Source organism: Bufo gargarizans, chromosome 2, assembly GCF_014858855.1.
Source record: "Bufo gargarizans isolate SCDJY-AF-19 chromosome 2, ASM1485885v1, whole genome shotgun sequence".
Lineage (NCBI taxonomy): Eukaryota > Metazoa > Chordata > Amphibia > Anura > Bufonidae > Bufo > Bufo gargarizans.
The window spans coordinates 436,331,227-437,452,886 of record NC_058081.1 but is presented as its reverse complement, the minus strand read 5'-3'; the positions used below and the strand labels follow the sequence as shown (position 1 = coordinate 437,452,886).

The 1,121,660-nt window shown below is 42.3% G+C and overlaps 1 protein-coding gene across 1 annotated transcript; it reads right to left on the bottom strand.

Moving 5' to 3' along the window:
* Positions 1–299,016: 299,016 nt before the first annotated feature.
* Positions 299,017–1,047,550, bottom strand: FSTL4 (follistatin like 4). The gene is made up of 14 exons (XM_044277373.1): positions 1,047,469–1,047,550; positions 1,042,017–1,042,265; positions 789,669–789,859; positions 773,618–773,738; positions 502,270–502,436; positions 453,177–453,297; positions 371,998–372,159; positions 364,585–364,719; positions 361,265–361,291; positions 340,795–340,913; positions 338,051–338,200; positions 336,904–337,011; positions 302,175–302,284; positions 299,017–299,719 (listed from the first exon to the last, which is right to left on the bottom strand). Exons 1-14 carry the CDS (start codon positions 1,047,548–1,047,550, stop codon positions 299,017–299,019), a joined length of 2,445 nt encoding a protein of 814 aa, XP_044133308.1.
* Positions 1,047,551–1,121,660: the final 74,110 nt, after the last annotated feature.

Here is a 1,121,660-nt window from a genome sequence, read left to right as displayed (position 1 = left end):
AGGCTAAAAGCGTTCTATAGAGGGCAGGGCGTTCCTTTCTGCAAAAGGCGGAACGTACGCAGCTGGTATCTGTGTTTTGCAGAACTGCAATTTGCTGACCCTGTTCTCAGTGGATTTTTATTAAGACAAATGTTGAAGCTGCTTTCATTTAAAGCATTTAAGATACTCTGGTGCTCCAAATCAAGCTTCCCAAGGGGTTAATATCCACACGCACCAGAAACCTACACTGACACAAGGGCAGGTCAAAGATGGTCTCTTTATTACAATGAGTAAGGCAGTTTATACATCTTGGGGGGGGAGGAAGGAAGAGAGAGAGAGAGAATGGCACGTCCCCCTCTGAGGCTCATGAATTAATTTTATAGGCCAAGAAGGAAAAGAAAACACTCAGCTTCTGCGCAGTATGCACTGTCTTACAAACTTTGTATGTTAACTTGTGTAAACATCTGTATGCTATCGTCATCTTGTAATGGCCTCTCACGAACATTAATCTTACATATGTCATATGACACATAAATGAGGTGCTTACCCATTTTTTTTTATTTTTTTATACATTTACTGGATATATGTAAATCATCCAACTAAGTAATTGGCTCAAGCATTCAACGGTTCATACATCACTCTTGACACATCTGTAGGCAGAGGAGAGGACGAGTACTGCCTGCAGCTGCTTACACCCCTCCTCTGTTTAGTGTTGCATAAACAGCTTGGCTAGCAAAGGGCAGAGGGGAGGCACTTTGAAAAAGGAACAAGCAGCTTAAAGCAACTACTTAAAAACTCATTGACTCTCATTATTTGCTCTGACTCTTCACCAGCTTCCATGACACTGGATTTGGGCATGGTGAAGTCATATGATTTTTTCACTAATTTGTGCTGACGGCATATGGGGGGAGGGGGAGACTGGACGTCATCAGTGCTTCTGATTTTCCTGGATCAAAGTCTGGTGTGGCCTCATATAACTGCCTTGCTGTAGGGAATAAAACAGCAGATAATTAGTACAAGCAAACTAAAACAACAATGATGATATCATTTTGCAACAAAATCTGCTTCCAATTTATTTAATTTTTTTAAACCAGCTCTCTAGCCCTTCTTCCCATTGAGTATTGTGAACATAAGAACTTAATCCTGAGAATCTTTGGGCAATACCATCAATGAATCACTGGGCTGGAAGTATCTGACTGTAACAACTTTGTTCTTCCTTTTGCATAACTTTTTCAACAGCCTAGAAACCTATTTTTTACTAGCTCATTTAAAATCCATATTCTTTTGAGTCAGGATCAGTAGTCTCACAAGGGTGAACTAGAAACATCATCCTTTCAAGTCTCCAGACTCTACACTTTCTTGAAATGACTCTAATTAGCCTGTGAAGGTTCTCATTTATCCAGGTCGTGATCTATCTGTAAAGAATAAATCAAGGCAACTGGACTTACTGTAGATTTCTTGAAAACGTTTCACTCTTTCTTCCAACGAGCTTTCACTCAGAAGTGAGAAAGCTCGTTGGAAGAACGAGTGAAACGTTTTAAAAAAATCTACAGCAAGTCCAGTTACCTTGATTTATTCTTTACAGATATGACTCCAATTAGGCTTTCCTTTGAGCTTCACTGTGCTTGTAGTTAACACTTGGAATGGACCATCAAACCAGGGTTTGAGGACTTTTCTAACATGTCTGTTTACTACCACCTAATCTCCAGACACAAGTGGGTGGGTTCCTGGTACTTTAGCAAGATCTGGAATTGAAGCAAAAACTTGAGAATATATGTGATTCAAATGCTTGTGCAAACTGATCACATAATCTGTCAGACAACCATGTTGGATCTGCTTTACATAGTACATAACATAGTACATAAGGCCGAAAAAAGACATTTGTCCATCCAGTTCGGCCTGTCATCCTGCAAGTTGATCCAGAGGAAGGCAAAAAAACCCTGTGAGGTAGAAGCCAATTTTCCTCAATTTAGGGAAAAAAAAATTCCTTCCCGACTCCAATCAGGCAATCAGAATAACTCCCTGGATCAACGATCTCTCTAGTAGCTATATCCTGTAATATTATTACACTCCAGAAATACATCCAGGCCCCTCTTGAATTCCTTTATTGTACTCACCATCACCACCTCCTCAGGCAGAGAGTTCCATAGTCTCACTGCTCTTACCGTAAAGAATCCTCTTCTATGTTTGTGTACAAACCTTCTTTCCTCCAGACACAGAGGATGTCCCCTCGTCACAGTCCTGGGAATGAATAGATGATGGGCTAGATCTCTGTACTGTCCGCTGTTATATTTATACATATTAATTAGATCTCCTCTCAGTCGTCTCTTCTAAAGTGAATAACCCTAATTTTGATAATCTTTCAGGGTGCTGTAGTTGCCCCATTCCAGTTATTACTTTAGTTGCCCTCCTCTGGACCATCTCCAGCTCTGCTATGTCTGCTTTGTTCACTGGAGCCCAGAACTGTACACAGTACTCCATGTGTGGTCTGACTAATGATTTGTAAAGTGGTAGGACTATGTTTTCATCATGGGCATCTATGCCCCTTTTGATGCAACCCATTATCTTATTGGCCTTGGCAGCAGCTGCCTGACACTGTTTTTTGCAGCTTAGTTTGCTGTTTATTAAAATTCCTAGATCCTTTTCCATGTCGGTGTTACCGAGTGTTTTACCATTTAATAAGTACGGGTGACTTGCATTATTCCTTCCCATGTGCATAACTTTACATTTGTCAGTGTTAAACCTCATCTGCCACTTATCTGCCCAAGCCTCCAATCTATCCAGATCCCTCTGTAGTAGTATACTGTCCTCTTCAGTGTTAATTACTTTACACAGTTTAGTGTCATCTGCGAAAATTGATATTTTACTATGCAAGCCTTCTACAAGATCATTAATAAATATATTGAAGAGAATAGGGCCCAGTACTGAACCCTGAGGTACTCCACTAGTGACAGTGACCCAATCTGAGTATGTACCATTAATAAGCACCCTCTATCATTGAGCCAGTTACTTACCCACTTACAGACGTTTTCTCCCAGTCCGAGCATTCTCATTTTATGTACTAACCTTTTATGTGGTACAGTGTCAAATGCTTTGGAGAAGTCCAGATACACGACATCCATTGATTCGCCGCTGTCAAGTCTAGAACTTACCTCCTCATAGAAACTGATTAAATTTGTTTGACATGACCGATCCCTCACGAAACCATGCTGATATGGCGTTATTTGCTTATTTCCGTTAAGATGCTCTAACATGGCATCTTTCAGAAAACCTTCAAACAGTTTACCCACAACAGATGTTAAACTTACCAGCCTATTGTTTCCAGGCTCTGTTTTTGGACCCTTTTTGAATATTGGCACCACATTTGCCATGCGCCAATCCTGTGGGACATTCCCTGTCAATATAGAATCTGCAAATATCAGAAATAAGGGTCTGGCTATGACATTACTTAATTCCCTTAGGATACGGGGGTTTATGCCATCCGGTCCTGGCGATTTGTCTATTTTAATCTTTTTAAGTCGCTGTTGCACTTCTTCCTGGATCAGACAGGACACTTTTAACCACCTCCGGACCGCCTAACGCACGGATGCGTCCGGAAGGTGGTTGATTCATTCCTCCTGGACGCATCCGTGCGTCATCTCGCGAGACGCGAGATTTCGGTCAGAGCCGGCCCGGCAAAAGTTAAAGGTATTTCGTCAGCAACCTGCCAGCCAATGATCGTCGCTGGCAGGTTGCTGATTTAAAAAAAATCTAATCAGAAGCCAGATAACAGATCATATTAGTAAATATGATCTGTTATATGGCTGCCTGCTCCTCTGCTGGTCCTTTTCGTCGGTTGGATCCAGCAGAGGAGCAGGCTTCACAGTGAGTAGCACCAACACTACACTTTAGCCCCAGATCACCCCCTGCACCCCAATTAACCCTTTGATCGCCCCTGTCAATCACTAGTGAAAGGAAAAAAGTGATCAGTGTAAACTGTCACTTTTTTTTTCCACTGGTATTGACTGTTAGGTTTTAGGGATAGTTTAGGCCCCTTGGTTAGGTAGTTTAGGGATCAGTTAGCGCCCAGCCCACCGCACCGCAGTCCCTTATTCGCTGATTAGCGTATCGCTAATCAGCATTTGTACTTTTATAGTATCTGTAAGTGATCAAAACTGATCACGGTCAGATCTATAATAGTATTAGTGTCAATTTAGTTCGCCCTCCACCCAAAACGCAGTGTTTGCCCGATCAGGCCTGATCGGTCGCCCACACGTGCATTCACCCACGCCCGCCCCACCGCAGTGACAAAATTTTTATTTTTTTTATCACTGCACATTCACTTTACACGCGCTGCGGCGATAAAAACATTAGTTTTGATATTTTTTTATCAACCGCAGCGGTCTCCGGTACTTCGCTAGCCTCCAATTTGTAAGACAGGCTTGCTTTTTTTCTTGGGTAGTCTCAGGGAATACCCCTAAATTTAGTTGCCCAAATGTCAAACAGGGGGTATTCTTCTGAAGAGGCCTACAGGCTTCTGACCCAGTTGGATGAGGAATGGGAACCCTCATCTGATGAATCTAGCGGGTCAGAATATGAACCTGTAGAAAGCAGTGGCTCTCTGACCCAAAGTTCGGACGAGGAGGCTGAGGTCCCTGATAGCACCAGGCATACCCGGCCCCGTGTCGCTAGACCACAGGTTGCGCAGGATCCGCTTCAAGTGCAGCAGAGTGGGGCTGGCGCTGTCGGATTACGTGGTGAGGCATACACCAGCAGCGCAGCCCTTCCTGGACCTAGTACCAGCACTGCCGTACAACATGGTGAAGTAGCGAGCACCAGAAGGGCAGTTGAAGCTGGCACGGTGGCACGTGCAGTAGTTACCCTGTCGCAGCCACCGCAAAGACGGGCCCGTAGAGCCCCTAGAATCCCTGAGGTGCTGGCAAACCCTGATTGGCAGTCCCCAACTTCAGCCGCACCTGTAGTTCCCCCTTTCACCGCCCAGTCTGGAGTTCGGGTTGAGACAGCTCAGATCGGTTCGGCCCTGGGATTTTTTGAGCTGTTCTTGACTGCGGAGCTCTTAGACTTAGTTGTGGCAGAAACAAATCGGTATGCCACACAATTTATAACCGCCAACCCGGGAAGCTTTTATGCCCAGCCTTTCCGGTGGAAACCAGTCCAAGTCTCCGAAATTAAACTTTTTCTGGGCCTTCTCCTCAACATGGGTCTAACTAAAAAGCATGAATTGCGGTCATATTGGTCCACGAACCCAATTCATCACATGCCCATGTTCTCTGACCATCCTGCGTTTCCTGCACTTTAGCGACAACACCACCTCCCGTCCCAGAGGCCACCCAGCTTTTGACCGGCTCCACAAAATTCGGCCCCTCATAGACCATTTCAACCAGAAATTTGCAGATTTGTATACCCCAGAGCAAAACATCTGCATAGACGAGTCCCTAATACATTTTACCGGGTGCCTTGGCTTCAAACAATACATCCCAAGCAAGCGCGCCCGGTATGGGGTCAAATTGTATAAGCTCTGTGAAAGGGCCACAGGCTATACCCACAAATTTCGTGTCTATGAGGGAAAAGATCAGACCCTGTAGCTGGTCGGTTGCCCTGACTACCTGGGGAGCAGTGGGAAGACAGTCTGGGACTTGGTGTCACCCTTATTCGGCAAGGGGTACCATCTTTATGTGGACAATTTCTACACAAGTGTGGCCCTCTTTAGGCATTTGTTTCTAGAACAGATTGGCGCCTGTGGCACCGCGCGAACTAGTCCTGCGGGCTTCCCCCAACGGCTTGTTACCACCCGTCTTGCAAGGGGGGAGAGGGCTGCCTTGTGTAACGAAGAACTGCTCGCGGTGAAATGGAGAGACAAGCGTGACGTTTACATGCTCTCCATTCACGCAGACACGACAATCCAAATTGAGCGAGCAACCCGTGTCATTGAAAAGCCCCCTCAGTCCACGACTATAACCTTCACATGGGAGGGGTGGACTTCAATGACCAGATGTTGTCTCCGTATTTAGTGTCCCGCAGAACCAGACGCTGGTATAAGAAGGTGTCTGTATATTTGATTCAATTGGCTCTGTATAATAGTTTTGTTCTCTACAGTAAGGCTGGGAGAACACGATCCTTCCTCAAATTTCAGGAAGAGATCATCGAGAACCTCCTGTACCCAGGAGGTTCTGTGGCCCCATCCACCAGTGTAGTTAGCCGTCTGCATGAGCGACATTTCCCCAATGTCGTTGCCGGTACCTCAACCCAACCGTCACCCTGAAAAAGATGTTGTGTCTGTAGCAGGAGTGGAATAAGGCGTGACACCCGCTATTTCTGTCCTGACCACCCTGCCCTATGCTTAGGGGAATGTTTCCGGAAGTACCACACACAGGTACACCTAGCATAGGGATCACATCTCACCAGGACAGGCACACAGGGCTATTAGGGCCCATTCACTCACAGCTGCTGCAAACGTCTCCTTTCACCTGGGACAAAGTGCATAACGCACTTTGCCACATCTTTGGGCGATTTGCGCTTTGCACAGTGACCCATGGGGAAGGAGAGGTTTGTTCTATAAAGGTAAAAAAAAAAAAAAAAAACACCAGTAAGCAAAAAGGTTAATGTTCAGTTAAAAAAGTTAAAGTTTATATGTTCTGTTCCAAAGTTAATAAAATTATTGCGTTGCGGCCTGGTTTTTAATATTTTTTATTTTTTTTTTACCTTCCAGGTGGACCAACCGATCGACTAGCTGCAGCACTGATGTGCATTCTGACAGAAGCATTGCGCTGCTGTGAGATTACACGCAAGTCGGTGTATGCGGCGCTGCAAGACGAGATTTCTCCTCTGCAGTAAAAGATACGTTTGCCAAGGCATTTGAGCTGAGGAGGAGGCGGTGTTCCTATGCTTTGACAAACACTTTGTATATAAAAAAAATAAAAATCCCGGCAATGATTTATTCATCCACATCGATTGATGTGAATGGAGAAATCTGGTTTGCCAGGGCATACGAGCTAAGTGGGTATGGATGTTGGGCGGAGCTCCTATGTCCTGGCAGATGCCTTTCCCCTCCTTTTTTTTTTTTGGGCAGAGATTTTTTCATCCACATTGATCGATGCGAATGAAGAAATCTGTGCCGTTCATTTTTTTCTTTCAGCCCAGAGGCTGAACGGAAAAAAAATCTCATTACCTGTATGCTCAATATAAGGAGACTAGCAGAAACTCCTAATGCTGGCCATACATGTAATGATTGCGGAGACCCTCAAATGCCAGGGCAGTACAAACACCCCACAACTGACCCCATTTTGGAAAGAAGACACCCCAAGGTATTCGCTGAGGGGCATATTGAGTCCATGAAAGATCTGTCAGGCCTATTGGTTAATACTAAGGCCTATTGGTTAATACTAAGTCCAGTATGGCCGTCCCTCTAGTCGGGTCCTGAACCAGTTGGGAGAGGTAATTGTCTTTGGTTATTGCCAAGAACCTGTTTCCTTTATGAGATATACAAGTTTCAGTTTCCCAGTCTATATCTGGGTAGTTGAAGTCCCCCATAATAACCACCTCATTATGATTTGCCGCCTTGTCAATCTCATTTAGTAGTAGATTTTCTGTGGACTCTGGTATATTAGGTGGTTTATAGTAAACTCCTATTAGTAATTTATTGTTGTTTTTAGCTCCATGTATCTCTACCCACAGTGACTCCACATGTTCATGTCCCTCACTTATATCTTCACGGAGTGTGGGCTTTAGACCCGACTTTACATAAAGGCAGACCCCCTCCCCCTCTCCGGTTTTGACGATCCTTTCTAAACAGACTGTAACCCTGTACATTAACTGCCCAGTCATAGCTATCATCCAGCCATGTCTCAGTTTTTCCCACTATGTCATAGTTCTCCTCACACATCACTAATTCCAGTTCACCAGTTTTATTAGTCAGGCTTCTGGCATTAGTATACATACATTTGAGAGGTTTATGTATATTTTTTACCCTACACCTTTCCTTCTGAACTGTTCTAGTCCCTCCTTCCATTCCTCCCCCAGTCTCACTACCTTGCCCCCGGTCTCTATCTGCACTTCTTCCCATCCTATAACATAATTCCCCTCCCCCAGTCCCTAGTTTAAACACTCCTCCAACCTTCTAGGCATCTTCTTCCCCAACACAGCAGCCCCTTCCCCATTGAGGTGCAGCCCGTCCCTACGATAGAGCCTGTAGCCGATAGAGAAGTCGGCCCAGTTCTCCAGGAACCCAAACCCCTCCTTCCTACACCAGTTCTTGAGCCACTTGTTAATCTCCCTAATCTCCCGCTGCCTTTCTTGTGTGGCCCGTGGTACGGGTAGTATTTCGGAAAATACTACTTTTGAGGTCCTTGCCCTAAGCTTTTGACCTAAATCCCTGAAATCATTTTTAAGGACTCTCCACCTACCCCTAACTTTGTCATTGGTTCCGATATGGACCATGACCGCTGGATCTTCTCCAGCCCCTCCCAGTAATCTGTCAACCCGATCCGCGATGTGTCGAACTCTAGCACCAGGAAGACAGCACACTGTTCGGCGATCACGGTCTTTGTGACAGATTTCCCTATCTGTTCCCCTAATAATTGCAAAATACAATCCTGTCCTAGGGCCGGCTCTTAAAAGGACCTTATAGGGACTAAGGCCTGTCTTACGGTTAGGGGGTATACCTTACTGAAAAGAGGGCTACCAGCAGGCACTCTGTTCATAGCTTTTTGAATCTTTAACTTTAGTGTCCCAGTCAGTTACTCCCCCCCCCCCTTGCCTATGACAGCACCCTTGGATAGCGTCCACCCCCTCCTCAGGACACCCCCTCAGGTACCAACCTCCCTCACACCAGTTCTGTTTCCAACCACGAGTTTGGATTCACAACCACGCCCAGGAGAGCTGTGAGTACAGTTGTGGCCAAAAGTTTTGAGAATGACACACATATTAGTTTTCACAAAGTTTTCTGCTAAACTGCTTTTAGATCTTTGTTTCAGTTGTTTCTGTGATGTAGTGAAATATAATTACACACACTTCATACGTTTCAAAGGCTTTTATCAACAATTACATGACATTTATGCAAAGAGTCAGCATTTGCAGTGTTGGCCCTTCTTTTTCAGGACCTCTGCAATTCGACTGGGCATGCTCTCAATCAACTTCTGGGCCAATTCCTGACTGATAGCAACCCATTCTTTCATAACCACTTCTTGGAGTTTGTTAGAATTAGTGGGTTTTTGTTTGTCCACCCGCCTCTTGAGGATTGACCACAAGTTCTCAATGGGATTAAGATCTGGGGAGTTTCCAGGCCATGGACCCAAAATGTCAACGTTTTGGTCCCCGAGCCACTTAGTTATCACTTTTACCTTATGGCACGGTGCTCCATTGTGCTGGAAAATGCATTGTTCTTCACCAAACTGTTGTTGGAAGAAGTTGCTGTTGGAGGGTGTTTTGGTACCATTCTTTATTCATGGCTGTTTTTGGGCAAAATTGTGAGTGAGCCCACTCCCTTGGATGAGAAGCAACCCCACACATGAATGGTCTCAGGATGCTTTACTGTTGGCATGACACAGGACTGATGGTAGCGCTCACCTTTTCTTCTCCGGACAAGCCTTTTTCCTGATGCCCCAAACAATCGGAAAGAGGCTTCATCGGAGAATATGACTTTGCCCCAGTCCTCAGCAGTCCATTCACCATATTTTCTGCAGAAGATCAATCTGTCCCTGATGGTTTTTTTTGGAGAGAAGTGGCTTCTTTGCTGCCTTTCTTGAAACCCGGCCATCTTCCAAAAGTATTCGCCTCACTGTGCGTGCAGATGCGCTCACACCTGCCTGCTGCCATTCCTGAGCAAGCTCTGCACTGGTGGCACTCCTATCCCGCAGCTGAATCATCTTTAGGAAACGATCCTGGTGCTTGCTGGACTTTCTTGGACACCCTGAAGCCGCCTTAACAAGAATTGAACCTCTTTCCTTGAAGTTCCTGATGATCCTATAAATTGTTGATTGAGGTGCAATCTTAGTAGCCACAATATTCTTGCCTGTGAAGCCATTTTTATGCAACGCAATGATGGCTGCACGCGTTTTTTTTGCAGGTCACCATGGTTAACAATAGAACAACAATGATTTCAAGCATCTCCCTCCTTTTAACAGGTCAAGTCTGTCATTTTAACCCAATCAGCCTGACATAATGATCTCCAGCCTTGTGCTCGTCAACATTCTCACCTGAGTTAAAAAGACGATTACTGAAATGATCTCAGCAGGTCCTTTAATGACAGCAATGAAATGCAGTGGGGATTAAGTTAATTTTCATGGCAAAGAAGACTATGCAATTCATCTGATCACTCTTCATAACATTCTGGAGTATATGCAAATTGATATTATAAAAACGTAACCAGCAACTTTTCCAATTTCCAATATTTATGTAATTCTCAAAACTTTTGGCCACGGCTGTACTTACGCTGCTGGGTAGGCCCTCCTCATAAGTCTGCTCAGGAAGCTGCTGCAGAGCCTGGACCTCTGACTCTTCCCCCCCCCCCCCCCCCCCCCCCCCCCCCCCCCCGCTCCGGTCCCTTCTCCTTTGGGAGGTTTTACAGGTCTCCTGGACCTCTGTGGCCGTGTTCGGCTCCCGGAGTCTGTCGTCACTTCTGGTTGCTGGCGCCGATGTCCCTTCTGGTTTCGGCAGCAGGAGGAAGCACAATGCTGTAGACCGGAAGTTGGGGGAGCCGGTGCTCGCCCGGCAGAGTTTAAGTTCAGCCAGCTCACACTGGTAGCTGGAGAAGAAGCTAGCAGTATCTGTCTCCATTTTTTGCTGACTAGAGAGTGGGATCATGGAACAGATGCAGCACGCAGAACCCACTGAGACCACCAATGAATCTTCGGTACCGTGGTGGGGTAAGAGGAATACCCCAAAAATCTCTATAGCTTAAGTTTTCTTATAAGGCTATTTATGTATTTCGGTTTCCAAGGAGAGTAGAAGGGTTTCCAGATCTAAAGACAAAGGGTGTGCTATTTGTAAGAAAAAGTTACCCACAGGCTGGGGAAAACCTATTTAACAGCTTGCCTACACAGACTTGACAGAGAATGAGGCCCCATCTCTTATGACAAGCCTAAAGCAGATGATCCGGGAAGAAGTTTAGGAGTTGGTGAGGGAGTTGGTTAATAGCCTCCTGGAGAATTGCCCCAGCACCTCTGCAGCCGCTTCTATTCCCCCCTCCAGCGACCAGGAACTGTTGTCAGGATTGGAGGAAGAGTGAGAAAGACCATCATCTGATAAATCCTTTGATAATCATGTAGCGGGAAAGCCACTTTTTCAGGCCGAAAATATTAGCTCCTTACTCAAAGTAGTGAGAGCCACCATGAGGTTGGATGATTGTAAAGAGCCACAGTCTGTTAGAGACTCCATGTTTGAAGGTCTGGGCCCTAGAAAGATTAATTGTTTTGATGTCCATGAAAATATTGCTGCTGTTATCAAAAAAGAGTGGAGTAGACCAGATAGAAATTTTTATTCCCTCTGCCATAAAACGTAAATGCCCATTTGATAAGGAGGTTTCAGCCTATTGGGACAGAGCCCCAAAATTGGATGCCCCAGTTGCCAACATTTCCAGAAAAGCAGCCCTTCCCTTTGAGGACTCTGGTTCCCTGAAAGATCCCATGGATAGGTGGGCTAGGATTTATTTAAAAAAGATCTGAGAGGCTACGGCGGGTGCCTTTAGACCTGCCATTGCGGCCACCTCTATTGCATGATCCCTGAAGATATGGATAAAAGAATTAGAAGATCATATTAAGGAGGGAACCCCTAGAGAGGAGTTGCTTTCCTCCTTTCCAACCATATTTAATGCCATTGATTTCCTTGCAGATGCTTCTGCTGACTTTAAAATTCTCTGCTAGGGCTTCCGCCCTTTCTAATTCGTTAAAGGACTGGAAGGGTGACTCCTCCTCCAAAGCAAAATTATGTGCAATACCTTGTCAGGGAGAGTTCTTATTTGGGCCTGTCTTGGATGACCTGCTGGAGAAGGCTTCAGACAAGAAGAAGGGCTTCCTGACAACTAACCAGCAGTCTCATAAGAGTCCTTTCCTCCCTCAGCCAAATAGAAATAGTTATAGGAGGCGAGATGTATCCAGGCAGATTTCAAGTAATACTAGAAAAGCCAAGGGTTATCTTTTTTTCTGGTGCAGAGGCCTCAAAAAAGCAGCAACAATGACGCCAGAGCCCCGGTAGGAGGTCGGCTTTCTCTCTTCACAGAACATTGGAAGAAAATATCAAACAGCCCTTGGATAATCTCCATCCTGTTGGAGGGCTACAAAATAAATTTTATGAGAATGCTGCCAGAAAGATCAATCCAGTCCCCAAAAGCAAGGGGCCTTGTTTTCAGAGGTATCTTCCCTATTAGAAAAGAACGCTCTGTTCGAAGTCCCAGTGCAGGAAAGAGCAAAGGGGTTTTACTCAATATTATTTTTTGTAAAATAGCCAAATGGCACCTACCGATAATAAACTTAAAACTTCTGAACAAGTATCTAGTGTATGAGAAATTTTGTATGGAAACAATCAGATCTGTGATATTAAATCTATTTCCAGACTGTTTTATGGCATCCCTGTATCTCAGGGATGCATACTATCACGTCCCCATACATCCCGATCATCAGAGATACTTAAGAGTAGCGGTTCAGTTGCAGGACAAAATCCTTCATGTACAATTTCGGGCTCTTCCCTTCGGGTTATTTCAAGCCCCCAGAATATTCACAAAGATTGTAGCAGAAATGATGGCCCATCTCAGAGAGAGAGATCTAGTTGTTATCCCATATCTAGACGACTTTCTCCTTCTCTCTGACGTCAAATCAGCTAGAACACCAGATTTCATGGTTCAGGGAAGTATTAGACAGGTTAGGTTGGGACCTGAACATAGAGAAGTCCAGCCTAGTGCCGAGTCAAGTGTGTACCTTTTTAGGGATATCCCTAGACTCCAGAACACAGATGTGTTTTCTTCCCCTTCACAAAGCTTGCCTCATCAGATCTCGGGTTCAGTGGCTTTCCTCTCTCCAGTCAGTGTCTCTGAGAGAGGCCATATCAGTCTTAGGTCTCATGACTGCGGCTATTCCCGGAGTGGAGTGGGCTCAATTCCACTTGAGACCTCTCCAACAACAAATTCTGGAAATGTGGGACACAAATCCTGTCCCTACTCAGATATTCATTTATCATCCCAGACGCTCTTCTCGCTGGAGTGATGGATGAACCTGTTAAACCTTCAGGGAAGTGTTCCATAGCAGAAACAAAATGTCTTATTCCTGACCACAGATGCAAGCCCTTTCCGTTGGGGGGCTCACATAGAATCTCTCCTCCTGCAGGGTCAGTGGAATCAGGAGATCCAGGCCCAATCTCACAATTTCAGGGAATTAAACACTATCTTAATGGCCCTGAGCGAGAGTCTTCTGCTAATAAAAGGCAGACATGTTTAGGTTTACTCAGACAGCATGACATCAGTGGCATACATCAACAGGCAGGGAGGTACAAAATCCCTGGGTCTTATCTCTCTGTCTTAAAATTCTCTTTGATCAATTTCTGCAGTTCATTTAAAAGGAAAAGAGAATGTGACAGCAGACTTCCTAAGCCGCCATCAGATTCGCCAGGGAGAATGGTCTTTAAATCAGCAGATATGGGGTCTCCCCATAATCGATCTCTTTGCCACCAGAGACAACAGAAGGGTAAAGAAATTCTCTCTTTTTCCAGAAGAGCTTCCGTCTGCTGTGGATGCCCTAGCTCAATCTTGGAGAGAGGGACTTCTTTACTCTTTTTCCCCCATTGAAGTTACTGCCGAGAGTACTGGGGAAGATGAGAGAATGCCTCGGTGATCATCATAGCTCCCTTTTGGCCAAGGAGGGTTTGGTTTTCTTGGATACTTAGGATGTCAGTGTCTTCCCCTTGGGTCCTACCAGTCTTCCTGGGACTTCTGACTCAAGATCCCATCCTTCATCCAGAGGTGGAGAATCTGCATTTGACTACCTGGCTGTTGAAAGGCAGATTTTGAGGAAGAAGGGGCTATCAGAGGAGGTAGTAAATACTCTTTTAGCAAGCCGTAAGATTGTCACGTCCAAAATCTACTTACGGGTTTGGAAAGCCTTCTGTGCATTTGCATATAAACCAGTCAATGTATTTGAAGCTCCTGACTTACCTTTAGTTTTAGAATTTCTACAAGAAGGATTGAGAAAGAAGCTTAGACCTAGTACTCTAAAGGTACACATTTCAGCCTTGAGTGCTCTGTTAGAGTTCAGGCTGGCTGAGCATCCCTGGATAAAAAGATTTATTATGGCGATCTCTAAATTAGCCCCAGTGCAAAAGGTTAAAGTTTCTCCATGGGATCTAAATCTAGTTCTGTCCGCCCTTACGTCAGAACCCTTTGAGCCCATTAAAGAGAACTCCTTAAAGGTCTTAACATTGAAGTTAGCCTTTTTACTAGCCATTACATCAACTAGGAGAGTAAGTGAAATCTCAGCCTTCTCTACGGAAAAGCCATATTTAAACATTTTGGAAGATCGGGTGATTATTTCACCGGATCCTTCCTTCCTAAGGTGTCTTCTTTCTTTCATCGCTCTCAGGATATCAACTTGTCTTCCTTTTGTGCCTCTCCAAAAAATAAATCAGAATTCCACTGTTTAGATGTCAGGATATATTTATTGCAGTACTTGGAAATCACCCAGTCTTGGAGATCTTCCTCTAAGCTCCTCATTTCTTTTCAAGGCAAGAAAAAGGGTTTGGTTGCTTCCTCACAAACTATAGCCAGATGGATAAGACAGGCTACTCTGTTAGCTTATTCCTCCAAGGGGGTTCCCCCGCCAACGGGATTTAGTGCCCACTCTACCAGAGCGGTTTCTATGTCCTGGGCAGAGAGAGCTTCTGCCTCCATTGACCAAATTTGTAGGGCTGCCACCTGGAGTTCTCCTCATACGTTTTTCAGGCATTACAGGCTTCAGTTACCTTCTCAAGAGGGTCTAGTATTTGGACGTAAAGTCCTTCAGGCAGTTGTCTCTCCCTAATCTGATCTCGCTTCTAGATCCAAGAGTGCTGTCCTAGGCGAGGGGGAAATATGTGATTACACTTACGGGTAATCTTTTTTCCTTGAGCCTATGATACCCATTTAATTCCCTTCGCAAAAAAATAAATAAAAAATTGAGATATATATATATATATATATATATATATATAGGTTTCTTATTGGTATGAGATGTTTGTTTCCTTAGTTATTGAAATAGTACTGGCATGAGGGAGGTTGGTACCTCCTTTAAAGTGGTTGTGTTTCCTTTTTCCTGTCCTGGGGGGGGGGGGGGGGGGGCAGATGCTATCCTAGGGTGCTGTCATAGGCTCAAGGAAAAAAGATTAACGGTAAGTGTAATCACATATTTCCCTACCCTATTTGCTGCTTTGTGGATGGTACGAAGCATGTAAGACCTGTTGTACACCCAAAACCTTCATTATCTCCTGCATCACTTCACCTGTGAAGTGAACACCTCTGTCACTTTCAATGGTCTCATGTACCTCATACCTACATATAACTTCGGCCATAATCTTTGCTTCTTTGGGCTCATACTCATACATGCCCACTTTGGGTAGTTGAAGGTAGTCTGCAAGCATTGAAACAAATACAAAGGGCAAATCATGTGTTTCTGGGGTACCTTGCCCACGTTGTTCTGGGCACAAATCATACATCCTTGAGTATATCTGACTGCTACAGTGCTGAACCCTTGGGCGTACTATGCGCTATGTACTAAGGTGCACATAGCAGTTTTTGACTGGTGCATCACTCCATGGGTTACCTGTGCCATCGTGCGGTAGAGGGACCTGGGAAGGCAGAGTTTACTTTAGAACTGTATTAGGCCTTCCTCATTTGTAGCCCCCCCTTTTTCCATCCACCAGGCCCTTTCCTCCTTCCCCATCTGGTTCTATAAGGTCTTAAGAACTTCCAGGGAGACAGGGAGAGTTTTTTCAGGGACCTGAGCTGTGGCCACTTAAGGCAGGGGCCTGCCTAGGCAATTTGGCAGCTATTTTTGCTGCCTTATCTGCCGTGGCTTTTCCCTTCCCACCGCCACTCAAGTTAGTGACACAAGGGCTTCCATCAGAGACCTCACTGCTTCCCCATTTTTGATGGGTTTACCCGACGGACGTCAGGAAGTTTTTCCCTCTGCATATCTGCAAGTCATCTTCAGAGTCTTTAGCTCCACTTCTTGAGTTTAATCTTTTTGTCCTGTTTAATCACCACTGCCCAACCTGTGTAGTACCTGCCATCCTGCCCATACCTCGATCCATCCACAAAGAGCACATGATCTGAATTACCTAATGGCTGATTTACCACATCCCACTGTATGAGAGATGGGCTTTATATCTCTATATAATGTGGTGTGAACATTCTGTAGTACAAATTTTTGTCCACAAGATGGCTGCAAACCAGATGTATGAGCCATGTGTGCATTCTTTTGTTTAAGGTCAATTGGGGAGGGGAAAAATGAGGATTACTTTGCAGTTTTTAAATCTACCTATGAACTCAGAGTTGAAGTTGCTGAAACCACTCCTATCAGGTTAAGGAGCCAATAGTCTCATCTTAAAAAACACCCCTTTGGTGATGTCATGTCTGCTATTTAAGTCAATGTAATAAGAATAAAGCTCTCCTCTCTTCTACCATGGCTTTCATGAAACCAACTGTGTGCCTGGTCTCATTATAAAGCAGTATACTGTACACATACCTATACTTCTAATTGATTTGGCACCACACAAACAAGATAAGCGCATTAATTGCGCTGACAAAATGGCATCCCTGGGTGGGCAGATAGTTTGCGTAACTTCCGATTCAAACGCCATGAGAGCGACTTAAATGGAACCATCACACAAGATCCCATGCCGGCAAGGTAAGAAAGCTTTATTTCCGACAATTGTCCTCTGAAACTTCCGCTTTTGTGGGTTCTGAAGAGTTGAATTGGTGTTATCGCGATAGAAGGGTTCAAATTATAGCTGATCTGTCCATTAACCCATGCTGAGCAGAACAGAAGTTGTTAGACAACTCAGTCGGATATCCGTGACATAGAATTGGACCTAAGCCAAGCTCTGATGAGAGTTTTTGGAGATTCATGAGTAGTGACCAGGGGTCCTCATGAGTGTGCAGGATTAACACCAATTGCATAGTAGTAGTAATAAGCAATTGGAGGTTATTAAGTTGGTGCCCTGCACAAGAGAAATTGTGGGATCAATACTGTTTAGCTATCATTAAGTTAGTGAGTTTAATAGCAACCAGATATTGTTAAGTTGGTGCCCTACAATGATAGGTAATTCTAATGTTATAGGATATAGTGAGGAGATGTAACAGCGGCTCAGCAAATGTTTCAGTTAAAAAGATGAAAGCATTAAGTCATACTGTGTAGCAAAGTTATCTGGTATTATCTGGAAATACATAGTATTGTGTAAGAGTTCCCCCTAGAGGGTGCATATCGAAACTAAAGTTTCAGTTATGAAGTTAAAATCATTCATGTGTGCAATTGATATGCCAGAAACCGAGGGAGTAAATGAAGGATTGTGAAAAGTGTATTGAAGGAAAAGAGAAGTTTGTTGAAGGATAATAATAGGCTGGTGCAAGCTGAGTTATGGTGGAAATTGTCTATGGAAGTGACTGAGAGAAATTGAAGTAAGTTGGAGAAATGAAATGAGCAGCATTTCGTATTACAAGATGGAGGATTTTGAATCCTAAAGAGAACAAAGAAGATGCCATGTGACATCCCTTCCCCCATCACATCTGCTGTAACTTCCAAAAGTAATTATGTGACTTGTAGTTCCACAAGGACTTTTCTTGTTTTCTCTCTGGAATGTGCCTTCCATATGGGGGAGGGGAGGGGGGCTGGCAATTGGTAATGCATTTGCAGACTGTGAAGATACTAATGTGTCTTATCTATAGATTTACCAGAAAGGGCTCCAGCATTGGATTAGATCCAATGATGTTTGCAAAAACAATTTGGAAAGGTTATGTTCCACTAGTTTAAAATGTGCCTGCAGAGATTATTCCCATGATGCCAATTGGAAGTGTCCAATCCTATCAATCTAATGTTTCGCCCATTCTTAGTCCTTATTCAGATTTTTTTGGGTTGCAGTAAGAGAAAAGTGTAGGGATATCTGCATCATTGTATGATGTATGACATCTACCACACCCAGTTGTAACATCAATTTTGCCATGGTGAATAGAAATCCCAATTCAGAGAACTTATGCTGCTTTATAGAAAATTTGTTAAAATATGGAGTTTTCTCTCATATTATTGATGAGAGTTGGAAAATTTAGTTCAACGTAGAGCTGGGGATATAATGTATAGTGAAGATCATTGAGTCTGGGAGGAAGCATTTAGGTCATCAGTCAGTCACATTGTCTGAATATGCATTAGGACAGGACAAAGAGTGTGGAGAAAGTTTTCACTAGACTCCAGGAAAGTTGGGTGGATTTGGATTTTTTAGCTTACTTTAGATATGAGAAAATCCTAAGTGCTGCCTTTGTGGATGGTCTTAAGAATCCTCTGAAAAGGTCTAGTGTTGGCTAGGCTTGAGAGAAGTTCATTTTGTCCCTCCATGTTGTTAGTTAAATCACACAAAGGCCTAAGGAGGGCATGGCTGCCGATCAGTCCTCCCCACAAAGAGGGTGGGAGGGGGGGGGGGGGTAAGACTTGTATGTACTTGCCCACTTCCTTGCTTGTGGGAGGAGCTACAAATGTTCAGCCTTTCAAGGGCAACGCCCATAGGGAATTAACGATCCACAATCAAATGTTGGATCCCTATTATCTATTCAATCCTTAGGATTTGTTTCCATTGCCTCATAGCATACATGTTCCATGATCTCTCATGGCTAAGGGTAGTATCACATGTGTAGGAGTAGATAGTAATGAAATTCCTACTCCTCTCGCCAATTAATCAATTAGTCTTAAGGCCTCATGCACACGACCGTTCCATTTTTGCGGTCCGCAAACCGCCGCAAAACGGAGTAGTAAATAAAAATACTTTCCCACCTCTATTAATAAAAGTAGAAAGTGCTTTCTGGGAGTAGTAAATAAAAATTCTAATTTACATGACTGTCTCCAATTAATAACCACATTTTTGAGTTTCTGGTAGCTAATTTCAGGTTCTTGGAAGATGGATCATCTCGGACAGGATATGCTGTTCCTACTTAATCTGATGTTGTCAAGAAAGAACCACTCTTTCCAGCAATTTTAGTGCAGGAGACATAGCTGAAGACACTCGCTGAGGTTTGTAAGATGGCTGAGGGTAAGACTGCTAACATCAATATTAATTCAGGTATGCCTTCGGTATCACTCATTAATTATTATGGTCTAATCTGGTGAAGCAGAGATTTTGTTTGATTCATGGTAAGCCCATCAATAATGAATGCTGAGTGTATGAAATATGTTTGATGCCCTTATGCTGCCTGAGAAGGTAGATGCTAAACTATTACCTGAAGTCTACACTAAGTGGAAGTTTGTGTGATACAGGATGGCTTAGGGCCTGTGGACTTCCAAAAAGTTTGTCTTTTTCAGATACAGGCTACAGAGGCTGAAAGGAAACATCAAAGGATAACGATAAGGGTAGAAGTGATGATTGAGAATGGACTCTGGAGAGTTGGTAAGAAACCTTTCCTTCTGAAGGCACTCTACCTAAAGGATTTAGAACATGGGCAAATCAAGAGAGAGAAAGTGTGATTGGGTTCCGTGGTGGATGGCTCCCGGGTTCAACAATTCTGCCACTAGGTTAGTTGAAGGTGAACGCTGTAATAGTGATGGGAGAACTATGGGAGTTCCAGGAAGGCATATGCCCAGGTCATCTTACCCATTTCAGAGACTGCGGATTGACTACATTCAGAACAAAAGTGGAAACAGTGTGAATATGTCTGTATTGATCTCTTTCCAGGATATTCAGAGATTTGGCCTGTAGCAAAGGCTAAAGCTAAAATATACTGACTTAGGTGAGAGTACCTACCCCTAGGGTTTTTCTCCATCCGATATACATCTCCATCCTTATGAAGTACTCTTTGGGAATGCCCCTGGATTAGGTCTCTAATTCCCCAATAGTTCCAGATGCAGCATAGTAGTTTTTCAAATTATGTTGTCTGTTGCACAAATTATTGTCTAATGTGTATTTCCAAGTTTTAGTTGTTTTCTAGAATCCAGACTGTATAGAAGCAATTCATTCTTTACAATCAGGAGATTGGGTAGTGGTGAAACGAGAGACGTGTGGAAAGTCCTAGAGCTACGGTTTGAAGATTGAAATCAAGTCCTGATAACTGTTGCCACTGCTGTCGAATTGGAAGGAGAGCCTGATTAGATCTACGTGTCGTATTGCAATCAAATGCCAGGACTATAAGAGCCATAATGTTTTTGCATATCGTATTGTTAATTCTATAACTTGCAGGATAACAGGCCGAACTGGATGGACAAATGTCTTTTTTTGGCCTTATGTACTATGTTATGCACTATGTTATATTGCACAGAAGGAAATCACAGTCAAATCAAATTTCAACAGTGTTATATTATCAAGATGAGTCAGGAACAACTAAGTTGACCATTGCAGTATAGTGCACTGTAAGACAGAAAGTACACTTGGTTTTGGTCTGATAAGTACATCTGTGTGACTGGAACTGACCCAGTCTATGGTAATTGTGTTTAGATATGACCATACCAACTGTGGATATTGGAAAATAACAAAATTGAGTAGTAGTCTGAAGTGTTGGGAATATAAACCAGTTTGCCACCCTATAAATGGTCCTAGGAGATGGACCTGCAGAGTCTGCGGGACCCAGAAGAGAGAGAGAGTTGTGCTATGTGTGTGGTACTCCTCATCCATACCACACTAGAGGATTGTATTCTGTGTTGACCATGCCTGGATCACTGTCCGTCCACACAGATACCCATGTTTTTGTCCTGAGTACGACACAAAGACAGGTGCGGGGGGAAAGCTAGATTAGGAAACAGGCAATCCAGTATCGGCTGTGCTTTTAAACATTTTAGCAGATTCAAGTCCAGCCCCAATGATATCCCTCACTCTGGGTGATACAGAAGTAGTCCTATTTTTCATTTATACTGGAGCAGCCAAGACAGTTGTGCACAGCAAACATGTCTTCCCCTGACTTAATCTCCGAGGACACCAGTCTTTGGGTAGAAGTGGATGGGAAAGTAGTAAACTCCCCTTTCAACAGAAACCATCCGTATTAGATTTGTCCTTAACCAAGAAGTGCTTGCGCGTTTGCTGTCAGTGAACGCCCCTTGTTACCTCCTGGGTACAGACTAGCTTGCAAAAGTACATGCTAGCATTTCATATCAGGAGGACGGCACTGTGAAGCTTACAGGTGCCCTCAATGAACAGGAACTTTGTTTGTTGGCCATTAGTGATAAAGCTCCCTGGTCCATGTTTGTGTCAGTACTCCCAGAAGATGAGAAGGAAGCCCTTCTTGCGGGAATGTCGGGACATCTGTGAGCTACTGGACCCACTAATGTTGTTTTTTCCTCACTTCAATGAGGCGTTTGGCATCAGGGCTGAGGCAATGCCCAAGGAACACTACCTGGCACTACTGAACCACCAATGCTGTTTGATGTTACTCTGCATTTTGTTTTACAGAAGTACCCAGCTTTTCCTAATGTGGAATTTAATAGATTGAAACACAAGACTTCTCATCTTTCATGGGGGTGTCTTGTAACTAGGGGATAGGCACAAGGGCTGTTGTTATCTGTGATGTCCACCCTAGCCTCCTCCCTCTCTTCTTTAAGTCATCTAAGTCCACTCCTTCCAGTCAGACGGTGTGATCCTCCCTCTCTCCATCAGTATTGTCTCAACTGTTCATGATGACAGATCTCTGATGTTAGTGCAACATTTAACATATAACACATAACTACAAACATCGAAACAGATCTGATTATACAGACATGAACATATGAAACATTTCATTGACTTCAAATTAAAAAAAAATTGAGTTAAATCAACACTTTTGGCACCAATAAAAACCCCAAAACGTCCAAGAAAAAATAAAAATCCCCAATGCGCATATTATACAAAAACAAATATCGTACGCCACACATTCACATTCCACTGAATGATTTATGCCAGTCATACCAGCCACACAGTTTTATTTGTTTCATCGTAAAACTTGCAGCACAAACAAACACAGCTTTCCTGGAAAAAGATAGACATACCACACCCATAATTGATGATGATCTCTTTTGTTCTGCCGTTTTTTCCCATGCCTTCTGGTCTTCAATCTGTTTCAATCCGGTCTTATTAATCAAAATCTTATAACAAGACAGCATACAAGTTACAATCGTACAATAATTTTGTTAAACCCAAATCATCCTATATGCCACGTGGTCTTAATTGGTGTTGCACATATACAGTTGCAAGAAAAAGTATGTGAACCCTTTGGAATGATATGGATTTCTACACAAATTGATCATAAAATGTGATCTGATATTCATCTAAGTCACAACAATAGACAATCACAGCCTGCTTAAACTAATAACACACAAAGAATTAAATGTTACCATGTCTTTATTGAACACACCATGTAAATATTCACAGTGCAGGTGGAAAAATTATGTGAACCCCTAGACTAATGACATCTCCAAGAGCTAATTGAAGTGAGGTGTCAGCCAACTGGAGTTCAATCCATGAGATGAGATTGGAGGTGTTGTTTGCAGCTGCCCTATAAAAATCCACACACCTGTTCTGGGTTTGCTTTTCACAAGAAGCATTGCCTGATGTGAATGATGCCTTGCACAAAAGAGCTCTCAGAAGACCTACGATTAAGAAATGTTGACTTGCATAAAGCTGGAAAGGGTTATAAAAGTATCTCCAAAAGCCTTGCTGTTCATCAGTCCACGGTAAGACAAATTGTCTATAAATGGAGAAAGTTCAGCACTGCTGCTACTCTCCCTAGGAGTGGCCGTCCTGTAAAGATGACTGCAAGAGCACAGCGCAGACTGCTCAATGAGTGGAAGAAGAATCCTAGAGTGTCAGCTAAAGACTTACAAAAGTCTCTGGCATATGCTAACATCCCTGTTAGCGAATCTACAATACATAAAACACTAAACAAGAATGGATTTCATGGGAGGATACCACAGAGGAAGCCACTGCTGTCCAAAAAAAAAAACATTGCTGCACGTTTACTGTTTGCACAAGAGCACCTGGATGTTCCACAGCAGTATTGGCAAAATATTCTGTGGACAGATGAAACCAAAGTTGAGTTGTTTGGAAGAAACGCACAACACTATGTGTGGAGAAAAAGAGGCACAGCACACCAACATCCAAATCTCATCCCTACTGTGAAGTATGGTGGTTGGGGCATCATTGTTTGGGGCTACTTTGCTGTGTAAGGTCCTGGGCGGATTGCTATCATCGAAGGCAAAATGAATTCCCAAGTTTATCAAGACATTTTGCAGGAATCAACAACAGAATGGCTTAAACAGAAGAAAATACGCCTTCTGGAGTGGCCCAGTCAGAGTCCTGACCTCAACTCGATTGAGATGCTGTGGCATGACCTCAAGAAAGTGATTCACACCAGACATCCAAAGAATATTGCTGAACTTAAACAGTTCTGTAAAGAGGAATGGTCAAGAATTACTCCTGACCGTTGTGCACGTCTGTTCTGCAACTACAGGAAACGTTTGGTTGAAGTTATTGCTGCCAAAGGAGGTTCAATCAGTTATTAAATCCAAGGGTTCACATACTTTTTCCACCTGCACTATGAATGTTTACATGGCGTGTTCAATTAAAACACGGTAACATTTAATTCTTTTTGTTTTATTAGTTTAAGCAGACTGTTATTGTCTATTGTTGTGACTTAGATGACGATCAGATCACATTTTATTACTAATTTGTGCAGAAATACATATCATTCCAAAGGGTTCACATACTTTTTCTTGCAATTGTATATACATTTTTGTTAAAGGCTGGATTCCCACATTACGGTTAGCTGTTTGGGAAAGAAGAAATAAAATTATTAAATAATCTTTACCTTTCTGTGTTTTGTGAAAAGTATTCACACCACTTATTTCATTCTACTTATCTTACTCTGCATAGCATATTCCCTGACCCCTTCTTCATAGTCTTTTTTGCATTGCCTGCATCTCTTATCTAATTAATGTTTGCCTAGCAGACTGTAGCCTCAAGTTTTCTCTGTTAAGGTGGGGGATGAAATTAGCCCACCACAGCCGTTAACCCTCCTTTTCTGACTCAAGGATTCAGCATTCCTGAGACTTCAGGCTTTTATTGTCCGCAGACACTACAAATCCACCCCTTAGAGCTCTGTCGGGGAGGGCACTTTTCAATGGGGGGCTGCGAAACCATTTGCTTCTGAGTGTCATTTTAGGGTGGTGGCTCATCTTGTCCCACAGTATACAGGTACATCTTTGTTCCTTCATCACTCAACTTTCCCCGACATCGCTGTACCACTCTTTTCCATATTTCAACATTCAGTTCTCCATTAATATCACATCTTGCAATCTTCATCAACTTTTTCACATGGGCTGTATATTCTCCTTCATGAGACTGGGACTGGCCCATTTCAACAGCAATGTTTCAAACTGACACACACAAAACAGAGGAGTGAGCAGGCACCTTTAACCCCTTCCTACGCAGACAAGAGATTCACCCTCCCCTATCAATCGCGTCCGACTAGTCAGCCAGGGACTCCCCTGCACCTCAGGTCCTCTGCCCCTGATCAGGCCAGCCAAAATTTACTTTGTCCCACACCTCGGCACTACAGCGCCCTCTTGTCCAAACCAGGAGGTTCCTTTCCCCTTCCTTTGCCTGTGGTCTAGCTGTCCGTGCTCAATTCACTCCTAAGACAATCACATCTACACATAACCACATATACACACCAGAGTGATCTATCAATTCAGACTATGGTTCTATGGACCCCAGGCTTTCAGCATTTCAGCCAACTACTATACTCACATGGGCTCCACTGTACAACAGACTAAGCCACCAGGGCATGACAAACTGAATAGCAGAAAAGCAGATAAGATAAATGGTTTTCTTACCTTTCTACTAAAGCCGTGGTCATCTCCTCTCTGCTGTTTGTCAGGTCCTGGGGGCTCCAGAGGGTTGGCTGTTGATGCTCCCTTTTCCGGGGGCCCCAGCTTGAGCACCAACTGTTGAAATTGCTTTCATTTAAAGCATTTAAGATACACTCTGGTGCTCGAAATCAAGGTACCCCAAGGGGTTAACATCCATGTGTGGTAGAAACATATGCTGACACAAAGGCAGGTCAAAGAGAGTCTCTCTCTCGCTATTACAATGAGTAAGGCAGTTTATACATTATTTCATTGGCTAAGAAGGAAAAGAAGATGAGATAACACTTGGCTTCTGCGTGGTATGCACTGTCTTACAAACCTGGTGAAGTTCACCGTATGTAGTATAGCTGGATAATGCTGTGCAGTGCCAGATCACCATTAAATTTGACGAAAAGCTGGCATTTCTGCCGGAAAGCGGTTGGATCCCATTATGGTCAATTTGGAATCTGGAGATGGGTGGCATTATCCGGCTATGCCGGATACAGTGACCTCTGGCAGGCTTCCTCTGCCTGGTCAGCCTACTGGAGTTCATAAGGGAGATGTGAATGTAGTCTAAGGTTGGCTGTTTTAAATTGCCTTTAACAATTTGTCATGTGGCTTACTCTTGGGTTTAGTGCATGCAGGGCCGTCTTTAATATTGATTGGACCCTGGGCAAAAATGTACTTGGGCCCCCTGGATCCCGCCTTCCCACACCTTAGCAGGCAATCACGCCCTCCACCACAACACACACACAAAAAATCCACACATCTGGTAGAGTCAAGTGAATGACTGTAAATAGTTCCAGTTCTGAAGACTCCAGTGGCTCAGGATCAGTGCTCTGGGCTCAGGCTGGAAGTGGGCACCGCTCTGCAGGAAGGAGACCAGGGCTCGGCTCACCCTAGTGTTACAGTGCACCCCAGCACCCCACAGTATGCAGTATAGCACCCTATAGTATACAGCACCACACAGTATGCAGTTTAGCACCCCACACTATACAGTACCCCACAGTATATAGTAGAGCAGTATAGCAGCCCACAGTATACAGCACCTCACGGTATACAACACCTCACTGTATACAGCACCCCAAACTATACACGATACAGCCCCCCACACTATACAGTACAGCAGTATAGCACTCCCCCCACTATACAGGCCCCCCCACACTATACAGGCCCCCCACAGTATACAGCCCACCACACAGTATACCGCCCACCACACAGTATACAGGCCCCCACACAGTATACAGGCCACCCCCCCCACAGTATACAGCCCACCACACAATATACAGCCCATTACACAATATATAGCCCACCACACAAAATACAGCCCACCACACAGTATACAGACCACCACACAGTATACAGCACCCCACTATACAGTAGTTTACAGTATATTAACATAACAACCCCTGTCACCTTTTTCTGATGTAATCTTTACACAAAAAAGCTCCACAGTTAACTTCTGCAACACTCAGTAGGACCTGTGATGACCTCATAGCCATGTGACCAGTAATTGCTAGGTTACTGGTCACATGGTAATGATGTCATTAAGGTCCTAGATCACAACTCATTAAGGTCCTAGAATTAAGATCATTAACACAGTACGCTCATGATGCCTGTGTAGCCGACAGCCTGACACCCGGGGCAGTAGCTAGCAGGGCTCAAGAGGCAGCTGCCTTGGGCCCCCCAGGAGCAACTGGGCCCAGGGCAGCTGCCCCTTTTGCCCCTTGGTAAAGACAGCCCTGAGTGCATGCTGGGGTTCTCTATATTTTTAAATCTTTTTGGCTCCACCTCCCCAGAGGAAAGCTTTACCTACTTCACGCCGCTCTGTTCAGACTCACTCAATTCACTTTTGCAATGCTCATCTATCCGCTTGTAAACTATTGGCATGGACAGGGTCAGTGTGCTGTCAGTCCAGTGTGCTGTTGCAGCCGACGACTGGCAGGAACAGTGACATGTTCCCCAAACAGCACGTGACCCTGTTATGTGTTGCTTGCCTTGTGATCTTCCTCATATCCGGGGAATAATGCACATGTGTCATTGCAAAAGATTAAAACCCCCCAAACCTCAAACAGGCCTCCGATGATGTACAGTGCAGTTGCCAAGCTTTTATAAGAGTACATGATGGGGGGGGGGGGGGGATAAGGTTTATCTGAAGTTGCTGAAAATTCTGTCCCATGGTCTGGGTCATTTTTTCAGGTTTAGTAGCAAAAGTTGATGAAATTAGGCACTGCTAACCACACGTGTGTTGTAGGCTTCTGATGAATGAGGCAAAAACAATGGCTGCTGCTATATCGGTATCGGTAGTTGGTTGTCTTCGCTTTCTGTTTATTGGTGCTAGAACCCGTTCTTCGGAGTTTGGCACCTGCACTTTGGATAATGAGATGCCTGATTGGGTGGCGATGGCTGAAGTCTTCTTTGACAACATGTGCTTTGTTTACTGGAAGTGAAGAATCAACATGTTCTGTTAGGGATAACTGTGCCCTTAACATCACCTGTATAAATAAAAAATCACGTAATATAAGAACGAATATTTAACCTGAATCACACTATTGTTTTTACATAGTTGTCTCCATGATGACACCAGTGAAAGATTAAGCTCTGCCTCTGCCAGGGGTCAAAATCTCTCATATTTTCTTTTCCCCCTCTTGCATCTCTGGCTTGGTGAACTTGGCTAGGAGAGTCCAGTGGCTTAAGTCCGGAAGGGGGACATATTTTCGAAGAATAAGATTTGTTCCATTGCTTTCCATGGGAAGTATGTTTTTGGCCCAGAGCTGGATTCTATCCTAGAAAAAGCAGCGGATAAGAAAAAATAGTTTCCTGAAGAAAAAAAAGGCAGAACAAAAAAACATTGTTTAGGCCCAGATTCCAACAGCAGCCCAGATCTGAAAAAAAAACAAGTCAGGTAGAAGGAGCTATATGAGAGGGGAAAAAAAGTAGGCCCTTTCTTCTTAACCCAAACAAGCCCTTTTCATCTAAAATGTCACCAAAAAGGTGAGGGGAAGATTACTAAATTTTGTGAGCTGTGATGAGGTAGGTATGTGCTGTGTCATGCTTCTCCTCTCCTCTACCTCGCCATGCTGTGTTTGATCCTGTCAGCTGGCGGGAGTGGCTTCTAAGTGCCGGAGATGCTACATGCCGGCATAAGTTGATGGATGTTTGCGGGGGTGAAGGGCCCTGAATATACTCATGAGGACGGAGGGAGAGAGAGAGGATATTTCTGACTTGTCTATTGCTGAATCCTCCCTATTAAAATAAAATTTGGTGGCAGTTAAAAAAAATTGAGAATTAATACAAGACATTTCAACGCAGCTTGATGCAATCCAGTCTGATGTCACCAAAATATGGGACAGAGTCACAATTATGGAAAAATCTGTGGGGGACTTGAAGAGTGAAGCCAAAATATTTAAAACCCCAATCAACAGAGTATGGTTGAAATGATACAATCCCTAATCTTTGAGGAACTTGGAAGGGAACATTTTTCACTATTGTTTCTGGTAGAAAGAGCAGCACATTGAGTTCCAGGGGGTAAACCAATGCCTGGAAGGCCTCCACTGATAATACTGGCGAAGATACTTGTTTCACGTGACAGCGATATGATTTTGAGAAGGGCTCGGGTGCCCCCTATCTTATACAATGGGAGTAAAGTGTCCTTTTTTCCTGATTTCTCTGAAGAGATACAAGAAAGGAGACGCAGTTAACTGCGGTTAAAAGAGACTGCGGTTAAAAAATGCTTGCAAGAAGGGGACATTAAATACTAATTTGTTTATCCAGCTAAATTCCGGATAATGTTTAAGGGGGAAATTCTCTTTTTTGATACCCCTACTCTTGTGTCGGACTGGTTAGATCGGAATAATATTTAAGTATTGGTGTCCTATATATTACATAATCGGATTGATTTTGTCTGCTGGGTATCCTCTGTTGATAAACAGGGTAAACATGTTTTTCTTTATGAAAAGCTTGCTGGAAGTCTACGCATCGTGGCCTTTATCTATATTTCCCCACCCTTTTCTCTTGAAACACTTAATGTTTTATTAACCGTTATTGATCGCTGGCCTGAATATCCTTTATTAGTTAATGGGGATTTTAATTGTGTTATAAACCCAGGGACTGATAGGATTTCAATAGGAGCAGATATTCAGACTCCTGTACAAGGATCCCCCTTGGCAAGATTTTGTCAGGAATCAGGTTTGTAGATGTATGGGACCTTGTAGGGAGGGGGAAGAGAGCGTATTCCTGCGTAAGTAAGTCTAGAAACTCTATGCCTAGAATAGATTTGGCTCTGATAAATAAAAACTACTGTAGATTTATAAAGTGGATGAAATATTAAGCCAGGCCCCTATCTGATCATGTACCGTTTCGCTTGCGGTATCTATGGCAGATAATAAACATAGGGAAAGAACCCCTTTCAGATTAAACCCCCATTGGATCTTTTTAAAAGACAATCATAAAATGATGGAACGGGAGTTTGTTCGATTCTGGGATACTATTTATAAGTCAGCAAAAATTCTATCGGTATGGGATGCATTTAAGGCCTTTATTAGGAGGGTATTTGTTAGTAATATCTCTAATTTTCTAATTTAAGAAAGGGGTATGGTATAAAAGAAAGGGACTTAAAAGATGCAGCTGCAGGTGCCATTCTGGAATTCTCCAGAAACAAAACAGAAGAAAATCTGGAGATTATGGAGAATACAAGCCAGGAATATTCTAACTTTCTCCTGGATAAGGCCCAGCAGAGACTTTTTTTTAGGGGACAGAAATACTTTGTTGAATCAGGCCGCCAAGGGAAACTCTTGGCTAGGGTGATTTCAAATCAAGATAAAAAAAAAAAAAAAAGAGATATTAAGTATCCGTTCATCTAAAGGGATAATTGAAGATCAATAGTATATAAAAGAAACCTTTGTTAGGCATTTTGTTGAGTTATATAAATCAGATAAGCTTATTCCAGATGAAATAATTGATGCCTATTTGGATGCTATCTCTTTACTGGTCCTTACAGACTCTCAAAGAGAATCTCTTGATCTCAATCTTTCCCTGTATGAGTTAGGGGTAGCACTAAAAGCTTGCTCGGGAAACTCCTCCCTAGGTTCAGATGGACTCCCATATGAATTCTATTGTAAATATAGGGAGATTAATCTCCCTTGTTTATTGAAGGTGTTAACTGAATCATTGGAGGATGGTATCTTTCCACAATCAATGTCAGAAGCAGTGATAACATTAATACTAAAAAAAGTTAAGGACCCCTTAGATATCTTGTTTATGATTAGTACTCATCTTGTTTATGATTAGTACAATTGTCTGTTATGTATGTGCACCGCTTATCTATGTACAGCGCTATGGAATGAATGGCGCTTAAATAATAAATAATAATAATAATAATATGGAGTCAGGCCGATTTCACTATTAAATACGGATGTGAAGCTTTTCTCTAGGGCCTTGGCTATGAGGCTTGCTAATGTTATTACATCAATTATATATCTTGATCAGTATAGCTTTATTCCCAATAAGGGTACACACTATAATCTCCATTGCTTGTTTGCCAATCTGCAATCTTCTGGGGGGGGTTTATCGCTCCATCCTGTCTCTTGATGGCTCTAAGGCCTTTGACAGAGCGAAGTGGAGATTCCTCTGGAGGGTTTTAGAAAAAAATGGGATTCGGTGTTAGGTTTATAAATATGATCAAGCTTCTGTATAACTTCCCTAAGGCGAGTTTGAATATTAATGGGGGTCTGACAAATAGTTTTTCATTAAGTAGAGGTACCAGTCAAGGGTTCCCTCTCTTCTGATTACTGTTTGATATCTATATTGAGCCCCTCGCAGCTAGGGTAAGGCAAGATTTTTAGATTGAAGGCTTTGGCACACTAGGAATAGACGACCGCATTTCGCTATATGCAGATGATGGGATATTCTTTATAAATAATACTAATATTACACTATTACACACAGAGTTTTTCAAATAATCAATTCTTTCGGTAAAGTTTCAGGTTTTGATATCAACTGGTTAAAAACTGCTCTTATGCCTGTAGATAGACTTGAACTTCCCAGTCAAGGGCCCCTGACTACGTTGAAAATCTCTGACTCCTTTGAATATTTAGGTATGATGGTTTCCCCCAATATTGAAGACTTACTCCACCTCAATTTGAACCCTTTGATAAGTAAATTGAGGTTTAAAATTGCATTATGGCTTAGACTCTTATTATCCAAAGCTGATAGAATATCCCTAATTAAGTTCCTTTATATTCTCAGGAATTCCCCAATATGGATTGATAATATTTTTTTTTTTATTAATTGAGGGAATTATTAATGATCTACTCTGAGAAAGAAAGCGGGTGAGACTTAAATTGGAACATTTTTAAAAGCTGATTAAAAAGGGAGGATTGAATCTTCCTTTTTTCAAGGGTTATTTTATATTAGCAGTTATGGCTATTTTGTCAATGGAAGAAAAGCCCATTATGTAGGACCTTGGTGAGTAGATCTGATTATGATAATATGTTTACTTTATTGGAATCCTGGCAAATAGCTAATTTGTAACAGGAATATGGTGAAACTAGGAAACTGTTCAGTAAGTCCTGGTGCACTATTAGAGGATGGTTGGGGATAAAGGGATCCTTATACTGTACACCCCTTTGGCATAACTACTAGAGTTTAGGGGACACCTAGATGTTCGGGTTCGACAGGTTCGGCCGAACTTCACAAAAAAGGTTCGAGTTCGGAACCCGAACTTGACCCCAAACCCAAACCCCATTGAAGTCAATAGGGACCCAAACTTTTGAGCACCAAAATGTCTCTAAAAATGTAATGGAAAGGGCTAGAGGGCTGCAAATGCCAGAAAATGTGGTTAAGAGCATGGCAAATGCTCTGCAAACAAATGTGGATAGGGAAATGACTTAAAATAACATAAGATACTGTCATGGAACCATGAACCAGACGTACAACAAGAGATAAGTGGAAATAAGAAGGCTTTATTGAAAATCAAGCTGTAAGGCAAAAGTCCAAACGGATGGCTAAACCGAAGCAGGGTCTTGCGAAGCCAGAGGTCAGGAACCAGAAGGGTAGTCAGACGAAGCCTGGATCAGGAACCAGCAGGGTAGTCAGACGAAGCCAGGATCAGGAACCAGAAGCAGCAGCAGTCTTAGAAGCATGTGAACACAGGAGGACCAAGCAAGGAACTGAAGCCACAGACCTCCTATATATATGAGCTAGGCATCCAGCTCCTCCCAGTGGGAAGGAGAAGCCGCAGGGTGGGAGGCTACAAGAAACCCAGAAACCAAGATGGCCGCCAGCACATGTCAAACGAAGGAGAACAGCAAGAAGGTAAGACCATGACAGTACCTCCCCCTCAAGGGCCCCTCCTCCGCGGAGTAAAGAACGGTTTCTGAGGGAAGCGTGCGTGGAAGGCTCGGAGCAAGGCAGGAGCATGGACATCTGCGGAGGGAACCCAGGAACGCTCCTCTGGACCATAACCACGCCAATGGACCAAAAACTGCACCCGACCGCGGACCAGGCGTGAGTCCAGGATATTGCTCACCTCATACTCCTCACGATTGCCCACTTGGACCGGACGAGGCCGAGGAACCGAGGAAGTGAAACGATTACACACCAGTGGCTTCAACAGGGAGACATGAAACACGTTGGAGATCCGCATGCCAGGAGGAAGCGCAAGGGCATAGGCTACCGGGTTTACCCTGCAAAGCACTCGGAAGGGACCAACAAAGCGAGGCGCCAGCTTGGGAGTGGGCACTCGAAGGTTGAGGTTGCGGGTGGACAACCATACGCGGTCTCCGACCTGGTAGGAAGGAGCGGGCGCTCGTCTGCGATCAGCCTGGAGTCTCTGGCGCTGCGCAGAGACCTCAAGGGACCTCTGGATCTGTACCCAAGAAGCACGTAGGACGGAAAGGTGATCCCCCACAGCCGGAATATCCTGGGGAGAGAATACCTCCGGTAACACGGCAGGTTGGAACCCATAATTGGCCATGAAGGGAGACGTCCCAGAGGAAGAGTTCACCGCCGTGTTCCTGGCAAACTCAGCCCAAGGCAGGAGGTCAACCCAATTGTCTTGGTGATCGGAGACATAGCAACGAAGGAATTGCACCAAGGCCTGATTGGATCGTTCTGCGGCTCCATTGGACTGAGGGTGGTAGGCCGAGGAGAAAGAGAGATGAATCCCCAACTGGGAGCAAAAGGCGCGCCAGAACCTGGACACAAACTGACTCCCCCGATCCGACACAATCTCCTTGGGCAAACCGTGCAACCGGAAGACCTCCCTGGCAAAAATCGTGGCCAACTCTTGTGCAGAGGGTAACTTCTTGAGAGGAACACAGTGGCACATTTTGGAAAACCGATCCACAATCATGAGAATGACCGTATGGCCTCGGGATGCAGGGAGGTCCACAATGAAATCCATCCCCAGGTGTGACCATGGACGCTCCCCGGTGGCTATGGGTTGCAAAAGGCCCAATGGAAGGTGCCGAGGGGACTTACTCTGGGCACAAACGGAGCATGCCGCTACATATGCAGCGATGTCGGAACGTAGAGAAGGCCACCAGAACAGACGTGAAACAGCCCAGGACAGCTGATTCCTTCCAGGATGCCCCGCGGCCTTGGAGTTATGGTAGGTTCGCAACAACCGAGTGTGCAACTCCTCAGGCACAAAACATCTGCCGTTGGTCTCCCAGAGGGAGCACCAGATTGAGCCGCCAAAATCTGCTCACCCAGGGGAGAGGTCAGGCTGGTGCGAATGGCGGCCAGGATCTGATTCGGAGGTATGACCGAAGTCGGAATCGACTCCTCCCCGGACAGCTCGGAGTACTGCCGTGATAAGGCATCCGCTCTGATGTTCTTGGAACCGGGTAGGTAGGAGACCACGTAATTAAAACGTGACAAGAACAGAGCCCATCTGGCCTGACGTGGTGTCAATCTCTTGGCCTCAGAGAGGTAGGTCAGATTCTTGTGGTCCGTCAGGATGAGAACCGGAACCACCGAGCCCTCGAGCAAGTGCCTCCATTCTTTAAGGGCCTGCACGATGGCCAATAACTCCCTGTCACCAATCTGATAGTTGCACTCCGCGGAAGACAGTTTCCGGGAGTAAAACCCACAAGGAAGCAGAGGACCCTCTGGTGTTCTACGCTGAGACAGAAGGGCGCCTACTCCCGTCTCAGACGCGTCCACCTCGAGGACAAAAGGCAACCCAGGGTTGGGATGCCGACAGAATAGGAGCCGACACAAAGGCGGACTTTAGAGCCTCAAAAGCTCGGATGGCCTCGAGCGGCCAGACCTGGGGATTACTGCCCTTCCTGGTCAGATCCGTGAGAGGCTTGGCTAGCATGGAAAAGTCCCTGATGAACTTCCGATAATAATTGGCGAAGCCCAAAAAGCGCTGCAGGGCACGAAGACCACTGGGCTGGGGCCACTGTAAGACAGCCGAAACCTTCTCAGGATTCATGGAGAACCCCTCAGCGGAAATGATGTAACCTAAGAAGGTTACCTGGGATCGGTGAAATTCGCATTTCTCAAGCTTACCGAACAGCTTGTTCTCTCGTAACCGTTGCAACACTCGTCTGACATCCAGAATGTGGGCCTCCATGGATTCAGAATATACCAAGATGTCATCCAAATAGACCACCACACACTGCTGCAACAGGTCACGGAAAACATCGTTGATGAATTCCTGGAAGACTGCGGGCGCATTGCACAACCCAAAGGGCATAACCAAGGATTCATAATGACCGGTCCTGGTGTTAAACGCGGTCTTCCACTCTTCGCCCGCCTTGATCCTTACCAGGTTATATGCCGCCCTCAGGTCGAGTTTGGTAAAGACCGTGGCCCCTTTGAGGCGATCGAACAGCTCGGAAATCAAGGGTATCGGGTAAGCGTTCTTGATCGTGATGCGATTGAGACCCCTGTAATCGATGCAAGGCCTCAACTCACCGCCCTTCTTTTTCACAAAGAAAAATCCAGCCCCTGCCGGGGACGAGGATTTGCGAATGTGTCCGCGTGAAAGCGCCTCCCTCACGTACTCCTCCATGGCCTCATTCTCCGCTACCGACAGTGGATAGACCTTTCCACGAGGAGGAACGGCACCAGATTGTAACTCTATGGCACAATCGTATGGGCGGTGCGGAGGTAGGGCAACCGCACGCACCTTATCGAATACATCCCGGTACTCCTCGTATTCAGGAGGCAACAGAGAGTCCAAGGAAGCACACAGCAACTTGACAGACCCATGGATGCAAATCGAAAGTCGGATTATGCTTCTGGAGCCAGGGGTACCCCAAGACCACCGAGTAGTGTGGAGACGAAATAACATGGAGACAGACCGACTCTCTGTGAACGGCACCAATGACCATCCCCACTGGAAGGGTCTCATGAGTCACGTGTGGCGGCAGAAGGGGTCTGCCGTCTATCGCCTCAAGAGCCAGTGGGGAACCTCGAGGCTGCAGAGGAATGGAATTGGCGGCAGCGAACACACTATCAATGAACAAACCACCAGCACCAGAGTCCACCAACGCCTGGGTCGTCACCAAGCCCCCGACCCAGGAGAGGACAACAGTAATCAGTGGTTTGTCAACACGGGAAACCGGGGACGAGGAGACTCCACCCAAGATCTGCCCCCGACAGGATCTCAGGTGCGAGCGTTTCCCGGACGGTTCGGGCATGCCAACCGAAAATGCCCACCGAGACCACAGTACATGCATCGGCCCTCGCGTCTCCGGAGTACCCTCTCCCCCTCGGACAGGCGAGCATACCCCAGCTGCATGGGTTCACCCCCAGACAAGTCATCCCCAGGAGGCGTGGGAGGAGAGGGAGGCACGGGTGGGACAGCAAACGTAGGCGCCAATCTGTTAGAAGACCTCCGCAGACTCTCCTTAAAGGAAGGTCTCTCCCTGAGTCTGGTGTCAATCAAAATCAGGAAAGAAATAAGAGACTCGAGCTCCACTGGTAGGTCCTTAGCTGCAACCTCATCCTTCAAGGCATCCGAGAGACCATGAGAGAAAGCAGCGACCAGAGCCTCATTATTCCAGCCCACCTCTGCTGCCAGGGTACGAAACACAATGGCGTATTCAGCTACGGATCGTGAACCCTGTCTGATGGACATAAGGAGCTTCGCAGCAGAGGCAGCACGAGCCGGCACATCGAATACCTTCCGAAGAGAAGCAACAAAACCGGAAAACTCGGCAACCACCGGATTGTTGTTCTCCCATAAAGGGCTGGCCCAGGCCAAGGCCTTGTCCGAGAGCAGCGAGATCAAGAAGCCCACCTTTGATCTCTCAGTAGGAAAGGCATGTGGCAGCAACTCGAAATAAATGCCCACCTGGTTAAGGAAACCTCGGCACTGAGTTGGCTCTCCCCCAAAGCGCTGTGGAAGGGGGGCAGAACCGGTCATACCCCGAAACACCGCAGGCGCAGCAACAGGTGTCGGGGTAGACTCTGGCGCAACAACCGGAGCGGCAGTAGGAGCGGGCCCAGGAGCGACAACCGACCCATCGGCAACGGAAGCTAAATGAGCCGTGCGTTCAAGCAGGGTTTGCAACGCCACAGCGAACCGACCCAACAGGTGATCCTGCTGATCAAGTCTGGCAACCAGCGTAGGTAGCGAGGATGGCCCTGTACCGTCAGAATTCATGGCTTGGTCCTAATGTCATGGAACCATGAACCAGACGTACAACAAGAGATAAGTGGAAATAAGAAGGCTTTATTGAAAATCAAGCTGTAAGGCAAAAGTCCAAACGGATGGCTAAACCGAAGCAGGGTCTTGCGAAGCCAGAGGTCAGGAACCAGAAGGGTAGTCAGACGAAGCCTGGATCAGGAACCAGCAGGGTAGTCAGACGAAGCCAGGATCAGGAACCAGAAGCAGCAGCAGTCTTAGAAGCATGTGAACACAGGAGGACCAAGCAAGGAACTGAAGCCACAGACCTCCTATATATATGAGCTAGGCATCCAGCTCCTCCCAGTGGGAAGGAGAAGCCGCAGGGTGGGAGGCTACAAGAAACCCAGAAACCAAGATGGCCGCCAGCACATGTCAAACGAAGGAGAACAGCAAGAAGGTAAGACCATGACAGATACATACAAATAAAAAAATAATAATCTTGATCTGGGAGGATGAGGTCCATATGGAATAGGAGGTTGAGGAGGCCGTGGATGTGGCAATGTAGGTAGAAGTGGCGGTGGAGGGGGAGGAGGTAGCCCACAGGTAGCCCTGTTTTTTGGTTTTAAATTATATTTTTTATTTCTTAAATTAGGGTACACCCCAAAACATTGGGAAATATAACCTGTGATAACCCCCTCCAGCCGTGCTAAACAAAAGTTCAGACAATACACTGCTTGCACGGCAGGCCAGCACCTCCAAGGCGTAAAGGGCAAGCTCAGGCCATGTGCCCAATTTGGAGACCCAGAAGTTGCAGGGGGCAGACCCATCAGTCAGTTCGTGTAGGCATGTGCACACATACTGCCCCACCATGTCGCACGCCCCCGTGATGTTCACGATCCAATTTGATATCTACTCTATCAAACTTCGATGTTCTTTTCTGCACCTACCATGTTGATCACGGTTAGCATCGAATCAGGGTTCCACACCGGAGAGGGCGCCTGAGAAAGGAATAGCACATTCAAGGGAGATCAATGGATGAAATTTAATTGTAATCGAGCAGAAATGTGGGAGAAGTTATTAAAACGGAAGAATCGAATTTCCGCGGCAATTACCCACTCTGGACTTGGGGAGGTAGTGATGATAAATAACAATACAGGGCTCTTAAGATGCCCTGTTATTGGAATGATTAATAAAAAATTATAGGGAATGTCACTGGGGTATTTAGAATTTGAAAACGTTAGCCAGGAGAGGCCCTGCTGCCACTTTGTTGCCTCTAGATAACTTCTGCCTGATCTCACGTCACCTTGATGTCCACGATCCATTTGGTTATCTTCTCTATCATCTTTCGATGTTCTTTTCTGAGCCTACCATGTTGATCACGGTTATCGGCGAATCAGGGTTCCATGCCGGAGAGGGAGCGTGAGAAAGAGAGACCACATCCAAGGGAGGTTAAATTTTTTAAATTAAATATGATCGAGCAGAAAAGTGAGACAAATTATTAAAGAGCAAATGTGGGACAAGTTATTAAAGTTTAAGCATTGAATGAAAGGAGGGGCGCACATCAATTAAAGAAGAATTTTTGAAATTGAATTCCCTGTCACCTATGCAGAGCAGGGGTTTGTATACGGCAAAATTGGTAAAATGTCACCTGACAATGTAACAGATGATTTTTTGAAATTTATGTCCCTATCACCTATGCAGATCAGGGGTTTGATCATGCCAAAAATTGTCAAATGTCACCCAAGAATGTAACAGACAACTTAATGAAATCTTTTTACCTGTCTACTAGGTATAGCAGTAGTGCAGGGCTGGCCAACCTGCGGCTCTCCAGCTGTTGTAAAACTTCAATTCCCACCATGCCCTGCTGTAGGCTGATAGCTGTAGACTGTCTGGGCATGCTGGGAGTTGTAGTTTTGCAACAGCTGGATAGCCACAGGTTGGCCATCCCTGCAGTAGTATATCACACCCAAAAATTAGGGAATTTCACCCGAAAATGTAACAGACAAATTAGTGAAATGTTACCTGTCTACTAGGTAGAGCAGGGGTATATCACACCCAAAAATTGGTGAATTTCACCCAAATATGTAACAGACATATTAGTGGAATGTTTTTACCTGTCTACTTGGTATAACAGTGGTATATCACACCCAAAAATTTTTGAATTTCACCCAAATATGTAACAGACATATTAGTGAAATGTTTTTACCTGTCTACTAGGTATAACAGTGGTATATCACACCCAAAAATTTGTGAATTTCACCCGAAAATGTAACTGACAAATTAGTGAATTTTTTTAACTTGTCTACTAGGAATAGCAGTGGTATATCACACCCAAATATTGGTGAATTTTACCAGAAAATGTAACAGACAAATTAGTGAAATGTTTTTACCTGTCTAGTAGGTACAGCCAGGGTATATAACACCCAAAAATTGGTGATTTTCACCTGAAAATGTAACAGACAAATTAGTGAAATGACATAAAACAAAATACGTACAAAAAAAAATAAAAAATTTATGAGGTGGAGCTCCATATGGAGTAGGAGTTTGAGTAGGCGGTGGACGTAGCGGTGTAGGTGGAAGATATGGTAGAGGAGGACGAAGAAACCAACACTGTTTTTTGGTTTACATTTTTTTTTTTTTATTATATATATTTTTTTAATTAGCGTACGCTGCAAAAGAGTGTGAAATACAACAATGAGCAATTGCACTGTAGTATAACAATGGCTGGTTAAGGCCGGTATACATGTCTATTCTGCACAAGGTACAGACAAGTCCGGTGTGATCCATGCCTGGTTCATTTTAATGAGCTTGTCATTTTGTGAGCTTGTCCACATTGGCTGTGGACAGACTGCTGCTCTTGTCTGTGATAACGCCCCCTGCCGTGATAAACACACGTTCAGACAATACACTGGCTGCAGGGCAGGCCAGCACCTCCAAGGCGTAAAGGGCAAGCTAATGTACCCAATTTGAAGACCCAGAAGTTAAAGGTGGCAGACCTGTCATTCAGTACATGAAAGCTTGTGCACACATACTGTTCTACCATGTTGCTGAAATGCTGCCTCCTGTTAAGACGTTCCATATCAGCTCTACCAGTGCTGGTTGTTGTGACTTGTTGACAAAACTTTTCCACATTTCGGCCATGCTAACTCTTCTCTCTGAGGTGCTGGTGGTGCCCCAGCTGCATTGGTGACCTCTTCCTCATCCTCTGCTTTTGCCTTGTGCTTCCAGTGTGCCCCGCTGTCAGGTGGGAATGCCACCAGCAGCGCGTCTACCAGCGTGCGCTTGTACTCGCGCATCTTACGATCACGCTCCAGTGACGAAATTCAGGATGGTACGTTGTCCTTGTAATGGGGATCCAGCAGTGTGGCCACCCAATAATCAACACAAGTTAGAATGTGGGCAACTGGGCGGTCGTTGCAGAGACACTGCAGCATGTAATCGCTCATATGTGCCAGGCTGTCCTCTGTGGGAGGTGTATCGTCTGTGTCCTCTGTATCCCCCCAGCCACGCACCAGTGATGGCCATGAGCTGGTTTGGGTGCCACCCTGCTGTGAACATGGTTCCTCCTCCTCCATCTCCTCCTCTTCATCCTCCACCTCATCATCCTCCAGAACTGTGCCCTGGCTGGACAATTGTGTACCTGGCGTTTGTGGGTGCAGGAACCCACCCTCGGAGCCACTTGTAAATGACTGGCCGGAAACCTTATGAAATGATCCCTCTTTCTCCACCTCCTCCTGTGCCCCATCCTCTTCCATCATCGCCAGCAGCGTTTTTTCAAGGAGGCATAGAAGTGGCATAGTAACGCTGAGAGCGGCATTATCAGCTCTGGCCATGTTGGTGGAGTACTCGAAACAGCACAACAAGAAACACCGGTCTCGCATGGAGGCCCAGTCATTGGTGGTTAAGTGGTGCTGTTTCGCAGAGCGAATCACCCGTGCGTGCTGCAGCTGAAACTCCACTATCGCCTGCTGCTGCTCACACAGTCTGGCCAGCATGTGCAAAGTAGAGTCCACCTTGTGGGCACATCGCATATGAGGCGGTGAGCGGGAAGGCCGAAGTTACGCTGCAGCGCTGACAGGCGAGCAGCAGGGTGAGAACGCCAAAAGCGTGCACATGTAACCCTCTTTTTCTTACACCATCTGCGACACCTCCAGCTTTCGCACTCACTCAGTCACCAGCTCCTCCAGGCATTAACTCTATGTGGACTCTAATGGACGACACTCAGGTCTTCTGTGGGTTAAATCTTTATTGAGGTGGAGTGCACTTGGCTGGGGCCTGTAATACAACAGGGAAACACTGCCACTATCTGTTATACAGCCAGGTCACCAGCCCCACCTCCTTCACAGCTAATGTCTGCACTCCAAATATATTATAAAACAGTGATCGTATAGTGGATTTTACATTGAACAAGTATATGAAGATAACAGCAACATACCTGTAATACAACAGGGAAACACTGCCACTATCTGTTATACAGCCAGGTCACCAGCCCACCTATATCATAGCAGGCAGTCATTATATTACATTCCCACATACGTGTTACAGGATATAACAAAGCATACAGAGAAATGAACAAGAGAAAATCATTTACAAAGATATTGCAGCAGGGTGACCTGGAATACAGCATGTCTTACAGCCATCTTAGAAAGAGCACATGGCTCTCTAACCCTACATCATCTACTCAGCCCAGCATGTGCTGCGGGGTTTAAAGGCTGCTAAAAAACATACAGTCACCTCTTTACATTCTACAGAACTATTATGGGTATATATCATAACTTTTTACAACAGATAAATTAACTTTAGCTTTAGAGAACTTAGACAGAGATCCTACCTCCTTCACAGCTAATGTCTGCACTGAGGAGACTAAACCAAGTAGCAGAATACACAGGGGACTTCCTGGATGAGTCCACTGTAAAGACTCTGTCTGCTAAAACTTTCCTCAGTTATCTAATAGCACATTTGAAGAGGTTTATTTAGCATGTCCTGACTCTCTGTTAACAGCTTATGAATATATAGAACTACATTTAACAAGTGCTCATTGCTGCGGATCCTGTGTATTGGTATGACCCTATTGCAAACCTGCAGACTGGATATTTGGTGAAACTTCATGTGCACCATATTGACTGTACTACATTTTACCCCTCCTGAATTTCACCAAATATATGACACTAAACAGTACAATATAACGTGATAGAAAACTCCAATGAGAACAAAATTGTATACTTCAGTTTGGACATTCTAAGGTATGTGAGCATATGTCTATACAGGATAACTGTTTCTTGGACTCTCTCTTGAAGGACCACTTAAGGACTACTTGGAGGGTTTGCGCTCCCCTCACGTAGTAAGTATTACAAAGTGCCTCTCTACACAATGCTTAATGCAAGAAATATTACAGAATCCCCTTTGTTAAGACATACAACTTTGTGCTCCTCAACTCAGCACCTACATACTGCAAAACATGCTGTGTTTTGTTTTTCTGTGATATCTACATTATATGTCTACATTTATCTAGTTATAAGGAACTACAGTACTACTACTTCTAGTAACTCTCCTTCTTCTAGGCACCTAGATATTCTAGTATTCACGGAACAGATCAGTCTGTTTACTGGTCTAACAGTTCTTCCAACTCTTGTTTGAGTTCCCCTGTTTGAATCAGACTGGCTTAGATTGGTCTGCTTCTTCTCATATGATGGTTTAGAATTCCAAGTTTGAGCAGTTTGACCCTCGGACAAAGATAATGTCTTGAATGTCACCTTTATGACTGGTTTGTAAGTCTTGCTCATCATGGCAAGGATCAAAGTCTGATGGACCATCTCTTAGAATTTCCTCTGGTAGGGATTTCCCAGTGTCTTTGGCATCTTGCAAAAGCTCTTCATTAGAACCAAACAATACTGAACTACATTCTTCAGTTCCTGATATCTGGTCAAGAATTCTCTCTGTATTTCCATTGTGATTATTACTGAAGGAATCTATTTGTTTTTCATCAATCTGTTCTTCTGCCTCATAATCCGATAAAGCGGAAGCCACCTCAGACAATTCTTCTTCTTCCAAATCAATGGGTAAAAAGTTAACTAGTAAGATCAAGTTGCGATGAACTACCTGGACTTCTCCAGTCTTTAAGTTATGTATCTGGAAGATATGCGTCTTTGGGTTGGTGTTAACAACTCTGTAAACAGTTGACTCCCAAATATCAGCAAGTTTACGTTTTCATCTTTCTTTCTTATTCACAAGAAGAACGTGGTCTCCAATACTGATTGGTAAACCCTTGATCCTTTGGTTATATCCTCTGGTCTGTTTGTTTTGCTCTTTGCTAGAATGTTTCTGTGCTATTTCAATTGCTTCCTTCAAGTCTCTCCCTAGAGCAGCAACAAATTCATCATAGTCCTTGACCGTTTCATCTCTTAACACGTTCCTGAACATTATGTCAACAGGCAGTCTAGGAGTTCTTCCAAACATGAGGAAAAAAGGTGGATAACCCGTAGTTTCATGTACAGTACAGTTATATGCAAAGGTTAGCGTTTGAATCATCTGTGGCCACTTATTCTTTGATCTTGGCGGTAGAGATCGCAGCATGCTTCCTAGTGTACGGGTGAAACGCTCTACTTGACCGTTTCCCATAGGATGGTATGGTGTTGTGTGCGATTTCTCAATACCGGCAATCTGTAACAGTTCACCAATTAGTTCACTTTCAAAATTAGCTCCTCTATCAGAATGCAATCTTTCTGGAAATCCATAGATGCAGTCATAAAGGTGACAGTCATAAAGGTGACATTCAAGACATTATCTTTGTCCGAGGGTCAAACTGCTCAAACTTGGAATTCTAAACCATCATATGAGAAGAAGCAGACCAATCTAAGCCAGTCTGATTCAAACAGGGGAACTCAAACAAGAGTTGGAAGAACTGTTAGACCAGTAAACAGACTGATCTGTTCCGTGAATACTACATGTACAGTACAGTTATATGCAAAGGTTAGCGTTTGAATCATCTGTGGCCACTTATTCTTTGATCTTGGCGGTAGAGATCGCAGCATGCTTCCTAGTGTACGGGTGAAACGCTCTACTTGACCGTTTCCCATAGGATGGTATGGTGTTGTGTGCGATTTCTCAATACCGGCAATCTGTAACAGTTCACCAATTAGTTCACTTTCAAAATTAGCTCCTCTATCAGAATGCAATCTTTCTGGAAATCCATAGATGCAGAAGAAATTGTCCCAAAGTTTGCGTGCCACTTGCTTTGCAGTTTGGTTCTGACATTGGAATGCATGAGATAGTTTTGTAAAGTGGTCTGTAACCACTAACACATCAACACTTTCATTTCTGCTGTTCTCCGCGGACCAAAATTCAATGCATACAAGTTCTAATGGATGATTTGTAACTATGGATTCAAGAGGGGCTCTTCCTTCTGGTTCTGGAGTCTTGCTCACTACGCATCTCTTGCACTGTCTCACATAGCTTTTGATGTCTGCTTCCATGTGAATCCAAAAAAATCGTTCTCGGGCCAAAGAGATCGTTCTGTCCTGACCTTGATGTCCAGCGTCATCATGAATACCCTTTAGAACATTACTCCTAAGTGAATGAGGGACAGCAAATTGATAAATTTTGCTTCCTGATCTATGTTTTGAAATCCTATAAAGAATTTCATTATTTAACTTCAATTTATCCCAGTGCTTCAACAACCGCAAAGTGTTTTGAGATTCAAAACGGCGTTCTCTTCTGGATGGTCTTCTTCTCCTTTGAACAAAATATATGGCCCTTGCCAGTTCATCATCTTCATTTTGTTTCCTCTGAAGGTCTTCCAACGATAATTTGGGAAGTGGGACAATTCCCTTATTCAGCACAGCATTCACATGTTGTCTTAGCAGGACTGTATATGGTCTGGTAACATCTCCTGGTTGCAAATGATTTTCAAACATAGCTTTAACTTCATTGTTCGTAATTGAAACTCCCTGATGGCTCACTGATAGCTTAAATGACTCCTGAATAGAGTCCTTATCAACAGTTGTACACAACTTCAGTAAATCTTGGTATGGTTCGCTTCCTATCTTGCTGTTGATACTTTGTCTGACAAATGGCTCTCGACTCAGAAGATCAGCTGGAATATTCTGTGTTCCTGGCACATATTTTAAATCAAAGTTGTAAGGTGCAAGCTTGGCAACCCATCTTTGTTCACAAGCATCCAACTTTGGCTTGGTCATAATGTAGGTTAGAGGATTGTTGTCTGTCCATGCTGTGAATCTGTGTCCTTTTAACCAGTGGCTAAATTTGTCCTAAACTGCCCATTTTAAAGCTAAAAATTCCAATTGATGAGCTGGATATCTTGACTGAGATTTTGTTAAAGTTTTACTGGCAAAAGAGATAGGCTGTACTTTCTTCCCACATTCAGATAGTTGACTGAGTACTGCTCCAAGTCCACCCATAGAGGCATCAGTAGCCAACATAAAGGGCTTGTTAAAGTCTGGATGCTTCAATGTCACTGTCTTCTGAAAAGCATCCTTCAAATTTTTAAACGCATTCTGACATTCTTCATCCCAACTTTCCGGACTCAGCTTTCCTGTCATCGACTGCTTTCGCTTGAACCGTTTTGACTTCCCTTTTCCTTGTGTTGGCTCTGATGTTAGGTTGTACAGTGGTTTTGCTAGTCTTGAAAATCCTGGTATGAAGTGAGAATAATAATTCGCCAATCCCAGAAATGATCTGATCTTCTTTATCGATGGTGTTTTGCCATCTTCTTCCATCAGGTCATTTGCAGCAACGCTTGTTATCGCTGATACCTTATCTGGATCTGTGGCAATCCCTTCTGGTCTTATGATATGGCCCAAAAACTTCACAGTGCTTCTTAAAAATTTGCATTTCTTTGGTGCTAACTTTAAATTGTATTTATGTAATCGGCTGAATACCATCTGGATTCTCTCAAGAGCTTCTTGTTTATTCTTGCCGAACACCAGCAAATCATCTAGATAGCATAACAACCCCAGATAGTTTTGGTCACCAAAAATTGACATCATCATCCGAGCAAAAGTTGCAGGACTGTTGCATAACCCTTGTGCCATACGGTTGTACTCAAATAGCCCAAAAGGTGTAATACAAGCTGTGTACTTTTTATCATCCTCATGGATTGGAATGTTGTAAAAACCTGATGTTAAGTCCATTGTACTGAACCAACAGTTTCCACTAAGGGATGCCAGAGCATCAGCCTGATTTGGTAAAGGATAGGCATCCTTAATTGTTTTTGCATTCAGCCATCGGAAATCTGTACAGATTCTGGGTTCTCCTGATGGTTTCCATGCCAATACAAGTGGTGATGCCCATTCACTACTAGACTTACGAATAATTTGCTTTTCTTCCATTTCATTCAAAGCTTCCCGCATTTTCTGAAAGTGTGCCGGAGGGACTCTTCTATAAGGAAGACGAAAGGGTCTGTCGTCAGTTAGATGTATTCGATGACAAAAGCCCTCGGCTTCTCCACAATCCAGCCTTCCTCTAGAAAAGATCTGTTCATTAGAAACAATCAGCTCACCTAACTTTTGCTATATTCACTTCCTCTAATCCAAGATTTTTCAGCATTGTTCTTATATTTTTACATTTAGAATCATCTAATGTAGAACGCTTATCTTTCCTTTTAGTGCTATTAAGAGCATCTTCTTGTGCTGAGCATTGCCGGGATAGCAGTACTTCTTCCTTGCCACCAAGATCAAGATCTTCTAAAGCTATACAAGGGTGCACATCAGCTATTTTTGCGCTTCTTCTAATTGTGATTTGCTTGTTGGTTGTATTAATCAATTTTACAGGGATCCATCTGTCGCCCCATAGTTGTGTGACTGTACGCCCTATCAGGACATTTCTTGGACATGTCTTGGATGTAGTGGGCTCCACAATAACTGTACTACCAACTGATAACGTTGCCTTCTTTTCAAGCTTTCCCCACACTAAATGCTCTTGAAAAGGTTGCATAGTAATGCAGGAATTAAGCTTTACAGTGCCCACTTTCTCTGGGATCCTATCACCTCTCCATCGGGTCACATTGGCTAGTAAATTCATGAAAGAACTCGGCCTGACTTCACTGCCCTCCTCAGGGGTAGCTAACATTGCCCCAAAACTCTCATCTTTCTTAAACTGGTGAGTAATATGCCTAATCACATTTGTTCCAATAATTATATCATCTACTTGTCCTGGTACTACTAGCATTGGAACAATCATTTTACAGTCAAACATTTCTAGGTGTATGTCATAAACGGACTTTGGCTTTACTTTGATACCACCACAACCCACAAGTACAATATCATTTAGTATGGCAAAGCATGGTTTCAGCAATTTGGACTGTATAAGTTGCTGCTCAGTTTGCTCACTGATGCTACACACCATTGAGCCACTGTCAATCATAGCAGTTAACTTACACTTTTCTTGAACCGTAACAGTAGTATGAAACAAGTTGTCATAGGGAGCAATTTTCTGCACGTTTTGAAATATCACCTGTGTTCCTTTTGGCCTTTCCTGAACACACTGATTATATAACACTTCCATATCTCCAGATTCATCAGTAGATGGGGTTTGGGAACATGGGCCTACACCATACCCCTCTAAGTGCATACTTTTTAGTTTAACTGTTGCGACCTTCTCATTGGACATGCCTGCCTCTGGTGGCCAGGTTGCCAGCAGAGGAAGCACAGGTTGTTCATCATACAATGCGCCTTGGTAGAGTGGTTACTGTTTTTACAGATGTGACAAGCAGCAGGCTTTTTTCCAGAAACTGAAAAACCTGCTGCTGGTGCCCCTGGATGTTGGCAAGTATATTGAACTGGTACAACCTTTTCAAGCAATGCAATCAATTTGTTAATATTTGAATCTTCTTCCCCCTTATTGCATAAGGGGACTATGTTCTTTACCTTAGGTTCTGTAGGGGTTAAGCCTTCAGAAATTTCAAATTTTTTTGTTACAAGACTCTGGGTCATCTTATTCTCAGCCCTCAACCTTTTGTCTCTGTGGTAACTATCCATCATTTCCTGTACCTCACTGACTGTCCATCTCTTGGCTGGTTTACACCTAAGCATGGTTTGCAATTCTGATTCAGGACAGTGTCGGATAAACATCATTGCTACCTCATGCCCTGGGTCCTCCACACACTTTCCCCGCCCTTTTAGGCATTCATTAGCAAGATCAATGACACGGTTTAAACGAATCCAGTAATCTAGGCTACTCTCACCAGGTTTAGGCAGTGTGGAATAAAAGTCTGCCAAGGGAGTCACGGTGGAGATAACTTCCTCAAAATGTTGTTTCAGTATATTGTTAATAGCACTTGGGTCCTTCTTTATATCAATAGTTGGATTATTCCTCACCCCAATTTTCACTAGTTCTTTTGCACGGCCCATCAATTTATCCATTATATCTTTACCACACTCAACAGTTTGGTAACCTTTCTTATCAAGAAAAGACTGCATCATCTCCTCCCACTCATACACACTGCACTTATCACTCTCATCTCCCCGAAATATTGGCGGTTCTTTTACATTTGCTTTCAGTACAAAATTTTATTTAGCCCAATCCTGAGTCTGCTGGTAACTCTCTGGTGGGAAGGAATCCTGTTTGCTATTATGAGCTGACAGACCTTCTATTATAGAGTGGCTAATCTGCTGCCCAACCTCCCTTATTACATCTGACAGAACCTGCGAATTCTGAAATGTGTTCTGCATATCGCTGGATGTACGTCTATTATGGGAGTCAGTGACATGGCTCATGTTTTCTGCATATGTCCTGTTCTGGTCTAACACTTCTGGTACACCAAAATCATTAGATGCAAATAACTTAGACCTTGTAAATAAGCCCTCAGTCTGGTCTACCGTTGTGGAAAAACCTGCATTAACATCATGGCTATCAGATATATTCATATTCTGTGACTGTTTATACCATGGAGAACCCCTCCCTAGTACCAAGGGGGTGGAGTAGTAATGTCCTGGGGGAGGTCTGCGGTGTTCTGATATATTTTTCATTTTAGAAAGTTCCAGAAGAACGCAGTCTCTTAGTCAAACCTTTCAGATGCAGTCCGCTTGTTACACGTGTCCACTTATCTGGATCGCTGCTGGTGACTTTAGGTATCTTCACTGGTCACTTTGAGCAGAATGATGACATCCGAGTCACGGCACCAAATGTAACCCTCTTTTTCTTACACCATCTGCGACACCTCCAGCTTTCGCACTCACTCAGTCACCAGCAACTCCAGGCATTAACTCTATGTGGACTCTAAGGGACGACACTCAGGTCTTCTGTGGGTTAAATCTTTATTGAGGTGGAGTGCACTTGGCTGAGGCCTGCAATACAACAGGGAAACACTGCCACTATCTGTTATACAGCCAGGTCACCAGCCCACCTCCTTCACAGCTAATGTCTGCACTCCAAATATATTATAAAACAGTGATCGTATAGTGGATTTTACATTGAACAAGTATATGAAGATAACAGCAACATACCTGTAATACAACAGGGAAACACTGCCACTATCTGTTATACAGCCAGGTCACCAGCCCACCTATATCATATTAGGCAGTCATTATATTACATTCCCACATACATGTTACAGGATATAACAAAGCATACAGAGAAATGAACAAGAGAAAATCATTTACAAGGATATTGCAGCAGGGTGACCTGGAATACAGCATGTCTTACAGCCATTTTAGAAAGAGCACATGGCTCTCTAACCCTACATCATCTACTCAGCCCAGCATGTGCTGCGGGGTTTAAAGGCTGCTAAAAAACATACAGTCACCTCTTTACATTCTACAGAACTATTATGGGTATATATCATAACTTTTTACAACAGATAAATTAACTTTAGCTTTAGAGAACTTAGACAGAGATCCTACCTCCTTCACAGCTAATGTCTGCACTGAGGAGACTAAACCAAGTAGCAGAATACACAGGGGACTTCCTGGATGAGTCCACTGTAAAGACTCTGTCTGCTAAAACTTTCCTCAGTTATCTAATAGCACATTTGAAGAGGTTTATTTAGCATGTCCTGACTCTCTGTTAACAGCTTATGAATATATGGAACTACATTTAACAAGTGCTCATTGCTGTGGCTCCTGTGTATTGGTATGACCCTATTGCAAACCTGCAGACTGGATATTTGGTGAAACTTCATGTGCACCATATTGATTGTACTACACACAGACGACCCGCACTTTATGCAGCAGCTCTGACATTTTTAAGGAACCACAATTTTTAAGGAACCTCTGCATTACCAAATTCAGCATATGCGCCAGGCAAGGGATGTGCGTCAAACCAGCTAGTCCCAGAGGTACTACGAGATTTTGCCCTTTATCGCACACCGCCAGGCCGGGCTTGAGGCTCACCTGCACCGACCACTCATTGGTCTGTTGTTCAAGACCCGTCCACAGCTCCTGCGCGGTGTGGGGTTTGTCCTCCAAACAGATAAGTTTTAAAACGGCCTGCTGTTGATTACACTTGGATGTGCTGAAGTTGGTGGTGAAGGTGTTACGCTGACTGGATGAGGAGCTGGTAGAGGATGGAGGAAGCAGAGTAGGAGGAGGAAGCAACAGGAGGCAAAGAGAAGCACCCTGCAATCCTTGGTGGTGGAAGGGCATGCACCAAACTGCTATCCGCCTCAGGCCCAGCCGCCACTGCATTTACCCAGTGTGCTGTTATGGAGATATAACGGCCCTGACCGTGCTTACTGGTCCACGTATCCGTAGTTAGGTGGACCTTGCCACAGATGGCGTTGCGCAGTGCACACCTGATTTTGTCCCCCACCTGGTTGTGCAGGGAAGTGATAGCACGCCTGGAAAAGTAGTGGCAGCTGGGCATGACATACTGTGGGACAGCCACGGCCATAAAGCATTTAAAACTCTCCATCTCCATCAGACAGAATGACAGCATTTCAAAGGATAGTCATTTTGAAATGCTGGAATTCAGGGCCAGGGATCGTGGGTAGGTAGGGGGGTACTTCCTCTTCCGCTCCAGTGTTTGGGAGATGGAGAGCTCAACGCTTCCGTGGGACAAAGTTGAGATGCTTGGTGACCCAGGTTGTGGTGTTGCTGGCAGATCCTCTGTTTGTGGGGTGGCACTGTCACTCCAGAGGTGGATGAAGAGGCCAAGCCTTCAGCAGAAGAGGAAGCAGGAGGATCCAGAGACCTTTCTCGGTTTTTGAGGTGTCTACTCCACTGCAGCTCGTTCTTTGCACTTAGATGCCTGGTCATGCAGGTTGTGCTCAGGTTGAGAACGTTTATGCCTCGCTTCAGGCTCTGATTGCACAGCGTGTAAACCACTCGTGTCTTGTCATCAGCACATTGTCGGATAAACATCACGAACTGCCACGCCAGGGAATTCCTTGGGGCTGGCTTTGGTGTGCTCGGTCCCTTGCTGCGGTGGGCAGTAGCAGGCGTACTGTCTAGGGGACGGGTGCTCCGCTTTTGTACTCTGCTCCCTCTTCTGCTGTGCTGGTGGCTCTGTGCGACCACTCTGGTGCCTCTTCCTCCGAACTACACAGGTCACTCGCATGACCTTGATTCTATGTGGGGTCGAGGACCTCATCGTCCTCCACATCATCTTCCACCCAGTCTTCACCTTTGCCCTCCTTGTCGGTCTGCACAATTTCGAAATCCCCAGCACTTGGCACCTATGTTTCGCCATCATCCGAGATGTGCTGCGCTGGTCCTCCCATGTACTCATCTTGAAACATAAGTGGTTAGGCATCAGTGCACTCAATCTCTTCCACTCTGGGGCAGGGCTAGGTGGATGGCCCTGGGCAATATTAAGTACTTTGCCCAAAATGGGTGTATTTTAAAACCCAGAATATTATTGCTGTATTTCAAGCTTGTATCTCACACTGACAGATGCAGACAAGGCTGCAAATTTAGTTTTTTGGCCAAAATGGGTGTTTTTTTAATAGCAGAATATGACAGCAGTATATAACGCTTGAATTTCACGCTGACAGATGCAGCAAGAGATGTAAAATGTAGTATTTTGCTCAAAATGGGTATTTTTTTAAACCCAAAATATTATTGCTGTATTTCACGCTTGTATCTCACACTGACAGATGCAGACAGGGCCACAAATTTCGTTTTTTGCCCAAAATGGGTGTTTTTTTAAACCCAGAATATTATTGCTGTATTTCAAGCTTGTATCTCACACTGACAGATGCAGACAAGGCCGTAAATTTAGTTTATTTTCCCAAAATGGGTTGTTTTTTTAATAGCAGAATATGACAGCAGTATATTACACTTGAATTTCACACTGACAAATGCAGCAAGGGCTGTAATATTAAGTACTTTGCCCAAAATGAGTGTTTTTTTAAACCCAGAATATTATTGCTATATTTCAAGCTTGTGTCTCACACTGACAGATGCAGACAAGGTTGCAAATTTCGTTTTTTGCCCAAAATGGGTGTTTTTTTAATAACAAAATAGAACACCAGTATCTAACGCATGTAGATCACAATGACAAATGTAGCAAGGGCTGCAATATTAAGTACTTTGCCCAAAATGAGTGTTTTTTGAAACCCAGAATATTATTGCTGTATTTCAAGCTTGCATCTCACATTGACAGATGCAGACAAGGCTGAAAATTTTGTTTTTTGCCCAAAATGGGTGTTTTTTTTTAAACAGAATAGAACACCAGTATCTAACGTGTGTATCTCACAATGACAAATGCTGCAAGGGCTGTAATATTAAGCACTTTGCCCAAAATGGGTGTTTTTTCAATCCCAGAATATTATCGCTGTATTTCAAGCTTGTAGCTCACACTGATAGATGCAGACAAGGCTGCAAATGTAGTTTTTTTGCCCAAAATGGGTGTTTTTTTTAATAACAGACTATGACAGCAGTATATAACGCTTGAATTTCACACTGACGGATGCAGCAAGGCCTGTAAAATTTAGTATTTTGCCCAAAATGGGTGTTTTTTTAAACTCAAAATATTATTGCTGTATTTCAAGCTTGTATCTCACATGGACAGATGCAGACAAGGCGCAAATTTAGTTTTTTGCCCAAAATGGGTGTTTTTTTTTAATAGCAGACTAAGACAGCAGTATATAACACTTGAATTACACACTGACAAATGCAGCAAGGGCTGCAATATTAAGTACTTTGCCCAAAATGAGTGTTTTTTTAAACCCAGAATACTATTTCTGTATTTCAAGCTTATAGCTCACATTGACAGATGCAGTCAAGGCCGCAAATTTAGTTTTTTGCCCAAAATGGGTGTTTTTTTTAAATAACAGACTATGACAGCAGTATATAACTCTTGAATTTCACACTGACAGATGCAGCAAGGGCTGTAAAATTTAGTATTTTGCCCAAAATGGGTATTTTTTTAGACCCAAAATATTATTGCTGTATTTCACGCTTGTATCTCACACTGACAGATGCAGCAAGGGCTGTAAAATTTAGTATTTTGCCCAAAATGGGTATTTTTTCAAACCCAAAATATTATTGCTGTATTTCACGCTTGTATCTCACACTGACAGATGCAGACAAGGCCACAAATTTAGTTTTTTGCCCAAAATGGGTGTTCTTTTTAAACCCAAAATTTTATTGCTGTATTTCAAGCTTGTAACTCACATAGACAGATGCAGACAAGGCCGTAAATTTAGTTTTTGTCCCAAATGGGTTGTTTTCTTAATAGCAGAATATGACAGCAGTATATTACACTTGAATTTCACACTGACAAATGCAGCAAGGACTGTAATATTAAGTACTTTGCCCAAAATGAGTGTTTTTTTAAACCCAGAATATTATTGCTATATTTCAAGCTTATATCTCTCACTGACAGATGCAGACAAGGTTGCAAATTTAGTTTTTTGCCCAAAATGGGTGTTTTTTTAATAACAAAATAGAACACCAGTATCTAACGCGTGTATCTCACAATGACAAATGCTGCAAGGGCTGTAATATTAAGCACTTTGCCCAAAATAGGTGTTTTTTCAATCCCAGAATATTATTGCTGTATTTCAAGCTTGTAGCTCACACTGATAGAAGCAAACAAGGCTGCAAATGTAGTTTTTTTGCCCAAAATGGGTGTTTTTTTTAAAATAACAGACTATGACAGCAGTATACAACGCTTGAATTTCACACTGACAGATGCAGCAAGGCCTGTAAAATTTAGTATTTTGCCCAAAATGGGTGTTTTTTTAAACTCAAAATATTATTGCTGTATTTCAAGCTTGTATCTCACACGGACAAATGCAGAGAAGGCGCAAATTTAGTTTTTTGCCCAAAATGGGTGTTTCTTTTTTTTAATAGCAGACTAGGACAGCAGTATATAACGCTTGAATTACACACTGACAAATGCAGCAAGGGCTGCAATATTAAGTACTTTGCCCAAAATGAGTGTTTTTTTAAACCCAGAATACTATTTCTGTATTTCAAGCTTATATCTCACATTGACAGATGCAGTCAAGGCCGCAAATTTAGTTTTTTGCCCAAAATGGGTGTTTTTATTAATAACAGACTATGACAGCAGTATATAATGCTTGAATTTCACACTGACAGATGCAGCAAGGCCTGTAAAATTTAGTATTTTGCCCAGAATGGGTGTTTTTTTAAACTCAAAATATTATTGCTGTATTTCAAGCTTGTAACTCACATAGACAGATGCAGACAAGGCGCAAATTTAGTTTTTTTGCCCAAAATGGGTGTTTTTTTAATAGTAGACAATGACAGCAGTCTATAACGCTTGACTTACACACTGACAAATGCAGCAAGGGCTGCAATATTAAGTACTTTGCCCAAAATGAGTGTTTTTTTAAACCCAGAATACTATTGCTGTATTTGAAGCTTATATCTCACATTCACAGATGCAGTCAAGGCAGCAAGTTTAGTTTTTTGCCCAAAATGTTTTTTTTTTTTTAATAACAGAATATGACAGCAGTATATAACTCTTGAATTTCACACTGACAGATACAGCAAGGGCTGTAAAATTGAGTATTTTGCCCAAAATGGGTATTTTTTTAAACCCAAAATATTATTGCTGTATTTCACGCTTGTATCTCCCACTGACAGATGCAGACAAAGCCACAGATTTAGTTTTTTGCCCAAAATAGGTGTTTTTTCAATCCTAGAATATTATTGCTGTATTTCAAGCTTGTAGCTCACACTGATAGATGCAGACAAGGCTGCAAATTTAGTTTTTTGCCCAAAATGGGTGTTTTTTTAATAGCGAAATAGAACACCAGTATCTAATGCGTGTATCTCATAATGACAAATGCAGCAAGGGTGCAATATTAAGTACTTTGCCCAAAATTCGTTTTTTGCCCAAAATGGGTGTTTTTTTAAACCCAGAATATTATTGCTATATTTCAAGCTTGTATCTCACACTGACAGATGCAGACAAGGCCGTAAATTTAGTTTTCGTCCCAAAATGGGTTGTTTTTTTAATAGCAGAATATGACAGCAGTATATTACACTTGAATTTCACACTGACAAATGTAGCAAGGGCTGTAATATTAAGTACTTTGCCTAAAATGAGTGTTTTTTTAAACGCAGAATATTATTGCCATATTTCAAGCTTGTATCTCACACTGACAGATGCAGACAAGGTTGCAAATTTAGTTTTTTACCCAAAATGGGTGTTTTTTTAATAACAAAATAGAACACCAGTATCTAACGCGTGTATCTCACAATGACAAATGCTGCAAGGGCTGTAATATTAAGCACTTTGCCCAAAATAGGGTTTTTTTCAATCCCAGAATATTATTGCTGTATTTCAAGCTTGTATCTCACACGGACAAATGCAGACAAGGCGCAAATTTAGTTTTTTGCCCAAAATGGGTGTTTTTTTAATAGCAGACTATGACAGCAGTATATAACGCTTGAATTACACACTGACAAATGCAGCAAGGGCTGCAATATTAAGTACTTTGCCCAAAATGAGTGTTTTTTTAAACCCAGAATATTATTCCTGTATTTCAAGCTTGTATCTCACATTGACAGGTGCAGACAAGGCCGCAAATTAAGTTTTTTGCCCAAAATGGGTGTTTTTTAAAATAACAGACTACGACAGCAGTATATAACTCTTGAATTTCACACTGACAGATGCAGCAAGGGCTGTAAAATTTAGTATTTTGCCCAAAATGGGTATTTTTTTAAACCCAAAATATTATTGCTGTATTTCACGCTTGTATCTCACACTGACAGATGCAGACAAGGCCACAAATTTCGTTTTTTGCCCAAAATGGGTGTTCTTTTTAAACCCAAAATATTATTGCTGTATTTCAAGCTTGTAACTCACATAGACAGATGCAGACAAGGCCGTAAATTTAGTTTTTGTCCCAAATGGTTTGTTTTCTTAATAGCAGAATATGACAGCAGTATATTACACTTGAATTTCACACTGACAAATGCAGCAAGGACTGTAATATTAAGTACTTTGCCCAAAATGAGTGTTTTTTTAAACCCAGAATATTATTGCTATATTTCAAGCTTATATCTCTCACTGACAGATGCAGACAAGGTTGCAAATTTAGTTTTTTACCCAAAATGGGTGTTTTTTTAATAACAAAATAGAACACCAGTATCTAACGCGTGTATCTCACAATGACAAATGCTGCAAGGGCTGTAATATTAAGCACTTTGCCCAAAATAGGTGTTTTTTCAATCCCAGAATATTATTGCTGTATTTCAAGCTTGTAGCTCACACTGATAGAAGCAAACAAGGCTGCAAATGTAGTTTTTTTGCCCAAAATGGGTGTTTTTTTTAAAATAACAGACTATGACAGCAGTATACAACGCTTGAATTTCACACTGACAGATGCAGCAAGGCCTGTAAAATTTAGTATTTTGCCCAAAATGGGTGTTTTTTTAAACTCAAAATATTATTGCTGTATTTCAAGCTTGTATCTCACACGGACAAATGCAGAGAAGGCGCAAATTTAGTTTTTTGCCCAAAATGGGTGTTTCTTTTTTTTAATAGCAGACTAGGACAGCAGTATATAACGCTTGAATTACACACTGACAAATGCAGCAAGGGCTGCAATATTAAGTACTTTGCCCAAAATGAGTGTTTTTTTAAACCCAGAATACTATTTCTGTATTTCAAGCTTATATCTCACATTGACAGATGCAGTCAAGGCCGCAAATTTAGTTTTTTGCCCAAAATGGGTGTTTTTATTAATAACAGACTATGACAGCAGTATATAATGCTTGAATTTCACACTGACAGATGCAGCAAGGCCTGTAAAATTTAGTATTTTGCCCAGAATGGGTGTTTTTTTAAACTCAAAATATTATTGCTGTATTTCAAGCTTGTAACTCACATAGACAGATGCAGACAAGGTGCAAATTTAGTTTTTTTGCCCAAAATGGGTGTTTTTTTAATAGTAGACAATGACAGCAGTATATAACGCTTGACTTACACACTGACAAATGCAGCAAGGGCTGCAATATTAAGTACTTTGCCCAAAATGAGTGTTTTTTTAAACCCAGAATACTATTGCTGTATTTGAAGCTTATATCTCACATTCACAGATGCAGTCAAGGCTGCAAGTTTAGTTTTTTGCCCAAAATGGTTTTTTTTTTTAATAACAGAATATGACAGCAGTATATAACTCTTGAATTTCACACTGACAGATACAGCAAGGGCTGTAAAATTGAGTATTTTGCCCAAAATGGGTATTTTTTTAAACCCAAAATATTATTGCTGTATTTCACGCTTGTATCTCCCACTGACAGATGCAGACAAGGCCACAGATTTAGTTTTTTGCCCAAAATAGGTGTTTTTTCAATCCTAGAATATTATTGCTGTATTTCAAGCTTGTAGCTCACACTGATAGATGCAGACAAGGCTGCAAATTTAGTTTTTTGCCCAAAATGGGTGTTTTTTTAATAGCGAAATAGAACACCAGTATCTAATGCGTGTATCTCATAATGACAAATGCAGCAAGGGTGCAATATTAAGTACTTTGCCCAAAATTCGTTTTTTGCCCAAAATGGGTGTTTTTTTAAACCCAGAATATTATTGCTATATTTCAAGCTTGTATCTCACACTGACAGATGCAGACAAGGCCGTAAATTTAGTTTTCGTCCCAAAATGGGTTGTTTTTTTAATAGCAGAATATGACAGCAGTATATTACACTTGAATTTCACACTGACAAATGTAGCAAGGGCTGTAATATTAAGTACTTTGCCTAAAATGAGTGTTTTTTTAAACGCAGAATATTATTGCCATATTTCAAGCTTGTATCTCACACTGACAGATGCAGACAAGGTTGCAAATTTAGTTTTTTACCCAAAATGGGTGTTTTTTTAATAACAAAATAGAACACCAGTATCTAACGCGTGTATCTCACAATGACAAATGCTGCAAGGGCTGTAATATTAAGCACTTTGCCCAAAATAGGGTTTTTTTCAATCCCAGAATATTATTGCTGTATTTCAAGCTTGTATCTCACACGGACAAATGCAGACAAGGCGCAAATTTAGTTTTTTGCCCAAAATGGGTGTTTTTTTAATAGCAGACTATGACAGCAGTATATAACGCTTGAATTACACACTGACAAATGCAGCAAGGGCTGCAATATTAAGTACTTTGCCCAAAATGAGTGTTTTTTTAAACCCAGAATATTATTCCTGTATTTCAAGCTTGTATCTCACATTGACAGGTGCAGACAAGGCCGCAAATTTAGTTTTTTGCCCAAAATGGGTGTTTTTTTAAAATAACAGACTACGACAGCAGTATATAACTCTTGAATTTCACACTGACAGATGCAGCAAGGGCTGTAAAATTTAGTATTTTGCCCAAAATGGGTATTTTTTTAAACCCAAAATATTATTGCTGTATTTCACGCTTGTATCTCACACTGACAGATGCAGACAAGGCCACAAATTTCGTTTTTTGCCCAAAATGGGTGTTCTTTTTAAACCCAAAATATTATTGCTGTATTTCAAGCTTGTAACTCACATAGACAGATGCAGACAAGGCCGTAAATTTAGTTTTTGTCCCAAATGGGTTGTTTTCTTAATAGCAGAATATGACAGCAGTATATTACACTTGAATTTCACACTGACAAATGCAGCAAGGACTGTAATATTAAGTACTTTGCCCAAAATGAGTGTTTTTTTAAACCCAGAATATTATTGCTATATTTCAAGCTTATATCTCTCACTGACAGATGCAGACAAGGTTGCAAATTTAGTTTTTTGCCCAAAATGGGTGTTTTTTTAATAACAAAATAGAACACCAGTATCTAACGCGTGTGTCTCACAATGACAAATGCTGCAAGGGCTGTAATATTAAGCACTTTGCCCAAAATAGGTGTTTTTTCAATCCCAGAATATTATTGCTGTATTTCAAGCTTGTAGCTCACACTGATAGAAGCAAACAAGGCTGCAAATGTAGTTTTTTTGCCCAAAATGGGTGTTTTTTTTAAAATAACAGACTATGACAGCAGTATACAACGCTTGAATTTCACACTGACAGATGCAGCAAGGCCTGTAAAATTTAGTATTTTGCCCAAAATGGGTGTTTTTTTAAACTCAAAATATTATTGCTGTATTTCAAGCTTGTATCTCACACGGACAAATGCAGACAAGGCGCAAATTTAGTTTTTTGCCCAAAATGGGTGTTTCTTTTTTTTAATAGCAGACTAGGACAGCAGTATATAACGCTTGAATTACACACTGACAAATGCAGCAAGGGCTGCAATATTAAGTACTTTGCCCAAAATGAGTGTTTTTTTAAACCCAGAATACTATTTCTGTATTTCAAGCTTATATCTCACATTGACAGATGCAGTCAAGGCCGCAAATTTAGTTTTTTGCCCAAAATGGGTGTTTTTATTAATAACAGACTATGACAGCAGTATATAATGCTTGAATTTCACACTGACAGATGCAGCAAGGCCTGTAAAATTTAGTATTTTGCCCAGAATGGGTGTTTTTTTAAACTCAAAATATTATTGCTGTATTTCAAGCTTGTAACTCACATAGACAGATGCAGACAAGGCGCAAATTTAGTTTTTTTGCCCAAAATGGGTGTTTTTTTAATAGCAGACAATGACAGCAGTATATAACGCTTGACTTACACACTGACAAATGCAGCAAGGGCTGCAATATTAAGTACTTTGCCCAAAATGAGTGTTTTTTTAAACCCAGAATACTATTGCTGTATTTGAAGCTTATATCTCACATTCACAGATGCAGTCAAGGCTGCAAGTTTAGTTTTTTGCCCAAAATTTGTGTTTTTTTTTAATAACAGAATATGACAGCAGTATATAACTCTTGAATTTCACACTGACAGATACAGCAAGGGCTGTAAAATTGAGTATTTTGCCCAAAATGGGTATTTTTTTAAACCCAAAATATTATTGCTGTATTTCACGCTTGTATCTCCCACTGACAGATGCAGACAAGGCCACAGATTTAGTTTTTTGCCCAAAATAGGTGTTTTTTCAATCCTAGAATATTATTGCTGTATTTCAAGCTTGTAGCTCACACTGATAGATGCAGACAAGGCTGCAAATTTAGTTTTTTGCCCAAAATGGGTGTTTTTTTAATAGCGAAATAGAACACCAGTATCTAATGCGTGTATCTCGTAATGACAAATGCAGCAAGGGTGCAATATTAAGTACTTTGCCCAAAATTCATTTTTTGCCCAAAATGGGTGTTTTTTTAAACCCAGAATATTATTGCTATATTTCAAGCTTGTATCTCACACTGACAGATGCAGACAAGGCCGTAAATTTAGTTTTCGTCCCAAAATGGGTTGTTTTTTTAATAGCAGAATATGAAAGCAGTATATTACACTTAAATTTCACACTGACAAATGCAGCAAGGACTGTAATATTAAGTACTTTGCCTAAAATGAGTGTTTTTTTAAACCCAGAATATTATTCCTGTATTTCAAGCTTGTATCTCACACTGACAGATGCAGACAAGGGCGTAAATTTAGTTTTTTTTCCAAAAATGGGTTGTTTTTTTAATAGCAGAATATGACAGCAGTATATTACACTTGAATTTCACACTGACAAATGTAGCAAGGGCTGTAATATTAAGTACTTTGCCTAAAATGAGTGTTTTTTTAAACGCAGAATATTATTGCCATATTTCAAGCTTGTATCTCACACTGACAGATGCAGACAAGGTTGCAAATTTAGTTTTTTGCCCAAAATGGGTGTTTTTTAAAATAACAGACTACGACAGCAGTATATAACTCTTGAATTTCACACTGACAGATGCAGCAAGGGCTGTAAAATTTAGTATTTTGCCCAAAATGGGTATTTTTTTAAACCCAAAATATTATTGCTGTATTTCACGCTTGTATCTCACACTGACAGATGCAGACAAGGCCACAAATTTTGTTTTTTGCCCAAAATGGGTGTTCTTTTTAAACCCAAAATATTATTGCTGTATTTCAAGCTTGTAACTCACATAGACAGATGCAGACAAGGCCGTAAATTTAGTTTTTGTCCCAAATGGGTTGTTTTCTTAATAGCAGAATATGACAGCAGTATATTACACTTGAATTTCACACTGACAAATGCAGCAAGGACTGTAATATTAAGTACTTTGCCCAAAATGAGTGTTTTTTTAAACCCAGAATATTATTGCTATATTTCAAGCTTATATCTCTCACTGACAGATGCAGACAAGGTTGCAAATTTAGTTTTTTGCCTAAAATAGGTGTTTTTTTAATAACAAAATAGAACACCAGTATCTAACGCGTGTATCTCACAATGACAAATGCTGGAAGGGCTGTAATATTAAGCACTTTGCCCAAAATAGGTGTTTTTTCAATCCCAGAATATTATTGCTGTATTTCAAGCTTGTAGCTCACACTGATAGATGCAAACAAGGCTGCAAATGTAGTTTTTTTGCCCAAAATTGGTGTTCTTTAAAAATAACAGACTATGACAGCAGTATATAACGCTTGAATTTCACACTGACAGATGCAGCAAGGCCTGTAAAATTTTGTATTTTGCCCAAAATGGGTGTTTTTTAAAACTCAAAATATTATTGCTGTATTTCAAGCTTGTATCTCACACGGACAAATGCAGACAAGGCGCAAATTTAGTTTTCTGCCCAAAATGGGTGTTTTTTTAATAGCAGACTATGACAGCAGTATATAACGCTTTAATTACACACTGACAAATGCAGCAAGGGCTGCAATATTAAGTGCTTTGCCCAAAATGAGTGTTTTTTTAAACCCAGAATACTATTGCTGTATTTCAAGCTGATATCTCACATTGACAGATGCAGTCAAGGCCGCAAATTTAGTTTTTTGCCCAAAATGGGTGTTTTTATTAATAACAGACTGACAGCAGTATATAACGCTTGAATTTCACACTGACAGATGCAGCAAGGCCTGTAAAATTTAGTATTTTGCCCAAAATGGGTGTTTTTTTAAACTCAAAATATTATTGCTGTATTTCAAGCTTGTATCTCACATGGACAGATGCAGACAAGGCGCAAATTTAGTTTTTTGCCCAAAATGGGTGTTTTTTTTAAATAACAGACTATGACAGCAGTATATAACTCTTGAATTTCACACTGACAGATGTAGCAAGGGATGTAAAATTGAGTATTTTGCCCAAAATGGGTATTTTTTTAATAGCGAAATAGAACACCAGTATCTAATGCGTGTATCTCATAATGACAAATGCAGCAAGGGTGCAATATTAAGTACTTTGCCCAAAATGGGTGTTTTTTCAATCCCAGAATATTATTGCTGTATTTCAAGCTTGTAGCTCACACTGATAGATGCAGACAAGGCTGCAAATGTAGTTTTTTTGCCCAAAATTTGTGTTTTTTTTAATAACAGACTATGACAGCAGTATATAACACTTGAATTTCACACTGACAGATGCAGCAAGGCCTGTAAAATTTAGTATTTTGCCCAAAATGGGTGTTTTTTAAACTCAAAATATTATTGCTGTATTTTAAGCTTGTATCTCACACTGACAGATGCAGACAAGGCGCAAATTTAGTTTTTTGCCCAAAATGTTTTTTTTTTTAATAGCAGACTATGACAGCAGTATATAACGCTTGAATTACCGTATTTATCGGCGTATAACACACACTTTTCCCCCCTGAAAATAGGGGGCAAATGATGTATGCGTGTTATACGCCGATATAATGTTAAGAAGCCATGTTTTTACATACCGAATGTATAACATTAAGACGGCGCAGCGCCTGCCGCAGCTCCCTCCTCATGCGCCGCCTGTCCCAGCTCCTTCTGTCATGCGGCGCCTGCCCCAGCTCACTCTGTCATGCGCCGCTTGCCTGTTTATTTATAAAGTGAGATAAGCAGGCAGGCGGCGCATGAGAAGGGAGCTGGGGCAGGCGGCGCATGAGGAGGGAGCTGGGGCAGGCAGCGCATGACCGAGGGAGATGCCGGTCTACGCCGTCTTAATGTTATACCTCCGGTACTACAGTAAGTACCGTACAATTAGATATAGAGTCAGATTGAATGTTTAACAGTTGCGGGGCCCGGTGTATTAGAGTAGAGTCACTGCACCGGGCCCCGCCATAAGTGTTCCCGCCTCCTCTCTCCACACTTATCCATCTGATGGGGGATCTGTAGATGACACTTATGGGGATCTGTGGATGACATAAGTGTCATCCACAGAGCCCCATAAGTGTCATCCTTTTACATTATTTACCTTATAAGTGGTATTAATATTAATAAAAAAAAGTTCTGGGCTACCCTTTTTTTCCTGAAATTTCCCTCTTAAAATGAAGGTGCGTGTTATACGCCTGTGCGTGTTATACGCCGATAAATACGGTACACACTGACAAATGCAGCAAGGGCTGCAATATTAAGTACTTTGCCCAAAATGAGTGTTTTTTTAAACCCAGAATATTATTGCTGTATTTCAAGCTTATATCTCACATTGACAGATGCAGTCAAGGCCGCAAATTTAGTTTTTTGCCCAAAATGGGTGTTTTTTTTAATAACAGACTATGACAGCAGTATATAACTCTTGAATTTCACACTGACAGTTGCAGCAAGGGCTGTACAATTTAGTATTTTGCCCAAAATGGGTGTTTTTTTAAACTGAAAATATTATTGCTGTATTTCAAGCTTGTATCTCACACAGACAGATGCAGACAATGCGCAAAATTAGTTTTTTGCCCAAAATGGGTGTTTTTTTAATAGCAGACTATGACAGCAGTATATAACTCTTGAATTTCACACTGACAGATGCAGCAAGGGCTGTAAAATTGAGTATTTTACCCAAAATGGGTATTTTTTTAATAGCGAAATAGAACACCAGTATCTAATGTGTGTATCTCATAATGATAAATGGAGCAAGGGTGCAATATTAAGTACTTTGTCCAAAATGGGTGTTTTTTTAAACCCAGAATATTTTTGCTGTATTTTACGCTTGTATCTCACACTGACATGCAGACAAGGCCGCAAATTTAGTTTTTTGCCCAAAATGGGTGTTTTTTTAATAGCGAAATAGAACACCAGTATCTAATGCGTGTATCTCATAATGACAAATGCTGCAAGGGTGCAATATTAAGTACTTTGCCCAAAATGGGTGTTTTTTTAAACCCAACATATTATTCCTGTATTTCAAGCTTGTATAAAACATTGACAGATGCAGACAAGGCGGCAAATTTAGTTTTTTGCCCAAAATGGGTGTTTTTTTTAATAACAGACTATGACAGCAGTATATAACTCTTGAATTTCACACTGACAGTTGCAGCAAGGGCTGTAAAATTTAGTATTTTGCCCAAAATGGGTGTTTTTTTAAACTGAAAATATTATTGCTGTATTTCAAGCTTGTATCTCACACAGACAGATGCAGACAATGCGCAAAATTAGTTTTTTGCCCAAAATGGGTGTTTTTTTAATAGCAGACTATGACAGCAGTATATAACTCTTGAATTTCACACTGACAGATGCAGCAAGGGCTGTAAAATTGAGTATTTTACCCAAAATTGGTATTTTTTTAATAGCGAAATAGAACACCAGTATCTAATGCGTGTATCTCATAATGATAAATGGAGCAAGGGTGCAATATTAAGTACTTTGTCCAAAATGGGTGTTTTTTTAAACCCAGAATATTTTTGCTGTATTTCACGCTTGTATCTCACACTGACATGCAGACAAGGCCGCAAATTTAGTTTTTTGCCCAAAATGGGTGTTTTTTTAATAGCGAAATAGAACACCAGTATCTAATGCGTGTATCTCATAATGACAAATGCAGCAAGGGTGCAATATTAAGTACTTTGCCCAAAATGGGTGTTTTTTTAAACCCAACATATTATTCCTGTATTTCAAGCTTGTATCAAACATTGACAGATGCAGACAAGGCGGCAAATTTAGTTTTTTGCCCAAAATGGGTGTTTTTTAAAATAATAGACTACGACAGCAGTATACAACTCTTGAATTTCACACTTACAGATGCAGCAAGGGCTGTAAAATTTAGTCTTTTGCCCAAAATGGGTATATTTTTGTTTGTTTTAAAACTTTTTTTATTGTTTTGTCAGCAATAAGAACACGCTCATTGACACTCGGATGTACATGAAATAAAACTGATACACGGATACCATATGTCGTAATGCGTATCAGAGATATTAAACATAATGGACATACTCCACATTCCAGTAATATCCAAAATGGGTATATTTTTAAACCCAAAATATAATTGCTGTATTTCACGCTTGTATCTCACACTGACAAATGCAAACAAGGCCACAAATTTAGTTTTTTGCCCAAAATGGGTGTTTTTTTAAACCCAGAATATTATTGTTGTATTTCAAGCTTGCATCTCACATTGACAGATGGAGACAAGGCCGCAAATTTAGTTTTTTGCCCAAAATGGGTGCTTTTTAATAGCGAAATAGAACACCAGTATCTAATGCGTGTATCTCACAATGACAAATGCTGCAAGGGCTGCAATATTAAGCACTTTGCCCAAAATGGGTGTTTTTTTAAACCCAACATATTATTCCTGTATTTCAAGCTTGTATAAAACATTGACAGATGCAGACAAGGCGGCAAATTTAGTTTTTTGCCCAAAATGGGTGTTTTTTTTAATAACAGACTATGACAGCAGTATATAACTCTTGAATTTCACACTGACAGTTGCAGCAAGGGCTGTAAAATTTAGTATTTTGCCCAAAATGGGTGTTTTTTTAAACTGAAAATATTATTGCTGTATTTCAAGCTTGTATCTCACACAGACAGATGCAGACAATGCGCAAAATTAGTTTTTTGCCCAAAATGGGTGTTTTTTTAATAGCAGACTATGACAGCAGTATATAACTCTTGAATTTCACACTGACAGATGCAGCAAGGGCTGTAAAATTGAGTATTTTACCCAAAATTGGTATTTTTTTAATAGCGAAATAGAACACCAGTATCTAATGCGTGTATCTCATAATGATAAATGGAGCAAGGGTGCAATATTAAGTACTTTGTCCAAAATGGGTGTTTTTTTAAACCCAGAATATTTTTGCTGTATTTCACGCTTGTATCTCACACTGACATGCAGACAAGGCCGCAAATTTAGTTTTTTGCCCAAAATGGGTGTTTTTTTAATAGCGAAATAGAACACCAGTATCTAATGCGTGTATCTCATAATGACAAATGCAGCAAGGGTGCAATATTAAGTACTTTGCCCAAAATGGGTGTTTTTTTAAACCCAACATATTATTCCTGTATTTCAAGCTTGTATCAAACATTGACAGATGCAGACAAGGCGGCAAATTTAGTTTTTTGCCCAAAATGGGTGTTTTTTAAAATAATAGACTACGACAGCAGTATACAACTCTTGAATTTCACACTTACAGATGCAGCAAGGGCTGTAAAATTTAGTCTTTTGCCCAAAATGGGTATATTTTTGTTTGTTTTAAAACTTTTTTTATTGTTTTGTCAGCAATAAGAACACGCTCATTGACACTCGGATGTACATGAAATAAAACTGATACACGGATACCATATGTCGTAATGCGTATCAGAGATATTAAACATAATGGACATACTCCACATTCCAGTAATATCCAAAATGGGTATATTTTTAAACCCAAAATATAATTGCTGTATTTCACGCTTGTATCTCACACTGACAAATGCAAACAAGGCCACAAATTTAGTTTTTTGCCCAAAATGGGTGTTTTTTTAAACCCAGAATATTATTGTTGTATTTCAAGCTTGCATCTCACATTGACAGATGGAGACAAGGCCGCAAATTTAGTTTTTTGCCCAAAATGGGTGTTTTTTTAAAACAGAATAGAACACCAGTATCTAACGCGTGTATCTCACAATGACAAATGCTGCAAGGGCTGCAATATTAAGCACTTTGCCCAAAATGGGTGTTTTTTCAATCCCAGAATTTTATTGCTGTATTTCAAGCTTGTAGCTCACACTGATAGATGCAGACAAGGCTGCAAATGTAGTTTTTTTGCCCAAAATGGGTGTTTTTTTTAAAAATAACAGACTATGACAGCAGTATATAACGCTTGAATTTCACACTGACAGATGCAGCAAGGCCTGTAAAATTTAGTATTTTGCCCACAATGGGTGTTTTTTTATAGTAGACTATGACAGTAGTATATAACTCTTGAATTTCACACTGACAGATGCAGCAAGGGCTGTAAAATTGAGCCTTTTGCCCAAAATGGGTATTTTTTTTTAACCCAAAATATTATTGCTGTATTTCACGCTTGTATCTCACACTGACAGATGCAGACAAAGCCACAAATCTGTTTGTTTTTGCCCAAAATGGGTGTTTCTTTAAACCCAGAATATTATTGCTGTATTTCAAGCTTGTATCTCACACTGACAGATGCAGACAAGGCCGTAAATTTCGTTTTTTGCCCAAAATGGGTGTTTTTTTTTAAAAGCAGAATATGAGAGCAGTATATTACACTTGAATCTCACACTGACAAATGCAGCAAGGGCTGTAATATTAAGTACTTTGCCCCAAATTAGTGTTTTTTTAAACCCAGAATATTATTGCTGTATTTCAAGCTTGTATTTCACACTGACAGATGCAGACAAGGCCGTAAATTAATTTTTTTGCCTAAAATGGGTGTTTTTTTTAATATTGAAATAGAACACCAGTATCTAATGCGTGTATCTCATAATGACAAATGCAGCAAGGGTGCAATATTAAGTACTTTGCCCAAAATGGGTGTTTTTTTAAACCCAGAATTTTATTCCTGTATTTCAAGCTTGTATCTCACACTGACAGATGCAGACATGGCCGCAAATTTAGTTTGTTGCCCAAAATAGTTTTTTTTTTTTAAATTACAGAATATGACAGCAGTATATTACGCTTGAATTTCACACTGACAAATACATCAAGGGCTTCAATATTAAGTACTTTGCCCAAAATGGGTGTTTTTTCAAATCCAGTATATTATTGCTCTATTTCAAGCTTGTATCTCACACTGACAGATGCAGACAAGGCCGCAAATTTAGTTTTTTACCCAAAATGGGTGTTTTTTTAATAATAGAATTTGACAGCAGTTTGTAACGCTTGAATTTCAAACTGACAGATGCAGCAAGGGCTGTAAAATTTTGTATTTTGCCCAAAAAGAGTTTTTTTAAAACCCATAAAATTGTTGATGTATTTCTAGCTTAAATTGCACACTGACTAATGTGGCATAGGCCCCAGATGGAGGGTATTGCCAAAATGGGTGTTTTTTAAAACCCAGAAAATTATTGAAGTATTTCAAGCTTGTTTTTAACAATGATCGATGCAGCAAATGCTGCAAAATTAGGATTTTGCTCTAAATGTTTTTTGTTTTTTTACAGAATATGACAGCAGTATATAACGCTTGAATTTCTCACTGACAGATGCAGCAAAGGCTGTAATATTGAGTATTCTGCCCAAAAAGGGTGTTTTTTTAAAACTAAGAAAATTATTGTTGTATTTCTAGCTTAAATTGCACACTGACTAATGCTGAAAAGGCCACAGATGTAGGGTCTTGCCAAAAATGGGTGATTTTTTTTAAACCCAGAATATAATTGCAGTATTTTAAGCTTCTATTTGACTGTTACAAATGCACATATGCTGTGCTGGTGCACAGAACTTGCCACCGCCACCCACCTAACTAACAGACAGATAAAAATGTATTTTTCTGGGTCACTGGGCTCAGGGCAGGGTAAAAAGATTGTGTACTGCACAAACAAAATCTAGGTAGATCGCAGTTAACATGCTCCACTGATTAAAGATTCTGTCCTATTCTCTCCCTCACAGCAGCATCATCCTATCCCTACACTAATCAGAGCAGAGTGAAGTGCAGCGCTACGTGACTCCAGCTTATATAGAGGCTGGGTCACATGCTGCACTGGCCAATCATAGCCATGCCATTAGTAGGCATGGCTGTGATGGCTTCTAAGGGCACATGAGTTAAACGTAAAAAAATCACAGAAAAAACTAAGATAAAAACATCCTGCACGGTATGATAAACAAATGTGCGGATGTCCCTGGCCATATTATTGAAGAAAATCACAGAAATAAGATAATAATGCACTTAGTAAAGTAGATGCAAGCATTATATATGGACAAAGTCCTCACTCTGATGTGATAATATCTGAGACACTTAGCCAATATATTTTGATCAAAACACATCTGAGGCCGCCTACCAAGCGCCAAGGTGGTCTCAGGTCAAGCGGGTCCTACGCTAAGCCTACCTAAGCCATTGGGCTTCTATGTTCAGGAGCGCAGATACCGCTCATATGGTGTGCTGCTCCTAGTCACCTCCATGTGCATCAAGCAACCAATGGGAGGAGAAGCAAGCACACCCATATGTACCACCTAATCAAGGTGCTCTATTGCAGGGCTGACCAACCTGCGGCTCTCTAGCTGTTGCAAAACTACAACTCCCAGCATGCCCAGTCTGCCTACAGCTATCAGCCTACAGCAGGGAATGGTGGGAGTTGTAGTTTTACAACAGCTGGAGAGCCGCAGGTTGGCCAGCCCTGCTCTATTGGATAGGAAGGGCAAAAGTGCAGAGGAATGCTACTCCCTAGTCACCTCCATGTGCATCAAGCAACCAATGGGAGGAAGAGCAAGAACACCCATATGTACCACCTAATCAAGACGCACATGAATTAAACGCTTGTTGATTGGCTGCTCTGCAGCCTTTCGAAAAGCGCCATTAACTCGCCGAACACCGAACCCGAACCCAAACTTTTACTGATATGTTCGGGTTCGGGTCCGGGGTCCAAAAATCCAAAAGTTCGGTATGAACCCTAACTTTACAGTTCGGTTTCTCGCAACCCTAATAACTACCTTTTACGGGTCTTAGATGAATTAGCAGGGGATCAGTATTGGCAAAAAAATAATATTTTTATGTTGCACAGGTGGTGAGAAAAGGGGATATACTTTCGTTAACGGAGTTAGCGCAAAGAGAGAATATAATTAATCTATCATGGTTTAGGTATTTTCAGCTTTGTTCGGCACTTTTTAGTCTACAAGAAAAACATTTGTTAGATATAGACACTTCTACACCTTTAAATGAATTAATGGGGGAATTAGTTATGTTCTATAGTTATAATGTTGGGATTGCTCACCTTGATAGATTATTAGTGTCATCACTAGTTAATAATATAAGTAAGCCCGGTCAAAAAGTATGGGGAACCTATTACCGAATGATACAAGTAGATGACTGGGAAAATATATTGTTTAATTTAAGACTAGTGTCTCACAATTTAATCACATTTTGGTTTAATTCAATATCATACATAGAAATATGTTACGCCATATAATTATGGTAAAAAATGTGGTTTGAGAAATATATCTAATTGTCCACGATGTGATTTACCTGGGGCTAATTTTTGCACATGTTTTGGTTTTGTACAGAATTAAAAGAGTATTGGGGAGCAATTGATATGTTTATTACCTTAAAATTGAAAGTAGTGATCCCTTTTAAGGCTAAATCTTGGATATTGGTGGATCTTTCTAAAGTTAAATGTCACAAAGATAAAAAAGTTCTATTGATTTTGCACGACTTGATTACTCGAGTTTGGGTTTTACGAAATATACCAAATTTGGCTACATGGTTAAATCTGGCTAATAAGATCAAGAGATATGAAAAGGTTCTTTATAAACAAAGAAACACAGAGGTTAAATGGATTAGGATAAGGGGTGTTTGGAAATATTAGTCTTCTTCGTCTTAATTCCTCCTTTAGAGAGACGCTCTGCAAAGGGGAGTGTTAAAAGGGAAGAAATGTAATAATTATGTTAATTTGAATACGTATGGAAAAAAAAATGATTCGTAATAAAATTTATAAATAAAAAAAAAAAGTATTCTCAGAGAGGGTTACAGAATAGAAATTCAATAAGAACCACTGGGAAAAAATATTAGAATAACTTCTCTTCCCTTCCCTCATCTCCAGTCAAAATTAATGGAAAATATTCAGGAGCTTCTAGATCTAGGAGCAGTACAGGAGGTTAGCGCAAAAGAGCTGTCACGGACGGTGTACAGGAAACAAGGCAAAGCAACATGTATAAATGACTCGCTGGATCCAAAAGCTAAGGAACCAAGGGAGACCCCTGCAGAAGACCTGGCACTTTCCCTGGCTGCTCAGCCTATGCAAAGATCCTAATGGTGGAGGTTTGCATATCCACGAACCTTGACTATAAAGCCCTGAGCACCCTACAATAGTGAGGGGACACGACCACCGGCTCCCTACACAAGATACGGAGGGAGTCAGGATCACCTGGGATCCAGCAAACAGAAAATAACAGATAAAGGTACAACACTTAGCTTTGTAGCAGACAGGAGAACAAGGTCAGCATGCACACACACTCCAGGAAGAAGTATAAGCCGCCAAGAAAAGCATTCTGGGGAGGAATTTAAAGGGAAGCAATTAGTCCAACACATGACAGCTGAGAGAGACTAACGAGAGGAGGAACTGAATACCACAACACAGAAACTCAAGGAGGAGGTTCTGAAAGGCCTCTGTCAGAGCTTCTCAGCTGTCTGGTTGTGACAAGAGCATTTCAGGGGGACACTATTCATTCCTGTTCCTAGTAAAAAAAAAAAAAGGGGGGGGGGGACCGCTTGATAATAAATTTGAAATGTCTAAGCAAACTTAGCACTTAAAGATGGTTCAACATGGAGTCCATAAAGACTGCCATTCCCCTAATAACAGCCGATATATAGTAACATTGGAGCTAAAGGATGCATATTTTCATGTCCCCAATAATCAGGACTTTTGGAAATTTCTAAGGTTTGTGACTCAGGTAGACAATAAAGTAAAACATTTCCACTTTTTTATGTCTTCCATTTGAGATATCGTTATCACCCCGATTATTTGCAAAGATCATGGCAGTGGTATCAGAGGCCTTAGGGCACCATCACCCCCTGAAGCTTTATCTGGACGATATCCTATTAATAGAGTCCAGGAAGGGGGAATTCTTTTCTCAGATTCATTTAGTGCTAGCTACATTATACAGCTAGGGTGGATAGTAAACTTTCACAAATCAGACTTTGTTCCATAAAAAAAAAAAAGTTTATAGGTGTAACCCTGTGACGTTAGACAGGCTGCATTATCTGAAATGCCCAGTAGATGGCAGATGGACTCAGTATGCTGTTAATAAAACATTGAGCATTGGTCACATGATTGTGACATCATCGCAGGTCCTGGAAGATTTCTAGAAGTTACCACATGCTCAGCCAAAGAAAGGACATGTGTCTAGTTGTGAGAGACTGCAGCATAGAGATAGAACCTTTCTGAGAGAACTTGCTTCACCCAAGATCACACCTGCTGAGAGAGGGACCTGCTGGCAAAGACAAGCACTGAGTCCAGACGTCTGGTGAATCCAGTGAGAGGAGACTGCTGCTGACTGACCTGGATAATCGTGTTGTGAGGGTAAGCCAAACCTCTCCCTGTATCACCACAGGGCACCTGTCTCCTCACTCACAGTAAAGGCTCTGAGGTCCAGTGATGGACATTACACAGCTCAGGCTGCTTCAGTGACCCTGCGGAGCAGGACTTATAAGGGCCCCAACTCTCCTATGTGCACCAACGGCCACTAGGGCGAAGATAAGGGGGTGGGATGCAGGTGTGCTGGTGGGTGGGTGAGGAAAATCCACATTGCATTGTTATCTGTGTTACTCTATTGTATTTTCCTATGTATGTTGGTTCATTTGTACTTACTATATAAAGTTAATTCCAGTTAGGCTGTGTCAGTCTCATTGCACCAAGTATGTTCCCAGTGGGACCCCACATCCCTACCCCGGATGCTCCACTGGGTGGAGGCACTGCCGCAGACATGTACCCCAGCTCCCAGATAGCGGAGGCTCAGGATCCGCCTGTCAGGCATAGTGAGTTAACTAGGTTTAGGGACCCCAAAGACACTAGGGGGCACCCTGAAATCCCCGTTACATAGGTTTAATTCTTGATCCAGAAGTCCAGAGAGCTTTTCTTCACGAAAAAGCAGGAAATCTGAGGGAGATATTAGTCATATTTCAGAAAATAAATAGTAAGGCAGCTTATGAAGTTGTTAGGCTTTTTAGCTGCATGTATCCCTGCTGTTCCATGGGCCCAATGTCATTCCAGGTCTCTACAACAACTGGTATTAATAAGTTGCGACAGAAAGCTGACGATCCTTGATCAGGTGGCCCCCATCCCACAGAAAGTAAAACTATCACTATGCTGCTGGCTGAAGAAAAAGAACTTGGAACTTGAAGGGGGTTCTATGGATTCTAGAGCCATTGAGGACAATTCCCACAGATTCCAGCTTAAGAGGATGGGAAGCTCATGTGAACTCAAAGTACTTTCAGGGAACTTGAAGCAGAGGGAACTTCTTCAAAGTTATTTTAATTGTTTCCTATTGGCCGCGCTGAGGATAGTTCAGTCTTCTGCTGGAAATGTCCAGTTCAGAACCACTAATAATTCAAATGGGAAAAAACAAGTTAAAATGGTCAAATATTTCATCCAAATCCTAAAATATAAAAACTATCAGCATGGATGCTGAACGTTTAAGGTTACAGAAGAAAAGAATATTCAGTAAGACATGTCTTACAGTCCAGTCGGAAGAATGCCAAAATATCTAAAAGTCTGGGAAAAATGTTGTAGCTGTATTGAAATATTTGATCAGCCAATTCCAAACATCCCTCTAATCCTAGAATTTCTTCAAAAAGGGTTAGCTTTAGGGCTCATGCCTAGTAGTCTTATTGCAGGATTGCAGGATTAAGTGTACTTTTTTATACAAAACTAATGATTTAATTGTGAGATTTTTGAGCAATCTTAATGTCCTTAACCACTACAGGACCACCGTATGCAGGATTGCGTCCTGGCGGCGGCTTTGTTATTCCTCCTGAACGCGCCGGAGCGTCCTCTCGCGAGACGCAAGATTTCCTGTGAACGCATGCACACAGGCGCTCGCGTTCACAGGAACCGGAGGTAAACTAGCTGATCTACAGCCTGCCAGCGGCGATCGTTCGCTGGCAGGCTGTAGATGCAATTTTTTTTTAACCCTTAACAGGTATATTAGACGCTGTTTTGATAACAGCATCTAATATACCTGCTACCTGGTCCCTTTTGCTTGGATCGACCACCAGAGGACACAGGCAGCTCAGTAATAAGTAGCACCAATCACCACAGTACACTACACCCCCCCTGTCACTTATTAACCCCTGATCACCCCCTGTCATTGATCACCCCCCTGTCATTGATCACCCCCCTGTCATTGATCACCCCCCTGTCATTGATCACCCCCCTGTAAGGCTCCATTCAGACATCCGTATGTGTTTTACGGATCCACGGATCCATGGATCCGATCCGCAAAACACATACGGACGTCACATACAGACAGGGGGGGTGATCACCCCATATACACTCCCTGATCACCCCCCTGTTATTGATCACCCCCCTGTAAGGTTTCATTCAGACGTCCGTATGTGTTTTACGGATCCACGGATCCATGGATCGGATCCGCAAAACACATACGGACGTCTGAATGGAGCCTTACAGGGGGGTTATCAATGACAGGAGGGTGATCACCCCATATACACTCCCTGATCACCCCCCTGTAAGGCTCCATTCAGACGTCCGTATGTGTTTTGCGGATCCGATCCATGGATCTGTGGATCCGCAAAACACATACGGACCTCTGAATGGCGCCTTACAGGGGGGTGATCAATGACAGGGTGGTGATCACCCCATATAGACTCCCTGATCACCCCCCTGTCATTGATCACCCCCCTGTAAGGCTCCATTTGGACATTTTTTGGCACAAGTTAGAGGAAATTTATATATTTTTTTCTTACAAAGTATCATATTCCACTAACTTGTGTCAAAAAATAAAATCTCACATGAACTCACCATACCCTTCACGGACTCCAAATGCGTAAAATTTTTTAGACATTTATATTCCAGGCTTCTTCTCACGCTTTAGGGCCCCTAAAATGCCAGGGCAATATAAATATCCCACATGTGACCCCATTTCGGAAAGGAGACACCGCAAGGTATTCGCTGAGGGGCTTATTGAGTCCATGAAAGATTGAAATGTTTGTCCCAAATCAATTTCCGCTAACTTGTGCCAAAAAAAATAAATCTTCTATGAACTCGCCATGCCCCTCATTGAATACCTTGGGGTGTCTTCTTTCCAAAAGTCTAAAAATGCCCTCCTAAAAGGAATTTGGGCACATTTGCGCATCTAGGCTGCAGAAAAGTGTCACACATGTGGTATTGCCGTACTCAGGAGAAGTTGGGCAATGTGTTTTGGGGTGTCATTTTACATATACCCATGCTGGGTGAGATAAATATCTTGGTCAAAAGCCATTTGTATAAAAAAATGGGAAAAGTTGTCTTTTGCCGAGATATTTCTCTCACCCAGCATAGGTATATGTAAAAAGACACCCCAAAACACATTGCCCTACTTCTTCTGAGTACGGCGATACCACATGTGTGACACTTTTTTGCAGCCTAGGTGGGCAAAGGGGCCCACATTCCAAAGAGCACCTTTAGTATTTCACAGGGCATTTTTTACACATTTTGATTTCAAACTACTTCTCACGCATTAGGGCCCCTAAAATGCCAGGGCAGTATAACTACCTCACAAGTGACCACATTTTGGAAAGAAGACACCCCAAGGTATTCCGTGAGGGGCATGGGGAGTTCCTAGAATTTTTTTTTATTTTTTGTCACAAGTTAGCGGAAAACTATGATTTTTTTTTTTTTTTTACAAAGTCTCATATTCCACTAACTTGTGACAAAAAATATAAAATTCTAGGAACTCGCCATACCCCTGTGGAACAAATGTGTAAATCGACAACGTGAAAAGAAACACATACACTACTCGTACACAAAAAGTTAGGGATATTTGGCTTTCGGTAAAAATTATGGAAAATGTAAAAAGTTCACGCTACAGTGATATTATATCATGAAAGTAGGGCATTTAAGTAGAAGCATGCAATGGTGATATCCTCATCTCAAACAAGTTATTGAAACAAAAGCCTACAACAGTGGTGGGTACACCCCCACAAAAATGTCAATGTCTCAAAAACTTCAGCATCCATTACAGCTTGGCAACATTGTCTAATGCTATTCATAAGTCCATAAGTCCTCAGGGCATTAAAATTATGGGGTATAGAGTTACGAGCCTCTACACTTTGACTCAGCTGATCCCATAGGTTTTCAATGAGATTCAGGTCTGGAGAAAGTGCAGGCCACTCAATTTGAGGTACCCCAGTCTCCAGCAGCCATTTCCTGATGATGCGACCTCGATGAGCTGGTGCATTGTCGTCCATGAAGATGAAATTTGGCCTGTATTGTTCATGCAGAGGCACAATAACTACATTATTGATGTTATTCAAGTAGTATGGGCTTGCCACTGTACCATTCACAAAGTGTAGGGCAAATCTGTATTGACTAGACACACCTGCCCACACTAAAACATAACTACCATCAAAAGCTCGTCTGTTGACAACAGTGGCTGATGCATAGTGCTCTCCTTGACATTGGTGGCCATAATTTCTGCTCAGCGTGAATCAACTTTCATCAGTGAACAGCACTGAGGCACACTGGTCCCTTGTCCAGCGTAGCTGCTCCCTGGCCCATGCAAGACAATAAAACCTGTGCTCAGGTACCCTTGAAGGTCATCTAGCACGCAGACCACACTGGTTTCAAATGGTCTGATTTGAAACTTGGGTGCCTCATCTCCTGGCATGCATCATCCAGTTGTGCAGGTTATTGTTCACAATGAAGCTGTCATCAGTGTGGAATGTGGCCAAATGACATCCACTTCTATACCTATTTTTAATGCACCCCTTCTTGATCTGTTGTTTGGTCCATTATTTTCCTTAATTTATAGATTTAGGGGACATTTATTAAGACTGTCATTTTGGACACCGGTCTTAATAAGCCCTTTAGCTGGTGTTGCAGCCACCGAAGTTATGTAGAGGCACCAGCCTCTACATAACTTCGTCATATACACCACCGGTCTAAATGTAAGCCAGATTCCTTGCTGGCTTAAATTTAGACCCTTTTCTATGCCTAAAACAGGCGGAGAAAATGATAAATGAGACAAGCCTGCTGGCCTGTCCCCTTCCCCGCCCACTTTTTTAGACCTGGCGTGAGTGGGGAAAAGTTGCAGATTGCAGACTGGAAGAGGAGAAAGTTGAGGTGGAGCAGCAGTTTAGTAAGACTAACTGCTATCCTGACTCCTCTGCCATCCCCAAAAACTTTCATTCTTTTTTTTTTTTTTTTGGAGGGAGGACAGAAATGAGCAGCCTTTTTTTTTACAGTTACCTATGGAGTGAGGTGTACTTTATCTTTTATCCATGGTGACCCAATCATGTATGTGTCTAATTGATTTGACGCCAAGGTCAGCATTGGACCTGGCTAGCGATGAGCAAAACTTGAAACCAAACTCTACTTCGGTTCCTACTGGTAATTCTGAACTGATGCCAAGTTTGCTTTCAAGTTTTAAAATGGTTTTCCACTTGAAAGATCCACTACCGAAGTTATTCAACAAAGTCACGTGCGACTTCTCCAATGACTAACTTCGGCTCATCGGAGCCCATACATTTTAATACTGTAGCGAGATGAATCTCTGTATAGTATTAATCCGAAGTTTTGAACAAGGCGACTTTGGCTGTAACATCCGAAGCTCGATTCGCTCTTCACTAGACATGCTATCTAAGGGGTTAAAAGGCCGGGTCAAAGTTATGTTCTTTAAAACAGGGTGATAGCTTTATAATACAGCTGGTAGCCACAAGCCACTATAAAATATTAGTACTAAAATATTAGTCATGCGAACTGTAAAAGCGTTCAGATGTTTATAGGGGGGCGTGGCCGGATGCCGAGCTGTGAGGACGTCTAGGTTAACAGCTCCACACCAAGCCTGACAGCGTCCCACAGAACCGTCAGAAACAGACAACATAAGCTGCTTTCCAAACCGCTAATGGCAACATCTGGGCACCTCTCCATGATCACAAGAGGGAAGAAGAAAGCGGAAAGTCCGCCTAAACTCACAGCATTTTTTCATCCTGCACAGCAGGGCACACAAGATGGCGCCGATTCATGCCACTCAGAGAGCACTTCACCGCCTGCGCTCCTGCAAAGCGGCTCACTGTCCAAGATGCCTCCTGAGAATTCGCTGGGCACATCTCAGCAACACCTTTGCCACCTCCATGAAAAAGACCTCCAAACTGTGAGTAACTCTCCAGCCTCCTCCTATCCCACACTGGGGTCTAAGAAAAGCCATTCACCAATACCACAATTTCCCCTACATGAACTTAAATCCACGTTTCAAGAGCTAAAAAGCTCTATACACAAAGATATTAAAGAAGCTATCTCTGCCATCCATGTAGACCTAGTAGCAATTGAAGAATGCACTTGATGACAAAATGGATGAATTTGTAGTGGCCCATAATAATCTGGTGGACACTAACAATGCAATGGAAAATGATATTGCAACCATTAAATTAAAACTAGCCAACCTGGAAGACAACTCCAGGCTGAATAACATTTGCTTCAGAAATATACCTGAGTCTCAATTACAAGAATTCCGAAAGGATCTAATGGTGGCTATCCTCCCAGAATCTTCTGATAAAGACCTTATCATAGACAGAGCCCACAGGGTCCCCAAACCCACGTCTCTACCTTCACATATACCTCACGATGTTCTGGCAAGGAATTTGCTACTATCACAAAAAAGAAGCTCTCCTAAAAACAGCAAACAAAAACATATCCATACCAGAAAGGTTTCAACAAATCTCTTTATTCTCAGACTTATCTCCTGCCACATTATCTCAGCCCAGAGAATTTGTAAACTACACAAAAATCCTGCATCACCACAATATCCCTTATAAATGCTGATTCACTTGAATCTCCACAAGAGGGCGACATAGCTCCATGTAACTCTCCTTCTAAGAAGAAACCTGCACTTCTCTCCCAGAAATTGAGAAGACGCCCCTGCTCACCCTTTCACTTTCTTTATTTCAAGCTACTCATTATACGTGCTCTTCCCTCACCCACTGCCAGCTTAAATAAGCAGTCTTCCCACATTCTGCAGGAACAAAAATGGCTTGGTGGGAATTGTTGAATTGCTGATTCGTTGAATTAGCCACTTTGTCCATTAGTTGATATTCTTTGCTCGTTACTGAAAATTGTCTATCCATTATTTCATGATTGGGTCATACTTCTATAAGACTTTTTTTTCCCATGATTTGGACTGTTTTTAACCATTTTTTTTAGCTACTACAACAGTTATCATGTACAATTAAACACAAGGAACCATCTTCAAAATTCAATGTACCAGAACCAAGTTATCCCGACTCTACAAATCTACAAATAAGGACTTTTCTCTTGAGCATAAAAAACAATACAATAACCTTTTATCCACAGGTTCTTACTTATGTTTGCCATTTAATTATTTACACTTTGTTGCACGGCTTCTCCTACCTTTGGTTGATCAGCATGGATTTGTTCCTATAACATTAAGGGACTCAATAGTCCCCTTAAAATATCTATAACATGGTCTGAAATAAAAATACAAAAGTGTGAAATTTTTTGTCTACAAGAAACCCAACTCAATAATAATGAGGCCCCCCCCGCTTAAAAATCTCAGCATTCCCTCACCTGTTCTATTCTCATGCTGTTCGCAAGAAGGGACGGGGGGCAGTGGGAATTAGAAACAACATTGCATTTCACCTGCACAACAAATATGTGATGAAGACGGTAGATATATAATTATGGTCTGTTCTATAAACAATGTTTTATACACCATAGCAGCAAATATTTATGCCCCAAACTCCAACCAAATTCGGTTCCTTAAAAAAGTTCTTAACCTGATTTCAGACATTAAAAAGGGATTCTTTCTGATTTGTGGTGACTTTATTATGCCCAGACTCTGGCATGGAAAAGAGCCCTCCCCATAATGATAGAGGCCTGTCCAGTCTCTGTTGCACTCTGAAGGCCTACTTGATATCTGGAGAGTCTTGCATGTTAATGAAAAAGACTTCACTTTCTTCTTAAACTCACATAAGTCCTACTCAAGAATAGACCTCTTCATATCTGACAAGTGGTTATTGCAAAGAGTAAAACTGCTTTCCTTCCCATAACATGGTCAGACCATGATCCTATTACCTTAGAAATTTCTAAGCAATTTAGCTCTCCACATTCTTCCCCATGGCATTTAATTAACTCATTACTAATAAACGCGACCTTCCAAGAATCCAATACCTCAACATTATTTGAATATTTCCAATTGAATGCCAATGATAGTGTCTCAGACACCACCTTATGGTGTGCTCACAAAGTATTCATAAGGGGTCATTTTTTAAAAGTTGCCTCGATACAAAAAAGAAATAGAACACAAACACTAGAATTGCTCATAACAGACATTAAAAAACTAGACGAAGAATTCCAAACTACCTCTCATAACGACACCTTAATTAAACTCAAAAAAACATGTTACCAACTTTATCTACACCTTCAAAATAACTACGACTTCCACCTTTGCAGGACTAAAGCCCTCCACTATAGCCAAGGTAACAGAGCAAACAAACAATTGGCCAGAAAAGTAAAAACTAAAGAAACCAAATCCAGAATTCCCTTTCTTTATGATCAACACTATTATCTCAACCTTAAACTAATTTCTGAAGAATTTGCTAAGTACTATCGCGATTTATACAATTTCAACTCTCCATCCCCGGGACCATATCCTAATACTACCAATATAAACAGGTGTTTAGACTCTATATCCCTTCCCCAAATAACGTAGCAGCAAATAAGCAAAACTAAACAAAGAAATATCTGTCAACGAAATAATGAAATGCATATCATCCTTAAAATGTAATAAATCACCAGGTCCGGACAGGTTAACCAATGAATATTACAAAAAATAGGCCACCACACATACCCCTTATTTACTCAAAACTTTTAATCAAATAACACAAACAAGTAGTATACCTCCTGACATGCTACAGGCCTTAATTTTAACACTTCCCAAACCTGGAAAAACCCCAGACAGATCCTCCAACTTTAGACCAATATCCCTACTCAATACGGATCTAAAAATATACTCAAAAATACTAGAATCAAGATTGGTGGATATTCTCACCAACATAATTAACCATGATCAAGTAGGGTTTGTCAAAAACCATCAATCTTCAGATGGTACAAGAAGATTTATTGATCTGTTGGAGGTGGTGCGAAATACCTGGACGCCTTCTATGCTCCTATCACTGGACGGGGAGAAGGAGTTCGATAGGGTACATTAGGAATATATAAAAGCTGTTGGCATTTCAGTTTTTTTCTTATCAGCTGTAATGACACTTTACTCATCTCCCACTGCCTTAGTTTATACCTCAGGCTTCTAATCATCCCCCTTCCCCATAACCAACGGTACACGTCAGGGATGCCCTCTTTCCCCACTTATTTTTGCCCTCATCATGGAACCCTTTGCAGAATATGTTAGATCCTCCCCTCTAATAGCAGGAATCAAATCAGGCCCCAGGAACATTGTATTGGACTTTTTGCAGATGATGTAATTATTATCACTTCTAACCCTTTGATCTCATTAGAAGAAAATAGCAATATTATGAAATCATTTAGTCTAGCCTCTTACGATAAAGTAAATATATCCAAATCCCAAATTCTCAACTTAGACCTTCCGATCTCTACCATAACTCACTTCAAGAACACCTTTAGATACACCATAGCTAAATCCTCATTATCATATTTAGGCATTAAACTTACTTATCATCCCTCCAATCTATATGAACACAACTTTATACGTTTACTGGAAACCATTAAAACAAGTTTATCTCTTCTGAAATTGCAAAACCTCTCATGTTTAGGAAGACAGGCTGCTATAAAAATTATAGTTCTCCCCAAGATCATATATATCATGAGAAATGTACTCATACACCTTCCCAGATCATACCTTAATAAGCTACACTCTCTTCTCACTCATTATTTATGGGGGAAAAGAAAGCCCAGAGTTAAATCTTCCACCCTTGTATTACACACTTACAAACAAGGAGGAATAAATCCCCCCTCCCTGATACACTACCACCAAGCTTTGATCCTTGACCAAATGAGATCTCTACTATTTAACGATCCATCTAAACACTGGGTTCAAATTGAACTACACAATCTAAAAACCCACACATTCTTAAATTACCTAGCATCTCAATCCTTCTTCAAAACACAGACTCTACCCTCGCTCTCAACCCTTAAAGCTATTCTTTATGTCTGAAACTCTATCCCTAACAACACATCACTACTTTCTCAAAATTTGCAAAGCTCACCTTTAGACATTTGTGAATTGGGCATTAACAAATTGGAAGACAGGAGGTATTTCTAGGGTCGAACAACTATGGGATAACAATGTATTCATTTATTTTTCCTTCAACTGAAAGAGAAATACAATATACCCTCCAAAGACTTTTTCAAATACCTCCAAGTCAGACACTTACTGCAATCACAAAAATCTCCAAATCCAAACTCTGTCAACAACAGATTGAAAGATTAGATACAATCTAATAATTTAAACAATAAAGGTATCTTCAAAGGTTATCAATTGGTGAAAGACTTATCCAGCGACTCCCTCAACTACCTAAAAAACAAATGGCAATCAGAACTCCAAACTGTTATCTCGAATGACCAGTGGACGGAATCCTACACCATCACTTCTAAATTATCTAAAAACATAGGGCATTTTGAAAATGCCAGGAAGATATTCTACCATTGGTACTTCACGCCAGCATACTTAAATAGATTCCTCCCAGACATACCTCCTGAGTGCTGGAGCTGCCATAAACACATTGGTACTTATATATATATATTTGGTGGACATGTCTCATAATAGTGGACCAGTGGAAGCAGGTCTTTGACCTCATATTCCAACTCTGTGTCACTCACATTAATCCTTCTCCACTATTGGCTCTTTTATCAATTGAACAAAATCACAGAAATATAGTGGCAAATATGGGGGAACTGCTCAAACCCCAAACACTGTAGAGTGTTTCTCATTGGAGGGAGCAGTCCCACTGCATGTGGACCGCAGAAAACAACCATCCCCAGCCAAAAATGCATAGAAAGGAGGATTCCGGCGCAGCCCACATGTGGTGGGACTGCTTCCCCAATAAGAAACAAGCTACAGTGTTTGGGGTCTGAGCGGTTCCCCCATATTGGCCACTATATTTCTGTGATTTTGTTTTATATGTATTGAATGTGCCTTTACCTGGCATTAAACATTCTTTTCTACCTGGTAACCTCCATCACACGGTCTGATATGGGAGTGGCTTACAGTCTTGCCTTATTCACATTGCATTAGTTGTCTTACTATGCGGTTGTGTGGAAGCTTGGCTGTGAGCTGGATTTCATCACCTTCAGACCGTGTTCACACCACAGTTAGCGTAGTGGTAGGACCCCTTGCCATGCTGAGAGACCGTGACGTGGTGCATGATGGGCTCCGATGTGTTCCTGACAGGAATATATTGGCAAAAGTCTCAGCTTTTAATATCTGCTTGTATGACTAGCTAGTATAGTCAGTGGCATATCCGTTTGGTGCATTTTATCTGTGATTTATATCTTTTATCAATTGGACTAGGCGATTTCCTTTATCATTCTTGAACAATTACAGCCCACATCATCTTTACCACTAGACCACTAAATCGCATGCTGGAAGAAAGAAGAGGTCCCCTCTATTCATAGAATTATTAGAGAAATCAACAACAACTGTTGGTATGAGGGAATGTACGCCCATGCTCACAACAATTTATACATATTTAAACAGAGATATCTGGCTAAATTCAGCTCACTGTTTTCTCCCTGACAAACTCTTCTAAGCCGCTCCAATCAAACCTCTTCTCCTTCTCTTTCTCTCTCTTATGAGTTACTACCCATTTCTATTCATATTGCAATCTGGTACATATGAAACCAAATGTAATGAGACAAGGTCCTACTACCTCTTTTTCTAATGGTCACTATTATTATTCCTTTTGTTAAAGTTTGACACTCCTGTATAACTTATTCTTTTGTAGATTATGATCACTCACATGTTAATTACATGTATTACCTATTATTATATTTATATGTGTTCCCGTTGTAGCGGATACTTTGTCATTTTCTTTTACTTGATGTTTATAGTAATTACCTACAAAAAAAGAGCTCTGAGCCAACCATGTAGAAATACCTACAAAGACATACTGTATATTCAAAAGTAAAACTTTGTTCTTGTTTCCTGTCCTGTGGTGAAGGAAGCAGTCTCTCCAGGGATGTCATAGGCTCAAAGAAAACCCATTACCAAAAATGTAATCTAATTTTTTTTAACAAATGACCCACTTTATCATTAAAAGTGCATGTTATGGCTGAAGTGACTTGTAGGCATAGAGGCAGGCCAGCAACTATCCTCTTTCATGAGGGACACACCTTCTTGAAGTGGTGAGGGGACCCCCATAATCAGTCATCTTGCTACTGCCTGATGCTGTGTTTGCTTTTGGTCTTGGCTCATATAACCAGAGGGCCAAAACAAGAGCCAGTCAGCAGAGTATTGACAGGGTCAACAGGACAGACTATGGAAAAGGCTAGGCAGCAGGCTACTACGGAAAATAACGTGTTTGGCGCTGCGATTTACAAATGGGAGTCAGGTAATATTTGCTAGTAGTTTTACACTGGGCTCCCAGAATGAATTATATTAGTGGGCTCTAGGCAACCCAGTCTGACACAGTACATCGGCCAAACATAAGCCAAAAGAACACTTGTTTGGGATATGTTCAGTGAACTGTCCATAGTCCTACTGCATGCACTAAATGCGGTGAGAGCCTTTCCTTACTCATGTTTTCCCACATACGTTTGCATTACATTTGTTGAATAATCACTGCACAAACAATGCAGTCAATAAATATCAGCTTTGCTGAATTGCAGACTCCATTATAAACCCTGACCACTAGAGTACACTATATACACACAAATACTTTTACTATGTATGTAGTGAGACCGCAATACCTGATATTACCACTGGAGATCACTTGATCCACACTAATTCCTTCTTTGGAAAACTACTGTACAGTGGAAATCCTGTATCCAAATATTAACTGAACTGCATGCAAACATCCACCCTTCCCCAGCACTAGAATAGGCTTGTGAGGGACATGCATCTATATATAAGATGCCGTGAAAATGGCAAATTGAAACACTTCATTTGTGCAGAATAAAACCAACATGTATGTCTCCTATTGTGAGATAATTTGTATTGTGTATGTCTGATCTTATGCAAACACTTTGATGTAATGGTGATGTAACATGCAGTTTGCAATGAAGACTACAGCAACTGCAAAATATAAGGAGGATCTGTAGAAGAATCAAAAATAACTGAGCGTTAGTTGTGTCCTCACCCTATACTATCAGGACTGCAGGGCTTCTCATCCTCAGATTGTTTTTATATTTATAGACCGTACATTTAATGTTTAAAGGAGTTTTCCTGGAAGTTTAATATTTAAAATCTCGACTCTCAAGACCCCCACCAATCAACATATCCGGCACAGCGCTGTACTTTGTATAGCAGATCAGCTTAGTATTACAGCCCATGCCTATTCACTGGCCTAGGAACAGGCATTGATGACCTATCCTAAGGATTCATCATTATTGAACTCCTGGAAATTCCCTTTAAAGCGTCTGACTCAGGGGCTCTTTTCCCCTTTTAATCTTGTATCCATGCGAACTGCCATGATGCCCAAAACATCAGTCCACACCGATTTCTGATAATAAGCTTACTGGCTGCCATTTCTATCAGTCTATAATTTGTCAGTGAACCCCTGTCATGGTCTTACCTTCTTGCTGTTCTCCTTCGTTTGACATGTGCTGGCGGCCATCTTGGTTTCTGGGTTTCTTGTAGCCTCCCACCCTGCGGCTTCTCCTTCCCACTGGGAGGAGCTGGATGCCTAGCTCATATATATAGGAGGTCTGTGGCTTCAGTTCCTTGCTTGGTCCTCCTGTGTTCACATGCTTCTAAGACTGCTGCTGCTTCTGGTTCCTGATCCTGGCTTCGTCTGACTACCCTGCTGGTTCCTGATCCAGGCTTCGTCTGACTACCCTGCTGGTTCCTGATCCAGGCTTCGTCTGACTACCCTTCTGGTTCCTGACCTCTGGCTTCGCAAGACCCTGCTTCGGTTTAGCCATCCGTTTGGACTTTTGCCTTACAGCTTGATTTTCAATAAAGCCTTCTTATTTCCACTTATCTCTTGTTGTACGTCTGGTTCATGGTTCCATGACAACCCCAGACTAGAGGCTGCTGTAAAACAGGGGGACGGTATTATCAATTGCATTGTAAGAGCGACACACAAAGGACAAACAATATATACATTTGATGCAAACTGCATCAGATTTATCAAAATGGTAGACTATATAGTTATTGCAAATCATACACTTACGCTGTTGTACATGTGCACAATACTACCAAACATTGTTTAAAGCAGCATTTTTTTTAAAATAAATACACAATGCAAAATAGCATTTAAAATGTTGCATATCTCTCATTACTTGGCAGGACTTTAAAGATATTCTCCATCTTCAGCATTAGAATAATGTCGACTTGACTCATCCATTGGTATATTTTTTGTCATAGACTCCTTTGTGATTTCTGACTGTTGGTGCTAGTCGGAATGCATAGAGGAAAACAAAATCTTTCACATGTTCCCTGTACAACAATTATTTTTCATTTCCATGGGCATACCACCCAACTTTTTGATAGTCCAAGAGGGACACTTGCCAATGACTCAATTACTGGCTGAGGCGGGTCATTGCTGAAGCCAGTAACCGACTGAACAGTATTCCCAGCCATTTCAAGAGAGTAGCAGGAAGTGAGGTGCAGAGGAGACCTGAAATCATAAGAACTGCAGCGGCTGGGATCAATCAGATGAGTTCATATTATTTTTTTTTACAACATGTGCAATGTCCCTTTAAATATTAGCATATAAATCCTCTGATTATAGATATTTTAAGGTCCAAATTGCACCTGAAGCTGATACACAGGTAGAAACCACAGAGATAGTTTAGTAAGGAGAAATTTAGTAAATTTATTAATGCACATTTATTTCCCAGGTCAAAGGAGGGACATTTAAGGGGCAAAGAGAGACAGATGGACCTGGGTCAAAAAGGACTGTCCCTTCAAAAGAAGTCCACTTGGGAGGCATGCCATGGGTTAGGTAATGGCAGATGTCCATACTTGCCTCCAGAGGAAAACCTCTGATAGAGGCAGACCACACAGCTTCTATGGGGCCCATGGCCCCCTTCTGGCTCCTTGCTCCCTCATCTCGAGCTCCCCTCCTTAACCAGCCCATCGGTGACAGTGACCACCAATGAGTGCTCTGTCCTTCTGCTCAGCAGAGGAGCGTTAGCTGCAGTATGATCTGCAGACGTGTTACTTGTCTGCCTGCTCACATCATCTATGACCTGACCTGGCCTAGTGTGACCTCCAGCTCCATGGGCCCGGGGCCCTGACTTCTGAGCTCTGCATGCTGAAGGAGAAGCACAGGAGAGAGATCTCTGTGTCAAGACTGTGTCAAGTTTATGGGGACTGGTGTGTGCCAGGGAGGCTGTGGTGCTAAAATGGAGAATCCAGTGCATGCTTTATTGAGAAAAGGTGTCCGGTTTTAGGCCAGACAGTCCGGTTTTATGGCGTCCTGTCCTCCATCCGGCGTAGGACCTGGCAGCACTGCGCTGTCTGAGCATGAGCTGCAGCAACTGACTGAGGCTTCTCTCGCACCCAGTCAGTCACTAGAGCCGCAGACATGGCTCCCTGTGGCTGACTGAAGGGGAGAGAAGCACCCTGGCTGCCCCAGCTCACCTTTCATTCAGTAAGTTCGTCCCTTGCCTCCCCCCAGTTTTTCCCGGTGTTGGGGGCATGGCTTCATGGAGGCAGGGCGTGGCTTCCTGGAGGTGGGCCTGGCTGGTTTGGTTTGGTTTTCTGGGGTGAAGCCAGTGGCCACCCTAGCACAGACACATTATATAAAAATCAGCAACAGCAGAAGGAACAGTTCATGGGGCAGGAAAGGGTATGGTATACTTTATAATATGCAGTAGAAGGCACAGACTGTTAGGCCTGTTTCAAATTTGCATTAAAACAGATCCGTCAGGCTGTTCCATCTGGGAACAACCTGAAGGATCTGTGAATACTGTGTGCCACCGCGCGCAGCCGATGTTCCGTCCCGACCCATTCACTATAATGGGGACCGGCTGAAAGCCGGCAAATATGCCAAGGGGCAGCAAGACGAAAACTACTGCGCGAAGCAGTATTTGTCCAGGTGCCACGCGGCTCGGCATATCTGTTTTAACACAAATGTTAAACAAGCCTTGGGCAAGTATAGCACACTATATAATATGCAATAGAAGGCACAGTCTCTGGGCAAGTATGACACACTATATAATATGAAATAGAAGGCACAGTCTCTGGGCAGGTATGACACACTATATAATATGCAACAGAAGGCACAGTCTCTCGGGGGGTATGGCACACTATATAATACACAGCAGGAGGCACAGTCTCTGGGCTGGTATGGCACAGTATATAATACACAGCAGGAGGCACAATCTCTGGGCAGGTATGGCACACTATATAATACACAGCAGGAGGCACAGCCTCTGGATGGGTATGGCACATTAAATAATATGCAGCAGGAGGCGCGGCCTCTGGGCAGGTATGGCACACTGTATAATATGCAGCAGAAGACAATTTTTATGGGGTGTATGGTACACTGTATAATGTGTAGCAGAAGGCACTGTTCATGGGGGGGTAATGGCACACTATATAGTAGTAAATGAGGAGTACGGCACACTATATAATATGCATCAACATGCACAGTTCTTTGAGGGGGGGGGGGGTGGCACACTATATAATATGCAGCAGCAGGCATTTCATGGGGGTATGGTACACTATATAATAAGCAGCAGCACGCACAGTTCATATTTGGGGCAGGGGAGGGACCAGGGATGGGTAGGGGCAAGGAGGCCCAATTCAGAGTCTTGCTATTGGACCCGTTAATTTCTATGTACGCCCCTGCTTGCCTACCTCACATACATGTTCTCCCTTTTCAGCAGGCCATACCCAATTTATACCTGGCTACATTCCTTTCTACAGCACTGCCGCTTTAAAGCACAGTTTATTTGCCCCATCATCCCTGTGTCTCTTACAGTTAAAGTACAAGAGGGTCTGCTTTCCAGTAGAAAACAGGCCTTCATATACAGTAGGCCAAGGCAATTTTCCAGCTAACAAAAATACATGAAAGAGAAAGGTAACACACCTACATTAATCTTGACTATTTCAGCTTCCGGTTTTTGATGTCATCCATTGCTGCCCATTACCCCTGAGGAAGCCAGAGTACTGGCGAAACATGTCGGGGGGCAGTGTTAGGTTTTAATGTGCGGTCACCTTCCCACTGTGTGTTTGTTTCATGAGTAGTCCGGATGGATTACAGCTTCATTACTGACAGTAGCTGGCGATTATAGGAGAATTTAAAGTGTCATCCACGTCTGCACTAATAGGCAGGAGATAGGTAGTACCTATATTTGCCTGGGTGTTCTGATGACACAAATCGTACACCAGTACACATGCAGTAGATGTGAAAGTAAGGCAATTAGTTGTCACTGTAGCCATTAAGTGCAGACGAGGTAGGGTAATCAAATTTCCTTTTCACAAGTAGGGGCAGGGATAGTGAATGTCCCCCCCCCCCCCCTTTTCCCTCGTTTCTTCCCTTTTTCCTTTTTTTTTTTCTCCTATGTCATTAAGCCAATGTCAACAGCAGAGGTTTGGTGGCTGTGTTTTTAATATCCTATATACTTTTCTGTTTCAATGGTCAGTACCATTGCGTTCTATGCATCTATTCAGGTTTTAATGTATATTGAATAAAAGTGATATATTAATTTGACTTGGGCCAAGATAGTTTTTTTTGCCTGTTTAGGCATCTGTAAATAAAGTGTATAATTAACCTTGCCCTAGTCTGGTCCTATAGTTATTTACACCTACATTAAGGCTATAGACTTCTCGGCATGTTGTGGAAGCAAATAAGCTTCAGGTTCCCCGTAATCATAAAAGAACAGAATGGGACCATCTGCTCAGAGACTGTAGTCCACAGAGGATACTCGGGAGATACAGTGGGTTATTGCACTAAACCTGTGTGCACCAACGCTAGCACATCACGTCAGAGAACCCAGCGTTGTACCTCAAACCTAGAACCACCAAGGGCACATCACCTAACATCAGAGAGAAGCCCTCAAAACCAGGGTGTGCACTTAAAGAGGACCTTTCACTTGTATAAACTATGTGAACTGAGTATGCTGCCATATAGAACGGCGCCCGGGGATCTCACTGCACTTACTATTATCCCCGGGCGTCGCTCCGTTCTCCCATTATAGGCTCCGGTATCTTTGCTCCTTAAGTTAGAGTAGGCGGGTCTTCCCTTGTCCTGTGGGCGTCTCATTCTCCTAGGCTGCAGCGCTGGCCAATCGCAGCGCACAGACGGATCCGCACGAATAATGCAAACGCTTGTATTCGTTAATAACAGATCCGTTTGCATTATTCATTTTAAGTCAAAACAGATCCGTTTTCAATTGCACCATTTGTGTAAGTGAAAAACAGATCCATCCTTATTTACTTACATTGTAAGTCAGGACGGATCCGTTAGGCTCCGCATAGTCAGACAGTCACAAAAACGCTGCAAGCTGCGTTTTAGTGACCGTCTAAAAAACACAACGGAGGCCAAACGCAGCCAAATTGATGCATTCTGAACGGATCCTTATCCATTCAGAATGCATTGGGGCTAAACTGATCCGTTTTGTGCCACTTGTGAGAGCCCTGAAATGAATTTCACAAACTGACCCAGAAACGCCAGTGTGAAAGTAGCCTAAAGTGCAGTCTGCAATACGAACTATTGAGACATTTAATATCTTGAGCGTAATAACATTGCAGTAACGCAGAGTTTAAAACCATCAATCCAAATAAGGAGCATGCAGTGCAAATATACGCTGTATAATATGATGAAATACTACAAAATATAAATGTATAGTATTGACATTATTTATGAACTTTATGAACTGCACGGAGAAATCATACATATTATATGCTAATGAAGGAGATTAAAACTCCCAGTCAGCCAAGCCGCCATCAACAATAGCACATGCGTGAGCTCCGCACGTGATTATATTAAAAGGGACCAAGACCGATCGATTGATTTGATTCCATACTATTTTAACTATTTATTCTGTTAGGGGTATATGTGATAATGTGATCTCAATATATTACATTTTATTTATCTATTTTTTATTCCTACTTTTGTTACTATTAGAATATTAGAATTGTGATATGTATACATTCTTAATAATAAATGTAAACTTTTCCCGTGATCCAGCCATCTGTATATTTCTGTGATTAACACCTTAAGGACCCAGGACAAGAAGGCTCGTCCTAAATGGCCACTACTTTGTGCCCCAGGACGAGCATTCTCGTCCTGCGGTCCTTGCTCCCCCCATGTGCGATCCGGCAATCAGCAGCACAGCTCCGACTGTTACTGACAGCCGGATCCCTGCTGCATCCACCAGCATCGGTGATAACGCTGATGCCGGTGGATTAACCCTTTATATGCCGTGGTCAGCGCTGACTGCGCCATATGGGAGGTTTGCACTCCCTCTCCTTAGCCATTGGGTCCCTGTGCTGCGGTGGCGGGGACCCGATGGAAGCCATGGCAGCCCCAAGCCATTCCAAGGCCTTGGGGCCTGGCATGTACAGAGGCCTATGAGGCCTAGCCCCCAGGCTGGGTCTCATAGGCAAACTATCAGTGTATTACACTGTGTAATACTGTGTCATATACATTGATAGTCAATGCAGTACAATACAGATGTATTGTGCTGCATTGAAACAGGGATCGGAACCCTGTAATGTTGAAGTCCCATAGTGGGACAAAAATTAAAAATAATAAAAGTGAAAAAATGTGTTTTTTAAAAATAATTTTTTTTACTTTCAATAAAAAAAAGCCCTTTTCCCATAAAAAGAGACATATAAAATTGCAAAAAATTGAATTTTTTTCAAATAAAAACCAGACATATTAGGTATCACCACGTGTGTAACAACCTTCTCTATAAAAATATCACATGATCCACCTGTGTGGTCAACATCATAAATAAAAATTTATAAAAACTGTGCTTAAAAAAGGCATTTTTTTCACCTTACATCACAAAAAGTGTAATACCAAGCGATCAAAATGTCATACGCACCCCAAAATCATACCAATCAAACCATCATCTCATCCCGCAAAAAAGTGAGACCCTACCTAAGACAATTGCCCCCACCAAAAATTAACTATGGCTCTCAGAATATGGAGGCACTAAAACATGATTTTGTTTTTCAAAAACGCTGTTAGGCCTCCTGCACACAACCGTTTATTTTTTCTGTTTACTGGCCGTTTTTTGCGTTCCATATACGGTTCGTATACGGAACAATTCATTTCAATGGTTCCGCAAAAAAACTAAATGTACTCCATATGCATTCCGTTTCCGTATTTCAGTTTTAACGTTCCGTTGAAAGATAGAACATATTCTATTATTGCCCGCAAATCACGTTCCGTGGCTCCATCCAAGTCAATGGGGCCGCAAAAAGAATAAAACACATACAGAAATGCATCCGTATGTCTTCTATATCCGTCCCATTTTTGCGGAACCATCTATTGAAAATGTTATGCCCAGCCCAATTTTTTCTATGTAATTACTGTTTACTGTATATGCCATACGGAAAAACTAAACGGAAACAAAAAACTGAATAATGGATCCAGAAAAAACGGACTGCAAAACGCCATATGGTCGTGTGCAGGAGGCTTTAGTGAGTGAAACTTAAATAAACAAAAAAAGTTGACATATTAGGTATATCCAGGTATATAACCAGCTCTATAAAAATACTACATGACCTAAAAACAGTGTCAAAAAAGCCATTTTTTGTCACCTTACATCACAAAAAGTGTAATATCAAGCGATCAAAAAGTCATATGCACCCTAAAATAGTACCAATCAAACTGTCATCTCATACCAAAAAAATGAGCCCCTATATAACTGTCTACTAACAAAACTGCCACCTTATCCTGCAGTTTTCAAAATTTGGTTATTTTTGGGGGGTTTCTAGTCTAGGGGTGCATCAGGGGGTCTTCAAATGTGACATGGCAACTTAAAATTATCCCAGTGAAATCTGCCTTCCAAAAACCATATGGCATTCATTTCCTTCTGCGCCCTGCTGTGTGACCATACAGCAGTTTATGACCACATATGGGGTGTTTATGTAAACTACAGAACCAGGGTAATAAATATTGAGTTTTATTTGGCTGTTAACCCTTGTTTGGTTACTGGAAAAAATTTATTAAAATGGAAAATCTGCCAAAAAAGTGAAATTCTGAAACTTCATCTCCATTTTTCTTTACTTCTTGTGAAACACCTAAAGGGTTAACAAAGTCAGTAAAATCAGTTTTGAATACCTTGAGGGGTGTAGTTTTTAAAATGTTGCTATTTATGGATGGTTTCTATTATGTAAGTCTCACAAAGTGACTTCAGACCTGAAGTGGTCTTTAAAAAGTGGGTTTTGGAAATTTTCTGAAAAATTTCAAGATTTGCTTCTAAACTTCTAAGCCTTTTAACGTCCACAAAAAAGAAAAATGTAATTTAAAAAATGATCCAAACATGAAGTGGAAATGTAAAGTTATAACTATCAATATCTGTTTGAAATGCAGAGCAAATTGCTAATTTTTAAAATATTTTTGTAAATTTGGCATTTAAAAAAAAAAAGAAATATTTAGACTCAAATTTACCACTGTCATGTAGTACAATATGTGACGAGAAAACAATCTCAGAATGGCCTGGATAAGTAAAAGCCTGTAACGACAAACAAGGGAATGCTCCAAACTCCGAACAGAACCTCACGAATAGCTGCTAGCAGACGAATAGGAAACGCACCCAAGCGGCTTACACTCCTAGCAATCAGTCTCTAACAGCATACAGTGAATCCCCCCAAGAACGAGACCAAGCTCCGTGTTGAGGGTAAAGCAGTGGTCAGCCAGAGCTGTGTGTTTATTGTTGTTATACACATTCTTACACATTAGTATCACCCACAGGGTTTTGTAAAAACAACCAATAAACACGTACCATACACTCAGACACTCCCACACAAAATCCTCCCCTCTGCCTATGATACAATTACCTTACACAATGGGTTAATTTAATTATCACAGGCAGGAGAATACACAGTTTTACAGAGTCTTCTGTCCTGGAGACAATTGGGAAGTAATCCAATTTATCTCCAAGGACAGAGGCAGCAACTCAGGATACACAGACACAATACATCCCCACCATGCATCCTGGTTTCCTCCTCTCTGCCCTGGAAACAACCGAGGAGTAATTCAATTATCTCTTAGGACAAAGGGACATCTCCATTGTACACGTGGGGACAACAGGACAGAAATCGCTATTAAAATATACAATGTCACAACCTGACACGCACACACCGCACTTCCGGTTTGAAAGTGTACGTCACTTCCGGCGTGCGGTCCACGCTGACACGCATACCGGCGTGCGGCCTAAGCACACACGCAGGCCGGAATACAAACGACACAGGACAGCCTGGAGCACCTCCACCATGCGTCCGCCGGTCAAGACCACCTACAGGGTTTCAATATTGAATATGCCCCCCTTCGGAACGCCCTTATTATTATGGCCACACTTTAGTCATGTAAGTGCCCTCACCTGTGATTGGGCATTGGGGATATTTAAAGGGAGGGCTAAACCGAGGATTACCACCTCAGACCCATTCCTCCACACTACTGACCACACTATGTAAGTACCAGACAATATCTTTTCATTATCTTCATTTGGCGTTTAGCCCTGAGTTTTTATTGAGGTACATATATGTTTTAGGTATCTTCTGGGTGGTTAGCCCGGTATCCTGGGTGATTAAAATGGGGCACCTGTATCCCTTGTGGTGCACTTCAGCCAGTCAGACACATGCTCTTATGTATGAGCCTCCCCAGGAACGATTTTTTCGCAATCTTTCATTGCCAACCTCAGGTATCTATTTACATATAATACTCAGCGTTATGGGCATTCACCTCTTGTTATCTTATCTGTACTAACCTGGGTCCTATATGATTGTTTTTTCAGTGTGTACGTAGGCAGTCGAGTTTACTAATCACGCCGCCAAAAAACCGTATGTAAACTGCCATTTGGCAATCGTCTAATTACTCTGGGTCTGTCGTGTCAAAAAGGATTGTTTATTCCTGTTATTTATGTACGCACGTATCATTGAACTGGGGCGGCCATAACCATTGGCAAGGGTCCCATTATCTCTACATACCTACCACACGTAACCCCCTGATGAACCCTCTGTATGGGTAAAACGCGTCGGGGCTTGTAGGTTATCTATCCTAATATATCTATACTTAATTGTGCGTTTATTTATTTCTAAATTTTATCTTCTAGGTGTGCCCTGTACCTCCTGGTTATGCCACGAGGGTAGTATACAGTGGACACCTCTATAACTAATCCTTCCTATCTGTGCTAGTTTTCCATTTAGATACCACGCATATCTTCCCACTCCACCACTCACCTCACCAGGGATAGTCAGGAGCTGGAGATTAGGCACGTGGACAGGGCGCCCCCACCACCAGGAGACGTCCCTGGGCAGAGGACCAGTTCAGGGAATCAGCGCTAGGGATACTCTTCCCCGGCCTCCCGCTCTTTATACCTTTACCCCAGGTATTAACTCATACTCTGGCCTCTTCATGGATCAATTGCATAGAACTGTATATGTCTGTGTATATGTAAATTCTTAAACTTCCTATTAAATTTAGTTAATTAATAAATGAACAGGGTACCCATGCTGGACTGATTGTTTATACAATGTCACAACCATTACAGTAAACACAGATATTTAACATATACAAAAATGGCACGAATTAGACCAGGGGTTCAAAAGTTAGTGAAAGTCCTTTGAGAACAAAGGAAGCATGGCTTTTCTGCCCAAAACCATTTTTTACAGAGAGTTAGGCTGTGTGAGATAATTAGCTTAACTGGGTGTGGCAAGCCAACTAGGTACAGACAATACCTCTATTCACATAAGCAAAACTACACAAAAATATATAACTCCTATCAAACTGAACAGAACCCCCACATTCAACTTATTCCCAGATGGCTTGGATCTGAGCGCTCAATATATCCGAACAGCGCTCAGATGCAACAAACACAGTCAAATCGCCATGGGGTTTAAGTTTAGCATGGGCTGATGAGTGGGCTCATAATCCTGGGGCAAGAGGCTGGCAACCAGGCTTCTCCAGTACCCAGTGGCGAGGTTGGTTTCCCCACAAAGCGTTCTAAAGTTATTACCTCATAAAGTGACACATGTCAGATTTGCAAAAAATGGACTGGTCCTTAAGGTAAAAATTGCAAGGGGTTAAATTGGACGCTTTTTGATAGAGAGCAGGCCCAGCTCCAGAATATTAATAACCGCTGCTGTGGCCGGGAATCAAAGGTAGCTGACAGCAGTGCTTTAAATAGCATGTGCGGGAGCCTCCCCTCCAACAAATACGGCAACTACGTTGCCTACACTTGTGCTCGGATCGACTATCAGAGTGACAGTAACCTGAAGCATAGCAGTAGAGTACTGGTGGAACTGCTGTAAAGGGTAGCCTAAAGGGGCCAAAAATACAAGACACGGTAGTGTGAAGACAAAGAACTGGTTAATGGATCAACATCTAGTTTAGGCAACAAGACGCAAATGTATTTCAGGAATGTTTGAATGCTGAGCGGGCCAGAGTTGTGTGCTAAAAGAGGAGAGTTGGGTGGAGCGCGTTTTGATCAGAACCGACCATTCGTTACAGACTGCCACTGGACACCACTTGTTACCCGTAGTGAAATATTTAACCTTTGTGGTTTCGCCAGGTCTAGTAGTCTTAGTATGATCAAGTGTGAGGACGTAGTGGGAGCCTAAGCATTTTAAATGTTGTTTCTGTACAAAGGCGCTGCTAGAGACAGGGCACGTGAATTCCCCGGGTCGTAGGAACCCGTAAAAACATAAATACAGGGTTGTTTTGATCAAGGAGCTTGTCTTCAAACCAAAGGGGTTTGCACTTAAGATCATAGACAAGGACTTGAACATTTCATCTGAGAAGGGTCTCCTGGAAATCTTACTAACAGCTGAAGAATTATGTATACCTTTGAGGATCGCTTTAATGGGGTGCGCTGAAAATAACGAAGGCCTGTCTGGATAGGAAATATGCCAATAGTGTTGTATACCGGCTAAATATAACTTGATTGTACCATGAGAAAGTTTAAGGTCTGAGTGGCAAAATGCTATGAACGCAAGTAGGTATGTGATGTGATCCAAACCCTGTTGCGGACAAGATTGCTGAAACCTAGTGAAATGGGACCAAGCCATCTGGTATGTCCTCGCCGTGTTCTTGGATAATGACTTCTGGATGAGAACCCTGGCTGTATCCAGGTGCACCCTTAATGCATGACTAACAGGTTGTGCAATGATGTTGGGGTTGGTGTTGGGTCCGGCTCTGGTGAAATCTGAAAGAAAAACTGAAATTTACCCCTGGATAGTGCATCTGCTGCTACATTTACCTTCCCGGGAATATGTATACATTCGAAATGGAATTGGTGTTCCAAAGCCAACCAGATAAATCACCTCATGAAGGACATGATCTCTCTGGAAGCTGATCTACCCTTATTAAGCAAGGCTGCCAGACCTGCATTATCAGTTAAAATTAAAGCGGTGTGCTTGCTCCAGTAAGCTCCCCATACCTGTGCTGCAGCAACAATAGGGTATATTTCGAATAACGAGGAAGATCGGGAAAACCCTGGAATGGACGTGACCTCGGGTGGCCAAGAGCTGGCTCGCCAGTGGCTGCCATAAATGGCCGCGAACCCAATAGCTGATGAAGCATCGGCATGGAGGACCAGAGACTCGCTGGATACTACGGGAGTGAAAAATTAAATGCCGTTCCAACTGGAAAGGAACAGGTCCTACATGATAAGATCAGCCAAAGCTTGTTCATCTAACCTCACCTGGCTATCTTGGTCTGTGGTTAACGGAAGCAGGCTAAGAAGTCTAGAGATAAAAGTCCTGCCCTGCGGTATAATCCTCATGGCGTAGTTGAGCATACCCAGTAGACTCTGAAGATCTGCTCTGGAACAAATGCCTGCGTGAGCTAACCTATGAACTGTGTCTCTGACTCTCTGTAACTTGTCCTGAGGCAAACTGGCCTGTAACATGTCAGTGTCTAGCTGGATGCCTAAGAAAGTCAATCTAGTGTGTGGGCCGTCCAGTTTATGATCAGCTACTGGAACACCGAGCTTCCCAAAGACTTCGGTCAAAACCCCTAGGTTCCTAGGAGGCCGAGATGGAGGTTCGATCAACAGAAAGTCGTCTAGGTAGTGTATGATGTGATGGGCACTGAAAGTATGCTTAAGAATCCAGTGCAGACTTCTGGCAAATTGATCGAACAGCCATGGGTTTGATTTTGAACCAAATGTGAGACAATTGGCAAAATAGTACAGACCATCCCATTTTATGCCATGCCGCTGCCATAGTAGGGGGTGAATAGGTAACAGTTTAAAAGCATCGGTGATATCTGCCTTTGGCAGCCACGCATGTTGTCCCAAAGACAGTATGACCTGGATTGCCTCGTCTATGGATGCATATTTCATGCCAAACTCCTCGGAGGGAATAAGAGCATTGAGGCTTGGAATGTCTGCAGAATGTGGAGCTGACAGGTCATAAATAAGGCGTTTTTTATTTGAAAATTTTCCAACGACCATACCTATTGGACTGATTCTCCAGCACTCAAATGGGGGCTGATGCAGAGGGCCTATCGGATAGCCTTTCGCCAATTCTGATTGAATGAGGCTACTAACTGCCTCGGGGTTACTGATGGCTGACAATAAATTCCTGCACTCATATATGTGGTAAGGATATCTGGCCTGTATGGAAGACCTTAGTAAACCCGCTGAGGAGAAAATTCACCCATTGTTTGTCTGGATGGTCTACCAGGAATGTAGCTACGTGTACTCTGCCTAGTCATGCCGTATGAAGGCCTTTCTGGGGGCATGCTGTCTTGGAGTGAGCCCTGAAGCAATTAGCACACAAATGCAATAACCGACATTGGCTATAGAAGCACCCTGCGGAATTAAAATTATTACAAATCTGTGACTTGCCTAGGTATTTGATGGGTCTGCCTAATTTGTCTACCCCTGTTGTGGACTCGGGTGCATACTTTGCCTGGGAGCAGCCTGCTGGAGGATTGTTAGAGGAGCACCATTCTGCGGTATGGGAGTGGGAACTGCATGTGGAACATGCGGGGGCTTTTAACCCCGTGAAATGGCGACAGAAAAGCTCAGTGTCTGTAACTGACCAGTCGACTGTGTGCTGGAATTGCGTAAGTAAAGCTGCCGCCTTTGTGGAAAAAGATCTATGGTAATCATAGAATGCCGTTCCCCCGTATTTATGACCTAGATCCACTATTTTATAAAGATACAAGTCCAATTCCTCACGGCGACTGGGGGACATGGAACAAACTACGTCCCGGTACAGGCTAAACGTCAGAACAAACTCTGTGATACTGAGTTTGCGGTTTAACCTGACATCCCGTGATTTGAGAATGACTGATACCTCGCCGCAGGCGATGGTCTTGTTATCAGGTACCTCGTGTGTAGCAATGAGCAAACAGGCTAAGTTCACGTTCTTACTGTCTAGGATATCCTGCCTAATATTGGCGGTATGAAATGTGAAGACGCAATATTAGGGAAGTTAGGGGGAAAGGTTGCCGTGGTTGTCTCAGGGACTGATGGAGTCAGAGGCCTTAGCATGTCGGCGCTGGAGGTGGTGGCCCTGTTCTCTATAGCCTCTAGTCTAGTTTGAAAGCTAGACATAGAGGACACGATATTGTTGATCGTGGCATGCAACTGCGTAATGGAAGTCTGTATAGTGCTTGAGGAAAACAATTCTTGGCTGGACCCCGGTTCGGACAGTAACAGGCGAAAAAGTTCAGCCTTCCTGGCGGATGCTGGGAATGGGATCCCTCTGTGTAACAGCTCCGTAGTGATTTTAGATACGGTCCAAGACCTTAGCGATGGAGTGGCATCTCTTTCCGACTGCAGGTCCCCGCTTGCTTCGGATGATGCAGATCTTAGTGGATCCTGATTGTGTGGCAGCTCCATCTAAAAAACATGATCCATATGAATCTTGTGCTAACTATGTGTGTCGATTGACTACTACCGTGCACCCTGGTGGAAGGAGAGGAACACCATGAAAACACCGAGCCCAAGTAGACGATATGCGCAACTTAAAAAGACAATCACCCTGTGTAACCCTTGTACACCATGTGCCACCCTGTGTACCACAAAGCAAAGACATGTACAGCCATAACCGCTAGCGCTCTACCATGGGGAGGTGACCATGCCTATCTGTGGACAGGCTGCTAAAGTGGCCGTGTTGATTGAGACTGAAGGCATGTGTCCGTACTGCTGTTGGCCGTGACTAGCTTGGTCATGACCTAGGGTAAAAAGCGGACGTGACAGGCTTGCGCTTGCGCCTGAAGTCGTGACAGGACTTATGTCATATCTGTAGACGTGACAGACTTAGAGTATGCCTGAAGTCGTGACAGGACTTACATCGAGTCTGAGGACGTGACAGATGTAACAAGTGTACCTGAAGTCATGACAGGACTTACACCGAGTCTGAGGATGTGACAGACTTGACGAGTGTGCCTGAAGTCGTGACAGGACTTACATCGAGTCTGAGGACGTGACAGACTTGACGAGTGTGCCTGAAGTCGTGACAGGACTTACATCGAGTCTGAGGACGTGACAGACTTGACGAGTGTGTCTGAAGTCGTGACAGGACTTGCGTTGAGTCTGAGGACGTGACAGACCTGATGAACGTGCCTGATGTCGTGACAGGGATTCGTTATGTCTGAAGATGTGACAGACCAATGCGTGCCTGAAATAGTGATGACGCTGATGAAGGTGTCATGCTCAAGGTTTTGTTTTTTTTTCTGACTATGGCTGTACATTATACCTATGGTGTTTTTTTTTTTTTTTGTTACCAGATTTTTTTGTTACCAGATCCTGACGGATGGCTGCTCGTAGTTACTGCGACTGCAACACCAAAAAAAGAGCCTAGGTCAGCTTTGATAAGCATGAGCCTAGCGTAACCGTAACACTTGTATATGTACCTGCGCAAAGACTTCGTAGGAAATTATAAAATGTAACCGACTGAACCCCAAAGAACAAGCAGACACCTGTTTAGAACAAATGACAACATTTTATCTTGACGAAACCATTTTGATATTAAGATTGAATTGAGAGAGCAGGAAGAAGAGGGGGATAAAATCATAAAACATATGAAACCACAGTACTCATATTAGCTGCAACAACATGTTTGACCAATAGTCACGTTCATCTAAAACCTTATGATGCCATGGCACCTAAATATATTTCATCCTATATTGTACCAGACATGGTAGCTGCTAGCAGGCAAGCTTACCAGCTTTACAAAGAAGAGGAAAGATAATCAGTCTAATTGATAGAAGGAACCGGTCTCTGCAGAAAAAAGTACTACTAGAATACGGTAACTGATAGTACTTGGTGTATGCGGGACTGTGATGACACACCAGGCTATTGATACACTGAGTGAGGCCACCGCATGCGGCTATGGAGGACACCGAGTGTGGTTACACCGAGCTATGGGCACAGATATACATGTGATGATAAGGTGAGAACATAACCGCTGTTTCAAGAAACTAGAATAGTTTTTCTGGAAACTCTTGCTCTCATATAGTAATACTCCGCACACATCCCGTCTTAGAAGGGGAACTGAAACAAACAGGAGCAAACTGCCTACATTCATACCCGCAGAACGGGGACAGAACATGCCGAGCTAAATGCCGAGACCGAAACCACTGCCCAGATGTGGGGCATGACGAGTTGCCAGGGGAGCATGCGAGTGCCTGACTTACCCTTACCCGAACCGGAGACCCACGCCGAGCGATGATCTGGAAACCACGCCGTCCGTGCGCTGAAGCTGAAAGGACGCTGACCCTACACGTGAACCGGAAGTGAAGCAGCGCACACCGCTGCTGTTGCCGTGAATCGAAGGTAGCTGACAGGGGAAAGGGCGCTGCGGTGCTTTAAATAGCATGTGCGGGAGCCTCCCCTCCCACAAATATGGCAACTACGTTGCCTACACATGTCAGATTTGCAAAAAATTGACTGGTCCTTAAGGTGAAATATGGCAAGGTCCTTAAGGGGTTAATTTGGACACTTTTTGATAGAGAGCAGGCCGAGCTCTGGAATATTAATATCTGGTGAGCCTAGCTATTTATGAATTTGAATTATATCGGAAATCAACCAAACATTCCCGATAATTGCTTGCAATGAAGCTGCATTTTCCTGGAGCAGTTGTCTCCATTATAGCGATTACTTGCCCCATAGAGAATCAATACTTCTGGGAAGCTGATTTTTTGTTCATTGAGTGATAGCTGGCACCTTTATATTGTTATATATTTATATTATTTATATTTATCCCTCAAAATTTCCTCCCAGTGAAGTGAGTGGAGAATATTATTACCCATTTTAGATTTTTTCCATTTATGGTTTTATGTTTTTAGTACATCTTATATTGAGTCGTATTAACGTTTTGTTACCAAGACCATCTATTTATACTCATTTATATTTATATCCTTTTAGCTATACCTACCAAAATTTATTGGTTGACCATTGGTTTCTTCACCAGACAGATCTGTTGCTAGAACTTTTTGTCCAAATAGGGGCTCACCATACATGTTCTCTGGACACTTTTACCAGCATTCCTCCTTTTCTATCTAGATTGGCGCCTCACATTGTGGTTTTCCTTTTAAATTTACCTTTATATTGGCCAGTTATTCGGAAGAAGCGTTTCTAGAATGCTCATCCCTGATAACTAGCCCGATTACTGGTTTATGTAAAAGGATCTTTAGATCCATGAAATTGCACCGACAGGCGTGTCTCTGGGGGCCCTATTAAACTGCTTGATATTCGGGAAGGACAAGTCTTGGTGGACAATTAACACGTCTAACGGGGCTTGTTTTCATTGGCCTATGTAAATTTCACTTTTTTGGCAGATTTTTCATTTTAAACATTTTTTCCTGTAACACCTCAAGGGTTAACAGCCAAACAAAAGTTAATATCTATTACCCTGATTCTGCAGTTTACAGAAACACCCTACATATGGTGATGAACTGCTGTAAGGGCACATGGCAGGTTGCAGAAGAAAAGGTTTGGAAGGCAAATTTTGCTGGACTGGTTTTTAGACACCATGTCCCATTTGAAGACCCCCTGATGCACCCCTACAGTAGAAACTCCCAAAAAGTGACCCCATTTTTGAAACGACAGGACAAGGTGACAGATTTATTGGTATTATTTTGGGGTATATATGATTTTTGATCGTTCTACATCACGTTTTTTTGTGAGGCAAGGCAATGGCTATTCTGGCACAGTTTTAATTTTTTGTTTTTTACAGTGTTCATCTGACAAGTTAGATCAAGTGCTATTTTTTTAGAGCAGGTTGTTACGGACATGATGATATAAAATATGACAAATTTCTTTGTTTGTTTCAGTTTTACATAATAAAGCATTTAAAAAAAACTTTTTTTGTGTCTCCATTTTATAAACGTCATATTTTTTGGGCCGATCATCTTGTGCAGAGTTGACATTTTATTGGTACAATTTTTGGTTACATAAATTTTTTTGATAGTTCATTATTACACTTTATGGTGCAAGGTGACAACAAAAATTGTTGTTTTGGCACAGTTCTTATTTATTTTATAGCATTCACCTGTGGGGGTAGGTCATGTGATATTTTTATAGAGCAGGTCGTTACGGATGGGGTGATACCTAATATGTCTATTTTTTTTAACTTATTTCACTTTAATACAATAACAGCGTTAAAACAACAAAAAAATATCATATTTTAGTGTTTCCATAGTCTGAGAGTCATAGTTTTTATTATTTTTTCTCTGATTGTCTTAGGTAGGGTCTATTTTTTTGCGGGATGAGGTGACGGTTTGATTGGTACTGTTTTGGGGGGCATAAACCTTTTTGATCGCTTGGTTTGCACTTTTTGTGATGTAAGGTGTGTGAAGTAGTGACGGGCCTCATGGCTGCTAGGGGAGATTCATGGCAGGAGTTTCCATGTCTTCCCCGTCAGTCATCAATTATGGCACCAGGTGCCACAATCAGTCTGGGATAAGAGCCCAGCCCAGACTGTTAGTCAGAGGGAGATTCTTTGTGCAACAGAGTCCTGCTGGAGGCTCTGTAAGAGTGGTCTCAGCTGGGCTGGCTGAAGGGCCATGAGGCTAGGTGATAGCCTGTACTTTGGGGGACCAGGGACACCTGTGGTACTAAGGTCACTAGGTCAGAGTTGGGAGGACTGCTGTATCCTAATCCCCCAAAGGGACTAGTACTTGTACAGCCTGGAGGCTGGGGAACTGTTAGGCTGGGAAAATCAGATCTAATGCAAGGTATGAACTGTAACCTGTAGTTAAGTCAATGACTAGGTTATGTTATGTTTAGTTAGAGCCTAGCTCAGCAGGTGTTCATTATTTTGTATAAATGTTTATGATTACGCGGATATGCCGCAATAAAGCACAGTGTTTGGACCTTAAACTTGGTGTCTGGCGAAGATATCTGTGAGAATGGCTCCCGAAAGACAGCTAATCCCCCACAGGTGACAAAGAATAGCTTTTTTGCCACATTTTTTAAATGTTTTTATTTTTTTACGGTGTTTATCTGATGGGGTACAGCAAGGCATCGGGCTGCCTTCTCTCCCAACAAGTCCCAGTCACCACAGCGTGTGGACCTGATGGGGTCCCTCACTGACCGCAAATCCCTTCTCTGCCACGGTCAGCGCTGTCCCCAGCATAGAAAGGGTTAGTCTGCCGGCATCGGCTTTTACAGCGATACCGGCGGATAAAGCAGAGTCCTGGCTATCGGTGACTGCCGGGCCCCTGCAATGATCGTGCGCACTCTGACATAATAGTACGTCAAATTGCGGCAAGTCACCTGCACCCATGAAGTACTATTATGTCATGTGTCAGGAAGGGGTTAAAGGCTATGTAGGTGCAGAGGGCTTGGTGTGCTTTACTCCCTTTCAAGCTGTTGCCCCTTTTATACTCCAGAATGACTGTAAAAGATTAGGTTTACATTATTTGCAGAATGCCCAAGATATTCTATGCTTGAGGCAGATATTACTCATGTGGTTGAGATGCCCGAAGATACAACCTTTTGGGAAAAATGTAATTGAAATTATAGGTGATGTCTACAGTATATACAGCAACTTCAATGCTTAGTTCTTACTTTGGTGTAATACAGTATGTCTGATATAATTGTAGTAGATGTAAATAGGCAAATGATTTATAAACTTATCTCACACCTTTTTGACTATTTCTAGTTAATAGATGGGTTCGTGTGCAACAGAGGTGCAAGAAAGGTTTTTCATTCTGTTAATAAATTTAGGAAACTAGGAAAATGGTGGGATATCAAAAATTTAGCAAATCTGACATGTGTTACTTTATGTGGTAATAACTTTGGAAAGCTTTGACTTGTCCGAGCCATTCTGAGATAGTTTTTTTCATGACACATTGTACATCATGCTAATGGTAAATTTGGGTCAAAATGTTTTACCTTTATTTATAAAAAAAAATCCAAAAGTTTACGAAAATTAGAAAAAAATATTTTATAAATTGAATCTCTGCTTTTAAGACAGATAGTGATACCTCATAAAATACTCATTAATTAACATTCACCATGTGTTTACTTTATGTTGGCATCATTTTTGGCATAATTTTTAATAAATCAACTTTTAAAAGGACCAGTTCAGTTCTGAAGTCACTTTGAGGAGCTCACATAATAGAAACTACCCATAAATGACCCCATTTTAGAAACTACACCCACTCAAGCTATTCAAAACTGATTCTAGAAATGTTGTTAACCCTTTAAGTATCCCACAGGAATTAAAGCAAAATAGATGTGAAATTTCAAAATTTCACTTTTTTTTGCAGATTTTCCATTTAAATCAATTTTTTCCTGTAACACATCAAAGGTTAACAACAAAAAAACCCATAATATTTATTACCCTGATTCTGCAGTTTGCAGAAACACCGCATATGTGGTTGTATACCACTGTATGGGCACATGGCAGGGCACAGAAGGCACGAAGCGCCATATGGATTTTAGAAGGGAGATTTTGCTGGAATGGTCTTAGACCCTGAGGTTCCCCACAGTGAAAACACCCAGAAAGTGACCACATTTTGTAAACTACGCCACCCAAGGAATTATTAAGGGGTGTAGTGAGCACTAGACCCAACAGGCGTTTCATAGAATTTAAAACACTTGGCTATGGAAATGAAAAATGACATTTTTTGTAAGAAAATGGTGCTATATGCCCAATTTTTTTTTCACAAAAGATAACAGGAGAATATCCCTCCAAAATTTGCTACCCATTTCCCCTGAATAGAGTAATACCCCAATTGTGGGCATAAACTATTATTTGGAAAAACGCCAGGGCTCAGAAGGGAAAGAGTGGCATCTGGATTTTCTAACATGGAATTTTCATGGTTGTCATGGTTTTTAAGAGTGATAACTTTTCTATTTTTTTGTTGACCAAGCTGTGTGGGGGCTTATTTTGTGCGGCACCATTTTTGGGTACAATCGTCTTTCTGGTCGCTTTTTATTTCATTTTTTGGGAGGTGAAGTCACAAAAAAGCAATTTGGTGTGATTTTCCTAATTTTTTCTTTACACTGTTCACTTGATGGGGTAGATCACGTGATATTTTTATAGATCTAGTCGTTACGGATGCAACAATGCAATGTCTAGTTTTAAAAAATTTTACATTTTACACAATAAGAATATTTTTAGAAAAAAAAAATCATGTTTTTGTGTTGCTATTTTCTTAAAGCCATATTTTTTTTACATTTTTCTGGCTATGGTCTTGTGTGAGGGCTTGTTTTTTGTGGGACAAGGTGACATTTTTATTTCTACCATTTTGGTGTACATACGACTTTTTGATTAATCGATATTATGTTTTTTGGGAGGTGAGATGACCCCAATCGGACATCTCTGGAAAGGCCATGCGTCGTTCCATATGGGGTCCAGGCATCTGCTTGTCTCTTCCGTGTCTTGTCTGTGACCACCGTGTGTCATCCCGCATGTAGTCCAGACGTCTGCCTGTCTATGCCTTGTGTGCAGCTTTGTCTGTTCACCCAGGGACTAATTCTGCATGGGGAACAGGCATTTGCTAGTCTATGCCTTTGAAGATAGGGCTCCTGGGTTCTTTGGAGGGAGAACATCTCTGTCTTATCTGTATTTGCTTAGTGTCTAGGTCCTTGTTAGCCTGGCAGTGCTTAACTGCTTCTGATCCTGCATTCGTTGAGAGTGCTTCTGGGTTTTCCGGAGGGAGGACATCTTGTGCAGCTTTGCCTGTGACCACCATGTGTTGTTCTACATGGGGTCCAAGCATCTGCTTGTCTGCCTGTTTGGGCTGCTCTGCCTCTGACCACCATGCATTCATTCTGCATGGGGTCCAGGCAGCTGCTTGTGTTCTGGTTCCTGTTTGTCTTGTCTGAATTATGTCCTGTGCTGTTGTTCGGGTTCACGTTTGTGTGCCTAAGTTCCATTCTGAGTTTGTATGAACTGCTGGTGCTTGTACCGTTAGTCTTTATAGGTAAGTGGTAAGTGGAAAAGTGCACTGGGACCATCCTAGAGGTGCGACCAGTGAGCCCTCGGCTAAGTTCATCCTCACCATCAAGTCTCTTGTGTTTGGACCAAAGTCAAACAGGTGCACTTGCTCCAGTGGTATTACCTGCCACTGGTCCCTTACCTGCTGATCCCCTTTTCTGCCATGTCTGTATTTTGTTAATAAAGTATTTGGTTTTGGTTCTTGCCTTGTCTTTCTGATTGCTTGCCTCGTGTTTGTTTGCTTGAGATGTTCTAGCGGTCAGTAGGACTTTCACTAGAGTACGACACATTACATATTTGTGAGGAAAAATTGAAATTTAAATTTTTCACACTTGCTTTACATTAATTACGTAAAAAACGGTGGAATAAAAATACTCACTACACCCCTAGATGAATATATTAATTGGCCTAGTTTTCAAAATGGGTAATTTCTGGGGGTTTTCTATAATTTTGGCAACTCAACATCTTAACAAGTGTGTATGTGAAACATTTTCAAGCAAAATTTGTTTTCTAAAAAGTTACTGGATTATTTTATGTTTGGGTCCTGCTGTGTGTTAAGACATAAGATTACGGCCACAATTTTGGGATGTGCTTAATTGTGTACAAAAATAATGTCTTCAAAATGAAACCTTTGTGTAAAAAATTAAATATTTTCACCTTCCTGCAAAAATACTGATGAGACCCCCAATAAATAAAGTTTTGTAGATTTGTGTAGATTTCACAATTTGGTCATTGCTAAGATGCTTCTTGGCTTGGTGTAGGACATTTTTTTTTTTTTTTTATTAATCTTAAAATTGTAAGTCTCTTAAAATATTTAATAAAAAAGGAATTCCATAGCCATCCCAGGAAAAGTTCAAAAATAGTGTCCTTTATTCACCTATGCAACATTTCAGTCCTCTTATTGGAACCTTTCATATGTTTATAAATATTGCAGTTGTAAATAGGAAAACATAATAATAATAAAAAAAGAAGTACATTTTTGCATTTTTTACTAAATATCCGCAAATCGTATCAGGCAAATTTTACTACCTAAAAATGTATAAATATGTATTTGTATATTTTCATCCATACACTAATCTATCTTGTGTAGGATGCCTTTGTGGTGCATGTGGTCTTCTGCCAACATCCTCCATTGTATGCATTTTTTGCTGAGGATTGCCTCTAGCAATGGATCATATGCAGAGGAATTGCTCCCCCGGTTATAAACAGGCTACAGTGTTTGGGGTTTTTGAGCATTTCCTCCCATTTAGCCCACTTTATTTTAGTGATTTTTCTTTATATGTATGTAATGTAACATTGCACAATGCTGGTAACATTCTAGTGCACCTGGTAGCCTGTGTCACATGGCTTGTTATAGGTGGGGCTTGCAGCCCTATCCCTTCTCCCACTGCATGAGTGATCTCACTATGGAGGTATGTGGGAGCTTGGCTGTGAGTTGGATCTTAGCACCTTTCAGACCATGTTCACACACCATAGGTAGTCTAGTGGTAGGCCCCATGCCAAACTGAGATACCTTGACAGTAGTGCAAAAGGGCTCCGTTGTGTTCCTTACTGGAATACATTGGCTAAAGTATCAGTTTTTAACATCAGCCTGAGGGATTAGCCAGTATTGTCAGTTGCATATCATTGGGATGCACTTTTTGCAGCGATTTATGTATTTTTATATTTTCATCCACACACTACTCCATATAAACACGCTACAGTGTTTGGGGGTTTTGAGCATTTCCTCCCATTTAGGCCACTTTATTTTAGTGATTTTCCACCTAAAAATTTCCATTATATGAGGTTAAGCAGGAACATGAATCTTCTCTAAATTATGCATGACCTAAAGGTGGAAATAGCTTGTTCCCAGTCTTATTTTGATTGTAGAGAGTCTGAATGAAATTTATCAATTGAAAAATCTAATGATGGATATATACATTATCCTGGTTATAAGGAAGATTTATGAGCTGGTTTAATTACTGTGGTTTGATAAATTGTGTCACTTTATGAATTTTAGAAATTAGAATAGTTTTTCCCCAATTGCAGGAGGTTATCCATTCATCCATGGCATTGAATTATATAAGAGATTGTATTATCTTAGATTTGTATATCACATCTTAAATGTAGATCTCTAATGTGGTAAGGTCACCTTGGATTCATTGATGCCTTGAAAAATTATCTCTGAAATTTATTCTCAATATGATTTTCATTCCTGAAGTACTTTTTTTTAATATGATTACGTTGTAAATTTCCCATTCATATGATAATTACATAAGATCCTCTTATAAAGAATTAGAGACCCATTGCAGATGGTCACTAATACTTGTTAACTCTCTCTCAATAATCTACCTGTAATATGTAGAATACATCTGCCTTTTCCTTTGTACTAATATGATTTTTGTTACTGAAAACCTCCACACAATACTGAATCCTCTAGGAGGAATAATTACTAATTAGATGTAATTAACAATATAAGACAAAAATCTGAGATTTGAAAATTTCACGATTATTCAGTACAAGAAATATGCAATTTGCGGTCCACAGCATGAGCACAGGCTTCACACGATCATTTGAACGAGCCCTTACACAGAGAATTCTATCAGTCACTGACAACACCTTCCCTGTGTACAGTATATCTAAAGTAGCAAAAAGCAGAGATATAAATGTATAATTTTTTTTAGTTTTACTGATTCCCTTACGTCCTACCAGCAGCACAGATGGGGTTAACTGCCCCTGTGGACTGGTAGGACCGGCGGAATTTTAATGAGCCCAAGAACCAATAAACGATCTTCAGCTCCCTGAAAGGGAGGAGATCACCCCCCAGCCCACCGTGTGTTTTTTTCTGTCCTCTGGACAGGTGGACTGGCGTATCGCTCCCTCTCAGGGAGCTGAGAGTGCTAAGGGCTCTCTTTCCTTCATTTCCGTTTTTTGGCTTTCATTTGCCTTCATTTTAGGCTGATTGCGGCGATTTTTGTACCTGGGGTACCGTCGGGGAGCGGGGTGTCCCCCTCCCCTCTTCTTTCAGTATTGTGCGGTCTCCCGTTTCTTCCTATTGCCACATGCGTGCGGTGCTATGGGCGCCGCCATCTTCCGGAAGTGACGCGCACTAGGTGCACTACGTCACTTCCGGTTTTTTCGCAGCGCGATCTGAGGTTCTATCCTCACCTCCTTTATTAAATTGTTCCCCTGTATACATCCTGGGATCCAGGATTAACCGGGGGAGCTACTTACAGCAGGTTGAGCCAATATTGGCTCTCTTATATCTCTGGGCTATTTACGATGCCAAAACTATGGCCCTAGTTTCGGCTGCCCGCAGACCACTTTGGCTGAAACCTTGGATCGCGGACAACGCGTCCAAGTTCAACCTTTGTGGGCTCCCCTTCGAACCGGATAGGCTGTTCGGGTCCGAATTGGACAAGATAATGGAGGGGCTCTCCGACAAAAAGGGGAAGAGCCTCCCCCAGCAGCCCTTTCGGGGACGCCCCAGACAGGAGAAGAAGCGCGAAGGACGTCCGGGGCAGCAGTCTAGGCGCAGAGATTGGGGGGGACCGTCTCGTAAATGTTCGAGGCGCTCCCGTAAACCCACCAAGGAGGCAAAACCCTCCTGACTATGGGCCTCTTCGAGGCTCTTGGATAAGCCCTGCTGCCCCTGCAGTGTCTCCTCTAGACTTTCCCGTACCACTCCCCCAAACTCCCGTGGGGGGCCGTCTCTCCCATTTCAAAGACTCTTGGAGTCAGTTGATCGCAGACCCTTGGGTTCTGGACTTAGTCTCCGTCGGGTACCGGGTAGACTTTATCTCTCTCCCCCCAGAGAGATTCATCGCCACACGAAACTTCGGGTCGGCCAAACAGGTGGTCCTGGAATCTTACATCCAGGACTATATCTCCAAGGGAGCCCTAGAGGAGGTGCCGGCAGGGAAGAGAGGCCTAGGCATTTACTCACCAGTGTTCCTGGTTCCCAAGAAGACGGGAGACCTCCGGATTATCATCGACTTGAGATTTCTCAATCGCTTTATAAGGAAAACAAGGTTTCGCATGGAAACCATAAGGTCAGTCGCCCATATCCTCAACCTTGGTGATGTCATGGCTACTCTGGACCTCAAAGATGCGTATCTTCATATTCCGATCCATTCCGCTTCCCGGAAATTCCTCAGGATCGCGGTCCAGATTTCAGGGGTTCGCAGGCACTTTCAATTCACCTCGCTTCCCTTCGGAATCTCTTCTGCCCCCCTTATCTTCACCAAGGTGGTGGTGTCGGTGGTGGCAGCTTTGAGACTTCAAGGTCTGACTATTATTCCTTATCCGGACGATTGGCTTTTCATAGCCTCTTCAGTTCCGATCCTTACCCACCATCTTCAGATCGCAATCTCCTTTCTCCTCCGCCTAGGCTGGATTATCAACTGGCAGAAGTCGAATGTGAGCCCATCGACTTCAATCCATTATTTAGGATTCGTGGTTGACTCTGTGGAGATGTCCCTCCGGTTGACTCAAGAAAGGAAAGCGCGGATTCAGGACCTGGCAAAGGCCCTTTATGTCCCTCGTCGAGTCTCTATCCGGACTCTCATGAAGATGCTGGGGCTCATGTCAGCGGCTGCGGACGCAGTCCCTTGGGCACTATGACACCTCCGTCCTCTTCAGTCGGAGGTCTTACACTTATGGAACGCCAGCCCTGCGGGGCTAGATTCCTTGTGCTCCCTGTCCAGCCAAACCCGGAATTCCCTCAGATGGTGGTTTCGACTGCCAGCAGGGAAGTCTATGACCCAACCAACTTGGGTCATATTGACTACAGACGCGTCCCTTGTAGGCTGGGGCGCTCACCTGGACGGATCCCCAGTACAGGGATCCTGGTCCCCCCTGGAGCGGCATCTTTCTTCCAATCTTCGCGAGATGCAAGCTATCCGGCTAGCCCTCCTTCACTTCGCCCCTCAGATTCGGGGCAAAGCGGTGAAAGTCCAGTCAGACAATATGACTGCGGTTCTCTATATAAACAAGCAGGGAGGCACAAGGTCATTACCCCTTCTATCAGAGATCGGGGTGATCCTTCGGTGGGCAGAGTTGAACCTTTCCCATTTATCTGCCGTTCATATTCGAGGCTCCCTCAATATGATAGCGGACCGCTTAAGTCGAGGATTACCGACCATGGAGTGGTCTCTGCATCCGGAGGTCTTCAGGCAGCTAGTTCACAGTTGGGGTATGCCAGAGGTGGATCTCATGGCAACCAGGTTCAACGCCAAGGTGCTGAGGTTCTGTTCCCTGTACAGGGAAGACAACCCCCTGGCGATAGATGCTCTGTCGATACCGTGGAGGTTCAGGCTGGCTTACATCTTCCCTCCGTTTTCCATGATACTGAGGGTATTGATGAAAATCCGTCAGGATCAGGCCTCGGTAATAGCCATCATACCGTTTTGGCCCAGAAGATCCTGGTTTACCCAGCTCATTCAGATGAGTCGGGGACAATATTGGAGACTCCCCCCGGAGCAGACCCTGGTGTCGTGGGACACTCACCTCTGCCCAGATCTGCACAGGTTCAACCTGACAGCCTGGAGGTTGATCAGTCCCTTCCCAACATAGAAGGGCTTTCCAGGTCGGTCCTGAGAACTTTGTCGCATTCCCGAGCAGAGTCTACAAAGAAGGCCTACTCCAGGATCATGAGAATCTTCGTGGCATGGTGTGATTCCAAACAGGTGGCGTCTGCAGATCCGCCCCTTCCTGCGATACTACAATTCCTTCAAGATGGATTAGATAGAGGCCTATCTCCAGCTATCTTGAAGGTACAAATTTGTGCCATCTCGGCCTGTCTCAACAGGCCATATTCTCGGGACCCACTCATCAAACGCTTCCTGAAGGGAGCAGAGAGACTAAAGCCTACTATACTGAAACCCATTCCCCAGTGGGATCTTTCAGTAGTGCTCAGGGGGCTAGCATCTCCCCCCTTCGAGCCTTTGGAGGAGGTAGATTTCAAATATTTAACTTTAAAGATGGTCTTTCTTCTGGCTATAGCCTCAGCCAAAAGAGTCTCTGAATTGCAGGCTTTCTCTGCAATTCATCTATACATTATTTTCTTACAGGACAGAGTGCTCCTGAAGTTTTTACCATACTTCAGGCCTAAGGTGCCTACCTTTCAAAACATCAACCAGGTCATCTCTTTTCCAGTTCTGTTTACAGCCTCCTCCTCTGATACTCCAGCTAGAGACCCGCTGGATATTTCTAGATGCCTCCAGATCTATGTGGATAGATCCAGAGAGTTCAGGATAGATGAGAATCTCCTTATCCTGTTTGCCGGTAAGTCTAAAGGCCGTAAAGCGTCTAAAGCCACCATTAGTCGCTGGATCAAGGAGGCCATTAGGGAAGCCTTTGTCTCCCAAACCTTAGATCCTCCCGAGTTTGTGAGAGCTCATTCTACTAGGGCGGTCTCCACCTCGGTTGCGGAAAGAAGCCTTCTCCCCTTAGAGTTGATCTGTAAGGCGGCCTCCTGGAGCTCTGAGTCAACCTTCATCTCCCATTATAGGATAGATGCTAGGATGGCAGAGTTTTCGGCTTTTGGGCAGACAGTTCTTAGTTCTGCCAGGCAAGAGGACCCTCCCTAGGGGTTTCATCTTGCTATCTCCCCATCTGTGCTGCTGGTAGGACGTAAGGGAATCGTTAATTTCTAACGATAATTTGTTTTCCCTTAGTCCTAACAGCAGCACACAAATATCCCACCCTAAATACATCATACTTGTTAAAAACACGGTGGGCTGGGGGGTGATCTCCTCCCTTTCAGGGAGCTGAAGATCGTTTATTGGTTCTTGGGCTCATTAAAATTCCGCCGGTCCTACCAGTCCACAGGGGCAGTTAACCCCATCTGTGCTGCTGTTAGGACTAAGGGAAAACAAATTATCGTTAGAAATTAACGAATCTTTTCCCATAAAACTATATATCAATCTGCTCAGCTCCTCCTGCTCTATAACATCCTGCCTGCTGATTATGCCGCATTTTTTGGTGACAGATCCTCTTTTAAATCCACTAGGGAGCTAAAACTAAATGTGAAAAAATGTAATTAATAAATATGTATATATATAAAAAAATATTAAATTCAAATCAACCCCTTTCCCAATTTTACATAAATAAACAAAATAAATAAATAAAAAACAAAAGGTAATTCGTATTACTAAAATGTCAGAACTATTAAAATATAAAATAAAGCAGAGATATAAATGTATACTTTTTTTAGTTTTACTGAATCTTTTCCCATAAAACTATATATCAATCTGCTCAGCTCCTCCTGCTCTATAACATCCTGCCTGCTGATTACGCCGCATTTTTGGGTGACAGATCCTCTTTTAAATCCACTAGGGAGCTAAAACTAAATGTGAAAAAATTTAATTTCCCAATTTTACATAAATAAACAAAATAAATAAATAAAAAACAAAAGGTAATTCGTATTACTAAAATGTCAGAACTATTAAAATATAAAAGCATTTGTCCTGTATGGTAAATGACATAATGGAAAAAAAATTGAATGGCTGATTCAATCCCCCCCCCCCCCCCCCCCCAAACATAAAAAAAATATCGATAAAAAAACAAACAGCGGTACCTTGGAACTGAACCCGAGTTCGGGAAATGTTTTTTACAGTACAAATTTATTAAGTTATTGCACGAAGTCATGAGACTTCAGCTCATCGGAGCCAATACATTCTAATACTATATGGAGCTCTTGCTCCGTACAATATTAGAATGAAGTTTTATGTGAATCGACTTCGGATGTTTCCTGTTGAGGTGAAACGCACGTTGAGGTGCTGGCGCTCGGGGCTGTATTCTCTATACCAGCCATGTCACAGGGTATGTACAATTGATATCTTGGTTTATTTTCTTTACGATTTAGTGACATCTCTTTATACAATATATTTAACACCCTTTTTGATATTTGCATGTATGGGTTTGTTACCGTTTAGCTAGCCTCACCAGATTTGTTATTAACTTTGTTAATGCCCTCATAGTGCTCCTCTCCCCCTTCCCCATAGTGTCCCCCATAATATGCCAGTAAAAAATGCCCCTTCTAAGTGCCACCATATGCCCCAATAGTGCTCCTCTCCCCCATAGTGCCCCCAAATAATGCCCCATAGTGCCGTTCTTCCCTATAGTGCCTCCCATAATGTGCCAGTAAAAAATGCCCCCTTAGTGCCACCAAATGCCATAGTGCCCCCCATAATGTGCCAATAAGAATAAAGGCCCCTTTAGAGCCCCCACTTCCCCATAGTGCCCCCAAATAATGCCCCTATAGTGCCACCAGATGCCCCATAGTGCCATTCTCCCCTATAGTGCTCCCATAATGTGTCAATAAAAAAAAGCCCCTTTAGACACCCCAGATGCCCCCATAGTGCTCCTCTCCCCCATGGCCCCCCCATAATGTGCCAGTTAAAAATGCCCCTTTGAAGTGCCACCATATGCCCCAATAGTGCTCCACTCCTCCATAGTGCCGCTCTCCCCTATAGTGCCTCCCATAATGTGCCAGTAAAAAATGCCCCCTTAGTGCCACCAGATGCCATAATGCCCCCCATGTGCCAATAAGATAAAAAGGCCCCTTTAGAATGCCCACTTCCCCATAGTGCCCCCAAATAATGCCCCTATAGTGCCACTAGATGCCCCATAGTGCCGTTCTCCCCTATAGTGCCCCCCATAATGTGTAAAATAAAAAGCCCCTTTAGAGCCCCCATAGTGCTCCTCTCCCCATGGTGCCCCCAAATAATGCCCCTATAGTGCCACCAGATACCCCATAGTGCCGTTCTCCCCTATAGTTCCCACCATAGTGTGTTAAAAAAAGCCCATTTAGAGCACCCATAGTGCTCCTCTCCCCCATGGTGCCCGCCCCATAATGTGCCAGTAATAACTGCCACCCCAAAAAAAATAGGGCTGTAAGAATTGTCAGATGCCAGCTCCCCCCCCCCAAAAAAAAAAACAACAAAAAACCCCCCCCACTGATACTTACCTCCATCAGCAGCAATGTGATGCAGGCCTCTTCCGGCCTGTGTCCCTGCTGTGTGCTGACCGGCTCAGGCGGCGCGATGATGACGTCATCGCGCCGCCTGAGCCGGCCTCCGATAGGCTGCAGGCATTAGTGCCTGCGGCCTATCAGAAGAACAGGGGAGGGACACACCTCTCCCTCTCCTGCCGCAGCACAGCACAGCACAGCCATCTGTATCGCTGTCCTGAGGACGGCGATACAGATGGATTATGTATATTGAGATGAGCGCTTCCACAATGGAAGCGCTCATTTCCTACTGCCCCCCCGGCACCCCCCACTGCTTCCGGAATTGCATCCAGGGCCGCGCCGCTTGTGGTGATCGGCGGTGAAAAAATAAAAAAAGTATTGTCGGTTGTTCTAGGGGGGTCCAGACCCGCTGGACCACCCCTGTAGGTGCGCCACTGATTGTGAATGGTGTGATGTGTTTTCAATACAGAGATTTTATCTTTCATTGTAGTCCAACCTGCAATAATAAGATGACTGCTGAAAAGAGATCTCTACAAAACAGGATTTTATTTTTTAAAATATATTGTCATGGAAATAAAAATATAAAACTACCAAAAAATCTTTAGAAATATGTTTGACTTGAAAAAAATTGATTTAAAAAAATCTGATGACACATTTCTTGAAAGAAAATGGTTCAGAGGAACATTAAGAGTAATCACATGTTTTTTGCTGCATGTTGAAGGGAACCTGTCATCAACTTTATGCTGCCCATACTAATGGTCTGTCATTTTTAAGTTAAAAGTAAGTGAAGAGTCATGGTTATTCATGAATTCCTGCTCTCCCTGCCCACCTGCTGATGACTGACAGTCTTCTACCTAGTTTTCTCCCTTTCTCTCTAGGAGAGAACTGCCAACAATCAGAAGATGGGTGAGAGAGCAGGAGATTATGGATAGCCATGACACTTCTCAGGTAGATTTGACTCTTTTCAAGGCCTGGGCTGCAATGATTTTGATGCTGGTTCTCAGCAACTACTTACTTTTAGCTCATGAGTGACACACCGCTGACATCAGCATTTCTGTCACTATTTTATGCTCCCCTCAGTGAGTTGATGACAGGTTCCCTTTAAAGATAAAGAGATTATCTTGAATTCAGACCTGATGACAAATTCATATAGTTAATGAAATATTAATGACCTGGGGGTCTACCTCAGCACCATACTTGTAAAAATTGTACACAGGATGAATTGTGGCCACAACCAAACTACAGTGCTGGTGAAAAAAGTATTTGTATCCTTCCAGATGTCCATACTGTAATGTTTTTGGAATGGTTGCTAGATGCAATTCCAGACTAGAAACTTGAATAAATAAGTAGTGCACACTGTTAAACTCATATATTGCCTTTCATGAACTTTAAGCAGAATACATGGAAACTGTGCCCTTTAATCAATAGAAGTAGTGTGATGGGGGTTGAAAGTTCTGTTTAACCACTTCAACCCCACTAGCTAAAACCCCCTTAATGACCAGGCCACTTTTTACACTTCTGCACTACACTACTTTCACCGTTTATTGCTCGGTCATGCAACTTACCACCCAAATAAATTTTACCTCCTTTTCTTCTCACTAATAGAGCTTTCATTTGGTGGTATTTCATTGCTGCTGACATTTTTACTTTTTTTGTTATTAATCAAAATGTAACGATTTTTTTGCAAAAAAATGACATTTTTCACTTTAAGTTGTAAAATTTTGCAAAAAAACCGACATCCATATATACATTTTTCGCTAAATTTATTGTTCTACATGTCTTTGATAAAAAAAAATGTTTGGGTAAAAAAAAAAAAATGGTTTGGGTAAAAGTTATAGCGTTTACAAACTATGGTACAAAAATGTGAATTTCCGCTTTTTGAAACAGCTCTGACTTTCTGAGCACCTGTCATGTTTCCTGAGGTTCTACAATGCCCAGACAGTACAAACACCCCACAAATGACCAAATTTCAAGAAGTAGACACCCTAAGGTATTCACTGATGGGCATAGTGAGTTCATAGAACTTTTTATTTTTTGTCACAAGTTAGCAGAAAATGATGATTTATTTTGTATTTTATTTTTTTCTTACAAAGTCTCATATTCCACTAACTTGTGACAAAAAATGAAAAATTCTAGGAACTCGCCATGCCCATCACGGAATACCCTGAGGTGTCTTCTTTCCAAAATGGGGTCACTTGTGGGGTAGTTATACTGCCCTGGCATTTTAGAGGCCCATATGCGTGAGAAGTAGTTTGCAATCAAAATCTGTAAAAAATGACCAGTGAAATCCGAAAGGTGCTCTTTGGAATGTGTGCCCCTTTGCCCACCTAGGCTGCAAAAAAGTGTCACACATCTGGTATCGCCGTACTCAGGAGAAGTTGGGGAATGTGTTTTGGGGTGTCATTTTACATATACCCATTCTGGGTGAGATAAATATCTTGGTCAAATGCCAACTTTGTATAAAAAAATGGGAAAAGTTGTGTTTTGCCAAGATATTTCTCTCACCCAGCATGGGTATATGTAAAATGACACCCCAAAACACATTCCCCAACTTCTCCTGAGTACGGCGATACCAGATGTGTGACACTTTTTTGCAGCCTAGGTGGGCAAAGGGGCACACATTCCAAAGAGTACCTTTAGGATTTCACCAGCCATTTTTTACAGATTTTGATTTCAAACTACTTCTCACGCATATGGGCCCCTAAATTGCCAGGGCAGTATAACTACGCCACAAGTGACCCCATTTTGGAAAGAAGACACCTCAGGGTATTCCGTGAGGTGCATGGTGAGTTCCTAGAAGTTTTTATTTTTTGTCACAAGTTAGTGGAATATGAGACTTTGTAAGAAAAAAAAAATCAAAAAAAAATCATCATTTTCCGCTAACTTGTGACAAAAAAATAAAAAATTCTAGGAACTCGCCATGCCCCTCACGGAATACCTTGGGGTGTCTTCTTTCCAAAATGGGGTTACTTGTGGGGTAGTTATACTGCCCTGGCATTCTAGGGGCCCTAATGTGTAAAAAATGACCTGTGAAATCTTAAAGGTGCTCTTTGGAATGTGTGCCCCTTTGCCCACCTAGGCGGCAAAAAAGTGTCACACATCTGGTATCGCCGTACTCAGGAGAAGTTGGGGAATGTGTTTTGGGGTGTCATTTTACATATACCCATGCTGGGTGAGAGAAATATCTTGGCAAAACACAACTTTTCCCATTTTTTTATACAAAGTTGGCATTTGACCAAGATATTTATCTCACCCAGAATGGGTATATGTAAAATGACACCCCAAAACACATTCCCCAACTTCTCCTGAGTACGGCGATACCACATGTGTGACACTTTTTTGCAGCCTAGATGCGCAAAGCGGCCCAAATTCCTTTTAGGAGGGCATTTTTAGACATTTGGATCCCAGACTTCTTCTCACGCTTTCGGGCCCCTAAAAATCCAGGGCAGTATAAATACCCCACATGTGACCCCACTTTGGAAAGAAGACACTCCAAGGTATTCAATGAGGGGCCTGGCGAGTTCATAGAATTTTTTTTTTTTTGGCACAAGTTAGCGGAAATTGATTTTTTTTTTGTATTTTCTCACAAAGTCTCCCTTTCCGCTAACTTGGGACAAAAATTTCAATCTTTCATGGACTCAATATGCCCCTCATGGAATACCTTGGGGTGTCTTCTTTCCGAAATGGGGTCACATGTGGGGTATTTATACTGCCCTGGCATTTTAGGGGCCCAAAAGCGTGAGAAGAAGTCTGGTATATAAATGTCTAAAAAATGTTACGCATTTGGATTCCGTGAGGGGTATGGTGAGTTCATGTGAGATTTTATTTTTTGACACAAGTTAGTGGAATATGAGACTTTGTAAGAAAAAAATAAAATAAAAAAAATATCTATTTCCGCTAACTTGGGCCAAAAAAAAAGTCTAAATGGAGCCTTACAGGGGGTGATCAATGACAGGGGGGTGATCAGGGAGTCTGTATGGGGTGATTACCCCCCTGTCATTGATCACCCCCCTGTAAGGCTCCATTCAGACGTCCGTATGTGTTTTGCGGATCCAATCCATGTATCCGTGGATCCGTAAAAATCATACGGACGTCTGAATGGAGCCTTACAGGGGGGTGATCAATGACAGGGGGGTGATCAATGACAGGGGGTGATCAGGGAGTGTATATGAGGTGATCACCCCCCGTCATTGATCACCCCCCTGTAAGGCTCCATTCAGACGTCCGTATGTGTTTTGCGGATCCGATCCATGTATCCGTGGATCCGTAAAAATCATACGGACATCTGAACGGAGCCTGACAGGGGGGTGATCAGGGAATCTATATGGGTGATCACCCGCCTGTCATTGATCACCCCCCTGTAAGGCTCCATTCAGACGTCCGTATGTGTTTTGCGGATCCGATCCATGCATCCGTGGATCCGTAAAAATCATACGGACGTCTGAACGGAGCCTGACAGGGGGGTGATCAATGACAGGGGGGTGATCAATGACAGGGGGGTGATCAGGGAGTCTATATGGGGTGATCAGGGGTTCATAAGGGGTTAATAAGTGACAGGGGGGGTGTAGTGTAGTGTAGTGGTGTTTTGTGGTACTTTACACAGCTACCTGTGTCCTCTGGTGGTCGATCCAAACAAAAGGGACCACCAGAGGACCAGGTAGCAGGTATATTAGACGCTGTTATCAAAACAGCGTCTAATATACCTGTTAGGGGTTAAAAAAAATCTCCAGCCTGCCAGCGAACCATCGCCGCTGGCAGGCTGGAGATCCTGTCTCTTACCTTCCGCTCTGTGCAGAGCTGCCGCCTCCGGACTGCAGATCTGCGTTAGGCGGTCCGGAGGCGGTTAAAAAGGAGCATCGTTCATCCCAATGTCACCCAACTTTTTGCACCTTTACACCTAATAACCAGTTTCAATACCTTTCACAACTATTATTACTTTACAAACAATTCTTATTGTTTTAGTGGTTTTCTTTGCTGTGCAGGAACTTTGGTCCACTTATTTTCAGGGCATATCTAAGTTAAATTAGAAGGTTCTTGTGCATACACTGCTCCTTCAGGAGCCACCACAGCCTCTCTTAGGCCTTTTGCACACGACCGTATGGCTTTTTCAGTATTTTGCGGTCCGTTTTTCACAGATTTATTTTTCAGGTTTTTTTTGTTTCCGTTCTGTGGTCCCACAAAAAATCTCTGTATGGTTTCCGTATGTGATCCGTTGTTTGCGTATCGCAAATGGAAACATAACATTTTTAAGCATCTTAACAGTATACACATGGGCAAAGTGGGCATGGACCCGCAAAAAAAAAAGATGACATACGGATGCATTCCGTATTTTTTACGGACCCATTGACTTGAATGGAGCCATTATTGATGGATCATTATTTGCGGGCAATAAAAGGACAAGTTCTATCTTTCAGTAGAACGGAAATTCGCAAACAGAATGCATATGGAGTACATTCCGTTTTTTTTTTGCAGAACCATTGAAATGAATAGTTCAGCATACGGACTGCAAACAGAATCTGCAAAAACGGAACAGAACCGGAAAAAAAAAATACGTTGCTGTGCAAGAGGCCTTAGGTAGAGTTGAGCGAACACCTGGATGTTCGGGTTCGAGAAGTTCGGCCGAACATCCCGGAAATGTTCGGGTTCGGGATCCGAACCCGACCCGAACTTCGTCCCGAACCCGAACCCCATTGAAGTCAATGGGGACCCGAACTTTTCGGCACTAAAAAGGCTGTAAAACAGCCCAGGAAAGAGCTAGAGGGCTGCAAAAGGCAGCAACATGTAGGTAAATCCCCTGCAAACAAATGTGGATAGGGAAATGAATTAAAATAAAAATTAAATAAATAAAAATTAACCAAAATCAATTGGAGAGAGGTCCCATAGCAGAGAATCTGGCTTCACGTCACCCACCACTGTAAGAGTCCATTTTCATAAATTTAGGCCCAGCACCCAGGCAGAGGAGAGAGGTCCCGTAACAGAGAATCTGGCTTCATGTCAGCAGAGAATTAGTCTGCATGTCATAGCAGAGAATGAGGCTTCACGTCAGCCACCACTGCAACAGTCCATTGGCATATATTTAGGCCCAGCACACAGGCAGAGGAGGGAGGTCCCGTAACAGAGAATCTGGCTTCATGTCAGCAGAGAATCAGTCTGCATGTCATAGCAGAGAATGAGGCTTCATGTCAGCCACCACTGCAACAGTCCATTGGCATATATTTAGGCCCAGCACCCAGGCAGAGGAGGGAGGTCCCGTAACAGAGAATCTGTCTTCATGTCAGCAGAGAATCAGTCTGCATGTCATAGCAGAGAATGAGGCTTCACGTCAGCCACCACTGCAACAGTCCATTGTCAGATATTTAGGCCCCGGCACCCAGGCAGAGGAGAGAGGTCCCGTAACAGACAATCTGGCTTCATGTCAGCAGAGAATCAGTCTGCATGTCATAGCAGAGAATGAGGCTTCACGTCAGCCACCACTGCAACAGTCCATTGGCATATATTTAGGCCCAGCACACACACAGGCAGAGGAGAGAGGTCCCGTAACAGAGAATCTGGCTTCATGTCAGCAGAGAATCAGTCTGCATGTCATAGCAGAGAATGAGGCTTCACGTCAGCCACCACTGCAACAGTCCATTGGCATATATTTAGGCCCAGCACACACACAGGCAGAGGAGAGAGGTCCAGTAACAGAGAATCTGTCTTCATGTCAGCAGAGAATTAGTCTGCATGTCATAGTAGAGATTGAGGCTTCACGTCAGCCACCACTGCAACAGTCCATTGGCATATATTTAGGCCCAGCACACACACAGGCAGAGGAGAGAGGTCCCGTAACAGACAATCTGGCTTCATGTCAGCAGAGAATCAGTCTGCATGTCATAGCAGAGAATGAGGCTTCACGTCAGCCACCACTGCAACAGTCCATTGGCATATATTTAGGCCCAGCACACACACAGGCAGAGGAGAGAGGTCCCGTAACAGAGAATCTGGCTTCATGTCAGCAGAGAATCAGTCTGCATGTCATAGCAGAGAATGAGGCTTCACGTCAGCCACCACTGCAACAGTCCATTGGCATATATTTAGGCCCAGCACACACCCAGGCAGAGGAGGGAGGTCCCGTAACAGAGAATCTGTCTTCATGTCAGCAGAGAATCAGTCTGCATGTCATAGCAGAGAATGAGGCTTCACGTCAGCCACCACTGCAACAGTCCATTGGCATATATTTAGGCCCAGCACACACACAGGCAGAGGAGGGAGGTCCCGTAACAGAGAATCTGGCTTCATGTCAGCAGAGAATCAGTCTGCATGTCATAGCAGAGAATGAGGCTTCACGTCAGCCACCACTGCAACAGTCCATTGGCATATATTTAGGCCCAGCACACACACAGGCAGAGGAGGGAGGTCCCGTAACAGAGAATCTGGCTTCATGTCAGCAGAGAATCAGTCTGCATGTCATAGCAGAGAATGAGGCTTCACGTCAGCCACCACTGCAACAGTCCATTGGCATATATTTAGGCCCAGCACACACACAGGCAGAGGAGAGAGGTCCCGTAACAGAGAATCTGGCTTCATGTCAGCAGAGAATCAGTCTGCATGTCATAGCAGAGAATGAGGCTTCACGTCAGCCACCACTGCAACAGTCCATTGGCATATATTTAGGCCCAGCACACACACAGGCAGAGGAGAGAGGTCCCGTAACAGAGAATCTGGCTTCATGTCAGCAGAGAATCAGTCTGCATGTCATAGCAGAGAATGAGGCTTCACGTCAGCCACCACTGCAACAGTCCATTGGCATATATTTAGGCCCAGCACACACCCAGGCAGAGGAGGGAGGTCCCGTAACAGAGAATCTGTCTTCATGTCAGCAGAGAATCAGTCTGCATGTCATAGCAGAGAATCAGGCTTCACGTCAGCCACCACTGCAACAGTCCATTGGCATATATTTAGGCCCAGCACACACACAGGCAGAGGAGGGAGGTCCCGTAACAGAGAATCTGGCTTCATGTCATAGCAGAGAATCAGTCTGCATGTCATAGCAGAGAATGAGGCTTCACGTCAGCCACCACTGCAACAGTCCATTGGCATATATTTAGGCCCAGCACACACACAGGCAGAGGAGGGAGGTCCCGTAACAGAGAATCTGGCTTCATGTCAGCAGAGAATCAGTCTGCATGTCATAGCAGAGAATGAGGCTTCACGTCAGCCACCACTGCAACAGTCCATTGGCATATATTTAGGCCCAGCACACACACAGGCAGAGGAGAGAGGTCCCGTAACAGAGAATCTGTCTTCATGTCAGCAGAGAATCAGTCTGCATGTCATAGCAGAGAATGAGGCTTCACGTCAGCCACCACTGCAACAGTCCATTGGCATATATTTAGGCCCAGCACACACCCAGGCAGAGGAGGGAGGTCCCGTAACAGAGAATCTGTCTTCATGTCAGCAGAGAATCAGTCTGCATGTCATAGCAGAGAATCAGGCTTCACGTCAGCCACCACTGCAACAGTCCATTGGCATATATTTAGGCCCAGCACACACACAGGCAGAGGAGAGAGGTCCCGTAACAGACAATCTGGCTTCATGTCAGCAGAGAATCATTCTGCATGTCATAGCAGAGAATCAGGCTTCACGTCACCCAACATTGGAACAGTCCATTGGCATATATTTAGGCCCCGGCACCCAGACACAGGAGAGGTTCATTCAACTTTGGGTAGCCTCGCAATATAATGGTAAAATGAAAATAAAAATAGGATTGAATGAGGAAGTGCCCTGGAGTCCAATAATATATGGTTAAGGGGAGGTAGTTAATGTCTAATCTGGACAAGGGACGGACAGATCCTGTGGGATCCATGCCTGGTTCATTTTTATGAACGTCAGCTTGTCCACATTGGCTGTAGACAGGCGGCTGCGTTCGTCTGTAATGACGCCCCCTGCCGTGCTGAATACACGTTCAGACAAAACGCTGGCCGCCGGGCAGGCCAGCACCTCCAGGGCATAAAAGGCTAGCTCTGGCCACGTGGACAATTTAGAGACCCAGAAGTTGAATGGGGCCGAACCATCAGTCAGTACGTGGAGGGGTGTGCACACGTACTGTTCCACCATGTTAGTGAAATGTTGCCTCCTGCTAACACGTTGCGTATCAGGTGGTGGTGCAGTTAGCTGTGGCGTGTTGACAAAAGTTTTCCACATCTCTGCCATGCTAACCCTGCCCTCAAAGGAGCTGGCATTGACACAGCTGCCTTGGCGACCTCTTGCTCCTCCTCTGCCTTGGCCTTGGGCTTCCACTTGTTCCCCTGTGACATTTGGGAATGCTCTCAGTAGCGCGTCTACCAACGTGCGCTTGTACTCGCGCATCTTCCTATCACGCTCCAGTGCAGGAAGTAAGGTGGGCACATTGTCTTTGTAGCGTGGATCCAGCAGGGTGGCAACCCAGTAGTCCGCACAGGTTAAAATGTGGGCAACTCTGCTGTCGTTGCGCAGGCACTGCAGCATGTAGTCGCTCATGTGTGCCAGGCTGCCCAGGGGTAAGGACAAGCTGTCCTCTGTGGGAGGCGTATCGTCATCGTCCTGCCTTTCCCCCCAGCCACGCACCAGTGATGGACCCGAGCTGCGTTGGGTGCCACCCCGCTGTGACCATGCTTCATCCTCATCCTCCTCCACCTCCTCCTCATCCTCGTCCTCCTCGTCCTCCAGTAGTGGGCCCTGTCTGGCCACATTTGTACCTGGCCTCTGCTGTTGCCAAAAACCTCCCTCTGAGTCACTTCGAAGAGACTGGCCTGAAAGTGCTAAAAATGACCCCTCTTCCTCCTCCTCCTCCTCCTCCTGGGCCACCTCCTCTTGCATCATCGCCCTAAGTGTTTTCTCAAGGAGACATAGAAGTGGTATTGTAACGCTGATAACGGCGTCATCGCCACTGGCCATGTTGGTGGAGTACTCGAAACAGCGCAACAGGGCACACAGGTCTCGCATGGAGGCCCAGTCATTGGTGGTGAAGTGGTGCTGTTCTGTAGTGCGACTGACCCGTGCGTGCTGCAGCTGAAACTCCACTATGGCCTGCTGCTGCTCGCACAGTCTGTCCAGCATGTGCAAGGTGGAGTTCCACCTGGTGGGCACGTCGCATATGAGGCGGTGAGCGGGAAGGCCGAAGTTACGCTGTAGCGCAGACAGGCGAGCAGCAGCAGGATATGAACGCCGGAAGCGCAAACAGACGGCCCGCACTTTATGCAGCAGCTCTGACATGTCGGGGTAGTTGTGAATGAACTTCTGCACCACCAAATTCAGCACATGCGCCAAGCAAGGGATGTGCGTCAAATTGGCTAGTCCCAGAGCTGCAACGAGATTTCGCCCATTATCGCACACCACCAGGCCGGGCTTGAGGCTCACCGGCAGCAACCACTCGTCGGTCTGTTGTTCTATACCCCGCCACAACTCCTGTGCGGTGTGGGGCCTGTCCCCCAAACATATGAGTTTCAGAATGGCCTGCTGACGTTTACCCCGGGCTGTGCTGAAGTTGGTGGTGAAGGTGTGTGGCTGACTGGATGAGCAGGTGGAAGAAGAGGAGGAGGAAGCCGAGAAGGAGGAGGTGGCAACAGGAGGCAAAGAATGTTGCCCTGCGATCCTTGGCGGCGGAAGGACGTGCGCCAAACAGCTCTCCGCCTGGGGCCCAGCTGCCACTACATTTACCCAGTGTGCAGTTAGGGAGATATAGCGTCCCTGGCCGTGCTTACTGGTCCACGTATCTGTGGTTAGGTGGACCTTGCCACAGATGGCGTTGCGCAGTGCACACTTGATTTTATCGGATACTTGGTTGTGCAGGGAAGGCACGGCTCTCTTGGAGAAGTAGTGGCGGCTGGGAACAACATACTGTGGGACAGCAAGCGACATGAGCTGTTTGAAGCTGTCTGTGTCCACCAGCCTAAATGACAGCATTTCATAGGCCAGTAGTTTAGAAATGCTGGCATTCAGGGCCAGGGATCGAGGGTGGCTAGGTGGGAATTTACGCTTTCTCTCAAATGTTTGTGAGATGGAGAGCTGAACGCTGCCGTGTGACATGGTTGAGACGCTTGGTGACGGAGGTGGTGGTGGTGGTGTTGGTGGTACATCCCCTGTTTGCTGGGCGGCAGGTGCCAACGTTCCTCCAGAGGCGGAGGAAGAGGCCGAGGCGGCAGCAGCAGAAGAGGCCGAGGCGGCAGCAGCAGAAGAGGTAGCAGGGGGAGCCTGAGTGACTTCCTTGGTTTTAAGGTGTTTACTCCACTGCAGTTCATGCTTTGCATGCAGGTGCCTGGTCATGCAGGTTGTGCTCAGGTTCAGAACGTTAATGCCTCGCTTAAGGCTCTGATGGCACAGCGTGCAAACCACTCGGGTCTTGTCGTCGGCACATTGTTTGAAGAAGTGCCATGCCAGGGAACTCCTTGAAGCTGCCTTTGGGGTGCTCGGTCCCAGATGGCGGCGGGCAGTAGCAGGCGGAGTCTCTTGGCGGCGGGTGTTCTGCTTTTGCCCACTGCTCCCTCTTTTGCTACGCTGTTGGCTCGGTCTCACCACTGCCTCTTCCTCCGAACTGTGAAAGTCAGTGGCACGACCTTCATTCCATGTGGGGTCTAGGACCTCATCATCCCCTGCATCGTCTTCCACCCAGTCTTGATCCCTGACCTCCTGTTCAGTCTGCACACTGCAGAAAGACGCAGCAGTTGGCACCTGTGTTTCGTCATCATCAGAGACATGCTGAGGTGGTATTCCCATGTCCTCATCATCAGGAAACATAAGTGGTTGTGCGTCAGTGCATTCTATATCTTTCACCGCTGGGGAAGGGCTAGGTGGATGCCCTTGGGAAACCCTGCCAGCGGAGTCTTCAAACAGCATAAGAGACTGCTGCATAACTTGAGGCTGAGACAGTTTCCCTGGTATGCATGGGGGTGATGTGACAGACTGATGGGGTTGGTTTTCAGGCGCCATCTGTGCGCTTTCTGCAGAAGACTGGGTGGGAGATAATGTGAACGTGCTGGATCCACTGTCGGCCACCCAATTGACTAATGCCTGTACCTGCTCAGGCCTTACCATCCTTAGAACGGCATTGGGCCCCACCATATATCGCTGTAAATTCTGGCGGCTACTGGGACCTGAGGTAGTTGGTACACTAGGACGTGTGGATGTGGCAGAACGGCCACGTCCTCTCCCAGCACCAGAGGGTCCACTAACACCACCACGACCATGTCCACGTCCGCGTCTCTTACTAGATGTTTTTCTCATTGTTATGGTTCACCACAACAACAAAAATATTATTTGGCCCAATGTATTGTATTCAAATTCAGCGGGATATAAATTTGAGGCCTAGTATTTAGGCGCTGGGTGACCGGTATGGATTTACTAACAGAATTAGACTTGGAAATGCACAGTAGCGTGTGTGTGAAGTTATTCTGAATGACCCAATGTGCACCTTGAATATTATATACCCTTTTAGGGATAGATTTCAAATAGCTCTGATATAGCAGAAACCACTAAATTATGAAATTGTTAAATTGGGAATTGTATTTCAACCCAGAACAAAAAATGTGCTTTGACGGACACTAAATAACTTTCCCAGCCACAACAGGACAGCGGTAACGAGAGATTTAGCAGGATATAAATTTGAGGCCTAGTATTTAGGCGCTGGGTGACAGGTATGGGTTTAGTGACAGAATTAGACTTGGAAATACACAGTAGCGGGTGTGTGTGAAGTTATTCTGAATGACCCAATGTGCACCTTGAATATTATATACCCTTTTAGGGATAGATTTCAAATAGCTCTGATATAGCAGGAACCACTAAATTATGAAATTTCTAAATTGGGAATTGTACTTCAACCCAGAACAAAAAATGTGCTTTGACGGACACTAAATAACTTTCCCAGCCACAACAGGACAGCGGTAACGAGAGATTTAGTAGGATATAAATTTGAGGCCTAGTATTTAGGCGCTGGGTGACAGGTATCGGTTTAGTGACAGAATTAGACTTGGAAATACACAGTAGCGGGTGTGTGTGAAGTTATTCTGAATGACCCAATGTGCACCTTGAATATTATATACCCTTTTAGGGATAGATTTCAAATAGCTCTGATATAGCAGAAACCACTAAATTATGAAATTGCTAAATTGGGAATTGTATTTCAACCCAGAACAAAAAATGTGCTTTGACGGACACTAAATAACTTTCCCAGCCACAACAGGACAGCGGTAATGAGAGATTTAGCAGGATATAAATTTGAGGCCTAGTATTTAGGCGCTGGGTGACAGGTATGGGTTTAGTGACAGAATTAGACTTGGAAATACACAGTAGCGGGTGTGTGTGAAGTTATTCTGAATGACCCAATGTGCACCTTGAATATTATATACCCTTTTAGGGATAGATTTCAAATAGCTCTGATATAGCAGGAACCACTAAATTATGAAATTGCTAAATTGGGAATTGTACTTCAACCCAGAACAAAAAATGTGCTTTGACGGACACTAAATAACTTTCCCAGCCACAACAGGACAGCGGTAACGAGAGATTTAGCAGGATATAAATTTGAGGCCTAGTATTTAGGCGCTGGGTGACAGGTATGGGTTTAGTGACAGAATTAGACTTGGAAATACACAGTAGCGGGTGTGTGTGAAGTTATTCTGAATGACCCAATGTGCACCTTGAATATTATATACCCTTTTAGGGATAGATTTCAAATAGCTCTGATATAGCAGGAACCACTAAATTATGAAATTGCTAAATTGGGAATTGTACTTCAACCCAGAACAAAAAATGTGCTTTGACGGACACTAAATAACTTTCCCAGCCACAACAGGACAGCGGTAACGAGAGATTTAGCAGGATATAAATTTGAGGCCTAGTATTTAGGCGCTGGGTGACAGGTATGGGTTTAGTGACAGAATTAGACTTGGAAATACACAGCAGCGGGTGTGTGTGAAGTTATTCTGAATGACCCAATGTGCACCTTGAATATTATATACCCTTTTAGGGATAGATTTCAAATAGCTCTGATATAGCAGGAACTACTAAATTATGAAATTGCTAAATTGGGAATTGTACTTCAACCCAGAACAAAAAATGTGCTTTGACGGACACTAAATAACTTTCCCAGCCACAACAGGACAGCGGTAACGAGAGATTTAGCAGGATATAAATTTGAGGCCTAGTATTTAGGCGCTGGGTGACAGGTATGGGTTTAGTGACAGAATTAGACTTGGAAATACACAGTAGCGGGTGTGTGTGAAGTTATTCTGAATGACCCAATGTGCACCTTGAATATTATATACCCTTTTAGGGATAGATTTCAAATAGCTCTGATATAGCAGGAACCACTAAATTATGAAATTGCTAAATTGGGAATTGTACTTCAACCCAGAACAAAAAATGTGCTTTGACGGACACTAAATAACTTTCCCAGCCACAACAGGACAGCGGTAACGAGAGATTTAGCAGGATATAAATTTGAGGCCTAGTATTTAGGCGCTGGGTGACAGGTATGGGTTTAGTGACAGAATTAGACTTGGAAATACACAGTAGCGGGTGTGTGTGAAGTTATTCTGAATGACCCAATGTGCACCTTGAATATTATATACCCTTTTAGGGATAGATTTCAAATAGCTCTGATATAGCAGGAACCACTAAATTATGAAATTGCTAAATTGGGAATTGTACTTCAACCCAGAACAAAAAATGTGCTTTGACGGACACTAAATAACTTTCCCAGCCACAACAGGACAGCGGTAACGAGAGATTTAGTAGGATATAAATTTGAGGCCTAGTATTTAGGCGCTGGGTGACAGGTATGGGTTTAGTGACAGAATTAGACTTGGAAATACACAGCAGCGGGTGTGTGTGAAGTTATTCTGAATGACCCAATGTGCACCTTGAATATTATATACCCTTTTAGGGATAGATTTCAAATAGCTCTGATATAGCAGGAACCACTAAATTATGAAATTGCTAAATTGGGAATTGTATTTCAACCCAGAACAAAAAATGTGCTTTGACGGACACTAAATAACTTTCCCTGCCACAACAGGACAGCGGTAACAAGAGATTTAGCAGGATATAAATTTGAGGCCTAGTATTTAGGCGCTGGGTGACAGGTATGGGTTTAGTGACAGAATTAGACTTGGAAATACACAGTAGCGGGTGTGTGTGAAGTTATTCTGAATGACCCAATGTGCACCTTGAATATTATATACCCTTTTAGGGATAGATTTCAAATAGCTCTGATATAGCAGGAACCACTAAATTATGAAATTGCTAAATTGGGAATTGTACTTCAACCCAGAACAAAAAATGTGCTTTGACGGACACTAAATAACTTTCCCAGCCACAACAGGACAGCGGTAACGAGAGATTTAGCAGGATATAAATTTGAGGCCTAGTATTTAGGCGCTGGGTGACAGGTATGGGTTTAGTGACAGAATTAGACTTGGAAATACACAGTAGCGGGTGTGTGTGAAGTTATTCTGAATGACCCAATGTGCACCTTGAATATTATATACCCTTTTAGGGATAGATTTCAAATAGCTCTGATATAGCAGGAACCACTAAATTATGAAATTGCTAAATTGGGAATTGTACTTCAACCCAGAACAAAAAATGTGCTTTGACGGACACTAAATAACTTTCCCAGCCACAACAGGACAGCGGTAACGAGAGATTTAGCAGGATATAAATTTGAGGCCTAGTATTTAGGCGCTGGGTGACAGGTATGGGTTTAGTGACAGAATTAGACTTGGAAATACACAGTAGCGGGTGTGTGTGAAGTTATTCTGAATGACCCAATGTGCACCTTGAATATTATATACCCTTTTAGGGATAGATTTCAAATAGCTCTGATATAGCAGGAACCACGAAATTATGAAATTGCTAAATTGGGAATTGTACTTCAACCCAGAACAAAAAATGTGCTTTGACGGACACTAAATAACTTTCCCAGCCACAACAGGACAGCGGTAACGAGAGATTTAGCAGGATATAAATTTGAGGCCTAGTATTTAGGCGCTGGGTGACAGGTATGGGTTTAGTGACAGAATTAGACTTGGAAATACACAGTAGCGGGTGTGTGTGAAGTTATTCTGAATGACCCAATGTGCACCTTGAATATTATATACCCTTTTAGGGATAGATTTCAAATAGCTCTGATATAGCAGGAACCACTAAATTATGAAATTGCTAAATTGGGAATTGTACTTCAACCCAGAACAAAAAATGTGCTTTGACGGACACTAAATAACTTTCCCAGCCACAACAGGACAGCGGTAACGAGAGATTTAGCGGGATATAAATTTGAGGCCTAGTATTTAGGCGCTGGGTGACCGGTATGGATTTAGTGACAGAATTAGACTGGGATATGGCCAAAAAATAACCACACTATTGCTGGTTAAATGCACTTGGTGACGGGCGCAGCTTGCCCCTGATGTAGTATATGGCCAAAAAATGAACAGACTATTGCTGGTTAAATGCACTTGGTGTCACAGCTTGACGAACCACACTACTGAGGGTTAAATGCACTTGGTGACGGGCGCAGCTTGCCCCTGATGTAGTATATGGCCAAAAAATGAATAGACTATTGCTGGTTAAATGCACTTGGTGTGATAGCTTGACCAACCACACTACTGAGGGTTAAATGCACTTGGTGACGGGCGCAGCTTGCCCCTGATGTAGTATATGGCCAAAAAATGAACAGACTATTGCTGGTTAAATGCACTTGGTGTCACAGCTTGACCAACCACACTACTGAGGGTTAAATGCACTTGGTGACGGGCGCAGCTTGCCCCTGATGTAGTATATGGCCAAAAAATAAACAGACTATTGCTGGTTAAATGCACTTGGTGTGACAGCTTCACCCTGATGTAGGCTTTAGCCAAAAAACAACCACACCATTGAGGGTTAAATGCACTTGGTGACAGGCGCAGCTTGCCCCTGATTTAGTATATGGCCAAAAAATGAACAGACTATTGCTGGTTAAATGCACTTGGTGTGACAGCTTCACCCTGATGTAGGCTTTAGCCAAAAAACAACCACACCATTGAGGGTTAAATGCACTTGGTCGCAGCTTGGATGCACTTGGTCGCAGCACCGCACAAGACACAAAATGGCCGCCGATCACCCCAGAAAAAAGTGACTGACAAACGGTCTGGGCAGCCTAAAAACAGTGAGTGAGCATTTGAATTTCAGCAGCTCAATGATGCACAGCTGCAGATCGATCGATTAATCAAGTGAAGTCCTTTGGAGGAGTTAATCTGCCTAATCTCGCCCTACTGTCGCATCCGCAACCTCTCCCTACGCTAATCAGAGCAGAGTGACGGGCGGCGCTATGTGACTCCAGCTTAAATAGAGGCTGGGTCACATGGTGCTCTGGCCAATCACAGCCATGCCAATAGTAGGCATGGCTGTGACGGCCTCTTGGGGCAAGTAGTATGACGCTTGTTGATTGGCTGCTTTGCAGCCTTTCAAAAAGCGCCAAGAAAGCGTCACAAAAGCGCCAAGAAAGCGACAAACACCGAACCCGAACTTTTACGAAAATGTCCGGGTTCGGGTCCGTGTCACGGACACCCCAAAATTCGGTACGAACCCGAACTATACAGTTCGAGTTCGCTCATCCCTAGCCTTAGGCTTATGAAGGAATTTGTGTATGTGTAGGTCACAGTTTTACCTTTGTTTTCCTTCACACATTCAGATGTCAGGCAGCTTTTGTGTTTTGGATTACCGATGACCGGACATTCTCCTAAATAATTACAATGCGGAAACCATAGTTCCTTCAGTAATCAATGCCATTTTGCCCAGTCTCTTTCTTATTGTGGAATTGTGAGAACTGACCTTAGCTGACATGTTTTGTGATTTCCTGGATGAATTGTCACTGCAGTTTTGCAGTAATTTTGCCAGACTGTCTTCTCCTGGGAAGATTCACAACCAATTTCTCCATTTTGAGATAATAAAGTAATGGCTTCGTAACCCTTTATAGACATATATGTCAACAACCCTTTTCCCATCTCTTTTGGACCAAGCAGTTCATGCACAAATATTTTCCAATGTGTCTAAACTATAGCGAACAGTAAAAGAGAGGTCAAATATTCATGAACAGCAACACAAGATGGCCAAGTGATGTGTAATGTGTAGCATGGCTCTGCAGGTATGGATGACCATTTAATCGCGGAGAGGCTGTCGCAGCCATCTTGATTGAAGAAACCATGCAAAATCTTGTCAGTAATGATGTCACCGCGCCTGGTCAGCATGTCACCACGCGTGTTTGCACGTTTTTTTCAATCAAGCTGCCCATGACGGCCTCTCCGAGAGCAAATGGAAAAGGTGAGAATTTTTTTTACCTGGATTAACCACGGAAAGGCCTTAATTTTAATGTCAGATACTGCAATCAGCGATGAACGCGACATCTGAGGGGTTCAATGATGGGGGGCAGCATTGCGCCCGCTACATACAATGTAATGCGATTTGTGACAAAGTAACAAATCAAACTTCTTAGTGAAATTCAGCAAAGCAGCTGAATTGAATTTTTGATAACTGCGCTCATCACTAATTGCTCCCTAGAAAAAATGAGTAGTTACTAATGAAAGATATTTGGGAATATAGTTATAATACAGTGATATTTAAGTATTTTCAGTAATTTTATTTGACTAATTCCCAGAGAACCTCTTTAAGTCTGCTCCCTTATACAACCATCAGTGAGTGACAACTATGTATACACACTAAGAGCTCGTTCACAAGAAAGTGTGCTGCCCATTGCCGCATTTGCGAATCTGCAATACACTGGCACCGTTCCGTGTGCATTCCACATCACGGATATGGACCCATTCACTTCAATGGGTCCGCAAATCCGGAGATGCGTAATGGAAGCACGGAACGGAACACTACGGAAGCACTACGGAGTGCTTCCTGGGGTTCCGTGCCTCTGCACCACAAGAAGATAGAACATGCTCTACCTTTTTGCGGAACAGAGGGATCACCGACCAATTCAAGTGAATGAGTCCGTGATCCCCATGCGGCTGGGCTACGGTCAGTGCACGTGCATTGCTGTCCGCAATTTGCGGTCCACAGCATGAGCACAGGCTTCACACAGAGAATTCTATCAGTCACTGACAACACCTCCACTGTGTATATCTAAAGTAGGAAAAAGAAGAGATATAAATGTATACATTTTTTTAGTTTTACTGAATCTTTTCCCATAAAACTATATATCAATCTGCTCAGCTCCTCCTGCTCTATAACATGCTGCCTGCTGATTACACTGCATCTTTTGGTGACAGATCGTCTTTTAAATCCACTAGGGCGCTAAAACTAAATGTGAAAAAATGTAAAAAGAAATATATATGTATATATAAAAAAAATTAAAAATTCAAATCAACCCCTTTCCCAATTTTACATAAATAGACAAAAAAAACAACAAAAACAAAAAACAAAAGGTAATTCGTATCACTAAAATGTCAGAACTCTTAAAATATAAAAGCATTTGTCCTGTATGGTGAATGACATAATAGAAAAAAAATATTTGAATGGCTGATTTTATTCACCCCCCCAAAATATTGATAAAAAAACTAACAAACAGTGGTACCTTGGAACCGAACCAGAGTTTTTTACAGTACAAATTAATTTATGAAGTTATTGCGCGAAGTCTCACGAGACTTCGGCTCATCGGAGCCAATACATTCTAATACTATATTATAAGTTTTATGCGAATCGACTTCGGATGTTTCATCTGAAGCCGATTCGCTTATTCCTACTCCTGACAAAGCCTGTTGAGGTGAAACGCACGTTTAGGTGCTGGCACTCGGGGCTGTATTCTCTATACCTTTATTCTCTGTACAATTGATATCTGGATATCTGGAATTCACATGGACACCAGTCCCACCAAGCAATGTTTAGCAGCATGTTGGGGCCCCCATGGTTCAGTGAGACTGGCATCAGTGTACTATACCCCACCACTGCTGATGAGGACCTGCTGGTTGCTTTCACTAAGAACTAAAAACATTTCTCTCAGAGCCAGCAGCCATTAGATCACCCTCAAACCAAGGGTGGCGGCTTTCACATGGGGGAGCAGGAACTCGAGTGCTGATCTATAGAATTTCCCTGGTACCATCCTGACCCGATCACGCTCTCTTATAACCATTATCTGTACAGACTTTACACAGGGAGGCATATACAAAATAAATGTACATAACATTCCTAAGCTAAAGAGAAAGTCTACTATAGTCTTCCTAAGCTAATAAAAATTTCCACGACAATAAGGAGGTAAGTTCTAGACTTGACGGCAGTGAATCAATGGATGTCTTATATCTTGACTTCTCCAAAGCATTTACCGTATTTATCGCCCTATAAGATGCACCGGCCCATAAGACGCACCTAGTTTTTTTAGGAGGAAAGTAAGAGGAAAAATTTTTTCAACCAAAAGGTGTGCTTTTGGTGGGTTTTGAACTAATGGTGTTCTGTTGATGACACTATAATGAGGGATCTGTGAATGACACACTGTTATGGGGGTCTGTGGCTGACACTGTTATGGGGATCTGTGGATGGCATGACACTGCTTTGGGGGGGATCTGTGGATGACACATAAATAGCATCCACAGATCCCCCCTATAACAGTGTCCCTGTGTAGTGTGAATGACCCCAATACAGGGGGTGGGGGCCGGCATCTGTAATGTCCCACTAGGTAAATGTGGGCACTACACAAGGGTCAATATGGCCACGTTATTGGTTATTGTATTTTATATGATGTTTGTATGTGTTTTCCCTGTTATCTCCTGTATCAGGCCTGTTAGGGGTAGTTCCTCCTCCTAGACAGTAGAGGGAGCTAGGGAACCCCTAGTATATATAGTTAGGCCCAGACAGGAAAGAGGGTGTGCAGTATAGTCCAGGAGGCTAGTCAGTGCAGTCTAGCGTGCCTGAGGGTCCTGAGCAAAGAAGCTCAGAAGCTGCCAACCAGGAAAAGGGTTTACCTCCTGAGAAAACCAAGTTCCTACAAAATACAGTGCAGAGCCAAATTGATTCCAGCCAAACTGAGAGCTGAAGGGCAGAAGGATCTATTTAAATCAAGGAGACATATACCTGAGGAAGTTTTCCCTAACCAAGGATAAAGCCAGCAATAGGGCATACGGGCCTTGGGATAAAGACAGACAGGATTCTGAGGAAAGTGCAGCCTGATCTGTAAGTGTTTAACCCTCTGAGTATCTTGCAAGAACATTGTGCCTGCCAATTGATGTAAAGCCTGCGTGCTACTACCACTTACATATGCGCATCCCAAATAGCTGTGACATTCCCTGTAATTTTGTATTAACCGCTGGTGACAGCAGTGACATTACCTGCGCTACATCTCCTGTATAACGTTTGCACATCCTAAATGGCAGTAATATTCAGTTTAATTCTTTTGCGCATACACTTACAAAATCTGCACTATTGTACGTGTGACATACTTGTCAACAATTCAGGAAGATAAACAGAGTGAGGAAGTGGAAGAGGAGGTGGTGGACGATGAAATCACTGACCCAACCTGGGAAAGTGGTAAGCCGAGCGAGGACAGCAGTACAGAGGGGGAGGGATCCGCAGCACAGCAACAGGCTGCAAGAGGCAGTGGGGTGGCAAAAGGGAGAAGGCAGACCACACCAAACAGGCCCGCATACATGCCTTACACCAGCATGGTTCCCGTTATATCACCCATGCCCTGATCAAAGCAGTTATTGGGACGGTCCACTTAACGACACATGTGCTTGTAGCCAGGGATGCTACATTTCCCTGACTTCACTCTGGGTGAACGTTGTGGAGGCCGGGAGTGAGTCCATGGGATGGCACAGGTGCTACCGACGCTAAGGATTGTGGGCCCTACTTCCATCAGGATTTCCGCCACCACCTACAATAGTGGCTGCAACCCCCCCCCCCCCCTTCTCCTCCTCCACTTCTGCCTTTGAATTCTCATCTTGCAGCACCAGTCAGCCATCAGTCAGTAGCTGGAAGCAGTGTAGCACTGCAGTAGGGAAGCGGCAACAGGCCGTTCTGAAAGGAGTACGTAGCAGACCGTGTCAGCGTCCTCAGTGATCCCTCTGTGCCTTACTTCTATTGGGTGTCCAAGCTGGACACGTGGCACAAACTGGCGCTCTACACCTTGCAGCAGACCCTCACCCCTAATGTTTTAGATGGTCACCAGCAGGCCCTTGCTCTTAATGTTTTAGAGGGTCACCAGCAGGCCATCAATCATAATTTTCCAAGGGTGTGTATGATAAAGAATTTTTCCTAACAACTTTTCCTCTAAAATCTATTTTATCTTCTGTTTTGTGCGTATCATTGTCAGTCTGTAAAAGGGGCGTACTACTCGGACAACATAGTTCCCAGCTGCGACCTGGAAGTCCAACATGCATCCAGACATCAATTTCTGACCTTTTCCTATAAAACAGGCAACCTCCCCTCTTCAGACCAGCGGGGTGCCTGGTTTAATGCTCGGGTTCTTCTATTGACTTCCATTATATTTGGGTGCTTGGCAGAGCCCCTGAGCACTATGGGGCTCGATTAACACTAACATGGAATTCTCTGTACAGTTCTGGGGTGAACAAAGCAGACATAGCAGAGCTGGAGAGGGTTCATAGAATGGCAACTAAAGTAATAACTAGAATGAAAGAAGATACCAAAAGTATGGCGGCTCACCTGGGAGATCACTACAGGAAGGTGCACTCCTCAAGGTTCACCCAATTCCAATAGTGATAACAAATGAAAGAAAAGGAGGGGCACTCAAATATCAAGGAGCCCTGGACAATATATATATATATATATATATATGTGCAATATTTAATAAACACCAATGTATCTCATAAAACACCACTTAGCTAAAATAAATAAAATAAAAATACCATAAAATACCATAAAATGCACATAAGGGGTAATATTACGCCAAACTGATGAACAAAGTCTCTGGCTCCAATGGTGACCAGACAAAGTCTTTTGTATACTTCAATGGAACCAAATGTACTGTGAGTACAATGTATTAGCATTCCTAGTAGAGATGGTAAACTGTACATGTGGGTAATACAACTCTTGTAGATAGAGGAAAACACTCATGGAATATTATCCATGTATCAACTGGAGCAATATAAAAGGAACCATATATGTTACCACCAGATGGTAGCCCGATCCTGGTTGGCGCTGTAAATTTAAATCTTACCGCCGAGAGGCAAATTGGTTGCTCTCTGTTTAACCACCAAGACTGACTAGCGGCGTCGCGTGTAGTCTTGCGGTGTTCTCGCGTGACTTGGCAGTGATCCCACGTGACTGAGGGACCGTGCACGTAACCAGGCAGTCCCGTATGACAAAGGTAGCTCTCGTTGGTTCCGCTTTTCCAAAGGGATGCTGTACTATGGAGTTAGTCAATTTTCCTATGCGAATTCAAGAGCTATAAACTACCCTAGATGAGGAAGTCGCTTGCGGCAATGTTCATGTAAGTCCTGGCTTGCTACTCCGTTCAAAACTGACCAAACGCGTCTCGGGGTACCTCCCCTTCTTCAGTAGTATCTGGAAAGCAGGAGGTGCATTATATATATGTACTCAAAAGGTTAATTGGCTAATAGGGAAAGAGCCTGTCGAAAAATCCAGCATGGAGTAATAAGGTGATACTAGAGTGGAAAATGCACTTGCGTTTGTGTATAAGAATCCCCTCAATTGAAATATAAAATGTAAAGGATTGAGGCCCGTACATTAGGTGCCGATACAAACTCATAAATAATGGTATATACAATACAGACATATGATATATATATATATATATATATATATATGTATATATTACACTTCAAAAAAATACATGATAAAAACATAAAATACTAATAATGGAATAAAAAAAGAGATGCACCTCCTGCTTGCCAGATACGTTTCTATCAAGCATATACAAGGTGGAGTTCCATCGCCTCGGGCAGTCACAAATCAGACGTCTGACGGGCAAGTCGTGTCGCTGCTGAATGTCAGCAAGCTGAGCCATGGTCGTGTAAGATCTTCTAAAATGGGCAGAGATTTTCATGACCTGCCGCAAGATGTCCTAGACCCCGGGGTATTTGGCAATGAATCGCTGCATGACTAAGTTCAGGACGTGTGCCATGCATTGCACGTGTGTCATTTTGCCCTGTTTCAGTGCGCTCAGCAGATTGGCACCGTTGTCGCATACCACTTTACCAACTGTCAAATTTTGCTGGGTTAGCCACTCATTGGCCTGTAACAGCAGAGCTGTATGGAGTGCAGGACCGGTGTGGCTCTTGGCTTCCAGGCACAACAGCCGCAGCACAGCATGGCAACTTCTCACCTGGCACATCGAATAGGTTCTGGGGAGCTTGGGGGGTGCAGTGGAAGAGGCGGTAGCAGTGGAAAAGGAGGAGTCAGACTAGGAGGAGACGGAGGATGGAGTAGGAGGAGGAGAAGAAGAGGCAGGCCTGCATGCAATCCGTGGCAGTAACCCAAATCCACATGGGTGCCAGGGGTTACATGCTTGACGGCCGTCAGAAGGTTCACTCAGTGGGCAGTAAAAGTTATGTACCTTCCCTGTCCGTGTTTGCTAGACCACATGTCTGTGGTCAGATGTATCTTGGCACCGACACTGTGTGCCAGAGATATATTAACTTGCCGCTGAACGTGGCCATATAGTTCAGGGATGCCCTTCTGGGAGAAATATTTCCTTCCGGGGACCTTACATTGTGGTGTGCCAATGATCACAAATCTTCTAAAGGACTCCAAGTCCACCAAATTATATGGCAGTACTTGACAGGCTAGCATTTCCGACAAGCCAGCAGTCAGCCGTTGGGCAAGAGGATTATCCAGTGTCATCATTTTTTTACGCTAGAACATTTGGGCCACGAAGCCTGCCATGTGCTAGATGAACACGACGACGGGAAGGTGGAGTGGAGGACAAATGGGAGGATAAGGAGAAGAGGCAGGACGTGGAGTGTGGCTTTGTGTGTTCTGATGGCATTGCGGTGATGGGAGGCCAGGTGCCGCCTTAAGGCAGTCGTCCCTAGGTGAGTTTTGGGCTTAACGCGACTTATGCGTTGACAGCACAGGCTGCAGATGGCAACACTATTATCAGCAGCTGACACGTAAAAAAAAAGCCCACACTGTGGAGCCGCGTGCCGGCGTCCTGGGAGCGCAAGATGCGACCAAGCAGGGTGGATGGCTCACTCCAGATACATTTCCAGTCTGCCTTTTGCATCCTGTGCACTGCAAGTTCTGCCTTCTTCTCCTCCTTATCCTCCCTATCTGATGCTCTGTCTCTTCCTCTGAACTCCCCTCCTCTTCCTCTCTTGTGGGCACCCACGTGACGTCTATTGACACGTCATCATCGTCACCTTCACCAACACTGACATTAGAGATCTCAGAGTAGGCAGCAGCAGCGGGGACTACCCTCCTTGGGCTGATATGGGTACTGTCGTCAGACCGCTGGGTGGCAGCTGTTGCTACCTCCTCTTCCTCATCCGATGCTAAGAATGGCTGCACATCGGTAAGGTCTGGAAATTGATGGGAAAATAATCCCTCTGACTCGAGTGGAGGGGCTATGGTGATGGTGGTGTCTTTGGGGGTGCACACAGCAGAGAGTGAGGAGGGTGCTGATACAGAGGATGAGGAGGGTGCAGAAGCGGAAGGCTGAGTGAGCTACTCAACCAATTCTGGTGCGTCCTTTGACGTAATCGCACGTACATTCTCCAACTTCCCACTTATGATCCGGCCTGGTGCACCTGCCAAACCCCTACCACCCCTGCGGAATGACCTGCCTTTTCTTTTTCCTGTCATTTTCCAAATTACCCTGTGCCAAGGTTCCTAGAGAAGAGGAGTATTTGTGTAAGCAGGTATATAGAACCTCTTAATCAGTTTTTTGGGGGGCAACTGGTATATAACATTAGTTGCAATTAGTTGTTCCAATGGAGTTTGTCCCTCTCTATAGCTGTGGTATCTCAGCAGAACCACACACAAATGCTGCACTGTACAAATGCACTAAATAGAAATGATATTATAGGTATATCACACCCCTGCCTCATTCAGATTTTTTGGGGGACAATTGGTATATCACACCAGTTGCAACTAGTTTTTCTAATGGCGTTTGTCCCTCTGGATAGCTGCCATAGCTCAGCAGAACCGCACACAGAAGAAACGTGCCATTAACGACTACCTGTACGAACTCTGCAGCAGGAAAGGTTGCGAAGAGCTTGGTTTTTTTCACAGTGCCAGTGGCTGCTCATGCGCGATGCATACAGACTTCTGTGGCCATTTGATGAGATCACCATACTGGTCAGTCGCAGCCAGGGCGCCATCAGTGACTTCGTACCTTCCGCTTATTTCTGGAGCGTGCATTGCGTCAGGAAGTCACAATGCTGAATGAATTCCCAGGGGGGCTACTCCATCTGAGACAAGTCAGCAGGAGTCTGAAGATGAGTCAGAGGAGGATGGTGCCTGGGGGGAGGAGGAGGAGGAGCAAGAAGAGCAGGCTTTAAACTTTTCTGGGATCCCTGGTGTTGTCCATGGATGGAGGGAGGAGACTGAGGACGACATTCTCCTGGGTGATGAGCAGGAGCCAGGCTGCTCCACCGCTTCCAATTTAGTGCAAATGGGGGCTTTCATGCTCCCGTGTTTGAAGAGGGACCCCCATATAAAAAGCATAAAGGGCAAGGACCAGTACTGGGTGGCAACGTACTTAGACCACCGGTACAAACACAAAATGGCAGACATGTTACCAGCATCACAGAGGGCTGTCAGAATGCAGCATTTCAAAGCCTTCTTGCTGTGAGAGATTCTGCATTCTACTGTTGCGGGGCGCTGGAAGAGGAATTTCCACCCACAGAGAAACAGTTGTGAGTACCAATCCTACAGCGCATGCAATTAGAGGGTGGTTTGAAGATTTGCTGGTCACTTCAGATATAAGATTCTTGCAGCCAACCCATCGACAGCCGCACTCCGGATCCAGCCTCAGGGAATGCCTAGACCGACAGGTGTCCGACTACATCGGGTTAACCGCCGATGTGGATGCGCTGAGAAGCGAGAAACCCCTTGGCTACTGGGTGTGCAGGATTGACCTGTGGCCAGAGCTGGCAAAATTTGACATGGAACTCTTGGCTTGCCCCTCATTGAGTGTACTATCCGAAAGGACGTTTAGCACAGCAGGGGACCGATAAGTGTACTCGCCTAGCTCATGACAGGAATTCAACACCTGTGACAACCACGTTTAATTGAATTTCCTCATGACAGCCCACAAATATCCACCACCACCCAGAACAAATAATGGTCCCTGTCTTAGGTATATACAGCGGCATAAAAGGCCTTTTCTGTCTGGTAAATGCTTAACGTTTGGGACCTCGGAGGAATTTAACACCTGTGACGACCACGTGTTATCGAATTTCAACTATTGTCATTTGTTTTTTTTTTCAAGAGGGGGGATTTTGTTAGCCGTGTTTTTAATCCAATTTTATATTTTTTGTTCTTTTAAACATATGTATTTGACATCTATTTGTACTAGCCTGCAGTAAAATTGATATTCAATGACCGTCTAATATACCTCCAGCCACATAATTACTTGTTATTTTCTGTCCGGAGAATGCCTAATGTTTGGGGCCTGTACTACACTGGCCTGCAGTAAAATTGATATTGACTGGCCATCTAATATACCTCCGGCCACATAATCACTTGATCATTTATGTACGTTGAATGCATAATTTTTGGGGCCTGTATCCTATCTGGCCAACAGTAAAATTGTTATACGGTGACCGCCTAATGTACCTCCATCCATATTATCAATTGTGATTTTCTGTCCGGTGAATGCCTAATGTTTGGGGCCTATACTAAACTGGCCTGCAGTAAAATTGATATTGAATGACCTTCTAATATACCTCCAGCCACATAATTACTTGTTCTTTTCTGTCCAGTGAAGGCCTAATGTTTGAGACCTCGGAGGAATTCAACACCTGTGACGACCACATGTTATCAAATTTCAACTATTATTATTTAGTTTTTTTTCAAGAGGGGGGATTTTGTTAGCCATGTTTTTAATCCAATTTTAAATGTTTTATTCTTTTAAACATATGTATTTGACATCTATTTGTACTGACCTGCAGTAAAATTGATATCCAATGACCGTCTAATATACCTCCAGCCACAACATAATTACTTGTTCTTTTCTGTCCGGTGAATGCCTAATGTTTGGGGCCTGTAGTCCACTGGTCTGCAGTAAAATAATATCCAATGACCGTCTAATATACTGTACCTCCAGCCACATAATTACTTGTTCTTTTCTGTCCGATGAATGCCTAATGTTTGGGGCCTATACTCCAGTGTCCTACAATAACATTTTCATCCATTGACATCATAATGTACCTCAAGCCACATAATCTTTTATGTCAGGTGAATGCCTAATTTTTAAGGACCGTACTCCCGTGGCCTAAAATAAAAATTTTCTAGGCTCCTGCAGGACACATTTCGGAGAATTTCCCTTTAAGACGCATAAAAATAGCCCCTGATTAAAATACATGTTTTAATACACTTATAGCCAATGCATCACAATACAGAAGTATTGTGCTAAATGTAATGTGCTAAATGTAAAAAAACTTTTGATTATTTGATTATTAAGTATTGTAACCGCCCTGAAACACCCAGTTAGTCCCATTATCACAAAGGTATAATAATAAAGATTTTTGGGGTGGACTTTTAGATCTCCATAGATACAGCTAATTGCGTCTGTGTCTCTGTGTCAGCCGACTTAATTACTTTGTACCTAAAAATTTAACTACTCTGACAAGAGCGTTAAGTGGGTTATGTGTACCTATTGGGTAGAAACATGGCAATCTGTTCAGTGTAGTGTGTATGCAGCCCAGGATATCTAAGAGCTTCACAGACCTGTTATTTCTGAACACCACTTGTCCTTTGAAGATGTTGGATGTGGATCGCCCGGGGTCAAATAACTACTTAACACGGAGGAGTCTTGTCGGTTATTGGAATGAACCACACATACCGCTCCACCAACTCAAACCAAATTCATAATTTCTAGTTGACACTTTCTGTTAGCGAAAATGTTATTGTGCATAATTCAGTCACAACAAATTTTTGAGGTGCTCCAGGGGGCACTAAGATGAGGCTCCAATGTGTATACCTGTGCCATTGCATTTAAACCCTAAGTAGGAGGTCCTTATCAACGCTTCCCCCAATCACACTGAGGGCTATGTCACATGATTAATCCTGCATATTTTTATTCAATGAGGGGAGATAATATAATATAATGTCATAGTGAGTGGGTCCCCCAGATTCATAGGGATATAGTGCTGGTAAGGCAAGCCCTATGTGTATAATTACTGTTCCTAAAAGTCCAGGTGGAACGCACGCCAAAGGTCCAAAATGGCCGTGCATTCCACCATGGGCTTAACAGTGCGATGTATAAGGGCGCCACCTGTAATGTTCCGGCGTGTGGAACGCATGCCGAAATCCAAAATGGCCGTGCGTTCCACCGACCAGGAAACACTGTAAACGCCGCACATTGCTAGTCCTCAGCTGAGAGTGCTGTGGAACGCACGCCGTAGTAAAAAATGGCCGTGCGTTCCACAGCGCAGGTTATGCCCAAGGCACAGTGTGAGTGTGCCTGGGCAGGTACGCGCTGATCGAGGGGTGCCCAAAAGGATGTATGTGCGCCTCCAAACAGACTTTGAGCAGAGGGGGGGACCTTGATGATAATAAAGGGATATATTAATATGTAAACCTATATTGGTAATAACTACATATCGATCTAAGTGACACAGTCAGATATATAGCTTTACTATTAGATATAGCGGAGTCATGCCTATAAAACAGTACAAAATAGGATGGGGGGACCCTATTCAGTTGGAAACAGGATTAATAAAATATATTGGTAAAGATTAATATGTCATTAAAGATGATAAGGTCCAATATATATTATTTCTATTAAATGTGTCAGAGTCGATATATAGCAGGAATCAATCTTTACTGATACCCTATCTAAACTAGATGCAGAACCCCATTTTTGGGGATGTGTGACGGAGGTGTGTCTGTCCCGTGAGTATAGCGGGATGGGGCGGGACCCTAGAGAAATATGCAAAAGGGGTTAATGGCTAATCGAACGTTATTGCTGTCTTTAAGATAATGAACGATATAAAAGGGTCTAAATAATAAAGAAAACCCTAAGATGTATATATTTGACACTTCTTGTGTCGATGTCACTTTCTGTCATTCGAGGACGAGAAGTAAAAAGGGACGAATCCCCTATTAAACGATAAGGAATGCTGGGATCTGCTAAAGAAAACAGGTAAATGTGAGGCGTTCATTCAGGCCACCCGGTGTCTGGGACCGCAGTCGATCCATTCGGTTTCCTTTTGGAGGATCCTGCGGTCCCAGTCTCCCTTTCGCGGGGAGGGTCTAATCAGCTCTAGTGCTGAAAATTTAATAAGCCGGGGGTCTCCATCATGATGTTCCCACATGTGGTTGGCTAAGGGGGTGTCCTTTTTATTCTTTATATCGTTTAGATGTTCTAGGATACGCCTCCGAAACTCCCTAAACGTTTTCCCCACGTAGTCTTTGGGACAGGTGCACTGAGCTAGATACACCACTCCCTTACTACGACAGTTTACAAAGTCATGGACGTCATATGTTTTTCCTGTGACAGTACAGGTATTCTGTCTGGAGCTCCGAATGTTACGGCATGCCAGACAGGATCCACACCGAAAGGTACCCAAAGGTTTACGATCCAACCAGGTGCCCTTAGGTGCGGGCCCTGTGTAGTGACTGTGGACAAGTCGGTCACGGAGGCTCCTATCGCGTCTAAACGAAATATTTGGTTGAGAAGAGAGTTTATCTGCCACGTCCGGGTCCATTAACAAAATGGGCCAGTATTTTCCAATAATGTTTCTCACTTCCTGGCTCATAGTGTCGAAAGTTGAGATTATTCTAATGACCTCTTTGTCGTCCTTAGTTGATTTTCTCGGGACCAACAGGGTATTGCGTTCGCATGCGGACGCATGTTGGAACGCATCCCTAAGGACGTGTTGAGGATAACCTCTCTTAGAAAATCTTTCTAGTAGTTTCCTCGCATCCTGATGGAAACCCTCCATATCTGAGCTATTTCTCTTGATACGGAGATATTGGCCGCGGGGTATACCTCGCTTTAAACTAAATGGATGATGGCTGTTCCAATGCAATAAGCTATTAGTGGCCGTGGTCTTCCTGAAAGTGGAAGTGACAAGACCGCCTCCGGTTCTGGTTACTCTAACATTGAGAAATGTTAGAGACTCAGGGTGGTACTCCGAGGTAAATGAGAGTCCCAGTTCGTTCGTATTAAGAGTCCTGATAAATAAATCGAATTCCTCCCGAGTACCGTTCCATATAATGAATACATCGTCGATGTATCGAGTCCCAATACTGTGCCCGTTGTGCCCCCAAATGCCCCAGGTACTATACTGCTGAATAGTGACAATTGGGGTAATTTATCAAACTGCTGTAAAGTATAACTGTATTTCCAAAAGAGCTGTCAAATATGAAAGGTGGAACCTGATTGGTTGCTATGGGCAACTAAGCCAGTTCTACTTTACACCAGTTTGATAAATTACCCCAAATGTCCCTATAGTGTCCACAGCAGCTATAATGTCCCCTAGAGTGCCCCCAGTAACAATAACACCTTTATTGTGCGCCAGGTAATAATCCCTGTATAGTGTCCCCAAAAATAATAGAATTGCCCCTACAGTGCCTCCCCAATAGCAAGGCCCCCCATGCTGCCCCATATAGTAATTTCCCCCACACTGCCCCACAGTAATTTCACCACACTGCCCCATACAGTAATTTCCCTACACTGCCCCATACAGTAATTTCCCCCACACTGCCCCATACAGTAATTTCCCCCACACTGCCCCCATACAGTAATTTCCCCCACACTGCCCCATACAGTAATTTCCCCCACACTGCCCCCACACAGTAATTTGCCCCACACGGCCCCCATACAGTAGTTTCCCCTCACACTGCCCCCACGCAGTAGTGTCCCCCACACAGTAATTTCCCCCACACTGCCCCCATACAGTAGTGTCCCCTACACTGCCCCCATACAATAGTGTCCCCCACACTGCCCCCCACACAGTAGTTTCCCCCACATTGCCTATATAGTAATTTTCCCCCCACATAGTAATCCCTCCCATAATTATTGCCCCCACATAGTAATCCCTCCCATAATAATTTGCCCCCACACAGTATCCCACCAAGTTTCCCACCAGATGTCCTCCTGTGTGCACCCCCCTCATGTCCCCCAATGTTGGCACATAAAATAAATAAATAAATAAAAGCTAAATACTCACCTGCGCTTGCTTGCAGAGTCCTGACACTGTGCTGCTGAGTCCCTGAAGCCTATGGCGGTGATCGGTGGCGGGGCAGGGAACTATGCGCTCGGCTCCCGTGCCCCGCCGCCATATGTGGGTGTCAGCGCTTCAGCAATGAGCACTCCCATCTGTATTGATGGAAGCGCTCATTGCTTCTGGGCCTGGCAGTGGCACCCCTGTGAGAGCCTGCCCCTGGGGTGGACTGCCCCCCCCTCCTGGGCACGCCACTGTGGGGAACCCATGTACATCACTCACTGACTAAAAATATCCTGGGTAAGGTCTGGTGCACTTACAAGCAGTTATGGTGTTTTTTCGAGTTATATGTCCTATATCAATATGCCAGTAATAGTTTTATTTAAAAGGCTCAGAGTAATGTAAAATAACTAAAAAAGTTATACTCACCTTACTGATCCTGATGGTCCTGTTTCTGAGGGTCGTTTTTTTCTTTAAATGAATTGTCTAGAAATACCCCGTAAGTAATTAAATGCCATATTTACAGGCGTTCTCCAGGCTACGGATATTGATGGCCTCCTGTACCCCGTGCAACGTCTTTAAGTTTCTGCAGCCATGCCCTTGTAATATGTATAAGTAAATTACATTGTAGATTGATGCGGAAAGTTATGAAATAATAAAATAAACTCTGCCATTTTTACTGAATCCAAATGTGCTGCCTTTAAATGTTAATATGTAATCCTATTGCACTGCACTTGTAGCTCTAACTGTTAATCCTGCTTATGCTCATATAAATACAGGAGAGGTCTCAGATCCTTCTTCTGAAATGCAGATTTAAAAAAAAATTTTTTATCCACAGCAATAATCTCTCATTGCCAGTAAAAAATCCGAAATTTAAATGAAACTGCACATATATTCCAGGGACAATTTTTCTTCTTTATTATTCTGCCAAAAGAACCTCTTTGCTGCCTCTTGTAACCCATGTCGCTATGCCAAAGTTGCTGAAGGGTAATTCGGGCAGATATAAAAGAAACATTTCGTGTTTTTATGTGAACAAGAAATAAAATGGTCCTGCAGGCAGCAACTGGTGCTAGCAAATATCAGTCACCAGATTAATGTAGCAATGCCTTTCATGAATTACTGTCATCATGTTTTTGTCTGTTCAATATCAAATGAGATGAATTAATCAGTTTGTTGCCTAACGTTTGAGGTACCATCTTCTGGATTCAAAGGTGGTAATTTTGCCATGTTTAAAGGTGGCATGAACATTTATGCATAAGCAAATATTCACAGGTGGCAGAATTGTTGCGTCAATTTCTGTTATTAAAAATCAGTTCTATTCATCTGAATGGGGTTGTATCTTTTGTTCCCATTTTTAACATGCAGCAATCATCTCCTCTGTATGGAGACTAGCAATCTCTACAACAGTCACTCATCCCCATACAGTTTCATTGTTTCTGGGTAGTAGATCACAGAAGATCTTCTGCTTAGAAACCGAAAGACACAACTTACCCAATAAATGTTTGCCAGTTCATAAGGTGATTGCTGGCACCTTATCTCCAGATAATTGAGCCATTTGTCAGTCTGCGTAAAAGGACTTTTATTCTGAGTAACTCATATGCTGAACATGCCACAGATATACAAGGTGTGACATCCAGTTGTCATATCTGTGATTAGACTAAGTTCACCCATACATTCAAGCATATATTGTTTCAAATATATGTAAAAATGTTTTGATTTCCAATCCATTATAATAAACATATACTGTAACATATATGTTTTTGTGTTGCTCTGTTCTGCAGCACGTTTTTCAATAAAGTAAGTAACAAAAGGTCTCCAGATGTAAACCTGACAGATATATGACAAAAGAACACACTTGTGGAAGGTGTCTGCTCTGTAGATTTTGCGGATACTGTATACCTCCACATACCACATTGTTTGCTCCATTAATATAATGCCAGCTGCATGGAAAGATGGCGTCACGAATCCTTAGACTGCTTTCACACAAGCGAGAGTGAGTATGCGGCAGCTCCCGTACTGACCTCCCTAGCACTAACGGGGTCACATAGTATATTGATTTATGATGCTATGTAACCCTCAGAGTTCTGGAATTTATTTTATAAAACTGACATAATGCTGTAGAAAGTGGCCCACGGCACGCCCACAATTTTAGACCTGGCGTGAGCGGGGAGAAGTCGCAGATTGCCGCACAACTAATCATTGCGCCACAATCTGCACCTGAAATACGCACAATTTAGGCATATTTCAGATTAATAAATTAATAATTTACTTTAATAATTTACTTTAGCTTTGTACATATGCCACAGATTGGAGCTAGGTGCTTGTAAATTTGACCATCTACAGGTCTCACTGACATCTACTACTTCCTTGATTTGCATAACCTTACAGCTTGTCCTTTGAGCTTAGCAAAGCAGGCAGAAACAGGACCCCGTCTGGTTATTAGCCATCTTCAACCCTTAGGTGTTTTTCCTAATGAATCCTACATTTCCCATCATGCTTGGCTTTGCAGAGATAGAAAGGGCGGAGGGGATTAGTCTCATTACACAGCACTGCTGTGCAAGGGCAGCAAGTAACAGAGTCTCCATGTTCTCCTACGTGATGTAGATTGAGCCTGTTTTCTCAGTCCTGTCATCTCATTCTCCCCTGTCAGCTCTTACATGCAGGATGCAGGAGATCAGTGTGAAGCTACATTCCATAGAACTACTCCGGAGAGTCAGCACACACAGATGGCATAGACAGGCAGTGTGAGTCAGGAGGATTATATAACTGTAACTTACTCACTGCATACACTCACCTATTATATATCTGCACTCCTGCTCCTTTACATAGGGTAGACATTATATCTTCAATAGACTACAGGGTCAGACATAAGGACATGGAGGGTGAAGAGGGTCGATTTGATTGGCGATTATGTCATCCTGTAGTTCACAGGAAGTCAGCCACAGGGAGATACTGAGTTCCTGTTTACATGTTAGAGCATACAGTCAGACTTGCGATCATGTCACCAGGTTCCCATAATGAAAAGGTGCAAAATACATGGATGCAACTGAGTTAGGGTGTAATAAATTACACTGCTACAATACTGGTGGTAAGTTAGCAATGTGCATACAAAATTGAGTGCTTTTTAAAAAATATGATTTAAGCAATATGTCGTTTTCTCATATTGAATTCCTTTTAATACATTTTGAGAGCAGACAAAAATGTCCAGTCAATTTCTATAACTATCTAATATATAAAGCTGAGTATATGTGTGTGTGTGTGTATGTCTGCTAAAGGAATCCGCACCGTCGCATTTACAATTACGAAATTTGGCACGCAGGTACATCAGGTGTCCTGGAAGGTATTAGAACAGGTCTCAGCTCTCTAGGATGTACTGTTCCCGAGACAGTCCCAAAAAATGCATTAGCTAATAGAAGCTTGGTTACTTGACCCTTATCAGCCAATAGAAGCTCTCAGGTCCTTCAGACTCCACATACAGTTTTACTTCAGGTTTCCATAACAATCCAGATATTTATCTTCACTGCTGTAGGAGAGCTTTAAAGGAAATTTGTCACCAGGATAATTGCTATTGAAGTAAAGCCATGGTCTAAGAGCACTTAGTACCTTATTTCTAGATGTGCATTTGTTCCAGCAATAGATGTTTTTATCCTCAGAAAATCCAGTTTATTTGATATGCAAATGAGCCAGTAAGGTGCCCAGAGGGGCGTCACTCTTGCAGGCACTGGCGGATCCAGGGGAGGGGGCAGCGGGGCAAGTGCCTCCCCCGAGCTGCTCAGAAGTGGGGGCGGCGGCCGCAGGGCACAGGGAGATGAGCGCTTCCATTGTGGAAGCGCCCATCTCCATAGTCATCTGTATCGCGAATGGGCAGGGGAGGGAGAGGCGTGTCCCTTCCCCTTCTTCCGATAGGCTGCGGACACTAGGCCGGCAGCCTATCAGAGGCCAGCACAGGAGGCGTGATGACGTAATCGCGCCACCTGAGCCGTACAGCGCATCGCCGGAAGAGGCCTACATCGCATCGCTGACATGGAGGTAAGTATAAGTGTTTTTTTTGTTTTTTTTATATATGTACAATAGTTTTACTGGCACATTGGGGGGGGACTCTTGTTACTGGCACATTAGGGGGGCTCTTGTTACTGGCACATTAAGGGGGGCTCTTGTTACTGGCACATTAAGGGGGGCTCTTGTTACTGGCACATTAAGGGGGGCCTCTTGTTATTGGCACATTAAGGGGGGCCTCTTGTTACTGGCACATTAGGGGGGCCTCTTGTTACTGGCACATTAGGGGGGCCTCTTGTTACTGGCACATTAGGGGGGCCTCTTGTTACTGGCACATGATTGGGGGGGGCTTCATGTTACTGGCACATGATTGGGGGGGTTTGTTACTGGCACATGATTGGGGGGCTCTTGCTACTGGCACATGATTGGGGGGCTCTTGCTACTGGCACATGATTGGGGTCTCTTGTTACTGGCACATGATTGGGGGCTTTTGTTACTGGCACATGATGGGGGGCTCTTGTTACTGGCACGTGATGGGGGCTCTTGTTACTGGCACATGATTGGGGGGCATCTATGGGGCACATTTTACTGGAATATGATTTGGGGCACTTATTACTGACACATTATTGGGGCACTTATTACTGGCACATTATTGATGGGCACTATAGGGGCATCTACTGAGGCCACAAAGAAGGGGTATTTTATATGGGGGGCTCTTTACAGTAGCATTTTATACTGGGGCACATTATGGTGGGTACTATGGGAAAGGGGGGAGAGGAGTACTATGGGGTCATCTACGGGGGGCACTAAGAAGGGGTATTTTATACTTGCAAATTATGAGGGACACTGAGGGCATCTACTGGGGCACTATATATGGGGCATTTTATACTAGTACATTATGGGGGCACTAGGAGGAAGGGGGAGAGGAGCACACTGGGGGCACTATATAGGTGTATTTTATACTGGCACATTATGGGGACATTAGCTTAACTGGGCATTTTTTGCACTGTCTATTATAAGGAAAATTATTGCTACTAGGGGGCATTATGGTGGGCTTTATTACTCCCCCATGGTATGTGCCCCCTAGTAGCAGCACCAGCCTCTCTCTGCTCTGCTATGCCTCTGCCCCTTCTCCAAATCCTTATTATGAAATCTTTCTCATTAGGATAAAACACATCAGCTCCACCGAGCCCCCGGCTAAAGTGTTTAAGTGGTGTCCAAGATCCCCAAGGGCCAAGCCAAGTAATTGAAAGTTTTCATGTGAAATATGTTTGTTATACACATATAGCATACACTGTGCCACACGATATACAGTATACCTCTACACTGTGTAGTCTTGGGGCGGCAGACAGAAAATAATCTGGAGGTGCCTCTCCCGAGACCAGGCTCTGGATCCGCCACTGCTTGCAGGAAGGTCCTGCTAAGCCATGCCTCGGATCCGGTTAGGCCATGCCCCCTCTCACTCCTGAGCCGACGGGGACTGAAAAAGTGAAGGTAAAAATCAACTTCTGTCAGCTGCAGAGGTGGGAGGGAGGGTGACTTTCTCCCTGCAGCTCACACTCACTTAGGCTCCACTACACTTAGGCTCCACTCAGACGTCCGTAGTGCACTGCGGATCATCTGCAATGCACCCAGCCGGCACCCCCATAGAAATGCCTATTCTTGCTGCAATTGCGAACAAGAATAGGACATGTTCTATTTTTTTTCAGAGCTGCAGACCGGAAGATTGGGGCCATGCTCCGGATATGCTGATGCGGACAGCACACTGTGTGCTGTCCACATCTCTTCCAGCCCCATAGAGAATGAATGGGTCCGCACCTGTTCCGCATAATTGCGGAATAGATGCGGACCCATTCTACGGACGTGTGAATGAACCCTTAGAGTGAGCTGTTCAAAAGGACACGCCCGATCTGGTTAGGCCACGCCCCCTCCCACTCCTCAGCCGACTGAGATTGAAAAAAATGAAGTTAAAAATCAACTTTTAGGCCCAGCTAAGCCACGCCCATATCTGGTTAGGCCACACCCCTACCCTCCTTAGCTGACAGGAATTTAAAAAATGAAGGTAAAAATCAACTTCTGTCAGCTGCAGTGGTGGGAGGGAGGTTGACTTTCTCCCTGCAGGTCACACTCAGACAGTACAGTGCTGCTGTTTTAGAGTGAGCTCAAAAGGACATGCCCCCAATCCAGTAAAGGCCACTGTCACTGTCAAGGGGGTATAAATCACTGTTAAAGGGGAAGGCTGCTGTAAAGGTCAAAGTTAAGGGGGTGGGCTGCTGTGGAGGTCCAATTTTCAGGGACGGGGCACTGTGGGGGGGGGGGGGGGTCAGTGTTAAGAGGCGGGGGGCTGTGGAGGTTACTGTATTGGGGGCGGGGTGCCGTAGGTGTCACTGATGTCACTAGTGGATAGTGTTGATATCTTTTAACGACACACACAAACATTAAATGAAATAGATTAAATATAGCCGAGCGAAGCCGGGTCCTTCAGCTAGTCTAATATATAAAGCTGAGTGTATGTGTGTGTGTGTGTGTGTGTGTGTATGTCGGCTAAAAGAATCCGTACCTTCACATTTACAATCACAAAATTTGGCACACAGGTACATCAGGTGTCCGGGAACGTTTTAGACCAGGTCTCAGCTCTCTAGAATGTACCGCTCCTGAGATATTCCCAAAAAAGGCATTAGCCAATAGAAGCTTGGTCACATGACCCTTATCAGCCAATAGAAGCTTGCAGGTCCTCCAGACTCCACATACATAGTTTCCAGGTTTCCATAACAACCCAGCCATTTTTCCTCACTGCTGCAGCAGAGCTTTAAAGGAAATCTGTCTCCAGGATAATTGCTATTGAAGTAAAGGCATGGCCTAATAGCACTTAGTACCTAATTTCAGGATGTGCCTTTGTTCTAGCAATAGATGTTTTTATCCTCTACAAATCCAGTTTATTTTGTATGCAAATGAGTCAGTAAGGTGCCCAGAGGGGCGTCACTCTTGCAGGAAGGAGCCTAGACACGCCCTCTGCAACAATGTGTCCACCCTCAAAAGACTTAAAACCCCGTCCCCAGGTCCATCTAAGCCACACCCCTGATCTGGTTAGGTCACACCCCTCCCACTCCTGGATTGAAAAATTGAAGGTAAAAATCTACTTCTGTCAGCTGCAGGGGTGGGAGGGAAGGTAACTGTTTCCCTGCAGATTACACTCAGACAGCACAGTGCTGCTGTCTTAGAGTGAGCTGTTCAAAAGGACACGCCCCCGATCCGATCAGGCCACTGTTAAGGGGGTGGGCCCCTGTAGAGGTCACTGTCAAGGGGGTGGTGTGCTGTGAAACTCACTGTTAAAGGGGAAGGCTGCTGTAAAGGTCAAAGTTAAGGGGGTGGGCTGCTGTGGAAGTCCAATTTTAAGGGACTGGGCACTGTGGATGGGGGGGGGGGGAGGGTCACTGTTTTTGGGGCAGGGTGCTGTAGATGTCACTGTTATAGTAGATAGTGTTGATATCTTTTAACAACATCCACAAACATTAAATTAAATAGAATAAATATACCCGAGCGAGGCCAGGTCCTTTAGCTAGTAATTAAATAAAACTGAATTTATCCCCATGTGGCATTGGAATGGGCAATTTGTTTAAAGAAATGTTAAATATATGACTAATGATATTAATTGTTAGACATCTTTCTGCTTAGTATTTGTAAAAAAATAACAACTCACTTAAAACGTTCCTGTGTTACACTATACCAGTAAATAATGTAGAAGATTTGTCTCCTTGATGCTTATTATCTTACATAGGTTTCGTAAAAATTGCTAGACTGTCTGTTCTGTCATCTTTTTGGTAGTGCTCTCAAAAACACATATGGCAAAGATGGAAAAGGGATATCAGTAACACTATAGTCAATTACAGGTTCTTTGTTGCTGGTCTTGTTCAGCTGTAATGGAAGGCATTGAAGAGGTATATTAGAGTGAAAGGTCAGGAAAAAAACATTTCATGAAAAGCAGGACCTTCCCAAGCAGAACTGATCCCTTAGTAGTTATTATAGAAGACATTATGCTTAAAACAAGCAGAGGCTAAGTTCACTGATGGGAATGTGGAAAGATCAGGTCACCCCTTTTTCTGAAAATACAAAACATAGATGACTTTGAATGATATTGTACTCCTTCAGCTGCCGTTCCTGACTATGATGTTATTTTTTTATGCCCACCAATAACTCTAAATGGAACATACATGAGTTATTATTTAAGAAAAATTTTATAAGAATGCAATTTAGCTAAACAAGAATACAATTTCAATTAGTTCATCTAAAACATAATCTACAATGTACAATATGTACTATATGCATATACAAGGACTCTCTTCAACTGGGATTTCCTTTATAACGGCATAGTCATCCACAACATTGGGACTGCTGAGGTTAATGTTTTTATAGTAACGGCCATTGGCCTAATAAAATTAAATTCCCCAGGATTGACAGAATGACTAATGGAACATAACTTGAAAGACGGTTAAATAAAGTAAATGTAGAAAGATTGAATATGTAAAAAAAAAAAAATGCAATCTTATAAAAGAGAATACTTGCCATTTCATTATCATCACAATCATTACAGTAAATAAAGCAAATTATCTATGCTTCTTGGTGAGTAATAAAAATGCACTACAAGAGTGGGGGATTTAAAGGGGTTAGCCGACTATTTCTCACTGATGACCTATGCTCTGGGTGGATCATCAGTATCTGATCGAGGGGGGGGGGGGAGGTCTAGCACCCAGAATCCCTGCTGTTCAGCTGCTTGAGAAGGCACCAGCACAGTGTGAGCGCCTCAGCCTTTTTGCTTCTTACCAAGCTCAGCAGGAGCGCTAGGCCTTCTCAAACTTCTGATCGGCAGGGTTCCCAGGTGTTGGACCCTCATCGACCAGATGCTTAAGATGACCTATCCAGAGTCAGATAACCCCTTAATGTTTTATTTGAATTATGCTACTGCAAAAAATATACAGCGCATTCGGAAAGTCTTTAGGCCCTTTAACTTTTTTTTTTTTTTACATTTTGATACATTGCAGTCTTGTGCAAAAACTAAAACAAATAAAAAAAAACTCTTCCTCCTTATTCTCCACTCAATTGCCCATATTGACAAAGTGAAAACAGAATGTTTGAAATGGTTGCTAATTTATTGAAAAACGAAAATATTGCATTGACATAAGTATTCAGACCCTTTACTCATTACTTAGTTGAAGCACCTTTGGCAGAGATTACAGCCCAAGTCTTCTTGGGTATGTTACTGCAAGGTTTTCATATGTGGATTTGGGGATTTTCTGCCATTCTTCTCTGCAGATCCTCTAAAGCACAGTCACACACTCTAAAGTCAGGTTGGATGGGGACCGTTGATGGACAGCCATTTTCAGGTCTCTCCAGAGATGTTCGATTGGTTTCAAGTCAGGTCTCTGACTAGGACACTCAAAAACATTCCCAGAGATGTCCCTAAGCCACTCCTGTATTGTCTTGGCTTTGTGCTTAGGATCATTGTTTTGTTGGAAGGTGAACCTTCGGTCCAGAGCAATGTGGATCAAATTTTAAGTAAGAATATCTCTGTACTTTGCTCTATTCAGCTTTTCCTCAACCCTGAGCAGTGTCCCTATCCCATCCAATGAAAAACACCCCTACAGCATGATGCTGCTACCATTATACTTCACTGTAGGGATGATATTAGGCAGTTGATGAACAGCTTCCTCCAGACATGATGCTTAGGATTGAGACCAAAAAGTTACATTTTTGTTTCGTCAAACCAGAGAATCATGTTTCTCATAGTCTAAGGGTCCATTAGGTGCTTTTTTGCAAAATCCATGCTTTCATGTGATGTGTCTTTTACTGAGGGGATATTCTTATTTATAATCACAGTCATGGGTGCACATCCATAAGGCAAACATAATAAATAAATAAATAATGGCTGCACACACATATAAGCAGTAAAGCTGAGAAATGGGGATCATTCTAAATTCAAGTGGTACTATACCTACTATTTGGATCACTAGAAGCTCTTAGCACACATTTTGATCAAACTTGTGTCAGGCCCATCCACCAGGCGTCAAGGTGGCTTCCGCGGATGGGTCCCTATCACTAATATACCGCCTCTCTTGGACTTATCCAAGTCCACACTATCAGGGCAGTGAAGGAACCAGCTACATTTGTACTTTACTTGTAATATTTATCTGAGGGTGGCGCCTCTTTTAGACTGAGCACATGCCCATCTGCCTGGGGCTTCTGAGCAAAGTACAAATGTAGCTGGTTCCTTCACTGCCCTGATAATGTGGACTTGGATAAGTCCAAGAGAGGCGGTATATTAGTGATAGAGACCCATCCGCGGAAGCTACTTGACGCCTGGTGGATGGGCCCGACACAAGTTTGATCAAAATGTGCGCTAAGAGCTTCCATTGAGCCAAATAGTAGGTATAGTATCACTTGAATTTAGAATGATATCATTTCTCAGCTTTACTGGTTATACAGTTGCAAGCAAAAGTATGTGAACCCTTTGGAATGATATGGATTTCTGCACAAATTGGTCATAAAATGTGATCTGATCTTCATCTAAGTCACAATAGACAATTACAGTCTGCTTAAACTAATAAACACACAAAGAATTAAATGTTACCATGTTTTTATTGAACACACCATGTAAACATTCACAGTACAGGTGGAAAAAGTATGTGAACCCTTGGATTTAATAACTGGTTGAATCTCCTTTGGCAGCAATAACTTTAACCAAACATTTCCTGTAGTTGCAAATCAGACGTGCACAACGGTCAGGAGTAATTCTTGACCATTCCTCTTTACAGAACTGTTTCAGTTCAGCAATATTCTTGGGATGTCTGGTGTGAATTGCTTTCTTGAGGTCATGCCACAGCATCTCAATCGGGTTGAGGTCAGGACTCTGACTGGGCCACTCCAGAAGGCATATTTTCTTCTGTTTAAGCCATTCTGTTGTTGATTTACTTCTATGCTTTGGGTCGTTGTCCTGTTGCAACACCAATCTTCTGTTGAGCTTTAGCTGGTGGACAGATGGCCTTAAAGGGAACCTGTCACCTGGATTTTGGGTATAGAGCTGAGGACATGGGTTGCTAGATGGCCGCTAGCACATCCGCAATACCCAGTCCCCATAGCTCTGTGTGCTTTTATTGTGTAAAAAAAAACCGATTTGATACATATGCAAATTAACCTGAGATGAGTCCTGTCCCTGACTCATCTCACGTACAGGACTCATCTCAGGTTAATTTGCATATGTATCAATTCTGGTTTTTTACACAATAAAAGCACAGAGAGCTATGGGGACTGGGTATTGTGGATGTGCTAGCAACCATCCAGCATCCCATGTCCTCAGCTCTATACCCAAAATCCCGGTGACAGGTTCCCTTTAAGTTCTCCTGCAAAAAGTATTGATAAACTTGGGAATTCATTTTTCCTTCGATGATAGCAATCCGTCCAGGCCCTGACGCAGCAAAGCAGCCCCAAACCATGATGCCCCCACCACCATACTTCACAGTTGGAATGAGGTTTTGTTGTTGGTGTGCCTCTTTTTCTCCACACATAGTGTTGTGTGTTTATTCCAAACAACTGAACTTTGGTTTTATCTGTCCACAGAATATTTTGCCAGTACTGCTGTGGAACATCCAGGTTCTCTTGTGCAAACTGTAAATGTGCAGCAATGTTTTTTTTGGACAGCAGTGGCTTCCTCTATGGTATCCTCCCATGAAATCCATTCTTGTTTAGTGTTTTACGTATGGTAGATTCGCTAACAGGGATGTTAGCATATGCCAGAGACTTTTGTAAGTCTTTAGGTGACACTCTAGGATTCTTCTTCACCTCATTGAGCAGTCTGCGCTGTGCTCTTGCAGTCATCTTTACAGGACGGCCACTCCTAGAGAGAGTAGCAGCAGTGCTGAACTTTCTCCATTTATAGACAATTTGTCTTACCGTGGACTGATGAACAGCAAGGCTTTTGGAGATACTTTTATAACCCTTTCCAGCTTTATTCAAGTAAACAATTCTTAATCGTAGGTCTTCTGAGAGCTCTTTTGTGCGAGGCATCATTCACATCAGGCAATGCTTCTTGTGAAAAGCAAACCCAGAACTGGTGTGCGTTTTTTTATAGGGCAGAGCAGCTGTAACCAACACCTCCAATCTCATCTCATTGATTGGACTCGAGTTGGCTGACACCTCACTCCAATTAGCTCTTGGAAATGTCATTAGTCTAGGGGGTGGGGGGTCACATACTTTTTCCACCTACACTGTGAATGTTTACATGGTGTGTTCAATAAAAACATGGTAACATTCATTTAATTCTTTGTGAGTTATTAGTTTAAGCAGACTGTGATTGTCTATTGTTGTGACTTAGATGAAGATCAGATCACATTGTATGACCAATTTGTGCAGAAATCCATATCATTCCAAAGGGTTCACATACTTTTTCTTGCAACTGTATGTGTGTGCAGCCATTATTTATTTATTTATTTTTTACTGAGGGGAGGCTTTATTCTGGTAACTCTGCCACAAAGCCCCGATTGGTAGAGTGCTACAGTAATGGTTGACCTTCTGTAAGATATTCCCATTTGCACACACAATTTTTGGATCTCAGCCAAAGTTTTTGGTCACCTCCCTTACCACAGCCCTTCTTCCCCTATTGCTTAGTTTGGTGGGGAGGACAGCTCTAGGAAGAGTCTTGGTGGTTCCAAACTTCTTACATTTTAGAAAGTTTTGTCCACTGTGCTCTTTGGAACTTTCAGTGCAGGAGAAATGATTTTATACACTTCTCCAGGTCTTTGCCTCCATGCAATTTTTCAGGCAGTTCATTTTTTGCGCTAATCTTTTTTTGCTGTGAGATCGTATATAGACAGACTTGTGTCTTTCCAAGCCAATCAACCGAATCTACCATGGGTGGACTCAAATCAAGGTGCAGAAACATCTCAAAGATGATCAGGATAAATGGGAGGCCCCTAGAGCTTAATTTCAAGTGTCACAGCAAAGGGTCTGCAACATATTTATGTGCTTTTTATTAAATTTGCAAACATTTCAAAATTTATGTTTTCACGTTTTCATTATGTTGTATTGAGTACAAATTGCTTGGAAATTAAACAATGAGATATTTTTACCCTAAATATATCCATTAGCCACCAGTACAGACCAAAACTTTGGACACACCTTCTCATTCAAAGAGTTTTCTTTATTTTCATGACTATGAAAATTGTAGATTCACACTGAAGGCATCAAAACTATGAATTAACACATGTGGAATTATATACATAACAAAAAAGTGTGAAACAACTGAAAATATGTCATATTCTAGGTTCTTCAAAGTAGCCACCTTTTGCTTTGATTACTGCTTTGCACACTCTTGGCATTCTCTTGATTCAAAAGCTACTATGTTACATACTGTGATTTATGGATAAAGCAGTTATTTTTCTATGCATTCTGTAAACCCACTGGCAGTTGCATAGACAGTTACATGGTTAGCATTGGTTCACTGTTTAGGTTGCCGGGGTGATGGATCAAGGTCGTCTGCCCTGGTTAGTCTGAGGAAAGTTACAGGAAGGTTGTGAGAAAGAGTCTCTGCAGACCAGGCCTCCATCTCAGAGAGCCTTTATCTCTGAGGATTCACATGCTTAATTAAACAACTTCAACACCAGAGTACTCCTGAGAGAAGGAGACAAGCCATCTTAAAGTCCCTTTACATGGGATGATAGAGCAGAAGATTGTCGGGAAGGAATCGATCCTTTCCGACAATCTGATGCTCGCTGGTGGAGTAGACCTCTGCATTTACATGCAGCGATTTCCTCCAAAGTAAGGGGAGGAGCAATTGCTAATGCTATCGCCCTCCGCCATACTGAAGGGCCCTTTACACGGTCCGAGAATCTTAACGATAATTGCTAACGAGCGTTCATAAAGCTTGTTAGTGATTGTCTGGCAGTGTATATGTACTGCAGATTGCCCGATGAACGTTTATGCACACACAAAAATTGTTGCTTGCTGGCAGAAGATTGTGTATGAGGAAGAGCGATGGCATTAGCGATTGTACCTCCCTATGTCCTCCACCAGCAAGCAGCAAATTGTTGGGAAGGAACACTTACTTTCTGACAATCTGTTGCTTTGTCATCTAGTGAAAAGGGCCTTAACTCGTTGTTTGCCAAAAGCAGATCGTGTTTACACAGCACGATCTGCTGCTGGCAAACAACGTTTTTTGGGTGCACACAAATGTTTTCCACATTCATTGCGTAATTAATGCTCAAATACCAGCCACACTTTGATATAGATTGCCCATCCGGATCATAAATCTGCACCCCTCAGTTCAGAAACTGCAGAGAGGCTTAATAAGAACAGAACAGCAGGCCTATGGTTGTTTGGAGTGATTGTAAGAAGTCTTTAGAGAGAGAGAGAGAGAGAGAGACAGATTGGGAGTACTACAACTGCCATCATTGTTGTGGCCTATATACAGCTATTGGGCAAATACTGTCTGTGTAACACCTCGGAATTTTGCTATTGCTGATACCTGTACTGCAACCCTCATCATCAACTCAGTAAAGAGACTCTATTTGTTGTAACCAACAGGCCTGGTTACTGACTCCACTATACATTCACCCTGCCAACTGATCAACATCAAGGGCAACCAATTACCACCAGGCAGGAATCCCAATTCCAAGAAGTGCCCCGATGGAAGAAAGCATTCACCCTCCATTCATTAAATGGCCTCAGTGAGCGCCAGATGGAGGATTGCCACGTTTTAAACTGCAAGTACTACTACTCCTCTCCGGGTCACAACCACTGCTCCTAGCCTCAGTTTCTCAACTCAAGGGGTTAACAAAGATTTATTTTGGCATCATAGTGGTCTTGTGTACTGATAGGATAAGATAAACCTTTTGACATTGCCATTTTACTGATCCCTTTATGTTTCGACACCAAGACATATTATCAGTCAGTCACCTTGCTATTTTGCAGGCGAACATGCACAAGTCTTTAATTGTAACTATTGATCTTCCTTTTATAGGCAGAACTCTCCATACAATGTTAGTCCTCCAGCTGTGTATAGAATTAAATATCACTGACAGATGCTCAATGACTCTTAAAAATGCAATGAGCTCTAATCAAGGGAGCTGTCATTAAACATGAGTGGCTCTACAAATACACATTTACACCAATACTTCCCAACAAAGGTAAACAGACAAAATTATTGTGAGTGCATGCAAAACCAAAAGAAATGCTACCCAGAGAATTATTTTATGTTCTGGTAATGATGTCACAAAGTCTCAACATTTACAAAAAAAATTTAAAGTTCTCATTTTAATAATGGTGTCTCTTGATGTAATTATTAAATGTGACTTGAATCAAAATTGAGTTTTAGCTTAAGATTAAGTTTTAAAGTGTTTGTCACATAAAAAAAATCTTTCAAATTGGCACCTGTGATTAAGGCCTCTTTCACATGACCGTATGGCTTTTTCAGTGTTTTGCGGTCCGTTTTTCACGGATCCGTTGTTCCGTTTTTTGTTATTGTTGTGTTTCCGTTTCTGTTCCGTTTTTCCGTATGGCATATACAGTATACAGTAAAAAAATTGGGCTGGACATTAAAATTTTCAACAGATGGTTCTGCAAAAATGGAACGGATACAGAAGACATACGGATGCATTTCCGTATGTGTTCTGTTTTTTTTGCGGACCCATTGACTTGAATGGAGCCTCGGAACGTGATTTGCGGGCAATAACGGAAAAACAGAAATACGGAAACGGAATGCATACGGAATACATTCAGTTATTTGTGCGGAACCATTGAAATGAATGGTTCCGTTTACGAAAAAAAAAATGGCCCGTAAACTAAAAAAAAAAAAACGGTCGTGTGAAAGAGGCCTAAATGTGAGTAAAAATGTTGTATAGCCAATGAGTTATGCAGTCAATGAATCTGTATAGTGCCACCTGCTATTTGTTCTTTTCTTTATTTACCAAACTCGGTAACATCGCTGAGATGGACACATCCTTCAACTGACACCTACTGTAATTACTTTTAGAAGCTGTGAAAGTTCCAGGGAGAGAGATGCAGCAGAAAGGACCACCCCCTAAGAAAGAACTCATCCCTTGAACTTCCAGTTTAAAATAAATCTAGCAAAGCAAGGTACAGGGCTCATTTTATCAGTAAGATAGAAATTGAGCTATAATGAGTAGGGTTGAGCGAACCCGAACTGTAAAGTTCGGGTTCGTACCAATCTTTAGGATTTTTTGACCCGGGACCCAAACTTTTCAGAAAAAGTTTGGGTTCAAGTTCGGTGTTTGGTGATTTAATGGTGCTTTTTGAAAGGCTGCAGGGCAGCCAATCAAGAAGCGTTTAACTTGTGTGCCCTTAGAAGCCATCACAGCCATGCCTACTAATGGCATGGCTGTGATTGGCCAGAGCAGCATGTGACCATGTGATAAGCTGGAGTCTGGAGTCACGTAGCACAGGCACGTCACTCTGCTTTTACTAGTGTAGGGATAGGCTGCTGCTACTGCTGTGATGCTGTGAGGGAAAGAATCTGTTATCAGAACTTGTTGTTAACTCTGCGATATACAGCGATTCTTTTTTTTGTGTGGGTGCAACATTTTTGTACCCTGCCCTGAGCCCAGTGACACAGAAAAATATGTTTTATCCGTCTGCTAGTTAGGTGGGCGTCGGCGGCCATTTTGTGCAAGTTCAGTGCACCAGCACTGCATATGTGCCAGGGACAATCATTTAACCCTGTTCTTCAAGTTCAGTGGGCAACATATACCCATTTTTTAAGTGCACCTGCACTGCATATGTGCCAAGGGAAGGGAAATTAATATAAGGAATCCGTCTGTGAGTTCAGGGACCCAGGGGGTGACATATTCACTTTTTTTTAAAACACCCATTTTGTGCAAGATACTAAATTTCCGGCCTTTGCTGCATTTGTGACAGTCCAATAGAACCATTCAATACTGCTGTTACATTGTTGGTTGACAAATAAAAATAAAAAATTGTGACCGTGAAGTAATTGTATAAAATTTGCCTGTCACATTGTTGTGTGACCTCAAGAAATTTTTCCTCTTTATGGCACCGGCACTGCCTTACTGTCAGTGAACTTAATTGTTGACTATTGGCGGTTACATTGTCGCCTGACATAAACCATCTGTTAATTTGGTGGGTGAACGCAAAGAATGAGGAGAGCGTCAAATAAGGGACGTGGCCCGGGTTGTGGTACTGCTGGTGTTGGTGGAGCTCCTGTCTCAGGGAGAGGACGTGGTCGATCTGTGCCAGCTACACGCACAAGTGAAACACCTTCCTCAGGGATATATAATAGTTATTATATAGTAAGGGTACTTTCACACTAGCTTTTTCGGTATTGAGTTCCGTCCTAGGGGCTCAATACCAGAAAAAACGCATCAGTTTTATCCCAATGCATTCTGAATGGAAAGCAATCCGTTCAGTATGCATCATAATGTCTTCAGTTCAGTCACTTTTATGGTATTTGGCTGGATGCTGCAGTATTTTCTGCGGCCAAAATTCCTGAAAACTTGCCTAATTGCTGGATCCAGAATTAATTTCCATTGAAATGTATTAATGCCGTATCCGGTACCAAGTGTTCCAGAAAACCTGATCCAGTTTCCCGGTATGTGCATGCGCAGACCTTTAATAATGTTAAAAAATAAATACCAGATAAGTTTTTCCGGATAACACCTGAAAGACGGATCCGGGATTTCAATGCACTTGTCAGACGGATCTGCATCCGAAAACAAATGGTATCCATTTGCACACGGATTTCCGGATCCAGCAGGCAGGTCCGGCAACGGGACTGCCTGCCGGATTCCTCTAACGTTAGTGTGAAAGTACCCTAACATAGTAATATGGTTTATAAGGCTGAAAAAAATAAAAATAATAAATCTGTCCATCCAGTTTGGCCTGTTATCTTGCAAGTTAATCCAGAGGATAGAAGATCATTTTCCCCACTTAAGGAGAAAAAAATTCCTTCCCGACTCCAATCAGGCAATCAGAATAACTCCCTGGATCAACGACCCATCTCTAGTAGTTATAACCTGTAATATTATTACACTCCAGAAATACATCCAGGCCAATCTGGAACAACTCACCATCACCACCTCCTCAGGCATAGAGTTCCATAGTCTATAGGTAAAGTTTATCCAGCTCACCCAGTCGGTATGTTTCATCCCGTGTGTCCGGATTCAAGCCAGCAAGATCCTGGACGTAGACAAAGTGAAAGAAAAAGGAACGATTCCGGCACTTATTTTTCTTCCCATAAAATCTTCCTCTTTATTGAATTACATCATATGCGGAGCAGTATCACAAACAAGCTGTTTACAGGTTTCGGAGACCTTCTCCTTATGCGTAACAATGTGGTCTGGAAGTTTGAGGAATTTAAAGACCCATGCACTCTCCCCCATCTAGTGGGTGGTGGTAACATGATGTCACAAATCAATCAACTCCCAGACTCACACCTGAAGCATCATTTCTGGTAAACATTGATTAAAATGGCCCCACATGATCCTACTCCCACATCCCTGCGCTTGAGCCATGAACATCACAGCTAGAAACATCACAGCTGAGATTCAGAGGCAAGCGCAAGCCCAGGGTGTGAGAGACCGCATCATGTGAACAGGGCTATACAAAATATCAAAAAGTTAAATAAAATGTAAACCTGTAGAAAACTCTAAATGCGAAAAATGGATAAAGATGGATGACAATGGCCGGACTTTTTCGCATCATGATAAGAGAATATATAATAATGATAATATATAGGCGGACATGTTACAATAGACCACAATAAACGTACTTTGTATGGCATATAATAAATAGCACATGGTATAATGGCTGATATAATAAGTTTGCAAATGACATCTAAAAACAACTGAAATTCAGAATCAAGGTTGCCAATATAAAATGTGACGACTAAGGAGAAGGTCTCTGCAACGCGTAAACAGCTTGTTTGTGATACTGCTCCGCATATAATTTAATTCAATATAGAAGAAGATTTTATGGGAAGAAAAATAAGTGCCGGAATCGTTCGTTTTTCTTTCACTTAGTTCCATAGTCTCACTGCTCTTACTGTAAAGAATACTCTTCTATGTTTGTATACAAACCTTCTTTCCTCCAGACGCAGAGGATGTCCCCTCGTCACAGTCCTGGGGATAAATAGATCATAGGAGAGATCTCTGTACTGACCTCTGATATATTTATACATAGTTATTAGATCTCCCCTCAGTCATCTTTTTTATTAAGTGAATAACCCTGATTTTGATCATCTTTCAGGGTACTGTAGTCCCCCCATTCCAGTTATTACTTTAGTTGCCCTCCTCTGAACCCTCTCCAGCTCTCCTATGTCTGCCCTGTTCACAGGAGCCCAGAACTGTACACAGTACTCCATGTGTAGTCTGACTAGTGATTTGTAAAGTGGTAGGACTATGTTCTCATCACGGGCATCTATGCACCTTTTGATGCAGCCCTTTATCTTATTGGCCTTGGCAGCAGCTGCCTGACACTGGTTTCTACAGCTTAGTTTGTTGTTCACTAAAATGTCATTTTCCATGTCAGTGTTACCCAGTGTTTTACCATTTAGTATGTACGGGTGACTTGCATTATTCCTTCCCATGTGCATAACCTTACATTTGTCAGTATTAAACCTCATCTGCCAAAGCCTCCAATCTATCCAGATCCCTCTGTAGTAGTATACTGTTCTCTTCCGTGTTAATTACTTTACACAGTTTAGTGTCATCTGCAAAAATTTATATTTTACTGTGCAAGCCTTCTACAAGATTATAAATAAATATATTGAAAAGAATAGGGTCCAATATTGACCCCTGAGGTACTTCACTAGTGACCCAATCTTAGTGTGTACCATTAATAACCACCCTCTGTTTTATATTACTGAGCCAGTTACTTACCCACATACAGACATTTTCTCCCAATCAAAGCATTCTCATTTTATATACTAACCTTTTATGCAGTACAGTGTCAAATGCTTTGGAGAAGTCCAGATATATAATATCCATTGATTCGCCACTGTTAAGTTTAGAACTTACTGATTAAATTAGTTTGACATGACCGATCCTTCATGAAGCCTTGCTGATATAGCGTTATTTGCTTATTTTTATTGAGGTACTCCAAGATAGCATCTCTTAGAAAATCTCTAAACAGTTTACCCACGACAGATGTTAAATTACTGGCCTATAGTTTCTGGGCTCCGATTTTGGCCCCTTTTTGAATATTGGCACCACATTTGATTTGCGCCAATCCTGTGGAACACTCCCTGTCAGCATAGAGTCCTTAAATATCATAAAAAAGGGTCTGGCTATGACATTACTAAATTCTCTTAGGATAAGGGGGTGTATGCCATCTGGCCCTTGTGATTTGTCAATTTTAATCTTTTTAAGACGCTGCTGTACTTCTTCCTGGGTCAGACAGGGCACTTTTAATGGGGAATTTACTTTTAAGTTCTGCATTTAATCTGACAGTTTATTTTCCTCAGTGAATACAGTGAAAAAAAATAAAAAATTAATAGCTTTGCTTTCTCCTCATCGCTCTCTGCAACTCCCCCCTCATTACTCTGTAGAGGGCCAACACCTTCAGATTTATACTTTTACCATTTATATATTTGAAGAACATTTTAGGGTTAGTTTTGCTCTCTTTGGCAATGAATCTCTCGGTCTCTAGTTTGGCTGCTTTTATTTATTTTTTACATATTCAATTTTTTTCCTTATAGTTTTTCAGTGCTTCCTCCTACCCTCCTGTTTTAGTGATTTTAATGCTTTCTTTTTGTAATTTATTGCTTTATTTACAGTTTTTCTTATTCACATTGGTTTATTCTTGTTCCTTAGCCTTGTATTCCCATAAAGTATGCACCTCTCACATTTTAGGATGCTTTTAAAAATATCCCATTTTGTGGCTGTATTTTTATTTTTGAGGACTTCGTCCCAGTTAGTTAGGCCTATGGCCTCTCTTAATTGGCTAAATTTAGCTTTTTTGAAGTTTGGTATTTTTGTTCCTCCTTGAAGAAACACTCTTTTGAATGACAATTGGAAGGTTATTACTTTATGATCACTATTTTCCATGTTTCCCCCAACATGCACATCTGTTGTTCTGTCAGGTCTATTAATTAATACTAAGTCCAGTATGGCTGTCCCTCTAGTCGGGTCCTGAACCAGTTGGGAAAGGTAAATGTGTTTGGTTATTGCCAATTCAGCTGCTTAATTGGGTCAGAGAGACCTACCTATTTTTGTTGTTTAAAAAAACTGTACTTGCCAGCATCGTAGGGATATATAAAAGTTAATCAGCTGGTTAATTGGGTCGGAGAGACCTACCTATTTTTGTTGTTTAAAAAAAAACTGTACTTGCCAGCATGACAGGGATATATAATAGTTAATCTGCCTGTTAATTGGGTCGGTGAGAACTACCTATTTTTTGTGTTTAAAAAAAATAACTGTACTTGCCACCGTTACAGGGAAATATAATAGTTACTCAGCTGGTTAATTGGGTGGGTGAGATCTACCTATTTATTTATCTTTTGGTGGAAAAACACTGTACTTGCCACCATCACAGGGATATATAATAGTTAATCAGCTGGTTAATTGTGTCGGTGAGACCTACCTATTTTTGGTGTTTAAAAAAAAAACTGTACTTGCCACCTTCATAGGGATATATAAAAGTTATTCAGTCGGTTAATTGGGGCGGTGAGACCTACATATTATTTTTTTGTGGTACACTTCTTTTGCATCCATGACATGAATATACAATTGTTCGTCGTTTGTGGGTGACTGTAACAAAATGAGGAGAGCATCAACAAGGAGACATGGCCAGGTGAGGCCAGAACAAGTAGAGGCGGTAGTAGATTGGATTGCTGAGAGTGCCTCCAGTTCCTTCACATTGTCTTCCACCTGGTCAACTGCCGAAAGCGCAGAGTTGGCACTGGCGACCCACAGGCATCAGTCTTCCACCTCAACCCCTAGCACATGAGCCAAGCAGTCTCAGCTCTAAGTCATGCAGCAGTTACTTATGCTTTTTGATGACTCTGCTGGTGGGGTTTTCTTGGGCCATCCACCTAGCCCTGCCCCAGAAGTGACAGAGATTGAGTGTACTTATGCCCAACCACTTATGTTTAAAGAGGAGGACATGGGAGAACCACTGCAGCATGTCTCTAGTGGGGATTTTTGCAGTGTGCAGACCGGTCAGGAGAGCAAGGGTGAGGAGTGGGTGAAAGATGATGGTGAGGATGATGAGGTCCTAGACCTCACTTGGCATCCAGGTCATGTCAGTGATGTGTGCAGTTCAGAGGAAGAGGCGGGGGTCACAAAGCACCAGCCACACAGCAAGAGAGGGAGCAGGGTGGAAAAGCAGAACGGTCATCCCCCAGCCAGTATGAATGCTATTGCCCAATGCGCCAAGAAACGTAGCACACCAAAGCCAGTGCATCTTAATAAAGGGGAGGTAATCTAAACTTTTTTGACCTAGGCGACTTCTCTTTTCAGTGACAATACCTCCTGCTGCACTGATGGTCCTTTCTATCAACTGTGTTTTTATTATTTTGGATAGCTACAAAAGACATCTATTATGATCATGTCCAATTACAATTAAACACCACATTGGGGTGCTTAACATCAATGGATAAAACATGACATATCAGTAGATAACATGAGACCAGTATTGCGTCATACCGGTAATCACAATCTTTTGACAATATATTCATCAACATACTTAATATGTACTAAGAGACTAATAACTTTGAAACATTGGTGCACATAAAGAGCTAGTGAGAGTGGGGAGAAAATAAGAATAGAATAGAAGGGGAAAGGAGGGGGGGGAGGGGGGTACTTTCAGGAGTGACTCAGGAATCTAATCCACTCATAATTTCAGGAAGAAAGATTGGCCTGTGATTCCTTACAGTATGATGAATTTAACCATGGATTCCAAATAGTGAGAAACTTGTGGTGTGCACGACATGATCTACTGGACATCTCTTCGAACCTACAAATTTGATGTAATTTTCCAAGCCATTCTGTGGTAGTGGGGGGGGGGGGCAGTATTAAGCCATTTCAGGGGAATTAGAGACTTGGCTGCAGCTAGAAAGTGAGTAAACAAGGATGAGGAAGATTGACGTACATCCGACGGAAAACAGCCAAGCAGAACCAGAGCCGGAGTTAATGTTAGTTGTGTCCCCAAGACATCCCTTATTATACTCTCTATTTCGGACCAGAAGGGGCGGATAACCAAGCAATCCCACCAAATTTGGGTATGCGTGCCTACTTGCCAGTTACATCGCCAACACATGCTAGTGGTGGAAAGACCATGCGTGTAAAGAAACTCAGGGGTTTTATACCAACGAGCAAGAATTTTGTAGTGAGATTTTTGCAGTCATATACATCTTGAGTAGCCATGGGAATTTTGAAGGATTTGGTTAATTTCCAGGTCAGTGAAGGAAAGGTTCAACTCCTTTTCCCAGAAAGCAATGTACCCAGGGCTACTCAAATGTTTCACACTTCTCACTGTAGCTAACACTTTAGAAAGCTTATTGGACCTGGGGGTCGGGGATGATAACTCTAGTTCAAAATCAGTGAGCTCTCTTAACTACAGCACCTGTTGAAATGCTAGATGTGTAGAAACGTGAGAGTGAAGTTCGGAAGCAGCGCTTGGAGTTCTGATCGGCTGGGAATCCCTCCGCTCGGGAGTAGATTTGAGACTGAGATGTGTGATAGTTGGTCCCACATGGGCTTAAAGGTCATTGATTCTCTACCGGCAACCACAGGTATTAGGCTGGAGGGCAGTAATTGGCGAAATCTCAGGTGTCAAAAAGGTGACATTGAGGCCCAAGTGTTAGAAGCACCTTTAAAAAGCAAGTTAATGTCAGACGGATTATATGTGATACGCGTTTTGGGGGGGGGGGGGGGGGGATCCACATATCCCGTATTAAATCTCCTTTGTATGCCTTAGCTGACCATCTAGATATAGTATGTGGGTCAGAGAAGGCAGTTAAGTTGATCCATCTTCTTAGCTGGATCGCTTTGTATAATGTTTGCACGTCTGGTAGACCAATACCTCCCTTACTCACAGGTCTGGTTAGGAGTTCATGCGCCAGACGAGGGCGCTTCTGTTTCCATAAATAACGCTAGAAAAGTGACCTTATTCTAGTAAGAAAGGTTTGTGGCAGGGCTATTGGTAACATTTGTAACTGGTATAGGACCCTGGGAAGAACATATGTTTGAATGACATTTTTCCTACCAATCCATGAGATCAGAGGAATATCATAGTCTGTAAGGATTTTCTGAAGGTCCTTTCTGACAGGACACTTGAAGCGGGGCAGGCCAAAAGTTTGATTGCAAATTGGGATAACTCAGGCCACAGGTCAAGCCTGCAAACCCAGTAGTCAAGGGGTTCATCGCTCAGAGTGTTGATATCTGCAGTTAAGGTGAGGTAGTCTGCTACCCGTCGGTCGAGTCATTCTCTGAGGATGGACCCCGAAGGGCTGTGGCGATGCGTAGGACTTAAAAAGCTCTGCATGTCCTCCATCAACAACACATCTGTAAAGCGTCCTGTCCTTGCCGTCGTGGTCGTGGTAGGAGGAGGATTACTTTCACCTCTTCCCCTGTTAGATTCCCGTTGTGCTGTGACATTACCTGTAATGACCGGCGACACGCACAGGGAGGGAAAAGGGAAAGCCCTGCCCAAGGGAGAGGGAAAGGTGGTGACCCCTTACTCACCTTGCGGCTGGCACCTGACTGCCCTGACGTCCCTAGACGGGTTCCTCACCCGTGCGGCGATCACGTGCCTAAACCCTGGCTTTCCCTAAAATGAGCCCTAGATAGTGAACGGGCCGGTGGGATGGCTAGTCCGCACCGCTGACATTAAGAGGGAAACACCAGGGAGAGGACAGACAATACAGACAAACACATAAACCCAGGTGGGCGACCACAGCAGACCACAAAGGTCCAACAGGGATCCGGAGGGAAACGTTCTGGACCAACAACCAGAGAACACAGCAACACAGCTCCAGTGGGTCAGTATAGAAGTCCAGGCAGGAAGCCCTATATCTGGCAACCAGAGAAGTGTGAGAGGGGAATATAAGGAGGTTGGAAGTGCTGGACAAGGAACAGCTGAGGAGAAGGAGCTACGGATCCCTGAGTGAGCCAAAAAGGGTTGCAAAGCAAACCCAGAAAGTTACCATAAAGAAACAACCCTATCTTACATAGAGCGCGCAGCCAACCGCTGCGACTTCCTGACCCCGGACCTCGTCCTCACTGATCTCACTGAAGGTCTGTTCTTCCCCCCAGCCATGTACAACACCATGGGAACCAGATAGGTGACAACAAGCACCCTGGGATGCCTGCTGTGGTTGGTCTTCCTCCTCCTCAAAGCCACATTCCTCCTCTGACTCCTCTTGCAGCGTTGCCGCAGGTCCAGCAAGCGATGCTGATAAGGCTGTCTGGTGGTGATGATGGTGACCACAACTCTTCCTCTTCACGCTCATCTACAGCCTGATCCAGCACTCTTCGCAGGGCACGCTCCAGGAAGAAAACAAATGGGATGATGTCGCTGATGGTGCCTTCGGTGCGACTGACTAGGTTTGTCACCTCCTCAAAAGGACGCATGAGCCTACAGGCATTGCGCATGAGCGTCCAGTAACCCCGGTCATACAAATACTCGTTGACGGATTTTTCTTGTTGGAGCAGGCGGTCAAACATTAGGAGTGTTGAATTCCAATGTGTCGGGCTGTCGCAAATCAAGCGCATGTTGTTTCGCCGCTGAATATCTGAAAAGTGCGCCATGGCCATGTAGGAACGCCTGAAATGGCCACACACCTTCCTGGCTTGCTTGAGGACATCCTGCAAGCCTGGGTACTTATGCACAAAGTGTTGTACGATCAGATTACACACAAATTCAATGCCGCCAACAAATTGCTTCCATTGTCACACACCACTTTGCCGATCTCCAGTTGGTGCTTAGTCAGCCACTGATCCACCTGTGCGTTCAGGGCGGACAGGAGTGCTGGTCCGGTGTGACTCTCTGCTTTCAGGCAAGTCAACCCCAAGACGTATCCGGGATGTGGAATAGCCCCTGGGGAGTTGGGGGGGTGCAGTTGATGTGGAGCAAGACGCAGCAGCAGAAGAGGACCAGCCGAGGAGGTTAGCGAAGAGGATGAAGTAGGAGGAGTAGAGGAGGTGGCAGCAGGCCTGCCTGCAAGTTGTGGCAGTGTCACCAACTCCTCTGCAGAGCCACACATTCCATGCTTGGCAGCCGTCAGCAGGTTTACCCAATGCGCAGTGTAGGTGATATACCTGCCCTGACCGTGCTTTGCAGACCAGGTATCAGTGGTCAGATGGACCCTTGCCCCAACACTGTGTGCCAGACATGCCATGACTTCCTTTTGCACAATAGAGTACAGGTTGGGGATTGAATTTTGTAAAAAAAAAAAAAATCGGCCGGGTACCTTCCACTGCGGTGTCCCAATAGCTACAAATTTCTTGAAGGCCTCACACTCGACCAGCTTGTTTGGTAAAATCTGGTGGGCTAAGAGTTCCGACAAGCCAGCTGTCAGATGCCGGGCAAGGGGGTGACTCTGCGACATTGGCTTCTTATGCTCAAACATGTCCTTGACAGACACCTGACTGTGGGCAGATGAGCAGGAACTGCTCAAGGCGAGAGGCGGAGTGGCGGGTGGTTGAGAGGGGGCAAGGAGGACAGCAGTGGTTGACGTGGCTGAAGATGCTGGACCAGGAGGAGGATGGTGGCTTTGAGTTTGTGTGCTGCTTGTACTCATGTGTTGATCCCATAGGCGTTTGTGATGTGAGATCATGTGCCTGCGTAAAGCAGTTGTACCTAGGTGGGTGTTGGACTTCCCACGAATCAGTTTCTTTTGGCACAGGTTGCAAATGGCATTGCTGTTATCAGAGGCAGACACACAAAAACAATGCCACATGGCTGAGCTTTGCAATGACGGCATTCTGGTGGTGGCAACAGCATGCGTTGATTGGCGTGCTGTCTGGCTGACCCCGGGTGCCGATACATGCTGTCTGACTGTGCCACTAGCTCCTTGCGACGACCTCCCCCTGCTTCCAACTCGTCTCCTCCTCCTCTCTGTCTCCCCATCTGAACTTTCCCCCTGTTCGTCTCTTCGAGCGGGCACCCAAGTGACATCCACAGACACATCGTCATCATCAACCACTTCTCTTGTATCCGACAACTCAGCAAAGGAAGCAGCAGCGGGTACAACATCATAATCATCACACCGTACGTCCATCTGTGTAATGCTGCCTGACTGAGACATATCCCTGTTATCTACATCCTCTTGCAATAATGGTTGCGCATCACTCATTTCTTCCAACTGATGTGTAAATAACTCCTCTGACAGATCAAGTGAAGCAGCTGTGGTGCTAGTATTGGTGGTGGCTGCACGCGGGCGAGTGGTAACTTGAGAGGTGTCCAAAGCTGAGCTGGAGAAGGATGGTGCGTCAAGGTTCCGAGCGAAAGCTGTAGAAGATTGGGTGTCCTGTGTTAGCCAGTCAACTATGTCCTCAGAACTTTTAGAGTTCAGGGTACGTGGCCTCTGAACACTGGGCATTATTCTAGGGCCAAAGGGAATCACAGCACCACGACCACGACGGCCCCAGCAGGGTGGCCTGCCTCTGCCTGTAATTTTTTTTAGATTAGTTTAGTTGTACTATGCGTGCAAGCTATTGTGACACCAGATATGAGTGGCACTGTGCACTGGCAGAGGTTGGCAATTTAGACGCTGTAGGCCTGACACACACGCTTGCAGACAAATAACTGCTATTCAATCTATTACAGTCAAAATGTTTGTTTTTTTAAAATATAATCTACTCACACCAGATATGAGTTGCGCTGGTGACACTGTGCACTTGCAGGGCCTGAAACACACACGCATGTAGGCAACTGACTACTACTACAGAGGGATCTGGATAGATTGGAGGCTTGGGCAGATAAGTGGCAGATGAGGTTTAACACTGATAAATGTAAAGTTATGCACATGGGAAGGAAAAATGCAAGTCACCCGTACATACTAAATGGTAAAACACTCGGTAACACTGACATGGAAAAGGATCTACGAATTTTAATAAACAGCAAGCTAAGCTGCAAAAACCAGTGTCAGGCAGCTGCTGCCAAGGCCAATAAGATAATGGGTTGCATCAGAAGGGGCATAGATTCCCGTGATAAGAACATAGTCCTACCACTTTACAAATCGCTAGTCAGACCACACATGGAGTACTGGGCTCCTGTAAACAAGGCAGACATAGCAGAGCTGGAGAAGGTCCAGAGGAGGGCATCTAAAATAATAACTGGATTGGGGCAACTACAGTACCCTGAAAGATTATTAAAATTAGGGCTATTCACTTTAGAAAAAAGACGACTGAGGGGAGATCTAATTAATATGTATAAATATATCAGGGGTCAGTACAGAGATCTATCCCATCAGCTATTTATCCCCAGGACTGTGACTGTGACGAGGGGACATCCTCTGCGTCTGGAGGAAAGAAGGTTTGTACACAAACATAGAAGAGGATTCTTTAAGGTAAGAGCAGTGAGACTATGGAACTCTCTGCCTGAGGAGGTGGTGATGGTAAGTACAATAAAGGAATTCAAGAGGGGCCTGGATGTATTTCTGGAGCTTAATAATATTAGAGGCTAAAGCTACTAGAGAGGGCTCGTTGATCCAGGGAGTTATTCTGATTGCCTGATTCGAGTCGGTAAGGAATTTTTTATTCCCCTAAAGTGGGGAAAATTGGCTTCTACCTCACAGGAAGTACCCCTCTACTACCCGCGGGCCCTGGCCCTGAATGCCAGAATTTAAAAAATGATGGTTTTTGAAATGCTGCCATTCCGTCCAATGTAGATGGAGAGTTTTAAAAATTTAATGACAGCAGCTGTCCCACGTTAAGTGGTTCCCAGCCGCCACTACTTTTCCAGGAGGGCCATCCCTGCCCTGCCTGAACAAGTGTCCGAAAAAGTGCTGCGCAGCGCCATCAGTGGCAAGGTCCACATAACCACCGACATGTGGACCAGTAATACAGGCAGGGACTTTACATCTCCCTAACTGCCCACCGGGTAAATGTAGTGGTGGCCAGGCCTGAGGCAGTCAGCGATTTGGCGCATCTCCTAATGCTATCAAGGATTGCTGGATGTTTATCGGAGCCTCCTGTTGCCTCTTCCTCCTACTCTGCTTCCTCCTCCTGTTCCTCCTCAACTGCCTCCTCATCACTAGTGTTGATCGCGAATATTCAAATTGCTAATTTTTATCACAAATATTGTCACTTCGAGAATTCTTGAATATCTAGAATATAGTGCTATATCTTAGTAATCGCAAATATTCTAGATTTTTTTCATCAGTACCCATGATGGGCCAATGAGAAGGCTGCAATATCTTTGACTTTAGGAATAGTGATGATCGTGAATTTTCATATCGCAAATTTTCTAATTGCCGATTTTCTCAATCAAGAATATAATGAAAAAAAAAAATTAGAACACCCCTTTGGCATCCTACTGTATGTAGTAGGAGAAAAATTATTTTAATATATAGTCTCCAGATAAGGGACATATGAGATCTATAATGGAGACAACATTTTTTTATCCGGTTTTAACCCAACCCAAGCACCAAACTGTCACGATGTGGCCCTTAGCAACCTGACACAGAATTGACACAAAAAAACACAGAAACAGTGTTGGCTTCCCCTCCGCCTCTTCCACCTCCACCTCTACCTCCTGGCTCAAGATTATTATGTCTTATATTGGCAGAGTAGCGAAATATACCGGCCACAACCCCAATAATAACTTTAGAAGGAAAATGAAAAGAAATAGAATCAATTTGAGAAATTTTCTCCACAATTTATTTTTATTTTTTTCACAAAGGTGTCCATATCCCTTCAGGTCACACACAGAATTGACAGACACATAAAAAAAAAACCTGAAAGTATTGGCTTCTTCCTCCACCTCATCTGCCTCTTCCACAGCCTCCTCAACTTCACTTGGACCTCTTCCTTTTGGTTCAAGATTGTTATTTTTAATTTGTATGTATTTTATGTTATTTGAAGTCATTTCACTACCCACATTTGTCAAAATGGGGATATGTCCGGGTTCAGCTCTGAACCAGGACAACCCCTTTAAGGATGAACACAGTTTTTGTGACATTTTTCAGCACTATTGCAGTTTTAGTGATGTTTTTTGCATCTGTAAATTTTGGTGCATTTAGCTGAAACTCAATGGGAAATATAAAATGCAGGTTAGACAAGCATTTTTTGACTTGTGGATTTTTTTTTTGTAATTGGATGTTTTATTGTCGCTGTCATTTTTTCAAAATGTATCATGTTGATGCTTTTGGCGTTTTTCAGTTTTTTTTTCCATCTCCTTCACACCAGAAGAAAAACACCATACATTGATTTTGCAAAAAGTCATTTAAAAACAGCTGATAAAAACATATGTTCTATAGAAGAAAATATGACTGGTCTCTACAATGCTTTTTTTCTGTGCACAAAAACGCCAGATCAAATTTGTGCATGGTTTTAAATATAGCTTGTTTTTAATAGTTTTTCATGCAGTTTGTGCCACAGACAGAAGTAGATCCAACAGGAAGGCCTTCTTTTCTCTTTCTCAAGCTTTAAAATTCTTTTCTAGCTTTCGCTCACAAATTGGGTCAACTGCCAGAAAAACTTTACTGTAGCTTTTTACCGCTGTAATTGTACTTTTTTTTATAGACTATATGTACTTGTAATGATGATTGTTACATAGCCATAGCTAATGTAATGCAAAATGAATATCCGCTTTAGTGTAATGTAGTAGTTACCATGCTAAGGAGAGCAGTTCATGTTCATTGCAAAATGATGTAGGCAGCACAGATTTTACTGCCTTTCTGTATCCTCAAATACTTCTTTTTGTAAAAGATTTAGTACTGTGCTATACTATTAGTACTATAGTACTGTGCTCTACTATTGGTGCCTACATCATTTACAATGAGACATGGAGTCAGAACTATTACTGCATATATCTACATATGTCTTTTTGATCGCTTGGTATTACACTTTTGTCATGTAAGGTGAAAAAAATAATAATAATAATTTTTAGAGCAGGTTCTTACCCAAGTGTTACATATAGAAGGGGACAAAATCTTAGGGGTAGGCTTGTCCATAGCTTCCTTCCTAAAAGAGAAACAAAAATTGGTTAAAATCCAGCATTGTAGGTTCTTTTCCGTGTGGCAATTGCACTTTGTGCAAATATGTACCTAGAGTGAAGAAATGAAAAAAATCCAATAGATGGACGTGAATACATGATAAGGGAATTCTTTAATTGCCGCAGCAGCGACATTATTTATGTTGCATCGTGCAATTGTCCAAAATCATATGTGGGTAAAACCACACAGGAATTAAGACGGAGGATATCAGGCCATATCAACGCTATAAACACAGAAAAAGACACGTCACTTTATAGGCATATTACGTATGCCCACGGTGGTAATCTTGAAGTCCTAAAATTTTTGAGACTGACCAAGATTCATTTGGGACCAAGGAGTGGCAACCTAGATAAGAAGCTACTGCAGGAAGAAGCTAAATGGATACATAGATTACAGACCCCGAGTCCAAAAGGCCTCAATGAAGGCTTCTCCTACAGGGCCTTCATTTAACATAAAAGAAGCATAATGATTGAAAGAAAATTATTATTGCTACAAGACTAGACAATAAGGGATGTAAGTAGACCTTCTTATATCTGCAAGGAAAGTATCCCCCATCCGGCACATTATTAGTTTAATAATAGTGCATATATATTTTCTGTGCAATTTTGTAAATCTCACTGACTTCATAATCCATGCCCTATCAAGTAGAATGGTCCCTAGAAGTAGCACACAGGCAGTAGTGGTTGGGAAATTACTAGCAACCCTTCCAAAAAGCCAATCAACCTAAAAGCCGATCTGGCTAATACTTTACTTGCCACAGAATTGCTGGTTCAAATCGCAACAAAAAGCAATATAGAATTAGGTGAATCGCTGTAAGATATATCTTTGTGATTGAAATGACAATAGAATATACAGTAGTCTCTGCATAGTAACATGGGCTTGGTAGAAGGATGGATTAATACATATTGATGAGTCACTAAAGTATTACTCACTATATAAAATAAAAAATACTGTGGAACCTGGAGACTGATCGTACATTTCATTGCTAGCGATTCAATATCACCAGATTAACGGCAGAGTGTATGGCATGAACTAGTTAAGTGGCGGTGAATGAATGGCAGTTCACGTCACCTGGATGGGAGGAAACAACAACACCCGACCTACCTGCGACGGGCCAAACAGCAACGAGCGCACAGTATATGCGCAAGATAATGCGCTCGTATCTGAAAGGGTCAGAAGTATGTGAGCAAAGAGCAGCAGAGCACTCATTGGACACAGACATAAGATGGGCTGGACCTAGCGGTATACAAATAGAGGTCACCAAGAGCGTGCACACGCCTATACCCCACTTCCCCTGACGAAGCCACGCAAGTGGTGAAACATGTCAGGAGGGGTGTATTAGTTTAGCGCTAGGTTTTAGACAGTGGTCAGTGAGAGAACTTAGGAGCGGCTACGATCAGGTTATAGACAGTGAGCATTATGGAGGACAAGCAGTCAGCTTATTTTATATTGCATCAATCCTCAGAGGAGAGAGTTAGCAGGAGCCATTAGGACCTGTGTGAAGTTGGCACCCCATGTTCTTAAATTTCAAAAAGAAATACACCATTCGTTTGTGCTGCGTTTGTGCTGGTTTGTGCCGCAAAAATGAACGTTTGTGCCGGTTCGGTTCCTGAGATATTGCGCGTTAGATTTTTATGAAGCCCCGCCCATTTTCCACCCCATGTTCTTAAATTTCAAAAAGAAATACACCGTTCGTTTGTGCTGCGTTTGTGCTGGTTTGTGCCGCAAAAATGAACGTTTGTGCCGGTTCGGTTCCTGAGATATTGCGCGTTAGATTTTTATGAAGCCCCGCCCATTTTCCACCCCATGTTCTTAAATTTCAAAAAGAAATACACCGTTCGTTTGTGCTGCGTTTGTGCTGGTTTGTGCTGCAAAAATTAACGTTTGCGCCGCTTTGGTTTCCGAGATATTGCGCTCGATTTGCTGAAACCCCGCCCACTTTCCACCCCATGTTCTTAAATTTCAAAAAGAAATACACCGTTCGTTTGTGCTGCGTTTGTGCTGGTTTGTGCAGCAAAAATTAACGTTTGCGCCGCTTTGGTTTCCGAGATATTGCGCTCGATTTGCTGAAACCCCGCCCACTTTCCACCCCATGTTCTTAAATTTCAAAAAGAAATACACCGTTCGTTTGTGCTGCGTTTGTGCTGGATTGTGCTGCAAAAATTAACGTTTGCGCCGCTTTGGTTTCCGAGATATTGCGCTCGATTTGCTGAAACCCCGCCCACTTTCCACCCCATGTTCTTAAATTTCAAAAAGAAATACACCGTTCGTTTGTGCTGCGTTTGTGCTGGATTGTGCTGCAAAAATTAACGTTTGCGCCGCTTTGGTTTCCGAGATATTGCGCTCGATTTGCTGAAACCCCGCCCACTTTCCACCCCATGTTCTTAAATTTCAAAAAGAAATACACCGTTCGTTTGTGCTGCGTTTGTGCTGGTTTGTGCTGCAAAAATTAACGTTTGCGCCGCTTTCGTTTCCGAGATATTGCGCGCTTGATTTGCTGAAACCCCGCCCACTTTCCACCCCATGTTTTTAAATTTCAAAAAGAAATACACCATTCGTTTGTGCTGCGTTTGTGCTGGTTTGTGCAGCAAAAATTAACGTTTGCGCCGCTTTTGTTTCCGAGATATTGCGCGCTTGATTTTCTGAAACCCTGCCCATTTTCCACCCCATGTTCTTAAATTTCAAAAATAAATACACCATTCGTTTGTGCTGCATTTGTGCTGGTTTGTGCAGCAAAAATTTACGTTTGCGCCGCTTTGGTTTCCGAGATATTGCGCGCTTGATTTGCTGAAACCCCGTCCACTTTCCACCCCATGTTTTTAAATTTCAAAAATAAATACACCATTCATTTGTGCTGCGTTTGTGCTGGTTTGTGCAGCAAAAATTAACGTTTGCACCACTTTCGTTTCCGAGATATTGCGCGCTTGATTTGCTGAAACCCCGCCCACTTTCCACCCCATGTTTTTAAATTTCAAAAAGAAATACACTATTCGTTTGTGCTGCGTTTGTGCTGGTTTGTGCAGCAAAAATTAACATTTGCGCCGCTTTCGTTTCCGAGATATTGCGCGCTTGATTTTCTGAAACCCCGCCCATTTTCCACCCCATGTTTTAAAATTTCAAAAAGAAATACACCATTCGTTTGTGCTGCGTTTGTGCTGCAAAAATGAACGTTTGCGCCGCTTTGGTTTCCGAGATATTGCATGCTTGATTTGATGAAACCCCGCCCACTTTCCACCCCATGTTTTTAACTCTGACTCTAGACCCCCCAGGTGTGCTGCAGCTTGCCCCCCTCCCGCCCCCTTTCACAACTTTTTTTGGGGCACAAGCATATTATATATTTTTTTCTGCGTACTCTGACTGTGGCCGGGACTCTTAGCGTCACTGTTAGCGCATCGCACGCCCCACCGCTGATCAACTTCGGACGGTTGATCAGCGAGTTTGAATTTAAAAAAAAATCACATTTTTGGGCCTTTTTTTTATTTTTTTGTCTGTAAGGTTTAGGGTAAGTTCCCGAACACCCGTCCCCCCACACACACGCACACCAAATAAAGTTTATCACACACACACACACACACACACTCCCCTATGGCCTGCCGGATGTTCTAGGCGGCATATGCCCAGCTTGCCTCCGAGTCCGAGAGCCCCAGTGAGGACGAGGATAACCCCACTTTCCTTTTGTCATCCGCGTCCTCCTCATCATCTAACAATGATGATGAGACCCCAAGGCGGCGGAGACGCCGCCAGGTGGAGCAAGGAGACCGCCATGCTAGGGACCCTGTGGCCCACACTAGTACGAGAAGCTCTGGGGCTCGTACTAGTTTTCCGGCCCACCAGTTAAGACCACCGGAGCACCCTACCGGTGAACTTGTCTGGTATACCCCAGAGCGTTTTGAGCCCGTGATTCCTGATTTTGTAGGCCAACCAGGAATCCAGATTTCCACAGTGGGCTTCACTGAATGCGACTACTTTAGTCTTTTTTTCAGTGACCCCTTTGTGAATCTGATGTTGGAGCAGACGAACCTGTACGCCCCACAGTTCATTGCTCAACATCCGGGCTCCTTTTTGGCTAGGCCCGGTGGCTGGACTCTGGTCTGTGCAGCCAAGATGAAGACGTTTTGGGGCCTCGTGCTGCATATGGGCCTATTCAAGAAACCTAGTGTCAGGCATTACTGGAGTGGGGACATCCTCTACCAGACCCCACTTTACAATTATGCAGATAATGCAGCATGTCCCCCCCAAGGTGATCCTGCCTATGACCGCCTGTACAAAATCAGGTCGATCATCGATCACTTTGGGGCCAAATTTGTGCAGGTCTATGTACCTGGAAGGGAAGTCGCGGTTGATGAGTCTCTCATTGCTTTCAAGGGGAGACACATTATCCGCCAGTATGTTCCCTCTAAGCGGGCGAGGTATGGCGTGAAGCTGTACAAACTTTGTGAGAGTACCTCAGGGTGCACTTACAAGTTTCGTGTGTACGAGGGGCGAGATTCCCGTATTTAACCCCCAGAATGTCCCCCCACTCTGGGTGTTAGCGGGAAACTTGTGTGGGACCTTATGTACCCACTGCTAAATAAGGGTTACCACCTTTGCGTGGATAACTTTTATACTAGTATCCCCTTGTTCCAGTCTCTTGCCGCCAGATCCACGTTCGCTTGTGGGACTGTGCGGAAAAATCAACGCAGCCTCCCTGGCCACCCCCTCCAGGTACCTATCCCTAGGGGTGCGACCCGTGCACTTACCAGTGGAAACCTGTTGCTGGTCAGGTATAAGGACAAGAGGGATGTCCTTATGCTGTCCACAATTCACGGTAACGGCATCACCCCTGTCCCTGTGCGAGGTACCGCGGCAACGGTCCTCAAGCCCGATTGTATCGTCGCCTACAATCGTTATATGGGAGGAGTTGATCTCTCTGATCAAGTCCTCGAGCCATATAATGCCATGCGCAAAACCCGGCATGGTATAAAAAAGTTGCGGTCTGCTTGGTGCAGGTTGCCTTGTACAACTCTTTTGTGCTGTCCCGGAGCGCTGGCAACACAGGGACATTCCTCCAGTTCTATGAGGCAGTCCTCAAGGACCGGATCTTTTCTGACCGGGAAAGAGCAGGCCGGAGTACCTCGGGAACTGGAGGCGCCCAGATCGTCCCTGGCCAACACTTTCCCGGTGTGGTCCCCCATACTAGAAAGAAGGGCGGACCCAAAAAAGGTGCAGAGTGTGTCACAGGAGGGGGATACGGAAGGACACCACTACTCAATGTGACACGTGACCCGATCATCCGGGCCTCTGCATTATTGGTTGCTTCAAGGAGTACCACACTTCCATGGAGTACTACATTTATGTTCCCCTTCCCCATTTTAGCCCCTGACAATCGGATATAAAACTATGGGGATACTAGTATAAAAGTTATCCACGTGCAGGGGGTAGCCCTTATCTAGCAGTGGGTGCATAAGGTCCCACACAAGTTTCCCGCTAACACCCAGAGTGGGGGAACATTCTGGGGGTTGAATACGGGAATCTCGCCCCTCGTACACACGAAACTTGTAAGTGCACCCTGAGGTACTCTCACAAAGTTTGTACAGCTTCACACCATACCTCGCCCGCTTAGAGGGAACATACTGGCGGATAATGAGTCTCCCCTTGAAAGCAATGAGAGACTCATCAACCGCGACTTCCCTTCCAGGTACATAGACCTGCACAAATTTGGCCCCAAAGTGATCGATGACCGACCTGATTTTGTACAGGCGGTCATAGGCAGGATCACCTTGGGAGGGACATGCTGCATTATCTGCATAATTGTAAAGTGGGGTCTGGTAGAGGATGTCCCCACTCCAGTAATGCCTGACACTAGGTTTCTTGAATAGGCCCATATGCAGCACGAGGCCCCAAAACGTCCTCATCTTGGCTACACAGACCGGAGTCCAGCCACCGGGCCTAGCCAAAAAGGAGCCCGGATGTTGAGCAATGAACTGTGGGGCGTACAGGTTCGTCTGCTCCAACATCAGATTCACAAAGGGGTCACTGAAAAAAAGACTAAAGTAGTCGCATTCAGTGAAGCCCACTGTGGAAATCTGGATTCCTGGTTGGCCTACAAAATCAGGAATCACGGGTTCAAAACGCTCTGGGGTATACCAGACAAGTTCACCGGTAGGGGGCTCCGGTGGTCTTAACTGGTGGGCCAGAAAACTAGTACGAGCCCTAGAGCTTCTCGTACTAGTGTGGGCTACAGGGTCCCTAGCATGGCGGTCTCCTTGCTCCACCTGGCGGCGTCTCCGCCGCCTTGGGGTCTCATCATCATTGCTAGATGATGAGGAGGACGCGGATGACAAAAGGAAAGTGGGGTTATCCTCGTCCTCACTGGGGCTCTCGGAGGCAAGCTGGGCATATGCCGCCTAGAACATCCGGCAGGCCATAGGGGAGTGTGTGTGTGTGTGATAAACTTTATTTGGTGTGCGTGTGTGTGGGGGGACGGGTGTTCGGGAACTTACCCTAAACCTTACAGACAAAAAAATAAAAAAAAGCCCCAAAAATGTGATTTTTTTTAAAATTCAAACTCGCTGATCAACCGTCCGAAGTTGATCAGCGGTGGGGCGTGCGATGCGCTAACAGTGACGCTAAGAGTCCCGGCCACAGTCAGCGTACGCAAAAAAAAAAATATAATATGCTTGTGCCCCAAAAAAAGTTGTGAAAGGGGGCGGGAGGGGGGCAAGCTGCAGCACACCTGGGGGGGTCTAGAGTCAGGGTTAAAAACATGGGGTGGAAAGTGGGCGGGGTTACAGCAAATCAAGCGCGCAATATCTCGGAAACCAAAGCGGCGCAAACGTTAATTTTTGCTGCACAAATCAGCACAAACGCAGCACAAACTAATGATGTATTTATTTTTGAAATTTAAAAACATGGGGTGGAAAGTGGGCGGGGTTTCAGCAAATCAAGCGCGCAATATCTCGGAAACGAAAGCGGCGCAAACGTTAATTTTTGCAGCACAAACCAGCACAAACGCAGCACAAACGAACGGTGTATTTCTTTTTGAAATTTAAGAACATGGGGTGGAAAGTGGGCGGGGTTTCAGCAAATCGAGCACAATATCTCGGAAACCAAAGCGGCGCAAACGTTCATTTTTGCAGCACAAACCAGCACAAACGCAGCACAAACGAATATTGTATTTATTTTTGAAATTTAAGAACATGGGGTGGAAAATGGGCGGGGTTTCAGAAAATCAAGCGCGCAATATCTCGGAAACCAAAGCGGGGCAAACGTTCATTTTTGCAGCACAAACCAGCACAAACGCAGCACAAACGAATGGTGTATTTCTTTTTGAAATTTAAGAACATGGGGTGGAAAATGGGCGGGGCTTCATAAAAATCTAACGCGCAATATCTCAGGAACCGAACCGGCACAAACGTTCATTTTTGCGGCACAAACCAGCACAAACGCAGCACAAACGAATGGTGTATTTATTTTTGAAATTTAAGAACATGGGGTGCCAACTTCACACAGGTGCCATTAGGAGATAGCACACCCACCTGGGTTGTGCATCAGCTTGCAGAGTGTGAATGCATGAGGAGACAAATGACTGAAATTGTTGCCAAAGTTGCAACATCTCCCAGGCAGAGGCATATCTAGATACAATGTACACCCTGACAAGCTGATACATTTGGAAAGTCTGTGCTAGCGATTGGGCTCCATGATAAATCAATTGATGACATTGACCTACGAATATTCACCATAATAAATAAATATAAAATAATAAAATAAAAAATAAACAAAAAAATTCTAAATAGAAATCAATATATTGGTTGACCAATACTGTCCCCCAAAGTGGTGTAAACCCCACACCCACAAGCCTCCTGTTCCTAGCACGCCCAAACTAATTCACCTGATAGGTACAATTATATCAAACAAGGGCTGTATTGGACAAGTTCCATGAGTTGCTATTAGCAACCATCAGCAGACAATAGATTAATTTAATATCTCACTGCACCATGACAATTTTAATATTAAGAGTTTCCTTATTGAGTGTATATTTTAAATGGACAAAATAAAGATATAATGTTATTAGTTAGAGACCCCTAAAGGGATTTTTGGTCCAATAGACCCTTTAGCATATTGTATATTATATCCCGAGGGTCTCTTAAGGGAATTAGATTTGATTCTAGGTTCTTACGAAAGCAGCGATAACTAATGTCTACTTTTTTAAATTTATTTCAGTTGTACACAATAAAGGCATTTTTTGACAAAATAAATTATGTTTTAGTATCTCTATTTTCTGAAAGCCATGTATTATAATTTTTTTTGGAGTGATTTGTAGGGGGTTTGATTGGTACTATTTTGGGGTACATACCATATTTTTTGCCCTATAAGACGCACTGGCCCATAAGACGCACCTAGGTTTTTGGGGAGGAAAATAAGAAAAAAAATATTTTTTACCAAAAGGTGTGCTTTTGGTGGGTTTGGAACTAATGGTGGTCTGTGGGTGGCACTATTACTGGGGATCTGTGAAGGACACTGTTATGGGGGATCTGTGGATGACGGACACTGTTATGGGGGGATCTGTGGATGACGGACACTGTTATGGGGGGGATCTGTGGATGACGGACACTGTTATGGGGGATCTGTGGATGACGGACACTGTTATGAGGGGGATCTGTGGATGACGGACACTGTTATGGGGGGGATCTGTGGATGACGGACACTTACGGGGGGATCTGTGGATGACAGACACTGTTATGGGGGGATCTGTGGATGACGGACACTGTTACGGGAGGGATCTGTGGATGATGGACACTGTTACAGGGGGGATCTGTGGCTGGCACTGTTACAGGGGGGATTTGTGGATGGCACTGTTACAGGGGGGATCTGTGGATGGCACTGTTACAGGGGGGATCTGTGGATGGCACTGTTACGGGGGGATCTGTGGATGGCACTGATACGGGGGGGAACTGTGGATGACGGACACTGTTACGGGAGGGATCTGTGGATGACGGACACTGTTACAGGGGGGGATCTGTGGCTGGCACTGTTACAGGGGAGATCTGTGGATGGAACTGTTACAGGGGGGATCTGTGCATGGCACTGTTATATATGTGCCATCCACAGACCCCCCACCCCATAACAGTGCCATCCACAGACCCCCCAGCCCATAACAGTGCCATCCACAGACCCCCCCCCTTAACTGTGCCATCCACGGATCAGCCCCCCCCCCGCCGCCGCCACCCCCCCAGTATGCAAATATAAAATGTCTTATTCAATTAAAATGTATTACATATGCCCCCTCACTCCTAAATTCCTAATAGTACCTTACATCCTATTCCTAGGTTCTGTACAATTGCGGCAGGCAGGCCGGCTGGCGCGTCACTCACTGACGTCACTTGCCTATGCCGTCTGCTTCATTTATAAAGTAGGTGGCGCAGGCACATGACATCAAGGAGTTACTCTGCCGCCCGCCCGGCCTGCCGGCATTATACAGAACCTATTAGGAATAGGATGTAAGGTACTATTAGGAATTTAGGAGTGAGGGGGCATATGTAATACATTTTAATTGAATAAGACATTTAATATTAGTATACCGGAGCGGCGGGGGGGGGGGGGGGGGGGGCTATAGTACACTGACTGCACCGCCCCACTGCTATTCCTGACCCCCAGCTCCTCCTCCCAGTCCCTCCCCCGGCCCCCGCTCGCTCTACATCGCATCCAGCGATGTTAAACTGTCAGTATTCGCCCCATAAGACGCAGGAGCATTCCCCCCCCCCCCATTTTTTTGGGGGGAAAAGTGCATCTTATGGGGCGAAAAATACGGTACATATTGAATCGCTTGGAATTACACTTTTTGTGATGTAAGGTGACTGTCATGTTCTAACGAGGAACAACCACCACTAGAACATATCTAGGCAAACACACAAGCGCACAGGGCAAGCAGGAAACTGGATCAGCAGGTAAGGGAATCAGTGGCAGGAACTACCACTGGACCAAGTGCACCGGATTTACTCGGGGCCAAACCCAGAAGGCAGTAACAGAGTGAAGTGTGTTCTTCAAGGCACACTGGTTGCACCTCCAGGATGGTCCTGGTCCACTTGGCCACTTACCTGCAGAGACTGCTGGAGAAGCACCAGCAGTCAACACAAACAGGACTGGATCCCGAACAAGCTACTGGAACCCAGACAACCACACAGGACCAGTAAGACAAAACAAACAGATACCAGCAAACAAGTAGCTATCTGGACCCCATGTAGAATGACACATGGTGGTCATACAGTAGGCAGAGCTGCACACAGACTCGATGTCCTCCCTCCAAAGAACCCAGGAGCCCTCTCATAAAGGCATAGACAGGACAAGCAGATGCCTGTTCCCCATGTGTAGTTAGGCTACTTTCACACTAGTGTTTCTATTTTCCGTCATAGAGTCTCAATACCGGGAAAAAAACGCTTCCGTTTTGTCCCCATTCATTGTCAATGAGGAAAAACGTAACTGAACAGAACCGAATGCTCCAAAACGCATTCAGTTCTCATACCGGAGAGCAAACAGCAGCATGCTCCGGTTTGCTTTCCGTCCTGGGATGTGGAGCAAGATGGCTCTGTCATGACCAACAATGCAAGTCAATGGGGATTGATCTGTTTTCTCTGACACAATCTGACAATAGAAAACTGATCCATCCCCCATTGACTTTCAACAGAGTTCATGACGGATCCGTCTTGGTTATGTTAAAGATAATAGAACCGGATCCGTTCAGAATGGATGCAGATGGTTATATTATCAGTAACTGAAGCGTTTTTGCTGAACCCTGCCGAATCCAGAAAAAATGCTAGTGTGAAAGTAACTTTAGTCCATGGGTGAACAGACAGAGATGCAAACAAGGTACATACATACTGGACAGGACTAGCAGATGCCTGTTCCCCATGCATAGTAAGTCCATGGGCGAACAGACAGAGCTGCAAACAAGGCATAGAGAAATTGGACAGGACAAGCAGATACCTGTTCCCCATGCATAGTTAGTCCCTGGGTGAACAGGCAGAGCTGCGAACAATGCAAAGACATACTTGACAGGACTAGCAGATGCCTGTTCCCCATGCGTAGTTAGTACATGGGCAGACAGACAGAGCTGCACACAAGGCATGGACAAAACAAACAGGAACAGAAGCAAATGCCTAGACTCCATTCAGGAAGGTGCATGGCAGTCGCTGACCAGAAACAGAACAAAACTAACAAGGCATAGAACTAGACTAGGAGACCTAGCACACAGACACAGATAACAAGACAAGACAGGAAGACCAGGTGACCTCGATGACATAGTAGGTGGCCACACAAACGGGGAAGATGGAATCACCCAGGTAAGGTGCAAAACTCCTGCCTCAAGCAAGGCTGGAGACAGACTGCGCTAAACCCAGGCACACAGGTATATATAGACCACACCCAGACCAAGACCATTAACCCCATCAGAACCAAACAGAAAGGGGAGCCTGCATAAACAGACAAGTGAAAGCACAGGCTGCAGTACTGGACATTGCCCCGACAACCAGTATACACAGAGTCCACCACAGCCAGTACTCCAGAGCACAAACAACCCGTGTCACAGTGACCACACTATGACACTTACCAGAACCGAGACAACAGGGAGGAGAGCAGGCATACACTAGGAGTAGTACAAACACAGGCTGCCGCAACTACACGTAGGTCATAGCAACTAGCCTACACGAAATCCACTGCAGCTAGTATGCCGAGAGCTAATAAAATGAGCAACATTGCAACCCATGTCACAGTGAATTACACTGTGACAGTGACAAAAAATTGCATTTTTGGCACAGTTTTTATTTTTTTAAATGATGTACCTATAAGCACTAATAGTTTTCTCCTCGTCTCATATTGTAAGTGATGTAAGTACTAATAGTATTGTTTCCTCGTGTCTTCTTGTAAATTATGTACCATATCAACCTGCTCTATAAAAACAACACATGATCTATCCTGTCAGGGATGCTTAACAAAACAAAAAATAAAAATGGTGCCACAACAGTCATTTGTGGTTACGTTGCCTCACAAAAAGTGTAATATAAAGTAATCAAAAATTATATGCACTCCAAACTAGTACCAATAAAACTGTCACCTTATCCTGTAGTTTCCACTTTTTGGGAGTTTTTACTGTAGGGGAGCATCATAGGGTCTTCAAATGCAACATGGCAAATTAAAATTATCCCAGTGAAATCTGCTGTCCAAAATCCATATAATGCTCCTTCCCTTCTGCACCCTGCCAGGTGCCCATACAGCAGTTTTCAACCACATATGGGTTATTTCTGTAAACTACAGAATCAGGGTAATAAATATTGAGTTTTGTTTGGCTGTTAACTAGAGTTGAGCGAACACCTGGATGTTCGGGTTCGAGAAGTTCGGCCGAACATCCCGGAAATGTTCGGGTTCGGGATCCGAACCCGATCCGAACTTCGTCCCGAACCCGAACCCCATTGAAGTCAATGGGGACCCGAACTTTTCGGCACTAAAACGGCTGTAAAACAGCCCAGGAAAGGGCTAGAGGGCTGCAAAAGGCAGCAACATGTAGGTAAATCCCCTGCAAACAAATGTGGATAGGGAAATTAATTAAAATAAAAATTAAATAAATAAAAATTAACCAAAATCAATTGGTGAGAGGTTCCATAGCAGAGAATCTGGCTTCCCGTCACCCACCACTGGAACAGTCCATTCTCAGATATTTAGGCCCCGGCACCCAGGCAGAGGAGAGAGGTCCCGTAACAGACAATCTGGCTTCATGTCAGCAGAGAATCAGTCTTCATGTCATAGCAGAGAATCAGGCTTCACGTCACCCACCACTGTAAGAGTCAATTTTCATAAATTTAGGCCCAGCACCCAGGCAGAGGAGAGAGGTCCCGTAACAGAGGATCTGGCTTCATGTCAGCAGAGAATCAGTCTGCATGTCATAGCAGAGAATGAGGCTTCACGTCACCCACCATGTCCGACCATGTCCACGACCATGTCCACGTCCGCGTCCCTTACTAGATGTTTTTCTCATTGTTATGGTTCACCACAACAACAAATATATTATTTGGCCCAATGTATTGTATTCAAATTCAGCGGGATATAAATTTGAGGCCTAGTATTTAGGTGCTGGGTGACCGGTATGGATTTAGTGACAGAATTAGACTTGGAAATGCACAGAAGCGTGTGTGTGTGAAGTTATTCTGAATGACCCAATGTGCACCTTGAATATTATATACCCTTTTAGGGATAGATTTCAAATAGCTCTGATATAGCAGAAACCACTAAATTATGAAATTGCTAAATTGGGAATTGTATTTCAACCCAGAACAAGAAATGTGCTTGAACGGACACTAAATAACTCGCCCAGCTACAGCACTAAGGACAGATTTAGCGGGATATAAATTTGAGGCCTAGTATTTAGGCGCTGGGTGACAGGTATGGGTTTAGTGCCAGAATTAGACTTGGAAATACACAGTAGCGGGTGTGTGTGAAGTTATTCTGAATGACCCAATGTGCACCTTGAATATTATATACCCTTTTAGGGATAGATTTCAAATAGCTCTGATATAGCAGAAACCACTAAATTATGAAATTGCTAAATTGGGAATTGTATTTCAACCCAGAACAAGAAATGTGCTTGAACGGACACTAAATAACTCGCCCAGCTACAGCACTAAGGACAGATTTAGCGGGATATAAATTTGAGGCCTAGTATTTAGGCGCTGGGTGACAGGTATGGGTTTAGTGCCAGAATTAGACTTGGAAATACACAGTAGCGGGTGTGTGTGAAGTTATTCTGAATGACCCAATGTGCACCTTGAATATTATATACCCTTTTAGGGATAGATTTCAAATAGCTCTGATATAGCAGAAACCACTAAATTATGAAATTGCTAAATTGGGAATTGTATTTCAACCCAGAACAAGAAATGTGCTTGAACGGACACTAAATAACTCGCCCAGCTACAGCACTAGGGACAGATTTAGCGGGATATAAATTTGAGGCCTAGTATTTAGGCGCTGGGTGACAGGTATGGGTTTAGTGCCAGAATTAGACTTGGAAATACACAGTAGCGGGTGTGTGTGAAGTTATTCTGAATGACCCAATGTGCACCTTGAATATTATATACCCTTTTAGGGATAGATTTCAAATAGCTCTGATATAGCAGAAACCACTAAATTATGAAATTGCTAAATTGGGAATTGTATTTCAACCCAGAACAAGAAATGTGCTTGAACGGACACTAAATAACTCGCCCAGCTACAGCACTAAGGACAGATTTAGCGGGATATAAATTTGAGGCCTAGTATTTAGGCGCTGGGTGACAGGTATGGGTTTAGTGCCAGAATTAGACTTGGAAATACACAGTAGCGGGTGTGTGTGAAGTTATTCTGAATGACCCAATGTGCACCTTGAATATTATATACCCTTTTAGGGATAGATTTCAAATAGCTCTGATATAGCAGAAACCACTAAATTATGAAATTGCTAAATTGGGAATTGTATTTCAACCCAGAACAAGAAATGTGCTTGAACGGACACTAAATAACTCGCCCAGCTACAGCACTAAGGACAGATTTAGCGGGATATAAATTTGAGGCCTAGTATTTAGGCGCTGGGTGACAGGTATGGGTTTAGTGCCAGAATTAGACTTGGAAATACACAGTAGCGGGTGTGTGAAGTTATTCTGAATGACCCAATGTGCACCTTGAATATTATATACCCTTTTAGGGATAGATTTCAAATAGCTCTGATATAGCAGAAACCACTAAATTATGAAATTGCTAAATTGGGAATTGTATTTCAACCCAGAACAAGAAATGTGCTTGAACGGACACTAAATAACTCGCCCAGCTACAGCACTAAGGACAGATTTAGCGGGATATAAATTTGAGGCCTAGTATTTAGGCGCTGGGTGACCGGTATGGATTTAGTGACAGAATTAGACTGGGATATGGCCAAAAAATAAACAGACTATTGCTGGTTAAATGCACTTGGTGTGACAGCTTCACCCTGATGTAGGCTTTAGCCAAAAAACAACCACACCATTGAGGGTTAAATGCACTTGGTGACAGGCGCAGCTTGCCCCTGATTTAGTATATGGCCAAAAAATGAACAGACTATTGCTGGTTAAATGCACTTGGTGTGACAGCTTCACCCTGATGTAGGCTTTAGCCAAAAAACAACCACACCATTGAGGGTTAAATGCACTTGGTGACAGGCGCAGCTTGCCCCTGATTTTGTATATGGCCAAAAAATGAACAGACTATTGCTGGTTAAATGCACTTGGTGTGACAGCTTCACCCTGATGTAGGCTTTAGCCAAAAAACAACCACACCATTGAGGGTTAAATGCACTTGGTCGCAGCTTGTGCTGGCGCACCACAAGACACAAAATGGCCGCCGATCACCCCAGAAAAATGTGACTGACAAACGGTCTGGGCAGCCTAAAAACAGTGAGCAATTGAGGATCAGCAGCTCAATGATCCACAGCTGCAGATCGATCAGTTAATCAAGTCCTTTGGAGGAGTTAATCTGCCTAATCTCGCCCTACTGTCGCAGCCGCAACCTCTCCCTACGCTAATCAGAGCAGAGTGACGGGCGGCGCTATGTGACTCCAGCTTAAATAGAGGCTGGGTCACATGGTGCTCTGGCCAATCACAGCCATGCCAATAGTAGGCATGGCTGTGATGGCCTCTTGGGGCAAGTAGTATGACGCTTGTTGATTGGCTGCTTTGCAGCCTTTCAAAAAGCGCCAAGAAAGCGTCACAAAAGCGCGAAGAAAGCGACGAACACCGAACCCGAACCCGGACTTTTACGAAAATGTCCGGGTTCGGGTCCGTGTCACGGACACCCCAAAATTCGGTACGAACCCGAACTATACAGTTCGAGTTCGCTCATCCCTACTGTTAACCTTTTCTGTGTTACAGGACAAATGGATAAAATTGGAAAATCTGCAAAAAAAAGTAATATTTTGAAATCTCACCTCCATTTTCTTTTAATTCTTATGGAACACCTAAAGGGTTAACAGAGTTTGTGAAATCAGTTTTGAATTTGAGGGGAGTAAGTTCTAAAATGGAGTTATTTATGCATGATTTCTATGTAAGCCCCGCAAACTAACTTCATAACTGAACTGGTCCTTAAAACCCCAAACATGGCGCCCTCTTGCACGTGCAGCAGGTGCCATAGCCGCCGGGTTTCTGGCTGATCGCATACAATTTCCCTTTCAGATGCCGTGGTCAAATGTGACCACGGCATCGGCGCAGTCCGGAAGCAGAAGTCGCACGCTTCCGCTCCGGTAACAGCGTTCCCCAGCTAAGATTGGGGAACCTGTTACATTGATCTAATAGGTTGAAGCCTCAAGCAGGCTTCAGTGCCTATTAGATGACTATACAAATACAGGCCACTAGGTGGTAGCATTGTATTGGCATAGTGCAAATGAAGTGTTCACTGGACATCAATGAACACAATAGGCAATCTAATGATTGACAGTTATTGTCACCCAAGGTGACTTAAAAAAAAAAAGAAGTTTAAAAAAGTTTTTGCAAACATAACAGAAAAAAAAAGTTACCGGTAAAATCACACCCTTTCCTTAAAATAAAAAAATACTTAAAAAATAAAAAAATAAACATCATGGGCATCGCCTTGTGCAAAAATGCCTATACTATTAAAATATAACAATATTAATGGCATACAGCAAATGGCATAATGGTAAACAAAAATTAAAACAGCCAATTTACCATTTTTTGTCACTTCAACTACCCAATATTTTTTTTTATAAAAAGTGATCAAAAAGTCGCTCACATTACAAATTGGTATCACTGAAAAGAACAGATCGTCCCACAAAAAAATAGCCGTTACACAGCCCTGTACACATAAATACAAAAAAGTTATAGGGGTCAGAATATGGTTCAACATTTTTTTTTCCCCCTCAAAGGTTTAAAAAAAAATTCAGTATTAAAATGCAAGAAAAATTATACAAGTGTGGTATCGTTGTAACCATACTGACCTGTAGAATGAAGATAACCGGTCAATTTTACCGCATAGTGTACAGTGTAAAAGTTCACAATTCTACCCCATTTGGAATTTTTTCCAACTTCCTACTGCATAGTATGTATTAGAAAGTACAACATGTCCCCGCAAAAAATAAGCCCTCATAAGGCTTTGTGAATGTAAAAATAATGGAAAATCCCCTTGTCCTTAAGGGGTTAAAAAAAAGTGGGTTTGCAAATTTTCTTTAACAATTGCTTCTAAAATTCTAAGCCTTCTAATGTCCTAAAAGAATTAAATGACATTTACAGAATGATGCCAGCATAAAGTAGACATATGGGGAATGTTAAATCATAGCTATTTTATGAGGTATCACTATCCGTCCTAAAAGCAGAGAAAACAATTTTAGAATATAGTACATTTTTCAAAATTTTCTGTAAAGTTGGGATTTTTTTATTTATAAATGTAGGTAAAACATATGGACTCAAATTTAGCACTAACATGAAGTAAAATATGTCACGAGAAAACATTCTCGGAATCACTTGGCTAAGTGAAAGCATTCCAAAATTCTAATCACATAAAGTGAAGCATGTCAGATTTGCAAAATGTGGCTTGGTCCTTATGGTGAAAACTAGATTGGTCTTGAAGGGGTTAAATAGACAATGTGTCCCTTGCAATTCAAATTAAACAGAGAAGTGGATTCAGAAAAGAGAACCATAATACATTCCTTAGATTTTCCTCTATTTGCAGCTATGTATTGTGACTGATTTAGCTTTTTTTTTGTACATACTGTTATGAAAAATGCTGAGTTATGCATGGAAAAAATAAAGGTGAGATATTGTCGAAACATAAAAGCCACTATTTCCCCTCATAACTTCATGTCTTCGCCTTAACATTTGCATTAAATATTTACACACGACCATGACACTTTTTAATATTGCGTATTTGTTCTCTTGCTCTGGTGAATGCTATTTCATGACCTTTGTTGATATCAAAGAATACGTTGAAAACATCAGCATCAGCCTGAAAAGTAACTTGAAAGACGTTGAACAGAGACTGAAGATGAGAGCTTCTTTTAAAAACTATGTAGCAGCTGAAGTCGGGAAGGTTTTGTCATGCCTTTTATCTTTTAGAGTTTAGTATGTGCTCTTAAAACAACTGATTATCTGCTGTGCTCTGTCCTCATGTGATTTAGCAATTATGGCCTCTAGAGAGCAGAGAAAGAACAAACAGATTGGCAGTAAAAGCGCAGAATGTTGCAAAAATATATAGCAGGGCTGCTGGGAAAAGGCAAAGATTTGAGAAGGTAAATTATGATTCTTGGGGATATGTTATACTTAAATAGATGAGCCTGCATAAAGGTTGCATCAGGACATTGCACTCCGTTTCAAGAATTACTATATTAAGCGAAAATCGAAAAGATTTTTAGTTTGTATACTTACTTGGTTTGTCCTGCAATTACCTGTTAGTTGTAGAGAAACTTGGGAGAAAAAGCAAAACTCCAACCTCAATTTATTTAAGTATGTCATCTTTACAGCCAAATTTCAGTTTATTGCTTCAATATATCTAAAATTGAAGCAACTTTGCTAATAATCTTAAAGTATAATATTAAAACTTCATTAAAGGGGCTGTCTCACTTTCATAATCCCCTTTTAGTCTATTCCTTCCCCTCCAATAAGCATTTCTTGAATATATTTATATTATCTAAACAGGATGTAAATCATGTTATTGACATATTTATACCCCGATTTTACATGCTCGTTTCTAGGGGTTACGGACACCTCTACTATGTTAGTAGCGGTGGCCATGCAAGCGCTGTTACCGTTGAGTCTTCTGCTCCTCTCCGGCTGCCGAGGTGGCCAGGTTTCATGGGTGCGAGCACGCACAGACAATGGCGCATGCGCATTCACTCCCGGCCACCTCGCAGGGATGATTATCACAGTTACAGGGCGTTCACTACGGCTGAGGCTGAATCTCCTCCCTGAGGCTGAATCTCCTCTTACAGCCTCGGGAGCGAGCACATACAGACGAGGGGAGGGTTTACTTCCTCCTTGCCAGGCTTGCATTGAATTGCATCAGAGACTTCAGCTCTGTCCCAAGCAAGCAAGGAAGAGAGGGCCTGAGAGCAGCGAAGCAGCCAGCAACTAGGGAGGTGAGAAAACCCCTTTAAAGTTTCCTTTTTTCTACTGTGTCTTGGTAACTGGCAAAAAATTTCCAAAGTCTGATCCTGCAGGCATTATCTCTTACTTCATTATAAACTTCTGAATATATATATTAGCAAAGAGGACAAATAAGTGGGAGTATTACAGCACAATCAGTCTAGATAGGTGTTTTGCAAGGAGCTGGACACACACAATGGTGGGATTTTTGTAATCAAGATGATCATTTTTTGTTGTGTATACGTTGTAGCAATAACAATGGTACTTAACCTTTAAAAAGTGCATTCCAATTTTCTTATGTTTTGGATATGCCATATGATCGTAGAGATCAGACACACAGCCATTTCTCTTGCTAAGTGTCACACTAACCACCCATCTAGTAGTAACATACACTGAGCAAAACTATAAACGTAACACTTTCGGTTTTACTCCCATTTTGCATGAGCTGAACTCAAAGATCTGAAACATTTTCTACATGCACAAAAGACCCATTACTCTCAAATATTGTTCACAAATCTGTCTAAATCTGTGTTAGTGAGCACTTCTCCTTTGTCGAGATAATCTATCCCACCTCATAGGTGTGGCATATCAAGGTGCTGATTAGACAGCATGAATATTGCACAGGTGTGCCTTAGACTGCTCACAATAAAATGCCACTCTGAAATGTGCAGTTTGATCACACAGCACAATGCCACAGATGTCGCAACGTTTGAGGGAGCGTGCAATTGGCATGCTGATGCAGGAATGTCTACCAGAGCTGTTGCCTGTGCAATGAATGTTTATTTCTCTACCATAAGCCGTCTCCAAAGGAGTTTCAGAGAATTTTGCAGTACATCCAACCGGCCTCGAAACCACAGACCACGTGTAGAAACACCAGCCCAGGACCTCCGCATCCAGCATGTTCACCTCCATGATCGTCTGAGACCAGCCACCTGGACAGCTTCAGCAACAATCGTTTTGTATAACCAAAGAATTTCTGCACAATCTGTCAAAAACCGTCTCATGGAAGCTCATCTGCATGCTCGTCGTCCTCACCGGGGTCTGGACCTGTCTGCAGTTCGTCATTGTAACCGACTTGAGTTGGTGTCTGGTACATTGGAGAGGTGTTCTGTTCACGGATGAGTCCCGGTTTTCACAGTTTTAGAGCAGATGGCAGACAGCGTGTGTGGTGTCGTGTGGGTGAGTGGTGTGTTGATGTCAGCGCTGTGGATCGAGTGACCCATGGTGGCGGTGGGGTTATGTTATGGACAGGCATATGTTATGTACAAAGAACACAGGTGCATTTTATTGATGGCATTTTGATGAGCATGATAATGCATGGCCCCATATTGCAAGGATCTGTACACAATTCCTGGAAGCTGAAAACATCCCAGCTCTTGCATGGCCAGCATACTCACCGGACATGTCACCCATTGAGCATGTTTGGTATTCTCTGGATCGGCGTATATGACAGCATGTTCCAGTTCCTGCTAATATTCTGTAACTTCGCACAGCTATTGAAGAGGAGTGGACCAACATTCCACAGTCCACAATCAACAACCTGATCAACTCTATGCGACTGAGATATGTTGCACTGTGTGAGGCAAATGGTGGCTACACCAGATACTGACCGGTTTTCTGAGGCAAAACGGTGCACATTTCAGAGTGGTCTTTTATTGTGGGTAGTCTAAGGCACACCTGTGCAATATTCATGCTGTCTAATCAGCACCTTCACATGCCACACCTAGGAGGCGGGATGGAATATCTTGGCAAAGGAGAAGTGCTCACTAACACAGATTTAGACAGATTTGGGAACAATATTTGAGAGTAATGGGTCTTTTGTGTATGTAGAAAATGTTTCAGATCTTTGAGTTCAGCTCATGCAAAATGGGAGCAAAACCAAAAGTGTTGTGCTTATATTTTTATTCAGTGTAGTTTATAAGGCTAAAAACAGACATCTGTCTGTTATCCTGCAAGTTGATCGAGAGGAAGGCAAAAAAAAAACAAAAAAAAACTGTGAGGTAGAAGCCAATTTTCCTCACTTTAGGGGGAAAAAATTCCTTCTCGACTCCAATCAGGCAATCAAAATAACTTCCTGGATCAACGATCTCTCTCTAGTAGCTATAGCCTGTAATATTATTACAATCCAGAAATACATCCAGGCCCCTCTTGAACTCTTTTAGTGAACTCACCATCACCACCTCCTCAGGCAGAGAGTTCCATAGTCTCACTGCTCTTACCGTAAAGAATTCTCTTCTATGTTTGTGTACAAACCTTCTTTCCTCTAGACGCAGAGGATGTCCCCTCGTCACAGTCACAGTCCTGGGGATAAATAGATGATGGAAGAGATCTCTGTACTGACCCCTGATATATTTATACATAGTAATTAGATCTCCCCTCAGTTGTCTTTTTTCTAAAGTGAATAACCCTAATTTTGACAATCTTTCAGGGTACTATAGTCCACCCATTCCAGTTATTACTTTAGTTGCCCTCCTCTGAACCCTCTCCAGCTCAGCTATGTCTGCCTTGTTCAGCTATGTCTACCTTGTTCACAGGAGCTCAGAAATTTACACATACTCCATGTGTGGTATGACTAGTGATTTGTAAAGTGATTTGTAAAGTGTCAGAACTATGTCCTCATCACCGGCATCTATGCCCCTTTTGATGCAACCACTTATATTGGCCTTGGAAGCAGCTGCCTGACACTGGTTTCTGCAGCTTAGTATTCACTAAAATTCCTAGGTCTTTATCCATGTCAGTGTTACCCAGTGTTTTACCATTTAGTATGTATGGGTGATTTTATTATTATTCCTTCCCATGTGCATAACCTTAGATCATTAATAAATATATTGAAGAGAAAAGGGTCCAATACTGACCCCTGAGGCACTCCACTAGTGACAGTGACCCAATCTAAGTGTGTACCATTAATAACCACCCTCTGTTTTCTATCACTGAGCCAGTTACTTACCCACATACAGACAATTTCTCCCAGTCTAAAAATTCGAATTTTACCGGTATATACTAAACTTTTATGTGGCACAATATAAATGCTTTGGAGAAGTCCTGATATACAACATCCATTGATTTGCTGCGGTCAAGTCTAGAACTCCTCATATAAACTGATTAAATTAGTTTGACATGACCAATCTCTCATGAAGCCATGCTGATATGGTGTTATTTGCTTATTTTCATTGAGGTACTCCAAGATAGCATCTCTAAGAAAACCTTCAAACAGTTTACCCACGGCAGATGCTAAACTTACCGGCCTATAGTTTCCAGGTTCTATGTAAGTATATTACCATAGGCCAACAATATTTTCAGGAGAGATATGGGTCATATATATTGTTAGAACACTACTAATTATAATGCTATGACATATCTAGAGATATGTAGAGACATTAGAACTTGAGAATGTTCCTACACTGATAGGTGCTTGGAGTAACATTGTGCAAAAGAAAGGCCTTTACAACCTCTTTCTTTTTATCTTCATTGTTAATATGCTGGATGTCCAGATACCATTGAGATGTCACCATGTGTTGCTGTTTTCTGGAGTGAATGGTAAGATGCAGTGCACCCAAGTGGGAAATAAATCTGGAGAGTCAGAGTTTGCAGTTAACCAGTGTACTTTTTTTTTCTCAAGTGCAAAACAATTCAGGCAATGCAGTATCTTCTCTGGAGGGAAAAATATCCATGCTGAGGAAAGGCCTCAGCAGGCTGCCCCCCCCCCTTTCTCAGAAAGCTAATACTATGGCCAAAGGGCTGTTAGTGCATGGCTTGCAGCTCAGACATCGGGCAGGGTATCCTCGTCTCAGCATCTTCTTCTGGTCAGTCGTGCAGTCTTACAGAGTCTCCCCTATCAAACACTGGTTCCTACCTGCAGACTTTTCAGTGTTTTGACTGCACCACTTTTATAAAATTTCCAACTTATCTAGAACCTTTTAGTGGATAGTATGAACCTGGAGAAGCACAGCCTAACAATGCTGCAGTTCATGGCTGCCAAAGACTTGTATTGTGCCTCAATACAGGTCAATGGGAATGACTAAGCAGTATTCAGTTGTAAAAAACTGTCTGACAGAGCTAATCCCGATTGTGAAAGTTTGCTGTGCCTAGTTTTTTCTCTCCTTAACTCAGCTCTTCATAGTCCATTATGACAGCAGTGCAAAGTTACTGGCTTCTCAGTGCACAGGCTGTAAATTCCAAAACTCCCTCAGTATTTGCTGGCTGTGCATGAACCCTTTTGACAGCACAGTGCAAATACAGTGTGAATGAATAGGATATGTAACAATAAACATATAAAATGCAGTCTGACAATATAAAACAATATGTGTAAATAATGGTATAATATATACAGTGCAAGTTAACCATTCAAAGTACACAAGTAGTGGCTTTGCATAGTAGCAAATGTCCACAAACATCCATACTGCAAAATCCTCTTGCTCCAAGGCACTACATTCCCTGCATAGCAGGTGGTCAAGAGTGTTGTTGTGCAGGGTAAAACAATGTAGTGAAGTACTCTGGTTCCTTCATTCTGAGGATGGTGAGGCTCCCGGCAGTCGGACGTTCAAGTGATGGCGCACTTGTGAGATACACTCGTGAGAGGTTTTCTATAATGGAAAACCTCAGTTAAAATGGCACACACGTATCAAAAATACATTCCCAGGACAAGGTACAGAAATCGAGACTCATCAGACCAGGCAACATTTTTCCAGTCTTCAACAGTCCGATTTTGGTGAGCTTGTGCAAATTGTAGCCACTTTTTCCAATTTGTAGTGGAGATTAGTGGTACCCTGTGGGGTCTTCTGCTGTTGTAGCCCACCTTTCTTTCCCATTCTGACATTCAGTTTGGAGTTCAGGAGATTGTCTTGACCAGGACCACAACCCTACATGCATTGAAGCAACTGCCATGTGATTGGTTGACTAGATAATCGCATTAATGAGAAATAGAACAGGTGTTCCTAATAATTCTTTAGGTGAGTGTATATATATATATATATATATATAGTACAGAACAAAAGTTTGGACACACCTTCTCATTCAAAGAGTTTTCTTTAGTTTCATGACTATGAAAATTATAGAATCACAGGTGCATATCCATGAAGCAAACATAATTACAAAAAACAAAATGGCTGCACACCATTATATATGCAAACAATAGAGCTAAGAAATGGGGGTCATTCTAGATAAAAGTGGTACAATACCGACTATAAATGGGTATAAATGAGTAATGGAAGCTCTTAGCGCACATACGTGTCAGGCCCACCTACCAAGCGTCAGGGTGGCTTCCGCAGATGGGTCCCTATCAGTGGGTACCTACTCTAAATTGGTGCAGCACCACATGGCAACCACCATTGCCGCAACACCAGGTGACAAGGCAGTTCAACAGCACCCCTGCTGTCAGACTAGCCCCCATGGCACTGGGCAGCACCAACCCACAGGCACAGCACTGCAGCAACAGCCACCATGCAGCACCACACAGCCTTGGAGTGGTGAGTGGGCTTATGCATTTTGATCAAAACATATACCAATGCCTTATGTAAAGTACGTATATCAGGGGGCTGTATACTATTTATTACACTGAGATGCAATGTTAATTGTGCTGAGAAGCAGTTATAGATCAATGCATAACATGTCGATGTGCGACCCATGTTTTTCTTTCTTTTTTTGGGGGGGGGGGGGGGGATTTTTCATTAGTGTCTTTCTTTTGCCCATGGTTTCACTGCTTCTCCCATTCTTCACCTCTCTGTGTGCCGCACTTCCCGCGCCGCTATTGCAGGCAGCGGCACGCCCGGGCCGTTCTCTGGCAGGTTAGGAGGACAGACACTCTGGGGGGGGGGGGGGGGGGGTTGAAACCCCCTATCCCCCCTCTTATCTACGCCCCTGATTCATGATTATTTATGAAACTGCCATAAATAATTACTGAAATCTACAGCTGCTCCGATCTGCCGTAGATTTCATTCTGATGCACATGGTCACAGTCAGAAGGTCCATTCATACAGTGAGGAACAGAAGTATTTGAACACCCTGCGATTTTGCAAGTTCTCCCACTTAGAAATCATGGAGGGGTCTGAAATTCACATTGTAGGTGCATTACCACTCTGAGAGACAGAATAAAAAAATAAAAATCTGGAACTCACATTGTATGATTTTTAAAGAATGTATTTGTCTTGCACTGCTGAACATAAGTATTTGAACACCTGAGAAACAGCAAAAATTCTGGCTCTTAAAGACCTGTTACCGTGCCTTTAAAAAGTCCCCCTTTACTCCACTCATTAATCTAACTTAGTAGCACCTGTCTGAGCTCTTTAAAGACAACTGTCCACTCCACAGTCAGTCAGACGCCAACTACTACCATGGGCAAGACCAAAGAGCTGTCAAACGAAACTAGAGACAAAATTTGGACCTCCACAAGACTGGAAAGGGCTACGGGGCAATTGCCAAGCAGCTTGGTGAAAATAAATCAACTGTTTGAGCAATTGTTAGAAAATGGAAGAGGCTAAAGACGACTGTCAGTCTACCTCAGACTGGGGCTCCATGCAAGATCTCACCTCGTGTGGTATCACTGATGATAAGAAAGGTGAGGAATCAGCCCAGAACTACAAGGGAGGAGCTGGTCAATGACATGAAGAGAGCTGGGACCACAGTTTCAAAGGTCACTGTCAGTAGAACACTACGATGTCATGGTTTCAAATCATGCATTGCACGGAAGGTTCCCCTGCTCAAGTCATCACATGTCCAGGCCCGGCTGAAGTTCGCCAATGACCATCTGGATGATCCATGGGAGGCATGAGAGACAGTCATGTGGTCAGATGAGTCTAAAGTAGAACTTTTTGGTCTAAACTTCACTCGTCGTGTTTGGAGGAAAAAGAAGGCCAAGTTGCAACCCAAGAACACCATCCCTACTGTGAAGCATGGGGATGGTAACATCATGCTTTGGGGGTGCTTTTCTGCGAAGGGGACAGGACGACTGCACTGTATTAAGGAGAGGACCATGGGGCCATTTATTGTGAGATTTTAAGCAACAACCTCCTTCCCTAAGTCAGAGCATTGAAAATGGGTCATGGCTGGGTCTTCCAACATGACAACGACCCGAAGCACACAGCCAGGATAACCAAGGAGTGGCTCCGTAAGAAGCATATCAAGGTTCTGGAGTGGCCTAGCCAGTCTCCAGACCTAAATCCAATAGAATATCTTTGGAGGGAGCTGAAACTCTGTGTTGCTCAGCGACAGCCCCGAAACCTGACAGATCTAGAGGAGATCTGTGTGGAGGAGTGGGCCAAAATCCCTGTTGCAGTGTGTGCAAACCTGGTCAAGAACTACAGGAAACGTTTGACCTCTGTAATAGCAAACAAAGGCTTCTGTACCAAATATTAACTCTGATTTTTTCAGGTGTTCAAATACTTATGTTCAGTAGTGCAAGACAAATAAACTCTCTAAAAATCATACAATGTGATTTCCTGATTTATTTATTTTTATTCTGTCTCTCGGAGTGGGAATGCACCTACAATGTGAATTTCAGACCCCTCCATGATTTCTAAGTGGGAGAACTTGCAAAATAGCATAGTGTTCAAATACTTCTGTTCCTCACTGTACATGCCTCAAAGTAGCAAAAACGACACTGAACTGCAACAAAAACTTTTTTCTGTGGAAATGGCTGTGGACTCCATTGTAAAGGGCGAAATCTGCTGTGGAGATCTGCAGCATAAAATGACATGATGCAGATTTCAAATCTGTAACAGATTAATTTACGCTGCATTTTTTTTAATGCAGTGGGGATGAGATTTATTAGAATCTCTTACACTTTACTAGTACTGTAAAATGCTACAAAAAGACATGATGACAGATCCAAAGCATTTTAGTCACATGTGGACCTAGCCTAAAGTGGCTGGGAGTTTTGAAAATCTTCAGGGGAGCAGACCACTTAAAAAACAGAGAAAAAAGCTTTACTCACCTGCTAAAGGTCCTTCTGTGGGCCCAGTGCTGTGGGTCCTGTGCCCAGGGCTGCCAGTTCCAATTGGACCAGAAGTGAGGATGTGACTTCCATCATTCACATGACCACTAAGCCAATCACTGCCCTTGTGCCATTCATGCACAAGTTACCACTGAGGCCAGTGGCTGAGATGTAACATTAATGACAGATCAACAATGCTGAAGATTTTCAAAACTCTCGGACAACCCCATAAAAGCGCCACATGCACTATTGCAGCCAATCACTGGCCTTAGTGGTGACATGTCCTCAAGCGGCAAATGACCCAGTAGTGAAATATCATTCAGGTAAACCATTGAGGCAGGGCCGGTGCAAGGATTTTTGCCGCCCTAGGCAAAGATCCATTTTGCCGCCCCCTCATGTCACTCACTCACTGACAGACACACACACCGACAGACAGACACACATTCAGACACTCACTGAGTGACGTACACAGAAACTCACTGACAGATACACATACACTCAGTGACAGACAGACAGACATGCACTCAGACACTCACTGAATGACGTACACAGAAACTCACTGACAGACATACTCACTGACAGACACACATACACTCACTGACACACTCACTGACAGACATACACCTACCCACTGAAACACACACAGAAACTCACTGACAGACACTCACTCACTGGCAGACAAACAAACCCGCGCGCCGTTTAGTATGCTGAGGCCAGAATGACGTCATATTCCGGCATCACAGAGGGCGCACGAGGGAGGAGTGGGGAGCTGCTAGAACAGCCTCCTTTGCCTCCCGCCTCCTCTCCTCCGGTAATTTACTGGCAGAACAGGCACCTGCCATAAGGGTAAGCAGATGCCTGCTCTGCCATATTTAAGGAGTACCTCCACCTCCTGGCCCCCCTGTAATGGCACTGGGGGTGGCTCAAGAGCCACTCGCCCAGGGCTGCAGCCCCAGTCAGGGGCAGACCACCAGGGCGCCCCCAGTAGGCCGGCGCCCTAGGCGAACGCCTAGTTCGCCTAAATGGTTGCACCGGCCCTGCATTGAGGTCAGTCATTGTCTCACCAGCTCAGTATGATGATCTCCTACTATATTAATACAGTAACAGCACCAAGCCTACATTTGCCCATGTCAGAAGAAAAATATCTCCTCTACCCTAGTAAAATAAAAGAACTAAAGAAATACATGGATCCATGAGAAACATATGATTACATTATGACACACATCTACGATACTTTACATACACATACAGTACAGACCAAAAGTTTGGACACACCTTCTCATTCAAAGAGTTTTCTTTATTTTCATGACTATGAAAATTGTAGATTCACACTGAAGGCATCAAAACTATGAATTAACACATTAATTATATACATAACAAAAAAGTGCGAAACAACTGAAAATATGTCATATTCTAGGTTCTTCAAAGTAGCCACCTTTTGCTTTGATTACTGCTTTGCACACTCTTGGCATTCTCTTGGTGAGCTTCAAGAGGTAGTCACCTGAAATGGTCTTCCAACAGTCTTGAAGGAGTTCCCAGAGATGCTTAGCACTTGTTGGCCCTTTTGCCTTCACTCTGCGGTCCAGCTCACCCCAAACCATCTCGATTGGGTTCAGGTCCGGTGACTGTGGAGGCCAGGTCATCTGGCGCAGCACCCCATCACTCTCCTTCATGGTCAAATAGCCCTTACACAGCCTGGAGGTGTAGTTGGAGTCATTGTCCTATTGAAAAATAAATGATGGTCCAACTAAACGCAAACCAGATGGAATAGCATGCCGCTGCAAGATGCTGTGGTAGCCATGCTGGTTCAATTTTGAATAAATCCCCAATAGTGTCACCAGCAAAGCATCCCCACACCATCACACCTCCTCCTCCATGCTTCACGGTGGGAACCAGGCATGTAGAGTCCATCCGTTCACCTTTTCTGCGTCGCACAAAGACATGGTGGTTGGAACCAAAGATCTCAAATTTGGACTCATCAGACCAAAGCACAGATTTCCACTGGTCTAATGTCCATTCCTTGTGTTCTTTAGCCCAAACAAGTCTCTTCTGCTTGTTGCCTGTCCTTAGCAGTGGTTTCCTAGAAGATATTCTACCATGAAGGCCTGATTCACACAGTCTCCTCTTAACAGTTGTTCTAGAGATGTGTCTGCTGCTAGAACTCTGTGTGGCATTGACCTGGTCTCTAATCTGAGCTGCTGTTAACCTGCGATTTCTGAGGCTGGTGACTCGGATGAACTTATTGTCCGCAGCAGAGGTGACTCTTGGTCTTCCTTTCCTGGGGCGGTCCGCATGTGAGCCAGTTTCTTTGTAGCGCTTGATGGTTTTTGTGCCTGCACTTTGGGACACTTTCAAAGTTTTCCCAATTTTTCGGACTGACTGACCTTCATTTCTTAAAGTAATGATGGCCACTCATTTTTCTTTACTTAGCTGCTTTTTTCTTGCCATAATGCAAACAGTCTATTCAGTAGGACTATCAGCTGTGTATCCACCTGACTTCTCCACAACGCAACTGATGGTCCCAACCCCATTTATAAGGCAAGAAATCCCAATTATTAAACCTGACAGGGCACACCTGTGAAGTGAAAACCATTTCAGGTGACTACCTCTTGAAGCTCATCAACAGAATGCCAAGAGTGTGCAAAGCAGTAATCAAAGCAAAAGGTGGCTACTTTGAAGAATCTAGAATATGACATATTTTCAGTTGTTTCGCACTTTTTTGTTATGTATATATGTGTTAATTCATAGTTATGATGCCTTCAGTGTTAATCTACAATTTTCATAGTCATGAAAATAAAGAAAACTCTTTGAATGAGAAGGTGTGTCCAAACTTTTGGTCTGTACTGTAGTTGTTCTCATAGCAGCACATCTTACAAACAGAGGCGCACTTTTATACAAACACACATAGGCAGACTTTTATGTATACACACAGGGGTAACTCACCACAAGAGGAGCATGAAGCCTCAGTGAAGGACCGATGCTGGCAGTATGCTACAGGTGGCCTTGATGGTGGGGAGGTGACATGTCTGTTAGTTTATGTGCTATTGGCAACAAGGAATATGAAGCACCTAGGGGTGCTTGTTTGGGGAGGATAAGTGAACAGTGAAGCACCCTGGGAAGGGGAATAGAAGGGACAATGAGGCACCTGCTGCCAGGGGAGCAGTGAAGCAGCTGGGGAAGGGAGAAGAAGGGGCATTGGGCATCTGGGGTGGAGAGAAGGAATAGTGTGGTAAGGGAGTGGAGGGAAGAAGAGGTAGTGATTCACCTGGGGGTTGGGGCCGAGCAGAAGAGGCTGTGAGGCACCTGAGGCAGGGGCAGAGTAGAAGGGGCAGTGAGGCATAAGGGGCAGCAAGGGAGCAGAAGGGAACAGAAGGGCAGTGAGGCAGCTGGGATAGGGGGAACAGAATAGACAGTGAAACACCTCAGGCAGGAGGGGAGTAGAAGGGGTATTGGGGCATAAGGGGCCCGAAGGGAACAGAAGGGGCAATGAGGTACTTGGGACAGGAGGGGTTAGGGAGGGAACTGGGGCAGATGGAGCAGAATAGACAGTGAGGCGCCTGGGGCAGGAAGAGGGAGTAGAAAAGGTAGTGGGGCAACTAGGGCAGAGGGAGGACGAAGGAACCACAAACCTGAGGAAGAGGTAGGACTGATGCAGGAATCTGTTTAACAGTAGTAGTTGTAGTAGTAGTAGTGTTTAACATTAGCCTGAACGGTTCGCGATCAAATGTTTGCGAACTGCAAGTTCGTGGTGGGCCCCATTCACTTTAATGGCAGGCGAACCTGAAAAACCTTCAGCTCATATTTGCAGCCACCAAATACTTAGTAGAAGTGTAGAAATAGTCCCACAACATGGACAATGACATACTAGAGGGGGATCAATGACAAAATTCTTAATCATGGGACATTTTTATTTTAGGCCACGAGAGTACGGGCCTTAAAAATTTGGCATTCACCTGACATAAAATAAATTCTGATTATGTGTCTCGAGGTACATTATGCGGTCAATTGATACAAATTTTACTGTAGGCCACTGGACTACAGGCCTCAAACATTAGGCAATCACCTGACAGAAAAGATCAAGTGATTATGTAGCTGGAGGTATATTACACGGTCAATGGATATCAATTTTTCTGCAGGCCAGTACAAATACAGGTCAAATACATATGTCTAAAAGAACTAAAAATATAAAATTGGATTAAAAACATGGCTAACGAAATCCCCCCTAATGATAATAGTTGAAACTTGATAACACATGGTCGTCACTGGTGTTGAATTCCTCCAAGGCCGCAACAATTATTCATTCAGCCTACATAAAAGAACAAGTAAGTATGTGGCTGAAGGTAGATTACACGGTCGTTGGATATCAATTTTACAGCAGGCCAGTGTACTACAGGCCCCAAAAATTATGCATTCAGCGTACATAAAAGAACAAGTAAGTATGTGACTGGCTGGAGGTAGATTACATGGTCATTGGATATCAATTTTACTGAAGGCCAGTACAAATACAGGTCAAATACATATGTTTAAAATAACTAGTGATAATAGTTGAAACACGTGGTCGTCAAAGGTGTTAAATTCCTCCCAGGCCCCAAACATTAGGCAATCAACGGACAGAAAAGGCCTTTTAAGCCGCTGTATTTACCTAAGACAGGGACCATTATTTGTTCTGGGTGGTGGCAGATTTTTGTGGGCTGTCATGAGGAAATTCAATTAAACGTGGTCGACTCAAATTCCTCCGAGATCCATGCCTCATTCATTTTTAGAAATGTGAGGTAGTCCACACTGTCGTGAGCTAGGCGAGTGCGCTTATCGGTCACGATCCCCCCTGGTGAGCTGAACATCCTTTCGGACAAGACACTGGATGAGGGGCAAGCCAAGAGTTCCATGGCAAATTGTGCCAGCTCTGGCCACAAATCAAGCCTGCACACCAAGTAGTCCAGAGGTTCCTCGCTTTTCAGAGCGTCCACATCGGCCGTTAACTCAATGTAGTCGGACACCTGTCAGTCTAGGAGTTCCCTGAGGCTGGATCTGGAGAGCAGCTGTTGATAGGTTGGCTGCAAGAATGATCTAATATCCAAAATGACCAACACATCTTCAAACCGCCCTCTTCTTGCATGTGCTGAGTGATTGGTGCCCGCAACTGTTTCTCTGTGAGTGGAAATTCCTCTGCCAGCGCCCTCAAAAGCAGAATGCAGCATTTCTCTAAGCAAGGCCTGGAAGTGCTGCATTTTGGCAGCCCTCTGATGCTAGAAGCATGTCCGCCTTTTTGTGTTTGTACCGGGGGTCTAAGTACGTTGCCACCCAGTACTGGTCCTTGCCCTTTAACCTTTTTATACGAGTATCCCTCTTCAAATACTGGAGCATGAAGGCCACTATTTGCATTAAACTGGAAGCGGTGGAGTGGCCTGGCTCCTGCTCATCATCCAGGATAAGGTCCAGGGATCCCAGAAAAGTTTAAAGCATGCTCTTCTTGCTCCTCCTCCGCCCCGACACCATCCTCCTCTGACTCCTCTTCAGATTCCTGTTGACTTGTCTCAGATGAAGTAGTTAACCCCTGGGAATTCATCCAGCATTGCGACTTCCTCATCTTCTTGCTTCTGCTCCTGCTCCTCGACGGCTTGATCAATTACACGACGCAATGCATTCTCCAGAATGAAAGCGTAAAGTACGATGTCACTGATGGCGCCCTGGCTGCGACTGACCAGTTTGGTGATCTCAAATGACCAGTCTGCATGTGTCGCGCATGAGCAGCCATTGGCCCGGTAAAAAAAATTAATAAAACAAGCTCCCCAGAACCTGTCCTGCCGCACAGTTCGTACAGGTAGTCGTTAACTGCACGTTTCTGCTGGAGCAGCCTATCAAGCATATACAATGTGGAGTTACATTGCATCAGGCAGTCACAAATCAGAGGTCTGATGGGCAGGTGGTGTCGCTTCTGAACGTCAGCAAGGTGAGCCATGGCCGTGTAAGATCTTCTAAAATGGGCAGAGATTTTCCTGGCCTGCCGCAAGACGTCCTGGACCCCGGGGTATTTAGCAATGAATCGCTGGACGACTAAGTTCAGGACATGTGCCATGTTTCTCCTTCTGGGAGAAATATTTCTTTCCAGGGACCTTCCATTGCGGCGTGCCAATGGCCACAAATTTTATAAAGGCCTCCAAGTCCACCAGTTTATATGGCAGTGGTTGGCGGGCTAGCAGTTCCGACAAGCCAGCGGTCAGCCGTTGGGCAAGAGGGTTATCCGGCGTCATCATCTTTTTTTGCTCGAACATTTGGGCCATGAAAGCCTGCCTTTTGCCAGATGAATGCGAGGATGGCACGGTGGAAGGTGGAGGACAAATGGGAGGAGAGAGGAGAAGGAGAAGAGGCAGGACTTGGAGCGCTGGGAGTGCGGCTTTGTGGGTTCTGACGGTGTTGCTCCCAAAGGGCTTGATGATGGGAGGCCATGTGCCTTCTTAAGTTGGTCGTCCCTAGGTCAGTGTTGGGCTTACCGCGACTTATGCGTTGACAGCACAGGCAGCAGATGTCAACACTATTGTCAGCAGTGGACACGCTACAAAAAGCCCACACTGTGGAGCCATGTGTCGGCGTCCTGGGAGCTCCAGATGTGACCATGCATGGTGGATGGCTCATTCCAGATACATTAGCAGTCTGCTTTTTAGCGTCCTCTGCACTGCAAGTTCTGCCTTCTTCTCCTTCTCCTCCTTCCTCTCTGATGCTTCGTCTCTCCCTCTGAACTCTCCTTCTCTTCCTCTCTTGTGGGCACCCACGTAACGTCAATCGAAACGTCATAATCATCACCTTCACCACCATTGACATTAGAGATCTCGGAGTAGGCAGCAACAGCGGGGACCACCCTCCTTTGGCTGATCTGGGTACTGTCATTAGACTGCTGGGTGGCGACCGTTGATACCTGATCTGATGCCAAAAATGGCTGCGCATCGGTAAGGTCTTGTAATGGATGGGAAAATAATTCCTCAAGTGGAGGGGATATGGTGGTGGTGTCTTTTGGGGTGCACACAACAGAGAGTGAAGAGGGTCCAAAGAGAATATGAGGGTGAAGAAGCGGAAGGCTGAGTGAGCCACTCAACCAAGTCTGGTGCGTCCTTTAACGTTATCGCACGCACCTTCTGCAACTTCCCACTTAGGCTCCGGCCTGGTGCATCTGCCCAACCTCTACCACCCTTGTGTAATGGTCTGCCTCTTCCTCTGCCTGTCATTTTCAACATTACCCTGTGACAAAAGTCCCTATAGAAGAGCAGTATTTGTTGAAGAAAGTATATCACACCCCTGCCTCAATCACTTTTTTTGGGGTGGCAACTGGTATATCACACCAGTAGAAAATACCAATAGCGTTTGTCACTCTGTGTAGCTGCGGTAAAGCAGCACAACCGCTAACAAATGCTGCACTACCCAAATGCACTATATAGAAAGTATATTATTCGTATATAACACCCCAACTTCAATCAGTTTTTTTGGGTGGCAACTGGTATATCATACCAGTAGAAATGATTTGTTCCAATAGCGTTTGGCACTCTATGTAGCTTCAGTATCGCAGCAGAACCGCTCACAACTGCTGCACAATACAAATGCACTATAATATACTTTCTATGTTAGAAAGTATATTATTTGTATATTGCACCCCTCAGTAAGTTACAACTACAGTGGGATGCGAAAGTTTGGGCAACCTTGTTAATCGTGATGATTTTCCTGTATAAATCGTTGGTTGTTACGATAAAAAATGTCAGGTAAATATATCATATAGGAGACACACACAGTGATATTTGAGAAGTGAAATGAAGTTTATTGGATTTACAGAAAGTGTGCTATAATTGTTTAAACAAAATTAGGCAGGTGCATAAATTTGGGCACCACAAAAAAGAAATTAAATCAATATTTAGTAGATCTTTCTTTTGCAGAAATTACAGCCTCTAAAGGCTTCCTGTAGGTTCCAATGAGAGTCTGGATTCTGGTTGAAGGTATTTTGGACCATTCCTCTTTACAAAACATCTTTAGTTCATTCAGGTTTGATGGCTTCCGAGCATGAACAGCTCTCTTTAAGTCACACCACAGATTTTCAATTATATTCAGGTCAGGGGACTGAGATGGCCATTCCAGAACGTTGTACTTGTTCCTCTGCATAAATGCCTTAGTGGATTTTGAGCAGTGTTTAGGGTCGTTGTCTTGTTGAAAGATCCAGCCCCTGCGCAGCTTCAGCTTTGTCACTGATTTCTGGACATTGGTCTCCAGAATCTGCTGATACTGAGTGGAATCCACGCGTCCCTCAACTTTGACAAGATTCTCAGTCCCTGCACTGGCCACACAGCCCCACATCATGATGGAACCACCACCATATTTTACTGTAGGTAGCAGGTGTTTTTCTTGGAATGCTGTGTTCTTTTTCCTCCATGCATAACGCCCCTTGTTATGGCCAAATAACTCAATTTTAGTTTCACCAGTCCACAGCACCTTATTCCAAAATGAAGCTGGCTTGTCCAAATGTGCTTTAGCCCACCTCAAGCGGCACTTTTTGTGCTGTGGGTGGAGAAAAGGCTTCCTCTGCATCACTCTCGCATACAGCATCTCCTTGTGTAAAGTGCGCCGAATGGTTGAACGATGCACAGTGACTCCATCTGCAGCAAGATGATGTTGTAGGTCTTTGGTGCTGGTCTGTGGGTTGACTCTGACTGTTCTCACCATTCGTCGCTTCTTTCTATCCGAGATTTTTCTTGGTCTGCCACTTCGAGCCTTAACTTGAACTGAGCCTGTGGTCTTCCATTTCCTCAATATGTTCCTAACTGTGGAAACAGACAGCTGAAATCTCTGAGACAGCTTTCTGTATCCTTCCCCTAAACCATGATGGTGAACAAGCTTTGTCTTCAGGTCATTTGAGAGTTGTTTTGAGACTCCAATGTTGCTACTCTTGAGAGAAAATTAAAAGAGGAGATAAACTTACAATTGACCCCCTTAAATACTCTTTCTCCTAATTGGATTCACCTGTGTATGTAGGTCAGAGGTCACTGAGCTTACCAAACACATTTGAGTTCCAATAATTAGTTCTAAAGGTTTTGGAATCAATAAAATGACAACAGTGCCCAAATGTATGCACCTGCCTAATTTTGTTTAAACAATTATAGCACACTTTCTGTAAATCCAATAAACTTCATTTCACTTCTCAAATATCACTGTGTGTGTCTCCTATATGATATATTTAACTGACATTTTTTATCGTAACAACCAATGATTTATACAGGAAAATCATGACGATTAACAAGGTTGCCCAAACTTTCGCATCCCACTGTATCAATAGCACACCTATACCAGGAAGGACTTTTGTGGCCCTATTAGCTAGTGTTTGGTGTCCCTAACAGTCTGTCCCTGCAACAGCAACCTCTCCCTACACTGGCGGCCAGATTGGGTTTATTTATAAGGTAAGTGATATGTCCATGTGCTGAAACGTCTCAATTGGCTGTCCTGTACCACCTGATGGATGTGTCATGGGTCAAAGTTCTTCACAATGTAAAAGAATATGGCACCGGCAGACATTGCCATATGTTCGCCGTGAAACGACCGCCGGGGAACCGCAAGGCCATCTCTATTTAACAGTGTAAGGGACCTTTCCCTTTTCAAAAGAGCACACTAACCAATGCTTTTCTTATTATCCTGATGTTTATTGGTCAGTGAAACAACCAATGAGTGCTTCAGTCAGTCTCATGAGGGAGGCTTACATTGGTAAGCCTGCTCCTTGATAAGGGGGTGGCCCCTTACACTGCTGAACAGGTTTCTGACCTGGCTGTGCTTCTGGCAGATTCAATTGCCAGTGCCGAATCTGAAATAAAGGCACTGCTCTGGTCTGCCTTATAGTAAGCACTTCCTGACCACCCATTGACTATAAACGTCCTGTGCGGTCGAGTTTATCTCTGATCAGACACCGTTCCTGTGTGTCCCTGCCTTCTAGATAGCTGTATACACAGTGCTGTGTATATAGCAAGGAAGAAATATGCTGCTTCCTGCCCCAACCCGGTGGCCATGTGACTGCCGGGGCCGGGAGAGTGCAGAAGCTGCCGGGTCTTCCAAAGACCTTGATCTGCCCCAGTTACAGGATAAATCAATAGTGAAAAATAAAGACCATTTCAGCAAAATATGCTCACCAAAAACCATATGGCGCTTCTTGCCTTCTGTGCCCTGCCGTGTGCCCATACAGCAGCTTACGACCAAAACTACAGAATCAGGGTAATACATATTGAGGTTTGTTTTATTGTTAAATCTTGATGTGTTACAGGAAAAAATTGATTAAAATGGAAAATCTGCAAAAACAATTTAAATTTCACATCTATTTTGCTTTAATTCCTGTGGAATACTTAAAGGGTTAACAACATGTCTACAACCAGTTTTGAAAAGTTTGAGGGGTGTATTTTCTGAAATGGGGTCATTTATGGGTGGTTTCTATTATGTGAGCTCCTCAAAGTCACTTCAGAACTGAAGTTGATTTTGGAAATTTGCTTCTAACATTGCTTCTAAAATTCTAAACCTTCTAATGTCCTAAAAAAATAAAATAACATTACCAAAATGACGCCAACATAAAGTAGACATATGGTGAATGTTAATTAATGAGTATTTTATGAGGTATCACTACCTGTCTTAAAAGCAGAGAGATTCAAATTTAGAAAACAGTGAATGTTTTTTAATTTTCATTAACTTTTGGATTTTTTTGTTATAAATAAAGGTAAACATATTGACTCAAATTTACCATTAATATGAAGTACAATGTGTCACAAGAAAACATTCTCTGAATGGCTTGGATAATTAAAAGCGTTCCAAAATTATTACCACATATAGTGACACATGTCAAATTTGCAAAATTAGACCTGGTCAGGAAGGAGGCAAATGGCCCGATCTGGAAGTGGCTAAACTGCCTGTGCAGCACCCTTGTTCCTCATAGCAATGTGGATTATATGTACCAGAAGCGCAGCTGAGTCTGAGATTTCACCACACAGACCACAAGGAGAAGAGTCAGCCTTGCAAAGTAAACTTAGAACAGCAGCGCTGCAAGGCAAGCTGCTGTCATGTGGTGGCCTAGGCAGTGGCCTACCCTTTGTCCCGGTTGAAATCAGATGAAACCAGACATGCAGGGTGGAAAATAACAAATGAACAGAGATCTTGTAGGCAATGACTATATATGAAAATAGGACTTTAAATCTATTTTTGGTCAACAAGACCTTAATTACAATGAGCAGATTTAAAATTCCAAAAAAACAGAGCTGCTAAGCAGTTTCCTCCATTCAGGTGCCATGCCAAACCTTTGCTTCTCTCTTGTAATCATGGAACAGTTTTTTCCCCCTTAATGAATATAATTTGTTACTTTTGAAAAAGTACACATGATTAACTAATGCAGCACACCTGCTGTGAAGCATAAATCAATTACCTTATCCCTAGACAGCGGTTCTGACTTTAGAAGGAGCGGGAGCTGGCTTTCTTACCATGGAGACAGCAGCTGGGAAGTACACAAAAGAAATGCTTTTCCTGGGGTTATTTATGAGGTTGGGTGAATTTATTATCTCAATGACATGTTTAATGAAAATTTAAGGAGCTAGTTTGTGTTGTATATCGCTATTCCCTGCATACTGTTTGGGCTAGATTAATAAGAACTGCAAATGCATGCAGCAATGTAATGTATTCTATCTCTCTCAGTAACAAGAAGACAAAACAATTTCTTTAGTGACCTTGTAAAATTCCATTCAATAAATCATCTCTTATAATCTAAAATGGTTGGAAGAGGTGTTGGACTTTCTTTTATATTCACGATTCATGATAGTCCTATGAAGGTTTTCGAAATTACATTAACTTTCATATGAACAATGATGAAACAATTTAAAAGGTGATTTTTGGTAACTGAATAAAATAGAAGCAGCAGCTTTCAGGACTGTGTTCCCACTGGTTCATTGGCTTCTGGCAAGCTTCTGGCAAGGAAGCTTGCCAGATATGATGGATCAATCATGATGATTCATCTTGTAACGATCCTCATGGATCTCATTTGGTGGATCCATCAGATTTACATTTATTTGTTCTGAATGGAAGAGTGCAGTATGCTGTGCAATACTGGCTGTGAAAAAGCAATGGAAACTCAAAGGGTTTAAGGTAACATTCCTGGGGTGAAGAGGTTAAAGGGGTTTTCAAGAATAAAATATTGGCCATCAACAACAGATTGTGGGAGCCTAATGCATAAGGAGAAAAGAACTGCCTGTAGAGCTCAGACACAGGATTGTGTGGCGGCACAGACCTGGAAAAGGGTTAAAAAAAATCTGGTGCGTCGAAAGTTCCTAATAGCACAGTGGCCTTCATAATTCTTCAATGGAAGAAATTTGGAACAGCTTCTTAGAGCTGGCTACCCCACCCAAAAAAGTAATTGAGGAAGAAAGACCTTGTTGAGAAAGGTGGCCAAGAACCCAACGGTCACTCTGCTATACTCCAAAGATCCTGTGTGCAGATAGGAGAAACTTCCAGAAGGTCAATCATCACTGGAGCATTCATCCAACTTGGGCTTTATAGCAAAGGGGCCAGCAAGAAGACTCTCCTCATTAAGGAAAGGTACACATGGAAGATTTTGTCCACTATAAATTCCTCTGGGCATTCCATGGTAGAAACCGATGCCTTGTGCTGTGTTTCTGCCATCAGTTTACATGCAGACCTGCTCTAGGTGTAGATACATTGAATAGAGCTAAACCTCAAACAGGATCCCACTGTGGCTTTGCGAGGGGTCCAAGCGGTAACTGTGCCAAGAATGGGCCTGAACATTCTTGGCGCAGTCTTGGAAACCACGATGGAAAAACCCTTGGCTAAAAAGGAGTCATGTACTGAGAGAAACAAGATTCTCTGGCCTGATGAAATCAAGATTGAACTTTTGGCCTCAATTCTAAGCATCATGTCTGGAGGAAACCTCTGTCTGCTCATCACCTGCCCAATACCACCCCTACAGTGAAGCATGGTGGTGACAGCCTTATGCTGTGCGGGGTGTTTTTCCATTGCTGGGATAAGGAGACTGGTCAGCGGTGGATTAAGTGCATTATAGGCCTGGGGCTGTCAACCCAACTTGGGCCGCATCTCTCTATTTTCCCTGTCACCCCCTCCACCCAAGAGTTATTTATTAACATCACATTCATTATTCATATGGGCTAAGCACAACTCAGTCTCATCCAAGTGAATAGAGCTGTGCTGCAATACCAAGCACAGCCGCAATCAAATGTACGGCTCTGTGCTTGGTAAGAGCACCACAGTCTCCTCAAACAGCTGATAGGCCATCAATATGTAAATCCTAGAGAAAACCCTTTACTTATGTTATCGGTAGTGTTACATAGAACTGCTGGTACCATGTACTACATTATCTGAGTACAGATAATCTAGTAGATGATACCTGCAAATGTACTCCTGCTTTCCACCAGACTGCTGATTAAACCTGATGGGTGAGATGTTGAATTTGATGAAATGGGATGTTGAATGGTGTCCACAAGATCATGGCAGGTAGAACATGCAGGAGCATCTGCTGACCACTTATGACTACTGTATCAGCACTTGCTTGGGAAAAGAAGGAGGAAGACTCAATAATGACTTTTGTTGTCTCCCCTGTACAAAAGAAAGGCCATAAATATAAAAATGTTAACATAAGCAATGTTAAGGGGATTGTGCAGTGGTTGTCTGCAAAAAATCTATACTTCACTTAAAAAACATAAGCCATACTGCATGTATCCCACCTCACAATATACTATAATATGAACACTATACTAGATCTAATTTTGGAACTGGGAAGGGGAGCTACAACGTGGCAAATACTTGGACATGTAGTAGAGTAAAGTGCAGAAACCACCCTTGTACACTTTTCTATACATATATGCTGTATATGCATGGGCAGATTTGCCATTCGTCCCAAACAAATGTGTGCCTGAAGGCAACAATCACCACTAAACTTCTACCCTGTCACACTGCTAAACTTCACCGATTGCAATGCAAAGCCCCACTTTCACCTTCAGTGCGTCACATTCTCCATTATTGACACATATGGTTTAAATGGCGGTAGTGATGATATTCTGTATTTACAGGCATCACTGCTGCCATGTAAAGAGATACTGGTAGAGTGGTGGAGGATTTAAAGGGGTTGTCCAGGTTTTCAAGTTATCCTCTCCACACCATGGGGCATAACTATATGATTAGTGGGGTCCGATTCTGTGACCCCCACCGATCCCAGGATTGGATCCTGTTCCCCCATATTGATGGTGTGGCAGGCCACACATATGCCATGCTTCTCCATTTATTCTCTTTGGGACCACTGGAAATTGCCAGCGTTGTACTCTGCCATCTCCAGTGACCCCCACAGATCACTTAGTTATCCCCATTCCTGTGGATAGAGGATAACTAGAAAAGTGGACACAGGCATTTTAACAGGCAGGCATTTCTATTTTAGTTTGACACATATTTTGGGGCAGATTTTTTTATTTTTATTTATTTTATTACACCCAAAGAAAACCTTTAAGGATAGGGAATGTGAAAGGGTCCAACAGCTATGACACGGCAGGTGATAAATATCTGATTGATGGGGTTCTGACTGCTGGGACCCCCATGATCAAGGGAACGTGGTCTTAAGACCCTTGTGTACATAGATTGGTGGTAATGTCATTGAATGTCTCAGGACACCCTTTTTTCATGATCAGTGGGTGTTCCAGCAGTCAGACCCCAGCAATCTGATATTTATCACCTATCCTGTAGTTAGGCAATAGGTCATTATGGTAGGACAACCCTTTTAATTATAATGACGATTATGTACAATATGAGGAGGTTAAGATTTTGTACATTTCATGCCAGACATTTATGCTTAAAGAGGTTAAAGGGTTTGTCTCACTTCAGTAAATGGCATTTATCATGCAGTTAATACAAGGAACTTACTAATGTATTGTGATTCTCCATATTGCTCCTTTCCATCACATTATACACAGCACGTATCCGTGGTTATTACCACTGTGTAATCCAGCAGTGGTGGCCGTGCTAACACACTATAGGGAAAGGCTGGAAGTGCACATAGGCCAACACCTTTACTTATAGTGTGCAAGCACGGTCACCACTGCTGGATTAATGGTGGTAATAACCATGCATACATGCTGTGTATAATGTGATGGAAAGGAGGCAATATGGACAATCACAATACATTGTAGTAAGTGCCTTGTATTAACTTTCTCTACATGATAAATGCCAATTGCTGAAGTGAGACAACCCCTTTAAGTGTGCTATACTTAATAGGGTTAGGCATAAATGTCTTGGTGTGTGCATTGCTTGTTTCCTATGTGTGATTGGTGTGTGCTATATATGATCTATTTATCAGTGGTGTATGTGCAGCATGTGACATATGCATCAGTGGCATGTGAGCCACGTATAAGTGTCTTGTGTGCCACATGTGTCCTATAAGTGATTGGTGTGCGCTGCATGTGTCTGGTTTCTGACTGACTTAAGTGCAGGATATAATATGTGTACATTCTGCCACCTGTATATTTGTGCATTTTGCTGTGACTTTCTGCTATCATCCTTCATCTTTAATTTTCTGTTATCACTGTAAGTGCTCATGAATGCGACCGTTGGATGTTTTGCAGTCTGCAAATTGCGGATCCGCAAAACATTGGAAGTGTCAGAGGAGGAAAATGTTAAGTATCGGTTCTTTTGTTATTTTATCACGTTTACTGCTGCTGTTGAGTTTTTATTTATCCCGGACAATCCCTTTAAAGAGGACCTGTCATGACTAGCTGCCGGCAGATTCTGTTGCCGTGTTTTTTTTTTACTAGCCCTTCCCCCCTTCCAAAATACAGAAGCTGTGTGTGAAAAATTAAGTGCACCCTTTCTGCTTCCATGGCAATTAATGACAGTTAAATCTACGGGTATGTATGGGTAACTTGCATTATTCCTTCCCATGTGCATAACCTTACATATGTCACTGTTAAAGAGTACCTTTCACCGGTCCTGACATTACAATATAAATACCTGGCAGTGTAGGACATGTTGAGGAGATGTCCTCATGCTTATTTTTTTTCCCGATGGGCTGCACAGTGCCCCCTGTTCTGGTTTCCCGCCCTGTATGCTAATCCATACCATTGGTACAGGGAAGGAGGAGAGACGGCCATGTTTATACGAGGGCGTCTCCTTCTCCCTGGCTGTGAGCTGGCCAATCACAGCTGAGCGTGACACAGGGAGGAAAAAAGCTCACCTTCTCCCTGCGAAACACGGCCGTCTCCTCTCTGTACCGATGGTATGGATTTACATACAGGGCAGGAAACCAGAACAAGAGCACAACGCGGTAACAGAGAAATAAATATATATATATCACATCTCCTCAATATGCTGTATACTGCCAGGTACTTATATTGTCAGGTCAGGATCGGTAAATGGTTACGTTCATTACAGTCCAATTAGAAAAAAGCTGAGCAATTATGGCTTGTTTGGAAGGGTTTCCAGGAAAAAGCTTAAGTTTGCAAAGCTGCATCTTAACAATCCACAATATTTCTGGAAGTGGCCAAGAAAATAGGGATGTTTGGCCATAATACACAGCTCCATGTTTGGCGAAAAAGAAAACACAGCATATCAGCACAAACAGCTCATACCAACTGTTAACCCCTTAAAGACCCAGGACAAGAATGCTCATCCTAAATGGCCAGTACTTTGTGCCCCAGGATGAGTATTCTCTTCCCCCAGTCATTCTGTTCCCCCATGTGCTGTGCCGCAATCAGTGGCAGGGATCTGGCTGTTACTGACATCCGGATCCCTGCTGTATCCACCAGCATCGGTGATAACGCCGATGCTGGTAGATTAACCCCTCATATGCCATGGTCAGCTCTGATGAGCATATGGGAGGTTCATGCTCCCTCTCCTGAGCCATAGAGACCCCATGCTGCATTGACGGGGACCTGATGGTTGCCACTTGCCATGGCAGCCCCAAGACTTTCAAAGGCCTGGCAGCTATGGAGGCCTATGAGTATTAGGCCTCATGCACACATGGCCCGTGGTATCCCAGCCTGGCATCCTGCTGAGAGCAGGAGCGCACAGCGTCATTGGTTGCTATGATGCCTTGTGCTTCAAGCCTCTGCTGTACTACAGTAATACACTCATATAGATCATGCGAGTGTATTACTGTAGTGCAGCGGCGGCATGAAGCGCACGGCGTCATAGCAACCAATGACGCTGTGCGCTCCTGCATATGCCAGGCCGGGATACTACGGACCGCTCATGGACCTTACACCGTGTAATACACTGATGCAGTACAAAACAGATGTTTTGTGCTGCTTTGAAACAGGGATCAGACCCTATAATGTTGAAGTCCCATAATGGGACAAAACTAAAAAAATAAAAGTGAAATACGGTAAGTGTATTTAACAATAAAAAAAAAAAAATTTTAGACACTAACTAAGACAATCACCAAAAAAAAAAGATATGGCTTTCAGAAAATGGAGACATAAAAACATGATTGTTTTTCTTTCAAAAATGCTTTTATTGTGTAAAACCAAAATAAATCTAAAAAAATTGACAAATTAGGTATCGCCGCATCTGTAGTAACCAATCCAGCAAAATCTGTCTTCCAACCTTTTCTTCTGTACCCTGCCATGTGCCCTTACAGCAATTTACCACCATATGTGGGGTCTTTCTGTAAACTGCAGAGCCAGGATAATAGATATTGAGTTTTGTTTGGCTGTTAACCCTTGATGTTTTATAGGAAAAAAAAATCAAAATGGAAAATCTGCCAAAAAAGTGAAATTTACAAATTGTATCTCAATTTTCCTTTAATTCTTGTGGAACACCTAAAGGGTTAACAAAGTTTGTAAAAATCAGTTTTGAATAACTTAAAGGTTTGTAGTTTCTACAATGGGATCATTTATGGGTGGTTGCCACTATGTAAGCACCACAAAGTGACTTAAGAATTGAAGTGGTCCTTAAAAAGTGGGTTTCAAAAAATTCTGAACCTTATAAGATCCTAAAACATAAACTTACATTTACAAAATGATGCAAACATGAAAGAGGACATATGGGAAATGTAAAATAATAACTCTTTTATGATGTATCACTATCTGCCTTAAAAGCAGATAAATTCAAATTTAGAAAATTGCTAATTTTTCCAAATTTACTGTAAATTCTGGATTTTTAATAAACAAAGGTGAATTATCGACTACAATTTTTGACTATCATGAAGTACAGTGTATTATGAGAAACCAAACAATCTCATAATGGCTTTGATAAGTGAAAGCATTCCAAAGGTTTTACTACATAAAGTGACATGTCAAGTTTCCACAAAACGGTCTGGTCCTTAACCTCTTCAGGACACATGACGTACCGGTACGGCATGTTGTCCTGGTACTTAAGGACACATGACGTACTGGTATGTCATGTGCATTTCCGATCACCGCCGCCTGGTGGGCGATGATTGGAACAAGGTGCCTGCTCAAATCATTGAGCAGACACCTTGGCTAAATGCGCGGGGGGGGGGGGTCCCGTGATACCCCCGAGTCGGCGATCGCCGCAAACCGCAGGTCAATTCAGACCTGCGGTTTGTGGCTTTTACCTGCGGTTGCGGCGGGAAGTGCCATCGGGTCCCCATGTGGTTGTAGGGGGGACCTGATGGCATGGAAGGCAGCGCGATGCCTAAGGAAGGCATCGCACTGCTTTCCGGTGACGAGCCTGTGAGATCCAGCCCCTTAAAATAAACCTTACATCACAAAAAGTACAACAGCAAGCGATCAAAAAGGCGTTTGCCAACCAAAATAGTACCAATCTAACCATCACCACATCCCGCAAAACATATGCCCCTACCTGAGACAATCTCCTAAAAAAATAAAAAAAAACTATGGCTCAGAATATGGAGACACTAAAACATCATTTTTTTTGTTTTAAAAAAGCTGTTATTGTGTAAAACTTACATAAATAAAAAAACAAGTATACATATTAGGTATCGTTGCGTCCGTATCGACCGGCTCTATAAAAATTTCTCATGACCTAACCCCTCAGATATACATCGCAAATAATGTCAAATAAAAACTGTGCTAAATAAACCATTTTTTGTCACCTTTTGTCACTAAAAGTGTAATAGCAAGTGATCAAAAAGTCATACGCACCCCAAAATAGTGCCAATCAAACTGTCATCTCATCCCACAAAAATCATACCGTACCCAAGATAATCGCCCAAAAAACTGAAAAAATTATGGCTCTCAGACTACGGAAACATTGTGTAAAACTTACATAAATAAAAAAAAGTATATATGTTAGCTATCGCAGAGTCCGTAATACCTTGCTCTATAAAAATATCACATGACCTAACCCCTCAGGTGAATACCGTAAATAAAAAAAAGTATACATATTAAGTATCGCCGCATCCGTGACAACCTGGTCTATAAAAATACCACATGATCTAACCTGTCAGATGAATGTTGTAAATAACCAAAAATAAAAACAGTGCCAAAACAGCTATTTCTTGTTACCTTGCCTCACAAAAAGTGTAATATAGAGCAACCAAAAATCTTATGTACCCTAAACTAGTACCAACAATACTGCCACCCTATCCCGTAGTTTCTAAAATGAGGTCACTTTTTTGGAGTTTCTACTCTATAGGTGCACTAGGGGGGCTTCAAATAGGACACGGTGTAAAAAAAAAAAAATTTGCAAAAAAATAGCAATTCTGACATTTTATCTCCATTTACCAATAACTCATGCAGAACCCCTAAAGGGTTAACTACGTTTTTAAAATCTGTTTTGAATACCTTGAGTGTGTAGTTTCTTAGATGGGGTCACTTTTATGGAGTTTCTACTCTAAGGTTGCATCAGGGGAGCTTCAAATGGGACATGGTATAAAAAAAAACAGTCCAGCAAAATCTGCCTTCCAAAAACCGTATGGCATTCCTTTCCTTCTGCGCCCTGCTGTGTGCCCGTACAGTAGTTTACGACAACATATGGGGTGTTTCTGTAAACTACAGAATCAGGGCCATAAATATTGAGTTTTGTTTGGCTGTTAAGCCTTGCTTTGTAAAAGTAAAAAAAAATATTAAAATGGAAAATCTGCAAAAAAGTGAAGTTTTGAAATTGTATCTCTATTTTCCATTAATTCTTGTGGAACACCTAAAGGGTTAACAAAGTTTGTAAAATCAGTTTTGAATACCTTGAGGGGTGTAGTTTCTTACATGGGGTCATTTTTATGGAGTTTCTACTCTAGGGGTGCATCAGGGGGCTTCAAATGGGACATGGTGTAAAAAAAACAGTCCATCAAAATCTGCCTTCCAAAAACCTGTCACGGCCTCGGTGTGTGCCGCGACATTTCCGCCGCACATGCTGGTTGCCGGTGGCAACTTGTTTTTATGCATGTGTGTGCGCTTTCTCTTTTAGGATGTTTCCTTTCACTGCTTTGGTGTGCACGTGGTTATGGTGTCCTTGGTAGGTGTGGTGGGTGTGACCTCAGGCCTCCTATATGTTGGTGTGGTGGAGACTGAGTGTCAGTTTGGTTTGTTTGTCAGCTTGGTGTGGAGCTCTGCTCTTGGGCTGAATGATACTGTCTGTGTGAGCTATCCTTCTGTCATTCCTCCCCTCACCTGGTGTATGTAGTTATGGTGCGGGTTTTGCTTGGAGGTTTGATTGTTGTATGAGGCTCCGCAAGGGGCGTGCTTTCCCGTAGGGGTTTAAGCGAGGACTCGCCTGTGGGCTTTTCCAGCTTGGAGCCACCTTCCATCATGGCTACGGCAGTTAAGTGAGGATTTCATAGTTATGTTACTGTGTAACTTACCTGCCATACTGTTTAGCCCATGGCCTTCTATCCTGCTTGCCACTGGGCCGTTTGAGACGCCATTCATCCGTGGTGTTGGATAAATGGGTGGTCTCTGCCCTGTCATTAGGCCTAGGGCTTTGTAGGGATAGCAGGGTCAAAGGTTGGTGAGTATGAGCCCCCTTACTTTCTGAGGCGGCTCATGCGGTAGGAGTCTAAGGTGAGTTCAGGGTTGCGGTTTCCCCACTCCTCGCCGTGACAAAACCGTATGGCATTCCTTTCCTTCTGCACCCTGCCGCGTGCCCGTACAGTGGTTTACGACCACATATGGGGTGTTTCTGTAAACTACAGAATCAGAGCCATAAATATTGAGTTTAGTTTGGCTGTTAACCCTTGCTTTGTAACTGGAAAAAAAAATATTAAAATGGAAAATCTGCCAAAAAAGTGAAATTTTGAAATTGTATCTCTATTTTCCATTAATTCTTGTGGAACAACTAAAGGGTTAACAAAGTTTGTGAAATTAGATTTTTGTGAACTCACCTATAAAATCTCCTACTCGCTTGATTCATTGGGGGACACAGGACCGTGGGTATAGCTTGCTGCTGCCACTAGAAGGCGACACTAGGCTTAAAACTGTTAGCTCCTCCCCTGCAGGCTATAGCCCCTCCAGCATGGAGAGAGCATTTCAGTTTGTGCTCCAGCAGTAGGAGAGACCAAATTAAAGTGAAAATCAACAGAAAACTGTACACTGTCATGAGACCAAACCAAACACAAGGTCCCAACAGGCAAAACAGAAACCCCACTTGCCTTACAACAATATGTGGGTGGGTGCTGTGTCCCCCAATGAATCAAGCAAGAAAGAGATTTTACAGGTGAGTTCACAAAAATCGCATTTTCTCGCTCATATCATTGGGGGGACACAGGACCATGGGACGTCTTAATGCAGTCACCGGGGAGGAAAACAAAAATCTCCCAAACCAACTCTCTATGGAAGTCACTGAACTGCGGCCTGCAGAACCCTGCGGCCGAGAGAAGCATCCGCCAAGGCCAATGAATGCACCTGGTAATATTCAGTAAAGGTGTGTAGAGAGGACCAAGTCGCTGCTTTACACAACTGCCCAAGAAGCCCCGACCGCTCTGGTAGAGTGAGCCATGATCACAGGCGAAGGAACCTTGTCCCTGGAACGATAGGCCTCAGCAATGGCCGAGCGAATCCACCGAGCAATAGTCACCTTTGAAGCCACCAAACCTTTACAAGGGCCTTCCGAGATAACGAACAGAGCGTCAGTGCGTCTAAAGGGGGCCACCACCGACAGATAGATCTTCAAGGCCCGTACTACATCCAGACGATGGAGGGAGAGGGCAAAACGAGGGCAAAACATCGTCCTCATTCACGTGAAAGGCAGAAACAACCTTTGGTAAAAAAGATGGCACTGGACAAATAACCACATTGTCCTGGTGAAACACCAAAAAGGGTTCCTTGTAGGAGAGAGCTGCCAGTTCCGAAACCCGTCAAATAGAGGTAATGGCCACTAAAAAGGCCACTTTCCAGGAAAGTAGACAGACGGAAACTTCACTCAGAGGTTCGAACGGCGCTGTCTGGAGTAAACCAAGAATCAGGTTCAGGTCCCAAGAATGTAATGGGGGCCGATATGGGGGAACGTTGTGAGCTACTCCTTGCAAGAAAGTCTTGACCGGACCTAGGACGGCTAGAGTACGTTAGAAAAAAATGGACAGGGCCGAGACCTGCTCTTTGAGGGAACTAAGAGCCATGCCCAGGTCCAATCCTGACTGAAGGAATGCTAGAACCGTTGGAAGGGAAAAATGCCTAGGAGGAAGAGCTCGTTCCTCGCAGAAACGCAAGAAGGATTTCCAGGTCCGGTAGTAAATCCTAGAAAAGCAAGGTTTCCTGGCCCTAATCACGGTTCGAATGACCCCATCAGAAAAACCTCTGCGTTTCAACAGAAAGGTTTCAATAGCCACGCCGTTAAATGTAGCGTATCTAAACTCTGATTGAAGACTGGGCCCTGGGAGAGTAGACCGGTTCTGATTGGCAGAGGCCACGGAGCATCTCCTAGAAGAAGAGTGAGTTCTGAGTACCAAGCTCGTCGAGGCCAGTCTGGGGTGATCAGGATCATCTTGATGCCTTCCTTCCTGATTCTGCGTAGGATCTGAGGTAGAAGTGGTAACGGTGGGAACACGTAAAGAAATGCGAAGCTGTCCCAAGGCGCCACAAGAGCATCCACGCCATGTGTTGTTGGATCCCTTGCACGAGAGAGGAAGCACGGGAGCCTGTGATTGAACCTGGACGCCATCAAGTCCACTTCCGGACGTCCCCACCTGAGACAGATGGCCTCGAACACCTCCGGATGGAGGGACCACTCCCCCGGGTCCACTGTTGTCCGGCTGAGAAAGTCTGCCGTCCAGTTGTCCACTCCCAGGATGAAGACTTTCAATAATGTCCTCTTTCTCTTTCCACTGCTCCCTTTTAAAGACAGTTGTTATGGATGTCTGTCTCTGGCTAAGAAGACAGGATGACGGAGGGGCAGTCCTTCACACTGCATGCCTGCATTAGGTTTCAGATGGAGGAGGTGTTTCTCTCAGTAATCCAATCTGATTGGCTGGCAGGGAGCTGCTGGCTACAGCAAGTGTGTATGGGAAGTGAGGGAAAGCAGTTTCTGCCTCAGAGAACTGGCAGAGGAGCCATCTTGAGAAGGTCTTCCTCCCACTCCATCCCTCCTCCGTGTGACGAGCGGACCGTGCGCTCCACCACTCACAGTGGAGCGCACGATGCGTTCCACCATGCGGTCCATTGTGGCATCCGGCTTCCGGTCATGTGCTCCTCACATCTGGTGCCGGAGGGCTGCATATTCGGACGTTATGTGTTCGTGTCCATATTGGGGCTCCTACTAGCAATAATATGGTTATTTATGTATGTACCTAATGTATGTGAATAAAGGGTATGGTGCCATCAGATCCCCTGCCATTTTTAATGTATAGCTGCGATTTGACAGGTGGAATGCATATGCGTTCCACCGGCTAACTATGTGGACTTCCTACTTCCGGTTTCCGGTCATGCCTCGTCCTGCAGGTCTGTACATGGTGTTTATTGATTTTTTGCTGCACAGGTGAATGTTATTTGAACTCTATTCATTATTCATTACCTGAGGAAGCCGATTGCTCCGGCGATACACGTTGGGTGCTTTCTCATTTTTCCAGGTCCACTGATCCAGCTGCTCATGTAGGTTTGGCTCTTTTATTGTGACCCCACTCAGGTCTGTCTGCATTTCTAGAGGTCTTACCCTATGTTATATTTGCTTCATACTCTATATTGAATTTTTATATGCTGGTTTATAACATTTATGCCTATGGTGGGGCAACTCAGTGGACCTGTATGTGCTGGTTACATATTATTTACTGCATACCGCACTTTGTTCTAATTGTATACATTTTTTTAATGTGTCTGTTGGTGTGTCTAATAAACTTTATATATTTTTGATACTGACTTATTGTCGGATGTGCATTCATGGGGTGGTTCTGGTGACTCTCTCTTGGGTCAGGTGATACTGTTTAACATCTTGAGAAGGTCCTCATATTGTAAATGTTTAAACAGCCGTAACTATGGGAAAGACTTAAGGAAAACTGTGGTATGTGAAGAAACTAAAGATTGCTTTATGAATAAATACTAAAGTTGATTTTTTTTAATGAAAACATTACAGTTTTCCTTTAAGGCCCTGTGCTGGCGGTGAATTGCAACGGTCACTACATAACTTCGGTGGATCCACTGTTGCTTCTAAAGGTAAGACAGCTCCCTAGCTGTCTTACATTTAGACCATTTTCTACACCTAAAACAGGGGTAGAATATGGCAAATGAGACGGCCTGCCGGCTCGTCTTCTTCCCTACCCATCTCACATCCACTTTTTTTAGTTGAGAGATGTTGGGATCTGCACTCCTTAAATAGGGTGGGTGCTCATAGAGGATCAAGACAATTATGGGTAGCGATCTATGGCACACCACAATAGATCGCTACCTATAAACATCCACTTTTTTAGACCTGGTGTAAGCGGAAAAAAGTTGCAGCACAGAGGACCTCTGCACGCAATGCGCACCAGAAATATGCCTAGCATAGGCATATTTCTGTTTAATAAATGACCCGCTTAGTCTTTTAGTGAATAACTTAGTCTCTTACCAAATAAATGAGTCTTTTACCAAATAAATTAGTGTGCTCCAGTATTGCAATCCCCGATCCCTATGACAAACGATGATGAGCGAGTAAACCGCACCTGTTGGCAAAGGAAACACAACTGTTAATCCGATCTGTGCAGTGCATGTGCAGCCCCGGACATGTAAGGGCATCACAGAACAGTTAGGGCTCATGCATATGACAGTATTTTGCATTCAGTATACTGGCTGTTTTTTTAGTCCAGTATGTGATACATATACTGAACCATTAATTTCAATGGTTCAGCAAAAAAAACTGAAGTGTCTCCGTGTGCATTTCGTTTCAGTATTTCTGTATTTCCGTACTGTGAAAAGATAGAACATGTCCTATTCTTGTCCGCAAAACACGATGCTTGGCTCCATTCAAGTCAATGGGTCTGCAAAAAAAAGGAACACATACGGAAATGCATCCGTATGTCTTCCGTATCTGTTCTGTTTTTGCAGAACCATCTATTGAAAATGTTATGCCCAGCCCAATTTTTTCTATGTAATTACTGTATACTCTATATGGCATATGGAAAACTGGAACGGAAAAACGGAAAGGAAACAGAAACAAAAAATGGAACAACGGATCAGTATAAAACGGAACGCAAAACACTGAAAAAGCTATACGGTCGTGTGCATGAGCCCTTAGTGCTGAACGCCACTTGGCCCTCCAGGAAGTTGGACACGGACTGCCTAGGGTCAAATAACTGCTTGTATTTGGGTTAAAACCAGATGGTCCGAACTTGCTGGAAAGATCAAACAGGGCAGCTGTATTACTGCTATACAGGAGGAGTGTCATTGGTTATCGTAATGAACCACACAAATCTCTCCACCAAATCGACCAAAATTCATCATAGCTAATACATTCTTTTAGTGAAAAAGTTGTTATTGCAATCTTTTATGATACAAACTACTAGAGCTGAGCGAACCTGAACTGTAAAGTTCGGGTTCGTTCTGAACTGTAGGTTTTTCGGCACCTGGACCCGAACCCGAACATTTACGGAAAATTTTGGGTTTGGGTTCGGTGTTTGGCACTTTCTTGGCGCTATTTGAAAGGCTGCACAGCAGCCAATCAACAAGCGTCATACTACTTGCCCTAAAAGGCCATCACAGCCATGCCTACTATTGGCATGGCTGTGATTGGCCAACTGCAGCATGTGACCCAGCCTCTATTTAAGCTGGAGTCACGTAGCGCCGCCCGTCACTCTGCTCGGATTAGTGTAGGGAGAGGCTGCAGCTGCTGTGAGAAAGTGATCAGGGAGAAATCTTATGAAGAACTGCTTTTTTACTCAGTGATCTACAGTAAATGTGTTTTGCGGGTGCAGTGCACAGTTTTTTTAAGCCTGCCCTGAGCCAACTACTGCTGAAAACAAACTTTTTTTACTTCAGTTTGTCAATATCAATACATAATCGGCAGCCATTTTATGCAACGATAGTTCACCAGCACAGGATATCTGCATGTCTGCAAGTCCAGAAATACAGCTTTTTGCTTACTTGGGTTAAAAAAAAACTTTTTTTCATATAGTGCACATTTAGGATTAGACGTGCATAAGTGAGTGTCACATTTAGGCCAGAAATACAGCTTTTTGCTTACTGGGGTGAAAAAAAACATCTGTTTCATATAGGCACATCTGGGATTAGACGTGCATAAGTGAGTGTCACATATAGCCCAGAAATACAGCTTTTTGCTTACTGGGGTGAAAAAAAAACATCTGTTTCATATAGTGCACATCTAGGATTAGACGTGCATAAGCAAGTGTCACATTTAGGCCAGAAATACAGCTTTTTGCTTACTGGGGTGAAAAAACCCTCTGATATACTGCACATCTGGGATTAGACGTGCATGAGTGACTGTGAAATTAGGACACAAATACGGCTTTCTCATACTGGGGCATATTGGGGTGAAAAAAAAACATCTGTTTCATATAGTGCACATCTAGGATTAGACATGCATAAGTGAGTGTCACATTTAGGCCACAAATACGGCTTTGTGCTTACTGGGGTGAAAAAACACTCTGATATACTGCATATCTGGGATTAGACATGCATAAGTGAGTGTCACATTTAGGCCACAAATACGGCTTTGTGCTTACTGGGGTGAAAAAACTATCTGATATACTGCATATCTGGGATTAGACATGCATAAGTGAGTGTCACATTTAGGCCACAAATACGGCTTTGTTCTTACTGGGCTGAAAAAACCCTCTGATATACTGCACATCTGGGATTAGCCATGCATAAGTGACTGTGAAATTTAGTTCACAAATACGTCTTTCTCATACTGGGGCATACCTGGGTGAAAAAAAAACCCATCTGTTTCATATAGTGCACATCTAGGATTAGATGTGCATAAGTGAGTGTCACATTTAGGCCAGAAATACAGCTTTTTGCTTACTGGGGTGAAAAAACCCTCTAATATACTGCGCATCTGGGATTAGACATGCATAAGTGACTGTCACATTTAGGCCAGAAATATGGCTTTGTGGTTACTGGGGTGAAAAAACCCTCTGATATACTGCACATCTGGGATAAGACGTGCATAAGTGAGTGTCACATTTAGGCCACAAATACCGCTGTCATATAGAGTAAAAAAAAAAATATATAGAGTGCAATACACTACATCAGGGTTTATATTGGCGGTTAATTATTTTTAACATACTTAACCACTTTTTACTTTGTTTTGTGAACGCTAACTATGAGGCAAACATCTAATAAGGGACCTGTTCATGGTCGTGGTGGTGGTGTTGGTGGAGCCTCTGGTGCAGGGAGAGGACGTGGCCGTTCTGCCACAGCTACACGTCCTACTAAACCTACTACCTCAGGTCCCAGTAGCCGCCAGAATCTACAGCGATATTTAGTCGGGCCTAATGCAGTTCTAAGGATGGTAAGGACTGAGCAAGTACAGGCGCTAGTCAATTGGGTGGCCAACAGTGGATCCAGCACGTTCACATTATCTCCCACCCAGTCTTCTTCAGAAAGTGCACAGGTGGCACCTGAAACCCATGCCCATCAGTCTGTCACATCACCCCCGTGCATATCGGGGAACCTGTCTGAGCCTCAAGTCATGCAGCAGTCTCTTATGCTCTTCGAAGACTCTGCTGGCAGGGTTTCCCAAGGGCATCCACCTAGCCCTTCCCCAGGGATGGAAGACATAGAATGCACTGACGCACAACCACTTATGTTTCCCGATGAGGACATGGGAAAACCACCTCAGCACGTCTCTGATGATGACGAAACACAGGTGCCAACTGCTGCATCTTTCTGCAGTGTGCAGACCGAAAAGGAGGTCAGGGAGGAAGACTGGGTGGAAGACAATGCGGGGACTATGAGGTCCTAGATCCCACATGGAATGAAGGTCGTGCCACTGACTTTCAGAGTTCGGAGGAAGAGGCAGTAGTGAGACCGAGCCAACAGCGTAGCAAAAGCGGGAGCAGGGTGCAAAAGCAGAGCAGCCGTCGCCAAAACAGTTTGCCTGCTACTGGCCACCGTCACCAAGGACCGAGCATACCAAAGGCAGCTTCAATGAGTTCCCTGGCATGACACTTCTTCACACAATGTGCTGACGACAAGACCCGAGTGGTTTGCACGCTATGCCATCAGAGCCTGAAGCGAGGCATTAACGTTCTGAACCTTAGCACAACCTGCATGACCAGGCATCTACATGCGAGACACGGGCTGCAGTGGAGTAAGCACCTTCAAAACCAAGAAAGGGCTCAGACCCCTCCTGCTCCCTCTTCTGCTGCTACCTCGGCCTCTTCCTCTGCCTCTGGAGGATCGTTGGCACCTGCCACCCAGCAAACAGAGGATGTGCCACCAACAACACCACCTCCGTCACCAAGCATCTCCACCATGTGTAACATCCCGGAGTTATGTTACCAAACTTTTTTTTCCCTGCTACCATATGTTAAGTGTTGTTCGCAGAGATGTAATGTTCATACGAAAAAGAGTGTAATCCACCTCCTACTGGTCCACAGATCTCGTGATGCGTCACCAACCAAGGAATCCAAACACTGGACCCGAATACCTTCAAGAAGGAATAGAACAGATGGTGCAATACCCTCGGTATCTTTAAAAGTAAGAGGTTTATTGTACTTACAATTTTCAAGTTACAAGCATGCACATAGAAATGCCCGACCCGGGTTTCGCAAACGCCGCTGCAAACCACGAGTAAAAGATCACTTCTACCCCGGAACTGAAACGGACTTCCGTTATCAGATAACCTATCACTTAAGTCCTGGTGCTCAATTCACCGCGTGCTGCGGGTACCGCTGAAGAGGGACAAGTCTAAGTGTTCGCCAACCTGTCCTCCCAGAAGGGCCGCAAGCCAACATCCACCCACAGTCCGTGTGTGAGGACTGTGGGTGGATGTTGGCTTGCGGCCCTTCTGGGAGGACAGGTTGGCGAACACTTGGACTTGTCCCTCTTCAGCGGTACCCGCAGCACGCGGTGAATTGAGCACCAGGACTTAAAACTGTGATAGGTTATCTGATAACGGAAGTCCGTTTCAGTTCCGGGGTAGAAGTGATCTTTTACTCGTGGTTTGCAGCGGCGTTTGCACCGCAGCCCCTGAAGAAGCGAATAGCGAAAACCTGGGTCGGGCATTTCTATGTGCATGCTTGTAACTTGAAAATTGTAAGTACAATAAACCTCTTACTTTTAAAGATACCGAGGGTATTGCAGCATCTGTTCTATTCCTTCTTGAAGGTATTCGGGTCCGGTGTTTGGATTCCTTGGTTGGTGACGCATCACGAGATCTGTGGACCAGTAGGAGGTGGATTACACTCTTTTTCGTATGAACATTACGTCTCTGCGAACAACGCCTCTGTTAGCTGGATCAGACTTCAGTTCTCTGTGTCTGTAGAGTTCAAGAACTGACATAAACTGTCTTTTTAGAGCGCGGTTCCTGCACCTTCTGTTTTTAGCTACTTAGGAGATTGAACCTACTCCATTAAGGGTACCGCTACTGAGGTCCATTACTTTCACACCGGATAACATTATATATTTCTTTTTCATATGTTAAGTGTTATTATATTGTCATTATTGTCATTTTATGTATTTTCTAGGCCTGTTTTATATATTATGCTGTAATTTCCATGTGCACCAGCAGGTGGCAGCGGTATGTAGCAGGACCATAGACAGTTTAGTAGACTGGTATAGTTCTTTCCAGTTTTAGCCTTCCCCCTCTGTGAGCAGAAGTGGTCCGGTCCCATGTCCTGTCTCATGGGTAGGAGAAGGAAGTTTAGTAGAGTGTACCAGCCACCCCTGCTTGGGGAAGGTTGTGTTAGTTGGAGTTTCCAGAAAATAGGGATCCCAAATCAGGACCCTGTCTCGGTTGAGAACCGTGGACATTCCCAGCCTGAGCCATCAGCCTCAGCTGGTTGACAAGCAAGCAGCCACCTCCAGCCTCCAGGAAGAAGCATTCCCTGTGAGCCAAGCTGTGAGTACATATCCAGAGTCCAGGAGAAGCCAAATTCCTCCTCAGCTAGTCAGGCCCATACCAAGCAGAAGATAGATAGAGCAGAAGATAGATACTTGCCATATTCTCCAGGCATATGATCAGAAGCAGAAGAGATATTGATCCCTGCCACATATTGCCAATACCTGCTGGGACCTAAAGGAGTATTGCTGTAACTCGTATGGATTTATGCTGCATTAAGTAAAGACAAGTTGGATTATATCACCAGTCTGGATCTCATTCTTTACTACCAAAGTTCCTCAGTTACTCCTACTAGCAATACTCATTTTATTGCAAGTGAGCCAGGATCCAGGAGTCCACCGTACCCAGTTAGGAGACACCGTTGACATTACACAGAGACACTATCCCCACTCTGGAATGTGAGTTATTACACCTTAAAGGGCCCTGCGACTATAGATTGCAAACACTGCAATTGGCGTCACGAACATAAAAACTATTAACTATATCTACACCTGACCCAGTCAGCACTAAGTATTGCACCAGTGTGCATTGGTCCCAATCCGGCTTACTGCACATGTCACACGGAAGCGTTCAGCTCTCCATCTCACAAACCTTTGATAGAAAGCGTAAATTCCCACCTAGCCACCCTCGATCCCTGGACCTGACTGCCAGGACTTCTAAACTACTGGCCTTTGAAATGCTGTCATTCAGGCTGGTTGAGACGGACAGCTTCAAACAGCTCATGTCGCTTGCTGTCCCACAGTACGTAGTTCCCAGCCGCCACTACTTCTTCAGGAGAGCCGTGCCCTCCCTGCACAACCAAGTATCGGATAAAAAGTGTGCACTGCGCAACGCCATCTGTGGCAAGATCCACCTAACCACAGATACTGGACCAGTAAGCACGGCCAGGGATGCTATATCTCCCTAACTGCACACTGGGTAAATGTAGTGGCGGCTGGGCCCCAGGCGGAGAGCTGTTTCGCGCACATCCTTCCACCACCAAGGATCGCAGGGCATCATTCTTTGCCTCCTGTTGCCTCCTCTTCCTACTCGGCTTCCTCCTCCTCTTCTCCTCATTTGGTCTGCGACAGACCTTCACCACCAACTTCAGCACAGCTAGGGGTAAACGTCAGCAGGCCGTTCTGAAACTGATGTGTTTGGGGGACAGGCCCCACACCGCACAGGAGTTGTGGCGGGGTATAGAACAACAGACCGACGAGTGGTTGCTGCCAGTGAGCCTCAAGCCTGGCCTGGTGGTGTGCGATAATGGGTGAAATCTCTTTGCAGCTCTGGGACTAGCCGGTTTGACGCATATCCCTTGCCTGGCGCATGTGCTGAATTTGGTGGTGCAGAAATTCATTCACAACTACCCCGACATGTCAGAGCTGCTGCGTAAAGTGCGGGCCGTCTGTGCGCGCTTCCGACGTTCTCATCCTGCCGCCGCTCGTCTGTCTGCTCTACAGCGTAACTTCAGCCTTCCCTCTCACCGCCTCATATGCGACGTGCCCACCAGGTGAAACTCAACCTTGCACATGCTGGAGAGACTGTGCGAGCAGCAGCAGGCCATAGTGGAGTTTCAGCTGCAGCACGCACGGGTGAGTCGCACTGCGGAACAGCACCACTTCACCACCAATGTCTGGGCCTTCATGCGAGACCTGTGTGCACAGTTGCGCTGTTTCGAGTAATCCACCAACATGGCCAGTGGTGATGATGCCGTTATCAGCGTTACAATACCACTTCTATGTCTCCTTGAGAAAACACTTAGGGCGATGATGGAAGAGGATGTGGCCCAGGACGAGGAGGAGAAAGAGGGGTCATCTCTAACACTTTCAGGCCAGTCTTTTAGAAGTGTCTCAGAAAGAGGATTTTTGCATCAGCAGAGGCCAGGTACAAATTTGGCCAGCCAGGGCCCACTACTGGAGGACGAGGAGGATGAGGATGGGAATGAAGCATGTTCACAGCGGGGTGGCATCCAACACAGCTTGGGCCCATCACTGGTGCGTGGCTGGGGGGATACGGAGGATGCAGACGATACGCCTCCTACAGAGGACAGCTTGTCCTTTCCTCTGGGCAGCCTGGCAAACATGAGCGACTACATGCTGCAGTGCCTGCACAATGACAGCAGAGTTGCACACATTTTAACGTGTGCTGACTACTGGGTGGCCACCCTGCTGGATCCCCGTTACAAAGACAATGTGCCGTCCTTAATTCCCTCACTGGAGCGTGATTGGAAGATGCACGACTACAGGCGCATGCTGGTAGACGCGCTTCTGAGAGCATTCCCGACGGGGGACAAGTGGAAGTACAAGGCGAAGGCAGGGGAGGAGGAAGAGGACGCCAACGCAGCTGTGTCAGCGCCAGCACCTCAGAAGGCAGGATTAGCATGGCTGACATGTGGAAAAGCTTTGTCACCTCGCCACAACAACCGGCCCCAACTGCTGATATGGGGCGTGTTAGCAGGAAGCAGCATTTGATCAACATGGTGAAACAGTACCTGTGCACACGCCTACATGTACTGATTGATGGTTCTGCCCCATTCAACTTCTGGGTCTCCAAATTGTCCACATGACCAGAGCTTGCCCTTTATGCCTTGGAGGTGCTGGCCTGCCCTGCAGCCAGGGTACTCTCTGAACGTGTATTTAGCACGGCAGGAGGCGGCATTACAGACAGACGCAGCCGCCTGTCCACAGCCAACGTGGACAAGCTCACGTTCATTAAAATGAACCAGGCATGGATCCCTCAGGACTTGTCTGGACCTTGTGCAGAATAGACAGTTCTAACAGCCTCAACCATCCATTCTTGTACTCAAGTGCACTTATTCCTTTATTTTTTTTCCATATGTCCCAATATCTTGGGGGCTACCCCTATGTAAAAATGCAAAATAACACACATCTGTGTTGGCTAGCTATTCCTCTTTCGCCGCCGCTTCCACCTAGACCGCCATGTGAGCCTACACGGCCACATCCACCCATTCACCGCCTCCTCAACCTCTTCCTCCTACATCATTCCTAATTTTTATTTTTTTAAGGTCTTTTTTATTCATTTCCCTATCCACATTTGTTTGCAGAACAGTTGCCATGCTCTTAATCACATTTTGCTGCCTTTTAAAGCCCTCTAGCTCTTTCCATTACATTTTTACAGCCATTTTTACGCTCAAATGTTCGGGTCCCCATTGACTTCAATGGGGTTCGGGTTCGGGGTCAAGTTCGGGTTCCGAACCCAATTTTTTTTTTCAAGTTCGGCCGAACCTACTGAACCCGAACATCCAGGTGTCCGCTCAACTCTACAAACTACGACAGCATTACCAGACAAATCGCTCCACCAACTGGAGTCACATTTTTACATTCCTACCTGCCATGTTCTGTTATGGAAATTTTTATTCTGTGTCATTCTGACAGCCATGACAAATTTTTATAAAAATTCTAACTCACTGCAGTGCAATGAAATTTTAGCCCATGTGGATCCTGCCATAAGATCCGGGATCCCTCAATGCTATGAACTTAATGGTATTTTGATTTTAATATGTAAGTTGAGTTAAAACCAGATGGGCCGAACTTGCTGGATGGATCAAACACGGCAGTCGGTTTATTGCCATATGGGAGGAGTGTCATTGGTTATTGGAATGAACCACACAAATCACTCCACCAACTCAACTAAAATTCATCATAGCTAATACGTTCTTTCATTCACACATTAGTGTTTTTGTCAGTGAATTAAATCAGTGATTGTGAGCCAAAACCAGGATTGGAGCCTCCACAGACATGAGGTATAATGGAAATATCTGCACCTGTTCTGTGTTTAGAGCCGCACCTGGTTTTGGCTCACAATCACTGATGGAAATCACTGGGCAAAACACTGATGTGTAAATGAGACTTAATTCGGTGTTTGGTCGGTGTTTTACATAAGTATTTGATCAGAGTTTGTAAGCCAAAAGCAGGAATGGGTCGAAAACACAGATGAGATGCAAATAATTACATTACATTTTATCTCTGTTTTTGACCCAGTCCTGTTTTTGGCTTACAAATACTGATGCAAAACACTGACAAAGTACTGACCGTCTGAAAGAGGCTTTATGGATGCTCAAAATACAGGATTTATTTTTTATTTTTGTGTTTTATGTACTTCTGACAGATCAGAAAATAAGAAACATAAAAAGTGATGTTAACACAGCCTTACTGCCACTGCTGCTGTACCCCTCCACACTCTGTGATGGCGCCAACATTTTTACTTTTACTGCCACTACTGTCATCGTCCCCACTCTGTCATGTGCCACTGCTGCTGCCACCCTCCCCACTCTGTCATGGGGCCACTACTGTGACTGCTACTGCTGCTGATGCCCCTTCCCAAGTTGATATGAAGTATTTTGAAATAGTTTCAAAGAGAAGAATACTGACACTTGTAGGCGCCACACAGATTATATCCCCATAGCAAAATTATGGTGTGATTTATTTATTTTTTATTTTTTTTTTGAATTTCAAAATATTTTTATTCTGAATCATGAGCAGAAAATACAAAAGGTACATAAACCCCACACTGGGGTACTTGCCATATAGCCAAAAATGAAAACACAGTTAAGTACCATCAATATAGGGGGAAGGAAGGGGGGAGGGGAAGGAAAAGTAAGACGGTAGGTAAGTAGTGGGAAGGGGTAGGGGGGGGGAAGAAAAAACCTACGACCCAGATACAAATACTGTATATAAATACTGTATAGCCCTAAGCACTATTAGGACGAAAATCCCCTAAATTTTTTCCATGGGGACCATGTGGCTTCAAACACATGTGATCTCTTGGTTTCCCACCCAGCAATTTGCTCCAATCTGTAGAGCGCATCACATTTCGCAGTCCACTGGGAGATAGAAGGGGCTCTGCTACTCTTCCAGTTAAAGGCTATGAGAACCCTAGCAGCGGCTCATAGTTGACCCAGCAAAGCGGTGATATGTCTATTCCCTTTAAAGTCACCCATCAACCCCAACAGACACCCTTTAGCTGAAGGTAAAAACTGCATCCCACTAATCTGTGAACATATAGTACATATCCTTTTCCAGTACTTGACAATATCAGGACACGTCCACCATATATGCACTAGCGAACCTTCTGCGTTAAGACATCTCCAACATCTGGAGTCACATTCTGGGTATATAAGATGCAATCTACGGGGTGTGAAGTACCATCTTGTAATCACCTTGTAAAGGTTCTCCTGCAATTTGACACATCTAGATACCTTTGGTGTGATTGAGCATATCTGTCTCACCTCTCTATCTGAGAAATGTATATCTAGATCTTTCTCCCATTTGCTAATGAAACCATATGTGGCAGGTCTGGTCTGGGAGACCAACACAGCATATAGCCGCGAGACTTTTTTCAAAGGAGGGACCTTAGCGAGGACCATTTGCTCAAATTGAGTTGTAGAGGCTGACGCGGAAATTTTCTTCTTTCCCAAATACTGTTTAATGTATAATTTGTGAATAAATGATAACTTTTGTAATTTAGGATGGCTGTCCCAACCCTCTATTAAATGACCTGTCGGATCCAATAGGTCAACCAATGGGAATGACAACTCTGTAAGATCACCTGGCAAAGTAGAGCCAAATAGATCTCCAGAGCTCCATAGGATGTCTCTAATCTGAAGCACCGGCGACACCTCGTGGTTTGAAAGTAGCGCCCCCGACAGATCGGAGCGCCACAGGTTCAAAGTGTTCTTTGTCGTGAGGCTAAGTGTTCTAATCTGCTGAGGCATATCTCTAGGGGGAGAGAGAAGAAATGATCTCAGAGGGAGATTCCTATCACCTGCTTCTGCTAGGATGTCAAGTCTATTTTCCGGGCCTCTAATCCATTCCAAGCATCTCATCCCTTGAATCGCCCTATAATATTCTGCCATATCCGGCAATCCCATCCCCCCCATCCTATTAGGCTGAATCATCGTCGCATGTGGAATACGAGGTCTAGATTTTTTCCAAAGAAATCTGGAAAAACATTGTCTCAGCTGGACAAAAAAGGATTTTGGCAAGTGAATTGGGAGTACTAGCATGTGATACAGGATTTTGGGGACTAACACCGATTTTATCAATGTGCGTCTTCCAAACCACGAGGTGAAGGGAATACACCACGCATCAATAGTGGCTGATATTGATCTATGGAGATTACTGAAATTCTCCTCAAATAGTGCCTCAGGATCCGAGGTCAAGTTTACTCCTAAAAATGTTATAGAACGTGTTGTCCAGCCATATGCATATTGCCTTTCCAATGTCATCTGTAAGTCACTACCAGCCGTAACATTTAAAGCTTGGGATTTCGAGGGATTGATAAGGAAATTAGACAAATTCCCAAACCTCTGGAATAGCTCCTGTACTGCAGGAAACGCCTCCAAAGGATTGGTTATTATGACCAAAAGGTCATCGGCGAAAGCCGCCAACTGGTGAGAGGTATTTCCCACCCTCATACCCTGGATTCTATCCTCCTGACGGATCGCCTGAAATAAGCATTCCACCACAAGGATAAAGAGCAGGGGAGACAAGGGGCATCCTTGCCGTGTGCCGTTGCCAATGGTAAAGCTGGGAGATAGGGTGCCGTTAACCATCACTCTAGCCGTGGGGGAAGCATACATAGCCATTGTGGCAGCAATGAACTGGGGCGGAATCCCAAACTTAGCCAAGGCCAGACGCATAAAAAGCCAATCAATACGATCAAACGCTTTTTCTGCGTCTGTCCCCAGGAGAACCAAAGGAATGGATTTCTCCCTAGCTTGATGTATAACATTCACAATCCTGACAGTGTTCATCCTTCCTTCCCTGCCAGCCACAAAACCCACCTGTTCAGCATTAATTAAATTGGGTAAGAAAGGTTGCAACCTAAGAGCCAGCATCTTGGCATATAGCTTCAGGTCTGCATTCAAAAGCGAGATAGGCCTGTAGCTGGCGCAGGAGGAAGGATCCTTACCCTCTTTTGGCAAGATAGTTATAAGGGCCGACAACATTTGTGATGGTAGCGGATTACCCTTGTACACCTCATTGTATACAGCCAGCATCCTAGGTAGCAACAATGTTGAGAAAGTAGCATAGTAACCCGCAGTTAATCCATCTGGCCCAGGACACTTATGTCTAGGGACCGTATTTAGTGCCTTATTCAATTCCAGCAACGTGAATGGTTGAGCCAGGGACAGGGCTTGAACATGGGAAATGACCGGGAGGCGTAACTCTGATAGCCACTTTTGAATGTCTACTGCTCTTCCAGCAATGTCCGCTTCGCTATCACTCTTCCTAAGATTATATAGGGAGCTATAATAATTGCAAAACTGTTTTGCTATAAGATCAGTAGACATAAGAGTTTTAGCTGAGGCATCCTTAATAGAGTGTATATACGATTTGACTCTACGTTTTTTCAGGCTTGACATCATAAACTTCGATGCCTTGTCCCCATGTGCGTAGTATTTGAACTGCGCCGACAAATAAAGTTTGGCCACCCGGTTATTCAGCACATTCTTAAGCTCTGCCCTCAATTTATTTAGTCTATCTAGGACTTCCGGCGTCATCCGTTTCTTATGCAATACTTCCAGTTTTTGAATCTGGTCCTGCAACAACACAATAGAGGCTTCCCTCTTCTTTTTTATATGTGCATTCAATGCAATGAAATGCCCTCTCACAACTGCCTTGTGGGCCTCCCAGACCAGACCCGGCGACATATCTTCCGTCTCATTTAAACTGAAGTATTCTTCCAAATGTCTACTGATGCCTTTAATATATTCCTGTTTGCTCAACAAGGTCTCATCCAATCTCCAAGTGAACTGCGATTTGGGTAGGGACTTAATCCTCATTGTCAGATATACCGGAGCATGATCCGACAGCAGGATATTGCCTATTGACGTTTGAGAGCAATCACCCAAAGACCCTGGGGTGACAAACATGTAATCCAACCTCTGGTAGGACACATGTGCCACTGAATAGTAGGTATAATCCTTTGAAGTAGGGTTCATAGCCCTCCATACATCCACTAAACCTAAGTCAGCTAACTTTTTCTTAATTCTCCTGATGGTAATCTGGGACATTGCCGAGGAGCCTGTTGATGAGTCTAGCTGGGGATTTAAAGCCACATTAATATCTCCTCCTACCACCACAGTACCTTCAGCAAATTCCTGCAGTTTAGTCAATGTTTTTTCTATCCATAGTGCCTGAGCTACGTTGGGGGCATACAAATTGCCTATAGTGATTTTCTGATTACCTAATGACCCTTTCAAAAACAAATATCGACCTTCTTCTTCATCTTGGAGGGTTGAATGCACCACCAGCGGCACATTTTTGTGAATCGCTATAGAAACCCCTTTTGAGGCTCCAGAAGAGGATGTACCATGGAACCATTGATTGTATATCATATGAGAAAGGCGCGGAACATGGTCTCTCTTAAAATGGGTTTCTTGCAAGAGAGCAATGCTCACTTTTTTCCTGTTAAGAAGCTGACAAATTTGAGTACGTTTGGGTGGTGCATTCAATCCTCTCACATTATAGGTACATATTTTTAATTCAGCCATAGTTTACCCATGGTAATCTTTTCTTGTTCATAGTACCTCGAGCCGGTAAACCTACTGGTTATTGCCTGGGGCGTAGGAGGGAGGGGAAGAAAAGGGAGGAAAAAGGAGAACTGGGGATCACATACAAAACATATAAAACACATTGAGATTTCCAGAGATAAAACCTCAAAAACCCACTGTCTGCTCCCAACAGAACATTTGGAATTAAGCAACGCTACTGTGGGCATCTATAGGGGGTAGAGAGGACCAAGAAACGGGTCCTATGTGTGAATAACGAGTATCATGACATAAATGGTAAAACTTAGTCATAAAATAAAAAAACCATAGTGAAGTCACCTTAGTGAAATCACCCTGCAGCCGACCGGAAGAGAGCGCATGTAAGGCGGCGCTCTCACTGCCGCACCATAGCTACAAATTCCTTTCCAACTGGGAAGGGTTAAACTTTAGGGGTAACTGAACTCCTAATTGGTCAATATAACAGTCAACCCACTGGAACACAGGCGACAATACCGGCCCAGATCGGCCCATTAAGAAAGTCCCATATCAGATGTATAACTTAGAAGAGACTTCTCACTCCGTGTCCATTCCTGGATTAGCCAGCAAGGGGTCTCCGGACCTCCTACCCCTGTGGCGTTCCTTCGGGCGGCTCACCTGGATCCACGGTTCTCCTCCTGGTAAGTCCGGTAAATCGGTCAAATCCCTGGCCGCATGCCAGTTCGGGACCTCAACCGAGCCCACTCCTAGAACATCACAGACTAAAGGAATGTCCGCAGGTGATCGCACTGTTAACTTTCTGCCGGGTGCGTTTATCAGCAGGCCGAAAGGGTGAAGCCAGCGATAGGTGATGCTCTTGTTCCTCAAGATGTCCAAGAGAGGTTTCAGCAATCTTCTTTTTTGTAGGGTAATTGGTGACAAATCCTGGAAAATCTGTACCTCCACATCCCCATAAGGAATCGATTTCTTAGCTCTGGCTGCTCTCATTATCTGGTCTTTGGACAAAAAGCTAGACAGCCGGCAAATCACATCTCTTGGGGGCTCCCCCTGTTTCGGGGGGGGACGCAAAGCCCTGTGAATCCTATCCATAGTGAGATCTCCCACAGAATCGGGGCCCACCAGAGCTGTGAACATCTCGGTCACCGCGTCACGCAAGGCTTCAGGCCCTATTTCTTCTGGTAGGCCTTTCAGCCTGATATTATTGCGGCGGCCGCGGTTGTCCTGATCCTCCACCATCTCATACAGGTGGTTAATATGGGCCTGTGTTCTATCCAAACAGGTTGCCACCGCCGCGCTGTGCAGAACATGTGCCTCTTGTCGGCTTTCAACCCCTTCCACCGTCTCCTTCACTTGCCTTAGATCTTTCTTAAAGTCCTGTAGGTCTTTTCGGAGAGGGGAAATAGTGTCAGCCAGGAGCTCCTTCATAAATTTACGAGATAGCGGCAGATTGTCACCTTCCCGCTCCTGTTCATGATCGCTGTCCCTGTCAGATTCGGCCGAAGCCTCCGATGCTGCAGGAGTCTCCGCTCTCGGCGCCATCTTGGAAGCCTGCTTGCCTCCCGCCACGCTCTGCTTGCGGACAAATTTATCCATCTCTCCGTGCCTAGAGCTGGATTTGTTCGGTCCTGGTGTGTCCTTGGACCTATCTCTAAGCGTCTTGCCCATTTTCTGGCTTGGTTCTGTGCAAATGAACCTCGTTTTCACCGGACCCAGAGCAGAGCTCACAACGACATGTGTGTCTCGCTCTGCTGCCAAGCTCCCTCAAAATTATGGTGTGATTTAAATAGATTTTTTTTGGGCAAAACATTGATGGTCCACCCCCAGGAACTCCATTTTTCAGCAGAATGAGCTGGTGCTGCAGTACCAGGCACAAGTGCATTCTTGTGTAACTCACTGTGCCTATAGAAGTGATTAATAGGTTTTTATTTTTAGTTTGTAGTCATGAAAAGATGAGCCAGTTCTAGAAATTGGTCTGAATTTTATAGTTTTGTATAAATGTTAAAGGCAGCGGCATGCCTAGGGTGTTTGGCACTCGGGGCGGGTCCTTTCTCTGGCACCCCCCCATACTTAAAAAAAATTGTGCCCCCTCACAGTAGTATTGCCCTCATTTTACAACCTTCACAGTAGTTTTGTACAGATGTGTGCCCCCTCACAGTAGTTATGCCCACAATGTGCCCCCCCACAGTAGTTATGCCCTCTCTGTGCCCCCTTCATAGTAATATTCTCCATTGTGCCCCCTTTAGAGTAATAATCCTGATTGTGTTCCCTTTATAGTAATAATATCCATTGTGCCCCCTTCACAGTAATAATGCCCATTGTGCCCCCTTAATAGTAGTAATGCCCACTGTGCTAGCAATGGCCTGTGTGCCCCCTCCATAGTAGAAATCACCATTGTGCCCCCTTCACAGTAATAATGCCCACTGTGCCCCCTTCACAGTAATAGTGCCCTCTGTGCCCCCTCCATAGTAGTAATGCTCTCTGTGCCCCCTCCATACTAATAAAGCCCTCTGTGCCCCCTCCATAGTAATAAAGCCCTCTGTGGCCCCTCCATAGTAATAAAGCCCTCTGTGCCCCCTCAATAATAATAAAGTCCTCTTTGCCCCTCCATAGAAATAAAGCCCTATGTGCCTCTGTATTATAAAAAACAAACAAAAAGCACAGTAACTACTCACCTTGTCTCGTTCCTAAAGCTCACATACCTCAGGCACAGATCACTCTGCAGCACTGTGTGGGCGAAGCGTATGCAGATTTAGGGGCAGGCCCCGCCCACACAGGCTGGCAGCGCGATCTGTGTCTGCAGGCTGAATGGTGGAGCTGGGAGAAGTCTTCCTGCTTCACCATTCTGTACGCTGCTAGCCTGAAGGAGGGGACTAGCGCAGGGAGCTGAGCGGTGAGGAACAGCAACCAGCTTCCAGCGCTCCAGCAATGAGCGCTTCCATCTGTAATGATGGAAGAGCTCATTGCTTCTGGCACCCCCCTAAGAGCAGACACCCAGGGCGGACCGCCTTCCCCCATGTCTTCCCCCCATAGTACTCCACTGGTTAAAGGGGTTGTCTCACTTTAGCAAATGGCATTTTTCTAATGTAGACGTAGTTGATACAAGACATTATGAAATGTATTGTGATTGTTCATATACCTTCCTTTGCTTGATTCATTTTTCCATCACATTATACACTGCTCATTTCAAGGGGTTATAGCCACAGTGCAGTGCATTCGGAAAGTCTTCAGACCATTTCACTTTTCACATTTTGTTATATTTAGGCAAAAATATTCATTCTGCGCTAATTACCCCATAATGAGAAATGTAAAACAAAATGCTTGAATTCTGTGCTGATTTACTTAAAAGGAAAAACTAAAATATTGCATTAGCATAATTATTCAGACCCTTCACTCCATATTTAGTTGAAGCACCTTAGGCAGCGATTACAGACTCTATTTGTCCTGGGTATGATGCTACAACGTCTGAGCTGCAGAGCACTCTAGATCAAGTTTTCATTAGGAATATTTCTGTACTTTTCTCCATTCAGCTTTCCCTTAACTTTGATCAGTCTCCTTGTCGGAACTGAAGAAAAACAACCCTGCAGCATGATTCTCCCACCACCATGCTTGGTAGGGATGGTAGGGGTGGTTTGGGGCAGTTGATGAGCAGTGTCTGTTTTTCCCCCAGACATGATGCTTACAGTTGAAACCAAAATAGATTAATCTTGGTTTCATCAGACCAGAGAATCGTGTTTCATTCTAAGAGTCTGTTGCTTTTTTTGCAAAACTTTCATGTTTTTTCATTCTAGCCACTTTGCCATAAAGCCCAAATTGGAGGAATGCTGCTGTGATGTTTGACCTTCTGGAAGTTTCTCCCATCTGCATACAGGATCTTTGGAGCTCAGCCAGAGTGACTATTCAGTTTTTGGGTTTTCTCTTATCAAGGCCCCTTTCACCATATAACTTAATTTGATGGGATAACCAGCTCTAGGAGTCCTGGTAGTTCCAAACGTTAAAATTTATGGAGGCCACTGTGCTCTTTGAAAATTTAAGTGCAACAGAACTTTTTTGTACTCTTCTCCAGGTCTGTGCCTTCACATAATCCTGTTTCTGAGCTCTACAGGCAGTTCTTTAGTCCTCATGTGAGTATAGTATAATAGACCTGCAATCTGATAGGAACTGACTATATCATAAAATACTGTGATGCAGTCAGTCCGGGTAAGGGGAGCTATGGTCAGTCCAGGAGATGTGGCCGACAAACAGGCTGTGTTTCCCAGACCAGACAGGGTCATTTGAATTAGGCCGAATGATTTCTCTCTTTTTATGATCCACTTCTGATTTTGACTTACAAACCTTCAAGAAACATGAACATGTGGCGTACCCTTTTATGACAGCAATAGAAAATGTAATAGGTTTATACTGTAAACACTCTAAGGGATTTACTATGTGCTGACCACTTGCATTAGGCTACTTTAAAACTAGCGTTTTTTGCAGATCCTTCGTGGATAGGCACTTCCTTCCCTGCTCCTTCCCTTATATTCCCTTTGTTCCTGCCCTTTAGTTAGTTAGTTAACATTTTGTTTGATTCCTTGTACTATTAATAAATCCCTTTTTAAAGATCCAGTAGATATTTTCTTAATGTATAATTAATTGGCACCCCAAGGCTTGGCAGATTCTACAGGACCTCAGAACTGTTCCCTAATAGCAGATGTCAGGGGAGATAAGGATCAGGCCAGATGGACTTCGACTTCACTGCCAGAGGAGTCAGGCAGCAGCCTCCTTCCACCTTCACATTCAGGACATATACATGGTCAGTCAATTTAAGCATGCATATGTATGGAGCAATCAAAAGAAATAGCTGTCATGCAAATTATGTATCTATGCTTTTAATGTAGATGATTGGCTTACTCAGTGCACTAGGCTCTGACACTAGAGATTGGTATTAGCATATCACAGCAACACAAAATGTAATGGGTTTATAACACAGACATCCTAGCGGCTTTCATATAAATATTGGAGAATAAAACAAAAATTATTTATTATATATCTTGGTAAAACAAAACAAAACTCAAAATGGAAAGGAATAACCCTATATAGACCAAATATATCAAGACTAAAGTGTAGAGTTGAGCGAACACCTGGATGTTCGGATTCGAGAAGTTCGGCCGAACTTCCTGGAAATGTTCGGGTTCGGGATCCGAACCCGATCCGAACTTTGTCCTGAACCCGAACCCCATTGAAGTCAATGGGGACCCAAACTTTTTGGCACTAAAAAGGATGTAAAACAGCCCAGGAAAGGGCTAGAGGGCTGCAAAAGGCAGAAACATGTAGGTAAATCCCCTGCAAACAAATGTGGATAGGGAAATGAATAAAAATAAAAATAAAATAAATAAAAATTAACCCATATCAATTGGAGAGAGGTCCTATAGCAGAGAATCTGGCTTCACGTCACCCACCACTGTAACAGTCCATTCTCAGATATTTAGGCCCAGGCAGAGGAGAGAGGTCCCGTAACAGAGAATCTGGCTTCATGTCACCAGAGAATCAGTCTTCATGTCATAGCAGAGAATCAGGCTTCACGTCACCCACCACTGTAACAGTCCATTGTCATAAATTTAGGCCCTGGCACCCAGGCAGAGGAGAGAGGTCCCATAACACAGAATCTGGCTTCATGTCAGCAGAGAATCAGTCTTCATATCATAGCAGAGAATCAGGCTTCACGTCACCCACCACTGTAACAGTCCATTGTCATAAATTTAGGCCCCGGCACCCAGGCAGAGGAGAGAGGTCCCATAACACAGAATCTGGCTTCATGTCACCAGAAAATCAGTCTTCATGTCATAGCAGAGAATCATGCTTCACGTCACCCACCACTGTAACAGTCCATTGTCATAAATTTAGGCCCTGGCACCCAGGCAGAGGAGAGAGGTCCCGTAACAGAGAAACTGGCTTCATGTCAGCAGAGAATCAGTCTGCATGTCATAGCAGAGAATCATGCTTCACGTCACCCAACATTGGAACAGTCCATTGTCATAAATTTAGGCCCCGGCACCCAGGCAGAGGAGAGAGGTCCCATAACACAGAATCTGGCTTCATGTCAGCAGATAATCAGTCTTCATATCATAGCAGAGAATCAGACTTCACGTCACCCACCACTGTAACAGTCCATTGTCATAAATTTAGGCCCTGGCACCCAGGCAGAGGAGAGAGGTCCCGTAACAGAGAAACTGGCTTCATGTCAGCAGAGAATCAGTCTGCATGTCATAGCAGAGAATCATGCTTCACGTCACCCAACATTGGAACAGTCCATTGTCATAAATTTAGGCCCCGGCACCCAGGCAGAGGAGAGAGGTCCCATAACACAGAATCTGGCTTCATGTCAGCAGATAATCAGTCTTCATATCATAGCAGAGAATCAGACTTCACGTCACCCACCACTGTAACAGTCCATTGTCATAAATTTAGGCCCTGGCACCCAGTCAGAGGAGAGAGGTCCCATAACACAGAATCTGGCTTCATGTCAGCAGAGAATCAGTCTTCATATCATAGCAGAGAATCAGGCTTCACGTCACCCACCACTGTAACAGTCCATTGTCATAAATTTAGGCCCCGGCACTCAGGCAGAGGAGAGAGGTCCCATAACACAGAATCTGGCTTCATGTCAGCAGAGAATCAGTCTGCATGTCATAGCAGAGAATCAGGCTTCACGTCAGCCACCACTGTAACAGTCCATTGTCATATATTTAGGCCCAGGCACCCAGGCAGAGGAGAGAGGTCCCGTAACAGAGAATCTGGCTTCATGTCAGCAGAGAATCAGTCTGCATGTCATAGCAGAGAATCAGGCTTCACGTCAGCCACCACTGTAACAGTCCATTCTCAGATATTTAGGCCCAGGCACCCAGGCAGAGGAGAGAGGTCCCGTAACAGAGAATCTGGCTTCATGTCAGCAGAGAATCAGTTTGCATGTCATAGCAGAGAATCAGGCTTCACGTCAGCCACCACTGTAACAGTCCATTGTCATATATTTAGGCCCAGGCACCCAGGCAGAGGAGAGAGGTCCCATAACACAGAATCTGGCTTCATGTCAGCAGAGAATCAGTCTGCATGTCATAGCAGAGAATCAGGCTTCACGCCAGCCACCACTGTAACAGTCCATTGTCATATATTTAGGCCCAAGCACCCAGGCAGAGGAGAGAGGTCCCGTAACAGAGAATCTGGCTTCATGTCAGCAGAGAATCAGTCTGCATGTCATAGCAGAGAATCAGGCTTCACGTCAGCCACCACTGTAACAGTCCATTGTCATATATTTAGGCCCAGGCACCCAGGCAGAGAAGAGAGGTCCCGTAACAGAGAATCTGGCTTCATGTCAGCAGAGAATCAGTTTGCATGTCATAGCAGAGAATCAGGCTTCACGTCAGCCACCACTGTAACAGTCCATTGTCATATATTTAGGCCCAGGCACCCAGGCAGAGGAGAGAGGTCCCGTAACAGAGAATCTGGCTTCATGTCAGCAGAGAATCAGTCTGCATGTCATAGCAGAGAATCAGGCTTCACGTCAGCCACCACTGTAACAGTCCATTGTCATATATTTAGGCCCAGGCACCCAGGCAGAGGAGAGAGGTCCCGTAACAGAGAATCTGGCTTCATGTCAGCAGAGAATCAGTCTGCATGTCATAGCAGAGAATCAGGCTTCACGTCACCCAACATTGGAACAGTCCATTGGCATATATATAGGCCCAGGCACCCAGGCAGAGGAGAGAGGTCCCGTAACAGAGAATCTGGCTTCATGTCAGCAGAGAATCAGTTTGCATGTCATAGCAGAGAATCAGGCTTCACGTCAGCCATCACTGTAACAGTCCATTGTCATATATTTAGACCCAGGCAGAGGAGAGAGGTCCCGTAACAGAGAATCTGGCTTCATGTCAGCAGAGAATCAGTCTGCATGTCATAGCAGAGAATCAGGCTTCACGTCACCCAACATTGGAACAGTCCATTGGCATATATTTAGGCCCCGGCACCCAGACAGAGGAGAGGTTCATTCAACTTTGGGTTGCCTCGCAATATAATAGTAAAATTAAAATTAAAATAGGATTGAATGAGGAAGTGCCCTGGAGTACAATAATATATGGTTAAGGGGAGGTAGTTAATGTCTAATCTGCACAAGGGATGGACAGGTCCTGTGGGATCCATGCCTGGTTCATTTTTATGAACGTCAGCTTGTCCACATTGGCTGTAGACAGGCGGCTGCGTTTGTCTGTAATGACGCCCCCTGCCGTGCTGAATACACGTTCAGACAAAACGCTGGCCGCCGGGCAGGCCAGCACCTCCAAGGCATAAAAGGCTAGCTCTGGCCACGTGGACAATTTAGAGACCCAGAAGTTGAATGGGGCCGAACCATCAGTCAGTACGTGGAGGGTTGTGCACACGTACTGTTCCACCATGTTAGTGAAATGTTGCCTCCTGCTAACACGTTGCGTATCAGGTGGTGGTGCAGTTAGCTGTGGCGTGTTGACAAAACTTTTCCACATCTCTGCCATGCTAACCCTGCCCTCAGAGGAGCTGGCCGTGACACAGCTGCCTTGGCGACCTCTTGCTCCTCCTCTGCCTTGGCCTTGGGCTTCCACTTGTTCCCCTGTGACATTTGGGAATGCTCTCAGTAGCGCGTCTACCAACGTGCGCTTGTACTCTCGCATCTTCCTATCACGCTCCAGTGCAGGAAGTAAGGTGGGCACATTGACTTTGTACCGTGGATCCAGCAGGGTGGCAACCCAGTAGTCCGCACACATTAAAATGTGGGCAACTCTGCTGTCATTGGGCTGGCACTGCAGCATGTAGTCGCTCATGTGTGCCAGGCTGCCCAGGGGTAAGGACAAGCTGTCCTCTGTGGGAGGCGTATCGTCATCGTCCTGCGTTTCCCCGCAGCCACGCACCAGTGATGGGCCCGAGCTGCGTTGGGTGCCACCCCGCTGTGACCATGCTTCATCCTTATCCTCCTCCACCTCCTCCGCATCCTCGTCCTCCTCATCCTCCAGTAGTGGGCCCTGGCTGGCCACATTTGTACCTGGCCTCTGCTGTTGCAAAAAAACTCCCTCTGAGTCACTTCGAAGAGACTGGCCTGAAAGTGCTAAAAATGACCCCTCTTCCTCCTCCTCCTCCTCCTGGGCCACCTCCTCTTCCATCATCGCCCTAAGTGTTTTCTCAAGGAGACATAGAAGTGGTATTGTAACGCTGATAACGGCGTCATCGCCACTGGCCATGTTGGTGGAGTACTCGAAACAGCGCAACAGGGCACACAGGTCTCGCATGGAGGCCCAGTCATTGGTGGTGAAGTGGTGCTGTTCCGCAGTGCGACTGACCCGTGCGTGCTGCAGCTGAAACTCCACTATGGCCTGCTGCTGCCCGCACAGTCTGTCCAGCATGTGCAGGGTGGAGTTCCACCTGGTGGGCACGTCGCATATGAGGCAGTGAGCGGGAAGGCCGAAGTTACGCTGTAGCGCAGACAGGCGAGCAGCGGCGGGATGTGAACCCCGGAAGCGCGAACAGATGGCCCGCACTTTAAGCAGCAGCTCTGACATGTCGGGGTAGTTGTGAATGAACTTCTGCACCACCAAATTCAGCACATGCACCAAGCAAGGGATGTGCGTCAAACCGGCTAGTCCCAGAGCTGCAACGAGATTTCACCCATTATCGCACACCACCAGGCCGGGCTTGAGGCTCACCGGCAGCAACCACTCGTCGGTCTGTTGTTCTATACCCCGCCACAACTCCTGTGCGGTGTGGGGCCTGTCCCCCAAACATATGAGTTTCAGAATGGCCTGCTGACGTTTACCCTGGGCTGTGCTGAAGTTGGTGGTGAAGGTGTGTGGCTGACTGGATGAGCAGGTGGAAGAAGAGGAGGAGGAAGCTGAGTAGGAGGAGGTGGCAACAGGAGGCAAAGAATGTTGCCCTGCGATCCTTGGCGGCAGAAGGACGTGCGCCAAACAGCTCTCCGCCTGGGGCCCAGCTGCCACTACATTTACCCAGTGTGCAGTTAGGGAGATATAGTGTCCCTGGCTGTGCTTACTGGTCCACGTATCTGTGGTTAGGTGGACCTTGCCACAGATGGCGTTGCGCAGTGCACACTTGATTTTATCGGATACTTGGTTGTGCAGGGAAGGCACGGCTCTCTTGAAGAAGTAGTGCCGGCTGGGAACAACATACTGTGGGACAGCAAGCAACATGAGCTGTTTGATGCTGTCTATGTCCACCAGCCTAAATGACAGCATTTCATAGGCCAGTAGTTTAGAAATGCTGGCATTCAGGGCCAGGGATCGCTAGGTGGGAATTTACGCTTTATCTCAAATGTTTGTGAGATGGAGAGCTGAACGCTGCCGTGTGACATGGTTGAGATGCTTGGTGACGGAGGTGGTGGTGTTGGTGGTACATCCCCTGTTTGCTGGGCGGCAGGTGCCAACGTTCCTCCAGAGGCGGAGGAAGAGGCCGAGGCGGCAGCAGCAGAAGAGGCCGAGGCGGCAGCAGCAGAAGAGGTAGCAGGGGGAGCCTGAGTGACTTTCTTGTTTTTAAGGTGTTTACTCCACTGCAGTTCATGCTTTGCATGCAGGTGCCTGGTCATGCAGGTTGTGCTAAGGTTCAGAACGTTAATGCCTCGTTTCAGGCTCTGATGGCACAGCGTGCAAACCACTCGGGTCTTGTCGTCAGCACATTGTTTGAAGAAGTGCCATGCCAGGGAACTCCTTGAAGCTGCCTTTGGGGTGCTCGGTCCCAGATGGCGGAGGTCAGTAGCAGGCGGAGTCTCTTGGCGGCGGGTGTTCTGCTTTTGCCCACTGCTCCCTCTTTTGCTACGCTGTTGGCTCGGTCTCACCACTGCCTCTTCCTCCGAGCTGTGAAAGTCAGTGGCACGACCTTCATTCCATGTGGGGTCTAGGACCTCATCGTCCCCTGCATCGTCTTCCACCCAGTCTTGATCCCTGACCTCCTGTTCAGTCTGCACACTGCAGAAAGACGCAGCAGTTGGCACCTGTGTTTCGTCATCATCAGAGACGTGCTGAGGTGGTATTCCCATGTCCTCATCATGAGGAAACATAAGTGGTTGTGCGTCAGTGCATTCTATGTCTTCCACCACTGGGGAAGGGCTAGGTGGATGCCCTTGGGAAACCCTGCCAGCAGAGTCTTCAAACAGCATAAGAGACTGCTGCATAACTTGAGGCTCAGACAGTTTCCCTGGTATGCATGGGGGTGATGTGACAGACTGATGGGCTTGGTTTTCAGGCGCCATCTGTGCGCTTTCTGCAGAAGACTGGGTGGGAGATAATGTGAACGTGCTGGATCCACTGTTGGCCACCCAATTGACTAATGCCTGTACGTGCTCAGGCCTTACCATCCTTAGAACGGCATTGGGCCCACCAAATATCGCTGTAAATTATGGCGGCTACTGGGACCTGAGGTAGTTGGTACACTAGGACATGTGGCTGTGGCAGAACGGCCACGTCCTCTCCCAGCACCAGAGGGTCCACTAACACCACCACGACCATGTCCGCGTCCACGTCCTTTACAAGATGTTTTCCTCATTGCTATCGTTCACCACAACAACAAAAATATTATTTGGCCCAATGTATTGAATTCAAATTCAGGCCTTTTTTTAAAGACACCTAACACTATCTGGCTATCTATTTAGGTACCGTATTACACTAATACAGGCACAGCAGTAACCACAGATTTAGCTGACTATAAATTTGAGGCCTATTATTTAGGCGCTGGGTGACAGGTATACGTTTACAGACAGAATTAGACTGGGATATGCACAGTAGCGTGTGTGTGAAGTTATTGAGAATGACCCTATGTGCACCTTGAATCTTATATACCCTTTTAGGGATAGATTTAAAGGAGGTCTGATACAGCAGAAACCACTAATTTAGAGAATTGCTAAATTGGGAATTGTATTTCAACCCAGAACAAAAACTGTGCTTTGACGGACACTAAATAACTTGCCCAGCCACAGCAATAACCACAGATTTAGCTGACTACAAATTTGAGGCCTATTATTTAGGCGCTGGGTGACAGGTATACGTTTACGGACAGAATTAGACTGGGATATGGCCAAAAAATAACCACACTATTGATGGTTAAATGCACTTGGTGTGACAGCTTGACCAACCACACTATTGAGGGTTAAATGCACTTGGTGACAGGCTCAGCTTGCCCCTGATGTCGTATATGGCCAAAAAATAACCAGACTATTGATGGTTAAATGCACTTGGTGTGACAGCTTGACCCTGATGTAGGATTTAGCCAAAAAACAACCGCACTATTGAGGGTTAAATGCACTTGATGACAGGCTCAGCTTGCCCCTGATGTAGTATATGGCCAAAAAATAACCAGACTATTGATGGTTAAATGCACTTGGTGTGACAGCTTGACCCTGATGTAGGATTTAGCCAAAAAACAACCACACTACTGAGGGTTAAATGCACTTGTTGGCAGCTTGTGCTGGCGCACCACAAGACACAAAATGGCCGCCGATCACCCCAGAAAAAAGTGACTGAAAAACGCTCTGGGCAGCCTAAAAACAGTGAGCAATTCAATAGCAGCAGTTCAATCATCCACAGCTGCAGATCGATCTCTGAATGAAGTCTTTTGGAGGAGTTAATCACTGCCTAATCTCACCCTAACGTCGCAGCTGCAACCGGGGCAGAGTCTTAGAGCCTAACGGTGGGGTGGTCCATACACCTAAGCATTCTGATGACTTGAAAATGATAAATCTCTCTGATAGACCTCTTAATTTAGCAGAGATGCAGTTGCTCAAAAAAGGTCTTTCATTTGTCCCTACATGTGCGTTTAATCTTTTTGAATGCGTCAAGGATTAGACCCATATTGTAAGAAACCTTAAATGGAAGCGATACTTTGCCACACACGATAGGCTACAATGTTTTGAGTTGGGGTATTGATATTCAAGAGTTGCCAGATGTACGCCTATTGGCATATTTGATGGTGGAGGAGGGGAAGCATCCTGGTGAAGGGCCATTTACGGACCTCAAACTTCCATCTACTAAGAATCCGCCACTGGGAGATAGTACACCAATGGATATTTTTCTCAATATAGTGGCAGATCAGTTATGGATGTTGGAGTGTCAGAGAACAGGAGGGTCTAATTTATCTAGAGCAGAGACTGAGGCACTTTAATCCCTTGAGCGTGACCCCTCCATCGTCATCAAACCATCTGACAAGGGGGGGAATATCACTATTATGGGTTATGAGCAATACAAAAACATGTTCCTTAGCATTCTAAAAGATAGCCACTGCTATCGTGTTCTTGACAACAACCCCACTGACACATTTCAGACCAAGTTGATAAATATCTTACTGGCAGCATGCAAAAAGAAGTTAATTAGTCAGACAGAATATTATTTTCTGCTTCCGAGATACCCCCAAACTCCCTGCTTTTACAGCCTTCGTAAAGTCCATAAAGGTCTTTCTCCCCTTAAAGGAAGACCAATTGTTTCAGGGACGGGGAGCCTAATGCACGGTATTAGCACCTATATGGACAAAGTCCTCCGACCATTTGTTTTGGCTCTCCCGTCCTATGTGAGAGACTCGATAGAAGTGATCAAGAAATGGGAGGGCATTCAGTTAGACAACCAAGTCAGCGAGGCACACATTTATGGTTGCATAATGATTTTGTGCTGGAGCTGCTCTAATTTGTTTTGGAGCAAAATGTGTTCCTTTTTGATCGCCACACTTATCACCAGCTCAGGGGGGTGGCAATGGGGAGCCCTTGTGTGCCCACTTATGCTGAATTATATATGTGAATAGGAATTATTAAAATATAACGTTTACTAAGTCCTTTAAAATTACGAGTGGGTGTAAAAACAACGATTATTACAACGATAATTATACAGAACTGCCGCAGACAAACAAGATTTACAAATACCTCTACGGATGTGTTTCACGTTGAGATAAAAAATGGTTTGATCTTACCACATCTAGTAGATGCTTCAGCCTGCGGTCCGTGGTTCAGGTATTCGGTGGTTGCCTGAATCTGTGTGACCTGGGTGCTGATGTCTTAGGCGGTGTGAAAACTCCTGTATCACCCATTTGTGTCTTTCCTACCTACAAAATGGGCTGGGAGCTATAAACACACCTGCCTAGCACACATGGAGCACTCGCCCCGACAGGTGCGACCCCATACCGAACCTGACCCTTGGTAGGGGCCTAATCCTATTGATACCCTAATTGCACAGCCCTACACTCCATGTTTCGGTCTCAATGTCCAGACCTCATCAGGGGACTTCAACGATGTTTTCAAGGGTAACTAGAAACAAATTACAAATATGTCCTAATTATAGATCACTAAATACTCTGAGTAATAACTGTGAATACGTATATTAAAAACTCAGGTTACTTACTGAAAGAAGAAGGTATTGTTTAGCCTCGTACTTCCACTGTGGACATTCAATGGATCATATCCACACCATAGCATGGGAAGTGTCCCATGTAAGTTGTCTGTCTCACCCAAAATGGTCATCTGGGTGAGCAATTGTTGGTTGCTATCCCCAGCTTTAAATACCCCACCTCCCGGTACAAGTACGCCCCCCGATTACCTCTCTCACCTGTCCATAACGACCATGGTATCTGGAATAGTGTGTGGAACGCACGCCGCTCGCATGCGTTCCACCGGACCGGAAGCTGGCATCACATGGTGCGGGCTCACCGGAAGTGAGGTCAGGGCCTGCGTCTGAGCGTCGCAAGTTGCTAGGCAACCGCCCAGCTCGCTTCTACAATGCCCTTATGCTGCATTTGATGACCTGCCTGCTAATTTAATAATGCTCAATCGCAAGTATACATGCAAATAGGATATTAATCTGGCCGGATAATCAAGCTTAGGCCTCAATCTCGAAAAAATCGCGCTGACAGAAGAAATAAATTATGTTTTATGTTTAAGCTAATAATCCTTTTAGGAATGACAGAACCTACCTGCCGTTCGCTACATGTGCGCACGGAAGGTAGTATGTTACTATGTCATGGCAGCACAGCACTCATAAGAAGCAACTATAATTTTCTTGTTCGTTTAGCCCGAAGGGGTGGACAGTTTTCAAATAGAAGATCCATTTTGCTTCACATTGTAGGATCCTCCTGTCCACATCCCCCCGTCTAATCCCCGACTTAATTCTTTCGATTCCTGTAAAGGAAAGACAGTCGGGTTTGCCATCATGTTCACTGTTTACATGTCGTGACACAGGTGTGTCTCTCCGATTTCTAACACAGGTGTGTCTCTCCTATCCTCTTCCTCAGTTCTCTGGTTGTCTTACTGATATATTCTACTCCACAGGTGCATGTGATTTTGTAGATTACACCCGTGCTCCTACAATTGATGAAATCTTGTATTGTGTAACTTTTGCCTGTATTATTACTTCTGAATATTTTTGTCTTGGTCATAAAGGAGCACGCCACGCAGCCTCCACATTTAGAATTACTGAATACACCTCTTTCCAGCCAAGTTTTCTTTTGGACCCCTGGTGTATAGTGGCTGTGCACCATCAAATCACGGATGCTTCTACCACGCCTATAGGTAATGCTGGGGTGCTCCTTTATGACCTTACAAATGTCCTCGTCCATACGTAAGACATGCCAGTGTTTAGAGATGATTTCTCTAATAGCAGAGGAACAACCATTGTAAGTACTTATGAGGCGGATTTCCCGATTTTCATTACCGCCAGTAGGTGGGGGGGGGGGGTCTCCGTCCGGGGGGTAAGTAGTGACGCTCTGTCCCTATTAAGTGCCATTTGATATGCTGATGTTAATACACCGGCCGGGTAACCCCGATCCAAGAAACGAGTTTTTAGGTCTGCCGCTTGTTTAATGAATTCAGAGCGTCTGGAGCAGTTCCTCCTTAATTGCAGATATTGACCCCGCGGTATTCCCTTCCTGAGGGGGTAGGGGTGGCTACTTTCCCACCTCAGGAGGGAATTAGTGGAGGTTGGTTTCCGATAAATGGAGGTCTCCAAACTACCACTTTGGTCAATCCCGACAACAATATCAAGGAAGGGGAGTTTAGATTGATGACATTCTGATGTAAAATGGAGGCCTATCTCGTTTTTATTGAGTTCTTGGACCCACTTAGAGAAGCACTCCAGACTCCCTTTCCATATGACAAACACGTCATCAATGAAACGTGCCCATTTTAAAACACTTTGGAGTTCCATCATAGACTCATCCCTGAATACTATGGTATTCTCCCACCAGCCCAGGAACAAGTTTGCGTACGATGGCGCACAAGGACTGCCCATCGCAGTGCCCCTGAGCTGGTGGTAGAAACGTCCATTGAAGAGGAAATAATTTCTCTTCAATGAGAACTCCAGTAGTTCAAGTACAAAGGTGTTATGGGCTTGAAAGTGTCTACCCCTTGTTGATAAAAAATATGACATTGCATATAGACCCCACTCGTGTGGGATGGATGAGTATAGTGCTTCCACATCCACACTTCCCAATATGCAGCCCTCCTCTAAGTGGATTCCCTCCAGTTGTCTAAGTAGGTCACCGGTATGTTTGACATGGGAGGACAGAGAGAGAACGAAAGGTGCCAAGATTTTGTCTATATAGACTCCCAGGTTTTGGCTAAGGCTATCTACACCTGATACTATAGGTCGTCCTTTTAAAGGCTCATAGCCTTTATGCACCTTTGGGAGGCTATAGAACGTCGCAATCTGAGGACAATGGGGAAAGAGAAAGTCGAATTCTTCTTGATTAATTAATTTAGCGAATTTGGCTCTTTCTAGAATACATTTAAGTTCTTTATAGGCCACAGTCGGGTCGCCAGGAAGAATTTCATAACAGTCACGAGGGTCCAGTAAATTCTCACATATTGCTTCATATTTACTTGTACTCAGGACAACTGTGTTGCCACCTTTGTCCGATGGTTTTATAACAATATTTTTATTTTTAGATAGATCGTCCAGTGCACGTAGTTCGTCTGGAGTACAATTTTGTGGTGCAGAATAGAGGTGGGTAGTCTCTAAGTCGCTACTGACCAATTTCAGAAAGACATCGACGCAGTTTGTCTCACCTATAGGGGGGATCCTCCTGCTTTTGTTTTTAAGGCCAGTAAAGGGTCCCTCACCCGGAGCCGGTTCATTCGCATTAGTTAAGCTTTGTAACAATTTTACGTCCGGTACCATCTCAACAGGCACACCCATTTCTATGCTTTGTTTTTTATCTATATTACGAAAATATTTGTACCATCGAAGTTTTCGTGCAAAAAGATGTAGGTCAACTATAGTTTTGAATGGATTATATTTGGATGTTGGGACAAAGGAGAGACCCCTTTCCAAGACTTTTTGTTCAGTGTTGGTTAGAGTATGGGGTGACAGGTTAATTATTTTTGGGCCTGTGTTACTCCTATTCCCTTTTTTTGTTGAGTTTGTTGATGTACTCGATTTCTCAGGGGGTAGGTCTGGCCTTGGTCTAAAAAACCTTGCCCACCTCTATTATAGGAATTTCCCATGTAGTTTTTCTTGCCTCGGCCTCTACCTTCATGGGAATTTTTACGATTACCTGTATAGGATTCTTTATCTGATTCTGACTGATCCGTCTCAGTTGAAGAAAAATCAGTATCTCTTTCTGTCAACCTCCTTCTCTCTATCGGTTGTACAGGGAGTGCAGAATTATTAGGCAAGTTGTATTTTTGAGGATTAATTTTATTATTGAACAACAACCATGTTCTCAATGAACCCAAAAAACTCATTAATATCAAAGCTGAATATTTTTGGAAGTAGTTTTTAGTTTGTTTTTAGTTTTAGCTATTTTAGGGGGATATCTGTGTGTGCAGGTGACTATTACTGTACATAATTATTAGGCAACTTAACAAAAAACAAATATATACCCATTTCAATTATTTATTTTTACCAGTGAAACCAATATAACATCTCAACATTCACAAATATACATTTCTGACATTCAAAAACAAAACAAAAACAAATCAGTGACCAATATAGCCACCTTTCTTTGCAAGGACACTCAAAAGCCTGCCATCCATGGATTCTGTCAGTGTTTTGATCTGTTCACCATCAACATTGCATGCAGCAGCAACCACAGCCTCCCAGACACTGTTCAGAGAGGTGTACTGTTTTCCCTCCTTGTAAATCTCACATTTGATGATGGACCACAGGTTCTCAATGGGGTTCAGATCAGGTGAACAAGGAGGCCATGTCATTAGATTTTCTTCTTTTATACCCTTTCTTGCCAGCCACGTTGTGGAGTACTTGGACGCGTGTGATGGAGCATTGTCCTGCATGAAAATCATGTTTTTCTTACCTTGCAGACTTCTTCCTGTACCATTGCTTGAAGAAGGTGTCTTCCAGAAACTGGCAGTAGGACTGGGAGTTGAGCTTGACTCCATCCTCAACCCAAAAAGGCCCCACAAGTTCATCTTTGATGATACCAGCCCAAACCAGTACTCCACCTCCACCTTGCTGGCGTCTGAGTCGGACTGGAGCTCTCTGCCCTTTACCAATCCAGCCATCTGGCCCATCAAGACTCACTCTCATTTCATCAGTCCATAAAACCTTAGAAAAATCAGTCTTGAGATATTTCTTGGCCCAGTCTTGATGTTTCAGCTTGTGTGTCTTGTTCAGTGGTGGTCGTCTTTCAGCCTTTCTTACCTTGGCCATGTCTCTGAGTATTGCACACCTTGTGCTTTTGGGCACTCCAGTGATGTTGCAGCTCTGAAATATGGCCAAACTGGTGGCAAGTGGCATCTTGGCAGCTGCACGTTTGACTTTTCTCAGTTCATGGGCAGTTATTTTGCGCCTTGGTTTTTCCACACGCTTCTTGCGACCCTGTTGACTATTTTGAATGAAACGCTTGATTGTTCGATGATCACGCTTCAGAAGCTTTGCAATTTTAAGAGTGCTGCATCCCTCTGCAAGATATCTCACTATTTTTGACTTTTCTGAGCCTGTCAAGTCCTTCTTTTGACCCATTTTGCCAAAGGAAAGGAAGTTGCCTAATAATTATGCACACCTGATATAGGGTGTTGATGTCATTAGACCACACCCCTTCTCATTACAGAGATGCACATCACCTAATATGCTTAATTGGTAGTAGGCTTTCGAGCCTATACAGCTTGGAGTAAGACAACATGCATAAAGAGGATGATGTGGTCAAAATACTCATTTGCCTAATAATTCTGCACGTAGTGTATGTATACCTTATTCTCTTTAAAATCAGCCAAATCTCGAGTAAATTGTTTATGTTTACGCTCTTTAAGATGATATTGGAATTTATCCAAAGAGGTCTGAAGTTGTTTCTCCTTTGTCCCAAAATCATTCTCCTGTGAAAATGTCTGCGTGATAGTTATTTGGTCTCGTAGTTTAATATCAAGTCCCACCAGAGTCTGCCACTCCTGTTCAATTAGAATTTTCATAAATCGCAATGAACTATTCGTAGCCTCCAACTCCCATGTTTTCATGAGAGTGGCATTTCTACAACGTATAGCAGGAGTCAAATTGATACGGAGACCTTGTGGGACGATATTATGTTCCAAGTAGTGTTCCAAACTTTGGACTTCCCACCAGGACACTATCTGTTCCTTATACACCTTTTCTAGCTCCTTAAATGAAGCACCATAGGATGGGATATATTTTCTCTGACACAAGGCTCTGTCAGAGAAAACCTCTTTGGCTTCTGTCAGCCAACTGTCCGAGTCAAAGCCAGTGCTCAGAAATCCTGCCATATCCAAGAATACAATTATATAAAGATTGGTTATACCTGCTCACAATGTAGTGTGTGGCGGTATATAATCACACCCAAAATAGACTGAATTATATATGTGAATAGGAATTATTAAAATATAACGTTTACTAAGTCCTTTAAAATTACGAGTGGGTGAAAAAACAACGATTATTACAACGATAATTATACAGAACTGCCGCAGACAAACAAGATTTACAAATACCTCTACGGATGTGTTTCACGTTGAGATAAAACGTGCTAAACGAGGCTAAACGAACAAGAAAATTATAGTTGCTTCTTATGAGTGCTGTGCTGCCATGACATAGTAACATACTACCTTCCGTGCGCACATGTAGCGAACGGCAGGTAGGTTCTGTCATTCCTAAAAGGATTATTAGCTTAAACACAAAACATAATTTATTTCTTCTGTCGGCGCGATTTTTTCGAGATTGAGGCCTAAGCTTGATTATCCGGCCAGATTAATATCCTATTTGCATGTATACTTGCGATTGAGCATTATTAAATTAGCAGGCAGGTCATCAAATGCAGCATAAGGGCATTGTAGAAGCGAGCTGGGCGGTTGCCTAGCAACTTGCGACGCTCAGACGCAGGCCCTGACCTCGCTTCCGGTGAGCCCGCACCATGTGATGCCAGCTTCCGGTCCGGTGGAACGCATGCGAGCGGCGTGCGTTCCACACACTATTCCAGATACCATGGTCGTTATGGACAGGTGAGAGAGGTAATCGGGGGGCGTACTTGTACCGGGAGGTGGGGTATTTAAAGCGGTGGATAGCAACCAACAATTGCTCACCCAGATGACCATTTTGGGTGAGACAGACAACTTACATGGGACACTTCCCATGCTATGGTGTGGATATGATCCATTGAATGTCCACAGTGGAAGTACGAGGCTAAACAATACCTTCTTCTTTCAGTAAGTAACCTGAGTTTTTAATATACGTATTCACAGTTATTACTCAGAGTATTTAGTGATCTATAATTAGGACATATTTGTAATTTGTTTCTAGTTACCCTTGAAAACATCGTTGAAGTCCCCTGATGAGGTCTGGACATTGAGACCGAAACATGGCGTGTAGGGCTGCGCAATTAGGGTATCAATAGGATTAGGCCCCTACCGAGGGTCAGGTTCGGTATGGGGTCGCCCCTGTCGGGGCGAGTGCTCCATGTGTGCTAGGCAGGTGTGTTTATAGCTCCCAGCCCATTTTGTAGGTAGGAAAGACACAAATGGGTGATACAGGAGTTTTCACACCGCCTAAGACATCAGCACCCAGGTCACACAGATTCAGGCAACCACCGAATACCTGAACCACGGACCGCAGGCTGAAGCATCTACTAGATGTGGTAAGATCAAACCATTTTTTATCTCAACGTGAAACACATCCGTAGAGGTATTTGTAAATCTTGTTTGTCTGCGGCAGTTCTGTATAATTATCGTTGTAATAATCGTTCACCCACTCGTAATTTTAAAGGACTTAGTAAACGTTATATTTTAATAATTCCTATTCACATATATAATTCAGTCTATTTTGGGTGTGATTATATACCGCCACACACTACGTTGTGAGCAGGTATAACCAATCTTTATATAATTGTATTCTTGGATATGGCAGGATTACTGAGCACTGGCTTTGACTCGGACAGTTGGCTGACAGAAGCCAAAGAGGTTTTCTCTGACAGAGCCTTGTGTCAGAGAAAATATATCCCATCCTATGGTGCTTCATTTAAGGAGCTAGAAAAGGTGTATAAGGAACAGATAGTGTCCTGGTGGGAAGTCCAAAGTTTGGAACACTACTTGGAACATAATATCGTCCCACGAGGTCTCCGTATCAATTTGACTCCTGCTATACGTTGTAGAAATGCCACTCTCATGAAAAAAATGGGAGTTGGAGGCTACGAATAGTTCATTGCGATTTATGAAAATTCTAATTGAACAGGAGCGGCAGACTCTGGTGGGACTTGATATTAAACTACGAGACCAAATAACTATCATGCAGACATTTTCACAGGAGACGGATTTTGGGACAAAGGAGAAACAACTTCAGACCTCTTTGGATAAATTCCAATATCATCTTAAAGAGCGTAAACTTAAACAATTTACTCGAAATTTGGCTGATTTTAAAGAGAATAAGGTATACATACAACCGATAGAGAGAAGGAGGTTGACAGAAAGAGATACAGATTTTTCTTCAACTGAGACGGATCAGTCAGAATCAGATAAAGAATCCTATACAGGTAATCGTAAAAATTCCCATAAAGGTAGAGGCCGAGGCAAGAAAAACTACAGGGGAAATTCCTATAATAGAGGTGCCAAGGTTTTTTAGACCAAGGCCAGACCTACCCCCTGAGAAATCGAGTACATCAACAAACTCAGGGAATAGGAGTAACACAGGCCCAAAAATAATTAACCTGTCACTCCATACTCTAACCAACACTGAACAAAAAGTCTTGGAAAGGGGTCTCTCCTTTGTCCCAACATCCAAATATAATCCATTCAAAACTATAGTTGACCTACATCTTTTTGCACGAAAACTTCGATGGTACAAATATTTTCGTAATATAGATAAAAAACAAAGCATAGAAATGGGTGTGCCTGTTGAGATGGTACCGGACGTAAAATTGTTACAAAGCTTAACTAATGCGAATGAACCGGCTCCGGGTGAGGGACCCTTTACTGGCCTTAAAAACAAAAGCAGGAGGATCCCCCCTATAGGTGAGACAAACTGCGTCGATGTCTTTCTGAAATTGGTCAGTAGCGACTTAGAGACTACCCACCTCTATTCTGCACCACAAAATTGTACTCCAGACGAACTACGTGCACTGGACGATCTATCTAAAAATATTGTTATAAAACCATCGGACAAAGGTGGCAACACAGTTGTCCTGAGTACAAGTAAATATGAAGCAATATGTGAGAATTTACTGGCCCCTCGTGACTGTTATGAAATTCTTCCTGGCGACCCGAATGTGGCCTATAAAAAAGAACTTAAATGTATTCTAGAAAGAGCCAAATTCGCTAAATTAATTAATCAAGAAGAATTCGACTTTCTCTTTCCCCATTGTCCTCAGATTGCGACGTTCTATAGCCTCCCAAAGGTGCATAAAGGCTATGAGCCTTTAAAAGGACGACCTATAGTATCAGGTGTAGATAGCCTTAGCCAAAACCTGGGAGTCTATATAGACAAAATCTTGGCACCTTTCGTTCTCTCTCTGTCCTCCCATGTCAAAGATACCGGTGACCTACTTAGACAACTGGAGGGAATCCACTTAGAGGAGGGCTGCATATTGGGAAGTGTGGATGTGGAAGCACTATACTCATCCATCCCACACGAGTGGGGTCTATATGCAACGTCATATTTTTTATCGACAAGGGGTAGACACTTTCAAGCCCATAACACCTTTGTACTTGAACTACTGGAGTTCTCATTGAAGAGAAATTATTTCCTCTTCAATGGACGTTTCTACCACCAGCTCAGGGGCACTGCGATGGGCAGTCCTTGTGCGCCATCGTACGCAAACTTGTTCCTGGGCTGGTGGGAGAATACCATAGTATTCAGGGATGAGTCTATGATGGAACTCCAAAGTGTTTTAAAATGGGCACGTTTCATTGATGACGTGTTTGTCATATGGAAAGGGAGTCTGGAGTGCTTCTCTAAGTGGGTCCAAGAACTCAATAAAAACGAGATAGGCCTCCATTTTACATCAGAATGTCATCAATCTAAACTCCCCTTCCTTGATATTGTTGTCAGGATTGACCAAAGTGGTCGTTTGGAGACCTCCATTTATCGGAAACCAACCTCCACTAATTCCCTCCTGAGGTGGGAAAGTAGCCACCCCTACCCCCTCAGGAAGGGAATACCGCGGGGTCAATATCTGCAATTAAGGAGGAACTGCTCCAGACGCTCTGAATTCATTAAACAAGCGGCAGACCTAAAAACTCGTTTCTTGGATCGGGGTTACCCGGCCGGTGTATTAACATCAGCATATCAAATGGCACTTAATAGGGACAGAGCGTCACTACTTACCCCCCGGACGGAGACCCCCCCCACCTACTGGCGGTAATGAAAATCGGGAAATCCCCCTCATAAGTACTTACAATGGTTGTTCCTCTGCTATTAGAGAAATCATCTCTAAACACTGGCATATCTTACGTATGGACGAGGACATTTGTAAGGTCATAAAGGAGCACCCCAGCATTACCTATAGGCACGGTAGAAGAATCTGTGATTTGATGGTGCACAGCCACTATACACCAGGGGTCCAAAAGAAAACTTGGCTGGAAAGAGGCGTATTCGGTAATTTTAAAAGTGGAGGCTGCGTGGCGTGCTCCTTTATGACCAAGACAAAAATATTCAGAAGTAATAATACAGGCAAAAGTTACACAATACAAGATTTCATCAATTGTAGGAGCACGGGTGTAATCTACAAAATCACATGCACCTGTGGAGTAGAATATATCGGTAAGACAACCAGAGAACTGAGGAGGAGGATAGGAGAGCATGTTGGTGACGTTAGAAATCGGAGAGACACACCTGTGTCACGACATGTAAACAGTGAACATGATGGCAAACCCGACTGTCTTTCCTTTACAGGAATCGAAAGAATTAAGTTGGGGATTAGACGGGGGGATGTGGACAGGAGGATCCTACAATGTGAAGCAAAATGGATCTTCTATTTGAAAACTGTCCACCCCTTCGGGCTAAACGAACAAGAAAATTATAGTTGCTTCTTATGAGTGCTGTGCTGCCATGACATAGTAACATACTACCTTCCGTGCGCACATGTAGCGAACGGCAGGTAGGTTCTGTCATTCCAAAAAGGATTATTAGCTTAAACATAAAACATAATTTATTTCTTCTGTCGGCTCGATTTTTTCGAGATTGAGGCCTAAGCTCGATTATCCGGCCAGATTAATATCCTATTTGCATGTATACTTGCGATTGAGCATTATTAAATTAGCAGGCAGGTCATCAAATGCAGCATAAGGGCATTGTAGAAGCGAGCTGGGCGGTTGCCTAGCAACTTGCGACGCTCAGACGCAGGCCCTGACCTCACTTCCGGTGAGCCCGCACCATGTGATGCCAGCTTCCGTTCCGGTGGAACGCATGCAAGCGGCGTGCGTTCCACACACTATTCCAGATACCATGGTCGTTATGGACAGGTGAGAGAGGTAATCGGGGGGCGTACTTGTACCGGGAAGTGGGGTATTTAAAGCGGTGGATAGCAACCAACAATTGCTCACCCAGATGACTATTTTCGGTGAGACAGACAACTTACATGGGACACTTCCCATGCTATAGTGTGGATATGATCCATTGAATGTCCACAGTGGAAGTACGAGGCTAAACAATACCTTCTTCTTTCAGTAAGAGTTTTTAATATACGTATTCACAGTTATTACTCAGAGTATTTAGTGATCTATAATTAGGACATATTTGTAATTTGTTTCTAGTTACCCTTGAAAACATCGTTGAAGTCCCCTGATGAGGTCTGGACATTGAGACCGAAACATGGCGTGTAGGGCTGCGCAATTAGGGTATCAATAGGATTAGGCCCCTACCGAGGGTCAGGTTCGGCATGTGTGCTAGGCAGGTGTGTTTATAGCTCCCAGCCCATTTTGTAGGTAGGAAAGACACAAATGGGTGATACAGGAGTTTTCACACCGCCTAAGACATCAGCACCCAGGTCACACAGATTCAGGCAACCACCGAATACCTGAACCACGGACCGCAGGCTGAAGCATCTACTAGATGTGGTAAGATCAAACCATTTTGTATCTCAACGTGAAACACATCCGTAGAGGTATTTGTAAATCTTGTTTGTCTGCGGCAGTTCTGTATAATTATCATTGTAATAATCGTTGTTTTTTCACCCACTCGTAATTTTAAAGGACTTAGTAAACGTTATATTTTAATAATTCCTATTCACATATATAATTCAGTCTATTTTGGGTGTGATTATATACCGCCACACACTACGTTGTGAGCAGGTATAACCAATCTTTATATGTGCCCACTTATGCCAACCTCTATCTGCGCTGGTGGGAATGAGAGGTGGTGTTTGCAGAAGATACCAACCAATGGGGCAATCACATCAATTTATGGTCACGATATATTGATGATGTACTTATTCTTGGGTCAGGGAATGTTGTAGAGTTCAACAGCTTTGTGAAGGATCTCAACAAGAATGAATTGGGATTATACTTCATGTCGGAAATTCATGATAATCAGATCACCTTCCTAGACTTGACCATTTTTAGGGATTAGGAAGGGGGTCCAAGGACACAACTGTTTTGTAAAGAGACCGCCACCAATAGTCTGTTAAAGTGGGACAGCTGCCACCCTGTGGCCCTGAAAAAAGATATTCCAAAGGGGCAATATTTAAGCTTACATCATAATTGCTCCAGAGTGGCTGACTATTGTGTGGCGGCAAAAGATCTATAGAATAGATTTAGAAACAGAGGATATCCACAACATGTACTGGCCGGAGCTCACCAGCATTCTTTGGCAGTTAATCAAGATGCCCTGCTTGAGCCCAAGACCAATACATCGGATAGTGGACGGGTTCGCATCATTGCAATGTTTAATGATGCTCATGAGACCGTGCATGAGGTTCTCATGCACTATTGGGGCATTTTGAGATCTGATCCAGATGTGGGGCACCTAGTTGATGACAAACCGGCAATTACCTACCACCATGCACATAACCTCAGACACAGGCTAGTCCACAATTTTCAACAATCTCCCCCAGCCACTACCTGGCTTAGTCCGAATCTCATGGGCACATTCCACTGTGGGAATTGTGTTGAGTCCGGTGTCATTAGTTCAGGAAACAGTTTTACCAGCACTGTTACTCAGAGGAGATTTGCAATTAGATCTTTTATAAATTGCAAAACTAGGGGAGTCATTTATCTAGCCACATGTATGTGCGGTAAACAGTATGTGGGGAAGACCATTCGTTAGTTTCGTTGACAGATTGGCGAGCATCTTAACGATATTCGTAAGTGCTCAGATACCCCTATTGCATGTCACATGGCCACCATTCACGACAACAATGTGGATGTGATAAGATGCCAGGGGATAGAGGTGGTCAGAAGATCCCCGAGAGGAGGCGATTATGATAAAAAGTTACTCTAAGAGGAGGCGCAGTGGAGTTTCAGGTTGCATACTGTATATCCAGAAGGCCTGAATAAGCATATTTCGTATGTGTGCTTTATTTCAGGCTGTCTGAGGACATTTAAGGTATGCCGGTAGGTCTGTCCATGTTAGTTTTTACACTAGGGATAATACCATATCTCTCCATATACCATTGTACCAGTATTCCTAATTTGGATTTCTATTCCTATATGAATTCTTAGTACCTCATGTTATATACAGTGCCTTGGAAAAGTATTCACCCCCCTTGACTTTTTTCGTATTTTAGTGCCTCACAACCTGGAATTAACATGGATTGTTTGAGGATTTGCATCATTTAATTTACAGAAAATGGCCACAACTTGAAGATGATTTTTTATTTTATTTTTATTGTAAAGCAAACAACAAATACGACAAAATAACAGAAAAAGTCAATGTGCAAAACTATTCACCCCCCTAAAGTTAATACTTTGTAGAGCCACCTTTTGCGGCAATCACAGCTCCTTGCAAAACTGCTCCAGATCTTTCCAGTTGGATGGTTTGCTCTTGTGAACAGCAATCTTTAAGCCTGACCACAGATTTTCTATTGGATTGATATCTGGGCTTTGACTAGGCCATTCCAACACATTTACATGTTTCCCTTTAAACCACTCAAGTGTTGCTTTAGCAGTGTGTTTGGGGTCATTGTCCTGCTGGAAGGTGAACCTCCGTCCTAGCCTCAAATCACGCACAGAGTGGTACAGGTTTTTCTCAAGAATATCCCTGTACTTAGCATCATCCATCTTTCCCTCAACTCTGACCAGTTTCCCAGTCCCGGCTGCTGAAAAACATCCCCACAGCATGATGCTGCCACCATCATGTTTTACCGTGGGGATGGTGCTCTTTGGGTGATGTGATGTGGGTTTGTGCCAGACATAGCATTTTCTTTGATGGCCGAAAAGTTCAATTTTAGTCTCATTAGACCAGAGCACCTTCCTCCATACATTTTGCGAGTCTCCCACTAGCGGGCAAAAATATTTGAATAGCAAATATTAATCGCGAATATCGGCACTTCGAGAATTCAAGAATATCTAGAATATAGTAATATATATTTGTATTTTCAAATATTCTAGATTTTTATCTAAACCCATGATTCCTTCCTGCTTCTTGCTTGTGGGCCAATGAGAAGGCTGCAATGTTTTTGTCTGAGCTTAGCAACATCCCTAGCAACCAATAGGAAAGTTGCCTACCCCTTACTATATAAGAACCTCCCCAGCAGCCATTTTCTACATTTTTTTTTAAGTTCTGAGAGAGACAGCAGTGCCATTGCTGTGCTCTGTGCTTTCCACACCTCATTAGATAGATAGATAGATAGCATATATATATATATATATATATATATATATATATATATATATATATATAATACAGAGAGTTAGTGGGAGATAGTCAGTGTAGGTTATATCCTGATATAGTGTAGCTGTTGCAGTGCAGGGTGTTAGGTAGTGTGATAGGTTCTGCTGTCCATATATACATGCTACAGACATAGTGCTGTGATGTCACCAGTTCACAACAATACTTAGTGCACCAATCAGTTATATGTAGTCATACCTGCTAAAATGTGAAGTTTCACATATTGTGCCAAAATATGCACATCATTAATTGCCGATTAGCGCAATCGCAAATATATTGGAGCACTCTATCTGCATATAAAGCCATTTTTTTATGTTCTGCCGTGCCAACCATTTTCTCCAGTATTAGGAAACTTCTAGCAGCTTGGAAAATGTAGCAAAAGTGACCCATGCCTGTATTGCGAGCTCTTTACACAAATATTACATTACCGATTTTTGCAATCAAGAAAATAGCGAATTATCGAATTTGCGCATATATGATGAATATTCTGCAAAATATTTAGCGAAATATCGCGAATTTGAATATTGCCTCTGCCACTCATCGCTATCTCCCACATGCCTTTTCGCATACTCACAACGTGCCTTTTTGTTTTTAGCTGAAAGTAATGGCTTTCTTCTGGCCACTCTGCCACAAAGCCCAACTCTATGGAGCATACGGCTTATTGTTGTCCTATGTACAGATACTCAAGTCTCTGCTGTGGAACTCTGCAGCTCCTCCAGGGTTACCTTAGGTCTCTGTGCTGCCTCTCTGATTAATGCCCTCCTTGAGTTTTGGTGGGCGGCCTTCTCTTGAAAGGTTTGCTGCTGTGCCATGTTCTTTCCATTTGGTTATGATAGATTTGATGGTGCTCCTGGGATTCATCAAAGATTTGGATATTTTTTTATAACCTAACCCTGACTTATACTTCTCAATAACAATTTCCCTTACTTGTTTGGAGAGTTCCTTGGTCTTCATGGCAGTGTTTGGTTAGTGATGCCTCTTGCTTAGGTGTTGCAGCCTCTGGAGCCTTTCAAAAAAGGTGTGTATATGTAATGACAGATCATGTGACACTTAGATTGCACACAGGTGGACATCATTTCACTAATTTTGTGACTTCTGAAGGTAATTGGTTGCACCAGAGCTTTTTATGGGCTTCCTCACAAAGGGGGTGAATACATATGCACATGCCAATTTTCTGTTTTCTATTTCTAAACAATAGTTGTATTTATATATTTTTCTCATTTCACTTCACCAACTTAGACTATTGTGTTCTGATCCATCACATAAAATTCAGATTAACAAATCATTGAACTTTAGGCTATAATGTAATAAAATACAAAAAAGTAAACGGGGGGAGGAATACTTTTGCACGGCACCGTACCTCTATTCTGGATTTACACACCCCTATACATTAGGTATGGTAGGGTGGTTATATTTGGCATCACATCTCATCTCCTTTTACTTGTACCCCCTCTATACAGCCAGGTCTATAAATATTGGGACATTGACACAATTCTAACATTTTTGGCTCTATACACCACCACAATAAAATTGAAATGAAACGAACAAGATGTGCTTTAAATACAGACTGTCAGCTTTAATTTGAGGGTATTTACATCCAAATCAGGTGAACGGTGTAGGAATTACAACTGTTTTCATATGTGCCTCCCACTTGTTAAGGGACCAAAAGTAATGAGACATAATAATTATCATAAATCAAACTTTCACTTTTTAATACTTGGTTGCAAATCCTTTGCAGTCAAGTACAGCCTGAAGTCTGGAACGCATAGATATCACCTGAAGTTGGGTTTCATCCCTGGTGAGGCCTCTACTGCAACTGTCTTCAGTTCCTACTTGTTCTTGGGGCATTTTCCCTTCAGTTTTGTCTTCAGCAAGTGAAATTCATGCTCAATCGGATTCAGATCAGGTGATTGACTTGGCCATTGCATAACATTCCACTTCTTTCCCTTAAAAACTCTTTGGTTGCTTTTGCAGTATACTTTGGTTCATTGTCCATCTGCACTGGAAAGAGCCATCCAATGAGTTTTGAAGCATTTGGCTGAATATGAGCAGATAATATTGCCCGAAACACTTCAGAATTCATCCTGCTGCTTTTGTCAGCAGTCACATCATCAATAAATACAAGAGAACCAGTTCCATTGGCAGCCATATATGCCCACGCCATGACACTACCACCAACATGCTTCACTGATGAGGTGGTATGCTTAGGATCATGAGCAGTTCCTTTCCTTCTCCATACTCTTCTCTTCCCATCACTCTGGTACAAGTTGATCTTGGTCTTATCTGTCCATAGGATGTTGTTCCAGAACTGTGAAGGTTTTTTTTAGATGTCGTTTGGCAAACTCTAATCTGGCCTTCCTATTTTTGAGGCTCACCAATGGTTTACATCTTGTGGTGAACCCTCTGTATTCACTATGGTGAAGTCTTCTCTTTATTGTTGACTGTGACACACATACACCTACCTCCTGGAGAGTGTTCTTGATCTGTCCAACTGTTGTGAAGGGTGTTTTCTTCACCAGAGAAAGAATTCTTTGGTCATCCACCACAGTTGTCTTCCGGGTCTTTTGGTGTTGCTGAGCTCACCGGTGAATTTCTTCATTTTAAGAATGTTCCAAACAGTTGTTTTGGCCACGCCTAATGTTTTTGTTATCTCTCTGATGGGTTTGTTTAGTTTTTTCAGCCTAATTATGGCTTGCTTCACTGATAGTGACAACTCTTTGGATCTCATCTTGAGAGTTGACAGCAACAGATTCCAAATGCAAATAGCACACTTGAAATGAACTCTGGACCTTTTATCTTCTCATTGTAATTGGGATAATGATGAGGGAATAACACACACCTGGCCCTGGTACAGCTGAGAAGCCAATTGTCCCATTACTTTTGGTCCCTTAACAAGTGAGAGGCAGATATGCAAACTGTTGTAATTACTACACTGTTCAACTGATTTGGATGTAAATACCCTTAAATTAAAGCTGACAGTCTGCAGTTAAAGCACATCTTGTTCATTTCATTTCAAATCCATTGTGGTGGTGTATTGAGCACCAAAAATTAGAATTGTGTAGATGTCCCAATATTTATGGACCTGACTGTATGTGCATATCTCATGCCTCTCTTATTTTAATCGTTCTGATGCCATACCTTGCCTATGCTATTAACCGCCGTTCTAATTCCTATCAATATTGCAGTGTTTTGACACTCCGAGCGCGATCGCCCCTCTGAGTGAGCCTGTGTAGTGGGCGGTGTTTAATCGTGGCTTTGCCGTGCTTCCTGCCCTCCTATTCGCTGGCCTAGGGGCTCGACCCACATAGTGGGAGGGGTTTCCTCCATATAGTCAGCACATGTCAGGTACACGTCATGGCCATCCCAGCGCCGATGCCACCGCCTCACTACACTAGGTGGATTTCATTTTATGTGTTGTCTGTCTGTGCTCAATATACCTTCTGCTTCTGATGAGCCTATGTGGCAAAATGCGTAGAGAGAGTGTTAAGGTATAGACATTTACATAAAGCTAGTCAGACTGTTGTTAAATAGAGGGTACAAAGCCGTTGCAGACGCTGTAGTCATGAAGCAGACTGCATGAGGTTAAATAGGGGTAATGGGGCATATGCACCCTGAGTGGGATACAACTGGGCCACTTGTTAATGGTGCATGAAAATTAGCCCCCACCCCACGCTCTGACTTTTGATACTCCAGCAGCTTCCACAGTTGACTTTTTGATACACAGTAGCTACTGGTTATTCACTTGTGGAATAGCACTACAGTGGACAAGTTATGCAAAGTATCAGTCAGTTAACTACACTGTATATGTTGGATACTGGTCAGCTGTGTGGATTTAATGATTTTATTTACCTGGGGTCCGATTTAAAATTGTAGGTGGGTACACCCAGTGGTGTCATTCAATTATTTTAACATCTCAGGGGAGATAGGCACCTCTTTTGGAACCTCAGTTATCACTTTAGCCTTGATATATTTGGTCTATATAGGATTATTCCTTCCCATTTTGAGTTTTGTTTTGTTTTACCAAGATATATAATAAAGAATTTTTGTTTTATTCTCCAACATTCCTTGAGCCAGTGATTGGGATCTTTTGTTGTGGAATGCAAACCACATCATCGTTTTTTTGCAGTGAATTGCTTTCATATAAATATACATATTATATAGTGGTATGCAAAAGTTTGGGCACCCCTGGTCAAAATTACTGTTATTGTGAGCAGTTAAGCAAGCTGAAAATGAAATTACCCCCAAAAGGCATAAAGTTAAAGAGAACACATTCCCTTTGTATTTTAAGCAAAAAAATATATATATTTACATTTTCAGAATAACAGAAAAGAAAAAAAAAAAGGAAGCAAACAGTTTGGGCACCCTGCATGGTTAGTATCTGGTAGCACCCCCTTTGGCGAGTATCACAGCTTGTAAATGCTTTTTGTAGCCAGCCAAGAGTTTTTCAATTCTTGTTTAAGGGATTTTCATCCATTCTTCCTTGCAGTCTTCCAGTTCTGTGAGATTCCAGGGCTGTCTTGCATGTACTGTTCTTTTGAGGTCCATCAACACATTTTCAATGATGTTCAGATCAGGGGACTATGAGGGCCATGGTTAAACCTCCAGCTTGCACCTTTTTGAGGATTTTGAGATGTGTTTAGGACATTATCCATTTGTAGAAGTCACCCTCTTTTTTACAATTGGTGTTATGTTTGCTTCCAGAATTTGGTGGAAATTCATTGAATTTATTGTTCCCTCTGCCTGTCAAATGTTCCCCGTGCCATTGGATGCACACAACCCCAATGTATGATTGATCCACCTCCCTGCTTAATGTTAGAAAGTTGTTCTTTTTATGGCATTTTGTGTCCTTTTGTCTCCAAACATACCTTTACTCAATGAGGCCAAAGAGTTCTATTTTAACGATTGCATAGTACTTGTTTCCAAAATGCATCGGACTTGTTTGGATATTCTTTGGCAAATTTCTGATAGAGAATTTTATGGTGAGGATGCAGAACAGGTTTTCTTCTGATGACTTTTCCATAAAGGCCATATTTGTTCAGGTATCTCTGAAGAGTAGAACAATGTATCTCAACTCCAGAGTCTGCAAACTCTTCCTGAATGTCTTTTGCAGTCAAGTGTGTGTTCTGATTTGCCTTTATAGCAATCCTGTAAACAGCTGTCTCTGAAATTTTTCTTGGTCTTCCAGACCTACTCTTGACCTCCACTATTCCTGTTAATTGCCATTTCTTAATTACATTTCGAACTGCTAAAATGGCAACCTGAAAGCACTTTCCTATCTTCTTGTAGCCTTCTCCTGCTTTGTAGGTCTCAACCATTTTCATTTTCAAAGTGTTAGGCAGTAGTGTTGGGGGCAATTTTGAATATTCTAGATTTTTTTTTCATCAGTAACCTCCCTTCTTGCTTGTGGGCCAATGAGAAGGCTGTAGTGTCTTTGTCTGAGCTTAGCAACATCCCTAGCAACCAGTAGGAAAGTTGCCTACCCCTTTAGTATATAAGAACCTCCCAGCAGCCATTGTATGCAGTATTTTGCAGATTTGAGAGAGAGAGAGAGAGCAGTGTTATTGTTGTGCTCTGTGATGTCATAAGTTCACAATACTTAGTGCACCAATCACTAATATGTAGTCAGACCTGTTAAAATGTGAAGTTGCACATATTGCGCCAAAATATTCACATTCCTAGTGCCGATTTCGCAATTGCGAATATATTGGAGCATTCTATCTGCATATAAAGCTATTGTAATTTAATGCCGTGCCAACCATTTTCTCCAATCTCAGGAAACTTCTAGCAGCTTGAAAAATGTAGCTATAGTGACCCACACCTGTATTGCTTGCGCATTATGCGCATATTACATTGCTGATTTTTGCAATCAAGACCATCATATTTGCGAATTCGCGAATATATGATGAATATTCTACCAAATATTCGCGAAATATTGTGAATTTAAATATTGCCCCTGCCGCTCATCACTAGGCAGCTGCCTAGAAGGACCCATGGTGTTTTTTGGGACAAGGTTAGAGGAGTCTGGGTATTTATAAAGCTTTGACATTTGCCTCACCTGGCCTTTCCTAACAATGATTTTGAAAAAGCCTTAACCCTAACAGGCTATTTAAGGTCTGATACCTCGGTCAAAGTTATCTGAACGCTCAAATCTCCTTGGGTTCCCATACATTTTCAAGGTACTATTTCCTTTTTTTACTTTAAGGGCTCATTCACATGACCGTATAAATGAGTCTGCATCCATTCCGCAATTTTGTGGAACGGGTGCGGACCCATTAATTTAAATTAGGCCGCAAAAGATGTGGACAGCACACCGTGTGCTGTCCGCATCCATAGTTCCATTCTGCAGCTCTGCAAAAAATAGAGCTTGTTGTCTGCAATTGCGGCCAAGAATAGCCATTTTCTATGATAGTGGTGGCCATGTGCGGTCCGCAAATTTTGGAACGCACACAGGCCGGTATCCGAGTTTTGCAGATCCACAATGTGCGGATACGCAAAACACTACGGTCCTGTGAATGCACCCTTAAATTGTTAAAAATTCAAATAATACACTGATGTTGCTTAAAATGTTGAAAGGTGTGTTTCATCTTCAACTTTATGCCTTTTGGAGGTCATTTCATCTTCAACTTGCTTAGGGTACTTTCACACTAGCGTTTTTCTTTTGCAGCACTGAGTTCCGTCATAAGGCCTCAATACCAGAATAAAACTGATCAGTTTCATCCCCATGCATTCTGAATGGAGAGAGATCCGTTCAGGATGCATCAGGATGTCTTCAGTTCAGTCACTGAACGGCGTTTTGGACGCTGCTGTGGTATTCTCTCCGTCCAAAATGCATTTGTGAGACTAATCCACATCTGGATTCATCTACAAATGCTGTCCGTTTGCATGCAGATCTCCTGATCCGGCAGGCAGTTGTCACCACCAGACATCTGAGAAGCTCTGACAGACGTTCTACAGAACCTCCTGCTTGAGGTTCCTTTTGTTTTGCTTTCGTTTTCTCATCTCGTTGGCCTCTCTCAGCTGTCATGTAGTTGCACTGATAGCATCCCTTTAAATCCCATCCCATACTGCATCACTTTGCGGTTTATATAACTTCCTGGAGTGTGTGCATGCCGGATACTACTTCTGAGTCTTCTACAGATAAGTTTATTCATCAATTAGTATTTTCCTGTTTGCTGGATCCTAGATGACCCTGACTCCCTCCGTATTAAGTGTAGGGAGCCGGTGGTCATGTCCCCTTACTATTATAGGGTGTTCAGGTGTCATACAGTCGTGGAACAAGGATATGCAATCATCTACCATAGAGATTTTTGCATAGGCTGAGCAGTAAGGGAGAGAGCCAGGTCTGTTACAGGGCTTACCCTCTGGTTCCTTAGTTTTGGATCCAGTCAGTCGGATCTTCATTTTGTGTCTTCTAGTTTCTGTACACCTTCCGTGACATTATAAGCCGCCAAAACCGTCTCAAGCATGGATCCGGTTTCACTTTTGACTGAACACATGCAGGGTCTTTCATTGGAGGTAGCAGATCTCTGTAAAACTGTTTCTCAGTTTCAGGTGACCGGTTCAGCTTGCGTTCATGGAGTTTGTTCTGAGCCTAAGATCTCGCTCCCGGGGGTAGTGAGAATTTTGTTCGTTTTAGAGAGGCTTGCAAACTCCATTTTCGCCTACTTCCCCATTCCTCTGGTGATGAGGAGCAGAGGGTGGGGATCATCATCTCGCTGCTCAGGGATAATACTCAGTCCTGGGCCTTTTCGCTGCCAGTGGGGGCATGGCCCCTCTGTTCAGTGGATGATTTTTTTTTAGCCCTGGGTCAGATATATGATGATCCGGATCGTATTGCTCTGGCTGAGTCTAGACTACGTCTTTTATGCCAGGGTAAACAGTCCGCAGAGATATACTGTTCAGAATTTTGGAGATGGGCAGCTGATACTGGTTGGAATGATGCTGCACTCCGAAGTCAATTTTGCCATGGTCTTTCAGAGGGATTGAAAGATGCATTTGCCTTTCATGAGAGACCTACCTCCTTGGACTCTGCCATGTCTCGGGCCGTTTGTATTGACAGGCGTCTTAGAGAGAGAGGAGAGATCACTCCTTCCTGTCATACTCAGTCCAAGGACAGTGCGGCGGTCTCATTCAATGCACAGGGGTCTCAGTCGCTCTCAATCCCTTCTGAGTAGGAGCCCATGCAGTTTGCTTGCCTCTGACAATAGAAGATTCAGCTCTCATAGGAAGGTTTGTTTCTGTTGTGGAAGTATAAATCATTTGGCAAATGTTTGTCCCTCTAGGAGATTCAGGCAGTTTTTTGAGAGTAATAAAGAAACAAAAAGAAAAAAATCCTCTAAAAACGTTCCATCTGTTACTATTGGCAAGGTTGATGCGGAAATTGAAGGTTTTCCGTTTGCTTGTAGTTCCCATTTTGTCCTACCTGCCAGGGTGGCGCTAGAGAGAAAGAACATTTTTTGTGAGATTTTTGTAGATAGTGGAGCAGCTGTCAATCTCATTAATAATCAATTTGCTATAACTCATGGTTTCCAGGTATGCACTTTGGGAAAGGATATACCTGTTTTTGCTATTGATTCCGTTCTACTTTCTCAGAAATCGTTAAAGGGCATAGTTCACAATATCCGTTTGATTGTGAGTGATACTCATGTTGAGGATGTGTCATGTTTCGTCCTAAGCGGATTGCCTACTCCTCTAGTGTTGGGGCTACCCTGGCTCACTAAACATAACCCCACCATTGATTGGCAAGCGAGGCAAATAAATGGTTGGAGTGACTTTTGCAGAGAGAATTGCCTCACGACATCTGTTTCTGAGGTTTCTAGTAAGACTGTACCATCTTTTCTCTCTGAATTTTCGGATGTGTTTTCTGAGAGGAGAGTGGTGTTCAGGGAGTACGATTGCCCTATTAATCTCACCCCAGGCGCCAAGCTGCCTAAATCTCGTTTATACAATCTCTCCCAACCTGAAAGGGTCACTATGCGTGCTTATATCTCTGAGAGTCTGAGAAAGGGACACACACAACCCTCAAAGTCACCTGTTGCCGCTGTTTTTTTCTTTGTTAAGAAAAAAGATGGTTCTTTAAGACCATGTCTGGATTTCAGGGAGCTGAACAGTATCACAATTCGTGACCCTTATCCGCTTCCTCTGATCCCGGACCTGTTTACCAGATTGTTGGGGCAAAAGTTTTTTCCAAGTTGGATCTAAGAGGGACATACAACCTGGTCAGGGTCAGAGAAGGAAACGAATGGAAGACGGCCTTCAATACCCCTGAGGGCCATTTTGAGAATTTGGTTATGCCTTTTGGTTTGATGAATGCTCCAGCTGTCTTTCAGCATTTTGTGAACAGCATTTTTTATCATTTAATGGGGAAATTTGTATTAGTGTATCTAGATGACATTTTGATTCAAAACTCATAAGGACCACCTACGTCAGGTCTTGCTCATCCTGTGGGAGAATAAATTGTACGCTAAATTGGAAAAATGTGTGCTTGCGGTTCCAAAAATTCAATTTCTGGGGTTTCTTCTCTCCGCTTCTGGTTTTCGCATGGACCCCGAGAAGGTCCGCGCTGTGCTTGAGTGGGAGCTTCCTGAGAATCAGAAGGCGCTGATGCGTTTTTTGGGTTTTGCCAATTATTACAGGAAGTTTATTTTGAATTATTCCTCTGTTGATAAATCACTCACTGATATGACTAGAAAGGGGGTAGATTTTTCCTCCTGGTCGGTAGAGGCGCGTACAACCTTTTCTAGTATCAAGGAGAGTTTTGCTTCCGCTCCCATCTTGGTACAACCTGATATTTCTCTGTCCTTCATAGTTGAGGTGGACGCTTCTGAGGTGGGTGTGGGTGCGGTCTTGTCTCAGGGTCCCTCTCCTGCCAAATGGCGACCGTGTGCCTTTTTCTCGAAGAAACTCTCCTCCGCAGATAGAAATTACGATGTGGGAGATAGGGAGTTGTTGGCCATCAAGTTAGCTTTTGAGGAATGGCGCCATTGGCTAGAGGGAGCCAGACACCCTATTACTGTGTTTACTGACCATAAGAATCTGGATTACTTGGAGTCAGCCAAGCGTCTGAACCCGAGACAGGCCAGATGGTCTTTGTTCTTTTCAAGGTTTAATTTTGTTGTCACGTTCCGCCCTGGGGTTAAGAATGTGAAGGTGTATGCCCTGTCACGTTGTTTTCCGGGAGGTGGGAATTTTGAAGACCCGGGTCCCATTTTGGCTGAAGGTGTGGTGGTCTCTGCTCTTTATCCTGAATTGGAGGCAGAGGTTCAGGTAGCCCAGTCTGAGGCTCCTGATCTTTGTCCTCCTGGGAGGTTGTTTGTGCCTCTCGCTTTAAGACACAAGATTTTTAAGGAGCACCACAATACTGTCCTTGCTGGGCACCCGGGGGCAAGAGCCATAGTGGATCTCATCGCTCGGAGATTCTGGTGGCCGGCGCTTCGTAAGTCGGTTGAGGGTTTTGTGGCAGCCTGCGAGACCTGCGCTCGTGCCAAAGTCCCTCATTCACGGTCCTCTCCTTCTGTTACCCATTCCTGCCCGTCCTTGGACACATCTGTCCATGGACTTCATTACGGACCTGCCTCGTTCTTCGGGGAAGACTGTGATTCTGGTGGTGGTGGACCGTTTTAGCAAAATGGTGCATTTCATACCTTTTCCTGGCTTGCCAATGCTAAGACGCTGGCGCAGGCATTTATTGATCACATTGTCAAATTGCACGGTATTCCTTCAGACATAGTCTCTGATAGGGGCACGCAGTTTGTTTCCAGATTCTGGAAGGCTTTCTGTTCTCACTTGGGGGTTCGGTTGTCATTCTCTTCTGCTTTCCACCCGCAGTCGAATGGCCAGACAGAGCGCGTCAATCAGAATCTGGAGACATATCTGCGCTGTTTTGTGGCGGAGAATCAGGAGGATTGGTGTTCTTTTTTGTCCCTTGCTGAGTTTGCTTTAAATAACCGTCGTCAGGAGTCCTCTGATAAGTCACCATTTTTTGGTGCATATGGGTTTCATCTGCAGTTTGGGACATTCTCTGGAGAGGGGTCTTCTGGTTTACCTGATGAGGACAGATTCTCCTCGTCTTTGTCATCTATTTGGCAAAAGATTCAGGATAATCTAAAGAGCATGAGTGAGAGATATAAGCGTGTGGCGGATAAGAGACGTGTGCCTGGTCTGGACCTGAATGTTGGTGATCTGGTGTGGTTGTCTATCAAGAATATCAAATTGAAGGTTCCCTCCTGGAAGTTGGGTCCTAAGTTTATTCGGCCTTACAAAATCTTGTCCGTCATTAATCCTGTTGTCTACCGTCTTGATCTTCCTCAGAAGATCCATAATGTTTTTCATAAGTCCTTATTAAAACTTTATGTCCAACCCATTGCACCCTCGTCTTTGCCTCCTCCTCCGATTGTGGTTGGTGGTAATCTTGAATTTTAGGTCTCTAGGATTGTGGATTCTCGTGTTGTCCGCGGTTTTCTCCAGTACCTCGTTCATTGGGAGGGTAATGGTCCTGAGGAGAGGATGTGGGTCCCAGTGACGGACATTAAGGCCACTCGTCTCATCAGGGCTTTCCATAGGTCCCATCCCGAGAAGGTGGGCTCTGAGTGTCCGGAGTCCACTCGTAGAAGGAGGGGTACTGTCACCACCAGACATCTGAGAAGCTCTGACAGACGTTCTACAGAACCTCCTGCTTGAGGTTCCTTTTGTTTTGCTTTCGTTTTCTCATCTCGTTGGCCTCTCTCAGCTGTCATGTAGTTGCACTGATTGCATCCCTTTAAATCCCTTCCCATACTGCATCACTTTGCGGTTTATACAACTTCCTGGAGTGTGTGCATGCTGGATGCTACTACTGAGTCTTCTACAGATAAGTTTGTTCATTCATTTGTATTTTCCTGTTTGCTGGATCCTAGGTGACCCTGACTCCCTCCGTATTAAGTGTAGGAATGAGGATATGCAATCATCTACCATTTTTGCATTGGCTGAAATTTTTGCATAGGCTGAGCAGTAAGGGAGAGAGCCAGGTCTGTTACAGGGCTTACCATCTGGTTCCTTAGTTTTGGATCCAGTCAGTTGGATCTTCATTTTGTGTCTTCTAGTTTCTGTACACCTTCCGTGACAGCAGTTTCGGCGACGGAACTGCTTGCCGGATCACTCTGCCGCAAGTGTGAAAGAAGCCTTAACTGTTAACGGCATTTTTGACCAGGGGTGCCCAAACTTTTTCATGCCACTACATTCTTACAATTGTTGCATTATTGTTGCATTGTTTGCATAAAATACTTCTCAATGCATATAATGACAACGGTGTGCATCCTCCATGTCACATCATTGGTGTGGCTACATCACCTACATTTTGTATCCTGAGAGAAATAACATGCAGAGAAAATAACATAAATGAAGTATGAAATTGATCGGATATGAAACAGACTTACTGTCTGTTAATCAGAAGAAGGAATGAAACTTGACTAAATGAGGTAGATCTTCTAAAATAAGATACTAGCTGGCTACAGTAGATTATTCTTATTGACATAGATTGATACTTAGGCCTCAGAAAGGTTACCTGGATTAGGAAACCCATTTCCCAGTTCCAGTTTAGAATTTCTATCTATTAGCCAGCATTGAGGGCAACTACAAATAATGTTTATTTCATCCTTTGTTTGGAGGACCCAGAAGGTTGGTATACTACATTGAGAGACCATTGTTTTCAATAGACTCCATCCAATGCTTAATTGTTCCTGCTATGGCGCTGTAGTGGAACTAAGGAATGACAACTTTAAATTAAAGGTTGAAATTAAAGAAATGACCCTTCAATATGCACTCTACACTCATCATTGTCCCCAATCTCTTCCCTTTCCTCTCATGATCTGGCTGTAAACCACTATGAGACCATCAGAAGCACCCTGGACAAAGTAGCACCCCATACCCCCAGGACCTCCAAACAGAAACCAAAGCAGCCCTGGCTTATACTGCAAACTCGCTTTCTACAGCATTGCTCTAGGAGTGCCAAATGCCTATGGGGAAAAACTCACATACTAGAAAATGTCCTCCATTACAAATTTATGCTAAGAACGTATAACTGCCCTCCACCTCGCCAAACAGACCTACTTCACCACCCTAATATCCTCACTTTCCAAATAACCCAAAAAAACACTGACACTTTTCACTCTCTCCTCAATCCTAAAGTGCAGGCGCCTATCACAGACCTCTGTGCTGAAGATCTGACCGCCTACTTCACAGAGAAAATAGAAAACATCCAGCATGAAATTGTCTCCTAGCCACTAATTGTCATTGACTCCCTTCTCCCCCATATCTCCTCTGGCTTACTGTCCACGTTTAACTCAGTCATTGAAAAAATCTCCAGGCTCTTTTCTTCTTCTTGTCCTACCACATGTACTTCTGAACGCATTCCCTCACATTTAATCCAGTCAATCTCTCTAACAACTCACTCACCACTCACTTAACAAAAATCTTCAACCTCTCTCTCTCTTCTGGTACCTTTCCCTACCCTTTCCCTAACACTCTATAATTATACTACTGTGAAAAAAAACCTTCTCTTGACCCATCCTGCACAACTAACTACAGACCAGTCTCCAATCTTCCTTTCATCTAAACTCCTGGACTGTCTGGTCTACTCTCGCCTCATCCACTATCTCTTTGCTAACTTTTTCCTTGATCCATTACAATCTGGCTTCTGTACCCTACATTATATAGAAACTGCCCTCACCAAAGTGACAAATGATGTCCTGACAGGAAAATGCAACAGTGACTACTCTCTGCTCATTCTCCTTGCCCTCTCTGCAGCTTTTGACACTGCAGACCACTATTTCCTACTCACTATGCTCCAATCTATCTGCCTAAAGGACACTGCTCTCTCCTGGTTTTCTTCATATTTCTCCGACAGCAATTTCAGTGTATCATTCGCTGACTCCACTTCTCCTCTCCCTCTTGTATTGGGGTTCCTCAGGGTTCAATCCAAGGCCCACTCCTCTTCTCTCTATATACAGCCCCAATTGGACAGACTATCAGCAGATTTGGTTTCCAGTACCATCTCTATGCTGATGACACATCTGTACACTTCATCCCCCGACATCGGTCCTGCTTTATTACAGAATGCCAGTGACTGTCCGCTGACTAAAACATCATGCCCTCCCTCTATCTGAAAACTGAACTGTGTTATCTCCATCTACTAACCTACCTAATCCTGATATCTCCCTCTCAATGTGTGGCACCATCATCACGCCAAGTCACCATGCCTGCTGTCTTGGTGTTATAGTTGACACTGATCTTTCCTTCACTCCTATATTCAATCTCTCACAAACTTATATCACATGCACCTCAAAAATCTCTGTAATCAGCCTCTTTTTCACTTTGGAAACAACAAAAACTCTCATTGTTGTCTTGGTCCATTCCCACTTCGATTACTGTAACTCACTATTAATTGGCCTCCCTCTCACCAGACTTTCCCCTCTCCAATCTACTCTTAATGCAGGAGCTAGAGTCACCTATCTACTACTCCAATGCCTCCAACTTGTGCCAGTTATTGCACTGGTTGCCCATATAGCCCCAATATAGAATCCAATTTAAACTGCTTGTTCTCACCCACAAAGCTCTTTACAGTGCTGCACCACCCTCTTCACTCATCTCTATCTACCACCCTATCTGCGCCCTATGCTCTGCAAATGATTTACGACTGACATCCACAATAATTAAAACATCTCAATCCCTGCTTCAAGACTTCCCCCGAGCTGTACCATTTCTCTGGAATGCCCTACCCCAAGACATTAAGTTAAATCACAATATACACAGTTTTAGGCGCTCCCTAAAAACATATACATGTGACATGCATGGTTTGCTTGCTCATATATGCATGTGTCCTAACTCTTCAATGGACAGAAAGAAAGAAAACCACTGCCAGATTCCTCTGATAGTAGCTTATCTGCTTGAGAAGAAAAGGATCACACAGCTGAAGTCCTTATCTTCCCTGATATCTGCCATCGATTGAGCATTGGTAGGCTTCCATACACATTAGATATTTATCTAATGTGTATGGCCATTATTGCGTGTCTACTGGAGAATTTACTAGTAAGGCTAGAAGAAGGACCCAGCTCACTCATTTAAAAACAGAACATGTGATCTTTGAAATGTATCATATGCTATAATTGTCGATGGGGATTTTTTTTTTCTCCTAAGTGAATTTATTATAGATAGATACATACATACATACATAGTTGGGTAACATTTTTGAAGATAGCTAAACCAGACTGAAAAGAGAATGGGTCCTTCTGATATATGAAACAGCACTCCAAAATTTACTGAAAAGATGTATGAAGACTTATTCAGATTTGCAACTTTCAGGTCCATCTGAATGAGACCTTGTGAAATGCTTGAGAAATGCCTCATTGAGGCATATAGGTGAATATATCTTAACATATCTTTTCACAGAATTTTGCAGTGCTGTCTCATATTTGGATATCAAATAGACATGTAGATAGATAGAACATATTAAAGAGCCCTAAAAACATTAATACACATTCAAAATCACTTGGTTAAATTAAGCTTTACCAATTGTAGACTGCGGTATTTTGTAAGAAGCCTATACTTTGAACTAAACAGAAACTGTCATCAACTATTAACCATTCATGAAAATCAGTTTATATGTGGTTAATATAAATAAAAAAACAACAGGATCAGAGAGGTTAGTGGATCCATGTCACTATTTCTTGAATAAAGAAGTTTATAAGCATCCTATTTGTCTTAGCAGAATAGGCTCACTCAACCACCCCCAAAAAACTTACCTGGAGGTCCCATAATGTAGAAATATGTGGCTCTCCTTGATGGCATGGTGCATTGTCATTAAAAAGGATTTTCGATTATGCTGATGTTTAGTCTGTAGGACCACTGCTAATGAGTATAATATTGTTGTTTACATAGGCACAGTAGATATGGCTGGTACTTCAGCTCAGCCCCATTCCAGTAAATGTGGTCTGGTCCTTGTTTTCACCAGCATTTTTCCCAGAGATTGATCTCCCACTGATGAAACATTAATGGCTTTATTCTAATAATATTAAATCAATGTTTAAGACCTGTAGAACTCCTTTAACCACCTATATGTCAATATCCCTTCTTGTAGATTTGAGATCCAGCAGAAAGTATCTATTTTGACAAAGTATGGAGTTGATTATGATACCACTCTGGTGGAAGCTAGGAGAACCTGAAGATCCCTATATGTCATATGGAATGACCTCTAAAATGGACTTAAACTGTTGCTGGCTGTTTAAATTCTATTGAACAAATGAAATATCAGCCATCACATAGTAGTGTTTAATTTATACCTTTTACCTGTCCAGTGACAAGGCTTGTTATTAGTTACTTTTTTTTTTTGCATATTCTCTACATTGTGCCTTTATCTTCTTTTTACAGCATAAATTCTCCCAGGCCAGGAAATGTGCAATTTTTTTTAGATGACCCAAAATTCTACTTCTTACTATGTGACCTTTTTTGTGTCATTCTGATTAATAAGAAATATCATAGGAGATATATACTATCATTATATCTATAAGTATGCATTAAGGGGTAGAACCGCAGAATCTGACATTCAGTATTATCTCTTCTGTAAACAGCCGTTGCCTTTTCAGTGACTTACGTCTGTGTTAAATATCAGCATTTAGTGCAGAAAGTTTTATTGTCTGTGTGAAATATTTAGCATTTTCAGGTATGCAAAGTAAAAACACAGGTTAATACTGTACACTTTCCAATTTATATTACTGGTTATCTGTAAAAAAAATCCTTAAGACATATGTTGCTCAACTTTAAACAAAAGCTTACAGTTTCATACAGAATTAACCTTCATAAGAAACTAAGTTTGTGAATACATAGTGGGTTGAAAAAAGACCAACGTCCATCAAATTGTACTGATCTTCAGTTATAGCATGTATTATAGAGATGAATTCACTAGGCTTTAGGGCTGAGATCTCCCAGCATGCCAAGCTGGCTTCATATAAAGACATAGCTTGCTTCCTGTGACTTCTGTTGTAAGACTGTAATCTTTAAGCTAGCCATGCAGATGCAATAGCTTTTGGCTAAGCGCTTGTTTGGTTGACAGCTATTCCACCTGACTCCACCATAAACATGCACAGTTGGCTAAGAGTACATGCTTATTTTAAAGGGCAGAGTGGCCTGGCAGCTGCATATCTCCAATTGGAACAAAGGATTAGCCATCATGAACCGTATCTAACATATTTGATTTTTCTTTCCTCTAAATTTTCTTTTGAGTGACTACACATTTCATCATTGGCTGATCCCGACTAAAATGTAGGTGTAACTGAATATTTATCTAAAGTACACGTCCAACGCTATGCAAAGCACTATAGCAGTGATGGCTAACCTTGGCACTCCAGCTGTGGTAAAACTCCCAATATGCCCCCCTTGCTTGGCTGCTCTCAGAACTCTATAGAAATAAATGGAGCATTCTGGGAGTCGTAGTTTCACCACAGCTGGATTGCCAAGGTTAGCCATCACTGCATTATAGAATAATCTGATGTAGGAATCAAAACTGTCCAATTGCAATATAGCAGCTCACCTAAAGGGCCCTTTACATGGGAATCCACCAGATAATTGCTACCAAGTGTACATAAGACTGGTCATCAGCAATTATCTGGTGGTGTAAAGGTGCTGCCGATTACCTGATGAATAAGTGAAGCGCTTGTTCGTTGAGTAATTGAATCATTAGGCACCTTAATCGTCGTTTGCCGGCAGCAGATTGTGACATCTTTACACACTTTTGCCAACAAACGAGTCTGTATGGGGGTGAGTGATGGCATTTGCGATCGTTCCTTCCCATACTGTAGAGGAGATTGTTGCATGTAAATGCAGCTCCACTGTCAACAGTCTCCTCCACTGACAAGTGCCGGAAAGGAACGTTTCCTTCCTGACAATCGTTTGCTGAATTGTCCCTTGTAAAGGGACCTTAAGACCCTATAGAGTCTCCCCTGATAGATGATGTCTAGGGAGGAAAGGATCATTTGCATTTTAACTCCCAATCCTTTTTATTGCCAGGGAGACAAGCCGCTTCCAGAGGATTGCAAACACATATAAGCCGAGCCAAACTGAGTCTATATGTCTATGGTGGAGTCGGGAGAGATAGTGTTAATATTTGGGCACCTTTAGGAAGGTGACTATTGATAAGTTTGAGGACTTTAGTCTTTTATAATGTATTTACAAACTTACTATAATTTTTATATGAATATCTGCATAAAAACTGCAAAATCTGCATTACCTTTTAAAAAGGCAACAAATTGTAACAAGTTGTATTTTGCAATGTATCACGCAATGTAAATTAAAATAGACACCAAACAGTATTATGTAACAAAGCCATTACAGGGAGTGAGTTATTTTACAGATGCATATCTTCCCATACAAGCACATGGAACATTACATTGTTGAAAATGCAAATGTAGCTGAAGTGAAGCTCCAACTTTGGAGGCATTTTTGAAGAATATATTTAGGAATTAAATATATAGGGATAATGTTATACCTGGAATAACTTCATGTAGCTGTTTCAATAATACAGAGGCTGGACTACAGGGACTTTTAAAGCCTATCTCATCCATACAGGCCTAACAAGGGTGTGTATGGCAGTCTGTACTTACAGTCTGCCATGAATGCCATTGTGTATGCTGTTAGCAAATCAGTAAGACAGTTAAGGTGTTCATGCACCTTCAATAGCTGTTCCCGAACGAGCTCTCTCTCCCAGTTCACCCATACACTTACATACTCTGTTGAGTGTGTATGTAATGCCAATGGGGAGAGGAGAGACACCACTGTCTGAGGAGAGTCAGAAGTTCCCCATACACATTCGATTGTGAGATAAAAATTCTCTAATGTGTATGGAAGCCTCTAGTTGTGACTGAGGAGTTGAAATTTAGCACAGCTCTGTACCTATATTATATGAACATATCAAAAATGAAGCTATTTCTATTTTTCTAAATTATATAGGGAAATGTATGCATATTCATAATATATTCTGTAGGTCTTATACACAAGAAAACATACTTTCTTAGACTTCTTAATATTTCTTATACTTTCTTAACATACTTTCTTTCTTATTAATCCAATCTCAGTTTCAACTAAGAAAAAAAACAGAAAATGCATCGAAATTGCACTACAATTGTGTGAACAAGGTCTAATATATGAGTTAAGAATATGTTTTTGACTTTATCCTTCTGACGGCAACCACTGTATAAGGCTTATACACTGGTTGTCAGTCTTTGGTATGGGGGACAAAAGTTGTCCACTATATTGTTGAGGAGAATCATCTCCCCCTTCACCCACCTTTCCTGACTATTCTTTTCTGACTGGTGGCAGCAGTGGCAGTCATCAGCAACTTGTAAAACGTGGGGATGGGGTCGGAAATGGTAAATGTAAAATTTCTCACTTAAAGGGGTATTTAATGAAATTGATGACCCATCCGATCAATAGGTTATCAATATCAGATTGATGGAGGTCCAATTTACACCAGCCCCATCGATCAGCTGTTTGAAGGGGCTGTGACGCTAGTGTGAGAGCTGCTTTATTATCAGTTTATACCTGCTCACTGTCTACATTGTAGTGGTGGTGCAGTGTAATTACAACTTTCTTTCTCATTCACTTGAATGGGACAAGCAGTTGTAATTACACTGCACCACCACTACAATGTAGACAGTGGGCACGTAAACATTGAGGAGAAAACAGGTCTCACACTAGCGCTGCAGTCCCTTCAAGTAGCTGATCGATGGGGATGCCGTGAATTGGACCTTCACCAATCTGATAATCAGGAGAAGGACCTATCCGGAGGATAGGTTATCAATTTCATTACACTAGAATACCTGTTTACGTTTCCAGTAATCCTTTTGTGAACTAAAAGGATGTGGCTACATGGTGACTTTGGCCATGCCACAAGGTCAGAGCTCACAGTGTACCTCTCTGCATATATTTCTAGAAATTGCCACTAATGTATGATAATGAGTTCACTTTGTGACCCTAAAGTTGTCATGACAGCAACATGAAAGTTGTGAGCAGGGGCGGACTGGAAACTTAAAGTTATCCTGGAGACAAAAACTAAAAGTGGTCCCATTTGGTAGGCGTGTCCAATTTAACAGAAGGTGGTGTAACACAAGTAGGCAGGGTGAACCATACCATAGTGCAAAATACCATCCCAGCAGAACCAAATAACGTAGTGTAGCACAATATCCTGACCCAAAAGCTAGCCCTCTGTGGAGGCCATTAGGGATGAGCGATTCGCATAAAACTTTGTTAGCGAGCGCTTCATACAGTATTAGACTGTATTGGCTTAGATGAGCCAAAGTTATTACTTCTCGAAGTCTTGAGTTGTTACTTCGGGTAACAACTTCAGTAATTCATTTCTACTGTTAAAAACCTTTTACCGAACTCGGTTTTGGTCACTCGGTTACGTAGTCGATTCACTCATATCTAGTGGCTATCAATAGCTACCATCTTCTGTCCTCTTCCTTCAGTTGTCTGTGGAACAGGGGGGCTTAGAAGGTGAGATGCTGGTCACAGCAGTAGAATTCAGGAGGGCATGTGTGATCACTGGTTGGGTACATGGGTACCCATTCTCACAGCGTTAATTGCTGTTGAGAGCTCATTATGTACCCAATCAGCAGCAGAGAGGTGGACTGAGTGGCTCTCTGAGGCTTCGGCCCACCGGGAAAGTTCCCTGTAGTGTCTATGGGCAATCCACCCCTGGTTGTGAGAAATCCAACCTTGCTGTATTCCTTGAGACTGTTGAGTTCTGGCAACTAGACCCTATTCACTAATATTAGGAGTGATGTATGCAGCACTACACTGTGATCCCTGGCTTTGTGGTGTGTGCTGTGGTCAAAGTCACTGCGTAGCCCCAAGTCTTACACAGTGAGGCAGATTTATTAATGCTGTCTATTTGTCAGACAGCATAAACTTAGACATGGCAGTCAGCATATGCACCACATTTAGCACAGTGTTGCATGCTGTTAGATAAACATGTTACTCTCTTTTGCTTTCGTGTAAGCACTCTTGGGTGGTATACCATGTACCAGTATATTGCACCAAAAAACTGGTGCACGCCTGGTGCATTTTATGACTCCACAAATGTGTCCCCCCTTTAATAGACACTTTTAAGAAGTCTAGCAAGGTACAAACATCTGTTCATCTTGGCACAAGTAAATAATACACTTATCTAAATGATAACCGCGGATCCGCAAAAAAACGGAAGCCGCCTGTGTGCCTTCCGCAATTTGCAGAATGAAACGGGTTGTCCATTGTAGAAATGCCTATTCTTGTCCGCAAAACGGACAAGAATAGGACATGCTATTTATTTTTTGCGTGGCCACGGAGTGCTGTCCGCATCTTTAGTGGCTCCATTGAAGTGAATGGGTTGGCACCCAAGCCGCAAAAAATGCGGCTCGGATGCGGACCACAAAAACGGTTGTGTGTATGAGGCCTTATGGTGCATCTACCACACAGTCAGTGTTTGGTCAGTGTTTGATCAGTGATTTTCATCAGTGATTGTGAGTAGCATTGAGCTTTGCTTCGTTAAAAACTTCATTTGATTGCTGTACAGACACCTGTCCCCATGCAGAATTCAGATGTATAGGCTTTGTGGAGGTAAAATTCGTTATGTATGAAGTTTTGTGTGACCTAATAACTTTGGACTTCAATTATTCAACTTGGAAACCATTTTAAAACTGGGATCTGAAGTCAGCTTCATTACTGACTGATACCTCGGTACCGAAGCCGACTTCGGATTGCAGTTTCAAAGTGTTTTTAAAGTTGTAGAATCAAAGCCCAAAGTTCTTCACTGAAGTCTCGGACTTAACAAATTTCACTTCCGCGAAACCCATACATTTGGATGCTATATGGAAACAGGTCTCAGTACAGCATTCAAACAAAGTTTTGAATGAAGCAATTTCGGATCGCTTTGCTTAACACTTATTGTAAGCTAAATCTCGGTGGGGGTCAAAAACACAGAACATGTACAAATCTATCCATTATACATTATCTCTGTGTAGGATCCACATTAGATTTTGGCTCACAATCACTAATTGAAATCACTGACCAAACACTGACCAAACACTGACTGCAGTCTAACACTGTTGCAAAAACAATTGTAAAACATTTGTGCTGTTCATCATAATAGATCAGTGGTCCTGTGAACCAGCCTTAAAGTGGCTCTAAAAGGTGGAGGTTCACTTTAAAGAATACTTTCTATTCTAACAAAGATATAAATCAGCATTTACTATCATGATTGATTGAAATCTGGTGCTCCACATCTTTAATATATTGCACCAGTCATTTGTTGACAACTGTTGTGTAAGTGAAGAAGTCTTAGGCTACTTTCACACTAGCGTTCGTCGGTCCGCTCGTGAGCTCCGTTTGAAGGGGCTCACGAGCGGACCCGAACGCAGCCGTCCAGCCCTGATGCAGTCTGAATGGAGGCGGATCCGCTCAGACTGCATCAGTCTGGCGGCGTTCAGCCTCCGCTCCGCTCGCCTCCGCACGGACAGGCGGACAGCTGAACGCTGCTTGCAGCGTTCGGGTGTCCGCCTGGCCGTGCGGAGGCGTGCGGATCCGTGCGGATCCGTCCAGACTTTCAATGTAAGTCAATGGGGACGGATCCGTTTGAAGATGCCACAATGTGGCTCAATCTTCAAGCGGATCCGTCCCCCCATGACTTTACATTGAAAGTCTGGACGGATCCGTACTAGGCTATTTTCACACTTAGCTGTTCTATGCTAAAAATAATGCAGACGGATCCGTTCTGAACGGAGCCTCCGTCTGCATTATTATGAGCGGATCCGTTCAGAACGGATCCGCCCGAACGCTAGTGTGAAAGTAGCCTTACTCTGTATTCCGACTGTTTCTATCCATAGATTAACCTGAATAGAAGCTATGAAACAGTCTGTATCCCATGGGAAAAGGGCTAGCTGGAGTCATACAGGAGGCAGAGCGCAACATTTTCACTTAGTAATTACAGCATGAGTTTCATTTTGTGCCCTTTAAAATGATTAAACTTTTTACTATTCCCAGTGATATTGTGGCTTACATATCTTCATCCTATTTGATAATAATGTAAAGAGTGAATACAAATATATGCAGTACATTAAATGTGCCTGATTAATATGAAGTGATAGTTATACAGCCCTTTCTACCCTAAACCACAGGCACAATACTACATATGACTGCTTTATCTCTAGCAAATACCATTCCAACTACAGAATGTGATAAAGCAACACAATCATACCCAAAACACACAGCAGCATAAATACTGGATTTCATGCATAAAAGCTATAGTAGACAAAAAGTGGGGCAGTTGCCCATGGCAACCGGGCAGATCTTGTCTTTTACAAATCTGGTTTCTATGGGCAACATCTTCATGTTTTATGTACTGGTCCCTTCAGATTTAAGATGTTTAATAATGTTGCTTCATGACATCAGTTTACTTGTCATATTACCACAGTTCTTTGACTACAGCTGTAAGCACTGACTAATAGTGAATAACTGATATACATTACAGTAATAGATACTTAATGACAAGTAACGTGTAGACAAACTTAACTGTTATTCCTTCTAATAGCAATCAATTTGTATGTGTGTGTGTGTATGTATGTATATATATATATATATATATATATATATATATATCCATACAAAAAAATAGAGGTATTGCCCATATTAGCCAATCGGATTTCAATGATTACTAACCTTTTAACAAACTTTGTATAAATCAATAGTACAGGTGACTATAAGAAAGTTTGGTATATATTTTATCAGATAGCAATACCTCGTTCCTGCCTCCTAAACTGACATTCTCTTCTGAATCTGTCTTGAGAGACAAAAAGTCTGCCAATTCACTGACTGGCCAGATGATATTCTGCCGATGGAAGTCTATGCAGAGTGGAGAGGCAAGAGGAAGGAGGAAGTGCAGACACACATGCTTCCCCTAGATGTCTATGTAGGGGGAGAGGGAGATGAGGAATTAGCTGCTAGAAGGAGAGATAGACATTTTTCTGATAAGATAAATTACAAAGTTTGTTATAGTCATCTGCACTATAGATTTATGTATAGTTTACTCCTTTATTTTTTTTCAGTTACAGGCTTCAGTTGGTTGCTGGGGGTAACAACTCCACTTTTTTCTTCAGCAGTTTTCATACATGAGACTCAACCACATTTCCTTCTAGGAAAATCCACATAGTTATGACTGTATACAACAGTTTTAATATTCAAACATTAGTTATTTGCATAAATTGCTTCAGTTTAGTTCAAGCTACTGTATAGGCTAACCTAAAATAATCCCAAAAAATGCAACTAATACATTGATCTGTTCTACAGAGTAACCCTACAATAAGTGTAAACCCATTATTCAAAATAGTTGTGTATGTGATATAGTTTATTTTTTAAAACAACCAAAAGGCAAAATAATTACTTTAAAATAATACTAAAAAAAATCCTCCTATTAGAAGTTACTATAAAACTTGCAAGCTGTACACCAGTGTTGCACCATGAAGCTCATACAGGATTTTTCTTCAGTGTAAAAATATACAAGCTTGCTGCTCCCATAGACAGCATAAAGGTCCAATTGCTAGTCATTTCATGGAGGCTTGATGTCTTATTTCATACTTCTCCAACCCAAACCACTGTGTTTCCCTGTCGGATTCCTGAGACCTCACAATGTAGAATGCTTTGCCTCCCATTGATTAGAAACAGAGAATCCTTAGCTGGTGTTAAAATATACTGTCCAAATAGGCCACTGTCTTTTATTATTCTATTTTTCTTATTCCAGGGCCAGTCTTTTTGTGCTACTGGGTCTTTTAGATTCTTCAGCATGTCCATCCTTCCTGAGGACAGCTCTAAAAAGAGAACATCAGTTTGTAGATTTGATGCAGCATAGATATAATACTGATTGCTCTCCGTGAAAGATGATTGAAAAGTTACATCAGATATTAGTAAATTCGTTTGTAGGTCATAAATCAATTTAATTTCACCTTGGAAAGTAATTGTTTGAACTGTAATTCGGCCGTTAACTTCATCTGTGCTGACCAAATAATGTCCATCGGAGGAAATGTAGGGTGTCCCAGTGATATCACCATTTGGGCCAATGACTGTGTCTGTAACACTATCAATTATTACCTGAGGCAACGCAGTTAAAGAATTGTTTGCTTTGCACTGTACAAAGTAGTAGCCACCTAGATGGGAATATGCCATGTTCTTCGGGATACAACTGGAGTTTTTGAAGCTGATAGTCTTTATTTGATTCACAGTTTCAAGGTCAATTTTATGAATTGAAGGTCTGGATTTATTGAAGATGAAGCCAAATCTGAAAAATGAACAAGTTTTATTAACCAATATATATGATAAGGGTTTAGTACAGTTTCTTATCAAACAATTGATTTTTTTTCAGACCATCCCTCTAATGGCTCATGACCACAGACGTATTATGGCTCTGCTAATACTGTTATAGGGGTGCATGAGCCCTCTACTGTGCCTTTCTATGCCTTTGATAATATACAGAGTATATTTCTATTGGATGCAGTACATATCCAATAGAAAAACATTGTAGTAGTCTCCACAGATGTTATGGTGATGCAGTACCATACATGATCTGTGCCAATGTACATGATCCTTGTGTCTCATTTCATCACCATTTATAGACTAGAGCAAAGAAGAAATATAGAAAAACAAACATGGCTTGCCCCTTTCAGTCTCAACGTGGTCCTCGTGACCATGATAATGCAGCTGTCTGAGGCAGTCGGTAAATGAAAGATATCAAGGTACAACCCATTGAATATACCAATCTCTTCTGTAGGTAAGACTGCATGATGCACATTACATTTCTTATGGACAGGTCAACTCCAAATTTAGAAAAATTTGCTCTGCCAAAGGAGAAAGTAATCTAACTGACGCTCCTAGGATATGTACAGAATGTATTACTTGTGTATCTGTGGGTACACTGATTTACAAAAATAGAAAGGGGTGGATGGGCAAAAACCTCTAACATTAAACACACTGAGTATATTGATGTTTTAACAGCTTCTTCAAATTTCTGTAGGTTCAGTTGTAGCAAATTTAGACCAGCTATTGGCTTCATAAAGTATCCCAAACGCCACATGCTTCGTTGGACCTAATTGGTGACTGGCGGTATATATTCAATGTTTGCTGAATTCAGTGGAACTTTGAGTCTATTATCTGGGCACTATTTTTCACAAGTTCGAATATGCATTACTGTTTAGCTGGTCTTTTAGATACACACCAATAGTATGGTTGACCATGCATATCAGCTATCACTCCTGATCCCCTTGTATATATGTCTGCTCAGATTGCCTAAGAAAGCATGTGTAATCAGTAGGAAGAGGCTTAGGAAACCATCTGGCAGTGGCTTACTGTAACAACGGCTACTGTACGTTGTTCCCCGCTTATCGCCACGCTCAGCGGTGTCCTGTGGTCAGTGCTTCCCATTTCACCGCTGTGGTCCTGGGCTCTGTTTATGTAGGTGGTATTGCTTTTGAGGATTCCACTCTACTGCCTCCACTCAGCCCTGGACACAGCATGAGTTTGGCTGGTTCGTGTTACACTGCTCTAAGGGCAGAGCGCATCACTCCCTGGGGGTGTGTGGATTAGGTCAGTTTACCTCGCTGACCAACCCTGGCTCTTCTGCAGGTATTTAAGTGGCTCATCCCTCTTCCCAGATGCCTCAGTGTCAAGGTCCTTGAGTTTGCTGATTCCTGATACTATCATGTGCTCCTGATTTATACTTTGTTCCTGGACTCCGCCTATCGTCTGATCCCTGCCTGCTTGCCTTGTCTCTCTTGTTGCGGACCCTAATTGCCTGACCTGTACCTGTGCTGCCTGCCCTGACCTATTGCTTGTCTGACTATGCCTTTGCCTCATCCTTCGGTACTGCACTTTTGCTCATGGTAACGACCCTGCCTGCCTGACTACATGTGTACTTCTGGTACCTACCAAGTATCTCCTGGTCCACCTGGACCAGCTGCTCTGGAGTAGCCACTGGCAACTACCCTAACGGCTCAAGTCTATCCTCACCATCTGAAGCTCAAGTGAAAGCCAGATAGCTGCTTAGACACACCCCTCCAGAGTATAGCCAGTCAGTGGCACAGTGGGTTCATACCCGCTGAACCGTGACACTTACCTCCTCAAGAACAAAAATATAGGGAAGTTGGAAAATCCAACTTGCCCAATTATCTCCTCTGACATTTGCAATCGGAGAAGAGTTGGGAGGCCCTTATACGCATTACATGGTCAGCTGGTCCTATTAGGGTTTGGCTGACATATCATACAGATAATATGTATGGCTAGCTTAAAGGGGTTATCCAAGAAATAATATTGACAAGGTCACATTGGCAGGCATCCAAGTCCTGACATCCCCCCCCCCCCCCCCCCACCCCACTGATTAGCTGTTTCTGGAAGCTACGGCACTCACTAGAGCTTTGGTGAGTGTGATGGCATCCTGGGCACTTACCAAAAACACTGTACATCATATAGCAACTGTAATTGGTATTGCAGTTCAGCTCCATACCTGAATGGGGTTGAGCTGCAACTAGGCCATGTGACCAATGTATGGTGATGTCACATGGCCTATAAAGAGGCTGTGGCTCTCATGGAGTGCCCAGCCTCTTCTAACAGCTGATCAGCATGGGGTCCGGGTGTCGGATCTCCACCAATCTGATATTGATGAACTATCCTGAAGATAAGTTATCAATATTAATTTCCGGATAACCACTTTAAGTCATAATTTAGATCTAGCTTCTCCTTACCGAATGTGGTTAATGATCAGATTGGTTGGGGGAATAAACAAATCCTCTACATCTTCAAAGTCTGTGCGGATAATGTGCTGATTTTCTCCTGTGCTTGCTTCAGATATAACCTGAAATAAAAAATATTTGGAGCATAATGTAAGTCAGCAAATTAAAAATAGTAAAACCATAATATTATTCACCAACCTGTTAAAATAAAACATAAAACTAGTGCACCCATAGTAATCAATCCTATTTTACTTATTTTACTCTAACGTAGGTCTAGCTTGCTTCAATGCATAATATAAAAAAAAAGGAAACTAGGAGTGCTTCATAGGCAGGAGAGTAACAAACAAATGAAATGAAATGTAAGAGTTAATGCACTGATGTAAAGACGGTATACAGAGGCACATCTACTGACACTGTTATGAAGAGATTACCGCAGCTTTCTTTTTGATGTGTTTAATTGATGTATAAAATGAAACTAAGCTCTATTTCAGCTGGACCGACTTCCACAAGTCCAACTTTGAAACACATAGTTTCATTTTATACATCATAAATAGAGATGAGCGAATCGAAGCTGATGAAGCGGAATTAGTTTCGAATTTCAGGAATAAATCGATTCTTAATAAATGCGAATTTCCTCATGCTTCGTGGTAACGAATCGCAATTTTCCTAAAATGGCGGCTACACGTGTGAGGACTGAGGACATGGGGCATGGAACTCTGGGAAGGCGGGATCACCCAGATTAACATGCCTGCATGCAGCCAATAAGCAGCCTGCCAGCCCTGTGATGTTGCAGCCCTATAAATATGGCAGCCATTTTAGATTCTGCCATTTTCAGCATTCAGAGTCCAGGGACAGACGTGTGAAGGCGCTAGGAACAGATATTGGAAAAACGTTTGTGGAAAAAAAGACATAAAAAACATTTTATAAGTGCAGGAAAAGGATAAGGAGGAATCATTTCTAAGCATCTTAGTGCAGAGAGAAATGTCAGAAGGCTCTAGGGACATTGATAGGAAAGTGATTTACAAGTGGGATCAAAATAGTCATCAGACAGCTCTGTCATTCCAGCTTTTTGCTATTGGGCTGCAAGTCTAATGTTGAAAAGCCATTAGAGGCTAGTATCTTATTCAGTACTACAAGAAAAAAAAAAAAAAACATTTCACTTCTGCAGTTATGTCTGTTGAAAGCGTATAGGGGCGTATTTCAGTAACAAAGAAAAATATATACTCACTGCACTGTTGCAGTTATTTCTGGTGAAAGCGTATAGGGGAGTTTTTCAGTACAACAAGAAATACATATACACACTGCACTGTTACAGTTATTTCAGGTGAAAGCGTATAGTGGCGTATTTCAGTAAAAAAAGAAAAATAGATATGCGCTGCACTGTTGCAGTTATTTCAGTTGAAAGTGCATACAGGCGTATTTCGTTAAAAAAACACAAATATATACACACTGCACTGTTGCTGTTATTTCTGTTAAAAACCTATAGGTGCGTATTTCAGAACTACTAGAAAAATATGCACACACTTCATTGTTTGATTGTTTTCTGGTCAAAGCGTATAGTGGCCTATTTCAGTCCAACAAGAAATATATATTCTCAGGTCACTTCTGCAGTTATTTCTGTTGAAAGCGTATAGGGGCGTATTTTCGTAAAAAAAGACAAATATATACACACTGCACTGTTGCAGTTTTTTCAGGTGAAAGCATATAGTTGCGTATTTTAGTACTGCAAGAAACATATATAATCACTGCACTCAAATTTTTTCTGGTCAAAGCGTTTAGTGGCCAAATTCAGTCCAACAAGAAATATATATTCTGTAAGAAGGTACAAGGAATCATCGTGGATGATGGTTCCTGGCCTCAGTGAAGTAAGAGCCGTTTTTTATGTGTCAGCAGCAGTTGCTGTTTGACACCTTGATACTTAGCATGGCTGTGATAGCTGATCCAGGACGACTCTTATATATGCGCACTGCACTGTTGCAGTTATTTCTGGTGAAAGCGCATAGGAGCGTATTTCACAAAAAAATGAAAAATACCCTATTTTTCACCCTATAAGACGCCTCCCCTTTTGAGGAGGAAAATAAGAAAAAATATATTTTTTACCAAAAGGTGTGCTTTTGGTAGGTTTTTAACTAATGGTGGTCTGTGGATGACACTATTATGGGGGATCTGTGGATGACGCACTGTTATGGGGGGATCTGTGGATGGCACTGAAATGGGTGGGGATCTGTGGATAGCACTGTTATGGGGGATCTGTGGATAGAACTGTTATGTCATCCCCAAATCCCCCCATAACAGTGTCCCTGTGTAGTGACCCCAATACAGGGGGTGGAGGCCGGCAACTGGTGCTGAAATCGTGGCAGGCCCAGTGCTGTCACTGTACTCTATTACACCGGGCCCGCACATAGCAGTATTCATATAAGTGTAGGCAATCCAACTAGTACTCACTATGAAACTCCGATACTAGCAGGCAGGCTGGCCGATCACTTCGTCATGCACATGCGCCTCCCATTTTGAGTGACTGGCCAGCCTGCCTGCTAGTATGGGAGTTTCATACTGAGTACTAGGTGGATTGCCCTACCGCAGAGGATTTCTACGCTTTACATATGGATAGCCTACACTTTACATATGAATACTGCTGTGTGCGGGGCCCGGTGTAATAGAGTACAGTGACTGCACCAGGCCACGCTGCAATTCCAGCTTTTGCCAGCCTCCAGCACCTCCTCCCTCCCCACTGATACATCGCAGGCAGCGCTGTGCAGAATCGTGGCCAACGATGTATCAGTATTAGCAGAGTAAAAATGGCAGCATTCGTCCCATAAGACGCACTGCCATTTCCCCCCCACTTTTGGGGGAAAAAATGTGCATCTTATGGGGCGAAAAGACATGCACTGTTGCAGTTATTTCTGGTGAAAGCATATAGGGGCGTATTTCAGTAAAAAATGAAAAATATATATGCACTGCACTGTTGCAGTTATTTCTGGTGAAAGTATATAGGAGCTGTGGGGTTTCGCTCTGGTAGACAGGATTAGCGGACGCAGTATAGGGGCAACAACAAGTTCTTTGGATCAAACATTTCAGTGTTTTATTCACACTTTTTAAGTGTACCAGCACTTAAAATCCATTCTGGTCTATGACCTCACCTGGCTGTAAATCAGCCCAGCAGCACATGCTGGGAGGAAAATACCTGTTTTCCCAGACAAAACCTCACACTGTGTCACATACCCCCCCCCCCTTTGTTCAACCCTGAGGGGGTGAACACACACCAGACAGTGTACCCGGGGCAGGGCATCCACGTTTACCTGTAACTAGCCTGCCCTGCGTTCCACCGAAAACTTAAAGTTTTGTAGGTAGAGAAACCATCGGGTGACCCGGGCATTTCTGTCCTTGGCCTGGCTCATCCACTTGAGAGGGGAGTGGTCAGTCACCAGGCGGTATTCTCCCCCCAATAAATAATAGCGGAGAGATTCCAGTGCCCACTTGATCGCCAGGACTCTCTCTCCACTATACTATACTGGGTCTCGGCTGGGGTGAGCTTACGGCTGAGGAAGACAACGGGATGCTCCTCCCCGTTGACTTCCTGAGACAGTACAGCAGAAGTTTGTACTATAAACTCCCTTTTGAAGTCGGGTGTCACCAAAACCCACACAGGGCCAACTTCAAAGCGGAGAAAGCCTCTTCCGCCCGATCATCCCAGCGAACTATCATTGACTTGTGTCCTTTCAAGAGTCCTGTCAAGGGTGCGGCTAGAGTAGCAAAGTGGGGAGCAAACCTCATGCAATAGCCAACCATTCCCAGGAATGACTATATTTGCCTAGTGGTTACAGGTCGGGGCCAATTCCGTATCGCCTCTCTTTTGTTCACTTGGGGTTTGATGACTCCGCGCCCAATGACATACCCCAGGTACTTAGTCTCTTCTAACCCTATAGCACATTTTTTTGGGTTAGCAGTTAGGCCAGCTTTCCGAAGGGAGTCCACTACAGCCTGCACTTTGGGTAGCTGACTTTCCCAGTCGGTACTGTGGATGACAATATCCTCCAGGTAAGCCGAAACGTACCAACGATGTGGATGAAGCATGATGTCCATTAGTCACTGAAAAGTGGCGGGGGTGCCATGCAGACTAAAGCGTAAGACCTTATATTGATACAGCCCCTCAGGCGTGATGAGGGCAGTTTTTTCTTTGGCAGCCTCCGTTAAGGGCACCTGCCAGTACCCTTTCGTGAGGTCCAAAACAGAAAAATACCGGGCTTGTCCTAACCTCTCGATGAGCTCATCCACCCGTGGCATGGGATATGCATCGAATTTGGAAACCTTGCTAAGTTTTCGAAAGTCGTTACAAAACCGCAACGTCCCGTCCGGATTGGGTATCAATACTATAGGACTGTCCCACTCACTTTTTGACTCCTTAATGATGTCTAGCTGCAACATTAGCTGCACCTCCTCCGATATAGCCTGTTGCTGAGCCTCAGGTACCCGGTATGGTTTTAATCTAACTTTTGCCTGAGGCTCAGTGACAATGTCATGCTGGATTATGGAAGTGCGTCCAGGAAGGACTGAGAACACATCCATGTTCCGACTAACAAACTCCCTGGCCTCCTGAGTCTGTTTAGAGGAGAGGCTGTCAGCAATTTTGTGGCAGCCGTCTCTCTTGCATTAGGCAGAGGGGCCAGTACTTCTTCTCCTAAAAAAAAAACATCTGCAGGCTGTCTTCTGTATAGGTTTCCCTATCTTTTCACGGTTTGAGTAAATTCACATGGTAAACCTGCTCTGGCTTTCGCCGCCCTGGCTGGTGCACCTTGCACATCTCCAATTTTATCGGCTATCTCGTAGGGCCCCTGCCACCTAGCCAGGAACTTACTGTCCACGGTCGGCACCAGAACCAAAACCAAATCACCTGGGTTAAAGACCAGACCCGAGCCTGCCGATTATATACCTGACTCTGGGCTCACTGAGCTCCCTCCATATGCTCCCTAACAAGACTCAACACTGTCTCTATCTATCTTGCATCTTGGAAACATACTCAATGACACCTTTATGTGGAGTAGGTTGTTGTTCCCACACCTCTTTAGCCACGTCCAAGAGACCGCGAGGGTGTCTGCCATATAGCACTTTGTAGGGCGAGAACCCAGTAGAGGCCTGGCGTACCTCTTGCACTGCGAACATGAGATAGGGCAGAAAGAGCTCCCAGTCCTTCCTATCTTTAGCCACCACCCTTTTCAACATATTTTTTTATGTTTGGTAAAACCTTTCTAACAGACTTTCCGTTTGCGGATGGTCAACGGACGTCCATAGCTGTGCAGCAAATTACAGAGTTCCCTTATCACCTTTGATGTAAATGGGGTCCCCTGGTCGGTCAGAACCTCTTTTTTCTAGTTAGTGTCCATGGGCTCAAACCGATGGAGACAGTCAGCTGTTACATGGCCAGGCTCCTGACATCGCCAGCAGACTATCGGAGCCAGGTCTGCCGTGGGTACATCCCGGGCGGGTTTTATCAGCTCAAATCTTGGGGCCTGGGGTGGAGATTTCCGGGGTTTGCCGACCCCCCCCCTTCCAACAGAACACTCCTTTAGATTCCTGGCAGCTTCATAGCATCCCACCAGGTTCACCATCTCAAGGACATTGCCAGAAGACACCTGACCGATCCAGTGCTGGAGAGAGTATGGCAAAGCCCTCCAGAACATATCGGCTAACATACGATCCAGCATAGCAGTGGGACTCAGCATGTCAGGCTGTAGCCATTTTTGCAAGAGGTGAAGTAAGTTATAATACTAGTGTTTTGCAGGCTCAGCCGGGTTGAACCCCCACTGATGCACCCGCTGTGCCTGGACCAACACATTCACCTCCAGTCTTGCCAGAATCTCACCATTGACTTTCTGGTAGTTGGCTGCTTGATCGTCCGGCAAGTCGAAATACAGCCGCTGGGAATCGAATGTCAGGAACGGAGCAACGACCTCAGCCCACTGGTCACGGGGTAGCTTTTCCCTGATGGCCACTTTCTTGTACATCGCCAGGTAGGTTTCGATGTCGTCTGCGGGGGTCATCTTATGAATCGCGGCACGGACTGCTTTCTGGGCATCGTGGACGCTGGGGGTTGCTCCTGCTGTCTGCAAAGCCACTATGTGTTGTTAGGGGCGTTGCTAGGCATGTAGATTCGGGGCTTGGGCCCCGGACTACAAGCACATTGCCCTGAATCTCTTGCTGTATTTTTCGCTGCACTGGCAGCTTCTTTTTATGGTGTTATTGAGTCACGAGTGCGTGGCTGCAGTGGGGTCCCAAATGACATCAGTCAGGCGCACTCTAAACCTGTAAGGAATTCCATTGTGTGCCAGGCTGAAGTGCAGTGAGATCGGCTAGAAGCCCCGCACTGGTGTCTCAGGATCAGAGCAGGAAGTGGAGCTTGTGCTCAGCCCTGCCCCTCACTCAGGCCTGGCAGCAGAGGAACAGACCCAGCCCTGCAGAAGATTCTGACAGGACAAGCAGATTTCAGAGCTACTACTGTCTGTCCTGCTCCAGCTGTCCAGGTAACCACCGCTGGAAATGTCTTATGAAAATGGCCTCTGCCAGCCCAGCAGCAGCCACTACCAAATACGCGATTATTTTCTTGATTGCAATACAGGCGTTGGTCACTTTTGCTACATTTTTCAAGTTGCTAGAAGTTTCCTGAGACTGGAGAAAATGGTTGGCATGGCAGAACATTAAAAATGGCTTTATATGCAGATAGAATACTCCAATATATTTGCGATTACACTAATGAAGTGAATATTTTGGCTCAATACGTGAAACTTCACATTTTAGCAGGTCTGACTACATTTTACTGATTGGTGCACTATGTATTGTTGTGACATCACAGCACTATGTCTGCAGCATGTATGTATGGACAGCAGAACCTATTACACTATTTAACACTCTGCACTGCAACAGCTACACTATATCAGGACATAACCTACACTGACTTTCTCACACTCAAGGCCTCATGCACACAACCATTTTTTTTTACGGTCCGCAAAAACGGGGTCCGTAGGTCTGTGATCCGTGACCGTTTTTTCATCCGTGGGTCTTCCTTGATTTTTGGAGGATCCACGGACATGAAAAAAAAAGTCGTTTTGGTGTCCGCCTGGCCGTGCGGAGCCAAACGGATCCGTCCTGAATTACAATGCAAGTCAATGGGGACGGATCCGTTTGACGTTGACACAATATGGTGCAATTGCAAATGGATCCGTCCCCATTGACTTTCAATGTAAAGTCAGGAGTCTCTTTTATACCATCGGATTGGAGTTTTCTCCAATCCGATGGTATATTTTAACTTGAAGCGTCCCCATCACTATGGGAACGCCTCTATGTTAGAATATACTGTCGGATATGAGTTACATCGTGAAAACTCATATCCGACAGTATATTCTAACACAGAGGCGTTCCCATGGTGATGGGGACGCTTCTAGTTAGAATATACTACAAACTGTGTACATGACTGCCCCCTGCTGCCCAGCAGCACCCGATCTCTTACAGGGGGCCGTGATCAGCACAATTAACCTGTCAGGTGCCACACCTGAAGGGGTTAATTGTGCGTATCATAGCCCCCTGTAAGAGATCAGGGGCTGCCAGGCAGCAGGGGGCAGACCCCCCTCCCTCCCCAGTTTGAATATCTTTGGTGGCCAGTGTGCGGCCTCCCCCAGCCCTCCTCCCTCCCTCTATTGCAGTAATAACATTGTTGGCAGTGTGCGGCCTCCCCCGGCCCCCCCTCCCTCCCTCTATTGCATTAATAACATTGGTGGCAGTGTGCGGCCTCCCCCGGCCCCGGGGGGGGGGGGGGGAGAGGGGAGGCCGCACACTGCCACCAATGTTATTAATGCAATAGAGGGAGGGAGGGGGGGCCGGGGGAGGCCGCACACTGTGCCACCAACGTATTAATACAATAGAGGGAGGAAGGGGGGGGCCAGGGGGGTGCACACTGTGCCACCAATGTTATTATTACAATAGAGGGAGGGGGGGCCGCACTGGCCACCAATGAAATTTAAACTGGGGAGGGAGGGGGGTCTGCCCCCTGCTGCCTGGCAGCCCAGGATCTCTTACAGGGGGCTATGATACGCACAATTAACCCCTTCAGGTGCAGCACCTGAGGGGTTAATTGTACGGCCCCCTGTAAGAGATCGGGTGCTGCCAGGCAGCAGGGGGCAGTCATGTACACAGTTCGTTGTATATTCTAACTAGAAGCGTCCCCATCACTATGGGAACTCATCTGTGTTAGAATATACTGTCGGATCTGAGTTTTCACGAAGTGAAAACTCAGCTCTGAAAAAGCTTTTATGCAGACGGATTTTCAAATCCGTCTGTATGAAAGTAACCTACGGCCACGGATCACAGACACGGATGCCAATCTTGTGTGCATCCGTGTTCTTTCACGGACCCATTGACTTGAATGCGTCCGTGAACCGTTGTCTGTCAAAAAAATAGGACAGGTCATATTTTTTTGACGGACAGGATACACGGATCACGGTCTCGGCTGCAAAACTGTGCATTTTCCGATTTTTCCACTGACCCATTGAAAGTAAAAAAAGGAAAAAAAAAAGGAAAACGGCACAACGGCCACAGATGCACACAACGGTCGTGTGCATGAGGCCTAACTATCTGTATTATATATATAAGCTATCTAATGTAATGAGTGGAAAGCACAGAGCACAGCAATGAGTGTTGACTCAACAAAACTACAGAAAATGGCTGCTGGGGAGGTTCTTATATACTGTAGTAAGGTATAGGCGTGGCAACTTTCCTATTGGTTGCTAGGGATGTTGTTAAGACAGAGACATTGCAGCCTTCTCATTGGCCCACAAGAAAGAAGCAGGGAGAGATCATGGGTTCCGATGAAAAAAAAATCTAGAATAATCGAAAATACGAATATATATCACTATATTCTAAATGTTTGTGAATTCTTGAAGTGCCGATATTCGCGATTAATATTCGATATTCGAATATTCGCACCCAACACTAGTCATACTGCCTCACAGTATTATTTCACTACCAAAGCAGACTCCTTATGCATGTTATTGCAAGGCACAGTGTTCTACACCACTATAAAGGCTCTGTGCAGCCAGGAAATAGCTGTTTTTTTAAATATAATTTGCCGCAAATATATTCAGATCTAATCACATTTTTCAGAAAAATGTGACGAACCGGCTAATAGAATTTTTGAAAAATTCACTCCTCTCTAATCATAAAGCATCGATATTTAACACATATGAAGATCTGTGTTTATTTCTGCATTCTCTTCGTCTCTTATCTACATGATTTTATAAAAAAAGGTTTTTTGGTCTCTTGGTACAATATATTCAGTATTCATTTTTAATACTGGAAGAAATGAGTAAAATGCTACCATACTAATCTGATGATTTATCTCCATTGAGAATAAATAATTAGAGATTAAACATTCAACACATCTAATTCATATTTCATCCGACATCATCCACCAAGCATAGTCAGTAGACGCCATACATATAAGATAGGCAGGTTTGGCAGACTTCATTTAGGTCAATCCTATGATTCATCAGATATATGTGGATACATTGTGTCTAAGTCTTAATATATTCATGTATTGTAAGGACATAAATAATTTTAGATTAGTAGCCTTAAAATGTAAATTCCTACACACAAATATGAAATAATGTTCTTGCTGTCTGACGTTTTTTCAGTTTATTTTCACTGACTCTCAATAATCAATTTGCAGGGGTTTTACCCCTTCGCGCATTATGACGTACAGGTACGTCATTGCGTGATAGGGGATGTATGGAGCGGGCCTCTGCAGTGAGCCCGGTCCATACGCATGATCTGCTGGCTGTATGATATAGCCGGCATCTAGCCGCACTAACAGGAAGCGGCGATCGTGCCGCCCCTGCCATTCAACCCCTCAGGTGCCGTGATCAAGGCTGATCGCGGCACCTGTGACGTGATGCGCCGCCATCTTCCTTCCGAGTGGAGCCCCCGCAGTGAAATCGCAGAACTCCGATTGGTTGCCATGGCAACCTGGACGCTGCTGAAGCGATCCAGGCCTGCCATGGCTTTCTCCATACTGAGCTATGCACGAGGCATAGTGCAGAATGGAGTGTGTAAAAATCCTATTCACCATAATAGACCTCTATTATGGTGAATAGGAGAGGGGCTCAAAAGATCCCATGTACGAGGCCCCTATGGGGGCTAATTGATGTAAAAAAAAAAGGTTAAAGTTTTAAAAACACCACTATATTAGAAGTTTGAATCACCACCCTTTCTCAATTTTACATATAAAACTACATAAACAATAAATAAATAAAAAATGTTGGGTATTGCTGCGTCCAAAAATGTCAGAACTATAAAAATATTTTTAAAAAATTCTTGTGCTCACCGCGAACAAAAAATATATGAAAAACACGCGATTTGCCTTTTTTAAATTTTGTCCCCAAAAACATTTGAATAACGGTGATTAAAACGTTGTATGTACTACAGAAATGGCATCAATGAAAAGTACAGTTCGTTACACAAAAAAAAGCCCTTATAAGGCTCTGTAGAGCGCAATATAAAGATAGTAATGCAAAGAAAATGTAGATTTTTCTGAAGATGTAATTTTTTTTTAAGTAGTAAAAACAAAATAAAAATGTTCAAGTTTGGTATCACCGCATTCATATTGAGCAGCAGAATAAGAATGTCAGGTCATTTTTAGTGCATAGTGAATGCTGTGATGTCAAAACCCCCAAAACCTTGGTGGAATTTGGTATTTTTTTCAAATTTGCCACACAAATATTTTTTTTTCCTTTTGGTGGCATAAAAAATGCATCTTGTCCCGCAAAAAATAAGCCCTCATATAGCTATGTGAACAGAAAAATAAAAAAAAGTTATGGCTTTTGGAACATGAGGAGGACAAATCAAAAATGTAAAAATGAAAATAGGCCTAGTCTTGAAGGGGTTAACAATCTTTTTAAGTTTGCCTTATAAATTCTCAAAGGGAATTTATGTTTCACTTCCAGTAATAACAGAAAGACTGTTGCTGCATATTTTATAATATAAATTAACTTTACTTAATAACAGAAATATATCTTCTGTATAATAAGAGCAGAGGAGCAGTATAAATGATAGCAAATGACTTACATGGAAAGGATGCCTGCATGTAATCCCCTTAGATAGGAATAGAAATTATTTAATGCTCAGTTTCTACTTTGTAATATCTTGTACATTTGTTTGTATGTTCAGTAAATTAGGCATACCCGTTTTTATTGCTATTCATAGATATGCTGAAATTAGAGTAATTTGGTTAGATAAGGAATATGCGTTTATCAATTTCCAAAAAGCCAGCGTGAATCTTGTTATGCTATGTTTCAAAATCTGAAATAGAAAGTGTATTGCAGTCATTTTGGTGCCTGCTGCCCTATCATTCTGTAATACAAATTGTGTATTGCATTCTACTCATTCATCTAATTGCTCCCACATAGTCACTTCAGATATATTTCTAGTTGAGAAAGTTTCAAGCGAAATATTCCTGAACTCTGCCATCGCATATTAATCTACTCAAAAACCTATCATATCTTTATAGTGTAAAGCATATGAGCAAAAGAAATCTTATGGAATGTCTTAGGCTCATGACTGATGATTAGAGATGAGAGAATCAAAGCTGACGAAGTGCTGACGATTTTAAGTGCAAGGAAACATTATTCAAATTGCAGGGAAACAATAGTGAGGAATTATCTCACAGCATCTGAGTGTAGGGAGAGACATCTGCAGTCACTAGGGACAGTGCTAGAAAAACCTCATTGTGAAAATAAAAGCAATTTACAAGTGCACGGAAACATTATTCAAATTGCAATTTCCAGCATTCAGAGTGCAGGAACAGACGTGTGAAGGCGCTAGGGACAGCTATTAGAAAAACCTCTATGTTAAAAAAAAAAAAAGATTTATAAGTGCAGGGAAACGATAGTGAGGAATCATTTCACAGCATCTTAGTGCAGGAAGAAACATCTGAAGTCGCTAGGAACAGTGCTAGAAAAACCTCATTGTGAAAAAAAATTAGATTTATAAGTGCAGGGGAACATTATTTGGGGATCCAAATAGACATTATACAGCTCTGGCATTCCAACGATTTGTTCTTGTTATTGGGATGCTATGTTGAAAAGCCTTTAGTGGCTTATATCTGTGGAAAAAGAAAAATATATACACATTTCACTTCTGCAGTTATTTGTGTTGAAAGAGTTTAGTGGCCTATTTCTGTACAAAAAGGAAAAATATATGCGCATTTCACTTCTGCAGTTATAAGTGGTGAAAGAGTTTAGTGTTCTATTTCAGTACAAAAAGGATAAAAATATACGCACTTCACTGGTGCATTTATTTTTGCTAAAAGCGTTTAGCGGCCTATGTCAGTACAAAAAGAAAAAGATATTCTATGTTCACTTCTGCAGTTATATGTGTGGAAAGCATTTAGTGGCCTATTTCAGTACAGAGATAAAAATATATACGCACTTCACTGGTACAGTTATTTAAAGCAAAAGCGTTTAGTGGCCTATTTCAGTACAGAAAGAAAAATATATTCGCACTTCACTGGTACATTTATTTCTGCTAAAAGCGTTTATGTCATGGCTGTGTCATGGTCATGTTGTTGTGTGGCGTAACACGTTAGCTGTGCATGCTGGTTGCCAGGGGCAAAGCGTTGTGGTGCAGCATGTTTGCGCTTCCCTGCTTCTTTCCATGTCTGGTGCTGGAGGGGTTAACTTCTTGGCTAGGTGTGGTGTCATGGCTCTATTTAATCTGGTGCTGTGAACCATGAGGCCACACCCAAAACACACCTAGCCAAGAAGTTAACCCATCCAGCACCAGACAGGGAAAGAACCAGAAGAAGGAGGAAAGCACAAACATGCTGCACCACAATGCTTTGCCCCTGGCAACCAGCATGCACGGCTATCGTCACAACAACAAGACCATGACACAGCCGTGACAGTTTACTGGCCTATTTCAGTACAAACCGAAAAATATATTCTCAGTTCACTTCTGCACTTATGCGTTGAAAGCTTTTGGTGGCCTATATTAGCACATAAAGAAAAATATATATGCACTTCACTGGTGCATTAATTTTTGCTAAAAGCGTTTAGTGGCCTATTTCAATACAAAAAGAAAAATATATTTTCAGTTCACTTCTGCAGTTATATGTGTTGAAAACATTTAGTGGCCTATATTAGTACAGAAAGAAAAATATACACGCACTTCACTGGTGCATTTATTTGTAGTGAAAGTGTTTAGTGGCCTATTTCAGTACAAAAAGAAAAATATTTTTGTTGCTTTTAGGGGTGTTTTAATTTGATTTTAATTTATTTAGTTCTGGTAAAATTATGTCAAACAGAGAAGTGCCAGGCCATGCACAGAGGAGTGGCAAAGGCATGAATGTTTCTGGCACAGGCAGAGGTCATAGCAGAGTAAGGGAGCGTGGCAGCAAGATACACAGCGAGAGGCCTGAGCTCCCGGTGCCATTTAGCGGTTGTGTCTTGACCAGCAACCCAGTGGTTCTTGATTGGTTAACTCGGTCATCCACTTCATCCCAAGGGACATCAGACATCCCCAGCCAACAGTCGGTGGGTTCATCATACACAACCCTTAGTTGGCATGGCCAAGGAGCAGACTCTGTGCCCTCATCTGTCCTCAACCTGCCTCTGTCCTTTTCTGTTTCCTCACCCAGTGAAGTATTATATGCTGTGGGCTCGGCTCCACTTTTCAGCGTGGACAAGCTACTAAAAGACAGTCAGCAGCTACTGGCCAGCTAAGATGTGAAGGAGACATCTGCCACTTCCTCCGCTAGGCGGGCAAGTAGTGATGAGGAGAGTGGCATGCAAGGTGGTGTTGCGAGTGGTCAGGTTCCTGACCCAGAGACTGTTGAGGAGGACATCAGTGATGTGCAGACACTAGGCGATGATGATGAAGCCGATTGCACTTGGCAGCCGGGTGATGAAGGTGCTTCATCATCATCGGGAGAAGAGGGTGGCCCGCAAGTTGATAGGGTGTCCGGGAGTAAGCAGGCTGACAGCAGTGGGAGGTCGGGAGCCAAACATGCCCGTGGTAGACCACCTGCTTCGCAGCAGCCTACCTGCCAGGGAAGTAGTGGTGCAGGGATTCACGGAGCCAACAGCGGTAGAAGTCAGTCAATGCGGACTGTTGGGGGGAAAATCACCTACTCGGCGGTATGGCAGTTTTTTTGTTAAGCCGCTGGAGGAGGTAAATGTTGCCATATGTAGATTATGTGGGAAGAAGGTGAAGCATGGCCAGGGTGCCAATGTTGGCACCACAACCCTGCGTCAACATATGCAGCATTGCGATACAGTGGCCTGGGAGAACCGTGGCTGCGATGTTGTGGTCGAGCCTTTCCGCAACAACCACTGCATCACCCAGTGGCACGCACCAGGTTTCAGCAAGTCAAGGCTCCATCACCTCAGCCGAAGGGAGCTGTCTGTCATTCCCTTATTCTGCTGGTCCAGATGCTCCTGCTCCTCGTCCTCCTACTCCTCATCAGTTATTCCGTCAGCAATCGATCACCAAAGCGATTGCCAAGAGACAGCAGTATGCGTGCATGCACCCAACGGTGCAGAAGCAGAACGTGCTCCTATCCAAGTTGCTGGTGCTGCAGTCCCTCCCTTTCCAAGTGGTGTACTCTGTACCTTTCAGAGAACTGATGGCTTTTGCCGAGCCGAGGTGGAGAGTCCCAATCCATCATTTCTTAGTAAAAAAGGCAGTACCATCCCTGCACAAATATGTAGAACAGAAGGTGGGCCAGTCCTTGAGCCTGTCTGAGTCTGCGAAAGTGCACAGCAGCGCTGATGTGTGGAGCTGTAGCTACAGTCAGGGACAGTACATGTCCGTTACGGCCCACTGGGTGAATGTGGTTGTCACGGCCTTTGGTGTGCACCGTGACACGTTTGCTGTGCATGCTGTTGCCAGCTACATCGTTCTGTGGGCTGGAGCTGTGCTTCTGTCCGGCCTCTAACATCTGCCCAGTGCTTCAGGGCCACCTTCTGAAACATACTGTCACGGTGGGGAGTGGGAAAAACTCCCCCACCGTACAATGGGAAGCAGATGGGAAAACAACTAGGCCGGAGGCTGCAATAAGGGAGCACGGAGGCTGCGATAAGGGAGCAGGTCACCTCCTATAGCCCCCCTAATCCTTGCCCTAACTCCTTACACTAAAAGCGGACCTGGATGGTAGGACGGCTCATACCCAGAACCGAGGACCCTGATTCGCACTGATAATCGCTCAAATAAAAAAAGGGCAGAGACGACCTGTTCATCCCAGACATGGATGAACAGGAGTCTCCACCAGCCTAGCTGCAAGGAAAAAGTGGAGAATGTATACAGTAACTGGATCAGCAGGTAAGCACACCATACAACACAGTTACCTGCTACAGCAACACCGACTGGAACCCGAGCATGAGTACTGATGCCCACACACCATACAGGAGACAGTACAAACAACCACACCCAGGTATCCAGCAAACCAATTACTGCCTGGAAACCCCCATGCAAAACAGACGCATGGCGGCCCCAGGCAGAGCAGCATACAAACTTGTAGTTCCCCCTCCGGGGAACCCTGACACCCCTTCCGGAGGATATGCGACTACCAAGGTGACATTGATGTTTCACAAGGTGGCCTTCAAGCACTGAGCAGATGGTAGAGGCCGGGCAGGAGCACAGCTGGCTGGGGTCAGAAAACTGACTTCAGACAACAGGCCACAGGCAATATAAACCTAGTAGCCACACCCAGGACACGCTTAAATCCACACAAGCTAGATAATTAACCCCTCCGGCATCAGACAGGGAAGGCCCCAGGAGAAAGGAGGAGGCACCTAAATGCTGCAACCACAAAATGAGAAAGGAAACACGCACAATATCTGAGAGATAACACTGATTTCAAGGAAGGGCACCTTTTTGATTATAGGGCAAGACCAGCTAGGGGCCTGGAAGCTGAGACTGAGCCCTCCTCATCTGAAGGTGATACTGATACTTGACTCCTACGGGAGCCTGTGAGATCCAGCTCTTAGGCTGGGTCTCACAGGCAGGCTGTCAGCATAAAAGCTGACAGCCAATGCATTACAATACAGGTTGTATTGTAATGCATTGCAGAGGGGATCAGACTTCAGAAGTCCCATAGTGGGGGGAAAAAAGTAAAAGAAAAGTGCTTTTAATAATAAATAAAAAAAAGTTTCAAGTAAAAAAAAAAATTCCCAAAATAATACACATAAAATAAATATAGAAAAAAAGAAAGAAAACAGACATATTGGGTATTTCCGCATCAGTAATGAACGGCTCTATAAAAATATCACATGATCCACCCCCTCACCTGAACGCCTTCGAAAAAATTCAATAAAAATTATGCTAAAGCAACAATTTTTATCACCGTACACCACAAAAAGTGCAACACTAAGCGATCAAAAAGGATTATGCCCCCCAAAATAGTACCAATCAAACTGTAATTTCATCCCACAAAAAATGAGACTCTACCTAAGACAATCGCCCATTTCAAAAATGCTTTATTATATAAATAAATATTATAAATATTATAATAAAACAACCACCCAATAAATAAATAAAACTATGGCTCTCAGAACATGGAGACACTAAAAGTTGATTTTATTTTTTTTCAAAAATCCTCAGATGAACACCGTTAAAAAAAATTTAAATAAAAACGGTGTCAAAAAAGCTATTTTTTTATCACAAATTGTGTAATACCAAGCGATAAAAAAGTCATATGCACCACAAAATAGTGCCAATCAAACCATCATCTCAAAAAATGAGACCCTACCTAAGACAATCGCCCATTTAAAAAATGCTTTATTACATAAAACTGAAACAAACAACCAGTCATATTTGGTATTGTCGCGTCCGTAACAACCTGCTCTATAAAAAATAGCACATGATCTAGCCTGTCAGATGAACATTGTAAGAAACAAAAAATAAAAATGGTGCCAAAACAGCTATTTGCTGTTACCTTACCGCACAAAAAGTGTAATATAGAACAACCAAAAATCATATGTACCCAAAAATAGTACCATCAAAACTTTCACCTTATCCTGTAGTTTCCAAAATGGGGTACATTTTTGGGAGTTTCTACTCTGGGGGTGTATCAGTGGGTCTTCAAATGTGGCATGGCAACTTAAAATTATCCCAGTGAAATCTGCTCTCCAAAAAACATATGACGTTCCTTTCCTTCTGCACCCTGCTGTGTGCCTGTACAGCAGTTTACGACCACATATGGGGTGTTTATGTAAACTACTGAAACAGGGTAATAAATATTGAGTTTTGTTTGGCTGTTAACCCTTGCTTTACTACTGGAAAAAATGGATTAAAATAAAAAAAATGAAAAAATTTCAAATTCTGAAATTCCAACTCCATTTTTCTTTAATTCTTGTGGAACACCTAAAGGGTTGAGATAATTTGTAAAATCAGTTTTTCAATACCTTGAGGGGTGTAGTTTCTAAAATGTGGCCATTTATGGGTGGTTTCTATTATGTAAGCCCCACAAAGTAACTTCAGACCTGAACTGGTTCTTAAAAATTGTGTTTTGAATTTTTTTTTACAAATTTTAAAGATACTTTCACACTAACGTAATTCTTTATCGGTATTGAAATCCAGTAAATAGTCTGAATACCAGAATTATTTTTTTTTATCAGTTTTGTCCTATTGCATTCTGAATGGAAAGCAATCCATTCAGTGTTCATCGGGATGTCTTCCGTTCCGTCCCTTGTACGGTATTTGACCGGACAAAATACCCAGCTGCGGTATTTATTCCGGCCCAAATTCCGGAACAATACTGCACTTGCCGGATCCGGCATTAATTTACATAGAGATATATTAATGCTGAATCCAGTACCAAGTGTTCCGGAAATTGCCGCATCGCCGGATCCGGTTTTCTCGTCTGCGCAAGCGCCGGTATATAGGAGGAGCTACTTTCGCTTTTGATCTTTGAAAAAAATTAAATACCGGATCCGTTATTCTGGATGATACTGGATGAGACGGATCCGGTATATCACCGGATCTGTCTAACGGATCTGGAAAAAAAAGCTATCCGTTTGTATACAGCTTGCCGGATCTGCTAGAACTGCCTGCTGGATTCTAACAACGCTAGTGTGAAAGTACCCTAAGATTTGCTTCTAAACTTCTAAGCCTTCTAACGTCTCAAAAAAAGAAAATGTCATTTACAAAATGATCCAAACATGAAGTAGACATATGGGAAATGTAAAGTAATAATTATTTTAGGAGGTATCACTCTCTGTTTTAAAAGCAGATAAATTGAAATTTTGAAAAGAGCACATTTTTAAATTTTTGGGTAAATTTGGAATTTTTTTATAACTAAGAAAATAAATATTTTGACTCAAATTTACCACTTTCATGAAATACAATATGTGACGAGAAAACATTCTCAGAATGGCTTGGATAATTAAAAGTGTTTTAAAGTCATCACCACATAAAGTGACACAGATAGTCAGATATGCAAAAAAAAAATGGCCTGGTCCTTTAGGTGAAAAATGGCAGGGTCCTGAAGGGGTTAATACAAAACCAATTCTAAAAAAGTTGGGACACTGTGCAAATGCAAATGAATGTAAATAAAAACAGAATGTAATGATTTGCAAATCTCTTAGACCCATATGTTATTCTCAATAGATCATAGAACACATATCAGATGTTGAAAGTGAGACACTTTACCATTTTATGAAAAAATATATGGTATAGAGGAATACATTTGTGGCACTCACTAGATTCCTTTGCAGTTCTTTTTATTCATTATTAAAACATGGCCACTGGTGCGGGCACTCACATAGTTTCAGACAACAGCAGCTTCACTTTGACTGTGCTTCGTCTGGCGTCTGGGAGGCTAGACGAAGCGTGGTCAGCATGAAACTGCCTGAAACTGAGTGAGTACCCACACCAGTGACCATGTTTTAATAATGAATAAAATGAACTGTGAAGGAATCTGGTAAGTGCCGCAAATTTATTCCTCTATACCTTATATGTAAATACGTTCTAAAGTGCTGAGCACCACCTGAGCCACATGTGCAGTTTTATGTTGTAAAGCCCTTTTTGGCGTGTATTAGTGGCAAAAAAATACTTATTGTTTGCCGTTCAACTGTGTAGTTATATGTTCTAAAGCCTTGTATGGCGTGTATAAGTAGAAAAAATACACGCCAAGGGCCTATTTGTCGTTCAGCAGTGCAGTTATATGTTCTTAAGTCCTTTTTGGCATGTATTAGTGGCAAAAAAAAAATATTTGCTGTTATTGCTGTGCAGTTATATGTTCTAAAGCACTTTTTTGCTTTTAATAGTAGCACAAAAAAGTATTTGCCTTTGTGTGGTGAAGTGAGAAAATTAAAGCCCATTTTGGCGTGTATGAGTGGCAAAAAAATTGATATTTGCCATTTAGCGGAGCAGTTATATGCGCTAAAGAACTTTTTTACATGTAATAGTGGCACAAAAATTGTATTTGCCGTTGTGTAGTGAAGTGAGAAATTACAGCCCTTTTTGGAGTGTATTAGTGGCAAAAAAATATTTATTTGCCGTTCAGCGGTGCAGTTATATGTTCTAAAGCCTTTTGTGGTGTGTATAAGTGGAAACAAATAAGGGCATATTTGCTGTTCAGCGGTGCAGTTATATGTTCTAAAACCTTTTTTGGCATGTATTGCTGGCAAAAAATATATTTTACTTGCTGTTCAGCGGTGCAGTTATATTTTCTAAAGCCCTTTTTGAAGTGCATTACTGGCAAAAAATATATATATTTGCCGTTCAGCTGTGCAGTTATATGTTCTAAAGCATTTTGTGGTGTGTATAAGTGGAAACAAATAAGGGCCTATTTGCCATTCAGCAGTGCAGTTATATATTCTAAAGCCCTTTTTGGCATGTATTACTGAGGTGCATGTATTACTGAGGTGCAGTTATATGTTCTAAAGCCGTTTTTGGAGTGCATTACTGGCCCAAAAAAAATATGTGCCGTTCAGCTGTGCAGTTGTATGTTCAAAAGCGTTTTGTGGTGTGTATAAGTGGAAACAAATAAGGGCCTATTTTCCGTTCAGCTGTGCAGTTATATGTTCTAAAGAGTTTTGTGGTGTGTATAAGTGGAAACTAATAAGGGTCTATTTGCCCTTCAGCAGTGCAGTTATATCTTCTAAAGCCCTTTTTGGCATGCATTAGTAACAAAAAAATACATATTTGCCATTCAACGGTTCAGTTATATGTTTCAAAGCCCTTTTTGGCATATATAAGTGGCACCAAAAAAAAAAGTATTTGCCGTTGTGTGGTGAAGTGAGAAAATTATAGCCTTTTTTGGCATGTTTTAGTGGCACAAAAATATATATTTGCTATTCAGCGGTGCAGTTATATGTTCTAAAGGACTTTTTTGCGTGAATTAGTGACACAAAAAAAGTATTTGTCGTTGTGTCGTGAAGTGAGAAAATTACAGCCCTTTTTGGTGTGTGTTAGTGGCAAATAATATATATTTGCCGTTCAGAGGTGCAGTTATATGTACTTCAGCACTTTTTTGCATGTATTGGTGGCACAAAAATAAGTATCTGCCGTTGTGTGGTGAAGTGAGAAAATTAAAGCTCTTTTTGTAGTGTATTAGTGGCAAAAAATATTTATTTGCCGTTCAGCGGTGCAGTTATATGTTCTAAAGCCCTTTTTGGTTTGTATTAGTGGCAAAAATTTTATATATTTGCTGTTCAGCGGTGCAGTTATATGTTCTTAAGCCTTTTGTGGTGTGTATAAGTGGAAACAAATAAGGGCATATTTGCCGTTCAGCGGTGCAGTTATATGTTCTAAAACCCTTTTTGGCATGTATTACTGGCAAAAAAAATCTATATTTGCCGTTCAGCGGTGCAGTTATATGTTCTAAAGCCCTTTTTGGTGTGTATTACTGGCAAAAAAATATATTTTATCTGCCGTTCGGTGGTGCAGTTATATGTTCTAAAGCCCTTTTTGGAGTGTATTAGTAGCACAAAAAAGTATTTAACTTTGTGTGGTGAAGTGAGAAAATTGCAGCCTATTTTGGTATGTATTAGTGGCAAAAAACTAATATATTTGCCGTTCAGCGGTGCAGTTATATGTTCTTAAGCCTTTTGTGGTGTGTGTAAGTGGATACAAATAAGGGCATATTTGCCGGTCAGCGGTGCAGTTATATATTCTAAAACCCTTTTTGGCATTTAATACTGGCAAAAACATATATTTTATTTGCCGTTCAACGGTGCAGCTATATGTGCTAAAGCCCTTTTTGGAGTGCATTGCTGGCAAAAAAATATATATATTTGCCGTTCAGCTGAGCAGTTATATTTTCTAAAGCATTTTGTGGTGTGTATAAGTGGAAACAAATAAGGGCCTATTTGCCGTTCAGCAGTGCAGTTATATGTTCTAAAGCCATTTTTGGCATGTATTAGTAACAAAAATATATATATTTGCCATTCAGTGGTGCATATTATATGTTCCAAAGCCCTTTTTGACTATATAAGTGGCACAAAAAAAAGTGTTTGCCGTTGTGTGGTGAAGTGATAAAATTATAGCCCTTTTTGGCATGTTTTAGTGGCACAAAAATCTATATTTGCCATTCAGCGGTGCAGTTATATGTTCTAAAGGACGTTTTTGCGTGAATTAGTGACACAAAAAAAATATAGATTTTATTTGCCGTTCAGCGGTACCGTTATATGTGCTAAAGCCTTTTTTGGAGTGTATTACTGGCCCAAAAAAGAAAATTGCCGTTCAGCTGTGCAGTTTTATGTTCTAAAGCGTTTTGTGGTGTGCATAAGTGAAAACAAATAAGGGCCTATTTGCCGTTCAGCAGTGAAGTTATATGTTCTAAAGCCCATTTTGGCATGCATTAGTAACAAAAAATATATATTTGCCATTCAACGGTGCAGTTATATGTTCCAAAGCCCTTTTTGGCATATATAAGTGGCACAAAAAAAAGCATTTTCCGTTGTGCGGTGAAGTGCGAACATTATAGCCCCTTTTTGGCATGTTTTAGTGGCACAAAAATATATATTTGCCATTCAGCGGTGCAGTTATATGTTTTAAAGGACTTTTTTGCGTAAATTAGTGACACAAAAAAAGTATTTGTCGTTGTGTGGTGAAGTGAGAAAATTACAGCCCTTTTTGGTGTGTATTAGTGGCAAAAAATATATATTTGCCGTTCAGCGGTGCAGTTAAATGTGCTTCAGCACTTTTTTGAATGTATTGGTGGCACAAAAATAAGTATCTGCCGTTGTGTGGTGAAGTGAGAAAATTAAAGCCCTTTTTGGAGTGTATTAGTGGCAAAAAATATATATTTGCCGTTCAGCGGTGCAGTTATATGTTCTAAAGCCCTTTTTGGCTTGTATTAGTGGCAAAAATGTTATATATTTGCTGTTCAGCAGTGCAGTTATATGTTCTTAAGCCTTTTGTGGTGTGTATAAGTGGAAACAAATAAGGGCATATTTGCCGTTCAGCGGTGCAGTTATATGTTCTAAAACCCTTTTTGGCATGTATTACTGGCAAAAAAAATCTATATTTGCCGTTCAGCGGTGCAGTTATATGTTCTAAAGCCCTTTTTGGTGTGTATTACTGGCAAAAAATATATTTTATCTGCCGTTCGGTGGTGCAGTTATATGTCCTAAAGCCCTTTTTGGAGTGTATTAGTAGCACAAAAAAGTATTTAACTTTGTGTGGTGAAGTGAGAAAATTGCAGCCTATTTTGGCGTGTATTAGTGGCAAAAAACTAATATATTTGCCGTTCAGCGGTGCAGTTATATGTTCTTAAGCCTATTGTGGTGTGTGTAAGTGGATACAAATAAGGGCATATTTGCCGGTCAGCGGTGCAGTTATATATTCTAAAACCCTTTTTGGCATTTAATACTGGCAAAAAAATATATTTTATTTACCGTTCAACGGTGCAGCTATATGTGCTAAAGCCCTTTTTGGAGTGCATTGCTGGCAAAAATATATATATATTTGCCGTTCAGCTGAGCAGTTATATTTTCTAAAGCATTTTGTGGTGTGTATAAGTGGAAACAAATAAGGGCCTATTTGCCGTTCAGCAGTGCAGTTATATGTTCTAAAGCCATTTTTGGCATGTATTAGTAACAAAAATATATATATTTGCCATTCAGCGGTGCATATTATATGTTCCAAAGCCCTTTTTGACTATGTAAGTGGCACAAAAAAAAGTGTTTGCCGTTGTGTGGTGAAGTGATAAAATTATAGCCCTTTTTGGCATGTTTTAGTGGCATAAAAATATATATTTGCCATTCAGCGGTGCAGTTATATGTTCTAAAGGACGTTTTTGCGTGAATTAGTGACACAAAAAAAAAAATGATTTGCCGTTCAGCGGTACCATTATATGTGCTAAAGCCTTTTTTGGAGTGAATTACTGGCCCAAAAAAGAAAATTGCCGTTCAGCTGTGAAGTTTTATGTTCTAAAGCGTTTTGTGGTGTGCATAAGTGGAAACAAATAAGGGCCTATTTGCCGTTCAGCAGTGAAGTTATATGTTCTAAAGCCCATTTTGGCATGCATTAGTAACAAAAATATATATATTTGCCTTTCAACGGTGCATATTATATGTTCCAAAGCCCTTTTTGACTATATAAGTGGCACAAAAAAAAAGTGTTTGCCGTTGTGTGGTGAAGTGATAAAATTATAGCCCTTTTTGGCATGTTTTAGTGGCACAAAAATATATATTTGCCATTCAGCGGTGCAGTTATATGTTCTAAAGGACGTTTTGCGTGAATTAGTGACACAAAAAAAGTATTTGTCGTTGTGTGGTGAAGTGAGAAAATTACAGCCCTTTTTGGCGTGTATTAGTGGCAAAAAATATATATTTACCTACAGTGGTGCAGTTATATGTACTTAAGGACTTTTTTGCATGTATTGGTGGCACAAAAATAAGTATTTGCCGCTGTGTGGTGAAGTGAGAAAATTACAGCCCTTTTTGGAGTGGCAAAAAAATATTTATTTGCCGTTCAGCAGTGCAGTTATATGTTCTAAAGCCCTTTTTGGCTTGTATTAGTGTCAAAAAATTTATATATTTGCCGCTCAGTGGTGCAGTTATATGTTCTTAAGCCTTTAGTGGTGTGTATAAGTGGAAACAAATAAGGGCATATTTGCCGTTCTGCGGTGCAGTTATAGGTTCTAAAACCCTTTTTGGCATGTATTACTGGCAAAAAAATATATTTTATTTGCCGTTTAGCGGAGCAGTTATATGTTCTAAAGCACTTTTGGTGTGTATTAGTAGCACAAAAAAGTATTTACCTTTGTGCGGTGAAGTGAGAAAATTACATCCCATAATTACATCCCATCTTGGCGTGTATTAGTGGCAAAAAAATTTATATTTGCCATTTAGCGGAGCAGTTATAAGCTCTAAAGAACTTATTTGCATGTAATAGTGGCACAAAAAAGTATTTGCCATTGTGAAGTGAGAAAATTGCAGCCCTTTTTGGAGTGTATTAGTGGCAAAAACTATTTTTTTGCCGTTCAGCGGTGCAGTTATATGTTCTGTAGCCCTTTTTGGCTTGCATTTGTGGCAAAAATTTTATATATTTGCTGTTCAGTGGTGCAGTTATATGTTCTTACGCCTTTTGTGGTGTGTATAAGTGGAAACAAATAAGGGCATATTTGCCATTCAGCGGTGCAGTTATATGTTCTAAAACCTTTTTTGGCATGTATTACTGGCCTTTTCCCTGCATATACCCTGTTCTCTGACCCCATGTACCTTTGGGCAGGCAAATTGGAACGGTTTGCTCTCACTTTATTATCTTGTCCAGATTCCAGTGTCATCTCAGAGAGGATTTTCAGCAAAGCAGGTCGCATTCTCACACCTTAACTCACAAACTTATCCTCTGCCAGTGTACAAAACATCAGTTTTATCAAAATGAATGAGGCATGGATCCGTGGGGATTTGCACACAGCCCAGGCCAATCAATAGATCTGCCATTGCTGACTGCGGCTATTTATCATCTGCCCCATTGTGCCACTGCCACTGTCTGCCTGCCTACCATCATGTTATGTACTGTGTGGCTGTTGCGGCTGCTGTCACTACCACCACAGCTGCTACTCTATCTACTGCCACTACCATAATCCCTACCGAGCCACGACCACTACTACTATTATTACCCCTACACAGTCTCACACACATTTACAGCCTTGTCTGTTCGATGCTGTGTTGCTGCTGCTGTCGCTACTCTTGATTCCATAGATGTGTGTCAGTTTAACAAAAGATAGAACACATCCTACTATATACTTGTCCACAAAGTGTAGACTGCAGACCCATTGAAGCCAATGGGTCCACAACAAAATGTGGCAAGCACACAGATTGCAGCACGAACACAGTCGGGTGTATGACGCCTAAGGCTGATAGAGACTTTGCTGCTGTGAGAGGGAATTTTTCCAGCGCACCCTTCCATACATTAAGATGGCTTGGCCAGCTGTATCTTATTTCTGTACCCTTCAGTCTGGGAATTATAGAACACCCACCAAGAACCTCATTGACAGCCGAGAGATTATTTAAAAAAAACTGGGAGAAGGAGTATCACAACCCCATTCCTATCCACACATTGCTATTGAGGAATAATTGCACTGTGATTTACTTGGAACTTTGCCATGATATTCTGGGCAGGCAGATTGGAACATTCAGAAGTTTAGTAAAAAGAGACCTATGTATAAACTAAAACTGGCCAGAAAAATTCTATAAAATAACAGCAAGAGAGAAAGACAAGAAAGAAAAAATATGAGCCCTGTGAAACCACAGTGTCATATAGCAGTTTTCAGGAAGGCCAGAATTTTCTCAGAAATCGACTGCCGCAATCAGATTAGCAAACACAGAAAGTTGCAACAACAACCAGGAGCATTCCCTGTGATGCATAGCTATTTGATACGTTCAATGTGTTGTCCATGGAGCTGAACACAGAACTTTACACTTTGAACTTTTAAACCTTCCGTGTTAATAACTTTTGAAGCACAAGAGATATTGCAAATATGCTACATGACCCCCTTTCTATTGGAAACATGTGCCCTAGTATTTAGAAAGTCTTAATAACCCTCCACTTTGTTTCTCATTTTGCAAGGTTGCAACCTTGTGTTAAAATGGAAAATGGAAAAAATAATAATAATGTTTTCCCCCATCAATCTGCACTCAACACCCCATAATAAGATATTGAAAATGTTTTGTACATTTATTAAAAAGTAAAAATGTAACGCAAGCCATGAGGGGAAAAGAACTGAGTGTAGAGCTCAGACACAGGATTGTGTGGAGGCATAAATCTGGAGAAGAGTACAAAAACTGTTCTGCTACCCTGAAAGTTCCCAAAAGCACAGTGGCCACAGTAATTCTTCAATGGATGAAGTTTGGAACAACCAGCAGTCTTCCTAGAGCTGGCTTTCCCACTAAGGGGAGAACTGCCTTGGTAAGACAGGGGACTAAGAACCCAATAGTCACCCTGGCTGAGCTCCAAAGATCTTGTTTACAGATCGGAGAAGCTTACAGAAGGTCAACCATTACTGCAGCACTCCACCAATCTAGGCTATATGGCAGAGTGTCCAGAAAGAAGCTTCTCCTCTGTAAAAGACACATGAAAGCCCACCTGTAGTTTGCACCTAAAAGACTCTCAGACTATGAGAAGCAAAACGCCTGGTCTCATGAAACCAGGATGTATGCAGGAAACCTGTGTCTGCTCATAGTCTGCCCCTTACACTGAAACATGGTGGTGGCAGCATCATGCCGTGGAGGTGTTTTTTTTAGCAGCTGGGATAGGGAGACTGGTCAGGGTTGAGAGAAAGCTAAATGGAGCAAAGTACAGAGATATTTTATTGTTAATAAAAACCTTGTCCAGAATGCTCTGGACCTCAGACTAGGATAAAGGTTTACCTTCCAACAAGATAATGACCCTAAGCACTCAGACAAAATAACACAGAAGTGGCTTAGGGGCAACTCTGTGAATGTTCTTCAGAGGCTCTGCCACAGCCCTGAATCAAACATCTCTGGAGACATATCAAAATATTAAGAAAAGGGAAAGGGTCTAATATATATACGTATATATATATATATATATATATATATATATATATATATATGTATATATACTTTTTTTTAAAAATAACATGAGAACATTCTGGATATACCCATAATATATATATATATATATATTAGATGTCTTTGCATTACTCATAATGTCTGCATGATGGTGTTACACCATGGTTGCTCTCTGCTCCATTAAAATTACTTCTGCTACGTTTGTAAAACATTTAACTAGAAATTCTAGCATTAACAGTATAGTACTTTAACCTTCACTGCAAGCATTACTCTTGGTTCATTACAGTTAGATTAGATTGCTTTAATTAGTAGCTGACAACATTGTAACAGCATAAACGCTTTGCCAATTGAGAACAGTTTGTGTAATATCTATAAAGATTGTATCTTAAATGTTATATTTTTTCTGTTGATTAGGTCTTTACTGGTTGTTCCTGGTCCATTAGATACCAGGGGTGGCCCAGAAAGGCTCAGTCCATCTGTTTGTGAAAGCAAGTATGACCCAACAGCTTATCATCTCTATGTTGGAGGTCAGGCAAAAATAACTAGTGTATTGCTCCTTAATAGCAGTCAGATGCTCTGCTTATGACACTCTTTTGAATTAGCAGATCATATTTTCTCACTTCACTAGTCAAATAGTATCAGGTTGAACACTAGTAGTACCATGGGGGCATCTTAGATGTGAAGGAACTGCACAAAGCTGTTGCTAAGGGCTAAGTCAACATTTTAAATGCATTCAAGTTAAGAGTTCAGCTTTCACACAAGCAAAACAATAATGGAAAAGACCACTGTACAAAGGAGTCAGAAATGTAAACTTTCTATTAGTGTAGTGATATGAGGATTGTTGGTACTTTCTGATATGATCATGCAAGTAACTGATGTTAAGTATAAATAAAAAATGTACCATTTTATAGTAAAAGTGAAATAGGAGTAAAACAGTAAAATATCTTGGACCCATTTATAAGATTAAAAACCAAAGCCTTGTATACATCACATGAAAAGGGTTTTCCAAGATCTTTGGGGGACCGCTGGTCTTTGTTGACTGTGCTGCAGGGACTACATGACTGTCTACCCACATGACAGCCAATCAGTGGCGTCAGCAATCTGATATCTAAAATATCCCCCACAATGCCCAGGGCCTGTGTATGGAGTATACTTACCTGCTCCCCGGCCCCGCGTTGCTCCGTATCACTGTACGGCCGCCGCTGCATCTCCCCGTTGCTCAGATCAAAACATACGGTGAAGTGGGAGCAGCCAATTGCAGGCCCTGACAGTGACCAGCCTCCAGTGGGGGCCATGTAGGGAGCCGGAGCGACAAGCCTTGCTGGGGAGCAGGTAAGTATAATCCATACAAGAGGCCCAGGAATTGGGGGGGATATTTTAGATATTGCATAGCTCCTTTAACAAGGCAAGACCATTAATCATAAAAACAATACCACTTCAGTCCTGAACAACAAATTTTATCTTATTCATAAATGATTTGCTAGTAAATGCTACGCCTGCCATGTACCACTCAATGCAATTTCCTCAATTGCTTCAGGAAAGGGAGTAGGGAATATTTAATAGTTTTCAGCTTGTTCTTTGCTTAACCCTTTCCACCAGGCCTGAAAGTCCTGAAAGACCAGGCACTTTTTCGTAATTTAGTTCACGTGGTGGTTTAGTGACGCTAACTTTTTTATTTGTGACGATTTTTATGTAACCCCCAGTACCATTTAATAATATATTTTATAAGATTGTTTTTGTTTCCCCTTTAGGTTTAATTTGGGGAAAATTGCAATTATTTTTAAAGTGTAATTTTTCTCTCACAATAGCATTTTATTTTTTTAAATATACAAACTGACACTAAAATAAATAATTGCAATGGATTCCCTATTTTGTGTCAATTGCTTTGATATATTATATGTATAGTTTTGCAACAGTGAGACTATGGCGGCGGTTTTGTTTGGCGTAGGCATTTTTCTTTTACATTTTTTATTTGTATTGTATTCTTTTATATATTTTACTTTTTTGTTTTAACGTTTACTTATTACTTATTTATTTTTGCCACACATGAGTCCCAAGAGGTCATTAAAAGACCTCTAAGGGACACTGATGTTTTTTTTTCTTATTTTGCACTATTTTTATTGTAACTTGTGCATTTACAGCACCACCAGTTACAGTGCAAAACATCCCCCTGTGGGGACATTGCACACAGTACCACTCAATGCACAGGAAATAGAGCTTGTATCAGTATGTGGCAAACCTCAGCAGATGAGGGTCCACTTGGACTTGAGTGACCAAGGTGTTTTGGGTAAGCATACTCTTTTTGAGGTGGGGAGACTGGGGGCCCACTGTAACTCTTCCCAAAGGAAACACATGCTCCTGGAGCCACTCTGAGGGGAAATGTTTTTAGACAGGTGTTATAGAGCATCATTTGACTGAGCAACATTTTTAAACCAGCATCTGGATCTGAATACTTTTCTAATTGTGTTCAATATAAAATTTAGTATAGCTGCTGGATTATTCAATAAATGTATTTGTATAGCATCACTAGCAATTTTTATTTTTTCATAATTCTCTGTCCACCTCATTGCATAATGTGTAAAATTGTAACTGTGAAGGAACATCTTTTTTAGACTTCCTTAATGTCTTTTTCATTCTAAATATTCCCCTCTTCAGGTGCACAGCTAGATGCATTTCTCTCACAAGCAGGGGACTTCTCCCTTCTGTGGAATCTGCCAGTACTGTTCTGCTGTGATGTCCTTATTTCCTTATTTCAACATTTGTTTTCAGCTCACAACAGATAAGGAGGGGGAAATCACACTTACAGAAACATAAGTAGACTCCTATCATCTTCAAAATATGTTGTCATGTCAGTAGAGAAGATATGGACAAGGACAGTGAGGCCCTGGATTTCAACCCCCCACTGTCAATACCTAATTGCAGTACAAGCCCTAGATGGCTAGACCACAACTGGTTGACAGTCCCAATGATATTTACGTGCAGAGACATACAAACAAACACAGACAAACATAATACCATAGTCATCTGAAGAATGACAGAACCACATGGGTTATGCAGTACCATAATTGGAGACGGAGAGTGCTCATAAGACAAGCCAGGCTCAGAAACACAGGATATCAATAAGTGAAACAGGAATGAGGAACAAGGAACCTAGCTAGTGAGCTAAACAAGACTATCACTTGCAATAGTGTATGGCCATGAAGGGATTTAAATCCCTATCCCTGGATCCGAACTTGATAAGTCTAGGACTCAGCGCTCCATTAATCTGAAACACTAGTCCACAGTAATAGAGCAGCTGAGCTAATCAGCCCACTGCTAATCTTCCCTGGTACATGCGCATTGCATCCTGATACTAAGAATGTGGTTGTATCATGGCTCTCTCCTGACATGAAAGTGCTGAGGCTCAGGATCGCACTGCTGGAGTCTAGACAGGTAAGTTTATTATAGCTGTGTAGAAGCAGTTCTTTTATCAGGCTCACGATTTCAGCTAGCTATGACACCCATTTCCTGAGGGATGTCTTCTGAGTATCTGTTATTAGGGACAGATCTTCCCAAATTAGGTAAAAGCGAGACCCCCGAAGGGCCCACGACTGTACAGATTTTTTTCAGGTGGATTCAGGCATATTTTTACTTTCACATATTTCTTATTTACACCATTCTCTATTAAATGAAATTAAATTGTGTGAAAGCACAGTGACTCTTTAATTTATAACTTGTGGTTGTAACTTATTAATTGTAACTATTTTTTTCCCAAAAATGGCACCAGGTCTGTCTTTTGGCTATGTACCATATTGCATATTTAATTGAAATAGATTTTCTGATCAGTTGGCCATTGTTTCAGAATTCTATCCCTGTGGATGTGGAGTTTTATGAATATATTTCACAGTCTGAAATTGTGTGTTAGAAGCCAGGAACACAACATGTAAATTATGTTATACTTCTATTTAGGCAATGTTCTGCAAAATGAATGACTTTTTCCTTTGTCTTTCAGTTATTGGCTATAAGCTCCAACAAATGTGTTTTCTATTTGCAGCTTACTTCAGAATGGTGTATTTTATGTGATTTTCAGAACAAATTAACTGCATCTACAAAATAACACGTTTTAAGGCTATGAAATAAAATGTTTGCAGTTCACATGAAAAATCACAGTCTGGCATCTCACTTCCCTGTTTAGAGAATCAGAGTTTATGTTGTTCAAGACAAAGTTGAAGAATGTGTGAAGCAAGCAGATTTTGATGTTCGTTTTCGGGCTACAATCATTACAAAATATATTATTACAATTTATATGTTAAAGGGATTCTGTCACCTCGTTTTCGGTTATAGAGCTGCGGACATGCATGGCTAGATCGCTGCTAGCAATATACCGGTCCTATAGGGCTGTGTGCTTTTATTTTATTGAAAAAATGATTTTAGAGATATGTAAATGAGCCTTGTAAGGTGCCCAAGGGGCTGTACGAACCTTCCTGGTGCCCAGCCACACCTAACTGAAGGAGCCCAGCGCCGCCTAACTCCTCCGAATCTCCTCCTCTCGTCACAGCTAGATTGCCGTAATCTCGTGATGCGCGAACTCGTGAATGCGCAGTGCCGGTATAGTGTTTCTTTCCTGTGCTGGCATCAGCCTCAGGGAAGGAACTGCGCATGCGCGAGCTCGAGCATTGCGAGATTACGGCATATCCATTATGGATGTCTCACGATAGAGCGGAGGACATGGGTAGGAGGTGTCTGAGCAGGAGAAGAAGTAGCTGCTGCTGCTGATGATGATGAGGACACTGTACTACATGGGGGTGCAGCCTGGCGGCCACAAAAGCGGCCAGGAAATGGATATATTGTATATTGTGTTTTACTATGTTATTTGGTTCTGCTGGGGTGGTATATTGTTCTACACTTTGTTATTTGGTTCTGCTGCAGTAGTATATTGTGGTATCTGGATATGCAGTGGTAGTATTTTGTGCTATGGTGTTTGGATTAGCTGGGGTAATAATTTGTGATGCACTGGCACAGTATATTGTTCCGCACTTTGGCATTTGGTTTTGATGCAGAGCAAAACACCAAAGTGTAGTACACTATACTGGCCCTCTATGGTATTGAAGGCCCCTGTTTACTTGAGTTGACCTTGTCTATTTGTGTTGGCCCCACCTTCTGTCAATCTGGGGCCACTTACAGTCCACGCCTGCTAGTATACAGATACCAGTGGGTAAGTTGATATATATATATATATATATATATATATATATATATATATATATAGGGTTTGTCTTTGAATGTCAACTGCTTATTTTCATCCTGCATATTTTGCACATGGCACTGGTTTTGTCTGCTGACCTTGTTGAGAAAAACTGCCATATGGGAGATACTTGCACAGAGCTCGAAGCAACCGAGCTTGGCCTAGGCTTGGCACGTTTTAAGCCTGCACCCACAGTATTAGTGGCATCACCAGTTGTGGAGCTGACCACAATAGAAGCAGGGCACATTTTTGGGGCTGTTTTGGTATCAATCCTAAGCTCTGGGGCATCCTGGCTTTTTGGGGACAGCTGTGGGTGAAGTGACCCTCTCTACCACAGTACAGACACAGTCCATTGGTAAGTCTGGGGTTATTGTCTACTTCTGTTAGCCTTGCTCTTTTCACCTGCATAGGTTCAGGTACAGTAGCTGGCAAAGAAGATGGATATTTGTAGCTGTTCATGAGAAACAGTTGAAGAGGTTTTCTCTTTCTTGTCACTTCCTTGGCATGCTCACAGAACCATTGGTCAATTCAGGTAGCCAAAATTATCAGCTTATTCTGAGAAGTAGGAAGGTCCTGCGAACCCATCTTTAATTTGATCAGAAAGCCTCCCCGAGAAGGCAGAGATCAAGGCTTCATTATTCCAAGCCAGTTCGGAGGCCAGGGTTCAGAATTGCATTGTGATCCCTGACGTATGTGTAACATTGAGGAAGATACTGAGGAAGTAAGGCCAGGTTTATATGGAAAGTATCCATGAAAAGTTGCAAGCTACTTGCACTTGGACCACTCTTCTCCCATAATGGCTTTGCCCATGCCATAGCTCCTCTGGCTAGATGAGAAATGATTGGGGATATATGTGCGGCAGTAGTCAGAGAATCCAGACAGCCAGACACATCATGCAGATAAGATAATATCTGATCCTGACTTGTACATAGACAGGCAAGTCCTTGGCAAATTTCTGGCAAGGCCAGCGAGGTCCATGGATGAAGATTACTATTGTACCCACCATGCCAACTAATTGATTTGGCTCCCCTGGTAGTCATCCTTTAACCCCTATACAGGAATCTGGCCTTCATTGCAACAGGACTGCTGCCTTCTGGGATTGTACCAGTGTGGTTTGCAGCTGACCCACTGGGATCAGAGACTGTGGTGCAAGCACCAGTAGCTAAGCATACAGAAACCACTCCTAAAATGCAGGACAACTGCAAGTATAGTTTGAACAGTTACCAAGACTAGAATGCTGGCTTTTAGAGATACAGGTAGCACACAGTTAATGCAGACACAGGAAAGATTTGCAGGCGGAGTAGTGATGAAGCAAACCTGAGGCGGGCAGACTGGGGACTTGACTTGAGTACAGACAGAGTAGACTGACTAGGTTAATTTAAACAAACTTGGACTTTAAAGTGCAGGAGCCTACAGGCAGGAAGGCACACACTTGAAACACGTCAGGAATACAGGAAGAAGATTAAGCAGTATAAACGCAGGTAAATCACAATTGCATTAGACAACTTTGTTGGTCACCAGAGAACCTAAAGCTCAGGCACCCTCATGCTGGAGATGTGGCCTTAAATACCCAAGGTCCCTCTGCTATTGACTGGGGAAGGGTTTGGAATCACATGCACATGCCCTTTAAGAGGCTGAAAGAGAGTGTGTGCAACTCTTAAGGGACCACCAGGCAGGAGCATAAAGGATGCAGCATGGAGATGATGTTGTTAACCAGGACGCTGGATGACATGATAAGAGGCAGGGTGTCAGGGTCCACAGGGAACAGTCAGAGGGTGGCAGGCATGGATAACAGACCTAACATCAATTTCATACAGTATTATACACAGTAAAAAGATAATTTCTGGCCCTTATAATTATTCTATTGTTTTATTTCTCTCAGCTATCAAGGGAAAGTATGTTAGAAAGCGTTTTTTCTTTAAAGCTCTGACAACCTTTGAGGAATTATACAGTCACTCTAAATTCTTTCATTTTTAATAATTTGTCATGTTATTTAGTGTAGTCTCAAAGCTAAACTTCATTTTAGCTAAGGCTATCTTTATGCATTTATTGTTCACTTTGAGTTAAATTCCCATTTTTCAAACTAGCACCTAAGTCTAAATACTTTTGTAACTGCAGAAGTTTGCAATTGCAAGTTTGTTCCTTTTCTTATTTGTTCACCCACCTCAGTAACATTACTAAGGTGTTTGCACATACACAGTTCCATCCTTCTACTGCCAACAACCATATCTACTATTATGGGAACAGAGCTGCAGCAGAAAGGACACATCCTCTAAGAAGGTACATACTCCCTAAGCTGTGATAGGGAGAGAACTGCAACATAAAGTACACACCCCCTGAGCTGCCAACATGAAGAGAATCTATAAGAGCAATTGGAGCAATGAATGCATCAACATCAGACAAATGAAGCTTTCATTGACAAGATATGACATTTTCAACAATTAATAATGATGAAATATTTGCAATTGTATGTTCATACAAATATACATACCTGTAATGATGGATGGGATTTATTTATATCTCCCCAGCTAAGAATCCAGACTTGGTCATGGGATTTGTCATAAAGTAATTTTGCTGGATATGGGTCAACTTGTATTGTCTTCAAAAGGGCAGAAATTAAAAGAACAAAGTTAAATCTATTACTTTAGGAACGTACTTATATGTGAATGGGTCCTACAATGACACCAAGATATAGTGAAGAAACAGGGGAATGTGGCATTGCACCTACATAACTTATGACTAAATATCAATCTTCTCACAATGAAGAATAGACTTCTCTTACAGGGGTTCTCCTTGATGGACCACCTCTATTTTCTCAAAGGGTGGCCTGAAAAGCTGATCAAAAAATGTACCCGACTGTTGTCAGTGGAGAAACCTGGGTGTACGTATTATATATTGACACACAATTTCCTAATTGCATATATGAAAATGGTTTCTCTAAATTGGAAAATCCTTTTAAATAAAGTGGATCTCAAAAAGCAACACCATAGATATAATTACAGGCTACTTAATAATGGAGATTCCCTATGATAATAATGCTGCAATAATAAAATAATGTTCCATATGTATAATTCATTTTACATCTCATTTTGCCAAAAATTGCAGAGGTAAGTTGCATAGTGTCAAACATATCATACATTTGAGTTCTTACTCCGAAAAAAAAAAAAAAAGTTGAGAAAAGTGGGCATGGCACAAGGTGTAAAGTAGGCAAATTAAAAATAGCACAAAACAATGCAACAAATGTAGTTGTTCATGGCAGGCATAAGAAGAACTTCAAATAGACAATATCAAATACTCCTGATTTACATTAACAGGTGTGCACCTTTTAACAAATTGGGTAGAATACATGACAGCTGACCTCTGCAATTTCAGTATTGTGTAATAATTATTAATAATTCTGTGTCTGTATTCTTTAAAAGTGAATCAAATGAAACAAACTGAAACACATACAGAAAAATGGTCCCTGTTGCCCATAAGGAAAAATTAAAGTTGTACTATGGGACCAATTTTTCTTTTTCAGTTTTCACAGATGAGGTCCCACAGTATGTTTCACTTAAAGATGGCCTTTAATCATGGTGAAATAACAGATTCTGACCTCCTATTCAGTTTTGAACATTCTTTATTTTATGTACTAGTACCTGTTTAACCTTCTGCATCTGGATGTCAATTATTAAAACCCTGTTCTGGTTCGGTTGGGATACATAAATGTATTTTTCCCTCACGTTGATGGCTGAAGACCATGAACACGATTGATCGGGATTTCCTTCAGTTTGTTGACACATCTCTTCCTAAGTAGAAAATATAGTGAGCAAGTTATAAGAAGTTTCCCTGTGGCTTGTTTTCCTGTTGACACATATTACTACCAAAAAGTATTGTACATGAAAAATGGGTGTCTATCATAGTGGTGCAGTAGAGAACTTAATTTCTGAAGATTATTCCTGAAAACGCTTTAAGAATTTGAGATCTGGTGTCAACGATGATACTTTCATTTAAACATAACCAATAGCAGAAAATGAAGCAGATAAATAATCTACTGTTCTGCAATTAAATGTCATCCCTCATTGCAATCACAGGAAAAAGAGGGTTCTTAATCATAACTCTTAGTTTGAAATGTTCAAGCTGAGTTCTATAGCATGCTCTTAAATGTGTTCTGAATGCAGCAGCAAGATTTCATCTGATACACATGGAGTACAGGATTCTCATTTGTTTCTACGTCAAGCTGCTGTAAACCTGCCAGGAGGAAGTGAGCCAAAAATGTTGGCCCACATTTACTAATGAGTGGACCTAGATTCTGTGTAAATTTGGTGTGATTTCATGCATCTACTGTAGGTTTACAGAAATGATCTACACCTTGTTCAACAAGAGAGCACAGCTTAATGGGAAAAGAGTGTGGCTTTATAGGAAACCTAAATAATATGCAACATTTTGCCCCCAAAATTGACCACTAAGTCAACAAATTTCTGGAGCAAAGTTAGACAATGCACTCAATTATTCTTACATCCTGAACTACTGTACTGTGATATATCTGGTGCAGGTCTAGATAGACTGTCTAAGGGTACACCATCTACAAGATCAGTAAATCTATCCTTTTTTTTTGATCCACTGAATAAGCTGTAACTTCCATACATAATGTATTGTTGGAATTGCTCCCATTAGCAGCAAAATTGGTCTGATAAACACTGGAAGGATTAATGGGAATTTTCAACTCCATTTAAGATCCAACCAGTCTGTTGATGGGGTAAAACTACTGGTGACTGATGACTGGTCTGCAGAGTCACAGGACAGGATTCTACATGATGGTGCAATGATAGAGTCTGTTGAGCTCTGGAATAAATGTAATGTAACAATCATTTTTAGAACTGTGACAAACTCACTGTCTTGTGTTTCTAACTTTTAACTGAATGAGAGCAACCATTCTGTTTCTGGCCTATCCCGCTGGGACAATTGTCAGCATTCTGGGCTCAATATAAAAAACATGACTTTCGTTTTTGAAATCTGTGTTTGAACTTGAAACGCAAATGAAATAACTTGGACAAGCTATCCTGGAGAGAAGAGGTGAGTGCTACCTGTAGGTTTCTCCTACCTCACATCTAGTAAGTTATAATTGAATTTTGGTCAGATGATCAAGGGATTCAGGTCTAATTATCAACCTCTCCAAAAAAATCATCTGACAGATTCCTTTCTTCATGTAAGCCACAACACTCCAATTCTTTAAATTTTCATTAGCTAAAATTGAGGGGATATTATACCACATTGTTGAAAAACATGCTTAATATTGTCACCTCAACACTGGCTGGCAACAAAACCTGGGACATATAGAAACTGTAGTTTAAATGAACAAAAAAACAACAACTGAATTTTAACTATGTGTTATATACAGTATGAATCCTGGGCAATTCTCCACATATTTCATTTCCACAACTTTCTTGTGGCAGTATAGTAGAAATTTGAAATTGTAGGTATGTAATAGCTTTTACTCTTCATATCATCTAGATTTATGAATTTTGCCATAACATCACCTAAGACAGAAAATTGGGCACCAAATGTATTAAAATGATGCATGTTCCACAATTTATTTGGGCATGGTAAACCCTTTTGTCCTCTTTTTTCTTCTACCATATTCTACCGGCTGGTGTGCATTCACAATATCATGCACCAATAAATGGAACATGCTGCATAGTGCAAGCATTGACTCCTTTTTGAAAACTTTTAGGATGGCACTAAAACAGTTTAAAACACATTAATAAGAAGATAAACCCATAACTGATAAAAGATTTGGTCTATATAAAACTGACTGCCCAATGAGTTAAAAGAAGAACTCAGGGCAAAATCCATACATTGTTTAACATGCAGCGCAGGACTTGAGGGTCTGGTGCATGAGTCAAAGAACACTAGAGAGAGAATTAATGCATCATGCACCCCCTCTCAATCCTGCACAAGCCATGACACAGTACATCAGTTTTGCCACATTCCTTCAACTTCTCCAAACATGGATAGATAAGAAGTCTAAAATATTTCTACTGTTGTATATAACTGCTAGGATAATGAGGTTGCTAGTTTAATTGTAAAGATCTTATGGGGACAAATATGATATACTGAACTGCGTAGAGAAAAAATACTGTTAATTCATGGTCAATGATGCCCCTATGAAGGATTATGGCTCAATGTGTATAGTGCTGAATGCCATCAACCTTTAATTCTCATTCCTACATGAAAAAAAGAGCATGGACAGACTAATAGATCAATAGATGTATCTTTAAGGTCAAACCATCAAGTCGGCTCTAATGAATACCTGACTGTATAGCTTTGTGTTATTTATTGTATTACAATATTGATTGCATTTTATATAAGAATCCGATGTAACAAAGCTTTTGAAACATACGTAGCTTGTAAGAATCCTCTCACTAGGCTTGATCTGTCTTCGGATCTCACATTCTCGTGGTTGAATTATTGTGATTCCATCATCAGAAAAGACATAAAACATGTTCCCCACACTCAAACCTATAGGGAAATCAAAAGAAAACAGTAGCAGAATTATAAGTCTTTTTTCTCCACCCATAGAAACTCAATACACAGCAGGAAAGTGCAACATTATTTATTTGTCTGAAAACAGAGAAGCATTAACCCGGTGAAAAGCTTGTGATGACATGCAAGAACACAATGCACTGTGATAGCAGAATTGGTTGGATATTGTCACTCCGTTTAGTAAAGGCCCCTTCACACTGATCAATGGAGAAGAAGGATTGTTGAGAAGGAAGTGTTCTTTCCCAACAATCTCCTCCTAGTGAGTGAGATCTCCTCCACAGTATGGGGAGGAGCAATCACCAATGCCGATGCTCGTCCCTATACATAATCATTGCTTGCCGGCAGTACAGTGCTGTTTAGATGGCACAATCTGCTGCCAGCAAAAAATTATATAGAAAGATCCAATTATTTGATAAACAAGTGTTTTGCTTGTTGACGACAACATATGCCCCATGGGGGAATGGCTGCTGACAAATAACGATTTTTGGTGCTGCATGAAAGAGGCAATCACCTGACAAATAAGTGTTTGCCCATTTACAGGGGGGCTCAATGAATTGAACAAAATGGAGAAGAAAAATAAACATAACAACTTATCAGTGAAAGAGAAAAAAGCCCTTAAAGATCTAGAATCCAATCCATTGGTAGTAAAAAAAACTACAGACAAGGGGGGGGTTTGCATTAATGGACAAGTACAAGTATGAGAAAGAATTGATTAGACTTTTGTCGGAAGAAAACACCTATAGAAAGTTAAGAAGTGATCCCACCAATGAATATAAAAAGGAACTGGATAAACCGCTTAAATAATGGTTATAACAAGGGCATTCTAAATAAGAAAGAATTTGAATATTTAGCAATAAAATTTCCAGTGACCCCGGTTGTTTACCATTTGCCAAAAATTCATAAATGCCTCGTAAACCCTCCCGGTAGGCCCATAGTTTTGGAGATAAGCTCCTTAACCAGTCAAATAACTGAGTACATTGACTTCTATCTGCAGGGATATGTCACGCAAATTCCCTTGTATTTGAAGGATACCAGTAGTGTATTAGAACTTGTAGGTCCCTGCCAAGAAAATACATGGTTGGCCACTGTAGATGTCACGTCACTGTATACAGTCATTCCGAAAACTTTGGGGTTAAAAGCCATAGAGGACAAACTTGCGAGGGATCCACTGATGTCGGATGTACAAGGGGAATTTATTTTGAAATGTGTTGATTTTTGTTTGGATCACAACTATTTTTTGTTTGATAATAATTTTTACTTACAGTGCACAGGGGCGGCGATGGGGCAAAATTCGCCCCCAGTTTGGCCAACTTATTTATGGGGTCATGGGAGGAGGAAACTGTTAATTCTTTCTTATGCAAAAAATTGCCAGGAGGAGAGTTCACCCCTTGGAAAAGATTTATTGATGATTGTCTGCTAATCTGGGGTGGGGAAAGAATGGGCTTAGAGGGATTTATAGATGGTTTGAATGAAAATAGGTGGAACTTACATTTTACTAGTAGTATTAGTAATTCCTCAATTAATATTCTAGATCTATGTATGTGTTTGGAGGACAAGAATTTTTAAACAAAGACGCACTTTAAAGAAACAGATATGAATGCGTATATTCATAAAACTAGTTGCCATTATGACCCCTGGTTGAGAAATATCCCTGAGGGTCAGTTCAAAAGAGTATCACGGAACTGCACTTATGTAGCGGACTACAGGATTCAAAGTCAAGAAATTGAAGAACGATTTGTAAAAAAAGGGTAGGACGAGGAAGCGTTAAAAGGGTGCATGAAAACTGTTGAAGACAGGAGAATGTAGTTGAATCAGAAGAGAAAAAGAAAGCAGAAAGCAATTTTCGTTTTACATTCATGAGTCAGTTCAACACAGATGTAGGGTTTAAAAAAATGCTATTAGAAAAAAATGCTATTAGGCAATCCCTGATTGCCCTGAAATTGTGTATAAAAAATATCGGTATCTACATATGCACCTAGTGCATAGTTCCATTCCAATAATAAAAGAAAAAATAAACATACACAGGTTCACATGGTGCGGTTTTTGCCTTGGATACAAGAATAGAATTGCCACAAATAGGTCAAAGCATGTAGAGACTGTAAAATCGACAGTAAATGGGCAGGATTTTAAAGCAAAAGGAGGTCTTTCCTCTGCCAATGAGGGGGTTATATATGTATTGGAGTGCCGCTATGTTCTCCAATATGTGGGAAGGACACTAAGAAAACTGAAATTAAGGATACAGGAGCATATGCGAAATATAAAAAAGGGTTTGGTTACGCACAGCGTCTCATTGCATTTTAAACAGCACCATGAGAAAAATCCGAGGGGTCTAAAATTATGGGGGTTGAACTAGTTTAAAAGCATTGGCGAGGTGGCTACCCTGTAGCTCAAATCAACAGGCGCGAGGTCGAGTGGATCTATAAGCTGAATACTCTGCAACCTAATGTGATGAATATAGAGTTTGACTTAAAACCATGCTTGATGTAATTTTGAACACATATACTTGCTGGTGGTGCTGTGTCTCAATGTGAGTAATCAGTGAGTAGTCAGGAGTGGCCAGAGACAGAATGACATGGGAAGCTGGCCTTATATTGGTGGATTGAAACATGATTTGAAATAAAGAATGGGGCGATAACATGCACTGTGATTGGTTAAAAGAAACGTGACAAAGTGATGAATGGAGAACTGGGTTCTACTACAGCAAATAGGATAGGTATTAAAATGAGCTTTTTATAATATAAGTGGGTGAATAATGGTAAAGATTTGGAGAGAAGATTCCAATGTTGTATGTGATGTAGATATTATATAAGATATGTTATATGGGAAGTGGGAAATGTTTTCGGGGCCATTTTATCTGTTTGTTCTACGTGACGTAATTTTCCAAGCCATGTGAATAGGGGGAATAAGTTAAATAGCCTATCAATGTTAGATTTCACCCCTGACGAAGTCGTGTGCGAAACCCCGGTCGGGCTGTGATAAAAAGTTGTTTTTAAGATATGCTGGCAATTTTAATATGCTTGTGAGTATAATAAAATCTATTGTGTGATCCTTGACACTTTGCAGAGGAACCCGTAGTGGTTTTGTTCCAAGTGGACGCTGGAAGTGTCGACATCTTGGGTCTGATAACCTGGATAACTGCAGTAAAGGATAACGTTCCATTTGATTGAGGAGCAGCATGGTTCCACCACTATTGCATTGTACCATTGTGTGAACTTATCCGCTTCACTTTTGGGGACCAGCAGCGCAAGTACCATTTATCAAAGCTATCAGAACAATTTTACTGTGACATGGGACTGTATGTTGCAGGAGGCTGTGGAAGGGAGTGATTTTATTTACATAGGACTGTATATCAGAGGGGGCCGGGGGAGGCAGTGATGTTATTTACATGGGACTGTATGTTGATGGTGGCTGTGGAAGGGAGTGATGTTATTTACATGGGAGTGATGTTATTTACATGGGACTGAATGTTGAAGGGGTGATGTTTACATGGATTGCACGTTGGAGGCGGCTGTTTAGGGGGTGATATTATTTACTTGGAAATGTATGTTGAAAGCGGCTGGGGAGGAGGTGATGTTATTTACATGGGACTGTATTTTGGAGGGGGCTGTATATAGAGAGGGATTGTATTTATTGGAGGGGGCTGGTGAGATGGTGTGGTGTTATTTACATGGGACTCTATGGAGGAGGGATGGAAATAGTGTTATTTTAATGGGACTGTATGTTGGAGGGGGATGGGAGTGATGTTATTTACATAGGACTGTATTTTGGATGTGGCAGGAGAGATGGTGTGACGTTATTTAAATGGAACTCTATGGTAGAGAGAGAGGAATATAACTACAAGGGACACTGCAAATCCAGGGGACATTATAAGCGCTCTTATTACTACTGGGGGCTCTATAGGAGGGACTTATAAATCCACCTTATTTCTATATTTCTACTAAGAACACTATGGGGGCCTTATTACTACTATGGGGTCTGTAGAGAGCTTTATTACCACTGGGGTAACAATAGGGGGGTCTTATTTCTACTGGGGGCTCTGTGAGGGTATTATTAATACTGAAGGGCTCTTCTATGAATGGGGGCACTCTTGGGGGGCATTATCATGGTTGGGGGCACTTTAGCAGGCAGTATTACTAATGGGGGCATTCTTGGGAAGCATTATCATGGTTGGGGGCAGTATTACTAATAGGTGAAGTCTAGATGGGAATTACTATTGGTGGGACTATTTCTTCAGGATAGTATTTGGGGGTATTGGGGAGCACAGCGAGCAGCAGGATAACACTGTGGGGACTCCAGGTTGGAGGATGATGCGGCCAAAATAAGTTTTACGGACCAAATAAAGAAGATGATGACAGAGAAAATCTACATCGGAGGAGACGTCACCTGGAGGCACTGGATGTGACAGGTATGTGCTACTGTATAGCAAGTACATCAAAATGCGATGTGTGGGGAAGGGGGGGGGGGTGACTTTCGAGAACTGGGCCATATTCATTGGGGCGTGGTCTCTTTTGAAACCCTAGTAACGCCCCTGCCTGTCAGATCAGTTTTCTGGCAGATGAGATCTGTACTTGTAAAAGCACAATTACATGTATATAATAAACATTAGATAACTTAAAGAAGGGCACATTACAGTCATCTGAATCTGCCTATCCAATATGCACAAGGGTGTTATTACACTGCCCATTGTACAGGCAGTTTGAGTGCCGATAGATGAGAAACACATCCATATGCGCTTGTTTGCACTGGCCTGATTACACAGGCGATGCATACTGAATGTGGAATGATTGCTACCATGGGTGTAGCTATAGGCTATAGACCCTTGTGCCACATAAAAAGACCAGTATTATAGAAAGTGCATGTTGGTCAAGGTTTACCTCTGGCTGGATGGAAGGGATAGGTCAAGAATTTGGCATGAGGGGGGTGCCATTTCAATTTTTGAATCAGGCAAAATTAATTATTTTGTTTTTGGATCCTGGCCAACTCCATTTACTTCTAGGGACATTTACTATTCCCTTTCAATATATACCCTATACTGCACACCATGGGTACATCATATACCATTACATTATGTGCCCTTTCAGCCCAGTTTCTACACTATTGTTCTAATTTCTATGGCCATTTTTGACACATCCATACAGGCTTTGACCCATATCTCTTACTCTTTGCTATATATCGGTTTACTCTCCATTTAGCCGTTTAACTAGCTTACTATGTAACATACATTTTTTACTCCTAACTATTTTCTGTTCCCTTTTTCATTAGTGACTTATATGATCAAGGTCTGAACTGACCGAAACGTCAAGATTTGGAGTCACAAAAATAGGCATTCTTCCTTATCTACCTATGTATTCATTGGAGGTATTTATCTTACTATTGTCTAGGATTATATCCACTCCACTGAAGCACCTCACAGCTAGACATAGATCAGAACCTGAACCAACAGATTGTAGCATACTTGGAGTGCACCCTGCCATCCCACATCGAAGATCCCCTGGACTATTGGGCAGCCAAACTCGATTTGTGGCCGCAATTGGCCTAGTTTCCCTGGACAAGCTTTCTTGCCCGGCCAACAGTGTGGCATCAGAGCGGGTGTTTAGTGCAGCAGGGACTATGGTTACCCCAAGGAGAACTCGCCTGTCCACCCAAAATGTGGAGAAACTGACCTTTGTGAAAATAAATCAGGCATAGATCAGCCAGGATTTTCAAACACCATTGTCTGATGCATCAGACTAGATCATCCATGGTGCCACACCTACACTTTGAAAAAAGAGATCTGTTTCTTCTGACTACCTGCTTCAGCTACTATTCTGATGCCACACCTGCTGCCAGGTGCTCCTACAGCCATCCACCATCTCCAGCTAGTACTGGTATTGCTTCCCACCTCACCTCTGTGTCACCTTTGTGGTCTCCTCATGCTGCTGCCACCTCACCATTATGTCACAGGGTCACCTCACCACTCTGTGGTCTCCTCATGCTGCTGCCAGCTCACTGCTATGTCACTGGGCCACTCTGTGGTCTCCTTATGCTGCTGCCACCTCACCATTATTTTACTGGGCCACTCTGTGGTCTCCTCATGCTGCTGCCACCTCACCACTCTGTGGTCTCCCCCTGCTACTGCCACCTCACCACTCTGTGGTCTCCTCATGCTGCTGCCACTTCCCCACTCTGTGGTCTCCTCATGCTGCTGATACCTCACCACTATGTCACTAGGCCACTCTGTGGTCTCCTATTTCTGGTGTCACCTCACCACTATGTCACTTGGCGACTCTGGTCTTCTCATGCTGCTGCCACCTCACCGCTCTGACATTGGGCCACTCTGTGGTCTGCTCATGCTGCTGCTACCTCACTACTTTGTCACTGGGTAACTCTATGGACTTCTCATGCTGTTCCCACCCTCCCCACTCCATGAGTGGGACACTATTTTGCCTTTTTGGCCTGGTTGACATCATAATTTATTTGACCCTTCTTCTAGGGTCAGAAGAAAGCATATGTAAGGCCTGTATGTCATGGTCCCTATATTGCCTCAGAATTGGCTTATGATTTGGTAGACAAAGGCAGTAGTTGGTACAAAACACAGAAAACATGCAAAGATTCCATTCACGTGTAATCTCTGTTTTGGATCCACTACTGGGCTTTAGCAAAACTGATAGATTACTGACCAAATGCTGACCGAGTGGAGGAGGATGCTCAACAGATGGGATTCTTTTTTTGGGGGGTTATTGTTCTGATGGATCAGAGGAAGGGCAAAATAAACAGTGATGCCAACACAAACTTACTGCTGACACCCTCTCCACTCTGTTAGGGGGGCTTTACTTGTATGAGCATTTAATAGAACAGGTTCTGTAGACATATATGTGGAATCAACTGACGATTGTGTAAAAGGAGTGCGCTCTTTCACGCTATAGTAGGATCTTGGTCCTCTGCATAGTTCTTTATGCCTGACGCTAACATTGACCGGTAAGACTGAGATCACACTTGAGTTATTTGGGCAGTTTTAGCCTCGTAATTGACCAAATGAGTGATGTGTGAAGTGATTCTGAGAGCTACGCCTGTCATCTGTGTGTCATACTGACTCACGGTATTGTTTCACTACCACAGCAGACTCCCTATGCGTGTTACTGCAAGACACAGTGTTCTACACCACTTTACAGGCTCTCTGCAGCCAGAAAATAGCTGTTTTTAACGAGATTTGCCACAAATAAATTTGGATCGAATCAAATCTTTTGGGAAAATTTGGCGAACCGACCAAATACATTTTTTTAGAAATTAGCTCATCTCTAATTCTGATTAAAGATGCCCACCAGCCAATGAACAAAGGCTTTCTTGTTCATCAACTGATCATCTGCTTGATTAAATGAGCCAATTATTGCAAACAATCATTCCTATGAATACTTGTTCCTGATTATTTCCTTAGAATCGTGCAGTCTAAGGGTCCATTCACACGTCCACAGAATGGATCCGCATCCGTTCCGCAAATTGCAGAACGGGTGTGGACCCATTAATTCATTATGGGGCAGGAATGGATGCAGACGGCACACAGTGTGCTGTCCGCATCCGCATTTCCGGAGCGCACGCCCAATCTTCCAGTCCACGGCTCCAGAAAAAAAATGTCCTATTCTTGTCCGCAATTGTGGACAAGAATAGGTAGTTCTATGGGGGTGCCGGCCGGGTGTATTGCGGATCCGCAATTTTCAGATCTGCAATACAGTATGGACGTGTGAATGGACCCTAATAGGCCCTTAAGGACTTTCAAAAGGTCCTCCTGTGTCTACTGTTTGGGAAAAACAGGTTCAGTACGTTGCATTCGAAAGGGAACCTGTCATCAACTTTATGCTGTCCATACTAACGGCAGCATAAAGTAAAGAAAGGTGAGTTGATTTCAGCGGTCTTTCATTTAAAAGTTACAAGTAAGTGGTTGCCGAGAACTAACATCACAATCATTGCAGACTGGACCTGGAGAAGAGTCACGGCCACCTGAGAAGAGTCATGGTTATTCATAAATCCTGCTCTCCCTGCCCATCTGCTGGTGATTGACCGCCTTCTACTCAGTTTTCTCTTTTTCTCTCTAGGAGAGAACAGCTAATCATGGGTGAGAGTGCATGACTCTTCTCAGGTAGATTGGACTCTTTTCAAGGCCTGGGCTGCAATGATTATGATGCTGGTTCTCAGCAACCACTTACTTTTAGCTCATGAGTGACACACCACTGAAATCAGGATTTCTGTCACTATTTTATGCTGCCCTCAGTGAGCTCAGGATAAAGTTGATGACAGGTTCCCTTTAGCATACCTGAACCTTTTTTCTAGAGGTGTAAGTTATGGCTCCTTCTGATTCCCTATGCAAAATACGTAACATGGCTCCCAATATACCACGTGCTACAGGGGTCAAGTCCTGGGAAAAAAAGTGTGGGAACTCACCCAAGATCCACTGCAACCTACCCCCCCCCCCCCTCCAAAAAATAAAAAAGCACAGAAAATCTAGCATGCTGTAATTTGTGTCGCTGCGGACTAAAAAATAAATAAAAAAAATAACACTTTTAGAAAAGTTTGGCCTGGGATTTGATCTCATGACCTCTATACAGCAGAAGCAAGGCATATGCCCTCACAGCTATGAAAGCTGTCTAGCTTGTTACTTAAAAAAAAAAATATAAGACTTCTTCTGTAGGTAACTTTGCCCACTGTGTATGGATGTAGCAGAGCTGGGTGTGTTGGGGCAGCTGTCATGTGTATGGTTGTACACTAGGTATCAGTACACTAGGTATCAGTAGAAGTATCAGAAAAAAAAAAAAACACTTTTAGAAAAGTTTGTCCTGGGATTCGAACTCATGACCTCAACACATTACAGGCAAGGCATTTACCCTCGCAGCCATAAAAGCTGTTGAGGTAGTTGCTTTAAAAAAACAAAAAACTAAGACTTCTACTTATACCTAGTGTACTGATACCTAGTGTACAACCATACACATGACAGCTGCCCCAACACACCCAGCTCTGCTACATCCATACACAGTGGGCAGCTGTCATGTGTATGGTTGTACACTAGGTATCAGTAAACTAGGTATCAGTAGAAGTCTTATAAAAAAAAAAAACACTTTTAGAAAAGTTTGTCTTGGGATTCAACTCATGACCTCTACACATCAGAGGCAAGGCATTTACCCTCACAGCCATAAAAGCTGTCTAGGTAGCTGCTTAAAAAAAAAAAAAATAAGACTTCTACTTATACCTAGTGTACTGATACCTAGTGTACAACCATACACATGACAGCTGCCCCAACACACCCAGCTCTGCTACATCCATACACAGTGGGCAGCTGTCATGTGTATGGTTGTACACTAGGTATCCGTACACTAGGTATAAGTAGAAGTCTTATATATTTTTTTTTTTAAGTAACTACCTAGACAGCTTTCATGGCTGTGAGGGTAAATGCCTTCCTCTGATGTGTAGAGGTCGTGAGTTCGAATCCCAGGACAAACTTTTCTAGGTTTAGTTGAATGAGGAAGGTCGGACCAAATTTAAACGGCGCTGATGCGGAAGAAAGACTTCGTGTTGCAATGTTACCATATAGGTAATCTTTTATTCAAAGGTCTACGCGTTTCAGGGGCGGACTGCCCCCTTCATCAGGACAATAAAAATTATAGGAATAAAACATGTGTTCTGGTGTGCTTTACTATATAAACTCTGTTTGGGCGCGATGTGCAGTGACATAGGGGGCGTGAGGGGGGCGGGTTTGTGGGTGTGGAAGAGTCTGGTGTTGCTAGGTTACTGTAACCTCCCCTACGGCCGGTATCTGTGTTCTCAGAGCAGTGAATAGGGGAGATTAACATAGAGGGCGGGGATGGGGCGGGTCACAAAGCGGGGGGAAGATGTTTGTGATGTCGTGGCACTGAAACTTAAGCGCTGATTGTACGCAGCGATGTCTGTAAGGAAAAAGTGTTGGTTGGACGAGAGGTGCTGACCGGAGGTTTTTTGTGCCGATCTAAGGCATTTCGGTCCGCTAGTCGACAGTATAGTGACTGCCGGACAGACAGATTGGAGGGCGGGACATGGGAGGAGTACTGGCTAGTGACAGGGGAGAGGCTGGGTTATCTGGCTTTGTGTAGCTTTCGTTGCTAGGTACTCGTGTGACGTATAAGGGGCGTAGAGGCTGGGAATGACGTACAGGGGGCGGTGTTCATAGCCCCGATCACATGACAGTGTCCTTCAGTTGTGTGACATTAGTAACCGGCATATTTGACTGCGGGGGTAACGTACGCAAGTGTTATGGGAGGTAGAGATGCAAAGGGGTATTTTTGCGTTTATAAAATATAGTAAAATATAAAAATACAGATATATATATAAATATATGGTAAAAGGAATTATGGAACAACATAAAACATAAACGTTTACCCCTATGTGCTTGTATACACATAAATATGTACGCACGTGTATGCACAGGGAATAAGAAGTAATTGGGATACATGAATTGAATGAGTTAAATAAATAAATAAATAAATAAATGGATATACGCATACGGTTGTATGTTAAATAAATAGATATATGGTGGCGGTATATGTATATGCATGTCCTAGGTGATTACGGTATAAATATGCATGTTGGTGCAGGGCGGCCGTCACGGGCATGTGTATCCGTGGACACACATATATAGTCGGTCATCTCTAGCCGCACGCGTTAGTGTTAATGATCTTACTTTGGTCACACATATTGGGGTAATACATATAGTTTCCTTATTAAAGTATGGTTTCGCTCATTTCGTTTAGTCCATATGGCCTCAGGGTATCCAATTGGTAAATCCAATAGACCTCTCTTCTTTGGAGGATGCTGAATCTATTATATGGGTTGGGTGGTATATGGTCTATAGGAGTGATTGTTAGTTGATGTCTATTTTTTTCTCGTGTGGTAGCGCAGTGTCGGGAGATGCTATGTTTGATGGATAGTTTTTGTATGTTATGCCTATGCTGGTTGACTCTGCAGTGTAGTTCCTGTGTTGTACGGCCTATATACTGGAGGCCACATTCACATTCGATTAGGTATATGACGTAACTACTTTTGTAAGTTAGATGGTATTTTATTGGGAAGCTAGTGCCGTTTTTTGTGGAACTGAAGGAGGTCTTATTGTGTGTGATGATGTCACAACACAAACATCGTTTCGTGGCGCATTTGTAGCTACCCACGCGTTCCTTTCTAGTTATGTTTTTAATTTTTGTTTGTTTTTTCTGTTTACTCGGGGCTAGAACACTTTTTATTGTAGGTGCTCTTCTGTATGTGATCGTAGGTATATTGGGGAGATATTTTTCAAGGTAAGGATCCTGCCTCAGAACGTGCCAATGTTTGGACAGTATTGCGCGAATAGTTTTATTGGATGTATTATATTGCATAATTAAGTTTAAATGTTTTAGGTTTTCTTCTTTTTGGTCTTTGGCTACACTCAGTAGGCATTCTTTTTGAGTATTTCTTAGGCTCCTTTTATATGCGTCTTTTAATAATTGACTTGGATAGCCTTTATCAGTGAATCTTTTTTGTATAATTTTTGCTTGTTCGATGAAGGTCTTGTTTTCTGTGCAATTACGTCTAATGCGCTTATACTGGCTATATGGTATATTTTGTAACCATTTTTTGTGGTGAAAGCTCTTATAATGTATATAGCTATTAGTGTCGACCTGTTTAAAAAATGTCTTTGTTGTGACGATGTTATTTGTAATATTGATGGTAATGTCTAGGAAGTCTATTTGTTGTTTCTGAAAGTTTGGAGTGAAGGTGATCCCCCAGTTTGTATTATTCAGTTTTTCGTGAAACTTTAGGGCTGAGTGTTCATCCCCGTCCCAGATAATAAAGATATCATCAATGTATCTCTTATAGTAGATGATCTGCTCGTTGATGACGTGCTCATTCTCAAAATGGCCCATAAATAGATTGGCGAAAGCTGGCGCTACTTTCGTACCCATAGCGGTACCGCGACATTGATGATATGTAATGCCGTTGTATATAAAGAAATTGTTCTCTAAGATGAACCGTAAGCACTCCAATAGAAAATTGACCTGGGGTGATTTTAGGGTTGCGTCGTTGCGTAGTGTGGCTTCTACGCACTTTATCCCTAGATTGTGTTCGATGTTTGAGTATAAAGCTGTAACGTCCATGGTGAATAATGCATAGGTCTTCCTCCATGTTATATTTCCAATTTCTTCCATTAGCTGTCTTGAGTCATGTAGGTAACTTGGTAGATTCTGGACATATGGTTGGAGAAAGAGATCAAGATAATGAGATAGATTGCTTGTTGCTGAGTTTGTGTTTGACACAATGGGCCTCCCTGGGGTTTTTTTTGTATTCTTGTGTATTTTTGGTAAGTGATAGAAGTACGGGTTTGACGGTGCTTTTGGTATGAGAAAGTTTTTTTCTTTTTTATTTATGTATTGAGTTTTATGGGCTCTTTTAACAAGGCTTACAAGGTTCTTAATTATATCCGGGAAGGGATTGTTATCTATTAGCTGGTAGTACTCAGTATCATTTAAAATATTGTGTGCTTCTTTTTCGTATTCTTCTACATTTTGTATTACAATCCCACCTCCTTTATCCGCTGGGCGGATTATTATGTTTTCATTGTTTTTAAGGCTCCTTAGGGCATATGTCTCTTGATAGGATAAGTTTCCATTTTTTGGGGGTCTCATTGGGTTCTGCTCAGGGGCAATTTTCTTTATATCTGCTGATATTAGGTCAAAGAATGTCGGTATGTAGTGTCCCTGACTTTGGACTGGGAAGAAAGAGGATTTGGGACGCACTTCTTGATGTTTAAAGGTTTCGGATTCCTCTATGTTTATGCTCAGCATAGTGTCTTTTTTGTTTCTTGTATTCTCATGTTCAAAATGTCTTTTTATTGTTAAGTTTTTTCTAAATTTTTGGATATCCAGGTACAGTTCGAACATATTAACATTATTATGGGGACAAAAAGAGAGACCCTTTTGGAGGAGGCTGTTCTCTGATTTTGTGAGTTCATGCGATGATAAATTGAAGATTTTCACCGTAGATGTAGGGGTGATTTCAGTAGAACCATTTTCTTTTTTGTTTTTATTTTTATTATTTATATTCTTTTTGTTCTTGTTGTTCTTCTGGTGTTTGCCTCCCCTGCATCCTCGGGTTCGTATTTTCTTTTCCCTGGGGTGGGTTTGAAGAATTTTGTTATGTGCTGGGTATTCATTTTTTGAGAGTCCACTAGTTCTTTGTGTTGCATTTTGGTGCTGGGTATTTGTGTTCTCTGTTTGGTATGGTCTAAAAAAGGAACCAGGGCTGATGTTCCTGCCATGGTGTTGTCGATAGTAATTATAGACTCGTATTCGTTGTTTAGTTCTTGGGTCGAGGTCTGATGTATTGTAAGGAGGGAATTATTAAGATCGTCTTTTCTAAAAGACATTCTAAATGATCTCGTAGTGAAGGTGATGATGTCATTAGGGGGCGGGGCACCATGAGAGGAGTCGCAGGCAGCGGCACCGCACAGACAGCTTCCTCTCAACTGAAGCCGCCCCTCCTCCCTTAACCTGCCCTGCACAGTGCGCTCCGTCTCCCCCTGTGAATCTGATTCAACCGTGTTCTCCTGACTTGAGGCTGAAAGGGAACGGCGTTCCTGCCATGAAAAAAGTGCAGGAACGCCGTTCCCATGCGTTCCCCCTCCACTCGACCCCTGACGTGCTATTTGGCTTCTTCTAATTTCTATAGGGTCTTTAGGCCTTCTTAGACACCTGGCCAGTATGCAATTACTTCTACTACATCCTGCTTTGGTCAACTGGGAGATAAGTGATGCCAGACATATCCAATCCCTTGGCAATAAACATGCATCATCATCATCCACTTGACTTATTCTACACCAGTATAGACAGGAAAATAGAGTAAAATGCTTCAAACTAACCTCTTCTTTCGTATATTAAATGCCTGGTTGAGACTGGGTATTGAATTTCCTGGCCCTGACTACACCAATGTTTTTTGTTGTCAATTATGTTCTGTAAATTTTTCTAATATGCATAATTATAGCATGAAATCTATTTTAATATGTTGGGAATGGCTATAGAATATGCCACTCTTATAGATGTGGTGAATGCTATTTCTCCTGGTCAGGTAATATACAGTATGCAGATTCTGGCTGCCAATAACAATCCAAAGCCCCAGAGAAAAGTGAAGAAATGTTTTATTTAGAGCTTTGTAGATTTTTTTCTGTCCAATATACAATGAATATTGATGCAATGTGATCATGCAAAGCTTCATTATTTAGTTTTTTCCTGGGTGGATGAAGAATAACATGATTTAAGATGACCCATATCACCTTTTATTGGAAAATCCTAAGCTGGCACATATTTCAGCAGTAGGTATGCCTTGGGGAAGCTACCACCATATATTTCAGCAAAGCATGTTTTTGATATTTTGCTACATGAATTACAATCTAACTAAAAAGCTTGGTCCATGTACTGCATTTGCGTTCAATGCAAGGCTAATATGACCAGTCAAATCTGATCTCATTCTATTATAGAAATCTACTACATTCTAACACAATGCAATGTGGTAACTTATGTAATTTTAGTCTTGTATAGCCAGTCTCCTACCTAGGAAGTTGTTTGGGAAACCGCAATCATAAAGCAGCAATAATATATAAACTATTAAAGGGGTTGTCCATGACTTTCTATTTTTAAACCCCCTCACCCAGCTGGACCTGTGAAGAGAATAGCACTGCTAAGGAGCTAGCGTTCTTCTTTTCTGGTATTGAGTTTCGTCCTAGGGGCTCAATACCGGAAAAAAAAAAACTGATCAGTTTATTCCTAATGCATTATGAATAGAAAGCATTCCGTTCAGTATGCATCAGGATGCATCAGTTCAGTCCCTCTTACGGTATTTGGCCGGAGAAAATACTGCAGCATGCTCCGGTATTTTCTCCATCCAAAATTACGGAAATTTCCATTGAAATGCATTAGTGCTGGATCCGGCATTAAAATTGCCACATTGACGGATCCGGTATTCCGGTCTGCGCATGCTCAGACCTTTAAAAATGTGAAAATAATAAATACCGGATCTGATGACACTGGAGAGTCGGATCCGGTATTTCAATGCATTTGTCTACAAATGATATCCGTTTGTATACGGAATTCTGGATCCGTCAGGCAGTTCTGGCGATGGAACTGCATGCCGGATCCTCACAACGCAAGTTGAAGAGCTTCCATTTTCCAGAATAATCAGTAATCCCTAGTTCTTTTGTTTTCATTTATAATGGTGTGCTGCGATACGTATTTTCTTTGCTGACTGATGGGGACATGTCACCACTGAGGCCAGTCGCTGGCTGCAGCAGTGCACATGACCCTGTATGTGCAAGAAGTTTACATGCAGGCACCAAAAGTGCAGTAAAGAGAGCCAGCGACCCATGGATCTGGAACTGTGTGCAGAGTGGAGCAGGTCAGTATAGTTCTCTTCACAGGTCCCAGAGGAAAAGAAAGGAAATCGTGGACAACCCCTCATATAAATATGATGTGGTGAATTTAGATCTTTGAAACTGAGTATTCCATAGTCTTTTCATATGGTGCAGAAATCTAAAATATGAGTTAGATGGTCTAGACTCACTTTTTTAATGGTAGAAAGATGTGGCAAAGAGGAAAACTGAGATGTTACTTGATAGCCTTCCAGTGTCATGGGTCTACTTAAGGGAATGTATAATGTACTTAGATGTAACTGAATTGATTAAATGAATGAGATTGTAGTATATAGTATGGAAATACTGGGGCAGATTTATAAATACTGTTTAGACAGCTTAAAGGGGTTAAAGGCTGAGCTGCAATATCAAGCTGTGAGGAGGCTGCAGCGCTCACTGAAGTGCCAGATAGACAATAAATCTGTTATCCATCATTGAATTACCCACTCTCTAATGACAATGAGATGATGCCGCTGTCCCAGTCTATATAGCAAAGTTGGAAAGTGATCAGCAGAAAATGTTGGCCTACTGTGTGTGCTTCCGTAGTTACTGTGAATGTTTTTTTTACACTTTTTACAGATTTTTATGGATATGGACACAATAATCAGGAGTGATGAGCAGCAGGGGTCATATTCGAATTTGCAATATTTTGCTAATATTTTGTCGAATATTCGGCGAATTCGAATATTCGTTATATTCAATGTTTTTTGTTGTTGATCGCGTAGTATGCAAATTTCCGCTATGCAAATTTTTTAATGCAAATTTTTATTGCACATTTTTCAATTGCCGAGCAAAAACATGATTCCTCCCGGCTTCTTGCTTGTGGGCCAATGAGTCATAGCACTATATTGAATATATTAGTTTTTTCGAATATTCGTAATATTCTAAAACAAGAATATATAGCAATACAGTAATTCCATTTTTATTTTTAAGAAGGTCAGTGCGTGGTTTGCTCTGTATAGTAAGCAATGATGATGAGTTAACAGGTACGCTGAAACAGATGTTACAGGCATTTAGAGACAGGGCTTTTCCCCTGCCTTTATTAGATGAACATCTGATTACTATACAGAGCAAACCACGCACCGACCTTCTTAAAAATAAAAATGGAATTAAGAAACACACAAATAGAATGCCCTTGGTCACTACCTACACGGAAGATAGTGTGGAGATTAGACAGATCATTTCGAGACACTGGCCCATTTTGAGAAGTGGACATGGGGAGATTGAAGAATTTCATCTTCCTCCCCTCATGTTGTACAAAAGAGCCAGAAATGTAAAAGATAGATTCATTCACACGGATATTGGCCCACAAAAGGTGCCAGGTCAAACGTTTTTACGCTGTCCTAAACTGGGGAGTTTCCCCTGTTTAAACTGTGTAAATTGTCTGTCACGACCCTTGGTCATGGTCGTGACCCCTGTAACCGCATGCAGTTGCCTGCGGTCTTGGTGTTGTTGTCAATCACAGGTGAGGGCTATAGTATGTTGCCTCACCTGTGGTTGCCGCTGGCAACATTGTGTATGTGGCAGCAGAGCAGCCTGAGCGGTGCTAGGCAGATTGCTGCAATAGGCATGCGGTTGCACCTGGCAACCTCTCTTTATAGGTGTGCCTTTTATCGGTGTGCATGGGGTGTTATATGTGTTGTGTGCACTTCCCCTTTAAGTTGATGTCTTCCCTTCCCTGGTGTTGGAAGGGTTAACTTCCTTCCTAGTGTGTGTGTGCACTGGGTGTGTCTCACTGTGGGTGTGGCTACTCAGTGAATAGCAGTAGTCAGTGGGGGTTCTTCAGCCATGCTTGCTGGAGACATCTTCCTGGTTACTTACCATCTGCCAGTGAGGGCCACCCTGGTGGTCATAAACGTTATGTCTGGTGTTAGTTTATGGTTTATCTGTTATTGCAGCAAATGGTCTACTGGGTTCCCGTGTGATGTCTTTTGTGTGCTGTGTCCTTTGTGTTGGTTGTGGATAGCAGCACTTGCACGTGGGTTCCAGGTTGTGTGTCTGTGGCATGTAAGTGTGGTACTAGTCTCACTTACCTGTCATTGCCATATGTCTGTTTATGTTCCCCTTTCTATGTAGCTTGACCAGTGAGACTCCTGTTCCTCCGTGTCTAGGTGGAATGGGTCATCTTACCCTGCTCCTAGTCCAGGGCCACCCTGAGGGCGAGCAGGAATATCAGGTTCCGGAGTATGAGCCCTCCTACCTTCAGGGTTGGCTCATATGGATAGGAGACAGGGTCAGAATTAGGGATGTGTAGGAGGTGACCGTCTCCCTTATTCCTGTCCTGGCCATGCTCTGACCACCCATCTGCTGATACCGCACGGCTGAGGGTTTTCCCCATCCGCAGCCGTGACATTGTCGTTATATGCAGAAAGGCAGTTTTTTCCTACATCCGCTGACTCAGACGAAATATCACATCAAACATTTTTTGACATGCGATTCTACATTTGTTGTGCACATACTATGGTGCCCATGCCAGTTGCTATACATTGGCGAGACTTCTCTGGATTTTAAAACCAGAATAAACCAACATAGGTACACAATCCGCAAAAAACGTATGGATCTTCCAGTTCCTAAACATTTTACTGACATGGGTCATAAAGAACGAGATCTGAAGTGTATGCTAATAGAGCATGTCCCCACCCCTCGTAGTGGTGGTAATAGACACACATTACTAAAAAAATGCGAGATCCGTTGGATCGCTAGACTAAATGCACTAAGACCTCAGGGGTTAAATGTGGACTATAAACCTTGGCTATTGTAGGCATTTTCTGATTTAACTTTGCTTTCTGTTCCTTTTTGGGAGTGTGTTTTGTTAGTGCCCCTTGTTTAAACAACAGGGTGATTTTAATCATTGTGTTTCACTTTTTGTAGAATGACGAAGAGGAATTGGCCCCATTGTGAGGAGTGAGCGGTGGAATGCTGGCCAACTGGATTAAGATGGTGCCTGAATTGCTACATGAATAAATCCATATTTTGTGATTTTGTAGTATGTCACTTAGGTACCTTTTATTTATCATGACAATTTTTACTTGTACTCGTATTTGAGCTTTGTGAGCTATACTCACAGCCATTACCCTTTATATTAATCGCATGGGATTCATTATACACAGTAGTAATGTGGGCTTTATCCAGTGTCTAGTGCACATGATTGGTATGACTTTAGTCACGAGTCCGGACTGTGGGACATTAGTGATTAGCGTGGATTTGAAGTGATGGTGACATTGGTGGCTATATGTATGAATTATGGATACTTCTTTCCCCCGTGATCTAGAGAATGTTACCTCACTGTCCTGTAGGGCATCCAGGAATGGGTGCCCGCTGACAGTTGTGGTGCTCTGACCTGTTGTTATGTGTAATCAACACGTTTGCGGTACTACCACTGGTTACATTTTTTACCCCTATATGAATACTATGATACTGCCGCCTATATGTCGCTACTATATACCCTTCATGTCCAGTGCTGATCCAGTTATACAGTGCCGGTGACCTGACCGATGTCTTTGCACGTCATTGTGCACCGCTGGATTTAGCCTCTTGATATATCATTAGATGATCCCTTGCGATTGGTTACCATTACGCCGGTGGTGATGCTTACGTTCCATGGGATGTTTGCGTTCCATGGGAGGGTTGAGCTCATGATGCTCTACGAGAGCTCCGACCACATGATCGGGTTCACGATCAGGTGATCTGATATTAGATCATGTGACCGGGAAGTTTTGAAAGGTCCTGCGACATGCGCAGTAAAATGACTAGTACGCCGAGATCCATGTTGGCCGCTCCCCACTGCTCGTTCCAGGACCTGCCTCATCACTACTTGTTTTTAAGGTACACTTGCACATGAATTGTTATCAGGAAGATTTTCACAGATGTCTACGAATGTAATTAGGGCAATTAATTATGAACACATGATTGTATGATGGTTTACAGTATGTGGCAATGGTGCCCATATCATTACACGGCTATTTATGTATTAAATGATGAAATAGGACTGTATAAAGTCACAGATAATATTTTTATGCTGACATTTTGAGAGATTTGTTTTTTGATTAATGTGATTGATATGATTATTGCTTAATTATGTGAAGCTGTATATATATGCACACTGCACTATCAATTGTTGTCACTGCTTGAGAAAGATCCCAGGAAGTAGATCAAAACTTTCGCGGGTCTGGTGAATAAAGCCTTTTTTATTTTTATACGCCTTGGAGGTGCTGTGGATTTTTTTCCATATATATATATATATATATATATATATATATATAGATATATATAGTAGAAAAAGTCCAGCGGGAGCACCAACCAAAAAGTGGGTGCAATGTCCACAAGGGCAGCGGCAATACCCCAATAGTATAAAAATAGAAAAAATAGGACTGCAGTCCTGAATAAAAGTGACTTCCTCTGGATCAACTTGCAGGATGACAGGTCGAACTGGATGGACAAATGTCTTTTTTCGGCCTTATGTACTATGTTACTATGTATTCACCCCTGATATGGCAAACTTGCGATGTTTCGGCTCACAAGAGCCTTCTTCCAGCCCTGGAAGAAGGCTCTTGTGAGCCGAAACGTTGCACGTTTGCCATATTATGGGTGAATAAAAGTTCATATATTTCACTTTTATTCAGGAGTGCAGTCCTATTTTTTCTATTATATATATATATATATATATATATATATATATATTATATAAAAATAATTTTTATCATCAATGTGGGCACGTATGAACTTGGCACCACCACAGATGTCTTCAGCTGCCAGGCGTACATACAACAGGTTAGTCAGCTTCATAGGTACAAATATGCTGACAGGTGCCCTTTAAAATATATGGCATTTTATGATTATGAATTGTTTCTATTGTAACAGATGAACAAAGCATAAAACCGTGCTCTTGATACACTACCTTCTTCTCTCCACAGAATGTTTGCAACTGTGACGATGACCATAAATGAAGTATATTTTTGGAAAGAATCCAGGTAAAAAAAAAAAGAGAAATAAGTGTAAATGAGTTAGAATCTACAGTACTTCATCTCACAGAATAATTAAACAGTTATAAAAAATATATATATATATATATATATATATATAATATATTTAATAATTCTTTTATATCCTACATATAGCAGTAATATATTTAGCATTTAGCGGCTAATATGGTAAACCCCCAAAAATCTAAACCTTGAGCTGGAAAAGAAAAAGAGAACAGTAAAGTGAAATAGTTAAAGAGATTACTGCTGTATCTGCCAGGCTAATGATTTAAAGTCTGTGTTTGACAAGCTAATGAAGGCATAAAATTGTCATGTCTTTATCGTTCTCGCTGCTTTGAAATAATTGAATTGGTGATTTTCTGCTATTTTAGTCAAAGGTGACACCCTCCTGTCATCCTGCCCGATCATTAACATCTGATCAACTGAACATCATCTCTCATTGCTGTCATTTGTTTTGTAACACAAACCTTGTATCACAGCTCATCAAAGTTGGAGGCAGTAATGGATAATGTTAGGAAAGTTAAAATTGCATCTGTTGATGGATTTCCATTACATGCTAACATCGGGTCAAATTGGCTAATGAACTTGACAAATTGAGTGCATTATTAGAAAACTCTGATTTAAGTAAGCTCTCAAAAACATTAACGGACAGTTGACTTGATTAAATATGCCAAAGTCTTTCACAATGTGCAAATTGCCTTTGGGGACCTGTACTATCTAGGCAGCAATTATGCTTCATCAATCTAATTCAGGTTAGACAATAAAGGTCAGTTAAACCACCAGCTTTGCAGGGGTGCAATTATTTTTTGCTAGTGAAAATTCATCTAACTTAAGCTGGCCATACACATTAGATATATGTCTGGGGGTTCAGCAAACCATCTAATTTGTACTGGGCAACTCTTCCCTGCTGACAGATGTTGAAGAAGACAATGGTTGGGCATGTAGGATTTCAAAATACCCAATTCTTTTGTTCTCTAGGATATAAGCTACATGCCAAAGCAGCTGAGCTTGCATGTGTATTGAGGAAATGGGAGAGATATGTATCTGTCGTCAGAACAGGCATACGGCCAACAGGTCATCATGTGTATAGGTTTTACACATAGTGAAGGACAGTAGGTCTTTATTTTGCATCCAATCTGAAGTATTTGCTGGTCTATGGAACTAGTTATATACAGTGGATATAAAAAGTCTACACGCACCTGTTAAAATGTCAGGTTTCTGTGATGTAAAAAAATGAGACAAAGATAAATAATTTCAGAACAGTTTTCACCTTCAATTTGACCTATAAACTGCACCACTCAAAAACAAACTGAAATCTTTTAGGTGCAGGGAAGAAAACAAAAAAAACTAAAATAATGTGGTTGCTTAAGTGTGCACACCCTCTTATAACTGGGGATGTAGCTGTGTTCAAAATTAAGCAATCACATTCCAAATCATGTTAAATAGGAGTCAGCATACACCTGCCATCATTTAAAGTGCCTATGATTAACCCCAAATAAAGTTCAGCTACTCCAGTTGGTCTTAGAAATACCATGGAACACAGTGAATACAGTCATTATCAAGTAGAGAAAATATGGCACAACAGTGACATTACCAAGAACTGGACGTCCTTCCAAAATTGATGAAAAGACAAGAAGAAAACTAGTCTGGGAGGCTACCAAGAGGCCTACAGCAACATTAAAGAAGCTGCAGGAATATCTTGCAAGTACTGGCTATGTGGTACATGTGACAACAATCTCCTATATTCTTCATATGTCTGGGCTATAGGATAGAGTGGCAAGAAGAAATCCTTTTCTTATGAATAAAAACATCCAAGCTAGGCTACATTTTGCAAAAACACATCTGAAGTCTCCCAAAAGCATGTGGGAAAAGGTGTTATGGTCTGATGAAACCAAGGTTGAACTTTTTGGCCATAATTCCAAAAGATATGTTTGGCGCAAAAACCACACTGCACATCACCAAAAGAACACCATACCCACAGTGAATCATGGTGGTGGCAGCATCATGATATGGGGCCGTTTTTCTTCAGTTGGAACTGGGCCCTTAGTTAAGCTAGAGGGAATTATGAACAGTTCCAAATACCAGTCAATATTGGCACAAAACCTTTAGGCTTCTGCTAGAAAGCTGGACATGAAGAGGAACTTCATCTTTCAGCATGACAACGACCCAAAGCATACATCCAAATCAACAAAGGAATGGCTTCACCAGAAGAAGATTAAAGTTTTGGAATGGTCCAGCCAGAGCCCAGACCTGAATTCAATTGAAAATCTGTGGGGTGATCTGGAGGGCTGTGCACAGGAGATGCCCTTGCAATCTGACAGATTTGGAGTGTTTTTGCAAAGAAGAGTGGGCAAATCTTGCCAAGTCAAAATGTGCCATGCTGATAGACTTATACCCAAAAAGACTGAGGGCTGTAATAAAATCAAAAGGTGCTTCAACAAAGTATTAGTTTAAGGGTGTGCACACTTATGCAACCATATCATTTTATTTTTAGATTTCTTCTTCCCTCTACATAAAAAATTTCAGGGTTTATTTTCAATTGAGTTGTACAGTTTATAGGTCACATTAAAGGTGGAAAAAGTTCTGAAATTATTTATCTTTGTCTCATTTTTTTACATCACAGAAACCTGACATTTATATCCACTGAAGATAAACAAGGGCTTATGATTTTGCTTTATCTTTATTTTCCATCAAAGTCCATCAACGTCTGTATAAGCAGATAGTGTGAAATATTAACCCCATATGGTGACCTTGATGGGACAATTCTATATTGATTGTTTTATGCTCTTTCAAATATCTAAAACCAGGAACACATTGTTTTTCAAACTGGGTTTCTCATAGTCTGGTCAGGGGCTTTCCAAACCAGAGCCACAGCAGAATCTGGTACAGCAGTAGGGAAGACATAATTATTTCAACCTCCCTAAAGATGCGTGCCAAAACGTTAACTGTACTTATGCAAAGTTTGTATCTTTTTTAGGTCAGAATGGGAATAGGAGTGCAAATATTGTTCAGGGATCCCTTGTGATGATGAGGAAAATGGGAATAGCTTCTTTAGTGTGTTGTATATTATTAGTCACACTGACTGTGGGTCAGATACCCTTTTCTATCTCATCTTGGTATATTGTAACAAGTTTATATTGAAAGAATTATTCTTTGAACTGCTTTCTAAAATAATTTATTTTGCACTCTGAACTCTAAAAGGCAATAATGAAATTTGGAAATATACAATGCTTACGAGTTTTTTTTCCTGAGTCTTCAATGAAAAGCGAGGATATGTCTTCATCAACACCAACTTCATTTTTGGCAATGCATGTATAGGCCCCAGTGTCTTCGTAACGGACACTAGAAATATGAAGTTCACTTCCATTGGCTGAAATAAAGACATTGAGCTGTTTATCTTCAGAGTCAATAGCCATTGTGATATGGAACAACCATCTTTTAGCAGTAAGCAATTATAGTGCTTAAATGTGCATCTTTATTAACAATGGCAAATTAATACAGAAACTAAAACATGATATATAACATTTGAAACTGGTGTTACAAGTGTGACTAATATGTTTCCACAGAGATGATTCGCTTTTACCAAGGCGCCCAAAATAATTAATGTACAAATATAACTGCAGGCTTGTCAGCCTTGGTCTGAACCCTGGTTGTACTAACTCCAGCCCTTCTGGTCAGCACAAGGAAATCTGAAAAGTGCTCACATAAAGAACTTAGGCTAGGTGTACCCCATATTTGACAGGACCATTTGAAACAATATATGTATAACTGTATGACTCATGATAGCATATATCTGTAATTCACTCCTGTTAAAATAGTATACTGTATTTTTTGTGCATTGGTATTGAAAATTCTAGTTGATTACATATGTCAAAAAATTTGTACTGATAAATATATTGGCCAAATACTCTTTTGACATCCAGTACACTATATGGAGGAAAATATTGAAACACCTATACATTACAGTACATCTACAGACACTTTGATGACATCCCATTCTTACTCCATAGCTAATAATATGGAATTATCTCAAACACACACACTTTGCAGCTAAAACAGCTTCTACTCTTCTGGGATGGCTTTCTACAAGATGTTTTAGTGTGTACAGCAAGCTCCTGAGGAGCTAGTGCAGAGTAGGCTTGAACAAATTGAGCTGCAGATCATGAATCCGAAGTGGATTTGTTAAAAAAATTAATCTGTAATACTGGTTCCGTACAACAATAAAATGTATGGGCTTAGTGTAACAAAACTTCATCTCGGCTGAAGTGGCTCGAGACTTCAATGAATGACTTTGGTATTCCTATCTGCATACTTACAAAAATTGCTAAATAGAAATCCGAAGTTTGCTATGGTACCTAGGTACCAGCCGGTACCAAATCCGACTTCTGATTTCTATTTTAAAATCTTTTTAAATACGCAGATAGGAATGCCAAAGTCATTCACTGAAGTCTTGCCCAATCCGGCCGAAACAAAGTATTGCTACACGAAGCTCATACATTTTAATGCTGTATGGAAACAGCATTACAAACAACGTTTTTTAACTAATCAAATTTGGAGCTATGATCTGAAACTCGATTCGCTGAAGCCTAGTGCAGAGTGTGGGAGTGGCCCTAATGGTGAAGAAGGGGCACCCTGTGTTCCCTTGGGGAACTGAACTCCCTGTAGCTGTGGGCACCCAAGGTGTTCATGTCCATGTGGGTGCTAGGCAGACCACATGAGGAAAATGCAGTGGCCAGTGTGTGTTGTTGAGAGTCAGAGAAAAGGCCAGATTTAATTTACTGTGCACCAAATAGGAGTTGTATATATCCAGAAATTATCTGTACAATAGTGCCAATTCCTCCCATATGTCCAAGCATGAACTAAACAAGTAGTTGGAAACAATGGCCCTCCTATTACTCCTTCTCTTGCTACAGTCTTTAATACTAGAATCTAAGGCTAACAACCATAATCTGTCACAATGCCCGCAATTCACAAACAGCATGTGGTTCCAATAAAATAACTTGCCAAATCATATCTGAAGTGTTCAGGGTTTCTGAACTCGCTAACCCTCAACTGCAGCATGGAAATAAAAATGCTATATGCTGATCACATTTCTGACTAATCTACTAATTTGAGGTGCATAGGATGTTTTAACTTGTTTTGCTGAAGCAACAGCAAAATCTGTAACCCTCTACACTAGTTACCTTGCTAATTCTCATACTGTAGCCATGAAAATTCTCCAATTTGTCTTTCTGATGGTAGTGTAGGACACATGGGGATCTGTTAGTCTCTGAAAGTATTGAAGCTAAATGCCTGAGAAAATGAGCCCATGTTATTTGTTCCATGCCTCATCCAGGCCCATCCATTCTCATACTCCCTAAGTGAAGGGGCCAGCCCACACCCTAAACTGCAAAGAGGGCTCAGCCAGGATTTGTTTGTCTTATGCTTAAGCATACTGGATGTGTCACATTACATAAAAGTGTATAATATAACATTACAGTACAGTACATTACCAAACAATTGCATACAGCTCTTCTCACGGTGGTACTGCATGTGCCTGTGGGAATTTTTGCCCAATCATCCAGAAAAGCATTTGTAAGGTGAGACACTGATGTTGGATGAAAGGACCTGGCTTGCAATATCTGTACTACTACATCCCAAAGGTGTTCAATGAGGTTAAAGTAAAGCCTTTGTGCAGGCCAGTCAAATTCTTCCCCACCAAACTCATACAACCATGTCTTTATAGACCTTGCTGTATGCAGTGGGGTGCAGTTATGTTGGAACTGAAAAGGGCCTTTTCCAAACAGTTCCCACAATGTTAGAAGCATACAGTTGTCCAAAATATCTTGGTATGCTGAAGGATCAAGATTTCCTTTCAATGGAATAAAAGGGGCTTAACCCACCCCCTAAAAAACAACCCCATAACATTATCCCTCCTCCACCAAACTTTAAAGTTGACACAATGCAGTCAGGCAGTGAACGTTCTCATGGCATTTGCCAAACCCAGACTTATCTATCAGACTCCCAGATAGAGAAGAGTGATTTGTCACTCCATTGGGCATGTTTCCACTGCTTCAGAGTCTAACTGCTTTGGTGACTTTTATGCACTATGCACCTCAGCACTCAGTGAACCCGATATGCAACATTACGTAGTCTACCACTGTGTTGCCAAGTTGCTGTAGTTCCTAAAGGTTTCCACTTTGCAATAACACCACTCACAATTGATTGTGGAATATCTAGGAATGAAGAGCTTTCATGAAGTAACTTGTTGCATGGCCAGGTGATTGATTTATACACCTGTGGCAATGTAGCTGAATAAATAGAGTTTATCCAAAGTCGCTTTGGTCAAAACTTTGAATGCTGACGGGTATCCGTACTGCATTCAAATTATGGGCTGAGAGGAGGTGAAATGGTGAAGAACTTCGGCATTCGATTGTACAACTTGAAGACCATTTTAAAACAGTAATCCGAAGTCAGCTTTGGTACCGGCTGGTACCTTGGTAATGAGGCCAACTTCCGCTTGCAGTTTTAAAATGGTTTTCAAGTGGTACAATCAAATGCCGAAGTGAGACTTTGGACACTGCCCATAAATACATTTGAATGCTGTATGGAGACAGGTCTCCGTACAACATTCATACAAAGTTTTGACTGAAGTGATCCGAAGTGTGCTTTGCTCAACCCTACTGATGACCTATCCTCAGGATAAGTCATCAGTATTTGATTTGTGGGAGCTTAGGAGACTGAGGTGCTTCAGTGAGAGCTGCAGCTCTTCCTAGGCCAGTCCTGTTACATTTATTGGTCATATGGCCTAGCAGTCCCACTTAAATGAATGAGGCTGAGTTGCAATAACAAGAACAGCCATTATCCAATTAATGGTGCTGTGCTTGGAAAGCTTCAATGAGGTGGCATGTCCTTTTCAAACAGGTGATCAGCACGAGTGCCGGGTGTCGGACCCAAAGGATAGGTCATGAATTCAATTATTAAGATGTTTATCTAATACGTTTGTACATGAAGTGCATGTTTTGCTATTATAATCTATAGACATATGAACATGTACAGTATATCAATAGAATTTCACGGTTTATATGCCAGATGTCCATTACAGAGATGGTGTAAGTTAACCCTTAGGCCTTTTTCACACGAGTGTGTCCGGATAAGGTCCGGATGCGTTGCGGCAAACCCGCGCGAGTAGGTACACAATTGCAGTCAGTTTTGACTGCGATTGCGTTCCATTGTTCAGTTTTTATCGCGCGGGTGCAATGCGTTTTACACGTGCGTGATAAAAAACTGAATGTGGTACCCAGACCCGAACTTCTTCACAGAAGTTCAGGTTTGAGTTCAAGGTTGTGTAGATTGTATTATTTTCCCTTATAACATGGTTATAAGGGAAAATAGCAGTCTGAATACAGAATGCATAGTACAATAGGTCTGGAAGGGTCAAATTTAACTCACCTTAATCCACTTGTTGGCGCATCCGGCATCTCTTCTGTCTTCATCTGTGAGGAATAGGACCTTTGATGACGTCACTGCGTTCATCACATGGTCCATCACATGATCCATCACCATGGTGATGGATCATGTGATGGACCATGTGATGGGCGCAGTGACGTCACCATGGGTCCTTTTCCTCACAGATGAAGGCAGAAGAGAAGCCGGGCTGCGAGAACAAGTGGATTAAGGTGAGTTAAATTATTATAATATTTTTTTTAACTCCTCCAGCCCTATTGTACTATACATTTTGTATTCAGAATGCTATTATTTTCCCTTATAACCATGTTATAAGGGGAAATAATAATGATCGGGTCCCCATCCCGATCGTCACCTAGCAACTGTGCGTGAAAATCGCACCGCATCCGCACTTGCTTGCGGATGCTTGCGATTTTCACGCAGCCCCATTCACTTCTATGAGACCTGCTTTGCATGAAAAATGCACAAAATAGAGCATACTGCGATTTTCACGCAACCCACAAGTGATGTGTGAAAATCACCGCTCATCTGCACAGCCCCATAGAAGTGAATGGGTCCGGATTCAGTGCGGGTGCAATGCGTTCACCTCAATCATTGCACCCGCGCGAAAACTCGCCCGTGTGAAAGGGGCTTTAGAGATATACATTTTTAGACGAATAAGGACATAAAGCAGCATTCTTTGACATTAACAGCTTGCATGCCTGAGCAGTTGTGGATCTGTTCACATTTCGTTTTTAAAGTATGTTTAACATATACATTAGGCATACATGAAAAAAATGTTTGCAATGGTATGCAATTTTATAGTTATGTTTTTCATTATTATTTTTTTTTTTTACATATACAGGTCCTTCTCAAAGAATTAGCATATTGTGATAAAGTTCATTATTTTCTGTAATGTACTGATAAACATTAGACTTTCATATATTTTAGATTCATTACACACCAACTGAAGTAGTTCAAGTCTTTTATTGTTTTAATATTGATGATTTTGGCATACAGCTCATGAAAACCCCAAATTCCTATCTCAAAAAATTAGCATATCATGAAAAGGTTCTCTAAACGAACCATTAACCTAATCATCTGAATCAACTAATTAACTCTAAACACCTGCAAAAGATTCCTGAGGCTTTTAAAAACTCCAAGCCTGGTTCATTACTCAAAACCGCAATCATGGGTAAGACTGCCGACCTGACTGCTGTCCAGAAGGCCATCATTGACACCCTCAAGCAAGAGGGTAAGACACAGAAAGAAATTTCTGAACGAATAGGCTGTTCCCAGAGTGCTGTATCAAGGCACCTCAGTGGGAAGTCTGTGGGAAGGAAAAAGTGTGGCAGAAAACGCTGCACAACGAGAAGAGGTGACCGGACCCTGAGGAAGATTGTGGAGAAGGACCGATTCCAGACCTTGGGGGACCTGCGGAAGCAGTTGACTGAGTCTGGAGTAGAAACATCCAGAGCCACCGTGTACAGGTGTGTGCAGGAAATGGGCTAAAGGTGCCGCATTCCCCAGGTCAAGCCACTTTTGAACCAGAAACAGCGGCAGACGCGCCTGACCTGGGCTACAGAGAAGCAGCACTGAACTGTTGCATGTCATTCGGAAATCAAGGTGCCAGAGTCTGGAGGAAGACTGGGGAGAGGGAAATGCCAAAATGCCTGAAGTCCAGTGTCAAGTACCCACAGTCAGTGATGGTCTGGGGTGCCATGTCAGCTGCTGGTGTTGGTCCACTGTGTTTTATCAAGGGCAGGGTCAATGCAGCTAGCTATCAGGAGATTTTGGAGCACTTCATGCTTCCATCTGCTGAAAAGCTTTATGGAGATGAAGATTTCATTTTGCAGCACGACCTGGCACCTGCTCACAGTGCCAAAACCACTGGTAAATGGTTTACTGACCATGGTATTACTGTGCTCAATTTGCCTGCCAACTCTCCTGACCTGAACCCCATAGAGAATCTGTGAGATATTGGGAAGAGAAAGTTGAGAGACGCAAGACCCAACACTCTGGATGAGCTTAAGGCCGCTATCGAAGCATCCTGGGCCTCCATAACACCTCAGCAGTGCCACAGGCTGATTGCCTCCATGCCACGCCGCATTGAAGCAGTCATTTCTGCAAAAGGATTCCCGACCAAGTATTGAGTGCATAACTGAACATAATTATTTAAAGGTTGACTTTTTTTGTATTAAAAACACTTTTCTTTTATTGGTCGGATGAAATATGCTAATTTTTTGAGATAGGAAATTTGGGTTTTCATGAGCTGTATGCCAAAATCATCAATATTAAAACAATAAAAGGCTTGAACTACTTCAGTTGGTGTGTAATGAATCTAAAATATCTGAAAGTCTAATGTTTATCAGTACATTACAGAAAATAATGAACTTTATCACAATATGCTAATTATTTGAGAAGGACCTGTATATGCATGTAATGGATGTGCTTATGTCTCAATACGCTTGTGTCCGTTTAAAAAAAAAAATATTATATTCGTTTTCTGGTGAAACCTTTTTGTTTTAAATAAAGATTTGAAGGCATCATCTGAAAAAAAGGAGTTTAATGGCAGAAAATGTAATGTCTATGTTTCCATCCATCTCCATCCACCTTTTTGGCAGGACAGACTATATATATATAATGCTATGTTATTTTGTACTTAAAAATAAAAACTTATTGAAATGTCAAAAGGGACAAACTGTATAAGTAGGTCCATTGCTTGAAAACTTTATGAACATTTTTCAGTTGAAAGTATACCCAACTAGTGATGGATGAAATTTAGGTCACTGGGTAAGGCCGAATGCACACGGCTGTTTTTCACGGCCGTGAGCGGTCCGTGGAACTACGGGCTGGATTCCTGCTGAGAGCAGGAGCGCACGGCGTCATTGGTTGCTATGACGCCGTGCGCTCCCTGCTGCCGCAGGGATTACACTGATATAGATCGTGTGCATTCGGCCTAAATCTTATGAATTTGTGGGAGTTCATTTTCCTTTTTTTGTTTATAATAGTTAGGCTACTTTCACACTAGCAGAAGCCTTCTCCGGCAGGCTGTTCTGCCGGATCCGTGCTGCCGCTAGTGCACGCGTGTCACCAGAGGTCCACTCCAGCCCCATTGACTATAGCGGCATCACGGATCCAGCAGGCTGTTCACCCGCTGGAACAGCTTGCCGGAAAAGGCTGTTGCTAGTGTGAAAGTAGCCTAGGTCAGTAAATCACTTACCAATTAATGTGACTTGCTTGGATAATTTTGGCATTATATCAATGCCATTTTTCAGCCATGTTATTTTGGGGTTAGGAATACCCTCAGCATGACACTTCAAGCTGGCAGACACCCCGGGTTCCTGAGCCTGCGTCTCTGGATACACTCTTATTACTGGAGGAACTAGAGGGAATAAAAAGGATGTTATAAAGGTAATACATTACTGCCAGTACTTACAGCTACAGTCTTCCACTATATAAAGCCAGTTCACTGAGGATAGCATTAAATGGTATATCAATGGTAAGAAGTTGTGGTAATGGACCACTGTATAAGAGGTAATACATAGTAAAGTGCTGGTTAATATATTATATCTAAAAATATAGCTGTAATATATAGTAATGTAGTAATACCAATATTTGCAATGCAATAATATAAACAAAGTGAACAATAATAACAAACAACTTATTTTAATATTGTCCAACTATTGAATGTTATCCTCCTAGTAGGATGCACGAGGCTTCCTTCATGCATAGTATTTTTTGCATTTTTTCCTCAAGCATTTTTTAGTACCATTTTTGGTCACACATTTGGATGTGCATTTTTTCAGGTGTATAGATAAATCTATGGGAAAACACATGAAGAAAAATTACATAATAATTTTACTTTGTGGCTAACATCTGGCCACACTTTTTTCTGTACAAAAACACACGTATATGTATTTGCAAAACAGTAATTGGTGCTCATTTAGGCCCCAGTCACATGATGTGTTTTGTCATCAAAATATTGTTGCGGATTCCATGACAATATTCCCGCAATGGCTACATGGTGTCCACCTTTCATTGCTTTCAATAGGAAGCAGTGCTGCTGTTCACATATTGACACATACGGTAGTTTTTTTGCATATAATTTTCTGCACTTTTGTGGTTTTTGCCAGCTCCGGGTGCATATTTATTTTTTTGTTCTAAGCTTTTCTGATCATTAGATGGTGTTTTTTTTTTTTTTTACTTTCTTGCTTCTTATCAAAAACACAACATGCTTTGGGTGTTTTTTAAGGTGTTTTGACAACCTTTTCTCTATGGTGGAAAGCGGCATTAAGAAAACGCCAGATATAAGACACTCTGGCGAATATTTCCTAAAACTGGTTTAAAGGAAAACTGACTTAGTTGCCCAATCAGCATTCCACCTTTCATTTTCCAAAGGAGCTCTGTAAAATGAAAGGTGGAATCTGATTGGTTGCTAAACTAAGGCTACTTTCAAATTAGCATTTTTTGCGTATCCGTCATAGATCTGCAAAAACGCTTCCGTTAGAATAATACAACCGCATGCATCCGTCAAGAATTGATCCGGTTGTACTATGTCTTCTTCAGCCATGATGGATCCGTCTTGAACACCATTGAAAGTCAACGGGGGACGGATCCGTTTTCTATTGTGTCAGAGAGAACGGATCAGTCCCCATTGACTTACATTGTGTGTCAGGACAGATCAGTCTTGCTCTGCACCACATCGCGGACAGAAAACCGCTTCTTGCAGCATTTTTCGGTTCGCGATGGGGATGCAACCAAATGGAACACATTTTGGTGCATTCTGTTTCATTCAGTTCAGTTTTGTCCCCGTTGGCAATGAGTGGGACATTCCTTTTACGGATCTCAATAGCGAAACTGAAAACGCTAATGTGAAAGTACCCTAAGCCTGTTTTCCTTTAAATCAGTTTTGATAAATGTCCCCCTCTGTGTGTAAAAAATGCTTGAAAAGAAAAATACTTGAAAAGTTTCAGTAAAAACGCAGGTGCAAAAAACTAAACAATTCTGGCTTTTTATTACAGGTAAAAATAACACCAGACCCAGATTCATCTGTGTAGGGACCTAAGACTGTAAAATGCATAACTGATTGATGCATACACTAAGTAACTAAATGAATGTTTTCTGCAATTAGGCCACATGCACGCATTATGTATTACATATTAATTTAAATGTGGAAAATCTGCCACATAATAGTGATGAGCAGCATGGGCAAAATTCCTTTTCGCAATATTTCACAAATTTTTGGCCTAATATTCACTATAAATTTGAGAAATTCTAGAATTCGTAATCTCCAGTCATTGTTTTCTTGATTGCAAAAAATAGGCAATGTAATATGCGCGTATTGTGTATCCAGGCGTGGCTCATTTTGGCGACATTTTTCAGGCTGCTAGAAGTTTTCTGAGGGTGTAGAAAATGAACAGTACAGTAATTCCTATCACACTACCTAACACCCTGCACTGGAACCTATCATCTACACTATATCACTATCTAACCTACACCGACTATCTCCCACTAACTGTATGTATTATATATGAGCTAACTATCTATCTAATGTAACTGAATAAGGATCCAGATGACTCAGCAAAGTACAGAGCACAGCAATGACACTGCTGTCTCTCTCAGAACTGCAAGAAAATGGCTGCTGGGGAGGTTCTTATATAGTGAGGGGTAGGCAACGTTCCTATTGGTTGCTAGGGATGTTGCTAAGCTCTGACAAAGATATTGCAGCCTTCTCATTGGCCCACAAGCAACAAGCAAGAAGGGAGGTTACTGATAAAACATCTAGAATATTCCCAATTACGAATATATATATCACTATATTTTACATCTTCGCAAATTCTCGAAGTGCCGATATTCTCGATAAAAATTAGCGATTAAAATATTTGCGATCAACACTACCACATACTACAGTACCAGCTAAGTAGATAAGATTTTAACCATTTCTTCTACATGTTGCAGAAATTCTTCATGCATAAATTGACCTACAGTGAAGATTTTGAAATATTCAGCATGTCAGTGCTTTCAGCGGATTTTCACTGCAGATTTCATCCTTTGAAATGTGTAGGATGTAACCTGTGGCATAAGCTGATTAAAATAACATGTTTCTCTGGCTCATCTGACTGCACTTCTGATCATTTTTAGCAGATCGGATGTGGACCCATTCATTTCAATGAGGCCGCAAAAGATGGGGACAGCACATTGTGTACTGTCTCTATCCTTATTTGCGTTCCACGGATTCGCAAATAAGTAGAACATTTCCTATTCTTCTTCATTTTGTGACATAGCATGAGACCTGTGGAAGGGAAAATGCACAAGGGCAGCGTCCGTGTACTGTGGATCGGCCATTTGCAGACCGCAAAAACGGATGCAGTTGTGTGCAGTAAGCCTAAGAAAGTAGTGGGCTGTAAACACTACCATTACACTAATACCACGTTGGTGCAGGCTGTTAGCAGAGTGGAGGGAGTGCAGGGCAGGAACGCACAGCACATCACTCCTCTTCTAAAGACTCACATAGAAATAGACAAGCGCTTTTTCACGAGTTATCTGAATATTATATGGGGTATTTTGCTTAGTGTTGCAGAAACACAGTAATAATTATGTTGGGGCCTGAAATTAACAAATTGATTTATAGTCATGTTCTACAGGAAATGATTAAAAGTCTGGAAAATACATGGTCTGCCTGTTACTGCGTATAATATATATTCAGCACATTTCTAGTTAGAGTAGAATGTCTTCTGTTAATTCAGGATGAAAAGAAAATGGCGCCATTCATTTTGCTGCAATATATGTAGCAATTGAAACTAAGGTGTTTATACAATATATTATATAGGCATTATCATGATATCCACATACTCATTTTATCAGTGCATTTCTCATAGGCGTCGGGTGCTGAGGTATTAACATGCTCCTGTCATGCAGAAGGTATATTACCAAAAACAAAAGTGCCCCAACCAGCAATTTGAAATCTATTCTACCCAAGTCCTATTTTCATATGCACTATACTAAATAAAATTCAGTACTTGGCAGTGGCTGCATCTAAAGCTTAGGGAGGAGATAAATGAATGAACTAAAATAGAGTTTTTCTTTTCAAAGATATAGTGACGTCATACATCATACTATGTACACTTCGTCAGTATAAATGGGGGAATTAGAAGAGTTATTTTTGGAGTCAAATTTTTCATTGAACAAGCTACCTTTAAATAGAGCATGACATAATTAGGACAAATATAATTTTCTCCCGATTCTATTTTTCCCTAAATACTGCCGCCCTGACAAGAAATAAAAGTGAAATACAGTAGCCTAAATGGGAGATATGTCAGAGCTGGGGTATACATTGGAGAATACATCAGACATTAACAATAAAAGAACATGGAGACTTTACCGCTAATTGCCAGGATGCACTTGCAACCTGAAACCATGGCAAGTCCAGGTACATGTGTTTTTTGAGAGTGTTACTCGTGACCCTATTGAATCCTTCAGGCTCATAAGGCTGCTGCCCTGACTAGGATCAGTGATATCCCTTAAATGGTTGCTCTAGGTAAAGCTTAAGTGTGACATGAGTACAGATTTAGTAGTGAGGAGAGGAGCACCAGGTTAGACTTCTTACAGATTGGCCAATTATTTCACTGAAAGGTGGTGTGCTGTGCCTCTTCCGGACCGGGGGACGGGCGTGCTCATGCCGGCGCTTGTGCGTGGATACATGCGCCATATAACGAGCGGCGCCCATTAATAGTCCATCCACAGGTGAGAGGGGAATATGCACAGGTGGGGTGGGGCATGATAATTGACTTTCCACCTGCCTTATATGTCTACTCATTGTGTTTAGAAGTTTGGGCCAATCCATGAACATTTTTGCCACTTGCCTTTTATAATCTGTTATAATATATATGCCCAGTGTCGACACCATTAAAGCCACTTCCCTTGAGAAAGCAGCATGCGAAACGCACGTCGGGGAGTGGACTGGTGGTGCCTGGTTTGAGGTCTGGATTGTGGTCAGTATACATTGCAATATTGCTTTCATTGGTTTCCCTCTGTGCAGACATTACAGTTTGCTGGTGATTTGTACTAGTTTCATCTAGCTTTTAGTTTTTCCCTATATTGCACCATCATATGCATGCTGTGTGCCACATAGTGGCGCCAGTGGTATACACTGTGTGGGGGTATATAACGTTTTTCTTTCTCTTACATAGATCAAATCAGTGACTACATCACTGTTGATGAATAAAATCTCTTTTGCTGATCGCACTTTGCACTTGCACTTTATTCTTTGACCCGCCAATCATGCTCCACCAGCCCGTGCTTTTTTTTTATTGTGTTTTTAACCTTGTGTTTTGTCAATCGTGAATATTTATGTGATTAAAATAAAATTGTGTATGGTTTCATTATATTCTGCGTTGGTACATTATTTCATATTGCTGAGTTGGTATCCATATATCCTTTTTGGTTAACTATGTTATTATATATGGATCTGTGATATTTACATGGGAATTAGTTTTGGTGTTTCAATAGGATTAAAGTAAATGGAGAAACTATAATGTTCTGGGAAGTGTTCCTGGACCCAAGACATTTGGGTTGGGAATGGGGATGAATAGGGAAGGAATTGGACAGGAATAGTCTGTGAACAAAGAGACCTTAAAGAAGTTATTCCAGGGAAAGCAATTATCTCCTATACATAAGATATGTGGTAATGTTTGATTGCTGGGGGTCTAGCAATATTGTACCTATATTTTATTTTGGGCTTTTAAATATCTTTGTGCTTCAAAGCAACCCTTCAGTTCCAGAACAAAACAATCAATCCTTTTCTACGATCCAAGATGGCCACTACACTTCTCAGACTATCTGGTGCTCACTGTGCATTGGTAGCCCAAGACACTTCCTACCTGTCCAGCCTGCTCTTGGATTGACCAGCACTGTTTACGTCGGCCAATCCCGGGGCATCAGGAGATGTCTTGGGCTACAAAATGCACAGCATGTATCGGCAGTCTTAGTAGCAGTGTGGCTATCTTGGATGGCAAAAGTGGAGCTTGGGAAATAGCAGATCTGCAGCTACTAAGATGAAAAGGTGGGCATCATTCCCCAATTAAAGTGAATTTTGTCTTCTTGAACCGGAGAGTTGCTTTAACTATATCAGAATACAGGACAAAATACTGCACTAAACTTTTATGCCTACTAGACAGCAAGTGAGTTGATATATGTATGGCTGGGCAGGCATGCATGGGTGTTCCGCCTATTTTGCATTATAATGTGCTGTAAAGATTGTACTGAAATATTATGTTTGACGTTGCTGCCATCTAGTGGTCAAAGTTAGTTTCTTCTTCGCCAGAACTTTACAGGAAGTGTATTGTTCTCTGAGTCAGAGGCAGTAACCTTTAACCTGGAACTGTATTTCCTCCATTTCATCACTGCTCCTGGATCTTGCAGGCTGCATGCAGAGGAGCTCTTGATTTATTCCTGGACTAATGGTGGAATTGTCTGTGAGTACTCTCACTGATGAAGTGAGGCTGCTGTATTATATGTAATGTACTGATACATATGTTTTGTTTATGTTTATATTGTAGTTTTACAAAGTTATTCAGAAAAGAGAATACAAACAGATCTGATGTCTCACGTTTCTTGACTTCTGAATTATTGTTAAGCTGTCTGACTAGTGTTATACAACAGTCAATAACGCGAAGCAGAACAGTAAAAAGACAACCCACGTGGCGGTCTGGAATAAACTGAGACGCCATTACTGCAGCATGAGTCTAAGATCAGGAACAAAGTACCAGGCTGATGCCACGCTACCGCCGACACAGCAAGGCAGGGAGAACATTCCCAGTGCCCAGCAAGACGATGCAAAGTCTTATGTGTCCAGAACTTCACGGGCTAGCAAGATGTCCTCAGCAAGTTCCTCAGCAGTTAGAGCTCGTGCCAAGGCAGAAGCTGCCCGCGTCCAGCTACAGTACGCAGAAAAAGAGGCCATGATGATGCAGGAGTTGGCAGCAAAGAAAGCTGCCATAGCACAAGAGACAGCAGCTAGGGAAGCTGCCCTGGCACAAGAAAGAGCAGCTAGGGAAGCTGCCACAGCACAAGAGAGAGCAGCTAGGGAAGCTGCCATAGCACAAGAGACAGCAGCTAGGGAAGCTGCAATAGCGCAAGAAGAAGCTGTTTTAGAATCAAAATTGCTCATCCTGCAGAGACAGACTGCAGCTGCTGCTGCTGAAGCAGAGGCCGCTGCCTACATGGGAACAAGTCGGTCAGGAAGTGAAAGATCATATAAAGACTCAGAGGTTCCAGAAAAACCTCTATTCTCTGCAGATCGTACAAATGAGTACCTCCAGAACCTTACTGATGCGCATACAAAGGAACAGTCTCTTAAACCTGAAGCAAAGGAATTCAGGCCGAGATCAACATACCCCCTGAGCAGGCCCAATCAAACTCATGAGGTCAGCGGCTGCCAGCAAACCAAGAATGAAGCACCAGAAACCCCTAAGAACAAAAAACAAGTGTTCCCATCACCTCAACCTATAGATTACATGCGCGAACAACAATGTGCAGCGGATGTCACCAAATATCTCATCCGCAAAGAAATGGTTAGCTCAGGCTTTCTCCAATTTGATGACTGTCCTGAAAACTATTGGGCATGGAAATCTTCCTTTCTGAATGCCACTGAAGGTCTGAACTTATCACCAGCAGAAATACTTAATTTAATGATAAAATGGCTTGGCACCGAGTCAGCAGAGCATGCTAAGAGGATGAGAAGAGCAAACCTGTTCAACCCTGCAGCAGGACTCAACATGACCTGGAAAAGACTAGAAGAAACGTATGGATCCCCAGAGGTAATAGAAGGAGCACTGTTGAAAAAACTTGAAGTCTTTCCCAAGGTGGGCTACAGAGACAACGTGCGGCTACAAGAACTAAGTGATCTTCTACTAGAGATAGAATATGCCAAAGAGGATGGCTACTTGCAAGGACTTTCGTATCTAGATACAGCTAGAGGTACTAATCCCATAGTAGAGAAGCTACCCTCAAATCTGCAAGACAAGTGGATGTCTGTGGGAGGTAAATTTAAAGAAGATTATGGAGTATCTTTTCCTCCTTTCTCTGTGTTTTCTAGGTTTGTCCGACAGCAAGCGAAAATCCGAAGTGATCCCAGTTTCGCCTTCACCACCAACAGCCATCAATCACACAGACCTGAGAGACCTCACAGACCTCACGGTAGGACCTATGTATCCACACACAAAACAGCTGTACCTTCAGAAGTCACAGACTACCAAAGCACCCACAAGGTACACACCATAGAAAACCCTGAGAGACATTGTCCAATACACAAAAAACCACATCCACTAAAGAAATGCAAAGGCTTTAGAAGCAAACCCATCGCAGAGAGGATGTCCTTCCTTAAACAAAACGGCATCTGTTTCAAGTGCTGCGGATCTACTTATCACATTGCCAAAGACTGCAAAATACCAGTAGAATGTACAGAATGTGGCAGTGAGAGACATATTGCAGCTTTGCACCCCGGCCCTGCTCCTGCCCCACTAGAGACTGTAGAACCCAGGAAAGATCAGGGCAGGGAGCAACAAGAGACCTCACTCTCCTCTATAATGTCTAATTGCACCGAAGTATGTGGACAAGGCAAGAGTGCACGATCATGCTCTAAAATCTGTCTAGTGACTGTGTATCCCACTGGCAAGAGAGAAAGGGCGGTGAAAATGTATGCAGTGCTAGATGAACAGAGTAACAGATCCCTTGCAAAGTCAGATTTCTTTGATATCTTTAACCTTAAGGCAAGTGCAGTTCCATACACTCTAAGGACATGTGCAGGGACAATTGAAACCACAGGGAGAAGAGCTACTGACTTTACCATTGAATCCTTCAATAAGAAAGTGCAGTTCCCACTTCCTACCCTAATAGAGTGTGGCATGATACCTGACGACAAAACTGAGATTCCATCTCCAGAAGTAGCTCATCACCACCCCCACCTCCGCTCAATTGCTCACCTAATCCCAGCTGTTGAGCCAGATGTTTCTATCCTTCTACTTCTTGGAAGAGATATCCTTCAGGTACACAAGGTACGCCAGCAAATCAATGGACCTTATAATGCCCCTTATGCACAGAGACTGGACCTGGGGTGGGTCATTGTAGGAGAAGTTTGCCTGGGGACAGTGCACCAGCCTGACAACGTTAGCACTTTGAAGACGTCTGTGTTAACAAATGGACGCACATCCCTTCTCAGTCCCTGTCACAACAACTTCATTGTCAAGGAAAGCTTTGGCAGGTCAACACAACACTGTGACTTTTCTACACTATATGGTAAAGAAAAAGTCAACTCCAACATTGAGATAGACAATCTAGGGATAACAGTATTTCAGAGAACTAAAGATGATGATAAACAGGCCCTCTCTATAGAAGATCAGATCTTCTTGCAGATTATGGATAAAGAGGCCTACCAAGATGACAATCACAGTTGGGTGGCTCCTCTCCCCTTTCGCACACCCAGACGTGTTTTGCCTAGTAACAGGGAGCAAGCCATGAAGCGTTTGCATTCACTCAGCAAAACACTGCAGAGAAAGCCAAAAGTGAAAAGAGATTTCACTGAATTCATTAAGGGGATGCTAGATAATGATCACGCTGAAGTTGCAGGACCACTTGAGACAGACAGGGAACACTGGTATCTACCAATGTTTGGTGTTTACCATCCTCACAAACCTAACCAAATCAGAATAGTTTTTGATTCCAGCGCAGAGTATAAAGGAGTCTCTTTAAATGACGTACTGTTGAGTGGCCCTGACCTAAACAATACTTTGATAGGTGTCCTCATGCGCTTCAGGAAAAAGCCCGTTGCTTTCACAGCAGATGTGCAACAAATGTTTTATTGCTTTCTTGTCAGAGAAGACCACAGAGACTTTCTACGTTTTCTCTGGTACAAAGACAATGACATAGACAAAGAAATTGTCGAGTACAGAATGAAAGTGCATGTATTTGGCAATAGCCCCTCTCCTGCCGTCGCTATATACTGCATGCAAAAGGCTGCCCAGAAAAACGCAGAGTGCTATGGACAAGAAGCCAAACACTTTGTATTGAGACATTTCTATGTAGATGATGGACTCGCTTCTGCTAGCACACCTGAAGATGCAATCTCCATCCTCAGTAAAGCAAAGCAAATGCTGGCAGAATCCAATCTGCGTCTTCATAAAATCGCTTCCAACAGCCAAAAAGTAATGGAAGCCTTCCCTGTAGCAGACAGAGCTAAGGACCTTAAAGATCTTTGCCTAGGTACAGACGCCCTTCCCTTGCAGAAAAGCCTAGGCCTAAGTTGGGATCTAGAAAATGATAGTTTTGTTTTCAGAGTTTCTTCAGAGGAAAAGCCTTTTACACGTAGAGGCATTCTATCCACCGTAAATAGCCTCTATGATCCCCTAGGGTTTGTATCACCTGTGACAATAAGAGGTAAGGCCTTAGTTCGTGAACTGTCATCTGGGAAAAATGAATGGGATGCATTGCTTCCACAAGAGAGACTAAGTGAGTGGGTTCAATGGACAGAATCCTTGCAAGCGTTAGAGAACCTAAAGATAGACAGATGCTATGTGCCCGTATCTCTATCATCAGCTTGCAGGAAAGAACTATGCATCTTCTCAGACGCATCCACTACAGCTATAGGTGCAGTAGCTTACTTGAAAGTAATTGATGCAGAAAATGTGTGTCGTGTTGGATTTGTCATGGGAAAGTCCAAATTAAGCCCAAAACCAGCCCACACTATTCCTCGTTTAGAGTTGTGTGCTGCTGTACTTGCAGTTGAAATGTCTGAGCTAATCACAGATCAACTAGACACTGATTTTGATGCTGTGAAATTCTTCACTGATAGCAAGACTGTCCTAGGGTACATTTGCAACACCACTAGGAGGTTCTATCTGTATGTCTCCAACAGAGTGAATAGAATCAGGCAGTCTACACATCCAGATCAGTGGTCCTATGTATCTACAGATCAAAACCCTGCAGATTATGCCACTAGGCCTACTCAAGCAGCATGTCTTCAGAACTCTATTTGGTTCTCAGGCCCAACATTTCTGCACCAACCACACTGTGAGGATATAGACACTGCTAATGCTTTTCCACTCATAGAGCCTGAAGCTGACCCGGAAATCAGATTTGAGATTACAAGCTTCAGTACCAGAGCTTCTGAAGCCACACTTCACTCACATTGCTTTGATAGATTTTCTTGCTGGAAGATATTAGTTAAGACCCTAGCCAGACTCATCCATGTCGCTAAAACCTTCCAGAGGGAAACCAGCAGCAATCAGGTCAGAAGGTGGGAAAGTTTCCATGAACAAGTCAATCTAGAAGAACTTGCTCAGGCAAAGTCTGTTATAATCTCTTCTGTTCAAAATAAACATTTCCAGAAGGAAATTGACTGCATCAAAAAACAAAAGACATTCCCGAAACAAAGCCGTCTTAGGAAGCTTAGCCCCTTTTTAGACAAAAATGGGTTGTTGAGAGTAGGTGGACGTTTGTCTCTTGCAGAACTTTCAGAGGAAGAGAAACAGCCTGTCATTATACCTTATAATCACCACATTGCAACACTGCTTGTTAGGTACTATCATGAACAAGTAGTTCACCAAGGGCGACACATCACAGAGGGTGCAATTAGATCCGCAGGTTTCTGGATTCTTGGTGGCAAACGCTTGGTATCAGCTATTATACATAAATGTGTCATCTGCCGCAAGCTGCGAGGAAGATTACAAAGTCAAAAGATGGCAGAGCTACCAGAGGACAGAGTAATTGCTCAACCACCTTTCACCAATGTGGGCTTAGATGTATTTGGTCCGTGGTCTGTCTTAACCCGCCACACTAGAGGAGGCAGCGCAGACAGTAAACGATGGGCAGTCCTTTTCACTTGTTTGTCTACCCGAGCTGTACACATAGAGCTACTTGAAACCATGTCAACATCAAGCTTTATTAATGCCTTGAGGAGATTCTTCTCAATTCGTGGCCCAGCAAAACTGCTCCGTTCTGACAGAGGAACAAACTTTGTAGGAGCCTGCAAGGAACTTATAGGTATTGCCAGGCGAATCTTGGATGCTATGTTGCTACAAACTAAAACTGCTCACTTGACCCATGAGACTTTAAGCACCTTTATGGCAGAGGTTACAGCTATTATGAATGCCAGGCCTATAGTTCCTGTGTCCTCAGACCCAGATACACCTATGGTCCTTACCCCAGCAATGTTGTTGACTCAAAAGGTGAACTCTTTGTCTGCTCCATCCGCAACCATAAGTACAACACAAGTTCATGCTAAACAATGGAAGCAAGTACAATGCTTGGCAGACACCTTTTGGAAAAGATGGAAGAGGGAGTATCTGTCGAATCTACAACGCCGTAGGAAATGGACTGAGGGTCGCCCAAATGTAAAAGTGGGTGATGTTGTTCTGTTGAAGGACAGCCAAGAGAGCAGGAACGAGTGGCCTGTAGGACTTATTGTCAATGCTCTACCAAGCAGGGATGGCAATGTTAGGAAGGTGGAGGTCAAGATTGCAAAGAATGGGACTTCCAAAATGTATCTTAGACCTATAACTGACGTCATAGTTTTAGTTTCAGATTAGCTAGAATTCCATTTCCTGTTTATATGTTTTTTTTCTGCATAGCAGTAGTTATTTAGGTAGTGACATAATAATAATTATGCCAGACAGGGAGTGTTCCGCCTATTTTGCATTATAATGTGCTGTAAAGATTGTACTGAAATATTATGTTTGACGTTGCTGCCATCTAGTGGTCAAAGTTAGTTTCTTCTTCGCCAGAACTTTACAGGAAGTGTATTGTTCTCTGAGTCAGAGGCAGTAACCTTTAACCTGGAACTGTATTTCCTCCATTTCATCACTGCTCCTGGATCTTGCAGGCTGCATGCAGAGGAGCTCTTGATTTATTCCTGGACTAATGGTGGAATTGTCTGTGAGTACTCTCACTGATGAAGTGAGGCTGCTGTATTATATGTAATGTACTGATACATATGTTTTGTTTATGTTTATATTGTAGTTTTACAAAGTTATTCAGAAAAGAGAATACAAACAGATCTGATGTCTCACGTTTCTTGACTTCTGAATTATTGTTAAGCTGTCTGACTAGTGTTATACAACAGTCAATAACGCGAAGCAGAACAATGGGCTTTAATGTCTATTTGGAATGTATTGCAGTATGCTGTAGCATTAGGTTATTTTTATGTACATTAAAGGGATTTTTCTGTATCCATATTTATCATGACTACTCTTTACTATTTTTTTCTTATCTCTGTGCAGAATTTGACACTGTAGACCACTATCTCCTCCTCACCATGGTCCAATCTATCGGCCTTGAGAACACTGTTCTTTCTTGGTTTTCTTCCTATCTCTCTGCCCTCTCTTTCAGAGTGTCATTTGCTGCCCATAATTCCCATCCTCTCCCTCTTTCTGTCGGGGTTCCTCATGGTTCAGTCCTTGGTCTCCTCCTCTTCTCTCTCTACACAACCCCAATCTCTATGCTGATGACACCCAACTAAATACTTCTTCCCCTGATATCACCCCTTCTGTACTACAGAATACTAGTGACTGTCTTTCTGCTGTCTCTAACATCATGTCCTCTCTATATCTGAAACTGAATTACCGATGTTTTCTCCATCTGCTAATCTATATAAACTGACATCTCCATCTCAGTGTGTGGCACTACCATCACTCCTAGGCAGCATGCCTGCTGTCTTGTTGTTATGTTTGATGCTGATCTTTCCTTTACCCCCTATATTCAATCGCTTGCCTACTCATTCTGCCTGCATCTCAAAAACATCTCTAGAGTCCTCCTCTTTCTTACTGTGGAAACAACAAAAACTCTCATTGTGACCCTGATCCATTCCCATCTCAATTACTGTAACTCATTACTAATTTGTCTCCCCCTCACCAGACTTTCTCCCTCTCAAATCTATCCTTAATACAGCAGCCAGAGTCACCTATCTGTCTATCCGCTACTCCAATGCCTCTACCCTATTACTCTGGTTCACCATACAGTATAGTATAAAGTAAAAGCTCTCTACAGTGCTGCACACCCTAGATCTCTTCCCTCATGCACTACCTCAAGCAATTAGGTTTATTCATTATATCCACAGTTTTATGCGCTTCTTAAAAACCCATCTTTTTAGCTTAGCTTATTACATCTCCTGATCTAACCCTCCTCCATTCACAGTCCCCCCCCTACACCATCCTTTAGCATCATTCTGAACCTCATCCATCACCAAATATCCACACCCCATGCACTCAGAAGCACTACAGATATTGGCTGATGGCTGGTTCACACAGCTTTATATCTACTCTCTATTGTGTTAAGATGGCTGGACCCACTCACCATCATTGTACCCCTCAGATGCCGCGTTCATACATGATTGTGGCACCTGAGAGTAAAGGCAGTGTAAAATTAGCAGAAAAATAAATAAATCATACTAACCATCTCCATCTGCTTGCGTCAGGCCAGCCGCCGCCATCTTGTTTGAAGATCTGGTGTGAAATCTCATGTGGTCTGAGATGATGTCGTCCCACTGGTCCGTCGCTCGGGTGGCTGGCCTGTCGCTTTCAAGTGGAGGAGGTAAGTATGAATTATTATTTATTTTTTTACACTTTTACACTACTTCAGGTAATTTGCCGTGATGGCCAATTTGCTGTGTTCGCTCGCAAACACATGCAGGATGCCATCTTAAATCACAAGTCTGGCGAGGCACAGGTAAGTCCTTACCTGCGCCGCGAGCCGGTCTGAAACAAATGTGGTCACTGGGAGCAGGCAGTTCCAAGAACAGCCTGATGAAGGCTCCCGATGGCTGTTCTCGGAACTGCCTGCTCCCGGTGACCGCGTTTGTTTCAGACCGGCTCGCGGCGCAGGTAAGGGCTTACCTGTGCCTCGCCGGACTTGTGATTTAATATGGCAGCCCGCATTTCTTCACAGGCGAACACGGCGAACTGGCCATCACTGTTCACTAACTACGAAACATGAGGAAATTTGGCTTTACAATGAATCAAATTTATCCTGAAATTCGGATCGAATTCCACTTCATTGGATTTGATTCGCTCATCTCTACTTGCTACCTTTTGTGTCACCTCTATTTCCTCATAGATTGTAAGCAAGGCCCTCATTGACTTGTCTGTTGTTATGTTATTTACTGTATGATTCTGAACCCCCGCTTGTAAAGCACTGTGGAATATGTTGTCTCTCTATAAATGAAGATTATCATTATTATTATTATTATTATTATTATTAATAATAATAATCATCATATAACACACTAGCTACTTATTCTTACAAAACTTGTTAACATAGTAATTACTGTTCTTAATAGAAGTAAATGGAGTGCACTGTTTTTAGCCTTAGCTTATTGAAGGCTCAATGGCATAGACCATATTTAATAGCATTTTAGATTACAGCATGGACAAGAAATAGTGATTATCCTGTGACACGTTCACATTTTATCGTCATGAGTTTGACATTTCCTTTATGAACTATTATGCGTTGTGAAAATTGTTTCTATGGTGACAAAAACATTGCCTCTATTATTAATAGTAGCTCTAGGCAAATATAGCATATAACATATAGCATATTATTTAGTACAGGTCCAATATTATATACTACAAATTCTAATGAGGTGAGACCACAGAGGACCTTCAATTCTATGTTCCCACGTAGCGGCTGCTCCCACTATTGGTCTGAAATTATAGCAACATGGAGCTTGGCGAGGTGTTTAAGCTGACTGCACCTGAAAGCAGTTTCATTGGGGGAGATTTATAAAAAAAATGGTGTAAAGTAGAACTGGCTTAGTTGCCCATGGCAACCAATCAGATTCCACCTTTCATTTTTCAGAGCTCCTTTTCAAAATCAAAGTTGGAATATGATTGGTTGCTATGAGCAAGTAAGCCAGTTTACCTTTACACCACTTTTAGTAAATCTCCCCCATTATTCATGGCTGCATGGTAAACTAGCTTCACACTTTGCATCCCAGAGCTTTGGTTCCAGAGACCCATCAGCTCAAAATACCTGAACAGTTTATGATAACAGTTTTAATTAATAGGCTTCATACAGGCAGCCTTAATGTGGGTACATTTTAACATTTCTATTACATCCACAAATCACAATCTAACCACCAATGTCTGTTTGGATCACTAGACCAGATTTTGGGCCTGTTGCTGTAACGCTGGGTTCACACCTAGGCGTTTCTCAAACGCGCGTTTCTATGCGCGTTTTTGTTACGCGTTTTATGCACGTTTTTTTTAATAGTGAACGCGCGTTTGGGTGATTGACAGCAGTGTTGTCCAAAGAGTCTATGGCTCAAACGCGCCAAAAAAAGCTCCTGTACTTGTTTGAGCGTCGGGCGTTTTACAGCGCGATCGTACGCGCTGTAAAACGCCCAAGTGTGAACCCTTCCCATAGGGAATCATTGGTTCTTGCCTGTTGTGCGTTTTACAGCGCGTAGGAACGCGCTGTAAAACGCTCAGGTGTGAACCCAGCGTAATACAGACATGTTAGATCTGCATTTGTGGATTGGTATGTCCTACCTTCCGTTAGAAATCCCCATTCTATGGATATGAATAGAACATGGTGTGCTATCCGCATCTATAGCGTCCCCATTGAAATTAATAGGTTTGCATCAAATCCACAAAAAATGCGGATCAGATGAGGACCAAAACTACATTGTGTGAATGAGGTGTAAGGTAGTCAGTGTAGGACAACACAACCCTGGAGAAGGCTAGCCAGCAAGATAGATTCAAACCAACTAAAGTGGAGAAAAGAGTAAGGGGTTGTCTCACTTGAGCAACTGGAATTTATCATGTAGATAAAGTTAATAGAAGGACCTTACTAATGTATTGTGATACACTTCTCGTTTCCATGGTTATGACCACCCTGAAATCCATCATCGGTGGTCGTGCTTGCATACTATAAGAAAAAGCACCTATAAATACTACCACGGTCCTAACCCCCAGAGAGGACAGAGCTTTTTCCTATGCAAGCACGGCCACCTCTGATGGATTGCAGGGTGGTGGTAACCATGGAAACAAGCAGTGTATAATATGATGGAAAAAGCAATCCAGCCAGCAAAGGAGGCAATATGGACAATCACAAGCTTCTTGTATTAACTTTTTCTACATGATAAATACCATTTGTTGAAGTGAAACAACCCCTTTAAGGAGCATTCCAGTGTTGAAAGGAGGTGTGTGTAGAAGGTTTGTGGAGATAAACTATTCTTAAGGACTTTATAGGCTCTACAGCAAACTTGTTCTGTTGATCAGGTGATGTAAGACTTATGGTGCCTGGACATGCATTACACAACAGCCTAGCCAGCTGTAAGAAGAATACTACCTCCTGCAGAGGAGCCTGTAGTAATATTAACAGTACAGCAATATTAATATTAACAGTACAGCAACCTGTGAAGAAGGTGTAGAACTTAGGCCGCATGCACATGACCGTGGTGTGTTTTGCGGTCCGCAAATCACAGATCCGCAAAACATGGATGCCATCCATGCGCGTTCCGCAATTTGCGGAACGGCGCGGACAGCCTTTACATATAACTGCCTATTCTTGTCTGCAAAGCGCGGACAAGAATAGGACATGTTATTTTATTTTTTTGCGGGGCCACGGAACGGAGCAACGGATGCAGACAGCACACAGCTCGGATGCGGACCAAAACAACGCCCGTGTGCATGAGGCCTTAATCTGATGTTGGGGGCTGCCCTGTGGTTGCATGGTGAAAATGAAGTGTTTGCGCCCCTATTTCTGGATGCTTATGCCAAAGTCAGCTAGAGGAGTGAAATGTGAAGAAAAGTGCTTTACAGAGATATTTTGTCCTGTTAACTACTTCTGCAGCTTTGTAACATGTGAGATCTGTGGAAATTGCATATTGTGTGAGAACTGCCAGTTGGTGCATGCTGAGAACTGTTACTGATATGCCTACATTTGAACTGCAAGTAAAGAACTTCACTACTGATGAAACTGACCCAGTTTTCCAAGACCAAGGTGTTCCCCGAAGGGAAGAAAGTTGCGCACTTCCCATCACTGAATAACCCATGGCACTAACAACTACAACTACTATTTTACTACAATCACTCCTCTCCTCTGTTCTCCTCTACTTGGAATGCTGCGCATCCACATTATGGATGTCTGAATGAAGCCTTAGTCCTCTTTCACATGGGTGTCCCGGATTTGCTCCGGATGCGCCACGTGTGCATTGTGGAAACCGCGCGTGAGTGCGCATGCAATTTCAGTTTTGACTGCGATTGCGTGCTTTGTTCAGTTTTTATTGCGTGGGTGCAATGCGTTTTGCACGTGCCTGATAAAAAATGAAATGTGGTACCCAGACCCGAACCCGGACTTCTTCACTGAAGTTCAGGTTTGGGTTAGGTGTGCTATTCATTTTATTATTTTCCCTTATACCATGGTTGTAAGCAAAATAATACAGAATGCTTACTAAAATGTGGATTGAGAGGTTAAAAAAAAAAAAGAAGAATTAACTCACCTCATCCACTTGATCGCGCAGCCGGCATCGTCTTCTTGCTTCTTCTTTCAGGACCTGCAAAAGGACCTTTGATGACGTAATCACGCTCACCACGTGGTGAGCGCAGTGACGTCAGCGCAGGTCCTGCTGAATGAAGATTCTTGCCCGTGTGAAAAGAGCCTTAGTGTAGGCAGTACAGGTGGAAAGTGGTTACCATAAGTGGAATAGGGATTTATTCAGGGTTGGGTACAATTAAAACCACATTGAAAAAAAGCTGAGGTTTTTTTTGCTACATTTTTGGTGCAATTACAGTTTTTACAGGTAAAAGGTTAAATAAATATGTTTCATCTGTAAAACCAAAAAGGCATTGAAAATGGTGGCAAAAATGCGTTCATTTTTTCATGCAGTTTTAACTGTACAATAGTGGAAAAAGGCACAGATTACGGTTGGATAGATGAATGATCATAGCAGAACTGTAAATATGAAGCTCTATTGAATGCCCAGCCACAAGGCTGAAGGCTAATAAGCCCCAAAGAGCTGCAAGTGAGTTGGAAGAAATGCCTCTATACTTCTCTGGCTGTATCTGGGCTGTGCATCAGCAGTTCTGAATGCATAATTGGCTCCCAATGGCATTGAGAAACAATTGGCATGTCTGTGCCCACTATCCCAGAATTAGGATTCAGATCTTTGTTACAGAATCTATGGGGTACTAAAAGTGAGCATGTTAATATATTCATTTTTTAGAAGACCTTGGTGTACAAGGAGAAAATCAAAACCAAAAACTAAACTGAAATACAGCCAAAACTGTAAGGTTATATTCACACATAGCGGTTAAGGTGCAGTTAAAACTGCATCAAAACTGCCTTGAAAGGAAAAAAATAAAAACTTTAATGTTTGTCTCAGATTTCAGTGCATTTTTCACAGGAGAAACAAGTTAAATAAAGGTGTCTAAGGAGCTATTCAGATGACTCCGCTCATTTTGAGGACTGCTCCACATGGTTGTGCAAGATTTGGACACCGGTTGTACACACTTCGCATTGCTGTGCATGTTGTGGCCAAAGATGGGACATGTCCTATCTTTTGTGGCGTGGCCGCACAGACCCAGAAGCACAGATGTGAAAGGCTTCCGTGTGCTTTCGGATCAAAGGTAAGACATGTCCTATCTTAGTTTGCAACATGCAGATCATGGACCAATTGAAGTCAATCAGACTGCACTGAGATGCAGGGTCCACGCGGCCGGAGAACGTGTTTTGCCGATCCGCGGTTTCAGACTTGTGAATACTAAGGACATTTTCATACAGGCATATTCAGTGAGAGAAATACACTCTGCGTGTCAGAGGTGCACATGGAGCATCCTAAATGCTGCTTTTATGACATGGACCACCTTTAAGTTCATTACTCATGCATGGGGAAATATTAAAGATGACCTGTGAGCTCTCCCGTTATGTCTTTTTTTTAAAGTAAATACTTATATACCTCATAAAATAATTTTATAGAACCCCTTCTTAAAACTAAGTCTCCACATAACTTTGGCACATCCAGCCCCATTTCTAAATGTAAGCCAGCTTCCTTTCCAGCTTCCTTGCTGTCTTACATTTAGACCATTTTCTGCGTAGAAATGATGAATGAGAAGGGCCTGCCAGCATTTCTCCTTCTCCCACGCCCACTTTTTTAGACCTGGCGTGATGGGGGGAAGTCTCACATTGCGGTGCAAGTAACCTTTGCGCCACAATCTGCACCAGAAATATAACTAATATGGGCATATTTCTGGATAATAAATGACCCCTTAGTGTTGCCATTCCCTTTGTCAAAAACTGGGTAGTGTCAAAGTGTGTATGGACCTTCCCGCATTGACAAGAGGTGTGGTAACACCCAGTTGTCAGTTTATTCATACATTTTTAGGGGAAATATGTCACGGTGGGTAGGATACAAGATACAATAAACACACAGAAAACCTCAAAACAAGCGTCTAGGCCAGAAGCTGGGGATAAAGGTCACCTCCTGACAATTCCCTACCAGCTCTCCCTGGACTTCTGTGCCCACGTTCAGACCCTAAAGGTGGCAATCAACGTGCCCCCGTGCCTAAGGCTGAAGATTCCCTAAAATCCCTGAGATGGTGGAAAGGGGGAAAGAGGCAGCCTGCTTCCTCAGGTCCTGGAGGAGGCAGGTGCCTCTCTAACAGCCTAGACAGAACACAAAAAGGAAACCAAAACCAACTTATCTTGTAGCAGAGCAGAAACAGCAAATCCACCTTTCCTCTGAGCCAGGTAGAAGCTATAACCCGCACAGGACACTGGGAAGGGGCATAATTTAAACTCACACAAACGACCCCACGCAGTGCACCTGAAGGGAGGCGGCTACAGCTCAACTCCAAACCCAAAACAAACAAAAAAAACTACACACGTGCTGCTAACCTGGCTGACCTCTGCACATAACCTGAGCAGGGCATGACAGAATAACGGAGTAACAGAAAGTGCTCATGCACAGGACCGTATTTTCTTTCCATGTCCATTACATTTTTTTTTTTGCGGACCGTATGCGGAACCATTCATTTCAATGGGTCAGCAAAAAAAACAACAGAAGTTACTCTGTGTGCATACCGTTTCCATATTTCCGTTCCGCAAAAAAATAGAAAATGTCCTGTTATTGTCCGCATTCTGGAAAAGGATAGTACAGTTCTATTAGGGGCCAGCTGTTCTGTTCCACAAAATATAGAATGCACACGAACGTATTTTTTGCAGATCCATTTTTTACCGACCGCAAAATACATATAGTTGTGTGCATGAGTCCTAAGTGTTCGGTTCCTGGAAAGGAAAAATAATTACTTTATAGGACAACTAACATGTCAGGAGAGCTGTCAGATCTGCTTTAAAAATGGAACAGAAAATCTTCATGTGCCTGATTTGTTGCACTAGAACTTTGTCGCAGCCATGAAACACTCCAAGTTAACTCCTTAGTGACCACACACTTTTTTTACAATCACATTCCATGAGTTATAACTTTTTTTATTTCATGTACTTGTATAAAGGTCTTATTTTTTGCAGGATAAGGCCTAGTTCACACGAACTTATTGGTTCAGTTCCGTGCATTGGGGACCGAAATTTGCGGTCCCCAATGCACAGGCAACATCCGTGCAGCGGCCGGGACGGATTCAGACCCATTCAACTTGATTGGGTCCATGATCCGTCCGTTCCCCAAAAAGATAGAACAAGTTCTATTTTTTTGCTGAACGGAAGCAAGGATAGAAACCTCACAGAAGGACTCTGTAGTGCTTCCGTGGGGTTCCGTTCCGTGCTTCCGTTCAGCACCACACGGCATCTCCGGATTTGCGAACCCCTTTAAGTGAATGGATCCGCATCCGTGATGCGGAATGCACATGGCCGGTGTCCCGTGTATTGCGGAACCGCTGTATACGGCCGGGTGAAAGAGGCCTAAGTTATAGTTTTTAATGCACCATTTTGGGAACATGTAATGATTGATTAAATCCAGCTGTTTAGCTAAAACCCCCATTGTTTACATCAGTAAAAAGGCGTATTAGTGGCCACTAAGGGGTTAATAGTGTTGGTTTTCCTAATAATAATATTAAAGTAGTTAGTGCGTAAAACAAAGTATTATGTTGCATTGTCTAGGAAATCTATACGTTAATCCATATGTTATCTCATGATTGGTTTCCAGGAAATGGTCTTATTATTGTGCTGCTAAAAAATAATTTCTCTTAGCAGGAAATCATTTCACAGCTTAGTGAACATGGTATGTTTCAGATATTAACTACACAGCATATGTCTGCTATTGCAGTATGACTTTTATATGGCATTCAATTTAATATGCCAGCAGTTAGCTACTAGTTAGACATTTGGTAGATTTTATATAACATATTGAAACATTGCTATAAAATTACCTTTATATTTAGATTGTTTAATGCCACCATCTGTAGAGTTATTTCATGCATTTTAAGAGTTTAATTCATTTTTTTTTTTTGCAGAAAGCTAATTCAGAACTTGAGAACTATGATCCACTGCAACATAATGAAGTTTGCAGTTATTGCACACTGGACTCTTTGATGAAAAAAGGACAGAGGGAGTATCAGCACAGTATACAGGAATGCAGTGAGCCCTAACTGGAATCCAGCCCGCTTTCCCTGGTTACTTGCAGTGCAAGCTCTAGACAGCAAGTCTGCAACCGGTCGACATTCCCTACCCTGCTAAGTGAAGGACTGACACATACAGAGAAGAAACTACACAAAGACAAAGTTGTATAGGAATGGGTCGGAACTGGATGGACAATGCAGTACCAAATCAGATGACAAACATTAGTCAGAATAACCAAGTCAGAACCAGACGGGAAGCACAGTACCAAATCACAAGACAGAGAGTGGTCAAAGGCAAGCTGAGGTCAATCCAAAGAGCAATCCAAACACACACACAGAACAGATCTGGGAGCACCATAGCACAATAGTGTATTGACAGCATGGGATTTAAGTCAAGTCCCTGAAGAAAGACTTAAAATATACAAGTTGCCCCAGAATAGACTGACTGAGCTGTCATTCAATCCAAAGCAAAACCAGATGCACCTAAACCAAACAACATATTAACCTCCCTCAGCATGTGTCCGCTGTGGGGAGGAACAAGGTGAGGGCTCTGTTGTACAGTGTTCATTTTAGGACATGGTCAGATATCATAGTCAAGTATCAAAATAATGCCAATGTGACACCTGACCCTGATACCTGACACCTGACTCTGACACCTGACTCTGACACCTGACTCTGACACCTGACTCTGACTCTGACACCTGACTCTGACACCTGACCCTGACACCTGACCCTGACACCTGACTCTGACACTGACCCTGACACCTAACTCTGACCCTGACACCTGACCCTGACACCTGACTCTGACACCTGACACCTGACCCTGACACCTGACCCTGACACCTGACTCTGACACTGACCCTGACACCTAACTCTGACCCTGACACCTGACCCTGACACCTGACTCTGACACCGACACCTGACCCTGACACCTGACCCTGACACCTGACACCTGACCCTGACACCTGACACCTGACACCTGACCCTGACACCTGACCCTGACACCTGACTCTCATATCTGAGTTTGACTTATGCTCTTCATAGGTCAGGGTCAAAGTGAGAATGAGTTATAGATATATACTATGTATTTGTATGCTAAATCACACAACCAAAGTATGTCTATTGCTGAGCTTATAGCTCTGTGCCTAAAATGCTGTAAGCTAACACATTACAGTGTTATGAGCGCAGAGCTGATAGCTCAGTGGTAAGGAAGGAAACAAAGGATTTTAGGTTTACTGTGGTTTTGAATGCTACATCACATAGATGAACAAAAAGCCTAAGCTCATACAAGGCAAGCTGGTGGCTCAGTGGTAATGCTGTTGCCCCATGTCCAGGCCTTTTGAGTTCAAAGCCCCTTTCAGCCTCAAAAAAATATTTACATTTTATTATGCCCTAGATAAGAGGCAAATTTAAATGATGTGTGACGCTGACGTGTGACGCTGATATCTGACGTCCTTCACTTCTCAGTGTCACAAGGGATTTTAGCTTTACTGTGGTTTTGTATGCTACATCACATAGATGAACAAAAATTACAAGCTACACAAGGCAAGCTGGTAGCCCAGTGGTAATGCTGCTGCCCCATGTCCAGGCTTTCTGAGTTCAAAGCCCCTTTCAGCCTCAAAAAAATATTTACATTTTATTATGCCCTAGATAAGAGGCAAATTTAAATGATGTGTGACGCTGACGTGTGACGATGATATCTCACGTCCTTCATTTGTCAGTGTCGCAAGGGATCTTAGGTTTACTGTGGTTTTTGCTATACTACATCTCATAGATCAAAAAAATCACCACCTTTGCTGTCTAGAGCTATAGCTCAGTGGTAAGACACTTGCTTTGCATGTAGTGTTCATGGGTTCAAAACCCCTTTTAGGCTTTTAATAAAATTTATATTTTATATTTTATTGAGCTCTAGATCAGAGACAAATTCCAGTGCTGTGTGATGTAAGTAGTCCTTTTTTTTATTTTATTAAGAGTACATGGGCAGCACTATAGTAAAGGGGGCCCTGTATACAGAGCTGTATCCTGGATTTTACATATATACTGTATATATGTGTATTATACACCCAGTGTGCTACAGCTTCACCACACTGAGATCTGCTCAGAAAGCTGATATACATTACTGGTTTATCCACGGACACAATATATGGTCATACAGATGGCAGTACTATGTGATAGCTTCTAAGTATAGAAAACCATGTGGTAATGTTATAGCTCGGAGGTTACATTAATGGCTTTGCTTGTTGAAGTCCCCAGAAAGACATATGTATTTTTCTTTTATAGCATATACTATAATAAATAATATGTCATTAACCCATAGGATACCAGCGCTGTACATGTATGTCGCTGGAAACACGGTCACAAATCCCAGCGCCATACAGGTACAGCGCTCTGATCGGGCGGCACAGGAGCTACTCCCTCCCGATCAGCTGCAGGGGTCCGGCAGGCACTAACAGTTGAACCCCTGCTGTATGCACTGGCATCGGTGAAAACACTGATGCCTGCTCATTAACCCTTGCACTGCCGCAGTCAGCGCTGACGGCTGCATGTGCGGTATCCCCGTGGTGCTGTGACGTCAGCCTGGTGTCTAGCCCTGTCAGTCAATGGGGGGAGGGGTGTGTGTGCAGAGCACAGGGGGTGTTATAGAGCATTGCTCAGAATAGGGTTGCCACCCATACGGGAATGACCCGGACAGTCCGGGTTTGCAATCCTGTGCCCGGGTACATGCCTTTGTCAGACCCAGGCACAGGATCAGCTGTGAATGATGGCGGCGGTGGCTGGGCACAGGGAGATGAGCGTTTCCATTGTGGAAGCGCTCATCTCCATAGTCATCTGTATCGCCGTCCTCAGGACAGCGATACAGACAGCTGTGCTGCGGCAGGGGAGGGAGAGGCGTCTCCCTCCCCTGTTCCTCTGTTAGGCTGCAGGCACAAGGTCCGCAGCCTATCAGAGGCTGGTGCAGGCGGCGCGATTATGTCATCACGCCGCCTGAGCCATACAGCACGGTACACAGGCCGGGAAGAGGCCTGCATCGCATCGTTGGAGGTAAGTAAAAGTTTTTTTTTGTTTTTTTTTTAGAGAAGAGAGGCACCTGAAATTGGCACATATGGGGGAAGGGGTGGAAAGAGGCACCTTATACTGGCACATATTGGGGAGGAGGAGAAATGAGGCACTTGAAACTGGCACATATGGGGGAAGGGGGGGGGAGACACCTTATACTGGCACATATTTGGGGGTGGAGGAGAAAAGAGGCACTTGAAATTGGCACATATAGGGGAAGGGGTGGAAAGAGGCACCTTATACTGGCACATATTGGGGGGGGAATGAGGCACTTGAAACTGCCACATATGGGGGAAGGGGGGGGAAAGAGGCACCTCATACTGGCACATATTGGGGGGAGAGAATGAGGCACTTGAAACTGCCACATATGGGGGGAAGGGAGGGAAAGAGGCACCTTATACTGGCACATATTGGGGGGGATAAATGAGGCACTTGATACTGGCACATATAAGGGAAGGGGGGGAAGAGGCACTTGATACTGGCACATATAAGGGAAGGGGGGGAAAAGGCACCTTATACTGGCACATATTGGGCGGGAGAAAAGAGGCACTTCTTACTGACACATTGGGGCATCTATGGGGGCACTTCTTACTGGCACATTATTTGGGGGCTTCTACTGAGGCCACAAAGAAGGGGTATTTTATATGGGGGGCTCTGTGTGGAACTACCATTATCAGGGGGTTTATCTGTTTCTGCAGTATAGTATTGGGGAGCACAGCGGCACAGTATTGGGGGTAGTAGGATGATTTGTCCAGAAGATGGGAGGATGATGGAAAAGTAGTAAACTAAGATTTTTATTGTCAAACTGCAGAGACGAGAAATGGCTGAAAAATGGTGTCTGGTCTGAAGGTTTGAAAGGAGAAGATGAGGAAAGAGAACATCTACATCAAAGGAGACGTCACTGGATGTAAGAGGTATGAGGCGCTGTATTTCTGTAGTGACGGGATCAGGGGCGTAACGATCGTGGTGCGACAGCGACCAGGGGTGGAGGCGGGACATGGGTGTGGCTGGGGGCGGGACATGGGCGTGGTTGGAGGCAGGACATGGGTGGGGCCTGGAAGGGGCCCTCCCTCCCTTCTGTTCAGGTTTGGCTTGAAGAAAAGGTGGCAACCCTAAACGCCATGCGCAAAACCCGAGCATGGTACAAAGAAGTTGCGGTCTACTTGGTGCAGGTTGCCTTGTACAACTCTTTTGTGCTGTCACGGAGCGCTGGCAGCACAGGGAAATTCCTTCAGTTCTATGAGGCAATCCTCAAGGACCTGATCTTTTCTGACCGGGAAAGAGCAGGCCGGAGTACCTCGGGAATTGGAGGCGCCCGGATCATCCCTGGCCAACACTTTCAAGGTGTGGTTCCCCCATACTGGAAAGAAGGGACGGTCCCCAAAAAAGTGCAGCGTGTGTAACAGGAGGGGGTAACGGAAGGACACCACCACTCAGTGTGACACGTGCCCAGATCACGTGCCTCTGTATTGACGGTTGCTTCAGGGAGTACCACACTTCAATGGAGTACTAAATTTATAATTCCCTTCCCCAGGGGCGGACTGACCGGTCGGGCACTTCGGACATGGTCCGAGGGCCCGGCCGAGATGGGGGCCCGCCGCAGAATAGCATAATGTGTTATGCCCAGCGCCCCAATTCCGAATGTTATGCTGGCTTGGTAATGGTGGTAATGGCAGCGGGGCCCGGTGCAGTCACTGTATTCTATTGCACCGGGCCCCGCTCACTGTAATACTAATTTTCATATGTGAACAAGAATGAAATCCTCTGCGATCCTCTCCCTCTCCGTACTCACAAACTCAGTAACAGCCTGGCAGGCCAGGCGGCAGCGTAACTCACTGACGTCACGCGCCTGCTCCATTCATAAAGTGGGAGGAGCAGGCGCGTGACGTCAGTGAGTTGCGCTGCCGCCCGGCCTGCCTGCTACTGAGTTTGTGAGTACAGAGAGGGAGAGGATCGCAGAGGATTTCTCTTGTTCTTGTTCACATATGAAAATTAGTATTACAGTGAGCGGGGCCCGGTGCGATAGAATACAGTGACTGCACCGGGCCCCGCTGCCATTACAACACCAGATGCCGGCCCCCAGACCCTGTATTGGGGGTCATTCACTCACAGGACACTGTTATGGGGGTATCTGTGGATGACACATATATAGCATAAGGTGCTATATATGTGTCACCCACAGTGCCATCCACAGAGCCCCCACAACAGTGCCATCCACAGAGCCCCCACAACAGTGCCATCCACAGAGCCCCCACAACAGTGCCATCCACAGAGCCCCCACAACAGTGCCATCCACAGAGCCCCCACAACAGTGCCATCCACAGAGCCCCCACAACAGTGCCATCCACAGAGCCCCCACAACAGTGCCATCCACAGAGCCCCCACAACAGTGCCATCCACAGAGCCCCCACAACAGTGCCATCCACAGAGCACCCAGAACAGTGCCATCCACAGAGACCCCACAACAGTGCCATCCACAGACCACCATTAGTTCAAAACCCACCAAAAGCACACCTTTTGGTTCAAAATATTTTTTTAATTTGGCTATTCCCCACCCCTCTTGTAATTGTTCCGCTACTTGTGGGCTGCTCGGGCATGAGTTCAGTCACTTCGGTGCGCTATCCCGTCCTGCAGCGAGTGATCTCGCGAGACCCGCCGCTGTAGGTCACGGGTCTCGCGGGATCACGCGCCGAAGTGACTGAACTCATGCCCACGTAGCCCGCAAGTAGCAGATCAGTGGAACAAGTACAAGGTGGAGGGGACTGTTTCTAACAGAGGCTCACTAATGGACGCTGAGATTAGATCACCCCATACGAAAGCATTGAATCAATGCTTTCCTATGGGGAAAAATCTGACCCTGGAGGTCATCATGCAGAGTGTGAGGACGTCCAGCGTCAGATACCGGACTAAAGGTCTGTTTTACTCCAGGAAGCCCTCAGGTGGCCGCCAGCGACTAGAGGCCGACTTATTGCTGGAACGTAAACAATGCAGTTTCTCTAGAACATTGCAGCTCGATTTGCAAAAGGGACACTGTACCCAGACCACATCAATGAGCTGAAGTGGTCTGGGTGCCTTTTGTGTCGCTTTAACTTTGAAATCTTATTAAAGATTGTGTCGGGTGTGGCTGGAGGCGGGGCATGGAGGCGGGACAAGGGTGGGTCTTGCAGCAGAACATGGGTGGGGCCTGTAAGGGGGCCCTTGATTTATTTTGCCCGGGGGCCCTGAGGGTTCTCAGTCCGCCCCTGCTCTTCCCCCATTTTAATTTATTTCACAGTCTTCACAGGAATAGCTGCAAAGTGGAGGAGAAAATTCAAAATCTCCTTTTTTTTACACTAACATGTTCTTGTAGCCCCTTTTATTTAATTTTTACAAGGGGTAATAGGAGAAAACGCGCCCCAAAATTCGTAGCCCAATTTCTCCTGAGTAAGGACATACCCCATATGTGGACGTAAAGTGCTCTGCAGGCGAACTACATGGCTCATAAGAAAAGGAGCGCCATTGCGATTTTGGTTGTCCAAAATCCCAATAGCGCTCTTTCTCTTCTGAGCCGCGTAGTTCACCCGCAGATCACTCTACATCCACATATGAGGTATTTTCTGACTCGGGAGAAATTGGGCTATAAACTGTTGGGTGAACAAGTTTGTTTGCTCCACCATCAGATTCACAAATTGTTCACTGAAAAAAACCTAAAAATGTCATATTCAGTGAAGCCCACTGTGTCTGGATTCCTTGTTGGCCAACAAAGTCAGGAATCAAGGGCTCAAAATCCTCTGGGGTACTCCAGTCAAGTTCACCGGTAGAGGGATCAGGTGAATTTGCCTGGTGGGCCGGAAAACTAGTACAAGCCCCAGGGCTGCTCATACTAGTGTGGGCCACAGGGTTCCTGGCATGGGGGGCTCCGCCTGGCGGCGTCTCCATCGCCTTGGGGCTCATCATCATCACTAGATGATGAGGAGAACGAGGATGACAACAGGAAAGTGGGGTCATCCTCGTCCTCACTGGGGCTCTCGGAGTCGGAGAGCAGCTGGGCGTATGCCTCCTCGGCCGAGAACATCCGGCGGGCCATCTTAGAACGCTAAAGGGGAGTGCGTGTGTGTGTAAAACTTTATTTAGTGTGTGTGTGGGGGGCGGTGTGTTTTTATGTATACCCTACCCTAACCCACCCTAACCTAACAGAATCCCCGAAAAATTGCTCACAGCCCAAAAACTCGCTGATCAGCAGTGGGGTGAGCGATGCGCCCCAAAATATCTGGGGGGGGGGCAAGCTGCAGCACCCCTGGGGGGACGGGGGTCGCACAAGTTGCTGGGGACCCCAGACACCCTCAGATCCGGGTGCTGCACACAAAAATTAACTTTTTTTTTTTTTCACTACCCCTGCCTAACCTAAAGCTCTCCCTAAATGTTTATATGCCAGATGGCACTTTATGGGGTCTCAGGGGCCACGGATGGCGGTGGATCGTGTGGGATGCAAATGGACCGACACAGGGCTCCTCTCTCCTTACTCACACAGAAGTCTGTGGGCGGGGAGAGAGGAGCTCCAGGACCTTATCTCCAGGTCAGTCCCTCCAACCAATCACAGGCGATCCTCACCCTCATCCTCCGTCACTGCCACCTCACAGGATCTACGGAGGGTGATTGGTGGTGTATATTACACCACTGATCCCCCTCCTATTCCGGGTCACCGGAGACCTGAATAACCTGGAAATGCTGCAAACCGCAGGTCTGAATTGACCTGCGGTTAGCAGCAATCGCCGGTATGGAGGGGGGGTCACAGGACCCCCCCTCGGCATTGTCACAGGGTGCCTTCTGAATGATTTCAGCAGGCACACCGTTCCTAACACTGCCCACCGTGCAGCGGTGATCGGAAATACACAGGTACGCCCTGTGTCCATAAGAGGCTAAAGAGGCTCTGTCGCCAGAATCAACCCTATTAGACCATACATACTGCCTGGTAGGGCTCATTATGCTGATTATGTATGATAAATAGCTGCAGAGATATGCAGAGATTCATATGCAAATAAACAATTAGAGCCCTCAGAGGCGGGGCTTAATATTCTGAGCAATGCTCTATAACACCCCCTGTGCTCTGCACACACACCCCTCCCCCCATTGACTGACAGGGCTAGACAGCAGGCTGACATGACAGCACCACGGGGATACCGCACATGCAGCCGTCAGCGCTGACCGCGGCAGTGCAAGGGTTAATGAGCAGGCATCAGTGTTTTCACCGATGCCGGTGCATACAGCAGGGGTCCAACTATCAGTGCCTGCCGGACCCCTGCAGCTGATCAGGCGGGAGTAGCTCCTGTGGCTGCCCGATCAGAGCGCTGTACCTGTATGGCGCTGGGATTTGTGACCGTGTTTCCAGCGACATACATGTACAGCGCTGGTATCCTATGGGTTAATGACATATTATTTATTATAGTATATGCTATAAAAGAAAAATACATATGTCTTTCTGGGGACTTCAACAAGCAAAGCCATTAATGTAACCTCCGAGCTATGACATTACCACATGGTTTTCTATACTTAGAAGCTATCACATAGTACTGCCATCTGTATGACCATATATTGTGTCCGTGGATAAAGCAGTAATATGTATATCAGCTTTCTGAGCAGATCTCAGTGTGGTGAAGCTGTAGCACACTGTGTGTATAATACACATATATACAGTAGATATGTAAAATCCAGGATACAGCTCTGTATACAGGGCCCCCTTTACTATAGTGCTGCCCATGTACTCTTAATAAAATAAAATAAAGGACTACTTACATCACACACCACTGGAATTTGACTCTGATCTAGAGCTCAATAAAATATAAAATAAAAATTTTATTAAAAGCCTAAAAGGGGTTTTGAACCCATGAACACTACATGCAAAGCAAGTGTCTTACCACTGAGCTATAGCTCTAGACAGCAAAGGTGGTGATTTTTTTGATCTATGAGATGTAGTATAGCAAAAACCACAGTAAACCTAAGATCCCTTGCGACACTGACAAATGAAGGACGTGAGATATCATCGTCACACGTCAGCGTCACACATCATTTAAATTTGCCTCTTATCTAGGGCATAATAAAATGTAAATATTTTCTTGAGGCTGAAAGGGGCTTTGAACTCAGAAAGCCTGGACATGGGGCAGCAGCATTACCACTGGGCTACCAGCTTGCCTTGTGTAGCTTGTAATTTTTGTTCATCTATGTGATGTAGCATACAAAACCACAGTAAAGCTAAAATCCCTTGTGACACTGAGAAGTGAAGGACGTCAGATATCAGCGTCACACGTCAGCGTCACACATCATTTAAATTTGCCTCTTATCTAGGGCATAATAAAATGTAAATATTTTTTTGAGGCTGAAAGGGGCTTTGAACTCAAAAGGCCTGGACATGGGGCAACAGCATTACCACTGAGCCACCAGCTTGCCTTGTATGAGCTTAGGCTTTTTGTTCATCTATGTGATGTAGCATTCAAAACCACAGTAAACCTAAAATCCTTTGTTTCCTTCCTTACCACTGAGCTATCAGCTCTGCGCTCATAACACTGTAATGTGTTAGCTTACAGCATTTTAGGCACAGAGCTATAAGCTCAGCAATAGACATACTTTGGTTGTGTGATTTAGCATACAAATACATAGTATATATCTATAACTCATTCTCACTTTGACCCTGACCTATGAAGAGCATAATTCAAACTCAGATATGAGAGTCAGGTGTCAGGTGTCAGAGTCAGGTGTCAGGGTCAGGTGTCAGAGTCAGGTGTCAGGGTCAGGTGTCAGAGTCAGGTGTCAGGGTCAGTGTCAGGGTCAGGTGTCAGGGTCAGGTGTCAGGTGTCAGGGTCAGGTGTCAGGGTCAGGTATCAGGGTCAGGTGTCAGGGTCAGGTGTCAGGTGCAGGTGTCAGAGTCAGGTATCAGGGTCAGGTGTCACATTGGCATTATTTTGATACTTGACTATGATATCTGACCATGTCCTAAAATGAACACTGTACTGTTGCTATTGAGGCATTGCGTCACCTGGGGGCATTCCTAGCCAGCGTGCTGACAGGGAGATTTATAGTGAACTTCAATGGCACTCTGGCATGGAAGAGTTGGAATTTTTTGGGTGTTTTGTACACCAGAAGGCTGGCAGATATTACACCAGAAATCTACTCTAGCTCCTCACTGGAGTTGATTTCAGTTCTTGCTACAGGCAGCCCGATATGCAGCATGATTATTAATTATTAATAATTGTGAGGCATATCACACCAGCGCAGGACAAATTAAGGCCTGCATACAGTGGTGTGGTCATACATCCCATACCCCCACAAATCAGCTGTTCCCAACAGCGTAGGGCACTGGATCTAGCACTGTGAATGAAGAGGCTCCCTTAAAAGCCTAGTGGACATGCTGGAGTACTGCAGCTCAGCTCCCATTCACTTCAGTTGAAGCTGAAGTGCAGTAATCCAGCATGGACACTACACTTGGAGTTGTGGTTCTCCATTCACAATGGTAGTTCCAGAGCTGTAGGCTGTAGGGAATAGCTGATTAAGGGGCCTGCTGGTATAGGACCCTTATAGAGATTACTGACCTATTCTGAGGATAATGAAGAAATGTAGATTGACGGCAGCATCTCCAGAAACTTAATTTATTCAAAGTGGGTCAATGTGACACATGTGCAAAATCCGCCAATAAAGTGCTGCAATGTTTCAGCTAGAAAGTATCCTTTGTCAAGGGCTACTTGCTATCTGAAACGTTGCAGCATTTCAATCTGCTTTTCTTCACTATTCGGATGACCAAAGTGGATCTGAGGTCGTGATGTGCTGATGCATTCCAGTGTATGCCTTCACAGTAGTGAGTGCTGCTCTGAACACTGTTATCACTATTCTGAGGATAAGTCATCAATATCCGGAGCCTGGAAAACCCCTTAAAGTTGCTTGCTTAGGCAGATGTGCCTGCAAGATCGATCGACCATGAACAATTGGCAAGTCATTGAAATTTTTAATGATCTTTAGAAAACAGATGCTGCTTGCACGGCTTCATTCATGGTTCTGCCTCCCAGCTGCCAAGTCTAGTCCTACCCTAAGTGTGCCCAGTAGCGTTGAGCGAATTGATGTCCACTTCATGGATAAATTCAATTCACTGCTAAGCCAAATTTTTTGATCCATTTGCTCAAGATGGGCCAGCTGTCGCCATCTTGCTTGAAGATTTTACATGAAATCCTGTGCGCGGTGACATATGATGTCACCATACAGGCCGGAGTGATGACATCATCATGGGCCGTGTGCCATTTTGTGACAGATTTTGCCGGCCCGTTGGGGCTCTCGGAGTCGGAGAGCAGCTGGGCGTATGCCTCCTCGGCCGAGAACATCCGGCGGGCCATCTTAGAACGCTAAAGGGGAGTGCGTGTGTGTGTAAAACTTTATTTAGTGTGTGTGTGGGGGGCGGTGTGTTTTTATGTATACCCTACCCTAACCCACCCTAACCTAACAGAATCCCCGAAAAATTGCTCACAGCCCAAAAACTCGCTGATCAGCAGTGGGGTGAGCGATGCGCCCCAAAATATCTGGGGGGGGGGCAAGCTGCAGCACCCCTGGGGGGACGGGGGTCGCACAAGTTGCTGGGGACCCCAGACACCCTCAGATCCGGGTGCTGCACACAAAAATTAACTTTTTTTTTTTTTCACTACCCCTGCCTAACCTAAAGCTCTCCCTAAATGTTTATATGCCAGATGGCACTTTATGGGGTCTCAGGGGCCACGGATGGCGGTGGATCGTGTGGGATGCAAATGGACCGACACAGGGCTCCTCTCTCCTTACTCACACAGAAGTCTGTGGGCGGGGAGAGAGGAGCTCCAGGACCTTATCTCCAGGTCAGTCCCTCCAACCAATCACAGGCGATCCTCACCCTCATCCTCCGTCACTGCCACCTCACAGGATCTACGGAGGGTGATTGGTGGTGTATATTACACCACTGATCCCCCTCCTATTCCGGGTCACCGGAGACCTGAATAACCTGGAAATGCTGCAAACCGCAGGTCTGAATTGACCTGCGGTTAGCAGCAATCGCCGGTATGGAGGGGGGGTCACAGGACCCCCCCTCGGCATTGTCACAGGGTGCCTTCTGAATGATTTCAGCAGGCACACCGTTCCTAACACTGCCCACCGTGCAGCGGTGATCGGAAATACACAGGTACGCCCTGTGTCCATAAGAGGCTAAAGAGGCTCTGTCGCCAGAATCAACCCTATTAGACCATACATACTGCCTGGTAGGGCTCATTATGCTGATTATGTATGATAAATAGCTGCAGAGATATGCAGAGATTCATATGCAAATAAACAATTAGAGCCCTCAGAGGCGGGGCTTAATATTCTGAGCAATGCTCTATAACACCCCCTGTGCTCTGCACACACACCCCTCCCCCCATTGACTGACAGGGCTAGACAGCAGGCTGACATGACAGCACCACGGGGATACCGCACATGCAGCCGTCAGCGCTGACCGCGGCAGTGCAAGGGTTAATGAGCAGGCATCAGTGTTTTCACCGATGCCGGTGCATACAGCAGGGGTCCAACTATCAGTGCCTGCCGGACCCCTGCAGCTGATCAGGCGGGAGTAGCTCCTGTGGCTGCCCGATCAGAGCGCTGTACCTGTATGGCGCTGGGATTTGTGACCGTGTTTCCAGCGACATACATGTACAGCGCTGGTATCCTATGGGTTAATGACATATTATTTATTATAGTATATGCTATAAAAGAAAAATACATATGTCTTTCTGGGGACTTCAACAAGCAAAGCCATTAATGTAACCTCCGAGCTATGACATTACCACATGGTTTTCTATACTTAGAAGCTATCACATAGTACTGCCATCTGTATGACCATATATTGTGTCCGTGGATAAAGCAGTAATATGTATATCAGCTTTCTGAGCAGATCTCAGTGTGGTGAAGCTGTAGCACACTGTGTGTATAATACACATATATACAGTAGATATGTAAAATCCAGGATACAGCTCTGTATACAGGGCCCCCTTTACTATAGTGCTGCCCATGTACTCTTAATAAAATAAAAAAAAGGACTACTTACATCACACACCACTGGAATTTGACTCTGATCTAGAGCTCAATAAAATATAAAATAAAAATTTTATTAAAAGCCTAAAAGGGGTTTTGAACCCATGAACACTACATGCAAAGCAAGTGTCTTACCACTGAGCTATAGCTCTAGACAGCAAAGGTGGTGATTTTTTTGATCTATGAGATGTAGTATAGCAAAAACCACAGTAAACCTAAGATCCCTTGCGACACTGACAAATGAAGGACGTGAGATATCATCGTCACACGTCAGCGTCACACATCATTTAAATTTGCCTCTTATCTAGGGCATAATAAAATGTAAATATTTTTTTGAGGCTGAAAGGGGCTTTGAACTCAGAAAGCCTGGACATGGGGCAGCAGCATTACCACTGGGCTACCAGCTTGCCTTGTGTAGCTTGTAATTTTTGTTCATCTATGTGATGTAGCATACAAAACCACAGTAAAGCTAAAATCCCTTGTGACACTGAGAAGTGAAGGACGTCAGATATCAGCGTCACACGTCAGCGTCACACATCATTTAAATTTGCCTCTTATCTAGGGCATAATAAAATGTAAATATTTTTTTGAGGCTGAAAGGGGCTTTGAACTCAAAAGGCCTGGACATGGGGCAACAGCATTACCACTGAGCCACCAGCTTGCCTTGTATGAGCTTAGGCTTTTTGTTCATCTATGTGATGTAGCATTCAAAACCACAGTAAACCTAAAATCCTTTGTTTCCTTCCTTACCACTGAGCTATCAGCTCTGCGCTCATAACACTGTAATGTGTTAGCTTACAGCATTTTAGGCACAGAGCTATAAGCTCAGCAATAGACATACTTTGGTTGTGTGATTTAGCATACAAATACATAGTATATATCTATAACTCATTCTCACTTTGACCCTGACCTATGAAGAGCATAATTCAAACTCAGATATGAGAGTCAGGTGTCAGGTGTCAGAGTCAGGTGTCAGGGTCAGGTGTCAGGTGTCAGAGTCAGGTGTCAGGGTCAGTGTCAGGGTCAGGTGTCAGGGTCAGGTGTCAGGTGTCAGAGTCAGGTGTCAGGGTCAGGGTCAGGTGTCAGGGTCAGGTGTCAGGGTCAGGTATCAGGGTCAGGGTCAGGTGTCAGGGTCAGGTGTCAGGTGCAGGTGTCAGAGTCAGGTATCAGGGTCAGGTGTCACATTGGCATTATTTTGATACTTGACTATGATATCTGACCATGTCCTAAAATGAACACTGTACTGTTGCTATTGAGGCATTGCGTCACCTGGGGGCATTCCTAGCCAGCGTGCTGACAGGGAGATTTATAGTGAACTTCAATGGCACTCTGGCATGGAAGAGTTGGAATTTTTTGGGTGTTTTGTACACCAGAAGGCTGGCAGATATTACACCAGAAATCTACTCTAGCTCCTCACTGGAGTTGATTTCAGTTCTTGCTACAGGCAGCCCGATATGCAGCATGATTATTAATTATTAATAATTGTGAGGCATATCACACCAGCGCAGGACAAATTAAGGCCTGCATACAGTGGTGTGGTCATACATCCCATACCCCCACAAATCAGCTGTTCCCAACAGCGTAGGGCACTGGATCTAGCACTGTGAATGAAGAGGCTCCCTTAAAAGCCTAGTGGACATGCTGGAGTACTGCAGCTCAGCTCCCATTCACTTCAGTTGAAGCTGAAGTGCAGTAATCCAGCATGGACACTACACTTGGAGTTGTGGTTCTCCATTCACAATGGTAGTTCCAGAGCTGTAGGCTGTAGGGAATAGCTGATTAAGGGGCCTGCTGGTATAGGACCCTTATAGAGATTACTGACCTATTCTGAGGATAATGAAGAAATGTAGATTGACGGCAGCATCTCCAGAAACTTAATTTATTCAAAGTGGGTCAATGTGACACATGTGCAAAATCCGCCAATAAAGTGCTGCAATGTTTCAGCTAGAAAGTATCCTTTGTCAAGGGCTACTTGCTATCTGAAACGTTGCAGCATTTCAATCTGCTTTTCTTCACTATTCGGATGACCAAAGTGGATCTGAGGTCGTGATGTGCTGATGCATTCCAGTGTATGCCTTCACAGTAGTGAGTGCTGCTCTGAACACTGTTATCACTATTCTGAGGATAAGTCATCAATATCCGGAGCCTGGAAAACCCCTTAAAGTTGCTTGCTTAGGCAGATGTGCCTGCAAGATCGATCGACCATGAACAATTGGCAAGTCATTGAAATTTTTAATGATCTTTAGAAAACAGATGCTGCTTGCACGGCTTCATTCATGGTTCTGCCTCCCAGCTGCCAAGTCTAGTCCTACCCTAAGTGTGCCCAGTAGCGTTGAGCGAATTGATGTCCACTTCATGGATAAATTCAATTCACTGCTAAGCCAAATTTTTTGATCCATTTGCTCAAGATGGGCCAGCTGTCGCCATCTTGCTTGAAGATTTTACATGAAATCCTGTGCGCGGTGACATATGATGTCACCATACAGGCCGGAGTGATGACATCATCATGGGCCGTGTGACATTTTGTGACAGATTTTGCCGGCCCGTTGCAAGCAAATGGATCAGGTAAGTATAATTTTTTTTTTTTTATTGTACACTCTGTTATTTATATTAGATTCCACGGTCATGTATGAATACAAAATGAGAGGGGTATAATGACGGGAAGCTTTGCAATCACCGCTTCTTGTAACTGCGCCCACTACTTACAAAGAAATGCGCAAATTTTTTTTTTGTACAATTCAGCGAATCAGCCGAATCAATTATTTTTTTTATAGCTCGCTCATTACTACTACTACCCAGGAATGAGAATAAAACAACTTTCAGCTGAAAACAGTAATAAAACTGCTGCTGAAGATGTGAAATGGCCGTTGGCCGAATGCTGTATTTTATACTGCAGTCTGCTTTGCCTTAGGCTGGTTTCACAAGGGCGTTGCGGGAAAAAGTGCGGGTGCGTTGCGGGAACTTGCAAGATTTTTCCGCGTGAGTGCAAAACATTGTAATTAGGGATGAGCGAACTCGAACTGTATAGTTCGGGTTCGTACCGAATTTAGGGGTGTCCGTGACACGGACCCGAACCCGGACATTTTCGTAAAAGTCCGGGTTCGGGTTCGGTGTTCGTCGCTTTCTTGGCGCTTTCGTGACGCTTTCTTGGCGCTTTTTGAAAGGCTGCAAAGCAGCAAATCAACAAGCGTCCTACTACTTGCCCCAAGAGGCCGTCACAGCCATGCCTACTATTGGCATGGCTGTGATTGGCCAGAACACCATGTGACCCAGCCTCTATTTAAGCTGGAGTCACATAGCGCCGCCCGTCACTCTGCTCTGATTAGCATAGGGAGAGGTTGCGGCTGCGACAGTAGGGCGAGATTAGGCAGATTAACTCCTCCAAAGGACTTGATTAATCGATCGATCTGCAGCTGTGCATCATTGAGCTGCTGAAATTCAATTGCTCACTGTTTTTAGGCTGCCCAGACCGTTTGTCAGTCACTTTTTTCTGGGGTGATCGGCGGCCATTTTGTGTCTTGTGCGGTGCTGCGACCAAGTGCATCCAAGCTGCGACCAAGTGCATTTAACCCTCAATGGTGTGGTTGTTTTTTGGCTAAAGCCTACATCAGGGTGAAGCTGTCACACCGAGTGCATTTAACCAGCAATAGTCTGTTAAGTTTTTGGCCATATACTAAATCAGGGGCAAGCTGCGCCCATCACCAAGTGCATTTAACCCTCAGTAGTGTGGTTGGTCAAGCTGTCACACCAAGTGCATTTAACCAGCAATAGTCTGTTCATTTTTTGACCATATACTACATCAGGGGCAAGCTGCGCCCGTCACCAAGTGCATTTAACCCTCAGTAGTGTGGTTGGTCAAGCTGTCACACCAAGTGCATTTAACCAGCAATAGTCTGTTCATTTTTTGGCCATATACTACATCAGGGGCAAGCTGCGCCCGTCACCAAGTGCATTTAACCCTCAGTAGTGTGGTTGGTCAAGCTGTCACACCAAGTGCATTTAACCAGCAATAGTCTGTTCATTTTTTGGCCATATACTACATCAGGGGCAAGCTGCGCCTGTCACCAAGTGCATTTAACCCTCAATGGTGTGGTTGTTTTTTGGCTAAAGCCTACATCAGGGTGAAGCTGTCACACCAAGTGCATTTAACCAGCAATAGTCTGTTCATTTTTTGGCCATATACTACATCAGGGGCAAGCTGCGCCCGTCACCAAGTGCATTTAACCCTCAGTAGTGTGGTTGGTCAAGCTGTCACACCAAGTGCATTTAACCAGCAATAGTGTGGTTATTTTTTGGCCATATCCCAGTCTAATTCTGTCACAAAATCCATACCGGTCACCCAGCGCCCAAATACTAGGCCTCAAATTTATATCCCGCTAAATCTGTCGTTACCGCTGTCCTGTTGTGGCTGGGCAAGTTATTTAGTGTCCGTCAAAGCACATTTTTTGTTCTGGGTTGAAATACAATTCCCAATTTAGCAATTTCATAATTTAGTGGTTTCTGCTATATCAGAGCTATTTGAAATCTATCCCTAAAAGGGTATATAATATTCAAGGTGCACATAGGGTCATTCAGAATAACTTCACACACACGCTACTGTGCATTTCCAAGTCTAATTCTGTTAGTAAATCCATACCGGTCACCCAGCGCCTAAATACTAGGCCTCAAATTTATATCCCGCTAAATCTGTCGTTACCGCTGTACTGTTGTGGCTGGGCAAGTTATTTAGTGTCCGTTAAAGCACATTTTTTGTTCAGGGTTGAAATACAATTCCCAATTTAGCAATTTCATAATTTAGTGGTTTCTGCTATATCAGAGCTATTTGAAATCTATCCCTAAAAGGGTATATAATATTCAAGGTGCACATTGGGTCATTCAGAATAACTTCACACACACGCTACTGTGCATTTCCAAGTCTAATTCTGTCACTAAATCCATACCGGTCACCCAGCGCCTAAATACTAGGCCTCAAATTTATATTCAGCTGAATTTGAATACAATACATTGGGCCAAATAATATTTTTGTTGTTGTGGTGAACCATAACAATGAGAAAAACATCTAGTAAGGGACGCGGACGTGGACATGGTCGTGGTGGTGTTAGTGGACCCTCTGGTGCTGGGAGAGGACGTGGCCGTTCTGCCACATCCACACGTCCTAGTGTACCAACTACCTCAGGTCCCAGTAGCCGCCAGAATTTACAGCGATATATGGTGGGGCCCAATGCCGTTCTAAGGATGGTAAGGCCTGAGCAGGTACAGGCATTAGTCAATTGGGTGGCCGACAGTGGATCCAGCACGTTCACATTATCTCCCACCCAGTCTTCTGCAGAAAGCGCACAGATGGCGCCTGAAAACCAACCCCATCAGTCTGTCACATCACTCCCATGCATATCAGGGAAACTGTCTGAGCCTCAAGTTATGCAGCAGTCTCTTATGCTGTTTGAAGACTCTGCTGGCAGGGTTTCCCAAGGGCATCCACCTAGCCCTTCCCCAGCGGTGGAAGACATAGACTGCACTGACGCACAACCACTTATGTTTCCTGATGATGAGGACATGGGAATACCACCTCAGCATGTCTCTGATGATGACGAAACACAGGTGCCAACTGCTGCGTCTTTCTGCAGTGTGCAGACTGATCAGGAGGTCAGGGATCAAGACTGGGTGGAAGACAATGCAGGGGACGATGAGGTCCTAGACCCCACATGGAATGAAGGTCGTGCCACTGACTTTCACAGTTCGGAGGAAGAGGCAGTGGTGAGACCGAGCCAACAGCGTAGCAAAAGAGGGAGCAGTGGGCAAAAGCAGAACACCCGCCGCCAAGAGACTCCGCCTGCTACTGACCGCCGCCATCTGGGACCGAGCACCCCAAAGGCAGCTTCAAGGAGTTCCCTGGCATGGCACTTCTTCAAACAATGTGCTGACGACAAGACCCGAGTGGTTTGCACGCTGTGCCATCAGAGCCTGAAGCGAGGCATTAACGTTCTGAACCTGAGCACAACCTGCATGACCAGGCACCTGCATGCAAAGCATGAACTGCAGTGGAGTAAACACCTTAAAACCAAGGAAGTCACTCAGGCTCCCCCTGCTACCTCTTCTGCTGCTGCCGCCTCGGCCTCTTCTGCTGCTGCCGCCTCGGCCTCTTCCTCCGCCTCTGGAGGAACGTTGGCACCTGCCGCCCAGCAAACAGGGGATGTACCACCAACACCACCACCACCTCCGTCACCAAGCGTCTCAACCATGTCACACGCCAGCGTTCAGCTCTCCATCTCACAAACATTTGAGAGAAAGCGTAAATTCCCACCTAGCCACCCTCGATCCCTGGCCCTGAATGCCAGCATTTCTAAACTACTGGCCTATGAAATGCTGTCATTTAGGCTGGTGGACACAGACAGCTTCAAACAGCTCATGTCGCTTGCTGTCCCACAGTATGTTGTTCCCAGCCGCCACTACTTCTCCAAGAGAGCCGTGCCTTCCCTGCACAACCAAGTATCCGATAAAATCAAGTGTGCACTGCGCAGCGCCCTCTGTAGCAAGGTCCACCTAACCACAGATACGTGGACCAGTAAGCACGGCCAGGGACGCTATATCTCCCTAACTGCACACTGGGTAAATATAGTGGCAGCTGGGCCCCAGGCGGAGAGCTGTTTGGCGCACGTCCTTCCGCCGCCAAGGATCGCAGGGCAACATTCTTTGCCTCCTGTTGCCACCTCCTCCTTCTCGGCTTCCTCCTCCTCTTCTTCCACCTGCTCATCCAGTCAGCCACACACCTTCACCACCAACTTCAGCACAGCCCGGGGTAAACGTCAGCAGGCCATTCTGAAACTCATATGTTTGGGGGACAGGCCCCACACCGCACAGGAGTTGTGGCGGGGTATAGAACAACAGACCGACGAGTGGTTGCTGCCGGTGAGCCTCAAGCCCGGCCTGGTGGTGTGTGATAATGGGCGAAATCTCGTTGCAGCTCTGGGACTAGCCAATTTGACGCACATCCCTTGCTTGGCGCATGTGCTGAATTTGGTGGTGCAGAAGTTCATTCACAACTACCCCGACATGTCAGAGCTGCTGCATAAAGTGCGGACCGTCTGTTCGCGCTTCCGGCGTTCACATCCTGCTGCTGCTCGCCTGTCTGCGCTACAGCGTAACTTCGGCCTTCCCGCTCACCGCCTCATATGCGACGTGCCCACCAGGTGGAACTCCACCTTGCACATGCTGGACAGACTGTGCGAGCAGCAGCAGGCCATAGTGGAGTTTCAGCTACAGAACAGCACCACTTCACCACCAATGACTGGGCCTCCATGCGAGACCTGTGTGCCCTGTTGCGCTGTTTCGAGTACTCCACCAACATGGCCAGTGGCGATGACGCCGTTATCAGCGTTACAATACCACTTCTATGTCTCCTTGAGAAAACACTTAGGGCGATGATGGAAGAGGAGGTGGCCCAGGAGGAGGAGGAGGAGGAAGAGGGGTCATTTTTAGCACTTTCAGGCCAGTCTCTTCGAAGTGACTCAGAGGGAGGTTTTTGGCAACAGCAGAGGCCAGGTACAAATGTGGCCAGCCAGGGCCCACTACTGGAGGACGAGGAGGACGAGGATGAGGAGGAGGTGGAGGAGGATGAGGATGAAGCATGGTCACAGCGGGGTGGCACCCAACGCAGCTCGGGTCCATCACTGGTGCGTGGCTGGGGGGAAAGGCAGGACGATGACGATACGCCTCCCACAGAGGACAGCTTGTCCTTACCCCTGGGCAGCCTGGCACACATGAGCGACTACATGCTGCAGTGCCTGTGCAACGACAGCAGAGTTGCCCACATTTTAACCTGTGCGGACTACTGGGTTGCCACCATGCTGGATCCACGCTACAAAGACAATGTGCCCACCTTACTTCCTGCACTGGAGCGTGATAGGAAGATGCGCGAGTACAAGCGCACGTTGGTAGACGCGCTACTGAGAGCATTCCCAAATGTCACAGGGGAACAAGTGGAAGCCCAAGGCCAAGGCAGAGGAGGAGCAAGAGGTCGCCAAGGCAGCTGTGTCACGGCCAGCTCCTCTGAGGGCAGGGTTAGCATGGCAGAGATGTGGAAAACTTTTGTCAACACGCCACAGCTAACTGTACCACCACCTGATACGCAACGTGTTAGCAGGAGGCAACATTTCACTAACATGGTGGAACCGTACGTGTGCACACCCCTCCACGTACTGACTGATGGTTCGGCCCCATTCAACTTCTGGGTCTCTAAATTGTCCACGTGGCCAGAGCTAGCCTTTTATGCCTTGGAGGTGCTGGCCTGCCCGGCGTCCAGCGTTTTGTCTGAACGTGTATTCAGCACGGCAGGGGGCGTCATTACAGACAAACGCAGCCGCCTGTCTACAGCCAATGTGGACAAGCTGACGTTCATAAAAATGAACCAGGCATGGATCCCACAGGACCTGTCCGTCCCTTGTCCAGATTAGACATTAACTACCTCCCCTTAACCATATATTATTGGACTCCAGGGCACTTCCTCATTCAATCCTATTTTTATTTTCATTTTACCATTATATTGCGAGGCTACCCAAAGTTGAATTAACCTCTCCTCTGTCTGGGTGCCAGGGCCTAAATATATGCCAATGGACTGTTCCAATGTTGGGTGACGTGAAGCCTGATTCTCTGCTATGACATGCAGACTAATTCTCTGCTGACATGAAGCCAGATCCTCTGTTACGGGACCTCTCTCCTCTGCCTGGGTGCTGGGCCTAAATATCTGACAATGGACTGTTGCAGTGGTGGCTGACGTGAAGCCTGATTTTCTGCTATGACATGCAGACTGATTCTCTGCTGACATGAAGCCAGATCCTCTGTTACGGGACCTCTCTCCTCTGCCTGGGTGCTGGGCCTAAATATATGCCAATGGACTGTTGCAGTGGTGGCTGACGTGAAGCCTCATTCTCTGCTATGACATGCAGACTAATTCTCTGCTGACATGAAGCCAGATTGTCTGTTACGGGACCTCTCTCCTCTGCCTGGGTGCTGGGCCTAAATTTATGAAAATGGACTGTTGCAGTGGTGGGTGACGTGAAGCCTGATTCTCTGCTATGACATGAAGACTGATTCTCTGCTGACATGAAGCCAGATTGTCTGTTACGGGACCTCTCTCCTCTGCCTGGGTGCTGGGCCTAAATTTATGAAAATGGACTCTTACAGTGGTGGGTGACGTGAAGCCTGATTCTCTGCTATGACATGAAGACTGATTCTCTGCTGACATGAAGCCAGATTGTCTGTTACGGGACCTCTCTCCTCTGCCTGGGTGCTGGGCCTAAATTTATGAAAATGGACTGTTGCAGTGGTGGGTGACGTGAAGCCTGATTCTCTGCTATGATATGAAGACTGATTCTCTGCTGACATGAAGCCAGATTCTCTGTTACGGGACCTCTCTCCTCTGCCTGGGTGCCGGGGCCTAAATATCTGAGAATGGACTGTTCCAGTGGTGGGTGACGGGAAGCCAGATTCTCTGCTATGGGACCTCTCTCCAATTGATTTTGGTTAATTTTTATTTATTTAATTTTTATTTTAATTCATTTCCCTATCCACATTTGTTTGCAGGGGATTTACCTACATGTTTTGCAGCCCTCTAGCGCTTTCCTGGGCTGTTTTACAGCCGTTTTAGTGCCGAAAAGTTCGGGTCCCCATTGACTTCAATGGGGTTCGGGGTCGGGACGAAGTTCGGATCGGGTTCGGATCCCGAACCCGAACATTTTCGGGAAGTTCGGCCGAACTTCTCGAACCCGAACATCCAGGTGTTCGCTCAACTCTAATTGTAATGCGTTTTGCACACGCGTGAGAAAAATTGGCATGTTTGGTACCCAAACCCGAACTTCTTCACAGAAGTTCGGGTTTGGGATCGGGGTTATTAACCACTTCAGCCCCGCTAGGTGAAACCCCCTTCATGACCAGAGCACTTTTTACACTTCGGCACTACACTACTTTCACCGTTTATCGCTCGGTCATGCAACTTACCATACAAATGAATTTTACCTCCTTTTCTTCTCACTAATAGAGCTTTCATTTGGTGGTATTTCATTGCTGCTGGCATTTTTACTTTTTTTGTTATTAATCAAAATGTAACGATTTTTTTGCAAAAAAATGAAATTTTTCACTTTCAGCTGTAAAATTTTGCAAAAAAAACGACATCCATATATAAATTTTTCGCCAAATTTATTGTTCTACATGTCTTTGATAAAAAAAAAAATGTTTGGGCAAAAAAAAATGGTTTGGGTAAAAGTTATAGCATTTACAAACTATGGTACAAAAATGTGAATTTCCGCTTTTTGAAACAGCTCTGACTTTCTGAGCACCTGTCATGATTCCTGAGGTTCTACAATGCCCAAACAGTAGAAAACCCCCACAAATGACCCCATTTCGGAAAGTAGACACCCTAAGGTATTCGCTGATGGGCATAGTGAGTTCATAGAACTTTTTATTTTTTGTCACAAGTTAGCGGAAAATGATGATTATTTTATTTTTTTAATTTTTTCTTACAAAGTCTCATATTCCACTAACTTGCGACAAAAAATAAAAAATTCTAGGAACTCGCCATGCCCCTCACGGAATACCTTGGGGTGTCTTCTTTCCAAAATGGGGTCACTTGTGGCGTAGTTATACTGCCCTGGCAATTTAGGGGCCCAAATGTGTGAGAAGAACTTTGCAATCAAAATGTGTAAAAAATTACCGGTGAAATCCAAAAGGTGCACTTTGGAATATGTGCCCCTTTGCCCACCTTGGCAGCAAAAAAGTGTGACACATCTGGTATCGCCGTACTCAGGAGAAGTTGGGGAATGTGTTTTGGGGTGTCATTTTACATATACCCATGCTGGGTGAGAAAAATATCTTGGTCAAATGCCAACTTTGTATAAAAAAATGGGAAAAGTTGTCTTTTGCCAAGATATTTCTCTCATCCAGCATGGGTATATGTAAAATGACACCCCAAAACACATTCCCCAACTTCTCCTGAGTACGGCGATACCAGATGTGTCACACTTTTTTGCTGCCAAGGTGGGCAAAGGGGCACATATTCCAAAGTGCACCTTTCAGATTTTGCAGGCCATTTTTTACACATTTTGATTGCAAGGTACTTCTCACACATTTGGGCCCCTAAATTGCCAGGGCAGTATAACTACGCCACAAGTGACCCCATTTTGGAAAGAAGACACCCCAAGGTATTCCGTGAGGGGCATGGCGAGTTCCTAGAATTTTTTATTTTTTGTCACAAGTTAGCGGAAAATGATGATTTTTTTTTTTCTCTTTTTTCCTTACAAAGTCTCATATTCCACTAACTTGCGACAAAAAAAAAAAAATTCTAGGAACTCGCCATGCCCCTCACGGAATACCTTAGGGTGTCTTCTTTCCAAAATGGGGTCACTTGTGGCGTAGTTATACTGCCCTGGCAATTTAGGGGCCCATATGTGTGAGAATTACTTTGCAATCAAAATCTGTAAAAAATGACCGGTGAAATCCGAAAGGTGCACTTTGAAATATGTGCCCCTTTGCCCACCTTGGCAGCAAAAAAGTGTGACACATCTGGTATCGCCGTACTCAGGAGAAGTTGGGGAATGTGTTTTGGGGTGTCATTTTACATATACCCATGCTGGGTGAGAAAAATATCTTGGTCAAATGCCAACTTTGTATAAAAAAATTGGAAAAGTTGTCTTTTGCCAAGATATTTCTCTCATCCAGCATGGGTATATGTAAAATGACACCCCAAAACACATTCCCCAACTTCTCCTGAGTACGGCGATACCAGATGTGTCTCACATTTTTTTGCTGCCAAGGTGGGCAAAGGGGCACATATTCCAAAGTGCTCCTTTCAGATTTTGCAGGCCATTTTTTACACATTTTGATTGCAAGGTACTTCTCACACATTTGGGCCCCTAAATTGCCAGGGCAGTATAACTACGCCACAAGTGACCCCATTTTGGAAAGAAGACACCCCAAGGTATTCCGTGAGGGGCACTGCGAGTTCCTAGAATTTTTTATTTTTTGTCACAAGTTAGCGGAAAATGAGGATTTTTTTTTTCTCTTTTTTCCTTACAAAGTCTCATATTCCACTAACTTGCGACAAAAAATAAAAAATTCTAGGAACTCGCCATGCCCCTCACGGAATACCTTGGGGTGTCTTCTTTCCAAAATGGGGTCACTTGTGGCGTAGTTATACTGCCCTGGCAATTTAGGGGCCCATATGTGTGAGAAGTACTTTGCAATCAAAATCTGTAAAAAATGACCGGTGAAATCTCAAAGGTGCACTTTGGAATATGTGCCCCTTTGCCCACCTTGGCATCAAAAAAGTGTCACACATCTGGTATCGCCGTACTCAGGAGAAGTTGGGGAATGTGTTTTGGGGTGTCATTTTACATATACCCATGCTGGGTGAGAGAAATATCTTGGCAAAAGACAACTTTTCCCATTTTTTTATACAAAGTTGGCATTTTACCAAGATATTTTTCTCACCCAGCATGGGTATATGTAAAATGACACCCCGAAACACATTCCCCAACTTCTCCTGAGTACGGCGATACCAGATGTGTGACACTTTTTTGCAGCCTAGATGCGCAAAGGGGCCCAAATTCCTTTTAGGAGGGCATTTTTAGACATTTGGATCCCAGACTTCTTCTCACGCTTTAGGGCCCCTAAAAAGCCAGGGCAGTATAAATACCCCACATGTGACCCCACTTTGGAAAGAAGACACCCCAAGGTATCCAATGAGGGGCCTGGCAAGTTCATAGAATTTTTTTTTTTTTTGCATAAGTTAGCGGAAATTGATTATTTATTTTTTTCTCACAAAGTCTCACTTTCCGCTAACTTAGGACAAAAATTTAAATCTTTCATGGACTCAATATGCCCCTCAGCAAATACCTTGGGGTGTCTTCTTTCCAAAATGGGGTCAGTTGTGGGGTGTTTGTACTGCCCTGGCATTTGAGGGTCTCCGCAATCATTACATGTATGGCCAGCATTAGGAGTTTCTGCTATTCTCCTTATATTGAGCATACAGGTAATGAGATTTTTTTTTCCGTTCAGCCTCTGGGCTGAAAGAAAAAAACGAACGGCACAGATTTCTTCATTCGCATCGATCAATGTGGATGAAAAAATCTCTGCCCAAAAAAAAAATGGAGGGGAAAGGCGTCTGCCAGGACATAGGAGCTCCGCCCTACATCCATACCCACTTAGCTCGTATGCCCTGGCAAACCAGATTTCTCCATTCACATCAATCGATGTGGATGAATAAATCATTGCCGGGATTTTTTTTTTTTGTGCTTGCCAAAGCATAGGAACGCCGCCTCCTCCTCAGCTCGTATGCCTCGGCAAACGTATCTGTCACTGCAGAGGAGAAAATCCCGTCTTGCAGCGCCGCATACACCGACTTGCGTGTAATCTGACAGCAGCGCAATGCTTCTGTCAGAATGCACATCGGTGCTGCAGCTAGTAGATCGGTTGGTCCACCTGGAAGGTAAAAAAAGAAAAAAAAAAGAAAAAACCAGGCCGCAACGCAATAATTTTATTAACTTTGCAACAGAACATATAAACTTTAACTTTTTTAACTGAACATTAACGTGTTTGCTTACTGGTGTGTTTTTTTTTTTTTTTTTTTTTTTTTTTACCTTTATAGAACAAACCTCTCCTTCCCCATGGGTCAATGTGCAAAGCGCAAATCGCCCAAAGATATGGCGAAGTGCGTTATGCACTTTGTCCCATGTGAAAGGAGACGTTTGCAGCAGCAGTGAGTGAATGGGCCCTAATAGCCCTGTGTGCCTGTCCTGGTGAGATGATCCCTATGCTAATAGTGTACCTGTGAGTGGTACTTCCGGAAACACTCTCCAAAGCATAGGGCAGGGTGGTCCGGACAGTCAGGACAGAAATAGCGGGTGTCACGCCTTATTCCACTCCTGCTACAGACACGACATCTTTTTCGGGGTGACTGTTGGGTTGAGGTACCAGGAACGACATTGGGGAAATGTCGCTCGTGTAGACGGCTAACTACACTGGTGGTTGGGGCCACGGAACCTCCTGGATACAGTAGGTTCTCGATGATCTCTTCCTGAAATTTGAGGAAGGATCCAGTTCTCCCAGCCTTACTGTAGAGAACAAAACTATTGTACAGAGCCAATTGAATTAAATATACAGACACCTTCTTATACCAGCGTCTGGTGCGTCGGGAAACTAAATACGGAGACAACATCTGGTCATTGAAGTCGACCCCTCCCATGTGGAGGTTATAGTCGTGGACTGAGAGGGGCTTTTCAATGACACGGGTTGCTCGCTCAATTTGTATTGTCGTGTCTGTGTGAATGGAGGAGAGCATGTAAACGTCACGCTTGTCTCTCCATTTCACCGCGAGCAGTTCTTCGTTACACAGTGCGGCCCTCTGCCCCCTTGCAAGACGGGTGGTAACGAGCCGTTGGGGGCTAGTTCGCGCGGTACCACAGGCGCCAATCCGTTCTAGAAACAAATGCCTAAAGAGGGCCACACTTGTGTAAAAATTGTCCACATAAAGATGGTACCCCTTGCCGAATAAGGGTGACACCAAGTCCCAAACTGTCTTCCCACTGCTCCCCAGGTAGTCAGGGCAACCGACCGGCTCCAGGGTCTGATCTTTTCCCTCATAGACCCGAAATTTGTGGGTATAGCCTGTGGTCCTTTCACAGAGCTTATACAATTTGACCCCATACCGGGCGCGCTTGCTTGGGATGTATTGTTTGAAGCCAAGGCGCCCGGTAAAATGTATCAGGGACTCGTCTATGCAGATGTTTTGCTCTGGGGTATAAATATCTGCAAATTTCTGGTTGAAATGGTCTATGAGGGGCCGAATTTTGTGGAGCCGGTCAAAAGCAGGGTGGCCCCTGGGACGGGAGGCGGTGTTGTCACTAAAGTGCAGGAACCGCAGGATGGCCTCAAAACGTGCCCTGGACATGGCAGCAGAGAACATGGGCATGTGATGAATCGGGTTCGTGGACCAATATGACCGCAATTCATGCTTTTTTGTCAGGCCATGTTGAGGAGGAGGCCCAGAAAAGTTTTAAGTTCGGAAACTTGGACTTGTTTCCACCGGAAAGGCTGGGCATAAAAGCTTCCCGGGTTAGCGGTGATAAATTGTGTGGCATACCTGTTTGTTTCGGCCACAACTATGTCTAAAAGCTCCGCAGTCAAGAACAGCTCAAAAAATCCCAGGGCCGAACCGATCTGAGCCGTCTCAACCCGAACTCCAGACTGGGCAGTGAAAGGGAAAACTACAGGTGCGGCTGAAGTTGGGGACTGCCAATCAGGGTTTGCCAGCACCTCTGGGATTCTAGGGGCTCTACGGGCACGTCTTTGCGGTGGCTGCGACGGGGTCACTACTGCACGTGCCACCGTACCAGCTTCAACTGCCCTTCTGGTGCTCGCTACTTCACCAGGTTGTACGGCAGTGCTGGTACTAGGTCCAGGGAGGGCTGGGCTGCTGGTGTATGCCTCACCACGTAATCCGACAGCACCAGCCCCACTCTGCTGCTCTTGAAGCGGATCCTGCGCAACCTGCGGTCTAGCGACACGGGGCCGGGTACGCCTGGTGGTATCAGGGACCTCAGCCTCCTCGTCCGAACTTTGGGTCAGAGAGCCACTGCTTTCTACAGGTTCGTATTCTGACCCGCTGGATTCATCAGATGAGGGTTCCCACTCCTCATCCGACTGGGTCAGAAGCCTGTAGGCCTCTTCAGAAGAATACCCCCTGTTAGACATGTGGGCAACTAAATTTAGGGGTATTCCCTGAGACTACCCAAGAAAAAAAAAGCAAGCCTGTCTTACAAAGGGGAGGCTAGCGAAGTACCGGAGGCCGCTGCGGTTGATAAAAAATATCAAAACTGATTTTTTTATCACCGCAGTGCGTGTAAAGTGAATGTGCAGTGATCAAAAAATTTTTTTTTGTCACTGCGGTGGGGCGGGTGTGGGCGAACGCACGTGTGGGCGACCGATCAGGCCTGATCGGGCAAACACTGCGTTTTGGGTGGAGGGCGAACTAAAGTGACACTAATACAATTATAGATCTGACCGTGATCAGTTTTGATCACTTCCAGATACTATAAAAGTACAAATGCTGATTAGCGATACGCTAATCAGCGAATAACGGACTGCGGTGCGGTGGGCTGGGCGCTAACTGATCGCTAACTACCTAACCAAGGGACCTAAACTATACCTAAAACCTAACGGTCAATAACAGTGAAAAAAAAAAGTGACAGTTTGCACTGATCACTTTTTTCTTTTCACTTGTGATTGACAGGGGTGATCAAAGGGGTGATCAAAGGGTTAATTGGGGTTCAGGGGGGTGATCAGGGGCTATAGTGTAGTGTTTGGTGTACTCACTGTGAAGTCTGCTCCTCTGCTGGATCCAACCGACGAAAAGAACCAGCAGAGGAGCAGGCAGCCATATAACAGATCATATTTACTAATATGATCTGCTATCTGGCACTTTGATTGGATTTTTTTTAAAATCAGCAACCTGCCAGCCACGATCATTGCTGGCAGGTTGCTGACGAAATACTGCTGTGCGAAATGCCGGCGCGAACTGCGCATGCGCGCGCGCATATTCGCGTCATCTCGCGTCTCGCGAGATGACGCGTATATGCGTGACTGTGCGCAGCGCTGCCACCTCCGGAACGCACATGTGCATTAGGCGGTCCGGAGGTGGTTAAGAATGCAATTTTTTCCCCTTATAACGATGTTATAAGGGGAAATAATACAATCTACATGATTGTATTATTTCCCCTTATAACATGGTTATAAGGGAAAATAATAGCATTCCTAATACAGAATGCTTAGTACAATAGCGCTGGAGGGGTTAAAAAAATAATAATAATTTAACTCACCTTAATCCACTTGCTCGCGCAGCCCGGCTTCTCTTCTTTGCTGTGTACAGGAAAAGGACCTGTGGTGACGTCACTCCGGCCATCACATGGTCCATCACATGATCTTTACCATGGTGATGGATCATGTGATGGACCATGTGATGACCGGAGTGATGTCACCACAGGTCCTTTTCCGGTACACAGCAAAGAAGAAGACAGAAGAGAAGCCGGGCTGCGTGAGCAAGTGGATTAAGGTGAGTTAAATTATTTTGTATTTTTTTTAACCCCTCCAGAGCTATTGTACTATGCATTCTGTATTCAGAATGCTATTATTTTCCCTTATAACCATGTTATAAGGGAAAATAAAGATCGGGTCCCCATCCCGATCGTTACCTAGCAACCGTGCGTGGAAATCGCATCGCATCCGCACTTTTCACACAGCCCCATTCACTTCTATGGGGCCTGCGTTGTGTGAAAAACACACAAAATAGAGCTTGCTGTGATTTTCACGCAACGCACAAGTGATGCGTGAAAATCACTGCTCATGTGAACAGCCCCATAGAAATGAATGGGTCCTGATTCAGTCCAGGTGCAATGCGTTCAACTCACGCATTGCACCCGCGCGGAAAACTCGCCCATGTGAAAGGGGCCTTAGTGATCATCTATGATTATTGCTAGTTTAGAATGAAGAATTTCTTCTTCATGAAACTGATCTTTCATATATCAAAATGTGACTGATCTCCCATGCATGGGATTTTATTGTGTATAATGCCAATCTTGTAAACTTTAAGAAGTCACTAAAACCAACTTAGAAACACAGATACAAATTCTCTGTTTTTGATGTCTCTGTCTTTAGTACTAGAAGAGATCAAGACTTTATATCTGCATCTTAGTAAAAAGAAACTTGGGTGAAAATCCTGTAAAAATGTTTACACTGCACTATGCCATATAAGAACAACTGTACTATAAGTTAAAGAAATTTTCAATAATATACATATATAATGTTAATTGTACAATCAAGTGTCAACTGGTGGTCCACCTGCAACCTCTAGCTACCCTCACTTTCTCCTACCAAATTCTAAATTTCTAAGTATTAATACTTTTGTCTTTGTTTCAGAAGAGACATAATTCAGCCAGCAGGAGGTAGCTAAGTACAAAGCTAAGTCGAGGAAATGTCAGTATTCTACATTAGTGATGGACGAACATCTGGCGGGACGGTTCGCAAACGCGATCAAATATTCGCGAACCGCAAGTTTGCGGCGGGTCCCATTCATTTTAATGGAAGGCGAACCTGAAAAACCTTCAGCTCATATTTGCAGCCAAGAAATAATTACTAGAAGTGCACAAATAGTCCCACAACATGGACAGTGACATACCAGATGTATTATTCGAATTTGTGATCTCCATTCATTATTTTTTCAATGCGAAATATCAGCAATAGAGTTGAGCGAACACCTGGATGTTCGGGTTCGAGAAGTTCGGCCGAACATCCCGGAAATGTTCGGGTTCGGGATCCGAACCCGATCCGAACTTCGTCCCGAACCCGAACCCCATTGAAGTCAATGGGGACCCGAACTTTTCGGCACTAAAAAGGCTGTAAAACAGCCCAGGAAAGAGCTAGAGGGCTGCAAAAGGCAGCAACATGTAGGTAAATCCCCTGCAAACAAATGTGGATAGGGAAATGAATTAAAATAAAAATTAAATAAATAAAAATTAACCAAAATCAATTGGAGAGAGGTTCCATAGCAGAGAATCTGGCTTCCCGTCACCCACCACTGGAACAGTCCATTCTCAGATATTTAGGCCCCGGCACCCAGGCAGAGGAGAGAGGTCCCGTAACAGAGAATCTGTCTTCATGTCAGCAGAGAATTAGTCTGCATGTCATAGCAGAGAATGAGGCTTCACGTCAGCCACCACTGCAACAGTCCATTGGCATATATTTAGGCCCAGCACACACACAGGCAGAGGAGAGAGGTCCCGTAACAGACAATCTGGCTTCATGTCAGCAGAGAATCAGTCTGCATGTCATAGCAGAGAATCAGGCTTCACGTCAGCCACCACTGCAACAGTCCATTGGCATATATTTAGGCCCAGCACACACACAGGCAGAGGAGAGAGGTCCCGTAACAGAGAATCTGGCTTCATGTCAGCAGAGAATCAGTCTGCATGTCATAGCAGAGAATGAGGCTTCACGTCACCCACCACTGCAACAGTCCATTGGCATATATTTAGGCCTAGCACACAGGCAGAGCAGAAAGGTCCCGTAACAGACAATCTGGCTTCATGTCAGCAGAGAATCAGTCTGCATGTCATAGCAGAGAATGAGGCTTCACGTCAGCCACCACTGCAACAGTCCATTGGCATATATTTAGGCCTAGCACACAGGCAGAGCAGAGAGGTCCCGTAACAGACAATCTGGCTTCATGTCAGCAGAGAATCAGTCTGCATGTCATAGCAGAGAATCAGGCTTCACGTCAGCCACCACTGCAACAGTCCATTGTCATAAATTTAGGCCCAGCACCCAGGCAGAGGAGAGAGGTCCCGTAACAGACAATCTGGCTTCATGTCAGCAGAGAATTAGTCTGCATGTCATAGCAGAGAATCAGGCTTCATGTCAGCCACCACTGCAACAGTCCATTGGCATATATTTAGGCCCAGCACCCAGGCAGAGGAGGGAGGTCCCGTAACAGAGAATCTGTCTTCATGTCAGCAGAGAATCAGTCTGCATGTCATAGCAGAGAATGAGGCTTCACGTCAGCCACCACTGCAACAGTCCATTGGCATATATTTAGGCCTAGCACACAGGCAGAGGAGAGGTTCATTCAACTTTGGGTAGCCTCGCAATATAATGGTAAAATGAAAATAAAAATAGGATTGAATGAGGAAGTGCCCTGGAGTCCAATAATATATGGTTATGGGGAGGTAGTTAATGTCTAATCTGGACAAGGGACGGACAGGTCCTGTGGGATCCATGCCTGGTTCATTTTTATGAACGTCAGCTTGTCCACATTGGCTGTAGACAGGCGGCTGCGTTTGTCTGTAATGACGCCCCCTGCCGTGCTGAATACACGTTCAGACAAAACGCTGGCTGCCGGGCAGGCCAGCACCTCCAAGGCATAAAAGGCTAGCTCTGGCCACGTGGACAATTTAGAGACCCAGAAGTTGAATGGGGCCGAACCATCAGTCAGTACGTGGAGGGGTGTGCACACGTACTGTTCCACCATGTTAGTGAAATGTTGCCTCCTGCTAACACGTTGCGTATCAGGTGGTGGTGCAGTTAGCTGTGGCGTGTTGACAAAAGTTTTCCACATCTCTGCCATGCTAACCCTGCCCTCAGAGGAGCTGGCCGTGACACAGCTGCCTTGGCGACCTCTTGCTCCTCCTCTGCCTTGGCCTTGGGCTTCCACTTGTTCCCCTGTGACATTTGGGAATGCTCTCAGTAGCGCGTCTACCAACGTGCGCTTGTACTCGCGCATCTTCCTATCACGCTCCAGTGCAGGAAGTAAGGTGGGCACATTGTCTTTGTAGCGTGGATCCAGCAGGGTGGCAACCCAGTAGTCCGCACAGGTTAAAATGTGGGCAACTCTGCTGTCGTTGCGCAGGCACTGCAGCATGTAGTCGCTCATGTGTGCCAGGCTGCCCAGGGGTAAGGACAAGCTGTCCTCTGTGGGAGGCGTATCGTCATCGTCCTGCCTTTCCCCCCAGCCACGCACCAGTGATGGACCCGAGCTGCGTTGGGTGCCACCCCGCTGTGACCATGCTTCATCCTCATCCTCCTCCACCTCCTCCTCATCCTCGTCCTCCTCGTCCTCCAGTAGTGGGCCCTGGCTGGCCACATTTGTACCTGGCCTCTGCTGTTGCCAAAAACCTCCCTCTGAGTCACTTCGAAGAGACTGGCCTGAAAGTGCTAAAAATGACCCCTCTTCCTCCTCCTCCTCCTCCTCCTCCTGGGCCACCTCCTCTTCCATCATCGCCCTAAGTGTTTTCTCAAGGAGACATAGAAGTGGTATTGTAACGCTGATAACGGTGTCATCGCCACTGGCCATGTTGGTGGAGTACTCGAAACAGCGCAACAGGGCACACAGGTCTCGCATGGAGGCCCAGTCATTGGTGGTGAAGTGGTGCTGTTCTGTAGTGCGACTGACCCGTGCGTGCTGCAGCTGAAACTCCACTATGGCCTGCTGCTGCTCGCACAGTCTGTCCAGCATGTGCAAGGTGGAGTTCCACCTGGTGGGCACGTCGCATATGAGGCGGTGAGCGGGAAGGCCGAAGTTACGCTGTAGCGCAGACAGGCGAGCAGCAGCAGGATGTGAACGCCGGAAGCGCGAACAGACGGCCCGCACTTTATGCAGCAGCTCTGACATGTCGGGGTAGTTGTGAATGAACTTCTGCACCACCAAATTCAGCACATGCGCCAAGCAAGGGATGTGCGTCAAATTGGCTAGTCCCAGAGCTGCAACGAGATTTCGCCCATTATCACACACCACCAGGCCGGGCTTGAGGCTCACCGGCAGCAACCACTCGTCGGTCTGTTGTTCTATACCCCGCCACAACTCCTGTGCGGTGTGGGGCCTGTCCCCCAAACATATGAGTTTCAGAATGGCCTGCTGACGTTTACCCCGGGCTGTGCTGAAGTTGGTGGTGAAGGTGTGTGGCTGACTGGATGAGCAGGTGGAAGAAGAGGAGGAGGAAGCCGAGAAGGAGGAGGTGGCAACAGGAGGCAAAGAATGTTGCCCTGCGATCCTTGGCGGCGGAAGGACGTGCGCCAAACAGCTCTCCGCCTGGGGCCCAGCTGCCACTACATTTACCCAGTGTGCAGTTAGGGAGATATAGCGTCCCTGGCCGTGCTTACTGGTCCACGTATCTGTGGTTAGGTGGACCTTGCCACAGATGGCGTTGCGCAGTGCACACTTGATTTTATCGGATACTTGGTTGTGCAGGGAAGGCACGGCTCTCTTGGAGAAGTAGTGCCGGCTGGGAACAACATACTGTGGGACAGCAAGCGACATGAGCTGTTTGAAGCTGTCTGTGTCCACCAGCCTAAATGACAGCATTTCATAGGCCAGTAGTTTAGAAATGCTGGCATTCAGGGCCAGGGATCGAGGGTGGCTAGGTGGGAATTTACGCTTTCTATCAAATGTTTGTGAGATGGAGAGCTGAACGCTGGCGTGTGACATGGTTGAGACGCTTGGTGACGGAGGTGGTGGTGGTGGTGTTGGTGGTACATCCCCTGTTTGCTGGGCGGCAGGTGCCAACGTTCCTCCAGAGGCGGAGGAAGAGGCCGAGGCGGCAGCAGCAGAATAGGCCGAGGCGGCAGCAGCAGAAGAGGTAGCAGGGGGAGCCTGAGTGACTTCCTTGGTTTTAAGGTGTTTACTCCACTGCAGTTCATGCTTTGCATGCAGGTGCCTGGTCATGCAGGTTGTGCTCAGGTTCAGAACGTTAATGCCTCGCTTCAGGCTCTGATGGCACAGCGTGCAAACCACTCGGGTCTTGTCGTCAGCACATTGTTTGAAGAAGTGCCATGCCAGGGAACTCCTTGAAGCTGCCTTTGGGGTGCTCGGTCCCAGATGGCGGCGGTCAGTAGCAGGCGGAGTCTCTTGGCGGCGGGTGTTCTGCTTTTGCCCACTGCTCCCTCTTTTGCTACGCTGTTGGCTCGGTCTCACCACTGCCTCTTCCTCCGAACTGTGAAAGTCAGTGGCACGACCTTCATTCCATGTGGGGTCTAGGACCTCATCGTCCCCTGCATCGTCTTCCACCCAGTCTTGATCCCTGACCTCCTGTTCAGTCTGCACACTGCAGAAAGACGCAGCAGTTGGCACCTGTGTTTCGTCATCATCAGAGACATGCTGAGGTGGTATTCCCATGTCCTCATCATCAGGAAACATAAGTGGTTGTGCGTCAGTGCATTCTATGTCTTTCACCGCTGGGGAAGGGCTAGGTGGATGCCCTTGGGAAACCCTGCCAGCGGAGTCTTCAAACAGCATAAGAGACTGCTGCATAACTTGAGGCTGAGACAGTTTCCCTGGTATGCATGGGGGTGATGTGACAGACTGATGGGGTTGGTTTTCAGGCGCCATCTGTGCGCTTTCTGCAGAAGACTGGGTGGGAGATAATGTGAACGTGCTGGATCCACTGTCGGCCACCCAATTGACTAATGCCTGTACCTGCTCAGGCCTTACCATCCTTAGAACGGCATTGGGCCCCACCATATATCGCTGTAAATTCTGGCGGCTACTGGGACCTGAGGTAGTTGGTACACTAGGACGTGTGGATGTGGCAGAACGGCCACGTCCTCTCCCAGCACCAGAGGGTCCACTAACACCACCACGACCATGTCCACGTCCGCGTCCCTTACTAGATGTTTTTCTCATTGTTATGGTTCACCACAACAACAAATATATTATTTGGCCCAATGTATTGTATTCAAATTCAGCGGGATATAAATTTGAGGCCTAGTATTTAGGCGCTGGGTGACCGGTATGGATTTAGTGACAGAATTAGACTTGGAAATGCACAGAAGCGTGTGTGTGAAGTTATTCTGAATGACCCTATGTGCACCTTCAATATGATCTACCCTTTTAGGGATAGATTTCAAATAGCTCTGATATAGCAGAAACGACTAAATTATGAAATTGCTAAATTGGGAATTGTATTTCAACCCAGAACAAAAAATGTGCTTTGACGGACACTAAATAACTTTCCCAGCCACAACAGGACAGCGGTAACGAGAGATTTAGCGGGATATAAATTTGAGGCCTAGTATTTAGGCGCTGGGTGACAGGTATGGGTTTAGTGACAGAATTAGATTTGGAAATGCACAGTAGCGGGTGTGTGAAGTTATTCTGAATGACCCTATGTGCACCTTGAATATTATATACCCTTTTAGGGATAGATTTCAAATAGCTCTGATATAGCAGAAACCACTAAATTATGAAATTGCTAAATTGGGAATTGTATTTCAACCCAGAACAAGAAATGTGCTTGAACGGACACTAAATAACTCGCCCAGCTACAGCACTAGGGACAGATTTAGCGGGATATAAATTTGAGGCCTAGTATTTAGGCGCTGGGTGACAGGTATGGGTTTAGTGCCAGAATTAGACTTGGAAATACACAGTAGCGGGTGTGTGTGAAGTTATTCTGAATGACCCAATGTGCACCTTGAATATTATATACCCTTTTAGGGATAGATTTCAAATAGCTCTGATATAGCAGAAACCACTAAATTATGAAATTGCTAAATTGGGAATTGTATTTCAACCCAGAACAAGAAATGTGCTTGAACGGACACTAAATAACTCGCCCAGCTACAGCACTAGGGACAGATTTAGCGGGATATAAATTTGAGGCCTAGTATTTAGGCGCTGGGTGACAGGTATGGGTTTAGTGACAGAATTAGACTTGGAAATACACAGTAGCGGGTGTGTGTGAAGTTATTCTGAATGACCCAATGTGCACCTTGAATATTATATACCCTTTTAGGGATAGATTTCAAATAGCTCTGATATAGCAGAAACCACTAAATTATGAAATTGCTAAATTGGGAATTGTATTTCAACCCAGAACAAGAAATGTGCTTGAACGGACACTAAATAACTCGCCCAGCTACAGCACTAAGGACAGATTTAGCGGGATATAAATTTGAGGCCTAGTATTTAGGCGCTGGGTGACAGGTATGTGTTTAGTGCCAGAATTAGACTTGGAAATACACAGTAGCGGGTGTGTGTGAAGTTATTCTGAATGACCCAATGTGCACCTTGAATATTATATACCCTTTTAGGGATAGATTTCAAATAGCTCTGATATAGCAGAAACCACTAAATTATGAAATTGCTAAATTGGGAATTGTATTTCAACCCAGAACAAGAAATGTGCTTGAACGGACACTAAATAACTCGCCCAGCTACAGCACTAGGGACAGATTTAGCTGGATATAAATTTGAGGCCTAGTATTTAGGCGCTGGGTGACAGGTATGGGTTTAGTGCCAGAATTAGACTTGGAAATACACAGTAGCGGGTGTGTGTGAAGTTATTCTGAATGACCCAATGTGCACCTTGAATATTATATACCCTTTTAGGGATAGATTTCAAATAGCTCTGATATAGCAGAAACCACTAAATTATGAAATTGCTAAATTGGGAATTGTATTTCAACCCAGAACAAGAAATGTGCTTGAACGGACACTAAATAACTCGCCCAGCTACAGCACTAAGGACAGATTTAGCGGGATATAAATTTGAGGCCTAGTATTTAGGCGCTGGGTGACAGGTATGGGTTTAGTGCCAGAATTAGACTTGGAAATACACAGTAGCGGGTGTGTGTGAAGTTATTCTGAATGACCCAATGTGCACCTTGAATATTATATACCCTTTTAGGGATAGATTTCAAATAGCTCTGATATAGCAGAAACCACTAAATTATGAAATTGCTAAATTGGGAATTGTATTTCAACCCAGAACAAGAAATGTGCTTGAACGGACACTAAATAACTCGCCCAGCTACAGCACTAGGGACAGATTTAGCTGGATATAAATTTGAGGCCTAGTATTTAGGCGCTGGGTGACAGGTATGGGTTTAGTGCCAGAATTAGACTTGGAAATACACAGTAGCGGGTGTGTGTGAAGTTATTCTGAATGACCCAATGTGCACCTTGAATATTATATACCCTTTTAGGGATAGATTTCAAATAGCTCTGATATAGCAGAAACCACTAAATTATGAAATTGCTAAATTGGGAATTGTATTTCAACCCAGAACAAGAAATGTGCTTGAACGGACACTAAATAACTCGCCCAGCTACAGCACTAAGGACAGATTTAGCGGGATATAAATTTGAGGCCTAGTATTTAGGCGCTGGGTGACAGGTATGGGTTTAGTGCCAGAATTAGACTTGGAAATACACAGTAGCGGGTGTGTGTGAAGTTATTCTGAATGACCCAATGTGCACCTTGAATATTATATACCCTTTTAGGGATAGATTTCAAATAGCTCTGATATAGCAGAAACCACTAAATTATGAAATTGCTAAATTGGGAATTGTATTTCAACCCAGAACAAGAAATGTGCTTGAACGGACACTAAATAACTCGCCCAGCTACAGCACTAGGGACAGATTTAGCTGGATATAAATTTGAGGCCTAGTATTTAGGCGCTGGGTGACAGGTATGGGTTTAGTGCCAGAATTAGACTTGGAAATACACAGTAGCGGGTGTGTGTGAAGTTATTCTGAATGACCCAATGTGCACCTTGAATATTATATACCCTTTTAGGGATAGATTTCAAATAGCTCTGATATAGCAGAAACCACTAAATTATGAAATTGCTAAATTGGGAATTGTATTTCAACCCAGAACAAGAAATGTGCTTGAACGGACACTAAATAACTCGCCCAGCTACAGCACTAAGGACAGATTTAGCGGGATATAAATTTGAGGCCTAGTATTTAGGCGCTGGGTGACCGGTATGGATTTAGTGACAGAATTAGACTGGGATATGGCCAAAAAATAAACAGACTATTGCTGGTTAAATGCACTTGGTGTGACAGCTTCACCCTGATGTAGGCTTTAGCCAAAAAACAACCACACCATTGAGGGTTAAATGCACTTGGTGACAGGCGCAGCTTGCCCCTGATTTAGTATATGGCCAAAAAATGAACAGACTATTGCTGGTTAAATGCACTTGGTGTGACAGCTTCACCCTGATGTAGGCTTTAGCCAAAAAACAACCACACCATTGAGGGTTAAATGCACTTGGTGACAGGCGCAGCTTGCCCCTGATTTTGTATATGGCCAAAAAATGAACAGACTATTGCTGGTTAAATGCACTTGGTGTGACAGCTTCACCCTGATGTAGGCTTTAGCCAAAAAACAACCACACCATTGAGGGTTAAATGCACTTGGTCGCAGCTTGTGCTGGCGCACCACAAGACACAAAATGGCCGCCGATCACCCCAGAAAAATGTGACTGACAAACGGTCTGGGCAGCCTAAAAACAGTGAGCAATTGAGGATCAGCAGCTCAATGATCCACAGCTGCAGATCGATCAGTTAATCAAGTCCTTTGGAGGAGTTAATCTGCCTAATCTCGCCCTACTGTCGCAGCCGCAACCTCTCCCTACGCTAATCAGAGCAGAGTGACGGGCGGCGCTATGTGACTCCAGCTTAAATAGAGGCTGGGTCACATGGTGCTCTGGCCAATCACAGCCATGCCAATAGTAGGCATGGCTGTGATGGCCTCTTGGGGCAAGTAGTATGACGCTTGTTGATTGGCTGCTTTGCAGCCTTTCAAAAAGCGCCAAGAAAGCGTCACAAAAGCGCGAAGAAAGCGACGAACACCGAACCCGGACTTTTACGAAAATGTCCGGGTTCGGGTCCGTGTCACGGACACCCCAAAATTCGGTACGAACCCGAACTATACAGTTCGAGTTCGCTCATCCCTAATCAGCAATATAATTTTCGCGCATGCGCAAATGCACTATAAGGTACCCAAATGCACTATAAAGAAAGTATATTGGTATATAACACTGCGCTTCAATCAGTTTTTTGGGGGGGGCGGCTGGTATATCACACCAGTAGAAATTATTTGTTCCAATAACGCTTGTCCCTCTATATACCTGCAGTATCGCAGCAGAACCGCACACAACTGCCGCACAATACAAATGCACTATAATCTACTTCCTAACATAGAAAGTATATTATAATATTGTACACGGAAGGCAATCCATTAGAATATACATAAAGATAAAACTTAACCTTTAATAATTTTACTATGCGGGTCCATTCACACGTCCGTAAGTTTTTTGCGGATCTATAAAACACGGACAACGGCATGTGCATTCCGCAATTTACGGACCGCACTTCGCCGAAACTATAATAGAAAATGCCTAATCTTGTCTGCAATTACGGACATGTTCTATTTTTTTGCGGAAACAAAAGCACAGATGCGGAAGTGCAGATCCGTAAATGCGGATGTGGATCCGCAAATGCAGATGCGGACAGCACATTCCAGCCCCATTGAAAATGAATGGGTCTGCACCCGTTCCGCAAAATTGCGGAACGGATGCGGACCCATTTTGTGGACGTGTGAATGGAAAAGATATCCCTCAAAATGAAAATTTAATTATTTAAATTAAGTAAAAAGCATAGAAGTGGTAGGCAATAACAAGTGCTCAGAGGCACTAAATCAGGTGCTCGGCGGCACCAAATCAGAAACCATGTCCTACCACAATTCGGGGGGTTCCAGTGCACATCCATGAATCCCAGAGGGAAAGCAATAACCATCTATCTCTGGGCTAGATGATGATGTGGTATTGAAGGACAGGGTGGGCAAAGAACTGTCCCTGATATTGCCCTACAGGGGGGTGCTATTCTGGCCCTGATAGCCTAACCACAGACCACCCGTCCTGATGAGAGCGACCCCGTCCGGAACCTTAACCTATATAAAAATGGCCCTAGTAAGCCCCTAGCCCCTAGGCCCCTGACTTCCAGGTGATCACTATATAGATCTATGTGTTTTTGACTCCTTATAAAAGTATATTATAAGTATATCACACCCCTCTGTGTATCACACCTATCGATAGCACACCTATACAAGTCCTTAAATGGACTTTTGTGGCGCGATTAGCTAGCGTTTGGTGTCCCTAATAGCCTGTCCCTGCTCCACACAGCAACCTCTCCCTACACTGGCAAAACACTGAATGTAAAATGGCGGCCAGATCAGGTTTATTTATAAGGAAGGGGGTATGTCCATGTGCTGAAATGTCTCAATTGGCTGTCCTGTACCACCTGATGGATGTGTCATGGGTCAAAGTTCTTCACAATATAAAATAATATGGCGGGCGCGAATATCTCCATATGTTCGCATTTTTGGGCGAATCGCGAACTTGCAAAGTTCGGCGCGAAACGACCGCCGGGAGAACCGCAAGGCCATCTCTATTCTACATAAGGGAAGGGCAGGTATGTAGACCTGGGGCAACAGGCTGCCCTGTATATGAGGGGGATGCTTCTGCACTCTATACAAAGTTAGATGGCTGCTCTCTGTATAAGGGCTCATGCCTATGAAAGTAAGGGCTCCGTAAATGATGGTTCTGCAATACACTGGCACTGGCCATGTGCACTCCGTGCTGCGGATGTGGACCCATTGACTTGAATGGGTCTGAAATCTGCAAGATACGGCCAAAGATAGGACATGTCTTATCTTTTGTGGATCGGAGGCACGGATCAGAAGCCCACAGAAACAGTACAAAGCGCTTCAGTGGACTTTCGGGTCTGTGCCTCCGTACTGTGAAATATCTTTTGCCGTTTCTTGGAGATCGCTGACCCATTCAAGTCAGTGTGTCCATATTCTCAACATGAAGGGCACACGGCCAGAGCCTGTGCATTGCAGACCACTATTTGCAGTCTGCAGCATGGTGATGGAGCCTTATGCTTGTGTGCATGAGCCCTAAGAGGAATTTGACTAAATTGGGGAGACACATGTGACTGGTATTTATATGAATTCAGTCATACTTCTAACATCAGTCTATTCTGTAAAATCATCAATTCATCAATCTTCGGACATCCTTTTGGTCTGTAAAATTCTTCTTACAGGTAGGACAGCATGCTCTGTATGACAGGTTCACTTTAAATACAATTCAATGCTATCTTTGCAATTCTTTTGGCAATGGATATTTCAAATTTTCATGACATTTCTGGTAGAACTACAAGAAAATTTAGACTAGTTTATTCATATACATAATCACATGTGCATATCCATCAAGCAAACATGGTTGATAATAAAATGGCTGTACAACATTTCACATACAAACAATAGAGCTGAGAAATGGGGATCATTCTAAATTAAAGTGTATTATATCTACTATAAATGGAAAAATAGAAGCTATTTGCACACATTTTTGATCAAAAGTATGTCGGGCCCTATTCTTCCATTTATACTAGGTATAACACCAGTTTAATATAGAATGATCCCCATTTCTCAGCTCTACTGTTTGTATGTGAAATGTTGTGCAGCCATTTTATTATCAACCATTTCTGGTAGAACAATACAATAGCCTTTAAAATTCACTATTTCTCATAGTCTGTACGAAAAGGGCAAAGCTAAAAGGGGATTGTCTTATCATCACGGCAGACATGTGATAAAGTCTTGGCTTCCATGATATAAATCCAAGCTGATGTGTTTATAGCCATTCATTAAACAAGCCTTTTTCTCATTTATAAATGTCTTCATTATCTATTAGGGATGTGCATATTTGATTCATGATGAAATTTTTATGTAAATACCATTTTAAAGTTCAGTGATCATCATGACAATGCTCCTGACTTTACTGCTGTGAAGCTTGTAAAGACGTTTATGTCTTCTATAGCATGCTATTGCTTTTCTCCCTGATTATGATATTATTGTACTATAGGCACTTATATAATTATAAAAACCATATGGTTGTATGCTCGTCAATGACCAGCCAACACTAATAAAAATAAACATAGTCATTGGAGGAATTTGACAGGTCAAGTATACTCTCTGAAACATTTTAAGTTCCACCAGAAACACACCTAAAATACCTTTTCTGCAAATTTATAGTAATCCTTTTTTGAGATGTAGTTTTCAGGGCACAAACATTTAGAAAACAAATATATGGTGGGGCGTGGCTAGCGGAGTATGGTGGCGGCTGTGTGAGTGAACAGCTCCGGAGCACTACAGCCCGGCACAGAGCGGCACTTGACTGCCTTATTTTCGGCCCATTACAATCGGCCCACCCCTACCTTCTCCATGATGCCGAAGAGGAAGGGAAAGAAAAGCCCAGTAAAACTTACACAGTTCTTCCCGGCAGTGGACTCCTCTCAAGATAGCGCCGTGCTTTCCCAGACAAAAGCGCAGGGTGAGCACAAATCCACTAGTAGCTCCCCAGCCCCGTCAACAGCAAGGGAGCACAGATCAGGGGGAATCGACCACCGATTCTAGCCCTGTCCCACCCCCAGGAGGGATTTCCCCAGAGACGCATGATAGGGTGTCTCCAAACAACAAGGCTACAATGAGACATACTGCTGCAGTAAATAAAGTAACAGGGAGACAACAAATTACTAATGTTACTAGCCCAGGCTTACCCAAGAGGGAGCTACTATACCAGTTTCTGAAGCACAAATAAAGCACCTGCTAGATGATTTAAAACTAGCCATACAACAGGATTTCAGATCGGCGATTTCTGAATTACAACATTAAATTTCCTCCCTAGGCAGTCGCACTACACAGATAGAGTCTAAAATGGCGGAGTTCACAGTAGCCCATAATGAAATCGGAGATGTGACCAATAACCTGGAGGAAGAAGTCTGAAGACTGTTCAAGGCGAAAAAAAATTTGCTTTAGGGAAGTGTCAGAAGAAATAAAACAAATATGCCTGAAAGATTATCTCACAGATCTATTTGCGGCCTTATTACCTTAAGCCAGCACTCTAGATTTCCTGATTGATAGGGCTCATCGTCTGCCTAAACCCAAGATGCTCTCAGCGGACGTACCTAGAGATGTTATACCCTGCATACATTTCTTTCATGTCAAAGAACAACTGCTGGAAGCTATGCGCAAAGGACCAAATCTTCAATAAAGATTCAAAAATATATCTCTGTATGCTGATCTCTCGGCCGCTACACTTGCCAAAAGCAGGGAATATAATGAAGTCACAAAGCTACTCAGGGATCACAAAATCCCTTACAAGTGGGGCTTCCCTGTTAAATTTATCATTACCAAAGATGGAGGGAAACATGTCCTGTCATCACCAGGATCTGCTCTTTAAATGTGTAAAGAATGGAAGCCACAGTGACCTATAGGAAGCGTCGTATGGTTTGACCACACTGAATACAAAACAGAGTAATGCTCTTATTGTATACCTTTCCGACAAACATGTCTATAAGTTGCTTCATTCTATGTAAGATAGTGGGCTGCCCCTAGCTCACAATGTGTTTATTTCGAATTCCGTTGATCCGACCCCTAATAGATACACAACCAGTATCTTACTGCGTTTATTGTTTACGTTCTGGACTTTTTTCAACTTTTCTACTCTTAATCTTCTACTTTTTTTATATTTTATGTTTCATGCCTAGTGTACAACAACAAATGTAAATGTCTACTTCATATATGCAGAAAATGATATTAATATGGTCCATAGTGGATGCAACACCACATTGTCCACCACTCCATAACTATGGGTTTTAAAATTATATCACTAAATGTTAAAGGCCTTAATTCGCCATTCAAAAGAGCAATGCTCTGGAAGGAGGTTAAGGCTCTAAATGAGGATGTGGTGTGCATCCAAGAAACGCATCTGCAATCAGCGGATATTAAACGCCTTTAAAATAAACATTTCCCCTACATATATTTAGCAGCTGCTCCTAATAAGAAAGGAGGAGTCACAATAGCTATCAAAACCCAGTGGCCTTCACCTTGCATAAGTGAGTGGTGGATGATGGAGGTAGACTTGTTGCCTTACACTGTACTATTAATAGTGCCAAGTATACTCTGGTTTCCCTGTACGCCCCCAATAGAGGCCAAGAACATTTTCTCAACTCAACTTTATCCAAAATATCTAAATATACATTTGGGTCCTTGATAGTGATGGGTGATTTTAACAAACCCATATGGACATCGATGGATTGCAAATCTAGAGTACCCTATGAAAAACCAACTTCCTTGTATTCCATAATACACAAAAATGGCCTATATGAAATCTGGCGCATACAACATCCTTCTGATAGTGATTATACATTTTTTTTCCAATCCTCACCAGATATATATACTAGAATTGACTTTTTCCTTATAGATAAATCCCTCTTACACCGAATCAATCAGTCTGCTATGCACACTATATCTTGGTCTGATCATGCTTCTATTTCCATGTTTGTAACTGAGCAGTCAAATTGGAATCCCTTTTTACAAAGGAGACTGAATAATTATATTCTTACCCACAATATCTATAAACCACAGATGCACAGTATTAGGCTACTTTCACATTAGCGTTCGGGGTTCCGCTTGTGAGTTCCGTTTGAAGGCTCTCACAAGCGGCCCCGAATGGATCCGTCCAGCTCTAATGCATTCTGAGTGGATGCGGATCCGCTCAGAATGCATCAGTCTGGCACCGTCTGTCCTCCACTCAGCAGGCGGACACCCGAACGCTGCTTGCAGCAAACGGATCCGTCCAGAGTTACAATGGAAGTCAATGGGGGCGGACACAATATGGTGCATTTTTCAAACGGATCCGCCCCCATTGACTTTCAATGTAAAGTCTGGATGGATCCGTCTGAATACAAATTGTACGGATACCATCGTTTGCATTATAGGAGCGGATCCGTCTGTACAAATACCAGACTGATCCGCTCCGAACGCAAATGTGAAAGTAGCCTTATTTAGATTATTTTACTTTTAATGATAATAATATGACCTCCAGTAGTACTCTCTGGGGTGCCATGAAGGCCACAATGAGAGGCCGCTTTATCCAACAATCCTCATTCGATAAGAAATCCAGACAGGCTAAACAGCTCAGCCTACAAATAATAAGTATAAATTGGCGTATTCATCTGAATTGGCTCACAAAATATCTAGAGGACAAAGCGAATTACATAGTTTACATACCTATCATTATGACCTGGCGTCACGACGCCTTCGATTGAAACACTATTGGTATGACAATAAGTCAGGGGCCCTGCTAGCTCGCCATCTTAAATCCCTAACGCTAAAGTTCAAAATAGCATACCTACAAGGTCCAAGTGGAACAAAAATTATGGATCCAAAGGGAATCGCTAATTCTTTTGCTAGTTATTACAATACTCGATACAACTTGAAAGATGATAATGTAACGCACCACCCATCACATGATGTAATTATATCGTTTCTAAACCACATTACTCTACAACAATTGTCTGCAGAAATTACTGAACAGGAAGTGGTATAGCTTATTGAGTCATTACCTTTGCATAAATCCTTTGGCACAGATGGACTGACGGGTGAGTTTTGCAAGACTTACAAAGATATTATTGTTCCATATTTAACTAGGGTATATAAAGACGTTTTCAGATCAGGTATGTTCCCATCAGAAATATTAGAAGCACTAATTGTCACCCTACCCAAACCAGGGAAACCACCAGAATTACCGGCTAATTTTAGGCCGATCTCGCTCCTAAATGTTGACTTAAAAATATACACAAAGATCTGGGCTCATAGGCTAAATGACGTCCTCCCCTCAATAATACATAGCGATCAGGTGGGCTTTATGAAGGGTCGCCAGGCCTCAGATGGGACCCGCCGCTTTCTAAACATCCTATCAGTGGTGGCCAAGCGTCGAACGCCTTCTCTGCTTCAAACTTTGGATGCGGAGAAGGCGTTCAATAGGATTTATTGGGGATATATCAGGGAGGTACTTGGGAGATTTGTGTTTATCACTGATGTACTCACCCCTACTATGGCACTATATACCAACCCATCTGCAAAGGTTTTCACTTCAGGCTCCATATCAGACCTATTTACCATATTCAATGGAGTTAGGAAGGGCTGCTTGCTGTCCCCCCTTATTTTCTTATTTTTTTTTTTTTTTGGTGTTTTAAATATTTTATTTTCGTATATAGAAAATACAGTGTAAACAAACACCAACAGTGGTGTAATTCGGTACCGGACACAATAGAAGGCACATGCATTATAGAATATGCAGGATTAGGAGAGAAGGCAGTTACATTTCAATGGGTATTGATCATAGCAAAGTTATTATACCTGGCAAGACATTGCTAGCACAAAGCAAACGAGACACTACCTGGCTAGCCACTATAGACCTATTTGAAAAAGTGAGTTTAAGTGTAGACACAGAACCCCTAGGTTATTTTTATTAGCACTAAACCAGACGGGAAGGATCTGGTAAGACACAAGATAAATTGATTCACCCTTCTAGCCCAATATTGGAGAGGGAAACCTGTATTTTGTCCATTGAGCCCATCTTTTCGCAAATGTTATGTGTGTTCGTGATTCCCATGAGGCAAGTTCTTCAAATCGGTAAATTTGGTCTACCTTAAGCCTCCATTGTTCTATCGTGGGTATATTTGTTTGTAGCCAAAGTTTGGGAATCAGAAGGCGTGCCGTCAACAAGAGCTGTTTAAAGAGGAAAGAGGGAGAAGGTGCAGTGTTATCAGTAAAGAGGGAAAGCAATGCCCCAAATGGGGAAGTGGCTACGTCCGAGGAGCATATTTGATTGCATGTTTGAAATATCTCTTTCCACCATTTGTTTATAGGGGGGCACAACCACCATATATGAAGGAAGGTGCCGACTTCCTCTTGGCATCTCCAGCACTTATTAGAGGAGGGTCTAGTGAAGCGTGCTGACTTGACTGGCGTAATATACCATTGTGACAAAATTTTGTAGCCATTTTCCTGGGCCCTGACACACCTGGACGACCTATGAGGGGATTTAAGTAATGAAGGTAGGATTTAAAAAGGGAGGTCTAGACCCGTTTCCCTCTCCCAGTGTCGGATAAAGGCCAGTTTGAAGATTAGGGGAGGGGATCTCAGTTTGTTGTAGATAAGCGAGATAGGCTTTTTCGGGGGATTCGGATTTGCTATTAAAGCTTCAAACCAGTTGAGAGGCCGTAAGAGATCACCATTGGTATTATTTTTACGAATAAAGGCCATGATAAGTGGGATGAGGGTAAGGTCGCATGGCTGCGGGTTTAGAATGGATTTGATGGAGTCAGACAGAGGCATTAAGCATTGCAGCTCCAAAAAATGTGAGATTGTCACCGTTGATGACCTGATTGATTTAGAGAAGGTGTTACGAGGTCCAGAAGAGGCAGAACCCAAAATGTCACTGATTGTGATAAGAGGAGAAGGAAAAGGGACCGAGCAATGAGAGCGGTTCCACCATTTCAAGGCTTCAATAGTAGCTCTAATTATTGGGTATGATTGAAGGCTAAAAGGGGGAGGGGTATAATAGCCTAAGCATACAGAACGAGCTGGCATGCCAGTGATGCTTTGTTCTAAAGCCACCCAAGACTTGTTATTTGAGTTCCTCAGCCAGTCGATGACTCTAGACATTAATATGGCCTTCCCATAAAGTTCAGGGTCTGGGAGACCAATTCCTCCTGACGAGCGTGAACGAGACAGGAAGGAATAGGAGAGTCTAGCTCTCTTACCATTCTATATGAATGAACTAAATCTTTGCTTTAGGGTAGTATAGTAAGATTTTGGGATAGGGATTGGGAGGACTTGTTGGAGGTAGGTGAGACGCGGGATGATGAGGGAAGAAAGGAGATTTTTCTTACCAAACCACGATAGGGTCGGAGCTGATTTGTTAAGTTTATCCAGGGCTGTGAATAAAGAAGATTTTAAGGGAGTAAAATTGAGTGAGAAAAGATCGGAAATGTTTGGGCTGATTTTTACTCCTAAATAGGTGATGGTTGGGGAGGACCAATTAAATGGGGAGTTCTCCATTAAAGAGAGTTTAAGTTGTGGGGATAGGCCAGAGCTTAGTATGATAGATTTATTTTCGTTGATCGGAACCTCACTGTAATTTTTTAGATGTTCCTGAATTAGAGGAAGGGAAACTCTGGGATTGGAGGTCATGATCAAGACATCGTCCGCAAAGGCAGCAAGTTTATGACTTCTGCCCCCCAATGACACTCCTTCAATCACAGTGTCCGCCCTGAGTTTTGCTAAAAGGGGTTCCATTGCTAAGATGAATAAGAGGGGAGATAAGGGGCATCCCTGCCGTGTTCCGTTGTGGATTTGAAAGGGGGAGGAGAGATCACCATTAACCATGACACGGGCTGTAGCCTGCTCGTACATAGCGAATACTGCTTTAATATATGGACCAGGCAGGCCAAAAAACTCTAAAACATGCCTTAAGTCATTCCAATTTATGCGATCGAACGCTTTCTCAGCGTCGGTGCTAAGCAATACTAGAGGAGAGGAAGTGTGTTTGGCATGGCAGAGTACATTGATGACTCTGGCAGTGTTGTCGCTGCCCTCCCTGTTGCGTACAAAGCCTACCTGGTCCATATACACCAAAAGAGGGAGAAGGACTGCCAAACGATTGGCCAGAAGTTTCGCTAAAAGCTTAAGATCAATGTTAAGTAGAGATATAGGCCTATAATTAGCCCAAAGCTTAGAGTCCTTCCCCTCTTTAGAAATTAAAGCTATATGGGCAATCGTCATGTCTCTGGATAGGGGGACGCTTTGCAAGGTTTGGTTGCATACAGTAAGCAAGTGAGGCAGGAGTTGTTTCTTAAAAGTTTTGTAGTAGGAGGCGGGCAGGCCATCCGGCCCTGGACTTTTACCCTGGGGCATTTGAGCTAAAGCTATGGATATCTCATCGATGGTAAATGGAGCCTCCAAAGATTATTTTTGAGCTGTGGACAGGTTCGGACAGGACGTAGAGTCTAGAAATGTGTCAACTAATGAAGAATGAGCTGTTGAGGAGAAGGAGGAAGGGATATTGTAAAGGGCATCATAAAAATCTCTAAATTGAGCAGCTATTTTTGTTGAAGCGAAAATTGGTTCACCTTTTGGAGAGGAAAATTGGTGTATGTAATTGTCTGCCCTTCTGGCTTTAATTCTGTTGCTTTGTCTCCATGTGCAAAGAATTTATATTGGGAGTTAAGGTAATATTTTGCTGAGTTACTCTGTAATAGGGCTTTTAATTCGGCTCTGGATTTGGAAAGTTCTTGGAGTTGGGCTTCAGACAGGGATTTTTTGTGGACAGCTTCTAGCTTATTTATCTTAGAAAGGAGACTGTTGATATTGCCCTCCCTTAGTTTTTTCAAGTGGGAACCAATACTAATAAACTCTCCTCTAATAAAAGGTTTATGAGCGTCCCATACTACTTGGGGAGATAGTTCAGCAAGGGAATTCAATTTAAAATATTCGTCTAATAATGTGGCTACTTTTTTAGTGGATTCGGAGTTACCTAGAATGGACTCGTTCAGTCTCCAATTAAAACTTTTGGTTTTTCTCATAGGAGAGGCTATCTTAAGGTATATAGGTGCATGGTCTGATAGATGGATAGACCCAATACTGGCCCTTTGGCATAATTAAAGATGTTCTTTGGAGACGAAGAGGTAATCTATACGGTGATATGAACAATGAACGTGTGAGTAGAATGTGTAATCTAGGGTGTTGGGATAGAGGGTGCGCCAGACATCCACTAAGTGTAAATCCCAAAAAATGTTCTTAATAAATTTTAAGGAGCGTCTAGAATGGGGAGTTTTATGTGAGGAGGAGTCTATCTGAGGGTCGAGGGCCAAGTTAAGATCTCCTCCCAATACGACTATACCTTCCTTAAAAGAGGAAATTGTTTGAGCAATGGAAGAGAGCCATCTTGCTTGATTAGTATTAGGGACATACAGGTTAATAAAGGAATACATTTGAGGACCTATGTGACCTTTAACCATTATAAATCTGCCCTCCGGGTCCTGAAGATGGGTAATGAGTTTAAAAGGTATTTTCCTCTTAAATCCGATGCTTACTCCTCCGGACGAGGCAGTGGCCCCTCCACAATGGAACCAAAGGGGATAATGAGAGAATTCCATATTGGGGTAGTGATTGAACCTGAAATGTGTCTCCTGGAGGAGCAGCACATCCGCACCCTCCTTACGCAGAATGGAGAAAATCTGGCTTCTCTTAGAGGGTGAGTTGAAGCCCTTCACATTGTAGGAAGCTATATGAATATCAGCCATGATCAATTGTTATTGTAAGCAGAAGAGTGCAAAGTGTGCTAGTCCCCCAGGAAAAAACACTCACGATCATGGATAGCCCCACTCCGCCCGAAGGAGAAGTCGGATCCCCATCAACCTGCATGTCCCTCAAAGAGCTCAAGGATGGCTATATCAGGTACCTGAAATAAAACAACGGGATAAGGGAAACTGTGAGAACAAAACAAATAATCATAACATAACATAGTGTGGGGTTTGACCCACCGGTGTAAAGCATGGGGGAAAATTGGTCGAGGACCAGTATACATGACGTTCAGCACGTATAGTTGCTACCTGGAAGGGGGCTTATATTCAGACAGGTGACTAGCAGGACCCTTAAAGGGAAGAAAGGCAAGGGCCTATTCAAGCCAGAATAGGAATGCCCCAGGGCAAATGAGTCAGAGGTGACTCAAAAGATAAAGAGGACTGAAAGGGGAGAGAAGCAAGTGAAGCATGTAATACATAAGCATTATCTAATAGGAGATAGCTAAAAACATGACTTCAAACAGGATATGTTATGGATCTACTAGCAGTATGGAACTAATCTAAACAGACTAAAGATCTCTTATTTTAAAGAAGCAAATTCTCTGGATAGGTCCAATAAAGTCCTAGGAAGGAACATCACCCCTGTCAATGGTTATAGCTGGAAGATCAAGGGAATCAATCTTGGGCTAGTCTCTTGGGAGTCAGTTGTCGGCTCCTCTTCCCCACTTTATGGGCCTTGGGAGTATGTTGTAAGGTGAAGGCTGCCACATCTGGAACTTCAGGTAAGGCGAAGAGGTCTTGGAACTGCTCCCAGTTTTCTATTTGCAGGGGAGAGATTTGAAGATGATCATAGACAGCGTCTAAATCTGCATAGGAGGTAATGTTGAAGCGGCGGCCTCCTTGTGAGAAAGAAAGTCCAAAGGGAAAATTCCACTTATATAGGATTCTGTTGGCCCGCAGCCATTCTGTTAGTGGTTTAAGGTGTTTGCGCTTCTTCAAGGTAGAGGGGGCAAGATTTTGGTATATTGACACTAGTGCTCCTTCAAACAATATGTCAGATCTGTTTCTGGCGGCCTCCTGAACTGCTGATTTGACCTGAAAATTCAGGAATTTACAAATGATATCCCTTGGGGGCTCATCCACTTTAGGTTTGGGCCGCAGAGCTCTGTGAGCCCTCTCAATCGTGATCTCTAGAGCAAATTCAGGGCCAAGAAGAGAGGAGCAGAGGGAGATGATTGCAGCAGGAATGTCACCAGGCAGAACGGATTCAGGGATCCCTCTTATACGCAGGTTGTTCCGGCGGCCCCTATTTTCCTGATCTTCTAAAGTATTCTGCATCTCATTCAGGTAGGTGCTGCATTTTCGGAATGAACTTGTTGTGGCCCTCTGATGCTCCAATATCTGGGCCTGGTTGTTCTTGAGCGCTTCGACTCGGTCACCCACTTGCCGCATATCCTGGCGCATTGCGGCGAATTCACTGAGCAAGGGCTCCAGAGCCTTGCTTAAAGTGTTCTTTAGGTAATTTCTCGTGATCGGGAGGGCCCCCCTACTTTCTTCATCCGACTTGTCTTGCTGGCAAGCTTTCTGTTGTTGGACCGGCGCCATCTTGGAATCTCGAGCGATGAACGCTGCAGCCGCTTTCTTGACAAATCTGTCCATGTCACCACCTTGAGCGTGGCTTTTGTTGGAGCTTTGGTGTTCCCCATCCTTGGGGTTGCCTATTTTTACCATTTTCAGGTGTAGGGCGAAAGATTGCTGGTGCTATGAACGATCTGTAACACGGAGCTCAGAATCAAGCGGCCATCTCAGACCGGCGCTGGCTCCGCCCCCGTCCCCCCTTATTTTCGATATGATTATGGAACCATTAGCCCAACACATTAGATCATCTCCAGATATTGAGGTCACCAACTTATGGTCAGAAGATCACAAAATTGGTCTTTTTGCGGATGACGTTCTTATTTGCCTTAGTAAACCAGAAACGTTGCTATCCCATGTAATGAATATTCTGGCTCGTTTTACCAAAGTTAACTACTGTAAACCTAATACTACCCAATCTGTAGCCCTAGGGATGGGTATAGATGAGAGAACCCAGTCAAATCTACAGAAGGAATACCCCTTCCGTTGGACGACTAAAGGAATCTCATATTTAGGGATAGTCTTAATATTTCCACCCACTAAGCTTTTGACCACCAATTATCAGTCCTTAACTAAACAGCTCTATATTGACGTCAAGTCCCTCTCGACATATCCTATATCATGGCTGGGGCGTATAGCTGCTGTCAAGATGCTTTTACTCCCTAAAATATTATATTACTTCTGATGCTTACCTATTTTTGTCCCCCGACAAATCATTAAAAAAATCCAAAACATTTTATTCAACTTCATCTGGGCAAATGGTAGACGGAGAGTACCTGCCTCTACTCTATTTCTTCCCATTTCTCGTGTAGGTCTGGGATGTCCATCTGTCCTGATGTATTATAGAGCAACTATCCTAGACCAGCTAAAATATCTATGGATAAATGATACTAGTAAACAATGGGTGAGAATGGAACAGTGTTTAGTAGGGACATTAAACATGAGGTTCTTCTTGTGAAGCACTTCCTTGAGTAGAGGGACTTACCTTTCCCTTTCACTCCCTTTCCAAGCAGGAATTAATTTGTGGACTAGATGTTACTTTATTAGGACACTAATCCCTCTAAGACTGCCTACTACACCATTACAGGTCTTACAAGCTCTAATTTCAGGCCTGGCTTGGCAGCATGGATAGACAATGGTATTGACTCACTAGGGTAGATTCTTAAAGACCAAATTCTTACTCTTTTTTCACAGATTATGGAAAAATTTGGTATTGATAAAATAGACTTCTATAAGTATCTCCAGTTAAGACATTTGCTGAACATACTTCCACCTTCCCCTATTTCTCCCACTCCCAGTTTTGAACATTTCTTCTCCAACTCAACCCTGCGAAAGAAACGTTTGTCCAAATGCTATCAAGCAATATTATACCTCCACATTTTAAGGGTCATTACCATTTCAAATTAAATGGGAGTTGGATCTGGGACGATCCTTCACCACAGAGCAGTGAGATCATATATTCAGGCTCAGCGTCACTAAATCCAAGTGCAGAAATCATTTGGAGGCATTGAGAAAACTTTTATACAGATGGTACTTCACCCCTTATCAATTTTCTAGGATTTTTCCCCAGACCTCTCCATTATGTTGGCGATGCAATGCAGAGGTGGGAAAGTTGATGCATGTCTGGTGGCACTGCTCTGGGGTGGGGAACTTTTAGAGTGACATAGCCCGTTTCTTGAAACAAATAATTTGATCTACATTCACATGGGGCCCAGAAGTATCCCTACTTTCTTTAGGTTTAGAGAATATGCCCATCAAAGATATCACTATTGTATATCATGTCCTTACAGTTACTAGGACACTAATTGCACAAAGACGGAAATCCACAAACCTTCCTGTTTTAACAGAAACAATTAATAAAGTACAATATAACTGCATAATGGAAGATGCCATTGCTAAACAAATTGGTAAAGCTGCACAGAACGCATCTAGATGGGAGAAATGGAAGCTATTTATGAATACATACAACACTTGAAATACTTTCATGTTTCACTTTTCTCTTCTTATTTTCTCTTAAACAAAGGTCCTCCAAGTAACTATATGGATCTCTCGTGCTATACACATGTTTTGAATGTTCTAAATAAGATTAGGCAAGTTTCCTCCAACAAATATTGGACTCGAAAAAGTAAGAAATTACGGACTTCATAGTCCATATTGCTGTTAGTTCACTAGGCAATACTTGTTGCTGTTGTATTTCTTTATTTTTAGTATGATTTTATTTGTAATGCTTTCTTTTGTTAAAACATAAAAGCAATAAACAGTATGTTTAAAAAAAAATAATATATATATATATATATATATATATATATATATATACACACAGTGGGATGCGAAAGTTTGGGCAACCTTGTTAATCGTCATGATTTTCCTGTATAAATCGTTTGTTGTTATGATAAAAAATGTCAGTTAAATATATCATATAGGAGAAACACACAGTAATATTTGAGAAGTGACATGAAGTTTATTGGATTTACAGAAAGTGAGCTATAATTGTTTAAACAAAATTAGGCAGGTGCATAAATTCGGGCACTGTTGTCATTTTATTGATTCCAAAACCTTTAGAACTAATTATTGGAGCTCAAATTGGCTTGGTAAGCTCAGTGACCCCTGACCTACATACACAGGTGAATCCAATTATGAGAAAGAGTATTTAAGGGGGTCAATTGTAAGTTTCCCTCCTCTTTTAATTTTCTCTGAAGAGTAGCAACATGGGGGTCTCAAAACAACTCTCAAATGATGTGAAGACAAAGATTGTTCTCCATCATGGTTTAGGGGAAGGATACAGTAAGCTTTCTCAGAGATTTCAGCTGTCTGTTTCCACAGTTAGAAACATATTGAGGAAATGGAAGACCACAGGCTCAGTTCAAGTTAAGGCTCAAAGTGGCTGACCAAGAAAAATCTCAGATAGACAGAAGCGACGAATGGTGAGAAAAGTCAGCGTCAACGCACAGACCAGCACCAAAGACCTACAACATCATCTTCAGCTGCAGACGGAGTCACTGTGCATCGTTCAACCATTCGGCGCACTTTACACAAGGAGATACTGTATGCGAGAGTGATGCAGAGGAAGCCTTTTCTCTGCCCACAGTACAAAAAGTGCCGCTTGAGGTGGGCTAAAGCACAGCTTCATTTTGGTATAAGGTGCTGTGGACTGATAAAACTAAAATTGAGTTATTTGGCCATAACAAGGGGCATTATGCATGGAGGAAAAAGAACACAGCATTCCAAGAAAAACACCTGCTACCTACAGTAAAATATGGTGGTGGTTCCATCATGCTGTGGGGCTGTGTAACCAGTGCAGGGACTAGGAATCTTGTCAAAGTTGAGGGACGCATGGATTCCACTCAGTATCAGCAGATTCTGGAGACCAATGTACAGGAATCAGCTGAAGCTGTGCTGGGGTTGGATCTAAACACTGCTCAAAATCCACTAAGGCATTTAGGCAGAGGAACAAGTACAACGTTCTGAAATGGCCATCTCAGTCCCCAGACCTGAATATAATTGAAAATCTGTGGTGTGATTTAAAGAGAGCTGTCCATGCTCGGAAGCCATCAAACCTGAATAAACTAAAGATGTTTTGTAAAGAGGAATGGTCCAAAATACCTTCAACCAGAATCCAGACTCTGATTGGAACCTACAGGAAGCGTTTAGAGGCTGTAATTTCTGCAAAATGGGGATCTACTAAATATTGATTTCATTTCTTTTTTGTGGTGCCCAAATTTATGCACCTGCCTAATTTTGTTTAAACAATTATAGCACACTTTCTGTAAATCCAAAAAACTTCATTTCACTTCTCAAATATCACTGTGTGTGTCTCCTATATGATATATTTAACTGTCATTTTTTTTATCGTAACAACCAATGATTTATACAGGAAAATCATGGACTATTAACAAGGTTGCCCAAACTTTCACATCCCACTGTATATATTTATATATATATATATATATATATATATATATATACTCACCTAAAGAATTATTAGGAACACCATTAGGAACACAGCATTCTTTAGAAATGTTGGCCCATATTGATAGGATAGAATCTTGCAGTTGATGGAGATTTGAGGGATGCACATCCAGGGCACGAAGCTCCCGTTCCACCACATCCCAAAAATGCTCTATTGGGTTGAGATCTGGTGACTGTGGGGTCCATTTTAGTACAGTGAACTCATTGTCATGTTCAAGAAACCAATTTGAAATGATTCGAGCTTTGTGACATGGTGCATTATCCTGCTGGAAGTAGCCATCAGAGGATGGGTACATGGTGGTCATGAAGGGATAGACATGGTAAGAAACAATGCTCAGGTAGCCCGTGGCATTTAAACGATGGCCAATTGGCACTAAGGGGCCTAAAGTGTGCCCAGAAAACATCCCCCACACCATTACACCACCACCACCAGCCTGCACAGTGGTAACAAGGCATGATGGATACATGTTCTCATTCTGTTTACGCTAAATTCGGACTCTACCATTTGAATGTCTCAACAGAAATCGAGACTCATCAGACCAGGCAACATTTTTCCAGTCTTCAACAGTCCAATTTTGGTGAACTTGTGCAAATTGTAGCCTCTTTTTCCTATTTGCAGTGGAGGTGAGTGGTACCCGGTGGGGTCTTCTGCTGTTGTAGCCCACCTTTCTTTCCCAGTCTGACATTCAGTTTGGAGTTCAGGAGATTGTCTTGACCAGGACCACAACCCTACATGCATTGAAGCAACTGCCATGTGATTGGTTGACTAGATAATCGCATTAATGAGAAATAGAACAGGTGTTCCTAATAATTCTTTAGGTGAGTGCATATATATATATATATATATATATATATATATATATATATATACATATATATATATATATGGGATCCAGACCACAATATCTATATTTTTTCCATTACATACAGGAACTCCAGGGCTCCATTTTACTTGCTTATATAGCACCAACATAACTATAAGGCTCCAGTATTTTCTTATGTACCCATGCATATACACTTTTGGGGATGTTACCCATTCACTTTTCATTTTATTTATTTTCTTATAATGCTTTATTTTGTGATATACTGTCTCAAAACTCTAATAAATACCCTTTGAGTTTGAGAGGAAACCCATACAAACTCCATGCACATTTTGGCCTCAAAATTTTAGCTTGGACCCCAACACTGCAAGGTACCAGTGCTAAACACTGAGCAATCGTGCTGCCCATGGGTGATTGAAGAGTTGGGGTCCAGCTCAGATTATTCCACAGCCAGAAGGTCATACTACCCTGTTGTTCTGAAAGGGAGAAGAAGAACTGAAAGCAAGAGCCTGGTTCTCCTGATAACTTTCATCATTGTATATGCATACATCAGCCAAGAAGTATATACATTTGATAAACATGACATAAAAATTGTTGATATACAAATAATCATAGTATTAGAATAAAACAAATATATATATATATATATATATATACACATTGCTCATGACTTCTAATATATTCTTCTGCATTTATTTTCTCATCACTTCTAACATTTATTTGCAATATCTTTAACAGTGGTATTTGTGAATTGTCATACGTGCCATTTACTAACCATTCACCTGAAGGATGTGTGTCTGGTAGAGGTCGTCATAGCCATAAGCATGGCATGTATAATTGCCCATATGAACGGTTGTTACCTTGGTGATGTACAATGAATTGTCTTCTCCAAAATCCTGTGGAGACAAAGTATTACAATTTAAAAGACATAAAAGTGTTAATGTAGAATCAATTGAATGACACAGTGCAATGTCCGTTTGTACAGAACCCATTGATATCAAATGTGATACCAGTTTGTTTAGACCTGTCAGTTAAGTAAAATAAAATAAAAGTAAGATAAGTTTAATTATACTACCATATGAAAATAGCGGGGCTATGACACCATGGCTCCCCTATTTGCATATGCAAATTTGGTTAACTCCATAAACAATGGGGGTTATTTATCAAACTGGTGTAAAGTAGAACTGGCTTAGTTGCCCATGGCAACCAATCAGATTCCACCTTTCATTTTGGACAGCTCCTTTGGAAAATGAAAGGAGGAATCTAATTGTTTGCTATGGCTACTAAGCCAGTTTTACTTTACACCAGTTTGATAAATGACCCCCAATGTCTAATAAAAATGTGAAAGCCATTAAGGAGGTTTTGCAGGGCTAGTATATTGCTGAGTTATCCACATCAATATCAGATTGGCGGAGGCTGACTTTAGGTGAACAGGACAAGAAGTTGGAGTTACACTGCACTGCTGCTACGATCTCTTCAAACAGCTGATCAGCAGGGTTGTTGGGTGTTGAACCCCCGCTGATCTGATATTAGTAACCTATTTGGAGGATATTTTGGAGGATGATGTTGGGGGGGGGGGGGGTTGGCAAGTTGAATTTCAAATCCTGATCCGTTTATTCTGTCAGTAGATAAGGAGAGATGTCTGGCAGCAGCCAGTTCTAGTGGAATAGTCGACTGCATAAGCGTTACCTTCATTTCTTAATTGAGTTATCAGTACTTGAAGACTATGAGCCTGGAATCTGAACCTGTACTACTGTTTGATCCTCCTGACAATACCGAAGTTCTGAAAGTCGCAGTAAGAGGTGAGTGCCCCCCTTCTCTACAGGGACTGACTTGCTGCTGCATATATTGATATACACTGTCAAACACTGGCATATGGGACAAGGACGGCCAGAGGGTACGCTCACTGTCAGACAGGCAACAACTATCAAGGTATATTACTTTACAGACACCCCTAATAGTGACACAGATATTTTGAATGGGCTGCAGATGTAGCTGTGATTGCTGCAGAAACCCTATAGACGTGGAGAAAAAATGTATATGTACTACAAATTTTGCTGACAATTTTTAAATTCCAACATAAATTCAAGGTTCACATTTGCTGAATTTGCTAATTCGCTCAACTTGAGGTTTGTAAGGTTGTGCAAGAATTGCATATGCCAAGAGATGGGAGGAGACTTGTAGCACTCAGACTACAAAACGAATGTATTCACCAGGGTGTCTTTATACACGTTGTGGTCATATACTGTGAAAACTGTGCCACATCTGTGGTGTGATGCTCATTACAATGTCCATACATTTACATACACTATAGATCATATTAGACAGTAAAGAAAATGTGAAGGCCATATTTAATGTAGATTGGTTATTTACTACCAGCATCCAGAAAAGTGAATATGCACTCTTCATAGCAATAGATCTACGTCAGCCATGAAAGATACTCTTATGTGATGTCTCCTAAACTCAGCCCTGAAATGTCACTAACGGTTGTTAAAGAAATTCAGTAAGGAGAAATAGCTGTAATAATCGCTGACCAAGCCAAATGCATCAACTGACCTGTGGATGATGAAAGGAGAACTACAGTCACACTATGAAACCATCCATTTCCTGCAGTAAATGCTTGAAGCAGTCGAATGCCCTTCTTATCAAATTTAATCAAAATACATTTTATGCTTTACACCGTTTCCCTATGTCCTGTTGCTATGCTAAAGTTCATTCACCTATCACTAGGCTTTCGAAGCCCCTTTCCTATATAATATTGTAGACAGCCCAAAGGATCATGCACACAAACATATTTCTTGCTACAAACTTTTTTTTTCTCTACAGAGATCCGGTATGGTGCACACAAATTTTGGTGCATCCTACTATACCCCTATATGCCTCCAATTTCATATGGATTCCAGCAAAAAAAAAAGTGGAATGTTCCATTGGATGCAGCATCGGTGAGCTGTCCTCCCCTAGAAATAAAGAGAGCAATCTCTATTTGGAGCACCATATGGTGGCACTTGGAGTGTCTAAGGCAATGTAGTACAGAGCCACACAGACTCTGGATGCCTCAGTACAGCCTTGTGAACTAGGCTCTAACAAGTGCCTATTGACTTGGTCATTACCTAGTCATTGAGTGAGCTATTGACTCAGATTGGCTTGTATGAGAACAATTCCTACCATACAATGTTATCCCGGTAATAGAAAAATGGTTATGATAATAGGATTTTGCAATCGGACCGCTGTTTAAATGTGATGATAATAACAATGACCGTGATGGGACTGGAATAAATAGAGGGTCAAATGATGATGGACTCCAATTATTTGCCCAATTTCACATAGTGATTATTGCAATCATGATCATTGAGTATAAACTAAAGCTGGCCATTAATATTAGGTAAGATTCTGCAACATTAACTAGTCATATTCTTTTGTAGAAGCAATCAATTTCAGGCAATCTGCAGAAACTTTTTTCTCCAGCCTTTTTTTGAGCTTTTCATTAGAGATGAGCGAACAAAGCTGACAAAGTGGAATTCAATCCGAATTTCAGGAAAAATTCGATTCGCACCGAAGCCAAATTTCCTTGCGCTTCGTGATAACAAATCACATTTTTTCCTAAAATGGCTGATACTCGTGTGAGGACATGGAGAAAGGAACTCTGGGAAGGCGGGATCACCCATAATGCTATGCATGCAGCCAATCAGCAACCTGCCAGCCCTGTGATGTAACAGCCCTATAAATAGCGTCAGCCATCTTAGATTCTGCCATTTACCAGTGTACTTAGTGCAGAGAGAGACGTCAGCAGGCGCTAGGGACAGTGCTAGAAAAAACTTAATTGAGCTAAAAAAGCGATTTACTAATGCAGTGAAAGAATATTCAAGGTGTAGGGAAAGGGTAGGGAGGAATCATTCCACAGCATTTATGTTAAACAGGGTTCAGTAGTGGAGGTTACAGCCTGGGTAATAGGAACAATCCTATTACACCTTGCTGCACTGACTGGGGATCCAAATTGCCATTATACAGCTCTGTAATTTCAGCAAACCGTTCTTGTTATTTGGGTGCAAGTACTGTTTGATACAGGCATTAGCAAGGTTTATTACAAGGAAATATTTCTACGTTTTATTTGCACTAGTGTGGTGCAGTTATATGTTCTAAAGCATTTTTTACTTGTATTAGTGGGAAAAAAAGGGCTTATTAGCTGTTGACTGGTGACGCGAGAAAATTTCACCCTTTTTGTTGTGTATTAGTGGCAAAATTAAAATATATTTGTCGTTCAGCGGTGCAGTTATAAGTTGTAAAGCCCTTTTTGCCGTGTATTAGTGGCACAAAAATATATACATTTGCAGTTCAGCGGTGCAGTCATATGCAGTCATATGTTGCAGTCATATGTTGTGTATTAGTGGCACACAAAAAAATATATTTGCCATTCAGCGGTGCAGTTATAAGTTATAAAGCCCTTTTTGCTGTGTATTAGTGGCATCAAAAAATATATATTTGCCATTCAGTGGTGCAGTTATAAGTTGTAAAGCCCTTTTTGATGTGTATTAGTGGCATAAAAAATATGTATTTGCCGTTCAGCGGTGCAGTTATATGTTGTAAAGCCTTTTTGCCGTGTATTAGTGGCAAAATAAAAATATATTTGCTGTTCAGTGGTGCAGTTATATGTTCCAAAGCCTTCTGTGGCATGTGTTAGTGGCAAAAGTAAAATATATTTGCCATTCAACGGTGCAGTTATAAATTGTAAAGCTCTTTTTGACCTGTATTAATGGCACCAAAAATATATATTTGCCATTCAGAGGTGCAGTTATATGTTGTAAAGCCTTTTTACTGTGTATTGGTGGCAAACGAAAAATATATTTGCCGTTTAGCGGTGCAGTTATATGTTCTAAAGCCTTCTGTGGCTTGTGTGAAAAGACTTATTAGCAATCTTGAAGCTTTTATCATTGTCTATAGCTACTAGAGGCCTGTTCATGCCAGGCAGGTTCCCCCAGAAGTATCTGGCTTGATGAGCAGCCAATGCGGCACTTGCATCAATCGACAGGATTCGTCTCTAGGTGGAGAGAAATTGTTTTTTGGAATGCTTTATCCATCGCAATCACATTCTCGAATAACCAGAAGACTGGCTGATTCTCTCCTGTCTTAGGCAACACTTTATTGAGTAATCATGGAAAGTTCAAAAACTGTTGTCCACTGCCCCCATAAAGGCCTTTCCAGTGCAGGTTAACCACAGATAAGTCATTACAAGGACTGCCGCCAGTTATCAGATCGAATTGTCCCCATTCTTCAATCTGTTTCCTGGTTACAGTCTGTATGTCACCCACATATACAATCTGCCCTGGATGGCATACCCATCCTATCATGATGGCGTCCTCACACACTTCTGATGCCATATATTTTTTCAACGTTGATTCTAAGCTTTTTGAGAACTAGTAATCCTCTCTGTCCTTTCCAACACAACCGGCACACTCCTGAAATACTCTGTGCTGCTGCAGACCCTGCTCTTTACACCTTGTAAATCTTAGTCCACAATCTTCAACAAGATCAGTACGGAGGAGCAACATTAAAAACCTACATAGCAAAACTACGTCATCACATCTTTACCCCCTCTGACGAAGGGGCTTCATCATTGGGAGAAGAGGGTGGCAGCTTGCCCATGAGGCAGCGGCAGAACCAGCAAGTCACTGGCATGGCCGGGAGTCAGCTGGGTGGCAGCAGTTGGAGGTCGGTAGCCAAAGATGCCCAGAGTAGATGCCCACTTCGCAGAAATTGCGGTGCACGGGTTCACGGAGGCAGCAGCGGTAGCAGTCGGTCAGTGTTGGGGGTAAAATCACCTACTCAGTGGTGTGGGAGTTTTTTGTTAAGCCGCTGGAGGGGGTGAATATATGGCCATATGTAGAATCTGTGGGCAGAAGGGGAAGCGTGGCCAGGATGCCAATGTTGGCACTATGGCCCTGCGTCAACATATACAACATCATTATAAAGTGGCCTGGGAGAACCGTGGCTCCTATGTGGTGGTCCAGCCTGCCTCACCCAGTGGCACGCACCCAGTTTCAGGCAGTCAAGGCTCCACCACCTCATTCAAAGGGAGCTGTCTGTCCTTCCCATTATCTACTGGTCCTGATGCTCCTGCTCCTCGTCACTCATTCTGTCAGCAATCGATCACTGAAGCGATTTCCAAGAGACAACAGTATGCGTGCACTCATCCAACGACGCAGAAGCTGAACGTTCTCCTGGAAAAGTTGCTGATGCTGCAGTCCCTCCCTTTCCAAGTGGTGTACCTTTCAGAGAACTGATGGCATGTGACGAGCCGAGGTGGAGAGTCCCAAGCCATCATTTCTTTGCCAAAAAGGCAGTACCAGCCATGCACACGCATGTAGAACAGAAGGTGGGCCAGTCCTTAAGCCTGTTGGTGTCTGACAAAGTGCACGGCAGCGCTGACGTGTGGAGCTGTAACTACGATCAGGGACAAAACATGTCTTTTATGGCCCATTGGGTGAATGTGGTTCCTGCACAGCCACACCAGCAACTTGGCCAGGTGACACCTCTTCCGCCTCCATGTAGTCACGCCGTTGGTCCTGCAACAATGTCTACCTCTGACTCCTCATCCTCCACAGTGTCCTTATACTCCTCTGCAGGGACAATTCACAGTGCCCCTCCAGCATACCACATGTGCAGGGCACTGCGGTGTCACGCTGTTCTGCACCTTGTTTGCTTCAGAGACAGGATCAGTTTTTTTGGGGTTATTGTTCTGACGGATCAGAGGAAGGGCAAAATAATCAGTGACTTCAACACAAACTTACTGCTGACACTCTTTCCACGCGCTTATTCTTGGCGCTAACATTACCTGTAAGGCTGAGTTCATACTTGAGTTATTTGCTCAGTTTTGGACCTGTGGCTGCCCAAATAAGTCATACATGTCATACGAACTCACAGTATTGTTTCACTACCACAACAGACTCCCTATGCGTGTTACTGCAAGGCACAGTGTTCTACACCACTATAAAGGCTCTCTGTAGCCAGGAAATAGCAGTTTTTAATTTCAGTTTTTCAATTCTGATTGAAGCAAATTTAGTAAAAAAAAATCAGCCAAATCGAATTTTTGAAAAATTCACTCATCTCTACTTTTTATTAGACATTGTGGTCATTCAGTATACAAATATAGGTCACGCACTGACTTTTATCTGTAATGCACGCAAGATGACTGATTTATTGCACATCTGTCGATTTTTATCTACTGTCTACAGTACAGGTATGGACAGATTCACAGTCACATAGACATAATGGTCCACATTTACTATAGTGAATTCTGGTGCAATCACCTTTTAAATGTATTTAAGAAGCAAGTATGCCAAAAAGAATAATCCACAGTGCCTTGTCTGACGAGGGGGTGTGACTTTCTGGGAAAGGGGTGTGGATTAGCTGGAAAGGGATAAAACTTAAAGGGTTTATTCGGCCCTACCTGAAAAATGTCCTCTTAATCTAACTTACCCCCAGCAGCAGCCGTATCATTATCCTGGATGCTCTGTACGGTCACATGACCACTCTTTTGGTATTTTCTGCTGTTCCTGTCCCTCGTGGTCTTCTTCTCTTCTGCAGGAGATGGTACATCATGACTGATGTCACTGCATCCTGCTTGAGTTCCTTGGTCCCAACGCCTGCAAAGTTGTGCACGTGTGTGGGGCTCTCTATTTACTGTACAGGCTTCTGTGGAAGTGTGTACTGACTGTGCATGAGTCACAGCATAGCGATCAGCCACAGAGTCTGATTTCTATGCTGTGTATGTCACTGGGGGCACTGTGGATGGCAAAGAGGGCACTGTGGATGGCAAAGAGGGCACTATGAATGGCAAAGGGGGCACTGTGAATGGCAAAGGATGCACTGGGATGGCAATAGGGTCACTGTAGAAGGGGGCACTTTTGATGGCAATGGGGCACTGTGTATGGCAATGGAGGCACTGTGGATAGCAATGTGTATGGCAATTGGAGCACTGTGTTTTGCTATGGGGGCACTGTGAATGGTAGCATTAGGACTGACATATAGATATAGAAAGTACACAGATCACGTACATGTGTTTTCCACATCTGTATGCCATTTCCACAAAAGATAAAGCATGTCCTATTCTGATCCTCAAACTGCAGACCTCAAACCTATAGAAGTCAATGGCTCTGCAAAAAAATGGATCCACGACTTGCAGACTGCAGAATGGATACGTTTGTGTGCATGAGTCTTTAGATACACACTCCAGCAGGCAGTATCATACAGGATAGGATTAGATACATACCACACCAGACAGTATAGTACAAGATTACGGTTGAGTAAACCCGGACTGCAAAGTTCGGGTTCGTACCGAACTTTACTATTTTTTTACCCTAGACCCGAACATTTCAGTAAAAGTTCAGGTTCGAGTTCGGTGTTCGGCGATTTAATGGAGCTTTTTGAAAGGCTGCAGGGCAGCCAATCAACAAGCGTTTAACTCGTGTGCCCTTAGAAGCCATCACAGCCATGCCTACTAATGGCATGGCTGTGATTGGCCAGCCTCTATATAAGCTGGAGTCAGATAGCGCCTCACGTCACTCAGCTCCTACTAGTGTAGGGATAGGATGCTGCTGCTGTGAGGGAGAGAATAGGAAAGAATCTGATATCAGAACTTGCTGTTAACTCTGCAATCTACAGCGATTATTATTTTTTGAGTGGGTGCAGTGCAACGTTTTTCAACCCTGCCCTGAGCCCAGTGACACAATAAGTTTTCTCCGTCTGTTAGTTAGGTGGGCGTCGGTGGCCATTTTGTGCAAGTGCAATGCACCATCACTACATATGAATTCAGGGACCCAGGGGGTGACATATTCAATTTTTCTTCTGTAAAGTACCCCTGTGCTGCACATTTGTAAATCCATTTGTAAGATTCTGGGGGGATACATTTATTTATTTTTGCTAAAAAGCACATTTGCGCCCTTCACTGCATTTGTGATAGTGAAAGAAAATCTGTTAAATCCATCTGTTTCATTGTGGGTGAAAAAATATAATCAATAAATCCATATTTTTCACTGTGGGTGAAAAAAATCTTCTTTTTTTGGTCATAAAGTACCTTTTCGACCTGCACTGCATTTGTGATAGTGAAAGAGTCAGTTAAAACCATCTGTTTCACTGTGGGTGAAAAAAATAATCATATTTTTGTTTGCCAGAAAGTACCTTTGCGGCCTGCACTGCAAATCTGATAGTGAAATATAATCAGTAAATACAACTTGGACATTGTGGGTGAAAAAAACACATATTTTTTGGCCATAAAGTACCTTTGTGGCCTGCGCTGTATATCTGACAGCCAGGCAAATAAATACACTAAATCCATCTGTAGTATTGTGGGGTGACATTTCCATGGTTATCAGGCCAGTCATTCACAAGTGTCTCGGAGGGTGGATTCCTGCACCAACATAGGCCAGGTACACAATTGTACAGCAACGGCACATGTGCAATGCACCGTTTTTACACCCTGGACACAGAAAGATAATTTATCTGTCTATTCATTCTGTGGCTGACCCTCCTACAGCAATTTTTTGGTGGGCACAATGCAATATCTAAAATTAATATTAATAATTGAATACTCAATCCGTCTGTTAGTTAGGTGGGCGACAAACCAATTTTTGTGGGAAGTACACCTGCACCTGCATATGTGCCAGGGACAATAATATAGTTAATCCATCTGTGCGTTTAGGGGTTGACATATTTGCAATGTTGGCTGTTTTATACCCCTGCTCTACAGAGCAGACAGGAAAATAATAATAAAAAAAAAATTGTCTGTTTCATTGCTGGGTGACATTAACCCTATTTTGGCTGTTTCATACCCCTGCTCTACATAGCAGACAGGGAAATCATTTTTAAAAATTCGTCTGTTACATTGTTGGGTGACATTAACCCTTTTTTGGCTGTTTTATTCCCCTGCTCTACACAGCAGACAGGGAAATAATAAAAAAATAATTGTCTGTAACATTGGTTGGTGACATTAACCCATTTTTGCCATTTAAAAAACCCTGCTTTGCATAGGTGACAGGGACCGACATTTAAAAAAATGGTCTCTTCCATTGGTGGGTGACATTAACCCATTTTTGGCATTGAAAAACCGCTGCTCTGCATAGGTGACAGGGACCAAAATTTCTAAAAATCGTCTGTTCCATTGGTGGGTAATATTAACCCATTTTTGCCATTGAAAAAACCCTGCTCTTCATTGCTGACAGGGAACTAAATTTAGTAAAAATGTCTGTTACTTAGGTGGGTGACCACAAAAAATAAGAAGAAAGTCAAATAAGGGACGTGGCCCTGGTCATGGTGCTGCTGGTGTTGGTCGAGCTCCTGTTGCAGGGAGAGGACGTAGTCGATCTGTGCCAGCTACACGCACAAGTGAAACACCTTCCTCAGGTGCAAGTAGGCGACAGAACCTTCAGCGTTATTTGGTAGGCCCGAATGCCACTCTACGAATGGTGAGGCCAGAAAAAGTAAAGGCGATAGTAGATTGGGTGGCTGACAGTGCCTCCAGTTCCTTCACATTGTCTCCCACCCAGTCCCCTCCTGAAAGACCAAAGTTGGCACCTGCAGCCGATGTCCATCAGTCTTTCACTTCATGCCCTTGCAAATCAGCCAAGCAGTCATGCAGCAGTCTCTTTTGCTTTTTGATGACTCTGCTAGCAGGGTTTCCCAGGGCCATCCACACAACCCTACCCCAGAAGTGTAAGAGATTGAGTGCATCGATGGCCAACCACTTATGTTTCAGGATAATTACATGGGAGGACCACCGCAGCACGTCTCGGATGATGATGAAACACAGGTGCCAACTACTGTGGCTTTCTGCAGTGTGCAGACCGACAAGGAAGGCAGGGGTGAAGACTGTGTGGAAGATGATGTAGAGGACGATGAGGTCCTTGACTCCACATGGAATCAAGGTCATGCGAGTGACCTGTGTAGTTCGGAGGAAGAGGCAGTGGTCACACAGAGCCACCAGCACAGGAAAAAGGGAGCAGGGTGCAAAAGCGGAGCGGCCGTCCTTTAAATAGTACGCCTGCTACTGCCCACCGCACCAAGGGACCGAGCACACCAAAGCCAGCTCCAAGTAAGTCCCTGGTGTGGCAGTTCTTCAGACAATGTGCTAACGACAAGACATGAGTGGTTTGCACGCTGTGCATTCAGAGCCTGAAGCGAGGCATAAGCGTTCTAAAACTCAGCAAAACCTACATGACCAGGCATCTAAGCTGCAGTGAAGTAGGCACCTCAAAAACCAAGAAAGGTCTCTGGCTCCTCCTGCTTCTCTTCTGCTGCAGTCTCGGCCTCTTCATCCACCTCTGGAGTGACAGTGGCACCTGCCACCCTTGCAAACAGAGTATGTGCCAGCATCGCCACCACCTCGGTCACCAAGCATCTCCACAATGTCCCATGGAAGCGTTCAGCTGTCTATCTCCCAAACACTGGAGCGAAAGAGAAAGTACCCCCCTACCCCTGATCCCTGGCCTTGAATGCCAACATTTCCAAATTCCTGGCCTTTGAAATGCTGTCATTCCGTCTGGTGGACACGGACAGTTTTAAGAATCTGATGGCGGTGGCTGTCCCACAATATGTTGTGCCCAGCCGCCACTACTTTTCCAGATGAGCCATCCCTTCCCTGCACAACCAAGCAGGGGACACAATCAGGTGTGCACTGCGCAACGCAATCTGTGGCAAGGTCCACCTAACTACGGATACGTGGACCAGTAAGCATGATCAGGGATGTTATATCTACCTAACAGCACACTGTGTAAATGCAATGGCAGCTGGGCCTGAGGCAGATGGCAGTTTGGCGCATGTCCTTCCACCACCGAGGATTTGCCTCCTGTTGCTTCCTTCTCCTACTCCGCTACCTCATCCTTTACCGTCTCTTCATCCGGTCAGCGTAACACTTTCACCACCAACCATAGAAAGGAAGAAACGACAGCAGACAATTTTTTAAACTTATCTGTTTGGGGTACAAACCCCATACCGCGCAGGAGCCGTGGACGGGCTTTGAACAACAGAGCAATGATTGGTTGGTGCTAGTGAGCCTCAAGCCCGGCCTGGTGGTGTGCGATAATGGGCGAAATCTCATAGCAGCTCTGGGCCTAGCCAGTTTGACGCACATCCCTTGCCTGGCGCATGTGCTGAATTTAATTTAATAACTTGTCCCACATTTCCACCTAATCAGATTTCAGCCATTGACCTCCCTTGGATGTGGTATTCCTTTCTCAGGCTCCCTCTCCGGCATAGAACCCTGATTCCCCGTTACCCGTGATCACTATGGTAGGCGCATAAAAGAACATCGAAAGTTCATAGGGAAGATATCCAATTGGATCGTGGACTTCACGGGGATGTGCGATCAGGCAGAAGTTATCTAGAGTCAACAAAGCGGCAGCAGGGCCTCTCCTGTATAACGTTTCCTCATCCAAAATACTGCAGTGACATTCCCTGTAATCTTTTATTACTCATTCCAATAACAGGGCATCTTAGGAGTCCTTTATTGTTATTTATCGTCGCTACCTCCCCGAGTCGGGAGTTGGTAATTGCTGTGCGCCCCCTCCTTTCCTTCGATTCTTTTGCTTTAATAACTTGTCCCACATTTCCACACGATCAGATTTCAGCTATTGACCTCCCTTGGATGTGGTATCCCTTTCTCAGGCTCCCTCTCTGGCATGGAACCCTGATTCCCCGTTACCCGTGATCACCATGGCAGGCGCATAAAAAAACATTGAAAGTTGATAGAGAAAATATCCAATTGGATCGTGGACGTCACTGGGACGTGCGACATGGTAGAGCAGTATGTGTGCACACACCTACACTTCTGGGTATCCAAATTGGGCACATGACCTGAGCTTTCCCTTTATGCATTGGAGGTGCTGGCCTGCCCTGCAGCCAGTGTATTGTCTGAACTTTTGTTTAGCACGGCAGGAGGGAGTTATCACAGACAAGCGCAGCCGCCTGTCCACAGCCAATGTGGAAAAGCTCACGTTTATTAAAATGAACCAGGCAAGGATCCCACAGGACTTGTCCGTACCTTGTGTAGAATCAACATTTATACCGGCCTCACCCAGACATTGTTTTACTCCAGCGCACTTTCAGTTTGTTTTATTTTGATCTTTCCCAATGTTTTGGGGTCTACCCAAATTTGAACAAAAAATAAATCAATAAAATAAAATAAAAAACAAAAACAAAACCCAGTGTTGGCTACCTCCTCCTCCTCCGCCGCCGCTTCCACCTACACCGCCACATCCTCCGCCTTCTCAACCTCCTACTCCATATGGACCTGCTCCTCCTAGATCAATGCGTATTTTATGTTATTTTAAGTCATTTCCTTATTCACATTTGTTTGCAGAGCACTTGCCATGCTCTTAACCACATTTTGCTGACTTTTGCAGCCCTCTAGCCCTTTCCATTACTTTTTTAGAGCCATTTTAGAGCTCTAAATAAAGTTCGGGTCCCCATTATCTTCAATGGGTTCAGGTTCAGGGTCAAGTTCGGGTCCCAAACTTGCACTTTTTTGAGAAGTTTGGTCAAACCTGGCGAACCCGAACAGCCAGGTGTCCGCTCAACTCTATACAAGATGGGATTAGATAGACAGTTTAGCAGGTAGTAAATAATGCACAGCAGACTGTATTGCACATGAAAGGATTAGATACAGATGTGATTGGATGTGCTTGCTGGTTAAAGCTGTTTATTGCACTCCTAGATGGTGGCGGAAGAGTCTGTGGAGTCTGTCAGTGACGTGATTTAGACACTGAGTGAGAAATAGACTAGTATAATTCATGTATGAGTGTAGTAACATGGCCACATGCATTGTAGTGGGAATAGCTCCTGCAGACTGAACAGTGGGTGGGGGTTCAGCCTTTGATTCATCACTCTACAGGGCAGCCAGGCATTATCAATAAAGTTACATATTCAACAAAATAGGAAGCTAGAAAAGTAAATAGATCTGCCAGTATAGTCTGATGCCAGGACAGGGGGAAGAAAGCACAGACATGAAAAACTGGTATTGGGGGTGTATGTATGCATGGTGAGGACTATTAGGACTGCATAATAAAAAATAAAAAAATTGAAGATTGGACAACCATTTTGTGCAAATCAGTAGTTGGTATAAGATTAGTCTAAAGCCATGCACCAAATGTATCATTCTGCACTGTGATGAACATGATGGAGTAGGAGGAGTTGAAGAAGAGGCAGGCCTGCATGCAATCTGTGGCGGTAACACCAAATCCACACGGGTGCCACGGGTTATATGCTTGATGGCTGTCAGAAGGTTCACCCAGTGGGCAGTAAAAGTTATGTACCTTCCCTGCCCATGTTTGCTAGACCACGTGTCTTTGGTCAGATGTATCTTCGCACCGACACTGTGTGCTTGATATATAATAACTTGCAGCTGAACGTGGCCATATAGCGCTGGGATTCCCTTCTGAGAGAAAAATTTCCTTCCGAGGACCTTCCATTGCGGTGTGCCAATGGCCACAAATTTTCTAAAGGCCTCCAAATCCACCAATTTATATGGCAGCAGTTGGCTGGCTAGCAGTTACGAAAAGCCAGCAGTCAGCTGTTGGACAAGAGGATTATCCGGCGTCATTATTTTTTCAACATTTGGGCCACGGAAGCCTGCCTTGTGCTAGATGAATGCAATGACTGTATGGTGGAAGGGGTAGTGGAGGACCAATGGGAGGAGAGAGAAGAAGGAGAAGAGGCCATAAGTGTGGCTTTGTGGGTTCTAACAGTGTTGCTCCCACTGGGTGATGGGAGGCCAGGCACCTTCTTAAGGCAGTCGTCCCTTGGATGAGTGTTGGGCTTACCGCGACTTATGCGTTGACAGTACAGTCTGCAGTTGGCAACACTATTGTCAGCAGCTGACACGTTAAAAAAAAGCCCACACTGAGGAGCCATGTGTCGGCGTCCTGGGAGCGCAAGATGTGACCATGTATGGTGGATGGCTCGCTCCAGATACATTTGCAGTCTGCTTTTAGCCTCCTGTGCACTGTGAGTTCTGCCTGTCTCTACTCCTTCTCCTCCCTATCTGCTGCTCCGTCTCTCCCTCTGAACTCCCCTACTCTTCCTCTCTTGTGGGCACCCACGTGACGACCATCAACAGGTCATCATCGTCACCTTCACCACCGCTGACATTAGAGATCTCGGAGTAGGCAGCAAAAGCGCGGGACGACCCTCCTTGTGCTGATCTGGGTACTGTCATCAGACCGCTGTGTGGCGGCCGTTGCTACCTCCTCTTCCTCATCTAATGCCAAAAATGGCTGCACATCGGTAAGGTCTGGGAATGGATGGGAAAATAATTCCTCTGACTCGAGTGGAGGGGCTATTGTGGTGGTGGTGGTGGTGTCTTTTGGGGTGCACACAGCAGAGAGTGAGGAGGGTGCAGATACAGAGGATGAGGAGGGTGTAGAAGTGGAAGGCTGAGTGAGCCACTCAACCATCTCTGGTGCGTCCTTTGACATAATTGCAAGCACCTTCTCCAACTTCCCACTTGGGCCTGATGCACCTGCCCTTCCCCTACCACCCCTGAGGAATGGCCTGTAGAACAGCAGTATAGTGGAAGCTGATATAGAAACATAGAATGTGTCGGCAGATAAGAACCATTTGGCCCATCTAGTCTGCCAAATATACTGAATACTATGAAAAGGCCTTGTCCCTAACTTATATGAAGGATGGCCTTATGCCTATCCCATGCATGCTTGAACTCCTTCACTGTATTTGCGGCTACCACTCTGCAGGAAAGCTATTCCATGCATCCACTACTCTCTCAGTAAAGTAATACTTCCTGATATTACTTTTAAACCTTTGCAGGCCTCAATTAGTTGTTAGTTGAAGCAAGTATATCACCCTCAAGTAGTAATTTTGTGGACGCAGGTATATGGATAAACTCAATCGCTATTTTGTGGAAGCTGATAAATCGCAGCCCTCAATCAGTATTTTCTGGAAGCCTACAAATGCACTATAATATACTTTCTATGTTAGGAAGTATATTATAAAAATATCACACCCCTCTGTGTATCACACCTATCGATAGCACAACGTTACCAGTCCTTAAAAGGACTTTTGTGGCCCTAATAGCTAGTGTTTGGCATTCCTAAGTTCCTAACAGCCTGTCACTGTTCCAAAATACAACCTCTCCTTACACTGGCAAAACACATGATGTAAAATGAAACATCTCAATTGGCTGTACTGTCTAGTGATGAATGGCAGGGGCTATATTCGAATATTTCCCAAATATTTTGTAGAATATTTGTCATATTCTAGAATTTCTCGAATTTGAAATGATTTTATTGAATGAAAAAAATCGGCAATGTAAAAATCGCGTAATGCGAATTCGTAACACAAAATACAGGCGTGGGTTACTTTGGCTACATTTTTCAAGCTGGTATAAGTTTCCTGAGACTGGAGAAAATGCTTGCCACAGCAGAACATGAGAATAGCTTTATATGCAGATAGAGTCAAGTGCTCCAATATATACGCGATTGCGCTAATCGGCAGTGATGAACAAGCAAGAAGCAGGGAGGAATCATGTGTTCAGATGAAAAAAAAAAAAGCTGAATATTCAATATAACGAATAAATAGCACTATAGTCTAAATATTCGTGAACTCTCAAAGTGGTGATATTCGCAATTAAAATTCACTACTCGAAAATTTGTGCTCAACACTACTGGCTACATTCCACTAGGGAATGGAGCTTTTTGGTTAATCTGTATAAAGCTGTAATCCTTCAGGAAGCTCATCCTACAGGGGGACGCCTTGTGTAGAGACTTAATGAGTGTTTCCCCTACTCTCTGATTTCCTCTGAAAGGGCTTTCCAGCTAATGTATCACTGTCAGATGATGTTTACTCAATCAGTAAGTACCTTCATTCTGGATTTAGTGGCAATTTCTACTGTAGGGGTATATCATGGTCTCTTCAAACACCATATGGCGCCCAAATACCAATCCAGCTTTATCTACTCTCTAAAAGCTATATGGCACTCCTTCCCTTCTGAGCACTGCAATGTGCCTATACAACAGATTATGACCACATATATGGTGTTTCCATGTTCAGGAGAAAATGGGTTACAAATCGTGGCATGATTTTTCGCCTGTTACCCTTGTGAAAATGAGGGACTTATGTAACATTTTATTGGCAGAAATTGCATTTTTTATTTTCACAGTCAAGTGTTTATAAAACCTATGAAACACCTGTAGCGTCAAAGTGCTCAGTACATCAATCAATAAATTCCTTAAGTAGTGTAGTTTACAAAATGGGGTTAAAGGCAGAGGCTAAATTAAATGTCCCTCCCTACAAACACACTTTATACTGGTATTGACAATTTGCCTTGGTAATGCAGTTTTTTCAGTAAAATGTCTCTGAACGACACAGTCTGATGAAGTAACGTGTTCACTAACAGGGGTATACCAATGAAATGTTTACAGTACAATATATTTGAACTATGTATTAACAAGTTAATTTTTGCAGTAAAATGTATTTGAACTGCAATGTCAAATGTGGTAATATAACAATTTTTTTTGCAGTAAAAGTTAAATGAGTCCTATAACACATGTATAAAAATTGCATTATTGCAGTATTGTTTTTTATATAACTATCCGTTATCTTGCAGCAATATGCAATGCGTTTAATAACAAGTATAAAAATGGCATTACTGCAGTATTGCTTTTGCTGAAACTACCCATCTAGTCTGCCCATTATAGTATGGGCAGACTAGATGGGCCAAATGGTTCTTATCTGCCGACACATTCTATGTTTCTATGTTTCTATGTTTCAATCATTTTCAACTTGTTCAATAAAATAGGTATAATGTACTGATATTCCCAATTACACTGCCTTTCCCAAAAAAAAGTCTCCACCACCTTTAGCTATGATTATGGCACACATTCGCTGTGGCATTGTTTCGATAAGCTTCTGCAATGTCACAAGATTTATTTCCATCCAGTGTTTAATTTTTCACCAAGATCTTGCATTGATGATGGTAGATTCTGACTGCTGCGCAAAGCCTTTTCCAGCACTTCCCAAAGATTCTCAATGGGGTTAAGGTCTGGACTCTGTGGTGGCCAATCTATGTGTGAAAATGATGTCTCATGCTCCCTTAACCATTCTTTCACAATTTGAGCCCGATGAATGCTGGCATTGTCATCTTGGAATATGCTCGTGCCTTCAGGGAAGAAAACATCCATTGAAGGAATTACCTGGTCATTCAGTATGTTCAGGCAGTCAGCTGACCTCATTCTTGGAGCACATACTGTTGCTGAACCTAGAACCGTCCCAACTGCAGCAACCCCAGATCATAGCACTGCCACTACAGGCTTGTACAGTAGGCACTAGGCATGATGGGTGCATCACTTCAGCTGCCTCTATTCTTACCCTGATGCGCCCATCACTCTGGAACAGGGTAAATCTTGACTACTCAGACAACATGACCTTCTACCGTTGCTCCAGAGTACAATCTTTATGCTCCCTAGCAAATTAAAGCCTTTTTTTCTGGTTTGCCTCACCAATTAGTGGTTTTCTTACGGCTACACAGCTGTTCAGTCTCAATCCCTTGAGTTTGCTTTGCATTGTGTGTGTGGAAATGCTCTTACTTTCACTATTAAACATAGCCCTGAGTTCTACTGTTGTTTTTTTATTTTTTTTATTTCACCAAATGTTTAAGAGATCACAGATCACGATCATTCAGGATGTTTTTCCACCACATTTCTTCCTCGAATACGATAGGTCCCTACTAGAGATGACCTCCGGTTCGCCCGGCGGTCGTTTCGCTGCGAACTTTGAGTGTTCGCGATTCGCCGAACATGTGAACATATGGAGATATTCGCACTCGCCATATTCTTTTACATTGTGAAGACCTTTGGCCCATGACACATCCATCAGGTGGTACAGGGAGAGGTTGCTGTGTGGAGCAGGGACAGGCTGTTAGGAACACCAAAGGCTAGCTAATAGAGCCACAAAAGTCTTTTTAAGGACTGGAATAGGTGTGCTATCGATAGGTGTGATACACAGAGGGGTGCGATATACTTATACTTTTATAATAAGTAAAAAACACATAGAACTATATACAGACGTGGACAAAATTGTTGGTACCCTTTGGTCAATGAAAGAAAAAGTCACAATGGTCACAGAAATAACTTTAATCTGACAAAAGTAATAATAAATTAAAATTCTATAAATGTTAACCAATGAAAGTCAGACATTGTTTTTCAACCATGCTTCAACAGAATTATGTAAAAAAATAAACTCATGAAACAGGCATGGACAAAAATGATGGTACCCCTAGAAAACACAGAACATAATGTGACCAAAGGGACATGTTAATTCAAGGTGTGTCCACTAATTAGCATCACAGGTGTCTACAACCTTGTAATCAGCCATTGGGCCTATATATATGGCTCCAGGTAATCACTGTGTTGTTTGGTGATATGGTGTGTACCACACTCGACATGGACCAGAGGAAGCAAAGGAAAGAGCTGTCTCAAGAGATCAGAAAGAAAATTATAGACAAGCATGTTAAAGGTAAAGGCTATAAGACCATCTCCAAGCAACTAGATGTTCCTGTGAGTACAGTTGCACATATTATTCATAAGTTTAAGATCCATGGGACTGTAGCCAACCTCCCTGGACGTGGCCGCAGGAGGAAAATTGATGACAAATCTAAGAGACGGATAATCCGAATGGTAACAAAAGAGCCTAGAAAGACTTCTAAAGAGATTCAAGGTGAACTTCATGCTCAAGGAACATCAGTGTCAGATCGCACCATCCGTCGTTGTTTGAGCCAAAGTGGACTACATGGGAGACGACCAAGGAGGACACCATTGTTGAAAACGAATCATAAAAAAGCAAGACTGGAATATGCCAAACTACATGTTGACAAGCCACAAAGCTTCTGGGAGAATGTCCTGTGGACAGATGAGACAAAAATCGAAGTTTTTGCCAAGGCACATCAGCTGTATGTTCACAGACGAAAAAATGAAGCATATCAAGAAAAGAACACTGTCCCTACTGTGAAACATGGAGGAGGCTCTGTTATGTTCTGGGGCTGCTTTGCTGCGTCTGGCACAGGGTGTCTTGAATCTGTGCAGGTTACAATGAAATCTCAAGACTATCAAGGAATTCTAGAGAGAAATGTACTAGCCAGTGTCAGAAAGCTTGGTCTCAGTCGCAGGTCATGGGTCTTGCAACAGGACAATGACCCAAAACACACCGCTAAAAACACCCAAGAATGGCTAAGAGGAAAAAATTGGACTATTCTAAAGTGGCCTTCTATGAGCCCTGACCTCAATCCTATTGAGCATCTTTGGAAGGAGCTGAAACATGCAGTCTGGAAAAGGCACCCTTCAAACCGGACACAACTGGAGCAGTTTGCTCATGAGGAGTGGGCCAAAATACCTGCTGAGAGGTGCAGATGTCTCATTGACAGTTACAGGAAGCGTTTGATTGCACTGATTGCCTCAAAAGGTTGCGCAACAAAATATTAAGTTAGGGGTACCATCATTTTTGTCCATGCCTGTTTCATGAGTTTATTTTTTTACATAATTCTGTTGAAGCATGGTTGAAAAACAATGTCTGACTTTCATTGGTTAACATTTATAGAATTTTAATTTATTATTACTTTTGTCAGATTAAAGTTATTTCTGTGACCATTGTGACTTTTTCTTTCATTGACCAAAGGGTACCAACAATTTTGTCCACGTCTGTAGTGATCACCTGGAAGTCAGGGGTCTAGGGGCTAGGGGCTTACTAGGGCAATTCTTATATAGGGTAAGGTTCCGGGCGGGGTCGCTCTTATCGGGGTGGGTGGTCTGTGGTTAGGCTATCAGGTCCAGAATAGCACCCCCCTGTAGGGCAATATCAGGGACAGTTCTTTGCCCACCCTGTCCTTCAGTACCACATCATCATCTAGCCCAGGGATAGATGTTTTTTGCTTTCCCTCCAGGATTCATGGATGTGCACTGGAACCCCCCGGATTGTGGTAGGACATATGGTTTCCGATATGGTGCCGCCGAGCACCTGATTTAGTGCCGCCAAGCACTTGTTATTGCCTACCACATCTATTCTTTTTGCTTAACTTTAATAATTTTATTTATTTTATTTTGAGGGATATATTTTCTATTCACACGTCTGCAAAATGGGTCTGCATCCGTTCCGCAATTTTGCGGAACGGTTGCAGACCCATTCATTTTCAATGGGGCCGGAATGCTCTGTTCGCATCCGCATTTGAGGATCCGCACTGCCGCATCTGTGCTTCCGTTTTCGCCAAAAAATAGAACATTTCCTATTCTCCGGAATTGCAGACAAGATTAGGCATTTTCTATTATAGTGCCGGCCATGTGCGGTCCGCAAAACACTTACGTACGTGTGAATTGACCCTCATTGTAACATTATTAAAGGTTCCATTTTATATTTATGTATATTCTAATGGATTGCCTTCCTTGTACAATGTTATAATATACTTTCAATGTTAGAAAGTATATTATAGTGCATTTGTATTGTACGGCTTGTCTGCGGTTTTGCTGCGATACTGCAGGTATATAGAGGGACAAGCGTTATTGGAACAAATAATTTCTACTGGTGTGATATACCAGTCGCCCCTCCCAAAAAATCTGATTGAAGCGGGGTGTTATATACCAATATACTTTCTTTATAGTGCATTTGGGTACTGTATAAATGCATTTGCAAATGCGCGTACGCGAAAATTATATTGCTGATATTTCGCATTGAAAAAAATAATGAATGGAGATCGAAAATTCGAATAATACATCTGGTATGTCAATGTCCATGTTGTGGGACTATTTGTGCACTTCTAGTAATTATTTATTGGCTGCAAATATGAGCTGAAGGTTTTTCATAAAAATAAATGGGACCCACCGCGAACTTGCGGTTCGCAAACATTTGATCGTGTTCGCGAACCGTCCCGGCAGATGTTCGTCCATCACTAGTCCCCACTATCCTTCCAGTTTTTAATAATGCGCTGGACAGTTCTTAACCCAATTTTAGTAGTTTATGCAATCTCCATAGATGTTTTCTATGCTTGATGCATGCCAATGATTTGACCCTTCTCAAACAGACTAACATCTTTTCCACGACCACGAGATGTGTCTTTCGACATGGTTGTTTAAGAAATGAGTAGCAACTCATTGCACCAGTTGGGGTTAAATAACTTGTTGTCAGCTGAAAGATAATCGCCCATGCAATAATTATTCAATAGGAGGCTCATAACTATTTGCTTAGTTAAATCCAGGTGGCGACTATTTTTTTGGACAGCCAGTTTCCAAATGATACATTTTAACTTTTTTTAAAAATGCACAATTGCTCAGCATCTGGAGAAGAATGTGTGTTATTGGGGTTCTGGCAATAAGCCTATGAACTGTAGAAACTTTTTTTTTTAAAGCTGGCTGTCTCTACATATACATAAAAAATGAGTTTATTTTTCTTATAGATGGTTTTGTAATACAGAACTAGCTGCCAACAGCTATGTTAAATACAACTGGGCGACCTGTCCTTCACTATCTTAAAGTTTTCCCTAATGCTTTGGCTGATCAACTTCCCAAACATCTACCCAATTATATCTCCCTATAGTGTTTCTATTACACTACATTATTTGCTTGTGTCTGTAATAGCTTTTCATCAGACACTGCCACAACAGCTCCTTTCAGGTCACAAACTAAGTACAGAATGGCTTTCTATGACATTCTTAGCAAAGCATCTTTCTGCATCCTGCAGGCTGATCCAGTCAGCCTGTCAGCCTCTGAGCAGGTCAAGGCGAGCCGTCCCCCCACTTCCTCCTAGTGTCACGTGATCCTCCCTCTTCTTCCTTCACCATGGTTTGTGTATATATATATATATATATATACAGGGGTCAAGTCCTGGGAAAAAAAGTGTGGGAACCCACCCAAGATCCACTGCACCCCCCCCCCCCTCCAAAAAAAAAAAAAGCACAGAAAATCTAGCACGCTGTAATTTGTGTAGCTGCGGACTGAGCCAAATGTACACATTGTGATCAAAACACAATATCATAGTGCCATCCTCTCCCCCTGTCCCCTAATGTGCCAGTATCAAGTTCCTCTCTCCTACCCCCTTCATGTGCCAGTATCATGGCGCCAATAGCCCGCCTCCCCCGTGGCAGTAAAGTAACAGTCCGGTATTTAAAAAAAAAAAAAAAACACTTTTAGAAAAGTTTGTCCTGGGATTCGAACTCATGACCCCTACACATCAGAAGCAAGGCATATGCCCTCACAGCTATGAAAGCTGTCTAGCTAGTTACTTAAAAAAAAAATATATATATATAAGACTTCTACTGTAGGTAACTTTGCCCACTGTGTATGGATGTAGCAGAGCTGGGTGTGTTGGGGCAGCTGTCATGTGTATGGTTGTACACTAGGTATCAGTACACTAGGTATCAGTACACTAGGTATCAGTAGAAGTCTTATAAAAAAAAAAAAAACACTTTTAGAAAAGTTTGTCCTGGGATTTGAACTCATAACCTCTACACATCAGAGGCAAAGCATTTACCCTCACAGCCATGAAAGCTGTCTAGGTAGTTGCTTAAAAAAAAAAATATAAGACTTCTACTTATACCTAGTGTACTGATACCTAGTGTACAACCATACACATGACAGCTGCCCCAACACACCCAGCTCTGCTACATCCATACACAGTGGGCAGCTGTCATGTGTATGGTTGTACACTAGGTATCAGTACACTAGGTATCAGTACACTAGGTATCAGTAGAAGTCTTATAAAAAAAAAAAAACACTTTTAGAAAAGTTTGTCCTGAGATTTGAACTCATAACCTCTACACATCAGAGGCAAAGCATTTACCCTCACAGCCATGAAAGCTGTCTAGGTAGTTGCTTAAAAAAAATAATATAAGACTTCTACTTATACCTAGTGTACTGATACCTAGTGTACAACCATATACATGACAGCTGCCCCAACACACCCAGCTCTGCTACATCCATACACAGTGGGCAGCTGTCATGTGTATGGTTGTACACTAGGTATCAGTACACTAGGTATAAGTAGAAGTCTTATAATTTTTTTTTTTTTTTTTTTTTTTTTAAAGCAACTACCGAGACAGCTTTCATGGCTGTGAGGGTAAATGCCTTGCCTCTGATGTGTAGAGGTTGTGAGTTCGAATCCCAGGACAAACTTTTCTGAAAGACATTCTAAATGATCTCCTATGTGTCAGCTGCGAACGCTCTGGCCGAAGTGACTGAACATACTCGCAGCGTATCAGGCCGACAGAAGAATTGAAGGAGATGATCTCAGTAGGGGGCAGGGCAGGGTGCCATGAGAGGAGTCACAGCAGGCAGCAGCACTGCACTTAGCCTGCCCTGCACAGTGCGCTTCACTCCCTGTGAATCTGATTTCAGCCGCGTTCTCCTGGCTTGAGGCTGAAAGGGAACGGCGTTCCTGCCATGAAAAAAGTGCAGGAACGCCGTTCCCCCTCCACTCGACCCCTGTATATATATATATATGTGTATATACGTTAGCGGGAGAAAATCGATTAAAAAGAATACATAATTATTGCTCTTATTATCAGACGCAGTTCTACAGGTATCAGGTTTTATTAGGATAATGTAATATTAAATCAAGAAAGAACGTGGAAGGGTAGTTTTACAGACCTTCTCCCTGGTCCAAACCTCAAACTAGAAAGGTTTAGTCACAGCACAATCCCACCACATATTTACGTAAACCCCAACTTCACATTTGCATTAACAGTAAATATCAGATTAAGAGCTATTTATTGAACTTATCTTATATGGTGTTCAAACTATTTATTATTTTAAAACTACTTTGTTCGAGCCAACAACATCTTGACACTGTTTTGGGAGTATTCATGATGGAGGACGTCTAATTATTTTCTCCATGTGGATATACAAGGTGTAAAACCAAATTTTACTCTGACAGTTCACATCTGAGACCCTGCTTGTGGCTAGGCCTCATAGGTTTCCATAGTTTTCAGATCTAGAGGTTTAAAAAAATAAAAATAAACGCTACAGCAGATGTTAGTCCTAAGGCAATAGAGAAATACTTACTATACATTTTTTGTTGGACTTTTCCCTCACTGTTAGTGCTCTTTGTATAGGGAGTATAGAAAAAAAGTATTTTAAAAAATTGATCTTAAAAAAGGTTTGTGAAAACCACTTGAAGATCATATTGGTTTTTGATTTTTACACGTCCTGCAAAAAAGTGTGTTTGAGGGAAGCTTTAGACACAAGAAAATCACCATACTATAACCAAGAACAGAATGATAACAGAGAAATTCTGTCTCTTAATTGCTCCATGGCTTAATTTCTCAAAGATGTACATGAAGGTATGCACAGAAGATGAAGGCAAATCCTTTTGTGCAGGTTTGATGACCATATGCAAATTCCATTTTTTCAGGTTACAGTATTTCTGATAAAGGAAGAAAAGATAAGATAATCCTTTAATAGTCCCACCATGTGGGAATTCACAGTGTTACAGCAGCACAGATAATACAAAAACTCCAAAATAAAGCTATTACAGTGAAAGTAGATTACAGGTACAATGTAAAAACAATTAAAATGTAAAAAAACAAGATATCATAGCTTATAGAATTCAGTCTCTGGATGGAATGACATCCACAGAAACCTGTAGACGATAAGTGCAGTCTATCTCCGCTTGGGTCGGTATTGGTTGTACAGCCTAACAGCAGCAGGGAGGAATGACTTCCGATAGCGTTCCTTCTCACACTTGGTGTATCATCGTCTCATGCATGGGATGGAGTTATTTTCCACCATGGAGATTAGCTTGGATAGTGTCCTTCTCTGATGGTTCTAGGGGGTTTCTCAGGACAGAGCTGGCCTTTCTAATCAGTTTGTCAAGTCTCTCCCTTTCCCTGGTTGAGATGCTGCAACCCCAGCAGGCCACTCTGAACAAGATGACTGATGCCACCACATAGCTGAAAAAGGCCATAATAAGTGCCATCTGTACTCCAAAAGCTCTTAGCCTCCTAAGCAGGTAAAGCCTGCTGTGGCCCTTTCTGTATAGTGCGTCCATGTTATCTTCCCAGTCCAGCTTATTATTGAGAAGTACACCCAGGAACTTATAAGTGTTCACTATCTCAATGTCCATACCCTGGATGTCCACTGGTTTAGGAGGATGTCTTTGCTTGTGGAAGTCCACAACCATCTCCTTAGTCTTCCTGGCATTGCTCCTGAAGTGGTTCTGCTGGTACCAATCCACAAATGTCTGGGTCAGTTCCCTGTATTCCATGAGATGCAATACTGTGATGAGACCTATTATTGCTGAGTCATCAGAGAACTTATGTAAGAATTAGCTAGATGAGTTGTACCTGAAGTCTGTAGTGTACAGTATGAAGAGGAAAGGAGCAAGAACTGTACCCTAAAGTGCCCCTGTACTACAAATCACCGTTTCCAACACACAGTTCCGGGCTTTCACATACTGAGGTCAGTTTGTCAGGTAGTCTAGGATCCACTTGGTGAGGTGGGGTCCACTCCCACAATATCCAGCTTGTCTTTTAGTAGCCCTGGCACTGTGGTGTTAAAAGCACTAGAGAAATCAAGGAACATTATTCTAACAGTGTTCCCTGGTTTCTCCAGGTGAGAAAGAGATTTTTGTAGAAGGTGGATGATGGCGTAGTCCACTGGTTTTTAGATATAATGGTTACATATAGTACAGTACCCATTTTATTAGTGACCTTTGAGTTCAGATAGTTTATTATAACTTCATTATAGATGGTGGCAACATTGGTACAAGCCTCAATTTTTTTGGGAGTGCTATAGATGTGATTAAAGTCTAGAATGTCACATACGTCATTAGATTTCTTCCATAACATGTTCATCTTAAAAACTTGCAACTTTGCCCATATTTCACCTCTCTAATCTCCACACTATCTAATAATACAAAATGACTTTTATACTTTTCACTCTCCTCTTAGTTCTAAAGTGCAGGTGCCTGTCACACATCTCAGTGCTGCAGACCCTGCCATTTATTTCAAAGTTAATATTGGCATCTGACATGAAATTATCTAACGGTCTTCAAGTAACTTTGATCCCCTTCCTTCACATGTTTCTCTTCTTCACTCTCAGCCTTTGATCCAATAACAGAAAAAGATAATTTAACCTCTCCCTCTCTTCTGGTATCTATCCTTCTTCTTTTAAACATGCATTACTAACATAACCCCATTACAGAAAAAAATGGTCCTGTGCTGCTAACTACCAACCTTTCTCAAATTTTTCTAGCTTTATCTCGAGATTGCTGGAATGTTTAGTCAACTCTGCCATGACCTGCTATCTCTCTTCTAATTTTCTTCTTGAATCCTTATAATCTAGTTACTGCCTTTACTAAAAGTTCAATGCTCTCCTGATGGCTAAATATAATGATAACTTTTCTTCTGGCTTTCTAAGCTGCTTATGACTAGAGATGGCCTTGCGGTTCGCCCGACGGTCGTTTCACAGCAAACTTTGATCGTTCGCGATTTGCCAAACAAGCAAACATATGGCGATATTCGCACTCGCTAAATTTTTTGCATAGCGCCGAACTTTGACCCATGACACATCCATCAGGTGGGACAGGACAGCCGATTGAGATGTTTTTTAGCACATGGACACCCCCCCCCCCCAACCCTATAACAGAACCCGATCTAGCAGACATTTAACATTAAGTGTTTTGCCAGTGTAGGGAGAGGTTGCATTTTGGAGCAGAGACAGTGAGGGACACCAAAACATAGCTTTTAGAGCCACAAAAGTCCTTTTAAGGACTAGTAACATTGTGCTGGCGTGATAAAGATGAGTGAAATACATATAGCACACTTTCTAACATAGAAATTATATAATGGTGTATTTGTATTGTGCAGCAGTTGTGTGCGGTTCTGCTCCAATACCGCAGCTAGATAGAAAGAGAAATGCTATTGGACTAACTAATTGCAACTGGCGTGATATTCCTGTTGCCCCCCAAAAAAACTGCTGGAGGGCTGTGTTATACCTTCTTACACAAAATCCTGATTGAGGGGTGCTATATACCAGTTTCCACCAAATACTGATTGAGGGGTGCTATATACCTGTTTCTGCCAAATATTGATTGAGGGGTGCCATATACCTTCTTCCACCAAATACTGATTGAGGGGTGCTATTGCTATATACTCTCTTCCACCAAATACTGATTGAGGGGTGCTCTTGCTATATACCTTCTTCCACCAAATACTGATTGAGGGCTGCAATACACCTGCTTCCACAAAATACTGATTGAGGGGTGCCATATATCTGTTTCTGCCAAATACTAATTGAGGGGTGCCATATACCTGTTTCCACTAAATACTTATTGAGTGGTGCCATATACCTTCTTCCACCAAATACTGATTGAGGGCTGCAATACACCTGCTTCCACAAAAAACTGATCGAGGGGAGCCATATACCTGTTTCCGCTAAACACTGACTGAGGGGTGCTATTTACCTGTTTCAGCCAAATACTGATTGAGGGGTGCTATATACCTGTTTCCGCCAAATGCTGATGGAGGGGCGCCATATAACTTCTTCCACAAAATACTGATTGAGGAGTGCTAATGCTATATACCTTTTCCCACCAATTACTGATTGAGGGCTGTGATACACCTGCTTCCACAAAATACTGATTGAGGGGTGCTCTTGCTATATACCTTTATCCACCAAATACTGATTGCGGGCTGCAATATATCTGCTTCCACAAAATACTGATTGAGGGGTGCCATATACCTGTTTCTGCCAAATACTGATTGAGGGGTGCTATATACCTATTTCCGCCAAATACTGATTGAGCAGTGCCATATACCTTCTTCCACTAAATACTGATTGAGGGGTGCTATTGCTATATACCTTATTCCACCAAATACTGATTGAGGGCTGCGATACACCTGCTTCCATAAAATACTGATTGAGGGGTGCCAAATACCTTCTTCCACTAAATAATAATTGAGGGGTGCTATTGCTATATACCTTCTCCCACCAAATACTGATTGAGGGCTGCAATATACCTGCTTCAACAAAATACTGATTGATGGGTGGAAATATACCTGTTTCCGCAAAATAATGATTGAGGGGTGCTATATACCTGTTTCCGCCAAATACTGATTGATGGGTGGAAATATACCTGTTTCCACAAAATAATGGTTGAGGGGTTCTATATACCTGTTTCCGCCAAATACTGATTGAGGGGTGCCATATGCCTTTTTCTACCAAATACTGATTGAAGGGTGCTATTTCTATATGCCTTTTTCCACCAAATACTGATTGAGGGGTATGATATACCTTCTTCCATAAATACTGCTCTTCTCTACGGACTTAGGTAGAGGGTCATTTAGAAAATGACAGTCAGAGGAAGAGGCAGACCATTCCACAGGGATGGTAGTGGTCGGGCAAGTGCACACGGCCAGAGTCTAAGTGGGAAGTTGGAGAAGGTGCGTGTGATAACTTCAAAGGGCGCACCAGAGTTGGTTGATTGGCTCACTCAGCCTTACGCTTCTACACCCTCCTCATCCTCTGCATCTTCACCCTCACTCTCTGCTGTGTGCACCCCTAAAGACACCACCACCACCACCATAGCTCCTCCACTCGAGTCAGAGGAATTATTTTCCTATCCATTCCCAGACCTTACCGATGTGCAGCCATTCTTGGCATTGGATGAGGAAGATGAGGTAGAAAGCGGTCTGACGACAGTACCCAGCTCAGCACAAGGAGTGCGGTCCTCGCTGTTGCTGCCTATTCGGAGATCTCTAATGTCAGCGGTGGTGAAGCTGACGATGATGACGTGTCAATGGATGTCACGTTGGTGCCCACAAGAGAGAAAGAGGGGGGGGAGTTCAGAGGGAGAGACGGAGCAGCAGAGAGGGATGAGAAGGAGGAGAAGCACACAGAACTCGCAGTGCACAGGAGGCAAAAAGCAGACTGCAAATGTTTCTGGAGCGAGCCATCCACCATGGACGGTCACATCTTGCGCTCCCAGGATGCCGGCACATGGCTCCTCAGTGTGGACTTTTTTTAACGTGTCAGCTGCTGATAATAGTGTTGCCATCTTCAGCCTGCTGTCAACACATAAGTCGCGGAAAGCCCAGCACTCACCTAGGGACGACCGCCTTAAGAGGCCACCTATCTTCCCATCACCCACCCCAGTGGGTGCAATGCCGTCAGAACCCACAAAGCCACACTCCCGGCGCTCCAAGTCCTGCCTCTTCTCAGTCTCCTTCTCCTCTCTCCTCCCATTTGTCCTCAACTTCACCTTCCACCAAGCTTCCGTGGCAAAAAATGTTCGAGCATAAAAAAATGATGACGCCGGATAATCCTCTTGCCCAACGGCTGACCGCTGGCTTGTCGGAACTGCTAGCCTGCCAACTACTGCCATATAAACTGGTGGACTCTGGTGGAAATATTTCTCCCAGAAGTGCATCCCTGAACTATATGGCCACATTAAGCTACAAGTGAATATATCTCTGGCACACAGTGTCGGTGCCAAGATACATCTGACCCCAGACATGTGGTCTAGCAAACATGGACAGGGAAGGTACAGAACATTTACTGCAAACTGGGTGAGCCTTCTGATGGCCGTCAAGCATATAACCTGTGGCACCCGTGTGGATTTGGTGTTACCGCCACAAATTGCATGCAGGCCTGCCTCTTCTTCTCCTCCTCCTACTCCATCCTCTGTCTCCTCCTCAGCTAACTCCTCCTTTTCCACTGCTACCGCCTCTTCCGCTGCACCCCCAAGCTCCCCAGAACCTATTCAACATGCCAGGTGAGACGTTGCTATTCTGTGCTGCGGCTGATGTGCCTGGAAGCCAAGAGCCACACCGGTACTGCACTACTTTTAGCTCTGCGGTCACAGGACGATCAGTGGCTAAACACGCACAATTTGACAGTTGGTAAAGTGGTGTGAGACAACGGTGCCAATTTGCTGAGCGCGCTAAAGCAGGGCAAAATGACACACGTGCCGTGCACAGCACACGTCCTGAACTTAGTCGTGCAGCGATTCGTTGCCAAATACCCCGGGGTCCAGGACATTTTGCGGGAAAATCTCTGACCATTTTAGAAGTTCTTACATGGCCATGGCTCGCCTTGCTGACGTTCAGCAAGACACCACTTACCTGTCAGACATCTGATTTGTGACTGCCCGACGCACTGGAACTTCACCATGTATATGCTTGATAAACTGCTCCAGCAGAAAAGTGCCGTTAACGACTACTACCTGTACAAACTCTGCCGCAGGACAGGTTCTGAGAGCTTGGTTTTTTTCCACCGCGCCAGTGGCTGCTCATGCTTTACGCATGCAGACTTCTGTGGCCATTTGATGAGATTACCAAACTGGTCAGTCGCAGCCAGGGCACCATCAGTCACATCGTACTCTACGCCTTCTTTCTGGAGCCTGCAATGCATCATGTGATTGATCAAGCCGTCGAGGAGCAGGAGCTGGAAGATGAGGAAGTCGCAATGCTGAATGAATTCCCAGGGGGAGCTACTTCATCTCAGAAAAGTCGCAGGAGTCTGAAGAGGGGTCAGAGGAGGATGGTGCCTGAGGGGAGGAGGATGAGAAGCAAGAAGAGCAGGTTTTAAACTTTTCGGGGATCTTTGGTGTTGTCTTTGGCTGAGGGGTGGAGACTGAGGAAAACATTTTCCTGGGCGATTAGCAGGAGCCAGGGTGCTCCACCGCTTACAATTTAGTACAAATGGGGGCTTTCATGCTCCAGTGTTTGAAGAAGGACCCCCGTATAAAAAGCATAAAGGTCAAGCAGCTGTACTGGGTGGCAACGAACTTAGACCCCCGGTACAAACACAAAATGGTGGACATGTTACCAGCATCACAAAGGGCTGGCAGAATGCAGCATTTCCAGGCCTTTCTGCGAGAGATGCTGCATTCTGCGGTTGTGGGCACTGGCAGAGGAATTTCCACCCACAGTGAGACAGGTGCGGGAACCAATCCTACCACACCTACAAAAAGAGGGCGGTTTGAAGATGTGTTGGTCACTTCGGATATGCAATCATTCTTGCACCAAACCCATCGACAGCCGCCCTCTGGATCCAGCCTCAGGGAACGCCTAGACGGACATCGGGTTAACTGCTGATGTGGACGTTCTGAGAAGCGAGGAATCCCTTGACTACTGGGTGTGCAGGCTTAACCTGTGGCCAGAGCTGGCACAATTTGCCATAGAACTCTTTGCTTGTCCCTCGTCGAGAGTCCTGTCCAAAAGGATGTTCAGCGCAGCAGGGGGGATCGTGACCGATAAGCACACTCACCTAGCTCATGACAGTGTGGACAAATGAGGCATGGATCTCAGAGGAATTCAACAACTGTGACAACCACGTTTAATTAAATTTCCTCATGCCAGCCCACATGTATCCACCACCATACAGAACAAAGACTGGTCCTTGCCTTATGTATATACAGTGGCATAAAATGACTTCTATGCAAGGCGAATGCCTAATTTTTGGGGCATATACTGGCCGACAGTTACATATTTATTCTGTGACCGCCTAATATACCTCCAGCCACAGAATCCAAAGTTCTTTGCTGTCAGGTGAATTCCTATTGCCTTATTTTTGGAGCCTCTCTCTACTGGCCGACAGTTACATTTTTTTCCTGTGACCGCCTAATGTACCACCAGCACAGAATCCCAAATTCTTTGCTGTCAGGTGAATGTCTATTGACAAAATTTTGGGGCCTATACTGGCCAACAATTACATATTTATCCTGTGTCCACCTAATATACCTCCAGCCATAGGATTAGGATCCAAAGTTCTTTGCTGTCATGCTGTCAGGTGAATTCCTATTGCCTAATTCTTAGGGCCTGTACAGCCGACTATCCTGTGACCGCCTAATGTACCTCCAACCACAGAATCCAAAGTTCTTTGCTGTCAGGTGAATGCCTATTTCCTAATTTTTCGGGCCTATACTGGCCGACATGTGTGCAACAGACTATTAGGTCCTACAGTGGGTGGCCACGCTGTTTAAATATATAACAAAGTTTTTCAGGGGTCATGCGACCAAAGCGTGGCTTGAATCACCTACTGACTAAATTTTTATTTTTAATACATAAAACTTTTACTTTTATTATTGAAATTTAAAATTTAACACTCTAAATTGATTTAAAAATTCTCAGAATGAGCAGTGAGTACTGATATATATTCCTGTGTACCTCTACTCAGAGTACACCACTGTGTAGGATAGCCCCTGATATTTTTCTCAGGGCTTCCCAAATTTCCTAAGCCTTTTCTGCAACTTTATATTTAGTTGCACATATATCTCTACTATGGAGACTCACGATGCCCATCTGATTCTAAAATCTAAGGTGTTCCTGCTTCCCTACGGAATACTGGCCGACAGTTACATATTTATCCTGTGACCGCCTAATATACCTCCAGCCACAGAATCCACAGTTCTTTGCTATTAGGTGAATTTCTATTGCCTAATTTTTGGGGCCTTTACTGGCCGACAGTACATTTTTTAAATCTCTAGCCACATAATCACACCCTTGTCTCTGCCTCTCATTATAGTGGCGTATGAACCGCATTCATCATAAGGACCTTCTAATGTCACAGGGTCATGTGACTGTGACTGTGCCCCCCACCACGTACTGTGCCCCTCACCCCGTACTGGGCCCCTTTATACCCTTGCTTGTGCCCTCTTACCACACCCTGTGCAGTGTCCCTAGTCATTTCCTGTACTGTGCCCTCTCATATTCTTTTATCCGGTCACGGTATGGCAGTGTTATCCGGTCACTGTACAGCGGTGTTATCCAGTCAATGTATGGCAATCATCCAATAACTGGTTTACCATAACTGTATCCCTTTTCCTGCCCATCCTTTAGACCTGGCATGATCGGGAAAAATATGCAGATTGCAGTGCTAAGTACCTTTTGCGCCACAATCTGTGTCAGAAATACGCCTAACATAGATGTATTTCTATATAATAAATGACCATCTAATTGTATTATTATTTGGGGGTAGGGCTAATATCTTTATATTATATAGATTCTAGTGTATTATACTGTGCCCTGTATTTCCCAGTAGAAAATGGGAAACACAGTCCTCATCCCTGACCACCAGTACATGGCAGCCTCCCCTCTCCGCCACGCTGCTCCGATGTGTACTGGTGCTTATTCTGACACTAGGGCTGGGTTCACATCCTATTTTTGCCATCCATTTAATGCATACCAAAAATGTATGCGTTAGCAGATGCCTCAGACTGATGCCATACAGTAGCGTCCGTTCACCATACAGTTCCATGTTAGAAAAAAAATTACATTAACATATGCATTTTTTTAATGGACTCTGCAGGATACAAAAACGTGGAGTGCTGCACATTTGTATACATCAAATAAAAATTTTCTAGGCTCCAGCAGGGCACATTTTTGAGAATTTCCCTTTAAAACGCATACAAATGGCCACTGATTAAAATACATATTTTTGGTGGGAATTTTTGCCATATCACTGTCCATGTTGTTGGACTATTTGTGTGCTTCTAGCAATTGTTTACTGGCTGCAAATATGACCTGAAGTTTTTTCAGGTTCGCCTGCCATTAAAGTGAAAGGGGCCGGCCGCGCACGGCTGATGTTCGTCCATCACTACTTATGACACTGTAGACCACCAATTCCTACTCAGTATGCTCCAGTCAATTTGATTCTGCTCTCTTTGGTTTTCCTTTTAACTCTTCTCCCCTGCACTACAGTCACTACTTTTCTCTAAATGAAATGGAATTTTCCATTCCAGCTGTGGTCCTACCATTATTTCTAGGCAGCATGCTCATTTTTTAGGGTTATGTATGAGCTTTAAAGAAAAAATATGGAAATTTCAGCCCGCACAACCCCTAGCAGGTGCAGATTGCTATGGCGAAATACAAATACAATCGTAAAAACACAAAATGCAATCGCACACTGCAACCAGCACTCTGCCCTGCCTTAGCATATCTGCACCTGCTAGGGGTTGTGCGAGCTGAAATTTTCCATATTTTTTCTTTGTAGTACGTATTGGAGGCGTGGCGATCTCCAAGCAGTCATGCACACCTGTCCAGTTAATCTGCCCCCTGGAGGCTGGTTTTAAAGTCAGTATAAAACTGAGTCTGCTTATATAGCACCTACCAGTAGCCATTAGGCTCCAGGAGAAGTATATAGTGGGCTCAGCATGCATGTTGGTACTTGCATCTCTGGATCCGATGAAAGCTGTAATAGCACCGGACGGGGTTAAAAGCAGAGTGTGCTTGGCGTGCATGCTGTACCTGCGCTCCCTGGACTTTATGAGGCTGTCATGGCCCATAAAAGGTAGGAACTAGTGTTAGGGACCACTCATGAAGGCGACCTTGACGTGGTGAGTGGCTTGTTACGCTTTGGCCAAAATGTACACCAATGCCTTATTCAACATCCAGCATAAAGGCAGGGCAGAGTGCTGGTTGCAGTGTGCGATTGCATTTTGTATGTATGAGCTTTGTTTGCAATATATCCCTTTTAAGCCACCTCAGGATCCAATCAGAGCGTGACTGCAACCCTTGCATTCTGTATATTAAAGGGGTTGTACCACCATTAATTGTTAGCTTAATTTTCTATTTTATAATTCAGCTACAAAACTGCTCCGGTTAGTGAGATATTCTCTTTACTTCAGTACAATAGCGCCACTGGTTTTTGTTTTGTATAGTAACGTGCATGTCCACCTAATGAGGTGGTCGCATATGCTTCGTTCCATCCCTAGCCATATCTACTATTAGAAGCTGTTCCATTTACAGAGAGAGAGCTGAAGCAGAAGGACATGCCCCCTGAGAAAAAGGCATGACTCTTAGCTGCAGAAGAAATGACATGTCCCTTGAGCTGTGATAGAGGGAGATATGCAACAGAAAGGACACACTCCCTGAGAAAGGAAACTCCTTCTGAGCTGCCAGCCTGAAGCGACTTTATATAGAAGAGCAACTGGAGAAATGAATGAGGAGATCTCTGTACCCTTGTGAGGTACAGGGCTGGTTTTAGCTTTGTTAGAAGGATTGTCATATACTATATAATGTCTGATTTTCATTTTTTACTTCAATCAAGGCAATGATGTGTGTTGTTTTTTCTGTTAAATTCATTTAGAATCTACCGAAAAAACTTGTCATGCTATTGAAGGTATATGGAGGTACACTTGGGCCCTATTGAACTCTCATAGATTGTACACAGCCGGAATAAATCCATGAGCATGAGCCCTGAGACTGGCTGGGCATTACGGGTTGTGTTAATACCTAACTTGTCATCGTCATTATAATAATTGTAAACAATTGTACATTGACTGTTCGGACGCCGTCATTTTCCATGGGATATGAAAGCTTTGCATTGATCGCACATTGATCACAGTCTAACAACGGAGGGGCAGACAAAGCCTGTATGACAACACGCAATTTTAGTATGGCAGATTAATTTTACCAATGAAAAGGACTAATAGATATAGTCAAAATTAAAATGTGACTGTGAACCCACCATTAATCTAAGTCAGTCAGACTTATAACATTAACGTTTTTCTGTAAATCCAAGTTACAGAATATATAGAATTTAGAAAATCCATGTAGATTAGATCCATTTTCAACTCACCAATAAATGAAAAAATACAATAAATGTGGAATATGCAAAATGAATGAAGAATATCTATAGCAAGTTATATAGTAATGTTACTTAGGGATGAAGCATATTTCAGTTGTCTGAAGCAGAGTCCTTCATACAGAATATCTGACATCTGCGTTCTATCGATGCTGGTTGGGTAGAAAGTAAGACTGCTTTCAGAGTCAGGCCCCATGCACACGGCCGTGTTTCACAGCCGTGTGCGGGCCGTGGAACCGCAGCCTGGATCCCTCCTGAGAGCAGGAGCGCACGGCGTCACTGGTTGCTATGACGCTGTGCGCTCCCTGCTGCCGCCGCAATACAGTAATACACTGGTATGCAGGGGCGTAGCTATAGGGGGTGCAGAGGTAGCAGTCGCTACCGGGCCCAGGAGCCTGAGGGGCCCAAAGATCCTTGTGCCGCATAAGACACTGGCATTATAGAAAGTGCATGCTGGTCAATTTACACCTTTGGCTGGAGGGAAGGGGTTAGGTCAAGAATTTGGCATGAGGGGGTGCCCTTTCAATGTTTGCCTCAGGCAGCAGGAAGGCTACATGCTCCCCTGTCCCTTTCCAACAAGCACTGAGGGAAGGGGGGGCCCAAGCTGAACTCTTGCACTAGGGCCCATGAGCTTTTAGCTACACCCCTGCTGGTATGATCTATACCAGTGTATCACTGTATTGCGGCGGCAGCAGGGAGCGCACGGCGTCATAGCAACCAGTGACGCCGTGCGCTCCTGCTCTCAGGAGGGATCCAGGCCGCGGTTCCACGGCCCGCACACGGCTGTGAAACACGGCCGTGTGCATGGGGCCTAACAATCATGATGATAATCACTGATCAAACACTGACCAAAACACTGACTGTGTTAAAACAGCCTTAGGCCTCATGCACACAACAGTTGTTTTGGTCCGCATCCGAGCCGCAGTATTGGCGGTTCGGATGCGGACCCATTCACTTCAATGGGGCTGCATAAGATGCGGACAGCACTCCGTGTGCTGTCCGCATCCATTGCTCCGTTCTGTGGCCCCGCAAAAAATAAATAAAAAAACATTAGATTTGCAGACCGCGAAAACGGTTGTGTGCATGAGGCCTTAGGCCGGGTGTACATGGTGCCCCAGTGTGGCGACTATGTTTTATTTTTTGGCATGGCTCTGTGCTCATCACTTTTCAGTAAGCATTCTTTCCCTCAGAAAGTAAATTGCAACAAAAAAATCCATGACAAAATTCAGTTGATGTATAATTCATTACAAACGTTAAACTTCAGATCAACTGTAAATGCAGTGGGTTTTCTGCCTGCAATTTTGTAGTGAAAAATTCACAGCCAGCATCTTGTGCCATCTCCCATGCCGTCTATAAAGCATCCCTGTGGGCCTCCATTGGAGACACAATCTGCTTTATATTTATTATCATTACTTTTCCCCTTTCTCGTTTCCTAAATTTTAAGAATGTATTGTTGCATATTACTATTATGATATACGTATTGCGACATATGCTTTATAGGAGGTCACTTTAAGACCAAATGTATTGCTGATGACCATTGTGGTGGTATATGTTCTGTACAATCCTGCCACCTTAGGCTATGACTAAGGCTACTTTCACTCTGGCGATTTGGTTTCCTTTTGTGAGAGCCATTCAGGGCTCTCACAAGCGCTCCAAAACAGATCAGTTTTGCCCTAATGCATTCTGAATGGAAAAAGATCCGCTCTGAATGTATCAGTTTGCCTCTGTTCTGCCTCACGATGCGGAGGCAAACCGATCCGTCCTGTCACACAATGTAAGTCAATGGGGACGGATCCGTTTTCACTGACACAATGTAAAACGGATCCGTCCCCCATTGACTTTCAGTGGTGTTCAAGACGGATACGTTTTTGCAATGTTAAAGATAATACAAACGGATCTGTTCTGAACAGGACGCATGCGGTTGCATTATCGGTGCGGATCCGTCTGTGCAGATCCATGACGGATCCGCAACAAATGCAAGTGTGAAAGTAGCCTAAGAGTAAGGAAGTTCAAACGTGTAAATTGTACTTCTACATGTTTTTCTACAATATATTTTATGTAATTGCCTAATAAAAATTTGATTTATTTTTTTTTTTTTTAAACAGAGCCATACTCTTCCCGGTCTGTTCTTCACTTCCTGTCCCTCCTGGAAGTTCCAGTCACTGATATGGCTAGTGACGGTCTGAGCTGCCATTTCCTGGCCTATTTTTTATTTTTGACCCTTTGCGGACCTTTTTTTGCCTCCTAAGACCTTTCAGTTTGGTTGAGCTGCATCGTTACTGTTACACGTATAAGTATATCACTTCATGCACTTACTGTTTGTGGAATTATAAGGCAATTCAATAACTTAGACCCTGGGCTGACCTTCCCTTACATTTTTATTCAGATTGTAAAAAGTGGAGGATGGCAATGATGTTTAGGTGTCCGTGTAATATCATGAAAGCCTGCACAATCATGTTCAATTGAAATTATCAGCCTGCTTATGTGTCAACTATTTCATCTCCATTTTATAGGGAACACTAGGTCACTTGCTTGCTCTACACATTAGCATGCATTTCCATGAAAATTATATTAGAACCAGGAGCATTTAACATTGGCGGCTTTGTCTTTGTAAATTCAGCATTATAGTGAATTAAATCTATGAATTTTCATCCCTACTTCTCCACAAAAAATATTTGCCTTACATTAAAAGACAGATATCTCAGAATTACTATGTATGACAATACATTTCTTTTTGCATTTCTACATTCTTATGTATTGTTCAGCGAATTAAAGCATCTGAAGTGGAATTCAATCCGAAGTTTAGGAAACATTTGATTAGCAACAAATCCGAATTACCTTGCACTTAATAGTAACAAATTATTTTTTTATAAAATGGCATTTATAAAATGGCAGCCGCACTTGTTACATAGTGAAAGTAAGAAGCCCGGAAGCATGAGATCACTCATAAAGCCGTAAAGCAAGCCGATCCGCTGTTAGTAATCCCCCTGTGATTTCACAGCCCTATAAAACCTCATCCAGCTCGGTCTCAGTCATTTCACTGTGAGTTGAGCATAGGGAAAGACTTGGCAAGCGCCCATGCCATAGGGACAGTGTTGCTGAAAACAGTTTAATATTGGATAGGGAGAGTGCAGGGACAGTGCAGGAAGATCATAGGGAGAGATTTTCGTGACTGTAGGTTGAGAGTTAATCAGCGCGTTCATCTTGTTTAACTGCTGCGACATTTATAGCTAATCCGCAATTTTACAGATAGACTTACTGTGCCTCAGTATTAAAGGGTGATTTAATTTATCACTGCATGCATCTTGTTCAATTGCTGCCACATTTATAGTTAATCTTTTTCATTACTGATACAGTTACTATACTCTATGGCCAACAGATAGTTGCCTAGGCCCTCCAAAGGAACATTCAATGTCAAAACTGTTGCTGTAGCCAGCACAAGTAACAGCAGAAGAAGAGAACACTGGCTGTCTCCTTGCCAACTGGAGATAGGAATCATGGTAACTGATAATGAGAAGGGCTCAACCATGCGCCCTGCATGGTGTATGTCTTCAATCTCGTCGCCCGGTTTCTCAAGTCTTCTACTGAATTTCAAGAGCTGTTAAAATGTCCAGGAAAGTGGGCATGCACGTCAGCCACTATTACCATGCAAAACATGCCCTCCTTGAGCTGCAAAGGCAAAATGCTATTCCCCAACATTGCCTGATATACAACATTTCCACTCGTTGGATGTTAGCCTAGAGGTCCATGCCGGTGCTGCTGCCCCTACCTTAGGGCAAGGGCGCCGGGCTCCCTCTTTCCCTCCTGCTGCCATGCACCATGCTGACAAGTGCGGGCAGCAGGTAGCTTAACTGTTGCATCTGTGCTTCATGCCAGAGTTTATTTCCTGCTGGAGACCTGTACTGTTTGTTAGGGCTTGCATGGGTGTGTCTCTCCTCATTTGTGAGGCAGCACGTACACGCCCTCAGTCTTACCAGCCTATGGCTGGATTGCAGGAAGTATTTAAAGGTGCTTTCTACCCCAGGAAGATGCCTGTGCAGCTCATAGTCACTAGCTTGTTTAGTTCCTTGTGTGAAGGTGATTGCTGCCTGCTTTGACCCTGGACTCCCTGACCACGTACGTCCCTTCGGTGCTTGCACAGGTATCTCTGACCTCCTGGTCAGCTTCCACTGCCTCGGGAACTGCTCTGGAGTGGCACCTGGCAACTAACCTAATGGCCGAAGCCTATCCTCACCATCAGAGGCGCCATATGTTAGACCGCCTGTATGAGCAGAGGAAGGCAGTCAACGATTTCTTAATGCAGCACAAGGACAGGTTTACTCCCTGTTGTAACATCCACATTACCTAATGGTAGCTAATTCGTGAAAAATTGCTGTATGCTCAGGCCCTTTGAGTTGGCCACTTTAATTGTCAGTCGGCAGAACTACGGGATGAAAAATGTCATTCCACTTCTTCACATCCTGGAAGAGAGGCTGACAAATGTGATTGGCGAGGGGACAGAAGACGTGGCACATTCCACTCCCAGCCACCTAGCCCATAGGAGACTAAACTGGCATAGGAAAAGGATGAGGACATAAACACCAAGGAATTTTATACACAACTAGGTGGTTTATCTGCCCAAGCGACACAAGAGAAGCAGGAGGAGCATGAGGAGCTGGAGGGTGACGGCGAAGAGGATGCAGATGACCCCGACAGACCATGGCAGTATGTAGTGGAGATGGAGGCAGGGAAGCCCTCCGAGTCCCTAGTGCAAATGGCCAGATGCATGCCTTCTTGTTTGCATAGTGACCACCGCATTGCCAGGATTCTGCAGAGCGATGACTACTGGCTATCCACATTGTTAGAGCCTCGTAACTGGTCAAAAACTGGTGCATTTTTAGACCTACTGAGAGGGATGCACTACTATAGAGACATGCTGTTTAGTTGGTTGGTCGCTGCCTACGAGCATCATCGCCTGTCCTCAGGATAGTCTGAGTGGGGGACCCATTACGCTCACTTTTCATTGCTCTGACTTCCATTGTATTTTATCTCTGTTTTGGACCCACTTCTGGTTTTGGCTTACAATTTCCATTCAAATACTGATGCAAAATACTGACCAAATACTGACCATCTGAAAGAGGCTTTATGGATGCTCAAAAATACAGGATATATATATATTTTTTTTTACGGAAAATTAAACAGTGGTGTGAACACAGCCTTACTGCTGCTGCCCCCCTCCCCACTCTGTCATGGGGCCACTTATGTCCCTATTACTGCCACTGCTGTTGGCCCCCATTCCCCCTTGGTTATTGACAATTCTTGAGAAAACTGTTTGTGTGGCACTGCTATCTTTCCCCTTTTTCCGATACCGGTAAATGGCACTAATAATGCACGGGGTGTACAGGTGTGCTACCCGATGGTGCTCTGCCCTTCAGTGATACCAACAAATGAAAATAAAATATTCAGGCGGCACTCGCCAATCAGTGCAACAGGCTTTTTTAATCCTCGGGTGGATCGCTGTGTACATCAAAAGCTGAATACATGAGCGGTTGTAGCTGAATACATCAGAGGCTGAATACATCAATAGCTGAATACATCAGAATGCAGGGTACATGTATATAGCTGAGTACACAAATAGCTGGATTCAAAAGCTGGGTATATATGAGTATGGCATGGGATGGACTTACATACAAACATGCAATGAATGAGGTTCGGCCATGGCCGTTTCGCGCGTCAGAGCTTCATCTAAGGGCCAGATGAAGCGCTGACGCTCATCCACTGCATGTTTGGATGTAAGTCCATCCCATGCCATACTCATATGTTAGACCTGACGCTAACATTGACCTGTAATACTGACGCACAGTAAATCTACAGCTAACAAGGGATGTTTGGAGTGCCATAACATGCATTAAAATTATTAACCCCTTCACTAGTCATGGACGAACATCAGCTGGGACGGTTCGCGAACGCGATCAATTGTTCGTGAAGTTCATTCACTTTAATGGCAGGCGAACCTGAAAAACCTTCAGCTCATATTTACAGCCACCAAATACTTAGTAGAAGTGTACAAATAGTCCCACTACATGGACAGTGAGATACTAGAGGGGGATCAATGACAAAAATTCCAACAATAAATATGTATCTAAATCAGGGGTCATTTTTATGCATCTGAAAGGTAAATTCTTTTTTTGGGGGGGCAACTGGTATATCACACCAGTAGAAATTATTTGTTCCAATAGCGTTTGGCACTCTGTGTAGCTGCAGTATCGCAGCAGAACCACACACAACTGCTGCACAATACAAATGCACTATAATATACTTTCTATTTTAGAAAGTATATTGTAATTATATTACAACCCTAAGTAAGTCAAACCTATCAATAGCACACATATACCATTCCTTAAAAGGACCTTTGTGGCCCTATTAGCTAGCGATTGTTGTCCCTAACAGTCTGTCCCTGCTCCACACAACAACCTCTCCCTACACTGGCAAAAGACTGAATGTAAAATGTAGGCCAGATAAGGTTTATTTATAAGGTAGGTGGTATGTCTATGTGCTGAAACATCTCAATTGGCTGTCCTGTACCACCTGATGGCTGTGTCATGGGTCAAAGTTCTTCACAATGTAAAAGAATATGGCGCCGGCGGACATCGCCATATGAAACGACCTCTGGGCGAACCGCAAGGCCATCTCTACCCTTCACTACCGAGCCACTTTTCACCTTAAATCCCAGGCCGATTTTTGCATATCTGACATGTGTCACTTTATGTGGTAATAACTTTAAAACACTTTTACTTATCCAGGACATTCTGAGAGCGTTTTCTACTCACATATTGTATTTCATGATAGTGGTAAAATTTAGTCAAAATTAATACAAAAAATTTGAAAAAATTAGCAAATTTCCAAATTTCTATTTCTATACTTTTTTAATAGATAGTAATAACTCAAAAAATAGTTACTACTTTACATTTCTAATATATCTACTTCATGTTTGGATAATTTAGTGAATGCCATTTTATTTTTTGGGGATGTTAGAAGGCTTAGAAGTTTAGAAGCAAATCTTGAAATTTTTAAGAAAATTTCCAAAACCCACTTTTTTCAGGTCTGAAGTCACTTTGCGAGGCTTATATAATAGAAACTACGCCCCTCAAGGTATTTAAAACTGATTTTAAAAACTTTGTTAACCCTTTAGGTGTTCCACAAGTATTAATGGAAAATAAGATAAAATTTCAGAATTTCACTTGTTTGGCAGATTTTCGATTTTAATCCATTTTTTCCAGTAAGGCAAGGGTCAATAGCCAAACAAAACTCAATATTTATTGCCATGACCAACCATATATGGTCGTAAACTGCTGTAAGGACAGCTGGCAGGGCGCAGAAGGAAAGGAATGCCATATGGTTTTTGGAAAGCAGATTTCACTGGGATAATTTTAAGCTGCCATGTCACATTTGATGACCCCCCTGATGCACCCCTAGAGTAGAAACTCCAAAAAGATTACCCTATTTTGGAAACTACGGGATAAGGTGGCAGTTTTGTTGGTACTATTTTAGGGTACATATGATTTTTGGTTGCTCAATCTTACACTTTTGGTGAGGCAAGGGAACAAAAATAGCTGTTTTGGCACAGTTTTTTTATTTTTGTTATTTAATTTTTATAATTTTTTGTTATTTACAGGTTAGATCATGTGCTATTTTTATAGAGCAGGTTGTTACAGACCGAATAATACCAAATATGGCTACTTTTCTTGTTTTTTGTATCAGTTTTAGATAATAAAGCATTTTTTAAAGCATCATTTTTTAGTGTCTCCATAGTCTGAAGGCCCTAGTTTATTTTTTATTTTTTGGGCAACTGTCTTATGTAGGGACTCATTTTTTGAGAGATGAACTGACTGTTTTATTGTTACTATTTTAGGGTGCATATGACTTTTTTTGATTGCTTGCTATTGCACTTTTTGTGATGTAAGGTGACAAAAAAAGCAATTTTTTTTACACTTTCCAATATTTTTACATTGTTCACCTGAGGGGTTAGTTCATGTGATATTAATATACAGCAGGTTCTTACGGATGTGTCAATACCTAATATGTATACTTTTTTTTTTTTTTTTATTTATGTTTTAATCAATTTTATTTTATTTATTTTTAAATCATGTTTCAGTGTCTCCATATTCTGAGAGCCATTTAAAAAAAATATTTTTTAGGTTATTGTTTTAGATAGGGTCTCATTTTTTCAGGATGAGATGATAGTTTGATTAGTACTATTTTGGGGTGCATATGACTTTTTCATAGCTTGCTATTATACTTTTTGTCATGTAAGATGACATAAAATGGCTTTTTTGACACAGTTTTTTTTTTTTTTTTTTTTACAGTGTTCACCTTTTATACAGCAGGTCATTATGGACATGGAAATACCTACTATGTATACTTTTTTTTATTTATGCAAGTTTTACACAATGATATAATTTTCTAAACAAAAAAAAAATCATGTTTTAATGTCTCCATAGTTTCTTTTTATTTGTCTTAGGTATGGGATGAGGTGACAGTTAGATTTGTAGTATTTTGGGGGGCATACGCCTTTTTGATCGCTTGGTGTTGCGTTTGATGTTGCAGTGATGTAAGGTGACAAAAAATGATTTTTTAGCACAGTTTTTATTTAATTTTATTTCACGATGCTCACCTGAGAGGTTAGGTCATGTGATATTTTTATAGAGCTGGTCAGTACGGATGCGGCTATACCTAATATGTCTACTTTTAGGTTGGCCTGTCTTCCCTGCCATGGGGTCCCCATCACAGCAGTGCGAGGACCCCATGGACACTGGTACCCGTGAGAATACCGCATGTGTTTTCACTGATGCTGGAGCATACAGCAGGGGTCCAGCTATCAGTGACAGCTGGACCCCTGCCTCTGATCAGACGGGCACAGCTCCTGCACCTGCCCGATCAGCACGCCGTACCGATACTCTGCTGTGATTTCTGTCCCACATTTCTGAGCCGTACATTTTCGGCGCTGGTAGTGAACGAGTTAAAGTGTAACTGCCTACTGACCATTTTTATAATATACTTTAATTACTGAAATCATACTGTACATTTATATTAGAAAAATAGCTCATTTTTAGCCTTAGCAATGCTCCACTGTCTTCTGTTTACATAATACAGTCAGTGTTAGCAAGTCTCCACTGTTATGTAAACAGAAGACAGAGGAGCATTGCTCAGGCTCAAATGGTCCACTTTAGAGCTATTTTTCTAATTGAAATGTATGATTTCAGTAATTAAAGTATATTACAAAAACGGTTAGTATCACTGTTCTTACACATTACACAAATACAAATAGAATGGCAGTTACACTTTGATGTATTTGTGTTCCCTCCTTTTATTTATTTTGTTCCACCAAGGAGCCATTTGTACATAGCTCCTACAGTGGGACTCATGTTTTTTTTTCTTTACTGAGAGATGCTGTATGCTTTTCTTTTTGTTTAAAACAGAAGGGATTAGCTATGAATCTTGTTGCACTGCACAGTGATATAGAAGGTGAAAGATGTTCCTGTAATACTGATGGCACAGTACCTACAGAGCAGATTAACTATGAATGTCAATACTTTTTTATATTTATTTTTTCTATGTGTGGGTTAATGATAATTTTATATTATTATAGATATAGTGATACCAATTATGTGTACTTTTTTCACACAATGAAACATTTTAATTGTGAAATATTTTTTTTTTACATTTTTAGTCCCTCTAGGGGACTTGACCATATAATCCACTGCAGTACGCCAATGCTCCCATTTTATTAGGACCTACCCTTGGCAGGGCCTATTGGGAGTGCAAATATGGCAAACATGGCTTTACTGGATATGGCAAGCCTCCTTTTTCTGACAGCCTTTGTGGATATGGTAGAGGATACAGTTGAAAGGGGTTCAAAATAAATGATGATAACTCACATTATCAAGAGGTAAAATAAGGAAAAAAAATATTTCAGGACAATATGTAGATTCATATACTTTGATGGGAAATAGTTATCTATCTACCTGTTGCCTTTATAGCAACAGCTGTGTTTCAAATAAAAGTATTCTGCTGCCACTTTTCTAATATGAAATGCTTTTTATATTTATTTCACATTCTTTTTTTTCTCCATCATTCCAAGCTAATTAATTATCACTTAGCCGCCCGAAATGATAAAATGGAATTTGGAATGTGGATTTCTTTTCTCTCATTCCCAGAGGAGGCTTAACACAGACATTTTGTGTGCAGGGACAGCTGTGGCAATGTGCAACATCATTTCCTTGAAGTTAAAATCTGCAATTAATCTTCTCTTGTATTTCCAATTAACTAAATTGCTAACCTTGTTGTGCAAAGTAGAACTGCAATTGTGTAACCGCTTCAGGCAAACTTAGGACGAAAATTGAGATAATTAAATTAACGGGCTACAAAAGCCAATGCCTTTTATTGAGCTGATCAGTGTTGTCACATTTTGTCCACCACGGAGGACCAAAGAAAAATGTTCCTAATGAGAGGTGAAAGCTATGAGTCAGTTGGCCAGTAACAGTGCGGCTGTGTAATATGATACATCATCTATATCTTCAACTTTCATATTAAACACTGTAAATGTCCATACAAGTGTTTAGGCTTCCACAGCATCTTGGCACTATCTAGGAGTGATATTGCAGGTTTACTGTTCATTTACATCAACTTGAATTATTTTCAGTGTGGATACAAGCCACAAGTAACCTTACAATTATTGTAAAATCTAACTATAGTAGAGTGGTTACAATGCAGGGTAGAGAAACACTGAGGTCCATTAGCAGCCATGTAATTTCACCAAGACCAGTGAGGCCACGTTTCTGTGGAGCATAAAGGGTTATTCCCCCTGCAGCCCCCTGAAATGAATGAACATTCCATTAATTTCTATGGGAATTCCAGAGATATTAATGTACAGCACTCGACTGTCTCTGGATTTACCATAGAAATGATAGGGGATGGTGGATAGTGGATAAGTTCAAATAACCGGAATACTCCTTTGAGCCTAATAAACAAATATTGTAACGGACGTACTGAGACATATGGACATCGCCGCGACAGTGAGTGGCAGATCTTTGAGACTGGCAACACTTAGGTTTGATTTGACATGTTTACCCTGTGGATCAATAGGCGTCTGTCATTCTGGTACTGGCCACACCCTTAACCTCCAGGTGTTGCTATTGTGGTCATAAATTTAACTTTCCAAATTTATAGTTGTTTCTCCCACAATTCTGTGCGGTTTATAGCTTCAGTTGGACCTGTGGATATCTGTTGTTTGGATCTCGGCTGAGTTCTTGGTTCTGCCATAGCTTCTTTGAAGTTAAGTGTTACCTTTCCCTTTGTATTTTGGCTTTTCTGTGTGTTGCATTTCCTTGTCGTTTTGTATTAGGCCTTAGGGAGACTCCCGTTCATCCTTCCTTTTGGAGGAACAGGATGTCTCATTCCTGTCATTAGGGTTAGATAGGGCTTTAGGTATTCCTGTGTATGAACTCACCTACCTCTGGGGTCTGTTCATACTGGTAGTCAGTCAGCAGGGCTTTGATTAGGGTTTTCACTAGGTGGCCATCTTCCTTCCCTAGTTTTCAGGCCTTATTTCCTTTCCCCTTTCCCTCCTATGTTTGGTGTGGGGTTTCCCTCCCACACTATAGCGTGACAAGTATCCCATCCATTCTTCCCTCTGAGCCTTGTGGCAGCTCAGAGTCTATCCCCCTGAGGGATATTCTGCTCCCTGTTCAAACTCCTAGAACACTTCCATAAAAAAATACTTTTTAGCAGCCTATATGTGAATATTTTATGTATTTTGTTCTATAAAAAATGGGTGCATGGTTTTCTGGACATTGTTTGTTGTAGTCACACCATGTATTCTAGTTCCTGTTTGGCTCTTTAACTTCCTTCTTTGTTTGGACTTTTAGTATGGAAACTACCTTGATTGGCTTCTTCAATCAGACCATCACTGAGACCAAAGAGAGCTCCCTATAATGACTCAGTTAGAGCAATACTCTTCTGTGGGCATCGTTATCTAGGCCTATCAAGAGAACTGTCATCTCAATCCTATCCCCACAATTATATTGAGCATTACTCTACAGATAACAGTACAGCAGCAGACAATTGGTTCCCTATTTATATAGGAATGTATCTTTAGCCGACTGCTACAGAAGGATAATATTTTCTATTTCATTTCAATGGTATAGTACTGCAGACATTTGAAACAAAAAATGATTTCAATGAATGTTGGGGGGGAATTTGAGGGTAATATTTTAAGTCACTATTGCGGGAGTCTAGTACTTTGCACCAAATTTACCAAATATCATATGATGTTTGTTAAATCTGGTGCATATTTCTGGTGCATATTTAAACCTAACATTTCTGTGTAGAAAAGCTACTCCAATTGTCCTACTCCACCCTGTTACTTGAGTGAGTTTGCAACTTTTTTTGTGACTTTTTAAAAAGTATACCATCATTAACCTCTTCCATAAAACATAATGAATACAATAATTAACACATTCCCTGCCCAAGTCACAAGGAATACTGGCACATCTTTACAGCCCTACATTGCCAGGGATACTGACAGTAACATATTTACTATCATAGACCACCAATGCTGGCATTAATCCTTTTACTGCCCAGGAACACCAATAATTCAACTGTCATAGACTTCCAGGGATACAGACATATCCTCTTCACATCCCTAGACCACCAGATAATAGCCTTAACCTTCAGACCTGGATGTTCATAATGTGGTTTACCTTGATACTATATGTGGATTATGAGGAAGCTGTACATTAATACTTTTTTGTAGATTGTATTGCTCAGCTTACAGTACAATGGATAGTGCTCAGACCCCTAACTGCCCTGTTCAATGGCCCCATCAATGCTGAGGTGTCATTCCTTTATTATTCCTACTATATTTTTTGAATTACTTGCTATTAGCTTTCAGTAAGGGTACAGAGGGGTGGTAACAAGTTGGGGTGTGTCCCTGCCCAGTCTGAAAATGGCAGCACTGATTGGATAGAGTTACCAACTTCTTACCTCCCCTCTGTACCCTGACTGCAGACTGCTAGCAATTCATTCATAAATTCTAGTAGAAATAATAAAGGAATGGCAGAACATACAGACATAAGAATAGATGTTCAAGAATTGTTATCACATGGGGAATGCATGAAGTTAATAAAACAGGCATGGCAGGAGTGGTGAAAGGTCCTCTTTAAGGCTAGCTACTTGCTTAACCTAAATGTGTACCATTTTCTTGCATGCTTGTTTTAAAATAGTATATTGTTGAATGCTGAAAATCACAAAAATATTGTAACTTACATTTATATCTTCTAAATCTAAGAAGTTTAATATTACTCCATTTCGTTTCCAGATGATGGGAGGACGTAGCGTTCCATGAATTGCACAGGTTAGCACAGTACTTAATCCAACAGTTATAGTAGTCATGATGACCTTCTTATCTGGATCAAGAGTGAGCTGGACAACCTCTAAAAAGAAGAAGGAGAGGGACATTTTTAGTATGAAGTCCTAAGATTTATTATTTCAGGTGGAATAAGGAGAAAATAGGAGTTATCTGCTCTTCAACTAACAATTGTAAAATGTCCTTTAAGGCGGATTATAAGAGGACACAAGACCGTCATAACATATAATCATATTTCTTCATATTCAGACACTACTCATCCTTCAGACTCAAATGTGTGTTTCAGAGTTCCGGATAGTGATGCTGGATTCATCAAACTTCAATGTCTAATATATTGTACTTAAAGGGGTTGTATGAGTTCAGAGCTGAACTCGGACATATCCCCATTTTCACCCAGGCTGCCCCCCTAATATGAAATGAAATGCTCCTATGCCCTGGACTAATTATTTTTTGGGGAGATACAGTGATGTACCATGGGTAAAGCTAGGCGGATGCTTCCGACTAGCAGTGAGCCCGGTGATGTCACTGTAAAACAGCTAAGGCCGACATAAAGCCATCAGTGTCAGGGATGTCACCAGCAACACTGCTAGGTGGTAGCCTCCTTGTCAGTACTTGAACCCAGGGACTCCTATGTTCCAGATGGCAGCTCTTCCAACTGAGCTATTCAGCTTTCTGGACAGCTCTTGTGCCTCTTGTTCTGTTCCCACCTCCCTGGTTTGCTCCACCTTGTTTCCTGATTGGACAACCTATTTAAACCCAGCCTTGCACTTCCTGCTTTGCGAGATTATTGTGCTCTCAGTCTGTAATCAAGCTACTCTCTCCTGTGCTGCTGTTAATCCCAACGCTTAGAGATGAGCGAATCAAAGCTGATGAAGTCAAATTCACTCCGAATTTCAGGAGACATTTGATTCTGAACAAATGCGAATTTCCTTGCTCTTCGTGCTAACGAATCACAATTTTTCCTAGCATGGCAGCTATCCGACTACAATGGCGGCTACACGTGTAAATGGGGCAAGGAACTCTGGGAAGGCGGGATGACCCATAATGCCATGCATGCAGCCAATCAGCAGCCAGCCCGGTGATGTCACAGCACTATAAATACGGCGGCCATTCACTATCATACTTTGTTCAGGGACAGATGTGTATGCAGGCGCTAGGGAGAGTGAAAGAAAAACTAATTGTCAAACAAAAAAAAAAAAATAAATAACAAAGCAGTTTACTAGTGCAGGGAAAGGATAGTGAGAGGAATCATTTCACAGGCAGGGAGAGACGTGTGCAGATGCTAGGGAGAGTCATAGGAAAATCCTCATTCTGAAAAAAAGTGATTTACAAGTGCAGGGAAACAGATAGTCTCATAATACAGCTCTGTCATTCCAGTAATTAGTTATTGGGGTGCAAGTGCTATGTTAAAAAGCCTTTTAGTGGCTTTTATCTGTGGAAAAAAGATAAATATATATGCAGGTCACTTTTGCTGGTAACCGCGCTGACATCATTTAGTGGCCTATTTCAATACAATACGAGAAATATTTACACAGGTCACTTTTGTTGTTATTTACGCTAAAAGCGTTTCTTGTCATATTTCACTACAATACGAGAAAAATAGACGCATTTCACATTTTGTGTCATTTGCGCTAAAAGCGTTTTGTGTCATATTTCACTACAATATGAGAAAAATAGACGCAGTTCACATTTGGTGTTATTTGCAGTAAAAGCGTTTATTGCCATATTTATAGAGAAAAAGAGAAAAATAGACTACAGGTGAAACACGAAAAAGTTGAATATTGTGCAAAGTTAATGCAATAATGCAATGCAACTTAAAAGGTGAAACTAATATATGAGATAGACTCATTACATGCAAAGTGAGATATTTCAAGTCTGTATTGGGTATAATTTGGATGATTATCGCTTAGAGCTTATGAAACCCCAAAGTCGCAACTTTCAGGTACCCTTTGCTCGGGGGGTATGGATTAATTAGCTGACTAGAGTGTGACACTTTGAGCCTAGAATATTGAACCTTTTCACAAAATTCTAATTTTAAGCTGCATTAATGCAATTCCTTTTAATCTGCATTACTGCAATAAATAGACTTTTGCACGATATTCTAATTTTTCGAGTTTAACCTGTAAGTTCATATTTGCTGTTATCTGCCCTAAACGCCCTAGACTTATTGTCATAACTACAATATGAGACAAATAGATGCAGTTCACATTTGGTGTTATTTGCACTGAAAGCGTTTCTTGTCATATTTCACTACAATACGAGAAAAATAGATGCATTTCACATTTTGTGTTATTTGCGCTAAAAAGCATTTATTGTCATATATTTAGAGAAAAATATTCACAATTCGCTTTTTCTGTTATTTACGCTGAAATCGTTTTGTTTCCAATTTTAAATCCTTTAGTAAATAAAGATAAATATATTTGGCACTTTTAGGTTTTTTTTAATTTGTTTTTAATTGAATTAGTTCAGCTAAAAGTATGTCAGGCAGAGAAGTGCCAGACCCTGCACAGGGGAGTGTCAGGGGCGTAAATGATTCTGGTGCAGGCACAGGTCGCAGCAGATCAAGGGGGCGTGGCAGCAGTTTTTTTTCCTGAGGCCTCAGGTCCACATGTCAGATAGCGGTCATGTCTTGACCAGCAACCTAGCGGTTCTTGATTGGTTGACTGGATCTTCGACTTTGTCGCAAGTGACAGCAGCACCAGCAGCCTAAGTCTAGAGTCACTGATGAGCAGCTTTCTTCACCCGCATAGTAAAGAAACTAAACACCAGCAGCAGCAGGTTGACCTGGAGCAGAACCTGAACCAGCAGGTGGTCGCATGCATTGACAGCATCCTGCCAGCCGCTGGACTACTGGGTAGCCAAACTGGATTTGTGGCTGCAACTGGCCGAATTTGCTCTGGAAAAGCTGTCCTGCCTGGCCAGTAGTGTGGCATCAGAGCGGGTGTTTAGTGCGGCGGGGGCCATATTTACCCCAAGAAGAGCTCACCTGCCCACCTAAAATATGTAAAGACTTACTTTTGTTAAGATGAATCAGGCGTGGATCAGCCAGGATTTCCACTCACCAATGCCTGATGCTTCAGATTAGATCATCCATCTCCACACTATGTCACCGTGCTAATCTGTGGTATCATCTTGCTTCTGCTGTTGCTGCCATTTTCACACTATGTCACCTTGCCACTCTGTGGTATCATGCTGCTGCTGCTGTTGCTGCCATCTCCACACTGTCACCTTGCCACTTTGTGGCCTCCTGATGCTACCATGTCCATACTATGTTACCTTGCCACTCTGTGGTATCATGCTGCTGCTGCTATTGCTGCTATCTCCACACTATGTCACCTTGCCACTTTGTGGCCTCCTGATGCTGCTATGTCTACACTATGTCACCTTGCCACTCTGTGGTATCATGCTGCTGTTGCTGCCATCTCCATACTATGTCACCTTGTCACTCTGTGGCCTCCTGATGCTGCTGTTGCTATCTCCACACTACTGTATGTCACCTTGCCACTCTGTGGTCTCCTGATGCTGCCATCTCCACACTATGTCACCGTGCCACTCTGTGGCCTAATCATACCGCTGATGTCACCTCCACACTTTGTCATTGTTCCACTTGGTGGTCTCCTCATGCTGCTTCCACCTCACCACTATGTCAAAGGGCCACTTTGTGTTCTTCTCATGCTATTACCACCTTCCCAACTCTATGATATGGTTGATATTGTCCTTGTTTGGCCTTCTTGTTTGGCCGTTAATTGACCTTTCTTCTGATCGGTCAAAAGAAAGGAAAAATGAGATGCACATTGGTTCCTGTCTGTGTAGCAGGTGTAAGGCCTGTATGGTTGCAACAGAATTGACTTATGATTTGGTAGCCAAAAGCAGGAGTGGGTACAAAACACAGAAGACATGTAAATATTACCTTCACGGGTCATCTCTGTTTTAGATGCACTCCTGTTTTTTTGGCATTACCAATAGTCATGGATTACTGAGCAAATGCTGACCGAGTGAAGAAGTATGCTCCCCAGACAGGATCTATTTTTTGGGGGGGTTATTGTTCTGACGGATCAGAGGAAGGGAAAAATAATCAGTGACTTCCACACAAACTTACTGCTGACACCCTCTCCACTCTGTTGAAGGGGCTCTACTTGTATAAGTGTTTAATAGAACAGGTTCTGTAGACATCTATGTGGAATCAGCTGACAAGGGTGTAAAAGGAGTGTGCTTATTTTTTACGCTAACATGGACCTGTAAGGCAGAGTTAATAATTGAGTTATTTGGTCAGTTTTGGCCACGTGCCAAAATAAGTGAAGTGTGCAGTGATTCTAAGAGCGATGCCTATCATCTGCATGCCATACTGACTGACAGTATTATTTCCCTACCCCAGCACACTCCCTATACGTGTTACTGCAAGGCACAGTGTTCTACACCCATATAAAGGCTCTATGTAGCCTGGAAATAGCCGTTTTATATCGCGATTTGTTGCAAATATAGTAGGATCGAAGCAAATTTTTTATGAAAATTAGGCAAACCGGCTGAATAAAATGTTTGAGAAATTCATTCATCTCTACTCATGCTCATCCTGTGCATTGACCACTGGCTTCCTCCTGACTATGGTATTTGCCTACTTTTATAATACTGACGCTCATCCTGTGCATTGACCACTGGCTTCCTCCTAACTACGTTATCGGACGTGCAATTACCCCAAGTAGTCGCAATAAAAGACTCCGAACCAGACCCGGACTGTTACACTCCTCCTAGCAGTGTAAAAATATAAACAAAAAAGCCCTTGCCCTGCGCGATACAGCCCAGGGCAAGTGAGAGCATTGGAGCATGAAATACATGTCAGGGGGGCTGCCTAAATCAAAATAGGGATATGTCTGGACTCAGCTCTGGTAGAGAAAGAGTTGGTCGGCACTCCTAGTCGCTGAAGGTGGTGCTCAGTGGTTATTCAAAGTCAGATATAGTAAACCACGGCACTCCACGGCACTGAAGATTCTTTATTCCATCAAACATTATAAAAATCCATTGGCCAATGTTTTGGTCTAACCTAAACCTTGTTAACGGCCGTAATCTTGGCAGCATGCCATCCTCCCTACAGCTACTCTGCTGCCAAGATTACGGCTGTGAACAATGTCTAGGTTGAACCGAAACGTTGGGTTCTTATTAATTTTGGATGGAATAAAGAACCTTCACTATTTTGAAGGGATTGTGCCACAAAAAATATTCTACATTTTTAAAACCAGTGCCTACAACTGATTACTTTTGTAATTGGATATAATTAAAAATGTAGTATAGTCCCTGGGTTATTCAAATAAAATATATCTGTATAGCACCACCTGCTGTTTGTTCATTTATTTCTCTGTCCACCTCGCTGAGATGGTCGCACATGCTCAACTCAACTGCTACCGGCCATATCTACCATTGCTATGACATTAGCAGAGAGAAAGCGGCATCAGAAAGGAAATGCCTCCTCAGAATAGACATGCACCCTGAGAAAGGACAACCGGACCTGTGATAGGCCGCTTTCATGAGTTCGTATTGAAATCCGTTCATATTCTGGCTCTGGATTAGGTAAAGGTCCTGGATGATATATCATCAGTATTGTCATCAGTAGAGGTGAGCTAATTGCTCTTCGGATCCAAGATCCAAAGTCAATTCGTTCCCCAACTTCGTTTTGATGCTGTACGGAGACCTGTCTCCGCAAAGCATTAAAATGTATTTGTTGTACAGAGGCAAAATTAAGTCCGAAGTCTTACAAGACTTCAGTCTATAACTTCAGGCTTTGATCCTACAACTTAAAAAATATTTTAAAACAGCAATCCGGAGTTGGCTTTGGTAGCGGCTGGTACCTTAGTACTGAAGTCGACTTCGGATAGCTGTTTTGAAGTTGTACAATCGAAGGCCGAAGTTATTCACAGAAGTTTTGTGGGACTTTGGACTTAGCAAATTTTGGATCCGAAGCATGATTCGCTCACCCATAGTTATCAGTATTGCTTCAGGATTTCATCAAGATTTACATGTGTATTCCTTCCTCCCTGAATTTTTTATGCACTCCCATAGACTGTAATTAGAGATGAGTAAATTTTCTGAAAGTTCGATTCGGCTGATTCAACAAATTTTACAAAAAAAATTGCTTCGTGACTAATTACTTTGTTTTTTTCTTTTTTTGTAAGTAGCGGGTGCAATGACAGGGAGCCGCGATAACACTGCCCCCCCCCCCCCGTCATTGCACCCCTCAGATGCTGCGTTCATATATGATCGCAGCATCTGAGTCCAAAAATGGTGTAAAATTAACATTATAAACTTGCCGCCTCCATTTGCTCGCGAGGTGCCGGCCGCTGCCATCTTGCTTGAAGATCTGGCCGGCCGGTGTGGTGACATCATATGTCACCACGCACGGGATTCTGGACGAGATCTTCAATCAAAATGGCGGCTGGAGGCCTGTAGCGAGCAAAGGGAGGAGGTAATTTTGAATTTTTTAGTATTTTATAGTATTTCAGGTTAAATAGATTTTCTAACATGACGCACAAGGAAATTCAGGTTTCAGGCGAATCAAATTTATCCTGAAATTCGGATCAAATTCCACTTCCTGGTATTCGATTAGCTAATCTCTAAATGTAATTTACGCATTTGGAAATAAATGCACATAAAACTCGTACGTGCTGTCTATTTCGAATACTGACGGAAATTATACACCCATCTATTCATTAACATTAGCAACAGATTATGATACAGAAAATTCAGGACATATACAGATTGTAAAAACACTCGTGTGAAAGAGGCCATAGGGAGAGAACTGCAGCAGAAACAGCATGTCCCCTGAGAGAGAAAGGACACGCCCCATAAGCTGCCTGTTATTGGACCGATGAATAGGGAGATCTCCGGGTCCATGTGAGGTACAGGACTGGTTCTAGCTTTGTTAGAAAGAGATGATAAGTTACTATATTATGTGCGATTTTAATTTTTTACATTAATCATGGCATAATCTCTTTAATGGGGTTTTCCAGGATTTCAAACACAGAACAATACCTGTCCACAGGTTCTGACAGAGACACTTTATACTGTAATTCTCACGTTTTTCATTTCCTTGTCGTTTCTGTTATGTTAGCTATAAGCATTTCTATCGATACTATTCAATAACACACTACTGAATTCCTTGCAATGATCAGATGAACATTTAAAACGGAAAATGCGGCCTTACCCCATTCACTTCAATGGCACTGAGCTGCGGTACTATACACTACCCACAGACGGGCCTTTATTAAATGCCATCTGACACGTGGCATTGTGCACGAGATCTCAGATTTGTGCATTTTGACGGTGCCGGTGCCGAATGAACGAATAACCCATTCTGCTGGTAATATCTGCATATAGCATGACGTATTCTAAGCATTTTGTATGAAGCATATATAGTTGATAGAAATGAATGTGTGAATATGTGCTAAGGCATGGAACGGGTTACAGGTTCTCACACTTTTACTTAAAACAAAATAAATTTGCTGTAATAACAGTGACAGGACTGTACTGCTTCGGTGACATGGAAATTCACACTTTTACATCTGCTTAACATATTTCTTTTTCATCTTTAATCCTGTCTAGGGGTTTATTTTCTGCTAAATGAATGTTCGGCTGCCTCCTCAACGTTTCTTCTAATCACATCTCGCAAGGTGTTACATGTGGTGTTGATTTATCACAGGAATCTTCTTCCTAGTGTCATCTGCAGACTGCCAATGGCAATCATAATTTAACAATAAGACATCTATAATTGAGGTCGTTGGAGAGAGCAGGTATAAATGAGTACATACAGATCTAACCACATGAATTTTGAATGCTCTAGAAATAATTCTCTCTGCAGAGACACTTTATACTGCAATTCTCACGTCTTTCGTTTTCTTGTCATTTCTGCTATGTTAGCTATAAGCATCTATGGATACTATTCAATAATCATCAATATGTCAAACTGGCACAGCCCTATAATTATATGCCTGAAGAATCCTTAGAATGAAATATCATCCATATGCCTACAGCTGAAATAACATAGAAATTCAATGTATTTGTCACGAGGGTGTAAAGAGCCACGCCTGACTCCGTTGTACCCGGGGTCAGGAGGTCGCAGCGGTTGGCTGTGCGCTCTATGTAAGATAGGGATGTTTCCTTATTGTAGCTTTCTGGGTTTGTTTTGCAAACCCTTTTGGCTCACTCAGGGATCCGTAGCTCCTTCTCTCAGCTGTTCCTTGTCCAGCACTCCCAATCCTCCTTATATTCCCCTCTCACACTTCTCTGGTTGCCAGATATAGAGCTTCCTGCCTGGACATCTATTCTGACCCACTGGAGCTGTGTTGCTGCGTTCTCTTCTTGTTGCTTTAGAACGCTACCCTCCGGATCCCTGTTGGACCTTTGTGGACAGTTGTTGTCATCCACCTGGGTGTTTGTGTTTGTCTGTCCTCTCCCTGGTGTTTCCCTCTTAGTGCAGTGGTGAAGACTAGCGATCCCACCGGCCCGTTCATTATCTAGGGCTCATTTCAGGGAAAGCCAGGGTTTAGGCACGTGATCGCCGCACGGGTGAGGAACCCGTCTAGGGACGTCAGGGCAGTCAGGTGCCAGCCGCAAGGAGAGTTAGGGGTCACCACCTTTCCCTCTCCCTTGGGCAGGACTTTCCCTTTTTCCTCCCTGTGCGTGTTGCCGGTCATTACAGTATTGAAGGGTTTTCTGTTTAAAAGGATTCTTGTGTAGGGTTTGCACATTTCTGAATGCCTTCTACTGATCAGATGTACACCTAAAACGGAAACAAATTGGGTATTGTTCATGCATTGCAGAAAAAATGTCCACCCCATATCTACCAAATCCACCTTCATAATGCATTTTCTTAATCATCTGTTCTCCTCTAGATAGACGGAGGCCTATGAAAATATTCTCATACAAATACTGCGTCATGTTCCTTGTCAAGGAATGGTTCTCTTTGGACAAGCTCCATTTATTAAAGGATCCCCTGACTATAAGCTAGTCACAGAGAGCACTCCAATGGGAGCTAAGATCTGTGGTGGTATATGGAAGTATTTATTTCCTGTGCAGTGCCACCAGAAGAGAAAGGAAGCATTACACAGATGTCCACCCCATATCTACCAAATCCACCTTCATAATGCATTTTCTTATTCATCTGTTCTCCTCTAGATAGACAGAGGCCTATGAAAATATTCTCATACAAATACTGCGTCATGTACCTTGTCAAGGAATAGTTCTCTTTGGACAAGCTCCATTTATTAAAGGGTCCCCTGACTATAAGCTAGTCACAGAGAGTACTCCAATGGGAGCTAAGATCTGTGGTGGTATATGGAAGTGTTTATTTCCTGTGCAGTGCCACCAGAAGAGAAATGAAGCATTACACAGATCTCATTGAAGTCAATAGGCTGTATGTGTTATGCATAGGTCATTCAGAATGTGAGATGATGTTTGCGGTTAAAAGGGTTCTCCAGGAATAATTTAAAATGGCTGACAGCAACTCATACTAGCATGTAAGCAGGACTGTTTGCCACCGCTTGCAATGCTGCCTACAGGGTAAGGGGGCTCACTACACTGCTCTACAATAGATGATAATAATGCAATCCTGCCTATGATATGCCATCATGGCTGAGCAGCCTGACAGGAAAAGTCACCAATGTATACTATAAGGAAGTGCCACAAAGTAGTGTGTAATAAGGCCCTGCCCTCGCATCCTTCTAGGCAGCTCTGTAAGTGGTTGCAACTAGTCCTTCTCACATTCTAGGACAGGTTGCTGCGGGCCATTTTCAAATAAATCCTGGAGAACACCTTTTATTTCTGCTCTGGTTTATTGATGAAGGTTTTTATAATGGGAGTGGGGGTTGGAGACCCTATTATTACATCATAATTTTCAGATAGGGTATGTACATTTTCATGATTTCTCCTTATTGCCATCCACTGATGTTTAAAGAAGCAACACCATGTGCTGGTGCTGGCTATGGGTGACAACCCAAAGAAACTTTGACGACGTGGAGGAATCAGAGTCAGACCCACAGTTGAAATGAAGACGTATTGACTTTGCTAGACTGGAAAAATGTCCCTATCCTTTTCGCAATTTTTCCTCTATAAAACAGATATAAAGCAGATTTGTATGGATACTGTGAGGTTATATTTCTTCATTGTGGATTGATTATTCTCTTGTTTTTTCTACATATTAAGTACTGCCATCACAAACTTACCTGTCTGGCTCCAACGGCGAGATCTCCAGCTGCTCTGGTAGTTGCCCTCTCCATTCTATCTGCAGCTTTACGTCTTATTATGGGCTACAGTGTATCGCTGGGAAAAAAACTGGAGAAGCATTCCTAGACAAAAGGTTTAAGGCCTCCTGCACACGACCGTAGTTTTGGTCCACACCTTATACATATTTTTTGTGGATTGATATGGGACCATTTGTTTCAATGATGCAGACAGCACACAGTGTGTTGCCCACATCAGTATTTCCATTCTGCAGCCCCGCAAAGAAAAATAATTTTGGAAAATATCCAATTATTGTCCATGTTATGGACAAGAATAGGCATTTCTTTTAGAGGTCAATACATACCGATCCGCAAAATTCAGAACCCACATGGGTGGTACCAGTTTTTGTTTCAGATACTCAATTTACAGACTGCAAAAACAGATATGGTCGTGTGCAGAAGGCCTTAAAGATGAACTAAAGTTAACAAACAACATGCGATATTTGATTAGTTTGGTGTAAAATGCTCCAAAGCAGACTCAAGGAAAACTGACTTCAGATTTTACCCTCACAATAAATTCCCCCCACTGTTGTCAATTTATTTTAGTAAAGGTCCTGATAAGGCCTCCTCCTCCCGTGGCCGTATTGCGGGCCGCAGCACGGCCACAGGGTGCACACGTTCGTGTGCAAGAGGCCTAAGGAACAGACAATTAAAAAAAAAATTATGAAGGCAAGCACATTTACTTTATAAAAATTAACATTTTGAAGGTTGGAAAACAAGACAAAATGCTCAACCTACTCATTCCCATAAATATTGAAATGTAGACATTCATGCATTTTTTACTACATTTTAAATGAGAAACTAAGATAAATTGATAAAAAATCTGACAATGCAGAACTGCTTTCTGTCAAGCAAAAATATTGTACTTAAGCATTTCCGGAAAGCTTAATGAATACTTTTAGCAATCAGTTGTATGATTAGCTGAGAACATATAACCATCTGAAATACTGCACTAAAATTCTTGCAAAGAGCAATGTTCATAATAAAATGATTTGGGAGGGAATGTAATTCACAGCTATGTGTTTCTTTTAATAAATAATTCATGATATTTACATATGTTCTGATTTTTAACTTCCCAAAGCAAGCAACTCAAGTTAAGACACATAATTATAAGGGTGCAAGTCCAGGCTATGTATGACACCTACATCCTCATGTAAGCAGCTGTTTAACCATTCTTTTTCACTGCATAGCATTACAAGGACCATAGATTTATTAAGTCATTGTGCTTAAAGTAATTACAGTTTATAGATTATTTTAGAAAATGTGAGGTAATCATTTAAACGGCAAACCCACAATAAAATGTTATCTCTTGTGACCACTTGGAAAACACATATATTAAGTGGAGGAAATTTTTTAATAAAAAAGTTGGAGTCCACCTCACCCACTTTACCTGATATGTATGTTGGAAAAATTAGAAGAGGTGCTTTATACTGTAAATATTGCACTCATTCTGTTTAAATGTCAGTAGGTTGGGACAGATGGAAAGTGAGCCATAACTGGAACCCTATCCACTTTCCCTGTCTAATTGCAGTGCAAGCCCTAGATAGCAAGTCTGCAACTGGTCAATGTTTTTTTACTCTGCTAGGGTGCAAGACAAACAACACAAAGGAACACCAATAAGTACACCAATAAGTTCTACTAGACTTCTATTAGAAAGATACAAAATTATATACTAATGGTATGTTAATTCCCTTTCTGCCAACCCATGAGCAGTAAGAAAAAAAATTAAACTGTATTATTCATTATTTTATTTGGATTGCACCAAAAGAAGGCCTCTGTCATGGCCGACAATTTCTCTTCTGAATGCACCTTGACCTTGTTGTAAATTGCACCAAAGTTTAGCACAAATTGACACCCCTTTAAGAAAAAGCCACAGTGCCTAACATGTCAATGGGTGTGTGACTTAGCAGAAGAGGGGTGTTACTTAGTGGGAAAGAAGACACATGGCCTAAAATGTGGCATTTGCACCAAAATTCTAGTGTAAAATTCTACTTTAAAGTAAGACAACCAATAAAGTCAGACAAAAGTAGCAAACCATGCACCAAATTAATCGTCCAGCATGAGCCACTGTGATAAATGTCATGTATGTTTAGACAGCCTGTCTATGTTTACATCATAAAAAGAAATTACAAGATGGCGCCTGGCACACCACGTGCCTAAGGTCTCAAACAGTAAACAGTTACCGGAGCGGATCGAGGTAGGGAAGAATCCCCGGGACCTGACAGCCTCCAGATATCGAAGTCCTTTCTAAAGGAAGCCGTGGCAGATGCTCTAGAGCCTTTGAGCTCAGACCTAAAGGCCATTCGAGAAGACGTGTGCCATATAGGCAAGAGAGTTGAATCTCTAGAATAGGAGCATACAGCAATTATAACACATCAAAGCTCAGTATCCACCTCCTTGGTTCACTGTCAGACCCATATCAACTCCTTGTATACAGCACTTGAAGACCAGGAGAATCGGGGTAGGCACAATAATCTGCGTTTCAGAGGTATTCCGGATTTAATGCCCCTGGGGACATATCTAATACAATAGTCCAGATCTGCCTAAACTTACTGGGACCAGATTCTGTGCATGAGATTACAATAGAAAGGGCACACAGGGCATTGCATCCAAAGCCTCAACCTTCTTAACTGCCTTCTGATATCATCCTCAAATTCCTGCACTTTCCGACCAAATTATTTCTACTATATTATGGGAAGACAACACCATCACAATTTACCAGGATATAGCGCAATCCACGCTGTGAAACCACTCACAGATTGGCTGCACTCTCAAAAGATTTTATACAGATGGTCTTTCCCCTTCGGTCTATCCTTTATTCATGAGGGACGCCGTCTATCTATCACGTCTTACAACAACCTGAAGAAGGTTTATAATCACCTCAAGATCTCACCATCACAGATTGAAAATTGGGAGATGGCCCAGGATTTATCTACACTTCCAGAGCTACCTACTTTCACACCATGGGAACTAGCACTCCAAGGCACCAAAAAAACAAGAGAAGGGCTACAAGTTCAACACCAAGGAGGCTACCACTCACAGATGCCTGAGGATGGATATGGTTGCCCAAGAAACAAGTCTCCAAGAGACTTATCTCAGTGACAATGGCGTTCATGCTATTTAACTGCTCTTTCTAAAGTTCAGATTTTTCCGCCATTTAAACCTTCCGTTTAGCAATTCTGGCTTTTTCTACCTTATATTATATTTCTTAAGCCTAGATATGTGACTCATATATGGCATCCCCTTCCTCCGATTATGCTTACACCTATTTCTTTATTTTCTTGAGCTTTGTGGGGGAAGGGAATAAAAAATTTACATTATTTATTTTTCCATTTTCCAGTGACCTTTCTCCCAAATTATGGTTGACATATGTGTGACTTCCTTTAACGTTCCCATCCAAACGCAGCCAGATCTTCTCTTACTTAAGAAAAAATCAGGCTTAATCACAACATGCACAGTTTTAAGCATTGGCTAAAAACACATATTTTCAGGGTGGCCTATCGCCTCCCTTGATCTAACCTCCCATAGCCCATTTATCATTCCCTGAAGCTGAGCCTCCACTGCACCCAGAAGCACTTCATATACTGGTTGTTGACCGGTTCATGTGGCTTTATATCTCCTCTATTTTCCTAAGATGGCTGGACTATTGTACATAACAAGCACTTCTACCTTTTGTGTCACAACTATCCCCTCAAAGATTGTAAGCTCTTGTGAGCAGGGCCCTCATTCCTCTTGCTGTAATAATCGACTTGTCTGTTGCTATGTTATTTATGACTGTTTGTACATGAACCCCTGAATTGTAAGGCGCTGCGGAATATGTTGGCGCTATATAAATAAAGATTATTATTATTAGTTAAAAAAAGGAGACATTTTCAGTCCTCATGCTTCAAGAAACACATTTTAAATTCGATAGATACCCTGACCTTTCCCATTCCATCTTTTCAGAATGGTATCACTGCGGTCAGGATTCCTCAGCCTCCAGGAGTGTGAGTATCGGAATCCGGAAGGACCTCCAATTTACATACTTGTCACATGTTCAAGATAAAGAGGAGAGATATATTCTACTCAAAGGGGTTATATCCAACCAGATCTGTTAGATCATGCTCCTGTATTTCTTACCATCTCCGCCAAAGGCTCCATAGAGCGAGCTGAAACATTGCTGTCTACACATTGGTGAATAAATACCCTTTTTTAACGGATATCTGTGTGCTGTCTTGGACTCTTTTTTAATATATTCAGCTGGATCCAAGTCCGGGATCCGTTTCAATGAATTGCACCACCTTGGATTTGTGTTCTGCTCATCTATTTTTTATACATATTTTTTATACATATATATATGAGCAGCTACATAAGCAGTCTTTATCAGATATATATATTTATCAGATATATATATCTCATTGAACTCACTACATTTCGTGGATCCGTTAAAAACCTACAAAATAATGCCTCAACAAAATTTTACCTACATTCCCAATTTAAATATTATGCCTATGGAGACAAGGCATCTAAATGTATGATGCAACACATAAAGCAGAGGAGATCTCATAATTATATCCACAAGATTAAGGTTCCTGATGGGAGAGATGTTTTCACTACCTCGGCCATTGCTGCCCAATTCCAAAAGTTTCACTATTCCTTATATAATCTGAAAGAGACAGAATTAGCAAATCAGGCCCCTTCTCCCACACTAGAGCTGATGAGCTACTTTCTTAGCTCCCTGTGTTTGAAAACTCTATCAGACACTCAAGCCCTAATCCTACAGATTCATTTCACCCTAGACGAATTAGAGACAGCAATTAAACAGCTTCCCAATGGGAAATGCCCTGGACCAGACGGTTTCCCAGCTTTATACTACTACACCTTCCATAAAACTCTAGGACCTTATTTGCTTTCAGTATGCAACAGTTCCTTATCTGAAACTCCTCTTTCAGTGGATATGACTGAGCTCTTGTCTAGCTGATTCCCAAGGAAGGAAAGGATAGGTCTCATTGCGCAAACTAAAGCCCAATATCCCTATTGAACTTAGATTTAAAATTATTAGCCAAGATGCTGGCCAACCTCCTGTCCCATCTTCTCCCCTCTCTGATACACAAAGACCAGGTTGGCTTTATACAAGGAAGAGAGTGCAGGGATAATACAGCAAGGGTCATTAATGCCATATATCATTCCAGGAGAGCTAAGTTCTCTCTAGTCCTTCTCAGTACTGATGCTGAGAAGGCCTTTGATAGGGTTAGCTGGGAGTAAATGGGTGAGGTATTTGTAGCATTTGGGCTTCCAGATTCATTTATTAAAGCAATATTTTCCCTATATACAAATGCTTCAGCCTCTGTCATTATACATAACTCTGTCTCAGCCCCATTTAAAATTAGGAACGGTACTAGACAGGGATGTCCCCTATCCCCTCACCTGTTTGTGCTAGGATACATGGTCAAGATCATAAAACAGCAGCATTCGCAGACAACTCACTCATTATGTCCTCCAACTGTAAAAAAAAAAGCTTTACTCTACATATATCACATCTTAAAACAGTTTGGTTTTTGCTAAAATTTTTAAATTAATATGAACAAATCTCATGTACTAAACATTAATCTTCCTGGTCCAGTTAAAAACAAATTGAGAGCTATATCCCCCTTTAACTGGGATACCCCATTTATTACTTATCTAGGAGTAAAGATAGGTCCACATCCCGAAGCTTTTTTTTTTTGGATTAAATTATACCCCTCTCTTACAATCAATTATAGAACAACTCTCCACCACTTAACTCGTCCATGTTATCCTGGTTCGGTAGAAAGAATATGGTTGCATCACTTATACTACCCAGGATGACGTATTTGCAACATGTTCTGTCTTTCCCTGTACCAAAATCATTTTATACAACCCTTAAACAGCATATCAGATCCTTTTTTTGGGCCAAAAAAAAGGCTTAAATGACTTACTCTGCTCTCAGTAAACCCAAGCCTTTTGGGGGCATTGGGTTACCTGACTTGTAGAAAATAAAAACTTCTGATCTGTGGGAAAAATGAAATCCACTTATATTAAGATGCTTCTGTGTATTCTGCTTTACATTTAACCCATTACATTACTTTACAATGGATCAAATCTATGGTGAATGTCTGTAATAGTCATGAGAAGATCTGAGAAATCTGTGTATACTCCAGAATCCTTGTAGAAATCAGCACCATGTGAATCTATCCGAAACATTAGGGCAGAACTACAGGCACTCTGCACTACTCCATAGTGCCTCCATATGATGCTGCATTACACTCCACAGTGCTTTCATATGATGCTGCATTACACTCCACAGTGCCTCCATATGGTGCTGCATTACACTCCACAGTGCCTCCATATGGTGCTGCATTACAGATACAGCAATGATCTTAGGAGAGAATGGTTCAGTTAAATGCATCAGATGGAAAAAAAAAATACGCAATTGCTGGATTCATGGTGAAACCAGCAGAAAGGAATTCAGTACAAGAGCAAAGGCATATGGAGGTACAGTATATTAAGAGTACAGCCACACGGTCAGATTTCTGCATGCAGTTTAGAAGCCAAAATCAGCAATGGATCATAAAAGGAGATAAAGTATGAAAGACAAATATAACTTCCCCTCTGTTATGAATTTGCTCCTGGCTTTGGCTTCTAAAACCGCACACAGAGACCTGGCCACTCTACGAAATCACTGCAGTCTATGGGTGCTATATTCTTCTACATCTCATAGATTAAATGGAAAAAGGCGGCTGGCACTCACTATGTGGTTTCACATCAAACAACAATTTATTATAATCACTATACCGCTAATATAACAGTAAAATACATATAATATAAAATGGTAATTAAAAAATCCCCTAAAAAATAAATAATAAAATGAAAAGTATCTTATTATATTGGATCATAAACCGCACCAAAAATAAATAAAGTCTCTGTTGGAGAATAAATAATTCTTTGCCTATTTGGGCAGTATATGTCCAATTAAATACCAATGCCGTCACTTTAAATGCAAAATGTAGCCCAGTCCACAAGCTGTATGAAATGCTGTTGGGGAGTAGTATCACTCACTTTATATTTCTCTTTCACAGTTCTTATAACAATCTTGTCACTTCCAATTTGAGGTATATGATCGGTTTCTAGGGTAAATGTTGTAGCTTACCCTCCCAGACGAATCTCCGGCCGTCTGTTTGTGCTGCTTCTGCTCGCTCTCAGCGTCTCCGCTCTCCGGCGTTTGTCACGTGGTGTACCGGAGTTATCGCGGGATTTGAGTGTTTCAGCTCCGAAGATCTGATGAGAGCTGCAGAGTAGGTAAAGAATGGAGCGCTCCACTTGTAGAAGGTAATTCAAATATCGTCGATCATGTAGAAGGCTTGTAAAAAGCTTGTTGTTGGCAGGGATATAACGCTAAACGCGTTTCGAGGACTTCAGTCCTCTTCCTCAGTAGCTATATCCCTGTTGTTAAATCCCCTCCTTTTATATCTTCATCAGCAATCCACAAAATCTGGACTGGAATCGCTTTTCCTCCCATTGCGGTTTTTTGGTGCGATTTTTGGTGCGGTTTTAAAATCGCATATGCGTTTTTTGTGGCATTCAAACCGCAACCTATTTGTTAGTATAAATATATCAACTCACAGTTCTTCACAAATATAAAATCACAACAATAATGCTCAATATATAAAATAATATAAAAAAATATAAAAATATATACTATAAGGTATAGTCCAGGAGATCAATGTTTTTTTAAAAATAATTTAAGGACAACATAGTAATTTATGACAAATATTCATTCATAAAGGGCATCTATATCCTTAAGGCCCTCATCCTCTATAGATTTTCTTTTTATCTTTCTTATAATATTCATATCAATGTTGGAGAATAACGAAACTGGTGGTGTGCACATCAAACAAGAGGGGACCACAGAGCCGATAAACGGCTAACCATGTGATCTCCAATTGAATAAGGGGCACACCCCCTAATCTATAAGAATCCAAAAATTTCCAGTTCTGCATTTAAACCACCTGGCATCAGACTTCCAAAATTGTATATTTGTTTGGATTCTGCCCTAGACATCCGCTCAATATGGTTTCCGCCTCTCCAGTGTCTATCAATTTTTTCTAGTGCTACAAATGACAGACCTGATGGATCTTGTCCGTGGGCTTCTTTAAAGTGCCTTGAGAGTGAGTGTTTTTCGTACCCCTTTTTGATATTAGAAATATAATATCAAAAAGGGGTATAAAAAAAAGGGGTACGAAAAACACTCACTCTCAAGGCACTTTAAAGAAGCCCACGGACAAGATCCATCAGGTCTGTCATTTGTAGCACTAGAAAAAATTGATAGACACTGGAGAGGCGGAAACCATATTGAGCGGATGTCTAGGGCAGAATCCAAACAAATATACAATTTTGGAAGTCTGATGCCAGGTGGTTTAAATGCAGAACTGGAAATTTTTGGACTCTTATAGATTAGGGGGTGTGCCCCTTATTCAATTGGAGATCACATGGTTAGCCGTTTATCGGCTCTGTGGTCCCCTCTTGTTTGATGTGCACACCACCAGTTTCGTTATTCTCCAACATTGATATGAATATTATAAGAAAGATAAAAAGAAAATCTATAGAGGATGAGGGCCTTAAGGATATAGATGCCCTTTATGAATGAATATTTGTCATAAATTACTATGTTGTCCTTAAATTATTTTTAAAAAAACATTGATCTCCTGGACTATACCTTATAGTATATATTTTTATATTTTTTTATATTATTTTATATATTGAGCATTATTGTTGTGATTTTATATTTGTGAAGAACTGTGAGTTGATATATTTATACTAACAAATAGGTTGCGGTTTGAATGCCACATAAAACGCATATGCGATTTTAAAACCGCACCAAAAATCGCACCAAAAAACCGCAATGGGAGGAAAAGCGATTCCAGTCCAGATTTTGTGGATTGCTGATGAAGATATAAAAGGAGGGGATTTAACAACAGGGATATAGCTACTGAGGAAGAGGACTGAAGTCCTCGAAACGCGTTTAGCGTTATATCCCTGCCAACAACAAGCTTTTTACAAGCCTTCTACATGATCGACGATATTTGAATTACCTTCTACAAGTGGAGCGCTCCATTTTTTACCTACTCTGCAGCTCTCATCAGATCTTCGGAGCTGAAACACTCAAATCCCGCGATAACTCCGGTACACCACGTGACAAACGCCGGAGAGCGGAGACGCTGAGAGCGAGCAGAAGCAGCACAAACAGACGGCCGGAGATTCGTCTGGGAAGGTAAGCTACAACATTTACCCTAGAAACCGATCATATACCTCAAATTGGAAGTGACAAGATTGTTATAAGAACTGTGAAAGAGAAATATAAAGTGAGTGATACTACTCCCCAACAGCATTTCATACAGCTTGTGGACTGGGCTACATTTTGCATTTAAAGTGACGGCATTGGTATTTAATTGGACATATACTGCCCAAATAGGCAAAGAATTATTTATTCTCCAACAGAGACTTTATTTATTTTTGGTGCGGTTTATGATCCAATATAATAAGATACTTTTCATTTTATTATTTATTTTTTAGGGGATTTTTTAATTACCATTTTATATTATATGTATTTTACTGTTATATTAGCGGTATAGTGATTATAATAAATTGTTGTTTGATGTGAAACCACATAGTGAGTGCCAGCCGCCTTTTTCCATTTATTTTACTTTCTTGGACTGTTAGAGTGAGCAGTCTTTCGGCTAGAGCACCCCTACCTTACTGAGGAGGGTGGTGAGCTATCCACATACCTTTGCAGTTTTCAACATCTCATAGATTGTATGGACCCATAATGCCGTAGTATACATTACAGATACTACAATATGCATACAACCCAGGTGTTCACATACTGATTTTCAGAACATTGCGGTCCACATCTATGAAGCTTATGAAACTCTCCTACAGTTTAATTTAGGAGATATTTGATGTAGCTGTTTATGCAATTAAAAGCTGTAAACTAAAGTTTGATTGTAAAGACCTGATTATTGTTTTTGGATTCGTATCTCCATAATTATTAATTGTGTATTAGTTTTGCATTACAATGTGGTCTAACATTTTAATTAAAAGAAAAATGCTTTCCTCTGTAAGTAAGATTTTGCTGATATCTTGCATTTTTAAAAGTAACTTAAGATTTGATGGTACTTTTTAATGAATATATAATTTTAATTAATTTGGGTTCTGCTCACCAAAACATGTTCATACTATTGATTACTCCCAAGCTCGGTTTATAATTAGATTAACTTTTTACAGATAAACTGTGAATGAAGACCTGCAAGGTTACAGTATGAAAAGTGGCAAAATTCTTCTCAATGTAAATCTTTCCATAGAAAGATTCTACATTGTTTAGCTGTATGTACAGAGACACCTCCATGAGGGTGGCGTCAGACTAGGTTTTTCTTTTTTTAAAGGTAGCTTTTTTGTCAGTTTTTTTGTAAAAACAAAAAACAGAAGAAAAAAAACTGGAAATTATAAAATGCCTCACTAAAACTGCTTCTTGCATTTTTTTTCTCCCTTGGCACTTCCTCAAGTTGCAGAATACTCTGGTGCAATTTTCTTTAGGTATTTTCACATAAAGGAAATAACAAGTTTGTCTTATTGACTACAAAACACCACCTCAAAAAATTCTTGTAAGCAAAAAAATTCCCTAAAAAGTGTAGACATAACCTAAAAGTCTATGAGGTAATTTCTTTCCCTCTGTATTACAACCAGGCTTCTGATTGGCTCCAAATTTATTCTCCAGCAGAACAATGAGCCCAAACATACAGCCAAAGTCATTATGAAATATCCTAGGTATAAAGTAGAACAAGGAATCCAGAAAGTGATGATATGGCCTCCATAGAGCCCAGATCTCAAAATCATTGAATCTGTCTGGGATTGCATGAAGAGAGACAAGGATTTCAGCAAGCATACAATCACAGAAGATTTGTGGTTAGTTCTCCAAGATGTCTGGAACAACGTCAATTCTAAATTTAAAAAGAACTATGTGCAAGTGAACCTAGAAGAAATGATGCTGTTTTGAAGGTGAATATTGATTTCATTTAGATTTCTCTTGTTCATTCACATTACATTTTTTAATTAATAAAAGCAAACTTCAGTTTCTGAAAGCATTCTTACATTGCAGCATTTTTTCCACGCGTGACTAAAACTTTAGCACAATATTGTATGTTTTTGCATTAAATTGTAACTAAAATAACAAAGCAAAATGTTGTTTAAAATCAGAATGCAGTATTAAATTGAACATAGACATAATATAAACACAAAAATAATGTATTCTTCTGCCTATTTTGAATATTCATGAATTTTACGTATCCGTTTTTTCCTTTTAAAATAGCAGTAAATTTATCCGTAAACAGTTTAAATATAATAATGAAGTGAGAGCCTGGTACAAACTCTTTACTTTATATTTCCAATATAATCTTTCGAGCAATCTGCTTGTTGACTGTAGACTTAGACTTTGAATTGCTCAGCAGTTCAAACAGATCATGAAAGGTTAAATGAATCATCGGCTAGATGAATTGGAAGATTGTTTATGCTTAGCAAGACAAATATTGTTCCCTTTATCCGGAGCCTGTATCAGCCGTATTTTCTGTACACGTTGGGAACTGCACGCTATAAGTAAACCTGATTAGAAGAGCTCTTGGTGCTGGAGTGTGTTATGCTCTTTTAAAATGACCTATTAGCGCTATATTCTCACATTCACCTCTCACTGAACTCTTCATTTAAAAATACCTAGCAGTTTCTCAATACCTTTAGGTGCTTGTCTTAGCTTTACTAAATAATCCAAGGATACAAGGCCAGAAGAAAATAGCTTTATCATGTAACTTCTACCGCAGAGCCTAGTTGCACTATATTACTCATAAATATAATGCATGGATTGGAAGCATATGACCTTTTATTTCACCTTCAATCCTTTAGGAATGTAATGACTTTCATGACCAATAGAAAATGGGCCTGCAGCAGCCAACATTCTGGAGACAGAGTTGTTCACTGATTTCTAATATGCTTATATTTTACAGCTAAGCAGCGCATTACTACAGGCAATAATTGAAGAACACGGGTCAGTAGACATTATTTTTAAATGCTTTTGGATGAACCACGTTGGACTATCATAAATAGATTGCTGCACTGTCAAGCTTATTTTCTCTTATTGACCTACATGATGATTCTACTGAATTTTCTATCTTTAATGCCTTCATTTGTCTCCTGATGAATATTAATTAGGGGTCTTGGCCAAATCCAGTCCAGTTGATTTAGGTGAATTATCATGCAACAGAAATTTTTGTGACTTAAAATCTATTTCATACATCTTAATGCAGGTGAATAGGGCAGTTTCTTCAATGAATCTGCTGTGGTGAATGATCCCTTACAATAGATAACTTTGCCTCTTTGACCTACTGATACAGGACTGTCCAATAACATTTACTATCGCTGGAGGAGATGCAGGATGAAAGCTGAATGTCTTCTATCTAATGCATTGCTCATAAAAAAGGGCAGTTTCTGCATTCTTTGAGGCACATGTGCTTCTGGTGAGCTTCTCTCTGTTCTTGTGTTGGATTGCATGAACACAAGCGAATATAGGATTGCACGCTCCAAGTAGTGTTGTCCCATAGGAATGACCTTTTTTTTTTTACATGTGACAACTCCATAAGAAGCTGTAATAGCTACTACAGTTGGTGATATCTAGAGATGAGCAAATTATTAAAAAATTCAATTCGCTGGTTCGCCAAATTTTCCGGGAAAAATTTGGCTTGATCCGAATATATTCGCGGAAAATTACGTTAAAAACGGCTATTTCCTGCTGAGAGCCTTTAGAGTGGTGTAGATCACTGTGCCTTGTAGTAACATGCGTAGGGAGTCTGCTTTGGTAGTGAAATAATACTGTGAGTGCGTATGACATGCAGATGACAGGAATCAGTCTTAGAATCACTGTACACTTCACTTATTTGGGCAGTTACGGGGCCAAAACTGACCAAACAACTCAAGTATGAACTCAACCTTACAGATCGATGTAAGTGGAAAGAAGAAGCACACTTCTTTTACACCGTAGCCAGCTGATTCCACATAGATGTTATCAGAACCTGTTCTATTAAACGTTTATAAAAATAGAGCCCCCCAGACAGAGTCACTGATTAATTTGCCCTTCCTCTGATCCGTCAGAACAATAACCAACACAAATCAGATCCTGTCTGTGGAGCATACGTCTTCACTCAGTCAGCATTTGCTCAATAATCCATTAGTATTGCTAATACAAAAAAAAAAAAACTGAAGTAAATGTAAAACAGAGATGACATGTGAATGGAATATTTGCATGTCTTCTGTGTTTTCTACCCACTCTTGCTTTTGGATACCAAATCACAAGCTAATTCTGATGGGACCATACAGGCCTTACAGCTGCTACACAGACAGGATCCGTTGTGCGTCTCATTTTTCCTTCCATCTGACAGATCAGAAGAATGGTCAAATAAATGACAATGTCAGACAGGCCAAAAGGCAAAAGAGTGGACCAGTCATGGGTTGTGGAGGGTGGTAACAGCATGAGAAGTCCACAGAGTAGACCTATGACATAGTGGTGAGGTAAAAGCAGCATGAGGAGATGACAGAGTGGCCCAATGAGAGGGTCTGGATTTGGCAGCAGTATGAGGAGGCCACCGAGTGGCACAATGACCGAGTATGGAAGTGGCGGAAGCATCAGGAGTTTGCATTGTTTTCATGTACTGTTTGTATATTTGTTGTTTAATAATATATATTTTCCTCACACTTTCAGACATCACACGACCTCACACAACGCCATTCGGTCCATACAGCAAAAGGAGTTTTTCAGTCACCCATCATTTTCACCGGAAAAAGAAAACACTTTGAAAGAGTGGCACAATGACAGAGTCTGTAGATGGCAGCAGTTTGATGAGGCCACCGAGTGGCAAGGTGACATAGTTTGGAGATGGCAGCAGCATGAGGAGACCACAGAGTGGCAAGATGACATAGTGTGGATATGGCAGCCACAGCAGCAGCATACCACAGAGTGGCAAGGTGAAATAGCGTGGAGATGGCAGCAGCATGAGGAGACCACAGAGTGACAAGGTGACATAGTTTGGAGGCGTCAGCAGCATCAGGAGGCCACAGAGTGGCAAGGTAACATAGTGTGGCTATGGCAGCAGCAGGATACCATAGAGTGACAAGGTGACATAGTGTGGAGGTGGCAGCAACATGAGGAGACCACAGAGTGGCAAGGTGACATAATGTGGAGATGGCAGTAGCAGCAGCATCAGGAGACCACAGAGTGGCAAGGGGACATAGTATGGATATGGCAGCAGCATGAGGAGGCCACAGAGTGATAAGGTGGCATAGTTTGGAGATGGCAGCAGCAGCTGCATCAGGAGAACACAAAGTGACCCAGTAACAGAGTGGTGGAATGGTGGATGGCAATACCAGTACCCGCTGACAAAGGTGGGTGCAATAAGGAGCACTTGGAATCAGATGTGTGGCATCAGGTGGGTTGCAGCATCAGAATAGTAGCTGAGGCAGGTAGCCAGAAGAAACCGGTCTCTTTTGTCAAATTGTTGGTGTGGCAACATGGATGATCTAGTCTGATGCTTTAGGCACATGTGTGTGGAAATCCTGGCTGATCCACGCCTGATTCATCTTGATGCAGTGTCCCACTATGTGCTACAGTATATGTGTGCATTTTAAACTGTTGCTAAATGTCATATCAAATGTATTGTGGTATCATGCTGTAATTCCCTTTAACAGGCTGGCAGTGTCATTTACCTTTATTCGCCCCATGTGGTGCTGGCACCACTTATATATACAGGCGAAACTCGAAAAATTAGAATATTGCTCAAAAGTTCATTTATTTCAGTAATGCAAATTAAAAGAAATTGCATTAATGCAGAATAAAATTAGAATTTTGTGAAAAGGTTCAATAGTCTAGGCTCAAAGTGTCACACTCTAGTCAGCTAATTAATCCATAACCCCTGAGTAAAGGGTACCTCAAAATTGTAACTTTGGGGTTTCATAAGCTGTAAGCCATAATCATCCAAGTTATAACAAATAAAGGCTTGAAATATCTCGCTTTGCATGTAATGAGTCTATCTCATATGTTAGTTTCACCTTTTAAGTTGCATTACTGAAATAAATGAACTTTGCACGATATTCTAATTTTTCTAGTTTCACCTGTATATAGCTGGGGAGGGGGTGTCAAGTCAGTGTGTGTGTTGAGGATGAGAATGAAGAGAGGAGGAAGTTAATGATTTTACCACATATAACTGCAGTACTATGCGCTGAATGAAATTTGTTTTTCCACCAAAATAATTCACAAAAGATTTTAATGCATATAAGTGCAGCGCTAAATGCAGAATAAAATTAATTTTTCCACCAAAATACTTCAATAAAGGTTTTGAAGACATATAATGGAGCACGGAGATGGAAAGGGTCTTCGGATTCCCCCACACTATACGGACGTTTCACAAATGAACAGCTGCTCCAGACAGAAGCTCCTGGGAAAGTGTCACGGCCTATGGTGTGTTTTGTGACACTTTCCTTCACTTGGTTGCCCGTGGCAACGTGTGGTGTTGTGTGCATGTGGTGGCAGTGTCTCAGCCCTATGGCTGATCCCCAGGACATGGTTGCCACGCATGCCATTGCCCGTGGCAACAGGTGAAGTGTGTGTTTATGTGTGTACTTCCCCTTTAAGTGTCCGTCTTCCCTTGCATTGTGTTGGAAGGGTTAACTCCCTTCTGTGTGTGTGATCACTGGGTGTGTCTGAGTGTGGGTGTGGCTACTGTGGGCTATAAAGCCTCTGCTGTTTTCAGTTAGCGGAGGGGTTCTTCAGCCATGGTTGCTGGAGACATCCTCCTGTTATACCATCTGCCAGTGGGGGCCACCCTTGTGGTCATAAGATTTATGTCACATGATGTTATGAAGGTGTTTGTTTGGTCTTTATTCTTTTGAGCTTATGGTCCTGGGTTCCTGTGTGATTGTGTGGTGTGTGCTGTGTCCATTTGTGTAGTTGTGGACAGCAGCACTTGCACATGGGTTCCAGGCTTTATGTCTGTGGCAGGTAGGTGTTGTATTTGTTACATTTACCTGCCATTGCCATAAGTTGTTCATGTCTCCCTTTTCTTTGTAGCTTGGCCACTTTAGACTCCTGTTTCTCCGCGTCCAGGAGGAACAGGTTGTCTACCCAGCTCCTAGTCCAGGGCCACCCTGAGGGCTAGCAGGGACTATTAGGTTCCGGTGTATGAGCCCTCCTACCATCAGGGTTGGCTCATACGGTTAGGAGTTTAGGGTCAGATTAGGGACGCAATTGGAGGTGACCTGTTCCCTATTTCTGTTGTTCTGGCTGAGTACCCATTAACATCTTCTGGCATTGCACGGCTGAGGGTTTTCCCCATCCTCAGCCGTGACAGAAAGTCATGGAGCGTCCCAGTCATCCGGCATCTATTCGCTCTGCTGAAGGATTATTTTGAAAGTGTGTAGAAGCCACACAGGGCCCCCAAACTGCAGATTTATCATGGAGACATCATGGAGATTTAACCGCATATAACCGCAGCGCTGACCGCTGAATACATTTTGTTTTTTGACCGAAATACTTCAATAAAGATTTTACCAGCTATAACTGCCTCTACTTTCGAGAACCCCTGCTACTTCCCGGGTAGGTAGGATGCTGCGAAGCAGGTGCTCTACCCCAGGCGCGTTTGGCTCCCGACCTCTCACTGCTGCCACCCTGCTGAATCCCAGCCATGCTTTCAACACATATAACTGCCAATGTGAACTGAGAATGTATTTTTCTGTTTGTACTGAAATAGGCCACTAAACGCTTTCATCACATATAACCGCCCCCAACGTAAACTGAGAATGTATTTTTCTGTTTGTACTGAAATAGGCAACTAAACACTTTCAACACATCTAACCGCCGCACATATGAACTGAGAATGTATTTTTCTGTTTGGACTGAAATACAAAATAACACATATAACCGCCACACTTACTGACTGCTACAGCTACTACTCTCTACCCAGGGCACTATTGGCTCCCGACCTCCCACTACTGCCACCCTGCTGAATCCCAGCCATGCTTTCAGCACAGATAACCGCTGCCGATGTGAACTGAGAATATATTTTTCTTTTTGTACTGAAATAGGCCAGGAAATGCGTTCAGCAGAAATAAATGCACCAGTGAGGAGCGTGTATATTTTTTCTTTTCTGACTATAATGGAGGGCATTTTGGCACCATAAGAGGCATAATATAATGTGGGCTCGGCATGCTTGTGAAACCTGCATTCCCTAACTGTAATGGAGGCTAGCATGGCACTAGTTAATGTGGTATTTAGTGTTAGGTTCACGTCTTACTGAGATTGCCTTGACGTTTGGCAGACGGGACCAAATAATTTTGTACAAAACAATTTGCCAAGCATCTTAAATTTATTAGCGTAGCATTTGCACCAGAATACTTTTGGCATTATTGTACTTTATTTGGTTTGCAGAGTGCTGTTGCATTGTATATTTTTTTACCTTTGTGCTTTCAGCCATGGCAACGCACACCTGCACACTGGATGTACTGACTGACCCCCAATTTTTCTTTGCATATTTTTCTTTCTGTACTGAAATAGGTCACTGACACAAATAAGTGCACCAGTAAAATGCGTACATATTTTTCTTTTTTTACTGTAATACACCCCTATACGCTTTCAACAGAAATAACTGCAGAAGTGAACTGAGCATATATTTTTCTTGTTGGAATGAAATAGGCCACTATACACTTTTGCCAGAATTAACTGCAGAACAACACAGAGAATATATATATATATATATATATATATATATATATTTTATACTGTAATACGCCCAGTGCAGTGCTGTTAGTAAGTTGTAAGGCACAGAGGGATCATTGAGGTTGCTGACACGATCTGCTACGTACTCTTTCACCAGCTTCCGAAACTTTTCTCTCCTTGTGACATTAGGCAGGACATCAGGGTGAGGTTGCTGGCGGGGTGTCATGAAACTGTCCCAAGTCTTGGAAAGAGTTGCCTTGCCTTTGCTGGAACTGCTGTGTGTTTCAACAAGGATCTTCTGGTATTGCACCATTGTGCTAGTCGTCTCCACCACAGGAATGAAAAATGAGAAGTTCTCTTTGTAGCGGGGTCGGGAAGGGTGAACCACCAGTAATCGTGTTGGCCAAAATGCGTATAACGTGAGGGTCACGGGAAAGGCAGCATAACATGAAGACCAGAGTTCCAACAGACAAGACTTTGAGAGTCATTCTCCAGATCAGGACAGCAATCTCCTCATCCTCTTCCTCCTCATCGGCCCATCCACGCTGAACAGATGGAATAAACCTAGATGTGGGTACTACTCTCTGTAGCGGAGGCAACCATCTCTTGTCCTCCTACTCCTCATCATCCAATTCATGCTGAGAAGACGAACAGAGGTTGGTCTGGCTATCACCCTGTGTACTGTCTTTTTCCATTTCCACCTCTTCCACATACAAAGTGTCCTCCTTCATTGTGGGATGGTTACGCTGATAATAGCATCATCGCCACTCACCATCTGTGTTGATTCATCAAAGTTGCGCAAAACCTCACAGAGGTTAGACACCCATGTCCACTCGTCGCTTATGAAGAGCATTGTCACCACCAGACATCTGAGAAGCTCTGATTTTTGGTGCATATGGGTTTCATCCGCAGTTTGGGACATTCTCTGGAGAGGGGGCTTCTGGTTTACCTGATGAGGAGAGATTCTCCTCATCTTTGTCATCTATTTGGCAAAAGATTCAGGATAATCTAAAGAGCATGAGTGAGAGATATAAGCGTGTGGCTGATAAGAGACGTGTGCCTGGTCCGGACCTGAATGTTGGTGATCTGGTATGGTTGTCTACTAAGAATATCAAATTGAAGGTTCCCTCCTGGAAGTTGGGTCCTAAGTTTATTGGGCCTTACAAAATCTTGTCCGTCATCAATCCCGTTGCCTACTGTCTTGACCTTCCTCGGACTTGGAAGATCCATAATGTTTTTCACAAGTCCCTATCAAAACCTTATGTCCAACCCATTGTACCCTCGCCTTTACCTCCTCCTCCTATTGTGGTTGATGGTAATCTTGAATTTCAGGTCTCTAGGATTGTGGATTCTCGTGTTGTCCGCGGTTCTCTCCAGTACCTCATTGGGAGGGTTATGGTCCTGAGGAGAGGATGTGGGTCCCAGTGACGGACATTAAGGCCACTCATCTCATCAGGGCTTTCCATAGGTCCCATCCTGAGAAAGTGAGCTCTGAGTGTCCGGAGTCCACTCATAGAAGGAGGGGTACTGTCACCACCAGACATCTGAGAAGCTCTGTCAGACGTTCTACAGAACCTTCTGCTTGAGGTTCCTTTTGTTTTGCTTTTATTTTCTCATCTCGTTAGCCTCTCTCAGCTGTAATGTAGTTGCACTGATTGCATCCCTTTAAATCCCTTCCCATACTGCATCACTTTGCGGTTTATACAACTTCCTGGAGTGTGCTGATGCTAGAAGCTGTTACTACTGCATGCACAAGATAAGTCTGTTTTCTTTATTTCTGTTTGCCTGTGGGCTTGATCCTAGGTGACCCTGACTCCCTCCGTATTAAGTGTAGGGAGCCGGTGGTCGTATCCCCTCACTATTATAGGGTGTTCAGGTGTTATACAGTCGAGGAACGAGGATATGCAATTTTCTACCATTGAGATTTTTGCATAGGCTGAGCAGTAAGGGAGAGAGCTAGGGCTCTTACAGGGCTTACCCTCCTGTTCCTTAGTTTTGGATCAAGTCTTCATTTGTGTTTTCTAGTTTTCTGTAACACCATCCGTGACAAGCATAAGCTGACTGGAAAGGCGACGATTATGTTGCAGTGTTGCCAGACCGGCGGCAGCTGTAGATGACTTTTGGAAATGGGCACACACCAGTAGCTCAGGCAAATTGGGGTAGGTTTTTAGAAACCGCTGAACCACTAAGTGGAACACGTGGACTAGCCATGGTATGTGTGTGAGCTTGCCGAGCTCCAAAGCCGCCACCAAGTTACAGCCATTATCAGACACAACCATGTCTGGTTGTATGTTGAGTGGCGAGAGCCACAGCTCAGTCTGGTCCCTTATACCCTGCCACAGCTCTGTGGGGGTGTGATGTTTGTCACCTAAACATATTCGTTTAAGCATGGCCTGTTGCCACTTCCCCACTGCAGTGCTGAACTGCTTCCAGCTACTGACTGATGGCTGACTGGTGCTGCAAGATGATAATTCAGAGGTGGAGGAGGAGGAGAAGGGGGAGTTTCAGCCACTAATGTAGGTGGTGGCAGAAATCCTGATGGAAGTAGGGCCTGCAATCCTTGGCATTGGTAGAACCATCCCAGGGTATGACTTGATCCCGGTCTCCACAACGTTCACCCAGTGTGCTGTAAGGGAAATGTAGCATCCCTGGCCACAAGCACTTGCCCATGTGTCAGTCGTTAAGTGGACCTTGCCAATAACTGCGTTGGTCAGGGCACATGTAATGTGGCGGGACAGATGCTGGTGTAAGGTGGGGATGGCACACCATGAAAAATAGTGTCAGCTGTGGACTGAGTATCGGAAGTCCTTAGTGTCCACAAGCCTAAATGGCAACATTTCCAGGGCCAGCAATTTGGAAAGGTGTGCAATTAGTTCTATGGCCTGTGGGTGGGTGGCTGGGTATTTGCACTTTCGTCTTAAGGTCTGGGGTATGGACATCTGCATGCTGCACTGGGACACAGAAGTTGATGTGCTAGCTGATAGTGCTTGCAAAGGTCCAGGTGCAGGGCGGGAGGCACCCGGATAGGGGATTGGCCAACACGTAACACAGGGGAAGAGGAGGCAGTGGTGTGACCCGCAGACACTGATTGTAGACCCAGGCGTTCGGCCCACCTATTAGGGTGGTTTGATGCCATTTGGTGGATCATGCTGGTGGTGGTGAGGTTGCTAGTGTTCACGCCCATGCTCATTTTGCTACGGCACAGGTTGCAAATGACAATTCTTTTATTGTCCGCACTTTGCTCAAAAAAGCGACAGACTGCGGAACACCTAGCCCTTGGCAAGGGGTGCTCTGGGAACAGCTGTGGGCCTGTTTGGTGTGGCCCACCTTCTCCCTTTTTCCACCCCACTGCCTCTTCCAGTCTGTTGCGGTGCTGCGGATCCTTCCCCCTCTGCACTGCTGTCCTTGCTCAGCTTGCCACCTTCCCAGGTTGGGTCAGTGATTTCATCATCCACCACCTCCTCTTTCACTTCATCACTCTGGTCATCCTCCTGACTTGTTGACCTAACAACAACCTCACTTATTGACAACTGTGTCTCATCCTCATTATCAACCTCTTGAGACACTAATTGCCGTTGACTTATTGGCAACTGTGTCTCATCATCATCATCCAGCTCGTGAAACACTAATTGCCATTCCTTCCATTATCTTCTTGTGACTGTGGATGCTCAAGAGTTTGGGCATCAGTGCACAATATCTCCTCATGTCCCTCTTTAAGCGGGCTTAGCGAGAGGCCCAAATCAAGGAATGGTAATCAAAAGAGCTCCTCGGAGCGGAGTGGGACCACTTGTTTGGCAAGACTGTTCATGGTGAGAGGAAGGAGGATTAGGGTAAGGATTCTGTTGACCAGACTCTTGGATACTGAGACTGGACTTTGTGGAAGACAGGGTGGAAGCATTATCTGCTGCTATACAACAGACCACCTGGTCACACTGGTATGACTTCAAGAGTGGTTTCCTGCACCGCCCTGCAAACTGGGACATGAAGCTAGGTATCGTGGATGAGTGTGTTTTTTGTGCTCTGGCGCGCCCAGGGCCACGGCCTCTGCGGGCACCATCAGCATCACAGTTAATTCCCCGTTCCTTACTGCTCGTCTTCTTCATAATAAATGGTATATATGCTTGCAAGCATGTGACACGTACAGTAGCGCAGGTTTTGTAAGTGTATGCGCAAATAAATTACCCTGAATGTCACTGATATTTAGGATGTGCGAGCATTATACAGGAGATGTAGTGCAGGTAATGTCGCTGTCACCAGCAGCGAAAAAATTAAACTGATTGTCACTGATATTTATGATGCGACAACATTAAGCAAGAGATGTAGCGCAGGTAATGTCGCTGTGACAAGCGGCTAATAAAAAATTATAGGGAATATCACTGATATTTATGATGCGCAAACGTTATACAGGAGATGTAGCGCAGTTAATGTCGCTGTCACTGGTGGCGAAAAAATTTAACTGAATGTCACTAATATTTATGATACGCAAACGTCATGCAGGAGATGTAGCGCAGGTAATGTCGCTGTCACCAGCGGCTAATAAAAAAATGACAAGGAATATCACTGATATTTATGATGCACAAACGTTATACAGGAGATGTAGCGCAGGTAATGTAACTGTCCGCAGTGGACACGATCTACGAAAAGAGTACACTGGATGTCACAGATATTTTTAGGATGTGCACACGTTATACAGGAGATGTAGCGCAGGTAATGTCACTATCCGCAGCGTCTGCAGAAAAAGTACACTGGATATCACAGATATTTTTAGGCTGCGCACACGTTACACAGGAGATGTAGCGCAGATAATGTCGCTGGCTGCAGCAGCCAAACAATTGCAAGCTATTTAGCGCAGGTTGCACAATATATATTGCTGCCAGATACAACAATAGTCCATAAAAGGACTTTTGGGTCTCTACCAATTGCACGCAATTTAGTGCAGGTTGCGCTAATAATATATATTGCTGTCAGATGCAACAATAGTCCTTAAAAGGACTTTTGGGTCTCTAATCACACGCAATTTAGAGCAGGTTGCGGTAAAAATATATATTGCTGACAGACACAACAATAGTCCTTAAAAGGACTTTTGGGTCTCTAACACCAACCCTGCGAACCAAAAAATAAAATTCTATTCCCTACACTATCTGTCCCTTCTACAGCACAGCTCTCCCTGACTAAGGCCCCTTTCACACGGGTGAAATTTCCACGCGGGTGCAATGCGTGAGGTGAACGCATTGCAGCACCCGCACTGAATCCGAAGCCATTCACTTCAAAGAGGCTGTGCAGATGAGAGGTGATTTTCACGCATCACTTGTGTATTGCATGAAAATCGCAGAATGTTCTATATTCTGCGTTTTTCAGGCAACGCAGGCCCCATAGGAATGAATCGGGCTGCGTGAAAATCGCATAACAAGTGCTGATGCAATGAGATTTTCACGCATGGCTGCTAGGAGATGATGTTAGTAAACTGATCAATTCACTGTATTATTTTCCCTTATGGTTATAAAGGAAAATAATAGCATTTTTAATACAGAATGTTTTTTGAGGGGTAAAAAATAAAATAAAAATGTACTCGCCTCATCCAGTTGATTGCGCAGCCAGTATCGTCTTCTTTCTTCTTCTTTGAGGACTTGCAAAAGGACCTATGATGACGTAATCGCTCTCACCACGTCAACGCGAGTCCTGCTGAATGAAGATAGAAGATCCTTTTGCAGGTCCTCAAAGTAGAAGAAAGAAATCAATGCCGGCTGTGCGATTAAGTGGATGATGTAAGTTAATTTTTTTTGTTTTTAACCCTTCAAGCAGCATTTTACTAAGCATTCTGTATTAAGAATGCAATTATTTTCCCTTATAACCATGTTATAACGGAAAATAATAACATCCACACAACTAACCTAAACCCGAACTTCAGTGGGTCTGGGTACAGTTTATCACTCGTGTGCAAAACACATTGCACCCCAGCGTTAAAACGTGAACAACGCAATCGCAGTCAAAACTGACTGAAATTGCGTGCACACTCGCGCGGGTTTCCCACAATGCACCCGGGACGCATCCGGAGAAAATTCAGGACGCCCGTCTGAAAGAGGCCTAAGGCTACATGCACACGACCGTATGTGTTTTGCGGTCCAGCAAATTGTGAATCCGCAAAATAAAACGGATGACATCCGTATGCCATCCGTTTTTGTTTGCGGATCCATTGTAAAAATGACTAAAACGGACAAGAATTGGACATGTTCTATTTTTTTTGCGGGGGTACGGAATGGACATACTGATGTGGACAGCACATGGTGTGCTGTCTGCATTTTTTGAAGACCCATTGAAATCAATGGGTTCACATCCTATCCGCAAAAAAATAATAATAACAGACACAGAAACTGTAGCGATACCCCTTTGTAGCAGAAGGGTTTCACCGCCAGAGATATCTTTTTTCCAATGGTGAGAGGTGCTGCAGGAACTCCAAGGCCATCCGTGAGGGAAGCAGAAACAGCTCTTACAAGAGCTAGTGAACTGTGATATCGCGTTTTTCCCAATAAGAGACAGAACTTAGTATTGAGAGTGAAGATGAACTGCTTTTATTGGTGCCACACTTGGCCACATATGCAAGTCCCCCATGCAAGGGGACCTCCCATCTGGACCTGATGGGGAACTGTGTGGCACACAGACCAATGGAAACAGGATACACAATCTCTCCCCTCTGCCTGGTAGATAATTAGGTCAGGGAGATAATTAGGTCAGATACAATTACCAAACACAATTAACAAAACACAATAGGCTCTGCCTGTGATACAATTACCAAACATAATGGACTAACTTAAAGGGGTTCTACAGTTTGTTTTAACTGATGATCTATCCTCTGGATAGATCATCAGCATCTGATCGGCAGGGGTCCGACACCCGGGACCCCCGCCTATCAGCTTTTTGAGAAGGCAGCAGTGCTCCAGTAGCGCCACGGCTTTGTCGCTGTTTACCGCTGGCCCAGTGACGCCACGACTAGTATCACTGGCCTGGGCGCGGCTAAGCTCTGTTCACTTGAAGATTAGCCCCGCCCAGGCCAGTTAATACTAGTCATGACATCACTGGGCCAGCGGCAAAAAGTCTTGCTCTGTCATTCCAGCAATTAGTTATTGGGGTGCAAGTGCTATGTTAAAAAGCCTTTAGTGGCTTTTATTTGTGGAAAAATATAAATATATACGCAGGTCACTTTTGCTGTTAACTGCGCTGATATAATTTGTGGCCTAGTTCAATACAATACGAGAAATATTTACGCAGGTCACTTTTGTTGTTATTTGCACTAAAATCGTTTATTGCCATATTTCTAGAGAAAAAGATAATTGTTTGCTGTTATTTGCACTAAAGGTGTTACTTGTCATATTTCACTACAATAGGAGAAAAAATAGACACAGTTCACATTTGGTGTTATTTGTGCTAAAAGCGTTTATTGTCATATCTCACTACAATACGTGAAAAATAGATGCAGTTCACATTCAGTGTTATTTGCGGTTAAAGCGTTTATTGTCAGTGATGGCCAGTACACCGTGTTCGCCCGTGAACACATGCGGGCTCCCATCTTAACTCACAAGTCCGGCGATGCACAGGTAAGTCCTTACCTGTGCCAAATGCGGTCACCGGGAGCAGGCAGTTCTGAGAACAGCCGCCGGGGGCCTTAATCAGGCTGTTCTCGGAACTGCCTGCTCCCGATGACCGCATTTGTTTCAGACCGGCACACGCACAGGTAAGGACTTACCGGTGCATCGCCGGACTTGTGAGTTAAGATGGCAGCCCGCATGTGTTCACGGGTGAACACGGTGAACTGGCCATCACTGTTTATTGTGATATTTCACTACAATATGAGAAAAATAGACGCAGTTAACATTTTGTGTTATTTGCACTAAAAGCGTTTATTGTCATATTTCAAGAGAAAAAAAGAAAAATATTCACAGTTCACTTTTTCTGCTATTTACTTAGAAATCGTTTAGTGGCCTATTTTGCCATATCCACACTATGTCACTGTGCCACACTATTGCCTATTCATACTGCTGCTGTCACCTCCACACTTTGTCATTGCGCCACTCTGTGACCTCCTGATTCTGAAGGAGAATGCTCCCCAGACAGGATCCATTTTTTTTGTGGGTTATTGTTCTGACGAATCAGAGGACAGGAAAAATAATCAGTGACTTCAACACAAACTTACTGCTGACACCCTCTCCACTCTGTAGGGCAGCTCTACTATAAGTGTTTAAAAGAACAGGTTCTGTACAGTGTTCCCTGTAAGCTGCGCGGGCGCGCGGCCGCGCAGCTTCCTTTATGCCTCCGCTCAGCACCTCTGCTGGCCCGCTCACTGCTGCTGCCCGGACTTTATGTAAGGGGCTCGGGGCCTGTCTGTGCAATTTATTTTTATAACGCCTACAGTGCGATTGGCCGACTGCGCTACCGGCCCAGTGCGCACATTAAGTAACCCATACCCTCTCCGGTGCTGCGCCTGCGCCTGCGCCACCAGCTGTGACAGTGCGAGACTCGGCACTGAGGTCACAGGTCTCGCAGGATCACGCGGGATGACTGAATGGCGGGATGACTGAATGGCGTGGCGCCGGAGAGGGTATGACGGGATTGTTCTGACAGATGAGTGGAGCAGAGTAGGTATTTTTATTTATGTATGCACACACACCGGCTTCATAGGGAGGGGGGGGGGGGGGGCACGCCGCACTTGAATTCAGAAAAGGGAGCCCACGCCGGCCATATGAGGGCAGGCCCACTGGCAGCAAATCCTTCATTATCATGGAATATATACAGAGATGGAGAGAGGGGCAAAATAATGAAATATATACAGAGAGGTGCAGTGTAGGGACACCGTGTAGGGCATGGATGTCAAACTCATGGCCCTCCAGATGTTGCAAAACTACAACTCCCATCATTCCCTGATAGCTGTAGTATGCCCAGGCATGATGGGAGTTGTAGTTTTGCAACAACTGGAGGGCCACGAGTTTGACATCCCTGGTGTAGGGGTTATACTGTTTATTGTACAGCATGGCACAGGGGTTATATTGTCATTTGCTGTACAGTATACTGTACATTATAATCCCTGTACCATGCCGTACAATATACAGTATAGTTCATACACCGTGCCGTACAATATACAGTATAGTTCATACACTATGCCGTACAATATACAGTATAGCTCATACACTATGCCGTACAATATACAGTATAGTTCAGATACCATGCCGTACAATATACAGTATACCACCTACACTGGGGGATTATTGTGTATATTGTACGGCATGGTGTATGAATTATAATGTATATTATACGTCATGGTGTATGGATTATATTGTGCAGCACGGTGTATGAACTATACTGTTCATTATCATGATTAAGGACCAGCATGTAAATGTCCGAAATGCATAGATTTGACTGCCCTGCATATGTGGAAGTTTTAATACCGCTGTGAATAAAGTATTCCCTGCTATCAAGAGCTGGATTTTCTCTCTTTTCTTCATGAACTATACTGTATATTGTACGGCATGGTGTATGGATTATAACTAGGGATGAGCGAACTCGAACTGTATAGTTCGGGTTCGTACCGAATTTTGGGGTGTCCGTGACACGGACCCGAACCCGGACATTTTCGTAAAAGTCCGGGTTCGGGTTCGGTGTTCGTCGCTTTCTTCGCGCTTTTGTGACGCTTTCTTGGCGCTTTTTGAAAGGCTGCAAAGCAGCCAATCAACAAGCGTCATACTACTTGCCCCAAGAGGCCATCACAGCCATGCCTACTATTGGCATGGCTGTGATTGGCCAGAGCACCATGTGACCCAGCCTCTATTTAAGCTGGAGTCACATAGCGCCGCCCGTCACTCTGCTCTGATTAGCGTAGGGAGAGGTTGCGGCTGCGACAGTAGGGCGAGATTAGGCAGATTAACTCCTCCAAAGGACTTGATTAACTGATCGATCTGCAGCTGTGGATCATTGAGCTGCTGATCCTCAATTGCTCACTGTTTTTAGGCTGCACAGACCGTTTGTCAGTCTCATTTTTCTGGGGTGATCGGCGGCCATTTTGTGTCTTGTGGTGCGCCAGCACAAGCTGCGACCAAGTGCATTTAACCCTCAATGGTGTGGTTGTTTTTTGGCTAAAGCCTACATCAGGGTGAAGCTGTCACACCAAGTGCATTTAACCAGCAATAGTCTGTTCATTTTTTGGCCATATACAAAATCAGGGGCAAGCTGCGCCTGTCACCAAGTGCATTTAACCCTCAATGGTGTGGTTGTTTTTTGGCTAAAGCCTACATCAGGGTGAAGCTGTCACACCAAGTGCATTTAACCAGCAATAGTCTGTTCATTTTTTGGCCATATACAAAATCAGGGGCAAGCTGCGCCTGTCACCAAGTGCATTTAACCCTCAATGGTGTGGTTGTTTTTTGGCTAAAGCCTACATCAGGGTGAAGCTGTCACACCAAGTGCATTTAACCAGCAATAGTCTGTTCATTTTTTGGCCATATACAAAATCAGGGGCAAGCTGCGCCTGTCACCAAGTGCATTTAACCCTCAATGGTGTGGTTGTTTTTTGGCTAAAGCCTACATCAGGGTGAAGCTGTCACACCAAGTGCATTTAACCAGCAATAGTCTGTTCATTTTTTGGCCATATCCCAGTCTAATTCTGTCACTAAATCCATACCGGTCACCCAGCGCCTAAATACTAGGCCTCAAATTTATATCCAGCTAAATCTGTCCCTAGTGCTGTAGCTGGGCGAGTTATTTAGTGTCCGTTCAAGCACATTTCTTGTTCTGGGTTGAAATACAATTCCCAATTTAGCAATTTCATAATTTAGTGGTTCCTGCTATATCAGAGCTATTTGAAATCTATCCCAAAAAGGGTATATAATATTGAAGGTGCACATTGGGTCATTCAGAATAACTTCACACACACCCGCTACTGTGTATTTCCAAGTCTAATTCTGTCACTAAACCCATACCTGTCACCCAGCGCCTAAATACTAGGCCTCAAATTTAAATCCCTCTAAATCTCTCGTTACCCACCGCTGTACTGTTGTTGCTGGGCAAGATATTTAGTGTCCGTCAAAGCACATTTTTTGTTCTGGGTTGAAGTACAATTCCCAATTTAGCAATTTCATAATTTAGTGGTTTCTGCTATATCAGAGCTATTTGAAATCTATCCCTAAAAGGGTATATAATATTGAAGGTGCACATAGGGTCATTCAGAATAACTTCACACACACGCTTCTGTGCATTTCCAAGTCTAATTCTGTCACTAAATCCATACCGGTGACCCAGCGCCTAAATACTAGGCCTCAAATTTAAATCCCTCTAAATCTCTCGTTACCCACCACTGTACTGTTGTTGCTGGGCAAGATATTTAGTGTCCGTCAAAGCACATTTTTTGTTCTGGGTTGAAGTACAATTCCCAATTTAGCAATTTCATAATTTAGTGGTTTCTGCTATATCAGAGCTATTTGAAATCTATCCCTAAAAGGGTATATAATATTGAAGGTGCACATAGGGTCATTCAGAATAACTTCACACACACGCTTCTGTGCATTTCCAAGTCTAATTCTGTCACTAAATCCATACCGGTGACCCAGCGCCTAAATACTAGGCCTCAAATTTAAATCCCTCTAAATCTCTCGTTACCCACCGCTGTACTGTTGTTGCTGGGCAAGATATTTAGTGTCCGTCAAAGCACATTTTTTGTTCTGGGTTGAAGTACAATTCCCAATTTAGCAATTTCATAATTTAGTGGTTTCTGCTATATCAGAGCTATTTGAAATCTATCCCTAAAAGGGTATATAATATTGAAGGTGCACATAGGGTCATTCAGAATAACTTCACACACACGCTTCTGTGCATTTCCAAGTCTAATTCTGTCACTAAATCCATACCGGTGACCCAGCGCCTAAATACTAGGCCTCAAATTTAAATCCCTCTAAATCTCTCGTTACCCACCGCTGTACTGTTGTTGCTGGGCAAGATATTTAGTGTCCGTCAAAGCACATTTTTTGTTCTGGGTTGAAGTACAATTCCCAATTTAGCAATTTCATAATTTAGTGGTTCCTGCTATATCAGAGCTATTTGAAATCTATCCCAAAAAGGGTATATAATATTGAAGGTGCACATTGGGTCATTCAGAATAACTTCACACACACCCGCTACTGTGTATTTCCAAGTCTAATTCTGTCACTAAACCCATACCTGTCACCCAGCGCCTAAATACTAGGCCTCAAATTTAAATCCCTCTAAATCTCTCGTTACCCACCGCTGTACTGTTGTTGCTGGGCAAGATATTTAGTGTCCGTCAAAGCACATTTTTTGTTCTGGGTTGAAGTACAATTCCCAATTTAGCAATTTCATAATTTAGTGGTTTCTGCTATATCAGAGCTATTTGAAATCTATCCCTAAAAGGGTATATAATATTGAAGGTGCACATAGGGTCATTCAGAATAACTTCACACACACGCTTCTGTGCATTTCCAAGTCTAATTCTGTCACTAAATCCATACCGGTGACCCAGCGCCTAAATACTAGGCCTCAAATTTAAATCCCTCTAAATCTCTCGTTACCCACCGCTGTACTGTTGTTGCTGGGCAAGATATTTAGTGTCCGTCAAAGCACATTTTTTGTTCTGGGTTGAAGTACAATTCCCAATTTAGCAATTTCATAATTTAGTGGTTTCTGCTATATCAGAGCTATTTGAAATCTATCCCTAAAAGGGTATATAATATTGAAGGTGCACATAGGGTCATTCAGAATAACTTCACACACACGCTTCTGTGCATTTCCAAGTCTAATTCTGTCACTAAATCCATACCGGTGACCCAGCGCCTAAATACTAGGCCTCAAATTTAAATCCCTCTAAATCTCTCGTTACCCACCACTGTACTGTTGTTGCTGGGCAAGATATTTAGTGTCCGTCAAAGCACATTTTTTGTTCTGGGTTGAAGTACAATTCCCAATTTAGCAATTTCATAATTTAGTGGTTCCTGCTATATCAGAGCTATTTGAAATCTATCCCAAAAAGGGTATATAATATTGAAGGTGCACATTGGGTCATTCAGAATAACTTCACACACACCCGCTACTGTGTATTTCCAAGTCTAATTCTGTCACTAAACCCATACCTGTCACCCAGCGCCTAAATACTAGGCCTCAAATTTAAATCCCTCTAAATCTCTCGTTACCGCTGTACTGTTGTAGCTGGGAAAGTTATTTAGTGCCCGTCAAAGCACATTTTTTGTTCTGGGTTGAAGTACAATTCCCAATTTAGCAATTTCATAATTTAGTGGTTCCTGCTATATCAGAGCTATTTGAAATCTATCCCAAAAAGGGTATATAATATTCAAGGTGCACATTGGGTCATTCAGAATAACTTCACACACACGCTTCTGTGCATTTCCAAGTCTAATTCTGTCACTAAATCCATACCGGTCACCCAGCGCCTAAATACTAGGCCTCAAATTTATATCCCGCTGAATTTGAATACAATACATTGGGCCAAATAATATATTTGTTGTTGTGGTGAACCATAACAATGAGAAAAACATCTAGTAAGGGACGCGGACGTGGACATGGTCGTGGTGGTGTTAGTGGACCCTCTGGTGCTGGGAGAGGACGTGGCCGTTCTGCCACATCCACACGTCCTAGTGTACCAACTACCTCAGGTCCCAGTAGCCGCCAGAATTTACAGCGATATATGGTGGGGCCCAATGCCGTTCTAAGGATGGTAAGGCCTGAGCAGGTACAGGCATTAGTCAATTGGGTGGCCGACAGTGGATCCAGCACGTTCACATTATCTCCCACCCAGTCTTCTGCAGAAAGCGCACAGATGGCGCCTGAAAACCAACCCCATCAGTCTGTCACATCACCCCCATGCATACCAGGGAAACTGTCTCAGCCTCAAGTTATGCAGCAGTCTCTTATGCTGTTTGAAGACTCCGCTGGCAGGGTTTCCCAAGGGCATCCACCTAGCCCTTCCCCAGCGGTGAAAGACATAGAATGCACTGACGCACAACCACTTATGTTTCCTGATGATGAGGACATGGGAATACCACCTCAGCATGTCTCTGATGATGACGAAACACAGGTGCCAACTGCTGCGTCTTTCTGCAGTGTGCAGACTGAACAGGAGGTCAGGGATCAAGACTGGGTGGAAGACGATGCAGGGGACGATGAGGTCCTAGACCCCACATGGAATGAAGGTCGTGCCACTGACTTTCACAGTTCGGAGGAAGAGGCAGTGGTGAGACCGAGCCAACAGCGTAGCAAAAGAGGGAGCAGTGGGCAAAAGCAGAACACCCGCCGCCAAGAGACTCCGCCTGCTACTGACCGCCGCCATCTGGGACCGAGCACCCCAAAGGCAGCTTCAAGGAGTTCCCTGGCATGGCACTTCTTCAAACAATGTGCTGACGACAAGACCCGAGTGGTTTGCACGCTGTGCCATCAGAGCCTGAAGCGAGGCATTAACGTTCTGAACCTGAGCACAACCTGCATGACCAGGCACCTGCATGCAAAGCATGAACTGCAGTGGAGTAAACACCTTAAAACCAAGGAAGTCACTCAGGCTCCCCCTGCTACCTCTTCTGCTGCTGCCGCCTCGGCCTATTCTGCTGCTGCCGCCTCGGCCTCTTCCTCCGCCTCTGGAGGAACGTTGGCACCTGCCGCCCAGCAAACAGGGGATGTACCACCAACACCACCACCACCACCTCCGTCACCAAGCGTCTCAACCATGTCACACGCCAGCGTTCAGCTCTCCATCTCACAAACATTTGATAGAAAGCGTAAATTCCCACCTAGCCACCCTCGATCCCTGGCCCTGAATGCCAGCATTTCTAAACTACTGGCCTATGAAATGCTGTCATTTAGGCTGGTGGACACAGACAGCTTCAAACAGCTCATGTCGCTTGCTGTCCCACAGTATGTTGTTCCCAGCCGGCACTACTTCTCCAAGAGAGCCGTGCCTTCCCTGCACAACCAAGTATCCGATAAAATCAAGTGTGCACTGCGCAACGCCATCTGTAGCAAGGTCCACCTAACCACAGATACGTGGACCAGTAAGCACGGCCAGGGACGCTATATCTCCCTAACTGCACACTGGGTAAATGTAGTGGCAGCTGGGCCCCAGGCGGAGAGCTGTTTGGCGCACGTCCTGCCGCCGCCAAGGATCGCAGGGCAACATTCTTTGCCTCCTGTTGCCACCTCCTCCTTCTCGGCTTCCTCCTCCTCTTCTTCCACCTGCTCATCCAGTCAGCCACACACCTTCACCACCAACTTCAGCACAGCCCGGGGTAAACGTCAGCAGGCCATTCTGAAACTCATATGTTTGGGGGACAGGCCCCACACCGCACAGGAGTTGTGGCGGGGTATTGAACAACAGACCGACGAGTGGTTGCTGCCGGTGAGCCTCAAGCCCGGCCTGGTGGTGTGTGATAATGGGCGAAATCTCGTTGCAGCTCTGGGACTAGCCAATTTGACGCACATCCCTTGCTTGGCGCATGTGCTGAATTTGGTGGTGCAGAAGTTCATTCACAACTACCCCGACATGTCAGAGCTGCTGCATAAAGTGCGGGCCGTCTGTTCGCGCTTCCGGCGTTCACATCCTGCCGCTGCTCGCCTGTCTGCGCTACAGCGTAACTTCGGCCTTCCCGCTCACCGCCTCATATGCGACGTGCCCACCAGGTGGAACTCCACCTTGCACATGCTGGACAGACTGTGCGAGCAGCAGCAGGCCATAGTGGAGTTTCAGCTGCAGCACGCACGGGTCAGTCGCACTACAGAACAGCACCACTTCACCACCAATGACTGGGCCTCCATGCGAGACCTGTGTGCCCTGTTGCGCTGTTTCGAGTACTCCACCAACATGGCCAGTGGCGATGACACCGTTATCAGCGTTACAATACCACTTCTATGTCTCCTTGAGAAAACACTTAGGGCGATGATGGAACAGGAGGTGGCCCAGGAGGAGGAGGAGGAGGATGAGGAAGAGGGGTCATTTTTAGCACTTTCAGGCCAGTCTCTTCGAAGTGACTCAGAGGGAGGTTTTTTGCAACAGCAGAGGCCAGGTACAAATGTGGCCAGCCAGGGCCCACTACTGGAGGACGAGGAGGACGAGGATGAGGAGGAGGTGGAGGAGGATGAGGATGAAGCATGGTCACAGCGGGGTGGCACCCAACGCAGCTCGGGTCCATCACTGGTGCGTGGCTGGGGGGAAAGGCAGGACGATGACGATACGCCTCCCACAGAGGACAGCTTGTCCTTACCCCTGGGCAGCCTGGCACACATGAGCGACTACATGCTGCAGTGCCTGCGCAACGACAGCAGAGTTGCCCACATTTTAACCTGTGCGGACTACTGGGTTGCCACCCTGCTGGATCCACGCTACAAAGACAATGTGCCCACCTTACTTCCTGCACTGGAGCGTGATAGGAAGATGCGCGAGTACAAGCGCACGTTGGTAGACGCGCTACTGAGAGCATTCCCAAATGTCACAGGGGAACAAGTGGAAGCCCAAGGCCAAGGCAGAGGAGGAGCAAGAGGTCGCCAAGGCAGCTGTGTCACGGCCAGCTCCTCTGAGGGCAGGGTTAGCATGGCAGAGATGTGGAAAACTTTTGTCAACACGCCACAGCTAACTGCACCACCACCTGATACGCAACGTGTTAGCAGGAGGCAACATTTCACTAACATGGTGGAACAGTACGTGTGCACACCCCTCCACGTACTGACTGATGGTTCGGCCCCATTCAACTTCTGGGTCTCTAAATTGTCCACGTGGCCAGAGCTAGCCTTTTATGCCTTGGAGGTGCTGGCCTGCCCGGCAGCCAGCGTTTTGTCTGAACGTGTATTCAGCACGGCAGGGGGCGTCATTACAGACAAACGCAGCCGCCTGTCTACAGCCAATGTGGACAAGCTGACGTTCATAAAAATGAACCAGGCATGGATCCCACAGGACCTGTCCGTCCCTTGTCCAGATTAGACATTAACTACCTCCCCATAACCATATATTATTGGACTCCAGGGCACTTCCTCATTCAATCCTATTTTTATTTTCATTTTACCATTATATTGCGATGCTACCCAAAGTTGAATGAACCTCTCCTCTGCCTGTGTGCTAGGCCTAAATATATGCCAATGGACTGTTGCAGTGGTGGCTGACATGAAGCCTGATTCTCTGCTATGACATGCAGACTAATTCTCTGCTGACATGAAGCCAGATTGTCTGTTACGGGACCTCTCTCCTCTGCCTGGGTGCTGGGCCTAAATTTATGACAATGGACTGTTGCAGTGGTGGCTGACGTGAAGCCTGATTCTCTGCTATGACATGCAGACTGATTCTCTGCTGACATGAAGCCAGATCGTCTGTTACGGGACCTCTCTGCTCTGCCTGTGTGCTAGGCCTAAATATATGCCAATGGACTGTTGCAGTGGTGGGTGACGTGAAGCCTCATTCTCTGCTATGACATGCAGACTGATTCTCTGCTGACATGAAGCCAGATTGTCTGTTACGGGACCTCTCTGCTCTGCCTGTGTGCTAGGCCTAAATATATGCCAATGGACTGTTGCAGTGGTGGGTGACGTGAAGCCTCATTCTCTGCTATGACATGCAGACTAATTCTCTGCTGACATGAAGACAGATTCTCTGTTACGGGACCTCTCTCCTCTGCCTGTGTGTGTGCTGGGCCTAAATATATGCCAATGGACTGTTGCAGTGGTGGCTGACGTGAAGCCTCATTCTCTGCTATGACATGCAGACTGATTCTCTGCTGACATGAAGCCAGATTCTCTGTTACGGGACCTCTCTCCTCTGCCTGTGTGCTAGGCCTAAATATATGCCAATGGACTGTTGCAGTGGTGGCTGACGTGAAGCCTCATTCTCTGCTATGACATGCAGACTAATTCTCTGCTGACATGAAGACAGATTCTCTGTTACGGGACCTCTCTCCTCTGCCTGGGTGCCGGGGCCTAAATATCTGAGAATGGACTGTTCCAGTGGTGGGTGACGGGAAGCCAGATTCTCTGCTATGGAACCTCTCTCCAATTGATTTTGGTTAATTTTTATTTATTTAATTTTTATTTTAATTAATTTCCCTATCCACATTTGTTTGCAGGGGATTTACCTACATGTTGCTGCCTTTTGCAGCCCTCTAGCCCTTTCCTGGGCTGTTTTACAGCCGTTTTAGTGCCGAAAAGTTCGGGTCCCCATTGACTTCAATGGGGTTCGGGTTCGGGACGAAGTTCGGATCGGGTTCGGATCCCGAACCCGAACATTTCCGGGATGTTCGGCCGAACTTCTCGAACCCGAACATCCAGGTGTTCGCTCAACTCTAATTATAACGTACATCGTACAGCATGGTGTAGGGATTATAACGTACATCGTACAGCATGGTGTAGGGATTATAATGTACATCATATTGCATGGTTTTGGGGTTATATTGTATATTGTACAGCATGGTGCATGAACTATACTGTATATTGTACGGCACTGTGTATGAACTATACTATATATTGTACGGCATGGTGCAGCGGTTACACTGTATTGTACGGCATGGTGCAGAGGTTACACTGTATTGTACGGCATGGTGCAGAGGTTACACTGTATGCTCTTTGATGTGACACTTATCTTAGGTTTTCCTAGCGCCCACCTTTGATGGCACTGTGCCCAGCTCTGAGCCGACCCCGCTCAGCAGCTGCCAAGGCTTAGAGGGAACACTGGTTCTGTAGACATCTATGTGGAATCAGCTGATGAGGGTGTAAAAGGAGTGTGCTTCTTCTTGATGCTAACATGGACCTGTAAGGCTAATACTTGTGCTATTTGGTCAGTTTTTGCCCCATGACTGCCCAAATAAGTGAAGTGTGCTGTGATTCTAATAGCGACACCTGTCATCTGCATGTCATAATGACTGACAGTATTATTTCACTACCCCAGCACACTCCCGATGCGTGTTACTGCAAGGCACAGTGTTCTACACCCATATAAAGGTTCAATGCAGCATGGAAATAGTCGTTTTTTTATCTCGATTAGTCGCAAATATATTCGGATAGAAGTGAATTTTTGGGGAAAATTCGGAGAACCGGCTGAATCTAATTTTTTAGAAATTCGCCCATCTCTAGTTACCACGAAGTGTGAGGAAATTCACATTAGTTACAAATCGAATTTTTCCTGAAATTCTAAACAAATTCCACTTTGTCAGCTTTGATTCACTCATCTCTAGTGATATCTATATTTTTAATTGAAGCAAGTAGCGAGATGTTGGATTTTGCACCACAAACATAAATAAACAAGGTGAAATAAACCACACAAAAGGTTGTACAGAATATTTAAGTAGATTATGTTGCTGCTCAGTTGAATGTCAGTAAATGTACAATAGAGACAGCATTGCATTAGGTGATTGTAAAATAGCAACACATTTAAACATAGAAACATGATAGGCTTTTATAGCATCAAGAAAGACAGAAGACACAGATACCATCAGGTTTCATTAGGATCTTCATCCATAAAGGCTATGCACACCTTTTTAGGCCTTTTATTTATGATTGCATTTCATTTTGGGCAACAAATAATAATATTGGTTTGTATTAAAAATGTTTAGCTGTTTCGGAGATAAAAGGGTTTTTATCTCAGTTTTTTTTTGTTATTTATTTTTCAGTCTGTTTATAGACTGTTTTCTTTCAATCTTGTCATCTGTTGGAATCTTATCTCTGAACTCTTGACCACATAAACACTTATATAAGCCATATTCTTATGAACTTCATAAGAATTGAACTATAATTGTTTATGAGATCAGAAATCAGAGATAAGAACAGCATTCAAAGAAAACAAAAACTGACAGTCTGCAAACAGACTAATTTTTAACCCTGTGTGTTAGAAACAGCTGAACATTTTCAATAATATATTTTCAGCCCAAAATGAGAAAAAATGCAATCATAAAAAAATGGCCTTTAACCCACAAAAAGGTATGTTTATTAACGGATTGACCGGCTATAAAAATAAGCAGGTTAGATATACGTACAGTATAAATCTAATACAATACAATCTAATACACTCTCTGGAGTTTCTACTTTTGTCAATGTCTGTCTACCTTCTCTATATGTAAATACTGGACAGACGTCTTCAGTTGTTTCCCATTTCTTCAGCTGTGGCTTGGCTTTGTGCATTGATCTAGTATTGATGTGTCTAATTCATTCTTCCTAGTCTTTTTGTTTACTTGTCAAAAGAGAAGTGAAGCATATGCAGATCCCTTGTATTCATCTGACAAGTGGGAAAGAGCCTTCAATGGATCACTGGTGGCTCAAAGAGATTGTGTGGAGGGACTGAGGGACACAACAAAACTAACATCTAACTTCTGTGGGGCAATGTTACACTTGGTCTAGACAATACACTCATGGGAAAACAAGCTACTGTATATGATGATCACATTGTGTGGTGCTGCTGCCAGCAGACAAGACAGGAACAGACTGCAGGATGAGAGGGGTAGTGTCACAATACCTTCTGTGACAGAGGTTAGAAGATAGGAGAGACTGACTGCACGTGAGGTTAACCGAAAGTCTCTTGATTCTCTGTGTTGTGGTTTGGTAATGACAACATCTTTTGCCAGATGCAGCCCGTGGTCATTACTGCATTCCCTACTTAGTTTGGTCTCACACTTCATACCATGCTGTTGATATCCTCTGCTTGGATTTGGTTGAGTTAGTGCGTGGATCTTACCTGTTTTCCTGATCATCCATTTTCTATAAGATAAGTTGTATTGTTCTTTGTATTTGGTTGTTCCCCTGTGCTTGTTGTTACTAAGCCTCAGGGAGACGCTGGTTCATTCACCTGGGAAGGAACCAGTAGTCTCATTCCCTGCCACTACCTAGGGCATTTCAGTGTTCCTAGGGTCTAGGTTACGACGTATGTATTTTACCACCTTCGGGGTCTATACATTATGAGAGGAGTCAGGGCCAGGTTTAGGGGCTTCCAAGGAGGTGACCTTTTCCCTCTCCCTAGCCATGAGGCCTAGTTCTGTGTCCTTCCCCTCCCCTGTATTCGTGACAGGTAGGTTATCTGTCTAAAAGAGGATACATAATTAGTTTTTAACCAGTTTTCAGTATCAATTGCATTCAAATTGTGACTTGTTAATGCTTAAAGGGGTTGTGTAACTTCAGCAGACAGCATTTTTTATGTAGAGAAAGTTAATACAAGTCACTTGCTTGTGTGTTGTGATTTGTCCATATTGTCTTCTTTGCTAACTTAATTCATTTTTCTCTCACATTGTACATTGCTTATGACCACCATGCAATTCAGCAGCGATGGCCGTGCTTGCACACTCTCTGGTGGCTGGGACTGTAGCTATTAAAATACTATTAAAATATAGTACTATTAAAATATACAAATATTTTTCCAATGCAGTGAATGGCGTAATAGAAAAAAGGGTTAAAATGACTGGTTTGCTATTTTTTCATTGCTTTTCTTACCACTCCATGGTATGGTTTCAATAAAAACTAAAGATTGTCCCCCAAAAAATGAGCCCCTACACAGCTCAGTAGATAAAAAAGTTATGGGGGTCAGAATAATTTCTTTAAACATTTTTTTCAAAGTATTAATATTTTTCTACACTATTAAAACATATAAAACTATACATATGTAGTATTATGTAGTGCCCTAGAGTGGAGGATCAGGGAGTACTTTGACATTTGGTAATTTGTGGACATTTGCCTATATCCCCTATGCAAAGTTAAAACTTCTTACTTTATTTCTCTTGAAAGGGTTAACTTATACTGTTTAATACTATGTACCTACATTTTATATGTTGTAATATAAATCCTGTTTATTATCACTGTATTTACATGGCTCTGTGGAAAGGGTTAATGAATATTGAAAATAGAGAAAAATAGAGAAAAATACAGCGGCTCACCCCTGCTTCGTATGGAAAGGTGCTCACCCTCTGGGTCTTACCCTCAAGACCTAAAATGTGGAACTGAAATATGTCTATATGTGAGGGGGCACACTCAAAGGGACTACCAGACGGATGGTACAATTATAATGATTATTTAATACTTTAAAAACATACCCCTAAAATTGGTAAAAAATGCATACATAAAAATACATCACATGTGGAACATCGCATAACACTCCTAATAGATGGTTGCTAATCATAGGTCCATGTCATAGTAATGTCCCAATTAAAATGATTGTAGTGAATGCTAAAGATGTTGCATTAATGTCCCGATCAGAATGGAGTCATATAGGTATGACCAAAACAATTAATTGTATAGCCTTTAGATGGTACTGTGACCAATTCTGATAGAGCAATGCTATTATTGCAATGGCGTAATGGCCAAATCTTGGTAAAGTGATGGTGATACGGTATGCCCAATATTAATGTCCGGTGGTCTGATTATGCAGAATAGGTCGCTGATTTGAAATTTCCTGATTGGACTATCAGTCCGATTACTCACTGTTTCTTGTCGCTTGTGGTATGTGTCCAGTCTTTGGCTGCTTCTCCGCAGCAGCGATACTCCAAGCGGCCGTACACTTGCAGCGTCTCGCGTAGTGTATCCGGCCTAACGTGGCGTCCCACGTGGTCCGGTTGCCTAGGTTGCTGGTTAGACGCTGGACTGACGTCACTATTATGCGACTTGTGTTTCCGTTCTATACCGGCACACAAAACTTAAATCTTTAGACCCTTTGGGTATTCAGCTTTCTTGTGTATCCTAAGAATCCACGCTCACTCTGCTTATGCCAGACGCGTTTCAGGGTCATACACCCCTTCCTCAGTGGCCAACCAAGTGAGTGGATTCTCACTCTTTTTGAATCGAATCTATTACCCACAATCCCGCTTTTTTTACTCCTCCTATTGTGGGATAGGCTGAATTGCTCTTTGAATCACCTGTTGCATTCACAATGAACTCTTATAGCAGTTAAAATATACTTTAATAACACTTAAAATAATAAATAGCAAATAACATTCCCCATTTATGCTTAAAACGAATTTATGGAGAAGACTGTACAATCTGATCATTATTCCGGAGGGAACCACACCAAAAACGCATCAGAACCGCATCAATATGTATTGCGTTCTAGATGTGGTTATTCCTTAATAATAATTCTTATTAATCTTTGTTATTCAGGCCGATGTCCGTCAGACTCGCTAGTGGATATCTTGTGAATATAGTATTGATTAGTTTTTTCAATTTACGGATTTTTGTAGTTTTTGTACATTGCTCTATCAGAATTGGCCACAGTACCATCTAAAGGCTATACAATTAATTGTTTTGGTCATACCTATATGACTCCATTCTGATCGGGACATTAATGCAACATCTTTAGCATTCACTACAATCATTTTAATTGGGACATTACTATGACATGGACCTATGATTAGCAACCATCTATTAGGAGTGTTATGCGATGTTCCACATGTGATGTATTTTTATGTATGCATTTTTTACCAATTTTAGGGGTATGTTTTTAAAGTATTAAATAATCATTATAATTGTACCATCCGTCTGGTAGTCCCTTTGAGTGTGCCCCCTCACATATAGACATATTTCAGTTCCACATTTTAGGTCTTGAGGGTAAGACCCAGAGGGTGAGCACCTTTCCATACGAAGCAGGGGTGAGCCGCTGTATTTTTCTCTATTTTGCACATTCGAATACCCTCAACAGCTGAGCTCCCCCTTAGCTTCGAGATGGACATTTGGGAACACTTAGACAATAAATACAAAAAAATTGAGGCCTTTACCTTCAATGTGGAAGGTGAGGCATTGACAGAAATGACAAGATCAATGGATGATGTTTTTAGAATTTTGGAGAAGACTCTACAACGGCAATTGCGTAATAAGTGGGAGATCAGATCACTTGCGCAATATTTGGATAAGGGCCTCATCCCAAAGGGTTTGACACTCACCAAGACACCTGCATCAGATCTGGTGGATGACAAATTCAAAAAGGAATGGGATGGCTTCCTGAAAATACAATCAGGAGCCCTTGTACAAATGATCATTAAAAGAAGGATACAAATGACAGAAGAGATGACAGGGCAAATAGATACCCTAAAAAGAGAAATGGAGGGTTTCCCAGATACTGATGCAGTCCGTAAATGGCATGAAAGAATCTGTAAAAATTTGGACACATTAGAAAAAGAAATAATAGGCAAAAAGTCCAGAAAATTATATTATATGGAGAGGAAAGATGACACTGAGGTTTATGAACAGAGGGGGATACAGCACAGTAATACACATGAGATGCCACTTGACAATGTCAAAATCACGAATAGGTTTGAGACACTAGCTTCACCACATTTTTTAGACTCCACTCCCCCACATCACAAAGCACGAATGAGGAGTGCACGTACCCCCACTCCACCACGACAGGAAGTGAGGAAACAAGATCACAGGACACGGACACATATACACGATTACAACTTGAGGGATCGTCCGAGGGAATACACACAAGACAGAGGGAAATATCAAGCACACAGACAGGAGCACAGGCACTATCAGAACACAATATATCACTACACACCAGTCAAGAACAGGACACAAAGACAAGGATACAACGAACAATTCGAAGAGGACGACACGCATACAAGAAGAAAACACAGAAATTAACAACAACAACCACCAACGTAATAAACATCAGTGACACAGTACTCACACAGACTCAGGTGCAACTCCTAAACAAGGGTCTTAAGTTTGCCCCCACTAATCCTATGGACAAATTTGCCACATATATAGGAGTGGAGAAATTCATTAGATGTCTATGTCTCAAGAAATATTTTCTAAAGAATCCCATCAATAGAGAGATTGACATGGAAGGGAACATGAGCAAATATGTACATACAGATTTGAAGGCTAAATCCAGAAAATTCCCAAGACAGGAGATCAGTAGCGAAATGGCCACATTTAGGAATAATGTAGAGCGCGACCTAAGGCGAATAAAGAGTCGTAGGGTTAATACTAACCTAAATAAAGAGGAAATCAAAGCTATTAAAACATTACAGGAGAAAAATGACATCACTATTAGGCCAGCCGATAAAGGCGGTGCCGTTGTGATTTTAAATACGACAGACTACCTGCAGGAATGTTACAGACAGCTGAGATCAGAAAAAACCTACCAAAAACTCAAGGGAGACCCAACAGAGAAATACTATAATGTTTTAAAGGGTTACTGTGCGAGGGGAACACAAATAGGTTTCCTTACAGATCAGGAAGCTAGATTCATTTTAGATACGGAGAAGAGGATCCCTATGTTTTATTGTGTCCCCAAGATCCACAAGAACCTGGAAGCACCCCCAGGCCGCCCAATAGTGTCGGGCATCCAGTCCATATCATGCAATCTATCCAAATATATAGATAGGTGGCTCCAGCCCTATGTTAAACGAGTACCATCATATATTTGTGATACGACAGACATTATTAAAACACTGGAGAATGTCAGATGGGTGGATGGGTGGATCTTGGGGACACTTGATGTTGGATCCCTATATACGGTGATCGAACATGCCAAGGGGATACAGGCACTACGCGAACAACTGTCGGGGGATGCCAGTCTCCCCAGTGAACAACTAGAATTCATACTAGATGGGGTAAGTTACATACTAGCCCATAATTATTTTTCCTTTGAGAAAGAGTTCTATGTGCAATGTACCGGCACCGCCATGGGTACCAGATTCGCCCCCAGCTATGCCAACTTGTTTTTGGCACAATGGGAAAGAGAGGTCATCATACCCAGGCTGGGGACGGATCTGGTACTGTGGCGTAGGTACATTGATGATATCCTATTCATTTGGCAGGATACAACTGAATCGCTTGACGTATTCCTTGAGAATATTAATAACAATGATAGGAACCTTGTGTTCAGCCCTACTATCAGTAGGGAGAAGGTGGAGTTTTTGGATTTGGAAATAAAAGTTAAAGATGATCAACTGTACTGCAATACGTTCTTCAAGCCAGTGGCCAAAAATAGTTTCATCCGGTTTGCCAGCTGCCACCTTCCACGGTGGCTGATAAACATACCAACTAGCCAATTCCGCAGACTTAGGCGGAATTGTACGGATGATAGCAAATTTGAGGAAGAAGCCACTGTCTTGAAAGAACAATTGCGGGAAAGAGACTATCCGGCTCAAGTGATTGAGAAATCATTAGAAAAAGTCAAAAAGATGGATAGAAAAGAATTTTTCACAACAGGCCTATTACAACCAAAGGATGAAACAATAAGAATAATCCTCCCATTCAATTCACAGTATAAGGTGATTGAAAAGAGCATTCGGAAACATTGGGGACATTTGCTAAATGACAAAGTGATAGGTCCCCTTCTGAGTGATACACCAAAAATTACATATATGAGGGCTAATAATTTGGCAGGAAAAATAGCCCCGACTGTGAAAACAAAGAATGATAATTTTCAACAATCAAAAAGCAATTGGTTGGTAACAAATGGTTTCTTTAGGTGTGGTAGATGCGCTAACTGTAGGATTACCAGTTTCCCTAAAAAAACAACAAATGTAGGATCCACAGTAAATTCCTTCAATTTGGAAATACAGGAATGCCTAACCTGTGACTCCACTGATGTCATATACTTATTGCAATGTGGGTGCAGGAAGCAGTATATTGGCAGAACAAAAAGAACGCTCAAAAAAAGAGTAGCGGAACATGTGGCAAATATTAAGAAAGGGTTGGAAACACACTCTCTATCTAAACACTTCAAAACTCAACATAACTGTGACCCAACTGGCCTTACATTCACAGCCATAGAAAGAGTCAAGAAAGCATGGAGAGGGGGAAACCATATTGCACACATGTCAAGGCAGGAATCTCGTAGAATCTTTGAATATGACACCATCATCCCTAGGGGCCTAAATGCTGAGATGGAGGTGTTCGGGTTCTTGTGAGCACTGGAGGGGCTGTCTGGTGGGGATGGGACATCGCAGTTTGGCCGATTATCGACACTGTGATCTCCCCTCCCTGTTAGATAGCCTCATCTCAGCTACTACAAAAACTACAAAAATCCGTAAATTGAAAAAACTAATCAATACTATATTCACAAGATATCCACTAGCGAGTCTGACGGACATCGGCCTGAATAACAAAGATTAATAAGAATTATTATTAAGGAATAACCACATCTAGAACGCAATACATATTGATGCGGTTCTGATGCGTTTTTGGTGTGGTTCCCTCCGGAATAATGATCAGATTGTACAGTCTTCTCCATAAATTCGTTTTAAGCATAAATGGGGAATGTTATTTGCTATTTATTATTTTAAGTGTTATTAAAGTATATTTTAACTGCTATAAGAGTTCATTGTGAATGCAACAGGTGATTCAAAGAGCAATTCAGCCTATCCCACAATAGGAGGAGTAAAAAAAGCGGGATTGTGGGTAATAGATTCGATTCAAAAAGAGTGAGAATCCACTCACTTGGTTGGCCACTGAGGAAGGGGTGTATGACCCTGAAACGCGTCTGGCATAAGCAGAGTGAGCGTGGATTCTTAGGATACACAAGAAAGCTGAATACCCAAAGGGTCTAAAGATTTAAGTTTCGTGTGCCGGTATAGAACGGAAACACAAGTCGCATAATAGTGACGTCAGTCCAGCGTCTAACCAGCAACCTAGGCAACCGGACCACGTGGGACGCCACGTTAGGCCGGATACACTACGCGAGACGCTGCAAGTGTACGGCCGCTTGGAGTATCGCTGCTGCGGAGAAGCAGCCAAAGACTGGACACATACCACAAGCGACAAGAAACAGTGAGTAATCGGACTGATAGTCCAATCAGGAAATTTCAAATCAGCGACCTATTCTGCATAATCAGACCACCGGACATTAATATTGGGCATACCGTATCACCATCACTTTACCAAGATTTGGCCATTACGCCATTGCAATAATAGCATTGCTCTATCAGAATTGGTCACAGTACCATCTAAAGGCTATACAATTAATTGTTTTGGTCATACCTATATGACTCCATTCTGATCGGGACATTAATGCAACATCTTTAGCATTCACTACAATCATTTTAATTGGGACATTACTATGACATGGACCTATGATTAGCAACCATCTATTAGGAGTGTTATGCGATGTTCCACATGTGATGTATTTTTATGTATGCATTTTTTACCAATTTTAGGGGTATGTTTTTAAAGTATTAAATAATCATTATAATTGTACCATCCGTCTGGTAGTCCCTTTGAGTGTGCCCCCTCACATATAGACATATTTCAATGAATATTGAGAGACTGTTAGGGCTTTGATTGGGAAGCTAGTAATTTTCCACAGCTGCCATAGGGCTTAAAGAATACCATGTTGTGGAGGAAAAAAACACAGACCTGTTTTTCCATCAAAAGCAGACAGCCTGACCTTTTAAATGTCTGGTTTTAGCTATGCTGTTATGTCTGGAAACTTGTTTTTGTCTGGAAAACCTGCTGTGTCATTGCCATTGAGTATCATTGAAGCTTTAATGTAAGTCTATACTAGATGGGAGCTGAAACAATGTATCTGTTTGTGCTGAGTTTCTCCACTCACTAGAAGGTTCTAGTCTAGCAAAAACTGTATATAAGAAGAGCAGTCAGAGCCTATAGTGTGCTGTAGTTAGGGATCAGTGCTTGGAGGTGAAACTCATGCCAGCCTGCATGAGTGACCAGAATGAGACGCTCAGAAGGGGCACTGAGCCGCAAACCATGCGTCACTAGCCCTGTGACCAAGGAGCCACCCGGACTACTGAGCTACAGACCGTGGGCCCTTGACCAGGATTCCAGCCTTCTGAGAGAGAGAGAGGGACAGCTAGCTCAGGCCTTTCCTTAGCATCAAACCCTTCTTCTGCCAGGGAGGAGACTGATAAAGCCAGCCCAATGCCTCACCTGTATTTTGTACCTGAATTCCTCCAATAAAGAAGCACTCTGGTTTACTGCAGACCCTGAGATGTTTGGACGTATTTCCCATTGGGGGTGCACCACACCTTACCATCCCTTCGGGAGAGCAGTAACACATGGTGACACCTCAACGGTGGCCGGGAAACCCATCGTAGCATTGGGTCCACCCCAAATCCAGCCACTGAAGTTATAATCACACTGACCCAGAAAATGAAGGGCACAGGTCAGGTTTGCGGCAAAGGGAATGCTATAGGGATAAAACCCATAAAACGGTGGAGGAATTTCCGAGGAATTTCCTTTTTTCCCAATTCCACCTCATTTGCATTTTTTCCCACTTCCCACTACATTGTATACCATATTAAATGGTAGCATTAGAAAGTACAACTTGTCCCACAAAAAACCCCTCATATGGACACGTGAACAGAAAAATAAAAAAAAGTTATGGCTCAAGGAAGAGGCTCAAGGCCTCTTGCATCCAAAGGGTTAAACATACAAAAAAAACTGTGTCCCTGTTGTGTATGGACTCTAACACCAGATACAACCCATAGATAAAAGTGACACTGTTTCTAGACCATTTTTTGTAGTCCTATTCAACTGTTTTATGAATCCACTACATGACCTGAATGCTAAGAGCAACAAAGTCATCTTGCGTTAGCGAGTGATCATGTTATTTGTATGTATGACTTCCAGTGCATTCGCTTGAGTGTATTGGATTTACACTAAACATCATGCACTTTATGTGACCTTTATAGATTAATAAAATGTAAAACCGAGTTTTTTCTTGTTATTGAAATAAAGCAGATTCCATTCCTGTCTAAATAATATTTGATAACCCTACTTAGGAAGAAACTTGGAGTTTATGTAAGTGATTTCATTTTGGAAATGTACATATTACATTCCTATGTGCCAGGTATCAAGGAAATAGGCTTAGAAGTTATCAGGCTTCATGACACTCCTCCGCCCCAATGTAATGCAGAAGAGTTATCACCATTCAAAACTCTCCTGGATGGCAGAATGAGGGTTTTATGATGTTATATTAGTGGTACCACAGAAAACAATAAAATATTCTCATGCAATAGAGGATTTTATGTGCAGTTACACTTCATTATCCATGCAATTTAACATGGCTGCACGGCACTGCAAGGTGAGCATTTTCCAAATGATTTAGCAAGATGTATTAATGATATACTGAAGATGAGTGTTGACCCTATGTAATGGATGGTAAATTGACAATCCTGAAGCACTCCATCTGCCTCATTCAGACTGACCAATCTCTTTAAATCACTGAGATTGTCATTTTTATGATGCAGGAAATCCTACTGAGGCCAGAGGACTGTGAAATGTCATATAAAAAGTATTAAAGAAAATAAAATAAAGTTGCAGTCGCATAAATTAGCATTTGGAAGAAGTCTTTGGGGTGGTAATGCTATTTTCAAGCTGACATAAACCAGGTCTTGTCCAGGATGATGCTGATTAGAGATAAGCAAATTTTTCAAAAATTCGATTCGCAGGTTCGCCAAATTTTTCGGAAATTTTCGGGGTTAGATTTAAATGAATTTGCAGCAAATTACATTAAAAAACTGCTATTTCAGGGCTGCTGACAGCCTTTATAGTGGTGTAGAACATTGTGCCTTGCAGTAACACACATTTGGAGTCTGCTTTGGTAGTGAAATAATACTGTGAGTCCATATTACACGCAGATGACTGGCGTCACTCTTAGAATCACTGCACACTTCACTTATTTGGGCGGTCACGGGGTCAAAACTGACCAAATAACTCAAGTATCAACTCAGCCTTACAGGTCGATGTTAGCGTCAACAAGAAGTGCACTTCTTTTACACCCTCGTCAGTTGATTCCACATAGATGTCTACAGAACCTGTTCTATTAAATGCTTATACAAGTAGAACTGCCCTACAGAGTGGAGAGGGTGTCAGCAGTAAGTTTGTGTTGACGTCACTGATTAATTTTCCCCATTATGTGATCCATTAGCACAATTACCCAGAAAAAAAACGGATCCTGTCTGTGGAGCATACGCCTTCACTCGGTCAGCATTCGCTTAATAATCCATCAGTATTGCTAAAGGCAAAAAAAACAGGAGTGGATGTAAAACAGAGATGACACGTGAATGGAATATTTGCATGTCTTCTGTGTTTTCTACCCACTCCTGCTTTTGGCTACTAAATCAGAAGCCAATACTGATGGGACCAGACAGGCCTTACAGCTGCTACACAGACAGGATCCGTTGTGCGTCTCATTTTTTCTTACTTCTGACAGATCAGAAGAAATGTCAAATAAATGATGATGTCAGCCAAGCTGAAAGCCAAAATAGTGGACCAGTCATGAAGTGGGGAGGGTGGAAACAGCATGAAAAGTCCACAAAGTGGACCTATGACATAGCTGTGAAGTGAAAGCAGCATGAGGAGACCACAGAGTAGCCCAATGACAGGGTCTGAAGGTGGCAGCAGCATTAGGAGGCCACAGAATGGTACAATGACAGAATCTGAAGGTGGCGGCAGCATCAGAAGGCCACTGAGTGGCACAATGACAGAGTCTGGAGGTGGCAGCAGCATGAGGAGACAACAGAGCGGGACAATAAAAGAGTCTGGAGGTGGTGGCAGCATCAGAAGGCCACAGACTGTGGAGTTTGTTGGCAATACCAGTACCCTCTGAAGAAGGTGGGTTAAAGAAGGAGCACTTGGCATCAGATTTGTGGCATCAGGCAGATAACAGCATCAGAATAGTAGCTAAGGCAGGTAGCCAGAAGAAACCGGTCTCTTTTGTCAAATTGTTGGTGAGGCACCATGGATGATCTAGTCTGATGCATCAGGCATTGGTGTGTTGAAATCCTGGCTGATCCACGCCTGATTCATCTTGGTGCAGTGTCACACTATGTACTATATGTGGGCATTTTAAACTGTTATGCTAAATGTCATATCAAATGTATTGTGGTATCAGGCTGCAATTCCCTTTAACAGGCTGGCAGTGTCATTTACTTTCATTCGCTCCTAGGTGGTGCTTGCCCCACTCATATATATATATATATATATATATATATATATTGCTGGGGGGGGGGGGAGTTAGTGTGTCTGATGCTAATGAAGAGATGAGGAAGTTAAAGGGATTCTGTCACCTGCTTTTAGCATTTTAAGCTGGCACCATCGTTATGTTGACTAAAGTACCTTATTTCCAGGACTCTTCTTTTTACTTATTTTCGTTTGGTAGTTTTGATATAAAAGCGATTTTTATGTTAAGCTAATTAAAGTCCAAGGTGCCCAGAGGGGCGTTTTTTTCACTCTCCGGTGCCCAGTGACGCCCCCCTGCAGTGCCCAAGACAGTCTCCTGATCATCAAAACACCTCCCACAGCCCGGCAAACGCTTCCGCCCCCTCCCCACGTCATAATCTACCTTATAGATATGCCCCGTCCTCCTTCCTGTCTGAGGCCAGAAAACTCGCGCAGGCGCAGTACCGCCTGCGGCCTGGGTGATAAGGACATGGGGCATAAGGACATGGGGCATGCAACTTTGGGAAGACGGGATCACCCAGATTGACATGCCTGCAAGCAGCCAATCAGCAGCCAGCCAGCTCTGTGATGTCACAGTCATATAAATATGACAGCCATTTTAGATTCTGCCATTTTCCAGCGTTCAGAGTGCAGGGACAGACCTGTGAAGGTGCTAGGGATAGCTATTGGAAAAACCTCACGCATGTAGCTGCCATTTTGGAAAAATTATGATTCGTTACCACGAAGCGTGAGGAATTTGCATTCTTTGCAAATCAAATTTGTCCTGAAAATCTTAATCAATTCCACTTCGTCGGCTTTGATTCGCTCATCTCTAATGATGATGATTGTACCTTAATATTAACCATCACAAACCTGATAGTTTTATTCTTCACAGACCAAAACAAGCTGACAAAATATCTCTGGGCTGTAATAGTGAGATATATTAATTTCTGCAGTGCTAGACACGAGTAAAAGTTACTCTTTTCTACACCTTGATATTATTACATTCTCTTTACACATTTCACAATGGAAGAGACTTATGAAGCTATAGAAGTGCAGAGAGGCTATGTAGCCCAAAGACTGTAACTATATATATTAATATGCTTCAAAAATGAAAGAAAAATATAATTGCTTGCTATAGGCAAAACCTCTAATGCTACTTATTGGAAAATTGTCATAAACAATCTCTCTATACCCTTAGGCCCCTTTCACACGAGCGAGTTTTCCACGCGGGTGCAATGTGTGACGTGAACGCATAGCACCCGCACTGAATCCTGACCCATTCATTTCAATGGAGCTGTGTACATGAGCGTTGTTTTTCACGCATCAGTTCTGCGTTGCGTGAAAATCGCAGCATGTTCTATATTCTGCGTTTTTCACGCAGCCCTGGCTCCATAGAAGAGAATGGGGCTGCGTGAAAAACGCATTGCATTTGCAAGCAAGTGCGGGTGCAATGCGTTTTTCACTGATGGTTGCTAAGAGATGTTGTTTGTAAACCTTCAGTTTTTTATCATGCTCGTGAAAAACGCATCAAAACACATTGCACCCACGCGGAAAAAACTGAACAACTGAACGCAATCGCAGACAAAACTGACTGAACTTGCTTGCAAAATAGTGCGAGTTTCACTGAACGCACCCTGAACGCATCCGGACCTAATCTCTCACACTCGTGTGAAAGGGGCCTTAATATTTAAAAAGTCACTCATGAGAAATTCTATTTATTATGTAATCTAACTAGTGTTGAGTGAGCATGCTCAGCCAAACAGCAGTTTGGCCTGAGCATTGCTATGCTCAAGCACAATTGAACACAATGAAAATCGATGGCACCCCCTGCTCTGAAAAAGAGAGGTTGTCTAGTTCACAGAATACGTTTAGAAATTGATAGAAACACCACTGAAATTGTTTGGAAACAGCATGGTAAGGGTGTCTAGATGCATGTTAGACTCCCATTACTTATGATATACAATAGACAACCACAAAAAGGCTATATACTAAAAGCCAGGTATGTGCAAACCAACAATCTATCCATGAGACAGATACAGTCAGCATACCTTACAATGGCAGCCTTGTGCACTATGAGACATTCAAAACCAGCTCTCATCTGACTGAGAGCCAGTAAGCCTCAAACTTGCTTCATAACTGTTGGATGGCTTGGGTGGACCTGCGCACCTAGATCATTATCATTAGGGAGACAAAAAAAATTATGATTGTCCTAACATAATATTTAATAACCTTTCTATACAGGTATTATGTAAACTCATTTGCATAATCGCGGGCATATGTAAATTAGCTGAATCTCCTTGTTTTTCAGCTGAAACACCTTTTGCATGGAAAAGTCAAGATAATCATTCGCGATTAGAATATTCGCAATCAATACTACTCATGAACAGTGCCATTTATTGGATTCATAGTCTTATAAAAAGACTATGAATCCAATAGATTACGTTCTTTAGGACTCAATAACAGCACCATCTATTGGTTTCATAGTCTTATGATAAGACTATGAATCCAATAGATGGCGCTGTTCATGACTCATGAACAGCGCCATCTATTTGTTTCAGTCTTTTTTTTTCAAATATATATTTATTAGGTTTTGATATAATTTGAACATTTACACTCAAAGGTACATATTGGATCAAATTACAGGTCATATTCCTTTTTTACAGATATGTGCAGTTAAAACAAAGTTAAAACACATATAAACAGTGCAATAATCCTTTCCCTAAATATTTCCCTTCCCCCCCAACCCTCCCCCCTTCTTTACAGGTGATGTGGTTTAAAGATTTATTTTTATTATAGGTATTCCTGGAGGTGTACAGTGTCTCATTTCAGAGTTCATGTGGATTTATTGTCGTGTAGTCTCATGGTAGTTCATCTTTATGTAAGGATTGATGATGCTTTATAGGTCATTGGTTTCATAGTCTTATGACAAGTCTATGAATCCAATAGATGGCACTGTTGATGAGTAGTGTAGATCGTGAATATTGTAATAGCTAATTTTTCAAATGTTGTTTCAGCTGAAAAACAAGGCAGATTCTGCTCATTTGCATGTCTTTCCCATATGCTCATGTTTGTGCAAATAAGTTTACATGACAAAACTCTATAGAAAGGTTATTGAATATTATGTTAGGACAATCAGAAAACGTTTGGCTCCCTAATGATAATGATCTAGGTGCGCAGGTCCACCCAAGCTTATTGGCTCTCAGTCAGATGAGAGCTGGTTTTGAATGTCTCATAGTGCACAAGGCTCCCATTGTAAAGTGTGCTGACTGTATCTGTCTCATTGATAGATTGTTGGCTTGCACATACCTGGCTTTTGGTATATAGCCTTTGTGTGGTTGTCTATTGTATGTCATAGTTAATAGGAGTCCAAGATGCATCCATATGTCCTCCCCATGCTGTTTCCAAACCATTTTAGTGGTGTTTCTATCAATTTCTAACCTTTTTCTGTAAACCAGACACTCTCTTCTCTTCAGAGCAGGGGGTGCCTAGTTTAATGCTCGAGTCTTCCATTGACTCCCATTGTGCTTGGTAGAGCACCCGAGCATCCCGATGTGCTTGGCCAGAACACCCGAGCACTTTGGTGCTTGATCAACACTAAATCTAACATTTTATGGTTTCCATGACAATAGAATGGTTAAATGTATTTTAAAATTAAATCCATTTTGGAGGATATTGTTTAGCTATTTTCTCTCAGACTGCACCTCGAAATGAATGTAAACTTTAAGAAGGGAACTTTACATATCCAGGGTATATTTTGTATCCTGTGTGGGGAGGACATTTTTGGGACAGCATGAAGATACCTCCTGTTTTAAGGGTATATTCCACTTAGCAGATTCATTAGAGAATCCAAAGCAGAAATCCAAATGATGTTATTACTCTAGAATGTGCATTGCATTTTTTTTTCTAAACTCATTTAGATATGTAAAATATATTTCTGCTGAAAACAAATTCAGAAAAATCTATACAACACACAAGCAGAAGGTGGGGTGGGATATGTGTCTGTACTCCACAACCTCTCCTCTCAGCCTGGGGGAGTCTACATCTTCCTGAGTTGGTGGAGGTAGGGCACCCACTGATGGATAAAATGACAGGAATTAGTCCTGCGTACCATTGAATGTTTGCCGAGTGGAGAGGTGTCACAAAATGGTGCCACCCTTCTTCAGTGCATTGTGGTCCGGGTTCTCTTTCCCAGTTAATTCTGGGAAGTGTACCCCTTCTTGAGGTGGACTCAGACATAGCCTGTTGAATGGGTCTATCAATTCTGCTTTGACTTGTTATTTTGATTAGATGTGGTACCCATCATTCAGGGTTTCTATTTTCTGTAACTTTACATAACTCCTTTAGTTACTCCACTTAAGAATCTTTTAATTGGGCTGTTTAATACCCATACACGGATGCCTATCAGTATAAACCGGTGCTGTGGTATATTATATAGCACTAGTTATGCTATGTATACTGAAACATCATTTATTATGCAAGAGGCGATTGTTCTGGCGGGCATATGAGCTGTGAACATCTGGCCTGTTGTGGGCTGTGTGGGTGCACTCACAGTGCATACGCAGTCCTATATAAGCAACTTCTGAGCACCTCTGCTCACCAGTAGCCAAGCGTCTTTACTGGGCCCACGGAACAGTGAACCATAATTAGTGAAATTGCATGATATTAATATTGCTAAAGTTGTTGCTCCATGTTTATGATCACTTAACTGTCTATGGATGAATTATACAATCTTCATTTATGTACTTTAGTCAAGATGGGTGATGCACGTTTTATGAATTTCATGTAACACATTTAAAATCATGTTCTTTTGTACGTTGGCAATTATTATCACTTAATTTATCATTGTTAATAGTGATGATCGAGCATGTTCGGCCGAACACCTTTTCGGCTCGAGCATCTCTACTCGCCACATGGCGGTACTCGGCGAATACCGCATGTGCTCTAGCGCAATGCTCGAGTCTCCGCCCGCGCCTTTCTTGGCTGCTACGCAGCCAATAAGAGTGCAAGTGAGTACTGCCCTCACTGTAATGCAGTAGCCATGTTGGCTGCTGGCATTATAGTGATTGACTGTCCGGAACGCGTTATTGGGTGCTATATAGCACAAGTTGACTCATGTTCGGCTTATTCTTAGTCAGGGAGAGCTGTGCTGTGGAAGGGACAAATATTTTCAGAGACCCAAAAGTCCTTTTAACCCCCAAGTGACCACACAAATATTTAAAAAATCGGATTTCTAGAGCGATAACTTTTTTGTTTTTTTATCAATGTACTTGTATGAGGTATTTTTTGCAGGACAAGTTATAGTTTTTAATGCACCATTTTGGGTACATGTAATGATTGATTAAAGCCAGTTGTTTAGCTAAAACCCCCTTTGTTTATGTCAGTAAAAAAGCGTATTAGTGGTCACTAAGGGGTTAAGGACAATTGTTGTGTGTGGTAGCAGCAATATATATTTTTATCCCAAAAATATCTGTGGCAGTGTACTTTTTCAATAGACGGTGACCGCTTCTGACAGTGACATTACCAGTGCCACATCTGCAGTGTAACGTGGGCGCTTAAAAAATTATCTGTAAAGGAGGGAAAAATTTTGGAAGTTGGTGAAGGAGTACATAGCAGACCGTGTCAGCGTCCTCACTGATCCCTCATTGCCTTACAACTACTGGGTGTCCAAGCTGGACACGTGGCATGAACTGGCACTCTATGCCTTGGAGGTGCTGGCCTGCCCTACCGCCAGCATTTTGTCAGAGCGGGTATTTACTGCTGCTGGTGGCATTATAAAAGATAAGCATATCGGCCTGTCAACTGAAAATGCTGACAGGTTGACTCTTATAAAAATGAACAAGGGCTGGATTAACCATTACTTCTCGACTCCACCAGAGGAATGCTGATGAACATAAAGACACTTTAAATGTGTTATTTATAATGTACTGACTACACTGTATTCCCATGCACCCCTTCCACCACAAACAAGGGTATATGGTTGAATCTTCCTTTTCTCATCCTCCTTCTCCTCTTTCATCATATCAACATGCTTATTCGTCACATATGCCCTCGCATATATGCCCTTCGCATATAATGTTTTACAGGGTCAGCTCCGCTGCAGGCCCTTATATATTATTTTTTAGAGGGTCAGATCACCAGCAGGGCCTCACCTACAATGTTTTACAGGGTAAGCTCACCCGAAGGCTCTCGCATATAATTTTTTAGAGGGTCAGTTCACCAGCAGTCCCTCCATAAAAATTGGTGTGAATGCCGCTTTGGTCAAGCTGTCTTACTTGCAACTGTAAAGTCCTTTGGAGCGCTCCAACTGTTCTTTAGTATAGGTCAAGGCTTTTGATGGGTCATTCCTTAAAATGGGGGTCTTGGATCACAACAATTGAGAACATCATTAAGCTGGTGAACAAGCGGTTAAAGTGAATGATACAGAACCGCATTATAATCCATTATTATATACTATACCAAAAAGTGAGGGATACATGATTTAATACCAAAGGAGATTTAAGTATATGAAACACCTGAGTGTATGGAAAAGTAATCAATCTTCTAAAAAGAGAACGCTGTACAGATAAAGAAAGGAACTGTTATAAAGTCGGACATTATATACGAAGGGACTCTGATCATCATTTATTGAAGTCATTTATTGAAGACATTTTACAACACAATGTTACAATACCATGCTACATCCTAAGTGAGTCACCATTTTCTGCTGCCTGCCATATACACAGCATATCACCCAGTTGGGAAGTATTGCTCCATCTACATCAGGAGCAAGCATGTTTGACAGACATCACAATATGATGATCTCTTTTTATTTATGATAGACATTATACTTTATGTTTTTGCTTTTAATTGTATATCTTTTGTAATTTATGTATTTGTGATATACCCTCGATATTTTAAAGATATATGTACTGGGTTGTGCTAAGACACAAATATAGGGCACTTAATAAATGATCTGCAGAATTCAAAAGTCTACTAGATGGTGTGCCTATCTAATAATATACATTTTATACAACTACATGGTGATAGGGAGAAATTGCATAGATACTAGCACCCGGTCCGATACAACCAGTGGGTGAGCCGCCATTCAAATACATTGATTATAGCTTTCAGTCTTTTTGGGTATGATGCCACAAGCTTTGTACAACTAGATTTGGAGATTTTTATTTCTGCAGATCCTCTCAAGCTCTGTCAGGTTACTGGGGACTTTTGGTGCACAGCCATTTTCAGGCTCTCCAACACACTTAGAATTCAGGCCCAAAAGTTCAATCTTGGTTTCATCAGACCTGAGAATCGTATAACTGTCTGAGACCCTTTAGGTGTGTTTTATGAAACTCCAGGCAGGCTTTCATGTATCTTTTACTATGGAGAGGCTTCTTTTGGGCCACTCTGCCATGAAGCCCAGCTTGGTGGAATGCTGAAGTGATAGTTGACCTTGGAAGATTGTCCCATCTGCATCTAAGATCAGCCAGAGTGACACATACACTGGTGACTTTCAGGCTCTTTATCTCACCATCCACTATAGCTTTGAAGGTGAGACTACCATCATTTTATAGACAATCATCTTGGCTATGTCATATATATATTGGACAATTATTTAGCATATGATTAGTTATATAGATTATTGTCGTGTAACTGCATTGTTACTGTTTTACTCTTAGTGGTGGAACAATCTTTTTCTTCTTGTATATCACAAGTTACAACCTGTTCTCACATTCCCTAGCTCAGGGTGTTATTAGGTTGATTGCCAAGCAAAAGGTCACTGGTTCAATTCCAAGAGCAGCCATAAAAAGTATAAAACCAACACTACAATTAAATTATCTGTACTAAGACAATAAATTATACATAATGGTCCAAAATTATTATTTGCACCAAAATCTAACTTAAAACTGGAGCAATTTGGCATATCTAGGGCTTCTACACTTTTTTTGCGACATGCTTGACAAGTGGGAGGGGCTTAGGAGAAGGTGGCACAATTCTGGCATAAAAATCTGTCCCAAAGTAAGCCAACCAATAGTAAGTATAGAGTCAGAGAAAAGTGCTTATCCCTGTACCACATTTAGCAACCAGCCTTAGCCATGTGATAAATCTGATGCAGGTCTAGAAAGTCTGTCTAAGCTTATACCATCTTTAGAATTAGTAAATCTGGGCCAATTACTTAAATCTGAGTTGTGGACCATTTAACTCTAAAAAGCAAACATAACCATTCAGTTTTTAAAAATCCTTAGCATGTGATTACTTAATGTATGGTATAAGTAATAATGCATTTCCTTGTTCTCTCATTTTATATATGTCAAATTTTCCAAAAATCTAAAAATGAGAATAAATTCTAAGACCATGGAAAGTACAATAATAAATGTTGCAGTTCTAAACTTGGAGACTGTTAACGTTCTGAGGCCCAAATAAAGAATTATTCATGTAACACCATAAAGTCATCATAAATCTCAGAGTATTTATGGTCTCAGTTTTATATGTTCTACGAGATCTCATCTGTTCTGCACTAATGCTTCAATCTAAGTATCAGTTGAGCTGTCAAAGTTCACTAGCTTTCATGTCCCTCAACCCACTGCAGGGAATTGTTATTAATCCTTCGATTGCTTCCACAACTACAATAGTTACGGGTCCAGTCCCAGAGAAAGCATTAATCTATGCAAAACAATTTGTGATATAATAAAAATAATAAACATTATTCTTGGACTGTTAAATGAGAGCATGTACTAATATTAGTGTGAGGAGACTTATAGGCCATACATGCTCCTCTGGAATTCTGGGAGGGAAGAAATGCAAATGAGCTCTTAACAAGCTTTGCCTCTAATGCCACCAGATGTAAGGCAGCTATCCTATAAGTCAATATTCAACTCTTAAAATAAGCCTTGAGACATAACTTGGATATTAAATAAGCCAGCACCTCATCTGCAGACAGCTGCTTTGGGGTGATTGCCCCTCATCAGTGTAGAGCAGAGAGTACTGGCTTAACTGGGTAGGAGGCCTGTGTCCGAGCAATGGGGGGAAACTAACTCTCCTTAGGGAGAGAGCACCTTAATCAGTGTGAGGAGACTTATAGGCCATACATGCTCTTCTGGAATTCTGGAAAGGAAGATATGCAAATGAGCTCTTAACAAGCTTTGTCTCTAATGGGAGTTGCAGTTCTAAACTTAGAGACTGTTAACGTTCTGAGGCCCAAATAAAGAATTGTTCATGTAACACCAAAAAGTAATCATAAATCTCAGAGTATTTATGGTCTCAGTTTTATATGTTCTACGAGATCTCATCTGTTCTGCACTAATGCTGGCCTAATGTATGGCCTATAAGTCTCCTCAGCGCTGATTAAGGTGCTCTTTCCCTAGATCTTTACGTATATGTTTGCCTGTTTGATTACTTTTTGTAATCTTTTTCGTGAGGAAAAGAGACCGAAATGACAGTGGCCATTTAGCTTTTTCTTCTGTTACAGCATTCACTGATACTTAGATATTTTCTGGCCTTTTCAGATATGGCAATACCAATAATCCTTACATTTGTTTACTTTTATTTGTAAAATTGCAAATGGGGCTTTTTTCCATTATTTTTAGATTTTAAAAACGATTGTAACTTTTTATTTACTTTATTTTTAGTACCCCTAGAATTGAACAGGAATATGCAACCATTAGTTCTAGGTCCAAATTGATAAAACAATGTGCCTCATATTAACAGCATGTACCTGATGCCATTAACCCCATGTTGTCCATTATGTTAAGCGGGGTACTTGATGAGGTTGCTATTAATATGTGGCATGTGGTTTCATCAATTTAGACTTCATGTGCCTCACATTAATAGCCAGTAACCTTATCATACTGTAGTACCCAACACCAGCCTACACATTAACCCCATGCTGCTCAATGTCCATTATGTCAGGAAGTACTCGCTGGTGTTACTATTAATATGAGGCACATGTGTTTATCAATTTAGACCTCTATTTGCTTTACATTAATAGTAAGTGACCCCATCAAGTACCTCCTCACATAATGGACAATTGATACTTTGCAAAAAGTAAAAATTAAAAAATACTCACAAGTTAACCCCATGCAACATGTGGTTAACGTGTATTTTTTTTTTCATGGTATCGAATTGGTGTTGCAATACTTTTTTTTGGAGTCACATTTAAATAATAAATGTAATCGTTATATAGTATTATATATTTTAATATACAACTTGTGTTTTGTCGTGCGCGTGAATCAGTCAGCGCCGACCAGCAGGCCCCAAAAATTATTCATTCACCGAATGTGAGGTAATCCACACTGTCGTGAGCTAGGCAAGTGAGCTTATCAGTCATGATCCCCCATGCTGCGCTGAACGTCCTTTCGGACAGGACACTCGGCCATGGGCAAGCCAAGAGTTCCATGGCAAATCATGCTAGCTCTGGCCACAAGTCAAGCCTGCACACCCAGTAGTCGAGGGCAGGGCCAGCACCACCCATAAGCAGAGCAGGCCACCGCATAGAGCGCACTCTTGAGGGGGCACCGGCGCTCTGGAGTATGTCCACCAGTGGCGTTGCGAGGTGGGTGCGGCGAGTGTGGGCCGCACCGGGTGACACCAGTCTGATGGGGTGTCACCCATCCGGACCCAAGTTCCCAACATCACTAGCCCTTTTACTTGTGTCGCTGATCTGATCCTGTACTTCCTGGCTGCGCGGGCATAAGTCCAGTCACTTGGGCGCGCAATCCTGCGAGACTCATGACCTCCTGAGGTGGGTCTTGTGGGATCACACGTGCAGGATGGGATTGCGCGCTGAAGACATTGAACTTAACTGAACTCATGCTCGCGCAGCAGGCAAGTACAGACTGTACAGGATCAGCAACACAAGTATGGGAGGGCAAACTACATAATGGAGGACAGCCTGGGGGCAAAATTAACTTGTGTGGGGGGCAAAATTACTTAGTGGGGGCAAATTACATAATGGAGGGCAGTGTGGGGGAAAAATTACTTAGTGTGGGGGCAAAATACTTAGTGGGGGCAAATTACATAATGGAGGGCAGTGTGGATGACAAACAACATAATGTGGGGCAATGTGGGGGGCAAATTTATGTGAGGCAGTGTGGGGGGCAAATTAAATAATGTAGAGCAGTGTGGGGGCAAATTACTTAATGTAAGGCAGTGTGGGGGGCAAATTACATAATGTGGGGGGCAAGATACCTAATGTGGGGCAGTGTGGGGAAAATTATATAATGTGAGGCAGTGTGGGGGACAAATTACATAATGTGAGGCAGTGTGGGGGGCAAATTACTGTCACGATAGGTAGGTAAGCGGGGAAATAACCAAACACGGGAAAACAAACGATAAGGCCTAAAAGCTAGGGAGAAAAGGGTCACCTCCTAGCGATCCCTAAACTGCTGTGCCCATATCCACCCTTAGGGTGGATATGCACATGCCATCGTGCCTAAACTTAAACACCCTGGGCAAACCCTAAGAAGCAGGAAAAAGGGAAGAGGCAACCTGCTTCTTCCAACCAGGAGGAAGCAAGCGTCTCCCTAGAGGCCTAGATAAAACACACAAAGGGAAATTAAGGAGAGGACTTATCTTGAGCAGAGCTGGAGCAGACAATCCACCACAAATGAAGAGCTCCCAGGAAAGAGCTATAACCCGCACAGGCCACTGGGGGAAGGAGGGATAAATTGCCTCACTAACAATGAAACCCAGTACACCTGAGGGAAGGTGGATCCAGCTCAAACCCAAATCAAAACAAACAAAGAAGTCAGACATGTGCAGCCAGTCTGGCAGATCTCCACGCATTCACAGGGCAAGACGTGACAATTACATAATGTGGGGCAGTGTGGGGTCAAATTACTTAATGTGGGCAGTGTGGGGGCAAATTACATAATGTGAAGCAGTGTGGGGGCAAATTACTTAATGTGGTGCAGTGTGGGGGCAAATTACATAATGTGAGGCAGTGTGGGGGCAAATTACTTAATGTAGGGCAGTGTAAGGGGCAAATTACATAATGTCAACTGTCACCTGTCGGTCTAGGCGTTCCCTGAGGCTGGATCCTGAGGGCTGCTGTCGATCTGTTGGCTGCAAGAATGATCTCATATCTGAAATAACCAACACATCTTCAAACCGCCCTCTTCTTGCCTGCCCTGTATAATTGGTACCCGCAACTGTTTCACTGTGGGTGGAAATTCCTCTGCCAGCGCACACAACAGTAGAATGCAGCATCTCTCAAAGCAAGGCCTGTAAATGCTGCATTCTGACAGCCCTCTGTGATGCTGGAAACATGTCCACCATTTTGTGTTTGTACCGAAGGTCTAAGTACGTTTCCACCCAATACTGGTCCTTGCCCTTAATGCTTTTTATACGGGGGTCCCTCTTCAAACACTGGAGCATAAAGGCCCCCATTTGCACTAAATTGGAAGTGGTAGAGCGGCCTAGCTCCTGCTCATTGCCCAGGAGAATGTCGTCCTCGGTCTCCTCCCCCATCCACGGACAACACCAGGGATCCCCGAAAAGTTTAAAGACTGTTCTTCTTGCTCCTCCTACTCCCCCCAGGCACCATCCTCCTCTGACTCCTCTTCAGACTCAAGCTGACTTGTCTCAGATGGAGTAGCCTTCCCAGGGAATTCATTCAGCATTGCAACTTCTTCATCTTCCAGCTCCTGCTCCTCGGCGGCTTGATCAATGACACGACACAATGCACGCTCCAGAAAGAAGGCGTAAGGTACGATGTCACTGATGGCGCCCTGGCTTTAGTGACCTCATCAAATGGCTGCAGAAGTCTGCATGCGTCGCACATGAGCAGCCAGTGGCGCGCTGAAAAAAAACAAGTTCCCCAGAACCTGTGCTGCCGCAGAGTTCGTACAGGTAATCGTTAACTGCACGTTTCTGCTGGAGCAGCCTATCAAGCATATACAAGGTGGAGGTTCAGCACGTCGGGCAATCACAAATCAGACATCTGATGGGCAAGTGGTGTTGCCGCTGAACGTCAGGAAAGCAAGCCATGACCGTGTAAGATCTTCTAAAATGGCAAGAGATTTTCCTGGCCTGCTGCTAGACGTCCTGGGTCCCATGGTATTTGGCAACAAATCACTGCACGATTAATTTCCGGACTTGTGTCATTTTGCTCTGTTTCAGTGCGCTCAGCAGATTGGCACAGTTGTCGCACATTACTTTGCCAACTGTCAAATTGAGTGGGGTTAGCCACTGATCAGCCTGTGACCACAGAGCTGAAAGGAGTGCAGGAACGGTGTGGCTCTTGACTTCCAGGCACAACAGCTGCAGCACAGCATGGCAATGTCTCACCTGGCACATCGAATAGGTTCTGGGGAGCTCAGGGGGAGGCAGCGGAAGAGGCGGTAGCAGTGGAAAAGAAGGAGTCAGCCAAGGTGGAGACAGAGGATGGAGTAAGAGGAGGTGAAGAAGAGGCAGGCCTGCATGCAATCTGTGGCGGTAACACCAAATCCACATGGGTTACATGCTTAACAGCCGTCAGGAGGTTCACCCAGTGGGCATTAAAAGTTATGTACCTTCCCTGCCCTTGCTTGCTAGACCACGTGTCTATGGTCAGATGTATTTTGGCACTGACACTGGGATGCCCTTCTGGGAGAAATATTTCCTACCAGGGACCTTCTAAAGGGCTCCGAGTCCACCAGTTTATATGGCAGGAGTTGGCGGGATAGCAGTTCCGACAAGCCGGCGGTCAGCCGTTGGGTAACTTTTTACGTTCAACTTTTTACATTCAAACATTTGGGCCACAGAAACCTGTCTTTTGCCAGATGAACGCCACAACGGCACTGTGGAAGGTGGAGTGGAGGACAAAAGGGAGGAGAGAGGAGGAGAAGAAGAAGAGGAAGGGCGTTGAGCTCCGGGAGTGTGGCTTGTGGGTTCTGACAGTGTTGCTCCCACTGGGCATGGTGATGGGAGGCCAGGTGCCTTCTTAAGGCGGTCGTCCCTATGTGAGTGTTGGGCTTACAGCGACTTATGCGATGACAGCACAGGCTGCAGATGGCAACACTATTGTCAACAGTTGACATGTTAAAAAAAGCCCACACTGCGGAGCCATGTGCTGGCGTCCTGGCAGCGCCAGATGTGACCGTGGATGGTGGATGGCTCGCTCCAGATACATTTGCAGTCTGCTTTTTGCCTCCTGTGCACTGCAAGTTCTGCCTCCTTCTCCTCATTCGCCTCCCTATCTGCTGCTCTGTCTCTCCCTCTGAACTCCCCTCCATTTCCTCTCTTGTGGGCACCCATCGACACATCATCATCATAACCTTCACCACCACTGACATTAGAGATCTCGTAGTAGGCAGCAACAGCAGGGCCACCCTCCTTGGACTGATCTGGGTACTGTTGTCAGACCGCTGGGTGGCGGCCGTTGCTACCTCCTCTTCCTCATCCGATGCCAAGAATCGCTGCGCATCGGTAAGGTCTGGGAATGGATGGAAAAATTATTACTCTGACTCAAATGGAGGGGCTATGGCGATGGTGGCGGTGGTGTCTTTGGGGGTGCACACAGCAGAGAGTGAGGAGGATGCTGATACAGAGGATGAAGACGGTGCAGAAGCGGAAGGCTGAGTGAGCCACTCAACCAACTCAGGAGCATCCTTTGATGTAATCACATGCACCTTCTCTAACTTCCCACTTAGGCTCCGGGCCTGGTGCACCTGCCGGACCCAGACCACCCCTGCGGAATGGCCTGCCTCTTCCTCTGCCTGTTATTTTCAAAATGACCCTGTGACAAAGACCTTATAGAAGAGCAGTATTTGTGGAAGCAGGTATATTGCAGGCCTCAATTAATGTTTTGTGGAAGCCGGTATATCAATACCCTCTATCAGTATTTTGTGGAAACAGGTATATAGAACCTAATAACGAGTATTTGCTGGACGCCAGTAAATTATAGCCCTTAATCAATATTTAGTGGAAGCCAGTGTATCACAGGCCTCAATCAATATTTGCTGGAAGCAGGTATATCGATACCCTGTATCAGTATTTTGTGGAAACAGGTATATAGAACCTAATAATGAGTATTTGCTGGAAGCTGGTAAATCAATATTTGGTGGAAGCCGGTGTATCGCAGGCCTCAATCAGTATTTTGTGGAAGCAGGTATATGGCACCAGTTGAAATTAGTTATTCGAAGAGCGTTTGTCCCTCTATCTAGCTGCGGTATCTCAGCAGAACCGCACACAACTGCTGCACAATACAAATGCACTATAATATACTTTCTATGCTAGAAAGCATATTATAAGTATATCACACCCCTCTGTATGTCACACCTATCAATAGCACACCTATACCAGTCCTTTAAAAGGACTTTTGTGGCCCTAGCTTTTGGTGTCGCTAACAGTCTGACCCTGCTCCACAGAGCAACTTCTCCCTACACTGGCAAAAAAACAGAATGTAAAATGGCTGCCAGATTGGGTTTATTTATAGAGTAGAGGTTGTGTCCATGTGCTGAAACGTCTCAATTGGCTGTCCTGTCCCACCTGATGGATGTGTCATGGGTCAAAGTTCGACACTTTGCTAAATAATATGGCACATGCAAATATCGCCATATGTTTGCATGTTCGGCAAATCGCAAATGAGCAAAGTTCGCCGCAAAATGACAGCGGGCGAACCGCAAGGCCATCTCTAATCCGAAATATCAGTGACATTCAGTGTAATTTTTTCTCTGCTGGTGTCAGCGCCATTTCCTGTACTACATCTCCTGTATAACGTTTGCCCATCCTAAATATCAGTGACATTGAGTCTAATTTTTTTGCTGCTGGTGACAGCGACATTACCTGCGCTACATCTCCAGTATAACGTTAGCGCTTTCGAAATATCAGTGTCATTCAGTATAATTTATTTGCGCATACACTTACAAAACCTGCGCTATTGTATGTGTGACATACTTGCAAGCATATATACCATTTAATATGCGGAAGGCGAGCAGTAAAGGATGGGGAAGTGGCTGCACTGCTGATGGTGCACGTAGAGGTCATGCGCGGCCTGTGCGCGGTAAAACTGTGCCTGCTGACAGAGCACAAGAAACACACATCCACGATACCTAGCTTCATGTCCCAGCTTGCAGGGCGGTGCAGGACACCACTCTCAAAGTCAAACCAGTGCGACCAGCTGGTCGGGTGCATTGCAGCAGATAATGCTTCCAGTCCACCACCCTGTTTTCCACAAAGTCCAGTCTCAGTAGCCAAGAGTCTGGTCAACAGAATCCACACCTTGATCCTCCTTCCTCCCACCATGGAGAGTCCTTGCAAACAAGTGATCCCACACTCGGATATTCCGAGGCGCTTTTTTCATCCCCATTCCTTAATTTGGACCTCTCGCCAAGCTCGCTTGAAGAGGGACATGCGGAGATCTTGTGCCCTGATTCCCAAACTCTTGAGCATCCACAGTCAGAAGAATATGGCGATGAGGAACGGCAATTATTGTTTAACGAGGTGGATGATGATGATGAGACACAGTTGCCAATAAGTCAACCGCATTTTGTGTCTTAAGAGGTTCATAATAAGGATCAGACACAGTTGTCAATAAGTGAGGTTGTTGTTAGGTCAAAAAGTCAGGAGGATGACCAGAGTGAGGAAGTGAAAGAGGATTTGGTGGACGATGAAATCACTCACCCATCCTGGGAAGGTGGTAAGTCGAGCGAGGACAGCAGTACAGAGTAGGAGGGATCCGCAGCACTGCAACAGACTGGAAGAGGCAGTGAAGTGGCAAAAGGGATAAGGCAAGCCACACCAAACAGGCCCGCAACTGTTCCCCAGAGCACCCCCTTGCAGAAATCTCCCTTGCCAAGGGGTAGGTGTTCCGCAGTCTGGCGCTTTTTTGATGAAAGTGCGGATGATAAAATAATTGTCATTTGCAACCTGTGGTGTGCCAAAATAAGCAGGGGAGTGAACACTAGCAACCTCACCACCACCAGCATGATCCACCACATGGCATCAAAGCACCCTAATAGGTGGGCCGAATGTCTGGGTCCACAATCAGTGTCTGCGGGTCACACCATTGCCTCCTCTTCCCCTGTGTTACATGTTGGCCGATCCCCTGTCCAAGACGCAGGCCCAGATGCCTCCCATCCTGCACATGGACCAAGGCATGGTTGTGTCTGATAATGGCTGTAACTTTGTGGCGGCTTTGGAGCTTGGCAAACTCACACACATACCATGCCTAGCCTATGTGTTAAACTTAGTGGTTCAGTGGTTTCTCAAAACCTACCCCAATTTGCCTGAGCTAATTGTGAAGGTGCACCGCACGTGTGCCCATTTTCGAAAGTCATATATAGCTGCCGCCGGTCTGTGCGACGTGAGCATGCGCTGGAACTCCACATTCCACATGTTGGCCAGGCTTTGTGAGCAGCAGAGGGCAGTAGTGGAATACTAGCTGCAACATGGTCATCGCCTTTCCAGTCAGCTGCCGCTCTTCACAAGCGATGAGTTGTCATTAGGGATGAGCGAACTCGAACTGTATAGTTCGGGTTCGTACCGAATTTTGGGGTGTCCGTGACACGGACCCGAACCCGGACATTTTCGTAAAAGTCCGGGTTCGGGTTCGGTGTTCGTCGCTTTCTTGGCGCTTTTGTGACGCTTTCTTGGCGCTTTTTGAAAGGCTGCAAAGCAGCCAATCAACAAGCGTCATACTACTTGCCCCAAGAGGCCATCACAGCCATGCCTACTATTGGCATGGCTGTGATTGGCCAGAGCACCATGTGACCCAGCCTCTATTTAAGCTGGAGTCACATAGCGCCGCCCGTCACTCTGCTCTGATTAGCGTAGGGAGAGGTTGCGGCTGCGACAGTAGGGCGAGATTAGGCAGATTAACTCCTCCAAAGGACTTGATTAACTGATCGATCTGCAGCTGTGGATCATTGAGCTGCTGATCCTCAATTGCTCACTGTTTTTAGGCTGCCCAGACCGCTTGTCAGTCACATTTTTCTGGGGTGATCGGCGGCCATTTTGTGTCTTGTGGTGCGCCAGCACAAGCTGCGACCAAGTGCATTTAACCCTCAATGGTGTGGTTGTTTTTTGGCTAAAGCCTACATCAGGGTGAAGCTGTCACACCAAGTGCATTTAACCAGCAATAGTCTGTTCATTTTTTGGCCATATACAAAATCAGGGGCAAGCTGCGCCTGTCACCAAGTGCATTTAACCCTCAATGGTGTGGTTGTTTTCTGGCTAAAGCCTACATCAGGGTGAAGCTGTCACACCAAGTGCATTTAACCAGCAATAGTCTGTTTATTTTTTGGCCATATACTACATCAGGGGCAAGCTGCGCCCGTCACCAAGTGCATTTAACCCTCAGTAGTGTGGTTGGTCAAGCTGTGACACCAAGTGCATTTAACCAGCAATAGTCTGTTCATTTTTTGGCCATATACTACATCAGGGGCAAGCTGCGCCCGTCACCAAGTGCATTTAACCAGCAATAGTGTGGTTATTTTTTGGCCATATCCCAGTCTAATTCTGTCACTAAATCCATACCGGTCACCCAGCGCCTAAATACTAGGCCTCAAATTTATATCCCGCTAAATCTCTCGTTACCGCTGTCCTGTTGTAGCTGGGAAAGTTATTTAGTGTCCGTCAAAGCACATTTTTTGTTCTGGGTTGAAGTACAATTCCCAATTTAGCAATTTCATAATTTAGTGGTTTCTGCTATATCAGAGCTATTTGAAATCTATCCCTAAAAGGGTATATAATATTCAAGGTGCACATTGGGTCATTCAGAATAACTTCACACACACCCGCTACTGTGTATTTTCAAGTCTAATTCTGTCACTAAACCCATACCTGTCACCCAGCGCCTAAATACTAGGCCTCAAATTTATATCCTGCTAAATCTCTCGTTACCGCTGTCCTGTTGTAGCTGGGAAAGTTATTTAGTGTCCGTCAAAGCACATTTTTTCTTCTGGGTTGAAATACAATTCCCAATTTAGCAATTTCATAATTTAGTGGTTTCTGCTATATCAGAGCTATTTGAAATCTATCCCTAAAAGGGTAGATCATATTGAAGGTGCACATAGGGTCATTCAGAATAACTTCACACACACCCGCTACTGTGTATTTCCAAGTCTAATTCTGTCACTAAACCCATACCTGTCACCCAGCGCCTAAATACTAGGCCTCAAATTTATATCCCGCTAAATCTCTCGTTACCGCTGTCCTGTTGTAGCTGGGAAAGTTATTTAGTGTCCGTCAAAGCACATTTTTTGTTCTGGGTTGAAGTACAATTCCCAATTTAGCAATTTCATAATTTAGTGGTTTCTGCTATATCAGAGCTATTTGAAATCTATCCCTAAAAGGGTATATAATATTCAAGGTGCACATTGGGTCATTCAGAATAACTTCACACACACCCGCTACTGTGTATTTCCAAGTCTAATTCTGTCACTAAACCCATACCTGTCACCCAGCGCCTAAATACTAGGCCTCAAATTTATATCCTGCTAAATCTCTTGTTACCGCTGTACTGTTGTTGCTTGGAAAGATATTTAGTGTCCGTCAAAGCACATTTTTTGTTCTGGGTTGAAGTACAATTCCCAATTTAGCAATTTCATAATTTAGTGGTTTCTGCTATATCAGAGCTATTTGAAATCTATCCCTAAAAGGGTATATAATATTCAAGGTGCACATTGGGTCATTCAGAATAACTTCACACACACCCGCTACTGTGTATTTTCAAGTCTAATTCTGTCACTAAACCCATACCTGTCACCCAGCGCCTAAATACTAGGCCTCAAATTTATATCCTGCTAAATCTCTCGTTACCGCTGTACTGTTGTTGCTGGGCAAGATATTTAGTGTCCGTCAAAGCACATTTTTTGTTCTGGGTTGAAATACAATTCCCAATTTAGCAATTTCATAATTTAGTGGTTTCTGCTATATCAGAGCTATTTGAAATCTATCCCTAAAAGGGTATATAATATTCAAGGTGCACATTGGGTCATTCAGAATAACTTCACACACACCCGCTACTGTGTATTTTCAAGTCTAATTCTGTCACTAAACCCATACCTGTCACCCAGCGCCTAAATACTAGGCCTGAAATTTATATCCTGCTAAATCTCTCGTTACCGCTGTACTGTTGTTGCTGGGCAAGATATTTAGTGTCCGTCAAAGCACATTTTTTGTTCTGGGTTGAAATACAATTCCCAATTTAGCAATTTCATAATTTAGTGGTTTCTGCTATATCAGAGCTATTTGAAATCTATCCCTAAAAGGGTATATAATATTCAAGGTGCACATTGGGTCATTCAGAATAACTTCACACACACCCGCTACTGTGTATTTCCAAGTCTAATTCTGTCACTAAACCCATACCTGTCACCCAGCGCCTAAATACTAGGCCTCAAATTTATATCCCGCTAAATCTGTCCCTAGTGCTGTAGCTGGGCGAGTTATTTAGTGTCCGTTCAAGCACATTTCTTGTTCTGGGTTGAAATACAATTCCCAATTTAGCAATTTCATAATTTAGTGGTTTCTGCTATATCAGAGCTATTTGAAATCTATCCCTAAAAGGGTATATAATATTCAAGGTGCACATAGGGTCATTCAGAATAACTTCACACACCCGCTACTGTGCATTTCCAAATCTAATTCTGTCACTAAACCCATACCTGTCACCCAGCGCCTAAATACTAGGCCTCAAATTTATATCCCGCTAAATCTCTCGTTACCGCTGTCCTGTTGTGGCTGGGAAAGTTATTTAGTGTCCGTCAAAGCACATTTTTTGTTCTGGGTTGAAATACAATTCCCAATTTAGCAATTTCATAATTTAGTCGTTTCTGCTATATCAGAGCTATTTGAAATCTATCCCTAAAAGGGTAGATCATATTGAAGGTGCACATAGGGTCATTCAGAATAACTTCACACACACGCTTCTGTGCATTTCCAAGTCTAATTCTGTCACTAAATCCATACCGGTCACCCAGCGCCTAAATACTAGGCCTCAAATTTATATCCCGCTGAATTTGAATACAATACATTGGGCCAAATAATATATTTGTTGTTGTGGTGAACCATAACAATGAGAAAAACATCTAGTAAGGGACGCGGACGTGGACATGGTCGTGGTGGTGTTAGTGGACCCTCTGGTGCTGGGAGAGGACGTGGCCGTTCTGCCACATCCACACGTCCTAGTGTACCAACTACCTCAGGTCCCAGTAGCCGCCAGAATTTACAGCGATATATGGTGGGGCCCAATGCCGTTCTAAGGATGGTAAGGCCTGAGCAGGTACAGGCATTAGTCAATTGGGTGGCCGACAGTGGATCCAGCACGTTCACATTATCTCCCACCCAGTCTTCTGCAGAAAGCGCACAGATGGCGCCTGAAAACCAACCCCATCAGTCTGTCACATCACCCCCATGCATACCAGGGAAACTGTCTCAGCCTCAAGTTATGCAGCAGTCTCTTATGCTGTTTGAAGACTCCGCTGGCAGGGTTTCCCAAGGGCATCCACCTAGCCCTTCCCCAGCGGTGAAAGACATAGAATGCACTGACGCACAACCACTTATGTTTCCTGATGATGAGGACATGGGAATACCACCTCAGCATGTCTCTGATGATGACGAAACACAGGTGCCAACTGCTGCGTCTTTCTGCAGTGTGCAGACTGAACAGGAGGTCAGGGATCAAGACTGGGTGGAAGACGATGCAGGGGACGATGAGGTCCTAGACCCCACATGGAATGAAGGTCGTGCCACTGACTTTCACAGTTCGGAGGAAGAGGCAGTGGTGAGACCGAGCCAACAGCGTAGCAAAAGAGGGAGCAGTGGGCAAAAGCAGAACACCCGCCGCCAAGAGACTCCGCCTGCTACTGACCGCCGCCATCTGGGACCGAGCACCCCAAAGGCAGCTTCAAGGAGTTCCCTGGCATGGCACTTCTTCAAACAATGTGCTGACGACAAGACCCGAGTGGTTTGCACGCTGTGCCATCAGAGCCTGAAGCGAGGCATTAACGTTCTGAACCTGAGCACAACCTGCATGACCAGGCACCTGCATGCAAAGCATGAACTGCAGTGGAGTAAACACCTTAAAACCAAGGAAGTCACTCAGGCTCCCCCTGCTACCTCTTCTGCTGCTGCCGCCTCGGCCTATTCTGCTGCTGCCGCCTCGGCCTCTTCCTCCGCCTCTGGAGGAACGTTGGCACCTGCCGCCCAGCAAACAGGGGATGTACCACCAACACCACCACCACCACCTCCGTCACCAAGCGTCTCAACCATGTCACACGCCAGCGTTCAGCTCTCCATCTCACAAACATTTGATAGAAAGCGTAAATTCCCACCTAGCCACCCTCGATCCCTGGCCCTGAATGCCAGCATTTCTAAACTACTGGCCTATGAAATGCTGTCATTTAGGCTGGTGGACACAGACAGCTTCAAACAGCTCATGTCGCTTGCTGTCCCACAGTATGTTGTTCCCAGCCGGCACTACTTCTCCAAGAGAGCCGTGCCTTCCCTGCACAACCAAGTATCCGATAAAATCAAGTGTGCACTGCGCAACGCCATCTGTGGCAAGGTCCACCTAACCACAGATACGTGGACCAGTAAGCACGGCCAGGGACGCTATATCTCCCTAACTGCACACTGGGTAAATGTAGTGGCAGCTGGGCCCCAGGCGGAGAGCTGTTTGGCGCACGTCCTTCCGCCGCCAAGGATCGCAGGGCAACATTCTTTGCCTCCTGTTGCCACCTCCTCCTTCTCGGCTTCCTCCTCCTCTTCTTCCACCTGCTCATCCAGTCAGCCACACACCTTCACCACCAACTTCAGCACAGCCCGGGGTAAACGTCAGCAGGCCATTCTGAAACTCATATGTTTGGGGGACAGGCCCCACACCGCACAGGAGTTGTGGCGGGGTATAGAACAACAGACCGACGAGTGGTTGCTGCCAGTGAGCCTCAAGCCCGGCCTGGTGGTGTGTGATAATGGGCGAAATCTCGTTGCAGCTCTGGGACTAGCCAATTTGACGCACATCCCTTGCTTGGCGCATGTGCTGAATTTGGTGGTGCAGAAGTTCATTCACAACTACCCCGACATGTCAGAGCTGCTGCATAAAGTGCGGGCCGTCTGTTCGCGCTTCCGGCGTTCACATCCTGCTGCTGCTCGCCTGTCTGCGCTACAGCGTAACTTCGGCCTTCCCGCTCACCGCCTCATATGCGACGTGCCCACCAGGTGGAACTCCACCTTGCACATGCTGGACAGACTGTGCGAGCAGCAGCAGGCCATAGTGGAGTTTCAGCTGCAGCACGCACGGGTCAGTCGCACTACAGAACAGCACCACTTCACCACCAATGACTGGGCCTCCATGCGAGACCTGTGTGCCCTGTTGCGCTGTTTCGAGTACTCCACCAACATGGCCAGTGGCGATGACACCGTTATCAGCGTTACAATACCACTTCTATGTCTCCTTGAGAAAACACTTAGGGCGATGATGGAAGAGGAGGTGGCCCAGGAGGAGGAGGAGGAGGAGGAGGAAGAGGGGTCATTTTTAGCACTTTCAGGCCAGTCTCTTCGAAGTGACTCAGAGGGAGGTTTTTGGCAACAGCAGAGGCCAGGTACAAATGTGGCCAGCCAGGGCCCACTACTGGAGGACGAGGAGGACGAGGATGAGGAGGAGGTGGAGGAGGATGAGGATGAAGCATGGTCACAGCGGGGTGGCACCCAACGCAGCTCGGGTCCATCACTGGTGCGTGGCTGGGGGGAAAGGCAGGACGATGATGATACGCCTCCCACAGAGGACAGCTTGTCCTTATCCCTGGGCAGCCTGGCACACATGAGCGACTACATGCTGCAGTGCCTGCGCAACGACAGCAGAGTTGCCCACATTTTAACCTGTGCGGACTACTGGGTTGCCACCCTGCTGGATCCACGCTACAAAGACAATGTGCCCACCTTACTTCCTGCACTGGAGCGTGATAGGAAGATGCGCGAGTACAAGCGCACGTTGGTAGACGCGCTACTGAGAGCATTCCCAAATGTCACAGGGGAACAAGTGGAAGCCCAAGGCCAAGGCAGAGGAGGAGCAAGAGGTCGCCAAGGCAGCTGTGTCACGGCCAGCTCCTCTGAGGGCAGGGTTAGCATGGCAGAGATGTGGAAAACTTTTGTCAACACGCCACAGCTAACTGCACCACCACCTGATACGCAACGTGTTAGCAGGAGGCAACATTTCACTAACATGGTGGAACAGTACGTGTGCACACCCCTCCACGTACTGACTGATGGTTCGGCCCCATTCAACTTCTGGGTCTCTAAATTGTCCACGTGGCCAGAGCTAGCCTTTTATGCCTTGGAGGTGCTGGCCTGCCCGGCAGCCAGCGTTTTGTCTGAACGTGTATTCAGCACGGCAGGGGGCGTCATTACAGACAAACGCAGCCGCCTGTCTACAGCCAATGTGGACAAGCTGACGTTCATAAAAATGAACCAGGCATGGATCCCACAGGACCTGTCCGTCCCTTGTCCAGATTAGACATTAACTACCTCCCCATAACCATATATTATTGGACTCCAGGGCACTTCCTCATTCAATCCTATTTTTATTTTCATTTTACCATTATATTGCAAGGCTACCCAAAGTTGAATGAACCTCTCCTCTGCCTGTGTGCTAGGCCTAAATATATGCCAATGGATTGTTGCAGTGGTGGCTGACGTGAAGCCTCATTCTCTGCTATGACATGCAGACTGATTCTCTGGTGACATGAAGCCAGATTGTCTGTTACGGGACCTCTCTCCTCTGCCTGGGTGCTGGGCCTGAATTTATGACAATGGACTGTTGCAGTGGTGGGTGACGTGAAGCCTGATTCTCTGCTATGACATGCAGACTGATTCTCTGGTGACATGAAGCCAGATCCTCTGTTACGGGACCTCTCTCCTCTGCCTGGGTGCTGGGCCTAAATTTATGAAAATGGACTGTTGCAGTGGTGGGTGACGTGAAGCCTCATTCTCTGCTATGACATGCAGACTGATTCTCTGCTGACATGAAGCCAGATCGTCTGTTACGGGACCTCTCTCCTCTGCCTGGGTGCTGGGCCTAAATTTATGAAAATGGACTCTTACAGTGGTGGGTGACGTGAAGCCTGATTCTCTGCTATGACATGAAGACTGATTCTCTGCTGACATGAAGCCAGATCCTCTGTTACGGGACCTCTCTCCTCTGCCTGGGTGCTGGGCCTAAATATCTGACAATGGACTGTTGCATTGGTGGCTGACGTGAAGCCTGATTCTCTGCTATGATATGAAGACTGATTCTCTGCTGACATGAAGCCAGATTGTCTGTTACGGGACCTCTCTCCTCTGCCTGTGTGCTAGGCCTAAATATATGCCAATGGATTGTTGCAGTGGTGGCTGACGTGAAGCCTGATTCTCTGCTATGACATGCAGACTGATTCTCTGGTGACATGAAGCCAGATCCTCTGTTACGGGACCTCTCTCCTCTGCCTGGGTGCTGGGCCTAAATTTATGAAAATGGACTGTTGCAGTGGTGGGTGACGTGAAGCCTGATTCTCTGCTATGACATGCAGACTGATTCTCTGGTGACATGAAGCCAGATCCTCTGTTACGGGACCTCTCTCCTCTGCCTGGGTGCTGGGCCTAAATATCTGACAATGGACTGTTGCATTGGTGGCTGACGTGAAGCCTGATTCTCTGCTATGACATGCAGACTAATTCTCTGCTGACATGAAGCCAGATTGTCTGTTACGGGACCTCTCTCCTCTGCCTGGGTGCTGGGCCTAAATTTATGAAAATGGACTGTTGCAGTGGTGGGTGACGTGAAGCCTGATTCTCTGCTATGACATGAAGACTGATTCTCTCCTGACATGAAGCCAGATTGTCTGTTACGGGACCTCTCTCCTCTGCCTGGGTGCTGGGCCTAAATTTATGAAAATGGACTGTTACAGTGGTGGGTGACGTGAAGCCTGATTCTCTGCTATGATATGAAGACTGATTCTCTGCTGACATGAAGCCAGATTGTCTGTTACGGGACCTCTCTCCTCTGCCTGGGTGCTGGGCCTAAATTTATGAAAATGGACTCTTACAGTGGTGGGTGACGTGAAGCCTGATTCTCTGCTATGACATGAAGACTGATTCTCTGCTGACATGAAGCCAGATCCTCTGTTACGGGACCTCTCTCCTCTGCCTGGGTGCTGGGCCTAAATATCTGACAATGGACTGTTGCATTGGTGGCTGACGTGAAGCCTGATTCTCTGCTATGATATGAAGACTGATTCTCTGCTGACATGAAGCCAGATTGTCTGTTACGGGACCTCTCTCCTCTGCCTGTGTGCTAGGCCTAAATATATGCCAATGGATTGTTGCAGTGGTGGCTGACGTGAAGCCTGATTCTCTGCTATGACATGCAGACTGATTCTCTGGTGACATGAAGCCAGATCCTCTGTTACGGGACCTCTCTCCTCTGCCTGGGTGCTGGGCCTAAATTTATGAAAATGGACTGTTGCAGTGGTGGGTGACGTGAAGCCTGATTCTCTGCTATGACATGAAGACTGATTCTCTGCTGACATGAAGCCAGATCCTCTGTTACGGGACCTCTCTCCTCTGCCTGGGTGCTGGGCCTAAATATCTGACAATGGACTGTTGCATTGGTGGCTGACGTGAAGCCTGATTCTCTGCTATGATATGAAGACTGATTCTCTGCTGACATGAAGCCAGATTGTCTGTTACGGGACCTCTCTCCTCTGCCTGTGTGCTAGGCCTAAATATATGCCAATGGATTGTTGCAGTGGTGGCTGACGTGAAGCCTGATTCTCTGCTATGACATGCAGACTGATTCTCTGGTGACATGAAGCCAGATCCTCTGTTACGGGACCTCTCTCCTCTGCCTGGGTGCTGGGCCTAAATTTATGAAAATGGACTGTTGCAGTGGTGGGTGACGTGAAGCCTGATTCTCTGCTATGACATGAAGACTGATTCTCTGCTGACATGAAGCCAGATCCTCTGTTACGGGACCTCTCTCCTCTGCCTGGGTGCTGGGCCTAAATATCTGACAATGGACTGTTGCATTGGTGGCTGACGTGAAGCCTGATTCTCTGCTATGATATGAAGACTGATTCTCTGCTGACATGAAGCCAGATTGTCTGTTACGGGACCTCTCTCCTCTGCCTGTGTGCTAGGCCTAAATATATGCCAATGGATTGTTGCAGTGGTGGCTGACGTGAAGCCTGATTCTCTGCTATGACATGCAGACTGATTCTCTGGTGACATGAAGCCAGATCCTCTGTTACGGGACCTCTCTCCTCTGCCTGGGTGCTGGGCCTAAATATATGAAAATGGACTGTTGCAGTGGTGGGTGACGTGAAGCCTGATTCTCTGCTATGACATGCAGACTGATTCTCTGGTGACATGAAGCCAGATCCTCTGTTACGGGACCTCTCTCCTCTGCCTGGGTGCTGGGCCTAAATTTATGAAAATGGACTGTTGCAGTGGTGGGTGACGTGAAGCCTCATTCTCTGCTATGACATGCAGACTGATTCTCTGCTGACATGAAGCCAGATTGTCTGTTACGGGACCTCTCTCCTCTGCCTGTGTGCTAGGCCTAAATATATGCCAATGGATTGTTGCAGTGGTGGCTGACGTGAAGCCTGATTCTCTGCTATGACATGCAGACTGATTCTCTGGTGACATGAAGCCAGATCCTCTGTTACGGGACCTCTCTCCTCTGCCTGGGTGCTGGGCCTAAATATCTGACAATGGACTGTTGCATTGGTGGCTGACGTGAAGCCTGATTCTCTGCTATGATATGAAGACTGATTCTCTGCTGACATGAAGCCAGATTGTCTGTTACGGGACCTCTCTCCTCTGCCTGTGTGCTAGGCCTAAATATATGCCAATGGATTGTTGCAGTGGTGGCTGACGTGAAGCCTGATTCTCTGCTATGACATGCAGACTGATTCTCTGGTGACATGAAGCCAGATCCTCTGTTACGGGACCTCTCTCCTCTGCCTGGGTGCTGGGCCTAAATTTATGAAAATGGACTGTTGCAGTGGTGGGTGACGTGAAGCCTGATTCTCTGCTATGACATGCAGACTGATTCTCTGGTGACATGAAGCCAGATCCTCTGTTACGGGACCTCTCTCCTCTGCCTGGGTGCTGGGCCTAAATTTATGAAAATGGACTGTTGCAGTGGTGGGTGACGTGAAGCCTCATTCTCTGCTATGACATGCAGACTGATTCTCTGCTGACATGAAGCCAGATTGTCTGTTACGGGACCTCTCTCCTCTGCCTGGGTGCTGGGCCTGAATTTATGACAATGGACTGTTGCAGTGGTGGCTGACGTGAAGCCTGATTCTCTGCTATGATATGAAGACTGATTCTCTGCTGACATGAAGCCAGATTGTCTGTTACGGGACCTCTCTCCTCTGCCTGGGTGCCGGGGCCTAAATATCTGAGAATGGACTGTTCCAGTGGTGGGTAACGGGAAGCCAGATTCTCTGCTATGATATGAAGACTGATTCTCTGCTGACATGAAGCCAGATTGTCTGTTACGGGACCTCTCTCCTCTGCCTGGGTGCTGGGCCTAAATTTATGAAAATGGACTATTACAGTGGTGGGTGACGTGAAGCCTGATTCTCTGCTATGACATGAAGACTGATTCTCTGCTGACATGAAGCCAGATTGTCTGTTACGGGACCTCTCTCCTCTGCCTGGGTGCCGGGGCCTAAATATCTGAGAATGGACTGTTCCAGTGGTGGGTGACGGGAAGCCAGATTCTCTGCTATGGAACCTCTCTCCAATTGATTTTGGTTAATTTTTATTTATTTAATTTTTATTTTAATTAATTTCCCTATCCACATTTGTTTGCAGGGGATTTACCTACATGTTGCTGCCTTTTGCAGCCCTCTAGCCCTTTAGTGGGCTGTTTTACAGCCGTTTTAGTGCCGAAAAGTTCGGGTCCCCATTGACTTCAATGGGGTTCGGGTTCGGGACGAAGTTCGGATCGGGTTCGGATCCCGAACCCGAACATTTCCGGGATGTTCGGCCGAACTTCTCGAACCCGAACATCCAGGTGTTCGCTCAACTCTAGTTGTCATGGATGTCTGACCACTGGGTTCAATGTAACTTTGAGGAATCAACACAGATGGTGAGTGGTGATGCCGCTATTATCAGCATAACCATCCCACTTATGTGTCTACTTAAACGCTCGCTGCTTACAATGAAGGCAGATGCTTTGCATGTGGAAGTGTGGAAGAGGTGGAAATGGGGGAAGACAGTGCACTGGGTGATTGCCAGACCACCCTCATTTCGTCTTCTCAGCGCGAATTGGATAAGGATGAGGAGGAGGAGCAGGAGATGGTTGTCTCTGCTACAGAGGATAGTACCAACAGCAGGTGTATTCCATCAGTTCAGCATGGATGGGCATAAGAGGAGGAAGAGGATGAGGAGATTGAGATTCATACTCCTGATGAGGACAGCAAAATCTTGTATGTTGGGACTCTGGCACACATGGCTGACTTTATTTTATGCTGCCTTTCCCGTGACTCACCATTTAGACAACACCATTTACTGGTTGTTCACCCTTCTTGACCCCCACTACAAAGAGAACTTCTCATTTCTCATTCCTGTGGTGGAGAGGACTAGCAAAATGGTGCAATACCAGAAGGTCCCTGTGGAAAAATGGCTCCAAATATTTCCAGCTGACAACCCTGGCTGTAGAGTACATAGTTCCTTGGGCAACCGAGGAGGGGAGATGAGGGGAACACACAGCAGTTCCAACTTAGTTAGGGCAACACTCTTCAAGGCCTGGGACAGTTTCATGACACCCCGCCTGCACCTTCACCCTGATGTGCAGCCTAATGTCACAATGAGGGAAATTGTTTGGAAGATGGTGAAGGAGTACGTAGCAGACCGTGTCTGCGTCCTCAATGATCCCTCTGTGCCTTACAACTATTGGGTGTCCAAGCTGGCCACGTGGCACGAACTGGCGCTCTATTCCTTGGATGTGCTGGCCTGCCCTGCTGCCAGCGTTTTGTCAGAGCGGGTATTTAGTGCTGCTGGGAGCATAATAACTGATAAGCGCATCCGCCTGTCAACTGAAAATACTGACCGGTTGACTCTTTTAAAAATAAACAAGGCCTGGATTTCCCCTGACTTCTCTACTCCACCAGAGGAAAGCGGCTGAATATAAAGGCACTTTAAATGTGGCTTTTATGGTGTATTGAATACATTGTATTCCCATGCACCCCTTCCACCACAACAAAAGGGTATATGGTTCAATCTTCCTTTTCCAGTCCTCCTCCTCCATCATATCAACATGCTTATTAGGCTGCCCTCGCTCCTAATGTTTTAGAGGGTCAGCTCAGCAGCAGACCCTCAACCCTAATGTTTTTGATGGTCAGCTCAGCAGCAGGCCCTAGCCAATAATTTTTTCCATGGCAGGTTAAGCAGGAGGCCCTTTTTCCTAATGTTTTAGAGAGTCAGCTCACCAGAAGACCCTCAACCATAATTTTTTCGATGGTCAGCTCAGCAGCAGGCCCTCAACCATAATTTTTTTGATGGTCAGCTCAGCAGCAGGCTCTCGCCCCTAATGTTTTAGAGAATCAGCTCAGCAGCAGACCCTCACCCCCAATGTTTTATATGGTCAGCTCAGCAGCAGGCTCTCGCCCCTAATGTTTTAGAGAATCAGCTCAGCAGCAGACCCTCACCCCCAATGTTTTATATGGTCAGCTCAGCAGCAGATCATCACCCCCTAATGTTTTAGAAGGTCAAATCAGCAGCAGACCCTCACCCCTAATTTTTTAGATGGTCAGCTCAGCAGCAGACCCTCACCCCTAATTTTTAAGATGGTCAGCTCGGCAGCAGACCTTCACAACTAATTTTTTAGATGGCCAGCTCACCAGCAGACCCTCAACCATAATTTTTTCGATGGTCAGCTCAACAGTAGGCCCACAACCATAATTTTTTCAATGGTCAGCTCAGCAGCAGGCACTCGCCCCTAATGTTTTAGAGAGTCAGCTCAGCAGAAGACCCTCACCTCTAATGTTTTAGATGGTCAAATCAGCAGCAGACCCTCACCCCTAATGTTTTTGAAGGTCAAATCAGCAGCAGACCCTCACAACTATTTTTTTAGATGGTCAGCTCAGCAGCAAACCCTCACCCCTAATTTATTTTTTAGATGGTCAGCTCAGTAGCAGACCCTCACCCTAATTTTTTTAGATGGTCAGCTCAGCAGCAGACCCTCACTCCTAATTTCTTAGATGGTCAGCTCAGTAGCAGACCCTCACCCCTAATGTTTTAGATGGTCAGATCAGCAGCAGGCCCTCGCCCCTAATGTTTTAGAGGGTCACCAGCAAGACCTTGCTTTTAATGTTTTTGAGGGTCACCATCAATCATAATTTTTCAAGGGTGTGTATAATGCCCTCCTTTATGTGTAATAAAGGGTGTATTGGAGTGCCTGTTCCTTGTAATTGCTGGCAGCCCTTTCACTTAGTGCATAGGCTTTATGAGTGTAGGAGTCCCACTACCTGAATAATTGTGCCACAATGTAAATGAGGCCCTCCTTTATGTGATATACAGGTTGTATTGGAGTGCCTCTTCCTTGTAATTATTGGCAGCACTTGCACTTTATATAAAAGTAAATATACAGGAAAGAATGTTTCCTAAAAATGTTTCCTCTAAAATTGATTTTATCTTCGGTTTTGTGCAGATTATTGTCAGTCTGTGCCTGGCTTAATGCTTGGCTTTTCCCATTGACTTCCATTGTGTTCGGGGCTCGGTAGCATCCCGAGGTGTTCTACTCAAGCAGCCGAGCACTTTGGTGCTCAATCAACACTACTCAGCAGCCATTAACTGGCTATGGCACCTCTCAGATTCTGAGTGGGTGCCTTGTCTTTTAAGACCCGATCTCCAACTTACATGTATTGAATATATTTTGCGAAAAGGTCATGAACCTTAACCTCTTGGGGACATATGACGTACCGTTACAGCATGATGTCCTGGTACTTAAGGACACATGACGTACCGGTACGTCATGTGTAGTTCTGATCACCGCCGCACACCTGGGTGCCTGCTGAAATCAATCAGCAGGCACCCTGGGACAATGCGCTGGGGGGTCCTGTGACCTGCGGTTTGAGACATTTATGGGTCGTTTCTGCGGGGACCAGCGGTGCCATCGAGTCCCTGTGCGGCTGTAATGGGGACCCGATGGCATGAAAGGCAGAGCGATGCAACAGAAGTATTGGAATGCATTGTAAAAGGGATCAGAACCCCCAAAAGTTGAAGTCCCAAAGTGGGACAAAAAATTAAGTGAAAATAAAGTTAAAAAATGAAGTGCCCCCCCCCCCCCCAAAAATTAAAAGTTTCAAGTAAAAAAAAAAAATTATAATAATTTCCCCCAAATAAAGTTAAAAAAAATTTGTAAAAAATAGGACATATTAGGTAACCCCGCGTAAATGAGACCCTCTTTTATGTGATATACAGGTTGTATTGGAGTGCCTCATCCTTGTAATTATTGGCAGCACTTGCACTTTATATACAAGTAAATATACAGGAAAGAATGTTTCCTAACAATTTTTCCTCTAAAATCGATTTTATCTTCCGTTATCTTACTTTTTTCGAGCCTCTAGGTGCTGAATCTACGCCCACATAGCACCTAGAGGCTCAATAACATATTGTAAAAGTGTGTATTTTAGTAGAACAGCTGCAGGGACAAAGGTAAAAAACACACCGTTATGTAGTGCTGACATTAGCACATCGCTAATGTCAGTCAGCTACATAACAGAAATTATGATGGTAGAAACCCTTTAATTAACAAAAGTATTTTCAAATATACTATTATGCAATTCAGAGCGTCTGTCCAGTTTATTCACCTATTAACCATTGCAGAGATCAGCTAGAAAGACAAGCTTTCACTCTGGAGCATCTGGTATTTCGGTGCATTTCTTGGACAGCCTGCTGAATTTAGGGGAAACCATGTAATGCATTTTTCACCTGCAATGAGCTTAACAATGAATGTCCTTTCCAATAAGAAGAGAACAACCTACTATAATGTTGCAGGAAAGAAGCTTTCATAGTTTGATGCTTTTGTGAACCTTCGATGTCCACCCAAAATGTATCTTTTGTAAAACCAAACTAGCATTTTATTTTAAAGGAACACCCAATCAATTTATGTGATGGAAATCCAAGCACACACTATATAAAATGTATGTTAATCTTATATATATAAATTAAACATAATGAGGCAGTATATACAGTATAACTATGACTATAGTGAAATCCCAGCTTGAATATCTTTAATTTCCTATAAGATTAATAATGTAATACCTGGTTGTTGTACTAAAATCTAAGCTCATTCGTAATCAAGGCTTTAGTGGAGTAGACCTTAGCATACAAGGCCAGTAACTTTAGATTAAGTTACTAAAGAAAGGAATCATTATTGCATTAATATAATTAACTTATAGCAAGCGGAATGATCGATAGCTTAAACATGTTGTGCCATGATTTTACAAGACATAATCTGTGTTTATTACTGAAATAGGGATAACAGGATATTTTTGAAGTGTGTTACTTGGGATGGGGCTGTTGACCTTTTGTAAAGTGTTCTCTAATTGGATAAATAAATATTATTTTTCTGCAACCGAAAATCTTGAAAGATAACTGATTAGTAAAATGAAGGTTCATGATGAAGAATGACAGACAATAATTAGAGGTGAAAGAGTGGTGATTAGTTACTAGAAATCAGCGAATTCTTGAAATTCATTTTGGGCTTGACTCTAATGAATGAGTAGGCAGATTTGTTTCCAGTAAGAATGTATTCGACCTGAAACAAAAGTGCTCAGATTGCCCTTGAGTATAACATATTTTTGAAATAATTTTTGATGATATTTTTCATTTTCCATGTCAATAACTATATTTAAACAAAAATCATAAATTCCTGCAGTTTTTGCACTGGCCACTAAGCCTAATATAAGGTGCCACTCCTTGGTATGAACAGATCACTTTACTGCAGTTATCTGCTTATCTGTCATTCTAATCCTGCCTGTAATGATAAAAAGATATCACCTTTGTGTATAGATAAGACATGATCAACCATTCACACTAGGTGATTGTCAGAGCTTATCTATTCTTTCCTTGTACAAGGACCTCTGCACAGGCCACAGAACATGCCTAGAAAACTCTACCATGTAAGTCAATAGGGTCTCCTCCTGTCTATTGTGTCTATGGCCCATTGTTCTGCCGTAAAGCAATTTTTAAATGTAAATGTTAAGAACAGATCAAGAAATCCTGTCCAGGAACCAGAATAAATAAATCTGCAATCAGAAAATAAAAACAGACTAGATAAAAAGATTTGAAAAAAGGTGAGGCAGGACAGCCAGATCTAGTTAGTTGTGGATGCACGTCTCCGGGGGAGTGGTGAGTTCCACCACAAGGATCAGAAGATCAGGAACATGGAAAGAGTCTGGTGGAGACTAGTGTTGATCACAAATATTCGAATTTCAAATTTTTATCGTGAATATAGGTAATTCGAAAATTCACGAATATTTAGAATATAGTGCAGGGCTGGCCAACCTGTGGCTCTCCAGCTGTTGTAAAACTACAACTCCCACCATGCTTTGCTGTAGGCTTATACTTGTAGGCAGTCTGAGCATGCTGGGAGTTGTAGTTTAGCAACAGCTGGAGAGCCCTGATATAGTGATATATATTCGTAATTTCGAATATTCAGGATTTTTTTATTGCTAATTTTTCAATTGCCAAGTAAAAACATGATTCCTCCCTGCTTCTTGCTTGTGGGCCAATGACTCATTGTCCCACAAGCAAGAAGCAGGGAGGAATTATGACTTTAAATGGGAAAAATGATGAATATTCTAAAAAACTAATTATATAGCACTATATCGAATATATTTGTTTTTTCGAATATTTGAAATATTCTAAAACAAGAATATATAGCAATATAGCGAATATTAAAAAAAAACTAATGAAGAGCAATTTAGCTAATATAGTACTATAATCTTCTTTGTCTAATAGTTGTAATTTTTTCTCATCTGAAGTTCAGATTGGAAAAAAAATTCAACTATTGAAAAAAAGATTATCGCACTATATTAGCTAAATTGCTCTATATTCGTTTTTTTTTTATATTCGCTATATTGCTATATATTCTTGTTTTAGAATATTACAAATATTCTAAAAACGAATATATACGTTTTTTTGAATATTCATAATATTCTAAAACAAGAATATATAGCAATATAGCGAATATTCAGAAAAAAAAACGAATATAGAGAAATTTTGCTAATATAGTGCTGTAATCTTCTTTGTCTAATAGTAAATGTAATTTATTTCTCATCTGAAGTCTGGATTGGAAAAAAATTACAACTATAAAAAAAAATATATATATAGCACTGTATTAGCTAAATTGCTCTACATTCGTTTTTTTTTTCCGAATATTGGCTGTATTGCTATAGATCTGTAAAGAATAAATCAAGGCAACTGGATGTACTGTAGATTTCTTGAAAACGTTTAACTGAATATAGTTACATATTTATTTCCAGAGAATTATTGTACAGTCACTCAGAATTGAGAAAGCTTGTTGGAAGAATGAGTGAAACGTTTTCAAGTAATCTACAGTACGTCCAGTTGCCTTGATTTATTCTTTACAGATATGCCATGACCTGGATAAATGAGAACCTTCACAGATGTATTGCTATATTTTCTTGTTTTAGAATATTACGCATATTCGAAAAAACAAATATATTCAATATAGTGCTATGACTCATTGGCCCACAAGCAAGAAGCAGGGAGGAATCATGTTTTTGCTCGGCAATTGAAAAATTTGCGATAAAGATTTGCATATTACCCGATCGTTACCTTGTCGATTTTTCAAGTAAAAAAAAATCTATGAACATAATGAATATTCAAATTTGCCAATATTCGCTGAATATTCTACAAGATATTCACAAAATATTGCAAATTCGAATATGACTACTGCCACTCATCACTAGTGGAGACCGTCATATATGCCTCTTAGACCGAAACGTAGCATCTAGAATAAAGCTTCACTTGAGGACGTTCTGTCTCCACCAGACTCTTTCTATGTCATAGATAAAAAGATGTGTCACTATCTGGTTTTAACTGGCAAATACATTTTTTGCCGACACATTTCTTTTAACACAAAGACAGAAATACTAATGTCAACAGTATTTGGCTGTTGCACTGGCGGTCCGTTCCAGCCACTGCCTGCTTCCCCTAGCAGGCACAGATTCCACTCTACTCACCCAGTTCCATTGTTCTCCAGTCTTCTTTAGGGTATGCTTGCTCTCAACTTCTTAAAGCACCAGAGTGTATGTCCCCAGCCAATGGCTGGTTAATCCTAGGTATTTCAGACATCATCCCCTATAGGAGGGTGTCTGAGCTTTAGGCAAGGGGTATGCAACCTCATTTATCGCGTGACTATTTGTCGCAGTAATATTGTGCTACATATTTTATAATGTTAGTTTATGATGTTGCACTGCGACATGCTGCAACTCTGACACGTCAATCGCAAAAAAAACATCCAAGATAACATTATAAAATGTCACGCGACACCTGTCGCCATGTAGCCCTGGCCTTAGGTTTCTAATGTCTAGTATACCAGCAAAGGTCCTATATCCTGTTTGACTACACATACACAGAACTCCTGCCTGACAACCAACTCTGACTCCCCTGAGCATTTTCTGTTCCTTGTGTTTCCCTTTAGTCACCTGCCCCGACATCTGTCTTCTGGTTTCACTAGTTCTCTGCCTGACCTGATTTCAGCCTGTATTCAGACAACGCTTATTGCCTGACTCCTAGGTGCTGCACACTGATGTCTCTCTGACCCTTGTGGGTCTGCTGCCAACCACCCCAGAACTATCTCAGGAGGTAGTGGCCAGTGAACTCCAGATCCCTATGCAGTAGTCACAAGTAAAATATCGAGGATTGCCAGGGTAGCTGTCACGGCTGTGTCATGGTCTGGTGGTAGTGGACTGTGACATGAGCCATGCATGCTTGTTGCCGGCGGCAACGTGTAGTTTTTAGCATGTTTACACACTTCCCCTTTAAGGTTGTTGTTCCTTCCCATTCTGGTGGGTATGGGGCTAAAGTGTTAGCAAGATGGAGCTAGGTGTGGGCTCTTATAGTACTTGGGCTTGGATCCTGAGGTTAGTGGGACTTCAGCTTCTTGTGGAGCACGGAAACAACAGAAACTTAGAACCAAAACTCACCTTTCGCCCTCCCTCTGGAAGACAAGCATGAATGTCCAAAACATGAGGTGATCCATGCTGCACCCACTTCCAAAGGAAGACATGCAACCACCCTCATCCTCACAACTCCAGTATAAGAAGAGCCATGAGGCCACACCCAGCTCCACCTTGCACACACATTTAATCCTAAACAAACCAAAATGGAAAGGAACAGCAGCCTTAAAGGGGAAGTGTAAAATCATGCTAACAACACGTTGCCACCAGCAACAAGCCTGAATGGCAAAAGTGTCACTGTCCACTACCACTAGACCATGACAGCCGTGACAGTAGCTCCCTTAGAGTTAACCCACAGTCAAACCAGTTGTTGGTACAGTAAGTCCACACCCACTGACGTAACAATGGCTATGGGTAAATATATGGTAGCCGGTGGTAACAAACAGCCTGTTTAAAAACACACTGCATTGTCACATTTTATTTTATAAATTAAAACATTATTCCTTTTTGGTGGCCTATGTGTTCTCTGTCTTCTGATCTGTAAAATCCAATATTTTGTGAGTCATCTGAATCGAATCACTGGGACATGAATTTGGGGGAAATTTGAGGTGAATTTGATTAATTTAAAATCAAGTCACTCATCTCTATTTGTGACATTAGCAGACCTAAGAAAAATGATGAGAAAGATGTGTCATGAAAGGAGAGAGCAGTATGGGTAAAATGATGGGTACACTTCAGACACGAGAGCCATTGAAAATGAGGTTTAATAGATGCATACTACATCAAGATTCACTTTTGAGCTGCAGTTTTAGGAAGCTAACTGTACAATCCTTCAGAAAAATGCAGTGTCTGGAACTTATACCTGAAATGTCAGTCCTGAACAAGTTCTACTCCAGGGAAAACGTACAAGCTATTCTATATCTCTTTTATGGACAGATAACTATGTAGAAATTGTGTCTTAATGTTAACACGTCAAGCTATTGGATATCATTTTCTGCGACTCTTATTTCATCTCTTATAATTGATCCTTAAATCCCCTTCACTTTTCATAGTCTCATTGTCAAATCATGGACATTTGTGCAAAAGCAAGAGTTTCAATCTCATTATAATGCTTTAGGACTATGCTACAAGGTCTTTAACACTTGGGACCATGTCCACAGTTAAATGTAACATACATATTTATGGAATGACCTAATTCTATTGCATTAGTAGTAAAATCCAAGTAAAATCTACTCCATTAAAGGAGTTTTGCCAAGTTTGCAAGTTATATCCTATCCACAGGATAGGAGATATAGGGGATAACTAACTGATAACTGGGGGTATCACTGCTGGCTGGCTATTTCCCGTGGTCCAATAGAGAATGAATGGAATGGTCTGACGCATATCGCAATCTGTCACTCCATTAAATCAGTCAAACCAGGGTCACTGGGGGTCCCTGCAGTTCAACCCCCTGCAATCAGTTATCTCCTATACTGTTGATAGGGGATGACTTGCAAACTTGGCACAATCCCTTTAATATTACAACATTACTAAATGTCACACTATTTATAAAATGACTTTTATAGTGTGCCTAATATACTTTACTTATATACGCTCAGGAAAGTTTCCTAATGTGATGTTAAACATTTGTCCAACATAAAAAGTTGTTGGTCCACCTTGCGTAAAATATGATTCATCTAGTGGAGATATCAATATGTTTTCAGTTTTCTTCAGAAGACTCAAGTTAACTTTATTATATATTTGTAACATGACATTAAGCCTAAACTCACGAGATTTCCTTGGTACACATAAACTCCTGGCTACCGATGCAAAATGTAATTTCTGTTTTTCATACAATACATGAGATGGAATAAATTGTAACTTAAATGCAACTGAAAAGCAATGCACAGATATAACAGTTTCTTCATAAGACAATAACTATGGTATGCTTAATATTAATAGTAATAAAAACATTTATTTATATAGTGCCAAGTCAACATATTCCATAGCACAATAAAGGAATTCAAGAGGGGCCTGGATGTATTTCTGGAGTGTAATAAAATTACAGGATATAGCTACTAGAGAGGGGTTGTTAATCCAGGGAGTTATTCTGATTGCCTGATTGGAGTCGGAAGGAATTTTTTATTCCCCTAAAGTGGGGAAAATTCACTTCTACGTCACAAGTTTTTTTTTGGCTTCCTCTGGATCAACTTGTAGGATAACAGGCCGAACTGGATGGACAAATGTCTTTTTTTGGCCTTATGTACTATGTTACCTTATAATTCAGATGGTTTATGTACAACTAGCAGGGCCGTCTTTAACAAGGGGCAAAAGGGGCAGCTGCCCCTGGCCCAGTTGCTCCTGGAGGGCCCAAGGCAGCTGCCTCTTGAGCCCTGCTAGCCACTGCCCTGGGTGTCAGGCTGTCAACTACACAGGGGGTGCTGCCATGCCATGCCTGCCGGCACTCCAGGCAGCATACTGTGAGAGCAGTGATTCTCTAGGACCTTAGATGACATCATCACCATGTGACCAGTAACCTACTAATATTACTGGTCACATGGCTATGCGGTCATCAAGGTCCTTTCTACCAGGAGTGTTGCTGTAGAAGTTTGCCTTAACTGTGGTGCTTTTTTTGTGAAGATTACATCAGAAAAAGGTGACAGGGGCTGTTATGCTAATATACTGTAAACGACTGTATAGTGTGGGGGCCTGTATACTGTGGAGGGCTGTATACTGTGGGGGCCTGTATACTGTGGGGGGCTGTATACTGTATACTGTGGGTGCTGTATATTGTGGGTGCTATACTGCTGTACTGTATACTGTGGGGGGCTGTATATTGTGGAGTGCTATACTGCTGTACTGTATACTGTGGGGGCTGTATACTGTGGGGGGCTGTATACTGTGGGTGCTATATATTGTGAGTGCTATACTGCTGTACTGTATAGTGTGGGGGGCTGTATAGTGTGGGGTGCTGTATCGTGTAAAGTTTGGGGTGCTGTATACTGGGGGTGCTGTATACAGCGAGGTTCTATACTGCTCTACTGTATACTGTGAGGTGTTGTATACTGTGGGGTGCTGTATACTGTGGGCTGCTATACTGCTCTACTATATACTGTGGGGTACTGTACAGTGTGGGGTGCTATACTGCATACTGTGTGGTGCTGTATATTATAGGGTGCTATACTGCATACTGTGGGGTGCTGGGGTGCACTGTAACACTAGGGTGAGCCAAGCCCTGGTCTCCTTCCTACAGAGCGGTGCCCACTTCCAGCCTGAGCCCAGCTGCCCAGAGCACTGATCCTGAGCCGCTGGAGTCTTCAGAACTGGAAGTATTTACAGTCATTCACTGTATGCTACTCTGCTTGAGGCTTCATTCAATTAGATCTAGGTAACAGGTCCCCCCGATGGGGAAGTGTGCGACTTCCGGTTCCGGTCTGCGCAGATGCCATGGTCACATTTGACTAAGGCATCTGAAAGGTAAGATGTATGCCGTGGATCTCTGCTATTTAAAATATCAGCAAGCCAGCGGCTAAGGCGCCCCCTGCACGCGTGAGCGGGCGCCATGTTTAGGGTTTGGACCCATGACGTACAGCTACGTACAGCGGTCCTTAAAAGGTTAAACCCTAAAATCTACTCAATTAAATTTCTCTTTTCTCTCCTTAGCGTGATCCTAGTACAGCTTGATTACTGACTTGTGTCTGCCGTGCATTAGCTTTTTGGTAGACACAGCCACATAGTCTCAGGTAGCAAGTGAAACACACAATGGCGTTCTACTACATTCTCAGTAACAGGATCTGCCCGAATTCTGCCCTGGTCAGTCTGTCTATTAGCCTCTGAGCCAATCAGGATAAGCCCTTCCTCCTCTCATGGTCATCTGATCTTCCATCTTCTTCCTTCTGGTAGATTTCCAGTATTTATGTGACAGGAGACAAACTAGATACAGGTTTAAGGAATATGAGCAATGGAGAAAAAATACCGTTTATTAGAAGAGAATATATATTCATATAATTTACTGTTTCCTTCTCATTTATAGCTTCAATTAAATATGAGAATAAGCAGTGAATATACAGATGCAGCCGAGGTAAACTCTGTGGTTAACGCATTAAGTAAAGATCGGCAAGAAAAAGATAACTAACTTTTCAATGGACTTCAATTACATTTGTCACGAGATAACCAAAATGCCATGTGTTATCAGAGTCAAGTTTAGCTCGGCTACATCTGTAACACTCTTTATTTTATATACAACTAGCAGAAGGACCCTGCTTCACACTGGTATATTTTATCTATTTCATTTATTGTTTGTGTGTGTCATTAAAAGATATCAACAGTATCCCCCAGAACAGTGATCTCTACAGCACCCCGCCCCTTTAACAGTGAACTCCACAGTTCTCACCCCTTAACACTGATCCCCCCACAGTGCCCCACCAGTTTAAAATGGGACCTCCACAGCAGTCCATCCCCTTAACTTTGACTTTCATAGCAGCCCTTTAACAGTGAGTTTCTCAGCACCCCAATTCCTTGACAGTGACCTCCTCAGGAGCCCGCAACCTTACCAGTGACCTCCACAGTACCCCGCTGCCTTAACAATGACCTCACAGTACCCTGCTCCCTTAACAGTGACCTCCACAGTGCCCGCCCCTTTTTACAGTGACCCTGTCCCTTTAATGCTAGTGCTACACAACGACATGTGTCGCGCAACATTTTGTCTCAGCAATTTTTATAATGATAGGCTATGGTGTTGCATCCAAGATGTATTTTTCTGCGACTGTGGTGTCGCAGTCACACCATGTCACATGTCGCAGAGCAACACCATAGACTATCATTATATAAATTGTCACGCAACACATGTAGCAGTGTAGTTGTGTCCTATGTGTCGTGCGACTTATTGTTGTGTTACTTATTGTCGTTGTGTAGCCCTAGTCTAAAGCTTACCTACAGCACTGAAGAAAAATGGTTGTTATGGAAACCTGGTGTAAAACTGTGTGTATGTGGAGACTAAGGGCCTGCGAGCTTCTATTGACTGATAAAGGACATGTGACCGTGTGTTTAGCAGTTGGGATATGAAGAGAAAGACTTGCAGGCTTGTATTGGCTAATGCTGGTCATTTTTTGGGGAATATCTCAGGAACAGTACGTCAGAGAGCTGTGACCCCCCCTACAAGATTTCTTTCCAGGTAGCAAGGGATGTGTATACGAAGTTTAGTTGAAATCGGTGGTTGCAGTTTTTTGAGTGATTGCAGAACATACAAACACATATACGTCCTTTATATATATAGATTTTGATGTGCTTCACTGTTTAATTGCTTGACTTGACATTTACTCTAAAGTTGAATGTGCTGGTAGAAGGAACAGGATGCCACATTAAGGTGGAGTTCTGGTGGGAAAAAAGTTTGGAACATCTAATTTTCGCACAAGGATTAGTGACTTTTTATGATTTTACACTACTCTGCACTTTTGAAAAATGGGTGGAATAGTGGATGTGGTTATCTATGCTAATTAGGTCTACAGCAGATTTATCAACTGCCATAGAAAGGCTCATGCTCAATCTTACCCCAGTAGAGAAGAAGGGGTGGTATAAAAAACTGAAGTAACATCTGTGGACAAAAGTGTTATGTTGTAGGAGGCACAGAATTTATCAAACAATAGGCCAGATTGCTGTCCGCACCAAAAAGCTGTCTAAAGAAGTAGGGCAAATTGGCGTATCTAGGCTTTCTATACTTTTTTTCTGGTAGGGCTTTGCAGGTCTAAGCTTACGCCATCTTTACAATTAGTAAATCTGGACCAATATGCACTATTTCTCAAGAAGAACTGACTTTCAAGATTCTGCTTATGATAAATCCCCCTCTCCAAGTGTGTGGAGATAAAACCTGCAATATTAAGTTTAATTTGTAGAATTTATTAAACTGCCATATCATATTATTGTTAATATTGTTTATATGTTTATCATTATTATAGGTATTTCTGGCAAATTAATTAAAGCAAATTATATCAGTTAAAGACCTTGCCTTTTAGTTAAAGTTAAAATTTACATAGTTGTTATGGCTCCCTTGAGGAACCAGAAATTTTCACTTCATCCTATTTTGCCGTACACAGTCTATGTAATTCTGTTGGATTGCAGCACCACTTCCTGCAAAATTGCAAACAAGCAAATTAGCATAAGCTATAGACTAGAGTTGAGCGAACACCTGGATGTTCGGGTTCGAGAAGTTCGGCCGAACATCCCGGAAATGTTCGGGTTCGGGATCCGAACCCGATCCGAACTTCGTCCCGAACCCGAACCCCATTGAAGTCAATGGGGACCCGAACTTTTCGGCACTAAAAAGGCTGTAAAACAGCCCAGGAAAGAGCTAGAGGGCTGCAAAAGGCAGCAACATGTAGGTAAATCCCCTGCAAACAAATGTGGATAGGGAAATGAATTAAAATAAAAATTAAATAAATAAAAATTAACCAAAATCAATTGGAGAGAGGTTCCATAGCAGAGAATCTGGCTTCCCGTCACCCACCACTGGAACAGTCCATTCTCAGATATTTAGGCCCCGGCACCCAGGCAGAGGAGAGAGGTCCCGTAACAGAGAATCTGTCTTCATGTCAGCAGAGAATTAGTCTGCATGTCATAGCAGAGAATGAGGCTTCACGTCAGCCACCACTGCAACAGTCCATTGGCATATATTTAGGCCCAGCACCCAGGCAGAGGAGGGAGGTCCCGTAACAGAGAATCTGTCTTCATGTCAGCAGAGAATTAGTCTGCATGTCATAGCAGAGAATGAGGCTTCACGTCAGCCACCACTGCAACAGTCCATTGGCATATATTTAGGCCCAGCACACACACAGGCAGAGGAGAGAGGTCCCGTAACAGAGAATCTGGCTTCATGTCAGCAGAGAATCAGTCTGCATGTCATAGCAGAGAATGAGGCTTCACGTCAGCCACCACTGCAACAGTCCATTGGCATATATTTAGGCCCAGCACACACACAGGCAGAGGAGAGAGGTCCCGTAACAGAGAATCTGGCTTCATGTCAGCAGAGAATCAGTCTGCATGTCATAGCAGAGAATGAGGCTTCACGTCACCCACCACTGCAACAGTCCATTGGCATATATTTAGGCCCAGCACCCAGGCAGAGGAGGGAGGTCCCGTAACAGAGAATCTGTCTTCATGTCAGCAGAGAATTAGTCTGCATGTCATAGCAGAGAATGAGGCTTCACGTCAGCCACCACTGCAACAGTCCATTGGCATATATTTAGGCCCAGCACACACACAGGCAGAGGAGAGAGGTCCCGTAACAGAGAATCTGGCTTCATGTCAGCAGAGAATCAGTCTGCATGTCATAGCAGAGAATGAGGCTTCACGTCAGCCACCACTGCAACAGTCCATTGGCATATATTTAGGCCCAGCACACACACAGGCAGAGGAGAGAGGTCCCGTAACAGAGAATCTGGCTTCATGTCAGCAGAGAATCAGTCTGCATGTCATAGCAGAGAATGAGGCTTCACGTCAGCCACCACTGCAACAGTCCATTGGCATATATTTAGGCCCAGCACCCAGGCAGAGGAGGGAGGTCCCGTAACAGAGAATCTGTCTTCATGTCAGCAGAGAATTAGTCTGCATGTCATAGCAGAGAATGAGGCTTCACGTCAGCCACCACTGCAACAGTCCATTGGCATATATTTAGGCCCAGCACCCAGGCAGAGGAGGGAGGTCCCGTAACAGAGAATCTGTCTTCATGTCAGCAGAGAATTAGTCTGCATGTCATAGCAGAGAATGAGGCTTCACGTCAGCCACCACTGGAACAGTCCATTCTCAGATATTTAGGCCCCGGCACCCAGGCAGAGGAGAGAGGTCCCGTAACAGAGAATCTGTCTTCATGTCAGCAGAGAATTAGTCTGCATGTCATAGCAGAGAATGAGGCTTCACGTCAGCCACCACTGCAACAGTCCATTGGCATATATTTAGGCCCAGCACCCAGGCAGAGGAGAGAGGTCCCGTAACAGACAATCTGGCTTCATGTCAGCAGAGAATCAGTCTGCATGTCATAGCAGAGAATCAGGCTTCACGTCACCCACCACTGCAACAGTCCATTGTCATAAATTTAGGCCCAGCACTAGTGTTGAGCGGCATGTCCCATATTCGAATTCGCGAAATTTTGTGAATATTCGAAAGAATATTCGTAAAATATTCGCGATTATTCAAATTCGTTATTATTTCGCATATGCGATAATTCGAATTATCGCATAATACATATGCTATGCAAAATTCACATGTGCGCTAATGAAATCGCCTTACGAAGATTCGCAACTCAATTCAATCACTAATGTATGAATGCAATGCCCTTTGCCTCTGTTCTGGGACAAGTGTAGATATTCGCATGTGCGCTAATAAAATCGCCTTACGAAGATTCGCACCTCAATCACTTTCTAGGGAATGTGAGACTTTTGGGAATCAATCGAGATACAGTGGGGGGTGATGACAGTAGTTGACAGAGTACAGATCAATGTAATCTGTAAGGTGGAAAGTAAAATAAAAAATACGAATATTCGTAAATCGACTTTTACGAAGTTCTACGTATTCGCGAATATGGTGCTATACTATATGAATGCACAGGCCTTTGCCTCTCTGTTCTGGGGACAAGTGTAGATATTTGCATTTGCGTTAATAAAATCGCCTTACGAAGATTCGCAGCTCAATTCAATCACTAATGTATGAATGCAAAGCCCTTTGCCTCTGTTCTGGGACAAGTGTAGATATTCGCATGTGCGCTAATAAAATCGCCTTACGAAGATTCGCAACTCAATTCACTAATGTATGAATGCAAAGCCCTTTGCCTCTGTTCTGGGACGTGCCGATATTCGCATGTGCGCTAATAAAATCGCCTTACGAAGATTCGCGCCTCAATCACTTTCTAGGCAATGTGAGTAAGATCTGAGCTGTTGGACCTTTGGGAAACAATCAATTATATGTGTACTGTAATTTTGTGGGGGGGGGGGGGGAAACAAAAAACGAATATTCGTTTTTACGAATATATAGCACTATATTCGAAATATTCGCGAAATCGCGAAGTTGCGATATTCGCGAAAAAAATTTGCTTTTCGAATATTCGCGCTCAACACTACCCAGCACCCAGGCAGAGGAGAGAGGTCCCGTAACAGAGAATCTGGCTTCATGTCAGCAGAGAATCAGTCTTCATATCATAGCAGAGAATCAGGCTTCACGTCACCCACCACTGTAAGAGTCAATTTTCATAAATTTAGGCCCAGAACCCAGGCAGAGGAGAAAGGTCCCGTAACAGACAATCTGGCTTCATGTCAGCAGAGAATCAGTCTTCATATCATAGCAGAGAATCAGGCTTCACGTCACCCACCACTGCAACAGTCAATTGTCATAAATTTAGGCCCAGCACCCAGGCAGAGGAGAGAGCTCCCGTAACAGAGGATCTGGCTTCATGTCAGCAGAGAATCAGTCTGCATGTCATAGCAGAGAATGAGGCTTCACGTCACCCACCACTGCAACAGTCCATTGGCATATATTTAGGCCTAGCACACAGGCAGAGCAGAGAGGTCCCGTAACAGACAATCTGGCTTCATGTCAGCAGAGAATCAGTCTGCATGTCATAGCAGAGAATGAGGCTTCACGTCACCCACCACTGCAACAGTCCATTGGCATATATTTAGGCCTAGCACACAGGCAGAGCAGAGAGGTCCCGTAACAGACAATCTGGCTTCATGTCAGCAGAGAATCAGTCTGCATGTCATAGCAGAGAATGAGGCTTCACGTCACCCACCACTGCAACAGTCCATTGGCATATATTTAGGCCTAGCACACAGGCAGAGCAGAGAGGTCCCGTAACAGACAATCTGGCTTCATGTCAGCAGAGAATCAGTCTGCATGTCATAGCAGAGAATGAGGCTTCACGTCACCCACCACTGCAACAGTCCATTGGCATATATTTAGGCCTAGCACACAGGCAGAGCAGAGAGGTCCCGTAACAGACAATCTGGCTTCATGACAGCAGAGAATCAGTCTGCATGTCATAGCAGAGAATGAGGCTTCACGTCAGCCACCACTGCAACAGTCCATTGGCATATATTTAGGCCTAGCACACAGGCAGAGCAGAGAGGTCCCGTAACAGACAATCTGGCTTCATGACAGCAGAGAATCAGTCTGCATGTCATAGCAGAGAATCAGGCTTCACGTCAGCCACCACTGCAACAGTCCATTGTCATAAATTTAGGCCCAGCACCCAGGCAGAGGAGAGAGGTCCCGTAACAGAGAATCTGGCTTCATGTCAGCAGAGAATCAGTCTTCATATCATAGCAGAGAATCAGGCTTCACGTCACCCACCACTGTAAGAGTCAATTTTCATAAATTTAGGCCCAGAACCCAGGCAGAGGAGAAAGGTCCCGTAACAGACAATCTGGCTTCATGTCAGCAGAGAATCAGTCTTCATATCATAGCAGAGAATCAGGCTTCACGTCACCCACCACTGCAACAGTCCATTGGCATATATTTAGGCCTAGCACACAGGCAGAGGAGAGGTTCATTCAACTTTGGGTAGCCTCGCAATATAATGGTAAAATGAAAATAAAAATAGGATTGAATGAGGAAGTGCCCTGGAGTCCAATAATATATGGTTATGGGGAGGTAGTTAATGTCTAATCTGGACAAGGGACGGACAGGTCCTGTGGGATCCATGCCTGGTTCATTTTTATGAACGTCAGCTTGTCCACATTGGCTGTAGACAGGCGGCTGCGTTTGTCTGTAATGACGCCCCCTGCCGTGCTGAATACACGTTCAGACAAAACGCTGGCTGCCGGGCAGGCCAGCACCTCCAAGGCATAAAAGGCTAGCTCTGGCCACGTGGACAATTTAGAGACCCAGAAGTTGAATGGGGCCGAACCATCAGTCAGTACGTGGAGGGGTGTGCACACGTACTGTTCCACCATGTTAGTGAAATGTTGCCTCCTGCTAACACGTTGCGTATCAGGTGGTGGTGCAGTTAGCTGTGGCGTGTTGACAAAAGTTTTCCACATCTCTGCCATGCTAACCCTGCCCTCAGAGGAGCTGGCCGTGACACAGCTGCCTTGGCGACCTCTTGCTCCTCCTCTGCCTTGGCCTTGGGCTTCCACTTGTTCCCCTGTGACATTTGGGAATGCTCTCAGTAGCGTGTCTACCAACGTGCGCTTGTACTCGCGCATCTTCCTATCACGCTCCAGTGCAGGAAGTAAGGTGGGCACATTGTCTTTGTAGCGTGGATCCAGCAGGGTGGCAACCCAGTAGTCCGCACAGGTTAAAATGTGGGCAACTCTGCTGTCGTTGCGCAGGCACTGCAGCATGTAGTCGCTCATGTGTGCCAGGCTGCCCAGGGATAAGGACAAGCTGTCCTCTGTGGGAGGCGTATCGTCATCGTCCTGCCTTTCCCCCCAGCCACGCACCAGTGATGGACCCGAGCTGCGTTGGGTGCCACCCCGCTGTGACCATGCTTCATCCTCATCCTCCTCCACCTCCTCCTCATCCTCGTCCTCCTCGTCCTCCAGTAGTGGGCCCTGGCTGGCCACATTTGTACCTGGCCTCTGCTGTTGCCAAAAACCTCCCTCTGAGTCACTTCGAAGAGACTGGCCTGAAAGTGCTAAAAATGACCCCTCTTCCTCCTCCTCCTCCTCCTCCTGGGCCACCTCCTCTTCCATCATCGCCCTAAGTGTTTTCTCAAGGAGACATAGAAGTGGTATTGTAACGCTGATAACGGTGTCATCGCCACTGGCCATGTTGGTGGAGTACTCGAAACAGCGCAACAGGGCACACAGGTCTCGCATGGAGGCCCAGTCATTGGTGGTGAAGTGGTGCTGTTCTGTAGTGCGACTGACCCGTGCGTGCTGCAGCTGAAACTCCACTATGGCCTGCTGCTGCTCGCACAGTCTGTCCAGCATGTGCAAGGTGGAGTTCCACCTGGTGGGCACGTCGCATATGAGGCGGTGAGCGGGAAGGCCGAAGTTACGCTGTAGCGCAGACAGGCGAGCAGCAGCAGGATGTGAACGCCGGAAGCGCGAACAGACGGCCCGCACTTTATGCAGCAGCTCTGACATGTCGGGGTAGTTGTGAATGAACTTCTGCACCACCAAATTCAGCACATGCGCCAAGCAAGGGATGTGCGTCAAATTGGCTAGTCCCAGAGCTGCAACGAGATTTCGCCCATTATCACACACCACCAGGCCGGGCTTGAGGCTCACCGGCAGCAACCACTCGTCGGTCTGTTGTTCTATACCCCGCCACAACTCCTGTGCGGTGTGGGGCCTGTCCCCCAAACATATGAGTTTCAGAATGGCCTGCTGACGTTTACCCCGGGCTGTGCTGAAGTTGGTGGTGAAGGTGTGTGGCTGACTGGATGAGCAGGTGGAAGAAGAGGAGGAGGAAGCCGAGAAGGAGGAGGTGGCAACAGGAGGCAAAGAATGTTGCCCTGCGATCCTTGGCGGCGGAAGGACGTGCGCCAAACAGCTCTCCGCCTGGGGCCCAGCTGCCACTACATTTACCCAGTGTGCAGTTAGGGAGATATAGCGTCCCTGGCCGTGCTTACTGGTCCACGTATCTGTGGTTAGGTGGACCTTGCTACAGATGGCGTTGCGCAGTGCACACTTGATTTTATCGGATACTTGGTTGTGCAGGGAAGGCACGGCTCTCTTGGAGAAGTAGTGCCGGCTGGGAACAACATACTGTGGGACAGCAAGCGACATGAGCTGTTTGAAGCTGTCTGTGTCCACCAGCCTAAATGACAGCATTTCATAGGCCAGTAGTTTAGAAATGCTGGCATTCAGGGCCAGGGATCGAGGGTGGCTAGGTGGGAATTTACGCTTTCTATCAAATGTTTGTTAGATGGAGAGCTGAACGCTGGCGTGTGACATGGTTGAGACGCTTGGTGACGGAGGTGGTGGTGGTGGTGTTGGTGGTACATCCCCTGTTTGCTGGGCGGCAGGTGCCAACGTTCCTCCAGAGGCGGAGGAAGAGGCCGAGGCGGCAGCAGCAGAATAGGCCGAGGCGGCAGCAGCAGAAGAGGTAGCAGGGGGAGCCTGAGTGACTTCCTTGGTTTTAAGGTGTTTACTCCACTGCAGTTCATGCTTTGCATGCAGGTGCCTGGTCATGCAGGTTGTGCTCAGGTTCAGAACGTTAATGCCTCGCTTCAGGCTCTGATGGCACAGCGTGCAAACCACTCGGGTCTTGTCGTCAGCACATTGTTTGAAGAAGTGCCATGCCAGGGAACTCCTTGAAGCTGCCTTTGGGGTGCTCGGTCCCAGATGGCGGCGGTCAGTAGCAGGCGGAGTCTCTTGGCGGCGGGTGTTCTGCTTTTGCCCACTGCTCCCTCTTTTGCTACGCTGTTGGCTCGGTCTCACCACTGCCTCTTCCTCCGAACTGTGAAAGTCAGTGGCACGACCTTCATTCCATGTGGGGTCTAGGACCTCATCGTCCCCTGCATCGTCTTCCACCCAGTCTTGATCCCTGACCTCCTGTTCAGTCTGCACACTGCAGAAAGACGCAGCAGTTGGCACCTGTGTTTCGTCATCATCAGAGACATGCTGAGGTGGTATTCCCATGTCCTCATCATCAGGAAACATAAGTGGTTGTGCGTCAGTGCATTCTATGTCTTTCACCGCTGGGGAAGGGCTAGGTGGATGCCCTTGGGAAACCCTGCCAGCGGAGTCTTCAAACAGCATAAGAGACTGCTGCATAACTTGAGGCTGAGACAGTTTCCCTGGTATGCATGGGGGTGATGTGACAGACTGATGGGGTTGGTTTTCAGGCGCCATCTGTGCGCTTTCTGCAGAAGACTGGGTGGGAGATAATGTGAACGTGCTGGATCCACTGTCGGCCACCCAATTGACTAATGCCTGTACCTGCTCAGGCCTTACCATCCTTAGAACGGCATTGGGCCCCACCATATATCGCTGTAAATTCTGGCGGCTACTGGGACCTGAGGTAGTTGGTACACTAGGACGTGTGGATGTGGCAGAACGGCCACGTCCTCTCCCAGCACCAGAGGGTCCACTAACACCACCACGACCATGTCCACGTCCGCGTCCCTTACTAGATGTTTTTCTCATTGTTATGGTTCACCACAACAACAAATATATTATTTGGCCCAATGTATTGTATTCAAATTCAGCGGGATATAAATTTGAGGCCTAGTATTTAGGCGCTGGGTGACCGGTATGGATTTAGTGACAGAATTAGACTTGGAAATGCACAGAAGCGTGTGTGTGTGAAGTTATTCTGAATGACCCAATGTGCACCTTGAATATTATATACCCTTTTAGGGATAGATTTCAAATAGCTCTGATATAGCAGAAACCACTAAATTATGAAATTGCTAAATTGGGAATTGTACTTCAACCCAGAACAAAAAATGTGCTTTGACGGACACTAAATATCTTGCCCAGCAACAACAGTACAACGGTGGGTAACGAGAGATTTAGAGGGAATTAAATTTGAGGCCTAGTATTTAGGCGCTGGGTCACCGGTATGGATTTAGTGACAGAATTAGACTTGGAAATACACAGTAGCGGGTGTGTGTGAAGTTATTCTGAATGACCCTATGTGCACCTTCAATATTATATACCCTTTTAGGGATAGATTTCAAATAGCTCTGATATAGCAGAAACCACTAAATTATGAAATTGCTAAATTGGGAATTGTACTTCAACCCAGAACAAAAAATGTGCTTTGACGGACACTAAATATCTTGCCCAGCAACAACAGTACAGCGGTGGGTAACGAGAGATTTAGAGGGAATTAAATTTGAGGCCTAGTATTTAGGCGCTGGGTCACCGGTATGGATTTAGTGACAGAATTAGACTTGGAAATACACAGTAGCGGGTGTGTGTGAAGTTATTCTGAATGACCCTATGTGCACCTTCAATATTATATACCCTTTTTGGGATAGATTTCAAATAGCTCTGATATAGCAGGAACCACTAAATTATGAAATTGCTAAATTGGGAATTGTACTTCAACCCAGAACAAAAAATGTGCTTTGACGGGCACTAAATAACTTTCCCAGCTACAACAGGACAACGGTAACGAGAGATTTAGAGGGATTTAAATTTGAGGCCTAGTATTTAGGCGCTGGGTGACAGGTATGGGTTTAGTGACAGAATTAGACTTGGAAATACACAGTAGCGGGTGTGTGTGAAGTTATTCTGAATGACCCTATGTGCACCTTCAATATTATATACCCTTTTTGGGATAGATTTCAAATAGCTCTGATATAGCAGAAACCACTAAATTATGAAATTGCTAAATTGGGAATTGTACTTCAACCCAGAACAAAAAATGTGCTTTGACGGACACTAAATATCTTGCCCAGCAACAACAGTACAGCGGTGGGTAACGAGAGATTTAGAGGGAATTAAATTTGAGGCCTAGTATTTAGGCGCTGGGTCACCGGTATGGATTTAGTGACAGAATTAGACTTGGAAATACACAGTAGCGGGTGTGTGTGAAGTTATTCTGAATGACCCTATGTGCACCTTCAATATTATATACCCTTTTTGGGATAGATTTCAAATAGCTCTGATATAGCAGGAACCACTAAATTATGAAATTGCTAAATTGGGAATTGTACTTCAACCCAGAACAAAAAATGTGCTTTGACGGGCACTAAATAACTTTCCCAGCTACAACAGGACAACGGTAACGAGAGATTTAGAGGGATTTAAATTTGAGGCCTAGTATTTAGGCGCTGGGTGACAGGTATGGGTTTAGTGACAGAATTAGACTTGGAAATACACAGTAGCGGGTGTGTGTGAAGTTATTCTGAATGACCCTATGTGCACCTTCAATATTATATACCCTTTTTGGGATAGATTTCAAATAGCTCTGATATAGCAGAAACCACTAAATTATGAAATTGCTAAATTGGGAATTGTACTTCAACCCAGAACAAAAAATGTGCTTTGACGGACACTAAATATCTTGCCCAGCAACAACAGTACAGCGGTGGGTAACGAGAGATTTAGAGGGAATTAAATTTGAGGCCTAGTATTTAGGCGCTGGGTCACCGGTATGGATTTAGTGACAGAATTAGACTTGGAAATACACAGTAGCGGGTGTGTGTGAAGTTACTCTGAATGACCCTATGTGCACCTTCAATATTATATACCCTTTTTGGGATAGATTTCAAAGAGCTCTGATATAGCAGGAACCACTAAATTATGAAATTGCTAAATTGGGAATTGTATTTCAACCCAGAACAAGAAATGTGCTTGAACGGACACTAAATAACTCGCCCAGCTACAGCACTAGGGACAGATTTAGCTGGATATAAATTTGAGGCCTAGTATTTAGGCGCTGGGTGACAGGTATGGGTTTAGTGACAGAATTAGACTTGGAAATACACAGTAGCGGGTGTGTGTGAAGTTATTCTGAATGACCCTATGTGCACCTTCAATATTATATACCCTTTTAGGGATAGATTTCAAATAGCTCTGATATAGCAGAAACCACTAAATTATGAAATTGCTAAATTGGGAATTGTACTTCAACCCAGAACAAAAAATGTGCTTTGACGGACACTAAATATCTTGCCCAGCAACAACAGTACAGCGGTGGGTAACGAGAGATTTAGAGGGAATTAAATTTGAGGCCTAGTATTTAGGCGCTGGGTCACCGGTATGGATTTAGTGACAGAATTAGACTTGGAAATACACAGTAGCGGGTGTGTGTGAAGTTATTCTGAATGACCCTATGTGCACCTTCAATATTATATACCCTTTTTGGGATAGATTTCAAATAGCTCTGATATAGCAGGAACCACTAAATTATGAAATTGCTAAATTGGGAATTGTACTTCAACCCAGAACAAAAAATGTGCTTTGACGGGCACTAAATAACTTTCCCAGCTACAACAGGACAACGGTAACGAGAGATTTAGAGGGATTTAAATTTGAGGCCTAGTATTTAGGCGCTGGGTGACAGGTATGGGTTTAGTGACAGAATTAGACTTGGAAATACACAGTAGCGGGTGTGTGTGAAGTTATTCTGAATGACCCTATGTGCACCTTCAATATTATATACCCTTTTTGGGATAGATTTCAAATAGCTCTGATATAGCAGAAACCACTAAATTATGAAATTGCTAAATTGGGAATTGTACTTCAACCCAGAACAAAAAATGTGCTTTGACGGACACTAAATATCTTGCCCAGCAACAACAGTACAGCGGTGGGTAACGAGAGATTTAGAGGGAATTAAATTTGAGGCCTAGTATTTAGGCGCTGGGTCACCGGTATGGATTTAGTGACAGAATTAGACTTGGAAATACACAGTAGCGGGTGTGTGTGAAGTTACTCTGAATGACCCTATGTGCACCTTCAATATTATATACCCTTTTTGGGATAGATTTCAAAGAGCTCTGATATAGCAGGAACCACTAAATTATGAAATTGCTAAATTGGGAATTGTATTTCAACCCAGAACAAGAAATGTGCTTGAACGGACACTAAATAACTCGCCCAGCTACAGCACTAGGGACAGATTTAGCTGGATATAAATTTGAGGCCTAGTATTTAGGCGCTGGGTGACCGGTATGGATTTAGTGACAGAATTAGACTGGGATATGGCCAAAAAATGAACAGACTATTGCTGGTTAAATGCACTTGGTGTGACAGCTTCACCCTGATGTAGGCTTTAGCCAAAAAACAACCACACCATTGAGGGTTAAATGCACTTGGTGACAGGCGCAGCTTGCCCCTGATTTTGTATATGGCCAAAAAATGAACAGACTATTGCTGGTTAAATGCACTTGGTGTGACAGCTTCACCCTGATGTAGGCTTTAGCCAAAAAACAACCACACCATTGAGGGTTAAATGCACTTGGTGACAGGCGCAGCTTGCCCCTGATTTTGTATATGGCCAAAAAATGAACAGACTATTGCTGGTTAAATGCACTTGGTGTGACAGCTTCACCCTGATGTAGGCTTTAGCCAAAAAACAACCACACCATTGAGGGTTAAATGCACTTGGTGACAGGCGCAGCTTGCCCCTGATTTTGTATGTGGCCAAAAAATGAACAGACTATTGCTGGTTAAATGCACTTGGTGTCACAGCTTCACCCTGATGTAGGCTTTAGCCAAAAAACAACCACACCATTGAGGGTTAAATGCACTTGGTCGCAGCTTGTGCTGGCGCACCACAAGACACAAAATGGCCGCCGATCACCCCAGAAAAATGAGACTGACAAACGGTCTGTGCAGCCTAAAAACAGTGAGCAATTGAGGATCAGCAGCTCAATGATCCACAGCTGCAGATCGATCAGTTAATCAAGTCCTTTGGAGGAGTTAATCTGCCTAATCTCGCCCTACTGTCGCAGCCGCAACCTCTCCCTACGCTAATCAGAGCAGAGTGACGGGCGGCGCTATGTGACTCCAGCTTAAATAGAGGCTGGGTCACATGGTGCTCTGGCCAATCACAGCCATGCCAATAGTAGGCATGGCTGTGATGGCCTCTTGGGGCAAGTAGTATGACGCTTGTTGATTGGCTGCTTTGCAGCCTTTCAAAAAGCGCCAAGAAAGCGTCACAAAAGCGCGAAGAAAGCGACGAACACCGAACCCGAACCCGGACTTTTACGAAAATGTCCGGGTTCGGGTCCGTGTCACGGACACCCCAAAATTCGGTACGAACCCGAACTATACAGTTCGGGTTCGCTCATCCCTACTATAGACTAATTGTTTTTTCATGACTTGTTATGTCAATTGAAAATCCATTTAATGAATACAGACTATGTAATCATTATCAAAAAAGTTGGCAATGTCTACAGCATTCTAAAATATGCACTTTTAAAATATAAATTAGAATATTAACTGCAAGACTTTATGTGTTTCCTCAGGCTTAGCAGTGTTCCATATGTTGTTTCAGTAATTATGTCACTCTTTTAACATTGACTATGCCAAGCTGCACATTGGCAGAATAACAGTTATTTGGAACAAAACTTTCAGTCTTTTGTTTCTAACCCCTTACAGTAAATTAGGACACTGATATGCCACCTATGACAACTGTATTCTTTACGTGAACTTTAGTGACATAGTTGTGGATTTGATACTAGCCTGATTGTAAATAGGAAGAAATATATATCAAGAGGCTGTCCAGGATTGGAGAAAGAGGCTGCTTTCTTTCTAGTGATAGTGCTAATCTTATCCATGGGATGCATCATGCATTACTGTTCAATCCTATTTAACTGCAACAGGATCAGCTGTAATCCCTGTTTCTAGATAAAGTCAGGCCCTCTTTTATAATCCTGGACAATCCCTATAATTAAGTTTTCTTAAACAGTTGGAGTACTACACATGGAGTACTGTGTACAGTTTTGGGCACTTGTGAACAAGGCAGACATAGCAGAGCTGGAGAGGGTCCAGAGGAGGGCAACTAAAGTAATAACTGGAATTGGTGGACTACATTACCCAGATAGATTAACAAAATTTGGGTTATTCAGTTTAGAAAAAAGATGACTGAGGGGAGATCTAATAACTATGTATAAATATATCAGGAGTCAGTACAGAGATCTCTCCCATCATCTATTTTTCCCCAGGACTGTGACTGTGACAAGGGGACACCCTCTGAGTCTGGAGGAAAGAAGGTTTGTACACAAACATAGAAGAGGATTCTTTACTGTAAGAGCAGTGAGACTATGGAACTGTCACAGCCTTGGCTGTGTGCGCCGTGACACTTGTGCCATGCTTGCAGTTGCCGGTGGCTATGTGTTGCTGTTATGGCATGTGGTGGCAGTGTCTTAGCTTTGGCTGGGTGCGCCGTGACATGGTTGCCATGCATGCTGTTGCTGGTGGCAATGTGGTGGCTTGTGTGTGCACTTCCCCTTTAAGTTGTAGCCTTCTTCCCCTTTAAGTTGTAGCCTTCCCCTGTCTGGTGCTGTAAGAGTTTACCCCCTGATTGGATGTGGTCACTTTGGGCTTCTGCTGGAAGTGTTCCTCCAGGCTTGGTGTGTGCTGGTGGTTCACTGCTCCTGGCTTTACCATCTGTCCAGTGAGGCCCACCCTTGTGGTCATCAAGGTCTTTCCAGTTTCTCCCTTGTATCCTCTATGTACCCAACCTCACTTGTATGTTTGGTGTGGGTTTATGTTCAGGGTTTGTTGTATGTCTTGTTTGTTGTTACTTGCCTGGGCTGTTGTTGGTGTTTGTCCCTGCATGTGTGCAAGACATTTTCCCTGTGTGTGTTGTATCTCCGCGAAGGGGCTGGTTTCCCAGAGGGGGAACCATTAGCCTGTATGCAGCGCTGCCCGGAGCTTCCGTGCATCTGGTGTTCGCATGGAGGTCCGGTTAGATGTTTGGTGCCATCTTTCCATCTCTGCTGCGCCAGGTAAGTGTTGGTTGTTGCTAGTGTTCTGTTGTTACACTGTGTACTTACCTGCCATTCAGTTGCTGCATATGGTCTTTTCCCTCCACCTGTTACTAGGCAGCTGGAGACTCCGGTTTGTATGATTTGCTGAGGAACCGGTTGTCTCCTATTCCTGACCCCTATGCCAGGGACCGTCAGGGTCAGCAGGATCCAGGTTTCAGTGCATGAGCCCTCCCACCTTCAGGGTTCGCTCATGCGGTGCGGCCTGCTCCCTTTACTGTAGTCTGGCCTAGTAGCAGTTCCCATTATACGGTTTCCCCCACTCCCCACCATGACAGGAACTCTCTGCCTAAGGAGGTGGAGATGGTGAACTAACTAAAAAAGTTCAAGGTATATTTCTAGAGTGTAATAATATTACAGGGTATAGTTATTAGATTTCTGGAGAGGTCGTTGATCCAAGGAGTTTATCTGATTGGCTGATTGGAGTCAGGCAGGAATCTTTTCCCCCTAAGATGAAGACAGTTGGCTTCTACCTCACTTGAATTTTTGCCTTCCTCTGGATCAACTTGCAGGATAACAGGCTGAACTGGATGGACGGATGTCTTTTTTCAGCCTTACAAGCTATTGGGTTCATTTATCAAATTGGTGCAAAGTAGAACTGGCTTAGTTGCCCATAGCAACCAATCAGATTGCACCTTTAATTTTTGACAGCCCCTTTGGAAAATGAAAAGTGGAATCTCATTGCTTGCTATGGGCAACTAAGCCAGTTCTACTTTACACCTGTTTGATAAATGACCGCCTATGTTACTATGTAGTTCTTTAACCATGTTCATCTAGTTATAGATTTCCTACAGTATCTTGTATAAGCAGCGAAAAATTGGGATTAGACTCAGCCATTTGCATTGCATAGAAATACTGACTGTCCTACTGAAAGAGTCCAAAAACTAAAAAAGCAGCTTGAATAAATGAAGCCTGAGGAAGGGTTGAGTCCATGTAGCTGCTGAGAGAGTTACAGAGAGAGATGTATCCTGGAAAATAAAGCCTCAGAGGTGTCACTTGGAGAAAGTAAAAGAGCTGCAGAAGCTGGTAAGGCTTCTTGCACATGAACGTGTGCACCCCGTAACTGTGCTGCGACCCGCAAATTGCCGGCCACAATGCACGAACACCCACCGTTCACTTTATTGGGTCCGCGATCCAACCATTCCGCCAAAAATAGGACATGTTCTATCTTTTTGTGGAACGGAAGTATTGCACTCAGTAGTGCTTCCGTAGGGTTCCATTCATTGCTTCCGTTCCACACCATTCTGCATCTCTGGATTTGTGGACCCATTGAAGTGAATGGGTCTGCATCCGTAATGCGGAATGCACACGGAACGGTGCCTGATCCGCAAATGCGGTCCGCAATACGGCCACGAAGTGCACGCATTTGGGACCATTGAAAAGGAGCTATTGGCTACATTCTTTCTGGTTGCCCATGGTGTAGCACAAGGCCCCAAAAAAATAAACAACTCATCCTGTGAGTGTACATGTGTCTTTTTAGAAATTCTACTGCAAGTAAAGAACTATACATGAGGCACCAGAGGCACAAGAAAAAAGAAGTGCAAATACAAGTTACTGTCAAGTTAATTTGAGCAATAATCTGTCTTAAGAAGGGATCACTCTCTAATTTGAATGTGTATTGCCATGTAGGTTATAAGGTGTGTAGCTGAGTCTGGTCAAGAAAATTTGACGAACTGGTAGTGATGTAGTGGTCACAGACACCCTTGGAGGGCCTGGATAACATATACAAGTATATACAAGCATGCAAGTCTGCAAAAAAAACACCATGCAAGGTATGCTGTAGTAGAGGGCGGTCTCTCTTAAACCCATAGTGGCACAAAAGAAATGGGCAATAACCATTAGCTATATTTCGCACAACCTAACCCCTAGGCCTCACATCAGTGACTGCAAAGGTGCTGTGCAAATCTTCAAGAGACTGTGCCTACCAAGTAAAAGAATATGCCCTTAGCTTTGTATTTCATCTAGAGACTGTACAGCCACATGGTCAGGTTCTGCGTGTAGTTTTAGAAGCCATAACCAGGAGTGAATGAAAAAAAAAAGGGAAGTCATATCTGTAGTTTACACTCTATCTCCTTTTTTGATCCAGTCCTGATTTTGGCTTCCAAAACTAACTATGCTTCTGTACCACTGACAGTAACCATCAAAAATATTTTAAGAAAATGTATTGTTCCTATTTGTGCAAATTTCTTCAACATTTTACTGGGGTACAGTGCACCACTTTGATATCCATTTGTTGTTTTACATTTACCTTATCAAGGCAGTCATTTTTCTAAGTGTAGCAACTGGAAACACTTTCATTGCAGCTAATCTACTGCCCTATACACTGTGCATATGCTGCTGAGCTCACTCCCTTGCCTGAGCAATTGGTCTCTACTGATTTTGTTAAGCCTCTCTAGCTTGCTAGAATATCTAAAGAAGATGCATTTGTCTGCCTGTGTACCAACTGCTGTCTGCCTGTTTCTCGGCCATTTCTGCCTGTTTCCTGACTATGTGTATTACCAAGCACAGGTGTCCCTGATCCCAGTGAGTCGGCAGCCAACCACAGATAGCAGCCTCATTTCTCCCCTGCAGTGAAGGCCAGATTCCCTTATAGGGGTTAAGGGGTGAAAACCTGGGAACTCCCAGGTAATCCCCTTTGGGTTAATACAAAGTCAAACTGGTTTGCGCAGTGGATCCACATCCACTGTCCCTAACATACCACTAAACCCTTCCCAGCAAGATAGACATAGATAGGTACAATGTAAATATTGAATAGTGAAACTTTCAGAAAATAACAGGGGGATTTATCAAACTGGTGTAGAACTGGCTTAGTTTTTTAGAATCAGATAATTTTTTATTACCAATTTTATCCATATACATACAAAATCTTATGTTCAAACAGTCAGCATTTCTTTAAACACATTTGTTACAATAGTGGATACATTAAGAAGCAAAAATATACCCTTTAAAATGTATCTCAACATATAATAACCTCTTTAAGGAGTTAAGGAGCAATCTAAAGGGGTTTTTCAAGATTTTGTTTATGAAAAAAAATATATTACTCACTCTTTATAAGTCCTCTCACTCTAACACTTCTACTACTGTCTACAGTGGTCACATGGAGACATGGTGTTTTTATTTGTTATATTGGTTCTTGCTTTGTTCCCATATTTTATAAAATCTTTGAAAATCCATTTAAGTATGCACCATCAATTAATAAAAGTATGTTCTGGCATAGCATAAAATCAACTATCTTCACTGTTATCCAAAAGCAATATAATTAGTGTTTTAAGTAGTTTTAATATACTCAGTCAGTAGAAGAGTGGTGTACCATGCTGACCATTGGTAGAGACAAAAATAATAATTTTGTGGTATCTTTTTAATTGGCTGCATATATGGCAGATTTGAGTCATTGACTTCCTATATACAAATCTCAGAATTGTATTTTGGCTGTATGTGCTCAAATCATGTGATCTCAGTAGGTGACCATCGCCCCAGGACATGATATTCACATAGATGGGATGTCATAGCAATGGATATCTACTTGTCAATGTTTTTTTTATTATTCTGGAGCAAGCAGTGCAGATAACATATATTCTGTCATCACAAATTTGTTTTACATAGTAAATCAAATAATATACGAACAAGGGGTGAAGGAGGGTAGGGGAAAGAAAAAGGAAAGAAAGAGGGGGGAGGGGGAGGAAGGATTGGGAAACATGAGTAGAGTAAGGATATCCGTAAGTCACATCATCGTATACATATATAAACACATTGTTCAAGCCAATCAGAGAAAGCCTAAATAGGGATAGTTCAAACCTGAAAAGTGCACCATATACTATGGAGTGGATCGGGGATCAGGATGGGCTCTCGGGGTGAAGCAATGGATATCTATAGGCTTCTACCATAATGTGATATAGCATGGATATCAACACTTTGGCTGGCATCAGCGGAGATAACAGCATGGTAAATCACAAAGTTAAGTATATTACACTTTGTTGAAAAATAATTGATAAAACCTGAAAAACCTTCTACATAATTATTAATTTAAATGTTATCTTTTATGCAGTGACGTATGGTGCTATGTTATTATGCTAACTGACTTACAGTATCTCTCTTCTTTTATCAACAATAGTTCACTTTCAAATTGAATTATTTGGTGCCTAGTTCTCTGCTTCACACCTTTCCCAATTTACTTTAATAGTATCCATGAATTTCTCTTAGCATCTGTTTAATTAAAGTTTTAGTTTAATTTGAATCCCCTGCTGAGTCTTCCTGCCATGAGTGCTTCAAATCACTTTCAATGCATTCAAGGAACGCATTGCACAAAGAAAAGTGAATCATTAGATTGTTATGCTTGACCTGAGAACAGAGCAGCATTATTAGAATCTGTAAATTTTCTGTGTTCTGCTCATAAATTATTCTCTTTTTATTTAGTCTCATCCACTTCTAGCAACACATATTTATTCATGCATGCCGAAATAGAATATTTAGATTTCCATGTATTTTCCTACCATTGCTTGAATTAATGGTTTGGCTATAAGTGATAGACAGAATAACAAATTTAAACAGAGCATTTGATTCTTGCATTGGAACTAAAGGAGCACAAAAATTAATAGGCTTAGATTAGCTATTATTAAAGTGGTCTGAAGTGCAACTCTTTAATAGGTAGTCCCAGGGGTTGTTACAGATATAATGGATGCGGTACCATTTTGTAAGTGTTGCATACCTAATGCATAAATTATCTAGGTCCTTTGCTTAAAGTGGTACTATCATAGTACTATTATAGTCAAGTGACCATTGACTTTGCCCATGTGCGAGGGTACAAATGCAACTGTAACCTATGCATCCCTATAGTTAGGCATTTGGCTATAACCTCAACTTCCCCCACGAGTGAATACAGAATCTGAGCTTCTAGTAAAGTGGAAGACCAACTCATGCCATGAAATTCTAATAAACAAGGGGTTTCTAAAAGACTATGTCAACTAACTGAATACTGAATCAGCTTTAACTGGAAAAAGGTTTATCTTTGTAATTTAGTAACAAAAAGAGATTAAGAAAGAAGAGTGAAGAACCCAAATAAAGATGAGTTAACAACGGAGCAGAGAAATAAAGAAAATAAGACTTGATATCAAGGTCGGATTTACACATTTTGTTTTGTTGTGGCCTTGTGCTAAAATAAAAATATATATATATATAAAGTCCCCTCAATCTGCATTTAATACCCCATAATGAAAATGTGAAAAAAGAATTTAAGATTTTTTTATTTTTTTTATTCATTAAAATACAAACACTAAAATTTCACAATGACATGCGTATTCAGACCCTTTGTAATGACACTTTAAATTTAGCTTGGAGGGCTTCCATTTCTTCCAACATCTTTGAGATATTTCTACACCTTGGAGACCACCTGTATTAAATTCAGTTGATTAGACATTATTTGGAAAGACATACCCCTGTCTATATTATGCCTTGCAGTTAACAACACATATCAGAGCAAAATCCAAGCCATGAGGAGTAAAAAACTACTTGTAGAATTGAGACTGCATTGTGTGTGGAGGCCTAGATCTGGAGAAGGGTTGCAAAGAAAATATGCTTCATTAAACGTTCCCAAGAGCACAATGCCCTCCATAACTTTTAAATTGAAGACGCCCGGAACAACCAGAACTCTTCCTAGAGCTGGCCACCCATGAAAACAACAGTAATCAGGTCCTAATGGTCACTCGGACTGAGATACAAAGATCATGTAACGGGGCACCAAAGGTGCACTCGGTCTCCCATCAGCCGCAGACCTGCTGCTTAGCTTCGGGAGCAAGGATCTGTGTTCGGCCTCGTTCCCAGGGCGGCTTTGCTAGCTGGGAGCCTCCCTGCTCCTGGGTCTGCCTTGAGCGCCGAGCTGATCACTTGGTGCTCGACTTGTCTGTCTGTCAGTCATGTGATGCTGGCTACTTCACATGACCCTCACTCCCCACTATGAATACAGGCAACCTGCTGGCTACAGGATGCCTGTGATACTGGTCCATTGGTGCTTCCTTGTTCCTTTGTTCTAGTCTGCGGCTGCTTGTTCTGATTGACCTCCTGACCTTGTGACCTCGGCTCATTCTTTGACCTCGACTTCATCTCATCCTTTGTATGTATTTCTCTCTCTGGATTGACCTCGGCTCTGACTGTTGACTTTACATTTGCCCACTTCATTTGTACTCCCGCTTCTCCTGGTTCTGACCCTTGGCTTGATGACCTTCCATACCTTTCCTCTGTGCACTTACGTAAGTAAGGGACCGTCGCCCAGTTACGCCCCGTCGCCTAGGGCGGGTAGTGTAAGTAGGCAGGGGCAGGGGTTGAGGGTGGAGTCAGAGTGCACCCTCTTTCCTTCCTCTCTGTTCCATGACAAATCATGTATGCAGATAGGAGAAACTTCCAGAAGGTCAAGCATCACTGGTGGCAAGAGAATCCTTCCATCAGTAATAGACACATGAAAACACACCATGGAGTTTGTAAAAAAAAGCACCTAAAGAACATCCAGACTGTGGGAAACAAGATTCTCTGCTTTGATGAATCAATTTTAAGAATCATGTTTGGAGGAAACCAGACACTACCTATTACCTTCCCAATACCATCCCTAGAGTGAAACATGGTGGTGGCAGCATCAGGCTGTGCGGTGTTTTTTTTGCAGCTGAGACAAGGAGACTAGTCAGGGTTGAGCAAAATGGAGCCAAATTAATGGTCAGCAACTCTCTGTTACCCACATCATAATTTCTCTCTGCAGCAGAGAGTTTTTTAGAGAAAAATGCACATGGGCACCATTTACCAGGTGACGGGCCCTGCGATAAGACTGCTCCTACCCCCACCTCGGACGCGTGAACCTCCACAATCAAAGGCTGTGACACATCCGGTTGCACCAATATAGGGGCAGAAGCGAAACACTCCTTAACTGCATAAAAGACTCGCAATGCCGAATCAGACCACACTGAGACATCCGTCCCTTTCTTAGTCATGTCAGTCAAGGGTCTCATCACTGTCGAATAGTTCTTAATACATTTTCGGTAATAGTTGGTGAACCTCAAAAAACACACAAGAGCCTTCAGATTTTTGGGTTGATCCCGGTCCAATAAAGCACAGAATTTCTCTGGATCCATTTGAAAACCCAAAGATCACAACAGGTAGCCCAAGAACTGCACCTCATGTATAGCAAAAACACTTTTCTCCAATTTTTGCATACAATTTATTATCTCTTAGGATCTGTAACATCTGTCTAACACAGGGATGCTCAACCTGCGGCCCTCCAGCTGTTGTAAAACTACAACTCCCATCATGCCATGCTATAGGCTGATAGCTGTAGACTGTCTAGGCATGCTGGGAGTTGTAGTTTTGCAACAGCTGGAGGGCCGCAGGTTGGGCATCCCTGGTCTAACATGATCCTGATGAGTCTTCACGTCTGGAGAATAAATTAGTATGTCATTCAAATACATGACAACAAACCTCCCCACCAGGTGATGAAAAATGTCATTCACAAAATGCTAGAAAACCGCGGGAGGATTGGTCAACCCAAAAGGCATGACTAGGTTCTCAAATTGACTCTCTGGGGTATTAAAAGGTGTCTTCCATTCACCCCCTTCCTTGATCCTGACCAGATTATATGTCTCCTTAAGTCCAACTTGGAGAACACCTTGGCACCAACAATCTGGTTAAACAAGTCAGAAATCAAAGGAAGGGGATAAGGATCATGGACAGTAATCCGATTGAGCTCACGTAAATCCAGACATGGCTTAAAGGTTCCGTCCTTTTTTTTAACAAAGGAAAACCCTGCTGCCACAGGAGATTTGGAAGGTCTTATGTGTCCTTTAGCCAAACTCTCAGTAATATACTCTCTTTTAGGTCCAGAAAGGTTATACACCCTAGATTTGGGCAACTAAGCTCCGGGAACCATAGGACAATCATATTCCCGATGCGGAGGTAAATCTAATATAAAAAAGAGTAATGTTTTAGTGGTTAAAGCAGATAAATACGTATTCAGACAGTTATCAACGCAATAATCACTCCAATCCAGAATCTGTCTAGCTTGCCAATCGATGGTTGGATTATGCTTGCTTAACCATGGTAAACCCAGAACCAATGAAGCAGAGAAACCTTTCATCACAAAGCACGAGATGACCTCCTGATGAAAGTCACCCACTCTTAATCCGATGTCATACACCATCTGAGACACTTTTGAGTTAGAGGTGCAGAATCAAAATCACTAAAAAAATTATATAAAAAAACTGTTGCAATAACAAAAGTATATATCACTGAGGGCAACCATAAAACTTAACTTTTAATAAATATCATATAAAACCAGTCCCCAGCGGACCTAAATAGCTGTAGTACAGCATATCCAGAGCTATTTGAATAAAGGGAAAGAGAGATTCTGCTTTTCGGCACTCCGGCAAACTTGAGTGTCAAACTTCTTTTATTCCAATTTAGAAGGTTATCATTAAAACAACACGTTTCGGGGAATTCAGGTTGGATAATTGGATACCACGGTTGCACAGGGAAGGTCAGTTATTGAAATAAATAGGGGGTACAAAAGGGACAGTACGTCAAAAATACCCATGCCTGCCCCTAAAATTGCCCCTCAATCAACTGCTCAGCCCAGAGATACCCCTTGATGGTAGGCGTACTCTGTCCACATGCCTCAGCGCACCTATCTCTGGACAGCCCTATACATGATCTGATACATTGAGTAAAGTCCCTAAACCAAGGTCAATATCTACCCAAAGACAAGATATAGACACTCCTCATCTAATACACTATAGCAGTTCCAACGCGTTTCCTCCCATGATAAATAGGGTTCGTAAGGGGACAAATGGTATCAATCTTATAGAGAAGATACGGTACAAAAACAAATGCAATAGCTATCAAGCTACTGGAGCGCCCCAAAACCACAATGGTCAGTGATGGAATACGTCTTGATAAGTGATACACAATATTAATACAACCTGTTCCTCCAAACGATAGGACAAACAGGAGTCTCCCTATGGCCTAAGCACAAATGGCAGGGAAAATGACAACACAAGAAAAGTCGAACAATAAACAAGAGGGGAAGGAGACACTTAACTTCAAATGGCTATCCAAAACAAGACTGAAGCTATAAATAGCGCAGCGTGGTGGGAGAGGCCACAAAATAGGGTTAAATGACTTGATGCTCTGTTGGATCTGGTAATTTCTAATGATGCAGAGCTTGTTGGCAATGTTACTGTTCGAGAAACACTAGGTAATCGTGACCACAATATAATTATATTCCTCCTAAACTATAAGAAGCAAACTCTGTCAGGCAGAGCAAAGACACTGAATTTCAAAAAGGCTTCCTGGGTTGAGGGAAGCATTTCAGGGAATAGACTGTGAGCAGCTACTGTCACATAATAATACAGAGGATAAATGGGAGAGCTTCAAATCCACATTGAGTAATTGCACTAAAAATGTATTCCTTTAGGTAACAAGTATAAACGGCTAAAATTAAACCCCCATGGCTTTCAGCTACTGTAAAAAGAGCATTAAAAGACAAAAAGAGGGCATTTAAAAAATACAAATTTAAGGGGTCAGCTGTAGTGTTTGAAGATTACAAAGGGCTTAATAAAATCTACAAAAAGGAGATAAAATTAGCAAAGTTACAAAACGAATAGCAGGTAGCAAAAGAAAGCAAAACAAATCCCCAAAAGTTTTTAGATATATAAATGTAAAAAAACCTAGGTCTTAGCAGGTAGGTCCCCTAAAAAATAGTAAAGGGGGGTAGTCACTGAAGATAAGGAAAAGGCAGAGTTCCTAAATAGGTTTTTTAGCTCTGTATATACAAAGGAAGAGAAAGGAGCTGATATCTGTGGCGCTGGGGTTGTTAGTATATCCAGTGATATACTTAATTGCCTAATTGTAGCTATGGTCCAAGAGAAGTTAAATTGGGTAAATGTGAACAAAACTCCGGGGCCTGATAGATTACACCCAGGAGTGCTTAAAGTGTTCAGTCATTGCTGTGCCCCTGTTTGTAATTTTTAAGGATTCTCTAGGAACTGGTACAGTGCCAAGTGATTGGCGCAAGGCAAACGTGGTGCCCATATTCAAAAAAAGGTCAAGGTCCTCCACAGGTAATTATAGACCAGTTAGTTTAACTTCTGTTGTGGGAAAAATGTTTGAAGGAATCTTAAGGGACTATATACACGAGTATGTGACTATAAATAATATTATAAGTGATAACCAACATGGGTTTACCAAGGACAGAAGTTGTCAGACTAACCTGATTGGTTTTTATGAGGAGGTGAGTAGTAGCCTGGACAGAGGGGCAGCTGTGGATGTAGTGTTTCTGGATTTTGCAAAGGCTTTTGATACTGTCCCTCATAGACGCTTAATAAATAAAGTAAGGTCTATTGGCTTGGAAAGTATAGTTTGTAATTGGATTGAAAACTAGCTGAAGGACCATGTCCAGAGAGTTGTGGTCAATCATTTCTATTCAGAATGGTCCCAGGTTATAAGTGGTGTACCCCAAGGTTCAGTGCTGGGCCCTTTATTATTTAATTTTTTTATTAATGATATTGAGGACGGGATTAATAGCACCATATCTATTTTTGCAGATGACACTAAACTGTGTAGAACTGTACGGTTTATGGAAGAGGTCCACAAACTACAAGCTGACTTGAACACTCTGAGTGATTGGGCATCAACTTGGCAAATGAGGTTCAATGTGGACAAATGTAAAGTTATGCATCTTGGTAGTAATAATCTCTGTGCTTCATATGTCCTAGGTGATGTAGCACTGGGAGAGTCACTTATAGAGAAGGATTTGGGTGTCCTTGTGGATGGTAGATTAAATTATAGCATACAATGTCAATCAGCTGCTTCTAAGGCCACCAGGATATTGTCATGCATTAAACGAGGCATGGACTCGCGGGGCAGGGATGTAATACTACCACTTTACAAAGCGCTAGTGCGGCCGCATTCAGAATATGCAGTTCAATTCTAGGCACCAGTCCATAGAAAGGATTCACTGCAGCTAGAAAAAGTACAGAGGAGAGCAACTAAACTGACAAGGGGCATGGAGAGTCTTAGTTATGAAGAAAGATTAAAATAATTGAATTTATTTAGTCTTGAGAAGAGACGTCTAAGGGGGGACATGATTAACCTGTACAAGTATATAAATGGGCCATACAAAAAATACGGCGAAAAGCTGTTCCATGTAAAATGTGCTCAAAAGACAATGGGGCACTGCTTCCGACTTAAGAAGAAAAAGTTCAGTCTCCAGAAGTGTCAAAGCTTCTATACTGTAAGAACTGTGAATCTGTGGAATAGACTTCCTCAGGACGTGGTCACGGCAGGAACAGTGGACAGTTTCAAAAAGGGTTTAGACAAATTCTTAAAGTAAAAAACATAAATACTTATAAAAACGTGTAGAAATCTGAGTCTCACTTCCTTCTGGGATTCGCATCCCTACCTATCCCTACATTTTTCTTTTTTCGACCGAATTAACTATGTAACTATGTAAGGGGTGTGGCCATTACAAGAAAAAACACAGACACAAATTGATCCACAAGGAACCTGTCAGATCAATGTATTTAGTCACGGATTTGTTTTTTTCCGATTTGATTTCACCCAACCACATCCTAACGGAACGGATGCATCTTGATGTGCAAAATCAAAATGGATCTGTTTAATGCCAGTATTGAGATCTTCTGCCAGATCTCTATACCGGAATTAACGAGTAGGAATATCCACATCACTCCATTTAAGGTATATGCAATTCTTTTTAATCACCAAAGAAGTGTTCACATCACTTATTATTCCATACAGTATTATTCATATCCAAGAGTAGAACAAAAGTATTAGCCAAATTGTATTCCCCGGACGTTTCGGTCTGAATTAGACCTTTATCAGCGGAATCTCATTGGTGGCTGGGAGGTAAGTGCAATCCTGGATACATGTATGTATCCAGGATTGTGCTTACCCTCCTGCCACCAATGAGATCCCGCTGATAAAGGTCTAATTCAGACCGAAACGTCAATGAAATAAAATTGCATATACCTTGACTGGAGTGCCGTGGATATTCCTACTATCAAATGTATTTTCTCTCACGAGCACCCAGACCAGCAAATTGGAGTGCAGATCACATATTTACATAATAATGGAATCAACAACGCAAGTGTGAAATTAGCCTAAGTTCACTAATTATAACTCTGTATGATCACTCTGAATTATACTTGGCCAACGTGACAATATAAATTCAATAACATTGCACTTCAGAACAACTTAACACCTTCAAACTGTATAACAGTATGAGGCTATGTAACAGAATTCACACTAGTGTGCTCTAAACAAATAAAAATACAGGTTTAACAGTATGAATATTAACAATGAAACTAAATGTCATTCAATTCATATAAAAGTATTATTACAATTTTTATTTTGTACCTTTAGAGTTTAACTAAAATTTATATGAAAATGCCATTGTTTTACTGTATAATAAAAAAACTTTAAGCCACTTTGTGCTTTGTAATCAAATCCTTTAAGACCACCTTGACTTAAAATAATTAGTATTGATTCTTGCAGTGAAAAAACATTTGCGATTTACCTGCAGATTCAGTAATTTGTTTTATAAAAGATAAAGAAGAATTATATGCAGCATATCTCTCAATTCACATCTTTCAAAGCAGGCAGCTGTTGACACTCATTGAATAGTGTGATATAAATGTGCTACCAATAGGCTTGGGAGGTAATGTAGCTGTATTGTGCGCCTGGCTTCATGCTCACAGGTTCTGTAAAGCACCTGCTTTCTGAACAGAAGTGAGAAAAAAAAGTGTTTTTACATTATAATACCTCACAGATAGCTGAGGACACTGTTTTGGAAAAAAGTAATTGTTAAAAGTATTTTGTGAGAAGAAAAATGTTGATGTACTTGAGGTTTAACCATTGTTAAAATTCGGTACCATGGATCATTGTTAAAACTGCTGAATCAAGTAGGGTCCCTTATAAAACATATTTTAGAATTTATTAAATATTCTTATTCAAAATGAAATATTCAATTCATTATACGCTACTATGTGCTTCATGGAAACATTTTTTTTTTATAAATGTCTATTTTGTTAATCTAAATGTAAAGAATTATTCCACCTTAATTTAAATTGAATTAAAAAGTCCAGTAATTTTAAAATATGTTTAAATTTTTTGTATTGGTTTTTCAGTTATTTCATATTGTTTTCTCCATTGATTTTTTTTAATCATTTTTAGTCTGTAAGACATGTGATTTAACAGCACTGGTCTCTGGGAATCAGCATCCATTACAATTGTGAATGTGTCTTAAGATCCAATTAAGAAAAAATAATGACCTACCTAAAAATGGTACAAAGTAATTAAAGCAAAATGTATTATGTAGACTATGAAATATTGTAAATCAGAAAACCATAAGACAACCCATGTCCATATGCCAGATGGGATATGTTGTATTATTTGCATGAGCAGAGGTTTTTTTTCCCCTATCCCTACCATTCATACCTACTAATTCTAAAAAAGTTGTTTAATTTTATACCAACTGTTCCAAATTGTATTTCTTCTGATACTAATGGCCTATCTTAATTAGAGGCCATTGACATCAAAGTCCCAGAAACCCATTTAATAAAGAATTCTAAATAATCAACCTGAGTTAAATGCTATAAATTATAAAACAAATGTGAAAAAACAAACAAAAAAAAATAATACGCTTTTTTGGACAAATATCTCCTGTTTATCTGAATATTCTACTCAAGATTCTAGCCATAATACATCTTGTTGAAATCACAGATTTGCCATGGCAGTGAACAATGGTATGTGCTTTTTAATTTTTCAACACATTTTTTAATCTTTATATAACTGTCACACTTATCTAGCACAATATGCTCATGTTTGTATTTTCTTGCATCTAACTAATTGCCTCAGTATAGGGTCTGTATAGGTGATTACTAGAATAGGCACGATAACAGGGAACCTCCAGCATCAGGGGGTGTCCCTGGGCTGAGGACTAGTTAAGAGTGGAATAGGGATAGAGTAGTGAAACCTACATCCACTATCAAAGATCTTCATACTACCCTTGGTGATCAACACGTGTGTACAGTCGTGGCCAAAAGTTTTGAGATTGACACAAATATTAGTTTTCACAAAGTTTGCTGCTAAACTGCTTTTAGATCTTTGTTTCAGTTGTTTCTGTGATGTAGTGAAATATAATTACACGGATTTCATACGTTTCAAAGGCTTTTATCGACAATTACATGACATTTATGCAAAGAGTCAGTATTTGCAGTGTTGGCCCTTCTTTTTCAGGACCTCTGCAATTCAACTGGGCATGCTCTCAATCAACTTCTGGGCCAATTCCTGACTGATAGCAAACCATTCTTTCATAATCACTTCTTGGAGTTTGTCAGAATTAGTGGGTTTTTGTTTGTCCACCTGCATCTTGAGGATTGACCACAAGTTCTCAATGGGATTAAGATCTGGGGAGTTTCCAGTCCATGGACCCAAAATGTCAACGTTTTGGTCCCCGAGCCACTTAGTTAGCACTTTTGCCTTATGGCACGGTGCTCCATCGTGCTGGAAAATGTATTGTTCTTCACCAAACTGTTGTTGGATTGTTGGAAGAAGTTGCTGTTGGAGGGTGTTTTGGTACCATTCTTTATTCATGGCTGTGTTTTTGGACAAAATTGTGAGTGAGCCCACTCCCTTGGATGAGAAGCAACCCCACACATGAATGGTCTCAGGATGCTTTACTGTTGGCATTACACAGAACTGATGGTAGCGCTCACCTTTTCTTCTCCGGACAAGCCTTTTTCCTGATGCCCCAAACAATCGGAAAGAGGCTTCATCGGAGAATATGACTTTGCCCCAGTCCTCAGCAGTCCATTCACCATATTTTCTGCAGAAGATCAATCTGTCCTGATGGTTTTTTGGGGGAGAGAAGTGGCTTCTTTGCTGCCCTTCTTGACACCAGGCCATCTTCCAAAAGTCTTCGCCTCACTGTGCGTGCAGATGCGCTCACACCTGCCTGCTGCCATTCCTGAGCAAGCTCTGCACTGGTGGCACTCTGATCTTGCAGCTGAATCCTCTTTAGGAGACGATCCTGGCACTTGCTGGACTTTCTTGGATGCCCTGAAGCCTTCTTAACAAGAATTGAACCTCTTTCCTTGAAGTTCTTGATGATCCTATAAATTGTTGATTGAGGTGCAATCTTAGTAGCCACAATATCCTTGCCTGTGAAGCCATTTTTATGCAACACAATAATGGCCGCATGCATTTCTTTGCAGGTCACCATGGTTAACAATGGAAGAACAATGATTTCAAGCATCACCCTCCTTTTAACATGCCAAGTCTGCCATTTTAACCCAATCTCCAGCCTTGTGCTCGTCAACATTCTCACCTGAGTTAACAAGACGATTACTGAAATGATCTCAGCAGGTCCTTTAATGACAGCAATGAAATGCAGTGGAACTTTTTTTGGGGATTAAGTTAATTTTCATGGCAAAGAAGGACTATGCAATTCATCTGATCACTCGTCATAACATTCTGGAGTATATGCAAATTGCTATTATAAAAACTTAAGCAGCAACTTTTCCCATTTCCAATTTTTATGTAATTCTCAAAACTTTTGGCCACGACTGTACATTCATCAATGGTTCTGAAAACCGTAACACAGAGAAACTATGGGTTTTTCATAATGTGCTTATTTTCATCTAATATATGACTCAGGTGTTGACAGTTTACCTATTGTATTGTTTTATTGTTTCACCTGTGCTTTTTAGATTGCAGGGCCTGTCTTTAATGTATTTTTAGCTTTTAGTGGTATTTATTAAAAGTTAAATGTTATATGTAGGAAGGTGTCAAAGTGTGTATTTAGCTTCCAACCTCACTGCGGTATTCTGCCATTCTTGGCGATTTTGTATAAGTTGTATTTATGCTTTACCTATTATGGCAGTTTTTTTTAAGGGACCTATTAATACAGACAGTTGGTTAGAGGAGGAGGAAGAGATGTTCTCAGAACAGGAGGGTGCACTCGATAAAAGTAGTCAATATTCTCTTAAAACAATATTTAAGGATCTTTATGAAGATTATAAAGAAAATCTTAAATTCTGGTGGGAAACTCGCACGTTGGAAAATTACATAAAAAATCGGATAGTACCAGGAGACTTGATACAAATAATTCCCGCCCTTAGATCACATTCACCTCGGTTGATTGAAAGGTGGGAGAAAAAATCAATAGATAGTTCGATTAGGTTCATGCAGTTGCTGCTGGAAGAAGAAAGGGAAATTCTCAATAAAACCTGCAGCAAACTGAATAAACAAATAGAACTGGCATTAACACTCAAAAACGATCCTGATTTTAATAGGAGAGAGACTATTCTACAGACATCAGTAGAACAGTTTCAAACTTTTCTAAAGGAAAGGAAACACAATTTAGATATCTAACTACTTTTAGAGAGAAAAAAGCAAGTAGACCAGAGGGTACCAGTAGGGAAGATTCAAGGACAGATATAGACTCCTCAGATACGGACAGAACTACAAAATCCAAATAATCTAGTAGGGGACGCAATAGAGGGAGAGAGGGGAGAAGATGGCTACAATGAAATTTGGGAAGAACACATGCATCCTCCTCATCGGATGGTGCTTCATTGGGGGGGCATTCTTTGAATTTTTGGGTGAAAGGAGGGGGGGACCATACTGGTTCCCCCTTCCAATTGAGGGACAGAGACAACCTACAGAGGTAAGACAAACGCAAATAGATGAGAACTGCATTGTTAACTTAACTAGTAGATTTTTTACTAGTGATGAATTACAGGTCCTCTCTAAGGGTTTGTCATTTGTTCCTACTGTAAATTTTGATGCGTTTCTATGGGTGAAGGATATCAATTTGTTCACACGTAAATTAAAATGGCATAGGTTTTATCAGAACAAAGATAGAGAGGAATGTTTGAAACTAGGCATCACCCCTGATTGCCTAGAAGATGTAATATTACTTGTATCCCTTACTGAAGGTATTGATCAGCGTTTGGGACAGGGCCCATTTATGGAATTACATCCAAAGAGCAGGAAAATGCCCCCCCAACAAGAAAATTCGGCAATTGATATTTTTTCCAGACTAGTGGTACAGGAAATTGAGAAGATACGCCCCCTTAGAGGTCAGTCATTCAACCTTACATGGGGGGGGGGGGGGGAGAGAAGCCCTGGATGGAATGCAAAAGGCTAGTGATATTATCGTGAAACCCTCTGATAAAGGGGGGAATATAGTGATCATGGATCACAAGATCTATCAGGGCATGTGTCACTCCCTTTTGAATGATTCAGATTGCTATGGCCATTTACAGACCGATCCCTCGAAAGTTTTCATGGGCGAATTAAATAAGATCTTAATGCCTTTGAAAATAGATTAATTTCCCAGGAAGAACTAAAGTTCATGACTCCTAGCAACTCACACTTTCCAACTTTTGAGGCCCTCCCCAAAATCCAAAAAAAGAGAGACATCCCTTAATGGGGAGGCGAATAGTATCGGGAGTGGACTCTCTCTCCCAGAATGCAAGTGTGTATGTGGATAAGATCTTAAGATTGTTTGTTTCATGTTTACCCTCTTATATAAGGGATACGAATGACCTCCTCCCTAAAATTCAGGATACTGCTGTAGATCATATTATTTTAGCTTCCACTGATATAGAGGCCCTATACAGTAGTATACTACACGATTGGGGCATGAAAGCCGTACAATCCTATCTAGAAACAAGGGAATACAATTTAGGCCACACAACTGTTTTGTTCTCTCCCTTTTGAATTATATATTGACTCACAACTTTTTTCTCTTTGAGTCTAGATTTTACCACCAGCTCAGAGGCACAGGTATGGGAAGCCCCTGTGCGCCCACTTATGCTAACATACTCCTGGGCTGCTGGGAGGATCGTATTGTTTTTGGAGAAGTGGAGGATCCCTGGACCACCCATATCCTCTTTTGGGGAAGGTATATTGATGACATCTTCATATTGTGGGATGGTCCAGTGGATGCCTTCAATTCCTTTGTGAAGTCTTTAAATCACAATCCTATAAGGCCTTCAGTTTACCTGTAAAATTAATGAACTTGAGATTTCATTTCTTGATGTTAAAATCACAAAAAAAAGGTGGGATGCTCCATACTGAAACCTTTGGCTTCTAATTGTCCCTTGTAGGTCAGAAAGCAAGTAAGTTTACAGCAGGGGTACCCAACCCTTTTTGTGGTCTACAGAAAATACTGTCACATTTCAAGGGGTCACAACAAAAAATAATGAAATAAAGTCAATTGGAACTATTACAATGACCAATGCAAAGTGAATGGGGAGGATCGAATACTACCACAGTCATTTAGTACATCCTGATTACACAGGGAGATGTACTGATGATAATTTTGGTCGGCTGATCACAGGCATTATACAGTAGTGTTATATTCTAATCACACATTTTTATTGAGAATGTCGGTACTTCGAGAAATCACGAAGATGTAGAATATAGTGCTAAATATTCGTAATCATGAATATTTAATTTATTTTCATCAGTAACCTCCCTTCTTGCTTGTGGGGTGCAATATCTTTATCAGAGCTTAGTAACATCCCTAGCAACCAATAGGAATGTTGCCTACCTCTTTACTATAAAAGAAACTCCCCAGCAGCCATTTTCTGCTGTTTTTTTGCAGTTCTGAGAGAGAGAGAGCAATGACATTGCTGTGCTCTGTGCTTTAATCTGGATCCTATTCCTTATCCAATTGCATTAGATAGTTAGTTAGCTCATATATATATATATATATATATATATATATACAGTACAGACCAAAAGTTTGGACACACCTTCTCATTCAAAGAGTTTTCTTTATTTTCCTGACTATGAAAATTGTAGATTCACACTGAAGACATCAAAACTATGAATGAACACATGTGGAATTATATACATAACAAAAAAGTTTGAAACAACTGAAAATATGTCATATTCTAGGTTCTTCAAAGTACCTTTTGCTTTGATTACCCATTTGCACACTCTTGGCATTCTCTTGATGAGCTTCAAAAGGTAGTCACCTGAAATGGTCTTCCAACAGTCTTGAAGGAGTTCCCAGAGATGCTTAGCACTTGTTGGCCCTTTTGCCTTCACGCTGCGGTCCAGCTCACCCCAAACCATCTCGATTGGGTTCAGGTCCGGGGACTGTGGAGGCCAGGTCATCTGGCGCAGCACCCCATCACTCTCCTTCATGATCAAATAGCCCTTACACAGCCTGGAGGTGTGTTTGGGGTCATTGTCCTGTTGAAAAATAAATGATGGTCCAACTAATTGCAAATCGGATGGAATAGCCTGCCGCTGCAAGATGCTGTGGTAGCCATGCTGGTTCAGTATGCCTTCAATTTTGAATAAATCCCCAACAGTGTCACCAGCAAAGCACCCCTACACTTTCACACTTCCTCCTCCATGCTTCACGGTGGGAACCAGGCATGTAGAGTCCATCCGTTCACCTTTTCTGCGTCGCACAAAGATACGGTGGTTGGAACCAAAGATCTCAAATTTGGACTCATCAGACCAAAGCACAGATTTCCACTGGTCTAATGTCCATTCCTTGTGTTCTTTAGCTCAAACAAGTCTCTTCTGCTTGTTGCCTGTCCTTAGCAGTGGTTTCCTAGCAGATATTCTACCATGAAGGCCTGATTCACACAGTCTCCTCTTAACAGTTCTTCTAGAGATGTGTCTGCTGCTAGAACTCTGTGTGGCATTGACCTGGTCTCTAATCTGAGCTGCTGTTAACCTGCGACTTCTGAGGCTGGTGACTCGGATGAACTTATCCTCCGCAGCAGAGGTGACTCTTGGTCTTCCTTTCCTGGGACGGTCCGCATGTGAGCCAGTTTCTTTGTAGCGCTTGATGGTTTTTGTGACTGCACTTGGGGACACTTTCAAAGTTTCCCATTTTTTCGGACTGACTGACCTTCATTTCTTAAAGTAATGATGGGCACTCGTTTTTCTTTGCTCAGCTGCTTTTTTCTTGCCTTAATACAAATTCTAACAGTCTATTCAGTAGGACTATCAGCTGTGTATCCACCTGACTTCTCCACAAGGCAACTGATGGTCCCAACCCCATTTATAAAGCAAGAAATCACATTTATTAAACCTGACAGGGCACACCTGTGAAGTGAAAACCATTTCAGATGACTACCTCTTGAAGCTCATCAAGAGAATGCCAAGAGTGTGCAAAGCAGTAATTAAAGCAAAAGGTGGCTACTTTAAAGAACCTAGAATTTGACATATTTTCGGTTGTTTCAAATTTTTTTTGTTATGTATATAATTCCACATGTGTTAATTCATAGTTTTGATGCCTTCGGTGTGAATCTACAATTTTCATAGTCATGAAAATAAAGAAAACTTTTTGAATGAGAAGGTGTGTCCAAACTTTTGGTCTGTACTGTATATATATATAGATATATATATATATATAGATATATAAAGTGCAAAGAGAGAGCAGCAGCACTGTGCAGGTGAAGTCGGGTGCAAAATCCTCTGACCTTAGGCTGTTCGGTCAATATGGTTGTAGGTATTGCAAAAACGAGGCAGCACTCCAGAATAGGGTAAAACGACCCGCTTTATTTCCCCTGTGCAACGTTTCAACTGCTCATTGCAGTCTTTCTCAAGCATGCTTGAGAAAGACTGCAATGAGCAGTTGAAACGTTGCACAGGGGAAATAAAGCGGGTCGTTTTACCCTATTCTGGAATGCTGCCTCGTTTTTGCAATACCTATATATATATATATATATATATATATATATTACAGAGAGTTGCAAATTATTTAGCAAAATAATCCGCAAAAAGAATATTGCCTATGCCACTCATCACTATTATACAGGACAGTTATTAGGATATTTCCATCCATCCTGCCTCCGATGCATAAATTAATGCTTTTCTTTAATGCACCCATTAGTTATTACCAGCTCCTTACCCCCCTCCCCTTTATCGGTTACATCTATGTGACCAGTGCCCTGCAATAACCAGTAAGCACTTTCTTTACTAGCAGGTTATTGGTTAACCCTTTAATGAACATGCCTGGTCTTATTGATAATTTTTGTGATTTATCACAAATGGTGGTTTAACGATACTACCAAGATACATTTTTGTAACCTGTTTTCACATAACACATAGGGCTTTCTAATATGTGTGTGAATATATATATATATATTTAAAAGAAATCTGTTTTTGTTTTAGTTGGGAAGTGCAAAAAATGGTTAAAAGTATATATTTTTTCAAACTACAGCTTCTTATTAAGTATGTAAACTAATGCAGTTTGCAAATACCAAAATAATTGAACCCAATCAGTTTCCTATTTTGTGTTGGCTGTTTTGATATCATATTTATAGTTTCACGTAGACAGGATAATAATGGAAAACTTATATTTTTCATTTGATTATTTGTTTTAATATTTTTATAATTTTTCTTATTTTTGTTAATATATTTTTGCCACATGATATGTTCCCCAAAGGTCACTGAGGATTTTAGCTCATTCCTCTATACAAAACAGCTACAACTCTCTTATGTTTGTAGGTTTCCTCCCATTAACTGCTCACTTCAGGTCCTCATACAATATTTCTTTAGGACTAAGGTTAAGTCTTTTACTTGGCCATTCCAGAACTTTAACTTTATTCTTCTGTAACAATTTTTTGGTAGAATGACTTGTGATTAGAGTTCTTGTCTTTCTGTGTGACATGTTCTCTTGAGATTCAGCTCATGGACAGATATCTTGACCTTTTTCTTGTATAATTCAGATTTCTTTGTTCTATTAATGATGCCAAGCCATCCTGGTCCAAATATAGCAAAACAGTCCCAAACCAGGATACTACTACCACCATGTTTCATAGGTGTGATGAGGTTTTTATGCTTTTTAAATGTTGGAATGCATAGGTTTCCTTTCCCCAACATAATGCTTCTCATTTAAATGAAAAACTTCTATTTTGGTCACATCCATTCACAAAACATTGTTCCAAGCCTTCTGGCTTGTCAATGTGATCTTAGGAAAATGCGTTCGCTGAGTCATCTGCGCATGCGCCGTGGATACACATGCCAGCGCCTGGAATCGACCTCACAGGACGCACTGCACATGCGCCAGCCGGCAATGAGGAGTGAATAAATTAGCATAGGGGCAGTGCTGGGCTCCAGGAGAAGGGGAGTGGCTGGGCACCAACGGCCGGAGGGACATCCCTTTGGGCACCTTACTTATGGTAATTACCATATTAATAAAAGCGATTTTCTAGACAAAGGACAACACTTAGGGTAGTAATCTTAGGGTAGTAATACTAGTATGTTTTAATACAAAACAACCAGACTCATGTGATGATGTTAAAAGCTCTGTCACTAAAATCCAGGTGACAGAATCCCTTTAACAATAAACACATTTTAGCTCTCTACTTTTATTTATAAGTCAGCAGCTAAAGTATGTTTATTGTTAATTAATTTGCTCTAATATCTATATATCTATATATATATATTTAGAGCATTGTACAGGAATACAACTGAAGGTTTTGGTTTTGACAACAACAGTGTACCCTGTAGTATACTGGTAAGATGGTGGTTTTCAATACACAAGATTTGTGGGTTTGAATCCAGGCAAAACACCAGAAGCCTACTAAGACATAGGGGCTCCTAAGCAGAGGAGGAATGGATATGATGTTCTCAGTAAAAAAGAATATTGGACCGCTGCATAAAAAAGTCAGTCGGTCCACCAGGAATCCCAGGAAGGTATAATGCCATTCCGCCCCCTGCCCTAGCCACACAGCCAATACAACTCTGGAGTGCCGTAGAAAAACATATGTTAATGTTCTTGAGTGGACCATGCAGACACCCAACTTGAACCCACTCAAACATCTCTGAAGACACCTGAAAATAGCTGTCTACTGACAGTCCCCATCCAACCTGACAGATCTTGAGAGAATCTGCAGAGAAGAATGGCTGAAAGTCCCCAAATCCAGGTCTTCAAACCTTGGGGCATCATACCCAAGAAGACTGGAGGCTGTAATCTCTGTCAAAGGTCCTTCAACTAAGTGCTGTGCAAATGGTTGGAATACTTACAGTTAGGGCCATAAATATTGGGACATCAACACAATTCTAAAATTTTGGGCGCTATACACCACCACAATTAATTTGAAATGAAACAAACAAGGCTTTAATTTGAGGGTATTTACATCCAAATCAGGGGAACAGTGTAGGAATTACAACAGTTTGCATATGTGCCTCCCACTTGTTAAGAGACCAAAAGTAATGGGACAATTGGCTTCTCAGCTGTTCCATGGCCATGTGTGTCTTATTCCCTTATTATCCCAATTACAATGAGCATATAAAAGGTGCAGAGTTCATTTCAAGTGTGCTATTTGCATTTGGAAACTGTTGCTGTCAACTCTCAAGATGAGATACAAAGAGCTGTCACTATTAGTGAAGCAAGCCATCATTAGGCTGAAAAAAAAAAAGAAACCACAAGAGAGATAGCAAAAACATTAGGCTTGGCCAAAACAACGGTTTGAAACATTCTTAAAAAGAAGGAACGCACCGGTGAGCTCAGCAACACCAAAATACCCGGAAGACCACGGAAAACAACTCTGGTGGATGACCGAAGAATTATTTCCCTAGTGAAGAAAACACCCTTCACAACAGTTGGCCAGATCAAGAACACTCTCCAGGAGGTAGCTGCATGTGTGTCAAAGTCAACAATCAAGAGAAGACTTCACCAGAGTGAATACAGAGGGTTCACCACAAGATGTAAACCATTGGTGAGCCTCAAAAACAGGGAGGCCAGATTAGAGTTTGCCAAACGACATCTAAAAAAGTCTTCACAGTTCTGGAACAACATTCTATGGACAGAGGAGACCAAGATCAACTTGCACCAGAGTGATGGTAAGAGAAGAGTATGGAGAAGGAAAGGAACTGCTCATGATCCTAAGCATACCAACTCATCAGTGAAGCATGTTGGTGGTAGTATCATGGCGTGGGTATGTATGGCTGCCAATGGAACTGGTTCTCTGGTATTTATTGATGATGTGACTGCTGACAAAAGAAGCAGGATGAATTCTGAAGTGTTTCAGGCAATATTATATGCTCATATTCAGCCAAATGCTTCAGAACTCTTTAGATGGTGCTTCACAGTGGACAATGACCCAAAGCATACTGCAAAAGCAACCAAAGAGCGTTTTAAGGGAAAGAAGTGGAATGTTATGCAATGACCAAGTCAATCACCTGACCTGAATCCGATTGAGCATGTATTTCACTTGCTAAAGACAAAACTGAAGGGAAAATGACCCAAGAACAAGCAGTAACTGAAGACAGCTGCAAACCCAGGGTCTGGTGATGTCTATGCATTCCAGACTTCAGGCTGTAATTGACTGCAAATGATTTTCAACCAAGTATTAAAAAGTTGAAAGTGAAAGTTTGATTTATGATTATTATTGTGACCCATTACTTTTGGTCCCTTAACAAGTGGGATGCACACAGGGCCGTCTTTAATATTGGTTGTACCGTGGGCAAGAATTTACTTGGGCCCCCTGGATCCCACCCTCCCCACCCGCCCGCACTTTGCTGTACTTGCTGTACAGCAGCACTTACCTGTCACGTCCAGGGCCTCCAGGTGATGTCTCCTCTCTGTCATCATCTTCTCTTTTATCATCTTCTCCACTCGGTCTGGACAACTTCTCTCAGCCGCCTCGTCTCTGCAGAGTGTGACACACAGACATCTTAGCTTCCTCACATTCTATCATTATCCCCCAACTGGAGTCCCCACAGTGTTATCCTGCTGCTTGCTGTGCCCCCCCCCTCCCCCCAGGAGTGTAGCTATAGGGGGTGCAGAGGTAGCAGTCGCTACTGGGCCCAGGAGCATGAAGGGGCCCAGGAGCATGAAGGGGCCCAAGGACACTTGTGCCGCATAAGAAGACACACAAAGCACTGAGAGAAGGGGGGTCCAAGCTGAACTCTTGCACCGGAGCCCATGAGCCTTTAGTTACGCCCCCCCCAATACCCCCAAATACTATCCTGAAGAAACATTACTGCCCCCATAGTAATAGTGCTCCTCATAGTCCCACCAATAGTAATTCCTTTCTAGAATGCCCTCATTAGTAACACTGCCCCAACCGTGATAATGCTCCTCAACAATGGCCCCATTATTAGAAGAGCCCTCCCATATTATTAATACCCTCACAGAGTCCCTAGTAGAAATAAGGCCCCTATTGTTCCCCCAGTGGTAATAAAGCTCCCTACAGACCCCTCAGTAGCAATAAGGCCGCCATAGTGCGCTTAGTAGAAATAAGGCAGATCTATAAGTCCCTCCTATAGAGCCCCCAGTAGTAATAAGACCGCCTATAATGTCCCCTGGATCTGCAGTGCCCCCTGCAGTTATAATCCTCCCTCCACCATACAGTCCCATGTAAATAACACCACCTCCTCACCAGCCGCCTCCAACGCACAATCCAATGTAAACATCACCCCCTAAGGCTACTTTGACACTTGCGTTCGTGCGGATCTGTCCTGTACTTGTACAGGACGGATCCGCACCGATATAATACAAACCAATGCATCCGTTCAGGACCGATCCGTTTGTAGCGGATCCGTCTGGTGTCTGCACAGATGGATCCGCTCCTATAATGCAGACGATGGGATCCGTTCAGAACGGATCCGTCTGCATTATAGTTTAGAAAAAATTCTAAGTGTGAAAGTTGCTCAGACGGATCCGTCCATCCTTTACATTGAAAACATTGAAAGTCAATGGGGGACGGATCCGTTTGAAAATTGAGCCATATTGTGTCAACTTCAAACGGATCCGTCCCCATTGACTTGCATTGTAAGTCTGGACGGATCCGTTTGCCTCCACACGGCCAGGCGGACACCCGAACGCTGCAAGCATCATTCAGGTGTCCGCCTGCTGAGCGGAGCGGAGGCTAAACGGTGCCAGACTGATGCAGTCTGAGCGGATCCGCATCCACTCAGAATGCATTAGGGCTGGACGGATCCGTTCGGGGCCACTTGTGAGAGCCTTCAAACCGAACTCACAAACGGAGCCCCGAACGCTAGTGTGAAAGTAGCCTAAGTCCCAATACGGATCCGTCCTGACTTACATTGAAAGTCAATGGGGGACGGATCCGCTTATAATTGCACCATTTTGTGTCAATGCAAAGGGATCCGTCCCCATTTACTTACATTGTAAGTCACGACGGATCCGTTTGGCTCCGCAAGGCCATACGGACACAAAAACGCTGCTTGCAGCATTTTGGGGTCCGCCTCCAAAATGGAACGGGGGGCCGTACGGAGCTGAACGAATGAATTCTGAATGGATCCGCATCCATTCAGAATGCATTGGGGTTAAACTGATGCATTTGGGGCTGCTTGTGAGAGCCTTGAAATGGATCTCACAAGCGGATCCCCAAACGCAAGTGTGAACGTAGCCAAAACATTAAAGGGAACCTGTCACCGGGATTTTGGGTATAGCGCTGAGGACATGGGTTGCTAGATGGCCGCTAGCACATCCGCAATATCCAGTCCCCATAGCTCTGTGTGCTTTTATTGTGTAAAAAAAAACGATTTGATACATATGTAAATTAACCAGAGATGAGTCCTGTCCCTGACTCCTCTCACATACAGGACTCATCTCAGGTTAATTTGCATATGTATCAAATCGTTTTTTTTACACAATAAAAGCACACAGAGCTATGGGGACTGGGTATTGCAGATGTGCTAGCGGCCATCTAGCAACCCATGTCCTCAGCTCTATACAAAAAATCCCGGTGACAGGTTCCCTTTAAGTCCCATGTACATAAACATAATTCCCCCCCACCATCCACTTTCCACATACAGTCCCATGTCAATAACATCCCTCCCTTCAGCCCTAACATACATCCCAGTTAAATAACTACAACTCCCAGCATTGCTCTGCCTCTCACTTCACTTACCTCTCCAGTCCTGATATACAGACATCAGCATTAGGCTCCTAGTACTCCTCTTCACTCCAGTCGAATCCTGCACTGGTCACATGATGGTGACATCATCCAGGTCATCCTATCACAGCCTGTTTTGCTGATCACATGACCTGTGATGTCACCAAAGGTCCTTCGCCTCTTCACAGTGTATTAGATTCAATTGTATTGCCGTTCTGTGTACGGCAATACAATACAGTTGTATCTAGCAGGCAGGCAGGACATTCGGGGCCTGGGACAAAACATCCGGGGCCCAGGCCCCGAATGTTTTAACCTTGCGATGCCCACTAGTGAATGGGAGTCGGGAAATGGAGCTCTCATGGGCCCCCAGGAGCAACTGGGCCCGGGGCAGCTGCCCCTTTTGCCCTGCGGCAAAGACGGCCCTGGATGCACATATGCAAACTGTTGTAATTCCTACACCATTCACCTGATTTGGATGTAAATACCCTCAAATTAAAGCTGACAGTCTGCAGTTAAAGCACATCTTGTTAGTTTAATTTCAAATCCATTGTGGTAGTCTATAGAACCAAATTTGTTAGAATTGTGTTGATGTCCCAATATTTATGGACCTGACTGTATATCAATACAATATTTTAGTTTTTTTCTTTCCAATAAATTTGCAAAAATGTATAACATTCTGTTTTTACTTTCTCATTATAGTGTATTGAGGGCAGAATAATTGGGAAAAGCATGTAGTGATTATGTTTTTTTTTTTTTTTTTTACAATTACCAAGCTTCCAATTGACTGCATAAACTTGTGTATTTTTTGGCGTATTTCAGACTTTTACCACCCTGCTAGATTTTATTGACCAGTCTATCCCTATAGGTAAACAGGGAGAGAACTGTAAATCAAGTGGAGTAGGCTGGGGAGAAGTCTCATAGCAGACTCTTCTCCCAGTGTCTCAACTCTTTCTGTTCATAGCTCACTTTTAAAATTAATTTTGCAAAAAATTTATAACATTCTGTTTTTACTTTCTCATTATAGTGTATTGAGGGCAGAATAATTGGGAAAAGCATGTAGTGATTATGGTGTGTTTTTTTTTACAATTACCAAGCTCCCAATTGACTGCATAAACTTGTGTATTTTTTGGCGTATTTCAGACTTTTACCACCCTGCTAGATTTTATTGACCAGTCTATCCCTATAGGTAAACAGGGAGAGAACTGTAAATCAAGTGGAGTAGGCTGGGGAGAAGTCTCATAGCAGACTCTTCTCCCAGTGTCTCAACTCTTTCTGTTCATAGCTCACTTTTAAAATTAATTTTTCCCCAAAACACCACAGCATTTTAGAGCAAAACTCATCTCTCTGTAATGAGGGAGCCTGTTGGGATTTCATGCTGCCTGTGATTTGAGCTGAATGAAATGGATGAGGGTTTCCCTTTAAGAACTAAAAACTAAATTTAGAATATAAAAAAAAATACAGTACATTGCAGTGTAGAAGAAAAAAATGAGTAGCGCTTATATTACCAGTACATCGTACAACCTACTAGAGTAATATGCTCATTGCTGACAATACGGTTTACTATAATTAGTAACTATAAAATAATACAATTTCATCTGGGACCTTTCTTTGTACAAAACAATATTTTATTGTAATGAGTTGATCTCCTAAAGGACAGTGAGTACATGGAGGAATATAAATAAGACTTCTCCGTGCCCTGCTAATTAGGAGTCTGGAGTTGTGCTATACAAGGTTTTCCTTTGAGTGTTGGTTTATAAGTACTGATAAGTAGGAATACATTGCTTTGTCAATCTGATAAGAAATTCGTTTATATTGTTTGTATTTACTAGGGTTGTATACCTGATTTTAACTGAATCTGAATGCTGAAACAGAGGCAATTTGAGGAGAAAGCTTCAAGGATATTGAGTTTGCAGAGCATGGAACACTTTAATAATTAAATTTGATGTTTATATTTAAACCTTCTTGCTTAATTGTTTAAATGCATCTGAAATACAAAATGAAGTAGCTTTGCTAACAATTTTTATTAACAATCTCCAAACATTACAGCTCCAGTGCAGACCCATGTTTCTCCATGGTTAGAGACTAAACAGATCCAGTTTAGTTTCATCCTGCTTAGTCTCATCCATAATTTGTTACCTCCTTATATCTGTTTCCTAAGTGTATAAACATATTACCATTAGCAAGGCAACCAAAGATTACTTATTGTCATTTTGTATAGTCTTCCAATGTATGGGCAGTGCACAAATTTTGGTGATTCAGTGGACTATTTGATTCAATGACCAATATTTGGTATCCAGTGGTCACAGCAGTGTTCCTTGTGGCCATTGCTGTGGATCTAGTGGCCATCTCTAATGACTAATTTGGCTACTTGTTTTACTGCCCTGTGACAGTGTGTGTTACACAAAACCTACCAATCGTTCATGGTTTTCAGGTTGTGTATCCATTAAAACCAAATCCATGAGGCCCCCACTTAACAACTGTGCTGATTTTTGAGAGGCACTTTTGAACCATGCAGTGGGAAATGCAGTGGCAAATTATTTTGCTGTACTACTTTGTTCAGCAATTTTGGGCTTGAGCAATCTGATCTGTTCTTGTTCTTCATTTTAGAAGACCATTTACAGTTGACTATAATGGCTTGACTATAATGGCTCTCCTCTTTGACTGTGGCATCTTATGTAATACTCAAAGTCACTGAGGCATAATTATGACTCATTCTATGGTTTGTATATAAAGATTGCCTGGTGGTACGCCAAAAACGAAGAGGTTTTTAGAGCCTTTTACATGCGCCGATAGGGAGGACAGTGATCAGGAATTCATTTCCAGTCATTGCCCACTTATTTGAGACATTTACATGGATCAATGATTGCTATTGTATGAAGATTATTACTATGATTGTTCTTTTCTGTTACAATTTCATTGTTTGTTGGCAACAAATCCTAGCTTACACAGGGTGATGTGCTGCTGACATTTGAGGATTTTTGTGCCACATGAAATACATGATTGCCCCACAAATAAGTGTTTACCAATTATCAGGAATGCCCATTTTCATGGATGTTCCCAATAATTGGGCCAATCTTTGGCTTGTGTAAAATGAGCCCTATCTCAAACTGTTCTCACAAAGTTGAAAGCAAGAAAGGGCCCTTTTACACTGTTTAGAATGTCACAGGATACTGAAGCCCAGAAGTTGCCTTCAACTTGGACTAATGTGTCCAGCTCAAATTTAGAAAGATTCTGAGATCTTTATGTCAATTATACCAAATTTAGCATTATGTGTTCAAATGGAAAAAGCATTTTTTGTGGTACTCACAAACCAAGACCCAGTTGACTTTAATGTTTCAACTTTAAAGAACTTGCAATTGAATGTAGCAGCTAAAGAAATGCATACATATGATTTACTGAAAGGAATAATTCTACCATTATACATGTTGACATTTTCAAATTTCGATTGTGTTGCTAATGTTGGTGTATAGAGATCTGTTGGCTATATTCTTTAGAGTATGTTACTATAGAATTTTTTTAATGTATTTTTATAATAGTTGTGGCTTAAACGACCAAACTTTCCAATTTCTTGGCCAGGTAGTGTATTTACTTTAATCAAATTATGTTCCAACATACCACATTTTAATATTACTGCTTGAAAACTGCTAATGCATTCTAAAATCCAGTCTGTGGATCTTCAAAACAATTAAATTGTCAAATATTATATGTTCACAAAGCAAATCCATTCTTGGACAGAGCATTCACCTCCACTATGCTCACTGCAAATATCTCCTCGGGCTTTTCATAAAGTAGTTTTGATCTTACTAGATGGCTGTCGAATGCAAGAACTATTGATTTAAGTGATATTTTTCATCTTTTTAACTTAGAAAAATACAAAACATTTCTAACTTATGTTCTTTCAAGGCTGATGTCTAGAAGGGCAGCCATAGCCAGTGTTATCCCAGAGTTACATTTCAAATAGCTGCATATGATACACTGAAACCATTTACTAAGATAGCTGTCCTCATTAGCTGCCTTTCTAAAGGTTACCATAGAGATAAAAATCTTTCTCCTAATCTTACTGTGGCTTAGAGATGGTAGGGATAATCTTTGGGGCTGCTATATATGTTGCTATAATCAATAACAATGATAAAAGTATCATTATTCAGAAACATAAAAATATGATACATTTGGGACATCCACTGTCTAATCTAACATATTTGTTTTGCTAAACCAAATTTTATAACACTCACAAAAAATAAATAAAAAAATGATAAGGTAAGACATCTGCAGAGTGGCTTCCATTATAAAAGCACTAAGCTGTATCAGTAGCCTGACAGATGCTACAATACATGAGATACCAAGTTATACCTAGTATTGAGCCTTAGGGGCAATGTATGACTCATGGATTCAAAAAATGCACCCTTCCTAAGATACCCTACTAGCACAATATATAAGTTTTACCTAGAGAGATTCTTTAAAGGGGTTCTCCGATTTTTACTATTGATGACCTATCCTGCCCATCTGCTGTTTGAAGAGTTCATATGAGCACTGTCCTCTCTGCTCTGTTTATCTGCTCGCCGCATCAATTGCAGTGGTGAGCAGGTCTAATTGCAAGTATGGTGTCCCCATTTATTTCTATGGAACAGCTCCTTTCTGTTCAAGTGAATACTACAGAGCTGTCCCATAGAAGTAAAATGGCGAAGCCATACTTGTAATTACACCTGCTTACCACTGCAATTTCTGCGGAGACCTGGTAAACAGAGCAGAAAAGGCAGCATTGCTTTATTTTCAAACAGCCAATGGGCGGAGGTGTCGGTAGTCGGACCCCTGCCAATCTGATATCAATGACCTATCCTGAGTATAGATTATCAATAGTAAAAATGTGGATAACCCCTTATTGGTCAGAATGGTACTGTTTCCATGTAGTGTTACAATGTAGCTTTCACTTAAAATAATTTATTGGTCATACCAGGCAGAGCTCTCAAATAATTCTCAGTCTGAGCAATGTCACTGTCATGTAGTCAGCTCAACAGTGGAAGTGGTGGTGAAGGGCATATGATGACATCACAATCATGTGATCAGTACAGGAGATGGCAAAGTTCAGCAGTGGAGAGGAGACATTAGAAAGTACCTATAATGACGTTATTCTATGGGTTCAATGTGAGAGCCAAATAAAATGCTGGGAGTTGTAATTCTCTCCTGTAATATCCCATCCCTGCATGGAGAGAGTGATGGTATTTACCTGGGAATTTATGTTGGAAGGGCTGAAGGGAAGGATGTTATTTACATGGGAATGTATGTTAGAATGGCTGAGTGGAGAGGAGTGATGTTATTTACACGGGACTGTATATTGGAGGAGCTAAATTGCTGCTCCACCTATCAGCTCAGTTACACTCAGTGACAGACACCAGTACTGCCAAGGAGGAAGCAAGAGTCACTGTGTCACGTGGCAGACTGCTGAAAGAAGTACCTAAATTATTAACAGGTTTACGCCTCTTAACCTATTGGGGACATAGGGCGTACAGGCGGGCGGTGATCAGAACAGAGTGCCGGCTGAAATCATTCAGCAGGCACTCTGTGACAATGCTGAGTGGGGTCTCTCCTCGTATCGGCGATCGCAGCAAACCGCAGGTCAATTCAGATCTGCGGTTTGCTGCGTTTCTGGGTTATTCGGGTTTCTGGTGACCCAATAACCCGGAATAGGATGGTAATCAGTGGTGTGATAATACACCACCAATCACCATCCTTAGATCCTGAGAGGAGCATCCTGGAGCAGCGGAGAGAGGAGCACCCCTCATCTGTGCCCAGCATCCCCCATATGAGCAACCACAGGTACCTAGGGACAGGTTTAGGAACAGCTTAGATTAGGCAAGGAGATTAGGGAGAGTTAAGAGGGGGGAAAATGTTGTTTTTTTTCAGCATCACACTGATCGGGTGTCTGGGGTCCACAGCACACTCAGCTTGCCCTCTGCATCGTCAACCCCACTGCTGATCAGCGATTATTAATCTTATTATTTTATTATTTTTTTATTTTTGGGCACACACACACTCCCCTATGGCCTGCCAGATGTTCTCGGCCGAGGAGGCATACGCCCTGCTTGCCTCCGACTCAGAGAGCCCCAAGGATGACCCCACTTTCCTCTTGTCATCTGCATCCTCCTCATCATCTAGTGATGATGATGAGCCCCCAAGGCGGCAGAGATGTCGCCAGGCAGAGCAAGGGGACCCCCATGCCAGGGACTCTGTGGCCTACACTAGTATGAGCAGCTCTGGGGCTCTCACTAGTTTTCCAGCCCACCAGATAAGTCCACCTGATCCCCCTACCGGTGAACTTGCACGGTGTACCCCAGAGGATTTTGAGCCTGTGATTCCTGACTTTGTTGGCCAACCAGGAATCCAGATCCCCACAGTGGGCTTCACTGAATATGACTATTTTAGTTTTTTTTTTTAGTGACCACTTTGTGAATCTGATGGTGGATCAAACAAACTTGTATGCCCAACTGTTTATTACTCAACACCCGGGCTCATTTTTGGCTAGGTCCGGTGGCTGGACTCCGGTCAGTGCAGCCGAGATGAGGATGTTTTGGGGCCTCGTGCTGCACATGGGCCTAGTAAAATAAAACAGCGTCAGGCAGTACTGGAGTGGGGATGTCCTCTACCAGACCCCACTCTACTGTATGGCCATGACACGTTCCCATTTTGAGGCCATTCGGAAATGCCTGCATTATGCAGATAGTGTAGAAAGATGCATTATGCAGCATGTCCCCCCCCCCTCCCCCCCGAGGTGATCCTGCCTATGACCGCCTGTACAAAATCAGGCCGGTCATCAGTCACTTGGGGGCCAAATTTTTGGAGGCCTACATACCTGGAAGGGAGATCGCTGTCTCTCATTGCTTTCAAGGGGAGACTCATTTTCCGCCAGTATTTTCCCTCTAAGCAGGCAAGGTATGGCGTGAAGCTGTACAAACTTTGTGAGAGTACCTCAGGGTACACTTACAAGTTTCATGTGTACAAGGGATGAGATTCCCGTATTGAACATCAGAATTTCCCCCAACTCTGTGTGTTGTCGGGAAATGTGTGGGACCTTATGCACCCACTGCTAGATAAGGGTTACCACCTGTACGTGGATAACTTTTATACTAGTATCCCCTTGTTCTATTCCCTTGCCGCCAGATCCACGTCCGCTTGTGGGACCATGCAGAAAAATCAACGCAGCCTCCCTATCTACCCCCTCCAGGTACCTATTCCCAAGGGTGAGACCCGTGCCCTTACCAGTGGAAAACTGTTGCTTGTCAGATATAAGGACAAGAGGGATGTCCTTGTACTGTCCACAATTCACGGTAACAGCATCACCCCTGTCCCTGTGCGAGGTGCCACTGCAACGGTACTCAACCCTGATTGTATCGTTGGCTATAATCGGTATATGGGAAGAGTTGATCTCTCTGAGCAAGTCCTCAAGCCATATAACACCATGCACAAAACCCAGGCATGGTACAATAAAGTCCACTTGGTACAGGTTGACTTGTACAACTCTTTTGTGCTGTCCCAGAGTGATGGCAACACATGGAGATTCCTGCAGTTCTAAGAGGCAGTCCTCAATGCCCTAATCTTTTCTGACCAGGAAGGAGCAGGCCAGAGTACCTACAGAACTGGAGGCGCCCGGATTGTCCCTGGCCAACACTTTCCAGGTGTGGTCCCCCATACTGAAAAGAAGGGATGTTCCCCAAAAAAGTGCAGAGTGTGTCACATGAGGGGGTTACGGAAGGACTCCACCACATGACCCGATCATTTCTGCCTCTGCATTGACGGTTGCTTCAGGGAGTACCACACTTCCACGGAGCACTAGATTTATAATCCCTTTCCCCAATTTTAATTCTATTTAGCCACAGACAATCGCCCAGACTTTGAAGACATTAAAACAAAAAAAAGTAAAAATATTATTTTCTAAAACAAATAAAAAGTTGATATATTAGGTATCGCCGCATACGTAAGAACCAGAACTATAAAAATACCCCATGACCTAACCCCTCAGGTGAACACAGTTTAAAAAATAAAATAAAAATGGTGTAAAAAAACATTTTTTTGTCACCTTACATCACAAAAACTGTAAAAGCAAGCGATCAAAAAGTCATATGCATCCCAAAATAGTGCCAATAAAACATCCTCTCATCCCGCAAAAAATGAGCCCCTACCTAAGACAATCGGCCAAAAAATAATAAAAAACTGACTCTCACACTATGGAGATACTAAAATGTTTTTTTTTGTCTAACAAATTTATTGTAGTGTAAAACCTAAATAAATTTAAAATGTAGACATATTAGGTATTGCCGCGTCCATAAGAATCTGCTCTATAAAAATACCTCATGACCTAACCTCTCAAATGAACACAGTCAGAAAAATAAAATAAAAATCATGCCAAAACAGCTATTTTTGTGCAAATTTCCAATTTGATCATTTTCTTCCAGTAACAAAGCAAGGGTTAACAGCCAAACAAAATATTTATTGCCCTGTTTCTGAAGTTTAAAGAAATACCCCATGTGTAGTCGTAAACTGCTGTATGACCAAACGGCAGGGCGGACAAGGAAAGGATAGCCATATGGTTTTTGGAAAGCAGATTTTGCTGGACTGGTTTATTTACACCATGTCCTATTTGAAGCCCCCCTTTTGCACCCCTGCCAAAAATTTGCCCAAAAATTAGAAATTCTGAAATGTAATCTCCATTTGCCAATAACTCTTGTGGAACACCTTAAGGGTTAACAAAGTTAGTAAAATCAGTTTTGAATACCTTGAGAGGTGTAGTTTCTAAGATGGGGTCATTTTTGGGTGGTTTCTATTATGTAAGCCTCACAAAGTGAATTCAGACCTGAACTGGTCCTTAAATAGTGGGTTTTGGAAGATTTCTGAAATATTTCAAGATTTGCTTCTAAACTTCTAAGCCTTGTATCGTCCCCAAAAAATAAAATGGCATTCCCAAAATGATCCAAACATGAAGTAGACATATGGGGAATGTAAATTAATAACTATTTTTGGAGGTATTACTATGTATTATAGAAGTAGAGAAATTGAAACTTGGAAATAATTTTTTTTACTCCATTTTACCAGTGTCATGAAGTACAATATGTGACGAAAAAACAATCTCAGAATGGCCTGTATAAGTAAAAGCGTTTTAAAGTTATTTACACATAAAGTGAAATTGGTCAGATTTGCAAAAAATGGCCCGGTCCTTAAGGGGTTAATTAATTAGGTACACATAACATTGGGCTTCTTAGTAACACTGTTATAGGAAAAATAAGCCTTAGTATAATCTGCACCATTGTGTTTTGTAGATTTTGGTTGAGTTGTGAGAGATAGCTTATGGCTAGAGATGAGCAAATTTTTAAAAAATTCGGATTGGCCAGTTTGACAATTTCTTTTTATAATTTTCTTCAATCCAAATTTATTTGCGGTGAATTGCGTTTAAAAAAAAAACTATTTCCTGGCTGCAGAGAGCCTTTATAATGGTGTAGAACACTGTGCCTGGCAGTAACACGCATAGGGAGTCTAATGTGGTACTGAAATTATACTGTGAGTCAGTATGACATGAAGATGACAGGGGTCACTCTTAGAATCACTGCACACTTCATTTATTTGGGCAGTCACAGGGCCAAAACTGACCAAATAACTCAGCCTTAGTATGAACTCAGCCTTACAGGTCGATGTTAGCGTCAAGAAGAAGCGCACTCCTTTTACACCCTCTTCAGTTGATTCCATATAGATGTCTACAGAATATGTTCTATTAAACGCTTATACAAGTAGAGCCCCCTGACAGAGTCTAGAGTGTGTCAGAAGTAAGTTTGTGTTGATGTCACTGATTATTTTGTCCATCCTCTGATCCGTCAGAACAATAACCCCCAAAAAACGGATCCTGACTGTGGAGCATTCGCCTTCACTCGGTCAGCATTTGGTCAGTAATTCATCAGTATTCAATTGTCTCTGCAGTGGAGGCTGAGGACATGGTGGAGGATTAGGAGGTAGAGGCAGACATTGTCACAGGACCAACAGCGTGAAAACGTGGAGGCGGAAGCAGCGTCACCTGGCCAAGTTGCTGGTGTGGCTGGGCAGGAACCACATTAACCCAGTGTGCCGTAAAGGACATATATTGTCCTTGACCATAGTTATAACTACCGACCATTTTTCCCCAAAAAGTCTGTATCACAAAATTTTTTACCACTGAATGGGTATTCGACAGAATGCGGTTTATAAAACAGAAAGTCCATAATATCCCATAATTTTTCCAAAAAAAGGCAATTTCACAAACAAATTTCACCACTGAATGGATAATCAATGAATTTGGTTCATACAAAAGAAAGTCCATGATCCCCCATCATTTTTCCCAAAAAAGGCAGTTTTACAAAAAATTGCACCACTGAATGCATAATCGACGAATTTGGTTAATTAAGAAGAAAGGTCACAATCACCCATCAATTTTCCCAAAAAAGGCTGTATCACAAACAAATTTCGCCACTGAATGAGAATGTAAATTCCTTGCAGAAGGGCTAATAACACTTATTTTTTCCATTAAACACCCCAACATTGGCTGTATAACAATGTTGGTTCACTGCAGACTGACTAAGGCTGAGTTCACACGAGCGTGACAGATTTGGTCCGGATGCGTTCAGGGTGCGTTCAGTTAAACTCGCACCATTTTGCAAGCAAGTTCAGTCAGTTTTGGCTGCAATTGCGTTTAGTTGTTCAGTTTTTTCCGCGCGGGTGCAATGCGTTTTGATGCTTTTTTCACGCACGTGATAAAAAACTGAAGGTTTACAAACAACATCTCCTAGCAACCATCAGTGAAAAACGCATTGCATCCGCACTTGCTTGCAGATGCAATGCGTTATTAACGCAGCCCCATTCACTTCTATGGAGCCAGGGCTGCGTTAAAAACGCAGAATATAGAGCATGCTGCGATTTTAAAGCATTGCAGAAGTGATGCATGAAAAAAAATGCTCATGTGCACAGCCCCATTGAAATGAATGGGTCAGGATTCAGTGCAGGTGCAATGCGTTCACCTACTGCATTGCACCCGCGCGGAAATCTCGCCCGTGTGAACTCAGCCTAATAAGACTTATTCTTTTTCCAATCAATACGCCCCCAAAAAATAAATATAACAATCACAATTTGCCGCTGAATGGCAAATATGTTTTTCTTTTGCCACTTATACCTGTCAAAAATGCTTTACAACAAACAACTGCACTGCTGAATGGCAAGCATATTTTTTGTTGTTGCCACGAATACATGCCAAAAAGGGCTTTAGAACATATAACTTCACCACTGAACTGCAAATATATTTTTCTTTTACCACTATTACACGCTACAAAAGCTTTAAAACATATAACTGCACCACTGAACGGCAAATATATTTTTCTCTTGCCACTAATACATGCCACAAAAGGCTTAAGAACATATAACTGCAACGCTGAACGACAAATTTATTTTTTTTGGTAACACTAATATACGTCAAAAAAAAAAGGCTTTACAACATATAGCTGCACGCTGAACAGCACATATATATTTTTTGGTGCCACGAATACATGCCAAAAAGGGCTTTACAACATATAACTGCACTGCTGAACGGCAAATACATTTTTCTTTTGCTACTAATACACAACAAAAATGGCTGTAATTTTCTCACTTCACCACACGACGGCTAATAAGCCCTTTTTTCCCCACTAATACAAGCCAAAACATGCTTTAGAACATATAACTGCACCGCACAAGGGCAAATACGACGTTGAAATATTTCCTTGCAATAAACCCTGTTATTGGCTGTATCAAACAGCACTTGCACCCCAATAACAAGAACAGTTTGATGCAATTACAGAGCTGTATAATGGCAATTTGGGTGCCCAATCAGTGCAGCAATCTGTAATTGGATTGTTCCTATTATCCAGGCTATAGCCTCCCCTACTGAACCCTATTCAACATAAATGCTGTGGAATGATTCCTCCCTATCCTATCCCTACACCTTGAATAATCTTTCCCTGCACTTGTCACCCTTTCATTGGCCAATTTAAGCCATACACAAGGAATGTTAAGGGATTCAGGACTGCAGATGATCGATCAAATTGGCACTTTATAGCTATCTACTGATTAAGTTGGTCCAGTTAGCAAAACTGAAACAGGTGAGTACAACTTATTTGCACTAAACCTTGGTGTAATTCTTTTTCAGCACATGAACTTCCCTCCTACAGTTTATTCTATAGCTTTCCCTATCTTCTAATCTAGTTCTAGGATATAACTTAACAGTATAATTGCTAAGACTCTGAATACTTTGATCTTTACTCCATCCCCTGTAGAACATGAGATTGAAGGGACCAAAGTAGCTTGAATGGGTGCTGAGCTGCAGTACTCTGACACAGACACTATAGAGTTGTCTTCCCCCAACACCATGCACTGTATTATTTCTGGTACTGCAGCAGTCCCAAACAACTGATCCTGGAATCAGATATTGATGATCTATTCTCAAGCCTGGAGAACACATTTAAGAGGTAGTAACATCGTAACATAAGGCCGTAAAAAGACATTTGTCCATCCAGTTCGGCCTGTCATCCTGCATATTGATGGACTATAACAATATGCCATCAATTTATATGATGGGACCAACACTTTAAGCATTTTCTATTCTTTTGAACTAAATAGATATTGTCATATTCTATCCATTTTAAAACTTTTATTTACAATGACATTGAAAATTGAATACGGGAAAGTGGGCTTATAACTACAAAAACTTAACATTTTTGTGTTTTGAAACAATTAACAAATTTTATTACCATTGACCATAGTAAAACTAATTAAGCGCAGTCCACAAGCTTGCAGAACATTTCATTTTGATTTAGAGGCAACATCACCATCTAAAATCTGAATCTAAAATACGTTATTGCTTGTTAAAATGTTTTATCCCTGCTAGAGAAAACCAGTCACAATGAAAAATGAGTGCTTTAAACTCCAGACCAGAGCAGATCATTTGTGAGGTAACTTTGTGAATTCCTAGTGCTGTGAGCTACATAGAAATTCCATTAGGATTAGTAAACATGCATAAAGCACTTGTATATTGATTCATTACTGCATATTAGAGCATATGAATGCAAAAATAGGAAATCTATGAAGAAAGCTCAAATTCATCTGACTGATATAGTATCTCCTTGGTTGTTTGTCAAACCAAATGAATAGAAAGTCAAAAATCAGTAAACAGACTCACTGGGATATTGAAGCTACTCTGTGCTCCAAGCCCTATGGCTCCATTACTTTTCAGATAATATAAAAAGAAAACTTTAGACATACACACAAAGTAAAGAAATATTATTTATTTCATGACCTTCATCTCTGAGTTTCAGATATGATAAACTGTATAACTTTTGAAACAATATACTATTGTATATTGACTTGTATGGCATATGTAAATACGTTGATGATATGAAGTTACTCCCTGTCCATATACTCTATTAAGGCATATAGATATAATTGAGAAAGGGTTACTGCTTGATATATCCTCTTTGAGCTAGAGCAAAAAATATTCTATGCATCAGCTTTCCCTTTTGTCAGATCTACACCATCCATGTGATACATGAGTAACCGTAACTAGTAGCATTTATAATAAAAACTTCTAGAACTTAATCAATTTGGTTCTGTTTTTCACTTCTTTCCTGCTTAACATGGCCTGTTATCAAGTCCTGCTATACAGTGCTACGTCACAATGCTGTTCTGGTTTAGGTCTTCCCACTAGTGATGGACGAAAATAGTCCAGGACATTTTGCGAACTTGAATGCGCGTTCACGATCAAATGTTCGCGAACCGTGTGTTTGTGGCGGGCCCCATTCACTTTAATGGCAGGCGAACCTGAACAACCGTCAGGTCATCTTTGCAGCCACACAATACTTACTAGAAGTGCACAAATAGCCCCACAACATGGACATTGACATACCAGAGGGGGATCAATGGCACAAATTCCCACAAAACATATGTATTTTAATAAGAGGCCATTTTTATGCGTCTTAAAGGGAAACTCTCAAAAATGTGCACTGCTGGAGCCTAGAAAAAATATATTTTAGGCCACGGGAGTATGGGCCCTAAACATTAGCCATTCACCTGACAGAAAAGTACAAGTGATTATGTGGCTGGAGGTATATTAGACCGTCAGTGGATAACAATTTTACTGTAGTGCAAATAGGAGAGAGACCGGGCAGCACAGCTGTGTACCGATCGTACAAACACAGATGTCCAGCGCACCACCTCGTTTAAAACTGCAGCTCTTTGGTGCAACTACAAGCAGGCAATCACCCAGTAGTAGTACATAAAATGATCCTTTATTTCATACGGGATACGAGTAACAAATATTAGCAGAGTTGGCAGGGGCGGACAGCGAATCTTCATTGCATAGCAGCGACAGCCATTTTGCGCAACAATGCACCTCCGTAGGCCACTGACGTAAGCGCATGTAAACGCGCTACCTTTTAACCCACCAGAAATACGCTGAGATCATTGCGGTCATTTAATCCAAGCTTACCCAAGGCATTCGCACGCAGAATCCACCTAGCTTCCTTCCGTAGCAATAATCTGTGCCTATCTCCTCCTGCAGGATACGGGTCGAGTGTTTGATTGGGACAAGAGGAATCAACGTGGTAAAAAGAGGTATCAACGCCACAGCAGGAGCGATTTCTGGACAACAGATTCAGATTCTAGTAGTCAAGCAATCAGGCTGCACCTGCAGGAATGACCCACACCCAGGATCCTTTAGAAGGAGGATCAGAAGGGGAAGGGGAAAGAAAAAGAGATGTCAGGAAGTCATTACGCAGGAGAAAGCAGGTCTCATGGAGACGGTGATGCCGGTCTCAGAATATCCCTCTGGGACTGAGAATCTGGTGATTAACCTTACAGGTTGCGAGTTGCCTCTAGGATGTTTCCAGGTCCTTTTCCGGGTAATAGGATGCCGCCTGGTTGAAAAAATTCGACCCTGTTACTTTCGAGATCAATATGTTCAAAGCGATACAGAAATTATTCCTCTATAAAATGTTTCAAGATGTACCAGAAAAACCTTGTGCTGTGAAACAAGGAGAGACCCGTGTTATACCTAACCCATTCGCCTTTAACATATCTACCAACTTTAGCAATGTAGAAGTGTCCTGTTTGGAATTTCTTTTTAATAGTGACCTTACTGAAGTGTCCCAGTCTGAAGAAAGTGATATCAGATTTGAGAGTGGTGTTAAATCTATGTTCTGTCCCCCTATGCCTACTGGAGTTCCGTCGACATTTTCTTGCACCATGTCCTCAGAGACGTAAAGGCTTTCATTTACCCTGTGGTTCCTGAGAATATTACCAGGGAGGAGAAATCAGTGTTATGCTGGCTCAGGTCTCGGAGTGACATGGTGGTGAAAACTGCCGACAAAGGGGGCAACGTGGTGCTCATGACTAAGGAGTACTACGTATTTGAAGCCCTTAGGCAATTACAAGATGAATCAGTGCATGTGCTTTTGTGAGATAACCCTTTACCTACCATACAGCAACAATTGAGGAGTTTGCTGCAAAAATATGTGATACTGGATTTTATATCCAGCAAACAGGCTGAGAGCCTGGTACCACTTTTCCCAACTAAACCATGTTGGTACTTCTTACAGAATGTGCATAAGTCACTGAGCCGACCCCCTGGATGCCACATTGTGGCGGGGATTGGCTCAGTGACTGAGCCCTTATCAAAGTATTTTGATTGGTTACTTAGACCTGTGTTCACAAGCGCCCTGATTACCACCTGGCACTGAATGATTTTCGGTGGCAGGAAGGTTATCAGTTCGTCTCCTTGGACGCCGAGAGCCTCTACACCCGTCCTTAATAATGTAGGTAAGAGCACCATATTTTGTGATATTTTGTGATTTTGTAAGAGAGGCCTTGTGTTTCATACTTACCAACAGTGTGTTTGTGTTTGGAAATAATTGGTACAGACAATACTCTGCTAATATTTTTACTCGTATCCCAGATGAAATAAAAGATTATTTTATGTACTACTGCTGGGTGAGTGCAGCCTTATTATCCCCCTTTACACTACAATTTTACTGTAGGCCAGTGGAGTACAGGCCCCAAAAATTATGCATTCACCTGACAGAAAAGAACAAGTGATTATGTGGCTGGAGGTATATTAGGTAATCAGCGAATAAAAATTTTACTGCAGGCCGGTGTAGTAAAGGCCCCAAACATTAGGCATTCACCGAACAGAAAAGAACAAGTGATTATGTGGCTGGAGGTAAATTAGACGGTCATTGGATAACAATTTTACTGTAGGCCAGTGGAGTACAGGCCCCCAAAATTATGCATTTACATGACAGAAAAGAACAAGTGATTATGTGGCTAGAGGTATATTATGCGGTCAGTGGATAACAATTTTACTGTAGGCCAGTGGAATAAACACCCCAAACATTAGGCATTCACCGGACAGAAAAGAACAAGTGATTATGTGGCTGGAGATACATCAGAGGGTCAGTGGATAACAATTTTACTGCAGGCCAGTGGAGTACAGGCCCCAAACATTAGGCATTCACTGGACAGAAAAGAAAAAGTGATTATGTAGCTTGAGGTATATTAGGCGGTCAGTATATAACAATTTTACTGCAGGACAGTGGAGTACAGGCCCCAAACATTAGGCATTCACCGGACAGAAAAGAACAAGTGAATATGTGGCTGGAGGTATATTCGGCGGTCAGTGGATAACAAATTTACTGTAGGCCCCAAAAATCATGCATTTACCTGACAGAAAATAAAAAGTGATTATGTGGCTGGAGGTATATTAGGTGGTCAGTGGGTAACAATTCTACTGCAGCCACTGGAATAAACACCCCAAACATTAGGCATTCACCAGACAGAAAAGAACAAGTGATTATGTGGCTGGAGATACATCAGAGGGTCAGTGGATAATAATTTTACTGCAGGCCAGTGGAGTACAGGCCCCAAACATTAGGCATTCACCGGACAGAAAAGAACAAGTGATTATGTGGCTAGAGGTATATTAGGCAGTCACTGGAAAACAATCTTACTGTAGGCCAGTGGAGTACTGGCCCCCAAAATTATGCATTTACCTGACATAAAAGAACAAGTGATTATGTGGCTCGAGGTATATTTGGCAGTCAGTTGATAACAAATTTACTGTAGGACCCAAAAGTTATGCATTCACCTGACAGAAAAGAACAAGTGATTAAGTGGCTGGAGGTATATTAGGTGGTCAGTAGATAACAATTTTACTGCAGGCCAGTGGAGTACAGGCCCCAAAAATTATGCATTTACCTGACAGAAAAGAACAAGTGATTATGTGGCTGGAGGTATAAAGGCGGTCAGTGGATAGCAATTTTACTGCAGGCCAGTGGAGTATAGGCCCCAAACATTAGGCAATCACCGGACAGAAAAGAACAAGTAATTATGTAGCTGGGGGTATATTAGGCAGTCAGCGGATAACAATTTTTCTGTAGGCCAGTAAAGTACAGGTCCCAAAAATTATGCATTTACCTGACAGAAAAGAAAAAGTGATTATGTGGCTGGAGGTATTTTCGGTGGTCAGTCGATAACAAACTTTCTGTAGGCCAGTGAAGTACAGGCCCCAAAAATTATGCATTCACTGGACAGAAAAGAACAAGCAATTATGTGGCTGAGTACCGCATGTGCAGCCAATAAACGTGCAGGTAAGTACTGCCCTCAATTTAATGCCAGTAGCCGTGTTGGCTACTGGCATTACAGTGTTTGGCTGGACAGAACATGTCATTGAGTGCTATATAGCACCCGATGATGCATGTTCGGCTCATTCGTAGTCAGGGAGAGCTAAGCATAGGAAGGGACAGACAGTGTATGGAGTGTAAATAAAAGATTTTTATACAAAAAACTTTTCAGAGACCCAAAAAGTCCATTTAAGGACTACTGTGTGTGACAGTAGCAATATATATTTTTTTATCACATCTGCGCTAAATACCATGTAATAGGCTGCTGCGGACAATTAAATTATTTGCACCACAACTCTTGTGTAAAGTGTGCTCATCCCTAAAATATCAGTGACATACAGTGTACTTTTTCCATAGATGGTGTCCACTGCAGACAGTAAAATATAACGCGCCATATCTCCTGTTAATAGTGTGTGCATCCCTAAAATATCAGTAACATCCAGTGTACTTTTTTCGTAGACCCTGCGAACAGTGACATTACCTGTGGTACCTGTCCTGTAAAACATTTCCTCATCACAAATACCTTTGTACATGTTTTGCACTTACACTTCCAAATCCTAAGCTACTGTATGTGTGACATACTTTCAAGCCTATATCACATTTAAACTGAAGAAGGCAAGAAGTAAGGGACAGGGAAGTGGCCGTGATGCTGGTGCCGTGGCCCTGTGTGTGGAGAAACTGTGCCTGCTGCTATAGCACAAGAAAGACAATCATCAACGATACCTAGCTTCATGTCCCTGCTTGCAGGGTGGCGGAGGATAGCGCTCGCTAAGTCAGCCGAGTGCGAGCAGGTGGTCAGTTGGATTGCAGCAGATAATGCTTCCAGTCGGTTAACCACCACCCTGTCCTCCACCAAGTCCAGTCTCAGTAGCCAGGAATCTGGTCAACACAATTCTCACCCTGATCCTCCTTCCTCTCACCATGTACACTCTGGCCCAACAAGTGATCCCACACTCGGATATTCCGAGGACATCTATTCATCGCCATTACTTGATTTGGCCCTCTCGCTAAGCACGCCTCAACAGAGACATGAGATCTTGTGCCCTGATTCCCAACCTCTTGAGCATTTACAGTCACAAGAACATGACGGTGGAGAACAGCAATTAGTGTTTAATGAGGTGGATGATGACGAGACACATTTGCCAATGAGTAAACCGCAATTAGTGTCTCAAGAGGTTGATGAAGAGGATGAGATACAGTTGTCAATCACTAAGGTTGTTTTTAGGTCAACAAATCAGGAGGATGATCAGAGTGAGGAAGTGGAAGAGGGGGTGGTGGACGATGAGGTCACTGACCCAACCAGTGAAGGTGGAAAGCCTAGCGAGGACAGCAGTACAGAGGGGGAGTGATCTGCAGCACTGCAACATGCTGGAAGAAACAGTGGGGTGCCAAGAGGGAGAAGGCGGGCCACAACAAACAGGCCCGCGACTATTCCATAGAGCACTCCCTTGCGGGAATCTCCCTTGCCAAAGGGTATATGTTCTGCAGTATGGTGCTTTTTTGAAGAAAGTGCGGACGACAAAAGAATAGCAGTTTGCAACCTGTGCCATATGAAAATGAGCCAGGGCGTGAACACTAGCAACCTCATAACCACCAGCAAGATCCGTCACATGGCATCCAAGCACCGTAATAAGTGGAACGAACCTCTGGGTTCACAATCTGTGTCTGCAGGTCACACAACTATCTCCTCTTCCCCTATGTTATGATCTGGCCAATCCCCTGTCGAAGGCGCAGGCCTGGATGCCTTCTGCCCTGCACCTATACCTTTGCAAGAACCATCAGTGACCACATCTACTTCAGTGTTTAGGCTTGTGGACACTGAGGCCTTCCACAGCCTGATGTTGGCAGCCATCCTGCGTTACGCAGTCTCCAGTCACCACAATTTTTCAAGGTGTGCCGTGACCGCTTTACACCAACATGTGTCCCGTAGCATCACACGTGCCCTGACCAACGCAGTTACTGAGAAGGTCCACTTAACCACAGACACATAGACAAGTGCATTCATCCAGGGATGCTATATTTCCCTGATGGCACACTGGGTGAATGTTGTGGAGGTCGGGAGTGAGTCGTACCCTGGGATGGCACAGGTGCTACCAATGCAAAGGATTGCAGGCCCTACGTCGATCAGGGTTTCCACCAGCACCTATGTTAGTGGCTCCAAACCCCACTTCTCCTCCTCCGCCTAGTCCTCCACTTCAACCTCCGAATTATCGATTGCAGCACCATCCAGTCATTAATCGGTAGCTGGAAGCAGTGTAGCACTGCAGCGGGGAAGCGGCAACAGGCTGGGCTGAAGCTGACATAGGGGAAAAACAGCACACTGCCGCAGAGCTGTGGCAGGGGATAAGAGACCAGACAGAGCTGTGGCTCTCGCCATTCAACCTAGAACCAGGCATGGTTGTGTCTGATAATGGACGTATCTTGGTGGCGGCTTTGGTGCTCGGCAACCTCAGACATCCCATACCCAGCCCACGTGTTCAACCTTGTGGTTCAGCGGTTTCTCAAAACCTACCCCAATTTGCCTGATCTACTGGTGAAGGTACACCGTGTGTGTGCACATTTCCGAAAGTCGTCGACAGCTTCAGCCGGTCTGTCAACGCTGCAGCAGCGCTTGAAATTGCCAGCTCACCGGCTGTTGTGTGACATGAGCACGTGCTGGAACTCGACGTTCCACATATTGGCCAGGCTTTGTGAACAGCAGAGGGCAGTAGTGGAATACCAGCTGCAACATGGTCCCTTGAGAAAGCCTGACTTCGCTGGCGATACACGTTGGGCATCTCTCATTCCTTCATATCCACTGCACCAACTGCTCATACAGGTTTTGGCTCTCATTACTTGACCTTATTGTGGTCTGTTTTTATTCATCAGTAGCCTTATCTTATTCTACATTGTCCTCATGTTATTTATAGGTTTACATTGTGTATAGCTGGTATATATTGCCTTATCAGTGGACGTTCAGTGGATTCTGTATGTGTTGGTTTTATTTTGTTACCGACACGTTGTTCCCATTGCATACAATTTTTTAATGTGTTTGTTGGTGTTGTTTAATAAACTTTATATATATTTTTTATCCATGGATATTGTTGTATGTGCATTCATAGGGTGGTTCTTTTGACTCCTTCTTGGGTCTGGCTTGTTCTGCAACATGGTCATCGCCTTTCCAGTCGGCTTCCGCTATTCAGAAGGGAGGAGTGGACATGGATGTCTGACCTCTGTGAGTTTTTAAGAAACTTTGAGGAATCAAAACAGATGGTGAGCGGCGATAACGCTATTATCATCATAAACATCCCACTTTTGTGTCTACTCAAACGCTTGCTGCTCACAATTTAGAACTATGCCTTGCATGTGGAAGATGTGGAAATGGGGGAAGACATTACACAGGGTGATAGCCAGACCACCCTCGGTTCGTCTTCTCAGCGCAAATTGGATGATAAAGAGGAGGTTGAGGAGCAGGAGACGGTTGCCTCCGCTACAGAGGGAGGTACCCACGGAAGATAAATTCCATCTGTTCAGCGTGGGTGGACAGAAAAGGAGGAAAATGATGAGAAGATTGAGAGTTATCCTCCTGATGATGACAACAGCGAAGTCCTGCCTGTTGGTACTCTGGCACACACGGCTGACTTCATTTTAGGATGCCTTTCCCGCTACCCGCACATTATACAGATTACTGGTATTTCACAATTCTTGACACCTGCTACAAAGAGATCTTCTCATCTGTCATTCCTCTGGTGGAAAGGATAAGCAAAATGGTTCAATACCAGAAGATCCTTTTTGAAAAATTGCTCCAAAAATTTCCATTTGACAACGCTGGCAGCAGAGTCCGTAGTTTCTTGGGCAACCAAGGAGGTGAGACAAGGGGAACACACAGCAGTTCCAACAGAGGCAGGGCAACAGTCTCCAAAGCCTGGCACAGTTTCATGACCCCCTGCCAGCACCCTCACCCTGATGCGCAGCCTAGTGTCACAAGGAGGGAAACATTTTGGAAGTTGGTGAAGGAGCACATAGCAGACCGTGTTAGCATCCTCAATGATCCCTCAGTGCCTTACAAGTACTGGATGTCCAAGCTGGACAAGTGGCATGAACTCTACTCCTTGGAGGTGCTGGCCTGCCCTGCCACCAGCGTTTTGTCTGAGCGGGTATTTAGTGCTGTTGGTGGTGTTATAACAAATAAGCGTATCTGCATGTCAACAGAAAATGCTGACAGGTTGACTCTTATAAAAATGGAACAAGGCCTGGATTGACCATGACTTCTCAACTCCACCAGAGGAAATCTGATGAACATGAAGGCACTTAACATGTGTTGTTTATAATGTAATGAATACACTGTATTCCCATGCGCCCATTCCACCACAAACTTGGGTATATGGTTGAATCTTCCTTTTCTCATCCTCTTCCTCTTCCATCATATGATCAACATGTTTATTTGTCGCATAAAATATCCTCGCATATATGCCCTTCGCATATAATGTATTGCAGGGTCAGCTCAGCTGCAGGCCCTCGCATATAATTTTTTAAAGGGTCAGCTCACCAGCAGTCCCTCACCTACAATGTTTTACAGGGTCAGCTCACCAGAAGGCCCTCACATATAATTTTTTAGAGGGTCAGCTCACCAGCTGGCACTGAACTACAATGTTTTGTAGGGTCAGCTCACCAGCAGGTACGCATCTACAATGTTTTACAGGGTCAGCTCACCAAAAGGCCCTCACATATAATTTCACAGGGCAGCTCACCAGCAGGCCCTCGCATATATTATTTTAGAGGTTCAGCTCACCATCAGGCCCTCGCATATAATGTTTTACAGGGTCAGCTCACCAGCAGGCATTAACCTACAATGTTTTACAGGGTCAGCTCAGCAGCAGCCAATCGCATATAATTCTTTAGAGGGTCAGCTCACCAGCAGGCACTGAACTACAATGTTTTATAGGGTCAGCTCACCAGCAGACACGCATCTACAAATTTTTACAGGGTCAGCTCACCAAAAGGCCCTTGCATAATTTTTTTTTGAGGGTCAGCTCACCAGCAGGCCCTTGCATGTAATTTTTTAGGGGATCAGCTCACAAGCAGGACCTTACATACAATGTTTTAAAGGGGCAGCTCACCAGCAGGCCTTCACCTACAATCTTTTACAGGTTCAGCTCACCTGAAGGCCTTCACCTATAACCTTTTAGAGGGTCAGCTCACCTGCAGGCCCTCACCTACAACCTTTTAGAGGGTAAGCTCACCAGCAGGCCTGCACCTAAAATCTTTTACAGGGTTATCTCACCAGCAGGCATTAACCTACAATGTTTTACAGGGTCAGCTCAGCAGCAGGCCATTGCATATAATTTTTTAGAGGGTCAGCTCACCAGCAGGCCCTCACATATAATTTCACAGGGCCAGCTCATCAGCAAGCCCTCGCATATATTATTTTAGAGGGTCAGCTCACCAGCAGGCCCTCGCATATAATGATTTACAGGGTCAGCTCACCAGCAGGCCCTCGCATATAATTTTTCTGAGGTTCAGCTCACCATCAGGCCCTTGCATATAATGTTTTACAGGGTCAGCTCACCAGTAGGCCTTCACCTACAATCTTTTACAGGGCCAGCTCACCTGAAGGCCCTCGCATATAATGTTTTAGAGGGTTAGCTCACCAGCAGGCATTAACCTACAATGTTTTACAGGGTCAGCTCAGCAGCAGGCCATCGCATATAATTTTTTAGAGGGTCAGCTAACCAGCAGGCCATCACATATAATTTCACAGGGCCAGCTCATCAGCAAGCCCTTGCATATATTATTTTAGAGGGTCAGCTCACCAGCAGGCCCTCGCATATAATGATTTACAGGGTCAGCTCACCAGCAGTCCCTTGCATATAATTTTTTAGAGGATCAGCTCATCAACAGACACTCCCCTACAATGTTTTACAAGGTCAGCTCACCAGCATTCCCTCGCATATAATGTTTTACAGGGTCAGCTCACCAGCAGGCCCTTGCATATAATTTTTTAGAGGGTAAGCTCACCAGCATGCCCTCCCATATAATGTTTTTGTGAGTTATGTCACCAACAGGCCTTCACCTATTATCTTTTACAGGGTTAGCTAACCTGAAGGCTCTTGCATATAAAGTTTTAGAGGGTCAGCTCACCTGCAGGCCTTCACCTATAACCTTTAAGAGGGTCAGCTCACCAGCAGGCCTGCACCTCAAATATTTTACAGGGTCAGCTCACCTGAAGGCCCTCGCATATAATGTTTTAGAGGGTTTCCTCACCTGCAGCCCCTCACCAACAAACTTTTAGAAGGTCAGCTCACCAGCAGGCCCGCACCTAAAATCTTTTAAAGGGTCAGCTCACCTGAAGGCTCTCGCATATAATGTTTTAGAGGGTTACCTCACCTGCAGGCCCTTACCTACAACCTTTTAGAAGGTCAGCTCACCTGCAGGCCCTGACCTAAAATCTTTTACAGGGTCAGCTCCCCAGCAGGCCTGCACCTAAAATCTTTTATGGGGTCAGCTCACCAGCAGGCCCTCGCATATAATTTTTTACACAGTCAGCTCGTCAGCAGGCCTGCTAATAAAATCTTTTATAGGGTCAGCTCACCTGCAGGCCCTCAACTAAAATATTTTACAGGGTCAGCTCACCTAATTATACCTAACAGGTTTTTTGCGCTCATGCTGCCTTGCTTGGCTTATGATAGCCGTAGCTGTTTCTCAGGCTCCCTCTCCGGAATCAAACCACGATTCCCCCATTACCTATGGTCACCATGGCTTGCGCTGAAAATAACATTGAAAGTTGATAGGGCAGATATCCGAATGGATCGTCGCCGTCAATGGGACGTACAATCGGCCCCAGGTTATCTAGAGTCATCAAAGCCTCAGCAGGCCCTTGCCCATAATGTTTTATATGGTCAGCAGGCCAAGGGTTACCAGCAAGCCTTCGCCTACAATCTTTTACAGGGTCAGCTCACCTGCAGGCCCTTACCTAATTATACCTAATAGGTAATTTGCGAGCATGCTGCCTTGCTTGGATGTGGTAGCCGTAGCTGTTTCTCAGGCTCCCTCTCCATAATCGTACCATGATTCCCCATTTCCCATAGTCTACATGGTTTGCGCTGAAAATAACATTGAAAGTTGATAGGGCAGACATCAAAAAGGATCTTCGCCATCACGGAGACGTGCGATCGGCCACAGTTTATTAAGAGTCACCAAAGCGGCAGCAAGCCCTCGCCCATAATGTTTTAGATGGTCAGATCAGCAGGCCCTTGCTCCAAATGTTTTTGAGGGTCACCAGCAGGCCATCAATCATACTTTTTCAAGACTGTGTATAATGCCCTCATTTATGTGTAACAAAGGGTGTATTGGAGTGCCAGTTCCTTGTATTTTTAGCAGCCCTTTCACTTACTGCATAGACTTTATGAGTGTAGGAGTCCCACTACCTGAACATTTGTACCACAATGTGAATGAGGCTCTCCTTCATTTGATATACAGGTTGTATCGGAGTGCCTCTTGCTTGTAATTTTTGGCAGGACTTGCCCTTTATATACAAGTAAATATACAGGAAAGAATATTTCCTAACAAAGAACTAGCGGACTGCCTCAATGAATACTTCTGTTCAGGTTTTACAAAGGAAAATGGAGGAAAAGGACCTCAGTTTGGAAGGAAGGCTAATGATTATTTTGATGCATGTGTCTTTACAGAGGAAGAGGTTCTAAGTCAGCTGTCTAAAATTAATATGAATAAGTCACAGGGGCCTGATGGGATACACCCAAAGCTTTTAAAAAAGCTGAGCGGTGAAATAGCAAAACCATTAACAGATTTATTTAACCAATCACTGGTAACAGGAGGCATTCCAAGAGATTGGAAATTAGCAAATGTTGTGCCCATTCACAAGAAAGGTAGTAGGGAGGAATGGGGCAACTATAGGCCAGTAAGCCTGACATCAATAGTGGGGAAATTAATGGAAACCATACTTAAGGAAAGGATTGTGGAACATCTAAATTCCCATGGATTGAAAGACAAAAAAAAAAGAAACAGCATGGGTTTACTTCAGGGAGATCATTTCAAACTAATCTTATTGATTTTTTTTATTGAGTGACTAAAATAATAGATGGCAGAGGTGCAGTAGACATCGCTTATCTAGACTTTAGTAAGGCTTTTGATACTGTCCCACATAGAAGGCTTATCAATAAATTACAGTCTTTGTGTTTGGACTCCCATATTGTTGAATGGATTAGGCAGTGGCTGAGGGACAGGCAACAGAGGCTTGTAGTCAATGGAGTATATTCAGACCATGGTCTTGTTACCAGTGGGGTACCTCAGGGATCTGTTCTGGGACCCATATTGTTTAATATCTTTATCAGCGAAATTGCAGAAGGCCTCGATGGTAAGGTGTCTTTTTGCTGATGACTGTAACAGGGTTGATGTTCCTGGAGGGATACACCAAATGGAAAAGCATATAGGAAAACTAGAGGAATGGTCAAAAATTTGTGTTGGTCACGAATATTCGAATTGCAAATTTTTATTGCGAATATAGGTACTTTAAAAATTTGCGAATATTTAGAATATAGTAATATATATTCGCAATTTCGAATATTCTAGATTTTTTTTTATCATTACACATGATCCCTCCCTGCTTCTAGCTTGCGGACCAATGAGAAGGCTGCAGTATCTTTGACTTTAGGAGCAGTGTTGATTGCAAATTTTCATAATGCAAATTTTCACAATGCAAATTTTTTAATTGCCGACTAAAAACATGATTCCTCCCTGCTTCGTGCTTGTAGGCCAATGACTCATTGGCCCACAAGCAAGAAGCAGGTAGGAATCATGACTTTAGAACTATATTGAATGTATTTGTTTTTTTGAATATTTGTAATATTCTAAAACAAGAATATACACTCACCTAAAGAATTATTAGGAACACCTGTTCTATTTCTCATTAATGCGATTATCTAGTCAACCAATCACATGGCAGTTGCTTCAATGCACGTAGGGTTGTGGTCCTGGTCAAGACAATCTCCTGAACTCCAAACTGAATGTCAGAATGAGAAAGAAAGGTGGGCTACAACAGCAGAAGACCCCACCGGGTACCAGTCATCTCCACTACAATTTGCACGAGCTCACCAAAATTGGACTGTTGAAGACTAGAAAAATGTTGCCTGGTCTGATGAGTCTCGATTTCTGTTGAGACATTCAAATGGTAGAGTCCGAATTTGGCGTAAACAGAATGAGAACATGTATCCATCATGCCTTGTTACCACTGTGCAGGCTGGTGGTGGTGGTGTAATGGTGTGGGGGATGTTTTCTGGGCACACTTTAGGCCCCATAGTGCCAATTGGCCATCGTTTAAATGCCACGGGCTACCTGAGCATTGTTTCCAACCATGTCCATCCCTTCATGACCACCATGTACCCATCCTCTGATGGCTACTTCCAGCAGGATAATACACCATGTCACAAAGCTCGAATCATTTCAAATTGGTTTCTTGAACATGACAATGAGTTCACTGTACTAAAATGGCCCCCACAGTCACCAGATCTCAACCCAATAGAGCATCTTTGGGATGTGGTGGAACGGGAGCTTCGTGCCCTGGATGTGCATCCCTCAAATCTCCATCAACTACAAGATGCTATCCTATCAATATGGGCCAACATTTCTAAAGAATACTATTAGCACCTTGCTGAATCAATGCCACGTAGAATTAAGGCAGTTCTGAAGGCAAAAGGGGGTCCAACACCATATTAGTATGGTGTTCCTAATAATTCTTTAGGTGAGTGTATAGCAATATAGCGAATATTTGAAAAAACGAATATAGAGCAATTTAGCTAATATAGTGCTATAATCTTCGTCTAAAGTTCAGATTGGGAAAAAATTACAACTATAAAAAAAATGATTATAGCACTATATTAGCTAAATTGCTCCACATTTGGGCCACGGAAGCAGCCTTATGCCAGATGAACATGACGACGGCACAGTGGAAGGTGAAGTGGAGGACAAATGGGAGTAGAGAGGAGAAGAGGCAGGACGTGGCGCGCCGGGACTGTGGCTTTGTGGGTTCTAACGTTATTGCTTCCACTGAGCTAGGTGATGGGAGGCCAGGTGCCTTCTTAAGGTGGTCGTTCCTAGGTGAGTGTTGGGCTTACCGCGACTTATGCATTGACAGCACAGGCTGTAGATGGCAACACTATTGTCCGAAGCTGACACGTTAAAAAAAGCCCACACCGAGGAGCCATGTGCCAGCGTCCTGGGAGCGCAATATGTGACCGTGCATGGTGGATGGCTCGCTCAAGATACATTTGCAGTCTGCTTTTTGCCTCCTGTGCACTGCGAGTTCTGCCTGCTTCTCCTCCTTTTCCTCACTCTCTGCTGCTCCTTCTCTCCTTCTGAACTCCCCTCCTTTTCCCCTCTTGTGGAACACAAGAACCCACATGACATCCATCGACACGTCATCATCAAATTCACCACCACTGACATTAGAGATCTCAGAGTAGGCAGCAACAGCGGGGACCACCCTCTTTGGGCGGATCTGGGTACTGTCATCAGATCACTGGGTGGCAGACGTTGCTACCTCCTCTTCCTGATCCGATTCCAAGAATGGCTGTGCATCGGTTAGGTCTCGGAATGGATGGGAAAATAATTCCTCTGACTCAAGTGGAGGGTTCTATGGTCTTTAGGGGTGCACACAGCATAGAGTGCAGATACAGAGGATGAGGAAGGTGCAGAAACAGAAGGCTGAGTGAGCCACTCAAACTCTGGTGTGTCCTTTGATGTAATCGCACGCACCTTTTATAACTTCCCACTTAGGCTCTGGCCTGGTGCATCTGCCCAACCCTTAACACCCCTGCGGAATGGCGGAATGGCCTGCCTCTTCCTCTGCCTGTCATTTTCAAAATGGCCCCATGCCAAAGTCCCTAGAGAAGAGCAGTATTTGTGGAAGCAGGTATATCACAGGCCTCAATCAGTATTTGGTGGAAGAAGGTATATAGAACCCCTTAATCAGTATTTTGTGGAAACAGTTATATAGAACACATGAATCCATTTTTTTTGGAAGCAGGTATACTGCACCCCTCGATCTGTATTTTGTGGAAGCAGGTATATCGCACCCCTCAATCAGTATTTTGTGGAGGCAGGTATATAGAACCCCTTAATCAGTATTTTGTAGAAGCAGGTATATCGCACCCCTCAATCAGTATTCTGTGGAAGCCGATTTATTGCAGGACTCAATCAATATTTGGTGGAAGCAGGCATATTGCACCCCTCAATCAATATTTTGTGAAAGCAAGTATATCAAACCCCTTAATCGGTATTTTGTGCAAGCAGGTATATCGCACCCCTCAATCATTTTTTTTTTTTGGGACAATAGGTATATCACACCCGTTGCAAATAGTCGCAGCAGAACAACACACAACTGCTGCACAGTACAAATGCACTATAATATACTTTCTTTGTTAGAAAGTATATTATAAGTATATCACACCTATCGATAGCACACCTAAAAAGGACCTTTGTGGCCCTCTTAGCTAGCATTTGGTGTTCCTAACAGTCTGTCCCTTCTCCACAAAGCAACCTTTCCCTACACTGGCAAAACACAGAATGTAAAATGGCTGCCAGATCGGGATGTGTTATCGGGTGGGGGGGTGTCCATGTTCTAAAACATCCCACCTGATGGATGTATCATGGGTCAAGGTTTGGCGCAATACAAAAGAATATGGCGCATGCGAACATTACCATATGTTCGCATGTTTGGCAAATCGCAAACTAACAAAGTTTACCGCAAAATGACCGCAGAGCAAACTGCAAGGTCATTTCTACTTCTCACAACCAACATGGTGTCTTTGGCACCATAAACAAATGCTGTCAAAACCACTAAAGCCCAACTTCTCAGCTTTTACACAGCATGAAGGAAAAATAAAAATATAATCGTTGGCACTAACAGACCTTTGTGACTGCCGACTACTCCAAGGCGTGACCATTCAAGACACTACAAAGTCACTCATCTCTTGAGAGCACCATGCAGATTCCTCAGATCTATTAATCAAAATTGCATTATTATCAAGGTGTTTTCCAGGTGAATCTCTACGATTATCAGAAATAAAATACGAGGACGTCTCCTTAGGCAATACTTCTGTGTTGCTTTTGTGTCCACCAGGCACAAAGTGTATTGATTCCATATACAGCACAAAACATTAATTCAGACACAGTAAAGTCCACTAGTAAAGCCCACTGTGAACTCCTTCTTGACTTGGTGGTAGAAGGAAAATGTTTTATGCCTGTTTTTCAGGGTAAAGAGTAAGGTTGATGCTATAGTATACAAAACATTTCAGACAATTTTGAGACTTTATGATTCAAAATGTGTGGCAACTGTTTGTGGAAGTCCATTTCTTGTTCCAGCATGACTCTGGTGTGGAGGACTCTGATGACCTGCACAGAGCCCTGATCTGAATTTCTTTGAACACACTTACACAATATACAACTTGAACACTGATGGCATGGCAGACCTTACCAACATCAGTGCCTGATCAGTGCATTATCTTTGACCTTTAACATTTGAAATATGATATGCACAGAAGTAATTCTACAGAAAGCAGAGGAGGAGCTACAAGCAACAGGTTTGGCTTAGTTCATATCACCGTTTATCTTTACGATCTTCTCATTCGTCAAGAAAAAAAAAATGATTCCTGTAAAAAAAATAATCATCTTGTTGTATCAGTTGTCATCCAATTGATCCATTTCTGTCTGGAAAGGATCCTGTTTTTTTTTTTTCCTCTTCTTCTGACGGATCATAAGAACAGAAGCTAAACTGTGATGTAAACAGTTTTTTTTTTTCTTTCATTTTTCCAGGTGTTTTTTTTTAACATGAAGCTGGCCATACACATATTTTTTTGGGCGAACACGCTGAGAATGGTGTGTTCAGTCAACACACTAATGTGTGTTGGGAGCTTCCAACTCTCCCACGACAAATTATGCTTACCTGATCCTTTTGTTCTCCAGGGAGAACTGTATGGCAGTGGCTTTCTCTGCTCTCCCCACAGCATACATACACAGTGGAGCCGAACATGTATGTGTATGGGGAAGCCAGGAGGGAGATATAGCTGTCGGCCAAACAATCAAAGCCCCTTATCAAAGGACAGTCTGCCCAAATCATCTCCTTCTAATTTTATTTATAGATCACACATATACAATTTCACTCACACAAGTCTAAGCAAAGGTCACAGTCTAAATCTCCTAAATTTCTCTGGTAATAATCTGTTTGATTCAGTAGATCTGCTGAGGGTGCCTCATTGTCAGCATTGCAGTAGTTAAATGACATAGTAAAGAGACATAAACAAGACAAATGTTTAATGGTGGCTTCAGCTTACTGTTAAGTGGATAGTAAAACAGAAAAATAGGATTGAAATAGTTGTAGATCTTAAAGCTACATTTGGTGACATTTAGCATGAAGAATTATTAGGGGTGTTGCTTGGATGCAAAATAAATTTTGGTCTTACGCTGACAAATCCATTTTTAAAACCATCAGTGGAACCAATAGAGCAATAAAATAGAAGAAATTGGAAGTTTTATACCTTCCTTTAGACGCACTGGTATAACTCTTACAATGTTGGCAAACTTACTAAAAAAGAATACACAAATGATTGCGAAGGAAATTACCCGAGTGACATCAATGTTAATCTTGCTTTCTTGGTTAATAAAAACTTACATACAAGACGTGGTAAATTAGCAAAAAGAGATGGTAAACTCCACTGAAGAAGAAATGACCTTGAACTCTACACTGCCCTAACACTCATTTCCAGCCATTACTTGTTTATATATAAACTGCCTTTTCATTTCTCATTTAATTTCATGGTGTGTGTCCGCTTTAAAGAGGGCTGTATAATCTTTAGACTAAAATTTATTGCCAAAGTTAAGACTATTTTAAAAGCTACATAACTCCACCGACTGGTGTATTTGACATGACTGTGAACAGAATTTTGTTAGCTAATGCCAAAATTGACTTTTCATTTTGGAAGATAAGTAAGCCTTTAGAACAATAGTTTGCAGTGACCATAAACTGAAAGTCATTGTCTCAAGATTGAAAAGTTCAGCTTGTTTCCTCATGTGTTGAAGGGACACTTCCATCAATGTTTTTTTAATCCATCACCAACCTATATATAAACATTTTATTTCTATCATTTAGAGTTTCTCTTCCTAGAAACAGTGCCATTCCATAGGCTGTGTCTATTATTTTAAGCCCTATTAAAATGAATGGACACATGTCATGGAAACAGTGGTACTGTTTTTGTAAAAATATACAACCTTTTTAAATCTACAACCTCTTAAACCTGCACTTTTAAAATAATCTTGCAGCCTTCTGACCTTTTGTGGGAAGATAATCTGGTCAGAACTTACCCCTCTGTTGGGCCTCTGATTCCACTATCTCTGCTGCACCGGTTCCGATCAAAAATGTTCCTGATTGTTCCTATTCAGCTGCATTTAAAGCAGTAGGACAAGGTTGTTTTAGACATGAGCTGGTAACGTATGGATGGTTTTAATACAGTTTCAAAAACCTTAGTATAAGGGTCCTTTTTCAATAGGCCCTTAAAGGGGGTGTCTCGGTTCAGCAAATGTCATTCATCACGTACACCAAGTTAATATAAGGCTCTTTCTAATGTATTGTGAATGTCTATACTGCCTCATTTGCTGGCTTGATTCATTTTTTCATCAAATTGTACATTATTTGTGTCAATTGTTATGAGCTCCCTACAATCTAGCAGTGGTGCACATGCTTGCTCACTATAGGAAAAGGTGTGGCTTCTTGGTTTGCTGGGAGCACAGAGTGTGCATAGGCCAGCAGTTTTTCCTATAGTGGGCAAGCACTACCACCACTGCTGGAATGTAGGGTGGTCATAACCTTTGGATATGAGCTGTGTATAACGTGATGGAAAAATGAATGAAGCCAGAAGAGGAGGCAATTTGGACAATCACAACACAATATTAAATGCCATGTATTAACTTTGTCTACATGATTAATGCCATTTGCTAAAGTGAGAAGACCCTTTTAAGCCACATTTTTCTGAAAAGAATGAACAAAAGAACAAAAAGTGGCAAACTTTTTAAACCTAACATTACCAATAGCACTGGCTTTTACATGTTCTCCCTCCATCTTCATGTACTAGTTCACAGTGATTATGTGCTCAGATGTAGTGTTAGTGGCCTTCCCCAGTCACTAGTTAAATATAACACATATCTTCTATAACTTAGTAAATGGAAACTAGCAGGGGACCACAAAATTCTGACATTGGTCTCTGTCATGTGTACAAAGCCTATATGATAGCTGTAAGAGCCTTACCTGTCTTGCACTATGGTGTGACCAAAAAGGGTCCTTGTGGCGCTCCGACCCCTTTCCGAACCGATGCAGGGATGGGTTCGCATGTGCGCCAGAGGGGAAGACCACATGGCTTTCAGGGACAGCTTGGCCGGGCTAGTGGCAGTCTGCCGAGGCCGAGCTTGTCTCCGGTGCCTATTGCGATCCTACCTGTACTGCTGAGAACCATCTCGAGCATATTCAGCAAGGTCGTCGCCCTGCCGAAGAATACGCCGCAGAATTCAGGTGATGGGCAGCCAACTTTTTACGGCTGGGACTTTGTGATGCAGTACAGGATCTTCTTCTAGCCCTACCTACTCACGTCTCATTAGAGATGGCCATCTCCCAGGCAATCGATGCTGACAGACGGATCCAGGAGAGGCGTGTAGAATGGTCGACTTGCTTTACACCTTCACGGCCACATCCAGGGACCACAAAGCCGGCAGAAGAGTCGATGGAGGTGGGGTCCCCCCATCATACACAAGTGGAATGACCCCGTCGCCAACAGAAAGGTCTGTGCCTGTTTTGTGGAAAAACAGGACATCTTGTTAAGACCTGTCCTCTCCTGTCGGCAGGAAAACTAATGTATCTAGGGGGCATAGAGGAGAACCTCCTAGGTTCTATTATCCCTCCTCCAATTCGAGTGATAGTACACATTTCACCACAATGGCAAGACAAAGTCCATGTGTTTTCTGCCCTGATTGATTCTGGAGCAGCAGGTAATTTTATGGACTCAGTCTTGGTGCATCAACTTGGCATCCCGCTTATCCAGCCAAAGACCACCCTGTCGGTGACCGCTATTGATGGATCTCCTCTCCAGGATGGTCTTGCCATGTGGATGATGCCCTGTATGCAGGTAATGGTGGAGGCTGATCGTCTGGAGACCTTAAGACTTTTTGTCCTGGACATGCCATCCACTCCTGTGATTTTGGGTCTCTCTTGGTTGAGACTACATAATCCGATAGTGGACTGGCGCTCAGGTCAGATTTCCCAGTGGAGTACTGAATGCCTCACTCGGTGCATATGTCCTGAGTTGCCACTAGCCTTCACAGAAGTGTTAAGTACATTACCCCAGCATTACCATCACTTCCAGGACATGTTCAGTCCACAGGGGGCTGATGTGTTACCTCCCTATAGGTCATATGATTGTCCCATAGATCTGTTGCCAGGTACCATGCCAACCTGGGGACATCTATATTATCTCACTGGGTCTGATATTCAGGCCCAGTATGATTATATTAAAGATAATCTCGAGAAGGGTTTCATTCGTCCATCCACTTCCTCTTCTGGAGCCGGGTTCTTTTTCGTGGAGAAGGATGGAGGCTTGAGACCCTGCATCGATTTTCGCCCCTCAAACAGATCACGGTGAAGAACCGGTACCCTCTGCCTCTGATTGACGATTTTTTTTCTCAGGTGGCAGGGGCCCGGATCTTCACTCGATTTGAGGGGTGCATATAACTTGGTACGCGTCAGAGAAGGCAATGAATGGAAAACAGCATTCAACACCAGGGATGGGCATTACGAGTATCTCATTATGCCTTTTGGTCTCTGTAATGCTCCTGCAGTCTTCCAGGAGTTCTTCAATGTCCTCAGGGATTTCTTAGGTAAATTTGTTGTTGTCTTTTTAGACGACATACTAATCTACTAGTCAGATCTGGTGTCTCATCGGAGACACGCATGTCAGGTTTTCCAGAAACTAAGGGAGAACCGCCTCTTTGCCAAACTAGAGAAGTGTCTGTTTGAGGTAAAGGAATTGTCTTTTCTGGGGTACATTATCTCAGAAAGTTGACTGGCTATGGATCCATCCAAACGTTCTTGTCATGGTCTTACCTTCTTGCTGTTCTCCTTCGTTTGACATGTGCTGGCGGCCATCTTGGTTTCTGGGTTTCTTGTAGCCTCCCACCCTGCGGCTTCTCCTTCCCACTGGGAGGAGCTGGATGCCTAGCTCATATATATAGGAGGTCTGTGGCTTCAGTTCCTTGCTTGGTCCTCCTGTGTTCACATGCTTCTAAGACTGCTGCTGCTTCTGGTTCCTGATCCTGGCTTCGTCTGACTACCCTGCTGGTTCCTGATCCTGGCTTCGTCTGACTACCCTTCTGGTTCCTGACCTCTGGCTTCGCAAGACCCTGCTTCGGTTTAGCCATCCGTTTGGACTTTTGCCTGACAGCTTGATTTTCAATAAAGCCTTCTTATTTCCACTTATCTCTTGTTGTACGTCTGGTTCATGGTTCCATGACATTAGGACCAAGCCATGAATTCTGACGGTACAGGGCCATCCTCGCTACCTACGCTGGTTGCCAGACTTGATCAGCAGGATCACCTGTTGGGTCGGTTCGCTGTGGCGTTGCAAACCCTGCTTGAACGCACGGCTCATTTAGCTTCCGTTGCCGATGGGTCGGTTGTCGCTCCTGGGCCCGCTCCTACTGCCGCTCCGGTTGTTGTGCCAGAGTCTACCCCGACACCTGTTGCTGCGCCTGCGGTGTTTCGGGGTATGACCGGTTCTGTCCCCCTTCCACAGCGCTTTGGGAAGGAGCCAACTCAGTGCCGAGGTTTCCTTAACCAGGTGGGCATTTATTTCGAGTTGCTGCCACATGCCTTTCCTACTGAGAGATCAAAGGTGGGCTTCTTGATCTCGCTGCTCTCGGACAAGGCCTTGGCCTGGGCCAGCCCTTTATGGGAGAACAACAATCCGGTGGTTGCCGAGTTTTCCGGTTTTGTTGCTTCTCTTCGGAAGGTATTCGATGTGCCGGCTCGTGCTGCCTCTGCTGCGAAGCTCCTTATGTCCATCAGACAGGGTTCACGATCCGTAGCTGAATACGCCATTGAGTTTCGTACCCTGGCAGCAGAGGTGGGCTGGAATAATGAGGCTCTGGTCGCTGCTTTCTCTCATGGTCTCTCGGATGCCTTGAAGGATGAGGTTGCAGCTAAGGACCTACCAGTGGAGCTCGAGTCTCTTATTTCTTTCCTGATTTTGATTGACACCAGACTCAGGGAGAGACCTTCCTTTAAGGAGAGCCTGCGGAGGTCTTCTAACAGATTGGCGCCTACGTTTGCTGTCCCACCCGTGCCTCCCTCTCCTCCCACGCCTCCTGGGGATGACTTGTCTGGGGGTGAACCCATGCAGCTGGGGTTTGCTCGCCTGTCCGAGGGGGAGAGGGTACTCCGGAGACGCGAGGGCCGATGCATGTACTGTGGTCTCGGTGGGCATTTTCGGTTGGCATGCCCGAACCGTCCGGGAAACGCTCGCACCTGAGATCCTGTCGGGGGCAGATCTTGGGTGGAGTCTCCTCGTCCCCGGTTTCCCGTGTTGACAAACCACTGATTACTGTTGTCCTCTCCTGGGTCGGGGGCTCGGTGACGACCCAGGCGTTGGTGGACTCTGGTGCTGGTGGTTTGTTCATTGATAGTGTGTTCGCTGCCGCCAATTCCATTCCTCTGCAGCCTCGAGGTTCCCCACTGGCTCTTGAGGCGATAGACGGCAGACCCCTTCTGCCGCCACACGTGACTCATGAGACCCTTCCAGTGGGGATGGCCATTGGTGCCGTTCACAGAGAGTCGGTCTGTCTCCAGGTTATTTCGTCTCCACACTACTCGGTGGTCTTGGGGTACCCCTGGCTCCAGAAGCATAATCCGACTTTCGATTGGAGATCGGCCGAGATCCTCTCGTGGTAACCGCAGTGTGGGGCTAGTTGCATCCATGGGTCTGTCAAGTTGCTGTGTACTTCCTCGGACTCTCTGTTGCCTCCTGAATACGAGGAGTACCGGGATGTATTCGATAAGGTGCGTGCGGTTGCCCTACCTCCGCACCGCCCATACGATTGTGCCATAGAGATACAATCTGGTGCCGTTCCTCCTCGTGGCAAGGTCTATCCACTGTCGGTAGCGGAGAATGAGGCCATGGAGGAGTACGTGAGGGAGGCACTTTCACGCGGACACATTCGCAATTCCTCGTCCCCGGCAGGGGCTGGATTTTTCTTTGTGAAAAAGAAGGGCGGTGAGTTGAGGCCTTGCATCGATTACAGGGGTCTCAATCGCATCACGATCAAGAACGCTTACCCGATACCCTTGATTTCCGAGCTGTTCGATCGCCTCAAAGGGGCCACGGTCTTTACCAAACTCGACCTGAGGGCGGCATATAACCTGGTAAGGATCAAGGCGGGCGATGAGTGGAAGACCGCGTTTAACACCAGGACCGGTCATTATGAATCCTTGGTTATGCCCTTTGGGTTGTGCAATGCGCCCGCAGTCTTCCAGGAATTCATCAACAATGTTTTCCGTGACCTGTTGCAGCAGTGTGTGGTGGTCTATTTGGATGACATCTTGGTATATTCTGAATCCATGGAGGCCCACATTCTGGATGTCAGACGAGTGTTGCAACGGTTACGAGAGAACAAGCTGTTCGGTAAGCTTGAGAAATGCGAATTTCACCGATCCCAGGTAACCTTCTTAGGTTACATCATTTCCGCTGAGGGGTTCTCCATGGATCCTGAGAAGGTTTCGGCTGTCTTACAGTGGCCCCAGCCCAGTGGTCTTCGTGCCCTGCAGCGCTTTTTGGGCTTCGCCAATTATTATCGGAAGTTCATCAGGGACTTTTCCATGCTAGCCAAGCCTCTCACGGATCTGACCAGGAAGGGCAGTAATCCCCAGGTCTGGCCGCTCGAGGCCATCCGAGCTTTTGAGGCTCTAAAGTCCGCCTTTGTGTCGGCTCCGATTCTGTCGCATCCCAACCCTGGGTTGCCTTTTGTCCTCGAGGTGGACGCGTCTGAGACGGGAGTAGGCGCCCTTCTGTCTCAGCGTAGAACACCAGAGGGTCCTCTGCTTCCTTGTGGGTTTTACTCCCGGAAACTGTCTTCCGCGGAGTGCAACTATCAGATTGGTGACAGGGAGTTATTGGCCATCGTGCAGGCCCTTAAAGAATGGAGGCACTTGCTCGAGGGCTCGGTGGTTCCGGTTCTCATCCTGACGGACCACAAGAATCTGACCTACCTCTCTGAGGCCAAGAGATTGACACCACGTCAGGCCAGATGGGCTCTGTTCTTGTCACGTTTTAATTACGTGGTCTCCTACCTACCCGGTTCCAAGAACATCAGAGCGGATGCCTTATCACGGCAGTACTCCGAGCTGTCCAGGGAGGATTCGATTCCGACTTCGGTCATACCTCCGAATCAGATCCTGGCCGCCATTCGCACCAGCCTGACCTCTCCCCTGGGTGAGCAGATTTTGGCGGCTCAATCTGGTGCTCCCTCTGGGAGACCCAACGGCAGATGTTTTGTGCCTGAGGAGTTGCGCACTCGGTTGTTGCGAACCTACCATAACTCCAAGGCCGCGGGGCATCCTGGAAAGAATCAGCTGTCCTGGGCTGTTTCACGTCTGTTCTGGTGGCCTTCTCTACGTTCCGACATCGCCGCATATGTAGCGGCATGCTCCATTTGTGCCCAGAGTAAGTCCCCTCGGCACCTTCCATTGGGTCTTTTGCAACCCATAGCCACCGGGGAGCGTCCATGGTCACACCTGGGGATGGATTTCATTGTGGACCTTCCTGCATCCCGAGGCCATACGGTCATTCTCATGATTGTGGATCGGTTTTCCAAAATGTGCCACTGTGTTCCTCTCAAGAAGTTACCCTCTGCACAAGAGTTGGCCACGATTTTTGCCAGGGAGGTCTTCCGGTTGCACGGTTTGCCCAAGGAGATTGTGTCGGATCGGGGGAGTCAGTTTGTGTCCAGGTTCTGGCGCGCCTTTTGCTCCCAGTTGGGGATTCATCTCTCTTTCTCCTCGGCCTACCACCCTCAGTCCAATGGGGCCGCAGAACGATCCAATCAGGCCTTGGAGCAATTCCTTCGTTGCTATGTCTCCGATCACCAAGACAATTGGGTTGACCTCCTGCCTTGGGCTGAGTTTGCCAGGAACACGGCGGTGAACTCTTCCTCTGGGACGTCTCCCTTCATGGCCAATTATGGGTTCCAACCTGCCGTGTTACCGGAGGTATTCTCTCCCCAGGATATTCCGGCTGTGGAGGATCACCTTTCCGTCCTACGTGCTTCTTGGGTACAGATCCAGAGGTCCCTTGAGGTCTCTGCGCGGCGCCAGAGACTCCAGGCTGATTGCAGACGAGCGCCCGCTCCTTCCTACCAGGTCGGAGACCGCGTATGGTTGTCCACCCGCAACCTCAACCTTCGAGTGCCCACTCCCAAGCTGGCGCCTCGCTTTGTTGGTCCCTTCCGAGTGCTTCGCAGGGTAAACCCGGTAGCCTATGCCCTTGCGCTTCCTCCTGGCATGCGGATCTCCAACGTGTTTCATGTCTCCCTGTTGAAGCCACTGGTGTGTAATCGTTTCACTTCCTCGGTTCCTCGGCCTCGTCCGGTCCAAGTGGGCAATCGTGAGGAGTATGAGGTGAGCAATATCCTGGACTCACGCTTGGTCCGCGGTCGGGTGCAGTTTTTGGTCCATTGGCGTGGTTATGGTCCAGAGGAGCGTTCCTGGGTTCCCTCCGCAGATGTCCATGCTCCTGCCTTGCTCCGAGCCTTCCACGCACGCTTCCCTCAGAAACCGTTCGTTACTCCGCGGAGGAGGGGCCCTTGAGGGGGAGGTACTGTCATGGTCTTACCTTCTTGCTGTTCTCCTTCGTTTGACATGTGCTGGCGGCCATCTTGGTTTTTGGGTTTCTTGTAGCCTCCCACCCTGCGGCTTCTCCTTCCCACTGGGAGGAGCTGGATGCCTAGCTCATATATATAGGAGGTCTGTGGCTTCAGTTCCTTGCTTGGTCCTCCTGTGTTCACATGCTTCTAAGACTGCTGCTGCTTCTGGTTCCTGATCCTGGCTTCGTCTGACTACCCTGCTGGTTCCTGATCCTGGCTTCGTCTGACTACCCTTCTGGTTCCTGACCTCTGGCTTCGCAAGACCCTGCTTCGGTTTAGCCATCCGTTTGGACTTTTGCCTGACAGCTTGATTTTCAATAAAGCCTTCTTATTTCCACTTATCTCTTGTTGTACGTCTGGTTCATGGTTCCATGACAGTTCTGCTGTTTTGGATTGGCCTTGGGCTAAGGATCTGAAGGGACTGCACAGTTTCTTAGGCTTTGTCAACTTCTACCGCAAGTTTATTAATAATTTCTCTGCGATAGTGGTACCTCTCACAAACCTCACTAAGAAGTGAGCTAATCCTTCAAAGTGGACGAGAGAGGCAGACAGAGCTTTTGTCCTCGAGGTCAACACCTCTGAGGTGGGTGTTGGGGCAGTTATTTCACAGTATTCTGGGGTCCCTGAGAGGTTACATCCCTGTGCCTTCTTCTCTCGGAAGCTCTCTCCAGCCGAGTGTAATTATGACACCGGCAATAGAGAGCTTCTGGGAGTAAAATTGGCTTTTCAAGAGTGGAGACATTGGCTAGAGGTTGCGGAACATCCCATTGCGGTTTACACTGACCACAAAAATTTTGAGTACCTAGAGACTGCCAAGAGACTCAACTACCGACAAGCTCGGTAGGCATTGTTTTTCACCCGCTTCAATTTTCGCCTCATGTATAAGCCAGGTTCTAAAAATGTGAAGGCAGATGCTCTGTCCCATTGCTTCCCTGAGACTGCTTCCATCCTGAGCTCTGAGCCAGAGACTATTCTTCCAACTAAATGTTTTCTGGCCGCCCTAGGGACCACAGATTTAATGCAGGACTTGTCCTCTCTTCCCGAGCCGTCACAGGCAGAGAGTCCGCCTAACAAGCCCGAGGGGCAGTGGTTTGTACCAGTTAACCTTTGGTTAAAGGTTATCCAACAGCTTCACAACTCCATGGACTTCATCACAGATTTACTAAGGTCCTCTGGAAGTATGATAATCTGGGTAGTGGTGGACCGTTTTAGTAAAATGGCAGATTTTATCCACCTTCCTGGATTGCCCTCGGCCAGAGAATTGGCAGATCTGTTTTTGAATCATGTCTTTCGATTACACAGAGCGCCGGATGATATTGTTTCAGATAGACGTGTTCAATTCATCTCTCGGTTCTGGCGTTCTCTTCCGTTTTTTACCCAGAGACCAATGGTCAGACGGAAAGGACTAACCAAACCCTGGAGCAATATCTCCGGTGCTTTGTGTCAGACTGCCAGGAGGAATGGGCCATGCATCTACCCTTCGCGGAGGTGGCTTATAACAACTCTGAGCATGCTTCCACTAATATGTCTCCGTTCAGGTGCGTGGGGGGCAGGGATCCAAGGCTCTCTTCTCTGGCCGGGCCCTGGCCAGTGGTGGATCAATGGTTCGAGGATAGACATCCCATTTGGTCGTCGGTTCAGCGGAGTCTCCACAATGCAGTGGCACAACAGAAGAAATTTGCTGATCGACATCGATGCTGTAGAGAAAAATTTTAAGGTGGGAGATCAGGTGTGGGTCTCCACCCTGAACATTCCGCTGCATCATTCATCTTCCAAGTTGGGTCCTCGATTTTTTGGTCCATAGCTGGTGACGCAGAAGATCAACCGAGTTACGTACAAGGTTGCTCTTCCACTGTCGATTCGAGGAGTGAACACCTTTCATATATCACTTCTAAAATCGTCAGCCGACTCCGCCCCCTTCATTCAGACTCCACCACCATTGGAGGTCCAAGGGATGCCAGAGTTTGAGGTGAACAGGATTTTGGACTCTCGTTTTGTCCAGAGGTCTCTCCAATACTTGATAGACTGGAAGGGCTTTGGTCCAGAGGAGAGATGTTGGGTACCTTGAGTCTTCTGAGCCGCCTCCTCGAGGGGGGGGGATGTAATATCCTTACCAGTCTCGCACTCTGGTGTGATCAAAAAGGGTCCTCGTTGAGCTGCGGGACAGTTTACATGTGTCTCCGTTGATACTCCAACTACGACTCCTTTGCAAACCGACGTGGGGATACATTCGCATGTGTGCCAGAGTGGAAGACTGCATGGCTTTCGGGGACAGCTTGGCTGGGCTAGTGGCAGTGCGCTGTGGCCGAGCTTGTCTTCGGTGTCTATTGCGGATTCCATTGTGGTATACATGTCGACTAGGGATGAGCGAACTCGAACTGTATAGTTCGGGTTCGTACCGAATTTTGGGGTGTCCGTGACACGGACCCGAACCCGGACATTTTCGTAAAAGTCCGGGTTCGGGTTCGGTGTTCGTCGCTTTCTTCGCGCTTTTGTGACGCTTTCTTGGCGCTTTTTGAAAGGCTGCAAAGCAGCCAATCAACAAGCGTCATACTACTTGCCCCAAGAGGCCATCACAGCCATGCCTACTATTGGCATGGCTGTGATTGGCCAGAGCACCATGTGACCCAGCCTCTATTTAAGCTGGAGTCACATAGCGCCGCCCGTCACTCTGCTCTGATTAGCGTAGGGAGAGGTTGCGGCTGCGACAGTAGGGCGAGATTAGGCAGATTAACTCCTCCAAAGGACTTGATTAACTGATCGATCTGCAGCTGTGGATCATTGAGCTGCTGATCCTCAATTGCTCACTGTTTTTAGGCTGCACAGACCGTTTGTCAGTCTCATTTTTCTGGGGTGATCGGCGGCCATTTTGTGTCTTGTGGTGCGCCAGCACAAGCTGCGACCAAGTGCATTTAACCCTCAATGGTGTGGTTGTTTTTTGGCTAAAGCCTACATCAGGGTGAAGCTGTCACACCAAGTGCATTTAACCAGCAATAGTCTGTTCATTTTTTGGCCATATACAAAATCAGGGGCAAGCTGCGCCTGTCACCAAGTGCATTTAACCCTCAATGGTGTGGTTGTTTTTTGGCTAAAGCCTACATCAGGGTGAAGCTGTCACACCAAGTGCATTTAACCAGCAATAGTCTGTTCATTTTTTGGCCATATACAAAATCAGGGGCAAGCTGCGCCTGTCACCAAGTGCATTTAACCCTCAATGGTGTGGTTGTTTTTTGGCTAAAGCCTACATCAGGGTGAAGCTGTCACACCAAGTGCATTTAACCAGCAATAGTCTGTTCATTTTTTGGCCATATACAAAATCAGGGGCAAGCTGCGCCTGTCACCAAGTGCATTTAACCCTCAATGGTGTGGTTGTTTTTTGGCTAAAGCCTACATCAGGGTGAAGCTGTCACACCAAGTGCATTTAACCAGCAATAGTCTGTTCATTTTTTGGCCATATCCCAGTCTAATTCTGTCACTAAATCCATACCGGTCACCCAGCGCCTAAATACTAGGCCTCAAATTTATATCCAGCTAAATCTGTCCCTAGTGCTGTAGCTGGGCGAGTTATTTAGTGTCCGTTCAAGCACATTTCTTGTTCTGGGTTGAAATACAATTCCCAATTTAGCAATTTCATAATTTAGTGGTTCCTGCTATATCAGAGCTCTTTGAAATCTATCCCAAAAAGGGTATATAATATTGAAGGTGCACATAGGGTCATTCAGAGTAACTTCACACACACCCGCTACTGTGTATTTCCAAGTCTAATTCTGTCACTAAATCCATACCGGTGACCCAGCGCCTAAATACTAGGCCTCAAATTTAATTCCCTCTAAATCTCTCGTTACCCACCGCTGTACTGTTGTTGCTGGGCAAGATATTTAGTGTCCGTCAAAGCACATTTTTTGTTCTGGGTTGAAGTACAATTCCCAATTTAGCAATTTCATAATTTAGTGGTTTCTGCTATATCAGAGCTATTTGAAATCTATCCCAAAAAGGGTATATAATATTGAAGGTGCACATAGGGTCATTCAGAATAACTTCACACACACCCGCTACTGTGTATTTCCAAGTCTAATTCTGTCACTAAACCCATACCTGTCACCCAGCGCCTAAATACTAGGCCTCAAATTTAAATCCCTCTAAATCTCTCGTTACCGTTGTCCTGTTGTAGCTGGGAAAGTTATTTAGTGCCCGTCAAAGCACATTTTTTGTTCTGGGTTGAAGTACAATTCCCAATTTAGCAATTTCATAATTTAGTGGTTCCTGCTATATCAGAGCTATTTGAAATCTATCCCAAAAAGGGTATATAATATTGAAGGTGCACATAGGGTCATTCAGAATAACTTCACACACACCCGCTACTGTGTATTTCCAAGTCTAATTCTGTCACTAAATCCATACCGGTGACCCAGCGCCTAAATACTAGGCCTCAAATTTAATTCCCTCTAAATCTCTCGTTACCCACCGCTGTACTGTTGTTGCTGGGCAAGATATTTAGTGTCCGTCAAAGCACATTTTTTGTTCTGGGTTGAAGTACAATTCCCAATTTAGCAATTTCATAATTTAGTGGTTTCTGCTATATCAGAGCTATTTGAAATCTATCCCTAAAAGGGTATATAATATTGAAGGTGCACATAGGGTCATTCAGAATAACTTCACACACACCCGCTACTGTGTATTTCCAAGTCTAATTCTGTCACTAAACCCATACCTGTCACCCAGCGCCTAAATACTAGGCCTCAAATTTATATCCAGCTAAATCTGTCCCTAGTGCTGTAGCTGGGCGAGTTATTTAGTGTCCGTTCAAGCACATTTCTTGTTCTGGGTTGAAATACAATTCTCAATTTAGCAATTTCATAATTTAGTGGTTCCTGCTATATCAGAGCTCTTTGAAATCTATCCCAAAAAGGGTATATAATATTGAAGGTGCACATAGGGTCATTCAGAGTAACTTCACACACACCCGCTACTGTGTATTTCCAAGTCTAATTCTGTCACTAAATCCATACCGGTGACCCAGCGCCTAAATACTAGGCCTCAAATTTAATTCCCTCTAAATCTCTCGTTACCCACCGCTGTACTGTTGTTGCTGGGCAAGATATTTAGTGTCCGTCAAAGCACATTTTTTGTTCTGGGTTGAAGTACAATTCCCAATTTAGCAATTTCATAATTTAGTGGTTTCTGCTATATCAGAGCTATTTGAAATCTATCCCAAAAAGGGTATATAATATTGAAGGTGCACATAGGGTCATTCAGAATAACTTCACACACACCCGCTACTGTGTATTTCCAAGTCTAATTCTGTCACTAAACCCATACCTGTCACCCAGCGCCTAAATACTAGGCCTCAAATTTAAATCCCTCTAAATCTCTCGTTACCGTTGTCCTGTTGTAGCTGGGAAAGTTATTTAGTGCCCGTCAAAGCACATTTTTTGTTCTGGGTTGAAGTACAATTCCCAATTTAGCAATTTCATAATTTAGTGGTTCCTGCTATATCAGAGCTATTTGAAATCTATCCCAAAAAGGGTATATAATATTGAAGGTGCACATAGGGTCATTCAGAATAACTTCACACACACCCGCTACTGTGTATTTCCAAGTCTAATTCTGTCACTAAATCCATACCGGTGACCCAGCGCCTAAATACTAGGCCTCAAATTTAATTCCCTCTAAATCTCTCGTTACCCACCGCTGTACTGTTGTTGCTGGGCAAGATATTTAGTGTCCGTCAAAGCACATTTTTTGTTCTGGGTTGAAGTACAATTCCCAATTTAGCAATTTCATAATTTAGTGGTTTCTGCTATATCAGAGCTATTTGAAATCTATCCCTAAAAGGGTATATAATATTGAAGGTGCACATAGGGTCATTCAGAATAACTTCACACACACCCGCTACTGTGTATTTCCAAGTCTAATTCTGTCACTAAACCCATACCTGTCACCCAGCGCCTAAATACTAGGCCTCAAATTTAAATCCCTCTAAATCTCTCGTTACCGTTGTCCTGTTGTAGCTGGGAAAGTTATTTAGTGCCCGTCAAAGCACATTTTTTGTTCTGGGTTGAAGTACAATTCCCAATTTAGCAATTTCATAATTTAGTGGTTCCTGCTATATCAGAGCTATTTGAAATCTATCCCAAAAAGGGTATATAATATTGAAGGTGCACATAGGGTCATTCAGAATAACTTCACACACACGCTTCTGTGCATTTCCAAGTCTAATTCTGTCACTAAATCCATACCGGTGACCCAGCGCCTAAATACTAGGCCTCAAATTTAATTCCCTCTAAATCTCTCGTTACCCACCGCTGTACTGTTGTTGCTGGGCAAGATATTTAGTGTCCGTCAAAGCACATTTTTTGTTCTGGGTTGAAGTACAATTCCCAATTTAGCAATTTCATAATTTAGTGGTTTCTGCTATATCAGAGCTATTTGAAATCTATCCCTAAAAGGGTATATAATATTGAAGGTGCACATAGGGTCATTCAGAATAACTTCACACACACCCGCTACTGTGTATTTCCAAGTCTAATTCTGTCACTAAATCCATACCGGTGACCCAGCGCCTAAATACTAGGCCTCAAATTTAATTCCCTCTAAATCTCTCGTTACCCACCGGTGTACTGTTGTTGCTGGGCAAGATATTTAGTGTCCGTCAAAGCACATTTTTTGTTCTGGGTTGAAGTACAATTCCCAATTTAGCAATTTCATAATTTAGTGGTTTCTGCTATATCAGAGCTATTTGAAATCTATCCCTAAAAGGGTATATAATATTGAAGGTGCACATAGGGTCATTCAGAATAACTTCACACACACCCGCTACTGTGTATTTCCAAGTCTAATTCTGTCACTAAACCCATACCTGTCACCCAGCGCCTAAATACTAGGCCTCAAATTTAAATCCCTCTAAATCTCTCGTTACCGTTGTCCTGTTGTAGCTGGGAAAGTTATTTAGTGCCCGTCAAAGCACATTTTTTGTTCTGGGTTGAAGTACAATTCCCAATTTAGCAATTTCATAATTTAGTGGTTCCTGCTATATCAGAGCTATTTGAAATCTATCCCAAAAAGGGTATATAATATTGAAGGTGCACATAGGGTCATTCAGAATAACTTCACACACACGCTTCTGTGCATTTCCAAGTCTAATTCTGTCACTAAATCCATACCGGTGACCCAGCGCCTAAATACTAGGCCTCAAATTTAATTCCCTCTAAATCTCTCGTTACCCACCGCTGTACTGTTGTTGCTGGGCAAGATATTTAGTGTCCGTCAAAGCACATTTTTTGTTCTGGGTTGAAGTACAATTCCCAATTTAGCAATTTCATAATTTAGTGGTTTCTGCTATATCAGAGCTATTTGAAATCTATCCCTAAAAGGGTATATAATATTGAAGGTGCACATAGGGTCATTCAGAATAACTTCACACACACCCGCTACTGTGTATTTCCAAGTCTAATTCTGTCACTAAATCCATACCGGTGACCCAGCGCCTAAATACTAGGCCTCAAATTTAATTCCCTCTAAATCTCTCGTTACCCACCGGTGTACTGTTGTTGCTGGGCAAGATATTTAGTGTCCGTCAAAGCACATTTTTTGTTCTGGGTTGAAGTACAATTCCCAATTTAGCAATTTCATAATTTAGTGGTTTCTGCTATATCAGAGCTATTTGAAATCTATCCCTAAAAGGGTATATAATATTGAAGGTGCACATAGGGTCATTCAGAATAACTTCACACACACACGCTTCTGTGCATTTCCAAGTCTAATTCTGTCACTAAATCCATACCGGTCACCCAGCGCCTAAATACTAGGCCTCAAATTTATATCCCGCTGAATTTGAATACAATACATTGGGCCAAATAATATATTTGTTGTTGTGGTGAACCATAACAATGAGAAAAACATCTAGTAAGGGACGCGGACGTGGACATGGTCGTGGTGGTGTTAGTGGACCCTCTGGTGCTGGGAGAGGACGTGGCCGTTCTGCCACATCCACACGTCCTAGTGTACCAACTACCTCAGGTCCCAGTAGCCGCCAGAATTTACAGCGATATATGGTGGGGCCCAATGCCGTTCTAAGGATGGTAAGGCCTGAGCAGGTACAGGCATTAGTCAATTGGGTGGCCGACAGTGGATCCAGCACGTTCACATTATCTCCCACCCAGTCTTCTGCAGAAAGCGCACAGATGGCGCCTGAAAACCAACCCCATCAGTCTGTCACATCACCCCCATGCATACCAGGGAAACTGTCTCAGCCTCAAGTTATGCAGCAGTCTCTTATGCTGTTTGAAGACTCCGCTGGCAGGGTTTCCCAAGGGCATCCACCTAGCCCTTCCCCAGCGGTGAAAGACATAGAATGCACTGACGCACAACCACTTATGTTTCCTGATGATGAGGACATGGGAATACCACCTCAGCATGTCTCTGATGATGACGAAACACAGGTGCCAACTGCTGCGTCTTTCTGCAGTGTGCAGACTGAACAGGAGGTCAGGGATCAAGACTGGGTGGAAGACGATGCAGGGGACGATGAGGTCCTAGACCCCACATGGAATGAAGGTCGTGCCACTGACTTTCACAGTTCGGAGGAAGAGGCAGTGGTGAGACCGAGCCAACAGCGTAGCAAAAGAGGGAGCAGTGGGCAAAAGCAGAACACCCGCCGCCAAGAGACTCCGCCTGCTACTGACCGCCGCCATCTGGGACCGAGCACCCCAAAGGCAGCTTCAAGGAGTTCCCTGGCATGGCACTTCTTCAAACAATGTGCTGACGACAAGACCCGAGTGGTTTGCACGCTGTGCCATCAGAGCCTGAAGCGAGGCATTAACGTTCTGAACCTGAGCACAACCTGCATGACCAGGCACCTGCATGCAAAGCATGAACTGCAGTGGAGTAAACACCTTAAAACCAAGGAAGTCACTCAGGCTCCCCCTGCTACCTCTTCTGCTGCTGCCGCCTCGGCCTATTCTGCTGCTGCCGCCTCGGCCTCTTCCTCCGCCTCTGGAGGAACGTTGGCACCTGCCGCCCAGCAAACAGGGGATGTACCACCAACACCACCACCACCACCTCCGTCACCAAGCGTCTCAACCATGTCACACGCCAGCGTTCAGCTCTCCATCTCACAAACATTTGATAGAAAGCGTAAATTCCCACCTAGCCACCCTCGATCCCTGGCCCTGAATGCCAGCATTTCTAAACTACTGGCCTATGAAATGCTGTCATTTAGGCTGGTGGACACAGACAGCTTCAAACAGCTCATGTCGCTTGCTGTCCCACAGTATGTTGTTCCCAGCCGGCACTACTTCTCCAAGAGAGCCGTGCCTTCCCTGCACAACCAAGTATCCGATAAAATCAAGTGTGCACTGCGCAACGCCATCTGTAGCAAGGTCCACCTAACCACAGATACGTGGACCAGTAAGCACGGCCAGGGACGCTATATCTCCCTAACTGCACACTGGGTAAATGTAGTGGCAGCTGGGCCCCAGGCGGAGAGCTGTTTGGCGCACGTCCTTCCGCCGCCAAGGATCGCAGGGCAACATTCTTTGCCTCCTGTTGCCACCTCCTCCTTCTCGGCTTCCTCCTCCTCTTCTTCCACCTGCTCATCCAGTCAGCCACACACCTTCACCACCAACTTCAGCACAGCCCGGGGTAAACGTCAGCAGGCCATTCTGAAACTCATATGTTTGGGGGACAGGCCCCACACCGCACAGGAGTTGTGGCGGGGTATAGAACAACAGACCGACGAGTGGTTGCTGCCGGTGAGCCTCAAGCCCGGCCTGGTGGTGTGTGATAATGGGCGAAATCTCGTTGCAGCTCTGGGACTAGCCAATTTGACGCACATCCCTTGCTTGGCGCATGTGCTGAATTTGGTGGTGCAGAAGTTCATTCACAACTACCCCGACATGTCAGAGCTGCTGCATAAAGTGCGGGCCGTCTGTTCGCGCTTCCGGCGTTCACATCCTGCTGCTGCTCGCCTGTCTGCGCTACAGCGTAACTTCGGCCTTCCCGCTCACCGCCTCATATGCGACGTGCCCACCAGGTGGAACTCCACCTTGCACATGCTGGACAGACTGTGCGAGCAGCAGCAGGCCATAGTGGAGTTTCAGCTGCAGCACGCACGGGTCAGTCGCACTACAGAACAGCACCACTTCACCACCAATGACTGGGCCTCCATGCGAGACCTGTGTGCCCTGTTGCGCTGTTTCGAGTACTCCACCAACATGGCCAGTGGCGATGACACCGTTATCAGCGTTACAATACCACTTCTATGTCTCCTTGAGAAAACACTTAGGGCGATGATGGAAGAGGAGGTGGCCCAGGAGGAGGAGGAGGAGGAGGAGGAAGAGGGGTCATTTTTAGCACTTTCAGGCCAGTCTCTTCGAAGTGACTCAGAGGGAGGTTTTTGGCAACAGCAGAGGCCAGGTACAAATGTGGCCAGCCAGGGCCCACTACTGGAGGACGAGGAGGACGAGGATGAGGAGGAGGTGGAGGAGGATGAGGATGAAGCATGGTCACAGCGGGGTGGCACCCAACGCAGCTCGGGTCCATCACTGGTGCGTGGCTGGGGGGAAAGGCAGGACGATGACGATACGCCTCCCACAGAGGACAGCTTGTCCTTATCCCTGGGCAGCCTGGCACACATGAGCGACTACATGCTGCAGTGCCTGCGCAACGACAGCAGAGTTGCCCACATTTTAACCTGTGCGGACTACTGGGTTGCCACCCTGCTGGATCCACGCTACAAAGACAATGTGCCCACCTTACTTCCTGCACTGGAGCGTGATAGGAAGATGCGCGAGTACAAGCGCACGTTGGTAGACACGCTACTGAGAGCATTCCCAAATGTCACAGGGGAACAAGTGGAAGCCCAAGGCCAAGGCAGAGGAGGAGCAAGAGGTCGCCAAGGCAGCTGTGTCACGGCCAGCTCCTCTGAGGGCAGGGTTAGCATGGCAGAGATGTGGAAAACTTTTGTCAACACGCCACAGCTAACTGCACCACCACCTGATACGCAACGTGTTAGCAGGAGGCAACATTTCACTAACATGGTGGAACAGTACGTGTGCACACCCCTCCACGTACTGACTGATGGTTCGGCCCCATTCAACTTCTGGGTCTCTAAATTGTCCACGTGGCCAGAGCTAGCCTTTTATGCCTTGGAGGTGCTGGCCTGCCCGGCAGCCAGCGTTTTGTCTGAACGTGTATTCAGCACGGCAGGGGGCGTCATTACAGACAAACGCAGCCGCCTGTCTACAGCCAATGTGGACAAGCTGACGTTCATAAAAATGAACCAGGCATGGATCCCACAGGACCTGTCCGTCCCTTGTCCAGATTAGACATTAACTACCTCCCCATAACCATATATTATTGGACTCCAGGGCACTTCCTCATTCAATCCTATTTTTATTTTCATTTTACCATTATATTGCGAGGCTACCCAAAGTTGAATGAACCTCTCCTCTGCCTGTGTGCTAGGCCTAAATATATGCCAATGGACTGTTGCAGTGGTGGGTGACGTGAAGCCTCATTCTCTGCTATGACATGCAGACTGATTCTCTGCTGACATGAAGCCAGATCCTCTGTTACGGGAGCTCTCTCCTCTGCCTGGGTGCTGGGCCTAAATTTATGACAATTGACTGTTGCAGTGGTGGGTGACGTGAAGCCTGATTCTCTGCTATGATATGAAGACTGATTCTCTGCTGACATGAAGCCAGATTGTCTGTTACGGGACCTTTCTCCTCTGCCTGGGTTCTGGGCCTAAATTTATGAAAATTGACTGTTACAGTGGTGGGTGACGTGAAGCCTGATTCTCTGCTATGATATGAAGACTGATTCTCTGCTGACATGAAGCCAGATTGTCTGTTACGGGACCTTTCTCCTCTGCCTGGGTTCTGGGCCTAAATTTATGAAAATTGACTCTTACAGTGGTGGGTGACGTGAAGCCTGATTCTCTGCTATGATATGAAGACTGATTCTCTGCTGACATGAAGCCAGATTCTCTGTTACGGGACCTCTCTCCTCTGCCTGGGTGCTGGGCCTAAATTTATGACAATGGACTGTTGCAGTGGTGGCTGACGTGAAGCCTGATTCTCTGCTATGACATGCAGACTGATTCTCTGCTGTCATGAAGCCAGATTGTCTGTTACGGGACCTCTCTGCTCTGCCTGTGTGCTAGGCCTAAATATATGCCAATGGACTGTTGCAGTGGTGGCTGACGTGAAGCCTCATTCTCTGCTATGACATGCAGACTAATTCTCTGCTGACATGAAGCCAGATTGTCTGTTACGGGACCTCTCTCCTCTGCCTGGGTGCTGGGCCTAAATTTATGACAATGGACTGTTGCAGTGGTGGCTGACGTGAAGCCTGATTCTCTGCTATGACATGCAGACTAATTCTCTGCTGACATGAAGCCAGATTGTCTGTTACGGGACCTCTCTCCTCTGCCTGGGTGCTGGGCCTAAATATATGCCAATGGACTGTTGCAGTGGTGGCTGACGTGAAGCCTCATTCTCTGCTATGACATGCAGACTAATTCTCTGCTGTCATGAAGCCAGATTGTCTGTTACGGGACCTCTCTGCTCTGCCTGTGTGCTAGGCCTAAATATATGCCAATGGACTGTTGCAGTGGTGGGTGACGTGAAGCCTCATTCTCTGCTATGACATGCAGACTGATTCTCTGCTGACATGAAGCCAGATTGTCTGTTACGGGACCTCTCTGCTCTGCCTGTGTGCTAGGCCTAAATATATGCCAATGGACTGTTGCAGTGGTGGGTGACGTGAAGCCTCATTCTCTGCTATGACATGCAGACTGATTCTCTGCTGACATGAAGCCAGATTGTCTGTTACGGGACCTCTCTGCTCTGCCTGTGTGCTAGGCCTAAATATATGCCAATGGACTGTTGCAGTGGTGGGTGACGTGAAGCCTCATTCTCTGCTATGACATGCAGACTGATTCTCTGCTGACATGAAGCCAGATTCTCTGTTACGGGACCTCTCTCCTCTGCCTGTGTGTGTGCTGGGCCTAAATATATGCCAATGGACTGTTGCAGTGGTGGCTGACGTGAAGCCTCATTCTCTGCTATGACATGCAGACTAATTCTCTGCTGACATGAAGACAGATTCTCTGTTACGGGACCTCCCTCCTCTGCCTGGGTGCTGGGCCTAAATATATGCCAATGGACTGTTGCAGTGGTGGCTGACGTGAAGCCTCATTCTCTGCTATGACATGCAGACTGATTCTCTGCTGACATGAAGCCAGATTCTCTGTTACGGGACCTCTCTCCTCTGCCTGTGTGTGCTGGGCCTAAATATATGCCAATGGACTGTTGCAGTGGTGGCTGACGTGAAGCCTCATTCTCTGCTATGACATGCAGACTGATTCTCTGCTGACATGAAGCCAGATTCTCTGTTACGGGACCTCTCTCCTCTGCCTGTGTGTGCTGGGCCTAAATATATGCCAATGGACTGTTGCAGTGGTGGCTGACGTGAAGCCTCATTCTCTGCTATGACATGCAGACTAATTCTCTGCTGTCATGAAGCCAGATTGTCTGTTACGGGACCTCTCTGCTCTGCCTGTGTGCTAGGCCTAAATATATGCCAATGGACTGTTGCAGTGGTGGGTGACGTGAAGCCTCATTCTCTGCTATGACATGCAGACTGATTCTCTGCTGACATGAAGCCAGATTGTCTGTTACGGGACCTCTCTGCTCTGCCTGTGTGCTAGGGCTAAATATATGCCAATGGACTGTTGCAGTGGTGGGTGACGTGAAGCCTCATTCTCTGCTATGACATGCAGACTGATTCTCTGCTGACATGAAGCCAGATTCTCTGTTACGGGACCTCTCTCCTCTGCCTGTGTGTGTGCTGGGCCTAAATATATGCCAATGGACTGTTGCAGTGGTGGCTGACGTGAAGCCTCATTCTCTGCTATGACATGCAGACTAATTCTCTGCTGACATGAAGACAGATTCTCTGTTACGGGACCTCCCTCCTCTGCCTGGGTGCTGGGCCTAAATATATGCCAATGGACTGTTGCAGTGGTGGCTGACGTGAAGCCTCATTCTCTGCTATGACATGCAGACTGATTCTCTGCTGACATGAAGCCAGATTCTCTGTTACGGGACCTCTCTCCTCTGCCTGTGTGTGTGCTGGGCCTAAATATATGCCAATGGACTGTTGCAGTGGTGGCTGACGTGAAGCCTCATTCTCTGCTATGACATGCAGACTGATTCTCTGCTGACATGAAGCCAGATTCTCTGTTACGGGACCTCTCTCCTCTGCCTGTGTGTGTGCTGGGCCTAAATATATGCCAATGGACTGTTGCAGTGGTGGCTGACGTGAAGCCTCATTCTCTGCTATGACATGCAGACTAATTCTCTGCTGACATGAAGACAGATTCTCTGTTACGGGACCTCCCTCCTCTGCCTGGGTGCTGGGCCTAAATATATGCCAATGGACTGTTGCAGTGGTGGCTGACGTGAAGCCTCATTCTCTGCTATGACATGCAGACTAATTCTCTGCTGACATGAAGACAGATTCTCTGTTACGGGACCTCTCTCCTCTGCCTGGGTGCCGGGGCCTAAATATCTGAGAATGGACTGTTCCAGTGGTGGGTGACGGGAAGCCAGATTCTCTGCTATGGAACCTCTCTCCAATTGATTTTGGTTAATTTTTATTTATTTAATTTTTATTTTAATTCATTTCCCTATCCACATTTGTTTGCAGGGGATTTACCTACATGTTGCTGCCTTTTGCAGCCCTCTAGCTCTTTCCTGGGCTGTTTTACAGCCTTTTTAGTGCCGAAAAGTTCGGGTCCCCATTGACTTCAATGGGGTTCGGGTTCGGGACGAAGTTCGGATCGGGTTCGGATCCCGAACCCGAACATTTCCGGGATGTTCGGCCGAACTTCTCGAACCCGAACATCCAGGTGTTCGCTCAACTCTAATGTCGACACGCTCGCGCACTGTCGCAGAGACTGTCGTGCATCCGCGTATATGTTTGAAAACAGGCTCACAAGGGGATACGCAATCTATTATACACGCTTATGCACTTCACCGACCAGCAAAGGGAATCGCACCTGGCCACAAGTTCAAAATAGATTAGGGGGCCGGCATTGGTCTAATTGACTAATGAACGACCAAAGCCTTTTACACAGATGTAGGGCAGGATCATGACCTATGGGGAGTGGACACTTGGCACCCTGGGATTTGTTAGCAGGCCCATAAAAGGTGGCCTCCCAGGTCGGTCAGTGTCCACTGATATTCTTCCTTTTCCATGTGCAGGTCAGTACTGCTAGCTACTGACTGAAGAGTGCTGGGACACCGTTCATTCCAGTGGGACCCAGGACCCGGGAATTTCCGTGACACATCCGTTTACCTGGCAAGTTACTTATGCACGGATTGGGACTACTTCTGGTTTTCCTTCATTTTTTGTTTGCCTGATATGTGCCCAGTGAAGTTTACCTGGACTTTGTTTATTTTGTTAATAAACCCCTTTGACTTCATCCTCACTGGTCTGTTTGGTTGGTGCCCTGCATAACAATAGCATACGATACTTCCATATGATCCCAAAATTTTTACTCAGTGTCTTTTGTAGTTCATTACTGTCTGTTTTTATGTGTTTCAAAGTAATCTTAGCATATTATTTTTTTTAACAAAAACTTATATTGTTGGTGAAGTATATACTAATATATTTAAATGACTCATCCAGAGTAAAGGAAGAACTATTCATGCATGAAACAAAACTGCATTGAGATTAATGATTACATTTATAGAAAGGTCTCCAGTGAGTTCACAGATAGGACAGTTCATAATTGCAATCATTACAATAATGTATTTCAACATAAATTGTCAGAACTGCCATCATTTTGTATTGTTATTATAGCAGCATTTGCTTTCCATGCAAATTCACATTTATACACACATAAAATATGTTTGAGCATGTATTTGAAAGGGCTGCAGAATTTAAAGGAATCTGTCACCAGTTTTATACCACTATGTTCTAACAATTCAAGCAAATTCCAATGATTCCTGATATTCATGAGCTTCTGGCTTTCTCCACCCTTGATTGACATTTTTTTTCCAACTGAACTAGCAGCAGGGGGCGTAGAAAGTTAGGAGCTCATGAATATTAGGACTCATCGGCATATGCAGGAACTGTTCAATACAACACTTGAGCAAAAATGGCTGGGGCAATTAAAGAAAATGACCCAGCATTTTGCCTGGGTGAACTGACACTAGTTTATTTATATGCCCTGAGTTAGGACACCATAAAGCTGGTGAAAGATTTTCTTCTAAATATAGGCATCAATATAAAAAAAAAGTGGACAACAACCCCTTCATTCATATAATTAGAACTATTTTTTCATGTGAATGCCTTATCGACTTGTTGCCTTGTCTATCTTGAAGATGATGATTTTAATCAAGGCCGGTTTTTAGTTATTTACTTTTTTGTAAATATTTATTCATAAATATTTTATGAATACAAATACATTTCAATAATTTCCAAAACATGATTACCAATATTAAATGTAACCCCCTAGAACATAAAAAAGGCTGAAACGTAATCTTACATAAAAAGCAATACAAGTTTAAAGCAGTCTATCAAACAAAGGAAAATAAATGGTTATTCCTTTTCTCTACCTGTAATAAATAAAAGGAAATCTCTTCCTTTCACCATTAAATTCCATTTGGTTGCTGCGCTAAACAGTAAAAGATTAAAGAGATGAAACCGTGATAACAGTATTAGTTCTGGGCAGGCCACTGTCTGTTGTCTAGTGGAAGACTCCACATACAGTTCTTGAATTATCATGGCACAAGTAATCTTTTCTATCCAGCATTCTGCTTTGAAAATCAATATCCTAAGGAACGTGTACTCTCAAGAAGGTAAAGAAGGCTGTACAGCTAAATCCTGGAGGCTGATAAAGTGATTGCTTAAAAAAAAAAAAAACCTAATAGAAAATGATGTGTTTCTTTGCTTATAGGACAATTCTGTATACGGTTAGAGTGTGTGTAGCTCTGTTATGAAAGTTTAACATATTCAGAGTTTATTTTTCAATATTTTTTTTTTCATAAAACAAATTTGTGTGGACATTTCCTAATCATCTTTAATATATTTAAGCTTAAATTCTGTGTTATAAAATCTAGTTGCATGGGAACATCTTTTAACAACATAAGTCGAATAAATAGGGCATATGAGATATTGCAGATATATAAACATTGGGCTTTATTTATTAAGACAGAAAAAACTGCCATTTCTGCCCATAGTAATCAATAAGAGCTCAGCTTTTGCTTAAAATACTGTGGTAAAAAATTGTGATTGGTTGCTAAAGGTAACAACATTTATTCTTTCAGTTTTGATAAATGTGCTCTTTGAAAATGATCTAAAAGGAAAACTGACACTATTACCCATAGCGACCAATCTGAGAGCAGCTTTAATTTCTTAAAGGTTTTGCTTCGTATCTTTCAGATATGCTGGTAACTTTAAAACTTTTTCTTGCAGTAAAATGTCCACATATTTAGATTCGAGGTGAGGCTATCTATCCCTGAGATTATTGGTCTGCCTGGCGGGCTAGTTTTGTTTTTGTGGATTTTGGGTAGATAGTAAAATATGGGTATCTTGGGGCTTTGGTTGTTGATGAAAATGGTTTCTTCCTTAGAGAGAGCCCCCATATTTTTACCCTTTTGAATTAGTAGCTTCAATTTGCCTTTATATAGTACTGTATAATAACTTGTTGACACGGTTGCCAAGGAGACCGAACCAGCTATTTAACCTCCACGGACACTTAGAATAAACCATCTCTGACGAAGGAGCCCGTAAGGCCCCAAAACGCGTAGGAGGTTTTTTGTCCCACGTAGGCTATAGTATCTCTAGAGGTGACATCACCGAAGCGGTTTCCCGGACAACCAAAGTAACAAGCTACCTCGCACCGCGCGTGCTTCCGGCCGGGGCAGCGCTCATGCTAGTAGGTGAGCTAGGAGGACGTGCTTATTTGAATAGATACAAAAGAAGTGAAGAAAGAAGATTCATGACCTTACAAAAGAAGGAAGGCGAACACCACTAATACAAAGAGGAAATCCAGGCAGAAGCTTTTCAGGTACAGGTCGCATTATTTTACATAGGTGCCTTTATGCCCTCAGTCACAGCAGATTTACCGACACCTTCCCACACAGATAGTCGGCGGACATACCATCCTGCCTGTGTATTTTCCCCCTTTTCTTCCTTCAGTGCCATCGATCTATTTAGTTTATCTATTCAGAAGGTAGCAGCTGTTCAGATTGTAATTCCAGCGCTGATGTCCAACATCACCCACGGGTGATATATTAGTCTTTATTATAATTTAACCCCGAGGAGGACAACAGCTCCTTCCTAAGACATCTAGCTGCGGTATCATCCTGCCCAGGCTTATTTTTACATATCTAAACAAAAGGAGCACAGGGAGGCCTACTCTTTTTGTTTAATTTCTTAAAGGGTTTCTGTCACCCCAATTTTTGCTGTTAAACAGGCTGACATTATAGATGGGAAAATGTCACCTGAATTTAACTCTGCGTTCTTTTTATTTAAGTATGCCCCCGTTTTTGTGTAATTTTAATTATTATATGCAAATTAGCCTCTAGGATCAGGGGGAGGGCCTCGCACCTGCTACTAGAGGCTACGTTCACCCACCTCATTTCCACACCCTTCTGTCTTAAATTACAGGGCCAGGCCAGCATTCGTTCTCCTGCTGGCCCCGTCTGCCGTGTAATTCTTGCGTCTGCGCTGTCCTGTTCAGTATTTGGCGCAGGCGCAGTGAGAAAGCTGGCTGCCTGTTTAATAGCGAAAATTGGGGTGACAGAAACCCTTTAAGCTGCAAAGCTGCTCTGTTATTGGATGCTGTAAGCAACTGCTCAGCCTTGATAAATAAGGGCCATGGATGAAGTTTATTAATCGTATCTTACAATGCATTTGAAAAGTCTTTAGACCCTTTCACTTTTGTCACATTTTGTTGTGTCCTTGTGCTAAAATAAAAAAAAATCAAGTTTTCCCCCATCAATTTGCACTCAATACCACATGATAAAGAAAGTGAAAACAGAGCTTTAGAAATGTTTGAAAATGTATTAAAAAGGAAAAAAACATTTACTATGCCACTTGAAATTTAGCTATGATGGTGTCCTGTTCCTCTCGATCATCTTTGAAATGTTTCTACACCTTGAATTGGGTCCACCTGTGGCAAATTCAATTGACTGGGCATTATTTAGAAAGACAAACTCATGTCTATATATGGTTTCACAGCTAACAATACATATCAGAGCAACCACTAAACCATAAAGAGGAAAGAACTGACTCTACAGCTTTGTGTAGAGGCATAGATCTGGAGATGGGTACAAAAAATTCTGCTGCACTGAAAAGTTCCCAAGAACACAGAGTCTTTCATAATCATTAAATAGAAGAAGTTTGGAACAAGCAAAACTATTCATAAAGTTGGTCGCCCCACCAAACTAAGTAATGAGAAGGACTTTGGTAAGAGAGGTAACCAAGAATCCAATGGTCACTCTGTCTGAGCTATAAAGATCCTGTGTGCAGATGGGAGAAACTTCCAGAAGGTTAACCATCATTTCAGCACTCCACCAATCTGGGCTTTATGGCAGAGTGGCCATAAAGAAACCTCCTAAGTAAGGGATAGATGAAACATAGAAACATACAATGTGTCGGCACATAAGAACCATTTGGCCCATCTAGTCTGCCCAATATACTGAATACTATGAATAGCCCTTGGCCCTATCTTATATGAAGGATGGCCTTATGCCTATCCCATGCATGCTTAAACTCCTTCACTGTATTTGCAGCTACCACTTCTGCAGAAAGGCTATTCCATGCATCCACTACTCTCTCAGTAAAGTAATACTTCCTGATATTACTTTTAAACCTTTGCCCCTGTAATTTAAAACTATGTAGCAGTTTTTCTTCTTTTAAATATTCTCTCTTTTTTACCTTGTTGATTCCCTTTATGTATTTAAAAGTTTCTATCATATCCCCTCTGTATTGTCTTTCTTCCAAGCTATACATGTTAAGGTCCTTTAATCTTTCCTGGTAAGTTTTATCCTGCAATCCATGTACTAGTTTACAAACTCTTCTGTGAACTCTCTCTAAAGTATCAATATCCTTCTGGAGATATGGTCTCCAGTACTGAGCACAATACTCCAAATGAGGTCTCACTAGTGCTCTGTAGAGCGGCATGAGCATCTCCCTCTTTCTACTGGTAATGCCTCTCCCTATACACCCAAGCATTCTGCTAGCATTTCCTGCTGCTCTATGACATTGTCTGCCTACCTTTAAGTCTTCTGAAACAATGACCCCTAAATCCCTTTCCTCAGATACTGAGGTTACGACTGTATCACTGATTTTATATTCTGCTCTTAGGTTTTTTTACGCCCCAGATGCATTATCTTGCACTTATCAACCTTAAATTTTAGTTGCCAGATTTTTGACCATTCCATTAGTTTTCCTAAATCCTTTTCCATTTGGTGTATCCCTCCAGGAACATCAACCCTGTTACAAATCTTTGTGTCATCAGCAAAAAGACACACCTTACCATCGAGGCCTTCTGCAATTTCACTGATAAAGATATTTAACAATATGGGTCCCAGAACAGATCCCTGAGGTACCCCACTGGTAACAAGGGATACGTCGTTAAGGATACGTCGTCTATCCCTGCTAGCGGTAGCACCAGGGAGACATCTCACAACACCATTTTCCTCAAACTTCACAACTCTTATGATGGAATCACCCACTAACAGCTGCTTACTATCAGTCCTCACCTTCTCCTTTTTGTCTTTGGCTGCAGTCTTGCATACTTTAAGCATGGGAGATGATTGTTTCTCACCCACTGTGCTTGAGCCATCCTCCATGTTGCTCTTGCACTCTGAAAGTGCTGCAAATGAATTATGGAGAGCCACAGACTGTGGAACATGTCTTCTATCAACAACTATCAGTCTACCAGAACCTGCAGTAATCCATCTTCCATTTCTAGGGGGCCTCTGTGGCAGTGGCAATGCAACGTTCTCAGCCTGAGTTTGTTTAACGGTTAATTAACAAATCTCAGATTTCAAAAATGCAATTTCCTGCTGCATTACGGAGAACTGTCTACAGATCAGACAGCATCCAAACCTCCAAAAAGTGGAAACTGAAATAAAAGCACAACAATTCCTGCACAGAACCAGGTCTGCATTTTAAAGAGGGCAAAGATTTTAAACAAACAAATCTTACTTTTTTAGATTGTATCCACCTCCAGATTACCCCCTGAGTATATCCAAAGCACTTATAAAAATCAGCACTTTGAAAATGCAGCAAGCTATAATTAGGCAAGCAAATACTATGTGGCTATATATACACACACTCCCACAAAAGCTCCTCCCCAACAACAAATATAACACCTTAATCACCTATGCTCATTTGCAATCAGACAATAGTGATAACCTGTCTAACAAATTCCTTACCTGTTTTGAAACACAGTGTCTTAGTATCCACCAGAAACATAGCTGAAGTTTTGCTGTTTTCAAACACAGTGTCTGAGTATCCACCAGAAACACAGCTGAGGTTTCGCTGTTTTGAAACACAGTGTCTGAGTATCCACCAGAAACACAGCTGAAGTTTTGCTGTTTTGAAACACAGTGTCTGAGTATCCACCAGAAACACAGCTGAAGTTTTGCTACAGTGGAAAAACTCTGAGTTAGTCTAAGTTAGTCTCCTGAATATCTCCAATGCATTTATAAAAAGCAGCACTTTGAAAATGCAGCAAGCTCATGAAAGCCAGAAAAGCATCTAATGGACTCTCAGCCTGTGAGAAACAAGATTCTCTGGTTTGATAAAACAAATATTGAACTTTTTGGCCTGGCTTCAATTCTAAGTGTTATGTCTGAAGGAAACCAGGCAATGCTTATCAATTGCCCGAAGTCACTCCTTTTTATTAATTAGGCATAAGGCCGAAGCACAACAAAATGTAAAAATACAAATCTGAAAACTTTCCAAATGTACTCTATGAAGAATATATATTGCGACAAGTGCTACCTCTGCAGCCCCTATATTTATGTTCATGACAGTGTCCCAACCTGGTTAAAACTAAGATCTTGTCTGTAGCCAATTAAATTATTATATTAGGAAATATGCATTTGGGTGGAAGTAATTTTTACATTGAAATTTCATATTTTTTATTTCAGTTGTACATGGGGAAGGTATTATTAGTGATTAATAGAATGTGTATACAGTGATGTCACTGTCACTGTCAGTCACTGTTGATGTTAATTTCAGAAAGAGCAGAGGGTTAAATGAATAAATTACATGTATGCATCAATCTGCTCAGCCTCTTCTGCTCTATAACTATAATGCCTCTAAGTGGAACAGACAAGGACAGTGAGTCCTAAATAGAACCAAGCCACCTTTTCCTACCTACTTGCAGTATAAGCCCTAAATGGCACATCCACAACTGGGGCGATAGTCCCTACTCAATTTAAGTGCAGAGAGGGACAAACAAACAGACAAACACAATAGAAACATCGTACGAAAAGGGGTCAGAACCAGATGGGCAATGAGGTACCAAAAGCGAGAGACAAAGAATGGTCAAGAGGCAAGCGAGGGTCAGAAGCATGAGATATCAACAGCAATCAGGAACAGGAATAGGAACCGAGAACAAAGCTAGTGAGCCCAAAGATTATCACTAGCAATGGTTCCATACAATAGGGGATTTAAATAGAGAGCCAGGTCCCCGGACCAGAACCTGATTGGTCCGGTGACCTGACTCGCCATAGGCCAACACAACCAAAAGTTAATAGGACAGATTGGCTGTCATTCAGCCTACTGCCTATCTCCCCCAACACACATGCACTGTGGGGAAAAGCAGAGCATTGCGCTCTAAAACTAGGGACGCGGCCGCACCAAGGCTGTTGATTGCTCTGCTGTAGCCCAGACAGGTTAGTTTCTTACAATAATATGCTGTTACACTGCAATTTCTGGGGACAGATTCTCTTTAAGACATCTACTGTTCCTTTGGGAATTATCAGCATTTGTGACTTTTTTTATGCTAGAAAACATGCATACAGAGCTTCAAAAATTTCCCCTATAATGTAAAAGAATAAAAACATTCTACTAAACCAATTCACATTTTTTGCAGATGAGATTGCAGACTCATTTATTCCAAAGGGACCTCAAACAATGGGCTGTTCATGTGTCCACATGTCTGTCCCCTAAAGAAATAAAACATTTTGTCTGTTTTGAATTTTGACAATGGGCTCGAGGAAACTGCGGGTCACAAAATACATACAGTTATGTGCATGATGCCCAAGTCATAGTGACATTTTGTGCCTAGTTACACTATGTCTTGTGGGAGCCATTGAACGATGGCAAAATTGTCATTGTGGCCAAGTCATAACTCTAGTTCAATGTTTACTAGAGAGGGGCTATGAAAACATTTTTTATGCTACGTATATTGAATTAAGCCATTTATTTTCAAAAGGTTTCCATGTTTTTTTCAGATTCCTTTAACAGTGTTAAACCTCATTCACATATCAGTGTTCCATGTACATGTGCTGTACATGTTCTCCACGGACAACACACGTACCCATTCATTTTAATGTGTGTATTCACATGTCAGTTTTTTAACACAGTCCGTGGGTCCATGTTCTCAGCACGGATGTATGCTGTATTTTGTCTGTGTTCACGGATCCATTATGCCCATTATAGTCTATGGGTGCAATGCTGCAGAACCCCAAGCAACCAGGCAAAGATTTGAACAAACGTGGATTTATTGAAAACACAGCAGTAAAGTCCAAGCCAAAAATCATACAGAAATAACGTAGTCCAAATAATAACCTCTGTGGGAAAACGTCAGAGAAAAGCCAGACCAAAAGTTACATAAAGTTCATACAGAAGAGTCCTTGAAACCAAATACCTAAGGATGAGACAGTGAAGTATCCAAGGTCCGATCCGAGGCCACACACGGTGCAACTGTAGAGCAGAGACGAGGTTTCCAGAGGCATTCACTAGATCAGGCATCCTCAAACTGCGGCCCTCCAGCTGTTGCAAAACTACAACTCCCAGCATGCCTGAACAGCCTACAGGTATCAGCCTACAGCAGGGCATTGTGGGAGTTGTAGTTTTACAACAGCTGGAGGGCCGCAGTTTGAAGATGCCTTCACAAGATGGAGACACACAGAGTTCATGCATGGAACAAAATTAGTGAATCTGAACCAGCATACTGCCATGTTGTAGAGACAACAGTGAGCACTGGTCAGCCAGGAAGATCACCTTTTAAACACCTGCTGGCCAATCACAGAGTGCTGCTTGTCAGAACCTCATAGGTCATGCGATGATCCTACTCATTAGCACCTGCGCAGAAAATCCCTAATCAACTTAGAATTTGTGCACAGATGCTTTACCTGCCAGTGGCCGGCGTAGCACATAAGATGCACGCACACTCGGCCGCGCATTCCTTTGCGATTCACCCCTTGGGCGTGCAAGCCGACGCCCAACAGACTCGGCACGGGCACAGGATTGTGCCAGCATGGACGCCGGTACGGAACCCGCAGGAGACACTGGAGGCAGGACCGGCCGCAATGTATTGCCATGAGCCCGGCAATTCTGCCTCAGAGATCCCCACGGCCCTCCCCTCCGGCGCCCATGCGGACACCCACCGTATCTGCCCGCAAGGGAACCAAAATCGCAGACTCCCTTACAATTGGTCTGTGAAAACCATGGATCTGCAGATGCCATCCATGCTTCATCCGTGTTTCATGGATCATTAGGAAGAGATACTTGGAAAATAATTTTTCGGCTGTGCAATGTCCGTAAAACACGGATGGCACATGGACAGCAAAAAACAGACACACGGATCCATCACAGACACCTTCACGGAGGCATCACTGACCACCTATTCATGGATTTAAGCATGGACACGGATATGTGAATTAGGCTTGCATATCAACGCAACTGCTTGTGTCATTCTGCTGGCTCATCACCTGGATAAAGATGCATTTGTAGGAGTCCTGTGTTTTCTGAGGTGAGCAGAAACTAACCTATTGTGCTGTTATAGGCTGCATAAAATACTGCCTTTATTTTACTATGCCATGGGATTTCTAAAAAGCCCTATTGCCTAAATCTCTAATGCTTGTACTGTAAAGAAAGATCATTTTCTAGTAGGGAATTACTGATGAAGCAATTCCCAAGGTCTAAAGGGATTGTATATATATCTTTAGCAATTAAACTGGATAGAGATACATATTCATTTTTTCTAATCTATTTTATTTTAATGTTTGTAGATTTTTTATTAGCTGTTCTATACATGAATATGAAGGTGTCCATCTTGTCTGAGTTACTGTTAGCAGCATTCAGATATATGCTTTTGAGCCGCAATTCTATTAAGCTGCATATTTGTAATTCATAAAGTCATTCTACTGCATGTTTTGCTCATGGTAATAACCAAATTTAAAGGGATGACTAATCAATCCAAACTATCGCACATACTTTAAGGGGTTCTCTGTGATTTTTAGGATATATGGCCTTTTTTCAGTCACATGGAAAAAATATTTAGTTAATACTTAACCTTCCATTGCACTGCCGATGCCACCCTCCCCTGTGCACTTACGCAGGTTACAGGCTCTTCTGCTTGGGTCCCAACCGGATATATGCCCTTCTCTTCCCGTTCAGCTGTTTTAGCTTCTCTTTTTTCCAGACCATTAATATGGTGGCATTGGTTGGGTGTAATCTGTTCCACATATACTATATTGTGACTCACCAGAGATACATCTATTGCCATGCTTTAGAAAGTAGTTTATGTTATAAACACCATTTTTCCCCAGCCCTGCAATCACAGCAGCAAAGTTTCACTGCATGGTTTGCTGAGCAGCAATCATCCACAACTCACATTGAACTTCTGCTGAAACTAACATTTTATTTACACTGTGCTTGCAGTATATAACAACAAAATGAGCAAACATTGTTTTTTCCCTAGCAGAAGAGGGTCTATATGTCTTTTTAAGCAGTGCCCTTGGCTGCAATTCCAAAGTATTTTGATTTAGTTGGAATTTTTCCACCAGACTTTGAACTCCAGAGGACTATAAAATGCTGTGTTAAGAGTGTTGCTTTTACACAGACGAAATGAACACATCATTTATCATTCATCAGTAATGAGGGAATTACTTTCTCTAAAATGCCACAAACAATGTACATCTGAATAAATGGGGAAACAGGATATTTATTGGCATCTTAATTACACTAGTGTAAAGTTGCCCAAACACAGCTCGGTCTGTCCGTCAAATCAACATGCAGATTACTGCTAGTTGTCGGGCAGCAATTGTAATTGCTATTGTTTCAAATAGTAAGTACAGGTGTAGCCTGGAAATGGTAATTTACCTATCTATCTATCTATCTATCAATCTATCATCTATCTTATTTCAACCTATCTTTATTACCTCTAGCAGAGGTGGCAATAGGAAGGATGGGGTCTGCAAAGGTGCTGTAGGAGCTACCAGTCCCTACTAAAAACACAAGGTAGAATGGCCAGCGATCCGGTATTGAGAGTTGCACACGTGGTATATGTAGGAGACAGTGGTAGAGCGAAATTATAAATAATGCTATAGATTGGTGGTAAAGGAGGGTAGGTGGCAGGATGTAAGTAATCATTTAATACATCAAACTGCTAAACGCATTGTGTTGAGTGAAGCAAAGCATTTAAAGAAGAATTTGGTCCGAAGTTTCTGAAAACTTTGATTCAAAACAAATTCCAATTTTCTCGTGCTTCGTGGTAATGAATCAGGTTTTACTAAAATAGCAGCCAGCCAATCCATCGATAGCCATCCCCTATGATGTCATAGCTCTATAAAACCCTCATCCCACACCATCTCTGCCATTGTCCTATTAGGTGAGTATAGGGATAGACGTGACAAGCGCTCATGCGCTAGGAGCAGTGCTGCTGAAAATGATTGATAGAAGAATATTGGAGAGAGAGAGTGAAGGGAGAGTGCGGAGAGAGTGTAGGGAGACTGATGCTGCATCAGTTTTTTTTATTTTTATTAACCCTACATTTATTTATTCATACAACAGTCTTAAACTAAGATATGTAATTCAGTACCAATAGAGTGCATGGAGAGTGTAGGGAGAGTGCAGGGAGAGTGCAGGGAGACATATGCTGCATCTCACTTTTATTTATTTATTCCTACATTTACTTATTCCTACATCAATCTTAAATGCAATTCAATACCAATAAGATGTCTGTATTATTCAGGTGCCAGCGTGCCAACCAATACCATCTAGTCTGTATCCCTTAAGGGGGGCTAGGTCTTAACCCCTTAAGGACCAGGCTCATTTTCACCTTCAGGACCAGGCCATTTTTTGCAAACCTGACCAGTGTCACTTTAAGTGCTCATAACTTTAAAACGCTTCGACTTACCCAGGCCGTTCTGAGATTGTTTTTTCGTCACATATTGTACTTCATGACACTGCTAAAATTGGGTCAAAAAAGTTAATTTTTTTGCATAACAAAATACATTTTTTACCCAAAATTTTGAAAAATTAGCAAATTTCAAAGTTTCAGTTTCTCTACTTCTGTAATACATAGTAATACCCCCCAAAATTGTGATGACTTTACATTCCCCATATGTCTACTTCATGTTTGTAGCATTTTGGGAATGATATTTTATTTTTTGGGGATGTTACAAGGCTTAGAAGTTTAGAAGCAAATTTTGAAATTTTTGAGAAATCTTCAAAATCCCACTTTTTATGGACCAGTTCAGGTTTGCAGTCATATTGTGAGGCTTAGATAATAGAAACCTCCCAAAAATGACCCCATTCTAGAAACTACACCCCTCAAGGTATTCAAAACTGTTTTTTCAAACTTTATTAACCCTTTAGGTCTTCCACAAGAGTTGATGGCAGATGGAGAAACAATTTTGAAATTTCTATTTTTTGGAAAATTTTCCAATATAATCAATTTTTTCCAGGAGTAAAACAAGGGTTAACTGCCAAACAACACTCAAAATGGGTTGCCCTGATTCTGTAGTTTGCAGAAACACCCCATATGTAGTCATAAACTACTGTTTGGCCGAACGGTAGCACATAGAAGGAGGGGAACACCATATGGGTTTTGGAACGCAGATTTTGCAGGACTGGTTTTGTTTATACCATGTCCCATTTGAAGCCCCCTGTTGCACCCCTAGAATATAAATTTCAAAAAAGTGACTCCATCTAAGAAAGTACACCCCTCAAGGTATTCAAAACTGGGTTTACAAACTTTGTTAACCCTTTAGGTGTTCCACAAGAGTTAATGGCAGATGGAGAAACAATTTTGAAATTTCTATTTTTTGGAAAATTTTCCAATATAATCAATTTTTTCCAGGAGTAAAACAAGGGTTAACTGCCAAACAACACTCAAAATGGGTTGCCCTGATTCTGTAGTTTACAGAAACACCCCATATGTGGTCGTAAACTACTATTTGGCCGAACGGGAGCACATAGAAGGAGGGGAACACCATATGGGTTTTGGAAGGCAGATTTTGCTGGACTGGTTTTGTTTATACCATGTCCCATTTGAAGCCCCCTGTTGCACCCCTAGAATAGAAATTTCAAAAAAGTGACTCCATCTAAGAAAGTACACCCCTCAAGGTATTCAAAACTGGGTTTACAAACTTTGTTAACCCTTTAGGTGTTCCACAAGAGTTAATGGCAGATGGAGAAACAATTTTGAAATTTCTATTTTTTGGAAAATTTTCCAATATAATCAATTTTTTCCAGGAGTAAAACAAGGGTTAACTGCCAAACAACACTCAAAATGGGTTGCCCTGATTCTGTAGTTTGCAAAAACACCCCATATGTGGTCGTAAACTACTGTTTGGCCGAACGGTAGCACATAGAAGGAGGGGAACACCATATGGGTTTTGGAAGGCAGATTTTGCAGGACTGGTTTTGTTTATACCATGTCTCATTTGAAGCCCCCTGTTGCACCCCTAGAATAGAAATTTCAAAAAAGTGACTCCATCTAAGAAAGTACACCCCTCAAGGTATTCAAAACTGGGTTTACAAACTTTGTTAACCCTTTAGCTGTTCCACAAGAGTTAATGGCAGATGGAGAAACAATTTAGAAATTTCAATTTTTTGGAAAATTTTCCAATATAATCAGTTTTTTCCAGGAGTAAAACAAGGGTTAACTGCCAAACAAAACTCAAAATGGGTTGCCCTGATTCTGTAGTTTGCAAAAACACCCCAAATGTGGTCGTAAACTACTGTTTGGCTAAACGGCAGGACATAGAAGAAGGGGAACGCCATACGGTTTTTGGAAGGCAGATTTTGCTGGACTGGTTTATTTACACCATGTACCCTTTCAAGCCCCCTGATGCACCCCTAGAGTAGAAACTCCATAAAAGTGACCCCATCTAGGAAACTACGGGATAAGGTGGTTGTTGTTTTGGGACAATTTTTGGGGTAAATTAGATTTTTGGTTGCTCTATATTACTCTTTTTTGAGGCAATGTAACAAAAAAATTTAATTCTAAAATTGTTTCTACATTCGCTATTTAGTTTTGTGGAACACCTAAAGGGTTAACATAGTTTGTAAAGTAATTTTTGAATACCTTGAGGGGTGTAGTTTCTTAGATGGGGTCACTTTTTTGGAGTTTCTAGTCTAGGCTACATCAGGGGGGGCTTCTAATGGGACATGGTGTTAAAAAAAAAAAACTGTCCATCAAAATCTGCCTTCCAGAAACCGTATGGAGTTCCCTTCGTTCTATGCCCTGCCGTGCGGCTATATAGCCATTTACGACCACATATGGGGTGTTTCTGCAAACTACAGAATTGGGGCAATAAATGTTTAGTTTTGTTTGGCTGTTAACCCTTGCTTTATTACCGGCAAAATGGATTTAAATTTAAATTTTGCCCAAAAATAGGTGTTTTGGCACCGTTTTTATTTTATATTTTTAACACCGTTCATCCGAGGCGTTTGGTAAAAAGTTATTTTTATAGCGACGACTTTTACGCACGCGACGATGCCCAATATGTATGGCTCTCAGACTTTGGAGACACTAAGCAGGCATCCTAAAACTGCGGCCCTCCAGATGTTGTAAAACTACAATTCCCACCATGCCCTGATGATGGCTGTAGGTTGTCTGGGCATGCTGGGAGTTATAGTTTTACAACATCTGGAGGGCCGCAGTTTGAGGATGCCTGCACTAAAACTAATATTTTTTGGGGAAAGAAAAATTGTTTTCGTGTCTCCAAAGTCTGAGAGCCATAGTGTTTTATGTTCTCTAGTGAACTGTTGGGGATTATAAAAATTTAGTACTCCATGGAAGTGTGATACTCCCTGAAGCAATCGATAATGCAGAGGCCCGGATGATCGGGGCACGTGTCACATTGAGTTGTGGTGTCCTTCCGTATCCCCCTCTTGTGACACACTCTGCACTTTTTTTGGGTTCGTCCCTTCTTTCCAGTATGGGGGACCACACCTGGAAAGTGTTGGCCAGGGACGATCCGGGCGCCTCCAGTTCCCGAGGTACTCCGGCCTGCTCTTTCCCGGTCTGAAAAGATCAGGTCTTTGAGGACTGCCTCATAGAAATGGAGGAATGTCCCTGTGCTGCCAGCGCTTCGGGATAGTACAAAAGAGTTGTACATGGCAACCTGCACCATGTAGACCGCAACTTTTTTGTACCATGCCCGGGTTTTGCGCATGGCGTTATATGGCGTGAGGACTTGATCAGAGAGATCAACTCCTCCCATATACTGATTGTAGTCGACGATACAATCGGGCTTGAGGACCGTTGCCGCGGTACCTCGCACAGGGACTGGGGTGGTGCTGTTACCGTGGATTGTGGACAGCATAAGGACATCCCTCTTGTCCTTATACCTGACCAGCAACAGGTTTCCACTGGTAAGTGCACAGGTCTCACCCCTGGGGATAGGTACCTGGAGGGGGTAAGCAGGGAGGCCGCGTTGATTTTTCCGCACGGTCCCACAAGCGAACGTGGATCTGGCGGCAAGGGACCTGAACAAGGGAATGCTGGTATAAAAGTTGTCCACGTACAAGTGGTAACCCTTATCCAGCAGTGGGTACATAAGGTCCCACACGAGTTTCCCGGTAACACCCAGAGTGGGGGGACATTCTGGTGGTTGAATCCGGGAATCTCGCCCCTCGTACACACGAAATTTGTAAGTGTACCCTGAGGTACTCTCACAAATTTTGTATAGCTTCACGCCATACCTCGCCCGCTTTGTGGGAATGTATTGGCGGAAACTGAGTCTCCCCTTGAACGCAACGAGAGGGGGGATGCGGGGGGGGCAGTGGCAGGGGGGGTCTGGGGTCTGAAAGTTTCTAACTTTTCCCTTCTATCCCTACCTAAAGGTGCCTCTCCCTCACTGACCCTAACCTACCTGGGTGGCGATGGGTGCAGGAGGGTGATGGATGCCGATTTAGGGGGACACAGGAGCTGGTGCTGGACGATGCTGCACGGTCAGGGTGCTGGACAGGAAGAGGAGGGGAGAGAGGAGCGCAGGAAGTTTGAATCTCGCGCCTCTCTCCCCTGCACCAATCAGCACCCTGGACAGCGGCGTTCAGCACCAGGGCCAGCTCCGCCTCTGCAAATCCTTGGACTGCGATTGGTGGTGTAAAATTACGCCACCGATCGCAGTCTTTTTCCGGTTCATCGGGTCACAGGACACCCGAATGGACCGGAAACGCAGAAAACCGCAGGTCTGAATTGACCTGCGGTTTTCTGCGATCGCCGATACGGGGGGGTCCAATGACCCCCCCCTGCGTTGTTACGGGATGCCGGCTGAATGATTTCAGCCGAAATCCCGTTTCGATTAACCCCCGCGGCGCCGGAATTCAGATTTTAAGTCAGGACGTATCGGTACGTCCTCGGTCCTTAAGGACTCGGGAAATAGGGCGTACCGGTACGTCCTCGGTCCTTAAGGGGTTAATGATGACCATCCTCATCTTTTGCTGGCTTTAATTCTTCAAAATCATCCTTCAAAGCCTCCATGTCCTAAAAAAGTCTGCAATATACTGAGAGATGAGGAGCTGGATGTTCCTGATGACTTATTCTCATCGATATGACATGATGTGGAAAAGGAGAAAAAGTAGATGGCAGAAGAAGGGCTCCCACCTGTAAGGCAGGAGAGCACTGGGGTTGGAGAAGTGGGTATGCCAGAGCTGATTAATATTCAGTGTTTACTGTCAAATAACCTGCAGGAGATTGCAGGCAAGAACAAATCCAGGCACCATGAGAAGGTGAAGACACATATCATAGATCTTGCAAATGTATGGTTCATAAAAAAAAACACAACATCCTAATACAGCTTATGTCAATGATCCCTATTAACACCATATTAAGAAGACTTAGTAGTTATGATACTTCTCAGGAGTAGCCATCCAGTGGACATTATTAATGTAACAAGATCTCAACTGAATACTTTACAAAGCATCTTAAAAGAATTTCTAAAATTAGGCCTTTCTAGCCTCAGCTAAGGTCAATATTTCAGAAGCTATCAGCTGCTGAGTCAGGAACAGGCATCCATGAAGAAGAGAGATTAAGGGAAAGACAAACCAAAGGTGGGCAGAAAAGGTCAGAAGATGCATTGCTCTCAGGAGATTGTCACCTCTGAGGGATGAAAATGTTGTTTCTGCTTGGAGTTCTAGCTGCACAAACCTAGATTTTACTTGATTACTAGGTACAACATTTTATTGTTGGCTTTTATACATTTCCTAAAATAATATCCTGTATTAAAAATCCTGATATATTTTCTGTACTTTTTACAGTGTCTCTACTTAGTCGTGGATGTGTAGCATTAAAGACTTTAATGAGCTGCAGCTACACATTGAGTACAGATTGTTCCTTTACTGATGCATATCCATTAAGTCAAATGTATTAGGAAACTCTGATAACATGTGCTTGGTAAAATGTAGTCATTAGTGCTCAGTAGCTTCAGTTTGGAGCTATACTACAGGGAATCTGATCAATTAATATATAAACATGTTAATATGGAAACGTTCTGTGAACAGTACCTTCCTTGCCACTACCTGCTTGTAGGATTCCACAACAATGGCAGATTTATCAATTCATTCACACCAGTTTTTGCAGGCAGTTGCTTCTTGGTGAGACACAGAGTGAAACAGATGTCATAGATTCAGCTTAACTTCTAGGCAGAAAGGTCAATTTTTTGGATCTTGCTACATGCATGGTAATATGAAAATTGGAACAAATATGACCAACAATGGGGACTATTACATAAGATGACTAAAATTAAGTCATAGTAAATCCTGTAATAAACTAAAAGAGGTTTTCTGCTTATATTAAATTACCCTCTATCCATAGAACATTGCCCAAATGACCAACGAGATGCTGATGATGCTGGTAGAATCCCTATTAAAGGGAACCTCTAGGAGCTTCATGCTACCCGAAATACAGGCAGTATGCTTATTCTTGGGACACCTGGAATATAAAAATAAGACAAGAAGTACATTGACAGGTCTCTCTATCTACACCACCCTGACAGGGTATGGGATAGGTAATAGATTTCCATTATGTCCCTCTTAGCGTCTGTAGTCTGTATGCCAAACTGAGATTTATAGTTTTTTTCAAAGGTATTCTCGTTACATAAAACAGTATTTTTATATATCTTACAAGATACAATTGCATGTCCATCGAAAAAGAGATAATGAACAATTGGATCTGCTCCTTAACTGGTTTTGTTCATTATATTTTAACCTTCAGGAATGTCACAAATAATTCCATCTCTGCAAATAAATACACACTCTCTGGCCTAGAATTGTTAAATATGTAAGATAATGACCTTGTAAAAAACGTAGAGTGTGATGGGCAATGTATCAAAAGTAATTTTTACTTTCTGTACTAAGGATCATTTGTATTCAGATATAACACATGTAATGCAATTATTTGCACATTAAAGTTACTGTTTACTTCTTGGAACCAAGTTACGGTGCCCCATACACACTGATTTAAAGTTGATCAAAACGGATAATTTCAACCAAAGCAATAATTTATTGGGTGAAACTTAACAATTAACAATTGTTTAAGCAATCAATGACAGACCATTATCATCTGAAGTGGTCTGTGTTTAAATTTTCATCTGATGTTCGGACAAAGGCCACTTTCACACAAGCGAGTTGTACACTCCAGACTCGGAGTATATATATTGATTTATGATGCTATGTAACCCTTAGAGGTCTGGAATGTATTGAATAACACTCACAGAATTATGTCACTGTTATCCAATCCATTCCAAATCTGTAAGGGTTACATAGCATCATACATCAGTATAATGCTATGCGACCCCAGCAGTGCTAGAAGTTCAGGATGGGAGCTGTGTTATACTAACTCTCCGAGTCCGGAGTGTACAACTCGCTTTCGTGAAAGCAGCCAAAAGATGATTTGTTCAAATAAAGATCATTAGTGGATAAGAGATTTTTCTTTGTAAGAACATTCCCCAAAAATCTTTTGTCTATCGCCCATTTTCATTGAATGTGCAGAAAACTATAACTGCGAATAAGACTAAAAGTTGTATAGCTGTGCCTATATAATTATTGTTTACATTCACCTTACTTCTATCTACTATGTATGGCCACCATTAGACTTGAAATCTGAGTAGATGTTACCAGGATATATGCCATAGCTATTACATTAAAAATGAAAAGAATTGGATTCTGTAAGCCACCATCATACTAGCTTCCTTATTGAAAAAAAAAAGACTCTAATTAAAACCCTAATACAAAATCAATTGAGACCAATTATGCCTTAATGCATAAATCAAAACAAACAAAAAACAATGAAGCAGTCGGTATATGATGCATTTAAGGGAACCTTTCAAGAGGTTGTCCATCAATAATAAGCTAGTCACATGGTACTTTGCTATGGGAACCTCAAAGGATCGGCTGTAATCAGTAGTAGTAGTGTTTCATCTGCCTGCAATTAACTTTTTACATTTTGTATTTACTTACAGTGAATAAAATCTATCCTGAACATCTGATAGACACAGAGGCACATGGCTCGTTTTAGGTACAGGACAGATATCAGAGCAGTGTCTCATAGTTTAATTTTGACTTCCAGGGCATTAAAAAGTCCTGGTCATGTAATCTGTGAAGGTCCTCATTAGATGACAGTAAGCAGAGAGCATGGAAGCTAAGATGAATGCAAAATATATATATATGAGAAAACTGTACAAATCATACAGTGACTATGTTTTGTATGTTAAAATATGTCCCTTTACATGAGAGCTTTCATTCAGAAAGTCAGGTAGAAGAAAGTTCTCCTTATAACTAGTGTTGAGCGAATTGAAGTGAAACTAATTCACTTCCATCTGAATTTCAGGAAAAATTCAATTTGCCACGCATCCGAATTTCCTCTCACTTTATGGTAGCACATCATTTTTTTCCCCCTAAAATGGTGGCTACATGTGTTACAAAGTGAAAGTAATAAGCCCAGGAACATGATATGACCCAAAATTCCATGCAGCCAACCTATCAGCAGATTCTCAGCCATTCTCTGTGATGTCACAGCCCTCTAAAAGCCTAATCCAGTGTAGGGAGAGCATAGGGTGACTGCAGGGACAGATCAGGCTCAGTGTAATTTCCCTGTGCATCTTGTTCACCTGCTGCATCATTCTTAATTAGAATTACAATCCCTGACCTCTATGATGAATGACATTGAGCGGGTAGCCCACACCTGTTGGCAAAGGGTAGACACACGGCGATACCTTCAGTGCAGCGCGTTTACAGCCCTGGACATGTAAGGGCATCACAGAACAGTTAGTGCTAAATGCAACTTGGCCCTCCAGGAAGTTGGAATTGAACCACCTGCAGTCAAATAACTCCTTGTATTAGGAGTAAAACAAGATGGTCTGAACTTGCTGGATGGAGAAAAACAAGGCAGCTGGATTATTGCCATTAGGGATGAGTGTCGTTGGTTATTGAAATAAACCACACAAATCACTGCAATTTGAGTCAAATTCAATGTAGCTAATAATTTATTTTAGCAAAAAAATGTGTCTGTCGTTATTAATTATTTATGGTCGGAACTACAATGTCGTTACCAGACAAATCGCTCCACCAACTGGACCCAAATTCATCATTGCTAGGTATCGCGTTCTGTAATGGGAAATGTTATTCTGCGTCACTCTGACAGCCACAACAAATTTTAAACAATTTCTACATCACAGTGCAATGTAACAAAATTTAAGCCCATGTGGACCTATCCATAAGGTCCAAGATCCCTCATTACTATGAACTCATACAGCAACTCAAACTAAGTTCATCGTAGCTAACATGTGTTTTTAGTCAGTGATTGGTCACTGTTTTGCATCAGTATTTGATCAGAATTTGTAAGCCAAAAGCAGGAGTGGGTCCAAAACACAGATAAGATGCAAAATCTCTCTTTTGCACCCACTACTGTTTTTGGCTTAAAATTACTGACCAAATACTGATGCAAAACAATGACAAAATACTGACCATCTGAAAAAGGCTTTAAGGATGCTCAACACAATATGATTTTTTTTTTATAAATTCTTTATTTTCCATTTTTATAGAGTTAAGCAACATATATGCATTGATATGACAATAGAGAAAGATGCATTAACGATACAAATTATATAGTCGTATCTTTGCAATCAAAACATGTTATTCAATTACGAGCGCACGTGCATACATGAGTCTGATATATTATCAACAAGGAGAGTTGGCTTCTCTCCACACTCTGGAACATGTGTAAAAGCGCAAGCATTCTTCACTTCAGAGTATCTAGGTTGCCTCTTACTAAGACTCTGTATGACGAATAAAGTAATAGATAAGATAGTTAGGAAAGAGAGAGTAGAAGAATGAAAGATTAAGATAAAGGTGGGGAACTGAGAGAAAAAGTGTGAGGCAGAGGGAGGGGGGGGGGGGGGAGAGGTTAGGGATATCGCTATTCAAGTCCTAGAGTTAAAGTAAACGTCGGTCAAGGCTCAGAGACCTTCGCCAGAGATCTCCAAGGACTCCATAGTTTTTCGTACTTATCATGTGTCCTTTCAATCCAGCTGGACATTTCTTTGAACTTACAAATTTGAGTCATCTTAGCCATCATTTCTTGTGTGGAAGGGGGGTTGACATCAAGCCAATGCAGGGGGATCAATGCTTTTGCTGCCGCTATGATTTGTGAGACCAGATTCTTCTTAGAAGGGGAATATTGAGATGTTGGGAGTGCAAGTGCCACCATTTCTAAGGTGAGATTAAAACTGGGGGATGTAAGTTTTCTGATTAGCGATTCTGTTTCACTCCAATAGGTCTTGATTTTCTGACAATTCCACCAGATGTGCGAGAGGGAGCCTACCCCATCACCGCATCTCCAGCATTCACTGGTAGGCGCCAGGCCCCTTTTGTACAGGAAGTCGGGCGTTTTATACCACCTTGAAAGAAGCTTAAAATGGTTCTCCTGCAATCGGGAGCAACGGGAGAAACCATGAGAGCTTCTTAATATTCGCCCCACCTCTGCATCGGTTAACACCCTGTTCACCTCCTTTTCCCAATCTTTGATGTATTGAGGTCTCGACTGTTCACCCTCCCCTCCAACCACCGGGTAGAGCTTCGACACTTTCTTTGCAGAGGAGAGAGGCGACAACTCCAGTTTTTCGAACTCAGTTAAGGACCTCTGGATAGGGTACTTCGCTGTCAACTCCCCACACACAGCTTTGATATGAGATTTCGCTAGAAAAAAGCCTGGGGATTCAATAGTTGAGCACGGGAGAGCAGCTAAGATGGAAGTTTCCATGTTTGGGGTGATTTCACCTAATTTGACTGATGTTAGGGAATTCCATAAATGCAGCTTTCCTAAGTTGTCATGATTTAGGAGATCTGGTAGTAGGCTCACTAGGAGCAGAGGAGATGGGTCAGGGGCCAGTTTCTCTTTCAGTTCTTTCCAGGTCTTACTGAGGCTACACATCAAAGGATCTATTGCTTTGTCATTATGTATGTTTCTATCTGGTAGCCACAGATGTTTCTGAAAACATTTTCCTACACTATGGCTACATATTGCTTGGACATCTGGTTGTCTTTTGGGATCAACCATTTCAAGCCACCTGTTAAGCTGTATCGCTTTGTAGTATCTGGATATATCTGGTACACCTAATCCTCCTTTCTCTTTATGTCTAGTTAGTATTTCGAGTGATATCCTAGGCCTTCTACCATTCCATAAGAACCTAGAAAACATACTCCTAATACTCTGTAGGTAAGACTTAGGGAGCCAGATCGGTACCAATTGCATGGTATATAGGACTTTCGGCATTACATACGCTTTCAGGACATTTTTCCTTCCCATCCAAGAGAGATAGGGGAGGTTATAGGTGTGTAGTAAGTGCTGGATGTCCTTCAAAAGTGGAATGTAGTTGTGCTGGTATAGGTCGTGGGTACTACTCGGTATTGAGATCCCTAAGTATTTAATTGGCCCTTTGGTCCATTGAAATGGGAGTCGAGCCTTCAAGGGGGCAATCTTGGAATTGGGTAGAGAAACATCAATATGATTTTTTTTGGTTCATGTTCTGAGGATCACAAGAACAGAAACATAAACAGTGATGTTAACACAGCCTTGCTGGCACTGCACAGTTAAGTCCATGGCAACAAATTAGACCTTACGCTTTGATTGACCTGTAATACTGATGCACAGTAATCCCACAGCTAACAGAAGGGATTAGCTATGAATCTTGGCACCCTCCACAGTGATGTAGACGGTGATAAATTACAACTGCTTGTAATACTGATGGCACAGTACCTACAGAATGATTAACTATGAATGTGGGTGCACTAGAACGTAACGGACAGTGCAATACCCTCTCCCTGCACTTTCCCTGCACTGTCCTTACAGTTTAAGTTGAAAGCCTTCACACTGAGATTGGGCCACCTAGCAGGATGCATATGGTTAGGCAGAGTGCCCTGGGTATACCAGATATATTGGAATTGTAACAAATTAATTTGGAAGAAATTAAATTTCTTGTAGAACTTTGGCAAATCATCCGAATCAAATTTTTTTAAACTTCGCTCATGTCTACTTATGACCTTCATCTTCTCTGTTACCTAAACTCAGGCATCAGACTGTGGTTCCTGGGTCCAGAAGATGAATTTATTCTCGAGGTCCAACCCGTAATCATTAATAAAGTTTAATAGATTTTAAATCAAAGAAATAGATCCGGGTGACAAGTTATGGACCTAAATACAGCCAAATGTTTTATTCTCCTTGATCTGTGGGGCCAACTATGGTATCAGAGCCTGGACCCACCAGAGATTCTATGGTGGGGAAGTCTAAAACTGACAAGAACTATGGAAGCCTTCCTCATGTTTAATCCTGGAACCCCTGGAATGTAAAAATGAGATTGAAATGAGATCATCTGTACACTGGCTCCTCCCCACTTGGCTACAATTGAAAAGTCTCTACCCATACACCTCCCTCACTGGTTCCTTTAAAAAAGCCTTCAGTGCTGCAGCACAATACAATTCTAATAATGGATGTGGCATTAACAGATATGACATTAATGGATGCAACATTCAGTTTAAAGTACCTCACATTGATTTATATAGTGATATTCATATATTCAATGTTTGCAGAGCTCCCGTCCACTATGTGATTGCTGGCCTTATTGTGACTGATACAGGAAATTAGACTCAGGCAACAGAGACTGTTGTGACTGATGTCAGCCTCTATACAGCACTACAGAATATGTTGTTGCTATACAAGCAACAAAGTGGTAAAAAAGATGAAGCATTATTTCTCAGTAATTGTGCTTTTCTCCAATATTCCCATTACAACCCTCATTCCATGAAGTGTCTCCAGTGAGTTAATTCTAAATACATTTTTGAAGGATTAATCTAAGCCTACAGACGCATACCAATTTCACTTACCTTGAGCAATTTTCTGAGCAGATTTATTATATAACAAACATCCCAATTTCACTTAATGAGTTTTCTTAGTAATTTGTACAAAAACATGGATTTTCAATGGCACGTAGTAATTAGTTTGTTTTATCTCTTTCAAACCTAATATGTAAAAAGCATTGGCATTTACAGGCCTATATGTTTTGGAATCAATGTTGCTTGAAAAATCTCCATTATCTAGCCATTGAAACTTATTGCATATAATTAACATCTGCTTACACTCTATCTGTAGGCATTTGTCATCTTGTCAGGACTAATATAATTGCATCCACATTTGTGATCTCTCCACTCAAATATGGAACTGTGTTTAATAAGTTTAGATCTGATTACAGTAAACCTGGGTTTATGCAGATCTGACTGCAATTGATTCCCTTATAAAACTGATCGCAGAAAGACATTGGGGAACCATCAACATGTTTGATTTACCTTTAATTATAAAGGCAGTAATTATTAGTGACGGACCGACATCGGCTGGGGCTATTCGTGTACGCGATCGCGCAAACGCGATCAAATGTTCGCAAACAGCAAGTTTGTGGCGGGCCCCATTCACTTTAATGGCAGGTGAACCTGAAAAACCTTCAGGTCATATTTGCAGCCACCAAATACTTACTAGAACTGCACAAATAGTCCCACAACATGGACAGTGACCTACTAGAGGGGGATCAATGACAAAAGTTCCACAAAAAATATGTATTTTAATCATGGGCCGTTTTTAAGCGTCTTAAAGGGAAATTTGCAAAAATGTGCCCTGCTGGAGCCTAGAAAAATGTATTAGTACGGGCCCTAAAAATTAGGTATTTACCTGACATTAAAGAAATTGTGATTATGTGGCTCGAGGTACATTATGCGGTCACTTAATAACAATGTTACTGTAGCCCACTGGAGTACAGGCCCCAAACATTAGCCATTCACCGTACAGAGAAGATCAAGTGATTATGTGGCTGGAGGTATATTAGACAGTCATTGGATATTAATTTTACTGCAGGCCAGTGGAGTACAGGCCCCAAACATTAGGCATTCATCGTACAGAAAAGATCAAGTGATTATGTGGCTGGAGGTATATTAGACAGTCATTGGATAACAATTTTATTGCAGGCCAGTGGAGTACAGACCCCAAACATTAGGCATTCATCGTACAGAAAAGATCAAGTGATTATGTGGCTGGAGGTATATTAGGCAGTCATTGGATAACAATTTTATTGCAGGCCAGTGGAGTACAGACCCCAAACATTAGGCATTCACGTACAGAAAAGATCAAGTGATTATGTGGCTCGAGGTACATTAGACGGTCATTAGATAACAATTTTACTGTAGGCCAGTATATCTAAAAAAATAATTACAAGCGAGGATACCCGCGCTGCCGTCTAATTAGGGGATAAACCCACACAGTTCAAATGTATGTGTGGGTTCTGTCGCTGCAGGATTACAATAAGGGTTAATTGCCCAAAAAAAACTATGTGTAAGAAAAACCTTATATAAATGTATAAAGGGACCCACGCTGACTAGTTAGATAATTAATGAAGTGGTGCGGTAATACAAAATTATACAATAAATCAAATTTAACTAAGTGATGAATACTTTCTAAATATATATATATATATATTATCTAGTATGGTCTTATATTGCCGTATCAAAAAGGTTAGGTATATCAATGTTCCTTGGCATATGAAAATATCCAGCAGCCACTTACTAGTATGCGCACTGAGAGGCGCGGCTGTTGCTGTAGCTGGACTCATTCGCTACCTGTTGCGATTCTCCTATTGATGTCTCTCACAATAATGTCTTCTGCTCACCTTGTGGCACGCGTGGGGAAGCGATGTTTACTTATTGTCCTGGAAACCTTCTGTGTGATGGCACACCTGAAGCTACGGATGCCTCTAGGGTCCACAATACCTCCGACGTGTTTCGGAATAAACGTATTTCTTCGTCAGGGATGAGTGTAGATCCTGTTCAGGCGGCTTTTAAGTGTGTTGGTTTCCATGGCAACAGCTTTTGTTTGGAAGACAATACTAGAGCAATAGGGGATACTAGAGCAATAGGGGGAAAATGTCTTGCTATTGATAGTATATCTGTTGATTTTCTTTCCAAATAGCCATGTGTTAATATTCCTTGCTTGAAATATATGACAGTTGGTTACTAGTGGTAAATGACATTTATGAACTTAACTACCTTTTGATTATTCATATTTTCCTATATGTGTTTTACGAGTATATGACCTATTACTATCCTCTCTATTTGTAGGACCTCATGTTTAATTTTTTCACGTTCAGTCACATTATAGCCTTTTTCCTCAAATTTTTTATGTAAATTGTTTGACTCATATTCAAACTGCTCTACCAAGGTACAATTCCTTCTCAAATGAATATATTGACTTTGTGGAATGTTGGTAAGCCAAATCGGAAGGCAGTTGTTCAAAGAAATAAAACTATTACTGTCTGTAGGCTTAGATCACGTTTGAGTCAGTATTTTATTATATTCATAAGTTATCTAACCAGTCAGCGCGGGTCCCTTTATACATTTATATAAGGTTTTTCCAGTACAAATATATGTCAAATAGATATGTTTAAAAGAAGTATAAAATTGGATTAAAAACATGGCTAACAAAATTCCCCGTCTTGAATAAAGCACAAATGATAATAGGTGAAATTCGATAACATGTGGTCGTCACAGGTGTTGAATTTCTCTGAGGCCCCAACAATTAGGCATTCACCATACAGAAAAGATCAAGTTATTATGTGGCTGGAGGTATATTAGACTGTCATTGTATACAATTTTTACTGCAGGCCAGTGAAGTACAGGCACAAGCATTAGGCATTCACTGGACAGAAAAGGCCTTTTATGCCGCTATATTTACATAAGACAGAGACCATTGTTTGTTCTAAGTGGTGGCGGATTTGTGTGGGCTGGCATAAGGAAATTCTATTAAACGTGTTCATCACAGGTATTGAATTCCTCAGAGATCCATGCCTCATTCATTTGTAGAAATGTGATGTTGTCCACACTGTCATGAGCTAGGCAAGTGCGCTTATTGGCAAAAAACAAGGGGATCCGCTCACTTCTGTTTCCCTCAGGACAGGTGCTCCAATCCAAAAATGAGTCACCCCTCAAAATGGTAAGTAAATATATAAAAAGGAAGGATTGGTCACTCTTACATGGAAATATAGGGTGTTTGTTTTATTAATATTACTAATATAAGTTAAAATACAAAAACAATAATATAAAATGCATAAAATAGAACAATCTCCTATATCTATTCTCTATATATGACAAAAACGATAATAATTTCAATGCTGGACAGAAAACGGTGTCACAGTGTCTCCACCTGGATTCAATAGTCTGTTATGTGGAAGACAAATTGATACAAGTGTTCGCCCAGTGATTTGGATACAGTTTCAGTTGAATAGATAAATCAGCTGTATAATGGTAGAGGATGAGACTCTAATACTTGTATCAAAGTCCATATATATGAACGAAATCCCACTCTTTGTTTCTACTCCTTTTCTTGGTGTTATAATATAGCACTAATAGTCCGTGCAAAATGCTTTGAAACACAGTGAGTAAGTGCGCTTATTGGTCATGATTCCCCATGCTGCGCTAAACGTCCTTTCGGACAGAACAGTCGACAAGGGAAAAGCCAAGAATTCCAAGGCAAATTGTGCCAGCTCTGGCCACAGGTCAAGCCTGCACACCCAGTAGTCCAGGGGTTCCTCGCTTTTCAGAGCGTCCACATCGGCCGTTAACCCAGATGTAGTCGGACAACTGTCGGTCGGTTCCCTGAGGCTGGATTCGGAGGGTGGCTGTCGATGGGTTGTCTGCAAGAATGATCTCATATCTGAAGTGATTAAAACATCTTCAAACTGCCCTCTTCTTGCATGCGTGGTAGGATTGGTACCAGCAACTGTTTCTATGTGGGTTGAAATTTTTCTGCCAGCGCCCGCAACAGCAGAATGCAGCATCTATGGCAGCACGGCCTGGAAATTATGCATTCTGACAGCCCTCTGTGATGTTGGTATAATGTCCGCCATTTTGTGTTTGTTTTGGGGGTCTAAGTACGTTGCCACCTGGTACTGGTCCTTGCCCTTTATGTTTTTTATACGGGGGTCCCTCTTCAAACACTGGAACATGAAGGCCCCCATCTGCACTAAATTGGAAGCGGTAGACCACACTGGCTCCTGTTCATCGCTAAGAAGAGTGTCGTCCTCAGTCTCCTCCCCCCATCCATGAACAACACCAGGGATCCCCGAAAAGTTCTAGCTCCTCCTCCTACTCCTACCCCCAAGCACCATCCTCCTCTGACTCCTCTTCCACTTTAGACTCCTGCTGACTTGTAGCAGATGAAGTAGCCCCCCCGAGAAGTCATTCAGCATTGCGACTCATCTTCCAATTCCTGCTACTTGACGGCTTGATCAATGACACGACACAATGCACGCTCCAAAAAGAAGGCATAAGGTACAATGTCACTGATGGTGCCCTGGCTGCGACAGACCAGTTTGGTGATCTCATCAAATAGCCGCAGAAGTCTGCATGCGTCGCGCATAAGCAGCCACTGGTGCGGTGAAAAGATACCAAGCTCCCCAGAACCTGTCCTGCTGCAGAGTTCGTACAGGTAGTCATTAACGGCACGTTGCTGCTGGAGCAGCCTATCAAGCATATACAAGGTGTAGTTCCAGCGCGTCGGGCTGTCACAAATCAGATATCTGACGGGCAGGTGGTGTCGCCGCTGAATGTCAGCAAGGTAAAATCTTCTAAAATGGCAAGAGATGTTTGTGGCCTGCTGCAAGACGTCCTGGACCCTGGGGTATTTGGCAATGAATCGCTGCACTACTAAGTTCAGGACATGTGCCATGCACAGCACAAGTGTCATTTTGCCCTGTATTAGCGTGCTCAGCAGATTGGCACCGCTGTCACACACCACTTTACCAACTGTCAAATTAAGCGGGGTTAGCCACTGATCGGCCTGTGACCACAGAGCTGAAAGCAGTGCAAGACTGGTGTGGCTCTTGGCTTCCAGGCACAACAGCCGCAGCACAGCATGGCAACGTCTCACCTGGCACATCAAATAGGTTTAGTGGAGCTTGGGGGGTGCAGCGGAAGAGGCGGTTGCAGTGGAAAAGAAGGAGTCAGCTGACAAGGAGACGGAGGATGGAGTAGGAGAAGAAGAGGCAGTCCTGCATGCAATCCTTGCCGTTAACACCAAATCCACATGGGTGCCACGGGTTGCATGCTTGACAGCCATCAGAAGGTTCACCCAGCGGGCAGTAAAAGTTATGTGCCTTCCCTGCCCGTGTTTTCTAGACTGTCTATGTCTGTGGTCAGATGTATCTTGGCACCGACACTGTGTGCTAGAGATATATTTAATTGCGGCTGAACGTGGCCATATAGCTCTGGGATGCCCTTCAGGGAGAAATATTTCCTTCCGGGGACTATCCATTGCGGTGTGCTAACGGCGACAAATTTTCTAAAGGCCTCCGAGTCGACCAGTTTATATGGCAGTAGTTGGCGGGCTAGCAATTCCAATAATCCAGTGGTCAGCCATTGGGCAAGAGGGTTATCCAGCATCATCAACTTTTTACGTTCTAATATTTGGTCATGGAAGCTTGCCTTTTGCTAGATGAACGCGACAATGGCACGGTGGAAGGTGAAGTGGAGGACAAATGGGAGGAGAGAGGAGAAGGAGAAAAGGCAGCACGTGGAGCACCGGGAGTGTGGCTTTGTAGATTCTGACGGTGTTGCTCCTACTGGGCTCGGTGATGGAAGGCCAGGTGCCTTCTTATGCGTTGACAGTACAGGCTGCAGATGGCAACACTATTGTCAGCAGCTGACACGTTAAAAAAAAAAAGCCCACACTGCGGAGCCATGTGCCAGCATCCTGGAAGCACCAGATGTGACTGTGCTGGTGGATGGCTTGCTCCAGATACATTTGCAGTCTGCTTTTTTCCTCCTGTGAACTGCGAGTTCTGCCTGCTTCTCCTCCTTCTACCCCCTATCTGCTGCTCAGTCTCTCCCTCTGAACTCCCCTCCTCTTCCTTTCTTGTGGGCACCCACGTGACATCCATTGACACGTCATCATCGTCACCTTCACCACTACTGACATTAGAGATCTCGGAGTAGGCAGCAAAAGCGGGGACCTCCGTCCTAGGCCTGATCTCGGTACAGTAGTTAGATCGCTGGGTGGCGCCCGTTGCTACCTCCTCTTCCTGATCCGATGCCAATAAAGGTTGCACATCGTTATGGTCTAGAAATGGATTGGAAAATAATTCCTCTGACTCTAGTGGAGTGGCTATGGTGGTGATGGTGGTGGTGGCATCTTTGGGGGTGCACACAGGAGAGAGTGAGGAGGGTGCAGATACAGAGGATGAGGAGTGTGCAGAAGCGGAAGGCTGGGTGAGACACCACTCTGGTGCATCCTTTAAGTAATAGCACTCACCTTCACCAACTTCCCACACAGGCTCCGGCCTGGTGCACCTGCCCAACCACTACCACCACTGTGAAATGGCCTGCCTCTTTCTCTGCCTGTCATTTTCAAAATGACCCTGTGACAAAGTCCATATAGAAGAGCAGTATTTGTGGAAGAAGGTATATTGTAGGCCTCAAAAAAATATTTGGTGGAAGCCGGTATATCAATCCCCTCTATCAATATTTTGTGGAAACAGGTATATAGAACCCCTTAATGACTATTTGCTGGAAGTTGACATATAAAACCCCTTAATCAATATTTGGTGGAAGCCGGTGTATCGCAAGCCTCGATCAATATTTAGTGGAAGCTGGTATATCAATCCCCTCTATCAGTATTTTGTGGAAACAGGTATATAGAACCCCTTAATGAGAATTTGCTGGAAGACGGTAAATAAAACCACTTAATCAATATTTGGTGGAGGCTGGTGTATCGCAGTCCTCAATCAATATTTGGTGGAAGCCGGTATATCAATCCCCTCTATCAGTATTTTGTGGAAACAGGTATATAGAACCCCTTAATGAGTATTTGCTGGAAGACGGTAAATAAAACCACTTAATCAATATTTGGTGGAGGCTGGTGTATCGCAGGCCTCAATCAATATTTGGTGGAAGCCAGTTTATTAATTCCCTCTATCAGTCTTTTGTAGAAACAGGTATATAGAATACCATAATGAGTATTTGCTTGAAGCTGGTATATCAAACCCCTTAATCAATATTTGGTGGAAACCGGTGTATCTTAGGCCTTAATCTATATTTGGTGGAAGCCGGTATATCCATCCCATCTATCAGTATTTTGTGGAAACAGGTATCTAGAACCCCTTAATGAGTATTTGCTGGAAGCTGGTATATCAAACCCCTTAATCAATATTTGGTGGAAGCTGGTGTATCTTAGGCCTTAATTGATATTTGGTGGAAGCCAGTATATCAATCCCATCTATCAGTATTTTGTGGAAACAGTGTCACGACTATGCTGATGGTCGTGACTCATAGACTTTGCATGCAGTTGCCAGCGGTCAGTTGGTTTTTCACCGCAGCTGAGGGCTGTAAGTTGTTAGCCTCATGTGCCGCTGGCAACATAGTGTTGTTGGCACTGTAGCAGCCTGAGCTTGTTGCTGGGCTGCTCACTGTTTATGCATGCGGTTGCCTATGGCAACTTGTGTTATATGTGTGCACTTTCCCTATTTCGTGTGCACAGGGTTTATTTGTGTGTGCACTTTCCCTTTAGTGGCTTCACTACCATGTCTGGTGTTGGAAGGGTTAATTCCCTTTCCAGTGTGTGTCTGTGTGGGTGTGGCTACTTGGGCTATTTAGCCTCAGTTGAGACCTGAAGCTGAGGGGTACTCCAGCCTTGTGGTAAGCTGGAGTCATCCTCCTAGTCTTACACCATCTGCCAGTGAGGGCCACCCTTGTGGTCATAAAAGTTTATGTATGATGGTATGAAGATATTTGTATGGTCTCTTTGGGTTTATTGCAGCTATGGTTTCCTGGGTTCCTGTGTGATGTATGGTGTGTGCTGTGCCCGTTTGTGTTGTTGTGGACAGCAGCACTTGTACATGGGTTCCAGGCTGTGTGTCTGTGGCAGATAGGTGTGGTACTTTCACTTACCTGCCATTGCCATATGCTGTATATGTTCCCCTTTCCTTGCAGCTTGGCCAGTGAGACACCTGTTAGTCCGTGTCTAGGAGGAACAGGTCGTCTTACCCTGCTGCTAGTCCAGGGCTACCCTGAGGGCTAGTAGGGACCCTAGGTTACGGAGTATGAGCCCTCCTACCATCAGGGTTGGCTCATACAGCTAGGAGTCAGGGTCAGAATTAGGGACGTATTAGGCGACCTGCTCCCTGATTTCTGTCCTGGCCTAACAGCGACCGTTATCTTCTGGCATCACACGGCTGAAGGTTTCCCCCATCCTCGGCTGTGACAAACAGGTATCTAGAACCCCTTAATGAGTATTTGCTGGAAGCTGGTATATCAAACCCCTTAATCAATATTTGGTGGAAGCTGGTGTATCGCAGGCCTCAATAAATATTTGGTTGAATCCGGTATATCAATCCCCTCTCTCAGTATTTTGTGGAAACATGAATATAGAACCCCTTAATATGTATTTGCTGGAAGCTGGTATATCAAACCCACTAATCAATATTTGGTGGAAGCCAGTGTATCGCAGGCCTATTTGGTGGAAGCCGGTATATCAATCCCGTCTATCAGTATTTTGTGGAAACAGGTATATAGAACCTCTTAATGAGTATTTGCTGAATGCTGGTATAATCAATATTTGGTGGAGACTGTTGTATCGCAGGCCTCAATCAATATTTGGTGGAAGCTGGTATATCAATCCCCTCTATCAGTATTTTGTGGAAACAGGTATATAGAACTCCTTATTGAGTATTTGATGGAAGCCGGCATATCAAACCCCTTAATCAATATTTGGTGGAAGCCAGTGTATCGCAGGCCTCAATCAATATTTGGTGGAAGCCGTTATATCATTATTTTGTGGAAACAGGTATATAGAACCCCTTAATGAGTATTTGCTGGAAGATGGTATATCAAACCCCTTAATATTTGGTGGAAGCTGGTGTATCACAGGCATCAATCATTAATTGATGGAAGCCAGTATATCTATCCCCTCAATCAGTATTTTGTGGAAACAGGTATATAGAACCTCTTATTGAGTATTTGCTGGAAGTTGGTATATCAAACCCCTTAATTAATATTTGGTGGAAGTCGGTGTATCACAGGCCTCAATCAATATTTTGCAGAAGCTGGTATATCACACCCCTCAATCAATATTTTGTGGAAGGTGGTGTATTACACCCCCCAATCAGTATTTTGTGGAAGCAGGTATATCAAACCCCGTAATCAGTATTTTGGGGGAAACAGGTATATCACATCAGTTGCAATTAGTTATTCCAATAGTTTATTTCCCTTTATCTAGCTGCGGTATTTCAGCAGAACCTCACACAACTGCTGCACAATACAAATGCACTATAATATACTTTTTATGTTAGAAAGTATATTATGAGTATATCACACCCCTCAGTATGTCACACCTATCGATAGCACACCTAAGGACTTTTGTGGCCCTATTAGCTAGCCATCACCATATCTTCGCTTGTTTGACGAACTGCGAACAAGCAAAGTTTGCCGCAAAATGACCGCCAGACGAACTGCTAATAAATTGAAAATCAGTTATATGCTTTATTTACACACATAGATTATTGCAAGATGTAGTGAGTATTAAGCTGGGACTACACATGCTATGAGTGCATGCTTTGAGCATTGCATCTAATGAATGAAAATGGTGACATGATGCAACCCACCACAGGCCTCAACTGTAACACAAAAGTCACAAAGAATCCATCGCTTTTGATTTTTTGTTGTCACATGTCACTGTCACAGGACACCGGTGACGCACGTCCTTCCCCTTGCGCGCTGCTGACGTCCTGTTCCTCTCCGGCGCTGGCCATGTCACATGACCTTAGCAGTACAGTATATAAGCAGGAAACCTGCTGGCCACAGGTTGCCTGTGATATTGTTTATATAGGCTCTTGATACTCTGCTCCATTGCTCTTGTATTTGACCGACGGCTAGTTATTTGACCACGCTCCTGCTTCTCCCTTGTACTCTGACGCGACCTCCAGGTTTGACCTCCGGCTTGTTATTGGTATTGTCTTTGCATCTCCATCGTAGTTTGACATGACCTCTTGTTGGGACCTTTGCTAGTTACCAGTTGTGCTCCGTCGCCTAGGATGGGTAAGTGCAAGTAGGCAGGGACAGGGGCGTGGGTGGCAGACTAGTGGGTGCATGCTCTCCCTCTCTCCTTCCGGCGCGGCGTGACAGTCGCATGTGACTTTGCCATCACAGACCACAGTGCAAGTTACGTGGAACATGTGACTTGACTGTTATTTGGCTGTATTTTTTACTGCCAAATCGTACCTTTAACCCCTTCCCTACATCCACTGTAAATGTACAGCAGATGTCGGGTCTTTAAAGATGGTGCCAGCTCAGGAGCGGAAAGAGCGCCATAGTCCAGAGCGGAGCGAGCGCCATAGCCGCTGGGTGCCTGCTGTTTCAATGTCCGTGATTGGTGGTTATGCCGACCACAACTTGACCACAGTGTTTGAGGAGGCTAAAACCAGGAAGCAAGTGCTTCTGGGTCAGGTACTCTTTCCCCCAGCAGCCTCATTATTAATATATACCAGTTCATGCCAGCAGGTGGCAGCACTGAACTGGGATATAATAATTTCTGTACAGAATAATGGACCATTTCCCATTATTCTGTGCAAGTTGCAATCTGATGATTCCAAGTTGTGGTCCACTTTACAAAAAGTTAAAAAAAAAAGTTTAAAAGTTCTGAAAAATATAAAATATACACTCAACTAAAGAATTATTAGGAACACCATACTAATACGGTGTTGGACCCCCTTTTGCCTTCAGAACTGCCTTAATTCTGAGTGGTGCTGATAGCATTCTTTAGAAGTGTTGGCCCATATTGATAGGATAGCATCTTGCAGTTGATGGAGATTTGAGGGATGCACATCCAGGGCACGAAGCTCCCGTTCCACCACATCCCAAAGATGCTCTATTAGGTTGATATCTGGTGACTGTGGGGGCCATTTTAGTACAGTGAACTCATTGTCATGTTCAAGAAACCAAGTTGAAATGATTCAAGCTTTGTGACATGGTGCATTATCCTGTTATCCTGCTGGAAGTAGCCATCAGAGGATGGGTACATGGTGGTCATGAAGGGATGGACATGGTCATAAACAATGCTCAGGTAGCCCGTGGCATTTAAACGATGGCCAATTGGCACTAAGGGGCCTAAAGTGTGCCCAGAAAACATCCCCCACACCATTATACCACCACCAGCCTGCACAGTGGTAACAAGGCATGATGGATGCATGTTCTCATTCTGTTTACGCCAAATTCAGACTCTACCATTTGAATGTCTCAACAGAAATCGAGACTCATCAGACCAGGCAACATTTTTCTAGTCTTCAACAGTCCAATTTTGGTGAGCTTGTGCAAATTGTAGCCTCTTTTTGCTATTTGTAGTGGAGATGAGTGGTACCGGGTGGGGTCTTCTGCTGTTGTAGCCCACCTTTCTTTCCCATTCTGACATTCAGTTTGGAGTTCTGGAGATTGTCTTGACCAGGACCACAACCCTACATGCATTGAAGCAACTGCCATGTGATTGGTTGACTAGATAATTGCATTAATGAGAAATAGAACCGGTGTTCCTAATAAATCTTTAGGTGAGTGTATATAAAAATGAAAATCACCCCTCTTTCCCCAAAATAAAACGAAACAAAAAAAATTACATCATTGGAATCGCCATGTGCGAAAAACCCCAAATTTTTTAAATATAAAAAAAAGTTAGACCATACAGTGAATTGCATAATGGAAAATAAATGAACAATGGCAGATTCAAAAAATTTTCAATACTTTATCTTCCAATTTTTTTTAAAATAAAAAGTGATTAAAGTCATACAAATCCCAAAATGGTATTGGCATAAACTACATATCGTCCCTCAAAAAATGAGCCCTCGCACATTTCCATAGACATAACTATGAAAAGTATATGGTGATGAAAAGGAAAAAAAAATCCAAAGTTTCTATTTTTTTTCTGTATTAAAATGTAAGATAAAACTACACATATGTGGTATCACCAGAATCATACTGACCTGGAGAATGAAGAGCATAAGTCAGTTTAACCGCACCATGAATGCATCCCATTGGAATTTTTTTTTTGCTTCCCACTACATTCTGTGTAATATTAAATGGTGGCACTAGAAACTTGTCCCGCAAAAAACAGGCCCTAATACGGCTATGTGAACGGCAAAATAACAAAGTTATGGCTTTTGTATCACTTGTATTTTATTCGTTTATTTAAATTCCATGCTGTTTATATTTTTGCATAAAAAGATAACATATATGGCACAAGCTGGGACTTTAAAAGTGACGCACACAGAGTAGCTGACCAGGTGCTAAAGCTGCCGGATGCCTGTTGATTTACACAGCAGACATCCAGAGCCAAAGTCATCAATCAGCGCTCGCTGATCACGGATATTTAACCCCTAAGAGACCACTGCATCTGAGAACTATTTTCCCATGAGTACTGCGCTCCAGAGGACTGAACTGCTCTCTTGTGCCAAGCTTGTGGGAGCCGTTCAGTTGCTTTGGCAGTCTAGGGATTTATGAAGACTCAAAGGCATGCCATAGGAAATTACCTAACAAACCTTGGTAAGAGTGCACTGAATCTCCCATAGACTTTTTATTTCTGTGAAGTATTAAAACACAAACAAACTATAAAAATGTGACATTGCTGTAATAATACTGACCGAAAGAATAAAGTTAACAGGCTAGCTTTGCCACATAGGGAATGCCATAAAAATAAAACCCATGAAACTTCAGTAAAATTTAGATTTTTTTTTTCCCCAGTTCCACTCCATTTGAAATTCTTTTTGCCAGTTTACCACTTCATCATATGCAATACAAAAAGAAGCCTTGATGCAAAAAAAAAAAAAAAAATGATCTCTTTGGGAAGGCAGGGAATAAAAAAATGAAATAAATAAATAAAAAATCTCTCCGACTTTAAACGAGCAGGGATTTAAATATATTGATCTACTCACCTTCTCCTATTCTATAAGATGCTGCTGGTAGAGTAAACATAATTGTTACTAGATGGTATCCCTTTAATTTTTACTTCTACAATAAACCCCTGAAAAACTGAAGTGGAGGATGGAAGTGGTAGTGGCTATGGCATCACAATAAATCATGGCGGCTTTCCTCACAATGTTGCTCCGAAGGGCCATGCAGTAGAAGGAGGGTTCACTCTTTCTTCCCACAGAGCACACCTTGCTTTTGGGCTCCTGTCTGGTGGTAGTCAAGGTGCCCATGATGTTATGTGTTTTGGTGCAAGTCAGGATGTGTGAAGAGCAATGGCTAGTTTATAGTGTAGGAGTCAGAAAACCAGACCAAGGGCAGACGAATAAACATCATCCAACTGTAGCAAAACACAGTACTGACTGTACACAGTGAAATTCTCTCCCAGATAGCAAACTATTGATTTAGGCAAGGATAGGAGTAATGGCCCTCTTTGTATACTATCTTGCTAAAGTATTTCTCAATAGATTCCATGGAGGGCAATAGTACTCATGCAATAATGGCGATAATGTTTACTGTGGAATCTAAGGTGTGAGAAATGGACAACATTTCTCATAACTTTTATTATCTGTGTATGTTTTTATACCTACCGTGTGATTCTATATATTTTCATGCCACTCTGTAATGGTCTGTAGATGCTGTTTGGTCTCGGCCAGCATTTAGAATACACATCCCCCTTGGGGGAAATCAGTTTATCATCTGAATGTTAACAAACTGTCTCTTTGAAAGTGGTAACGAAGATATTTCCTGGAAAGACATACACCCCAGCGTGGGTCCAGCAGCTTTTCAAATAGAGTGCCATCAGATAAGAAAATATCTTATAAGCAATAACTCATCTCTAGGACAACTCATGTATTAATAATTGTAATAATTGCATTACAGGTAATGTGGGCATCGTAGGGAGTCCAAACATCCAACCCCTGACAGCCAGCATTCCCACATCACAAGTATCTCACCTTCTGGGACTCCCAAACCGATCATGTGGGGTATCAAAGTGATCAGCCTGATAATATATACATTATTAAAACATGTCGGGGTCTGGATATCCATTAGTGTGGAAGCCATGTTTTATTAATATTTCATGGTTGCCAGCTAAGTAAAAGAGATGGAGCCTGCACAGGTAATGGGGGCCATCCCAGAAGGCTGGTACAGAATAGGAGGGAGACTCCTCTCAGCTTCACCCTTATTTTGGATAAAAATGAACAATTGCGAACATTTCATTGACACAATTTGGGGATCCGATCAACATTAGGTTTTGTTCCACATTCCTCCTGTCCCCGGAAGCCAGAATGGACTCTGAAAACACAATTCGTTAAGTAAGAACCTTTCTGTTTTTTATCCTTTTATTTTTATAACTGTTTTATGCAAATTCATGTATGTCTTATTTCTTATTATTTTTGTAACTAAGTACTGTAACTTTTTTAGTATATTAAAGCACATCTTTAATGGTTTTGCCTTGTGCCCTGAATGAGCCCAATAAGCTCCATTTTTTAAGTGCATGAGTGTGGTTTGCTATAAGTGGGGATTTCTATGAGCCCCTAATTAATTGGTATATTAATTTAAATGTCATAGTTGGTGGCTGCTTGTTGGGATGCATAAGAGGCTGTGTAGGGGTGTGATCTAGGTTCAATGGCCTGTGTGTAGGGGCATGAGTGATTGAGTGTGTTAAATACACTGCCTGTCCCAAAAAAATGTCGCCACCTAGATTTAACTAAGCAAATAGTTATGAGCCTCCTATTGGATAATTACTGCATGGGCGATTATCTTTCAGATGGCAACAAGTTATTTAACCCCAACTGGTGCAATGAGTTGTTCTCATTTCGTAAACAACCATTTCAAAAGACACATCTCGTGGTCGTGGAAAAGATGTCAGTCTGAGAAGGGTCAAATCATTGGCATGCATCAAGCAGAGAAAACATCTAAGGAGATTGCAGAAACTACTAAAATTGGGTTAAGAACTGTCCAACACATTATTAAAAACTGGAAGGATAGTGGAGACCCATTGTATTTGAGGAGGAAATGTGGGAAGAAAAAAAATCCTGAATGATCGTGATCGGTGATCACGTAAACGTTTGGTGAAATCAAATCAAAATCGTGAAAGTAAGAACATTTCCACATGCACAATGCAAAGGGAACTCAAGGTATTGGGACTGAACAGCTGTGTAGCCGTAAGAAAACCACTAATCAGTGAGGCAAACCAAGAAAAAAGGCTTCAATTTGCTAGGGAGCATAAAGATTGGACTCTGGAGCAATGCAAGAAGGTCATGTGGTCTGATGAGTCAAGATTTACCCTGTTCCAGAGTGATGGGTGCTTTAGGGTAAGAAGAGAAGCAGATTAAGTGATGCACCCATCATGCCTAGTGCCTACTGTACAAGCCTGAAGGGGCAGTGCTATGATCTGGGGTTGCTGCAGTTGGTCAGGTCTAGGTTCAGCAACAGTATGTGCTCCAAGAATGAGGTCAGCTGACTACCTGAACATACTGAATGACCAGGTTATTCCATCAATGGATTTTTTCTTCCCTGATGGCACAGGCATATTCCAAGATGACAATGCCTTGATTCATTGGGCTCAAATTGTGAAAGAATAGTTCAGGGAACATGAGTCCAGTCCTTAACCCCATTGAGAATCTTTGAGATGTGCTGGAGAAGGCTTTGCACAGCAGTCAGAATCTACCATCATCAATGCAAGATCTTGGTGAAAAATGTATTAAACCCTTGATAGAAATAAATATTGTGACATTGCAGAAGTTTATCAAAACAATGCCACAGCGAATGTGTGCCACAATCAAAGCTAAGGCCGGTCCCAAAAAAATATTAGAGTGTGTGACCTTTCTTTTTGGGTGGCGACAGTTTTTTTGGGCAGGCAGTGTAGATCAACCCTTGGCAGTCGCACCTAGGTCACGCGACAGGGCAGTTCCCTACATGACATACGGTATTTGAAGACATGTCTGGCCAGGATTTGTCCAAGTGTGCAGGGTGTCTTAACGGTGGCCCATACATTGGCAGAGTCTGAATGGCTATATTAGCAGTTTACCTTGCTGACTCCTATACTTGACCATCCATCTATCTCTCGTCTCCTTTTTTTAATTGGATCTTGCAGAGACCTGTTAGTCTCTGTAGCTTTCTGGGGCCCGAGAAGAAGAAGCAACCTTCCTCTATCAACTCCTGTCTAACTGAGCTGTGGGAAGATCTTGGATCCCAACTTAACCTCATGCAAGGGGCAGAACCAGAGGTGTTAACCCTGATTACACATGCACAGCTATGCTAAATATACTGTTATTACATAACATTAAATAACAAACTATTTGCATATAACACCTGCTATGAGGAATTGATATACAAAATACTTTAGAGCACTGCAGAACTTATAATAATGTAATGAAAACACCTTATTTGTTGAAGCTGGGAAATCTTTTTAAATACAGTGGGATACGAAAGTTTGGGCAACCTTGTTAATCGGCATGATTTTCCTGTATAAATCGTTAGTTGTTACGATAAAAAATGTCAATTAAATATATCATATAGGAGACACACACAGTGATATTTGAGAAGTGAAATGAAGTTTATTGGATTTGCAGAAAGTGTGCTATAATTGTTTAAACAAAATTAGGCAGGTGCATAAATCTGGGCACTGTTGTCATTTTATTGATTCCAAAACCTTTAGAACTAATTATTGGAACTCAAATTGGCTTGGTAAGCTCAGTGACCCCTGGCCTACATACACACGTCAATCCAATTATGAGAAAAAGTATTTAAGGGGGTCAATTGTAAGTTTCCCTCCTCTTTTAATTTTCTCTGAAGAGTAGCAACATGGGGGTCTCAAAACAACTCTCAAATGACCTGAAGACAAAGATTGTTCACCATCATGGTTTGGGGGAAGGATACAGAAAGCTGTCTCGGAGATTTCAGCTGTCTGTTTCCACAGTTAGGAACATATTGAGGAAATGGAAGACCACAGGCTCAGTTCAAGTTAAGGCTTGACCAAGAAAAATTTCGGATAGACAGAAGCGACGAATGGTGAGAACAGTCAGAGTCAACCCACAGACCAGCACCAAAGACCTACAACATCATCTTGCTGCAGATGGAGTCACTGTGCATCGTTAAACCATTCAGTGCACTTTACACAAGGAGATGCTGTATGTGAGAATGATGCATAGGAAGCCTTTTCTCCGCCACAGCACAAAAAGTGCAGCTTGAGGTGGGCTAAAGCACATTTGGACAAACCAGCTTCATTTTGGAATAAGGTGCTGTGGACTGATGAAACTAAAATTGAGTTATTTGGCCATAACAAGGGGCGTTATGCATGGAGGAAAGAGAACATAGCATTCCAAGAAAAACATCTGCTACCTACAGTAAAATATGGTGGTGGTTCCATCATGCTGTGGGGCTGTGTGGCCATTGCAGGAACTGGGAATCTTGTCAAAGTTGAGGAATGCATGGATTCCACTCAGTATCAGCAGATTCTGGAGACCAATGTCCAGGAATCAGTGACAAAGCTGAAGCTGCGCCGGGGCTGGATCTTTCAACAAGACAACGACCCTAACCACTGCTCAAAATCCACTAAGGCATTTATGCAGAGGAACAAGTACAACGTTCTGGAATGGCCATCTCAGTCCCCAGACCTGAATATAATTCAAAATCTCTGGTGTGACTTAAAGAGAGCTGTCCATGCTCGGAAGCCATCAAACCTGAATGAACTAAAGATGTTTTGTAAAGAGGAATGGTCCAAAATACCTTCAACCAGAATCCAGACTCTCATTGGAACCTACAGGAAGCGTTTAGATGCTGTAATTTCTGCAAAAGGAGGATCTACTAAATATTGATTTCATTTCTTTTTTGTGGTGCCCAAATTTATGCACCTGCCTAATTTTGTTTAAACAATTATAGCACACTTTCTGTAAATCCAATAAACTTCATTTCACTTCTCAAATATCACTGTGTGTATCTCCTATATGATATATTTAACTGACATTTTTTATCGTAACAACCAATGATTTATGCAGGAAAATCATGACGATTAACAAGGTTGCCCAAACTTCGCATCCCACTGTAGTTAATTGTCTTCCTCAAGTATAAAGCGCTTCGCAATGCAAGGTTAAGGTGGAAATTAACGTGATGAAAACTATAAACAAAGGATGGGCAGTAATTACTAATTTAAGTGGGCTCTTATTTGATTCTATGGCATAAGGAACATTTTAGGGAATACAGTATGTGATGGAATTGCTTTTGTATTTACATAATTATAACAAGCCTAGTGATTGCAATTTCTAAAAATCCAGAATCATATACATGTAATTATGTGTAATTATTGTGCAAATTGAAACATATAATTTGGTTTATTAATTGTGTTCAGTTTAACTTTGATTTAGTATATTATTAAATGCAAGGAATACAAGTAAAATACAAACTCTGAATGTAATTAGCTAGGTTCTACAAGTATTTTAGTTAACGTTATGTCTGCTACATATAGCAGTAGTAGAAGACCTGGGGTTTAGCTACAATAATTGTGTATATACAGTATATGCTGCAAGATTAACAACCTTGCTGGAAGAGAATCCCTTGAAAACATAATGATCAAAATAATATGTGACTGACATGCCGTTCACACCATGTTTTTGCATCCTATTATAAAGTACTTAATGAATAGAAAAAACTGTTCCCTCACACTCTCTTTCCAAATTTTAAATTAATGGAGATAGGGCTGCCCACTATCTTCCCTATTGTTCATACTGGTTATGGAGACCCTGATTGAAACCATTAGACACAATTCTCATATTGAGGGGATAGAGACTGAAAATAAATCACAGGAAACAGCAAAGTTTGAGGATGACCTCTCAATATCCCAAACCCAGAAAACAGCTTCATTGCTGGTGTAGAAATCTTCTCGAAGTCTGACACTTTTTTAATATTAAAATAAACCTGAACAAATCTAGACCTAGGCATAAACCTATTATAGGCAAGAAAACACTTTGTAACTGGCTCACATGCGGACTGCCCCAGGAAAGGAAGACCAATAGTCACCTCTGCTGCGGAGGATAAGTTCATCCGAGTCACCAGCCTCAGAAATCGCAGGTTAACAGCAGCTCAGATTAGAGACCAAGTCAATGCCACACAGAGTTCTAGCAGCAGACACATCTCTAGAACAACTGTTAAGAGGAGACTGTGTGAATCAGCTCTTCATGGTAGAATATCTGCTAGGAAACCACTGCTAAGACCAGGCAACAAGCAGAAGAGACTTGCTTGGGCTAAAGAACACAAGGAATGGACATTAGACCAGTGGAAATCTGTGCTTTGGTCTGATGAGTCCAAATTTGAGATCTTTGGTTCCAACCACTGTGTCTTTGTGCGACGCAGAAAAGGTGAACGGATGAACTCTACATGCCTGGTTCCCACCATGAAGCATGGAGGAGGAGGTGTGATGGTGTGGGGGTGCTTTGCTGGTGACACTGTTGGGGATTTATTCAAAATTGAAGGCATACTGAACCAGCATGGCTACCACAGCATCTTGCAGCGGCATAGTTGGACTATCATTTATTTTTCAACAGGACAATGACCCCAAACACACCTCCAGGCTGTGTAAGGGCTATTTGACCATGAAGGAGAGTGATGGGGTGCTGCGTCAGATGACCTGGCCTCCACAGTCACCGGACCTGAACCCAATCGAGATGGTTTGGGGTGAGCTGGACCGCAGAGTGAAGGCAAAAGGGCCAACAAGTGCTAAGCATCTCTGGGAACTCCTTCAAGACTGTTGGAAGACCATTTCAGGTGACTACCTCTTGAAGCTCATCAAGAGAATGCGCAAAGCAGTAATCAAAGCAAAAAGTGACTACTTTGAAGAACCTAGAATATTACATATTTTCAGTTGTTTCACACTTTTTTGTTATGTATATAATTCCACATGTGTTAATTCATAGTGTTGATGCCTTCAGTGTGAATCTACAATTTTCATAGTCATGAAAATAAAGAAAACTCGTTGAATGAGAAGGTGTGTCCAAACTTTTGGTCTGTACTGTATATATATATATATATATATATATATATATATATCATCTGCTCCTGCACACTCAGCTCTGCTACATCTAAACACATCACAGCTGCCCCTGCACACTCAGCTTTGCTATATCTATATATCTGTAAGTATTACTATACAGTAGGTATATAGAGATATAGCAGAGCTGAATGTGCTGGGGCAGCTGTCATATATAAAGATATAGCAGAGCTGAGTGTGCTGGGGCAGCTGTCATGTGTATAGATGTAGCAGAGCTGGGTGTGCTGAGAGAGCTGTTATGTGTATAGATGTAGCAGAGCTGGGTGTGCTGGGGCAGCCGTTATGTGTATAGATGTAGCAGAGCTGGGTGTTTTGGGGCAGCTATCATATATAGCGATATAGCACTGCTGAATGTGCTGGGGCAGCTGTTATGTGTATAGATGTAGCAGTGCTGAGTGTGCTGGGGCAGCTGTCATATAAAGATATAGCAGAACTGAGTGTGCTGGAGTTCGTGGGTTTCGAGTCCCAGCAGAAACTTTTCTGAGATACACAAGCACTGACTCCATATATGGACATATAGCGGGACACAGGCCAGAAGAGGAGTGCATTGCATCGCTGACATGGAGGTAAGTATAAGTGTTTTTTTTTTTATAACAGACTGTTACTGTCACATGGGGTAAGCAAGAGGCACTGGATACTGGCACATGAGGGGGAGGAGAGAAACACTTGATACTGGCACATTGGGAGGGGGGAGATGGCACTATGATACTGGCACATTGGGGGGGATGGCACTATGATACTGGCACATTGGGGGAGAGATGGCACTATGATACTGGCACATGGGGAGGTTTGGCACTATGTTACTGGCATATGGGGTGGGTGGTGGGAAGGAGAGAGGCACTTGATACTGACACATGGGGGGGTTTGACACTGATACTGCCACATGAGGGGTGGGAAGGAGAGAGACACTTGATACTGGCACATTGGGGGGGAGATAGTACTATGATACTGGCACATGGGGGGGAGGAGAGAGGCACCTAATACTGGCACATTTGGGGGGAGATGGCACTATGATACTGGCACATGGGGAGGTGGGTGGGAAGGAGAGAGGCACTTGATACTGGCACATTGGGGGGGAAGATGGCACTATGATACTGGCACATGGGGGGAAGGAGAGAGGCACTTCATACTGGCACTTTTGGGGGGCGAAATGGCACTATTATACTGGGACATGGGGGAGAGAGGCACTTGATACTGGCACATGGGGGGGGCATCTATGGAGACACTTACTGACACATTATTGGGGGGCATTATGGGGGTCCCTTTTTACTGGCACATTATTTGGGGACACTATGGGGGCATCTACTGAGGTCACAAAGAAGGGGTATTTTATATGGGGGGCTCTGTGTGGTACTAGTATTGTCAGGGGGTTTATCTGTTTTTGCAGTATTGTATTGGGGAGCACAGCGGCACAGTATTGTGGTAGAATGATTTGTCCAAAAGATGGGAGAATGATGGAAAAGTAGTAAACTAAGATTATTATTTTTTTGTCAAACTGCAGAGACGAAAAATGACTGAAATCTGGAGGTCTGATCTGAAGGTCTGAAAGGAGAAGATGAGGAAAGAGAACATCTACTTCAAATAGACATCACTGGATGTAAGAGGTATGTGCACTGTATTACCCTGTATTTCCAATTTTTTTCTAATCCAAATCCGAATACTTTGTTAAAAAAGTAAGGACTCTTTATTTTTTCATATTAAAAGAATATTGAGTTTGGATCACCTTGTTTCTTACACCGATCACACAATTCTTATGTACAGGATTCGTAGGATACGAGATTCAAAAGATTTGAGAGATTCAGAACCTTTTTAGATTCGGATTCGGATTCTAAAAAAATTGGATTCATCCCACCTCTATAAAATAGTAAAGAGTCAATCAGCATTAACTGCCGCTGACACCTGAAAATACCGGCTCTTACTTCACTGAGGCCAGGAACCTCGGTGACACATACCTTCCATCAACAACAACTGACCCTTGGCCCTTCCTACACTATGTATTTAAAATGTTAACATTTCAAGGAACAAAAAAACAATTAGGCCTTGAAGCTTTGACACTAGAGATGATTTCAGGAAAAATTTGCTTTGCAATGAATGCAAATTTCCTTGCGCTTCGTGGTAATGAATCAAATTTTTACTAAAATGGCTGCTGCACGTGTGATGACATGGAGAAAGGAAGTTTCTCCAGCCTATTTCAGTACAGACAGAAAAATATAAATGCACTTCACTGGTGCAGTTATTTGTGGGAAAATCGTTTAATGGCCTATTTCAGTACAAAAAGATAAATATATTCTCAGTTCACTTCTGCAGTTATGAGTTGAAAGCGTTTAGTGGCCTATTTCAGTACAGAAAGAAAAATATATACACACTTCACTGTTGCAGTTAATTGTGGTGAAAGCTTTTAGTGGCCTATTTCAGTACAGAAAGAAAAATAAATATACACACTTCACTGTTGCAGTTATTTGTGGTGAAAGCGTTTAGTGACCTATTTCATAAAAAAAGAATAATATATTTATCACTTTTAGGGGTGTTTTAATTTGCTTTTAATTTATTTAGTTCAGCTAAAAGTATGTCAGAGAGAGAAGTGCCAGGTCAGCCACTTCAGCCTCCATGTTGTCACGCCATTGGTCCTGCGACAATGTCCGCCTCAGCCTCCTCATCCTCTACCATGTCCTCGGCTTCCACTGCAGGGAAAAGTCACAGTGCCCCTCCAGCATACCACATGTGCAGGGCACGGCAGTGCCACACTTTTCTGCACCTGGTTTGCCTTGGCAAACGTAGTTACACAGGGGAGGAATTGCTTTGTGTGATTCATCAAGAAATCAAATCCTGGCTTCCTACGCAACAACTAAAAATCAGAACCATGGTGACCGACAATGGGAAGAACATAGTGTCTGTGCTGCATCAAGGAAGGCTGAGCCATGCGCCCTGCATGGCGCATGTGTTCAATCTGGTTGTCAAACGGTTCCTGAAGTCTTCCACCCATCCTAAAAATGGGCAGGAAACTTTGCATGCACTTCAGCCTACACTGCAAAACACACCCTCCTTGAGCTGCAGCGGCAGAACGGCATTCCCCAACATAGGCTGATATGAGACTTTTCCACCAGTTGGAATTCCACCCTCCATATGTTGGACTGACTATATGAACAGATGTGTAACTTTGATGTCAGCCAGTGGCAGCTCATATGTGACACCTGCCGTTTGCTCAGGCCCTTTGAGGATGCCACGTTATTTGTCAGTTGCCTTTCCTCTGGGAGGAACAACGTCATTGCTGGTCAGGGGACTGGAGAAGTGGCGCCTAGATCTCACGGCCACATGAGCCCTGTGGGAGTGAACTGGAAGAGGAGGAGGAGGGGGAGAAGGACATTAGATCACAGGCAATGTGTAGCACAATGGGTGGTTTTTCTACTCAGGTGACAGGAGAGGAGGAGCAGGAGCAGCCAGAGGAACTATAGGGCGATGAGAAAGACGATACAAAGGACCCAGACACAGTATGCAGTGGAGATGGAGGCAGGGAGTCCCTCTGAGTCACTTGCACAAATGGCCCGATGCATACTCACTTGCTTGCATAGTGACAGCCAAATTGTCACCATTTGGCAAAGGGATGACTTCTGGTTCCCAACTTTGTTGGACCCGCGCTACCGGTCCAGAATGGGAGCCTTTTTTACACCCACTGCCATGGCTGCTGGGGTGGGGTGGCAGGAGCAGTACCAGCTCCATCAGCAGAAGCCCAAGTCTACAGTCGCTGATGAGTACCTTTCTTCACCTGCATAGTGAAGAAACTGCTCACCAGCAGCAGCAGGTAGACCTGGAGCCGGACCTGAACCAACAGGTAGTAGCATACTTGGACTGCACCCTGCCAACCCACATTAAAGATCCGTTTGGACTACTGGGCAGCTAAACTGGATCTGGATTTGTGGCCAAAACTATCAGAGTTTGCCCTGGAAAAGCTGTCCTGCCCGGCCAGCAGTGTGGCATTAGAGCATGTGTTTAGTGCGGCGGGGGCCATAGTTACTCCAAGGAGAACTCGCCTCTCCACCTAAAATGTGGAGAGATGGACCTTTGTCAAGATGAATCAGGCGTGGATCAGCCAGGATTTCCACCCACCCAATGCCTGTTGCATCTGATTAGATCATCATTGCCGCCTCACCCAAACCTTAAAAAAAAAGAGACCGGTTTCTTCTGGCTACCTGCCACAGCTACTAGTGTTGATAGAGCATGCTCAGCCGAACACCAGTTTGGCTCAAGCATCTCGATGCTCGGCACATGGCATATTCGGCCGAATACCACATGTGCTCGAGCACAATGCTTGAGTCTCCTCCCTGCACGTTTCTTGGCTTCTACACAGCCAATAAACATGCAGGTAAGTACTGCTCATACTGTAATGCCATAGCAATGTTAGTTACTGGCATTACAGTGATTGGTTGGCCGGAACGCGTCATCAGGTGCTATATAGCACACAATGGCATGTGTTCGGCTCAGTCTTAGTCAGGGAGAGCTGTGTTGAGGAAGGAACAGACAGTGTAGGGAGTGATGTAGGAATAATTATTTTCAGAGACCCAAAAGTCGTTCTAAGGGCTATTGTTGTGTGTGTCAGCAGCAATATATATGTTTAGCGCAACCTGCGCTAAATTGCTAAAACTTAACAGACCCAAAAGTCCTTTTAAGGACTATTGTTGTGTGTGGCAGCAGCAATATCTATTTTTTGTGCAAACTGCGCTAAATAGCTAAAACTTTACAGACCCTTAAGGACTATTGTGTGTGGCAGCGCATCCTGCGCTAAATAGCGTGGAATAGTTAGGCCACTGCAGACAGCAACATTAGCTACCCCACATCTCCAGTGTAAAGTGTGCACATCCCCCAAAATCTGACATCCAGTGTAATTTTTCCGTAGACAGTGTCCGCTGCGGACAGTTACATTAGCTGCGCCACATCTCCTGTGTAAAGTGTGCACTTCCAAAAAATATCTCTGACATCCAGTGTATTTTTTCAATAGACAATGTCTGCTTCTGACAGTGGCATTACCAGTGCCACATCTGCAATGTAATGTGTGCGCTGAAAATGCATCTGTGACATACAGTGTACTTTTTTCCTAGATGCTGCGGACAGTGACATTACCGGTGGTACCTCTCCTGTATAACGTTTCCTCATCCCAAATACCCGTGAGATTCCCTGTAATTTTTTATTAGCCGCTGGTGACAGCATTGACTTTATCTGTGGGATATCTCCTGTGTGAAGTTTCCACATCCCAAATACCTTTTTTAATTTGTTTGCGCATACACTTCCAAATCCTACGCTACTGTATGTGTGACAGACTTTCAAGCATATATAACATTTAATTTGAAGTAGGCGAGCAGTAAGGGATGGGGCAGTGACCTTGATGCTAATGGTGCCTGCAGTGGCGGTGGCCCTGGGCGCGGTGAAACTGTGCCTACTGCCAGAGCACAAGAAAAAAAATCATCCACAATGCATAGCTTCATGTCACAGTTTGCAGGGCGCTGCAGGACACCACTCTTGAAGTCAGACCAGTGTGACCAGGTGGTAATTGGATTGCAGCAGATAATGATTCCAGTTGCTTTAGCACCACCCTTTCTTCCACCAAGTCCAGTCTCAGTAGCCAAGAGTCTGCTCAACACAATCTTCACCCTGATCATCCTTCCTCACTCCATGGAGAGTCTGGGCCAACAAGTGATCCGACACTCGGATATTTTAAAGAGCTCTTTTCAGCGCCATTCCTTGATTTGGCCCTCTCACCAAGCACGCTTGAAGAGGGACAAATCTTGCGCCCTTATTCCCAAACTCTTGAGCATGCACAGTCGCAAGAAGATGACTGTTGGGAGCGGCAATTACTGTTTAATGAGGTGGATGATGATGAGACACAGTTGCCAATAACTCAACGGCAATTACTATCTGAAGAGGTTGTTGAAAAGGATAAGACATAGTTGTCAATCACTGAGGTTGTGGTTAGTTCAAAAGTCAGGAGGATGAGCAGAGTGAGGAAGAGGAGGTGGTGGACAATGAAGTCACTAACCCAACCTGGGAATGGGGAAAGCCGAGCGAGGACAGCAGTACAGAGGAGGAGGCATCTGCTGCACCACAACAGGCTGGAAGAGTCAGTGGGGTGGCAAAAGGGAGAAGGCGGGCCACACCAAACAGACCAGCAACTGTTTCAAGGAGCACCCCTCTTGCAGAAATCTCCCTTGCCAAGGGGTAAGTGTTCCGCAGCATATTGTTTTTTTGAGGAAAGTGCGGACAATAAAAGAATAGCAGTTTGTAACCTGTGCCATTCGAAAATGAGCTGAGGTGCGAACACTAGCAAACTCTCCACCAACAGCATGAACCGTTACATGGCATCCAAGCACCGTGATAAGAGGGCTGAACGCCTGGGTCCACTATCTGTGTCTGCAGGTCACACTACTGCCTCCTCTTCCCCTGTGTTACGTGCTGGCCAATCCCCTGTCGAAGACGCAGGCCTGCACCTGGTCCTTCGTGGTCCATCAGCGACCACATCCACTTCTGTGTCCCAGTGCAGCGTCCAAATGTCCTTACCCCAGGCCTTTGAACGCAAGCGCAAATATCCAGCCACCAACCCACAGGCCATAGTACTAAATGTGCAACTTTCAAAATGTTGCCATTTAGGCTTGTGAACACTGAGGCTTTCCGCGGCCTGATGTTGGTGGCCATCCCGCATTACGCAGTCCCTAGCCGCCACTATTTTTCAAGGTGTGCCATGCCAGCCTTACATCACATGTGCCCTGACCAACACAGTTACTGGGAAGGTCCACTTAACCACGGACACATGGACAAATGCATTCGGCCAGGGACGCTAAATTTCCCTAACGGCACACTGGGTGAATGTGGTGGAAGCCGGGAGCAAGTAGTACCCTGGAATAGCACAGGTGCTAACAACACCAAGGATTGCGGTCCTACGTCGATTAGGGTTTCCACCAGCACCTGGTTTCTCACCGGCTGTTGTGCGACATGAGCATGCGCTGGAACTCGACTTTCCAGATCTTAGCCAGGCTTTGTGAGCAGCAGAGGGCAGTAGTGGAATCCCAGCTGCAACATGGTCATCGCCTTTCTAGTCAGCTTCCGTTAATCAGAAGCGAGGAGTGGGCATGGATGTCTGACCTCTGTGATGTTTTAAGAAACTTTGAGGAATCAACACAGATGGTAAGTGGTGATAACGCTATTATTAGCGTAACCATCCCACTTCTGTGTCTACTCAAACGCTCGCTGCTCACAATTAAGGACGACACTATGCATGTGGAAGAGGTAGAAATGGGGGAAGACATTACACAGGGTGATAGCCAGACCACCCTCAGTTCATCTTCTCAGCGCAAATTGGACGATAAAGAGGAGGAGGAGCAGGAGACTGTTGCCTCCGCTACAGAGGGTAGTACCCATGGAAGTTTAATTCCACCTGTTCTGCGTGGGTGGGCAGAAGAGGAGGAAGATGTTGAGGCGATTGAGAGTGATCCTCCTGATGACGACAGCGAAGTCTTGCCTGTTGGTACTCTTGCACACATGGCTGACTTCATGTTAGGCTGCCTTTCCAGTGACCCCCGCTACTTTCTGGTTGTTCACCCTTCTCTACCCCACTACAAAGATAACTTCTTATTTCTCATTCCTCTGGTGGAGAGGACGAGCAAAACGGTGCAATACCAGAAGGTAATTGTTGAAATATTGCAAAAAAAAATTCTGATAACGCTGGCGGCAGAGTCCGTAGTTCCTTGGGCAACCGAGGAGGGGAGACAAGGGGAACACACAACTTTACCAACAGAGGCAGGGCAACACTTTCCAAAGCCTGGGACAGTATCATGACAACCCGCCAGCACCCTGACCCTGAAGCGCGGCCTACTGTCACAAGGAGGGAAACATTTTGGAAGATGGTGAAGGAGTACATAGTAGACTGTGTCAGCGTCCTCAATGATCCCTCAGTCCCTTACAACTACTGGGTGTCCAAGCTTGACTCGTGGCACGAACTGGCGCTTTACGTCTTGGAGGTGCTGGCCTGCCCTGTCGCCAGTGTTTTGTCTGAGCGGGTATTTAGTGCTGCTGGTGTCATTATAACAGAAAAGCGTATCCACCTGTCAACTGAAAATGCTGACAGGTTGACGCTTATAAAAATTAACAAGGCCTGGATTGACCATGACTTCTTGACTCCACCAGAGGAAAGCTGATGAACATAAAGGCGCTTTAAATGTGTTGTTTATGAATGTGGCGTACTACTCGGGCAACATCGTTCCCAGAAGCGACTTGGGAGTAGAGATGTCGCGAACATAAAATTTTCCGTTTCCGAACTGGGTGAACCGCAATAGACTTCGATAGGAAGGCGAATTTGAAAACCCACAGGGACTCTTTGTGGCCACAATAATGATGGAAAAGTTGTTTCAAGGGGACTAACACCTGGACTGTGGCATGCCGGAGGGGGACCCATGGCAAAACTCCCATGGAAAATTACGTAGTTGACCCAGAGTGTGGCAAGTTGAAATCACAATGCGATTTATAGAACTTGAATTAATCGCATTGCGATTTCAACTTTCTCAAATCCGACAGTACATTCTAGTATGGAGTCGTTCCCATGGTGATGGGGACACTCCATCAGCACGGAAGTCGGCAGAAGTTCTAAGTTGAAATCACAATGCGATTTATAGAACTTGAATTAATCGCATTTCGATTTCAACTTTCTCAAATCCGACAGTACATTCTAGCATGGAGTCGTTCCCATGGTGATGGGGACGCTCCATGAACATGGAAGTTGGCAGAAGTTCTAAGTTGAAATCGCAATGCGATTTATAGAACTTCAATTAATCGCATTGTAATTTCAACTTAGAGCTTCTGCCGACTTCAGTGCTCATGGAGTGGATTTGAGAAAGTTGTAATCGCAATGCGATTAATGCACGTTATATTAATCGCATTGCAAATTCAACTTAGAGCTGGGTTCCTAATGGTTGTATTGCTAGAATATAACGAAGATTGAGAATATGGTGCTATATTCGATCTAAGTTGTAATTGCAATAAGAATAATGCAGGTTATATTAATTGCATTGCAAATTCAACTTAGAGCTGCTGGGTTCCTAATGGTTGTTGTATTGCTAGTATATAACGAAGATTGAGAATATAGTGCTATATTCATTATATTCGTCAATTCTAGCAATACAACCATTAGGAACTTAGCTCTAAGTTGAATTCGCAATGCGATTAATATAACCTGCATTATTCGCATTGCGATTACAACTTAGATCTGAGTTCCTAATGGTTGTATTGCTAGAATTGACAACGAATATAGCACTATATTCTCAATCTTCATTATATTCTAGCAATATAACCATTAGGAACTCAGCTCTAAGTTGTAATCGCAATGCGATTAATATAACCTGTATTAATCGCATTGCGATTACAACTTTGTGACACTGCAGCTTCAGAATTAATCTAAGAATTCTGGTGCTCGATCAACACTACCAGCTACTACTCTGATGCTGCCACCCACCTGATGCCACACATCTGATGCCAAGCGCTCCTTCTTTCACCCACTTTCATCAGTGGGGAATGGTATTGCCACCCACCGCCCCACTCTGACACCGGGTCACTTTGTGGTCTCCTGATGCTGCTGCTGCCATCTTCACATTATGTCACCTTCACACTCTGTGGTATCCTGATGCTACTGCCATCTGCACACTATGTTACCTTGCCACTCTTTGATATCCTGATGCTGCTGCCATATCAACATTATGTCACCTTGCCACTTTGTGGTATCCTACTGCTGCCATCTTCAAATTATGTCACCTTGCCACTCTGTGGTATCCTCCTGATGCTGCTGCTGCAGCCACCTCTAGACTTGGTCATTGTGCCACTCGGTGGCCTCCTCATACTGCTGACAACTCCAGATTCTGTCATTGCGCCACTCAGTGGCCTTCTCCTGATGCTGCCACCTCCAGACTTTGTCATTGTGCCACTCGGTGGCCTCCCCATACTGCTGCTGCCTCCAAACTCTGTCATTGTGCTACTTGGTGGCCTTCTCCTGATGCTGCCAACTCCAGACTCTGTCATTGTGCCACTCGGTGGCCTTCTCCTGATGCTGCTAACTACAGACTCTGTAATTGTGCCACTTGGTGGCCTCCTCATACTGCTGTTGCCTCCAGACTCTGTCATTGTGCAACTTGGTGGCCTTCTCCTGATGCTGGCAACTCCATACTCTGTCATTGTGCCACATGGTGGCCTTCTCCTGATGCTGCCAACACCAGACTCTGTCATTGTGACACTCGGTGGCCTTCTCTTGATGCTGCTAACTCCAGACTCTGTAATTGTGCCACTCAGTGGCCTCCTCATACTGCTGCCGCCTCCAGACTCTGTCATTGTGCCACTTGGTGGCCTTCTCCTGATGCTGCCAACTGCAGACTGTGTCATTGTGCCACTTGGTGGCCTCCTCATACTGCTTCCACCTCCAGACACATTCATTGGGGTTCTCTTTGGTCTCCTTATGCTGCTTCCACCTCACTACTATGTCTTAGGTCCACTCTATGGACTTCTCATGCTGTTCCCACGCTCCCCACTTCATGACTGGTCCACTATTTTGTATTTTTGCCCAGCTGACATCATCATTTATTTGAGATTGCTTGCGTCAGAAGGAAGGAAAAATGAGACACACAAAGGATCCTGTCTGTGTAGCAGCTGTAAGGCTTGTTTGGTCTCTCTGCAGCCAGGAAATAGCCGTTTTCTAACATAATTCGGAGCAAATATATATTCTGATCGAACCAAATTTTACATAAAACAATTCGGCAAACCACCGATTTGAATTTTCTTTTTAATTTGCTCAAATCAATCTATTTGACATGACCAAAAGAGCTTGAAGCCTCTAACTTATGCTGTTTTAGAGGTCCCATTCACTGTGAGTTATGAATGCAGCTGAGGACCATTGCTTACTGTGAGTTATTCCCATGTCAGCCATGAAAGGCTGAGATGGGACAACCTTTTAAACAGAAATCTCATTAGGTTTTAAATTCTACTAACCAAATGTACATATCCCAAGAAAACACTATCAGCTAACTATTGATACTCCTCTAAAAAGCCTACAATATGTATTAATATGGGAAAGTGACCTAAATTCCTAGAAAACATTCCCAGATGAGATTTTAAAGACTATTTACAAGTCTTTACATGGGCCTTCCCACTATGTGAAAGTTCAGAAAAACTCATGTATTCATCACCAGATTATTACACAATTTAAAACTCAAATGTTTCCTTTCCATCCCAAACACTTGCTTGAGGTATGATTTTGGAACACATTTAGATGTCTGGTGGAGCTGCCCTGCTTTTCAACCTTTTTGGAAGGATGTACTAGGCTCAGTAAAAGCCATCTGCCACCTTACATCCCCATTTCCACTAAACTAATTTTCAACAGTCCACTCACATCATAAGGCAAGTTAATGAACAAACAAATACAGTATCTTATAGCAGGAGCTAAATTGCTGATCCACACCCTCTGGAGATTTTCAGAAATCCCCTCAATCCCTCAGTGGTTAAACAAATTGTACAGATAAAAAAAATCAACCATCCTTCCTCCAAGTGAAACTTAGTCAGACCTACTATACTTCCACTGAGTGCATTTGACTTCTTCTGGAGACCAAACTTTAATCACAGTCTTTTATAGCATAGGAGTCTTATGTGTGCCTTCAGTCTCCTATGCTCCTAGTCTCCTTTTCTTGCCCTCTCACTTGCTATACAGTTGGCAACTAGATAAACCTATTTTACAATAAAAAAAAAACATTGTGATCTCACTTCAGATTGGGTTAGGACCAAAACTGGTCTGACCTATAACCAGAGGGTTCATTGACTGTATAACTTCAATGTATCATCTCTACCCTGTTGTAATAGTTTTTATAATTCATCCTCATGGTCTGCTTTGCTTTAAATATTTTCAATCAGCCGGATGTCTTCCACTTTCTTAATTTTATATATTTACATTTGTATTCAGAATTGCACAGTTACAGCAAAATATTATTGAAGAGAAAAAATACAGATTGTGTCTATCTATCTTGAATAACACCTGAAGCATAGTTCTTCTGTCATTTCTCCTGGGAATGTATGAGTAAATTGATAACTGACCAGTACCATTCACTTGACCATAGCTTGTCTACCTTCACACTCACTGTCTAATCATTGCTGGTAGTGTAGGGACACATACTATTGATAAGAGGATTGGTAGCGATGATAGTGTAGGGACACATCCCACTCAAAGGAGGAATGGTAGCGCTCAGTTGTGACTTTATTTATACATTTTCAGTAGGAACAACAGAAAAAACATAGAATTCATTATTCTAAGAAAAGATTCTTTGAATTGTTACCAGTATTTACTAAAGAAGGGAGAGCAAGCACAAAGAGCTGATATGTGCTCTTTAAGAGATACTTTTTATGCCCTTCAACTGAGATCAATCACATTTAAAAAGTTGCAGTGCACATATGAATTATTCTCAAATATTCTTGTTCAGCACTCAGAATACACTCATCACAAATAATGAACTTCAGTTTTGTTTTGTTTTTGTCTCTAGCACATATATCTAGAGATAATTCAATAAAATGCCAGTGGGAAAAACTCACACTCACAAGGAAATCACAAAAAAATAAAAATAAAAATCACAAAACATTTGCAGTGTCACAATAATTATCCCTAAAATATGCTAGCTACAGGGGCACTTGTTTCCCCTTTTTTGTTTTATTTTGAAGTCTGAAGACAGGATTGCTCAAAGGAAACAGAAATCAATGACAGTAAGCTAATAAATTATTTCCTGCTTTGTTCTGATAGCAGCAACTACATGAAAAAAGACTGCATGCTGAGATATAAAATGACCAAGGGCATGCCATGGTTTGTAAAATGTCAATAGCTAATACTTATATATTTATATATACTTTTTGTTCTAAATGATCTCCTTGTGTCAGCAATGCTGAAGATCTTCTTACAGTCAGTGTAAAATGCCTGAAGTTAAAATCTTTGATTATTACATTTAGGTGACTTTGCCCAAATGAAAATCAAGTTGTGCATTTGTTCAAAGTACATAATATCCATTAAACAAAAGCCCCAGATGAAAAACAGTGATCGGTTTCTACCTTAGCAGATGTTCTTTACTTTGAATACAACACAATTATTCCCACCGAAGATTTTCAGCCTGGAGGTGAGATACTGTTCACTTGAATTATTTCTACATTATGAATCTTGCAAGACGTATTTAATATATTTTGCAAAGTAATTAAATTTGCGTCCCATTTTTATACCTAAGCAGATTGTCTGGCTTCATATAAGGAAATTGTGCAGATGTCTGAGAATGTTAATATTAAGGGCAATTAATTCTGTGCTATCTTAAAAAAAAAAAAAATCACAGATAATATGAGTTATGTGAAAAAAAACATATTTTATGATATCTATTTTTAGGCATCTTTTATACAGTCTGTTTAATTATATAATGCACATACTACAACATTCCTTGAAATAATGGACATTTAAAGGAAATGCCTTGTCTTAACATTTCATTTCATTAATTGTGAGTTTGTAGAACAGAAATAATGAGTTTACTATTTCTTTAAAATATTGTTGCTATTTATTTTAAATTTATTTAAAGACTTCCCTGGGGCGCCACACTTCATTTGTGTATTATCTGTATAGATAGTGCTGAAGGGTGTGTGTTCTGTATTGCAACTGAAATGAGTGCGAATTAATTGAATTTAATACCATTTTCGAGGAATTACGGTAATTGAAATGTCACAGACTATTACAATATACAGAGCTTTATCTGGTGTATATTATTCCTACCTTATCTAGGCCTCCAGCACCACAATAAAGCTGTCATTTACTTACTTTTCTTCTAATGATAATTTGATGACCCTATACATTTTAGCCCCATCAATGTAGCAAAGTTGACAAGTGAGCTACAGAAAAATGGAGGGAACAGTCTATTGTGATTTTTCACTTCTGCCCCGTATGAAAAAACTGAAATATGTCAAGATTTATTTTCATATGAATAATCACATATACAAAAAATACAAAACAATATATCTTAATTAGTGATGGACGAACATTGGCCGGGACGTATCGCGTTCACGCGTTCATGCGGCCCCATTCACTTTAATAGCAGGCGAACCTGAAAAACCTTCAGGTCATATTTGCAGACACCAAATACTTACTAGAACTGCACAAATAGTCCCACAACATGGGCAGTGACATACCAAAGGGGGATCAAGGGCCATTTTTATGCGTCTTAATGGGAAACTCTCACAAATGGAAACTAGAAAAATGTTATTCTAGGCCACGGGAGTACGGGCCCCACCATTCACCTGACAGAAAAGAACAAGTGATTATGTGGCTGGTGGTATATCAGGCGGTCAGTGGATAACAGTTTTATTGTAGGCAAGTGGAGTACAGGCCCCAAAAATTAAGCATTCACAGGAAAGAAAAGAACAATTGATTATGTGGCTCGAGGTATATTAGACAGTCTGTGGATAACAATTTTACTGCAGGCCAGTGGAGTACAGGCCCCAAAATTATACATTCACCTGACAGAAAATAACAAGTGATTATGTGGCTGGAGGTATATTAGGAGGTCAGTGGATAACAATTTGACTGCAGCCCAGTGGAGTACAGGCCCCAAACATTAGGCATTCACCGGACAGAAAAGAACAAGTGATTATGTGGCTGGAGGTATATTAGACGGTCAGTGGATAACAATTTTACTGCAGGCCAGTGGAGTACAGGCCCCACAAATTAGGCATTCACCTGACAGAAAATAACAAGTGATTATGTGGCTGGAGGTATATTAGGAGGTCAGTGGATAACAATTTTACTGTAGGCCAGTGGAGTATAGGCCCCAGAAATTATGCATTCACCTGACAGAAAAGAACAAGTGATTATGTGGCTGAATATATATATTAGACGGTCAGTGGATAACAATTTTACTGTAGGCCAGTACAGGCTCTAAAAATTAGGAATTCACTTGACAGAAAATAACAAGTTTTTATTTGGCTGGAGGTGCATTAGGCGGTCACTGAATAACAATTTTACTGTTGTACAATAGAGTACAGGCCCCAAAAATAGGCATTCACCTGACAGAAGAGAACAAGTGATTATTTGGCTGGAGGTATATTAGACGGTCACTGGATAACAATTTTACTGTAGGCCAGTACAGGCCCCAAAAATTAGGCATTCATCTGACACTGACAGAAAAGAACAAGTGATTATGTGGCTGGAGATATATTAGATGGTCAGTGGATAACAATTTTACTGTAGAGCAGTGGAGTACAGACCACAAAAATTATGCAGTCACCTGACAGAAAAGAACAAGTGATTATGTGGCTGGAGGTATATTAGACGGTCAGTAAATAAAAATGTTACTGTAAACCACTGGAGTAGAGGCCTCAAAAATTAGGCATTTGCCTGACACAAAAGGCCTTTCATGCCGCTGTATATACATAAGACAAGGACCATTCTTTGTTCTTGGTGGTGGCAGATATGTGTAGGCTGGCATGAGGAATTTCAATTACACGTGGTCATCACACGTGTTGAATTCCTCCAAGATCCATGAGATAGTCCACATTGTTGAGAGTGGGGCGAGTGCGCTTATCGGTCATGATCCCCCCTGCTGTGCTGAATGTCCTTTCGAACAAGACACTCGACAAGGGGCAAGCCAAGAGTTCCATGGCAAATTGTGCCAGCTCTGGCCCCAGGTTAAGCCTGCACACCCAGTAGTCCAGGGGTTCCTCGCTTCTCAGAGCATCTACATCGGCCATTAACCCGATGTAGTCCAACACTTGTCAGTCTAGGCGTTCCCTGAGGCTGGATCCAGAGGGCGGATCTCGATGGATTGACTGCAAGAATGATCTCATATCTGAAGTGACTGTTTTGGAAGAGAAAGATGTGAATGTGCATGATGGATGGCTTGCTCCAGATACATTTGCAGTCTGCTTTTTGCCTCCTGTACACTGCAAGTTCTGCTTCATTCTCCACCTTCTCCTCCCTATCTGCTGCTCCGTCTCTCCCTCAATCAGTATTTTGTGGATGCAGGTATATCAACCCCCTCAATCAGTATTTTGTGGAAACAGATATATAGAACACCTGAATCAATATTAGGTGGAAGCAGGTATATCGCACCCTTCGATCCGTATTTTGTGAAAGCAGATATATCAAACCCTTTAATCCATATTAGGTGGAAGCAGGTATATTACACCCCTTAATCAGTATTTTGTGGAAGCCTGTGTATCGCAGGCCTCAATCAATATTTGGTGGAAGCAGGTTTATTGCACCCCTAAATCAGTATTTTGTGGAAGCCGGTGTATCCAAGGCCTCAATCAAAATTTGGTGGGAGCAGGTATATCGCACCCCTCAATAAGTATTTTGTGGATGCAGGTATTTTACACCCCTCAATCAGTATTTTGTGGAAGTAGGTATATAGAACCCCTTAATCTGTATTTTGTAAAAGCAGATATATCGCACTTATCAATCAGTATTTTCTGGAAACTGGTATATAAAACACATTAATTAATATTTGGTGGAAGCAGGTATATCACACCCCTCAATCATTATTTTGTGGAAGCAGGTATATAGAACCCCTTAATCAGTATTTTATAGAAGCAAGTATATTGCACCCCTCAATCAGTATTTTGTAGAAACATGTATATAGAACCCCCTGAATCAATATTTGATGGAAGCAGGTATATCGCACCCCATAATCAGTATTTTGTGGAAGCAGGTATATCAAATACCTTAATCAGTATTTTGTGGAAGCAGGTATATCGCACCCCTCAATCAGTCTTTTAGGGGCAACAGGTATATAACTCCCATTGCAAATAGTTGTTCCAATAACGCTTGTCCCTCTATATAGCTGCGGTATCGTCGCAGAACCGCATATAACTGCTGCACATTACAAATGCATTATAACATACTTTGTTAGAAAGTATATTATAAGTATATCACAACCTTTAATCCATTCTTTTTTGGGGGCATCAGGTATATCACACAAGTTGCAATTAGTTATTCCATTTTTGTTTGTCCCTCTATATAGCTGCGGTATCGCAGCAGAACCGCACACAACTGCTGCACAATACAAATGCACTATAATATACTTTCTATGTTAGAAAGTATATTATACAGGTCCTTCTCAAAAAATTAGCATATTGTGATAAAGTTCATTATTTTCTGTAATGTACTGATAAACATTAGACTTTCATATATTTTAGATGCATTACACACCAACTGAAGTAGTTTAAGCCTTTTATCATTTTAATATTGATGATTTTGGCATACAGCTCATGAAAACCCAAAATTCCTATCTAAAAAAATTAGCATATTTCATCCGACCAATAAAAGAAAAGTGTTTTTAATACAAAAAAAGTCAACCTTCAAATAATTATGTTCAGTTATGCACTCAATACTTGGTCGGGAATCCTTTTGCAGAAATGACTGCTTCAATGCGGCGTGGCATGGAGGCAATCAGCCTGTGGCACTGCTGAGGTGTTATGGAGGCCCAGGATGCTTCGATAGCGGCCTTAAGCTCATCCAGAGTGTTGGGTCTTGCGTCTCTCAACTTTCTCTTCCCAATATCCCACAGATTCTCTATGGGGTTCAGGTCAGGAGAGTTGGCAGGCCAATTGAGCACAGTAATACCATTGTCAGTAAACCATTTACCAGTGGTTTTGGCACTGTGAGCAGGTGCCAGGTCGTGCTGAAAAATGAAATCTTCATCTCCATAAAGCTTTTCAGCAGATGGAAGCATGAAGTGCTCCAAAATCTCCTGATAGCTAGCTGCATTGACCCTGCCCGTGATAAAACACAGTGGACCAACACCAGCAGCTGACATGGCACCCCAGACCATCACTGACTGTGGGTACTTGACACTGGACTTCAGGCATTTTGGCATTTCCCTCTCCCCAGTCTTCCTCCAGACTCTGGCACCTTGATTTCCGAATGACATGCAACAGTCCAGTGCTGCTTCTCTGTAGCCCAGGTCAGGCGCTTCTGCCGCTGTTTCTGGTTCAAAAGTGGCTTGACCTGGGGAATGCGGCACCTGTAGCCCATTTCCTGCACACGCCTGTACACGATGGCTCTGGATGTTTCTACTCCAGACTCAGTCCACTGCTTCCGCAGGTCCCCCAAGGTCTGGAATCGGTCCTTCTCCACAATCTTCCTCAGGGTCCGGTCACCTCTTCTCGTTGTGCAGCGTTTTCTGCCACACTTTTTCCTTCCCACAGACTTCCCACAGAGGTGCCTTGATACAGCACTCTGGGAACAGCCTATTCGTTCAGAAATTTCTTTCTGTGTCTTACCCTCTTGCTTGAGGGTGTCAATGATGGCCTTCTGGACAGCAGTCAGGTCTGCAGTCTTACCCATGATTGCGGTTTTGAGTAATGAACCAGGCTGGGAGTTTTTAAAAGCCTCAGGAATCTTTTGCAGGTGTTTAGAGTTAATTAGTTGATTCAGATGATTAGGTTAATAGCTCGTTTAGAGAACCTTTTCATGATATGCTAATTTTTTTAGATAGGAATTTTGGGTTTTCATGAGCTGTATGCCAAAATCATCAATATTAAAACAATAAAAGGCTTGAACTACTTCAGTTGGTATGTAATGAATCTAAAATATATGAAAGTCTAATGTTTATCAGTACATTACAGAAAATAATGAACTTTATCACAATATGCTAATTTTTTTAGAAGGACCTGTAAGTATATTATACCCCTCATTATATCACACCTATCGATAGCACACCTATACCAGTCCTTAAAAGGACTTTTGTGGCCCAATTAGCTAGAGTTTGGTGTACCTAACAGTCTGTCCCTGCTCCACAAAGCAACCTCTCCCTACACTGGCAAAACACAGATGTAAATTGACTGCCAGATCTGGTTCTGTTATAGGGTGGGGGTGTGTCCATGTGCTCAAACGTCTTAATTGGCTGTATTATTCTACCTGATGGATGTATCATGGGTGAAAGTTCGGCGCAGTGCAAAAAAAAGGCGCATGCGAAAGGACCGCGGGGCGAACCGCAAGGCCATCTTTAGTTTTAGTATGTTCACTAGTCTTGATTGAATTGAGCTTCAGATCATAAATCCGTTCAGTTGATTAGTTCAAATACTTTACAGCAGTAAAATGTTTTGGCTTCCTAGAGCCAAACATCGTCTCAACCGAAGTTGCGCAAGACTTTGGTGAATTACTTTGGTATTTCTATCTGCGTATTGAAAAACATTTTAAAATAGGAATTATAAGACAGCTTCAGTACCAAGACACCAGCCAGTACCAAAGCTGACTTTGGATTCTTATTTTTCAATGTTTTTCAATATGCACATAGGAATACAGAAGTAATTCACCAAAGTCTCGCTCCACTTCAGCAGAGACGAAGTTTGGCTCCACGGAGCGAATATATTTTAATGCTGTACGGAAGCAGCATTCAAATAAAAGTATTTGAATAAATCGATTCACTCAAGTCTAATGTTCATAATAAAAATTAGATTTTTCATGTAATTTTATGATTAAAATGTTTATGACAGATTACATATAAACGGTATACAGTTTAAAATCACAAAGCTGTCCTAGCTTTCTACCTCCATTTAATATGTGATCTTCCCCTACACTTTTACACCTGTCCATCAGTGGCTTGCATGGGGTTTTACAGAAAATATCAAAATCTATTTTTGAAATGAGCACTTTGGAATGGGATAGTACAGTAAATCACCTTACTGGATGCTTTATTGCAGACTAACGAGCTCTGGTTTTGCTTGGCCATTCAATCATGTGACCCACAGTCATTGGCGTACTAAGGAGGGGGCGTGGGGGGCAGTCCACCCCGAGTGCTTGCTCTCAGGGGGGTGCCAGAAGCAATGAGCGGTTCCATCAATAAAGCGCTGGGAACTGCGGTCCTGTCACTCACTGCTCAGCCCACAGCTCTCCTCCGCTTCTTCAGGCCGACAGCGCACAGAATGTTGAAGCAGGAAGACTTCTCTCCGCTCCACCATTCAGCCTACAGACGCAGACCTCTCTGCTGGCCTGTGTGGGTGGAGCCTGCAGCCTAGAAATCTGCATAGTCTCCGCCCACACAGTGCTGCAGAGTGATCTGTGCCTGCAGGGAAGAGAGGTATGTGAGCTTGAGGAACAGCACAAGGTGATTAGTTACTGTTTTTTTTTTTTTAATACAGAGGAGGCACAGAGGACTTTATTACTATGGAGGGGATACAGAGGACTATGGAGAAGGCACAGAGGGCATTGCTAATATGGAGGGGGCACAGAGGGCATTACTAATGTGAAGGGGGCACAATGGGCATTTCTACTATGGAAAGGGAACAGAGCCAAAGGGCATTACTACAATAAAGGGGGCACAGAGGACATTATTACTGTGAAGAGGGCACTGTGGGCATTATTACTGTGAAGGGGGCACAGTGGACATTATTAATGTGAAGGGGGCACAATGGGGATTTCTACTATGGAGGGAGCACAGAGGGTATTAATAGCACAGTGGGCATTACTACTATTAAGGGGGCACAATGGGCATTATTAATATGAAGGGGGCATAGTGGGCATTATTACTATAAAGGGGCACAATTGAGATTACTACTATAAAGGGGACACAGTGGGGATATTACTATGAAGGGGGCACAATGGGGATTATTATTAGGAAGAGGGCACAATGGGGATTATTACTGTGAAGGGGCACAGAGAGGGCATAACTACTGTGAGGGGGGCACAATGTGGGCAAAACTACTGTGAGGGGCACAATGTGGGCAAAACTACTGTGAGGGGGCACAATGTGGGCAAAACTACTGTGAGGGGGCACACATCTGTACAAAACTACTGAGAAGGTTGTACAATGAGGGTAATGCTACCGTGAGGGGGTACAATTTTTTTTAAAGTATTGGGGGTGCCATAGAAAGGACCCACCTCGGGTGCCAAACACCATAGGCACACCACTGCCCACAGAATGACTACCCGAATCATATAGACTTAGCTGTGAGGACCAGTAGTCTGTCTTTCAATATAAGGCTTTGAAATGCCTAATGTGAGTCTCATAAAGTCAAAAAGAGAGACTTTTTGACAATGCAGCATATGCCTTAGGACTCAGGTGGTCAGACTCTGGTTCACATCATTGAATGCGGATCTGAATCAGAGCTCATTATTCTGCAATAAAGCCAGTAAGATTACTAACTGTAGTACCCTATATTGGTATATTACATATTTTTATATATATATATATATATATATATATATATATATATATATTATATATGAAATTGACACGTGGCCATTACATGGATCTAACATTGGAGGACATTTAATCAGCCGATAATCATAGTTACAGTGAGACGCTATTTACATCTCCTAGGTGAGATAAGATCCGTTTGGTTTAAATCAAATGTAGACCTCATGGTTTTCTAGGCTAGCGGAGACTTTTGGGCTGGGAGAACAATGGATAACGGTTTCTGTCCAGAGCAGTTTCTGTTTACGTTAAAGGTGATTATTGTCTGTCCTAGGGTGTAAACAGAAGTGGACAGACAAGAATTTTCCCTCTACATTTTAAGTTATACAACTGCCACCACTAAAACAGGGTTAGACAATAAACCACGAGACAATCAGAATATCAGTTTAGTTTAAAACGGCCAATAGACTTATGATTAGGGTTGTAATTTTGTACTAGCCAATTAGATGTCCTCCACATGTTAGTCAATGGGTAGAAATTGTATAACAAGGAAGGCTGAAGGATGGTTATGTGATGAAATGATGAGCATGGACTGAGAGGCAAGAACTGATATTCCGTATAAATGAACTGTGGTAACATTATTCTGGGTAGGTTCATTCATCTTAAGAGCTATTAACAACACCCTATTCTTCACTTAGCTTGCAAATGGGGGGCAAAAAATCCTGCAATGCCTTTTTAAGGGTAAAATATATTGTGTAAAATAAAAATAAGGATATTTTGACTCTCTAAAAATATATTTTAGTAAAATGACTATGTTCCTCCCGATGTTTTATGCTGCAGGTTGGCTTTTTTTCAGACTGGCTACTTTGTATGAGCATAAGGCCATTAGAAGCTAACCTGGAGGTCAGTACATGTAGTGCTGATTTCCATTACCACAGGGAAAATTAGTGAATGGACCACAGAGCAGAATTAGTGCTGAGATCCCTTTATTCTAAGGATCTTTTGGATCCTGGATAGTCAGAGCCCGATAAGTCTGTTAAGGAAATTGTTTTTAGTAGGTAATGGATATAGTCAGTGGTCTACTGTATACAGCCTATTGGTTTATGAATTATTCATAAGTGTGTCAGGAAACATCACAAGAATATTCTGGAATTAAATGATAGCGCAATGCTGATTCAAAATCAGAAAACTAGTACATTCATACACGTGAACTACTGAGCAACAAACTTACTGAGTAAAATGAGGTCTGCAATTTCTCAGTGAAGTACAAGTGAAATGTTACGTAAATAATTCAACACAGAAGTACCGTCTAGCATAAGGAAATAGGAAATCAAGATAATTCTAAATGTCTGGTGTCTTTCCCTGTCAAGTAATGCATTTATGTTGCTTTTAGAAAACAATTATAAGGATATGGCCATAAAGTCAGGTTTCTACATGCAATTTTGAAAGACAAAATCAGGATTAGGTCATAAAATGAAAAGAAGTATGAAGGAAAGATAGGAGTTCTCTTTTTTTTAACTCACTCCTTGTTATTGAGTTCCAAAAATGCATGCAGAAATCTGACCGCGTGGTCTGTACCCTGACAGCGTACTGTTTGTTAATAATGTTGGGCTCGAATATTCGAATCGTAAATTTTAATCGCGAATATCGCCAATATTTTGCGAATATTTTGAATATTGTGCTATATATTCGTATTCTTGAATATTCTCGATTTTTTTTTATCAGTAACCTCTCTTCTTGCTTGTTGGCTAATGAGAAGGCTGCAATGTCTTTATCTGAGCTTAGCAACATCTCTAGCAACCAATAGTAAAGTTGCCTACCCCTTACTATATAAAAACCTCCCCAGCAGCCATTTTCTGTAGTTTTATGGAGTTCTGAGAGAGACAGCAGTGTCATTGCTGTGCTCTGTGCTTTCCCTGTTTAATTACATTTAATAGTTAGTTAGTTAGTTAGTTAGTTAGTTAGTTAGCTTATATATGGAATGCAGATAGTTAGTGGGAGATAGTCAGTGTAGGTTAGATCGTGATATAGTGTAGCTGGTTCCTGTGCAGGATGTTAGGTAGTGTGACAATACTTAGTGCACCAATCAGTAATATGTAGTCAGACCTGCTAAAATGTGAAGTTGCACATATTGTGCAAAAAGATGCGCATCATCAATTGCCGATTTTCGCAATCGCAAATATATTGGAGCACTCTATCTGCATATAAAGCTATTGTAATGTTCTGCCATGCCAACCATTTTCTCCAGTCTCCAGAAACTTCTAGCAGCTTGAAAAATGTAGCAACAGTGACCAACGCCTGTATTGCACGTGCAATACGCACATATTACATTGCCGATTTTCGCAAACAAGAAAATAATCGCAAATTCTTGAATTCACGAATATATGCCGACTATTCGCCCAAATATTTGCAAAATATCGCAAATTCGAATATTGCCCCTGCTGCTCATCACTACTTGTTAATCATCAGTAGCTTTCTATGTATAAATATTCCCATATATGGCTCTTAGGGATACCATAGGAATCATTTTTTTAACCCATAAAGATTTGGCTGATTTGCTGTCCTTTTCTGAGCTTGTATATAGCCCCATGAGACTGTTGTACAGTAGTTAATGAAAAAATCATATTAACCTACATCATGCTGTGCTGTTCCTGCACCCTGGCCCCATTCCATTATCTTCTGGTCCTCAAACCGTAAGCTTTTGGACATAAAGCAGAATGCAACGATTTTTTGAGTTTCAAGTTTTGTTATGTTTTAATACTTTTGCTTTAAATAAAACACTTTCTTTTCTCCAGAATCATTTGTTTTTGTGTCACCATATTCTGAGAGTTTTTTTTTATTTTCCAATCAATGAAGCTGTGTTATGGCATTATAGAAGTATTATTTTTTTGGAGGCGAGGTGACCAAAACCAGCTATCCTGTAATAGTTTTTTTGCAGAGAGGCCACTGTCTGGGTAAATATCATGTTTTATAGTTCAGGTTGTGGAAGTACTAATTATTTATAGTTTTTATTTGAATTTTTTACATACAATTTTTTGCATTAAAAAATTGAAGTGCAAATTTTTCTATTAGGCTGCGTCTCTGACAGGACCTAGTAGGAGTACAGACATGGCAGACTCAACTGCCTTCATCCGGCCTCCGGTTGCCATGAGGACATATTGACATCCCATGATTGCACTGCAAAGGGCCAACTGGGGTGTCGCTCACTGGGACAAATACTTTTGATTCCATGATCACAATTGACTGCAGCATCCAGAGGTTAAAAGTGCTGAGATTGTTGTTATATCCAATCCTGGCCATTATAGGCGTCAGCTCTATGTAACAGTTGTCAGCTGCTGCTAATGGCACAGGCTCTTTTCTTAAACCTATGCTATCTCTGGACCATACATGTATGCAGAGTTGCATGACCAACCTACCTTTTGCAGCTTATACAGTATGTATGTCCCACTGTGCTAATGGGTTAATGTTATAGGTCCAAAACAGTATAACTTTGAGTGCTTAAGCAGTGACCCCCTGAGGAGCCAGGGTACAAGATAGGAGTGGTAGTGGCCCTGATAAAGTTTTGTGTCACCGTGAACTCCCTCAGGGCATTGCACCCTGGAGATCGGTCCAGTGGAGTTATAGTACTAAAGAATGAAGCCAGAGTTAAACTAACCAAAATCATTTTTACTAAGTGCAGCATATAACTGGAAATACATATAGTATCAGCAGGCTTTAGTGCAATACCTCTATGGCACCAGCAAGGATATTGAGGCTGGTTGGTTGGTGGGTGGTAATTCAGCACTTAGTTGATACTGGTCTAGGGATTATTTACTGATGGGTGGCTTGGCTACATTCCCTCACTTCACAGTAGTGTCCTTAGATACAGGTGTGGCAAGGCTCACTATGTTGTGTGGACTCTCAAGGCTTCACTTAAAGAGAATCAAAGTATTTCTCTCTGGAGAATCTGTATCAGGAGCACTAAAGGTTGTATCCTCTCCTCTCTGTCTCTAGACAGGAACTCCTTCTCTTGGTAGGAAGCAGGACCAGCCCATTCTTACCAAGAGGGAAGGAATAGGGTGGTTTACCCGGTTCCTGCCCACCTTGGCCAACCTTTCTTGCTGGTAACTACAAAATTGCATGATACAACCATAAATAATTTGTAGTATCCCCACGTCTGGGGTTGAAACTCAGATAAACCAGATAAAGCTGTGGTGTAATGGCAACTATATAACATAATAACTCCACTATGACATATTTAGTTACTTAAGCTGAAAAGTACGCATGCCTATCAAGTTTAATGCCATTTAGGCTACGGTTACATGGCAACTTAGATCGCAGTGTCTGAATATTACATCACAACTCCAATTGTGAATGTGGTCACATTGTGACACACAGTTTTCTGTGACAGTGACTAACATTTCAAAACGTTGTTAGAAATCCAAAACTGTTAGATTTGTGCACACCACTAGAGATGAGCAAATTTCTTAAAAGTTCAATATGGCTGTTTTTCACCCAAAAATTGCTTTGTGACAAATTACTTTGTCACAAAGCACATTTTTTTGGTAAGTAGCGGGTGCAATGACAGGGAGCTGCGATAGCGTCATTGTACCCCTCAGATGCCGTGTTCATACATGATTGTGGGATCTGAGAGCAAAATTAACATAATTTAAAAGAAAAATCTTACCACCTCCATTTGCCTGCGACGGGATAGCCGCCACCATCTTGCTTGAAGATCTTGGCCGAAATCCTGTATGACGAGAGATATTACATCATCACTCCAGCCGGCGTGATGATGTAATATCGGGCCGCACAGGATTTTGGCCGAGATCTGCAAGCAAGATGGAGGCTGGCGGCCCGTCACGACCAAATGGAGGAAGTAAGTTTGAATTTTTTTTTTTTATACTATTACAGGTTAAAACAATTTGCTGACACGAAGCACGAGGAAATTCGGCTCCTAGGTGAATCGAATTTATCCTGAAATTCAGATTGAATTCCACATTGTGGGATTCGATTCGCTCATCTCTACACACCACATCCATTATCTTTTGTTGCAATAGGCTGCATGCCAATAACAATCTTAATGTGAAACTGTCAATTCAGGAAGGTAAAATAAAATCACAATGCCACTTGGGAAAAAATACATTTTTGACTTATTAATTTCCCTGAATAAAATGTGAACCTGGTTTCAGCCACATGTGGCAGTCCCAATATGGATATGTGACATCAAGGTTCTTTCACACATGTCATTCTGATATAGGTTTTTAAAGCAAACAAATCGGAGTGGATTAAACAAAGAGAGAAATTGAATCCTTCCTATAAAATTCTTCACCATTTAATATACACTCCTTACTTCCTTAACTCCATCAAAGAACTGCACCAAAATCGTAAATACACAGTACAAAAGTACCTAAAGGTATTACATGTGCAACCAAGCAACGTTAACTGCCCACCAAGCAGCAGTTATACTTGCAACTCGTCAAGAACAGGTCATGCCAGTCTATCCAGGGCATGATTTTTTTTTATTGATACACATTCATCATGTTAGTGCCAAGCCATAATGAGTTAACATGTTCATGATTATCATTAACAGCTGCTGTAGGTGGTTAGAGATAACTGTGACATCCTCAGCTGGAAGATGAAGCATTGATTCTCAGCAAACAGAGCTGTGAACTTTCTTTCTCTGGTTGTAGATAGTAATAATGCAATCAACCCATAAAGCCTTTTTACAGAGCCGCCACTGGATATACCAAAACCCTATTTTAATCTGTATTAAGATTTATTGAGGACATTTTCTTGAGGTACGCGAAAATTATTGTGTACATGTATGATTTTACACTGATCAGCCAATGTAAAATGCTTGCTGCAATACTGCATCCAGAAAACATGGCAGTTGTGCTGTGGATCATATTCACTGTGATCTACCCACTCAGTATTCTAGTTTTAAATCTAAAGAATGGTTGGCCAGTGTATATTGTATGACAGGCACACAGAATTTCCAAATATGTGAAAAATATTTAAGAAATTTGCATCTACATTTACATAAGTGCTTCATTGTTATTCAAAGGACTTACGGAATGCAGTGTAGAGCTCTGGAAGAGTTAGATAACCATCCATATTGTAGTCATCAAATCGAAGCAGATCTCCCATGCTACAGTCCAAAAAATGCTCATCCAGCTCTTCATCCTTTGTGTACTAAAGGACAGATAAAAGAAAGTAAAGTAATCTATGCAAAATAGAATAGAAAGCTAAGACCTAGTATAACATTTGGGATATGTTCACTCGTGGTGTAAACATTGCTAATTTGGGACTTGCCACTTGGGAACACCTCATTGCAAAAAAATATCTGTGACATACAGTGTACTTTGTCAATAGACGGTGACCGCTTCTGACAGTGACCTTACCAGGGCCACATCTGCAGTGTAACGTGTGCGCTTCAAAAATGAATCTGTGACATACAGTGCTCTTTGTCAATAGATGCTGTCCGCTTCAGACAGTGACATTACCACAATGCCACATCTGCAGTGTAACATGTGCACTTAAAAAAAAAGTGGCGAGAAGAAAAACAACTTCAAAAATATATATGACAATTGCAATAACGACGTAATACAGGAAAACGGCTCATATCATAAGAAATGGGAAGTAGACATAAATAGAAGTATAACTTTGAACAGGTGGAACAAAGCGACACAACTATTTAAAAAAGCCACTATCTGCACGAACCACAGAGAACAAGTATTATACTTCGGTCAAGCTCCACCAATTCTATAACACTTGCTCAGACAATTGCTGGAGAAAATGCAACCAAAGGGGCACTTTATTGCACACCTTTTGGGTATGTCCAAAACTTGCCAAACTGAAAAAAGATCTAGAGATCTTAATTAATATGATAATGGAGAAACCTATTAAAATAACCCCTGAGTTGGTGTTGCTCAACCTGGAAATGGAAACTATAGATTTAGAACTACAATATCCTCTTACACATATCTGTATAGCATACAAGCTATTGATAGCTAAGAATTGGAAGTCAATCACTATTTCTAAGATAGAAAATGTAATAGAGATGGTATCAAGGAATTACATAAATGAAAAAATGTATGGAGTATGTTTAGGAAAAAGCATCCATATTAAAAAGAAGTGGGATACTTGGTTAAAGCACTATCCAGAAAAATAATGGGGGGTGGAGTACTGACAAGAGCCGATCAACCTTAAAAATTACAAGTTATATTGAGTCTGTAATAATTACATTCAAGCCAGAGATATGGCTGATATTATTAAGATCAATATACAATTGATGTTGTTCTTTATGTTAAAAATGACAGAAAGAAATGTAAAACATCAAAATGTTATAATGTTTGATAGGTTAACTATACTTTACCTTTTCATATAATCAAAAATGTATCGACAAGACATGACACAAAATGTATCATAATGTGGATAATACTAAAGTTATGCAAACAATAACATGTAACAAATAATCCACTTACAATTTATATAATTTATGTCGAAATTGACTTTTATTTGTGATATTTCAATAAAAATCACTTTAACAAAAAAAAAAAAAGGCATACTTCTGACTATGAACTTACATGGGCCACATCTGCAGTATAACGTGTGCGCCTCAAAAATGTATCTTTGACATACAGTGTACTTTTTTGCGTAGATGTTGTGGACAGTGACATTACCGGTGGTACCTCTTTTGTATAATGTTTCCTCATCTCAAACATCTGTGACATTCCCTGTAATTTTTTATTAGTCGCTGGTGACAGCATTGACATTATCTGCGGGACATCTCCTGTGTGACGTTTCCACATCCCAAATACCTTTTTAGATTTGTTTGAACATACACTTTCAAATCCTACCCTACTGTATATGTGACAGACTTTCAATCATATATAACATTTAATATGAAGAAGGCGAGCAGTAAGGAACAGGGCTGTTCTTTTTTCAGCACCATTCCTTGATTTGGCCCTATTGTCAAGCACACTTTAAGGGGGACAAATCTTGTGCCCTAATTCCCAAACTCTTGAGCATCCACAATTACAAGAAGATGATGGTGGGGAACAGCAGTTACTATTTAATGAGGTGGAAGATGATGAGACACAGTTGACAATAACTCAACGGCTATTACTGTCTCAAGAGGTTGATGAAGAGGATGAGACACAGTTGTCATTCACTGAGGTAGTGGTTAGGTCAACAAGTCAGGAGGATGAACAGAGTGAGGAAGTGGAAGAGGAGGTTGTGGACGATGAAGTCACTGACCCAACCCAGGAATGGGGAAAGCCGAGCGTGGACACCAGTACAGAGGGGGAGGGATCTGCTGCACCGCAACAGCCTGGAAGAAGGAGTTGGGTGGCAAAAGGGAGAAGGCAGGCCAAACAGGCCCGCAAATGTTCCCCGGAGCACACCCTTGCAAAAATCTACCTTACCAAGGGGTAGGTGTTGGGGCTTTTTTGAGGAAAGTATGGTCGACAAAAGAATTTTAATTTGCAACCTGTGCCATACAAAAATGATCAGGGGCATTAACACTACCAACCTCACCACCACCAGCATGATCCGCACATGGCATCAAAGCACCGTAATAGGTGGACCCATGCCTGGGTCCAGAATCTGTGTCTGCGGGTCAAACCACTGCCTCCTCTTCCCCTGTGTTACGTGTTGGCCAATCCCCTGTCCAAGACGCAGGCCATGGTGCCTCCTGCCCACCACCAGAGAAAAGCTGATGAACATGAAGGCACTTTAAATGTGTTGTTTATAATGTACTGAATACACTGCAATCCCATCCACCCCTTCCACGACAAACAAGGGTATATGGTTGATTCTTCCTTTTCTCATCCTCCTTCTCCTCTTTTATCATATCAACATGCTTATTCATCGCATATAATATCCTCGCATATATGCCCTTCGCATATAATGTTTTACAGGGTCAACTCAGCTGCAGGCCCTCGTACATATTTTTTTAGAGGGTCAGCTCACCAGCAGGTCCTCAACTACAATGTTTTACAGGGTCAGTTCACCAGCAGGCCTTGTATATAATGTTTTACAGGTTCAGCTCACCAGCAAGCCCTCACCTACAATGTTTTACAGGGTCAGCTCACCAGCAGGCCCTCGCATATTATTTGTTAGAGGGTCAGCTCACCAGCAGGCCCGCACCTAAAATCTTTTACAGGGTCAGCTCACCTGTAGGCCCGCACCTTAAATCTTTTACAGGGTCCGTTCACCTGCAGGTCCTCACCTTATTATACCTAATAGGTAATTTGCACGCATGATGCCTTGCTTGGATGTGGTAGCCATAGTCGTTTCTCAGGCTCCCTCTCCGGAATCGAACCCTGATTCCCTGTTACCCATTGTTACCATGGTTTGTGCTGACAATAACATCGAAAGTTTATAGGCCAGACATCCGAATGGATCGTTGCCGTCACGGGGACATGCGATTGGCCCCAGGTTATCTAGAGTTACCAAAGCGGCAGCAGGCCCCCGGCCATAATGTTTTAGATGGTAAGATCAGCAGGCTCTAAATGTTTTTGAGGGTCACCAGCAGGCCATCAATCAAAATTTTTTAAGACTTTGTATTATGCCAATCTTTATTTTTAACAAAGGTTGTATTGGAGTACCGGTTCCTTGCAATTTTTGGCAGCCCTTTCACCTGCATAGGCTTTATGAGTGTAGGAGTCCCACTACATGAACAATTGTACCACAAAGTGAATAAGACCCTCCTTTATGTGATATACCGGTTGTATCCGAGTGCCTCTTCCTTGTAATTTTTGGCATCACTTACACTTTATATACAAGTAAATATACAGGAAAGAATGTTTTCTAACAATTTTTCCTCTAAAATAGATTTCTTTCTTCGGTTTTGTGCGCATTATTGTCAGTCTGTAAAAGTGGTGTACTACTCAGACAACATCGTTCCCAGCAGCGACCTGGGAGTCCAAGATGCATCCAGTTATCCTCCCTATGCTGTTCCCGAACCATTTTGGTGGTATTTCCATCATTTTTTGACCTTTTTCTATGAACCAGGCACCCTCCCCTCGGGTTCTCCCAATGACTTCCATTATAGTAGAGCACCCGAGCATCCCGATGTGTTCGGCCAGAGAACCCGAGCACCCGAGCACTTTGATGCTCGAACAACAGTAGATATTATGCTTTTTGGGAGGTCAATTTTCACTGGGCACTTGCACCTTGCTTCAATTCCTTTCTTTTATTTTTTTTGCACTTATCACTTTACATGAATTATCGTTTTTATATATTTTTTTATATATTTGAATCATTGACTAAACACTTAGTTTTATCAATTGTATTGATTGTATATGCATAATAATATTTATATAACATTTTGTCCATATATTGCTTGATGGCACTGTATTTGTTCAAAGTACGCACATGCACTTTATTAGGTTTAATGTAGTACCCCCTCCTTTTAGGTTAATTTATAATATGATGTTCAGGATTTTTAACAACATTCGGCAACAGGTTCACCTACTATTATGTGGATGTCCGGGGGCGTAGCCCTACACACTTTTATATATACAGTTTTATTAACACACCTGGGATGGTAGTAGAGGACTTAGCATTTTTTCAGCTTAGTGTGAAGGGGAGGGCTTTTCGCGCTGCTATTGTGACATCATCAGTTCCCATAGCCACAGTGCTGTGTATTAGGCACTGATAGAGGAGCAGCAGCTTACTCCGATCATGTGACCAGTATAATCATGTGAGCCCTCGAAGATCACGCAAGATTTTGCCGTCCATTTTGGCGAGATGGGACGGGCGGATGTGACGTTATCTGCTGTCTTCTTAATGATGTAATTTTATAAAATATGCTATGATAATACATGTGTGTTTTTGGTCTTTCCGTAATATTTTTGTGAGGCAAGGTAACAAATAAATGGCTGTTCTGGCACCATTTTATTTTTAGTTTTTTTTGCAGCATTTTTTCTTGACAGGATAGATCATGTGTTATTTTTGAAAAGCATGTTGTTACGAACACAACAGTACCAAATATGACTATTTTATTTTTGTTTGTTTCAGTTTTACATTTTTTAAATTTCTATTGGTACCATTTATTGGTACATAAGATTTTTTAATGATTGAATATTACACTTTTTTGGGCGGAAGTTGACCAAAAAATGGCTTTTGCCACAGTTTTTATTTAATTTTTTTATGGCATTCACCTAATGGGGGTAGATAATGTGATATTTTTATAGAGCCTCTTGTTAAAGGTGCAGCAATATCTAATATGTATTTTTTTATTACTTTGCTTGGTGAAGGGAAAGGGTCACTTTTTTCCGGTAAACTTTTATTTTTTATTTCTATAAAACATTTATTTAAAAAATGAACTCCCCCCCCCCCCTTTTTTTGTTTTAGTACAGGGACATGCTGCATTGTACTATATTGAAACTGTCAGTTTCACGCTGACATTTTGCCTGTGAGACCCAGCCTGGGGACTAGGTCTCACAGGAATCCATACATGGCAGACTCCAAGGCCTTTGCAGGGCCTTGCATTTCCATGGCAGCCATTAGGCCTCTGTCACCGCAGCGCAGGGGGCAGATGGAGAGGCAGAGGGAGTCCCTTCCATTTGCAATCCTTTAATATCCCATGGTCATCGTTGATCGTGGCATATAAGGGGTTAATCCATCATCATTGGCATTTACAGTGATGCAGATGGGTCCCTGCATTAGTCGAGTGCGCACAGCTCCAAGTACGTCAACTTGCGGAAAGTCACTTCCCGCTGTGACTTATATATTGTACTGGGATTCGCTCATGGGATCAACATCTACAGGGATAGACAGATACTGCAACAAAAACCTGCTTGTCTGACCGTTACCTCTATACAAGCATTTTCTAACTGAAGGAAGATAAGCCTTGTACCCAGCACCCCAAACAACACACACAGTTGTTTTTACTCACAGCTGAGTTTCCCAGGAGCAGAGAGCCATCAGCTATTGGGCTGTCTGCCCTTTTATAGCACAGCCAGCTTTTTAGATTACCATGAATATCTGGAGGGTATAGAACCCACCACCATCTGTACTTAAATCAAAGACTGTAACCACTGAGCTATAGGGCTCAATTCCAACAAATGCCTGATATTTTCAAGTTAAAAATCTTAATAGCAGTTTGCCATATATTATGTATTCACACATAGCAGAAGTATAATTTTATATTTTTTAGTAACTGCAAAAAATATAGCATAACCTACGTTACAATAAACACAAAACCATCAATTATAGAAGGAGAACAAATAAAATAATGGAAACATAGTCTCCATCAAAAGAAAGAAAATAACGCCACCTGATGGACTGCACTGACTATAAGACCCCATACACATGACCGTGTCCGTTTTGTAGTCCGCATCTGTATGTCCTATTCTGGCCCATAAAATATGGTCTATAGATCTTTTGAAATGGTTCCACAAAAAATGCAGATAACACACAGACAGTGTCTGTATTTTGCGTATCACAAAAAGTATACATTTGTGTACATGAAAAGTTACAGTCAGTGTGGTCTACCAGGTGACCTGTTATTTTTATGGAAACAGCGCTTCCATTATTTTAATTGTTCCTTTTTAATAAATAGTTTTGTGTTTATTATAATTTATTTTATGCCATAAAATTGTTTGCAATTGCAAAAAAAAAATATATAAGGAGATACTTCTGCTATATACTGTATGAATACAAAGTACATGGTAAAATACTTCTGTAGTTCTTATCCAAAAAATATTTATTATATTTTATCATTGAGTTCTATAGCCCAGTAGATAACAATTTCACCTTCAATGGTGATGGGTTTGAAACCCAACAAAGATATTTTAAAAAATAGAGGCTAAATAAAATAAATTCAATGGGGTCTCCCCAAGCATACTGGCAGTGGTTGGGTATACCCCTTCATCTTCATAGAACTTTATGAACACAGCCATATACTGCATGTAGTCAGAGCAGGGACTCCTAGAAGCACTGACTCCATATATGGACATAGAGCAGGGACTTCTAAGCCATATGGTATATGGAGTCAGAGCAAGGACTCCTAAGCATCTGAAGATACCAGCACTTCAAGACTCTGTTGGTCATTCTTATGTGCCATGCTGCACTCTATTCCTCCACTTCCTCAGTCAGCTGCTTAGAAGCATTGAAGTTGTCTGACAAATTGCTGGCAAATATTATTGCTGGTAAAATAAAATACTAGTACTGGCAATGTAAGCAAAATAACATACTGGCCAGGTGTCAACCCTATCGCTGCAGCTAAGTAAGGCTTGTTTCACATATGCGTTGATAGATTAGACAGGCTGTTCCAGGAACAGCCTGCTGGATCCAGCATTGCCAGACGCTGCCGGAATGCTGCCGGATCCCATTAACTATAATGGGGTCCACAGCGTGCAGTGTTTTTTGTCTGGCCAATTCTGTGTCAGAACAGCCTGTCAGATGGCCATTAATGACAGTGTGACATGCAAGGACCACTAGAATGTTGGTGCTGGAGTTATGAGGTATCTACTAGATAAGTAATGGATATTTTTTCCAATTCTTATTTTATTCAATTCTCTACAGTTATGCTTTAACATATTCAGGCCTCATGTACACAACAGTGTGCATGTTGACACAGGTGGAGATTAATCAAAAGTGGTGTACAAGAAAACTCGCTTAGTTTCTCATAGCAACCAATACGATTCCACATTTCATTTTTCAAAGCTCCTTTGGAAAATGAAAGGATCAATCAGATTGGTTGCCACGGGCACCAGTTTTGAACTCTCCCCCATAATGTTCTTGCTCAAAGGAGGATAGTACATGCAAGTTTGCTACAAGGTCCAAATTTCCTAGGCCTTCCTTTGATAAGGAGCATGCTAACCTTGTTAAATATTTTATAGATTTACATTATATAGTAATGTAGATTTACAGATATAGTTACATAGTTTTGTAAATTATAAATATTAAAATTCTACTTCACAAGCAAATCAAATATGTTCAGACATATAAGAAATAAGCAAAATGAAGTCCATTGAAAATGAAGTCGTGTTTTGTGTGCAAGGAGAGGTTTGTGAGTTAAAAGTCTAAACTACTCTGTAATCCATAGGGCTATCAGGATGTATCCAGAGTCACTGGGGCTGTAAAACATTGTTTTGTTAAAGTCTCACTGGAATAAAATGCTATTCACTCAAAAGTGTTTCTGTGCAGACACAGATAGGTGCATGTCAAGGAACCTTTATCAAGATATAAAACTAGAAACAGCATGTTAAACACAAAACACAAGTAGAAAGGCGGCAATTATCCCTGTATTCACTACCATGTCTCATTGCTGCATTCTATACACTCTGTCAAGATCTGAACGTCAGAATATTTCTTCAATATTAGATGTTAGAGCTACATGTAGCCTCATTCAGATATAATGATATTTGTAAAAGCAGGTGTAATAAATTCTATGTGGTGGGAGGACTACCATACTGACAGCAGAATGAAGAGTTTTACTAGACTTGCAAAAATAAAATGAGCTATGATCATGCTCCATATCAATTCAGTCAGGAATCTAACCTTCATATGAGAACATGGGCGCACATCAAGGACAGAATACATTAACCCCTTCCTGATGTAGCAATTTTCCTTTTTTGGTTTTTGCTCCCTGCCTTCCCGGAACCATAACTTTTTTATTTTTCCGTTCACATAGCTGTATGAGGGCTTGTTTTTTGCAGGACAAGTTGTACAATGAAATGAGAAGTTAGAAAAATATTACAAATGGGGAGGAATAAAAAAAAAATATATATATTCTACAGTTTTGTGATATGGAGTTCAATATATGGTGACTTGTGCTCTTCATTCTCCAGGTTAGTTTTAATACTGGAAATGCATATTCTGACCACCGTAACTTTTTTTATAGTTATGTCTATGGAGTTGTGTGAGGGCTCATTTTTGTGGGACAATGTGCAGTTTTTGATAATATTATTTTAGCATATGCATGAATTTTTTATCACTTTTTATCCATTTTTTGGGGAGGTAAAGTGATGACAATTTTTTTTCCATTACACCAATCACCATATAGTATAACGTTTTTGTTATATTCTAATAGTACCTGCATTTTTTACAATCAGATTGATATTTGTTATAGGGTAATGAAATTCTCTCCATTATCCTATACAGAAATAGCTACATTAGAGTTTAGTGCTACCACCTGCTGGCCTGAATTATAATATATAAGTAATGAGCCTGGAAGCCAAGTACATATAGTATAGTGCTATACTTTAGTACGATAGTTGAACACCTTCCCCAATCTCTGCTGGGGGAGGCATACCAGCCCATGAAGCACGCTTCCGGGTTTTCAGCTTCTCAGATGCCATGGTCACATTTTACCATGGCATCTGAAAGGGGAAATGTCTGCAATCTGCATTACCGCCGGTCACAGACATTAGCCTCAAGTGTCTGCTGTATGAAACAGCAGGAACCCGCTAACTCTAGAGCAGGTACCATCTTTAAAGACCCAACATGTACTATGGATGTTGTGAAGGGTTTAAAGTGTAATTTGGAGAAATATAGAACATCTATAGAAAATCCAGAAATCCATACTCTTGAAATGATAAACTTCCAATTTTTATATATATATATATATATATATATATATATATATACAGGCAACACAGATCTATTCAATCTAGCTTAAGACACACAGTCAGGTTTAAGGATTTTTTGCACTTTACATATTTTATATTCATGATGGGGAAAAAATACTGTCGACAGGAAAAAACTTAAACCGTTATATGTGCTCATACAAATAAATAAAAAGGTTTCTGTGTATGACATGATAAAATTGCTTACACAATAGAGATTGGAGGTTGGAAAGGCTACGCTGAGTTCATACACCAATTACTGTCACCATGTAAGCAGTATGTAGATGATTAGCTGGAGATAATAAGAGGATTAATAAATTGTGCATTTTACTATTGCATATTCCAGTTATTAATCTGTTGTGGTAATAAAGTCTGTGATTGTAGTGATGCAGTTAATGAGCATCTGGTTAGACAGTCCAATGTTCAGTGTGCATTTATTTTCCTTAAACCCTTCATTTTGTAAACTGCACATCTGTCAATTACTCAGCGTCTTCCCGTGTTTGCATTATTTTTATTAGTTCCGTTTGAAGCCTTTTTGTTTTAGGTAATTTATATTAATGTTTGCTTATTTTACTGCTTGAAAAGCCTGCGTACATATTGTGTATGGAAAAACCAGATCGTCTCTAGCTGTGCATTGGCATAATGTGAAAATATACTTCCAGGAAGACTCTGAGGCACAGCTGGGAACCTTGCACTATGTCACATTTTGTGAATTAAGTCTATTTCATTGGTGCCAGAAAAGGAATATTCAATGAAACATCTGACATATTTGCTACCATTCTCCATGACACATTTCCTAACACAAACATTTTATGCTGGAATCAATTGTATTGCTTAAAATCTGAAACTTTCTTAAGCAAAATTAAAAGTCTCACCTTTTACACGTGAGCAATGTGCAGATATGTTTAAAGGGGTCCTTCCTAATGAAGTTGTACAACTAACAATTAAAAAGCCATTCTAAAAGCCATATGTAAAAGTATAACAATAATGATCACTTAGTTGCATGGAATACATAGTTATCATATGTACATACGAAATCTACTACATAGTCATGCATTTTCACTAATGACTAATTGTTCAGGTTCATCTAAAGCCAGTAGCCTGTATACTGCAGAGCTGTGAAAACACTAGCACAGCCTAAGGGTATATTCCCACAAGGCACATTTGTTAAACAAATCTCTGTGAGTCATTTGAATTGGGCTTTCGGAAATCCATGCACATTCTGCTAAAACAACCCATTTAAATGAATGGAACTGATTTACAATTTCAGACATTGCAGCAATGAATCTGTCGTATGTGAATATACCATGAATAGGAAGATATATGGAACCAGTGAAGAATGAGTATCAATGTATTTGTCTTAAGGTATTTCATTCATTTAGTTTTTCATTCATGATTATTTTATACTAGATTTCTTTAAAAAAAAAAAAAAAAAACATTTTTAGACTCATACTAAACTGTTCATTTAAAGCCAGTCTCTAATTCTTACATTTCAACTCTCTGTTCCAATGGGATAGAAACATTATTGAACTTTTACTATTCAATCATACTTTTATGCTTGACCTAACCCAGCTTGCAAGTTTACGGTGCAGCCTGGTGAAGTTGGCTAAAAGCTCTGTTTCATCAGGTTAGGACTGCCTTTTGCATATTAGTAAATTGGTATAAAAGTAGTAATTGCATGGTGCATAGCTACTATTAAGCAAATAATAGCTAAATGTGTCTAGCAAGCTTCTTTAGTAGATTAACCATTAAGGATCCCTCAGACAAGATTATAACATAGGAATACTGTACATCTTGATCTGATCCTCTCTCCCATCTTTTGACTTGTCTGTTCCTTAAGGGGAATCGGTTATGGCAATGGGCGTGGACCCATAGTATTATCCAACAGACTTGACTTAGGGCTAATCCTAAAGCTGTCATCCTGGCAGTCTCCTTACATCAACTCTTTAACCCCTGTAAAGGGATCTGAACCTCACTGAAAGGGAACCACCATGACACTACCTTCTGGAATAGTCTTTATGTTGTTAACAACTGACTCACGGGGTGACAGTCACTGGTGCAGGACACTGATAGGTCAGGCAAAATTGTATTGAGGAACAGGCTGAGGTCAAGGCAGTCAGTGAAAGGTTTATACAGAGGGTCAGAATAGAATAAAGACATTAGTGCATCAGCAAACAACAGAATATAGCACACCTTTACAGGAACTTAGCAAGCTGAGGAACCTATTGCCCAGACATGCTCCCATTGAGAAAAAGTGCCTTAAGAATACAAAGGTAACTATACATTGACTGCTGTGAACTAGGGTGCACACACTAGTTCTTTAAGAACTGCAAAGGAGAGACTAATCTGGCAAGCATGCCATAGTCTGCACAGAGGAACAGAGCTACCCTTATTACCAGGCCCACTGGGAAATAGGGAAGAGCAGGAGGCAGGTTTGTGCCACTGGGAGGCGGAGGACAGGGATGATGGGTGAATGGAGCAGCAGTGGCCCTGGGCCTCCACTATAATGAATTTTGTCATCACAGTATCATCACAGGCAGGATTACAATGACAGATATATCTAGCTATCCTCCAGTCTATTGGACCTATTGTGTGGCCCATGTGGCTGCTCTTGAAAAACAGGAAGTCTTGACATATTTTAGACCTATGGCTAGTGCGAAACAGCATGATTTTAGGGTTTCTTAAAACATACATAGGAATATGAAAATGTAAAAAAAAAAAATCCAAAATATGTTTTTATTTTGAGATTCTGATATTGATGACCTATTCTGAGGATAGGTCATCAATATCAGATTGTCAGGCTCCAATAAATGGCACCCTCGTCAATCAATTATTGGAGGAAGCCGTGGCGCCTCCTTGCAGCTTACCAAGCAAATTAACATTCATTGGATAGTGGCTATGCTTTGTATTACAGCTCAGTCCAATTCACTTTAATAGGACTGAGCTAAGCCTAGGCCATGAGACTAATGAATGTGATGTCACTAACCTAGGAAGAGGTTGTGGTTCTTACCACAGTTGATTAGCATGGGTGCCAGGAGTTGCACCCACACTGACCAGATATTGATGATCTATCCTGAGGACAACTAATCAACTTGAAAATCTTTGACAAACCCTTTAAAATAAAATAAAAATGTATTTAAATAATAGGCCATTTTCTGATGACACATTCCTATTCTAATCAGATACTAGTCCCTGACTCAGTAACTGACAGCTTTCATATTGTTGAACCAAATATATTAGTAGCCACTAGTATTCACAGATTGGTTTATATCTATGCGGAGATTCATGGTTTGTCCTGAATTTTGAATGCTATTGGTTTCTAATAACTGTATAGCTGTTGAAATGAACTTCAGATTTCATTCTTGTTGTCATTTGGACATTATTCATGGTTCTATTTTTTTCTGTCTGTGCCAATTTAGGATTTATAGCATTCTTTAGCAGTTGTCAGTGAACTTTTTAACAGTAGCAGTGCCATCCACAGAAACAACTCGTCAACATTCTGATTCTTAGGCCTGCTTTTAAAGTTTGCCTTTTGGATATCTGAAAGAATTACTACAGTGTAGCTCAAGGAACATCTTGCAATGCTGGGCAATTCAAATTCATTGTTTGAGGTGTTGTGAAAAAGCCTATGAGATGTTATGATTTTCTCTCCAGCACATCCTTCCATGCCAAAGAAGAAATGGCTTGAAAGAACCCTGAAGATTGTAGATACTGCTGTCAGGAAATTCAGATGTCACGTCTTACAAACTATGAAACTCTACACTTATCAAATAACAATAGTCAATATGTCTTCCGGCAACCATAAAATTATTTCAGTTCAGCATTCACATATTAATTTGTAAAATTCAGCAAATGCCGATAATTTTCTTAGTCTAACTAATGAATCTGTAAAACCGCATTGGTAAATATATGTCTGCTGGTCCAGTGTTACCCTAATCTTGTAAACACCAAATTTAGTTTTATGTTAAAATGTGTAAAGTATTTGAAAGTTTACATTTTGAGAAAATTTGATTTTAGATAAGGATGTTATTAGACTGATAGCATAAGATCACAATCACGTGTTTAGACCATGAGTCAGGAATATCTGGCACTCTAGCTGTCATGAAACTACGCCACTCACTTCTATGGAAGGTCTTAGAACTAGAGCACTGATTTTTGAACCTCACTGGGCTTTTCCAGAAGACAGGAATAGCAAGAGCTGTCAGTTTTAGAATAGAAGAGATTGGGTTGTTGCAGGACATCTAAAAAAAACTGAAAATCATTTTATAGGTCCCTTCAAGATTTGAAATGACTGGTTTCTTTTAGATACAACATATATATTCCTTTCCAATGATTGAAATCTGACCAGCAGTTATTACCATGGAAGACAAAACTTCTGTTGCCATTAAATGGGTTATCCAAGTTCTCAAACAGCCCCCCATGTGCTGGGCCCCTCACAGGTAATATACTTACCCCGCTCCCTGCGCCGCTCCTGGTCCCCCCACAACAGCTGCTGCTTTTCCTTGTACACAAATAAAAACATCCGGTGTCGGGGGGAGCAGCCAGTGGCAGGCAGGGACGAGTTTCTCTAGCATCGCGGGTGACGCTAGGGTGGCTTGTCCCCATCGCCACCTGCAATTGGCTGCTACCCCCCCAACACCAGATGTTTTTATCCGTGTATAGGGAGAAGCAGCAGCAGTGGTGTGGGGACCAGGAGCGGTACCTGGAGTGGAGAGCAGGGTAAGTATATTACCCGTGAGGGGCCTAGAACATGGGTCAAATTCAATTAGCTTAAAATGCATTCACTCAAATCTAATCTCTAGACTAAGTATTAATGAAATTTGCAAAATCACACCAAGTAAACCCAATGCTAGGTCTAGCAGCTGCAAGTTGAGCAATGACTAGGAAACAACCTAAAAATTTTTGAATCTTATGGCTTATGCACATTACTATATTATGGAGCCAAGTCTGTGGGACCCTTCTATATTTATGTATGCTTTTGATTACCTAACATTTGTGGCATAGTCCATCTGATGCTGTATTCGTGAGGAATTTTCACTTGGAACTAAGGCTACTTTCACACTTGCGTTCAGAGCGGATCCGTCTGAGACGGATCCGCTCATATAATGCAGACGGTGGCTCCGTTCAGAACGGATCCGTCTGCATTATATTGTTAAAAAATTTCTAACTGTCAAAGTAGCCCCAGACGGATCCGTCCAGACTTTACATTGAAAGTCAATGGTGGACGGATCTGTTTGAAAATTGATCCATAGTGTGTCATATTCAAACAGATCCGTCCCCATTGACTTCCATTGTAAGTCTGGACGGATCCGTTTGCCTCCGCACGGCCAGGCGGACACCCGAACGCTGCAAGCAGCGTTCGGGTGTCCGCCTGCTGAGCGGAGCGGAGGCCAACGCTGCCAGACTGATGCATTCTGAGCGGATCCGCATCCACTCAGAATGCATTAGGGCTGGACGGATGCGTTCGGGGCCACTTGTGAGCCCCTTCAAACGGAGCTCACAAGCGGACACCCGAACGCTAGTGTGAAAGTAGCCTTATACCTCTAGTGGAGAATACTTTTGTAATATGGTGCTAAAAAGAGGCAACATACAATTGTGCATGAAATGCCTCTAGCTGTATGGTGCAGAGCTGCAGAGATTGTATTTGCTGCAATGTACGCTACATGCCCATGACTTGTGTATAATGCCTTGAAGTTTCATACATTTCTATTATAACTAAACTGTGCATTAATTGCATCCAGAAAATAAAAAATATTCCCATCTTCTTAAGTAACTTGACAACAAATACAAAAAAAGGATATAGAAATGCATATTTTTCTTTAAAATATTGCCAATAACATAATGAATGACATAAGTAATATTCTAAACGCTTTTTGCAAATGACCTTTATCAAGGACATGGTTAAATTAATTGCAAAATGTATTTTGTTTTGCTAGAATTTAGAGCACAATATTTAAGCAAAGCCTTTCAAGACGTCAAATGTGTTCTAGGCCAAAAATGCATGTTTTGCATACTTATACATTAATTTAATAGAAACAGCAGGTACAAAATCAAAATAGACCTGTTCTCCTATGATTACAACATTTTCAGAAATCTCTAGCTTGAATCGCTGAGTTGGGAATTGAAGAACAAAAACAAGATAAAACAGAAAGCTTCTTTAGCTGTAGCCTGAATATTAAAATGATTTGATGAGATACTGGTCATATTGCCTCGTATAATTTTAATGCAAAATATGTTTGCTAAATATGTATATCCAGAGAGCATTGAGACTTTGAGACATATTAATCAATATAGTTAGGAGCACAAGATGCACTTTTGATTGCAGACAAGTTTAACATGTTCTTAGATACAATATTTCCACTCCCAAAGCATTTCAAAAAGTAGTGTTCTGAATTCAAGAACACTTGCTTTATTTCTCTGGTTAGGAAGGCAATTGGAAACTTTTTCTCACAAGAATTGTGCTGTGTTATATTCAATAAACACATTGAATGAAAAATGCAATTCATTTTATAATTCAATTTTCAACCCACTTTATACCCACCTGAGCCAGTTCAGAACTGTCTAGATGACCATCAATGTTTATATCCATAAAGTGAAACACATCTTCTACAAGTGCTCGTTTTTGAGAAATTTTATCTCCCAGAGGCCTGCTTTCTTGCTTCTTCCGATTAGCTTGAAGATCAAGAAGAATGTTCTTGAGTCTGTTGTAGTCGGCCATAGTGCAGGTATCTCCTGAAAGAAATAAAGACTTATTGAGCACTTAAATTAAGCCTTTTAATGCAGCACATTCCTGACACAGTCTGACCTATACTTCTACGTTGCTGTAGCTTTATCTGTGTGAACTATAGTTCCACAGTTAAGGCAGGCAGTGGATGTAAGATAATTGAGATGGAAAAGGGAATTTCCTAACCTTGGATCATGTTATAATCCCTGCTGTGAGAAAGAAGGGAACACCACAGAGGGAACACCCCAGACAGCACAAGTCTATTACACTGTTACAGTGTAAAGTACATGAGCATGTACAGAAAGAAGAAGATCCGCAATATACACAATAGACACATAGTTTCCAACTGTACTGCACATCTATAGCTGATTAAGGGGGCATTGTAATTGTTTTATAATATGACTCTAAAGACCAGTGCAATGCATTTAAGCTGGCCATACAACCTGGCAATCGGGCAACTACCTAATGTGTATGGGGGCCTACTACCTCTGCCCCCATGATGGCTGACATCTGAGGAGATATGGATTGGGCAACTAGATTTCATCCTTTTGTTCTCAAGAAATGTTGCCATTGCCAGAGTCTGGCAATAGCTTCTCTACCGCTTCCTACCAGGAGAACTTGGTTGCTTGGCCAAGCTCTGGAAGTGCATTAAGGTATCAGGAGTTTAAGCTGCTGGCCGAGCAAAATTTTATTTTAAAAGCTGGACAGCATTCATACATAACAGTGTTTTAGATGCCAGCGTTTTGGACGCCAGTCTTGATGTCCCCTATAGCTGGCGGTGGATTCTCCAGAGTTATGTAGAAGCACTGCCTCTGCATAACTTCATAACTTCAGAGTATCCACATCCGCTTCTAAATGTAAGAAAACTTCCTTGCTGTCTTACATTTGGACCATTTTCTACACCTACACCAGGCATAGAAAATAGTAAATGAGATGGTCCTGCTCGCCTGTTCCCTTCCCCGCCCATGCCATGCATTCTTTTTTAGACTTGGCGTTAGTGGGGAAAAGTCGCAGATTGCGGCGCAAAATACCTTTGTGCTGCAATCTGAGGCAGAAATGCGCCTAGTATAGGCATACTTCTGGTTAGTAAATGACCCCCTTAGTGTTTATTACCTAAGGTAACTTAAACTATTGGAATTTTGCAGTTTTTATCTAATTGCTGCTATTTGTACTTACTAATTCAAACAAATCAGGTCCTATTGAGGAATCAACAACTAATATTCTGTAATGATTGAATGTACTATTCAGGAATATTGTTTAATCAATAATTAGTATGCATCACCACATTTCTGTTGAGACTGATAATGTATGAGCCAGAACCCATATTTTACAAAGACTTAAATGCAATTCATGGTGTGAAATCATATTTGCAGGTATCAAAACCTGATTACTATGTTCTTTTTTTCTATGAAAACTTAATTATCAGTAAACATAATTTTCTCAGCGCAATCATTAACAATTTTTATAATATTCTTGAAATAGAAAAAAAGCAAGTTGGCATTGATTTTGAGTTGAACATTATTGTTACAATTAAAATATCTGTGCTTTATTTGATTAATTAATATATACTCACTGTAGTATGGTACTCTGGATATCAATGTTTAATTCACAAAAATTACAGTTATCTGTGTCAAATATTTAAATTGGATTAGAATTCAATGCATTAGGAATATATAGACTTATAAAGGGAACTATTATAGGTGAACTTAAGTTGGCAAGTATTAATTAGATTGCAATTAAAGGAGTTATCCAATGACTAATGTAAAAAAAAATATATATAAATCACACATTATATATTATATGACAATTAGAGATGAGCGAATTTCTCAAAAATGGAATTGGGCCGGTTCGCCGAATTTTACGAAAAATTTGTTTCGATCCGAATTTATTTGTTGCAAATTGCATTAAAAAACAGCTATGTCCTGTCTGCAGAGAGCCTTTATAGGGGTGTATAACACTGTGCCTTGCAGTAATGTGCATAGGGAGTCTGCTGTGCTAGTAAAATAATACTGTGAGTCAGTATGACATGCAGATGACAAGCGCCACTCTTATAATCACTGCACACTTCACTTATTTGGGCAGTTAGAGGGAGAAAACTGACCAAATAACTCAAGTATTTTAGCCAATAGGCCTGAACTGCAGATAAACCTCGTGGTGCTCACGTCCTAGGATTGGCATCCCATGTAATAGTAGCAATGAAGGGCCGGCACTCACTTCCAGATGTTCTCAATAATTGTGTTTGTTGTCACATATATGCCTGTGACACGTTTCGACGACCAGATTCCAGATACCACAGAGACATTCGTTTTGAACCTCTCATCAAAGAACTTAAAGTCCAATACAAATTAAGATTTTACAAAAGGGATTGTTTTTCTACGGGCAGTATAGACACATTCACTTTGGATATAGACATGCAGAGTTTTTTTTTTGTAATGTGCGTCTTAAAACACATTTCTCTATTAACCAACTTGCACCTGTAGTGGGGGAGAGGGGTAATGCTGATATCCTTACTATTGCACACTTTGGCGTTAAGATCAAAACTGATTTACACCCCAAAAAATGTACCATCCAGCTGAAACATTTGTCAAACTTGTCCAATGGGATTTATCTACACTTTTGGGGAAATGTTAACAGGGCGCTCTCCATATACATCACAATGTGACTACAGAAGAAAGAAATGCCCTATCCCAGTTAGTGGAAGATAAATCCCTTATCTTTAAACCTGCAGACAAAGGGGGAGTTCTGGTGGTCCTCGATAAATCTTACTATGTCTCAGAGATCACGGGTCAGCTGCCGGACAGGGAAACATACCGTGTACTGCAATCAGACCCCGTCCCCACAGGCTATATTAAACAAATTGAACAACACAAAGAGAATGGAACAATAGACACCAAGTTAGCCAACTTTTTGATTTATCAGCACCCCATTATACCAGTGTTTTACACCTTACTGAAGGTGCATAAATCCATGACTCATCTTCCTGGTCGCCCTATAGTGGCTGCTTTTGATTGCATTCTCTCCCCTCCTGTGATCCTGCTAGAATTTTTTTTAACCCCACTGACAAGGTTAGCTCCATCTTACCTGAGGGACACTCAGCATTTTTTGAATGAAGTCAAATCCATGCAATTGGACACGGAATGTATTTTTGTGACATTTGCTGTCTGCAGTCTTTATACTTCAATTACGCACACAAAAGGGCTGGAGGCCGTGAGAAGGCTGCTTGATAGGAGTCTGAATAATGAGGAGGAAGAAAACCTCTATCTCTCCCTTTTAACTATTGTGCACAAACAGAATAATTTTGTATTTCAGGACACTTTCTACCAACGGCAACGCGGGACCTCGATGGGTTTGAGCGCCGGACCGCCATATGCAAACTGCTATATGGCACAGTTAGAACAGGATTTTATTTACTCCAATCCACTATACATACAATATTGCATCTTTTGCCGCCGATTTATCGACTATGTGCTCTGAGTGTGGTGGTGCAATACTCGTACCCTATTGCAATTTACCGACTCCATTAACTCAGTGTGGCCAGAGCTACAGTTTACTTTGCATTTTGATAGGGATCGGATCTCCTTTCTTGACACATGGGTGATCAGGGGTGAAGGCAATAAGGTTGACATTGATCTATACATCAAGGATACTGACCGCAATAGCATGCTTTTTTATACCAGCAACTACCCCACCAACACAAAACGGTTGTTACCATATTCCCAATCCCAGCGGGTGAGAACAATTGGTGATCCTGAACAGTGTGAAGTCAGATTGAATGAAATGTCTGTTAAATTTAGAGAAAGGAGATATCCCCCTTATCTGTTACAGGAACTAAGGGACAGAAACCCACATACAGCTGAAAAAAACTAAAAAGAAGCCATTTATACCCCTTGTTGTAAAGAACCACCCATGTGTAAATAAAATCAGAGTGGTAATAAATAAACGTTTACCCCAACGTTTAAGAGCTCCATTTATACAAGCAGGCAAATAACACGAGTTTGTGAGCTTCGTGTGTTTGATTTCAAGTTCTTGCAAAGGGTCTTGCAAAGGGTCTTGCGAAGGTGAGTAATTGGGGTGTGGCTGTCTAATTAGGATAAGTTAAATATCCAGCCTTGAGGGCAGCTCAGTCCTTTGTATCCAGAGAAATAAAAGCAGACTGGTTTAAGAGCTCCATTTATACAAGCAGTCAAATAACGTGAGTTTGTGAGCGTTGCGTGTTTGATTTCAAGTGTGTTTGTATTAAGTGTGTGACTTTAGATTACGTGACTTCAGATTCAGGGACTTTAGGAGGGGACTACAGTAAGTGATATACTTATCACTGCACTATATTGTATTTTTCTCTTTCTTGCGTAATCCCCATTTAGTATGTGTTCCATTATTGACAGCACAGTCCAGTGCACATCTTGTCTAATGTATGCAGTCCTGGAAAAGTCATTTGAGGGTGCATATATTTGTTCAAAATGTGAGCAAATTGCCCGTTTGGAATTGCACATCGAGTATCTAAACGCGCAAGTTTCGACACTGAGAGGCGTTGACAATTTGGAAAAGAGTTTCCTGCTCACTGAGCAGGCACTCTTTGGGGTAGATGGGGGGAGGGTGGTAGCGAGGAGGCTGAGGAAAGTGAGGTAGCTATCTGGGTAACATTTAGAAAGCGGGGTAGAGGTAAGAGTGCCAGGGAGGTTAGCCCTGATCTGGCACACCCCAACAAGTTTGCAAGGTTGGCAGATGAGGGGGATGTCAGTTCAGAGAGAGCACTGCTGCAGCCGGACACTTCCTCTGCCAGTCAGGGGAATGTCTGCTCCAGTAAGCAGGGGACCAGGAGAGCAGGGCAAGCAGTGGGAGACTCAATTATTAGGAGTACAGATAGGGCAATCTGTCACAGATTTCTGAAATACTGCCATTACCATGAGCCACACTAGAAAGGCAGCGGGAGATTCGGGATGTAAAAAAGTGGTTCAAGAACTGGTATAGGAAGGAGGGGTTTGGGTTCCTGGAGAACTGGGCCGACTTCTCTCTCGGCTACAGGCTCTATCGTAGGGATGGGTTGCACCTCAATGGGGAAGGGGCAGCTGTGTTGGGGGAGAATATGGCTAGAAGGTTGGAGGAGTGTTTAAACTAGGGACTGTGGGGGAGAGTAATTACGTTATAGGAGGGTAAGATAGTGCAGCTAGAGACCGTGGGCAAGGTAATGGGACTGGGGGAGGAATGGATGTAGGGACTAAAACTGTTCAGAAGGAAAGGTGTAGGGTAAAAAAAAATACATAAACATCTTAAATGTATGTATACTAATGCCAAAAGCATGACTAATAAAACTAGGGAACTGGAATTAGTGATGTGTAAAGAGGACTATGACATAGTGGGAATAACTGAGACATGGTTGGATGATAGCTATGACTGGGCGGTTAATGTACAGGGTTACAGTCTGTTTAGAAATGATGGACAAAACCGGAGAGGGGGAGGGGTCTGCCTTTATGTAAAGTCCTGTCTAAAGCCCACAGTCCGAGAAGATATAAGTGAGGGACATGAACATGTCGAGTCACTGCGGGTAGAAATACATGGAGGCAAAAAACAATAATAACATACTAATAGGAGTTTATTATAAACCACCTAATATACCAGAGTCCACAGAAAATCTGCTATTAAACTAGATAGACTAGGCGGCAGATCATAATGAGGTTGTTATTATGGGGGACTTCAACTACCCAGATATAGACTGGGAAACTACAACTTGTACATCTCATAAAGGAAACCGGTTATTGGCAATAACCAAAGACAATTACCTTTCTCAACTGGTTCAGGAACCGACTAGAGGGACGGCCATACTAGACTTAGTATTAACCAATAGACCTGACAGAACAACAGATGTGCAGGTTGGGTGACACCTGGGAAAAAGTGACCATAAAGTAATAATTTTCCGATTATCATTCAAAAAAGTGTTTCTTCAGGGAGGAACAAAAATACCAAACTTCAAAAAAGCTAAATTTAGCCAACTAAGAGAGGCCATAGGCCTAACTAACTCTTCTGCAGCCAGGACAAAGTCCTCAAAAACAAAAATACAGCCACAAAATGGGATATTTTTAAAAACATACTAAAATCTATTTGTGAGAGGTGCATACCTTATGGAAATAAAAGGTTAAGGAACAAGAATAAACCAATGTGGATAAATGGAACTGTAAAGAAGGCAATAAATGACAAAAATAAAGCATTTAAATCACTAAAGAGGATGGTAGTGAGGAAGCACTGAAAAACTAGGAATTAAATAGAATATGTAAAAAACAAATAAAAGCGGCCAAACTAGACACCGAGAGGTTAATTGCCAAAGAGAGTAAGAGTAACCCTAAAATGTTCTTCAATTATATGGTAAAAAGTATAAATCTGAAGGTGTTGGCCCTTTACAGAGTGTTGAGGGGGGAGTCCAGATAGGACATTGCTTATCTGGACTTTAGTAAGGCTTTTGATACTACTGTCCCACATAGAAGGCATATGAATAAATTGCAGTCTTTGGGCTTGGACTCCCATATTGTTGAATGGATTATGCAGTGGTTGAGGGACAGACAACAGAGGGTTGTAGTCAATAGAGTATATCCAGACCATGGTCTTGTTACAATTGGGGTCTGTTCTGGGACCCATATTGTTTAATATCTTTATCAGCGAAAATGCAGAAGGCCTCGATGGTAAGGTATGTCTTTTTGCTGATGACACAAAGATTTGTAACAGGGTTGATGTTCCTGAAGGGATACACCAAATTGGAAAGGATTTAGGAAAACTAGAGGACTGGTCAAAAATCTGGCAACTAAAATGTAATGTTGATAAGTGCAAGATAATGCACCTGGGGCGCAAAAACCCAAGAGCAGAATATAAAATCAGTGATACAGTCCTAACCTCAGTATCTGAGGAAAGGGATTTAGGGGTCATTATTTTAGAAGACTTAAAGGTAGGCAGACAATGTCATAGAGCAGCAGGAAATGCTAGCAGAATGCTTACGTGTATAGGGAGAGGCATTACCAGTAGAAAAAGGGAGGTGCTCATGCTGCTCTACAGAGCACTAGTGAGACTTTATTTGGAGTACTGCGCTCAGTGCTGGAGACCATATCTCCAGAAGGATATTGATACTTTGGAGAGAGTTTCTGAGGAGAGCTATTAAACTAGTACATGGATTGCAGGATAAAACTTACCAGGAAAGATTAAAGGACCTTAACATGTATAGCTTGGAAGAAAGACAAGACAGAGGGGATATGAGAGAAACTGCTAAATACATAAAGGGAAACAACAAGGTAAAAGGGAGAGAATATTTAAAAGAAGATAAACTGCTACATAGTTTTAAATTAGAGCGGCAAAGGTTTGAAAGTAACATCAGGAAGTATTACTTTATTGAGAGAGCAGTGGATGCATGGAATAGCCTTCCTGCAGAAGTGGTAGCTGCAAATACAGTGAATGAGTTTAAGCATGCATGGGATATTCTAAAAGACGAAGTTAGAGCAATCTTAAGAATATACGTAAACGTTGAAATCGCAATTCGATTATTACAACTTGACTTAATCGAATTGCGATTTCAACTTAACAAACACTGCTATATTCCATATTCGTTAATTCTAGCCTATTAAAACTTGATATAATCGGATTGCGATTACAACTTATCACTGCTATATTCCATATTAGGCTAGAATTAACGAATATGGAATATAGCAGTGTTAAGTTGAAATCGCAATTCGATTAATTCAAGTTATAATAATCGAATTGCGATTTCAACTTTTTATGTATATTCTTAATGCTCTAACTTCGTCTTTTAGAATATTCGTAATATTCTAAAAGACGAAGTTAGAGCAATAAAACAAATATTCTAAAAGACGAAGTTAGAGCAATATTGAGAATATTCGTAAAATACACATATAGATTGTAATTTAGCTAATATACTAATATAGTAATTTTTTTAATAGTGTACATATTTTACAAAACTTAAGTTCATAAGTGACAACAAAAATTTGAGGAAAAAAAAAAGGATTATAGCACTATATTAGCTAAATTACAATCTATATGTGTATTTTACGAAAATTCGTAATATTGCTCTAACTTTGTCTTTTAGAATATTACGAATATTCTAAAAGACAAAGTTAGAGCAATATTAAGAATATTCGTAAAATACACATATAGCCTAGCCATAGTCAATTAGTCATAGGAACGTTGCCTAAGAAAAAAATCGCAATACACGATTAATTAAATCGCATATTAATCGCAATAATTGGAATAATTACGAATATTCGATTTCAACGAATATAACACGAATATTCAATTGAATATTCGCGAAATATCGCAAAATCGAATATGGCACCTCCCGCTCATCACTACAGACTAGATAGACCAAATGGTTCTTATCTGCCGACACATTCTATGTTTCTATGAGTTGCAGAGAGCGATGAGGAGAAAGCAAAGCTATTAAATATTTTTTTCTCCACTGTATTCACTGAGGGAAATAAACTGTCAGATGAAATGCAGAATGTAAAAGTTAATTCCCCATTAAAAGTGCCCTGTCTGACCGAGAAAAAGTACAGCGGCGTTTTAAAAAGATTAAAATAGACAAATCGCCAGGACCAGATGGCACCCCCCGTATCACAAGAGAATTAAGTAATGTCATAGCCATACCCTTATTTCTGATATTTAAGGACTCTATACTGACGGGAGTGTGCCGCAGGATTGGCGCGCAGCAAATGTGGTTCCAATATTCCAAAAACAGAGCCCCAAAATTATAGGCCGGTAAGTTTAACATCTCTCGTGGGTAAACTGTTTGAAGGTTTTCTAAGAGATACTATCTTAGAGCACCTCAATGAAAATAAGCAAATAACGCCATAGCATGGCTTCATGAGGGATCGGTCATGTCAAACTAATTTAATCAGTTTCTATAAGGAGGTAAGTTCTAGACTTGACAGCGGCGAATCAATGGATGTTGTGTATCTGAACTTCTCCAAAGCATTTGACACTGTACCGCATAAAAGGTTAGTATATAAGATGAAAATGCTCGGACTGGGAGAAAATGTCTGCCACCTACACACTCTGTCATTGTGGCACTCTGTGGCCTCCTGATGTATGTGGGTAAAGCAAAGGAGTGCAACAAAAGGGGGAGAGACGCTCATAGGGTGATATGTATAGTTAGGGAACAGTTACTTAAGATAATTAGGCTCACCTTGTGTGGTTGTGCAAACATAGGCACAATCCTAGTGTGCGCTGGGTTTTGTTATATATCGGAGGTCAGTGCTGCCAGTGTCGTTTGGTCCTCAATTGGGGAGTTGCCAACCTCTGGGAGGAAAGTGACGGATTTAAAGCAGGTGAGACCCACGTAGAAGTCCACCCCCTTAGTGTAGACACTTCATCATCACAATTGAACGACCAGACGGATAAGGATAAAAAAAACTTCTATTTATTTTGAAGATGACAATGCGCTTCGGAGCGAACATAGCTCCTTTTTCACGTCTGAGGTGCCAATGACCAGCGGTTACCGATGCTGGACCGCTTCCTGCTCTGCTAGGCTCGGGCTGTATGTGGCTAAGTAACTGGCTCAGTAATAGAAAACAGAGGTTATTAATGGTACACACTCAGATTGGGTCACTGTCACTAGTGGAGTACCACAGGGGTCAGTACTGGGCCCTATCCTCTTTAATATGTTATTAATGATCTTGTAGAAGGCTTGCACAGTAAAATATCAATTTTTGCGAATGACACTAAACTGTGTAAATTGACATGTACAGATATATACGTAAGAGGACAGTATACTGCTACAAATGGATCTGGATAGATTGGAGGCTTGGGCAGAGAAGTGGAAGATGAAGTTTAATACTGACAAATGTAAGGTTATGCACATGGGTAGGAATAATACAAGTCACCCGTATATACTAAATGGAAAACACTGGGTAACACTGACATGGAAAAGGACCTAGGAATTTTAGTGAACAGCAAACTAAGCTATAAAGACCAATGTCCGGCAGCTTCTGCCAAGGCCAATAAGATAATTGGTTGCATCAATAGGGGCTTAGATGCCCATGATGAGAACATAGTCCTACTACTTTACAGTACTGGGCTCCTATGAACAAGGCAGACATAGCAGAGCTGGAGGGGGTTCAGAGGAGGGCAACTAAAGTTTTTACGTGAATGAGGGAATTATAGTACCCTGAAAGATTATCAAAATTAGGGTTTTTCACTTTAGAAAAACTGAGGGGAGATTTAATTACTAAGTATAAATATATAAATATATCAGGGGTCAGTATATTTATCCCCAGGACTGTGACTGTGACAAGGGGGCATCCTCTACGCCTCGAGGAAAGAAGGTTTGTACAGAAACATAGAAGAGGATTCTTCACGGTAAGTTCACTAAAAGAGTTCAAGCTGGGCCTGGATGTATTTCTGGAGTATGATAATATTACAGGCTATAGCTACTAGAGAGGGGTCGTTGATCCAGGGAGTTAGTCTGATTGCCTGAATGGAGCCGGGAAGGAATTTTTTATTCCCCTAAAGTGGGGAGGATTGGCTTCTACCTCACAGTTTTTTTTTTTTTTTGCCTTCCTCTAGATCAATTTGCAGGAGAACAGGCCAAACTGGATGGACAAATGACTTTTTTCGGCCTAATATTCTATGTTTCTATGTAAAGTCGACCTATGGTATGTTAAAAGAGAGCGGAGAATATCCATGATAAGATCGTTAAAGCTGACATAGGTAGTGACAGGAGAGAATTGAAACAAAAAGTTCTCGCTACCCCGAGGCAGGGAACTTTTCCTTGCCTTGTATGTATACATTGCTCTAGCATCATTAAGGGCTCTTTCCTCACTCACCCACGATCTAGGGAACATATTCCCATACAGGTTTTTAGCACTTGTGACAGCAAATGTCATACATTTTAAAGTGCCAATGTGGACTTCTATATGTAGGAGAAACATCCACACGAATGAAAGACAGGTTTAGTAAACACAAATCCACTATTAGGAAAGAGAATTTGTTGTTACCGGTACCGCATCATTTCTATCAACAAAGACACAATATAGCACAATTGCGATTTCAAATCATTGAGGATGTAGCGCAGCCAAGACGAGGAGGAGACAGGAATCAGTTATTGAGGAGACGAGAAGCATATTGGATCCATCGGCTCCAAACTTTGGAGACAAAGGGTTTAAACCTTGACTACAAACTCAACAGTTTTCTGTGATTTATGTTTAATATATAAGAAAATATATATATAATATTTACATAAGACCATGGGCGGTATTCTAATATGTATATACGTGTTTTTAAACAGTTAAAATGACATGAGATTTCTCCGCATACCAAGACTGACAATTGTGAGGACTATTCCTATTCATTTTGTGTACGGTTTTCTTTTCTCTTTTCCTTTCCTTTTGTCAAGTTGGGGGCGTGTCTCAAGACATCACGATCATGCGATGCCTATACTGTGTTTGGGGGTCGGGCTATTTAACGGTCACCTTTAATGTGATTTTTACTGTTTGACAAAGATTTCACGAGTGTCGAAACACGTCAGGGGCATATATGTGACAATAAACACAATTATTGAGAACATTTGGAAGTAAGTGTTGGCATTTCATTGCTACTACTAGAAATAACTCAAGTGTGAACTCAGCCTTACAGGTTAATGTTAGGGTCAAGAAGAAGTGCACTCCTTTTACGGCAAATGATTCCACATAGATGTCTACAGAATCTGTTCTATTAAACATTTATACAAGTAGAGTCCTTCCTCTGATCCGTCAGAACAATAACCCCCAAAATACGGATCCTGTCTGTTGAGCATATGCCTTCACTCGCTCAGCATTTGATCAGCAATCCATCAGTATAGCTAAAGCAAAAAAAACAAAAAAAAACAGGAGCAGATCCAAAACAGTGATGACACGTGAATGGAATATTTGCATGTTTTCTGTGTTTTGTACCCACTCCTGCTTTTGGCTACCAAATAATAAGCCAATTCTGATGCAAAATAGGGACCATGTCATGCAGGCCTTACAGCTGTTACATAGACAGGATCCGTTGTGCTCCTCATTTTACCTTCCTTCTGACAGATCAGAAGAAAGGTCAAATAAATGATGATGTAAGCCAAGCCAAAAAGGCTAAACAATGGTCAATCATGAAGTGGGAACAGCATGAAAAGTCCACAAAGTAGCCCTATGATATAGTAGTGAGGTGGAAGCAGCATGAGGAGACCACAGAGTGGCCCAATGACAGAGTGTGGAGGTTGCGGCAGCAGCAGCATTAGGAGGAGGCCACAGAGTGGCACAATGACAGTGTGAAGTTGGCAGCTGCAGCATCAGGATGCCACAGAGTGGCACAATGACAGACAGTGGAGGTGGCTGCAGCATCAGGAGGCCACAGAGTGCCACAATGACAGAGTGTGGAGGTGGCAGCAGCAGCATCAGGAGGAGGCCACAGGGTGGCACAATAACAGTGTGGAGGTGGCAGCAGCAGCATGAGAAGACCACAGAGTGGCACAATGACAGAGTGTGGAGGTGGGAGCAGCAGCAGCATCAAGAGGAGGCCACATGGTGGCACAATAGCAGAGTGTGGAGGTGGCAGCAGCATCATCAGAAGGCCACAGAGTGTCACAATGACAGAGTGTGAAGGTGGCGGCAGCAGCATCAGGAGGAGGCCATAGGGTGGCACAATGACAATGTGGAGGTGGCAGCAGCAGCTCCAGGATGCCACAGAGTGGCAAGGTGAGATAGTGTTGATGTAGCAGCAGCATCAGGAAACCACAGAGTGGAAAGGTGACATAGTGTGGAGGTTGCAGCCGCATAAGGAGACCACAGAGTGGCAAGGTGACATAGTGTGCAGGTGGCAGCAGCATCAGGAGACCACAGAGTGACCTGGTGACAGAGTGGGGAGGTGGGTGGCAATACCAGCACCAGCTAAAAAAAAGGTGGGTGAAAGAAGGAGCGCTTGGCATCAGATGTGTGGCATCAGGCGGGGGGCATAGTAGCTGAGGCAGTTAGTCAGAAGAAACCGGTCTCCTTTGTCAATGTGTTGATGTGGCATGGATGATCTAGTCCAGGGATGGGCAAACTCAGCCCTCCAGCTGTTTTAAAACTACAAATCCCATCATGCCCTGCTGTAGGCTGATAGATGTAGGCAGACTTGGAATAATGGGATTTGTAGTTTATAACAGCTGGAGGGCAGAGTTTGCCCATCCCTGATCTAGTCTGATGCATCAGGCATTGGTGGATGGATATCCTCCCTGATCCATGCCTGATTCATCTTGACAAAGGTCAGTCTCTCCACATTTTGGGTGGATAGGTGAGTTCTTCTTGGGGTAACTATGACCGCCGTCGCACTAAACACCCGCTCTGATGCCACACTAAAGGCCGGGCAGCAGTGTTTCCTCTAAGCCTTGGCAGCTGCTGAGCGGGGTTGGCTTAAAGCTGGGCACAGCGCCATCAAAGGTGGGCGATAAGAAAACCTAAGATAATTGTCACATTAAACAGCATACAGTGTAACCCCTGTGCCACCCTGTACAATACAGTATAACCCCTGCACCATGCTGTGTAATATACAGCATAATCCCTACACCATGCTGTACAGAATACAATATAATCCCTGCACCATGCCGTAAAATATATAGTATAGTTAATACACCATGCTATACAATAACCCCTACACCATGCTGTGTAATATACATTATAATCTCTGTACCATGCTGTATAATATACATTATAATCCCTGCACCATGCTGTGTAATATACATTATAATACCTACACCATACTGTACAGTATACATTATAATCCCTGCACTGCTGTACAGTATACATATAATCCCTGCACCATGCTGTACAGTATACATTATAACCCCTCCACCATTCTGTACAATATACATTACAACCCCTCCACCATGCGTACAATATACATTATAATCCATACACCATACAGTAAAATATACAGTATAATCCATACACCATGCTGTACAATATACATTATAATTCCTGCACCATGCCATACAGTATACATTATAATTCATACACCATGCCGTACAATATACAACATAACACCACAGTGTAGGTGTATGTATTGTAATGTATATTGTATAGCATGGTGCAGGGATTATAATGTACAGTTGTGGCCAAAAGTTTTGAGAATGACACAAATATTAGTTTTCACAAAGTTTGCTGCTAAACTGCTTTTAGATCTTTGTTTCAGTTGTTTCTGTGATGTAGTGAAATATAATTACACACACTTCATACGTTTCAAAGGCTTTTATCGACAATTACATGACATTTATGCAAAGAGTCAGCATTTGTAGTGTTGGCCCTTCTTTTTCAGGACCTCTGCAATTCGACTGGGCATGCTCTCAATCAACTTCTGGGCCAATTTCTGACTGATAGAAACCCATTCTTTCATAATCAATTCTTGGAGTTTGTCAGAATTATTTGGTTTTTGTTTGTCCACCCGCCTCTTGAGGATTGACCACAAGTTCTCAATGGGATTAAGATCTGGGGAGTTTCCAGTCCAAGGACCCAAAATGTCAACGTTTTGGTCTCCGAGCCACTTAGTTATCACTTTTGCCTTATGGCACGGCGCTCCATCGTGCTGGAAAATTCATTGTTCTTCACCAAACTGTTGTTGGAAGAAGTTGCTGTTGGAGGGTGTTTTGGTACCATTCTTTATTCATGGCTGTGTTTTGGGGCATAATTGTGAGTGAGCCCACTCCCTTGGATGAGAAGCAACCCCACACATGAATGGTCTCAGGATGCTTTACTGTTGGCATGACACAGGACTGATGGTAGCGCTCACCTTTTCTTCTCCGGACAAGCCTTTTTTCTGATGTCCCAAACAATCGGAAAGAGGCTTCATCTGAGAATATGACTTTGCCCCAGTCCTCAGCAGTTCATTCACCATATTTTCTGCAGAAGATCAATCTTTCCCTGATGTTTTTTTTTGGAGAGAAGTGGCTTCTTTGCTGCCCTTCTTGACGCCAGGCCATCTTCCAAAAGTCTTCGCCTCACTGTGCGTGCAGATGCGCTCACACCTGCCTGCTGCCATTCCCAAGCAAGCTCTGCACTGGTGGCACTCCGATCCCGCAGCTGAATCCTCTTTAGGAGACGATACTGACGCTTGCTGGACTTTCTTGGACACCCTGAAGCCTTCTTAACAAGAATTGAACCTCTTTCCTTAAAGTTCTTGATGATCCTATAAATTGTTGATTGAGGTGCAATCTTAGTAGCCACAATATCCTTGCCTGTGAAGCCATTTTTATGCAATGCAATGATGGCTGCACGCAGGTCACCATGGTTAACAATGGAAGAACAATGATTTCAAGCATCACCCTCCTTTTAACAGGTCAAGTCTGCCATTTTAACCCAATCAGCCTGACATAATGATCTCCAGCCTTGTGCTCGTCAACATTCTCACCTGAGTTAACAAGACGATTACTGAAATGATCTCAGCAGTTCCTTTAATGACAGCAATGAAATGCAGTAGAAAGGTTTTTTGGGGATTAAGTTAATTTTCATGGCAAAGAAGAACTATGCAATCCATCTGATCACTCTTCATAACATTCTGGAGTATATGCAAATTGCTATTATAAAAACTTTAGCAGCAACTTTTCAAATTTCCAATTTTTATGTAATTCTCTAAACTTTTGGCCATGACTGTATATTGTACGGCATGGTACAGGAATTATAATGTACTGTACAGCAAATGTATGAAGGTTACACCATGCCGGACAATATAACCCCTGTGGGATAGATGGATAAATGGATAGATAAATAGATACACCCAGGTCCATAAATATTGGGACATCACCACAATTCTAAAATTTTTGCCCTTTATATATCACCACAATGGATTTGAAATTGAACAAACTAGATGTGCTTTAACTGCAGACTGTCAGCTTTAATTCGAGGGTATTTACATCCAAATCAGGTGAACGGTGTAGGAATTACAACAGTTTGCATATGTGCCTCCCACTTGTTAAGGGACCAAAAGTAATGGGACAGAATGATAATCATAAATCAAACTTTCACTTTTTAATACTTGACTGCAAATCCTTTGCAGGCGATTACAGCTTGAAGTCTAGAACGTAGAGACATCACCAGACGCTGGGTTTCATCCCTGGTGATGCTCTGCCAGGCCTCTACTGCAACTGTCTTCAGTTCCTGCTTGTTCTTGGGGCATTTACCCTTCAGTTTTGTCTTCAGCAATCGGATTCAGGTCAGGTGATTGACTTGGCCATTGCATAACATTCCACTTCTTTCCCTTAAAAAAAACTCTTTAGTTGCTTTTGCAGTATGCATTGTACAGTTGGGTCATTGTACATCTGCACTGTGAAGCGCTGTCCAATGAGTTCTGAAGCATTTGGCTGAATATGAGCAGATAATATTGCCCGAAACACTTCAGAATTCATCCTGCTTCGTTTGTAAGCAGTCACATCATCAGTAAATACAGGAGAACCAGTTCCATTGGCAGCCATACATGCCCACGCAATGACACTACCACCACCATGCTTCACTGACGAGGTGGTATGCTTAGGATCATGAGCAGTTCCTTTAATTCTCCATACTCTTCTCTTCCCATCACTCTGGTACAAGTTGATCTCGATCTCATCTGCCCATAGGATGCTGTTCCAGAACTGTGAAGGCTTGTTTAGATGTCATTTGGCAAACTAATCTGGCATTCCTGTTTTTGAGGCTTACCAATGCTTTACATCTTGTGGTGAACCCTCTGTAGTCACTCTGGTGAAGTCTTCTCTTGATTGTTGACTTTGACACACATACACCTACCTTCTGGAGAGTGTTCTTGATCTGGTCAACTGTTGTGAAGGGTGTTTTCTTCACAAGGGAAATAATTCTTCTGTCATCCACCACAGGTGTTTTCTGTGGTCTTCTGGGTCTTTTGGTATTACTGAGCTCACCAGTGCATTCCTTCTTTTTAAGAATGTCCAAAACAGTTGTTTTGGCCATGCCTCATGTTTTTCCTATCTCTCTGATGGGTTTGTTTGTTTTTTTCAACCTAATGATGGCTTGCTTCACTGATAGTGACAGCTCTTTGGATCTCATCTTCAGAGATGACAGCAACATATTCCAAATGCAAATGGCACACTTGAACTCTGGACCTTTTATTTGCTCATTGTAATTGGGATAATGAGGGAATAACACAAACCTGGCCATGGAACAGCTCAGAAGCCAATTGTCCCATTACTTTTGGTCCCTTAACAAGTTGGAGGCACATATGCAAACTGTTCACCTGATTTGGATGTAAATACCCTCAAATTATAGCTGACAGTCTGCAGTTAAAGCACGTCTAGTTTGTTTCATTTCAAATTCATTGTGGTGGTGTATAGAGCCAAAAATCTAAGAATTGTGGTGATGTCTCAATATTTATGCACCTGACTGTAGATAGATAAATAGGATACAAGATAGATAGTTATACGTATATACAGCCTATGCCTATATACAGCCTATACCTATTTACGGTCTATACCTATATGCAGCCTATACGTATATACATAAATGCAGCCTATATGTATATACATAAATACAGCCTATACCTATATACATTCTATACCTATATACAGCCTACACCTATATACAGCCTATATCTATGTACAGTCTACACCGTGTAGAATGTACATAGGTATAGGCTGTATATACAGTAGGTATAAACTGTATATAGGTATAGACTGTATATAGGTGTAGGCTGTATATAGGTGTAGGCTGTACATAGCTATAGGGTATACATAGGTATAGGCTGTACATAGGTATAGGCTGTATATAGGTATAGACTGAATATAGGTATAGGCTGTACATAGGTGTAGACTGTATAGGTATAGGCTGTACATAGGTATAGGCTGTATATAGGTGGAGGGTATGCTGCTGCAGAACACAAGGGGTGAAACCACTGGCAGGAACACACCATCCCAGTAATAGACTATCACTGAGATGGGATGGTGTGTTCCTGCCAGTAGTTTCACCCCTTGTGTTCTGCAGCAGCATGCCCTCCAGGTCTATTCCCAGCATAGCAGGTGCAGCAGGCAGCTCTCAGTCTCAGGACAGAGTCTAGCTTCTAAGATGGCAGCACCGCCACCAAAGCCGCCTCCACGTTACCTGTCCCTGTGCACTGCTGCTCCTCCTCTTCGGTCAGAAAAAGAAGGACGAGGCATTAGTAGCGCGGGAATATGTGGTAGGCGGCGCCCTGCTGAGCCACACAGGAGGAAGTTTTGAAGAATTCAGACTCATCATGAGTGTGCGCAAGTGTGGGCATTTTTTGCAAGCAGGGTGAGTGGGTGAGTGGCCGCTGAGCGGACTTATTAAACTTGTGAGTGGGAACACAATAATTGCTGTGCGGCCGCTCACCTGCGCAGCTTAGAGGGAACACTGCCGGGCAGGACAGCTTTTCCAGGGCAAACTACCAGTTGCAGCCACAAATCCAGTTTGGCTGCAAAGTAGTCCAGCCAAAGTAGTCCAGCGGATTTTCAATGTGGGGTGGCAGGGTGCTGACTAAGTATGCCACCAACTGTTGGTACAGGTCCTGCTCCAGGTCTAGACAAAGGTCAGTCTCTCCAGATTTTGGGTGCTGCTGCTGGTGAGTAGTTTCTTCACTGGGTGGGTGAAGAAAGCTGCTCATCAGTGACTCTAGACTCAAGTTGCTGCTGATGGAGCTGGAACAGCTCCTACCGCCTGACCCTGCCACAGCAGCCATGGCAGAGGAACGTGAGCGCAGAGGGCCCCACTGGTCAGACCTGCGTGAGGATGGACGATGGCGAAGATAGGCAGCAGACAACTGACTACATAGGATGTCTCTATAGTACTTCAGTTTGTCCTCCCTAGTCAGCGGGTGTAAAAAAGGCCCCCATTTTGGATCGGTAGTGAAGGTCCAACAAGGTGGAGAACCAGAAGTCATCCCTCAGCCGATTGGTGACAATCCGGCTGTCACTATGCAAGCAAGTGAGCATGCATCGGGCCATTTGTGCAAGTGACTCAGAGGGACTCCCTGCATCCATCTCCACTGCAGATTGCCATGGTTTGTCTGAGTCCTTTGCCTCATCTTCCTCATCGCCTTGTAGCTCTTTTGGCTGCTGCTGTTCCTCCTCTCCTGTCACCTGTGTAGGAAAACCACCCATTTCACTACATATTGCTTGTGCTCCAATGTCCTCTTGCTCCTCCTCCTCCTTTAGTTCAGCCCCCAGAGGGCTCATGTGGCAGTGAGATCTAGGCCCCACGACTCCCCAGTCCTCTGACCAGCCAGATTTACCAGCATCTATTCAAGGACATGAAGCAGTGGAATGACGTTGTTCATCCCGCAGTCCTGACGACTGACAGATATCATGGCATCCTCAAAAGGCCTGAGCAAACGGCAGGTGTCACAGATGAGCTGCCACTGGCTGACATTGAAGTTACACAGGGGATTACTCGTGTCTGCTTGGATCATCAAGAAATTGTATATGTCCTTTCTCTGTTCGTATAGTCGGTCCAATATATGGAGGGTGGGATTCCAATGGGTAAAATGTTGCATATCAGCCTATGTTGGGGGATGTAGTTTTGCCGCTGCAGCTCAAGGAGGGTGTGCTTTGCGGTGTACGAGTGGCTGAAGTGAATGCAAAGTTTCCTGGCCATTTTTAGGATGTCTTGCAGATGAGTGGAAGACTTTAGGAACCGCTTGACAACCAGACTGAACATGTGTTCCATGCAGGGCGAATGGCTTAGCTCTCCTTGACGCAGCGCAGACACCATGTTCTTCCCATTGTCAGTCACCATGGTTCCGATTTTGAGTTGTCACGGAGAAAGCCAGGATTTGATTTCTTAATGAAGGACAGGGAGTTCCTCCCCTGTGTGACTCTGTGTGCCCTGCACATGTGGAATGCTGGATAGGCACTGTGAATTGTCCATGCAGTGGAGGCTGAGGACACGGTGTAGGATGAGGAGGCATTGGCGGACATTGTTGCAGGACCAACGGAGCGAGAACAAGGAGACGGAATCGGCGTGATCTGGCCAAGTTGCTGGTATGGCTATGCAGGAACCACATTCACCCAGTGGGCCATAAAGGACATGTATTGTCCTTGACCGTAGTTACAGCTCCAGAAGTCGGTACAGACACCGAAAGGCTCAAGGACTGGCCAACCTTCTGTTCTACATACTGTATGTGTGCAGGCTACTGTCTTTTTGGCAAATGACGGCTCGGGACTCTCCACCTCGGCTCTGCACAAGCCATCAGTTCTCTGAAAGGTGCAGAGTCCACCACTTGGAAAAAGAGGGACTGCAGCACCAGCAACTTGGACAGGAGCACGTTCAGTTTCTGCGCCGTTGGATGAGTGCTTGCATACTGCTGTCTCTTGGCAATCACTTCGGTGATCTATTGCTGACGGAATGACTGTCGAGAAGTAGGAGGAGGAGCATCAGGACCAGCAGATGATGGGAGGGACAGACAGCTCCCTTCGGCTGAGGTGGTGGAGCCTTGACTGCATGAAATTGGGTGCGTGCCACTGAGTGAAGCAGTGTTTGCTGCAGCAGGCTGGACCACCACATAGGAGCCACGGTTCTCCCAGGCCAATTTATTGTGAGGCTGCATGTATTGACACAGGGCCATGATGCCAACATTGGCACCCTGGCCACGCTTCACTTTCTGCCCCCAAATTCTGCAAATGGCCATGTTCACCTTCTCCGGTGGCATAACAGAAAATTGCCACACCTCCTAGTATGGCATTTTCCTCCTAACACTCCGCGCTAACTGCCTGTTACCACTGCCTCTGTGAACCCGTGCACCACTACTTTCCGGGCAGGTAGGCTCCTGCGAAGTGGGTGGTTCCACCCTAGCCATGTTTGGCTCCTGACCTCCCACTGCTGCCACCCTGCTGACTCCCGGCCACGCTAGCGATTTACTGGCTCTACTGCTGCCTCACGGGCAAGCTGCCACTTTCTTTTCCTGATGATGATAAAGCCCCTAATTCCCCCAGCTCTCAAGTGCGATCAGCTACATCATCATCTTCGAGCACTGTCTGCACATCACTGATGTCCTCCTCAACGGTCTCTGGCTCGCAACACTAGCTCCCAAGCCACTCTCCTCATCACTACTTGCCCGCCTACCGGAGGAAGCTGCAGATGTATCTTCCACATCTTGGCTGGCCAGTAGCTGCTGACTGTCCTCTAGTAGCTCATCCTCGCTGTAAAGTGGATCTGAGCCCACAGCATATAATACTTCTCTGGCAGAGGGAAAATAAATAGACAGAGGTGGGTTAAGGACAGGTGAGGGCTGATTCTTGGATGGGGGTGTCTGATGTCACTTGGGATGAAGAACTGCTGGGTTGCTGGTCAAGACACAACCACTAGTTGACACTGTTAGCTCAGGCCTCTCACTGAGACTCCTGCTGCCATGCTCCCTTACTCTGCTGCGACCTGAGCCTGCATCAAAAACATTTAGGCCTCTGCCTATCCCCTGTGCAGTGCCTGGTACTTCTCTGTCTGACATACAAAAAGGAAATTAAAACACCCCAAAAAAGTCTGTAATTTTCTCACTTCACCACACAATGGCTAGTAAGCCCCTTTTTTCCACTAATACACGCCAAAAAGGGCTTTAGAACATATAACTGCACCGCTGAACAGCAGATAATATATTTTTTTTGCCACTAACACACCCCAAAAAGGGCTATAATTTTCTCACTTCACCACAAAATGGCAAATATTTTTTTTTGTGCCAAGAATACACGCCAAAAAGAGCTTTAGAACATATAACTGAACTGCTGGACGGCAAATTGTCCCTTATTTTTTTCCACTTATACATGCCACAAAAGGCTTTAGATCATATAACTACACTGCTAAACGGCAAATAATATATATTTTTTGCCACTAATACACGCCAAAAAGGACTTTAGTACATATAAGTGCACCGCTGAACGGCAAGTAATATATATTATTTTGCCACTAATACACACCAAAAAGGGCTTTAGAACATATAACTGCACCGCTGAACGGTAACGAATGCGATTTGTTACCATGAAGCGTGAGGAAATTCGGATTTGGTGCAAATCAATTTTTTCCGGAAATTCGGATCGAATTCTACTTCATCAGCTTCGATTTGCCTATTCCCAATGACAATCTCTAACAAAGCTAAAACCAGCCTTGTACCTCACAAGTATACAAAGATCTCCCCATTTATTGCTCTGCTAGATTTATACCTCAAGGGGAGTATCCTTTAGGCTGCTGCTTAGGAGGTGTGTAAATTCTGATGCTGTTCTATCACAGCTCTGGAGTCAATTGTTGGATGCAACTGATCTTGTGCGGCCATCTCAGTGAGCTTGACAAAGAAATAAGAAATAAAGCAAACAGTATCTGGTGCTATACGGATACGTTTTATTGAATAACAGTAGCTATAGTACATTTTTTATTACATTCAATTACAAAAATATTCAGATACAGCTGTTGGTTTGAAAACTGTAAAATACAGTGGGACAACTCCTTTAATGCTCGAAAACAGACCGTATACTTGCCATTGTATGGATGCTGAAATTACGTCAATGCATACCAAATGGAGCGTGATGGGGGAGAACTATAAATTGCACTTTTCCCTTACTTACAAAATATTGTATGTGTGTGCTTTTAAGAGAATTGTGTAATATTATGCTATGTTGCATCTAAACTGTATGCTAATTAACCACATGCTGTCGCCGCTATACCTTTTCAGAGTACTAAAAATATATAATAGACGAAAGAAAAACAGTCGGAAGCTCACCAGAATAGAGCACGACCCGCTACCATCCAATAGCCACAACTTGATAAATACTCTGGATTATCAGCAATAAAAATACAATTATGATAGAAAACACAATTATGATGAAAAAACGATTGGAATAAAAAATGACTCAAGATGTATATAATCAGTGAATTAAAATTGGTCACGGTCCCTCATATGATGTGGGTTGTGGAGCTCAGGCAACCCACAATTTTATGGTACAGCTGCAATATTCTATTAACTGAATAAATAGAAAATATTTCATAAAAGTCCATTTATAGTAGAGCATATTCATGGTATGTTCATGGAAAAATATGTCCTGCGTTGTTTGTTCCAAACTTGAGTGCACTTATATAATGTGCTTTTACCTATTTGTGGGCACATCTGTGTGTGCGTTCAATCCACAAACGTTATATACAGTATTCCAGCAGAGAATACATTTTATTTGGGACAAATGTAACTAGTTTTAGGTACATCTGTGTGTGCATTTAGGTCGCAACTGTATATACAGTATTCCAGCAGAGAATTATTTGTATTTGGGACAAATTTAACTACTTTTGGGCACATCTGTTTGTGCGTTCAATCCACAAACATTATATACAGTATTTCAGCAGAGAATTATTTGTATTTGAAACACATTTAACTACTTTTGGGCACATCTGTGTGTACATTCAATCCACAAACGTTATATACAGTATTCCAGCAGAGACTACATTTTATTTGGGACAAATTTAACTAGCTTCAGCCGCTCTGTCAACGCTGCAGCAGCGCTTGGGGCTTCCAGCTCACCGACTGTTGTGCGACGTGAGCACGCACTGGAACTCTACGTTCTACATGTTGTCCAGGCTTTGTGAGCAGCAGAGTGCAGTTGTGGAATACCAGCGACAACATGGTCGTCGCCTTTCAAGTCAACTTCCACTGTTCACAAGCAAGGAGTGGGCATTGATGGCAGACCTCTGTGAGGTTTTAAGAAACTTTGATGAATCCACACAAATGGTTAGTGGAGATAACATTATAATCAGTGTAAGCATCCTACTGCTGTGTCTACTTAATTGATCGCTGCTCACAATTAAGGACGACGCTCTGAATGTGGCAGATATGGAAATGGTGGAGGACTTTAGTGTGGGTGATAGCCAGACCACCCACATTTCGTTTTCTCAGCGCGAATTGGACCATGATGAGGAGGAGGAGCTGAAGACAATTGCCTCTGCTACAGAGGGTACTACTGACGGAACTTTAATTGCATCAGTTTGACGTGGATGGGCACAAGGGGATGAGGAGGAGGATGAGGAGATGGAGAGTCATCCTGACGTCGACATAGACGTCTTGCCTGTTGGTACTCTGGCACACATGGCTGACTTCATGTTAGGCTGCCTTTCCCGCGACCCTCGCGTTATACGCATTTTAGATAACACAGATTACTGGGTGTTCACCCTTCTCGAGCCCCCTCTACAAAGAGAACTTCTCATCTCTCATTCCTGTGGTGGAGATGGCAAGTAAAATGGTGGAATACCAGAAGGTCCTTGTCAGATGGAAATTGCTAAAAACATTTCCATCTGACAAAGCTGGCAGCAGAGTTCGTACTTCCATAGGCAAATGAGGAAGGCAGACAACAGGAACACACTCCAGTTCCAACACAGGCAGGGCAACACTCTCCAAGACATAGGACACTTTAATGACACCCCGCCAGCCACCACACCCTCAAGTGCGGCCTACTGTCCCAAGAAGGGAAAAGTTTTGGAAGATGGTGAAGGAATATATACAGTAGCAGACCGTGTCAGCGTCCTCAATGATCCCACAGTGCCTTACAACTACTGGATGTCTAAGCTGGACACGTGGCACAAACTTGTGCTCTATGCCTTGGAGGTGCTGGCCTACCCTGCCGCCAGCGTATTGTCTAAGCGTGTATTTAGTGCTGCTGGTGGCATTATAACAGATAAGCGTATTCGCTTGTCCACTGACAATGCTGACAGGTTGACCCAGATAAAAATGAACATGGCCTGGATTTCCCCGGACTTCTCCACTCCACCAGAGGAAAGCTCAGCTAATGAGGAACAAAAATGCAATTTAAATGTATGCTTCATAATGTACTCAATCCACAAGATTCAGATGCACCCTTTTCACCGCAAGAAAAGGGTATATGTTTGAATCTTGTTTTCTCATCCTCTTCTATACAGTATATATACCCTCACTACAATGTTTTATTATGTCCGCTCACCTTCAGGCCCTCACCTCCAATGTTTTATACGGTCTGCTCACCGGTAGGCCCTCATCTCTAATGTTTTATACGGTCTGCTCACCTGTAGGCCCTCACTACAATGTTTTATAGGGTCCGCTCACGTTCAGGCCCTCACCTTCAATGTTTTATACTGTCTGCGCACCGGTAGGCCCTCACCTCTAATGTTTTATACGGTCTGCTCACCTGTAGGCCCTCACCTCTAATGTTTTATAGGATCCGCTCATCCTTAAGCCCTCACCTTCAATGTTTTATATGGTCTGCTCACCTGTAGGCCCTCACCTCTAATAATTTATACGGTCTGCTCACCTCTAGGCCCTCACCTGTAATGTTTTATGCGGTCTACTCACCTGAAGGCCCTCACATATAATGTTTTAGAGCGTCATCTGAACAGCAGGCCCTCACATATAATGTTTTATAAGGTCATCTCAGCAGCAGGCACTCACCCCTAATTTTTATAGGGTCACCAGCATGCCCTCGCTCTGAATGTTTTGGAGGGTCACCAGCAGGCCTCCAAGGATCATCTTTCAAGGGTGTGTATGATGCCCTCCTTTATGTGTAAGAAAGGGTGTATTGGAGTGCCGGTTCCTTGAAATATTTGGCAGCCCTTTCACTTACTGAATATGATTTAGCAGTGTAGCAGTGTACCTGAACAATTGTAGCACCATGTGAATGAGGCCCTCCTTTATTATGTGATATACAGGCTGTATCGGAGTGCTTCTTCCTTGTAATTTTTTTGGGGGGGCAGGGTTTTGGGCATTTTTTTGTCGGTCTGTAAAAGTGGCATACAACATGGTTCCCAGCAGCAACATTGGAGTCCAAGATGCATCCAGACATGGTCCCCCTGCTGTTCCTGATAAATTTCAGAGGTGTTTCCATCACTTTCAGACCTTTTCCTATGAACCAGGCACCCTTCCCTTATCTGAACAGGGGCTGCCTGGTTGTCTCCTATTGACTTCCATTATACTCGGGTGCTCGGCCGAGCGCACAAATATCGCCATGTGTTCGGACCGAGTACCCAACACACGAACACTTTGGTGCTCGCTCATCACTAGTGACCAACTATCTGATCTCCAACTAACACAAGACAGGAAGTCAGTTACCTCTCTATTCTTTCCTATGAGACTGACATTGAGGCTTTCATAGGAATACATAGAGAAACTGACTTCTTGTCCACACATAAGATGCTGGTCAGTTGGAGATCAGAGTGCTGGTCACATGGCACAGGTGAGAAGCATAAGGGAGGTATAACTCACAAATACAGACACTGGTAAGAAAATTAGATTTACTGCAGATGACATAATGTACCTTTCTAGCAGGTCAAGGAGTAAAAAAATTTACGGGATTTCTTCTTTAACCAAGAAAATGTTTTAATCCAGCTAGTCTGGGCCATATTAGGGGAATTTCATTGCTTTGCTAATTTCCTTATTATAAACTCATTGTAATTTTATTATTAGTGATATATGTCAGCTCATTTACAGTTATTGTTTGTGTAAATGAGGTTAAAAATGTATAATTTTCCAGGGGACATGAAATCATATAACTCAGAAAATAGAATATTTCTACGGTTTTTCATCTATAAAAGGAGCTAAAACAAAAGAGAGCAGAAATATTACAGCGCAATTCCAGCAGTAGTTTGCTGCATAGCAACTTATTTAAAAGTAATGTATTCTCGTTTTATAGTGATATGGATGGGTTTATTAAAATCTAGTCATATATTCTCTATTTACTGTTACAGAATGATCACAGAACTAACCCACAGATATTTGTTTTGTCTCCAGAACCATTATTATTCCTGATAAAAGAAAAGCTTGCTTGCAGTCTCTGCAGACCTTCTCTGCAGATTACATTCAAGTCAATAGTGTTTTACCAAATGAGCCATGACATAGAGAGTGACAGTAAGTATTTCATCTCTGTTGCAGTACTGTACACCTTAAATGGCCTGTAAATGGATATATTGGGCATGGTATTAAAAAAGTACAAGGAAAAGCTTATCAGAGAAATCGCAACAGAGCGTATACTTGCATAAAGTCTAATAATGAGTAAAGGAGCTATATGAGCCATTTAAAACTGTGAAAAAAGTCATTATGTGCTGAAAAAAATTACAATACAATTGCAGACATTAATCGTTTGAAGTAATACTAGTATTGATATTTGTTGAGCAGCATTATCATACACCAAGCATGCCAAGTTAAATATATTTGTAACCAAAGTCATCTTCGACATACAAATACACATAGACATAGACACACATAGACACACACACACATAAATGATCATGCATTCACATAGGAGGCGCTGAACATCAAATTTTTATGTAGTTGGGTGATGTTTTTATTTCCTTTTATACGCCACTGGAGTTTCTTTTATGTAACCATGACTGTCCTACACATTGCCATATTGGAGTATTTGATCAGGGGATTACACTTGACATACATTTACAAGTATTTCATCTAACTCTTTGTTTAGGTCATTGTATGTGGCCACCTAGAGACAACCCGGCAGTGCTCTGTGTAAGACACATATGATGGGGCTAATGATCACGTTAATAGAAAGATTATAGAACAATGCATGATCAGTGATGCTTATGTTAGATATGGTCCTGTGTTGGTGGTATATCCACCCTCCATTTATTGAGACTTATGTCGTTCTTCTTTATTTTGCCAATTTATACGTTTTGGTCTGTATTTACATCTTGGTTGGTTGGCCTATTTCCATTCAAGTTGCAAATTGATCATAAATCAGTTACCAACACATTCCATGTCCCCAGGAACACCAATGATACAAACCATTTATTGTATATGGATGGACAGAAAGTCTCAACACCACACACTGCTTTTCAGCACACAGTTAAATGCTTTAGGAAAATCTATATATTCCATAGAGCATTTAAGGCTCTAACTTATTTAAGTGTCAAGCTTAAATTCTTTCACACACCACAACATAAAATATTTTGTGGGGGCAGTGTAAGTGTATAGAACAGGCTATATATTCAGTAGAACGTTAAAGGACCAAAATTATTAAAGTTTCAAACTTTAACTCCTTCACACACCACAACATAACCATATGTCATTGGTGCTCCATATGCAGAAAGTGCTGGCTTGAATCAAAGTAAGGCTAACTCCGGTCAATTAAACCCACATCTGAGGGGTTAGATAGAGGCAGGGTGCTTCCTTGTCCTCTGATCGGAGCCCAGGCAACAATACTGTGATAGCCTTGTGAAAGCTCCCAGTGCTGTCATAGTAAGGTGTCCATATCCTATTGCAGTCTATGATACAAGCAATCAGGAGATCACATTTATATATATATATAAGTCTAAGAGGCCTAAAAGTATAAATAGGTTAAAAAAAATGGAATGCTAAAAACTAAAATATCAAAAATTCTAATCATGCCCTTTCCCAATTTTACTAAATAAACGTAATTGCTATTGCCACATCCAATGTTCAAACTATTAAAATATAAAAAATATTTTCTAGTGCAGTGAATGCTATAATGGAAAAATAAAAATGAGTTATTTGTTGTTTTTAGGGCATCTTGCATCTTCTAACAAAATTGTGATCAAAAAGTAATATGTACCCCAAAAAAGGTAGTAAGAAAACTACAGCTAGCTCTGCAAAAAAACAAGTCCTCACAGAGCTCTGTGGACAGAAATATAAAAAAGTTATGGGTGTCAGAATATGGCAATGCAAAGAATTTTTTTAAATATTTTTTTGCATAGGCTTTTACTTTTTTTTATAAATAAGTAATGAAATAAATTTGGTATTGTCATATTCATACTGACCAGCACAATAAGGCTGTCATGTTGTTTTTAGTGCACAGTGAACGTCATAAAAACAAAACCTGAAACACCTTGGTAAATTTCTATTTACCGGGTATTTCTAATTTCATCCCATTAACAATTTTCCCATTTTTCAATACATGCTATGGTACATTAAATGGTGCCAGTAAAAAAAATACAACTTGTCCAACAACAAAAAACGTCCTTATGTGAACAGTAAACTAATAAATGTATTGCTCTTTGAAGCTGGGAAAGAAAAAATGAAAAAAAATTGCCTGTGTCCTGAAAGGGTTAATAAAAAAAAGTACCATATGTACAAAAAGACAAGAAACTAAATAATATTAGAGAACTTACACACACAAACAAAACATCTATAAGATTAGAGGGAAAGCTAACGGTAAAACCTAAAACTTTGATATGGTTTGTTTTGCTTCTTGAGGGTAGGAAAGAACAAGACGTGCGCACTTCAGACTTACCCAAGAAATATTGGTTCATAGTACAAGCATTAGTTTAAGTCATATTTTTTAATCCTTAGTCCTTGGGTGGGAAAATGTAGTGTATGAATGGATAGTGAGGTGATAAAGGGAATAGGAATATTAAGGTAAGATTCATTAGCTCATCGTCCCCAATTTCACCTCAATATGTTGGATAAACTGATATCTATCTGCCCATTCTATGAAGCTACAAAAAACAGTCTTTCTAATGTCTCACGGTCTCTTCTCCAATTGATAACCCTCTAATTCATGGCCCCGTGCACCCCACTTTTCCATAAATTCTTGCCCAATTTAAAAAGGGCATTTTTTTTAAACTGTCTTAAATGCCCATAGTAACTACCATATCACGTTTCACTTTTTAAGAGTACTATAAAAAAAAGAAAGCTGTGCTGTGATTGGGGAGTTTTCTTTTAGACGGTTTCATTAATTTCCCTTGTCTTTAACAAAATTAACCACTTTTTTCTATGGTACCTTTTTCATAACACTAGTTTGTTTAAGAGACAAGTTATTTTGTGATCAATGTGATAATATAAAGGTATATGCACACAGTAGAGGTTTGGTGTGTGATGTCCGCCTCATATTATTTTCAATTGGAGGCTGGGCTGTTGTTCATGCAACTGGTGGTTTAAAGCCGGGACTGCACCAAGAGATGTCATTTCTTGGCACAGTGTCTGGACAGACACTGCTGGAAGGTCAATGGTTGTAGGTTCACAGCTCAGCCCCATTCAATGGGGCTAAACTGTGACCAGGGCTATGGTATTCAAAGTGAAAAATGACATAAACCACAGCATGGTGGGCAAAGTCTGCAGAGTGAACCTTCCTTAATGTTCTATACCAGTGATGGCGAACCTATGGCACGGGAGCTCTCTCTGTGGGCACCCGCACCCTGGAAAAAGTCTATGGTGTACCAATATACTTTGGACTTTGCCAGCCATCCATGGCAGCACATTGAATGTAGGCAGGTCATTATACTTAAATTATAAAGTATATAGAAGATATACTATACTGGACTATAGTATTTAGGGAAAATTGCCATGTTGGCACTTTGCGATAAATAAGTGGGTTTTGGGCTTCAGTTTGGGCACCTGGTCTCTAAAAGGTTCACCATCACTGTTCTATACTAATAATGTAATATAGGTGGCAGCTAGAGTGATAGAAGATGTGATCAGCTGAGTGAAAGTGAATTTAAAGGATCTAAATGTAATATAAGCCTCCAGCTACCACCTATAATTCTGCTTCTGGCTTGTTTAGAGTAATCCTTTTGCTTTGTTAAGAAAAGGGTTGTTCAGAATTAGAAAAACATGACTGCTTTCCGGTTGTGTCTGCTTTTGCAGCTCATCACCATTGAAATGAATAGGGCTAAATTACTATACAACATACTGTACTACCTATGGACAGATGTGGTGCTGTTTCTGAAAGAAGGCAGCTACAGTATGGTTTTCTAATTCTGGAGGACCCCTTTAAATATTCATCTTTTGTTTTGCAGCTCAGAAGCCATATTGGTTCTCCCTGGCTTCTCTATCAGGAAGGACCTACTTGCATTAGTTAATTTTGTACTGTGCTTGGTCCTGTGTGAGTACATGCCCGGCCGCAATACAACTATATATATATATATATATATATATATATACACACATATATATTATAAGTGGCATTGCACATTATCTGAAGGACTTAATCTGGAAATAAAGCTTGCAGATCTTTTACTTTGCTATTTGTTTCCCCAAAAGGACATACTGTTCCAGCATAGTGACCCTCACAATATATTGGAACTTATACATAGAGCAAGGGGTCACTGTACATGGGGAGCAGGTTCCATTGCTACTGCATGTTTCTCTCAAAAATATGATAATGCAAAAATAGCAGCACTAATCATGTAGACATGGACTTTAAACGTGGAGAAAACAAAAAATCAGTCAGGTGCAAGGCAGGCGAAACCCAAACAACAGCTGGATGCATCTCATCCACCCAAGTCTCTGTGCTCATACACTGCATTCATTCTGGTTTTGACTTACTGTATGCATATTCCAGTTAGAGCTGAACAGTTTTGAAAAATTCAATTCGCCAGCTTTGCCAAAGTTCGCAAAAAAACTTGATTTGTTACAAATTAATTTGCACTGTATAGTTCTTCTTCATTGTTAATGGCTGCATGGCACCTTTACACAGGGGTTGTTGCTAGTATGGGGTTTGACTGGTTAGGAGGGGTGGCAATTTGCATATTATTGCTGTTCTTGCTTGTAAGCTCCTGCGGGCTATTTGACAGTAAATACAGAATATTAATCAGCGCTGGTATATCTACTTCTCCAACCCCAGCTCTCTCCTGCCCTACAGGTGGATCCCTTCTTCTGCCACCTGCTTTTCAGCGTTTTCCACATCATCTAATATCGATGAGAATATGCCAGCAGGAACATCCAGCATATCCTCTCTCAGTATATTGCTGACTTTTCTAGGACATGAAGATATTGAATATGATTTGGAAGAAGCAAAGGAAACAAAGTTGAGGATGGTTATCATTAAAACCTGGCCTGCTTGAGGGGTGCAGACTGGATGGTATTCCATCTTATTGGTATTGAATTGCATTTAGGCAGATGTAGGAATAAGTAAATGTAGGAATAAATAAATAAAACTGATGCACAATATGTCTCCCTGCGCTCTCCCCACACTCTTACTGCACTCTCCCTGTACTCTCCCTGTACTCTCCCATCTCTAATATTCTTCTATTAAATGTTTTCATCAATATTGTCCTTAGCACATGAGCGATTGCCATGTCTCTTCCTATGCTCAGCTCACAGGACAATGAGGGAGACCTTGCAGGATTAGGGTTTTATAGTGCTGAGGGGATGGCTATCTGAGGATTGGTTGGCTGCACTGCATTATGGGTGATCTCACATTCCTGGGCTTCTTACTTTCACTTTGTAACATGTTCAACTGACATTTTTGGAAAACCTGATTCATTACCACGAAGCGTGAGGAAATTCTGATTCAATAGGAATCAAATTTTTTCTAAACCACGGACTTAATTCCACTTCAAATGCTTCGTTCAACACTAATCCCAGTACTTCGAAAGTCTGCTTATGTTTTTATTTTGCTTTACTTGTTCAGACTCCTAATAAGTACCTTTAAGAGCATCTGTCAGCATGATCAACAGTGATAAACAGTGCCTGGAAGGGTTGATCATGCTGATTAAAAACGTCCCCTTTTTATGTTCATACGATGCACCATTCCAGAGAACACTGCTTTTCTATTAATATACTATTTAGCTAGTTAGGGCACGTAGGGGCCGGCCAGAGGCTAGAAGAAACAGTGTGTGAACAACCCTGCAGCCTTAGCAACTCCTCTAAATCTTTAGTGTCCTCTGAGCTGAGTGCCCAAGTACAGTATGTAAACATTGCAGTGGCATGCAAGTCTATACAAGTCCCAGTCTACACAAGATAATCTGTGCTAAAGTAAAAAATAAATTTTTTTTTTACAAACTGTACTTGCTTATTAAAAGTACTAGCTGGGCTGATGTTTTTTTTTTTTTTTTCGGTAGCAGCCACGTACTCACCACACCATCAGAAAGCTTTGCACCAACTTGATGTTGCCCTGAACCAGAGGATGCTGGCACTGAAAGTAGAATGTTGTGTGGCGGGTCAAGGTCTCTTGCATCGCTTTTAATAAACATAATTATAGAATGAAAGAGCAGTAGGCCAGATCAATTTAACAGGAGTGCACCAAACGGCTCATTCTGTTTCCACCACCAGAAGCCCACTCTGTTTCCAGCAACAGCAGCCCTCTAGGACAGGCATGGCCAACCTGAGGCTCTCCAGCTGTTGTAAAACTACAACTCCCACAATTCCCTGCTGTAGGCTGATAGCTGTACACTGTCCGGGCATGATGGGAGTTGTAGTTTTGCAACATCTGGAGAGCCTCAGGTTGGCCATCCCTGCTCTAGGATTCTGTCCTCAAAGGCAAATTGTCAGTCCAGGCCTGGGTAAAGGGAGAATTGTGAGGGGAAGTATACTGTATATGTGAGCAAGTGGACCTGTAGGTGTATAGTAGTAGAAGCATTTTTGTGGAAGGGGGCTAGGACAGTGCACAGATTTTCTAAATTAGGACTGTGACCTCTAATCAAATTGGTGTTAAATAGATAACTCCAAGAATACCTATATTCCAAAGGTGTTAGGTCTGGGTACCATAGGCACATTTGCAGTGAGCCCGAGGAGGTGGTGCAGAGGAGGGGAGTGGTAGTGGCCTTGATGAGATGTTGTGTCATGGTGTACTCCCTCAGGTTATTGCTCACCAGGGCCCAGTGCAGTAAAAATGTGGTTTGAAGACTAAAGCCAGAAGTAGACATACAGTATAACAGCCTCTCTTTACTTATTGCTGCTGGACACGCTATCAGTTATATTTTGCACTAACTACAAAGTGCAGTTTCTCTGGCACCAGTTAAGGAGGTATGGTGGCTGGTTGAATGGAAATAGGTTGGCACTAACAATCGCTTTTGGATTTAGGCATCCACTGTAGTACAGGCTTAAGGTTAGTGTGGCCTACCAATAATTTAGGTAGGTGGTGACTGAGCTGTTGTCCCTCACCCTGCAGCAGTGTATTTCGCTGATCACTCTGGTCTCTTGTCTCTCAAGTGTTTTCTTGAGGCAGGATTAAGTTCTCACAGAAGAAGAATATCTAGTTCCCAAGTTTCCCTGACAGCAGTGGCGTGCCTAGTGTGTTTGGCACCCGGGCTGGGTCCTTTCTGTGGCACCCCCTAATACTTAAAAAAAAAATGGTACCCGCTCATAGTAGTATTGCTCTCATTGTACAACTTTCACAGTAGTTTTGTATAGATGTGTGCCCCCTCATAGTAGTTATGCCCACATTGTGCCCCCTCACAGTAGTTATGCCCTCTCTGTGACCCTTTCACAGTTGTAATGCCCTCTTTGTGCCCCGTTCACATTAATAATCCCCATTGTGCCCCCTTTACAGTAACAATCCACATTGTGCCCCTTCATAGTAATAATCCCCACTGTGCCCCCTTTATAGTAATAATTGCCACTGTGCCCCTTCATAGTAATAATGCCATTGTGCCCTATTCACAGTAATAATGCCCATTGTGCCCCCTTAATTGCAGTAATGCCCACTGTGATAGTAATGCCCTCTGTGTCCCCTCCATAGTAGAAATCCCCATTGTGCCCCCTTCACAGTAATATTGCCCACTGTAACCCCTTCGCAGTAATAATGCCCTCTGTGCTCTCTTCACAGTAATAATGTCCTCTGTGCCCACAGTAATAAAGCCCTCTTTATCTCCTCTGTATTAAAAATAAATAAATATATATATATATATATATATATAGTAACTACTCACCTTGTCCCATTCCTGAATCTCTGATACCTCTCTTTCCTGCAGGCACAGATCACCCTGCAGCACTGTGTGGGCAGAGCTAATGCAGATTTGTAGACTGCAGGTTCTGACCACATAGGCTGGAAGTGCAATCCGAGTCTGTAGGCTGAATGGTGGAGCTGGGAGAAGTCTTCCTGCTTCACCATGCAGAGCGCCGCTGGCCTGAAGGAGGGGGAGAGCGCTAGGAGCTGAGTGATGAGTGACAGGACCGCAGCTCTCAGTGCTCCAGCAATGAGTGCTTCCATCTGTATTGATGGAAGTGCTAATTGCATCTGGTACCTCCCTGAGAGCCGGCACCCAGAGCAGACTGCCCCCTGTGATGGATCTCCTGGCACCCCGACCGCGTACCTCCGTCGATAGATGCTCCAAGTGCTTTCCGAGGACTCCAAGCACTCCACTTGACACTGTACGCACTGCAGACCCCACAAACTGCCGAAGCTTGGTTGAGGTCTCACCATCTCCTACCCACCCTGGACCTACGACAAGGCTCCAGTGGGTGAACCTCTCCTAAAACCAGAGAGCAGGAACAGCTCTTACAAGAGCTAGTAGTTATGCCAGGGGAGTATAGCAAATCTTCAGCATATAGCAATCCCCCAGTGTCGATCAGTTACCCAAACACCAGCCTCAACATGGTAAAGGGTAAAAACAGGAACATTTTATTTGAACACACAAGCATTGGTTTATACACATCTTCCAACAAGGTTACCACCCACAGGGTTTTGTAAAAACAGCCAATAACCACTTACAATACACTCAGACACTCCCACACAAAATCCTCCCCTCTGCCTGTGATACAATTACCTTACACTGGGTTGATGCAATCATCATAGGCAAGAGAATACACAATAGTCTTCTGCCCTGGAGACAACCGAGACATAATTCAATTATCTCTCAGGACAAAGGGACAACGCCAATACACACAGAGAGACAATGAAACAGACCCCACTACTCAACGTATACAATGTCCCACCCTTTACAATAAACATAGATATTTAACATCCCAAAATGGCACGAATTAGACCAGGGGTTCAAGTTAGTACAAGTCCTTTGTGAACAAAGGAAGCCTGGCTGATGAGAGGGCCCGTAATCCAGGGGCAGGAGGCGGGCAAACAGCCCCCTCCAAAACACAGTAGGGAAGTGGCTTTCGCCACATATCTTCCCATTTGGGGGGATGCTGCACCCGGGCAATTTTGTAGCTTGTTTCAGTCCCATAGCTTCACCATGGCTGTGATGGGCACTGGTCTCTTGGCTTTGTGGGTCGTTGAGTGAGCAGAGACCGGCGGTACTCTGCCCTGGTGCCAGCGCTTCAGCTGGGGGGACCTGCAGATAGACAAGCCTGGGACAAGGGGACAAAGAAGAGCAGAGGCCAACTGTGCTCTGGCCCGTTGCCAGCTCTTCCGCTGGAGCAACCGGGTATAGTCCTGCCCGGTGACAAAGGGAAAGTTAGGGCAGAGGCCAACTGCACTCTGCCCAGATGCCAGCTCTTCCTCTGGGATGGGGTCAGTGAATCCTGCCCCCAAGACCTTGTTGCGGATCAGCTGTGGAGAGGAGGGATCGCTTACCTCCTCCTCCTGGCATTCCTGCAGGGTTGGTGAGGGATCCATACTGGCCATCCAGCATCCCAGTAGGCCTGGTGCAGAGACTGTGGTCCCATCTGCATCATTGGAGTTAGGGGTGCTGTCCCCCTGTGGTTGGGGAGAGAGCTCGGTTGTCTCCTATCCCTTCAAAGTACACTGCAACTGGGGAGCAGGACCAACTGTCCCTACTCCATGAAACTCCGGCTGCCGTTGGGGATCTGGGCCGACTGCACAGCATCCCTGTAGGGCCGGTGGAGAGATCTCGGTCCCATCTCCACCTGCCATATGGATTTCCCCCCAGGACCAGTCTATGAGGTCCCCTACCTCTGTAGCTGGTACTGAAGCAGGGGATACTTCAGTCTGGTCTTCCCCGCTGTAGGGTTGTAGGTCTGGGACTGCCACCCAGCTCTCTGGCAGTGTATATTGGGACCGAATTGAGCTGAAGAGGTATTGGTAATCCTGCTCCAGCTCCCACTCCTTTGACACTAGAGATGCCAGGTCTTGTCTCACCTCTCTCGCTGTAGCCCAGTCATGCATAGCCTCCCTGTAGTCATAGATATCCCAGAACTGGGACTCTCCAGCATCTCCGAACTTCGGTTTTGCAAAGGCCTCAAACAACAGGCCAGGGCCATCATAATCCCCACCCTCTGGTCTGTCATGCTCAGCCATCCAGGGGGCGTGCCGAAACACATACCACCAGAGTGCCTGGTAGACGTTGTCTAGCCAAACCTCCTTCCATACCAGGCTCTCCAGTTCTGTCACCCACTCATTCAGGGTCTGCTCTCCCAGAAGGGGCATTCGCAGGGCCACTCGCATCCGCAACTGATGCTCCTCACTGGGGAGACACTCGCCCCACCGACGCTGTACACCTTTCAGGGCCTCGTGCCAGATGCCTTTCTGGACTGCATTTCTCCAGTCCGGTTCATCCTCCTCCTCGTAGTGGAAGACTGTTTGAAGACTTGCCGATTCCATCCTGCTGTAGCCAGGGGCGCTGTACGGATACTAGCGTTGCCCTCAATTTTGTCTCCAAGCTGCTTCTCCTCTCACTAGGATGCCATCTCACTGCTTGCTACCAATGTAACGGATCTCCTAGCACCCTGACCAGGTACCTCCGTCGAATGGATGCTACTAGTGCTTCCGGAGGAGTAGGAGCTCTGACATGTGCTTTCTCACTCCCCCACTATCAGAACAGAAACTCCCCATATCTCCTATCTAGACTGGAACTCCCCTCCTGGCAGGAACCAGCCCAATCCTACCAAGAGAGGAGGAACAGGGTGGTTAGTCCTGTTTCTGCCAATCATTGCCACCCATTACCTCCTCTCTTGGAACACATGCCACTACAATGAAAACTGCATAACATGACTTAGCATTTCATATGAAACAGTAAATAATTGCATATACCCCCAGGTCTGGGGTAGCTTCACACTTTTCACCTTTGTTTCTGTTCTCCAGTCCTAGAACTTGCAACTTTCAAGTGTATAGGATAAAACAGAACACTGGCTAGTAGATAAGCTGTCAAGACCTTTATATCGGGTTGCTTTCTTGTCACTTTAAAGTAACTCATATTGTAGCTGGGAGGTAAGCATGAGTTGGGCTTTTTGGGGTATGTGTTATATTTAGGGAAATTTAAATATCATGGCGGGCAATGTGGCTCTCATGGGGTTAGCTGTGTCGGACAAGGACGGGATGAGGGTTCCTGGAGATTCTGCCACTACCTTTCTTGCCTGTTTAATTTTAAAGGCTTTTTAAGGGACCAACATAGGTTATGGGTCATCAATATCTGTTCATTGGGGTCTGACACACAATCACAGAATCCAGACGTAATAGTGCACGGAGCCAGAACATCACAGCTCCGTACACTGCATAGTGGCTATCCTCCAGTACTACAGATTAGCTCCTATTCATGTGATATATTGGACATCAAAATTTTGGCCCCAGAAAACCCCTTTAAGTTACAGTAGGCAGATCTTGTAACTTGATTCAGGTAACAACACTGGTGAGAAGGAGGCTCTACTCACCGCAGCTCTTTACTGCTGTTGAAGAGGTATGTGTAGTATGTATAAAGTGTCTGTGAGATCAAAACATAAAAAGATTTTTGCAGCGCTCACCTGCATTGAATGCTTCAGAAGCATGGACATAGCCTGGACCTGAATCCATAAACAGAATACAGTGTAAATCTACGCATTTCGGACCCCACAATCCTGGTCCTTACTCTGTGTGTCTGTGTGTAATATGAATGTATATGTGTTTAATATGTACATATTTGTCTGTAATGTGTATGAGTATATGTATGTAATGTATATGCAGATGTACGTAATGTGTATGTATGTATGTATCTATATACAGTACAGACAAAAAGTTTGGACACACCTTCTCATTCAAAGAGTTTTCTTTATTTTCATGACTATGAAAATTGTAGATTCACACTGAAGGCATTAAAACTATGAATTAACACATGTGGAATTATATACATAACAAAAAAGTGTGAAACAACTGAAAATATGTCATATTCTAGGTTCTTCAAAGTAGCCACCTTTTGCTTTGATTACTGCTTTGCATACTCTTGGCATTCTCTTGATGAGCTTCAAGAGGTAGTCACCTGAAATGGTCTTCCAACAGTCTTGAAGGAGTTCCCAGAGATGCTTAGCACTTGTTAGCCCTTTTGCCTTCATTCTGTGGTCCAGCTCATCCCAAACCATCTTGATTGGGTTCAGGTCCGGTGACTGTGGAGGCCAGGTCATCTGGCGCAGCACCCCATCACTCTCTTTATGGTCAAATAGCCCTTACACAGTCTGGAGGTGTGTTTGGGGTCATTGTCCTGTTGAAAAATAAATGATGGTCCAACTAAACGCAAACCGGATGGAATAGCATGCCGCTGCAAGATGCTGTGGTAGCCATGCTGGTTCAGTATGCCTTCAATTTTGAATAAATCCCCAACAGTGTCACCAGCAAAGCACCCCCACACCATCACACCTCCTCCTCCATGCTTCACGGTGGAAACCAGGCATGTAGAGTCCACCCGTTCACCTTTTCTGCATCGCACAAAGGTTTCCTAGCAGATATTCTACCATGAAGGCCTGATTCACACAGTCTCCTCTTAACAGTTGTTCTAGAGATGTGTCTGCTGCTAGAACTCTGTGTGGCATTCACCTGGTCTCTAATCTGAGCTGCTGTCAACCTGCGATTGCTGAGGCTGGTGACTCGGATGAACTTATCCTCCGCAGCAGAGGTGACTCTTGGTCTTCCTTTCCTGGGGCAGTCCACATGTGAGCCAGTTTCTTTGTAGTGCTTGATGGTTTTTGTGACTGCACTTGGGGACACTTTCAAAGTTTTCCCAATTTTTCGGACTGACTGACCTTCATTTCTTAAAGTAATGATGGCCACTCGTTTTTCTTTACTTAGCTGCTTTTTTCTTGCCATAATACAAATTCTAACAGTCTATTCAGTAGGACTATCAGCTGTGTATCCACCTGCCTTCTCCACAACACAACTGATGGTCTCAACCCCATTTATAAGGCAATAAATCCCACTTATTAAACCTGACAGGGCACACCTGTGAAGTGAAAACCATTTCAGGTGACTACCCCTTGAAGCTCATCAAGAGAATGCCAAGAGTGTGCAAAGCAGTAATCAAAGCAAAAGGTGGCTACTTTGAAGAACCTAGAATATGACATATTTTCAGTTGTTTCACACTTTTTTGTTATGTATATAATTTCACATGTGTTAATTCATAGTTTTGATGCCTTCAGTGTGAATCTACAATTTTCATAGTCATGAAAATAAAGAAAACTCTTTGAATGAGAAGGTGTGTCCAAACTTTTAGTCTGTACTGTATATATACAGTATATATATCTAATGTGCACATATGTGTATGTTTGTATGTCTTGCATGCATTTTTTTTTTCAATGTGTATGTTTGTATGTCTTGTCTAAATATGTGTTTGTAACGTTCATACAGCTCCTGATTATTCCCTATTCACAGCCCTTATAGTGAAGTAGCCTGTCTTCAGTGGATATTTTACACAGCAAATTAGAGGGATATTTTTCAGAGCTCCTATGAATAAAAATGAAAGGTGGAATCTGACTGTTTGCTAAGGGCAACTAAGCCAGTTTTCCTTTACACCAGTTTTGTTAAATTAGTGTGTGTACAAGTGGAAGGAAGGACACCACATGCCCTAGCTAATGAAATGCCTAGCTACAGGTTTGACTGGCATTGTGACTGGCATGGTGGAATCTGGGTTTGTCATTAGTGTCACTGTGACTGGCATGAGGCCATCTGTCATGGTGGTCATAAGTGATTATCATGTGGTCATATGTGGCTGTGGTGCATTTTCAACGGTCTTAAAGGAGAATGTGCTACGGAACTGAGAAGCCAAAGGTGTCCTGGTGGAAAACCTGGTGGAAAACCCTGCAGAGGCGAGTCAGAAATGGAAACTGTCTTCAGTATCAGCAATATCTAACTATTTATCATTTGGATTTTATTTTTATTTTTTACTGGTCATTGTATTTAATTGTTGCTTTCTTTCCTTCTCTCCTTGTATATTCACATGTCTGGCATGGTAATATTATTCAGCCGTAGTATGGCAGTTGCATTTGGCCTTTGTATGGCAACACAATGACATAATGTTTTATGACATGATCCTTTGTGTGTACATATATCCCTAATCTTATAGCTATATGGTCCTGGAAATCATGCTGCATTGTTTTTTCCTTGAATATTGGTATTTGGTTATATACATTATATATATAATTATAATTTAGAGGCATGCTATTCCTACTTACAATAATTTGGTTGGCATACACAGTTGGACATATACCCATACTCCAATAAACTAGCTCTCTAACATCTCCCTGCTGATTTCAGAGCCAGGCACCATTAGGTTCTCTGGTTTTCTCAAACTATTGGAAACATGTCCATTTTAACTTACTTCCAAATAAATTGTCCGTAGAGAGCGTGTGTGACTGAGATAAGGAAACAACTGTGCGCCTTATTGAGAACATGGAATGTTATGGAGCATTCACAATATATCATCACAGTCTGATCTAAATACACAGAATAGCAATTATAATAATTATTATTTTGTACTAATGTCATCAGTTTGACATTCCAGATTCTGTAATCTTATGGAACTGCTGCTTTATATGAAAAAATGTTCCATCCCCGTGAAATCGTCTTTACAATGTGATGCACACCAACACCAAAATTCAGACCCTGGTGACTGAGCGTGTCTGTTTATTGTGTATGTGAGACGTTAATGTGAGATGTTAAATCTAAATATATAAGCCGTGGGAAGCAACACCAGCTGAAGGAAAAGCTGCCAGTGTGATTTTTGACATTTACACACTTCAGCAACTTCAGAAATAGCTAAAATCCAATATCCATTATGAAGAATACAATAAGTAACAAAAATGAAGAGTTTTTTTCCATTCAGCAATCTAGAACAACAATGATTTCTTATGTGAGCTGCGGTAGCACAAACAATCTGACGTAAATATGCATTATAGGAGCTGTGAGTCCACTCATGTTACTCATAAAGCAAGGTAGATGGAAAAACAAAAATAGTGATACAAATGTGTCTGTAGCATAGAGCTTTGGCTTTGATCTACAACGCTCTATGACTTCAGAGATTGTAGATCACCATTAAATGCAGTAGTTATATTAAAGCAGTTTTGGGGATAAAAACAAATTTCTAAGCTAAAGATATATAGAATTTCATTCTGGTCATTGCCTCATCTGTTTACATAAATATGTGCAGTACCTAGGGACTACACATCACATTAGTGGGCCATCCAAAGACAACTCTCTTTTCGATGACCTGTCACTACAGCAGTCTATAAACTGGCCAACCCCTTCACACTGGAGTGCAGCAGCAAGGAAGTACATTGAGAAGTTTCTTATTTTACTAATTTTGGAAAGAGACAAAAGTTCTTTTGTTTTATGCTTTGAAAATCCTATTATATGATTAGAGACAAATTGTACAATATGCAAGGATTTTTTGACATTTCTAGTGCTCCAAGCAGTTATGTCTTGGGATTCCCTTTCATACCACTAAGCACTGCCCCATCACACAGCTAAACTGTGGCTCATCACTCCTTTAAGCTCTGTCCTCGCTGGCCCACTGAGCTCTAACTCTGTTGGTCTGCCCCTTCATCACCTTAGCAGTGTAGTCAGGGCACTTCTCCTACTGTCCTATATCTAGAAAGGGAAACCATTCTCCCCTTCTGCCTCTAAACCTCCGGCACAGGTGGAATGTCCTAATTTTTTTCAGTCATCTGTTTTTGGCCAGGAGGTGGCAACTTGATTTCTGAGGTCCCAATCATTTGCTTGGTTTGCATGGTCGTGAAGTCCCCCATTGACTATATGTTCAAATGTTCAGTGTCATTTTTGCCACATTGTTCCAGAAACAGCAGCACTCTTGCCCATGGACTGCATCCGGTATTTCAAAATTAGTCCAGATCATCTTTTGACCCTGCATTTGTAGTTGCTAAAACAGCCCATGTTTAGAGGAAAAACTGCCCTGATAATGTATTCTGAATAATTACAATCATGGACAACCTGGGTCTTTTTAGATCGAGTACCTCTAATTTCACAATGGTATCACTGGAATGAAATCAGCTGTCAATTGGGTAATCCAGTTTGTAATAAATTTTATTAGCATGGCATGGAAAATAGATGTTATCCATCAAGAGCGTAGCCAGAGCAGGTTCAGAGGAAGCCACTATACTTTCATCCTGTGCCTTGAGGGGAGACCAAAATCCCTCCTGTCACATAAGATGACACCATTATTATAAAATGCACATTAGGTGGAGCCTCTTGACAAGGTCCAGGATCTTCATGCCATTGCTTGCACTCGTGTATTGTAGCTTATTCTGCCTACAACATCAACATGCTTTAAAAAAAAATATAGATAGATTTTTTTTTTCTTCCCAGACTTATAGATTATAATTCTATTTTCAAGTCAGAAATAGGTAATGAACAACATTTATCAGACCTGTCTTTTGTGAGAAAGGTCACTGTTGACTCTGCTAGGTTTTTATGACACCTGATTAATCTAGCAAATTCAATTATTGCTCATTTTACAAGACTGTGTTCAGTGATGGTGGCAGACAAAGGACATGCATGTATAAAATGATGAAGACAGGTTTTATTTCATCATTACAGCAGTTAATGAAAATATTTGTAAGGTAAAGAGATGAAGGTAAAAGAGATGAAAACTCAGATTACTGGAAGCCGCAGATTAATACAGTACCAGCAAAGTGTATGAAATTAGACAATTCTCTTGTACACTCTGATAATGTCACAAGTGGGAGGGGCCAGAACCAGGAAGAGACTACTGTGGTGTAAGTGTAGGGAAATATTATCTTTCGACCCCTTCAACCACTGTGATATACTAGTACATCATGGTAGTTGAAGGAATGTATGGAGTGGGCTGCTGCAGCTCCACACGAGGCTAGTATGCAAAATCCCATAATGTAACCCCTCAGATGCCATAATCAACACTTGTAAGGCAAGGCAGAGCAATGCAGCTCCCTCTGGCTTTCCGATTAGAGCCTTCACAATGAAATCATGGGGCTCTGATTGTCCAGACGGCAGCCTGGATGCTTCTGACTCCAAGACTTCCCACTTATAGGTTACATAGTTACATAGTTAATACGGTTGAAAAAAGATAACTACGTCCCTCAATTTCAACCAAGGGATAGGTGGGGATGCGAATCCCAGAAGGAATTGAGACTCAGATTTCTCCACATTTTCATAAGCATTAATGTTTTTTACTTTTAAGAATTTGTCTAAACCCTTTTTAAAACTGTCTACTGTTCCTGCTGTGACCACGTCCTGAGGAAGTCTTTTCACAGCTTCACAGTTCTTACAGTAAAGAGACAGTTGAGACTGAACTTTTTCCTCTCCAATCGGAGGCAATGCCCCCTTGTCTTTTGAGCACATTTTACATAGAATAGCTTTTCACCGTATTTTTTGTATGGCCCATTTATATATTTGTATATGTTAATCATGTCCCCCCTTAGACATCTCTTCTCAAGACTAAATAAATTCAATTCTTTTAATCTTTCTTCATAACTAAGACCCTCCATGTCCCTTATCATTTTAGTAGCTCTCCTCTGTACTTTTTCCAGCTGCAGAGCATCCTTTATATGTACTGGTGCCCAGAACTGGACTGCATATTCCAGATGAGGCCGCACAAACGTTTTGTAAAGTGGTAATATTACATCTCTGACCCGCGAGTCCATGCCTCGTTTAATGTACAAAAGGCGGTAGAAAAAAGGAGTACAATACCTCACTGATTTCTGTATGTAAAACTGCAACCACAGATATAAAAATGCTAAAGTGCATATACTGAGGGGTATATAACAGCCAACAGAAGGTTAAAGTGCAAATGCATAAGAAGTCACTATATCAATGGTCAAATACCACACTTGCTACAGGTCTAAAAAGCATGCTAATATGGGGGACTCTGCTCGCTCACACATTGTGGGAGTATACCCTGGTCTTGGTGTTGCTAACTATGGGAGAGTCTTTCCCTGACCATTTATTTAAGCCCTACTCTTGTGTGCGGGTAGTCTCTCTCATTTAGGATATTTTGCCTTTGTCCTCCTATTGTAATAATTAATGCATCAAATCTCTCTCTATGCTTATACTCATTTATTGAGCATGATACATATTGGTTTGTATATCATTGTCTGTATTGCTTCACTACATGTTATAAAATCAATAAAAAAGATTTTTAAAAGAAAAGAAATACCACACTTGCACTTTAACCTTCTGTTGGCTGTTATATGGTCCCACAACTTGGAACCATCAGACATCCATATGTCGCGGTGTTATCTGCAACCACTTTTTTGATATGGTGTTTTGCCCCTCAGTATTTGCACTTTTGCATTTTTCTATCTGTGGTTGAAGTTATACATACAGAAATCAGTGAGGTATTGTACTCCTTTTTTCTACCGCCTTTTGTACATTGCATACTCCAAAACCCCTCCCCCATGTCTCATTTGTGTTAACATGCCTCCTCAGATGTAACCATTTTTTATCTGTTGTCTCATGTCTCGTTTTTATGTGTCATTAATTCAATAAAGGATTTATTTTTGATGATATACCCGTTTAATCTCAGTTTATTCTTGTTGGTTGGTCCACTCAGTAGTGTAGCAGAGAGTGGTTCCTGCTACATTCACTGTCAACGCCCACATCGAACAAATGTACAGGAATGTACAATGTGATGTGGGTGATACCACGCAATTGGGCCAAACTCAATCCACTGTGCCCTGCACTCAGCAGTGTAGTGTAGAGCTCTTCCCACTACACTAACCTGCGCATTTGGATCAGATGCTCCTGCTTCACTATCCTGTGGCTGGCCGCTCCTGCTGCATTTAGCACCCACATGGAAGTACTGTACAGGGATATATTGTGACATGGTCAGTGACAAGTTGGGAGTGGTGCTCAATTGCTCTGTGCACAATGGCTCCTGCTGCATTCAACTCTCACATTTAAGCACAAGAATGTATAGCATGATGTGGGTGCTATCAAGCACAAATGGGTCCATGCTTAGCGACTTCTGTGCCGAGCAGTTTCTGTGCTGACCTAGCATGGTTGGGGGGAGCGGAGTGGATTCCACCAGTGTCTATGAAAGTTGGCCAGTTGGACATCATGCAAAGGGACCTCCACTTTGGTTTGCCCTGTGGATTTTGTGTATTAGATGGCTTTGTATTACCATTATTCCTAATTCTATAAATTCATTTTCGTGAGCATGAATATTTCTATATGTACTGTAGATTGCAGTCCTGGAACAAGAACTCTGACCATAAGTGGATGCATTTTCTATTACACCTCCTGGGACAGGCTATCTGCTAGTATATGTATATTGTTGCTTATATACATACTTGCTAATGTTTAAGAGGAGAGGGATGTTCAAAGTGGTACTTTTTGGGGCATTATGCCCCTCCTATTTGCACAGGGTCTAAATTACAAATAAATATGACTCCTTTGTCACATCTCTCAGACCAAACCTTCTAAACAAATACAGACCACAGAACAGACCCTGAGAATAAATATACCCCAGACTAAACCTCCTAAATAAAGTACCCGGATCAGACAAAAGAAATTCAGACCCCAGTAATGCAGTCCAGAGAAACCCCCACAGGGTTGTCCTAGCATGCATGTTCTGTGAATGCGGAGAGGGAAGAAAGCCACTTCCAGACACCAAGGATTATCTCTCAGAGAACAAATGGAGAGGACATGTTGAGCCCCAATTTATTTGCATCTATGACCCTAATAAGGTTGTCCAGTTTCCCATATTCATGACCTACTATATGCCCAGGATGGGTCATCAATGTTGACAGCACAGGTAAGCAATGAAGAAAATGCAGTGCTCATGTGAGCACTACGGTCTCTTCAAACAGCTGATCGGCAGGGATGCCGGGAGTCAGACCCCTGCTGATCTGATACTGAGCACCTATCCTGAGGATAGATAATAAATATGGGAAACAGGACAACCCCTTTAAGGTGCAGTGCAATTATTTGCATTATGAGTAATATTATCAATCTGTGATGAATCTTTGACAATGATGTCTCATTCAGAAACTTTCAAAACTCACAAGGTGTTTTTTTTTTCCAGTCACATAGCAACCACATAACCTCTTTAAAATTTGCACTGTGCAGTCACAGGAAAAGCAGACACGCTATCCCCTGTGTCCAGAGCAATATGAGCAATCATATTGCCCTTCATACATATACACACTACATTTGAATTAGTTTGGTCTTTTTGACCTATCTCTTTTTTTCTATAGTTCTGAGCTATGATAATAAAGACTTTGGTCCTTGTACTATTTATAAAAAGGTTATTGATGAATGCCTTCTCATAGCACCGATGTGTACAATTCTACTTTTTGAATATTTTTTCTTATTTGAAATGTTTGTATATGATTTTATATATTATTCTTTTTTTTATATCTATATATTACCTTTGCTCACTGCATTGTAATGTATATATGCTATCCTGAAAAAAAAAAAAAAAAAAAAGTTAATACAAAACTCACAAGGTGTTAGTCATCTGGAGTGCTCCCTTTAAGTTAACCCGATCAAGTAATTATACATTATTTATCCATTAATTTCTACAATATGCAAAGCATATCAGAATATTATATAATTTTCTGTTTGTACCTGTTTCCTGGTAACATAATTCTACAGTTATGATTCCAAGGATTAATAGATGATATGGGAGTTCATCAGAAGTTTATACATTTCAATTTATTTTTTAATTTCTTCTAATCACTTGCATACCTTCTTTCTACATAGTATTGATAACAATACTGTAAGGTGTAGCTTCAATATACAACTGGAACCAACATTTTGAATAGATTATATCTGGGCAGGCTCCATTAGAAGCAGTTCTTCTATTGGTGAATGTATTAATCCTGGCATTATTTCGACAAGTCTTAATGCAGTGATCTGGTGGTTCACTGCTAAATGGGGTTATGTGAGGTTACTGTGTATGTTATATCCCATTTGCTGTATATCGGAGAGATATTTCATTTTCGGCCCTAGACTCAGTTGCTAGGTGTGAGCTGGCCCTACCCCTCTAAGCTGAGAGTTTTTTGGGTAGTGAAGTGTGCAGCTACAATCTGACATGTGAGCAGCAAAGGTTACTAACTGGTGCCTGAAACTGAATCTGCAGACAAGTATGCACCGGGCAGCCCTGTGGACTGATATCAGCTATAGAAAATCACTCTAAGACATGCCATCCTCTGAAGAAAGGACTTTGCAGAGGGTTGAGGGCCATTACAAAAGGACAGTGCATGGACAAAGCAATGTTGTGAGAATTTATTGAGATATAAAAACTTTGCACCCCTGAAATTGCTGGAATGGGAGATTTGTTTGGACTAATTCAGAAAAGACTCATAGATATGTTTATATCATGGCCTATGCCCCTTATACCTCAATATATAGCCTTGGGAAAACTGTGCATGTAATCTGGAGAGACTGAACTGCTTTTGCAAGTGCCTATATCATCTGCGTAAATTGTCTCAGTAAAGTGATGATTGAGCATGCTCGGCCGAACACCAGTCTCCACGAGTCTCCACCCTGCACATTTCTTGGCTGCAACGCAGCCAATAATTGTGCAGGTAAGTACTGCCCTCACTGTAATGACGTAGCCATGTTGGCTGCTGGCATTACAGTGATTGGCTGGCCAAAACACGTCAGCGGGTGCTATATAGCACCCAATGACACATGTTTGGCTCATTCTTAGTCAGGGAGAGCTGTGCTGAGGAAGGAACAGACAGTGTAAAGAGTGATTTAAAGGGAACCTGTCACCAGTTTTATGGTGTCCTGACTAAGGGCAAAATTGTCTTAGCAAAATGCTGGGTCACTTTCTTTAATCTGCCAACATCTTGCTCCCACCTGCTGCTGAATGACAGTTTGTTTCCATAGGAATCAGCAGCAAGTGGGCAGGGGAGTGGCTATAGTGGCTATAGCTCTGAATTAAATATACGCTGGACTCGATGACCTCACGCTGGACTCGAATCAGCTCATTAGCATGTGGCATGCGGCATCTTTGTGTGTATATTATGAGGTAACCATCTGTCACACCAGTAAGTGAATACATCTAAGGTACTTTTTAGTAGTTAATGATTGTATATAATTAGTTAGATTATAATCAAATATCCACATGACAGGTTCCCTTTAAGAATATTTTTTACCACCAAAACCCTAAAGTCCTTTTAAGAATTATTGTGTGTTGCAGCAGCAATATATATTTTTAGCGCAACCTGCGTTAAATTGCTAAAACTTTACAGACCCCCAAGTCCTTCTAAGAACTATTGTGTGTGGCAGCAATATCTATTTTGAGTGCATCCTGCGCTAAATAGCATGCAATAGTTAGGCCGCTGCAGACAGCGACATTAGCTGCGCCACATCTCCAGTGTAAAGTGTGTGCATCCAAAAAATATCTGTGACATCCAGTGTACTTTTTCAATAGACAGTGTCTGCTGCAGACAGTGACATTAGCTGCGCCACATCTCCAGTGTAAAGTGTGCGCTTTCAAAAAATATCTATGACATCCAGTGTACTTTTTCCGTAGACGGTGTCCGCAGTGGACAGTGACATTAGCTGCGCCACATGTCCAGTGTAAAGTGTGCGCATCCCAAAAATATCTGTGACATCCAGTGTACTTTTTCAATAGACGGTGTCCACTGCTGACAGTGAAATTACCATGGCCACATCTGCAGTGTAACGTGTGCTGAAAAAGGTTATCTTTGACATCCAGTGTACTTTTTCATTAGACGGTGTTCGCTTCTGACAGTGACATAACCAGGGCCACATCTGCAGTGTGTGCTGAAGAAATTTATCTGTGACATCCAGTGTACTTTTTCAATAGACGGTGTCCGCTTCTGACAGTGACATTACCAGTACCACATGTTCAGTGTAACGTGTGCTCTGAAAAAATGTATATGTGACATACAGTATACTTTTTACGTAGACGCTTTGGACAGTGACATTACCGGTGGTACCTCTCCTGTATAACGTTTCCTCATCCCAAATACCTGTGACATTCCTTGTAATTTTTTATTAGCCGCTGGTGACAGCATTGACATTATCTGCGGGATATCTCCTGTCCCATTTCAACATCCCAAATACCTTTAAAAAAAAAAAAAACTACTGTACGTGTGGCATACTTTCAAGCATATATAACATTAAATATGAAGAAGAAGAGCAGTAAGGGACGAGGAAGTGGCCGTGATGCTGATGGTGCACACAGATGCCATGGCCCTGAGCGCCATGAAACTGTGCCTGCTGCCAGAACACAAGAAAAACAATCATCCACAATAGCTAGCTTCATGTCCTAGTTTGCAGGGCGGTGCAGGACACCTCTCTTGATGTCAAACCAGTGCGACCAGGCGGTCAGTTGGATTGCAGCAGATAATGCTTCCAGTCTATTAAGCACCACCCTGTCTTACGCCAAGTCCAGTCTTGATACTCCTTCCTCCCACCACGGAGAGTCTGGCCAAACAGGTGATCCCACACTCGGATATTCTGAGGACCTCTTTTTATTACCATTCCTTGATTTGTCCCTCTTGCCAAGCATGCTTGAAGAGGGACAGATCTTGTGCCCTGATTCCCAAACACTTAAGTATCCACAGTCACAAGAAGATGATGGTGGGGAACAGAAATTACTTTTGATGAGGTGGATGATGATGAGACAGTTGCCAATAAGTCCACGGCAATTAGTGTCTCAAGAGGTTGATGAAGAGGATGAGGCACAGTTGTCAATCACTGAGGTTGTGGTTAGGTCAACAAGTCAGGAGGATGAATAGAGTGAGGAACTGGAAGAGGAGGTGGTGGACGATAAAGTCACTGACCGAACCTGGGAAAGTAGAAAGCCGAGTGAGGACAGCAGTACAGAGGGGGGGGGGGGATCTGCAGCACCGCAACAGGCTGGAAGAGGCAGTGGGGTAGCAAAGGGGAGAAGGCATGCCACACCAAGTATGCCCACAACTGTTCCACGGAGCACATCCTTGTGGAAATCTCCCTTGCCAAGGGGTAGGTGTTCCACAGTATGGCGCTTTTTTGAGTAAAGTGCGGACGACAAAAGAATAGTAGTTTGCAAACTGTGCCATACCAAAATGAGCCGGGTCGTGAACACTAGCAAACTCACCACCACCATGATCCGCCACATGGCATCCAATCACCGTAATAAGTGGGCCGAACGCTTGGGTCCACAATCTGTAAAAATGTTGCCATTTAGGCTTGTGGACACTGAGGCCTTCTGCAGCCTGATGTTGGCGGCCATCCCGCGTTACACAGTCCCCTGCCACCACTATTTTTCAAGTTGTGCCGTGCCCGCATTACCCCAACATGTGTCCTGTAACATCACACTTCTACTGAGCAATGCAGTAACTGGGAAGGTCCACTTAACCACGGACACATGGACAAGTGCATTTGGCCAGGGACGCTACATTTCCCTGATGGCACACTGGGGGAATGTTGTGGAGTCCGGGAGTTAGTCATACCCTGGAATGGCACAGGTGCTACCGACGCCAAGGATTGCAGGCCCTACGTCGATGAGGGTTTCCACCCCTACTTCTCTTCCTCCGCCTCCTCCTCCACTTCCACCTCATAATTATCCTCGTGCAGCACCAGTCAGTCATCAGTCGGTAGCTGGAAGCAATGTAGCATTGCAGTGAGTGGGGAAGTGGCAAAAGGCCGCGCTGAAGCTGATATGCTTAGGGGACAAACAGCACATCAGGGTCAGCTCACCTACAGGCCCACGCATATAATGTTTTACAAAGTCAGCTCACCTTCAGGGCCTGGCATATAATTTTTTTTAGAGGGTCAGCTCACCAGAAGGCCATCACCTACAATCTTTTACTGGGTCGGCTCACCTACAGGCCCATGCATATAATGTTTTACAGGGTCGCTCACCTGCAGGCCTTGGCATATAATTTTTTAGAGGGTCAGCTCACCAGCAGGCCTTCAACTACAATCTTTTACAGGGTCAGCTCACCTATAGGCCCACACATATAATGTTTTACAGGGTCAGCTCACCTGCAGGCCCTCGCATATAATTTTTAGAGGGTCAGCTCACTAGCAGGCCCCCAGCTACAAGTCCAGTCTCACTATCTAAGAGTCTGGTTAACACAATCCTCACCGCCGGTGGTCGCGTAACTAGTTATCACGGAGGAGTCTCATTTGTTATCGGAATTAACCAGACAAATTACTCCACCATGCACCACCACCCACAAAATTGAGAAAGAGCTATCAATCTGTCTATGCATTCCGATTCTGGGCCGGGTGAGGTTTCCAGAGTTGAGTCAAATTAAGCCACAGGCTCCACTCCTGGTGGTGCACTTCCATCAATTCCTTTAAGTTTCAGCTTTGCAAACAAACTCCCCCCAGAAACAAAAGACTTTGGTTTCCTGGAAGCTGCTCGGCCGGTCATGGGAATAACGCCACCGGATTGCCGGTCGGCATCGTTTATGGTCGGAACTACGACGGTATCCGATCGTCTTCAAACCTCCGACTTTCGTTTTTGATTATTGAAAATATTCTTGGCAAATACTTTCGCTTTGGTTCGTCTTGCGCCGGTCCAAGAATTTTACCTCTAGCGGCACAATCCGGAAGCCCCCGGCCGTCCCTCTTAATCATGGCCCCAGTTCCGAAAACCAACAAAATAGAACCGGAGTCTTATTCCATTATTCCTAGCTTAAGTATTCAGGAGACCCGGCCTGCTTTGAACACTGTAATTTTTTTTCAATAGTCAGCTAAGCTGCAGGCACACTTCCATAATTTTTTAGATGGTCAGCTCAGCAGCAGCCCCTCACCCATAATGTTTTAGAGTGTCAGCTCAGCAGCAGGCCCTCACCCCCTAATGTTTTAGATGGTCAGATCAGCAGGCCCTTGCTCCAAATGTTTTAGAGGGTCACCAGCAGGCCATCAATCATAATTTTTCAAGGGTGTGTATAATGCCCTCCTTTTTATGTAACAAAGGGTGTATTGGAGTGCCGATTCCTTGCAATTTTTGGCAACCCTTTCACTTATTGCATAGGCTTTATGAGTGTAGGAGTCCCACTACATGTACAATTGTACCACAATGTGAATGAGGCCCTCCTTTGTGTGATATATATATAGGTTGTATCGGAGTGCCTCTTCCTTGTAATTTTTGGCAGAACTTGCACTTTATAAATAAGCAAATATACAGGAAAGAATGTTTTCTAACAATTTTTCTTCTAAAATCAATTTTGTCTTTGGTTTTGTGCATATTATTTTCAGTCTGCAAAAGTGTCGTACTACTCGGACAACATCATTCCCATCAGCGACCTGGGAGTCCAAGATGCATCCAGACATCCTCCCCATGCTGTTCCAGAACCTTTTCAGTGGTGTTTCCATCAATTTCTGACCTTTTCCTATGAACTAGGCATCCTCCCCTCTTCAGAGCAGGGGGCGCCTGGTTTAATGCTTGGGTTCTCCCATTGACTTCCATTATGCTCAGGTGCTCAGTAGAGCACCCGAGCATCCCGATGTGTTCGGCCAGAGCATCCGAGCACCATAATCAACACTATTTACCCCTTAATCCAGCCTCATACTTTTCTTGCACCACTATCTTGTTCAGTCGAATCATTGCCCCTTTCTCTAGTGGACTGCTACCGTGACATACTATCTTTCTTTTTTTCTGGCACCGCTGTTGTTCCCACCTGTCTCCTTTCACCCACACCACACCTTCTTTTTGTAAAAGTAGATGAAAAAGAGCAAAAAGTTGAAATTTTTCATGCAAAATTACAATTGTGTCCAAAATTGCAACTTTTATACACCAAAGATGATACCTATCTCCCATTTTGCTTTCAAATTTGTGGAAATGTTTAGCAGGGGCCTAACTTAGTGAGTCTGCGGCAGATATTCATCAGTGGATACATAAGTGGAGTGTAGCACTATGGGGAAAGTTGCTTCTTTGTAACATTGAGAAATGCCTCTAATTCCACCCAATGCTCTTAGTATTCCAACCCAATAAAAATGTACCCTTTGTGCTGCCTTGCAATAGTGATGGTAATAACGCCCCTTTAGCACCCCCCCCCCCCCACAGAGTATGATGCCCTTTTAGTGCCTCCCATGCAGTGTGATGCTCCTAAGTGCTCCTTTCAAAGCAGGATGTTCCCACTCAGAATGAGGCCCACTTAAATGGTCCCCACACAAAAGGATGCTAAGTGGCTTCTACACAGTGATGCCCCTTAAGTGCCCCTCACACAGTAATGTTTGCATAAGTGGCTCCTACACCATAAGATGCCCTTTTAAGTGCCCCCTACCAGTGATGCCCTCTTAAGTGCCCTCCTCACATTAATGCCCGCATCCTCTAGCGGTGCCTCCTCAAGGGATGCCTCTTTACAGAGATGTCTCTTCACAGTGATGTCACCTCACAGTGATGCCTTCTCAAGTGATGCTCCCCAAGTGATGCTCCTTCACAGTAAGTTCCTCCCAAGTGATGCCTACTCACAGTGATGCCCCCTTATTGCACCCCATGCAGTATGATGCTTCTAAATTCCCCTCTCACAGCAGGATGATCTCTTAATTGCCCTCACATAGAATGAGTCCTCCTTAAATGCCCTCACACAATAACAGCTGTAGATAGGCCTATACATTTCTATGGGTGTAATATTACCAGTGCCCAAATGTAAAATCCAGTCCTTCTAGTGAAATAGTGGTAGGATTAAATATTTATAGTCATTACATTACGTGGCTTTTTAAGCCCAGTTCAAAATCACACCAACCTAAAGTTCGTTTTTATGTTGGTTTATATGCATCTAATATCCAAAGAAAATTGTAAAATAATAAAAGTGATGTATGCTGGCCTCTTGCAGCAGTGTCACAGCCTTTGGGTCCAGGCTTTCTGACTTTGGTATAAGATGTCTATGTATTCCTTTATATGCCTACTGCTGTGGGTACAAGACGATTCTTTGTTCCGTAAAGGAAATTAATGTTTTATCCGTTCAGAGACTGACTTTCCTGCAGAGAATCAATGCTTCTCATTGTTATAATAATGTTCTTAGGCAGGCATTCTCAAGAAATGTTTTCTATGTTGTCTCTTACTTGAATACATACACAAGACTCAATATTAACCCCTTATTGACCAGCCTGTTTTGGGTCTTAATGACCAAGCAATTTTTTCTTTTTTTTTATCATCGCCTTCCAATAGCTATGAATTTTTTATTTTTTTATTTTTTTGTGGGACAAGTTGTAGTTTTTAAAGGTGCAATTTTGGGGTAGACATAACTTACTGACTAACTTTCATTAACTCTTTGTTGGGGTAGTGAGAAAAAAAAACAACACTGAGTTTTTACATTTAAAATTTTGCACTGTTCATTTTTTGACATAAAAAACATAACTTTATTCTCTGGGATGGTACAATCACAAGTATACCAAATACATATACTTGTTTCTGTTGTATTACATTTGCACAATAAAAACCTTTAAAGAAAAAAAATGTGTTTGCATTGCTGTATCCCAAGACCCATAAGTTTATTTTTCCTTTGTGGGATGATTGTTGCTTTTTATTGGTATTATTTTAGCGTACATAACATGTTTTGATCACTTTTTATTTGTTTGTGGAGAATATGCAAAAAAGAACAATTCTGGCATCGTTTTTTTTTAACAGCATTCACTGTATGGGATAAATTACCTAATTATGTAGTGGGGGTCGTTATGAACACAGCAATAGTAAATATGTGGAGGGGATTTTATTTTTTTCAAATTTTTTTCCATGGAAAAGCTTATTTTTTTCAATGTAAGAAAGGTTTTTTTTTTTTTACTTGGACATCTTTTAATTTAATAAAACTTTTTTATTCTCAATTTTTTTTAACCCCCACAAGGGGACTGTAACAGGCGATCTTTTGATCACCTCTATAATGCATTGTACAACTTATGCTGTACAAGGCATTATACTGTCAGTGTGATTCTGTCACTATCAGAGTGTGCCAGAGATGCGCAGGCTGATAGAAAGTATTTGAGGCAGGCCTGGGGCGTTCAGTAGGCCCCAGGCTGCCATGCAAGGACCGTCACCGGATCTTATTCATGTGGTACTGATGATTGATAGAGGGATTCAGCTCCTTCTATTGCTGCTTAGCTGCTGCAGTCACTGTTGACTGCAGCATATAAGGTGTTAAATGCTTCTGCTGATTGGAGCTGTTAGAGCAGGTGCACAGCTCTCTGTTGTCATGTTGTCTGCCCCGGTTGTCTGTAAAAAAGCTGGCAGCCCATCCTACGGCTCCTTAAAAGGGTTGTCCCACTTAAAAAATGGGCATTTATTATGTAGACAAAGTTAATACATGGCACTGTAATGTATTGTTATTATCCATATTGCTTGCTTTGCTGGCTTGATTCATTTTTCCATCACATTTTTCCACCCGCAATCCATCAGTGTCGACTGTGCTTGCACACTATCGGAAAAATTGGCTTTTCCTTTACTATGCAAGTACGACCAACGTTGTTGAATTGCAGGTTAGCTGGAAGTAGCCCCTGGAAACAAGGGGTTAAAATTTATGTTATTTTTACGATACAATGAACAGCATAAAAATCAAACACTGTAAACAAAATCATAATTGCAGAGTTTTAACCCCATCACTGTTTTTAAAGTTATCTAATACATCAGATGCACTCCAAATTGGTGCTATTAAAAATATAACTCGTCTAACATAAAGCAAGCCAGATGATAAGCAATAAAGAAATCCAAAATACACTACAACGTGTGTTTTTGAGGCATTTCTTTACCTTTTGCAGGTAAGTGGTGTTATTCCCCCCCCCCCCAAAAAAAAAACAAAAAAAAAAAAACAGCAGGCTCTAGGTGTGGCCCAGAAAAGAAAAGAAAATAACTATGCGTGAAGGAAGACTTAGAAAAATAAAGCAACACCATTGACACACATTAATTAGATATGTGTGTGCATCTGGCAGAGAAAGCACAATGAAAACCAAAGATATTTCAGAACTGTTATTTTATTGGGAATGCATCATGTCATTCCAAGTCTAAGGATTTATTTATTTATTTTTTAGAAAGTGACTTTTAGGGAACATTAATGAATGCTTTTCAAATTACACATAACACTTTTTATTCTTATGTATACGTGTAGCTTTAAAACAACTCTGTGTGCATTAACATCTGTTCTTCGAATATATACTGAAAAGTTATGGACAAACTGCCACATTTATTTTTAATTACATGAAGATAAAGTTAAGAATGTGTGATTTCACCGATCCTAAAACAATCAAAACTTAGAAGATCAAAACTTATCAAGGGCTATAGATGGCCTTGCGCTTCGTCCGTTGGTCAGTTTGCGGCAAATTTTGCTTGTTCGCCGAACATGCGAACATATGGCAATATTCGCACGTGTCACAGCGCCGAACTTTGACTCGTGACGCAGCTATCAGGTGGGACAGGACAGCCAATTGAGACTTTTCAGCACATGGACACACCCCCAACTCTATAATAGAAACCGATCTGGCAGCCATATTACATTATGTGTTTTGCCAGTGTAGGAAGAGGATGCATTTCACAAGATACTGATTGAGCTGTGCCATATACCTGTTTCCGCCAAATACTGATTGTGGGGTGCTATATACCTTCTTCCACAAAATCCTGATTGAGGGGTGCTATATACCTGTTTCTGCCAAATACTGATTGAGGGGTGCTATATACCAGTTTCCGCCAAATACTGATTGATGGGTGCTATATAGCTTCTTCCACAAAATATTGATTAAGGGGTGCTGTTGCTATATACCTTCTTCCACCAAATACTGATTAAGGGCTGCTATTGCTATATACCTTCTCAGACCTCAATCAGTATTTGGTGGAAGAAAATATATAGCAATAGCACACCTCAATCAGTAATTAGTGGAAAAAGGTATATGGCACCCCTCAATCAGTATTTGGTAAAAACAGGTATATAGCACCCCTCAATCAGTATTTGGCAGAAACAGGTATATGGCACACATCAATCAGTATTTTGTGAAAGCAGGTATATTGCAGCCCTCAATCAGTATTTGATGGAAGAAGGTATATAGCAATAGCACTCCTCAATTAGTATTTTGTGGAAGAAGGTATATGGCACCCGTCAATCAGTATTTGTCGGAAAAAGGTATATAGCACCCCTTAATTCACAGAAGTGGACTGTGGATTGGGGAACCCACCCAACTGTTCCCCAATGCAAACTCCAGGCCCTATACTGGCTTTTCTACAAAGCCAGCTCAGGAAATCTTGGGTATTCCACTACATACTGGGCATTCCCTGGAGCTTAAGCTGCATATGACAGGATTCTGTCTCACAGGGGCTATATATCTTCTTCCAACAAATACTGATTAAGGGCTGCAATATACCTGTTTCCACAAAATACTGATTGCGCTGTGCCATATACCTGTTTCCGCAAAATACTGATTGAGGGGTGCTATATACTTTTTTCTGCCAAATACTGATTGAGGGGTGCAATATAGCTTCTTCCACAAAATACTGATTAAGGGGTGCTATTGCTATATACCTTCTTCCACCAAATACTGATAGAGGGCTGTGATAAACCTGCTTCCACAAAATACTGATTGAGGGCTGCCATATACCTGTTTCCACCAAATACTGATTGAGGGGTGCTATATACCTGTTTCCGCCAAATACTGATTGGGGGGTGCTATATACCTGTTTCCGCTAAATACTGATTGAGGGGTGTGTGGGAATTATCTGTGATAGAGGCAGTATAGGCCGGATGGTGGACAGTCAGAGACAGTGACACACGGTAAGTGCAAACAAAATTCCACTTTATTGCGGTTTCAATGGAAAAACAAAGGTCCTCTACATTTCAGGCAAAAATACAGAACATGTTCTGCTCGTCTGAGCACTACCTAGACAGTGTTTAACTAACTGTTTTAAATATAGTACTGTCAGCACTAAAATTCACCACAGCAAGATACTCACATGCACCAGCATATCAGTTCCAATATAATCCAGCTCTCAGGCCCAGACTCTCTTCCCGGGTTCTCTTAATGCAAGTTCTGCAGGTGCAGCTAATGAGAGACAGCGGGCTAGCACTTACCAGAAGTGGACTGTGGATTGGGGAACCCGCCCAACTGTCCCCCAATGCAAACTCCAGGCCCTATACCGGCTTTTCTACAAAGTCATTTCCTGGAGCTTAAGTTGCATATGACAGGATTCTGGGGGGAAAATACCTGCCATCAATCACTCTGCCTGTCACTGTCTCACAGGGGCCATATACCTTCTTCCACTAAATACTGATTGAGGGGTGCTATTGCTATATATCTTCTTCCACCAAATACTGATTGACGGCTGCAATACACCTGCCTCCACAAAATACAGATTGAGTGGGGCCATATACCTGTTTCCTCCAAATACTGATTGAGGGGTGCAATATACTTTTTTCCGCCAAATACTGATGGAGGAGTGCCATATACCTTCTTCCGCAAAATACTGATTGAGGAGTGCTATTGCTATATACCTTCTTCCATCAAATACTGATTGAGGGCTGCAATATACCTACTTCCACAAAATACTGATTGAAGGGTGCCATATACCTGTTTCTGCCAAATACTGATTGAGGGGTGCCATATACCTTCTTCCACAAAATACTGATTGAGGGGTGCTATTGCTATATACCTTCTTCCACCAAATACTGATTGAGGGCTGCAAAATACCTTCTTCCACAAATACATGCTCTTTTCTACGGACTTACGCAGAGGGTCATTTAGAAAATTACAGGCAGAGGAAGAGGCAGACCGTTACTTAGGGATGGTAGGGGTTGGGCAGGTGCACCAGGCTGGAGCCTAAGTTGAAAGTCGGAGAAGGCGCGTGCGATTACTTCAAAGGGTGCAACAGAGTAATTTGATTGGCTCACTCAGCCTTCCGCTTCTGCACCCTCCTCACTCTCTGCTCTGTGCACCCTCAAAGACACTACCACCACCATAGCCCCTCCACTTGAGTCATAGAAATTATTTTCCCATCCATTCTCAGACCTTACCAATGTGCAGCCATTCTTGACATCAGATGAGGAAGAGGAGGTAGCAACGGCCGCCACCCAGCAGTCTGACGACAGTACCCAGATCAGCCCAAGGAGGGTGGTCCCCGCTGTTGCTGCCTACTCCTAGATCTCTAATGTCAGTGATGGTGAAGGTGACAATGATGACGTGTTGATGGATGTCACCCACAAGAGAGGAAGAGGAGGGGAGTTCAGACGGAGAGATGAAGCAGCAGATAGGGAGGATATAGAGGAGAAGCAGGCAAAACTTGCAGTGCACAGGAGGCAAAAAGCAGACTGCAAATGTATCTGGAGAGAGCCATCCACCATGCATGGTCACATCTTGCTCGCCCAGGACGCCGGCACATGGCTCCACAGTGTGGGCTATTTTTAACGTGTCAGCTGCTGATAATAGTGTTGCCATCTGCAGATGTGCTGAAAACGCATAAGTCACTATAAGCCCAACACTAACCTAGGGAAGACCGCCTTAAGAAGGCGCCTGACCTCCCATCACCGAGCCCAGTGGGAGCAATGCCGTCAGAACCCACAAAGCCACACTCCCGGCGCTCCACAGCCTGCCTCTTCTCCTTCTCCTCACTCCTCCCATTTGTTCTCCACTCCATGCCGGCGTCGCGTTCATCTTACACAAGGCAGGCTTCCGTGGCCCAAATGTTTGAGCATAAAAAAATGATGACACTGGATAATCCTCTTGCCCAATGGCTGACCGCTGGCTTGTCGGAACTGCTAGCCCACCAACTACTGCTATATACACTCACCTAAAGAATTATTAGGAACACCATACTAATACGATGTTGGACACCCTTTTGCCTTCAGAACTGCTCAGGTAGCCCGTGGCATTTAAGCGATGGCACATTGGCACTAAGGGGCCTAAAGTGTGCCCAGAAAACACCCCCCACACCATTACACCACCACCACCAGCCTGCACAGTGGTAACAAGGCATGATGGATACATGTTCTCATTCTGTTTACGCCAAATTCGGACTCTACCATTTGAATGTCTCAACAGAAATCGAGACTCATCAGACCAGGCAACATTTTTCCAGTCTTCAACAGTCCAATTTTGGTGAGCTTGTGCAAATTGTAGCCTCTTTTTCCTATTTGTAGTGGAGATGAGTGGTACCTGGTGGGGTCTTCTGCTGTTGTAGCCCATCCACCTCAAGGTTGTGCGTGTTGTGGCTTCACAAATGCTTTGCTGCATACCTCGGTTGTAACGAGTGGTTATTTCAGTCAACGTTGCTCTTCTATCAGCTTGAATCAGTCGGCCCATTCTCCTCTGACCTCTAGCATCAACAAGGCATTTTCGCCCACAGGACTGCCACATACTGGATGTTTTTCCCTTTTCACACCATTCTTTGTAAAACCTAGAAATGGTTGTGCGTGAAAATCCCAGTAACTGAGCAGATTGTGAAATACTCAGACCGGCCTGTCTGGCACCAACAACCATGCCACACTCAAAATTGCTTAAATCACCTTTCTTTCCCATTCTGACATTCAGTTTGGAGTTCAGGAGATTGTCTTGACCAGGACCACAACCCTACATGCATTGAAGCAACTGACATGTGATTGGTTGACTAGATAATCGCATTAATGAGAAATAGAACAGGTGTTCCTAATAATTCTTTAGGTGAGTGTATATTGGTGAACTTGGAGGCCTTTATAAAAAATATTGCCATTGGCACACAGCAATGGAAGGTCCCCGGAAGGAAATATTTCTCCCAGAATGGCACCCCTGAACTATATGGCCACATTCAGCGGCAAGTTAATATATCTCTGGCACACAGTGTCTGTGCCAAGATACACCTGACCACAGACACATGGTCTAGCAAACACAGGCAGGGAAGGTGCATAACTTTTAATGCCCACAGGGTGAACCTTTTAATGGCCGTCAATCATGTAACCCATGGCATCCGTGTGGATTTGGTGTTACCGCTACGGATTGCATGTAGGCCTGCCTCTTCTTCTCCTCCTCCTATGCCATCCTGTTGTGCTTTTTCATAAGTTTAAACAGTTATATTTACTTATTTTAGTTATAATGGGTATTCATTGCCGTTAAGAGCAATGTTGACTTATATTCACTGTTTTGTATGACGTTTCATGTAGGCCAAAGTAAGTCCATGAGAAGATTACTGTACTGTTCAAAAGCTAGTTTTATTGTAACAACATATTATACATTTAGAAAGTTAGAAGATACACTGCACCTGCAGATTCTGAGGCATCATTGTTTTTCCTATCTGAACATGAATTCCACAGTGTGAGAATGGTCTAGATGTTCCTCAAAGTATATATTCATGTATCAAAGTTTGTCCATCAGCCCTGAGACAAGGCCCCAGATGTCAGAGGTGTGAAGTGTTGAAAATATTAGGCATGTATGAGTTAACCCTTAATGGTATGATGCTTATTGCTTATACAACAGTGCCATCTAGATATAAGCGGTTAATACTACATCAGTAGCAAAATTGCATTCTGGGTAGTATTATGACGCCATGCTCCTTATCAATGCACACACCCCTCCAACAATGATTGGAAAGTTCCAAACTCGGAGGGCGTGTTCATCTGATAAGTTTTGGGTTAAGAAACCAGTTACCAGAAAAAGAAGGAAAGGAAAAAAAAAAAAAAAAGAGAAACAAACATTTGGATTATAGATCTCTGGAGAATCATTTGGATTATCGGGAAAAACTCTTGAGAGCTGGCTGCCCCAAGACTGCACATGACTTGACCCTTGGGTAATGTATATTTTTGTTTTATGTAGTATTGATCTAAATTAATTGGCTTGATACTTAGCCAGATACCCGCTCATTTGCGGACGTGTAACGTTAGTTGCTACATCAGTATTTTCTCTGATTTCAGTTACGATGCATATAACTGAAAAAAGGGGATAATATTGGAGAAACTCTTTGTTGGGAATCTTTATATTCCCTAGTTTGATATCAAGTCAATAATTTATAAGTTTTGTTGCAATACTACCATTATCTGAAGATTGGTCATCATTTTTGGGCGGAGCAAGGGCTCGTATCTGTCATCTTCTTGATTGAGTTTTCCGCATAATCCATTGATTGTATATCTCTCACAAATTTAAAGCTGTATTGCATAATATTCTTGTGTTGGTTGAGTAGTGTTTTGTTGGTATCATATAGTGGTGAATTCTGGGTACTGCATATCATTGTATATTATTGAAATTTGATTGCACAAAATAATCAGGTTCTTGATTGAACTCTTTGAGATGTTTATGTCCATCTCACGAGTCAATATAGTTTGCATAATTTTTCTTTTGACCCGATAATTTTAAAAAAAATTTTTTATATAAAGCATTTGCTTTATATACCCGACAATCCTCTATATCCTCCTCGGCCGACTCCTCCTTTTCTACTGCTACCGCTTCTTCCACTGCACCCCCCAAGCTCCCTAGAACCTATTTGACGTGCCAGGTGAGACGTTGCCATGCTGTGCTGCGGTTGTTGTACTCCTTTCAGCTCTGCGGTCACAGGCCAATCAGTGGCTAACCCTGCTCAATTTGACAGTTGGTAAAGTGTTGTGCAACAATGGTGCCAATCTGCTGAGCACGCTGAAACAGGACAAAATGACAAACGTGCCGTGCATGGCACACATCCTGAACTTAGTCGTGCAGCGATTCGTTGCCAAATACCCTAGGGTCCAGGATGTCTTGCGACAGGCCAGGAACATATCTGCCCATTTTAGAAGATCTTACACGGCCATCTCTCGCCTTGCTGATGTTCTCCGGCGACACCACTTGCTGTCAGACGTCTGATTTGTGACTGCCGGACACTCTGGAACTCCGCCTTGTATATGCTTGATGGGCTGCTCCAGCAGAAACGTGCCGTTAAAGACTACCTGTACGAACTCTGCGGCAGGGCAGGTTCTAGGGAGCTTTTTTTTTCACCGCGACAGTGGCTGCTCATGCGTGATGCATGAAGACTTCTGCGGCCATTTGATGAGATCACTAAAGCCAGGGCGCCATCAGTATCATCGCACCTTACGTCTTCTTTCTGGAGTGTGCATTGCGTTGTGTCATTGATCAAGCTGTCTAGGAGCAGGAGCTGGAAGATGAGGAAGTCGCAATGCTGAATGAATTCACAGGGGGGGTACTCCATCTGGAACAAGTCAGCAGGAGTCTGAAGAGGAGTCAGAAGAGGATGGTGGCTGGGGGGAGGAGGAGGAGCAAGAATGGCAGGCTTTAAACTTTTCGGGGATATCTGGTGTTGTCCGTTGCTTGGTGAAGGAGACCTAGGACAACATTCTCCTGGGCGATAAGCAGGAGGCAGGGCGCTCTACCGCTTACAATTTAGTGCAAATAGGGGCTTTCATGCTCCAGTGTTTGAAAAGGGACCCCCGTGCAAAAAGCATAAAGGTCAAGGACCTGTTCTGGGTGGAAACATACTTAGACCCCCAACACAAACACAAAATGGGTGGACATGTTGCCAGCATCACAGAGGGCTGTCAGAATGCAACATTTCCAAGCTATGCTGCGAGAGATGCTGCATTCTGCTGTTGGAGGCACTGGCAGAGGAATTCCCACCCACAGCAAAACAGGTGCGGGTACCAATCCTACCGCAACTGCAAAAAGAGGGCGGAGTGAAGATGTGTTGGTCACTTCGCATATGAGATCATTCTTGCAGTCAAACCATCGACAGCCACCCTCTGGATCCAGCCTCAGGGAACTTCTAGACCGACAGGCGTCCGACTACATCGGGTTAATGGTTGATGTGGACTCTCTGAGAAGCGAGGGACCCCTTGACTACTGGGTGTGCAGGCTTGACATGCGGCCAGAGCTGGCACAATTTGCCATGGAACTCTTGGGTTACCCCTCGTTGAGTGTCCTGTCCGAAAGGGAGTTCAGCGCAGCAAAGAGGATTGTGACCGATAAGCGCACTCACCTAGCTCACGACAGTGTGGACTACCTCACATTTTTTTTAAAGGCTTGGGTCTCAGAGGAATTCATCACCTGTGATGACCACGTGTAATTGAATTTTCTCATGCCAGCCCACACATATCCGCCATCACACAGAACAAAGAATGGTCCTTGCCTTATGTATATACAGCAGCATTTTGACATTTTTTTTGTCAGGTAAATGCCTAACTTTTGGGGCCTGTAGTGGCCGACAGGTACATATTTGTCCTTTGACCATCTAATGCACCTCCAGCCACAGAATCCAAAGTTCTGTGCTGTCAGCTGAATGCCTATTGCATAATTTTGGGGCCTACACTGGCCGACAGTTACATATTTATCCTGTGACCGCCTAATGTACCTCCAGACACAGAATCCTATGTTCTTTGCTGTCAGCTGAATGCTTATTGGCTCATTTTTGTGGCCTGCACTGGCCGACAATTACATATTTATCCTGTGACCGCCTAATTTACCTCTAGCCACAGAATCCAAAGTTCTCTGCTGTCAGCTGAATGCTTATTGCCTAATTTATGGGGCCTGTACCGGCTGACAGTTACATTTTTTATATCTAGCCACATAATCACACCCCTGTCTCACTCCTCTGTCTCTCATTATGGTGCCATTTGAACCGCATTAACCATAAGGATCTTCTAATGTCGCAGGGTCATGTGACTGTGCCCCTGTCCCTGTATTGTGCCCCTCACTCCATACTGTACCCATTATACACTGCATTGTGCCCTCTTACCACACCCTGTGCAGTGCCCGTAGTCATTCCCTGTACTGTGCCCTCTTATAGTCTTTTATCCGGTCACGGTATGGTGGTGTTATCCTGTCACTGTACAGAGGTGTTATCTGGTCAATGTATGGCGGAGGTATCCAATATTTGGATGGCCATAACTGTATCCCTTTCCCTGCCCACGCCATCCTTTTTAGACCTGGCTTGAGCTGGAAAAATATGCAGATTGCGGTGCTAAGGACCTTTGCGCCACAATCTGTGTCAGAAATACGCCTAACATAGATGTATTTCTATATAATAAATGATCAGCTAATTGTATTATCATTCTGGGGATGGGCTAATATCTTTATATTGTATAGATTCTAGTGTATTATACTGTGCCCTATATTTCCCAGTAGAAAATGATCCTTAGGAAACACAGTCCTCATCCCTGACCACCAGGACCAGGCAGCGCTCTGTCAGTACGCTGCTCTGCTGTGTACTGGTGCTTATTCTGACACTAGGGCTGGGTTCACATCCTATTTTTGCCACCCATTTAATGCATAACAAAAATGTATGCGTTAACAGATGCCTCAGACTGATGCTGTACTGTGGTGTCCGTTCACCATACAGTTCCATGGTAGAAAAAATAAATAAATTAATGTACGCTTTTTTTAAATAGACTCTGCAGGATACAAAAACGTGGAGTGCTGCACATTTGTATACATCAAACCAATAGGGAATAACATTTTTCTAGGCTCCAGCAGGGCACATTTTTGAGAGTTTCCCTTTAAGAAGCATACAATGGCCCCTGATTAAAATACATATTTTTTTGTGGGAATTTTTGCCAATGATCCCCCTCTGGTATGTCACTGTTCATGTTGTGGGACTATTTGTGCACTCATAGTTTGTATTTGGTGGCTGCAAATATGACCTGAAGGTTTTTCCGGTTCGCCTGCTGTTAAAGTCAATGGGCGCAATGCGAACGCACGGTTCGCGAACATTTGATCACTAATGCGGGTTTGCGTTTGCGAATCGTCCCGGCCGATGTTCATTCATCACTATTAAGGGCCTATTAGATAGAGCGATTATCATTAAAATTTTCATTTAACCATTTGTTTGAGAAATTATTGGCACATGTAATAGCATCCAGTGATGTAGCAACAAGCGATAAATCGCTTATTTTCCACGATCATCTTCAGACGAATCTGTCTGTCAGAAAGATTATCATTAGATGCTGTGGCACCCCCTTGTCTAATCAGAAATCTGCTAGTCATTAGCAGAGTAAATGCTTTAGGGTCAAACGAGCAATAATCTTAGTAATTAGCGAACAATTAAATATTTAATGATTATTGTTTTGTGTAATTGAACCCAAATGACTCACCAAATCATTGCTCAATGCTCGCTAATGAAAAAATATCTGCTAGTCTAGTAGGACTTTTACTTGGATCATTCTCTGACTAGTGCACCAGAGTATAGACATAGGCTCCAATTGATTGCCTATTCTTGTCCGCAATTGCAGACACGTATTGTACAAATGCAAAACATTACTTAAAACTGATTACAATTAGTAGAATAGCTCTCCTATAGGTAATAATTAAAATAGGTAAAAATAAAAATAAAAAAAACATTTATTTTCTGCTGGTACAATTTATATTTTGTAATCCCATGGGACAATATCTTTCAGGGTAGTCTATGGTTAGTATAGGAAATTTGTTCATTCATGTGTTTCATAAAGTCAGAAAATAAACTGTAAATCATAGCAGACATTTATAGTATTTCTGCCATTCTTCAGGTTTGTTTTTATAAATCTGTTTAAAAGTTTTAGACTGTGCCCTTTTTGGCATACTATGCCCACTTTTACAACTTTTGGTGGGCATGGAATAAGTTACATTTTTTGTGACTTTTTTTCTGACAAAAACTGCCCTAAATTGATCAATGGGTTATGCATGATCATGGGTTAGGCAGATATAACCACATATGCTAAGATATAGCATTACCGCAACAGACAAACTTGTTGTGGATTAGCATTGGTGCCCCACTTTATGAAAATCATGGATTTTGCCATTGCCAGAAGGTGAAACTATAATGTTTTAGGGATAGCCCTTAGAAGAGATGGTTACTGACTCAAGAATACAATGCAAGGGGAGATGGAGAAATGGCTTCAATAGGCGTCAGTTATTATTGATTGAACGGCAGTTTAAATTTCTCATAATGCCACTAAGTGCTAGACTTCAGTGCCAGGTATTGTGTTTTTATGTAGGTACTGCTAGCAGAGCGGTGAACAAAAATAAAAGAAGCATTACGCAATTTGCCGATACCTCAGTACTGCTATTCTGGGCTCTCCTGGTCCCTGCTGGTTTCCTCTTCCTGAGGCAGGGAGCCGAGTCACTATCTGAGGCAGGTCACTGCTTTAGCTAATAATGAACCGAATGCCCATCTCCTGAAACAATGCCTTGACCAGGAAGTTAAGGCATTGTTTCAGAATGGCAATGGCAAGATATTAGTGAGGTGAGTAGTGCTTTTTTATACACCTTTCTGCCCTTTACCTCAAATTATTATATCTTACCAGACAACCCCTGTAAGCCTTTTAGAAACAGAAGTTCAAGGTAGCTATTTCACCAGGTTTAACCCACTGTTTTAGTAGTATTAGACACAGATGCCGTGTAAGATAACCTTATTTAATTACAGAAAAGAAATTCAGTTACAAAAGCAAAACATATTTTTCTATTTGCATTCATGTATTGATATATATTGTTTGCACATCCAGGGTACTGCATGTACTGAGGAAGAATTTCACCAATAGTATAACAGCTGAAGTCTATGAATAACAAGGAAAACTTTGAATTTTCCTTACAATACTGGAATGCCAAGATTATAAATATGAATGTAGGTGAAATACTCAAATGCTAAACAGTTCATAATATTTATCTGTGAACTGTATCAGAAAATGTAACCTTAAAATGCATAGATTCTTCAATCACTTTGTACTATACTATATAGAATTTTGCAGTTGGGATGTGCTTTAATAGCTATAGCCCAATTCCTGCCTATTTCCTTCGCTTCACATCAATTCTTCCCATTTCCTAGCAAACAGACAGTGCAAGATAATAGTGACCTTAAGAAAATAATAAGAAAGTGCTGACTATTGAGAACTTGCTGATCCATTTTGGCCAAGCAAATGAGAAACCATGCACCTAACAATATACTGCAATTTTGCAATTTCTTTATCTGCACAGATAGCCATATCTGGTGAGCTCGAATAGATGAAATTGCACAAGTGATTTGTTTCATTGAGCTGTGTTTTGATTGTGGTTTTCTATTTACAGCCTAATTTGGGGGAGCGGACCTCATCAGCAGTTTAACAAAAGAATCGTATACTGTCATTTAAATTAATAGAACCGGAGGAGACCTTTTCTTGGAGAAAGGCTATGTTTGCTTTGTAACCCTGATTCTATTGCTGTTAGTATACGATCTCCTCCATGACATTTGCAATCCTCTACTTTATACCTATTAGATGAAGTAAAATTGGTTAGATTCCTATGAGATGTATCCAGTGCTCAGTTTTTTTCTGGTTGACTGGCAATATATATATATCATACACTTCTGGGTAGCAAATGTAATAGTTGAAAACTTTAATAAATGTTAAAGCCCTCCGGCATTGGAGTTTCAGTGATATTGATGTGTCCTTTGAAAATTTCCAACTACACTAAGCATTTAGCTGGATGAAAAGTCAACAATTATTTTCTTTCTAATAAGACGGAGAGATATTTGCAAAGGACTGAAAATCATGCTGTACTTTTAAAATGCAATAATGATCTAAAAATATTTAATTAATGCTGCAAATTACCCCGGTCCAATCATGAAGATATGAGTATAAAAGGCTAAACAATTCTAGTGAATGAATTATAATAAAAATTCTTTCATCCTGAACCTTGCTTTCAGCAATTTTGATTAATTTTGCATTTGACAAAACATCTTCCTATGCAAGAAGAAAAGCTTCCATGTAACCATAGGAACATCTCCAACCCAACATTAAACGCATATAAGAGCAGTAACTGCATACACCCTAATTCTCAACTTGATGCTTACACCTGAACCCTTTAGAACCAATATTACTAATAATGGCATTCTTACTAGAAACGTGTAGTCTACAAAATCTATAGAGAACACTGAATAAAGTAATATATGTAATATGGATTGGTTATAGAAAGAAGATAAGGTTACATTTCTGTTATATCCGAGTATATCTTGTTTATTTTTTATATCAATATATAAAATAGAGATATCCTGAATGGAATTGTCTCACTAGGATCTTTTTTTTCTAAACTTCACTATTTATTTATTTTTTACTCCAAGTGTGTCTCGTTTCATTTTCCTCAGTGATCAGTAGTTATCACTTGGGGAAGCCGCTCCTGACCAGTGAAGGGGAAATGTTAGATGCACCTAAAGAAGACATCCTATTCTATGATGTCCATATGTCTATTTCAGAATATCTTCTTTAAATGAAGAACCACTGATTGAACTGCTCGTTGTAGGTCAGGTTGCAGGAATACAACTGTAATTATTGGGTGGATCTGTAGAGGGTTGCACAAAAAAACATGCCATTTCACACAACCTTTCAATGTGACCCTGTAATACCTAGTAGTATTCAGATCTACAGAGCAAGACTCTAATAAATATGGACAGGGATCTACTAATGACACAACTCCTTTAAATTAATCTATAACCAGGAAGTGTTTCAATGTGATCACAGTGCTTAATAAAAATGTATAACAAACTTAATAAAAAAAGGTGTCATTCTTCATACATTGTTGTTTCACCGAGTAGCCAAGTAGTAATTTAATAAATAGATGGAAAAGTTCTAAACAGTGGGAGTAAGGTTACAAATCTTTATATAATTAATGAACTCACATATCTAAATTGTTTGCTGCCAGTTAATGTCATGAGTGAAATGTGAAATGACAACATTGTCCATATCAAGGGGGTGCTGCTAGTTTCTATTTATTTATTTATTTTCACTTTCATTTTGTCAAAACATGTATTCAAGTGTACTTTGTTACAATTATTTATTTTTTATTACAATTATTTATTTTTTATTTATAAATATATATATATTTTAAGTGTTATGATGTTTAATGTAATATTTGGAAATACTCGTTAAACCCTTTGTGATATTCTCCATATATAGACCGAAGATGTCGGGGCTTTAAACATGGTGCCCACTCAGTAGCTGAGTGAGCACTATAGCCAGTTGATGAATGCTGTTTTATACAACAGTCACCTGTCTGAACTGTCCGTGATTACAGACTTTAAACACTTCAGATTGTGACCATAGCATCTGTGTAGTCATTTGGAAGGAGAGTGACTGAAGAGTTTCCCTGCCTTGAGAAAGCTGAATACGTTCAGTTGATATGGCAGCCATGATTAGAGATAACCAAATTTCATGTTATGAAATTCGTTCACGCTTACTTTGGTGGTAAAAGCAGAATTGTATTTTGGATTCCGTTACTACGGAACAAAACACAATTCTATGACGGAATGCCTTTAGATGCATTCCTTTATTCATTTCGTCATAATAGAAGTCTATGGCCTGCATAACGGATTTGTCCTGTTTCCGTTATGCAGGAGAGGACTCTCCTGAATAATTGAAATGGGATGGATCTGTTTTGCAGCCCATAGACTTCTATTATGACGGAATGAATAACGGAATGCCTCTAAAGGCATTCCGTTATGCATTCCATCATAGAATTGCGCTATGGTCCGTGGTAACGGAATCCATAACACAATTCTGCTTTTACCACCAAACGAAGCATGAACGAATTTCAAAATCTGAAATTCGCTCATCTCTAGCCATGATACTTGTGAAGGCTTCTAGGCCTGATAAAACAAAGTGTCTATTTAGCCTTGCTCGAGCCATTGCTTAAGGCCTCATGCACACTGCCGTGTTTCACGGCCGTATGCGGGCCGTGGAACCGCGGCCTGGATCCCTGCTGAGAGCAGGAGCGCACGGCGTCACTGGTTGCTATGATGCCGTGCGCTCCCTGCTGCCGGCACAGTACAGTAATACACTGGTATAGATCATACCAGTGTATTACTGTATTGCGGCGGCAGCAGGGAGCGCACGGCGTCATAGCAACCAGTGACGCCGTGCGCTCCTGCTCTCAGCAGGGATCCAGGCCGCGGTTCCACGGCCCGCATACGGCCGTGAAACACGGCAGTGTGCATGAGGCCTTATAGAAACATTTCAATTTTACCATAAACTACGATGTTTGGCTCACTAGGTTTCTTGTTCCTGCATTTATGTACTGATTTTCGGTGCTTCTGACCTCAACTTGTCTACCTTGGCTTGTCTTCTGATAACCCTCTGTCTCTGATTTGGCAGTGCGTAGCCTGTTTGGTTCTGACCCATTTTTGTACAGCTCTGCTTTGGTATTTGTATCTTGGTGTTTGTCTGTGTTTGCACTTATTTAGAGTAGGGACAGTGAGCCCTGATCTAGAACCAAGCCCACTTTCCCTAACTACTTGCAGTACAAACCCTAGGTAGCAAGACCATAACTGGTCGACAATCCACACAAACATATAAAGACAAACCAACACTAAAACAGGGTCATATATAAATGGGTCAGAAACAGACAGGCTATGCAGTACTAAATACAAGACAGAGAGTGGACAGAAGACAAGTAAAGATCAGAAGCAGATCGGCAACGCAGTACCAAAAGAGTGACAGAGAGGGGAGTTTGTGACATAAGGCTCATATTGAAAGTAGGTAGTGAAAGCAGGCTGGGTTCTAGGTTAAGGCTCCCTACGTACAGGCATTACAATTACAAATTCAAATCACCTATTTTGCCCATTTTAAATATAAATAAACAAAAATATGACTTCATTGTTTTCAACATATAAATGTATTTATACAACATGGTAATGATGTAACAGGAAAAGAAGTTGAATAAGTTGATTTGAATCCCCACCTATCCCTTGGTTGAATTTGATGGATTTGTGTCTTTTTTCAACCGGATTTACTATGTAACTATGTAAGAAAGTCATGCATATCCCAAAATGGTACCAATGAAAACTACATGCAGATGCTACTACGTTGCAAAAAAAAGCCCTCACATAGTTTTGAAGATGGAAAAATAAAAAAGTTATACATGTATAAAATATGGTGATGCCTCAGAAATGTTTTTCTTTTTTGAAAAGCATTAAAAAATGCCCCAAACTATTAAAAATGTGGTATCACTATAATTATTCTGACCCACAGGATAAAGGTTATTTGTATTGCTTAGTGAAGGAAGTAAATACAAAACTTATAAAACAAGAAAGCAAAACAATTATTTATTTTTTCCACCCCGTTTATTTTTTAACAGTTTTCAAATACATTGTATTGAATACTAAATAGTGCCATGCCATTGGAAAGTACAAATTGTCTTGCAAAAACTAGCCCTCATATGGCTATGTGAACCAAAAAGTTAAGTTATGACTCTTGGAATTGAAAATATGTATGCCACCAAAAGGTTAATTTATACTTTTTTGTAAACAATTAACAGTTGTTCAATATTTTCATAGATACAACAGTTTAGATGACATATTAGTTTATATTAGTTGTATTATACATTTCTTTTACTTAAATGGGTTCTCCAGGAATAAAAAAATGAAAATACTTAAATATTATTTTATAATAAATATATTCACAAATACCTTTCATTACTTTGAATGGCTTGTTTTGTCTAGGGAGTAATCATTAGTCGAAATAAAATGGCCACCGTGCTTTCAGCACACACAAAAACTGTCCTAATCACACAGGACAAGTTACTTCATCATAATGAGACATAGTGCTGCCTCATCCTCCTCTCTGCTTGTCAGGAATCATGAGGAGGAGGAGGCAGCTCTTTACCTCAGTGTTGTAAAGTAACTTGTCCTCATGTGTAATCAGGACAGGTTTTGTGTGAACTAATGGGACAGCGGCCATATTTTTTCCCCTGATGATTGCTCCCCAGACAATACAAGCCATTATAAATAATGAAAGGTATTTGAGAATATATTTATAATAAAGTAAAATGTAAGAATTTTAATTTTCTTCATTCCCGGAGAACCCCTTTAAGTCATGTGATAAATCATTACTACCTTGAATCAAGCTCGACCTGTTCAGGGACAGTTAAGTAAAATACCACTGGCACATTTCAAATAAAAAAAAAATATTGGAAAACCTTTTTAAGTTTTTCTTTAATGTGAAGTAGTGTAGAAGGTTAAAAATAAAAGCCTAATGAAATATATAAAAAATTGCATTTTTTCAGCAAGCCTGTATTAATTTTAATGAATATCTTTATATAATGCAAAAGTCCACTTTACTAAGATCAGAAATTGTAAACAGGCTACAATTTATACCAAATTGCTTGGACACTGTGGCAACAAATCTAGATATTGTTGGAATTGCTTAACAGAGCTAGCAAATTGTACATGCTTTAAAGACATTCTTTAAGACAGCATGGGTTTGCCTTGATGTTTTGCCTACAGCAACAGATCAATGTTACTTCTGAGATTCAACTGCATAATGAAAGTGAATAGTATTAGATTACCCTGTGCCAAGAATTGAGACCACTACCATTACATTGGTAAAATATTCTTTGATTTTAAGGTGGCTTATTGCAAGTTACACAATTTTTCATATGATAGCTGACACCCACAGGGCTGCTACTATTTTAAATCTGCAGTGTAATACTCAATTCAGGATTTTAAAATTATTCACATTTCTGTATAAGAGGTTAGTAGCTTAAATTATATACACATCTTGTCAATCATCCCCGTACTGCATGCAGTTGGGTATCTTTTCAAATGAATGGTCTCCCATATAATACATATTCCCATAATGTTCCCAGAACAAAACTGAGCTGCAAAAACACAATAAACGAAGAGCTGTTATGGGCATTCCAAAGTAGAGGAGCTTATGTGAATTACATAGCTCTGTGCAATTGTCTCTGTATTAGGGTTTGTTGAAAACCCACTTTCAGGGCCTATGTTGCTGGAGTTGGGAGAGAAGGGTGGGCCCCCACTCCAGCCAGACAGTCTGGGTCTTGGGCTATCCATATTTATTAGTCCAGAGATGTTTTGGCCTTATTTAAGGTCAGGAGCAAAGTCACACCTGGGAACAGGTCATTTGCTTGAAGCCCACGAAAGCATATCAAATGGTACAGACTTGCTGTTATGTTTGGTGACCAGTAGTAGGCCGGCACTGGGTCATTGAGGTTATCCTGCAGTATAGCTAGAGCCGGACAGGCACAAAATTCCCACTTTTTAGTCTGAATTTTCTATGGTGTGCCTGCTAAAGTGTACCTGTCTACTCAGGAGATGACAATCCCACTACCTAATCCATTTAAATATAAAAATTAAGTACAGTTATTGCACCAATTAAGTAATCTGTATTGGACTTCAAAAATGCCAGACAAAAACACATTTACAGTGATTACAAAAATACAATGTACACTGAACATTCTAACAGTTTTTCTTAAGGTAGTACTGGATCCAAAGATGAAAAAAATCATTAAGGAAAGACTTATACATATCTTTTGTATTCATTTTTGGGTTTGACTCAAAAATCGAGTTTGCCTTTGATGTATTTTCAGGCATTTTTCTTATAGATTTCTGTATTGGATTTGGAAAACAACAGAAGAAATGTATATTTTTTTCTAAGAAGAGGTAATAAAACCCCATGGACTATGGAAGATACTCAAGATAATCTCCCAGTTAATGACTTATGAGCGTTTGGACTGCCATGAGGAAGAGGTTCAGATGGAGGTGGAGGACCGCATGCATAGTTATGTTGGTGGTGGTAGTATTAGTAGTGGCACTTGTAGCCATGGTAATGGCTTGTTGGGGTGGCGTTTGGGCCAAGGAACCTCTGATGACATATTACAGTTTGATAAGAGGATGGTGGGACCTATCTTGATGATTGTGTGTTAGACAAGACCTGGGAGCTGGATGGAAGTATTGAGGAAGAAGTGACATCTGAGGAGGAGGGTGGTGGCTGTGGCAGCAATAAGGAGCAGAGACAACATATGACTGGAACCTCACAAAAAATCAATCTGGGCTTTTTATGATGTCATAAAAAGCCCAGATTGATTGGATTTCTTATATGCATAACCACTAAAGAAGGACCAAGTATAGCTCCAAAAAGCGTTTGGTGCAAAAGTCTGGCTGTAACATGCTACTTGGATAATAACATTAGTTTGGATTTTAATTTATTGCTACTTTTACTATCAGTGCATACAGAGATTCTTATATCCATCGAGACTGCAGGTATACCGCTAACCTTCCACGCTGATCAAAGAGCAAACCCCAACCATGTGGGACACCACATGGGATGCTGGGAGAACTGAACACAGCACGGCAAGCAGTTTCAGTATGGAACTCAAGCGCTGTAAGCAGGAGGATTACTAATAGGAGACGACTCATTTGAGCTGCTGAGCAACTCTTCTAGGCGGCAAAGTAACAACTTGCTACATTGAATTATTTTATGACTGGCAATTAGGTGTTGAACAAAAGACCTGGTTTCCCCTAACATCCAATATATGACTTATGACTATAGCATTGCAGTGTCGACACACGATGATCAGGGGAATATTTGCACATTCATATAATTATTATATCAACAGAATAAGATGTCTCTACACACAGTGCCTTGCAAAAGTATTCACCCCCTTGACTTTTCTCGTGTTTTGTTACATTACAGCCTTAAGTTTAATGTTTTGTTAATCTGAATTGTATGTGATGGATCAGAACACAATAGTCTAAGTTGGTGAAGTGAAATGAGAAAAATATATAAATAAAACTATAGTTTAGAAATAGAAAACAGAAAATTGCCATGTGTGTATGTAGTCATCCCCTTTGTTAGGAAGCCCATAAAAAGCTCTGGTGCGACCAATTACCTTCAGAAGTCACAAAATTAATGAAATGACGTCCACCTATGTGCAATCTAAGTGTCACATGATCTGTCATAACATTTTTTCAAAGGCCCCAGAGGCTGCAACAACTAAGCAAGAGGCATCACTAACCTAGCAATGTTATGAAGACCAAGGAACTCTCCAAACAAGTAAGGGAATTGGTTATAAAAAATATCCAAATCTTTGATGATCCCCAAGAGCACCATCAAATCTATCATAACCAAATGGAAAGAACATGGCACAACAGCAAACCTGCCAAGAGACGGCCTCCCACCAAAACTCACAGACTGGGCAAGGAGGGCATTAATCAGAGAGGCAGCACAGAGACCTAAGGTAACCCTGGAGGAGCTGCAGAATTCCACTGCAGAGACTAGAGTATTTGTACATAGGATGACAATAAGCCGCACGCTCCATGGAGTTGGGCTTTATGGCAGAGTGGCCAGAAGAAAGCCATTACTTGCAGCAAAAAACAAAAAGGCACGTTGTGAGTGTGCGAAAAGACTTGTGGGAAACTGCCAAAATGTATGGAGGAAGTTCTGATGAGACTAAAATTTAACTTTCCGACCATCAAAGAAAACGCTATGTCTGGCGCAAACCCAACATATCACATCACCCAAAGAACACCATACCCACAGTGAAACATGGTGGTGTCAGCATCATGCTGTGGGGATGTTTTTCAGCAGCCGGGACTGGGAAACTGGTCAGAGTTGAGGGAAAGATGGATGGTGCTAAATATAGGGATATTCTTGAGCAAAGCCTGTAACATTATTATTATTTGAGGCTAGGACGGAGGTTCACCTTCCAGAAGGACAATGAACCCAAACACACTGCTAAAGCAACACTTTAAGGGAAAATGTGTTGGAATGGCCTAGTCAAAGCCCAGAACTCAATCCAATAGAAAATCTATGGTCAGACTTAAAGATTGCTGTGCAAAAGCGCAAACCATCCAACTTGAAAAAGCTGGAGCAGTTTTACAAGGAGTAATGGGCAAAAATTCCAGTGGTAAGATGTGGCAAGCTCATAGAGACTTATCCAAAGCGACTTGGAGCTGTGATTGCCGCAAAAGGTGGCTCTACAAAGTATTGACTTTAAAGGGGTGAATAGTTATGCATATTGATTTTGTCCTTTTTGTTGTTTGCTTCACAATAAAAAAAAAAAAACTTCCAAATTATTTGCATGTTTTGTAAATTAAATGATGCAAATCCTCAAATCATGTTAATTCCAGGTTGTGAGGCACCAAAACATGAAAAAAGTCAAGGGGGTGAATACTTTTGCAAGGCACTGTATGTATGTGTATATATATATATATATATATATATATATATATATATATATATACAGTATATATTCTTTATGCAGTTTTTATATATTTTTATATGTTTTATACTTTTTATATTTTTTCAATGCGCACTCTACAATAATATTAATTGGATATATCAACCTATGAATTCATGGACTTATTGTTACGGAGCTACATTGTTCTTTAAATAATTACTAAAAAGGAATTTATTATCAACTATTTGCCAACTATCTACAGCGATTCAAGTATCTATTCATTAATTTATAATAGAAGGAGTAAATGAGAAGATTAAGCAGCTCTCACCTGCTGCACCTGTGGTGAGCACGGTACCAGCCTGGACACGGCCATAACAGCAAATCAACAAAAAGAGAAAATCCAGCTCTTGAACAACAGGAGACACTTTATTTAGCGGTAAAACTTCCACTCCTCATAGGCAAGGGTATAGTCAATGTGTTTTGGACCTTCGTGTATCAGTCCTTAATCATGACATACAGCATAGTGTATCTATTGCGGTCCGGACCTATCATGTGTTTCTAATCTACAGGGTGGGCCATTTATATGGATACACCTTAATAAAATGGGAATGGTTGGTGATATTAACTTCCTGTTTGTGGCACATTAGTATATGTGAGGGGGGAAACTTTTCAAGATGGGTGGTGACCATGGCGGCCATTTTGAAGTTGGCCATTTTGAATCCAACTTTAGTTTTTTCAATAGGAAGAGGGTCATGTGACACGTCAAACTTATTGGGAATTTCGCAAGAAAAACAATGGTGTGGTTTTAACATAACTTTATTTTTTCATGAGTTATTTACAAGTTTCTGACCACTTATAAAATGTTTTCAATGTGCTGCCCATTGTGTTGGATTGTCAATGCAACCCTCTTCTCCCACGCTTCACACACTGATAGCAACACCGCAGGAGAAAAGCTAGCACAGGCTTCCAGTATCCGTAGTTTCAGGTGCTGCACATCTCATATCTTTACAGCATTCCAAACATTCCCATTTTATTAAGGTGTATCCATATAAATGGCCCACCCTGTATATAAATTGTAATCATATCCATTTTGTAATAAATGTTAATAGTGATTTCAATACCAACATTGATTTAGATGTTAAGCAGTAACACTGCTCTTAGCAGAGATTGGAAATACAAGGTAATTACTACTTTTTCCTCTAGAAATATGTAAAGGTTTATTGCAGAAATTTTCTCAATGTAGTTTCACTGCCAATTACGTTATGTACTAGAACTTCCACATAAATGATCATCTGCAAATTTCTATTTTCTTATACCACTTCCTTTTATGCTTTATTTTTTTACTAGGCTATAATGAATGAATGTTGAATTATTAACAGTGGGTATCAGGGTGCCCATATATGTTTCATTAATGTGGACAGGAATGGCGATCTTTAACTGTCCAAACAGGAAATGAGGATCAGGCATACATTTGTTGTCCAATCATTTTATTGTGCTGCCAGCTAAGTCAAGCTAAGTCATTCACTAAAGAACAGCATTTCACAAGCCAGTTTTAGTGAAAACCTTGCTGGAGGAAGATCTTGCTAATTTATTGACATACACAAACCTTTGTTTCATCTTCCGCTGTCAATGTGCCAGAGGTGAAATTTAGCAGGTTTCTGGTGTAATGTGTGCCAGTTCCAACTTGCTCCACTCATGCCTCACTCACTTTTTGGAAAAGTGACAATGGTGTCTGAAAATATCTAAAAAGTTAAAAAAAAAATTCACAGACCTGCATTTGTGGCAAATTTGTGATGTTTCTTCATCAAAAGCCCTTTCCCTTTGAATCCAGAGAAAAAAAAGCAGGCTAGTTTATGAGCTGCATTTTTACAAGCAGACATCGTGAGTTTGTGAGCGCTCGCATGTTTGAGTATTAAGTGTGTGACTTTAGATTACTTGACTTGAGATTCAGGAACTTTAGGAGGGGACTACAGTAAGTTAGATTCTTATCACTGCACTATATTGTATTTTTCTCTTTTCCTGCGTAATCCCCACTTAGTATGTGTTCCATTATTGACAGCGCAGTCCAGTGCACATTTTGTCTAATGTATGCAGTCCTAGAACAGCCAATTAAGGGTGCATATGTTTGTTCAAAATTGCCCGCTTGGAATTGCACATTGAGTATCTAAATGGGTGAATTTCAACACTGAGAAGCATTGACAATTTAAGAAAGAGTTTGCTGCTCACTGAGCAAGCACTCTGTGGGGTAGATGTGGGGGAGGGTGGTAGCGAGGAGGCTCAGGAAAATGAGGGTAACAGTTAGAAAGCGGGCTAGAGGGAAGAGTGCCAGGCAGGCTTGCCCTGATCTGGCACACCCCAACAAGTTTGCAAGGTTGGCAGATGAGGAGGATGTCAGTTCAGGGAGAGCACTGCTGCAGCCAGACACTTCCTCTGCCAGTCAGTGGAATGTCAGCTCCAGTAAACAGGGGACCAGGAGAGCAGGGCAGGCCAGACAGGTGCTGGTAGTAGGGGTAGAGATAGGGCAATCTGTTACAAAGACTGGGATCGTCGAACGGTTGTGTTGTCTTCCTGGCGCTTGAGTTCGACACACCGCAGATCAGGTTGACAGATTACTGGGAGGGGCTGGAGAAGATTCAGCGGTCATGGTCCATATCGGAACCAATGACAAAGTTATAGGAAGGTGGAGTGTCCTTAAAAATGAAAGGAGGGTATTGGGTTCCTGGAGAACTGGGCCAACTTCTCTGTTGGCTACAGGCTCTATTGTAGGGATGGGCTGCACCTCAATGGGGAAGGGGCAGCTGTGTTGGGTAAGAAGATGGCTAGACGGTTGGAGGAGTGTTTAAACTAGGGATGGGGGAGGGCAATTACGTTATAGGATGAGAAGATAGAGACCAGGGGCAAGGTAATGGGACTGAGAGAGAAATGGAAGGAGGGACTAGAACAGCTCAGAAGGAAAAGTGTAGGGTACAAAATATACATAAACCTCTTAAATGTATGTATACTAATGCCAGAAGCCTGACTAATAACACTGGGTAATTGAAATTAGTGATTTGTGAGGAGGACTATGACATAGTGGGAATAACTGAGACATGGCTGGATGAAGGCTAAGACTGGGCGGTTAATGTACAGGGTTAGAAAGGATCGCCAAAACTGGACAGTAGGAGGGGTCTGCCTTTGTGTTGGGCGAGCATGTTGAGTCGAATACTAGTTAAGCCCGAGCATAGCGATTCTCGGCACATCGCTGTGTTTAGCTGAATACCACGTGTGCTCGAGCATGATGCTCGAGTCTCCTCCCCACACGTTTGTTGGCTGCTACGCAGCCAATAAACATACAGGTAAGTGCTGCCATTCACTGTAATGCCGTAGTCATGTTGGCTGCTGGCATGACAGTGATTGCCCACAAAATGTTTTAGATGGTCAGCTCGGCAGTAGGCCCTCGCCCACAACATTTTTTATATGGTCAGCTCGGCAGCAGGCCCCCGCCCACAAAATGTTTTAGATGGTCAGCTCGGCAGTAAGCCCTCGCCCACAACATTTTTTATATGGTCAGCTTGGCAGCAGGCCCCCGCCCACAAAATGTTTTAGATGGTCAGCTCGGCAGCAGGCCCTTGCCCACAAAATGTTTTAGATGGTCAGCTCAGCAGCAGGCCCTCGCACACAAAATGTTTTAGATGATCAGCTCGGCAGTAGGCCCTCGCCCCCAAAATTTTTTAGATGGTCAGCTTGGCAGAAGATCCTCGCCCACAACATTTTTTAGATGGTCGGCTCAACAGCAGGCCCTTGCCCACAACATTTTTTAGAATGTCAGCTCGGCAGCAGGCCCTCACCCAAAAAAATATATAGATGATCAGCTCAGCAGCATCCCCCTTTCTCTTAATGTTTTTGAGGGTCACCAGCAGGCCATCAATCATAATTTTTCAAGGGTGTGTATGATGCCCTCCTTTATGTGTAATAAAGGGTGTACTGGAGTGCTTTCTATATCTCTATACTCACAGTTACCTGATGACGTAAATAAAAAAAACATAGTTATATCCCACCATATATCTATTGCAATGAGAATACAGTAGAAATATATTTTTTTTGTTGGCGTATGTCTATGATATTCTAATCATAAGATTTTGTGACATATATAATAAGCAGATTTTTGTACAAGATATATGACATTCCATAAACAAGAAATATTCTGCATATTGTAACTAGTGCTGGGGGCGTGAATATTCGAATTGTGGATTTTAATCGCGGATATCACCACTTCGAGAGTTTGCAAATATTTAGAATATAGTGCTATATAGTCGTAGTCTGGAATATTATAGATTTTTTTTCATCAATAACCCCCTTTTTGCATGTGGGACAATGAGAAGGCTTCAATGTCTTTGCCTGAGCTTAGTAACATTCCTAGCAACCAATAGGAAAGTTGCCTATCCCTTACTATATAAGAACCTCCACATCAGCCATTTTCTATAGCTTTTTGGAGTTCTGAGAGAGACAGCAGTGTCATTGCTGTTCTCTGTGCTTCACTGTTTAATTACATTAGATAGTTAGCTCATATATATAATACAGATAGTGGGAGATAGTCAGTGTAGGTTAGATAGTGATATAGTGTAGCTGATAGGTTCCAGTGCAGGGTGTTAAGTAGTGTGACAATACTTAGTGCACCAATCAGTAATATGTAGCCAGACCTGCTAAAATGTGAAGTTGCACATATTGTGAAAAAATATGCGCATCATTAATTGCTGATTTGCACAATATATATATGATTTGCATATATATTGGAGGACTCAATCTGCATATAAAGGTATTGTAATGTTCTGCCGTGCAAACCATTTTTTCTAGTCTCAGGAAACTTCTAGCAGCTCAACAAATGTAGCAACAGTGACCCACGTCTGTATTGCGCGCGCAATACACGCATATTACATTTCTGATTTTTGCAATCAAGGAAATAATCACAAATTTGCGAATTCGCAAATATATGACGAATATTCGCCCAAATATTCGCGAAATATCGCAAATTTGAATATTGTCCCTGCTGCTCATCACTAATTGTAACATTCGTGTTTTCAAGTTTTTTTCACACCAACTGAACATATATAGATATACAACCAGGTCCATAAATATTGGGACATCGACACAATTCTAACATTTTTGGCTCTGTACAATGGATTTGAAATGAAACAAACAAGATGTGCTTTAACTGCAGACTGTCAGATTTAATTTGAGGATATTTACATCCAAATCGGTGTAGGAATTACAACAGTTTGCATATGTGCCTCCCACTTGTTAAGGAACCAAAAGTAATGGGACAGAATAATCATCATAAATCAAACTTTCACTTTTTAATACTTGGTTGCAAATCCTTTGCAGTCAATTACAGCCTGAAGTCTGGAATGCATAGACATCACCAGACACTGGGTTTCATCCCTGGTGATGCTCTGCCAGGCTTCTACTGCAACTGTCTTCAGTTCCTGCTTGTTCTTGGGGCATTTTCCCTTCAGTTTTGTCTTCAGCAAGTGAAATTCATGCTCAATCAGATTCAGGTCAGGTGATTTACTTGGCCATTGCATAACATTCCACTTCTTTCCCTTAAAAAAAACAACTCTTTGGTTGCTTTTGCAGTATGCTTTGGGTCATTGTCCATCTGCACTGTGAAGCGCCGTCCAATGAGTTTTGAAGTATTTGGCTGAATATGAGCAGATAATATTGCCCGAAACACTTCAGAATTCATCCTGCTGCTTTTGTCAGCAGTCACATCATAACCAGTTCCATTGGCAACAATACATGCCCACGCCATGACACTACCGCCACCATGCTTCACTGATGAGGTGTTATGCTTAGGATCATGAGAAGTTCCTATACCTCGCCATACTCTTCTCTTCCCATCACTCTGGTACAAATTAATGTCAGGAAAATAATAAAACTATTTTGAAAGACCAAATTAAAATACCCCAGGCTAAAATCAAAGTGTGTAAAAGTACAAGAAATAGGATGAGAATATGCATTCTGATATTGTATCATTTTATTGCAAAAGACTCATTTGAAAATGATGGCATAATTTGTTTCACAAATGAACCGGATTCTTCTGGCAGGGTAAGTGCTAAGAAAATGCAAAGAAATACATTGTGGAGGAAAATGTGATCATGTTGTATTTTGTGGGAAATTACTTTCTGAACTCTTGCAATAAATCAAACCATCCTGTTTGGATTTCTTAATGTGATAAAATACCACTGGCTTGGTTAGCTTAAATAATGTGCTCAGTGGAACAGAATCCCTTTTATAAGTTTAAAATAAAATTTATTTAAAGCATGCTATAACTTTCATGTTGCAAATAGTGAGAAAGTATCATTCTGTACTACATTCATCCACAAATCATATCAAAAGACCACCAAACCTAAAACAAGTAGGCAGTCAGTATGATACATTCTACAGTGTGAAGCTCAGTGAAATTTTGCAGTGGTGAAAAAAGAACTACACTTTTGAACTTATTTTGAGAGTGCTACAGAATTTGTTACTATATTATTTGGACACTTGGTCATGCCCTCAGCTGCTAGCATACTACACTTACAGTGCTGCTTATAATTCAGATTATAAACCATGCGTTCGGAAAGTCTTCATACTCTCATTTTGGTATGTTGTAGCCATGTATTAAAATAAAAAATATTATTTTTTTTCTCATCAGTCTGAACTCAATAGAGAAAGTGAAAACGACATTTTTGCAAATGTATTAAAAAAATAAAAATAAAAAGTTTGCGTGAAAATAAGTATTCACACCCTATACTGAGTACTTAGTTAAAGCATCCTTGGCAATAATAACAGCCTCCTCTCTTCTTGGGTATGATGCCACAAGTTTTGCACACCTGGATTTGGGGATTTTCTCCCTTTTTTCTTTGCAGATCCTCTCAGACTCTGTCTGGTTCGAGGGGGTTAGTCAGTGAGCAGCCATTTTCAGCTCTCTATGGAGATGTTTGATTGGGCTCAAGTCAGGGGTCTTGCTGGATCACTCAAGAACATTCACAGACCTGTTCTGAAGTTACTCCTCTGTTGTCTTGGCTGTGTGCTTGTGGTCATTGCCTTGATAGAAGGTGAACTTTGGCCAAATATGTGGTTCAGAGCACTCTGGATCAAGTTTTCATTAAGAATATCTCTCTACTTTGCTCCATTCTGCTTTCGACGGTCTCCCTGTCCTAGCAACTAAATAACAGCCCCACAGTATGATGCTGCCACCACCATACTATACTGTAGTGATGGTATTGAGCAGACATAACGCTTAGAATTGAGGCCAAAAAGTTAAATCTTAGCTTCAACAGACTAGATAATCTATTTTCACACAGTCTTTGAGTTATTTTGGGGGCTTTTTTACAGAGTCCATGCAGGCTTTTATGTGTCTTTTACTGAGGAGAGGCTTCTTTCTGTGCACACATGATCTTTGGAGCTCAGCCACAGGGCCCCATTGGGTTATTGGTCACCTCTCTTTATCAAGGAACTTTTCTCAAAGTAGTTTAGTGGGGGCAGCCAGCTCTAGGAAGAGTCCTGGTTGTTCCAAACATATTCCATTTAAGAATGATCAAGGCCACTGTACTCTTTGGAACTTTCAGTGCAGCAGAAATTAGTTTTACTATTCTCCAGATGTGTGCTTCCACACAATCCTGTCTCTAAGCTCTATAGGCAGTTCTTTCCTACTCATGGAGATTGTGTTTTTGCTCTAATATCCATTGTCAGCTGTGAAACCTTATATAGACAAGGGTGCGTTTTTCCAAATAGTGACCCAATCAACTGTGTTTACTAAAGACGGACTCCAATCAAGGTGCACAAACATCTCAAGGATGATCAAGAGAAATGGAAAGACCCCAGAGCTAAATTTTGTGTCATGTCCATACAAATGTTGCTCATGTCCATGCACTGCAAATTTTCATGGTTATGACCACCCTGCAATCCAGCAGCGGTGGCCGTGCTTACACACTATATAAAAAGTGCTGCACAGTCCCGCAGTCCTGGCCACCAAAGAGACCTGCACTTTTTCATATATTGTGCAAGCATGGCAACCACTGCTGGATTACAGGGTGGTTGTAACCATGGAAAGGAGGAGTGCATAATGTGATGAAAAAAAAATTATCTAGCCAGCAACGGAAGCAATATGGACAATCAAAATACATTAGTAAGCTCATTGAATTAACTGTGTATACACAATAAATGCAATTTGCTGAAGTGAGACAACCCCTTAAAGTAAAATATGTAACTGTAATGGTATACTCAGAAGTGTAAAATTTGTTGCTGACATGTCTGTGACTACAGACAACCTTTGGCTTCAATCACCAACCAATAAAACCTCCAAAAAAACCTGCTAATTATCAAAAATTCAGCACAACTTAGACACTATGGAACAATTCATTGAAAGCAGACAAACAATATTGGCCAGGCATTCTTTGCACTCAACAACTCTCTACTCACAGCAACTGACACATTCTAGAAATGTATCAATCAGGTATTTTGATACCAGCCATATAGCTGCTAAAATGTAAGGCAGGGGAAACCTTCCATGCAGGTAAAAGTCAACAAATCAGTGATGTTTAGGTTCAAAATCTTTGACTTCTGTATATCACTGCCACAGTCCACCAGTATGACAGTGAAGTCTTGGACCACATACTAAAAGGTTTTTTCATGAGTAAAATATTGATGACCTCAATCTTTAGATCATCAATATCTCATTGGTGTGGGTTTGACTCCTGGAAACCCTTTAAGCTGTCTGAAGAGGCCATTGTAGCCGCTACCTAGGTGACATTCATCAGTCACATGGTCTATATGCAGCTCAGTCCCATTTAAGTGAATGGGCTTGGGCTACATTACCAAACATGACCACTATGCAATATACGGCATTGTGCTTGCCATGCTGTGAGGAAGCTGTGGCACTCATCCAAGCACCATAGCCTCTCCAAACAGCTGATCATCAGGGGTGCCAATAGTTGGAGCCCCACTGATCACATATTGATGACCTTCTGTATCCTGAGGATATTCATTTCTACTCCCAGAAAATCCTTTTAAACATTTAGGTCACTAGAATTACATGACAAAATAGTCAGTATACATTTTGTGACTATGTATTTTCAGTATATGGAGAGATAAAGGATTAATTAAATGCATATTTAGATACATAAATATTAAATACAGTAAATCCATATTTAAGAGAGATTTTAGATAGAAAGATAGGTATGAAATAGACAGCTATGAAACAAATATTACATATTAAAATAGATTAAATAGACATAGGTATTAAAGGGGTATTCCAGTCTACTTATTTATTTGTTGCCAGTTATTAATGTTCTATATGTTCCTGCTGTGGCTTCTCTCCTTGCAGAGAATACTGTCTGTAGAAGTCCTGTTCTCCTCTGGCCTGTAAGCCAGTTTACTCTGAGTGATGTCTCTTTCTGATCGAGTGACATACGAGTGACATGTGTCAGCGACCTCACAGCTCTGTCTGTTTTTGTTCAGAAGCCCAGATTTCTTTTTGGTAAATAAAATAAGATGTTGAAAAAAAAAAATAAGTGTGTCTCCTCTTGTCTAGGGTCTAACTTCGCCACATAGTATATCACCATTTAAAAAAAATCAAGGACAGCAGGTATAAATTGGCTTTGTTGGTTCTATGCTGGAAAATTATATTAAAATGTGCATTATGTATATAATCATATATAATTACATTTTTATAATTAATTATATATTATAATCATATATCAATGTAATTATACAGTCAGTTGCAAGAACATTGGACTTTTTGATAGGGAATAGAAATATGGTGGATTTTTTCTATAGTGTGTGTTTTCTGATATATGATTCTATTATACATATATTTAATTATTTCTACTGTTGCTGTTTTAATTTTCTTACACTAGGTGGTGGGGTCCCATCTTATTTTGCTATCGGGCTCTATGGCTCTGAAGAAAACATTTTTTTTTTTTAAGCACAAAAAATCTCGTTTTTCCAAAAGTTTTTTTTTTAGGTATTAAAACACAAAAATAATGAATGAGATATTGATGCGATGAAGGGAAAAGGTCAGCTTTGCTGCACTGGAAATGCCGTAAAAACAAAAATGTGGTGAGTTGCATTTTTTTCCAAATTCCACCCCATTTGGAATTTATTTCCAGCAGCCCACAACATTGTATGCAAAGATAAATGGTGCCATTGGAAAGTAAAATTTGTCCCACAAAAAACAAGCCCTCATACAGCAATGTGAACAAAAAAATCTGTCTGCATCAAACTATTGTGACTGTTATTATGTTTAAAGACATTTAATAATCTACTTGTAATACATTTTCTTAATAAAGTAGAAGTTGTAACTATTAAAAAAGTGGGAGGCTTCCTTGTCATTCCGATTAAATATAACTCATTCCATGATGTAATATAAGAGATTAAACCCAATACAGAGGAGACACTGATTAATGACAAATCTGCTGAATTCTATCAGGAATTGTATACCACTTCTGTTCCAAGTGAGGTGTTAGATAACTACTTATCCAAGATTCAATTTCAGACATTCTTTGATAGAAATAAAATACAACAGAAAAGTGATATCTCTTCTGAAGTGACAGAAAGGACAATTTTTCCTTTCCAAAAAGACATCACCGGGATTGGATGAGCTTTCCATAATGGAACATAAGATATTAGGATGTATCTATATCCTTCCTCCTGCAGAAGGCACATTGCTATTGTAGAAACAACAATGACAATAAGCCTGCAAATATATTTTTAAAGTCTTTTTCAACATTATTCTCTTTTTAGCATCCTTTACATTGGATAGGTAGGGTCAGAATACTTATAGTGACACAGTCAAAGATAACTGTACAATATATGAATGTGCATTTATTACAAGGATTAACTACTAAAATAACTAACAATGCTCAAAGTTAGGAACTTTGGGGGACATTTATTATGATATTTCTGCCACAATTGGGGGCTGGCAGCACCAGCAGGCCCAGCACATTGATCAGTCACACTACATTTATCTGCATTCACACCAATTTTCTGGCATGAATTTAAATTAGAAATCTATAGCAGCTAGGAGGCAGACATTGATTATAGTCTCTGGCACAGCACACGTGAGGATGCACCAAATCTATTTCAGGTCCACGCCTCTGCATAAATTTGGCACATCCTTCAGTTGTGCAGGAGGAATCAAGACTGGCGATAAAAACACCAGTCTTGATAAATGTCCCTCTCTGTCCCTATTTACCTAAATTTTCAAAAATAAAGTGAGGTTGGACAAACAAAGAACACACTTGTATTGTTCTCTTGAGAAGGAGAAACCCCCTTTTAAAGTTTTGCTTCCCTAAAATCCAGTAACCAGCTGCAGGGACTGCTGCAGTGGAAATTTAGCATTGCCTACCAATGATGAAATTGAATGAGTATGAATGTAAAGCATTGACGCACCAGGTATTTCAAAGTGCATGCCAGTATTACAGAGAGGATCCCATAGCGATGGATCCCACTCTATAACACTGGCATTTCTTAAAAAGCATGTGACCAGCGGTTGTCATGGTGAGGACCCCCTTTCAAATAAGATAATAGAACTAAGAAAAAAAAGGCCGCTATAACTATTATAATTATAACTGCTCTTCCTGCAAAACCCCACCGCACAATCCTTTAACTTATGCCTTTCAATACAGTTTTGTTTTCCTTTGGCAAAATATCATTGATTTGGCACAAATCCGATTTGTAATAAATGTCCCAAAAGCTTTGGATTTCAGCAAACCTGAAACTTTTGGAATTCATTAATGCATGAATTGTACAAAATGGTGGCTGCCGTTTAACACATCAGAGGAAAGTAAAGAAGGATTACATGACCAGCTAATCATGAGCGCCCATGGTGTGAGTCACTGATGAGTCATAACTAGTGTTGAGTGAATCAAAGTTGCCGAAGTGGACTTCAATCCGAATTTCTGGAAAAATTTGATTCACCGCGAAGCCAAATTTCCTCGTGCTTTGTAGTAATGAATTGATTTTCCCTGAACTGGTGGTAAAAATAAAAAAATAATCATACTAACCGCATCCATTTAAGGGCAAAGAGGCCGCTGTGGCCATATTGCTTAAAGATCCCGCATTAAATCTTGTGCACGGTGACGCATGACGTCTCCATGTTGTGCCAACGTGCTGGATCTTTAAGCAAGATGGCTGCGAAGGCCTTTTCGCGATCAAATGGATGAGGTAAGTACAATTTTATTTTTAAATTGCAACCACTAAAATGGATCAGCGATCAACACAGCATCTGAGGTGTTCAATGACCGAGGGCCACGCAATCACCGTTCACTGTCATTGCACCAGCTATTTACCAGAAATAAGCTTTGTGATTAAGTAAACTTTGTTTCTCTGTAGTCATAACCTCCATAAAATATCGCAACCAGGAAATACTGCTGCTTTTTGGTAGTGATGGGTATCTTGAAAGGGGGTTGAATACAATCCTAAGAGACCACAGAATGTCATGCATGACTTTTTAGGACAATCATGGCACTTTCCATTCAAACCATATTTATTCAGACTAAATCGAATCTGACAACCAGTTTGAACTAATCGCACCTGAAACACATTTCGGGAAACTGACTCCTCTTTAGTTACTGTATGTCTGGTATAATCATAAAAACAACTGACTGGACCCAAGTGATATACAGGTATTTCAACTCAGCCTCAGTGTAACGGGGTGCCGAAGGTGCACTCGGTCTCCCATTAGCCGCAGACCTGCTGCTTAGCTTCAGGAGCGAGGATCTGTGTTTGACCTCGTTCCCAGGGCGGCTTTGCTAGCTGGGAGGCTCCCTGCTCCTAGGTCTGCCTTGAGCGCCGAGCTGATCACTCGGTGCTCGACTGGTCGGTCTGACGGTCATGTGACGCTGGCCACGTCACATGATCCTCACTCCCCACTATAAATACAGGCAGCTTGCTGGCCACAGGTTGCCTGTTAATTTCTAGGTTCCTGGCTATTTGTTGGACTACTTAATACTCACCTGATCCTGTTCCCTGACGATCCTTTGCCTGCTCCTCCTGTACTGCGCATCCGTCCTGGTATTGTGACCTCGGCTCCCACCTGACTACTCTTTGCAGACTCCTCTGGTACTTCTCTACTCTCCTGGTATTTAACCCCGGCTTCTCCTGACCATTCTTTGCTTAACCCTTTGTACTGCGTAGTTCTCTTGGTTCTGACCCGGTCCGTTCACGTTCCGTATTTTGTCTTGTCTGTCTTCCCTGCACATATCCTAAGTAAGGGACTGTCGTCCAGTTGTCCCCTGTCATCAGGACTCGTGAGGCAAGTAGGCAAGGCCAGGGGTGAGGGTGGAGCGCAGTGGTCACTATCCTTCCCCCTGTGAGTGTGTGGACGTGACCGTTACACTTAGGGTATGGCCACATGGTCAGGTTCCTTGATGCCAGGAAGCCAAAATCAGAAGTATAGACAGAGATGACTTCTCTTTTTTTAAGTCACTCCTGGTTTTTACTTTCATAACTAAACCAGGAGAACCTGACCGTGTTGCCGTATCCTTAGAGATAAACCTCATAATACATAGTGGGATTCTGAATAAAATATGTCAAAATGATTTTTGGACTTTTCTTCAGCACTACCATAACAGGCTACAGTTCTGAGAAAGGTTGATTCTCTAACCTTAATTTTTCCCAATTGCATGCTTTTTATCTTATGGCATAAATATTTTGTGATGCAGTCAATCAGGTTGAGCATGCATATGTGGCTGTCAAATAAATTAATTTAGAGCTGGGAAATATGTTACCGCCACTTGCCAGGTTAATGCATCATCCTGTCATAATGACAACATTGGCTTTCCTTTATTAGCTTAACCCATTTTTCATTAGATTCCAGAATGACCCATGAGCACATCAACACAACATTTTGCAAGTTTAAGGTGATAGAAGCTGTACCAACCACCTGCGCTTTATTAAAATAATGTTGCAGACTCTTTCTGCAAAGATTCATTTTTCATTTCCTTCTATTGAAGCTAGGGATTTTCTTTACATGGAGTAAAAATTCATTTTGCTGCTCTGGCACTGTTACTAAGGCCCAAAGTCAAAGTAGGGTGGATTGTTGGAAGTAGATGAAGAAAGCTTGAAGAGAAGGAAAAAATAAAGGATTCCTCATTTCAAGGGATCAATTGTTACAAGGAGCTATTATTGATAATTAGGGTTATTGTGCACAAAATTCCCATGTGTCATTTGAATATGTCTTATAAAAGTGCATACAATAGTACTGTGGTTGGTTACAACATTAAAGGTTATTGAAAAAAATGCAGTCACTTTAGGGTGGTATTATTCTGTCACAATACTGTGGTATTACAGTATTCACTCACTACATGGTGGTTTTATTCAGCCACTGTATGCATTACTTGGTTGATGTTTGGTAATGACTACATTGCATTCTTATATAAAGATCTAAAGTTACGTGATGGGGCAAATTATCTGGGTCTAGTTTTCCTATTTACAAAACATTTACGTAACACTGATTGCCATCGCTCCAGTAGTGCATAGGTTAAATCGAGATTTTAATTACTATTCTCCAGAAATGAGAATTGCAGAATACAATACTGTACATTAAAATAATCATTTGCTGCATAATACTATATTTTTTTCCAAATATATCATATAGAGTTGTTTTAAACCATAGCCCTCTCTAGAAAAAGATTGCACGCTCTAAATGTGGGTGTTAGATAGCTATTTCTGTAATCATTAACTTCCATTTTCTGTAATAAGATGCTGTTCTGCCTCTCACTTATCATGTCAGATCTATATTGAGAAATATTTTAAAGCATATAGAGAACATGAAAAATAGACACTTCATTATTGGATTGTCATAACACTGGTCTGGTGCTGTCACTCATTAACTTGACGCACAAAAAATTGTGTCACATCAACTGAAATTTGCAGGATGCATCCTACAGGCAACAGATATGTTTACTGAAATTTATTAGCTTAAAACATAGGACTTGTATTGCCTATTGATATCTCTAAAATGTACCGTACCATATATGTGGGTGTGTGTGTGTGTGTGTGTATATATATATATATATATATATATATATATATATACACAAGCACCATCTGTGACTGAAATTTCACGTTTTTTTTTTCCAGCACCTATATTTATACAGCCCATCACAAACCTCATCTATACTAAATCAATACTTTCAAAATGATACCAAGCATTGGCTGTAAAAGTGCTTAAATAGTAGCAAGTATTATTATTTAATGGGTTTAAAAGGGGACCTGCAACCCTGTGTCTGCATAAAGTGTATGCTTATATTCATTTTCAACTAGACTTCCAAAATAAAAGTGAACTGACAATACAGCAATAAGTAACAACAAAAACCAAAAATGTATTGTTTCTCTCCCAGTTCTGACTGATATTTTGGTGGACTATTTAGTTAATGTAATTGGGTCAACAACTTTAGATATTATGATATCTCAGTCAGAATCATGCCCTAAAACAAGCCGGCCCTGGTGAAAGGTTCAACTTCAAACCTTTGGTGACCTATAATAACTTCTATTGTTTATAGGTTATGTCACAAGACATGAAATGTGTGCTGCTATATTATGTTGGTTCGATTATATGAGAAAATAGGGTCCATACACACAGGTAATAATGGAAACATTTGTAGTTCTGAATCTGAAAATACATTTGGCTCTCGATCCCTCTAGCTGTGGCTGACTCAAGAATTTTGGCAGTTGCTATCAGGGGTTAAAGGGAACCTGTCACCAAAAAAATTGCTTACTAAGCTGTTAATAGTACCTTATAGTGCTGCATAGTAGTTTCCTAATGCACTTTTTCATAGTTTAGCCGCATCTAGCCTCCTTGAGAAATCGATGTTTTATTCAGCCGCTGCCCCCTGCTTCAAGTCAGGTTTGAAGTCAAGGGGGCAGCGGCCTAGGCGTCTCCAATCCTGCTCTCCCCGCCTCCCGCCGCCTTTATTGACACGCCGGATCTCAGTGCCGGGACCACGCTCCCAGCCCGCATGTGCAGTAAAGGGCTGCTGTAGCGCGATCCTGATGATCCTCAATGATTGATTTCTCCAGGAGGCTAGATGCGGCTAAACGATGAAAAAGTGCATTAGAAAACTGCTATGCAGCACTATAAGAGCTTAGTAAGTGATTTTTTGGTGACAGGTTCCCTTTAAATAAGGGGTAGATGGCGTAGGCAGTTACTTAACCTCTTTCCGATGTCCACCATACATGTACGGTGGAAGTCGGCACTTGAAAAATGGTGCCTGCTTGTCACCACCAGACATCTGAAAAGCTCTGACAGATGCCTTTCAGAACCTCCTCCTTGAGCTTCCTTTGTTTTGCTTTCAGTTCCTCATCTTGTTAGCCTCTCTCAGCTGTCATGTAGTTGGACTGATTGCATCCTTTTAAATTCCTCCCCATAGTGCATTAGTGTGCGGTTTATATTTCTTCCTGGAGTGTGTGCATGCTGATCCTACTTCCCAGTCTTCACAAGATAAGTGTTGTGCATTCTTTTGTGTTTTTCTGTTTGCTGGATCCCAGGTGACCCTGACTCCCTCCGTATCTAGTGTAGGGAGCCGGTGGTCGTGTCCCCTCACTATTATAGGGTGTTCAGGTGTTATACAGTCGAGGTACGAGGATATGCGATCATCTACCATTTGGATTATCGCATAGGCTGAGCAGTAAGGGAGAGAGCCAGGTCTGATGCAGGGGTCTCCCTTTTTGTTCCTTAGTTTTGGATCCAGTGAGTCGTATATTCATTTTGTGTTGTCTTGTTTCCTGTACACCTTCCATGACACTGCTAGCGTGTCAAATATGACCATGGCATTCTGAGCAGTGTAGACGTGGGAACACACCCTTCAACATCATTCCGCAACTTTTTTTTCAGTAAAATGCAAACAAAACTACAAAAGTGTTGTATTTTTAGAATTGTACCTGCCTTGAGAATCAAGGAAACAGGTCAATTTTACCACACAGGACCAAAAACACAAACTGAATATTACAGGGTCCTCTAAGGGATAAGGTGCTACTGGGTGGAAGGGACAATTTATACATTTAAAAAAAAAAGTTCTGTTTTTATTTTATCAGTGAGTTTTTTTTTCTTTATAAATAACACAAAAAATGGTAGGGAAGGGTAAAACAAGATTCAATTAAATTAATTACTGTTCATTCAACAACTATAACAATGAACATCAGTGGATGAAGAAAGTGGGGAATATTTTGAAACCATCTCCTTGGTCACTCGTGTGTCCCACACCTGACTGCAATTGTGAAAATGACAGCAGGCGTGCCATAATATAACTTATTCTTTGTACCATGGTCAAAACTGTATCACTAGTAGTGTTGAGAGCGAATATTCGTGTTACAAATTTTTATCGCAAATATTGCAAATATTTTGAATATAGGGCTATATATTCGTAATGACAAATATTATTATTATTTTTTTATAACATAGTACACATCAGGTAATCATTCTTCCCTTCTTCTAGCTTGTGGGCCAATGAGAAGGCTTTGCCACAGCTTAGCAACATCCCTGGCAGCCAAAAGAATAGTTGCCTACCCCTCACTATATAAGAACCTCCCCAGCAGCTATTTTCTAAAGTTTATTGCAGTTATGAAAGAGACAGCAGTGTCATTTGCTCTGGTCTGTGCTTTGTTGTATTACATTAGACAGTTAACTTATATATATAATTCAGAAAGTTAGGAGAAGATAGTCAGTGTAGCTTACATTGATCTATAGTCTAGCTGATAGGTTCTGCTGTCCATACATACATGCTACAGACATAGTACTGTGATATCACAAGTTGCACGTATTGTGAAAAAATATGTGCATAATTAATTGCCAAGTGCAAATATATTGGAGCACTCTATCTGCATATAAAGCTATTCTAATATTCTGCCATGCCAACCATTTTCTCCAGTCTCAGGACACTTATACCAGCTTGAAAAATGTAGCATAAGTGACCCACGCAGGTATTTTGCCCACATTACACAAATAATACATTGCCAATTTTTGCAATCAAGAATATAATCTTGAATTCTTGAATTCGCAAATATATGATGAATATTCTACAAAATATTAGCAAAATATTGCAAATTCAAATATTGCCCCTACCGCTCATCACTAATCACTAGCTATTAACTTTAGGTTAACAACCTAATAAGTGGTTCTTGTCTCCTGGGTCTGTTTGTTACTTGTCCTTACTAGTACATTAGTGTTACATATTCAACATAAAATTTTTGTTAACAACATGTTTAAAAGAGTTTCTATTTATCACTATATAGTATATTGTTCAATACAATGAGTATATCTAAAGGTGAAACTTAGACTAAAAAAGCTAACTACCTCCGATGTACAGAGTTTGGCGGAAAAGTTACCAGACGGCTGCTTTATGTAACGGACTGCACCCAACGCCCGGCTTTCTCCTGTGCACTTGATTACTTCAGCGACTGTTTTTCAACACTTGTACAATGTTTGCTGTTATTATTAGATGCGATGTCTGCACCTACTGCACTTTACTGTTTGTCAGAACATATTTATCTCACTGTTAACAGTTATTGAAAGAATCCAGCGAGAGACACAATCCAGAATGTCTGCTGATCCAACGATAACAACAGTGCATTTAAAGGCATAACAACACTACTCATTTTGAGTAATTTAAATGCCATTAGGAGGACTTGTTAGACCCAGAAGAGGTGATCTTGCCAAGAGGTCTGTTTTTTGTGACCTACTTGTTTTCCCTGATGACATTTTAGCTTGAGGCACTAATTGATATGAACTTCAAGGAAACTCTGTTTCACAGTGCATAGTTTCTCAATGTCAGATGCTGAGACTGTCTGGAGAAATGGGAAGGTGTCACAGCTAATCAATAACATTTTTGTAAACCTGAACACATTCTTGAAGGACAATATCTTTAACAAATGATACACATAGCAATTTAATACACCCTTAAGTCATCTATACATATATACAAGGTCATATACATAAAAGGTTAACATAACTGATTTAGCATTGTCAATATCTATATATGGACTACTCACATATGATTCCATATCACTACTCTCATATGCCTCCTGCCTATTGGAACATGTCCACCTTGAACTGTCCTTCCACCTCTCTTCCTGCTCCCTCTTTGTCCAGATACAACTCGGCTTCCGATCCCACCTTTTGACTTAAACTGCCCTTACCAAAGTCACCAACAACCGGCTAACTGCAAAAAACAAATTATATTACTCTGTCCTCTTTCTCTTTGACCTAGTCTCTGCCTTTGAAAACGTCAACCATTCCCTTCTGTTACAAAATCTCTCATGTCTTGGTCCTTCATGGATCACATCATACCTCAGAAACTGGGCCTTTCGTGTCTCACACACACACACACCAACACCTCATTGTCTTGCCCCCTCTCTGTTGGTGTCCGTCAAGGCTCTGTCCTAGGACCTCTTCTCTTCTCAATCTACACCTTTGGCCTGGGACAGCTCATGGAGTCGCATGGATTTCAGTATCACGTCTATGCTGATGAAACACAAATCTACCTGTCTGCTCCAGATATCATCTCATTACTATCTATAATCTGGCAATGTCTATCTGCTATATCTGCTATATCCTCTTTCTTTTCATCTGGCTTTCTAATACTTAACATAGATAAAACAGAATTTATCATCTTTCCCCCATCTCACGAAAAAAAAAAAAAAAAAAAAAAAAAGACCTATCTATCACAGTCAATGGCTGCACACTGGTCAGTCCACTGCCTTGGAGTAACTTTTGATTCTGTTCTATCCTTCAAACTGCACATCCAAGCCCTTTCCACCTCCTGCTGCCTCCAACTCAAAAATATCAATCCATACATCCATACATTCATCAACCAGGATGCTTGTACATGCCATTGTCATCTCCAGCTTAGACCTCCCAGCTAGCACCCTTGAATCCCTACAATCTATACTTAACTCTAATGTCATACTAATCCACCTCTCCACCTGCTAATCCTCTGCCTCTTGCTTCTGCCAATCCCTTCACTGACTCCCCATTGGCCAGCAAATTCAGTTTAAAATACTAACAAATGCATATAAGGCCATCCACAATCTGTTTTCCTCCCTACATCTCTGACCTGCTTTCCCGATACATCAATGCATATAATCTCCGATCCTCACAAGATCTCCTTCTCTACTCTACTCTTATCATCTCTTCCCACAATCATCTATTCTCCAACATTTCTCCTATGCATCCTGTATACTCTGGAATTCTCTACCCCAACATATCAGACTCTCACCAACAGTGGAATCCTTCAAAATAAACATGTAAACCCACCTCTTCAGACAAGCCTACAACCTACAGTAACCCTGTTGCCACTACACCACCTTATGACCAGCTTTACCTTTACCTAGTTTATGCTTCCCCCATCCCTTGTGAATTGTAAGATTTCACGGGCTGGGTCCTATTTCCTCTGTACCAGATTGCAATTTGTCTTGTTTATGCATATTGCAATAGTTTTAAATTATGTATGCATACCCCCTTTCATACATAGAGGGCCATGGAATGAATGATGCTTTAATAATAAATAATAACACATATATTATGCCCTCATTCAGGATAATTAAGAGCTATGTATGCACAATCTACAGTATGTAATGATAGCATATATCCTAATATACATAAATATGTAAATGATCTCTGCACTAAGGTTTTGGAATTTGTATATAGAAGATACACACTTTCATTCATAATTATATCCTTTGTGCTGTTTACTTTACACACATGTCAAATAGCATTAATACATTACAATAAGTCATTTGAAAACCAATAAGAATTATTCCTAGTAGTCAAATGAGATTGTCATCTGTTGGACCTCTGGGACCCATTAAAGCATCACAGTCTGGCCACATTGCATCCTGATGGGCCAGTCCAAACATGTAAATCTTGTTGTTAATTTCAACAAGAGCTATCTATATGTTTTAACAGTGGGCCATCTTCACAAGATGAAACTTTTTTTTTTTTTTTCATTCTAGGAATGCTTAGCTTAGACAGCAGTGATGGCTAACCTCCGGTACTCCAGCTGTGGTGAAACTACGACTCCCAGCATGCTCCATTCATCTCTGTGGAGTTCTTAGAATAGCCAAGCAACGGTACATCTTGGGAGTTGTAGTTTTACCACAGCTGGAGTGCCGGAGGTTAGCCATCACAGGCTTAGATTGAGCACTGGGCATACTGCATGAGGACATAACCAAAGCATTGAGGTAGGTTATTTAAAGATCATGGACTTTGGTAGTACCGTAGAGTTGAATATAGCAGCAGCTGAGATGTGAGACCACTTCTCCATTGAAATGGAGGAATATAGGACCCCTATTGTTATAAACAACCACAATCCCAGGGGTCATAAACCCACCAGTCATTTATCCCCTATATTGTTGACAGGGGATAATATATTGTTTGTGTGAAAACTCCTTTAAGGAGTGCTCTTAAAGGACTACCTTTGGGACAACGTCTAGGAATGCCCAAATGGTGAATCTGTCCATAAGTAAGGCTGTATTTAAATTTGGTGCATTTGTTTTAGACAAAACCACAAGTAGTTCTTAAAGGATGGAGATGCCTGCTGCAAAGCTTTATATTTCTATTTTTTAGATACAATTCTAAGAAAAACTGCACAACAGCCTTCATTCTTATTTGTAATATTTCTGATACTCTAGCATGACCATAGTTCCATGCAAGCTCTAATACTGAATGGGGGAGAGGGGTGGTTGTATTTTTTATTTGCAAAATGTCCTTTTAGAGGCATTTCTATTCATGACTTTAGTATAAAACAACTATTAACAGTGCAAGAGCTAAACAATGGGGTATAGAAGTATGCATGAATGCATAATGTAGAGACAAGAATCCATATCTGTGCTATTATATATACTTTTATTATCATTTAAAGAATGTGGTTTTACCTTTAGTTTCCAGCATTTTGCAGCTCTCACTGAAATTCCTCAGTGCCACAAAACCCATGCTCAATGATTGAAGAGTGGATGGCCTTTATATTAGGTGCCATTAAAATGATGGGTGTGTGTTACTCTGAGACGGCATTCCATTGATTAATGGTATAATTATTTTAACCAGCCAGGGATTCTTGACAATATGTATTCTATCTTTTTCAATGGCTGTTTTTACTTACTTAGTTATCAGAATACAAATTTATTACCCCAATATTTCTTCCAATTGGCACATCACTTCATTATGTCTGAAGCAAGAAAATATTACAGCTATCAAAGGTTATGAGAATCTTTAAAATTGATATTCTACACAGAAGTCAGAAGCATGAGCATAAAGCCTTACACATTTAGAATATGATATTAAGCCAAAGACAGATTGTACTGTACAGTATATGCTTTTCCTAAACCTTTCAAAGCTCTTACTGTAAATTGCAGCAGCAGTCACAGCAGTATGCAAAGGCCCGTCCAGGATTACCCTAAATTAGTGCAATTATAGGGGGTTGGTCATGGGGAATGCTTATTATTGATGTATGGCCCAATGACTCCTGCTGTGATTGATAATACTATCTATCTATCTATCTATCTATCTATCTATCTATCTATCTATCTATCATCTATCTATCATCTATCTATTTCATATCTATATATTATCTATCTATCTATCTATCTATCTATCTCATATCTATATATTATCTATCTATCTATCTAGCTATCATCTATTCTATCTACTATTTATCTATCTTTCTATCTATCTATCTCATATTAATCTATCTAGCCATCCATCCATCTATTTATCTATCTGTCCGTTCGTCTATCTATCTATATCATATCTATCTATTTCATATCTATCTATTTCATATCTATCTATCATCTATCTATCTATCTATCTATCAAATCAGCTTTATTGGCAGGACTAAATACATTTTAGCATTGCCAAAGCAAGTGTGAAATAATTGGGTAGGGTTGGGGGTGGGGACACGTCAAGGGTGGGGGTATAGGAGTCCATGGTATATCAGGCTCCTCTTAGTCTATGGCAGGCAGTAATATATTGTGCTGCTATGGCCGTTGTGTTCTCCTCTTCCCCTAGCAGTATGGAGAGTCTCTCTTCCTCCTCCATGGAGGTGAAGTCTGGGCAGAGATCAGACAGTCTCCTGAAGTGAGTCTCCCTCACTGCTGAGTATTTGGGGCACCGCAGCAGGAAATGAGCCTGTCAGAACTATTGGGTATAAATAAAGTCCCTAAATATTAAGGCCTATATAAGATGTATAAACATGAGCCAACCATTTTGTCTTATTTTAAAAGTGCAGAGTGAGTTCAGGATTTTTTTTTTAACTCTGAACTAATAACATAAGGTTTACGGTATGTTCCAAAGTGTTTACCCAAGTCTGTTTTTGTGAGAAGGAGATGTCCAAAGGTCTAATGAAAAGTAATTGCATAGATAAGACAATGTATTAGAAATGTGCTGAATTTTGATGATTGTCAGTGAATAGAAAGACTCTAGTCTTTCTTTGTGGTTTTTATATTAATCAATGTATGAGTAGATTGATTTTATATTATCAATTTTAATATGTGTGCTGAATATATAGTATATATAAGAGTATGGTCCTTATAGCTATATTCAGTTTTAAGATTAGAAACGAGGTACAAATTCCTCTGTCATTTTTAGAATCTCTCTCAGTGTAACACACAAGTTAATTATTTATTTCCTTGAGGTTTTCTTGAATGGAGAAATGTGGACACAGGTGATCATGAACAAACCCTGTCTTTTACCAGAACAATGACTTAACATAGTCATGTTTATCTTGATTTAATTAGGTCTGGTCAAAAGATTTAAGGATAAACAAGGTGGTTGACTAAGTATAAAAGTCATTGTCTATTCAAGATCTTCTCAAGGTTTTGTCTGAAACCTTAGATAACATTTATTGCTAGTATATAAATAAGAGAAATAAGTGAGTGCTTCAATTTTTGTATGGAATACTAGTGCCATCTAGTGTTAGGGTAACAAAGATCTAGGGTGTATTTTCCCCTAGAGGGAAAATACTAGAGGGAGGTTCTATTAATTATAAAGTGAGGTCACTAGTTAATGATAAAACTTGGCCAAGCCCTTTCTAAGATAGGATAAAAAGAAGGTATGGGCTGACAGAAGGGACCGATCTCTAGAGCTCTCTAGCTCTCTCTCTGACCATCTTCAAAAGACCAGATCCAGCCCTGACCACCTTTTCAGTCATTGGAGGCAGCCATCTTAGAACCATTGAAACTGATTTCTGCTAGCTGACATTTTGGTATAGTGTAACCTTACCTATATTTTATAGGATAATTAATTAATATAATACATATCTATATATATTCAATTAACCATACCTTGTGTATAGTATCTGTTTTGGAATAAAATTGGGGTGTACCTGCAGCATCATCCTGAAAATTAATCCAATACAGGGAGATTGAAAATATACTGGTGAAAACACGGTATTATCTCCAAGGAATTGAATTCAGTTCTAGACCAGTATGGTTGATTATTTATATATATATATATATATATATATATATATATATATATATATATATATATAGATAGATAAAAGATAAACCAGATTTGGGTTTAATCGGACATTTGTCGGCTGAGAGAAATCAAGTATTTAATTGATTTAAAATATAATTGAGGGGTATCATTATAAGAAGACATAATTGTGTATATATATATATTCTCAATTATTTTTGACTTTATCACTATTTTGCGTATCATTGATTGAATTTTATTATCACCAATTTTTATATATATTACTTTGCACTAAAAATTGTATTAATAAATTACATATATATTTTGTCTGTAACTGGGTTTTGTCTTCAATTCAATGCAGATCACGAGCTTGTTTTAGCTTTATATTTATGATAATAAATTAGAATCTCCTTTATTACAGATTTTAATTTATTCACATAAATAATATAGACTGTCAATCGGAGACAGCATAAATATTCCGACATTAATCTGGAGGTCCCACCGAGATCTGCTTGTAATAGAAACAAAATTTTGGGGTGCAAAATATATATTTGATACAGTTATTGTGGTACTTGTAGTGCAACAAGTAAAAATATGTCTGAGAACAATAGCGAGGCTAGCCAAGGCATGCAGGCTGCTGCTGCAGTGGTAAAGACTGATATGCATGATAGAAAGACTCAAGAATAATTGAATATATTGTGATGTGTCATATGCATGACAGGTTAGATATTAAGAAAGAGTTAAAGGATTGGAGGGTTGAATTGGAAAAGAGAGCTGTAGAATATGCAGATGATGTCTGGTCTGATAAATCCCGGTTTGCTGATTATCTCTGTCACATTTCCCAAGCTAAACATAAGAAAGATAAGGATCCCTTAATCCTTCAATCTTGGCCTGAATTTGTATATTTAGTTGTTGAAATAGCAAAGCAATTAGAAAAAGCAAAATATAAAAATGTTGAACAGGCATATGAAATTGATAAATTTCAAAAAGACCTATCTGAAATGGAAATTGAAGCGGCCATGGTTTCTGTTGAATTAGCACAATGGTCTGCTAAATTATCAGAATATAATGACAGAGACAATCAACAGCAAGAGGTAATAAGAACTCTGGAATGGAAATTAAGTCAAGCTACTAATGAACTGTCTAAATGTCAATTGTCTATGGCGGATCTAGATGAGGAATGTAAAAAGTTGTCTAAGGACAATAGAAATTTACAAACAGAGTTAGATAACAGGGATCTTGACCCTCTTCAATTCAGACAGCCTAAGGATTCTAATAGAGTGAAGGTAAAAAATTCCAGGGGGGAATCAGATGCAGAAAGTAAATATGACAACCCCTTTAATGGAGAAGAGCTAATGTCTCTGAGAGAACACTCTCTTCCTAAATTAAAACCGATTTCACCTCCTAGGTCCTCTAAAAGTTCAGTACAGAGATCTTATCAACCCATGATAGACACTACTAAAGTGATCAAGTTTCTCAAGGAAACTGTGGGTCAATTTGCTAAAAAGGGATTACCCTCCATAATAAGTCATTTGGAAATATATGAGGAGGCCATGAAAACTTTACATTTAGAACAAGACATACAGAAACTTGAATTTATTACCTGGGTATTCGAACCAAAATACCGGTATTTCTTTAATTCCCTTAGATATGGGTAGGGATTCTTGGTCAGATGTGGTCGCAGAAATAAAAACTGAATTTGGTCCCTATAAGTCCGCTACTGCTGCAAGGAGGGCCTTATTTACCCTGAAATGTAGACCTAATCAAAGTCCCAGGGAATTTTTGTCAGTCCTCAAAAATGCCTATAGTTTGTCTGAAAAAGATCCCAATTTTGAAGGTAGTGAATCCAGTTATTTTATGACGCTTTGCCCAATAAAATAAAATTTATTTTGGCCAGGGATTACCATCCCAGAAAGAATCTGAATTGGTTACTCACCGAGAGTACAACTCTGTACGCTGCAATACAAAATTGTGATGAGTCTCCTGATGTTGCTGAAAAGAACCCAAACCACCAGAAGGAGTTTAGAAATAGACGGTTCCCTCCTTTTCAAAGATATCAGAATAATTATTATAGGGGATATCAACGTAGGCCAGAAAGGGCTCAAAGTGGTTCTGAGTCAGATGGTTCTGGGAGATCACAATCATATCGGTCCTAAAATCAATTTCCCAAAGATTATGGGAGAAAGAGAAGTAATCTATATGATCGAATGGATCAAATCCAAAATCAGTTTGGTATGTTGATGCAACGGATGGAGGAATTGTCTAAAACAATCACTGCTAACCCTAAAAATCCTTTTTTAGGAGTAACCCCTCCTGTAGAGAGTCCTCCCCAAATATAAAGGGGGAGAAGCAGGTAAGTATGTCAAATGTTGCAGAGGTTGATGACTTAAATGCATGTAAAGTGGAGCAATCTAACATAATTGTCTTTCCCTTTAAAAGGAATTTAACCCTTACAAAGCCACATGGCAAGGGGGAGGGGAAACCTCTTTGTTCTGTCCTACAGCACACAAAGTCTTCAGCTGCACAGAAGAAGGTATACGATCCTGCTAATAAAAGGAAGGAGGAGGAGTCAAGGACAAGTATAACTGCCAAGCAGGAAAACAATTTCAATAATCATGCCAAATATCTTTGTTCCATACAGGAAATAGAAAATAGATATTATATGAAAGTTGAATTATTTGATAATTTCCCACCAATAATAGCCTTGATAGATACAGGTAGCCAAGCAACTTTATTATCCCAAAAGTACTTCCAACAATTACAGGATGTATCTTCTAACAGGTATAAGTTAAAAAGTTTTAATGCTAACCTGCTAAGTGTCTCAGGCAATGCCCTCAAGGTTTTAGGTAAAGCTTGGCTGGATTTTAAAGTAGGAAACAAAGTAATTAGCCATCCTACATTGATCGTGGATATGCCCATTGATAGATTAATTATTGGCATCGATTTCCTGAAAAGATTAAGCCCAGTTATTGATTTTGTTAATAAGGTGATATGGTCTCAAGTGAGGATGCCCATTAATTATGAACAATCACAATCCTATCACAATAGGCGTAACTGCCATGTGATAGAGGAAAGGCCGGATTCCATTGAGGCACATTTCCGAAACAGTCCCTGATGTCTCTTTCCTGCAAATCACTCCAAATTCCACTATAGGTATACAGGAAGATAACACCATATGTGTGTCTCCTGAACGAGTAAAAGATGTCTGTTTGGAAGGGGATGTTCTTACAATCCACCTACACCCAGAAACTACTGACCCTATTGGGTTTAATGGTCACAAACAATTCCTAGTGGGAATGGAAAAGGTGGATGATGAGATGTTCTTCCCAGTACAGGTGAATGACTTAGGAAGAACTAAGAGGGCTAAATTGGATTTGCGCCATGAAAATAGTTATATTAGTAGGGATCTACTAAATCAAGTGGCTGATTCTAAAGTGATTCGATATCCAAATCCACAGGATAATTGGATACATGACTTGGATAATGATTCTGATGATCATAATATAATTGCAAAATGTATATTAACCATTTCTATTGCAGGAAAATTGGCCACTCATTTATTCCTGGTGCTTGATGAACCCAGATATCCCATGTACATTGGCAACAATATTTTACATTGTTTTGCCATCCATGTGGATATAGTGAATTCCACATTATGGACAAGATTAAAAGGGAATCCTGATGGTTTTATGGATGAACATGAAGCACTCAAGTCATCCCAGATACTGCCTTATGCAGTCAGTGTATTAGTGCCATGAGATATAATAATCCCTTCAGGTACTAGTAATTTCCTGTTACCCATTCAGGTGTCAAAAGGCCAACAATTAAAGAATTGTGATGCATTGATATGCCTATCAAACAGAATGCAACAATTAGGTATTTCAGTAAATAATACCCCTATGGTGAATTTACAAACCTTTGAAACCCAAATAATTGTGAATAATGGTATGCCAAATGAAGTTCATTTGTTTAAAGACACTATCATTGGTATGGCATTAGATTCAGATTATTATACTTTTGGGTTTCAGAATGTAATTATTGGCCTAATACCTGAATCGTATCTAACAGAAGAACAATTGGTTGAACAAACATTTTATTCTTCTCCTGAAGGATTGTTCACCATTAGTTCAGTATATCCTTTTAATCTTGAAGAAGGTACCTGTAAGGTAGAGGAATCCTCCCTTACCTTTGATCATACAATCAATGAGCAGGAAGCCCAGGAATATCATGAGTTTGCTGAAAAAGCAGGTAAGTCAAATCATGACCTCACTGACAGGTTGGAGGAAACCTATGAAATAGGTCAATCAGAGGTTTCCCCAGGGTTTATGGAAATGGTCCAGCAACAAATCTCATTAGCTGATGGATGCTCCAATGACCCAGAGCGACAACAACTAAAGGAAGTTTTCTTAGAATTCAAGGGTATCTTTGCTAAAGATTCCTTTGATTGTGGTCTGACTGACATACACATTGCCAGGATCCAGACTGATCCTGAGGCACCTCCCGTTTATATCAAGCAATATCGTCTTCCACTAGCTTGTTACGACTCGCTAGCGGAAATAATCCAAAATCTCAAGGAGAGAGGTATTATAAGACCAGTGCACAGTTCTTATAACAATCCTATTCTTGGAATTTTTAAACCGAATGGTCAATGGCGTTTATGTGCTGATCTTCGTCAGCTAAATAAACGTGTATATATGTCCGGCTGGCCCGTGCCATATATAGACCAATGCTTGGTACAAATGCAAGGCGCTAGGATCTTTACCACCTTAGATTGCGCTCAATATTGGACCATCAAAGTGAGCCCTAAAGATCAATACAAATTGGCCTTTACTTTTGGTAAAGAACAGTTTGCCTGGACTAGACTACCATTTGGGTACATAAATTCAGGTCATGAATTTGCGGTATTTTTACATAAGGCTATGCCTGATGCCACAGAAAGAGGAAATTTAACTTATGTAGATGACATTTTGATGAAAAGTACTTCCTTTGACCAGCATATCCAAGAAATTAGGCATGCACTGAATCAGTTGAAAGAGGCAGGTGTGAAAATTTCTTTACAGAAAGCCCAGTGGTGTCGAACTAAGGTAAATTTCCTTGGACATGAGGTTACCTGTGAAGGCCTGAATCCCCAGAAGAAAAAGGTGGAGGCTGTTATGAAATCTAAAACGCCTACCAATATCAGTGATCTAAGATCATTTCTGGGTATGATGAATTACTCCCGTAAATTCATTGATAACTATGCTGAGATTAGTAAACAATTGCTGACATTGTTAAAGAAAGGTGTACCCTGGACATGGGAGGAGGATCAGGAACAAGCTATGTCTGAGCTTAAAAGGACACTCACCCAAGCCCCATGTCTAGCTTATCCAGAGGGGGGTAAACCCTTTTATCTGGAAACTGGTTTTACGAATCTTAGTATTAGTGCTGTCCTATGCCAAAAACAGGATAAATTGCATAAAGTTATAGCTTATGCAAGTAAATCCCTGTCACCAGTAGAAATAAAGTTTAGCGACTGTGAAAAAGCTTTACTAGCCACAGTCTGGGCACTACAGGGTGAGAAAATCATTGTTGAAACGGCCCATCAACCCCTACAATATCTACAGAGTGATAAAATTAGGGATGGTAACTTGTCTAACAGCAGGATCACTGCTTGGACCTTGTCTTTACAAGGATGGCCGTTGGAAGTTCAGTATAAGCAAAATAAAAAGTGTCCAGTAGCCCAAGGACTTGCTGAACTGCATGATTGCGCCGCTCATTCTCATACAGAAGAGCTGGTAGATGATTTTCTAGAGGAACAAAAATCTTCCCCTTATAAAGTGTATGAAGACGACTATTGCTCTCTACTCCCCTGTGCGTACATAGATGGTTGTGCTTACCACACCATTGTAGGGGACGAAAGAAAACTTGTGGCAGGAATTGGTATTACGTGGATAGATGAGTGCCCGAGTATTTCAATAGGTTACAGTATTGGTGCTAAGAGTAGCCAGGTAGCCGAATTAGCAGCTGTCTACCAAACCGTTAAAATTGCTATAGAGCACAACATAAAGGAATTCGTCATTGTTACTGATTCAAATTATGTGCGGAACAGTTTTGTAGAATATATGCCCACATGGAAGAGGAGTCACATGTTACGGTTCAATAACAAACCAGTGAAACACGCCAAGTTGTTTTGTGCCATAGATGAGCTAGTCCGACATAATGATCTAACCATTTATTGGAAAAAGACTAAAGGTCATTCCAAAACCCAAAATAAAGATAAAGAGGGTAATGACCTAGCTGATAAACTAGCCAAACAAGGAGCCATAAATGGTGATCATGTGAATATAGATCATTTACTAGAGATGATTCCCATTGACGCTATCACTAGACAACAGGCTAAGGCCCAAACTGAAAACAGTGTAGTCCAATAGAGCCAAGAATCTTCTAGTGAGGATCTGATCAAAAGCCAGAAGGAAGATCTTATATTGGGAATCTTCTATAAACATATTGAGGATCCTAATAATAATCCCATATCGGAGGATAATTATACCCAAAAAGAAGACCTCCGATTACTTATGAAATCCAAATCCCAATTTAGTATTCAGGATGGGTTATTAATGAGAACCTCTAAAAATGGTATTCAGCAGTGGGTAGTTCCTACTACATTTAGAGGTTTAATGTTACAGCATGCCCATGATGCACCTACAGCTGGTCATCGTGGAGAAAAGATTACATATGAGTCACTACGTGATTATGCCTACTGGCCTCATATGTCAAAGGATGTCCAGAGTTATTCTCAAGGTTGTTTGGTATGTGCCAACTTCAACCTCAAGGTCCTAAACATCGTGCTCCACTTCAGAAGAAAGGTTTTTCATTACCCTGGTCTGACATCCAAATCAATTTTATTGGTCCTGTTACCCGGTCATCCCGAGGGAATAAATACATGTTAACCGTCACTTGTGTGTTTACAAAATGGGTAGAGTGTCTACCGGCCCGAAATAACACAGCCGAGACCTGTGCATTTTTGTTGATTAACCATGTATTTTCCAGATTTGGGTTACCGCTAAGGATTGATTCAGACCGTGGATCACATTTTGTAAGTGAGGTAATAGCGAAGATGTGGAAGATGTTGGGTGTGAAGAGAAAATTACACATTGCCTATCGTCCAGCATCTAGCGGATCCGTTGAGCGCTATAACCAGTCTATTGTCAACATCCTTAAGAAATATGTTAAGGAGTCGGGTAAAGACTGGGATATAAAGTTACCATTAGTACTCATGGCCATTAGAGCTACTCCAAGCACGGCTACCCAGATGTCACCCTTTGAGCTGATGATGGGGAGAAGAATGGTACTTCCTCAACATCTGTTGTATCGCACATCAGATCATAACCTGATCAATGCAGCCACGACACATCAGTATGTGGAGGACCTTCGTAAGTATCTTCAACACGCATTTACTTTCGCGCAGAAGAATCTTGAGAAAGCCGCCGTAAGTAACAAAACTTATTATGACTTGAAAACTACCAAAAAGGAATATGAGGTAGGAGATAGAGTGTATCTCTATAACTTTGCCCGGGATCGGGTAAAAGAAAGAAAATTTCTCCCATTATGGAAAGGTCCATATGATGTAATTGATAAAATATCACCTGTAGTTTAAAAGGTGAAAATTAATACCAAAGATGGTTTCATCGAGAAATGGGTCCATGTAAATCATTTGCGAGTATGTCATCCGAGATCACAACTGAGAATTATAGAAGATGACGCTGAATAAGAGAATGAATAAGGATGCGTTAATCTGATTTCTCTCAGTTCACAGATGTTACGATTCTGGTTTTACATACAAAGCATTTTACATAGCAATGCTAGGGAAACTGTATATCTCAAAAAATTAAAGAATATGTATTCATACTTTAATTTTATTTTATCGAAAAAGGACGGGCGGAACCAGACGTGATTCCTGGCGATGATGATGACAACATCTTAAGATACAGATATCGTGCGGATGGTGTTGATTCGAGAGGTCCAATTGAAGACGGAACTAATCATCAACCCAAATCTACAGCCGTGTTTCAGATGTCCCAGGATTGTGAATGATGGCTAAGAAGAATGTACTTCAAGAATCTTTGCGAAATTGGATCCGAGGACATTCATTGGATGAAGATACCGGATATCACCATTTTAGCTTGGGAAAGGAACCAAATTGGTACATTATGCATGAAAACAAAGTCACAGCAATAATGGCATGATTGGTGCCAAGTTTTGCATTTTCTTACATGCTAAAACCATTGGACACAGGATCTCTGTGATAATATACTTTTCCAGGATTGACTTTATGATGCAACAAAAGACTCGGATAAAATATTGATGAACATGAAAATTCTTCCGACCTTCTCTCAGTTAGGTCTTAAGGGGATCCTTGACTAACGTGGGAAGAAGGGGGGGGGGGATTCGTCAGAACTATTGGGTATAAATAAAGTCCCTAAATATTAAGGTCTATATAAGATGTATAAACATGAGCCTAAAGGACAACCATTTTGTCTTATTTTAAAAGTGCAGAGTGAGTTCAGGATTTTTTTTTTTTTAACTCTGAACTAATAACATAAGGTTTACGGTATGTTCCAAAGTGTTTACCCAAGTCTGTTTTTGTGAGAAGGAGATGTCCAAAGGTCTAATAAAAAGTAATTGCATAGATAAGACAATGTATTAGAAATGTGCTGAATTTTGATGATTGTCAGTGAATAGAAAGACTCTAGTCTTTCTTTGTGGTTTTTATATTAATCAATGTATGAGTAGATTGATTTTATATTATCAATTTTAATATGTGTGCTGAATATATAGTATATATAAGAGTATGGTCCTTATAGCTATATTCAGTTTTAAGATTAGAATCAAGGTACAAATTCCTCTGTCATTTTTAGAATCTCTCTCAGTGTAACACACAAGTTAATTATTTATTTCCTTGAGGCTTGAATGGAGAAATGTGGACACAGGTGATCATGAACAAACCCTGTCTTTTACCAGAACAATGACTTAAAATAGTCATGTTTATCTTGATTTAATTAGGTCTGGTCAAAAGATTTAAGGATAAACAAGGTGGTTGACTAAGTATTAAAGTCATTGTCTATTCAAGATCTTCTCAAGGTTTTGTCTGAAACCTTAGATAACATTTATTGCTAGTATATAAATAAGAGAAATAAGTGAGTGCTTCGATTTTTGTATGGAATACTAGTGCCATCTAGTGTTAGGGTAACAAAGATCTAGGGTGTATTTTCCCCTAGAGGGAAAATACTAGAGGGAGGTTCTATTAATTATAAAGTGAGGTCACTAGTTAATGATAAAACTTGGCCAAGCCCTTTCTAAGATAGGATTAAAAGATGGTATGGGCTGACAGAAGGGATCGATCTCTAGAGCTCTCTAGCTCTCTCTCTGACCATCTTCAAAAGACCAGATCCAGCCCTGACCACCTTTTCAGTCATTGGAGGCAGCCATCTTAGAACCATTGAAACTGATTTCTGCTAGCTGACATTTTGGTATAGTATAACCTTACCTATATTTTATAGGATAATTAATTAATATAATACATATCTATATATAGTCAATTAACCATACCTTGTGTATAGTATCTGTTTTGGAATAAGATTGGGGTGCACCTGCAGCATCATCCTGAAAATTAATCCAATACAGGGAGATTGAAAATATACTGGTGAAAACACGGTATTATCTCCAAGGAATTGAATTCAGTTCTAGACCAGTATGGTTGATTATATGTATATATATATATATATATGTGTGTATAGATAAAAGATAAACCAGATTTGGGTTTAATCGGACATTTGTCGGCTGAGAGAAATCAAGTATTTAATTGATTTAAAATATAATTGAGGGGTATCATTATAAGAAGACATAATTGTGTATATATATATTCTCAATTATTTTTGACTTTATCACTATTTTGCATATCATTGATTGAATTTTATTATCACCAATTTTTATATATATTATTTTGCACTTAAAATTGTATTAATAAATTACATATATATTTTGTCTGTAACTGGGTTTTGTCTTCAATTCAACGCAGATCACGAGCTTGTTTTAGCTTGATATTTATGATAATAAATTAGAATCTCCTTTATTACAGATTTTAATTTATTCACATAAATAATATAGACTGTCAATCGGAGACAGCATAAATATTCCGACAAGCCTCATCATCCACGGTCTCTTGGTCGCACTGCTGGCACAGCCTGCTCTCCCTGGACATGTACCTCTGTCGATGACACCCGGATTCAATGAGCAGGCTGTGGGTGCTCAGTCTATACCGGCTCAGGATCTGTCGGTCTTTTGGATTGGGGAGTTTCTCCAGATATGGGGCCAGTTTGTACTCCCTCTGCAGGCTCTGGTATACTGTCAGCTTCTGGGATGTTCTTATGTCGTTTTTCCAGACACTAATATACTCCTCTTTGTACTTGTGTATCGTCCTCTGGATTTCGCCCTTTGTCAGGCTATATTGGTTGGTGGCTTGGGCAGGCTGGGTTTGGGTGACTTGTTGCAGGGTGCTTTGTTTTTCTGGGGCTTCTTGGTGTAGCAAGGCTTTGTGATGGTAGGAGCTGGGACTGCTGCTATGAAGATGGGATCTGAATGGTAGCGCCCTCTTCTGTACAGCAAAGTAGAGTGGGAATCTGCTCAGTTCTGCTCGACAGGCGCTGTTTGAGATGCCCCTGTGGATCTTTGATTTTTTCCTCCATATCCTTCAGCTTTTTCATGATTTCTTTTTGTTCTGGGCTTTGATCATCCCTCGAAATGGCTTTGTACAGGTCCTTGAAGTACTGGAGCCAGATGTTGCCATTTTGGATGTGGAGGTTGGTGTTCTTGCTGGTTTTGTCCATCTGCTTCCATAGTTCCCAGAAGCAGTTGTCCTGGAGAGCGTCTTGGAGTTGGAGGAGCTTGGTTGAGATGTTGCCTTGCTTTTTCTTTCTGAGGATATTTTTGTATTGCCTTTGTATGTTGTTGTAGGCTTCCCTCAGACTGGGGTTGTTTGGATCTTGGTGTTTCCTATTTGAGGCCATTCTTAGCGCCTTCCTTATATCTTTACACTCCCGGTCAAACCAGCTGTTGGGTTGTTGCTTTTTTGGCCTTCTATTGCATCTTTTGAGGTCAGACATTTCTGCCATGGTGCAAAGTATATTATTAAAGTCCCTTACCCCGAGATTTACTCCTTCTGGATTCAGCTCATACACTTTCCTATGGAAGTTATGGAACATCTCCTGGATCTCTGTGCTGTTTATGGTCTCCATATACTTTGGGGCTGACATCTTGGACCATTTAAAAGATGGAGGTTGGTTAAAGAGGCCGGTCTGCTGATATGTTTGTGCCGGTAGTTTACTTGTGGATTTTATGCATAGGAGCAGTTGGTTGTGGTCTGACAGGTGTGTCTGTGGGGTGACTATGAAGCTACTAACATTTTTGGGGTCCATATCTGTGATGGCATAGTCTACCACACTGTTGCCTACATGGGAGTTTAGGGTATATCTACCAAGAGAGTCTCCCTTGGTGCGCCCATTGAGAATATGAAGTCCGAGGCTTCGACATAAGTTCAGCAATGTTCTGCCACTTTTGTTTACTGTGCTGTCATAGCTGTTCCTCTCGGTGTGTACTGAGCTGTCACAGTCAGTGTCTGCTCCGAATATATAGATATTTCCGTCAGTTGTCAGGTAGTCTCTCTCCCTCCCTGTTCTTGCATTGAGGTCTCCAAAGATCAGAACATTGCTCAGGGCCTGAAAATGGGCGGCTTCCCTCTGTAGGATCTCAAAGCTGTCGGGATTGAAGTATGGAGACTCTGGTGGAGCTATGTATGCTGCACAGAGGTAGACGTCAGCCGGAGAGGTGAGGATGGAGCGGGCTATCCTTACCCAGATGTGGCTGTCTCCTCTCTTTACTGGTCTGATCTGCTCATGGAGCTCCTCTTTATACCAGACTAAAATTCCTCCTGAGCTCCGGCCCAGCTTGACGTTTTTGTTTTTTAGAGCAGGGACAGAGATCTCCCTGTATCCGGTGGGCACCATGGATTTAGTCTCTGTTTTAGTCCACGTTTCTAGGAGGATCTGTATGTTAATGTTTTTTAGTCTTTGGGTAAAGTCTGGATCGTGTGTCTTACATCCGAAGGCTGAAGCGTTCGGGCCCTGAATGTTCCAGCTGCTGACAATAAGAGATGTCATTTTTTGTCCGTATACCTTGTAATGAGCTGGTGGCCATATTCTAGCAGTTTGGTCCAGTCAGTGTTCTGTACAGAGTGCTGAGCAGGGTCTTTATCTCCTCAATGTCTTTGCTCTGCATTACTTTATGTGAGGCAGGTGGATTCCTCCATGGTTTGTGCCTCTGATGGCCATATTTTGGGAAAAGGTCACCATTTCCAGTTTGTTGAAGAGGGTATGAGGTTTCAGGTCTATTTGTTGTTGGTGACTTTTCCATAGGCTTTTGTCTTGTGTGGGGTCTGGGCCAGGGGTCTCTGTTGACCACTATGTCTTTGAATTCTTTGTCTATCTATCTCATATCTATCTCTCATATCTATCTATCTATCTATCTCATATTAATCTATCTAGCCATCCATCCATCCCTCTATTTATCTATCTGTCCGTTAGTCTATCTATCTATCTATCTATCTATCTGTCCGTTCGTCCATCTATCTATCTATGTCTATCTTCCTCTTCGTCTATAAACCCATCAATTATCTATATTTTCATCTATTTATTTATGTAGAATGTTCCTGAAATCCAATCCATTTCCTATCTGTTCTATAGACTGTCAGATTTGGTCTGAATAAATTCAACTGGTATTGAAAGTGTCCCAATTGTCCTGAAAAGTCATATATGACTGTACCCAACTCCAGTCAAGCTCTTTAATGCCAGGACAGCGTTAGTAATGTCAAAGTGATAGAAAAGTATATGGCTATAGGTAAACGGATGGTAGCCAGTGATAACAAACAGCCTGTTTAACAAAACACTGGTGCCGTCATCTCTCATATCGCAGGTCCTGTTCAGGGAAGATAGAAGAAGCTGCTGCAGCGCGATCAAGTGGATGAGGTGAGTTGTTTTGCTTTTTTTTACTCCTAAATTGCCATATTGTTTTACATTCTGTCTTGTTATAACAGAAAATAATAAAGTGAAGTTCATGTCCCCATTGACTTCAATGGGGTTCGAGGTCAAGTTCGGGTCCTGAACCCAAACTTTAACCTGAAATTCGTCCGAACCCGGCAAACCCGAATTTCTATAGGTTCGCTCATCCCTACACACTAGCACAAGCAGTGTAAAATGATGTCACCACCAGCCTCTCTGATACAGTCTGAATAAGTTGCACAACACTCATTGACTCCTGTCTCTTACACCTCTCTGTCTGCAATTATACTGTATATCTAAATAGCTATTGTCTTCTCCTCACTGTGAAAGAACCTCTCTGAAACTAAACAAGCTGCATTCAGATGTGTTTCCTCAGGCGTCCTATCCCTGAAATGTATAAGCCCAGAAAACACATGTAGATCTTGGCTGGGATCTTATATACTGTAGTGCTGATGACACATCCAGTGACATTATAGTCCCTCATAACTGTCTGAGGTTGACTGCAAGGTGTTACTGGCAAGCCCGCTGGAGCATGGCCATGTGATTCTCCTTCATTCTCCTCTCCCTGTATTCTATGTAAACAACATTTAGTAAAAAACTTTGGTAACACAGTAGTTCCAGCCTGGTATGACACAAGAAAATGATCCCAACAGATTCATTATCCATTAATAAAAAAAAAAAACTGAATTAGAATGTTTTTTCGAGAAATTCAATGTAAAAATTGGCATATTTATGGCTCTCTGTATCTCAAACACACATGAGAAGTACTGTATGTTCGGGGGAGGGACTCACATCTATTCTTAAGATGCTATAAAAAGGCATAAGCAAAGTGATCATTTAACCAAAACTTACAGTATTGGTGGATACCTTGTGTCAATCAGAGAAAATTGTGCTAAGGAACAACCTCTGGTTTTCTAAAGCTAGTACACTTTCATTTTCAATTACTTGTCATGTAACATAAAAAAACATGAATGCAAAAAGATGATTCAATGATGCAAATAGATGAAATCAATAATTACAAAGGAGGCTTCTATACTCTGGTGGGATAGTCCAACCTTGTAAATTATCCAATATGTTTGGATACACATATCAGAGCAGCAAACTCATTGTGCTATTGTTGGGCTTTTACATGTTCTATAGCCTGCAATAATTTTTATTTTATTGTTTGCTGTGATAAGGGCTTTGAGCTGAATTGTCTGATCTGCAGATACACAGAATAACATTATGCTGTATACTAAAGCCTGCCCAGATGCTGATCCTTGTCATCAGTAATTAATTATTCAGCCGCCGGCTTCACATCTTTACATCTCACCGTGATAACACCTATACTCCAAATAATGAGCTAAAATTGCTGCCTTACTTAAGCTGTGCGTTACACTAATAGACAAACCTGGCAATGATTTGAGGTTGTAATTGATCTTTGAATGTATTCATTTATTTCAAAATCCATTAATAATTGAGACTTAGGATATTAAACTGCCCTGCAGAAATATAGCGGGTTCAGGATTCTCTGCATTAGCTACGGAGAGAAACGGTTTGGTCCATTATTTAGCAATTACCACTTGGTCCCTGTACAACACATGTGAAAAACGACATGGTGCCAACATAGTCAATAGCCCCAGGTGTTCCATTCAGAAGCTTTAATCAGGGATGAAAGTAATGCGGATCAACATCAATGTGTGACGGTCATAGGAGACAATTTTAAATTGATTCAACATTGAATGCTTGATGGGACTCCTTATTGTTTCACTGTTATAGATTTCACTTTGGTTAAATCCACATGTTGCCATATACCGATTTACATTCTCTTACAGGATAACCTCATTTTCTCATCACAATGATATAAGAATATATGGCGTATGGTATATTACATCTATTGTGTAAAAAGTGAACATGAATAAAATTAAAATGTAGCTTTAAAGTGCATAAATGGCAGTTACTGTATCTAGTACAGAACAAGTAGGAAAAACATGGTATTCCAAAATTAGCCTACAGGGGTTGCAAGGAATTTCATATTCTTTCCTTGCAAAACCCTTTAGCAGACTTTGGCTGATTTTTAGAAATCTGTCTGTATTCACATAAGGGAAGGTTAAGGGGTTTTCTGAGAGCTTTTTTTACTGATGACCTATCGTCTGGATAGGTCATCAGTATCTGATCAATAGTGTAGCGGCCTTCTCTTTGCTCATGAAGCTTAGTGCCATACATTGTATAGAGGCTCTGTGGTATCGCAGCTCAGCCCTATTCACTTCAATGGGGCTGAGCTGCACCTAGGCCAAGTGACAGATGAATGTAACATCACATTGCCTAGACTGAACTGATAGAAGGCCACAGCGCTACTGCGAGCGCCAATGCCTTCTCAAACAGCTGATCAATGGGAGTCCCAGGTGTCAAACCCCACCAGTCAGTGTGTAAATGCTGAAGATTTTCCATCTGGATTAGTAGGCAGAAAATCTTCATAGGAATACAATTGCAGTAAAGTGTGCAGGATTTTAACCCCTTCCTGACATATGTAGGGTCTTTAAACATGGCCCCTGCTCAGATGTTAAGTGGACACCATAGACCACGGGCACCTACTTGTTTACACAGCAGAAGCCTGGAAGTGAAGTCCGTGATCCTGGATAACACCAGTCACAGCTTTTAGCCCCTCAGATGTCATGGTCAAGTGCGACCATGTGCTCAAGAGGTAAAAAGTGTTTAAATTCTAGTTCTGCACTGCAGATTTTACCATTTGCAATGCATGATATATCAGATGTGGCATCTACAGCTGCTAAACCTTCAAGAAACAAGAAGGCACAAAAAGTCCCTATTGTTGTCCCTGGGGACGAAGCTTGTGAGCAACTATTGAAGTTTTGGTGAAAAAAACACAATGCAACAGCACACTGCAAACCAAATAACGTACAATAATGCCATAGTTACAGATCTGAGATTCTTGGCAAATACATTTTGTACAAAATTATTTGGGCCCATCTGCCACAAGGTAATCTCTATAAGACGGGAACCCAACACTAAATACAACCTGTTATGTGCCATCATGGCCACCAAAAATTCAGGGAGTGCAGGTTCCACATGCATGCTGGGTCCACTATGCCTTTTACCATTTTTTGTGCCATAATGGCCTCCATTAAATCCACGAAATGCAGGTACCAGCATGCTTGCTAAGCCCACACTATAACTCTTCTGTTGCCAGACGGCTTCCAATGAATGTTGCATTGTATTTTATTTATTTGTGTTTCTAGCCATAACGATGTGTACCTGCACATTGGGATGTGCTGACTGACCCCCTTATTTTGCAGTTGTATTGGAGCTGGAGGTGTGGATGACTCATGTTGATCTTGCACCCATGGCTAGCCTGTCTGACCCATAGGCCGATTTTAATCAGTGTAAGTATAAAGCTGTAGCCTACTCTCTCTGCATTCATTGGAAGCCGTTTGGCACCAGGAGAGGTATAGAGTGGGCTCAGCATGCATGTTGGTACCGGCATTCCCTGGATTTAATGGAGGCCATTATGGCATAAAAAATGGTAAAAGGAAGAGTGGACCCAGCATTCATGTGGACCTGCACACCCTGAATTTTATGGTGGCCATTATGGCACATAACAGGTAGTATTTAACGTGTGGCAGACGGGCCCAAATTATTTTGTACAAAATGTATTTGCCAAGAATTTCTAATTGACAAAATAAGCATAGCATTATCACCAGAATATTTTCTATAACTATGGCATTATTGTTTATTTGTGTTTGCTGAGTGCTGTTGCATTGTATTTTTTTTCTTCGTGTTTTTAACCATGGCAGTGGGCACCTAAGCATTGGGATTTTGTAGTTTTGGTGCCATTGCCAGGGTCACTGTGCCTTGGAAGCTCCAGCCCTTAAAGACACCAGGGGATAGTGAGAGACATGGCTGTCTTGAAGCCTAGTCAGAGGCCTGTTCATCCAAATCTAGTACAGTGTGAAGGCTAGTATGAAAAGAAACACAGTGATAAGCTCAGTGGGTTGTTAGAAGGTATATTAAAAGTGATAGAGAATAAAACCTACTGTGTAAAGGTTCACAAGTTGCACTGTATATTGTAAAACCAAGATGGCCTCTATAAAGCTACTGGTAATGTTTCTCAGTTAAATTGAGTGGTCTTTAAAGAGACAGCACCCCTTTATAAGGAATTAGACCAAGAATGTGCTGGCCACTCTGTTGCATGGCTCCATACTCATGTTATGCAGAGTATTGTGTGACATGCATGTTGCGCATTCATATACATGGGTAGTCCTGCAATGCATGAAAGGTAGTGATCAAGCGGCCATGGGGACCCATGAATACTAAGTGGATGGTGCAACCCTGCACAAGTGGGATCTAGGTGGGGCAAGCTGTGAAAGGGAATAATTTTCCAGAGGCCCAAAGTAGTACAGTAGAATGGGTGAAAGCAGTCCCATTAAGCACAACCTCAATCTAGTGAACCTACTTCAACATTGCCCAGCCATTGTCTCTGTCAAGGACTATTTAGAAAGATGTCATGCCGCTACTAAGACAAATATACGTTGTTCAAATGCAAAAGGTTTGTGTCATTCCACAAGGGAAGCCCCTTGGTTCACACAATTACAATCTCTCCTTTATGTTTTTCCTTTATTTAAGATCCACTCCAGTCTTTAGAATCAAAAAACATTAAAAGCTAATGACTTTTGATTGATACAGTCTTACACATGCCCCTATGGGCACTGACATGAGTGTAATACTGTAATACAAATTGAGCCACATTTAGCATTAAACTATGCCACTTTTGTATCATGAAAAAGTCACAATCTCCACCATTCTCGCCACTTTGCGGAAAAGGGGCTATGGCGAGGGTGGAGAGGGGGTGTGATGACGCCCCCCACATTTATCATCTTCTATGCCATTTTTCTGGTATAGAAGAACACTGAACTCTTTTGACCCATTACAACCCCTTCTAAAATGTATATCCATCCACCTTCTGGTGTTCAGGTGCACATTTACAAGTGGAAATGTATCAAATCCATGATGTCCATGTACTGCATAGGTCAACCTGGTCAATCAGTAGTGTCTCACATTCAGAAGAGCTCTCTACTCTAACTCATGGGGAAGGGGGGTCCTGAGCAGGGGATGTTCCCTCTATGATTTTCATACTAATAGCATATCCCCATTACAAGACATCAAAGGAACTGTTTCAATCTTAGGTGTCAACACAGCTAGCATCTGTTTGCCTGACATAGAACAGTACTTGACAAAGGAACCTGCATCGCTTTGAGTGTTAGTAGTAGACAGGCATTTATTGAGGTAACCTATAAAATATTTTACTTTAAAGTTACATTTATACTCTTCCATTAGTGGTTACTATGATGCACTGATATGCAATTTAATGTCTGTGAAGAGCCATCAAAATTTGTTATTCTTCCTGATATATTTCACTTTCCATTAACTGCTATAAGAAAATGAAAAAAAAAGAAAAAAAGGATAATAATGTAAGAGCTTTTTTCATAACGTATAGAGTTTTTCTCTAAATACAGCAGCTCCTATAAAGTACTGGATGACATTCTTCAGCAGGATTTGAAATACTGTAGTTTACTAAAATATAATGAACTGTGGTCCTTACATGAGACGTAAGGAGTCCAATGTGTTCCCTGGGGATAGCTAGACACTGGAAGTCAAAGAGTACTGCAGGGAATGTGACTTTAAATTGATTGGCTTTCATGATAGTACAGATCCTGTGGATATAACATAATAAAGACTAAAGAGCACTACACTCTCATGATAACTTGACTTCTCTCTGAATTGCAGGGCAATTTTCTCCAGAAAAAAAAAAGGAATAATTTCAAGGTCATGCTTAATAGCTGTATAAGCAATTGAGAAGTCAAAGTGTCATCCATAAAGATAGCAATGCGCTTGTCATTGGAACACAAATTCAACTAAAATTTGTCAAAAATTACCACACAATAAAATGAAAATTAACCCTGAAAATGTAGACCCCATCCCCACTCCCAAAGAGGTCACTAAGTAGTAAAGAGATTTCAAACATACAGGACTTTCATCTAGTTCAAAAGCAAGTCTTCCATGGTTAAGAGAGCAGCTCGTAGTCCTTTACGTAATTCAATATATGATAAGGTTTAAGTAAGAACTGCTACCTAGTAATTCAGCCATTGCCCTTACTTTGATATTGCATTACCGGATGCCAAAATTGTCATCTTATAAATGAGTGTACTACTGAGGTACAAATCATAAAGTATTTCATAAAGAGTGGCCTAGGCTGGATGACTCACAGAATCTAGAACTACAGTATGAAGAGCTTTCCCTCTTTTATTATTGACGTAGTGTCCTAGTTTTATGAAACAATGCAAAATATACATTGTAATACGATTCTCCTCCCCCAATATTCCAACTTGTGCTAGGGTTTCTTTACGGCAAGAGGAAGGATGGGAGTCATGGAATGACAAAATACCATATTAATGTAAATGGAGAAAGTTCAAGGGAATGTTTAATCAGAAAAATTCGTATTGTTTAAAGGGAACCTGTCAGCTAGAAAATGCGCTATAAATGACAAGCATTACCTTATAGATGTTGTCATCATGTTTCTAAAGATGTTTTTGTCTTAGACGTGCAAGATCACGGTGTGAAGAATACCACATCTCGCAGCCCCACCTGACGTCAACAACGTCGAGCTCACGTGGCACGGTTTTGTCACTGGTTAGCAAGATGTGGCATTACGCCCTCCCTGGGAGTACGTGAGGTCAGCTTGGCACAGTTTACACACATACCTCCTGTCTACGCAGGTGCAGTGAGACAAGCTGAGAGGGCCTTTTCACTGCGCCAGTGAAACAGTGCCCTGTCAGCTCGGTAGACTGCCACCAGTCCCTCGTTAGATATAAGCCCGTTCCGCTAGCAGGATTTTATTTGGTCGGGAACCAACCCTAGGTAGCATATAACTAGCCAAAACACAGACGTGGGGATTCATGGTCAAGATACAAGACTGCACAAGATTAAATTGTATATGTAATTGCCTTAAGGGCACACTAGACATGGGGGCAATGATGTCAGCGGTCTCCCCAAACACATTACACAATATGGCCCCCTTCAGAGAAAGACCCTTGTCTCTGGCCTACATGGGCCTTTTCACCTGTAGTCGGTCACTCCCCTCCCTTCCCTGGGGAGGAGCCCACTCACCCTTGCTCCAGTGAGGCAGCTAAGATTCCAAAAACCCATAGCTCCTCACCGGAAGATCATAGGGAGATGGTTCTGGCAGCCACGGATCCAGATGGGTTCCAGCTACAAGTGGAGACCAAACATGGCGCTGTTATTAGGTTCCTACTGAGAGATCTCTGTATCTCCCCTTTCCTGGTACCCAACCCAAAAGTGGAGCCCAGAAGCAAGTCCGCCTTGGTCCCAGGATTGCAGATATGTAGCTGGTTTATGCCTGTGATAGACGGGCAATTCATAATTCCTTATGAACCCCTGTTACCATGATGTCTGATGGATTATTTTGTTGTGATGACTTGAGGTTGAGTTGCCAGGTGGCTGAGTCGGGTGTGAACTGCAAACATGGGGTCTGTTTTGAAGCCAGGCCCCATGTGGAGTCTGCTTTCTCTGCTAGCTGACAGCAAATGGCTGGAATTAGATCATAACTCCACATTCCTCACACACTAAAAAAGGACTTTAATTCTCCCTGCGGGCTGTATGTAAATGAGGTTCTTGAAGTCAAGGGGCAGCAACTTTCTTGCTTAAAGTAAAACTCACAGCATCCCATTCCCTCCCCTTAGCATTTCATTGACAGCATTTGGTATAGTTTCATGTGCGATTCCATCCTAGATTTCGTACATGTGATGTATGATTGCATTTCCAGTGCTTGTCCATTGATCATTGCTGTTCTGTACCTGCAGGCTCAGACTCAAGTGTGCGAGCGCAATACAGAACATTGTCGCATATATATCACTCACAGGACCAGGAGCACACAAAGTACAGTGCAGCAAGGATTAATGCACAAGCACTGGAAATGCAATCATACCGCACATGCGCGAAATCTAGGATGGAATTGCGCCTAAAACTATACCAACATCTAAGACAAAAAACATCTTTAGAAACATGATGACAACATCTATAAAGGTAATGCTTTTGGTTTATGGTGCATTTTGTAGCTGACAGGTTCCTCTTTAAATCACATTTTAAGTTTAACATATTTTAAAATAATTTTTGATGATTTATTTTTTAATCTCCCATGTCAATATCTAACAAAAACCATAAATTCCTACAGTTTTTGCACTGGCCACTAAAGCTAATAATTGGTGCCAGTTATTTGTCTGTACAGATCACTTTACTGCAGTTACCTGCTTATCTGTCATTCTAATCCTGCCTGTAATGATATCACCTCTGTGTATAGATAAGACATTACTATAAGAATATTCACAATAGGTGATTGTCATAGCTTATCTATTCTTTCCTTGTACAATGACCTCTGCACAGGTCACAGAGCACGCTAAGAAAGAAAATAAAAACATTAGATAAAGTATATGTTTTACTATTTGGTTTAACTAGCAGATACAATTTTTTGGTGACACATTTTCTTTAAAGGGTTGACTCACTTCAGCAAGTGACATTTACCATGTAGAGGAATTTATTACAAGGCACTTACTAATGTATAGTCATTGTCCATATTGCCTCCTCCATTCATTTTTCCATCACATTATACACTGCTCATTTCCATGGTTATGACCATCCTGCAATTCAGCAGCAGTGACCGCGCCTTGACACTGTATGAGAAAGCACCACCCTCTTTGGTGGCTTGGACCATGAAGGTACACATAGGCCAGCACATTTTCCTATAGCATGCAAGAACAACCACAGCTGAAAGATTGCAGGGTGGTCGTAACCGAGCAGTGTATAATGTATTGGAAAAATGAATCAAGCCAGTGATTTGCTGGAGTGGATCAACCCCTTTAAAAGGTTTGACTGCTGCTCTAGTGATTCAGAGGAATCTAAACCCCATTCTCATAATTGGTAATGGTCTCAGCAATCAAACCCTTATTGATCATATGGTCCTTTTCTGTCCTGTGGATAGGGGATATGTTTTGACTTTGGTTGAAGCCCTTTAACTGTTTGAGTTTGAAATGAATAATATAAAATTCACAGGCAGAATAGCTTTTTGATGACATGACTTCACTGATTACAAGTTATCCAACCTAGTGAAATCATTGCATTTGTACTTCTGTTTAAGGAATCTATTTAACCCCTTGAGCTTCCGAGGATTTTTCATTTTTAGGTTTTTATTTTTTCCTCCCAACCTTTTTTTCATTTTTCCATTTAAATTAGTTTTTTGTGGGATAAGGCTGACTTCACACTTCAGCTATTTGGTCAGTTATTTCTATCAGTTATTGTCAGCCAAAACTAGGTTTGGGTCAAAACCACAGAACAGATGCAAATCTTTCCATTATACGTGATCTCTGTGTAGGCTTCACTATTGGTTTTGGCTCACAATAACTGATAAAATTACTGATAAAATAACTGAAGTGTGAACTCGGCCTAAGTTGTATTTTCTAATGGCACCATTTAATTCCAAATGGGGTAGAAATGGAAAAAAATAAATAAACACAATTCCACCATAGTTTTTACAGGATTTGTTTCTATGGTCTTCCCTATACAGTAAAACTGACCTGTGCCTTTCATTCTTAGATGCAGTACAATTGCAATAATAGCGATGTATATAGTTTTTTCTTGTGTTTTAATAGTAAAAAAAAGAGTGGGGAGGTAAAGCAGTGAAAATATGTCAAAAAGCCATTTTGATGATTTTTTTCAATTACACCATTCTCTGTAAGGGATAAATATTTTTATATAAAAAAAAAAAAGGAAAACTTATCAGTATTATCTGGGCACTGACTAACATTATTTATTATTATTATTATTATTAATGATTTAGCTTTACTATGTCGTTATTGTGGTGGCATTATTTTATGCATTTCATGGCAGTATTTGTTGAAATTTTGAATATTTTGCCCAGAGACCTCCACACACCCTAATCTATCTCTACACAAGAGCAAAACTATGGAATATGCTCCAAATTGGCCATGTTCCAACCAAGTACATTTGCAGTGTAAGGAACGTGTTTAAAATTAGAAAAGTTGGATTTTTTGCGCTTTCTGCAACTATTTCTTCTTTATTGTGCCAACATCTAAATTGAAACATGCAAAAACTCAGCAGAAAGTCTTAATTTAAAACTTCTTATCATTTTGTTTCTACGGCTATTTTGCAGAATGTGTTTCCATAGAAACAGGCATCAAACAAGTTCTGCATAGTGTAACTTCACAGTCTTGCAGTCTCGTACTTTCTTCCATTTGTCCACTTTGCGCTAATGTATATTTTGTACCTTAGCCAGAACTAAAGGACAGAGAAAAGGGAGCAGAACTCCAGGTTCGGAACAGAAGTGCAGGCTTACCATGGAGACTTAGAATCGGCAAAGTAGCTGTAGAAACAAGACAGTAGGGAATTATTTAACAAATACCTGTTCTAATGCTGCTTCTTTTTTCAATAATTTTTCATAGTTTTTCTTAAGAGAATTAAAAGAAAATGTTTGTGAATTTGGACATATCCTTTACAGGGATTATGACATGATTTATGGAAAAAATGTATATCAGAGATCATATAGTACATGACAATTTCTTTCTAACAACCTAGAACCAGCCCTGTACCTCGCATCGAACCAGGGATCTCCACAATCACTATCCTAGCTTCTTTTCAGGCTAGCAGCTCAGGGGGGTATCCTTTCTCAGGGGTGTATCCTTTGTGCTGTAGCTCTTTTCCTGTTACTGCCACAGCTTATAACAGAAGATATTGCTTGTGGCAGTTGAAGATTTAAACACAGCATGTGTGACCACCTTAATGAGGTGGCCAAGAAATAAGGAAATGAACAAACAGCAGGTGGCGCTATGCGGATACATTTCATCGAATAGCTTGGTGGGTATACTAAATGATATCCATTTGCTGGTTTAAAAAAATGCAGAATATGTTTCATGGCACAAGCCCTTTAAGTCATTAGAGTTCTTTAGATGCTCTAATCTGGATCATAGGTATTGTTTTTTCATACTACATAATCGTCTGCTGACTGTGACAAGTTCTCTTTAAGAAGTAGTGATTTATGAATCATGATTTGGAATTACAAAGAATAATTACTGTATGTCCAATATTAGTTTGCATCTATCTGACAGCTTAGGGGGATTCGTAATGATGTAAGATGACAGACAGAAGATATATTGCAATGAGATATCGGTACAGGAAAACATTTATCAACTATATAAACAAATGATATGTAGCCTGGGAAAAACACAATTTATCACATCATACATTATTTTGCAAATAAAATTTCCTTTCCCCTTATATGACAGCTTGAAAACATAAGCAAGTTAAAAGCCATGATATTGCTGTTGATATGGGTGTTTCATTCATTGCAGGTAGATATCCACTGGCTTTCCTGAGCATTTTAGGTTTCACATCACATACTTTTATAATAACTCGGCACAAAGAAATGTTCACTGCCTTCCAGGGACATAAACATTTATCTAAATAATATTTTTCAGATTCATACAAAGCAGAGAGAGGCTCTATGGTATTTTGTCATTTGGTGTCTTGGCGTTAATAAATTATAGCATAGCTATGTTCATTATATAAAATCTCCAAGAGTCCAGACATCTACTTGACAAAGCACTAAACTTAAAATCTCTAATATATCATGAAAGCACCTAATGTTTTGTAAGCAGTAAACCAGTCATTCCATTTTATTTGTCTATCTATCTATCGATGAGAAAAACAGAACAGTATATTGTAATTTGTATTGTAATATTAGTTAGCTATATTTTGTGTTTGAGTTTATATATTTCATTGTGTTGCTTTGCATATGGAGAAACTTTGGAAAGACAATACCACTATGCAACTAGAGCAGAAGATACAATTTCAATGGAGAACATAGAAAAATATTTTAGTCTAGTAATACTTAGCAATACTCAGTAATAAGAAATACTTAATAAAGTATATATTGATTATCTCCAGATTCCAACAATTCCATTCATTTCTATGGGAGTTATGGAACCCTTGGAGAGCTGGCCATCCTGCCATTTCTGTAACTCTGGCAGTTTGGTCCTTACTGAGTCTGTACTTGGATTTTGATGGATTTTTGATCTTTTGAATACTTTTTTCTTGCTAAATATGCATCCTACAGTTACAAAAATATAGAAACAGAGAATTGGAAGAACCAATTAGTCCCATTAGACATTATTGCTAGGGCTCCTCTGCAATGGAGCTGTATGCTAAAACTGGAAAACACCTTTAAAGTGTAAATGTGTCACCAAAAATCTTATCAGCCAGTTAAAACCAGAAAGCAATACATATCCTTTTTTCCTTATCAGTTTTTATTTTCTGATTGCGGATTTATTTATTCTATTTCCTGAACATGTTTATGGAGATGGCAATCTTTCCTAAGCTGTTCTTATCAGCATTTAGAAAGCATTAAGAAAATGTCTTTATGGCAACCCCATGGAACATAGACAGGAGGGTACTCTACTGACTTCTATGGGAGAGTTTTCTAGGTATGATCTGTGTACTGTGCAGGGGTCATTGTACAAAGAAAGAATAGATAAGCTTTGACAATGACTTATTGTGAATGGTGGATCGTGTCTTATCTATACACAAAGGTGATATTATAACAGGCAGTATTAGAATGACAGATAAGCAGGTAACTGCAGCAAAGGTATCTATACATACCAAGAAGTTGCGGCTATTATTAGGCTTTGTGGCCAGTGCAAAAACTGCAGGCATTTAACTTTTTTGTTTGAATATTGATATGGAAAATGAAAAATAACATCATCAAAAATATTTAAACAATACGTCATTTTCAGATGACACATTTCCTTTAAGAAGCACTTGTCTTATAGCTGATATTCAGCCAGCTATTTCATTACTAGAATAAGAGATGATGCATTTTCCGCATAGGATCCTTCTGTAGTTCAATATAGGCTTTTCAGGTGACTTATAGTTAGGTCCATATATATTTGGACAGAGACAACATTTTTCTAATTTTTGTTCTGTACATTAACACAACGGATTTTGAACAAAACAATTCAGATGCAGTTGAAGTTCAGACTTTCAACTTAAAATCAATGGGTTGAACAAAATGATTGCACAAAAATGTGAGAAAGTGAGAAACTAAAGCATTTTTCAAACACAATCCCTTCACGTTAAAGGCTCAAAAGTAATTGGACAAATTAAATAATTGTAAATAACATTTTAATTTCTAATACTTGGTTGAAAACTTTGTTGGCAATGACTGCCTGAAGTCTTGGCACTGTGTTTAAGATGTTGTTTTTTAGCAGTCCAAGCTAGCCTTATTATTTTTGAGGCTTATGAGTGGCTTGCACTGTGCAGTCAACACTGATATGCTTATATCCTGACGAGTGTTGTTCACTTGTTTGGCTGTTGTGAAGAGGTTTCTCGTCACCATGGTAATAATTCAGCGATCATCCACCACTGTTGTCTTCCATGGGCATCCAGATCTTTTTGCATCGTTGAGGTCACCAGTGCTTTCTTTCTTTCTCAGGAAGTACCAAACTGTAGATTTTGCCATTCCTAATAGTGTAGCAATTTCTTGGATGGGTTTTTTCTGTTTTCGCAGATAGAGGATGGCTTGTTTCACCTGCATGGAGAGCTCCTTTAACCTCATGTTTACTTCTCAGCAAAATCTTCAAAATGCAAGCACCACACCTCAAATCATCTCCAGGCCTTTTATATGCTTAATTGAGAATTAAATAATGAAGTAATTGCCCATATCTTCCCATGAAACAGCCTTTGAGTCAATTGTCCAATTACTTTTGGTCCACATGTAAAGGAGCTGAAACTCATAAACCCTTCATCCAATTTTAATGTGGATACCCTCAAATGTAAGCTAAAAGTCTGGACTTTTTGTCCATGTCCATTATATAACTATAACTTGAATATGTTTTAGTAAACAGGTAATAAAAACAAAATTTGTGTCAGTGTACAAATATATATGGACCTAACTGTATGCAAATTCAGTTCTACAAAGATCTTATAGCCAAGTAAAACATTTTTTTTAGTAATAAAACAACTCAGAATGTTATACTGAAATAGAGTGCTACATCAAAACAATCATACTGAATCATGTGCCCAGTACTCCACTAATAAACCAAATATCAAAATATTCTGATGATTCCAAAGTCACTGGGTATAAAGCAATTTTGTTAATAAGTTTAATGGATTGTCATTATGATCAAACTGAACAGAAAATAAGGCTTGGTTGATTTTAAACACAATTCAATGTACCTTTCTCACATAAGACACCTAATTTCAATACCTGCTAACAATTGCTGAATTTTATTAAAGTGAAAGTATTTTTTTTTTTCATTCAGTTTGAATTATATTAATTTTACTGAACATCCCTTAAGGCTTTAGCTGTCAAAATAAAGGTAATTTAATATGGATACAGAATATAACAATTTGACAGAATTGTTATTACTATCGATTTCCATTTACTCCTTCGTTATACTTATAGTATCCACGATATACTGACATTTTCAAGCACTAATGGCTAAAACTGTTTTTCCAGAGCAGAACTGTACCTCAACTCTTAGGCCTATTTCCAATGAATGATAGAAAACTTGTCTGTGTTGGACAGTGAACATAGACAAGTTTTCAAATGGAACACATACGGATGCAGTCAATTTCCCCTGTAGACTACCTCATTTGAATTCATTCTTCTGGACAAAATAAATAAGTGTAAAGAGCATGCTTTTATTTTCTTGATATGGACCAATGGTCAGAGCGCAAACTTGCCCGTCTAAATGTACACATTAAACTGAATGGGTTAGTTTTCAGTACAACTGTTCTCTGATCTAAACTTAGAAACCACCCAGAAGAAATAGCATCCTTTTTAAAGTGTTGTCCACTTTTGAAACCATTTTGGGAGCCCCACTCTTCCAAGCAGGACTTGTATAAGGAAGAATTCTTCCCTACTCCCCGCAGCTCGATTCTGATGCCTTAAGTCCATTTTACTTTGGTTCCCTGCTTGTCAACTTCCACAGTGGATGGGGTCATGTGTGCTACTGCAGCAAATGACAATGGTGACCAGTGGTACATCATGATGACTGCTTCTCTCCATACGTCTGGTAGGGGGATGGTATGGCATTTCCCAAAAGGGTTTCAAACCTGATCAACCTGAATGTCCACTTTTTAATACATGTTTTCTAATTCAAAATAGTTCCAATATTTTCATAGGGCTTGCAGGATCACATTTCTGATGCAGGGTTTCAAATATCCTGCATGGATCAATAGACAAAGGTTAAAATGTGTAACCTAATGTCAATTGATGCATGCATTATACTACCATAGAGACTTCTAGAGATGAGCAAATTTCTTCAAAATTATATTCTACTGATATGCCGAATTTCACAAAAAAAAATTCACTTTGTGACAAATTACTTTGCCATGAAACACATTTTTTTGTAAGTAACGGGTGCAATGACAGGGAGCTGTGATAGCGCCGCCCCCGTCATTGTACCCCTCAGATGCCGCATTCATACATGATCGCGGCATCTGAGTGTACGAACAGTGTGAAATAAACATTAAAAAAAATATTACATCAAACTTACAGCGTCCATTTGCACATGACGGGCCAGCCACGACCATCTTGCTTGAAGATCTCGGCCAAAATCACGCGCAGTGCAAGATTACGTCATCACGCTGGCCGACGTGGTGACGTATGACGTCATCACGCCGGCCGGTGTGGTGATGTAATCTTGCGCCGCACAGGATCTTGGCTAAGATCTTCAAGCAAGATGGAGGCTGGCGGCCCTTCCCGTGCAAATGGAGGCGGTAAATTAGAATTTCAGGATAAATCGATTCGCTGACACGAAGCATGAGAAAATTCAGCTTCTAGGCAAATCGAATAATTCCGGAAATTTGGATCGAATTCCACTTCGTGAGATTCGATTCGCTCTTCTCTAGAGACCTATGCCCTACGTATATCAGGGAACTATCCCAGTGTAAAGTATAAGAGATAAAACACTTGTAGGTTAAAGTCTCCTAAAGGGAATAAAAAAAAAAAGTGAAAAGCAGGTGAATACATACATTTTTTTTATTTATATATTTTAAAATAAAATAAAAAAAACTTGCTATATGGCAGAATGGTCGCTATTTGGTCACCTCACCTCCCCCAAAAATGAATACATAATTATCTAAATGTATCATTTATCGCAAAATAGCATCAATATAACTATAGCTTGGATGGCATGAACCGTTCTAATTACACTACACAGCCTCTACAAAAGATACAATGAGGTTTGGTTAGAGGGTGAAGGATTTAACACACTATTTTGCCAAATTAATTACCTGTTAAAGGGCATCTGTCACCATATTTATCAGCATTAATCCAGATGACTTATGAGATGTGAGCATGTCAGCTGAGTGTAATACTATTGGTCCCATCTCCTTTGGTGGCCACAATCTGTAGAAAATTACTGTTTTATTATATGCAAGTCTGGCGGGATCGCATTCTATGTATGCGCTATACAGGGATAGGGCACACGCTGCGCCGAACATGCTCCAATGAGGTTTCAGGGCCAAGTGTGAATATGCTTTCACTGTCTGGCCTGTTAGTCTTAAAGATGGTGGGGTGTGGCATAGGAGATAGGGCGGGGAGCCTCTGGGTGCAATGATGTACAACGGCACTGCCCTCATTGCACGTAGGGGCTGATTTTCTATAGGTTGCAGGAGATGGGTTCAACAGCATTACATTCAGCTAACATGCACATCTCACATTTCAGCTGGATTAATGTGGTAACAGATGCCCTTTAACAAGTGATTAATTTAGCAAAATATTTTGTTTATTAAAACCTTTACCCACCAACCAATTTGTGCATAAATATTCTTAGCCATATAAACATCTACTGTTTCTCCCATTCTTCTGATTGACAGTATAAAGTGTATAATCTCCACTAAGACATATGATCAGAAGAATATGATAACGATCAGAATATTGACCCGCAGAGTGGTTCAGGGTGACAGATTTGTCTGGCAGGCAGATGAATGAAAACATATCCAAAGAACATTTACTGATATACTTTATCATATGGTAAGCAAAGTAATTGGATAAAACTTTACATTATCTGGAGAAACCTTTATCAACTAAATCATATCATAGAATATATAAAAATATAGATGAAGCCAACCTTGTTTTTTTCTTAAAAGTATGCTTCCCCAAAGACATCTACATGGTTAAGTGAAATGACATCCCTTATTGGCACAATTTTTAGGTGACTTCAGATTAGATTTTTTATTCCATTACTTCTGTCCTTGGGAGGAACTGTGTAAAATGAGAACTTTATATGTGGTGACAGTATAATACTGCAGTGCGTATATTTATTGGTCAGTGTATTAACTGGAGAATAAAAACTTAAATTTTCTGTTAGTTAAATCAGTGTGTCATACCAGCCATAAAATATGGCAAAACACCAAGACTTTTTATAAAATAGAGCACAGGAAGATGTCAGGATGTTATTGCAACTAGATTTCATCATAAACTGTGCCAGAATTTGGGCTTCTAGCGATATAAAAATGTTCTGTGAAGCTGAATTGCCAAGGGGGGGTGACTTGGCAGAAAAGGGGTTTGAATTGATAAGAAAGAGGTGTGGCGTATGAGCAGATATTGAAGAACAAAATTCAGCCTTGAAGTAAATCAACTGATGATATAAAAGTGTTGCAAAAAGAGATTAACAAAGATATAGCAATCATACACCTCCCTCTCAGGCCCCAGACTAGACAGAAATGTGCATCAGTTTAATTTGGATTGTTCCTTTAAGTAAAAGCTCTCTGTTCAGCTTTTAATATTTTTATTTATCTCATTAAAGTCAATACATACAATATGAATATAAAATATTCCCGTTGCTGTTTTTTTCTTCCTTATATATTCTGTTCCACATTTGACATTTCTGCATTCAAGGCCAGCTTTAGGCTTGAATACACCACTAGAAATGATTATTTGTAAGAATATACAATTTTCTTATTCTTTGAGGATTGACATGGATATAATGTTGAATTTATGATGCATAAAAGGTATAGTGTTTAAAGCAGCAAATAATCCTGGTGGGGAGCAAGATGACAAGCTGATGAGTAAACAGGATAATACAACAATGTCCTACAAACAGGCTGTCAAGGAAATTAATATTTGTAATATTTTTGCATTGCTTGTATAAAATTTTTATATGTTGGAAATTGAGGGTTTGATTAAATACTAAAGCTGCAAGTTAAAGTGCATCTGTCTCCACTTTTATTGATAAACTAATTAACCTGCAAGACTTTCTTGAACAAAATAATATTGCACCTACGTGTAGTATACTATTTTAACTGTATTCTTCTGTACGGAATAGCATCCAAATAGACACTCTTTTGGCATATGCAGGGTGACTAGGCCCTATGGATACATTTCAGGTATGGTCTGAGAGCAAAAAATGGTTCACAAATGTAATGAAAAGACACTGTAATGTATTAAAGGGATTGCCTCGCTTTAGCAAATGACATTTACCATGTAGAGAAGGTTAATTCAAGGCACTTACTAATGTATTGTGAATGTCCAAATTGCTTCCTTTGCTGGCTTGATTCATTTTTCCATCACATTGTATTTTATATCACACTGCTGGCTTTACTTCCTAGAAAAGTTAGCTAGATGCAGAGAGAGGAGGAGCATCCAGCTCCTGATTACATATTCTCATCCATATTAGATTATGTGGAAAAGGAGGAAAAGCAGGTGGCAGAAGAAGGGTTCCCACCTGTAGCGCTGGGGTTAGAGAAGTTGGTATGCCAGCATATTGTGCCCCCACCAGACAAACCCCATACCAGCGACAACCCCTGTTTAAAGGTTCATTAAAGTTGCTGATTCTTCACCACAGCATGGCTGCAACCCCACATAGCACGGCCGTACCATAAGGTAGAGTAGCCTGCATAGTGATTCAGGGATGAATTTATTACTAACAACTTCCTGGCAAACTTTGGCAAAGCTGCCAAATCTAAATTTTCAAAACTTCATTCATCTCAAGTGACCGTAATCCTTGGATACAAGCAGTGTATAATGTGATGGAAAAATTAATCAAGTCAGAAAAGGAAGCAATATGGATAATCACAATACATTAGTAAGTGCATTGTATTAACTGTCTCTACATGATAAATGCCATTTACTGAAGTGAGACAACCCCTTTAACCGCTTCACTATGTGCACCAAAAGATCATCTGTGTTTGGCTAAAAGACGACAAACTGCAGAACGATCTCCCCCCTCTAGTCTGGAAGCAATTGTAGATCAGAAATACTAAGCTCTGCCCTAATTGAATAAATGAAATTGAATTAAAGAAGACCTTAGGCTCCTTCTGATATGTCTGTTTGAATAAATTCCTGCAATCCTCAAATAATCCCCAGCACTCTGCATTGGGCCATTCCTCTGATATCCCTTCTAGAATGTCATGAATTGATAATTGAGTATTACCCATCCCCTTTTCAAAAGAGCAGCAGTGATTGAACAAAGGTCAATACCTCAAACTGGTAACACTTAAATCTTGTGCGGGGCGTGATGACATCATTACGCCAGCCAGCGCGATGACATCATACGTCGCCGTGCATGATATTTTGCATGGGATCTTCTAGTAAGATGGCCACAGTGGCCTCTTCAAAATCAAATGAATGAGGTAGGTATGATTATTTTAATTTTAACCCCATTTTAGCGAGAATCGATTCGTTACCACGAGGCACGAGGAAGCTTTGCAGCAAATGATTTTTTTTCCTGAAATTTGGATATATGTCCACTTTGTTAACTTCGATTCGCTCAACTCTAGTTACAATACACGTTTAGAAAATGCTGCACACTCTGGCAACTGTAAAAAATACTTTTAAACTCAAGACTGCAGTTTCAGAATCTCTATATAATATTGATTGAGATAACATCTTGCAAGTGAGATGTAACATAATGTTACAGGACACCAGCTATATATGAGAAGCAGGTGCTAGGAATTATCAATAGGCACCAAGGATATATAATGAATTCAGAGACTTATCAACACAATCACACATAATGTAATTTCTACTCCAGATGTTCTACATCTGTGCCATGGCTTGTACAGGCTTACATTTCTACATTAGATAAAACAAATTTACAAAGTTTCCAGTTGGCCAGGAACTGATTACAGGTTTGACATTGATTACTTGCCTACAACCTGACTTCAAAATAAATAAACATTATGGTCGTGGCTACGGATACAGGAGCTATCGTGGTGAACACGGGAAACCTGAACGTGTCATGTTACATAGGCCTGGATAGTGCCCATAGCCGTGAAACGAGGGTAGCCTATAAGGGGGCATATCCTGAGGAAGCCCTTGAAAAAAAGGGGAGGGAGGGTGGGGCACGAGATGACGCCAGCGTCGGATGACCGTGGGAGGGGGCTTATAAAGCCTACACCCCTCCCACAATCACAGGCTGCAACAGCCTTGACAATTATGGTCGTGGCTACGGATAGTGGAGCTATCGTGGTGAACACGGGAAACCTGAACGTGTCATATGTTACATAGGCCTGGATTGTGCCCATAGCCGTGAAACAAGGGTAGCCTATAAGGGGCCAAAAAGCAAGGCAAAAGGTTAGGTTTAGTATTTATTGAAGGGTACATGAATTACAAAGCCAGTTTGCGGAAAACGTCTGCTATTTCCTGATGCGGATTGGGAATGTACCTGGTGAAGCAAGATGATTCCCAGCGTCCCATCTTCCGAATGATATGACTGGGAACGTTATGCTTGGAGGCTGCGGAAGCTGCCCCGATCTGAAATGAGTGACCTGAAATAGTTTTGAGATCGACTCCCAGGATGGTGATTAGAAGGTGAATGTGAGAAATGAATTGCGTGGTCGTGAGGGGGTTGGATTTGAAAGGAAGCAGCGGACTGTCTGGGGAGGAATGACCCAAGGAGCTGATTAATTGTTTGAACACCTGGACGGGGCACCATTTGTTGAAGGACCTGAAGTAGTTGACTGGGACTGGGGGTCCTGCTTGCGACGTTTTAGTGGAAGGTAATAGCAGGGTGAAATGGTCGAGGTTCCACGTTAACTGGCTCTTGGTCAGACCCTTGGATTTTGGGGAGAAACCTGTGAATTCCCCTGGGCGCAAGAACCCATAGAAACCTAAGTACATGGCTGCTTTGATGATGGTGCTGGGAAGGAGCCCGAAAGGGTTGCTGTCTAGGGAATTGGAAAGTTTTCTGAACAGATCCCCTGAGACTGGTTGCCTGGTGGGAGTGCATGGCAGACTCGTTTTTTGAATTCCCCTAAGGACAGCCCTGATGGCAGGGGACGCAAATATTGCATTACTACCGGGATGCTTGAGGGTGGAATGGTATTGCACCCCTGCCAATCTGATGGAATTGTAGCCGAGTTTGAGGTGATGATGGCAATAAGCTAAGAAGGCCATCAGATAGGTGGTCCTATCTGTGCCGCTGCTGGGGTGGAGACATGAAAATTTTTGGAAGCTGTTCCAACCGGTTTTGTAGTTTCTAGCTATGTTGGCTGACAGGGATTTTTGCATGAGGGATTTGGCGGATGAAATGATATGCGATAGTCCATGCGTAGTGTGTTGAACTCCAGAGGGGACAATCCTACTGGATCCGCCTCTGGCATGACCTGGAAGAAACGGTTGAAATGAAAGCGTGACAGTGCGTCAGCCGCGGAGTTCTGGACACCCTCGATGTGTCTGCCAGAAAATTGGAAGTTGTGCTGTAGGGACAACCAAACGAGTTTGCGGATGAAAGGCATGATGTGGCGGGATTTGGACCTACCTTTGGTAATGATGTCCACTACCGACTGGTTGTCCGTGATGAATGTCACCGGGGAGTTAGCCCACTGCCTGCCCCAAACTTTTGCAGCCGCTACGATTGGGTAGATCTCTAGGAGGGGGGAGGATCTGAGGTACTCACTGAGCGAAGAGATCTCGGGGGGCCAGTGGCCTGTGAACCACTGGGTGTTGTAGATGGCCGCGAAACCCCGGGAGGCAGCGGCGTCGGAAAAAATCGTTGGAGAAGAGGGACACCATTGGGGGATGAAAAGGGAGATCCCATTCCAGCGGTTCAGGAAGGAATTCCACATGGCTAGATTTGCCATTGTGTGTGCGTCCAGGACTATCGGGGAGTCCTGCTTTGCGGCCGTTGGTAGCAGATGCAGGAGTCTGGACAAGAAGGCCTTGCCCTGGGGCATGATCCTGGCGGCGAAATTCAGCATGCCTAGCAGGGATTGTAAGTCCTGCTTTGAGACGACCCTGCAACCCACAAATCTGGAAATTACCTCCTTGATCTTTGACAGCTTGTCCTCGGGCAACCTCGCTTCCATCTTGCGGGTATCTAGGACCACGCAGAGGAAAGTGAGGGTGTTCGAGGGTCCCTCAATCTTGGTAGGAGCGACAGGGATGTTGAGGCTGGCGAAAACCTGGAGTAGGCTGTCGAGTTTGCAGGGTGGGACGTCTGGTTGCTCTATCAAGAGAAAGTCGTCCAGATAGTGGATGACCATGGGGCACCCACAATGGTTGACCAGGACCCAGTGAAGGGCCTGGGCGAACTGGTCGAACAACCACGGACTACTTTTGGAGCCGAAAGTGAGGCGGGTGGCAAAGTAGTACGAGTCATCCCATTTGATGCCATAGAATTTCCAGAGTTGTTGGCTGATGGGCAGCAGCCTGAAGGCGTCCGCCAGGTCAGCCTTGGACAGCCAGGCCCCCCGGCCCGTCAGGAGGATGAGAGCGATGGCTTCACCGAGAGAAGAGTACTTCATCGAGAACTCCTCTGACGGAACCAGGGAGTTGAGGCTGGGAATGTGAGAACCATGAGGAGCTGAAAGGTCATAAATTAATCTTTTTTTATTGGAAAATGTTTTGGTTACGATGCCGATAGGGTTAATCCTCCAGTAGTCAAACGGAATGCTGGAGAAAGGGCCAATGAGGAAATGCCTCTCCAGTTCCGCCTGGACCAGAGGACCCACCGAAGCGGCATCGGAAATGGCGGACCTGAGGTTGGGGACTTCCCAAGATGACTGAGGAAGAGCCACGAGACCAGTGTGGAATCCTTCCTTGAAACCGTTGATGAGGAAGCTAACTTGGTGGGGATTATGATGGTCACGGAGAAGCGCGGCTAATAGGTCCACGTTGACTACGCCTAGTCACTTGTTTCTCCCTGATATATTTGGGCAAACCGACAGGGGGTGGGCCCTGAAACAAGTGGAGCAGACGTGGAGTGCTCTGCACTGGTTGTAGTTGCAGGTTGCAAAATTGTAGTTGTTGCAAACCTGACTGTTTCCCAGGAAGACTATGGGTCGACTTGTTGGTGCCCGAGTTGTGCCTAGGCTGGGAACCCGAGGAGCCTGCCACAGATCTGGGCAGGGATGATGGAAGGCTGGGGTTTGGACACCAGTCTGAGGCATGCAGGATGGACTGGCATAACGCACAAGCGGGGGCTTTGAGACCTGCGAAATGTCGGCAAAACAGTTCCATGTCCAGGGATGCTCAATTGGTGACCCGTTGGAACTGGGCGATGGCCGCCGCGGCTTTGGCCGAGAAGGAGCGGTGATAATCATAGAATGCGTACCCTCCGTACTTATGCCCCAGATCCGTGACCCTGTACAGGTACAAATCCAGCTCCCCGCGCCTTTCGGGGAAGGCGGAGCAGATTATGTCCCTGAACAGGCTGAAGGCCAGGAAGAATTCTGGGATGGACAGTTTCCTGTTCAATCAGGCATCCCTGGACCTGAGGACTATCAACACATTCTCGCAGGCTATGGTCCTATTCTCAACCGTGTCGTGGGTGTGGCGGCTAAGTTGACGTCCTTCCCTTCCAAGATGTCTCGTTTGAGGGTGTCAGTCACGAAATGAGACGGGGCTACCTCAGACTAGGCGGGAACCCTACCTGAGGATGTGGATTGGGACGTCGAAGCGACCGGGAGAGTAGGGACAGGGATGCTGGGAGATGGGTCTCTGGACTCTACTGCCGACAGTCTGGTCTGAATGTCTGATACGGAGGTGGCTAGGGAGTTGATAGTGGCGTGCAGCTGGGTCAATGACAACTGGATAGTTGACATTGACACCTGTTCTTCGGAGTGGGATGGATCGGACACGAGGAGTCGATAGAGCTCCGCCTTCCTGGCCGAAGCTGGGTACCGAATCCCTTGTTTGGTTAGTTCAGCTATTATCTTGGGGATCGTCCAGCTTCGGAGTGACCCCACGCTGGCATGGCTGGAAGCCAGGGAATCCGGAAGGGATGCGGAGTCATCTAATTCGGAACGGTGAGACATAATGGGAAGCTGAAAGAGAGGACAAGGTTTAAAAAAATGTTTTTATTTTTTTTGTTTGAGACGTAGCCTCGAGGACGTTAGGGCCCTGACGGCCGGAGGTGCGTTGCGTTAGCGGTCCCCGGCTAAATGCTTGGAGCGACCTGAAGAAACATGATGACGCTTGTAACCGGATAAATATGAATAAAGAGGGGATCGGTACCTTGAAATTCCATCTGGTCTACCGAGGGCTCAGATTCTGATGATTTGTGGCGGTGTAGACGAAATCGGTCTTTGACTGAGATAAAAGTAACAGTTTTAGTGGAGGTCAGTGGTTGGTGAAAAAAGGGGGCTGTGTGAGGACGAGACATGGCCTGACTGGCGCAAACAGGCGTGAGACGTATACGACGGACGTGGGCTGAATGATGAAAAACAGGCGTGAGACGTAAATGACTGACATGGCCTGCATAACGAAAACAGGCGAAGACGTGACTGATGGTTGTGATTAGATCATAAAACAGGCGTGATACATGACGGACAGACAGAAACATTAAAGACAGATGAGAGCTGGATGATGTGGAGCGTGGGCAGACGTAGGCGGAATGATAGCGACAAGCGGGAGACGTGAATGACGGACGCGGCCTGAATGATGAAAACAGGCGTGAAAACAGAAATGACTGACGTGGCCTGAATAACGAAAACAGGCGTGGAACGTGAAGACAGACGTGGCCTGAATAACGAAAACAGGCGTAGGACATGAAGACAGACGTGGCATGAATAACGAAAACAGGCGTGGGACGTGAAGACCGACGTGGCCTGAATAATGAAAACAGGCGTGAGACATGAAGACAGACGCGTCATGGGTGTTGAAAACAGGCTAGGACAAGGGAGACGTAAAACGGGACGCACATGACAAACAAATGTTGTGACCATGAGATAGGCATGGACGTGGACGAGAAAACGTGAAATATCAAAAAACACAAAATACAAACCTGCAGATGAGGATTTGATGGACAAAAAAATGGGTAAATTGCGTAAAAAACGATTGACGTATAATGGCTCTTGTCAGAAGGAACCGCAAGGTAGCTCTGTAACGTAAAAGGGGTGGACAATATTTAATTTTATATTTTTTGCAAATATGTGGCGGCTTTTTTTGTTTTTGTTTTTTTCTGGTGCAAATGTGTGGCAGGTTTATATTATTTATTTATATATTTATTTTTTCACGTTTGGTACTGCTTATGTGCTGGTGGGGTGGGAAGACCGTTTCTGCGACTCCCTCCAGCAGCCTGCTGGGGATCATGTGCAGTGAGACATCGCCAAGAGAAGGGGCCTGGATGAGGGGTAGCCGGCCCCGCCCCCCCGCCGGGATTGCGAGGAAGCCGAACGGTGAAGGGGCCAACCGTATGGTCTGCCGGGCAGCCCCAGGAACGCACCGGTCAAGGTGAGGGAGGAAATGGAGGGGCGCTGTACTTGGGGTGGCTGGGTGGTGACGACGAGCGGCGCTAGGTGAATGAGGGCGGAGAGAAGGGGCGTGGATGAGGAGGAGCCCCTCCGGTCGAGGTGAGAGCTGAAAGTGTGGAGGGGGGCCGGTGTGCTGAGGACAGGAGGCGCTGGGTAAAGGAGGGCGGGCAGGAGGGCGGGCGGAGGGCGGAAACGGGGGTCGGTGCCGGACCACCCTCCCCTGGAGACCGTGGAGCAGCAGTGGCAGCGAGGTTGGGGGTGGGACGACGGTGTCTGTGGCCGGCAGGAGGTAGCGGAAGCAGCCGGCGATGTTTGTGAGGAGCATGGGTGGCGCGTGTACTTGAGGCCGGATGGCCTACAGAATTAGCTGTGATGGCGAGGGGCGCGTGGGGGAGGCCAAACATACTTTCCTGGCCAGAGCAGCGATCGTACATGACTGGCGACACCAAAGTGGGTTGCACGAGATGACGCCAGCGTCGGATGACCATGGGAGCGGGGCTTATAAAGCCTACGCCCCTCCCACAATCACAGGCTGCAACAGCCTTGACAAATGTACCTTTTCAAAAGTTTGATTCAGTAATCACATCATGGTCTAATAATCTTATAATTGGCAATTAAAGGACCATGCCAGTCAAAACGGAAATATCAGCCATCACTTGATATTTATATGTCTTCCCCAATTTTGAATTGTTCAGATGTTCTGCTCCCTTTTATTTCATGATACTACATATTTTATACATTGCAGCATCAGACAGCTACTCTATTCATGACTCCAATGCTACTAATGGCTATATTACACCAACAGATTATCTAACAGATTTTCTGACCAATCATTGGTCATTTGGTTGTTTACACACATAGATCTTTTGTTATACACACTAACTATTATTCTGATTGGACAGAAAATGGTCTGATAATCTGCAAGTTGTGTAATACAGCCGTAAATGAGCCAGCTGTGTAGCAATTACCACTCCTCACATGAATATTAGTGGGCACACAACGGTTATGGAGCCTGAGGGACAAAAAAATGAGGTAATTGTACATCTTAAAGGGCATCTATCAGCAGGTGTGTACCTATGAAACTGGCTGATCTGTTGTATGTGTGCTTGGCAGCTGAAGGCATCTAAGTTGGTCCCATGTTCATATGTGCATACATTGCTGAGAAAAATGATGTTTTTATGTATGCAAGTGAGCCTCTAGAAGCAACGGGGGCGTTAGTGTTACACCTAGAGGCTGCAATCTTTTGCAACTGCTGCACCCTCGGCACTTTGATGGACAGGGCCTGGTGACAATTTTACTGCCTAGCCCTTTAGCATGATGGTGTCACCATGCCCTTGTCACGACCGCTATCCCAGCAGCAGTCGTGTCGTACCAGACGGAGGGGAAGGGGACCCTTATCTACGGATGGGAAATAGAACGGCCACCCCTGACTAACCCTAAGCTGGCAGCTGTCTGCCCTGATACCCTAGACGAGGTGTGAACCCGTGCGGCGAGCAGGATGCCTAAACCCTCAGTCACCCTAGCATGACTAGACTGGGGAAAGGCAGATGGGAGCACTAGTCACCATCACTCATGTCTAGGAGAACAACAGGGGAAGACAGCAACAAACAAACAATCTATAGCAGAGATAGACTTATCCAGTCACGAGCAGAGAAGGTGATCCCAATAACGACAGTCCACGCCAGACAAGAGCTCCACAGCAACACCGTCAAACGATCTCCTTCAAAGGTCAGAATAGCACTGGAAGTAAGGACTATATCTGGCAATGACTGCAAGTGAAACTGAAACTAATATAGTAGCTGGGAGTGGCAGACAGGACTCACCTGAGAAGGATGCCTACAAACTCCCAGTCAGGACAAAAAGGTTCACAAGGCAAAACCCGTATGACATACCCTGAACCACGGAACAAACTCACAAGCTATCGCGAGTAGCAAGTAGCTGCGACCTTCTCCTCCCAGACCTGTCTGGATCAGTCACAGTCGTGACAGTACCCCCCTTTCTACGAGGGGCCACCGGACCCTCAAGACCAGGCCTCTCCGGATGGGACCTATGAAAAGCCTGAATGAGTCTGTCCGCCTTTATCTCTGATGCTGGCACCCACATTCTCTCTTCGGAACCATAACCTTTCCAGTGCACCAGGTACTGAAGAGAGCGGCGAACATATCGTGAATCAACAATCTTTTCTACCTGAAACTCAAGACTGCCATCAACAACCACCGGTGGAGGCGGTAATGGCAATGGTTCAGGAGGTTCTACATATCTCTTAAGCAGAGATCTGTGGAAGACATTATGGATCCTTAGAGTCTGAGGTAGCTCCAGACGAAAAGCCACCGGGTTAATGATCTTAATTACCCTATAAGGACCAATAAATCTCGGACCTAATTTCGCCCAAAGGGAACCTTCAACTTGATATTTCTGGTAGACAACCACACCAAGTCATTCACCCCAAGGTCCGGACCTTCAGAGCGCTTCTTATCAGCCACACGTTTGTATCTACCACCAATTGTCTTCAAACTTTCTTGCACACTCTGCCACACTGATGAAAGTGAAGACGCAAATCGTTCCTCCTCGGGAATCCCAGATGGCCCCCCCTCACTAAACGTACAAAACTGAGCATGGAAACCATACGCACCAAAAAATGGTGACTTATCGGTGGATTCTTGACGACGATTATTAATGGCAAACTCGGCTAATGGAAAATAAGATGACCACTCCTCCTGATTTTCGGAAACAAAGCATCTCAAATATGTCTCTAGGTTTTGATTGGTACGTTCAGTCTGACTGTGGATGGAAAGATGAAGAAAACGACAGATGAACCCCTAAACGAGAACAAAAAGCTTTCCAAAATTTAGAAACAAATTGGGTACCACGATCCGAAACAATATCGGAAGGGACCCCGTGAAGCTTCACGATGTGGTCAATAAAAACCTGAGCCAGTGTGTTAGCATTAGGCAATGCGGTAAGAGCAATAAAGTACACCATTTTACTGAATCTGTCAACAACTACAAGAATAACAGTCTTCCCCGCTGATACTGGTAGATCCGTAATGAAATCCATTGATAGGTGCGTCCAAGGCCTGTTGGGGATGGCCAGAGGTAAAAGATGCCCTGCCGGACGAGTATGATCTACCTTAGAACGAGCACAGGTAGCACATGCAGACACAAAATTCAACACCTCCTGGCGCCACTTAGGCCACCAGAACCGACGAGACACTAATTCAGAGGTTGCCCTACTACCTGGGTGTCCTGCTCCAGGCGTAAATTTTCTGGCACAAACAGTTTACCCGAGGGGCAGGAGGCCGGGGCATCCCCCTGAGCTTCCAACACCCTCCCCTCTAAACCTGAGTGTAATGCAGAGACCACCACCCCCTTTTGCAAAATAGGCTCTGGTACATCAACATCACCCCCTCCAGGAAAACTTTGAGACAATGCATCCGCCTTAGTATTTTTTGCCCCCGGGCTATAGGTTATTACAAAATTAAACCTAGTAAAAAATAACGACCACCGAGCCTGTCTAGGGGTGAGACGTTTAGCAGACTCCAGATATAATACGTTTTTGTGATCAGTAATCACCGTGACGGGATGAACCGCCCCCTCCAAAAAATGACGCCACTCCTCAAAAGCCAACTTAATAGCCAAAAGTTCCCTGTTGCCAATATCATAGTTCCTTTCTGCAGTAGACAATTTCTTCGAAAAGAAAGCACACGGACGCCATTCACCAGGGGACGGGCCCTGAGATAGTACCGCTCCCATCCCCACCTCTGATGCGTCAGCCTCTACAATAAAAGGAAGCAAGACATCTGGCTGTACGAGAATAGGGGCCGAGGTGAATCTCTCCTTCAGAGATGTAAAGGCAGTTTTGGCTGCATGTGACCATTTGGAAAAATCGGACCCCTTTCGGGTCATGTCCGTCAGTGGTTTGACCACCAAAGAATAGTTCTTTATAAACTTTCTATAAAAATTGGCAAACCCCAGGAAGCGTTGCAATGCCTTCAGGTTCTCAGGCAGATCCCAGTCCATAATCGCCCGGACTTTCTCTGGATCCATGCGGAAACCTGAATCTGACAACACATACCCCAGAAATGGCAGTTCTTTTACGGCGAACACACATTTCTCTAATTTAGCAAACAATTTGTTGGCCCTTAATATCTGCAGCACTTGTCTCACATGGATCTTATGTGTATCCAGATCCGGAGAATAGACCAGGATGTCATCAAGATATATCACAACAAATCTCCCGATAAGGTGACTAAAAATATCGTTGACAAAATGTTGGAACACCGCAGGCGCATTAGTAAGACCAAAAGGCATAACCAGATTTTCATAATGCCCTTCCGGAGTATTAAAAGCCGTCTTCCACTCATCCCCCTCTTTGATGCGAACCAGGTTATAGGCTCCTCTGAGATCCATCTTGGAGAACCATTTAGCACCAGCAACCTGATTAAAGAGGTCGGGAATGAGAGGAAGAGGATAGGGATCTCGGATAGTTATCCGGTTTAATTCCCGGAAATCCAGGCAAGGACGCAGGCCCCCATCTTTCTTTTTAACGAAAAAGAACCCTGCAGCCACGGGTGAAGAAAAGGGTCTGATGTGTCCCTTAGCCAAACTCTCCGAGATATAATCTTACATAGCCTTCCTCTCCGGGCCGGAAAGATTATATAACTGGGTTTTAGGTAGTTTAGCCCCAGGTAATAGATTAATTGGGCAATCATATGGACGATGAGGTGGTAACCCCTGACAACCCTTCTCAGAGAACACATCCATAAAATCTGACAGAAAGGCAGGTAGAGATGTTACAGAGAGTGTAGAGCACCTACTACTCAAGCAGTTGTCCTTACAATGTTCACTACACTCCACAATCTCCCCGGCCTGCCAATCCACCACTGGATTGTGAGTCACCAGCCAGGGAAACCCCAATACCATAGGAGCCGGAAGACCGTCCAGGACATAACAAGAGATATGCTCTTTATGGAGGTCCCCTACCTGCAGATGGATGTTATGGATGATCTGAGTTAACTCTCTCTGAGTAAGAGGGGAGGAGTCGATGGCAAAAACAGGAATAGTTCTGCGTATCGGTTCTGGAGTAAAACCCAGAGCCTGAGCAAACCGTGAATCCACCAAGTTGACCCCCGCCCCACTGTCCAAAAAGACTGAACAGATCTCAGTCTTATTGCCAGCCTCAACGGTAGCGGACAACAAAAACTTAGACATGCGTATGGAGGAAACGAATACGCCCAGACTGTTATCCTCCGCACAATCTCGGGACTCTAGTTTTCCGGCGGCTCCTTTGTTTGTTCTCTTGGGTTCTGAGGGACATACCTTTACAAAATGACCCCTCCCCACACAACGAAAACAAACCTCTGACCTACGGCGGACCTTCGGAGGATTCACCCGTCTAGTGGCGCCACCTATTTGCATTGGTTCGACTGGATCATAACAAACCGATCCCTGCCCTATAGAGGCCTCTGTAGAATTTAATAGTCTCTCCTTGAGTCGTCTGTCGATTCTTATGGACAGAGACATAGCAGCCTCAAGAGACCCAGGGACCTGGTATACCGCCAGTGCGTCTTTTAATTTTTCAGACAACCCCTGGCAGAACTAACTCCTAAGGGCCGAGTCGTTCCATAATGTATCAGTAGCCCACCTACGGAATTCGGAACAATAAAGTTCAGCAGACCGGTTCTCTTGCTGAAGTCCACGTAGCTTAGACTCAGCCAGTGAGACCCTGTCCGGGTCATCATATACGAGACCCAGGGCTTCAAAAAACTCCTCCACTGATCGTAAGGCCGGAGAGTCTGATGGTAAGAAGAAAGCCCAAGCCTGCGGATCTCCTTGCAGGAGAGAAATTACAATGCCCACCCGTTGTTCCTCGCCGCCAGAAGATCTAGGGTGTAACCTGAAGAACAATTTACAAACTTCTCTGAAGGTTACAAATTGGTCTCACCCTCCTGAGAACCTATCAGGTAAAACCACTTTTGGCTCAGGAGTACCTCGGTTTCCTGTAGCAACGGTGGAACCCAAGGATTGCTGCTGCTGCTGCAGCACTGTTGCTTTTAATCCTGCCACTTCAAGGGATAACCCCTGTAATTGTTTCACCAAAACCGTAACCAGATCCATAGTGGAACAGAAAAATACAAAGCAAAACAGCAAGCAAAAAAGCAAAAAAAAAAAAAAAGAAATGTCACTTTTTTTTTTTTTAAAGGCCAGATATACTGTCACGACCGCTATCCCAGCAGCAGTCGTGTCGTACCAGATGGAGGGGAAGGGGACCCTTATCTACGGATGGGAAATAGAACGGCCACCCCTGACTAACCCTAAGCTGGCAGCTGTCTGCCCTGATACCCTAGACGAGGTGTGAACCCGTGCGGCGAGCAGGATGCCTAAACCCTCAGTCACCCTAGCATGACTAGACTGGGGAAAGGCAGATGGGAGCACTAGTCACCATCACTCATGTCTAGGAGAACAACAGGGGAAGACAGCAACAAACAAACAATCTATAGCAGAGATAGACTTATCCAGTCACGAGCAGAGAAGGTGATCCCAATAACGACAGTCCACGCCAGACAAGAGCTCCACAGCAACACCGTCAAACGATCTCCTTCAAAGGTCAGAATAGCACTGGAAGTAAGGACTATATCTGGCAATGACTGCAAGTGAAACTGAAACTAATATAGTAGCTGGGAGTGGCAGACAGGACTCACCTGAGAAGGATGCCTACAAACTCCCAGTCAGGACAAAAAGGTTCACAAGGCAAAACCCGGATGACATACCCTGAACCACAGAGCAAACTCACAAGCTATCGCGAGTAGCAAGTCGCTGCGACCTTCTCCTCCCAGACCTGTCTGGATCAATCACAGTCGTGACAGCCCTTCCAGCGTTGTGACGTCATCAAGTGGATGAGGTGAGTATTTTTTTTCCGTTCTAAGACAACTCAAGCGGCCATTTTGCGAAAAATCATTCATTACCACAAAGCTTAAAGAAATGTGGCTTTGCAACGATTCAATTTCAGATTTCTGCTTTGGATGCTTCGATACGCTGAACATTAGCTATAACTATGCATCTGTATAAATATGTCAATTATAGCGATTTCTACCATAATCTATTTATTCCCAGGACTGTGACAGTAATGAAAGGATATCCTCTACATCTAGAGGAAGGAAGGTTTTGACATTAACATAGAAGGGGATTCTTTACAGTAAGGGGAGTGAGACTATGGAACTTCCGGAGGAGGTGGTGATGGTGAACTCACTACAGTGTTATAGATCCAGGTATATATATTCTGATTGACAGATTTGGAGGAATTTACCCCCTAAGATGAGGAAAATTGGCCTTTGCCTCATGGGGTTTTTGTGTTCTTCTGGATCAACAATGAATGATAATAGACTGAGCTAGAAGGACGTAAAGGGGTTGTCCAAGTTATTTTTATTGATGATCTATCCTCAGCATAGGTCATCACTATCAGATCAGCAGGGATCTGACATGCGGCACCCCTACCGATCAGCTGGTTGACCAGTTCTGACTTCTCTTCATTGTTTATCTGCTTGCTGTCGCAACAGCAGTTGTGAGCAGGTGTAATAACATCTAATCCACTCCATTTGTTTCAATAAAATGGCTTGTTCCAACTCAAGTGTATAGAACACGGCCATTCCATTGAAGTGAATGGGACAGGTTAGGTGTAATTACACCTGCTCACCACTGCTGTTGTGATAGTAAGCAATGAAAATAAGGTAGCGCTGGCACTGCACATGTCTTTTCTTCAACCAGCTGATTGGGAGGCAGCTGGGTGTTGCGTCATCAATAAAAATAACTTGGATAATTCAGTTAAGTATTTTTTCAGAATTATAAACTATGCTTCCTTTGATTTCTTTTTAATTTTTGAAAATAACTCGTTTGTAAGCATTTCTTTCTTTTAATGTCGATGATTATGGCTTACAGCTAATGAAAACCCAAAAGGTCAGTATATCAGAAAATTAGAAATTTGTGAAAAAGTTCAATATTGTAGACTCATGGCCACACTCTAATCAGCTAATCAAGACAAAAAAACCTGCAAAGGTTTTCTAAGCCTTTAAATTATCCCTCAACCTGAATCAGTAGGCTACACAATCATAAGGAAGACATCTGACTTGACAGTCATTGACACCCTCCAAAAGGAGGGTAAGCCACAAAAGGTATTTGCTAAAGAAGCTGGCTGTTCACAGAGTGTTGTATCCAAGCATATAAATAGAACGTTGATTGGAAGAATAAATGTGCAGTCGAAAAAGGTGAACAGGGATTGCAACCTTAAAAGGATGGTCAAGAAAAGGTCAATCAAGAATTTCTTGGAGATTCACAAGGAGTGGACTGTGGCTAGAGTCAGTTCTTCAAGAGCCATCACACGTAGACATATCCAGGACATGGGCTACAACTGTCGCATCCTTCTTTTAAGCCATTCATGACCCAGAGATAACATCAGAAGTGCCTTACCTGGACAAGCTGAAGGCCGCTATCAAAGTAACCTGGGCTTTTATAACACCTCAGTAGTGTCACTTATAGATTGCTGCCTTTTAAGTCAAAGTCTGAATTTATGACCAGTACATTACTTTTCCAAGGGAGTGTTGCCTTAAGCACTACCTACTGGCTGGATCTTCACAAGTAAAAAGCAATACTGTACCTTTTTTAAGATTTTATTATTTAGAAATTTTGCATCTGCAATATAATAATATTTTTTTTTTGAAATTAACACTGCTTGTTATTTGTCTTGAGGCATTAACCTCATACATTATGAAATAGTACATGTACATTTTCTTCAGCCTTCACTTGCTTGAACTAGAAGACATTGTTTTAAAGATTTTTTACACTTTGAAGAAGCTTTAAATCAAGATGACTTATTTAACCAAAATAAGTCATCTTTAGCTTCTATAAATGTATGAATAGTGACAGGGTTGTGTATAACTCCACTGCTTCTTTTCTATTTCATACAGGCTTCCAATGTACACATACAGTATGATCATCTGTTATGTATATCTGTGATAGATCTGACAATTTATTTGTAAGAATTTCAGATTCTATAAGTCACAGAAATGAACTATATTTGATTTTTCTTTTATAGCTCTTGAGCTTCCGATAGGAAAACTAGAATTACTGGAGATTGAAGATTAAAATGTGAATCTGCTGGTTGAAAGCACATTTTGTGCAGTTGAAAAGTAATCAGCAGTGTTTTCATAAGGATCACAAGGAACATTATTATGTCAGTGTCTGATCGCAGTAAGATCTGCTGTAGGTGTCAGTCCAATCCTTTTTCTGCAGGTTAGAGTAAGATAGAGACAAAAAAATAAAAAATAAATAAGTAAATACAATTTGTCAAATTCTACATTCTATAAAAAAAAATAATAATACAAAGTGACAACTCTGAGTGTTCAAGTCTAAGAGCCATTAATTTGCAAAAAAAGAAAAAAAGAGTTATGTTTGTTATTCAACGAAATGAAGGATCTATATTTTATTTTCTCAATTTTAGATATTCCAGTATGTTCTAAAAACATCCTCATGTTCAGAATTTGTGGGTTCCATGTTGTTTATAGTGATGAGCAGCAGTGGCAATATTTGAATATTTGGGCAAATATTCATCATAATTCTCAAATTCGAGATTGTTTTCTTGATTGCGAAAAATCGGCAATGTAATATTTGCGTAATGCAAGCTGTTAGAAATTTCCTGAGACTGGAGAAAATGGTTTGCACGGCCAAACATTATAGTAGCTTTATATGCAGATAGAGTGCTCCAATATATTTGCGATTATGCAAATCGGCAAATAATGATGCGCATATTTTTGTGCAATATGTGCAACTTCACATTTTAGCAGGTCTGACTACATATTACTGATTGGTGCACTAAGTATTGTTGTGAACTGGTGACATCACAGCACTATGTATGTACTGTATGTATGGACAGCAGAACCTAACACCCTGCACTGCAACAGCTACACTATATCACAATCTAACCTACACTGACTATCTCCCACTATCTGTAATATATATATATAAGCTATCTAACTGTCTAATGTAATTAAACAGCAGAGCACAGCAATGACACTGCTATCTATCTCAGAACTCCATAAAACTACAGAAAATGGCTGCTGGGGAGGTTCTTATATAGTGAAGGGCTAGGCAACTTTCCTATTGGGTGCTAGAGATGTTGCTAAGCTCTGACAAAGATATTGCAGCCTTCTCATTGGCGCACAAGAAAGAAGGGAGGTTACTGATGAAAAAAAATCTAGAATATTCACGAATACGAATATATAGCACTATATTCGAAATCTTCGCAAATATTCAAAGTGTTGATATTCAATTAAAATTTGCGATACGAATATTTGCACCCAACACTAGTTGTCTACTCTCTTTATGGGTTATGTATCGCTTATGTCTGCATATATCAGTTCCAGCATTGTGTGCTCAACCATTCACAAACAGAAATACTAGAGCCTAAATAGAAGTGTCACATTACGCTTTCAGTTTATCCTATATATATGTTTCTGTATACGACATCTTTATTGTAGACTATACTAATGTGGTGCACACATTTTCTATGCTCTGGATCCATAAAAGCTGCTAAATTAACATTTATAGGTACATAGACCATAATTTTATGGTCATGTATTAACCCCTTAATGCCCTATTTCACCTTACGGACTTGGCCATTTTTTGCAAATCTGACCAGTGTCACTTTAAGTGCTGATAACTTTAAAACGCTTAGACTTATCCAGGCCATTCTGAGATTGTTTTTTTTGTCACATATTTTACTTCATGACAATGGTAAAATGAAGTAAAAAAAAAATCATTTTTATTTTTTTTAAAAATACCAAATTTACCAAATTCTTTTAAAAAAAGTTAAAAGTTTCAATTTCTCTACTTCTATAATACATAGTAATACCTGCAAAAATAGTTATTACTTTACATTCCCCATATGTCTACTTCATGCTTGGATCATTTTGGGAATGATATTTTATTTTTTGGGGATGTTACAAGGCTTAGAAGTTTAGAAGCAAAGACATTTTCAAAAACCCAATTTTTAGGGACCAGTTCAGGTCTGAAGTCACTTTGCGAGGCTTATATAATAGAAACCACCCAAAAATGACCCCATCTAAGAAACTACACCCATCAAGGTATTCAAAACTGATTTTACAAACGTTGTTCACCCTTTAGGTGTTCCACAAGAATTAATGGAAAATAGAAATACAAAAAAATTTAACTTTTTTGGCAGATTTTCCATTTAAAAAAATGTTTTCCAGTTACAAAGCAAGGGTTTACAGCCAAACCAAACTCAATATTTATGGACCTGATTCTGTAGTTTACAGAAACACCCCATATGTGGTCGTAAACTACTGTACGGGCACACGGCAGGGCGCAGAAGGAAAGGAATTCCATACGGTTTATGGAAGGCAGATTTTGCTGGACTGTTTTTTTTTTGACACCATGTCCCATTTGAAGCCCCCCTGATGCAACCCTAGAGTAGAAACTCCATAAAAGTGACCCCATCTAAGAAACTACACCCCTCAAGGTATTCAAAACTGATTTTACAAATGTTATTAACCCTTTAGGTGTTCCACAAGAGTTATTGGCAAATGAAGAGTAAATTTCTGAATTTAAATTTTTTGGCAAATTTTCCATTTTAATCCATTTTTCCCAGTAACAAAGCAAGGGTTAACAGCCAAAAAACTCAATATTTATGGCCCTGATCCTGTAGTTTACAGAAACACTTGATATGTGGTCGTACGCAGGGCGCAGAAGGAAAGGAATGCCATACGGTTTTTGGAAGGCAGATTTTGCTGGACTGTTTTTTGTGATGTAAGGTGACAATAAATGGTTTATTTAGCACAGTTTTTATATTTTATTTTTACAGTGTTCATCTGAGTGGTTAGGTCATGTGATATGTTTATAGAGTCGGTCGATACGGACGTGGTGATACCTAATATGTATACTTTCTTTCCCCCCCCCCCTATTTTTTACCTTTTTTTAACTTTATTTGGGGAAAATGACATTTATTTTTATTTTTACTTGAAGCTTTTTTTTTCACTTTATTTTTTGTCCCACTTTGGGACTTGAACTTTTGGGGGTCTAATCCTTTACAATGCATTCCAATACTTCTGTATTTGAATGCATTGTCTGTATGAGTAAAACTGTGTGTATTACTCGTACAGCTTCCGGCCTGTGAGATCCAGGGGGCTGGAACTCACAGGCCCATCACCGGAAGGCAGCGCGACGCGTTCCTTAGACAACGCGCTGCCTTCCATGCCATCGGGTCCCCCCTACATGGGGACTGCGGATTGCGGACATCCCCAATACGGGGGGTCACATGACCCCCCCCCCCCCGGCGTTGTGACAGGATGCCCGCTGAATGATTTCAGCGTGCATCCTGTTCCTATTAACCCCCGCCGCTCCACAATCTTTTTTTAAACTTAGGACATATCGGTACGTCCTGAGTCCTTAAGGACTCGGCAAACATGGCGTACCGGTGCGTCCTAAGTCCCTAAGGGGTTAAGGGTATGGCCACACAGTCAAGTTTCTGCATGCAGAAAATCTAATTCAGCAGTGAATTTATAAAAGAGGAGAAGTTACATCTCCTCATTTTTGCTTTCAACATGCTTGTATTGCTGAGAAAAATTATGTTTAAATACATGCAAGTGAATCTCTAGGAGCAACGAGGGCATTGCCATTACACCTAGAGGCTTAGCTCTCTCTGTAACACCCTCTGCATTTTGATTGACAGGGCCAAACAGTGAAAACATTATTACACCTGCTTGTCTCTGTCAATTAAAATGGAGAGGGTGTGACAGTAGCAGAGGAAGCAAAGTCTCTACTTGTAATGACAACACCCCTGCTGCTCCTAGAGGCTCATTTGCATAAACCAGGGATGTTCAACCGGCGGCCCTCCAGCTGTTGTAAAACTACAACTCCCACGATGCTCTTCTGTAGGATGATAGCTATAGGCTGTCAGGGAATGATGGGAGTTGTAGTTTTGCAACAGCTGGAGGGCCGCAGGTTGAGCATGCCTGGCATAAACTAAAACATAATTGTTCTCAGAAATGTGAAATATGAAAATGGGAGCAACACAGATGCCTTCAGCTGCCAAAAGCACATGTAACAGGTCAGACAGTTTCATAGTTACATACAAATGTGCTGACAGAGGACATTTAACAACATTTTGGTTAAGTGTTCAGACACAAGAACTCATACTGTATATCTTTCTGTTCCTGTGATATTAAGACATGTTGACCACAAATATTGTCATTAGGCTTGAGCAAATCGAGCTTCGGATCATAGATCCAAAGTGGATTTATTCAAAAAACGTTGTTAATGATGATTTTATACAACATTAAAATGTATGTTGCGCAAGACTTCAGTGAATTAATACGGCATTCTTATTTTTGTATTGAAAAACATTTGGAAATAGGAATCCAAAGTAGGCTTTGGTACCGAGGTATCAGCCAGTAGCAAAGCCGACTTCAGATTCCTAGTTTAAAATGTTTTTAAATACACAGATAAAAATACCATAGTAATTCACCAAAGTTTGGGCTACACTGAGCCAATACATTTTAATGCTACATGGAAACGGCATTAACAATTGAGTTTTTGAACAAATTGACTTTGGATCTATGATCAGAAGCTTGATTCGCTGAAGCCTAATTGTCATATTCCATCACCAATACCTACAGTACCTAGAGTCGGCTGCATATATTGCACCATGAGTGCATATAAGTTGTTCATGTTAGACAATAAACACAGAATGAAGAATAGTGGAAAGGTGTGCAAAATAGGCAGGAAATGTTCTAAAGCAAATTAAAAGCTACACAAATTCTGCCTGTACCACACCTATTAGTTGGCGTTACATAACTCTTTCTGCAAATGCTTACGTGCAATGAGGCTATTCGGTATAACTAATATAAGCTGTTGACATGGCTCAGTAGGTTGACTAATATTTAGTGTATAATGTTAAAGGGGCATTCTCAACACGCCGTTTAATACTTACCTGCTCCTGGCGCGCTGTCCACTTCCTGTTTTCACTTCACCATAGCGATTGCGTGGCCTCGGCGTGCGCATTCAGCCCAGCGCGCGGCCGGCAAGGAGAAGAAAATAAGTAGTCTGCGCACACGCAGCCACCGCGATTCCTGAGAAGAGCGGTGGCCGTAACCAGGGGAGACGGAAGACAACAGTCAGGTAAGTGTAGGTTTATTTTTTTCTAAGGGGTGGGAATTTGTTAATTAAATATATTTAGAAAAATTATCACTGTTAAATCATTAACAGATTTAACAGTAATCATTAAGATGATAATACCCCTTTAAATATATTTATCCTGTGTAAGAAATAATAACCCTACGATCATCTGAAATATTATACATCTTCTCTAAATAATGATAATGAAAGACATAAAATAGGGAGATCCACTGTATCCTGGAGCACTGCATTGACAAGTTAGGTATGGCTCTTCCAGCTGTAATAATATTATAAATAGATGACAGGCCACTTTTCTCTCTAAAGCAGAACCATCGGAGAATAAAAAAAAAAAAAAACTTTAGGCAACAATAACGGAAAAATCCCAAACTTAAACAGCACTTTTATTAATCCCCCAAATTCACATGAAAAAAATCACCAGAATGGAAATTCCTATTACATGGACTCTGGTATAATTTAATTTTACCGCTTCAGCATCTGTGTAGAATTGCATTAGAGAGTGTAACCATGATTATATATATATTTTCTAGTAAATGTTTCACACAATTGAGTTGAGCATTTTATCTTCTTAGTTTAATTTTACATTTAAAGTGGTTTATGGTTTTATCCTGGCTATTATAGTTTAGTGTGTCTTCATTTTTATAACAACATAGGATGCATTGTTAATTTGGCCTGCTTATCTTTCATAATTAGTGTAGAAAACCTTTGTCTTATGTCTATCACTTTAATTCAGGATTGTGTGGTTATAATATCAATCGTATATCCTTTAGGGCTCATGCACACTGCATAGAGTGGCACCCAGAGAATCTAGCTGTTGTATTACCCTGTATAGTATTTTACCCCAGAGAAAATGTTTGCTTTAGGCCGAATGCACACGGCCGTGAGCGGTCCGTGGGAGCACGGGCTGGATTCCTGCTGAGAGCAGGAGCGCATGGCGTCATTGGTTGCTATGACGCTGCGCGCTTCCTGCTGGCGCCGCAGTACAGAAATACACTGGTATAGATCATACCAGTGTATTACTGTATTGCGGCGGCAGCAGGAAGCGCACGGCGTCATAGCAACCAATGATGCCGTACGCTCCAGCTCTCAGCAGGAATCCAGCCCGTGAAACACGGCCGTGTGCATTCGGCCATAATGATACAAAATGTGATGAAGTAGGTCTCACCCGAAGTGGTGATTATTATTGAGCGAATCCTAGTCAAATGATCCAAATTTCAGTAAAAATTTGATTTGACTTGAAGCTGTATTTCCTCACACTTCATTGTAACAAATCAATCTCCCGTTAAATAGTGGTAAAAAAAAAATACTTGCCTCATCCGTTTGCACAAAAAAATGGCCATTGCAAAATCTTGAGTGGGGTTACATATGACGTCACCACACTGGCTCTTTGGTCAGACCATCAAGATAATCTCACTGCCTTTAATCGAGTAAATAGATAAGGTGAGTTTTTTTTTTTTTTTTTTACCTTGACTAATCCCTGAAAGGCCTAAATGGTAGCCTCAGATGCCCAGACCAGCAAAGAACCTAGCATCTTAGGGGTGTAATGGGGGGAGAGGCGCGCCACAATCATCATTCCCAATCATTTCCCCGCTTGATACAAAAAAATATAATTAAGTAATTTGTCACAAATAAAAATTTCATTGTGAAATTCTGCGAAGCAGCTGTATCAAATCACTAGTGATGTTACATGACCATGGTGGCAGGTCACTGCCTATTTCAGTTGGGTCACTAAGGATGACTTTACCACATACCAAAGAACTAAGGATGAGTGAACTGGTTCTACCAGTTCATGATTCAGACAGAACATCTCAAAAAATCTCTCAAATATTTTGCAACTCATTTCAGTTGAACAGAGAGAGAGAGTGAGAGCGAGAGAGATAGTAGTCGTCATAATAACAACATGTACTCAGCATACTAGGTGTTTTCCACAATGATAAAGAGTACTGGTTATATAAAGCATATATATTGTAGTGAAGTGAACATTTTTATAGTAGGCTGATTGGTTTAGGATAAATCGATTTGTGCTTGAACCAAATTTTGCCTGGTTCGCTTATCTTTACAAAAACACACTATATAACACATGTGTCCCAATCTCCCAACACAGATATTTCAATTTCAATTTCAATACAGACATCTCAGTGGTAACAGCATCCCTGTATAGTCACCAGATGATCATTTATTCAACTACTGCTGTATAAATTGTATGCCCACTAGTGTTGGGTGAGCATGCTCTGCCGAATACTAATTTTACTCGAGCATCGCGATGCTCAGCACATCGCAATGCTCGAGTCTCCTCCCCGCACATTTGTTTGATGCTACGCAGCAAATAGATGTGCAGGTAAGTAATGCCATTCACTGTAATGCTGTAGCCATGTTGGCTACTGGCATTACAGTGATTGGCTGGCCGGAACGCTATATAGCACCCAATGACACGTGTTTGACTCAGTTTTAGTCAGGGAGAGCTGTGCTAAAGGAACAGATAGTGTAGGGAGTGAAATAGTAATATTTTATTGCAAAAATTTGTTAGAGACCCAAAAGTCCTTTTAAGGACTATTGTATCTGGCAGCAATATAATTATTAGCGCAACCTACACTAAATTGTGTGGAATTGTTAGAGAGACCCAAAAGTCCTTTTAAGAACTATTGTTGTATCTGGCAGCAATATATATTTTTTGCGCAACCTACGCTAAATAGCATGCAATTGTTCGGCCGCTGCAGACAGCGATATTATCTGCGCTACATCTCCTGTGTAACATGTGTGCAGCCTAAAAATATCTGTGACATCCAGTGTACTTCTTCCGTAGACTGTGTCTGCTGCGGACAGTTACATTACCTGCACTACATCTCCTACATAACGTTTGCATATCCGAAATATCAGTGACATTCAGTCTAATTTTATTGCTGCTGGTGGCAGCGACATTACCTACACTACATCTCCAGTAGTGATGGACGAACATCAAATATTCGCGAACCGCATGTTCGCGCGGGCCACATTTGCTTTAATGGCAGGCAAACCTGAAAAACCTTCAGGTCATATTTGCAGCCACCAAATACTTACTAGAAGTGCACAAATAGTCCCACAACATGGACACTGACATACCAGAGGGCAATTAATGTCAAGAATTCCCACAAAACATGTGACAATTTTACCTCTACAATCTATTTTATCTTCGGTTTTGTGCGTATTATTGTCAGTCTGTAAAAGTGGCGTACTACTCGGACAACATCGTTCCCAGCAGCGACCTGGGAGTCCAAGATGCATCCAGACAACCTCCACATGCTGTTCCTGAACCATTTCATTGGTGTTTATATTAATTTCTGACCTTTTCCTGTGAACCAGGCACCTTCCCCTCTTCAGAGCATGAGGTGCCTGGTTTAATGCTTGGGTTCTCCTATTGACTTCCATTGTGCTCGGGTGCTCAGTAAAACACCCGAGCATCCCAAGGTGTTCTACTCGAGCACCGAGCACTTTGGTGCTGGACCAACACTAATGGCCACTTATAATGCATATTTTGATAGGGCAAAGAGAATACATTCAAATATAATGACAGCCTTCCAAAGGCAAACTAAAATTGTTTAGGCTCAGGACCTATTTGTGAATTAATATAGCTATGACAGATATTTGAACTCATATGTCCTAGGTTTGATCCTGACCAAGGACAAATCTGCATTGTGATCTCTAGTGATGAGGGGTAGGGGCTATATTAGAAATTGCGATATTTCACAAATATTTGGGCGAATATTCATCATATATTCAGGAATTCGAGATTATTTTCTTGTTTGTGAAAAATCGGCAATGTAATATTCGCATAATGCACGTGAAATACAGACGTGGGTCAGTTTTGCTACATTTTCCAAGCTGCTAGAAGTTTTCTGAGACTGGAGAAAATGGTTGGCACGGCAGAACATTAAAAATGGCTTTATATGCAGAGAGAGTGCTCCAATATATTTATGATTGCGCTAATTGGCACTAATGATGCAAATATTTGGGAGCAATACGTGAAACTTCACATTTTAGCAGGTCTGCATGTATGTATGGACAGCAGAACCTATCATCACTACCTAACACACTGCACTGCAACAGCTACATTATATTAGGATATAACCTACACTGACTATCTCCTACTAACTATTTGTAATAGATATATAAATTCCTTTTCTACCCTACTTGGCTTGGTTTTTGCCCACTTATAGGCCTACCCACGATCATGGCTTAGGGCACACAACAAGCCATTTAGTCGGGTCAGCTAAGACAGGCCTAGCTGGGTTAGGTTGTTCCCATTGTTTCTCTCCCTAGGGTTCTTCGGGTATCTAGGGATATCTTGTTCGTAGCCATGACCACAAATAGTATATATATATACAGACGTGGACAAAATTGTTGGTACCCTTTGGTCAATGAAAGAAAAAGTCACAATGGTCACAGAAATAACTTTAATCTGACAAAAGTAATAATAAATTAAAATTCTATAAATGTTAACCAATGAAAGTCAGACATTGTTTTTCAACCATGCTTCAACAGAATTATGTAAAAAAATAAACTCATGAAACAGGCATGGACAAAAATGATGGTACCCCTAGAAAACACAGAACATAATGTGACCAAAGGGACATGTTAATTCAAGGTGTGTCCACTAATTAGCATCACAGGTGTCTACAACCTTGTAATCAGCCATTGGGCCTATATATATGGCTCCAGGTAATCACTGTGTTGTTTGGTGATATGGTGTGTACCACACTCGACATGGACCAGAGGAAGCAAAGGAAAGAGCTGTCTCAAGAGATCAGAAAGAAAATTATAGACAAGCATGTTAAAGGTAAAGGCTATAAGACCATCTCCAAGCAACTAGATGTTCCTGTGAGTACAGTTGCACATATTATTCATAAGTTTAAGATCCATGGGACTGTAGCCAACCTCCCTGGACGTGGCCGCAGGAGGAAAATTGATGACAAATCTAAGAGACGGATAATCCGAATGGTAACAAAAGAGCCTAGAAAGACTTCTAAAGAGATTCAAGGTGAACTTCATGCTCAAGGAACATCAGTGTCAGATCGCACCATCCGTCGTTGTTTGAGCCAAAGTGGACTACATGGGAGACGACCAAGGAGGACACCATTGTTGAAAACGAATCATAAAAAAGCAAGACTGGAATATGCCAAACTACATGTTGACAAGCCACAAAGCTTCTGGGAGAATGTCCTGTGGACAGATGAGACAAAAATCGAAGTTTTTGCCAAGGCACATCAGCTGTATGTTCACAGACGAAAAAATGAAGCATATCAAGAAAAGAACACTGTCCCTACTGTGAAACATGGAGGAGGCTCTGTTATGTTCTGGGGCTGCTTTGCTGCGTCTGGCACAGGGTGTCTTGAATCTGTGCAGGGTACAATGAAATCTCAAGACTATCAAGGAATTCTAGAGAGAAATGTACTAGCCAGTGTCAGAAAGCTTGGTCTCAGTCGCAGGTCATGGGTCTTGCAACAGGACAATGACCCAAAACACACCGCTAAAAACACCCAAGAATGGCTAAGAGGAAAAAATTGGACTATTCTAAAGTGGCCTTCTATGAGCCCTGACCTCAATCCTATTGAGCATCTTTGGAAGGAGCTGAAACATGCAGTCTGGAAAAGGCACCCTTCAAACCGGACACAACTGGAGCAGTTTGCTCATGAGGAGTGGGCCAAAATACCTGCTGAGAGGTGCAGATGTCTCATTGACAGTTACAGGAAGCGTTTGATTGCAGTGATTGCCTCAAAAGGTTGCGCAACAAAATATTAAGTTAGGGGTACCATCATTTTTGTCCATGCCTGTTTCATGAGTTTATTTTTTTACATAATTCTGTTGAAGCATGGTTGAAAAACAATGTCTGACTTTCATTGGTTAACATTTATAGAATTTTAATTTATTATTACTTTTGTCAGATTAAAGTTATTTCTGTGACCATTGTGACTTTTTCTTTCATTGACCAAAGGGTACCAACAATTTTGTCCACGTCTGTATATATATATACATACATATATATACATATATATATATATATACTATCATGCTATCTAGCTATCTAATGTAGCGTGGAAAGCACAGAGCACAGCAATGACACTGCTGTCTATCTCAGAACTAAAAAATAAATAAAAAATGTAGAAAATTGCTGGGGAGGTTCTTGTATAGTAAGGTGTAGGCAACTTTACTATTGGTTGCTATGGATGTTGCTAAGCTCAGACAAAGACATTGCAGCCTTATCATTGTCCCACAAGCAAAAAGAGAGGTTACTGATGAAAAACACATCTAGAATATTCAAAATTACGAATATATATCACTATATATATTATAAATATTAGCAAATTCTCAATATTCACGGATTCAAATATTTGCACCCAACACTAGTGATCTCCACCAGGGACAGTGAGTTATAATGTTTGTAAAGTGTTGCAGAATGCTGATGAGCATGTATAATATATACAGTAGTATGAAGGATGCACAGGCTGGCAAATATAGCGAGGCCACTGTATATGAAATCACTATATCAACAGTCAAACTAAGTCACATACAAGGATCTAAATTATGTTTCAGCTTTCCTGGTCATGAGGTCCACCTATCTGCTTTGTAAATAGAAGCATCTTAGATTTTCCAATATATAGTACATACAAGTTAGCGAACATAACATATTATTAGGTTAGGAGGACACTCCAGCAAAGCAACTACGGTATATCAGAGAAGAAAATTATTCTTGTCCCTACTAAAATTACATAAGTAAAAATAATATGGGCAGTTCATAGTAAGTCTTAGATCAAGCCAACTAATATTATAGTATAATTATCATCCACTCAACTAATAGTTTCTATTTGGTTGTTGAAAATGGTTTTTGAAGGGATAGTTCTGAATTATTTAAGGTCCTCATATTTTCCCCAAGTTATTTTATATTTTATTGATTTATATGTTCTTAAACATCTTGGTGGACCAATTTACAGACACTCAAGTGCTCCTAGACCACTTCATGTTTGTAATCTGTTCAAAATAAAAGCCGAAACAAAGTAAAAAAAAATAAGAGTAATCAAACAATGTAGGACATAATGTTACAGAACTCTGGCACCGTTTCAAGTAATTGTTTAAAACGATGACAACTCTCAGTTGGATTTTATAGCTTTATTTAAACTACTGTTAAGATTGTTGGGGTTTACCTTTTCAGTGGTGGACCTCGGTATAGACTGTTGTCAGTATGCAGTAAAAAAACAATGCTATTCAACAGAGGGATCATCTTCGGATAAAACATTTGAAGTCTATTCGCATAAAACTTTGTTTCTATACTGTACAGATCGAGCGCTCCATACAGTATTAGAATGTATTGGCTCTGATGAGCCAAAGTTATTACTTTGCGAAGTCTTGCAAGACTTAGCATAATAACTTCAGAAATTGATTTATTTCCTGAACTTGGGTTCGGTTCTAAGGTACCAGTAATGACTTTGGCTCATCAGAGCCAATACATTCTAATACTGTACAGAGCTCCTGCCCTGTACAGTTTTAGAACCAAGTTTTATGTGAATTGACTTTCTGATGTTTCATCTGAACTCGATTCGCTCATCCATAGTCAGTACCGTCTGCTGTCACAATGCTGTCACAATGCTGAAAGATCTGGATTGCCTGATAAACAAGTGTTTGCAATCGGTGACAGTATTAGACTGCCACATGATTGCTAACACACGTTTCTACCTGCCTGTCAAATATACCCTTTATTTTGACCGGTTTGTTGTTGAAGAAGTTTAATATTATAGATCTACAGAAAAAATAAATTGATGATATATATATATATATATATCAAGTTCAATAAAAACAAAACAGAAACACTAACAGACTAAACCGTTGGGGAACTCCATCGTACATGTACAGTGGAAGTCACCACTTTAATGATTACACCCGCCCTATGACTTATCACATACATTGAACCCCTCAGATGCTATGGTTAAATATGACCACAGCATCTGAGTGGTTCAGAAGCAGGAGCCGCACACTTCCATGCCCATAACAACATTCCCTGGCTGAGATCGGCGAACCTGTTAGCTTAGAGTAATAGCCCGAAGCCTCAAGGTATTAGTAGAATATAGCAATACAGGCCAGCAGGTGGCAGCACTGTATTGGTATATTGTAAATGGAGTGTTATATAATGGCTATATAGCTTCATAGAACACAATGAGCAATCTAATAACTGCCAGTTATAGTCACCAAGGGTGACTTAAAAAAAGTAAAGTTTAAAAAAATATATATATAAAAGTTCAAATCATCCCCATTTTCCACAAAATAAAAATACATAACCAATAAAAAATACACATCATGCGCATTGCCTTGTGTGAAAACTCCCCTCCCTCACTGCATAGAAAACATTGTAAAAATGAAACCCATAAAACTATGGAGGCATTGTGAGTTTTCATTTCAACCCACTTATCATTTTTTCTAGCTTCCCACTACCTGTAAATCATATCCAATATTAAATGGTGCCATTATAAAGTAAAATGTCCCACCAAAAACAAGCCCTATATAGATATGCGAACAGAATAACAATAAATAAATAAATAAATAAAGGTTTCTGAAAGGGAAAGGCAGGGAGTAAGAAAAAAGTAAGGAAAAATTGTTATGTACTGCAAACTTTTACCATCAAAAATATTAACTTTGAGTCTGGATTTCACTAAATATTCCTAAGCTCAATGAATGGTTAACATCAATAAAGTTAAGACATATGAGAAGGTTGTATATAAACAAAGAAATTCTGAGGATAAATGGTCCAAGATATGGGGAGGTTGGAAGTGTTAGTTATTTTATATGGCTCTCTCACTTTCCATGTATTGATTGTTTACTATCTTTTTCTTTATTTTACTTCCTTTCATTTATTGAGGAAGGATCAGAGACGCATCACAGAGGATAGGTTTGGGTTGATTGGGACCAAAAGGGAAATAAAAAAAAAAAAAAAATGAGGAATAAGAATTTTGCTGTCATTGATTGAATATGTATTTGTTTTGGTTTTGGTATTTCCTAAATAAAAATGTAAAAAATAAAAATAAAAAAATCGAAACTTCAAAGAATATGTTCAAACTGAATTATTTAGATACATTCTAGCAGTGGTTTATCCCAGGTTTTAGGTCATGAATAGTTTATTTTTGATTATGCTGTTCATGTACAGTCATGTGAAAAAATTAGGACACCCTTTGAAAGCATGTGGTTTTTTGTAACATTTTTAATAAAAGGTTATTTCATCTCCGTTTCAACAATACAGAGAGATTAAAGTAATCCGACTAAACAAAGAAAACTGAAGAAAAGTCTTTTCAAGATCTTCTGTAAATGTCATTCTACAAAAATGCCTATTCTAACTGAGGAAAAAGATAGGACACCCTTGCCCCTAATAGCGAGTGTTACCTCCTTTGGCTGAAATAACTGCAGTGAGACGGTTCTTGTAGCCATCTACCAGTCTTCGACATCGGTCTGAGGAAATTTTACCCCACTCCTCAATGCAGAACTTTTTCAGCTGTGAGATGTTTGAGGGGTTTCTTGCACGTACAGCCCTTTTCAAGTCACCCCACAGCATCTCAATGGGATTCAAATCTGGACTTTGACTTGGCCATTCCAGGACTCTCCATTTCTTCTTTTTCAGCCAATCTTTGGTTGATTTACTAGTATGTTTTGGGTCATTGTCATGTTGCATGGTCCAGTTCCGCTTCAGCTTTAATTTTCTAACTGATGGTCTCACATGTTCTTCAAGCACCTTCTGATACACAGTAGAATTCATCGTGGATTCTATGATGGTGAGCTGACCAGGTCCTGCTGCAGCAAAGCAGCCCCAAACCATGACACTTCCACCTCCATGCTTCACAGTTGGTATGAGGTTCTTTTCTTGGAATGCTGTGTTTGGTTTACGCCAAACATGTCCTCTGCTGTTGTGTCCAAATAATTCAATTTTGGACTCATCTGTCCAAAGAACATTATTCCAGAAGTCCTGGTCTTTGTCAACTTTATCTCTGGCAAATGTCAGTCTGGCCTCGATGTTTCTCTTGGAAAGCAAAGGTTTCCTCCTTGCACACCTCCCATGCAAGTTAAACTTGTACAGTCTCTTTCTGATTGTAGAGGCATGTACTTCTACATCAACAGTAGCCAGAGCCTGCTGTAGTTCTCGAGATGACACTTTAGGGTTTTTGGAGACCTCTTTTAGCATCTTGCGGTCTGCTCTTGGGGTGAACTTGCTGGGGCGACCAGTCCTGGGCATGTTGGCAGTTGTTTTGAAAGCCCTCCACTTGTAGACTATCTTCCGGACAGTGGAATGGCTGATTTCAAAATCTTTTGAGATCTTTTTAAATCCCTTCCCAGACTCATAGGCTGCTACAATCTTTTTTCTGAAGTCCTCTGACAGCTCTTTTGCTCTCACCATGGTGCTCACTCTCACTTCAACAGTCAGGAGCACACCAAACTAAATGTCTGAGGTTTAAATAGGGCAAGCCTCATTCAACATGCAGAGTAACGATCTACTAATTATGTGCACCTGGTGTGATATACCTGTGTGAGATCTGAGCCAATTTAAGAGGGAATACATGTGAGGGTGTCCTATCTTTTTCCTCAGTTAGAATAGGCATTTTTGTAGAATGACATTTACAGAAGATCTTGAAAAGACTTTTCTTCAGTTTTCTTTGTTTAGTTGGATTACTTTAATCTCTCTGTATTGTTGAAACGGAGATGAAATAACCTTTTATTAAAAATGTTACAAAAAACCACATGCTTTCAAAGGGTGTCCTAATTTTTTCACATGACTGTATAGATAGATATGGTAACAATAGTGTAGTTATTCATATACATTGTCAGAAGTCAGAGCAACTATTAAATATCAGAACTTCATCTTAATGCAATGCAGATTAAGTGTCTCCCCTCAACTGTTCCATATCACAAAATATAATCACTGAAACAGTATAACAATTCCTTAGCCAGGAACATAAACTGTGGAGCAGTGGGATCATAGTAGTTGGACTCTTATAATGAAAGAAAACATTTTTATTTCCCTTACCCACAGCAATAGATCTGTCACTTGTATAGCACCAGTTAAGTATCACATAGAGAAATGATCTCAGCACATACTTTAATAAGAACCACACACTATAGATGCCTTAGAAAGCAACCAGTTGGAGATCAGAATCTGCTAAGCAAAGAGTGACTCCGCTGATTACATTCAAACATCTTGAAAAGAAATCAAGAAAAATAACATAATTTGTTTCACAGCTCATAACACGTTTGACTGTTTTCTTTTCTTGTTAAGGACCTCTGGGTGTAGAAAATATGCTTCACGGTCCCTTTTTAGTCTCCTGATCTAGCAATTCTGTTATAATATGTATATAATATGCATTCCTATTGTTCAAAGTATAAATTATTCCCCCCAAAAAATCCCAATGCATCTTGTTATATTTGAGATTATATATATATATATATATAGTCAGGTCCACAAATATTGGGACATCGACACAATTCTAAGATTTTTTGGCTCTGTACACCACCACAATGGATTTGAAATAAAACAAACAAGATGTGCTTTAACTGCAGACTGTCAGCTTTAATTTGAGAGTATTCACATCCAAATCAGGTGAACGGTGTAGGAATTACAACAGTTTGCATATGTGCCTCCCACTTGTTAAGGGACCAAAAGTAATGGGACAGAATAATCATCATAAATCAAACTTTTCCTTTTTAATACTTTAAATCCTTTGCAGTCTAGATTGCATAGACATCACTAGACGCTGAGTTTCATCCCTGGTGATGCTCTGCCAGGCCTCTACTGCAACTGTCTTCAGTTCCTGCTTGTTCTTAGGGCATTTTCCCTTCAGTTTTGTCTTCAGCAACTGAAATGCATGCTCAATCGGATTCAGGTCAGGTGATTGACTTGGCCATTGCATAACATTCCACTTCTTTCCCATAAAAATAACTCTTTGGCTGCTTTTGCAGTATGCTTTGGGTCATTGTCCATCTGCACTGTGAAGTGCCGTCCAATGAGTTCTGAAGCATTTGGCTGAATATGAGCAGATAATACTGCCCGAAACACTTCAGAATTCATTCTGCTGCTTTTGTCAGCAGTCACATCATCAATAAATACAAGAGAACCAGTTCCATTGGCAGCCATACATGCCCACGCCATGACGCTACCACCACCATGCTTCACTGATTAGGTGGTATGCTTAGGATCATGAGCAGTTCCTTTCTTTCTCCATACTCTTCTCTTCCCATCACTCTGGTACAAGTTGATCTTGGTCTCATCTGTCCATAGGATGTTGTTCCAGAACTGTGAAGGCTTTTTTGATGTCATTTGGCAAACTCTAATCCGGCCTACCTGTTTTTGAGGCTCACCAATGGTTTACATCTTGTGGTGAACCCTCTGTATTCACTCTGGTGAAGTCTTCTCTTGATTATTGACTTTGACACACATACACCTATCTCCTGGAGAGTGTTCTAGATCTGGCCAACTGTTGTGAAGGGTGTTTTCTTCACCAGGGAAATAATTCTTCGGTCATCTACCACAGTTGTTTTCCGTGGTCTTCCGGGACTTTTGGTGTTGCTGAGCTCACTGTTGCATTCCTTCTTTTTAAGAATGTTCGAAACAGTTGCTTTGGCCATGCCTAATGTTTTTGCTATCTCTCTGATGGGTTTGTTTTGTTTTTTTCAGCCTAATCATGGCTTGCTTCACTGATAGTGACAGCTCTTTGGATCTCATCTTCAGAGTTTACAGCAACAGATTCTAAATGCAAATAGCACACTTGAAATTAACTCTGGACCTTTTATCTGCTCATTTTAATTGGGATAATGAGGGAATGACACATACCTGGCCATTGAACAGCTGAGAAGCCAATTGTCCTATTACTTTTGGTTCATTAACAAGTGTGAGGCACATATGCAAACTCTTATAATTCCTACATCGTTCACCTGATTTGGTTGTGAATACCCTCAAATTAAATCTGCCAGTCTGCAGTTAAAGCACATCTAATTAATTTCATTTCAAATCCACTGTGGTGGTGTATAGAGCCAAAAATGTTAGAATTGTGTTGCAAGCAGAGACAAACAAGGCAAAGACCAAGATAAACACTTTATTCACAGGTAATCTGACATGGAAGGAAACTGGACCAGCAGTTAAGGGTTCAGTGGCAGGTAATACCAGGGCCAGCTCTAGTTTCATGTGGGCCCTTGGGTGATAAATCCCAGTGGGCCCCCTTGAGGCATTTTTTCACATTTACATGTCCCCCTGTGGCTCCCAACCGGTATAATGATCCTCCCCAAATGCACCCCCCTATACTGTATAATGACCCCCCAGTGGCCCCACACACAGTATAATGACCCCACAGTGGCCCTCCATTCAGAATAATAACCCCCAGTCTCCCCCCCATTCAGAATAATGACCCCCAGTAGCCCCCACACTGGGGGTCATTATACTGTATAGTGGTCACTGGGGGGGTCATTATATTGAATGACGGCTCTGGGGGTAATTATACTGAATAGAGGGTTATTGGGGATCATTATACTAAATGGGGGACACTGGGGGTCATTATACTATATAAGGGGCCTTCACAGTATAATGACCCCACAGTGGCCCTCCATTCAGAATAATGACCCCCAGTCGCCCCCATACTGGGAGTCATTATATTAAATGGGGGCTCTGGTGGTCATTATACTAAATGGAGGGTCAATGGGGTTTATTATACTAAATGGAGGGGCACTGGTGGTCATTATATTGTGTAAGGGGCCCTCACAGTGTAATGACCCCCTAGTGGCCCCCTCACATACATATCATTGCTGGAGCGCAGAGGAGCCGGTGGTCCTTTCATTCACTAACCACAGCTCCCTACGCTCCTTCTCTCCTGAGGCCCGTTGCAGCAGTGAGACACACGTCATGATGTCACTGCTGGGCCGAGAGAAGGAGCTGTGCAGTGATGTAGTTAGAACTGACTGGGCCCCATAGAAACTTTTAGTACACCCCCCCCCCCAGTGGGTTCACGTTTTTCCTATCTGATGTATACAAATGTGTAGCACTCTACGTTTTTGTAGCCTGCAGAGTACAGAAAAAAATGCATACGTTAATGTATATGTTTTTTTTACAATGGAACTGTATGGTGAACGGACGCCACTGTACGGCATCAGTCTGAGGCATCTGTTATTAATGTTTACATTCTTGGTATGCATTAAATAGATGGCACAAATGGGATGTGAACCCAGCCTTAGTGTCAGAATAAGTACCAGTACACAGCGGAGCAGCGTTGCAGAGAGGGGAGGCCACCATGTAATGACAGACTGCACAACCTTGTCCTGGTGGTCAGGGATGAGGACTGTGTTTCCCAAGGATCATTTTCTACTGGGAAATACAGGGCACAGTATAATACACTAGAATCTATACAATAAAGATATTAGCCCTACCCCCGAATAATAATATATAGAAATACGTTTTTGTTAGGCGTATTTCTGACACAGATTGTGGCGCAAAGGTCCTTGGCACCGCAATCCGTATCTTTTCCCGCTCATGCCAGGTCTAAAAATAGTTGCGCAAGCAGGTAAAGGGATACAGTTATGGCCATACAGTTATTGGATACCACCGCCATACAGTGATAGCACCTCCAAACAATGATAAAACCACCATACAGTGACCGTATAAAAGGGTATAAAAGGCACAGTACAGGGAAGGACTAGGGGCACAGTACAGTGTGTGGTAAGAGGGCACAATGCAGGGTATAAAGGGGGAACAGTACGGGGTGAGGGGCACAGTCACATGACCCTGTGCTGTTAGAAGGTCCTTATGGTGAATGCAGTTCAGATGCCACCATAATGAGAGGCAGAGGAGTGAGACAGGGGCCCTGGATGGACAGGAGGGGTGGACACAGCAAGTAGGTGGAAGGGGCTCTGATTCATACAGGAGGTCTGTGCAGGTCATCAATAGGAGATAGGAACAGGAGCTCTGGATACATGAGGGAGGAAAGGAGACAGAAGGGGATCCATGAGGATGAGATAGGACAGGATATGGGGGGGGGCAAGTGTCAAGGAGGCAAACTGCTTAATGAAACAGTAAAACAGCTAAATAGAATGAAGCAGCATCCAGCAGCAGATCGAAGAGTTCCCCCCCTCCTGTCCCACAGAGAAGAGAAAGTCACAGTGCAGACTCACTGACAACCTGTGTTCACACTTCTGCTCCAGCCCTGCCGATCTCTCTCCTCAGGCATGTCCTGTGTAGAAGGGGCATGTCTGAGTCTCTGCAGCAGCCAGCCTCATGCGACTCAGAGGGCCCACCAAAGGAGTACTGCGTAAGTGAAATGACAGTAATGAGAGCTTCCACCTGTATTGATGGAAGTGCTCATAGCAGCTCAGTGGGCCCCCCAGGAGCATTGGGCCACGGCACTTGCCCGGGTTTGCCAGGTTATGACGCCAGCCCTGGGTAATACCACTGGATCAAGTGCACCGTTTAGACTTGGCGCCAAAACCAGAGGGTAGGGTCTCAGTGCCCCCCATTCTTCACAGAGCCCCTGATGGTGGGGATGAACTTAGGTGAGGACATACTGGTTGCACCTTTAGGATAGTCCCCGTGCACTTGGCCAATTACCTGCAGAGGCTGATGGTGTAGGCACCAGTGGTCCACACAAACAAAGACTGGAACCCAGGCACACAAACTGGAACCCGAACTACTGACACAGTTCAGACAATACAATGGGAACCAGAAAACAAGCAGATGACTGGACCCCATGCAGCATGGATGCATGGCAGTCACAGGCAGAGCTGCCCAGACATGCAGACAAACAGATGCCTGGATCCTATGCAGAACACCACAAGGTGGTCACAGGCAGAGCTGCCCCAAACAGACAGACAAGCAGATGCCTGGGCCCCATGCAGAATGAGACATGGCGGTCAGACAGAGCTGCATAAACAGGCAGACAAGCAGATGCCCCATGCAGAACAACACATAATGGTTACAGGTAGAGCTGTACACTAGACTAGATGTCCTCCCTCCAGAGAACCCAGGAGTCCTCTCACCAAAGGCATAGACTCAGACAGGCTGATGCCTGTTCCCCATGTGGAGTTAGTCCATGGGCGAACAGACGGAGCTGCACACAAAACATCCGGACTAGCAGATGCCTGTTTCCCATGTGGAGTTAGTCCATGGGCGAACAGACATCTGCACCACAAGACACAGAACCAGAAAAAGTGACCTTGATGTCTCACTAGGTGACCACACAGACAGGACAGATGGAATATCCTCAGGGCAGGTGTATAGGTCCTGCACCCAGCAAAGCTGCAGACAGACTCCCCAGGCCCATAGCTAACAGAAATATATAGCACGTAGTGACCACACCCAGACCAAGACCTTAACCCCACAAGAACAAGACAGGGAGGGGAGTCTGCATCCACAAGGAGCAGTTCACACACAGGCTGCCACAAATACATGTAACGCCTGGTAACAGCCTACATGGAATCTACAGCAGCCAGTAAGCCAGAAAGCTACTAAAGCAAGTAACATGGCTACCTGTGTCACTGAGAACCACACTGTGACACATACATACAGTTATAGTTCATATCAATCAAATGTACTCAGCTCATTCATATTTCTATAAGAAATGGCTATCATATCTGATATCATGATGTCTCATACTAAAGAGCTGCATTAAATTGCAAAATACTGGCACAAATGGAATGATAAAGTCCCCTGATTAATTATACTTTTTTTTTAATTAATTCCACCGCACAACAATGGTTTTGCTACTGAGAGAAAAACGTGATTCCAAATATGAACTCAGAATTTGTCTGACACATCTAGATTTTAAACCCTTAAGGACCCTGAGATTTTCCATTTTTGTGTTTTCATTTTTCACTCCCCACCTTCCCATAGTACTATCTTCTTTATTTTACCATTTACATAGCCTTATGAGGGCTTATTCTTTGCAGGTCAAGTTGTAATTTCTAATGGCACCATTTACAGTTGCATACCATGTAGTAGGAAGTGGGAAAAAAAATTCCAAATGGGGTAGAATTGGGAAAAAAAGCACAATTCTGATAATGTCTTTTTTTTTTTTTTTTTTACACTGTACACTATGCGGTAAAATTGACCTGTTATCTTAATTGTCCAGGTCAGTATAATTACAACAATACCACACTTATATCATTTTTCTTGTGTTTTAATACTGAAAAAAAATTGAAAACCTTTGAGGAAAAAAAATACATTTTTTCTAACAATATTTTGACCCCTATAACTTTTTTGTAGCTATGTGTACGGGTCTGTGTGAGGACCCATTTTGGGGGGGACGATCTGTTCTTTTTAGTGATACAAATTTGAAGTGTGTGCAACTTTTTGATCACTTTTTAGAAAAAAAACTTTTTTTTTTTTTCCCGTTACGCCATTTGCCGGGTGCCATTCTTATTGTTATATTTTAATAGTATTGGCATTTACACTTCATTTGCACTATACTAATGCAAAGCTGCCACTTAGTGGCCTGTATTGGTATAGTCATCTAATAGGCACCGAAGCTTGCTTGAGGCTTCAGCCTATTAGATCAATGTACAGGTTCTTCGATCTCAGCCAGGGAACGCTGTTACCAGAGCAGAAGTGCGTGACATCCGCTTCTGAACGCAGATGCCGTGGTCACAATATGGCTGATCGCATAGATATGCTGCGGGTCTCTGCTATTTAAAATAGCAGATACCCAGCGGCTATGGTGCCATTTGTGAACCAGACTTCCGCCGTACGTGTACGGTGGAGGTCCTTAAAGAATTAAGTTATACATGCAAAGCCTATTCAGTTATAATATTAATGCATTATATTGGAGATATTAAAATGGACATGTCCAGACCTGTTCGGATGCACTCAGGCTGATGTCAGCAGTAAGTATATATATGCAAGCTAGACAGATTTAGATAAAGTGACCTGTTACATAAGTGGCAAATACACTACTTACGATTAGCACAAGAATCTGACAAAGCGAGTGCGTCTTGCAGCTTGGGATTCATTTGTGCTAGTAGTGCAGAACTTACTTGGGAACAGGCGATCTGCAAGCTATGCTGAATTAGTAGACAACATGCTTATAGCATATGAACAACTTGGCTGGTGAATGTCATTGAAAGTACATTTCTTACATTCCCATCTTGACTTTTCCCCACCCAATTTGGAACACTTAAGGGTACTTTCACACTAGCGTTAGTTTTATCCGTCAGGCAGTTCCGTCGTCGGAGCTGCCTGCCGGATCCGCCGATCAGTGTCACAACTGACAGCATTTGTAGACGGATCCGTCTACAAATGCATTGCCATAACAGATCCGTCTCTCCGGTTGTCATGCAGATGGACGGATCCATCTTGCAGTCTTTTTCACAGTTTTCCGTCCTTCAGTTGTTTTGCAATGCCGGATCGTGCTTTTTCATAAGTATAAACAGTTATAGCTACTTATTTTAGTTATAATGGGTATTCATTGCCTTTAAGAGCAATGTTGATTTATATTCACTGTTTTGTATGGATTTTCATGTAGGCCGAAGTGAGTACATGAGAAGATTACTGTGCTGCTCAAACGCTAGTGTCATTGTAACAATATATTATACATTTAGAAAGTTAGAAGATACACCACACCTGCAGATTCTGAGGCTTCATTGTTTTTCTTATCTGAACATGAATTCCACAGTGTGAGAATGGTCTAGATGTTCCTCAAAGTATATATTCATGTATCAAAGTTTGTCCCTCAGCCCTGAGACAAGGCCTCCAGATGTCAGAGGTGTGAAGTATTGAAAATATCAGGCATGTATGAGTTAACCCTTAATGGTATGATGCTTATTGCTTATACAACAGTGCCACCTAGATATGAGCAGTTAATACTACATCAGTAGCAAAATTGCATTCTGGGTAGTATTATGACGTCATGCTCCTTATCAATGCACACACCCATCCAACAATGATTGGAAAGTTCCAAATTCGGAGGGTGTGTTAATTAAGGAAAAAGAGAGACAAACATTTGGATTATCGATCTCTGGAGAATCATTTGGATTATCGGGAAAAACTTTTGAGAGCTGGCTGCCCCAAGACTCTGCACATCACTTGACCCTTGGGTAATGTATATTTTGTTTTTATGTAGTATTTATCTAAATTAATTGGCTTGATACTTAGCCAGATACCTGCTCATTTGCAGACGTGTAACGTTAGTTGCTATATCAGTATTTTCTCTGATTTCTGTTACGATGCATATAACTGAATAAAGGGGACAATATTGGAGAAACTCTTTGTTGGGAATCTTTGTATTCCCTAGTTTGATATCAAGCCAATAATTTATATGTTTTTTTGCAATACTACCATTATCTGAAGATTGGTCATCATTTTTGGGCGGAGCAAGGGCTCGTATCTGTCATCTTCTTAAATGAGTTTTCCGTATAATCCATTGATTGTATATCTCTCACAAATTTAAAGCTGTATTGCATAATATTCTTGTGTTGGTTGAGTAGTGTTTTGTTGGTATCATATAGTGGTGAATTCTGGGTACTGCATATCATTGTATATTATTGAAATTCATGTTGATTCATTTTTGATTGTATTTTAAACTATTGTATGATAAACCGTTTATATTTTTGCATAGACGCTTGTACCCTGTTTTACTGATTGCACAAAATAATCAGGTTCTCGATTGAACTCTTTTTGAGATGCTTATGTCCATCTCTCGGGTCAATATCGTTTGCAAAATTTTTCTTTTGATCTGTTAAAAAAATGTTTTCCTTTATATAAAGCATGTAAGTCAAAGGGAATTAATGCCGGATCATGCAATCCGGTGACTGATCAGGCATTTTGGACGGACATAATACCGCCGCATGCTGCGATATTATGACCGACCAAAACGCCTGACAGTGACTGAACAGAAGGCATATGGATTTCTATCCATTCAGAATGCATTAGGATATGCCTGATCAGTTATTTTCCGGCATAGAACCCTTTTGACGGAACTCTATGCCGGAAAAGAAAAACACTAGTGTGAAAGTAGCCTTAGTGACGAACATGGAGAGCGATAAAGATATTTCTACAATGGAGAACATGGCGCTGGAATCTAAACATGATGGGGGTCTACTGCTGGTTTTTGCAACGGGAAAATATGACCATTCACAAATGCAAAAGTGGATGCCTGAAGCACTTGAAGACTTTAAAACAGAAAAATGAGAATTTTTGAAATGTTGTTATTCCATTACATTTTAATACACTGATTACTCCGCAAATTTTGATGTAGATCAGGTAATTGTTGGAGTAAAACTCGTTCTGTTCAAAATTGTTCAATGCTTTCCAAGTGCTTAATTAATTTAGGCATACTTATGCATAGCAACATTTCATGACGTGTTACAACAATTCTGACTTCGGATTTGTAATATGCACACTTGATTTAGTATAGGACAAATGGTTTTTGCCCAGTAGCAGACAAAAAGTTTTAGTGGTGTTATCTTGTATTTCTTCATTTTATACCTATTCAAAGAGGTACTTAGGGCAGTTGGACATCATAAAGGATTGTCCTGAACTTCCATTTACCTCCCTCTATTTACAGAGGATATCTACAGCAAAAAAGTGATTCTTGCTTTGGTGGAAATACAATAGTGCGACATATTGCATATTTGTGGTAGGGGCTGAGGTGTACATTGGCGTGGAGTCGGGAGGGATGCCTATCACCCTCCGAGATCTATCTGGCTGAACTGTGCCTGGAGCCAGTGCGGGGTAGGCCTGAATAAGTGGGCCACCCAAGAGAGTGGAATGAAAGAAGAAGGGTCGGGAGGGTGGGGCATGAAGCAACCGTCCTCAGGGTGAGGACGCGTGAGAAATATATAGTCAGCAGCCCCGCCCACAAATACAGGCTGTAACCAGCCTTAATACTTGTGGTAGGGGCTGAGGTGTACATTGGCGTGGAGTCGGGAGGGATGCCTATCACCCTCCGAGATCTATCTGGCTGAACTGTGCCTGGAGCCAGTGCGGGGTAGGCCTGAATAAGTGGGCAAGAAGACTACCCACGCTGTAGGAGGGAAATAGTTAATCGGACCGACCGACATGGGAGGTAACAAGGGCCTGAGTGATTCAGGCCGGAGCTGGGCTGATAAATGACCTGAGCGATTTGGGAAGGCACAGGGTAGTTAGAGCCGTGACGGGCCAGGAGACAGCGGAAGAGCAAGCTTGGGTGGTCCAGGATGAGAGAGGCAACGTGGGCCTGGGCGATCCAGGATGAGAGAGGCAACGTGGGCCTGGGCGACCAAGGATGACTGAAGTAGAGCGGGCCTGGGTGATCCAGGTTGACAGAGACCGAGCGAGCCTGGGCGATCCAGGAGGATAGAGGGAGAGCGAGCCTGGGCGATCCAGCATGACCGAGGTAGGGCGAGACTAGGGGATCCTAGATGACGCAGGCAGAGCGAGCCTGGGTGAACCAGGATGACAGAGTGGCAGAGTGACAGAGTGGCAGAGTGAGCCTGGGCGGCAGAGCGAGCCTGGGTGATCCAGGATGACAGAGGCAGAGTGAGCCTGGGCGGCAGAGCGAGCCTGGGTGATCCAGGATGACAGAGGCAGAGTGAGCCTGGGCGGCAGAGCGAGCCTGGGCGATCCAGGATGACAGGAGCAGGGCGAGCCTGGGCGATCCAGGATGACAGAGGCAGAGCGAGCCTGGGTGATCCAGGATGACAGAGGCAGAGTGAGCCTGGGCGGCAGAGCGAGCCTGGGTGATCCAGGATGACAGAGGCAGAGTGAGCCTGGGCGGCAGAGCGAGCCTGGGCGATCCAGGATGACAGGAGCAGGGCGAGCCTGGGCGATCCAGGATGACAGGAGCAGAGCGAGCCTGGGCGATCCAGGATGACAGGAGCAGAGCGAGCCTGGGCGATCCAGGATGACAGGAGCAGAGCGAGCCTGGGCGATCCAAGATGACAGGAGCAGGGCGAGCCTGGGCGATCCAGGATGACAGGAGCAGGGCGAGCCTGGGCGATCCAGGATGACAGGAGCAGGGCGAGCCTGGGCGATCCAGGATGACAGGAGCAGGGCGAGCCTGGGCGATCCAGGATGACAGGAGCAGGGCGAGCCTGGGCGAACCAGGATGACAGGAGCAGAGCGAGCCTGGGCGATCCAGGATGACAGGAGCAGAGCGAGCCTGGGCGATCCAGGATGACAGGAGCAGAGCGAGCCTGGGCGATCCAGAATGAGAGGAGCAGAGCGAGCCTGGGCGATCCAGGATGACAGGAGCAGAGCGAGCCTGGGCGATCCAGGAAGACAGGAGCAGAGCGAGCCTGGGCGATCCAGGACGACAGGGAAGACAGACAAAAGCGTATGCATGATACCTGAAGAATCCGGAAGGCTGATGAGCAGCTACCTCTGAACGGGAGGACTGAATAAATGACAGCACCGCAGCCCCATTTGTTATAAGAAAAGATTGCCCAAAATGGTACGTTAGGAAGCCGGAAAAAGGCACAGCAACAAAACCCCACGACTAAACAACATCCATGGAGTTAGCTACCCCGGAGGGGATGACCTGTGTTACATCTGGCAGCAGCAGTGGGAGGTGCAGTTTCTGGTTCCAGTCGAGGAGGCATAGAGCGATTGTGCAGCGATTGAAAGGCACTTGTGGGAATAGGGGTCCACTGCAGGTTCGAACCTACTTAACCTGGGCCAGCGGTAGCACAGACGATTGGAACCAGAACCGCAGTTCCAGACCCCGCAGCAGCGTCCGCGAGGCAGCACCTTAATGATCACCCCGGTGTCCGGTCTGTCCGCTGCGTTCCTAAAGCTTCTTTTCTCTTCCCCCTTTTTTTTTTTTTACCGGAATGGAGAAACAGGCCGGCCAGCCCCGTGCCTGCCAACCAAGGCTTCTCGGCTGGAATGTCCTGCAAAACAAATGAAAAATAGAAAACAATACATGCAATTATGCCTAATTATAGTTGTGGATGCCCCCAGGTCCGGTGTACTAAAGAAGAACTTGTACCACTTAGATTTAATATTGTCATTATTCTTAAACATTGCCTTAGGAGAGCAGGGAAGAGAAGGAAGATGCGGGACCGGAGGACCGGGCGGGGAGCAAGGAAGGATGACAGGGGCAGGATGGGCCTGGGCGAACCAGGATGACAGAGGCAGAACGAGCCTGGGCGATCCAGGATGACAGAGGCAGAACGAGCCTGGGCGATCCAGGAAGACTACGGATGATGAGGGAGAGCAAGATAAGAAGCATGGAAAAACAGACAAAAACATGTGTGCGTGATACCTGAAGAAATTCGGGAAGCTGAGCCGCTACTTGGCTGAAACGGGAAGACCGGATATCAGACGGTACTGCAGCCCTGTAAAGAGGAGGCTCCCCCCGCCTGTTCATGATGGAAAAACTTATCAGCACTCAAGTATGGACAATAAGCAATAATCAGCACCCAGGTGCAACACGGCGGTGCCACACGCATGTGCACAGAAGGGGCGGCGTGGGACTATTCGTGCCAACCCTGAGCATGGGAGGGCGGCACTACAGCGGTGCCACACGCAGCGCCCAGGAGGGCGGCAGACACAGCCGCCAACACGTGTGCACAGGAGGGTGGCACCACGCCACTGCGCCATACACAAATGCACGGGGGGCGGTAGACATACGGCGGATGCACAGGTGCAGGAGGCGGCATGGCGGGTGTCGCAGACATGTGCACAGGAGAGCGGCTGAACATGGCCGAGCCGTATAAAACGTGGTGTAATGCACCTGCCTGCTGGTCGCACAAAAATCATGCAGAGGCATTTTTTTTTTTTTTTTTTTTAACATTTCCATCTTGCTGAGAACAAACAAATGAGTTACTGATTGACAGGACACTCGTCCAATCATAGTCGAGGCCGGATGGGCCTGGGTAGGGTGAGGAGGAGGCCCAACACGTTTCGGGGATATATAAATCCCCCTCATCAGGGGCATATACACGTTAAGGCTAGCTGGTTGATTTAAAACCGAATATGGCGCCAAAGACAGTGTTGAAACGTCACTTCCGGTCCGCGTGTGTCCATGCGTTCCAACATGGAACGCAAACCGGAAGTGAGGTGTACAAAATACGGAGCATCTCAATCTATGTAATTTATAATCATTTACCTATACCAGGCTACTATACAGGATATATCGTGCATGAATCAATAACAAATATAGTTTGTAATACAATACACTGGTCCCGTCTCTCTTCCAGACATGAACGAGTAGCCGGAAGTGGGATCACTTCCGGTATATGAGGTACCGAATATATGATCTGTGGAATGCCCGAACTTGTCCTCTGTGGAATGGAAAAAAACATATACCGGTCATGCTGCCGAAGAAGAAAAGAAGAGGTGGAGGCTTTGATCAGTGGTTCTTATTAAAAAGTCGGTGACCGGCGGCCGTGGAGTGACGTCACCCCCAGATCTCCGCCCACTTCCGCTCATTGGAACGCAAGTGGCAGAGCTACGGGGAAAAAGGCATCCGTAGACCTAATATAAAGGATAAAGGGTAAAAAATAAACGATACATCTGTTACCTGAGTGAGGGATCCGGCGCGCGCCCCACGCTGGAACGCACGCCGAACACATGACCGGAAGCCCAGGCCCGGCCGAGAAGCTCCGGCGCACGCTCCCCGCCGGAACGCACGCCGGCCCGGGACAGCGCCCAACCCAGAGGACGGGTGGGACCCAGGGAAGAGGAGTACGTGACCGCCGCTCGGAGGAGCCCCGGAAGTGACGCGCTGCGAACCGGAAGTGACGGCCGGACCAAGGAAGCTGCATGAAGCAACCGTCCTCAGGGTGAGGACGCGTGAGAAATATATAGTCAGCAGCCCCGCCCACAAATACAGGCTGTAACCAGCCTTAATACTAAGCATTACCTACCCATTTATGTGTAGAAACATGAGGCAGTACAAAGCTTTTTTCATCAATGAAAACTAATGTGAAATTAGCCTAAATTGAGTGCATTAAAGAAGGCAGAAATATTGTCATATTAGAATTAGAAGCATTCTGCTGACCCTGAGTTACTGCAAGAAAGGAACGCTGGCGTTTTCAAGCAGTAATTGCACACTTTACATTAAAATAGAAATCATAGTAATCATTTGATTGTGATATATTGGTGTAGCCTTCTCTATTGCAAAAGGTAAATTTCATTTTAAAAAATTATTAAAGCTGCACACACTGTCTGGCTCCTAAATTCCTAAATAAAATTACACTATGATAAATAATTACTTTCAGAATATAGTTTTTTCTTGCATTTTATCTAAGGCTAGTTTCACACTAGCAACAGGGGACTACAGCGGGTGAACAGCCAGTCGGATCCGTCCTGTCGCTTGTTAATGTGTGCCCCGGACTGCCGATCCGTCCCCATGGACTACAATGGGGTGGGGGCAGAGTTCCGGCTGCAGCATGGCAGCGCACGCCAAGAGGCCACCAGACTAAAAGTACTGCATGCAGTCCCCTGCCACTAGTGTGAAAGTACCCTTAAATGGATCAAGACAAAACTATATGCAATCCTTTTGATAGGAAATACTGAATACTTGTATTACTGTGTTACAAAGTGAAAAGTCTGGATACAAATTAACTTAAGTCATCTTTCCATCACTTAAAGGTGTGTAAAAGATTAGACTAACGTAATACAAAGGACATTTTCCATTTAAAAATGTGAAAGAGCAGCAAAAGTAAAAGTCAACTTACAACATAGTGAAAATCTGGCAAAAGACTGTCAAGTTTTAAAGGACATTTATAAGGTGTGCATATGTAAGCATATCTGTATCCATCTCTAGTGGTTTCAACAAAAATGAAATACGGATGTGTAGTTTTATGGAAGGAAATGTGGTTCCAGAGGGTAAATTAAAATTCATAGGGCTGTGAAAAAGTTGCCATTTTGCTCTAATTGTTCCCAGAAGACAGGCTGTTTGATAGTATGGAATAGGTTTCCTCTACTTATTGTCCTTGTATCAACATTTTACTTTCAAAACAAATGCTTTCTTCCCTTTAGGCAAGATGTTAAAAAATAAATAGATTTAAAAAAAAATCGATGTCATGGAAAATACACAGTTTTTTCTGGATATTTAATGTACACTTGTGTTCCTAACATATATTGTACACTACAGTGTTTAATATACAACACAACATATAAAACATTAATATAAAATAATGTTTACATGTGCTAATTCATTTTTTTTTATGTAAAAAGCTCTAAAATGTTGTACCTATGAATTTAATTATATATTATAGAGGTTAGAGCTCCACAAAGAAGTCTTTACTGTATATGAATTAATTTGTTAGTTATTCATTCCTTCATGCAGCCTTTTTTCCTTCAGAATTTCATAGAGCTAAATGATAAAAATTCTAGCTGTCTGAATATTCATAAAGCAACCAAAAATGAATAATTATATTATCAGATTTCAACCAAATGATAACATTCTGGCTGCCTATAGTCACCTTAAAAAAGGTTGGCTTAGTTACTGTATACAGTGGCATACAAAATTTTGGGCACCCCTGGTCAAAATTACTATTACTGTGAACAATTAAAAAGTAACTAAACTTCTAAACTTTTAAAATAGTTTTTAAAAGCCCTAATAATATTAATTTTTCCAATGTACTTTATTTAATGATTTTCTATTGTACGGTATACGAACTCTGCATTTTTATCAATTGGGCTGCAGTGGGCTTCTGTCTGTGCCTAAGCTAAGAGTCCTACATATAACCTTTTAGCTTAGGGAAGCAGGTATAGGCAGGAGCGTGCTCTGCTCTGCTAATCCTGGCATAGCACATAGTCACAGAGTATTCATGTGCTATGCCAGCATTTAGTAAATCTTGGTTTGCCCAGGCAGGAACAGCAATGTATGCTCCTGTCCATACTCTGCGGCCCCATTGATAAAGTGCACAGTCCATACTCCGTACACAGCTGACTCTTAGCGGTGTGGAGAGTAGTGCATTTAAAGCATGCAGGAAAATCTTTAGTAAAAATGCAAAACCAAAAAAAGTACATTAGAAAAATTATTATTAGGGCATTGGGACATTTAAAAAAAAAAACTTCATTAAAATTTTAGTTACTCTTTAAGCAAGCTGAAGATGAAATTATTAGCCATGTAAGGGTTGTTCAATAAGTTATCTACCTCAATATGAAAAAATAAATACATTCTGAGAAAATCAAACTAGCTACTTTTCAAGGTAATCCACCTTGACTTCAACACACATATTCCACTTTGCCTCTAGTGATTGGATGCCCTGAGAATAGGAGAATTTTTGCTCCTGCAGGAACCCTGTTACCTTTGACTGCATTATCATCAGGAAATTTTTGTCCATGCAGAAATTTCTTCAGGTTCCAAAAGAGAAAGTAATCACTGGGAGCAAGGTCTGGACTGTAAGGTAGATGGTTAACTCCATGAAGCTGCATTCCCTAATAATAGCTTGTGATTTGAGAGACTTGTGAGCTGGTGCATTGTCATGAAGCAGCAAAAGACCTGCCTACAACTTCCCATGGCATTTCTCTTTGATTGTCTCACGTACTGCCTTCATTGTTGAAATATAGGTGTCTCCGGTAATTGTTGTCGTGTGTGGCATAAATTCTAGTAATAAAATGATACCATGCCATGATCTTGACATGACTGCTGCATACCAAAAAAAATGGATGTTGGTGACATGGACTCTTGTTTGGTCTTAGGATCATGGTGAATTGGAATTCTAAAATAGAAGTCTCCTGATTTTTTTCTAAGCATGTCTAAATTCTCTTGACTTACTTGCTGACGACAACTTTTTCAGGCGTCAACATTCATGGCACCCACCGGGAACTGACCTTTGACATCATCAAAACATCATGAATGATACTGGAACCAGTGCCAACTGAAATGCCTAATTCATAAGCTACAGATAACATTGACTTTGACCTGATGATTTTACAAAATCATGGCCTCCATTTTATGGCACATTTCCTCTGGAGATGCTTTGACAGGTTGCCCTGAATGGGGATCATCTTCAATTGATTCCCTACCCCATTTGGCTCCAAACATTTCTTGGTAGTAGGAAGTTGCATCATCACCATATACAGCAGTCATCCTTTCATTGATTTCTTTAGGCTTTTTTTCTTCCTTTGTGAGGAATTTAAGAATGGAACAAAGTTCCTAATCCTCACTTTCTTTGTAGATTTGCACTGTACTGTACTACACTTGCCATCCTTTCACTTCCAGTGCTTTAATCAGACTGAACTGCTATTAAGTGTGTTGCATGTGTAGGCATGTCTCAACCTGCACAGACAAGCTCAGCTCTCTAACTTACATAACATGCTGGGGTAGATAACTTATGACACATTCCCTTTGTAGTTTAAGCAAAAACAATGTATTTTAGTTTTTTACATATTCAAAATAACAAAAAAAGAAAAAAGGCCTGAGGCAAAGGTTTGGGCACCCTGCATAGATAGTAGCTAGTAGCACCCAGTTTGGAACACATCTGGCATCACAACTTATCAACACTTTTTATAGCCAGAATCTTTCAATTCTTGTTTGAGGGATTTTCATTCATTCTTCCTTGCAAAAGCCTCAGTTCTGTAAGATTACTGGGCCTTGCAGTCAAACAGAGGTTCTGATTTGTCTTTCTAGCAATCCTAATAGCATCTGTTTCTGAAATTTTTCTTAGTCTTCCAGACCTTCTCTTGACGTCCACTGTTCTTGTTAATTCCCATTTCTGAATTAAATTTCAAACTGATGAAATAGCAATCTGAAACTACCTCAAAAGGCACAAGCTGAAGGTTTTACCATGGCCCTCACAGTTCCCTGATCTGAACATCATTGAAAATCTGTGTACAGACCTCAAAAGAGAAGTGTATGCAAGACAGCCCAGGAATCTAACATAACTGAAATACTTTTGCAAGAAAGAATAATTGAAAATCCCTGAAACAAGAATTTAAACTCTTGGCTGACTATAATAAGTGTTTAAAGCTGTTATACTTGTCAAAGGGGGTGGTACTATCAACATGCAGAGTGCCAAAATTTTGCTTCAGGCACTTTTCCTTTTTGTTATTTTGGAATAGTAAAAAAAAAAGAAAAAATATTTTTTGCTTAAAATACAAAGGGAATGTGTCATCTTTAACTTTTTGCCCTTTTCATTTCATTTTCAACTTGCTTAACTGACACAGTAACAGTAATTTTGACCAGAGGTGCCCAGAACTTTTGCATGCCTCAGTAACTAGGCTATCCTTAATTAGGGTGGCTACAGACAGCCCGAATTTTATCATTTGGTTAAAATTAGAGTTGAGCGAACACCTGGATGTTCGGGTTCGAGAAGTTCGGCCGAACATCCCGGAAATGTTCGGGTTCGGGATCCGAACCCGATCCGAACTTCGTCCCGAACCCGAACCCCATTGAAGTCAATGGGGACCCGAACTTTTCGGCACTAAAAAGGCTGTAAAACAGCCCAGGAAAGAGCTAGAGGGCTGCAAAAGGCAGCAACATGTAGGTAAATCCCCTGCAAACAAATGTGGATAGGGAAATGAATTAAAATAAAAATTAAATAAATAAAAATTAACCAAAATCAATTGGAGAGAGGTTCCATAGCAGAGAATCTGGCTTCCCGTCACCCACCACTGGAACAGTCCATTCTCAGATATTTAGGCCCCGGCACCCAGGCAGAGGAGAGAGGTCCCGTAACAGAGAATCTGTCTTCATGTCAGCAGAGAATTAGTCTGCATGTCATAGCAGAGAATGAGGCTTCACGTCAGCCACCACTGCAACAGTCCATTGGCATATATTTAGGCCCAGCACCCAGGCAGAGGAGGGAGGTCCCGTAACAGAGAATCTGTCTTCATGTCAGCAGAGAATTAGTCTGCATGTCATAGCAGAGAATGAGGCTTCACGTCAGCCACCACTGCAACAGTCCATTGGCATATATTTAGGCCCAGCACACACACAGGCAGAGGAGAGAGGTCCCGTAACAGAGAATCTGGCTTCATGTCAGCAGAGAATCAGTCTGCATGTCATAGCAGAGAATGAGGCTTCACGTCAGCCACCACTGCAACAGTCCATTGGCATATATTTAGGCCCAGCACACACACAGGCAGAGGAGAGAGGTCCCGTAACAGAGGATCTGGCTTCATGTCAGCAGAGAATCAGTCTGCATGTCATAGCAGAGAATGAGGCTTCACGTCACCCACCACTGCAACAGTCCATTGGCATATATTTAGGCCCAGCACCCAGGCAGAGGAGGGAGGTCCCGTAACAGAGAATCTGTCTTCATGTCAGCAGAGAATTAGTCTGCATGTCATAGCAGAGAATGAGGCTTCACGTCAGCCACCACTGCAACAGTCCATTGGCATATATTTAGGCCCAGCACCCAGGCAGAGGAGGGAGGTCCCGTAACAGAGAATCTGTCTTCATGTCAGCAGAGAATTAGTCTGCATGTCATAGCAGAGAATGAGGCTTCACGTCAGCCACCACTGCAACAGTCCATTGGCATATATTTAGGCCCAGCACACACACAGGCAGAGGAGAGAGGTCCCGTAACAGAGAATCTGGCTTCATGTCAGCAGAGAATCAGTCTGCATGTCATAGCAGAGAATGAGGCTTCACGTCAGCCACCACTGCAACAGTCCATTGGCATATATTTAGGCCCAGCACACACACAGGCAGAGGAGAGAGGTCCCGTAACAGAGAATCTGGCTTCATGTCAGCAGAGAATCAGTCTGCATGTCATAGCAGAGAATGAGGCTTCACGTCAGCCACCACTGCAACAGTCCATTGGCATATATTTAGGCCCAGCACACACACAGGCAGAGGAGAGAGGTCCCGTAACAGAGGATCTGGCTTCATGTCAGCAGAGAATCAGTCTGCATGTCATAGCAGAGAATCAGGCTTCACGTCAGCCACCACTGCAACAGTCCATTGTCATAAATTTAGGCCCAGCACCCAGGCAGAGGAGAGAGGTCCCGTAACAGACAATCTGGCTTCATGTCAGCAGAGAATTAGTCTGCATGTCATAGCAGAGAATGAGGCTTCACGTCAGCCACCACTGCAACAGTCCATTGGCATATATTTAGGCCCAGCACACACACAGGCAGAGGAGAGAGGTCCCGTAACAGAGAATCTGTCTTCATGTCAGCAGAGAATTAGTCTGCATGTCATAGCAGAGAATGAGGCTTCACGTCAGCCACCACTGCAACAGTCCATTGGCATATATTTAGGCCCAGCACCCAGGCAGAGGAGGGAGGTCCCGTAACAGAGAATCTGTCATGTCAGCAGAGAATTAGTCTGCATGTCATAGCAGAGAATGAGGCTTCACGTCAGCCACCACTGCAACAGTCCATTGGCATATATTTAGGCCCAGCACACACACAGGCAGAGGAGAGAGGTCCCGTAACAGAGAATCTGGCTTCATGTCAGCAGAGAATCAGTCTGCATGTCATAGCAGAGAATGAGGCTTCACGTCAGCCACCACTGCAACAGTCCATTGGCATATATTTAGGCCCAGCACACACACAGGCAGAGGAGGGAGGTCCCGTAACAGAGAATCTGTCTTCATGTCAGCAGAGAATTAGTCTGCATGTCATAGCAGAGAATGAGGCTTCACGTCAGCCACCACTGCAACAGTCCATTGGCATATATTTAGGCCCAGCACACACACAGGCAGAGGAGAGAGGTCCCGTAACAGAGAATCTGTCTTCATGTCAGCAGAGAATTAGTCTGCATGTCATAGCAGAGAATGAGTCTTCACGTCAGCCACCACTGCAACAGTCCATTGGCATATATTTAGGCCCAGCACCCAGGCAGAGGAGGGAGGTCCCGTAACAGACAATCTGGCTTCATGTCAGCAGAGAATCAGTCTGCATGTCATAGCAGAGAATGAGGCTTCACGTCACCCACCACTGCAACAGTCCATTGGCATATATTTAGGCCCAGCACCCAGGCAGAGGAGGGAGGTCCCGTAACAGAGAATCTGTCTTCATGTCAGCAGAGAATTAGTCTGCATGTCATAGCAGAGAATGAGGCTTCACGTCAGCCACCACTGCAACAGTCCATTGGCATATATTTAGGCCCAGCACCCAGGCAGAGGAGGGAGGTCCCGTAACAGAGAATCTGTCTTCATGTCAGCAGAGAATTAGTCTGCATGTCATAGCAGAGAATGAGGCTTCACGTCAGCCACCACTGCAACAGTCCATTGGCATATATTTAGGCCCAGCACACACACAGGCAGAGGAGAGAGGTCCCGTAACAGAGAATCTGTCTTCATGTCAGCAGAGAATTAGTCTGCATGTCATAGCAGAGAATGAGGCTTCACGTCAGCCACCACTGCAACAGTCCATTGGCATATATTTAGGCCCAGCACCCAGGCAGAGGAGGGAGGTCCCGTAACAGAGAATCTGTCTTCATGTCAGCAGAGAATTAGTCTGCATGTCATAGCAGAGAATGAGGCTTCACGTCAGCCACCTCTGCAACAGTCCATTGGCATATATTTAGGCCCAGCACACACACAGGCAGAGGAGAGAGGTCCCGTAACAGAGAATCTGGCTTCATGTCAGCAGAGAATCAGTCTGCATGTCATAGCAGAGAATGAGGCTTCACGTCAGCCACCACTGCAACAGTCCATTGGCATATATTTAGGCCCAGCACACACACAGGCAGAGGAGAGAGGTCCCGTAACAGAGAATCTGGCTTCATGTCAGCAGAGAATCTGTCTGCATGTCATAGCAGAGAATGAGGCTTCACGTCAGCCACCACTGCAACAGTCCATTGGCATATATTTAGGCCCAGCACACACACAGGCAGAGGAGAGAGGTCCCGTAACAGAGGATCTGGCTTCATGTCAGCAGAGAATCAGTCTGCATGTCATAGCAGAGAATCAGGCTTCACGTCAGCCACCACTGCAACAGTCCATTGTCATAAATTTAGGCCCAGCACCCAGGCAGAGGAGAGAGGTCCCGTAACAGACAATCTGGCTTCATGTCAGCAGAGAATTAGTCTGCATGTCATAGCAGAGAATGAGGCTTCACGTCAGCCACCACTGCAACAGTCCATTGGCATATATTTAGGCCCAGCACACACACAGGCAGAGGAGAGAGGTCCCGTAACAGAGAATCTGTCTTCATGTCAGCAGAGAATTAGTCTGCATGTCATAGCAGAGAATGAGGCTTCACGTCAGCCACCACTGCAACAGTCCATTGGCATATATTTAGGCCCAGCACCCAGGCAGAGGAGGGAGGTCCCGTAACAGAGAATCTGTCTTCATGTCAGCAGAGAATTAGTCTGCATGTCATAGCAGAGAATGAGGCTTCACGTCAGCCACCACTGCAACAGTCCATTGGCATATATTTAGGCCCAGCACACACACAGGCAGAGGAGAGAGGTCCCGTAACAGAGAATCTGGCTTCATGTCAGCAGAGAATCAGTCTGCATGTCATAGCAGAGAATGAGGCTTCACGTCAGCCACCACTGCAACAGTCCATTGGCATATATTTAGGCCCAGCACACACACAGGCAGAGGAGAGAGGTCCCGTAACAGAGAATCTGGCTTCATGTCAGCAGAGAATCTGTCTGCATGTCATAGCAGAGAATGAGGCTTCACGTCAGCCACCACTGCAACAGTCCATTGGCATATATTTAGGCCCAGCACACACACAGGCAGAGGAGAGAGGTCCCGTAACAGAGGATCTGGCTTCATGTCAGCAGAGAATCAGTCTGCATGTCATAGCAGAGAATCAGGCTTCACGTCAGCCACCACTGCAACAGTCCATTGTCATAAATTTAGGCCCAGCACCCAGGCAGAGGAGAGAGGTCCCGTAACAGACAATCTGGCTTCATGTCAGCAGAGAATTAGTCTGCATGTCATAGCAGAGAATGAGGCTTCACGTCAGCCACCACTGCAACAGTCCATTGGCATATATTTAGGCCCAGCACACACACAGGCAGAGGAGAGAGGTCCCGTAACAGAGAATCTGTCTTCATGTCAGCAGAGAATTAGTCTGCATGTCATAGCAGAGAATGAGGCTTCACGTCAGCCACCACTGCAACAGTCCATTGGCATATATTTAGGCCCAGCACCCAGGCAGAGGAGGGAGGTCCCGTAACAGAGAATCTGTCTTCATGTCAGCAGAGAATTAGTCTGCATGTCATAGCAGAGAATGAGGCTTCACGTCAGCCACCACTGCAACAGTCCATTGGCATATATTTAGGCCCAGCACACACACAGGCAGAGGAGAGAGGTCCCGTAACAGAGAATCTGGCTTCATGTCAGCAGAGAATCAGTCTGCATGTCATAGCAGAGAATGAGTCTTCACGTCAGCCACCACTGCAACAGTCCATTGGCATATATTTAGGCCCAGCACACACACAGGCAGAGGAGAGAGGTCCCATAACAGAGAATCTGGCTTCATGTCAGCAGAGAATCAGTCTGCATGTCATAGCAGAGAATGAGGCTTCACGTCAGCCACCACTGCAACAGTCCATTGGCATATATTTAGGCCTAGCACACAGGTAGAGGAGAGAGGTCCCGTAACAGAGAATCTGGCTTCATGTCAGCAGAGAATCAGTCTGCATGTCATAGCAGAGAATGAGGCTTCACGTCACCCACCACTGCAACAGTCCATTGGCATATATTTAGGCCTAGCACCCAGGCAGAGGAGAGAGGTCCCGTAACAGAGAATCTGGCTTCATGTCAGCAGAGAATCAGTCTGCATGTCATAGCAGAGAATGAGGCTTCACGTCACCCACCACTGCAACAGTCCATTGGCATATATTTAGGCCTAGCACACAGGCAGAGGAGAGGTTCATTCAACTTTGGGTAGCCTCGCAATATAATGGTAAAATGAAAATAAAAATAGGATTGAATGAGGAAGTGCCCTGGAGTCCAATAATATATGGTTATGGGGAGGTAGTTAATGTCTAATCTGGACAAGGGACGGACAGGTCCTGTGGGATCCATGCCTGGTTCATTTTTATGAACGTCAGCTTGTCCACATTGGCTGTAGACAGGCGGCTGCGTTTGTCTGTAATGACGCCCCCTGCCGTGCTGAATACACGTTCAGACAAAACGCTGGCTGCCGGGCAGGCCAGCACCTCCAAGGCATAAAAGGCTAGCTCTGGCCACGTGGACAATTTAGAGACCCAGAAGTTGAATGGGGCCGAACCATCAGTCAGTACGTGGAGGGGTGTGCACACGTACTGTTCCACCATGTTAGTGAAATGTTGCCTCCTGCTAACACGTTGCGTATCAGGTGGTGGTGCAGTTAGCTGTGGCGTGTTGACAAAAGTTTTCCACATCTCTGCCATGCTAACCCTGCCCTCAGAGGAGCTGGCCGTGACACAGCTGCCTTGGCGACCTCTTGCTCCTCCTCTGCCTTGGCCTTGGGCTTCCACTTGTTCCCCTGTGACATTTGGGAATGCTCTCAGTAGCGCGTCTACCAACGTGCGCTTGTACTCGCGCATCTTCCTATCACGCTCCAGTGCAGGAAGTAAGGTGGGCACATTGTCTTTGTAGCGTGGATCCAGCAGGGTGGCAACCCAGTAGTCCGCACAGGTTAAAATGTGGGCAACTCTGCTGTCGTTGCGCAGGCACTGCAGCATGTAGTCGCTCATGTGTGCCAGGCTGCCCAGGGGTAAGGACAAGCTGTCCTCTGTGGGAGGCGTATCGTCATCGTCCTGCCTTTCCCCCCAGCCACGCACCAGTGATGGACCCGAGCTGCGTTGGGTGCCACCCCGCTGTGACCATGCTTCATCCTCATCCTCCTCCACCTCCTCCTCATCCTCGTCCTCCTCGTCCTCCAGTAGTGGGCCCTGGCTGGCCACATTTGTACCTGGCCTCTGCTGTTGCCAAAAACCTCCCTCTGAGTCACTTCGAAGAGACTGGCCTGAAAGTGCTAAAAATGACCCCTCTTCCTCCTCCTCCTCCTCCTCCTGGGCCACCTCCTCTTCCATCATCGCCCTAAGTGTTTTCTCAAGGAGACATAGAAGTGGTATTGTAACGCTGATAACGGTGTCATCGCCACTGGCCATGTTGGTGGAGTACTCGAAACAGCGCAACAGGGCACACAGGTCTCGCATGGAGGCCCAGTCATTGGTGGTGAAGTGGTGCTGTTCTGTAGTGCGACTGACCCGTGCGTGCTGCAGCTGAAACTCCACTATGGCCTGCTGCTGCTCGCACAGTCTGTCCAGCATGTGCAAGGTGGAGTTCCACCTGGTGGGCACGTCGCATATGAGGCGGTGAGCGGGAAGGCCGAAGTTACGCTGTAGCGCAGACAGGCGAGCAGCAGCAGGATGTGAACGCCGGAAGCGCGAACAGACGGCCCGCACTTTATGCAGCAGCTCTGACATGTCGGGGTAGTTGTGAATGAACTTCTGCACCACCAAATTCAGCACATGCGCCAAGCAAGGGATGTGCGTCAAATTGGCTAGTCCCAGAGCTGCAACGAGATTTCGCCCATTATCACACACCACCAGGCCGGGCTTGAGGCTCACCGGCAGCAACCACTCGTCGGTCTGTTGTTCAATACCCCGCCACAACTCCTGTGCGGTGTGGGGCCTGTCCCCCAAACATATGAGTTTCAGAATGGCCTGCTGACGTTTACCCCGGGCTGTGCTGAAGTTGGTGGTGAAGGTGTGTGGCTGACTGGATGAGCAGGTGGAAGAAGAGGAGGAGGAAGCCGAGAAGGAGGAGGTGGCAACAGGAGGCAAAGAATGTTGCCCTGCGATCCTTGGCGGCGGAAGGACGTGCGCCAAACAGCTCTCCGCCTGGGGCCCAGCTGCCACTACATTTACCCAGTGTGCAGTTAGGGAGATATAGCGTCCCTGGCCGTGCTTACTGGTCCACGTATCTGTGGTTAGGTGGACCTTGCTACAGATGGCGTTGCGCAGTGCACACTTGATTTTATCGGATACTTGGTTGTGCAGGGAAGGCACGGCTCTCTTGGAGAAGTAGTGCCGGCTGGGAACAACATACTGTGGGACAGCAAGCGACATGAGCTGTTTGAAGCTGTCTGTGTCCACCAGCCTAAATGACAGCATTTCATAGGCCAGTAGTTTAGAAATGCTGGCATTCAGGGCCAGGGATCGAGGGTGGCTAGGTGGGAATTTACGCTTTCTATCAAATGTTTGTGAGATGGAGAGCTGAACGCTGGCGTGTGACATGGTTGAGACGCTTGGTGACGGAGGTGGTGGTGGTGGTGTTGGTGGTACATCCCCTGTTTGCTGGGCGGCAGGTGCCAACGTTCCTCCAGAGGCGGAGGAAGAGGCCGAGGCGGCAGCAGCAGAATAGGCCGAGGCGGCAGCAGCAGAAGAGGTAGCAGGGGGAGCCTGAGTGACTTCCTTGGTTTTAAGGTGTTTACTCCACTGCAGTTCATGCTTTGCATGCAGGTGCCTGGTCATGCAGGTTGTGCTCAGGTTCAGAACGTTAATGCCTCGCTTCAGGCTCTGATGGCACAGCGTGCAAACCACTCGGGTCTTGTCGTCAGCACATTGTTTGAAGAAGTGCCATGCCAGGGAACTCCTTGAAGCTGCCTTTGGGGTGCTCGGTCCCAGATGGCTGCGGTCAGTAGCAGGCGGAGTCTCTTGGCGGCGGGTGTTCTGCTTTTGCCCACTGCTCCCTCTTTTGCTACGCTGTTGGCTCGGTCTCACCACTGCCTCTTCCTCCGAACTGTGAAAGTCAGTGGCACGACCTTCATTCCATGTGGGGTCTAGGACCTCATCGTCCCCTGCATCGTCTTCCACCCAGTCTTGATCCCTGACCTCCTGTTCAGTCTGCACACTGCAGAAAGACGCAGCAGTTGGCACCTGTGTTTCGTCATCATCAGAGACATGCTGAGGTGGTATTCCCATGTCCTCATCATCAGGAAACATAAGTGGTTGTGCGTCAGTGCATTCTATGTCTTTCACCGCTGGGGAAGGGCTAGGTGGATGCCCTTGGGAAACCCTGCCAGCGGAGTCTTCAAACAGCATAAGAGACTGCTGCATAACTTGAGGCTGAGACAGTTTCCCTGGTATGCATGGGGGTGATGTGACAGACTGATGGGGTTGGTTTTCAGGCGCCATCTGTGCGCTTTCTGCAGAAGACTGGGTGGGAGATAATGTGAACGTGCTGGATCCACTGTCGGCCACCCAATTGACTAATGCCTGTACCTGCTCAGGCCTTACCATCCTTAGAACGGCATTGGGCCCCACCATATATCGCTGTAAATTCTGGCGGCTACTGGGACCTGAGGTAGTTGGTACACTAGGACGTGTGGATGTGGCAGAACGGCCACGTCCTCTCCCAGCACCAGAGGGTCCACTAACACCACCACGACCATGTCCACGTCCGCGTCCCTTACTAGATGTTTTTCTCATTGTTATGGTTCACCACAACAACAAATATATTATTTGGCCCAATGTATTGTATTCAAATTCAGCGGGATATAAATTTGAGGCCTAGTATTTAGGCGCTGGGTGACCGGTATGGATTTAGTGACAGAATTAGACTTGGAAATGCACAGAAGCGTGTGTGTGTGAAGTTATTCTGAATGACCCAATGTGCACCTTGAATATTATATACCCTTTTAGGGATAGATTTCAAATAGCTCTGATATAGCAGAAACCACTAAATTATGAAATTGCTAAATTGGGAATTGTATTTCAACCCAGAACAAGAAATGTGCTTGAACGGACACTAAATAACTCGCCCAGCTACAGCACTAACGAGAGATTTAGCAGGATATAAATTTGAGGCCTAGTATTTAGGCGCTGGGTGACAGGTATGGGTTTAGTGACAGAATTAGACTTGGAAATACACAGTAGCGGGTGTGTGTGAAGTTATTCTGAATGACCCAATGTGCACCTTGAATATTATATACCCTTTTAGGGATAGATTTCAAATAGCTCTGATATAGCAGAAACCACTAAATTATGAAATTGCTAAATTGGGAATTGTATTTCAACCCAGAACAAGAAATGTGCTTGAACGGACACTAAATAACTCGCCCAGCTACAGCACTAACGAGAGATTTAGCAGGATATAAATTTGAGGCCTAGTATTTAGGCGCTGGGTGACAGGTATGGGTTTAGTGACAGAATTAGACTTGGAAATACACAGTAGCGGGTGTGTGTGAAGTTATTCTGAATGACCCAATGTGCACCTTGAATATTATATACCCTTTTAGGGATAGATTTCAAATAGCTCTGATATAGCAGAAACCACTAAATTATGAAATTGCTAAATTGGGAATTGTATTTCAACCCAGAACAAGAAATGTGCTTGAACGGACACTAAATAACTCGCCCAGCTACAGCACTAACGAGAGATTTAGCAGGATATAAATTTGAGGCCTAGTATTTAGGCGCTGGGTGACAGGTATGGGTTTAGTGACAGAATTAGACTTGGAAATACACAGTAGCGGGTGTGTGTGAAGTTATTCTGAATGACCCAATGTGCACCTTGAATATTATATACCCTTTTAGGGATAGATTTCAAATAGCTCTGATATAGCAGAAACCACTAAATTATGAAATTGCTAAATTGGGAATTGTATTTCAACCCAGAACAAGAAATGTGCTTGAACGGACACTAAATAACTCGCCCAGCTACAGCACTAACGAGAGATTTAGCAGGATATAAATTTGAGGCCTAGTATTTAGGCGCTGGGTGACAGGTATGGGTTTAGTGACAGAATTAGACTTGGAAATACACAGTGGCGGGTGTGTGTGAAGTTATTCTGAATGACCCAATGTGCACCTTGAATATTATATACCCTTTTAGGGATAGATTTCAAATAGCTCTGATATAGCAGAAACCACTAAATTATGAAATTGCTAAATTGGGAATTGTATTTCAACCCAGAACAAGAAATGTGCTTGAACGGACACTAAATAACTCGCCCAGCTACAGCACTAACGAGAGATTTAGCAGGATATAAATTTGAGGCCTAGTATTTAGGCGCTGGGTGACAGGTATGGGTTTAGTGACAGAATTAGACTTGGAAATACACAGTAGCGGGTGTGTGTGAAGTTATTCTGAATGACCCAATGTGCACCTTGAATATTATATACCCTTTTAGGGATAGATTTCAAATAGCTCTGATATAGCAGAAACCACTAAATTATGAAATTGCTAAATTGGGAATTGTATTTCAACCCAGAACAAGAAATGTGCTTGAACGGACACTAAATAACTCGCCCAGCTACAGCACTAACGAGAGATTTAGCAGGATATAAATTTGAGGCCTAGTATTTAGGCGCTGGGTGACAGGTATGGGTTTAGTGACAGAATTAGACTTGGAAATACACAGTAGCGGGTGTGTGTGAAGTTATTCTGAATGACCCAATGTGCACCTTGAATATTATATACCCTTTTAGGGATAGATTTCAAATAGCTCTGATATAGCAGAAACCACTAAATTATGAAATTGCTAAATTGGGAATTGTATTTCAACCCAGAACAAGAAATGTGCTTGAACGGACACTAAATAACTCGCCCAGCTACAGCACTAACGAGAGATTTAGCAGGATATAAATTTGAGGCCTAGTATTTAGGCGCTGGGTGACAGGTATGGGTTTAGTGACAGAATTAGACTTGGAAATACACAGTAGCGGGTGTGTGTGAAGTTATTCTGAATGACCCAATGTGCACCTTGAATATTATATACCCTTTTAGGGATAGATTTCAAATAGCTCTGATATAGCAGAAACCACTAAATTATGAAATTGCTAAATTGGGAATTGTATTTCAACCCAGAACAAGAAATGTGCTTGAACGGACACTAAATAACTCGCCCAGCTACAGCACTAACGAGAGATTTAGCAGGATATAAATTTGAGGCCTAGTATTTAGGCGCTGGGTGACAGGTATGGGTTTAGTGACAGAATTAGACTTGGAAATACACAGTAGCGGGTGTGTGTGAAGTTATTCTGAATGACCCAATGTGCACCTTGAATATTATATACCCTTTTAGGGATAGATTTCAAATAGCTCTGATATAGCAGAAACCACTAAATTATGAAATTGCTAAATTGGGAATTGTATTTCAACCCAGAACAAGAAATGTGCTTGAACGGACACTAAATAACTCGCCCAGCTACAGCACTAACGAGAGATTTAGCAGGATATAAATTTGAGGCCTAGTATTTAGGCACTGGGTGACAGGTATGGGTTTAGTGACAGAATTAGACTTGGAAATACACAGTAGCGGGTGTGTGTGAAGTTATTCTGAATGACCCAATGTGCACCTTGAATATTATATACCCTTTTAGGGATAGATTTCAAATAGCTCTGATATAGCAGAAACCACTAAATTATGAAATTGCTAAATTGGGAATTGTATTTCAACCCAGAACAAGAAATGTGCTTGAACGGACACTAAATAACTCGCCCAGCTACAGCACTAACGAGAGATTTAGCAGGATATAAATTTGAGGCCTAGTATTTAGGCGCTGGGTGACAGGTATGGGTTTAGTGACAGAATTAGACTTGGAAATACACAGTGGCGGGTGTGTGTGAAGTTATTCTGAATGACCCAATGTGCACCTTGAATATTATATACCCTTTTAGGGATAGATTTCAAATAGCTCTGATATAGCAGAAACCACTAAATTATGAAATTGCTAAATTGGGAATTGTATTTCAACCCAGAACAAGAAATGTGCTTGAACGGACACTAAATAACTCGCCCAGCTACAGCACTAACGAGAGATTTAGCAGGATATAAATTTGAGGCCTAGTATTTAGGCGCTGGGTGACAGGTATGGGTTTAGTGACAGAATTAGACTTGGAAATACACAGTAGCGGGTGTGTGTGAAGTTATTCTGAATGACCCAATGTGCACCTTGAATATTATATACCCTTTTAGGGATAGATTTCAAATAGCTCTGATATAGCAGAAACCACTAAATTATGAAATTGCTAAATTGGGAATTGTATTTCAATCCAGAACAAGAAATGTGCTTGAACGGACACTAAATAACTCGCCCAGCTACAGCACTAACGAGAGATTTAGCAGGATATAAATTTGAGGCCTAGTATTTAGGCGCTGGGTGACAGGTATGGGTTTAGTGACAGAATTAGACTTGGAAATACACAGTAGCGGGTGTGTGTGAAGTTATTCTGAATGACCCAATGTGCACCTTGAATATTATATACCCTTTTAGGGATAGATTTCAAATAGCTCTGATATAGCAGAAACCACTAAATTATGAAATTGCTAAATTGGGAATTGTATTTCAACCCAGAACAAGAAATGTGCTTGAACGGACACTAAATAACTCGCCCAGCTACAGCACTAACGAGAGATTTAGCAGGATATAAATTTGAGGCCTAGTATTTAGGCGCTGGGTGACAGGTATGGGTTTAGTGACAGAATTAGACTTGGAAATACACAGTAGCGGGTGTGTGTGAAGTTATTCTGAATGACCCTATGTGCACCTTGAATATTATATACCCTTTTAGGGATAGATTTCAAATAGCTCTGATACAGCAGAAACCACTAAATTTTTAAATTGCTAAATTGGGAATTGTATTTCAACCCAGAACAAAAAATGTGCTTTGACGGACACTAAATAACTTTCCCAGCCACAACAGGACAGCGGTAACGAGAGATTTAGCGGGATATAAATTTGAGGCCTAGTATTTAGGCGCTGGGTGACCGGTATGGATTTAGTGACAGAATTAGACTGGGATATGGCCAAAAAATAACCACACTATTGCTGGTTAAATGCACTTGGTGATGGGCGCAGCTTGCCCCTGATGTAGTATATGGCCAAAAAATGAACAGACTATTGCTGGTTAAATGCACTTGGTGTCACAGCTTGACCAACCACACTACTGAGGGTTAAATGCACTTGGTGACGGGCGCAGCTTGCCCCTGATTTAGTATATGGCCAAAAAATGAACAGACTATTGCTGGTTAAATGCACTTGGTGTGATAGCTTGACCAACCACACTACTGAGGGTTAAATGCACTTGGTGTGACAGCTTCACCCTGATGTAGGCTTTAGCCAAAAAACAACCACACCATTGAGGGTTAAATGCACTTGGTCGCAGCTTGTGCTGGCGCACCACAAGACACAAAATGGCCGCCGATCACCCCAGAAAAATGTGACTGACAAACGGTCTGGGCAGCCTAAAAACAGTGAGCAATTGAGGATCAGCAGCTCAATGATCCACAGCTGCAGATCGATCAGTTAATCAAGTCCTTTGGAGGAGTTAATCTGCCTAATCTCGCCCTACTGTCGCAGCCGCAACCTCTCCCTACGCTAATCAGAGCAGAGTGACGGGCGGCGCTATGTGACTCCAGCTTAAATAGAGGCTGGGTCACATGGTGCTCTGGCCAATCACAGCCATGCCAATAGTAGGCATGGCTGTGATGGCCTCTTGGGGCAAGTAGTATGACGCTTGTTGATTGGCTGCTTTGCAGCCTTTCAAAAAGCGCCAAGAAAGCGTCACAAAAGCGCGAAGAAAGCGACGAACACCGAACCCGAACCCGGACTTTTACGAAAATGTCCGGGTTCGGGTCCGTGTCACGGACACCCCAAAATTCGGTACGAACCCGAACTATACAGTTCGAGTTCGCTCATCCCTAGTTAAAATCTGATAAAATAATTATTAGTTTATGTGAACTTTTACAACCAATTTGTTTTACTGATCCAATGAATCAAAGTTAAACAAGTGAAAACAAGTTAAAGGGGTTGTGTAGGGGTTTTATATTGATGACCTATCCTCAGGATAGGTCATCAATATCTGTTCTGTGGGATCCTCACACATGGCATCCCCAGCGATCAGCTGATTGAAGAGGAGACATCGCTCCATACGACCACTGCTTTTTCTTCATTACACTATGGTGTTAATTTATCAACCTGAAATATACCTATATTAGGTGTATTTCAGGTGCATATTGCATCACAGCGGTTAGTTGAGCCACAATCTGCAAATTTTCTGCGCTAACGCCTTGTCTAGAAAGGTGGGCATGGAGTGGACAGGGAAGGGGACAGGCCAGCAGGCCCATCTCAATCATCATTTTCTACACCTGTTTTAGGCATAGAAAATGGTCTAAATGTAAGCCAGCAAGAAAGATAGCTTACATTTAGAAAAGGCACTGGATGTGTCAAAGTTATGTACAGGCCGGCACATGTACATAATTTCAGCGATCCACCACCAGTGCAGGGCTTTATTAAGACCGGAGCCTAAAACGCCAATCTTAATAAATTACCCCCAATGTGTTGTTTCCCCTGTAGCGGTGGTTTAGTATAAGTGAATGAAGTAAGTACTTAGAATTACACTCGCTCCCAAGATGACAGAGAGTATTAAAAAAAAGCAGCGCTCATATGGAGCACTGCCTCCTCTTCAAACAGCTGATTGCCGAGGCTGCAGATTATTGGATCACCGCCAATCTGAAATTGGGGACCTATTCTGAGGATAGGTCATTAATATAAAACCCCTGAGCAATCCCTTTAAGTAAATTCAAATTGTCTGTATTCAAAATATCCAACTATTCTGTGTCTACAACTCTTGTACAGACCTATGTATCTCCATGGTTACAGACTACAAACCCTGATTCTGCAGTCATGCTGTGTTCCAGAGCCATAGCTAGGATTTCCTTCACTTAAGTAACGGGTTCAGTTCAGGTTCAGCCCTCATCCTGTCTCTAAATACCCATACCCAGGCAAAATAACTTGTTCATCCCCCTCTCTGCAACTGGTACCACGGGTGCAGGCTACAGTTGTTGGCCCTCCCCAATTACACATGTTTTGTTCCATTCCACTCCAAATTTCTGCTAATTTACACACTAAGGGGGTAATTTATCAAACTGATGTAAAGTAGAACTGGCTTAGTTGCCCATAGCAAACCAATAAGATTCCACCTTTCATTTTGGACAGCTCCTTTGGAAAATTAAATTAGTAATTGTATTGGTTTCTATGGGCAAATAAACCAGTGCTACTTGACCCTACTTTGATAAATGATCCTCTAAATGTGTGTCTGAGGGACCAAACTACATAGAGTTTGTTAGTAGTCTATAGAAATAAAAACACATATGACTGTATAACAGCTGAAGACACAAATGGTAGGAAATTAAGACTACTCGAAAGTAAATGCATTAAAGATGATTTATTTAAGAGCGATACAATATTCTAAAGGTAGATATGCCCTTTAAGTAACACAAGAGTTATGCTAATTGTAAAATAAGATGCACTATAGTTATCACAAAAAAATGTGGTTTTAAATTAACCACTATCTGATAGGTGCAGTTTGTATTAAAATTATTACAACTAGCCAAACAAATTTAAATGCCCACAAAGTTCTGTGCGTTCCCCATATAAGAAAAAAATGAATGGTAAAAATTGATACCATCTTAAAGTATTGCCGCAAGAGTAGAGATGTTGATCGCACTGCCTATGAGTGTAAGGTTCCAATCCCAAATTCTTATTCCAAATGCGCAGTTGTTTCACCTTGTAGCCAAACAATCGGTTTCCAGAGGCTGGTGCACTGATGTACACCTGCACCCTAGAGGGAAGTTATAACACAATAGTGAAGTTCCACCAGGTAGTTCCACAGATAGCAGTTTTTATTCTACTTACAAAAAGGACATAAAATTTCTGCCTTAAAATTAATATATTCTCATCAAAAATCACCCCTGACGAAGCTGGGCTGGAGAAACCCGGGTCGGGTTGACTTTTGATGAGAATATATTGATTTTAAGGCCGAAATTTTATGTCCTTTTTGCAAGTAGAATAAAAACTGCTATTTGCGGAACTACCTGGTGGAACTTCACTATTGTGTTATAACTTCCCTCTAGGGTGCAGGTGTACGTGAGTGCACCAGACTCTGAAAACCGAATGTTTGGCTACAAGGTGAAACAACTGCGCATTTGGAATAAGAATCTGGGATTGAAATCCTACACTCATAGGCAGCGCGATCAACATATATTGGAACTTTGACTGTGAAGCAAACTTTACCCATGTTGCTGCGCCGATAAGTAACCACAAAGATTAGAGAGTGCTTGTATTTTAAGAGTAGAGATGGCCTTGCGGTTCGACAGGCGGTTGCTTTGCGGCAAACTTTGCTCGTTCACGGTTCGCAGAACGGCCAAATATATGACAATGTCAGTTAGCGCCATATTCTTTTACATTGTGAAGAACTTTGACCCATGACACATTCATCAGGTGGTACAGGACAGCCAATTGAGATGTTTTAGCACATGGACATACCCCCTACCTTATAAATAAACCTGATCTGGCTGCCAGTGACAGGCTGTTAGGGACACCAAACACTAGCTAGTAGGGCCACAAAAGTCCTTTTAAGGACTGGTATAGTTGTGCTATTGATAGGTGTGACTTACTGAGGGGTGTAATATATGTATAATAAACTTTCTAACATAGAAAATAATATTATAGTGCATTTGTATTGTGCAGCTATTATGCGCGCTTCTGCTGCGATACTGCAGCTACACAGAGTGCCAAACGCCATTGGAAGAAATCATTTTTACTGGTATGATATACCAGTTGCCCCACAAAAAAACTGATTGAAGCAGTGATGTTACAGTATATACCAATTATATACCTTCTATATAGTGCATTTGGTTAGTGCAGCATTTGTTTGCGGTTTAGCTGCTTTACCTCAGCTACACATAGTGACAAATGCCATTGGAACAAATCATTTCTACTGGTGTGATATACCAGTTGCCCCCCCCAAAAAGTGGGCTACAGTAAAATTGTTATTCAGTGACCGCATAATGTACCTCGAGCCACATAATAAAATTTATTTTATTTCAGGCAAATGCCAAATTTTTAAGGCCCGTGCTCCTGTGGCCTAAAATAAAAAAATTCTAGGATCCAACAGACGCATAAAAGACTAATAAAAATGTCCCCTGATTAAGATACATATTTTTTGTTGGAATTTTTGTCATCGATCCCCCTCTAGTATCTCACTGTCCATGTTGTGGGACTATTTGTACACTTCTACTAAGTATTTGGTGGCTGTAAATATGAGCTGAAGGTTTTTCAGGTTCGCCTGCCATTAAAGTGAATGGGGCCGGCGGCATACTTGCGGTTGGCAAACATTTGATTGTGTTCGTGCAATCGCTTTTGTGAACCAACCCGGCCGATGTTCATCCATTGTTAAAGATGTGTGAATTTTATTCTATATTTTGTATATCTAGGATTATAATGAGTTAACTTTTTCTACTTCCAAGTGCCCACCCACCCCCCTCTTTGTTTCAAGACTGGAGAGGAGAGAGAGGGGGGCAAAGAGCTGTGCTGTGGGAAGTGTCTGATTTCTCATCTTTCTACAGGTGTCCCATAGAGTGTCAGGCATTGCCTTATGCATGAACAGGTGGAATGCGTAAGCCAATCATATGGCTTGATGATATGTATATATTATTCACTGCCTATAGAGAAGCACCTCTTTGAAGTGTCACATATGACGTAGGCAGTATTCTTGTTAGAATAAACTCCATTACAAAATGGCGATGGTAACCAGATGTTTACATTAGTTCACATTCCAAAGTGGTACTCACTGCGCAGATGTTGAAGTGTTATCTCTGTTTCTCTTATCACTTTTTCCTTTTTGACTAATGAAACAATGTTTTAGCCTCAGAGAGGACTGCCCTCTTATGAATATTCATATTCGCTTAGCCCATGTAATAAAGTTAGAGATTGCTTTGACCAACTTCTGTGTCAGTGTCCAGTCTCTCAGCCACTCGTGGATATTAACCCCTGGTGGGGGGGGGGGGTACATTGATCTGGAACACCAGAGTGTATCTAAAATGCCCTAATTTAGGGTGGTTTTAACACCATCACTACGCAAGAGCTTTCACACTTAGTACTAAATGGAAATCATCTAGAAGAGTATATTTTAGAACATCTATGGAAAACTCTGGTTCTATGGTATTTGTATCTCCTGAGGTATTTAAATGCATATATGAGAATTGCTGCAGAGTTAAGACAAACCTTAGTAAGTTTCACCCCCCTTAATAGAGTCATGAACATCAAGAAGCCTAAGCATAAGTGGCTTTTATTCCACTTCTATACAGACAGGAAGTGGCACATTTATCAAGTATCCTTGACATTTAAGATGGTTTGTAATAGCTGATGGGAGTGAATCTTGGGTACAGCCTGAACCTATCACTTTTCTTAGTGCATTATATTTACCTTCAGCCTAACAGCTATTATTAAAAAATGTTTTTAAGACTTGATTATAACTATGTTTAATGTAATGTTAAAGTGAGGATAATTTCATTAATGTTGGCTTATTTTACATAATACATAAATGCACAAAAGCTATTTTATACACAGTGTGAATAATTTCTCAGAGTTTTCATGTGTTAATATAGAGGATTGCAGGGGGCATTATGTAGCTTTGTACATTGTTCGGGTTAATTTTATTGTTAATAATTTGTTTGGATTAGTTTCATTTACAGGAGCAAAGCCTGAGATTTAATTTTAAAGAAAACACTTCCTGTTATGACTTCTGACAAATTTCCGAATGCGGTGTTATGCCTGGGTATGCTGGGCGGCCCTTGGTGTAAGATGAGCATTGGGTTTAAAGGCAGGAAATGAGATGAGTAGGCCGGCTTGGTAATAGTAGAGTCCATTTTTTACTGAGTGAAAGATGAGAGACATAGTATAAATGCAGATAAGAGGAAAAGTTCTCAGAATATATCACAAGGTAGACTTTTCTAAAGGCTGGGTATGGGGGAATGGAAATGGTAACAGGTCCCTATAAATCTCTCTCTAGATATACAATGAAGTATTCCGGATTGACTAAAGGGGTGCAATTTCTTTCTCAATATTTCTGCAAAGTCCAACTGTGGGGTGTAAGCCTGGAATGCATTTCCAATCTACCCCAGTAGTGTGAAAGGGCACACAATCCATGTTCTGTGACGTCTATAGCCATAATTTGCTTTACCTTTCACTGAGTTTCATGTCCAAGCATTGTCCCTTTTTAATTAGTCCTCAATCCTCTGTAAAAATAAAATGCAATCTAAAGATTGTATATTCAAAAAACCTGGGGGGAAGGGGTAGAACAAATAAAAAAATAAATGTTTAAAATTATGAACAGAAAAAAAAACAAAAAAAAATAAATATTATAGGTATCCTTGCATCCCAAAATGCCCAAACTATTATAATAGTAAATGTATTTATCCCATATGTTGAAAGTTGAACTAGAAAAAAAAATCCAGGTTTCTTTGTCACTTAGGCTTCCCCCCAAAAAAACTGAATAAAAAGTGATCAAAAGTCATACACACCCCAAAAATACCCCAATTGTATTTTTTTTCTACATTCCCATAGCACCACATGCAATGGTACATGGTGCTCACTACATCAGAAACTACTATGAGTCTGATACAGATTAGCATTGAGCTGTATAGCTGAGTGGATAAGGTCCTTGCCTCTGATGTACAAATATATATAAATAGTATATAAATAATAAAATCATACTTACTTCTGATATATACAGTTGCAAGAAAAAGTATGTGAACCCTTTGGAATTATATGGATTTCTGCACAAGTTGGTCATAAAATGTGATCTGATCTTCTTCTGAATGTTTACATGGTGTGTTCAATAAAAACATGGTAACATTTAATTATTTGTGTGTTATTAGTTTAAGCAGACTGTGATTGTCTATTGTTGTGACTTAGATGAAGATCAGATCACATTTTATGACCAATTTGTGCATAAATCCATATTATTCCAAAGGGTTCACATACTTTTTCTTGCAACTGTATGAATGCATAATATGTGGAAAAGTACTATTGATGTTTTTAGCCATAATATATTTACATATATTCTAATATATGATATATTATAAATATATAATAATATATGTAAATATATTATGGCTAAAACCTTTTTCTCTAACGTACAAGGGGTTGGAGTTCAAATACCAGCATAAACTTTCTAGAAATAGATGCTAAATTACATTTAAATACACTGACTCGAGCACACGTGGTCTTTGGCTAAACTCCGCGATGTGCCGAGCATAGCGATGCTCGAGCCGAACTGGTGTTCGGCCATGCATTCTCGATCAACACTAGTTGGATATAGTCCTAGGATACCATAGAATGACTTTTCAGGACAACTGAATTACTTTCAATTTGGGTTGAATTCATTCACATCTAAAACAAATTGCAAGACATTCATTCATCTCTATTATAAAATAATTGTGTTTTGCTCATTCTAAGCCATCTTTTAACATGCCATTCTAGTTTCTGACTAGAGCCTTGTTCTTTTTAATGAAAAATATAGTGTAAATACAAGGGAGTTTATAGTTTGTAGATTTTCTTTGCATCATTACATCTTAATCTAATCAATGCTAAATACATCAGCTGTTAACATAGATATCAAATCAAACTTCTTGCCCCACCAATTGTTTGTCACACTCTGTTCTGTAATAGGTCTCACTTATGTAATGGCATGCAAGGGTGTCTGTGCTATTTGACAAATGCCCACTGTGGGTATTGCTTTCATTATATCTGGAATGCCTATGAAAAATAATGAACACAGTATAATGGTTCTATTAAGCCTCTGTAAAATTTATACTACACTCAGTCTAAACATATATTTAGCCCAGAAGCCATCACACTGCTGGGGATTTGTCTTTTCAGTTAAGATAAATCACACAGTTTAATCACATTTGAGCATATTTAGTCGTTCATGAGCTTCATAGATATAACTCTTTAAAATATGCAGCTTCTCTATTCTTAAATAATGTTTGTAAAAGGCAGAAACATAAGGACGACTTCAGATATGCACATCTAGTTAGTCAAAATTTAGAATATGTGAAATGCTCTGATAAGGATATTTATTTAGCTAATGATGCTCACTCTATGGGGGCCATTTTTCAATAGTGGCGTAATTTGCGCCACAAAATGCTAATGTTACAAATCAAAAGTGGTGATTTGTTTCGCCTCATATATCAAAAGGTGCACACCACTTGTAAAATGTGACTTTTTTAAAATATCAATTTGATTATCCTCCTATTCCTCTTGATTTGCGGTATTTTAACACCAATAGCACTAAAATGCTACTTTTTTAAACTGAAATGCACCATTTCAGCCACCTCTGCCCAGACTACACTTGCAACTTTTGAAGCATGCAGTATTTGCAACATATTCAGTGGTTTATTGCGATTTTTGTCTCATACTCGGGACGTTTTTGTCATTGTTTTGTTTTTGTTGGATGACAATTTACTGACAGAACCCTGCTCATTTATATTAGATAAAAATAATTGCATCCCGTTTTAATACTTACCTATCACTTGTTCACCACGATGAGTTGTTTTATTATTTTCATAAATGAGACTTTTTGACAAAAAGTCGCATCTTTATGCCATAAATGCAACTTTTTACACAAAACACCACCACATAAGCTGGCTTAATTGTCTGCAACAATTTGAAGGCAGTTCTGCAGATAAGAGGATGATAAATGAGGTGTAATATGGACCAATTTGATAGCCCCACTCATTTTGACATTTATAACTCATTCCTGGGGCGGTCTTCTTTATGGTGAAAATTCTGGAGAAAACAGTTGATATATCTGGTGCAAATCAAAACACCATTCTTTTTGGTGCATTTTACATCATTATTTGTGGTGCAACATGCTTAGTAAATGTCCCCCAATGTATTTTACTAGTCTATACACTGGAGCCAAGTGCGTAGCTATAGGGGGTGCAGAGGTAGTAGTTGCTACCGGGCCCAGGAGCCTGAGGGGGCCCAAAGACCCTTGTGCCACATAAGACACTGGCATTATAGAAAGTGCATGCTGGTCAATTTACACCTCTGGCTGGAGGGAGGGGGTTAGGTCAAGAATTTGGCATCAGGGGGTGGCCTTACAATGTTTGCCATAGGCAGCAGGAAGGATATGTGATCCCCTACCTCTTGCCAACAAGCACTGAGGGAAGGGGGACCCAAGCTGAACTCTTTCACCAGGGCCCATGAGCCTTTAGCTACGCCTCTGAAGGGAGCTATGGACTTAAAGGTGACTTCCAGTATTTGTTATTGATCTCCTTCTTCAGACGTTGAGCTATTACATATTTGCAGTGCCTTTACTGCATTACCAGACACAATGCTATTCTTGTACGTATTGCTGTGTCTGGTAGTACAGTTCTGTAGTATACTCACTACCACATCCATTGTAGAGAAGTCTTTTGCTTAATGTCTTTGGACGTCCACTGATCAAATGAGAAAAAGGATAAGCTGTCAATGTTAAATGGATAGCGTTTACTTATGTTTTTGCAGTTTATTTCCTTAAAACTAGGCTTGAGCGAATCGACTTTCGGATCATAGATCCAAAGTTGATTAGTTCAAATACTTACATTTTAATGCTCTTTAATGCTCCTCTAATTTTTTTTTTTTCTCAAAGTCGCACAAGACTTTGGTTAATTCCTCTTCTATATGCATATCTGCGCATTTTAAAACAATTTAAAATAGCAATCCAAACTGGGTTTTAGTATTGGCTAAAATCTCAGTTCAAAGCCAAATTTAGATTGCCTTTTTAAATTATTTTTCAATATGCAGATATCAATACAGTAGGAATTAACTGAAGTCTCCTGCGACTTTGGGCAAAATGAATTTTGGCTCCACCGAGCCATTACATTTTAATGCTGTACGGATGCAGCATAAAAATGTAAGTACTTGAATGAATCAACTTCGGATCTATGATCCGAAGGTCAATTTACTAAAGTCTACTTAAAACCATCCAACAACTGCCAAAAGAAATGTTCAATGGGAGAACCATTGATGTATAACACCACACATAAGGTACTATAATTGGGTGCCACTATTATACTATGATTAACCCCTTAGTGACCACTAATACACCTTTTTACTGACATAAACAAAGAGGGTTTTAGCTAAACAGCTTGCTTTAACCACTTCCCGACATGTGATGTACTATTACGTCATGGACTTCCCGCATTTTGACGTATGGTGATCGGGTGGGCACTGGTGCAGGGGTCTAGCAGTCCGTGATAGCCGGGCCCCTTCTGTATCCGTTGGAATCTCTGTTTATAGCGGATTAACCCATTCTATGCCGCGGTCAGCACTGACCGCGACATAGAAGGGGTTTGCTGCGGGTGAGGAAGCCCATCAAGTCCCTGCGTTATTATGGCAGGGACCCAATGGGAGACAAGGCAGACCGATGCCATGCAGAGGCTGCCCAATGCCTTGCACGGCATCGGGACCTGCCTTCTACGAGTGCCAAGGAGATCCAGCCTCAGGCTGTGTTTCGTAGGCAACCCGCAAAAAATTAGACCCTACATAAGAAAATTGCTAAAAAATAAAATAAAAATACAGGGAGTGCAGAATTATTAGGCAAGTTGTATTTTTGAGGATTCATTTTATTATTGAACAACAACCATGTTCTCAATGAACCCAAAAAACTCATTAATATCAAAGCTGAATATTTTTGGAAGTAGTTTTTAGTTTGTTTTTAGTTTTAGCTATTTTAGGGGGATATCTGTGTGTGCAGGTGACTATTACGGTGCATAATTATTAGGCAACTTAACAAAAAACAAATATATACCCATTTCAATTATTTATTTTTAGCAGTGAAACCAATATAACATCTCAACATTCACAAAGATACATTTCTGACATTCAAAAACAAAACAAAAACAAATCGGTGACCAATATAGCCACCTTTCTTTGCAAGGACACTCAAAAGCCTGCCATCCATGGATTCTGTCAGTGTTTTGATCTGTTCACCATCAACATTGCGTGCAGCAGCAACCACAGCCTCCCAGACACTGTTCAGAGAGGTGTACTGTTTTCCCTCCTTGTAAATCTCACATTTGATGATGGACCACAGGTTCTCAATGGGGTTCAGATCAGGTGAACAAGGAGGCCATGTCATTAGATTTTATTCTTTCATACCCTTTCTTGCCAGCCACGCTGTGGAGTACTTGGACGCGTGTGATGGAGCATTGTCCTGCATGAAAATCATGTTTTTCTTGAAGGATGCAGACTTCTTCTTGTACCACTGCTTGAAGAAGGTGTCTTCCAGAAACTGGCAGTAGGACTGGGAGTTGAGCTTGACTCCATCCTCAACCCGAAAAGGCCCCACAAGCTCATCTTTGATGATACCAGCCCAAACCAGTACTCCACCTCCACCTTGCTGGCGTCTGAGTCGGACTGGAGCTCTCTGCCCTTTACCAATCCAGCCACGGGCCCATCAAGACTCACTCTCATTTCATCAGTCCATAAAACCTTAGAAAAATCAGTCTTGAGATATTTCTTGGCCCAGTCTTGATGTTTCAGCTTATGTGTCTTGTTCAGTGGTGGTCGTTTTTCAGCCTTTTTTTTTACCTTGGCCATGTCTCTGAGTATTGCACACCTTGTGCTTTTGGGCACTCCAGTGATGTTGCAGCTCTGAAATATGGCCAAACTGGTGGCAAGTGGCATCTTGGCAGCTGCACGCTTGACTTTTCTCAGTTCATGGGCAGTTATTTTGCGCCTTGGTTTTTCCACACGCTTCTTGCGACCCTGTTGACTATTTTTAATGAAACGCTTGATTGTTCGATGATCACGCTTCAGAAGCTTTGCAATTTTAAGAGTGCTGCATCCCTCTGCAAGAAATCTCACTATTTTAGACTTTTCTGAGCCTGTCAAGTACTTCTTTTGACCCATTTTGCCAAAGGAAAGGAAGTTGCCTAATAATTATGCACACCTGATATAGGGTGTTGATGTCATTAGACCACACCCCTTCTCATTACAGAGATGCACATCACCTAATATGCTTAATTGGTAGTAGGCTTTCGAGCCTATACAGCTTTGAGTAAGACAACATGCATAAAGAGGATGATGTGGTCAAAATACTCATTTGCCTAATAATTCTGCACTCCCTGTATAGCTCTCAGAACATGGTGACACTAAAACATTTATTTTCTTTATTTTCTCAAATATGCTATCAATGTGTTAAAGTGAAATAAATAAAAATAATATACGTATTAGGCATCGCCACATCCGTAAAACAAACATAAATATATCACATGATCTAACCCCCTAGGTGAACACCGTAAAAAAAAAAAAAAAAATATGAAAAAAGCCATTTTTGTCACCTTACATCACAAAAAGTGCAACACCAAGCGATCCCCCAAAATGTCCCCCAAAATGGTACCAATAGAACCGTCACCTCATCCAGCAAAAATTGAGATCCTTCCTATGACCATCGGTCCAAAAAGAAAAAAAAGCTATGGCTCTCAGACTATGGAGACACTAAAACATCATTTATTGGATTAAAAAATACTATTATTGTGTAAAACTTAACCCCTTAAGGACTCAGCCCTATTTCACCTTAAGGACTTGGCCATTTTTTGCAAATCTGATCATTGTCACTTTAAGTGCTGATAACTTTACCCACTTGACTTACCCAGGCCGTTTTGAGATTCTTTTTTCGTCACATATTGTACTTCATAACACTGCTAAAATTGGGTCAAAAAAGGTAATTTTTTTGCATAAAAAAATACAAAATTTACCCAAAATTTGGAAAAATTTGCAAATTTTAAAATTTCTGTTTCTCTACTTCTGTAATACATAGTAATACCCACAAAAATGTTGATGAATTTACATTCCCCATATGTCTACTTCATGTTTGTATCGTTTTGGGAATGATATTTTATTTTTGGGGGATGTTACATAGCTTAGAAGTTTTGAAGCAAATGTCGAAATTTCTCAGGAGGACATAGAAGGAGGGGAACGCCATATGGGTTTTGGAAGGCAGATTTTGCAGGACTGGTTTTGTTTATACCATGTCCCATTTCAAGCCCCCCCTTGCACCCCTAGAATATAAATTCCAAAAAAGTGACTCCATATAAGAAAGTACACCCCTCAAGGTATTCAAAACTGGGTTTGCAAACTTTGTTAACCCATTATGTGTTCCACAAGAGTTAATGGCAGCTGGAGAAACAATTTTGGAATTTCTATTTTTTTGAAAATTTTTGGAAAATTTTCCATTTTAACCCTTACTTTATTACTGGACAAAATGTGTTAAAAGCCAAACAAAACTCAAAATGGGTTGCCCTGATTCTGTAGTTTGCAGAAACACCCCATATGTGGTTGTAAACTACTATTTGGCAAAACGGCAGGACATAGAAGAATGGGAACGCCATATGGTTTTTAGAAGGCAGATTTTGCTGGACTGGTTTATTTACACCAGGTACCCTTTCAGGCCCCCGGATGCACCCCTAGAGTAGAAACTACATAAAAGTGACCCCCATCTAGGAAACTACGGGATAAGGTGGTTGTTGTTTTGGGACTATTTTAGGGGTAAATATGATTTTTGGTTGCTCTACAGTATATTACACTTTTTTGAGGCAAGGTAACAAAAAAATTTAAATTTTAAAATTGTTTCTACATTCGCTATTTAGTTTTGTGGAACACCTAAAGGGTTAACAAAGTTTGTAAAGTAACTTTTGAATACCTTGAGGGGTTTAGTTTCTTAGATGGGGTCACTTTTTTGGAGTTTCTAGTCTAGGCTACATCAGGGGGGGCTTCAAATGGGACATGGTGTCAAAAAAAACAGTCCATCAAAATCTGCCTTCCAGAAACCATATGGAATTCCCTTCGTTCTATGCCCTGCCGTGTGGCTATATAGCCATTTACGACCACACATGGGGTGTTACTGCAAACTACAGAATCAGGGCAATAAATATTTAGTTTTGTTTGGCTGTTAACCCTTGCTTTATTACCGGAAAAAAAGGATTCAAATGGAAATTTTGCCCCAAAATTTGTATTTTGGCACCGTTTTTATTTTATATTTTTAACGCTGTTCATCCGAGGGGTTTGGTCAAATGTTATTTTTTTAGGGCAGACTCTTACGGATGCAGCGATACCCAATATGTCTACATTTTAAAGTGTATTTAGTTTTTTCACTATGTTATCATTTTAGGAACCCCAAAAAAATATTTTTGTATCTTTATAGCCTGGGAGCTAGTATTTTAGTTGGGCGACTATCTAATGTAGGGGCTAATTTTTTGTGGGATGAGATGCTGGTTTTATTGGCACTAATTGGGAGTGCATATGACATTTTAATCGCTCGCTATTACACTTTTTGTGATGTTAGGTGATAAAAAAATCGCTTTTTTTGTACACATATTTTTTTTTTTATGCTGTTCATCCGGGGGGTTGGGTTAAATATTATTTTTATAGAGAAGATTTTTACGGACGCGGCGATGCCCAATATGTATGGCTCTCATACTTTGGAGACACTAAGCAGGTATCCTCAAACTGCGGCCCTCCAGATGTAAAACTACAATTCCCACCATGCCCTGCTGATGGCTGTAGGTTGTCTGCGCATGCTGGGAGTTATAGTTTTACAACATCTGGAGGGCCGCAGTTTGAGGATGCCTGCACTAAAACTAATATTTTTGAAAAAAAAAATTGTTTCTGTGTCTCCAAAGTCTGAGAGCCATAGTTTTTTATGTTCTCTAGGGGACTGTTGGGGATTATAAAAATGTTGTACTCCATGGAAGTGTGATATTCCTTGAAGCAATTGATAATGCATAGACCCGGATGATCGGGGCAAGTGTGACATTGAGTGGTGGTATCCTTCCGTATCCCCCTCTTGTGACACACTCTGCATCTTTTTTGGGTTCGTCCCATCTTTCCAGTATGCGGGACCACACCTGGAAAATGTTGGCCAGGGACGATCCGGGCGCCTCCAATTCCCGAGGTACTCCGGCCTGAAAAAATCTGGTCTTTGAGGACTGCCTCAAAGAATTGGAGGAATATCCCTGTGCTGTCAGCGCTTCGGGATAGTACAAAAGAGTTGTACAAGGCAACCTGTACCAAGTAGACCGCAACTTTTTTGCACCATGCCCAGGTTTTGTGCATGGCATTATATGGCTTGAGGACTTGATCAGAGAGATCAACTCCTCCCATATACCGATTGTAGTCAACGATACAATCGGGCTTGAGGACCGTTGCCGCGGTACCTCGCACAGAGACGGGGTTGGTGCTGTTACCGTGGATTGTGGACAGTACAGGGACATCCCTTTTGTCCTTATACCTGACCAGCAACAGGTTTCCACTAGTAAGGGCACGGGTCTCATCCATGGGGATAGGTACCTGGAGGGGGTGGGCAGGGAGGCTGAGCTGATTTTTCCGCACGGTCCCACAAGCGAACGTGGATCTGGCGGCAAGGGGCCTGAACAAGGGAATGCTAGTATAAAAGTTATCCACATACAAGTGGTAACCCTTATCTAGCAGTGGGTACATAAGGTCCCACACGAGTTTTCCGCTAACACCCAGAGTGGGGGAACATTCTGAGGGTTGAATATGGGAATCTCGCCCCTCGTACACACAAAATTTCCGGATGGTCTCAAACCAGGGACGTGTCATGACCATACTGTAGAGTGGGGTCTGGTAGAGGACGTCCACACTCCAGTATTGCCTGACATTGGGTTTTTGCACTAGACCCATGTGCAGCACGAGGCCCCAAAATGTCCTCATCTCGGCTGCACTAACCGGCGTCCAGCCACCGGGTCTAGCCAAAAAGGAGCCCGGGTGCTGAGCAACGATCTGTTGGGCATACAGGTTCGTCTGCTCCACCATCAGATTCACAAATGGGTTACTGAAAAAAAAACTAAAAAAGTCCATTTCAGTAACCCCCACTGTGGGAATCTGGATTCCTGGATTGCCAACAAAATCCAGAATCTCGGGCATAAAATCCACTGGGGGACACCAGCTAAGTTCATCAGCAGGGGGCTCCGGTGGGCTTATTTGGTGGGTCGGGAAACCAGTACGAGCCCCAGGGCGGCTTGTACTAAGGTGGGCCACAGGATCCCTAGCATGTGGGGCCCCTGCCTCCTTGGGGGCTCATCGTCATCAGATGATGATGAGGAGAATGCGGATGACAAGAGGAACATGGGGTCATCCTCATCCTTACTGGGGCTCTCGGAGTCGGAGGCAATCTGGGCGTATGCCTCCTCCACTGAGAACATCCGGCGGGCCATAGGGGGGTGTGTGCCTGCGTGTGTATGTGCTGCATGTAAACCTTTATTGTATGTGCGTGTGTGTGGGGTCACGGGTGGTCGCGCTCTAAAAAGTCCCCCCAAAAAATGTGTTAGGGCTGGTGGTGGGGCAAGTGGCAGGGGGGTCTAGGGTCTCAAAGCAAAAAAACAATAAGTTTAGATAAAGTTAGTTTTTTGTTTTTTCTAACTAATTTTTCCCTTCTATCCCTGCCTAACGGTGCCTCTCCCTCACTGACCCTAACCTACCTGGAGGGTGATGGGTGCAGGAGGGTGATGGGTGCCGATTGGGGGATCTCAGGAGCCTGGTGAGGACGGTGCTGCAGGGTGCAGGTGCTGAACAGGAAGAGGAGGGGAGAGAGGAGTGCTGGAAGTTTGAATCTCACACCTCTCTCCCCTGCACCAATCAGCACCCTGGACAGCAGGCATCAGCACCACGGCCAGCACCGCCTCTCCAAATGTTCGAACTGTGATTGGTGGTGTGCATCACAGTCTTTTTCCGGTTCATCGGGTCACCGGAGACCCGAATGTACCGGAAATGCAGCAAACTGCAGGTCTGAATTGACCTGCTTTTTTTATGCGATCACCGATACGGGGGGGGTCACATGACCCCCCCTGGCGTTGTGACAGGATGCCGGCTGAATGATTTCAGCCGTCATCCTGTTCCGATTAACCCCCGCGGTGCCGCGATCGCATTTTAAACCCATGACGTACCGGTAATTCATGGGTCCTTAAGGACTCGGGAAACATGCCGTACCATTACGTCATGCGTCCCTAAGGGGCTAAATAAATAAGAAAAAGTATACATATTAGGTATTTCCACATCCGTAACGATCTTCTCTATAAAAATATCACATGACCTAACCACTCAGTTGAACTGTGTAAAAATTAATAAATAAAAACTATGCCAAAATTAACAATTTTTGGGTCACCTTGAACCATAAAGTGTAATATATGTAGGAAGGCGCATGGGTCCGTCATTGACGGAAGATACGTGTAACCGAGGTTCCTGGCCTCAGTGAGATAAGAATCAGTAATTTTGTGTGTCAGTGGCAGCTAGTGTTCGCTGACACTGTTTTACTTATTGTGGCTGTAAAGCCAATCCGGGATGGTTCTTATTGGGAGCAGCCAAAGAGCAGGGTGGGTGGCTGTTCCCCACGTCCAGGCCAGGTTTTGGGCTGGGGTTTAAAAACCCAGCCATCAGCTCAGCTAGGTGTGGTATGATCCTCCAAGTGATAGTGGAGATGTGGAAACTCTGTGTTTTTGGGAGCTGCGGAGATCTGCCATACTGCAAGGCTGAGAGCTGCATGAGAGCCGCCTGCTGGGAGTCAGGCGCCCTAAAGCCTGCTGTTGTCTGCCAGGTGATTTATGTTATTTTTGGGAACTCTTGCTGTGTGAACTAACACCAGGATCCTGTAAAGCATTGTTTTTCTTTTCTGCCTTTTCTGCGTTAATAAACACTGGACTTTTGTTTTTTCAACCGTGGTCTTGCCTCTGTACTGCGTCCGCTTACCCTGCCTACCAGAGCAAATCCCTACATAATGAATCATCAAAATATCTTATGTACCGAAAAATGATACCAATAAAACTGGCACCTTATCACCTAGTTTCCAAAATGGGGTAACTTTTCGGGAGTTTCTACTGTAAAGGTTCAAAGGGGCTTCAAATGGGACATGGCATCTAAAAACCATTATAAAGTTACCAGTCCAGCAAAATCTGCCTTCCAAAAACCATATGGTGTTCCTTTTTTTCTGAACCCTGCTGTGTGCCCTTACATCAGTTTGCGTGTTTCTGTAAACCTCAGAATCAGTGTAATAAATCATGAGTTTTGTTTGGCTGTCATATCTTGATGTGTTAAATAAAAAATGGATTAAAATTGGAAAATCAGCTAAAAAAGTGAAATTTAGAAATGTTATCTCCATTTTCCTTTAATTCTTGTGGAACACCTAAAGGGTTAAAAAAGTTTTGAGTAACTTTATAATTGTAGTTTCTACAATGGGGTCATTTATTGGGGGTTTCTACGATGCAAGCCTCACAAAGTGACTTCAGACCTGAAATGGTCCTTAAAAAGTTGGTTTTCCAAAATCCTACAAAAATAAAATAACATTTACAAAATGATGCCAACATAAAGTAGACAAATGGGGAATGTTAAGTGATAAATATTTTATGAGGTATCACTTTCTGTTCAGGGCCGGCACTTCCATATATGCAAGGGGGGCAACTGCCCCCAGGCCCCCGAGTCATTAGGGGCCCCCAAGCCCACCACCTGGTGCCGGCCTGCAACTAACGGCAGGTCACAGGGAGATGAACGCTTCCATTGTGGAAGCGTTCATCTCCATAGTCATCTGTATCACAGTCCTTAGGACAGAGATACAGATGGCTGTGCTGTGGGGCAGGGGAGGGAACGGCGTCTCCTTTCCCTGTTCCTCTGATAGGCTGCGAGCCTTGTGCCGGAAGCCTATCAGAGGCCGGTGCAGGCGGCGTGATGACCTAATCGCGCCGCCTGAGTCGTACAGCGTGGGACACAAGCCGGAAGAGGCCTGCATCGCATCACTGTGTGATGGAGGTAAGTATGTGTTTTTTTTTTTTATACCGGACTATCTGTTACTGCCACATGGGGGAAGCAGGAGGCACTTAAAGACATCACTGGATGTAAGAGGTATGGGGCGCTGTATTTCTGTAGTGATGGGGGGACGCTAAAGTCAGCTAAAGTCAGTGTCATGTGGGGGGGCACCCCCTTATTGTTTTTTGCCAAGGCCCCCATTTCACTTAGAACCAGCCCTATTTCTGTTTTAAAAGAAGAGAAATTGACATTTTTAAAATTTCAAATCTTTCAACATTTTCGGTGAATTTGGGATTTTTTTTAATACATAAAGGTGAAATATATTGACTCAAATTTATGACTATCATGAAGTACAATGTGTCATGAAAAAGCTATCTCAGAATGGCTTGGATAAATAAAAGTTTTCCAAAGCTATTACCGCATACATTAACAATGGTCAGATTTGCAAAAAATGACCTGGGCAGAAGGGTAAAAACTGTCCTGGGGTAGAAGGGATTAATCAATCATTACATATACTTAAAATGGTGCATTAAAAACTATAACTTGTCCTGCAAAAAATAAGACCTCATACAAGTACATTGATGAAAAAACAAAAAAGTCATAGCTCTTGGAATTATATTTTTTTCATGTGCATGGTCACTAGGGGGTTAAAAGAGGGAAGAAGATCTGTAATTGATAATCATACTCTTGCAATAATAACTGGAAAATCAGACCTCAATACTGACTACAGCATAATCCAATAGGTGGCAACCTCATGATTATGTCACTGCTCTTTGGGGTGATGAGAAATATCTCACTGTAAGTCCTAACTAATGGCAACAGGCATATACCAGAACATAGAGGTGTAGCTCTGGGCCCAATACATACTGTGAAACAACCTCTTACATATACGGTAATACTGATGTCTTCTTATGTGGCACTGGGTACTTCACTTTCTATGTACTTCAAATAGTTGTGCCCATGTCAGTACATTGTTGGTTAAAATATCAAAAACTTTAATTTTATGAAAATGTTATTTAAGGTAAATGCAACAATATTGGAATAGTAGGTATTTTACTCTAAATAAAAATTAAAATTGTGTGATATGTATACCTAAATGTTCCTTAAAAACTTGAACTATTCCCACAAACATATAAGGTCCCATACCGCTACAGCAATGAAACACTTAAAAGTTATAGATGCCAACCATTAAAATTACATCTCATGCCAGTATCACACATTTTATTTTACCATGCAAGCATCACAAATTCAAAACACTACTCCTGACAGTTGTGCACGTCTGATCTGCAACTACAGAAAATGTTTGGTTGAAGTTATTGCTGCCAAAGGAGGTTCAACCAGTTATTAAATTCAAGGGTTCACATACTTTTTCCACCTGCACTGTGAATGTTTACATGGTGTGTTCAATAAAAACATGGTAACATTTAATTCTTTGTGTGTTATTAGTTTAAGCAGACTGTGATTGTCTATTGTTGTGACTTAGATGAAGATCAGATCACATTTTATGACCAATTTGTGCAGAAATCCATATTATTCCATTTAATTTTAAAAGACTAGAAGGCCTTTTTAATGAGCTCAAGTTACCAGTGGTGGTGTAAATATTGCATCTATGGCTTAGCACAATGATGCACCCTCTTTTCTGATACTTTGTATGATACATAGCTCTATACACCACATCATCAAATGGACACTAATTGTAGTCAATGACTATATTGTACATATACATAGCAAGTTATATTGGATGATGGTAACTTGAACTAAGAACATCTACAAGTTTGACTTTTTCTGCCAACCTATTGCAGAACTAATAGGTTATGCCTCTGCTACACAAAGTAACATCTAAAATACTTTGATACTCAGTGCACATTAATGTCATTATTTCCACAGTAAACATCAAGCTATAAATATTCTTCCAAATGTACAGCATTATTTCACATACAATTCTAGTTTCTGGCCAAAGCAAGTCCCTTTAATGAAAAATGTACTTTAAAAAACAGTGGGAAGACTTTATGAAAAAAGTAGCAATAAAAACAGCGGTGTAGCCCAAAGCAACCAAGTGGGTTGTACACTATAATCAGTAATTGTAACTCAAGCATATTTTGTCTGCGCCATAAAAGATACCCTTATTTATTTTAATATTTTATTTGTATATTTTTACTGTGTTTTGCCATTTTAAACAACACCTACATTCTATTCAAAATAGATTTGTTATGATTTATGTTATATTGCCTGCATTATTCTTTCTTCATTATCAGTGTTTGGTAGAGATTGGATGATAAATGGAAGATGTATGATACGTGTGTTGTCATCATATAGGAATAAGTCAGAAATACCAGTAATGAATATTGAACAGCAGCCTTTCTAATATTTCAAACATGACAGTCCAAGTAAGATCTAATATTTTAGAATTACCATTATATTCTGTGGTATCTACTTTTATGCATTGCTGTTATAGATATATTGATTTCTCCAACTGTGTCATAGCAGTACTATTCAGTAATGATGTTTTGTTATGGTATTTGGTTATGCTGTTGCAGTCATAGTCACTGCAAAATCTAAAAAATATTAATATTAATACACAAACTGAGAAAGGATGTTTTTTTTCTGACTCACTAATTTCTACAAATGTAGAAGTTGCTAGACAGTGCATGAGATTTGGTAGGTACCTAATTACAAGCTAAGCCATTGGACCTCACTTGACCTAAATACCACATGTAGATGTATGGTAACCTTCTGCATTACGCAAACGCAGACAACATACATACTTCTGATATTCCACAGAAGAAATATTCTGTATGCTCTATATCTTTTTATGTTGTCTAGAATAGGAAAGGAAGGACTGTGTTCATGTTTAATAAGTGTTTTTTTTATAGTAAGAAATTTGACATTTATTTGTCAGTAAAGAGTTTGACTAATAGAATGCATTTTTATTAAAATGCATTATTAAAAGCTACAGTCCATAGGCATTAAAGTGTTTTTCCTCTGGATTGGTCATCAGTGTCTGATCGGTGGGGGGCCAACACCCGGCCAGTCAGTTGATCAGCTGCTCCTGAGAGCAAAACTGCCTTCTTACTGCTTTTCCTAGGCCAGTGATATCCCATTTATCAGTTATGTGGCCTAGGAGCAGCTCAGCCCCATCCAAGTGAATGGGGCTCAGTGCAATACCAAGTACAGCCACTATACAATGTATGCCATGGTGCTTAGTGAACTGTGAGAAAGCAGCAGAGCTCACAGGAGCACCGCTACCATCTCAAAACAGCTGATCTTTGAGAGTCCGGGAGTCGGACCCCCACAGATCAGATACTGATGACTTATTCAGAGGATAGAGTCAAACAAGGCTGTGGATCAGCACCCATGGGCCTCAGTGACCAAACCTGAAATGCATCAGCCACACCGTGAACACAGATCCTCATCACATGTATCATACTTGTCAATATAGTGATGAGATCACTGACATGCGCAATAAAAATCAGGAGACGCCAAAATGGAATCCAGATTTCTGCTGCTATGGACCTCTGAGCATTATAGTCCTGCATAAGGTAAAAACAGATGTTTTAATCAAGCATATATGTTATTAATGTAGCACCTAATTGAGGTTTGCCTTGGATTGGTGTATTACACAAATGGGGGTTGTGACACCTCTCTGTTTGGTCCTTCTCTGTGCTGGGAGGAGTTCGTTTTCACTATTTATTGTTGAAAATATCACTTGCTTATATGCTTGATAAAGGCTACCATGTAGTCGAAAAGTTGCTATTTGGCTTTTAGTGTACACACTCCTAGCAATACGAAATAAAGGAACAACTGGAGATGCTGCCGTAACCTTCTTTTTGTTGGCTGTTCTGTGGACTGCTGAGGATCTGTGGTCACGGTGTGGCTGATGCATTCCAGGTTTGGTCACTGAGGCCCCTGGGTGCTGCTCCACAGCCTTGTTTGACTCTATTTGGATCCAAGGAGCGTGCATTGGGGAACATACAAACTTCCAAGATGGAGGTACCCCCAGGACCGGGTAAGACCAAACAGACTGCTAATATGAGTGTGTATTTATATACTGAAGAGGACATTCACAGGTTGATTAATGAGGAGGTGAGTGATGTCTCATTCCTCAGTACACCGTCAATTGACCTGTTGAAAAGGAAATTTGAACAAGAGTCTAAAATACTCACTATCATTGAATTACACCTCAATATATTGAGGGAATACTATAAATCACAGATGATTCCAAGGGGATTGAGATCTCATTTACGTCCCAATCTCTAATTCCTCCTAATAATGAGGAATTTTGTAAGAAGTTTGAATTGGTGAACAACTTCTCTTTTGAATTGGTGTTATAGAATATTGAATATTTACACAAAGAAGTTGACACCCTAAAAAAAAAAAAAATCAGGGTCTATTAGCAGTTGAGGATTTTGCCACCCATAAAGAAAAGAAGGCTCAACATTTGCAACAACATAGAACTGAGGTTGAAAAAACAAAGCATGACAAATGGCACTGAGATTTGGAGGATTATCAAACCGGACATGTTTATGTCAACAGACCCGCAATAGGCCCAGGAAAAGAAAGAGGAAGAGATTTGAACATGGACATTTTGGATTTGACACCTGTGACTCAGAGTCCATTGATGAATCGGGTAAATCTTTTTTTTAGGATGACCAAAACATATAATTGAAGGAAATGCCGACGGGGCAGAAGGAAGCGCCACAGGTCTCAGAAAAAATCTGCCTCCACCAATGTATCCAAATCATAGCCAGGAAACGCAAGGGAGACTGACAAGATGCAATCAGAAGAAATAAACCATTTAGTGGTGAACATTTTTTTTTTTTTTGTAGGACGTTTGAAGGCTTAGAAGTTTAGAAGCAATTATTATATTTTTTTTTTAAGGACCATTTCAGGTCTGAAGTCAAATTTGTGAGGCTTACATCGTAGAAACCCCCAATAAACGACCCCATTGTAGAAACTACAATTATCAAGTTACTCAAAACAGATTTTACAAACGTTTTAACCTTTTAGGTGTTTCACAAGAATTAAAGGAAAATGGAGATAACATTTCTAAATTTCACTTTTTTAGCAGATTTTTCAATTTTAATCCATTTTTTTTATTTAAGACATAAAGAGTAAACAGACAAACAAAACTCATGATTTATTTCACTGATTCTGAGGTTTACAGAAACACAGCAAAATGAGTTGAGCTGTTTGTGAGCTTTTTGTCTACATTAAAGAAGCCAAAGTCTTCATTAATACTACTGAAGTAAAGCCTTTCCACACTGGGCAACTATCAGCACTGAAGACACTACAGGCGCTCCTGGCTGGGGGGTTGTTGGTCCTTGCTGGTGTCTTGAGCTTATCCATCTGGCCACCCCCCATGAAGTGAGTTATTTAACTACCTTTGGCTATTCCAGTTTTAATATATATATATATATATATATATATATATATATATATGTATAGTTAGTCCATGTGAATATATTTCACTAGGTGTACTTTATTAGGGAGTCTACTGTGTGGTTTACAAATTACCCCCTCTTCTTGGGTCACCTCTTATATGGTGGTCACCTCACACTCATCATTTGCCAGCTAACACTCTTTAGATCACTTTGCTAGCCTTTTCTGGAACACTTTGGGATTTGGCGCTTGTCTAATTTTTTTTTAATAGTCTAGCTTGGTCCACTTTCCATTGAACCATATTAGACCTTTCTAGTCACTATTTCTTACTAGCGGAGTACATCAGGAGTCTTTGGGCCCTATTCTCTTCAATATATTTATTAATGATCTTGTAGAAAGCTTGCACAGTAAAATATACATTTTTGCAGATGACACTAAACTATGTAAAGTAATTAACACTGAAGAGGACAATATACTGCTACAGATGGATCTGGATAGATTAGAGGCTTGGGCAGAGAAGTGGCAGATGAGGTTTAACACTGGCAAATGTAAGGTTATGCACATGGGAAGGAATATTAAAAAACTCACGTACATACTAAATGGTAAAACACTGGGTAACACTGATATGGAAAAGGACCTAGGAAATTTAATAAACGGCAAACTAAGCAGTAAAAACCAGTGTCAGGCAGCTGCTGCCAAGGCCAATAAGATAATGGGTTGCATCAAAAGAGGCATAGATGCCCGCGATGAGACCATAGTCCTACCACTTTACAAATCACTAGTCAGCCCACACATGGAATATTGTGTACAGTTCTGGGCTCCTGTGAACAAAGCAGACATAGCAGAGCTGGAGAAGGTTCAGAGGAGGGCAACTAAAGCAATAACTGGAAACTGGCAACTACAATATCCTGAAAGATTATCAACATTAGGTTTATTCACTTTAGAAAAAAGACAACTGAGGGGAGATCTAATTACTGTGCATAAATTTATGAGGGGACAGTACAGAGATCTCTCCTATCATCTATTTATCCCCAGGACTGTGATTGTGACAAGGGGACACCCTCTGCATCTGGAGGAAAGAAGGCTTGTACACAAAGAGCAGTGAGACTATGGAACTCTCTGCCTGAGGAGGTGGTGATGGTGAGTACAATAAAAGAATTCAAGAGGGGCTTGGATGAATTTCTTTAGTGTAATAATATTACGGGCTATAGCTACTAGAGAGGGGTCGTTAATCCAGGGACTTATTCTGATTGCCTAATTGGAGTCAGGAAGGAATTTTTTCCCCCTTAAGTGGGGAAAATTGGCCTTACAGTTTATTTTTGCCTTACTCTGAAACAACTTGCAGGATAACAGGCCGAACTGGATGGACAAATGTATTTTTTGGCCTTATATACTATGTTACTATGTAAAAAAGTTTTATTTCTACGGTAGATGATACTAAAATTATACCTAATAAATACATAGTGGAATTATCTTTGAAAAAGTTTGAGTTAAAAAAGAAGAGCAGTTTTGTACCCTCACAGAACAACCATCTAATTAAATCATTCATTGAGATAGTCACTAGACAGATTAGGAATTTGCAAGCACAAAATAGGGAGACATTTAGACAGAATATGTCACATCAGGAAAGGGAAACATTGATACTATTAGAACAGAATAGGGAAATTACAATTAAACCTGCAAATAAGGGGGAAGCAGTGGTTGTAATGGACAAGAGCAAATACATTGGGGAGATACGTGCACAATTGAGTGATGCAGAGGTGTATGAAGTACTTGGATGTGTCCCAAAATGGGATATTGCAAAGTTGGTGAATAATATAGTCAATGTGGCTTGTGAGCGGGGCATAATCAGCAAGGACTTGAGTGACAATTTCAAGGTACAACACCCCATCACCCCTTTGCTATACGCTCTTCCAAAGATACATAAGTGACAAATTTATATCATCCCCGACACATGCTCGACTCTCTTCCCTGTAGTCAATTGTTACGTATCAGGAGAGTGGTATCAGAAGATTACACTTTTTCTGACCGGGTGAAAGATACACGCAATAGGTTTTCCAAAGGGTATTTCCTTGGAGATTGTTGCAAAATACCAAAGAAAGGATCTCGGTGGTTGACAGGGAGACCACACTGCACAATTCACCAGTGAAGAAGCTAATGGATTGAATTCACTTTGTGTCCAGATTTGGTAGCCTTAGTGGGAACATAGTTCATATTTTGAGTAAGGAATAGCACATCTTACATAAGGGTTTACTGACAGTACGTGAATTTGGCAACCCGCCACTCATGGCATAAAAATGAAACACCAATCTACATGATAGATTGGTAAGAACTGATGTTGGTGGAACATGTGGGGGTGGTCAGAGCTACCTGATGCAGAGAAAAATGGTCAATTTCCCTTGCCAAGGTTGTTGTAATTGTGGAAATATGATAAAAGGTAGTACCTTTGTCCATCCTTAAAGTGGAAAAACTTACAACACAAGGGATTTTTAAAAGTGCAGAAACATCAGGGATTTTTACATGTGTAGATGCAAATATGTGGTGTACATGATCAAGTGTCCATGTAGTTTAATCTATGTGGGTGAGACCACCATGGAAATTAGGGAAAGGATTAACAAACACGAGAGTACAATTAGGAAAAAAATTGTTGGACAAACCAGTGGCCAAGCATTTTGTGGAGAGTGGTCACTCTGTCAACCAGTTGAGATTTCGGGTGATAGACTCAGTGGGCACATTGAGAAGAGGTGGTGATAGAGAGCAAATCCTTAGAAAGAATTCATTAAAGTTGATTTTTACTTTGAAGTCACTACAACCACATGGACTCAATATTTAATTCAATGTAAGTAGTATAAGCCACCATATTCCAGTAAGTGGGGGGTTAGTTTGTTACACAACCTTTCTGAGGAAGAATACCATTAAGGGTAACAGTCAGGTTCGCGTCACTGCTGTCCAAACATAAAATTGCATAATACTGTATATATTTTTAATTAATTAATTAATGATTAATTGATTGAATCATATTTTGGTCCAATTTCGATTAGATAAGATAGAATAAAGATAAGAAGACATGGGTAACAGATAGTGAGATCCACTACTGTCCAGCGCTGGCTCTAAATCCCGTGTGAGAGAAAGAGATAGCCTATTGGTTACAGGCCAAAACCTCAGTTTCGGACTAAAGTGGAAAGAATTCAGTTACAGTTAGAGGCACGGCTCATTGGTTACATAAAACAGTGCAAAAGACCTGTATGAGAGAAAGAAATACCCTGTTGTTGACAGACCAAAACCTTGGTTTCGGTTCAAAGTAGGAAGAAGTCAGTATTAGTTAGAGGCACAGTTCATTGGTTACATAAACCAGTGCAAAAGACCTGTATGAGAGAAAGAGATACCCTATTGGTTACGGACCAAAACTCGGATTTGGGCCAAAGTAGGAAGGGGTCAGTTAGTGTTAGCGGCACGGCTCATTGGTTACTTAAACCGATGCAAAAGACCCAGAAAGCACGCAAATAATCCCTTGGGTGATGTTTTTTTTTATATATGTCATTGCAATTGGGTTGTGATTGTTGTGTTAACTGTTTGTACTAACCATTTGTTGCATACGCTGAGTGATTGAAACTACACGTTTTGGTAAGCAGACAACTTTGGTGTGGTGTTTTGGACTGTGAGAACTGTGGAGGAGTAGAATCCACGACTGTGTTATTACCTCAGCTTGCATTAAGGTAAGGGGACACTTGCTGTGTCAGTAAACTTTTCCCTGAGAAAGGCAAGTGAGGTGACATAAACTAACTATTGCACTAACTGGTACTGTTTTACTAGGATTGGTACCTAGCAGTGCATTGCACACCGCTCTTCTGGAGTATTTGTGACCTTAAGTTACTTCTCCATTAGGGACATAAATTACTAATATCTTTTGCGATTTGAGATTGTGATAAGACCATGACATCGCCATCAACAGTCATGTGTCAGGAATACCCTGACGAGAAAAAAGAGTTAAAGAAGTGGTGTGGGAAGTGGTGCAAAAGGACATTAGTGCTTACTATCTCCTGGCTAGAGGCAGGAAGCTTTTCTAAGGTCCATTTGAATCACTTGCATATGTATATTGAAGCCACCACATAAGGGAAAGACCAGCAAATACAAATACAGTTGCTGAAAAAATGGAAAAAAATAGGGAACAGCAAGAGGCTTTATGTATACCATCTACAGATGGTTAAAAACAAAAGCCTACTCTAGCCACATCTGCCCCACCCCCATATCATAAAACCACTAACTATAGTGAACTGTTAGTGCAAGCAAAACAAATATCTACTGAAAGTGATTCGGTGGGACACATGGGAGATATACCACTAACTGCTGAGGGATATAAGAATAAGAAGAATAAAGAATTTTAAGATCAGAGCCATGGTTGAAATGGGAAGTAAAAACACACAAAAAAAGATAGCTCTTCTTTTTAAGAAGAAGAGGGGGATTTGTCAGGTTTGGGGAAGTTAGGAGATAATATATGGGTTAATGTTTCTGGTTTAGTTTCTCTTAAAATAACCCCAACAGTAAAGCAATTTACTAGACTACTTAGAAACAGTATGTGTGAGGGGTGAAAGCCAGATAAATCAGGTCTCACAGACTCCTAAAGTATCAAAGCCCTCTACATGCTCTACCTCCCCCCTCATCTGTCTTCTATTTACCTCCTTGACCCCTTTGCATTAAGGCAGGGGGATGGATCTGTGCTAGAGTCTGAACATAAACAAAGTGACCAGCCATAAGAGTAGGAGGGGGGAAAGGAAGCTGAAGGGCTAATGGTTGTAGCAGCTGCAATGAATCTGACTCCTTGACAGATAATTGCAGAAAAATGATTGTAATCCCTTCTGCGATGATCTGGCTGAATGGACTGACCAATATAGAAGTCAGTTTCCACGTATTTTTCCAGGGGAAGGACTTTTTAGACAAGCAACATTTTAGACAGCTAAGGGTTGTGTGTATGGTCAGTGGGGAAATCCAGGAACTCAGGTCATGTATGGAATAAATAATTGTAAAAACTAATTATATAATTTAGCTTGAAATAGTCTGTTTACTGTGCAATGGATTTTTGAAAATTTTTGGAACAATAGATAAATACAGTGTGTGTGTTGAGGAACGCAGACCATAGCAGTGTAAGTAGAAATGGGATTGTATGTGGATTATGAAGTGAGTGTGAGGTTGAGTTAAGGTTGGTGTATGCTCTACTACGGAGGCATAATGAGTGTAGATTTAGGTGAGAGCAAACTAATTCTATAAACTGCATGTAATGCTATAACACTTTTGAAAGGATTAAGGCTATGTTGATTGGCATATAAGACAGTATAAGACCTGATAGTAGATTTCCCAGTTTATAATTGTGAGTGAGAGTGTCTATGGAGTCAGTCAGGTGAAGCTAGAGGGGCTTCTGTGTAGTTTGGATGCACCCCCCTCCTCTCCTTGGAGGATGGGGTATGGCCGGCATAGACAGAGGAAAGAAGGAAGCTGGGGAATGAGTGCTAAAAGTCTTGAAATGATGACATAGGAAAAATACCAAATCAAAGTGAAGGTGGGGAGATGTGCTTCTGGTTGTAGAATGGTTAATAGATGGAAAGTCTAAAAAGAGAGAAGAGCATATCTTCAGGACTTTGTTCTCTAGCAGGGAGTCAAAATATGAGATGGTTGAAAGTAAGTGATATGGATCGAGGTATGTGATAAAAAGGAATTGGTTAATTCAGTAAAAAGCTTTAAGTTTATGTATTTGATATTATGATATTAACTAAGATGTTTGTTCTCTTTCCTCAAAGATGAAGATGCTGTGAGATAAACCTTTGCTTTATTGTGTGAATGAAGAATGCATAGAACGTAGGGTGTGGCGTGTACTAACTCTGTAACTGAGAATGTGAAGAGTACTCTCCTAATAACTATAGATCGTAATCAGATATCCTAAAAATAAAAAAAATAAACAAAATTGGATAATAGAAAATACACGCAGTAAAAAAATGTGAAAACAACTGTTTTATGAGTTTTATTTTGCAGCTGTATCTAACGAATGTCAGGAACGCCTGGAGGCTTCTTGGACAAGTTTGTGGAGATATGTAATACAGTCTAGAATTTATAGTTCTTTTAGAGAGGAGCAATGGAGACAAGCTGCTAGTGTGACATCTGTATGGGAGTCCTACAAAACCATTTGATTGCTGTAGATAACCGTGTTTCCTTCCAAATGTGAATTCAGTGGCTTTACCTTTCCAGAAACCCTGTAAGCATTGATGATTTGGGATGTTAAGAGACATAAGAAAAAGTTTGATGGTGACTACCAAGAGCAGCTAACCACTTCAAAATTAGTGAAGCGTTTGAAGGAGAAACCACCTGGAGACACACCAACCATTACAAATACATCTGTAACTAAAGGAAAACACCAGGAGAGTCTTCAGTCTCTGCACTGTGCTGCATATTGGACTTATGAGGTTTAAAGGACATTTAGGACAATACATTTATTAATCATCATATGGCGACTATAAAAATGATCAATTTGATTGTTTGATATGTACAGATTGTTCAAATGATTACAATGTTATGTTTTCTATTCTTGTTACTGAGGAGCAGCTGTTGACACCATATTGCTGGAATTGTATCTGTACAATGTGAATAAGTGGATGTTAGACTTATCTGTGTTACTGATTTATAATGATGTTTATGTAGCATATGTATTTTTAGGTTTAGCTGCATATAGATTAGGAATATCAGTAGGTTTCGCAGAAGTATTGTGGCTATGCAGGCCAGACTCTTTGGAACTTCACTTCCAAATTCAGTTTGGTAAACAATACTGATCGATGTAAAAAAGTATGGAGAGATTATCTAACATCATCAACTTGAAGTGAAGATCCAGAACAGAAATGTCTCAAATAATGAATAAGATGGAATGTGATGTATGTTAATGATGGGGATGAACAAAGGTTGGGAACAAACACACGATGTAGGTTGGTCAAATATGAGAAATATTTGAGTCAAGGGACTGCTGTGCTGATGGATGTATATTGGCAATGTGGTAGTCTGGCGTATACCAGACTCCCTTGAGACAGGTGTGTTTTCAATGGTTAAATTAATTCACACCTTGTTGGTAACCCCTAAGCATGCATGGGTTCCAGGTGAGTGAGTGCGAATCAAGAGAATTCCATATTTTGCTCCAGAGGAGGTTCCAGATGATTTTAAAATCTTTTCAAAAAGCTGTAATTTTTTTTGCAAGTTGGTTGACTCCTGGAGTACAAGCAGTGGCAAATGCTAAATGGATCCATAAAACAGGTACAAGCTATTAAAGTTTAGAAATATTACAGATGAGGCCTTGAATGCCATCAAAGAGGAGCTCAGAGGTCTGAGATTTACAGCTGTACAGAACCGATATGCTCTCGACATGATTCACGCTTTTCAAGGAGAAGTTTGTGCAGTTATTGGAGACTCTTGCTATACTTTCATCCCAGCAAATGATGATGAGCAAAATGGGACTATTGTTAGGGCCATCGAGCACCTCCATTCCTTGAATAAGCAGATGATTGATGAAGCTGGAGTTACAGGTGAATGGTTCTCAGGGTGATCTTTGAATCTTTCATCTTGGTTCTTGCCATTACTAAAGACTTTTATGCTTGCATGCGCTCCAGTACTGTTATTGTGTCTTGTAGGCCTATTGTTGTTTTTGTGTTATAAAAGACTGTTCTTGAAAGCCACCATGATGCTCACCTACGCACCTATTGCTACAGAGGAAGTCATGGATCTGGAGTGTGAACTTTGCTGATTGGATAAGTAGAACATCATATATTGAATTTCAGGATGCCAGAGACATTGTGTGTGTAGTATAAATGTATGTGTGTGTGTTTGTTGAGAAAACCAACAACAAGGGGGAAATGAAGGAGAAAATGAAAAATATATAGTATAATGCTGCCTGATTATACCAGACAATGCATTCCAAAATCTTATGCGTGTGTACACATTCCTAAGGTGGGGGGTAGTTCTCACTAAATTAGAAAGGATGAAGCAAGCATTGATAATTAATAACAGATGTTGGCAAAGAAAAACATGAAGCAAGCAAACATTGTCCATGCATGGAGATATCCAATGGGGTTGTAGAGAGAGTTTAACCCATCCAATTAGACAAGTATGTAAAGTTTAGGATGGTTATGTATATAAGATGAGTGTGGGCCTCTCCCCCTTTGAGCATTTTCCTTTGTGCGATTGAAGCTGTCAATGATCCCGGCTAGCCGCAATAAACCTTATTTTTCCTGAAGTCTGCGTTTCCTGAGTGGTTTTCCACAACATGGTAGTTTTAGAAGAAGCAGTAGCTTGTTCTAAACAAGCATCTATAACTTATGCCTTACTGGAGGCAGATGGCTGCCTATGTTCATACACACACACACAGAAGTATCTTAATTTCCCATTTATATATGGAAGATAAAAAAATATAACTTTTTTTTTAGATATAGTCCTAATTGGATGTCCCCTGACTATGAACAAACTGTGGCGAACCAAACCTCTCAGCCCTGCCTGATGTCATTACTATGTTGGGATCACGCGGTACGGTCTCTTCACTTATACCAAGACATGATGTTCTGCACCCCCTGGAGGTACGCAAGGTCAGCTTGGCACAGTTTTACACAGACACCCACTGTCAACATGGGCATAGGGAGGCATGGGGAGTGAGAGATGGTGACCCACGACAGGCTTGGACTAGCCCACAGGGATACAGGTATGGCCCCCGGTGGGCCCTTGAGCCAGGTGGGCCCCTAGTCTCCCTGCACAAGTGGCACATAGCGCAGTAGACTTACTGCACTACATACTTTTATTCATTGTACATCACCTCAACCAGCATATGTTCATATAAAAAACTTGATACATTATTAAAGAAACTCCCCAGTTTATTATTATAGACATGATCAGATAGCTGAGATGACTTCTAGGTACAGACGAAAGCTAGCCAGTGTCCTCTTTTCCCCAGGACCTACCTTCTCAAAAGTCTGTCCAAATTCATAATATAAGTCTGAGGTCAGAGCTGGTAGCAGATGGTCACAATGATAAATAGGCACAGATCAGGACAGACAGGTCAGAGTTGGTAAATAGCAGAAACAGTAAACAAAAAACTTAGCCAGAACTTAGCAAGTTAGGAACAATGCTCTGGCAAGGAAATGAGGTCAGCACACATGTTTTATAGCAGAAAGCTGATTAGCAATTAGAAGCAACCATGTAGCAGAACACATAGCAAAGGGGTCACAATGGCATTTGTCCTTAAGAGCTAGCATAGAGCCTAATTTTCCAGCCAATATCCTGATTGACTACTAGACTGACTGCAAAGCATTTTTGGAAATCCTGCCAGCCAGAGTCCCAACCAGGGTCATGTTATTCTCTTTCTTCATCTTCTCTGCTTGTTTTCTTCACTAATGCACTTAAAGGGGTTGTCCAGGTTCAGAGTTGAACCCGAACATTCCTCCATTTTCACCCAGGCCGCCCCCATGACTTGAGCATCGGATAAGTTCATGCTCCGATGCTCTTCTTTGCCCGGCGCTAAATCGCGCAGGGCAAAGGCATTTTTTGGAGATCCGGTGACGTACCAGGCTCTCCATGGGGCTGCCAGGAAGCACGGTGACGTCACCGGCACTGATGGGTGGGATTTAGTGCTGTGCAAGCCAGTAAAATGGACAGGGCAGCCCTAAAGCACGCCCATCAGAGCCGGTGACATCACCGAACACACCGCAGGGTGGAAGCTCCACCCGGCAGTGTGTTATGATAAACAAAAGAGCCTGTGCCCTGCACAATTTAGCGCAGTGCAAGGAAGCATGTTGGAGCATGAGATGCTCCGATGCTAGCATTCAGGGGGGTTGCTTGGTTGAAAATAAGGGTATGTCTGGGTTCAGCTCTGAACCTGGACAACAACTTTAATTTAAAAAGAATATGGCGAATGCCCTTTTTGTGCAATTTATCTAAATCAACTTAACAAAACTTCAGAATTATTTGAAATAATTTTGGGGGGAAAATTGTGATTAAACTACAATATTAATTATGCAGAAGTGATAGTGTTATATTAATATTTTAAAACAATAAAGTTATCAGATGTGTACATAGAGGAAAATGAATCCCATAGATTAAATTCTTCCTAAACTGATCCTAATTCTATCTAAAAAAAAGACAATGTAAACTTAGTCAGTCTAAAGATGTGCCAAATTTCATATTTATTGGATTAGAACGGATGATAAAGTTGTATCATGGCTACACACTGTTGTACAACTGTATACCACTGTATACTACTGGTTGTCTTACTTTTTTACAGAGTTTTGTGAAGTTTTGGCTCACTTTTTGCAGAAATTGTCATATCTTAGGCCACTCAACTTTTTGCAGCAAGTAGGCTCTCTTTGCCAGGTGTAGTAGAATATTTTGTTTCCTGTATTTATTGCATAAATATGTCTAATCTTTAAGGTGACAACATTGTTGTATCTCATTGTAGGTGTAATCACAATAGCAAATGTAGGTCAATATGTTGTTCACAGGGAGATCAATAGACAAACAAAACATTCCAATTAAAAGAATTCTGAAAAGTGACCAATTCTATAACTACTGGAATACCTAAGCTCCAGCTTACAAACTACTAAGGCTATGTTCGTACCAGCATTTTGGCTTCTGTTCCATTAATCCAGAACCTAGAGTTCTAATGATGATATAATCTTTATGCTTTTTTTAACATATAACAATATATATTTGAGAACTAAAATAATAATTGGCCATTCTGCTGATCAAACATTTTGTGCTACTATTTAAAAGTTATCCGCTGTTTATTCTTACCCTGGCCATACTACAAGACTGGCTATAACCAAATTTATCAAAGGATATTAAGGTTCAGGCCATAGTGGCATAAGAGATCTAATGGTGGTGCCTGTTGGGCAAACACCAGTTGGGTCTGAGCTTTAACCCTCTATTCCAAGAGCCCCAGATCAGTTATATGGACTTTCCCCTCTATTGAGCCCACATCTATAGGGTTTCCTGCAGTTTTTCTTGCTGTTTTATAAGTTTTCTATAGCCCTTTCTTACATGATAGGAATACTGCAATGTTAGCAATAACTACAGTAAAACTGCACCTGAAATAGGTTTGAAAACAGTTTTACTATGTAGTGTAAAAATAGAGTGAACTGGAGTAAATATCTACAGTGTCCACTATTACCTTACCAAAAGTTGGTTAAGGTCGCCAATTTCTGTTGAAACATTTAATTTAATATCATAACATAACAGTAAAAGCCTTGACAGGTTGCAATTCACATAACAACCATTTGGTAGCTACACATACATGATGGAAATCTTATGACAAGGTATCACAAAGTTATCTTTTTTGTTAAAAAACGGATAGATATTAGTGAATTTCTAAAAATTTCAGTTTTCAGTCTGATTCAATCAAATCGGCCATCAGATCCAATTCAGTCGAAATAAGTTTGGTTCAAACCAAAAGTGTCCCAACTGAAAAGTCATATATAACACCGCGAGGTCTCCTAGGACTGTATACAACCACTTTCATGCTCTTTAATGCAAAGATGGCATTAGTAATGACATGGTGACAGTGACACATATAGCTAAGGGTAAATTGATGGTAGTCAATATTAGCAAGCAGCCTGTTTAATAACAAACTGCACTGCTTGGCATTTATTTTAATAAAAAAATTATTACAAATGTATCCCTTTTTGGGGGAAGATGTCATTTTTATCTTCTGAACTATAAAATATTAGACACATTTTTGGGAAGTTTGTAATAAATTTGATTTTGTTCATGACTTTGCTCATCTCTAAAATTGAGTTATTTTGTGGCACACATCTTGCTATATGATGAGCAAAGAGGAAAGATGAGGAAGGACATATACACATACATTGCACAGTGAAAAATCAGGGTGCACTGCTTCAGATAAAGCATCTGAAGTCTATGGATAGAGAATTTTCAAGTCAAAAGATGGGGAAAAAAATTGCAAAAAGCTGAAACTAAAATGTAACTTTCTTTTCGCAAAAATCTGTTAAAATATTCAGTGCATATTGTACTAGCTGTTCAGCCTTACCAGCTACACTTTCAGGTTTGACAGCTGCATAGCAAGGTCAGAAATTATCTGCAATTTGCAGTCTGATAGTTTAAAGTTGAGAAAGGATTTATAACATTTGTTAGTTGCGATGTGAAAAAAGTGTCAGCAGAAGCATGTTACTGCCTTATAATGTAAAGCTATTATAGTCAGTCTGCTGTCTGTAGCTCCATTTTCTAAAAGATCATGCTGTGCATTCAGAGAATATTCCTTCTGTCTGATGAAACTAAAACATGATCTTGATGTGCTGTACAATACCACATACTGTCAGGGGTAGAAACATTACTATAGATTTTAAGGGCCAGTAAGAACACCCCATAGCCATATTGATTTATTAGACACCCAAAATGTTATATGTACGTACATATATATTATTAGCAAATATCTATGTGTATTAGACAGGAATTAGTCTAGTCTGGAGGACCTCCACCCCCAAAGATATACACATAATCATGTTCCCAAAAGACATCAAACTAAAGTAGTATATGTAAGCAGAGAGTAATAACTATATTATAGGGCTGATGATGAAACACAATCAGTTTCCAAGCTCTCTACTGCCTGTTATTGAATGGAAATGGTCATTCATAGGGCACTCATGCCCCATTTCTGTCTCTACATAAGAATATGCAACCTCTTTAAATGACATAATTGTAGCACTCATTTAAAACATACCTGTTGTTTAAGGTTACTTTTCAGAGTAAGCTTCCATGTGTGTATGTACATGTTTAACACTATATAACGCTATATACGGCCATATATGATTTCTATCTTGCATTTATCAACAGTTTTTCCTACTTGGTTTTTCCAAACTCAGCACCAACGTGAGTGGAAACTAGCTTCTACAGCGTTTCCAATATAAATCATGCATAAAACAGAGGATATTCTAAGCTTCTATTTCTTATAAAAACTGAAAAGCAGTGGCAGCATGGAGGACATTATACAGAAGTAGTGTTCTATGAGTCCAGCTCTGGGGGTGGGGAGGTGTAAAACACTTTCTATATAACTAGCCCTGCCTGTTCCAAGTCTTTCTCATTGCAGCTTATCCCCTTACCCGTCAATAGAATTTTTTGGGCTGCAGCTATAACCTGACCCCTCAGTTAAATTGGTATTCCACATTCATCATTGCCTCTATGAAGATTGAGTGAACTGAGAGTCAAAGACAATTCAGGAGGAAGGACGGTAAGCAGAAGTGATTGATATGTAAATACAGTTTTCTCAAATAAGGTATACTACAAAGTTTCTTAGTATCACTTTTACTTCTGATTTAAAATTAGTGTGCTGAAGCAGCAGCACCTATTTAATACTGCCAAAGCTGGCAAACAGTAGAACAATTTTGTAATTTCCTGACAGTGGTGAGTTGCTTATTTTTATTTATATACATTTACTGAACTGACAAAAATTGAATGTTCAGAAAAAGGCAAAATATTCACAGTTGTGGCTTGAATATTTCAATGTATGATAAATAAAGTCCATAATAGAGAACAGTACCATGACATACACCATTGTCTTTAATGTTCTTTAAAGGAGAAATAGTTGTGGCTATGCAATGCAATGTAGCATCCAGCATATTATATTTAAGGATGTTCCCTATTTAAATATGCCGTATTTATTTGGATAATGATTGAAAAACAATGCAGTACCTGGTGCTATTAGGGTAGTACATTCACTTTTGTCTCTGTTTAAAAACCTCCAATATGTGTATGCTCTCAAAATAATTTAATCGTTTTGGCCAAATATACCCCCAGACAATGGACCCCTGCCAAGTAATACATTGCTTACTGGTATATCTTTGCAAAACAGAGATTTATCATTCAGGGGTCTGGGAAAAAAGGGTCACTCACAACCCATTTGACAGCACATCCTATTTTATCAGTCCTGGAAAAAAAAAAAAAGACAAAATAAATAGAGATAACATTTCTAATACCTTACTAAAGAAAATGTACCCAAAATTTTTTTGTTTCAATGTATTGATAATTTAATTTTATCATAACATTTATTAATTGCCCCACAAAGGATTGCTATAGTTACTAAGGCTTAAAGGCCATCATGTATTACAGTATGCATGTAAGGGATATCTTGTTAACTTGGTAGCTAGCGAACGCACAAAATTCAAGATGCATTCAATAAAATATCATTTTACATAGTACAGAATGTATGGGGTGATTTCTTTTAATATTTTTCCATGGTTTGTTCAAAAACCTATTCAAGTATGACATTGTATCATTTAGTATGATACAGCTATTGCATGGTTGCTGATTCCTGAAACTAGAAACTCATTTTCTATAGCAATTCACGAGATAAGATGAATACAAAAATGCCAAACATACAGAAGGTTAGAAAAAGCAGTACACAGAAAAACAAGCAACTTATTAATCAATGGGCTGGCATGGGAACTGACAGAATATTGCATATATTACTATACTGAAACCCATGAGTGAGTACATACAGTATACCATTAAACAGATGCTAATGCTTAGAGAATTCTAATAACTGGATGATTGTCTAATGGGAAGCCATGTTTCCCATACAACAAGAAGTATATTTGCCATCTTCATGCTCCCAAACCAGTTCAAGTTATTCTTTCTGCTTTGGAAGATCACAGTTTTTTAATCAAATTAATTTCTCTGTCTAATTGTCTAGGAAGCAAGTTTAACGTTTTGCAATAATGTTGAACAAAACAAATCCTCTATAAGGCCTGGTCCAGGTACAAGTTCTACAAATAATTTTACATTGAGGTTTATGAATATATATATCTTTCTGATATTCTCCCAAAGAGCTCAATGGATACTTAATATTTTAAGCTACAGGACAGAGATAAGTGAATGAATTCTAAAATTTGGGAATTCAATGTGAATTTTGAAAAAAGTTTGGGTTTGAAACAAATAATTTTTTAGGGAATCAAGAGAATCAACTGATCCGCTCCAAACAGTGAATGTCACATGAAATATCATGCCATTTCAGCCCTGTGCCTTTAACGGTTAACTCCCAAACCATGCATGCTACAGCAACCTCTCTAAACATTGCCCCCCTTATAGAGCTATGAAGAATATCTAACCAGTCAGCCACAGCACCTTCAAAAAGTATCAACCACAATTAATACATAATGAAACCATACAGTTTCAGCCACATTGCTACTTCGTATTGTTGTACATCACAATATACTGTCACTGCCTTGACTGATAATATTAATCATTTTCTTACCAATCCATATCGTATCAAGAAAAAAATCCAGAGCATAAACTCCAATGACAATTTTATTTTTAATTTTTAATTGTGTTTGTAGGTATATCAAATGCAACACAACATCACTGCAATCTATGAACCAAACTGCCAAGTCACAACTTTACCTACTGTCTATCTGTTGCCCATTTAATTGTTATGAAGACACTTGTAGAACGTGAAGATTGATGAAATCACTGCCTACTAGCAACTAGATGCTGGCCTAGATGAGTCTTATGAAGGCATGTAATTAAAGGGAATGGGGTACTCAATTCCTAGAAAGAAAAATAAATCATGAGTTTTAGTTTTTTGCCTAGGCCTCTTAGTTCTAGTGCAGGTAAATCTCCAGAACGGACAATTTTATGCTTCCAACTTTTTAGGAGCAAAATGGGGAAGGTTTTCTGTTCCACAGTGCGCCAGTACAGAAAGCAAGGTCCATATAGGCACAATTGAGTTTGGCATGTAGAAACATGACTGGCCTGCACAGAGCCATGACCTCAACCGGATTAAATACCTTTGGTATGAAATAAAATAGAACCTCTTGTCCAACATTAGTGTCTGACCTCACAAATACTCTTCTGAATGAATAGGTAAAAAACTTGCATAGACCCACTCCAAAATCTTGTAGAAAGCCTTCCCAGAAGAGTGGAAGATAATTTAGCTGCAACGGGGAAGCCTACCTTACATTAATGTCTATGGATTTAGAATTAGATGTCATAAAACACACTAATATATATATATATATATATATATATATATATATATATATATAGTCAAAGAAATGTACAGCACATCCAGTGGAAAATAATCAATGTTTTAATCACCCATGTGGTACAGTGAGGCAACGTTTCAGCTCATACACAGAGCCTTTCCTTGAAAGGCTCCGTGTATGAGCCTAAACGTTGCCTCACTGTACTACATGGGTGATTAAACCATTGTGTATGTTCTACTGGATGTGCTGTCCTTTTCTTTGATTATTCATTGGGTAAGGAGCTATTCCCCTGGACATAGCACCCACTATAGTGTTGTTAATTGGTGCCGCCATTTTTTCTAATATATATATATATATATATATACACTCACCTAAAGATTTATTAGGAACACCTGTTCTATTTCTCATTAATGCGATTATCTAGTCAACCAATCACATGGCAGTTGCTTCAATGCATATAGGGTTGTGGTCCTGGTCAAGACAATCTCCTGAACTCCAAACTGAATGTCAGAATGGGAAAGAAAGGTGATTTAAGCAATTTTGAGCGTGGCATGGTTGTTGGTGCCAGACGGGCCGGTCTGAGTATTTCACAATCTGCTCAGTTACTGGGATTTTCACGCGCAACCATTTCTAGGGTTTACAAAGAATGGTGTGAAAAGGGAAAAACATCCAGTTTGCAGCAGTCCTGTGGGCGAAAATGCCTTGTTGATGCTAGAGGTCAGAGGAGAATGGTCCGACTGATTCAGGCTGATAGAAGAGCAATGTTGACTGAAATAACCACTCGTTAGAACCGAGATATGCAGCAAAGCATTTGTGAAGCCACAACACGCACAACCTTGAGGCGGATGGGCTACAACAGCAGAAGACCCCACCGGGTATAACTCATCTCCACTACAAATAGGAAAAAGAGGCTACAATTTGCACAAGCTCACCAAAATTGGACTGTTGAAGACTGGAAAAATGTTGCCTGGTCTGAGGAGTCTCGATTTCTGTTGAGACATTCAAATGGTAGAGTCCGAATTTGGCGTAAACAGAATGAGAACATGTATCCATCATGCCTTGTTTCCACTGTGCAGGCTGGTGGTGTATTGGTGTGGGGGATGTTTTCTGGGCACACTTTAGGCCCCTTAGTGCGAATTAGCCATTGTGTAAATGCCACGGGCTACCTGAGCATTGTTTCTGACCATGTTCATCCTTTCATGACCACCATGTACCCATCCTCTGATGGCTACTTCCAGCAGGATAATGCACCATGTCACAAAGCTTGAATCATTTCAAATTGGTTTCTTGAACATGACAATGAGTTCACTGTACTAAAATGGCCCCCACAGTCACCAGATCTCAACCCAATAGAGCATCTTTGGGATGTGGTGGAACAGGAGCTTCGTGCCCTGGATGTGCATCCTTCAAATCTCCATCAACTGCAAGATGCTATCCTATCAATATGGGCCAACATTTCTAAAGAATGCTATCAGCACCTTGTTGAATCAATGCAACGTAGAATTAAGGCAGTTCTGAAGGCAAAAGGGAGTCCAACACCGTATTAGTATGGTGTTCCTAATAATTCTTTAGGTGAGTGTATATGTTGTAGGGATCTGCCCTAATAGTAGCCTTCAGATAAGAACACAGCAGCAGCCTTTTAGCGGTTAAAGCAAAACAACGGTTGTCTTTTATTCTTGACAAAACAATAAGGCAGTAAACAGTAGTGATCGGCTTGCTCCAGCCGGCGTTAAAGAAATAATAAAAAGTCCTGTATCTATAGCACAACACAGGTATGGTTTTGCACAGTACCGTAACCTCACTGTCGAGGAACCTCAGTGACACATATCTGCCATCAACAATGGTCCCCTGTACCTTCCTACATAACCCCTCTTCTGCCCAAAGCCAGGGGTCTGGGCAACTTCTGCAAGCATGCAGTGTACTCTAGACAGGGCATCTACATTCCCTTGCAGCTTGCCTGGCCTATGCTCCTCAGAAAACATAAAATCCTGTAGAGCCAGAAACCAGCGGGTGACACGGGCATTATTACCCTTTTTCTCCCTTTGCCATTTCAGAGGGGCATGATCTGATACCAGCTTAAATTTCCTCCCCAGGAGGCAGCAACGGAGGAAATCAAGCGCCCAGTTAATGGCCAAGCATTCTCTCTCAATTATAGCATAGTTCAGCTCTGCTGGGGACAGCTTTCTGCTGAGATAACACATGGGATGTTACTCCCCATTTATGACCTGAGACATCATTGCCCCTAGGCCTACCTCTGATGCATCTGTCTGAATGATAAACTCCTGGGAAAAGTCAGGAGCTACCAAGACTGGCTGTCTACAGAGGGACAACTTAAGTTTCTGGAAGGCCTCTTCAGCCTCGGGGGACCACTTGATCATGGTAGAATTTTCTCCCTTTGTAAGGTCGGTCAGGGGTACTGCTATTTCAGCGAACTTGGGGACAAATCTCTTATAATATCCCACAATACATTTAAATGCCTAACCTGTTTCTTTGTAAGTGGGTGGATAGCTTCCACCTTATTTACTTGGGGGGTTTTATCACCCCTCTTCCTACGATGTACCCCGAATACCTGGCCTCTTCCAACCACATGGCACACTTACTTGGATCTATAGTGAAACCGGCATTTCTTAGCGCATCTAGGACGGCTTGAATTTTACTGAGGTGACTCTCCCAGTCACGACTGAAGATCACTATGTCATTCAAGTAAGCTGCCACATATTCCCTGTGTGGGCGTAAGATTTGATCCATAGCCCTCTGAAAAGTGGCAGGGGCCCCTTGCAAACCAAATGGCATCCTTATGTACTGGAAGGACCCTTCAGGTGAGGAAAACAGTCTTTTCTGTAGCATCTTTCAATAAAGGAATTTGCCAATACCCCTTGGTAAGATCTAGGGTAGTTATATAGCAAGCTGGCCCTAGCCTCTCAATAAGCTCATCTACCCAGGGCATGGGGTATGCATCTACATTGGATACCTTGTTTAATTTGCGGTGGTCATTACAGAATTTCCACTCTCCATTGGGCTTTGGGACTAGTACTATGGGACTGGACCACCCACTTTTAGATTGCTCAATCACCCCCAGCTTTAACATTCTCTGGACCTCCTTGGAAACTACCTCCCTACGGGCCTCCGAAATCCTATACAGTTTTAAATTTTATCTCGCATGAGGCTCTGTGGTAATCTCATGTTGCACAACATTGGTTAACCCTGGTGTTTCTGTAAACAAGTCCCTATTCTGCTGCAACAGGAGCTTGCATTTGAATTTTTGGGAAGGGGATAGGGCTTCTGAAATCTTCACATCCTCTATGGTGGCATCTGGTTGGGCCTTCAGACAAGGGGCTTCAAGAAAATCCCTATCTTTCCATGGCTTCAGCAAGTTGATATGGTAAATCTGATAGGGCCTTCTCCTACCTGGCTGATGTACCCAATAGTTAACTTTACCCACCCTCTCAACTATCTTATAGAGTCCTTGCCATTTTGCCAGGAATTTGCTTTCCACTGTGGCCACTAGGACTAGAACCCAGTCCCTTGGACTAAACTGTCTAAAATGGGCCAACCTGTAATATATATTTTAGTTTGTGCCTCTTGAGCCTAGAGAAGATGTTCCTTCACAATGGGCATTACTTGAGCTATTCGCTCTTGTAGTGTGGTGACATGTTTAATCAAGCTTTCCCAGGTCTCCTTAGCTATATCTGACAGCCCTCAGATATATCCTGCCTGCCATATAACAACTCTGCAAGAACCCTGTTGACACTTATGGCACCTCTCTGATTGAAAACCATAGGTAAGGCAACAGGTAATCCCAATCTCGGCCATACTTTTCAACTACTTTCATCCACATGCCCTTCAAGGTTTTGTTAAAACGTTTTACCAAGCCATCTGTCTGTGGGTAATAATCCGAGGTGCGTAACAGGGTAACTTTCAGTACTTTACAGAGATCTTGAATTACCCTTGACATGAATCAGGTCCCCATGTCGGTCAGAATCTCCTTGGGCAGCACTGTTCTGGAGAAAATCTGAAACAGCTCTCTGACAATAACCTTGGAGGAGGTCTTTCTCAAGGGCACTGCCTCAGGGTACCGGGTGGCATAATCCATTACAACTAATATATATTGTTGCCCCCTAGTGGACTTCACCAAAGGCCCTACCTAATCCATCGCTATTCTCTCAAATGGGCCTCGATAATAGGCAATGGTATTAGAGGGCTGCAGAAATTTGCGACTGGTGACAACTGATGGCTTCTACGTCATCCTCTGTGGTAATTTTTTGCATTACTTCTCCTACTGTCTGCCATGCTCACTGGCATTACTCATTACTGTGGGAATCTGGAAGTTCCTTGACCTGGATGGCTTCTGCCATTATGGCTATTTGCTTTATGAGGAGCTGGTTGGTCTCCTGTTGTGCTTGCTGTTGTTGGGTGCTGGCCTGCACGATGTGCTTCACAGGATCCTCTATTTTATCCACCTGGTCTTTTATTCTAATAGCATCCTTAACCCACGACATCCAGTGACAATTTTTTTTTTCAAAAGTTCAGTTCAGGAACGTAGGCTACTGGCTCTTTAAATGTCAAACATAAACATTTCGGCTTCCGCCCCTTTAACTTGCTGTGGCTCCTTGTGGAGGATGCAGGCAATTGTTTTGCATGCATCCTCTACCAATTGTAAGGATCTGCCCCAATTGTAGCCTTCAGATAAGAACAGAGCAGCAGCCTTTTAGCGGTAAAAGCAAGGCATTTTATTCTTGACAAAACAATAAGGCAGTAAACGGCAGCCGGCATTAAAGAAACAATAACGTCCCGTATCTATAGCACAACACAGGTATGGTTTTGCACAGTACTGTAACCCCACGGGGTGTATGTGGGCCTTGCATTGTACTCAGTTTTCAGGCAAAGCAACTCTAGCTCAGTCTCTGATCCCACACAGTCCTCCCCAGAGCTCCACAGTTAGAGAGGTAATTACCCCCACCTTACACTGCTGGCAGTTTTTCTGTAGGTCAGTCAAGACCCGGCCTGGAACGTGGGGAGTAGTCACCCACCCAGCACTATAACTACTCACAGTAAGAGCCATCGCAGATCAGCTATTCACAGCTATACTAAATAACAAAGTGTCAACACCCTATTGCCGCTGACACACGAAATACTGGCTCTTACTTCACCGAGGCCAGGAACCTCGGTGACACACACAGTATCTACCATGAACAATGGCTCCTTGTGCCTTCCTACGATTATATATATATATATATATATATATATACATATATATATACAAACCGGATTCCCAAAAAGTTGGGTCACTAAACAAATTGTGAATAAAAACTGAATGCAATGATGTGGAGATGGCAAATGGCAATATTTTATTTGTAATAGAACGTAGATGACAGATCAAACGTTTAATTCGAGTAAATGTATCATTTTAAAGGAAAAATACGTTGATTCAAATTTTCACAGTGTCAACAAATCCCCAAAAAGTTGGGACAAGTAGCAATAAGAGGCTGAAAAAAGTAAATTTGAGCATAACGAAGAGCTGGAAGAGCAATTAACACTAATTAGGTCAATTGGCAACATGATTGGGTATAAAAAGAGCTTCTCAGAGTGGCAGTGTCTCTCAGAAGCCAAGATGGGTAGAGGATCACCAATTCCCACAATGTTGCGCAGAAAGATAGTGGAGCAATATCAGAAAGGTGTTACCCAGCGAAAAATTGCAAAGACTTTGCATCTATTATCATCAACTGTGCATAACATCATCCGAAGATTCAGAGAATCTGGAACAATCTCTGTGCGTAAGGGTCAAGGCCGTAAAACCATACTGGATGCCCATAATCTCCGGGCCCTTAAACGACACTGCACCACAAACAGGAATGCTACTGTAAAGGAAATCACAGAATGGGCTCAAGAATACTTCCAGAAACCATTGTCAGTGAACACAATCCACCGTGCCATCCGCTGTTGCCAGCTGAAACTTTACAGTGAAAAGAAGAAGCCATTTATAAGCAAGATCCACAAGCTCAGGTGTTTTCACTGGGCCGGGGATCATTTAAAATGGAGTGTGGCAAAATGGAAGACTGTTCTGTGGTCAGACGAGTCACGATTCGAAGTTCTTTTTGGAAATCTGAGACGCCATGTCATCCGGACCAAAGAGGACAAGGACAACCCAAGTTGTTATCAACGCTCAGTTCAGAAGCCTGCATCTCTGATGGTATGGGGTTGCATAAGTGCGTGTGGCATGGGCAGCTTGCATGTCTGGAAATGCACCATCAATGCAGAAAAAAATATTCAGGTTGTAGAACAACATATGCTCCCATCCAGACATCATCTCTTTCAGGGAAGACCCTGCATTTTTCAACAAGATAATGCCAGACCACATTCTGCATTAATCACAACATCATGGCTGCGTAGGAGAAGGATCCGGGTACTGAAATGGCCAGTCTGCAGTCCAGATCTTATCACCTATAGAGAACATTTGGCTCATCATAAAGAGGAAGGTGCAACAAAGAAGGCCCAAGACGATTGAACAGTTAGAGGCCTGTATTAGACAAGAATGGGAGAGCATTCCTATTTCTAAACTTGAGAAACTGGTCTCCTCGGTCCCCAGACGTCTGTTGAGTATTGTAAGAAGAAGGGGAGATGCCACACAGTGGTGAAAATGGCCTTGTCCCAACTTTTTGGGGATTTGTTGACACCATGAAATTCTGATTCAACATATTTTTCCCTTAAAATGGTACATTTTCTCAGTTTAAACTTTTGTTCCGTGATTTATGTTCCATTCTGAATAAAATATTAGAAGTTGGCACCTCCACATCATTGCATTCAGTTTTTATTCACGATTTGTATAGTGTCCCAACTTTTTGGGAATCCGGTTTGTGTATATATATATATATATATATATATATTCTTGGCACTCACATGATGCAGTTTGCTAATTTTCTTGCTCAATATGCCGCTATTGATGAGCTTGATGGTGCTGTTTTTCTCTTTTTGGGAAATCTTCATGGCTGCTCCTGGATTTTAACCAGTGACCTTTTGCTTGGGAATCAATCTAATAACACACTGAGCTGTTAGGGAATTTGAGAACAGGTTCTAATTTGTACTATACAAGAAGAAAAAATTGTTCCACCACCAGGAGCAAAACAGTAATAATGCAGTTACATGACAAGAATCTGCAAAACTAATCATATGCTAAATGGTTAGAAGTCTAATTTGAGTATGAGATAGCGAAGATGATTGTCTATAAAATTATGGTAGTCTCATGTTCGAAGCTGTAGTGGATGTTGAGATATGGAGCCTGAAAGTCCAAAGTTCAAAACATTGTTACCCTTTTGCTTGTCAGTGTACATACTGTATATACGCAGGCTGGGAATGAACTGGACCCTTGGGGAATTATTGCAATTGGTTCCTTACCAATTATCATAGTAAAACACTTATTGAGGATATCCAAAATTCTTTAAAACTGCATTTATTTAATGTTTTGTTCTTCAGACTCAAAAAGTTAAACATCCAATTCAGTAGCTATGGGCTCCATCTGGCTATGGGCCTTGTAAGCAACTAGACAGTCCATCCCTGGTGACAACCTATATAGAAGCTAATGACTTTAACTAAAGGGTTGTCAGTTTGGAAAATGACCAAGAAAGAAAGAGAGCAACAGAGGACAACTCAAAGACTTCTTATTTAGGGTAGGTGGGGGTATGCCATTTTTGCTATTTTTTCTATTTGTTTCTTTCAATTATTTAACATGTTCACATACATTTTGGAATCATGTTAAATGTCACTTTACTGCATTAAAATTCTATATTTTATCTTTTTGGCCAGTTTTAAAATGCATTTTGCTCAATTGCAGCTTGATTTTCAAATATATTTGAAAGTGATTTCAGATGCTAAGTCATCAGTTCTTCAGCCGAGATGCCAAGAAGAAAGAACAGAGTTTTAGTAAGGAACCAAAGGGCATGGCTACGTAAAATCTCCTGTGGAAAAAAATTTGTTTGACAAGACTATTGATGCCAACACTTTTCTAAAGCTCCTAATTCTCCCAGAATCCAGATTTCTGTTTCCTATCAATATTTTAGCTTGCCGTTTGCTACATTCACTAAAGTCAGCAATTACTATGGTTTTGCTATGTCAAGCACTTCTTGAAGTCAGTCACTGCTTCTCATTTGTATACTGACATTATCTAAAAAGTTGTGCAAAGTATAGTGGAAACACTTACTATACCATAACACACCACTCTTCAAGTATGTCACCATGTAACAAAAAAGCTGTGGATTTTATACACAATCAAATTAGGAAAAACAGCTAAGTGGATGAGATTTAAAAAATCTCATAAACACTGCAGAAACTTTCTCTGAAATTAAATCTGCACATATCTTGATAAGCAGTATGGGCTTTAAATTCTCTGCGTATCAATTTATGCTGCATATTTCCAAACGTTGTTAACACTTTAGGTGTTCCACAACATTTAATAGCAAGATTTTTTGGCAAATTTTCCATTTTAATCCATTTTTTTCCAGTAACAAAGCAAAGGTTAACAGCAAAAAAAAACTCAATATTTGTTGCCCTGAGTCTGTAGTTTACAGAAACACCCCATATGTGGTCATAAACTGCTGTATGACCAAACGGCAGGGCACACAAGGAAAGGAGCGCCATATGGTTTCTGTAAGGCAGATTTTGATGGCACTATTTTGGGGTGCATATTTTGATTGCTTGCTATTACACTTTTTATGATGATGTAAAGTACACCGTTTTTTTTTTTTTTTTACAGTGTTCACCTGAGGGGTTAGGTCATGTGGTATTTTTATAGAGCAGGTTCTTACGGATGTGGCAATACCTAATATGCATATCTTTTTTTTTATTTATTTAGGTTTTGCACAATAATATCATTTAAAAAAAAAACAAAAAAAACATGATTTAGTGTCTCCATAGTCAGATATTTTTTTTTTGGGGGGGCCATTGTCTTTGGTAGGGTATCATTTTTTGAGGGATGAGGTGACGGTTGGATTGGCGCCATTGTGGGGGGCATACACCTTTTTGGTGTTGCACTTTTAGTGACGTAAGGTGACAAAACAAATGTCTTAGCACAGTTTTTATTTTATTTTTTGACAGTGTTCACCTGAGGGGTTATGTTATATGATATTTTTATAGAGCCGTTCGTTACTGACATGGCGATACCTAATATGTATACTTTATTTTATTGTTTAAGTTTTAAACAATAATATCATTTTTGAAACAAAAAAAGAAAATCATGTTTTAGTGTCTCCATAGTCTGAAAGTCATAGTTTTTTCAGTTTTTGGGCGATTGTCTTAGGTAGGGTATAATTTTTGTGGGATGAGATGACAGTTAGATTGGCAGTATTTTGGGGGGCATATGACTTTTTGATCGCTTGCTATTACACTTTTGATCGCTTGCTATTACACTTTTTGTGATAAAAAATGGCTTTTTTGACATTGTTTTTATTTTTATTTTTTTACATTGTTCACCTCAGGGTTTAAGTCATGTGATATTTTTATAGAGCAGGTTCTTATGGACGCGACGATACCTAATATGTCTACTTTAAAAAATATATATAACGTTTAACATAAAATAGCATTTTTAAAACAAAAAAGTCATGTTTTAGTCTGAGAGCCAGGGTCATTGTCTCATGTAGGGGGCTCATTTTTTGCAGGATGAGGTGATGGTTTTATTTGTACTATTTTGGCGTACATACAACTTTTGTATCACTTTTATTACCATTTTTGGGAAGTAAGGTGGGCAAAATTTCAATTTCATCATAGTTTTTATTCAATTTTTTTATGGCGTTCACTGTGTGGGGAAAGTAACATGACAGTTTTATAGATCAGGTAATTATGGACGCGGTGATATCAAATATGTGTAGGGAACTTTGTTTTTTTTATTTTTAATCACTGATAAATGTTTTTGTTTTTTTTACCCTTCTTGAAGATCCAGTGTGTCTGAAGTCTGTATAATACAGTACAGTACACTATATAGTGTACTGTACTGTATTTTTTACTTTACTGTGAAGGCGTCGGTTGCCATGGTAACCACCACTCACTGCCACAACAGAGCAGCGGGTGATGGGGAGGGAGTGTCCTCCTCCCTCTGTGATTCCGTCTGTTTTAATCAGGGTGTGAAATAGCTGGATGCTATATTGCTTTAAATTTTGAAGGTCAAAAGCCTAGGAGAGGAAAGTCTTTTAGTGTAGGTTTCATCAGTTGGGAGCCACTTTGTCACTATGTATAGCAGTGGTGTGGTTTACATTTATTAATGTTTTTAGAGTTTGCATGTGCCTTTGCACATGGCAATGTACTGCTACTTGTAGTACTTGTTTACTTTTGCTGATCTAACTTTGTTTTTAGGAATTACTTAGTCGGGGTATCTCTTAGTCAAAGAGCTACATATGCTGAAAAACCACTCTTTGTCATTGAATATAATAAGTACTTAGAAGCGATATATTTCAATGACTAAATGATGAAACCATACCTGGTACTATAGAAATCCACCTATGCAAAAAGTGTCTCTGTACCTGCTGTACCTGCAATTCCTATGTGGTGTATAAAGAATTAGGAAGACAGGTTTATGTCCTCAATTTTCAAGAGGAAATTATAACATCACTATTGTATTCCAGTTTGAAGTCTGTCAGTAGACTAAGTGAAAGACATTTCACTGACATCATTCCTCATTTTGGAAGCAAAACTAACCCAGATAAGAGATACAGGATTTGTAAAAAGCATGGAATTGGAAGAGAAACCAGATAGTATTGTCCCCAGTGTCCATCAAATCCTGACCTCTGTATAAAAAAATTGCTTCAGAGAATGTCACACATCAATAAATTATTAGCCTAAATGTAACATAGTTTCACTAAAATTGAATCCATTGTAATAAAACACAAAATAAACAATTTTCCTGCATTGAATTTCTTGCAATCATAATAAATATACCTCCCTACCTCCCTTCCACATAGATTGGAAGGCGGGGTGAAAGTTTACGTTCATCTTATTTTGAGGTGCTATTTATGTTTTGGCAGTTCAAAACATCTGTTCTTACAGTATGGTGTCATAGAACTTGCAAAAATTGGTTTCTGCATTTAAAAATGCACTCTAGTCATTTGAAGTTTTGTGGTGAGCCCAAACAAGATGTAAAAAGCACTTATAGGGAATCATTCAAAAGTTCAGGAGTATATGAAGGTGTGGTAAAGAGTGTTTTTTCAATGCAAAGTAGTCGCTTTATGGGTGTTTCTTATGTTTTTATTCTCCACAACAACAGTTTTGACAGAATGGTGCCAATGGTAAAGTAGGCCTCCAACATCCAAACTACGCTTCCGTCATTTGATGTCTTGTGGGGTATGATTCCCAATAGTATAAGTATACAAACGTGTGGTAATTTGTATTTTCTTCCAGGTCAAATAGTTGAAAAATAGGCCCTTGAATCAAAAATTTTTGGCAAAAAGTAATTTTAATTTTTCTCCATCCTACTGTCATTGAGTTTTACTTATAAAAAAGCCCAAACATCTGCATTTCCTCAATAATAAATACCTTAAGGAATCAACATTTAAAAATGTTCTAATGTTTTGACACTGTACAACATCTGTACTGGTAGTATGGTGCCATAAGCAGCAAAAGAAAAATAGGCCTGCAAAATCAATGATACACTCCAATCTTTTCAGGTCCTGCGGTGAATCCAGCAAGGAGGTAAATTGCTCACATATCATCCATTTTCACAGTTAAAATGTATGGCAATGGTTTTAGTAATGTTTTGTCTTGAAATCTTTTGTAACAGGAAAATAATGATAAAATATATTTTTTAAGATTTTTCCTTCTGTCATCCAATTGTAAAAAATAAAGGTCTAATGTGTCCTGTGAAAAATTATACCACATACATGTAGATTGGTGTAGAAAGAAAATTGTTATTTACTGTTAAATTGGCCTGTTGCCAAAATTGAAAAATCAAACTGGTAAGGAAGGGGGGTAAACACTCTGGTAACAAAGTGATTAAAGTAAATCTCTAGAAACTATTAATGCTTATCAGCAATTCAGGGTGTGCATCTTTCCAAAAATGCCTCCATATCTCAGATTCCAATTTCCCAGCAAGTATTATCATATGGGAAAAAAGGTGAACAATGGAGTTAACTGTGGTTATTATTTTAGTGAGATTGGCTTTGATAATATTCAATAAAATAAGGAGGTCATTTATTAAGACCCGAGTTTTAGACTGCACCAGAAATACGCCTAATTTAGACGTAGTTATGTAACTTAGTCCCTACTTGAAGGTATTTATTATTAACAGTTTACCGTACATCATTTTTACCATTATGCTTATGAAGAATGAAAGGTTCAAACATTTATTTTGATTTACAAATCAAAATTGTTCATAGTAACATGTATTTTACAGAAAAAAACTATAAAATGAATGAAAAAAATAAAAACTGTATAAAATATTATTGCTTTTATGTTAAATATATTTAATTGACATTTAAATAATACACTATAACAATGTGATATTTATTAATAGGGTAAGATCTGCAATATTAATAGCATGATTGAGTTCTATCCCTGCAATAACAATGTACTCAACATCTGTAACTTTTGTATCATATTATCTATCATATTTAAGTATCAGTGAACAACAATTGTATCCAAAATGGCATCCAACATCAATCTTCATTAAATCATCTAATGACTTTCAATAGTGGATGCCTGAAATGAACATAGCAGTGAGCCTTGGAACTGATCTAAGCTCATTGTGGGAGGGTTGGGCTCATCAAACATGGAATTTTGTTTGATGTAACATCCAAAGCAGGTTTTTGCTTAACTGCCAAATCAACATTGTCAGAATTATTCAGGCAGTGGAATTACAATTCAAGCCATGAAAGTATTGCTATAAAAAAGAACATGACAAACAACATGAAAAATATGTGAAATTAGAGTGTTTGTCCATAAAGTATGCTATAAATGTCTCATAGGTAGGCCTACCATGAACCAAATCCTGCAGACAGCAGGTGATGGCCATATCCAGGAGGTGACTAATTGGAGAGATTGCAGTACATGTGATCTTTTTCTATAAACCATGTGTTCGAAATTCTTTAATTGATAGGACCGTGCATAAGCATTTCTTCAATCATTATTCTTTTGGATATGGCCACCACTAACTGCCTTTGCTTGCAAGGACCATTTTTTTTTCACATATGTAGGTCTGAAACTGGCTGACCTGTAACCTGTGAGCTTGACAACTGAAGGTAGCTGTGTTGGTATCATATTCATATATGCGAGCTTTGCAGAGAACAATTAGTTTTATTATATGCAAATGAGCCTCTAAGAGCAACAGGGGCATTGCCATTATACCTAAAGGGTCTACTTAATTTTGCAACTGCCGTATCCTCTTCACTTTGATAGGACCAGGTAGTGAAAACATTGTCATGCCTGCTTAGCTCTGTCAAAGTGCAGAAGGTGCGGCAGTTGCAGAAAGTGAAGAGCCTCTATGTGTAATGGCAAAACCCCTATTGCTCCTAGAGGCTCATTTGCATATATTAAAACATTCATCTCAGCAAAGCGGGAACATGGAGCCAACACAGATGTCTTCAGCTGCTAACTGCAGATGCAATAGGTGAGCCAGTTTCATAGTTGCAAATCTGCTGACATATGCTCTTTTATTGTCTTCCTTCTCAATTTACAACTTAATGTATTCTAAAATGGAGACTGCATACACATTCTGCTGCTCATTAGCCACATTGCCACCTTCTTTCATGTCTCTTTATCATCTCCATTCCCACCTGTATTCAGGATCATGATTCCTGACAAGCAGAGCAGAGGGGAGGATGAGGCAGCACCATGACTCATTGTGGTGAAGTAACCTGTCCTCCTGCGTGATTAGGACAGGTTTTGTGTGGACTGATAGGAAGGCTGCCATTTTATTTCTCCTAATGATTGCTCCCTAGACAAAACAAGCCATTCTAAGTAATGAAAGGCATTTCTGAATATATTTATTGTAAAATAATATTTAATTATTCACTTTTTTTAATTCCTGGAAAACCCCTTTAAGAAGATACCAATTCCTCATGGCTTGTTCATGAGACTTTGGTTTGAGTCAGGTCACTGGCATTGGTGTGATGGTGCCGTTTCCATGAAGACACTCATAGTGCTTTAGTCAACATCTCAGTATAAATTTCTGTTCATTAGGCTGAATCTACCAAGGCATAAACTCTTTGTTACCCACTTCTCAATTACCAGTGATCTCTATTCCTAATTGCTTGGATTCATTTGTTGGTAAATTGAAAGATATCAGATTTAAGCTATAAAGCTGCTTCATTTTAATGAATGCTTGTAAACCAGTGAGAAGTGTACATTTTGGCTTATGGATATCTATGTTTGCAACCTACCTTTGAAGAAACAGTCTTTACTGTGGACAATGTATATTTTCTTTCCATGTAAGCAGGAAGCACGGTGAAGTTCACAATGGTTTTCATAAAACTTTCCATCAGATCCACAAACTGGCATATATCTAGGCTTGCATTTCTCCACACAGACACACTCTGGAAGTCCAGACTCTATACTAACAATACATCTTCTTTCCTGTCCACAGTACTTAATTTCACACGGGGAGGAAATCTTCTCTTCTTGATAATTCACTATGAAAAAAAGAGACAACAGTTAACATTATGTCTAACCGCTAGGGGCCCACGATCACTAGAATTGTGTCCCTTGTTCCCCATTCCCACAGGTATTTATGAATGCTGCTTCTTTCAAGCGCAGAACCACTCCTTTAGCTACTCATTGTTTTATAATTTTTTTTTATTTTTCTGGTTATGTGACATGGTTCAGAATCACTACAAAGAGTTCTTCTTTCAATTCATTTTACTCATTATAGCACCGACATATTCCATAGCACTTTACAGATATAATCACCCACTGCCCCCCTGTAGAGCTCACAATTTAAAATCCCTATCAGTATGTCTTTGGAGTGTGTGATGGAACTAGAGTACCCAGAGGAAACCCATACAAACATGGGGAGAACATACAAACTCTATGCAGATGTTGTTCTTGGTCAGCTTTGAGCCTAGGACCTCAGCCCTGCAAGGCACCAATGCTAACCACTGAGCCACTGTGCTGCCATATAAAACAAATAAATGATGTACTACAGGAAACAAGAAATTGCACACTTCTGTATAACAATGGACACAAATTGCATCCTTTCTGATATATTTTTGCTGAATTTTTCGAGAGAAATCAAGTATGCTGCGTTGTTCAAAAAATAATTATTAAACATATCCGAGAAACATTTAAGGGACTATTATGAGTGATGTCTAAGTCATAGATATACAGTTTGTAGCCAAATGGTTGTAGAGCAAACAGCTTTCCAAACCAAAGTATCTAAATGCTTTTGGATTTTGAGAAGAAACTGGAGTACCCAGAGGAAACCTACTCAAATATGGGGACAACATACAAACTTCATGCAGATATAGCCCATAGCCACTGAGCCTATATGCTGCTCATATAGATTCACATAAAAAAATACACTTTTTTGCTGCATGTACTGTATTTCCATTGATAATTATATTTTTTAAAGGGCTAGAAAACAGTATACAGCCATATATTGGTCAATGTCATAAGGACAATCTATTACCAATGTTTGACAAATGATATTTTATAGGCAAGGTTCCCAAATATAGAGTGAAACTGTTACAGATTTTGTGGAATTGCTGTGCCTAAAACTTGAAAATACTACAAGGGTGGAATCCAGATTGAAGGCAGCTAACCTACAGGGCAGGACAAACAGAAACATGGACCTTGAATTTGAGACTTGGATCAAGACTTCTGGAACCCAGAAACATAGAGACATGGACTTGGAACTAGTTCAGACTTCAGGAGTCAGACATACAGAGAAGACTGTACCAAACAGTAATAGCTGCAGGGCCTAGTGCACACATGGAAAATCCTATGGAACCTGAACTTACCAAAAATAGCCAGCAGACACGTCAATGACTTCTGGAACCCAGACATACTAAGAAAGAAGTGATAGATACAGGGCAAGGCTTCTTGAACAGGCTTTGGACTTCCAAAGCACACAGTTTCACAGCTGTGGTATGGCAACAAACCTCAGACAGTACTTCCAAACAAACAGACTCAGGAACTAAATGGCAGGACTAATAAACAAATCCCATTCATTTTTTACCATACAATCTGGTTTCTGACCCAATCACTCCACTGAAGCCATCCAAACCAAAGTCACTAATGATCTGCCTTCAACAGTCAGCCAGTCCCTCTTGTTAGAAACTCTCTCATTCCTAGGCATCTGAGACTTGTTGCTTTCCTGGATCTCCTCATACTTTACCAACCAAACAGTCAGTGTCCCATTCACACACCACCACTCCACTCCCTCAAGGCTCAAAACATGAGGTAAATGTCCCAGATGTCAATTTAAAACTCAACATGAAGAAAATGGACTTTATCTGTTGCCCATGCCAGTCACCCCTCCCCACAGCAGATCATTCAATCATAGTTAATGGTTCCACATTTTTTCCAATCTCTCAAGTCTGCTGCCTTGGGATAACGTGATTTTGTCCTGTAAGTGCTTCCCATCTTTTGCGACCTTTAGCTCTAAAACACTTCTCATATTCACTTCTTCCTCAACCCTGAGTATATTAAAATTCGAATTGATGCTCTCATCATTTAATGCCTAGGGAGATGCAACATGTGACCTCCCAGCTAACCCCCCCTAATCTATCCTCAGGTCTGCTGCCTGGTTAGTCCACCCTGTTCATAATCTGTCCCCTCCTTACATTCAAGCCCTATTCTTCAGATATATACTCAAAAGTAATCTTCAAGGCACACAGGAACCCCTTCTTTACTATACTCTTGTTTGCTCCACACATAATCATCTATAAGATTTTTATGTGCATCCCCCATACTCTGGAACCTGCTATCCTAGAACATCAGACTGTCCCTCACCATCCAAACTTTCAAGAGCAACCTAAAAACTCAGTTCTTCAGGAAAGCCTACAACCTTTTATAACCCTCTCCTACCACTAAACAGCTATATAAGCCACTTTTAATCTCATCAACTGTCTCCTTCCCCCTCCCTTGTAGATAGTAACCCCTTTAAAGGCAGAGTCCTCTCTCTCTTTGTACCAGTTTGTTACTAAGGCTACTTTCAAACTCGCGTTTTGTGCGGATCAATCTTGTATCTGCACAGACGGATCTGCACAATAATGCAAACGCTTCCATCCGTTAATAACGGATCAGTTTGCATTATTCATTATTCAAAACGGATCCGTCTTGACTAACATTGAAAGTCAATGGGGGACGGATCTTTTTTTTCAATTGCACCATATTGTGTTAGTGAAAAACGGATCCATCCCCATTGACTTACATTGTAAGTCTAGACGGATCCGTTAGTCTCTGCATAGTCAGACAGTCACCAAAGCGCTGCAGGCTATGTTTTAGTGACAGTCTAAAAGACACGTAACGGACACCAATCACAGCCAAATTGATGCATTCTGAACAGTTCCTTATCCATTCAGAATGCATTGGGGCTTAACTGATCAGTTTTGGGCCACTTTATGAGAGCCCTGAAACAGATCTCACAAGTAGATCCAGAAACGCCAGTGTGAAAGTAGCCTAAGTCAGTCGATGCCTATTACACTTGTTTTTTTTTTAAATATTATCTAGGTTTACCTATTTTTTTTTTTTTATATGTACAACACCCTGAAAATAATTAATAAACAATTAATAATTATCCGTTCCAAATAACAAACTGAACTTTGATATACTGGCAAACACTGCTACATCTGTACATCTGAAGATCAGACAGTGCTGAGAATCAAAGACCTGGATGTACAATGAAACAAGCAGGCCATAAGAATTCTCTTACAAGGGTTGTCCACTTTTGATAATTTCCCTGTAGTGCTACTACAAGAAAATGAGGCATTATACAATGTTCAATGAAATATATGGGCTGTGTAATGCATGGATCTGACAAATCCTCCAGAGTGAGAGACTGTGTTTTAGCTGATCTACAGTATTAACTGAAATGCCATAATAGAGTGTTTGAAAATTGTTTTTCTAAATCAATTTAGGAAGTGTTTGCAGGTGGTGGTGATGCCAAGAAATGTGGGTTACTCAAGGAAGTCCAAGATCTTTCTTCTCCAAACTATTTAAGTATTACAAGGATGATGGGGGTAGTGATCCTCATACAATGTGGTGTGATGCGGGCTTACTAAACTATGACTAGTGTTACATGATGCGTGGGGTATTTCTTGTACAATGATATGTCTTATATATGTATTTTATTTATTTATTATACTCACTTATATAGCGCTACTATATTCTGCAGCGCTTTACAGACATTAGCATCACACTGTCCCAAAGGGGCTCACAATCTAAGTTTCCTATGAGTATGACTTTGGGAGGAAACCAGAGTACCTGGAGGAAACCATGCAAACACTGGGAGAACATACAAACTCCATGCAGATGATGTCCTTGATCAGATTTAAACCCAGGACTCCAGTGCTGCAAGGCACCAGTGCTAACCACTGACCCAAAATCTCACAATTGGGATGTAAAATGTTTTTCCATTTAATGGTGGGTCTGTTGCATATGAATGCATTCTGTATATAACGCTGCATTATGATTATTCATAGTAATGATCAATGTGTCTATTATACATAATGTGTACTGTATGGAAGTAGCCCTTCTAGAACATATACTCTAACGCCTTCCAGTGCCATAACTGCTCTATGTATTTCTATTTTGCAACAAATAACCTGCAAGATTTTCTTCTCTTCATTAAATGCAGGTATCCTTCAAGCATCTGTTCTTCAATAAAATGAAATCTGCTCAATCTGGGCTCTTATGAGTTGCCGTTTATTTAATATCTGTATTTACTGCTCATGTTAAATTGCTGTCATACTTCAAACTAATATAGAAAGCTCTTCAAATTGGAAACATATGTGGTGGATATATCTGAAAGGATTCCAAAGAAGGCTTTATGTTATAAAAGAAAACTACTGAGTTGGACTTAGAGCAGCTTGATAAGATTCCGAGTTGAAAATGCAGCTGATACTTTAAATATTTGATATTTTGTAATGCTGAGCTTTTGTCAATGATGCAGACTACTTTTAAAGATGACCTGTTGACACTTGTGACATGTCTGTTCTAGTAAATAACTGTATTCCTCTTAAAATAAAAACGTTTGGAGCATCTTTTCTTAGAACTCCGCATCAAGCTATTATTCCTTTGTAAATGTAGGAATAAATTGACTGGGCTTAACTATTCATCTTGTTAATTGGGAGTGTTCCTTATACACACTGCACAGAGACATTAAAGACTACTGATTTGATAGTTCTACATATTACACTAAGGAAGGCTCACAAACTTGAAACAGTTATGTGCAATGTAAAATATATGGCTCTATAAATTAGTTTTTCTGTCTGCTATGCCTCAGCAGTTCAAAATGTATAATCATAGTCATAGAGCTATGAGAACAAATGATTTCCATTGCTCAAACCATAATGCTAACATGAGGTATAAGTGTGTATATATATATATATATATATATATATTCTCACTGCTGGGAATAAAGTTTTGGGGTCTTCACCCTGTCACCGAAAGCTGGAAGTGCTGCCTCGTTATTTGGAGAGTACGTATTGTGGAGGAGAAGCCGACCTCTGTGAGGAATAGCACCCAGTGCACGTGGTCTGACTGTGCTGCTTCGGTATTTGTGAGTGTGTATATATATATATATATATATATATATATATTATGCAATGTTGTAGTTAATACTGCTAGTGCACTACTCCTTAGGTTCTTTCTTTCCCCCATACCATTATTTACCTGGTGGAGTTTCAAGGTCAAAAACAAAAATAGGATTTATGTCCAGGGATAGTCTAATCTTACTCTTTCCACATTGGGCCATGAGTGGTAACAAACTGTATGCTGCCTATACACAGTTGCAAAATTTTTGTAAATTTAAGAATGGGTTATGAGGGTTCTCCCAAAATCATTCAATTTCAAATACTGGGGGAAGAAGGATTCAACACATACTATACTTTACTAGGAAGCAAGGTCCTGAAGAATTGTCTGACAGCTCCTTGTTGCTCTTTCCCATTGAGAGTGTTGCTAAGATAGGGAGGTTGGGGGGGGGGGGGATATCTGTCAAACTCTAAAAGATCTTTCTGGATGTCACACAATTTTTATTAAAAAATATGTTAGATAAACTGAAAATGCCTTAAAGGGTTTCTACCACTTCGGTTGCACATATTTAGCTGTCAGACACTAGCGATCCGCTAGTGTCTGCTCTGCCCAACCATCCTAATATAATTGCTTTTGGGGCAGCCGTTTTGCTAAAAAAAGAACTTTTATTAATATGCTAATGAGCCTCTAGGTGCTATGGGGGCGTCATTAGCACCTAGAGGCTCCGTCTACCTTCAGAAACTGCCGCCGCCCAGCGCGTCCCTCCAGCCCGCCCATCTCCTCCTGAATGCGATCCTCCTTGTGAGCGTATGTATTCTGCGCATGCGCAGTGAATGTCTGACAGCTTCCCTGCTCAGACATCTCCACTGCGCCTGTTCCTCGGAGCACTATGGCGTCATCGCGCAGGCACAGTGGAGATGTCTGAGCAAGGAAGCGGTCAGACATTCACTGCGCATGCGCAGAATACATACGCTCACAAGGAGGATCACATTCAGGAGGAGATGGGCGGGCTGGAGGGACGCGCTGGGCGGCGGCAGTTTCTGAAGGTAGACGGAGCCTCTAGGTGCTAATGATGCCCCCATAGCACCTAGAGGCTCATTAGCATATTAATAAAAGTTCTTTTTTTTAGCAAAACGGCTGCCCCAAAAGCAATTATATTAGGATGGTTGGGCAGAGCAGACACTAGCGGATCGCTAGTGTCTGACAGCTAAATATGTGACACCTAAGTGGTAGAAACCCTTTAAATGCCCGACATTGAAATGACTGTATTTGCAGGGGGATGCTAGATAAATATTACAGCTAATATTCTCTGATAACGCCTTTGTGCTCAGGCCCCTCCCTGTGCTCTAATAGTTTGCCACTAGAGTGAATCGAAGCTGACAAATTTGAATTTGTTCAGAATTTCAGGCAAAATTTGATTCTGAATGAATGCAAATTTCCTTGAGCTTCATAGTAACAAATCACTATTTTTCCTAACATGGCAGCTAGCCAGCTACAATGCTGGCTAAAATGGTGGCTACTCGTGTGAGGACATGGGGCAAGGAACTCTGGGAAGGCGGGATGACCCATAATGCCATGCATGCATCCTATCAGCGGCAAGCCAGCCCGGTGATGTCACAGCCCTATAAATACGGCGGCCATCTTAGAGTATGCCATTCACTATCGTACTTTGTTCAGGGACAGATGTATATGCAGGCGCTAGGGAGAGTGAAAGAAAAACTAATTGTTAAACAAAAAAAAAGAAACAAAGCAGTTTACTAGTGCAGGAAAAGGATAGTGAGAGGAATCATTTCACAGGCAGGGAGAGACGTGTGCAGATGCTAGGGAGAGTCATAGGAAAATCCTCATTCTGAAAAAAAGTGATTTAAAAGTGCAGGGAAACATTACTTGGGGATCCAGATAGTCTAATAATACAGCTCTGTCATTCCAGCAATTAGTTATTGGGGTGCAAGTCCTATGTTGAAAAGCCTTTACTGGCTTTTATCCGCGGAAAAAGATAAATATATACGCAGGTCACTTTTGCTGTTAACTGCGCTGATATAATTTAGTGGCCTATTTCAATACAATACAAGAAATATTTACGCAGGTCACTTTTTTTGTTATTTGCGCTAAAAGCGTTTATTGTCACATTTCACTACAATACAAGAAAAATAGACACATTTCACATTTGGTTTTATTTGCGCTAAAAGCGTTTACTGCCATATTTCTAGAGAAAAAAAGAAAAATATTTGCAGTTCCCTTTTTGTATTATTTACTTAGAAATCGTTTGGTGGCGTATTTTAGTCCAATACGAGACAATTTCAATCTCAGTAAAAAAAGAATAATATATTTGTCGCTTTTAGAGGTGTTTGCTTTTAATTTACTTAGTTCAGCTAAAAGTATGTCAGACAAGAAGTGCCAGGCCCTGCACAGGGGAGTGTCAGAGGCGTAAATAATTCTGGCACAGGCACAGGTCACAGCGGTGTAAGGGGGCGTGACAGCAGGGGTTTCTTCCCGAGGCCTGAGCTCACAGTGTCAGCTAGCAGTCGTGTCTTGACCAGCAACCCAGCGGTTCTTGTTTGGTTGACTGGATCTTCGACTTTGTCGCAAGTGACAGCAGCAACCGCTTAGTGAAGAAACTACTCACCAGCAGCAGCAGGTAGACCTGGAGCAGGACCTGAACCAGCAATTGGTGGCATACTTTGACAATACCCTTTCAGCCGTCATAGAAGATCCACTGTACTACTGGGCAGCCAAACTGGATTTGTGGCCGCAACTGGCCGAGTTTGCCCTGGAAAATCTCCACACTATGTCACCTTGCCACTTTGTGGCTTCCTGATGCTGCCATGTCCACACTATGTCACCTTGCCACTCTGTGGTCTGATGATGCTGCTGTTGCTGCCATATCCACAATATGCCACCTTGCCACTCTGTGGCCTCCTGATGCAGCCATGTCCACACTATGTCACCATGCCACTATGTGGTATCATGCTGCTGCAGTTACTGCCATCTCCACACTATGTTACCTTACCACTCTGTTGCCTCCTGATGGTGCCATCTCCACACTATGTCACAGTGCCACTCTGTGGCCTCCTGTTGCTGCCGCCACCTCCAGACTCTGTCGTTGGGCCACTCTCTGATCTCCTCATGCTGCTTCCACCTCGCCACTATGTTATAGGGCCACTCTGTGGACTTCTCATGCTGTTACCACCCTCCCCACTCTATGATGGGGTTCCTATTGTCCTTGTTTGGCCTTCTTGAAATCACCATTTATTTTGACCTTTCTTCTGATCGGTCAGAAGGAAGGAAAAATGAGACACACAATGGATCCTGTCTGTGCAGCAGCTGTGAGGCCTGTATGGTCCCATCAGAATTGGCTTATGATTTGGTAGCCAAAAGCAGGAGTGGGTACAAAACACAGAAGACATGCTAATATTACCTTCACGTGTCATCTTTGTTTTAGATCCACTTCTGTTTTTTGGGCATTAGTGAGCAAATGCTGACACAGTGAAGGTGTATGCTCCCCAGGCAGGATCCGTTTTTTTGTGGGTTATTGTTCTGACGGATCAGAGGAAGGGAAAATGTGTTAGTTACTTCAACACAAACTTACTGCTGACACCCTCTCCACTCTGTCGGGGGGCTCTACTTGTATAAGCGTTTAATAGAACAGGTTCTGTAGACATCTATGTGGAATCAGATGACGAGGGTGTAAAAGTAGTGACGCTTACATGGACCTGTGAGGCTGAGTTAATACTTGAGTTATTTGGTCAGTTTTGGCCTCGTGACTGCCCAAATAAGTGAAGTGCGCAGTGATAGCAACGCCTGTCATCTGCATGTTATACTGACTGAAAGTATTATTTCACTACCCCAGCACACTCCCTATGCGTGTTATGCAAGGCAAAGTGTTCTAGATCCATATAAAGGCTCTATGCAGCCCGGAAAATGCCCTTTTTTTTATCGCGATTCATCACGAATAAATTCAGATCAAAGCAAATCTTTTCGGAGAATTCAGCAAACCGTCCGAATCAATTTTTTTTTAAATTTGCCACCTATTAAGATTATATGTTCTACTATGACTTACTAATACTCAGTTGCGTAACTAGAGTTCTATGGGACCCAGGGCAAAGTTCAGGTCGGGGCCCTCCTCCTCCCACTGGGCCCGTTCATGGTTCCACCCTCTGCGACCATCTGCGACCATGATCGTTACACCTCTGGTTTGTGGTAATAATGATATTCCCCCAGTAACCCCAGTAATTTTCCTATAGCACTCACATTTATGTCCCTATACTGTCACCTGTAATGTCCTTCCACTGCCCCCCCCAATGTCTTTCATTGCCCCAAAAAATGTCCTTACACTGCCCCCAGTAATGCTCCGACTGTTCCCACTTATGTCCCCCTCTGACCCCAGTAACATCCCTTCACGGCCCCCATTAATGTTTATTCCCCCACTGCCCCAGTAATCTTTCTGTAGTACCCCCAGTAATTTTCGTCCAGTCTTCACTCACATTTAACGAGGCCAATTACTGTCACAGTACTTCATGCCGGGCCACAACAGAATGCGCATTATAGCAGCATCACATGTGGTCGGTCCAGCATCTATCAGGCCCCAACACATCCCTACTGGTAGTATTCATGTATGACTAGAGTGAGTGGAGCCTGACCAATGTTATTCAGACTCAGGCCACCCGATTAGTTTGGAAATACTACTAGTAGGGCAGCGCTTGGGCCAAATAGATGCTGGACCGATCACATGTGATGCTGCTGAGATGAGCGGCTCAGCATAAAGTTCATTGACAGTGGCGGGTCTCGTTAAATGTGAGTGCAACAGGCTCCCTCCCCCATCGGGCCTGGTCGCGGTCACACCCTCTGTGACTGCGATTGTTATGCCTCTGCTATTACTATTATGGTGCAGGGTAGGAACGGCTAAAGCCTTTCAGCTATTTCATTGTCTTGGCTTTTATGGTCAGTTTGTGTATAATACAGTAAATGAGATTGAGAAGAGATTAAATACATATAAATATACCCAAAAATATATAGTGTAGTACATTGCAAAAAAATATCAGAAACATTTATAAAAGTGCATTAAGAAACAGGAAAAACAGCTAAATATTTTGCCATTAATTCCATGTGCTTCCCCTGTGATTCAGGACTGAAGTTTTTTTGCAGATATTTTTAAAAGTGATGCATTGCCAAATAATAGAAAATCAAAGCTTCTGAGAGCCTGATGTCAGCAGATGCGAGCCAAAGAATGCTGCCAAAACAGGTGCAAGGCAGAGTGATCTCAGAGACGGAGGTGAGGATGAATCTGGCAACAGAAATACCTTAAATAGGTTGATTGTCAAATCCACAGTAGGAAGGCAGCAAGTGTAAAATGGTTTCACTTAGGGCAGAGGGAGGATGAAATCAAGGCTCAGTATAGCAAGGCTACAGGCTTCGGGACTAGAACAATGTGTATGGCGCATTGGTCTGCACAGCTTCTAAACCATTTACTTAGTTTTAGGCCTATTTGTTTTGGCCTTGCGAAGTATAAAATAACTCAAGGGAAGACTTTTGTGCTTTACCTTCTGCCTAGATCACAGGTGTTCTGGTGACAGGATAAAGATGCCATGTGTTCCACACTCACACTTCTCCGCTTTTTGCCTCTTCAAATTACTATACAAATAATATGTATTCTAAATGACAGTTTCAAATAATTTTAGGCCATTTTTTTCCCTATAATCCAAGTTGTAATGTGCTGTCAATGAAACTTTTTACACTACAGCAAATATTCTAAGCATTAATGACATTACATTTCTGAAGTAATTTCAACAGAAATATCCATTCTCATTTCCAAGCCTTATGTACACAGCAGAACATACAGGCCTTTAGGCCCCTTTCACACGGGCGAGTTTTCTGTGCGGGTGCAATGCATGAGTTGAACGCATTGCACCCGCACTGAATCCTGACCCATTAATTTCTATGGGGCTGTGCACACGAGTGGTGTTTTTCACGCATCACTTGTGCGTTGCGTGAAAATCACAGCATGCTCCTCTTTGTGCATTTTTCACGTAACGCAGGCACCATAGAATTGAATGGGGTTGCGTGAAAATCGCAAGCATCCGCAAGCAAGTGTGGATGCGGTGCGATTTTCACGCACGGTTGCTAGGTGACGATCGGGATGGGGACCCGATCATTATTATTTTCCCTTATAACATGGTTATAAAGGAAAATAATAGCATTCTGAATACAGAATGCATAGTACAAAAGGGCTGGAGAGGTTAAAAAAAAAAAAATTATAATAATTTAACTCACCTTAATCCACTTGTTCGCGCAGCCCGGCATCTCTTCTGTCTTCTTCTTTGCTGTGTGCAGGAAAAGGACCTGTGGTGACGTCACCCTGGTCATCACATGATCCATCACCATGGTAAAAGATCATGTGATGGACCATGTGATGACCGGAGTGACGTCACCACAGGGAAAATAATACAATCTACAGAACACCGATCCCAAGCCCGAACTTCTGTGAAGAAGTTCGGGTTTGGGTACCAAACATGCCGATTTTTCTCACGCGCGTGCAAAACGCATTACAATGTTTTGCACTTGCGTGGAAAATCACGCATGTTCCCGCAACGCACCCGCATCTTTTCCCGCAATGCCCGTTGGAAAGAGGCCTTAGGGTTCCAGTAGTACTGTTTTCTTTTTAGAAAATACGTTTAACTCCTTGAGAACCATGTCATATTGTACCTATATCTCATGGATTGTCTAATATAAAGACATGATAATCTCATGGCAGCTTTGCCAGAGGTATGAGACAGTTGGTATCCTGCTGTATAAATAGCCACCTTTGTATTTAAGGACCTTAACAGAGGAAAAAGGCTCCCTCTGTCTGCCCATTGGTGCCTGAAACTCAGTAATGAGGCGCTGATAGGTTACCATGGCAACCGGGAGTCAAAAAGAAGTCCCCATATATTACATAAGTTGAAGCCTGTTAGTCCATCCTTATTGTGGGGTGATGATTGGAAGAGAACGGGAACCTTCTCTAACTGTGGCAATTTTTCTGTTGGATTCCAAATAGCTCTAAAAAGGAAAATTCTCCTTCCTCTCTGGGAATATAATAGAGGTGTAGTATAAGCATGTAAACTTCTGTTTGGAGATGGGAATAATATCTTTAAAGTGCTTCTTTAATTGACCTGACAGGTAGGAGCATTGTGAGTACAATTACCTTACTATATGACCAATGTGTCAAGAGCTTTGTGCAGATGTGATTATAGTCAACCATGTTATATGGATTGGATTTAAGCACCATGCTGAGATCATTTTCCTACAACTCAAATAAGCTAAAGAAGCCACTTGGGTGAGTGGTGAAACATCTTGAAGAATAACAAACAAATCCAGTTTATAATTATGACTACTAAAAATACCATTTATGTCCAAAACATATGAAATAAGGCATGTTTGGGCTTTAGCATCTTCTGACTGACGTAAGGTCTAACGGTTTCCAAACACCTTCTATAGCTCCTGGCTTGGCCGACAGCTGTCCCTCTCAAATTCCTAATATATGTAGTGGGGAAAGAGAAGAAGGCGTGTGGCAACTTGTAACCCAGATGAAAAAATTGATTTTGAGTTGAAATTTAATGTTCTTGATTAGTGTTAAGCGAGCCCGAATTGTAAAGTACCGAACTTTAAGATTTTTGGTACCCGGACCCGAAGTTCAGGTTCAAGTTCAGTGTTCTCGCATTTAATAAAGCTTGTTGAAAGGCTGCAGGGCAGCCAATCAACAAGCTTTTAAGCATACGTTACAGGGAAATTGATATAGTTAATCCGTCTGTTAGTTAGGTGCACTTCATATAACCATTTATTGCGTAAAGTACACCTGCACTGCATATGTTACAGGGAAATTGATATAGTTAATCCGTCTGTTAGTTAGGTGCACGTCATATAACCATTTATTGCGTGAAGTATACCTTCACTGCATACGTGACAGGGAAATGGATATAGTTAATCCATCTGTTAGTTAGGTGCACATCATATAGCCATTTATTGTGTGAAGTACACCTGCACTGCATACGTGACAGGGAAATTGATATAGTTAATCCATCTCTTAGTTAGGTGCACGTCATATAACCATTTATTGCGTAAAGTACACCTGCACTGCATACGTGACAGGGAAATGGATATAGTTAATCCATCTGTAAGTTAGGTGCACATCATATACCCATTTATTGCATGAAGTACACCTGCACTGCATACGTGACAGGGAAAATAATATAGATAATCTGTCTGTTAGTTCAGTGGGTGACCTCTAAGAATGAGGAGAGCATCAAATAAGGAACATGACCCTGGTCCTGGTGCTGCTGGGGTTGGTGGAACTCCTATTGCAGGGAGAGGACATGGTCAATCTGTGCCAGCTACAAGGCCAAATGAAATACCTTTATTAGGTGCTTGTAGGCAACAGAACGTTCAGCGTTATTTTGTAGGCCCGAATACCGGGGTATGAATGTTGAGGCCAGAACAAATACAGGCGGTAGTAGGTTCTGTGGCTCACAGTGCCTCCAGTTCCTTAACATTGTCTCCCACCCAGTCCCCTGATGAAAGCGCAGAATTGGCAACTGCAGCCCATGGGCATCTGTCTTTCACCTCAACCCCCTTGAAAATCATCCAAGCAGTCTGGGCCCCAAGTCATGCAGCAGTTTCTTATGCTTTTTGATCACTCTACTGGCAGGGTTTCCGAGGGCTGTCCACATAGCCCTGCTCCAGAAGTGGAAGAGATTGAGTGCACTGATGCCCTACCACTTTTGTTTCAGGATGTGGACATTGGAGGACCACTGCAGCACATCTCTGACGATGACAAAACATAGGTGCCAACTGTGGCGGCTTTCTTCAGTGTGCAGGCAGGCAAGGAGGGCAGGGGTGAAGAGTGGGTGAAAGATCATGTGGAGGATGATGAGGTCCTAGACCCCACATGGAATCAAGGTCATGCGAGTGACGTGTGCAGTTCAGAGGAAGAGGTGGTGGTCACACAGCGCCAGCTGCACAGCAAAAGAGGGAGCACAGTGCAAAAGCAGATTGGTCGTCCCCTAGCCAGTACGCCTGCTACTGCACACCGCACCCAGGGGCTGAGTGCACCAAAGTCAGCTCCAAGGAGTTCCCTGGCGTTGCAGTAATTCAGACAATGTGCTGATGACAAAACGCAAGTGGATCCTTCTGGTCCCTCTTCTGCTGCAGTCTCGGCCTCCTCCTCCCCCTCTGGAGAGACAGTGGCCCTGCCACCCTGCAAACAGAGGATATGGCAGAAACGCCACCACATTCGTCACCGTCACCAAACATCTCCACAATGTCCCATGGAAGTGTTCAGCTGTCCATCTCCCAAACACTGGAGAGAGAGAGAAAGAGGAAGTACCCCCCTACCCACCCACGATCTCTGGAGACTTAAAAAAAACTTATGACAGTGGCTGTCCCACAGTACGTAGTTCCATGCTAGCCATCCCCGCCCTGCACAACCAAGTGGCAGACATTAGGTATGCTCTGCGCAACACCATCTGTGGCAAGGTCCACCTAACCACTGATACGTGGACCCGAATGGACGGGCAGGGACATTATATCTCCCTAACTGCGCACTGGGTAAATGCAATGGCTGCTGGGCCTGAGGCGGATAGCAGTTTGGCGCATGACCTTCTTCCACAAAGGATTGCAAGATGTTTCTCTTTGCCTCCTGTTGCCTCCAACTCGCTTCCTACTCTATTGCCTTCTCATCTGATCAGTGTAGCACCTTCACCACCAACTTCAGCACAACCAGAGGAAAACGACAGCAGGCTCATCTGTTTGGGGGAAAAAACCCAGACCGTGCAGGAGCTGTGGACGGGCATGGAACAACAGACCGATGAGTGATTGGTGCGACTGAGCCTCAAGCCCAGCCTGGTGGTGTGCGATAATGGGCAAAATCTCATAGCAGCTCTGGGCCTAGCCATTTTGATGCACATCCCTTGGCTGGTGCATGTGCTGAATTTGGTGGTGCAGAGGTTCCTGAAAAATTACCCCAATATGTCAGAGCTGCTGCAGAAAGGGCGGTCCATCTGCGTGTGATTTCGGTGTTCTCACCCTGCTGCTGCTCGCCTGCCTCTGCTGCATCGTAACGTCGGCCTTCCCACTCACCGCCTCATATGCAACGTGTCCACAAGGTAGAACTCCACCTTGCACATGCTGGCGAGACTGTGCGAGAAGCAGTAGGCAATAGTGGAGTTTCAGCTGCAGCACGTATTGGTAAATTGCTCTGCAGGACACCACCACTTCAAGTGGGCATCCATGCGGGACATGTGTGCCGTGTTGCACTGTTTCGAGTACTCCACCAACATAGCCAGTGCCAATGACGCAGTCCACATCGTTACTATCTCACTTCTATGTCTCCTTGAAAAAACACTTTGGGCAATGATGAAAGAGGATGTAGCACAGGAGGAAGAGGAGGAGGAAGAGGGATAATTTCCACAGTTATCAGGCCAGTCATTCACAAGTGGCTCGAAGGTGGGTTCTTGCACCAACAGAGGCCAGGTACACAATTGTCCAGCCACGGCACAGTTCTGGAGGATGAGGAGGAGAAGGATGATGAGGAGGAACCGTGTTCACAGCAGGGTGGCACCCAAATCAGCTCATGGGCATCACTGGAGTGTGGCTAGTGGGATATAGAGGACACAGACGATACACCTCCCACAGAGGACAGTTTGTCGTTGCCTCTGGGCAGCCTGGCACACATGAGTGACTACATGCTTCATTGACTGTGCAACAACCGCTGAGTTGCCCACATTCTAACCAGTGCTGATTACTGGGTGGCCAGCCTGCTGGATCCCTACTACAAGGAAAATGTGCAGTCCTTAATTCCATCACTGGAGCATGATCAGAAGATGCACGAGTACAAGCGCATGCTGGTAGACATGCTGCTGATAGCATTCCCACCTAATACCGTGGGCTCAGTGGAAGCAAAAGGCGAAGGCAGAAGAGGAGGGAGAAATCGACATTGCAGCTGGGGTGCCGCCAGCACCTCAGAAGGGAGGGCTAGCATGGCCGAAATGTGGAAAAGCTTTGTCATCACGCCACAACAACCAGCACCACCAGCTGACATGGAACATACTCATTGGCCCACAAGCATTTTAAGCAGGAGGGAATCATTTATTCTGATGGAGAAAATGACAAATATTCGATATAACAAATATATAGCAAAGTTGCGATATTCACGATTAATATTCGCTATGCGAATATTCACGCTCAACACTATATATAGCAACAAAGTATTAGTTTGCCTAATTATAGCTTGCAGCATTCTCAAAGTGCAGCATTACTAAGTGCATTTGAGATATTCAGGAGATACTCAGGAAGTAATCTGGAGGTGGATACAATCTAAAAAAGTAAGATTTGTTTGTTTAAAACGTTCCCCTCTTTAAAATGGCAGGCCTGGTTCTGTGAAGGAATTGTTGTGCTTTTATTTCAGGTTCCACTCTTCAGAGGTTTGGATGCTGTCTGATTGCTTTGCTGCAATGCCACTGCCACGGAGGCCCCCTATAGAATATGGGTTACTGCAGGTTCTGGTAGACTTAGAGTTGTTGATAGAAGACATGTCCCACAGTCTGTGGCTCTCCATAATTCATTTGCAGCACTTTCAGAGTGCAAAAGCAACATGGAGGATGGCTCAGGCACAGTGGGTAAGGAACAATCATCTCCTATGCCTAAAGTATGCAAGACTGCAGCCAAAGACAAAAAGGGTAAGGTGAGGACTGATAGTAAGCAGCTGTTGGTGGGCGATTCTATCATAAGAGGTATGAAGTTTGAGGAAAATAGTATTGTAAGACGTCTCCCTGATGCTACTGCTAGCAGGGACAGACAACGTATCCTTAATATTGTTAGGCAAGCAAAGCAGGAAAGGGAGGTGGATGTTATTGTCCAACGTGGGACAAATGATCTGGTTTGCAATGAGGTTTCAAAGGTGAAGGAAGCTTTTCACACACTTGGTAATTATATACAGGAGGTTGCATTGACTGTTTCATTCTCTGCAGTTTTACCTGTGCATAACTTTCAGCATGACAGCAATATGCATATTAAGGAATTCAATGTATGGCTTGGTGAATGGTGTCTAAACCAAGGGTTTGGCTTTGTGTCTCGTGTTAGCTCTCGTTGGAATGGAAAAGAACTGTACAAGAAAGATGGTTTGCATCTTTCTCTCAAGGGAACAAATGTCTTCAGTGAACAGTTTAAAGTATTTGCTAAGGAGCATTTAAACTTGGAAAGGGGGAAAAAGAGTGATAATCTAGCAGTCCGACTGCCCCCGGAACAAAGCCAGAAAATGCCAGTAGCACATAGGTTAAGAAATGACAAGCTCAGAGTCTTGTCTGCAAATGCTCGCAGTTTAGGGAATAAGATCAATGAACTTGAGTCTATAATGGCATCTGAGAATATAGATTTAGTGGCTGTTACTGAGACATGGTTCAATGGGAGTAATAACTGGGATATAACAATACCAGGGTTATCTCTATATAGAAAAAACAGAGAAGGCAAGAAAGGGAAAGGGGTGGCCCTGTATGTGAAAGATAGCATAAAATCACATTTAATACAAGTTAACAAGACCAATTTTGAGTCAGTTTGGGTTATGTTGCAGCTTGATAATCATAAGGTAACTCGTGTAGGTGTGATATATAGACCACCTAGCCAATTCAAAGAATTTGATGATTTACTAGTTGCAGAAATAGCTAAAATGACATTGAAAGGGGAAGTTATCATTATGGGAGACTTTAATCTTCCTGATGCAAACTGTAAAACCAAAATAGCTAGTTCTGCCAGGAGTACAGATATTCTAATCCCTACTGGGATTATCTCTACAGCAAGTAGTTGAGGAGCCAACCCGGAAGGCCATTTTAGATTTAGTATTCACAAGTGGGAATTTGGTATCTGATATTAGTGTAGGAAAAAGCTTGGGATCTAGTGATCACCAGTCAGTGTGGTTTACTATAAGTACAGTGAATGAGTCACACCACAAAAAAAAAATAAGTTTTAGATTTTCGAAAAACAGACTTTTCTCAAATTAGATTAGTGGTTTGCAAGTCCCTATCAGATTGGAACATTTTAATGGAGTCCGGGAGAAATGGGACTACTTAAAAGTGGCACTATTGAAGGCAACAGATAATTGCATTAGGCTTGTCAATGAAAGCAAAAAATTGAAGAGACCACTGTGGTATTCAGCAGAAGTGGCCAAAATCATTAAAAATAAAAAGATAGCATTTAGTAATTATTAAAAAAAATAAACAAGGAAGACAGGCAAATTTATAAGATTAGGCAAAGAGAGGCCAAGCAAGTTATAAGAGCTTTCAAAGCACAGGCAGAAGAGAAATTGGCTCAGTCAGTGAAAAAAGGCGATAAGACATTCTTCAGATACATAAATGAAAAGCGGAAACTAAAACAAGGAATTACCAAATTAAAAACTAAAGAAGGAAGGTATATGGAAGAAGATAAAGAACTAGCCTCAATGAATACTTCTGTTCAGTTTTTACAAAGGAAAATTAAGGAAAAGGACATCAGTTAGGAAGGAAGACTAATAAATCTTTTGATGCATGTGTCTTTACAGAGGAAGAGGTTCTAAGTCAGCTGTCTAAAATTAATACAAATAAGTCACAGGTGCCTGATGGGATACACTCAAAACTATTAACCCCTTAACGACACATGACGTATCGGTACGGCATGTTTCCCGAGTCCTTAAGGACACATGACGTACCGGTACGTCATGTGTTGTTCCGATCACTGCCGTGCGGCCGGCTGTGATCGGAACAAGGTGCCTGCTCAAATCATTGAGCAGGCACCTCGGCTAAATGCGCGGGGGGGTCCCGTGACCCCCCCATGTCCGCGATCGCAACAAACCGCAGGTCAATTCAGACCTGCGGTTTGTTGCGCTTTCTGCAGTTTCTGATCGCTGCGGTCCCTGACCGCGGCGATCAGAAACTTTAGTGTGGCGAAAATATATATTTATCACCCCCCTGCACCTCTGAATGATTTTAGCCCGGTGGAAGGTGCAGGGGGGGTGTTGCGGGCGGTGGGGGCGGTGAGGGAGGCGGGCGGTGCGGCAGGCGGGATTGCGATCCCCCGCCCGCCTCCCATTGCGTAATCGTTGGTGTACAGTGGGTATACCAGGGTGCCAGCACATTGCTGGCACCCTGGTATAAACGGCTGACATCGGTGATGCGATGTCAGCCGTTTAACCCTTTCCATACAGCGGTCCGTACGGACCGCTGTATGGAAAAAGTTAACAGTAAGAGGGAGCTCCCTCCCTCTCAGATCGAGGGGCTGCAGTGCCTTTGCAGCCCCCCGATGGAGAGGGAGAGAGCCCCCAGACAGCCCCCCGCAGCCCCGTGCTCACCCTTCCCCATCTGCGAAGTTCTGAGCAGACGGGGAAGGTTCCCATGGCAACAGGACGCCTGCTCAGGCGTCCTGCTGTCCATGGTGCTGAACAGATCTGTGCTGAAAGCATAGATTTGTTCAGTGTAAGTAAAATACAGTACAGAGCCCTATATAGAGTACAGTACTGTATTATACTGACATCAGACCCACTGGATCTTCAAGAACCAAGTGGGTCTGGGTCAAAAAAAAAGTGAAAAAAAAGTAAAAATCAAAAAACAAATTTATCACTGATTAAAAATTAAAAAAATAAAATACCCTACACATGTTTGGTATCGCCGCGTCCGTAACGACCTGATCTATAAAACTGTCATGTTACTTTACCTGAACGGTGAACGCCATAAAAATAAAAAATTAAAAACTATGATGAAATTGAAATTTTGTCCACCTTACTTCACAAAAAAAGGTAATAAAAGTGATCAAAAAAGTCGCATGTACGCCAAAATTGTAACAATAAAACCGTCATCTCATCCCGCAAAAAATGAGACCCTACTTAAGATAATCGCCCAAAAACTGAAAAAACTATGGCTCTTAGACTATGGAAACACTAAAACATCATTTTTTTTGTTTCAAAAATGAAATCATTGTGTAAAACTTACATTAAAAAAAAAGTATACATATTAGGTATCGCCGCGTCCGTATCGACCGGCTCTATAAAAATATCACATGACCTAACCCCTCAGGTGACCACTGTAAAAAAATAAAAATAAAAACGGTGTAAAAAAAGCCATTTTTTGTCATCTTACGTCACAAAAAGTGTAATAGCAAGCAATCAAAAAGTCATATGCACCCCAAAATAGTGCAAATCAAACCGTCATCTCATCCCGCAAAAAATGAGACCCTAATTAAGATAATCGCCCAAAAACTGAAAAAACGATGGCTCTTAGACTATGGAGACACTAAAACATTTTTTTTGTTTTAAAAATGAAATCATTGTGTAAAACGTACATAAATAAAAAAAATTGTATACATATTAGGTATCGCCGCGTCCGTGATAACCTGCTCTATAAAATTACCACATGATCTAACCTGTCAGATGAATGCTGTAAATAACAAAAAAAAAAAACGCTGCCAAAAAAGCTATTTCTTGTTACCTTGCCGCACAAAAAGTGTAATATAGAGCAACCAAAAATCATATGTACCCTAAATTAGTACCAACAAAACTGCCACCCTATCCCGTAGTTTATAAAATGGGGTCACTTTTTTGGAGTTTCTACTCTAGGGGTGCATCAGGGGGGCTTCAAATGGGACATGGTGTCAAAAAACCAGTCCAGCAAAATCTGCCTTCCAAAAACCGTATGGCCTTCCTTTCCTTCTGCGCCCTGCCGTGTGCCCGTACAGCGGTTTACGACCACATATGGGGTGTTTCTGTAAACTACAGAATCAGGGCCATAAATAATGAGTTTTGTTTGGGTGTTAACCCTTGCTTTGTAACTGGAAGAAAATTTTTTTTAATGGAAAATCTGCCAAAAAAGTGAAATTTTGAAATTGTAGCTCTATTTTCCATTAAATCTTGTGCAACACCTAAAGTGTTAACAAAGTTTGTAAAATCAGTTTTGAATACCTTGAGGGGTAGTTTCTTAGATGGGGTCACTTTTATGGAGTTTATAATCTGGGGGTGCATCAGGGGGCTTCAAATGGGATATGGTGTCAAAAAACCGGTCCATAAAAATCAGCCCTCCAAAAAACAAACAGCGCTCCTTTCACTCTACGCCCCGCTGTGTGGCCGTACAGTAGTTTACGACCACATATGGGGTGTTTCTGTAAACAGCAGAGTCAGGGCAATAAAGATACAGTCTTGTTTGGCTGTTAACCCTTGCTTTGTTAGTGGAAAAAATGGGTTAAAATGGAAAATTAGGCAAAAAAATGAAATTCTCAAATTTCATCGCCATTTGCCAATAACTCTTGTGCAACACCTAAAGGGTTAACGACGTATGTAAAATCAGTTTTGAATACCTTGAGGGGTGTAGTTTCTTAGATGGGGTCATTTTTGGGTGGTTTCTATTATGTAAGCCTCGCAAAGTGACTTGAGACCTGAACTGGTCCCTAAAAATTGAGTTTTTGTAAATTTCAGAAAAATTTCAAGATTTGCTTCTAAACTTCTAAGCCTTATAACATCCCCGAAAAATAAAATATCATTCCCAAAATAATTCAAACATGAAGTAGACATATGGGGAATGTAAAGTCATCACAATTTTTGGGGGTATTACTATGTATTACAGAAGTAGAGAAACTGAAACTTTGAAATTTGCTAATTTTTCCAAATTTTTGTTAAATTAGGTATTTTTTGGTGCAAAAAAAAATAATTTTTTTTTACTTCATTTTACCAGTGTCATGAAGTACAATATGTGACGAAAAAACAATCTCAGAATAGCCTGGATAAGTCAAAGCGTTTTAAAGTTATCAGCATTTAAAGTGACTCTGGTCAGATTTGCAAAAAATGGCCTGGTCCTAAGGTGTAAAAAGGCTGTGTCCTTAAGGGGTTAAAAGAGCTTAGTGGTGAACTAGCAAAACCATTAACAGATTTATTTAACCAATCACTGGTAACAGGAGTCATCCCAAAAGATTGGAAATTAGCAAATGTTGTGCCCATTCACAAGAAAGGTAGTAGGGAGGAATCAGGCAACTATAGGCCAGTAAGCCTGACATAAATAGTGGGGAAATTAATGGAAACCATACTTAAGGAGAGGATTGTGGAACATCTAAAATCCTATGGATTGAAAGATGAAGAACAGCATGGGTTTCTTCAGGGAGATCATGTCAAACTAATCCTATTGATTTTTTTGATTGGGTGACTGAAATAATAGATGGCAGAGGTGCAGTAGACATCGCTTATCTAGACTTTAGTAAGGCTTTTGATACTGTCCCACATAGAAGGCTTATCAATAAATTGCTGTCTTTGTGCTTGAACTCCCATATTTTTGAATGGATTAGGCAGTGGCTGAGGGACAAACAACAGAGGGTTGTAGTCAATGGAGTATATTCAGACCATGGTCTTGTTACCAGTGGGGTACCTCAGGGATCTGTTTTGGGACCCATATTGTTTAATATCTTTATCAGCGAAATTGCAGAAGGACTCGATGGTAAGGTGTGTCTTTTTGCTGATGGCACAAAGATTTGTAACAGGGTTGATGTTCCTGGAGGGATACACCAAATGGAAAAGGATTTAGAAAAAATAGAGGAATGGTAAAAAATCTGGCAACTAAAATTTAATGTTGATAAGTACAAGATAATGCACCTGGGGCGTAAATACCCCAAACCAGAATATAAAATCAGTGATACAGTCCTAACTTCAGTATCTGAGGAAAGGGATTTAGGGGTCATTATTTCAGAAGACTTAAAGGTAGGCAGACAATGTCATAGAGCAGCAGGAAATGCTAGCAGAATGCTTGGGTGTATAGGGAGAAGCATTAACAGTAGAAAGAGGGAGGTGCTCATGCCGCTCTACAGAGCACTAGTGAGACCTTATTTGGAGTATTGTGCGCAGTACTGGAGACCATATCTACAGAAGGATATTGATACTTTGGAGAGAGTTTAGAGAAGATCTACTAAACTAGTACATGGATTGCAGGATAAAACGTACCAGGAAAGGTTAAAGGACCTTAACATGTATAGCTTGGAAGAAAGACAGAGGGTATATGATAGAAACTTTTAAATACATAAAGGGAATCAACAAGGTAAATGGAGAGAATATTTAAAAGAATAAAAACTGCTACAAGAGGACATCGTGTTTAATTAGAGGGGTAAATGTTTTAAAGTAATATCAGGAAGTATTACTTTACTGAGAGAGTAGGGTGATGCATGGAATAGCCTTCCTGCAGAAGTGATAGCTGCAAATACAGTGAGGGAGTTTAAGCATGCATGGGATAGACATAAGGCCATCCTTCATATAAGATAGGGCCAGGGGCTATTCATAGTATTCAGTATATTGGGCAGACTAGATGGGCCAAATGGTTCTTATCTACCAACACATTCTATGTTTATATGATTCTGTTTTATGGATCCCACAGGACTTGTCCGTAACTTATGTAGAATAGAAAAGTATACAGGCTGCACCCAGCCATTGTTATACTCCAGCGCACTTCCTCTTTGTTTTCTTGTTTATATTTCCCAATGTTTTGGGGTCTTCCCAAATTTATTAAAAATAAACTACAAAAATAGTGTTGGCTACCTCCTCCACCACTGCTTCCACCTACACCACAATGTCCACCACCTCCTCAACCTCCTATCCATTATGACCTCCACCTCCCAATTCAAGATCATAATTTTTTACTTTTTTGCAGGGAAATTGTCCTGCTCTTACCCCTAGTTTGCTTCCTTTTGCAGCCCTCTAGCCCTTTCTATGACTTTTTTTGAGCCATTTTAGTGCCCCAAAGTTCGGGTCCCCATTGACTTCAATGGGTTTCAGGTTCAGAGTCAAGTTCGGGTCAAGTTTGGGTCCCAAACACAAACTTGGCGGCGAAGTTTGGGCAAACCCGAGCTTCCAAGTGTTTGGTCAACCCTATTCTTGATCCTACTCTCCCCAACATCACCTGTCAGCACAGAATCAGGATCTTCCTATAGACACTAGATTGTCAGCTGTTTTTTTTTTTTTTTTTTACCTGTTGATTAACAGGTTAAGCCAACAATACTCTTTCTAATGTGTATTGGGGGCTCTTATTCCTTCAGAGGTCTGGCTGAGTCTCTCTGTCTCCAAATCTGTAGAATTTATTTTAAAAGTATATTGAAAAATAAAAAAAACATTCAAATTTCAGTACAATGAAAACTTTATTTTCAAGAATTTTAGCAATTTGTGGTGACATGTAAAATGAGTTGAATGAGAATGAGTTGAATGAGGGTCACAAGATCCTTGGAAGAGCATGAGCAATAAAATCATTGGGTCATTTTTAGTTCCCAAGATCAAACACAGAACTGGGATATATCTCACTAATTAAACGATCCCCTTGTCAACATTTGCTTCATGTTATTAAAACTAAATGAATTCTCCACTCCTACAAGGATTATAAAAAAAAAAAGCTGTAATGGAAGAGGTAATCAAGTGTAACAAGCAGCTAAGCATTTGCAGTATTTATGAGGCCAACTACACTACATGAAAAAGATATAAGGCATTTAATTTAATAGACATAAAAGAAGTCATTTAGCCAGGTTAAGAACTGATCATCAAGACATTTTGCAGTGCTAATGAATTTACAGAACAAGGCTACCAATCTGTGGTATTACAGTAATGACTATGAGAATCAGGGTATGGATATATTTGTCTTATTGAAAAAGACCTTTAAAGCAAGGACAAATTGCTAAAACATATAAATACAGGATTTTGAGCATTAAAGGTATACATAAATTACTTATGAAATAAGTGATACCCCCTCCTTACTGAAGCAAAAATGTTAGTACATTTCCTCATCATCTTCAACCTAACCTACTGCAAAATCCTCCTCTGTGGTCCCCCAGTTAAAACTCTTACACCCAACCCATCCATCCACTTCTCCTGTTTCTCCTTTGCCTCTCTCCTCTAACTATCCCTTAACTTGCTCTCCGTTTGCCAAAATCTGTTCAAAATATTAATAAACATACGACATTCACAATTCATCCCCTCCTTAATTTTCTGGCCTAATCCCCTAATACATCCCTACATGTAATCTCTATTTTAAACAAGATATTTATTGCTCTTTTCTTGTCAGCTCATTACACAATCATCTACAATAATCATCCAAATTATAACAAATAAAGGCTGTCTGTCCCTAATCCATTCAAAAATATGGAAGTCCAAGCACAAAGACTGCAATTTATTGATAAGCCTTCTATGTGGGACAGTATTAAAAGCTTTACTAAAGTCCATATAAGTGATGTCTGCTGCACCTCCGCCATCTATTATTTTATTCACCCAATGAAAAAAATCTATAAGATTAGTTTGACATGATCTCCCTGAAGTAAACCCATGCTGTTTTTAATCTTTCAATCTGTGGAATTTTAGATGTTCCACAATCCTCTCCTTAAGTATGGTTTCCATAAATTTCCCCACTATTGATGTCAGGCTTACTGGCCTATAGTTGCCTGATTCCTGCCTACTACCTTTCTTGTGAATGGGCACAACATTTGCTAGTTTTCAATCTTTTGGGATGACTCCTGCTACCAGTGATTGGTTAAATAAATAAATCTGTTAAAATATATTTAGATGTTTCTTCCCCCTTATATGTAAATGTTGGAAACAATAATGCAAGTTGACACTCTATGACTTCCAAAATTCATGGCTATAAATATTCTACTGAGTAGGATTTATGGAAGTTGTCTTCTCTTTCAACCAATTAACTCTTTGTAAGATGTACTGTATACTGTGCAATATATATTAAATACATCATCAGCATCATCCTAGACAGTTTACTTGTGTCTGCCCCATATAGTAATATGTTCATATGCTGTTTCTTCTGCCAGATTGCAAGATAAAATTAGTATAAGCCCTTTAAGCAGTGAGACAAGCACTATTGAGCCTGCATGAGTAAGCCCAATAAAGCATTAAATAAGCCCCATTGTTGCCTATTATTTTTATAACTCACAAAATATACACAGACTATAACATTGCTAGAATGTATTTTAGAACTATGCATCAACAAAATTTGTGTTGCTGTTGGCAATAAATTGTTTTGGGGAGTGATTGTTAAATTTAATAGGCTAATTAGACTTGAAATGTTCGTGTGTGCAGCAGCCTCAAATGAATTGTTCTGCTCATGTTTTACTTTCAACTACAACGATTATTTATTAAATGAGGCAAATTATGTTTTTTGTTTTTTTTTTACTTTACTGAAAGTATATTATCTTGACAGTGCTTTAAAACAATGGGCCCATTGTTATAACATTAAAATATTATAAATATGGTAAATTTTTTTTTTTATATTAATGACCTTTCCTGTTCAGCTGTTGTAAGGGGTCGTGGTGCTCAGGTGAGTGAAGGGTCTCTTCCACTGAATGTGATGTGAAGTATATTCATCACTTGGCCTTTGTGCAGCTCAGTCCCATCTAAGTAAAAGTGATTGAGCTGCAGTACCAAGCACAAAAGCTATATAATGTACAGCACTATGCTTATTATAATACAATTTGAAGGAACTGTTGTGTTCATCTGAGCATTGTGGCCCCTTCAAACAGCTGATTGGATGATGCTCGGAGTCAAATCTTCACCAATCAAATATTGTAGATCTATCTTGAAGCTTTATCATCAATATTCCGTTCCTAAAGAAACCCCTTTAAAGGGATTGTCTGCAGTTAGAGAAATGTTAAAAAAAAAATCTGGAAACAGCACAACCTTTGACTATGAGGAATATTTTTGTAGCTTAGCTCTAATCATTTGAATGGGGCTAAGGTAAAAATATGAGAGCAAGTCCATTGTCCAAAAATGCTATGTTGTAACTTCATAACATACCTAAAGAGATTTTGGTTGTCATATTCTAAAGTCTGAGTTGAATAGGTAGGTATATACACTCCTCAACATTGAAATTGCATTGCCAAGAAGGACATGGTTATGCAAATTGAGGAAGTAGCAAGTGACACTAAGATCTGCAGATACATTTTCAAGCACCTAGCTCCAATCTGAAAGAGGAGGGGCATAAAAGCCATATTGAAAGCAAATGTTTTTAGTCACATGAAACTGTTAAAAATTGGATCATTGGAGCACAATGCCTCCTGTCGGTGTGCCAGTTATCGCCACTTGTCACAAACTGAGAAGGACAGAATCCTTGAACTGAGAGACCTTGGTTTATCACTCCAGCAGATTTCTATCCAAAATGTCATCACTGTTATGCTTACTCATCCATTCCTTACTGGAAGTAAAATTGGACATCATATCCCAAGCCTAAGGAAGCAAACAGTGTCTACACAAAACATTAGAATGAAATTGCCTTCACAAGGGAGCATCACGCTGGTCCTACTCCTGGAATTATGTTGTGGGGTGGCATGTATGTTAGCAGGACCCATTTAGTCCTCATTTCAGGTACACTAACATTTCCGCATTACAATGATTTGGTAGTGGAACCAGTGGTATGGTAATTTCTCCAAAGTGTCCCAGGAGACATTTTTCAACAGGAAAACATAATACCACATGTTCCTTGTGATATTTTGAGCACCCTGCGTGGCCTAAATTTATTACTATTGCCTGCAGTGTCTATGGACTTGTTTCCCATCTTGCCATGGCAAAAGGAGCTGCCAGCAGCAGATCTTGATGAGTTGCGTGCCAAAGTGCATTCAGTGTGACAATACATTCCTGAAACAACCATTAATAACCTCACAGATAGAATTCCAAGGCATATAAGTAGGTATATTTCTATTTATAGGGAACTGTAGCAAACCCTATTCACTGGAGTCATGCTGTAGTTCCCTGAACACGGAGTAGATAAGAAATCACTGAATCACATAGAAAGAATCAATTAAGGGGGTCCAACATTAAACCACATCATCCTCAGAATTGGTGAGTGGCTTAGGGGTCAGATGTTGGGAAAACCCTTTTAAGGACATTAACATATGCCACTTAAAACTAAGGCAACCTTCACATCTGCGCTTTGTATTCAAATTTAGGTTCTGGCAAAAGATACCAAAACCAGAGCAAAAAACTTCCGTTCAATTTAATATATCAGGATGCATTTGTTCCGTTTGGATGTGGTTGTATTAAATCAAAACTGAAGAAACCACATCCAACACTAAAAACAGTACAATGAAATCTCAAGACTATCAAGGAATTCTAGAGAGAAATGTACTAGCCAGTGTCAGAAAGCTTGGTCTCAGTCGCAGGTCATGGGTCTTGCAACAGGACAATGACCCAAAACACACCGCTAAAAACACCCAAGAATGGCTAAGAGGAAAAAATTGGACTATTCTAAAGTGGCCTTCTATGAGCCCTGACCTCAATCCTATTGAGCATCTTTGGAAGGAGCTGAAACATGCAGTCTGGAAAAGGCACCCTTCAAACCGGACACAACTGGAGCAGTTTGCTCATGAGGAGTGGGCCAAAATACCTGCTGAGAGGTGCAGATGTCTCATTGACAGTTACAGGAAGCGTTTGATTGCAGTGATTGCCTCAAAAGGTTGCGCAACAAAATATTAAGTTAGGGGTACCATCATTTTTGTCCATGCCTGTTTCATGAGTTTATTTTTTTACATAATTCTGTTGAAGCATGGTTGAAAAACAATGTCTGACTTTCATTGGTTAACATTTATAGAATTTTAATTTATTATTACTTTTGTCAGATTAAAGTTATTTCTGTGACCATTGTGACTTTTTCTTTCATTGACCAAAGGGTACCAACAATTTTGTCCACGTCTGTATATATATACATAAAACACTCAAGTCATAGCTAAAAAGTGCATAGGTAGAACTCACTTTACTGGGGAGGATGTCTGTCAGACAAAGCTCAAGACACCTCCAGACAGAGCCTCCACGGCCGGGTTCGCTTCTAAGATGGTAGAAATTATGGCAACCGGATTTCCAGCGTCTGATCAGTATTCTTTTTTTGGATAAACTCACAGCACTCAACAAGTTTTGAGGATCTACGGTAAACAGCCTCTTCTTCAGGAGTAATACAAATACAATACATACATATAACCATATGGTAACAACATTTATAACCTTAGCAAGGGCTTTAAATCGCGTGTCCAAGCCGTGGGAAACACATACCGGAAGTGGCGTCGAGAGGTATGTCACCTCCAGTCACATGCGTTCCAGAGCGGAGGAACACACCACCAGATGTGCGTTCCACCATGGAACGCATCAACAAGTATATCCGGCAAGAGAATTGGCAGACAACACATAAGGGATAATCAAACCAGATATAACATGATGGGGCAATCTGATATGATGCAAATGTATGCACGTAAAAGTATATGTCAATAAATAAATAAATAAAAAATAGTTAAAAAATAATAAATAATTGTAAAAAATGAAAATAAAAAATAAAGGTAAAATTCTGGTATAATATAGTCTAATATAATATGAGAGGAAACAGAACAGGAAGCGGCTCATGCATTCTACGGTGGAGCGCAGATAAATAAGCGCCCCAAGTTGGGACGCACCAACCACTCCAAGGACTCTGAAATAGGGATGAGCGAACTCGAACTGTATAGTTCGGGTTCGTACCGAATTTTGGGGTGTCCGTGACACGGACCCGAACCCGGACATTTTCGTAAAAGTCCGGGTTCGGGTTCGGTGTTCGTCGCTTTCTTGGCGCTTTTGTGACGCTTTCTTGGCGCTTTTTGAAAGGCTGCAAAGCAGCCAATCAACAAGCGTCATACTACTTGCCCCAAGAGGCCGTCACAGCCATGCCTACTATTGGCATGGCTGTGATTGGCCAGAGCACCATGTGACCCAGCCTCTATTTAAGCTGGAGTCACATAGCGCCGCCCGTCACTCTGCTCTGATTAGCGTAGGGAGAGGTTGCGGATGCGACAGTAGGGCGAGATTAGGCAGATTAACTCCTCCAAAGGACTTCACTTGATTAATCGATCGATCTGCAGCTGTGCATCATTGAGCTGCTGAAATTCAAATGCTCACTCACTGTTTTTAGGCTGCCCAGACCGTTTGTCAGTCACTTTTTTCTGGGGTGATCGGCGGCCATTTTGTGTCTTGTGCGGTGCTGCGACCAAGTGCATCCAAGCTGCGACCAAGTGCATTTAACCCTCAATGGTGTGGTTGTTTTTTGGCTAAAGCCTACATCAGGGTGAAGCTGTCACACTAAGTGCATTTAACCAGCAATAGTCTGTTCATTTTTTTGGCCATATACTAAATCAGGGGCAAGCTGCGCCTGTCACCAAGTGCATTTAACCCTCAATGGTGTGGTTGTTTTTTGGCTAAAGCCTACATCAGGGTGAAGCTGTCACACCAAGTGCATTTAACCAGCAATAGTCTGTTCATTTTTTGGCCATATACTACATCAGGGGCAAGCTGCGCCCGTCACCAAGTGCATTTAATCCTCAGTAGTGTGGTGCGTCAAGCTGTGACACCAAGTGCATTTAACCAGCAATAGTCTGTTCATTTTTTGGCCATATACTAAATCAGGGGCAAGCTGCGCCCGTCACCAAGTGCATTTAACCAGCAATAGTGTGGTTATTTTTTGGCCATATCCCAGTCTAATTCTGTCACTAAATCCATACCGGTCACCCAGCGCCTAAATACTAGGCCTCAAATTTATATCCCGCTAAATCTCTCGTTACCGCTGTCCTGTTGTGGCTGGGAAAGTTATTTAGTGTCCGTCAAAGCACATTTTTTGTTCTGGGTTGAAGTACAATTCCCAATTTAGCAATTTCATAATTTAGTGGTTCCTGCTATATCAGAGCTATTTGAAATCTATCCCTAAAAGGGTATATAATATTCAAGGTGCACATTGGGTCATTCAGAATAACTTCACACACACCCGCTACTGTGTATTTCCAAGTCTAATTCTGTCACTAAACCCATACCTGTCACCCAGCGCCTAAATACTAGGCCTCAAATTTATATCCTGCTAAATCTCTTGTTACCGCTGTCCTGTTGTGGCTGGGAAAGTTATTTAGTGTCCGTCAAAGCACATTTTTTGTTCTGGGTTGAAATACAATTCCCAATTTAGCAATTTCATAATTTAGTGGTTCCTGCTATATCAGAGCTATTTGAAATCTATCCCTAAAAGGGTATATAATATTCAAGGTGCACATTGGGTCATTCAGAATAACTTCACACACACCCGCTACTGTGTATTTCCAAGTCTAATTCTGTCACTAAACCCATACCTGTCACCCAGCGCCTAAATACTAGGCCTCAAATTTATATCCTGCTAAATCTCTCGTTACCGCTGTCCTGTTGTGGCTGGGAAAGTTATTTAGTGTCCGTCAAAGCACATTTTTTGTTCTGGGTTGAAATACAATTCCCAATTTAGCAATTTCATAATTTAGTGGTTTCTGCTATATCAGAGCTATTTGAAATCTATCCCTAAAAGGGTATATAATATTCAAGGTGCACATTGGGTCATTCAGAATAACTTCACACACACCCGCTACTGTGTATTTCTAAGTCTAATTCTGTCACTAAACCCATACCTGTCACCCAGCGCCTAAATACTAGGCCTCAAATTTATATCCTGCTAAATCTCTCGTTAACGCTGTCCTGTTGTGGCTGGGAAAGTTATTTAGTGTCCGTCAAAGCACATTTTTTGTTCTGGGTTTAAATACAATTCCCAATTTAACAATTTCATAATTTAGTGGTTTCTGCTATATCAGAGCTATTTGAAATCTATCCCTAAAAGGGTATATAATATTCAAGGTGCACATTGGGTCATTCAGAATAACTTCACACACACCCGCTACTGTGTATTTCCAAGTCTAATTCTGTCACTAAACCCATACCTGTCACCCAGCGCCTAAATACTAGGCCTCAAATTTATATCCTGCTAAATCTCTCGTTAACGCTGTCCTGTTGTGGCTGGGAAAGTTATTTAGTGTCCGTCAAAGCACATTTTTTGTTCTGGGTTGAAATACAATTCCCAATTTAGCAATTTCATAATTTAGTGGTTTCTGCTATATCAGAGCTATTTGAAATCTATCCCTAAAAGGGTATATAATATTCAAGGTGCACATTGGGTCATTCAGAATAACTTCACACACACCCGCTACTGTGTATTTCCAAGTCTAATTCTGTCACTAAACCCATACCTGTCACCCAGCGCCTAAATACTAGGCCTCAAATTTATATCCTGCTAAATCTCTCGTTAACGCTGTCCTGTTGTGGCTGGGAAAGTTATTTAGTGTCCGTCAAAGCACATTTTTTGTTCTGGGTTGAAATACAATTCCCAATTTAGCAATTTCATAATTTAGTGGTTTCTGCTATATCAGAGCTATTTGAAATCTATCCCTAAAAGGGTATATAATATTCAAGGTGCACATTGGGTCATTCAGAATAACTTCACACACACCCGCTACTGTGTATTTCCAAGTCTAATTCTGTCACTAAACCCATACCTGTCACCCAGCGCCTAAATACTAGGCCTCAAATTTATATCCTGCTAAATCTCTCGTTAACGCTGTCCTGTTGTGGCTGGGAAAGTTATTTAGTGTCCGTCAAAGCACATTTTTTGTTCTGGGTTTAAATACAATTCCCAATTTAACAATTTCATAATTTAGTGGTTTCTGCTATATCAGAGCTATTTGAAATCTATCCCTAAAAGGGTATATAATATTCAAGGTGCACATTGGGTCATTCAGAATAACTTCACACACACCCGCTACTGTGTATTTCCAAGTCTAATTCTGTCACTAAACCCATACCTGTCACCCAGCGCCTAAATACTAGGCCTCAAATTTATATCCTGCTAAATCTCTCGTTAACGCTGTCCTGTTGTGGCTGGGAAAGTTATTTAGTGTCCGTCAAAGCACATTTTTTGTTCTGGGTTTAAATACAATTCCCAATTTAACAATTTCATAATTTAGTGGTTTCTGCTATATCAGAGCTATTTGAAATCTATCCCTAAAAGGGTATATAATATTCAAGGTGCACATTGGGTCATTCAGAATAACTTCACACACACCCGCTACTGTGTATTTCCAAGTCTAATTCTGTCACTAAACCCATACCTGTCACCCAGCGCCTAAATACTAGGCCTCAAATTTATATCCTGCTAAATCTCTCGTTAACGCTGTCCTGTTGTGGCTGGGAAAGTTATTTAGTGTCCGTCAAAGCACATTTTTTGTTCTGGGTTTAAATACAATTCCCAATTTAACAATTTCATAATTTAGTGGTTTCTGCTATATCAGAGCTATTTGAAATCTATCCCTAAAAGGGTATATAATATTCAAGGTGCACATTGGGTCATTCAGAATAACTTCACACACACCCGCTACTGTGTATTTCCAAGTCTAATTCTGTCACTAAACCCATACCTGTCACCCAGCGCCTAAATACTAGGCCTCAAATTTATATCCTGCTAAATCTCTCGTTAACGCTGTCCTGTTGTGGCTGGGAAAGTTATTTAGTGTCCGTCAAAGCACATTTTTTGTTCTGGGTTGAAATACAATTCCCAATTTAGCAATTTCATAATTTAGTGGTTTCTGCTATATCAGAGCTATTTGAAATCTATCCCTAAAAGGGTATATAATATTCAAGGTGCACATTGGGTCATTCAGAATAACTTCACACACACCCGCTACTGTGTATTTCCAAGTCTAATTCTGTCACTAAACCCATACCTGTCACCCAGCGCCTAAATACTAGGCCTCAAATTTATATCCTGCTAAATCTCTCGTTAACGCTGTCCTGTTGTGGCTGGGAAAGTTATTTAGTGTCCGTCAAAGCACATTTTTTGTTCTGGGTTGAAATACAATTCCCAATTTAGCAATTTCATAATTTAGTGGTTTCTGCTATATCAGAGCTATTTGAAATCTATCCCTAAAAGGGTATATAATATTCAAGGTGCACATTGGGTCATTCAGAATAACTTCACACACACCCGCTACTGTGTATTTCCAAGTCTAATTCTGTCACTAAACCCATACCTGTCACCCAGCGCCTAAATACTAGGCCTCAAATTTATATCCTGCTAAATCTCTCGTTAACGCTGTCCTGTTGTGGCTGGGAAAGTTATTTAGTGTCCGTCAAAGCACATTTTTTGTTCTGGGTTTAAATACAATTCCCAATTTAACAATTTCATAATTTAGTGGTTTCTGCTATATCAGAGCTATTTGAAATCTATCCCTAAAAGGGTATATAATATTCAAGGTGCACATTGGGTCATTCAGAATAACTTCACACACACCCGCTACTGTGTATTTCCAAGTCTAATTCTGTCACTAAACCCATACCTGTCACCCAGCGCCTAAATACTAGGCCTCAAATTTATATCCTGCTAAATCTCTCGTTAACGCTGTCCTGTTGTGGCTGGGAAAGTTATTTAGTGTCCGTCAAAGCACATTTTTTGTTCTGGGTTGAAATACAATTCCCAATTTAGCAATTTCATAATTTAGTGGTTTCTGCTATATCAGAGCTATTTGAAATCTATCCCTAAAAGGGTATATAATATTCAAGGTGCACATTGGGTCATTCAGAATAACTTCACACACACCCGCTACTGTGTATTTCCAAGTCTAATTCTGTCACTAAACCCATACCTGTCACCCAGCGCCTAAATACTAGGCCTCAAATTTATATCCTGCTAAATCTCTCGTTAACGCTGTCCTGTTGTGGCTGGGAAAGTTATTTAGTGTCCGTCAAAGCACATTTTTTGTTCTGGGTTGAAATACAATTCCCAATTTAGCAATTTCATAATTTAGTGGTTTCTGCTATATCAGAGCTATTTGAAATCTATCCCTAAAAGGGTATATAATATTCAAGGTGCACATTGGGTCATTCAGAATAACTTCACACACACCCGCTACTGTGTATTTCCAAGTCTAATTCTGTCACTAAACCCATACCTGTCACCCAGCGCCTAAATACTAGGCCTCAAATTTATATCCTGCTAAATCTCTCGTTAACGCTGTCCTGTTGTGGCTGGGAAAGTTATTTAGTGTCCGTCAAAGCACATTTTTTGTTCTGGGTTTAAATACAATTCCCAATTTAACAATTTCATAATTTAGTGGTTTCTGCTATATCAGAGCTATTTGAAATCTATCCCTAAAAGGGTATATAATATTCAAGGTGCACATTGGGTCATTCAGAATAACTTCACACACACCCGCTACTGTGTATTTCCAAGTCTAATTCTGTCACTAAACCCATACCTGTCACCCAGCGCCTAAATACTAGGCCTCAAATTTATATCCTGCTAAATCTCTCGTTAACGCTGTCCTGTTGTGGCTGGGAAAGTTATTTAGTGTCCGTCAAAGCACATTTTTTGTTCTGGGTTGAAATACAATTCCCAATTTAGCAATTTCATAATTTAGTGGTTTCTGCTATATCAGAGCTATTTGAAATCTATCCCTAAAAGGGTATATAATATTCAAGGTGCACATTGGGTCATTCAGAATAACTTCACACACACCCGCTACTGTGTATTTCCAAGTCTAATTCTGTCACTAAACCCATACCTGTCACCCAGCGCCTAAATACTAGGCCTCAAATTTATATCCTGCTAAATCTCTCGTTAACGCTGTCCTGTTGTGGCTGGGAAAGTTATTTAGTGTCCGTCAAAGCACATTTTTTGTTCTGGGTTGAAATATAATTCCCAATTTAGCAATTTCATAATTTAGTGGTTTCTGCTATATCAGAGCTATTTGAAATCTATCCCTAAAAGGGTATATAATATTCAAGGTGCACATTGGGTCATTCAGAATAACTTCACACACACCCGCTACTGTGTATTTCCAAGTCTAATTCTGTCACTAAACCCATACCTGTCACCCAGCGCCTAAATACTAGGCCTCAAATTTATATCCTGCTAAATCTCTCGTTAACGCTGTCCTGTTGTGGCTGGGAAAGTTATTTAGTGTCCGTCAAAGCACATTTTTTGTTCTGGGTTTAAATACAATTCCCAATTTAACAATTTCATAATTTAGTGGTTTCTGCTATATCAGAGCTATTTGAAATCTATCCCTAAAAGGGTATATAATATTCAAGGTGCACATTGGGTCATTCAGAATAACTTCACACACACCCGCTACTGTGTATTTCCAAGTCTAATTCTGTCACTAAACCCATACCTGTCACCCAGCGCCTAAATACTAGGCCTCAAATTTATATCCTGCTAAATCTCTCGTTAACGCTGTCCTGTTGTGGCTGGGAAAGTTATTTAGTGTCCGTCAAAGCACATTTTTTGTTCTGGGTTTAAATACAATTCCCAATTTAACAATTTCATAATTTAGTGGTTTCTGCTATATCAGAGCTATTTGAAATCTATCCCTAAAAGGGTATATAATATTCAAGGTGCACATTGGGTCATTCAGAATAACTTCACACACACCCGCTACTGTGTATTTCCAAGTCTAATTCTGTCACTAAACCCATACCTGTCACCCAGCGCCTAAATACTAGGCCTCAAATTTATATCCTGCTAAATCTCTCGTTAACGCTGTCCTGTTGTGGCTGGGAAAGTTATTTAGTGTCCGTCAAAGCACATTTTTTGTTCTGGGTTGAAATACAATTCCCAATTTAGCAATTTCATAATTTAGTGGTTTCTGCTATATCAGAGCTATTTGAAATCTATCCCTAAAAGGGTATATAATATTCAAGGTGCACATTGGGTCATTCAGAATAACTTCACACACACCCGCTACTGTGTATTTCTAAGTCTAATTCTGTCACTAAACCCATACCTGTCACCCAGCGCCTAAATACTAGGCCTCAAATTTATATCCTGCTAAATCTCTCGTTAACGCTGTCCTGTTGTGGCTGGGAAAGTTATTTAGTGTCCGTCAAAGCACATTTTTTGTTCTGGGTTTAAATACAATTCCCAATTTAACAATTTCATAATTTAGTGGTTTCTGCTATATCAGAGCTATTTGAAATCTATCCCTAAAAGGGTATATAATATTCAAGGTGCACATTGGGTCATTCAGAATAACTTCACACACACACGCTTCTGTGCATTTCCAAGTCTAATTCTGTCACTAAATCCATACCGGTCACCCAGCGCCTAAATACTAGGCCTCAAATTTATATCCCGCTGAATTTGAATACAATACATTGGGCCAAATAATATATTTGTTGTTGTGGTGAACCATAACAATGAGAAAAACATCTAGTAAGGGACGCGGACGTGGACATGGTCGTGGTGGTGTTAGTGGACCCTCTGGTGCTGGGAGAGGACGTGGCCGTTCTGCCACATCCACACGTCCTAGTGTACCAACTACCTCAGGTCCCAGTAGCCGCCAGAATTTACAGCGATATATGGTGGGGCCCAATGCCGTTCTAAGGATGGTAAGGCCTGAGCAGGTACAGGCATTAGTCAATTGGGTGGCCGACAGTGGATCCAGCACGTTCACATTATCTCCCACCCAGTCTTCTGCAGAAAGCGCACAGATGGCGCCTGAAAACCAACCCCATCAGTCTGTCACATCACCCCCATGCATACCAGGGAAACTGTCTCAGCCTCAAGTTATGCAGCAGTCTCTTATGCTGTTTGAAGACTCCGCTGGCAGGGTTTCCCAAGGGCATCCACCTAGCCCTTCCCCAGCGGTGAAAGACATAGAATGCACTGACGCACAACCACTTATGTTTCCTGATGATGAGGACATGGGAATACCACCTCAGCATGTCTCTGATGATGACGAAACACAGGTGCCAACTGCTGCGTCTTTCTGCAGTGTGCAGACTGAACAGGAGGTCAGGGATCAAGACTGGGTGGAAGACGATGCAGGGGACGATGAGGTCCTAGACCCCACATGGAATGAAGGTCGTGCCACTGACTTTCACAGTTCGGAGGAAGAGGCAGTGGTGAGACCGAGCCAACAGCGTAGCAAAAGAGGGAGCAGTGGGCAAAAGCAGAACACCCGCCGCCAAGAGACTCCGCCTGCTACTGACCGCCGCCATCTGGGACCGAGCACCCCAAAGGCAGCTTCAAGGAGTTCCCTGGCATGGCACTTCTTCAAACAATGTGCTGACGACAAGACCCGAGTGGTTTGCACGCTGTGCCATCAGAGCCTGAAGCGAGGCATTAACGTTCTGAACCTGAGCACAACCTGCATGACCAGGCACCTGCATGCAAAGCATGAACTGCAGTGGAGTAAACACCTTAAAACCAAGGAAGTCACTCAGGCTCCCCCTGCTACCTCTTCTGCTGCTGCCGCCTCGGCCTATTCTGCTGCTGCCGCCTCGGCCTCTTCCTCCGCCTCTGGAGGAACGTTGGCACCTGCCGCCCAGCAAACAGGGGATGTACCACCAACACCACCACCATCACCTCCGTCACCAAGCGTCTCAACCATGTCACACGCCAGCGTTCAGCTCTCCATCTCACAAACATTTGATAGAAAGCGTAAATTCCCACCTAGCCACCCTCGATCCCTGGCCCTGAATGCCAGCATTTCTAAACTACTGGCCTATGAAATGCTGTCATTTAGGCTGGTGGACACAGACAGCTTCAAACAGCTCATGTCGCTTGCTGTCCCACAGTATGTTGTTCCCAGCCGGCACTACTTCTCCAAGAGAGCCGTGCCTTCCCTGCACAACCAAGTATCCGATAAAATCAAGTGTGCACTGCGCAACGCCATCTGTGGCAAGGTCCACCTAACTACAGATACGTGGACCAGTAAGCACGGCCAGGGACGCTATATCTCCCTAACTGCACACTGGGTAAATGTAGTGGCAGCTGGGCCCCAGGCGGAGAGCTGTTTGGCGCACGTCCTTCCGCCGCCAAGGATCGCAGGGCAACATTCTTTGCCTCCTGTTGCCACCTCCTCCTTCTCGGCTTCCTCCTCCTCTTCTTCCACCTGCTCATCCAGTCAGCCACACACCTTCACCACCAACTTCAGCACAGCCCGGGGTAAACGTCAGCAGGCCATTCTGAAACTCATATGTTTGGGGGACAGGCCCCACACCGCACAGGAGTTGTGGCGGGGTATTGAACAACAGACCGACGAGTGGTTGCTGCCGGTGAGCCTCAAGCCCGGCCTGGTGGTGTGTGATAATGGGCGAAATCTCGTTGCAGCTCTGGGACTAGCCAATTTGACGCACATCCCTTGCTTGGCGCATGTGCTGAATTTGGTGGTGCAGAAGTTCATTCACAACTACCCCGACATGTCAGAGCTGCTGCATAAAGTGCGGGCCGTCTGTTCGCGCTTCCGGCGTTCACATCCTGCTGCTGCTCGCCTGTCTGCGCTACAGCGTAACTTCGGCCTTCCCGCTCACCGCCTCATATGCGACGTGCCCACCAGGTGGAACTCCACCTTGCACATGCTGGACAGACTGTGCGAGCAGCAGCAGGCCATAGTGGAGTTTCAGCTGCAGCACGCACGGGTCAGTCGCACTACAGAACAGCACCACTTCACCACCAATGACTGGGCCTCCATGCGAGACCTGTGTGCCCTGTTGCGCTGTTTCAAGTACTCCACCAACATGGCCAGTGGCGATGACACCGTTATCAGCGTTACAATACCACTTCTATGTCTCCTTGAGAAAACACTTAGGGCGATGATGGAAGAGGAGGTGGCCCAGGAGGAGGAGGAGGAGGAGGAGGAAGAGGGGTCATTTTTAGCACTTTCAGGCCAGTCTCTTCGAAGTGACTCAGAGGGAGGTTTTTGGCAACAGCAGAGGCCAGGTACAAATGTGGCCAGCCAGGGCCCACTACTGGAGGACGAGGAGGACGAGGATGAGGAGGAGGTGGAGGAGGATGAGGATGAAGCATGGTCACAGCGGGGTGGCACCCAACGCAGCTCGGGTCCATCACTGGTGCGTGGCTGGGGGGAAAGGCAGGACGATGACGATACGCCTCCCACAGAGGACAGCTTGTCCTTACCCCTGGGCAGCCTGGCACACATGAGCGACTACATGCTGCAGTGCCTGCGCAACGACAGCAGAGTTGCCCACATTTTAACCTGTGCGGACTACTGGGTTGCCACCCTGCTGGATCCACGCTACAAAGACAATGTGCCCACCTTACTTCCTGCACTGGAGCGTGATAGGAAGATGCGCGAGTACAAGCGCACGTTGGTAGACGCGCTACTGAGAGCATTCCCAAATGTCACAGGGGAACAAGTGGAAGCCCAAGGCCAAGGCAGAGGAGGAGCAAGAGGTCGCCAAGGCAGCTGTGTCACGGCCAGCTCCTCTGAGGGCAGGGTTAGCATGGCAGAGATGTGGAAAACTTTTGTCAACACGCCACAGCTAACTGCACCACCACCTGATACGCAACGTGTTAGCAGGAGGCAACATTTCACTAACATGGTGGAACAGTACGTGTGCACACCCCTCCACGTACTGACTGATGGTTCGGCCCCATTCAACTTCTGGGTCTCTAAATTGTCCACGTGGCCAGAGCTAGCCTTTTATGCCTTGGAGGTGCTGGCCTGCCCGGCAGCCAGCGTTTTGTCTGAACGTGTATTCAGCACGGCAGGGGGCGTCATTACAGACAAACGCAGCCGCCTGTCTACAGCCAATGTGGACAAGCTGACGTTCATAAAAATGAACCAGGCATGGATCCCACAGGACCTGTCCGTCCCTTGTCCAGATTAGACATTAACTACCTCCCCATAACCATATATTATTGGACTCCAGGGCACTTCCTCATTCAATCCTATTTTTATTTTCATTTTACCATTATATTGCGAGGCTACCCAAAGTTGAATGAACCTCTCCTCTGCCTGTGTGCTAGGCCTAAATATATGCCAATGGACTGTTGCAGTGGTGGCTGACATGAAGCCTGATTCTCTGCTATGACATGCAGACTAATTCTCTGCTGACATGAAGCCAGATTGTCTGTTACGGGACCTCTCTGCTCTGCCTGTGTGCTAGGCCTAAATATATGCCAATGGACTGTTGCAGTGGTGGGTGACGTGAAGCCTCATTCTCTGCTATGACATGCAGACTGATTCTCTGCTGACATGAAGCCAGATCGTCTGTTACGGGACCTCTCTGCTCTGCCTGTGTGCTAGGCCTAAATATATGCCAATGGACTGTTGCAGTGGTGGGTGACGTGAAGCCTCATTCTCTGCTATGACATGCAGACTGATTCTCTGCTGACATGAAGCCAGATTGTCTGTTACGGGACCTCTCTGCTCTGCCTGTGTGCTAGGCCTAAATATATGCCAATGGACTGTTGCAGTGGTGGGTGACGTGAAGCCTCATTCTCTGCTATGACATGCAGACTGATTCTCTGCTGTCATGAAGCCAGATTGTCTGTTACGGGACCTCTCTGCTCTGCCTGTGTGCTAGGCCTAAATATATGCCAATGGACTGTTGCAGTGGTGGGTGACGTGAAGCCTCATTCTCTGCTATGACATGCAGACTGATTCTCTGCTGACATGAAGCCAGATTGTCTGTTACGGGACCTCTCTGCTCTGCCTGTGTGCTAGGCCTAAATATATGCCAATGGACTGTTGCAGTGGTGGGTGACGTGAAGCCTCATTCTCTGCTATGACATGCAGACTGATTCTCTGCTGTCATGAAGCCAGATTGTCTGTTACGGGACCTCTCTGCTCTGCCTGTGTGCTAGGCCTAAATATATGCCAATGGACTGTTGCAGTGGTGGGTGACGTGAAGCCTCATTCTCTGCTATGACATGCAGACTGATTCTCTGCTGACATGAAGCCAGATTGTCTGTTACGGGACCTCTCTGCTCTGCCTGTGTGCTAGGCCTAAATATATGCCAATGGACTGTTGCAGTGGTGGGTGACGTGAAGCCTCATTCTCTGCTATGACATGCAGACTGATTCTCTGCTGTCATGAAGCCAGATTGTCTGTTACGGGACCTCTCTGCTCTGCCTGTGTGCTAGGCCTAAATATATGCCAATGGACTGTTGCAGTGGTGGGTGACGTGAAGCCTCATTCTCTGCTATGACATGCAGACTGATTCTCTGCTGACATGAAGCCAGATTGTCTGTTACGGGACCTCTCTGCTCTGCCTGTGTGCTAGGCCTAAATATATGCCAATGGACTGTTGCAGTGGTGGGTGACGTGAAGCCTCATTCTCTGCTATGACATGCAGACTGATTCTCTGCTGTCATGAAGCCAGATTGTCTGTTACGGGACCTCTCTGCTCTGCCTGTGTAATAGGCCTAAATATATGCCAATGGACTGTTGCAGTGGTGGGTGACGTGAAGCCTCATTCTCTGCTATGACATGCAGACTGATTCTCTGCTGTCATGAAGCCAGATTGTCTGTTACGGGACCTCTCTGCTCTGCCTGTGTGCTAGGCCTAAATATATGCCAATGGACTGTTGCAGTGGTGGGTGACGTGAAGCCTCATTCTCTGCTATGACATGCAGACTGATTCTCTGCTGACATGAAGCCAGATCGTCTGTTACGGGACCTCTCTCCTCTGCCTGGGTGCTGGGCCTAAATTTATGACAATGGACTGTTGCAGTGGTGGCTGACGTGAAGCCTGATTCTCTGCTATGACATGCAGACTGATTCTCTGCTGACATGAAGCCAGATCCTCTGTTACGGGACCTCTCTCCTCTGCCTGGGTGCTGGGCCTAAATTTATGAAAATGGACTCTTACAGTGGTGGGTGACGTGAAGCCTGATTCTCTGCTATGACATGAAGACTGATTCTCTGCTGACATGAAGCCAGATTGTCTGTTACGGGACCTCTCTCCTCTGCCTGGGTGCCGGGGCCTAAATATCTGAGAATGGACTGTTCCAGTGGTGGGTGACGGGAAGCCAGATTCTCTGCTATGGAACCTCTCTCCAATTGATTTTGGTTAATTTTTATTTATTTAATTTTTATTTTAATTAATTTCCCTATCCACATTTGTTTGCAGGGGATTTACCTACATGTTGCTGCCTTTTGCAGCCCTCTAGCCCTTTCCTGGGCTGTTTTACAGCCGTTTTAGTGCCGAAAAGTTCGGGTCCCCATTGACTTCAATGGGGTTCGGGTTCGGGACGAAGTTCGGATCGGGTTCGGATCCCGAACCCGAACATTTCCGGGATGTTCGGCCGAACTTCTCGAACCCGAACATCCAGGTGTTCGCTCAACTCTACTCTGAAACAATGAAAAAATGAAAAAATTCCTCCCAAGTACCTGTGCGGCAAAGAATGGGACTTATCTAGCGTACAGAACATAAAAGTATAAATATATGTAAAAAGTATACATAAAATACTGTATGTATATATATATATCAAAAGGAAGTTATCACTGTAATCATATGTTATAGCGAATCCATGTAGATTAGATGGATCAATAGTCTGTATATTACAATGATTCATTTAAACCAAATGGTGTCAGGGTAGTAAGACCAAAAATCCCCCAATTTTTTGGGTGACACATCAATTGGTAGGATTGCGTTGCCCATTCCATTGGGGTCATTTGCAGGGAGGTGGGGTCACCTTCATGAAACAAAATGACGTGAAACAATATTGGTCATTATTTTCCTACTGATGTTTGAATGGGAGAGAATGAATGAACACCACTAGGAAAATAATGACCCATATAGTTACATGTCATTTTGAACTGTTTTATGATGGTGATCCCACTTCCCTGTAAGTGACCCCGATAGAATGGGCAACACAATCCTACCAAATGTTGTGTCACAAAGAAATGTTTGGAATTGTTCATCTTAATACCCTGACACTATTTGGTTTAAATGAATCATTGGAATATACAGATTATTGATCCATCTAATTCACATGGTTTCTCTATAACATATGATTACAGTGTTAACTGCCTTTTGATATATATCTACATATTATATGTATAATTTTTATATATGTTTATACTTTTATGTTCTGTACGCTAGATACTGTAAGTCCTATTCCTTGCTGCATAGGCACTTGGGGGGATTTTACATATTTTGTTTATTTTTTCATTGTTTGAGAGTCCTTGGAGCGGTTGGTGCATGGTGCTTATTCATGTGTGCTCCACCACGGAATTAATGAGCCGCTTGCTGTTCAGTTTCCTCTCATATTATATTAGACTATAGGCCTCGTAGGAAGCTAATAATGAGGTCACCATGTAGGCATAGGCTTGTAGCAAACTTGCTCTGTTATTAATGACAACTCTCTACATTTTTCTGGCCTCTGGGGCGTCAGAAACCGGTGTGTGTTCCACTCTGGAATGCATTTGACCGCAGGTGACATACCTCTCGGTGCAACTTCCGGTATAGGTTTCCCATGACTTGGACACGCAATCTGATGCCCTTGTTGAGGTTATAAATGTTGTTACCATATGGTTATATGTATGTATTGTATTTGCATTACTCCTGAAGAAGGGGGCTGTTTACCCTAGAATGCCAAAGCGTGTTGAGTGCCTTGAGTTTATTCAACAAAAGACACCTGACATCTGGTTGCCATAATTTCTACCATCTTAAAAGCGGCGGCTCTGTCTGGAGGTGTTTTGAGCTTTATCCGACAGGCATCCTCCCCAGTAAAGTAAGTTCTACTTATGCACTTTTTAGCTATGAATTGAGTATATAGTTACATATACTGTACAATTACATTTACCCATTTTTAATTATTTATTTGTTCTGTCCACTATTTTCCACTATTGATTTTAATACAGATATCTTTACTTCCACTATCCCAATCTAATTGAATATTCACGCTTTATATCTTTTGGTGTGTCGCTATATATTCTCTTAGGCTATATCTCTAGTATTAAAATCTTTTGGCAAGATGTTCCAGCATTGGAAGAGCCTACTGAAGTTCTTGTATACTGCCTTTTCCTGTTGGAGCCCTGTTGGGCTATAATGGGTTCTGAGGGGAATATGACCGGTTTACAGCATTAGTGCTAGGATTTGGCCATTCAAAAAACTATGCTATGCCGGACATGATGAACTCTGGCAGGCTGTTTCTCTATAGGAACATTTTAATGCTCGTGTGAAGCTAGCCTGACTAGTCTCTATTTCAGGGTCATTTGCTTCGTGAAATTAACTAGAGATGAGCAAATCGGGCAAGAGTCGTTTGAAGTTCATCAAATTTTGGGAAAATTTCAGTCAAGGGACAAATCTATTGAGATATAGAGACATTGAGATAGAGAGAAATTGAGAGAGAGAGAGATAGCCTAGTATCCCAGTACATAAATGTGCATTTCTGAACAACATATGCAGTACACTTATACAGTATTGTAGGCTAAGCAGTGCCCTCTGGGTTGCAGGGAAATATAATCAAATTAGTTTTCCTAAACTTATCTTACGTTAAAAGATGGTAGACATCATTTGCATATATTTTACCAACAAATCCAAAGGAGTGTTGTCTAGCCTACAGTAGTTGTCATGCGTATCAACTGGTCTCCATAATAGAATAGTACCCACCCAGAGGTTTCCCCTAAGGCCTTGAACCTAGAAATGTTTTTTTCTCATCTGCATATTTCTGATAAATGGTTTTTGTTGTGAAATAACTCCTTGTCCCTGCTAATGTGAGGCTGACTTAGCTATTCTTCTAGTTTTGAAACATAAGCCTGTGCAGGAAAACATCTTTGCTGATCTGCTGTGTAAAAATAATGCAGTGCTCGCTACTGCCACATATTTTCCTTACTGTTTATCTAAATTCTCTGCAGTAGCATGTAGGTATATAGCTCTCTCCTGTTCACCAGAGCATACATTATCTGCATAGCAAAAAATATACACCTTTAGCAATTTTATTTCACCATTTTGATTCTCTCTCAAAAATTTTAGATTATGCTGCTTCATTCTAAGGATCCTTGTGGATGTGCATGTCCAGACCATCAACCAATATATAATACTGAAACATCTCATTAGACGCTTTAAAATGGCTCACCATCCAAACTTATTTGTAGAAAAATCTGACTAAAGACAGGGGTACAAGACAAGACAAGGACTTTAGTGGACCATCTGAGCCCTAGGTTTTGTAAAGTGAGTACATTACAATGTGATTGATTTTACACTATCTGGTTTATACGGATACAATGCCTAAGAACTGCAGGCTATTCAATATGGTTACCAGGTAATCCTAGCAAACAACCTATGCCACATCGTCAGGTCTTCAACAGAAGGCAGAAGTGCTTGAGGGAAGAGAATTGGCAAAAATACTTGCCAGGACTTACCTTTCTACTGCCTAATAAAGGCTGAGCAAGACATGGCAACATGAAAAGTGATGTCGTTAGCCAACCGATAGCTAGAATAGGTGCCACTAAAGTTACTCTGAGTAATGTTGCATATCAGATAAGTGATGTCAAAATACGTCCACATTTTCAGATTTTACCTATATTTGCGGCAACTTAATAATGTTTCAACATGAAAAGTGATTAGAGCTTTCATTAGCATCAAGGTGGTATTCTGGGTTCCACTACTCTGTGAGTTTCTGTATTGATGTAGTTCACATAAGTGATCTTTAACCCCTTAAGGACCGGCCTTATTTTCACCTGAAGGACCAGGCCATTTTTTGTAAATCTGAACCAGTGTCACTTTACGTGGTGATAACTTTAAAATGCTCACATATTGTACTTCATGACACTGGTAAAATGGAGTAAAAAAAATGTTTTATTTATTTATTAAAAAATACCAAATTTACCAAAAATTTTGAAAAATTAGCAAATCTCCAAGTTTCAATTTCTCTACTTCTATAATACATAGTAATACCTACAAAATTAATTATTACTTTACATTCCCCATATGTCTACTTCATGTTTGGATCATTTTGGGAATTACATTTTACTTTTTGGGGATGTTACAAAGTTTAGGACCAAATCTTGAATCTTTTTGAAATTTTCAAAAACCCACTTTTGAAGCACCAGTTCAGGTCTGAAGTTACTTTGTGAGGCTTACATAATAGAAACCACTCAAAAATGACCACATTCTAGAAACTACACCCCCCAGGCTATTTAAAACTGATTTTCCAAACTTTGTTAACCCTTTAGGTGTTCCACATGAATTAATGGGAAATAGAGATAAAATTTCAAAATTTCAATTTTTTGGGCAGATTTTCCATTTTTATATTTTTTTCGGTTACAATGTAAGGGTTAACAGCCAAAAAAAAACCCTCAATATTTATGGATCTGATTCTGTAGTTTACAGAAACACCCCACATGTGGTCGTAAACTTCTGTACGGGCACACGGCAGGGTGCAAAAGGAAAGAAACGCTATAGGGTTTTTGGAGGGCATATTTTGCTGGACTGGTCTTTTAACACCATGTCCCATTTGAACCCCCCCTGATGCACCCCTAGAGTATACAGTCTAAAAAAAATGACCACATTTTAGAAACTACACCCCTGAAGGTATTAAAAACTGATTTTACAAACTTTGTTAACCCTTTATGTGTTCTAAAAGAATTAATGGAAAATAGAGATAAAATTTAACTTTTTGGGCAGATTTTCCATTTTAATATTGTTTTTCCAGTTACAATGCAAGGATTAACAGCCAAACATAACTGAATATTTATGGCCCTGATTCAGTAGTTTACATAAACACCCCCTATGTGGTCGTAAACTTCTGTACGGGCACACGGCAGGGCACAGAAGGAAAGAAATGCCATACGATTTTTGGAAGGCAGATTTTGCTGGACTGTTTTTTTTTACACAATGTCCCATTTGAAGCCCCCCGATGCACCCCTAGAGTAGAAACTCCAAAAAAGTGATACCATTTTAGAAACTGCACCCCTCAAGGTATTCAAAACTGATTTTACAAACTTTGTTAACCCTTTAGATGTTTCACAAGAATTCATGGAATATGGAGCTAAAATTGCAAAATTTCCCTTTTTGGGCAGATTTTCCATTTTAATACGTTTTTTTTCAGTTACAAAGCAAGGGTTAACAGACAAACAAAACTCAATATTTATAGCTCTGAATCTGTAGTTTACAGAAACACCCCATGTGTGGTCGTAAACTGCTATACGGGCACACGACAGGGTGCGGAAGGAAAGGAATGCTATAGGGTTTTTGGAAGGCAGATTTTGCTGGACTGTTTTTTTGACACCATGTCCCATTTGAAGCCCCCCTGATGAACCCCTAGAGTTTAAAATCCCAAAAAGTGACCACATTTTAGAAACCTCAGGATAAGGTGGCAGTTTTGTTGCTACTATTTTAGTGTACATATGATTTTTGGTTGCTCTATATTACACTTTTTGTGATGCAAGGTAACAAAAAATTTTTGTTTTGGCACTGTTTTAATTTTTTGTTATTTACAATACTCATCTTAGTATGGTATTTTTACAGAGAAGGTTGTCACGTAAACAACAATACCAAATATGAATACTTTCTTTGGTTGTTTGTTTCAGTTTTACATAACAAAGCATTTTTTTTAATGATTCTTTAGTTTCTCCACATTCTGAAAGCCATATTCTTTTCAGTTTTTGGGCGATTATCTTAGATAGGGTCTAATTTTTTGCGGGATGATATGACGGTTTGATTAGTACTATTTTGGGCTGCCTATGACTTTTTGATTGCTTGCTATTACACTTTTTGTGATGTCAGGTTGTTCACCTGAGGGGTTAGATCATGTGATATTTTTATAGAGCAGCTTATTATGGATGCGGTGATGCCTAATATGTATACTTTTTAAAATATGCTTTATAAGTTTTACACAATAACAGCTTTTTTAAAACAAAAAAATGATGTTGAAGTGTCTCCATATTCTGAGCCATTTATTTATATTTTTTGGGCAATTGTGTTAGTTAGGGGCTGGTTAGATTGGCGCTATTTTGGTGGGCATATGCCTTTTTGATCGCTTGCTATTGTACTTTCAGTGATGTAAGGTGACAAAAAAATGGTTTATTTAGCACAGTTTTTATTTTTTTATTTTTTACGGTTTTCATCTGAGGGGTTAGGTCATGTGATATGTTTATAGAGCCAGTCGATACAGACGCGACAATACCTAATATGTCTACTCCCCCCCCCCTATCTTTTACCAATTTATTTTTGGGGAAAATGACTTTTTTGTTTATTTTTACTTGAAACTTTTTATTTTTTGGGCGGAAAACTTTATTTTTTCAACTTTTTTTACTTTATTTAATTTTTTTTATAACTTTCTTTATTTGGATGCATATTTCATGCAACAAACATCTTTGTCAAGCATGCCATATAGATATCCCACCATGAACATCCTTTTAAATTACATTGTTCATAGTTACATTTGCATATTTGTACAGTTGAAAATCCTTGTAACCCCCCCAAACTGCACCCCCAACACATGTCGCTCATGCTACAATAATGAAGGAACAAGGAATAAATGCATCAGCTCCACAACACGCTCACTGCGTGACATCTCATTTATATCTCGAGTCTTCCTAGTGTGCCTTTGCCTCTAGGTACCACTTGGTTTGAACAAAGGAAGACATCATTTCCCCTATTTCCTCTTCTGTTAATACATGTTCAACCATTCTCCTCCATTTTTTTATGAATTATGCCACCGCCTTCTCTCTATATTTTCCAGCTTCCAGCCTTTCCATATATAGTACCTTTTTCACCAGACCTATAACCTCATTCTTAGTAGGAAACGTACTTGCCAGCCAATGACGTAGTAAGCATTTTTTTACCGCCATAAGTACTGTATGTACTCCCGGTTCTGCTATCCATCTCCCCTGTGATTCATCTTGTTCCACTGGGATGTATTGGAATATACACTGTTGGGGTTCTGCTTTTACCTCTATGTCCCACACTTCTTTGATGAAGGAGATTATCTCATCCCAAAGTGGCTTAATATTTTACTTTATTTTTTGTCCCACTTTGGGACTTAAAACTTTTGGGAGTCTTATCCACTTTACAATGCATTCCAATGCTTCTGTATTGGAATGCATTGGCTGTATGAATAATACAGTGTGTATTACTTATTACTCATACAGCTTCCTGCCTGTGAGATCCAGGGGGCCTAAGCAATGCATCACGCTGCTTTCCCTGCTATCGGGTCCCCGTCACAGCAGCATGGGGACCCGATAGCCACTGCATTCGCCACCGGAACCACCCAGAAATGCCGCAAACCACAGGTCTGAATTGACCTGTGGTTTGCGGCGATAGCCGATATGGAGGGGGTCACAGGACCCCCCTGCGCATTGTCCGAGGGTGCATGCTGATTGATTTTGCATGCCGGTGATCGGAACTACACATGACATACCGGTACGTCATGTGTCCTTAAGTACCAGGACATCATGACGTAACGGTACATCATATGTCCCCAACAGGTTAAACCTGAACAAAGTCTGAGTTCTTATTTTATCCAGAAATGACACTTTAATCGCCTTAACACATTTAAGGCTGCTTTCATATTTGCAGTAAAACTATCCAACAGCCTGCTCTGGTAGAGGAACGGCCTGCAGGAATTCAAGGGATCCGGCATAGTCAATCACTACTAGAGACAATAGGACTATAATAGGATCCATTGGGGATTTGGCTAGTTTCTACCATTAGCTGCGGGTTTACACTCAATGTCTTCTGGGGATGAATGGCCCTATCTGGTAAAGCTGGATTTGGTGAACTCTGACAGGCTATTTCTCTGCTGGAACCAGGCTCGGACTGGCCCACAGGGGTACAGGTGAATCCCCCGGTGGGCCCCTGTGCAAGGTGGGCCCCTAGTCTCCCACACCCCTGCACAAGTGGCACATAACACAGTAGAATTACTGCACTACATACATATATTCAGTATACAGCACCTCAACCAGAAACTCCCCCAGTTTATTATTATAGACACGATCAGAGCTGAGATGACTGCTAGGTATAGAGGAAAGCTGCTAGTATCATCTTCTGCCCAGGACCTACCTTCTCAAAGTTGCTGTAGGGCCCCCTATATTCAATCATCTGGTAGAATATTGCTGCTGTGTGACCAGATAATATTTGATTGTATCCATACGGTGGGCCCCCAAAATAAATTTTACTGGTGGGCCCCAGACAGCCCAGTCCGACACTGGCTGGAACAGCCTGCCTCATACCTTAATTTTACCATAGGTGTGAAACTAGCCTTAGCTCTTAAAAAGCAAGCAAAAAAAAAAAAAAAAAAAAATCAATTCAAGGGGTTTCTATTACCTCATATATGAATTTAAGAGAAACACTGTTTGCAAATACTAAAGTCTCACAGCATTATTGCATCATTAGGCAAAAGAAAATTTCTTGGTGCTTTTTGCAGACATAACAGTCTTTACTACACACGCGTGTGTCATTCATAGAACAAATTTACTATAATATGGTTAATATCATACTCTTGTTTATATCAGTCTTATAAATTACACTCACATATGCCTGCTCCAGATGGTACTTCACATTAAATCAGGGAGATGTTTCATTTTCCTATTTATTTTCTCTGTTTCAACAACAGTATTGAAACCTCCAGAGAAATGAAACGTATGTACATCAGCAATTTTTTTGTTCTAGAGTTGGAGATTTTCTTATGTTTTACTTCTGAAACAGTCGGAGCAGGCGGCAGGGTTAAAATTAACTTTTATAAAACGTCTGCTATAAAAACAAACACAATTTTTTTTAGATGTATTTCATTCAAAAAGAGCGTAAATATTTATATATTTTTTTAATTATCACAGGAAATTGACAGATTGTAGATTTGTTGTAAACTTGCTTATATAGCAAGCATGTACCCAATTCAAATGAATGTGAGAGTTGAAAAATTTCTGCAGCAAATCTGCAGAATATTTATTTTTTTGCTTGTCAGCAGCTGTCTGTTTAAATAGCCCGCCTCAGGAAGAATGTGACGCCAGCACAGGGCCTGATTGGTCTGTTGTCCTGGATCCCTGATAGGTTGAGCAGTCCCTGTGTCAGAGTGTCTGGTTGCCATTGCAACAGAGCGACGCATGCAAATCTACCATATTGCAGACATACTCGCAGCTAAGGCAAGTGTGTGACAGTTAGGAGAGCTAACAGGTCAACTGCAAAAGTATTAGAAACCAGAGAACATATGGAATCAGAATATATGTATGTTTTTAACTACATTGCAAGTTTTAAGTTTATCTTATGACTTTGATAAAAAATAAGAGACAGTAAATAATAAAAAAAAACATAAAAGTATTAAAAATTCCAATCACAGCCTTTCCCAATTTTACACATACAAATAAAGAAACAATTAAAATAAACAAAAAAATCCTTCATATGGCTATGTGAACAGAAAAATAAAAAAAGCTGTGGCTCTGGGAAGGCAGGAAGTAAAAACCAAAAATGCAAAAATAGAAAATCGCAGGGTGCCGAAGGGATAACATTAATCGTAAAATAAAAAATTAAATATTGAATTTGTCCCACAAAAAATAAGCTCTCATGTGGCTATGTGAACGAAAATGTTAAAAAGTCATGGCATTGAAAGGTACTATAAAATGGAAAAGAAAAATAGCACAGTCCTTAATGGGGTAATCCAAGTAATTTTTATTGATGACCTATCCTCAGGATAGGTCATTAATATCAGATCGGCCAGGGTGCGACACCCAGCACCCTGGCTGATCAGCTGTTGGAAAAGAAGGTGCCTGCTGTTTCTGCACTGCCTTCTCTTCATTGTTTACCTGCTCGCCGTCGCATCTGCAGCAGTTCCTATACACTGGTGTAGGAACGAGCCATCCCTTTGAAATTAATGGGGAGGCTTAGGTGTAATTGCACCTGCTCACCACTGCGTATGCGATGGTGAGCAGGTAAATAATAAGTTGGAGGCAGCACTGGCACCACATGCCTTCTCTTGAAAAAGCTGATTGGCAGAGGTGTCAGGTGTCAGAACCCTGCTGATCTCATGAACAAAAATAGCTTGGACAACCCCTTTAAAGGGGTTGTCTCACTTCAGCAAGTGGCATTTATCTTGTAGAGAAAGTTAATACAAGACACCTACTAATGTATTGTCACATTATACACTGCTCAGACCACCCTGGTTACAGACCACCCTGCAATCCATCAGTGGTGGTCGTGCTTGCACACTATAGGAAAAAGCATCAGCATCTTTGGTTGGGACCATGGGAGTGCACATAGACCAATGCTTTTCCTATAGTGTGCAGGCACGACCACCACTGATTGATTGCAGGGTGCTCTGTAACCATGGAAATGAGCAATGTACAATGTGATGGAAAAATGAATCCAGCCAACAAAGAATTCAATATGGATAATAACAATACATTAGTAAGTGGCTTGTATTAACTTTCTTTTAATGATACTAAACTTTTATCGCTACTTACTGTATTGAGACAACCCCTTTAAGGGGTTAAATATACTATCCCTAGGTAAGAGGAGTACTGATCATGTGACACTCAATTTAATCACATTTTATCTGTTTGATGCTATACCACTGCTTTCAAGCCTTTTAAGCAATTGTGGTGAATACAATTTAATAGTCAGACATTTTAACTCCCTTGACATATTATTTTCCAGCTACACTGTACTATTTTTACATTTTTGCAAATTATAGTAATAAAATGGATTCAAAACTTTTTCATTTTCCATAAATCGGATGCTGCCCTTGTTAAATGTTTATTCAATCATTCTCTCAGCACTTTCCAAAGACATAAAATACAACAAACTGTGGCAGTCAATAAAATGGACATTAATTATTTTGCTTTATTTTTTTATTTATTTTTTGTAATAAATTAGAGACAACAATCAATATTTTGCTTTCTATATACATATTAATGTCTATCTATCTGTGTATCTATCTGTATATCTATCTATCTATTATCTATCATACATGTCTTCTAGCTATCTATTATCTATCTACCCATCCATCTTATACAAATACATTGAGGTTAATCATGGGATTTCACAACCCAAAATTGCATTCGAATATATATTCAACTTTTGTTTAGTACTGGAGAATGCTACATCAGGCTGGATAAAAAAAAATAACAATAATAATCTCATACCAGACTCGAGGTGAAAACTAGGTGTTTCTGGATATACCAGTCAAAATGTCACATTCCATTGAGGCAGTAATTTAGAGTGATTTAATTTGACATGACTGCTGCAACCTGCTATGCCTTAGATCAACACACACATAAACAATGTGCGGGTAAAAAATGTGCCTAAAAATGTAAATAGAAACACAAGAAGAATCCCTTGAGGAAATGACCGATGCATCACCGGGCCTTAGAGACATTGGACTATAAGGTCAAGAACAATCTCCCCAGCATTCCTCCATAGTGTCTTTACTTATGTGGTCAGGGTGACTCTTGCTGAATGATGTTATCTGTCAGAACTGCTTTTTACTGCTTCATATCCCAAGAGATCTGAGTATACTGCAGAAATTAATATCTCAGCCTTAGTCTATCTGAACTCAGCTGCTTCTCATTATTATATCATAATAATAGCTCGAATTAACAGAGGGTAAAGACCAGAATAAAAAAGTCAATGCAATTCTAGGTCTACTTTTTAAGAATATTTAATAAAGAAAATAGACGAGATTTATCAAAACTGGTGCAAAGGAAAACAGACTTAGTTGACAATAACAACCAATCACATTCCACCTTTCATTTTCTAAAGGAGCTATGAGAAATGATAGGTGGAATCTGATTGGTTGCTATGGGCAACTAATCCAGTTTTCCTTTACACCAGTTTTGATAAATCTCCCCCAATGTCTTTTCAATAGTTGTTTCAAATGCCAGCTATACTTTTCATTTACTGGAATTATGTAATAATATTTGCTGCACTAAAAAACTCAACTGCAGAATTTTGTTTTGCTAGCCCTCTAAATAAACAATTTCAGATTATTTGAACAGAAAATAATGTTTATTTATTTTATGTACTTATATAGTTCTACTATATTCCACAACGCTTTACAGATATTAGCAGAGGGCTATCCCGAATGGGCTCACAATCTAAGTTCCCTATCAGTATGTGTTTGGAAGGAATCTAGAGTACCCTGAAGAAACCCACATACACATACAAACTCCATGCAGGTGTTGTCCTTGGTCAGATTCAAACCCAGAACCCCAGTGATGCAAGATACTAGTGCTAACCACTGAGCAACCCTGCTGCCCATGTTAAAGGGAACACAACAAACAACATATACACTGTGTTATGCCTAGGTTAGAATCTGAGGGTGGCAGTGGAGGTTGTATGACATAGAGGAATCAAAGTTGAAAACACACTGTCATGGTGTCCCTGTTCATTTCATATTAGCATTATCAAGACTGTGGAGCAGGAGTCATGGAGTTAGAGTCAGGTTTGTGTGGAGTCAGGAGAAATGCATAACTGCTAACATTGGTTTTCAAAATAGAAAAAAAAAATCAAAACCTGAAGGTACCATGATTTTACTGTAGTAAATGTATTAGAAATTATTATACATGAATATTTACAAAGAAGTCACAGCTGGAGCTGGAGTGTCAGAGAAAAATAGAGTGGTAGTCGGAGTCAGCACTAGGCATAATACAATGTTTTAGTTTTACCAGAAATGTTATCCTAAAATGATACAAATTTCCAAAATGAGAGAGTACAAAGGTACAGTATAATAAGAATTTAAGGAAAGTAAAGGATTAAGGGATATGTGTTACTGTGAGCTAGAATGAGCCATCACCAGGGCTGACCTCTTTCTAAAATATTATATCTGAGGGTGATAACATGTTTTCAAGCTCTGCTTGTCTCTTGGGTTATAGTTATTTTTTGTTTGTTCACATTTTGTAAAATCTGACTAATTCCAAGTTTATAGCAAATCCTTGCAATCTAATGGCTTTGTCATTTTTGAAATATGATTACTATGACTCACTAAAGATGAGTGAATGAAGACAAATTTTGAAAATTCTTATTTTTTTCTAAACCAAAGTTTTGTGTGACTCAATTTGGGAGACTCGACGAGAGATAATCTTCTCCAGGCAATCAGAGCACATAAATCATAAATCAAATTGGACAGGTGATTCAGACAAACTGACTTAGAATCAAATGTTAAGACATTTGCTCATTTCTGGTAATCTCAAAAGTAACTTTACTATGTATAGTATCCAAACCTTTAATGTCTTGCATGAAGAACATGCTAAATATCAGACCTAGTTAATGCTTAGTTCATTGAGAGCATATGATTTTCTAAGCCTTCCAACCTCGTGTCTTTGGGAGAAAGAGGAAAGGCATTTTATATGACATTGTAATTAAAATAGATTTTTTTTGCCTTACAAAAATCAAACTCTAGGCCTAGATAAGAAAGCTATCTGCTAAGAAACTGGTTTATTATGATGGACTCTACTGATGTTAGTGTTATTCCAGATCTTGATAAGGATGGAACCCACTAAAAGACTATAAATCAACTATTAAGAAAAAAAAAAGAGCTTTGGTTGTTGTTGTCCATTTTTTAGATTGCATGATTATGACCACTGACTTATTTGATATTCTGAACAAAATGCTTTATGTTCACCCTCCATATTCAAAAATCATATCCCCCATACCATAGCATTCAATAGCTCAAAAGAAGTATGATGTGCATATAAATAAACATTTCCTGCATTAAAAATCTAAAGGAGCTTTATGTGCTGTTCATGGTCTATTGGCACATTAAATCTTTAAAGGGCCATTGTATTCTGCTTCAGTAAAACTAGAGCTTAATGCATCTGGACATCAGAACTATAGTTAGCTGTTAACCATTTTTCTAAATGTTCTACAATAGCAGTTATCTTAGGACTTGGTAGAAGCCATGTTTTAAAACTTTCTTCAAGAGTTATGATTATGAATATTTTAGCTTTTCCAATCCCCAAATACCTAAAATCTATAACATCTAAAATATTCTTAGAGGAATGAAAGGAATGCATTGACTACATGGCACAATCCTTATAATGCATGTATACCATTTTTTTTATCTAAGGTAGATCCATCATCCTCTTTGCTCTCATACATTTAAAATTTAGAGCCATGGCTGAGGAATTCTCATTTTACTTGATGTTCAGCACAAAACATACACAAATCCTTCTGAAGTAAGCTAGCATTAGACATATCTATTTTATTTTTAAATTAGGGTGCAGAACAAGATAGCTCAATCTGCCTTAAATCACTGGAAGCAACATGGACTAGCTTTTATGTCATAATTGAAGCAGGAAGTGTGGGCACATATCTTAACTAGATAAAGCAAAAATGCAGAAAGGAACATCTATGAGCGCACTGACAGATTTATTAGGTAAACTGTGGGGCCTAGCCCTGTTGTTGGGCAGGCACTGCTTGGAAAGGATTTAACAATGCTACATGCTTCAATGTTTGAACTAATGCAGGAAAGAAATAACTTTCTCGACAAACACTTACTAGCTACAATTCATGTTGAGTGAAGCAAAGCATTTAAAGTAGAATTTGGTCAGAATGTTTAGGAAAACTTTGATTCGCAGCAAATCCAAATTTCCTTGCTCTTCGTGGTAGCAAATCAGTTTTTCCTAAAATGGAAGCTGCACATGTTATAAAGTGAAAGAAGCACGAAAACTTAAAACCACCAATAATGCCATGCAGCCAGCCAATCCTTAGAGAGCCATCTTCTGTGATGTCACAGCCCTATAAAACCCTCATCCCGCTTGATCGCTGCCATTGTCTTGTGAGCTGAGTCTTGGAAGAGACATGGCAAGCGCTCATGCGCTAGGGACATTCTTGCTGAAAATGATTTATAGAGAGAAAACGATTTATAGGGAGACTTATGCTGCATCAGTTTACTTTATTTACTCCTACAGTTACTTATGACTACATCAGACATAAACTAAGATATGTAATTCAATACCAAAAGGATTGAATCCTTTATTATTCCAGTGCCAGCGTGCCAACCAATACCATGCAGTCTGCACCCCTTAAGGGGGCCAGGTCATCTGCTGGCTTTACTTCTTCCAAATCACTAAAAAAGTAACCCCATTTTGGAAAGTACAGGATAAGGTGACAGATTTATTAGTACTATTTTAGGGTACATATGATTTTTGATCGCTCAATATTACGCTTTTTATGAGGCAAGGTAACCTGACAGGATAGATTTGCTCAATATTATATTTTTTGTGATCAAAGAGACCAAAAAAGGCTGTTTTGGCAGTTACGGATATACCTAATATGTATACTTTTTAAAATTTATTTTGGTTTTACACAAAAAAAGCATTTTGGGAAAAAAAAAATCATGTTATTGCATCTCCAATTTATGAAAGCCATATATTTTTTTTTTTCTGCCAATTGTCTTATATAGGGGCTTGTTTTTAAGTTAAGAGTTGGCATTTTTATTGTTGCCATTTTTGGGTACATTTGATTTTTTGATTGTTTATTATTACATTTGTGAAAGAAATCTTGTTTTTGTGTTGCCATTTCTGAAAGCCATATATATATCTTTCAGGCGATTGTCTTATGTAGGAGCTCGTTTTTCGTAGGATGAAGTGATGGGGTTGATTGATACCATTTTGGGGTACATACCGGTAAGACTTTGTGATCTCTTAGTATTACACTTTTTGTGGCAAGGTGACAAAAAAACTTTTTTTTTAATGAAATTCACCTGACAGGTCATGTCTATTTTTCTTTCTTTTTCTTTTTTTTTAACCTTTATTATGGGAAAGAGCCTTTTTTTTTAACTTAAAGGGAACCTGTCACCGGGATTTTGTGTATAGAGCTGAGGACATGGGTTGCTAGATGGCTGCTAGCACATCCGCAATATCCAGTCCCCATAGCTCTGTGTGCTTTTATTGTGTAAAAAAAAGCGATTTGATACATATGCAAATTAACCTGAGATGAGTCCTGTCCCTGACTAATCTCAGAACTCTGAAGAACTTTTTTTTTACTTTTTTATTTTTTCCCCACTATAGGACTTCTGGGAGCCTGATCCTCTCTGCAATACATCCTGTATTGTAATGCATTGCCTGTCAGCTTTTACACTGACAAGTGTGCCTAAGAGACCAAGCTGGAGGGGTGGATCCCATAGGCTTCTATAGAAGGCAAGCCCTGATGCCTATGTAAAGCATCCGGATGCCTTCTCAGCCATCAGGCCCCATCACGCAGCATGGAGAACTGATGGAGACAGAGAGGTAGCGTGTACCCTCTGAAAGCCTGTGTATGCCGCAGCGCTGACCATGGCATAAAATAGGTTAGTAATATGTCTGCATCAGTGTATTCACTGATGTCAGCATATAAAACAGAAGCTCCTGCACCCAACAGATCAGTGGGCCATACTTGTATGGAGCTGGGACTCAAGTAACACCTTGCAGGTTAATATTACTAGACCCATCAGAATTAAATGAGTTTCTCACTTAAAACTTTATGATATATATTTTGTAGCTATGCCATAAATGTATGGAAAGACATGGAACTCGATTTTGCGACCCTTACCTACCAGGAGAATAACGGTTTCCCGACTCTTTTTGTCAAGTCTGACTAAGACCATATCCATGAGGAGATGTAACCATGCATTTCTTCCCCTCTCTCTAATTTTTTTGCTTGGTCTGTACAAAACGTGTGCTCATCAGAGACTTTTTTATGACAATAACGAAAAACATTTTTGACAGATCATTTATTGTAGATTTGCAATCATGACATATGAGTTCGATGAAGGGTGTACAATATTTCACAATCAGATTCAGTTAATCTCAATGAAAGCATTCCTTTTGTACACCACTAGTATGTGTATTATAATATTGTTTGATCTATAAGTAGCTTTACAAATCATTGACAATTAATTTAGTACTAGACCTGTATTATATGAATCTTTACTCATATAGAATACTCTTTGCATTTTCAAGACAAAAATTTGTTTCTGAATATTTTATGAATGTCAGGTTGTATTGTGTTGTTTCATTTTGTATATAACTCTAAAATAAGGCCTCATGCACATGACAGTTCAGTTTTTCGCAAACTGCGGATCCTCAAAAAACGGAAGCCGCCCGAGTTACCTTCACCGGCAATATAAATGCCTGGAGTGCTGTCCACATCTTTTGCGGCCCCATTGAAGTGAATGGGTCCGCATCCGAGCCGCCAAAACGGCGGCTCGGATGCGGACCCAAACAACGGTCGTTTGCATGAGGCCTTATAATATGAAAATCTGCTATTTGCTGTCATAGTAGTTCATTCAGTATTAAAATTTTTACAAAACAAAATAACATTGGCTGCCCATCAATGTCTCACTATGTAAAATAAAGTGGTTTGTATTTGTAATCAGTAGTACTATCAACAGAACTAGACAGTGAAATACTTATATTATTTTAATATGACAAAAGTCATCATATGCTTATCTTACATAAAGAGGGATCTGCCAAGTTTTTTTTTTTGTTCTCTAGAAGCCAAATATGTCAAAGAGAAAAGACGGTGCTGAACTTGTACTGAACACAGTCCACTGGGAACACACATAAAGGTTCATTGAAGGGACAAAACAGAATGCATTAAACCTCAATTAGATCACAGTACATAACAAAGTAGAACCATTGGATTTTTCAGCCAAGTTACACATTTGCGAACAGTAACGCATTCCTACTATGTGTACCTGACTAAAGACACTAAATATAATGTTTTTCATTTTTATTTAAGCAAAAGATAATCTACAGATGATAAAATATTATGAAATGGATGTAAATAATGAAGAATAAGTCTAGGTAAATGGCAGGAGCCTAGTAGCCAATGCAAGTAACATTTTAAGGGGTGAAATAGTGTGAAATAGAGTGAAATATCGAATGCCTATCCTCTGGTTAGTGGATTAATAACAGATCATTGGGGGTCTGACTCCTGGCCCAGCCTCTATACAAGATGGATCACGTGTAGCACCACCCATCAGCTCTGAGAAGTGCAGGGACAGGAAGCAGGCAGCTGAAGTGAGGGAGAGTGTTTGGAATCTCATCTGGCTATTTATTCTGTGGGTGACCTAAAGGGATTTTTTTTGTGGGTGCAATACACCAGCTCTGCACCCCTGACGCAGAAATATTAAAATTAATCTGGCTGTTAATTCTGTGGGTGACCTATAGCAATTTTTTGCTTGTGCAATGCACCATCTTTGTACCCCTAACACAAAAATATAATAGTTTTTCTGTCTGTTAGTTCGGTGGGTGACATATACCCATTTTTAGTGTGAGGTACACCTGCACTTCATCCGAGATAAGGAAATTAATATAGTTAATCTGTCTGTTAGATGGGTGGGCAACATATACCCATTTTTGGTGTGAAGTACACCTGTACTGCATACATGACAGGAAAATTAATATAATTCATCTGTCTGTTAGTTCGGCGGGTCACATATACCCATTGTAGGTGTGAGGTACACCTGTACTGCATCTGTGACAGGAAAAAGAATATAGTTAATCCGTCTGTTATATCGGTGCATGACATATATCCATTTTTGGTGTGAGGAATAGTGATGAGCGGGAGGTGCCATATTCGATTTCGCGATATTTTGCAAATATTCGATTGAATATCTGTCTTATATTCGTCGATATTCGAATATTTGTCATTATTCTATTTATTGCGAATAATATGCAATTTAATTATTTGCATATTGCGATTTTCTTTTAACTGTATAAGGCAACTTTCCTATTGGTTGGCTATGGCTAGGGAATATATTTGTTATTTGGAATATTTCATTTTTTTTCCCCAATCTGTACAGTTGTTCGCATACTCCTCCCCGACAAGCGTCCCCGTCACCATGGGAACGCCTGTGGGTTAGAAAATACCATCGGATCTGAGTTTTCCCTGAGATCGTGTAAACTCAGATCCGATGGTATATTCTAACCCACAGGCGTTCCCATGGTGACGGTCCCCTCGGTGAGGAGTATGCCAAAGTAGAATAACAGTACAGATTGAAAAAAAAAATGACAAATATTCTAAATAACGAATATATTCACCATATTGTTATTAGTGTTGCTCACGAATATTCGAATTGCGAATTTTAATCGCGAATATCGGCACTTCGAGAATTCGCGAATATTTCGAATATCGCAAAATATATTCGTAATTGCGAATATTCTATTTTTTGGGAAAATACCAGTTCATGCGAATTTTTATGCGAAAAATTCAATGCAAATTTTCTGCGAATTTTCACAATCAAGAAAATAATGCCTGGAGATCATAATTTTGCGAATTCTCGAATATATGGCGAATATTCGCCCAAATATTCGCGAAATATTGCGAATTCGAATATTGCCCCTGCCGCTCATCACTATTTGTTATAACTTTGTTTTTTAGAATATTTGTCATATTCGTCATATTCTAAAACACAAAGTTATAGCAATATAGCAAATATTAGTGAAATACACATATAGACTGCAATTTAGCTAATATAGTGCTATAATCTTTTTTATAGTCAATTTTTTTTTGTCTCTTACGAAGTTCAGATTTGGAAAAAATTTACACTATAAAAAAAAAATACTACTGACGTGTGCAGTTTGGAGGAAGAGGTGATGGTCACACAGCACCAGCTGTAGGGCAAAAGAGGGAGCAGGGTGCAAAAGCAGAGTGGTCGTCCCCTAGCCAGTACACATGCTACTGCCCACTGCACCCAAGGACTGAGCACAGCAAAGCAGCTCCAAGGAGTTCTCTGCCATGGCAGTTCTTCAGACAATTTGCCTGCAACAAGACACTAGTGGTTTGCACGCTGTGCAATCGGAGCCTGAAGCGAGGCATAAATGTTCTAAACCTAAGCAGCACCTTCATGACCAGACATCTAAAGAGCTGCAAAGGATTATACACCTCAAAAACCACAAAAGATCTCAGGCTCCTCCTGGTCCTTCTTCTGCTGCATTCTCGGCCTCTTCCTCCTTGTCTGGAGTGACAGTGGCACCTGCCACTCCGCAGAACAGAGAATGTGGCAGCAACACCACCACCTCCACCAAGCATCTCCACACTGTCCCATGGAAGCATTCAGCTATCCATTTCCCAAACACTGGAGAGAAAAAGGAAGTACCCCCCTACCCACCAGTGATCCCTGACCCTGAATATTAGCATTTCAAAATTCCCGGTCTAGTGGAGACAGAGACTTTTAAAAAACTAATGGCGGTGGCTGTCCCACAATACGTGGTTCCCAGCCACCACTTTTTTTTACAGTCGAGCTATCCCTGCCCTGCACAACCAAATGGCAGACAAAATCAGGTGTGCACTGCACAACGCCATCTGTAGCAAGGTCCACATAACCACTAATACGTGGATGAGTAAGCACGGGTAGGGACAATATATCTCCCTAACTGCACACTGGGTGAATGCAGTGGCGGCTGGGCCTGAGACAGATAGCAGTTTGGCGCATGTCCTTGTGCCACCAAGGATTGCTGGACATTTCTCATTGCCTCCTGTTGCCTCCTACTCCGCTTCCTCCTCTACTGCCTCCTCACCTGGTCAGCATAACACCTGCACCACCAACTTCAGCACAGCCAGGGGAAAACTCATCTGTTTGGGGGAAAAACCCCACACCACGCAGGAGCTGTGGACAGGCATGGAACAACAGATCATATAAGCAATAGGAACCTGCACAGAGCTCACTGTTTAAAAAGCAAAATTAACATGTATGTGATTGTATAAGACAGAACCAGATAAGACATTTATTTGAACTTTTCTGTCTCCCCCGCTAGTGAATACTAATATTTTAATGAAACCTCATGAAAATGTGAACCCTAAAATGTACCCTTTTGTTTTTCCTGCCAGTCTATTCACAGCACTCTCTGCAACTTAGACTTCAATGTTCAGGGTCAAAAAAGTACAATAGGTCAAATATCCAGGCATGTTCCATAACAGGTGGAACAGGTCTCTGCTTGCTGTTTGTGTTATAAGGTCATGATCATATTACCTCTAGACACATCATCCTTGAAACTATGTGTAGGTAGATTTTACTCTGGGAAGATCATCAGGTTCCTAAGATTTTTTATTCAAAATACTAGAAGAGTACAAAGAAAGACGTAGTTCTGGCTTTTCCATAGGCACGTTCCTTTGTGGGGTTTTAGAGAAGCAAATTCAGGATCTTTGAGAATCTTGATAGAGAATGTACATCTTCTAAAATATGTAGAATTGCAATAATAGATGGTGCATAAAGCAATATTACTATATCTGAAAACACTGTAATAAGATCATATTCTGTGTAGCAGAAAAATCCCATATGAGCAAAAGACCAACAAATAGGCACCAGCTGATAATTTTCCCTTATTTTCCTCGTTCTAAGCAAATAGTTGAAACAGCGATAAAAGCTGCAATGCCAATTGTATTACCTGAAAGACGGTAATAACAGCTATAAAAAAAAAAAGTCATAGCCATTCATATACTTCACAAAGAATACAAAATAGAACGCAAAGGTGAACATTGTCCTCAAATGTTCTCTGTGGAGATATAAAAATCAGGTTTGACTGTTTTAGTGGTCAGCGGACAGAACAGTCCTGTGCATACATACAAATCATGAGGTGAATTTAAATCACGCTTTACTGTGTGTTGTTTATTCTAAACCTGATTGGCTATTTGTCAGTAAACCCCTAAGAAAAACTGTGATGCATACAAGTAGTAAGGCTGAATTTGTATTGAAATCGTTGTTAAATTGTGTATCATTTTATCTCTTGTAAGTGATATATTTGAGTAGTTCCATTAGCCCTATTCCAGATTATAACTAGTAATGGGTGTGCCTAATGACAAACTCTGGTACATCTTATGAAGACAACATTGCTCAATATCCATCTATTACATACACATCTATGCTTAGATAGTCTATATCTCCTCAAAACTCTTGCCATAATAGTTGCTGTACTTATAATTTGATTAAGTCCCTTTACATGGGCAGATAACTGCTTTTATGCTGATTGAAACCTTTTACACAGGAAAATGGCCAGAAATGAACATTCCTGTGAACACGGGCCTGGACATTGCCATTTGAACACTCTTTGGCAATTATACAAACAGCAAAGGCTATTTTAAACTATTTCTACTCAATATGTAAAATGGATATATACTGTATAAGCAAATATTTTGTAATCATATTTTATTTAGTTCAGCTATTTTGTTGTGGCAGCCATTTTGCAAAAGCTTCAACAAGATGTTCAGCCATACTAAGTGACTCTAAATTTTGAAGACTATATTCTGTAACCATGGTCTATTAATATCAGATTTACAACGTTAACAATAATTTCTGAGATTTCAAAAGCAACCACCAAGATTACTGAATTTCCTGTTGTCACTTTTGCAAAATGCAAACAGAGCAACAGAACAGAAAAATGTCCAATTTCTCTGTCAGTAAATATAATATGATTATTTAACTTTATCTTCTGCTCCAAAACTTGATTTACTGAAATATTACATTTTATATTTTGGATGGAAGGAGTACATTTTTTTACCTGATTGGGAATTAGACACAAATGCAAACTATGAATAAAACATTTTCTTGTGAATAGTCATATTCAAATGATTATTAATAAACTGCTTTATGATGCATTAAACCGACAGACATTCTCTTACATGAAAAATTTGACAAGTAGAGTTTGCCTCATACCTGATCTCACCCCTTCAATCATCTATATTCTTTTTCCTCCTTAAGGATAAAGCTCTGTGTATATATTTTAAAGCTATTTTTTTTTTACATTTTTATTTAACCATAAAACTAATGGTCCCAAAAGGCCATATAAGAAAACAATTCACCTTTACTTCAACCCTTGATAGAAGAATATAAAACATTACTAAGACAATGATATGTATTTTAAAGATTACAGATTCACAGTATGTCTTATTGTTCAAAGACTTATTTTACATTCTACTACAGAGATGAAGATATATTGCCTTGCGTTGTGCCTATGACAAGTTGACATTAGATTTAATCTGGGATAACAATGGCAAACAGAATAAGAGAAATTGCCATGCCATTTTTGAGGAGATAATATTTAAAGTCAGTTTTGTAGACAATTGCATTGTCGCAATTTGGGCCAAATTAATCAAATTTCAAAAATGTGGGTGTATCTTTAAGTTGAACACTTTTCATGAACTATTATTCTGCTTTCTATACCACCCCTTTAATTAAGGAAAAATAAGACATATTTAGTACTTTTTAAAAAGACTTGGTTGATAAGTCTAGGGTGAAACTAATTAACACAGCCAGCCAACCTACTTTCCCACCATCTTTTCCAAAATTCGAGTGAGTGGTGTGTCAAAATGCGAAATATCCCAAACTTAGTACAGTAAGCCCAAAAAGTGAGTATGTATGACTCCTAAACCCATCAATAACCTCCAGGTTACACTGCAATTTCCAAACCTCATTTATTTGTTTGCTAATAATGCATACATATATGCTCTTATATGTAATGAATTTCCTCTTGCTTTAATATATCTTGAAATGTGTAGAGTAAGCCATCTTTAAAAAAAAAGAGCATGATACCATGATATTATCTCACAAGACTTATATCTTATATGTGTCTGTGTGCTGCCACCCAGTGGTTGTGTTTTCATTCTGGTCTGTCAAGGGTTTGGCCTTAGTAAGAATGGGATCAGGCAAACTGGCCACCTTCTTTTCAATCACCTCTTAGTTATGTGGGCTGCCCCTATTATACAGACAGCCTAGTGAGTGTATACTGTTTCAACATGGACGTGTGACTGCTGCAGCAGACATCACTGAGGCCATCCCTGGAGCCACTAGCCTAGATACATGCACAAACTGGAGACATGGGATCTGGTAGCATGACAAGGAATGGTAAGCAGCAGGAATGGTAAAGTATTATTTATTTTATAGCGTTCTAAACTTTTTGGGGAAAAAATTCAAGGGGCTGAACAACCCCTTTAACAGCTAGATTAGCACTGCAGACTATGCTATTGTTAACATAAAAAAGAAACTGAACCCCCAACAGTACTGAACCTTGCCGATTGTGCCTATAATATTGGAGCCAGGAAAATACTATATCACTTCTCCAGCCATGAATTCAAAAATGTGTAACCAGATTCATGTGGAGATGTTGTTGTGTAAATTTAACTCTTGGTAACTGGGTTTATATGCGTACACAAAACGTGTCCTTTTTCCTTCTGTATATACTTTTTCAAGTGTCTTTTGTTTTTCCGCAATGAATCTCAAAATTAGAACAGTAATTATTTTAAAATGTTTTACTATAGAAACATAGAATGTGTCTGCAGATAAGAACCATTTGGCCCATCTAGTCTGCCCAATAATGTTGTTGTTTGAGTGACTCAACCTAACCCTGTTATTCATGATAAATACATTACCAAATATAACCTTTCATGACTCCTGTCATGACTCGGCGTTATATCATTGTAAATATCGGCCTTGAAGTTAGTTGAGCACATCTAGCATGAACTTGTCAGTCCTATATCCAATGGAGCAGCCAAGCTTAACAAAAAATAGCCTGGAGTCTTTGAAGCAAAAGCTCCTTAATAGTTCAGATACAAGTTATATGGTCATAGTCTACATTATATTATGCATCCCTTGACTGCACACACTGAGATTATGACTCTTCACTGCACTCAGTGCACAGATGGGCACAGGGGAACACTAAAAGCAAATCCTGTCCTGGTGTATCATTCATAATTCAATAGAAATCAGGGTTAAAAAAAGTGCATGAGCAATTGACATAATTTATATGCCGCTTTTGGGAGAGTTGGCAGTCTCTTGCATCATAAAGTTTAAATAACGGTAGTTTAACACCAGATGTACCCGCAGCTGTCCTGAATGTAACACCATTAGCTCCATTACTGCACAAAGTAATACTTTCCCTACTCTAGTGTCTTCAGGAAAACATCACACCTGTCAGAGTCACTTCACTAACAGCTGACTTAATGCAAGATTTTACCAATGGCTTTTCAAAACCAATCAGTCAAATGACTGGAACAGTCTGGGAAAGCAGTGAAAGTTTTATGAAACAATTGACCAGAGAGATGTTGCATGTAAAATTAAATAGTTCTCAAGGAGAAGTGGGAGGGAATGGAATTGAGATAATAGACATATAATTGAGAGGTTGTGCAGGCTCCACTAGAAATAGATCAGAAAGCAACCAAATGCTTTGTATCATTTTGATAGGTCTTTTCAGTGTAATGTTATGATCTGATGATTTAGGAATCATATTGTTCTTGAGCTTCTATACAATCTAATTTAAAGGGATTGTCCCATGAAAATTATTTAACATTTTTGTTAAAGCAGAACCTAGATCAAAATACCCTTGTAATTTCATGTAATTAAAAATTTAGCCATTGAGTTATTCAAAAAAATATATCTATATACCTGGTGGAGCTATTTGTTATTTTCCTTATTTCTCTGTTCACCTCTTTCAGGGGATTGCACATGCTCAGTTATAGTGTTATAGTTCTATATATCTGCAACTCTTATCCAACCAAATGAATATACTGTAATAGAGTAACTATTAAATAACAGAAATTCTCTGGATTACATTATAGCCAATGGTTCTTTTAGCAAGAGCACTTCATTTTAATGTGATCTAATCTAATCTTTGGTTATATGATTAAAGTTTTAGCAAGAGACACATATAGGCTATAACTACTACTTGTATTATTCTCATGGGATGAGTCACCATGGTTTTGCTTCTTCTATTAAACATTGGTGAAGGCTTTAATTTATAATTACCATCCTAGTAGACTGTGACTTGGCTGCTTTAGAAATTGTACTTCTGTTAAAAGGATCATTTTATGATAAACTAGTTGCATGGTGTGCTCTTCTGCTGGCATTGCCAGTATTTAAATCACTCTGAAAGGCTGCCCATCCAATACAAGACAAATAAAGCATTACACCATTGCCAAAATGTAATGCATGAATGTGCTAGGTCTTCTGATGTGGCAGGCTTTGATGGCAGGCTTCCAAACAAAGTGATTGTGATCGTCTACCATCCATCTACTGAACAATTTTAACTGCTTTGTAAAATTTTAATGCACACACATTTGTTCATCTATAAGAAATAGACACCAGCGTTAACTGATTATCTTCATAGTCAACTCCAAAAGGGATTGTCTTCTTTTTGGTTCCATAATTGTATTAGAGCCAAAGTCTAACTGAGAAATCTCCGGTAATCAATTGGGAGTCTGATCAATGCTTTCCATAGAATGAAATAAACTTTGTAACTGTCGTCTACTCTGAATGATAGATGGGGGTCCTGAATAGGGTACCCCCCACACACATGTACACAAATAAACATACATACACACTTTTAACCCCTTAAGGTCCCCCGCTGTACATGTAATTCGCTGGTGGATGTGACTGAAGGACCATGATCGGGCGGGTGCAGGAGCTGCGTCTGCCCGATCAGCGGCTGTGACGAACGTTCCTGTGGCAGTAATGCACCGGCATTGGTGAAGACATTGGTATGTAGAAGGGGCCTGGCTGTCAGTGACTGCCGGGTCCGTGCTGCTGTGACGGACGTTCCCGTGGCAGGTACCAGGAGATCGGACAGACTGGCAACTTGTGGGTTAAATTGACAAGTTCACTGTGGATCTTATTGTGTCTGTGTTTTGGTGAATCCCACACCCCTTGCTTCAGGTGTTACTTGCTGGCAATTTACCATATGTAGACGCCTCTCACTCTTGGAGGTGCGGTTTATAATGTCACAATCAGTGTGGGGGGGAAAAAGCCACACTAAACACAGGAGGGAAGGGGAACAGTAACTAGGCCTGGAAACTAGGGAAGGAACAGGTCACCTCCTAATCCGGGCCCTAACTACCTATCAACATGAATAGACCTTGAAAGTAGGAATATTCATATGCAGGATACCTAGGCCCTTATTTCCCTATAATTGGAATAATGTTAGGACCATAGACAACCCATTCCTCCCCAGATGGACAACACAACACAATAAGATCCACAGTGAACTCAATTTAACCCACAAATTGCCAGTCTCTTAGATCTCCTGGTACCTGCCACGGGAACGTCCGTGACAGCGGCACGGACCCAGCAGTAATTGACAGTCGGGACCCTGCTACATACCAATGTCTTCACCAATGCCGGTGTATTAACCCCTTGTATGCCATGGTCAAAGGTAACCATGTAATGCAAAACAGTTTGTGGAGGGTATGCGTGCCCTCCGCATCTCCATCGGGTCCCGAGCTGCAGTGGTGGTGACCCGAAGGCAGAGAAGACAAGCCCAATGCCTTCCATAGGCATCAGGGCTTGCCTTCCATGAAAGTCGGTGAGATCCAGCCCTTAGGCTGGGTCTCACAGGCAGGCCGTCAACATACAAGATAAAATGCAATATATTACAACGCAGGATGTATTGTAATACATTGCAGAGGGGATAATACCCCAGAGCGGGACAAAAAAAAAGGAAAAAGTTATTGTTTCATTATATTCATCATAAAAAAAGTTTCATGTAAAAAGAAAATCATTACATTTCCCAAAATAAAACACATAAAATTGTAAAAAAATATAAAAAAATAAAATAAAACTAGACATATTGGGTATTACCTCATCCGTAACATCAGGTTCTATTAAAATATCACATAATCCACCCACTCACCTGGGCTCCTGGGCTCAAATAATTTTGTACAAAATGTATTTGCCAAGCATCTCTACTTTATTAGCATAGCATTAGCATTACAATATGTTTTTGCACTTTATTTGGTTCACAGAGAGCTGTTGTATTATATGTTGTGTTGTTTTAAGTTTCCAGTCATATCAGCGTGCACCTGCGCATTTGGATGGGATGTGCTGACCAACCCCTTTTGTGTCCATCCCCTCACCTGAACGCCATAGAAAAAAAAAAATATAAACTGTGCTAAAACAATCATTTTTTCTCACCTTACATCACAAAAAGTGCAAAATGAAGATATCAAAACGGCGTATGCCCCCAAAATAGTACCAATCAAACCATCACCCCATCCTGCAAAAAAAACTTAGCCCCTACATAAAACAATTAGGCAAAAAATTAAAAACTATGGCTCTGAGAATATGGAGACACTAAAACATGATTTTTTTGTTTCAAAAATGCTTTTATTGTGTAAAACTTAAATAAATAAAAAAAATTTACATATTAGGTATTGCCACATCCATAACAACCTGCTATATAAAAATATCACCTATATAATGACCTATTCCATCAGGTGAACACCGTAAAAAAATAAAATAAAGCGGCGTAAAAAAAGGCATGTTTTGTCACATTGTATCACAAAAAGTGGAATACCAAGTGATCAAAAAGTTATATGCACCCCAAAACAGTACCAATCAAATCCTCATCTCATCCCACAAAAAATGAGACTCTACCTAAAACAATCACCCAAAACCATCCTTCAAAAAATGAACCCCTACATAAAACAATCAGGCAAAAAATAAAAAATAAACTATGGCTCTTTTAGAATATGGAGACACTAACATGTGATTTTTTTTGTTTCAAAAATGTATTTAATGTGTAAAACTTAAATAAATAAATAAAAAAGTATACATATTAGGCATTTCCACGTCCATAACAACCTGCTGTATAAAAATATCACATGATAAACCCTTTAGGTGAACACCATAAAATAAATAAAAAATCAGTGTAAAAAAGCCATTTTTTGTCACCTTACATTACAAAAAGTGTAATGCCAAATGATCAAAAAGTCATATGCACCCTAAAATAGTACCAATCATACCATAATCTGCCGAAAAAAATGAGCCACTAAATACTGTAAGACAGTCGCCCCCAAAATATATACAAAAAACTATGGCTTTCAGAATACAGAGACACTAAAAATTGTTTTATTTTTTTAAATGCTTTATTATGTAAAACTGAAACAAACAACCAAAAAAAGTCATATAGTCATATAGTAATATTTTGTATTGTCACATTCGTAACAACCTGCTCTATAAAAATACCACATGATCGAACCTGTCAGATAAACACTATAAAAAAAAAAAAAAACGGTGCCGAAACAACAAAAAATGAAATATAGAGTAACCAAAAATCATATGTACCATAAAATAGTACCAACAAAACTGCCACCTTATCCTGTAGTTTCCAAATTAGGGTAACTTTTCAGAGTTTCTGCTCTAGGGGTGCATCAGGGGGTCTTTAAATGTGACATGGCAACTTAAAATTATCCCAGTGAAATCTGCCCTCCAAAAACCATATGGTGTTCCTTTCCTTCTGCGCCCTGCCGTGGGCCCGTACAGAAGTTTATAACCACATATGGGGTGTATCTGTAAACTACAGAATCCGGGCAATAAATAGTGTTTGGCTGTTAACCCTTGCTTTGTTACTGGGAAAATTGACTAAAATTTAAAATCTGCCAAAAAAAGTGAAATTCTGAAATTTCATCTACAATTTCCTTTAATTCTTGTGAAACACCTAAAGGGTTAACAAAGTTTGCAAAATCAGTTTAGAATACCTTGTGGGTGTAGTTTTTAAAATGGGGCCATTTATGTGTGGTTTCTATTAGGTAAGTCCCACAAAGTGACTTCAGACCTGAACTGGTCCTTAAAAATTTTGGCTTTGGAAATTTTCTTAAAAATGTTAAGATTTGCTTCTAAACATCTAAGCCTTCTAACTTTCTAAAAAAAAAAAAGAAAATGTAAATTACAAAATTATCTAAACATAAAGTAGACAAATGGAAAATGTAAATAAATAACTACTTTAGGAGGTATCACTATCTATTTTAAAAGCAGAGAAATAAAAATTTTGAAAATTGCTAATTTTTCCAAATGTTTTGTAAATTTGCTATTTTTTATAATTAAAAATGAAATATTTTGACTCAAATTTACCACTGTCATAAAGTACAATGTGACGAGAAAACTATCTCAGAATGGCTTGGATAATTAAAAGCGTTTAAAAGTTTTCCCCACATAAAGTGACACATAGGATAAACCTCATTGTGGGGGAAAAAAAAATATTTTTTTTATAAGTGCAGGGAAAGGATAGGGAGGAATTATTTCACAGCATGTTAGTGCAGGGAGAGACGTCAGAAGGCGCTAGTGACAGTGCCAGAAAAGTGATTTACAAGTGCAGTTAAAGTATAGGGAGGAATCATTTCACAGCATGCAGGGAGAGATGTCTGAAGTCGCAGTGAGAAAGCGACCTTTAGAAAGAGACCGCAAAACACGTGTTGGGATCCAGGACTGCTTGGTCTGTATTGACCTGTATTGCATGTATTTTCCCTGTGTCATTTTTTAGTTGAGGCACTATGCACTTTATATATATTGACTGAGGGCTGTGATTGTTTATTGTACTGCACAGCTAGGGATTTTTTAATTGCAAAACTATATGTAGTATAATGGAATAGACCTGTGGAGATCATCCTGTGTGATGTAATGCTGCTTATATATACGGACTTCTATGTTTTATACAAGTGTATTTCCAATAAAAGATTTGTATTTCGTTAATCTATGCTGTTCTGAGTTTGGTTTTGGTTCATACGTGATTGGTCCAGGACAGCAATAATACCGGGCATTTAATCGCTTGCGATTTTGGATGTCACCTCCACACTTTGTCATTCTGCTACTCGGTGGCCTTCTCATGATGCTGCTACTGCAGCTCCCGCTTCCGCCAGACTCTGTCTTTGTGCCATATGGCAGATTCCTCAAACTGCTGCCACCTCCACACTCTGTAATTGTGTCACATGGTAACCTCCTCATACTGCTGCCACCCCCACACTCTGTCATTGTGCCACTCAGTGAATTCCTCGTGCTGCTGCCACCTCCACACTTTGTCATTGTGCCACTTGGTGGCTTCCTCATACTGCTGCCACCCTACACTCAGTCATTGTGCCACTCGATGGCCTTCTCATACTGCTGCCACCTCAACACTCTTTCATTGTGCCACTCTATTACGTTCTAATGCTACTGCCACCTCCACACTCGGTCATTGTGCCAATCGGTGGCCTCCTCATACTGCTGCCAACTCCACACTCTTTCATTGTGCCTCTCTGACTTCCTCATGCTACTGCCAACTCCACACTCTGTCATTGTGCCACTCTGTGACTTCCTCATACTGCTGCCACCTCCAGACTCTGTCATTGTGCCCATTTGTGACTTCCTCATGCTGCTGCCACCTCCACCCTCGGTCATTGTGCCACTCGGTGGCCTCCTCATACTGCTGCCAACTCCAGACTCTGTCATTGTGCCACTCGGTGGCCTACTCATACTGCTGCCACCTCCACACTTTGTCATTATGCCACTCTGTGACTTCCTCACGCTGCTGCCACCTCCAGACTTTGTCATTGTGCCACTTGGTGGCTTCCTCATACTGCTGCCACCTCCACACTCAGTCATTGTGCCACTCGGTGGCCTCCTCATACTGCTGCCACCTGGACACTTTGTCTTTGTGCTACTCTGTGACTTCCTAATGCTGCTGCCACCTCTAGACTGTCATTGTGCCACTCGGTGGCTTCCTCATACTGCTGCCACCTCCAAACTCTGTCATTGTACCACTTGGTGGCCTCCTCATACTGCTGCCAACTCCACACTCGGCCATTTTGCTACTTGGTGACCTCCTCATATGTCTGCCACCTCCACACTATGTCATTTGGCAACTATGTGGTCTCCTTATGCTGCTTCCAGCTCACCACTATGTCATAGGTGCACTCTGTGGACTTCTTATGCTGTTCCCATGTTTCCACCCTCACAACTTTATTAATGGTCCACTATTTTTCCTTTCGGGCTGGCTGACATCATCATTTATTTGATCCGTCTTCTGATCTGTTAGAAGGAAGGAAAAATGAGATGCACAACAAATTCTGTCTGTGTAGCAGCTGTAAGGTCTGTATGGTCCAATCAAAATTGGCTTATGAGTTGGTAGCCAAAAGCAGGAGTGGGTACAAAACACAGAAGACATGCAAATATTCCATTCATGTGTCATCTGTTTTAGATCCAGTCCTGTTTTTTTCGGCTTTAACAATACTGATGGATTATTGAGCAAATGCTAACCGAGTGAAGTCGTATGCTCCACAGACAGGATCCGTTTTTTGTGGGTTATTGTTCTGATAGATCATAGGAAGGGAAAAATGAATCAGTGACGTCAACACACTTACTGCTGACACCCTCTCTACTCAAGTATGTCTCCTTTCATAGAAAATAATATTCTACAGATCATGCCTTGAATGGTCATTCATTTATTCTGGAGGTCAATCTGTGATCAATGGACATAATTAAGCTTCTACTTTATCTCTACAACTGCTGGGTCAGTCATCGCATTACGTATAATACACTTTTTATCTTCATTTACATAAAACAAGGATTTTGAAGTCAAAATCAACCACTCTGTCCTTAACTTATTTAGCACTATAAGTTTGGAAAGCATTTCTAAGCAATGTTAGCTATAGAGTAATTTCCAATGCAACTAAAATGTCATTTTACGTCTTTTCAATATTTGGTTTTATATTACCAATACATGAGTTAATTACATAAATTGAAGACTCATCTTGATTATCCAAAAAAGACTGTACATAAAATATATGAAACAATATATGCATAATAGCTACTACATGATTCATTTTATTATAGTGGTCATATTATTTTTTTAAAGGTGGCTATTAATAATTCAGACATTTTTATGTCTTTCACCAAAGCAGCAAAGCCAGGGCAATTCACAATAAACCACATGCAGTTAATGTGTTTTAGCCACACAGCATATGAGCACCCTAATATTCATATAACTCCAATACAGCAGATACCAATGAATCAATCTATTAAAGTATGAAGTATCCACTTCTATTTCTGGAATATTATAAAAAAGAAAATGTTAGGAAACATATCAAATTTTCCGTCTTATGCTTTGATCTTTTGATAATTGATTTAGGCTTAGCTTGATTCAAATATATAGTCTGAGAGTGACAAATAGCCATAAAGATTCTGGTAGATCACTTTAATAGGTATTCTGTAATTGTACAATTAAACTCAATATAATATTTGCAAAACTGGTAGTGAATAAATGCAGTAGGAAAACAAAATGGCAAATTTGCTTTTAAAAACCACCAAAGCTCATAAAACAACAATACATCTCAATGGCATGTTAATGCCTTTGCTGCTTTAACAGTTTTCACACTTTCAACACATTGTGAAATGGCACTTTATAATTTTATGCATCTGCATGCCATTATACATCAAAGTGTAAATTGATTTTTTTTAAAACATTTAAAAAAATGCATGTTTGTCACTAAATGCCTGACCCAGACAGAGCCTGGAATGCAGGACAGCTCTTAAAAACAAAATATCAAGACACACATAGTTCTTACATATCATTTATGCCTAAACCTACAAGCCTGTTTCTTACCATAATTGTTAGAGCTGCACACACTTATAACATTAACATTCATTTTAGTTCTTGTCAATTTGATCAATTTGTTTATGTATTCTCAGGAAATTTCTAAGTCATCAGACAACTCCGCTGTTGGATTTCACTGTGAAGGAGATACAGCAGCAATCATGTTATGTGAAAAGTTGCACCCTGTTTTTAAAGAGACCAAAATTAATTGGACAATAGACTCAAAGACTGGTTTTCTAAGAGAGGCTATCTTAGAGCATCTCAATGGAAATAAGCAAATAACGCCATATCAGCATGGCTTCATGAGGGATGGGTCATGCTAAACTAATTTAATCAGTTTCTATGAAGAGGTAAGTTCTGGACTTGACAGCTGCGAATCAATGGATGTCGTGTATCTGGACTTCTCCAAAGCATTTGACACTGTACCACATAAAAGGTTAGTATATAAAATGAGAATGCTCGGACTGGGAGAAAATGTCTGTATGTGGGTAAGTAACTGGCTCAGTGATAGAAAACAGAGGGTGGTTATTAACGGTACACACTCAGATTGGGTCACTGTCACTAGTGGGGTACCTCAGGGGTCAGTATTGGGCCCTATTCTCTTCAATATATTTATTAATGATCTTGTAGAAGGCTTGCACAGTAAAAGATAAATTTTCGCAGATGACACTAAACTGTGTAAAGTAATTAACACTGAAGAGGACAGTATACTACTACAGAGGGATCTGGATAGATTGGAGGCTTGGGCAGATAAGTGGCAGATTAAGTTTAACACTGATAAATGTAAAGTTGTACATACTAAGTGGTAAAACACTCGGTAACACTGACATGGAAAAAGACCTAGGAATTTTAATAAACAGCAAACTAAGCTGCAAAAACCAGTGTCAGGCAGCTGCTACCAAGGCCAATAAGATAATGGGTTGCATCAAAAGGGGCATAGATGCCCGTAATAAGAACATAGTCCTACCACTTTAGAAATCACTAGTCAGACCACACATGGAGTACTGTTCACAGTTCTGGGCTACTGTGAACAAGGCAGACCTAGCAGAGCTGGAGAGGGTCCATAGAAGGGCAACTAAAGTAATAACTGGAATGGGGCATCTGCAGTACCCTGAAAGATTATCAAAATTAGGGTTATTTACTTAAGAAAAAAGACCACTGAGGGGATATCTAATTACTATGTATAAATATATCAGAGGTCAGTACAGAGATCTATCCCATCATCTATTTATCCCCAGGACTGTGACTGTGACGAGGGGACATCCTCTGCGTCTGGAGGAAAGAAGGTTTGTACACAAACATAGAAGAGGATTCTTTACAGTAAGAGCAGTGAGATTATGGAACTCTGCCTGAGGAGGTGGTGATGGTGAGTTCACTAAAGGAGTTCAAGAGGGGCCTGGATGTATTTCTGGAGTGTAATAATATTATAGGATATAGCTACTAGAGAGGGGTTGTTGATCCAGGGAGTTATTCTGATTGCCTGATTGGAGTCGGGCGGGAATTTTTTATTCCCCTAAAGTGGGGAAAATTGGCTTCTACCAAAATAGATTTCTAATCTATTAGGAGTGGCAAAATCTACAGTTTTGTAGATCCTGAGAAAGAAAACACTGGTGACCTCAACAATGGAAAAAAGACTTGGATGCCCACGGAAGACAACAGTGGTGGATGATCGCAGAATAATTACCATGGTGAAGATAAACCCCTTAGCCAACTAAGTGAATAACACTCTCCAGGATATAGGTATATCAATATCCAAATCTACCATAAAGAGAAGACTGCATGTAAGTAAATGCAGAGTGTTCACTGCACGGTGCAAGCCACTCATAAGCCTCAAGGATAAGAAGGCTAGATTGTACTTTGCTAAAATTACATCTTAAAAAAACAGCACACTTCTGGAAGAACATTCTTTGGACAGATGAAACCAAGATCAACCTCTACCAGCTCATGATCCAAAACATACTACATCATCTATAAAACACAGCGGAGGCAGTGTGATGGCTTGGGCATGCATGTCTGCCAGTGGCACTGGGTCCCTACTGTTTATTGATGATGTGACGCAACACAGAAGCAGCTGGATGAATTCTGGGGTTTTCAGAGAGATACTGTGTGCTCAAATCAAGCCAAATGCAGCCAAACAAATTGGTCGGCATTTCATAATACAGACGGACAATTACCCAAAACATAAAGCCAAAGCAACCCAGAAGTTTATTAAAGCAAAGAAGTGGAATATTCTTAAATGGCCAGTCACCTGATCTGAACCTAATAGAGCATGCATTTCACTTGTTAAAGACTAAACTTCAAAGACAGAAATGCTCACAAGCAAACAGCAATTGAAAACCACTGCAGTAAAGGTCTAGCAGAGCATTTAAAAAGGAGTTTAGTGCTCTCATTAAGAGAAACAAAATAAGAGTATTGCAGGTTTGATACCTTTTAATGGCTAACAAGAATAGAAGTAATGATGTTACATAGCGAGCTTTTGAGACATCACCAGTCTCTTCATCAGGCGTACTACAAGAATATATGAAGAAACAGCAATATATATACAATAAGAACAGAGGCATGGGGGGAATGAATGGACATTAGAAAAAAAATAAAAAAATGAGCAACATATTAAAGATCTTGAGAATGAGTCCTTAATTATCTTACAGATAAGGGGTGTGAAAGTTTTATGGTCTCTAAATTGATGTTATCTCAGAGACCTGGTGCCCCGACTATGTCTTCAGAAGACTCTTTAGATCTTGTAGTGTGTCATAAATCCCGGGGACAAATTCAGTCCAGTATTCAAAGTGTCAAGCAGTGTTATAAATTTGCATTCCCAAATTCTTCTAGCTTTTTGGGATTTGAAGTTACCTTTTAATATGAGAACTTTCATATGTTCTACATTGTGTCCTGGGCGACAGAAATGCTTAGCCACAGGAAAGTGTAGCTTCTTCTCTTTAATTGTGTGGCGGTGGGACCTCATCCTTGCATTGAGTCTCTGTCCTGTTTCTCCAACGTAGAGGCCACTAACAGGACATTTAGTGCAGAGAATCAGATAAACAACATTAGATGTAGAACATGTGAATGTCCCAGGGATCCTATATTCCTGCTGTGTGTTGGGGATCCGGATCTTATCTGTTGTCATTATATGGGAACAGGTTTTGCATCTGCTTATATTACAGGGATGGGTTCCTTTTTCTGTGGTTCCTGGCCTTGAACTTGATCTGATCAAAATGTTCCTTAGATTTGGAGGTTGTCGGTAAGCTAGTAAGGGGGGGGTCTGGGAAGATTGTTTTTAGTCGTTCATCCTTACGTAGGACATGATGTAATTTTTTGGCAGTTTTCCTCAGTACCTCTAGTTGTGGGTTGTAGGTCACAACCAGAGGTATGCACTGGTTCTGTTTCTTTTCATTGTATTGGAGAAGTTGACTTCTGGGGATCTTGGTGGCTCTTGTGATCTGATCTTCAATTAAAGCAGGATGGTAGCCCTGGTGTA

Bases quoted from the DNA above. Each gene is read 5' to 3' on its own strand.
- FSTL4 (XM_044277373.1), bottom strand. From the start codon at position 1,047,550: ATGGCCCAATGTGGAAAGAGTAAGATTAGACTATCCCTGGACATAAAT. The intron at 789,860-1,042,016 runs GTAGGTTGCAAA...TATTTCTTTCAG, and splicing joins TAAAGACTGTTTCTTCAAAG to GAGATACCTGCACTATGGCC. The intron at 364,720-371,997 runs GTAAGTGATTTA...TCTTTATTTCAG, and splicing joins CAAGCAAGTCACATTAATTG to CCAATGGAAGTGAACTTCAT.